The sequence below is a fragment of the Ooceraea biroi genome, chromosome 8 (assembly GCF_003672135.1).
Source record: "Ooceraea biroi isolate clonal line C1 chromosome 8, Obir_v5.4, whole genome shotgun sequence".
NCBI lineage: Eukaryota > Metazoa > Arthropoda > Insecta > Hymenoptera > Formicidae > Ooceraea > Ooceraea biroi.
This window is the reverse complement of record NC_039513.1, coordinates 5138450-6282306: the sequence shown is the minus strand read 5'-3', so window position 1 is coordinate 6282306 and position 1143857 is coordinate 5138450. Positions and strand designations below refer to the sequence as shown.

At 41.2% G+C, this 1143857-nt stretch overlaps 24 protein-coding genes, 4 long non-coding RNA genes and 1 other non-coding gene across 59 annotated transcripts; 16 read left to right on the top strand and 13 right to left on the bottom strand.

Annotated features, from left to right (window-relative positions):
• Positions 1–1386: 1386 nt before the first annotated feature.
• On the top strand, positions 1387–32431 carry LOC105287876 (scavenger receptor class B member 1). The gene is made up of 6 exons (XM_011353721.2): positions 1387–2438; positions 23497–23834; positions 24909–25406; positions 25701–25899; positions 27793–28001; positions 30081–32431. Exons 1-6 carry the CDS (start codon positions 2381–2383, stop codon positions 30321–30323), a joined length of 1545 nt encoding a protein of 514 aa, XP_011352023.1. The 5' UTR covers positions 1387–2380; the 3' UTR covers positions 30324–32431.
• A 1264-nt stretch (positions 32432–33695) lies between these two features.
• On the bottom strand, positions 33696–37936 carry LOC105287875 (scavenger receptor class B member 1). Its single transcript, XM_011353720.3, has 4 exons — positions 36342–37936; positions 35566–35837; positions 35098–35329; positions 33696–34963 (listed from the first exon to the last, which is right to left on the bottom strand). The coding sequence occupies exons 1-4, from the start codon at positions 37023–37025 to the stop codon at positions 34625–34627; spliced, it is 1527 nt and encodes a 508-aa protein (XP_011352022.1). The 5' UTR covers positions 37026–37936; the 3' UTR covers positions 33696–34624.
• Positions 37937–40519: 2583 nt separating this feature from the next.
• LOC105287877 (ATPase family AAA domain-containing protein 3A homolog) lies at positions 40520–43477 on the bottom strand. Its single transcript, XM_011353722.3, has 4 exons — positions 43126–43477; positions 42096–42570; positions 40995–42018; positions 40520–40908 (listed from the first exon to the last, which is right to left on the bottom strand). The coding sequence occupies exons 1-4, from the start codon at positions 43349–43351 to the stop codon at positions 40735–40737; spliced, it is 1899 nt and encodes a 632-aa protein (XP_011352024.1). The 5' UTR covers positions 43352–43477; the 3' UTR covers positions 40520–40734.
• A 326-nt stretch (positions 43478–43803) lies between these two features.
• Positions 43804–50726, top strand: LOC105287878 (mucin-5AC). Of its 2 annotated transcripts, none has more exons than XM_011353725.3 (5): positions 43804–44872; positions 44972–45552; positions 45628–46158; positions 46376–48715; positions 48852–50726. In XM_011353725.3, the coding sequence occupies exons 1-5, from the start codon at positions 43989–43991 to the stop codon at positions 49013–49015; spliced, it is 4500 nt and encodes a 1499-aa protein (XP_011352027.2). In that variant the 5' UTR covers positions 43804–43988; the 3' UTR covers positions 49016–50726. The 2 variants fall into 2 exon arrangements, with proteins under 2 accessions (XP_011352027.2, XP_011352026.2); XM_011353724.3 differs by having other exon boundaries at positions 43989–44872; positions 46373–48715.
• A 678-nt stretch (positions 50727–51404) lies between these two features.
• On the top strand, positions 51405–63650 carry LOC105287879 (nuclease-sensitive element-binding protein 1). 2 transcript variants are annotated; one of them, XM_011353726.3, is made up of 7 exons: positions 51406–51566; positions 53347–53410; positions 56518–56551; positions 56640–56898; positions 57087–57406; positions 59112–59174; positions 59316–63650. In XM_011353726.3, exons 1-7 carry the CDS (start codon positions 51506–51508, stop codon positions 59358–59360), a joined length of 846 nt encoding a protein of 281 aa, XP_011352028.1. In that variant the 5' UTR covers positions 51406–51505; the 3' UTR covers positions 59361–63650. The 2 variants fall into 2 exon arrangements, with proteins under 2 accessions (XP_011352029.1, XP_011352028.1); XM_011353727.3 differs by lacking the exon at positions 59112–59174 and having other exon boundaries at positions 51405–51566.
• Positions 63651–64812: 1162 nt separating this feature from the next.
• Positions 64813–166597, bottom strand: LOC105287882 (SET and MYND domain-containing protein 4). 2 transcript variants are annotated; one of them, XM_011353744.2, is made up of 10 exons: positions 166487–166597; positions 164366–164725; positions 96722–96866; positions 84409–84533; positions 73005–73212; positions 72197–72318; positions 71357–71806; positions 70822–71023; positions 69123–69338; positions 64813–67822 (listed from the first exon to the last, which is right to left on the bottom strand). In XM_011353744.2, the coding sequence occupies exons 3-10, from the start codon at positions 96856–96858 to the stop codon at positions 67501–67503; spliced, it is 1782 nt and encodes a 593-aa protein (XP_011352046.2). In that variant the 5' UTR covers positions 96859–96866; positions 164366–164725; positions 166487–166597; the 3' UTR covers positions 64813–67500. The 2 variants fall into 2 exon arrangements, with proteins under 2 accessions (XP_011352046.2, XP_011352044.2); XM_011353742.3 differs by lacking the exons at positions 164366–164725; positions 166487–166597 and adding an exon at positions 97674–100021.
• On the top strand, positions 107871–352414 carry LOC105287880 (growth factor receptor-bound protein 14). 11 transcript variants are annotated; one of them, XM_026971765.1, is made up of 14 exons: positions 107872–108279; positions 139571–139699; positions 151547–151833; positions 179790–179968; positions 180434–180590; positions 181782–181912; positions 183176–183256; positions 183346–183477; positions 239511–239540; positions 307075–307302; positions 313896–314006; positions 340849–341117; positions 344951–345044; positions 345513–352414. In XM_026971765.1, exons 1-14 carry the CDS (start codon positions 108200–108202, stop codon positions 345780–345782), a joined length of 2178 nt encoding a protein of 725 aa, XP_026827566.1. In that variant the 5' UTR covers positions 107872–108199; the 3' UTR covers positions 345783–352414. The 11 variants fall into 11 exon arrangements, with proteins under 11 accessions (XP_026827567.1, XP_026827566.1, XP_026827577.1 ...); XM_026971776.1 differs by lacking the exon at positions 107872–108279 and adding an exon at positions 130436–130581; XM_026971766.1 differs by lacking the exon at positions 239511–239540 and having other exon boundaries at positions 107871–108279.
• A 690-nt stretch (positions 352415–353104) lies between these two features.
• LOC105279843 (protein grindelwald) lies at positions 353105–362847 on the top strand. Of its 3 annotated transcripts, none has more exons than XM_020031800.2 (5): positions 353105–353358; positions 358126–358608; positions 361145–361207; positions 361943–362097; positions 362380–362847. In XM_020031800.2, the coding sequence occupies exons 2-5, from the start codon at positions 358371–358373 to the stop codon at positions 362653–362655; spliced, it is 732 nt and encodes a 243-aa protein (XP_019887359.1). In that variant the 5' UTR covers positions 353105–353358; positions 358126–358370; the 3' UTR covers positions 362656–362847. The 3 variants fall into 3 exon arrangements, with proteins under 3 accessions (XP_019887359.1, XP_019887362.1, XP_019887355.1); XM_020031803.2 differs by having other exon boundaries at positions 353107–353358; positions 361946–362097; positions 362377–362847; XM_020031796.2 differs by having other exon boundaries at positions 353111–353358; positions 362377–362847.
• A 6240-nt stretch (positions 362848–369087) lies between these two features.
• On the top strand, positions 369088–374350 carry LOC105279829. Its single transcript, XR_894020.2, has 2 exons — positions 369088–369172; positions 374189–374350. It is a non-coding gene; the product is annotated as an uncharacterized LOC105279829 (long non-coding RNA).
• On the top strand, positions 369157–373906 carry LOC105279822 (sodium-coupled monocarboxylate transporter 1). Its single transcript, XM_011339873.2, has 13 exons — positions 369157–369427; positions 370307–370466; positions 370529–370594; positions 370755–370874; positions 371198–371352; positions 371511–371651; positions 371721–371829; positions 372093–372202; positions 372487–372670; positions 372764–372850; positions 373171–373352; positions 373449–373635; positions 373754–373906. The coding sequence occupies exons 1-13, from the start codon at positions 369234–369236 to the stop codon at positions 373817–373819; spliced, it is 1761 nt and encodes a 586-aa protein (XP_011338175.1). The 5' UTR covers positions 369157–369233; the 3' UTR covers positions 373820–373906.
• Positions 374351–374385: 35 nt separating the features above from the next.
• Positions 374386–376036, bottom strand: LOC113562396 (CCR4-NOT transcription complex subunit 9-like). Its single transcript, XM_026971819.1, has 3 exons — positions 375710–376036; positions 375186–375580; positions 374386–375093 (listed from the first exon to the last, which is right to left on the bottom strand). Exons 1-3 carry the CDS (start codon positions 376034–376036, stop codon positions 374892–374894), a joined length of 924 nt encoding a protein of 307 aa, XP_026827620.1. The 3' UTR covers positions 374386–374891.
• Positions 376037–378477: 2441 nt separating this feature from the next.
• On the top strand, positions 378478–429317 carry LOC105279757. The gene is made up of 6 exons (XR_003406895.1): positions 378478–378781; positions 379176–380226; positions 391020–391218; positions 392255–392369; positions 414947–415120; positions 426834–429317. It is a non-coding gene; the product is annotated as an uncharacterized LOC105279757 (transcript).
• Positions 429318–432012: 2695 nt separating this feature from the next.
• LOC105279777 lies at positions 432013–437384 on the bottom strand. Its single transcript, XR_894004.2, has 2 exons — positions 437306–437384; positions 432013–433637 (listed from the first exon to the last, which is right to left on the bottom strand). It is a non-coding gene; the product is annotated as an uncharacterized LOC105279777 (long non-coding RNA).
• An 8976-nt stretch (positions 437385–446360) lies between these two features.
• Positions 446361–449011, top strand: LOC105279781. The gene is made up of 2 exons (XR_894005.2): positions 446361–446459; positions 446530–449011. It is a non-coding gene; the product is annotated as an uncharacterized LOC105279781 (long non-coding RNA).
• Positions 449012–449931: 920 nt separating this feature from the next.
• On the top strand, positions 449932–698704 carry LOC105279816 (cAMP-specific 3',5'-cyclic phosphodiesterase, isoforms N/G). 11 transcript variants are annotated; one of them, XM_011339861.3, is made up of 14 exons: positions 554692–558853; positions 582697–582924; positions 583025–584059; positions 632525–632713; positions 634859–634891; positions 636068–636088; positions 657186–657287; positions 657369–657433; positions 658475–658587; positions 687905–687998; positions 689282–689511; positions 693803–694066; positions 694303–694402; positions 694615–698704. In XM_011339861.3, the coding sequence occupies exons 2-14, from the start codon at positions 582809–582811 to the stop codon at positions 695430–695432; spliced, it is 3180 nt and encodes a 1059-aa protein (XP_011338163.1). In that variant the 5' UTR covers positions 554692–558853; positions 582697–582808; the 3' UTR covers positions 695433–698704. The 11 variants fall into 11 exon arrangements, with proteins under 11 accessions (XP_019887298.1, XP_019887297.1, XP_019887295.1 ...); XM_020031739.2 differs by lacking the exons at positions 554692–558853; positions 582697–582924; positions 583025–584059 and adding exons at positions 449932–450310; positions 458345–458569 and having other exon boundaries at positions 694615–695432; XM_020031738.2 differs by lacking the exons at positions 554692–558853; positions 582697–582924; positions 583025–584059 and adding exons at positions 512110–512715; positions 528494–528833 and having other exon boundaries at positions 694615–695432.
• On the bottom strand, positions 462844–468180 carry LOC113562395 (myosin-9-like). Its single transcript, XM_026971816.1, has one exon. It carries the CDS (start codon positions 465151–465153, stop codon positions 462862–462864), a length of 2292 nt encoding a protein of 763 aa, XP_026827617.1. The 5' UTR covers positions 465154–468180; the 3' UTR covers positions 462844–462861.
• On the bottom strand, positions 487709–492251 carry LOC105279794 (tetra-peptide repeat homeobox protein 1). The gene is made up of 2 exons (XM_011339819.3): positions 489495–492251; positions 487709–489233 (listed from the first exon to the last, which is right to left on the bottom strand). The coding sequence occupies exons 1-2, from the start codon at positions 489543–489545 to the stop codon at positions 488124–488126; spliced, it is 1161 nt and encodes a 386-aa protein (XP_011338121.1). The 5' UTR covers positions 489546–492251; the 3' UTR covers positions 487709–488123.
• Positions 633938–637270, bottom strand: LOC109610992. Its single transcript, XR_002193289.2, has 2 exons — positions 637182–637270; positions 633938–636378 (listed from the first exon to the last, which is right to left on the bottom strand). It is a non-coding gene; the product is annotated as an uncharacterized LOC109610992 (long non-coding RNA).
• LOC105279809 lies at positions 667250–668394 on the bottom strand. The gene is made up of 2 exons (XM_011339850.3): positions 668244–668394; positions 667250–667935 (listed from the first exon to the last, which is right to left on the bottom strand). Exons 1-2 carry the CDS (start codon positions 668320–668322, stop codon positions 667634–667636), a joined length of 381 nt encoding a protein of 126 aa, XP_011338152.1. The 5' UTR covers positions 668323–668394; the 3' UTR covers positions 667250–667633.
• Positions 698705–698945: 241 nt separating the features above from the next.
• On the bottom strand, positions 698946–941095 carry LOC105279739. Of its 3 annotated transcripts, none has more exons than XM_026971817.1 (15): positions 940973–941095; positions 940175–940304; positions 935557–935653; positions 926619–926679; positions 854138–854222; positions 811166–811243; positions 765819–765957; positions 736420–736487; positions 735732–735992; positions 733825–734046; positions 729791–730031; positions 711730–711875; positions 708273–708545; positions 704673–704876; positions 698946–704307 (listed from the first exon to the last, which is right to left on the bottom strand). In XM_026971817.1, exons 6-15 carry the CDS (start codon positions 811233–811235, stop codon positions 704198–704200), a joined length of 1734 nt encoding a protein of 577 aa, XP_026827618.1. In that variant the 5' UTR covers positions 811236–811243; positions 854138–854222; positions 926619–926679; positions 935557–935653; positions 940175–940304; positions 940973–941095; the 3' UTR covers positions 698946–704197. The 3 variants fall into 3 exon arrangements, with proteins under 3 accessions (XP_026827618.1, XP_026827619.1, XP_011338027.2); XM_026971818.1 differs by lacking the exon at positions 940973–941095 and adding an exon at positions 940802–940927; XM_011339725.3 differs by lacking the exons at positions 926619–926679; positions 935557–935653; positions 940175–940304; positions 940973–941095 and adding an exon at positions 913113–913546.
• LOC105279749 (probable rRNA-processing protein EBP2 homolog) lies at positions 938987–940158 on the bottom strand. The gene is made up of 3 exons (XM_026972060.1): positions 940108–940158; positions 939915–939998; positions 938987–939805 (listed from the first exon to the last, which is right to left on the bottom strand). The coding sequence occupies exons 1-3, from the start codon at positions 940156–940158 to the stop codon at positions 938987–938989; spliced, it is 954 nt and encodes a 317-aa protein (XP_026827861.1).
• Positions 941096–941192: 97 nt separating the features above from the next.
• LOC105279731 (uncharacterized protein YJR142W) lies at positions 941193–946906 on the top strand. 2 transcript variants are annotated; one of them, XM_011339701.3, is made up of 5 exons: positions 941193–941346; positions 942036–942133; positions 942242–942446; positions 942544–943023; positions 943179–946906. In XM_011339701.3, exons 1-5 carry the CDS (start codon positions 941271–941273, stop codon positions 943304–943306), a joined length of 987 nt encoding a protein of 328 aa, XP_011338003.1. In that variant the 5' UTR covers positions 941193–941270; the 3' UTR covers positions 943307–946906. The 2 variants fall into 2 exon arrangements, with proteins under 2 accessions (XP_011338003.1, XP_011338012.1); XM_011339710.3 differs by lacking the exon at positions 941193–941346 and adding an exon at positions 941429–941702.
• A 4390-nt stretch (positions 946907–951296) lies between these two features.
• Positions 951297–1103737, top strand: LOC105279727 (basement membrane-specific heparan sulfate proteoglycan core protein). Its single transcript, XM_026971812.1, has 56 exons — positions 951297–952092; positions 998355–998514; positions 998638–998801; positions 999035–999212; positions 1000081–1000249; positions 1000333–1000493; positions 1001124–1001279; positions 1002103–1002375; positions 1003032–1003148; positions 1047699–1047806; positions 1051801–1051917; positions 1053391–1053504; positions 1053860–1053973; positions 1072943–1073050; positions 1073330–1073476; positions 1074163–1074417; positions 1075678–1075788; positions 1075936–1076076; positions 1077257–1077319; positions 1077573–1077587; positions 1078530–1078757; positions 1078912–1079049; positions 1079123–1079371; positions 1079848–1080721; positions 1080801–1080925; positions 1081026–1081203; positions 1081314–1081524; positions 1081854–1081994; positions 1082238–1082531; positions 1082614–1082816; positions 1083993–1084218; positions 1084430–1084800; positions 1085014–1085296; positions 1085412–1085853; positions 1087063–1087202; positions 1087281–1087461; positions 1088618–1088647; positions 1088715–1088987; positions 1089155–1089709; positions 1089995–1090415; positions 1090571–1090808; positions 1090886–1091171; positions 1091382–1091642; positions 1091858–1092124; positions 1092849–1093007; positions 1093779–1094048; positions 1094285–1094436; positions 1094567–1094874; positions 1095223–1095689; positions 1095998–1096163; positions 1098104–1098497; positions 1098775–1099150; positions 1099396–1099597; positions 1099873–1100223; positions 1100451–1100925; positions 1101047–1103737. Exons 1-55 carry the CDS (start codon positions 952015–952017, stop codon positions 1100707–1100709), a joined length of 12468 nt encoding a protein of 4155 aa, XP_026827613.1. The 5' UTR covers positions 951297–952014; the 3' UTR covers positions 1100710–1100925; positions 1101047–1103737.
• On the top strand, positions 1055821–1061567 carry LOC109610993 (probable GPI-anchored adhesin-like protein PGA55). The gene has a single exon (XM_020031775.2). It carries the CDS (start codon positions 1056394–1056396, stop codon positions 1060057–1060059), a length of 3666 nt encoding a protein of 1221 aa, XP_019887334.2. The 5' UTR covers positions 1055821–1056393; the 3' UTR covers positions 1060060–1061567.
• Positions 1085926–1087095, top strand: LOC113562397. The gene has a single exon (XM_026971820.1). It carries the CDS (start codon positions 1086192–1086194, stop codon positions 1086495–1086497), a length of 306 nt encoding a protein of 101 aa, XP_026827621.1. The 5' UTR covers positions 1085926–1086191; the 3' UTR covers positions 1086498–1087095.
• A 470-nt stretch (positions 1103738–1104207) lies between the features above and the next one.
• On the bottom strand, positions 1104208–1105761 carry LOC105279718 (protein-S-isoprenylcysteine O-methyltransferase). The gene is made up of 3 exons (XM_011339673.3): positions 1105348–1105761; positions 1104789–1105268; positions 1104208–1104696 (listed from the first exon to the last, which is right to left on the bottom strand). The coding sequence occupies exons 1-3, from the start codon at positions 1105576–1105578 to the stop codon at positions 1104514–1104516; spliced, it is 894 nt and encodes a 297-aa protein (XP_011337975.1). The 5' UTR covers positions 1105579–1105761; the 3' UTR covers positions 1104208–1104513.
• Positions 1105762–1105866: 105 nt separating this feature from the next.
• On the top strand, positions 1105867–1109194 carry LOC105279707 (pelle-like serine/threonine-protein kinase pik-1). 2 transcript variants are annotated; one of them, XM_011339651.3, is made up of 4 exons: positions 1105867–1106096; positions 1106396–1106965; positions 1107203–1107642; positions 1107855–1109194. In XM_011339651.3, exons 1-4 carry the CDS (start codon positions 1105994–1105996, stop codon positions 1108194–1108196), a joined length of 1455 nt encoding a protein of 484 aa, XP_011337953.2. In that variant the 5' UTR covers positions 1105867–1105993; the 3' UTR covers positions 1108197–1109194. The 2 variants fall into 2 exon arrangements, with proteins under 2 accessions (XP_011337953.2, XP_011337962.1); XM_011339660.2 differs by having other exon boundaries at positions 1105959–1106096; positions 1106526–1106965.
• On the bottom strand, positions 1109083–1129054 carry LOC105279695 (scavenger receptor class B member 1). 2 transcript variants are annotated; one of them, XM_011339639.2, is made up of 11 exons: positions 1127737–1129054; positions 1123851–1123950; positions 1120832–1120923; positions 1120355–1120515; positions 1119892–1120036; positions 1117484–1117684; positions 1114347–1114507; positions 1113333–1113619; positions 1111720–1111838; positions 1110947–1111072; positions 1109083–1110661 (listed from the first exon to the last, which is right to left on the bottom strand). In XM_011339639.2, exons 2-11 carry the CDS (start codon positions 1123882–1123884, stop codon positions 1110365–1110367), a joined length of 1623 nt encoding a protein of 540 aa, XP_011337941.1. In that variant the 5' UTR covers positions 1123885–1123950; positions 1127737–1129054; the 3' UTR covers positions 1109083–1110364. The 2 variants fall into 2 exon arrangements, with proteins under 2 accessions (XP_011337941.1, XP_011337932.1); XM_011339630.3 differs by having other exon boundaries at positions 1128702–1129054.
• An 8511-nt stretch (positions 1129055–1137565) lies between these two features.
• LOC105279688 (fatty acyl-CoA reductase wat) lies at positions 1137566–1141388 on the top strand. Its single transcript, XM_011339616.3, has 8 exons — positions 1137566–1138150; positions 1138541–1138634; positions 1138732–1138977; positions 1139093–1139238; positions 1139739–1140041; positions 1140411–1140695; positions 1140786–1141043; positions 1141128–1141388. The coding sequence occupies exons 1-8, from the start codon at positions 1137978–1137980 to the stop codon at positions 1141228–1141230; spliced, it is 1608 nt and encodes a 535-aa protein (XP_011337918.1). The 5' UTR covers positions 1137566–1137977; the 3' UTR covers positions 1141231–1141388.
• Positions 1141389–1143857: the final 2469 nt, after the last annotated feature.

Sequence of the window (1143857 nt, the reverse complement as noted above, 5' to 3'; positions counted from 1 at the left end):
GCATTAGCTCATCTGCATCAGTTACAAAATTTTTTCACGTCGAATACGATATCTCGCATTAGATATTTAGAAATTGGTAACACAGATTTCATATCTTTTAGAGATTTTAATGTATGAATAACCAGTTAATTCCGAAGTAACTTGTATCGAGCGAAGTTCCATGAATCTTGTATATGAGCTCTGCGGAATTAAATTTTTACTGTTTCAAATTTTGTAATATTACTAATTTGATGTGAGAAATAATCGATTTTATTAATAAGACTTTATTAATTGCCATTCATCGTCAATTCTAATAATCGCCAAACGTTAGCAGTCCAAGGAAAATGCGTCAAATGTTTTGTTAGAGAGAGAATCAATACCAAATTAATGCGGGAACCTACAGGTGACAACTATTAAATATTATTAGTCACTACAAAGATAATGCTACAAAGATAATGATTGGAATGCCTTACAATTAGTAAGAAATGCCATGACGGTCATGCTTTAACTTTATTCGAAGTCCGTGGCTCATTTCAAAATAGTCACCGCGCTTCACTTATACAATCTCGAATTGTGTCATTATTATTATTTTCCGAAACTCTCTTGAGCTGAAAGAGGTTGCGAGATAACGGAGCAGTGCGCGAAAGAGAAAGATTTCAGTAGCGGAGTTCGTAATGTGAGACAAGGACAATTTTATTACAAGATAAAGTCGCAGGAGAAAGCAAGAGAAGTTTATAGAGGCGCAAGCGCAGACACCTACGTCACCTGGGTGAAAGAAGAAGCGAGAGAGGCCACCGCGTCATCAGGAGCGTTTCTAGATCTATGAGGCCGCAGTTTCAGATCTCAGAGTTCAAGAGGACAGAACTTCGAAAGATTTGACAATGTTGTCTATTGCAGTTGAAGAAATTGGGTTTCTAATTTATCTCTGAATTTTATAACTTGATAGTTACTTAATCTTAATTAATTTTACAAGTAAAAATAATTATAATCGCTTAAGCTTGATTATCATACAGGTCATCTGTGGCTGTTGCCCAAGTTTTCTATGTTTCTCCAATGTTTCTGTTGATTCTACTTAGCTTTAGTTTTTATGTAATCAGAATTCATGCTTCAACGAAGAAAGATAGATGAAAGAATTAAGAATGGAGTCTCATGGGAAACTCACGAATAAACCCAAACGCTCCTGTGTCGCGGAAGCAGGAGGAGTACCGTACGGGGGACGACGGAAGAATGAAGGAGCGGCAGCAGCAGCAGCAGCGGACTCAGAAGTAGTAGTAGTAGAAGTAGTAGGCTTTGAATAGGCTCAGCAAAGGGGGCAAAGTGGAGCGGCAAGTGGGGGCAGAAATAAATCGTTCACCTGAGCCTCGGCGCCGACGGGATCAGCGGTTTCGCAGTGTCCCGGCCGATCTCGCACTGTTCGCACCACGTTCGCCAGGTCGCCCGCTTACGCCTACGCACGCATACATACATACGCGCACATTCCGGTTCCGCTCGATTTCGTTTCGGTTCTCTCCTCTCTTTCTCTCCCTCCCCTTCTTCTTCTTCTTCTTTGACTGGTCTCTTCGCGATCTCTCTTATCCGGTCCTCCCCGTTGATCCTCCTTTCTCTGCCTCCTTCTCGTTTCTCTCTCTCTCCGTTTCTCCTTTTGCTTCTCCCTCTTCTTCTCATTCCTTCTGCTCGTATCTGCATCCTTACGCCGTTCCCTCCTCCTGCGTTGTATGCCTCTTCCTTGCCGAAGAGTATCATCACCGATCGTTCCCACGATCACTGTCGCGACCGCCAGCGGTCGAGGAGGCAGCAGTCGTTGCGCGTATCTGCGTGTAGTACTCGTCGCGTGCACCAACCGGACTCGAGGAGGATCAGCGAGGATCGCGCGATTGTAACTGGTATCGCTGTGAGCAGTCGATCGGTCTTGTACGTGGAAGATTCATCGTTGGGCAGGACATGTCCTGATCCGTGTAAGACGCCTGTCCGGAACGGTGCGACGACGAGAACAACGACGACGAGCAAAGAGAGACGACGAGCGAAAGAGAGGCTTGCCTTCTTCTTGTCTGGATCAGCATCTCTGGCACGCTCGACGACCCGACCGGCACACTTAGCGTGCACCGAAAGGAGGATTGACTTTCTCCGGTTGATAGGCAAGCTGTTTGCACCAGCAAGTTCTTCGGCTTCGCTGCGAGAGAACGCGACGAGAAGGAGGAACAATAACGCGCAGGCACGAGGATAAAAAATCACGTCGCTGAATGACGCTACACGAAAGTCCTCTTTGAGAAACTTTGGTGTGTCCTGTGTCTGGAATAATAACAGCGGAAACGCACGCTCGCACTTCCGATTTCGACGACGGTGATCTGATCTCGTGCTGTGATCTCGGCAAGTGAACACTTCGGTGAACGCTTCGATCAGAATGAGGGTGCATCGCGGGATCTGCGCCAAACTGCAGGGCGGCTTCCTCAGACGATGGTGTAAGTATCCGTCAAGGTCTGATCGTATTGTATCGTGATGTGAATGAATAGATTTAAAACGGATATTAGGATCATTGTACTCGTTCTCATAATTAAGAAGAAACATTCTTAAGGCATGAGCTATTCCATTCATTGTTATGTTACTCCTATACTAAAGACCGCAAAAGACACTTTTTCGCATCCAAATGAGAATTTATTTTCAACCGTTTTGCTATAAAATATTTTTTTTTAATATACTATTCAGTTATGTCTTTGATTACATGTTCACAAAAGTTCAGACAAATACTGTTTTGCCAAAATATGAGAACGTACTCATACACGAGTGGAAATTATTGATGCAACAATTGAAAGCAAAAATAAATTTCGATAAAAGATAAGATATTTTTCAATTAAATTCTATCTTTGAAATTAATTCAATTTTATTAAAACAAATTTTATTTAATTTTTAAACTATCAATGTTTTGGTATTCATTTTTTAAACAGTTCTGTACTTGCACATTTTTAAGCTGAATTTACCTGATTATTTTTAATAAACAAAACAGTAACAAAGACAGACGACACTCGTGCATGTGTTCAGTATGCACTTCGTACATTCATTCTCAGTGAGAATTTCTCACAGCTGTTTCAAAGACGGTTACGATATATTTTATTGTGCATGTGCCAAGTTTGCATATTTCGTGATTATATTGTAACATGCCTGATGATTGTCGACGCTGCAAATCGATCGATCAAACATCGTAACAGCACGCACTCCGACAACGATAACGGAATCAATGTGAAAAAATTTCTATGCAGACCCATAGGTAACCCTTAACGCCATTGATGGCCCAATTAAATCTCCCATTAACAGCTTTTATTACATTTTTCTGGACATATACAATAATTAATAGTATTAATAATTAAATAATAGTATTAATAATAATAATATTTAATAATTAGTGAGTAAAGAAATGTGGAATTGATTTGATAGAAAGTCGTAAATTTAGGAAATGTATTTATGTAATAAATGCAAGAAATTTCCTGTTTGCATAATATTAACACCTTTGCTAGCGTCACGTATGTGTGACGCACCGATTTCTTCAATTACTATCTGTAAACGTCACATATTTATGTGACTTTTTCCACTTCATTTTCATAAACACGAAGAAACAACTTATTGTTTTAATATAAAAAAATTACCAGGTGATCTGTGATGGTTTTTCAACTACATCGTGGTAGCAAACATGGTAATACATGTTTAATACATGTTACAATGTTTAACATTAAATCTTTAATCTATTGAATAATTTAATACAGGATTTAATATTGATTTGCTCATTCCAAGTTACTTTTATATCATCGATGTTAGGGAATTTATATGACTCACATTTCATCTGCAACGCGTAAACCGAGATTTCCATAAAATTACGCCTGATTCAACCGTCGTAACTAGCTAGCGCTGTGTGTCGAACGTGATATTAATCTTTCCCTTGACTACGTCTTCAAATTTCTATTTATTAAGTCTCCAGTTCCGCAAGTTGGCTCTTTTAAAACATCCTTATCGCTGATGTACTTCACGCGGTAATGCCCACGCGGTTCGCCTCGTTCGAAGACATGAATCGAGAGCTCTAGACCGACCAGGAGGCTGCGATTAACTTGATCATCGCAGCTAATATCACGGTTCTAGCCGCTGCTCTTAATTCGATTCAATGAATGTGTCATCACGCGCGCGCGCGCGCGTACGGACGACCACTACTGAATCATTGCGGTTTATTTAGCGCGGCATTGTACCGCCTCGCATGTTATCCGGTACAGCGGCAATAATATTGTCGTTGACACCTTAAGGACGTTATCACACATGCATAATATATACATGCTCGTGGATCGCATTTGTTACTTTCACCTCGATTTCGCGATATGGTCCGAAAGTTCTTTTCGCATCCGGCGTAGATCGGGTTCGTTGCACCAGCTGAGCGCGTGAAATGAAGCGTGCCCCGATAATTTCGGCGAGCTCTTAATAGTATATATAAAGTCGCAACGGGTCATTAATCCCCGCTGATTTCCGGAACATTATGAAATCTCTTATTAAAATTATTGAGGCACACGCACATCGCGCGTCAGCAAATGCTTCGTACGCTTGACGTTTTTATTATATTTCAATCTTGTTTCATTCGGAAATCAGGATCTACTCGTATCAAGATACTTAATTACTTAATTTGACGGAAAATATGGTCTTATGTAAATGGTGCAGGTATCTGCTGAAAGTTTAATTTTCTGTAATTTTCTTTTCTGTTCGCCGAATAATGGACAGGGAAGACTGCGCCTTACGTCATCCGTCAGGTTTCTATTGTCACTCAATAATATTTGTCATTTAACAAACGCGGAGATCATTCTCGTGTAGCAACAGTAAATACATTGAAGTTACGCGAATTTTATTCACATACTTGTGTCAGGAACGACATTACGATTCAAGATTAATTCCAAGGAAGAGTCACATTACGTTTGCTTTTATCATTCTTTCAACCACGCGGTGATGTAACGGACTATTTCCATAATATTCTTCCTGGATCTCGCCTATAACAGTACTTTACCGTAGAAGAACTTTAATCTCTCGTAGCTAATAATAGAAATTGTTATCAAAATTTTCCTAAATCAAGTTTGCAAACTTATTCGAAAATTTCTGAATAAAAAAATGGGCTGATAGAATAGTTATAACACTTTTTGTATGGATTTTTTAAAGAGACAAAAGTTCTTCAAATGCAGAGAGAGATCAAAATGATGAATATTATTATAATTAATTTCATTTCTACAAATTTACGAAGCTAATAAGATAAAATATAAAAAGTAATAAAAAATATTAAAATCCGTCTTCTTAAATAATCAAGACAGAAATTGTTCTAAGATTTTATTTTTTTTGTTTAATGCTTGCATCACTTTGATGGAATCTCATTTATGCATCAACGCATGTATTGACGCTAATCGTTCTAGTCGTTATGTACCAGCTATCCTTGTTAACAGGTTACAGTAATTTTAAAGGACGCTCCGTGATTAATATAACTAAACAGTTTACATGATTTTTTTTGTACATGTAAATCACAGTACAAAGCTCATTTCAAGACCTTATTCTTAAAAATGTTCCATTACAACGCATCCTGAAAAACCGATCAATTGATCAAAGTCCTTCGTGAATGGAAATGAAAGGAGCGCGTTATATATTCATAAGAATTAATAATTGTAGAATGGCATGAATAATGAACGTCATTCTTGAGAATTGTGTTTACTTGTTCATCAAAGGCTGAACTTTGCTACTGTTGAGGACCATTATACTTCGATCTACAAAGAAAATAAAACAGGGAAAGAAATGAGTTCCGCAATCATTAACGAGGTGCACATGGTATCATTGCCGTTTCTCTTTACAATTACTTGTTTGCATGTGCATGTAAGCCGTTCGATAGCATCCTCAACGTGAGAACGTCGATCGATATTTCCATGACGTAAAGCCGTATGCAAAACTCGCAGATAGGACTGTTTCATGAGAAAACAACAAACAGTTCGGTGCAATATCTAATTATGATTCACATTTTGCGAGATAGAAATATTTTAAAGTATAACTTGATATAAAGCAAACTTTGTAACCTTTAAATTAGAATTAATAAAGAGTTTAGTGTAGAAATAAAACAAGTTTTTGCAAACCTTTTATTTTATTTTATATGATTTATTCTAAATATATGTATATAGTTAATTAAATTCCAATTTATATATAATAAATCTTTTTATATCAATTGTTTTATTTCTTGTATTAAAATCTTTATTCTTTTTACTCTTATTAAGTTGCAAGAAATATTTTAGACATCTATTTATATCACATTATAGTCTAATAATCTTGCTAAAAATTAATAAAAAATTAAAAGTGATCAAAGATAACTAAAAATAATTCAAACTGGAGATAATATACATGAAAAAGTACTGCATTACGTTACTTAGCATTTTTCCTATCGAACGAGCGACACACTAAGAGCGAATGGTGTCTGAGACGGGCTCGCGGCGTGCTTTACATATTATGTAGTGATTGGCGTAAGAACAGGAAGCACTCTTATATAACAAGAAGCAATCATTGCACGCAGATACATACACACACGCACACTTTGCTATATACTATATATACTATCCGTTATGTTATATCTCCTGTTTGGACAAGGGTTTGTAATACCGATTCCTATTCTCGGCTCGCAGACAACGTTTGACGCTTGACGGCGAATGAAAATCGCCAACTTTGCATAAACTAGTTTCGTATTCTTAGAAAATTATTCCTTAGAAAAGACATACTAAAACCAATTGTGAAAAATTTACAAGAATATTGGTGAACTATAATGCGCGTGCCTTTTTCGATTTTCTCACAGACAACAGAAATATTATTTAGAAACGTGGTCTTTACGGAAATCTTAATCCTAATATTTATAATTTCTTATTTCCAAGATACTTCTATATTTTTTCTAGTGTTTTATAGCAGAAGCTCTCTTTTGTATGTTCTTCTTCAATTTTATAAAGATAGAATAATAATTTTCGTGTTATTTATGTGTTACTTTGGCTTTTTTAGCGCAATCCTTAAACAATAGTCTTAAAAGTTAGTAGGTGCCTTCCTCGTGCAGCATAAACAGCCATTTCTACGTAGATTTTCGATACGTGTTTGTTACTCATTCCCGATATTTTGTGGTGAACGGTTCTTCGATACAAGGGATATGTTTTTCGATATTTTACCGCTATTGATGCAAATTTCGACCCCATTATCGGTAATAAAGAAAACGTCTGTAATAAAATGTTCGCCGTTCCATCGTTGTATTTGATATTTTCTGGACTTAGCGAAACATCATTGCAAGACCCGAGTATCGATGATATGTATTATAAGACTATGAGTATGATCGATAAATGCTACCGTCTTCGTGTCGCACTTCTGACATGAGTAATCGTCGCCGATCAAAGTGTCAAGAGGCATGAATTAAAAAGCCCAAGTGAAGGTTTCGTCGAAGGTTGTGAGATTTTATACGCGCCGTATTGCATTGTGTATTGTGACCCACGGAAACTTTACGCTCGGTAATGTAATAGGAATGCGCTCTTGCAATATATCGCAATGAATATTGAAACTGGTTCGAAAAAGCGAATTAGGGATTGATATCAGATACGCTACTCGACGAATGTTTAATGATTGTAAAGTCCAGCTGCCTGCTTATACAGCCAATATTGTAGTAACTTTAAGTAAATTTTACCGTTGCTGTATAGGTATAACTATAACTTTACAAATCAAACTTTGTACAAAGAAAGTCGGTAATTATTAGGTCAGTGTATAAATTCTTGCCGACAGGTCAATGAATGAATCACCTCAAGATGATTCCTTCTTTTGACGTGGTATTCGTGTTGCCGGAAAGATGGGAAAAAGCTGTAGAAATCGACAAAAAATATGTTGATTGATTTATGCTGTATCGAATGTTTCATTTCAATAAAGAAAAATTGCAAGGATAAATTGATTCCTCCGAGTTCATAAAGATCACAGTTGAAGAAGTTTTAATGAGAGGCACAAGTAAGATTTTAATCTTTGAGACTGGAATTATGCAAGTGCACTCCTACTGGACAAAGAACATCCTCAGCATGTATGTCCACGTAATTAGCACTGACCATCATTTGTCACTATACTAATCGCAAAACCGGCAAGGACTTGCACCGACCTAATATAAAATCGATTCTTAAACAATGTTATTTCCAAAAGCCGTAACAAATATTATTCCATTCTTTTTGGTATTCTTCAGAATCTGAACAGGATCTACAAGCTAATACTTATTAACTAATACTTGATTTATAATATCTCAAAAGAGAGAAATGAATTACTATTGGGTTGGCCAAAAAGTAATTGCGTTTTTTTCCAATAGATGGACATACATGTTTTGCAATGTAACTAACTTCATTCTAAACCGCAAATTCATTATGTAGGTTAACAATTCACAGTTCAAGCTTGTTTTAAAAACAGAAAGTACACGATTTCGTTAACAATTGTTTGTTTGCCGTCGATTTCAAAATAGAAAATCAAAAAGAACATTTTCGTCATATTTTGTTTTATTACTTCCGAAAAGGGAAAAATGCTGTGCAAGCTCATAAAAAGTTATGTGATGTATATGGCGAAGATGCTTTAAAACTGCGGCAGTGTCAAAATTGGTTTACTAAATTTCGATCTGGAGATTTTAATGTGAAAGATGCATCACGCTCAGGAAGGCCAATCGAAATTGATGATGACAAAATAAAGGCACTGATCGATTCCAATCGGCGTTTAACGACACGAGAGATTGCTGAGAATCTTAACATATCGAAATCGAGTGTTGAAAACCATTTAAAACGACTTGGATACATTAGTAAGCTCGATATTTGGGTACCACATGAGCTCAAAGAAATTCATCTCACTAAGCGTATTGACATCTGCGATTCTCTTTTGAAACGTGAGGAAAATGATCGATTTTTGAAACGTATGATAACAGGCAACGAAAAATGGATCGTCTACAACAACGTCAAACGAAAAAGATCGTGGAGCAAGCGTGATGAACCTGCTCAAAGCACTTGAAAAGCAGATATTCACTAAAGAAAGATTATGCTGTCAGTCTGGTGGGACTTTAAAGGTATTGTGTATTTTGAGCTGCTTGCAAGGAATCAAACCATTAATTCAGACGTATACTGTCGTCAACTGGATAAATGAAATGATGCCATCAAACAGAAACGTCGAGAATTGGTGAATCGCAAAGGTGTTGTGTTTCACCATGATAACGCTAGACCACGTACAAGTTTGGTCACTCGTGAAAAATTGTTGCAGCTTGGATGGGATGTGTTACCATGATGTTACCACATCCACCATATTCGCCAGACCTGGCACCATCAGATTACCATTTGTTTCGTTCTTTGCAAAACGCCTTGAATGGTAAAACCTTTACTGCTGATGAGGATATCAAATCGTTGTTGGAATTGTTTTTTGCTGAAAAAGATAAGAACTTTTTTGAGCGCGGAATCATGAAGTTGCCTGAAAAATGGCAAAAGATAATCAAACAAAATGGACAATATATTGTTTAATAAAGTTTTTGTTTCCCATGAAAAATTCGCCTTTTATTTATATAAAAAAAAACGCAATTACTTTTTGGCCAACCCAATAGATATCAAAATATATTATTATTTTATAGTCTCCTTTTATAATCATTTTGAGAGTGGAAGTCTGTAGAATTTTATTTTTAATTTTAGTTAATCCTGTATAATTTCGTTTCAATTATATTAGCCTCAGGATAGTAAATGCTTCGCTGATTTTGAATTTCGAATACTAAAAACGATAATTTCACGCGATAAATTTCTCCGGATGCTTTTCGACGCGCTTATTTCTCACAAACGCGGCAATCGACAAAAGTCTGACTGGAGCCTTCGACGTGTTTTTGGGTTCAACGAACTTTGTTCATTCACATTCCCATCGAATCGTTGAAACGGGGAAACTCGTCGTTCTCATTACGGACCTTTATTTACGGTAGCAATCGGCTGCAGAGGATTCTATCTTTAAAAGAGATTACAAAACGTGTGAACGAGCAAAGCCAAAGGAAAGCCGAGGCAAAGCGGAGCACGAAGTTTGAATAAGATTTATCTACCTCTCTATTTACTTATTTGCATTCCTATGGATGCAATACGCGGTCCCGTGAGCACGTTTATCTTTCTTCGTCTATCTTTCCGTCGAAGCTTATCTGTCGGAGCATCGGTAGCGGAGTAACTTGCTTAAGTAATCTGTCAAATATTTGTGCAAGTTAATATCTTATAATTAAATTTAAATCTCAATTTTTGCATTTAATTGTCGCTACATTATTCCCTAGTTCGAGTACGATAATATGTTTCAAGTTATTCAGTTATAATTATCGTTACAAAAACTGTAACTACTTTCTCCTTCATTAAGGCATAATTGGACCACAATTTCTCATTCGTATAATATCAGGAGTTTTACTTTTGCATCCTCCATTTTTTGAAACTTAAACAATTTGTTTGTATGATCCAACTCAAGAACTTTCGATCCCTGAGTATTCTTATCGAGGAAAAGTCAATTCAATTTTTGTGACAAGGAACATCGCGAACGTGTGCATCAAATATGCTCGCGGTTGCAGAATAAAAGATGATATGTGTATGGAACACGCATATAGAAGCGTAATTGCTCGCTCGATCCTTTTACTCCTTAGACTAGTTTTCGGGGAAGTATTTTCATTTCGAGAAAGCTGTCGAGGTGGATTACTGGAGGTCGGCTATACTCCAACTTACTCCAGCGACTCGCCGGCCCGGAGACCAACGACTGGCTGCGTTATTGGCTCGGTAGGAATGCAGTATTTGATCGGCGAGGCGGTGCACGCGGAACGAGTCTCGATTGAACGAAAACCTGCCTTGCGTCTTTTAGCAGCTTGCCAAGGCGGCTCTCAGGTACGACGGATTCTCAGATTTCCGTCGGGCAAAATCGCATGGCAGTAATTAAGCAACCGCAGCTTGCTGCACGTACGAATTCACTCTTTATTCCCGTCGGCGGGATCTTGATTCATAGATTAAATATGAGGATGTCTAAAGTAGTTCTATTGTGTTAAAATAGTTAGAATTTCTTAAAATTTTTTAAAAAGAGAAATCGACTCCGTGGTTATCTGACTATGAAGATAAAGATCAGATATATGTATTTAGAAATTCGTTATAATGATCAGTTATCAAATAAAGGGAAAACTAAGCTTTTGTAATTTTTATCATTATTATTACATATAAGATGTGAAAAGTGTAAGGCAAGTGCAAAATATTTTTGCACCCTAAATGTTAAAAAAACGGCAGGAACAAGCGCCGCTGTCATTGGAGTCATCCTTTGGTTCAAAGTAATAAAAAGTAATAAAAGTTGTGTAACAGGTTATTGTTTAGCGGGCTGATATTTGACGTAAGCGAGATCTTTATTCCGCGTGAGCGAAGGCGATCCAGCGGAAGAGGCTCTCGGTTGAAAGGTTAATAAGAAGCAACGATGTAATAGTCACGCGAAGATTAGTATAGTGACAAATGATGGTCAGTGCTGATTACGTGGACATACATGCTGAAGATGTTCTTTGTCCAGTAGGAGTGCACTTGCATAATTCCAGTCTCAAAGATTAAAATCTTACTTGTGCCTCTCATTAAAACTTCTTCAACTGTGATCTTTGTGAACTCGGAGGAATCAATTTATCCTCAAAGTCGTTCTTACATATTGACAGAAAGAGAGAGACAGAGGAAAAGAAAAAAAGAGAGAGAGAGAAATAAGAAAGTTTTATCACGACTTGGAATTAAAGCAAAAAAATACGAACGCAAGACAATGCGGAAGGTACGGCGAAATAATGTACTCCGTAGTAATGATGTAGGTTTTTGAACAACGCAAGAAACATTGAGGAATGTTCACCGTAGCGTGCAATTTCAATTTCGTCGAAAGCATTTTCAATTTCATCGTTAGCAACAGAATAGAGAAAGAGGGGGGGAGGGGGAAGAAAAAGAGAGAGAGAGAGAGAGAACAAGAGAAAGAGTACTTTCGTGTGTTTTTCATACTTTCTCTCGGTGTCGCCGCTGTCTTACCATCAGTTTAATGATCGCCTCCGTAATCCGCATTAAACCTACCTACGATGAAATCGGGATCAGGCTCGGATGCGTGGCGTGGCATGGCGTGGTGTGGCGTGTGTCATAATCGCAGAACGTTAACGCAGTTTCGCCCCGGCGCGGGCCGCGCAAACTGTGTCGGTATAATTAATGACGTCCGACGTATGCAGGAGACGTGTATTCTTATCATGCGAGTTTCTGCGAAAGCGTGCCACTCACGGGAACGTGAGCGGCTAGAATTCACGGAGGTTGCGCGATCACAAGCGCGATCACCAGCCTCCGCGACACCGTAACATCCACGGGACGTGTACGGTCGATTGCGGCTTAACGTCGTCGCAAAGAAGAATTCATTCCACGTGTGCGTTGTTTTTAAATGACTGTCCAAGATTTTCGCAAGATTATATTGTGTAACGTATAAATTATAATACCAATCTTTTAAAGGAATCAACAAGGATATTTTCGAAATATTTCTGATTTAGAGTGATTGAGGTTGATTTGCTAGGAAATATTATATATATATATATATATATATATAAATAAATAACGCAGATAATAATAATATATATAATAACGACTGACACGCACGACAAATATCTGCATCACGAAAGTCATCGGAGAAAAAGGGAGATTGCAGAAATGTTTTTTATCAAAACACATTCGAATACGATTAACATACAAAGGGATACTGATAGCTTTCCTGTTGTCTACGAATCTGTTTTGAACAGAATCTAGACGTTTGTCGTGCGTGTCAGTCGTCCCGTGTTCCTCACGAGAGATGTATCTCTACGCGACTCGTCCATGTATTGAATTTAGTTATTTTTCAGCCAGTAAGTGTTATTTGATTCTAATTGTTTAATGTTTTTACAGAAAATTAACTATTGTTGCACTTGATAAGGACCCAAATTGGGGTCGAAACGTTGTGCGTTCTTTCCATCAATAAAGTTGCCAGTGTTGGTCGCTTATTTATCTACGTTATTTATTAATAATTTTCTGGCGTCACAAAGTGATTTTTCTATATTATATATGTGTGTATGCATATATTTATATATTCTAGAATTTATAAATTGTGTAAAATTCTATTCACGTGTTCCAAATTCTTAAAGCAATTATTTCTGATCAATTTTTAATATTTTAATAAATCCTAAATATTTTTTGTATGTAAAAGCCAAATGTCAATTATTACCTTTGACGCAATTAGCTCTTTGTATAGGACGATTATGATCATAATAATAATATACATAACAATCAAGTGATCGTTCATTAATCACGCGATGATTAAATGAAATAACAATTTTACTAGCGAGGACCGTGTGCGACAAGTAATGCATTACAAATATTAATGATTTGCATTATTTTCAAAGTGGAAAATTGCACTTACACTAATGTTCTTGTACGCATTCCTCAAGCCAATCGTTTTTCATCTTCTTAAAGTGAAAAAAAAAGAAAGAAAAGTGTTTGTCATCTCTCACGTGCGCTTCATAACTGCAATCATCTGAATGGCAATAAAAAAGAAATCGTCTTATTTCTTTAGATATATTGATGAACACGTGTGTGAAAAAAAAAGATTGGAAGAACAGGTTTCGCATGTTTGCCACTTGGAGATATGCGCGGCCGATACCTACCTCTCGCTTATTTGCAATTGCAATTTGCGGTGCAACAAATTTATCTAGCCGAGATAATCCATGCGCGCGGATCGATCTTGAATTGTCTTGAATCGCTCTGGAAACTAACTCTGGAGACTTTCACTCGCTTTTTCGCGACAAACCACTGCGAGGCGAGGCGAGCGCGCGCATGCACGCGCCGCTATTTTTTGCGCCACCGCACCGTTTGGACCACCGTCAACCCCGTGCGATGCACGGGAGGTGGAGAGCGAGCTGAAGTTTGCGCCCGAGTAAAAGTTAAGAACAGTCGTCACACACAATATGAGCGAGTCCCTCTCTCTCGCGGCAATCGCCGCAAGTTAGATGGAAAGATGAGAAACGTTCTTTCGTGCCCGCGAGAAATTACGAAAGTAGCGGCCGCATTGTCGCAACGCTTATCTTTACATACAATTCATCCAGTTTCGTAATGTACCGTGCGACGGGGAAAAGAGGAAGGCAAGGCAAAATGGCAAGGGAGCCGTTTCCAACGCCCTACGTGCCAATTACACGCTTATCTCGAGCACATCTCTTGCGGGACGGTAGCGGCGTCGGCTAGATTAGATCGTCCGATCGTTCGATCGTCATTTTCGACCTACTTAAATCAGGTTCTCGCGCAGGTCCACGCGGGTATACCGCTAGACGTCAACAATCGCCAGGCGCAAAATTATGAAAAACGATGGGAGGTATACATTAAGCTGATTTATCTTGCTTTACTGAATGTGCGCGCGATATTTGTTGACGCATGCGGATCGTCCGCACGATCCGCTCGTTTCAGGCAGCGATACTATAATAATCGTCCGGCGCAGATGCAGGTAGAAGTTAGAAAGTTTCTGCGTGCAATGGTGCTACGTAAATTATATGTGCGTAAATTACATGTACAGCGATATGCATACAGAGCGCGTTGAAGAAAAAGGAACATATTAAACAGATGTTTTTTTCGCCCTACTTCGACGTAGCGGGTATAACGGGAATCTTAAAACTATGATATCGCGCCGACCTAACGCACGCGTTCCCCCATTAGCACTTTTAAATCCATCTTAATTATTCAATCTTAAGCCCGTAACTATCAATATTTCGCCATTTTTTCCCTCAGTCCGTTATCCGGTAACTGTGATTGAGGGTACTTCCGGCGGAACCGAGACATCGGGCGGCTGCTAGAAAGAGATGGCGGCTCCCACGAAGGTTATTTTGCATTGTCGAAAGATTCACGATAATATCGGACACGCGTGAGAACGGATTATCTCAAAGTGGGAACTGGAGCGCCGAAAGTTTTGTTCTCTACAGTTCTACACTCTACACAAGCGCTCTACCGTTTCGCGCGCGCGCGCGCGCGCGTGCATCCGCTCATTTTCCAGGTGAGCGTAACATTTGTTTTCTTTTCTTAATCACGGAAAAATCAGAGAGAGAGAGAGACCTGTAAATCGCGTGGAGAACGGAGAACAGCTCTCCGTGAGTAACGCGCAAATTGCCAACACGTGGCAATCGTGATGCGCGATGCTGATAAGCGCACGAGAATCGAACAAGATTTAAAAAAAAAAAACCGTCCATCCTTCATCTCGTAACTCGTATTTCGAGACGTGCGCTGCTTTAAGGATATTAAAGCCAAAACAATGTGTTTTTATGTGAAAAAAAAGACAATAGATTTGCCCAAATTGTCTTCACGTAAATTGAATAATTTAGAAATACGCAGAGTAACGCACAATAATGCGCACGCAGTCACAGTATAATTCGTTCAAAATATTACTTTGAACGCCCGATCGAGGTAGCATTCGCTTCCGCATGGTCGTCACGGAATTTCTGGTGGAATTTTCGCGCGGTCAACCTTGGATGCATCGCATAGTGAAGTTTCGCGCGGTGAATAGGCATACGATTGCGCGGAAAAACAATAGGAGGAACTTCCGCGACGCTCATCGGAGCGCGCGTTGTGTAGCTCGTGCCGCAATTTTTCTTCGCGCCTATTCCTATACACATGTGCATGCACGTTATAGGAAATCCTTTCACCTTTTTCCTTCCGTTCTTTTTTTTTGCGCATTGTCCTGCCCGTCTTTCTTACTCGCGTATGAGTAATACGTGTGCGTCATAAGACTTTCTTTCCCGTCTTCTTCCTAAGAAGTGTTCGCTCGTGTTCGCCCCTTCTGTCTCGCCGTTGACGACGGCGCAATTATATATCGCGAAAACGCATCTGCATCGCGTGCGTGTGTCGCGCTTATTACAGGCTCGGTATATTTTGTCTCGCCAAGGATAGCATTACTTCCTCGCGATTGTCGCGCTGACCAGATAACGTGTGCTTCCGGTTTTCCTCTCTATTCCGCATCGCTTGATTACTGCACTTCGCCGTTGCCGTTCGCTGTTACATCGCACTTCGATGTAATTACACTGTTTATCCTTGCGCTTTTCTCCGGCGAACTCAGCTAATTGGACAATTACGCGGTAAATAAAGACATTCTGTCAATTTATTCTACACTTGTGTGGGGTGTAAGCGGAATGCAAAATATCAGTCAGTCTCGCACAAAAGAATTGTTGAAAAACTACTTGAATACAAATCGCGAAAGAAATTGAAAGAATTTAAAGACCGAGTCGAGATGATCCTGAAGTATCTATTAGAATCTTGGAATACTGCAAGCTTCAAAACGCTTAAGGCACATTGAAGTAACTTTGACGCATTTATCATTTACACGTGAGGCCGCTTAATGCTGTATGGAAAATTAAATTTACATTGCCAATGTAAATTACGTAATAGCATTATGTAAATTTACGCCTGTAATAGTCGATCTCAAAATTACCCATTATAATTAACAGCAGTATAATTTTACATGCAAATTTTTAGATTTTACAAACTCAATTCGCAGTAATAGTTGTTTGTCCGCGAAATTATCCCAGCGAAAATAGAACTTGCAAATATTTTTTTTACACTCTTAATTTATGTAAGAATCCTTATGCAAATAATTATATAAAAGCATCGATTCTTTTCCACCGCATTCCTGCAGCGCAAGCTTAAAGATTCTTTAGCCAAACTTATTTAACTGCGACTAATTTGACATCGTACATTTATCAGTAATCTAATTCATGGTATAATTCAATCATTGAACAGCGGTGCTTCGATCATGCGAGGATGCAATAAGGAAGACCAGTATTCCTGATCGATTTCCATGCGGAACCGTTGCTAGTGCTTCGCGATAATCACACGATGCAACCCGGTATATTAAGACATACATTAATCGATTACTGCGCCGCAGCAGTAGCGATCACCCGCGAGGAATGGTCGGACGAGGGGGAGAGAGTGTCGATTATGCTGTATCGGCTTTTTGCGGCTCGCGTAACTTTCCTTTCCTGACATCGTTACGTGTGCGATTCCGCGGGCACGAGAAAATAGAAAAATTCCGCACACGCAGCGGATCTCACACGAGCCGCTACGGCGGCGGCGCGCGTAAGGATTACGGCGATCGATAAGGCATAAGCTTTCTTCCCACGAGAGGCGCGAGCTGTGTCCCGATCGCGATTATGTGGCGGGTCGACGGGACGCGAAACTTTCTTCGCCCGAGCTGCCGGCACTCGCCGGGGTTCAGCGAGTTCTCGATGGCGGCCATTATTAGTCCCGCTTCATTAAGATTTCCCTATGGCTGACGCATCCTTTACACGCATACGCGTCCACACGGATGCGCGCGCGCGCGTGTGCGTACACGGTGGCTGCTGGAGTGCACGCGGGTGCAAGAGCGCTCGGACGTATTGCGCGTTAATGACGTTAATGCGAGCCAGGTGCGCGTGATTCGATGAGTTACGTCCTAAATTGCAGATCGATTTTGCCGCGTGAAAATTTAGAAAGTGGCCGGCACTCACTGCCAAAAGTGCATGCGTTGCAAGATCCTCTCGTGACGAAAAAATTCGCGCGGAATGCCGATCCCGTTTGAGATATACCCGGTCACTTCATATATGTTCAAAGATATATCCAGGGTAATGGAGACGAAGAGCCTGTGAATAATTGATGTTCGTTGTACTGTTACATCCGCATATTTATGACTTGATCTTGCTTAATACGTGTAAATAATGCTAATCATATAGATACCAGTATACAATTTTGTAATTGAAGTGAATAATTAACCCGTTCGCCTTATGAAATTGTATGTTGAGCAACGGATGTATTATTTGGACGATAGTTACAGATAAAAACAGCTTTATTATATTTTTTTCAAAGCCTTTTTCTGGCTTACATAAATCATATTGCAAAAAAGTAATGAGCACATGTAGTCATGATAATAATAGATATATTGAAGTAATTCATGGTGTGGGTTTACGTTCTCAGTATTCTTCTACATGATGATATAGAGCTACATCTCCTTAGCAATAAATGACATTTTCAATTATACAAATTTTGTAATCTTTCTGAAAGATCACTTCTTACGTAAGAGGGAGAATCTAACAGATGCAGAATAATTTTTTTTTAATTTTACAATGTTGTAATATAATGAAACAATTTTTTTTATCACCAGTATCTTGAATAAAATCGTTTAATTAATTGCTAGCTATAAAAAAACAGATCGGTCATGATGAGTGCTAAAAACAGCAACAAACTCGTGCTTGATATATCATCCATAATTGGTATTCGTAAGGCCAATCGCGTGATGTCAGCCAAGGTACATTGCTTGCTTCGCATAATTAATTCGTCATTATACCATGTGTAGATTCCTTAGCGAAGGAATAAAATGAGTTTTATGTTTCTAACACCGACACAATCCTCACCCCAATCGGACCGCTCGGTTGCTCGTCGTGATCTTTGCTCTACGAAGTTCGTCTCGTTCTCACGATTCGTCCGCTCACAAATGTTTTGCTAGGCTAGCGCACCTAAATGTGCATACACTCGGGCAATTTTACTGATTGCAATCAATATTGTAATGGATTCATCATTAAACTGACATGCGCGCGTGCATGTGAACAATCCTGTAAGAAAGTTCATGTTATTAGAAAATCTCAAATTGTATAGAACCGCAATTACATTCTTCAAATTATATCACAGTAATTTGAAGAACTCGTAACTTTGAAAATATTATTTGCTCGAATAACTTGGAAAAGATAAAGATTCGCTTTTAGCTATAAGAGAAAAAATACATCATCTATTCAATTATTCAAAAAAATTCCGTATTGTAAGATTAATTTGTCAATTACTTTTTTCATCAATTTTTTTGAAGTTGGAGTCTCATAAACGTAGTCGTGGTATTTGGTGATTAGTGTGCTAAAATATACGGAATGTCCTTAAAATTCTCGCGAATATATGTGAATGCACAATATTGCAACTCGACGTCGAGTGACGAGCGTGTGTTACGAGGCATTCGCCTGGTCTCGTGCGATTCGAATCTGTCATGCGAAGACATCCTTTCTCTTATAAGAACGAAGCTATTACATAGTGACGAGGTCGCTTATTGCGCATGCAGTATGTATGCGTGTACATTGTCGACCGCCGGCTTTGCGTTCTCCAGGGAATATTTCGGACATGTTACAAGATTTCGGGACTGTCGCAGTTTTCGATCGTTATCGCCTCTTTTACTGCAGGCTGGTTGCGAAAAATCGCACAAGGCCACTTTATTTTCTCTTTGAGAGTTCCTCGCGAAGAGAGATATCACTCGTCTGTACATCCTTATAATATACTTGTTCGCGGGAGATTAGAAGCAAAATGCGAGCAAAGTGAGACGGACTCGTCAATATTTCTCTCCGTTAGAAGGTAACGAAGTGAAAGACATCCGCCAATATTTTTTCAAGAAACAATGAAGAGGAATTGCATTTCCATTATAGTACATCCGTTGAGTTTCATTAGAAGATGATAAAACATCCGACCGCGATGTCACTATCGGGCGTGCTATCGCGAAGCCAACTCCGGCATTCTAAGATTGTCTATAATTGTCTACTTGCATTTGCCAGCGAGTCGATCGATAATTACGTGCGACGCAATATCCGATGTCTCGTGCAATTTGATGGGTTTAATGATACGTGTTCCTCTTCGTTTACCTGCGCTTCGCTTCGCGCAATTGCCGATGCGGTGCATCGGAGATGCGTTTTCGAAATTTCGAAACGCGCCTAAGAATTTTGCATCATGATCACGCATTCGCGAGGAAGTTTAACGATGACGGGGAACGTTAATAAAACGCAGTGTGAAATATTATTTATTGACTCTGCCATGTTGCGTATTGGAGCTCCTCGTGGACGATACCTGCCAAACCTCGTGAAGTAGGACCGTTCGCACCGAAGGCCGCAGTCTCCGGTCATTTTACGTGACTAAAAAACGCGATGGCCTTTTGCCGCATAATCGATCGCACATAGCACAATGTCGCAAGATTACTAACTAAGCGCCGAGAATCGATTTTCCTCCACCACCGGTTTTTGCGATCGTCCTGAAATGTTCCGAATTCAGCGTCATCTGCGTCATAAATTTACAATTTGATGATCTGTATAATTTGACTTTCCGAATATCAGACGGAATCGACTCGATTAATCGACTCGATATCATTGCAATGTCTTCGTAACATTGCATCTTTATTGTAGATAGATAAATAATAAGAATTTATTATATTGATTATTAATGAATATTGATCAAGCTCTTTTTTTCATGTGATTGTAGCAATGTCCAATCCGAGAAAATTTTGTATTAAATAAATACAAATAATTTTGTATAATTACATTATTAATTGCTTCGAACTAGCCAATTAGTCAGTCGTGCCTAACCATGTTTGCAGATATTGTTTGTATCTCTGTATGCCAAATCTGATTTCCGTCCACGTTTCAATGGTCACTCGTGGCTAACATACATTGTTCCATTGGCGCAATGTGCGCAGTCATAGCCTACTTGTACATTATACGCACCATTCACGAAGTTAGAGGGCACTCCATAAGAAATGGAGGTCAAGTATTCGAAAACGTGGTCGCGGTCGTAACGCTTCTAAATTAGAGAAATTTCTTCGCCCGAGTTTACGCGACGAGTGGTTGACTGTAGCGGCGTGAATCATGATATCAAAGAAAAAAATATAAGACACTATGCGAAATTTTAAGAAAAATTAAGAATCAATAGGCTATTTATTAACTTTTTATTAACCATGGAACGTAAGGAGAAGAATAAGAGTTTTTTAATTTAAAAATTATAATATAAAAATCTTTTATAATAAAATAAATTTAAAAATCCGAATATGTTCACACATGCTTGATTCTTGCAATTAAAATAAAATCCAGTGACTATATAGTCTGTATCTGATAAAGCAAATAACATAAATATGCAATAGCATCAAAACGTTGTTCCAAAGAGTGCGAACAAGACATTGAAAACAGTATTAGCATCGCGAACTAAATTCCGCAAATTAAATTCTGAATGTCGAGTAGTTGTTATGCGAATTTTATGTTTTCCCTCGAAGGCTGCGCAGTAATATTGTTAATGCGCATCCGGTTCCGTTGTTTTCTGATAAAAAAAGTACAACTGCGCGCGTAGATTGCTGTCCTACGGGAGCGTGAAATAAATACGCGCGCGTGCATACGCGCATGGAAAGCAGGAAAAGAAAAGTCGGAAGACACACGAAACCGGGAGTTCCTTCCGTGAGGCTTCCAACTTCGACTCGCAATTCTAGAAAGCAGCTCGATGTACGTGCGCACATCGATGCATCCGCGCACCCACTGTCGGTCAGTTTTCTTCCGCTTGCGTGCGGGAGTCGTAATTTCGAAGAATCGGACACTGCAGAAACGCGATCGATGAAACGTATCAATAAGGTACAGCTGACTGGCAAATTTACTCGCAAACCTTACATGATCGCGAAGAAAATAAACGACGCGATCGGCGAAAGAGAATTCACAACCATCGCGTGCATCATGGGATGCGCGATCTGATGAATGAGTGCAATCATGCATACGAGATTGTTGCAAACATGTACGTTTCACTTTTTAATTGTCGTTTTACTGCAAGTTATAGTCTCTAAGTTCTTTCACGACTGTTTGTTATCTGTGAATGTGACAAACTTAGAATAAGTTTTATTTTAAGGACGATTTTATTATTATGAGAAGTATCGCACAAAGAAGTTGTTTACTTTACAAAATATACCTTACAGATTTAAGAGAGTTATAGAGTGGAGAATTAATAAATTAAGAAAATTAGATTAATCAAAGTTATAAAATTGAAAAAATAAAAGAAATTAATTAATTAACATAAATTAAACATAAATTTGTATTTATTTTTGATAGTTAATCACATGGCATTTTTTAACACAATATCGCACGCAATGCAATTGCGTAACGACTGGCCTTGCCTTGGAAATTGTATTTGTATTAATGTGTGAACATTTATTGGAATAATTAAAAAGCAGTTGTTGACGATATGCGAACCAAACAAACGTTCGAGATTTCTAAACGAGGTGAAGGTTCTCATCAATTTCATGTCATGTTTTGTTTTGATGATGGACATTTACTAGTTCGAGTTCAAGGACACATATAAAATAACATACATACAATCTTATATTTGAGATAGAAGTATTCTATAAAATATATTAAAAGCATAGATATGTAAACTGAGAAAAATACAACTATAAGATAATAGTTAAGTAGAAATTAACAATAATGTTTTATCGATTTGGAGGAAGTACGCAGAGAGTATATTACCAACATTAATTTCAAGCCTCATAAATGTTGTAAATAGCCGCTATTGCCATTTACGGTGCTATCGTTCTACACGTAGACTTTTCCTCGATGCGAGATAATCATGGGAAATTATGGTGCTCTTACGGTCTCTTTTATTTTCGGGGACTTAATTTTTTGCTGGAGTTTGATTTTAGTGCTCTTTCCGATTAACCAGTCCAGATTCAATCACGGAGCTTATTTACTACGAGTGAGTGCAGCGTTAAAGCATAGCGCGTAAATGCACCGACATAAATAAGAACGCGCACATGTGCGCGCGCTCGCGCGCAATAATGAACTGCCGAAGGATAAATATTTACGAGAAAGGCGCAGAGTTTTGCGACCGGTTTGGACGCGGCAATTGTTTCGTTCTTAGGCAAGAGAGCTTATAATGACGACCATAAAATTTATGCAGGATATATCCTACAACGAGGGGCTAGAGGGAAGAAACCTGTGTTCAAGGAGAGGCTGCTAAAAAGTTACCAAAACCGGTCAGCCTTGTCTCTTCGATTGCTCCTACTAATCGAATCAACCATATAAATCAACCTTGGCCGAAAGTCGTGATGTGATCATTCCCAATTGCCGCTGAAAGATAATCGTGTTAGGCGCGCCATTGTTCATAACCAGCTTCGCAAAAACTCGACGAATAAAAATCGACCGGAGTCGGATAGAAGCTGGAAAAAAACTGTCTTCGTCTGATTTACCACGTTTAATCTCGCAAAGCTGTAAAGTTGCAAGAATTCATTTCTTTATCTTTTAATGACGCGTTGAATGATTTCTCGGTACTCATTTGTTTTATATTTTTCTTTAATCGTTGTAATTTCTCGACTGGAAATTCCAGTTAGTATTGAGAACTCGTGATCTTGCGTTAAGCTCGTGATAAGCAAAACACAAGCAATGAGACAGACTGTGTAGAGTAATAATAATATTATTAATAATAATAATAATATGATGATGATGATAAAATGACATAATATTTATGCAAAGCCGCTATTTGAACGGATGGACAATTATTATGTCTAGCGGCTGAAGCAATTGATTTTTAAGCAAATTTAATAGCCCGTGGTTCTTTTATATTATGTGCAAAAAGAAGGAAAAAAATATTTTTTAGATGTTTGAATTTTACCAGCAATAGTGTAATTCATTATTTTCACATTTAGGGGCGGCCGTCGCGGTAGGAGTGCTGATGATAATTCTAGCCGCCGTTTTGGCAGTTCTATTTCCAAATCTTATCGACCTGGTGCTGGATAAGGAGCTCGCGATACGAGACGGCGGTCGCACATACAAATGGTGGAAAGAGCCGCCGGTGGTGCCGATGATGAAGGTTTACATTTACAATGTGACGAATGCTGATGAATTTCTTAACAATGGCGAGAAACCGGCGCTGCAGGAGCTGGGTCCGTACGTTTACAAGCAGCATTGGCAGAAAGAGGACATCAAATTCAACGACAACGCAACCGTCACTTATAAAGTGAAGAAAACATTCGTTTTCATGCCGGTGAGACCCTTAAGAAAATAATTAATGCTAATGCTAATCGAAAAATATAAAGTTTTAACATATTCAACAAACATTGATATTTTGATATTAATCTTTACGCTTTATTTTAGCGTTCATTTCTTGATCAGTTAATGTTGTTTATATTGCCACAAAATGTATGAGTAGCACGTAATCTACTTTATGCAAATGTTATCGAGACACTTCAAGCTTAAAATAGCAAAAGCAGACATTTTTATATGGAAAATGTTCGATTAGTATTCAAAGCTATACACGTCTTTAACGTATAGGATGCAATACGCGTGATCGTTGATTGTTCTCTTATCGAGAAACATGAGCACTTGGAATATTGGCTGCTAGGAAAACGCCAACAAATTCGCGTCGTGCTGAATAACGATCGCAGGCGTCTCATCACCTCCGCGTCATTCGAATCAACCGTAGAGATGCGCTGCTCTTGTCATCGTCACTTCGATTGCACAGCTATTCTTGCTCGTGCATCGAAATCACCGCGACTTTCTACACGTGTGAGAGAAATCCACGGCGCATCCACGGCGGAACCGAATGTATTTACGTCACCCAGCGGCAAAAATAGAACCAAAAATATTTATTTCTTGAGAAATCAAAATTAAAATATCTTTAAATGGTCGGAAGTTTTTATTATTTACCCAGAATTTTAATTCGTCTTTTTAATCCGAGTTTCTCATGCATATTCTTCTTCAGATTATAACTAAGTTTTACTAGTTTTATTATCGTTACATATTTCTTGCTTTTGTTATCTTTTTCGCATTGTTTCAGTTTTTTTATTGTTATTTTTCTACATCTATTATTTCTTATATTTATGTTCTTTTAATATGCTATGTTTTATTTTATCTTCTTGCACGTTTTTATGTCTTAATTATTATCCTGTCTTATTTCTTAGAAAGTTTTTATTAAATTCATTCATATTTTTCCATAGTTTTTATGTACATAGTTTTTATTTAGCTTGACGATTCAAATTAATTAATGTTTCCTTTTCCGCTGACGTTTTGTAGACAAGTCAGATCTTTTATCTTCTTGCTTTTTTTATCAAAATTTTAGGACATGTCGGCCGGATCCGAAGAAGATCTGGTAGTCGTACCGAATGTTCCTATGCTGTCAGCTACCAGTCAATCTAAGCATGCTGCTCGATTCCTACGACTGGCAATGGCATCCATCATGGACATCCTGAAGATTAAACCATTTGTCGAGGTGTCGGTTGGTCAGCTGCTCTGGGGTTACGACGACCCTCTGTTGAAGCTAGCCAAGGATGTCGTACCAAAGGAGCACAAGTTACCGTACGACCAATTCGGTCTGTTCTACGGCAAAAACTCCACCTTTCCTGACGTGTACACGATATTCACGGGCTCAAGCGACATCACCAAGTTCGGCATGCTGGATAGGTGGAACGGCAAGGACGGCCTGGGTTTCTGGACCACGCCGGAGTGCGACTCCGTTATGGGCACCGATGGTAGCATCTTTCCACCACACATCACCAAGCAAACTGTACTCAAGGTCTTCGACAAGGATCTCTGTCGGACATTGCCTCTGGTTTACCAGGTTCGCATTTTTGCTGATTGTTTTTCATCCGGCTGGTATAGCAAAAAGACGATGTCCTTCTGAGGACTCGAGTTACCGACTTTTTGAAACAATACGATGTTCGATAGCAGCATAAACAAGAAAATATTAAGGAAATAAAAGAAAAGAATTATATTTTATTTCATTTATTTTATTATCTCAAGTGTTTGTATTTTAATATCGGAAAACTATCAATAATTTGTTGCTACCAGTGTTTATTGAGGCATACACTTGAAGGCTTTGAATTGTTTTTGAAAAATTTGAATTGTTTTTCAGCGTGATGTGATAGCGGCCGGTGGAGTTCCCGGCTACAGATTTTCTCCTCCAACGAACGTCTTCACCACCGTGGAAAATTTACCGTCGCAACAGTGTTATTGCCCAGCTGGACCACCCTGTGCACCAGAGGGCACGTTCAACGTCTCTCTATGCCAGTACGATTCCCCTGTTCTACTCACTTTCCCGCATTTCTACCTCGGTAAGTATCACATAATGGCCGTTGCTAGGTGCCACGGCAAACCATTGCTCGTAAATCTCAAAGTGACTCGAAGTTACCTGCAACTAGAGTTAATTATAATGTTTGTGTTAATTCTTTCGACATTACATACTTACGAGATACGATATACATATATGGGAGAACGTAAACTGATTGAGCGATGTTCCTGTATATGTATGCGTCGTAAATATTGTCTTTGCATCCATTAAAATCATTATTATTGTTAGGATTGTTTGCGAAACTTGCCTGATCATGACGCGATATATCATATCATCCGATATTTGACGTAATGCCGTGTCATGAATCATGACCAATGCACGAGGGAGGGAATCTGACGCGCGTCTTCTAACCGATCGTTACATCGTCATTTCCATCACTCCGCGATTGATCTCGCGGAAATCTAAAATCTTACGTAATCGTAACACATAATGCCTCCGCGAATTATTAATATTTATTGCGATGTCTATATACATGTCGACGCGTCACATTCCTCGCGGCATCGCGATTATACTTGTTGCTTCCTTGTTGCTGAGGAGCGAATCGAATCCTCACCTCATGGCTTTCTTTACGTGGAACAGGTAACCGACCGATCGGCCGGTTTACGAAGATCGTTTAAGTACGTGCCAGTTTCATAAGCGAGATCTTACGCCTGTCGCTTCCGGCTTCGCGCGAGACTCAGTCAGTACAAGTCGGTTGAGAGTAGTCGGTTACCACAAGACCTATTTTTTCCCTCTAGGAACAATATCTTTCTTTCACATGTCTGTCGCGGAATGCCACGCGAGAGATTCTCTCTCCCACGAAATATTATGTTCTCGCTTTCTCTCTCTTACGTTTATTGCGGGAACTGTTACTTTCAGCGTTCCAGATTTTAGGCAAAGCCTCGAGAGTTTGTTTCATCGTCGTGCGAAATCATCGTTCTTGCTGCAAGATGTACGCAACTCTAATATAAGATACCTGATTCCTGCAGAACTAAATAGGGCGTATATGTGGAACTTTTCAAATTTAATTTTAAAAGCAAATTTTTCTTTTCCTTCTTTTAGATTCAAGATACTTCTTAATTTTAATTAAAAACCTGTGAGGCAAAATATGTTCTGTCAATTTAAGATTCATACTTTAAATTGATGTGTTGAAACTGTTAATGACGCTTATAACGCTAGTTATAATCGTCATTAACAGTTTTATACCTGTTTTATATACAAGCTGCCTAATAAATACAAAAATCGATGTTTCGTAAGCTTACATGAGTAAGAAGTAAATTAAAAATTGATGAATTCTGATTTATGAATTAATGTCGTTTTACTTCTCGCATTTACGTGTTATCGTGGCACTATTTCATATTTCAAATGGCATGAAGAACCTTAAATACAGCTGCTAAGCCGCTCGACCGACGACTAAGCACCATTTAACTGCGGTGTATTGTATTACGAATAATCGCACGAAGTGACTTTTGACATTGTGAAGCAACGTTATTATGTAAAAAACAGACATAGCATTTAATTAAACTGGTTTTCTGCCGATTTGCGCCGATTGACGATCCACGATCAAAACACAAGTATATGTAGATGAAATTATATAATTTTATTTGTAATTAAAAACTATAATAACTATAAATGTTACAAATTAGAAAAGAAGAAAATAAGGAATCAGATAATATATACAAAATAAAAAACAATTCGCTCGCGCTTTAATAATTTACACATTTTAACGTTTTTTTAAGAATATAATTATTTTCTAATATCAGTAATAATTCATCCTTATAGCGTCTGAGTTTCTACAATTCATTATAATATTGTATAATGACTTGTATTGCGTAGTGATTTATCTCTGTTGCGCGATATTCCTTAGACATTCTTTATATCTGATTGTTTCTTTTAGCCGATCCAGCTTTACGAGAAGCCGTAACGGGCATATCACCGCCGGAAGCCGAAAAACATGAACTCTATATCGATGTGCAGCCGATAATGGGCACGGCCATGAAAGCGCGAGCGAGAGTACAGATAAATCTCGCGGTTAGCCAGGTGCGAGACATCAAACAGGTCGCCTCGTTCCCTGACATCGTTTTTCCCATTATGTGGTTCGAGGATGTAAGTATACGATTATGCTTATTACAGTAACTGCACGTAATTATTTTATCTAACGCGATTATCTCTGCTGCCGCGAAGAAACGTTTCATTGATGTCTTAATAATAATACGGCAATTATATAACAGCATAACGTAATCGCGTTATTATATTTTAATGTTATTAATAATCATTACGACTGTGATATGTTATGCACAATTGAACGATTTTCAGTAATTGGTTCTTAACAATGTTTTCACGATTATGATCGTTGATCTGTCGCATGATTCACGATCGTAATTCACGACAAGATAAAAACCTATATATTGTGTTATGTAATTTTCAAAGTTACATCAACTTTTTGCGATACTTTGATCCTGTCAGAATAATTATATAAATCACATCGTGTGTTTTGCCTAAAGTCTAACTCGTTATGCGATAACTCATGTTTAATATTAAACAAGTAGCTGCGCTTTAAGTGCACGCATGCGGTACAAATAAGACTGACTGTGGACTAACGCAAAAAGTAGGGACAACCACTTTTTTATACCTAAATGATACACATAGATTGAAAGGCCTTAGAAGATTGCTCATGGCAGATCGCACCATCTCATCAAGCTATCTGTGTACGTATGTGTGTGTATGACTAACGTTGCATAAATTTTGCTAATTGCTATTAATAAAAGCATCAACCTAAGCGAAAGACACGTGATTTCTACTTCCGACATGCGTGTGTAACGTTATTCTACCTTATTTGTTTCTTTTTTTGCGAATTGTTCTTTACACATGCGGAAATTGTTCGGTCGAGGTAAAGGTTTCATATTATGAAAAAGCATAAGCAAAGTTCCCAATGATTTAAGCGAAATGACTAAGCAAAAGAAAATATTGAAGCTTTTTTATAATAAAAATGGAACGATTTATTCTCGTTTTTATTTCAATAATAATGCATGAACACACACAGGGAATTGTGAAAAATATCAATTATAATTTATCAATAACTGCAGCACTAGATAATATATTACTATGCTAAATAATTTATAAATTATAGTATCTCAATATAAATAAACAAGTTTCTTTGAATCAGAAAGAATTGATTTACATGAACAGCATTAAATTTAATGTTCACGTGATCAGGGAATCTATTCTCTGATCCCAATCTATATCTCTTAACTTACGTTACTGGCGACACAATGGCACGTCGCTTACAAACCGCCATCATCATCTTCGTGCCGGTCACACAGGTAAAATTGTATTTTTACCTCCGTGCTCGATGACAATGGCGAAAACGTGCTTGTTGCGCGCCGTTTGCGTGGATGGGACTCGGCGACGTTGTGCGTTTGAATACCGTGCACGTAGAGAGTCGTATTGCTATGCGCATTTCAGCCCATGATTCACATTAATGGAACTCGTCCCAACGACGGTCGGCGCCGCTAATAAAGAGTTCGACGGCGTACTCACACGATGCAACGTTCTTTTGACAAAGAAGTTCTTGACTCCAGTATTTATTTTGCGCCTGAAATATTGCTATACGCGAGAGAACTGGTTTGGCAATCACGAGAAATATTCGCTGAGAGAATCATGGAAAAAAGCTCAACCTTTTTTTTATTTATAATTTCCACCTATAATTCACCGATTCTAAATTGAATGGCATTTTCTGTTTGACATCCTTTTCAAATTTTCATGTATTTATTAAGAATATATGCATTAATAGATATGTTCAACTTATTCGCAATCTAGAATATCTGCATAGTCTGGATGATGTTTCATTCAAAGAAGTATTAATAGATCATTAAATAGGAGCAATAATTCAGAGCAACGTCTATTCTAGGTGTCTTATTCTGGGTATATTAGGTGTACAAATACGTAATCTCCTACTAATTTTCGTTATATTTAATCTTTATCACCTAAATGTAATCATGTCTTTTACGATGTTTCTCAGAAATTTCTTTTTTATTTACTCGAGCTTGTTTCCACATTTAACTCTAATTTTTAAGCTAAGCGAGAATTTACTGAATTTTTGTAGCGTGAAGTTTTATATTTAATTGCCAATCATATTTGTGATTTAAAAAAATGCTAATAATGTGTTTCTTTTTTATTACGCAGTGCGTCGACGAGCTTCCTCCAGAAATGCGTACTCTATTAAAATTGGCAGTGGATCTACCACCGGTGGCCCGTGCTGCAGTTTCCGGCGTCCTCGCTGCGATCGGCGCCATCGTCTTGCTGGGTGCACTCATGTGTCTGGCACGCGCCGCCAAACGCCAAGAGAAGCTGCATCTCAGCAACCCATTGCCGGCAAACGCCACGAACACGAAGAATGGTCAGCTAAATCCAGCTTTCAGCAACTAAAGTGTGAACTTCCAGGTATACGGCGAAGATGATCGCGTTATACTCACGCGAATCCGCGCGAGTGTTTCGAGGACTTGTACGATAATTTTATATATAATATCTTATAGGCGACGGGCATGTGCTTTATTTTTATTAGGATCCATGGTGATTTATCGCGAATTTTGCGAGAGAAAAAGAGCGGGGAAGTCTGCTCCTCGCATTACGTGAATTTTATTGATTACACGAATGCCGATATACTTTAGATTATTTATGTTGTGTTACATGTGTTTTCCCATCTTATCGGTTGTCTGATGCTTATTGACAGATAGATAAATGGCGTAAGTGTAAATAAATCGCGAATAACGATTAGCAAGGAACTTCGTGAAATCGTATTCGAGATTTCTTCGGTATTCTTTTATCGCAATAAAAATTATCACATAAAATACATAATTTTATAGCGCGACAATACGTAATTGACATTAATTTATGCAGAAACGACTTCGAACATTCATTAATGAGGGTAACGTTTTAGGAAAATAAGGAATATAAATCAAGTAATGTTTGTAACATTTTTCTTAGAACTACAAAAACTGAAGTCAAATTATTCTTTCGCAATGGAAACTCCACGATTTTTTACGATGTATTATACTTTACGATATATGACATTTACGATGATGTTTATGATACACCGTTCCTTTATCAGGATTATTAATATTAACAAGCTATGCCTTGCTTCACGACCTAATCGTTCGCAGAATTTTACATCATTTACGTCATTTAATCGTGACAGACAACATAAACAATTATTGCTGCAAATAAGGATTGCTGACGTAAGGATCGAACATAAAATTAATATTCCGTCCATAATGTGTCTTAAGGTCGAGCTAAGATCGCGATTTTCATTCAGATTGCGCGAGTGTATTGCGATGGGGGAGTTTAGTAATCGGCACGCACATATCGCAGCAGTAGCATAGTGACAGAAGTTTTTTTTCTGTATATAGAACTTGGTCGTGTCGTTATCGTCTACCGATTGTAATTACCAAGAATATTTCTTGTTATCCGTTTGTACATGTATTACTATTATACGAAAATAGTTCACAAACATAAGCCGGAATTTATTTATAGTACATAATTATAGCTAAATTCCGGTTTGAATTTTTAAATTTGTCTTTGTGTATTATTATTATAAATAAGTATTATATATAAGTAATATTACTAATAGATTATAATTAGACATAATAAATAAATTACTTTTTTACAAGATCAAAAGATGCCAAATGGATTGCGTGCGCAAATCAGGTTATCGGTGTCAGTGTAATCTAATACACTTTATTAATATTTAATTGCGCATGCATAAGTAAATTCTACGAAAAAAGGATTATGAAAGAAAATCGATTTTTATTTGAATTCTGGATAAAGGAAGCTAAGGAGGAAAGAAACTTTTCTATTTTTACCTATCAATTTATTTTTATTTGTTGTTTTAATATATTCCTTTTCGTTCGATCTGAAAATTTAAATAAAAATCGAATTTTTCTTCGAGCACCCGTTCTTTCAACAAAGTACCGAACGGATTAAAAATCGAAAAACAAATACAAGTGGTGAGGAAAATATATAAGATTAAATGTTTGGTGAAATTGGTCAATTGGATGTTTATGATCATTCCACTTTCACATCACTCATGCGATATTGACGCAAGCATTGCGACACAGATATTATATGCAACATTACGCGTATCATTACACACATGCACACACAATCGATAGCTTGTGCGTGCGCGCGTGTAACTGTATATTATACGCAAGAAAGACTTTTGTACTGATATGAGAAAAAATGAGTTTTACTGGCGTTTGAGGAATTAAAGATTTACTTCCCTTCTTGGAATATCTCGTTAAATGGAGGTTATCAGTGCATCAATGTGTAAAATGGAAAAAATAAATACATCACATCTGATATCCGCATCCGCGGATGAAGTGGAACAAATCATGTATGACGGTGATTGAAGAGATCGTTAATATTCTTTTCTTGTGTTCTCTCTTAGGAAATTATCGTTCGACCGATTTATATCATCAATGATATCCGGAGAAAGATAACTTACAAATACTGCTGTTAATAAAAAATTAAATCATTCGCAAAAGTAAATTGGAGATTTATTGTCAAAATAGTAGTAAATAGTGCTGAAACTAAGAATTATATTTCTCATATGTTACATTAAAATAAAAAAAAAATAAAAAATCTTTGAACCTTTATATCCAATTGGCTCTTATCCGGAAAAAAAAAAAGAAATAAAATATAGTCGTAGTGATAGATCTGGTGAATATGTGATGACGGAGAGTTTCCAATTCCAACTCCTGTAGCTTTGCCACGGTCAGTCGTGCAGTGTGCGGTCGAGCATTATCATGCAACAGGATTGGCATTGACCGATTGACCAATTTCAGTTGTTTAATAGCAAGTTGTTGCATCATTTCGTCCAGTTGCTTGCAATATACTTCAGCCGTTATCGATGTACCAGGTTTCATAAAGTTGTAGTAGATAACACCTGACCTGGACCACCAAACAATCACCATAAGCTTCTTCTGTGTAATGTTGGGTTTCGCGTGATGTCTCGGTGGTTCATCAGCGTTCAACCACTGATGTGAGCGTTTACGATTGTCGTAGAGTATCCACTTTTCATCGCAGGTCACAATTCGATTAAAAAAAGATCCATTTTTGTGACGAGAAAGCAAAGAAAGGGAAGCCTCTAGACGTTGCGCCTGCTGCGCATCGGTCAATTCGTGCGGGACCCATTTGTCCAACTTCTTTATCTTACCAATTGCAGCTAAATGAACCAATATGGTGGGTATGGAAACATTGAATATCGATGCCAATTCACGTGTACTTTGAGATGGATCGGACTCTACTACGGCTCTCAAGTGATCATTATCCACCTTCGTCTTTGGTCTTCCACGTGGCTCATTAGCGAGGCTGAAATCTCCATCTCTGAAGTTTTTGAACCAATTGCCCACCGTTGCTTTAGTAGTTGAACCTTCACCAAATACAGCGTTGATATTACGAGCTGTCTCCGACACTGTGGTTCCACGGCGGAACTCATATTCATAAATCACACGAATTTTGAACTTTTCCATAGTTCTATAAAAAAGAATCCACCAATAAAACTAATGAAGATATTTGAACAAACAAATATGACATTTGAAGAGCGAACATACATCTATCACACTAACCTAACCTGATACTGACGTCTGGCGCCAAATTTGAGATAACAAATGTTAAAGATGGCGCTTTTACATTTGTAAAGTTTCATACTTAATGACCCAATATATATGATCCTCGCATACTTTCTTCTTCTATCAAATCTCCGCGATTGTGCCGAATGGGAAAGCAGATTAAACAAGGGTGTTTTGTTTCAAGATTTTTATTTAAAAAAAGGAACTGCAAACGATACAGATCGATTAGTGCAAAATCACGAGCGCAATCGTAAGTTTGGTAAGACCAACAATGAAACTTATAATAGACTTACTGTTTACTATAAGTTAACAATAAACTTAACTAACAATAAACTTAACGTCTATGTTACAATATCCCGTTATTGGGGTAATGTAATCGCTAATCAATGGTCGTATGTAATACGTACTATGATCTGTCACCACTTAATTAAGTACAATCGTCTATTACATTGGTAACATATATCTGCGCGCACCGTTGTGGTCGACGACTGTTTGACAAATGTAATAATAACATGACAAACGTAATGCCACAAACACTAACCACGAATTGTGGCCGTCGACGTAATTGCATCTCATTTGACGCACTAAAGTCTCAATCACAGCTTGGCCGCGTTGCGGGGCATGTTCCTCTCTTTCTGCCTCGATGCAACGCGGTACGTCAATGTATTGTAGGAACTACTGATCTATCGATTGACTCTTGGATTCATTCCATTATCCCAACTCGGTTCGATCCTTTATAATGTACTCTTAAATAATTCTATAATGAGTCGTACAAATAAGAAGAACTTTTCGCCATTATTCTTTTAGAATTCGTTATTTAATTATTTCATTGTAAAAAGAAAGTTTTCAATTTTTTAAGAGCAGATACTCTATGCATTTTCTTATGCATTCCTCAGAATTCTTCAAACACTTTGACGAAAAAGCATGAGCGTTGTTCCTCTTTATTCGTAAGACTCAACAGGTCACTTATCACTTTATCAAAAAAGATATGTTAACAAGGTATTTGACACGAGCGAATAATACTTTCGTATTTTCGTTGTCAAGATCTATTAATAATCACGTTGAAATTTGTAAATCATCTATCGCTTTGGTAACAGAATTTCAGGCCGATTGAAGAAGAATTTTTTGACCGGAGTTTTGGAAAGATTTGTGCTGTTGCTCGCGATATTTCCAGAAACATGTGATTAAAGCGCTCAGCGAGATTACCATACCAATCACAGTGATCCATTGTAAGGCCATTTCCACGGATCGCATTAAATAGTACATGTTTTTGAAAGTGTCCAACAGATCTTTCGGAATATCATCCACTCCGATGTCTATCCAGATGAGTGGAAGGATTGTGCGATCCTTCAGATTCCCGAGGAATGGTACGCCGACTGCCTTTCGCACCTCTATATTCAGCTGGAACTTTGACCAGGCGTTTATGGGCTTTCCGAAGGCCTAAAATCAGAAAACAATGAAATCAATTATTCTTTCTATTGTTTATGCAATAACAGAGATGATAAAAAGTAGAGTTAACTTACTTATAATATAAATGTACATTATAATTACTTTTAGAGTTAATGTAAACGTACCTCATGTACATCAATGAAACTCTCATGGTCCTCCTGCCGAGGATTCAAACCGTCTACTCCCTCCAGCAAGGATTTCTCACCACCATAAAAATGAGGAAATGACGATAGCAGGGGTGCATTATCATTACACGCAGACATATTGAAAAGACCTCTAGGTGGGCACACTTTTCTTGAGCCGTCTTTCGAGCAGAAACATTGGTCCTCGCTAAACATCTTAGGTGATAATTTATATCTAAAACAAATAAAAAATTATGATAAGTATGAAGAAATATAATCTTTAATGTGTACTATGTAGTTAGTAGGAATTATTACAGATTTATAATTTATTTGCAAATTTATTTCAGAAGTAATCATAAATGTTTTTAAACGTAAAATGAATTATCTCGTACATAAAATGTTTCAGAAATAATGTCGCGTCTTATGCTATTTGTAACATATAACGTCTATGCATGAAATAAAAATTATTACCTTAGAGACGGCATACCGTAGACAGTTACTGGTTCACTAAAGGAAAAAGGTAAGTTCCTGCAAAGTTCCTTAGAATACACGTCGAGAACGTAGCTTGAGTTTTTTATTAAACGAGTTGGAAAGGTGCTGCCATCGGTGCCTCCGATCTTGTCGCACTGCTCGTCATCCCAAATATTCCGTCTTTTCATTCCATTTACCCGTTCGATCCAGCCGAGTTTATCTATGTCTTCTCCCGTATGTATCGTGATACGATCATTCTCAGTACCATTTTTCTGCAATCAGAAAGATGCAGATATTTTAACTTAACGATTAAAGTTTAGCTATATTCTACCAATTCCAAAAAAGAGTAATTTCAATTTAGATGGTTTTTTTATGTACTTGCGCTTTTCTAATTCAATAAAATTGTTAAAAATTTTACAATAAAATTTCTCTGTTTATCCTTCATTTTCGTGAAAGATGTGCACACATAAACTTATATATCTCTTATCTTTTTATAGAGAAAGTTATATAAAAATATTACGAAAGCATGAGTACAAATACGAATATGCAATTATCTACAGTCATGAAATTCGCAGATATTTTAAATTAAATACATATTTCTTTATAAATCTTTCTTCTCTCCAAGCTTTGATATAATCGTACTATACGTCTCTATTTTTTATTTCTCCATTATATATTAAATATTTTAATATAAAAAAACGCCGAATTTCTATATTTTACTAGATTTAACTATATTTGCAAAATCTTTAACGTCAAGATTTTTAGTGATTACGTACCATAGCCAGAAGTCCGAATTTTTCGAATGGTATGTCACGTTGGAACATTATAAACGGTTTGGCCATTTCGAAAAGGGGGTTGTCATATCCCCATACGTAGCCGCCGGTCGTCACGTTGATGAATGGCTTTTCGTGAAGAGTCGACAACACCGTACTAAGACTGAACCGCATCGCGAAATTCAGGTCCCGGACCAGAGCGGTAGCGAACATCAATGGTATATTCGGTACTACGATGATATCATTCTCAGGTCTACCGCCTACCCAATGATAGATTTTCTTTGATTGATAGGTCATCGTGCCGTTCTGATGCATCACCACGTTTACGCGGCTTGCCTTCTCATTGTATATGTAGGGACCAAGCTCCTGGACGTGCAACTTGCTCGCCCGACCAGCCTCGAAGTCGTCCACATTCGTATAGTTGAACACATAAACCTTAAACGTAAACTCGAAGGGTGGTTGTTGCCACCAGTCGAAGGCTTGGGTGCCGTTACGCAACTCGAAATGTGTCAGCGTGTAGTCCTGATACATGTTCGTGCACCAGGTTACATAGAAGCCCGCGAAACTCGTCAGGAACACGCCGCAGGAGAGCCAGGCCAGCCAGTTGCAAAGAAGACTACGCCGAGCGCAACGCTTCATCGCCTTCTTCTCCATGTCCAACGCGGTGTCAGCCAGTGAGAGCGTCATGTGGATTCGTGGATTTGGTACGATCGCCGAGGTAGATACGCTGGCACACGATTTTCGCGATTTTGGTCCTCAAGGGTCGATCGAAAATCGAGGGAGATCCAGTCTCTCGCGACGAATCTCTCTGGAAGCCTTTGGAATTCTCTGGAATTCGAGAGGGACAGCGAAATACTGACTGGAAAGTATTTCCCTCGTGTCTCTTCACGGATAGAACTCAAGTCAGACGAGCGGAATCCCCGAAGCGTCACCCAGGGATCTCGAGGAATTACTCGTGGGACCGACTCTCGCGCGAGCAGATAAATGGGCATCGACGCAAGAGCGTTGCCAATGGCCAACAAGCGTTTTCGACGAGCTGACCTGTGAGCCACGCGTACAAAAATCTCTCCGTCTTTTTTAAAATCCAGCGATAGCCTTACCACAGCGATGACCTTTGATAGCTAACACCTCCCAGATTATATAGTTCGTCCGCGGGTTCAGAGGCAATCGCTTGCTCTTCTACAACTGCGCTTTTCTGATTTCTTTTCAGGTACTTAAAGTAGTGTCCTTTCTACCTGAACAGATTTTGTATGCGGACCGGTGCAAACACGGTTTTAGACGTGTGAAAGAAAAATCGTTTTCTCCATGGTCACTTTAAAACTGACCTTTTTTTAAAGAAGTAAATTTCCATAAATAATAACAAACGGTAATCCTCGCTTCCCTGCCGTATACAATGCACGAAATATCACAAAATTCCAGAGAATGTCGAAAAAACTTTCCAAAAAATTGACACATTTTTTTGTATATTTGTATTATATAAGTATCTAATTATATAAGTATTGTGCAGCCAATATCGTGTCACACAATTGAAACCTTTGACAATATTGTGCAATCTTTCAATTATAGAACGATGTTGAATCAATTGTCAGATAATAGAACATTCTGAAAAACGCTTGGGAAACGTCTAACGGGGGGGGGGGGGGGGAAGGAAAAGAACGAGATTATAGAAAGCATTAAAAAATACTACTGTCAAGGTCACCACTGACCCGGGTATCATGGGTTTTAACCCTACGCGGTGTATGCACAATTGCGCGAGCGATAACGAAAGGGAGGGGAATTATTTTCGCACCCGCGAGTGTGGACATAACGCGTGTCATCCGATTTATTATCGCCTGAGTAAAATTGGAGGCTGGGCCGACTGGAGGATCATACGACACGTTTTATCGCCGCCAGACGAGAAAAAACATGATTCCAGATATCTTCCCGCCCAGGGAAGTCAAGGGGACGCAAGGCGGTCTTATTACGATTCCTATATATGCGTGTACAAAGTGGTAAAATAGATTAAAAAATCATCAAGACATAATAACGAGCATCTGCATAACTTTTTATTTGATTAGGCGTTAGTTGATTAGTTATTTTAGTTATTTTAGTTCACCAAGATATTGTAGAAGAATGCCTTTGTTTCTATAACAATGATAATTGCAGGATAATTATAATTATGTACAAAAGATAAAAAGCAATCGTATGATTGTATTAATTGTAATAATTTAGGCAGTAATTAGTAATAATTAATAGTATAAAAATATTATGTCGTAGTGTTAACTGTGATTCAATTATACGTAATTCCTAATATATTTTGCATTAGAAAATCACGCATTAGACACGTGAATGAAAAAGATAATAATAAGGATAAGACTTCAATACGCGCACATGTCACCGAAATGACCGCGAGATTTTCCCCGATATGGACTATTATCAATAAAGAGATGAAGTTGTAATAATTTATGTTATCAATATTTTTATGAAACTTAATCGAATATGATAGAAAACTTTTGCAATTATGCAAATTCATGGTACAGACTTGATAACTTCGCATGACTTGTGTGAAAAGATATTTCTAAGAAACATATAATCTTTCACACGCTTACAACATCATTAATTATTTTTTTATGTAGCGGCGCCTCGATTAGCAAATTAAAAGTACCAAAAATGAAAGTATTAGAAGAAAATAAACAGTTAAGCGTTACATATGTTCCCAGCGATCAGATGACCAGATGTACTTGCTACTGAAATCTGCTCTTTTTTTTATTTCTTTAGCGCGGACAATCACGTGCAAAGCTACAAAATGTTTTCTCTTGTTTCTGCACATCTATGATAGATGGTTAAAAAATTAGGGAAAAGAACTTATCTCGAGTCATTTATTATAACAACTTGTTAAAATTTCAAAGTTTCAAATTATATAATAATTATATAATTATATAATCCTATTATATATAATGCTTTTACAGACAATTTTACTGCAAATTCACTTTAACTTATGTAACGATTTTTACAAAAAAGAAGTATACGCGAATATATATTTTTATTTATTTTTCCGGCCCTAACATTTTTCTACTATTCAAGACATACGTAAAAGAACACATCACTGTCCAAAATATCACATACACTCTCCCATAAAATCATCACTGTGCAGACTACTCGTCGGTGGATAGTAATATGATGCAATTTGTATTTTTCTCCGACGCGTGCTAATTGTCTGACGTGACATCAAACGCGTCTATCCGACATTCTATCATAAAGTATTGTTATGTTATGACTGGCAAATGACCTCTTCACCCGCTCATCCTTCTGCGCCTCTATACCCTCTTATACTATCCTTAACGGCGCGTCGCACATCGTACGATGATAAGCGGGAGCCGCTCTTATCCAGTCGCGCGGATAATTACGCAAGGGTGGCCGGCCTCGATTCGGCGAGCCCTAATAACGGCTTGTCCGGCGAAACGTGCAACTGATATCGCAACAAACACGTGCTACATTTAACGAACTTAAAAAGCAAAAAAAAACAAAACAAATCATTACAGTATTCGAGAACAACGATGGAGATGGCAGCGATTTGACAGTCTGCCGAATCAATCGAGTGTCGCAACGCGACACTTGGTGGTGATAACTTTCGAAGTTTCGAAGTATAATAAACTTGCCGCGAGAATTTATGCGCGGCCAGATAAACCCTCGATTTTTCACGATGCGATTCTTTCCGCAACTCTGCAATTCCTCCGATATCTCTGTATTTTCCCGAAACAGTAAAACGAAGAGAAAATCGGTATAAGATTTATCGGCGACATGGTTGCAAAATGAAATCTGCTCCCCTGAGATGTGCGAAAATAATCGCAGACAGTTACAACGGTCGCACTCTTACGACACTTCCTATATTTTGTCTCAGCGTATTTTTCTGGAAAAAGAGCATGCAGATAACCGAGAGTTGCAGAAAATACACCCGGATCGAGTGGCATATTCTTGAAATTTATCAAATTCTTTAATGTGCTCTTGAATTTTTTATCTGAATTATTGCAGGAATCATGATAGAAATTAATTAAGCGACATCTCGAATCACTGAGTGAACTCAAAGCTATATATCTGCCTGGATGTTAAGCGCATGATACATAATTCACTGTTATGGCGGCAAAAGTTTTGATATTTCACAGACACACATAAATTAACAGGATGAAGTAACGAAGCTTGAGAAGAGGTGAATGCAGAAGTATTTAATAATTCTATACAAATGTACATTAGTAACAAGCGACATTTGTAACGGTCGAACTCCAAGCAAACTTGCTGATGACGGAGGGCCTGCGTACCGTAATAAATACAAAGATCGCCGGAATAATCTCCTTTTTTTCGGCGGAATTTGTACTTTTCCATCTCCTTAAAATACTACCTTTGCTATTATCCCGATTTCTCAAACACCATCAACGGCTGCGTCCTTACAACCTAAACTAGTTTTATTGTGCTTGTCCTCAAGCGGAGCTTGCAAGAGTTTTCGGCGTCTCCGATTGGACCGAACAGCCATATTATTCTCTGCAGCTTGTATAGACTTCCAGTCTTGCTTTTCTTGTCTACTTCGCCAGTGTACCTGAAACGTAAAGGAGACATAGTAAACATAGTTACATGCTTCACCTTATCTTTCTTAAATTGGATCTTCATGGGAGTAACCGGCACCTTTTGTTTGTGTTCGTTTACAGTCTCGAGACAGCGATCCATCACCATTTTCTCCGTCAGCACGCCATCTTCCGAGGTATAGGCAGCCTTTTGCCAGATCACGCCAAGCTGCGACAATTCTCTACCGGACATCCCTTTAGTCAAGTCCGCCAGTTTGCTGCACAGCGAACTGTAGTCGAATTGCGCGACTTTTAGTCTACCTTTACCCTCGATCGCCGGTTGCAGGATGTACTTATCGAAGTAAAGGCGAACTAGACGCTCACGCTCTTCGCGATCCGGAAGACGAAACTCGACCATCTGATCCAGTCGGTCGTTCACCGCCCAGTCGAACTGCTCGGGCGTGTTCGACGCGAGTACCAGCATGAACTTGTCGCTCTGTTCGCCAGTACGGTACAAAAACGCGTTCAGCATCGCCCGCAGGTCCTCCGAGATACGCTCGCTCGAGCGTTTTCGCAGGAACGCCTCCGCCTCGTCGATGAACAGCAGCAGCCCCTTGCGCGACGTTAACGCCCAGTCGAACAGCTTGTGTATCTCCGTTACGCCGTCCCTGCCTAGCGGCGCGAGGTCGCCGCCCGTCATGATCGCGTAGTCCATGCCCGAGTACTTGGCCAACTTCTTCGCGAACATCGTCTTGCCGGTGCCCGGTGGCCCGTGCATCAGAATGTTCCCGTATATGCCGCTGTTACGCTTCGTGTTCTTCGTAGCTATCGCGATATCGCGTAGCCTCTCCTCAAGCTTCGGCGCCAGAACCATGTCGGACAGCGCGTCGGCCTGTTTGTTCCTCAGCCTCTTTACGGCTTCGACCGGGTGCCGGATAGAGTCGAGAAACGCGAATCTCGAGGTCTCGCGCACCAGCGACGGTTTGCCCAAGCGTGACTCGATGTAGCGGACCGTCATGCTGGTCGATCCCTTGGCAGTGTATATTCCGAGGGCTACGAGGGACAGGCCACCCGCCGCCGCGAGGATCTTGTCCCAATCGCTGAGCAGGGCTTTCGCCCCAGTGCCTAATACTGAGCCAGCTGTCCTGAGAAATTTTTAATAATTAGGATAATTAAATTTCTAGCTAAAAAGGAAAATGCAAGTGACAGGAAGTGAGCTTACTTTATAGACTCCAAAACGGTGATCCTGTTTTCGGACGCTTTCAATCGGATTTTTTCCAGGTTCAGATCCTGATTCTCCCTGTCGATCTTTGCTTTCGCCTTCATCTCCGCCTCCAACTTCCTCATCTCGTTCTTATACCTCAAATCCATCTCGTGTTCTATCGTAGCCTTCCTCATGGCCTCCTGCTTGGCTACTGACTCCTCCTGTCTTCTCAAGTTTTCATCGTTCATTTTTTGTTGCTGTATTAATTGATCGTCATAACGCTTTCTAGATAACTGGTCTTGGTACTGTGCCCTCATCTGATGCTGCTTCGTCTCCTCCTGTATAGTTTTCCTTCTTTCCTCACCCTCCACCCGTTTTTGCTCTGCTTTAAGCTGCTCGATGCTGGCTTCGTATTTTTTGAATTCTGTCTGCATCTCTACTTGCTTTGTGCTCTCTTGCATTTTAGACAGGTCCAGCGCTTCTTTGGCAAACTCTAGATCAAGGTGAAACACTCTTCAGTAATCTTATATTTAAAAAATCTTATTTACGTTCTAAATAAGAAATAAATTTATTCTGTAATATAATAAGCTCTGTTATAATGTCCGAAATTAATTATTATTATTTTCAATGATATTTTTAATAATAAAAAGAATTCTTTGATATATCGATAACTGCATTGATAACTGTAATACCTTCTAAAGATAGTTTTACCTAAATATGCTGTACAATTTAAAATCACGCAAATTTCAGTCATAGAAAAAATCTCAAGCAACGACGCTAGAAACAGGAATTTAACCAGCAGTAAATAGATAATACAACATTGTCATTAATTGTTTTATGCTGCTCGCGGAGACCCGTTTTCTCAGTATTTCGCAAAAATGTTTATTCATCGAATCAATCGATCAATTCCCTCCAAAAATTGCATCATCACGCGCGCAAGAGATATTCTCCTGCGCGCGTACGTCCTAAACCCGCGAACCGCTCGCTTAAATAATTATGCCGGTTGCCTCTTGCGAAAAAGTGCAACTGACAAAAAAAGGCATCGTACTGGATCGCTCGAGGTCCCTGGCGGCCGCGGCGGCTCGTTCCAGCGCGCTGGAGTCAAACCTGTACGCCTCCATTGGAAGACTCTTCGCCTGAGAGCCGCCGCTCTTCGGCGGGGAACCGCCGCCGCCGCCACCGCCGTCGCCACTGCCACCAGCCGCTGGTGGTTGCACGTATTGTGAGAAATCCTGCGGCGGTTGTTGGCTCCGGTATCCGAACAGCCACGACATTTTTCCTTCCGATTGCCCGGCGTGCTCCGAAAAAGGTTAGGCGTCGCGTGTCCGCTCTCGTGGGTTTCGCAGTTTGTCACGTGTGCCGCTTCGATCAAACCGCAGATCGACCAGAGGTCGCGTGTCGCGTTCATCGAATCAACCTATGCTCGTGTAAATGATAGAAATTGGCCGCATATGCTTGCCGTCGGAATCTAGTCACTTTTTGTAGCGCCAAGTAGACCGTATCCATAGTGACTTTAGTTATAATGTTAAGTGCAGAGAGTGTACATTATATAGTGCAAGAACAAATTTAACAGCGAGTATGTAACTATGTATTCAAAAGCAGTTAAACAATATTTAAAATTTTAGGAATTAATGTTTTAGAATGCGATATTGTACTTTCTAACGATATCTCTTTACATTTCCTATATTTCAAGTGAAAATTGTACCTAAAGAGAGAGAGAGAGAGAGAGAGAGCAATTCTCTGCACTTGGCATTTCCCGCGTTCGCTCGCTGGTCACGAATTTCCTATTTGTCTATCAACGATGGCTGACGCATCGATATATATCGATGACCTCATCGCCCGCGGCAACTTCCTACTGCTGCGGTGAATGTGCTCTTTTCAAACATGGGGAGGTTACTTTTTTGAAGTACTATGTGGGATCTTGGTAACCGGGGTGCCGTGTTGTTGATAAGTGTGACGTGTGGTTGCGTGCTGGTGTACAACGCGTGGGGCACGATACTGGCTCTGGCGTTTTCGTTGTTGCTCGTGGTGTACGTGTGCTACTCGCTGCTCGCAAACGACTGCTTGGTATCACCGCACGCGTATTACATACTTGGCTACCTGCGGCAAGCGGTTGTCGAGCTTGCCACCGCCTTGCGCACCACCGTCGACCACGGTACTCGGTATCTACGTAAGCTCTGGCACAGTGCGAAACGTTTTCGTGAGTATTTTCCGTTCGGGATGGATAGGCGACGCGCGAACAGTTACCAGCTCAGCAGTGATTCGTATGCTGCGACTACCCCCGCCGTCGATTCCATCGCGAAACGCAAGACTTTATCACCGTCAGCGTCACTGTCGACGTCCACGTTCAGCTTAATCAATCAGTTAAGCCCGATTCCACTTGCCCGTTATCCTCGTTCGTGCATCAATGAGACGCTCGTGGCAGATGACAGGTCCTGTCATGGTACGCCCTATCACGCTGGCGATCATTATTTGCAGCAGCAGCAGCAACTCCTTTACGGCAAGCATACTTCTACACCGATCTTCAAGAAAGATGTCAGGGAAAGGGATTCCAAAAATGGTAACATCGATATAGTCTCGCAGTCACGCGAGATATCCTCTAAGAAGAGCTCCCCTATGTATGCTCAGAACCATACGCTGAGCCGTGGTGAGAACGCCACGCAATTCAGTCCCGAGGGTTCGCCATGGGGCACGAGTATCAGTCCCAAGATGCGTCCTAGGCCGGCAGGCATGAAAACTGTCCAGACTACTGCGGGACCGTTGTTGGCATCGACGAGATACAACATTGATCCAAAGTATGTATAAGTCTCGATATTAAAAAATTGTTTTAATTTTTATATGTCATAAAGATGTAACTCACTATATAATTATACGTGTTTCATTGTTTTCTACAGGGTATACACAGACGTGACATCACCAGGTCTTACAACAAGACTGACCAAGTATGCTACAGAAGCAAAAAGTAAATTAAATCACCAGTCTCAGTATGGCATGGGACAATTTCCGAAAGTAAATCTCCACGCGAGTCCAGTTCCTATGCTAACCACAAAATTAACAAAATTGAGAATGCCAGTCACGGTTAGAGTGGCACCGCCAGATGCGGTCAAGTACTCGTCGCCGGAGAGACAAAAAATATTACATAATATTTGCCACATGGAAAACAAGTCGCCCACGAGCGTCGTTCAAGTTCTGAGAGAGATTTCGTTGAAACGACACGCATCGAGGGAAGACATCAGCTTCGACGTGGTTAAGAAACAAAAGACGGAGGGCTTCTTCAGCGAGGAAAGGGAAATGGCTCTGGAGGAGACTAAGCAGAAACGACCTAGGGATGATGTGTCTAAATCGGAAGAGGATCTTTCTCCTCAAAGTAAATCTAGTAGACCTGCAAAACGTACAAAAACGCGATCCTGTTACGATATCCTAAATTCGCTGAGTTCAAGCATCAATGTTGCTACCGGCGTTAAAAGGAAAGCAGGTAGGCATCGAGCTTTATCTCAATACAGTCGACGATATTTTTGACGCATATCTTTACCAGTAATTTTTTTTTCAGTGGATTTCTCGCGTAGTGGATCACCCGATTTCGAGAAGCACTTCAAATCCTTGGAAAGTGCACAACACAATCATTCTTCTGCTATGCCACGGTCTCAGAACTTGAACACCGAATGTAACAGACCGGAATTTAAAGAAATATATTCGAGAATTCCGGAAAAGCTCGGGTCTAATAAATCAGAAGAGTTCCCATTGATGAAGGGGATACTGAAGTCGTATAAAGAGTCGAGAGTCAACTTGAATAAACCAGCACCTGTAATCCACAAGACCATAAAAAGCACAAGGGATATAACTGATAGCAAGGGATCTAGTGTCTCGACGAAATCTGTCAAATTGACGGATAAGCTATTTATGAGAGCTGAACCCAAAAGGAACGAGCAATTAAAGATGCTCATGGAAGAACCGAGTAATGTGAAGGCCAAATTTACGTCAAATAATGTGGAAGAAATAAGGAGAGAAGACATTCGGAATATGAGACAAACCAGCATGAAGGCGAGGCTTCAAAGTATGTTCGATGCGATATCGGGAAAAGGTAAGTGTACTATATATGTATGTACAGTGCAGGAAAAAATTAATATTTAAATAAAAAATTAATAATTTATATATATATACATAGTGTATTTATATAACTAAATTTAAATTGGCTCTTTTATAAAAATTGAAAAAATGTTTTAAAAAATTGTGAAAAGAGTGTCTACACAATTGTTTAATCTAAATAATAAGAAAAATTTTATTTGCCTTTCCAGCAGAGAGCAGATTCAATCCAGACGTTGTGATCCAAGCGGAGGATGTTAACACAGATGCTGCACCAGCTGCAGTAGTCACGTGCTCGGCTGTTTGCGCGACTCTCAACTCGTCAACGACCACAACCAACGTTAACACCACGCCGCTCACGACCGCGGCTATCGTACCGAGTGGATTCTCCTCGTCGAAAATTGATACGAAGGCCGACACGAAAGCAGTTGCAGCTTTTAGCTTACCGAACGTCACGTTATCGACGAAATTGGACGTGCCAGCAACGAGTACACCCGAGATAAAAGAGACAAATTTGCCTACTAAGATAGCTGACGCGATTGATCAACCGAAAATCGTGTCGACGGCGTCTACGGTGGCGAGCACGGAATCCACCTCGCAACAAGTTACTTCCGCCCCATCTGCAACGCCAATGTTCGCTTTTGGCAAACCAATCTTGCAAGCACCAGCTGCAACATCGAGCAGATCATTGCCAAGCTTTGGTAGTGGTGCACTGGGTAAAACCAGCTTTCCATCGATTACTACGACAATAACACCGTCAACTTCGACTAACTTCCTCGCAGCCGCGTCAGGAAAAAGTCCGGGAAATAGTACGCCTATAAGTTTGGCGTTTGTACCTATAAGTTCTAGCACCAACTCTAGCACACCGGACGCGAAAATCGAGACGAGTAACGCGGTTGCGAACGCAAGCATCGGCTCGCCTACCACGGCAAGCAGCACCAAGACTAGCTCCATCTTTGCTTTTGCTAGCAACAAACCTCTTCCAATCTCCACGACGCCGGCTCAGACCTTACCGTCGAGTTTGCTGTCGCAAACCACCAGGACCTTACTGCCAGTTCAGGCGACTAGTGCGACTAGTATCGTCGGTTTTACTGCAAGTACACCCAACCCTTCCGCGACAGCGTCGAGCATCGCGACAACAACGGCCGCGTCCTTGTTCAGTTTCGGAAGCAATGCTACCGCTTTACAACCTCCCAAGTCGGATATCTTCTCGTTCGGCCAATCCAGTAATGGGAGCGTTCAAGCCGCGAGCGGCCAAGCGATACCACTGCCGCAGGCTGCCAGTAAATCTTTCAGTTTCACGTCCAGTGCCCCGACAGCGATCAACGCAAGCAGTTCGTTTAGTGCGAACGCAACGACTACGGCAACAACAATACCAGCCTTTGGATTGCCGACGACATCTACGTTCTCGTTAGGCACGTCCATCGTTTCTACAACTTCATCCAGCAGCAAACCCCTGTTTGTTTTCGGTGCTTCCAGTGCAGCTTCGAGTGCAGCTGCTGCTGCACCAGTTACCACCGCTGATAATACTGCTACTGGCTTAGGTACAATGGGCAATAAAGCGATTTCGGCGTTTGGGGCACCTACAACGACCGTTCCGCAATTCGGCGCAGCTACCACGTCCATCTTCGCCGCTACGTCGAACACCGCTACGTCGAATGCAAGCATCTTCAGTGCGACTCAGCCGGTCTTTAGAGCCGCATCAGGAACTGCGAGTATATTCAACACCTCCAAGACCACTGAGCCCTCGATCTTCGCTTCGACGACCACATCGTCCGCGCCGCTAGACACGGCTGGCACGGCTGGTTCCAACTTGTTTTCCAATGCCAGCGCCACTTCGACGACCTCGACGTCCTCGGTGTTTAGCAGCGGCGCGCCAATTTTCGGTCAAGTAAAGCCCTCAACGTCTTTCGGGGCGAGCACGGGCCGCATGTTCGGCAATGCGACGTCACTGTTCGGCTCGACCACGCAGACCACGAGCGCGCCCACGTTCGGCAACATCTCCACCAGCACGATCACCCCCTCGAATTTCGAGATCGCAAGTAATGCGGCGCCCGCGTTTGGGACGAATGTCGGAGCAGCGACGAGTACACAGGCGACTCCGGCTTTTGGCGGTGCAACTAGTATGTTCGGTTCCACTGATGGCGCATCGCCGGTCCCCATATTCGGAGCGAACGCTGCGTCTCCGGCTGCTGGAACTTTCGGCGCGTCGTCGGGAACGAGTGCCTTCGGCGCACAGAATTCAACGGGCCTCGCGTTCGGGACTGCGAGCGGCGGCGGCGCTACATTTGGCGACAGTAAATCTCCATTTGGTATAACACCCGCGACGACGACTGGTTTTGGCACGCCCAGTTCATCCATTACTGCCTTTGGCGGCAGTAATCCCAACAGCAATACTAACAACGCGAGCAACATGTTCGTTTTTGGAAACAACCAAAAGGAGGGGCAGCAGACCACCACATTTTCCTTTGGATCCAGCTTCAACGCTGCGAACAATAATTCGGCCACCGCACCGCCCACTCCTTTCCAGTTTGGATCCCCGTCTACCAAACCGAGTAATTATTTCGGTTAAATTATTTTAATTCTCTAGCTACGCTATGTTTTAGCTGAAAACTATGTATCTCTTTTTTTGTACATACTATTTCATTTTTATTAATCACAAATGCGATAAATCGTCGTTTCGTTTTCCAGCAGCGGCAGGGTTTAACTTTACCCCGCCGGCGGCCCCTACCATCAACTTTGGGGCGTCAGGCACCACGCCGGCTTTCAATCCTTCGACGCCCGGGATGTTCAACATCGGGAGCGGATCTACTGCGCCGCGATCTAGAACAATTCGCACGCGAAAACCAAGATGATGTCAGACCAGAATGTAAATGCTCTGCCTATTCGAGAACGCAGTCTTGTTGAGGCTCATCTGGTGTGTTTGCTTTTTTAATAATGTAATTTCTTGCCCATAAGAGATACAATCGACACGTGTGCCGCATATTTAATTGTTTGGTAAATAAATCACATTAACAGAGATTTTTTCCATATTGAAGATTGGTGAAGATAATAAGCAATGATCGGTAATGTTACTGCGTTTCAAAATCGTCTGATGATAACTAATAAGTGTATCTACTCTGTGTGTGTGTGTGTGTGTGTGTGTGTGTGTGTGTGTGTATATATATATATATATATATAGGTATTTATACGTATAATACATATACAGAATAGATACACTTATCAGTTATCATCAGACGATTTTAAAACGTAACATTACCGATTTTAAAACAGTAACATTACCGGTCATTATTACTGTGTATATATATATAGGTATATGTACGTATAATATTACATATATAACAGCATTTCGTTTATTAACATTTTAGTCCAATTAGTAGACCGAAATGACATAATTTTGCAAAAAAAAAGAAACAGCTGCTTCAACTCCACATACGCAACAGTCGCTTCACACAACTTCGATATTACACAGTACGATACGAGACGTGCTTTAGAGATCGAGCGTGCATAAAAATTCATTTACCTGTACATTTGTATCTATACTTATGAATTACGATAGCAAGCTCTTGTAGGCAATATTTTAAATCGCCCTTAGTGTTTTATTAAATAGTTCAATGAAATTGAAGGTATCCGTAGCATTTCTCCGTTTGTGTTTCGTTTCTTTCAAGTTTTCATTAGAATATTACAACCGAAATTATATTACATATATATTTCCCAGTACATATAACTAGTAACGTACAACTGACGCATTCTTATTATTTTCACTTCACAAATGTTCATCGTGTCGTTCTTATGAAGCGTATTTCTTATCCACTAGAAAATTTCGCATTATCGCAAATCTTTATAAAATACAAAATTGTGATACGATAACAGAAATGTATTATGTTATGACTCGTTGTAAGCAACATATCTCCTGCCTTCCCGATACCTTCCTCAGAAAAATTGACGAATGAAAATCGTATATAAGTAAACGTTCTTCCATTTATGCGACGAGATGATATAGTACGATGATGTTTGAGATTCATCGAGGTATATGCATAAATTGAGACATATATGTCCCGTGTGGTTGCCGAACTTTGTATAAAATTAGAACAAAATACATATTTTATTTATTTGTAATGTGTTATTTATGAAGAATTTACTATCGGCTCAATAGCAATGCGTTATTCAGGGCGCATTTCGTCGTGTTCGAGTGATGCGTTTTCTGCTTTCTCACGTAATGAGTAATATTGAAAATATTGTATCATTATTATGTTTATCTGTTACATACATATAGATATGCTGACTTCATGTATTTTTACATATTAATTAACATCAAGCGAACAAATATATTATCATGTAGCAATAACAGAATTATGGGGTTGAATATACTCTTCTATTAAATACTTTAACTATCCAAAACTGTTAAAATTATCACAAATTTTAAAAGACCTCGTGGTTAAAATATTCTTATGCGTGATAGGGAGAGAGATAAACAGAGAAAGAGAAAAAAACACAAAGAGAGACGTGCGCTAATATGTTTTATTTAATTAGGATACGATGCAACAATTATACAGATTATTGCTATCTAATCTGTCTTTATTAATACGTTAGAGTTAAATGTTCGAACGTGTGTACGCGATAATTGATTTTACTGATGGATACATAATGCGTAAAAAAAAGATTTTGTTTTCAAATGTAATATACATATAATAATGGATAAGCGCTATTAAAATCTTTTGTTTTTCATCTCTGCGATGTTAAGAAATATATGTAACTCTCTTATTTACTCGGAAATTTGAATTTCTTTGTGGAGTTCGTTGACATTCGAACGTTTTTATCACGTGTATCATATATGTACATACATTCTTAATTTAGATATTTTCGATACAGTTCTCGTGCTTTCTAGATTTTAAAAATAGATGAGGAATTTGGCTAGAATGTTCGATATTGTCTGAAGAGTCAGTCATGTGTGGAGGTCTTCAAAAATATATTTCTATTGTGCTTCATATATGTTGTGTGAGAACAAAAGGACCGTAAAATTGGAGCTCGGAGTTCAAAAATTCGTTAAAGTCGAAGCGAAAAGTACGGTGGTACGGCTATGCCCCTCCAGAAAAGCACAATCGGTCCTCGGTAATGCTCGGCGGCGTTCGCGAGTCTTCGTGAAGGCTTCGCGCATACGATTGGCCGTTGCGGCATCTAGCCGGCACGCGATGACGAATCAGCGCGGCCGTTATACCCAGTCATGCTGTTTGTCCGGTCGCCTAGAAGCGCGTCCATTACAATCAGACTGGAACCAACATCAGAACCAAGAAGAAGGTAACACCTAGGTTCAGCGGAGTGTCCGAACATCTTACACCACCATAATGGCTGACCCGGAGAAGCAGCCCGAACAACCCAAGGCTGTTCAACAAAAAATGGTCATCGGTAAGTTCGAGCATGTATCGCCGCTTTTAATTTGCATCGCGACGAAAAAATCCGCCGAACGCGAGGACCATCCGCGCCGCGTTCCTCTGCCCATAATGGCGTCCATGCTCGCGGCACAATGTTCAGCCATGTGGTCGGCGCGCAGAAATCGCACAAAGAGTCTTCCTCTCGTTATAATTTACGTATCACGCGAGCATCGCTTTGGCCATCAAAACGACACGCTCCATCGTTCGTCTTTCTCACATTGCCGATTTAGTCGCGGATTTTTTCTTCGCGTAGCACTCCGATCATCGATTTTCGCCGACGCCGCTGTTGTGTGTGCTTCCGCGATGCGATTATATACGTCGCATAACCTGAAAGTCTACGACGGCGTAGAAAGCGAGAATCGATGCCGAGCTTCTAGAGCATTCCGAGATCTATGATGATATCCATCGATTTCTTGGAATACCCACATCGATCCTTTATATCCTCGGCGCGCGCGCTCCACGTTTTCGTTATGTAAGCACGTCACCGCGTGCTTCTACGCGAAACGTGCTTTCGCGGCAAATCTTTCGCTCAGATGCAGATGCCTGCAGACTTGGTAAATCGATCAATTTTCCTTTTTCATCGTTGCGAAATATTTCATTCACGTTCCATGTACGAAAAATAGAATAACTTGAACAACATAAGTGTAGAAAAATCTTTTGCAGCACAAGAAAATTGTGAAATTATGAAAAATAAATAATTCCATTATTTCTTCTTATTTTAAAAATTGTTTAACATCAAAAACGTTCACTTAGAAATTAACTTCGATTTTGAAAGTTGCTCAAGTCGGATTAGTCATATGTATTAGTCATATGTTATTAGGCGCATTTCATGAAATTGCGTGATATATAGAAAGCTAATTTTTATCAGTCTTAATGGAGTTCATATATTTCAAAATCATTAATATAATACATTTGTCATTAAGTCTTGTGAAGAAAATTCAGCCACGAATATTACTTCAGGCTCTAAGGAATTTCTGGTATAATCGTGATCGATCTATCGTTGTGACACTAAATTCGACCTTTGTTTGGGTTATACTGTTCCAAGGTCGCATGTAACTGTTATTATGGAGATAGTCTTATCATATTTTCGCTGAGAAATGGGATGATGCGGTGTATACATAATAACATTATTCTTAAATAACATTTGTCCCAAATTCTCATACATATACACACACACGCGAACTTCAACTAAATATTTTTATGTTTCGAAAATTCAAAAATATATTTATTAAAATATTTTATTTCACAACTTTTATATACATAATTATAATTATAATTTTTGCCATGATTTTTACCATCATATTGCTATTTTTTTATCGGTCATGCTTCACGCTTTTAATTCTCGCTTCCTTTAAAATTATTCTTAGAAACGTTAGTCGTTACCGTACAGATTAGAATCGTTGTTATATTTTGATTTCAAGCGATCACCTGTTCGTATAAACACGAGGATTCTATCATCAAGTATCATGTTATTCCTTCCGTCAAGGTTGTTCTCACAATTGGTAATAATAAACAGAGGGAAAAATATTATACACACTTCTAATATATAATATTCTCTTACTCATGCTTCTCTCTCGAAATTTTATATATTACATATATGATTTAAACATTTATATAACTTATTAATGGTAATTATTGTAAAACACGTGTAACACATAAATTAGGCGCCACTGCATTCTCCCACAAAATTTATACAGTTTACGATTATGTAGAACATAAATCAGGTAAATCATGAATTTTTTCTTTATTTTCAGCAAACAAAGTGACTGGAACTGTGAAGTGGTTTAACGTGAAGAGCGGATATGGCTTTATCAACAGGTCAGTAATTTTTTTTAAATTATCTTATGACCAGTTTTTTTCTTTTACCTTTCCTTCTTCTTTTCTTCCCTTTTCTTTAATTCTTTTACTTTACGGAAAACTAGAGAAAAGAGGAGACTCGCATCTATTCGCTTGCATAGGCGCAAGGGTTAGTCATACACTATTAATTTAAACGCTTACTCTCGCTACAACTGCCTGAAGCGTTCGTGTACGTTAACCGTTGCATCTCCTATAAAAATTCTTTGCGCGAGTAGATCAGAAAAATTTAACTCTTCTTTAATTCTTTTATTCGTGAATTGATTGCAATGTCGCACATGATGATGTGAACGTATTTGCCAATTTTCAATTCATATCGCCGCGTTTGCTGAATAAATTTTGTGACTTCCATTGTTATTACATTATTCAAGATGTATATTAACTGGCTGATATTCGCGCGACTACTTCTGGAAAAATTCTGACCCACGTGTTAACTCTGTGGTAGTCGACGAATATACTCGCTAATCTGCAACGTAATAATGAGTCATCCTAGCTTAACTTTATGTGTATTTTTGTGAGACTTTGACTTAAGATGAACCTTAAGCATGTTGAGCTTTTCATCTATATATATTTTATTATTAATAAATTTTTATTATTTTGTGATACATTGTATAATTACTATTTTAATTTTTATATTTTATTTATGAAAGAAATCAACCTTGACGCATTTACCGACGTAGTAATATAGCGTTGCCGCTGCTCGAATTTACAGATTGATGTGCGATTATTATATCATATCTCCCATCTGAAAGAAAGATTTAGAGCACTGTTTCTGAGACTGATCGATAATGATTTTAAGTTATGGGGGAAATGATAGTCTCTAATATTAGGAAAATCGTCGCTACAGCTTCGACCTGCAACCTCGACCTGGCAGTCTGCCGCGCGGAAAATAGATGCTTCGTTTGCCACGTGCACGAGCCCGTGTAGGAGCTCGTTCTTCGTAGAGTCCGGTTCCTCGCTATTTCGAAGTTCCTTCATTCATCTGGCCGAATGCCAAAAAATCTTCGCGCCCATAATGGCGTTTTGCCGTCGTTTACATCCTGTACGGAACTTGCGTGCGGGAAAAATAAGTGTTTCTGTTTTTTACCTTTACGTTTTAAGGAAGATTCGAGATCAAGTTCACGTGTCCCTTTGTACTGGAGTCTTACCTGTATTTATGAGGGCACAAAATAGTTTCGCACAATCGTTCTATTCAAGTACGCTTAAACTTCTCGAGTGCACTTTCACCAAACACTAGCTTGACGCACACACGTGCAACAGAATACTAGAAACGACCGTTATGATGTAGTCGTTCATAAATACGGGCACGCTTTCGTTGGGCTGCTCCAGCAATGAACAGATCATAGCATGCTACATTAGAGTTATTCGAGTTTTCATGTATCCGAGTTTTAAGGAATATGAGGATGTAAATAATATTCTGTGTTTTAATATTATTTAGCACAATTAAAAGACGTAGTCCTTTTCACTTTAAGAATATTTGAGAAAAATATGATACTGGAATCTTTTTTAAATTAAAAATTTATATTTGTTTTAATTTTAATTTTGTGATATTTTATCTCTTTCTTTTTTTTCATTGGTTTAGTTAATAAATAAATTATTATGAATAAATTTGTGAAAGAAAAGGGAATTGTAAATTTGTTAAAACAGCGACATGGAAAACGCAGAAATGCCTTGTAACTGCTAAACTGCTTCACTGATGTAAACTACTTTGTAGTAATCGTCGGTAATACCGGAAACCTTACAGCAAAATCCTAAACGAGCGGAGAAGCCATTTTGCAATAAATAAAACCGAAAATGAAACCAAACAATAAAATATTCTAGAATAGTTGGAAATAAATATCATTAACTTGAAAATCAATACGTGAGCTAAATGCCGTAAATAGATTTATTTAGAAAACAATATATTTTACTAATCTATCTCGGGAATATGTATCCATTGATCATTCATCGTGTTCATCTTGAATAGGATGAAACTCGACTAACCAGCAATGGGAGAGCAATGTTCTGTCTCGATACCCATTGGATCATACCCTGCTAACTCGGTATCGATTCATGTTTCGAGACGACAATAAAATTCATTGAACAGAAAACGTTATTTATTCATATAAATGTTGCAGTGTTTAAAATTAAGGACATTAACTTTCTATTTTCATAAAAATAAATTTAATACAATAATTAATTATAATAAAAAAAAGAGTATAAAAAGTTATTTTAAGTTACGGTTATTGTTTGATTTTGTGATCTAAATATATCATGTGAAAAATTTAATCGTACATACAAGTTCTCGCAAATGATTAATTAAGCGATATTATGTAATATCGCAATTATAAAATTATTGTTTTTGGCCATTTGACGATTAAGCAAAGAGAGTTTGATTTAATCTTCGCATCTTCCGGTATCTGATACAACTTTTGTTAACTGAGAAGGGTTGGTGGTCTAGTTGGTGGCAGCTGGCATCTGTATAGCTGCCATCTCTCTCTTGACTACATCGCGGAGTTCATTGACCTCTCAACTCCGTGCTTTGCTTCGCAGCTTCATGGATTCCGATTACGTCCGCACGCTCGCGAACTCATGCGTAGGATAGACGTTACATATATTTGCGACGCGCGACTATTATATAGACATGTGGAATTTGAGTAGAGAATGCGGGCGTCACGATGACCTAATTAAATGAAATTTCTATCATAATTTCGATAACTAGATGAATTTAATAATTGTTTGAACAATTTAAAAACATTTCGATATATCAGTCACAGAAATAGAAATTACAACGGTTTAATATTTTATTATTATATTGAACTTGTTTAAGTAATTACAAGACATAAATAGTATAACATAGTACAAGAATAACAATTGTTTAACGTTCATGGTTGGTTATTATTATAAAATTAAAATAAAGCTTTTAAGAATACTAATAATTATTAATTCAATATTTATTTCAAATTTTATCAAAGAATCCATGATTTTTTTATTAATATTTTTCGTAAATCTGATGCATCAATATTATCTTATTGTATGTAAAAGAATTTATATAGATTATTTTTAATATAATTGTTCTGATTCTGTTTCAGAAATGACACCAAGGAAGATGTATTTGTGCATCAAGTGAGTTTGCTACATAATTAATACGTTAATCGTTAAATATTTTTATTTTTCAAATTTTACTATATTTCACTGTTACGTGCAATTACAGTCGGCCATTGTGAAGAACAATCCGAGAAAAGCAGTGCGCAGCGTCGGAGACGGTGAGGTCGTTGAATTTGATGTGGTTATTGGCGAAAAGGGCCATGAAGCCGCAAATGTCACCGGTCCAGCGGGAGAAGCTGTGAAGGGTTCACCCTATGCCGCGGACAAGCGTCGCGGTTACCGTGGAATTCATTGGGTCTACCCAAGACGTGGCAACGGACGACCTCAAACTCGTAGATCGCGCGAGGGTCAGGAAGGCTACGAAGGTATGCAATGTTGTTACTTGTGGCATTATTTGTTCAATCTTTTACTTAACCGGAGCATCGCTACGACTCAGTATCTAATATTAAAAAGAGAAAATATAAATTTAAACATAGTAGAATTGTTTAATTTGCGAGATAAGAGTAGCTTAATTTTTAATCATTAATTCGATTACTTATATGTTGTAAATCAGGCGAAGGAAAAGTCAGCGATGACGCAAACGCGACCGACGGCGGCGGCCAACCACAGCAACAGCAACGCCGCTACAGGCTGCGACGTCATTACGACGGTTACTATCGCGGAGGACGTCGTTCCGGGCCTGCTTCAGGCCAGCAGCAAGGAGAAAATGCTGGCGAAGGTGGTGAACCAGCGGAAGGAAACGGCGAGGGCGGCGCTCCGCCGCGTGGTGGTGGTCGCGGACGTGGTGGACCGTCACGGCGCTACTTCCGCCGTAATTTCCGTGGAGGAAGAGGCGGTGGCCCTCCACGACGCCCTCGCAGCCAGGATGGCCATGTAAGGGATAATAATATTTAACCGATCGCTTTGAATCCTTCCCAATTTCGACAGTTTGCTGGCGAACGAAGCTCCTCGGATTATAAACGCTTTGATCGCGAATCACAAACACGTTTACCGAATCTTGTACACTTGCTTTGCCTTGAATTCCCGAGATGGTACATCTCAAAACGTTCGAAAGAGTGAAGAAATGATGACGCAAAAGTACTTTGCTCCCACATACGTCATATTTTAATTAGATTTTTATTATTTCAACGACTCTCTCTCTCTCCCTCTCTCCCCAATATTCTTCTTCTAAGGCGTTTCGAGATACGCGATCTTGAGAATATTAGGTGGAAGTTTTTATACATTTTGCTCAATCGTTTTAGAATAGTTCTGTTTTAAGATATATATACCAAACACCTTTTGCAAGGCTCCATAAAATTCAATCTCGGTCGCTTTTGCATCTAGATGGTGAATTGTCCCTTTATTATTTCTTTCCTATAGCACTGCATTATCACATGCATCATCAAACGAACATTATAGATCTGTAAACGTACGTTTATCTTTACATTCTTGAATATATATATATATAACAAACACGTCTGAAATCTCTAATTGAAATCTCTGCACGGTAGTGTTTATTAACATGATGTGAGATTAATCTTAGTTGCATTATTTATAAGAACATCGTCTCTTAGATGCACCACTTAGAGAATTTAGTTTAATATTTTTAGCAAAAATATAAATTCCGTAATACATTTCTTATAGCGTACGGGGTGCATTATAATCTGTGCGTCTTCGTACGTATCATGAATCTTATTTTTCTTTCATATTTTACAAAATCGAACCTTTTAATAATTCCGGTACTAGCGAATATCCTGTGATTGGCAGAACAGTCCAGTAGTTGTTGCGAACACTAGCTAGTAATATGAAACTAGGTGACTGACGACGGCGAAGCCGCAGGCGAAAATGCACAGATCGGTAATTCGCGTAGAAATCCACGACCACGTTATAGACGACGATTAGTACGACGACCTCGTGCGACTTCAAGTCAGCAGACAAACACGGTAGAGAACCTGCCACCTTCGGGCGCACGCAAATCCTCCGATCCTGCTTCTTCCCCCGTCACCTCCCCTCAAGCACAAGTCACCGATATTCCTCTCGAGTCCTGCGATAAAACCAACAAGGTACTGTGGTATCCTTCCTCTCTCTCGATCGAATTAGGAGAGAAATTCACGTGATTCTGTATCCTTCAACGACGAGAAGCAGACGAACAATTTTATATGGTTTATACATTTCAATTTACAATAAATATCGTTTGCAATAATTTCGTTGCACGAAACGGTCATTTTGAATTTTCGAAATTTAATTATGACCTCGTCATAATGTAATCGAATCACTTTCGTCTGTATATTATCTATAAATATCCTTTTTCGTTGACGGATCGCACTCGTGAGAGTTTCCTCCTGTTTCTTCAACGTGCATTCGGACAGAGCACAAATCCAACACGAATCGTAATCAGAGGCTACTTGGTACGTGTGATTTCTCCGAAACCACGCGTCGTAAAGTGTCGAAACAATATTGCAGCAAGATTTTGCAGCTTGCGTAAGAAGCGAGAAGAAGCTCACTGATTACGAGACTTCGAATGCACTATCCAACAACAAAATACGGAACGGTAGCGCTTAGCACACTGTTTGCACGTGTCTTTTTGTACTCTTTTCAGTCGGAGCAGAAGTCGGATGCACCTAAAGATTCGGATGCACCTGCCGCTGCCCCTGCTCCACAGGTAAAATGTTGCTTTATTTCCTCCTTTTTTTTTCTCAGTCTCGCTCAAAAACTCAGTTCTCGCACTTTTTACACTTTCCGACATTCAGATACGCGATTAACGTGAAACAGATCTTGAGACCTCTTTTGTTCGACTTTACAGGAGAGCCAACCGGTGCAGAACACCACCACCGAGAGCACCGCCTAACCGAAAAAATAACGCGCTATCGCCGCAGGACACTCCTTTTAATATAACACCAAGATCCGTTATATACACAGAAGCATTGTCAATTGCGGAACAGCGGCAAAAACAGCAACAGCAACAATGAAGCAACAACAATAAATATATAACAAATCGAAAAATTAAAAAAAAAATGATATACTCTCCCACGAAAGCAGATTAACATGCGTACGCGTGGCAAACCTTGGGAAGAACGATTACAGCAGGAAAGGTAACCAATTACGTGCGACGAAATAAATCTCTCTCCGACCGAATTAAATATAAACTTTTGTTGTTTTGTACTTTCGAAATCTTCACGCAGATATCACGGATATTGTCAGCATCTTACGCACGAAGCTAAAACTCAAGATTTGAGAGCCAGCCAAGTCGTATTAGATGACATTCATTACTATTACAAAAAAAAATATTGTTAATTAATTTGTGGTGTTGAAAACGACAAACATCGATGGTGATTTCATTATTTCGAGACACGTGTGTTCGAGACTTGATGATATCGAAGGTACAATAGGCACGCGTGATTTTTCTTTGTGACCCGAACGGTCTCTCTTAGCGAGACTTTCTAAGAAAAAGTTAATCAGAACAGTAACCGAAACCAATCAAATCCGCGGTTATTCGAATGGAATGTAAGGATTGGTTAAAAATTTACTGAAATAAGAGATAAAGGAATAAACAAAAAAAAAACAATAGAAGAGTAAAGCATCGGAGTACGGGAGCGATGAATTCGAGCGCGACAAGAAAAAGAATATATATGTATATTTTTTGTTTGTTTTTTGTGTATTTCTTGTTTCGTACACTTCTAATTTTTCTGCGGTAAAGGCGCATTATAAACCGTTTAATATGCGATATGTATTTGAGTTTTATTGCCATTTCCACGAGCTTTCTTCACTCTCGGCGACTTCCCACCAAACGGACTAACGAAAAACCGATACGTGAATATTGCTGATGAACGAGTCCCGCTCGCACTTGTTGCCCGTCTCAAAATCATTTGTCTCTTTCGGCTTGTACCGCGAAATCGATGGGATTGCCGTATTGCTTTTACTCTTTTATGCGCAATTGCCTGGCGTTAATCAATAAGCGTGGCATAAGTAATCAATATAGTTAATGCGATCGTATCGAATCTAAATTTTCTTACCTTTTATAAGCGATTTGTATCACAAATAGAAACGATTATTGTAGTAGCATTTATCTGTATTTTTAATATTGATTGTAGTGAACACTATCGATATTGACCCCTGGCGGGTCAATATCCCGTCGGAGCGCGTACTATTAATTAGCGATTATTGTTGCTTTGACTTCACACGCTATTGATTAGGCGCCCAGAATAGAACGCGGAAGTTCGTGAGGTTTCTCGTGATGAGATGAAATATCCTACTCCCACTTGGTCCGAAGTTTCGCCAAGGTGGATGGGAAGATATTCGCGTTCGTTGCATTTCGTATAAAGTAAATAATTGATAGATCGCAGATGTGCCTCCCCGTCATATCTGCCGATTCGCTTTTGAAGAATCCTTACGAACTTCGGCGTCCTGTGATCGTGTAAATGATCGTCCGGTTGTTTCTGAAATTGATGTCGATCGACATCGACATCGACAATGCACCAGAGTTTTTTTTTTTTAAACTACTGACCGTATGCATGCAGTAGTCGATTCGATTTGACTTTTCAGAGCCCGGCGTATCACACTGCGATTCGATTGACAATATGCGATTATCGTAGACTGTCATGAGAGCTAGTGAGAGAGAAAATGGAATTTATATACTTTTGCTAACTAATTTTTAAAATTTTAGTTTGTAATATCGTCGACAAATAGTAAAACAATGTATATGTACTTTCTTCAAAGAAAATCTAAGTCTTTATATCTGGTTATATCAAAATTCTATCAATTCGTTTTTTTTTTCCATTTGAATCTACCAGACGATAAAAACGTTTCTGCAAAACTTTCCTAATATTTGAAGCATCTTTCGAATTTTCGTGTCGTTTGAACGTAGCTTACGGATGTTACATGTCATTTGTTTCCGTCGTCGTATAAATTCGGTGCCTATCAAAAGCCAGTGGAAATTAACCAGTGTTGGGCGAGATAAATTCACAAAAACCGTTACGAAAGTAACAAGTTTGTGAACGTGCTAGCGTATGTAAGGTACGCAGAAGTACATACATTCACAAAAAGTGTGCAGAGTACATGTCACCGATGCTGATACATGAACAACATACACTTTCAAGAATCATTGTTCATTATTCATAGATAGAGTTTGCCCAACGCTGACACTGACACGCGATCGTTCCCTGCTTGGGTGCCGGCAGAGAAATTCCGCCCAAGATATCGTGTATATCACATGATCGTTTTCAACTTTGTCTCACTGTCTCGTTTGTCACATCCCGTTTGTGAAGTAGCGTTTGTCAGGCCACAATCCAAATGTGTTGAGTCTTCGTAAAATTGCATAATACCTTTGTTGCATAATACAGAACTCGAAAAGCCCGAGTACTCGGTAACTCGAGATCCGGAATTATCAGATTGGCTAAGGTAGTAGAGCGGTGTAGGGAAGTAATAAATGAGAAAGAGATGGAGAGGAAGAGAGAGTGTGCGCGTGAGTGTGGTGCCAAGTGGAGAGAGATAAACGCGCGGTTACGTTACACGGACACGCGTTATTTTCACTTTTACAACCGTAGAAAGAAATAAATGAGACGATCGAATGCCGAATGGGCTCCCAAGTCGCGCCGGAAGTCGCCGAGATTCTTTTATTCGATCCAGCAGGAATAAAAACCCTTGCGGAGATCGCGAGATCGACATGTTGCGTCGCGCTTCGTTCGCTTTTCTATTTTCAACCGCGTTCCGCTGGGACGAGACGAGAATGACGACTTTACGAGTGACTTTCCGGGTCGCGTTGTTTAATGTAATCACTCTTCCGTTGTTTAACGTAACCGCGCGTTCTTGCGAAAAACACAGTAGAGAAAAAGAAATTAAAAAAAAAGAAAATCCAAGAGAAATCGGCTTCTCGAGACAGCGACAGAGAAGCGCGAAAACAAGCAAACGTTTCAAGCGGCGCGCCGGACGGGCGCGCGATTGTAACTGTCTGCAAAAAAAGAACAATGCATGTGTTACAGTGAATATCAGAAGTTAAAACAACAAAATGCCAAAAAGAGTGACGACGAATCCAGCAGTTAAACTTACACGCGGTAAAAATATCCAGCCAAGATAGTAATCGAGAAAATCAGTTTGCGCTTCGTCGTTCGGATTACATTGCCGTCGTCGAAATATTTTGGCACGATCACTAGACAATTGTGATCAATCATGGAGCGTACGTGTTCGTTACAAAAGTTGAAAGACGGCTTATGATCGGGCGACATGAAAAACTTTACAGGAAAAATTCGATCTGCGACAGGCGTCATATACACGGTCCATTCAATTTCCGGGCACTTGGAGGAAAACTCACTGAATTTTCGACGAAGGAGACAATCTCCACGAAGCCGGGGTTCTCTGCATGTCGAACGATTGTCGAAATTATTTAACATACGAAGCGTCCGATCGCGTGTAGATTCTTCTCGTTCAAAAATCTTAGTCCTCCGTGCACGTATTTGCTGACTTAATGGCCGTCAATATATTGCAAAATTTTGCGAGTGTTATCGGCGTGTTTCGGTTCTCCTCGTCGAGTATTAATCAGTGATCAGACTCGTCGGGAAGACGAAGACTCGAGTCACTGTCGGAGAAAAAGGAAACGAAAATCGTCCTTTCATCAGAAAGAATTTTCGGGAAAAGAAGGATAGCCATGACATACGCCACCCTTCTCGCCCGAAATTTCCGTCGTGCATTCGCGTCGTGTCCGTCGGGGAAAATAATCGCAATAAAAAAGGATATCACGTCGCGACGATCAATTAGCTCCGATTCGAGTTTCGCACGAGTAAAGGCGATACTCCTGCATATATATATATATGTATGCAGGAGAAAGACGACGACAGGGACGAAGAATAAAAAGGAAAAAGTAAAAACTGAAGAAAAAGAACCGAAATCCCGATCGAGGAGACGTTCAACTTTCGAGAGACAAAGAAAAAAAACGTAGAGAAAATCTATCAAAAGACCTCGACGGACGCCGGGCATGACGTTGTCGTCGTCGTCGTCCGAGCGTGTCCCGATAAAGTCGTCCGTCGACTGCCCCCTCAATGAATTTTGTACCGAAACGTGAAACTCTAAATGCTAATTTCATACACGAAATTTAATTTTTTCACGAGAAACATGTGCATTATAAAAAATAAATCTACCAAAAAAATCGCAAAAACCACAAACCGAACATGGTATTTTTTTCATTCAATTCCCTGTTTATCCTAGTTTCTGTTTTTTTTTATTTTTCAATATATATATATATATATATATTTATATTTATAGTATATTTGAAAAGTATGCAGTTGCAAACAGTTTGACGAAAAATATATCAATCCTATGTACTAAAGCATAAATGGATAATTACTAAGCGATTGATTGAAATAAAGGTAATAAAAGAAAAAACAAAACTGAACGAATTAATAACCATGATGTAAATATAATTCATTGAATAAATTTTATTCAATTGTTCGTAATAAATTTATGAAATTTTCCTAATCCTTTATGAAATCTCAAAATTTACAGTACATTAAATAAAGCATAGCATGACTTGAATGGAACATTGCAGGAGAGTTCAGTACTGAATATAAATTAAATATCTCATTTATGCTATTTACTTCCGTCAGGGAGGGAGGAAGAAAGAATTTCCAAGATAATGCAATTGCGCGAATCCTCGGCATGGAATTATATATATATATATATATGTATGTATATATATACATATATATATATATATAATATGTGTGTGTGTATGTATATATACACACACGCATTTCATGCGGCGGTGTTGATCGGAGTTCGAGAAGTTATAGATATAATGCATTCCCGTCATAGAGAATTTCCAATAATACCGGCATTACAGCGGCACTTAATCATCTTTCGCGCGATATATAAATTAATTTTCCATCCTGGCGTTAATCTCGCGCAGAGCAACGATCAGCAGTAACCGTACGTACCTGGTCCTCATAATTGACACAACGGATTCGATCTCGGCATTACAGATTCATCATTATGAATCATAAATTACACGGGCCGCGTATCAAGCAGCACTCCTACATAGTTTAATGACACGTTAAATTCTGAATTCATCGGCAGCGAGATGCATTTTACAACGCGGGATCCGCACAGGGGGCACGCGCCGCTTTTGATACCGAAATCTGCTTTTGAGCTTGCAGAATTTTCCTCTCGATTTTCTTCCCTTAAAAATCCTTGCGTGCTCATACGGAATGGATGCACCGAAGACGATCTTGTATTATTGAAATTCTGCGAGATAAAAGTACCACATCATATACTTTTCAGATGTCAGAGTTTTATGAGTGTCGTTATATTTACGCCAGAGATATCATTTATTAGAAACCACAAACACGAAGAATTGAGTTGATAAAGCCACCGAGACAAATAATCACAAACGATCGTTAATTCTTAAAAAATAAGTTACATTGTTATTGATTATTTTTATTGTTAAAGATAAGTTCTTAGTATGTGGAAACAGGTTGTATATTTTACATCATCGCAGAAATAATTTTATTCGAGATAACGACGTGAATTCGAGATTCACTGGTGCACTTACCATATTTCCATTTACAATCTAGTAATAGTTTGAGGTATTGAGAGATAAAGCAATCGTCACGCGCGTTTCTCGCTGCCAAACATTGGGCAGTTTACGTCGGTTTTGAATCCTGTAATAAAAGTCTGTCCAGGCTCTGATGCAATTGATACCACCAAAAACAAAACAAGACATCGACTATTTTTTGTTTTTATTTCTTTTTTTTAAATATACTTTGAGTCAATACAATGTTGGTAGTAATACCAACCAGTTGTTTTTGAAATGGTTATTATGTTCCGTTTTTGGAATCGTCTCCAAAACCGTGGTCGAACCTCGTTGAGTGTCCTGAATGGTGTCGTAACGCTTTTTTTTAATCGCCAACTTGAGTTTTGGGAATAGCCAAAAGTTACACGGAGTCAAATCAGGCAGGTGTGATGCCTTTTCTGTCCAAGAAATCGTGTACAATCGTGGATTTGTGTGCCAGTGCATTATCATGCAGGAGTGACCAGACCCTTGCTCTCGGTATTCAGATCAAACTTGAAGAATGCTGTTCTAGGAACGATTCAGAACATCCAAATAATAATCAACGTTCACCGTTTGACGTTCCCATATAAATTCCTTATGGACGATTCCTTTCGAATTGAAGAAAACGATGAAAGAAAGCAATGTCTTGATAATTGGCTTTTCTGTATGCGCATTTTCTTCGGTTTTGGCTCTTCTGGGCTCTGCCATTTCGCACTCTGCCGCTTTGTGAGTAGCTCATATTGAAAACACCATGTTTCGTCATCAGTTACAATATTTTTCATGAAATTCGGATCAATATTGCTCGCTCTTAGCAGTCTTTGCAGTGCTCCACTCTGGCGTCTTTTTGATCCTCCATCAGCGTGTGCGGTATGAAGTGTTTTTTCGACGAGTATTTTCGATAAAGTACTGCTACATTTAACGTCAAAACTGACGCAGAAATACTACCTTGAAATTTAGGGTAATCGAGCTTCATAACGCAATCATTCATTGAGAGAAATAACGCTGCAGAAAAAAGTTTTTAAAATTATTCGCATCAGAACCTGAACGGACTACATACGCATAATATACGCAATACGTGAGCATGCAACTATCACATAGATCCAGTAATTCATGTGCATTTTGTCGCATACGATGGTATGTACATAGTCTATGTATCGCACAAGAATGTTATCTCAAATATTTCTTAAGAAAAGAAAAACTTATTCTCTCTGAAAGGAGACTACAGACAGAACATACTTAAAACACGTACATCGAATATACAAGAAAAGAAAGATGATTCCTGAACCCAAACCGCAATAAGAATATCTCATTATGAATAATTTTTAATTTTATACATCTCGTAAAGATATTTCTGATTATTAAATCGCAGGGTGTTCTCTTAATGAGTATCGAGATTACCGATTGGCAAAATTCCCATGTTCTTGCTTCTCGCACGATCGATCGAACGAAGATGCGAGAGCGAGAGCGACTTATCAGGCACTCCCGATTGTATGTTCTCAGATAATGATACGATACACACCGCACACACACGCGTGGCAATCAGCAGAGATCTCGGTTGAACCAAACCGATCGCCTGTTTGCAGGCAAAATTTAAAAAGTTGGCTTCCAGATCAACGCCTCGGCAAACGCCTAGGTCGCTAATTCCGCGATACGCGGCTCATGCTCGCAATATCAATTATCGCTATTTGTTCTCTGTATGCGGTGATCACCGCGAATATAAGCGACCTAAGCGCGATGCGTATATGCGTATACGCGTACGTGCGCGCCGGGTGATACGCGTGCAAATTGCACGACATTATGCGCGCGACGTGACGTTCGCGCGCGGCGAACGGAGTTCTTTTATTCCATCCTTCCACGGTAGCTTTATCGCTTTACTTGGGTCCCGGCGATTTTATAAAGGCAATAAAGTTAATGTTCCTATTCGCGCAGAGTCTGATCCGAATTGTCGCAGTATGAGAGAGGGTCGCAGAAAAATCAGATTTGGAACGCGTACATGCCCAATGGTATTCACAAATCAAAAAAGGAGACGTATACTTTCAAGGGAATAAAAAGAGACTTTATTAAATAACATTTTCAACAGTAACGCCGCTATCTCTTTACGTTCTGTTAAACTGATCCAGCACTTTGTTAGATGAACAAAGCAATCAACAAGTCGTTAGATAAACAGATAATTAGATACAGATAATAAAAAACAGACACACAAAATAATTACGCTGTTAGGATGCTACAAATTCTTGTCCGAAACGTCCGATTTAGAACATTGACTCGACATATTATGCCTTAAAATATCACAGTGTGCGTCGAGGAATTGCCTGGACCAACGTCTACGCTACGATCAAACGGTTCGTCTTTTATTCGAAGGACATCCTTGGTCGGCCGCGGTCGACCACGCGGTTACAGGATCCGTTCCGGAGTTCAGCGGCAGCTTCCTGCTGCTTCTGTGTGCCGTTCAAAGCGCCGTCGGTCTCCAAGTATTCCCGCAGTCAGCCAGACAGGAGCTTAAAGCAATTTCGGCCAGGTGTGTGTCCCGGTGCGGTGGACAGGCGACTTGGTGAAATCTCTTCAGAGCGTCGCACAGCGTCTCGATCGCCTCGTCCACCCTCTCGTCTTCCATACTGGCCAATCCGCGGGCGTAGAGTGCCTCGCACTCCCGCAGGCACGCGAGCCGATCCTCCAAGCAGATTTTCTTCTGACAGCCCTGGCATTTTATCATCTTACTCGGCCTCTGCTGCGCTGGCAAATGCAGTCCGTCGCATCCCGGCGTAGGACACCTCGAGGAGAAAGACCAAAAGGATATTGCGCGATTCTCTTGCATTCAGGACTTTGTCTCTCTGTGACGGGATATCATTAAGAATTAAATCGCTAATGAGTTATGTATCGGCACCAGAATGCTTGATGCACCTTATTGGAAATGATCAAAAATAATTTTTTATTGATAAGAGTTTTAAACTGCAAGCACAAAAATTTCATAATTTTTATTATCATCTTTGACTTGTATAGATATAAAATTTCGAGGAGCCACTCAGATGTTACTAGTTACTTTCGCTCGTCTTTACGCTCTCATCTGATGTCTCTAATAATAATTAAATATTTCGTACAAACGTGATTAATAAGTTAATGAGATAATCGAAAATATAATATAAAAATGCGTTAATTTAAATTAAATCAGTATCTCCCTAAAAAATGGTTGAAACATAAAAATGTGCACTTAAGAAAATTACATTCGCATTAACGTGATGAATGAAATAATTACTCGTAATTGAACTTTTGTCCAACGTTGGTACCGACTTGCTTTTCAAAGACTGTCCCCGTAGTTTATTTCTCTGTGAGAGAAATACTGTCGGCTCACATACACACAGCCGCACTCATTACTGTTGTTATTACCGTTGACGCAAAAGACGCGTAACGAGTAGTGCTACTACCCAGAAAATTACCGCGAAACTGATAAAAGCACCTGGCCGTGTCGTTGGAGTTGGTATAAGTATCTCACGACAGTGAACAGAAGTACCTTTGACGACGGGAAAGCATCCTTACGGTGCAGGTGCTTCTTTCCTTTGATAAACTCGCTTCGTCAGGACTTGCGGTTTTTAACGATCTTGAAAAACGTTTGCCGACTTTCTCTCTTTTCCTCTCGACCGCTTGTTATTCTTCCGGCGTGACGTTTTTGCGCTTTTACTCATTACCCTGATTTCTTAACGTCTCCTGAGATTTTTACAAGTACTTAATGGTACGCGCGCACGAATTGACTTTCTCGGATTTGAATTTCTTAAAGATCTAATCTCTGCAGGTGCTGTTATTAAGCACGATTCTAGACAATAACATTAAAACATCTCATCTGTTTCAGCAGATATAAAGAAATTGAGATTAATGTTTCAGACGCCGTTGTCAAAGTATTATTTCGCTTTATTTCTGATCGATATTGCTTCGCTAATCTATTGGACAAGGAGATGTTCAATTAGAAGGGAACTCGAGAGAGGCGAAACGACTTGGTCGTGTACCTGATAAGATCGTTCATTCAATTAAATTTACTTCCTTAATGAGCTTGATGGCAGAGAATTTAAATGGACTTACCTCAATCTGACGGAGTCGTTCGTCAGATTCTCAAAGCGCGGCCAGTCTTCGTGGCAAGCTTTGCATGTGCACTGGAACCAGTATCTTCCCGCTAGTGTCCTTTGACGTTCAGCAAGAGTCTTCTTCGTGAATATCGGTCCATAGTTTTCGGCAACAACGTCGCCCGGCTGTAGACTGCGAACTGCTCTTATTACGATGCATCGACCGACAAAACATCTGTTTTAATTTGACAAAAAATTTTTTATAATCTTCCGCCAATTTATCGCATTATTAATCAAAAGAAAAATTAATGTTTGCTGCCGATTTTCTCATATCCAGTAATAATGTGAAGTAGCGAATATAAATAAATTATAAATTAATTCATTTCATATTGGTGATGCAAACAACATTATAGAAAAAACTATAGGTATACGAAAGCTATGGGTAGATACATATTTTACGTACATATATCCCAATATTGCATCGAAAATCATTAACTGGTTTCTAGCCGAAACCGAAGTTATTATCAAGTACAAGTTAATAAAAGGGGAAGGGCGAGGTGCAATTACTTCGCCATGAAATAATAATCGTAATCATCACAATAGCCCCGACGACGTTAATAACGTGAACAGTAACAATTTACGCTCGCGCCGAGCAATGCAGACGAGTTTGTGACATTACAGAATAATGAGCGCGCTAGTGTAATTTCGCGTATAATGGCCGCGACCCACGAAGTCATCACAGACGCGCTTTAGTGCTACTCGGAATATACGTAAATCCACGTACTTAATTAGCGTTAATAGATTCGCAGTATTCCTCGGTAGAAGCATCGCGGGGGTTCATCCGTAAAAGTGGAATTTCCCGAAAGGTGAACCTAACTCCGCCATTCCTATTTATTTCTTAATTATATCCTATGTTAAATAAGTAATTCCACTATTAATAAATAGCTATCTGTGAGATCGCAAAAATAATTTGTTAGGAACGATTTAAATATGGATTATTTTATTTCATCCCATCATGTTGCCAACCATCTATGAACGGTGAGCTCTGTAAATGAAGAGAACTCATTTTGACAAAGGATAAAGCTTTTTCGGTAACAAATAATGAAGGTAGTAGTTGAAACAGACCGGAAGAGAACTTTGCTTAACAGTCAGGCGGTCGTAGGCTGAGTAATAATTCGCACGATGACACAAGCGATTGTGTACTGTCTGGTTATACTATTATAATTAGCTCTCATCTGCCATGGTGGTCTTTACTCTTTTCCGCGACCACGTTATTAATATGCAAATCAAGGTATGCGAGTCACGCGCACTTTGTCGGAGCGCAAAGTTCGTCGAGACCGCGTGTGAAACGTGTACAAGTATACACCGAGTGAACACAGTGCAGACGAATTTGAACCAACGACGAATGCGAATTTTAATCCAATTAATCCTACTATCAATGCGACTGTCAACGGAACCAACGTCTCACATGTGGTATCACTAATTGCGAAACTTTAATTTAAAATGTAAAAATATTATACAAAGAGATATAATTTATATTTTATATGAAGAGAGTTCTTCTACATAGAAATATCCTTTTGCTCGTGGCGAATTTCATTAGATTTTGCCTCTCTCCATGCGTGTTTCTGCGGAAATTTATTTTTCCAAAAGACTCGGACGATACCCGCAAGGAGTATAAGCAAGCATGCTCCTTTCGGCTCGCGTTTCCCTTTACTTACCTCATCACAGCGGGATAGCAGTCGTGATTGAAACGGGCGACCGTTGGATAAATCGCCACACCGAGGTAGACCGGTCGGCTGCCGCGGAATCGATGCCGCTCGCTCAGTCGAGTCTCGAAGAACTCATGGGCGTTGAATTGGAGCAGTTGTAGGTTCCTCAGCAGCAGGGCGGCCACGGCGATCTCGTCGGCGCCTGGGACCTCTGCGAACTCGCCAAAGTTTCCGATATTAGTGCGAGCTCACCGCGCGTTCTGTGCATTCTTCCACTCGTCCATTTCTCTTTCTCTGTCTCTCACACACTCTCTCCGATTCTCAGCATCTTCGCAAAAAGTTTTCGCGACTCTATCCGCCAAACGTTGTTAAAATTACGATTGTACGGTTCGCTAAGTAACGCGCGCGCGTGCGGAGAACTTGCTGAATCAAAAGTTCGTCCTGCCCCGCGCGAGGTAAGCACATTTCTTTCCCTCGACAAATTAGCCCGAAGTTAAATACAGGCCGGCGAGGGCGATGGACTGAAGCAGCCGATGATAAGTACCATCGTCCGGTGTGGGGCACGCGAAGAAGCTGACTCTCTGCAGGCACTTGAGCAGGAAGGCCGCCATTAGCGATCTCTCCAGGAAGTCTTTGCTTGTCCGTCTGTCCTCGTGGGTCACCATCTCGTACGGTGTCACGTCGATCGTCTCGTCATCCCTCTCGTGGCACTCTTTTGTGCCCTGCTGCATCTTCGTTTCGGTACTCTCCTCGCCTCGCCTGGATTCCTTCAGTTTCCTCCGTCTGATTCTTCTCTTGGCCGACCTGCTACTTGCTGACTGCGGCTTTGCATCGTGCATTTCCGGCGTGGATGCTGCCGCAGGCGTCGAGATCATTTCGCTGGCGTTCTCGCCGTTCTTCTTCTTCAACTCCTCGTGGATCTTCAAACACTTCTCCAAGCCCTCCTGCGTCACCATCCGGAAGGCGACCATGCTGAGTACACTCATGCCGGAGCCTAAAGAGAGGAATGTAAGAGCGGCTCGTAATTAGCCCGTAAAGACCTCGGTTACGGCACTCGGGATAATGGATCGCGTGCGTAAAGCGGAGCTTTTATTTATGGAGAAAAATGGCTCTCGAGAAATATAATAAAATTTATGATAATTTTATTGATAATTACTCTATCACTATATCAAACACATAGTCATATTCTTTGTCGAATATTGAGATCAGACTTTTATTAATAAGATAATTTTAATTGCAACGCCATCAATAAAAATTTGTAAAAAAGAAGTCATTTGGATTTTTAACTAAACACATTTTCAATGTTTGCCAAAACTGCGTCCATTATCGAGCGCACTTTGTATATGTTACAACGATGTGATGAGGCGTTTATCTATAATCTTACCTATCAGTAGTGCCAGAATTTTGCACTCGTATTTGTGATACGTCCCCACTGCGATGTCTCTGCACTTTCTGCCGCAAAAGGCAACGCTGCTGCAGTTGGGGCAGCCGATCGGTGCTCTCAGTCTAAAAATTTCTTAGATATTCGTAGATCGATCGAAAGGAAAATGGGTTAGTCGAGAGAGTAAATTATGCAAATTGTCGAATAAAAGCCAAGCAAAAACTTCGTTGCACGAAGGCGACGAGATTCAATCTAGATAAGTTCGTATATACGAACTATCGATCAACAATTTCCGACAATACATTTTAAACGCGAATCTGACGAGCAAATCGCTTCGTGAAGCCACATGAATTTCAGAACTTTATGAAAACATCCAAATAATATGAACACATGAAGCAAACGTCAAATAACACGAGAAAGAGGTCTTTTTGAAAACTTTTAAATATTATCTTCGAGCTCTCGTGTGTATTCTGAAATACTTTGCGCTTTGATTAGCACGTGCGGCTTTCATCTCCGTGCAATAACGACCACTCGTTGTCGTCTGCATACGTCGTTCGTCACGCGCGTCGCTCGGGTTAATGAAATCTATTCTCCCTCGCTCTGACTCTCTCTCGCTCTCTCTCTTTCTCTCTTCTCCCGTCGCGAGTTTATTCGTAAAAAGCTGTGGATAACGTGACGGCGGAGCTTACCGCGCTCACGTAGACAAAGCAGAAGTTACACGCGCGGGGATTATGCGGCCGCCCAAGGATCGTGTCCATTAAATTCGGGAACCATGGTAGAGAGACAGAGCCGCCGGCAATTTTCTCCTCACCTCGCGTAACAGTGCTGACAATGGGTGCCGTAGAACTCGGGTAGGAGACAACCCGCCAGCGGCGGCTCGACCGCCAGGATATCGCCCGGATGTATTTCCACGGTTGCAACGGCGTGTTTACCCGCTGCCGCGGTCTCACGGATTTCCAGGGCACCGGACGACCAGCGAACCTCGGAATTAACAGCGCCATTTAACGACGTGCCGTCGCCTGCGAAGACACATACAGTGATTTCTTAGGATGAGCCTCGTCCCGCCTGGTCGATTTAATAGAATCGCCGGATATCCGGCGCGATCACAGCGCAGATTCGCCGACAGGGTTGTTTGAGTTCCATTAAGGGTGTACGAGCACATGGGACGTATAATACTTTGCGGGGGGATTCTTTAACAAGCATGGAGCGCGTTCGTGTGCGTGTGGTGAAAATGGAGGTCCGAAAGGCAATGAGCAGATGGGAGAAACGCCGAGGTCAGCATAATCATCGAGATTCCGTTCCTCGTAATGATATGTGATACATCCCGGCGTATCTAATTCCGTCGGACTTTTCGTGACGCTTCGCGAATTGAAAATCCAGAGCGGAAGAGGATTTTCTTCTATCTCTATCGATTATCGATGCGAAAACTAGAGAGGCAGGGAGAGATAGTTTTACCTGCATGAGCTGGGTCTCGAATATCGTTTAGCAATCTTGGTGCCATGCGACGTCACGTTATTTTCTTCTCACGAATGTGTTCCAAAGATCCTGCGGTAGGCGCAGATACACAGTGGCAGAAACTATTTTCTGTTTCGCGTTTCGATTTCTCGGCCTTGTAGCGACGTAAAAAGATCCGGTGTGCTCTGCCATTCATGAATAAACAGCGTGGCAGAGTAGGTCGCGTACTACTACACGTAGTACACTCGCTGTCTGACGTGGCAGTTCATCGTGGCGCGACACGTGTAAGGAAGGAAGGCGATAAAGAAAAGGGAAAGAGAGAAAGAGAAGAGGAACTGGAAGGAGAAAGGTCACGCGACTGCGCTGGCGACCTTGCCATGGCCTTAATCTCACGATCGAAATCGCCAGCCTCCGTCAAAACAGCCGATATTTTCGCGCGAGAAGCAGCAATTGATTCAAAGTTAATCGCGTTGGAAAGCTGAAATATCTACGTTCTGTCGTGCGTGAAATCGTTTTACTCGAAATTCATTCAGAGATTGCAAAATATCGTCATTTGAAAGAAGCTTAAAAAATGAAGAATGGACTGAAGCGTTATTTGTATTATTCGTTACGTTAGATACTGAAATTGTGTATTGCAATGTCCGTACATTTGTTTCCAAGTGATTTAAAAAAACTCTTGATATACAATGATTGGTTCACATTCAAATGGCTATTAAATTAAGAGAAGAAAAAGCGACAATAATTTAGTTAAACAATAATTGAGCCGCTCTTACGAGACTAGGATTGCGGAATCCAATTCAGTCGGAATAAATCGAAATTCCATTAGCGATCGGCATCTCGCTCCAACGTATCTTTGATCTTAATGAAGCGGCGGCGTTCTCATTTCATTGTTAATCCGATTTATACGCGGCACAGAGAGTTCCACTATGATTTAAGAATTCCGCACGGGATACCCGGGTTAACGAGAATGTGTAAACAAGCCGCAATTTCGCGTGAAACGCCATTTCCGGTTATCTTGGCTACTACGCTCGCATGTGGCATGTTGCCCACTGTGGTGCTCTAATGAATGGAAGAAATTGCTGTGGTCCGAAGGGGATGTGTACACTCGAACCGACTAATCACGGTCCGCTTGCAGCAGACGATATCCGTGATATCGTGCAAAGTTTCGGTTTCGCTTGCTAAATGTATTTTAACCTTCTATCCACTATCAACAATATGGATTAACTCGAAAAATAAATTCTAGTAAAAGCAAATGGAATCCACTCTTAAAAACAGACATGCTACTTTTATTTTTACCTCCTTTCTGCGAATATTGAAATTCACAATTTCAATAGTCGACATTTGAGCAATTATAATTACGTAGCAATATTCATTGAATTGATATATTCAATTAATTTCAATAAACTTCCACGCTCTCTTTATGAATATCTCCTTTAATTCACTTCTTAATCTAAAAGAGGAAACGAGAATCGATCAGAGAGCGATCATTCCAAGACCATCGCCAATGGTTTCCTTCGTTTTTGTCACATATATCCGCCGTATAAGTCCCGCAGTCGCAGGAAGATTTCTGGGATTTATATATATAACGGCTAAGTGTCGATCAGGTCGGATTAGTACATGATTTGTGCATCGAACGGGAGCCTGCGACTTATTCCCATTATATAGGTGTATTTAGGTATCGAGTGCCTACATACATTATGTACATAGGTGCTCGGATTGTATCAGAGCCGATGGTAATGAGTACCTTCAGCTGACCATGTCTACCATGAGTAGGATTCAGTCCCTCGGTGCCTCGTATATGAAACGTGACTAAAAAAGTCGAGTAGATATAAGACACCGTGTATACTCGAGAGGAAAGCTGGCGAATGGGGTTGAAAGTCAACCCTCAGTTGACCTCACGTTTTACTTTCTGCTTGTCCTGACTTTCTATATACTTCCGGAATAGCCAGGTTCTGGCAATATAAATACCATCTCCTGTTACATAAAATGCGTTGTTTTATTCCGAATATCGCGGAATATAATGAATTTAATTTTGTAACTATCATGGGAACTATCAAAGCAACATCTATTTATCTATCTTGCGATAATATTGCGATAATATTGCAAATACATGTATATACAAAAATCAATGGATACACAATTACACGAAGAAAGTGCGCGAATCAAAGCTGTTCGATATTTCTAATACAAAAAGTTTTGAGATAACTGTCTGCAAATGATTTATTTATTCTTGTTTTTTTATTTATTTTTGTTATTATTTATTATTTGTATTTTTCTCATTTAAGAATATTTTTCGTCGCAATATCATAGATGTTACGAAATAATTAGTGGGAAGCGCGCGAGTGATGTTCATTCGAATTTTATTTCTGCGATTTCGTATTTTCCGCGTTTGTACAGTTAACGAAATGTTACGTTCGTGTCGGGATCTGAAAAAAATGCCAAGGGAATAATACTGGACGGTAGGACGGGGTGCGCGTTAAAATTGCAGGATTCATTCACTGATTTACGATCCAGCGGACCGATTACCACGAAGTATGCACGACACATGATGAATGGAGGAAATATTCATTTGCATCCACATACGTGCTGAACTTCTACGTGACTAACATAAATTTACATTAATTTGTACTTTTAATTAGTCTGATTTGAAACATCAGAAATTGATGCGTTTAGGAGCCATCAATGTTAACTCCTATATTTTCGATTTTCTCTCTCATTATTATTACCTCTTGTATTATCAAACTTATTTAATTATTTATTTATCTAATACAATGTTCGCGTGAGCTTAACTGCAAACTGCAAGAAATCACTTTCAACGGACCAACGTTATTTCGGATGATGAAAAAATCATATTGCGGATTGAGGACTAAAATATGAATAGCAACGCTGAGATAGGAGAAGGATAAGCCATTAGATTGAATCGTAAATAACTTTCGGTATAAATAAGGAATGCTTATTTCTACTGAAATGTAATATTTGTTTATCGAGAAAAGAGAAAGAAATATTTATCTATTAATGAAAACAAAAATAATTAATGAAATCAAATTATTTCGAATTCAGAAAAATGTAAGAGTACATCTTTGTGAGTAATTATTTATAACTCGGCGTACATGTACAAGCTCCAATAATGCTGGACTTAAGAAGTTGGACCTATCTATTTGAGAAAGCGGCAACTGATACTTTGAACGCTCTTCTAATTTGATTGGGCCGCAGTCAGACTTGTGAGTGGTTAGAGACCGTGGGCGGGGGCTGAAGTAAATGAAGTTTAGCTACGAACGGCCGCACCTGCAGCGGCAACCCTCGAATCGCGGTTCCGGCTTAAGCCATGAGCGCTCGAGGGGCGCTTTGCGGTGCTAGAATTCCACGTCCGAAAACAAAGAAGCGCTTGTTTCTGTTTGAGCGCGCGAAACGGTCTGGGCCGGCTCAGCCGGGGGATACTCTTAACGATCAATTAGTCGGGCGTAGCCACGGCTCGCATTTAGACTCCAGGCAAGCACGAAATAACGCCTCCACATTATCGGAACAATTTACGCCGCGACGGCGTACTTTTTTTAAGATTATACAAAGCGCCAGTAATCGCTCCGGATTCTACTGAAACATTAAGAAGAGATTCACATAAAGCAGACACCTGAGAATCTTAACTCGAGATTCAATTACTAAGATATTTAATTTCGAGTATCGAAGAATTCCAACACGGAACGGGATATCGAATAATTCGAATCAGCCGTCTTGAAATTTTCTCTAAAGAGTTCATACTAAATTTGCCGAGAGAATATCCCGCTGTTAAAAGTAAGAACGCTGAAGGTATCTCTCTCCGGGGGGGGGGGGGAGATAGTATCGTATGCAGCAGCTACAAGAAATACGGTCGTAACTGCGAAAGAATTTATTAATCAATATAAAACTAATTACTGTGAAGTTAACGCGCGCAAAGTCGCTGGTCCGGAATCCGGGGCGAAACTTTTCCCCGGCCGAAAAGACCCCTAATTTATTCCCGTCGCTTAGCGTTAACGGCGAATCGAGAGGAGTTTCTAAAAAGCTTAGAGGGATAAAAATGCATTCAATCTAATGAACATTAAAAGAACGATATCAAAGTAATATATTGCCGCCACGCGACCAGATACACCGAGATGGAGCTGCATAATGACATGTCTTTTAATGTAATTTCTGGTCCACGGAACAAACAAAGTTTCGCCACCGTCAGAGAAATTCCAAGCATCTCGTCTCTACGAGTTTGCGAGTCAAACTGCTATTCGTTCACCTGAGGGAGGAACGGAGAGCATTGCCTGAAAATCGTAAGTGGAAGTGTCGTTTACTACTGTCAGCACATACACGCAGATAACCGTATACCCCTATACCCATATACCTGCACAAACACATTGTTGTAGAATAAAACTGGAAAAACACTTTTTTGTCCATCATCGCTTTCAAAATCCCTCAGTGACGGCATAAACGGCATTTATACGAATAAAATATGCAGCCGCGAGCACAGTCAATCTCGCTGCTAGCTCGGCGTTATCACCATTAATCACAGTTATCGACGAGATCAAAATTTCATATTTTTTAATTCCGTCCGATTGATCGCTCGTTAATTGCCAGCCCTGTGATATGGCCACTCGCAAATAAATCGGCCGTGCCGTTTTCCGATGCTAATGCACGTACCATCGCTAAATATCCGCGCAGTTATTTTATTATCATCGATAAAGCGCTCGAATAAAAATCTAATTAAACACTGCGCGCCTGGAGTGCTTTTATCCGGAGTTCGGTAATCGTATCTTTTACGTTGTGAAACGTTCGCGAAATAGCGGCGAATGTGTTTCGTGCCCTAGGATACGTTACACGGTGAAATCAGATCGAACGGTTCAGCTGCGAATCTAGATCAACGTTGTCAGACGATAGATATATCTCTCCCTAGAATAATTCGTTTAAAATTGGCTGCGAATAAAGATTTTCAATAATGTTAAAATGGTAAGACATGACAGAGGTAAGTGAACATAATTAATAGCATTAAAATATTAATTCTCTCCTTTTTTTCGCGTGTGTATATGTATGTATGTGTTTTTCTAATTCTAATTATATATTCATTATGTATAGTAATAGATATTTATTACAATCTCTCTCTGTCTACAGAATCAATTCGACGATTTAAGAATAATTTTATATAAAATTTATATTATATTTTTATTTTAAAAACCATGTGGGACAAAAACGGATACAGGGTCAAAAAACACTTTTTTAATTTTTAAAATATTTACGCGCTGAAGAAGTAGCTACGTATTATATCATAATTAACTATTTATGTTTTGCAGGCCACCAAGTGTACATAAAAATGGTATCCCTCGCACAACCAAAAGAAAAGAGACAGAAATAGAGAGGAAGAGAGAGAGAGAGAGGGAAAGAGAGACCGAGGCATATCCTTCGATCGACGGTGGTCGAATATGGTTTGGTCGCGTGCACGAAACATCGGTGAAATAATATCGTTTTCACGTATATCCGTCGCACGCTCCCGAATGCATGGAATTGTTCGATGGTCTGCATCGGGCCATCTCTCTCTTCCCTGGCTCTCCTTTCTCCCTTTCGACGGCACGCCTCGTTTGCGCGGGAAATCCGATATTTCCCGACATGGTATTTGGCGCTCAAATGATGCGCGCGCCAAGTTATCGACGTCGATTCGTCTCTTTGTACCTAACTGGCCGTCAGCTACACCGGCTCGGGGCCTCCTCCGTAATTGGAAAGTGTCTTTTTGTTCTTCTGCTCGATTTACCTCTCCACTTGCAAAGTTCGTAACCTACCCTCTCCTACTCTTTCTCCTCTTCCTGTCTCTCGTTGCGCCGATGCCGCGACTGATTTAAACACTATCGACGCATTCCTACGTAGAACGAGTCCGAGGAAAAACCGAAAAGAGCTCCGTTCCGATTTATCGCGCCCGCCTCCGTGATTGCATTTCGCGTTAAAAGCACCGTCCGAATCAGAGCCGGGGAGAACTATTCCGTCGGTATAGAATCGGGGTGCACTAACGTGAGGTAAACCTTCTCTCTCGGAGAAGACGGTCTCGGAAAATTTAGTTGAAATCGTTACGGTCGCCCATCGGCCACGTGCTTCTCCGTTCTGTCGATCGTGGTTGATCGAATTTGACGAACGTTCCTGTCGAACGTGTTCCTCTCAGGGGGCGCGGATTATTTATCACAATTCCGCGAGTTATCCCCATTTGATAAACGGAAGGGCGAAGAAACCCAATGGAATTATCCGCGTCTAGACTGATCTCGTTACGAGATGACGAATGAGGAGTGTCGAGAACGGTTGGCGATCGCGGTTAACGATCCTCGATACGTAACAAGGAGGCGTGCGTTATTTCGATCTACGGTGCTCGGAGTCACACGGCTGGAATACCGAGGCTTGCTGGCGTATTATGATACCGGCTGTCGAAATTTCTTTTGTCAGGGGATGCAGATTCGCGTGAAGACGCGGGTCCGGCCCGTCCGCCCGTTCGAGCGGCACGCATTATGTGTTTGCATATATTTGCGGTGGCATCTCTTCCAAAGGAATATCGAATTAAGCGTTTCCCGGGAAAATCGACTGTGCGGGTTACCATGGAAACCATAGTCGACCCCCGTGTTTCGCTCCTCAACCCGGCGCACGGCTGCATCCTCGCACAAACTCGACGACGCTCGGATCAGCACCGAATCGCGTCCGATCGACGTCTCGTCAAACTCTCCGATATACGGGTCCGCAGATTTTTAGGCCCCCACGACGCGTTTTAGGTCGCTCCATTTACCCCTGTCACGAGACAAGTTCGGACAAGACTGGACTCTAGTAGACTCGGACAAGCATGGACCAACCAGGAGCCAAGTTGGATCCAATTCGGAGTCAGTCTGGATCCTGACATAGAAAAACCTATTCACATAATTACTTTCTGTTTTATAAGCAGCGCGTATATTTTTCGAGAATAATCTAGAGAAACAAGAATCTCGGGCATTTCACTTGTAAATTTGATCACAACATTCCGCTACGTTCTTAGTCGAGTATTTTCCTTTTTGACGCGTCTAATGCACAGTGGATACTTCGAACAAGTCCACGAGATCGATAGCCACTGGAGTGACTTGCCAGATTAAGCTCGTTACTCTGTATCGCGAATTATTCTTGCCAGGCGTTCGCCAACTATCAAGGATCAATACCGCTCTCACGCGCATAGTTCAATCCTAATGCAACTTGCCAGAAGTTTCGGGATGGGAATCAAACGTAAAGCCCGTACACTGATACCCCAGAGGGAGAGAGTGAGCGCACAGCGTTAATCCGACCATAGAAACTCGAATCCGCCACTCGATATGGAATAAAGCGCGCGCTTTTGTCTCCCGCTTCTCGGCACCGCTCGTATAAACGTCGCGCCGTTTTGAGACTCCACGTCAACAATCGGTTACCCTTCTACCGTCCGTCATCTGGATGAGTGGCTGGATATTCGACTGTCAAAGTGAGTTACCAAACTACGGCCGACAGTTTTTAATCGGGAGCACAGGTCGGGTAAAAGAAAATCCACGGACAGTCGCAATTTTTCATCGATCTTTTACGTCCAACAGCGAACTCGCGTAGTTAATTGCTACGTGCTGCCTGCAGCATCGAAAACACTCAGTACCACCAAAAAAATCTTATAGATTTCCGATATCTTCAGGAGAAGTACGCAAGACTTGCTCTCATTCAACTCAAGCAAACTGACGGTACCGATAAAGTCACTTCATCATCAGTCACTGATCATGCACTTCATATTTATCTTATCGATGATGCTATTCCAGATACAATTTTTTGTACTATACAATTTAAAATAGTTTTCTTTAAGACTTGCAATTGTTATATAATTATATTTTTGCAGTTGCAATACTTTTAATGGAGCGGAGCACGAAAGGAGTATAGGAAAATCTCTTTTTCGAGATATTTGATAGCTCGATAACCAAGATATTTGAACCGTTCGAAGCGTTTCGACTTCGGCGCCCACCGCGATATCGGTTTTCAGGTACACTCGTGAATCGTCGTGGCCGGGAAAGCCGGCTAGATCACTTCCGCCGATCGTCTCTCGCACACCGGAAGCCGGCGGAGCGCGGTCGTGAAGCCGATAGGAGGAAGAAGGTCCTCACTCCGGGCGGAGAAGAAGGTTTGCTAAGCCCGAGGAGTACCTGGCCGAGAAATCGAGTAAGGGGAGGAAGAGGGAGAGAAGAGCGCGCGAAGGAGTCGATTTTCCAGAATTCGTGGCGATCGTGAGTCCGGGCACGCGTGGGTTCGCGCGATGCGGCGCATTGCCAATAAAGTTTCGCCGGTTAACGCCGCACAGGTACGCTCGATCTACTAAGGCCGATAACTCGATTCCGCATCGATCTCGGGGGAGGGAGAGCGGGAGAGTCGGATGGAGAGACACGGTGTCGTTTTCCGCAGGGAGAGAGAGAGAGAGAGAGCTGCGCCGGGACACGCTTCCGCGGGATTCAATTTGCTATTCTTCCCCGGTCTCCGGCAACGTTGCACACCTCCTTCCCGGTGCGGTTCTTCGGGAACGAGCGAACGAACGAACGAGACGAACACGCGGTTAAACGCATCGGTAAGCGCGGCGCGCGAGTGCCGATAAATAGCGCGGCGGTATTATCAAGAACAGGCCCCGGGCCGCAAACCTAGTCAAACCGGGTTTGCCCCGTCGGGGTTCCCGCGAATCGAATTACCGGATATCGCGCGCGATCCGCGTGCACGACGAGCATCCCGCGTTTGCATTCACGTGACAGCACGGCGCGAAAATAAAATGTTGCGGCAGTCATGTAATAAAGAATGCGGAGACGCTTTAAGTATAGAAACGAATCGATCGTGCATCGAGTCGTAGAATACCCGATAACCGATAACGAATCGCGTCGATTACGCGCGGGGGAAGATTGCGAGTTTTTACCGCGCGGATGAACTCATCCGAAAAGCACCACGTCTTATGACTCGAGTGAGTAATTACTCGCCCGATTGTTTCCGCATTCTGCAACCGTGCAATTATTCATCGCTTCCCTCAGGAAATGCGAAACCGATACAGTACTCACCCTCCAATAGACCATCACGCATTTTGTTGTAACGTACCTCCGAAACGCGACGCCCTCAGATTCCTCGCCCCTTAGACACGTTTGATTGCAGCGTTAATGCTCGCAGTTGGAATCGCAGGGACACAGAAAGGGCGGATAGCAGGCAGATGAGGGGAAATGGGGCTGTATAGTTGTAGCATTAAATTCATCGGGAGAGTGGGGCAGCCGGAGAAATGCGATGGATGGTGAGAATGCAAGTTTACGCGACACCACGGTGCCGACGTCACGGCGCGGGTCTTAAGCCGGGTTTCACGAATCACATATTTTGTGGGGCGACGACGGCGGGGCGGCTTTTGTGCGAGGCAGAATCGCGCTTGCCGCCACGCCGGTGAATAGGATTTTCGCCGACAATGCCTCGACGAGGAGGCGAAACTCGATATCGTTCGCGAAGTCACCGCGGCAGAATTTTCGCGAAGAATACGTGGCTGGCTCATCACGCTCGTTCTCTCGCTCTCGCTTCCTTCCTCTCCCCTTCTCACGCCCTTTTGCTCTTGCTCTTCCTCTTTCTTTCTTCCTGTCGATCTACCACGCGGCACGTGTGTTTATGACGCGCCGATTGAATGCCGAGCACAGCACGCGTGGTGTACATATATCGGCGGATGCATTCGACCAGCGAACACGGTAATTAACTCAGGGTGAAAGTGCCACGGATTAATGTGGAATATCGAGTATCCGATTGCACTTGCGCCTCCGTGTGCACATCCCTCTTTCTATGCATACGCGCAAGCTTTCGTCACTCTTGCGCGTACCTATGTACCCTCGGTACATCCATTCCGATTCAAAGTTCCGTTGATTACCCGCCCGCTCGATTTCGTTCATGTAGCGCATACGCCGCACGTATGCGGCTGAGCTACCAGCTCGCTATAATTCTTATTATGCGCAAGGGGTTGCGCGGGACGTGCTCTTTATTCCAGCCGGCGAACCCGAAAATGACGCATTCGCGAAGCCGGTTCTCCAGTGCAGTTCTGTGGCAGTCAATAGACGCGAGACAATACCGAGGAGCGCATAATCCGAGAATGGCTCCTGCATTTTGACGTCGGATACACGGAGAAGAGGACGCGATCGCGCGCGCGACGTTATTACTCCTGCCTTTATTGTGGACCTTCAGTCTCTCTCTCTCTCTCTCTCTCTCTCTCTCTCTCTCTCCCTCCCTCCCTCCCTCTCTCCCTCTCTCTCTCTCTCTCTCTCTCCCCCTCCCTCCCTCTCTCTCTCTCTCTCTTTCTCCTTTTCCCTCCGCACGCGCACCGGTAACAATATTGACGCCAATCTTGCTCCGCTAATCTACTTGTTATCCCCGCAGATTACACTTAGAACCGCCTCCGTGATAACGTTACGCATCCGCGTTAGTACATTCGGCGGGTGCGATACAACTCCCGTGCTGCCAGTAATGCGTCAGCGCATGGCATCATAATATCTTATCGTTCGCAGATAATCGGTATATTACTGCGTCAGGTGTTGTATTCGGACGATTCTCGGATCACTAAACGAATCAAGATCCACGGGTGTCTATGATCCTTCCCAGGGCGCAATAAATATCTATCTATCTATTCTTTAGGAATGCGAAGACGATTCGTACCAACGTTATCTTGAGCTTGAATCGCATTGGATAAAATAACAAGGTCATATTTGTTGGATTCATAGACGCATGTCGAGGATACAGTAACGTACCTTCTTGCTGGCTCGCGACTAATCGAATCAGCCTGCTAATGTCGGGATCAACGACGGGCACCAGCGAGTTCTCGTTGCTCTTCAGGAAACGCTCGCACTCTTCCGTCTTCTGGCGAAGCTCCTGCCTGCGGCAGTAATAAAAGTATTACGTAAATGAACGCGGGGAGGTGTATCCAATCGTAGACATCTACTTTGCATATCGTTTATTAATCAAAGCGAGATTCTCGCGTGGCTCTATTGTAATTAGCAGGACATTTGCAAGTCATTTACTATGATAAGGCAAGGCGTAAGAGCGTTATGAATATTCGACATATGTCCCGCCGCGTGTCGCAGACTTCCGGAGTAAACACTCGCGGAGCCGACGAGCTTGAAATTACTATCTTCTCGAGTTTCACAAGATAGACGCAAATACTGCAGAGTTCCGCGACTGTAAGATATACTCCTTCGGTATATACGCATGTTCGGTCTACAGTAACCTGTAGGATAGAATGTTTGACGTGACGTAGTACTATTGATACAAAGATCGCGCATATACATGTGTACATACATACAGATCGATGCAGAGAGGCAGAGAGGAAGAAAGAGAAGCAAACAGGGAAATAGAGAGAGAGAGAGAGATTCCGAATATGTATGTATGTAATATATTCATAATTGAAAAGCTTTGCGGAGAAGCGTTGCAAATTTATTGGACGCGAGATATTCCGTTGGAAAAATGCTGCCACGGCTTGAAATATAATTTAAAATACAATTGAATATAATAACGCCGAAAACATGAAAAAAAAGTAAAATGTAAATAATAAAACAGAAATATATGACGAGCGAATTTTTCATTCGGATTTATTAAATGTGAATTCTGATGGAAGAAAAAAATGGTTGTTATAAGCGGAAATCGCGTGCATCTGCTGTCGCTGTAGTTCGCGAAACTGCAACTTCCTGCTGCGTGTACGTAAATTTCTCGCAAGCCGAAGGGGAAGCAACGACATAAATCGTGGCAGGAACACGGTTTTGCAACGAAAACGAAAAAAGGAAGAACGAAAAAAAGAACTCTGTGTAGCAGAGAAAGTCAGTTGGAAATTACAATATTCATTCTGATAAAAGGAAGCAATGCGCGATCTCTCTCTTTCTCCCTCTCATGTTTGGAAGTAATTTATTATCTCGATGCCCGGCGAATTAACCCGCTTTTCCGCCGCGGACTCTTCCGCTGTGGACAGCACGAATACACGTCCAATTGCAATAAATATTCCTACAATTACAGCAGTGCAATGATTTGCTCAATTAAGGCCTGACATTACCAATAATTAGTGACGTTATTTTACGATGATTTGATTTAGAAAGTTCACGGAAATACTGATGATGATATAAAGTCGCGCGTATGTGGAATGATCGGAATCGTTAGGTAAATCAGACTAAGTAATAATCCTTACTAATGGAATTAATAACAGTTGTTATAACTAAAGCTATCAGTTGCAGTGAGTAATGCAGCTATTAATACTGGTTACTGGAAAGAATAGTGAATATTCAGATAACAGGTCCATTTATACGGATATTTTAACTGGTAACTGAGTTTTTTCGAATATCCATTGTATTTTACCCCCTTTAGAATCCCTCAATTTTCCCTTCGCGCTTTCCGCTCTAAAATACATTCTTTACATACTTGACGTTTTAAAAATGAAAAACATGGACGTAGACAAGATAATATATTAAAATAAATGTCAGTATGCATATGTACAAGTGCATGTAGTACATACGAATAGTACATGGACAAACGTGAAGTTTAACTTAAGGGGAATGCGGTTTAACTGGCTCTGAAAGGGTTAATCTATTATTTTGGATTTTTGTTATAAAACCATTCCATGGGACAGTTGATACGCGATCGTACTGACGAATGGATACCGAGGGTACCACCCTTGGGCAGATCGGGTATCAAATATTATCCATTATTAAACACTACAGAGCCCAGGCCCGTGCAGCAGCGTATGTCCGTCAATTTTTCAATATTTTTCTGGCTTCGAACGACAGAGCGCTTCGAACGGCATCACTCACCCCATCGTTGCACATTGATATATCGGGATAAATTCGCACGTTACCTTTGATACACAGCTCGATACGGCGCGATACGATATCATTCGTTTGCCCACGTGGATTCCGCGCCGTTACGACACATCGAATTCCGCAGGATATCGGAAGACACGCAACGTTTCTCAACGGATCCTGTACGGTCGCTAAGAGCATACCCATGTCACTTTCAGTTAATAATTATACAGAGTAACTCGCGCATCTCTCGTAATATGTAGAGATGGATCGGTTGATAAATATGAAACCTGAACCTTTTCTCTCAACATTGACAAAAAGTTTTTATCAAATGCGAGCAAGCTGAAAATTTTGCCAAAATCAAATTGATTCGCTTAATTGTATCAAAAGCGACATAAGCGATTTTCATCATTTGTTTGCATCTGCACTTGATTCCAGAAAATCCAATGGTTTGAGCTTTTCGCCCTGGGAAGCTTTTCTCCACACTTTGTATTTGGAGGTACAATTTTCTGCGACAGAAGGAAATCATGAAGAAGGAAGGAGAGAGGAAGAGTGTATTCCAATCTCTTCGCTCGTCTTAGCGCGCAGCGTAGCAATACGGCAGCGACGTGCGACGATAAGTAACGCCGATACGCCGATATATCGTTTCCCACTTCGTATTTTTACGAAACGCGGGGAAACCCGAAGGGATTTTTCTACATCACTCTTGCGAGGAGGAGGGAAGGACTGGAAGCGCGCACATTTTGCGATTTTTGCGGCTGTCGTGAAATCGTCGACATCGCCACGATGGAGGAGACACGGTACGGTTCTGTTTTTCCTACAAATTGAATTCGGCGAACGTTAAATTTTATCGGTTATTAAAAACGACATTGTATGCGCGCGCGCGTACATGTGCGCGTGATCTGTCGATATTTTTCTGCTCCATGAACATTCTCTTCGGGAATTTTTCTCTTTCTCTCTCTTTCACACACGCACACTCTTTTTGCTCTCTGTTTCTCTTTATCGTTTTCCACTTTTCTACCGTTCTGCTTTGCCTGGGTTAATTCTGGAGTTACTCGGTAGGGAAGGTCGGCGATGTAGGCTTCGGATCACAGCCGCGCAATATATAGATTCGAAGCGACATATCGATCGATGTGGACGGGAGTGGAATAATAATTTGCACTGTTATTGCGAATCCATCCGGGCCGCCGCGCGTTTGCTCTCTTGTTCCCTCTTTCTCTTCCTCTCTTTCCCGCCTCTGCGTTCTAATGCTCTGCCTCTCTCTCTCTCTCTCTCTTTATGTGTGTGTGTATATATATATATATTCAATTCTTGTTGTTCATTGTCTCCTCCCTTCGCTCTTTACCAGTTATCCTCACAATCTCTTTCTCTTCCTTCCATCCGTTCTTTTGTAGGTAGAGTAAATGCTCCTATTGATTTCCTTCTCCCTTTCTCCTTTTTCCTTCCTTTCTCTCTCGTTCCGCATCCGCTTCTACACGTACACACACGTTAGGCGCACGCTTTGTTCGGCGGATGAGTGCAGCAGCTACGAATATGCGAATGACAAGTGGCAATCGATTGGAACTCATCGTCTCCGCGGCGGTACCCGCCTCGTCGACGTTCCCGCGAAGACGCTTCGCGTCGATAGAAAAATACTCTCGACATGTATTTGCCTCGCCGTAATGGCTTTATCGTGGTATACGTAACAGCCGTCTCGAGAGAGACAGAGCCAAATGAGAGACAATCCCACATAATCTCGCGCGGCATATTCGATTTCGTTTAATATTCCGATGAAATTGTGAAATGCGTTTTCCTTGTTAAAGAATTTAAGTAATAAGCAACTTACTTCTGTTATATTATGTACTCCGTTGGTACATGTTTATCGTGCGCTGCGTCTCTCTCAGTAATATACATAATTTTGCATGTTTTTATGTTCTGCCATGTTTCTGTCATATTTGCGTAAAAATAATTTTCTCACGATATTTATCGAGATGAATCAATATTAATAAATATGAATAAATATTAATAAATATTAATAAATAATTAACGAGTATCGCAAATAACTTGGTACATAATTTTAATTCTACGGAAGTCTCGTCGGAAGGAGGACGGTTAGCAAAACCGTGGGCGAGGTGAGCAATCTTGATCGACGTGAAGGAAGCACGGCCGGGTATGGGTTTACTTCAAAAACTTTTTACCGATAGCGTAGCCAACGGGCACTTTAAATAATCCTTCTCTGGACGCGGATATTAAATTTCTTACCGTGCTTCGTGGTGAACGTGGTGGATTCGTGGTAGTCCGTTTAAACGGTACACTTTGTCCGCAAGACCGGATTGCTGTGGTATTATATATATATATGTATTCCGTGAGGGGGTCTCGTGGCCGTTTAAACTCTAATCGCGACTTCTGCAAGAAACCCTTAAGGCTAATTGAGGCGACTTCTTCACGAAGGCGCTATTTTACGCTTTAAAAGACGCCGCGCCAGACTCTCAATATCCAGCAAACCGATCGGGAGAATTAGTTTCGTCGTAGTTTTTTTTTCAGGGAAAAAAAGACAGCTTACAAACGTACACAGGAAAGCGGGAGAGAATTTTTTTTTACTGAGAGCCAGCACGAGAGAGTAGACGAATATTCACCTAATTAAAGCCGCGACAACCGCGCAGTCTGTCTGAATTTTCAATTGATCCTTCCCGTGCAAGTTTCATCATTAACGGATTTACGGTTCGCGTCGAGAAGCACACGAGACGTATTGAATATTAACGGACGCTTTCATAAAAATTCTCGAAGTTGGCAAAGTGGTTTGCACTGTCGGTCGTCGTAGACTTCGACCGGTACGTGCGGTACGGTGGAAACGCTCGCTGCTTGCAAATAACGGCAGAGCTTTGAATTTTAATGCGCCACGGCGACATGAGGCATCATTTCGAAGGGAAGAATATGCTCGCAAGATTAATCGGCGGCACTGATAGCTCCGCCGCCATTTACCTTTATCACCAAATTAAATGTCGCTGGAGAGAAGTGAATATATACATCGTCGGTTTTCTTTTCTTCGCTTATTTGTGTAACTCGTTACTTTGCATGCAATCAGTATTTAAATTTAAACTACTCCTTATCGATACCTTGAATTAAATTTATCTCTCAATGACGACATGTGTTTGTAAGAGTACTATATAAGTATCGATTAATCGGAATATTCATTAATTCATTGATCGAGTTAGAATAGTGTAAGTTTCGATTAAACGTTGAAAGGAAAACTTCCATCTCGCATTCACTAGAGAGCCGTATCCCTATTTCATACAAGATACGATGGAAATTGTAGCATAACCACGAAGAAAGTGATCCTTCATGAAAAAAATATGAGACGAAATTGCACGATATGATATTTTCATGGGAGCTTGCGTTTCCTAAGAGAAGAGCTTCAAGCTTTCACGTATACATTCATTTAGATAAATGAGATACGCCAGTTGCGTCTGAGGGAAGCTGGGAGGGAGAAATGAACCATCTTTTTGAAAATAACCGGGCAGCATGAGATAGTGCATGTGAGATCGGCATTGTAATTGCGGTAGGTTAGAGGAGACATTGCTCATCTCTACCACACGCATTCAGCGTTACGCACACGCACACACATGTGAGTGTCTCATCCTATTTATCTGATATGGAGAACATATTCATCTCTGGTGTACACGCAAGATGAGACGGGGATCAAGTGGAAACATCGGCCACGCGTATGGGAACACAAATCCAATTAACGCTCTTCAAGTACAAAGAGTCTTGCCCCGCCTGCTTACCTGAAAATATCAATTCCGCTGAAAGAGATTTGAAAATGAAAAGAGCACTCGAAAATACATCCTTGATATCTTTCATTATCCGAGCCAATTGTTATCGGGTAATTGGTAAAGAAATCAATAATAAATATATATATGTATATTCCTCATAACATTCTTTCCATGCAATGAAAGCCCGGATTTCCAGCTGCAGATTTCAAAACAATCTGAATCAATCTGTTTTCTCCAATTTCAAGTCCATCTGCCCATCGCAAAAGTTTGATTAGCTGACAAAATAGACTCCAATATTAAACAATATCGTTTGATCGTGCCGGTTTTCCGAAACACCCAGTACAGCCGCTCAATCGGCACAAACCGCTCTTCGGAGAACCCCCAGAGAAAATTATTTGCGCGAATCGTTCGACGTCGGTATCGATGTCGAAACGCAGCCCGCAAAAATAATCCAGCCCGGGGCAAGTAGCGTTTGTACGAGAGCGCGACGTCTCTCTTTCCAGCCCGGACAGAAATATGGTCGATCCGCCAGCTATTTTCTCTGCGGTCCGGCTAAACCGGCAGCGGCCCACAGCGGCCTCCTCTCCGGATTTCCTCCCGCTTTTGCGAGCGCAACGCGTCCCGCGGCACGAAGATCCCGGAAACGCGCGCAAGCGCGCGCTATTAATTACGGCGTATCCAATTATTCTTCGTTACGCGAACGACATATCGGCCACTGTGATACCCATTTTATTATATATATATCGTGTCGAAGCCCATTGCGCGCATTCACCGCGCGATGCACACCTCTTGTGTGTCGCGAGAGTGATTTCACCACCGTATAACAATTAAACAACAATACTAATGCCGCAACAATGGACGCGATAACGAGGGGCAGCGTGGAATAACGTGCGACGCGTTCTCGCATATATGTGCTGGTTGTCACACATGCTGCACGGGAAGACTTATGGAATAGACTCGAAACGCCGATGCAGTAGCCGGGATCCGAGTAAGCGCGTCCCCGAGATAAATCTTATACTTTACTTCCGCCGTACGGTGTGAGCATTTTTCAGAGTGTCCTTCCCGTTTCTCCTCTCGTTCGTACGTATCCCGTTTCGTTCTGTGCACGATCCTTACCGCGATCCCGTTGGCTTACCGTAGAGGGATGCTCTCTCTCTCTCCGTATTTACGTTATTACCCTGCACCCTTGTATGCGTGGCTCAAACCGAACTGTCGCCGCAAACTTGTTAATTGCGGACGTCTGTCTGATCAACGGACGGCATAATGTCGAGTCATTGAGATGCGCAACGGCGTTAGATGGTAATCCAGTCGCGTAGGCGACGTCGAAACAAGACCACTTCACAGTCGTGACTAAGCAGAGTCGAGGGTGAAGGCCGGGTACGTCGATTACTTCATTAATTAGCCTGGCCGAAGGTGCTCCGGTATTTCTCTATCTCTCTTTCTCTCTATCTCTCTCTCTCTCTCCCCTCTCTTTCCCTTTTCCTCTACACTCCCTTTCTGTACGCTCGGATTCGCATCGGCTAATCTACCCCCGTGGGATTGCGTCGACACCCGTGCGGCTTCCGGACGGATTTTTTGCCGGAAACGCCACGACGCGTCATCTTACTTGCCGCGCGCGGATCTTCTTGTCGGGTCCAGGCTTCGGGAAATGTTTTGCGACTCTCGGCGGATAATCGGTTTTCCGTGCTCGTCCACTGATGCGTTTCGTTCAATATGTGTGTGTGTGTGTGTGTGTGTGTGTGTGTGAGCGCGCGCGCGCAGCCCTTTTTCGCTATAAACGGCGCCTTTAGCTATATAGGTAGGTGTAAAATTATGTTTTTTGTCCCGTTCTTTCATGCGAAATTTTGCGATAGCAAACGAATCATTTAATTAAATCGTGACAAATGTATCCTAAACATCGGAAGTATCTAAATATCGTAAATATGTCTTTGTGCAATATGTGCTCTAACCTGTGACAACAGTTTTTAAATACAGAAATCTTTTAAACGTTTCTTAAGTTTCTTGGTTGAGAAATTCGTAATATTAGCATATAATGTCTCTCTCACATAATTAAAGCTTTAACGTTTAATAGAACATTAAGGAATAAAGGATAAATTAACACTTCGCCATCGATTGTGAAACTAATCCCCCAAATTAAAAAATCGCCTTTGTCGGTCGACCTCTCTGCGACACGATTCGCAAGCTCGAGACATCTAACGGATTTAAAGCTTTTGCGGCGGGATTAAAGGTTACCCGAGGGTTAAGGGTCGGGTCGAATAGTAGAGCCGAGTTCTACCCTCGTTGCATTAATTCAACACGACTGCCTTGGATACTACTGCGCCATACATGTATCCGTAAAATCCTGTACGTGTGTACACATATGTATGCGTGCACGTGTATATGTATTATTTTATTTTGTACAATTCTTAGATGATAAATCTAATGTGGTTTTAACGCTTCGCTTACCCGCCTTATAAATTGCATCCTCGTAATAGTGACGGGAATCTTTCCATCACTTTAAGCACGCGAAAAGATTCATCGTGTTTTCCATCATCCCTCTGTTCTTTATTTCGGTAATTAAATCTCTCTTCTGCATTGTGTGTGTCTACGATCAAAGCTCTAGCTGCCTACGGATATCCATTAAAGAAATAATGAAACACTTTTAATCTACTTAATTTACGGAAATTAAAACAAAGAGATGTTCTCTTCGTGAAACAGTGATATTTATTCGTCACTACAAATTCGAAAACATCACGACGTGCCGCATACATTGTACGCATTGTGCGTTTTTATGAAACCTTTCTTATCCTAGAAATATCTAAATATCTAAATATCTAAATGCAAGAAGAATTCTAATTTATTTTCCGTAATCTTTTCCTATGTTAAAATTCGTATTGCAGTTAAAATAATGTGATGTTACTTTTCGAGACTATTGCATTACCAAAATTTAAAATATCAGATAGAGAGATTTGCGATGATAAATTATGTCACTTTGACGTGGCGAATAAAAATTCTTGCTCCAGCAACATGCGAAACATTGCTTCAGCTTTTTCCGCGTGCATGTTTATCCCGATAATCGTGTCGCGTCGCGTTGCGTCGCGCCGTCCTCCGTCGTTTATCCTCGAAAGCTGCTGCAATCTGGATCGAAGTCCTCTTGCAGAAACGCGCGAGCTCGAGCAGCAATCCTTCTTGCCGAACTGACGGGTGGACGTACGAGAGAGAGAGAGAGAGAGAGAGAGATTTTCTCACCCCGGCTGTTTTCTTACCCCGATCATGTTCAACGTCTCTCCCTTTTTCCACGTGCAGAGACGGGAGTACGGTCCGGTCAGGATTCGGGAAAAAACCGGGTTCATTGCGACCAACGCTCGTACTCATGACTTATCCAGTCGCGAATTGCCTCCGCGAAGATGGGAGCCGATCTAATTTCATGCGCGACCCCGATGAAGAAACTCAGGGCTCTTCTATCTTCGAGTGATGGCTCGAGCTGACTGTATCTGACCGATCTCCGTTTCTATCGATCCCTCTTAACACCGACTGCCACTTTCCATATGGTGTTTTTTTTTTTCGACCGTCAAGGAGCAATTACAAAATTTACGAGATTCTTTCAAGTATTTTCGATAAAACGCTTTTCCAAAAATTCACAAATCGTATCTGATATGTTATTTAATCGTTTCATAATTACTTGCTTGATATTTTCATATTAATAATTACAAAAAGAAACGAACGTCTAAGTGCCGCGTTACAAAGATCGGATCTTTTCCGTCACATTTTAAAAAAGACTCTTGTTCGACGAAAAATATTCCACCGCGTACGTGCCTCTTCGGCGGGGAAAGACAAATTGTCTTATGCATCGCTCTGCTCGGTTTAAATTCACCACTATGCATCCCGTCCATGAAAAGTTTCCTTTTGTCGCTTAACTTTTACTCTCCTCGTAGTTCTTAACTATAATGTTCAGATAATAATGGGATAGTAATATGGCTATAAAACGAAAATTGATACGGGTTCGAGACACTCGTCTTTTCTCCGCTTTTATTCGCGGATTCTGCAATTGCACTCGCTATGACTGTTATTCCGTTATTGAGTTATAAAGTAAACGAATTTTTCCGAGTGTCATTCCGCGAACTGTATTTTGTAACACAACCAAGCGGTATCTTCCCCCCCCCCCACAGAATATTATTTGTTTCGTTTACGAAAGCATTCGTAAAAATTTGTAAATATCATATTTCGCGTGTGACAGAAAAAACGAAGGAAACAAAGAGAGAAAAAGTTTCGCAATCAGCACTGCAATTTCTCCGTAGAAATATTCCGATAATTTTTGTCGTTACACACCGCATGTGCGTTTCCGCACGTTTCCCTCGTATTGTGCAATTTTTAAAGTAATTGCGAAACGTGCATTTGGACGTAATGGTCGAAAATATTTCATGATAATATCAGTCGTACATTCGCATATCACGCTTTTCTAACGATTCGGCTGTGTTTGAAAATTTCAAGTGGCGCTTATCGATAATTGTACCAATTGTAATTAGAACGTGTGTTCTCTCTTCCTTTGCTCGCTTCGAATATAATGCTGTTTGTGCGGAAGGGTGGCGCGGATCGGTAAAATTTATTCCACGTAATCCGTCATGTCTGCATTTATCCGTCATTAATTCAGCTGCGATTTTAATCGACAAAATAGCCGCCCCCGCTCTCACGGCTTGCACGGTGTTTATATTATCGATTTGGCAAAACGCCCACGAACGCCACCAACCAGAGGATGAATGCGGTTCACTCATGTCTACGCGGATGATGCGATTGATAACTGTAGCCGTCTCATCTGTCTAAATCGATAAACTAAGGAACGTAGATCATTAAAGCGAGACTGTACAAAATTTCGGAAAATCCACAGGTAAATTATAATTATAATATTATATAATCATACATAAACATATGAAAGATTTAGATTTTTCTTTTAAGCTTCGGTTCCATTAAAAGCATCATCAATGTTTCTCGTAATAGATATATTTTTTATTGCCATTTCTAATCCTTTTAATAAAATTCTTTTTACATTACATTTTAATTTTTATAAAGGAAACAGTTTTCCTTTCTTGAACTATTTTTCGAAAATATTAAATTTTAATTTAGCAGAATTATTTTAATACTGCTAAAACTGTTGCAAATCTTCATTAACCTTTTTATACCTTTCCATGGATTACTAAAAAGAGATCTCGAAAATCTTATAAAAGCAGCTTTTCCCGAATGCACACATAAATAGGCTCTTTGAAGAGTCAAATAAATTTTTCATTTCCTTTTGTAGCTAAGCTGTTAGCAACTGCTGTTAATTCCGCTGATCGCCAACGAACACGAAACGAATTAACATCGCTATTATTTCGCCTTAGGGAATTTTATGATATTTTCCGCCATTGTGTAATGACGGTTTAATCCGCACAGGATCACGTGCGCGGTTGTCACATACAGGTTCAAACTTCATCCAAATAACTGCTTTGTATTTTTTTCGAAATTTCAAATCATCCATCGTCAAAGGAGCAATGCCGGAAGTGCAATGTCGGCGCCAGGGTTTTTCGTTATAATTATATCTTTACTCGCCAACTGAAAGAACATGTTTGCTGCATAAATTTAACAGCACTCAGAAATTCATATTCCATTTGCGCGCACGATGTTTAATCCGCTTCATTCTATCAAAAATGCGCTCTCAGAAGCACCGTATTAAATGTTTATTGTTCGACTACTCAAAGGTTACTCATGTAGTCGTATAGCTAGTTTCACGAGGTTATCCTAGCTGCAGCAGCAGCAACAGAAGCAGTAGTAAAGAGGGTAGGCTAAAACCGGAGTCTAGTTTCGTTCGGTAGCGGCCGCCGCCCCGTCCTGGTAGATGCCCATCCCTTGTGAATATTTTAGGAAGTACGCGCACGAATCCCTTCTTACCCCTCGCTATATTATATCGAGCTCGAAGTCTCCGACTAAGAGCCAGACGAGCGTGTAGACCCGGGCAGATACATCCGCGATTAAATACGCCGTGGTGTGTACGCGCGCTCCTGGGAGACCCGCTTTCGCGAGAGAACGCGAAAATTATAGAGAAGAACCGGAAGTGCCGTTCCGGCAAGAACGCACATCACGCGCCCACAAGCTCTCTGCCTTCCGGGCAAACTTGTGTGGTTTGCATCACGAGATTTTTGTTTGCGTCTGCGAGAGTTGCTAACGTGCAAATCTCAAAGTCGAGATTATTATCGATTAACGAAAACAAGCTGCGAGATCATTTATATGTATATCTCGATTAAATTCTTTTTCATGAGTTGCACTAAAACACAGAGAATTTAAGGTCAAGTCTGTCAATGAAATTTCAGGATTAACCCCGCAATTATAATTCTATTGAATTATATACTCTATAATTCGATTAAATTATATACTCTGTAATTACGATGCTCGTGCTTGCTTTTGTTAATTACGATAGTGATATATAGATCGGATGTGCGCTCTACAATGAAACAATGGTGGGTTGTCTTTCTGCACCTAAACTTGACGCGTTCCGCGGATTCGAAGTGTACGTAACTTACATAGTTTCATCCGGCACGTCATGTTCGGTGGCCAACCGCAAATCCTCCAGTGCGAACTGGTACTCTTTGAGCGCCATAAAGATCTCGGCTCTTCCTAGTAGCGCCAGAGGCAATGCCAGACTCTGATCAAGCGTCATGTTTTTACCTGAAACAGATATCTTTATATATATGTGTTATACGATTTAGAAAAATATCGTTATTCCGGCTCGAGCTCCGCTCGTGTGCATCGATTACCGACGAGCGAAAAATTTATCGATGCAGAATCAACATAAAAATGCGGAAATCTTTCGCCCGATTGATACATATTAGCAAGATGCGATAAGCGGCACAAGCGTGAATAAAGTATTTATTCCAGTTGGATCTGGAATGGAGTAATCCTATGGTCGGACTTGCCGATGTATATTATATTTTAAGATCAATAAAATATATAGAATATATTCCTATGATTAGTAAACACTAAAAGATGACGTACATAACGTAGGTGTGCCAAGGGAAAATTATTAATTACTTATCGTAAATCATCGTTTTAACATAACAGTTTAATTAATTAGTTACTGATAATCAAGTAACTAATTGCATCATATTATATAGTAATAATAATTATGTAGCGATTAAATATTTGCATAACACCAAATCCTACTTATTAAAACAATATAATTACATTATTTAGGGTTACAAAATTAAATATCTACTCATTCATACAGAGTGACTCGTTTGAATAATTACCAACGTATTTATTCCAAATTAAGATGCCGATTATTAAATAAGCTCCAGTATAAGTCTCAAAAGATAATACATTGATGTATCCATCATTATCAAGAAAAATCTGTGAGATTAAACAAGATAATGATAACACGTAGTTTCAACAAAAATGTGATAAACACCTTTACAGGTTCCAATATTGATCGGCAAAATCGACTGCTATTAACGTTCTACTATATTAGTTAGCGACCTGATTGAGGAGCACGCAGAACGGCCTGACTGAACAGCAAAAGAGCCTTTTCGTATTGGCCGATGGCGATGTGCTGGTATCCTTCGAGTCGCCTGCGCTTGGAGATCTCCGCATCCTTGTCCCTGTAAAGGGGCTTCACCTTTGCGAGCGTGCCGACCACGACGTCCCTTATTCTCGCGTCGGTGAAAACCGCCCTCACCCGCTCCTCGTCGTCATCGATCCGACTGAATGTCCTCGATGTCCAGGTATCGCCCGCGGTTTGAGTCACGAAGTCGCTGAAATCGTGGAAGAAGCCTTTCTTCCCGGAGCGCAGGGTCTCCGACGAGCAGAGAGTTCTGTAAAATTCATCGTGGTCTTGCATTCTTGCGCGCGGACGGATGCACGCGTGCTACCGTTCTGAAGAAACCCTTTGTGCCGCGTTCTTTCCCCTCGGCTTCGACTGCGCCTCCCTTAATGAGATTCCCGTGTACAAGCGAATTCACCTTTAGACGGCCGAATATACGCCCCGTCCGTTTTTATATCGCGAATCAGCCACTGTCGTGGTTCGCAGTTCGCGTGTATCGCTCCGTCAGCTCCGTCAGTTCGGTTATTACGATCGCGCCTCGCTTACTTGTTTTCTTCTTTTTATACTTTTCCTCTCTCAAAGGTACTAAAGCTATTTTCTGCTACTTATTATTAAAAACATTCTTTATTCCGTTCTTCTGCATCATACAGCCTGAGACAGCAGGGTCTTCTGAGATACGAGATGAATCGCTGTTCCGTTCTTTTTGTTTGAGTTTACTTCTGTTATTATGCTCTTGGCTCAATGTGCATGTCTCTCACACATACATATACAGTTCCTTTAACATTCTTAACTAATTATATTTTGATGAAATCTTGGGTATTTCTGCTCGTAAAAGGAGACTGCCTCCGGAATACAATCAATTTTCTTCTCTCCCTGTTTCCGTACACGCCACGTTTCTCGATGTACCAACTAGAAGTCTGCCTCGTTACCCCCGTTGCTGCATCGTCGCGTTTCTCCCGACCGATGCTTTTGAATATTACAGAAGTTGGGTGTTTCGGTATTTTGTATCCGCTGTTACCGTCAAACGCGCAACCTCGTTTCGCGAATGCGGAATTAAGAATAACCGGGCCGACGACGCAATTCAGTCAGGAGCACTGACCGGGATATTAAGGAGCTGCGTCAAAATATTTTGTACTGCAGGAATTTCGTTAAGTTCGTACGGTAATTTCATACAGCTCCGCAAACTTTCTTCCGGCTAGAAACGCACGAGTCCGAAAAAAGACGTCCCGCTGCACTGAATCATAAAAACCCGAGGTCCGACGCACAGGCGGATCCCTGTTCTCTCGTGTCGAGTCCACGGAATTAAACGACTCTATTCGCTCGTGAGAAATAGCCACTCGGGAATCCTCTATCAGGGGGCAGCGAGACCCGAATTTAAAAACTTTGTCCGCTGAGCGAGTCTTCCTTCGCAAATTGGACGCTACTGGAATCTCCGATGAACACTGTATCCGATTCAATCTACCCGTTATTTTTTATTATTCTCTATTACGTGTGCTTGCATTTGTACCTGCGTTCGTCTCGTCAAATGTGTAAAAGTACCAAACGGACATGTAATCCGAGATCTGAAATCGTCCACACGAAAATTGTAAAAATCGATGTTTATTTCAATAGAGGTACAGATATTCAGTTGCACTGTAAATTAACCATCAAAAACGCATTCACGGCAATTGATCCGGGGCACACTTTACATATTATTAACATGTATGTATAAATACAAAACATATTTATCGAGTCAATACTTTTATTCAGAATTGTGCCAGTTTTAAATCTCTGCTTTAAATAGTACCGTCCAACGCACTATATAAACGTTCAGGTAATGTTCACTTCTGTGGCTCGTTTACCTCCCTTTTATGCAAACTTTTCACTTCTCCTCTGCCGCGTTGCATCCCGATTTCCTCTCGATTCCTTCTCAGAATCGAACGGACGTAGATATCCGAGCGCATACGGAACGACTGAAACGGATTACCGCGGCGGCGTACCGTCCTCCCCTCGACGAGTAAAACTTTAAAGATCCTCAGCCACTCTCATTCACTGCGGAAACCGCAGTACCCAGGGATTCCTCACGCTTCTCGCGCCGGCTCGATGCTTTATAAGGGGTTTACTTTATAGACACGAACGAGGTATTAGGACGAAAGACCGGTATTAGACTGACGACGCCGGTAGAATGCGGACGGGAGGGAGGGACAAATATATATGGACAGAGGAACGAGGACAGAATGTGTTTTACGAACGTGGAAAAGACCTCCCTCTCTTCTTACTCCGTCTAGAATAGCTAGAGAAATAATTTTAGACACGATCTATTCCCGTCTGAACTGGACGCGCGAGGCATACTCTTCTCATTGGCAGAGTCCTCTGGCATCGTACATTCGCAAGCGACGGGCGATCGTGCAAACCCCACGAAAATTTCTCATCGATAACGATATCCCCGATATTACAGACTTTTCGACCGTCCTCCACCTTTCTATCTTTATTTCTCTTTTTTTCCACCGACCTTCTCCCCGATCTTACCGTCGCGCCTCTTGAGTCGACGCGCGGAAATCCTACCTCCCCCGATATCCACGCCCGTCACTGCCCATTCCACCACACAAAGCCCCATTATAGCCAAGAAAATTTATCGCCGAACGTCCTTGATCTTCCTTTTCCTTGCTCCTGCTGCTGCTCACGGCGGAAAATACCTGGATTCGAGTAACTCGTAAATCGAACTAGCCGAGTAATAAAGTCGTACCGTGACGTTGCTCGTACATGGCAGAGAGAGAGAGAGAGAGAGAGAGAGAGACTCCGCTCGAAGTTTCCACACCTTGCGACTTTTTGCTGTTGCGCACCAAGCAAAATCCTCGGGCTCTCATGTGCAAGGTGTTCTTGGGTGGCTCCACTTCGATCACTTACGATTAATAGAGAGGCAAATTCGACTTTGTCTTGCCAGAAAATCTTAATTGCGTGGATCACGTCAGTTACATAGTGTTGTAATTACGCAATTCGCTGGATATTCTGTTTCTCGATTTTTATACGAAATACAAATTCGCAAAGAATATATAAGAAACTAAGATTTGTTAAGGAAAAGTTCATGTTTTGGCGAAAAAAATTTGTAACTGACAAGATGGTTCCGTTAAGGTGATGTAGTCTGCAATATTCTTCAATTAATTCTTCATTACTTCCCTGTGACACATTACTTAATGTGGGCGGTATTTTGCGGGCACGTTTTAGAACGAAGTCTGCGATCGGGCCACCTGGCTCGAGAGAATACGTACACGACTCCGACGTTTCCCACCCTCGAAAACGTAAAGTATCGATGCCGCTTTTCTGATGAAATATCGACACTTGACTTCTTCGAGTAAATGGAACCTTTCGCGCAGTAACGTCATATGAAATTCCCGAGGGAGGAGGCCATCGCGCGCACGGTATCGCCGCAGTTGTATCGATTTAACGTCTGACCACGTATATCCTCCGTTAGTCGTCATATGCGTGTCAGGTGACCCCACGCCTTATCTATTCGTAATCCGGCTCATATTTTTCTCTAGACTCTTACAAAGTTTTTAGTATTGTTGTCACGAGATTCTTCCCTGTTACAAGAGTGCCGTGAAAATTTTGTAGGATACTCGCCAAACCCTGGCGTCCACACACACATTAAATTTATCAGATACAAGATTTTGCGCTCCTGCCGCATTACTTTATAGTGAAAACTTCTTGATCATCTAGTCCAATCAACTTCCTTCAAATATCATCGCATATAATACAAGTTTCATTAGATACTACATAAATGTTTGCAAACGTCGATCACGATATTTCCATGGACCATGTCGAATCCCTTTATTTTTCCCAGTTTGTAACGTAACGCAGACCCTTTTCACCGAGCGGTTCAACCAAACTCCGATAGGCGCATTAAATTCTGCGGGTAATCCCCCTTTTTTTTGAAACACTGGTTCTCGTGCACGGCAGCCGTTTGTCGTGCGTAATTTTCTCGGTGGGAACGTTCGCTGACAACGTATCTTACCGACGGTTCGCGATAATCGGGCCGATTTATGAGCTAAGATGGGAAGTTATCGCGGTACTAGCGAAGCAAAACGTTGGCAGCTTTATCGGTCTCGAATGCTCTCTCGTTACTGCGTGCAGCAGCAACCCTTCGGGTAGATTTACCCGCTCGCCCTATGCCACTAGTAATTAATAGATTTGTCAGAGCTCGTACCATATTTATTGCGAGGCACGGTAATATCGCTATCACGCGTTAAGCAGAACGTTCGCGTGCAATACGCGCACAATATGAAGCCCCGACGTAATCCGTAGTTAAGTTCCCGACGGCCATTTAATTCGTATAGACGCTAAATGCCATTCTTTTTTGTCGGCTACGGTAAGCCGTTTCGCGTGTTAGGGCAGAAAGACGCGGTTGATTCGCGTAATTCGAGCAAATTGCACAATAATGCCGGCGAAATATTCGCCGAGGGATCTTAATGGTATTTTTATCGACTTTTCTCCCAGCGCTGCAGCGACGGGCCTTCGTGCGGCTGTTTTAAAATGTCTGCTGCAACGAAGGAGAAGTTGTTCTACCTTTTCGTCTTTCTGACTGTAACGTGTACTGTAGCGATATATCTGTGCATTTCTTTCAATAAAACTTGCAAAAATGCTGGAATTAATTATTGAAGAATTTATTTTCCGTGCGTGCACCGCGTTTCTCTTGACCACAGCCGTATAAGGGCGCGAAATTACCATCGCACCTTGTTCGACGAAATATCTCACTTCGGCTCTGCGCATTCTGCGCCACCGGCCACGTGTCATTAAATGCAAATTTCACAGCAGGCCAACTGGAGACCAAAGTTTAAACCGCATTTAGTGAGGCGTTCTTGCCAATTACGAGGAAAATTGATATATTTCCGGAAGTAGTAACACATGATTTTCACACTGGATATTGGAATCCATCGCAAATCCCGCATTTACAACTGCAATCGTGCTTCGCGCTGTTCATGTATATTCGATGGATATTAAGCAAGATATAACAGAGAATATTTTACCGTGAAAAATGTTTTCGTTCAAGAAAATTATATCATCGACCGGTTAACGACGTTATCGGCTGTCTCGGTTCTCGTGAGCTCTAAGTCAATCTTTATTAGCCGATTTCCAATGTGATTGCGTCCAAGCGGAGAGTTATCGGATCAATTCCCGCTTATGTCAACGTATTAAATATTAGTCGTCTTCAGTGACGCGCAATCTGATCTCTAAACATGTGACATCGAATGGAACGTATCGAATAGTTCGTACACCAGACGTCATAAATTGTTTCGTATTAATAGAGGGAGATGAACACTTCAGCGAAAATGAAACGTTTCTAAGTAATATTATAGTTCTTCGTGATAAAGATGTGTCAACGCTGTCACAGAGTAATTTGAGGTGATAAATATTTTTTGATACAAATTTTTAATCTATTCCTTTAACAGGAATAAAAGCTTCCTGTACATTAGATGATCGTCCAATGAATTTGATCTCAACTCATTTTCAAAATTTCTGCACTTTTTTCACCTTTTTCTTCCTTAACATGATAGAGTTTTTATGACGCCTAGTGTACATCCGTCGGCGCGTTTTATCGCTTTCGTAGAGCACTCGCGTCTCTTTCGCAATTTCTTTTTATCAATTTACCGCCCGTCGTATACCCGGAGCGATCGACTGATATCGTATGCGCGGGTGTTACATTAGCTCACACGACCTTCTTGACTGAACGTGACCGGAGCGTGCGCGTAATGAAGCGTTCGCTTCTGTAAAATTCGTCGTGCGCAAGCGGATTTTTTACCATCGCGGCACTTGCGTGCAAGCGGATTTTTATTCTTTATGTCTTCCGATAAGTTGCAGATTCTTTTTCGACAATTTCTAATGCGTCAGCTAGCAGAGTCATCAATCTCGTCGCGAGCCAGCTGGAGAATCTGCTTCTTTCGAAACACTAGATAAGCCAACGAGCACGAAAAATGCGATAAAATGCTAAATCTACGCATAAAATTGCTAACGTACGTCAACTTTTTTTATTACTCTATATCCCGTCTATATCATACTCTATATCATAAGCTGTATATATCTAAGCAAGTTGTATTTTGTATTGAGCTTTTTTCGATTATAACAGTCTCCGGAAATCGTTTTATTTTAAATTTAATTTTTATTGCAGAAATTATATAAAGAATGACACGCGTTAACGATATCTTTCATATTTCAATCCGCTGAACCAGAAGCAATTTGTTCCAGTGATTCAATGAGCCTATTTATTTATGTTCTAAAATGTACACCTAATTAAAATTGTACTATTATGTTTTACATGCCCATTTCGCTGAGTAAAAATATCTCGAAGGAAAGCTGTTGATCCAACAAGGTAAAACATCATCTGCGTAATTATTTGAATGCATCTCGTTCAAATCGTACTCCGGTCTGCTGCACAGCGACGGTTTTCAAGCTTCAGACGGAGATCTCCCTGTGTAATCCGGACTAACCGTGGCCAGTTCCGGACCGAAACCGTCGCGTCTCCGTAAACTAGTTTATGCCGAGAACCGCGCAATAAATTATCGTGAACGGCCCCTCGGGGACCGTTTTTCGCGATGTATTATACGCTGGACACGCGCGCGGAAAGCACTTTACGCAAATGAGAAGAAAACGTACTTCTCTCTCTTTCTTTGCCGTGAAGACGGAAATCGATCTTCGAATCTCGGGCTCCATTTTCGTTCCGCTTTATAATAGATCGGTAGATCGAACGCGGCATGATGCATCGCGCAAATACAAAATGCTTCATTCCTATTTAAATGCAGCCTTCTCTAAGGAAGGAAAAGAAAAAGGGAGAGAGAGAAACGAAAGAGTTAGTCGAATTTTATTTATCTCTCACTACTCGATATAAAGGAATTTAATTCCCAGAGCGGAGTAAGTAGACCTCCATTAATCTATCGATTGTCTTCGAAGGTCTGGCCATCTTCCCGAGCAGTCGATGTATTTATTTACCGCCCCCGTTTAATGGAAATGCGGAACGCGTTACGCGAACAATCTTTCATCCCCTTCCGTATACGGACGAGAGTAAAATATAGCGGCGACCGCCGGAATGTAATCGTCCATGACACGATTACCCGCAGAAATCTTGCCGAATCATCAGGTGGTTCGCCGAACGACCGCGGCCAGGACTGCGCAGTTTGCGCGCGTGTTTGTCGCCGTAAGCCTAATTGTAACCCGGTTAATTACAGCGTTTATTTGCGCCCACCCGCCCGCCCGCTCGCCCTCCCGCTCAGCCACGCGAGTCACCCCGCTATCGCTCGCGTTTCGCCCAAAGATCGGTAATCGTTTATCACATTCCGCGCAGGGACTTGATTAAGCCAGGCCGACCGATAATGATATTGAATGTACGATGAACCGTCATCAATTGTCGGCGCGAGTTGCGAAATGCGTCGCTCTACGATCGGTAGCGTTAATGAAGTCAATTAAGCGGCAGAGACGGAGGGGGAGAGAGACGGCTGCGTTCCGCAACGGGAAAATCTTCGCCGAAGCGCCTGTCATGTGCATCGACTCTACCCGGTCACAGATTTAGCGAGATGATTCGATCGATCAAATCCCTTTCCGTTACTGCTACATGCGACCATCCCAACGACGTGTCCGCGCTGCATCTCTCTCTTCCGCTCGCCCACTCTCGCGTTCCCTTTGCGTCCCGCTCTGCCGCCCTTCCGCCCCCTTTTGCTTGCAAAGCGCACGCCGGGCAATCTCATAAAGATGAAAGCGATTTCTCGATGTTAGCGTTTTAATTTAATCCTCTTACGCGCGGAAAGCGGCGAGCAAAAATGTTTTGTGGAACGTCTTCCAACTTTCTCGTTTCGTTCTCTCTTTGTCGAGAGACTTCCAAGAGATACCGCTCGCTCGACGCGTCTCTCTGATTGCTGCTAGTCCGATCCTGTTTGATTGTTAATTGAAAATTTCACGATACATGACGTTCCGTAATTAATCGATAAGAGTTTCTTAGCCCCTCAGTTAATCCATTCGTTGTTAAAAATATATCTGTGTATATATTAACAATGTATATATACATGAAAACGTGAGGAAATAGGGAGAATGGAACGAAAGCTTAGTCACTAATCGAATTCGCGCGTAACTATTTAACGAGCGTTCGCTATCTCATCTCGGCAGTATTTCCTGGACCGCGAGGGTAGAAAAAAAGAAAACGTGCAATGGACGACGAGTCGCAGTCCAAATATTAGCCTTCTTATCGCGAGTCAATGACGTCGAGAATAATATCTCCGCTATGCGTTCCGCATCTGCCGTTCATCTCTCGTGCCGCCGGGAAACTCCATTCCGTTCGCTATCCCGTAACGGGGAACGAAGTTATGGAAGTTCGCGGACGCGCGCGGCTAAAGTAGCGGTTGTGCAGCTCGAGCTGTGTCGCGCGGCGCCGCGCTCAGAGAGATTGTCGCACCATCGTCGTCTCCGAACACCATAAGGCGGCGGCGAGTTGCTATTATCTTCGCGAGCGAGATCGATAATCCGCCCCGTGCTCGCAAAGACACACGGATCCGAGCTTCCGTGCAATCTAATTAGTCGGGCGACGACGCCGGTGTGGCGAATGTCGCTCAATACAATTGCGACCGACGATTGGAAATGATATTTGCTTATTACTCGCGCTCGTCTTAACCCTCGGAGAGTTAAGGCTGCCTGAATGCAACCATACTTCCTACGCCCCACAGCGAATTAAGGGAAATCATTTTCTCGTAATTCCGTTATTTTGTACGTGATTTTTCGTTGCACAAATATTTGATGTTCAATACGTGAAATTGGGACAAAGTAAAGCCCTCATCATGAATGCTCTTTGTTTCTCCATCAGGGTATCTTCTGCATTTTTATGTGGAGTTATTTTAATGAAATAATGGTACTAACGCGGAACTCTGATTTTTATAGAAATACGGATTCAAGTAATTTTGTACATTTCATGCTCCGTCGATTCATGTATTTTATTCACAGCAGACTCGGCTGTTTTTAATATTTTAAGCTCGTCTTCGCAATTGCCTTAACGACGTGTTACGTTTCCTTTCTCCGTTTCCTCTTTCCTCCTTTTTTTCAGAAAGTCTCCGCGTATCCCCGAGGTAATAGCGGCGATATAAATGTTTCACAGTGTCACCCGCGGATTCCCTGGTTGCCGCAAAATTTGATTAACGAATCTCCTGAATTTTCTCTCACAGGCACATCAGTGCACCTGAAGTTATGACGGCTCCCCGACGAATTATTAATGGCGCCGTAGGATTACCTCTGTTTCGTGATTCCGCGCTTTCCCGCTAGTTACCCGCATCGAGATTCACTCGGCGAATCGTGCGGCGCATGCAATTATTTCACGCGTTTCGCCGTATGGAGATCATTGAAGATGACAATGACCGCGATACGATGATGCTCCCACGAATCCGTATATCGCATGTCATTTTACCTAGATTATAATTCCGTCGACGTTCGTTCGAAATAAAATTATGAGCCGCGTGCATGCGATGGAGAATTCTGAGGTGCGCATTATCGATCGGATGCGTAGCAACTGTCGCTAATTGCGATTGACGATTAATAATTAACGCGTACATCCCTAATCCGCCGCGAAATAATGTATCGTCCCGTGTTGCGTCGTGCGTGCAACGTCCGGTATCAGGGAAGACTATTCGCGATAGCAGGATATCAAACAAGAAATATCGCGTTATTTCGTGCGTGAATCTTTCAGAAAAGCAGTACTCGACTTTCATAAACAGCTCTCTCGAGTTATCGATAAACGGTGATATAAATTTCAGTTATTTATACTTTACACGGTATTACTCAATTTTCAGATAACTTCGCGCTCCCACTGGTTTGTTTACCCACGAATTTGCGAGGATGGTTCGGTCAACGTTTCGATCATTGACGCGAAAATTCGCAAGGTTCTCTCCCACGAATCGCAATGATTGCCAATGTTGGCTCACTGGACTCGCCAGTGTTTCCAGTCAATAACGATCGAGCGCACGAAATCGCGACTAATCGCGGCGATGAGAGCGATCGCCGGCTCGTGCGCGCATCCCGCCTGATCTTGCGTGGGCGTCGCGGCATCACGCAGCACGCCGGCGTACACGGACGGCGGCGGACGGTTATGCGACGCCTCGCGCCGCCGTCTCGCAGTAGGCGACGCGACCTCGGCCCGTCAGGATCGTACGGGTGATTTATGCGAGGAGACGGGGGTCATGCCGGTCTCTTTACACGCTGCCAGCCGCGGCAGATCAGGAGACAAGAAAAAAGAGCGGCCGCGAATGCCACGTGTCTTGGCGGTAGTCTGGCATTAACCGGCGATTGTGTGTGGTCCTCGTGTGTGTATTTACGCGAGCGGGAGTGCACGCCGGCTGAGAAGAGAAGATGATACAGTTTCGAGGTGGGAAAAGACGCGCGTCGCACGACGATAACCGACCAGGCGGTCTCAGTGTGGATTGATACGAGGGAGAAAAGTGGTAAAGTGCAAGACCGGCCAATGCAGCGCGATATATACGAGCCGGATATCTGGCTGGCGAAGAGGAACGCTAGAAGAAAAGCCGAGGGAGAGAAACGATCGTGAGTGTCAAGACAGACGGACAGGAGAACGTATAATGTAAATTGGCTCGCGATCGTGCACTCGCACGGTGACGCAACCGCCGAGCGTCGAGTGCGGTTGGCCACGGTGATATGCATGCGTTATATCAGACGACATCGATGATTACGTTAGAGAAGAAAGAGCGAGAGAGAGAGAGAGAGAGGAAGAGACAAAGAGGAGAAAAGTGGAGACTATCGTGACGAGAGAGAAAGAGCGAAGGAATCCGCGATGCGATCATTTCCGATCCTGCGGGAGAGCCGCCGGTAGTCACGGTTTCCTCGCTAGGAAGCCACCGTACATTCTCCCCGCCGCGCGCGTCTGACTCCGCACGACCTTTTCCACTTTCGACTATCTTCCGGACTGGGGCGCGGGGGTATTCTTCCACGGTGATATGCGAGCCCGCCGTATATCTTGGCGGTTTTCAGGTCGTTAGCGATGCCGGGGGTGGAACGAAGGGAACGGGGGGCAGACAGAAGCGGGAAGCGCGCGCGAGATTCTCCCTGAAACTTCCCGGGGATACCGAACGTTTTAGCCGAGGACGATCGCGCTCGCCGGAGCCGCGACTTTCCGCTTCCTCTCGCCCGTACGCGGCCGTCGTGTCAACACGATGATCGGTTAAGTTTCCGGTAAATTTAAATTTCTTTCGCTCGCTTCGGTTCGGAATGTTTGTAAATCGACGCATGACCGATCTGTTTGAATCATAAGGACGGTTTTTGCTGGAGAGTGCTCGTCGACACGCGAGAGCTCTCGAACCCCATTTGCCCGTTTATATCTGCGAATATAGATTCGCGTTATTTTCGTACTCCGCAGATCTCTTTTGCAAAACGAGTTCGCGTTTATGCGCTCTCTCTCTCTCTCTTTCTCTCTTCTCTCTCGCTCGCTCGCGCGCACTTTTTGTCTTTCTTTCTCGATAGCACGCTCGCTCGATAACTTGCACAGCAGTGAAATCGCAAAGTCATAGTCGGCCTTTAAAACGTTCGTGATTTAGAAAAGATCGATCGGATGAGCTAGATTCGCGCGTCTCTCGATTTCCTCGAGAGCAGCTTCGAGCCACCACCGCCGTCACCTTCTCCTCCGCCACGTTGTTTGTAAACAGCATCGATCGACGGTTCCTCGGTTTAATCGGATCAGCGGCTAATCCGATCGTTGACGTTTGTTAAACGTTCCTTCAATTTTTTAACCCTCCGCTTAATGCTCTTCTCCGCGAATCGTCCATCAGTCGCGCGATTGCGTTTTGCAATCCTCCTCTCCCGTTTCCCCCGCCAATCGCAATTTATTTACCTACCTCGTTTATACGGGGGTTGTTTCGTGACCAGCGTGAGCCCTCTTATGCAAATTTCAGCGCAGCTTTTTTCAATGTTTAAGCGTTTCTTTTAACTACTCGAAGTCTATCAGATTCAGAACTGTCTAACTTGGGGTTACGAATGTATTACATGGTGATGACATGTGTCTTACGAAGTATCAATTTTGAAAAGGAAATGAGAAGTCTACCTGAAGAGTCTTTTTTAAATTGTATTAAAAAGTTTGATGCAAAATTTCTCAGACGTTCGAACGATTTCGCGTGTAATTGCATGTCGTCTTGCACTTCGCGCTAAGTAAGCCAAACTGCCGTGATCTTTCTACCGTCGCAAGCATCACGAGATCATGAGGTTAAGCTGTCCGACAGTTCGCTAAGAGTTCGTCCCATCAGTCGAAAGTTTTCCGCGAAATCGGCCGAAAATCAGGGAAGCTTTTAACCCTTTCGGTCTGGCGGAGCGGCAACTCGGTGAAGTGGTTTCTGCTGGCCAAAGCGCCAATCCACCAGCGTGCCAACAATAGTAATCGGAGCATTTAGCAGAGGCGACGTTTCATGATAACGTGTCATGAAGAGGGATTGTCTCGTGTAACGCCGCATCGTGACATTTACAACGTTTTGTAATGTTATTAGGGTGAAATGCCCTGAAGTGTTACGAAGTTTGAATATGCGATGACAAAAAAGGAACGTTGCAACGGATAATTCTGCCATAATGTATGTAACTTATTGCGGAAACACGTCGGCGGGAAAGTTGCCCCTAGTTCATCCAACCCACCCCGGACGTCGAAGGCGCTTATTCCGCGGAGAGCCACTTCCGGCTGGGCTATTATACGCGCGATCCTTTACGCTGTCTCACGGTGTGAATATCGTTCATCGATCCCTCGTCTCTAATTTGCCAAATTACTCTTCTCCATGAGAAAAGCACGCTCGTTAGCGACTCTGGGCGAACGGACGCGCTCGCGAAAGACGTACGCGTGTCACGGAAGACGACGCGGTTAAATTAGAGCCATAACTCGTCGAGATTAATTTTCGGCGGTGGCAAACACGCCGCGGACGGTTTTCCACGCCGAGAACCGAGCGCACCGAGCGTTAATTTTTCCATCCGTCCGGGATTTTACAAAGGAAGGCGAGCTAATTCTATCCTCGACGGCGTAAGAATGGTATTCTTTTCGTGATTACGTGCACAGTGCAGCATGGACTCGAGTTACTTCAGCCATCGTACGGATCATTTACATGAACCAACATTTACCATCTCGTTTTTTACTTCCTCTGTCTAGCATTTACTTTTCGCATGTATTTCGCTGATCGAGGTATACTTCGTTATTGTTTGTACATTCCAACGAGTTTGTCGTTTAAAAACTTACTCTCGCGTAAAAATGTTTAAAAAGTCCTTCGAATGTTTTACATGTATATTTGCCATCATATCGCTTTGTTATAGTTTGGAGATCTCAAGCACCATTATAAGTCGGAAGCATAAATACAGTGACAACTTGACTCTCTCCATGCTTAAAACGGCCTTTGGAATTATCTGCTAAAACGCCGATAAAACTCTGTGAATTACCCTGCGTATATTTATGTACCTCGTACGTTTCTCTGGTTGTTCAGGAAGAATTTGTCTCCTGGAATGTACGTATTGTAATATATATTGTAGTATCGATTCTCAATCTGATTCTAAATACATGAAAGAGCTACTGCACGCTCGAGGCAGATAAATCGGCGCGTAACAGACTGTGAATGCTGACGGAGAGAGATAGCGGTAATACAAGGATACAATGGATTGTTGGGAAGCGTACACCACTAATGCGTTTCCTGACGTTTCCGCCGCGGAAATTCGGGTGGGCTTTGCGTGAGCTCAAGTAACTTTGTGCTAATAATCCATCGGATTCGCAAGTGCGCCGTGATAATGGCCGTTCGTTTCTCGTTTACCCGTCATTGAAGCCTCACTCCTCGAGTTCTCACTCTCGCGAGTCTGCCAATCCGACAGATCTTCCTCGCAGCGGCCGACGAGGGGAGAAATCTCAGTCCTCCCAAGTTATATCACTGCGCGCCTCGTTTATCTCACACCTCGGGCGCTTCTTTCCGCTCGCAGGTTTAATTTTCTTAGCGCGAGGCGTGCGTACGATGAAAAATAAACCAAGGAACTTTCGAAGTTGTCGGGAAGATATATGAAGCGCGAAGTGTGATGCAATATCAGCTATTAATTAATCTCGGAGCATTTAGGAAACTTCGTCGAAATGGATATATTAATTTAATATTAAAAAAGTATGTATAAAAAGATGCACACAACGAGAGAAGAAATATTTTGCAATTATCCAGTTATGCGAGTCTCTGTTTTACAAGAGTTTCTCCGCCTTTTCCACATCTCAGTATTTCCGGAATTTAATTCGTGAATCTTGCGCCGTCTCTCCGGCATCGACTTCCTTCTTTGTCTACTTTAATCTGCCGTAATCGTCTTTATGCGCGCTGCGATTCGCGAAGAAGAAGCGGCATCAAGCGCGCAATCAAAGTGTCGCGGACAAACGCGCTGCGAGAAGAAGACGGAACAGCTACGAGGGTGACTGGAAGTGTCTGGCGAATTTGTATGACTTGTTGTCTACCTAGCCAGCAGTTTTGAGTAATCGCTCGCTCTTTCCCCTCGGTTCCTCTCCGCTGCTCCGAAACATCCCTAAGCTGGGCGTCAGTCGTCACCCTTGCGCGAGTTCCCTGGCGCGCACGACCTACCCTGAGGCATTCTTTACTCTCCCATCAACGCGGCGCCCGCCGCATCGTCGTCGCCACAGTCGTCGTCGTTGTCGTTGTCGTTGTCCCAGGGTCGTTTCTAGGATCCGAAGCGCACACGCAGGCACTCCCGGAATCTCGTTTGTACATTTATTTTACTCCCTTCAACGTTCCTCTCTCGTTCTTCCACTTTTCTTTCTTTTTTCCCGCGTCCCTGCCTCTTCCTCTCCTGCCGTCCTTCGATTCGCTGTCGCAGTCAGAGTGGCACGGAACGGTGGGAAATAAATGGCCCCTAATGGATTTCTTAGACGTGCGCGCGCGGGCGCGCGGCAGAACTCAGGTGCAGCAATGCAGGAGTACCCTGGCCCTCGAAAGTACGGCGGAACTCTAAATTACAGGAATCATTGCCTCTCATCTCATCTCTCTCTCTCTCTCTTGCTTCTTTCCGTTCCCTTTCAACGTTCGGCAGATCACCAGCTGCACGACCCTATCGGCGCCGATGAAAACTTTTCACCCCGTCGTTTCTTCCCGCGGCCGTGTGCGTTCGCGGCGAACTTTTCGTCTTCACCAATAATCTCAGCGACATCTCGGTGACCTCGACCGCACGCGCAGCTTACTCTCTCTCTCTTTCTTTCTGTCTTTCTCCTCTCTTGGCCCACGTTCTCGCATCTGTGGTGATTTTTCAAGCTGTCCCGCGTGCTCGGCGAATTGCCGACCGGCACAAAGCGTAATTTTATTTGCCAGATTTATCCCGGTTCTTTTTCGACGTTTTCCAGTCATCGTTCCAAGAGTGGAGAAGCAGGTGGGAATGAGAGGCATCCATTGTGTAGTTTTGGTCTATAAGGTTGGGCGTTTAATATTGCGTGCTTTGCATTACATCTGGATGTTTACATAAATTATGTCAACTATTTTATGTTTGGAATCTATATTTGAATATTTGGAAAAAAGAATCACATGTAGCGATCCTAAACTTTGACAAAGTCAAGTCACCATTACGTTACAACAATTTTTAAATATTATAATCAGCATCTTTCTTTCTAAAGTTTCCAAAAGCCCTCAAATCTGCTACAAAGCACTCTCTACGTAAAACTCTGTAAGAGCTGTACTGTAAGAGCTTTATTTTTATTAAAAATTTTATTAGAATTTGAAAGAAAGAATGATATATATTTAACGGAATATAGTTGTAATAGAAGAATATAATAGCGGAAATAAAGAATTTGTCTTGCGAGGAACGTGATGAAATAAAAAATCGTATTATCCTGGTGAATCACATGCCGAAGTTTGTTGTCTCTTTAATGAGCAGAAAAGTTTTCTTTCTTCGTCAATAATCTCGATGGATTTCGACGTTCGGAGATCTCTTATTTTCTTATCATTAAAGTTTTTCTCTCTGTTTGCAGCTTCCATTGGTAAAACATACGTTCATATTTGTATAGAAATTTGTTTGTAAATTTCACTTCTTTGCCTGCTCGCTCTGGCGTTATCTCACTCCACAACGGCCTTTCATTTACTCCATTTGAGCGGGGAAACGTCGGCGTCGGCGATGAATAATTCCCAACAAAAATCTTACCGATGCGCCGCGCAAATTCACAAGAGGCACATCACAAACGAAATCAAGTAATTTTTAAAAAGTGATTTAAAAAACAGTTTGTATTTAAACAACGTGACATGCATAGTAAACGTATCTCTATGTGACTGAAAGTCGCAAGTGTTTTCAACAAAGAAGATTTATAACCACGCTGATTCAAAGTAATGACAAATACTTTTTCCAATATAATCTAATCATTAAATTACATCCGAAATTATTAGTTATACATTGCATAAAAGATTAATAGATGTTGTGTAATGTTTTTCTGTCAAATGTCGGTTTTCCTCTTCCCGAGCTGACGCATTGTACTGTAACGATAATAGCTTGCATTAAGCGCACGTGGAGATTCCACAGAGGTTACGATAAGCTAAAATACTCCTGCGCTGGAGTATCGTCACGTCGCAATCTACTGCGATCCTAGCGCGGATCGTACATTTAACGACCGTTTTGCGGGTCCGTCCTGTTCGACACGAGCGTCTGGACGAGGCGCCAGAATTTCCGTTGCCGTTGCCGTTGCCGGGCTTTATAATTGAGAGAACGAGCGCTTTAGCGATGCTAATTCGGTGAGTTGCTCTAACAAAACAATTTAACACAGCTCATACATAAATCATCGGCGGCAGATAAAAGTTTTCTGGCCGGGTGTGCTATGGGCGGGCGGCAACAGACGGGCTTGAAAGGACCCGTCGCGTCCTTCGATGTACCTCGCCCGTCATTTTCGCCCTCCAGACCTCGAGGAGGAGCGGAAAGTTGAAGCTTTTCCAGACGCGCGGCCCGTTCCTTCGGCCCCTCGCTGACACTCTAAATCTCGTTTGGAAATCTCGCTTCTTCGATAATCCATTCCCGGGCGTTCGCCCCTTCTCGGCTCTTTGCCGGCAAATCGGCCTGAATCGCGCAGCGCGCGCCGCTTCTTCGGCTGCATAGGGAATAATAAATGCGTCTTAATGACGCGAAGCCGAGATCAATGAAACGCGTCGTATAAGTTATGAGGGTCGAAGTGAAGTCTTGATATAGTGAAAGTAATAAGTTAAACCAAAATAGCGCCAGAGATAGAACGTCGCACTTATTTTTATCTAAAAGCACCCCGATATCATCCCTAATGATTTATGAAGTCTTTTCTAGACACAATTAGAGAGAGAAGAAAGAGAGAGACTATAGAAACACTCTTGTTCTGTCGTGTTAAAGTGTTTAAAATTTGCTGTTTTATTGACGTTACACTTTGAAAACATTGGAATACAATTAATAAACTGCAAAAATATTCACTTGTGAGAACAAGCATGCATTTTTGCTCAATGCTTTTACCATTAAATAAACAGACATTTACAAGGGTGAAGCTTATATCTGTGCGTGGGAAGAAAAATAAATATCCAAAACCTATATCAATGAACGATCCGCGTTGATGTAACTTTCAACCACGTCCGTGTTTAAGAGTTAAAATTATCACTTCACTTAAATAGGTATTACGTTTTGTCCCTCCATGATGGAGAAAATAAAAAAAAGGAAATGATCTCAATGCACCTCGTAGCTTTTGCTCCGGAAAACATCCAACGTGCGCGTTTGAAGAGAGAAGCTCACCCTCCTGCACTCCGCGTTTCTCGCACTACGAAAACTCGACCTTCGTCGGCGCCGTCACGAATGACGAAAGTTTCCGCCACTACGTGACGAGCGCATCGCACCCTCGCCGCCCTTTCACCCGGCCCTTCCCGTTCGCCGTTGGAATAATGCGATCCTAGCGCAAAAAAGCGGGAAAAACTGTAAACTGAAGTAACTCGCTGGAAGTCGTCCGATCGATCGCATTGTGTCTCTCATCGCATGATCGCCTCCCCTTCCTCAGGGGTACACTCGAAAGTTTCTTCGTCGAGGTTTCGCGATGGGATAGTTTCTCTGATACCACCGCCGTCATTTCCTCTCTCTCGTTCTTTCTCGGTGCTCTTCTCGTCCGACCACCCCCAGTCGCGCTAATGTTATTCGAGCTGTGTTCTCGGCATAAAGTGTTACCCTTTCGGTTTTCTCGTTTCTCCCTCGTCCCGCCGGTGGTTTTATATAATTTTTTTATTGGCCGTATGCTCTCTTCGCCGAGCGAGAAGCGAGGAGCGCAAGCCGGAAAATTCATGTGAGAATATTCGACGAGGCCGCGCTTTAGTTCGCTACGCTTCCTGCAACGAGGTCTCTAGATAATATACGATACTCGTACGCGGAAATTTTTTCGAAATGACGGCATCGTGATGCCGGATCGTGACACAATCCTCACGCCACAGGCACAAAACGGTGATTAATTAAACGGAAGCTAAACCCGTGTCGCGGTGGATCGAACAACGCGTGTTCAATGTTGAATTCGCCCTTTTTCCTCAAAACTCGCAGCAATCGTCGTGGTGCGCGTCGTCCTCAATACCGCTATTATTCGCTTGTCCATTTCTCTTCCGTGACACGATGATTTCTCCTGGTTTTCCATATTGTACCCGTGTATACATTTTTTCGGTAGCGCGCGCAAAGTGGCCGTGAAATGTCATTTGCGAATTTTATTCTCCCACCACGACCTGACCATTCTGTACTTTCCGCCATTATTCCTTTGCTCTTTCCTTTGTTCGAGTGGTGGCGGTGAGGAACGGGTGGCGGGGATCGGTTTTCATCGCGACACGATGATGAATGCGGCAATGTCCGCCCCGAGGCGAGAAACACCATGGCTCGTAGTCGCGCGCGCGCTCGCGATTCGTATGTGGCGTATATACTATACTCGGGGATTGCCCGAAAGCTCGGGTTTACGAGATTTCGCGTCTACACCGCTCTCGGTGCTCTTTCACGCGCGCGCGAGCGCGGGAACGCTGGATTTATTCGCGCTCCATTTCGCGCGATTTTCTTCCCGTAAATCTGCGTCCGCTTGCCCGCGCCATACAACACGCTCCCGGTTTCCTCTCGGCGTGGCGGCGAAGATTTGCATGCGTTTCGTCCCGCGAAAGCGCAGCAGCGTCGGCAATTCAGGGAAAAATCCGTCGCTCGCTCTCGGAGCAATGGAGCGTTTCGTAACGGCATCAGTTAACCCTTGGTCCGTTTATTTCGCGACGGGCGTTATCCAGTTATCCCTCTCCCGTCTGTCGAGAGGCGGGACAACGTGAAATAATAGTAAAGAAACGATAATTCGTAAATTTTCGCGCTGATACCGGAGCTGCTTCTTTCTTCTCCGCACGTAGCTCGTAAATCTTTCCATTATTTGGTTGCATCGACGGCACGTTGAGGGATCCGTCGCATCGTTCAAGATTAAAATGAAAAATCGCGTGGCGTGTTCGCGCGCGGATAACAGCTAATGCGATATTTATACGAGCCGACGTTACGTATAATATTTTTCCGTCGTGTTGCCGGTCATTCCGGGGCTGATGTTTACCTGCGGATACCGGGGCGTCGCTCTCGGTGGAAGGACTTCGTATACCATCTCAGCCATCCTGGCCATCGTCGTCCGCCGTCGTGTCCACAGTACATCCCCGGCTTACGAAGTAACCGAGTCCGAGGCGAGAAAAGCCACGCAGAGCGCGACTAGTGAGCCAATATCGTTGTCGCCGCTACGTCGGGCTAGCAACTCTCGCCGGGCAATATAATGCTGCCTGTCTCACTTTTCGTATTACGTCCGAGGTCGCGCACAAGTACTGTCTCAATAAAACAGGCGGGGACACAAACGGCGCAACCCCGGGCGATCCTTTTCTCGAGACGATATCGCGGAAGTCGTTCGACGAGGGTTCGTGAATCTCGGCGCGGAGCGTCGAAATCCGCGACGAGGCGAACCTATTAATTTCACTTTCTACAGGTTCCACCGGCGGCTTCAATGAGACCGCTTCTCGCTCGTTTTGCACCGCCTTAGCGGGCTATAAATCCCACGCGGTGGCTGACAGAGAGGAATAGGAGGAGAGTCCCGGTCGTGTTCCAATTTTGGCAGAGTCCCGATGCCACGACGAATGTCGACGATTCTTTAAAGCGATGTGCTCCAGCGAGGCGCGGGATTTACGATAACGCGCGGAATCGGAGGATCTTAATGCTCGCGAGAGGGCAAGGCGGTGGAAACGCGGTCGTTCTTTATCGCAGTCGCGCGCGAGGGTAAGCGACGATAATTTTCCGCGACGTCTTAATCCTCTCTCTCGCCGCGATGCTCGAGTATGATGGAACTGTTCGTTGTCGCAAGTAGTGCGATTTTAATGTTCCCATAAATATCAAAGGCGCAATTTTCCTCGCCAACCGCAATGTGGACGGAAAATCGTCGTTCTTTCTTTCCCGCTTTCTTCAACGTGAGTGATGAGAATAACCAAGTAATTAATCTTTGTTCACACGTCTCCGCATACCCGCTGCACCAACTTCGCATGCAAATTACAGACCTGCTTTGCACGTGATTCGGCTATTAAGTTTATGGAAGAAACTCATACATTTTATTAGACAAGAAAGGAGTAGATTATCTGGCGCATTGTTTACGTGCTAAGCCGGAGCACATATGGGAAATAATGGATGTATGAAAGATCAACTGCATATATTTTCTCTCACCGCGCCAGCTTGGAAAGGGAGATACATCTGCAGATTTAATTGGTTACATTACGCGTGTCCATAGTCATTTTTCGCAGAGGGTCTTTTGATAAACAACAGCGTTAGTTCGACTTTATTCAGATGACCCGGTATATCCAATTCGCGTCCCAGAAAAACAAGCCGGCGCGTACGCTCGCTCGCTCGCTCGTGAGCGCTCACAATCCCTCGAAATGCGTTTCCTTTTATTCAATATCGAGGTGGGGTGTACATCGAACCGCGCCCGGCTCGCGTCGGAATTGACGCGCGCGGGATGGAACAACGATTTACAGTAAAGCAGCGGCACCGCATTTCAATAGTCTCCCGGTGAGAGCGAGCAACTTGCTGCGGAACAAGGTGTATAGCCTGAGCGAACGGTGAGGGGTGTAACGCTGCACCTCGGTACATCGGCTCGCCCGGCAGAAATATCCGAAATGGTAATGACATTTAAATGCCATTCATAAACGTCAGCGCGCTACCACCGCCGCGAGCACGCGCGCGCGCGAGCGAGCGAGCGAGCGACCGGCGGGAATTTTCATTTCGACCGGCAAAACGAGACGCAGCTGCGGCCGAGTGAATTTCGTTAGCATCGCTAAAATGGGAAAGCAGCTAGTGTCCGCGTGTCCGACCTCTTGCGAACGGTAAATCCGGATCCTCAAACGAGGCGAAAGAGCCTTCTTATAACGGCTGCGAGGATCCACCGCAGGACGCGTTGATTAAGAACGCCGTTGGCTATCGGCGCGATATCCTCGCGTTTCTCGGCGAGATTCGTGACCGTAGAACTGTAAATCGTAGATAAATTGTATCCACGTTAAAATTGTTAATTTGAATAATTTGTTGTTAAAATTCAATATTAAGATGTTCGACATGTTTTATTTTCACGAATAAAAAGAAGAATTGGTCCAATGTTTGTCTAATGCGGGGCACTTGCAAGGCTGCAGCAGTCATCTTCTGCAAGACTATTTGGTAAATTTTTGCGATATGCCCTGATGAATATATTAGTAATAGTATGACATCGCAACGAGCCATGCAACGAACCGTGCGTGGCCCGATATGTAATTATTATTACTAGCGGAACGAGAGAACGCGCGGCACTCGAGAGTACGACGAATGTATAATGTACTTGGCTGGGGATGCAACCGTCGCCCCGACCAGTGGGGAAGCTGAATGCTTAAACGGCACCGCGCATTTGAATGCTTAACTGACACGTTCGAGAGACGCGCGACGCGAAAAAGCGACCGGCGTCGTAAACGTCGCTCGGCGGGACGGACGGCACCGGGACGGATGCTCATTACGATTTTATCCCGACGAGTGCAGGCCACGATTTTCGGCTCTCCCTCGTTGATCCTTGGCGCAGCGTTAGACGTGCGGATGCACGATGTTCGAGTATGTTCCTCGCGCACGTCACCGTAGACGAATAATTCAGTCTTCACGCCTCGCTTCCATCTAGCTCTCTTTTCGTCCCTCTTTGTCATGCCTTATGTATCTGGATCGTAATTGCAAAAGACACGATATGCAGCAGCGAGTTAGGTTCATTTGCTTTTTCTCATTCGTATTCGTCGAATACCGTTTCACAGCAATCCAAGAAATTTCATTTCTTGCAATCTTGCAATTTGACTCAGCTAATGAAATTGTCGGTTTGCAGAAAGCGTATCTAAATAATGTCACTATCGCGAATTCTGCAATACGTACGGTTCTACTTCGCCAGCTGCATCCTAATCGCGCATTATTTTTGTAGAGACGTGGCTTTTCCCTCCGGCGCTAGTCGTTCCTTTCTTCGAAGGAGTTAGACACCGTCTGGATATTAAAGATTTTTCGCACAATACACTTTTTTAGCTATTTTGCGGCGCCGCTAGATCTCAGGACTGAGAGTTTTCTGTTTCTCTGGCTTGTGCGATCAATAAAATGTATGAAAAAAAACCAGATGCGACGCGAGTCGAGTGAAAATACCAACGTGTTATTTTGCTCGTCATTGCGCGAAACGGCATTACGAGATCGCTTGTTCTTCGTCGGATTCTGTTTGGTACACAGATATTTACTAATATAAATGTGAAATGTAAACATCAGAAGAAGGAAAATATGTAGAAAGTACGAAAAAGAGGAAAACTATACGCATAGCGAAATACTCAAATAATTTGTAAAGATAATATAATATGTTACGATACGTTAAAATAACAATATAAATAAATAAAAAGAAAACACGATACGCAAATGCACAAGAAGCAGTAAATACTCACATTACTCACTTGGCCTATTTTCAACGGCAAAGAAACGGGAAAAGGAGGAAGCAAAATCGGAAACTACGGAAGAATATTCGCACGCTTCAACGATAATAAGTGGCAATTTAATAGACGTAGCAACTAGTTACGATATATTGCACATATAATGATTGAAATTATAATTGTCTTACTTAGCCATTTTTTTCGATGACAATTTAGCAATGATGCTATTGAAATGCAGACGTTATGTGTGCCTAGAATGCTTCGCTTCAAAAGAATTAATACGTCGTTATATTCATTAATTTTACTACAATTATAGATATTCATCAAAACTCTTCTCCAAAGAATAATCGGCATCTCAATTACTTTTATTGGTGATACATTTTCGATATCTTGTCAATCTTTATAATCGTTTAGGAAATAGAATATTCATAGGATATTAGGACAGTGTCGAATGATGCATTATGTTCTCTAATGGAAACAGATTTTGACATTAAATGCCTTTGTTGGATTTCCATGGTCGGACATAATTAAAACTCACCGGAGGACGAATGTAAATCTGCAAATTTATAATATGTCCACGTGTGTGGATACGTATGTATAAACGTATCTTTCCGGATCCCTCATATTCTCGCGATTTTGCGCTTAATGACGTAATTCCGTGCTCACCGTTATGGAGGTGACATTAAAAAGTATCCTCGTAATCGTGGAAAAGCTAGAGCACGGCGTCGCCTGCATTATGCACATTATGAGGGTACTCGCGGCATTAATTTCGATCCGCTGGAGTGCGAATTTTAAGAGTTATGACAGCAGGCAAGCAAGTATTTTGAAAATTATGTCTACCACAGTATATTCATATTTTCAGGATTCGTATGAGAAACAGAGAAAACGAGACAGAGATGCATCTCGTCGCAAAAACATTTGCCGCTTTGTCTTGAATAGATCAAGATGTCGATGTTTCCGCGTTGACAATAAATAAAAATGAGAGATAATTTTGATTAAAATTACGAAAATGATTCTTTCATTAGATTTAAATAGTTTTTTCGTAAATAAATTCTTAATGTAAAGTTTGCTAAAACATATCAGGATATTTAATATCAAATATTGAGATATTAGAGATAACATTCGTGAATTCTTGCTGACTTCTCGACGACCGGGCTTCGGATTAACCAGAGGACCTCATTACGCGGGACACGAGCGGGAATTTCCGGGACACCGCGTATGCCGTGTAAACTTTTCAGTCGGAAAATCTCGCGCGACTTAATCCCCGGGCAGGAACAGTACGTACCGAGTGCACGAGCGATCGACTTAGGACGTTAAACCGGGCTTAATTCTTTCGCACGAACGTGACTGCAGGATACGCCCATCCGGAGGGCTGTATTTTTTCTTTTTTTCCGGTTTCTGGGTAGAGACCGATCCTCATTGCGTATGCCATTTTCCCTGTTCCCGGCGGCGAATCTCCCACGCACGCGATATTCCTCACCGCTTACGAAAACACTGTGCACCACTTACCGGAGCCGCTTCCTAACGATCTTTGAATACACCTTTCGCTCTTTCTGCCTTTTAGCATTTTCTTGCATCCCATCCTCCGCCCTCTTTTCATACCCACCCTCCGCAAGAAACTTTCGCTGATCTCGCCTCGCTTTGGCGTGTAAAAACCTTTGAGATGCAGATCGAAGTTTAACCCGCGCGAAATGCAAAGTACACTCTGTCGGCGGCGTAAACGTGATTTCGGCATTGAGAAACTGAAATTTCGCGCGGATTCGATATGGCGATATCATGATGGGATAGCGGGATCCAGTAAATTCAGAGTGGCCGGAGGTATTGTTTAATCTTAATTAAGAATAACTGATGCTGCCGCGATTGTGCTTGCGATGCCGCATCGCGATTACGGCGTCTAATCGGGGAACTTGCGAGTTCGCAGAGTAAGTATCTGGAAGAAAGTGGGCGTCGTATTCACCGAAATCGACTTAATTAGAACCTTATTCGATTGCCGTGCGCCAACGATTCCTTAATGCTTAACAATAATGCGAAATGGTAACAGAGTTTCTAGCGGGTCGTAAGCTCGTGAGGGAAATGCCCTCGCGCTTTCATAGAGATCATCACGAAGAACATGGTCGAAGCGCAGTTAATAATTAATCGAGAAATTTTGTGAAGCGGTGGGATGAAACCAAGCGCGAAATACGAAGAGGGTAAAAGCGCAGCCAGTACAGTGTCTCGATTAACTGGTTCGTCGCGACGAAATGGCAAGAGCCTTTTGTCAGTGCGATTCTCAATTTGCTGTGTTCGTCAGCGATCGCTTTTCGCCCGAGAATAGCTTCGAAAAGCAAGGAAGAGGATTGAAATAACGTGAAGCGAAATAGCTGAATCTTCAGGCATACATTCTATGATCGTCCAATGACGCAAATTTTATGTTTTGATGGTACATTGTTTATATTATATCATTAATGAAGCTTTGTTCAAATGCGAAACGTTAATATCGAGAAATTGGAGATATTTCTGAACTGATACTGAATCGCTATGTATTGGGCGGTAACATACATTCGTCTTGTTTTTTAAATGTTTTTAATAATATCGGTAACATGTGTACTGTACAACATATTCGTTATTAGAAACACTAAAATTACACTTACGGTTTATTTTTCAATTCGCGTGGACTGTGGAAGTAAAAAGATAAAGAAGAGAATATCCAAACAAGAGCGAGTACAGTAACAATACAGCAGAGTAATAGAACGAAGCATAATAGAACAGAGTAAATAGAGCATGAGGAAAATGAGTCGCATACAGCTTCTTTTGCGTGAAACATCCACTTTACGCGTTATTGCGAAAGAGCGGGCGAGCGGGCGCAGTGAAAAACGTTCGGTTGAAAAATGACGAAGGGGGATGCAATCGCGGTCTCCGCCGAGGAGAAATCTATCATTCTCCACCGAACACGCGGAACTTACTTTAGTTTTTAATGGAACACGTGCTACTATCTGGCCGCATGAATTATGCGATCTCCTTGAACGCGAGTAGAAGAAATAAAGCGCTCGATCACGCTTGCCCGTAAAAACGGCGAGGAAGAAGAGAAATAGCGAGAAAGAGGTACAAAAGAGATACAATATATTGAAGGATGTTGCGCTTCGAGATTTCGAAATCGGAACGATACAAACGGCAGAGCATCGAGGAACATCGGGGAGAGAGAGAAGATAACCGCGAGCTACGGGAGAATTAAGCGGACGTTGTTTCGCCGTTTAGGACTGTCGAGGGAATTTAATGGATCCCACCGGACGCAACATGTGCCTGAGAATCGTATGTATTATGCAGCCGTGCTCGAACTGATCGACGGCAACGGACAACATGCTGCATCCAGGGCCGCCGTACTCGTAGAGATTTGATTCGGCGTCTATCTCGCGAGGTGATACGACGTTTCGACGTTGTTTCTTCGTCCGATAGCGTCCAGTCATCGTAATGGACGTTATCGGCGCGTTTGCGGCAACCGTCAACCGTCACACCGGTATCTTGCGATATTTCGGCGCGCCGTCGAGCGATTAACGGAAATAAAGTATCTGCTCTCTCGACACCGCTCTTACACCACGATTAAGCGGACGACAAATATTTGAGGGTGACGGGCAATTATGTGAAAAGGTATTGTAGCGCGTTAACAAGCGTCGCGGAGCTCCAAAGATTTAAGGTATGTACCTTTCCTGGTACCTTCGTTTCCCAGCAGACGTTTCCCGCGAGTCGATGGAGCGAACGGGCGCTATGTACCCCTCTACGCCAGCGGTTCTCAAATTTTTTCGCAATTTCCGCTGGAATCTTTCTGTCGGGGAGTTTTGCGTGGGTTCTTTGCCAATTTCATTACTGCCAAATTACATGAACATGCGATCGATACTGTAACCTTATTGTTCTCCATTGAAACCCGAATCTTTATCGAGAAAGGGACTCCTATACATTCCTGTGTCGTTTCTACGTTGTAATGAACAACTCGCGAATTTTTCAGGGGTTTAAATAAACACAAGCCAAGTAAATTTCGATAAATGTGAGATTTGAAAGGGTAAATACAAGTATGCAAAGTGTCGACGCTTCGTCGGTCTCAGCACCGCTGCTCTGAATGCGCGTCGTTACCGTAATCCGCGAACATAAGTACATACGTGCATACGCGCGAGTGAAAGATAAGAAATTCAATGTAAATAACGCGCGCTACGGTGAAGATGACTCAAAAGGGATGCGCGACGTGACGTGAGCGAAAATTCTTCTCTCAAGTCGAGTTAACATAACACGCGCAGCTGCGTGGAAATAGCTTAGAAGTACGTAAAGAAAAGGGCAGAATGGCATGAGAGCAAGAAAGAGACGGTTAGCTTAGCACGATGCGATGGATAAACCCCTCGGAGCTGGCTTCTGCAGTTTTTCCCCTTGGCGCCCTATTTCACGCTAGTCAATATTAATTTGCAGATGCAGAACGCGGCGCGGATCTAACCGTCGTGCCGGTCGTCTATCGTTTGCTTAAATACCGTAAGGGAATCGGGACAATGTAATCGTCTTTTCGCATTACTTTCGCTGCAACTTTTATCGACTTTCCCCGATAAAAATCGAATTATCGCCGACGGGACGCGTGTGCTGTGTTTCACAGCACAGATTGAGAATCTTCGCGCGACTGCAAAGACTTCTAATTCTACAGTTTGAACCTAAACGTGCGTGATAAATCTGTCGATGCTCCCCTTGACAGATTTATCTACGCCGTTCTCGCGACCGCAACACGCAGCGTAAACAAGATCGATTGAGCGTGGTCTGTAAAGTTTTCCGGATGATTTAATATCCTGGTTAGTCTGTGCCGGGAAAGTAATTTCAGCGGGCAATGACATTAAACAAACGTAGAGAAGTAGGAAGTAGAGAAGCGCCGGAGTACGCGAGGCAGTAATTAACGCGAATTGCGGAATTTTTGGATTAAAGTCGAAACGCACGCTCGCGAACACGTCGTACGTTTGCCCGGGGGATCCACGCCTCGCGAATTAGCCCCCATTACGAAATTCAAGGGAACCGCGATGATTATTAGGCAGCCATTCCCGTGCGAATGTCTCGCGAGATCTCGTCGCAACGGTGGAGTTACGCACGCCGTTCGGGGAAGATGGAATTAACGAGGCTGATCGGCGATGCTTCCTCGAACGACTGATTTAATGCAGTTTCCAGTTTCCTTTGCTCCTCGCGTAACCATTTCGGAACTTTCACCGAGCATGCCGAATCTAATAGTACCTCCTCCTATACCCGCCGCCATTAAAACAATTACCATGGATTTCCGCGCTATTTGTTCGAGTCTTCTACCACGAGAATGACGTTCTCGCGACATTACACTTGTATTATCCTCCTAATTTTTAATATTCCAATTCGCGTTCGAAAAATGCGATAGTATCGCTGCAATCGACCACCAGAATGAGTTCAATCAATTATACGGATTACTCTCATGTAAAAGAAATAAGTATATGAACATTAATGCATTGAGCATTGTTTCTTGCTGAATTTATCGTGAGAATTTCCATTCCTTGATGATATCTACATGAAAGCTGGAAAAAGCATTATTTTATTTGTAACGAGTGAATAAATACTGTGTCTATAAACCGATATTATAAAAGAGCCGTTAATTCTATTGTCGAAACTATGTCATTACCTTTTTCTAGAAGACGAGAGAGAGCTAACCCGTTTGTTTCCGGTGTTGATGTCGTCAGAATTGGATCAACCGGGAAAGAGTGCAACAGAGAGAAAGAAAATAATATCATCGACGTGTTTACGCGTTGTCCGTTACGCTCGGCAATTTTTCAAAGAACCGAGAAACGTTTTTCAGACGAACGACCTGGTCTGATGCCAAGAGGAAGTCGAAACTCTGCGTTCTTTCTCCGCCGCCAACTGCGTTCCGGTTCACCTCGACTCCGTACTCGTGTCACGCGCCCGACGTCGCTTAACTCGCGCGGGTGTCGCATTGACGAGCTGAGAAATTAATTGATACTGGCAGCCACACCTCCGATTAAATACGCCGACGTTACGCTCGCGTTTCGGTCCGCGTAACGTCGTTTGCCCGAGAATCGCACACGTGTCGGAATGTCGCCGCTCGTACACCATATATACACGGGGATCCTCCACGGTATTACACGCAACGCGTGTATGACGTGTCGATAACCGGCAGAGATCATAGTCACACCAGGCTGTGTGTTAACCGGCCACCGATCTCGATGGAATGCCCGGTTCTATATCGGCGCGGATACCACTTTGCGAATTTTCGGATGGAGCGCGCGCGAGCATCGAACGCCAGAAGAATCGCCCTCCGGGGACGATTCGCCGTCGTAAAACGATTTAACGTTCGAATAAACGCGTTAATAATCGCGCGGCGGTTTTGCGGCTGGCCCTCCATTCTGTGTGCATACTCTCGATTATTGGCGTTCGAATTACACAAGGAACGAGCGATCTTCATTTAAATTTATAAAGCGATATTCATATAAATTTAATAAAGTCTCACGGAAAAGTTCTTCTCGTACAAGTTTCAAATCAAAATTGTTATCTCGTTTTTCGTGTGCTGTTTTTTGGTGCACTCGATTTGTACAATACGTCGTCGTTCATAAATTATCATTCGCGAATCAAACGATTCCCGTCATCCTGCAAGGAGTGCGCAGAGCACTGCGATGTCGGCGAGCATTCTGACGGATTAATCGACTGCGCTCTTTCATCCGCGTGAGAATTCTTTCGGCCATGATTGCACGGTGTCCTCGGCGCATTAATTGATCCCACCTTGCGTTCGCAATTAATTTGGTCTGTGTCAGGTGGGCGAGCGTCGATGTCCACGCGCGTGCGTCACAGCGCGGCGCAACGTTGTTGTCGGCGTTCTTGTTGATTGCAGGCTGTCGTCGACGATATCCGCCCCCGAGGTTTTGGTGCGGCCGCACGTCGAATGACGGTCGTTGACCGGATGGGAAAGAGAGCTTACGGTTTTCTATATATTTGAACAGCCACGAACGCGCGCGCGAATTCCGTCTGGGTGCTCGATTGGTCTGTCGTAGTCGTTAGGGATGGGATCAAGTTGATACATATATCCGCGGTTCTCTCGATTCAATCCCGCGTACTCGGTATCGTCTCATTTAACTCGAAGCAATTTCAAGAATTACTTTTCATGTTTCTTAAAAGCAAATCTAATTAAATGCGATAGAGTAAGATTAACGTGAGCTAGTTTAAACAAACAGAAGAGTCACGAAAATAAATTAATAAATCAAATAATAAACTTATTTTGCAATTTTGCTACTTTTCTTTTTCCGGAGGCGCTTATTCATCTGATTTAAGGCAATTGATCTAGATAAGGAATTGCATGGGCATAATTTGCTGAAATATTAGAATACGCTATGAAATTGGATATATACATCTTTCAGTGTGTGTATATATGTGTGTTTGATTTGCAATTTATAAAATGGCAGAGTAATCAAAGGATTTCGTTATCTGAAGTATATCGTGATCTGTGCACGCAAAGGGTTGGATCCCCATCCCTCGTCGTATACCGGCAATCACCGTTCCCGGGTATAATGGAGATTAAAGTCGCCGGCGAAGCACCTCTTTCACTTTCTGATCACGCACAAAGACCTGGCGAGACTTAACCTTTCGACAACAGGGATTGTTTCGCGCGGGATAACGGTCGGCGAAACTTTTCGCGCAATGTCGCGAAGAATCCTCGGTAAGCCCATTTCGCGATGAAACTGCATCGCGATATCGCGATGTTTCTTCCGCAGCATCTCGCGCGCATTTGAAACGGAGAGACATAACGTGCGGTGGTTCCCATCGCCTGATCGATCTAGTCGCCAAGCTTTGAAAAGCGATCGCGATGAAACGCGAGACGGGTCTCCACGGAGACGTGCCATTAGCGAGCACAAGAAACGAGCACAAATCCCTCTCCGAAAAAGCACAACATTAATACCGCAGTATATACGCGAGCGAGCGAGCAAGCAGACGAGAGGTTGAGCAGAGCGCCGAGAAATCGACGGAAAAGGATATTATTTAATATAACGTATGCGCGCGTAATGGAGGTCCACGCTTATCACGGGCTGAGAAGCTCTTTGAGGGCTTTTTGAAGCTCTCGTATGGCGCGTCGCGTACGTCTCCTCTTTCCTTCCACCGTCAACCACCGCTCACCGCTCTCGGTCTGTCCCTTCTCTCCCGTGTCGGTTTATAAAATGTGGGTAACATCGAGGGGCACGAAACGCGAGTCGCGGTCGACCGATATAAAGTCGGACAAACTCGACGCTCTTCCTTCTCTCCCGTCTCAGCACTCCCGTTGTCAGCACTGTCCATTTATACGACGCTCGTAAAGCACACAGTGAGAATTGAACGATAAGAAGGCAATTTTGGATCAAGTACCTTCTCAGGTTAATGCGCGCGCTGCAAAGGGTCCTAAAATTCCGGAAAGCGAACCGACAACGGAAGCCTCTCGCTCGTTCGGTGACGATTTCCGTGTCGAATCTTCGTGGTTCGATAAAACGATGGGCATCGACGACACTGCGTATATATCCACGGGATTGGACAGACGTAAATCCAAAGCCAGTTTTTCCCAGTTCGTCCTTCCTCCGGTTAAGCCCGCAATTTCCCGACCGCATATTCAGCGTTGTGATACTTTACCCGGCTGCGTCGACAGCTTCGCCTTCAACAACGATGAGGAACGGCAAGGACGAGGACGATGTCGACAGAATTAACGAAGAGACGTTTAATCGATTAATCGACGAACCTAATGGATTTATAACTCCACGCAGATACGGGATTCACAAATTACCTCGTATCAATTATCTCTCGTAACGTATCTCATTAATCAAATTAGACCTTTTATAATTTTCACGCGTAATTTTACGCGTTTCATTATGTTCGTGTCTTAAATTTGTACGCATGTTAATACACACATAAATAATGGTGTTATTATACGCGCTGAGGATTTTTAATATCGTTCTGAAAAATATGAAAATCGTGCTTTCCTGATATTGCGCTGAACAGCATTAACTAATTTGGCGAATAATAATTAACCATAAATATAAATTTAGCTGTAAAACAAGTTTCGCATTGGGCAATAGTTCCAACGCCGTTGGTGTGGTTTTACAATGCGCGTATTCGCCATAGATGTATTCACATTTATTTACTCGTTCATTTTCCAATTTTGCATGGTCCGGCGCATATTACTTTCGCACAGGAAAGGAGACGGTGGAGTTACGATGTGCAATTAAAATCGTCCCTTCCTCGCCGTTCTCCTTTCTTCCGTTGCCGTTCCGTTGTCGTTCTTGGGGCGCGGGCAAAGCAATTTACATGAGTAAACAGCTGGTCGCAATTATGCTTCCTTCCTGTTCACCACAAACGTCGTTATTTATCACAACCCAGTATTGATATCAGTACAATTTCGATGAAACAAAGTCATCGATGAATATCAAGAGAAATTAATTCATAATTTTTCTAATGACATCAGACAAAAGATAATTTTACATATAAAAATATTTACGTATTTAAAACTGCCTCAATAAATGATATATCATTCTGACATAAAGATAAGCAAAATTCAAGGAATTTGTCGTTATACAGATCTCAAGTTAAAAACTTAGAATTAGTTCCGAGAAATCAATGATTCCGAGACACTCCATGTGCTATTATCCGACAGACAGTGGCCATCAATCTTCGATTCCACTCATCGTTCTCGATGCATATTTTTCCACGAAACATTTCGTAGCACATTTCCGATCCGCGGAATCGCAGCAATGATAGACCGCGGCGATTAAAACTACAAGGCGTGCCGGCTTGTTGTGTATCGACCAGTTATTACGCGCTGGGGCTCGAAGAAAACATTTCTCATCGGCACGATAACGGAGGTTGGTGTTGCACAACGGAAGCGCACGGAATTCCACTCGACACGGCAACTTCCGCGGGCAGAGAGAGGCACTCGAATTCTATCGTGAGTAAATTAAATGGTCCCCTTATTGCGCCTATTTATCGCAGGTGCGCTACTATAAATATTTGACCTGCGCTCATTGACCGGAGGTGAATGCGTGATCATTTATTTATTGCTACGTCGACCGTTATTTCCTGCTTTCCCGTGGCTGTCCGGCGTCCGCGCTCGGAATTCTAAAACCGCGCGAATGGCGTAATATTTTACCATAGATTAATCCGCGTCCGGCGTGGCCGATATGCGACGAATAAAAATCTACTTTAATCTGTCCACGCTCCTCTCTTGCCCCGCAGTCTGCTCTTTCTCTATATCTGTCCTTGCCACGCCAGATTCCAGATAAGAACCGCGCAAATTCAGCGATCCTCTGGAAACAAGGCGAATGACCGTATCTGTATTCAAGGGACCACACCGCAAATCCAATACAACGTACGACGCGATTTAATTGATAGGGATTCCCGGAATACGCGACGCCGGAATTTTTTCAAGCTCGCCTCGGTATCGTATTAACGGCCTTATCAGCGTTTTTCGCGACGCCGGCCGTACAACTCCGAGTAATGAAATCGTATCGCGGATTTTTTCGCATTACGGATGCGGCACGAGTTCGGATTTATTTCTACGCGCGACGGAAGAGAGAGAGAGAGAGAGTGTATGTGTGTCTCAAAACACTTTCCTACTTCGGCTCCTTCTTCTGTTTCGTTCACGTTGCGCGCTACGCGACATTATTACGAAAATTTCAAACAAATCACGTAGTTCGCGTCCCCGCACCGATACAAATCCCTCTCTTTCGCCGACTTTATCGTCGCGAATCAGTTTTCGCCGTTGCACCCCCCGGCCACGAGCGCCGCGCGCACAAAATTTATTCCACGCCTGGGTAAAATCATATTGCCGCGACAACGAAATTAAAGTCTTCCGGATGAACGCCCTCGCTAGCGTGGACGCTGCCGATTGGCGAGTCATTTAAATTCTTCTCGAAGGAGAAAAATTGCGCGTGTTTCTGCATCGATGGAGCTGCTGCGTGGTAAATGCTTGTCGCGCGAAATTTACAGACACAAAAAGGTAAGCGTCCGAACTTCGCCCCTGTAGTTGTATCTTGACTTCTACAAGACCTAATACTTGAACTTGACTTGAAAAATAGATTCGATAAATATATCTTCACTTTGATACGATAGGCTGTCGTTTTGCAATGTAAAAAAGATCCTTTAACCGCGTGCCGTTCAGTTAGAAACATTACGTCAATTTTTAATCCGCCATACAATAAAAAGTCTATATCACTAAGCCGGGAGCTAAAAATAAAGTACTTGAGACGGAGTATATCACCCGAGAGATACACGGAATAGTTTAATTATCGCCGTTGAACTCGCGAGGGCCACAGGCCGACCAATGACCCGAACAAGATAACGGCTTTTAATTAATTCCATAATCTCTCTCGATTACTCTCGCGTCTTGCGCGATTCGATTATCGACGATTATCGACGATTGCGCTCAACGGCGAGGACCTCGGCCGTCCCGATCGCTTTGAAGGGAATTTTAGTAACGCCATCACGGTACGCGCGGTCGCGCCCTACCAGTCCCGCGTGGTGGTAGTTTCAGCGTACAAAGTACTTTCGACATTGAGCTCGTTTCAACGGTGGAGTCGCCGACGCGAGATGAATGGGGCTGCAATATCGAGAATGCGTTCGACAATCAAATTCGCATTACGCGAAGCGTGACAGGTAGAGTGGCGAAATGGGGGATGACGGGCGGGAGGGGTGCTTTTCAGGCGAGAGAGAGAAAGAGAAAGAGAGGTGGGACCGTACCGTTAATAAAGAACCTTTCACGGGGAGAGGGATCTCGCGTGAATTATAACCGGCCGTCACAGCTAACCGACGTGTAAGTGACACGAAACCACAATCAGGCATCTGTTGCGGCTTGCTGCTGCTATTGAATATACATATCGGAATGTGACGATTGATACATATCGGGATATCGCTGGCCGGTGAATTGATTTTGGTATTGTGCGCCTGTTACCGACATAGAGATATTTCCTGAGTACTCGCGAGTGATGCCACGCTTACGATCGATTCTCTTCCCTTCCACCTAATTTGGTAGCTCGGCATAATCTCATTGAAGACGAAACGAATTTCCGATTCTTAATGCTGACCCTTCCCTTAAAGTTCTTTCAAGTCTATCACATTCTAGTCTCTGTAGGTGTCGAAGACAAGATTTGAATTTTCCGATTCGTGAGAGAAAAGAAGATTCTCCGAGTAAAAAAGCGTTCCCTTGAAAGGAATGGTTCTAAACCGTATCATTGATTATTATCGAGCGGTTGACTATATTCCCTCGCAGCCTATTTTTCTGGTAAACCATTCAACGTATTGCCGTGATGTATATACGGCAATATTGCTGCTGTCGCGCAATGCGGTAAATTTTATAGGCCACGTTCGAGACGGCATGGTAGAAAAGCAAAGACACTTACGATGCTCGTTCGCTCATTTCTAATTCTTTTTTCCGACTATGCACAATGCTCGGGATCGCGATAAACGAGGGCAAGAATGTTTGCCGAGATACGTCGCCGCCGAATATGACGACCACACTCGTCCGTTGTATTTTTCTAGCGAAGACACGGAAAGGACCATTATGGACGGTAAGAACTTTTCGAAAAGAAGAGCACGAGGACGAAGGAGGGGTAGAGATATGGACGTAGAAACAGTTTCTCTCCCGAGTGTAGAAGGGACGGAATCGGAGTACAAAGTACCTCGAGCGATCTCTCCGACGGCGCGACGTTCGACGCGAAAATATGAGGATATCTCGAGAAAACTATTTATTATACGTATATCAAAATTTACGAGCCGCTAATGTACCGATTCGTGTGGGTGAGACGCCTCTCGTGTTTATTCGCGCGAGCCTCGAAGGGAGCGCCCGGAAAGTTTCGCGAAGCGAGGCAAAGAGATAGGGATGGCAAACTGTGGAAGATGAAACGGCAGGGAGGAAGGACAGAGGGAGAGAAGCTGTGCGCGAAACGCGAGTAAATGTAATGACGATGTTTAAGGAGAAGTTTCGACGTTTAGCTCGATACAACAATACGTCCCATTGTTGCTCTCGGCTACGTACAACAGACGAAACTCCAGCGTAGCCGGAGTCGAAAGGAACTTTCTGCGAGCACGAGCGCGATTCCAGAAGCGAATAGAATCCGAGCAATTTGTGCGCCCGTATACACATATGCGATATATACTGGTTTGATAGACGCCGCGGGTGCTCTTTAACTAAAACCGAAAGCACCAAAACAAATCCTCGCACGCGAAACCCTTGGCATTAATCCGGTAAAGTACGAGCCATTAGCTTCAAACGGGCTTTAGAATTTTTGCTGGCGGTATACAGTTCCGTTCTCGCCAGTATTTCACCGCATGGCCGACCATATATTTTTCTTGTTATTGCCTCCCTCGAATTCTCCTGTGCACGCGCGGTTCGCGTAAAAGCGACGTATCGCTCCTGAAGAGCGACGAGTTGATATCGATTCATGGGGGACCTCTGACATGATTCCAATTAAACTCTGAAAGATCAAATTATTCACGATAGTTCATTGACATCTACGCTCACTCAACCCTTTGAAGAGCGTGGTTTTCATTGAACGGACTTTTCACGAAAAGTTTCTTGTCGAGAATTCTTTGGATCGTTCATCCCAGATTGAAAGAGTTGAATCCAAAATTCAATCGGGACGATTTGCTGTGACGGATCAGCATTTAAAAACCAATTGGGATATAATTACAGAAATAGGAATTCTATGAAACATAATTTGCATGCCAGGCATCGAGTTTAAAGTTTGATGAAATCAATGAATTTCCATCTGAAAGTTGCATTTTAGTCACGTCGAAACTGCCGTGATCTTTCGCGCCATTTAAAAGCGATAGATCAAGCAGCTATCAGACAGCGCGAAACTTGCGAAGTTTCGTCCGAAAATCGATGTGTCGTGGTCAGGAGCGGCCAAACTTGAGTTTTGTCTTTTCGCTTTTTCGATCTTCCCTAATAGTGTGTCTTGATCAATGTTAACTCTAGGTGAAACGTCGCGATAAAAGATTTAGCGGATTCTCATTGAAACTGGCACCGTCACTGTCTCCTTACTTGCACCTTTTAACAACTTTTCCCATTCCACGAGAGAGAAAGAGAAAAAGAGTTCGCTTATTCTTTCGTTCTGAGACGAGCGGAAACATCGAGCTGCGCTGTCAAACCTCGCTCGCCGACGTCCTTCGGTGACTCACTGAGCCAGTAAAAATTTTATATTCGCACTTAAATAGCGCCTCAATCTTGGACATATATATATATATATATATATATATGTCCAAGATTGAGGCACAAAAGAGGTATAAATCCGACCGTGCAACCTCCATGCGGTACACCTTGAGTAATTCTAATGCCGGCGGTACTGTGTAACCTTCAAGCCTTATAAGTCAAAAAATACGTAAGAGAAAAAAATTTAGTACAGCCTTTCGAAAAGCTCTCGAGCTAAGCTACAAGAATATATAATAAAAAATAGGGGTTTCCATTTAAGATTTTTATGTTGACCATGACCGGGCTTTCCAAGGTCATACCAAGGTCAAATAGATATCATCATCTAATAGATTTTTTTAAGCCCTATGCTTTTTGTTTGAAACATTTTTCCACTAAATCATTATTTTCCAAGATTTTTAACCGTTCCGGAACTTTTTGCCAGCACTGTATGTATGTATATGTATATATTGTACATAGCGAGAGTGCGTTTATTTTGTTCGCTTCAGTTAAGTTCTTTTTACCCGGCGCCCCGCTCGCCGCCCGGTGAACTCGCGCAGACAAAAGTTATCTGACGTCGAGGCTTTTCCGGAGGTACATTGGATTCGCGTTCTACTAAGTAGAGGATCTTCGATGGTATGCACGGACAATGGTGCATATACGAACTGACTAGTAGTCGTTCCGTAGCGCGGCCGACATCTCGGAGATGAGCGCGGGAAATGGCATGGGAAATGGACGCACTACGTTGTTGTTATGAATAAATTTCATATCGGGGAAATAACCGACAGATGTGCAGATCGAGGATGGAAATTATCGAAACTAGTATAACTTTGAGCGTGGCACGTTTTAGTGTGACAATTTATTCAACCTGCAGTGATTTTGTGATTTAAACTTGAAATTAAATAATCACTAAAAAGTCCAAGTCCATTAAGGACTGAGAAGCAAAATGTTATTATTTAGAATTGTTGAAGCTTTATTTTTCAAAAGATCTTTTAATCCAATTTAGTTGTAGTGAAATTCGCTCTAATTGAGATATTAAATCATGGATGTTCTCATTAAACGCGGGGCTGCTAATCCGCTCTCGTTGTTTGGATTCCTCCGTATCGCCGCTGCTGGACGTCTTCGTTTATTAATTGTTTACCGGCGTTCCGTTTTGCGTGTCTGTCGCAAAATTCTCTCGCGGAAAGTTGCACAGCAGCGGAAGCGAATTCACCGGCATCGTTCCATTCGGGGAAATAACCAGAACGCGCGCGAACCGCGTAATGAATTTCAATTACGCTCTAGCGCAATAATTTGCTTACGCGGAGCACCGTAATTTCGTCTATGCCCGAATGCGAGTTCTCCAAAGTCGCGACATTTGTACGCCGTTGCGCGTCGCGGTTTGTTCTACGTGACTCTACGCGTAAATGCGCATTTGCGCATGGATGCGCTCGTGCGCGATATAAACCGTGCAAACCGTTGTGTAAACGGCGCAACGTCAATTGTCGGACCGAGTTAACCTCGATTAGCCCCCGCGCGAATCTTCTCGAGCCGGAACAATAAAACTCCTTGCTCGACAAATCGTTCGCCGAAATGCTTCGATTATGGCGAGAATGGCGCGCAGCGACCGGGGGCGCGACTCGCCGATCACGCGAAACAACTTTTTTCGCAGGGCGTCGAACCGTGATGTCAATAAAGTAGAATGGATGAATCATGCATGAGACGGGGAAATAGATTCCTGGATGTTCCTTTTCCGCTTCGCGCGCACGGTATCGCACGCGCGCATTAATATTCGTATTGCACGAATCCTCAGAAGACTCAAAGCTGTACAGGGCCGTAAAGTCGTAAAGGGATTGAAACCGGTATAATTCTCGGCACGTTCAATTTTCGATACTGCATAAACCGGCATAAAAATATACCCCATGGCGAATGGAGAGCAGTAAAGATGCATAAATCATTACTAATCTTAATTATCGTCTCATCGCGACTTCGAACATATACATTGCACACAACAGGCAAATGGTTACAAATTTATTAAAGCGATTCGTAGGTCGCTCGTTAGGCTCCTCCACCCTCGCTTCCTGATCCGTCGAGCTGCTTGATAAATTGGTTCTTGATCACTCTGCTACTTAATGCCTTCGTAGAAATCATCTCTCGCCTCTTTCACGGGGCGTCGTGAATTATCGACATGCCTAGACGAGTCCGGGGTAATACCCCGGCGCTGCAAAAAAGTCTGAAGCGTAGATTACCGCGTACGGAGATTAAGCTTACCGACCAACCGGCCGACCGACAAAAACGCGAGTTTTCCATCAAACTCGCGAGAAGTGTGAAATAAGTTGCGGGTGGAGCAGCGGCGGGGTGTAAGACGGCGCGGTGGAGGAGGAGATATCGAAAATACATTGCGAAGTATAAAGCCGCGACCCCCGAGCTCGGGGTCGGGGGCTTATGAATACTTTATAAGCATCGCTCTTATTCGCCATCGCGTAGTTCTCTGACGCCAGCCTTTTCTTGATCCCGGGCCTGCGGGGTCCGCGCGGGGCAATTTCAGCTGCGAAACTGCAGCGAACGGTTACATCATGCATAATACCGCGCGACCTTGCGTTTTCGCGCGACAAGTAGCGGCGGCGGCAATAGCGGCACATGCAAATCGCGCGAGTGGCGCGTGTCTTCGACGAGACATCGTTGACGCGACGCGACGCAACGTGACGCGACGAGGAGAGGAGAAATCGTTCGATCTCTCCTAAGGCGACGAACGACGACGGGCGGTAGGACGAGGTTATTGAGGCTTAAGCCGCCAGGTACTCCATTAGCGGCGACGTGCCAAGGAGCGGTTTGTCAAAGTGCGATGCATTTGCATAATTGCCGCGCGCGCCGAATAATTATGCGCGTATCCATTAGGTAATAAAGTCGAAGCTAAGCTTCGCGGCGACGCGACAATTTTCATCCACGCGACAGACGCGGACTGCCAAGTGCCGTTTTAATCTCTCGTCCCTTCCTTCTGCATTAGCGTGCGTTACCGAGTAATTTATAGTAGCGGCTCGCTCAAACGCAACGTGTCTGCATAATTATTCGCGTACGTGCGTATCGGCTAACGCAACTCGGACGAAGCAAACCAACAAATTTGTAATGCTATTCGCGCGCGCAGCCCTAAAATGCTCGCTCGCATATTTTCGCTCGATGCTGAATATCCGTGAACACGAGGTTTCGAATCAAAGCGAAAACCAAGCGATAACTTGCTGCTACGTACTCAGCGGCACTTTGTCAAAACGCGTCTCGTTTGCATACTAATCATTCTCGCAACGCCGGCGCACCGCGAGAGCATTAAGCGGGCAGAAGTCGGCAGTAAATCTCCGACGACTATCCTCCAATTCCAGAGTACAATCAGATTTGACATTTTCATGCCTATATCTACCTCTATTAACCTTTGCACGAGTCGCAATTTAGGTCCGTTGTGCATCTTCAGATATGTTATCGGCGTTGAGCACGGTGCGTTACGACTTCTCAGCGAGATAAACTCGTTTTATGCGAATTACCATATTCATCGCCTCGGTCATTTTTCTTTTTTATTTTATCTGTTTTTTCTAAACGAACGTCAATTGACGTTTGAGTGCGCGTTTGTTCTCTGGCTTACAACGTAACAGATGCAATGCGCCTGATTTCTCTGGGTATTTCCGTGCCGCGCGGAAGCGAGCCTGTGAGCGAGCCCGCTTCGTCAGCGCCGACGTGTCGAGATGCAGTTTGTCAAAGTCCGATGTATTTGCATAATTCAACGAGCTGCCGGCATACACTTACGAGAGTGCACGTCGGATAACGCGGAGCTCAATTTATGATCATTTTTGCCGCGTCGGGAACGTCGATATCGGAGGAGGAAGGTAACTTTGACCTGCACCTCGTCTTAGCGGGGAGTTTGTTATAAAGAGACTTGCCGCCGCGGTGGAAGTCGAAAATCGACCTCTTCCTCTCGCCCTTTCTCTTCCTCTTTCTCTTCCGAAAGGAGCCAAGAGGGATCGCGTGGCGCAGCATACGATGCGTTTGCATAATTTAGCAACTGATGGACGCAGCTGGGGCGTAAACTTCGCGCAACAATCTCGAAATTAAATTTGCAGCGTCTTTTAGCACATTGCGGAGGGCGGCACGCCAACGTCTAGGGAGATTCGTTACAACTTTAAACGATGTTTAAGAAATACGCAGAACGCGCGCTCCGATAATGCACACAGAGTGCTCGATGGTAGGACTAATTGGCGCGTAAACATTTGCTGCACAAGTGCAGCCTCCTGTAAGAAGGAACGTCGCGAATAATGTACACGAAAAAATACCTATTTATATTCGAGGCGAATTCTCATTTTTAGCGATATAGTTATCGAGACACAACCGCCTTCTGTAATCTCTCAGTCCAGGCACGAGCTCCGTGTCGGCGACAGTTTGCGGATAATTCTCAGTTGCAACATTTTACGGACCTACAATCGATTAAGAATTGTCGACATTAATCATGATTGGCGATTAAATTGCCGGTCGCTGTCATTTCGCCACCATTAATCGTCAATTCGATTGAGTCTCGCATGACTTGACGAGCAACTGCGCACAAGTGGATTAGTACCTTGAGGTACGCTTCATAAGGCACAAAAGGGTACAACGGGGGATAAGGCCGAAGAATTTGCATGCCGGCACTGGGGCGTTTAGCTTCTCGGCATCCCGCGTATTAGATAAACAGTAGCCTATCCGCAACGTGCTAGCCTTGCGGCGGTTCTGACACGTGGCTAATTGCATTTTCCAGGTACGGATCCCCGAAACTTCGGAAAACCGGGACTGTCTTCTCAACAACGGGCGAAATGCGGCGAGAGAATAACCGGACCATCTGCCAGAGGGGTGACTTCGCGTGCAACTCCAGGTCGTGTTGTCCGACGTGAGTATAACGCAAGTCACTCTCCACGTGTCTCCGATCTCGATCGTGTGGAAACGTGACGGAAAGCATGATCGATCGCACCATCGAGATCTCGCGGAGACATTCGCCGAGACCGCGATACACGCGGATATCACGAGATGTCGAAGGCGCGTTAACGGTCGGGCGCGTTGTTGGGGAATTTCATTTGCATTTCGTGGATTAATACCGGGCGCACCTGCCGGCGCGGCGCGGTGCAGCGCGCGGTGCGCGCGCGGAGCCGATCGATTATTTCGGGCTCGTAAATTCCCGGCCTTAAGCAGAACGCGCGAGGGGGCAACGCAGTTAATTTTACGAATAGATTGCGCCGCGGTACACTCCGTAAATCCCGCACTTACTTCGCCGGCATCTGCGTCAGATTACACGCCGGAATATTAAAGCGTCCCGGCTGCTCTTGCGGCTCGTTAAGTCGACTTGACCGGTAAGTCCTGACGCGGAAGTCAAGTCGTGACGGGCGGTGAGGAGAGGTCAGCGGGGGACGAGGAGGCAGTGTGCAGCGCGTTAACGGGGACGAGAAACGACGGCCCGAATCCACGGTGGAGTTGTACGGCGATGGCCCTTTCGCGTTTCGTAAACATCGTAAACTGAGAATCATTGGAAGTGACAGGCAGACGGCCTGACTGTTCACGAAGAACTCTGACGTCGCGACGTTGATAGTCCTTAACTTTGCGCATGCTAATGCGACATCCAGCGCGGGGTGGCAGGAAGGGTCGACCGCCTTAACAACGCTGCAGCTACTTCCATCGCTCTCGCGGATGGAACAATGAGTATCCAGGGAAACAATGGCACGGGGAAACTCGTACAACGGGCGAAATCGTACCTTGTTAGGGAAATTTTAAGCGGGCGATGATATCATATCGCTCTCCCCGGCACTGTTCCCCGATCAGATCGGGATCGTCGAAGCAGCAACTTCTAGCGCGGCGATTAAACGCCATTATCTATGAAACAGTATTATTATATTCTGCACGAGAGATCGAGTTTTTTTCTCCAAGAAATGTTTTGAATCGCGCATCACTATTGGAATTTGTGATGCTCAAACACGTACTCAAACCTTGCTATTTTATCTTTAAATATCCAAGTCTCAGATTTAAAGAATTTTATGATGGTACATAGCAATTTGTTCAGTGTATAAATAGAGTTAATCGGGGGTAATCATGAACTCATTTATCATCCCGCAAACATTTGAAAAGCTTGGATAAATAAAGAAATTCATTTATAATTGCATTCACGATCCATTACCTCACATCTATATAGATCATTTCTGAATCGGGACGAGCGGAACTCAACGAACGAAATTTCGCGCGGCACAGCGGAACTACGGAATCGCGAAGCCGCAGTCCGGACGTTCAAGACCGATAACGTTATGCATATATCGCGTATCAGTCGCGGTCTGCTTACCGTAGAATGGGACATTATGGATGTATGCAGCGCTGTTACCATCGTGGACGTACTCGTCTCTGTGCACGTATTGTTTACGGTTGGCGACGACGGGGGTGGAAGCGGGATGGCAGTCAGCTAGATGCGGTGCACGCGTATACGGAAAAATAATGTTGACCATTTCCATTTCCATAAAGTTCATCGCCGGGCCGTGCTCGTCCGGACGGAGAAGACGATACCGCCTGCCATCACGGGACGCTATCTGAGTACGAACTTAAACTCGGAGAAATCGTGGCGTGGCGAGGGGAGACGGGTGAAAGAAGGACGAGGTGGAACAGTGATGGTGGAGGAGGGAAAGAGGGGGATCTGAAATAACAGTCGAGTGTACTCGACGATGTAGCGTACAGAGCGCGGAGAAACGCGCGCCACCGTTTTTCCCACGTACCTGCCAAAAGTTTATCTGGAGTTACGTCGTACCCTCGACGTCGCGACGCCGTCGAAGAAAACTCATTGAGAAAGAGCGGAATCAAATGCCGCCTTTCGCGGGGGCCACCGTAACTTTTTTCCCACTTTAATCCCGTCCCTTCCCTTTATTCTCTCAATCGCTTTAATTTTTCTCATTACGGACGCGATATCATTCAAACGAATCGGCTCGGGATAATCGCTCGCTCGTCCGATAGTTTTCATTGCGCAGCGGAAACTTCAATCGGGGCCGCAGACAGATTCTTTTAACGGTGAGAAATGTTGGAGAAAGAAGTAAAGAACAGATAAGAGAATTTCAAAAAATAATACATGTAATGCGAATGTATTGCGATAAAATGTTACAAGAAGGAATTATTTATATATCGTGCGCGAATGAAGCATGTCAAATTTACTTTGGCAATTCAAGCTTTTACTTTCTCATTAAATTTCTTATATTTTCATTTGACTTAATTTATGTGATGTGTAATTTAGCACGTTCAGCTTATATGTCAGATATCTCATTGTATAAATGTCTGTGTTGAAGGATTGAAAGAAAACCATTGCGAAGCTGGTTTTAGCGCACTCGATGACAACGGGCGTATTGTTACCGTTCCTCTCGCGGAACTGAATTCGAATCGCGAACAGCGCTTGCCGGATGTTACGAGCTGAAGCATAATTGGCTAAATAAGCGCGTAAGCCCGCGGCTTAACTTGCACTCAAGAACTCGTTTCGCATTTACGCGCTTCGCTCGTTGAGTTTGCCTGGGATGGGGTTGGGAATTTCGGAATTGCGGTGTACGGCCGATGTACACGGTGTCCCCCTAATGCTTCCCTTTATCTACGAATCAATTGGGAATGAATCTCCTTAACGATAATTTGATGGGACGCTGCCTTTCCCAGCAGTCTCTTGTTAATTAAATTTCGAGATATCCTAAAGGTGTTAAAATTTTACTCAAGTAGAGCTCGCTGAAAAGTCGATAAAGAACAAAATCACTTTTACGGCTAATTTCGTGCAATTTTCTGAATATTTAATCGCTTATAATTTCGGAGTTCTAAGCGAGCTGCCTTATTTTGAAAGGGGAGTTATGTATCGGCTATATGTCGCTATATATAACTGTTATATATCGGCTCTGGGATTTGCGTGCGAAGGGCGGGACGGAAAGGCCGGGACACCCTATCGATACCGCGCAGCTCGAGACTGCAGCCGTGGTGAGCGTCTCGTGCATTCGCGTGCATATATCTGAAATTGGCGAAATTGACGCGCCTGGCACTTGGGGGCAGTGTAAATATTATGCATATCGCGGTGCAAGCGAGGAGGGTGGGTGGCCATCGCAAGGGCAAGGGGAATGTGCACCGGATGGGTATCGACCGTCCTCCCCAGTTTCTCGACGACACGAGGGACCGAAGTTCTCCGTCGGCACTTAAGTGCGCTAATAACCGGAGTGCTCTTGCGTTCCATTTGGGAATCCCGCTATTTCGCCCGACAAATAGTATCCATTCTTCCTTTCCTCTCCCTTTTTTTTCACGTTGCAGGTTTTTTTTCTCTCTAGGGCTGCGCGGGAACGCGCGACAATGTCGCTCCAGTGTGTGGAACTGGATCGCACACTGGAGCAGCGCTTTTCACGACCGTTGTTTCAACTTTCAACCCGATGATTCACTTCCGCGGAACGTTTCAAGGAACATTCTTTAGATGCTTCGCGACATTTTTGTCGAGAGAAAACCGGATCTATTATGTAATGTGTTACATTACGCTAAAGCTAATACGGAACTGGTTGACCCGCAGAATTTTCTCTTTTTAAGTGCACAACGTGTTAATGCAATGTAATTAATATTTTTTGGGAATTTGAAAATAATTGCTATAAGGATGACAGATATCTCTAAATGCAAGAAGTGCAAGAAAAGAAAACAAGAGGACATGAAACAATGAAATTATTCATCATGCCAGAAATTAGCTCTACTCAATTTAACATATACTTTTTAATTAGTTTATCATGTTACTATATTAACTCGTTTCTCGTAAAACATATAAATTTGATGATAGATCGGTGTTTCCGCGAAAAGTACCGTTCCGAACAACTTTATTCTTGCAGCGCATGTTCCGTGAGCGCGAAATACACGCGAGCGGAATTAGTTAGTGAGTTTCGTATACGGCGGGATACGACTATGATATTAGCTGACCCGAGAACCCACCTGATCTCTCGTAGAAAACCCGATCTCACCGGCTCCAAGAGAAGCACGTACTCGAAATGCACAGGTAATGACGCGATTTCTACTCGGAAATATCTGGTTGCGTCCTCCGTTCCTGCGAATCAACGACAGATATTGCCATAAACGCCTTTATCCTTAATTACCGCGCAACATAACAGTAAAGACACGGATATAACGCGATGAACACAAGTGGAGTAAATGGTTTCGCAACTGAAAATTGGATGCACCCAACAGAAACGGGACTGCGAAGAAGTGTCTAGCTGTGGTTTGCCTATGCGCTTGTTACAGTATTAACATTAGAAGTTCATGTTGTATCCTAATAAGAGTCCGTCCAATTAGTCGTTTTCACTGAACTCTAGTCAGTTTCTCATTGATATACAAAATCAATATAAAACTCCACTTTCTGAGTCCCAGAATACTATGCAAGATAAATTTATTGAAAAAATAACTGCGAGACGTGTATTATAAAGAGACTGTAAGTCAAAAACAAATTGTCGGAGCAAATTAGAAACAGAAAACGTCCATCAAATCAAGAACAATAGAGCGACAATTGATCGAATTACTCGCTCGCTTTTCGAATAGCTCTTGGTACTTCATTATCCATATTGAGCTTACAATTCGACGTGAGCAGGAACCGTAATGCGAATACAGGATTGTCTCCGGTAAATCGACTTGGTATTAACTATGAGCGTGTCATAGATAGTACGGCGAAATGAAATTCGCTCGTTAATAAGTGTCGTACGTGGTAATTAAAGTCACGCTGGTACAACGACGGCGACAGCGACGTGACGCGAATATATTATGAATACGCGAGTAGTCTAAAGTACTAAATGTAAAATTGAACGTAAGCTCGCTATATAAATTAATTAAACAGGCGTGACTGTTTTTCCTGCTTGACTGCTGCTGAAATTCATATTTCCCCGAAACTGTTCCGGTTCACTTCGTCCAAAAAGTCAAATATCTCCTTGAAAAGAAACTGAGAAACTGTCATCAGAATTATGAAATGTTGACACTTGATACTAGCTTCACACATCCTCGATTTTACTTTTGAGGTCATTTATTTTTTTCCGTTTCAATATCGAGTCAGGTCACGTTTATAATTTACAGACTACAGAAACGATATTGTCATGGAACGATCATTGGAGTCCTTCCATTTCCGTAGTAAACGTTGTTGCATTGAGAAAATCTTGGAGACGATGATTAAAATAAATCCATTACGAGTAGAAATAAGTCGCCGAGTTTTAAACGCGTTACGCGCGTGTATATATGCTCTGATTTGTCGTTGCTCAAAATATGGCTCGGTTGCGTGGTGTGCTATTTGGCCACGTTCCTAAACGGTACGCATATATACATACACACATGAGCGGATTCAAGAGTGCAACGTACATGTGATTACAGGATCGGCGCAACACGCTAAATGAAATAAACACAAATAAAAATGTTGAAATCCACAAAAGTAATGAAAAACGTGGAGAAAATATTGTACAAAAATTTACTTTGAGAATATAATAAATATTAATCAAACTAATAACTGCGATAAAAGATTAATAAATCGTCAAAGTGTTCATGCAATATGTAAACACTTTACCGTATAAATGTATCGATTTATCGAGACAAGTATGAATTTTGTAGAAAAACCAGGAAGGAAGCGATCACAAATCCTATAATCTTGTTTCTCCTTTCACATTGCGAGCGGGTGTCAGGGATCCCGGAAACGGCACTGTACGCGACGGCGGTCGCGGTGGGTAACGTTTTCAAGGGCTGGCACCAGTGTCAAGGTCGGGATTCCCGCGTTGATGCGATGATGGGCGTAATCGTTGGCCTAGGTTAGGTACAAGTCCCGGGACTTTTATTAGCCGGATGCCTTCCCGTGAAGCGCACACGCGGGAGATCTTCCACGTCAGACTTGCCGGCGCCGGTAAATCGCGCCGCAATCCTCCCTCTGTGCCGCCACCGTGTAACCCCGGTCCCGGGGTTAATATATGGGCCGCGCGAGGAAACGGGCTCGGGTGATTCACGACGCGATACGGCTGATGAAACGCACGATTATTTTAACTCTGAGAGAGAAGGGGGGAGAGAGGGGGAAAGAGAGACAGGCAGTAATTAATGTCTCGAAGAAGACGCGCAATATATCCGCGAAGAGCGCGAATCTCCCGGTATCTCCTCATACTATCGCACGTCGATAGAAAGAGGGGCGTATCTTGGGGGTAAGACGGCGGCGACCTTCACCGACGCGAAGAAAACGCGGCGGTTGTTATCGAGTGCGGCGGCGAGAACGGCAGCATGTGGGAGTCTCTTCGCGAGACATGCTATCCGATTTCCCGTTCGGATTGGCAGCTTCGGCGTCGATATTGTGTACTCGGGGAAATTGACTGCGGATCGCGCGACTTATGTGAGCTTTGCACCCCAACTTTAATATTTTTAAGTTTAGAATGTAAGAAGTGGTAGAGCATCTCTCGTTCGCAGTTTTTTGTAGTAAAAATAATTTCGTGTATTTAAAACTTAGAAATATTAAAAGATACCAAGTTCACATTGATGATCGCACGATATAAGAGGAGAGAGAGGGAATGAGACAGAGAGAGGAAATTTTTGCGACTCAGAAGACGCGATCGATCGCGTGACGTTGCAATTATTCGTGCGCACGTGTGGAGGCGTGATATCGTCGGAAACACTTGAGCAAGGTTCACCTGCTAATTAACTAAATAACACGGTTTCATTATGCAACGCGATTTACAGATTGCGATCGGCAATTACGAGCCACTTCCGAGCAGATCGCGCGTCACCATCGTCGTGGCTGTCAACGCGCAGGCGGAAGCGCGGGCGGAAACGGAAAGCAAGAAGGGCCTCGCAAGGAGAAACGTTGGGTATGTGCGAGAGTGAGTTAGGTGCGGCAAACATTTGATACGTTTCCCGCGCAATCTCGGGGATCCAATGTTTGCGCGTATGACCATTTGTCACCTTACCCCGAACAGGCTTTTTACGCGCGCGTTTCAGCGAGGGATTTCCGCAATAATACGGTAGAGAGGAGGTCCGACGCGTCGCACGAATAAAGGATTCGCGCTCTGGATAAGAGATGGCGATTTAAAAAAACGGAAGAGAAAGCGAGATGGAGAAGAAAAAATAAAAAAGGAAAGAGGAAAAAGCGAGAAAAAGGGCAGCGGGGTGAATTTCCCCGAGGCTACGACTGCTCGAGCGTTACCGGCAAAATTGGCTTCGTAAAGTCGATCGCCGCGGAATGTTCATACCGTTGTGCGTTCGTATTGCCGGTGAGTATCCACCGCCGAATTTATAATCCTACGTGCGAGAGCTTTCAAACGTGACGACGGACAGTAGCGGCGACGTGGGCGAAAATAAAAAAAAAGAAGTGCAGCGAGAGCCCTTGTGAAGAATATATCGGGCGTGATAAAGCCCCGTCAAATGTTCCTCTTATTGGCGCGATTTCTGTCATCATTACGTTAACATGAATAATTTCATCGTTGCCGAGTATGCAGCCAACTGGAAATCCAGGCATTGTATAATCGGTATAATCACGAGAAGTCCAGATTTCGATGTCGCGGGGAACGATCGCTCACCGATGAAGTCTACGTTTTACCGTGCAATGCAGTAGACTACTGTAATAATATAACTCAGTTTTTTTCTTCGGTAAATTAAGATTAGGGACGATCTCACCATTTTTAATTGTTCGTAACTAATAAACGAGCGAAGACTAAAACTGCAACAGAGTCACATCCTTGAAAATATATGTAAAGATTATTAAAATCGATGACGTCTCTTCTAAATTTTAACGTTTAGTCTTTTCTTTCTACTTAATATGTTATTGCGACTGTCAAACATTCTTTATATCACGTGAATTAAATATTCATGATTATCGGACGTCGGTTGTTCGCCAAGTTACATGACATTTGTAAATGAGGAAACTGCAAAACTGCATTCTTCAAATATTTGAACTATTCTTTAAATATTTTCTTTGAGACATCCGATAGCACAATGGTATTTTTGACGCGTACACATGTCGTGCGTCACATTAGTCACCTCGGGGACGTAACATTTTTAATCTTGAAGAAAAGATCCGCGGTGCGAAGGACGAGATCGATGATCGATGGATCGTGCGCGCATTTATCATCGCGTAGAAAAATAGACAGCGACAGGACGGGCCTATAAATGTGACATTTTGCATTAAGAATCACGAGGAATCGATCATGTGTCCGTAGCAACGGATAAAAATACCGGGTCGACAGAGCGAGATATTGCGCTTCTTTTTCACGTTTCTTATCGCTTTTTTTTACATGTCATCCAATTGAAAGTCTGACGCTACTTGTTGGCTCGCTACTCGCAATTAACACATCAGTGTCATATTAGATCTCGCCAGACTACACGTTATTTCAATTTCTTAGAAGTATTCCTGGCCTGCAGTTATTACCGAACGTTCGATATCTATAGATAATCGGGAACGAACTTGGAATCGAAAGCGGAATATGCGTCGTAATGTTTTACCGCGCGTAGCAGATGTAGCTCGTATAACGAACAAGAGATACGTCCGCGTAATTTACCTTCCCTTTCGCTGGTAAACGTCGGTAAACGACGCGAGGTATCTCGCTGGACCATCCGTTTCGCGTAACCCTTGGTTTCCGGACCGACATTACCGTAAAATTCAGAGTGTTACTGCACTCTCTCCAGTCTGCTCCTTGTCTCTCTACTCGGATCATCTTGAAGGAACTTACTTAAAGAGACACGTGTTCTCCGATTATATTTTATATCGCGATATTTCGGCTGATCGGCCATTAAGACACGATGCCATTTCGCAAAGATGGATCTATCGGATCTTGGTTTACGATTTACCGTAAACGCGAGGTATCGTGTGAAATTTTTGCACGAGAACCCCCGATATCGCGTCGACGCGCGCGGATAATGCCGTCGTGTTTTTGTCGTTGAAATAAAAGGCGGGAAAAGGCCGGAGCTGTATACGTCCCTCAATGTCGTCGGGCGTCAACCGAGCACGCGTCAACGTTCGTAAACGCTGCAGCATGGAAGGGACATTAGAAGCGAAAATGCAGAGACCGAGAAGAAATTTTTCGACGCTCTTACGGAAATTAAAGTTTTGCCAGGCGACGCGCGATAACGGCGGAACAAACTCACGTAGCTGATAATCAATAAACGTACCGCAAAAAATTCGCATAATATATAACTGAATATACAATTGAATACATTAGCACGATAAAAAATTGCAGTTGAAAGGAAAAGAGATGCAGAGTCAGCGCAAATTCACGCCAAGCACCAACGCATTGAGGAAGATACAAGCATGTGCAATATACGCGAATGCGTTCGTGTATGTGTGTTACACATGTAATCGATTTTATTCATCACGAAATACACGACACCTGTTCCGACGAAACAGCAATGACACCTATATCGATTTCGCAGCATCAAGTTTTTCCTTTGCGTTTCCTGCACACCAACTTATTCGAACTTTTGCTCCGGACGAGATATCGGTTTCCCTTTTGGAGGAGAGGGGTCGGGGCGCAAGGGATAAACCGGAGGTACTATTCTTGTAACTGGCAATCTCGGGGAAACTTCTGGCCAGTATGGAACTCGTTTCCCCGCTTGTATTACGACCACTTGTCCTTCCTAACATCTCGCCCCTGTTCCCGCGTTGATGATCCATGCGGCCGGTCGAGAGTTCGTTAGATACTATCGTAGGTAATATCATCCTTCCTTAACACATGACAAAGCGGTACCGTTTGCCTACGAAATATCGCGTACGTGCCAGTCATCGGCGATTTTCGAAATTCTCAACATGAAAGGTAAGTGGCCAAACCCATCGAATAAATGGGATCAGCCTCATTCTTATCTTTCAAAAAGAAATGTTCTCCTCTTGGAGTTTATCATCAAGGATTGTTCAATGACACGTAGAATTATGGCTTTTATCATACCGAAAAATTTCCCGAAGTTATTCGAGTCATTAGACATTAAACCGCCGATTAAAAAATTATGAAGTCACGCGTTTATTACACGTCGTTTTTGTGAGCGGCGAGTCGCGCAATCGTCTCATTATCAGCGCGATACCGGGTTCGATTAATCCGATTGCGAGCGGCACGGGTTTTCGCTTCGCTCTGTCGTTTGATCGACGTTACAACGGAGAAGAGCTTTTCACAAACTGCGCGACGATAATAACCGTAAGTCAGGTATGCGAGCGTCGACGAATATTTACGAGTTTTGGCACGGATGATCGCATACCGAGTTCGCAGATCACAAAATACTTCGCCGCGGTAAACAATTCTCTACATACTATAATTACTAGCCAGCAGTAAAAAAAAATAAAAAAAGAAAAATTGCATTTTTTCACATTTGACCTCGTTAAATAATTTTCTTGCACTCAAGTCGATATCCGTTCCACTTCTCCCCTTTCCGTGTAAACTTTTTTGTTTCAATATTTAATACATCCGCATATAAATTATCCAATCCATACTTAGCATCCACATGTTAATACTTGACGTTATGAATTATCAAATCTAGCCGACCTCTAAATTCGGAGTTTCGACAGCAGCAAAGATTGTTTCAATCTTCGCATTCATCTCCACAATTAATGACAAGATCGATGTTCCTGAGCCAAATGGAAGAAACGAAGAAATCATGGACCAAACCGCTGCGATCGTGCGTGAGCGACAGGTAAAGAGAAGAAGCGCGGGCGGGCAGTGCACATCGCGCGCAGGAGCTAACAAATTGCGTTCTCTCGCGTTAAAGGACCGAGAGAGGGACCCTTGTCGGAATTATTGAGCCCGGGTCGTCCGATCGATACCTCCTTTCCCCGACTCGTCGCCGTCGTACGGCGTGTGGATGACGAAGAGCGTGCTCTGTGCTGCCCTTTGTTAGGAGGTGCCCGCGGATCCTTCCCTTCAGGGTGCACCCGAGGGGGTGGCGTCTTCGGGCAGGCGTCCTTGTCCGCGGCGGCAAGTGCAGCTGCCGCCGGCGCGGTTCTCGCCACCTCTGATAAAACAGAGTTCACAGCCACGAGACGTCCGTACGGGCACCCGCTGCTGCCGGCCGGGAACCGATAACCGTACGTCGATTGATTACGCGCCGATAGTAAAACCTCGTGTCGTCGCAGGGGTCAGAGGGTATCAGTCAGGATGTCCATCCCCGGCGTAACGCTGTCGGCGACAGCGGTTTTTTTCACAGCGAGATTTTTCACGCGTCTCTCGATAACCCGTTTTGTCTCGTGTATGCCGCAATCAGGGTTATCACGAACCAAATGTGGGATATGATATGGCATATTTCGTAGCCGACGCTACGTCGTTAACTCGTACGAGAGCGACGGTTCGTACGTCGTCATCGCACTTTGCGTTAACTTGCGAGGCGCTTCGAGATATGCTCCAAGTTATCGCCGTATACTGCGAAATACCAGATAGTACCAAGTTTCTTTCTCAAGGTTTGGCACTTCGACGAATACGAGATGCATCTTTGACGAATAGTCGAGATCGGGAAGCGGTTAATGGAACAATTTCGCGATGATTCCCATTGATGATCTCTCGGGATTTTGCGATAAGCTCTATACGTCACTACTCGCGATTATATATATCGTTAATTATGCATTGTCTCGATATTTATAGCATTGTATCGATATCGTGAAACTTGATCTAAGTTTTCCAAACATTTTCAACCTATTACGCTTTTTGAATAAATTATTGTGTTGATTAATATTGCGATCGCCAAAGACACTTTCGCCGTGATTGATAGTCGTGATCATCGTGAACCCATCTCATTGCAGTGCCGTCGGTATGGCAGAGGACTTCGTTGATTCCTCTTTGCTAACAAGCGCCATCCGAGAAGACCTCACCAAGGATTACAGCCGGTTCTCGACGGAGGGTTCGAATTCGAATCATTCGAGACGATTCACGATTCCCGATCGCCGCATCGATGATGACTCCTTGAAGCAGGAAAGTCAAGACGAGGCGCTGTTGTTCGACTTCGACGTATTCGTCACTTCTATGGGTACTTATGATTTAATTCGGAGCTGGTTGTCGCAGATCTACCAACGAATCTCAAGAATCTGCAGTAAGTCTAAACACGCGCTCTTTGCCCTTTTATGCAGACTTTCATATCTGTACCCTTACTAACAATCGATCGATGTCGAGAATGATAACGGTAACGACGATAATAGTAATAACAAGAATGAAGCGAGACTCTAATTTCAGTGCGTTATCAAGCATTCGGCGATACATCCGGTCCTAAAACTTTGCCGTTTAAACGATTACAATTACGATAACTCGAATAAGAAACGAGGCTTACGTGATTCTCAACGCGAAATCGATTTCCATGCATTGGATTGCGTTAACTCGTATTTCGCGGCGATACTCGCTTATCGCGCCACGGAACAAGCGGCCGCGCTTGATCACGGAGATTATGCCGGAACAGTTTAAGAAATAATCGCTTCTCCGATAATTATTACGACGCAGCCGATGCTTATCGGGGTGCTATGCTTAATTATCGTCGATACTCGACACATTCGCGTAGTCGAAACACATCGAGGACTATCGCAGCTTTTAAAGAGCATATGTGATAAGTTCTTACTTCTGATTTTGTTACGACGATAAGCTCCCTGTCTTGAGTTTATCTCTGACTTCGTATAGATTTTGCTTATAACCAAGGAAAACCAAGGATTCAGCTAAATTCACGACGAATGTTCTCCCGAATGTATCTGTACTAATTAATGTTCACTAATTAATGTTTCTTACATGTCGAGCGTTGCTATGATCAAGGTTTGTTTCACTAATCTACATTTTCAGGGCTTGAATACTATGTTAATTATATGTTTGCAGTGTAGCTTTGGATTTATATGTATTGTCGATCTGAGGTAAGATGCACTCTTTATATAATACTCTATTTAGGCTGAAATTACATACATTAAATTTTCCTACAATTTTCGTACAATTTTAAAACGAATTCCTGTGATACATTGATACGAAAATATTAATGATATTATTGATATGAAAATATTAATGTTTTAATGCACAATGGTATTAGCAAACTATCGTATTTTTCCCGTTTTGACATTGTCTTACAACGGACTTTCTACGAGAGAGATATATATTAATTTTGCAGCCATTTATTGAAACGCGAAAGGATGAACGTACAGTTTCTAAATGGTGACATTTAATTCTTGCTTGTTCAGCAAAAAGCGGTAAGTCACGCTTACCGGCACGTATGCTTCAATTTGCAACAGCTGTTATTCGAGTTGTAAAATCTTGGTTACGTAGGTTCGACAAATAGCAATAAACGCGCATAAGCAACTAACTATTTCTACTTACACGACTGCGCGTGTGCATCTTGCATGATATCGCAACATTAAAAATGCCTTGTTTATTTCTTCATTTTTATCTAATATTATAATTTATTATAATGTAATATTAATAAATATGCATATCATTGAAAGTTTATTTGGAGAAAGACCGATTTTTAGTGCATTTATGAAATTTTCGAGATTTCGATATTCCATATTCTATATTCTATATTCGATTTTTATCTATGATACTTTTTTATAAATTCATATATCTCAAATAATGATTGTATATTTGAATAAAAAAATTAATTTTTTGAAGGAAGTTTCATAGCCGTTTAAATTATATATATCTTTATATATATTTTTCTTTTTTGTTAAAATAGTCTTAGACGCCAAACTTGGTACTGTCCATAAGCGTAAATTGGTCTACAATATATATATTGTACATTAGTACTTTTGCGTATCTCACAGGTATACGTAATTATATTGGGTTAACTGAAAAGTCCGTACGTATTTTTTAAGCAAAATGTAAACGCAAAAGTTTGTATTAATTTTTAAGGATTAATAATTAATACAAAATTTTGTATTCAAAGTTTGCTAAGAAGATCCGCACAAACTTTTGCACTTTGTATTTAATTCTTAATACAAAGTTTGGCGTTTGAATGTTGTTAAAAAAGTCCGCGTAGTCTTCTCCCACTGGTTAACCCAATATATCCATATGTATTTATATAACTATTGAATAGAGAGTCTTGTACGATATATTTAATATTTGATATTACAATTTCAATATTTTATATATATATGTACATGTATTGAGAAATATGAGCATGGCTTTCGCGCTCCGAAAATAGTCGTTGGTTTAGATACTGATATGCTGTAAATAAAAGTGCTCGTTAAATAGAACGATAAAGACAAAGATATAGTAGAGATAGTAGACATCACATTGATAAGGTAAGGTACTTGAAGTATCAATGAGCAGCAGGCGGATATAATGAATACGCTAGAAACGCGTTAGTATATCCATTACTTAAACAGGGTGCAAATGATCGCACATCATCGCTGTTTATATCAGACCATCAGAGAGCAAAGTCACAAACAGATTGGCGTTCTGCTCCCTGAGCGTACTTTTATCGTTACCCGACCTTACCTTCATTTTGGATAACGTTGCTACTGTCATCTTTTATCATTACGATTACGATGATCGCGTTACATGATTAAGTTATGCAGATAAAATTGAATTATCTGCAAAACGATCCGCATTTAAATCAATAATACCGAGTATTTACGTCCATTGCAGTTTGCACGTAGTTATAAAGCTGGTGCGGCTTTGAGAAATCGCATTTCAGTAACACATTATTTGTTTAATAATGTACATGTGTGTACGTGCGTGTGTTGTGTGTGTGTAAGTGTGATACCTCGCTCGCATTAAACGCCTTGAGCGATTTAGCGAGCGGGATGGAAGCCACGAAAGAATTGAGTGGAGTATCGCGATCGGTGCCGGTAGAGCGTGGTAAACGTACTCGCAGTTTGTTTACTGCGCAGTTTGAGCGTGGACGCGACACGAAAGACGAGGAAGTGGACGGGAGTGAATGACCGTGCCGAAAAACGGGCTTCCTGCTCGTACGAGGCGCGTTTCAAGAGTCACGCCAGTGAATTTTCCAATCGTCTAAACGTCCCACACCGCGTGCCACTTCACACAAATGATTTATTTTTGTACGATACGGAGGCAAACTCCAAGCGATGCGACGTGACGTAATCGCATTTTAATATTCCGTTGTGAATGGAGCATACACATCAATAAGTACTGTAATATTTCTTGTCGATATAAAAAACGTTATATAATCGCTTTTCTTTATACATACTTATACATATTTATAATGACGAATGTAAAATATACACTTTTCATCGTATACTTGAGATATTTTTTATTTATATAATAATAAAACGTAAGCATAGAGGAATCAAATTTGCCGATCATTCAGTTTGCTGATAAAATTTTATTGATGTGTGTTTGCTTTAAAGATAAGCATGCTTGAGTCGTTAAATTCAGAGCGTACGGCTTTATCACGAAGACGTGGCGCATGATTCACGTGCAAATTTCAACGTGTTGAGGCAATTGCTCTTCGTTGCGTATATTAACGCACCCGGTGACGTGTTAATCGATCACGCTACCACACGAATATATATATATATATATATACGAATATACTTACAAAGACTGTCCGAATCGACACAATGAAAAAGGTACGTGCCTTTATATTACAAAAATCCGAGGGCGAGCTCCCTCTCCTCCCCGCGCTTGTAATTCCTGCGACTATCTATCTCCAAATAGAGGAAGGCATCGAGTTGCATGAGAATGCGTGTGTTCTCGACGTGTGTGTCATCTCGCCGACAAATAAACCGAGCGATATGGAAGGCGAAGGAAAAGGAGCAGCCAGCGATCGGTCGTCGTTCGGCCACCCACATATAGTTGATCGAGACGTAAATCGCGAGTCAATTATGCAGCGACGCATCCGTAAAGACTCCTCGGGGCACGAGGACATCCAGTATACGTCCGTATCCAGCGTTTCTCAATCGTCTCCGAATCGTTCTCTGGAGAACGCTCTTCTAACGGGACACTCACAAATTGGATTTTTTTTTCTTTTTTTTTCTAAGTCGCATGAGCGGACACGTACGTTTCATCTTCTCATTGAAAACACGCTCTGCTTTAATATGATTGACGATTCGAATCTACGTTCGTGCGCTTCCGTTTATCATGCCTGATTGCTTCGTGTAATCACTCGTGAGTGAGGTAATCGCGAAAATATTTGTTTTCGACGAACACGTGAGACCAGACTCGCGACGTGCCATCGCCTTATTATCTTGGCAGACGCGGTTACGAACTTTCCACGTCCTCTTGTGTTACACATCAAGGTCGCGAATACCGTCGTACTGTCACGTAAGCGGTACGCGACAACAAAGGAACGGTGAACGAGAAATCGTGGCGGCACGTGAGACAACACTAAGTCGAGGAGGTACCGCCACGTCGTTTTGCGAAGGCAATTTCGTTCGGGCTAATCGGCTCCACACCAGCTACATCCGCACTCACTTTCGCCATTATACAAGGTGTCGAAAAATCATTAGCTCAAACATAGAAAATTGATAATGGATTGAAATAAATGGAGAAATCTTAACGCAACTGGTCGATGGGTTAAACTCATGTTTAACAGAAACGTTAATCTTCAAAGCTTATCTATTATTGCAACGTTTAATGTTGAGATTTCAGAAATTGTTGAAGAAAATAGCGTTTAACTCGAAGTAATATATTTACAAGTACGAGTACAAGATTGCAGATATAAGAAATGCGTATACATTAAACAAGAAGATATTTTGACAGAGATAAAAAAATTATTCCAGTTTCTGACGAAAATGTCATTCCGTTGAGATGCAAGTATTTTGAAGCACCCTATATAATATGGTCGTCCGACCGGCACGCAGCCAATATTGGTGCCGAGAGGGTTCCATACGCGCAGAAACCAGTCTCCCTTGGAGATCCCGATGGAACTCATCTCATTAGGTTTTACGGCCCTTTACTTTCGCGGCGGCCGAGCGCTTTTTACTACCCGGCCGTCTCGCGGCATTAATCATAAATCCATCTCCTGGGATCCTTCGTTTCGTTTCGCTGTCTCCTAGCTGTCTTTCCCTTTCACTTCGCCCTCCGACTTCGTACGTCGCATCCCTCTCTCGGCACGTCACTCGCGAAATGCAAAACTCACGAAACATGCGTCGCGAAAAGCAGAAGCGAAGGGAAAAGCACGGACACGATCGTTCGTAAATCATTTTTCGGGATTTCACATCTTTTTCTATCGTGCTTTCCACGTTAAAAATGCATTTATATTAAGTATGAACGAATAAACTCTCTATTATATACTCTATGATATACGCGAATAATATTTCTTGCTAATGCGAAAACAGATCATTAAGATGTTATATTGCGTCATGTATTAAAATAATATTTAATAGTAATCAACAATTATTTGCCACACACTTGGGAATTGTAGAATCAATCAATGCGATGACAAAATGTGCAGTATAAATCAATACGCTAGGGTTCAATTAACAGTCAATGGTATAGTGATACCTATGGTATCAGAGAGATGGGGAGCAAAACACATGGGAGAAGTGATATTATTAGAAATATCGATATCGAGATACTCCGAGAGAGGGATAGTGAACATGTTCTCGCAGCGACAAGCACTATACGATGTTTGCGGTTTATGGCTATCAAATGATATGGGAAGAGATCATCGCTCATTGTTGCTCCCGCGCAACAAGTGAAAGCACCTAGGATCATGGACTTGGCAAACTTTCTTATTGCGAAAGCTTACTTGACGGGCGTTTAGAAATCTGGAGTATCCAGCCTTTGGTTTCCAGCAGATGGTCGTGTTTTAAGATTGTCATCATCACAATTATTGTGAAATTGTGATATGATGAACTTAATAATGTTAAAAACGTTTGTTGCTTACTTCCTTGGAGAATCATTGTAAACATAAGATTTCATTTCATTTGTGCAAAACATAACGAAGATTGAGATTGATTATTCATCGAATGATGAATGAATTAAAATTACATGTGAGTGTGTTAGACTTCAAAATATATACGTTAGTCTGATTCATAATGTTTCGCGAATAGCAACAGCTTTTCTAATAATTTTCGGTATTATGTAATTCTCTTTCTGGTAAGCAGAGGCAATTATTGTACAAAAGTTACATCAGATATTTAAAAACTTTCTATAAAATGCAATATCAACTGGCTTATTTTTATGAGTAGTACATGTATGCAGTGTGTGGTGTAAAATTCAGAATCAACAGTCACATGCAGATTATTCGTCCGCGACTCTTTGCAGTCTCGTTTTAACATTCGTGCCGCTCTGACGTAATCGCAGATCTACAATGATTCTATAATAGGTGAGAGCGCGTGAAGTGTTTTTTTCAATCTCCTTATTTTTCATGGGTATCGCAATGAAATATGTAAAATATTTTAATTATCTCGATTTCTTGAGTTAATATTACATTCAATAAAAGTACAAAAAGGAATATTCTAGCATATATAGCACAAGTAAAAGTTACAATGTATAGCCAATTGAACTTCTCATTGTTTTAATTGCAAAGAATCTGAATATAGTTTCTCTAATTCTGCGAGATTTATTCTTGCAAGTTTCTAAAAACGCGAGTAAAATTTATGCATTTTTTTGATGCATAAGCATTAGACTCTGAAGAGTTTGCTCTTTAATCACTACTCTCTATCCACGCTTTGCATCGTCGCGTTGTATAACGAGAGAACTGTCAAACTAATAAATGTATATCTGTACGAGCGCGGTTGGGACAGAATTGTTGGCCGACGTAATCGCGAACGAAAATTACGAGCGGTTTGCCGGGTACGTGTCGTATCCCACGAGATCCCGATCGTCCGTTGCGTCAGTCGGCAGAGCTCGTTTGTCAGCATGTGTCGTAAATGGCCTTCAGCCCTGGCGTTGTTTCGTCGTTGCTTCCTTCAAGGAGCGTCGGTCGAGTGAACGGCCATGAGTTGCGTCGAAGCATCGCGCGGGTGCGAATTGTCGCCGTGCATTTTGACTGTCAGTTACAACTGTTAGTCATACCGGTAAACCCGACCGTCGCGCGTTCGCCATTCTCAGTGAAATTAGAACGGAATTGTTCGAGACGAGCTTAGTGAATTTGCACGGCTGAGAACGGTAAAGTGATTGAATTGACGCGATGCGAGTTTCGGCGTGATTCGCTGCGGATAGTTTGTGTATCTTTGTTTCCCTTTGAAATTGTGACACGTAATGATCCATGCACTTTCCTTTATCTGCAAAATTTCAGAACGATATGCAATCGGTTTTCTTTCCAACGAAAATCTAGTGTTATCGATTGTTCTTAAATACTAGAAGTGAAGAAACGTTCACAAAGTTAGTTTGAATTGGCTGCATGTCAATACAGATCCTATTTTTTGCTTAATTTCGTATAAGTTCAATTTGAAGAGAGTCGAGCTTGTGAATCAGTTATCAAATATTTGTAAATATGGAAAAGAACTGAATGGCAAAAAACGGTGAGATTAGATTAGATTGGATCAAAACATTAAATCAAAAGATCAGATCAAAATTGAATATTCTAAATTATTGAAATTGAATATTTTCTTTCTCAAATTGTAAATAATTTTTATTTCATCAACGGTAAAATTAGTGAAAAAGATACCAAGTTTTCATTAAGGAGAAATTGATTACAAACTTATCAGTGAAGTGAAGGATAAAGGAAGGTGTGGAATACTGCGTTCTCAAATAAGCGATGAGATAACGCGAAGAGAAGACAGAAAGCTTACTTGGTACAAATAATTTGGGCGTAACTTATTTGGACAACGTTCGGCTGGTAGAGATTAACACTAAGTACTGCAAATAAATTTCGGGCTTGTATTGTTACCAACGCCAACTTATCGCCGCGCTATTGACACAAGCGTGATGAAGCATACTGCGTTTCGTTGAGTTTTGCGACACGCCCATTGTATTTCGCAGAAACCGCAGATACGATGCGTTCGATATATTTCGTTGCGCGGACGGACGTGTCAGGGACACGATCGATCGTCGCGATAGATTCCGTTTTAACGGGATAAACTGAATGAAAAGTCCGCGTGCTATAAACTAGATAAGGCGCCTTATTACGAAACACGCACAGCCTCGCTTTCAGTGATAGACTCCTTCGTGTTTATTTTTCCAGCCAGAAAGTCAGGAAGTTCGACGAGCGCGTTGACACAAACGCTGACACGCGAGAGCACAATGTTATTCACAACTCAGTTTACGCACAGATTTAGTCGGCGAAAATCATTCAGCTTTTATCAGGGACGAGGCTTGCGCGATGATAACGCATTTATTTTTTCATAATAATCGTACGTCAACGTCGAGCAGAAAAACGTGTTCGTCGGCCTCGTTCATTATCGCCTAGGACGCTCGCACCGTCACTCAGGACCGTCAACGGCGACTAACTCGTGCAACAAATGACGTCGTTCTCCACGCATGGCATCGTGGAATCGATTAATTAATTTCCACCACGTGTTTACCTTAATTACGCGTAGCTGGGTATGATGCCGCGCACGCCTGCGGTTTCCGTTGATTAATGGCGCGCCGTTAACGCGACATTTTTGCATACTATTCTTCTGCATACGTCATACATTCTTTGCGGTACTGCATATTTCTCTTAACCCTCGGCCGGTGACGTTCCTTTACCAGACGCGAATGTTTCGCGTTCCACCCGTTAATTTACAGGGGAACAATTTCGAGAATAATCGATTTACTTTGACAAACAATAATTTACACGAATACAGACGTCGCGTCATACGAAATATAACGTTATTAATAATTTTTGTTATATATATATATATATTTAAAAAATTCAATGTAAACCTCATTTATTTTATTAATATTGAGAGGAATTCAAGAATCGTAAATAACGTCTCGCTAAATGTGTTAAAGAGCCTTTATAAACTAAGCACGCATAAATAAAATTTTTGTTAGCACTAGTTTTCCAATTTATTTACCGCGTGTGCACGCTTAAGTCTCGCGTAACCACGAATTATTTCATGATGCTGATAACCCTAAAATTCGATCGTAGGGGTGAACAACCCTCGTTCGGAAGTGACCGTCACGGCTTGGGAAGCATACCGGACCTTGCCCAACCGATCTCTTGTAGGGACGCCAGACAAGGGAGAATACGCGCGAAGAGGAGAACGACGAGTATAATTGTCGTTGCGTGCCATTTAAAACGAGTGAGGGTAGACTCCACATTTCGGTAACGTAGAGAACGCATCTCGCCGAAGCCCCATTGGCTGTTACGTGCACGTAACCACATTTTATTTAATTATGGAGGTTCATAAAAGCTCTTTAACACATCATTCATGAAAGGTGTTTCTCTCGCGATCATTTATCGCAATCGCGCGGCTAACCACATTCGTCCCTTTCTACTTTCTAATAGCTTCGTGTGATTGGATAACGATCCTTTTATATCTTTATGTACAAGCAGACTCGGTCGTTAAAAGTTTGAATAAGAAGAATATGTGATAATTATTTGGATCTAGAAATAAGTGATTACCAGTGATTACGTAATTGATATCTAAGATTACAGAACGTTAACAAATAAAATGTGCAGTTGGGAGGATTTGCCAGAGGCAAATGACAGATTTTCGTTTCAGAAATTCGAAATTGGCATTTACTCAGTTAGCAACTGAATCAGGGATTTCAATGGGATATCGTGCGATTTCATTTAAACGATTAGCTAGGCTTGTGGCATATTCGCGCAGCGCTAATTCCGGGATAAACCGATGTAACTCCCACCCAATACTGATAAACGATGCATTTCGTGTGAGCGCGGCTTAACAAATAATTCGGCTAAAGTCGACGTTCGTTCTGTTGTCCAGGCAACGTACCCGACCGGTCGATGCCTCTTCTGTTATCATCTCGTCTCTCTCCTTCTCTCCCGTTCCCTCCCTCTTCGTTTCTCATTCATCCCTTTCCATCGCCTTTCTCCCTACTGCCCAGCCCTTTCCCTCGTTCCTCATTGTCCCCCTTCACCTGGCCGACATCAGTAGGCGTGGCACTGTTAGTCAATTGAAAATCATGTTCCCTCGAGTCGATGATGTAAAAATAAGATTTATCAAATTTGTCATCTATCGCAATCTTTCGCCTTCTGTCTTTTTCTTATATTATAGAGAAATAATTATTATACTTTTATTTGTTGTACTACAAATTAAGATAAAAGTTGTAACTTAGTAACTGCACAAGTTATTCCCTGACAAATAAGAGATCGTGAGATTTCTTGCGCAATTTTTACGAATTATGATGAAGTGGCACGTGTTCTATCAAACATTGTAGTTGTCCACCGAACGTTTCCACGCTCGTAATAATTCACGATATGAATAACTAATAAGTCCAATTTATATGAGCACTTCTCGTCTTTCGCATTTATTAGCACAATTAACGTGAAAGTCATTCGACCAACACGCGCGTAACTAATTACCGTTATTAACCATCTTTTTCCGTCAAGGTTGCTTAGGCTCACGAGTATCAAGGTATACGCGCACGTTACAAAGCCGTAATACCTTCCGCGAATTTCTAGTGCAATGACGATTCGAAAATCGTCGTGCAAGAGATTGTAACAAATTAGCTATCGAACTATATAACTAATCCGCTGTTTAAAGACTATATCGCTAATAAATTGATGGTGACCTTGCCGCGTCAAGTGCAGGAGTGCGTGCCCGCGCAAATGGCGAAGATCGACCACAGACAGGACGCACTACTGTTAGTGGTAACGGCAACAACGCCGACAGACGGACAACGACTGCGCATTCACGTTCACGGAGAGCACGTTGCATTGTTATCACTCTGTCTCTCTCCGATCGATCCGGTTTCTTTCCCGCGCTCGATCCGGTGCTATCGATCGGCGAGAGTGACCGTTCCCTCCCCAACGCCCTTCCCGTCTGCGTAACTTTCGCGTCTCGCATCGTCAGGGCCAGCCGTGCGCCAAGGATGATGCAGGGTGCCGCGAACAAGAAGTCGTCGTTTTCTTTCGTCGAGGTTCCATCCATCCTTGGGGCATCCTTGATTTTCGATTCACGGATACTTTCCCGCGTATTCGGTATGATCGCCGACCGCGTCTATCCTTCGTCCTCGTTGCGCTCTCCTCCGTCTCGGACCACCATTGTTCTCACCGTGCGGCTGCTACTACGCACGCACCACGTGGCGCAGGCGTGGGTTTGTTGTCTCTCCGTCGCGCTCGCGCCGCGGCCATGCGCTCGCTTTCTCTCTCGCACTCCCTTGCGCGGGCGAGCGGACCTTCCCGCTCGGCTGCCTCGTTCTTCTCCGTCTCTCTCTCTTTCTCTCTTCCCGCGCACCGCGCGACGCCTCCATCGTCATCATCGGCGACCGAAGCGATGCCGACGGCCGCGCGCGCTGCATTTATTGAACCGATTTCGTTCTCCGTTCCCGCTCACCATTTGTCATCCCGCTCCCTCTGCCCACTTTCGTGTGCGTTGCCTCATCCCGGCCGATCTCATCCATCTAATCGTTTTCTCGCAAGAACTGTCTCTCTCTTCTTGCCCGTTCATTCTCGCGTCCTCCTGTTAGCGCACTCGTTCATTCCTGTATATCTAGAGCGTTTTGCAACGAGCTCATCGTCACCGCATCTGGCGTGGTCTCCATCCATACGTAAATATAGCCCGCTGTTTCTCGATACGGCGGCAGTTTGCGCACTGGTGCACGTGTAGACGTGCGAGGAGCGTGCTTTTACGCTCGGCTGACGTCACGTTACAATTCGCAGAGTGAATATCTTGCGGCTTACAAATCGGTCTTCCGTCCTTTCTTTCAGTATACGCGAAGATGAAGCCTCTTAAACGAGTCTATTTGCACGGATTGCGCATTAATCAAGAACCCTGCATCATGCATCCCAATGCTAGTGTTTCGTTAGCCCTGATGGCAACATGTGCACCAAACTGTTCTAATATAATCTAAACCTAGTGGTTTACCGTGAACCGATGAGTGTAATGTGTTCATTAACGTATTAATGCTATTCAGTGTGTTCACATTCACACAAGTTGCACCGATTTCTTCCTTGCGAGAATAAAGCGATTGAATCACGCAGTTATTAATCACGCGAACCGAGAGATAATACATATATCTCTCGAATATCTCAGGGGAGCGTATTGTGCGTGATCATACACGTGTGCAGACTCCGCGTGTCCGGAAACCGATTCGAGATTCTCTTTCATGCGACGCAATTGCACGGTCGCGTATATACCTTTCGGCGCGACGCGACGGCAGCGGCGATGATAGTAGTGGTGTCGTGCACGATGACCAGAATCGATCGCTCGTCCCGGGAACTGGCGTCTACCGTGACGTCACGCTACGTCACCGACCGACCCCGAGCGGAGCGTGGAGACGGCGGGAGCGTGTTGCCACTGCGCACCCCGACCCGACGTGCTCCGTCTTTTTCCCCGCGCGTTAAGCCAAAGCGCACCGCGCCGGTGTGCGGATTCAGCAGGAGCGGACTCAACTAGATAACTCGGGAACATGTACTTTTGAAGAAGCAGTCCTCTAGTTTTCGAGCATTGTACATGAGTTTAAAAGTATTCTGAATCGACATCATTAGTCGACGTGCGGATCTCTTTGGAGAGAACGAACAAACCACAGAATACCAGTCTTGGTGCCCCGATTCCCGTTTCGAGTCCGCTCCTGGTGCACTCCTGCGCACTGAAACGATATGTATAATACATGGACACACGACTCACCTGTGTAGCGAAGACCCTCGTGGTTGTCGTCGTATGGCGGGAAGGGCGACAGTGGACGAGATGGCTCTCCGCGCGTGCAAGACCTAGGACACGCTTTGTCGACGAAGCCGTTTACATTTCTCCTCCATTCTCTTCCGTGTCGTGTCGTGTCGTGGCGTACGAACTCGTGTCGGCGAACTCGTGAACATAATTACGAGCGTGTGCGTGCGGCGACGCGGCGTCACCCGTGCACCCTTCTTTCTTGAGGTCTCCCCTTTGTGTCGGCTCGTTCGTCGTCTTGCTTTCGGGCCGTACGCGTGCCCCTGGTTTCCAGCAGTCTTAAGCGTGTCCATGCAACGTTGAAAGTAGCCGAAACCGAATCTTGAAATAAAAATAATTCGTTTAGAATGCTGCGACAAAAAAATTAACGGAGAATTAGATGTTTAATGTCGTGGAATTAAATATTTCGTTTTGAGTTCGTTTTAATGTTCTTTTTATGACGGATTAAATCTTTTGCAACTACTTTTATGGTTTTATAACGTATTCGTTTCCATGTATGATCTCGCAGCTAATCCCGAAATTGCGTCATGTGGTCGTGACATTTTCAGATATACGGTCCGCTGTATGTTTCGCCGAAAATCGTACGAGACATTTGATTAATCCCACTTTCTACAGTTCCTTGAAATTACTAATACATGAAACGGTGTAGCCTAGAATGGAATTCCGCAAATCGCGCGCAACAGCCTTCGGAAATCGAAGAATCGCACACGAATCGTTGCCGTACCAGTTTCCTCGAGCTCGAGACAATCCAGGAATTAATTAGGACGCATGAATTATTGCTCTTTCATTGGAAATTTAATTTCATTAAAAGTTTCTCGTAATTATTCGCGCGGATTAATTATCTCATTAGTCCATCCCGAGATGATCGCGACGACGCCACAGCAGGATACACGGAAGAAACGCGAGCCAGTGGATGGACTGTCCATTATCAGAGCTATCAAATATTGTTCGGACAACATCGATAACTTGATACGCGTTGCGTTGCTTAGCCTCTACCAATTTCGTGTGCGACGCAATAGAGAGATTTTGCCGACGTTTAAGCGAGCCGAAGGACTCTGTTGGCGCAAGAATGTCGGCGAAGAAAGAGACTGATTGAGGAGGGTAGCAGCGGAATGAAGAACGGGGAAGGTGGCGGGCGAGGGGAAGGAAGTTGCGGATCGGAACGGAACGGAGGCGTAGGCGGTGCGGCTCCGAGAAAAAGCCTGCCTCGCGAGGGTTGGCGAGGAAACAAGACGGAGGCGGCCAGACACGAGGACGATAGACAAGGCCGGATTTAGAAACTTCGTTGCCCGGTCCCTCCCTCGAAGGAACCGGCCGACAAACGAAGACACGCGAGGCGAAGATAACGGCGGGCGCGCCGAAGTGCAACGCGATACTTCGCGATAATCATGATTTGAATCTACGCGATAAACTTCTTTGAAGTGTTTTGAAGTTTCTGCGCGAGAATGCGTGATTGCAAGTTTTCACGATAATTTCAGTTATAACTGTCGCAATTTAATTTCTCGAATCATTTATGATTCGAAAATGTCACGTTTAACTAATTTCCTCTTTTTAAGCAAAAGATCAATTGCAGATTAGTTACGAAATGATAACAATGTTGAATATACGTGGAAAATCTTATCTACTCTATGCGAATAAATACAAAATAAAATCGATTTTTTAATGATCACGGATAATTGCGTGAGGTATGATTAATTATGTATCATAACCTAGCATTCATGTGTCGGACATTTTGAATATTTGCCGAAACATATCTCGCTTACTTTGTGTGTATTGAATAACATATTTAGTCGACTGCAATAATGTCTACTTGAGAGGATTTCAATTATTACGAAACTTGAATAAAATAACTAAGTTTTCGCGTCGTACAGTAAACAAATTGTATCACAATACCAGTTTCCGAGCTCTTCAACGGCCTCAGATATCACGATCGCGAAATTGTGGACGCGTTGGTTATGTTCGCTAGATATATTCAAATCGTATGCAAATCGAATGAGAATCACGTGACGCAATTTCGGGGAACGCCTTGGGCCCGCGACCTGCACTTGGAAAGTTGTTAAAAGGAGCATTTGCCCTGCTCACCTGCGAAAATTCGTGTGTCGTCTCCACCCCTGAAATGAGGGACGAAAGGAAGGAGCCCGAAGGCGGGCTCCGTAAGTCGCGCGACGGATGCCAATGAGGTGATTCCGGAAAGGGGAGATGGGAGCGGGAGCCTCCGTCGAGAGTATACGAGCGCGTTTGTGTGTACAAGCGCGCGCTCGTGGCGCGCAGCGCGAGCGGAAGAAAGAGAGAGAGAAAGGACGGGAGAGAAAGAGACGGAGCGCGTCGGGTGTATCGGCGAGACGCGCCAGTTTCAGTGTAAGTGAGGGAGGCCGTACGCGGCGGGAATCGTCCCTCTCGGTAGTACTACGCGGGACGCCACGCGAGCGACACGTTACACTTTCTCGTCATTTCGCCTGGCACGATATCTCGTGTGCGACACGATCGAGTGGATTCGCGTGAGTGCGTGGCGTGGAGTAAGCGCGAGTGTGTAGCACGCGGAGAATCACGCGGAAGTGGTGTCGTACGTATATACGCGAGCACGTTATCGCGAATCGTCGTCGCACCGCGCGCGCGTTTCGTTCCACAGCCTCGTCTTCCTTGTTTATGTTTAACGGCAGGACGCGCCGCTTTACCGGGAACGCGCGCGAACGACGAATCGCTCGATATCGAAAACTTGGCGTCGCGATCGTGTTCGGCGGTTCCGCGTTTAGATACCTCGATTGATCCGCAGATTGTTCGCGAACAAAGACGAACGCCACAGACACGGAGGAGAGGCTGAAGTTGCCGCTTAATCGCGGCAGTGGTGGTAGTGGCGGTGGCAGGTTGGCCCGCCGCGGCGTTCCTCGGCAATTTTCGGCGACGGTCGCCGGCGCGTCGCGTCGCGCCGCGTTAATACCGCGAACACGAAAACCGCGAGGGTTAGTTGACCCGACGCACTGTCACGCAATGCCGGTTCTGCGAGCAGCGGCACGCGTGGGAATGTAAAGCGCGCTCGACTTGATCGATGCACGTGCGTCGTGCGAACGGCGCGAGTGAGTATATATTCCGCAGTCCTTTCCTCGCGTCCCTGCCTGCGGTCTGCGTCAGGATTATACGCGCGCGCGCTCGTTCACCCGCCGGCGGGTGTTTTCCGTGGTGAAAAGTACGCAGTGCGAGGACCCGTGTGAGAGTCCCCAGTGCGATCGAAGGTGCGCGACCACGCGGCGGAACCGCGTCGCGTTCCGCGTTCTAGGACGCCTCGGTGGCACGCGATATGGCACACGGCGGTGCCTGTCGAAACGCGTAGCATTTCTGAGCGAGGCTAGGAATTTGATCGTTCGATTCGATTCGATTCGATTGGGTTCGGAGTCGGTGGCGCATCACCGCCGCTCGCGATTCTGCGCGCGCGAGCGAGCGGAGGAACGTGAAGTTCGGCGCGTACGGGCGATTGCCATCTTGCGTCGCCGTTTGAATCGCCGAGGGAAGGAAGCGAGCGGACGTGGACGCCTTCGCGATCATTCTTACGCGATCGCACTTTCGCTCGTAATTGCGCCTCGTGATTCCTTGCTGGCGCGTCTCTGCGGCGAGTGTGCGGCGAGTCCCGATCGCGACGTAAACACGTCAGTGCAATGACACGGAGGCACGCGAGTCTAGTCGTCTCCCCTTTTGCCCACTGCTGCGCAGTAACGCCGGGCGGCAGTGTACACATCACGGACCGATATTTCGTCATGTATCCTATCCGCGTATCTCGAACGTAAGGATGTCAGAGTTGGATGTTCCGTTGGGACGATCACGTTTTACGACTTTTTGGCATTATATATTATGTATTACCGCCTCGTTCCGCCTCGTGTTTTGATTTTCTTGAGCGATGTCCCATCGGGTGTTATTGGCTATTGATTAGCTAGAAGCTAGATACATGGCACATCGAAATGGAAACGTAGTCGGTCGTCGCGTTGACATTAAACCAGTCTATCTTCACTATGTTAGCGCGACCTTTTCTCTCATCGTTCCCTCTGTTCGTTGCATGACAAAAACAAAAATGTAAAAATAACACGATTTTATTACGAGGATGTGAAAGTCCAAATCTTGAGAAGCGTCATATAAATTAGTAGAACGCGTGCTCTCCATTGTGGAAGTTTCACTTTTCGCGATTCGTTATGCGCGAGCGTGAACGACGGATTTGCGGTAAATGCATAAAGTTAGGCACACGTGTCGTCTACGTGGCGTTAGGACACGCGCGTACACGCGAAAGAATGCGCCCTGATTACTTCCTTTATGTGCGTGTCGCGCTCGTGGCGTGGGAGTCGATGACTTCGTGTCGGCTTTAATTCGCGCGTATACGTTTCTACCCGCATGCTAGTAGTCTACATGAATCATACGACGCAGCATTCTCTCTGACGACGTTCGACTTCGATTTCGAGATAGCAATTCAGTCGAAAGAAGAAACGCAACGTAAGCGTAAGCGCGCAGTACGAGCACGCGCTCGCGATTTGCAAAATTCCGTTTCGATACGATTCCACGTATGTACAGAGTACGTTTCGCGAATTGCGCAATTTTGCGAGTCTAAAGCCCGGCCGTGTAGTCTGAAGCGTGGCACGAATCGCTTAAATCGAGTCTCGGTGTCGCGCGGTTGACAAAAACTGCCTGCTATCGTGGCAATCCTCCGTTCTCGGAACCTGAAAATTTATGGGACATCTCGAAGACGGGATAAACAGTGTTACGGACGACCTATACTTAATTTCGATCGACGATTTATGTTCCGAGAGTTGAACGCACGTCCCATCGTGATAATAACGTGCTTTTATTACATTAGAAGATTGACTTTGCGGTTGCACAATGTTGTATATCAATTCGTTTAATCTTGAATACTCGCAGAATAGTATTTGACTTTCTTTATTTCCGTTCAACACATTAGCTGGCATTTTTAACGAATGTAGTCTCTCTCTCTCTCTCTCTCTCGTCAGTCTCGTTATTACTTTCTCTCGCTCGTGAGTTACACTGTGCGCGACGCGCGCGTGTTTTATCGGATCGTATTTTAATCGATAAAGCGTCACCTCATCTCTCTCTCTCTTTCTCTGTCTCGCACGTTATTTGCGTCGCAGTAGATATCGTCCGGGGTTAAGACTTCGCCTTCACCTTGTATGTTTTTTTTTTAACTCTGCGAGGAATCGACATGCGTTTATCGATAACATTAATTGCTCCGGCAATTACGCGGCTATCGATAGTATTATCTAATCTTAATCGCGTTTATTCCTGTCCCAGTGAATTAACCGGTGTTATCTCTGATTCCCTAGAATGTATCTTTTATTTTATTTTTGTCGTTTCTTCAACCTCACCGTACCGCCCGTAGAGATTCTAAGCCAATTTGGATCAGGATCGGACGTCCGTGCGATCGTTCGACGTGGCAGAATGCGCGGCAAGGGCAAGCTGGTGCCTTTCGAACGACGTGGATGACAAGGACTCGTATTATCGCGTCGCATTTGGTACGGCAATAACGTCCTCGTTCCGCGGATCGAACCCGCTCGTGGTGTGTACCGAACGCGGGGGTGGAATAGTGTGAGAACAGTGCGGAGTTGTAATTGTGTGTGTGTGCGCGCGCGGGCGGCGCGCGAAAATCGCAACGCAGTGACGATTTATCACCGAGTATCATCGACGTCCGGCGCAACATGGATTACCGGCTCCTGCCCAACAACAACAACAACAACAACAATAATTATCCCACGCACCATCGTGAGTATCCCTGATTATTTTCGTCGTTCCTATTGGTCACGTGGCGTGATATAATAATATCCGCGCTCCCGAGCACACATCCACTCAAGATACCGCGGTGTTATCGGAACGGTTTTCGGGAGGAAAAATGAACAAGACAAGCACGGTTTTGTCTGCGTTATCGCCGTTATCCGACACCGAATGACATTACTAATTGCGCCCGATCGTTCAACAATAACGCGTTTGTAACACGTTTCCCGCTCGGGGAACGCGCGGCTTATCGGCTCATCGGCTTATCCCCCAGCGCGATCAGTCCTATCGGCTACGCGTCGCCGCTGCGCGTTGCTTCCTGTTACTTGCCGCGTGTTCGTCAATGAAATGACAGGAAAGAGTCCTACGTGCAAACTGGAATGCGTAAATACGCGTATCCCGCTACGCATCGACGAGCGTCGTTGGTCCGTGGGTGTCGTCGGCTCGCGCGACGACGAAGTCGATCAACGACGCCATGCGACGCCTTACGTCGCTCTTCTCGCGGTGGCGTCGTGTTTTCCTCGACCGTCAATTTATTTTCTGCCGTGGAATGGTTGTAAGCGGAACACCCGGATTTTGATGGCATGCCTCTTTTTCTTTTGGAACATTGTGGAGGATGTTTATGTGTATATGATATGTATATGTGTATATATATATATATATATATATATATATATGTGTATACGTGATGCATTCTTCAGCTTCTCGATTGTAAATACGTGACTTCGGAGAAGCCTGAATCACACGTGTAAAAAGTTCTAGCTGAGCTGTTATTTTGAAGAAGTGAAGCAACTTTTCAGACAGAACAAGTAGACATTGCAATTTTAATTATTTATGAGAAACTTGATAAAAATTGAAATTAATGAAGATTAATAAGTGGAGTAAAGTATATACATACATTACACCTTACATCTACATTATATATTACAAAATTAATATTAATAAATAACATATACATAATTAATATACAATTTGACGATGTAATGTGATGTATATCGTACAGTACAGTAGTCTATATTTTAAACATTTTTTATTGTTTTGTTTAGATTTTTATCCTCACATATTGGATGATTACATTATTCTCCATTTTATTTTAAGATCATCGAAATCTGGGTGCTAGATAACCATACGCCACACGTTTTCCTTAGACTTTGCCAGAAATTTGCCTGAAAGATTATGGACATTCCAAGTATCGAGGTACCACCGTAAGAATTGCTGGCACAGGTGGACCGCGATGTTTCGAAACATGTTTTCTCGGAAAGATTTCTGTCAGTATTTTTAGACAAGGTCGATTCGATACGTTGATATCATTCGATACATTTGGTATCGATTTAACGTCTCGATTGATTTAGTGCTGAAGTGAAACAGATTCGTTTTTCGTACTGCAAGCCAAAATCATGTTGGCATCGAACCTGGAATCAATATGTTGTAGGTTCGAAGGTGCTTATAAGTGGTTATCGATTCAAGCTTTGCAAATAGTTTCGACTGTATTGACACGTTTAGTTCCACCGTCACGATCAAAGATGCACATATGTGTATATATCTTTTACGATCAAACATCGTCAATAAATTCGATACGATTGATTTTACAAGTTAATCTCTGATAGAATTTCACGCGCACTTTGTGACAGTTTGATATCGTAATATGCAGTAACGTAATCTATTATTATCTCATATTTTTCGAGACTATCTGCAAAGAGATCGATCCTTTATTTTTTAAACTCAATCTATCTGTGTTTATTATTCTTGTTCATATTATTAACTGTGTGACATGAATTGTAAATGAGAACAATGATATACCCGTGCATTATTAAACAGCCACTTTTTTCACACTACTAGTAAAGAGTCATGTATCGCGCGCGCGCATCTTACGCGTATCAACTTAGCATAGCGCGACAATAGCCACTTCGGGAATCGACGGGAGATTTGATTGCGACCCCGAGATTCCGTCGGCGTCACACGATCATGACTCGTTACGCTTTTTGCACATTTTGTACAATACTTTTCGCGCGCCGGCTTTTCGGGCGGCTCGCGTGTACTCTGGACACCAGTTTTCAGAATGAGAGGACAGATCGGTCGTTGCGCAAAGAGCTCCTTGTGATATACTCTATGGTGGTCCTTGAGCTTGCTTTCGCAACGATGGGATCTCCGATTGTCGTAGCTTTTAATGGTCCTTTAAGGGAGATCGGCGCGTCCTTGGTTAACGGCCGGTCCGTCGCATTCCTGTGCAGAGCGCGATCCGATTTTCTTGCGGAGAACGAGATCGCGTCTCCGATCTCGATCGCTGTTCATTTCGCGTGTTCATTCTTTCAGATTCGAGAACTCGTCGCGCGGAAATTTCGCGATTATTGAAATCTCCAGTCAAACTCGACCACGCAAATTCTCTCCGTAATTTCGAACTCATTCTTTGTACTATCTTTAATCTAAAAGAGTCTTATATTGTTATTTAAATCTCGTTTAAGTAATATTCACTAATTTATAAAGTATGATTTTTTAAACTTTGTGATACATTGTTAAATGTAATATTACTTAAATGCAACATTAGTTGAATCCATTGCGTACAAATATATTATGGAAATCAACTAAAAGCTGTGCGAGATTATTAATGATTAAATTAAATTAATTAATGAACCATTGTATGTACTGTTAGAGGAAATTAATATCTGATACTGACGCACTAGGAAATTATTACGCGTTTCATGCGTGTAATAATCTTGCTGAAAAATTTGTTGGATTTCCGAAATCAAGATTATCTTCGCTTTTAAACTCGCTTTTGAATAGAATGAATTTTATGATTTTTCGTCTATATCCTTAGACATTTGATCTCTTGCAATCATTTGTGGCGTTAATTCCACACAAGAGAAAACCATATTTACGATTGTGTTCGGCATGAATCTCGCTACGTAACAGACTGGCTTTCTAATTCGTTAATGCGACTAGGAGTAATGCGCGATCGAAGTTTTCACGTAATACGTCCTTGAGGAACGTGAAACTCGTTGTTGGTGTACAAAATCGAAGCTTGATGGGTTCATAGTGGTGGACATACAGTGATCGTTGCTCTGAGGAATTGTTATTATTTCATCAACCAAATTGCATCGCTAGGATAACAAGGTTTATTGCCGAATTGTAGAATGGGTTCTTCGGTTTTCAGTTTTACGATATTTGATACGCTCGGAAACGCAATTTGCGCAGAGCTCTCGAGTGTCTGTAGACCGAATTGTCTGCGGAAGTCGACAATACATGGCTCGTAAAGTGAAGACGATGAAGACCATCGCGACCTGAACGGATCACCTTTTTTTTCGGGACGGACAGTGGCTTGGAGCACAGCCAGTCGTCCTTGTTCGTTGCCAGAAGAGTATCGGTTGGCGGCTTTGTTTTTTGGATGCGATTGTAAAAGCCCGTCGCATCCCCGGGATTAAATTGACTCTGCCTCATAAATGCTTTACTCGATTATCGATTTACTATGTGATACTGATTTGATTTTCGATCGGCTGACGATCCTCCTCTCCTTAAATTTGCCGATTTTTTCAGAAGATTCATATTATTAACCGTTTGTTAACAAATTGATGTCAAATTAAATTAAAATAAAAATATCAAGAATTGAGCCACTGCTAGCTTCTTTTTTCCGCGAAGCGAAAGGAATCGCTCGAGATATTTAATGTCGGCTCTGTCTTTTTTCTTTGTCGGGTAGTATAGGTGAGATGACAGGCAGTTTAATGAGGAACGTCAGTGGGTCAAACGAGTGAGATAACGAGCGATGCGAGCCGACGTAGCATTTACGTGACACGATACAAGAGTGATCAGAAAGAATGAGAAAGAGATTGAAGCCCGCGATCGATTAGCAATGATATCGGGTTATGGCTCATGATTACACCTCTTGGACCGGTCATTGCCTTTTATTTATGCAAGTCTGCGAGATGTTTGATTAAGTTATATATAATATTGTCTACTTTTGTCCTGTCGCGAAAGATAATTATTCATTCTAGCGGAAATTAAATCCATGTCTTTTTTTTGATAGCTTCTTTTCTGAAAACTTGTAAATTCTCAAAAAGCTTTGTTTTTTATTGAAAGAATTAGAGGTTCTGTAATATATACGATTATTTCAATCATCCTTCTAAATTTTAAGTTAATGAATAATATTTTTTATTTCATTTCACATTAGAAAGTTGAAAAAGTTTTAAAAAATTTCTTTTCGTGGACTTCTTGCGCTGTGATCTCTTCAAAATCATTTCTTTAGCGTGGACTGCCAAAGTTACTATGCTACTCCCACAGGCATGAAAGTTTTCTTTTGTTATGAAAGAATAAACTAGAAACCTAAAAGATTTATTTTTAAGTTTTAAAAAAACTTCCTTTTTCTTAAAACAGAAATACTAAGAATTTGGAATCGCGTGTGTCTAATTAATTACTTAATGGATATCTGAAAGTTTAACTGCCGCCAAAAATAAATTCTAGTTAATGATATTCGATTATTACATAGTAATTCTAATTAATAATAACATGCAGTCATATAAGGTGTTATATTTCTTTCAACAAGTAATTAATTTTCATAATTGATTACAAAATACGCTATTTGCTGTGAATATTACCACAAATGTTTATTATTCGAGGTCGAACAGTTTTCCGTTATTGCACATTGAAGGTAGAGGAAACGCCGAAAATTTTACACAGCCCGTATGTGCAGAGAGCGCGAATCGGGGCAGCCGCCAAAACACGTTCGAGCTCGACCTAGTCAGCTCGGCCTGCCTTGGTTCTTATCGATCCACCTTGCATAGGCCGTCTCTTCTCTTCCGAAATATTTGCCTCGTTGCGATAACGGCGAGATGGACATTGCAGTTTCAATCGCAGAGTTCGCAGAGTTCTCTCTCTATGCAGCACTCTGGTTTCTGATTTCAACTTCACGTCAACGTTATCTTGATTATCGAAATATCAAGATCTCGAATTTCTGGATATATGAAACATGTTTCCATTTATCGTACAAGTGCTATTGTCATCCCAGTGTGATACATGGAATTATTCTGCGGAGCGTACGAAATACGAAAAGAAAAAAAGCATGTTCTGTACTGCAGATGTGCGGTATTATGATCATCGTTCTTTGTTGCAACGATGTTTTCAATATTCCCTCACGTTGAGAGAGATACGCCATATTATTTTCATCAATCTTTCCGAGGATGGGATTATTTGCATTCTTGTTTATCGTGATACGTCGCGATGATCAGTGTGATCATTGTCTTTTTAACGCTCGACTTGTCGATTCTCTTCTTCGAATGTTAAGATACGTTTGATCACAAGGCAGATAGAGAGAAAATTCCACGATAGATAGACGATAAATGAATGAGATAGATATGAGAGACAAGTTTCTTCCCATTATTACCTGTTATTTTTCTCGGTGCAACTGCGCACGTTCTGGCTTGTGTTTATGGAACGACCCGGTTTCATCATCGTGACAGGTAGATGCCCGCATACCACTCACAGCTTACGAACGATCGTAACTGAGTAAAACGTCATGAATAGATGTCGAAGTATTTAAAAGTGTTTTCACGACATACGCGGGATAACGTTATCGTGGTGACAGCATTAGTTGAAGGATCTTTGTTATCTTGGATGAATGTCTTAAATCACGGCAATAGTGACTTGGAAGTACGAAAAAAATGGGTGGTTCGGGTGCAATTTATAATATAATATTTGTCTACGAAATTCTTCCAGTTTGATCATAACGCAGCCAATTTGTAAACTCGGATTGTAAAGTGTGATAGAAGTTGTTGCTGTCAACTTGATAAAATCATCCGAATACTTATATGTCACTGTCATTATAGGTCCAATCTACAATGTCCAATCTAATGTCCAGGGTCCATTTCAAACTTTTGATAGGTGGCAGCTAACTAGGACACGTTCGTCGACTAAATTTTTTGCGCCATTAAAATATGTAAGAGGTGTCATAGTTTGCTAGTTATAAATTTATACATACCATTTACACATTTTATCTCTGTAAAATTATAATAATAGCAGAGAGATTCGTTTGAATAAAACAAGGAAGACTACGTAACGTTGCGCGACAATAGAACTCTTCGTGGTATTTCAGTTTTCTGAAATTAGGTACATCCGTGAAAGCCGAAGTCGCGGAATAAGAGATACGTGACGGTCGGCAGATTGTTACAAGGAACTAGTAGATGGTCGGAACGGGATGAAGTAGTATGTTAGTAGGTAAAAGTGCGAGTAGGCCAAGGCTGCGGTCGTGACTGCGAAACTGGCAAACTGCGTCACCACATAATACGAAAATTACGTACACACGTCTTACACGTTTTCGAATTGGAAAGAGAACATTCTGTTCTAATAGATATACCGTTCGAACATACCGTCAGAGACACTTTTCTAATCTCCGGTAGTCTAGTTGCTCGCATCAAACGTATCTAAGTCTTAGCAAAACTGTGGTTTTCACACAGATCGAAAAGCATTGCAAATAAAAGAAATATTTTGTCAATCAATACGTATGACAATGTTAAATATCGTAACTTGATATGAAAATTAGTGTGTACAAAGTATGAGTATGAGAGAGGAGATAAAATGAAATCTACTTATGCAGATTTTATTGACGTAAACCGGAATCGCGTCGCGCAAAGGCAGTCGCAGAGCGGCGGCGCTCAATATCATGCGCTTTGCGCATTTATGTACCGCGTACGGGCGATTGCGAGCTAATTAATTGCCACAATAAACAGTCAACGTGGTTTGCTAATTCGAGAGCCTGCCCTCGTGCTCGGTTCTGTTATCGTTCCACTGATCGGGCTTATTCTCCTCGTAATCTACGATAGGATGACGGGGATCCCTTTCGCGATTAGTTGCAAACTATGTAAACGTACAAATCTACAGCGTTATTGTTTCTTCGACAAATTTTTATTTATTTACAAGATGGAATATTAACAAAAATTAATTTCATAACATTACGTGTTAGTTTTAATAAGTTTAAATTTTATTTTAACAAAAGTTCTTGCACAAAATTAAAGAGCAAAAACATGCAGCAGTGAGAGAGTGTTTTATTTAGTGCTCGATTTTCCATGGTTTGTTATCAGCAATAATTCAAAAATCGCAAGATAGGAAGCAATTTACATTCCTTATCGTTTCGTGATAATGCAGTGGAACGTTAGTAGGATTTTGAGCAGTAGCGAAATTCATAACTCACGCGGGATTCTGCAATTGGTCTCATCTCCAACGAATAACAGCATTATTATGTAAAACAGCATAATTCGTGTAAAACATTATTATTATATAATATTTATGTGAAACAGATAAGATATAGCGATTTTTGTATAAAATTTATTAATATAAATCAATATAAAATTATTGCTTTTACTCGTTTATTTATTTTTCATGATATACTTGATAATTTTAGAACATTGAGTGCCATTACACGGCAACGTTAATCGGGTTTAATAACATCCGTAGTTATAAGGTTGGCCAATCACAGTCAGTCCATTCTTCAGGAGAATAGTTGTAATTGGACAGTTTTAGAACTACAGATGTTATTAAACCCGATTAACGTTGCCGTGTAAACTTGGTCATTGATACAAATACTGTTGAAGTTCAAATTTTCGAAAGTCAGGAAAAACTGAGTTAGGTATTTAAGCAAATAAAGAAATTTTTTAATTTTATTCGTGTAGTAAATATCGAAATTAGTTTAGATCTATATGAGATGCGGTTTTTCTTCTTTCTCTGTTCTTGTTTTCTCGTTCGGTTTGTGAAAACGATTGCGAATTCGGCGGACACGCGAGTGTCGGTGCTGCGGCTGCTGCTGCGTCGTTACGACCCCGGATACGGAACAGACGAACGGTTATTAAGGCGCTATTCACTGCTTCAAGGTATTTTCTGGTATGGCGGGAACTTTTGCGTGTCGAGTTAGCCGGACAGTCCTTGAATTAGTCACGAACGCATATTGTACGAGGGAAAATGCGAAATAAATTTGTAAAATCGAGATTCCACATAAACGCTATAGAAAAAATTCTGAGATAGTTTAATTGTTAATCGATGGACTATGTAGAATTATTTGACGAAATATTTGATTTAAATATTAATATTAATCGGAGTAATTGATCACGTAACATTATTGGAATAAAATTTATTCTTGTTGTAAGTATTGTTGTATTTTTTTTAAAAAAGATACTCTTATACTTCAATGTTAATTTTGGTCAATTATATTTTATATTGATATTAATTATTTAACTCTTTATATTTAGAACTCTATAAACTGTTTAAAATTTTATAAAGAATATCTTGGGAATTATAGAAATAAAAAATAACAATTGGCATTTTCAAGCTATTTATTTTTTATTCTCATTAAATAGATTAAATTTACATTCATAATTTCTGTTTATTATATTTCACAAGAAATATTCTATATTAATATTCTACATGAAATAAAATATTTACAATTTTTCATTTATTTTACCGCACAAAAGTAATTATAAAATGAATGCGATGAATTAAAAGATTTGTTTTTATTAAGATACTATTTGGTAAAAAGATATTTGCGCGCGCTAAATTATTTATTAAAATATATTTAAAATAAAATATTTACTGATTGTACCCAAAAGAGAAAGAAAAATATAAAATCTCGATAAGGGAGAACTTAATGGTGGTTATGTGGGATTTCTTTTTCACGTTTTGCGACTCAATCGACTTATTCAGGTTGCTACGACAATACGGACCACGGGTGGATGGAGTGAAAGGCGGGGGGTGGTTCTAGAATGGACCGTGATTCATCCACACACAACACGGATATCTGCTGCTTCGAGATATTCGATTGTTCCAATGGTTTATATTAGAAACATGACCTGCATGGCCTATAAGGACGCCTTCTAGACTCTCTGTGGCTGCTGCGTTCCTAGGCGATTTCTCGGATTAGCAATGTGTATTTTTGCTGGCTTCCTCGTCAAGCGCTCGCAAGACGACTCTCTTTCTCTCTCTCTCTCTCTCTCTCTCTCTCTCTTCCACAATTTCTGCGATTTCTTTATGTCGCGTTTGATATATCTTGTCGCCGGTTTAATGCAAAAGAAACGAGGAAAATCGTCGCGGCGCGACGACGAAATCTGGCAAAACTGCTCGCAAAGCTTCGCGAGGCATAAATATCCGCGATGTGCAATAGCGCTACATAAAACTATTCTCCCACGCGCGATGCACACATGATATACACTTTTATACACGTAGTTGCTTATCCACTTGTCCTTGCGCCTCGATAATCAGAATTAATGATACATAGAGTTACTGCATTCGACGAAAACGCGTCCAAAATCCATTGCAGCACGACATCACGTTTTATCCTTAATGTTTTGATACTTTTTTTACTCGTTTCTCGTTGTGTCTCGTGAAACGAGAAAGGATCACGTCTCACACTCAACGATAATGTAGTGGCTCTATCCCGATGTAGACCGCCGTGTGAAGCCCAAGTTGTAAAATAGATTCTAGTACAGCGGGCTCGCTCTTACGTCTCTTTGCAGTATATATAGTAGACTTAACGTTTCATCGAATTGACACTGTGCGACTTCTTTTTTCATCGTGTCGTCTTATTTCCCTCTTCTCTATTGGCCACGATGCAGCGTTACCGATTTCTCTCTATCTCCTCCTTGGGCCCTTACAGATTGGTTCCCGAAGATGTGCTCCTGTCTTGATGGCAACTCGACACTGCCAAGCAGTCGACCCTCCGGTCGAACTGGAAGCTACGAACGGTTCGGTTCCGCTCTCACAATCTTCGAATTAAGTAGCACGATGGAAAGGACACGAAGGAATAATGGTCAAGATTTGATGGACAGTGAAAGGGTATGTAAGCCTCATGTTTAAATTTTGCATTATTTATTACCTAATCGTGAGAAAATCAAGAAGAACTAGTTGAAATTAATTAAAATATTATTAAATAGTTAAGATTGTATTGCGATACAAAATAAAAACAAATCTGGTAAATGTTATAAAATCAAAATATAACTCGTAAATGTTGTAAAATGAAATAATTGAAATCTGTTATTTAACGTGATCTTTTACTCTGTTTATGAGACAGAGATTTAATAATTTGTCAATTTTCATGTATATTTACTGAATAGTGTACATAAATCACAAATACATATTTAAAATTCATAATGTGTAATATTTGTATAAATTATGAGAGAGATGTTACAGAATGTAATATTGTTATACATAAAAGAACATAAATTAATTCAATTCATTAATTTGATTTTAACCAATTGATTTGATCGTATTAATAGGGTTTAAATTTATTTATTTAATTAGGAAGAATTACGGTTCTACAACAACGATCACTCTTGGACTACCGTAGTTGTGGAGAAAAATCTGCGAACGATCGATCTGTGCGAGTTACTTAAAGTTAAGAGGAACACCGTTGGCGCCGCCTGGTCGATAATCGAGACATGGCCGAAATTAGGAATTGGTATGTGTACACAATAATAAAACTCATATTGTGACCACAGAACAGGATATTTATTTTTTTATACAACAAACGTATTTATACATTTTTCCGATGGATCGATGTTGATTGATATTGCTATTCTTTTCAAATGATCATCTCTTTTAAACAATGTAAAAATTTGTTATATCATTTAATAAAATATGCAATTTTATGTTTGTACTACTGCATGCTACTGAAATGCACGTATATTTCAATACATATAAACATAACAAATGGAATTTATGAGATTAAATATTTAATTCAATGTCCGGATTGTTATCAGATTTACGATTGGCTAGAGATAAATTAAATCCGCACAGAGAAATGCAGAGAACCGTGTATATTTTTCGAGTGTTTTACGATTATTCTTCGTGATACTGTTAAAAACTATTTCGAAACTCGGCGAATGGGATTTATGCGGATTTTCTACACAATAAACTATTTAGAAAAATAGCGGTGCAAGAGAGAAAGAGAGAGAAAATGGATGAAATGATGAAGATTTGAGATACGTACCACTGAAAAAATAATACAGTGAGAAGTCTTAAAGTCCGTGCCGGAAAATTTTTAGCTGTCTAAATTTTCTTACGATGGCATTGCCTCGGGACGAGATCGGAAATAACGTGCGATGAGGGGAGACAGGAGGGATCGTAAAGACGGTAAGGCTCTATAATGCAGCTGAGAATCAATAGCGAGCGAACCTCCAGGAGTTTGGTGCAGGTCAGAGACTCGAGACTCACGAGCATGTCTTCGAATATGGAATGTTTGTTTAGAGCTTCAGGCCAAATGTCGCGCTATTTTCATCTAATGCATTTTCCATGAAATCGGTCGCCAGACTCGATTACATGACGAGACGACCTATAGGATTTGCGGATTGAAAAATTGGTCTTATAAAAATTTCATGTAAAACGAATCGTGTTGCACTATTAAAATTAATTTTGCGATAGAGAAGGTTTTCTTTCTCGCATTTCTCGAAAACATTAAAAACGTGGATTTGTTATTTACCACATTATTTATCATTATCATTAGATACATTAGATATGACGAGCGTATACAAAGTACTACTTTTTGTATTGTTATAAGTTTAGGTGTTTTATTATATTAATTTTTTTATAGCTATAGACATTACTATATTGATAGTATTAATCGCAGTACAGTTAAATTGTTCTGTTTCAGAACGTACATTAGAAGATCATGAAGACATTCTAGCCGTTCATAGGGAATTAGAGATGTTCGCATCACGCTACGAAAGGAAGTTTTATTTTAGTGAAGATTTTTTGAAATACGAATTGTTTGTTAATCCCAAGGTAAGTGAAAAGATTAGATATGATTTTACTATTTTGCCAAAAAGAATTTAACTACTTTTATCATGAAAAAATTTAAAAATTTGTTCAAATTCTCGCTTTTCTCGATATTTTTTTATCGAAGATGTAAATAGTGGCATACTCAATCCGTATGCGGTAATTTACCGACTGACGTTTTACCGGCCAGGCTGCTATCCTGAACACTGACGAAGTACCATCAGCGACTATCAGTAAAATAATTATAAACTACAAAATTAATATTTCGCAATAATTAAACGTTCATAAATTCATGTTAAGCGATTGAGAACGATCGATGATGTCAATCTTTATTGATTATTTTTGAACTCACTTGATAGTCGCAACATTTATCCAAAGTCGGCTTTATTAAGCAAGTACTTCGTCGGTATCCACGTGAACGTAGTTGCCATGCGAATATTCGACCCGCGTTAGGTCTCTCATTTACCGGCGATTCGAGTAGCTTCTCTTGTGCTTCTATACGACGGAGAGCTCGGGCGGGCTTGAAGATGGTGCGAGAGATAGTCTTCGTGAAGTCAGGAGCGGTGATGAAGTCTCGAGGGTTCGGCAGTATTGATTGGACATCCGTGTCCTGGGATTTTGCAGGATCAGTCGTGTAGCTCCGTTTTCAATTCAATGCCTCGCGATACGCGGTTAATAATAAACGGAGATATGAATGTTGACAAACTAAAAGTTCTTGCAAATGTTGTAAATGTTGCAAGTTTCGTTAATCATTGTTAAAAACGCATTAGACAAAAATATTACACGATATTTGAAGATGCCACCTGCTTATCGGAGCTAGTTAGACTCCCTAATTAATATGGCGAAATTGATACTAATTAGCAATTTGAGAGCCAGTCAACTATCGGTTCATAAATCTTGTAACTTGGCCTCTCTTCTCGTCGATGATTGGCCAATTAAAGGATAACGAGCACAGAAACTTCGGAGATTCAACGCCGTAATCGACATTCAGCTCTTCAAGAAAAGGGGAAATCTTGAGACATTTCTATTTTCCTTTAAAAAGATTGAAGAAGTCCTATGTTTTAATAACTGAGATGTTTTGAAAGAGTTTTATAGATTTTTTTATTTCGCACTATTCTGTATCATAATTTTTGAATGTGAGATATTCTGTTTTTTGAAGATCTGGTTTACTAAGTTTTTCTTTGCGTAATTTTGAAAATATTTTTGAGAATTCGCGTTTTTTAGGATAAAGGTGACGGTATTATAAGCGATCATTCTAATCTTTTTCAGCAATTTTTCCCGAGCGAAATGGTCGCGTTTCCCAGCGGGGAGGACAGGGGCACATTCACCGAAGCTGAGAGCGCGCTAAGGGTGAGTGCATGCAATTTCCAGCCGATGTGATTGCTACGATCGAAGACGGCGTTGATTGAAACGGGAAATCCGTGTCGCTCGAATTACAGAATTATCTGTCACGGGAGGATGGCGAGTGCCCGCAAGTATTCAGCTCGGTGTGGATGCGACATACGACCTCGAATGGCTGGAGGAAGATGTATATGCTGCTTCAAGGACAGACTTTGTACACGACGAAAAAGGTAAGTGTGTTTTTTTCCCTTCGTGAAAATAATTTGCCTTGAAATATTCCAAAATTTTGACTCAATTTTTGCGTGCGACTTTAAATCAAGATGCTCAGTGTGTGCATGTATCGATAATTTGTATTTTTGCGTTTCTTTATGCGAAAATCACGAGTTTGAATAGAAATTAAAAATAGAAGTTTAAACGTTTCATCGTCGCAAAAGAGTTACTCGGCAGCCTATTACTGGCCTCTCAATTTAAACGTCTGCATTATCCGATATTTTGCGGCTACGAGCTATGGAACACAAGAAAACGTTATTACATAAGAAAGTACTGATTCTCGGTGTTGGTTAACGAACACACGCTCGACTCGCGATGATTAATACATTAAGATGAAGTGACGGCAAGTTTCTCTTCTTTTATACCCGACTATCTTTATACGATCGTGGTAGAAAATGCAAACTCGCAAAAGAGATCGAGTTCTTACTGACTCATCGTCAGTGAAACGTTCTTCAAAATCCGAGTAAGCGATTCCTAGACGATAAACGCGTTCGTCAAGCTCTACATGTACATCGGCGCGTGCGTTCCCGCAGGTGCTGACACTTTTCCCAAGGACTGCGCAGGTCATCCGTTATGGATGAGTCACGATACCGTCCGTAATTTATTAGTCAGTCATTAAACAGCATTAACATGTAGCAGCCGCGGACGCTTTCGCGGCAAGAACGCAACGCGAAAGAAAAAAAATGCGATATTTTTACGAGCATGGTAAAAGAAGACTTTATCGCTGAAAACTTTGCGTATAAACGCGGCACGAAAGTTGAGCAGTAAATTTCTGTGACAGTTTAACATCGACGTTTATTTGATTCGGTCCGTTTATTTTATTCGTGATGCGACGAGATAATAATCCGGAATGGAGGAAACTGGGTACAACTCGACTGCAAGGCTGCATCTTTCGTTTGATCGTCGCGTGTCGCAAAATTGTCCCATAATGTATTTCGATTTGAGGCAAGCTCATCTGGCCTAGTGATCGTCGATTCATTTGCATAATTACCATCGGGCGATGCGCCAGCAAACACCTTCGTGGCTCTTCTGATGTTCGATACGCGAGGTGTAATCATTTCCGAGATAACTGCCGGCTAATTAATGTACGGCGATAACGAATTTAGGCGTTTTACATCCATGAGCGCGGTATCGCTCATTGTAGAATTAATTGTATTCGATTATCGATTTTGCTCGTACAACCAGTGGCTATCGGTGTAGATCGTTAATAAAACTGACGCGCCGAACGACTGTTTCGCAAACGTGCTTCCGAGTCGCGCATCATTAATCGCCGTGCATTAAAGCTAGAATCGCATCGGCGAAGCGAACGATTATTTGAATATCGCAGCGCGATGCGCGTAATCTATAGGAAAAAAAAGATCCATTTGTCACGCGCGCATAAAATATCGACTAGTTTACGATCGCGGGATCGTTTTACGGCCGGTGATACATCTGGTTAAATAACGATAGCGCAGCGAATAATCGCGCGAACGCATGTATCGTCTGATTGCACTCGTGGAACGTTATCGCTGAATATTTTCCTATTATTTGCGTACATCAATGTTCGCTTTTCCATTTTTGCTAACATTTTTGTTTCACTGTAAAATTCACACTCATGACATGATCTAATACAGATCGGGATAAATCAAAATTTGCCTACTATTAAAGTATTGATACGTATCTGATTTATCATTCTTTTCTAAGAGCTCTTCTCCTATGTAGCGAGTTTCCTGTAGAAGTTACCAAATTAATCATCGGTATTGTAATTACTGGTAAAGAGCAGCCTTTCACGAAACACGCGAGAATGTGACGCTTTTGTCTCCCGTGCCGCGTCGAGAACCGGCTTTGAAACACACGCAAGTTGATTGGCTTCGCGCCCAGTGTTGGCGCGTAAGAACATGATTTAATTATTTCAAGCTCCACCGCTTTCAGTGATACCAGTATATCAGCATGTAATATCTCGTCGCACGAAAGTCATCGTCCCGTAAAAAGCCTCGGCGAGCCGACATTGTTACCGCTTCGCTCCGACACCTTGGGAAAGTATTTATTACGAGCACGTTATCATTATATTATATGATAGGTACGATTTGGAGAAAAAGCTGAAACTTACGCGACGTCGGAATTACAGGTAATCACGGTACGCTCCTTACACAACTATCCGCGTATCGTAATTTGTGCTTATCGATCATCGTGCATGACTCGGCAAGTTTCACAGTTTCTTGCAAATCGGATTTTCTTCATAGATATGGATTCTTATCGCGCTTCTTCCTCTCAGTATGACGTATTCCGATACTGTTTTACCCCTCTAGCGACGCAATTCCTTTCTCTCGCAAAGTTTAGAAGTTTATTTCCTGTAGTGAGATGAAATTTTACAGAAAGTTTGGCTACCTCGGCTTGTCCGAATAAGGATTAATTACGCTCGTTTGAAAAGTTTCTCGGCAATATCCCGTCTCTCGACCAAAACGCGAAGGCGAAATGCTTCGTGATACGCTCGCAATTACCGTCACTCATTTTTCCATCTCTGTTTATCCCGCGTATCGATTCGGTATGAGTTGTTCTTGCACTTTTGTGGAAAGAGTCTCTTCCGTCGATTTCTTCGCCAGGATATAAGCATCATTGTCATTGAAGAAATCGGCGGAAAAGACTCAAGGATACAAGCAATGATGCCTTTTCGGTCCGCGTACTTAACGTTAGCCACTCGCAGTCGGAGTATATCGGGTATTGTATGGATATTCCATGCGCGCGTTCTATTGTAATCGCAAATTGCACCACATCGCGCGGAATTCCATTGTTCCCGAAATAATTATCTCGTTCGTTACTTTTAACATTGTCGAGACGTAGAGCCGTCGACGATCGTACGGTACGCATTCGTTATTCGGTCGTTACGGTACTCGTTTATTCGTTCTTTACGTAGTCTTTCTTAAAAATCTAAATCGAAATGTAGAGAATAATTATGCGATCAGTGACTCTTAGATCACGACACAGCAGATGGATATTTCAAGCTGGATTATAAATCATACGTGTCTCGCGAGGGATACACGTTGCGAATTTTGTGTAATTTGCGCGAGCAAATGCGTCGGACGCGTGGCTCTTTTGCGTACGCGTGAAAGATGCAGACGAGGTAATGGAGAGAAACGCGCGACAATTGCGAGACGAATGCGAGCCGGAAGCCAGGGGTACCGATGCTAAATAATATGGATTTAGGAGCGCTGTGAATAATTCTCGCTAACCTTAGCGTTCGCACCGCTATTTCGGTCCTGCTGGCGAATAATTTATGAACTCTTACCGCAACGCCAGCCGGCGGTCTTATCCCGAGCCGGTTAGGATTTTCCCGGACACGATGTACATCCGTTTCCTCTTAATATCTAGCCTACACGCGTTCAGGATGCTTCTCAGGAGGATGCGTGTCATTAGAAAACATTACCGAAGCCTTAATGTTGGACTATCTTTTACGATGGTCGTTTGCTGTGGCGAATTTGCTTATCGTTTGCGAACAGAAATGCATCAACGGAACAGTGTTGCATATAATATGCACATTTAGTGCATAACGGTGTACTTGGATAAACTTGGTCTGACTGAACTTGTAGTCTTGTAACTTTGGAAACATTGATTTGGAGTTTGTGCTTTGTTCAATGCTTCAGTGCATTGCCCGTTACGCAAATACACTATGAGATATTATTTAGAATTGTATTACGTATGCCATGTAAGTAATGAGTTGCGTGTGTCTGAATGAGGAGTTAAAGCATTCTAGCTCGCATATGAGTATCAAATTCCTAAAAAAAATTGCTTTTGATACTATATGCTGTCACGCGTCGTATATGTAACGTGATTAAATGTGAATGACCATATTGCACATATGTGATAGCGATTTCTTTCTTGTTTCATTTCTATAAAGACAAGAAAAGTCTATTTTATCAATGTCAAAAATAAAAAAGTAATAGTAATTTATGAATGACGGTTTTCCAATCACACGGCGGTAGCCGAACATGTTAATATAGAATCTAAATGCATATTAAATGCATGGGATTAGCCACTGAATTGCTTTTTTTAAGAGGGAAATGTGGACATTTATGTTCGATTTATTGAAAGTCGCGACAGTGTCTAGCGCTTTTTACTGCCAAGCAACTTCCAGGATTCGCCAACCCGTTGCGTTCACACCCCCTGGCTTTATCCCCACGGACAGCCCCGCTACTCTTCTTGCCCGATCTCATCCCCGCTAGCCCCCTTTTTCATTTCCTCCCTCGCAGCAGCAGGCGTGGCCCCGTTATCGCGAAAACGTACCCGCGACGGCAGGATAATTCTCCGTCCGCTACGTACGATCAATTTTATTGGTAAAAAACTCGGCTCGAAGCGAGGACGATCCGGGAGGATAGTTGCATGCGCGTACCACTTCTCCCCGTAGAAATATAAATATTCTTTCGCGCTGGCTATCGGCGAACTAAACGAGTTTCGTTACTTAACATTATTGCCGCGCGACTGCCGTGAGAAGTGTCTCGCATGCGAATCGACAAACGGAAAAGTAAAATGCGAGGGGGTAGTGAGAGAGGAAAAAACGAGAGAGGAAACTTTACGATCACGATAGTCCACTCTTCCAATTTGTCCTTACTTCCCTCTGCGAATTTATCGTAATTACGGTAATTGCATTAACACGTGATTCATAGTGCGCCGTAAAGTTTCGAAAGAAACTGCAGGCCGCGGAAATCCCTTGAAATATATCGCAAACGCCATGCAATTTTTTCGATATTGCTGATGTTAACGGATGTTTGTTTGACGAAATATTAGATTAAAAAACAGACAGACAGACAGACAGACAGGGAGAACAGGAGAGTGATACAGAAATAATAATTTTTCTATGTATTTCACGTATTCAAACATTCTCACGCTCGTGAAAAATAGCGAAATTTCATTTATTTCTCAGTTGACTTGGCGCAGCAGTACGTGGTTGTTTCGTTATTCACTCTTTACAATCCTCTCTTTTTTCATCGGGCAATCGAGTCTCGTGCAATGACGTTCACAGTAGACAATGAGATTATGTAACGCGATAGCTAATCCTCGGGGCGTTCGCTCGCCGCCACCAGCTCGTTCGACGTTACGGAGCAAGCCTTGACGCTGTCAATCTCGATTTACACGTAATGTCATCCGCGCACGAACGCACGCTGGGAACGCGCCGATAGATAATCCCGATTAGCCGATAATGGCGCGAGGCGGATTGAATTCGAGGCAAACGCGGCACGCGTATCGATACGTATACGCACGCGTAATTAATTGCGTAATGGCCTATTGATTTTACGACGATATTCGTGCATTGCAAGGAAGGGTGCTGACTACCGAGTCGCCTTTTATCGGCGCAACGTTAACGATCGCGATTGTTCCTGCTCAGTATACTTACGCGTTAGCTACGTTTCGTGAAGAAAGCTGATCACCGCTTGAGTTACTGCTCTTACCGTATCCCCAGGTGGTCATAAAGAACCCGTTTCGCAAGAAATAAATTACAGTGCGTACATTGTAGCGTTACTGCTGCCCGTGTCCGTCGCTTGGTGCGAATTTTTGATGTCAGATGTACGGATGTCACGCGTTATTTTTATTACCGTTGATTTCCGTTTATCTTCACTCTTGCCATGCGTATTCCTTGCTTGCCCGGGTCTCGATTTTTATTTTCCAGTTTTACCTTTTTTCGTCGAACGTTATGTTATTAGGCGTTACATGCCTGTGCAGTTGGACGCGCCGTTATAGACGTACTCAAGTGTAATTCGCCATAACGGTATCGGGTAAATCATCTACGCTAGTCGGGGGGTACATTGTGCGGGCTGGGCGAGGCCGGGAGATACTTGGTGCACACTTTGTCTCCAGTTGCGCGCCGTGTAAGATCAGTGTCCTGTCAGGGAACCCGGAGACCTCCATTGTTCTGTTTATCGTCTCATCCGATTCCTGGGACCCTGGGCCGTAACTTCGGGCCACTCGGCCCATTCACGAAGTTTTCCGCAGCTTCCGTCGTAATCGAAGTTTCGAGTAAGCGAGCGCGGCGGTAGGTATCTTGTATCTCACGGGAACGTTAGCGGAATAGATACGGCGCCGTTACGAAAGATAACGACGGCTGATTTACATAGAAGGGCTGGAACTCCGGTCGTTAGCTGTTAGACGCGCTAGCGATCGCTCTGCATTTATTATCGACGACGACGACGCCGTCGCCGAGAACGAAGCGACGTCGCGATGTCGCAGTTGCCTCGCGCGAAAGGAGCTTTTTACCTAGAACCGCCCCCCGTTTGCGAGAGTTGAGAAAAGAGACGATTCTCCAAAGTGGAAAGCCGAGGGTGGAGAGACGTCTACGGCGGCGGCATGGGAAAAAAGGGGCTGACTGACGGTTTCCCGCAGCAAACAACCGTGACTGATGATCCGTGGGTGAAGCGCGATACGCGAGCTCGCGTTAGTCTCGTTCCCGCAAAAAGAACGATTCAATAATTAAACACAGGTTCCTACATCGAGAATCCTTTTCGCGAGAACCTGGGGCGTGGTGGTGCGAATACTCTTCACTCTATTTCCATTTTTGTTTCTGTAACTCGAGATAAGTGGATATTATTTTTCAGGATATACCTGTTGTATATGTCCATCAAAAAATTATCTGATATATGATTTCTTCCTGAGATAGAAAGGTATCAAAAATTCGATTTTGACAAATGCTCTAGTGGCAATTAAATATTACGCTAATCATATAATACTCAAATTCTTTAGCTATTTACTACTAATGTTTCGATCCTGCGCGCTACATTTGACAGTAATTGATTCTTCGGTCCTCTTTGTCAAAATTGCAAGCTGTACTCTTTTGGACCATTCCAATCATAGCAAAACAAAAAGTACACGATCGTTATGGAGTCGTTTATGCTCGTTGTTGTCGGGCGCCACGCGAGTGATTCTCGCTCCAGCTTCACCCTTCCTCGCAATTAACGATGGAACCATCCACTGACCGAAAAAGCTGGTGGAAAGCCGGCGAAAGAGCTCTCGTCGCTGAAGCGCAGAGAGAGGTCCATCCCGCCGGCGACCTGGCCGTGGCTCCTCTTCCGGAAGAGCGGGCCGCTTGATGGATTACGTCGACTAACGGCCATCGTCTGGACGCGTTAGATTAACCGCGGCAACGAGGGCGGACCTTCCGTTGCCCGTAACCAAGACCGATCATCTCTCTCTCTCTTGTTTTCTTTCCTTCTGGTCGATGAATGGAAATCGAGGTGGATAGCTCGTGTCAGTAAACTGGTTCTTCCTCGCCGCGCTCAATCATGGGCTCGCTTGTTCTCGCGCGGTGAAGTTATCGAGGCACTTAACGAGGCTCGACTCAAGAGAGAGAGAGAGAGAGAAAGAAAGCTCTCCGAAGCATCTCCACCAACGACATAAGGAAATGATACGCGAACGCGGGAATTATACTGTATCAACGCAATAACGTAACGTTACGTCACAACATAGAAATTGTGTAATGAACAAAATTTCTTATTCTGACGTTCATCAGTAGTAACGTAAAATAAAATATCACTTATATTTTGAATTATATTAACACTATCTCTTGATTCTTTTTTAGAAGATTGAAAGAGTAGATGATGTAAAATTAACAGAAAATATACGTACAAATATAGGATACTGAAAGAAGAGAATTTAGACAATTTAATAGCATATTTGATGATTAATTTAAAGTTGATGTTCTGTCTTGTAAGCGATTCAAGGGGGATAACAAAATTATGTTGTTAAGGTATCTACTAAGTTTTGTTTAGCAAGCAAGTCTTGTCAGTGCGATCCCATTCATCTTACGATACTCGGAGCAATAAAATATCTTCTGCTGGGTGGATCAGGTAAATCGTTATACGTGCTATACACTGGATCGAGTAACGACGATGGTTGCCTTTGAAAAATGAGTACCGTGCTCTGAGAGTTAGAGGAGCATCATTGTCGCCGATGTTTTATCGCATAGTTCGCCGTATTATAAAGAATAAATTCCATTGCAGTTCATACGCGCACGTGTCCATGCTAAGAATAAAAAAGCGGGTTAAATTCCTCGTGAAACACGATAAGCTTGTGCACAGGTATATTTTTTGAGTGGACGAAGTGAACTGGTGTGAACCTAGCGCCCAACTTTAAAAATGAGCAACTCGTCAAAAAAAATCGTTTACACTAGATTTATACCTTGTTTGTACCACATACACATCGAAAGAAATGAAATCGTGCTATAGATTGACGAAATTCAAGAAAGATCGGTAAGCATAAATCTCCTATTTTTTTCTTATATCTCGTTCATTATCATCATTATTATCGTTCTTTCTACCTTTTCACGCAGATGAAAAGGTTTAACCACTGACTTAACAACTGCCGCAGGTACGGTTAAGCGTGCACTTAAAGTCGTTTCGTTCCCCTAAACTTGCCTTTAATGGCGCTCTTTTTCTCGTAATGCTTTCCTGGACGACCCTTCGTGCACTATTAGTCCCTGAGAAGTCTACGGCTCTCTTCGCGACGGACGGGAGAAAAGCATGGGGAAGGAAAGACCGAGAACGCTAGGTTTTTCTTATCTACTCAATCTTCCTCTTATTTCTTTCTCCCTCCATTTTATGTAGTTCGACATACGCGGAACACAAATCGCGCATTCAAATTTGCTAGAATCAATAGAATCAAAGATGCCTCCCAAAAGCTTTCTTTGCGCACAAGTATGCGCGTGATCATAAACATGTAAAAGATCGATTATAAAGATTGTACAAATTATTATAATTTTGGACGCTCCAATATACAATGTATAAACAGAGCGCACGCCAAAAGCAATGGCACTTCAAATTTATAGATTGCAATGAAAAGACTCATTAAGAAGATGGAGCAAGTTTTTAATTTGTGAGAGCTCTTTTAAAAATTATTTCAAAGAAACATATCCAATAAATTATGGGTGCAGTTCTGCAGTTAAATCTGTCAAAACTTCTGTCACAATATTATACCAGTACTCCATTTAACCAAAAGGGAGTTTCTTTCACATCGTTACGTGGACTCGTTAGTCGCACATCGATAACGCTTTCTTGTATCGCGCGCGTGGGTAATAACGACAATGGCATAACACTCGGAGAAATACAGCTGCATTTATTGTCTGCAGCACGCGACGAGCACGCGTCAGCTGTCAGTACCGCTATTCGCAGCGCGAAGTCACTACTCGGTACAACGACCCTTTACGTGTCATCGCTGAAAGGATCCCAAGCCGCGCGCGCGGATGTTCGAGGTCCGTTTGTGTCGACGGATTCGACGCTGGACCGGTTTCTCTGAATGGCTGGCGGTAAAGAACATGTTGCGAGAACTAGTTGACAAATTCAGCTAACGTAATTGTCCCCTTCTTACTAGCGGTGAAGTTGCTGCAAACTATTGACAAGGACTATTACCAGATTCGCGGAGAGGTATCGATTTATGGCCGTGTGTCACACGGTTAAGGGATTGGTGTGAGTTCCTCGTAGCTTTAATCAATCCGTCGTAGTAATGATATATTATATAATCAAGCCGTTGAGATCTATAATTGTCAAAAGCTGAAAATAACTGAGAAATAGAAATTTATTATTGCTCATGTGAATATAATTATCATAATATTTTATTATAATTACAAAATTGTCCCTCGCCTCTTGTAATCACTGTGATTTTGTATACTATACATTTAGCGTTGAATGAATATGATATCAGACTTTGATGCTTAAATATGGTTCTCAATGTATGAACAAACCGAAAATCGATTATTTCAATCCTCAATTTTTTTCCCTCAAGTTTCGACGCGACATTTAACAGAGTAATCCGTTTATGGAAATTTCTAACGAAACTTTCGTAATCTCGTTATGCCACACAGACGAACTGGTTTCCATTTGTATGAAAGACACGGAATTCTCGCGGGTACCGTTCAGTCAGTGACGACGCTCATTCTCGTTGAGGGACTTGTGCGAGAAAAAAATCTCTCCACGTGGCAATTTGGTTCACCGTTGTAACGCGACTGCACGCGTACGGTGAAGGCATCGCTGATCCCTTTTTTACAACGAAAAACGCTTATTTATTTCCTCTCTTCCTCTTCCCTGTTTCTTCCTTTTTCAATTACTCCCGATAGCATGGCCGTCGACGCGAAAGTGCCTATTAGTCTGTCGCGCTCGTCTCTCATCCGGGAAAATATTAGCAATAAACCGTCGCGCTACCGTCATCGTCGAGAGGTAATTTACGGCGGCTTCGTTGATAATTATCGTTGGTTTCGCGGACACGCGGAATTACGATGAAATTTGTGGTCGATCGCGTGTGTGTTCAACTTGCGCACGCGAGTGCATGTCGGTCTGTTACACGCTCACATCGAATTTGACTCTCGAAAGGGTGCGGCAACGATTTTTTTCACGTTTCAATGCTCAGGCAACTCCCTTTTAACATGTTTTCTTTCCTGATACGCCAACGTTCGAAAAACGAAACCATCGATTATAGATACGTTCTACCGTACTAATAACACTTCGGGGTGAATTTACGTCATCGATGAAAATCCATCGACGAGTTTCTCGGTCAGTTTCTGCGCTTGGTAGCGTGTGGGCGGTTTGATTTGCGGCAACCGTAGCTACCGAAAATTTATTTTATCCATCGACAGTAGATTAATAGTCGCTGCTAACTTACGCGAGATCGATAGTCACTCTGCGCATATATTTTTATAACTCATTTTAGAGCTAGTGACGATTTAATAATTCGTGGTATCTATAAATAGCAGAAAAAATATGGTGTTCTGATTATTCTATTCTGATTATTTTGTTTTTTATTCCTGTTTTTTCTTTTTTTGGTCTGCATTTTTACTTGTTTATCTTACGTTATGAGGAGTGCGGCTCATCGAATTATTTTGCATTCTCGGAATTTTTAATTAATTTAAAAATTCCTTAATGGAAATATCGGGTTTAACTTTTTCTATTATTAAAAAATTGTTTCGCGTGCAGATAAAAGGATATTTGCGTGATATATACAGTAAAATACAAAGCATTTCTTTGTTAATGCATTTTTATTAACGATAAATCGATTTTATATCAATCAAGGTAATTTCATATCTCTCAATCATCATTCTATAGGTGAAATGTGACGCGGCAGTTCTGGAACATTCCGCATATTAGGCTAATTAGATTAATTAATCTGGTGACAGCGTTGTAATCTGATTGCTGTGTCACGTTTAATTTTCTCTATTATTGGCAGTGCGATTGATGAGTGGAATAGATAAATAAATAACTAAACGCGTAATGAACAGACATGAACGCGCTTATCGATTCAACGATCGATCGAGGGTAGAGCGAGGAAGGGTGGAACAGGAGGAAGACAGGGGAGGTGGAGGAGAAAGCCGGGTATTGTCGTGGATTGCGCTCGCCAATTAGAGGCCAACAATAGGTCTTCGTTTTTGGCGGAGCGTCTCTATTGTGAGCGGCAGCTGACAGCGGAGTACGCACACGCATTCGCGATGCCACGACGATCCGCCACGCTGCACGCACAATAAGCAATACGCCCGACGTGAGAATAATACCGACACGTTGCTACCTCACGTGTCGCTCGCGCGACTCGGTCCGCTCTCAGCAGCTGCCCACCGCTTTTCCCTCGAGGAAAGGTTAACAATCCGGCTTCTTTCGGTTATCTTGCTATTATCGCTCGCGAAATAACCGTGGTGAAAGTCGACTGGACGAACTGTCGAGAAATTCCCAAGCAGGACACGCGAGGACACGCGAGAGGCAGAGGAAGACTTTCAATGCGCTTGACACTTTTGACCTATGCCTTTCGCTACTAGTTACGAGATTATTTCACGACGTCTCTCTCGGGATAAGATGGTACCTTTCCAAACGATCGCAATTATAGTTCCGAGACTAGTCTGGCAGTCACCACTAGTATCTCTGCCGCGATTCTTGCAGCTTTAATCCTTGGTTTCTGGTTTCATGCTTCTGCTTTTGCGGTGACTCTATCGCGCCTATTCAGGATCGCTCTTGAAACGCGCTGGATCGTTGCTATTTGGAATATATATGTACGTGTGCGGTATCGATCGCTCCCCCGTATGCCAGGCGGCACCCGGGGGCGTACTCCGCGGAGGCACGGGAATGGCATTTGAAAATTGGTCCAAGTTAGAGATGGGTTATCCGGTTTCGTCGCTCATTTGCAAATTGCAAGAGATACGCGAAATCGGCTTAGCCCGGCAGCAGCATCCGCCGTTCTCTTCGTTAGTGGCGTGCGCTCGTATATATCTCCTCTCCTCTCCTCTACCTTTCGTCTACAGACTGCTTCTTCCGTTTTCTCCTCCAGCTCGGCATTCTCACTGTTATTCGTTCCACGCGCACAGTTTCTCTTTGAAAAGCCGAATAATCTATCTAGTAATGCACCCCGTGTAATCGGAGCTCTTTTTCCAATTTGCATATCCATTTATTACTTTTCCATTTTGCCCTCCCTCCTTTCCCTTTCTGTCTCTATTGCTTTTTCGATACCTCTCTCTCCCTTCGGAGCAATCCCTGATGCACTCGATACAGTCACACCAGCTGGAACTGGAGAGATTGATTTCTGAGCATCACTTGGAATTTATTTCTTTCAAATCTACGTAAAAGTGGAAAAAAATTCTTTCCTGTAGGATTAATTAAACAGACGCATTCATGCCATTATAAAATTAAGAATAATGTTTAGTTTACTAAAATCTCTAGATTTCTTATCATTCTATCATTTACAGTGTAGAATAACACTGTAGTGTTAAATAATTTAACAATATGTATGGTATTTCTGCTTTTTACTGACAAAGTTTCAAGATAGTAATGTAATAAACATAAACGTTGCGTTGAATTGTTACGCAACGCGACGAGAAAATACTCGAGGCCCCTGATTTGCGAGTCTACGCGATTGTTTCGAGAAGTTCTCGATTCATGAGATTCGCGGCAAAGGCTCAAAGCAAGGTGCGGCAGGATGAGGAAGCCGACAGGGAGACATCGGTCAGACGGCTCTTCTGCGTCTGACAGCCTAGAGCTACTTACGCCCGAGTGCTCGTTCGTTCGCTCGATTAATTATACAGTTAATTAGCCCCAGGCATTCTCCCCATTTCCGACTCGCTCTCGCGAGCTACGTGTTCTCCATACTCTCAACAAATTACGACGCATCTGCTCGGAATACAATCTCTCATATTCTCGCGCTCGGAAGTGCGTTGCGTGCTCCAGCGCAATAGTGATTTCGCTAATTTTGCAGGAATTTTAGGTCTAAGTTAACGGCACAAGCGAGAGACACGATGCGTGCCGCTTTAATCGTCTCTCATTAAATGTGCCAAAATTCCTTGAAACATCAAAGCTATATTAAAACCAGTACCTCGTGAGATACCGTTGTCTATTTTTCATGTTTTTAAATTACAGTTGAGTTATATCATAAACGCAAAAATGCACGTGATGAAGTAGTTTCGTGCTATATTGATTGAATTTATTTTCTGGTGGCAAGGTTTTTCGTATTAAATCACTCTCAGTGACAAACACATTCGACGACATTTCTACCAAGTTCCCTGTTTGCGCTAATCTTTTTCTATCTCGTACAATTTTTCACTGAAAATTACTGCACCAAAAGTAACGCGAAAGAAGCTTCGATCCAAGTCACGAAAAGTGGGTAAGATATGATATATGCGCTCGCGCTGAAAGTCGATGCTTCCTTGGAGGAAAAAAAACAGTCCCCCTTCTCTCTCTCTCTCCTCCTTTCCTTCCTCCCCCGAGGGTGACTTCGGTGACTGTGATGGAACGAAGCCTCGGTTTCGCCGAGTCACTTCTTAGCGACCGCCTCCAAGACACTCCGCCGATTTCTTGGTTGTTTTTTCGCGACACTCGGCGCCATTGATTTTCAAAGAGTATCTTCGCGTTTTACCCTGCGAGACCCGGCCGTCCAGCGGAGCCGTGCTGCCATCAATCTTAGAGTTTTCTACCTTTTCAAGCAGCGCGTGTCCCCCACCTTCCCGGCGAATACTTAAATTCTGGGTTTTCACCGCAAAATAATCTTCGGTAATATACTGCCCTGCGAAAATACGCGGTGTTTTTACACGCACCCAATCGATCGAGCGATGCGTTAGGTACCTGCCGATTTATGCGCGAGTTAATTAACCGTCCGGTTCTGTCGACTGATTACGGGGTGCGTTTACCTTGTTAACGTGCACACTCGGCGGTAACATTAATATTTATTTATTTTCCAACGTGGAACGAGGCCGTGCGACAACGCGCAAACATGTGCGCGTCGACGGCGCCGATCGATGTCTTCGTTGTACAATCGCCGGACACCGACGTATAGGACGACAGGCGGCCGAGACTAATCTCGTTATCGGCGTCGGCCAATTACGACGGTGATTTTCTCAAAAATGCGGAACTCGCGTCGTTCTCGACTAACGAGGTTACGTCGTCGGCCAGAGATAGAACGGCCGTCATCGCCGGTCGATCGGAAAGAGGATCGGTAACTTTTATAAAAGAATTTTTTTCTGTAATAAAAAGAGACACATGCAACGTGTAATAGATAAGCTTAATAATCAAAAATTTAGACGGAGCTTTTTATATAAAAAACGCAAGAGATAACGGCAAAATTTCAATTTGTTTTATAAGTGAACTCGAAAGATTATCATATATATGCTTCGTTTGCGTTCTCAAATGCTTCTGGTGTATTGTTACTTTCTATGCTCGAATGATAGATCAACATATCAGCTGTCGAAGATTCGCGCTCCTGGCCGATAAATTTCCCTCGCGATCGCTCGAAGGAGCGGATGCCTGGCACGCTCGCCGTGTAAACAGGAAAGTGACACTTCCCGACGGAGAAATGGTCGCGCTTCCGGTCTCTACGTTTCTGTCGCCGACGAAAAACGCGGAAGGCGCGAGGAGCGACTTAACGCCGCCCGATATCGTCGAGGGCAAAGTTTATTCTTCCGTCGCGATCTGGCCTCTCGGGGGTGGCGAATGAGTCCCCGGGAGATCCGCACGGCCCCGTATCGAAAATCCTCGACGTAGCGATACGCGGCCAAGTCCCAACTTCTTGACACCGTTCCAAGTAACTTCTTCTGCAGCCGCGCTTTCTCGTTTCGTGCGGTGTCGCGCTCGTTTTGCTCCTGTCGTTCGTGTATCGCGCTTTTCTATTCATTTATCCGCTCTTCGTTGCGAGCAAGAAGACGCGATGCGAAGGAAGGTCTCCATCACCTCCTCCTCCTCTTTCACCCCGCGCGTATTTCTAAGCCCGCGACGAAGAAAATCTGTTGAGCTGTGCGTCGCCTCGATTTGTCCGTGCCAAATGTTCTTGCCGATGTTCGTTCGTAAATAGCGACTGTACCATAAGCGTCGCGACAACTCTCGATGACACGTGAAAAAAGCTTGGTGCTGTTGCAAGGGAGCAAACGGCGAAGTCTCGGTGTTTTTTGTTCTCGCCGTTTCTCGTAGCAGCGTCGATAATGAATGGTACACCCGGTGTGCTGTCGCATGAGATTTGACGGAATCGTGGTAACGCGAAACGTGTGCCGAACTATATGAAGCGCACGTGGCTCTTATTTTCCGGAAACTTTTTCAGGAAACGATCGCGATATACGTCTTGCAAAAATTCCAGATGAGTCGCCGCAAACTTTGTCAAAAGAGAGTCCGGCTTTCGGGGACGTCGTAATATCTGATAGATCGAAAGGGACGTAACGCACGTTGCGTTTATCGCGGTAATCGCGTTTCACTTGGACGATTGATATATCGTAGACGTTCGGTAGATTTGCGATCGTCGTCGCGATGCTTCCTGTCTTCCCTCTCCGAAAGTCGTAATAACAGGGGAACCTGAGAAACGCAACGAGTTTTTATCGTCGACCCACCCACGAACAACGTTTCTGCGTTAGGGAAGCGTTTTCCCTGCTTACGATTTCCCGAATGTCCGACCCGGCGTTTAGTGGCCGGTCTGGAAAAACTGCGGAGGTCAGTGGAGCCGGCGCGGTCAAGCAGCAAGTTTTTATTACATGGCGGGATATATCCGCGGGAAACTTTTTACGACGGATAAAACGACCCTAAAAAGAACCGCCCGCGTGTCTCCGAAAAGGAGTTACTGCCTGTATCTTCGGAAATGGCTGCCGTCAGAGTCGCCGCGCTGTCACGTTTCCCCGATGTCGCGAAATTTTCATAGGTCATCGGAAAGTCGACGAACAGTTCAATAGGATTTCAATAATCGATTTACTAAGAAAGATCTATGATTCGTGAATAAGTACGTTACGAAAAAGGCGATTAGGTCAGCGGAACTCTTGCTTGAAATAACATTCTTTCAAGCAAATATTAAATCGATTGACTGTCCTATGCGACTAGTGTAAAATTATTAGTTGATTCAATGATTACGAATAGTCGACGACTGCATCGACTAACGTGCTTCAGTGGACACGATACTGGTTTGAAACTGCAAATGTGACTCGAAAGAAAGGAAAAATCTCAAACGTAGTTGGTCATTCATAGCTGTTTGCAATATATTTTGTTATATTTGTAGCCCGGTTCTGTTAGTTTAACCGTTTTTTCCTCGATGCAACTCTTTAATGAAGCTATTAATGAAACACTTTCCTTGCTAAACGCACATAGGTTGAGGTAGCTAAACATAGCGGAACACACGCGTTCCAAGTTTGAAACTTCGCTGCGGCTAGTGCTGGATCGTGCTCTCGTGCTTCACGTTTGCGTTACGTTTACGATAACGCTCGCGTAATATGTATGACCGCGTGCGCAAACGAGGGAGAGAGCGCGCGGGTACATAGAACGTGCGGCCGGCACACATAGCCATAATTGCGAGATTAGCATAAGAGCACATTAATTCATATAGCGTGGATCAAACGCAGAGAGAGAGAGAGAGAGAGAGAGAGAGAAAGAGAGAAAGAGCAAGAGAGACGGCACGGCACGACCGTTTATTATACCGTTCTCCGAGGTTGCTCGCACGCCTATGCGTAAAGGTACACGCTGGCGTGCTCGCGTGGATGATCGATCCTGTGTATTAGCATACATCGATGCTTGATTTGAAATTTTAATTGCCACGCTAAACCACGGGGTGAGAGTGGTGTCGGGGCCGAGCGATCAGCCTCCCCGTCAGAACGGAGATAGAAATTTTTCAACCGGCGATATGCTAAAACTCCGATATCCGTCCTCGGTCCCTTCGACATTTTCTACAAAATTTTTTATTAATATTTTTGTAACTACTAATAATAAAAACTTGAATCGCGGATTGGATTAAGTGAATCGAATTGAATTATGGTCTCTGTCTCTCGCGCAGTTGAATTTACTACATTATAAATGTTGTGCTGTTTAAATTTGTACAAAATTGCTTTATTATTTGAATTAAGATCGGGACTTTTGGGCCGCTTTGTACGCGCGTAATTTACTGCATGCTCGAAACTCATCACTCTGAAATTTAGCGCTCAAAGCGATCTATTCGCTGTTAAACGAAGCGGTTCGACAACGAGAGACGAGAGGACTGCTGTAAATCATTCTGCGTATCTCGAAAAAGATTTTCTTTCTTCACATGCATTCTCTCGCGTGGTACGTGAGAATACATAAATATATCTCTTGCGTAATCAGTTACAATAATGAAATGCAACTGACTTTCCGTTCATGCCAACTGAGTTATCAAGATTCATCGTAATATGATCATATATTATCATTTCCATAATTTCAATAAATAAATATATTATGTCGTTTAAAAATGCAGGTTTTATGTTTTTTTAAATTATTATAATAAAACAGTCATTTTTTTGTAAATATAAATAATTGCGTGTAATATTATCCACGAGTAACATTTATTACACCGTACACGTCCGTCATCAGAGATTGTCATTCATGGCAGTGAATGTGTTAACTAATGATGATATCGAGATGTTTCTCCATGCTTAAAATTTGAGAATGTAGGCGAAAATCGTAACTTTATTTTACGATCGATTTCAATGGCATTTACTTAAAAACGCACTTGATTTACAGCGTGAAACCTTCAAGATGTTTAATGGTAGTGATCAAAGAATTGCACGTAACGCATACACGTGTGCGATAATCCTTGTTTGTCATGGGAAATCGCGAAATTAAAATTTCGACGGTTACGATTCCCTAAAAAGGAGCTTTGTTCTGTGCAACTTGAAACTCGGGTAACCAACAAACATTTTCTCGGCACGTTGTTGCGTCACGCTGCTCTCGCTCGCTCTCCCTGCGCTCGTGACCTCCGACACGAGCGATTTTTTATTATTCTCTTACTTTTTGAGCGAGAGACCCGGGCGCAGCGCAGCGAGGAGGACGCGGCAATGGGTGTCTCCTTTGGAAAGACGCGCCTGCCTTTTCTGCGTCGTAAAAACGTCGAGATTATCTATGATCTCGCGGGTAGCGGCGTATACACGCGTGCATGTGCGTGGGAATGGACCGCGAGAGAGCACGGGATCTGGGTTAATGCCTGTTCGCTATCTGGGATAAGAGAGGTTCGACGGGTCATCGGGTACGTTTACGCGAACGGTTGTCATCGCGCGAGATAACGCGCGTATGAATTCCGGAATTAATCAACGGCGGGAATTAATGCGGGATTAGAATCGCCGCTCTCCGATTTGTCGATTAGCGACTGAGTAAAGTGGCGCGCGAAAAAGAGAGAGAGGCATTGGAGTGATAAGCGTTTGTGCTTATCTTCATGTTTCCATCGAACGAGATTCATTACGAGGGAATCGCGACACACGTGTAATTTCGTTACACCCTGTGCGGATCTGCGTTTCTACGAAAACCGTGAAAATTGTTCGCAACACACACTCGCACGCAGAGATAATAATTTATTTCCTCTTCACGGACGCGCGCACTCGTGGCTCTCTAGACCTGGCTTTCGGCGAGCGTAAATTTAACAACTCGACCTCACGGCATTTTTATTCGAGAGCACAATAAATTACCTTTACTTTTACGCCTCGTGCCCACTCTTTTTTTTTCTCCCCCTCGATACGTAGTCGCAACGGCTACACGTGAACACGCGCGGCCAAGTGTGCGTCGACTCACGTCGCTCTCTGTACCATCCGTTCTCGCTCTTTCTCTCTGCTTCTGTCTCGTCTCTCTTTCTCCATGGTCACAGGAGAGACCGTAAAGAGTTTTCCATCGACGGCAAGCCATAAAGTTATGCCGACGCCATCATTAAAGAGGAGCGCCGCGCGGAGGGAGATAAAAAGTATTTGATTACCCGCCGACCACTTTGACGAGAGACCTTTTCTCGACCACCATCACCACCCCCTGCATCTCCCCTGCCTTCCTTCTTGTCTCTTCTCTTTCTTCGTTCCTTCAGGATATCTTTCCTTCTCTCTTTTTTCCGCGTCGCTAGCCGCTCTCTAATTACACCATTAAATGCCGGCGACTACGATAAAGGCAAAAAAAGACTTAACGAGCAGCTCGTATTTTCTGCCATACTCCGCCAAAACGAAATATTGCCGAAATCTATGAAATCGCGAGATGGCACGACCTGAAAATTGTGTCCCAGGATATTTTACGAGAAGTGGCGAAAATACGGCGCACGCGATCGTTGAAAAGCTTTGTCGCTGATGTTGTTCAAAGCATAGGTGTGGTCTGAACACGTAAAGGCAGCATCCACTGCCGCGCCAAAGCGCGTTATCCTGGCACAATACATTACGCTTGAATTTGGATATAATGCATGCCTCAAGAATTCAGATATTGATTGTAACAACGCGGGCAAATCAGAATTCGATTTCGCTCGTACAAAAAATTCGCAGCGCATGCCACATTTTATCGAACGTGTTTATCTGATGCTATCCGACATTGTAAATTGCTAAATGCTTGCGAGTAATTGATTCTCGCATCAGAAGTTTTACATGCACACAATATTATCCGATGCAATCGTCCAAATTACGGTCGTGCGATCTTGAGATTCCCTCGATACTGTCGAACCGGAAACGTGATGCTGTTTATCTCTCCGCGTTCCCTTCCGTCCAACTGCATCCGTCTCGACGGACGTAGTCGTACCTGCGATACGTTGGGCTCGTGTTGCCAAGTGCACGCGAGTTTCGTGATCAGCGTGGCGAACAGGGCGTGCTCCGTGCAAAAGAGTGCAGCGAGACCGTACACCTGTCCGTCTGTCCATCAGTCATTTAGCGAGGTGCAGGAAGATTAATGGCTGACCCATGTAAATGACTAGCGGAGGTTCGTGTGCGCGGAGAACCGTACACACGAACCTCGCCCTCTACCTCCTCCTTTCTCATGCGTTCTGGTCGACGTGCGCGCTTTACCAGGTCGCCTACACCTCGTCTACGTCCTCGTCGACCGTGTCGACATGTTCTTTCCCTCTCGCCAATCATGCTCTTCGTCTCATCGAGACCTCGATCCATTCGCCGTCGTAGAAACGCTCGATGCTCCTGATGTCACTCCGAAAGGAGCACGCCGTGTATCCGTGATCGATCGAGCATTATTCTCACGACTGGGCGTCAGCTCAGGAGATTAAGATCCAGAGAGATCGATACATCGATATACCGTATATCGCGCGTTCGGTGGATGATTCTTTTCTCAAGGTGAAAAGAGCCGGACGGCGAAATAACGCGCTAATTGCTAAACGGATCACGGAACGTGACCCGTAAAATTAAGTTTCCACGAATGAAGGATCTTACACGCATCACCGGGATCTCTCACACATATGGGCAGAAATTATATTAATTAGTTCGTCGCGTGTAAAGTATTTTTAGATTTTCCCGTGAGGAAAGGTCAAAGGCACGTCTCGCTTCGAAGGTGTGCCGTATTTTACATTCCCACCGTCTCGATGTGGTATAATATAATATTTCATAGTTGCACGAAATCATCGATCGCCTGTCCGACCGCGGTTTTTTCGCGTTCCGTGCTCTATCGAGGCGCGTTACTTCACGAACCGCATGTATAGTTCGTATCTGTCTGCGCGGTATTGGTCGACCGAGTGACCGTTGGAAGGCGGTGGCACGGCGGTTCGTAAAAGTAAAGAACGAGGGCTCATTTAACGATGCTGTTCTGCAACGCTTCATTTTTCATCGAGCGTCACGCGAACCATGAAAACTGACAAATGCCATCGTTCGCTCGTTCACTCGATCGTTCGATATAACCGTTATTAATCCTGAGAGCATATCGTCGTTACACGATAGCTAATCATGAAGCTGACTAGAGCAATATTCTGTTTCTCAAAAAATTATTTTCGCCGTAGAAGCTATCACGCAACTCGCTTGACTTTAAAAATATAATTTTTTGTTATTAATATCGTCTATCTTCGTCAGTATGAAAATCAAAGCGGCTTTTAAGAATAATGATTTAATAATTAGCAACGGTCCTATTTGTGCGGTTAAAAATGTAGTCACATTCATTATGAACGCATCCTTAGTAAAAGCTCGTTACCAGGCCAACGACAACGACGACGATGACGCAAATATACGTTATCGATAATCCGAGTAAGCCAACGCAAATATTAGATCGCAACAGGATCAACACACGATGTGGTGGATCTCATCTTGATCTTTTTTCTTTTTTTCCTCCATCCGGATAGCAGCCAAACATTACTCTCGCGACTCGGCGATAATATCCGCTGCACCTTCGAGATATTTACGTCACGGTACACTCGGCCTTTGCTGCACACATCCTCCATTCCTTGTGAGATCTTGCACGGAATCTGTTTTCGCGCGCGCACACCACGACGATTGTTTTTCCAAGTCGCTCTCCGCGCAAAACACAAGCCGCGGGACCGATTTATCGTAACCCTACTGTCGCTAGCTGGCGATGTGTAACATATGCATGTATGTACATATGTTTTATTAACATTCGCATTCCGTCAGCGGGATCCGGATCCGCGGGATTTGGCCAACGGATTCCTTTGTGAGCGTCCTTCTCTCGTCGACATGGCGAAACGCGGGATTTCCGCTCGATGCCGGATTGAATCGGAGTTTCATGGAAATGAAAGCGTTCCCCATCTTTCCTTCGATCAAACGCCAGTCTTTTCGGTAGGAAAACAAATCTCTCTCGGGCACGTCCCCGCGCTCACGCTTCCTCCGCTTTCTCGATCTGTTGCGAATCGGGATTCTCGCGATCGATAGATCTTCACACGTTACATGGAGATATTTTTTTTTTATTTAAGACATTTCTTTCACAGATGTATGCAGTATTAAACAGCTTATGGAAATTCAATTTATGTATTTTTTTTATTCAGTTTGTTTTTTTTATTTGCTACTTACGTGATTTTCTGATGGGCCTCCAATCATATTTTATTTGATAAAGCTTTAAACAACAATATTGCGTCACAATTTTTCTTGGTAAAAAGTTAATTCAGTTTTTGATTAAAAAAGTTATTTGATAGATGAAGAATGGGCGCTTTCAGTTTCAAAAATTTTCTTCATTTTCCGCGAGCGTTTGCATATTAATCTTCTTTACCGCATAAATATCGGCCGGGCAATCGAAATTCCGTCTTCGCCGGCGAGAATCGGCAAGGCGAGTTTTCGCCGAGTGCGCTTTCGTGTGATCAATGAGACTTCCCTCTCTCTCTTTCTCTTTCTCTTCCTCCTCCCTCCTCTTTGTCCTCTCTCTGCGTCCGCGATAAAATCGATTTTATGGCGGTGGTTTTAGTGCTCGCTAATATTAGCGATGCGATTATGCAACGGCATCGAGCGCGCTCCAGCGCACCGCTGGTGCTTGCAGGCTGTTGCCAAGACGGCGCTTGCCGAACTTGCGTCACGATCGAGCCACGAACAAACTCCGATGTGCGAGGCTGGGGCGTAAATCTCTTCGTTACTTTCGGGGTATGGCAACAGCAACCGGATATAGATATCGCGAGCACGAAATAATTATACGCAACTGCTTGCCACTCGTGTTTTTCTCACGTTGCAGCGCGTGGTATGTACGCGCTGCATGTAACGCGAAGAGTATCGTTTTTAAGATCGTTTCGTGTACAAAGAGATTATGGTGTCTATGTGATTTTGCACAGTGTTACGTCTGTATCAAAAATCACGGATCCACAGTCTATAAATATTACATCGGAGCGCAGCGACCGTAAATAATGATTCGCATGGAATGCTTATCGTGGAACAGTATATTTTGTAGCGTAGACTGCGAAAACAAGTTCACATTAGTATCGTTACGATATCGTAAATGCTATAACTAAATCTGACGGCGATAACACCTGTTAACGCCGTTGCGTAGCGCAAATAGACTATTATCGCGATGTTATCTTATAGATAGTAACGAAGTGTTGAAAATTGAAAAGCATAGCTTTATTTCTCGCCGTTTTCATTCGTTTCTCTCTCTATGTATATAATAATGCACTCGATTCTATAGTAATACTAATAACGCATACGATATATTACACGATTATTATAAGATTTTGTCGGTCGACTCTGTCATTGAAAATTTTAGGTGAATTGAAGTTTTCGTTAATTCGTCTTTTTGCCTTACGTAAACCTTGTTGTTCTACTTCACCCTCGTGCTTTCCTTTACACGTCGCGTCTTGGGATAGGTCGTGTCTCACAAGCGGGAGCTTCTTCGGGCCTCGACGTCTCTCGCATTTACGGCGATGGACGTGCGGGAGATATATAATGGAACGGAAAGAGCGAGAGAAAGATGGAGGTAAGGAAAGAGATGAAACGCCAGGGAAGAAGGGAAAGCGGATCGTGCTGATGCATTTTAAAACGTTTATACTGCCGTCAAGCGGCGAGCGTCTGGACTGATGAACGAGCGGGCAGTATAACGCGCGCGTTTGCTCGCTCGCTCGCTCGCGCGCGAGCCCTAATGCGAATATAATTATCATTAGAAGGGGAGAGTGGGAGGTCACTGACCCCCCTGAATAACGCACGTTGCACGATGCAACGCGATGCAGCGCGATACACCGGCGGCGGTGGTGGTTATGCGCCAGTGCGGCCGTTTTACTTGCGATTTAGATCGCGCTAAACGCACTCGCGGAAACCGGCCCCTCGGATCCATTTTCAAACAATACGCCCGGGATCTCTCGGCCCGGCAATCCGGTCGTTACGAGGCCGGTAACGAGCGTCGATACCGAGCCCCGCTCGCGAGTCTTATTCCCGGCGAATGATGCATGATTCAAGTGCTCTCTGATGATTTGCCCCGTGAGTCAGGCGTTCGTGACTCACGGAAGCAACGAAGGCCAGTGCCGATCGTTAAGTCCGCGAAACCCGCGTCTCAAGGTTTCGCCATCGTGAAACTGCTGGACCGCTGCGGAAAATGGCACGGCACCGTTGCACTTTCCACTGTTCTTCCTCGTTTTCGCAAAATGGTAGTTGATCTCGTCTCGATGATGGCCCACGATGTTCCTGGGATGCGCGTTCTTATCTTAACTTAATCGGTTCATGAATCCGCGTCGAGCGATCCCGCGAGACGAAGAATCCGGCCGTGGGAAGAAGATATCGCAATCGTACAGGCATGAGGCAAAAAAAGAGTTTCCGCTTCGTTGAAACTATATCCCATGATGTAAGAATATAATAATAGGGAAGAAAAATGCGAGATTTATGCATATAGATACGCATGTGTGAAACAAGGTAGCAATTTCAGAGATAACAAGCTTCAATCTTGAATCCTTTTACCAACTCGCTATCCGTGTGCGTACGTTTCTGTCTCGAAACTCCCAGTTAGTTTCTTGTAAATCTTGGCGAATTAATGGTCAGAGTATTGCAATGAGAAAAACTTAAAGGTTGACAAATCCTTGCGTCAGGAGTCGAAAACAAAGATCGCGAGATTGCCCGGCGAGGTTGAACGTACACAAGTTTACGAGGCGCCGTGAAGGCGCGAGGACGCAAAACACAAGTGCTTTGTGCGAAAGGTAGCTAATAAATCGCTTAAACCTACCTGCCGACCGGCCGACCGGCCGCCCGGTACCGCTTCCTTACGGCACGGCAATATCGCGCTGGATATCGATCGCAGATTCGCGAACCACGGAAATAAAGTTTCTCGCTTGTGCACAAACAAATAGACGGATTTTATCGTCCGCGAGCGAGCGAGCATTTCCGGCCGGAAAAACTACAGAATCACCCGCAGCAGCGGCGGTAAAGCAAACCGGACTAACGACGTTGTGACGAGCAGAAAGAATTTACGACGCGCAATTTACCACCCGCGAGCGAGCGAGCGAATGTCGCGCGCTTTACTTTTATCCTCCCGTCGTTTCGCTGCGCTCTATCTCGAGAATAAAGCGGAGCGAGATAGCGCGACTGATGGATGGAAAAGCGAACAGAGGACGATAATAAAGAAGACGCCAGGCATCTCGCGTGCGTTAAGGAACCACTCTGGGGGAGAGTCTGAAGAGTTTATCCCCCGGGAGAAATATGATCCTTTAAGAACATGCACAGGAGTATAAAAAATGAAATTATTAATGCATTTGATAGGTCCCCGCGCTTCTTCCCACGCGTCCCTTGATTGTAACCGCATGGTGTTTAGGAAGTGCAGAGGCCACGGCCGCGTTGAATATATTTGAGACGTATGCACGGCGTATAAAAGATACACACGCTGTTACGCGTGATATTTACATTACCACGGTGAAGAAGAAACAGAATTAACATGATTAAAATCAACAGGAAACCTGGCTGCTCTCGCGATTTGGTACATTAATTTTCCCGCGGCGGCGAGCGGGTGTATAATGCCGTAATAATGCGACTGAAAATAGAATCGTCATTCGTGCGTACGTGACCTGTCGATTCGAGATAACCGCTCACCTCGTAAAATTGCTCGGCTCGGTTATTTACGCAGCAGCTCGTAACGTTTGATAGATATCGGATATAGACGCGGGAGAGCGTATACCACCGACCTTATTCGTAGTAAAATGCAAGAATTACGGCCTGCGAGTGCCGGGAGATGCCTCGAGCGAATTCGCGTCTGAAAAGTTGCCCGGCTGGAGATACTTGAATGTGTGAAATTAATTTGCGAATGTGATATGTACATCCTGTGCCTCGATCCTGAATGTACTCGAATATCCGAGAAAAGTAATTATCCACCGTAATGCACGTCGCGTTGGTTACGCAAATATCCGTCAACTGATCTTGATTAAATATTTCGTTAATGGATTTTAAAGCACGCTTTTAGGAATTACATCATTTGCTGAAAATTATTATCCGTCGTGCACGCAGCGAGCGCGGCACACCGGGCGTGTAGCAATTAGATGAGAAAACTCGTCGGTACCGGCGGGTAATGAAAAGTGGATTACAACGATTACAATCCCCGGCGAGGACTCGCGTTAAAAATGCAAAAACCGCGCGTCCGTCCGCTCGTTTTACCCGGCTTAATTTGAAGTTTTCACGTACTGTCTCGTAACTAAATTATTTTTCAACGGCGAATGCCGCCGTCGTCGCAGCCGCTTTTCGTCCTACATCCCTAGCTCGGCCGAGGGCTTTGTTCCCCGCGAGGGAATCCACTTTAATTACCAGTTTCATCTACGTACCTTTGCGTAAACTTGGAAAGTTCGCCTCCTCTCTCTCTCTCTCTCTCTCCAGTACCACCTCCTCCACCGCACCTACTTCCTATCCAGCCAACGACGCGGTACGTATCAAAGGATTAACAGGAATTAACCCCTTTATGGCGGAACTTTATCCCGTCCTCTGAGGTCCGTACTTTACGATCCCTCCCTATTACGGCGCCCCTGGCAAAAATATCCACCCTGGTGATAGAATCGCTGTAACGGAACAGTTTCTCTCACCTCTGTGTCTATTCCTGTGAACTGCATTTCGCGAACGAGTGACTTCTTGCGGACGTAAAAAAGGCGCGAGTGCCAAATTGCGAGCGATGGTGTGCTAGACCTACGTAACTGTAAAAATTAATTCTTTGTAATTTTGTTGATCTCGCGAGATCCCGTGTTCCCGTAATGTTAGCCGGATCGAGGCACTAATCGGGCTACGTGTTTTAAGAGCTGCGCGTATATCTGGCTGTTTAATGTGGACTTGGCGTGCAGCACGATTCCGCGACTTGGTACGCAAGAAAGCCACATCGCGAGAGAGTTAACAGCATCGAGAGAAAGTTGATTCGCTCGAACTGATTATCTTTTTCGCCGTACGTGATTATCGCTTCGATGGCCTAGCAAAGATCGCGATCCGCGCATTTAGACCGAAAACAAAAATGAAATTATTTATGGAAGCGGCTTTTCGACAGATCAGGGATTTCACGCACTATATGCTTTACGTGAAAAATCGCTGAGATTCAAATTTTTCAAATGTTAGCAATAAATCGCATTGACACAGATATTTTTATTCGCAAATATACGGATTATTTTTTATTTCAAGAGTTAAGTTCTCGAGAACGTTTCGCGACTCGCGAGTTATCTTTGTAACGTGATACTCTGATTCACGGAAATGCGAAACTTGCGCGAGCTGGAAATTTTCAAGGATCTATTTCTCTCTCTCTCTGCTTCTCTCTTTCTCGCGCTAGCGATGACGAGGCACGTCGCGAGACGATGGCACCTGACGTAACCGGTTCGCGAAACGAAGCGGAGACGAGGAAAGAGGACCGGTTGGAATAGGTCGCGGTAAATGTAGCGTGGCCAACTTTCTTCGATCTTCGTTAGGCAAGGCACCCGTACGGAAAAGTAAGAAATCGTTAGATTCGCTACACGCTCGGTAAATATAAGGCCGGGCGTCTCGTACGTACTGTGGCTACGCGATCTGTGTATTTCTGTACTTTTTTTCGTTTATGCAGTTTGATGCACGCGAAGACGTCGTCAATATCAATCTTTTGTCACGTCGTTATACATATAACGATCAATGTAAATTGATCATTATGCAATATGCATTTTATTAATGCAGAAGAAAGGATAACGATTATATTTCATTTTATAGTACAAAAAGAACGATAATTTTTAATGCACGCGTAGAAGTATCTCAGATTACCTACATTATGATTATGTAATTTTGTTCGGTCGTTGCATTTGCTGGTGTCACTATCTTGATGCAGTTCCTCCGCGGCATTTGTCGGAAGTCTTCTGGCTTGGTTCCAGTTTCTCTCGCGTTCCAATTGGTCAGCCGATTACATCTGGTGAACACGGTCGTCTCTGTGAAAGTTCGTTATTTTCTTAATCCTCTCTGAGGATCGTCTTCACATAGAACGATGTTTACAATGCGGCTATATGTACACTCAAACATGAATTTCGTACTGCGAGAAATTCAATTTCTCCGACACGTTTTCGCCGGAGGTGACATTATTATCTGGCAAAGATTTTTTCGCAAAGTAAGAAGCTTGTACTTGGAATGAATCATTTTCTTTGAATTCATGACGTAACGTGGTTAAAAGTATTAAAGTGAGCTTGTTGGACTGGATCATTTTATCGTAGGAATGTTCATTTACGATTTTACGAGCAGCGAAGTATAAAATTCTGCGTTACGCTAAAATAATTGCACAGATGACTGTCGTTTACAAGTTGTGCTTTTGCTCGTTACTCACGTGGCACTTATATTACACTAACTGTGTGTGTCCGATAACTTATATTTCTACTTGTTTCTGAAGAGAAGGGAAAAGTCGACTTAAGTTCTTTCAGTGCTGAGCCTTCGGAATGGGACTCCACCCCATTCCATGCAACTCTCCGCCCTCGTAGATTGTATATGTCGCTCTCGGAATTGGTTCTCCGGCATTCGACATCGGTGACCGCTCGCTCGTAAATTGGTACGCGCCGTGCAATAATTAAACGCGCGGTCACGGGGAACCGTAATCCTCGTGTGGGCTTTCTCGCTCTCTTTCTCCTTCTATCTCTCCCGTCCGCCTCCTAAATAAATTCGTCGTACGTCCACGAGGAGACGTCGAACGAGACCTCGCGACAGCTTCGTTAAAACGTTGCCTCGAAATCTAATATCCAACGGCGCGGCACGAGAACGGCGTCGATTACTTTTTGTTCGTTAATTTTCTCCTCGCCATCGAACGTGCTGTACACCTTCATTTCGCGCACGGCGCACAGCTGCAGCCTGCAGAAACGTTATTGTAATGCGCCGACAGCTCCATTAAGCGTTTCGGTGTGGATTTTTCACCTTACGGAGCGATAACGGGGCTGTTGCAGCTCGGACTGTCCTTATCAACGACCGTCCATTAACTCGCTCGTATCTGAATCTCTCTTTTCATGACAATATAAATTCTTTCCTACAAATTGTTTCAACAGTGATATAGCGTACAAACTTTTATGGAATTTTTAAGTTAGCTTCAATAGCATTTCATATGTCGTTAATTACAGACGGAATTAACGTCAGATTCTTATGCTTACATTGTCGTATGACATTTGCGATAATTATCTCTCTTGTATCACAATTGTGTAAATGCACATGTCATTCCAGTGCAAGGCATCCGATGGATGTAGCCTGACTTGCAATTAGCTCCTTTCTTTCAATTTCAATGGAGAAGCGACTTTGATTAAATCAGGCGTTCGACAGGTATTTCGCCTTGAAGCCGCCGCTGACGTTTCCTCTTTCCTCTTCTCTTTCTTGATTCGTGTTTCGACGTTTACGAGATTCCGATCGCGAGCTGGGAGACAAGCGTGAACAGAAGGATGCTCGAAGGGGCTCGTTCATGCTTCGTTTTCGAGTTGTCTGGAAATCGCGTTTAGCAACAGGTGCTTTTCATCTTCTTTCCGTCCGGTCCTTTCCGTTTGTTCGTTTCGCGGTTAAAACTGGAACAATCGCCTCGTACGTGTTACACGAACATTCCGAGCTGATGGAAACTGGTTCGGGATATCTCGTTCTGTATTGCACGTTAGTATTGCGATGTAACGCAACACGTTGTAACTGGACACTCCGCAGTTATTCAGTTGAATAGTAAAAAAGTTATCCATCATAATTACTTTACGCAAGAATGAACAGAGTATTGTATTTTAATGGAACGTGTGAGTCAACAAAAATGTGAAACAATAAAGTAATGATCAATAAAGTAAGTAATGAAACTCACATTACGAGTAGGTAAGAAAATTCAAATAAATCTCAACGTTTTTATTATTTTTAACTCAATATCTACAATATCGCAATAACGCAAAGCGTTTAGCTAATCGTGATTCTTAGTTCCTCATGCTTCCCTGCTGTGCGATTTATAGCAATCGGTAAGTTTAAATCAAGGAGTAAGATTACGTAACATTAGCCGTGGGTTGAGCAAAAGTACAGGTGCATTCGTAGCACAGTCTCGTGGCAAGTCGACTTACGCACAATACTATCGTATAAAATATTCTCTGCCCAAGACGTCAGTAATTGCAAAATACTGTCGTACTGTCGCGGCTGTGCACATTATTCGATCGTTGAGTAATAGCACGGATGCACACGATCGGACATGTTAAATAAACGCGTGGAGACGTTCTTGCATTTGCAGTACAAACATTCAAGTGTGCCTTCGTGTTCAGAAGAGATATGGAATCTGTAGACACGGAGCGATTTATGCGACTTTCTTAAACTTGTCAGCTTTAAACTTTATTTAAACTTTGTCAAAAAGTTATATCTTTTTGGATGAAAATTACGAAGACCTTCCGAAAAACAGTCCGTAAAAGCTCCGTTAATCATATTAATAAAAACATTGTTGCAAAAAAAGCAAATGAGGAAACTCGTAGTCTCAGATATGAGGTATCGATGAATACGCAAAGATATTCATAGATGCAAGGTCGTATATAAGGTGAATATTACAATTTATGGACTTGAGCCAACTGACTCTTGCTTGGATGTCATAAAGTCCATAGGTGGAAGAACAGGTAGTAATTTTAGACGTCCTAGGACACCAACTAGCCCTATTGTCCCAGGTCTCCAAGGCTGTAAAGACGAACCTGAGCGACGTGCTTGTGCACGCGTAGGTGCGCACGTGATTGCGTGTGACTTTGCAAGCATATGAGCATTATATATTGCACGGATCAGTCACACACCGTAGGGGAACGCAGCTCGGCGCTTTCACTGATTCACGATCAGCCTCGGTGATCCGCCTTTTCTTTCCTGTGCGATGCGATCGCGTCGTTCCCGTTTCTGTCGCGTCGCGTTTCCGTTACTCGCTTCGCTAACGAACTCGCCCCGGAAGAGAATCGACGTCGTTCAAGTTCACGTTTAATCCGCGCGATGATGAGCACAGCTGCCACTTCTCTGCTCGTATATGCGAAATGCGAGAAGTCTCGCGAGAGACACGTGTCTCTGACCGTCAACGACGAGCTGGACGTTTGATGGTTCATCGACCAGCTGTTTCGCTGTGTATAACGAAATGAGCCTCGGAATAGAATTGAGATATGTATATATAAGCTGTCCACTGTGCTGGCCATTTCGAGTCTGATTGCAAGCTGCAATCGCAAAATTCTCGATTGATCCCATATTTTATATAGATATTCCAGAGTATAATGGAATATCACTGGACCATATCACTCTGCACTTGCGCGAGTACCAAAGACCGGGTACAGCTGCGCGACTATCCTGCTGATCTCGTCTTTCGTCCGCATCTAAATCCGAAAGTCGAGAATCGCACGACGCGCGTTTCTCGCGCGCTAATGCGCCTCTCGACTCGCCATGGTGTAACGCGTGTCTGGAAACAATGGGATACATATACAATTCTCTCGTGTTGGTGGCAGGAGGGAGGAAAAGAAGAAGGAGGAAAGAAGAGGCCGGGCGCGTACAATGACGGCATTGTGCTCGAGGGCCGGCATCCTCTTAACGTCGTTACTTGCGCGGCTTGCTGGCGGCTTGGTCGCGTATGTACGCGCCTGACTTTTTGCCATGAGCAACGCGAATCTCGCGGCGAAGTCCGGTAAGGCACCGTCGTGCCTTCCTTGACCACGCGAAGTGCACGAAGGCGACTCCTCCCGGATCGGCATGCCGCGCGTGAAAGTCGACGATGACTCGCAACGAGAAACGCGCTTCTGTATTCGCTTCTGTACTGCAATGAACCCCGTTGATACCACACCTACTTTTCTATTGCGCACCGACCAATGTGGGGTCCTGTGAAACCTATCCGGTTTGCTCCCTTCTACTGCCGCAATAATTATTTAATGCAACGATCATTGCATTTATCGCTGTCATTGTGACAGGCAATATGATTTTCGGTAATTAAAAGATGTCAACGAGTATTGTTACCACGATATACCAATTGCCTCGAATTGACAATAAATTTGCGATTTCGGAGACAAGTAGGTAAATACACTAGTTTTGATCAAATCCTGGAAGCTGCATTAACTGGTTTTATCAGAAAACACATAAAATCGATTAAATGATAATTAGGTCTTAAAAGCAAAATTGTGTTTCGATGGTTTTGGTAATATTTAGTTCTGGATTGTGATTGAGTAATGTAAAAGGATATCTCTCTTTTTTTCTAGAGTATTCAAGTTTCTGATACTCATTTTTATCTACGAACTTTGAGATTCTTTTGTTAAGCATACTTCCGTGTAGAAACAAGTTTTATCGTGGAAAACGAGGTTTACGAGGACCTCGTGAAACAAACGAAGAGATTATTTTCGTATTTGCTTTTACGAGACACAGGACCTTAACGTGTTCAACGACCGCATTACGTTATCGATTTCCAAATCATACGGATTTTTGTTTGCCACCGTTTTTAATGATGCAGACTGTGATTGTCGAATATTGTCTTTCTCGATCTAGATTTTGTCTTTGCTTCTTTTTTCGGTATAATATAATTTTGCAATGTCAAGTTTAAGGACTTTTAAAAGTTTAGATCAAGTCATACTATTAACATATATAATAATTGTAATAAAATACATAAACGATTCTTTAAAAGTGTACATTTTAATTAAATAATTTGACAGACTGAAATTTAATTTTTTATAAGATCGAGAAACCGACGACAGTTTTCGATACAGAACATATGATGTATTTTTCTAGTAAACATGATATTTCTTGTCAAATAAATTCTGAAGGAGCTGTTTTGAAAAATAACGGGAGAGCACAATGTTGCCAATAAAAATCTCGAGCCATCTGGACAGGAGACGGATCGCTACGTGGCGTGTCGAAAAGGCAACGTCGGAGACGTTGAAGGTGTGCGTTCATTCGTTATAAATAGCCGACAGCGTGCTTTATTATGTGCAAAAGAGAAAAGAGCCATTTAAAGAGTTAGTCGCCGACTTACTGCGGAGCACCACCTCGTTCCGCTAAAACGTGGGCGGATGCTTTTACGTTCGTTTCGCAACGCAACCGGCGTATCCAAGCAAATGTCTCGGGAGTTCGCGTCGAGTAACGAGCACCGCGAGCTTCGAATCCAACGATCGTGGAAACGTGCTTCGCCTCGCCGTGCCGCGTGTGTCGCGTGCATCCTCGATTGGATTCTGGAGCTAATTCTGAACGGGGAACATTGTGTCTACGTGGTAGCTTGATTCCCGACGTTTATCGAGATAGCAGCGTCTCCGGATCTCGATAAGGGAATCCGCTATTAACGTTCCACATGCTGGCTGCACGAATTACTCTCCGCACGGAGCTGCGCACCGTTCGTCTTAACTCGACCGCGAATAAATCTCGATTCGCGAGCGTTCTCGCGAAAGAGCGACTATAAAGGAGCGACGAGCCTTTCTCAGAAGCAATTATACGCGGCGCGGCTCACTATCGCTAACTCTTAATCTACGAAACGCGTTATTTCTACATAGGGAAAAGTCGGCGGGCTGCCGCCGACTCGAGTTGGCAATAATTATTCGGTTCCGTCGAGTCCGGGGCAATTATTTCGCGCGGACCCGTGTCGCAATACTGTACCTCTTTCTCTCTCTCTCTCTGTCTTTCGATCTCCACGCTCTTTCTCTTTTTCTTCTCATCTCTCTCGTTCATCGCGTCAACTGTTCTTGCTGTCTCTTCTGCCCGTGGATCAATGCCAGAACGGTCTATATCTTTCCGCGATATTCTGACCGGTAGTTTTCCTCGCGGGACTGGAAAATCTCGAGTGGTACCTATCCGACTAGAAAGTTTTCGAATTACCCGAATTATTCCTCGGAGTTATGCTTCTTCTTCCTCGATTTTTTTCCACAATTCGGAGTCTATTTTTAGTAGTAATAGTAGTAGCAATAGTAGTAATAGTAGTAATCAATTGACGACAATCGTTTTCCATCGTCATCATTATTGATCAAACGAGAAACTTTCCTATTAAACAATTTTTTCACGAGTGCATTAAGCAACTCGTGGGATTCGTGTGCTTCTCGATCAACTGTACAGAGCGAACCAAAGAGGGAGAAAAATCTTGAGATACATTGCGTTTAATTTATACACAATTACAGCACTATATTATATTATATTAAGTAAATCGTATGTACATCATATTAATGGAACACATTTTATTAAGCAATATATTGTATTAAGTAGGAAAGTTTCAGTAAACGTTCACACGAACCAACTGTCTACCTACGACAATCTCTATTGCTATTATAATCCATTCAATTGTTTCGCACACACATATTTACTAATCCTCTATTAGCCAGGTGAGAGTGCTACACGCTCCTAAACATCTCGTTTTGTCTTCGCTTTAGATCAACATATGCGGCACTATGGAAATTTGAAATCACGATTGTTACTATTAACGTGTAGTACTTATCTTAGCGAAAGGACGTAGGTATGATAGTGTGTGGGAGTTTAAATAGAAACGACTAGCACGTTTATGTGCACGATGACGATCTTTAGACGACGATATACTAACAAAGTGGAATCGCGCACTTTTTTGCGATAGGGATCGCATATAGTCCCTTAATCGGGTTATACTTCGCGATAACATGCCGATGACGACACGAGGTAAGACTTCTGAATGAACGCGTGGGAAGCGTTCACGTCCTCCAGAGACTTGCAAAAGCATCATTTTATCTTTGTGCATTATAGAACAAACGATACAATGGAATGAAGTATGATTTTATTGAGTGGTGTATTACTATGCGGGAGATGAAATACTAACATCGTGGATGTGGCTATCAAAGAGGAAGATTATTAGTTGCAAAATAGCAAACTTGGAACATTTTCCTCTTTTGCTCCTTTGATTCTTAATATTTATTGCAAAAAAGAAACATTGTCTATATTGTCTGTATTATTACACGGATCAGCTTACAGATGGAACGCGATTTTCACAATAACGCTTTAAGAATAACGCTCATTACAGTGCCTCATAATATTCAAGTATCGTTTACTCTGTTCATCGAGCTTCGTCTTCGTGAAATATTAAATGCGTCGCTTCAAAGTTACAGCTTGGAACGTCTCAGAATCATAAGACGAATGCAACTGGAGGGATTTCTTGGCCGCTTTTGGTTTAAGAAAAACCGCCTCTTGACGATTTTTCACGCGCGTTCGCGAGTCACGACTCCGACTCCTCGTCGTCTTGGACGACGTACTCGAGTCGATATCGTACGTGCATTTGGTGCAGTAATGTGGTACGCAGTATGTGCTGTGCGTACTCGCCGCCACAGGAGACGCGTGCGTGCGTGCGTGCTTGCAACGCGGCGTATTGGCACAGGCGCACGTAATCGCGCACACGCACGCGTGTTCACGACCGCGGCGAGTGTGCCACACGTGACACACATTCGCTGGCAAAAGAGCTATTCTGCTAGAAACAGTGCTTGCCGGGTCGACGACCCGTTCGCCTCCCACCTCCCGCCTCCCTGTCTAGTGGTACACACATACACACGCAGTAACACGCAAGCACGCACGCATTCACTCGTTCGCTCACTCACTCGCTTGCTCGCTCACACGAATTTCAAGTTGGTTGCGTATGTGTGAAATCAAGAGCCGCGGCGAAGTCGACGTACTTGCATTTAAGCGACATTCACAGTAGTGAAAAACGCGCAATCGCCTTGATTCTCATCTGGCGTTCTTCATGTTAGATAAATGAAATCCAAAGGCATACCAGCGCTAAATATCGCACTAAATGGATGATATTGCTCTTTGTATTATGCTTCGTAAATGTCGGATGTGAGTAATTAGTTTGTGCTATCATTGTTCATGATTATTACTATTTGAGTTGTCGGAAATTTTAACAATAAACTGTGTAATCAACTCTGCTATAAAATTGATGCACAACCGACACGTTGATTCTTTAACCAGTTGAAGAGATGAATTATATTCTCTACAGAGAATATAAGTTGTTAACAATGATCTATTTTGCCTATTAAAAATTAGTCGGTTGAATTAAATCTTTCGGTTTACAGTAGCAACAAAAGAAGTTTGATGCAACGGTTGAGCGACGTGTGTCGATTTTGTGTTTTCGCGCGTGCAAGATTGTATGTGTGAACGAGAACGCATAACCAGGAAATACTGCGAGTTCCGCTCTAGAAATTATTGTCAATGTAATGTGTCACGGTTAGAGGACAGCTAATTAACTAATACGCAGCTGATTTGATTTAAAGCGAGACGCCGCGTCGATAGTTCTCGCTTCACTGCACGCCGTTACGACGATGCCGAATGGTTTACTGGCAAGGAAACATTGACTGATATTGGCTATTGGCTATATACACGAATATATATACGTATAATAAATTATTTCAAAACAGATCCGCAATAAAGCACGTACGGAAAAGCTGTATTTCTTTCATTTCCAAGTAGTTGTATTATACAATGGCAAAACTTGTCCAAGTCGAACGGTGGATCGCCGTGAATCTTTTCCTTTTTTTCTGTGAAATGTGATACACGATATTGCAACGTCGACAATTGTTAATACCGATGATTCGACATCACGCAACGCTTATCATTACCGTCTTCACCGCTTGCTTAAACGCTGTCGTCGCGTCTGCAAATTTCGCGTAAGAGATCCGCCGAACTCGGCCGCCCAAACGAGAACGAACAAGCAAATTCCACGGAAACTACCTCGAAACTCGCGAATCTCGGCCCCGCTTACAGCGAGACTTGCACTACCGGAAGTTGGAGATTCCGCATCCGGCAGAATCCCGCGTCAATAGTACGGGCCACTTTCCCGGAGCAGGCATTCGGTGCGTCTCGCCCGATTACACCCGTCGTCGCATAGTCGCTGCACGCGACTCGCAATCTAGATCGAGATGCTAATATGAGAAATTAGTTACGCATGGGTATATCTGACGCTAAGACGTAACGGTTCTCACGTGGAAATCTATGCGGTGCATGTAGGGTGTTGCCGATTTCGCAATCGATTTGAGGTTTAATACAAAAGTGTCGAGGGACTTTCCTGTTATAAGCGACCAAAAGTTTCAAAAGTGAGAATAGTTCTTCTCAAACTCTTTTGAAAACCACGATATCTTAAAAATGAATAATTATCTTATTGTAGTATTAAAAATGTGTGCTTTGCATTTTTCGAAATGTTTAAATAAATCTGTTATATGTAAACATATCTATGTACAGGGCGTTTTGCAGTATAAAGTTGTAAATCACGATATACTTTCTTCGCCGTAATTACAAGGAGAGAAAATTGATCTCAAGGTGCTCATAAACAGCATGAATTATGCAGTTAAAGACGACGAGTAAATGGAGTAAATGGACGGGTAAATGTAAAGAGAAAGAGAGACAGAGAGAAAGCGAGGGAAGGAGAGCGAGAAAGCGCTCGTCTCGTAATAATATTAATCGAACAGTGCGCGCACGCGTTCGATGCATCGACCGGCACGGCGTGCGAGTATCGACTATCGTGTAGGCACGCACGTTCATATACACGTGCAGCAATTAATTATTTGCTAATTGTCACACGCACGCAAACGGCCCGCTTGAGCGATCCGCGCGCGAGCGTCCGCCGTCATCGAGAGAGCGCGTAATTAGCTCCGGCTACGAAACGCCTCGCCGCGCCTGTAAAGAAGACTTACAACGATAATAGTATCGGCGGTAATAAGGTTAATCTCCGTTATTATGCCGACCGTCATTAATGCCGACGTTGTGTATCGGTAAATCGCGGCAAATAGGGATAACCCGTTTTCAAGACGACCGACAACCGTTACCGTTGCTCAAGTCGAACATCGTTAATGGCGTAGCAAATTCTCGTCGTACAGTTTGCCTCGGATCTAGGTGGAAAATAAAAATTTCGCGCCATCACACATAGGCGTGTCCAGTATCGTGTGTGACACATCGTGTAAGATAACGTTGTAGTGACATAGATCGTTTTATGTGCATCTCATACGTTTGCTATTAAAATATTGTTATTTGACACACTCACCCCGCCATGACAGCCACCGACATGCAACAGACATGCAACAGACGTGTAAAATACGCGAATAATATTATAACACGCAATTGCTTACATTTGCAAGATCATGACTGTTTTTAATAATAATAGAAAAGTGGGAAAAATGCATTTTTAAACGTGTTTAATATCTTTGATTATTAAAATTACCGAAATAATTATACAGATATATCATGGCGAATCCTCGGGTGAATCTTAATAATTCAGTTGGCGTGAACGGAAAGTTAGCTAAATTACGCTCAACATAATATTTAATGTTAAGAAAACTAGTTACAGACACTTTTCTTGTGTTTTATGATAAGTGACGACTTTTTGGAATATCTCTCTTCGCCAGACTACGCGATGCACGTGTTTAACGGTCATAAATAAATAATTATAATTAATTTCCGAGGCTCCGTACTACCTGTCAATGTCCTGGCACACGGGATAATCTCGCCTTAAGTGCGACGCGACGAACCGTGAAGCTCCTTCGCGTTCGCGTAACTGTTTCTCCCGCGGGAGATCGCGTAATCGCGTTACGTCGTTGTCGTACGAAACGTGAGCGTTTACGAGCTTGGGTCGCGTGGGAGTCGAAGTGTGCGAAACCGTGGTCAAAATTTACGAGCGATAGCTTACCCGGGGGTTTTTTTTATCGCGAATGAGGGAAAAACCGAGTGCGGGAGCGTGGAACGGGAGGAAAGCGAGCGAATACGGTAATGGATTCGCTTGGAGTAGTAGGCGATACTTGCATCGACGGATGGAATAACGAGTATGATAAATCGTTTCCGGTACAGATGCACAATATACGCACGCTCGTGCATCCGGTTGCGGAAATGCGTCTTTCGCTGAGACGATGAGAAGACGAGAACGGAAAACGAGGAGATATCCAAGGAGAAATGGGAGAGGTACATCGCGAGGAATTAAAGGACGAGTAAGAACGATCGGGCTGACCGATCGTGACAGCCGGAAATAATGGTCGGCAGGAAAGTGGCTCGTCGGCGAAGGCGGATGTTCTCGTCGTGCACACGTTCGAACGAATCCGCCTGGAATTACGGAGTGACGAATTTCTCCAATGTAACCACCAATGTAGTCCACGACCCGCACGAGCACCGACTCGAGTGCCGATTAGTTTCGATTCGTGAAGAAAATATCATTAACGCACGAAGAAGCTCGCGAGGCTTCGCGTGCCACATTCTACTCCGATCGGGCGTTCCGTTCGCCTCGGGGTGCGTCGCCTTTCTGACAGAATTTATCTAGAGTGAGATTTGAAACGCCGCACCGTGCGCGACATCGAAATATTACTGCGAGCAATTAAGGACGCTGGCATAACACTGATCGCCATTGCGATTAACGGAAGCGATCGAGGATAGCTGCCGGCGGGTGATGCGTCGCGCGATATTAATTTTGTCGTACGAGCGGTCGTATGTCAGGGGAGAATTAACGTGTCTATCTATGCGGCATAAATGGATCGACGCGATGCGATATTTCTCGTGGTCGCACCGCATGCCCGCGGCGGCGTCCTTGGAAGAAACGCAACCACCGGCGGACTCGAGGTCGCTGCACGTATCGATTACACACCGGTGCGTCGTATAATTACGGCGACATGGCATTACGCAATTTTCCAATTACGGCGAGCAGCTTTCCGGCCGTGGGCGATGCGATTGTCTCTTGCTCTCCCTGCCCATCATCATCGTTGTCGTTATCATCATCGTCGTTGTCGTTGTCGTTTCGCAGTCATCACCGTAGTTATCGTCGATACTTGAGGAAGAAGCGCGCAGCCGCTTCTCTTGCTTACCTTCGCCTTTGTCGTCTTTCGTTGGGACGAAGGCGGTGCGGCACGGGGAACGGTGGGCAGAAGCCAGGAAGCCGTGCGGCATGGTAACAGTGCATATACCCATCGGGTAAATTACACCTGCGCCGACAACGTGCGGCCTGGACGCCAACACGTACACGCAGACACACGGCCAGGCAGGCTTTGACCCCCGGGGGCATCGTAACAACCGCCGCCGCCGCCGCCGCCGCCACCGCGCTGCGCCGGCGGTTCCAGAACGGCGGTTTCGGACGACAGCCGGACGTACGAGCACCGGAGGTGCCCCCCCGAAAATGGCCAAAAGCGAGACACGGCGCGCCGGGCCCGGAGGGGAACGCGGGGACGTGGCCGGAGGTCTGCGGAGAGGCGGTCCACCTTCTCCTCCATTGTGTCCTGCGTGCTGTTCCCATTGCATTGCAATTACCGTACGCACGCATCTCTCCCTCTCTCTTCTCTTGTCTGTCCTTATTTTTCTCTCTTTCTCTTTCTCTGTCTCTCTCCTGTAGCGTACGTAATAAACATTTGTCGTTCCCTGTCCGCTCGTTGTTCCCTCCTCTCTTCCTCGTTCCTGGTCTCTCTTCCGTGCTCTCCCTTCGGGGTTTCTCTCCCTCGCTCCGGCGCGCCGGACGAGCACGATATATTTTCGCGATGCATAATATTACCGCGTCCGCCGCTGCATCCATGTCATTGTTCGCGGTCGCGATGCATGACGGTCGCCGTGCGTATGCGTGCGTGCGTGCGTGCGTGCCTGCGTGCACGGGTAGTCGCTGGGACCTCTATATCGTTACTCTCCGGGACCATGGCCAGTTGTCAACCGGCAGTCCGTTACCGTTTCGATCGATTCGACGAGAACGATTTGGACGCTCTCACGAGTCGATCGGGAAGAATGGAAACGCTAGCGTTATGATACTTTACATTGATGCAATCGATATGTCTCACGATTCAACGTGAATCCGTCCACATTCGAGGCCCTTCTCCGTCTTGGGAGAAGGGATCGTTCTATAATAAAATAGGACACGCTTTTTAGCTAGTTGCTTAATATACGACAGGATCAAAATTTCTTTTATCTCCATGTGCAAATCGTTCTATGACATTTTGTACATTAATTTCTGATATTGGATCTTAGCCACGTTGTTAAGTCTTTGGGAGACCATGGGGACTATGGAGACCACAAATCCGCTCGTACGCAGGATGGTAACGAGCTCGAGGCATTGACATTACAATTGTATTAATATTGCATCCCGAGAGATATATGTATATCGTGCAGCATTATCGAGTAAGCGCGTAGATCGTCTCGTGAGAGGTTCGCGGAGAAAATTCGCGTTGGCGGAGCGAATCAAATTCCGACGATGCGATCTACGAATATTCTTGGCTCCTTCGGAGTTACGTTCCTTTGGCGAATGTGCGACAGATATCGCGGCAACGGTGGCGGCTTGTGTGCGCCGTCGATCGATTTCCTTGCGATGCGATAGCTGGAAGAGCCGGCCCCGGTAACGGATACGTACCGGGCTCGCTCCCGGCATAACCGCGAAAGAGGAAGCACGAAGAAAATGGATAGAAGAGATTTTATTGCGTCGTATCATAGTAATACTGGCGGAAAGAGAGAAATGGCCGACCACACTGCGGAGAACGAGAGGAAGATCGCGGTAGTCTGTAAGGGTCAGAGCCGTAGTCACGCAGGTGCATTCTCATTCTTTTCGTGGCCTATAACACGTGCGTGATCGTTGATCGCGACGTCATTATAGAAATGAAACGTCGTGATTACATAAGTGCAGTTGTACCGACATTCGATTCAAAGTGTAATTTAATCGAAGTTTTTTTGTGAACGCGAGTATTGGAACACGATCAGTCAAACTTTAGTTAACTATCAGCAGCGCGACTCATAAGTTGGGGAATAGTAGCAAAAAGTATAGCGTGTCCAGGATTGATTTCTGGCTACGTTCCTGAATAACTATCCTTCCGCGAGTTGCAGCGAGCTTGCGCATCGTCGCGCTTGATGTTTTCGTGCGAACGACGCCGACGTCGCGGACTCCCCGGAGATATTTTTCGAAAACTTTATTCGTGCGTCCTCCACACTGCGAATTCAGTGGCCAATCAAGAATGATTCCGCAAATACTTCGTTTCCGAAGTTCGGCGAGGAAGTTCAACTTCGCCGAGCGGATCTCGTCGCCGCGCCTTCTCTCGATAGAATAGTCCTCGTGAATCCTTCTCAACATTGGATTACGTAAACGCGAATCCCACGCCAACGCGCTTCGATTTGCAACGGAAAATATGAACGGAGAATCTGGAGACGACCGAGTCTCGCGGGGTTTGCTGGACCGCAGTTTGCGGATTCGCACAGTTAAAGTTAACATCTAAAATTGCTTTCGCCGCGCACGTCGGTCGGTTAACCACTTTTCCTCTCGCCCGATATTTCTCGCTGCTTCTCGGCAACTATCGATAGGAATACCAGATAAAATCCCTTTTCTCTATTGCCAAGATCTTCTCGCTATCTCCTCTATTTTACGAAGATTTTACCTTGAACTGTGTATAGTTTTACGGAATGCAGTTGATCAGCTAGCCTCTCGAGTAAGAGGTAAATGGCGAGCGAATCAAACCGGACGCGGAATGAAAGAGAGGACGAAAGGTCAAAACGATGTGCGCCTTTTGGTTCCTGGTTCTTGGTTCGCCATCGATCCTCTTTGTGAAACTGGCGGCTGCTTCTTCGAAAGCAATGCGGGCTTCCTGTTTCTACACGCTTCTTAAATCTCTGTGATCCTCCACGGATCCATTGGGGTAAAAACGAGCACATAGAGAAGCGCCAACCGGATTGAATGTTGAAAAATGCAAACGCCGCCGAGTTATGACGCACGGGGCTACCGTGTGCGCATACGTACATACGCGCTGCACCAATATCGAATAACGAATGAATTTGATTTCGTTCCTCGTCCTGAACGAGGACGATGGCAAGGCAAACGGAGAGAGCAAAGCGGCTATCCCACTGAAAACGTACGGCAGTACGTTCGCGAACAGAAAGAGAATTCGAAAGGTAGGAACAAATTGAAGAAGAAAGTAGATTGATTCTCCAGAGAGAGAGAGAGAGAGAGAGAGAGTAAGTTATATTTATTGCATAAGAATGTGATGACATTGCTTTTAATATTGAATAATTATCATTTGACTTTTGCCAATTGCCACAATTCTTGAATGAATAGAATTCTCGCTTGGCTCGCTGAGAATTAATGAATTAATAGCAGCATGCCGCTATAACTTGGCTTGATTCACTAGTTTCGCCTTTAACCGGTCATCCTTCTATTTAGTCATATAAATAACTTCCAAGAATTGATGGTGGCGTGAAAGTAATGATCTGTCGGCTAGAAATAATCAAGTTGCATGTAAGATGCTTCTTTAGCATATAGATTTTACTCAACAAATTTGATATGATCGTTGTAGTAGTATTTTTTTTATAAAATTATCTTTTAAAGTTAAGTTTGACTTGAAGTTTAATTAAAATTACTTAAAAGGCAGAATTTCATTATCTATTTACACGTTTCTGAGACATTTTACTGAGATGCTTGAATGTTATCTTCACGATTATCGGAGTGATCATTTTCTTCGTTCATTCTTTGACGTTTCTGGTTGATAGAAGATTCAGTAGAATTCTAGGAATCCATACAACCAAACGTCGGAATCACGTTTGCGTGATTTAGTTCGCGTAATCCTATCGCTCACGAGCAATTGTGTACCTACAAGACGGAGAAAGAAGGAGGCGTAATTTCTCTCTTGCGAAGTGACGAAAACAGCACGATGCGGCGATATTGGGTATCTCGTTAAATCCGCCGGACCCCTTTATCGTCCGCTTTGTCACCGCGAGATTAAGCAGCTGTCTCGATTCGCCCCGGCGAAACTTTTTGACCGATCGCGCATCATTCTCTCCTCCGTCTCCGTTCCCCGTTGTCGTTAAATTTCCTTCGTCTCCGTCCCCGTTCTCGTCACTGTCGAGCAGGGTCAGGACGGATAGAAGTGGCGAGATAAGGACACGGAGCCGAGGCAGGGAAACGACGTCATTCCTTGCCGATGTCCAAAAGCTGGGTCGCGATTCGAGCGACGATCGTTAACCTTTTTTCGATCCCCGGGATTATAGTTGCCGCGCGACCTCGTTCCCTACGTTCCAAACGATCCCAAGGATCCTCCCTCATACCACTCCCTTCCCTCCTCCTCTGCCACCGCGGCTTTTTATCCTCGAATTGCTCACTGAGCAAGTGCGCGCAATGAACCGGACGCCGATGGTCTACGAGCGAACGGAGAGCTCGTTTCAGCTTCCAGTCGCGCCTCCGTATCGCGCTATAATAAGCTTCTCGCTAGCGTCGACGTTTCGTGTCGACCTGATTTCTGCGGACGCCATCACCATGTTTGTCTCGTCGTCACATTCCCGAGCAATCCTTGAGCTCAGGGATACAACGTGATAATCAACTGGCTATCGGTGAAAGTACATGAAACGATCAATTATCCTTTTTTTTCTTGCTGAAACTTTGCGTCGAATTTAAACGCGCGTAATGGCTAAGAGGAAGAGAGAGTATCTGTCTCGGACTTGGAATTTCCCTTTAATAGCCGATTCTGTTCGCGATAACCGATTCATTCTCCTCGGTATCACGATGCCGAACGATACCGGATTCCCTGTAACGCGGTAATTACTCGGACGAAAATTATCGCGCGCTCGCGCTCGCCTATCAGGGTATCATCGGTGACCTCGCCAACTATGCGAGCTTTAACGGACGGTTCTCATTAGTCGCAGCTGCATTTCGCGTGCAGCTGCGACGCGCCACGACGACGGTGGTTCGGGTGCATCGCCTAGTAGCGTGCATGGAAAAGCTTTCCCCTCTCTTTATCTCTCTTTCCCACTGTTTCTCTCTTTCCCTCGCGCGCGATTTATCGAGCGCGAACGCGCGAGGATAAATAAGCCATGGCACATAAATACACGGTCCAAGCCCAGGCCGCCGCGGCTCGCTCGTGGAAAAAGCGAGAATGGAGAAAGGCGAGTAGGAGAATAGCTCTGAGGTAACGGAGGCGAAGACGCAAGAGATTTATCGCGTTCGTGCGAAAGCACCGCCGTCTATTTCATATTAATACAGTGATACTTCTTTCGCCGTTGTGCAGGATAAAATAGAGAGAATTTCCCGTGGTGCAAAGGCAACCGAGTTATTTGTACCGAGTTTGTGCCAAGTTTTACCAATCTAAAAACCCTCGTGGAGATAATTACGCGATTTATTAGCAAGCGTTCTTGATCTCGTACGCTGTGGCGCTGTGGCGATTTCAGACTATCAATTTTGATTTTAATGATTTTTGCATAAATATGAAATAATCAATTGCAGGGGGAGGGGAAGCTTCTCTCTGATCAATAGATACAATAGAAACAAAATTCATTTCCGGACATCTTTTATATACGCGACGTCGCTTTCGCGTATCCCTGCTCTCACCATGAAAACGCGATTCGTGCAGCAAAATTGCCCCCGGCCGCGCCCGATCCCCCATACCACCCCTTCAAAAATTGAATCTACCATCAGACACGATCGAACATTCGGAACGCTCTAACTGCTGCGGTGCATCGGCGATGCATTCGCGTTCGATGCGAATCAGGTCTAGGTTGCACTCGTGATGGGGTTTATCTTTGTTCTCGCGCTTTTAAAGACGGCGGGCAGTTTGCGGGGCTAAGATCCCATACGTTTCACCGCGAAATCAGTGCACTTGGAAACCCGAGCCCGTGTCGTGCTCGGGGCGTAATTAAGATAACGTATCGGCCGGCCGTTTCGATCGGCGTCGCTCGGCGTCTCGTCGCCATCGGCATTGCCGTAATCTTAATTGTTGGTCATATTCGTTACGGCGGATACGAGTTTACGAACGTCGATCGCGATCGCGGATAACGAGATGGCGGCGCACGAGTTAGGCAGCGGGGAGAGCAGGAAAGCCCGCCTGTCGGAATCCTCGTCGTGTTCGTGAGTTATGATTTGCGTTCTTCTTTTGACCCGGCAGCCTTGGCACGAGTAGATGTTGTACCCCATTATTATTTTTGAGTATCGGTGATTTACGTGCGAATGGAATGCTCAGGCGTGCCTGGCTTAACAATCATCGTTGCAGGCGATACCCGATAACGTCCATAATATTAATACAAATTTCAATTTATGCCGACGTTTATCGACGAGAAGCATCTTTTACTCCATTCTGATTAAGGTATTTGAGGATACTTAAGAATCTAATGTAATTTTAAGTGATTATCTATGAGTATACAATTTTGCAGGTGAGTGAGTGTGCAGAGTATACAATTCGCATCATTAGGCGAATCTCTTGCATCGAATAGATACCTTCTCAGATATTGCATGGATTTGCAGGCCGCTTTCGAGATGCGATTCAGTCACGCGAATTCCAACTGCGTTTTTGTACGAGACTCACGTCTTAATATCAAACGCGATAGCTGCTGGATATTCTCGAGTTAACCAATACTTTATACGGCGTATAATGAAACACGGCATTTCCTCCGGGATGGAACAGACATGCCGAATGTTGCTTCGCCGCGTCGCGTCGTCTCGCTCAATGTCAATGTGTCAACCTGATAAGATTGATATCGAAACTCTATCTGCAACGAAGCCTGAGGAATTGTATGACCGATCGATCCACGTTATGTAATTTCCCCGTTCGTTTAATCAAACGTCACCCGATTCTTATGATATTCTAACAATCATCAGCGTGTGCCCGATCATACGTGTCATTCGTGGATAGCTCGCCTTTGAAATCTCCGCAGTCGCGGATCGATTACGTAGACGTGAGTTCCTGTGACAGGACATCACGTTCACTGTGTTTGTCACATTTGATCCCAACGTGAATCCAGCAAGAATCTAGCAAAGCATTGGCAACTCGTCTTGTCACTGCTCACATTACTCAAATAATAAATCACGGTTATCGCGTGTCCTGTATTCCTTATTTTCACGAATTTTACTTCTTCGTTGACTTTTTATCGTAATTTGAAACTTGCTTCCTCGTAGAACCTTGCCAAGTTTAGGTGAATCGGTCATTCACTGGGTGCATCTGTCCTATAAACGTTGATGCAGCCTTTGGCTGCCGTAAATCCTTCTTCTCTTTCTCTTTTTTCTTGTTATTTCGTCGATTGACGGTCGAGTGCTCTAAGAGCTGCCTCCGCGACGTTGGGCATGAACGAAATCAGGAGAAGTGCCACACAGTCGTGCGCGTACTCGCACGATCGTACCGTACCATCGAGTTTTGGAAACGAGCCAGCCAGCAGGTGCACTCGGCTTCAACGTAGAGAACAGACGTTAGGGTAGATCGTGCAGCGCGTCTTTATCCTCTCGCTCGAGGAAGAGGAAAAGCAGAAAGAAAAAAGACGGACCAGCGAGCAAAAGAGAGAGAGAAAGCAGATCTCGAGGAAACATCGACAAAGTAACGCCGTCAAACGGATCTCTCTGGTATCGTCGTCGGCGTCATCATCGTCGCCGCCGTCGCCAGTCACGCTGGCTTCCTTCGTTAATGAGAGGAGGAGCCGAGGCATTTTCGGCTGTTGGCTCTTTACGCATTCAGCCTTCGATGATGTGTATCTCTGGCTCGAGAAGCGGAGGGGAAACGACAACAAAGCCGCGATTTTCTGTTCCTTTCGTTAAATTCCGTGCGAGAACCGGAACGACGAGGAGAATGAATCGGGCATCCCTCCGTGGCAGGTGGACGAGGGGGGGAACGCTCCTTGGGAAATGTACGTGCGATTATTTGCCCGTGAAATAATCGCGTGCTGAGTGTGGTAGTGGTCGGTTATCTTGATAGCCCGTCACGGTGCGCAATTACGACTCGCGGAATGAATCCTAGAGAAGAAAGGGTTTTTCGCGGTGCATCGATCGCGTGCATGCATCCCTACCTCATTCGCCAAAGTGCGAGCCCTCCCATGTTTTCCCGTGGAATTTCTTCACGGTGTTTTATCGTATTTAATTAACAAGTCGGAGCATCTGTTCGCGGCAGGTGCATCCGAGTGAATTACGAGTGTGCTCGCTTCACGCGTACGCGTCTCTGCGAATGGAATTCATCGATATTGGTTAACTTTGATTCATTTATGACGATTTTATTTTGAAACCATGTATCTCTTATTACTTTTGAGAACGGAGACGCGAGAAAATTGACGTAACGAAGCTGAAATTTCAAGTAAATAGACACGATCGCGCGAGGATCCGTCACGTGGCTCGTATTTGTGAGAGTCCAGCTTTGATCTTTCCGAAGGCGATTCCGCGCGATATTACGAAACTCGATGCCTCCGAAATTGCCTGGAGCTGCTCGTACCGTGGCTAGACTTTAATGACGAACCCGTCGATATTGTCCGGCGAACGGGGTTGGCTCCTAGAATCGTATCGATCTGCGGCTTCGCTCATCGCGCAGCATGCACACGTACGACGAGTCACGTTTTTTTGGACACGACAAAAAGCGCTAAAGATAGATACATGCGTTGTACGTGCGAGAAAATGGGGTTCTTAGAAAAGCTCGCTTTCGTAGAAGCCGCCTGCTCTTTTAATTGGTTACAAGATGTTTCTCTCGGCGACATCCGGCTGCTCGCAGCATAACTCTTCTGCTCTCGCTCGACGGACTAACGTGCTCGTCTAACTCCAATTGTGTGTCCAATTCTTTTACGGAAAGAACGTGTAAGATGTATGTATAGATATATGTATGTGAAATAAAATGGCTTTAAGATAATTTAAATTTTGAAAATTCGATGGATGTGAAATTACCTGCAAATGAGCTAGAGCTTTATACAAAGTTTTATAATAAAAAGACGCCACGATATATGTATATATAAGTTTATACTGATATTTTAGTCTTTATTCGTTTAGTTGTTTCGTCTCGTGGTTTTTGTCGTCTTTTCTCGAGTTTGATTCATCAGCGATCGATGTTATCTTCTCTATTACCTCGTTGGCCGTAGGTCGATACGCGCCTCTGCTGAATTTAAAAAAGAAAGCGTGTTCTCCGGTAATGGAACACTTCCGACGTAGCGCACTTAATCGAATCGGTGCAAAGTGCTCGTACGGGTCTAATCCCGAGCTCCGGGCTCGTTAGAGCACGCGAGAGGATGGAGGATGGCTTGGCAGAGAGTGGCCCAACGCAACAACAATACGAAACCGGACAGGCGTGTTACCCCGGCGATCGCCGAGTTAAACTTCAAAGCTCGCAATTAATCACTGCCAGTGTAATATCTGGCCGAACTTTCGTGGCTCTACCTCCGGCGGCTTACGAGGGCCGGAAGTTTCGGGCTAAGCTTCGCGCGCCACGCTGCGTCCAGAAAGACGAAGAGCCTAAATGCCCGCGAACTCGTTTGACCGGCGGTAAATTCAAGGGGGATCGAAATTAAGTACCATCCGCTTGTTTACCCGATTGAAAGTCCAACCGTGTTTAAGCGAGACAAGCCGGCGCCATATTCCAGACGCAGTTTGGGCAAATCGTATCCCGGGGGATGCTTCTCCAGATGCCGCGTCGAGGGAGGGTTATTGTACATTATCCTTTTGCTGGATCTCCGAGATGGATTTAGGAATTTCCTTGTTCCGAGCAGGAAATGTTTCTACGTGCTACAGTTACATGTTAATCCCTCTAGATTTGTTTGCTATTAGAAGAGGCAACGTAAACGCAGGTCTCGTGATCGCATAGTTTTTATTTTGGTTGATACGCTATTGGGTAAAACTGGATAAAATGTTGTGCCTGTTTCTATATATACATTATATTGTCAATTTTGGTTTCTTTAATCGCTTTCGCCCGTGTATTTTGCCAATAATTAACAACGATTATTAATTTTATCGTGGGAAATTATATTACTTGCCGATTATATTCTGCTTAACGTTATATTCTATTTCTTTTGGCGTTGCGTACCATCAATTATCAGAGACAGATCAGAGGCAGGGCGATATCGATCCCCCAACGTAGTGACGATATAACTTGCGCTCCTAAATTATTCGACCGACGATGCACGAGGTGGAGGAAGGAGCGTGCACTCATTCATCGGCTTTGCTTCGGTGCACGGACTGAAACGCTCCGATCATTATCGGTGTTTACGTTACGGGCGATTGGCCCGAGTCAATAGGCGCTTTCTATTTCATGTCGAAGGGGTTGCGCGAAGATATTGAAAAACGAGGCCTCTGCGTCCGGGTAGCAAGCGCGCAGCTGCGCTCTCTCGACGGAGACACACCGTCGTCGGAGAAATAAAGAGCATCCGATTTCCACGAGTTTCCGGACTTTCATCTCGGCGCGGCCATAAAATTCGACACCGCTGGCTCGCCTTTTCACCCTGCGCGATTATACCGGCCCGCCGAACTTCTGGGACAAAATACAAAAGTGTACTGTGCACAAGCGTGCAATAGCGGGAAGCCATCACGATGAATGTTCGAAATGTTCCGAGATGTAAAATTTATCCGACGCCGTCTATTGTCCTCGCAAAAAATCGTGATATTTCTCTTGACCAAATATATTTGAAAGCTTGTTCTCGAGAGATAATCCTTATGTATTGAGCATATTAATAACAATAGAATTGTTGTCAATAACCTGACATAAAATAATGAATTATGCATCGAATGTTATGATACTTTATCTATCTGTTCGCCTCCGTGCAGCTATAGAAATGGTCGAAGCGTCGGTTAAGCTAGGGTCAAGATTTACGTCGGCGACGCCAGCCGTAAGACTTCCAGACAATAGCAGAAAAGACGGACATCCAGTGTCGTCGGTGTGTCCGGAATATGAATACGGCAAAGAATGAATATAGTGGAAGGGTGGAGAACGCGGCCGGTCGCAATCATCCGGGACTGTCGTCTGGCTTTCGGCGGACGACCGGGTGAAATCGCGACTACGGTCCACGAAGCCTGTCCGGCCAGCTTCGGGGTAGATTGATTGTTTTTCGAACGATATGCGGCAGGCTTCATGCACACGTGGGATGTATACAACGTGTCCCGGTGAAATTTATCACCTCGATTATCTGGCGGTGCGGCGCGTCCCCAAGGCGACAAAATGAATGGCGCGTCGGCTTTTCTAAACTGTTTTTCGATACCCCCGTAATGACACGTCCAGCGTCGGGCTGATGACAATTACCTCAATCGCGCAGCTTTTGCACCACGACGAGAGGCGTTGAGAGCAGTCGATGTGTGGAGCAATAAACTCGTAAACTTGAATTTCAATTTTGTTCGTGGAGGACACGTTGCCACGTTGATTGTTTGTTCAAGCGTTTATTTTGTGACGATCCTTCACACCGAGCCACATCTGCTAAGGGGGGATGATCTCAACTGCTGCACTGCTGTAACGCATGCACACAGGAAGGTGTTTTCTAGAAATTCGTTTTCTTTATTCGTGTCGTGCATCGATATTGGTTGTGTGTGTGTGTGTGTGCGCGCGCGCGCGCGCACACACACACACACACACACACACACACGGTATATATATATATATATATACCGAGGAAAACGGAGACAGTCGACGACGATTTAGGGCGGAAGCGGCGAAATAAGAGTTACGTCTGCGGTTTCGTCGCCTGGTCCTCGTCTTCGTTCGCATTTTGGACAAACAACAGTTTGCAAAAGAGTAGCCTTCTCTAGCTTCTACTATCGCGTTGAAAATTCTTTAGATTTTTCTCTCTACATGCGTTTCCATGCGATATTTTCCAGTGAGCTGTGCATGTGAAGCTTGATAACTGTGTTTACGAATTAATTAGTCAATGAATAGTAATTAGAAATTAGACAATCTAATCTTTTTTCTAACTAAAGATACATCAGGTTTACTCTCAACTATGTTTTTAATTTTTCAAGATATATAATTTCTAACTATTCTTTCTTTGTATAAGATAAGAGATAAATAAATGAGATAAATATATCGTCAATGTTTTTCTATGAGCGCTTCGTAAATAAAATTCGGGTTGATGCAAAGGAATAGCGGAAGTGCATAAATTCTGCCGTTCGTACTGCAATGTAACATTTCCGGTGGAGGGAATTCGCGCGTCGTTTGGAACTTTCTGTACAAATAAAGGTGCAACAGGAGTGCAGGCGCAATTAATTATCGCTGTAGGAAAAAGCGGCTGGAATCTTGGGCGGGAAGGCGCCTGTTTGCTCGGCACCGTCGGCAATAAATCAATCGAATTCGCGAGAAGATATCGACGGGCGTAGTGCCGGAGTGCATTTGGCGGTGCACTTATCGTCGAACGTGCGAGATCTCCGCGCGCTCGTTTCTCTCGTCGCGGGCGAACGATCGGGAGCGAAGGAAGGCAAAGAGGATTAGATAGAGGCGAAGCTAGCAAACAGCATCATCTTTTAAAGTAGGCCGTATTTGATGTCGTGAAATGTAGCACGAGTTGGCTGAAATAAATTAAATTTACATTATTAATTGAACTGGCCGTTTGTGGGAAGAAGAAAGCTCTTGCAACGATTACTATTAGATTCTGTTTTGCAAAAGATTACAAATCGATTACAATCCGAGTGTTGATAAGATAATCGTCCGAATGTTCGTTTTCGAATATGATGCAATACCTGCGCCATCGATTTCCTCTGGAGGAAAGAATAGCCGCGTTGCATGATATCTCGCATTGCCGGCGCATAGGCAGCTTTATCTCCATTTGATCTAATGGAGTGAACTAGGCTGGAAATCGAAATTGAGTCAACTTACGTACGACGAGAAAGGAAATTCGCGTCCGCGAAGCGCTATGGCTCTCTAAAGAATTAACACGCGTCCCCCTTATTTATAGTTATCGCCATTTAAAGCATATTTCCTGGCCGCGGGTACGACCGCGGTGAAAATTTAATGTCTTCCGCACCGTCCCTCCTGCGGGCTGTGGCAAGGATCCCGCGGCACCGAGGGCGACACAATGCACCAGAGAACCGTTAATCGTGTCCTTTCGTGCCGCGCCAAAAGCCAGCGCGTTCGCGCGGCAACGGTTCTTTTTTTTCCCCCGAAATTTCGTCGTCGTCGTCGTCATTGTCGTCGTTATATAATCGTCGACTGTTGAATTTGCCCGGCACGATGGAATAACGTGGCTCGGGTTCGCCAACGTAAAAGACGAGAGAATTCGATACAGTTGTGTCTCTTCCCCTTTTATTTCCGCGGGTTTCCCCGCTATGTCACAGGCGTGTCGCAGATGCGCCGTCGATGCGTCGCGCGTAATAATTCATCGCGCGTGCTGCAATCGGTGCGTACACCCACGCACCCGCGGACCTCGCTGAAATTGCGCGGTGTCGCATAAATTATAAGCGGCGAAATTACAGCGTCACACGGAACACCGGTGGATTCCGCGTGCGATTATTGCACCGAGTTTCGCGCGAAACGACAAAACGACCGACCGGCCGACCCGGACATCACGCTAGCTAGGAGACATCCAATGTCTGGTTGCGACGGCATTACCACTTGGAACCGAGTTGTATTAGCGGAATTGCCGTGTGCCTTCCCCGTATGCCCGTACATCCCGCGCCTTGTACATCGGTTTTTTCGACGTGTTTCGCCGTTTAAGAACGAAGACAAAATAGAGAGTGCATACACACGTCACGTTCGTGTCCGGGAGAACCTTGCGCCACGCGTAAAAGCACAGAGGCCGCTGGCCGGGCATCAGTGCCATAGTCACGCTCGCTCTTTGTTTCGAGTGAGCGCGAGGTCATTGTCCCAATTCTCGACTCGTATTGGTGTCGTCGCCGTCGTCGTCGTCGTCGTCGTCGTCGTCGTCGTCGTCGTCATCATCATCGTCGTCGTCAACATTCGTCGTCGATAAAGATAACAGCGCCGCGATAACTCACGATTTAGTGACGCGCCTCCGGCAAGCTAATAAATTTCGATGCAGCTAGGTCGAGAAGATCCACGGCTCTGATAAAAGATGGAAAAAGTTATTATCCTTTGACGTATCTCTCTCCCTTCATTCCCTATGTCGTGCAGACGCGAAATCATAAGCCGATATCATATTTTACGGAGAAGCATTTATTTATATTTTTTTTCTTTTCCTTTTTGCGAGTTTCGTCGTTTTTACTGCTTCGCCGATCTGTTTTTCATGGCTTCCGTATTTTACATTTTTATTACTCCGCACGATATACGTGTTATCAAAGTATGCATTTTTTCCCGTACAGTCCATAATAGAATCAGAGTCTGGTATCGATAAAATACGGGGCTGCAGCGACGCAATTTCTCCGAATTTCACATTTACAGCTTTCGGTAATTCGCATGTATCGGGTCCGAGTAATAGAATTTCGACGTATTTTCCGTTCGATCGAGCGCCGATGCCCGCGATTGGAAATGCGCGAGTTCAGATGTGCGCGCTCTCGTAAATAATCTTCCTGACTGTCTTAATAGATGCTCCGATTACCATCCCCCTCACCGATGAGGAGCGACCAAATATAGTAATATACTATGGAAGTATGTGTGTGTGTGCGTGTGCGCAGCTTGAATAAATAAACAATCCGGCACTCTGACAGCATTTAATATTCCGCGAGCAACGTGCATATGCGATGACCTCACGACCAAATGTCACGGTTTCGGACATACGTGTCACATGGAAAATGGGAAATCGCATAAATAAATATAAATGCATCATTGATTCGCGCCCGTGGTCGGTCCATGACGTTCCAATGTTCGAAATTTATACATCGCTGCTAACTTTTTCAGGGTAAAGTAGGCGTGTTCGTAAATGGAAAATGTAATATACAAATTGTGTAAAAATTACTACACATTGATCAGCATATACATGCATAATCAAGAATGGCGTATTTTTGTAATAAATCGCATCAAGAGTCAAACCAGTCAGCGCTCATACATATTAAAAGATACGTTTAAACTTTTTGATATTGCTGTTTTAATTTATTATAATTTACTGTACCGCTTTATCGAACTGTAATTGATTAATGACGACAAGTTTGATTTGATCCAGTTGCGTTTCGCTGTGGATCGAGATTCTAAATGAACAGGAGTTTAACACAAAGTGTCTACATAGTACAGACGATTCTCGTTGCTACTTCACGTTGGAAGTGGAAAGAGCCGCCGTTTAAAAGTTAGTCACGTCATCCGGCGGAAAAGCAAAGGAGGCGACGCTCCGCGAACACCGTATGAAATCCACCTTTGAGGGTGCATTGAAAGAGTTCTTTACCGTTTGCAAATTTTAAATGCCGGCTCCGGTTCTTTCACGCTTTTACGATTCGCGTAAGGGATCTTTCTCATTCCTTTTTAGCACTAGAGAACCAGCGTGAGCGAACGATCGTCTCTACGGGGCGGGCTCGCTTTTACAGCTTGTGACTCGTTCCATGCGAGAGATTACGAAACAATGGCGTTGCTCCACTTTGCTAATTCAAGCTGGCCGGCTTTCGGCTGATTCTTCACGATGGTGCTTTCCAAAATACAGAAAGACTCACGCTTACGCTAAGCATATATGCAGAATAGATAAACGAGCGTTGAAGCGCACTGTGTGGAGAATATTATTAAATTATCTGGAAGCGAAGAACGCTTGTAAATAGTAGATATTTGCAAATTAATGCTAGATTATTAATCTAATTAAGTATTATCAACAGCGAGCAAGTTTAGGCAACGTGATATCACCATATTTTATCACAAATCGAGAGAGACATAACAGAAGTGTTTATTATACATTTACCAATTAAAGCAACTGTTTATTCGACGTAAAATGTTGAACTATCTGGCGGATCGAAAATATCTGAATTTATTCGAATTAGCTGAAACAACACGACCGTTCGAATGCTTGCAACCATTGCGTGGTTCGGCGTGCATTACGAGCTAAGCGCATACCGTATGCGACGACTCTCGCGTGCGAGCCCCCAGAGAAAGTACGAAACGAAAGGAGCGAGAAAGACGGGGGCACGACGCTTTCCAATAATTTCTGCGCTTTGTTGTAAATTCCCCCCGCTAATTCGTGGCATTTTCTCGCTGTATTTTATGAGCGGCTACCGGCTTTGCCTCGGAAATTGTTTCCAGGAATTCACCGTACGCTGTTAAATTACAGTACTTTCACATAATATGTGTGGTGGATTTTAGTCCGGCGCGCCGCGCGTTCCGTCCGCAGCCGCCCAGTTTTCTCACTGGAATTTTACGTTGCGCCCCACACTGCCCCCCCCCCCCCCCGAGAGAATTTTATTTCCGAAACTAATTTCTTCCAATTACCCTGGACATTTTTAATTTTTCGCTACTGTCGCGGCCGTAAGTGACAAACGATTCTCACGTAGACGCGTTCTCTTTTTTGTTTCAGCCCATCGTGACGCCGCCAAAACGGCCTCTGGTGAGTATGCAAAATTTCTTCGCATTATGCTTTTGTCATACTTTTGGATAGTGTGACCGTGCTCGGTCGTCGTAAACACGGTGGACATCAGGAATTTGATCGCGTGTAATGCTGAATACATAAGCGTCTATAAGACGCCATTTAAAAATGCATCTTTCGTTGATGAGGACAAAACGAGTGCGTGGCTTAATGACCCAACAAATGATAAAAACGAAATTAACGTGTCGTGATACAGCGCGCGTTTTCTCCACTTCGAGATTAGGGAAATGTCGTGATAGAGACGTTTGTTTCCAAAACCGGTCGTCTTTAAAAACCTACGACATCGAGAGAGCTGATGTCGAAGCTCATTGAAGCGAAACAGCTTCGGGCGATACAGCACCGCAATGGATTGCCGGCAAATTTGCATATAGCGTTTTTAATTTCACATAAAAGTCGTCACCTCCGGAAAGCATAATATCATAAATAAAGTAAATCGCACGAGAGATCAACACGATTTATATTTCAATACGATTTGCGTGAATATTTGGACATTTTTGATAGAGTATTAACGAGTAAGCCGTGTCTGCGAGTTATTTATAGAGCACCCTGTTCGAATCGATCGTAAATCAAGTCGGTGATCGCGTCACTTTCTGGTAGCGTCAAGTCATTTGTGGCGACCGAGAGAAAGTATCTAACACCAGCATTATGAGTTATTGTCGACAAACGAGTGCTAAGAAAAAGTCATATTGCGGTTGCGGCCGGTTTGAACGGGGTTCTAACGAGCGGGTGTTAGCGTTTTACTATCTATGCGAAAACCGTGCCGAGACGAGAGAAGGGAGACGCGAGATATACGCGCGCGCTCGCGAGACAAGCTTTAACTACCCCGAGAAGAACGGGGAGAACCGCCATTAGTTGAAAAGTTTCGCTCCCCCAACAGCCTGTCAGTCTGTTTTCGTCGGTGCGCTTCGTCTTATCCCGGAAAGCGCGCACGACGATTGTCTTCCGCCGGATTTTCGTCGGCACGAAACTTTTAAAAGACTCGCTGAACCACCACCGCGCCGACGAAGATCGACGGCCCGATCGCACTTTTGATTCCCTCGATAAATAAGGAGAAATTGATTCCCCGGCGAGACGTGAATGCATTATCGACGGTATCACTCGTACGGTATCAGACGGGTTCACGTAATATTTAGCTTTCAAATGCGATTTTTCCGTAAAGCATTTAGCAGTCTAGAGCGGTCCTCTCAATAATTGAACAGATAATCCGTTAAATTTATTTATAGCTTCGCATTTTTACTGTTTTTCACTTCATCTTTAATATTATTCCATTTATGTGTCTCAATGTAGGAGATATCGTGACGAAAATTATTCACGATCGGAATGGAGCGAAAAAATTGCTCGGGGACAATTTGCACGATTCCTCCTCGATGTAACGCAGGGTTGCGGAATTATAAATGCTCCCGCGGCACATATGTTATTTTGAGGCGATGGAACGCACGTCGCACAGTTAATCCATCCCGCTGTGAAGCACGAACCGTGCCATCGGTTGACGGCATGTCGGTGGCAACGGCATAAAGCCGCGGTGTTAATATTTGATTTGCCGGTTGCTGGGCGGCGATGCGCATGCCCGGCGTATCTTCGACACCCTCTTCGCGTTTCACCCTCTTACATCTCGCCGTCCTTATCCGTCCGTCCTTCCCCGCACCCTTCCTCCCCCCACCCCGGTGAAAACGGTCCTCGTATTTACGTATCTGTCGCTGCTCTTAATGGACAGGATTTATGCCGGCATTGCCAGCAAACTCGCGTCTCGCGATATCTCGCGGATAAGAATTATCGCGCGTTTAAGCGATCTGGTCCGCGCGCGGTCTGGGCGGCGGGTTCAACGACTCGCACGCGGTAACAGCGCGCAGGATGCGATATTTTATTTCGGATAATTTTGGCCGTGTCGCCAACGTCTGGCGGTCGATAAAACGGCGGTAATCTCAATGCAGCTCTTCCTCCGCCACGAGAGAAGGGGGAAGTGGACGGGAGCTCACGGTGACGCGTTGAAAATTGTCGATCAGACTTGACGATGAACTTGCTATTCTTGCACGTTCTGCCTTCGGCGAACGTAGCGCAACGAAACGCTCGAGTCCCGAAGGGGGTTAAACATTGCCCCCGCGTCGAAACTTTCTCTTACATTTATAAAGCGCGAATATCGACCAGTCTTTGTGCAAGCGACGTGGAGAATCCACCTATCGCGCCTTTTTTTTTAAACAGAGATTTATTAATGCTCTGTGGCAGGAAAGAGTCTATAGACTGCAATCGTGCATAACTTTGTTTTTACCTACTTGCCGGTCACTTTTCCCATGCAAAATGCATCGTGGCGCATCTGTTGTACCACGTCGATGTATCATTGTACGCTTTCTCGCATGCAAATTAACATGCAACATTGCTACGAGAAGAAGTTTGATAGTTTGAATGCTAAAGTAAGCATTGCGAAGCGTATGCTTCAATCTTTGAAACTCTCTTTTTATTAACAGGAAGATATCTTTCACCAGCATTTAGTTTTCACATAATGCTACTGACGAAAACTGTTGAATAATTTACGTACAATAATTGGACATATCAATCTTCTCAGGATTTCTTCAATATTTCTTGCGTTTTAAAGACGCTGAATACTTTTTATCATACTCCACAAGTATTTAAATCCGAGTTAAATTCCCACCACAATGCTTGCGTGAATGAAGCATCTATGTTTACTAGAAAAATCGTCTCGGATGATTATTCGGCACGTTATCTCTTTCAGAAACGACATTCGAAAGCAGATGGTCGCGGAGCGATTTCGTAACGTAGAGAGAGGAACTACCGAATCCGAAAATAGACGACTTTGCGGGCGCGCGCGTCCTCGCTTTGTACGAGGAAACGAGAGGTTTGTCAGCTAATTGGAGAAGCGCCAATTTTTGGTGAATGAACCGACGGTCTCGTGCCTCGGATACACGCCCTCTTTGGTAGTTTGCCCTCGTCACGGCTCACGCCTGTCCGCAAAATATATGAGAGTATTTTTGATCGGCCGACCATCGCAAAAATACGATCAGCTTGAATACGTAAGTGGACATGGCATCTCATGGATTCGTAACAGAGCGAGAAACGCGGGCTGGGATACGTGTCACTCGCCCGCGTGAGTCCAATACCGAAATAGATACAGCATCGGCGTGTTTTTTTATAGCGTGAACACTCTCCCTCTCTTTTCTCTCTTCTCTGAATGATAATTATAAAAGAACATTAAGAGCGACAAAACTTTATATTATTCAGATAACTGTTAGTTAACGCGTACCACAAAATCATGAAATGATGCATTCCGTCGCAAATTTCGGTGGTTATCGGCTCAATTCATCTTTCATGATGCAGCGATGTCAGAATTATCTTGACCGATTTTACATCGAGTACTCTGACGGCGGGTTAACTGGGTAAAACGAGTTAAAGGGTTGACGTGTACGACTACCCCGAGAACCGTGCCAATTACTGCGAGAAGCGGCTTTGATATGCTAATAAAGAACGAGTAACGCGATCTCGATGCCGGGATATTGTTGTTCCGTAAAGACGTTAGAGACGCGCGAAGCGAAAAGAACAAACGCGCGTGCGACACGCGTGTAAAAGCCGACAGCAGGCTTAGGCTCCGGGTCCCCGATTCCCCCGGGAAGATAATGAAATTCCACGTGTGCGAGAATCGAAAATCACCTCCTTTGTACGTCGGGAGCCCCGAGGTCGTTTAACGGAACACCCGGGAGGATCGCTACCGATAGAATCTCACGGGTCAACTCGACACTGGATGCTGCGAGTCTTGCAGCGTATGCAGCTCTCGGGATCACAGATGGTCCGCACAATGAGGATGCACCTTTCGCATCTTATATCATATGCATGCTATGTGTCTTCGTGTGCAACGTAGTTTTTTATTTAAGTGCAATTACATTGCGTTGCGCTCGGAAAGCAAGCAAATCGACCGAACGTAAATTTTGTGCCGGGTGGAATTCCGCGCGGAAGTTTCCAGTACGGAAAATTGCACGTTGGTCGCTGAGAAACTGGCCGCGCGGGGAATTTCAGGACACCGTATAGACCGTGTCTCTGTTTTCTCGTGCCTCGTTGTTTTATTGGAGACGGGCGCTATCACGCTTGACCATATCTCAATTCGCTGAGCGAGGGGAATGCATCGACACGGTCTCCTCTGTTATCGCGCTTCCGGCACCGTATATTCTCTCGCGCTGCCTGTCGTTTATTTATTTGCGAACCCGTTAGACTTAGCTACCGAGAACTCTATTACGCGCACGAGCGTTTCTCCGCCGGACTGGCTGGCTGGCTGGCTGGCCGCAATGCTTCTTGGCACGTAGAGCGGGTCAGGGCTGGTGGTAGCGATACCACCGAGATAACCTTGCTCGATAAGCGTGCCGGCTTGCGTTTCCGTTAAGTCGTGCATCCTGCCGCGAATTGAGTTATCTGCAAGCCAGTATCAAACGCACGAAGCTGGGAATCACGATAGAAAAAAATAATAAAATCACTCGCGAGTACCGACAAAGCTGTCGTGAGATCTTTATTCGGTGAAGTCGCAAGACTTGATCTTTATTAAGTCTTGAACAGCCAATTACCACGGGGCATGTCAGAATTGATTTCTTAGGGGGCTGAAATTTTATAAAAAGTATCTTTTTTTCTTTTCATCATTTTACATGTATATTTCCACTTTTTAGTGTTAAAACTACTAATGAATGCTAACGTAAACGTCATTTAATGATATCTCAATATGGATTATAATACATTTTATATTCTGAAATTCGAGAGAAATTACGATTGTCATTTATTAATCATGGTAGGTAAGAATACTATTCACATGAAAGAACAGTCGTTTTAAATTCCTTATCGAGATTCTGAATTTCAATGGTTTTTGCTGATTCAACGAGTTTGAAAACACGAGCAGCTTCCGATTTTTGGGTCTCCCCTAAAATTCGATCGTCGAGGCCGCGCGCGCTTGTGAGAGGGATGGAGATTAGTCCGCATCAGGAGAGGTGATGCGAACGCGGAGGAGATGAAGCGAGGGAGAGCGGTTTCCGACGCCGGGGATAGCATCGGCGGGATCATTTCCTTGAATTTAGAAAACTGTGAAAATCCACTCTGGATTCAGCTGCGCTGACGGCAGCGCGCGCCTGTACAGGTCAGCTTACGATGGGCAAATTGGATTTCGCGGGCTAGTAGAAGGGCGAGGAAACAGAAATCGAATCGCGGCGGATAAAAGTGTCTGGGCCAGCGGAAACCGTTTCCGTTTCGGAGTGCTCCCGCAGGAACACCCACGGGAACAGCGTGTTTGTGAACTAGGAAACGGCGCGATCGCGAGGGTCGATTTATCGTGCTGCGCCGGCCCCTTCTCGGTTCGATCGACAGACTTGCAAATTGAAACGCCGACCAGCTGCGTCAGTAAACGAGTATTGAGTCCATCTTGCCTCTAATAATCATATAGAATAATTGAAAATTTGCATACAAGTTATTGACGACGGTGCAGTATTACAATATGCGATATTCATTTCTAAAAGTCAGTGCATTTAAATTCTCTTGTCCAACATTTTGTTCGTGCACTCGGAGGAATTCACGCTGCGGAGTATGAATAACCGGCACTTGGTTCTTTCTCTTGTTGCGTTCTATTCATATTTAACGAACGAAAACGTGAGAGGACGCGAAGTATCCCGAGGACTGGTGGTAATTAGCAAGAGAAGAGTTCTGAAAATTTTAATCAAGCCGAGTGGCCGGTCCCCCGCCACTCTTCACTCGAGTTTTCGTATTTGTCTCGTTCGCTTGTCGTCGCAGGACACATATCTCTGTTAATTTTCCAGAAGCCCGTTCTCCCCGGGACACGTTTTCTCTTCCCCTAAGGATGAAGGATAATATTTGCCCCGAAATTTCTCCGAGCGATGACTCGAGCAGGGTCGAAGGTAACGTCGGTTATGTATCACGTATCGTGACAAAGAACGTTTGCTCTTCCCGGAAGGCTAGGCCCGTTTCCCCCCGGTCTCCCGAGATCCTTTAAAGTTTAAAGGGCTAGCTGCAGGGCACTAGGGATGAACCACTGCGCTACACGACCCTTTAAATCTCGGTGAAATTCTTGTAGAATTCTACACTGAGAAAAATATCATGGCCTATCTAATCGGATAATCCAATTACATAGTAACAAACGGATATATCCGATTAAATTGTATATCAGACAAAGAAAATGATCGGACATATCCATCATTTAATCGGAAAACAGAAGTAACAATCGGAAACACTATTTAATCGATTTATCCGATGGAAATTTTTCCCAGTGTACCTGTCCGCTCGTTCGATCGATATGCGACTATTTAAACGATCCTCGAGAATGCCGAGCATTACTTATTAGGATGCATGGAGGTCTCTGGAACAGCAAGCTATATATACAATATACAATTTGCATATCATGAGACGTTTTAAATTAAATTTCAATTTGTTTTGATACGATCTTAAATTACCTTACAATTCTCTTATTGTATTTTCCAATTAACACCATTTCCCAAAATCTATTATAATAGCCAATGACGGTACTCTGGCACGGCAGTGCTAAAATAATCTTATTCTAATTAAAACTAATCTAGTTCAGCTTTCTACCACATACGTAATATACCAAAATTTACAAGCAATCTTCGCTTACTAAATCTCTCCAAACATCTATTACATAATAATAGTCGGTAGTCACCTACTTTGTAACAAACTTTATAACATCATGTATTTGGGAACGATGCGAAGTACCGATTGACCCAAAGTGAGAGTTAACCCACTTCGGCGAAACCGGCTTTAAATCTCAGCTCCCCGGTATTTCAGCGCGGGATATTTCTGTATTTGCATGGAGAGCACCCTACAGGGCTCGATTAAAGGGAAGGAAGCTTCCCATGGAATTCAACCGCATGGAATAACGAACCAGTGCAGTGCACGCGATACAAATCGACCGACCAACCGATCGATCGATCGATCGGCATGGCATCATGCACGTCCATCCGATCTCTCGCCATTGGCGTCCACGTTGCCTCCCGCGCGCGAGCAAGCGAGCAAGCGAACAAGCGAGCGGAGGAGCGAGCTAGTCGCGACGACAGGGTTCGCCCGGGGGCAACACACGGTACCAGGAATCGACGGATAATCGATATCGGCTCGATTCCCGACCGCCTCGCCGTACGGAATAACGACGTCTCGTTAATGCCACCGAACGAGCGTGAAAGAGGCCATTCGTGTCGGTTCACGAAGGTGGGTGCCTCGCAAGGAGGCACGCTCGTCGCCACCTTCGAGCCGAAGCTCTCCCTTTCGCCCCTTTCCTCACGCCTTCTCTTTCTCTTTGACATTTCCTCCCTCGCCAATGCGTTTTCGCGAACGGTGACGTTATGGCGTCCTCGATCCACGCGCCAATAATCGAGCGCGTGTCAAAGGAACACCTCTCGTTAGCTCGAGATTGCGCATCGACATTGCTTGATCCGCGTTTCACTGCGCGATCGTCGCGGCGGTAACGAGGATTTTCCAACTGCTCACTCGAGACTTGTCGCGTCTCTCTTCCTATCCCTTTCTTTCCCTCTCGACTCGTTTCTCTCGCACCCCGACTCGCTCGTCGGGGGCTGATACTCGAAAGCAACCATTTATCACTTATGCAGCACGGATGGTATCGTCGACGCAGCGATTCCTGGATAATTTATCGCGTGTTTTTGCAATGGCGCGGCGCCTCGCTGCTTTCGCGCGCACCAAATGAATTCCTCTCGCTCTCGCGAGCGAGCGAACGAGCTAGAGTCGCCGTCGCCGCCGTCTTCGGCGGCATCTTAAGTATCCGAATTCTCTGCCACGGCTGCCGTTCGTCTTATCCGTCCCGTCCGAACTTCCGTTCCACCCCCTCGCTACTTCTTCGCGCGAGACGCCGCCAGGGTGTTTGCTCGCAAGAACGCATCGCAACGTCCACGACAAAAATTTGAGGCATTATCCGGTACAAAGCGTCAGCTTCCGCGTCTTGTGCTTTCCGCGATCGAGAGTTGAGCGGTTGGTTGGCACGCGGGCTAGAATTCGGCTCGTCGCAATCTCGAGATTAGTGGCGCGAAAAACGTTGGTCTTTGTTTGCATCAGTCTACGTGAACACCGCCATCGTCATTTTCTTTTTCCCGCGCCCCCTATTATCACGGATACACTTTCACCCTCATTCTCTCGTATTCCCTAGGTAAACCCATTTACCCTAGGGATAAGGCTGGACTCCTCGGTGTACAATACACCTTCCCCTTTTGTATGAATAGTTCCGGCCGGTGAATCGCGCTTTCAGAAGAAGTAGCACGGTGGAGCGCGAGGTACTCGCGTCGGCTCGCTGGATTTCTGACAATGCACTTCGCCGATGCTTGACATTTTTCTCCTCCTCCTTCCTTTTCTTTTTCGCCAGTCGGCCCTTGGGCACGCGGGATTTTTTTCTCCCAACCAGACTCGAGAGAGCGACGAACCCCAACGTGTTGCGACAGGAGAGGCCAGATTCTCGTGAAATCGGAAGTATCCGAATTATTCTTCGCGGCGATTATTCTTTCTTCGCTATGCAAGTAGAAATGAAAATTCTTTCGTCAAAAGATTCCAAAGTTGCGTATACCTTTATTCATGCGTAGTTCATAATATAATTAATAATTAAATAATTATGAAAAAATGAATTAAAATAATTAAAACTTAATAATCGTTCTTTTATAGAGCTGAGTGTTAGGAGTAAAACGTGAAATATGCCCGCCGTATTGTTTTCCAAAGTTCCGCTATTGCACAGTACACGTTACTGAAATCTTTCTTATCTGAATGTGTCCATTGCACGCAAATAGTTTTAACGGTAAAATGTGCGTATATAATGAACGGACGAAGGTGCTTCCGCCGTTCTACATACCAAATCTCTCGTGATGGCCACGTTGTTTTACGTGAGTAACGACTTTTCGTCTATGGGAACAAGATAGCAGCCGCGCCGGAGGCGGGATGGAGACGGAGACGACGGCGACGGCGGCGACGTTGGCGACGTTGGCGCCGAGTAAGAAGATAACTTGGTTTTCTAGCCGGGAACCGAATCGACCGGAATAATTAATAATTAACGCCGGGGCGTGACCCACCGTCCCTGCCTCCCTTATTCTGGTTCGCGGCGGCGGATGTCGACCTCGTCGCCATCATCCACGGAACTCCCGAAGTATCGCTCGCATAATGTATAGAGGCGCCAGATTCCACCTCTCCAACTCGGAACTTTTCTCGGCAGCATTCTTATTTTTTTTCTTTTTTTTTCTGTTTTGAGCGCAAACGCTCGAGGTGTAACCGAGAACGAAAATACGCGGTGCTCGTTGGATTACGCTCCAAAGCGTTTCAACAAATAAGTGGATATATCGTATCAAATTTTCTGTTATGGATAATGTCAACTCGATTTTATTCACATCTACATTTCTATTACTAATTTAATTATTATTAACTTTGTTACTAACGGCAAAGCTTTTCATATATTTGTTTGTCCGCAACAACATCAGCGGAAAATCAACTGAAATTTGTCTAAAATTGTAATGGCAGATGCAGTTTTCCCGCAGCTGTACTCGTAATAATATTTCGGAACTCTTAATTAATTGTTAAACATTTTTGTTGAAAATATGACACTAATCGTGTGAAAATTGGTAGCCTCGGCTAGTATTCGATAGAATTTGAGGCAAACATGTTATTCGATATTTTCGAAGCATACTGTGGAACAAACTTTATTAAAAGCTGTAATGTCGAAAATTCACATAATTATTTGATTTTACCAATTCTCATATTTATTTATTATTAGCTTAATTACGCATAATGACGTCCTTAATCGCGGCGCGGTCGCGATTTATTCATCGCGCTTGTCTCTCCCAAAGGGCCTTTTAACGAATCGCGCTCGAATCGATACATTTCTGCGGAATTACGCGCGAGGTCGGAAAATTCATTTCAAATCGGCATCATCCCTTTCGTTACCTTTTTTACAGTCGGTTGTATCCGATAAAATTTGTCATTGTCATCAGTTACTGTCATCGTCGTACATTTCCTATTTTTCATTCAGTTTTCGAAAGACAGATGTCACGACTCATGCTAATTATAACATTGTATATAGAATGGATGGATAGTTATGTACTAATATTCTGAATATTCTGAATGATATTACACATGACGTGACTTCAACGCTTTCTTCAGGTCATTATTCCTGCTTTCGAGTTATTGCAAATGCCGTTCCGTTCTCATTTAAATGGAAACTAAGTTAACTTAGTTTATGAAACTCAATTCATTGGAAAGATATAAAGGTACATGTAAAAAATAGTTTGACGCAGTTATTGATTTGTTAAATAATGCAAATCTTTCCTTTAGTAAAATTTTTGTAAAATTTTATATAAAATTGATCGGGAATCGGGAATAACCAAGGCAAATTGAGCAAACATGAAAATTTAACTTCGATAAATCGTATTAAGTGTGTCTCTATGATTATTTCGCGATTTTAAATTAATTTATTAAAAGCGATATCAAAACTCTTCCAACTCTTATTTGACTTATAAATCCTTTTATCATGCTTTACTTTATCCTTGTTTTACTGAATTTACATTAATTTCTGAAAAAATTCGACAATGTAAGAAGATTAAATAAAACTCGAGAAAAATCAGGAGGATAAAAGCAGCGTCATGCGATAGATTTGAGCGATGAAGAACGAGAGATGAAGAGCTTTGTTAAGATCGCGAGTAAGCAGCGTACATATGTTACACGAAAAACGTCGAAGCGCGTTTTCGCGGGTTAGCAGGATTACGTTCGTAATACAGTGTGCGCTTGCGAGGTAGATTACATAACGCCGATCGTGGAAACTTTTCGACCGCCTCCACGCCTTTTTTCCCCAGCGCGCTCTTTTCTCCGCTAAAATTCCGCGAAGAACATCAAAGGGCAGCGAGTGAATGACGTCGGCCGGGGATATAATGGTCGTGAAAAGCGTGGCGTGCGTGATCGCCCTCAAAAGAATTCCGCAGCCGGCGAGGTGTGTCAGCCCGCCGATCGGATTTCGGTTACCGCCTCTCTCTCGTTGCCAGACACGAGTATGAAAAGCTTCATACTGCTACTGCCTCCGCTACCGTCACCACTCGTGAGATGACCGTCGCAGTCTTTGACATCTCACAGAAAGATAAGCTCTAAGGGAATGGCGGAGAAATCGGCGTGCGGATATTAAATCACTTCGTGAATGCCACGCGAGGATTGCCACATGATTGCGGATGAATGGCGACTTTCTGAGGACTTGAAGCTCCAATAATCTCTAGATGTGTCGAGTAGCAACGTAATCCAGCAAGCGGACATAAAAGGTCACTCGGTCTTCTCCTTTAATTATCCCAATAATTAAAATCAATTAAGATTTTAATTCAGACAATTCAATTCAGATTCTTTACAAACGTTTGCGAATTTATAGACCAAACTGTGTACACGCTGTAAGAAACATTAATGAATAAATTTCTTTGCGGAATACCATTCCGATAGTCTCGTGCTAATCCGCTCCTGCGTGTGATTTCTCAATACCGCGCGATCAGCATCAAAAGTCACTTGCGTAATACTAATTTTTCAACGGAAGGCTCGCAAGATCATTATGTCGGTAACCGCGGGATCTCGGCGGGCGCTACTATAATGCGCCGGTAATTTTCCACTCGACCTTCCTCGACGTGGCAGTCATCGTTTTGTCAGACAGACTGCATGGGCGTCGTTACAAAATGCCAATTTGCATGAGGACTGGCGTAAAGGAACATTTCGTTTGAGCGCTTTGCCAAATTTGCATCGAGCAAAATTTTCAAGTTGCAAAAACATTACACTCTTATATTTTAAAAGTTTCCTGTGTTGTTTCCTGGAAACAATTACGGAATTCGCGACAACAAATGCCAAATTATAGAAGTATTATTGTATATGTGTACATATGTGTGTATGCGTTATAATTAATGATTATTATTTAATTATGTGTTACAATTAAATTATACTTAACGAAATCATATACGAGTTTTTAATACTCAAAGTCAGAAAAAATAACATTGAGAACCGTATGTAAGAAGAGATTCCTTCTTTCTCTCTATTGGAAATATATTTTTCTAAATCATACATTTCTGTTTCGAGATGTCGCTCGCAGAAACGCATTTTCGGAGCAGCCATCCAATCGTTAATAGGACGAGTCCACATCGTTCTGCAGAGAGCGGATTCTCTCGAAAATGACGCTCGTGTCGTCCATGCGATTGCCGGGCCAGCAGAGGCCATCGGAGACCAATAAATCGCGCGCAGATATCGATCTTTATTACGACAGAAAATAGAACGGGGAAACGCGAACGGTGGCTATATGGTCCGTCGATGGTTTATTCCTCCTCGTTTATCGCGTTGGCCGTCGAATTTGCTCGCGCGTCACGGCCGCGAATGTCGATTCGCCCAGAGAACTCGGACGCATCGTGTTCGACGTGTGAACACGGCAAATGCGCGCCGCGCTTGTTCAGCTTCAACCGGAATATCTGTTGGATCCACTTGCTATCAAGTTGATTATCATCCGTACAAATCCATTTTGCAAAATTCGCAATTGCGCGCGAAAGAATTGGTATCCAGTGGATAACTAAACTGAATGAAAGCTGGCGCGCTGCAGCAAGTTTTCCGAGTGACGCAAGTCAGAAGTTTATTATTGCTTCGTTTCACTTGGACCGAGGTGGCTCGGCGAGCAACTGAGATAATGCAGCACAGCGAGCTCCGCGTTCGCGATCGGAGTAAATCGAAGGTTTATTATTGCACCGCCTTACTTTAACCAAAGTGATCCTGCGGGCGAGGTAATACGCGCTCGGATAATGCGGCGTAGCAAGTTTCCCGTTCAGGATCGAGGTAAATCGAGCCCCGGACTTTGAACTCGAAAGGCTGCACCGCTCCGATGCCACTCGTAAGTGTCAGTCGGCTCGAACGTTACCGGGTTCTAATTTATACGCCAATTAGATCACCCCGCCGAAGAACGTGTCGCTCGTAAAACCACGCGGGCTCGACGCGCAAAAAATCGCAGATGGATTCGTCGGAACGGGAAGGATGGGTATGCTAGGCGGCAGCCATCCCATTCCGACATTACATCGGGACCGATAATCGACCGTCTTTCATCCCGCGATCGTTTATCTCCGCTCGCACATACAGTGTATCGCATAATTTCGAATTCCGTACGGAAACTGATTGATTCGTAGAACGATTTTGACCCTCCTTGTCTAATCATTGACCCGTCGTATCTCTCTTTCCTTTCGATCTGTCCTGATTCCTTCATCAGTTTTTCCACTCTTGGGAGGCCAGGAAGAAGTCACTACGTCAATATCAACTTATTTATTCTAGTATTAATATTTCGCTACTCGTCGTTATTCTTTGTATATTCTGTATTCTCATATGTGATATGGCGGCTGCGCCAATGTGTGTCACATATCTGTGTGATACTTATTCGAGAAATACGTTTTAACATTTTTCTGTCGATTAGTTTTGAGCAGAGAAACAGCCTCTTTTATTTTTTTAGATAAGCACTTGCCTGTGCGTTAATTTGCAAAAGTGGAGTAAATCCTTTATGTGTTTCAGAAAGCGGAGCTTAGAGCTACGTGGCAATCGATTAGGGACCTGCAGGTACGCAGGTGGCAGCTTCGCGTCTTTATCGCTCCCTGTTGCCGGTTACAGCGGCTGATGCCAGTTACGGCGTCATCGTGTGCCGTATTGTTTTAGCGTTCACTCGAGTTTACTGGGTTAGGATATCTGGAGTGGAATGCTCGCCACGGGCTCCCTGGCCCGGGGCCAAAAAGTGCGGGTTTCCCGGGCGCGTAACCACTGCTTTTAGTGCCGTCGGCTGAAATACATGGGAGAGCTCGAGATTATTTTCCTCAACCGCCTTTTCCCTTTCTGCTTCACCCGATTTCCTACCTCCCTCTACCCCTGCTCTGTATAGTAAGGCTTTTCTCCCTAATAAAATAGTAAAGCTTGTTGGGGACCGCACGTGACGGACGACGAGAGGTCGTTCGTCATTCGGTTCCGGACCCGGGAACGATTCGTGAAAAGGTGCTCGAGCCCGAACCCGCCTCAAGTCCTCGTAAAATACGTGGTCCTTTCATTCCCTGACGCCGCCATGGCGATTAAAGGGTCAAAGGTGGACACCTTTTACTGGCATCGTTTTTGGGGAAACGCTCTCGTGGTCTTTAGATTCTTCCGAAATTAGTCCCCGCGATGATGTATTCTTGAAGCACCGGGGGTAGTTTCTGTCTTTCTTGCACATCTGCAAAAATTAATAATTTCTTTTTGTCATAAATCAATTACAGTTGGAAAACTTTATTGGCAATATGACGGACTTTTTGACGTTGTTCTTTTACGTTAATTTTATTAAAAAACTTTAAAACACTCTTTAAAGTTTATAAATTAATTATTGGCAAGCGCACCTTATGGGAGCGTATCGTGCGGCCAAGAGTTAAGCTTCGGCTTTCCCCAGCATTCGTTTCGTCAAGAGAGTACCTCTAATCGAGTCTCAGCGCGGGATGAAAGACACGGATACTTCTTTTGCTCGAACACACTCACGTAATGAAGCGCCCGTTGCACAATGACGGAGCGACGACTGCAGCCGCGAAAGAAGTTTCTTCCGCAAGCTTGCTCTTGGAGGTGCAGCTTTTGGCCTTTCTCCCGTGACAAAGGTATTTCCTGAAAATCGCCACGGCGCTTTTTTGCCACGCACAACGAGTGCTCGTCTCTTTTCATTGGATGTGAACCCCATAGTCCGTTCGTAGATCAAAGAGCTTTGGTAGAGCACAAAAAATCGTAGACGAGAAAAAGGTGGAAGGAAAAAAACCATTCGCGCGTTTATGTATGTTAGAGCAAGAAAGCCGCTGTTGCATTTTATTGACATTTACCGAGAAACATCGAAGTATCGTTAAACCATTAGAGTCATTGCGTCACAAAAGATCGTTTTTTGGATAATATAAAACGCAAAATCACAAGGCACTTTGGATTTTGTTCTTATTTAATTCTAATTAATTCTACGTTCGTTGAAATATGGAACTGTAATTATCAGAGACCGGATCACGGTGCCGTTTTCCCCACTCCAAGCGCGTGCTAGCGGCCGAGCGCCGCGAGAAGCAGTACCGTCACTGCACCAGTCTAAGGGGGCATCATCGCGTAGAATGCAAAAATATCTATGTACTAAAAATATCTATATAATAAATATATACATATACCTACATATATATAAACAATATATAAAAATTATTATATAAATATATATGTTTATATATTTAAAATATTATATATAGATTTAAATTATTATATTATTATTTAATTATTATTTAAAATTATTATTTAAAATATTATATATAGGTATCTAAAATAAATTATTAAAAATAAATTATTTTTCATATCTGAAACAATGAGTAACGAAGTAATGAGATAAATTGTTGAATTAAAAATTTTGGCGTCTATCTGTTAAAACAGCTTTATAGCGTGAAAAAGTACTTTCTACTTCGGATGAGACCGGATGGGTGCGTACTTAAGAAGAGCCAATTGTTCCAAATTTACTTGTACGTCTGACTCTCTACATTCGGAAATTGTGATTAACTTTTATAAGCCACTATTTTTGGTTAATATATTAACCAAATTTTAATAATTTATTTTAAATAATTTATTTATTTTAGATACCTATATATAATATTTTAAATATATAAACATATATATTTATATAATAATTTTTATATATTGTATATATTGTTTATATATATGTAGGTATATGTATATATTTATTATATAGATATTTTTAGTATATAGATATTTTTGCATTCTACGCGACGATGCCCCCTTAGACTGGTGCAGTGACGGTACTGCTTCTCGCGGCGCTCGGCCGCTAGCACGCGCTTGGAGTGGGAAAAACGGCACCGTGATCCGGTCTCTGGTAATTATAAATTGTATCATCAGAATTGCATGCATTTGCACGAGGATATGTACTATAAAGATGCCGATGCTTGTATAAAGGTGTCGTCTCGCCCTACATAGTCTATGTTTCCTGCGGAAGTACGCACTTCCGCGGACGTCGAATTGTTACGATTCAGCAAACTTGATGAATGATATTGAAATTGTCGAAGAAACAGGGAACCGATGACACGACAAACGGAAGGAAGACAATGGGGGGACCGACAAGCGTGACGTGCGACCAGTGAAAGAAATGAATGACAAAGAATAGGACAAGAGTCATAAGAAGAAATAATAAAGAATCTATAGAATTTCGGCAGAGAGAGAGAGAGGGGGGGGGGAGTTCGTGCGTTTGTCGTCAATGATTACGAATCGTCGCGATAATTCGCACCTTTCTTCGCCGAAACTTGCAAAGAGGCAGAAACTCGCCATTGAAACTAAAAGTAGAACTCCTAGAACGAGGCAGAAGAAGAACTAAACTGCAGATTATAGAATTCCATTTCTTCTTTAAATGTCCTTTCAATATGAATACCCATAATCCAAACCCGATTTTCCACTTTACTTTGTGCTTGCAACCGTGCGCCGGAAGTATTTCATCTGAAATTTTTCTCGTACAGCTAGGACGATATCTCAGTGGGGCGACGTAACAAGCACACCGTGAGTGACAACTCGCCATTCTCTGACCGTCAGCTCCGCGTTACATCGTGCATATTCACGGTAAGAAACGCACGTACTCAAGTCCATCGCTGATGGCGCGACAATGGACTGGGAAACGAATCGTAACTGTCAGGACAGTTGATTAGTGGCGGACGTGAACTTTGTGGAGCAGGCGATTATCGGCGATAGCGACGTCGAGATAATGGTGTACCAGTTTACGCGACGAGGCGAATATCTCTCGCACGACGTCGCGCACACGGCCGCCCATTCGTCCGCGTGGCAAATTTATTGCCGAAAATAAACTGCGCGTCGTCTACGGGTGCCAACTAGTGCCATATGGTACTAGTGGACTGGAAAGAGTTAATAACGGAACGCACGCGTGCTACGACGATGAGACGTGTCCGTGATACACGTCAAGCTAACGGCCATGGCGTGCTCTACAAAGTTAGCTCGTAAATTCCGGCACGCATGCGGGATATCGTACCGCGCGTTCATATTCCGAATGATAGCATACGCGCGGCTGCAAACCTCTCCGCTCGCGACGGCAATATCGAGGGAAACTTATCCGATGCTGTCCGAGGAGAACTTATAGGGTCCAGTTCGGAGTGAATTATCTTCGCTGCGCTTCGAAAATGCCGCATCAGTTCCCTTCACGTTGTTAGAGCGCGCCGAGTTTCCGATCGGCAATAAAATCATGCCGGGAACCTGTTTTCTCTCAGGAGGAGGTAAAAATGTTGCGATCTACGGTTCTCAAATGTGCAAGTAAGTGGTCTTTCCGTGTGTACACGCGACGCGGCAGATTCTGAAATTTTGCATCGCGCTATCCGAGTGCAGTAAGCTGCAGAAGAATGCGGATTTTTTTGCGAGAATTTCCCGTTGGTACGCGCAAAATTGCGCTCGCACCGTATCGCGTAACGCAGCATTGTCATCGGCCTTGCACGCCACACGTGCACGACAAGAGAATTTTCCTCGAGGCGTACTGTTAATCGGGGCAATGCGCGATCCCGGGAATTGATTGGAGTAAAACGCGCTCTATCGCGCTAATCGCGGCAATCGAAGACAGGACGAGGAGGGCACGAGCAGGAGGGAGGCACACCAGTAACCGCGAGGTGGTCGGCTGTCGGCGAAAAATGCATCGCGGAACACCGCGAACCAGCACCGCGACGCGTCACGACGCGATTAACGAGCGCGCGCTACACCGAAAACCCATTTCGACGATATTTTCGCAATTATATAACGGGTGGGCGCGCGGACGGCGCGTGTAACAGCCCGGCTGCGGTTGAAATTCAGCGCGTGGCGTGTTACAATTACAGTCGCGCGTAATCGCGCGTACTAGCACGTACCTCCGCGAAGATAAGCATCGCGCGTTGCATAACCGCAAGCTGATGCGCGCGCGTCTGCACGGTCGCTCGCTTAACAGCGTGACGTTAACGCGATTCACGATCGCGCGACGCTTCCTGGCCGTATGTCCAATCGATATATGACGGACGTTGCGATACAATATTGCGGTACCATATGGCAGAGTACCGTGAATGAAAATTGACAATCCATTAATTACTGTCATTTATCCGTATCCCCTTTATTCTTATCGATTTATTTCAGAGTATTACATAAATATGACGTATAGAGTGTGATTGATAATTGCGTGAACTTTAATTGATATGCAGGCCGACACGGTAAGCGTATAAAGTGAATCCTGGAAAATCGAAAGAGCAGATGGAAAAACAAAGAAAAAAAAGAGAGAGGAAACTGAGAAAAAGTGCAGCGCGAACGTGTGTGTCGTAACGTACTAATTCCGTGGCCGCGAGCCGCGTGACAAGTGCGTTTCGATCTATGTATAGCGATGATGCGGGATGTGCACGCCAAACCGCGACCTAATCGCCGTCTCGTCCGCCCTCCGCGCTCCTCTGCGTCATCCGCTCCGCGGGCTTTCCTGCTCGTCCCGCCTCGTCCACCGCATATATACACGCGACTCCGCTCTCTGATTTCGCGCTCTATCACGCTCTATCGCGCTCGTGTGCACGGACACGTGAGCCGAGACTCGTCGCGCCGTTTTATAGCCGTCTCGCGCGTAGATAGAGCGCTCGCGCACGCGCGTCGTCAACCTCGCCTGACAGACAGTTCGGCGGCACCGCCGATATCTCACGATGACGCACGCACGTGCACGAGCGGCGTTCTCTCGTTCGCCACCGCTCGCGCGAGCAGATAGCGGACGTCTCACTCGGCTAACGCGCGTCCTCCTTGCCGAGAGACGAGTATACGAGCGCAGTCACGCTATCGGGCAATATAATTAACCCACTGGCTGGCCCCCACCGAGAATGTATAATAATTCAATCGGCCAGCTTGGCGTCAGTTGGCCTCGACTACGCGACTTTCATCAGGTTTATTGGCAAGCGAGCCTCGGGTAAGGTTTCTGATCGAATAAAATAGACCGGAAATAGGGGAAGAGAGCGAGGGAAGGTCGCATCTTTTTATATTCTTGAAATATAAAATATGTTTATGCGATGATCATTGATATCATTATTTGATTTGCAGACGATCTCGCTATTTTCTGGATTTTTTGATCTTTTATTTTCAGTTATTGTCAAGTAATTTGAATGAAATTTTTATTTGAATTAATGTACAGATAAAAAAGATCGAATAAGTCGCTGAAATATCCAACTCGCAAACTGCAAGAGGTTTAGAATTAATCGATGCAAATTACAGGAAAGCGATTTAACCTAACGAACAAACGCACGAATGCTCTATGAAATTTCCGAGTCATCAGTTAAGGCCCATTTTCGCGTGACATCGTCTCGACATTTGCAGTTGCGACAATGCTGCTACTATTAGTCTTCATTATGTATCGCGACCTCGCGACGTACAGCGATCGCAGTGACGAATGTCGCGTTACAATACAGCGAAAATGAGTCAATGAATTTTAAACGGACTTTTATCTCCACACCGATATAAAAGATCAATGCTAAAATAGTGATGACTTGCAATATAATGGAGAAACAAAAAGGCAATTATATGCAGAAAAATAATTATCTGTCCATTAAATTATTCAAATTTTAGTATTGTTCTATCGTATTACTATTATTATTTATTATATATTATTACTCTTTATGTAAATCAAGATATATTTAATTTAATTTTCCATTTTTAATAACATTTATTTATTATATTTAATTATTATTATTATTTATTATTTCAATATTATTTATTATACACAATTTTACCGTAATGTTAATTACATTATTGATATATGCAGTTGATGGTTAAATTAAATGCGATGTCATTAAGTATCATTAAATGGAAAAAGCATGAGGTGTGGCTCGTAGATAGCGTGGCAGATACGTGAATACGTGCGCTGCGTGAATGCGACGAGTCTTCTTCGGGGGCATGAAATATCAAAATAGTAAAAATGTTATAATACATTAACGTTTACCCTCGTTTACGGGAAATTCGCTTAACGGGAGTATACGCGAATGGAGCTATTTCGCAGGTGACGAAAACGAAATCACGTACGAGACGACGACGAAGACGACGAACGCGTATCGAAACGACGAAAGTTCTTGCTCGAACTCGCCTGCTCGCAGTCGTCAGTGGCAGCCGCGTCGCTGGCAAGTCGGAAATTTCTTTGGCGGGCACGTAGGAAATATCGTTCAACTCTTAGGAAGAAGCTGGCGACGAAAACTTTCCGGCAATGTTTCCCGATTTGACGTATGTAGGTGCGATGCGCTGCCATGGTATATTAGCTGCAAATAAAATTGCCTTTCGTCTCGAAATGTTGTATCGGTTCCCGTGAAACTAATGTGATTTCATGAAATTAGTTTCCGGCTTTCTCAGTTTTTTTTTATCTTCACCATCATATCACGGCCCATCGATCATCATGAGTGGAGCGTAACTTCCAACTTTTTACCGAAAACTTTGCTTTTTATCGCGGAAGCTCGAGTTTCGAAAACGCTAACAGTGACGGATATGGAATGGTTGGGTCATTCGACTCGGAACGCGCGATGAAGAACGGCACGACAAGCGCGAACAAACCATCTACAATCTGTCGATAAATCGCGCTTAGGTGTTTCATTAACGCGCTGGCTGATCGGTACCGGCATTCAGCCAATATTTCGTCGTACGATATTTCGTGCTGGCCATCGGCCGGTCGCAATCGCGGTTACTACGGAGCGCTCATTATTCCCGACAATGAAATCCCATAGAATCAACTCGTCTCGTTACTCGTCCCGGTTAACTGACGCTAATTACGATTCCGGGAACCATTAGCCGCCATTGTTCTCTCTCGCGCGGTGGATGCGCGATACCGCCACCGCCGCCAGCCGTCCATGTGTTTATGGATAATCAATCCCACCGTCTTCCATTAGCGACTGCGACCGACCGATCGACCGACCGCTCTCTTCCGCCTCTCGCCATTTTCTCTGCGGCTCGCAAATCCGGGAACGGCGTGAGATTGGTACATGCTATTGCAATTTGCCGCATAAAAACATCATGCGACGAGACGCCAGACGTCCGTGGCTCCTCGCAATTAAATCCACGAATTCCCACTTCCAAATTCCAAAATTGCGTTGCGTCATCCACGAATCGCATCTACCGAGATCGATACCGGACGAATGCGCCTTACGTCACGCCGCGTGTTCCGAACAAGCGCCGGTACCTCCTCGAGATTCGATCGAGGACGAGTCGAGTATCGATTTTGCGAAAAGATGAGTATTTATGCGGCGCCGACATTCCCACGGAAATGCGGTCTATTTCGGGTGCGATTCGGGGCCGATGAAGATACAGAATCCGATCGAATGGAAAGTGCGGATCCGTTCGCCGTAGCTTGTTGCTAAGGCGAGCAGGAGGAAGCGGTGTCGCCGCCCGTTTGCTAGTGGAGGACACAACGTCTATGCAGCCCGGGGTGGCGCGAAAGGGGGTGGCTGACGCGTGTGCGGGGCAGGGGCAGGGGCAGGGGAAGCAGGGGTGGTGAACCGTCGATGTTCTCTGAGGCTCGCTCTCAGTTGGTTCAGTGGGACATATCGATCCAGCGTGCGAGGTGAACCCTGGGGTAGAAGGAGGAAGGATGGGTTGCAAGAGAGGGGAGGGAGGGCAGGGGAGAGAGAGAGGTTCTCGACTAACCCGACCATCCAAACCACCCAGCCGACGAGCCATCCAGAGCAAGCATGCTCGGTTTCGCTCTTCCCGCTGGTCCCCTTCCTCTCTCCCTCTCCCTCCACCCGCTGTCCCTTCACCGCCAACACGCTGTTCACCCCCCAGTGCTCTCCAGAGGGTGAGGAAGGGGAAGGGGAGAGCTGGTTGGGCCTCCCCTTTGTATCAGCGGCTATATCCTGGACAAAGAGCTATCGTGCTCTTCGGCGGGACGAAAACGGAGGATCGGCTCTCGCGAACAAAGGAACCGCACTTTTTTCGTCCGTTTCAATTAAATCCTCATCGATACACTCGGGGTATTTCCGCGATACGCCTCGTATCGCGTGGGAGGGTAGCCGTCGCGGCAGCAGAGGGATCTCTGGTTCCGGGCACGTCGAATGCGGCGATCGTCCGAAATTCTCGTTTCGCGTCAACGTCGAGCGCGAGTCGCATGCTAATCCGCCGCGAGCGCGTCGCGCTCACGTCGGCGAACAATGTCGCCGCGACGACAGCGTTTCCGGATTAACGACAGCGATGGCACGCGATCAAAGGTAATCGACTTGCCGTAAATCCAGTATCGATCAAGATGAACGATTCTGATCTCTTCAGCGTTTGTCGCTGAGTGTGGAACGCGATAACGGAATGACGAGTCTCGATTTCTTCTCTCGGCGCGAGAGCGCCCCGAGAGAACGCGAGAGGAAAAGAGCGAGCACGGAGGCAGGGTTGATATCGATTTTGCGAGTTGCTACGTAAGATATCAAGGTTTCGCGCACGCGGCTCGGCGTGGCGTGTATCTCAACGGGTTTCCCCTTTAGCGAGATCGGCGAAACCGCCACGATGTCTTGGCGCGCGACGGCTCTTCCTTGTCTCCGTGATTTATAGCAGCCTCCGTGATCACGATAGTTACGACGGCAATGGTAGAGTAGTAGTGGATGGTGGGCTGGCATGTACGTTCGCGTTTGTAACCGTTGCCGATGTGAGGTCCGATTTACTGTACGCATATAGGCCTTCGATCGCTGAATTCACGTAAGAGCTTTTACATCGGGATTTTTTGTGAAGGGAAAGGCCGATTTAAGATTAATCAAAGGCATCGTGTGTCGAAGTAAGTGTGGGGAACCAAGGACATCTCGTAGAAAGTGCGAATGAAAGTTGTACAACCACGCATGATGCAGTTCTGCCTTATGCACGCGTCTCTGCTAGCCGCGATTCGTCGTCGCCTCTCGCCGTAATTCTTAATGAAGCTTACGATCCCTGTAGAGATGTAAATTACCTGTCGCCGCGACTCGATTAATAATAGCGTAATGTTACCGCGCTACGATCGTAAAGGGCTTCAGAGCCTTATGCGTTTTGCCACGTGCATTCTCCGGGTGCGCATCATAGCTTGTCATAAGGCGACTGATTAAAAAATAAATAATCTGTGAGGTGGAAATAGGTATGTGATACAACGAAGATAGTCTTTATTACATGAATAATTTAAAAAGATACATGTAATTGAAGAAATGTGTGTGAAGTGTATAATAAATATAGAATACATATAAATGTATGTGTATATTTATATTTCCTAGAAACATATTTCTTAGAACTACGACAAGATTGTACAAGAAATATATTTGGTAATGTATTTAATAATAAGGTACTTAGAATGACACGTCTTTTTCGAACAATTCTTGCGCTATCAATTACATGCACGTTTATTTTTATCGCGCAGAAACGTTGACGTCAATACTGCTGCATTAGTCAGAAAATTTGCTGCTGTTGCTATAATCTGATATGGGACAAAACTGTGAGCACGCTCGTTGCTCTACAATGATAAATTAGCATGGCTTACGTACGATTGTAATTGCGAACGAGTGCGATTTATCGTTCCACAGAATACGATAACGTCATCGGAGAAAATAAAAAATCTATATTTATTTGTTTTCTGTCTACAAGTAATTTATTACGCGAACATTAACGTTTATAAGAGGTAAGAGGAGTCATGAAGAAAGTCGTGTTTCTTTCTCATTTTTCCAGTAAATTCAAAAGTGCATAATTATTAGCACAAAGTACAAATAACGAATTTAAATATTAATATCGAAAAATGTGTACAAATAAAATGTGTACATGAGGAAAATATCGGAGACTAAAAGGAAAGAGCTAATTTGATAATATTGACTGAATACTGAATGCATGCAGAAATGTATGCCTTAATACACTACGAGAAATATCTTATGAATTGGCAAAGAAACATAGACGTTCGTACGTGCACGAAATGGATCCTCGTATACATGCATGTATATGTGTGTGTATATATATATGTACAATCGGGATTTTCACCGGAAGTGAGAAATTTTACGAGTCCCGGCGTTGGAACGGTGGGTGTTTATAGCGGTGTGACGTAATCCCGTAGCAATAAGTACAAAAAGAATCGTACAGCATTATCACCGATGGGCAAAACTCGATCGGTCGAAACGATGTCTTTTTCTCCTTCTCTCTCCCATCCTGTTTTATTACAGAGAGTTGTCCGAAAGATATCGTGTCGCGTTTTTAGCTCGATAACATCGGACGCCTTTTACAATGGTTGCGGGATTATAGCGCGACTTAATAGAACGAGTTTTCTCGGTGTATCCAACTTTACTTGCCATACGGAGAATTCTCTTCTAAACGAACAGATAAATATACCGGTATCCACTTAAATTAATGATCGGCTGGAAAGCACTTCTAGGTATTCCATCAAAAACGCATCAATTATGTGATGTCATAGAATTATCATTTAACGATTCAGAAGAACAATGATGTAAGTCCGCAATTTGAGAAAATACAGGTTTTATTTGAAGAAATTACAAACTATAATTCTTAAAGACTTAAGAGTTAAATTACTTGAAGAATATACATGTATAATGCATATTAATTTTTTGTTCTTCAAAGAATCATTACGCTTTTTGACAGTTTACTCTGAAACTTTTAATTTAAACAGCGTTGCTTCTTTGAATAAAAACTTTACGAGAAACAGAATTATCTCTTGTAAAGTTGACAGAAAGTTGACGAGAACTCAGCGCTAGTTACATGCTCGATTTTCCGAATCTTGAAGGCGACGAAATCGCAGAAGGCTCAAAGGAGAATTACGCCACCGTAATTCGCGTGAACGCATCGCGTCCGCGTGCCAAGATCGCGCAAACGAACGAGAGGATTCCTTGGAAAGAGGCCGACAGAGTGAGAAAGAGAGAGAGCTTTGAAATATCCCGGGCCTCTTTAAATAACGCACTTCCTTTCTCGCGTGTCACTGGGTTACCGTGTTTTCCCCGCAAAACCCGCGGAAGAAAAAGTTTTCGTCATGAATCTCCGCCACCCTTCCTACCTCCTACCCCGATAGCCCGGCGTACATTCTCCGGCCTATAACGGGTTCGCTCTGGACGGCGATGCAGTGAAGGCGTATAGGAACGGCGAGAGGGTGAGACCAACGAACAGAGTAAGAAAAGCGGAGAAATCGGAGGAGAACGAAGTCGTCGAACCGAAAGTCGGAGGGAAGAATTATATCGCACCTAAATCATGCGTGATGCTGCTGCGAGGCCGTTCTATTTCACCGGTATGTTTTACGGGGTTGGAGGGCGTAAGCGCGGTGCAGTGAGGAGCGAGAGGCTTCCTCATCGCGGATACACCCTCTCTGTTCTTTTTCTCTTTCTTTTCCCTCTTCGAACCCTAGTGAGAGCGAGAGCGCTCTCCCCCGTGGCGAGTCGATACGGAAAATAAAAGGAAAATCCATACCCAGGCGACGTGTAAGTTTTTCCATTCGACGTCGTCGTCGTTGCCGTCGAAACGATCCTTTGATAAAGCAGCGATGCATGCAGATAGCCCGTACGAAAGAAACGTGCTCAATAAAACTGGTTACAATAGCTCGGGTGCGAAAAATACGAGGGTTGAAAGAAAGGGGTGAAGAGCTTAGAGCAAAGAATGGAGAGAAGAAAGGAGCTTATGAAAAGAAAGAAAGAAAGAAAAACACTGACGTCAACTTTGCTCCAACTTGATTTTTATTTTTTTACTATTTTTTTACTTTACGTATTTGCCACTTTTAATTGAGATTATTTTAGACGACCTGTATTTTATTACTTTTTCAGTTTTGTAAGTCATAATTACATAATTTATGTGTATCCTCATTCTTTAAATATTGCATAATGGATAAAATAAAAATAGTAAAATTTTGCCTCGAATTTCAGTGTGAATTATAGATGATCTTAGGTCGGTTGTCAAATATCTTTAAGAAGGAAGAAAATATTATTCCTCGTCTTATCAAGTTAGATGTGTAAATCTTTTGTAAAGTAAAGAACGGATGGAGATAATATCTCTCCTAATTTGAAATATATTATAAGAAATGTTGATATTGGTATTATAAGGCATGTTCGTCTCTGTATAATTTCTTCTTCATTATCATTTTTATATGTTATATACCTCTATGTTACTTTTTATTTCTAATCAAAGCTTGATTTGATTTTATGAGATTTAATTCAGTCAGCAAATGGCTAGATACTGATCCATTATTGATTGGTTCAATCCTCTTGCAGCTATTCCTAGACGCGCCGAACAGTTTTTACCTCAGCGTGTACGTCGCATTAGACAACCTTCCTTTAAATGCATCCTTTTAAACGAAGCCTCTTCCAAATTGCACGTTAGACTACGACGCGGCATCATTTAATTTTCTACTCTGCCGAGGGAGGACGAAAATGACTCCGTCGTCGTCGTCCGTCTGAAACCGCTCGTCATTCGTTTGGACATGGTACAATTTTCTCCATCTTCCTGCCCGTGGCAAAATAGCGTTTCTCCGTTGTTTCCAAGCAGGCCCAGAGATTTAACCGGGTTCTCTCTCTTTGCCCCCTTTCCATTCTCCTCGCGGGATTTCTCTCTTCTTCTTTTTTATTTCGGAGAGCACTGCTCGTAAAATTTTTAAAGCATCCTTCGGCCGGTTTGTCTCTCGTCTAATGGCTCCTTCCTTTTTCTTCCCCCTGTTCCTCATGTGCTCGTCCCCTTTTGGACTTCTTTTTCTGTCCCAGTCGCGGGACGACGCGATCATCGTCTGGCGACCAACGCCAGACGTCTGAGGAAAATCATGATAATCCCTCCAGTTGTTCGTAAAATTTGGCCCGCTCGTAAAACTGAGAGAGACGGCGATTACGAGTACGTTGCGATGTGGAAGAGAGGGAGAGGGGAAGTCATGGACGTCCGAAAGAGGGAGGATGATTCCTGAAGCGCTCCTGCGGTGCCCCTGCTCCGGTCGTAAAATCGTTCTAAACTGCGGAGACTTTACCTTTCCTAGAGACGTACTTTTCGAGTATCGATCATAGACTGTGAGATCGCGTTACGAGCCTCAAGCCCCGAACTGATTCAAAACTAAGTCGAGTTTATTTAACCTGATTCGCCAATGCAACCGGATCCTCAACGGATTACGTCGAGAATTAATAAAAATCCGTTTTTCAGAAAAGCGTCTATAAAAGCTGGAACGAGTTGGTCGTTTTATTGAGACTTTTATTGCGATTCATTTCTACCCGAAGTTGGTTCTAAGCATGACGGGGAGATACAGCCGATTCCGATCCCGCGAGATCGATCCTGAGAACGAAGTTAGTCCCGTGCAATCGCGAAGTGGATTTCGAAGATTTCCGTCAGTTCCAGTAGGACTTTTACATCCTCCCGTGCTATTGGTTCTCCGGCTCTCATGCTTTCGTCGACTATTCCTTTCTCTACTTTCTTGATCACATTTGCAAATTTTTGCCTTTACAAAATGCGCCATTTAAATCCTTGTCGTATAATTCAAGATACATCTGCGGATTACGAACTCGCGTAAAATCGAGATGCAGGAGTCACGGAATCGAAGCCGTAGAGACTGTTTCCCATCGCGTTATTCCTCGCGATTCGAGAAAATCAAGGATTTCTCTTATCCTTTGAACGGGACGTGATGACTATGTAGTAGAGGACCCGATACCCGTTTACAATGGTTTTGTGTCTCGATTTTTATGAGAGCAGGGAACGTCTCCATGGCCGCGAAAAGTTGTCTCGTAAACCCAGGAGCGCGGATCGAGTAGTAACTTGCATCTCGATCCTTATATCCGTTATTTCTCACGACAGAATGGTAGAACTTCGCCTACTCCCCGAATTTTCCTCCGCTGGTGCTTCCGAAGCTGGGCTCGCGCGTTGATACTCCAAACTTGCACATTCGAAGCTCGATTCGTGTTCTAAGTTACGCGAACGATGTTGAGATCGAACTTTGTAGGTGAACTTGCTCGCTGTAAGGGTATCTTTGAGCATGTAGAAGCAAATAATCATAACTGTTATTAGATGCCACAGACAATCTAGTTTGAAAAATAATTTTAGATATTCGAAATTGTCTGCTTTTGGTCTAGATAAACATTGAAAAGTAAACTTGCTACTTATCCTCGTGAAAAAGAGAGAGAGGTAGAAGGTAGTGGTATTGTCCATTTAGAAGAAAATGAAACGCCCATGCTGTTTTACGTGCATTGCGCTTCTTCGTCGTCCGAAAATAATTCGAGACTCGATTTAAAATGAGAAGAATGAAATGGCTCATTTTTATGCAAGCCGTCGCTTGCCTTGCAGGATTATTTAGATGCACATGAGTCAACTCGCGATGTATATCAACACCGAGTTTTACGCGCGTTCCGCGTATTTACATATTTCGGGTCCCACATAAAGAATCTTCATTACTAATTTCTAAAAACCAAGTCACTCTAAAATAATTGTGGCAATCTGTATCTACAGATGCAGACTGCACATTAGTATCACGTTACCTATATGAATCACGTTACTGTTAAGGTTGAAACTGTAGACCTGATTAAAGTAAAAGGGCAACTTAATTCAATTCTTTTTTTCTTAACAACCAACTCTCTCAGAGCGCAAAAATGTGCCGAGGTTCGTAACTCTCATTGCGAGTTCGACGGTCGACCCTGGTTGCGCGACGGAATCATAAAGCGAAAAAGACGAAGGTTACTCGCGAGAAAGATGAGGTATTTCGCGTTTTTATGCGCAGCATAAGAGATCGACGGCGCCTACGGATTCGCGACTATTTCGAGAAGGACGATCATTTCCTCTCCCGCATTCTCTCTTTCCTGAGCAACATCGATAAGACACTTTGTATCTCATTTGTCGTTTCTTCGGGGTTAAAAAGTCGGCAACATCGGCCAGATTGATTCTCGCACGTGAACTCTGGAATGTAGAACGCGTCGACTTTAATTCTTTCGCTCTTATTAACCACCGACTATATAGTCGTCATTCGTGAAATCACCTGTGCACTAAATGCACAACTTTAACTAAATATTGTTCTTACATCAATCACATTTCGCTTTCGTGTTTCGAAAATTATATCCTTAACACAATGAGTTAAAACAGTAGAGTAAGTAAAGAACCTGATTGTGCTGCTCAGATGCGTAACGCTAGGCGATCTACAATGCCGCGCTCCGTAATCACTGTTCGGTCTTAGTCCTACTATAACAAAAGCGTTAAGACGCTCTTATTTCCTCCGCATGTCTGACAACTCGCTGGAGCGCGCGCGATCGCAGGTCACAATACGTTCCGTCGAAATTACGTTGTAGCTTCGCGCTAATGGATTCAATCCATTTTAATTTCCGTTCCTACTATATATAATGATCAAGAACTGGCGCATCTGTTCTCACCCCTGGCGCCGTAAAATTGGAGCCACAGAATTACTTCACTTCGTACTGAAGCACCATGGAGTATGTGTGGCTCTCTGCAGCAGTCATTCACGTTACACTTATCTCACACAATACGTGTATATTATAATTCACCGAGAGAGAGCTGGCGAAGGCTTTATACGCGTGCGCGCGAGCGTGAGCGGATGTAACATAATGTGTGGTGCATGTGGTACGCCGCTCGCGCGATGATATCTGTTTTTGCGGCGCGCAAAGCGGCCGAGATTAATGAAAACGCGCGCGCGGTGGGATGAAACCCCGGGAGTGGGCGGTCCAATCGAGATACCTAATGAAATCCCGACGTTTCTCGTTAGAGAAACGAATAGTCTTTGAAGAACGTCGCCGGATCGACGACGACGTTATTCGTGCTGACCTCGTTTCGTAACGGCGAGGAGGACGCGCTCTCGCTCGCGCTCCCGCGCCATTTGTCCACCAGGCAGCAGCCGGTTATTTTCGGGGTTTTATTCGGGCACCCGGTTTCTATCTGCCCCTCGTAATCTCGCTCGGAGCAATGGAACACACGCGAGCATCGCCTCGACCACTTGAGAGAAATCAATTCCCGCTTCGTCCATTAAATATCGTCGCGCTCGCAAAAATCTCAGCGCGAAATCACGCTGAGAATGAATCCGCAGCAAGTGAGAGTACAATGGGAGGGAGGGCTATTTCTGTGTGTACTTTGCATTATTCGCCGAGTCGCTCGTTAAAATGGCGGCGTCGCCGCGGAAGAAAATTGACTCTAGGGAAGCAACCTCGCTCTCTTTTCCCGGATGGAGAAACGTCCTCGGGAATATTACCCCCCCGATTAAAGCAACGCCACGGGGCGTCTGCTCTTTCCCCGTACCCGAACTGAACTAATTTCACGTGCACCGTTCCGATTTCTTTCACAAGTTCGACCCCGAAAATCCGTGCACCGATAACTTTGATATCAACATGTCGACATGGATGATTAAACGGTCGCACTGCAGGGATTCACCTTATTTTCGCGGTTACCTGACAAAATCACAAAGCATGCGGCAATTTATTCGACGTGCTGCCGTGGATATAAATTTTTTCACGGGTCCCTCCTCTCTCTCCTCTCCGTCACATATCGATTATTCCTTGCGACTGCAGCGGCGTGGTCCTTTGTCCCGGACAAGGATCCCGTTCCTTCGGCTTTAAGAAGCACCGCTCTCAGAGGAACAAAGGATACTGTTTGCCGTACAAAATTCGACCACGTGCCGAGGCCTCTGGGAGCAGGGAAATACATCCACTCCAGGATAGTGTTGATGATGGTGATTGTGACAATGATGATGGTCGTGATGGCGATGGTGGTGGTAGTGGTAGCGGCGCGTGTGGTGGTGGGTTAAGCTCTCGCACGTTTTCCCTTTTCCTTTGTTCAGTAAGTTGTGCAATCGCTTCTCGCCGTTGTCGACCACGTCGGGATCGTTAATCGAGTGTGGATGACGTACTGATCGCATCCTCAAGTAAGACACGGCGTTCACCGTTTTTCTGACGTACAGTCGTATCTTTTTTCTCCTTCATCCCTCTCCCTTCTGGTTCCTCGATCAAGTCTTTCATGGAAGGAATGACGTGTTCCGCGCGAGCGTTCCTCGGGTGTTCCGACTCCAACTGAATTATGGAGCAGTGTCGGGATACCTTCACGGATTCGGGTCAGGCAACTGATAAGAAAGGATTAGACGTCGAGCAAGTGCGACTCGCAATGACTCATCGCTGACAGTGAGTCATTGCATATCGCGAAAAAGCTGCCTGCTGACTCAATCCAAATAATTGCGCGAACAGTCGCGATGAACTGCGGAAACGCGACACTTGATGTAACACGTATACGTCGATTTTCATATAACGATACATGTCTCCAAAAGCTCTTATGGACGTGAACGGATACGATACTTACATCCAGAAATAGAGGTAATAGTTATAATTGCGGAAGGACAATTTTCCTCAGCAGTGGTGTGCCCTTTGTTCCTTTGTCAGAATCTTAATTTGTAACGCTTCTGTCGCTTTCGCGCTGCATATTTCCGCAGTTACGTAAGTTGCTCTTTTTTTCGTCAAAGACATTGAAGAATTTTCATTAATCTCAGTCAGGCTGGTGAAAAATATTTCAAGTCGCGCGAAAGCCGAGGAATTTTCGCGGGAGTCGAAACTCGCGAGGAGGGTCTCGTTCGTCGTCTGCATGAGGATATCCTGTCGAAACGGTATGACTCGGGGAGAGAGCTCCTGGAAAAGAGGGATGAAAGGAATGGACGCGAAGACGGGGACGAAATATCGTGGCAGGATGCGAGTTCTTTGTGTGGCACTGTGGCGCACGCGGCCTTCCGTTCTCTTTGTCCTAGAGGCACGCTTCTCTCTGCCAATCGATAGAACGCCTTGTTTTAATGCGAATCCCCATCGCTGGCCTCCACCCTTCGACATATTCCCACCGCCGCACCGCAACCTTCCCTCTTCTCCCCCTTCCGCATACCATATTATTTCGCTCTTGTATAATGCCGAACAACACCGCGATGGAGATATTGGCTGCGCGGATATTTGGACGGCGGCTACCGCTGACGCCTTTTGAAAAATCGATGTTTCATCAATCAAACGATATTTCGCCCCGCGGCGGGCGATTTTTCCGACCTGGCGTGTCTCGCACGCTCGATCGATCCCCGGGCGACCGGAAACTGGCGACTCCCCGTGCTAACGACTTCGCCGATCGATAGCACAATGGCGAATAGATAAGTGCAGCGCGGGATTACCATATTTGACAGAAACGGAGAAAGGGGCGTACACGATTCGCCGAAATGTTCATGTTCGAAAATTTACTGATCCGATTAGGAAAACTTAATCTCTTTGATTCATGTGCCATCTATTTGCCAAAACGACGGAAATTGCGAAAAGTAGCGGATTTCTCGGCGAAAGGTTGGGAAATTTACGGGAAGGCGAAAACTCCATTAAAAAACTGAGGAGTACGAAGATCGGTGAAGCGAATTGGAAAGTTTTTCTTCAAATGTAGAGAGAATATTCGAACGTGACGAATTGACAGGACGTAACTCGGGAACGGTACGTACGTTCGCGCGCGCAATTTTCCGTTATACTTGTGTCGATTCCGGTTGGACCGCGCTCTCCGCTTTAAAGCTCGCGTTCGCATAAATCCTATCCGCTCCATCTCTCTCTCTTTAAAGCTCCCTTTGTTCCGCGTGTTTAGCATCGATCGCTCAGAACCATCTCCGCGCTCGTTCGCTCGTGTCCTGCCAAAATCCCGACAAACATTTTTGGCATTCGGCTGAATTTCCCCCGAGGACCCTAATGGACTCCCTCTCCCTTTCTTCCTTTGTCTCGGTCTCGTTTGCGCTCTCGCGGGCGATATAATTTTCGCGAGCTATCCGAATCCATAATCTCGATCCGCCAATCTCCCGCACTCGTGCGGACGCATATGCGAGCGGGCACAAGTGTCCCCTTCGAGAGGGTATTCGTGGCAACAAACCTCTCGCGTATACGCAATCGGGAACGAGAATGGTCCGGCTGTCTTCGTTCCCGGGCTTGCTTCTTTGTTCCCGGTTGTCCTGGACGATCGATACGTGAGCGTTCGCTGCTCACGCTCGCGCTCGCGCTAGGCGCCGTCTTCTTCCTCCTTTGTTCGCGAATGGAGAATTAACGGTGCTCCTTTCCCGTATAGCGTAGTCGCCGTCCCGACTCCTTCTCGACGCTATTGCGATGTACGCGATGTGTACGTGTCGACGACAGCGTGGATTTGCGCGACGGCAAAGTGCATTTGGAACGAGCGCCTCGTTCCTGTCTCTCTTTCTCCCTTTTTCTCTTCTCTTTTGGCCGTCGCAGCTTCGCGGCCGTGTGAAACTGTAACGATAATGGGATGTCATCGCGAATAACGGGATTCAAGAGTCCACTGAATAAGGGGATACGATGCGATATGATGTGCAAAATAGCGTAAGTGTATCACTTGTCGATGTTTGGCTAGTGTTATGCATCGCTTGACCCACGGCCAAAAGTAGACTCCGACTTCTCAGATATTCAGATGAACGAAAAGCGAAATATCTCACCAATCGATTGGAATACGTCCAAACAGATCCGTAGAAGGAGAAGAAACGCGCTGCAGTATAAAAATGATTTTTTATGAAAAGATATATGTAGCACTCCTAACGTTAACGTTAGAAAAATTGATGACTAAAAACAAATTTCTTATTTTATTTGGCTATATTGATTGTCACGGTATGTCTTGCATTTGTAAATTGTGCAATCGTGCCACGACGGAAACGATCAATGCTGCTCTGTGAAGCAGGCAGAAGGACGAATATCCTTTTGTCGCGTTCATTTCTTTCGTTACGTGTCTTAATCGTTATGCATTTATCGGCTATTCTGGTCCCAAGGTATCGAGATATTTGCTCCAGATCTCGATCTCACGTGATTGAGGCGCGATTGAAACTCGTCAATTCTCTGTTATGGAGAAAAAAAGGAGAAGGAAAATAGCGGATGCAGATCGCATTCGCGTGCGATGAGTCCGAAGCGCGTTACGTGCGAATTAGATCACCGGCCGCGAACAGGACTATCTGGGTCATCGCTTTCACCGCGGGGTCATTATTTTCCGGTAATGTCGCCTCGAATTCCAGATGAGTTTGGCCTTTTACCGAGGATCGCGCGCGCGGTAAAAGCGCCATTTAAGAGGCACGTAATAAAATGTGCATTAACGTTCCGTGGTTCTGGCACGTAGCCGCGGAGGTGAACGCGCAGTGTGCATCCTGTACGCCTCTTCCTTCTCCTCCTCTTCCTCCTCCCGCCTTATTTCGTCGCCACCTTCTGTCTGCCTACTCTTCTCACCTCTGCCGAGAGACAGTGGCAATTTAGAATTTCATAACGAGAGAAAAAGGATTTAAAAAGCGTTTAATGCCCGTCGCCTCGCGCGGCTGACTTGGCCGCAGAGAAAAAGAGAGAAGAGAGGAAAAAAGGCTGCGAAGCCCGAGACGAGGACAGGGAGAACGACTATTATCGCTTTCGGAGACAATGAGAGCGGGTAATGCAGGAAAAAAATGTGCTCGAGCGCCGCGTTCCTTGACATAATTCTACGATCAAGATATCGGTAACGATACGGTAATCGCCTGGCGCGGCGCTACCTTGCTCCGCTAATTTTGCGATTGCAGTCGGAAACTTTTAAATACCGCGTTGCGATTTCTTGTAACGCTCAACAAGCACACACCTACACATACATGTCAGTGATCGATCCTTGATTTCTGTACTTATGCCAATCACAGTCCGCGGGAAGGTATAATAATTGAATGCCAACTGACGTTTAGCTTATTCGATATGGCATGCTATAATAAGATTATCGTGGCATGACCACTGTAGCGTTCAACATCTAACGCGTGTACTATCGTAAAATCTTAAGCGTTGCAGATGCATTAACATTTTCAAAAACTATTCTCTCAGTTTTGGTCCTTGATACACTTGTGATCTTATTGATAGCGTGGAGATTAAACCTCCGCGGGGAGAGCAAAAATTCTCATCGTCGATAAGTGAATTGTCGATGAGATAACAGTGCGGAGTGCTCTTCGAGCACTTTCGATGAAATCTTATCGGAGTTGCTTAGCTTATGTTCTATCATGATGATATTTTATCGCTTTATCATGAAAAAGGCCTACATTCCGTGTGCAAGAACTTTGATTTTTTATCGTGACCTTTGTGAATGCATACGCAAGCAGTTTAATTAAATTATTCTTGGACACGAATATGATAATTACGCACGTCAGTGGCTATATAATCTAATTTGTTTGCAACTGCCGTTCTTATTGGACTTAGCAACTACGGGAAATTTCTTTAACTATATTCAAATATAATATTCAAATTAAAATATAAATACCGTTTACTTTGTAACATTTTATGTTACTATTTATATAATATTTATCATCTTACGAACGATATACATAAAGGTCATAAAAATTTCTATAAAGTCGGATTAAAATAAACTATAAAATATCTATGTGAATTATTTCTTCTCTGGTTTTCTGGTTAAATGATTTGAAGTTTAACTTTATAGTCCCGTCGAGTTCAGAGTTTAAAATGCTGCCATGCGGCGCGAATAGCGTGACGGCGAAGAGTTAAACGGTCGTGACGACCAAAGAAACTCTCTGGGCGCGGATCCACGAACATGCACTTCCGGCTGCCCCTTTCCGGTCTTTCCGGTAGTAACGTAGGAACGAATTTCCCTGCGCGCTGCGGCAGGATGCCTCGCCTTAACGCGATTAACGTCAATTTGCGCCGCGTTGGTCAGAGAAAAAGCAAGAGAGGGAGACAGCGCGACAGAAGGACAAGAAGAACAAGAAGAAGAAGACAACGACGAAAATAAGAAAAAAGAAAATTTGGCTCAAATGATTTCACGACTTTCTCCTTCATTCGTATTCTTCCTCCTTTTACCCTTCTCATCATCGTTATTCATTGTCCGTTTCTTCCGCTAAACGTGGGATATTCCTCGCATACTTCCGACCTGTCTCCAGTTTCGTTCAGCTCGGACGTTTCATTTGAATTATTCGTGGACAACACGATCGCGCGGATATTTCTAGCTCCAACTAGAAGACGGGGGTGAGCGAGGGAGAACGCGCAACGGCTGTTGCGTCTTGCGTTGAACGAACGGCCGGCCGTGGCGAAGAAACTGTGTTACAGCACCCTCTCTCAGCCCCTCGTCGATCCCCGGCCTCCACCGTTTCTCGTCGCTTTCCAAGGCACGTCGTGAATATTCATGAACCGCGCGCGCCTGTCGCCATAGTCATCCTGCCGGTCGTCGCGAGGCGTCCCGTCGTACGGAAATTCGTAAGGGAACTTCCGGGACGGCCGTGAGGGACGAGCACGAAATCTCTATCGAGTCCACGGAATGGTGGTTGGGGCTCGCGAGGGTGAAAAGTTTCCCGGAAAGATTGAAATCCGCGTAATTTCGGTGACAGATACGGGGTGAAAGTGCATCTCTCCAGTGCCGGTAGAGTCGCACAACGAATGTCGAGAATGATTTTCCCGTGCAGCCGTTACGTTTGGAATTGTTCGGTTTCGATTTTTGCTATTTAGACACGACACGACGACCAGTGCGGCTTTTGCCGCTGTCTGCCTTGCGAAACACGAGTTGTAGTGCCTTTTGCGTGGCGACACTCGTTATCCGCCACGGTACGAAGAAGGGTACCCAAAGGTGAGTCCAGTTGTTGTTTCGTCAGCGATTGCGTCAGCATGCTTGAGAGCGCAAGAGACTCTTGAAAAGTGCATTGAATTTCGACGCTCTGTGTGTCGAACTTCCTTCGTGGGTATCGGCGCGTAACAGCAACGGGATGTCTGTTCGAAATTACACGAACGCGCACACGAATGCAACTTTTTATCATTTGCACCAAGTATCGCAGAAATAAAATGTCCGCACCCTTGCTTTGTAATATTTACTTACATTACATTTCACGATCGTTCTGTCAAAGATGCCTGCATGTTGTTCATTACACGACATTTGAGGTGCTTGATGCGATCAAAATAGCGTAATATACGGTATTTTTCTGACGTGTACGTGTACAGTCGAAGCGTAATGTGCAATCTACTTGTAAATGGCATACTTCTGAAATCGTGAATTAAAATGTACATATGTGATTATTGTAACCCGACGTGGTCTGCGTTTATCGGTGAACGCGATATGCATACGCGTGCCACGTATTACACGAGGAGAAGCGTGTTCGTGCAAGATGGTGCTTCGCGTTAAACCGAAACATCTCGCCGTTGAATCGATCCTGACAACACCTGCACACAATGTCTCGTAGACACCGAGATTAGTCATCCCGCTTTTATAGGCCGAAAGCGTGTCGGGGTTTGAGAAAGCTCGTAATCCTTGCGTCACTCGTAGCGTATCCGATATCGAGCCACCTTGGAAAGCGAGATACCCGTAAATTTAACGTTAGAACGCTCTGACTAAGGTTTAACCGGTGCAATCTCGGTGCGCAACTGCGAATATTCGTCATTTTTTTCGCCTAAATCTGCCGTTGACTTTAAGAGAATCGATCTCTCTACAATGTACCATTGAAATCTGTTTAAAAGCTTTAGGACTCCTTTAAACTGGAGTCTAATCCACTTGTACTTACTCACGTTATTCACCAAGTTTCTTTTGTACTTTGATTTCAAATTTTTTTCGCACTTTTTAAGTTTTATTTTTTCGCATGTTAATTAATCTTGTAGGAAAATGAAAAATATTTTCCCTTTGTCAATCTATTTTAATTTCAGTACATTTTCGGTACTTTATGGACAATGTGAAGTTCTTGGGATTCCTCTGAGACTCTTTAGAAATTTCCCAGATGCAGACTCTTTGCGCATGACTCCGGTCCTCGCAGGAATTTCGTCAGAATCGTCGAGTCGGTCATTCGCTGCGGTCTAGAGGTGGCGGAGCCCTTCCGCATTTAAAGGGCTTCGCGAAACCCTGCCCGATTAAGTCTCATGAAAAGAGACGATTGCGTCGTCGTCGCCTTTTTGGGCGGATCGCGTGCTCGCGTTCCGTTTTCGAAGAGACACGACGCATCGTGTCGATGTAGTTCTTCCGTGCACGCCACTGCCGTTAAAACGATAAAACCCGCGGTTTCGCGAAAACGAGCTTCGTGGAAGCGCACTTCGTGGAAGTTTGTCTGCTTCTGGTGACGAGGCAATTGCAACGTGCCACGTTGCGTTGCGCAATCATTGCGACGTGCATGCCCCTATGATGCAGTGTTCGTTCTCGCGCAATTCGTGTAATGGACATTTAGAAAAAAAACCCGCGAACTGCTCTTAGCGTACGAAAACCATGTCGGAAACACGTTCATTTATGTCGCCGCTTTTGCAACGTACCGAAAAGTGCACGCCTGCTTTCTTCCTCGACGTTTTTCCTCCATCAGTTGAAAGTAGCTTGCATAGTAGAACGTGAAGTTACATGAAATTACGTGAAATAAAATATAAGGAAAATGCGACTTTATATGGACGAGAGGTGGAAAGAAAATCTGAGTAAATCTGTGTCATATGTCGTTGTACTATAAATATAAATCTGCAACCTACAGCTATGTAATGTCGTTACCGTCATCTTTTCCCTATAGAGAACTTGAAATGTCCTGTGAGCAAAAGACTGTAGCGCATGTACCATATACATATAGGCGTCAGAGAAATAAAAAGTTCTGATTCTGAACTCTCTTAAAAAGCCTCTCGCACCACGCACGTGTCCTCCTGCGCTTACAACCAGTCGGGGCGTCACTGGGTCGTTCTTTCGAAACTCGTTCTCGTTCGACCTTGGCGCGCTCAGCTGCCCTGCGGTGATCTCGTGATCTCGCGCGAGAACCAGGCCCGAGCATAATCGAGAGTAGGAAGAGAGAAGCGTTTGGCAACGCAGTAGGGGGGAGAGGGGGGAGCCGAAAAAATGTTGACCCGTTTTGGGTGGTGGTGCTGGTGATGGAGTTTTCAAGCCCGGGCACAATACGGGGCAACGATGCTCGACCTGTCCCCTTTAAGGGTCCGGACCGGTGGGACCGGCGATCCCTCTCTTCGTCGTAATATTACAATCCTTTCGCCTCCAGAGGGGCGTAGCTGACCGCTCTCTCGGCGAACAATGGAGGGATTTATAGAATGCACCCCGTGTTCGCGCGCTACAGACCTACATGCGCGCACCAGAGAGACGACTTACTGTATGTACCAGGCTCGGATTGGGTTCTCCGTATTTGCAATGATCACCCTAACCCTCGTCTCTCGGATTTGCGATCGTTTGCGCTACGAGGAGCTTACGTGCCGTTCCCATAAACAATCGTCAAAGTTAACCGAGATTCAACGTGTTTGGACTTACGTTTCATATGATCTTCCGGGGGATAATCTCGTGCCCGAGCAACGCGTACGGTTATCCCGATTGGAGAGAACCCGTATCGAGTACAACAATGCAGTTAAGAGCTGTTTGAAAGGAAAAATGTCACCTCGGAGAGATCCGAGGCCCTCTGCTCGACGCAATTCAGTTGCAGCAACGCGAGAGATAATGGCTCAACTGGGAACGCGCAAACCACTGAGCGACTCTAATTGACTCTGGATGATGTCATCGCATTAGTGCATTTCTTCCGCATTGTAGATAATGTAATGGAAAGAAGCGGGAAGTAATTTTTTGATATATTGCCGCAGCTATTATTGGAACGATACGAAATGCAAGTTACGTGGAATGATACGTAATACAAGCTATTCACGTAAAACTAGAATTTTTTCTAAAATTTTTTCCAAATTTATCGTCATGGCTTACGCCTGTGCCATTGTCGGCGGCTATTTGCGAAGCGATCCGTTGGGGATGCGTCTATATTTTCACGTGGCGATTAATTGAATCGGTATCCCTGCAATCCCGACTCGCAACTCGACTCGATATTAATTTCCAGTGCAGCCTCCGTTATACGCGTCGTGTTTGTTCGCGCAGTTTCAATTTACGCTAGACAGCGCCGCACGACACCGGAAGAACATTGTCGCCCCTCGATGCCGAAAGTTTGCCGGTTCGCAGACACGAGTCGCCGCGCGATCTTTATCGCAAAACTTTGTTCTCCTCTTTCAGCTTTGTCTTCTTTCCTCGCGGCGCAGCGGGAAGCCTTCTAATTCACGTAGAATCATCGTCTCCCGGCACGGTGGCGCATTTATGGCGAGCCCCGACTCTTTATTTACGAGTACTGCCTCTATTCATTAGCCACTGTTAATATCATGACATGTAATAGCGCGCCATTGTAACGGAGAGAATTGCAAGAGGGTGAGGTGAAATTTTTAAGTTTTTATTATTTTCCGGGTAATAAGCCCCGTGACTCTCCCGTCGTAAATGTCATCGTATCACGAACATGAGTGTGTCGTATAATGACTATGCAACTACTTTACATATTATTACATATACATTCTTAATTATCGTAGAATACATTAAGAAAATTGCACTATGCTAATTAATCCACTTTGAGATAAAAAAAACGTAAAGGCTGACGCAAACCGAACTCGAGATGCGTTCTCGTTTCGAGCCTCTGATAACGAAGAAATCCAGAGGTGCTCGTTCAAATCGTACGATATATCGCGATCGATCGATCAATCACTCATGCTTATCGGTCAGCGTGTATCACGCGATGTGCACCGAAACACGGATTGGATAGGAGAAGCTTCGCGGTTATCGTGATAACATCACCGTCTAAGATGAGCCCTCGCAATATCGACGACGAGGGAGATCGAGGCGAGGGTCTGGGCTCTGCAAGATTTTCCATTGGTCTAGAACCTTGGGCGACCCTTATCGATCTCTCGTTGTTCGCAATGCAGTAGGCAAATTGCAACTGGTCGCCTGGTACCATCCGACGAAATCTCATGCAGCTCACGCAGACGTGAACGATCAGGAGGAAATCGCGAGATTCCTCTCTGCGATGCAACCGGCGTCAGATGCGTCGAGGCTGATCGATTTAACAAAGAGAGGCAATCCTGCCATTGGATGAGTCTACGAGTAAACAAACTTGGGATCGTATTAGAAACACGAAGAGGATATGACGAGAATACAACAGGATCGATCGCGTGGAAAGTCTTTGTTTCGCTTGTTTGATACGCTATTAGCAAAATGGGCAGTAATGACAACATTACTTTGAACGCAACTTTCAAGAATTCCCACGCGCATTTTAAGACCCTCGATTTCTCGTTCTGTAATTCTTGGCAGTCGCAACGGCGAGCAATTACGAGTCGTTCTTTGTCTGTCAACGGCTGTCGTAGCTATCGCGTGAGTATTTTCCGTCGCTGCGGCAAAAATAAATTCTGACTAATAATCTGTCCTACGTGCCGCGCTGCACGCCGATAAATTCCGTCAATCAACGGTATGACGAAATCACAAAAGAGGAACGATAACGGTGGACGTGTTGCAACCGCATCGCGGACGGATGCGATGGGAAAAGTCGGTTTCCTGAGCCGCGTTTCCACCCGGAATGCACATGACCATTCGCATAATTTTCACGACGGCTCGCGCCTTTGTTCTTTCGTGGCACCGTGCCGAGCCGAGCAGAGCCGAGCTGACGCCGATATGCACGGTGCGATTAGAAAGACGCGTATCCGTGCCGCGGTCGGTGCAACGCGCGCACCGCTTGTACACACTCGTGCGGCAGGCCCCGTCCACGTCATCGAGCGATAGTAACCGCCGTCGCCGTCATCGTCCTCGTCCTCATCGGTCTAGAGACACTCGATGTTCTGATGCGGCTCGGCATGACTCCGCTTGCTCGTTCGCGAGGATATTGCATGCGCGAGAAAGCGGCCGCTACAGCAGAACGCGCGATGCTTCCGGTCGGACCCGGAGAGTAAGAGTATAGAGTCGCGAGTATAGAGAGGAGGACACACCGGGGTGCGGGTGCGGGTGCGGGTGCGCGCGCGCGCGCGCGCGGAGGGCGAGCGAGGAGAGAGCGCGTGGAGAGAGGGAGGAAACTATACGGATAGGACGACGGTGGAGGCAAGGGCGCCGGAGGGATGGCGGGTGGTAACGGGGGTGACGGGGGAGGACGCAGCGCGCAGCCAGCTGACTCGGGAAAGTTCGTGGACGACCGTCATCGAACCGAAGGAATGGAGGATAGCAGCACCGGCGCACAACCGATGCAGTCGGCTGCCACCGGGGAGCCAGCTGACTGGCCGGCTCTCGGGCGTTTCCGCCGTGTATCGGCCGCCATCGGATCTTTGTTCGCCGCTGTGCACGAGGGTACCGGCGAGCGACCAGCCGCTGTCAGTTGGCGCTGTGACACCGGAGGGAAGTAACGGTGCCGTTCCGAGGAACGATCCAGCACCGTCGAGAGAGAGAAAGAGCGAGAGGAACGGGAGGAAGGAAGCGCGAGGAGGAGGCGGAGAGACGGATAGGGAAAGAGAGACAGGGTGAGAGAAAGAGAAGACACAGACGAGAGAAAGCGGAAAGAGAGAAGAGAGAGAGGGAGGAAGAGAATCAAGGTGCACAACCGGGAAATTAACGATCGACGGCAAGAAACATCGCGGAGAGTGACATCCGGAGTTGCAAACGCAGACTCTCCTCTCGATCGTTGTATGACGTACCGATACTCTCGTACTCCGATCGCAACGAATAATCCTCCTTCGTCGCGGTACCGAGGAAACGCCGGTGCCGTCTGGATACACAAGGTTAGGTCGAGGAAGGCCGAGGGTATATCCATCGAGGTGGAGCTCGACGCCCATCGCGCTGCCGCCGATCCCGACGAACCGCATCGGGCGAAATCGCGGACTACACGGGAAGGACAGACGGGAAAGAGAACGAGAACGAGAACGAGAACCGCCGCGGGTAATGAAGACTGTGATATAACGCCGTTGTGAGGAGAAAGGGGCGCGTCTTGTTCGCGTGCGGGGTGCACTGCGACGTGTATGTGTGTCCGATACGTTCGCTCGTCCGGACCGACGCGACGTCCCGAGGGGCCGAGGAAGAGGAATCTACCAGCGAGGAGAACACGGCGCAAATTACGAGCGAGGAACCGGGAGACGGTCCACACGACACGTTCGCCGGTCGACGAAGAATCGGTGGAGCACGAAGACGCCCGCGGTTCCGTACGGTAAGTCGCCGGGAAAATATCGACCAAATGGCTCTCGCTTTCCTTAATTTTCGTGTTCATTCCCGCGATGCGTTGCACTCATGTATTTAATAGGTGAATTCGGCGAATATCGCCCGGTGCGGGCGTTCCGTCTCCCGTAGCTCGGCCCGATGCGAGGAGAGAGAGAGCGATCGATGGCCGGCGGGCGCACTTCGCGAAAACGATGTTGCACCTAACCGGCGGAGTGGCCTTTGCCATCGAGGCATTGGTTATCTATCGGTCGACCTTCCTTTTTCTCGTCGCGGTGACGAGCGTTATGCGAGATTGTGTAATAATAAAATCGTACATTAGCGACGGATGTACTTTGCGGAAATTAAATATACGTTTTACGTCGCACCAACGCGACGTGTGGCACCCCGGTCTCTCCATCGCCCGATTGCTTGTGACGAGTGAATGCCGCAAATACCGTTGAATTGATGTTTCCGATTTTAAGATGATTAAAAAACCTGAACGTTGCAAAAACTAACGAAATACATTCGCCGGGGTGGCATAGAACGAGTTCTGTACAGCACAGGGTGCGTTGTGATTATGTATTCAGAGTTGTGGGAGAATTTAGCGCGTTGCAGTATAAAGTTCGTGTACGAGAAAAAGCATGAAAAATTGGAAAGCGTGAAACTGCCTCGAGCACTTGCGCTCGGTGCCGTTTTGCATCTGTAGTCTATAATTTGCATCATTCGCAATCTGAATTGATTTGCCAAAGTTGACTTACGTTCGATCGACTCATTAAGCAATCACCCGAATCGATATCCGTTCCTTTCTGTTTTTACATGACGTACATCTTGTATGATCCGTTATTAATCACGTAGTCTCTCTTGTCCGTCTCTGTCACGATTACCGATTACCCATTCACTGAATTATCGCGGAATTGAAGGTCTCATTTTTTCACCTGTAACAACATACACTTTTAATATCATGTTCGATGCGGGATGTCACCGGGACGGATCCAAATCCGTTTTACGTTCGTGTGACGTTCACGTCCAAAACGTCGCCGTGAGACGAGAATCGGAGGGGCGCATTCAACATTAAACGAACGGCGAGACTTGTGTCTCCGAAGCCAGAGCTTCCTACGTGTCTAGTGAGAGAAAATCTAACGTGGCACATAAATTTCGTGCTGCGCAGCATCGCGTACGGATCATCGTGGCAACGTTCCTCATCCGAAATTTTAATAGTCTCAAACGTGATGCCTTATTTAACCCATTTAGAGAGTTAGTCGTCGTAGCCGGCTGCTCGACCCGGTCGTCAATCGACGACGCTAGTTGGACCATCGCGCTCTATCATAGAATTACGGATAATACTTACGATATGGGTCAGCAACACGGTATCGTCGTCTTCCTTCTCGTTTCTCCCCTCTTGCATCTTGAGTGTAACACTCGGATGCATCTCAGTGCGATTTGCGTAATTTCCTTATCGCGCACGCGGCTTTACGACTATCGACTTATCGCGAGTCTTATTTAACTCCGCATATACGTGGCGATACGAAGGCTCGCTTTAAATCGTATTACCCATGATTTCGAGGTAAGGTGAAAGCCGTATTGCACAAAGGAGAATTAACGCGACTGGGATCCGCCGTTCGCGTTCGGGCGCAAGTATCGTCTATCTAGCTGCCTAGCGGCAGTTCTGCTGGCAATTCTGCCTGCGCCCTCAGATTAAGGGATTTAAGGGACCGTTCTATTATACGCACGCGAGGAGGCGCGGTTGCGTAGCACACATTCGCCACGACCAGTTTCTCCGGGGTACCGCCTCGGAAGTCGAGAAAGGGCAGTCGATGAGAGACGTTCGATAGCGGCCGAGCGGACGTGTATAACGAGCTGGACGCACGTGCGTCTGCATCTTCCTCGTCACGTTTTGCGATCACGCGAACGTTCGCTCGACTCGCTGCGGGAGTATAATTTACAATATTGCACAATGTAGAACACGAGGCGACACGAGAATTCACGTTGCTCGGCGAACCTGGGCTCTATCTCTAACTGCCGTTCGGGTCTGTTGCACCCACACTTGTTTTCAAAAATCTTTTTATATAGTGTGATAGTAGAATGGACTGTTGTAATTTGTTTTATACTGCACTGTGTCATAAATACTTGATATATAAGTACAAGTAAAATGTCACGAAGTTGTAAGAATTGCAAGAGCGGATTATTAAGCGGATTATCGGTTATATAAACTCACTTTCAGATCTAAGAGTGTAGTGGACTCGTTTAATGAATATTGTATAATAAGCATTATTACCGGGAAAAACGGATGGAAACTGAGAATTTGATAGGAAAATGAATAAATTTTAAAAGAAAAGTAATAAAATAACTGATGCGAGAGCGATATTGCACTCGAGAATCAACGGGGGAACTCTTGAAAATGTGCTTTGGCTTATTACGCTTGAAAAAAGGATACGAGAGGAGAGGTCGACGATTCTTCGCGCGCGTGTTGTATGTATGTGTGAATGTAAAAAGAGAGAAATGAGGAACACTGCGATAATTCGACGCGAGCGAGCCGTTCGAACCGGCCCCGATGGAATTGAATTCAAATTAAATCGAATTTATTTGCGGATCACCGTGTCCCCGCCGCTATTCTCGCTGCAATGCGTACCTTTTCGCCGTTCTTGCTACCTTCGAAACATTTCAAATTTCCGGTATAGCTATGCATTTGGGCTTTGCCCACGCTCCAATACTTCACGCTGAAAGTTCTTCCGCTACGATTCGCAACAACTTGTGTTGTAAAAAAAAAACGCGTAAAATCGCAAGGGATATGTTTCGAAATTTTCACGGCTATCGCGTTTTCGCGTTATCGGGTTATACTTTTATCTCGACCGACGAAAAATTACACGGACCGATTTTCGAAAATTGCATCGCAGTAGGCTCGAATAACGTGTGATTTAATAATTAAAGATTAAAGGCTCGCAAATGTTTATCCGGGCGTTTTTTCACACTGACGGGAGGCCCGGTCAAATATTGCTGCGAAAGTCTGGCGTTCGCGTGTACGTGTATCGGGGCACCGGCGGGTTCGTGCAATTTTTTCACCGGACGCGTGTATTTTCACTCGCACGGGATAGAACGCACGGAAACCTGGGAATTGCGCGGTCGCCGCGGCGTTTGGACAGCAGGGAGACGTGCACCGTTGCACGGTGGCCTTTATTGGCACGTTGACCGCGGAGGTTAATTGATAGGCGTCCAGCCAACCGGATTTGAAGTTTGGTACGTCGGTTCGGCGCTTTTAATTGGAATGCGCGATATACCGGATAAATTTCAATGCTCGGCGGTGCCATCGCCGATATATCGTAAGTTCTCCTAATGAATTTTCTTCTCGATCAGTCGCGTTTCTATCGAGAAGCGCTTACGAAACTCGTCGCGCAGTTTGGCACTGTAAAAATCATACGTATAGAAGTATTTCTTTCGATCGCAAACTCTGTTTCTTAGACTTGATTTTGGATACAATACTTCATTGTGAGTGACCTTTGGTAGCGACGAATTGAGTTTTATATAGCGAACCGTTTATGATCACGGTTGAATTTGAAATAAAGTGTGAGATTTCTATTAACACATTCACTGCCGTGACGGCATCACCGGTGTGACCAATGTGCAATAAATGTGTTAAGGCGAGTGAATAATATTATAACGTCTCGGTTTTTTCAGTACAAGTGTACATAAAGCACCGACTCGAATTAACTGTTCAAACATTTTGCTTTTTCGCCGCGTAAAGTATCTTCTTGAATGAGAAATTAATAAATACATTTGACTCTGTGTAATGTGCATTCCTCGAGTTGCCGTGTCGCCACTCTTGGGATCGTCGTTCTCGTAACTTATTAGCAGTCATTGCTGGCCCGCTTCCACTTAATGCATCGTTTATTGCGTTAGCTCTTCGATGCGTCGTTGTCCTCGTCTCCGTCGTTCACTGGCGTGGGCGAAATTCCATTCGGCGCAGCACGGGTATCGTAAGTTTCTCTCGAAGCCATCGAGAGTTATCAGGGCGACCCTTTCTACCGGCTAATACCCGCGAGCTAAGGAGCTACCGTGTCTAACGATGCGTTACGACGATTGTCGAGAAACGAGCACGAACGCCCACGAAGTTAACACTTTTACAGACGATAAATGTCTACCAGTCAATCAGCTGTCGCAAAATTTCGTACATGTAGTTAGCAATTAATTATGCTGTTTTTCCGAAAATAATTATTTATCAATAATCCATATCCGCTGAGAATAGCTGGAATTTTAATGCTTTTATTTCTGCAAACAAGATAACAATTAATATGGAATATATTTATATATTTGCACTTAAGAGAGGCAGTGTGTGTATCGTGATTACATTATACATTTCAATCATAATAATAATTTTAATTTTTGTTTGTAATAACAGTTATTTAATAGCTCGCTTTTTATTTAAAAATTAAATGATTGAAAATAGTTACTGCAGAATATTGCTATTTTATATATTATAATATTTAAGCGTTCCATTGCGAGTTTTCGATCTTCACTTGCACGATCATGCGCGACGAACTGATGATTTATCGTACCGTGCTGTACAACAAGAAAGAAGCGGCACAGCATTATCAGGACGTTGCGCCCGCCTTTTTGTAACGCGTTATCGAGGGTTCGCTCTTATCGCGCGAAAGGTTTTTCAGATAACGGCCCGTCGAACGTGCGCGCAAGTTCCAACTCGGCGAAATTTTCGTTTCCCACAACCGTGTTCGCGACGTATTCTCGATAATTTTCAATCCTGCCTTCAACAATAAGCTTCCAGAAACGCGGATACTTTTGCGACCCGCAATTTCAGTGCCTTCTACTTCAAATGAAAACTTGGATTCGATCAATGTCGCAAAATCTCACTGCGCGAAGTTTCTTCTAATCAGTTGGCGTCGCTTAATTGATTTGTGAAGTAAAAATGCTCTTTTGAATGGATGAAAAATGGGATAGAAAATGGGGTATTAATTGAAGGTCTCATTCTTTAATCAAAATTATATAGGCAAGTAGAACTTAATTAATAGGATAATTAAACATTAAAGAATGATGGAATAGAAATATTATTACAATCTGTTAACAATTTTTGCTGGAATCAGAAAGTACAGGTATAATAACACTATGATGAAAATGGAAAAATAAGAAAAAATATGAAAAAATTGAAAGATGAGAACGGTTCTTTCGAAACTTCTCGCCTGTCTCGACTTGGCACGGAAGTACAGCCACGAACGGTCCAGTGCACTTCGCTAAATCCCGTTTAACAGCATCCCCTCACACATGCGATTGAGCGTCACACAACGAGTTTACGCGTACGTGCCATTCGCCTACGTTGACAAGAGGAACACGTAGCCGAAAGTCGGCCATGGACGTTCGCGTAAGGTCGTTACGTCACGTAATCACGATCCGACGAAAATTGCTGGCGATCGCTTAAAGACAGTAGCATACCAGAGACATTTTGCATTGTCTACTTGACCGAGCAAAGTCCACGAAGTATGCAAAGTTACTTTATCCTTGATACTTACAGTAAAACTACGAATACAAAAATACAAACGTATCGCTAAGCGAGAATGCAGAGGAATACGCGAAAACAGTTGTGACGACGGCAAGATTTTAATGACGCGCGTGGAACGATTCGATTTTGCGTCAGCAGCGCATTTTTCCACGATGCCTTGCAATATCGTAAATCAAGTTCATCGAAATGATCGCGCTCCCGATCGTCGCCAGAACCCGGCCGAGAAATAGGCCGAAAATCTGGAGCGAAGAGCATGGAATAACAATAAAAATTCCGTCGTGTCACTCTTTCCCCGGCCTCTATCTCTATTTCCCTGTCATCGTCGGGGAGCCTTTATCGTATCGGGTGCTCTATTCACGGCTCATAGATTCTTAAAGCTTTCTCGCGCGGCGTCGACTCCGGCATTTGCATCACAACACGAGAATCGTTCATAATATACGGCGGGCGATGCCATAAGCACGGAAGCATCGATTATTCTTTTGGCTGCTCCCGCCGTTATTCGCTATCGCGATTGCGACCTACCGCGTCTCCCCCGTTGTCCCGCCCGTGGTTTCTCTAAAAAGACATACACGGTGTTCGCATTGTGCACCGTGCATCCCCGCAGTGCCACCGAAAGTCGGCTGAATCGCGTGGTTTGTGTAAAATCGACAAGATAAATTCCAGTACCGCCTCCTCGAGACGCGCCGTCGCAATTTCAGGACCTCTCGGTGTCAGTTACGCATTCTGCATATTGTCACGCCGTCATTTTACTGGAAATTGCGTGTAACATTATGCGAGGGACGGGCCGCTCCCAGCGTATTAAACTTTAATGACGGATTCTCTCGGCAATTTCGGGTGGATTTTTCGTTAACAAAAAAATGTCAAGGCAGCGATGGCCTTTGAATTGCAGATAGTTGAAGCGGTTTCTCGGCAACCAAATTTGGTGATTAAATAGAGATAATTAAATGATCATGAAAAGATCATATTAAATGGCTAATTAAATGAACGATAAGAGATAATTAAATATTTGAATTCTCGTTTTTAATGAGCTTTGATTAAAAATTCGAAATAATTATTTAAACTAAATGAAATGTGGCTTGCCGGAGAATTTTAATACGTTCCGACCAGATGTGCCGTCTCTCTCAGTTATTGATACGGTTTATTGTCTCGTTTCGTAATTGAACGGTACACTGGAGAAACGGATATACGTCGCGCGCAAGCCACCGAATTTAATTGGCCGTATTGAAACCGCTTGCAAGTCAACTAGACAAAAGAAAATGTCAGGTAGGTCAAGAACCGGTTTATCGCCTTGGCAGTTTTATATGTACCCGCGTTGCACCCGAGCCTCCGCACTCCCTTCGATTCGATGCAGGTGATGCTCTCTTTCTCTCTTCTCTTTCACTCCTCGACAGTGTACTTTAATTACAAAACTTTTTCGTCGAATTTCTACAGTTTCTCGGAAGATTGGTAATCATGGAGGCCCTCTTTCTCTCTGCGTTTCTCTCTTTTTTTTCTTCCTTCTCCGTTCTCTCCCTTATCTTTTTTCTCGTCCTTCCTTCTTTTCCTCTCTCCCCTCGTTCTCTCCACTACTAGCCGCTTCTTGTTCCTTCTGTTTTACCGGGGGGCATTTTCTTAGCACGCGAGCAAGCATCGACGTGATTTGCGCTCGCGATCGTTATACGGTTTCGTTGCGGGGGAAAAAGGAAAAGGGAAAAAAGACACGAGGAGAAGAGAGAGGTAAAGGCCAGAGGCTGCTTATGGACGAACGCGCATCATCTCGGGACGAAAAGGACGAATTGAAATGCGAGAGAGCGCGGGCGCAGAGGCGAATGATGATCGATCGCCTCTCCCGAGGCCTTGAATTCGATTTTAGCTTCCGGCGACGGGAGGAATACATACCGCTTCGTTTCTTCGCGCTTCTTTTCATTTTATTTTTTTCCCCCCTCTCGACATTCCGTTTCTTCGTTTACTCGTGGAAAAGTTGACATCGGATTTCCCGATTGCGCGCGAGATCCGATATTTTTGCATCGGCTTCTGACCTCTGTGAAGTTAGCACCCCAATTGCAAAATTTTTATATAATTAATAGAGTTCTGGCTCTTCCCCAAAGAGTTCTAGAGTTCCTGATACGTTTTGAAAAGAGTTCCGGCGATTAAATATAAAAAATCAGGATTTGAAGATATGGGGTGCCAACTTCACGTTTTTGCGAAAGGAAAATTGGTCATAACTTTTTTATTTCAAACAGCAGCCAAAAAAGTTCTAATACTTTTCGATGGAACTCTTGTAGCGCTATTCAGAACCCTCAAGAAAATATTAAAAAGTTTTCTTCGTTTAGAAGAAATTAGAAAATTTCTCTTCTGGAAATGAAAAATCGCTAGAACTCTTTTAGTTTTGGTTCGTGCGCTTCGAGTCTTACTAATAATCGTTAGAACTCTTGAAGAGCTATCCAGAACTCTCATCAGAACTCCGAATTTGTTAACAAAATTTTTCAACCCGAAGGACTTAGAAATTTTCAGGTCGAGAAATTAAAATTGACGAGAACTCTTTCAGTTTTGGTTTTAGCGCTTCGACTCGGTAATACTTAAGGAGACGGGCCTCCTCACCGATTTCCTTCTAACTTTGCAATATCGTTTATTTTGATGAAAAAATACGATTGCGAGAAGGAAAATCGTCGCTTTCAACTAGAAAGAAAGTTATCACCTACTGAAAAATGACAGTTTCGGGGTTAGGATATATTGTAACTTCCACGCAGTACTTTTGGACATAGTTTGTTTGCGCGCACACACACACACACACACACACACCCAAGGGAGGGTGGAAGACGCTTTTTTTCATGTCTTTCCATGTCGAAATAAACGGTGTCCAACTGCACGGTGCGCAATTGAACAGTTTGGACACCGTTTATTTCGACACGGAAAGACATGAAAAAAAGCGTTTTCCACAAACCCACCCTGCGAGGGGGGTGCGGGGGGCCTTCGGCCCCCCATCCGCAACCCCCCTTCGGTGTGTGTGTGTGTGTGTGTGTGTGCGCGCAAACAAACTATGTCCAAAAGTACTGCGTGAAGTTACAATATAAAACCTTGCTTTGCGTGGAACCTCGCTTCACATGAATTGAAGACGTATTTGGAATCGTTTTTTTTTATTTTTTAATAGAACATAACTTAATACATAGTGATAGAGTTCTTAATAGAGCATAAGTTAATACATAAGGAAGTACAGTGTCCAAAGTGCAATAATAAATTAGAACTTAATACAAGTAATTTCTCATTTCGCTGCCGGAAAGTATTTTACGAGAAAAATAAGCACAAAAAGTACGTCAAGAGACAATGTTCCTTTAAAGCTTCTGCAAAAGTTGATACATGGTTCGACATAATTTTTTAGTTTTAATTTTTTGAGTTCTTCGGGTCGAAAAAGGTTTTTAACAAATTCGGAGTTCTGTTGATAGTTCTGGGTAGCTCTTCAAGAGTTCTAACGATTATTATTAAGACTCGAGGCGCTAAAACCAAAACTGAAAGAGTTCTCGTCAAGTTTAGTTTCTCGACCCGAACATTTCTAAGTCCTTCGAGTTGAAAAATTTTTTTAACAAATTCGGAGTTCTGATGAGAGTTCTGGATAGCTCTTCAAGAGTTCTAACGATTATTAGTAAGACTCGAAGCGCACGAACCAAAACTAAAAGAGTTCTAGCGATTTTTCATTTCCAGAAGAGAAATTTTCTAATTTCTTCTAAACGAAGAAAACTTTTTAATATTTTCTTGAGGGTTCTGAATAGCGCTACAAGAGTTCCATCGAAAAGTATTAGAACTTTTTTGGCTGCTGTTTGAAATAAAAAAGTTATGACCAATTTTCCTTTCGCAAAAACGTGAAGTTGGCACCCCATATCTTCAAATCCTGATTTTTTATATTTAATCGCCGGAACTCTTTTCAAAACGTATCAGGAACTCTAGAACTCTTTGGGGAAGAGCCAGAACTCTATTAATTATATAAAAATTTTGCAATTGGGGTGCTAACTTCACAGAGGTCGGCTTCTGGCGATTTTCCAGATGCGCGCGTTCGATCGCGGTTGAAGGGTGCCATCAGGGAAGGATGACACCCGACGCTAGGAGCCTCTTCTTCCGATCGAGCGAATTATCCCGGCGGATTTCTTGATGTTGCGTGCGACCGAAATGGCGCACCGGTTTCTCGATCAGACAATATACCTCGTCAGATTTTTTGGAGTTCCCTCAAGGTGCGCACCGAGTGCGCTTTGTTAGGCCATTGAGTCTTGACTCCACTCCGGTTCCGACCGGCACAAAGAAATTCGCAAGTGAACCGTATCGCGAATCTCGATCGTGTCGTTACCGCAAGCGGCCGTGTTAAGTAACGCTCCGGGCAACAATGTGCTCTCGCGAAACACCGACAATGCCGTGTCGAACGCTCGAAATTCCTCTCGCGAGCTCTCGTCCCGCAGTTTAGATATCGCGTTCGAGATATCATTAAATATATTCCACTCGAGGCCTGATTAAAACTCCCGGTCGTTAATCGGCAACGCGCTTATAACGGACCGCGAATGCGCGAACGCACACACGCACACACACACAACCTCCACACGCTATAATCCTATCAATATCCGCGGTATCGGTGCACGTTGGATTCGCGCGTTTGTAAATGCGCGAGCGAAGCGACTATAAATAGGACGGCACACGGTCGAGGCTTTTCGGAATGAATCGACTTGCCGCTTTGATTAAACTTTATTAAATGGAACTCCGCGCCATTAATCATCCCACGACGGAAGTGCGTCTGATCGGTAAATAAACGAAAGCTTCTTAATAAGTAAAAGATAGACCGAGCTGTCGAATCGCGGAGACGGCAGGCTAGCCGAGAAAGGCAGAGAGGTGGATAGACTTCCCTCTCCCGTTAAGTTTTATAAGCCTCGATCGAACGTTCTCCTTCCTCTCCCCGTCCGTCCCTCTCGGCTCCTCATCCTTTTTCAAAAAGAAGTCTTTTTGACGAAGTTTGCCCTGCGGTGAAAAGAGGAGAGTCTCGGTCGGGCCGACGAGATAAAGAAATCGATACGAGAGAGATCCGAGTGGTCCACTGTCGGCCGACCGATATCGTCGCTCTTCTCCCTCGCGATTTGGCATGGCCGGGGCACGGGGGGCCAAGGCTCTATTTCTAGCACGGTCAGCGTGCCAGCGACGGAGAAGCGCGCAATGGACTTGCTACAAACACTACTGCATTCTCGCGATGGCGACCGATAGTGATTCCTCTAATGTCCGTTTCGCGTACACGTTTACAGAAGAAGAAATTTTCTCGTGTAGCAAAGCATATATGAGAGCGGCTGATTTCCGCAAGCGTGTTGTCCGATATTTTGATGTCCCTGAGCCATACCGGCCAAATCTGCGTTTTCCTCGTTTCAGTTAAACATTCAAAGTTGTGAATTCAGGCAATCATATGGCACTTGGCCATTCATATGACAATTCACATTGCCACAGTCTTCCGAGAAGACAGGAAGACCATTGGACTCTGATGTTGGATTCCCGAAAACTGCAACTACATCCACTTGCCTAATCGTTTCCGATAGCCTCTTTTTTTCTATCGACATTATATTACAGTTACGTTTACGCTTTCCGCGATGAAAGGGAGACTGAACCAGTTTCCTTTATCTACAGCAAGCGGAATATTCTTTCGGAATATTCCGTCCCTCGGCGGAAATGGTCCCGATCGATTGTATTCTCGATTCACCTGCAACCCATGACCCGTGCGATTGACTGCGATCGTCATCGCAGCATTTCAGTAGCGAGTCTCGTGTCGCACATAAATTTTCTTATACACCCTTCTGCAAAGTTATCCTTCCCCTTTTTATTCCGTTTCACGTTCGTTGCTCGCTGAGCGAATTTTCATATTCCTCACGAACTGGTCGATTGCCTTACGCCGCCGTGATCCCTCCGGATCATATATCACGCGACTTCCCGTTAAACCTTTTTTACGTTCACTCGTATTCTCCCGGGCAGGCTTTCGAGGTTGCGCTTTTCTGGCCGGGCCGTTTCTTTTTTCGGTCGATCGTAAAATTCTCGTTGTGCGAGCCGGGCCAGACCAGTCGGTATGCTATCGCGGTTACAGACCGCTGCCGATTTAATTCGGCACGTGCACATACGTATGCACTTGAAGAACAACGTGCGCGGGCGAGGCAAAGACGCCGAGCGGATTTTTACGAACCAGTCGCGACGGGGATTTTTAAGAGCGCGGCCGAAATAGCGTTTTTAGAGGCAGCGGGGCGGCGGCTCGTTCTCGTCTCTCGTTTCTTTCTACGTTTAAACCTCTCTCAGCATTTTACCGAGTTGGAGCTATCGACAGAAAATGCACGATTCGTTCACCGGGTTTCTTCGCCACTTTCTCCTGAACGAGCGAGCGGCGATCGCCCATGATAAACGAACCGATTGTGTCGATCGCTTGAGGAGGCACGGGTGGAACGAATATCGAGTCAGAGACGGCTCTTTTCTTCTGAAGAAAGAAACGTGCAAACGTTTCATTTGTGTGGTAGGTGACACGTGAATGCGATATGACGAAATTTATCTGATTTATTTTTTGCAATTTCTATTTATAACTATATGTATAAGGAATTGTGTATCATGTTGCAAGTGAGAATTAGAAATTGATCTCATGTGTATCAAATGTATCTGTATGTTATTTATAATTTATTTCCAGTAGTACATATAGATTGCATGAGAATTCAGAGATGGACAAGAGTTTTGGTACCTAATTATATTATTTAACTATCTTGCTCAGTGACTCTTTAATCATGTAGTGGAATATTTGTGGGAAGGAAAAAAAAGAATCCAAATTTCTCCAAAGTTTCACTGTGTGAAACACGGACGTAAATTTCTATCCATTCTGTATCACGTTTCTGAAGTTAATATCGAGTACAATACGATATCGTTGTGCGTCAGGTGTTCTGCGATGTTGATAAATATTATCGCGAAGATACTCGCAACTCTGCGTCGAACACGCGGTAGCGTATCACGAGCATGGAACTTGCATCAGAAATCCGATGCGCAATCACGATCCCTGCGATCCTTGCCGAGGTCGCACTTGCAGCTTTAATCGCGGCTCTCAATGCATAAGCTTTCAGTTACGTTTGTCATCAAAACAAATGGAAAGTAATTCCGCGATCAACGATCAACTTTTCCTTATCCTCTTCGGCGATCGCCGTAAACTTGCTCCTCGGTAACGCACAATACGCACGTAACGGGAAATCCTCGCAAGTCCGGACGTGGATAAACGCTCGCTGCCACGTTCGATGCGGAACAACCGTGATTCGTTTCGCGGAGATCTCTCTTTCAGATGTGCGTTATCCGTTTACGGACATGCGACTTTACGCGGAGCGGCTAGCCTTTACCGTGTTCGTGGCACCACGTCGCAATATGGCGAGGAGTCTCCGTTATCACTGCGATGGTCGTTCGCGCTTCGCAGCGCGTCTCGCGAATACCGCGCAGAACGGCGCCGTGCGCGCTCGATGCGGGCTCCTGCGTGCTTCTGACGCTCTTCGGCTCGGCTCGAGTATCTCCGCGCCGTGACCGAGTGCATAGTGCTTTTGCGGGGGGTGCAGCGATGGAAAGTGCATGCGCGGTGCATCCAGTTTTCTCTCCTCTCCTCTCCTCTCCTCTCGTCTCGTGCGCTCTTCCTCTCGCGCTCGCGTGTGTTGTCTCTCTCGCCTCGAATCGACTTTGGTCCCGCGCGAGTAGAAGGACATCGAGCACGTCGACCGCAATTACCGTGGCAATTCGTCCCGTAGTGCGCGGGGGACGACTTTTTCCATCGAGAGGATACACCGTTGCATGGCCGCACCGTAGCGGATTTTCGCCAGGAAAGTAGCGCGAACGTAGATCGCGTTATTCGAGACATTGGCAGAATCAAACTAGGCTTCATCAGCGTAGGAGGTCTTGGTTCGCGATTGAATGTTACAAAAAAGAAAAGACTTTTTACATGGCTACGTTTAGATCCAAGAATACACGAGGATCACAGCAACTGCCGCTGAAGAAAAGGTCAAGGGTCGAGAAGGGGGTTGAGAGATCCAAAAGTAGAAGAGTCTTCTACCATTGAGTCGACTCGGCGAGTAAAGCGATCATCGAGTGACTCTGAGGAAGATCGCTCAATCGACTTTTGCAGTTATCAACGGTTCCGCATTTTACGTGGCGTCGCCTTTTCTAGCGCGATCCGCTATGCATGGCGCTTAATCGAGTCGTTTTCCGTTGATTCTTTGTCAACGAGCGCAATACGGCTCTGCTTACGCAGCGCGTTTCGTGTTGTACAAATAGCGTCTCGGGTCTCTGCGCGAGGGCACTTTATTACACCCACGTCACAAGTTTGTTATTGTCGATTATGCACCGCATATGCATATACGCGTTCTCGTTGCCAGGCACGAGATGCAGCGCGGGTCGCGACGAGAGCGAGAGGTATTCCACAGACTTCGCGAAGTCTTTCGGGAATTCTCGAGTTCTGTCCCGTGAATCTGGAATCGACTTTCCAGCGGCAATACGAGATTCTGAGAATGTTTGATTTCGTAGCAGTATCGTCGAAGCAAAGCTAATGTTTTACAGGGGAGATACGTGATGCGTATCGATACGCGGTGATACGTCTCTCTGATCGTTCAGTGATGCGTTCAGTCGATGTTACATTTTTCCATCTCGCGACAGCTCTATAAATTCCCGGCACGGATACGTCCCTCTGTCAGTTTACAGCGTGTACTGGTATAAAAGTATCGTCTTGCTCGTACGACGACTCGCGATAACGGTACCTCCTTGAGGTGCGCGCGGGCGAGAACGTCCACCGTCATCATCGTCATCGTCATCACAGCTAGTAACCACCGGTATCGTAGTACCGACCTATCCCGCGAGGATAGCCTCGAGACCATATATGATGATGACGAGGCTCTCGCGAATAACGTTGCGGATCGTCCACCTTTCTATTCTTTCTCTCTCTGTCTCTCTCTCTGTCTCCCTTTCTCTTTCGGTCGTATCAGCTGGCTGTCATAAACTTCTTTCATCTTGCTTCTCGTTCGGTCACTATCACCGAGCCTCTCGTATCTTATCCGCTGTCTCTTGCTCCTCCAAGCTCTGCTTTTCTCATTGCGCGCCTCTTCCTCCTTTTCCGCTAGCAGGCGTGAAATACGAAGTCGCGTGTGACAGAAACGAGGTCGTCACTCCTTAAGTTATGGCAGGAAGGCGGCTTTTCTTTTGCGTACATATGCCTCTACCTCTTCCGCAAAGGTAGACACACCCCCGGCCTTCCTGCATCGCACCACCACCGCCAGCATCATGTATACCTCCTACCCATCGCGGCCACTTGAAATCATTCGGCCGTTTTTCACGGCCGGCTGCTGGAACGCTCTCGCGAGGCTCGCTCGTGCTCGCGTCACGATAGTCGGCTGAATTATACCTGGTCGGACGATAAATTTTCCGGGAATTTACTGCCGCGTACACCCGGTATCCTCCCCGAGAAACGGCACTCCGGTTCTCCTCGTCGTGGCCGTGTGTACGCGAGCTCTCTCGCATTCTTCGGGTATATCTCCGCTTTCAACTCACATGGGTTCTTTTACCTCGTTTCAGAGTTTTCCAGCTGGGAGGGTCGATATCTCAGGAAAGGTCGTTTTCTTAAGGATCGTGCGAGATTTGTAGACCTCAGCGAAATGAGAAAAATATTAGTGTTTTGAAGCACATTTGCTCAAATTGCTGCTATATTTTACGATTAATTTGACATTTATTTAATATTACGTAAAAATATTTTCTTATCTGTTATAATGTCTCTGTATATAAATTGTTTCTTCCTTTTATACCCACTTATTGTATGTACACGTCTGGAAATTTTAAACATACTTAAATATTCTACATCGCTAAGATAACATAATATGCGATTTAATCTGTTTTTAATTCTGTGAAAATTTTAGAGCAATCGATGAGGACTAATTTTGTGATTGAATAAAACGGTACAGACGGTTGGTAATTCTTTTTACGGTCCTGATGGATGCAGCAACATAGCACTCAGGTTTTTTTCGTTCTTTTTCTCGTTTTCCAGTGATCATCGGACCTGTTTCGCCAGGTCTTTAGTCGGACACAGTACGTCGTTTCTTCGGGGTAGTTTATTACTCGCCCTTGTCTTTCCTTTTTATGTCTGCGTCTTCTCATGCCGCTTTCTCCGTCTCTCTCTTTCCCTTTTGCTTTTTTTCAAGCTTCGATTAATCACCGCAGCTTCCAGCATCGATTCTAGGGAGCGAATAATCACCAACGACTACCACTCTTCTTCGCACGACGTAACCCTCATCGTCGTTAATGGGGGACTGGACGTTATGGTCTCTCGGATTTGTTCAAATCAATAGCTACATTCGAAAAACAAATGCATTTCAAAGACAAGAAATATTTTAGTAATTTTCGAATCATACGAATATCTCAAATTATGGTTTTGTTTAACGTATTAAATCATATTCTTGGAATTATATATTATTTTATATTACTTTCTAATATTTAGAAAGTTTTAATATATTAAGTGTTGTACAAATTTTTGGTATTGTTTGCGCGACAATACCAATAGATATTAAATATTACCAATAAAATTACAACTACACTTAAATGGATCTAAAGTATTGGACGTATGCAAATTTCATAAAGAGCGATTACTTGTGAAATGACAGAATTCTGGAAGTTACACGTTGAAGTATCTGCGAGCGCGAGATAAATGCGAGTTAGAATGCGGCCTTCATTTGCTGATGTGATTAAGGACTAGGACGTTTATTAACGTACTTCGGGGAGCGCAGCGTGATTCACCCCGCCGTCGCTGGAAGTCGCTTGAAGCCGCGCCAAAGTGTATTAACTCGCATAAATCTAAACTTAACTCTCGGATGATCAATGCACTTCTCGTGGGACAAACAGCGATCCGTCGTCGTGCATTGTCGCTGCAGCTCGCGCAGTGCAGGATTTCCTGAGAAATTGCGCGATCCGACTCGATAAATTCATTTCGCGTGTTTGGTGCAATCCGATTTGGCGAATACATTTTCCAAGGTGTATTTTTCGGCATTGTCTCAGTCAGTTTCGTCCAACTCCGTTGAGAAAGACGTGACGAAACGTTCATAAACGTCTCTCCGTCTGCAGAGGCAAGGAGAAACCGGTTTTATTTGCGCAAACGCGGATGCCAACGGAAACGGCAATAAAGACGTTTAGCGTACGTTTCGTCCATGCATACGCTGTATCGACTTAAACGAAAGTCATATCGATTTTGAATAATAATCGAGAAATTGTCGGCGTTCATTTTTAAGCTCGCTTTGAGCGTCGCCGTCATCGCTGTCTAATCTGACCGACTTGCTCGCGAGCCGCATACACCGAGTTTCACTCCCATCGTTCGGAGATCTTCAAGCGCGCGCGGAGTTGTTCAGCTACCGGTTTTCACAATCGGGACTCGTGACTCGTGTCCGTCCCACTCGCCCCCTCGATCCGACCCTTCTCCTTCCTTCATCTTCATCCGATACACCGATCAACTCTCGAGCGCAACGCACGTTCTCAGATTTGGCCCCTTCTCTCTTTGTTTCGTTCTCTTTCTTGTTCTCTAACTTTCTTTTTCTCTCTTTCTCTCATCATTTTACTCCTGAAGACTCTTCGTGACGTTCCCATTATCGCTGGTAAGAACGAGATAAGAGATACCGAGCGCATTACGCGCGATGTTTGTTCTTTTTTCTTTCTCTTAAATTCTGCTTAACACCAATTTATAATCAGCGCGATAGACGGTGCGATAAGCGAATATAGCGTGAATAAAATTAATCGAGAAGATATTGCCCGGTGGCGCAACTCGTCTCGCGTTTAACGAACTCCGAAAACTCATTCGTCTCTTTGCTTTCTTTCCGTAACGTCTTTCCGTAAGAAGGAACCTTCGATTGCCCTGAAGGTAAACTTTTCAGAGTGCTTCGTGAAAGTTTTTCAATCCACTGATTCGAAAGACATCGAAAATTCGTCGGAACAAGATTATATATTATTAATAATTTGTATTAATCCTCTATCAATTTAACTTTACGATGAACAAAATTAATTGCTATAAATCTCCATGTTAATATTTTATTTTGTAACTTCGCGAAAGCGATGCCTCGCTGATGATCGACGGCGCTCTCGAAGAATATTAATAATTCAACAACATATCTCTGCGTTAGGTAGTATACTTCTTTACTTTTTTTTATGCTGCTCCTTAACTCGCTACGAAATTATAGACGTCGGCGCGGCCGATGGAGGCACGGCGAGATTTGTGAATTACATCACGTTTCGCCGTCTCTCGTGCATGTCTCGCGAGGCGCCCGAGACATAAAAAAAATGATTAGTCGGCAACGACCTCGATTTCGCGTACGTCGCCGTTTTTAATCGTCGTAACGCCCCTGGCCACCAATGTTGTCGGAGTTCCCGTATTCGATACAAAGTTTTAACATGTCTTTCTCGATCTCGAAATATATCGATAAATTAAATGTAATAGGAATCGAATTGTCACAGCAAGACAGCATTGTATCAGGTTAGAGAATGGATTTTGCCGAAAAACTTATGATGCAAAACAATATTTTTCGAAATCTATCACGCACTTTGGTAATATTAGAAATGTTGAAAGAAGTAAATTACGTTACAATCCAATAAATTTTAATATTGATAACTGCAACAAATTTTTAAGAAGTCTCATGTGTTAATAATGCTTTATTATATCTTATACATACATTATGATTTGAAAGATTAAATATTTTCTTCGTCAACCCAAATTGTTGACAGCATCCATTCGATTTTTTTGAACATGCAATAATGATTGCAACGATCCAGAGCGGTGCGAAATCTCATTATGCGTATACCGTACTGTGCGCGTGAACAACAAATATATAATTATTCGCTCTAGCGAAGCGGCATAGAATTTTAATTCATCAGAAAGGGTCATAAAAAAAGAGAGCGAGAGAGGAAGAGAAAAAGCCAAAAAAGAAGATTCCTTTTCTGCGTTCGTTTCGAACATTAAAATTCAAGAGCGGACATCGTTGTGGATGCGCGAACGCGCGCTCGCATGCGAGAGACATAAATTTTATTAGAACGAATCCAATAAAGAGGCGTTATTGCTTGCATCCGCGTGTACACGCGAGGTTTCCTTGGCTCGACGGATTATCAAGAGGTCGAAGAGGAGAAATCCGCCCGCGGGTTGTACTTTTTGGACAAACTCACCTCATCGTTGATTTTCCAAATGTTTTTATTACATCTTGTTACATCAATAAACGAGCCAACCATTGTAAAAATATTACGACGAATTTCAGCGATTTAATTCGTTTAAAAATTTTCGTTAAAATAGTGAATTGGAGAAAGAAGATTAATGTTGGTAAAGAGCTTGACACACAAACGGTTACATAAAATATATAGAAATGTTCTTTTATCTTATATATTAAATGTAAAACTGTTTTTATTCATTTAGAAAGAAATTTGTTCGTATCTATAAAGTTTCTCTGATCGATCCGACTAGCGATCTCTTCAGATATTAAGTTTCATTTTTATTAGATTTGGAATGTTAGATTTGAAAGTCGGTTTGGTTTTTTACTATCAATATTGGGAATGATATTACGGTATGTATTTGGCGATTCACATACGGCAGTCGTGTGTAACAATACATTGGGGTTTCAACGATCGTCAGAATAGTAGGAGGCAAGGTGGCAGCGCGAAGACAAGGACTTTACGAGGAAGTCATTTCATACGGGTCGAAGCCTGGTGTCTTCTCTTCTTCCCTTCTTTCATGGCTCATTCCCCCTTTTTCCTCTCGACGGTAGTAGTCGGCCGTCGTTGTCTCTCCGACTTGCCTTTCACGGATGCTTACCGTTATACGCTCTCGCATTATTACCGTAATCATAGTGCAGCCCGACGCCGGGAGCATGGCCTACATTTTCTCAATGTATAATCAATGATTCTTATTATTTCCTTCATACTGTTGCGGATGATATCTCTTTCTCTCTTTCTGCCTTCCATAATGTCGGCCACTTTCGCGTTTCGACAGTATCACTTAAGAGTCGAATGATTCATGATTTGCACATGTACCTTGTAATGAGCATGTAATATAAAATAGTAAAAGTTGTTCGATTAAGAGTTTGATTCCACAATTTTAGATTTGATCCTTAGTGGCGAACGCGCGTCTCAACGTTTACAGAACGCAAGCTCTTGAATTTGTACTTTTCCAAATTTGTTGCAAGCTTGTTAAATGTAGCACGATACGAATCCAAGAAGTAGGTAAGATAAACAGCAGGAACTATGGAGAAAGCCTTTCCATGGACTTTCAATGCGCTCGCTGCACGCAGATCCCTTCTTGTACTCCTACTTTGAGCGTTGCCTCGGTCTTTCCTCGCTTGTCTTTCCTCATTGGCTTGCAGCACGGCGAGTCTCTCCACCGCCTCCGGAGGAAGAAAAACCTGACCTATCGTACGTTGTCTTCCTTTCCTCTCTCCCCGGTTTCTCTAACGCCAGTCTAACGCCGCCCTGGAGTCAATCCTTTCACTGCCACGCAAGCGGTAACTTAACGATGTCATTTCGGGCCAACGACCGCCAATTCGACGGCGAGCTTCGGTCGAATCGTGACGTGTTCGAGTGCAGTTCATCTTCGCTGTGACATTCAATAACGAAAATCATGAAATTGTTTAAAAAATCTATTAAGTATAACATAATTATAAACACATTTCATTCTTCTGGGAAGATTAATGAATGAATCATTAATAAAGAGCAATTTGTGTGGTCGATAACCGATCGCCAAATATTGATATTGATATTGAAAATGAGAAGATTTGCGATAATGTTAATGACGAAAAAAGATCATGGTGAACGGAACGAAAACACGGGATCAAATTCATTGGCGATAATTGCGGAGACCATTTGGTGCTCCCGGGCGCTCTGCCTTCGTGTATCTTCCTTTTTTTTCTTTTTCTTTAATCACGCGCGAGAGCGTGCTTCTGGAATTATTTATTTAATGATATTAAACCGGTTTCGTTTCCGAAGCCGTGTGCCCGTAGACGGAAACGCCAATAATTCTTCTCGGCTCTCCTGACCCCCTTACTCCTTCACTGTCATCGCCGCGAGGAAATGAGAACTGGCTCCACGAGGTTATCGCAAATCTTTTACTTGTAATATATTTCTCCCCTACTTATCATTATTGCGACGTGTGTTGTTGGGATTTCTTCGAAGCGGCGAACCGTCGATCTCGCAAGATTTCGTCCCAAACGGAAGAAGAGTTTGGCGTAGGTCATCTCGTTTCAGAACTTTCTTTCCTTCCCACCCTCTTCTCGAGTCGATCCTTCGTTCTATTCTGTGCGTCTTTACCTTTTTTTCCAATTCTTGGCTCTCTTACCGCATCAGCAGTTTTCTGCAATCGTCGGCGAACTTTGAAAAATATTTTCACGGATTAGAAGAGTGAATCGTATTTTTCACATTTGACGATTCTTGAATGTAATTATGAAAAATGGATAGGAAGAAAGAGTGACAATAGAGAATAATGACAGGCGAGCATGAATTTGAAAAGATTGCAAAATTTATAATGACGCAGAATTATCGTAGGCCACGCCACCAGGCGTTAAAATAACACGATGAATGATAAAGTCTTTTCGATTATCCTACTTTCTTTTCACGGTTCGAGTGGAGCGGCTGGCCATTGGAGCGGATTTGACGGATCAATGCGTGCCACATACGCTCAGATTAATCCAAGACGTGTTATAACATACTTGCCAATTTCTTGAAACAATTTTGTGACAGTAGTCAGTACAATTTTTGTTGCAATAATTATTTTTATTATTCGTCAACGAACACGTGGAGAGCTATATTGCTGCATTCAAAATTATGATCTTGAAATGAGTTTGTCCGATCGAAAGAATACTTCACATATATAATCGCGTTTACATTGTCGGAGACAATCACGAGAAATTATCGATCGAATTAATTATGCAGGCGTAGATGTTTTTTAATCCCAATTACAATGTATTTTTCATGATCGATTTATATCGTAATAAGCTGATCAAAGCGGTATCTAAAATAGGCTCGTCAGCTCTCCTTCTTTTTTTCGTCTAGTCGCCAGTCCGTCTCTGCCTGACATTGTCATTAATTCGCCCGTGTTGTGACATGTACTTTTATCTTTAGCGCGTGTAGAGACACGGACCTCGAGAGATACTATTCGTGATCGATCAGACGGCGACGGGCGCGTCTAATATGCATATATGACAATGGCAGTTACATGTGTCAGAATTACGGGACGCGCACACCAAAAGGAGCGCAGCAAAGCTGTGCAGATGTGCGTGGGTATGAATCCCGCATGAGCGGTTTACTTGGAAGAATATAAAGCGACACTCTCGGGAGACATTGTCGGATTTACCGATGCGAACTTGGCATCCAACTTGAAACAAAGCGAAAATTTCGCGAACGTCGTTCGTTTATAGCCGAATTCTTCCTTTTTTTTCTTTTTTTCTTTTATTTCTATCCTCTGTACGCTCGTTATGTGTGTTGTACGTAACGTTATACATGTTTGCTTCTCATTAGTTATTGTACGTTACTCTTCAGGCGATTTCGTTGGTATCCAATTAATCCGTTTCGTTTCCTCTTTTTTTCTGCCGTTCGCTTTTGCCTGCAATTCTGTGGTTAACCGGGTAATAGTTACATAACCGTTAACACGGTCCCACTCCCCCGGCACAGAGTGCAACCGAGCTAAACGTCAAATATTTGCTGAGCCGTATTGCAACGGTCCCATTGCTATCTCGCTCTACGCCTCTTGTACACGCTCTTCCTCCCTCTTGTCTTATCCGGCTGTTTGTGCACGCGTGACGAATGCTTGCGCAGCAGCATCGTCGCACGAACAAGCACGACGGCGACCACGGTCAACGGGATTTTCTCTCGAGGAGGCTGCGAGGCGAGGTGTCCCTGACCAACCGCACCCTTCCTGCCGGCATTAAACTCGCGGCGCGAGTCCGATCGAGATGAACGATTTTACGAGAAGCGTGCTGGAGGCACTCTTCTTAAAGGGGTAAAATATAATTAAAACAATATAACTTTGTTAATAATTAACCGGTTGAAGGACAATAGTGCACGCATGTCATACAATGCGTCAAAATGATGCAATGATTAATTTTATTGGCTAAATTTAACAATTTTCAATGCAAGACAAGTTTTCGTGTATTATATGTTTAATACTATATTTCGTATAACGTACTGGATTTCTGTTAGCTACTCGTAACGACAGGCGATCAGATTATTTCTATTTTGTCACAGTTATATAAAGCGTCTTGTGCAGATAAAACACGTTGAAGGAATATTTGGTATTTTTTCATAAAACTCTATGTAATGCCCGTCATTAAAGAAATATCCACGACACGTGTGTGACAGAAGCGTAGTGAGATTACGCGGGGTGATTTTTGAAGACCGACAGGTCGGTGGTTCAACAATTTTGCCCGCTTGTCTGCCGTGCACACGCTATCGTATAAGCGGATAAAGGTTACAGAAAAGAACGAGTGGCGGATGGTACGAGTACACGCCGAGTTAAATATAAAAGCGCTGTGACACCGACTATGCGTGAAATTGTTAGACGTCAAGGCGTGTACGCATCTTGTTATCCAACGGCTGATCCGCTGTTTCCCTCTTGATAATTTTATTTAATGATAGTCGCGTGTTTGCAGTGCAGCTCGATGTAGCACATGCAACATCAGCGAAGCACATTGTTAATCAGTTATTTATGTTGAAAGAAAAATTGAGCGTTACGTAAGACATGTCTTGGACTTAGATCTCTTTATTCCTGTCCCCGACAATATATATTTTTCACGTTTCCGATTGTATCCCGGAGATTCAGAAACTTCGACGGATTAGCCATTTGGGACTTTCGAAGCGTCGCGTCGGTCGAAAGGCGCATTCCGGTCGAGCGACCGGAAGCGCGACCTCCGCGTCTTTCTCGTTTAGGAACATGAAACCAAGCGGTCGACGTCTATGAATATTTACTGCCGGAAATCACTCGACAAACGCGAGTTTCCCGGTCTCTCCTCCTCTGCAAGCAAATAATGGCGACTCTGCGATAAGAGCTGTCGTCGCCGGTCCTTTCTGCGACACGGTGTGCCACGCCGTAAAAATCGTCCCAGCGTATAATAAATTGCCTCCGCGATACTCGGCGACGTCGCGAAAGAAAGTTTCTTGCTGAATCCGACGATGGTTCCCAGAAAGAAGACTCGTGTCACGGTAAAACCTCATCCTTTACTCCTGCAGGTTTTCAAACTGATTTTAAACATAGATGCCGAAATATGTTGACAAAGAAATAGCAGGTAATAAACTAATCGTCGAACATAAATCCTGATTATCGCCAAATTTGTAAGGCTGATCCGCGACGCGTAGTCTATTGGTCCCTGGAATTGTTTGATTTAGATAGGGATGAAATAACCATCCCGGATTCATGTCCAATACTGCCGTCGAAAATTCATAGACCAAATTAAAGATCTTGCACACTCCATCCCAGGGTAAATTGTTTCAGTGCATTGATCCAAAAAAGAGAATCTTATAATAACGTAACTACGACGTAACATTCGACAGGAAGAGTTCACTGAAAGGGCTGTCTCGCGACGGTGTTTGCGTGCAGGCACGACTCGTACGTACGGTCGTACTACTTTCGCTCGTGATATTTCTGCGCGAATATCGCCATGATCGATTCATCTGTAACTGCGGACACGTACTCATCAGCCGTACGAACCAATTATCGCGCGAACGGCGCGACAATCATCCGGATTACGATCGCTGAGAACGTGACCAGCAATCGTCGATTGTCGTAAAATCGCCCCCATCACTCCGTTCATTGCATCAACAGTGACTGATGCGACAAATGATCATTACGTCATCTCTCCCTTCGGTAACCATGTGGAGCCCAAATGTACTTTCGGAGGAGATTAAACCAGCATTCAGCTCTGAAAAGCCTTACGCAACTCCACAGTTCAATGCGAAAGTGTCGTAATGCAAGAAAGGAAGATATTAACGATTCCAACTTTTCTGTTTCGAGCGTTTCGCGGCTAGTTGTAGAATCTGAGCTGGTAATAACGTTCATAATGCTCCGGATACGTCTTGGACGAGAATTTTCATGGAGACACATTATCATTTTTGTTGCAGGACGGCGAACAGCTAATCGCCTTTGCACATTTAAGGGACTACAACGTGTACAGGATTCCAAACGCCAAACGTTGTTTCGGCGCACCCTTCGAGTGGGGCGCCTGTCTGAGGCCGTACAGCAACGCTGAAGTCGAAGACACGGAGGCTGGGGTGCCCGGGATCAAGGTCATTGCTTTCGACAGCGAAAAATCACGCGCCTGCTGGCTCACAGCCATGAGACTCGCTAAGGTAAGCGACGCGATTCCTCTTCTCCGTCCGTAGCACGCGTAGTTCGAGCGCATCACAAGTTAAGGGTGGATGCACCCGGAAACACGTTGAATTGATATTCGTTTCTTCTCTTGCTTAATTTATCATCTATTTTAATTTATCATTTCCATACGTAACGCGTACTCTTTTCAACATCACTTAGAGTTAAACGATTGCTAGCGAATTCGCGTGAATACTTTGTCGTGCTATTAAAACTTGATGTCGAAGGAACCATTGGTGATTGATTATTAGCTTCGGCAAATAAACTTCAATTTGTAAACGGAAACCGGTTGGTATCAACCGGAGGAATGAGCACTCGAATCCGCGGCGAGGATAATAGCACCTACGAAATATCGTTACGAAGTTCATTTCTCAGCCGATTCCGCGTTGGGTCTTCTTATTCGAGTTCAATCTTCCATTACGACGTGATCATCCCTTTGCGGCCGTGCTGTGGGTATCATTAGCTGCGCGATGGAGCCGGATATAATGAGCCTTATTTTCTTTCTCTTCCTCCCCTTCCTCTCCCTTATCCCTCCTTGAAATTCAGGGAAGTTGCGTGACTCGCGCGCAATTTTGTTTAGCGGCCCGAAGAGAGATGAACACTTCGCTACGTCGACGTGCGTACATAGTATGCCGCTCAATCTCGTCACGTTCTCGTATGCCAAAATTTGTTCATTTTCTCTTTTAGAACAATTATCGTCCTGACATCATGCACTTTTCTTTCGTCCTTTTTCTTCTGACAAGAATGCCTCGTGAGACATCGAGGACCTCCTTTCCCATCGTCGTCGATAATATCGGTTTATTCTCGAGACGGCCTTTGTCCTTTCTCTCTTTCTCTCTCTCCTCCTAGAGCGAAGCGTTCGCCGATAGAAGAGAGTAGTACCTTGCGATTGGTAACGGTTTCCGTTAACGCACGATCGGCAGCTCCATCAGAAAGAGGGAAAGAGAGAGAGAAAGAGAAATTCTGGACTTATAGCCACCTACTCTCTATTACTACTCTTTAAAGATGTATTCTTCCTCAAGTTGAAGTGGTTGCTCAGACCGCTTCTCCATCTCGACTCCAAGAAGCAGAACCCGTTGCAGGTTCATCATCGCTCTGCCGTGTTCCCAGACTGGTAGTCATCTTCATAAAGCAAATTGAAAAATTACGAAAGTGACGTTTATTTATATACAGCAACGTATCTTCCGACAGCTGTATCCTCTGCAATTAAGTAAGATTGTTACAATCTCGAGATGTGATCAACTCTCGACAGTCTCGCTAATTCAACTGATTCAATCACCACTTCTCACGAAGATTTTATTTTATATTTTCGTTATCATCATCAAATCGTACCTCGATTCCGAGTAACAGCCGACGGGGCCAGGATAGCGACCTAATTTGCCGCGGGACGTAATTTGGGATCCCTTGCACCGGGGAATCGTAATCCACAGCCTCCCCCTCGGTGCATCCTCGGGGGTCCCTTGAGTCACACGTCTATACTACCGTAGCCGGCGGCGGACGGCTCTTGCCTAGTGTTTATCGGCCTCGTTCGCCGTCCATGCCTGTCTGCGTCTCTTGTCAGTTCTGTCTACCTCACCACTCTGAATCCACATTGTGTGTGCTCTTCTCCCGGGCTCTTAGCCCTCGTCGCCTCTTCCGTCCGTCGTCCGCCGCGTTACTCTCGACTCCGCCTTTTATCCGAAGGGAAAAAGGACGGGACGGCATCTTCTTGGTCGGTAACGGCGCTAGGTAGTACTTACGCGTGTCTCAGCGAGGTCTTTGTAACTCTCTCATCCGAGAAAAAGCTACGAGTCTGATGAGATGCGGCGAACGAGAAGAGTTGGAAAGGCGGAAGGGAGAAAGGGCGAAGAAAGGAGAGAGCAAATGAGTGGGTAGGCTCGCAGAAACCTGCAGGATCTACTTTGATCGAGAAGACATTGACACTTCTTTCCTTTGTCCTCCCTTTGTTTCTACACTTCCCTCTTTTCTCCCCATTTTCCCCGTCGTATCTCAATCTTTGATTCACTTCACTGGAAATGTAGAAAGACCAAGACAGTGCGCAAAGTCATCCCCGCTGACTCGTGAGGGATGGAATACTGAATGAAAGATGGCATGATGGTTTTCCTTCGACGTTTTTGCTCGTATAACAATTTTTGAAGGATATCTACAGAATTCGTCCGGTTTTAATTAAATTAATTGTACGAATGATTAACACACATAATAAAAATGGCAGCAGATGTGTGTGTGTGAAGCTGGCGTATCATTTCGCGGAAAATCATTAATTATTGAGAGTTCTGGCTCCCTTTTTAATAGTTCTAGAATTCCTGATAGGTTAAACACAGTTCTGGCCATTAAAGCGAAAAAATCGCATAGTGCAAAGCGAGACGCCAACTTCACGCAGCGTCTCACTTTGTCCTGCGACAGTTTCCGCCATAATTCCGGCTAGATTTTAAAAGATCTACAGTTCTACATGAGTTCTAGAAAGAGTTCTAGCGAAAAAAATTTTTTTTCATCTTTTTATAATTATTAAAGCTAAAAAATGTTTAAGGGAATGACGACTGGTTAATTGCAGAGAGTTCTGTGCTTTATGAAATATTTCTCGTGTAGTTCTGAACATATTTAACCATTTTCCAAAGAGAGTGCTATGTATGAGAGGTGCATAGAACTCTTTAGGAAAATCATAAGTACGTGCGGAACTATAAAAGTATTTTAGGAAAGCCAGAACTCCGACATTTCGGCCAGCGTCTCACTGGTAAAGTCGAAAACGTCGTCCACTCTTCGGGTGAAATAATTTTTTAAAAACTTTTCTAATCGTTGTTCCTGTCAGAACTCTTTGGAAAGGCATTGTACATGTCCCGAACTATACGAGAACTGTTTTAGAATAAGCAGAACTCTCGAAAATCAATCAGCGTCTCACTGGTAAAGTCGAAAACGTCCACTCTTTGGGCGAAATAATTTTTTCAAAAATTTTCTAATCGTTCCTATCAGAACTCTTTGGAAAGGCATTGTACATGTCCCGAACTATACGAGAACTGTTTTAGAATAAGCAGAATTCTCGAAAATCGACCAGCGTCTCACATATATCTCCGTAGATACGTCTTTCTCGGACGATAAAAATTTTTTATTAAATAATTGTTAATGTTTGCGGTCAGAACTCTTTGGAATACGCTTAATACGTTCAGAACTACACGAGAAATATTTTAGTCTTCACAGAACTCTCGAAAATCGACCAGCGTCTCATATATATCTCCGTAGATACGTCTTTCTCGAACGATAAAACTTTTTAATTAAATAATTGCTAATGTTTGCATTCAGAACTCTTTGGAAAATGGTTAAATATGTTCAGAACTACACGAGAAATATTTCATAAAGCACAGAACTCTCTGCAATTAACCAGTCGTCATTCCCTTAAACATTTTTTAGCTTTAATAATTATAAAAAGATGAAAAAAAATTTTTTTCGCTAGAACTCTTTCTAGAACTCATGTAGAACTGTAGATCTTTTAAAATCTAGCCGGAATTATGGCGGAAACTGTCGCAGGACAAAGTGAGACGCTGCGTGAAGTTGGCGTCTCGCTTTGCACTATGCGATTTTTTCGCTTTAATGGCCAGAACTGTGTTTAACCTATCAGGAATTCTAGAACTATTAAAAAGGGAGCCAGAACTCTCAATAATTAATGATTTTCCGCGAAATGATACGCCAGCTTCACACACACAGCAGATATTATAACAGGTCCGGTAATACATAAAAGTAATAAACTTCTCTCGTGCAGTCAATCGGATCACTTTAGGAGTTTTAGCTTTTCTGTGAGACGAGTCTCGCGATCGCGAAAATTATGCCGTTCGTTAATAAAGCCGGGCGTTAATAAAATATTGTCATTTGATATTAATTCCGGTTTGCCTGCCTCATAAAACGACAGTAATGAGAAACGGTAATGAGAAAGTGAATCGATCGTAAAACGATAAGAACCGCAAATACCGGGTTATACTTTCTATCGGATTATATGTATCGCACGAGAGCTATATATCTTAATGGAATTTCTTGCTGTAAAAAAAATAACTAAATCCAAGAGTCATAATAACCCGCAACAAGGAAGATTGTAAGAATGGGTTGCATTAACTCGCGCTGCCATTTAATTAAAACGAAAGTCATTGTGAGATTTCTCATGAAGGAACTTTTTAGCGATAATCGATGGACTTTTACGGATGCCGATGGAGGCAATTCTGTGTGCTATCGAAGGATTCGATGCAGTATTATCCTTCGTTTGCTTAGAGAGCCCGCGTGCTCCTCGTTATCGCTCTCTGTTACTCGTCGCTGATTAATGCTAGCATACATTCGTGCCTTGCCGCTTTCCTCGTTGGCGCATTTCCTGTCTGCGTTTGCGAATAATTGAATTACGTAATTATCTCTCCAAACGCGCCGGCAATACTCCAGAGTCGCTTTCAATTAGTCGCCGCCGCTCTTCATCTTCACATCCACCTCGATCACCACCGCCTCCGAAAACGCGAGAGCGACAAATCCGTAGGAGCCCGCTTAATTTCCTTCGTTTCTCGTGATAGTGTCAAGCAAAAGAAATCTCGTCGCGAGACAGCCGACAGTACGAACAAATATTGATTCTCCAACGCATTTTTGATTATTTGAATGTCTGCATCCGGTCGCACTTGATGATTTGTCTTCTTTTATTTTGCTTCAGCATCATGAAATAAGCACTGCCATTGTGAATTTTCCATTCTCTTATTCTTCTGAAATTAAATAAATAAATTTGACAAACTTTTTCTGCAACTATCTCGAATTTTTGTTATAGCCATTAAAAACGATATAATACATGGATGTCTGGACGTTCTGAACATTCAGAATCGTGGCCGAGTCCACTTTTGCTGTTGCCACGAGCTTCTGACGGTTGCAAAGCTCGGGATAATTTTCGCACCACGTTGCAAGTTGCAACCCGCATTGATATATTAGCACTTCCATGTGTGTGTATGTGTATATAGACACCGTGCACGTCACACTCAACTTACGTACACGTGTATGAGTAGATGTGTATGTACGAGCAATCAGTCGAGCATAGATGCGCCCAACTGTGTCTTCTGGTTCAATATGATGGCTTATACCGCTACTGAAGTCCTGCGCGGTTATGCACACGATATCATCTGTTCCTCTCATCTTGTGTCTCGTCTTACCGTGTTTCATCCTCCGCATCATCTCACGAATACTCGTCGGAGTAGTAGCTTTCAACTTTCTGATCTTCTTGCAACGTGGCGTGTGAAAATTTTGTATCTTTAATAAACTTCTTGGCCCGACTAAGTTTTTCATTTAGAAAGATGAGATTTGGTTACTCGCCACACTGAGAAAAATATCATGGCCTATCTAATCGGATAATCCAATTAAATAGTAACAAACGGATATATCCGATTAAATTGTATAAAAGACAAAGAAAATGATCGGACATATCTGATGAAGGTAATCGGACATATCCATCATTTAATCGGAAAACAAGAGTAACAATCGGATACACTATTTAATCGGTTTATCCGATGGAAATTTTTCTCAGTGCATTTTTTATATTAAGTTTCTTGACCTCATGTAACATCTGTCTTAAATTAATTTGGAAAAATTCTATTATTTTCTCGCATTTTCCAGGTTGAGATATAATTTCGACGGTTGCTTTTTGGTTCTGTCGAATTTTTAGTTAGTTGTAATTCTTTTGAATGGACGATTGTGATCAGAATTTTTTGTATTGAACAAAGAAATAAAAACAATTTAACTTCCTTTAAAATGATAATACATCGACGATATAAGAAGCTTAGAGAGCGGATTATAAATTATACCCAGTGACGAAATTATATTATTGTTCGACCATGCATAGATATTTTTGAGTGTAAAGGTTCAGTCATTCTGATGAAATATTATTCCTGCCTCGTAAGAAATAGGATTACAGATCAGTTGGAGAACTGAATATCATTAATTCCGTGAAAAGTATTCACAAAGTGTTGTGCATCAAATTGCCATGGTATCCATATTTTAATATTACGCTAAAATGTTATTTTCATAAGAAACACGAGAATGAGAGATAATTACGCAAAATAATTTTTAAAGAATTAAGCTTGCGATAAAGTTAATTTAAAATTTTTTAAGTTAATTTTCTTCCGCACACGTACACCGCTTTCTATCTTCTCTTTATCTGCTTGCTTTATTCTTCTGGAAATGTGGTAATTAGATTTAGCGATTTTTTTACATTTTAAAAAGCAAAGCCGGGGAAAAAGGAGTTTAATTGTCGGGAAAACCGGGAAAAGTCCGAGGTACTTTCGAATTCTGTCCGCGTAGCAACGTTGAATTTATCTAGGCGAGTGCGATATCGCGTCGGCCAAGGTATCGATCGGCGGTCTGCTCCGCACAACTGGACAACGCGCGCGAGCGCGACCGCTCCGCCCGGCGCTAAGCGACAAAGTAACGCGTATAAAATTATGCAAATTGCGGGTGCAGTTTTGCTGTCGGCTTTATCGGTCTCGAATGTTGCGATGCGCTCGAAGCGTGGAATCGGTTAGGCGCGCGCGCGCACAAGAGTTAACGGTGCCCGCTCCGCTTTGTGTTCTAGTACGGCAAACAGCTCCGAGAGAATTACCGAGCCTTCAAGAACAAGCAGTGCGAGCAGAACGGCAGCGGCAGCCCCGGCAAAGAACAATACAGCAGCTACAATGTGTCCAACGTAAGTGCTATATGTATGATTGCAAATGTTGATGAATGTGTAGACCTGAGCCACGACAAGTGAGAACAAAAATCGAAAAGAGAACTGACAGGGTTGCAAAGTGTAAATACAAAGTTTAATAGTGTTACCGATTAATTTGATTTTGTTAAAAGTACGGCTTGGGTCTCCGTAACATTCGTAATGTAATTTGTATAAATGTATCTCGTTTTCATTAGAAGTCTTTAATTGATCGTTCAGAGCAAAATCTGAAAAATTCGCCTTTTGTGCTTATGTAATTTTTATTTTAATGCCTGATTTTAGTTAAAATCAGACATTAAAATAGTAATTGTATTAGGATAATGATTATTAAATTGTTATTATATAGGTTCTATTGCTCATACAATTTTAATTATTTGAATTATACCAGGATAAATTTTACCTCGCTGATAATCGCTGTAATAATAAGTCTGTACGTTAATAACTCGGTAAGGTGCTTTAACTGCTTTTTCGTGATATATATCTCCATAGTAAGCCGAAATAAATTCCATGAAGTAGCAACTTGCAAAAACTGGTCGCGCACTTTTTGCGATACCCCTCGTAAAGCATCCGCAAATTCGAGCGTAGTAATAGCGGGCTAAATCTGCGAGGAGAAAGAGCAAGCGCATTGAAAAAGTGCGCATACAGGCCGTTACGACATAGGTAGGATCGCGTATAATGTCTCCTGGCGAATTATTTCGCCATCGCTCGTGCGCGTGGTATATTTTCGACGGCCGCTCTCTCGCCTCGGGTACGCTCGAAAGGTAAATTTCGCTTTAGACGCGGTAAATGGAATGGAAGAGGCGATTACGCTGAAATTACCCCGAGTGACAGTAATTTGCCGGGTCACGCCACGTTCGATCATTGCCTTCAGTCATCCCTTTCTCCGCGCGAGTCGTCGCCTCTCGTCCAACTCTTTTGTAGCATCCACGGAATTATTATTAATACACGCGATTTCGGGCTTTTCGACGTGTTCTTCTCTCGTGTAACATCTTTACAAAGATGTCTCATTCGGTTCTTATAGATTTGTTTTATCATTACTGATACATTATTATGTTGGAAAATATTAGTAATAGTTTTGTATCCACAATTTTCATTGCCGATGTATCGTTTATTCGTATAAATTCAATCGCTCGCGCTAAGCGGAAGAAAGAAATTTATATTTTATTAAAACCACTTCTTCACTGCCGAGGGAAAAGCATGTATTAATTAATACGTATTAATACTTCAATTATTAGCATCCGGTGGTGTGTGGTCTGTATTATTGCTCTTCGTTCTCGCGCGTGTTTATCGGTTCTTTAATTGATACACTGAAATATAAGGAAATTCATTGCGAATGAATGAACCAACAGGAAATACGAGAACACGCATCGGCTAGTGTAACGATGCGGCGCGCTGAGCCCCTTTTCCCCTCGTCTCTCTTCCCGATACGGCTACTGGCTGAATAATTATAGCAAATAGCTCATTAATTATTGATCTTTAATGCGAAATCCGCGCGGAAATTGCCGAGCCACTCCCGGTCGAGATTTTATTCGTTTGTGTGTTTGTGCGTACGTGAGCGGTCATTTCTCGGGTGCACAGGTATGGTACTTCTCTCTTGTCTCCCTCTCTCTTTCTCTCATTCCCTTTCTCGATGCACGCAATACATTCTGTTCATACAATGGTTAAGCTGCATGATAACGAATTGTTTCGCCGCGACTAACAGGTATCGTATATCGCCGGTTTTATCGCAGCTGTAATAATAAATTCGCCGATTCAGAATCGGTTCGTCTTTCGGACGCGGTTCGCTGTAATTACGCTTTGCTCGTGCTACAAAATCGTGAAAATGAATGTTGACAGTTGAGCAAGTTAATTTACCTAGCCGAGATATTTTTGGCTAGTTAACAAGTTAGTTATACCGTGTTTCTGTTTAGTTAACTATATATGGTAATTGGGTTAATATCTTCGCAGCCTCTATTGATTATCGTGTAAAATAATAATAGCATTTGCTCAAGGAACGCATTAATTAATGGAGCGATATAATAGGAATTAATAAATGAATGTGCATTTATCTTACATTTATGTGAGAAAGAATGATTTCAATAAAGAATTTTAAAGTATATTATTAGCAATAATATTATTATTATATAGACTTTACGGTCGAGAACATTTTGCACAACAGAATTTAAACAAATAAATAGAATATCGACAGCGTTTTATGCGTACATCAAAAATATCACATACAGATGTATCAACAATACATAATATGCCAGTGATGGTAAAGTAAATATGTGAAAATCGATTATATCAAAATGTAAAAAGCGAGGGAAATTTCATCAGCTTCTTTTCATGATTAATCGGATGTTCTTTATGAATAATTCTCGCGGCTCTCGTTTGGTGAAAATTAATAGCTTAACAGCGTACCTCGTAAAACATTATCATCAATTGTCAAACATAGGCCATTGTGTGACCCTAATTACATTATATTTTTACTAAATTAACAGATAAGAACGAAACGTGGTAGAAACATTTGTTGTGACGAAATTGTGATGAAAATTGGCTCGTTCGGCACGTTCAACTCGTGCGAAATTAGAGAGAGAGAGAGACGTGGGAGGTGTCAGGAACAATGACGTGCTCTTTTTACGAGATGCGATTCGGAAAGCAAATTTTCTTGGAAAAGTGCCGCGCTAACTTACGCAAGGAATCTCGGGGAGGATCCGTCCCTATTGGATCTTACTGACCTTATTGTCGTGCCATCCCCGACCTCGTCAACAACGAAGGGATACAGACTCTCTTTTCCTCATTTTCTCTGTCTCTTTCTCTCTCTCTCTCTCTCTCTCTCTCCCTCTTTTCGCGTTATTCTTTGCGTTCTCCTACGCGCTAAGCGTCTCGCTCGGTAAGAAATTTCATCCTCGTATCGCACAGCTGATTTCAAGGTCGCGTTCCACGTCAGTCAGCGAGAAGGCAAACCCCACATCGTCGGTGTGCTCTCAAAGCTAGACACGTACCGGTCCCCCGCTGTTCATCCTCCTCATCTCGTCTCGACTTGACTTATTTCTTTTTTTTCTTCCCTCTTCTTCTCGTTATCGCTGAGACAAGGATATGGCTTGCTCTCGGTATGACGTTTGCGTCTGTTTGGTTTGAGGAAAATTTTATAAAATTATAATCATGTTATCAATGAGACGTGAGAATCGCATTATGCTCGTCAGTTGCATCATTCGTTCGATGTCGCGCGAATAATAAAGAGATACGTTGTATTAATTATTAATACACACTTATGTGACACGTAGAGAGAAACATATAATCGCAAGTAAGATTTCCTGGACTTTTAAAGAAGAGAAGTTTAAAAAATGCGATACTGCAGCGTTTAATGTGTACGATCAGATACTTGTTTTTAACCTTCACAATATTGACAGTTCTAGCAACTACAGATTACGGTGCCTGGGTCAGCTCGAACTCGTAGTATCTTCACTTGCCAAGTATTGTAAACTAAGTTTCTCTCTCTTTCTCTTTCTATTATTGCAATGGCTATTTCTAGGATTCGCTCTGCCGGTAACATAATTGATCAATACATAAACTACAAAAAGAGTTGATTCTGCTTTATTGAACATTGTTAAAACGTACATTTTTTAAGACACATTCGCTTGATTATTGCTTTGATATGAACAAATCAAATGCCAAAAATTCAGATTTTTTACATCTGGATCCGCATGGACTCTCAGGCGAGGGTTAATATTTTCTCTATCTCGTGAATAAATGAATGTGCCGCGTTTTGAATATGTGTCACGCAGAAAATTTTACAGAAAATAGGTTGTCAATGCAATCAGTTTTTTTTGTCCTCACAATATTGGCGATTTATTGTGAAGAGCGCATTTTAATCTCATAATAATTGTGGAACGTCGCTCGCGATTTTTCGCAGAGCGCATAATTGTTACGATAATAAAGTATCCGTTCCGCGAGACCTCCGCGAGGAAGACGGTATCGATTAGGCGGAGCGGGCGTGAGATGCATTATCGAGCCGCTTTGAGAAACTGGTTTGGAGTAGTGATCTTAAAGAGAGAAAGAGAGAGAGAGAGTTTCCGGCAATAAATTACTGTTCGTGCTGGTTATGAATTATTCACCCGAGGGAGCATGAAGGATGACAATTAAAGCCCAGTATGGAAAATAACTGGTATTACGCGCTTAATGCGCAAAAGTGCGAGAGAAATGATAGTTAAATGATGTTTTACAAAACACCGTAATCAGTACAGTACAAGAGGAGAGAGGGGGAGAGAGTTGGTTCGTCATGGATCAATGGCAATCTTGAGTAATAACGGGAAATTATGTTGTTTAAAGATATATAGATTTAGATAACTATATTACTCATATAATTACATGAGTCGCGATGAATAACTTTGCTTGCCGAGAGACAGTTTGGAGTGGACATTTTGAAATATTGAATTTATTTAACATTCGTCCTTTCTTCTATAATTACCCGGCTCTCTCTAATATATTCTGGTAGACACTAAAAATAGAAAAAAGGAGTGGAAAAAGAGAGAGCATCTAAAAATAACTATTGGAAAGAACAGACACGAGAAGGATGGTCGAGGAGTGTGTGGAGAGCGGGGAAGATGGAACTTCAACGATCTCCTCCCGAAGTCTCGTGCATCGTACATCCCCGCGAGGCGGCCGGGGAGGAAGAAAGCGCGAACGTGTCCTGCACTTCGTTTCGGTTGAAAGCTTCGATCACGGATATCGTTCGTTCGTGTCGCGCTTTTATCTTTATTCGACGGGAAACAAAAGTGCGCTTCGCGTCGCGTCGATAAGCGAACGGGGCGAACTTCGCATTTTCCGTCCTCCTTCCGTGCTCTCTTCGTTCTTCCCGCGTTGCATGGTGGACGAAATGGCACATTTAGATGGATGGATTAAAGCTCAGAAGTAAAGTTTCACGCCAACTTAGGCGAATTTAATCTCCTGAATTTGGAGAGATCTGTGCTACTCGTGAAAGATAAAGTAGTTAAATTTCCATTTTAAAGGGGATGTAATTTACAAAAAACAGTTATGAGAATACGGATATGAATATGAATCCACAATGGAAATTTTTTACATTTAAATTTGTATTATTGCGTGTGTTAATTTATATTAGTATATGATATATTAATATATCAAATATCCATTTTTGTTATGCTAATAATACGAGAAGTGTATACTTTTAGATTTATATTTTAAAAGCTGCGAAAATAAATTAAAAAGTTGAATCAATGAAATTCAATTATATTGTTATTTTCTAAGATAATAAAGATCATTATCAATATTTTTGTATATACATTATTAAAATAATCAATTCACTTGTGCCTTGTAAAATTATTATCTTTTCAATGAATTTTTATTGTGGAAATATCGATCATAATATGATTATAATATTGATGATTTGATTAGTGCTTAATATCTTACTCGCCATTATTATGTCATTTTTGTTGGATAAACTATCTAACGGATATTCACCAAGACACCGATCGCGTTTAACGGGCAACTCCTGGCGTACGTGAAAGCGTAGCCGCTCTGCTTTTAGAGACACCTTATTTCCCGTAATGGTGCTGCGAGCAACTTGGAAACCGGAAATGTCGGAAGCAGCTAGCGACGACGTTCTTTCCGTTTTTCTGTCGCAGGAGGGCTCGTATTGTTACTCAGCCGAAGACTCGCCGTCGGTCCTCTCGTTCATTTAAATTCAAGTGGGCTTTACTCTCTCGGAATTTCAATGCGAGCTTTAATTACCAAGCTGTTTAATGCTGGAATTCAATAGTTGCAACAAATAATGGCCTCCCTCGAAGTTATCATCGATCGTCGAGGCTGTTGAAGAACGTGTCATTATAAAGAGAGCCTCCTGGAATTCTGCTGTGTTAATCATTAGTTGATGTTATGTGATGATGTATGCGCACAAAGGACCCCTCCAAAATGCCAGGATCTCGGTGTAGCCTCGTGATAGTGCAGAAAACGTCACAATTAATCCTAGCCAACCATAAACATTTTCAATCGACGTCTCTACTGAACTCGCTCGTCTTTCCCCGATCATCAGTCATGTGGTCGTATTCTTTTTCTCCTTTTTCTCCTCCATCATTTTCATCCACTCCCAGGTCGGGTATCAGGCTTGAATAGGGAGGACTATTCCGAGTCGACGAGGCTCGCTCGGAGCCGGGAAGGCCGGGGGAGGGTGTAGTGCCTCGGTTACAGTCGGGGGTTTAAAAGTCGGGCAAAAAGCCCCGGCCGGCTGTTGCTACGCGCGAACTATCGACCAACCCGGCTTCTACCTATATATCCGCGAGAGAGAGTCCTCTTGGGGTATGGAGGGAAGAGCTATAGATGGCACACGAGCGAGTGCGCGAGGGCGCGCGCGCACGACTCCCCTGTGCGCCGGGAGAACCCGGAGAATGACGATGTATGTGTGCCAAAGAGGGAACGAGAGGAATCCGGGGAAAGACGAATGGAGAAAGAGGAAAAAAGGCGTATCAGCCAAATGCGCGAGACTTGACGAAGCTCGACGTGATTTCGCGCGACACTACGTCTTCCCTGTGTGTGCACCCTCTCCCTATGTTCTCCCTCTTTCTCCCTTTTCCGGCGTTCTCATATTTTTTAGTCGCCGTCCCGAAACGCACGCGAGCGCCGTATCGTTTCGTAGCCTCGCCCGCGATTGCTTTATTTCGCGCTTTTATTCGTGTACTCTCATTGTTTTTTTATTTCGAGAACGTTTCCCGAAGAGCGTCTAGCGCGAAGCAGCATTCCGCCCACTGCACCCTTATCTTCGTCGCTCCCTATTTCGTCGCTTCTCTGCCGCCGACGCGGAACGGGGTTTCGAGTTTGCATATGGCGAATCGCGAAGCCGAGAAGGGACATCCGCGTGCTGCAAAATTGGATCGTAAAGGTAGACATAAACTCCTGGGTGTTCTCCGACGTCGTTTTCTCTTCCCTCCACCCACCGCGCCGCGCCGCACCGCACCGCTCCGAAATATGCCCCCGCCGAAAATAGTCACGACACACCGGTTATGAAACTTTCACGTACTCTCCGCCCCTTTCGCCTGTCGAGCGCTTTTATTATACGCGACTCTAACGTATGTGTAGCACCAGTGTCCCGTTAAAAATTTACCTCCAATCGCATACTGATTTTCCGAAGCGCATACCGGAGGGCTCCGGTTTTACGTGTCAACAAATCCGATATTAAAAGGGAAGCGAGCGAATTCGAAATCTTTCTTTTCCTGCGTACAAATAGAAAAAAATTGGATAGAAATTAAAATGAAATGGTACTATACATCGAAAAATAAAGTCACGTCTATTAATTTCTACGAATTTACAATTTACAAAAAAAATCGTAGCATAAAACTAACTAGTACAGACTTATTTAAAACGCACAAATTTGGATCGCCGAGAGTTGCGAGATCTATTTTGTACTGATTTCTTCAACGAAGGCTCAATCGATAATCCACAAATACATCGGGAGATGTATCTATAGCTCGAGATAGAAGGCTAAGACTAACGAACGACGCGACTGACCCATTTTCCCCAGACTCGTCAGGAAAATAAGACGACAGGATAAGAAGGTGGGGGAGGACAATAAGGAACGCGGGAGAATTTCCGGCGCGACGTTTTCTTTATCGGTCCTCTCCCGTCCTATCCGACTCCTTGCCAAGCCGTCGCATGGAAATTTTTAATTTAACTTTACGACACCGGCGGGGCGCTCTGTTCTTTTTGCCTTCTCGCGCGCCTCCGCCTCAGTCTTGCGCCATCGGATGCATCGTTGCAAGTGAGATGACTAGAAACATTTTGTGAATTTAAGAGGAGAGCAGAACGATTGCAGAATGTATACTGGATCTTATAGCATTTTTATTAAGTTTTATTAATATTGCCAAATAACGGTGCTAATTTGTATAATATAATAACTTAGAATAATTTTAAATTCTACATGTTAAAGAGACCAAAGATGATAGGAAAAACGGTTCTTCAAGAAGAAGATAGCATTCGTCGTCAAGTGCACTTGTTATGCGATGGTTCCTATAGAGTATAACTGCATCCCTAAAGAAAGATTTCCTCGCATGTAGAACTTTCCTCTTAGTTCATGGGAGAATGCACCGGTTAAATCGCAGGGCATAAAGCCGGACGTGCCCGCGTTGTTTCCGTCGCGCCATCTCCGTCGTCATTGTTATCATCGCCCGTCGTCGTCTGCGCTGATAATCGTCGTCCCCAGACGAGGTGGATACGTGGCGACTAGATTTACCCCATATAATCGAGTGCACTCCCGGTTAAACGATCCGCTCGCGACGACGATGATGAAACTGTTCGCTTCGTTCCGCTACGCCGCGATTGCGATTAAGCGCGGTCTTCGTCTTGGGAATAACTGCCATTAGTTGCCGTTTGTAGCTTTGCATCCCAGACCTTACGATTACATTGTTCCTCGAATCGTGCGAAACCGTTTGAGATTTAGATAAGTCTGAATAATGTGGCAGCAAGTTATAAAATCGTGTCCTACTGTTGACTCGTGTTATAGTCTCTAAAATGACGTCATTCATGAAGAACAGACGTCTCTGCCTCCTTGCACGTTTTATTTGAGCGCTCACGTAACTTGTAGTAACGGTTTCCTTCAATTGTATTGTCGCTATCAAATCAATGTTTCATTATATCAAGCCTGATTCTATTCGTTTCTGCTGCCACGATACCGTTATTATTTTGGCCTTACAGATCATTAATCATTTCAATCCGGAATCCAGTTAGGACATTTATGTGAAAATGTTTAAGTTTGCTGGTACCACTAGAAAATTTATATATGTATATTATGCAATTTCCATATTTATTTTTTTTCTGAGGGAGAATTTAGGGTGTGGAACATATATCTAAGTCCGATTAGGTATCTAGGGCTTCTTTCGGGTGTCACATGTGTGTCTCCAATAGGTCCGAAAGGATCAACGTTAAAAGTGGAATTCTTATAGCTATGTACAGATAACAATAAAAATTTATTAGCCTGAATTTTCAGCAAATACATCGAGCATATGAAGATCTCACATATTTCTTGTATAATTATGCACACTTCCGATAGTAACATTCTCTGATTTCGCCCGAAGAAAGATGATCGTATTCTCTATGTACGTCACGGAAACAAGCATAAATTCAGAAAAGGTTCGACAGTCACTTACCGTGAAGCTTTTGCGCTGCTTCACCCCCGGTATCTCCTCATCCTTGTCTGAGCATCGTCCAAAAACGACGCACATGCAAGTTTCTCTCTTTCTCTCTCTCTGCCTTTCCCCTGTCTCCTTCCTCAGTATATTCCGTCTCGTACCTAAGACGAGTTGCCTTGCCGTCTTTACGACCCTTCTTATCGATGGTAATATGTGGCCGTTTAAAGCTCGCGCAAGTGCTACGGTCGGTGCTTTTCGAAAAGTGCGCGACCTAGCACTAAAAACTTCGCCGGCAGCTTTATTCGCGGCTCGGCGAGAGACGATCCTCTCAGACAAGAAAGAGAGAGAAAGAGAAAGAAGGCCACTGGGTATAAATTAAAGCGCTGGTCGCTCGCGGCTGGTCGGTGGTAGCTTTGGGGGAGAGAGGGATACAACCGAAGGAAAAATATCCTTCTTCCGTTCGCTCGTCTGACATTTATGTCGCGACGAACTTCGAAACTACGCTGATCGAGCTGACCACCGTCGTTCTGTCCGTGCTAAAATTTCGAGAGAGAGAGAGAGAGAGAGAGAGAGAGAGAGAGAGAGAGAGAGAGAGAGACGGAAAGAAGCTATAATGCCTTGGAAACAGTACCTTGCTTTGAGACAAAACAACATTGAGCCAGCTAAGAACTTTAAAGGCTTTGGAAAAACACTCCCGTGGACGTCTGTGAGTTCACCAGCTATTTTTTCTTTGTTCTTCGAAAGTTAAGAATCACCTTCCAATTCTTTTGCTCTTTAAAAGTTGGACGTTACTCTCCTCAATCTCTTTCTTTCACAAGCGCCTCGAGCGTCCGCTACACAGGACACTTGACAGTAAATGTACAATGCTGGACGAATAACGCAACGCTTTTCGCGAATTGTCGATACCTCGGCGTTTTTCTACAGGAAGATTCGCATTTACTTTCGGGAGGAACGTCGCGCACACTGTGGAAACGCGACTATCACAGGATATCCGCCTGTATACTCGCGTGATTCTCTCAGCGATGCTTCGTTTCATCGTTTTTCGATACTTTGCGAGAGATTTCTCTTGCAGACGACTGCGGAGTTTACGCGGAAGTCGCCTATCAGCCACGCCGATCCCGCGCAGCTTCCGTTTCTCCCTTTTTCGGGAGAAGGATAGCGCTTGCCGACTAAATGGAACGTGCTTCGTCTTACCGCGGGACAATTCGCGAATACCCGACGACAGGGATCGCCGAAAATGGCGCTCGCATTGATGGAAATTGCGCCTGGTATCTCAATATTACCGTCAGGATAACTTTAATTGCACTCGAAACTCTTCTCTCTCTCTCTCATCGCATTCGCCGGAAATACATTAAAGTCCAAAAGTATCGAAACGCCCGAGGCAACCGTGCTGCGGAAGTTTGCGAATTTTAGACTTGTGCAATTCTATTAAATCATGTCGTAAATGGTACATGGCATTTATACTTACATGCCTATGTAATAACGAATAACTAGAATTAGAAAATTATACCGCATGGCCAAAAGCGGATTAAAGCTAAGCTTGCATTTAGCATCAAGTGCGGTCGTTTGATGTTAAACATCATCTTCGTCCATATAAAGTTTGCGTGCAACGTTATCTCAAGTTGAGAATATTTAATGTTTAATGAGGGATTATGTGCCGGCATCATTAACGGTACGCCGAATTGTCAAGAATTAATCCACTCTTCCTCAATTCTCTGACCTCATGCGAGTTGCCGTTCGCGCAGTCCCTCACAGTGCGGTTCGTTCTCGGATCTTCTCGTGACGTGAATCACGTAACAGCGTGTTCTCGATCTTGTGTATATCTCGCGAATGCAAACGGCGTTGCCGGTAATCTCGCGGCCACCCTCGTTCAAATAAATCCCGCGTGCTTGCTCAGTAAACCCGCGGCGGCGGCTGCTGCTGCTGCGGCGCGGGTCTTTGGTTGGCCCCGGCAGCACACGCAATTGGCATTATATTTTTGCCGACCAGATGCAGCCGGAGAGGATGCATCTTATCCCCACTGGAGAGCATCCTGCCAAGGCTAGCGGGTCCCTCTCCCCTTTGGTTTTCTCTCTCGCACCGCGCACCCCTTGCTTCTGCCTGCTTCCGCCCTGTCTCTCTTCTGCGCGTATGGTCGATTCTGTGCGCGTGCGCCCATGTAACCTTGACATTGAACGATTTCTCCCTGCTGCATCCCGCTTCGCCACCGGCCCTATCGGCCCTTCCTCTCTCTCTCTTTCTCTCCTCGCCGTTGCCGCCGTCGGCACTGCCGCCGCCTCTGTGGCAGACATCCGCGTCATCCGTCCGGCGAGTCTGAATAAAAAAAAAATGGGAAAAAGAGAAAGAGAGAAAGGGAAGAGGATAAAATGAAATAACAGTGAATCGCGCCTGTCGGCCTCGACGCCCGCTCCTGTCAGACTCCCTCGCTGATGCGCCACTGACGCATCTCTCCCGCACGCAACCGATATCCGCGTGCACGCGCCGCTCCTCCGTGCTCCTCAAGGTCGCCGCAAGAAAGGGGTACCACCGATTTTGCCGGTACGTCCGATCGACACGACTCCGGTATGACGGGTCAGGTAAGCTCTCTCTACTTTTTGTTCAACTCTCTGGTAGGCAGTTTCCGAGATCGCTCGATATCGTCTAATCGCGATATTTTCTAGTACCGTATGACACTTTTGAGTATTTCCCCGTACTTTTTTTCGCTTTTCCATCTCGAATTTTCCAACAGCAGCCAAGAAAGTTGCGCGTTGCACGCATTAGTCGCATGCAAGGCGCATACGAACGTATCATCGCGCGGCGGACCGAGCATGAGGGACGAGATGATACATCGCGTGCGGACGTATGTGCGTGTACGTGAGCATGCGCGCGAGTGGGTGGGTCTGATTATGGGCCTCGGGGACTCCGTTGCACTTCCTGCGCAACCTATAATTACGATTATCTAATCGCCGCGGCATTATGTAACGCGGTATAATGTCTGGCCCGACACACGCGACCAGTTTGTACGAGAGGCCGATTCTTCCTTCCTCCTTTTCTCTTTGCTGCCCTTTTTTTTCCTTTCCCTTCACGTCGAATACGATTTATGTGATCGCGGCATCGGTCGTTGGAATTACACGTTTGTAAGTATTTCGAGGTTCTCTTTCTCCTATTTTTTTAAACATTAATTGGTAGTTGTATACGATCTAATTTTGTACGACATGACAATCTGACGAAATGTGCTAATGCAAAATTTTCTCGTAAGACGAGATGAGACTACGCAATTGTGATTCAGAAGTGATTGATATTTCAAGATATTAGAATGTCGAAATTTTAGGGGAAAAATCCATTGCAAGGAAAGTTTGTGAAAGAATAAAATGGAGCGCAAGTTATTTTACCGTAAAATTTATGTTACTATCTGCAATTTATTTTACGTCAAATCAAAGACATAAACCACGGTATTAAAGATGCTTTTTTATCGATAAACGTTGAATTGCCAGATGCTTGCTGTAAAACGCTCCATCGTAGGGTTTTTTATATGTTTTATGACGTTCTGCTTGAATCCTGCTCGTTGCCTAAATGTCTAGATAAGTTGATTTGTGACCTCTCTGCTCGCAGTAAACCGGTTACGCGAGTATAGCTGGTCATTCACAAGAGCAAAAGGGATGTCTCGTAGTAACCTAGTGACACGCAGAAAACAAGATAGCCTAAAGTCCTTCCATTTTTTATCTTCCTCTTTTAAAGTTATAGCATAGAGAAAGTATTGGTGTCTATCATTCAAGTGCTTGTTGAGATTGTAACTTTTACAAGTTTGTCATGTCAATTAGTTTTTGATGAATCTAACAAATCGACTAATCAACTTTATCTTCGAAAACTATAATACGAACGTTAATACTCTTTCTTTTTTTTTGAAGTCGTTTCCGAGACAGCAAATTCTTCTAAAACGAATACCCCGAAATTGCGCCGTAAAAACCGAAAGGAAGAGAAACGGTGCGATGATGAGTATAACCACGAATCAGGGCGGAGTTATAACTCGTTCCTTCTCGTATCGCCCTTCTGTACTTTACGACGACGATGGCGGCGACGATTTCGAGTCTGCGTTCTCTCTATCTTTTACACACATACACACCCATACATCGGCAGACTAAGGAAGGAACTTCGCAAACCTTAATCATATAGATCGCCTAGCGCCAGTCATAAATATCGCCGATGCAAGCTCAGATTGGCGCGAGTCCAACTTCGTTTAACCCCCGCTTAGCCACCTTGGACGCGGTCCGCTGTTCCGTTCCGCATTTAGCAAATTCCATGTCTTTTTCTTGTTCCCCTTCGCCCGCGTTCCTCGTTCTCTTCCGCTTGCCGTAATTCCGCAGCTGCCGCGACTCTAGAGAATCGCGCAACTGTCAGTGGTTATTACATAATCTACGTGGTCGCCCGTCCGTATTTTCGCGGCATTCCTGATCCCGAAGTGTACCAGGAATATCATCGCGTCGTCCATGCCAAACGCAAATAGGATCAACGTTATTCACTTATGGATCACTTGTGATAACTTGCACGAAGCAATTTTCTCAAGAAGTCATCGGCCTCAATCTGACGCAGTTTTCAAATCCTACAAAGAATTTGCAAGTAACACGAAATCGGATAAACTGCGTGTAATAAATATACATAAATTTACATGGATATTTACATGGATACGTAAAAATTCAATTTTTTGTATATACATTCTTTCATTCTACAAAGACAATTTGCATGCATATAGTATTTTAATGTGATTGCTTTGTAGAAAAAAAAATATGTTCGTTCACGTTTGACGAATAGTTTAGCCAGATGATCACTGCACGCGAGAATGTCTATCAGAGTGAAGAGTAGAATTGGAGGAAGCTCGAGAAAAGAACCTGTTCTCCTAAGTTGGAAAATTGCGGTCGCCTCCTCTTTCCGGGAACTTCCCCTTTCTCGCGCGCAGGCTTCACCGCGAACGTTAATCCGACGTGTACCGCATTAGCAATGCTAAAATTGCGGAACGCGACTGGTTGAGAGACAGTTCCCGGGCGACGAAGAAAATTGTTGCATCCTGAAGATTCGTTACTGTGAAAAGCGTGCGGTGGTCGAGTTTAAGAGGCTCCTGTCGACGTTCTTTCTCAGTCAGGATTCAATTTAACTGCTGTGCCCTAAATGTGTATGTATGCTTTCGCACCGCATTATTCTTTGTATTTCTCTTTGCGCGTTTATATAATATATATTTCTTCATTTACTCTGCATACATTTCCATGCTGTATCATAAAAAAGAATCATTTTCCCTTAATTAATATCTATGTAATTAACGATGACTAGATCTTTAAATAAATTACTACTATTTATAAAGATTATAAACTAAAACAATTACGAGAAAAAATGACGACTGTTGCAGTAAAAGGTACCAATAACTGAACATTTTATGCCATGTTCTTGCCGGAGTTAACGGTTGCTGCAGTTCGCCATTACTCCATGACTTGAGGGTACCCCATAACTCTGTTAACAGATATTTCTATTTGCTGACGGTGCTCCTTCGGAGCTGACGTTAACAGTGCGCTGCCGGTTACACACGTATTTTACGGTCGCTAAGAGCAAAGGTGGGTCGTACGTTAGATTTCTTCGCTGCCGGCGTCGTCTCGCTGATTTTCTATTGTGGCCGCGGAGAACGATGATTACCGGCGTTACCTAACGTCGGCGAACGCCGGCATACGGGGGAGAGAGGATGGGAACAGAAGTTTAACCGAGCACGTCTCACGTCTTACGGTTACGACCATCGGTCGAAGCCACGAACGAACGAAAACACGGTTCGCTAGCCGAAAGGAAGGACGAAATAGTTGACCCGCATAATTTGCATGATTACACGGAATCGGCGATGTGGCACTTACGGGTTTATGCATTCGCGCGCTCTAGAACCAGTCAGACAATCACCGGTGATGGTGCAGTGGAGTGAGGTGAGGTGAGATGCTCTGCGCTGTACTGTGCTGTGCTGTGTATAGGGACCGGTCGTGTATTTACGAGGACGGCGGGGCCGCTCTTAGGCTTTACGATCGGCGTAAATGCTTAACAAGCGCGCGGCAGCTCGGTACCCGTAATCCAGCGCTAGACACCACTCTAGATGCGCCAATGTTTGGCCAGGTGCACGTCTAGTGACTTTATAGGTGACGGTAATAACTCCGGCGCGACGACGAGTCTTACCCCTGGAGGGCAAATCGTGTTTCTCCCTCCACCCCCGTCCATGAGTACCGGGTCCGAGTTTCGCTTCGCCCTGCCTGCGGCTTCTTTGGCTCTCTATTTCTCGCCTTCCTACACATGTTCTCGTCTCTTTCTACTCGGTAGGATAATCGCCTGAAACCTGAACGGCCAGAGAGAGAAAGAGAGAGAGAAGGAGAAAGATTGCGGCGCATTCTTCACTTCAAGTTATTTAAAAGTACAAAGGGTATGTATAGATTTTTCTGCCCTGTTAAGGACTGAGCGTTGTTGGTGCGGGTGGGAACGTAACTCACCTGGAAAAAAAAAATGAAACACGCACCTCGGAACAAGAACTTCCGAAGCACTTTATTATGTTGCGTGCCGGCTCGAGCCGAGCTGACGGCGTCGCGTTAATATTTCTCGCTGAGAACATTTTAACATGCAAAACTGCAGGATTTCTGTGCAAATCAAGATTCAATCGGGCCGACTTATGTAAATTCGTTTTCCCTGATGACCGGGAGCATGTTTCTTTAAAAGTTTGCGAACCGAGATTCAATTTGAACTACGGACTTTGTTTCATGCATCATAACGCATCGTCTGGAAAAACTTGCGATTGCGATCACTGCGAAGCAACCGAACAGCTGAAGGACGCATAGTTTAGCGACGTTTCATATGCACTGTGCCCACGGGCATCAAAACGAGTTGGATGACGTAAACTTTCGGGGACTCCTTGTTCAAGGTAATCACGTGCATGTGGAGGACGGTCCAGTCACGGCCAAGGACAATTGTCAAAAGGAATCCGTTTTTTAGTGCGTTCGCCGTGACCGGTCCACACGAGAAAGTTTGTTCGGAATTGTGGTGGACTTACGAGATCTCGATACATGCATTAAATATAATACGTGTGATCATTTTATTCTTCACAAATTCTTCAAAATCCTGAGAAAAAGAGAAGATCTAATTAGCTACGATTTCTTTTGTATAAGATCAGCCTTATTCTTAACAAATAAATACGGTTACAACTGAATAATTTTGCATTTAATACGGAAGAATATTTCTCTCTCCTTAGATAGCATCATAATTTTCTCGCGAGGGAAAGTCACCTATAATTACGTGAAGGAAGTTACTTTTATTTTTTCGTGCTTCCCTGCCGTTGGGTAACTTCGCCTAATGACGCCGAGCGAGGTTGTATCTCGGGACCGCTAATTCCGATCTTGATTAACTTACTGCCGAGCGAAGTCCGAGTTACTTTGAGTATGACTTTGCATAAATCGCGCGCGACCGGAGATTAATCTCGGTGCAAACGTCGTTAGGCCGGTGTTCCATCGGGATTTGGACTCGAGCTTTTTCAAAAAAAGAACCCATCCTTGAACGTAATCCCTCTCGTCATCAAGACTCACTTTATTTTCTCGTCGTACCAATCGCGGATCAGATTCGATATTTTTTTCGTGGAAAACAGCTAGAATTTTCTCCCTTTTCACCGGAAACAAAAAATACGTTTCATGCGTACTAGATATATGCGTTTATTGATTGCGGAAGTTTGTTTAGAAATTGTATGCTCTTTGAACCTCCACACAATCCAATTGAAAACTTTAAATTAATCTTATATTGCGAAATAACAGAGACGATTTCGTAAAATATAATTTAACTAATGCAGTAAGAGTCGTTTAATTCGTGGAAATAATTAATTATATAGAAGATAAAATTTTTCATGATTGACTATGTTATAAAAAGGGTTGATTGCTGTGGTTGAGAAATGACACAGTGAAAGGTGTCTCATTAAAATTTCGACTTTTATGATACATTGTAGAGGAGTGAGAGCTCGCGACATTTGGCCCCCGATAGTTAATTTAATGTAGAAGTAACGAAGACCGTTTGAGCAAGTTAAAAGGTGTATTGATGTCAATAATCGACCTACTGTCTCGCGATGCTCGTCTCTTGGCGTAATTCTCTCTCTTTCTCTCTCTAGCTCTTCCATCTTTCGCTCAGAATTATCGTGTCTATTTTTATTCACGCTGGAACGTGTCTCTGGCAAAATTGTTTAACACTTCTGTCGGGAACACTGCACACGTGATCGACTGACTAATTTTATCCTATGCACTCTGGCACTTTGCCGCTCTGCATTCTTTATATTACACTTAGTAACTATATCGAGAGCAAATGTTCACAGGATTCCAGTTGTATTATTATTTGTTAACATTTGAATTGAAAAGATTCGTAGATAAAAACATATAGAGGTTTGATGGCGTTTTTTTGAAGATTTTTCAAAATTTTATTGAATCACGTAACATAAAGAGAAAAGTATCTAAATATTCACTTTTAAACTATTAACACGTTTGCTTTAACGTCTTTGCAAAATGATATAGAAAGAAGTACAGCAAAAACTATGGCATTAAATTATTTTAATTTATGTGCATACAATTTTGAAATAAGCAGAGAAAATCCAGTTTTGCATCAAGCTTCACAGCGAAATGATCTAATAGCTTCACATCGCAATGTATTCCTCGCCGATTCACTGCGCAAAAGCTTCTTGGCTCCGCCGACGAAGCTTTCGCGTTCCTTCCCAAAGCTCATTCGAGCCACCCCCCAATCTTCTTAGCGCGTCATTTTCTGCAAGTAATCTGCGATCGATAGCTGCGAGTACTTCCGCTTTTCTGTCTACCGGCACGATTTTCGGATCTTTCAAGAGAGAGACAGCATCGCTACGCTCATCCGTCGACAAAACGAGTCATCTGGTGCGTCTAAAGTGGGCTCCAAGAGAAGGAAGCTAAGGAGAGCGAACACAAGAGAAGAGGGTCTACAGCACAAGCTGTTATGCTCGAGTCATTGTTATTGGCGATCTCGTTCCTCGAATTTTCGTAATCTATTCTACTTGTCATCCAAAGTGGCTTGTCGAAGAATGCGATAGTACATTCTGCAAGTGACCCCGCGACTGGTTTAAAAATCCTAAACAGATTGCATGGTATCACAGCACGAATCATCGTTTCAGATTCGTTTTATATTTTGCAAGAGCGTAACTTATCGATGATCGGAGATACTTTATCAGCATCACTGGGATACACGATCCTGTTAATTCGCGACGCGCGAAGATGTCGCGCAAATGTGGTGCGAACGCGAGAACGACGTCGCACAGGTGAGGAAAAAATGATGATTAACTGCGGACAGATGACTTGATACGTGAGGCAGCTAAATCGAGGCAAAACCTACGATTAATAAATGGCAAAAACCTACGATTTGTAATTCCGATGAGATATCGTACGTTCCTCTTATCCGTGCGGTGGAAATTCATCCGCGCGGAATGCGGATCGGTACAACACGCTCGCATCATCGACAGCGCTGATAAATGATCGAGAGCAGAGCGCGAGCGAGCGTTTCATCGGAGTGAAATAATTAAGCGACGTGGATTCCTGTTGGTCTTATTTGCTCGCTCTCGCTTCGCGCTGCGACTTCGTAAATCGACCGGAGAGGGTGGCGGGGGGAGGCAGTCCCGGAGAGCGAGCGGGTAAATTAGTCCGACACGATGGCTATGGCAGGGCGCGCGCGCGGTCGTGGCGCGTAATCGCGACGCGGATACGAGTCGCGGTTTTTCTCGGTTTCGAAAGCGCGCACCGTTTATTATTTAAATTGCACGGGCGCGACCGGCCGATTTATCACTCTTTATCCCTCACGTATGCGACACGACCAAGCATAATCGCCGTGCACGTAGTACACGTGGGGACGTGAGGGATCGAACGCCGCATCTGAATGCCGGTGCGAGCGCCCACGCGGCGCGCATTATACGCGCGCGGCGGAGTGCACGCGCGTAAGTTTATCAGTTGCAATGTTCCCGCGAGCGGAGACCGATGAACCCGCGCCTCGAGCGTAGTTTGCACGACACGTCTTTTCTTTTTCCTCGTTTCCTGACAACTGGCACGCTTGTTATGAAAGTTAGGAAACTTGTTGCCGGTGTAAAGCTGGAATATTTTAAGTTGACCGGGGTACCAGTTAGGCGACGGGAAAACGCGAGTCACCTCGTTAGCATTTTAAAATACACCTCGTCCTTTTTTTATTAGCCCCGTTAACGCACCGGCATGCTAATCGCTAGTGAAAAAGGCATCCTGCAAACTACGCCTCGCGGCAAAGGACCCGGCGAAGCGTAGGTTGATTGGCCCGACGTGTCGATACTTTATGGCGAAATTACGTTCATGAGTCGGTGGAAGTTCATAAATTGCGCGCCCCGCATTTACTCGCGCCTCGCGCCAAGCTCACGATCCACGGTAGTTTCGTAAAGTGCAAAGTTTCTCTAAACATGCTCCGTTTTTTCTCTCTCTTTTTTTCTCCTCGCCTCGATCTTCGTAACCGTACGATCATATCGAGATAACCGACTCGATTAGACTCGCGAGCGATATTTTCTTTTCTTCGGGGAATCACCGTCGTCATCGCCGTCATCGTGAGCTGTCAAGAGGATCGTTTTTATAAGCTCTTTTTCGAATACCGATCTCTAAAATGATGTCAGCCGCAGAACCATCTCTGCCTTAAGCTCTTTGTCCGCGTTCGCCACAGAGAGGAAACGTACCCCGCACGAAAGAAACGCGCGTGTTCCGCTCGCGGCCGACGAGCCCGCGGGATGACAGTTTTTGCATAATTTTACGTCAATCATCGGTCTGACTGTGGGGAACTCCGGGTGATTGCGCAACTCGACGACGATGGGGATCTTCTGAAAAGCCCGGCGAGGAGGCGGCAGATCGCAGCCCGACCAGCCGCTCGCATAATTTGTCTTTGTTCGACGATGTGACCGAGCTAATGTTGGCGAACGGACGCGGATCGTTCTTCCATTATTCCAGGGCGAACTTCGTCTTCGTCTCTTCTCTCTGTTTCCTTCTCTTTCTCTCTCTCTCTCTCCGTCTCTCTTCCACCCTGCGTCGGACGTGTTCCCGAGCGAATCGCTGGGCACAATTAACGTCTATCTAAACTACCGGTCGACTACTACCCGAGACCGAGCGTATCCGATGCAATTTAGGAGACGTCCTCTTCGCCTCCTATGTGTCTTCCGCAACGAGCAGTTCGCGAAAGCCGTACCGTGACGACGACGATGACGACGACGACGACGACGACGATTACGACTACGACCACGTCGCGCACCGACGACGGCTTTGTGACAGTAATTCGCCTTTGTCTGATAACCTCGGACAATTAATACCGAGCTGCTATACGTGCGTCATCATGCAGTCGCACGATAGTGGTGTTCGTTGCTGCCGGCGAGATCGTTGCGTAATACTGTGCATGCATGTCGTAACCCGACGATGGCGGAAGCGTCGTCTAGCATTGAGTTTGCCGTCTCTTCCGAGACCGGATAAGTTACTCGACGTGCAAATCTCGTGCTCGCGAAATCCTCACGCCCCGTCGCTTCGCTGTATCTTTTTCCTCTGCAGGAATGTGATCAAGCTCGAATTGTCCCTCTTCGACTTTCATGAAATCTGATGCCTCCTAGATAATAAAACGTCGTTGATATCTTTGGTCTGTGCTAATATCGAGATCCAAAGATAACAAATAAATTGGTGACAGATGTGTCCGTGGCAGACCAGAACTTTCTTGGTTTGCGGACGTCTTTTCCGAAAATCAATTTTCTCCATTTTTCAGGAGAAGTTTCTTCACAGAATTTTCTCTCGCTTTTTTCTTTGCCTTTGATGGTCCCCCTTATGGCATCAAGTTCGTTAGCAGCCAGCCCATCATTAAATCTGATGCCTAACCGTGTGCACGATCCATCAGTGGCAATGGAAAGACAGTAAGATTCTTCATCATCGTTGCAGGGATTCAACGAATTTGGTAAAAGTCACGGTGGGGGTGAGTGGACGGTTCGCGAGCATTACCGGTTGAAATCCATCGGATGTCGGCCGGGCCTTTTTTGCGACACGATTTCACGAGGGGGACGATTTCGAGCCACGGCAGCTCGTGTCGGGGGCACATAGGCAAGCTAGGGGTGCAAGCTAAAGAGAGATAGATAGAGAAAGAGAGAGGGAGAGGGCAGTGAGAGGAAAAGAAAGAGAAGATAGGAAGGGTAGGAAGGGGGTACTGCGTTGCGAGGAGGCAAGGGAAACAAAGAGCGGCATGCGCAGTAGCGTCGATCGGTGCGAAGCGAAGCAAACCCCACGTTCGTTCGCTCGCTTGCTCGCTCGTTTCTCTTCTACCCGAGCCTGCACAGAGACAGTTGATGGGCGCCTAGCAACAGGCTTGTCAGGGGTTGTCAACCCTGCACCACGGATCTTTACGCGATCGCCGCAAGGCTGATATGTAACCCCCATACCCGTTGGCTGCAAGCGGATTTCCTCGACGAACCAGTGGACCCGTAATATCGCGATTTTCCAGGGGAATTCTTTTCGCAGGGACCCGAATACACCCTCGCACACCCTGCGACAGATAGATAAGAAGCGCGCAATGATACGTAAGGGGAAGATGCACGTGATCTCGCGGTGGTTACGCTTTTATTATTTATTATTTTTATATTAATAAAAAAGAATGACCAGGAAGTCTTAGTATAACGTACCTTGTAATTTTCTGGAAACTGACCCTCGCGAAAATCGCGTTTGCTCCTCGGCTGACGGCAATTCCGAGCTGAGCTTGTTAGTAAAAGTTCAGGCTGAATGGTTGCTTTGTTAAGTACATTAAGCTTAATCATGTTTAAGTATTCTCGTGGCACCGTCCTACTATCTCCCGATTTCCAAGTCTTAACACGCGGAGACCTTGCTCGTAACGTATGCGAGATAAAAGGCGTTCAAAGGGACCATCGGCGGTATCGCGAATGGGAAATCTCCAACGTGTCAAGCTAAAAAAGATATATCGCCGTAACGCAAGCTTCAAGGAAAAAAAAGAAAATGCAGCCGGATTTAGCTCGTATAAATAAACGTGGAGACGCGTCGTGCGCTCGCGACGCGGCGTCGCTTTATTCCTGCAAAATATCAGTCCGACCGTCTCTCGCGCCGCTCGGCCCCCGGGGCGCGGGGGTAGGGGATGGTGTGGCGATAAACCCCCGCGGTGTACTACCGGAAATAACGTATCCAACCTCGATAAAAACCCCCTTGCCCCGGCTCGCACGGCGACGCCAGTCGGCCGGCGTTTCCACGAGCGTACACAGCGGATCCTAACGCAGAAGTTTTCCGCGTACGCTTCGAAGGAATCCCTTTATCTTCGTACGTGCAACCAATGTGCGCCCACGTGGCTGATAGCGATAGGGGGCCGGTCACCGGTGAGATCGATACCGGTGCGAGTCGAGCTGAGTCGATTCACGTGGAGTGAACGGCGGTTGCGGGTCGATTCCAGGTGCAATCTCTCTTACTCGTGCTCCTTCTTCTTGAGCGGTTTTATCTTCGACCGTGGTTGACCCCACGCGACACTCCTCAGGAGAGAGAGACACCCGCGAGATTACGCGCGCACTCGCGGAAACTCGATCGCGCTTTATCTGTCGGAAAATTTCTCGTCTTCCGTAAACGTTGTGTATACTTAGGTGAAATGCTATTTCATAAGAGGAAACGTGTGCTGGTCGCAGCAGTACTACAACTGGATGTGCAGAAATGTGATCCTAATTTAGATCCCTTGCGCATTGGCAGATGATCACGTCTCTACTCGATAATCCTCTTGAGCTGAAAAGAGTCTTAGATGCTTGTGTAATAAAGCTTTTACCTTGCCGTTTATTACCTAGAACCGTAAATAAAATAAGACGACGAGCTTTCCATGATCTATCTGGGGTAGAAACAACATGAAACTTTGAATAGCGCCTCGATAAAGTGTTTAATGGCTGCGTTTTAAATAACATTGGGTTTCCATCTATATTTGCGGATTCTCGCATTTCGCCGGCAGTTAAAGAACTCGTTAAAGACGCGGTCGTTTTTTTACGAGCGCCCCATCTTTCCTTCATTTGACGGAATCGCTCATTCTTCTCGCTTCGTGTATAGCGTTTATATGGCGTTTGTTAATCCTGCCTTCTCGCTTCTTCGTTTAATGTAACTGTTTGCGAGAATGATCTCTTGGCGCATTATGCTATCGCACGGTCACAGGGCGAGATAGTAACCTAGTGACACGGGCAGGAAGAACGACTATTGATCGGTCGATACGACTTTAACTTCTCGTTAACGCTTCCAGCGTGATTCCAATGTGATTTTCTTGCAGTATCTTTTCCATTGTCTTACAAATCTAAGATTTCGCTTTCTTTTTTTTATTACTAATGGTGTCGTTTGTCTTGCTGATTGAATCCAAGAGCCTTGTGCATTGTATGAAAATTATACGTTGTACGAAATGATTACAAGCAGTGGAGACACCGTCGACAATTTTGATTTTTATCGATTTATGTCATTGCATGTATCCAGCGCTATGCGAGTACATCCAAACGGCGGAATCGCGGGGATAATTAACTGACTAGAATTTATCTCGTTTGCGAAGACTAATTCCTCCTAGTAGACGGATGCAACCAGCAGCAGCAGCCAGTCAGGTTCGGGTAAAACAATACGTCCCCGGCAGACAAGGGAGGGACGCTTTTATCGGTCGTAAAACTACGTTAGGCATCCACGATAACGAGGGAGTCACGAGATGCGGCAGGAACGGCAACGAGGAGCGCAGGAGAGAGCGAAGAGAAATCCAATCGCTGGCGGATACGCACACGCGGATACTCGCGAGGACGCGTACACGCATCCGCGATCGTTGCTGCGCGACGCAATATCGTCTCGCAATTTCGTAATGTCGCCGTTATATCGACGACGATTTAAAATGTCGTAAAGCGAAATAATGCGGGAGGCGGCGCGGCGGTACGATGCGCGCGCGCGGATAAGAATGTTTACGCGCGGAACGTCGGCGATTCCGCAGGGTAATTTCGTTACGAGCGAAAAACGCCGCTCGCAAAGATGATTCCGACAGTAGTACATGGACGAATCGACAGGAAATTTCGAGGTACAAGTAGACAACGAATGTCGATCTTTTTCTTCATTTAATTTCCAGCTTCATCAACTTGAACGGAATCCACCCTCGAGTTTTTTAGCTGCCGAGACATTTAATATAGAAATTCAATGTCGCGTAAAAGAATTACAACGCACCTCGTTGATGCAACAATGACTTTTACGTGTCCCGGAGGCGACGTCCATTTTCCATAAACGACGTAACGAAACTCCATTACGAGGGGAAACGTGCCATGGGGCGGTTGGTTGGGCCGTACAACCTGGACGCGTCATTTCCGACGGCTAGTGCATCGCGCGAAGCGGGGGTGGAAGTTGATCGAACGGCGGGAGAGTTGATGAGAGAAAGAGGAAGGAAGGACGGAGAGCGTTATCCGCTGCACAGAGTCGTAAACCTCGAAGGAGCTTGTAATAACGATAAAACACGACGAGGAAACCTGGTCGAGCGGGAAAGCTCTCCGTCTCTCTCTCTCTCTCTCTCGCCTCTACGTGTTCAAGTCGAAGTTAGGCCGGAAGTAGTAAACTCGCTCGGAACCTGGGAAGCCCGCCGCGCATTAACTTCGCTCGCATCGGACATCCCTTAAAATATTATATACACGTGGCCGGACTTAGATTGGTTCGGGCTGCGCCGCTGGGCTTTACGCCGCTAAGCGCTCGCTCCTGACACCGCTCGGTGCACCGTTTAAAAATCAATTTGCGTGCGGAAGCTCTTCCCCGATAGGGGCAACAGCACTATCTATATTCCTCGATAGCATCGATGGCGCTGCTATTAATTTCCCGCAACGCTGCACCTACGACCCGTCCCGATACCTTCGATTTCTTCATTACTCTCTAATCTCTCAACAATGCGAGGGAAGTACGTGACGGTGCTTTATTGCAGTCCGTGTCTGAACAACTAGTACGAGCGCAGGGAATAAAATGCGGGAGAGGTACATTCAGCACACGAGGGTTTTTCGAAACGGACCGCCTTTCTCTCGTACTACAGAACGGCTTCTAAATCGCCGGGACGTCGGATCACCTCGATGTCAAGGCCAGTCCAGAACGAAAGCTTATCGCGAGAGCATACCTCTCTCTTTCTCTCGCGTTCGCGTTCACTTCTGGGAGCAAGAGAGGTCGAGTACAGGCTTAGAGAAAGAGCGGACCGAACCGAAGTGAGAGCCGGTTGAACATCGATCGCGGTCGGCCACGTTACGGGGCGTATGCGCGGGGGCCGCAGCACCGGCTTTCCCGGTTTCCGGGGGCTCCCGAAAGCACCCTCGAGTTCTACGGTCTACGGTAATTCTCCGGCTGATGAGGAACCCCAACCTGCTTCCCCTCCGCCTCTCATCCTCTCTCTGTCTTTCTCTCTGTCTCTATCTCCGTAATTCTCTCCCCCATGCGTACTCGCGCCGCGAGCGTCTATTTATTTTAACGACCGACTAATCCACTACGTGTGCTCCGGCTTTTTGCTCGTTATCGAGGACCTAAGAACGAGAAGGGGGTTGGAGTTACTCGGGCGATACGACTCCGAATTATTCCTCAGGATGCACCGAATTATCCCTCAATACTTTCGCGTACAAACGTCTGGATAGTCAGAACTTGTTCGAAATACAGATGCGTGTAAGAACTTATCGCTCTGCTTGGTAACGTGAGGCCAGGTGTCACCGCATGGACACCTGAGAGTCACAGTTTCGAACGTTTGAAATGTGAACGCGGTAAATATAGCTTCGGCGCGTACATTCGCGTATTAGAAATTGCCGGTTAGCCGCACACGATTATAAGCAATTATAAGCGAAGATGGCTCAATTATATGTACAGCTGTCTCGACCTATCTCGATATTACCGCGATCATCTCGCGCGATACCGCTTCGACGTTGAAGTTCTGCTATCATCGATTGCGAAATCGCGGTTTGCGGAAAGAAGAGCTCGCGGATAAAATTATTGCCTTAGACGGCGGCGATGAGTTATCATCGGCAATTGTTACCGGCTGTATTGCATCCGGATCATAACTTTGCGCGAGATTCACGTTTTATTCGCTGCGGACTTTACTGAAGAAAAAAAAAACAGAGAAATAAAAAAGAAGTAAAAAGTTCGCTGTCCTATCTTTTTTTCTTTCTTTCTTTCTTTCTCTCTTTCCCGTGGGACGAGTTATTTACCGGACTGGAAACCACCCGCGCTTCTAATCCCAAATAAAAGCGTTCGGCGGCAGCCCGGAACGGCTTTCCCTTCATCGTGCTCGCTCGTAAAGGACGAGCTTCCGCTTGCCAAGAGATAAACGCCGAACTCACGTTCATACTCGGGTTATGGACAGACGTATTTATTCCTAGGATCATTGAGCACGTCAAAATTTAGGTGCACCGTGAGCATCGCAAAGCATGTAAAAGCGTGGTAAACTTGTTTAAGCAAATTTTGCAAATTGTGTTTTATTTTCTTTAATAATATAATATTTCTTGAATATAAATATTAATAAAATATTTCTTATACTATGAATAATACTGTATAACATCCAAGACTGCTATGGGATAACAAAGCTCTATCTTGATTAATTTTAGGCAGACGCCGTGTAAGCGAAATCTTAATTCAAGCTCTAATTTTCAAGAATTTGAGTTCGAATGTTTTATGAGTAAATTCTTTTGTTTGCAGGAATCCGTACGATCACGCGTGGCAATGGACTTCACCGGTAGTGTGGGCAGAATTGTCGAAGATCCCAAGGAAGCCAAGGACATAGCCGAAAACGAGGGCATAATCTGGCGACGGAGATGGCGACCGTTCTCGCGAACACCACCGGGCTGTGCGATGGTGAGGTTGCATGGTCTCGATGGCGGCATACACGTTCTTCAACCATGGTTTCATGGCGGCCTCAAGAGAGAGGTTGCAGCAGCTATTATACGGGATCACGGCAGCGTCGACGGGTAAGTTTTGTCCAGAATCGATTAGTCGATTTTTGCTAGAAAAACAAACCAGATAAAATCTCAGAACCATAGACGGAGCTGTAAAGATGTACACTTGTTTCGACTTCACGCGATTTTTATTCCGCAGAATTCATGTGACCTGGTTTTTCTCTATCTTTATATCTATATCTATCTATAACAAGATATTTAAAATTATATTAAATGCAAGATTTAAAAAAGCTGTGCTATTTTTATTTTAATTATTGAAGCACCGATTTACGTAGGATCAAATATTTGAGGTTGAGGAATTAATAAATGAGGAAGAACGACGTTGAATCACAATTTTGCTACGGACCAATCTATTCTGTGAATTTAGTTCACAGATACAGCTGCGAATCCATTTCCCTGCCATGTGCTTGATGAAAAGTTAAATTTTACCGAAGTTTATCTAACTTGAACCATAATTTTATCAAAACTGCGCTTTCGGAATTACGTCATACCCCCTCCAAAAATCGTTCAATCACGCCCGCGGGTTGATCGATAGGACGAATTCGTCACGGGTTGCAACGTTAGTGTCGTAATGATGTCCCTCCAAAAACATCGGTCGATGCTAGCGATGATAACCGTCATCATCCGGGTCGGAAAGGGTCCACCACGAACCGGTTGAGAGTTACGACCTCGAAGCTGCTGGCTTGGGCGACACGCCTGGCTGGTGCTGTTGCGTAATTCTTCTCGCGATTATTATGAGCCATCGTAAATCACGATCGTGAATTCCTATCAAGCGTCTTCTGTTTCTTTCGCCCACCTTTACTCGTCGTCATTCTTTTTGTACTATCTTACTATCTTATTATTTGTTAATCCGCTCACGTCTGCGTGTTTGAATTTTAATGGCGGTACTCGGCTGTCGACCATTCGCTTCTGCGGAATGTTTTGCCATTACATTTTAGCGATACGTCTTCTTTTATGGCCGAGGAAATGTTTAACAATATTTTAAAGGTGCTCTTAATATTTTTTAGATCTATTGAATAGATGGAATTAATAATATATGATATAAAGATAGAGAAAGTACTGACAAATGCTAGAAAAATAGCAAACTTTTGATACAATTTTATTAATTATATTTCAAATAGATTTATTTTACGAATTAAGATCATTTTTCATTGCCTTTTATCTCCCCTCTCTTTTCTCTTTCTCTTTCTCTCTCACATTGTTTTTACCTACCGCCTTGTCCTGGGCTCTGAATCCGTCACTGCGACCATATTGACCCCCCGCATTTAACCCGTATTGACCTGGTAATCCCAGTGAGCGTCACACGTGTGGACATGGACACGCCCTTGAAACATCAAGAAATTATTAATATCCTAAATTAGATTTCATTATATTCGCACGAGCATCCTTGAGGCGGAACGTTACTCCCGCGAGAGTGTTATGTATTTAATCAAACAGAATCATGAATGTCAAACGCGCGTATCAGAAAGAATACAGTTCCCAGATTATAAGGGAAACAAAGGGATATTAGGGCGAGAAGAAAACCATGATTCACTTAGCGTAAGTTTCACGTCTCTCTCCCGTCTCCGAATTCTCTCTGAATTGTTCTCTAACGATTACATTCCGTTCAGCGATCAAGTCTATCGTTCGGATACGTCAGTCATCCACTGACGATCTGCCGAACCACGATCTGAGCGATTGATAACGTTTTGTCGGTATTCCAGCTTGTCTCCCTTGTCTCTCTACCTGTTCCTCGATCTCATCTTTTATTTGCCGTATCCATACCGGCGCCGGAAATCGCGGATAAATGGTTAATTAACGACTCTCTCCATCTATCTCGTCGCGTTTAGCCCCGGGTAATTGAGTGCTCGGGGATCACGTAGTTGTCTCCGGGTTTTACGTTCGTTCAGGGGGCTCTTGCATAAATTTACATAATCTCGATCGTACCCGCTTCGGCGCCTCCGCTAGCGTACTCTTCCTTCTCCTTCCTCCCTCCTATCCCTTGACATCGGCGAAAAAAGAGAAGAGACGGGTAGAGTTCCTCCGCGTCGTGTCTTTCTACGTGGTACTCGCGAGTTCCCTCGCTCTGCCCGAGAGCTCCCCTCATCTCTCGGCTGTCTTGTGTCACGGTCGTCGTCGTCGTCCTCGTCCTCGTCGTCGTCGGACGTGAAAAACTTTCTAATCGATTCCACCCAGGGCATTGTCTACTAATCGCCATTTGTCTCTCTCGACGTTGCGAGTTAGCTCGGATAACTCGAGAGATAGAGGAGACCTATATCCTGGCGGTGGACGGGGGCTCCTTTTGTACCATACGCGGGGGCCGTAATGTCGTTATCCTAACTCGGGATAGTCCTTGGGCATTACCGTTTCGTAGTCGGGCTACGAGTCACCGCTGTCGGTGTGTTATCTGCCTGTCTGGCGATACGCAGGACGCGGGATATTCACTCGCATGAATATTCCATTGGACGAGCACTGGAGTTGATAAGGGACGATACCGGACATTAGCAAACTGTCGCTATGTACAAATAATAATACAGACGCGATATTAACGTAGATCTTTTCTCGAGAATTCAAACCTTACGATACCATGGACATTAGTGTGACAGTAGTTGAAGGAAATGTCGGTCGCATTGAACCTGTTGGGTAGGATTTCCAGCTGTACCGAAATTATAGTGTTCCAGAAAAAAAATATACTTCTTACAATGAAATGGATAATTAAGTACTTTCGATCTTATCTGCGCGAAATTTACGATCGTTACGGATCATTAACCATCGAAATGGCTTATAAACGAGAGAAGAGATCCTTCCCCTCGATTTATGAAATGGACGAATCACTTTGTGCGAGACGGTACGCGTGACAATGAATTTTTTTATGAACACACTGCCGCCGTATCGTATAAAATAATTTTATATTGCTCATGTCATATAATATCAAATATTTATCTTGATCGGCGAACGACGAGTATCTTTTCGGGCGAAATTTTATTGAAAGGGATCACAATCTCTCTTCTCTCGGCGTCGTTGGCGACGGGATTTCTCGATGTAAGAGCACCAGGAAGGAAGAGAGGACCGCTTCTTCCACTCGTTAGAGTTTTACGATCGCGTGGCTGCGTTGCGATCGTTTTACGACGCGATTCTCTCTCTCGCTGCAGTTGTCCTGCCTCGCGGTCGACCGACCGACCGACCGGTCAGTCTTGTCGTTGTCGTCGTCGTCGTCGTTGCATCCCCTGACCTCCATCTTCTCTCCTGCTCGCCCTTGCCTGTCCCTGTCCGTTCCTTCAAGCCGCTGCCGCTCGTACCGCTGCCTTTTACGACCATACTAATTTATACCGCGATACGCTTGGACGAGCCGTTGTTCCGTCGTTCTTCCTGGTATCAAGCATCTAGCATCAGTTGCATCTGATGTGCATGCTGCAAAGAACAACCTATCTCTGCTGCATCTGCTGCATTCCTAGTCCTCTATTCAGATATCATTCGTTTCGGCAGATTTTGACTCTTCCACCCGCTGTGTTTAAACGATACACATATTTATTTAAATGTTTTCGGAAAACTAAAGTTTTCAAACATAGTTATACGTGCGTTAGACATGTGAGACAGTTTGCTTGCTCTAAGTATAAATTTATATTAAGTAATTTTTTTTTTATGTATTTGATATGTTACAAGATAATGTTAAAGATTTCGTATCTATCTGAGATTTAATTACGGCGAATTACCAATTCCAGTTTAGAGTCGATTGAGAAGTGGACTTTGTACGATATAACTTGTGTGCGATATAAATTGCAAATAGTTATAATGACTGTTCTGTTCTGTTGTAACAGCACAGTTCTGTTCAAAATTCTCACGAGACCTGTCCTGTATGCTTTCAGCGTATTCCTGGTCAGAGAGAGCAAGAGTAATCCGGGAGCCTACGTGCTGACCTACAAGTACAGCGACAAGATCTTTCACGCGCAAATCCAGCCCGTAAGTATCTCTCGCCTGATTGATAATTAACGACTAGTAAAGGATCTTTTTAGTGACGAGTTAATTTTCCGGTGATTAAAACTAGCAAAAAGATTTGTCCGGTCGTTTAGTTCAGACTGGAAGTTGCGATTATCGCGAGTAAATTGCCAGTAAAAGTAGAAAACATCCAGTTTTTGCCACCTGAATTTAAGTTTATTACAGCGAGTGAACATTAAACGACTCGGATTAACATCATCAACATCATTTTACGATACAACCAGTCACTCGTAACATCGATCGCAGTGTTCCGTGTAATGATTAGATAACATAACTTTCTAGTTACTTACTAATTATGTATTTTATCATATTTCGTATTTAAAGTGCAACGTGGAGAACTTTTTGGAGAACGATTTCGTGACGTCTTCCAAAAGTCTCGCGTTGCTCAGCAGTGCATCAGCATACTCACGTCGAGCGGTTTGTTCCTTTCAGGTCTTCGACGAGCGTCGCAACTGCTGGCTGTATACCCTCGACAAGGGGGCGACCAAGTTCTACGACTTGCTGCAGCTGATCGAGTTCTATCAGCTGAACGCGGGCTCATTGCCCACTCGACTGACGCACTATGTGCAGAACGGGGTGCAGCCGTCAGTTTCCCGACCGGAGGATGGCGGCGCATCACCGTCGCCGCCCGAGAGCGGCAGCCAACGAGTAAGCAGCAGCGACAAAGCCGCAGAACCGTGCGGCAAACCGACGAGCATTTGAGTATAGGACAGTCGGCGACCCGCTGGTGTTGTCGACGACGATCGCCTGCTCACCGCTTCCGCCATCGGCAACGAATCCGCCGCTCCCGTCACCATCGCCGAAAACATCGTAATGGTGCATCATAGCAGTAGCAACAACAAGAACAACAACAACAACAACAACAATCGTCTGGGGAACAATAATATCGGTGGCAGCGGTAACGGGAACAGTGGCGATGTCCGGGCGACACGATCGGGTTGCTGGAATCTGTGTCTATGCAGTTATAACAAGTGGGATTTGTAGCGCGATCGACGGCAGCCAGGGCAGTATCTAAGCACTCCTGTGAGAAGAAACAACTTCATCTCGCTGTGACGAGGAAGAGAGACGACGAGCAAGGGGAATCAAGAAGAGACGACAGAGGCGATACCGCCTTGAGCGTCGTCATTCATCGTCGGGACATCCTCTTCGGAGATCCCGAGGCATCTTACTACGATAACGAGGACTCAACGTACGCGTGAAATGTCACCGAGTCGTCTGACCCGTGCAACAGAACGACCAATTTCTGGGCTCGAGGCACGCAATACCAAGAGAACGCGATCGCTAGCAGGAGAACCAGAGGATCGTTGTCGATCACGAGGAATTCTTTTTCGTCTTGATTTTTCACCCTTGTTCTGTTATCTCCGCTCACACACGAGTCAGTCCTATAGTATCCTAGCGCAGCGTCGACAGCGATCCTCGCGCGAAGAAACGGAGACCTCTTCGATGTTTTTAATCGTGCATTCACTGTGTTAGTCGTCGTGTAAGGATCGGTCCAGGGGACGATCGTTGGTCCATTTTGTCGTCTAAACGTATCTTCCCAAATATCCCAAATTTCCCAAATTTCCCCCTTTTTCCCTCGCCTGAGATTTTCAACGATAAGTGCGTCTAGACGATCAAAGAGGCATCTGATTTGTTTATTTTAATTTTTTTTCGCCTTTTCCATTTTCTACATGTCCACGATATTTGGCGCGAACTCGATGCGCGCACTACACTTAGATTTACCAACCGTGACGCGGGCGACGTTAGGACGTCGTCCGCGTTTTTCCGCGAGGAGAAGAGAAATGCGCGATTGCGCGGCGCATGTATGCATATTGGAACATCGTATGCATGTGTGAGAGAGAGAGAGAAAGAGAAGAAACAGAAAGAACGATAGAAAGAGAGAATTATTGTCATGGAGTACGATGTTGTAGTTGCGCAACTATGCGCCAGCAATACAAGAGGAACACGAACAGTCTTTCTGCGTGCGTGCGTGCGTGCTTGTATGTATGTATGTATGTATGTATCAATGAGTGGATGGATGGATTGGATGCATACGTATACATACGTATACATACGTATGTACATGAGAAAGAGAACGAGAAAAGTGCGATTGAATTGGCGCGTGGTCTTCCCCTTTTCCCCTTTTTTTTCCTTTGTTATCTTTTATGGCGCCCGTAGCGCGTATCCAGCAACCCTTCCGTTTAGTTATTCCCCTGAAAAGAATGCGCGACAGAGAGTCAACCGCGCGACTAGCTACCACACACGACTTCGTCGTCAGCCGACGACGACGTGCTTAAACGACGAGGGAGAATCGACCAAGTCGAGGGAGAGAAGAGAATGTATGAAGCGTCCGCGTGTTCCGTTCATTAACCGTAAGGCTGTGTGCAGGCAAGATCACTTGAAGGGAACGATAACGTTGCTATTTCACGGTTATTCCCAAGGTTTCAGGGTGTTCAAAATTTAAGCGAGGCAACTTCGCCAACCTGACAGTACGAAAGAAGATGGAGCGTGGATTTCTCACATGCGCAGAGGTGTCGAGGGTGTCTCGCGTCTTGTTCACGAAAATTTTTATCGCGGCTCGCGATAAGGAGCCGATACGCGGCGCGGCGAATCAATGCCGCAAAAAAGCGAAGCGGGAAAGAGCACATACATTAATAAATCTAAGAGACACAATACGATTAGTGTAAGATTCCTCGACGCATCGAGGACCGGGGGACACGTTCGCGGATTCTCCTGATATTGTAGCGCGCGATGACAGATTCGGAAGCGTGTCCTTCGGCATGACATGATCTCATACGTTACAGACGTTTCAGTTGCGCGAGGCATTTGTTGGTTAATACGAAAATTCGGAAGACGAGGTTCAATTAATTATTATAAAATTGTGCTAAAAACACACGTAATAATGTGAAGTATGGAAACGAGAGAGAGTGAATGAGATAGAGTGAGAAAAAAATAAATGCGTATGTTACATGTGTGAGGAGGAGAATAAGGAAGAAGTTGACGACGTTGGTCATGCAGCGAAACAGAAAAATCTATTTAAATACATAAAAAAAAGTATATATGTATATGCATATTCTAAATTACACAATTACTTTTATATTCGAGAATATATTAGTAACGTGATTGGAGAGAAAAATCGATGGTATGAAGTTCGTGGGTGTAGCGTCACCGGGTGCGAACGTTGTCGTGCATTCAGATTTACAATACGGAAGTTTTTTCAAAGTAATGTTTTTCGGATAATAATAATGTGAAAGTCGTATAAGATAAAAGCGGTTCGACGGGAGCTGTGGAGAGTGCAGGGTATGGACGCGAGACAAATTATTTACACAACGTATTATTATTCATCGAAAGAAGAATCCTCCCGCCCCCCTATTCGTACCTATCTTTTTAATAATATATTTTTTCATTGATTATTTATTTACTTTAACGTCGAATGTAGCGCCTGCGCGTCATTGTCTATTTCAAGTGGTGACGTTTTGAATAATTCGAAGAAGTGCAGATCTTACGCAGATATGTAACACAGAACAAATAAAACACACACACATGTACACACGTACTCGCGTACACATACACGTACACTAAACACCCTCAACATGGACACAAATTGCATTAAATTTTAGAATAGTAGCGCTTTATAGAACTGACTATTAGGATAACAAATTCTTCGTGAATGGGTATGAAAAAAATAATCTTTTGTAGAACGGTGGTCTGCAAACGCGGCGTTTATCCTTGATCCGTTCGCGCGAAACCTTCAGCCCCCCAATAAAATTCAAACTAAAAGTCCATGTAACAAAATTACCTCGCGGAATTACGCTTATCGCGAAAAATTGTCCTTTCGGCCTTTCGTGTAAATATGTCTATTTAGGCCAAAACCACCCCCGTTCCCCGAACTCCCTGTCCGCACTGTCCCGTCTACCCGTGGCCCGTCGGCAATTTGAAAATCAACTTTGATAGCGGTTAATCAATCTTGATTTTTCAAGTCGGCACCGCGGAACTTCGAAATTCTCCCTCGGAATCTTTCTCCCGTTTCCTCACGACTTGAACCGAACGGAAAACGAGACGGACGCCGGGTTCCCTGTGACCACCAGCGTAAAAAAGCTATAAATATTATTATTACGATATTAATTAACGATATAAATTATAATAAAATATATTTTGTATTAACGTAGTCACGAATTAATACGGCAAACGCAGTGGTCTTGTGAGACTGAATCTAAGTAAAGAAAAAAAAAGAAAAACGCAAATTAGTCCTGTGCGAATTTCATCGACGTCTGTTAAGAACAATAATAAAATGACCAGGTAAAGGAACGTTAACAATTGTGTTTTCATTTCTATCCCCGTTTGTTTCGTTGCGTTCTATTATCTCTCTGTATTCGCTTCGTTTTATTTCTCGTTAAGTGTCATTGGCGTTGCCGTTGTCGTTTAACAGTTTATTTCATCCATCTATCTCCGTTCGAGAAATCATTTTGCCATTCTTCTTTGTGTAAGAGCTGTGGCCACAACTTTGAGTACGTTGTCACGTTGTCACGAGAGACCGATGTCCACACCCGTACTTGCTGCGCATACGATCGTAAACACCCGCAGACGTTGATGAAACTCACATTGTCACTCTGGCAAACGAATACTTCGACGCAGGGCTCGGCCTCGTCGGATGTCCCCCTCCCCCAACTCAATCAATCGCACGAGTTCGATTGTACAAGCGGCACGCAAACTAAATTCAAGTCCATCGAACGAAGTGAAGGTCCGAGCGAGTATATAGCGGCAGCCGCTGGTTCGGGCTCGCTAGTTGAAGAAGAAATAAAAAAAAGCGATAAGATAAACGTACAAGTTCCGGCCAGGCTTTTTGCTGTTGCACCCTCTCGTGCAATCTGCAACATGCAAAGGCAACTTAATCCGTAGAACATACATGTGTAATGCGATAATTATCAATCAATCGTTACGATCACCTCTGTCCACGGTAGATTCTGATTGACGAAGAAACGAGAGACGTCTTGTTTTTTTTCCAGTTTTGCTATTCGATATTCTCACGTTGATGTCATAATTTATCTATTCATTCGAGGAGGATAGCGAATGTATCGAAACTGTTGATACAAGTTCTAATGATCTTTTCGAATTAAGTTCAGAATCAACGTTTTAAAAAATTAAGATTTTAAGTTACGAGGAGTTCGAAAGGGAAGATTTCATATAAAAATTTATTTCTAACTTTAATCGATGTTCGCGACTTTAACCGAAATGATTAACTCGGTTCGCGGTTGACAATGCTGATAAAAGTCATCCTGCGACGAAAACAGATTCGAACTGGTAGTAATCGAAGACGAATATATCCTTTCCGCGATCACGTCCAGGATATATTGCATTTATCACCGTGTACGATCCTTGTTCGCTAATCACAGATTACAATCGTAGTAGTAATAATAATAATCAATCAATCGTGATCTCGCGCTCGCCCAATTAACGGCGAACGTGGATCGCGAACGAATACGCTTTAAAGAGAGAGGGAGAGAGAAAGAGAAAATGTACATGTATGCGAGATAAATGGTTTAAAAGTTGTCTAAAAGTATCCCCCTGCTGCTCATGATTATCAAGGGGATAACTCAATGGTCACGCACGATGTATGAGCCGTTGGACGTGATATCAATCACACATTTTCATTTAGCGAATTAAAAAGATTTGCAAAAATAGTTACGTAAACATATAGATATCGAGTGTTTCCGATGCTTTTAATCCATTTATTATTGTAAAATAATTAAACATTCAAATAATAGGTCAGAAATATTGAAGAAAAGTTTAAACAGTCAAGAATCAATTAGGTATTATTTTCTTTTCGAAAAAATATAATTTATTACTGACTTATAGTTACTATTCTATCCAACGGCTCGTGATAGATGACCAAGAGGCTAATGTTCTATCGATCGACAATCGCCAGGTGCATGCTCAATGATTGCAGGAGCCATTTGATAATTTCAACCACCTATGGTCAATGAGTATGCACTAATAGGCTGAATGTGGGCCAACCATGGCGGCGTGTATCCCCATGGGAACGTTTCAGCCAGGATAAACCTGCTCGAGGCGGAGAGGCGAATTGAACGAGAAAAAGGTGTGTCGTTGCGTGCGTGGTTGAGTGCGTGCGTAAGTACGGCGCGTTTACTCACTTTAACGAATAGAACGTGTCAGTATTAACGAGCATTAAACCGTTCGACCGTACTCCGAAATACGCGCGACGCGACGAGAGAATCTGAACGTCATCCGAGCGTGTGCCGTATCGTGCATACCGTTGTGCTGTTTCCAGCAGCAAACGTGACAAATAAGACGATAGGCACGGAATACATCATACAGGGTGTTCACACGATAATTGCCGTGTTAGAGACCACGAACGATCAAAAAAGCAAAACGCACAAATTACCGGACCCACCTACTTTGAGATCTCCAACTAGATTTTAAGTATCATCGAAACTTTCATTCTTATCAGAGGCGACTAGAGATTAGAGATATCCGAGGAAACAGATTCGCTCGCGCTGCTGATGCGCGAGAGCGGAAGATTGAATTCCGCTTCCGCTCATCTCATCAATCATCCTCCGATCGTTCGCCGACTCTGTGGACTGCCGTTGTCCATATCGCGGATACGTCCCTGGTTGAAAGTCCACGGAAGTGCCCGTTGTTTCACTAAGGGAAGAACAAGCCAACGTCTCGATTACATTTGCATTTGATTAACACACGACATACTGACGAGATTGGGTGAACCAGTCAGCAATGTCGCAACAACGGGGGCAGTCACTATATCTTCGATGATTATAGGGACCAACGTAGGGTGCGATGATCAGCAGGTACCTATGGCCAATGACTGTACTGCATTCAACCAGGGGTGTCGTGAAGTTTTAGACTTTCAGCGTTTTCTTTGATTTTTTTTCTTAATAGCGCTCTTACGCATATCTCGTCTCGTGCAACGTGCAACAAGTCTCGCGAACTCACGAAGCAACGCGAATACACCAAAGCTCTCTAACGGAGAAGAGGAGACAACGAACGAAGCCGCGGGATTCGTTCCGGTTTCCGAAACAGAGAACGAGTGCTAGTACTGTCGGAGCGTTTCTCGTTTTGAGAAACTCTCGACGACTCGCAGCGTCCACTAAGCAGAAGCGACAGCACTAAAATGGTTCGACATATCGACCTCTCACCCGACACAAATCGCCCCACAATCGACCTCCTTGTGCGCAATAATAATTCGTTTCCTCTGAAACAACAATATTAATCCGCAATAAATAATGTTAGCACCCGTAGCGCCGCGAATACGCGAGAGTTATTGTTATATCTTTGTATGAACATTTAATACGCAATAAATATGTATGTCGTCATCCCACTATGTCTCTGTGGTACGCTTTACTATCCCGGTTTATTATCCATCCGTTCGCCATTATTGTGTTTGTCACATTCGGTTACTACATTTTGCGTTGCAGATAAACTTTTTGCTGGTAATAAACGTTATACATGCACTGCTAGTTGAATATTTAAATTCCTTTGACAATGGGTACGTCATACGAGTCTGTCTCAGAATTCTCATTCAAAAATTACTACTATAAATAATTTAATTAATTTACTACGATTAAATTTATCAATCATTAAACAAAAATTCAACTTTTTTCTATTCAAGCAATATTTATCAAGTTAAAACAAATTTGTATGACTCGAGAAAGAAGGGAAGACGTAACAGGGATAGACAAAAAGCCACGCTCTTTTTGTATCAGTTCCTGATGGAGGATGCGTCTATCTTTCGGGTGGGTCACGTGCTCGCGCACTGACACGTCGACGCCTGCCATCGACATCACCTGCGAATTCAAACTCGCAGGGGAACGATGTGCTGCGCCGCAATGAGTGTGCGCGCAGGTCGGCAACAGGTAAATGGCAGATAAGAAAAAAAGCGAATGGTACTCAGAAGGAGGTGGTAGAATAGGTAAGCTCGAGCGCCCGGGCAGGGAGACAGGTGCGCCGATTGGAGGGGACGAAATGGCTCCCCGAAGAGGTGGGAGAGGTATTCGAGAACCTGAGGGAATCGCCGCCACCGTCACTGACTTGCCTTCGGTTACCGATCGACAGTCAAGCGGCAAAAGCCGTCGATGGTGCGCGTGTAGTAGTTGCTGTTGCGCGCAAGTTCGCATTGAGCGTGTGCGGGTGAGTGCAGGGGAGTGCGTGCGTGAATGCGTATCTGCATTTCCTGCGATGCGGGAATCCGAGGTCGGGGTGCACCGTGCGTGACCACGTGAGTGCGTGCGCGCGCCAAGCAGATTGCGCTGCACGGATGATATCGGTGAGTGATCCTGTTGCCTGGATCTTAATTGTAAAATCGTGTAAAGATGTTTAGATGTATGGTTTGCCTCGATTTGGATGTGTTGTGAAGGTGAGCGAGCAATGAGCACCTTTGAAGAGAAGATGATAGCATCGAGTTTATATAACTTCCTGTCTTTAAAACTGGATTAAAGAGTTTGAGTTACAAAGATGCGGTGTCTATTAAATCTCGTAAAGATATTTATTTAAGAGATCTAGAGATTGATTCTAGATTCTCCTTGTCTTTTAATATATGAGAAACTATTTTTGTACGATCGCGAATGACGTTACCAGCGGGGAACATCGCGGCCGTTAGCGGTGTGCCGCTGATGTGAGTTTATCATTGTCATTAGATGCGCAAGAATCCGGTTACCGAGCTACTCGAATCGAATTAGAGTCGATATTGACGTATATATCTATATATATGTATATATATATACATATATATAGATATAGATACAGTAGCAAGGTAAGCCAAAGAATGCGTAATAAATTTCTTGCGAGTAATTGGACGATGTTACATGGCAGACTCGCGGAGACTTTAACGATCACAGTTGCATAAGATAAGACATGTGAATTGACGTGCATCAAGATAATTTCGCGATTTATACGTATCACGGTATCGATCCATCGTTTCACTATATGTGATATTGATCCCTGTTGCTTAGAAACATTGGTATCATATGTTGGAACTTACAGGCCATTTTTAGAAAAAAATAAAAACAAATCTTCTCGAAAATATTTTCTTTGAAATTGATCTTTCCTTTGTGTAGAAAATATTATTCTATCAGCTATCAATTGCTACAAACAAGTCTCGATTGAAATAAATTAATTTTTAATAGCAAAAATATATAAAGTATAACAAAAATGTTAATATTCATTTTTCAAACTACAAGATTTTATTTTGATGGAATTAAAACATTTTAGTTTGATAGAATTTCGGAACTTAAATTTCGTATTTAATAGCTGAATAAAAAGTTACGAAAAAGTTAACGCAATGATGTTAATATTCGGACATTCGCTATGGTAATAATTGATACATTTTTTTTGGTAATAATCGATTAGAAGTGATCCGATTCCTCCTTTCTTTGTTTTTACCTTCGTTAGAAATAGAAACATAAATTCTTTCCTTTATCCATACCTCTTATCGATTCTATGACATTCTTAGTATGCCTCAATAATACACATATTTCTGGTACCAAGCGGTTCCGAAAACTCTTTAAAAATGCATTAGATTTATGGGAGCGACGGCAAATCGATACAGCGCAACGTTCTGCCGTTTCAATCGTAGTTCATGTAGAACATTGTAAAACTATCATTAAATCGGTCATTAGAAGACTTTGTAATTAGCACATAATTAGTGCTAATTATAGACGGCTAGTCGAGCAACGTACGTCCTGGTTCGCCGCGTGCTGCTTACACGACGATAGGAAACACAGAACCGTGACTGCGTGCTCGAACACAGTTTCTTTGAGACCGATCGCTATCGTAGCGTTCATGATCCTCGTCGTCACAAGGAAGATGATCGCGCGTGTGACGCGGCTCCACGTGACAATTCATTCTGACGTAAACTACGAGACTGCAAGGTTGCAAATTGTACGCGGTGTTATCAACGCGCGCGAAATGTTACAAGAAACAAGATACCGAGTACGTGTGGTGATATGAGTCAGTTTTTAATTAGAATAACCATATTGCGGCATTTCACTAGATGCAGTTTGCCATGAATTGTATAATCACGGGAAAAACGCTGTGATTGACATTTCGCGCCGTCAGACTTCAGAATTAATTATTTTGTTACGGTATTGTCCAGCAAATTACAGAGTACGGCGATGTAAACTGCTAGCGTTACGCATGTGAGCAATAGAATCACGTTCTTTGCTCACTTCACTATTTTAATTCATTATATTAAGGATACAATTTCCCAACTATTAAAATAAAATTAAATTAGCATGAAAAAATAATATTTACTTGAACTTATATTTAGTGTAGAGGCTATTTCATGGATGACGACTATAATCCGGCGTTAGTACCTATTAACCATATCACGAGTGACGATTATAGTTGGCGTGAAAGGGTTAAACCTGAGAAGACCGCGAAATTAATTCCGCAAATGGAAACCGATCGAACTCTGGCGTTGGTCCTGAGAGTTTGTTGAACTGAAATTGGAATCAGTTGGAACTTTTCTGCGTCAACCGATTGCGTCACGAGCAATTGCTTTCCGATTGCGCAAGTTAATTTTCGATAATATTGGGCGAATAATATTCAATTCGCGATTAATTCGTTTGATCCTGACTCGAGCTACAGTATCGAAGCGGTTGGCTTGTAACGCCATACACCAGACATAAAAGCCTTCTCCATGAACCAGTCGGACAACATTCCTGTGCCCCGACTGCGGCTGTCTACCGCCTACCTCTGACTTCTACTCAAACTTTCCTTGCTGAACATTGCGCGATACCGAGTGCGGCACAATTATCGAAGCTTTCCATTATTGCGAGATAAAAAACGGGGCCGGGAGATCCTAATGAAAAGCTGATCTGCAAGTTTACGTGTCGGAGTATGATGAATAGCAGCTCGGAAATAATAACATCCGTACTGTGAAACAAATAATAAGATTGTTCTCGAATATTTTGCACACATTGCTATTGAAATTTATTTCACATGCTAGAAATAGAGATATTAATAATTATTAATGCAGATGGAATAAACAATTTCTTTGAGAGTGGAAAGATTCATAAAAACATGAAGAGATATGAGAATATTTTTTGATAATATTGTAAATCATATTAAATTGTTTGCATGATGCAGGTTGTTCCTGCATTATATCGCATGATTATTTTTCTCTCTTTTAAAACAATGTGTAGTAAAATATAAGAACAAGTAATGGATGCGAGTTCCGATTTCTTTATTAATAGATATCTGACGATATCTATTCCTACTCTCTAAACTCTGACTGTGACTTTTGAACAATTTGCCCGAGGCCATCGCTTTATTTCATAGAATGGCTATTCGAACGGCTATTCGAGTAGGCTGTACCATGTGTTCGCATTCGATCTCCATTTGTTACAAAATCAAGCCTATATTCTAATGCATTGTGTGCCTGTGCGCATTGTGTTTGGTACCAGGTGTACCGTACGGTGTTCGGGTACCGCAAGTAGCAAATTGTAGCCAGTGTGCGTTATAATATGATTTTGTGTGATCGCAAGTGAGACTGCGCGTTTGTCAGAAAATACATAATATCTGGTAACCGGCCAGTGTGGATGTGCCTTAAAAGCACGCAACGTGCCGTAATAGCGTTGAAGTAATATAAGGAAAGGCACGTACAATCGACACATCCTCCAAGACGCTGGCCAAGAAACTCAAAATAAATTAACGCTCTATTCTATCGCAATTATTAAATATACATATAATGTTATTAATCACAATCACTAAGAGTAAAAATTAATTTCCGATTATAGTACAAACTAAATCGTCTACAAATAATTAAAAGTTAACTTTAAAGCTAGAAACTTCGGATAAATAATCAAGATTCAATAAAGATTTTATTTAATTAAGAATTAACTCTTGATTCGTTTCTCAAGTTTCTGTGAAAAGAAAGTAAGGAAATAGAGAAGCTCTCTAATAGTTCTGTCGAAAGAATACTGCCTGAAGGTGGAATAATATGGAGAGGTTTACGTTTCGGTTCGGTGGAATAATTCAACTTGCCTGACTCCGATCGAGAGCGCAAGTTGCTATTACGAATAATTTTCCTTCGCCTCGCGAAGGTATATAGGAAACGGCACGAAGTAAGCATTTACCTCGCCGGTTGATACGAGGAATGAGTCACAAATGCGATACCACGCGACCCTGAGAATATTAGTCTCTCATTACTCGCGTAATATTTTATTTTGATGATGCAGATGACGGTGCGTGCGCGCGTAGGCACACAGGTATGCATAATTTCTGCTCGTGTCTGCTTCGTCGTTTCTTCTAATTCGTTAGCCCTCTCGACCTCTCTAAATTCGTAAATTGTTATCGTGATTCATTACCATCATGCTTGGAGGTATGTACACATTGTCGCCAGCATTCGAGAAGGATTTGTCGTCACGCGAGCGTGATTGTCACGCAAAAAATTTGACGCTCTCTGCAGAATGTAACGCGTCAATTTATAAAACAAACTCTGCAACGTGAGAAATAACGAGGTCACTGGTAGGAATCGAGGCGAAAGTATCTCCGGTGTTGCGCGACACTGGTGGCCATTTCGACGCATCCAGCCACGCTCGTGTGTGCACGCAGCTAACACAGGTGTTTGGGAGTGCACAGGTGATGCGTGGCACTTGGCAGGCAGAACGTTTCCTCTAGCATCGCAATGGTAACCAGTGAACCGAAACGCACTTGATTATTCATGATTTTTCATGATCATTCATGATTTTTTGATCGGATCTCTGACTGGAATTTCTGACTAGAAATAGCAAATATATGATCTTATAAATAAAACATTCTTTTAAAGAAATCAATATAAACGTTATACTAAAATTCTCCTTTTTATGGAATATATCTACGCAATTAGAACATGTCAGAGAAAAATTTTAATTTTAATTAATAACATATTGTTTAAATATGCTTTATAATATGCTTTTATAATGGTACATTAAAATGTTAGTATTTTACAAATATTAATCATGTATAATCTAAACAAAAGATTTGCACAGCTCGGTAGATATCGGAGCAATATAATAAATGTAATACAGGTTCTCTTTTGTGTTATTTGCAGCGCCATAAGCATGAAGCCTCCTCGAGGCACACTTTTCGAGTGCCGTTAAAGATCGCCACGAGCATCGATCGTGGAGCGAGTCACGATCGTGCCCTAAATCCGTGATTCGAGATACAGGAAGAGAGAGGCAGCAGAGCAAAAAAAAGGAGGATTACGAAAGAGACGCGAAGGGAGAGCGCCGAACCGGTTGGCGAATTCGAAATAAGCCGGCCGCGCATCTAGCCGGCATTTGCCACGATTCCCGGATGCTCCCGGATGTAACCGCAAACAGCATGACGTTGCTGGTGATAACTGTCGTCATCTTGTCCATGCTCCATGCTTCGCTGGCCAGTCTCGATCTTCAGGGTGCCAAGTGCGGTGACAAGCGCTGCAACACCTCGGAGTACTGCAGCCCTTACGATACCCATTGCAGACCATGCACGGAAGCCTGCGACGTCAACAGCCGCAATTACCAGCCGAGCGAGTGCATAAGAGACTGTCAAGGTAAGTCGTCGATATAACTTTCATGTAGGAAGTAAAAGAAAGTAAAGAGACTTTCAGTAGTAACTGATCATTAAACCATTAAAAGATCGTGTTTAATTTCATCGCTTTCAATTCCGTGTGTTCAGTTGGTGTACGTTATCCAATATTTCGAGATAGAAATCCAATTTCTGAATTGTATGATGCACTTTTTAAATACGAGACCACATCTATGAGTGTCATTACAAATCTTGAATTTAAAAAATTTCAATTTTTAAATGTTGTAAAGTTTTTGATGAGAGTATGTCGACATTGACACCAGTTATATTATTATGACTCCGAATATACGAATATGTTGAAGATGAAAATATCCAAATATTAACATCTTAGATTTAACGCTCTTTGACGTCTCGATTTGTGTCTTCTCGCGAATTTTGATTTATAAACTGATCATTTTCCACCCGAAACCAGTCATACGCCGCAGTGCATCGCCCTGCCGTCCCGGTTTCTCGGTTTCACGCGAATTGACGCGTATATACAGGAAACCGGATAGTAGTACGATGCCATCATTCACTACTGCCGTGCGCAATGGCGACGGCAGTGAGCCAGCAAGCCAACCCGGGTTCTCGGGTCCGTTGACTTTGCACCTGACTGTCCCTACCGACTTCCCACACGCGAACGCGGTCGATGAGTCACCTAGCTTCTTTTCTTCCTTCTTCCCGTCCGCCCTTCCCCCGTCGTTCTTCTTCTCTTTCAGCCTCTTCGGCACCTCCTCTTCTTCCTCCACCGTAGACCCTTTTTTCCTTTCTGCTCCTGCTTGGGATTCAACACCGGTCCTGCGGTGAAGGGAAGATGTATTTCATGCTCCAACAGAGGTGGAAGAAACCACTACTCCACGCTCAGACGCACAAAGAATGAAATTCTCTATATTAAAGGTGACGAGGAGACTTTTGGATGTCATAGCTGATACGAAATTGTCCGTTCATGGGTTCATTTTTTATTGGGAGTCCTCGTTGTGATATCCGGTTACGTTTTGTCGGTAAACTTTACCCAAAATTATGTATAAGTTTTACGTTGAGAAAGGACTTGTTGATTCGACGTGCTGGTGAATGTATTGGTATCAAAGCGTCTCATAAGCCTTCAATATGTGAAATAGGAACTATTGAGGACAGATTGTTCTTTTCACATTTATGAACAGTAACCGAGGGGATTTTTGAAATGGGGAGGGAGATAGATAAAAAAGAGTGTTCTAATTATATTTTATATTGGAATATTCTAATTTGCCTAATTAATCTGAAGATTAACCCAATTAATAACTTGAATATTGCAGCGTGTTTTACTTTGTGTAATACTTTGGACATCTTCAATAAATAAATATTTTCTCTTTCGTTATTTAATACATTAATAATAAATTAGGATATTACGATTCAAAGCATTCTTCGCGAATTTTGTCCATCATTATCACCTTCGGCCAAGGGTTTGCGAATCGATCCGCATGAGCTCGTCGTCCCAAGAACGTAACATTTGCCTTTCTGTTTGCTTTGGAACGGGGTCATCTCGCGCTTACAGAGTCGCGATAAGGGCTCGCGATTACGTTCGCTCACGTGCCACGAGTAAGCAACCGTAGGTCGGAATTGTTTGCGCTGCAAGTTGCTATCGCGACCGACCTCTTCGGCCTGACGCAGGCGTGCGAGAACCTTCTGACAGGTACCTTCTGACAGGTAGATCATTGACGCGAATAAAAAGAAATGGAAAGCACTGTGAAAAGCACCGAAGAGAATTGTGCTGAGAGAGACGACAAATCAATTGTACGATTCAAGTCAAGTCAACTGTAATGGAATGAAATTCAGTTTTCTTCAAAATAGATCTAGAGAAAATAGACGTGAAAAAGATACATGTTTTAAAGGATAGATTATTGTTAAATACTTAATAAATTGTTATTAAATACTTGTAATTCTAATACACAATATTTGATGATCGTAAAATTAATCTGTAGAAATTTAAATACATATCTATTCGATGTGTAATTATATGTTTTTAATTTTAATTATAATTATACATTTTTTCTCACTAATATTCTGTTCTCGGCACCTTTATTTTAGAACAAACTTTATTTCTTCATAGTTAGATTAGAGAATATATTTATATTATTAATGATTTATATTATTACTAAATTATTATTAAAGAACATTGTTAATATTATCGAAAGGCGAAAATTAATTTTAATTAATTTGTTTGCAATTGACTCGACTTCCTGCAACTGTTAGTCTGACTTTCGTTATACGAACAATAGCGTTGAGTTTCTCTCTCACGCACCGACGCATAATACTGTAACATTCACGGTTGAAGTAATTTCCGAGTTAGCATTGCTAATGGATATTTCTCGTAACGCTTTCTGGTTAAAGTTTTCGATAAGCTCATATTACTAATGAAACATGCAGTTAATGTAAGCCTTGAACATCTTCGAGCACAAATGTGGGATATTTGTTCGAGAGGTGTTCGAAACCGTGTAAATGTGATAATTGATTGATTAATTATCGTTTTCTTTCTCTGATTTTAGTTTACCTTCAGGATCAGCGCTATGTTCTACGCATGGACCTAGGACAATACGATGATCTCAGAGGTGAGTGAACTCAGGTGCGAATAGAATATGTACATAATTTTACCGTGAAATTTCGTACGCTTCAGAGAAGTCAGACGCGAGAACCGGAGACTTCAACGACGCAAATCTCGCACAAGCGTCACCCGGTTCGTGATTCTTGCGCGATCGTCACTCAAAATCGCCGAAGAACCGGTATCGCCACTGTATCACTACTGATCTCATGGTTATTTTTATCCTGGAGATATAAATTGATCAACTATTTGCAGCGGAATATAAATAATTTTCTTCAAGAATATTCATAGAAAATTCTTATTAAAGAAATTTTGACGTCTTAATATCGCTATATATCTTTTCTCTCTCCATTGATTTGCGTAAATCGCGATTAGAGGACAGTAGATAGACATTTTGTAACATTCTGTTTGCTGTAGTGTGTAGAATCACTTTTGCTTTCTAATATGAGAAAGATAATTGAGTTTGGAATGCAACTCGTAATTTAAGTTACTTTCGCCTTCAGTGAAAACATATATTGTAAAACACTTGCGCATGTCTTCTAAAATCATGATATGTATATATACATGTATAGATATAAAATATTTTGCTAATATTTTCTATAATAATTTTAGTAACATTTATTTTTATAAAACCTATTGTTAATATTTTTATTTAATAATTGTAATTTAATAATCGTAATAATGTCATTATATTCTTATGTAATTGTCACACTACCAGCTTTTAAAATCTATTTTTCTATTATAGAAGAAGTGGAAAGGCTTAAGATTATGTTCACCGTTACAACGACGTTGACCTGTTTTTCATTATTGGGGATACTATACCTGTTAGGAAGGACCTTAATACGGTGGGAAAAAATCCAAAACACCTTGCGGGCTGTATTCTCAAAGAATTGGGCAAAAGTAAGGCCTGTGAGAACGGTCCCTTTACAAGAAACTCATCTTTCTTGTTGCGACAGATTCTTGATCGGGCGCATAGATTTTGTGTAAAGCTAAATGCTATTCCTTGTTAAAATTATTTAATCTAATATTTAATTATTAAATCTGTCGCATTTTTTTATTGCAATTCTCAAGAAACATTTTGTTTTTAATATTATTATTTTGACAAGTTTACAAGAATGCTTGCGTGTTGCTTGCGAAACAGTTTTAGATATTTTGACATTGATTTTATTGTTGCTTCAGCAGGCGACTGGTAAGAACAAAGTGCAAAACGATGTCGAGACGGCCGTGATTAAACAAAACGGTCTTAAATTAGCTATGCCTACGATAAGTGCCACAGTGGAACAAGAAGCCAAGAGTAACACGAACAGTAATGGCACCACGCCGGAGACTACGAGCACTTCTCTGTCACGACGCTATCCCAGCGAAGACACCACTCTCGATTTTGCTTACGATAATCCGGCGATGACACCGAGTCCGGAAGCCGCACAGCTTAGGACGAAACGCGAGAGCTCGTTTTAAGGCAACAAATTTTGATGAACATTGGTAAGAATACATGCACACATTGTTCTCGACTTTGGATTTGAGAAAACGTTGCAACAAAATATTTGTAAATATGCTTCTCTTCGTTTCGTGGAAGCAGTATGTGACTTAAAGTTCCACCGTCGAAGTTGGAATAATTTTGTGATGATAATCTATTTTGTAAAAAGAAAGGACATTTCAAAATGCCGAGGAAAAAATTGTTTTACTGGAATCTTGAATGATTCTGGCTCAAGTACATTCTCGGGCAGGAAAATGGGAAAAGGATGTGGCGAAGCGTGCATGCGTGCACATGTAACGTGACGTGGCCGCTCTTCTCTATGCCGCGAATGTGCATGGAAACTTTTCTTAAGATTTTTCAAGTTTTTGGAAGATGCTTTTACGCGAAGTATCTTGTTAATGCATGTTAGTAACGAGCGATTGAATGAGAGATCGCCGAACGTCACTTTGTCTTTTTGAAAAGCAATTCGCGCGGTTTTCACGTACGTTACACTTTCTAAGGACAGTATTCATAGCCGACGTAGTTTTCCTAAGAATGACCGCAATCTCATCGTAGATTAATTACTTATTCATAGTTATTTGGTTTCTCTATAATTACTGAATCATAGAGTACCGAGTCATACAGATGATTTATTGCAAATGACACATATTCAATCAAAATTTGATAATAATGCGCGATTATCACGAGTTGATTACGCTTCGAATGAAGATGCGCGAAACGTATAGATATGCAAAACTTAGTGCCTGCATTATTTCTACGACGAAACTGCGAACATCGCAGTTATAAATTACTTGTACAGTATAATGTAATAATATATTGTAAGCTTGGAGTGACTCGTGAACGCATATCACGTCTCCGCGAACCGTGCGGCTGTGTGACTTAATTAAATAATGATCATTAACGCGACATACGATCGTGCAATATAGACGCGTGCGATGCAGTTTCGTCGACCTTCCCGCGAACTTTTTCTTGAACTTGCAATCGTTTTCACGACAAAGTTTTTACTAGTGTTATCTATCGTTGAATAGTCTCATAGAAAGGCAATGTATTTTTCCATTTTCCCACAACTGCTGTTTTGTCATCACAAATAATATTATTAGGTCGAAGTATAAGTTGACGATCATTAGAGCGCAATTCTTGTCGCAAATCATGCACAGCGCGCGTCCATATATGTTTTTAATACTAAGTACTTAATAAATATCTTAAGAGAATTGCATCCTTATCAGCCATTCCGTCCATGAAAGGCCTTTCGAGCAAACGTACGCGTGCAAGGCAGCGCACTTTGCATAGGTCAGTGACGTTGCACGCGAGGACGAAGGGAAATCGATAATAATTTTATCGCGAGCCGACGAGCCAACGCTCAAGCTATATTATATTCTAACGTTGTTCAATCGTGGCAATGTATTTTAAATGTATTTTACAATTCTGATGGGTTTATTGTATCTATATCCGCAACAATAAATTTTATTTAACTATTATTGTACTGACAAAAACAAAAAATTGTTTATTAGACTGGTTTTTAGCTCAAAAAAATGTCTGTTGAAAATAATCTTCTGTAAAATACAATTTGCTCAAAACTGACGCGCTCAAGCATTGCTCCATGAGAAATGCTCTATTTTCATCGATTGGGAGGAAGTGCTCGATTCATGCTCAAATCAAATGGATGTGAACATACAGAGAAATTGCTCAAAATTATTATAATTGTTCTCGTACTTTTTTCAGGAAATTATAATTAAAAATTTGGATAAAAATAATTCTTCAATTGAAAGATTTGTGTTTATATCAATTACAAGAAATGTTTCGCCTTCGCGTTGCAGCAAATGCTGGCCTTAGATTTAATCATCTGCACACCACACTTCATACTTAGCGATTAGGGAATTAACAATAACACACTACGATGCACTTCTCACTTCACTTTTTGATCCTCTACGAAAGTGGATCAACGTCTTCCAGAAATGAAGATATTATGTTTGCCCAATGTGGTAGCTCCTAGCTTTAAGTTTGCGAGTCGAAATATAAATATAGAATTTAATCTATTTTTATCTAGATTTTTATTTTCTTCGTTGATGCGATTAAGTTATATGAAAAACATTGTTCGCTTCAGTGTTCGTTCATATAACAGTATTTGACAGAAAAATTTTAAATTATAGTAAATAGTGCTTTTATATTTGCAACTCTTAACTTAACGAAACTCTTAACTTTTCCTTAATTTTTTCTGTTATATTTAAGTAAGTTGTATATATCTAATTTTATATTAACTTAATTATTTTAAATAATAATTGTAGCGGCTTTATTGTATCTTATTTTAGTAATTTAAAGATATTGCGAGTAATATATTGACGGCATTATTTTATCGATAATGATCAACGTATGATACTTTAATACTCGATTTTTCAGTTTCAGAGAATATTGTAAAAATATAATTTTTGATTACCATAATTTTAATAATGTAAAAAGCGATTTTTGGCACATGATGGTATTTTAGAAAGTACTACTATATAAGAATGTATTAGGATATTTCTAAAAATAGAATAGAAATGGAATATGTACGCGGCTTTCCTTTAAACTGAATCTGATAATTCGCACTGATTATATTACTGTACTTATTGTTGTATATTATTCTATGAATATTCATGCGACTTGCATTGTGCCTTTTCTGATGATATCTAAGGCAATCGTAATTGCAATAAGAAATATTAGCACGGTGTGCCTTTTGGCGGATTTTTCCGATGTTAAAATATATCCATAATATAGAAATGTATTCGAGTAATATAATTGTAATGCAGAAATGACATCCCATATACACATACGCAAAACACACACACATTTTTTAATTACATTCGCTTATTTAAATAAATTGCAGAAATGAGAAAAGTGCAAATCTAATTTAAAACGTGCCAAACAAGATATTTCTCATTACGTAATAAATATATTTATAAAACATTCTATATATTATAATTATCTTTCTTTTAACATATTTTACGTGTTATCAACTTTTAGATATATAATATTTTACAAATTGCAAGCTAACATAATATTTAACTTTTAATTAAATTAAACAGAAGTTGACGGATCGTTTTATTAAATTGAAAATAAATTTGCACAATTTGTGTATGTATAATTATGGTGTCATTTTCTGCAAAAATGTTTTTATAAACGTCAAGATACAGTTTAGATATTGATTTAATTTATTACAATAGGTTTATCCACTACAATGATGTTGGTTTATCCACTACAATGCATCACATTGCATAAATAAAATACTTCCACGTGACTTGATTTTAGTTGCGAACATAAGGCGGTTGAGAGATTGTAAAAATTAGTTGATATGATAATTTCATAAAATTTGTAAACACTATGATATATTTGTAAAATATTTGTATGCTACCGTTAGATGCAGAATTTTACTTGTCATTACTATTATCAATTGTTAAGAAAAGTTGACGCGATATATGTATTCTACATTGTACATTTTTTCGTGATATATTCGTTACCGAGATATATTTCTATATTCTGAACATATGTCAAATATTTTATAATTGTCGTTATCATTATGTCACTCTAAAAAGATAGAGTAAACGTTGTATTTTATTATATTGTACTGATTTATGGATGCTACGACTTTTACATTAATTGGAGCGTTCAGCATTATTTGATTCGAAGAAGATCAAATAAATCTTTTGCCGAACAGCAGAGATTTTTTTGTAAATAAATATATTGATATATCAATGAAAGAGAAACTGTAAAATAAAATTTATTTCTTTGTCATATAGACTTTACCATTTGAATCCTTTTTGAATAGCTAAAATGATTTTCTGAAAATATACCGAATAAAAGCTGATCATACATCAAATGTTTTAATGGTAGATCAAGCGACGCGGTAGCGTCGCGACGCCAAGTACGTAAAAAAACAAGGTTCCGAGCAATAAGTATCACTGCATAGACGTCGAAAGTTGCTAACTTCATTGCATAAACGTCGAGCGCTACCGTATAGCTTATCCGGAATTTCATGCCAAATTCATGTCAAACAAGCTTTTGATTACAATATCTCAAGAACTAAAGCCTTATTTAAAAATTTAACGGCACTTTTATAATATAATATGGATGCAAGCTTTCGATTGCGACCAATTCGAATAAGATTAGTGCAGTCTATCCTGAGATATTGTAACTGAATGTTAGAATTGTGACGTTTCGTTTTCCTCCTTTTCCGAAATCGAGGTTCAGACTCACGTACGTATGCTCGCACATACACATGCAAAGCGATTTTGTCACTCAAGGTGCGTTCACAGATGCACGATTTAATTAAATATTAATTAAAACTGATTTTAATACATGGAAAATATTTTATTTTACGATTAAGATATAAATCGCAAAAACTATTATATAAAAAATTAAAAATTACTTGTTTCAAATGAAATCATCGTGATAGCGTCGCAATGATAAGGAAATAATTATTCTAATTTTGAAATATAAATTATGACAATTTAAGATAAAGTTGAAACATTTTATACTCATAGAATGAAACCGAGAAAGAAAGAGAGAGGGAGAGAGAGAAAATTTTAAATTGTCACAATTTATATTTGACAATTAGAAGTATTAAGAAGATTTGCACGATTAGATAAATCTTTAATATCCAACATTTTTATGTTTGATAAGATCTCACAGCAGAAATAAAATATGTTATTGTGGCAATACAAAACTACATAAAACCATTTAAAATTAATGAAATGTAAAAACTTTTTACAAAAAGTAATGAGATCCTTTTAAAAAACCTTACAAAGGTAAAAAAATATGCCAAGTACATAAAAAAGCAAAACTAAATATGATGAAATCCATAGTTAACTAGCCAAGTACCTAGAAGCAATTCAGTTTGAGGATTTGTAATTTGAAATAATACTTGGCGTGCCCGGGTCGCATTAAAACGTACGTCCTACCTATAATTTGTGTAAACTCTATGTGCAAATTATTTGTATTGAGTGAGTAATGAAAAGGAATATTTATAATCACTCCGCTAATGTGCAAAACTGTAAACGTATTTGTTTTAATATCACTAAATACAAAGATTTACGAGTCATTAGTGAAAATACTCAAGGCAGTACAAATTTAGAAGAATGCATGTCCAATGCGACCAGGGCACGCCAAGTATTATTTCAAATTACAAATCCTCAAACTGAATTACTTCTAGGTACTTGGCTAGTTAACTATGGACTTCATCATATTTAGTTTTGCTTGTTTATGTAATTGGCGTATTTGTTTACCTTAGTAAGGGTTTTTAGAGGGATTTTATCATCCTTCTAAAATTTCATTTTTTGAGAAGTATAAATTTTGAGAAAATGAATTCTTCAATGTACACATTGTCATTTGCTTATGCTCTGTCTACACTGGAAGATGATCCTATTTGTGGCTCATCCGAAGACAGTCGAAAATCATATATTGCAGTTGGTTGATCATCCTCCAGTATAGACAAGGCATCGGATGAGCTACAAATAGGATCATCCTCCAGTGTAGACAGAGCATAACGTTTGTAAAAATCGTTTATGAGAACTTGCTTTTGTCATCGTTACTTTATCATAATGCAGAAGAGTTTTAGTTAGAAAATTGAGAAACGAATAATTTAATACGGATTAAAATGCGGATAAGATGGAGACAAAAGCGATCTACGCAAAGTCCATTGGCCGTTTTACTGGCATAAAGTACCATCACGGAAGGCGGCGGCCGAGGGCGATGTGGAGCAGTGGCGGCGGAGAATCCGCAATTATTCAATCGTGACTCGTGTGGAGTCGCGTTTATAACGCATCGCTCTTTCACCGTCACAGACGTTTCGTAGAACGCACAGAAGTGGCACATCCATAATCTCGTTGCTTCATCAACGTGCAATCTCGAAATCTCAGTTCCGCGCGAGATCAGAAAGATCGGAGCGATTGATTAACGTGCGTTAATCTCATAGAAACAGATTCGACATCAATCAGCTATCGCCTGTCATACCTCTTCAGTCAATTTTTCGTGAATCTTTTAAAAAAAATTTGACAAGTCTGGAGTTTTTAGTGACACATGATTCTCTGACTTTACAAAGCATGAACAAATTTATATTAGTGCAACAGTGATCGCGATTTTTTGCGTATTTAATAAAATTGTAATAATTTAAAAAATTTCGACAAATTTAAAAAATAGTTTGTTGAATTTTTTGGTGTGCTGTTTACAGTTAAATATTTTATACGCTTCAGCGGTTTTGCACTTTTCTTTTTTTCTAAAAATCTTTAAAATAATAAATGCTAAATGTGAGTTTAACACTTGCCGAACTTCCGTAGGATGTGGAAGAATTCACACGCGACGAGAGATAATTGTGACCTTCTGTGTCAATTCGTGGATTTTTATAAATCTAGACTCAGTACATGTTAAAATTATAGAAAAATATTGAATATTAAATATTCCATATTTCTCTTGAACTGTGTTCTCTTCGATAATGTCTGCAGTGAAATCGAAATATAAAATTAACTAGTTGTGAAAATCAGATTGAAATTTTTGAGTGTTGTGTGTGATAAAACAAACTTAAGAAGCGATGGATACGACGGAAAATCGACGGTCGTTTGACTTGGTGGATTCGATCGTTTTTATTGGGTTGTTGGGCATCTCTGCTCTCGTAGGCGTCTATCAGTGTTATGCATCCAGAAAGAAGGTGGATGCGGTGGGAGAGTATCTCGTAGGCGGTCAAAAGATGTCTATATTCCCAATAAGCATGTCATTGATAGCAAGGTAAAAATTTAATTTTTTCAAAGTGTTCAGTTCAACCTTTGAACATTATAGTTTTGAATAAAATGCGTAATAAAAGATATTTGATTTATTTTCTGAGATATTAATATAATGTTTTCTTTCTATTATAAAATATAGGATATAAAAATAACTTTATTAATTGACCTAAAGCTTATAATTTAATAAAAACTTTATTAAAATTATATATATGCTTTAATAAAAAAATATAGATCAGTAGAAGAACTGTTCTATTGACCGGAAATGTATAGGGCATGTTAGGTGACGTTTGCTTCAATTGGCTGTCAAGGCTGTCAAGGCTCTCTTCTAGTTAAAGTTGTAATTATTAATAGCTACATGTCCACGTGTCAAGCTAACCCGGATAAGAAAATTCATTCTAAAAGCACCCCATCTTAGTCGCTGTTAATGTTTTATTGGCGGCTATTGCTATGCTGCTTAATTTTCTTTCGAATTCAGGCATACGTTGCTGTGTGCCGATTACATTTTCAATTAACAATTCCGAACATATAAAAGAATCTTTAATTATATATTTATAATACATCATATAAAAATCATAATTTTATTAGAAGCACAAGTTATTATATACAGGATTAATGTAACATACAGCCAAAATTTAATTTATATATATAAGAATAATATTACATTAATTGTTCCTGAATATTTATTTCGTATTTTTCTGAACTTTTATCTTGCAAATTAAACTTGTATATAATTATTCATTTGAATAATAGTATAAAAGTCGGTACCTGATAATGCATCAATTTGCTATCTAAAAATTAGTGAGGAATAGCGTCATTTAAATTTGCATTGTGCAAATGTCACACAATTACGAGCCACTTTAAGAGCAGCGTCTTAAAATTGCAGCTACGTGTCGGGCATAGCGATGCTGGGATTGCCGGCCGAAATGTACGTTTACGGCACGCAATTATGGAGCATCGTGATCGCAGATACTTGCGTGTCTATAACAATGGCGATCGTGTATCTGCCGGTTTTTTATGGACTTCAAATTACGTCTTCTTACGAGGTATACATGATTGAATTTTTTTACTGACAAATCATGACCATCAATAATTTTTGTTCTCATAGTACTTGGAGCTCAGATTCAATCGAGTAGTCAGGCTCATGGGATCCTTTATCTTCATCCTCAAGATGGTGAGCTTATGGATGCAATTATTCGCTTCTTTAGAATGTACCGGAAATTTTTTGTTAGATGATATTATTCCTATTACGATTGAAAATTCACGAATATGTTGAAGTTGGTAATTGTAGATTTCTCGAGCAATTTAACGCGTCTAATCATATGCATTTGCAGCTGCTTTATATACCGCTAGTGATATATGTGCCGGCGCTAGCCTTCAATCAAGCAACAGGAGTGGACCTTTACATGATCGCGCTAATAGTCTGTGCCGTGTGCATTTTCTACACAACATTGGTAAAAATATTAATTGTAAATCCGAATATAGATTTGATCTTCGATAGAAATCGATACATCTGAACTTTGATGAATGCAGCAATCGCATTTGACTCGGAGTTTGATATTAAACAATTCATGTGTACAATTGACAAAATATTACAGAAGAAAATAAAATTATATTTTTTATACTAAATAAACAAAATATTCTTAATCTACAGTAGAGATTAACGCTAGAATGTTTCGAAGGAAATAACATTTTGTTCTGCATTATAACAATTTAAAATTTAGCATAATTAGCATAACAACACAATAAAACACAATAAAATGATTTTTTATTTTAGGGAGGTTTGAAAGCCGTCGTCTGGACAGACACTATTCAGACGGCGATGATGTTTGGCGCCGTTATCACCGTTGCTGTACTCGGCACCGCCAGAGTCGGCGGCGTAGCGGAAGTCTGGAAAAGAAATCTCGATACTGGAAGAATTGAATTCTTCAAGTACGAAGAAATTTCTCTTGTAACTCTTTAAGAAGTCTTTTATTATATCAGTTTACTCTATTTACCAATTTTATTAATTTTTTATTTTGTAATATATTGTACAATATAATGTACAAGATACAGTACAATAAATGTTAATATACTTTTCTTTTAATCAGCATGGATCCGGATCCCACGATAAGGCACACTTTCTGGACCGTGGTGGTCGGCAATTATTTAAACTGGTTGGCCACGTGCTCGGTGAACCAAGCGATGGTGCAGAGATGCTTGGCAATGCCGAACTTGAAGAAGTCTAATGTGTGAGTCCAAGAAATACTTGAAGATGCACGACGGCGCGCCTCACTTATTTAATCCCGTTTTGCATCTAGGGCGATTATGATAATGGCCGTAGGCATAATCAGCATTGTCTCATTATGTTGCTACACGGGAATCGTTATCTTCGCGGCCTTCTACGATTGTGATCCGGTTACGACGAAGGTAAAATGATTTTGGCATAAAATTAGTTCGTGAAACAGAAATCTTGAAATCTTACTGTTGCTGATTAAAGGTTCTACATGTCCACATAATTTTTATTACTTGGAATCTTGTTTTAAAAAGTCTCTAATTGTAATTAATTAATTTCGAGTAAGACATCACAACAATAATACATGTTCAATTTTTTATTACTGTGGACTCATAATATGATTCTGTTACATTAAATATTCTGGCAAAAATATTAATACATATAGATTGCGTTTTAGCAAATACGAAAGCCCGATCAGCTGTTACCTTACTTCGTGATGGAATTGTCACATGCGATACCAGGCTTACCAGGATTATTCGTTTCTGGTGTATTCAGCGCAGCATTGAGGTATTTACGAAACAAATTTAGAAATTTACAAATAATAATTATATATAATAATTTTATAAATTATTCCAACTTGATCCCGCTTTATTTGTCGATTTTGCGAATTTTTTCGCTGATTTTATGCCGTTTATAGCACTCACTGATTCCAAAATAAAAGTAGTCAGACCAAGTATCAGCAAGAGTGATGATTGAGATAAAATTTAAAAAGGTCTCACTTTTGCTGATGCTTTGTACATCCTGTTATCTCATTTTGCGATTATGTAATACACTCGCTCGTTGACCCTTAGCACAATGTCAACTGGATTGAATTCTATGTCGGGTGTAATTTATGAAGACATGATTAAGCCGTGTCTCCGTAAACCGATATCCAACGTAGGCGCGAGTCGTATAATGAAAGCCACAGTCGTGATAATAGGAGCTATTTGCGTGGGTCTCGTCTTCATGGTGGAAAAACTGAGCGGTCTAATTCAGGTAAGACGTGTGCCAGCGCGTGATTTAGAAACGTTAGTTTTACAACTCCTGACTAAATTGCCATCATCAAGAACGCATTGATCCTCTTTTCAGGCTGGTAAGAGCCTATCAGGAATAACGGCCGGACCGTTACTTGGAATGTTTACGTTGGGCATGCTGTTCCCAATGGCCAATTCAACGGTAAGAATGTGATGATAGAAGAATCAATAGAAATATATATATTGTAAGTTTCCAACTTTATTCCGTCAAAAAAACGTAGTTCCACACTTTCTACCACTTACATCTAGACAATACCTAAATTATTAACAGTTTGTCTTTAAGATATGTTTATTTACACGGGATTTGGATTTTGAGTCTTAATGTAATATCAGTCAGGATGTTCCCTCAGAGCGACAGCAATTTCAACGAGAGACGAATAAAATCTGCCATTAAAATGAAATCGATCTTGAGAAACCCTGTCTACCAAGCGACTTATGTCTTTATCATCTCGCTCCGAACAGGGAGCGCTTATCGGTGCGCTGGTTAGTCTGAACTTGGTCGCTTGGATCTCGTTCGGCACCCAGGCGGCTATCTCCACAGGCTCGATCTACTTCCCAGTGAAACCGGTATCGGTGGAGGGCTGTTCCGAATCGCTGAAGAGCACCGCCGGGAACCTCACGACGATCGTCGAGACCGTTGTCAGGTACATTCGTCGATCACTTTCGCATATGCGTAAAACCGCGCAACGGTTCTCCCGGTATTCGGTTCGTAACTCTAAGTCAACTTTAATTTTTTTCAGAGAGCAACCCTTCTTTCTGTACAGAATGTCATATCTCTGGTATACGTGGGTAGGTTTCCTAACTACAATCTTGGTTGGCTTATTAGTATCGTGGTTCACGGGCCCGTCTAAGTACAATCGCACGGACAAAAGGCTATTCACACCGGTTATACATGGTTTCCTAAGCTCAAGTGATTCACAGAAATTGGTACATATATATATATATATATATATATATATATATATATATATATATATATATAGCTCTCGCAATTCTCCATCGAAACGTCACGCCAATGTGATCCTGACTTTTGTCTTTATTACAGAATGACGCTGAACTCGGGAGAATGGCGGGCATGAATGATACGACACAAACTTCCGCAAAATGTTAACGAACGTGTTTTTCTTTCCTTCAATGTTAACTTGAACTGGGCAAAATGTATGCATTCGTATTGCGTCACATACAAGTCAATTCCGCATTCGACTAGTCCTTATATATACCATAACATCGCGCAAACTGCAGTTCGCAATATCGCCAGACAAAGGAAACGATGTTGCTTTTACATTGTAAAACGGCTTAATCGTTTAATCGCCACAGTGCACAGTCATCGGTCAATCACAATGTAACCCCTGGTCCACAACCTTGCTTTAAGCTTGCTTTAAACTTTAAACCGTAAGAAAATGACCAAACACAGTCGATTATTCTCTACATATTCTTCTGTGATTGGTTAATTTTCTTACGGCTTAAAGCTTAAAGTAAGGTTGTGGACCAGGGATAAGGAGATAAGACTAAGACACACGCACTTACACATAAATTAATTAATCTTACGCGAACTATACAAACCTAGGCAGTGATACAGAGTTGCGGTTAATTGCACCTATTGCCTACTCAATGAAATAAAGTTTAGCCCGATGGTAACGTACAAATCGAATGAATGAATAGTACTGGTTCATACAATTCATATACAACAAGATTGATTTATCTTTCTCGACCGACAGTCACATTTATAAATCTTACATATAATTTTTATACATAACATATGCATATACGTCACAGTTTTACCACATTTATGTAACGTTTTAATCTCGTACAAAACACTTTTGATTTGTATAACCGTCCTTGTTGTCAACGCTGCTGTCACTATTACTAGCGCATAATCCTACAATTCAATGGGAATTCGTTGAAATCGTAATCAGTAAATTTCACTGCAGCCGTCTATACACTATTTACAATCTATCATGTACTATCGTTACGTACTTGAGTTTGCCAGTCCAGTAGCATACACTTATTACTAGTTCTCACAGCACAATTTTCAACCACAAACGGTGTGCACATGGACATGACCGTTAATTATCGCGCGCGCTCAAAGGGATTTAGCATGATTTATGTAGAGGCGCGTTCAGAATCTGTTGTGAGATTAAACCTAAGTTCACAAATTCCGGTGGTATCTTCAACTGACAAGTTCAGGAGGTGAGTGGAGACATCCCGATCGTTCGGGGATCCTGCTGGCCCGGTTGAGTCGGAGGACCTGGTTGCGGACCGTTCTCTAGATTCTTCAGAAGCTGATTCAACCAAAGTTTGGTCGAAGCATCGTCTTGCAGGCACGTTGCGAACGTGCTGTCCCTCAGTTGATCCGGTAAACACTGTCTTAGGGCAAGAAGTGCCCTGCAAGATCAATATCATCTGCTGAGTCCTCTCTGACATGACATGTAAGATGACATCAAGCACGTTTCATTTTATATTATCATTATACTTACCTAGGGTTATCAGAAAGTCTTAAATAGCACCTAATGACATGTTTAAGTAACCTCCCTGATGGATCCTTAGCAAGGGATAATACCATTTTTCCCAGAATCATAGCTACGTGGCTAAATCTATCGTATGTCTGACAGATGTAAGACAGTCCACTGTCATCTAACAGTATCTTCTGTAAGATAAATGTAGCCACTGTTTTGCTTAGTTCAGAACCGCTTTCCATGATCCTAAGACACAATGGAATAATCTCAGTAGTAAGCAGGAAAGTTATCACTTCCTGTTCATCCGTTTTTACTAAAGCACCAATTACTCCAAGACTTGTCAGTCTTAAATACTCGAACGGTCTTGTCTTGCTTACAGTGTGCAGAAACGGATACAAGAACAAGGGTACATGAGCCTGAAATCATGAGCAAATGCATATATGTAACATAAACCTGTATCAGGATACTCGCATGCGATCCATCCAGTGGATAGCTGCGTAGCTGTTCAGCGAGCCTAGAGCCTAGGTCGCAGCGCGAGGGTGTACCTGTAAAAATGCTGATCTCGTTTCTGGATGGCTGGCGACACACTGCAAGAGCGCCAGAGCATTGCACACCCGGTTACTCTGATAAGCTGTCAGAGTTGCTGGATTGATCGCCGGGTAGATGGTGATGATCTCCTGGAGTAGAGAAGCGGCCGTACCGAACGAATGCCACAGCAACGGCGCCAAGTCGGGTACCACTTCGCGCTTCTTACTCAGCTCGAGCAGAGCGTTCTCCCGCGTCTCCGGATTCGACAATTCGACTATCCACGCGTAGACCTTCTCGCGGTCCACGGTGGGCTGCAGAGCAGCGGGGCTTTGCTGTGAGCTCATCGCACTCGTCTCTTACTTTAATAACCGACACCAATAGGTGATAGCACTCGCAACGAGCAGGGAAGAGATATGTGCCTGGCCGTACACAACCTAACCTCTTATATACTTCTACGTACTCGACTCCGCCGGTATGCACCTCGCGTCCGCTACCGTATACCGTATTCGTGAACGTCTGCACCGTCTCACACGTTTTCACGCCAATTATTTATTCGTCGCACTTGATAAGTAACAATTAATTCACATCACGATGTCTGCGACACACAATATCTCGATAAAGCTAAGACTGGTCAAGATGAATAAGATCGAGTAACCGCAAGGGGTCAGACGGTCAGACCTGCGACGATTCGATAGTATCGATAGACTGCCCGCCTTCGAGAATCGTAGCGCTACTTGTCGATTCGAATTGCAGGCAGGTAGAGAACGTTCCGCGACGGTTTCGAATCGTTTCTGTGCTTCTCGCGCCAGTTAAATTCCGGCTGAAATTCGCGTTTCGCACGGCAAAGACCATTGTGAGAGTTTTCCGCATCCTGTCGGGCGTTGCTCACGCATTAAATATCGCGTGCAACCGTCGTCATGTCCCGATATTTACTCCTGCTACTTCTCGATCCCGGCGATCCGCCTCCGCACGTGCACTCTGAATCCTTTCACGCAATTCGCGCATATACGGCAAGTGCAGAAGTCAAAAACCATTGCCAGGTACGCTCTTTTTGTGTATCGTTGTCTTATAATTAGCTATCTCACGTGCAATTATACTTTTATAAAGTATCAGGCAAATTCAGTATCTGGTATGCGGTGTCATGAATTATATGCATCCACTTGTTGGACGCACGGCAGTTTATGCATTGCGACGGCCATTGCAACATTTCGATGTGATTTCGTTAATGGCCAAATTATTAACCTATTTACAGTACTGAATTACTCTCTTACTGCTATTAACGATGCTTGACACAAACGAATATACTCATGTATTAAACGTAAGCAAAATGATATAATCGATGTTTTATAATTTGAGATACGACTAATGTGTGTGTGCATATGCGTGAGCGCGTAGATGTATACATTTGTGTGGGAAAGTCGTTGTGTGCGCGCGCGCGTTTATACATACATACATACATGTGTGATTATAAAGAAAAAGAAGAGTTTAAAAGCTTAATTACTAAGCGTTAATAAATATGCATTCCTTTGTATGAAATAAACATATGTAAAAGGTTAAAACTTTTGCAAATAGCAGATATAGTAACGTTATCACTGTTTTTAATTATCGTAATTGCTTTTACTTTTTCGTTCGTTTAGTCTCGCTAAAAAGAGCATTTTAAAACGGAAAAGCAAATTGTATCATTGCATGAGATATATTCACTTTGTTACTAATTTAATTAACACTCTTGTTTATTGTTATATAACATTGATGCAAATAATATTCATTTACCTGTATTTTGTCAACAGAACAAGCTAATTATCGAAGTGTAAAATGATCCTTAGCTACATTAATTTAACCGATTTGTAAAACAGTTTTGTAATGTAAAACATTTTCGCTTTAATCAATAAAATGACAAGAAAATGAAAAGAACGATTTCAGATTAAAGACGAAATATCTTTCATGTAATAATTTGAAAATTTTATGTAAATGTAACAATTTTGCAGCTAACATTAGAGTATAACTTTTTCTTTGTATGAGAGGTAAAAGTTATATCTTTTATAAAATATTCAATTTTTTTGTGCATATTTACAGCAGAAAAATTATTTTTACAGCGGATCTCTTGCTGATTAAACCATCTGGTTATTTTAATCATGAGAAAAATTAGGCTCACACATAACGTAAATTTACAATGTAAGAAAAATATATAATTTACAATGTAAATTATAAAAGAATTTCATCTCGAAATTGCACTAACGATTTCTAAATGAAATCATCTCAGAATAGACTTCGATTATCTCTGCAATTTAAATTTTTGTAGATGTACATTAAGCAGATGAATAAAACCTTCCAAGAAATCGATTCCATTTATGTTTTACAGAGATAAAATAAAAGAATAAGTGATATGTATATACGTGCTGCAAGTTCCTTGTAAATTTAATCCTTTTATAAAAAGTTTAATCTTTTTATAAAGTGCAACCTTCCGGTAGAGAATGGCGTTCTATAAAAAGCTTAATTTTTATAAAGAGACTGGCTTTACAAGTATCCTACATACATACATACGCGCTCACACAATGAACTTTTACATGTTTTATAGAGCTCGATAATGCATAACAATTACATAATAATCTCAAAATCAAATGTTACGTCTATTTTTGGATCTTTGTATTAATTGAATAAGCAATGTACACGTTTGCTTTTCTCACTTTTCAAGTTTTATACTGCGTGCTGATACGTTGACACCATACGCAATGTTATCATGACATGCGTTCCGGTGCGTCTCCGCTACGTCTAGGTGGCACAAGCGCGATTCCTCACTTCAGTATCGCTCGGTCTCTCGTCGGAGCGTGTTGCAGTAATATTTGTATCCGTGCGGATCAACGTTGAACGCGGTGATTTCCGTATCAGATTGAAAATCACGTATTGCGAATTTTGTGTTGTGCTGATTGCGCCATCACTGAAAATCCTCCCGCATTAAAGTATTATCAATATTTCTCACGGATTCGCTCATTCGTATCAGTTATTGGCGAACAGCGCGCGTGAATCCTTCATTGGAAACGCAGGACATTCGATGCACATACGTGTCAACGTGTGATTCCTTTCTGCTGCCTGTAATTAAAGTTATATATTCGAAACAATCTATGTAAAACGTGTTTCACATTCATACGACTCTTTTAATATTTACAATTCTTTGTAACGCTCTTTAGCTTGCAATTCTTATTAATTGAATTTTCATTTTTTTCTAATTTTAAAATTCTGCTGAATTTTCCAAAACCGTTTATTATTGCGCTATTTTATTAATGCATGAAGATTAATGATGAAACCTTTTGTAATTTTGATGAATACAATCTTTTACGTTAATTTTCGTCGTTTTGTAATTTTGATGAATACAATCTTTTATGTTAATTTCCGTCGTATCACTTCTATCGTGCTCAGAAGTCATACGAACTACGCCCGATGTAAATTCATGTGAAAATCGTAACGATTCATTATTAATCGTTTCAGTGTGTCGGTGTATCGGAGTTGGCGCCAACTTTACAGTGAAGCGGATCGTGCACGGTAGTGGCTTTCAGGGGCGCCGATCAACAAGTAGTTCATACGTGTCGCGTTTGCGGACACAACGTCGTTCACACGATTCTCTCGCGTCAAAGTGCGTTTATGAATACGCGAGCTACTGAACGGCAACTACATTTCGCTACAATCAGCCTCCTCCTCATCTTGCCCTCGAACAATTCAGCGGAAACGACATTTTCCCATCGATTCGCAATAATTCGCCGCTGCTTATTGTGCAAATAAGTACCTTAGGTTAATTTAAACGTTTTTTTGGCGGAGAAGAGACACTTTCTACGTTTTGCAGTGAGCAAATGTGGTGCCACAAAAATTAATTGTGAAAATAGAGGGAATATCAAGGGGACACGGACGCATTTCACGCGTCATACTTTCCGCAGCGCTGGAAATTGGCTGTGAAGTGAACAATTATCACGGTGTGATAAGCAGCAATCTTTGCTTCATTTCGCAGTGGGCTATCGCGGAACATTCCGTTGTGCGCTGAACGATGCCGCATACAATCGAGCGACGACGTAACCGAATGGAAACGCTCGAAGAACCCTGAATCGCATTATCGGCGTGTCGGCGGTCATCATCGATCGTTCCATGCCCAGGGATCCATCGACCTCGAACGGAAACGCGTTCCGTGGTTACCGCGTCCGGTTGCCGTGATCGGTTCCCGATAGCGAGGCGATCGATTTCGCGCCGGCTGATTCGCGCGTATGTGAGAGTGAAATCGAGAGACCGAATGCAAACAGTTCGCGAAGATGTGACCCGTCGTTCCTCCTGCGGTGCGACGAACCGAATGACTCGTCGATGTGGCGAGGCGTCGGCGTGTCCACGAAATCGCCATAATCGCAGGGGTGGAGGTGGACAGAGGTGCGGCGGACGCCGCCTGTACCGGCAGCAGGCTCTATAAGGTGGCGGTGACGTCAATGCACATTTGCGCGCGAATCTTCGCGTGGGCATGGACCTTTTCCTCGGTAGCGCAGCGTACCCGATGCAGCAGGTAAGTTTGCCTCTAATCTTGACAATCTGTCTAGGTGACAGAAAAGGGGGAGAGGTGAGAAATAATGCCTGCGATTGCAAAGAAATTGAATACGATGTTAATACTGAGAAATCTTAATTTAATCTAGTTGAAACGTTGCTTTGAAGACATTATTTTCTTACTCTTTCTGTTTTTGCAGATAATAATGTGAAGTGTGTATGTATGATGGATGTTTGAATTATTTGATAACACCGTAGTTTCCTGTTTTATGTTCTGCCTGTCTGTCATTTATCCAAACTATTTATTATGAATACAAATACTAGTAGAAAATGATATGTTTTGTAGATGACAATGTTTTATATTTAAATGGAAAATCATATTTTATTATATTATATCTTATTAAAAAATTATTTTTACCATTTGTGTAAACTACTGTTATATGGTATTGAATTGTTATAACGCGCGCGAGTATCATTGTTTTAATCCTCTGCCCAGAAATAGATTACGTGATCGGATATTCAAATATCAATGTTACTTTTGTTTTATATTGTCGTACATAATCATGCTTCAGGCTACGTCAGGTACGCTCTTTTCTTCTTATTTTTATTGCTATTTTGAATAAATCGAGCTTATGGCTCCGAGGTGAAAAATTTGATGGGTCATGTTTATACGTATCGATAACTTTGTAGACGCGAAAGTGCCGGGAATAGAGCTGTGAACTGGGAGGACTGTCAATCAAACATTCAATTTCCACCGTTTGATTGTTTTTGGGATTGTTTTGTCGAGCGGATTGGCAATGCTCCAAAAGGCAAGCTACGCTAGGAGAAAAAGGAAAATCTTTGCCAGTTGTTCTTTTCTTTTCTTTTTTTATTGCAATTATGACTATTTCATATCTCTACATACGGCATATTAAAATTCATACTTCAGTAAAAATGTTACAAACATTAATTACCTCATTTTTTTAAAAGAAAGTAAGCGTTTTCCTTTTTATTCGTTTGCCAATGTCTGTTGATTTTATTTTGTAATTTTTATAAATGTACATCTCCTATTAATATTTTTAAGTATCATTTTCATTAAAAAGGTATAAAGAATATTTTGTTTAATTACAATAAAATTATTCTTCTTTATTTATATGGAAAGAATATTAAATTTGAGAGAAAATTGTCGAAAGATATTCATACTTTAATTATTATTAATTTTTATTATAACCATCCCTTTTAGCAATAATATTTTTGGAAGTTCATTTTATTTCTCATGTGAAATACGTAGGCGAAGGAGATACGTGAGCGTTGAGATACGTTTAGTGTAAGATAAATTGAAAATTATATACGGGTATACGTATATGCTTTGTATAACGAAGGGTCTTAATATATCCGGCAGAACTTGAGACTTTCACTTTGAGAGACGCTTTGTATCCTGAAAATCTGACAAAATTTATGATTAAAATTACTTTAAAATTCTTTTCATTCATCTCTATGCAATTATCAGTAGACTTTTAAATCACACTAGGGTTTTTTAATAAAGCAAATTTTTTAACTCCGTGCGTGAACATTTTTAAATAATACAAGTTAACCATCATGTGATGCAAATAATAACCAGAGAATTAACCAGACAAAAATTAATGAAATTTACTACATTATGTAATAATGCAAATTTTGCTTCATTAAAAATCAAGTAAAGTAAATTAAATTAAGTTCCACAATTTAAATAATATTACAAGTTCATTATATAAATGTATTAATATATCCGTGAAACTAAATCAATAAATATACCCAAACGTAATTCCCTTCAATTATAATATTTATTATTAGAAAATTAAATTTTTATTGATAAATTCCAAGTTATGAACAAATCTAGTTTTTTTTTCTAGACATTTTTATCCTATTGTTACAAAATATACTATCAATTATTTAAATTTTTTCTGATAATAACAAATTCTTTGTTGATGCGTTTTTTGGTCTACTTAATTCTGAAAAAATTTGATTTTACATTTGTTAGTCGCGATTTCAAGATAGTCGTTAGGGAATGTAACTCGATCTACATGTTTCCCTAAATTATTTTTACATCACACCTCTCACTCGCACACATGTATAATACAGCTTAAACAATGTTTCTTCTTCGAGAAAGCACATGAACCTTACGCTAGCTTGTGCGTAGTGTCGCGCGTACTTATTTGCATGTGGTGTTCCCCATTAGCTAACAATCTAATTACGAGCCTCCGTTCCACCCGCTCCGCCATCCGTTGCCTTTGTTTGCCCCTTCTCCGTAAAGTTACCAGAGTATGTATGTGTCCTCGAGGCTAACATGGCCGCAATTTTGGCCCCGTTACGTGTTATTAGCGAGGTGGTCGAAGCGAAAGAATATGGAACTTGAAAATAAATTATTCTTATTATTGTTCGTTGCATTAATACGCGATAATACCAATTAATGGAAAACAAAAGAAGGAAGAATATGTAATGTATTATTTCATTTAATATTTAATGAGTTATATAAATAGATTGACACAGTTTGCACGTAATTGTCTTGCATTATAATAGCAGCGCACAAATTATTATGGTTAAATGGACTTTTCCTCACACAAGTGGTTGTTAGTTGTTACATATTGTGCATTGAATGTAAATTGTTACTCGCTATAGAATCATTACTTGCTTGATATGAAAGGCACGCGCACAATTCAAACATAAAATTGATAATAAATGCAAATGCATAATTCTCTTTTTTTCTATAATTAATTAAATTTTCCTGGCTTTCTTTAAAACTTTAAGAAATTTTTTTAATTTATATACTTTATACTTTCTCCTCACATGATTATATATTGTATTTATTGTACTTTGTAAGTATAATACAATGCACGTTGCATCCTAATTTACAATCATTAATCATGGGGACATCTACGAAAGTGTAAAAAAATTTCCGATAAAACTTGACGATCTAATGTCCGGTTGAGATAAATATAGAAACGCAATTGACGATTATGCAACTTTTTCGAACATTCCGATCGATTAGATTATAATGCTTCCAGCGCGCGGACTTTGCGGTTGGAGTGGAATTTATTCGCAATTTAACATGCATGGTAATACCCATATTAATTCCTCGATTTAACCATTTATCATGTATGAGCATTATTAATTCATGCTGCTGCTTACGCAGAAGCAAACGAATCTGTTTACTTTCTGTTATATCAATGTACAAAATGTGAAAATATTTGAAGATGAATGCGATGAAACAATATTATTGTAACTGATGAAAAATATATTATAATATGCGATATTATTATTATTAATTAATTAAGCGACTAATTTCGACTTATTAATCTATTTTCTATTTGAAGTTAACAAGAGGTAATTGAGAAGCTGTATCGGTATAGAACACAATAATTAATAATAATATATAGTATGGAATAATATAAAAAAATAATAGACATTTATTTATCAGTGTGTTCAAGAAACTTAATTTCTTCATTTAGCTCTATTTCCAGTCCTTTGAATAACTTTGGATAACGAAGGCAGTTAAATTTTTTTCCAATTCTTTTCCATGGTTTCTCAAATTTATTTCTTAATTTTTTAAGAAGTTGTTGAACTCAATCACTAATGTACTTTCCTTAAATCTTCAATCATATTATCTTGAGAATATAAAAAAGTTAAGAAGAGAATAAAAAGTTTTGAAAAAGACGAAAACTGATGTTACATTTATAGCTTGCGCAATATGAGTACGTCATAAACTCGATCGCATTAGAATTTTTTATATAGCGGCAGAAATAAATTGTGATAATTATGAAATGAGGTTTCGTTGCATCAACAGAGACCTTTCTCGATTGCAATAAAGATTGTGGAATTATTCAGAGTTGTATAAATCAATTTTTTAGAGGTATTAAATAATAGTAAATTGCAGTACAGTCTGTTATTTTGATGGATTGTTCTTTCATTATTTATTCGCAATGTTATCACTTGTAACGTTACACTATGTATCGTGCATCTTGTATTTTCCTCTAGTCACATTGGAAGAGTTCGCTTGAAAATTTAATAAAGCTCTCTTTTTTCCATGCAACAAAATTACAAGTATTCACAATGTCGAGACACATTTGCCGTCGTTTGAACGTGACAGTAACTTTCTCAAAGCGTTATTTCATCGTGATCAACTAAACCGTGTCACTTTTCACGACAAGCAATGCGTATGCACTTTTGATCTCAACTCGAGTAATAAGGACTCACAATATTACCGAGTTTTCTCAGTAAACTGGCACGGAGCATGGATAAAGCCGCGTGTAACTTATCTGTATACGATAAGTTCCAAAACAAGTTGTTGCGGCGAAGTTATGGTTCAAAGAGCTTCCCGAACATCTTAGCAAAACCACCGTCATTATAGCCGTCACTTTCGCGTCTTTTTGCCGTTAATTTGTGCCGATCCGATTTATTGCATTGACACAAATTTACAGTGAAACAGTTATTAATGTTACTCTTTAATTAATTGCACTGAGGTTGAGCAGTTTTTTTTCTGTAAATCTGAATATGTCTTAAAGGAGAAAGATCATTCTCGTATCTTTATCGTTTCTCATTCTATCTAGCTTTTAATATTAAAAGCAATTTATCTTTGCCCATACACTAGTTATATATTATTCTAATATTTTTTACTGTAATATTACGCACGCGTACATGTCTATAAATACATAGTCAGTGCCTTTAATGAGTTATTACGTGACTTACCGTTCCACTTTGAAGAGTGGATTTACGTGATGAGAAAGAGAGAGAGAGAGAACGTCAGAGGAAGTTCGTCTCGATGGGTTCCGTCGAGTTCCGATGAATGTGAAAAGTTCGCCTAGAAAAGCACGTGGGAAAGCATGACACATCTTATTTTTCTTCGTATAAACCCTTACTCGAGCGTGCATTAAATATTAAACCATTAATGATAGCTATCAATGGTCATTATGGTCATTTCTATGACCGTTTATAGGTATTTTTAATCAATGTAATCTCGTATTATTAATCTAGCGAAGCGGATATAACACCGATAAATGCGTCAGCCTTTTTACGATTGCCACTTTTTATATCGTTACCGTTTCTCACGTCGCTTGAAGGGTCGCTTCTTTATGAGGTATCGGGTTTCCGAGCAGCGGAAGGCCAAAGGTCGTTCTCGGTTGCAGCGAGTTACAAGATTTTCCGCGCAATAATCATTCGCGTATATGAGCGACGCTGTATTTAATTAAAAAGTTGCGATAATGATGCTGTATACGCGATGTCAGAGGTCAAAGAGCGAGTATTTCCAGATCCGAGGAATTGAGGTCTTCCACTCTCCTGTGACAACCTACCAGACCACGTGTTTCTCTCCGTAGGAGACCTACTCCTGAGAGGAATGTTCCGTTTTCTTATCGTAACAGCTCTATTGACGAAATAAGGAAGGGCTGAAAGATCGAAGGGGAGCTTTTTCTTCAGAAGTCGATCCGTTCTCTCGGGGATACATCTGTGAGTCATATTAAATTGAGTTCTCGAAAGGAAGTAAATATCCTCGATTTTTGGAGGATCTAAGGAGGATGTAATTGGTGATTAATGGTAATTGGGGATCAACTACTTGATATTATACAATATGGTTTCGTTCCTATATCCTGACGGAAATTAGTGGCCTTAGGAAATAATTAAGTAACGGATAAATATTGACATATATATATATATATAATTTGAAAAAGAAAAGACATTATTCCTATAACATGATATCAGAAACATAACAAATCGTTAGATTGAATTACTTAACATTTGTATACTTCTTAAGTATTCGAATTCTAAAAAATACGATTACAAGATGGATAGCGTTGGATACAACACCATCTTATTTGAAGATCACATCGCTCTTGTTCGTCAATCGATGTTGTTTTAATACATCCACGCAATGTCCCATGTGCTGATATCGAATTCTGTCAGATGTAGCAGTTCAATTTATCTTTGCCGGCACGGAGAACGTATTTCGTTGAGATGTGTGCGTGCGTGCGAGAATATTAGGATCTTAGCTTATTCCCTTGAGACTTCGTGCCAACGGCTTTGGATACACCCGGTGACGACGTGTTAGCTGTTATTCTTGCTTGTAGGGAAGGGGGAAGTAAGATTGTTGATTCTTGAGAATTCTCGTTGAAATACGGTATTCGCATTCAACTTCGTCAGGTCAAATTTTAAAGGAACGGAATACCTTTCAAGTTCTTATATATATATATATGAATATAATTGAATATTTTAACTATGAAAATTATATTGTATATTTCGATAAGGGTCTTTGATAACAATGACAGTTACACATTCAACTCCTTGACGTGTAATTCAACTTTTGCGAAAAGGCATATGATCTAGATGAAAATTTGGATCTGTATTCATGTTCTCTATTTTGCATTAGATTTAGTTACATTTGATACTAAATATGAATATTGATCTAAAATTTTTTATCAATTTCTTATATTTCTTGATTTTAATCTGCATACGATCTTTCTGATAATGTACTTGTTTCAAGAATTGCATGCGTCAATTGCACATCGCAATAGTTTTTGAAAATCTACTGTGAAAAACGGTGCATATCTTTAGATAAAAGAGAAGGAGTGTATGCATCAATAGAGATACACCCGCGGAGGAAGAAGGGTATTTTATAACAAGAGGTCGACCTTTTATTGACCAGCCGGGAAATAACGGGTGATTACGTATGCATCATAGCTTATGTTACTAGTTTATCGATTTTTAGACAAGACTACGAGCACGTGTCCACTGAATACACCCGGTGAAATTTCGCTATATGCTTCACAAACACCTGTAGATCCTAGCGCGTTGCGAGCCACGTCGCCATGCGAACGGCATTTATGCAATCGCATTGTTTTTATTATAAAAACAATGCCGTGCCGGATAATCCCCTGTTTTTGTGTTTATGTAGCGATTTTTGTTTTTAAGCACACATAATCTCATATGCTATCATTTTATTCAACTTCTCTCCTTGGACCATTATGAGTATATGAAATTTATCTTTATGTTTATGTAAAATACATTTTCATCATTTCATTTTCACAGATATATTACACAATTCTCACAAATTGTGTATAATTTTAATTTACACAAATGTATGTAGGACAATGTATATGAACAAGTATAATATAATGATATATAACACATGTATTTTTTATTTTCCATTTTTCTGTCATATTTAGCAAGTAATGCATTTTGCTGCAATCATTATCTTGATGAAGCGTGTAGGTATCATCTGTTTCTTGAAAGTTTCGGTTGAAGGCAACATGTTCGAGATGTTAAATATCTATGATCCATTAATTGGCCACTGAGAACATTTTTAAGAAAGCGATTCTTTCAAGGAAAAATTTAATATTCTTTTTTTCACAAACGCGAATGCGCGAGTTGTATCTTTTACATGTACGACAAAGGTTCTGAGAAAGAAGTCGATTATGCACCGCTCTGTAGTTTCGTCCTGAAAGTTACGACCAACGTTTTCCTTCGTTAATTTCTTTCCATCGAGAGCTATTTCGCTGGAATCTTTTTAAGCGGCTGGCGGGGATATACGTTTCTTTATCAGATTAAGCACTCTATCTAATATCCGCGTAATAAGCGACAAATCTCATTCCTATCACAACGCAGTTGAAATAAGATTTTAATCAAATAAAATTCATGGATAGTTTTTCATTGCAACTCTGAAGCACCTCCATATCACAGATATTTTTGAGTGCCACTGCAATCCGATTTTGATCAATGGTTATTTATCAATGGTTGTTTCGAGTTTGAACGAGATTTGTGACAAAGTTTCAGATTGTATATTGTGTATCGTAATCATTTTGAGATTGACGCTGGATACATAATACAGATTATATAATTATAGTATCATTGTGATGTTCGGTATGTGCTTTAAAATTTCTTCTATCATTTACTCCCCTTCGAAATTTTATGCAGGATTGCGATATCAATCCATACCGTTTACGGGAAATGATGGTGATTAAAGATAATCGGTTCTGGGCTGGGACTGAATAAACGGTAAGAGTGGAAAAGCGAGCATTAAGATTTGCCTGAAAAGACGACCGTGGAGGCTATGGTGAAGAAAAAAACACGGTTGAGAAGGAAACCCTTCGATCGATATGCAATTACGTTCTGTGGTCCACGGGGCAATAGAGCAGCTTTAATGTCGGAAATAAATATTTGCTGCGGTAAATAAACGAGTAGTGTCTGCCCGGCGCGTTTATTTGATTCGAAGGGGGAAAAAATGCGAATTAAGTACTATGAGGGAAACGATGCTTTTCAGATGATGTATTACTAAAAGTCATCTCGTGATTGGACGTGATGTGATATATTGACCTTCTAAGTAGCATTGGCAACATCATTCTTCACTTTTAACGGATTGTTCCTATGTTTGCTTCTGAGAAGTCTTTCATTGAAATTAACGTTGCGAAAATTTTACGAGTAAATATATTTTATCAATCGCAACAATATATGAAGTTTTGCAGAAGCATCTAAGGATATTGTAGATCGCAATAAATTAATTTTACATTGAAACAAATTTTATTATTCAGTTATTAATTGCCGCAAACTCTCTTCGATATCAAACTAAATATTATTAACAACGAATATTAACTTACAATATCTTATAACAAAATCTTAAAGAATTATATCAACTTTTTATTAATTTTGCTTAATGTTTTAACGAGTGCAATCACAAAAAGTTAATGCTTCGCAAAAAGTTTGTTTTAACAATAAAATTTGCATGCAACGATAATTCGTGTTTAAAAGAATACCGTTTGTTGACAGAAATACCTGTGGAAGCGTTTTCTAGACATCAATGGAGTTACAGGTGTTCAATCAATATTCGTGTTTTTTACCTTATGAGATTTGTTTCCATTGAATAAAAAAACATGCAACACAGATTTACAGCCGCGATGGTAAGATTAATGCCAACTGACGTGAGAAATTGTAGTAGTACGAAAAATTGCATTGTTACACTAAATCCCAACGCAGCTAGAATTTTCTATAGAGTAGTATATGTTAACATTCATACACACACACATGTGCGCGCACACACACTTTCAGTACATGTAATCGTGAATGTACTTTTTATTTGTGATACGTGAACGCATAGTTTCAGCATCGTTCGATGATTCTACAATCCATGGTAATGCGTAAACTGTTGAAAAGGTCAAACAATTTCTGAGATAGAGTTATGTTTCGAGAAACAACTTAGGGAGAGTTTAACTGTTTTATTTAATAATTACAGAATCTCATTGCATGTTGGAAGGATTAATATAGTCATTGAGTAGATATTGAATGAAATTTCATTACAACAAAAACGCTGTGCTGGGGTATTCGTTACAATGGAATTTCATTGCATATTTAATAGGAGCTTTACAGATTTTAATACTTGTAAAACGCCGAGCAAATACTGGATTCGCGTTGAATTCTACTCCACATGAGAAAGAAACGGAGAGAAACATAAAAATATGATTAACAGAAAAATTTCATTCTTTATAATTTCATTTATTAGTTCTTTTTAACGAAAAATGCGGCGCTCTGTCATTGTACTGTTTGAAAGGCGCCTGCGATAACGAAGTCGTTTTTCCACTGCTACGCAGGTGTTCATTAATTAGATAATTTGCTCGGAATTTATTGGTTACTTCAACATGCAATAATTATCTTCCAATTATTCCTGTGCACAGTAATTTGTGTTATGTATGCATGTACATGGGATTATACCCCCATATAACGCCTATATAACATATGTGAAATTATCGATTAGCTGACGACGTCAAATGTCTCGCTGATATTTATGAGGATGCGACACAGAGACAGAGGAAAATAAGACACGATTTATGTTTCCGAGACTCGTTCGTGACTTGTCATGTGCAAGTGTAAAATATTATTTTGCACCGTGTCACTGCTACATACTTTGACTAATTTTTTATTTTAACAGCATGTGCGATTTTTTCTGGATCTTATTAAATTCATGCCCTTTCAAAATAAAGAGGAGCATCTGATTACCATATCAGAGTAACTGTAAAAATCCCGCAATATAATTGATTTTTACAGTTACTCTGATATGGAATCAGATGCTCCTCTTTATTTTGAAATGGCATAAATTTAATAAGACTATTTATTGATCTTCAAGTTATATAATGTTTCGAAAAATTTTCGAAAATCCTTCAAAGAAAGAATTTATATTATTAAACCACATGTAAATAATGTTACTAAATGTTTAATTTTCTGCTATACTTTTCTATTTCAAAATTTTACGTATCTCTATGCTGTTGAAGTTCACATCTGCCTCATATTTGGCATTTTATATAATTTGGCAAATACGCAGAATTCTAGAACGGTATGCCGTCTATCTAGTTGAGAATTTCGATGTGCAACCCCATCCAGAGGAAAATATATAGATCGCATTACAAAGCACAGTCAACAGGTACTATAAGATAGATATAGCTTTAACTTTATCTGACGTGGAGTAATATTTGTAATTCGATTAAACGTTTCGACATATTATAAACATTTGTCTTTGTGGGTAATTGAATTTTAGACATAGACGTATCCGGCATTAGTTGCGAGATGCTGCTTGTACGTAGTTGCTTTTTATTCCTTAATATTATTGAAAACACGGTCGATGTTTTCTTAATGTAATTCTGGAAATATTGATATCTCTTATACAATAACTATTATCTTACTATAATATTTGCTTTTAGTTTATTTTTGAGAAGCGTGTTATTACTGTCGCTTGCAGTATTATTCAGTTTTGAAAATATAGTAGAATAGTCTATGTAACATTATTTCCTCGCGTCTCAATAATTTTGTTATTTTTGTTGATAGTCTGTGGGAATAGAAGTGCGGGTGACGAATGAGATCCCCGTCCTCTCGACGGAAACAAACGTCGTCCGAGATGCAGCACAACCTTGGACTACTACATCGGCTCCAAGTCAAACCACCCCGCCAACCCCTACAAATCCACAGTTACACTACTTGTCGCCACACGTTCTTCATGGGCGGAACTCGCTTTGTTCCGCAAATGGTAAAACTCTATTACGTTGTATAACGGTCACACATAGATCGAAAAAACCAACGTTCTTTTTTATTACTTCTTTTTGTAATGATCGATATTAAGAACAAAAGTATGAAAATTAGTAACAAAATTAGTAAAATTGTAGGATCTTTTACATGCGCGAATTTAAATAAATTCTTATCGATGCGAACTAACTTGACTTCAAAGATAACAAAAATTTTATATATAAGTCGTTTGTAGTTTGTGCATATTTGTATTTATTTTTGCTTTATTTATTTCTCAAAGAATTCGGAACTTTAGCGCTAATATCACAGCAGTTTTCAAAATTCTATAATGAGCTTGTTAAGGATATATATATCCGTTCTTTATTTGCTGATTATTTTAAATAAATCGTCCGCGCCAAAAGTTTCGCGCCCATACGCGTTCGTTGCGATCTATCTACCGTTCGGCCGCTTCCGTCGTCGTTCGGCCATTCCCGTACCGTTTCGGCCGCGTTCTTTTGCTTCCGTCCTTCTCGCGCGAGGCTCGCGAGCCGTGTGCGGTGTGTGCAGATCTGCAGATCGTGTGATCAACGGTAACGTCCCGATTCTGGCAACGAGTTACGAGATGACGTTAAAGTCATTTTTGTAAGTGTGGATAAAGTTATTTTTGTCTGGTTTGTTCGCCAAAGTGTCGCGTGTGAATAACAAACAAGTTTTATAAGGAGCATTTTCCTTGCCCGCGCCGCTCCCGCAGCAGAGATAACTTAGCCAGTTTTAGAATTTTTAGCCGAATCTCGCCAGGCCTCACTGTTGATGCGATCACTGTTGAACAATATTGTTTTTCAAGTTAACTTTACACGAAAAAAGAAAACGAATTGGTGTGTATCGCATATGGGCGGCGAGATCGAAATTAATCGCGCGGGAGGAATAATAATTGATGTTTTCTCTAACAAACACACCTGCCACGGCTGGCGGCATGGTGTTGCCAGGCAGATTACGCGTGAAACATGAGAAGATACTCGACCTCGCTCCGGAGATTTTTCTGTAGCGTTTGATTATTTCAGATTACACACGGAGAAGGCGACCTATGACACTCCGCATTGGTCCTCGCCTGAGTCTTCCTAGCAGGAGCACATCCGCGCCAACCACAACCACAGACGGGGAATGGCGTGCACTTAGGTGAGTCTAATAGAATTTCCCGCTGTTTCCTGTAATTTCTGTTTTCGCACTGGCGTGTGTTTCGGAAGCACGATAAATCTCATCGCCGCTTCGTGTTGCGCTTGTGTACGATGAACAATAATAGGAACTAATTGGAAGAACGGAAAAGCTAAACGTTTGCGTTAAAAAAGGAGGAAATAAACGAGGAGACTGTATAATAAATTATAATTGTGACTACTCCAGACTCTTGCAGTAAATACGCGGAATTTTAATATTGATTGGATGCTGTAAGAAAAATTACCAATTTTCAAGGATGAGAACCATGCGCTATGATAACTCGTAGCTGTTTTGTATACACTATTTTAATATTTAACGTGTTGAAAGTTATCGTTGGAACTAACGGTGTTATTGGAGCGTGACAAGTTTGGATGGTTTCCCAGTTCTCTTCTATGCACCTTGTCGCGTGAATAATTAAATCTTCTTACCATCGTAGATTCACGCAGATCTAGTAGAAAACAGCACCATGTGTATGTTATTATCATGGTAATTTGATTCTGCATCACATGAACGTTAACATAAATCTCCATGCTCATGGAAACGATTATGCGTCGCGTAGTCTGCGTAAATGGGATAGTTGCAAACGGATAATGTAAATGGGACTGATCCATTAAAGAGAGCTGGCTTAATAATGATTAAATTATTCGTATAAATTAATGTCTCGACTATGCTCTATACAAAAATAACGGGAAAATGATATGTTTAAGTACATCGTGTATCAGCCGGGTAAAGTGTTACATATTTAGCGTTGTTTGCGATTATCCTTATCATATCTACCTTATCATTGCAATTGCGTGTTCCATTCGAGCGCGTTTAATTTGTGGCCGTGAAAAACTAAACGCTCGTGAGTTGAAACGTTTGTGTGAAGAAACATAATCTAAAAACAAAAACGAAGCGAAATGCAATCTAGGAAGATTTTCCAATCAACTTTAGTTGATCAATTTATCTCAATCTGCCGATCACGTTATTTTATCACCGGGTATTCCTGCGTTGCTTATCATTCGTGATTTCGTGCGCGCTGCGCTACGTTATTAGCTTTTGAATCCTTTCGCTTTATCGACGTCAAAAAGAGAGAATCTATCCGATTCGCTAATCTATCTACCGTGACATTTTCAGTTTTCATTTTGGCTGTCCTGTTTGTCGGTAATTCAGCATGTTTTTTCGCGAATAGTGCAAGGCTTTCTGATGTATTAACTATTTTGTAGGGTTAAATCGATAGTCTCGTCTCGTAAAGCAGGATAGTTACCGACTGCAAGGTCTACTACATAGCGTTTCATCGATCTGCACAAATTGATGTCCCTTGTACCAAAAGAGCTGCTCTTGTATCGGTTGTCCTTCATCGATATCTACAGATGCTCTCGTGTAGCTCTTACTCGAGCAGAAAATTACTCTTTACACGTTTGAATTTGGCACACCCACATATATACCTGTACTTTATTCTACGTATGAGTAAACTCAATTTATACTTATTGTATCTAATAGAGAGAGAAAGAGCTCTATACGCGAGGATGCGGAAACTATCGTTCTTTATTTTGTTGAATAATAAAGATAAAAGTGGTTGGTCGGTTATCTGGAGATATCAAATAAGTGATGATAAGAAAAATGGGAAACGTGGGGTGGCACGATGAGGTACAACGATAAACGTTCTGATTTTGATGATATTCTTGATCACCAGTGTCGTGTGTGACAGAAGATAACATAAAATCGTAATCGGAATCAGAAATCCTGTTATTAATGGTGATTTAGTTTCTCCTCGTCATGTATGGAACATATGATTTATGTTATTAGACTATTATTACGTAAATGAAGGGATATTTGATCGTGTCTTCCTATATCTGATGATGCTTTTTCTCTAATGTCATAGTTATTCGCAGATGAATCAGAGTAACTGCCACGAAGTGTCATAAACGTTTGAAAATATAAAATGTTACTAATGATGAATCTATGGTGATTGATAGTAGGTGGTGATAAAATCGGAAAATAATATGCATTTATTTAATCTTCAATGTATCGCATTGCGAAGATTTCTAAAATACTGGAACTTCAATATCTATATCATCTTCCCAGTAGATATGTTTGCTTTGCGCGTACTTATTTCTGCAACAAATGGTTTCTTAATTAACACATTTCCAATTTTTTCTTATCATTTCTGTCCACTAAAAATTGATTTTGATAAAATCAATTTGTTTTAAAGTGCAAAAGTTATCCATGCCCATAAGCACGAGTCAATAAATATCAGGAAGTCGGAAAAAATAATGACATATTCATTTTACCTGTGAAAAATAGTACGATATCATTATTTGAGGTGGTGGCTCCCGCTACCAGGTATATCAATGACCAGGTGACACTCTCCTAGTTCATGTTGAAATGCTCGCGAATGATACGATCGATCAAAATAACTGTCGCTCAAGAAGACGTAATATGCATGAAAAGAAAACACATTGAAAAAAATTAATTTTCTTAAAACCTTTGCTATATAATATCATAAAGCAACTCTGCTAGTCCCTAGCGGAACCGTAACTGTCTCCGAGTATTTTCGAGTAAAATCAAATAAAATATTTTTGCATGAAATTTTTCCATGAAATCGGAAACTATAAACATCCCTTTCTCAAATAATATCTTTATTTAGCCAGTTCTACGTCTTATCAGACGACAATTGCTCTCTATCAACCCTGTCGTTCGCGAAAACGTTCCAAGTCAGTCGCAAGACGCAGTCAGCGCCGAAAGATTACTTGATAAAACCTGGAGCACCTGACAATCCCCGAACACCTTCGCGGTAGATCTCCCGGCACCAAGATGTCGCTGTAATCGGGGGAGTCGATGACACGAAGCCGCCACTCCTCGTGGTGCTACCCCTGCGGGCAGCCTGGCGTCTTGTTGTGACTGCCACGGTCCTGCGGAACGGTCGCGCGCGCGTTTCGCTCCGCGGGTCCGCCGGTGGCTTCCTCGCGCTATCCGCGTCGGAAAAGCCGACGCACGCGCTCGTCGCGACGCACGCCCGCTGATGCGTGTGCGTCGCGTAGCGTCGCGCGTGTTTCCCTGTCGAAGAGCCGATAGTTGCGCGTAAACGCTGCCGCGGTACAGTTTTCGGAGCTTTATCACCGAAATCCACACGCGGACTTTCCCCAGGTTATCCTTCCTGCGGGAATCGCGCGGGATGTGATCGCGCCGGTGTGTTACACCTGTGAGCCACGCTTATACCCTGCTGATTGTCGGCGAGGCCGACCGGCAGGTCGCACTTTATTCGAGTGGTGTGACGTGAAACAGGCGAGACATGAGCGCAACTTGTCGCGTCAGTTTGTGCCCGCGGCCGAAAGAGTAGTAAACGTTGCGACATGCGTGACACGCATGAGCGTTTTGACATTTTGGATTCGATTTCTGTGTCGAACATTGATCCGTCAATATCGCGAAGTGATTGATATAATTTCAGTGGATCGGTTATTGTTCGCGAGAGATTGGTGCATTTATGGAGATTTGTGGTGCGCGTCTCCTGATTTTGGTCTCTCGGTACCGTTTTGTTAATTAAGATCCCTTCGTGTGTGGGAGCTAGATGGTACGCGAAATCACTGTGAATAGATCCCAAGTGCTCGACTAGTTAGTCAAGAAATCACGTGTAAACATTGTAGCGCCCTTGTCTATACATCGACAACTTTTTCCTGCATCGGAAACTTTTCCATTTTCCAACTTTCTTACTGTAGGGTTACGATATGCGCAACAAATATGGAAATCCATACTTTAGCTTCTAAAACCGTATCTGAGGCGAAAAATAGCTATTTGATCCGAAGATTTATTGCTATGACATGCAGATCCTATTTTACAGATCGGTCAATATTTTCATCTTTATTTAGTATCGTATTTGATATTAAATGTGCCTATCAAAACTCGGGAATTTGATTAATCTGATCTGTTTGACCTGATCCGAATATGAAAATCGCTCTTTTTTATTTTGATTTGATTTCAATATGAAAGCTTGGTTAAAAATCATTTTAAAATAAAATTGTTTTCAAAGTTTTGTTTACTAAATCGACATTGTTTGGAAAAGTTTCGAATGATTGTTACTGCTTTCATATTGCTGAAATTGAGAAGTTGTTATCCTTTTTCCGGAATGATGATATATTCTGCAAAAAAGTTCGGCGGGAAAAGCGCGTGGACACACTTCTTGGGGATGAGTCGTTGACTGGGACGATTGTGAAGATTAAAACGATCGCTTCGATCGAGAGTACTGAGCGAGGCTAATGCAATTTGCGCGCGAAATTGGTATAAATGCCGAAGATTCTCACACGAAGTGGTCTCCTAAAATTTATTAGATTGCGCTTCTCCGTGTTCAGCAATTGGAAATGATTTCGCCGATAAGTACGGGAATAAATACATTTATGCAATTTCGACGAATTACTTTTCTAGAGTAGTACGATATTGTTTTATTTGATATTCATAGTGATCTGCACGCGAAATACCAGCGACAGCGTGACGCCTAGTAGAAGCGGAAAAAGTCAGCGCGGTAGACAATCGGGCAAAATAAATCGAGGTGCGGCGTTAAAAAGGATATCGTTGCTCCATTTTTTTCGAAGATACCGAGAAGAGACTACGGACTTGCATTGTGCTGTAACTGTCAGTGCTCGTAGAATCAAGTATATTACGTTCGCCATAAACCGTACCGGTCGTAAGCGTATCACGATATGATCTTTTGATATGTGCAGTACTTGATTTCCGAACATTGAAGTGCAAGGCTTGATTGCTTCCTTTGCAGAAATACATAGTGTGGCAAGCAAATCAAACGTTTGGGATAAAAGAGATACAATTTGTGTAATTGCGCAGTCTCTAGAAATGGATTTGCGCGTAAGTGCGGGCCGGAAGAGCATTACGTACATTGTAAGTAGGAGGGACAAAGCGCTTAGTTAGATACTGATACGGTTTCCGGCTTGGTGATTAAATTTTTTGAATCTTTATGAAATCGTAATGGCGATTCGGTACTATTATTCTTGCTTTCGAAATTTAATGTTTTTTAGCAGATTTTTTTGTGTGCGTGATGTCGTTGTACGAAATCTAATCCCATTAAGTTTCTTTCTATTATATTCTTTTCATCTGAAATTTTGCACTTAGAACGGGACCTGTAATTGCATTTGCAGGGATAGACACAAAATTCGAGGTCTAACTGTCTCAAGGCACGAAAGCACATAAATGAACATGGTTTTGGAGGAAAATCTCTATCTCTATTATTTCTGACACTTTATTAATGGGGATCGTATCCCCGTCGACTGTCGTTATTGTTTTTTCCACGTTAGGAGCGAGTGACAAGATCGATCTTGACGCATTTCAAGAGCCCAACAATATCACAAATATAGTTTCTCAAATTTTCTGAAGCTGCGGTTGTTTGCGGTTTTACTACCTTTTTTTTAGATATACTATTTTAATATAAAAAATAGAATTTTATTTTTTATTTTTTATCCGTTATTTAACCCTCCTGTTGCTTTTACTTTCTACCTAAATTTCTTGAAGGAAAAGGTTAGCCTTTTAAGTGCAAAATAGTGTATATATATATATATATATATATAAGCAAATAAAAAGATTAAATAATTAAAAGATTAAATTTCGAGAGTTTGTCTCCTTTGCAAATTACATTGAATTGTAGAATTTGCGTTTATTGGATTACATTTATGTATTTTCTTTTCTGACAATTATATTTAGATTAATTAAATAGATAATTAAAAAATATAATTAAAAGATCATTTAAAAATTCTGGTTTTCTTAGTTTGTGTAAAATCTTTAAAAAGTTTACCACGGTGCTATCAGAATTAAGAAATTTAATACATCGTTACCAGTAGCCGAATAATATTGGAAAAAGTTTACTCTGTACAGCTTTTTGAAGTCAGATCGCTTCTCCCTTTGAACAGTCAAAGCGAAAAAATTGTTTCAGAATAAACGAAATTAGTCAGATGGCAATGTAGAAAAATGCAAAAAAAGTATTAGAAATCTTTTTCATATTCCCGATTTTATATGATGCAATTGAGAATCCGGCAATGTCTATTACGAGTTCATGAAATTTTATGTAGTCTTGTTAGTTGATGTAAATTCTGAAATTTATTTCTTTTGTGAGGAAACGTTTTTAAAAAATTTTCGTTTTGTTTTATTCATAATAGTGTGTCTAGAAATTTGCAGGTAATGTACATGATTACATTGTAGATGCATATCTGTGCTTGCCAGTGTTTAGCAGTAATAGCCTTTTTATCGTTTTATGATTTTTTTTATATATTACGGCAGCGATTGAGAATTTTTGCTTTTCTTGATTCAAGCACAGGACAAACTGGAAAAAGTTCTTGCGAGCAGTGGTCAAAGTTTCGCTCTTCTTTCTACTTTGCCTGCGTGGAAATGCGACTTCTTTTTCTCGTTTATTTTCTTCCTGCGCGGTAATGAAACAAGAACTCTATTTTATAATGGCGCGTAGCATCGCCGCGACTGCGACAACATGATAACTTGCAAGTTGAAATGCAATGAATTATGCTCGTTATAACGTTGGAGCGCTGTTATTCGAAAACGATTGCGTTTCGCACTTTTATTAGCAATTTTTTACATATATCGGTTGTATTTATGTAACATGAGAAATTGAAGTAATTATCGAACATATTGTTACGAAAAATTCGAGCGTTGAAATTTTGTTTCGCTGACGTTAAATTAAAATTTGATTCGGTTAGCTTTAAAGAATTCAATGAGATTTAATATGTATGTGAACAAATTTATATGATGAAAGTAATTTGGGTATTTTACGCTAAAAATCATACATTATACATAATATAAGACTGAGAGAGAGAGAGGGGGGCGAGAGAGGGGGAGAGAGAGAGAGAAAGTCAATATTCCCAAATTTTTATATAGAAAAAAATTCTTTTATCACTTTTCAAAGTTATATTTATTTATTTTGTAGGCTATCATACACGTATATCCTGGTCATCGACTCGATCTGTAAAATCGATTGTGATTCAAACGGCCATGTTTGTGTTTCATGTTCTCTTTCATCCGTCCATCCATCTTTCTGTTAGAAAATGATGTTCCCCCAAGCAGTCTCATTGTTGGCAGGTACACGATGGTCAGCAAAAACAGCTGACCATTTTCATCGAGAAATGGTCTGTAATTCACGTTTTCTGGTCGTTTCCCGAACCCGCGAAAGATTTATTTATAAGTTTCGAGCAGAATGCAATCGGCATTCGAAAGTGAGGAAGTGTCTTAATTCGTGTAACTTTTCTCGGGAAAGAGATTTACTCGTAACAAACAAACGGTCAAACAATTGTTTGAACTCGGGAAACCGTCGGTGTTGAAAAGTTTTCATTTGAACTTCAATTATTTATTCCGAGAAAATAGTGACACGAATATGTGTTGCAACATCATCTGCCAACGTGACGGCTCTATTCCGTATTTCGTAGCGAATAACTGCGAATTGTAATTTTGCACTATATACATATAGTCGCGTATCAAATTTGTAACAATGTCGCTGAATTTCGTGACAATGACGCCGCGAGAGATTTAATATGTCGAAATACAGAAAAATATAATTTTTGTAATAAATGCAACAGTTGATTTTATTCAAACCGTGTTTATTATATTGAAATTATATCGAGTTATTTATAAATCGATACGGATATCTAATAGAAATTCCAACAAATCTCGTTATGAGAGTTTTATTTTATAGACATCTGATATGACAGAATTTTATGTACAAAACGCATATTACAAAATCAAAAGAGATGATAGCTTTTTGCAGAGATATTTGTGATTCACGACACATTTTGTTAGCGGATGTTATTTGGTACCTCGAAAGCAGAATCTCTTTCATTGATAAATTCTGTATGAATACACATTTTCATTACGCAGCTTATAATTATTATACCTGTTTCCTTTAGGAACGTCTGTAAATTATACTTTGTTTTTAATCTTTCTCTGCTAATGCGCAAAGAAAGTATCAAGCATTGCTTTGAGCTTTAGTCACGATTCATTCGTTGCAAGGGAAACACACTTATTATATCGTCTTTAAAGATAGTTCGTCAGTTCTCTATCTTTTTTGCAAAGTGAATTATGTTTCGTCGTTTGCGGATTACCCATGAAAAATATCGTTAGCGATATATCACGTGATGGCGAACCGTTCGAGTTTTCATGGTACCGATTACGTCGTTATTGTGAAAAAGTATGGTATTCTCTTCTATTCTATAGAATTGGCGATATCTACTGTTTCGATGCGTCAATGCTCCATTACGCGTTGCGAATCTTCGAAACGAGCCACGATGGATGGATGGATGTCGAAAATCGATCCTTTTCATTGTACTTTCTCTTGGATAAATATGGAAACAAATATAAACGGAATGTTATTGACGCATGATTGTCTGAAAGCAAATCAACTTGTAGCTTTTTCTGGGAAATTATATAATATCTTTAATTTGACAGCTTCTGATAGTACGTTGAAATGCAATTTTACTCATTTTATTGCTCCCTTTACATTTTGGCACATTTCAATGAGTTTCTATAAATGATACAATAACATTTTGGTCATTTTAACGATTAATAACGGTTTCTTACATCTTAAATAACTTTTTTTAATTATATATATTTATTTTATGATTCTTATTGACTTTTATAAGTGCTTTATAATCCTATGGCTTCATAAAGGCATGATTACTTTCTTCAAAATTAAAATTAGATTAAGAAGCTAAGTATTGGTCATCTGCGCGAAATAATCTGATTGTCATTTTATTGGACGATTTTATTACACATTTATATTTCGTCCAATTTAATCGCGAGAGACAAGATCTTGAGGATCCATTATGCTGTAACGAGATTGCTCCGTTGTACAATATTGCTGTTAGCAGTTTGTTACTTAAGTATACGTCTTGGAAGTATTTCTCAAAGTATCCGAGAATGAAATAACGCAAACGAGTATGATAAGACGCAAATGCATTTAGAATCAGAATGGGACATAAAAAATTGCGCAATGAGTTAGGTTTCTAATAACGTAAAAGCGTCGCGTGACCGTTATTACATAGCAAGTCTGTGATTTAACAAGGCGTAGAAATATGTGTATGGTAATATGAAAATATGTGACACTATCCTAGGATTTGTGTAATGTTGATGTAGCCTATTGAAGCTTTGCAATAATATCTTTTTCTTCACTTTTATGATTTCATTGGCTATTAAATCGGACACGAATTATGGCATTATTTATTCTTATTTATTTATAACATATTGCGGACACGCATGAGCTTGGCTGTCAATCGTATGTCGTGTTTTAGAATAAACAAGCATATTCTTGTAAAAGTATTTCGCGTATAAAGCGTATAATACATAACGCAATTTATTTTCGGATAATACCTAAATAAATCGTGTAATTTAGTGGAAAAAGCTCTTACTTTAACGTGTGTTAAAGTAATTTCTGTGTAATTTATAAAAGTTACAGTACAGTGATAACTCTTAATAGTACTCAAATTCTTGAACGGTTTATGTTTTGTTTTCTGCACGAACGTTTTATGCGGTGTAGGAATGAAAGATTTACATCCACATATTGACATTTCGATACATTCTAGACATGAAGTAGTCATATTTTGTGTAAAACAAGAAACGTACGTATTCGCACGCCAACATTAATAAAAAGAAAGTAAAAAAATAACATGTTCATTTACAACACAAGTATATTTTGTAGCATCACTATTTAAATTTTGCATAGTTTTGTTTCTGCAGATTACAGTTTAAAGAACTATTATTTCAAGAAATTACGCATTAGCATTAATATTAAATAAGTCCAAGAAATTCTAACGTGAAGTTGGAGAGGAAGTTTTCCATTAATAAAGAGTTTTCATCATCGGGTAGTTGAATGAAACAATTTGATTTTTTTCTCCGGCAACGATTGTACGCGTTAATTGCTTTCTGCGTGAATCTGTACCGTTTTACTTTTTTAGATACGCTTCATGCACAATTGTTACGGGATCGAAGATGGTTTCGCGTGTCCCATTTAAATCTCTTTTCTTTTATGTAAAGCTCTACATGTTCCGCATTCTTTATTATGCGAACGGTCTTTTCTGTATTTTAAATTTCCAGTTATAGACCCTATGAATTTTGCAAACACCTCATCTCTCTTGTATGCGCTATAAAGATAAAAAATAGATTTGCAATTCTGTCACGTCAGATAAATCTTTTGTATTTATTATTTGTAATAAAACTGATTTTCTTTGTCTATAATTTGCTTTTTTGACTATTGATGTTTAATTTCATATCGTAAGTCATAACATCGAGTTTTCCCGTACAAAACTGAAAATAAAAGATCTGAAAAAAATTCGATTTTGAAGATATAAATTTTATTAATCATTTAAATGGTTATGAATATTGTAGATCATATTGGTTTAACGTAACTTTCTTTGCACTCGTGGCCATTATAACTAAGGCATAGAGAGATTGTAGGAGCTCTTTTCTGAAGTAATTTTCTATACCGTAATATGCATTTCTGTGCCTTCATTTGGCATAGCATCGCATTCGTTGGTTATTGCAGTTATAATTACGCCACATAATGCTTAATTCGCTTCAACTTCTATTCAAAACATCTCCACGTGCTATGCCAATCAGCTAATTTGTGCATACACGTTGGAATTGTTTGCGTTTACTCGATATATCTTTAGACCTTTCGTGAATCATGCGTCGCGTTTATTTTCAAATCTGGAAATAGACGTAACGTAATACGCGGTTGTAATAAAAAGTGCTTAGAATTCCGGCTTGCAGCGATGACGTAACCATTCGCAGTTTTATTTGGAACATGATTGCAAGTGCAATTATTACAATTGTTGTTCTAAGTAGCAGCAGCAGCAGCAGTGATGCAATTTATCCGATTCAGTCTGTCGTAAAACAGTGACACGGTACATTCGTCCGTCGATTTAATGTGAAATAATTTGCCACCATTTGGCGTGACGATCATCTGCGGCGTTCATTTTGTTTACAGGAAATCCGTACGAGCATATATTCCACTGATAATTAGCTTTGTACAGTAGTTAGTTTTATTTCACATTTGAGATTGCATGTCGCCGCATCTGAACGAAGTTCTCTAAATGCACCTCCAATCTAATGTATACGTGCATATTCTTCGCACGTTCGACAGTATACTAGCAGTATCTGCTTAAGGTACTATATTGGTCGAACCTTTTAAGCTCAGTACACGTACGTTGTTTGCTGAAGAGAGACAAAATCCAACTTGCGCGATTTGTTTACTAAGAATACATGCTACGAACAATGTTTCATAATATAAAGACTAGTAAGTAGATTATTGGGATATTCATCTCACAATCACTCGTAAACGTTTTTGATGGGTCACCATGATGGTAAATCAGAAATCAGAATGGTAGATCGAAATTATCGTTTTAACTTTTCCATTGCTATGATGCAAACTATTTATAACTTTGTGAACGATTGGTACACTCGAGCTATATATATTTGAGTTTTATAAAACTTAGAGAGCGATGTGTATATGTGCGTGTGTGAATTGTGTGTGTGCGATTATCTTGATTGAAAACTTGAAAATATTGAAAATTTAGATATTGATGCGCACACGCATGCACATTGTTTCGTTTATAAAATATTATTTTACATTTTACCAATCTGTTTGCAGCAACGTGTTTTTATGTTTCAGTTACATGCATTTTCGTATAATAAAAGTCACACATTTGCAAACTTTGATTGTTACTCTTTCATCGATATTTCATCGATATTGTATTGCCGCGATTTTTAATTCTCTGAATTCACGCATCAATAGGCGTCCTCCGTGTGTGGCAAGCGTCGTTGATATCTACACTGAATAATGACGGCTAGCAATACGGTTAATTGCTGAATGTCACGCCTCAACTACCGTACGCTGCACGATACGTCACGAAACACGCAATTGTCGGTTTTAGCGAAAGAACTGCAATAGACGATAACAATAAAATGTATTAATTTTATTATATATATTATACCGTACTCGATTAAATAATTGGCAACAACAAAATTAAATAAAATAACTTGCAGATTTATATCGGATACACACACATATATATATATAATACTGTAAACACTTCTATTTCAATAATTATTATTCGATCAATTTAATATCAAACGAAAGTATTTGTGTCACTTGTCAATGAAAATCATGATATTTTACAGATTATGCATGCTCAATAATATTACATTATAAATAATTAATTACAAATGTACTGTTAGGTTTAATATTTAATATCGGACTTTGTAGTAATCAAAGGCGAATGTATTTCCGCATTTATTTTTCATTATCGTTGCGCATCAATGTGTCTATCGTATACCTATATGTTATTATTCAGCTGTCCAGAACACATTTTCTCTTTGTGGCCTGTTATAATATCGCTCACGCATAAATAAATGGCAGGGCTACGAGTATTTCTTCTTTCTCTTCTTTGTTTTAGGGAATTGTAAATGACATCACTTTGATTCAGTTGTTTGATTTCCTGAGGGAATATCACTTTTTCATAAGCAAGTTTCGCGACAATGATAAAAAGGAGAATAATTGAAAATCAGCTTCTTTTTGTTTTAAAACATTAAAGCATTTTCTGAAAATAAGAAAGATTAATAAGTATAATGAAAGAGATTATTTTAACTATTGCATTCTCAACTTTTCGAAGACAGTTTTTAAAATAAGTATGATATTTTTCTGGATCAATGATGGAATCGAAAAGCCATTACTTTTATAAGTGTATGCAGTTGAATGCTATTCGAGCAATAAACAATGCATTCTTTTATTTAAGACAGTAGTATTAGCATACTTTCGCGCACTGTTACTCGTCTAAAATAAATACATTACCTGCGAACACAGTCGCGTAACTAACTAACGGTGTCGTATAATTGAATTACGACAGAAAAGCCAACCAACGTGTGGCGTTAACTGTTTTGCGACGTACAAACTCCAGGCATCAGTAGTCACCGACTTACATTAAAATGCAAATTCGATCAAACAAGATGGAAAATATTGCTAAAGTCGCGTATGACGAATACGTGAAACACAATGCGTCTTTTATCGATTTATTGAGTATGCTTTCTTCTTTCTTCTTTTTTCTTTTTGCCGAAGCGACGTGGCAGAAAACACGTCGAATGATAGTACGTTATTTTGTTCCAAGACTGATTCGGTTACGCGCTCCCAAAGGAAAAGTCGCATCATCAGCGATTCAGCATCTTTATTACGATTCAGCACGTATTCATATAATGTGTGAAAGGTTCAGCGATTTGTAACAAATAAAGTCTGACGGGCGATTAGATCTAGCTTACTTGATTAAATTTAATTATTGATTACGCTATGTTTTTTTCTAGAAAAATATTAAATTTTCATGTGTATAATAAAATCTGACAGCAGAAGAGAAATAATATATGATTAAAGAAACATTTGACAAACATATGATTAAATAAAAAAATATGTCTAGAGAGAATATATTATACATCATTTTTAAGATAACATTAAGATCCTGTGTACGATAGACAATATTAATATTAGATATAGCAATATTAATTAAAAATACGATTATCCAAATTATAGATATATATAATTATAGGTCGCGTAAATGTTAAAAGCTCATTTTAATGACAACAACTCTTATAGAAGAAGCTTCTCATAAGAAAGTTCATATATATAATAATCTTTGTCATTATATTTACGTCATATCAACGTCGTTTCAGGAACAGGCAACGATGCTGCCTCTGTACATAGTCAAAACATGTTTGCGCACAAATTGGTTTCTACCAAAGTAGTTTGTCATATCGTTGTTTGAATATTTAGGCCATTAATCACAGACGAGTTAGGAGTTACGTTTACGCATATATCTTTCTATTTTAAACAGTTCCAACTAATCGTGCGCAACTCACCATGTCTATCGGTTCTCATCTCGTAACTCGACATGTAAGGTTTCTGTACCTTCTATTATATATAATATCGTACAATTTTCTAGCAAAATATCGCAGTCACGAATAGCGATTGTCATTAACTGCCTCATTCACGCGTTCTATGTACGAACTTTATCGTAACTCTGCTGAATATACTCGACTTTAACGCGCGGGTCACAATTGCGTACTCAGTGTATGCAGGATAGTGTGGCACTAGCCTTTGTTGCAACTCATTGGCATGCACCTTGTCGAGGCTCGTAGAGAACGCGTAAAGAGTTCGTATCGCACTCGGTTGCGTTGTTTTAGGACGATAAGCAACTGTAGTTCGATCAGCCGTATAATTAACATTCTTCTTTATTTATCTTTTATTTCTCTTTATTTTTACGAAGCATAAAGTTCAATGTCGCTATTCATTCTTCGAATTCTTCATTCGGAATTCATCCTTTTTGAACATAAAGAAACAATGGAAATGTGTCATCAAAACTGTTGGAATAGCATGCAAGTGGCTTAAACTTAATCGTTTAATAGTGATGTTTGATAACTGATTCTCAATTACAATCTTGTTTTCCATCAATTTACTGCGATATTCGTGTATATGCATATATGTAAATCGTTGCAATTGCATCGCCGAGCATATCGTATTTGTAGACGAAACTTCGATGAACTCTTGCAATCTCTAGCGAGCACTTTTGCTGCACAGAAAGTTAGATCGAGATGAATTTCTATTTTGAAAACTGAAGTTCTCTGAAACTGCACTGATGAGTCTTCAAATAAATCGTTTACTGAAAACATACCTTTCCATTATTCGTTAAAAGTTTCGCATATCATATAATAGAATCCTAGAAATTCTTGATGCTAGGAATTCGTCACTTAAAATCACTTTGATTGATCAGTACTTATTTGACCGTGTGGATCATGTGTAATCAAGTAAGCTAGATTCAATTGCATCAAAGGGTTTGTAACACGTGCCAAACAATTCGAACCCTTACTTCTCGTATACGAGAGAAAACAAGGCAGGATTACAGGCTTTGTAATAATAGGCAATGAGTCCTTTCTACAAAATATCGAGATCTGCTGGCATTGTGTGACACTGCGTTTTCAATTTTAGGGTTGCAACAATTCTGATGTTTACATTTGTTGAAATATAATATTAGATTAAAACATGATGAACAATTGTGTTTTCAAAATGTTTAAATCAGAGGTAAATCAAGTTTTAACAACGTGAACAATATATATGTGAAATAAAGTATTTCTGAAATATGTTCTAGAACCCTATTTTGTGTTTTTGAGATCGTATTCTTTTATGGAAAGAGATATTTCTTCGATATTTACTACGAATCTTCGTACGTTTATATCATATTCCACATGTTAAATTTGCCATGAATTTTCTAAGTGATTTTGACCTGATTTTACTATTAATTGTTTTATAATGGCATCGCGTTGTGTTACATTCATACATTGATAGAACACTAGAACAATGCAACATTATCCTCCACTCGACTATTGCATTTACATTCTAACTATACTTTATTCAAGAGCATGTTCTCAATATGCGTCCGTTACAGACGAGGAATTCTTGACATTCGTGACATACTCGTATGAGATGTTCAAAAGAACATCCGATTGTTCCCGACAATCATATATCGCAACTATTGTTCGAGAAAAAGGAATAGTTTTGTTATTTCCTTGTGTAGACTTTAGCTATTGTATCCAAGTCTTATTTATAGATCATTCAAGCGATGTAACATAATGCTATAATAGATTTATGCATATATGGTAATTAACAACCTTGGTAATTAATAACAATGTGTTAATATTAATGAACTCTATTTTTTCTCTTCAAATGTTATCATGCTGAAGAATTTTATTAAAATTTGAGTCTATTCATGTCTATATACATACGTATATATAGACATGAATAAATAAAATAATATTTGAACAATTAAGTCCGCGATATGTGATGAGAAAGATGTTCTATGCATTTATATTGGCAGTCTACTTAATATTGACGGAATAGCCTGTATAGAAGCGAAATGGGGTCAATACTATCGAGTATGAATTACTCTAGCTCACTCAATTATAAGCTCAATCCAAGGGATATACGATCATATTCCAAAGCAGATGCTCTAAAGCAAATCACAAAACGTCATAGAATTAAACCACTTGTTCGATAAAAGAAATATCGAAAAAATAAAGATAAAGGAAGTAAAAATCAAGATATCACATAAAGATGTAAAAACGATTTTTTCTACAAAAAATTTATATATGAATAAAAAGAATATTCAACATATCGATCTGTTAAATGGATATTTTTGATCCAAAAGTTTGGCGAAGAAGGTGCAAATATATTTAAAGCTATTTTAGATGTTTAAAACTCTCAGATCAGAGTTTAAGTTAATAAAAAAGTATCCACCGTAAAAAAAAACATTAGACATTGATTGGGAATTGTAACGGTTGGCCTACTACGGTTGGACCTACTAGATTTTTATTTTGTTATCATTTGAACTTCTAATATTTTCATCGACTCGTTCACATTGGTGATTCCTTTTTTAAATAGCTAATAATTTTGAGCGATATGCCATCTCATCTTGATTTTTCAACGTCCGCTAGATATCCGTTATCTGGCCGTACCGCGGGACCTAACTATTGCCAGCTCTGAAATGAGCCGTCCGATTAGACGATGATTGAATCAGCTCGTTGCATCGAAGTGGAGGCTGTGCAGGTTATATTGGATCTGATCGAGAGGAGAATTGAATCGAAGATTGGTTGATGTTGGAAGTTCGCGTAGGCATAAGCGACAGCCTCTTCTGACCGTGAACACTTCAAAATCGATACATAGGCAAGCTTTTTTTCTTCTCGTTATCCGCGAATTTCCTCAACGTTAATAGCGACGAAATTCGATCACCTCTTCGCTTTCTTGTCCTTTTTTGTATTCTTGACAAGTGCACGAAGAAGAGAAAGCTACTTCCGTATAAACATTGTAAATTCACAACGCCGCATCTGCCATTGAGTTATCGACAGTCAGTTGCGAATCGGAGCAGGTCGAAGGGAGAACCCTTAGGAACGAATACGAAGCTCTTTCAGGGAACTTTGTAATTATCTTTGAATTGCACTCGACGTTTTCGCGAAAACAAACTCTTTTACGAATAGCTTTTTATATAAGCGTAGAAGTATTACTGATTTTTTTAGTGCGTATAATGTTGTTCGTACAAAAAGGAAGATTAAATATTAGGTTTTTGCGAAAAGTTTCTTGTAGTACAGTGCGAAAGTGCCTTTCGAAAAGTTTCCCTTGTCATCCGTTTCTTTCGGATATGATATTGAAGATCGTGTTTCCCAACAATTACCGAGAGAGCTCCGTTGGTCGAGCCTACGATACATGAAATGATGCTTATGTGTGAAGACTTGAGTTGTATCGATTTGAATTGGTTTGACATGACGCAATACTACGTGATAACACAGACAAAACGATCATTATCGTTGAAGATATTGCACTGTAACTGTTCCATGTATTGTTCTTTCCATCTTGTTTTTCTTCCATTTGTTTAAACGAAAGTTTATTGCAAGGAAATTAGGATTTTATTTAAATGAACAGACGTAATTACGATTCCCGTGCACGCGTTTAACACAACTACGCGACTCCTTATGATTCAAACATATTGTAAATGTAATCTGTTCTTTCGCATTCTGGGTATTTTAGTATCTTAGTATTCTTGGTCTCATATGTGCGCTTCCACTTCAATGGGAACGAAATTTTACATTTTGTACATCACACTTGGAAGACGTCACAACCGATAAAAAAATGCGAGAGGTTGAATAGAGCTTTCAAAGCGATGAGACTATAAGGCATATCGTCAATATAAATTTATATGGTAATCTCTGTCATATGGATTTCCTAATATTTCCTATTTCTTTTGATCGCATTCATGTACGTCTTATTTCGAAGGGGAGAGATTGGAGAAAGACCAACGTTGTCACTCCCCTAATAAACTCACGAGGGTCGTTGCTGTGATATCGATGGTAGCAATCCTTAAAGAAGGAATGGAAGGAAGCGAATCGATGAATGAGACAGCTGGGAATCTGTTAGCGCTTCCCGTATTACGATCAGTATAATTATATCCGCATAATCATTCGTATGATCGTATTCGTGTGACTTAGTTTCTACGGATCTAGATGGATTGGAGTTCGTAATTAATTCTTGCGCTTTCAGAGTTACGATTAAATAATATTGTTATATTAAATAATAATATTAAGTGAATAATTATAAAATGTATAAGGAAGACTAATTTTACAATATTATTAATATATAATACATTATAATATACAGTAATATAACGTAATAAAGTAACTACTTTGATTAATTTAATTGATACGAAAGAAACGTATTTTAAATTTTCGCTTACAATTAAGTATGTGAAACGATTTTGTATATAAAAATACATTCATATACAAATAGTTTTACATCAAATTTCTACCAGTTTGTATTTATCCTGTGAATGGAAAGACAATGGAATCGACTGTACTGAAAACAAAGTCTTGGATCGTATATTTTATTTCTTTATAAATAATAAGAACGGTCTGTACCGTAGGCGGTTTTAAAGAAGTTAAAGCGAAATCTTTAGCATTCTCTATTCCCTTTTCTTTTAAACATCTTTTTTTTAAGCTGACAACTCCACTCTCAGTTAAATAATGAAATATATTTATGTTTTAAGTTAAATAAAAATTACAATTTTTTTCGAACGAGTAACTCATTGAACTTAAAATTAGAATTCATCGGAGCGGCTTTTTCCTGTCACTGCGTGTGCGCGTGCTACTTGTTGCTATTCAGATGTTGTTGTAAGACTACTTTGCGAAAAATCTGCCGCGAGGAATCATAATTAATAAGGATTTCTTGAAGATATTATATTCGAGTGACAAGTTTTCGTTCAAATCTCTTGTGCAATCTTTACTCAATTCGTAATATCAAAGTATAAATTAAGTTCGACCATTAAAATGCTGTGACGCTCACTGTCGTTTCACCATCAACTTCCTCTTTCTCTCATAATAAATTATTACCTTAATTAAAGTCTAGGGAGCATTTCTGCGCGCGGATGTGTTTGAATGAATCTCATTGGTCGTGGGAAAGGGGGCGCAAGCCAGACGAGTACTAATGACCACCTCGGCGTGTATAATAACGCGAACAGGATTGCCCGGGAATGTCTAAGAATGTTTTCAATTGTTTTAAACAGAAAGAGCGAGTGCTATTGGTGACTGGAAATCATTTCAATGTGTTTTATTATGCTTTCATCATTTTGCGGTCTGTTAACAGCAATTTCCTTACAAGAAGTTTTCTTTTTCTTATGAAGTTGATACTCATATTATAATAACTAGAATTTGCGTTGCTCTTTACGGCGCTTTTATTCTTTTGGGATCTGTTGACATTAATTTTCTCGTAAGAGGTTTTCCCTTTGCGAGAAACCACTGCCCTATATCAGTTCAAATTCGTTTCTGAAGAAATTTTCGAACTAATTAACTTATATTTTTCCGACAGCATGTTTGTCGTGATGTATGTGTTAATTAGAAATAGGTTTCTTTTTATATTTTATCTTTATATGTAAGATTTTAAAAATATTATGTTAACACAGAAATTATGCGGTATTAAAAAGAGCATAAAATACATGCTGGTATATTTTATCTTCTCAATGTATGGTTTTTAATAAATATAAAATGTAGCTATGTTGTATAATACAACGTAATTTTAACTTGAGCGCATATGCGAAAAGATGATAATATTGCTTTGAAGTATGTACATGCACTTTCATATGTCGAACAAATTCACTATGTTAAAGAGTTAAATGGATTGAAAATGTAGAATTCCATGGAACATAATACGAATATCAAATGTAATGATGCCAAATTTGACATTGGATTCTGATTCAACTACAAACATCGTTTAGTGTATAACGAATGTACGGCAATGTTTCTATAGTAATGAGGATATTTACAAGAGCCGTTTGGCGCAGTTTCTCGCGCTGCTCTGCGATTATATTTGCCGTATCCGCTGCTTTGTCTATTTGACTTGGTCTCACTTGCTGATTATCAGACGGATAATTCTACTGTGTCGCGAACTACGTTTACGCCGAACTAATTAGCGATATCGTGACTCGCTTCGAATCAAAATTATGGCTTATTCCGAACGTATAACGAACCGTGAATATTTTGGAATAAAAATTGGTCGCGACATAATCTTCCATCTACTTGGTTTTTATAAAGGCAGGTTTATGAGCTGAAAGATATTTTTCTCCTGCCGTCTTACGACCGTCTCGAGATCTTTTTTGTAGAGTCCGTACGGTACAGTTTGCACAAGATCGCACGCAATCTTAAGAAAATTCACCGCGAAAATGTCTTGTAAGAAGAAACCGTTCCCCAGATTATCTTTACTTCGTCGTTATCACGTTTGTTTACCAGACCTTCCAAAATCGAAAAGATGATAGTATCTCTGGAAAAATTAATTAAATAAAGTAATCAGGTAGTCGCACGTGTTTCGTTGTTTAAATAATTTACACATTTCATTTTATTGTATATGAGAATTTTCACTCCCATTGGCGCTTTAATCACATGTAAAATGATACCTCGATATCGGAATGCAATTAATAAATTCCTTATTTTACTTTAAGCTTTTTGCGCAAACAAATGCAACGATATGCCACATGCGATTCATTTCACGTGCGAGAGGTATGAATTTCCGTATACAGATTTGCTGGAATTTCCGACTCGTGAAATACGTGAATGTATAACTTTCAATTCGTATTTCTTAATTATTGGTTGTGAATAAAACTGAAAGTTGTCACTCCGTGCTGAATGACGCACTGCTAAGTAGAAATGATAAATCAATACCGTGTGAATTGCGTATCCATAAAATTTACTATATAAACGTCAAAAAAGAAGTATCAGATCACACAATCTATGTTATCTATATCGACATCTTACTTTGCGGTATAATGGTGCTGAAACGAGGAGAAGCTTATGTCTCTGCCTTCCATATTGCTGCGTCTTGTCTTGTGCCATTACCGCTAGGCAAGTGTACTAAGCTTTTTTAGTCTCCGTCCGTACCACATACATAAAGCGAGAAATGCTCCTACAAAAAGCGATATTAGAAACTATATTAGTCTACGGTAGACTGTACGTTACCCCTTTTCGTGATAGCCTACTGTGTCGCATCATCATGTTAGCCCTCGCACGGAAATACATTTGAGATAAATTACATTTTCCCGAGGAAAAATATGTATGAATCTTTCTGAGCAAATATTTTATAAAACCAGATTTGAAGGAATATTTTGCAGTATAATTTGTGTAGAGAAATATATGTATAAGATTATTTAAAATTATTATATAATATATATATATATATATATATAAGATTATTATTATTGTCCTTTTATCTCTTTTAGTGCTATTCAATGTATTTATCTAAACCTTTTATTTTAACATCCTCAAGTACATATTAAATTGAATCACACACACACACACACACACACACACACACACATTTAAATTTGCCGAAAAGTTTTAAAGTTTAAAGGAAATTGCCGATTCTACAATGCAATTCGTCGTAATGTAACGAGTTTTACATATAGTATTACGTTTCGCTTCTGGTAGATACAATCGCGTGACATTCACGGGAAGTCCGATTCTTCCGATTCCAGATGGAAATTACGAGCATCCAGGACAAGAACATCGCTGCAGAACACACGATACCAATTATGCTAACTACATGCAAATATTGAGCGATGCTATCACTGACTCTTGCAAACGTCACGAAGGATAGAAAACAAACGTATGACATTTAAGTGACAAGAGTGCGATCTATTATTGTTATAATAATCGCGAGGTATTAGTTTCAAGTGCTGCCTACTTATGATCAATAATCAGTACTGACATTTATCATACTTTAAACTGTCTGCCAACGATTGAAAATGAATTCGAAATTAATACGCAAGTTGACAATTTTTTCCGACATCGATGCTTTCAAACTCGAATTTGGCCTTTGGATGACTAACTGACTGAGGATTTTCCGGAACAACCAGCGAATACCCTACGGATATTTGACATAGAACCTGCGTCGACGCACGCTTTGTCGCGCTGTAACCGTATCCAGATGTAGAACGAATCTATCATTGTCTCCGGAAACTTGTCGAGGGTTCTAAAAAAAATAGAGGAAACTAGATCGTGATGTGAGATTTTGAAACAACTGTTTCGCGAACGATATTTTGCAGAACGATAAATTAATCCTTTCGCATGACGGGCGAAAGATAATTCCTATGTCGTGTGGATATTGCTGTTGATCGATTTTGCGTGATGTGAATAATCATGATTTGTCAGAGCATGTCGGAGTGACGGGATCAATGACGTCAGGCGTGCGCGAAATTAGCTGCGAAGAAGGCGAGAAACTTTTGACGATTGGTGCGGCAAAAAGAGCTCGCTAAAGTTTGCGCATCCTCGTGTCGGAAAGAACCGTTTGAATATATTCAGACTCTCTCGTGCTGCGAGTTTCCGAAATAAGTTTCTCAATATAGAGCTCGATCGACTATCGAGCGGAACACGGTGATCGATGACATGATGAAGTGCGACGAAAAAAAGCGTGAAATGTTTTCGCGACGCGCTTGCAGCGAGAGCGGACCGCATCCTGGAATACCGGGATACGGTAATGTGCCCGGTGGTCATCTCTGGGGGAAAAGAAATCAGGGACGCACCTCGGCGCCGGTGGTCGGTCACGCGAGACCACCCGCTATAATTCTCAGGACGAGAAGGAGCTGGCCTGTCGCGCCTACACATTGCCGAAGGTAAGTGATCGATCTCCCACCATTTTGATCTTTGGTCTTCGTCACGTAACACGGTCTGTCCTCTTCATCTCTCCTTCCCGCATTCTCGAAATAATAGTCGAGTCTCGTTCGGGAATTTATAATTCGATAGCATCTTTTGTTTGCGGCTTCTTATCATTCAAATCTCGGTGAATCATTGAATCCAACTTCGCAATCCGCGTGGCATTACGAAAAGATTAAACTCTGCATGAGCGTTTGCAACCTTGAAAGCTGCAGATAAAATGCGTACTAAATTTATCATGAGCGGAATTGCTGGGTACGAACGGAAAGCTCCCGCTACTGAGAATCACTGGTCTTAAAGCTTACAGATCGAAGTAGCTTTATTTCCTTACTTCCACAATTCGCCGCTTGTCGGACAGTGACAAGAATATATTAGTTACATCTAGGTAATATTATTTGGACATTTCCAGGTACGATCCCACGGGAATTTTCGCTTTACATTTCTAATGATTTCGTGCGTTAGAGAATCCTATCAACTTTATGAATTTACGGTGCAAAACAGATTGTTCTATTAATGCATGACAGTTTATTGATTTCACGTGTAATGTGATTATATCTGGATACTATAATTTATCCTCGTATTACAATTATTATATACGATTATTCTGTACTATAAATCCAATATATTAAAACAAGTCTGATAAGTTTAAATTTCAAATTGAAATGGGATTTGAAATAGCTTCAATGCTACGACAGTGTACAAATTCTAGAATTTAGAAACTGTTTCTAGGAAACATGCAATAGTTAATTCTGCAAGAAATTGTAAAGAATTCACAATATATAAAATCAAACTTTTTTATATCCAATATCCACAACGTACTTGGTACGCGTACAAAAAAATCCGAAACTGATGTATGTAATATACTAGATATATGTAATATACTGTAGTACGTTTTATTGTTAAAAGAAATAATCTTGTAGCATTATAGCATTAAGTACAGAACAAATTGTGTTTATTTATCTTGCTACAATTGGCAATAAGAAGGTGAAGTTTATAGACTTGATATGATTTCCCTGCTCTTATTCCGATATCGATATGACGCTTTATTATGGACAGAAGCTCTTCTGTATTCGCGTACCATTCTTTTTCTTTTCTTCCATCCGATATTTGGTACTTCATTTGGACAGAGCAGCATATTTGAATTAATTATCTGCCGCTGAACCGATAAATCGTTAGATACATTTTATGAGCCAAGCAAAGACCATCGACCACACCCCTTTCCGCCATCTTCGGATTATGGAGATACACTCGTTTTGACGGGAGTGAATAAAATGTGCTTCTCTGGCCATGCCGGATCTTTTCAGCTCGTTGCACTACTTATTTCGTTTGCGCATCTTTATAATGCCATCCCATCATGCAACCTTGTTGTTATCGTCAGTCTGATTTGCCTTCGTTTGTCATTTCGATTCAGACGAGCGCGTGCAGAAAGGATCACTAAGCGACATTATCTTTATTTCAACGCGGAGTCGTTTCTTGGCCAAGATTCTTCTCCCCATTGTATTCGATCGACAGCGTACCGGAGAAAGCCGAGTCGATAATTGCCTTTATGGTGATTCCTTGCTGTCGAGCCGAATGAAAAAAAAAGATAACGTCGACGAACGATAAGAAAGAAAAAAAGGTCATTCTTCATATTTAACTTCAACCTCCATTGTTTGTTGGAGAGATAGCGCACAACGTTACCACGTCTGAAGCCTGGTCTGAAAGCCAGGCTAGATTTAACGCTAAACGCGATGCACCGGTAGGGACTGATACTGACCATAAGGCTGCTTGTTTGCATAAGCTTTTACCTATACTACTTACGTTACGTCACACCGCCGTGTACGCGTAGTTAAATTGTGAAACGTGACAGCGAAAGAGATAAATTATCATTTTCCGGAAATGAGAATTCGAATTTAAACGCATAGAAAATACAAAGTACCTACAAAGATCTTCCTTTTGTACATGTAGGTTTTTATATTTTATTATTTTACTAATCTGATGATTATGATTGCATCCTGGATCAAATCTTTATTCCAAAATATTATATATCTACTAGAAAGTTTTGCTTAGGTATAGAAAATGTTAACTTTGATGCCTTTTGCAGCTGCTCGTTTTGTGCTTCGTTGCGCTGACATCTTGTCGATACGCCTTGTATCCTCTTCTTTCGCAATTGCTAACTGTTTATGAATTATTAATGCATTCTGGTGCTTTTATAATGAATGAGGAACGTGGACTTCATCTTTCTAGAAAATAATGTGCTCGCAACGAGATGTGAACAATTATTTATTCGAAAAAAGGGGGAGAAAATTACATCGAGGTATATATAGCAGTAGTTAAGACATTAATGAAGCAGACATTTTCGCAGCAGGCGTTATGTATCTTTCTTTCCTTTCTCCCTTTTTGTTTCTAAATAGCACGAGATTGGTAATGTTGCGCGCACAAATGTAGTTACATAATGTAGAATGCTTTTTTTGAATAACTGCTAAAAAAATTACAGTCTGCGACATTGTACAAACAGTGCTACATAATTTCGATCGTTTTCTTTTAGGTCGGTGCATAAGTTTTTGCCAATGGATCGATGAATGGATCGCTTCAAAAGATGACTTCTTCTTTTGATGTGTATTCGCATGCTGCCAGAAAGATGGAAAAAAAAATCATAGAAAACAGTGGAAAATACTTTGATTGATTTATGCTGTATCGATTGTTTTATTTCAATAAAGAAAAATTGTAAAATCGGCAAAAACTTATGCATCGAGTTAATAATATACCAAAAAGTGAAAATTAATATAAGTAAGTAAGTAATGTATAAATTACATACACATACGCGCGCGCGCATTGTGTAACAAGGGTTATAACAAAAGTCCGTAGCGTTGTTTAATAAAAAAAAGATGACAAGGCCTGAAAAGATAGAATTACGAAATTACCACAAAGATGGTAAATGTAACAGTAGAACAAGACGGCGCATATGTAGTTGAGTAAATAAATATTTATTATAAATATGCATGTATATAACATAATATATATAATAATTTTGTCTTGAAATATCATTAAAATAACGCTACGAACTTTTGCTATAATCCAATACATATATAGTGTATTGTAATAGAAATAACTAATTAAACTAATTAAACATAATCTCTATAATATAATAATCTCTATAATATAATAATCTCTACCCTCTCTCCAAACAATCAGTAATGGAATTTTTAAAGACGGAAAATTATTTGCCCTCCCCCCCCCCACACACGCGCGTATTTTTCGTATAATTATTTTTTATTATATATAAAGATACGTTGTGTGCGAACTAATATAGCGAACCTGTTTACGTCATTAAGCGCAGCAATTATACTAAGAATTTTTCTTAGGAACTTTATTGAAGAGGATATAATTCACATGTAAGGTATTACTTTTTAAAGCAGAGCTATCGATATACACTATCGATATATGAGTATGAAACATGATAGAGATTAATAATATAATTCAGCAGTATTTCTTATAAATAGAATAATAAAAATATAATAAATACAGTATACTATAGTACAACATTAAATAGGGAAAAACATTACATTTATTCTCAAGAGTGTCAGTAGAATGTAAGTGGCAAGTACTTTACTTTAAATTCCGTTTTTTTAAAGATCTAAAATACGATATATATAATAGAGATTAACAATGTAGTTCAGTGGTATAATTCCATGTTATTATGAAGAGTAATTCTAACGAGTAATATTAACGATGACAATGTTTTTCTCAAAAATAATATTTTCAAAGTCTTAAAAGCTTTATAATTATATTATCTATTAGAATTATAATTTTAACGCAGATAAGTTTAAAAGTGAAAGAAAGTCCTTGCGTTGAGTTTTCATGCAGTAGTTTTTTTCGTTTTCTGGCGAAAAGAGATATAATCAAAGCAGAATTTTCATTCTTTGTTCGTTTTCTCCAGCTATCTTCATTATGACAAGAGAATTAGTTCGCGCGGAATAAATTCTTGTTAGTTATATTTGGGTGTGTATGACGCACTTGCCACGCTTTTATTGCGTGTGCAAAAGAAATACATAGAATCTCTTACAGAGTTTTACCTCATTGTTTGGTATTATAAATTATTTAAAACAATTTGTTCTTTTCCATTTTGATAAATAGCTTTATTACAACACATTTCATATGCTGATTTTGATGCTTAAATGTAACAAATAAACAGTTATGCTAAAATAAAATTTATCCAGAATTAAAGATGAAAAATAAAATTTTGTTATTTATTTATATAGTCTTGTAACTTAAAGATCTTTTAACTTAAAGATCTTTAACCTTTAAAGATCTTTGTTTTTTAAAGCTCAAAAAGATTGCTAGTTCATGGAAACAATCAATATTCTTTGAAATTGTAGTTCTTGTAGTCTGCAGAAAATGTTTTTCTCGATCTTATTCATCCAGATAATACGTTTTCTTTTTACTTTCTCGTTTTTCTAACGAAAGTATCAAAGCAAGAGTAAACATTTTTTCGAACTAGTAAAAATATCAATGAAGGAAAACACACACTTATTTTCAAGAATATCGATGCAGCAGAATGGCAAGTTGCGCGTATCTCACTTTGAATCTCACTGTAGTTTTATTTCCTTGAAAATTTCCTTGTAAAAAATAATTCTGTAAAACTTTTGTTACACAATTTTGAACTTGTCACATTTATATTATACCTCGCACGTATTTAAGAGTAGTTTTAATTATCGTAGTAATATCGTAGTAAGACTGCATTATTCCCTCGCTGCTGTCATGTTAATTATTTAAATAGGTACCTTAAAGTTGACAATCAGATGTATTTACTCAAATAAATCAAAATTTATCAGAAAATTTTCGAATGAGTAATAAAGAAGTATTATGAAGTAATAGAATAGAATGAGTAATAAAGAAGTATTTCCATTATTGTAATACACTTCTTTTTTTATAAATATTATAAGTTATGCATCAATTTTAGAACAATATATAATCACTGTTTTCTAAATAATTAATATTCTTGCGTGTCATGCATTTCCTCCGATTTATGTATATTTAATTCGAGCATCGACACATGTTAAAATACTATAAACTTTATATGTATTTTAACTTTCTCTTGCTTTTTCCTGTTTTTTCTTCTTTTAACCAAGAATGTAAAAAATTTGAAACGCTTAAAGGATATTTAACTTTTAAACTGGCGTTCTACCCGTGCATTTTAGATAGATAGAACATAAAATATGTTCTAGAAAAAAGTTTGACTATTGAATATTGCAATTTAAGAAATTTATGCAAGTTTGATGTTCGATTGGAGTTTTGTGTACTACAATACTTGAAAGGCGATATGAAAGATTTTCGGGCAAGAGTTCAAGATGATGTGTTTAGTTTCTCATATTTCTGCGTCGTGAACTACTTTCCGTGAATGTTGTCCATCGATCGGGCGTGTCCGCGCTCATCGTGAGCGTGTATGGAGAGAGTTAAGTGTATAGATTTATTAAATATTTAATAATCGTCGCAATTTCCACAATTTCACATTCTGAGATGTTACTGTACTGTATTTAACTGAAATGCTCAGATTTTCCGAATAAAAGAAAATATGTTTGTGTTTTTGTCGATTATTTATCAATGTTATATACATATTGTGATAAATGTATATTATATTCTAAGATAACAGCGATAATTTCAAACTTAACCAAGTTTTTCCAAAAATTTGTATTGATTATTTTATTAAAGAATTACTCTCTTATTACTTGACTCATTTTTGTAATTTGTTCGTTGAAATTGAATTGTTCTTCTCCATTTGGATGAAGGACAAGATTCTGTTACTGTAACATCGTGGGCTCTGAAAGTAAGAATTCTTAGGACAGTTTGAGAAGACTAATCGTAGATACAAGGGAAAGTCGGGGTGCAAAAGACATGAACCGAACGAAACTTGGGAAATACGTGGATTCCAGTTCTTTGTCTACTTGTCTGCATTTGACAGCGAGGAGGATAGCAGAGAACTTTGTCGGTTCTTCATTCGAAAGACATAATTTCTCTTTTGTATATTATAATAGATAATAATTATGAGAGAATTCAAATGGAATATAAATGTGCTACTGATGTTAATTGTATTGTTACTAAGTTTCCTATATAATTTACACAATTACGTGAAATTTTTCGTTTTATATTTTTTATCGTTGTTATATTTTAAATCCATTGCAAAATCTGCCGTAAAACCTCTTTGATTTTATTTTGTGTAGTTAGTTCCATTTTTTAAAAATTCTTAATATTAGATTGTAACATATATTTCTCCCGTTTTTTTAGTATTTTTAATAATTTGGGTTGTAACATGTATTCGTTATTAAAACATTAATCAAACGGAACGAATACATGTTACAACCCAATATTCTTTTTAATTTAATATTTTTACAAAAAGGTAATTTCTTAAATAATATGTTCAAAACACTATTATGCCTTCACACCACAAGTGAAAAAAATGAAAGGAAGAATAATTCTTTATCTTACAAGTTTATTCGCGTTATCTGCATCGACAAAAAATTCAAGGTAATTTTTCACAGAATAAGCTTCTGCTTGGTTGACTTGTAGAGCAAGAAGAATACGATTTGCATAAACTATTAAAAATATTACTGTTTACATTTAATTTTTATTTTAGTTATCATTTTACGTATCATATTCCATTTGTTCACGATGAGGAAAAATGTATATTGTGAATTATTTGTTTATAAAATCTAAAGTAGGTATACATTTAATATAGAATAGATGCGATAAATTCTTGAAAAAACCACGATCTTCTTTCTTATTGTTTTCTTATTCCATTCCTGTATTATGTTAGGTCAAGCGAACGGAAGTTCGGGTATTTTTGGCAGCTTGATAAACCGCCGGTTGATCCGGTTAGATGGATGAAAAATAAATGGTATTACACAGTGCCGGCGAAGCTATAGAGTGCCGATTTGATCAGATACGAATACCATTTCTGACGTTTTTATCCCGATGTCCATGTATTCGCTTATATGCTTGACGTTTCTCGCTCTTCTCTATCTATTATCGGGCAGAAATTCGGCAAAATGAGACAAGAAATAGCATAACGCATGAATAGGCGATTGTAGCCTTATTATATGCGCGATAGAGCAGAGCTTGAAAGGTCGCGATCTACGACGCCGTGCACGGCGGCCGTTTTTAATTCATATCTCGACGGTAGCACGAAACCACTTTAGCGTGTATTAACCCCTGCGTCTGCGCGGTGGTGGAGATTCTGTCCCACGTGTCACGTGTGATACGACTGGCACCCTCCACGATATTTTTACCGTCGCGTGAAGGTGTTCTTTTTCACGTGCGCATAAATCGAAAGTATGAGTAGCGGCCGAAGTCTACTTGGTTGGTTTCTTGATTCTACATTCTGCAGAACTTAAGGTTAAACGAGCTTTTCGTTCGCAAGAGTGAACCAGTCGGGTCTGCTGTCGGTTTTGCTGATACCGGATAACGAATATCGATTTATTTCCCGGTGGTCTTCCCGTTCGCGGGAACTCCGTATTTTCAAAAGTCGTACCCAATGTGATGATTAAGAGCTATCCGCACTTGGAAATTTGATTAAACAACGAAATATGAATAACGGTGTGATATTGCGGGCAGAAATCCATATACGCCTACGAGAGAATATCCCTTTCATAGCGGGACAAATGATGCAATTCTATACCACATAGCGCGAGATCCAAAATCATTGACTTTGGTACATTTATAATATTGCAATAAAAACACACCAAATCGCATAAGCTCTAATGAAGAGAACTCTGAATGATTCTCGAATGCTATTATTTGCAAGAAATATTTTCTATTCTTCCAGATTTCGTTCGTTAAATATTGCAAACGTTAAAAATCAAATTCTAATTTCTACTTTCATGAATAAATTTAGATTTTTTCGAAGTTTATCTGTGTTACACATTTAATTTATTCTTCAAGAGTACGTCATCGACTTTTGCTGAGTTTTTCTAAAAGAAGTAAGATTTACTTATATTTTTCTGCTTGTCCTATTTAATCTCCGGCAGAAAATTCAAATTAGGACATATCATATGGTGATCAGTACAAATCTGTATCGTCATGATGTTTGTAATTTCATAATTTACTTAAAACTAGCTAAAACCGTCAGATGGTGACTTACGTATGTAACGGCAGTAACCCGGAATTTCTATCTTCCCGAATCCGTCGAATTAAACTTGGACTTCCCATTTATCTGTTTAATTCCAACCCTTCGAACATAACGAAGATCTGTTTCTGAACTTCATTTATTCAGTATTGTTAAGCGTAAACGCAATTGCGTATCGCTCGGTGCGTGATTTCTTGTGCACGCACGACGTAAACAGGGAACCCTTATGGTTATGATGTAATTCCAATTATATATTTCTTCGTCAAACAACGTTGAATGCTGCTTGAAGCTCTTAGTTCGCAGTTAAGCATTCGTTGATAAAGCAATTACACGAATTGATTCGATTATCATCGTTAGAACTGAAATATCTACGCGCGAGCGATGACAAATAACGGATCTCTCGCGGAAGCCAGGGATTATTGTGTAAACCGTATCGGAGGAAAGCAATCGTACATTGTTTGCATAGATCTGACGTAATATGTCGCGAGCATAGGGTGGCTGTTGATTAAACTGTACAGAATGACCATCGATTATACATTCACATGGAAATGTTCATAACACGGGCGAAATCAGGTAAACCGGTCAAATTGAGGCATCTATCGTGCCGTCGAAGGTTGAACTCTGTTATAAAAATTTGATATCTCTGCATCAGCGATAAGCAAAGGAAGAAGGGTCCGTTCAGCTCATTTATTAAATTGATGCATTAAGCGCGACTTTTGCCACACAGAAAGCGCTTTATCGACGCAGGGAACCCAATTTCGTATGAATTTCGTTAATGAGAGCATATATTTTGGGACTTAGGTATTCGCTCTTGATTAAGTCACGCGACAGAACTTGGGAGATCTCGTTCATTACAATGTAGCAGGAATGCAACCTTGGCGGAAAAATGTAGAGCGCCCCTTTACTAGATTGCGTTAAACGAAGCTAATCGCGAACGATCTATAAATTCCGAGGCACGCTAAATTTTTATACTGGGTTATAATAATAACGAGTTGAAATAGCTTTTAACAAATTGTTTTAAAATAGTATGCCAGAATATTAATGGTGATGACCGAGTGCCGATCGATGCCGGTGTCTACACCGATAAAGTTAAATTTAATTTCATGAATAATATCTACGCATAACTATTATAAAGTCGCAAATTTCACATACGACTTACAAGTAGTTAATTAATATCTTACCACGTCGACGAATCGACAAATTTTATGACAGATTTACGACAGATGAGTTTATGTTCGCGAAGATTTGTATTAACGGAAAATTGTGAACATCGATTGCAACAGTAAGAGTCGTAACAAGTGTAAAGCTTTCGCGTAACTTATCGTGCCGAGTAGCTGGTGTGTCTGCAATGCAGTTACGGAGTTACGGGTTAGTATCGACCTGTTATATGGCAGTCATCAACCTGCCGGCAGGTAAGAGTGTATACATAGGTATGTCATGAACAGTGCAGGAAGAATTGATCGTGCCTCGTCGCCGCGGCCGCAACCGTCGGTATTTCCTTTGGAATTTATATCACGAAATTTTAAACGGCTTTAAAACGCATAACCGCTTCTTATTAATGCATATTCAATGTGAATTTGTAATTAGCGGTAATTAATCAGATTGCGCGGTTAACTTAAATCTTTTATAATTTCATCATATGCACATTTACATTTTAAATTGAGCTGATAGCCAAGAGTATTTGGTATAATATTTTAATTTTCATGTATTAATTCTAGGACGATAGCATGATCGCATATGTACGCATAACAAAAATTTGTATAATTTTGATGTGAATTTGTAATCAGTCGCAAATAGATTGTGTAGTAGATTTTAATATTTTGTCACATGTAGCGCATATTTACATTTCAAATTGAGTGATAACCAAAATTACAATTTCCACCTATATATTTAGTATAATTATAATAATATAATAATTATGATATAATAATATAACATAATAATTTATTATAATTATTATATTATTATAATATTAATGAAAAAAAGTATATTTACAGTATTATTCTTAGAAACTTATAATTTATTTAAATTATTTCGATAATCATACTCTATATTTCGAGACACATTTAGTTCACTTGGAAACCTCAAGTAAAAAAACTCACGAATAAATGATAACCGATTACCACGTGCTACTTTGATAACAAACGTGGTATTTTTATTGCTCGATAAATGTATGTTGACCAACGATTCTGAATAGTTTTCTGATGCTCTCATTTCCAAGTTATGTATACCGAACATGTACCAAATGTGTATATCAAATAAATATTTTCATTAATACTGAGGCAAAAAAGTGTTTGCACAATTCTCTACCCAATGTTTATTGATTTATTATTATTATCCCTTTATTCAGTGGCGCTGCAAAAAGAATGGTTAACACAACAAGTCTTTCGTACATACATTACACGAAAAATGTTCAGAATTTTACGTGTAGGCGATATTGAAGATTGCAATATAATTTATTATCGCCGACATGAAACGCTTGAGGAAGAAGAATAACGTGTCATTTTACGTTATGCCAGATGATTCATGTTTTGCATCTTTGATGTTCCGAGGCATATCTTTGTGTATAGGACAGTAACGTTTATAACCGTGGAGGTGCACAGAGAACGCCCGTGGAACGTTAGTGGAGCCTTAAGTGAAGCAGTAAAATTTCACTAATGTAAATGGCTAGTTGTGCCCTAGTCGACTGCATAAATTTCAAAAAATGGTAAAAAATGATGACGTTCATCGTGCGGAAATAAATGAAGGTAACGAGCGATAAGAAGATGCCCTTAGAGCAGCGTGATACAAATTTCGTACGCGCGATATTTATTTATACGTAATTAAAATTTAAAAGAGTTACTGCTGAGTCGGAAATGTCAAACGTAGAGAAAATTTATAGGCTTCATAATCCCGATGAAAATGTGCGTGTCGGCGCGACGTTATGCATTTCCGCAGAGACCACGACTGCGGTTGGACAATTTCGAGTCAGAATTATATATAACAAAGGGGTTTCAACAGAAGCTTTTGCCGTTATTAGATTGCGCAGGTAACTTAAACTGTTTGCGTTCCTTGATAAAGAGCACGCGATTCTTCGCGTTTCTGTGACAGAATCTCAGAAGTGAGAAATTAATATTAATCAGTTAGGATATTTTATGTTTTAAATATATACCTACGACTATAAAATCTTCTATTTAATCTTATTTATGTTAAACGTATTTGTGCTGCGCTCTGATTCCAGTTTCTATAAATGCACAGGGGTGGTTTCGTGCAAAGGGTTTCATGCATCCGTAGAATTCTTCCTTATCCCTGCGTCGGTACGAGAGCTTTTGCGCGAAGCTTCAACAAGCTTTCATATGACAATCGATAAGTGCCGTGGCGCTTGAAAAGCTTGTTTTATCCAATGTACGGCCGACTGTCGGAAAGCTCGATGACGACATAAATTTACTATGATAGAAAGCGATATTCCCTGAAAATATAATATCATTACAGTCTCTCTTATCTGTTAAGAGATTTATTTTAACTTACAATTAATAATGTAGAATGTAATATTATCATGTATATTTCTGACAGAAATTTTGTATCTGTTTCAGGTAAGTCTCAAATGTGTCATGTCATGATAGTCTGACGATGCGATTCAATGATTTCGACGATACGAGGTAAGATCATTAAATATTGAATATACTTGCGTTCAATATTTGATATCTGTACATGAAATAGTCCAACTGCATTTTTTCTATAATTATTTTATGAAATCAATATATCAGAATTATCGATTATTGTAATTTCCTGATGAAATTAACTTTTAATAGTTAATTAACTGAAAATTAATTAATGGTCTACGTCTGTGTCTTCTTATTCTTGACTAGAAAAAGACCGAAGAAAAAAGAAGGAATAAATGTTTCTCACGAATAATTCAGCAAAGCGGGATAAACCTACAGGCTTTACTTCGAAAAACTTTCTCAGAAAAACTTCACGTGGCGTTTTAGACGTTTTGATAGATATTCTCAATATCGAAGTAAGACAAGAAACCATGTTGTATCAGAAGCTTCTTTCGTCGATACTCTTCTTATTTCCGATATCGCAAAAGTTTCTTCCATCGGAAATTTTGTACGTGTCTCAAATGAAATTATATAGCACTTGCAACAGTATAGGGTCAGGATCAGTGTGCAATACAGGATTTACTTTGTATAAGTTACTGGTGCATTTAGATAATTTGTATCTTTCACTTGTTATACGTGAGGATCTTGATAACTTATGTGACAGAGATGCATTTGTCAATCTATCAATCATGTACCTTTAAACAAACGTTATTTCGTTTGTGAAATTTCTTGTACCTAATTTCACTAAAAGTTATAAGACGATTGTGCGAGTTTCTCTTCGTCTTCGGTTCGTTTAATGAACTTCGTTGATTGCTTCTCCGTTGTACTATCCTTGCACAAAAACATTGCGAGCGGGATAATCTCTTAAAATAAGTTCATTAGTGCTTAATGAATGAAGTAGATATGGTCACTTGAATAATATATAACGTTTTACGACGTCATACGACGTTTAAAATATTTCTTTGTTATATTGATAATCGCTAACCTGCGTTAGCTACGGAGGGTTAGAACGTTAGTGAGAAATCGTACTTTCCAGGCAAAAGGTTATTGATTGGCTGCCTGTTGCTTTTAGTCCTACCGCACAGCTGCGGTTATACACCCTTGTTCTTCTCTCCTCTGTCTTCTGTCTTTCGACCTTACTCCCCCTCGACCAGCTAATGGATATCCTGTCTCCGCGTTCGCATTTAGACGTCTTGTGTTCCTGACTTGTCCGCTATATATTTCTTTTCCGTTTTTCCCGGCTCCTTCTTTCTTTTTGTTTCTGTTGGTCTTTCTCTCGTTTTTCCTACTTTTACAAAATAAACATTTGCGAAAACAATATACTGTTATTGCATATTTCTCTAAAATAGCAATATTCAAAACTGTTTTACACTGTCTTTTATCATCTGTTGTTTTACTTTAATTTTTCATTTTATTAAAGTGGATTCATCTGAAGTTTCTTGAATGAAAAAATAGAGGTCTTCTCAAGAAATTATCATTATCATCTATTTATTCTCTCAATTTACTTTTGAATGGTCTAATTTATCTTGCGATCCAAATTTGTTTTATATAATAAGACAAGCTTTTATCTCCGTGAATATCACTTACGCGTACCGTGTTAGGCTCAAATGAGAATAAATCGTCAAGCAAAGTTAAATTTCTTTATCATTATTTAACTGTAATTTTCCACCTATCCATGCGAAACCTTCTCGATTATTTATGTGCTTCCATGGAAAGAGGCGAGATTTGAGGACGTAAGATCGATTCCTCGACCTAATGGATTACGGTATTTCTAGCTCATATATATATATATAGATGAAACGAAAGTTAAACGCAGTATCAAGAAAAAAACCTCTGAATTTTTATACGTGATAAAACATTCTGTCCCACTCGCTCGATCATCGCACTTGATATCTGATATCTGATATTTCGTAGATATCGATGGGCATGCTTTTTGAGAACGTTCTTCGATATCGTAGGAACCCTACTTTGATTACGCGTCAGCGTCGCATGGGATTCCTAAATGAACATCGGGGTAATTGACAGCGTAATAACAGCAATGGTACTCTCGGCAGTGGTTACGCGGTAAATCTCCGCGGTGAGTTTATCGACACTTTTATAATGGAGCAGCGGCCTGTTTGGCGCGAAATCAATTCCACGAGTACATACGCCGCCGCGTAGTTTCCCTTCGGGATAAGTGAATCGGAAGCACTATCCATCTAGATTGACAGACAGGTGCGATAGACGACGACAACAACACTCGCTCTATATACAGATTTAACTCACTGTGTAGTTTAGATTAGTCGTTTATTGTGCGTTCCTAGCGAATTTTTGGCCCGACCTCGTCCGGATTTTCGATCGCGTCGCTGCTTATTGACCAGTTGAATCTAGTAGTTGTCAAAGACTTGACAGAGCAAGTACTTCTTCAATAAGGTTCGGGCACTATTCACGCTATTCGCCGGAGCAGCTTGATGTACCGGATGTCTGCGAGATAAATGAAAAGCTTAAGGGAGAAAATTTCGGGAATGTAAAAGGGGAAGAAAAAGGGTCTTGTCGACATGGGGTGAATGTCTCGTCGTCATAAGTCGTTTATCATCCCGTTCTCTTAGCTTTCTCGTATTCACTCATTTTCTTTCTCCGCGGCTCTCCTGCATTTGATTTGAACATGTGCGATTTACGAGATTCGAATTACGCACACGACAGTCTATTAAAAATCTCATCGCGCGCTCCGGAATCTATTTTCGTTAAAATTGGATCGTGTCTATCGATAGCCTCGTGTTGGCCGCGAGTTCGCAGTTACAGCACTCGAAATGTAATTTCGGGATGCAATTGCCGGTCCTGTAGTGACGCGCGCGTGAATTCGCGCGGTGGGATAATAGCGCAGAGGAGGAAAGCGGAACGCGCAAGCGTTCCTTCCTATATCGACCCTTGACGTGTCTTTTTCGCATCAAGTCTGCCTTTTCACGAATGCAAATTCGTCACCTGCCTGTCGTAAAAAGACTTTTATGTACATATGCATTACACATATGTTTATAAACATTTCAGGTATCCATTGCATATATATATATATATATATATACAGGGTGTTTCCTAAGTAAGTAGACAAACTTAAGGAGGATATTCCTTGGTTTATTTTAAGAAGAAAAGGTCATATAAACATATGTCCTAAACTGCTTTGTTTTCCAAAAAAAAGTACATCACTGTTTTCGTTCACTTTTCGTTTATTATAGAACAGTTTGTGTTATTGCAAATGAAACAAATGAAAAACAATAGTAACCAAAAAGAAAAATTATAACGAAAAAGAAAATAGTAACTAAAAAGAAAAATAATAACATCACAGTAACTGCTGAAAATGTCCACCTGCAGCCATGATACGCCTCAACTCTCCTTTCCATTGATTGACGTACACGCTCAAAAATACCTGAAGTGTTACGTATTCTTTCACATCCATCTATTATGCGATTTCTGAGATCTTCATTTTGAATAGGTGTAGCGTAAACTAAAGATTTAAGCTGTCCCCATAGAAAAAAATCTACTGGATTTAAGTCTGGGGATCTTGCAGGCCGCGCGGCGCAGTCTGAAACGAGTGTTCACTTGCGGCGCCGCGAGACCATCCCCTCTCCATTCCCACCGCTGTTGACTCGTACTGCAAAAGCACGCTATCCGAAAAGTGAACGAAAACAGTGATGTACTTTTTTTGGAAAACAAAGCAGTTTAGGACATATGTTTATATGACCTTTTCTTCTTAAAATAAGCCAAGGAATATCCTCCTTAAATTTGTCTACTTACTTAGGAAACACCCTGTATATATATATATATATATATATATATATATATATATATATATAAACGTAATAGAATATGCCGTAAGACTGGTATAGCATCCCAGTAGTAACGGAGTAACTCACAATCAGTCAGACATAGGAATGTTCTTATAAATATTAAGGGTTCTTTAACCAAGGTACCTGTGTTTTTTGCTCTTAACTAATTCTGTCTATTTTTAGCATTGTCTAGAGAAAGTCTGGAGAGAATCAGCTAAGATTTTATTAGCTAATGTTTATGAGCTCTGTGTCTATGTCTGATTTGTATATTTTTACTAAAATGTTTATTTTATTACAGTTTTTACTGGAGTGTTATATTTTACGTATTTTGTCTATCTATATATATTTTGTTATAAAATATTTGATAATGTTACTGCAAATGTATGTCTTTTTTTGATAATCTAAAACACATTAGAAATGTATTTTAGTACGCCCGCAAGCGACGATTTGACGGTTGACATTTAGCAAGAGATACATGCGAATAGCACCGAGGAAAAAAGCTTTAAAAGGAATAATGAGAAATCTGTCCTTCGATCTTTGAAACGACTTCTCAATAATGCATCAAGCGAAAATTGGCGGATTTCATATCGGAATTCTTATTTTTTCACGTCATATTCCGAATCATTATTCGTTCATTGACAATGCCAATTCCGTTTTCTATCTCTTTTTCCTCCTGCCTTTCCTCTCATGAAAGAATGAGAGAATAAAATCACTTTTTACATTTGCCGATCATAAAAGCGTGATAATCGCTAAAACGGTCTTAATGCTTGGTGGCTTCAATGAATACGTCAGCAATTCTATGCAAAATATCCAGAGTGAATCAGAAATCGATGCAAATTCTGTAATGTCTTCGATTCGAGCCTAAAACGCGCTTCTTTATAAAGATTAATGTCTTATTAGTTTTTTTTATTTTAGTTTTATATTAGTTAATTTTATATTAGTTTTATATTAGTTAATTTTGCCAACCGCTTTTATTATTTTTATCAATTATTTTGCAAATATATTGTAGTAATGACAGTTCTACTAATATACAACTATGACTCTTCACTACATCTCTGTGTACGGTAATTATTTTATTTTATTAACTTGAAAATGTTTTATTCATGTACAAAGAAATATCAAATTATAGTTTGCTGCCAGTGCAACCTCAATTTGATTAAATGCAAATTCTAGCTTCTTCGTTAACATTTCCAAATTTCCTGCTGGGAAACAGTCAAGTTTATGCGTTCCTCTTCTGTCTGCATAGGTTTAGTCACTTTCACGTTGGCATATTAACTCAGTTAAGACAAAGTGACAGGCGTATTTAAGAGGTTGACATTATGAAGAACATAAATTGCTTTTCATGATTGACTTGAGTTATACATCTTGCGCGAATTTTCCATGCTTAGTATATTTATAGTTTGTTATACATTTTGAAGATATAAACATTCAGTTTAAAGTTATTTTTATTGATCTATATCATATAAAACGATGTAAGTAATTTACTAATATACAATTTAGCGCTTAGTTAGACAAGTATGATAAATTCTTAGAGACATATTTTTTACACATCTTGTTAAATAAGAACACTCAAAGAAATCTTTATAATCCGTTTGCACTAGCAGTCTGGATTAAGTAAGCTCAGCTTAATAAATCTGTCTGTTTGTGCACATGTCTATTATAAATTTTATTAAAATACAAAAGGAGAAGTATACATTTAACAAAAGTACATTAACGATAATCTTATAAACTCAGCAGTTGAAGTAGTTACTTTTGAAAAATATAATGTTAAATTTAAAAAGTGAACGATTTTTGTTGAAAATACAAGTCGATACATACTTGTAACTGGTAATGTAGGATGTAATATTCTGTTACACTTGAATGCTATAACAGAAAAGTCGTGCGGATGCGGAACGCGATATCGTCGAGCGAGTATCGATCTCTCTGTCATATTGCAAAGTAAATTCGGTAACAAGGGATGGCTTGATACTTTCGCGGGCGAAAAGGTGATATTGGCGCGTGGTGTTGTATGTACCGCGAGAATGGGAATATCTGGCGCATCGCGTTCCGGCAGAAAACGAATTTCCGCGGGAGAGAAAGAATTTCAGCCCGTAGGGGGTGAGAGAATGCTTTTGTGTGCGGGTGCGAGACATCTTGAATCACCTCGACGACTTGTCCACCGTATGCATTATGCATAAACATTCCCGGGTGCACGTGTACGCCAACTTGTTACGTTTCAACATAGGTTTATACCGCGTTGTACATTTTATCCGAATAGCTCTAATGGCCTGTGTTACATTTCGGCAATTACATACATCAGCTTGAATTACCAGAGATTCAACATTCGATGATATTTACACGCTGTATAGATCCGTCGTTGTGCCTGAATGGCTGCAATCAAGTTTCCGTTGTTAATGTGTGCAAATTATCAATTACATTTTGCGACTGTGCAATTTGCCGAATCCGCGAAACGAATATTGCGGTCTCGTTACTCAAGAAAAGACCGCGGCACAGTATTTCCATCAATATTAACCGATAACGATCAATAATCGCTTATTAAGCTATATCATTAGACAGAGGTTATTTTGTACGTTATTGCATCCTCGTTCGTTGTATTTGATCGGCCCTTCGCGCTCACCTCGTTTCCCTTACGAAGTCCTTCCTGCAATAGCGAGAGCATACACAGTCTATTTTAGTTCTTATTTACTCTTTATTATCGGCTAGCTTGCGTGCCAATATATCGATAAATCGCTGTCGGAAAAATCGCCATGTAATCTCTATTTCTGGACAGGTTACGAACACACACGGAATTATCGGCGGGGCTCGCCCTTTCAGGATACACGATACAAATAATACGAACCTCATCGAGTCAGGTGAAAACACGGATATTCGTAACAAAATTGTTTCATCAATATTACATTTCACTCTGATTTTCTCAACGAAATCCATATAGTGCTTTCGGCACTTTGTGATGACCAGAAATACATATGTTGGACTTCAACGAGGTCGATCTTCACTAAAGCATTAAAACATGTACCGTGTAATAAATTTATGTTATATCTGCGTCAAAATCGGAAGCAGACGCATAAGTGACAGATGTTATCTAGCCTTTTTATTTTGCAGATAAAAATCTGTAATTTAAGCCAGCGGGCTTGCAATTCTGTGCTTGACAAACGAACCCAAAAAACTGACATATGAGAGATTTATTTTGAAAGGTTTCATTGATATGATTTTTATGAAAATAATACGCAACCATTCAAGAATTGAACATGAATAATCGTGCTGAAGAATGTTGAAGTGCATTACTATCGATTGGCAGATTCTTATGCTAGTAATATAAATAAATAAATAAATAATGTGCTGCACACAAAGAGAAGCTTTATCCTCAGTCATAAAAAGGATGTGTCGTAAAAACGTGTAGTGCTTCTATTGGCCTTTGACGTCGTAAAACACGCGTCTGCAACTTAGTGCCGGTTTTTATCGACGGTGTTGTAACCGGCTATCCCCACAAGGGAAAAGAAGATGGCTAGAACACCACGCGAAATCGCGACTCTCTCGCTCTTTCGTCTTCCACATTTCTAGCATGAAGTCAATCTAACGGGACAGCTAAAGTGGATGAGAAATCGAGGGTGAAATATAGAAGAATGTGCCGGTTCGGCCGGTCCATAATCAGCCCGATTCAATTTCGAAACACGACGAACGGTGGCGAATTGATTGGTTTTTGCATACTATATTTATCCGTTATTATTTACTCAATAAAACTGCCTCTTGCGGCACTTACAGCCGCCCAATTACTCCGTTACGGTCGCCGGCGCAATTAAAATATGAACGAAGTTAGTACGTAGAGTTTCGTGACAGGAACGCGAATACAACAGCGAAGATTGTATCGATCGCTATTCTGCGGTCAAAGACAGGTGCGCATTATTCCTCCGTACACAGAGACTCGAATTATTCGATGATACTGGATAACTTAAATGTCTTATAATATTGGTTTTGTATGGCTAACTTGTTACGTATACATTATGGATATGTATCACAGATAGCTCATAATATTATACAATATGTATACATAATATCAAATAGTCGTACTGGATAATTAAATGATATTGGACACATTTAGAAACGTATATGCCTGATCGATTTATTTTACAATTAACGACGATAGTTTTATCGACCATCCGTACATTTATGAAGAAATTGCATAGCAAAAAGTTACCGCGGTATTTCACGCTTTGATGTTCAATGAATTACAATTATAATGATTGCTTGAATAAGACGTTCGTCTAAACGTTCATTTAACGGTCACCATTGACGTCGATGGCGGTTTGCGTGCGCGACATTGCATGTGCAGAGCTACGTTGTGCACGTAGTTACGTATGAAACGGTCATTTCTGTTCGAGTGATACTGACCAACAGCTAGGTCGACCGCGCACGCTAATTATCCACTTGTTCGATACTCGTCTGCATTCACTATGGGACAAGAGTGAAGGATTGAAGATGCGGTTCGAAGGATTGCGCGGCGCGCCGTATCGAAATGCTGATTCGTGATCAATAAATTACTGCACAGTTGCTTACAAGTTTCCAAAGCACTCCTCTCGCTTTCAAGTACTTTGATGCGCTGCACTGCTTTTGTTGCGGGCTGGTTCAATCCGCATATTGCGCTTTAGACTGCGAGATTTTGTTTGTTATTTAAAGTTATTTTTGTATTTATTTCGATATATAAATACCTTTACTATAGCGGTCGATCGGCAAATAGCGATAAGCGAAATGCGTTAAAGCAACATTACTCTAGCCTTTGTGTCTCCCATAATAAAGGATTTAATTATCAAACGATAACAAAAAGCAAAACACAATATCTAGGATCAATCGATGTTACAACAATGGGATAAAATAATGCTGGAATATGCTCAGTGATGAACTTTGTATTTCGACGTGAGAGATTCGAAATGTGAGATTTGATACGTTGGAGAGCATAGTAGCAAAGTTCATTGACGATAGTGGTAATTACGTAATTGACATTTAAATGTATTGGATATATTTTGAATGTATTGGATATATGTGATAACGCAGAAACACAAAAAGAAATAATTTAAACGCGAGAAAAGGTAACAGACACGTGACAATTTCGCGTATGCTCTTGTGTTGCAATTTTAATTCAACGCGTTTAATACTAGTTAGAATTTATTGAACATATTTGCGGGATATATCATGGTAACTAATTCTTGCCAGGCAATGTGTTCAAAGGCGAAAATTTAAGCGAAGTCGATAAAACCACGATGGCTGTTACGCTATTATTCTTTACGGGCAACGACATCGTGATTTATGGCGCGCGGTATTGCCTCGGGATCGATTCTGGATAAAGGGGAACGCTCTATGGAAAATATTTCAACGCGATATGCAGCAATCGATACGCGCGAGTCAATTCCTTGTCGCAGAAAGTTTTAGTGCTATAATCTAAAATCCTCTGCGCTATTTAATTGCCCGTGAACATGAGAAAAGGCTCAAAAGCAAACATCGCGTTCTGCGCAATATTGAAAAACGATTCCAATTAATTATTGCACGGATAACTCGATATTTTCGTATCAAAACATTCTAATTACGTTATCCTACGTTCAATATTAATTACGAATTCGTGCAAGGGTGAAACATCAAGTTCTGAAACATATTGTTTTAGAGTAACACTTAAGCACAATACACTTGAGCAGTCTTGTGGAATTTTTTGCCTTTTAAAAAAAACTCCGTGCATAAACAGCTAAGGTAAGCGCAACATTTTGTTTGAAACCGATTTGCGAGACGGCGGGTATTAGCCTATGGAGTAATTAAACTTCGCTGCTTTGTGCGCGACTTTTATTACGGATGAATGTAAGTAGTCCCTTAAAGGCTTGTCTTCTTAAAAGCAAAGAAATGAGCTCTGTCAGGATACGAATATGTATTTGCAGGAAGCAACATATTTCTTCATTGTTTAATTAGCGATGACAAATGGCGAAAGGCCGATATTTTATTTGCATAAATATGATTAAAAGCCCGAATTGCAACAGAACAAACAAGAAATCCATTGACTTCCAGATGAATTAAATGAAAACATGATAAAATTACATATTTTAGAGTTGATTGCCATATATGTTTTTTATGTTAATGTATAAAAGAGCACTTTTAATTATTTAATTATTCACGTGTAATTAATAATATTAACTCGCAATGAATGTGATACTGTAGTTCTACAGTTCAGATATAATTCCACTTGTTTGAAATACAAAAACTCATTGAACTCAAATTACGTTCACATTGAATTATGCAACTGACAAATAGGTACAATAAAAATTAGAGGTTTCATATAATTGTACTATGCTGATACTTTCCACGAAAATTCTTTTTACTCTTCACCCCGTCTTATCACGCAAAAGGGCAACCGTTATCGATCTATGGTGACATAAGGTATACCACGAGTAGAAATAGCAGTGGTAATGCAACACGGCAACCGTGACTTGGAGTATCGGGTAAGACCGGTGGAAAAAAGTGTCGCGTATGCAGGAGGTACACGCGACGTGAACCGGAAGTTGGATAGATGTACGTAAAGACAGATGGATGGACAGATAGGTGTAGATACGCGTGGACAGATAGATATATGGGGAGAAGGCACAGAGGGAGGCAGAAGAGGCGCGCATGCATCCGCGTGAACCATACCATACTGCCGGTGGTGGTGCGTGGAGGGGAGTGTTCGGGTGACCTAATTTTTGCAAAACAGCCAGGGCTGCGGACCCGCCGCCGCGCCGGTCCGCGGACTACTAGTAGCGGCGCTGCTGGTACTCGCAGTAATAGTCAGTAGCATAGATGCCCGTCACCCCTCGCGTCCGTTGCACGGACCGCACGGAAAATCCTCCGCTTTTCCGGATGCTACGTCACTGTGCCGCGCCGTCGCCACCGGAGAGAGAGAGAACCCTTTCGTCAGTTGGGTCTCGACCGCCGTCAACGTCAATACGACGACGGCGCACGAGAGCTCATTGCCTCGGCTCCGGTTAGCGCCGAGGCACACTTGGCGTTCATCGACGAGAGAAACGTGGACCTGGCCATTTGCATCTCTTGTTCTGCACCCTATCCCCATTGTCTCTTCCTGATCTCTGCGTTTTTCACCGTCTCTCAACGCGCGCTTCTATCTGCCCGTCTCTCTTGCCTCCGTCTTTTCTCCTCCTCTCATCGATCTCTCTCGTTTTCTCTCCCTTTCTCTCCCTCTCTCTCTCTCTCTCTCTCTTTCCCGCTCTTTCTCTCTTGTCCTTCTCTCCTTCTCTCTTTTTTCTCTTCTTTCTATCTTCCACTATGCACTCCGATACGCTGGAGTCTCGGTATCGGTCCACCGGTGCATCCGCGATGCTGCGTTCATGTGCGTCGCGTTCATATGTCCGATAGTGGATGACACGTAAGGGAGGACGCGTCTCTCTCTCGGGTGTGATCGGGAAGAGGCTAGGTTTCCGTGCTCGATACAGTGTGCGGCCGGCGAGGGTATGGCCGGTAGTTGTTCCGTTCCTTTCGGTGTGATCCACCGGAAGTGCCCGCGAGTGTCTCCGAGTATGGTGGCGGCGGCAGACACGCCGGGTGTGAATAATAGAAGGGAGAATGTTCGACGCTATTAAGTAGTATTGACGCTACTGACGTTCATGTTGAGAGAGGAAGAGACGAATGCTCGGCTATGTCGATGTTTGTTTATCCGCTGCCATTTGTGCAAATTTACGTGCCATTGTTGTAACAACAATGCATATGCGCGTGCTATTATAAATTTCTGATCAGCGTCAGTCAGGTAATCAGATTTTTCTGCTTTCGCGATCGAGAAGAGTGATCAAGAAGAGAGCCGCTTGTCTTTTTATTAAAAGAGCACGAAGAGGAATTTAATTGGCTGGATTTATTGGTCCTTTGTTTTTGAAGGGAGTACGGAAGAATGGGAACGTGCGCGATTCTCCTCTTTGTAGGATATATTGTGTGCGTTGCGTACGCTGCAGTTTCGTGAAACACTTTAAATGTTTTCGGATGAGAGAAATTCGATGATACATATTTTCCATTATGATTCGTACGTTACGTATCTTTTTGTTCGTTTATTTTAAATGTCCGTGAGTGCTAGTACAGAGTTTTGTTCAGAATTACTAAAACAATTAAAACCTTTTTGCGTATGTGCTAGTAGTGAGGAAACGTGCAACGACACTCGAACTTTCTGCTTAACAAGGGTGAACGAGTTAAATAAATTCATGTTTATTGCTTGCCTTTAAAGAGAATACAAAAGAATAAGACAATAGTTCTTTTTTTTATTTCTATGTAGATAGTACGATGATATAAATTGTGTTATAATCGAATATTTTAATAATTCGAAAAAGTTTTTATTTCTTTTTAATTAAGTTTTAAGTGTATTAGATATAATAAAAACGATTTAAACTATGACACCTTTTAAGTATGGCGTTATCTCTCTGTGAAAATATTGGAAAATAAAACCGAATAATTACGTTCTACACAAATTCTTAGGAATTTTATCTCCTAAATTTTGTAGTGTTGAAAAAGGGAATTCTGGTTGCTAGATGAAATCGTTCACTTTCGTTCTTTTCTTTACTTTGTACATAACATGAGATTTCGTTTAAGACGCCCTTGTGAAAGTATTGAAATATTTACCTTCAGGATCGATTGCTTTAATGGACGCTGGTAACCTTGTTAGCCAAACTGAGTTCCTCGGCGACGAACTTTTTAATTTAGTAAAGAAAACCGGTCGTAGCGGCAATTTCGCGACACGGCCAATGGAAAAAGTGCTGTATCAGCATCCGCCCCTGAAAAGTTAGATAAATAGATGGTCGTATTCTTTTCCGCAATAATTTTTTGTATGCGTCTCGGGTTTTTTTTATAGGTGAGCGAGTTTAATGAAACACACGCGACTGCACCGTACTGGCTTTGAAGCAATAAGCAAATTCATCTTGCAAACATCGTTGTATTTTCTCTTGTAACATAGCAGTTACGCGGGAATATTATTGCGTGCTTTTATCCCGCGTAATATATCTCGCACGAGTATTCTACTCTGTTGATGAATCTCTGAGCGTTGTGCATTTACTATTTCCTCGAAAAAAGCGCATTCAAATAATTAATACTTAGATGAACTAAAAGGAGGTCTCGAAATAATGCTGGAAACATTTTTAATTAAATGTCTGGTATAAGTTACTAAAATGTACGCGATATTATCTCAATGAAATTAAGCTGCGTTATGGCCGTAATCTCGGAAATGTCGGGAGACAGACTATTCCCAATAGACGTGCAATTAAAAGAATTGTAATATAAATTTAATTTTTTCTACTATATGTGTACCAATACTTTCGCCTCGGATAATTCGTTTCATCTCCGGCACACGTATGACATACGAGATTTCTCATATATTTCAAAGAACCTTTCACGAAAACACGGTTAAAGTTAGTCGTGAAATTATTTTTGCATCTAAAACATTCATAATATAATATGATAATGTCGAGAGTTTGTAAAACATTCTCAGCGATGGAACATATTTATTTAAGTATTATTTAAAGCTTTTAACTGACAGTGTAATAAAGAATTAAAAATATTGTTTATCCTATTTTAAGTGCTCATATGAATGTTTATCATATGAATATGTGTGTCAATTCTTTATTTTATTAAATATAAATTCGAATATTTTAATTCACATAGGAATTTTTCTTTAATTCATTTAATTTTTTGGCTATCTAGATGCATTTTTTCCTGCACGTTTTTTCTCCTTCTATCTCTCTTCTACTATTAAATTTCATCCATCTATCCTATTATCTCCAGTGTTCTTCGTCGGCTGTCTGCGAAACAAGAGTACCGCTTTCCCGCGCATCCGTGTGTGCATCATGTTCTGTTCTTCCGTGGTGAGATTTGCGACTCGATTGTGTGCGAAATTGAATATTCTTCTCGTTTCAATAGTATATGCATAATAGATATTTTGCAGAAGAATTCCCGTCCAAATACGAAAAGCGCGTATTAGTGTCTGCAATATCCGTTTTATGAATTTTGAATTGAATATTACTACACATACTATCTATCTGCAAAATGGATGCAGTTATTGATAATAATTTAATGATAATGACACATCAGTCTACCATCACTAACGAGAATTACCAATTAATATGTATAAATTAATATATGAGTGCACCGCATTATTGGCTTACTTCTCGCGTTTACTTTCAGTCTGTGACGAAACAGAGTTCTGTTAGTTGTAATTTTTGCGAGGGACTGCTATTGTTACTCATACTTTTATATTGCGGTATACAAAAGATATAAATATCGACAGCCTGCAAATGAAACAAACATACGTCCCATCACATCCGTTAGGTCCGTTCCGTGAATGTAGCGAGATGGCAGAGCTGGATCTCACGAGCACCTGTTGTAAAACTGCACAGTGTGCGTATGTCTTTGTTGCGCGGAAGTTTCATCGTTTCAAAATCCGGGGAGGTTATACATTCATATTCTATTTTTTCTTCTAAAAATCGAGCTTTGAAGGGAGCTTCGTATCAACCAGCGTGTGTGCTTTCAAGTGAGAAATAACTCTTGTATAATCTTGTTTTGTTATTTCGTGACCCGAAATTCGCTCAAGTTTTGAACACAAGAGGAAGAAAATGTATTCTCTCCATCGCGTGTTCGGTATAATAACGGTTGATCTATATATCCTAGTGATATAAATCGTGTGTATATCAAATCGCGCACATTATAGATTCTTCTTCCTGTTTCCGATTTCTGTGACTGATCAAAATTCTCATGACTTTAACAACGACATAAGAGTTGCATCATACTATCAAGCGTAGTTCTTACAGTTAAGTTAAATTGTGCCAGAATTATGTATCGTTATATGTATTCATATGCAAGCATTCAAGACAGCTTCTTCAAGATCCTTCATTAAAATTACAAAAGCACGTAATATAATAGCTTTAATAATAGGCTTGAAAGAATTAACAAGACAGACTAAATATTCGTCGTTTTTCATATATTTATAGTATACTATATTTCACGTGTACGAAAAGTATGTAGATTGCCACATGTTGGAATATTTATCGCTTGATATTAATCTTCTGACATGTGAATTTTTTTACCAGTACATATTTGGAACGATATTTATAATATGATGGTATCTTGAAGGAGAGTCCACTTATCGATAATCTGACATTGCTCGCATTTGAGTTGTAATAAAATTTTCAAGATTCGGTGTGGTCTACCGTTTTCTGTCCGACTTTCTTCGCCGACCGGAAATGTTATCGAAAACATATTCAATAACAGATATGAATAGCTACAAATAAATAAATAAATAAATATATATATATAAATAAATGTACGTACTATATGCAAGGAAATTGTTATTAACTGTCAAAATAAATATCAATTTAAAGCCTGGAAACGCAATTGGGAACGCGGAAGATAATCCTGTCTGCGAAAGCGATGCAACGCTATCTTTAATAGAAATAACCATCACGCAATGCTATATAGTTTTATCCGCGTGTTGTCGTCGCGATTATTCTTGGAAGACTAAACGTGAAGGTTAACCAGAAGTTAAATTCAATTTACGCTTTCGAGTGGTCGCGTGTAGTCCGTTTAACTAGTTTAACAGTTAATGTTAAGTTATCTTACAGTTAACGCGGCTACTCATATTGGCTCCTCGATTAATGTTTAATGAATGACATGAGTCCTATTTTCTAAATTCTATGGTTAATTAATATTTTCCAAATATATATTGATCTTTGCATTATATGTATTTTGTACATTAATTGATTGTACTGTATTGATTTTGAGAATGGTTGTGGATTATAATCCTTTGGGAATTGCACTTATATAAGTTGGACAATCTAATTTATATTATTGAGCAGCGAAATCATATTGAGTGAAAAAATATTCATTTGAAGATTTAACTCGAATAAGTCTAAAAGGTCGACTTCGAAAATATTCGCGATATCGGCATTTTTGTTACCGCACAAACCACGCGCCTACTATTAATAACTCACATATTGATTTACCTGAATCTATTCATAAGCGTTGATAACCTATTCTGTTATGTATATAATTCGCCGCAGCATTGTGTGTCACTCTCCGTGACCGTTTACTCATTATCCAAAAATTTCATTCCCTTGCTTCTCTAATTTGATGCACATAATCAATTTTAAACTCGGTATAGAACCTCATTTTGTACAAACTGTTTAATAAAATATTCTATTTTTTCTTTATTCTTTTTATAAAAATATTAAAATAATTTGTGTGTTTAAATTTCCACGTATTGGTTTTATGATTCTTGAAGACTATAGGAGAACAATATCGTTAATGATTGTTAGCGTATTTGTTAAAAATTGTTTTTACAAGTTTTAATGAATATTTTATATACCTATATAACGAATAACAAAATTGTGTGGGTATTTTTCTAGAATCTCAAAAACAATGGAATAGTTATACATGATAAATAAAAATCATAAAAACAATTTGTTTTAATGTTCTTCGAAAAATGATAAACTATCTGTTATGCAAAGTTTTATAAAAATATGTAACAAAACGGTAAAACAAAAATTAAAAAAAAATATAATTTACATTTAATTTAGTATAATTTTGTTCGTATAGTTCATGATTTAACATTGTGTGGAGTATTAATGAAATGATTACATATATTTGAAGTGCTAATACTAATGATGCATGATCTGTATTGACGAACATAATATCATTATTTTAATCTTTTAGTACATGTGCAGTAGCGTGTTTTTAATCGACAACAATATGGATTCTTAATATGTTGAAATTATTAAAAAGCAATATAAAAAAGTAATAAAAAAATAACATAAAGTAATAAAAAATATCATTTGCGTATCGTTTAATTTTTTGTCTTACAGATGTCATGAGCTATCATTTTTATTATTATTTCTTGATGAAACAGTGTATTTGGTTAAAATGTGTTTAGCGAACATGTTTATCGTATGCAAAAATCATTCTATGAAGATATTTTTATTTATGTATTTTATTTATGCAGAACAAATAGCATCTTTATTTATCATTTTACAATACTTTACTATATATCATATTTTTTCATATCACTGAAATAAATAGGTTATCAATATTTTATGTGAGAAATTGATTCTAGCGTAACTGGAAAAATGGAAACCAAATACAACATACGTAATCTAGTTTCGGTTGACTGCTATGCGTTTTGTAAGCTATGGCTTTTTGCCAAATAAACATTAATACATATATAAATATGTCATGATTTATTCGTGCTCCCCAAACTATTGTTATAGGATGCTGTTCTTGTACTACATCCTGTACCTGCATATGCTGCATTTTAATCCGTACGATATTTTGTCTAAATTTCATGTCAAAATGTTTCGTTGAATGTTTCATAGTTGCTGTTATATAGAATATTTTTCCACAAATTTGTACATGTAATATGATCAAACATATCTTTTACAAAATATCTGTTGCAACGAATATTTGTTTCAATCTACGAGAAATTAAACATGCAAACATATTTCATAAAACACAAACGAGTTAGTAACATTGCACTCCTGCAATTTCAATTTAAACAGGTTGGCTGTGAGTTTCAAGCCCGACAGTTTTCTAGGCAATTTTGTGATCTAATGGTTTGGCAAAAGCTCTGGTAGATTGCGGGAAAATTAAAATTCTCGACTTGGGAGCGATGATCCTACCGTACTTGATTACGTGTAAATTTACTCATTTCTTTTTTGCTCAGAAATACCAACAGAAAAATGCCCCAACATTTTGAGTCATAAAACTGTTTTAATAAACTGTGTTGGTACTAGAAGATAGAAGATAGTAATGTAAAAAACAGTAAAACAAAAAAGACAGCAACTACGAATCTCATTATTTTACATTTTACTATTATTTTTATTATAATTATGTTATAATAAAACTTAGTTTATTCATATTTTAATGGCGGAATTTATGTATGATGATATAATGATTGTGGAGCGCAGTTGAGTTAAGTAAGCTGAGATTTTTAATTTGCTTTAATTTCATAAAGTGCGAATAATGTTTCAGGCTTATATATTAGATTAAATTAATTTAATGAATTGCGAAATCGATTAACAATTCCAATTTCGGTTATTTGATAAAATCATGAATATTACACAAATGAATTTCGCTTACATTATAAATTATTTTGTAATTTAGACGAGAAGTTCACCGTTTAGTCGAGATTTCATTTATGTATTTCTATTACTCGATGCAGCTGTATGGTAGAAAATATATTCTCTGGAGAGAAATGTAATTTACAATCTTTGAAGACGCTTTTATCTCTGATATTTCGTGGTTAAATTTTCATTACTGTCGACTATCGACATTTCAGTCATTATCGGTTTTTCTCTTAATTTTCTCAATTTTCTTTCTCGTTTATTTTGTTAAATTATATTTACAAAGATTTATATAGTAAATACGTATGATGGAAGTTATAATTTAACTACTTGCAATGCTTAACGTCTAATACAAAATTTTTGTCAAATATCTGGGTGGTTTGCTCATTTTCTAATTTCATGAGATTTGCTAATGATTCATTTCTGTTATACATTAAAGATACAGAATGAAGTTGATTATTCGAACTAAAAAATAAATGCACACATATGCATCTCATAACGTAACAAAGTTAATGCGTGATTAAATTTGATTCGTTAGTTAAGCATCTCGAATTATGTTGCAGCAGATGACAATTACAATTTCTGGAATAGTTTGCACGATCGTAGTTACTGACCCTTAAATTATTAATGTTCTTTACTTGTTATATTCACAATATGTGCGTATTCCATTTCTACTGTTCGATAGTAATCCTTCCATTTAGTAGTCATTCCATTAATTCCATCACGTTAAACTACTTTGTGCATAGAATTTATAGCTGAGGGAAAATTTGCAAACGTATTGTCCGTGACGGTGAATATCGCTGATACGCGTGTGAGACAAACCGAGATAAAAAATCAGAATAAAATTGTGGAACAATGTCATTTTAATACTTTTTTAATGGTTTCTTTTTTTGCCAGAGCTGTCAGCATTTGATAATTTAATAATTATTAATTTAATAATTATTAATCAACGTTTAATACAACCTGTGTTTAATACAAAAACTTCTCTCTACTTTCGAAATGTGCCAAATTCCACGTAACAATAAAGCATTAAAAGAAATGTGCGAAATTCTGTTTTTAACGTTATGCCAAAATATTCTCGGGTATATCCTTGTTGTATCCATTACGTTATTATAGAACGTATAAATACTATGTGACCAACAACTAAAAATAACATCGTCATAAATATGCGTTCACCGCTCATCGATTTATCGGCGAGATCGAACGTTTCTCGCCAGTATGAGACCATAGATTCACTCTTATCCAAAGAACGCGATCGCGTTATGTGTTGCGTGCTCGTCTTTTCGTTTTGCATAACCTTCGGGAGTCGCAGCCTTAACCTTTGCATTTAATTTACGACCTAACGCTTCCTGGCCAAAGAAAACCCTTGATAAAGCTTTATTGAGATTAAATGCACGCGCGCGATACAGCCTCTTAATTATAATGATCTGCTTACCTGATTGTACGCAGAAGATTTAAGCAGCGGCATAAGTTAAAGTGAAAAAAATAAAGTAATAGTGTAATGAAAATGTTTTCTTTTGCATTAAAACCACATGAATATGTGTAACAGTGGATTTAAAATTAATGTTTAAACGTTTAGTGATAATTTTCCATATGTGGCATAATAATAATGTCAATTTTGTTACAATAACACACATATATGTACTTTTATGTTCCTTATTATTGTCCATATTTCTTGCGCATCTGTCTCTCTTCTCCATTATTTCGAGGTAACTATTATCATTGAATGAATTATTCTCAGCGCAATATACATTGTGCATCTTGCACAAAATTTTGCAGAGCATCGATATTCAATAATTCTACAAGACGTATATGAGTGCGTCCTTTTCAACAATCGACAATCAATTTTGTGTTCTGGACTGAATCCTGTACTGTCGTAAAACTCATTCTTTATCAGCAGAAAATACGTAATGTGTCAAACGAGTTTTAGATGAGCTCTACTTATGTGACAAACACAAGTACTTCCCAAGTATTGATATGAAGCGAAACGTAATGCAGTGTAAGTGTGATTCCAAAGGTGGATGCGTATAAAATACATTGAGTTGAGTAACATTAATTGGACGAGTGCATATCAGAAGTTCACAATCAATCATGTCAGTTGATCGTAACCGCGTGACTGAGCGAAAACCGACAATCGCTAAATCCGTTTGTATTCTTGTGTGAAGTTTTTTCGACTTTTTGCGCGTACATTGTGCCAAATGGAAAATCTGTGCGTGACAGATCGTTCGATTTCGCGAATGCGTACCATAAAAGATTAAACGCGATCTTTGGCTATGGGCTGAAGTTTCTAAAATCCTTCCCAATGCTGGTGTCGCGTATTTTCGACCGCCTTTTGTGAATAAGAATAATTTAACAAGCTCGAAATACACTGGCATACAGTTAATTGATAAAAACGCAATGTCGTAATGACGAAATTCAGATAAGTGTAACATATCTTAAATGGACTGCTCTAATTAATTTTATAATGTATCGTTCATTGCGCGCAAATAACAATTGATTAGAGGAGTTTCTTATAATTGGTTTCGAACAACCACCTCAGCAGCATTTTGCGCGGCATGATGACATCGGTTCGATATATACGAAAGCTACGACTGACCGAGAAATATAAAGAAATACAGTGTGAAATCGCTAGTAATATAATTTTCTACATCAGCACACGGAGATAAAAGAAATACAATCGATAATAGCAGAATAAGTACAATAATATTGTAGATTCTAAAAGCCATGAAAGAAGAAGAAAGCGACTTAACGATGAGAAAAGTCAAGCAAACGGTGAGCACCACTCACGGTAAATTGCACTACAAGCAGGAAAGCGCAAAAAGGTGCGTGAATATATCTAGTTTAGTTGCGGTTTCTCGTCTTAGAGCTTCCCGAGTGTGCGGCTAGCGCAAAACAAATTAAGAGCAACGAGCGGGCTTGTCCGACGATGACGGCGACGACGATGATGCTCCGCATGCTCAGTTTTCCTCGTTACACATGGTTACTGTGAACCGAGAATAGCCGAAAGTAGAAGCGCATGAATGTCGCAAAAACGGGAAAATAAGATGGACTCGTGAAAACTCGTGCGCGACTATGGAGTGTCAGCTTTGAGCTTCTCGTGCGACGAGAATAACGCACGGGTGGAATGCCGTGTGCATGAGCACCGTTTTACGATATTCCACGCAATTTAACGGAGATGTTGACAAGTATTGAAGCTCTCGTGGTTAATGCACTAATAAATGGAGCTGATCCCTATAAGATGCAATAATGCGGGATTTCACGGCGGATTGAACATCCCACGCAAGCATAAATCAAGAATATCGAGCGGGTACGACAGAGTTTTTGATACGCCAAGTAAACGCGAGCGTTCAAGAGCAAACATTTTCTATTAACCATTTCTCGGGACAAAGAGGGTTGACGGCAGTTGGCTCTTCGGGCGATGTTTTGCTATTTAAGGACAGCGGCGTAGACGGAAAGCTGCAGGTAGATTTAATTATGTGGCCAAGAGGACAGAGAGAAAGAGTAACACGGAAGATGATGCAGCATCAAAGGAAACGTTGGGACAAAGGGTAACGTGTTAATAATCGTTTTATTAGTCTACACGGCTAGTACGAGATGCTGTACAATAATGGAGTCTGCACAAGAATCGACGTCGAGAGTAAGAATTTAGGAGCTGGAGTGTTCGCCGAAAAGCGGGAGATTGTAAGAATATTTAAAAATATGATTCGCTAATAATCAATGCGCTAATAGTGCGCGTGAATTGTGTCGATATAATATAAAACAGATATACAGAAGCTAGATGCTTTTAGGGGAAGAAAAGATATAAGGACTCTTCTGAAGGCAATGATGGATGATTCTTGTGTGTGATTTCCATGCTCCTAATTTTTTCAGATAATAAAATGCGACAGGGAGTTTCATCATGGAATTATTATTATTATCGAAGAGACAAGTTTATATGTAAAGGCGACCTAAGAATGATGGTTATCGTGACTTGAATATGAATCGCCAATTTAACGTCGCACTGTGGTAGATACATCACGATGGAATTTTGATAGCTGCTTGTTATTCAGTTGATTTATTGCGTGATTTTCATCGTGCGAGTTTGCATCTTTAGATATGAGAGACAATTCCCCGATAATAAATGTTTCATTACACAAGATAGAAGAAATCGAAAAAGAGAGGAAAATAAACATTTTTAATGTTGCAGTTATGTATTAAAGAATCTTGGAATATTTAAGAGAGTAACAAAAAAAATGTACATGCTTTCTTATTTATATTATTTTTAATAAAAAAGATCAAAAGAAGAGGAAAGTATACACATGCGATACTTTGGAAATCACGTTGTAAACATTGTATATTAGAGACTTATGAAACATATCCCAACCATATAAGCGAAACGGGCAAGAGCAACTTTTACTCACCGAGGCGAAGTATATCTGTAATCCATTTGTAACGAGAAACGAAAGCCTTGCAAGGACAATCTTCTGAGTACCTAAATTTATACAGACGCAGGAGAGAGCTCACGCAACTCGCGAGGACGTGAATCGAAAGTCTGAGATTTGCGCACGATTAAAAAATCATGAGGGAAGAAATAACCGTACCCCTTGCCAAACGAGTTGATGGATCTAAGCACGAGGCAAACGACCGACTGAATATCGCGGGAATGAAATCAACAAACCGAGTTGCACGTAACGGTCGCTCATCGTACGCTTTCGCGTAAGTTTAGAACTTCCAGAGCACTTTAGGCGACAGAAGTGCACTAGAAGTCCGGGGGACGACGGCATCCGCAACCTTCTCCGGAGCGGAGGGCACTCACGTTCGCGTTCATGTTGAAACCGTATTTCGACGTTTCGAGCAGCGGCGGCGACTCGAAAAGTCAACAAAGGAAATAATATCGTGTCATCATATACCACGATACTCGATATACTCGATATACTCGAGTGACAGCTAGCTCGCTTGAGTTCTGGGAGCTGCTGACCATCGCGAGCGCGTCCATCAGCATCGCGGACGTTGCCTCTGTTAGGATTTGAAACGGAACAACCGGAACAAATATCTGGTGCAGCTGGCCCCCCTGGATGTTTTGACATTGAGTGCGTTAGGGTGCCGAGGTGGGGGGCGCGTGGTCTTGCTGCCTGCCGTGCGCCGGCGGCGGCGGGGGTGGGGGTGGTGTTGCTGTCTCGGGGGCCACCCCCGAGGCTAAGAAGGGTTCTGCCTTGCTGAAGCATCAACAGCAATATCAGCAGTCCCAAAAAGGACAGCAGAAAGGCCAGCAGCAACCGCAACAGCAATACGAGCGGCAGCAACAGCAGAAAAACCAGCGCCAGGAGCAGCACCAGCAGTCGCAGCAACGCCAGTATCAGCAACCGAAACGTGTCTGTGCAGCTCAGATTAAACAGCGGGCGCCTCTCAGCAATCTCGACGAGGATCTAGACGACGATCTCGACGACGAAGAGAAGGACGAGCTCAGGATAAGCGAGGAGGAAGATTACGCTAGGGAGGGCGGCACTCAGCACCGGTTGAGTCCGCGACTGCACGACATCGAGGAGGAGGACGATGAGGAGGGTCGTAACGTTCGAGAGAGGTCAGTTGTTATAACAGTTCCCTCCTTCGTGAGTTTCGATAGCGCTTTGCATTTCGTCACAGGTTAAACCGGCTCATTGAGTTCATTAGCGTTTCATTTCGATTCTCTTGGCGTCATCCAGACGCTAACGCTGACATTTACATGATATCCAGCTAGATCGACTCATTGATTATACCGTGTTCATGCTACATCTAGATTTAATTAAAACAGATTTATTGACATATTAAAATAAGTCTCTCGTTTAAATTTTTAAGTGCATTTAACAGAGCTTCTGATTGAGTAATAATCAAGTTGTATTCAAACGCGATTGGTTGATTTCTTCGATAAATACCGGTCGCATTATTATTCATTTGTCTTTTTCCGTTAAATACAAATGGTAATTAATGCACTGGCCTGCAAGCACTGATTTTTAACAATGTTCCACATTGCTGATATATTGTTGCATATTTCATTAATGTAAACATATCATGTTGTGCCGTGCAAACAAGGCTTTAAGTAACTAATTGTCGATTTAATTAAATATTCCCTTATGGTTATGCCGATAGAATGCATTAAATTTCGCGATTAATTAATGACGCTTTACCCTATGATCGCTATGCAATTAACCGTTGGTGGTATTTGCACATAATTCATGTATTATTAACATTACGTTAAGTATTTTATGAACTCAATATAGCATATCCATATAATATTCCGTGACTAATTTTATATGCGCATCTAGGCGTGAAAAATTCTTTTGCGATATTCATTTATATTAATGTTAAATTATACATCGCTTATGTGTTTAGTGCACATTGTTTAAATTATAATTTTTTTTATGATCGTGCGACCGTATGATCAGGCATTTCAAACGTATCTTTGTGAACTAAGACATCTGTTGCTGCGAAAATTTGCATCACTTGAAGAACAAACTTTCCCATCCTGCCCGTATGTGGTCGCTTTACTCATGTTGCAGTTTCAGTGTCTTAGGCTGGGACATTTCTCTATGTTATGTATATAGTATTACGTGCACACACAGGCAATCAAACTTACGATCGTTTCGCATATCGGCGTCGCAGCGAATCATGTTTACTCGCACGACTTTGTTGTTCATCCAATTTCACGGTACATTACAGTTGGCCAAAGTTGGGATTAGTTTCGGTCTCTAAGAATATTTGTTGAAGAAAGAGAAAAGTTATTAATACATTTTGGAAAGCAGTCATCCGTTAGTTGAATGCCAGTAAATAGATACAAGCGATGTGCATTCATATTACTAAAATAGTTTAAATATAATATTATGCAATATAATATGCTGATGCAATCAAAAGAAAAATATCTTTATATAATAAGTAACTTAGAACGCCAACACAACAATTTATTTCTTTATCAGTCCCTTCCATTTTTGGATGTTTTTTATCTTAAATATAATTTGAAGTTCCAGAAGTACCGAGTATGTTTGATTAACGATCTTCGATCATCTTTTCCGCACTAGGTGCGCGCGTTCGCTTACTGATTGATGCAGCTGGTTTAATAGATTTAACAATGTCACGTGTCCATTGTGCAACGTAGAGAATGACACAGAAGAATCTTCGGTACCTACCCATGCGTTGAAAGATAATCTCGAAGATGGGAAAATTTAATCTACCAGCTATTCATGTTCCATATCCGATTAAATGTTACAACTAGCTCGCATTGGATGCCTCGCGTTCCCGACGTAATTGCCCGAATCGAGAGTGGACAATGAGACGGATACATGCTCATCGGTTATCGGTATGCAACTTTTGGACTGTTTCCTTTTATTGCCTGTTCGAATCTTCTCTTTCAAGTTTTTCTTTCCGAGAGGTTAACAATACACTTATTTTTAGTCTTCCTGATCACGCGCGCGCGTACAGTTTTTGAATATAATAATTATAATATGAATAATTATAGTTTGAAAATGAAGGAATGGAGCGCATTGAGAATTAACAAAAGGACCAAATGAGGGTTGAAAGGATGACAGAAAAATTTTAAATTAGGTTACATTTCGTTTCAAAATATTTTACTAAAGCGGAAAAATTTACGGAAAGTATCGCGGGATGTATTATAATATTTCACACAGTTTTCGAATTTTATTAATATGTTTTACGAAAAAAGAACAGAAAGATAGATTACGTATAACGTATGTAAAAATAACTTATATTACAGAGAGAAAGGAGAGTTGAAGAGAGAACATAAAATGTAAGAGAAATAATCTCATTTGAATAGAGATGTAATTCACTGATCCGTCAAAACAGTCCACATTGAGGGTTAGCAATTGATAAACGTGGAAATTAATGTATCGCATTAATGTGGAATTCAATATGACGAGCATGAAGAGGAAAGTAGGTGGATAAGCGCGTTTGAGAGACCGGCTTTCATCATAGCGCGTCGATTTGCTCTTTGGATATTGTGAACTGTACCGCAGACCTTTGGACATTTGTATGAATGTGCAAGCTACAATGCACCACATAAGTATTATATGCGTACATGCATAGCCTGTTCTATCATCATATAATACTGAGCTAACAAGGTGGAAGGAATATCTGACATGGAAAAGAAAGCAAAACAGACATAACCGTTTCTTTCTGTTGCATTAAAGAAATACACAGTATTATGTGTTGTTACGCTGATTTCTACATGTTTTATTCAAAATCGTTCATACAACATCTCGGATCTTAGATTCCCTGTTAGTTCAGAGAGATTTATACGCAACATAATACTGTTCCGTTTTATCGTCGAGAAATACGAAAGGTCAGATATAAAAGTATTCGCTGTTTGAGTATCGCAAACACGTTAATTGCAATAACACGTAGAGGATTTTAACCCAGTTCAATAAAAGTAAATGAAATTTTTCTTGGCTGACTTTGTTGAAATACTAATGGTAAATGTATATTGTTTAAACAAGGACCATTTTTTCGAACGTTCGAAGATGAGAGAAAAATAGAGGAGAGATATTAGAAGAATATGTTTCTTTCACGAAAGGTGAGCAATAACTTCATATCGCCGAGGGATGACCGTCCAATCAGCCGCAGGAAACATCGAGAGCGTGTCCGAAATTTCCCCGAGTGGACGCTACCGACTAAATGGAATTACGGGGATGCAGGCGATGCGGGCTAACGGGAACACGAAGCGAACACGTATCGAGAGCACGAGCTTCAAAGCCTCCCGTTAGACGTAGCACTTGTCATTACAACGCGCGGATACTCACTTCAATAATCGCGTAAAATACGATTGCGTGAGAGAATCCGTCGCGTGTCGTTAATTAAATGACTCTTTGATAGTGCGAGATATCATATTTCGTATTAACAAAGTAAAAAGTCAATTGTAAAGGGGTCGCGTTAATCGTATTGATCTTGCATGATGTTCAGTTAATGCCGCAACTTCTTTAAGTGGAATTATTGATGCAAAGATTCGTCATATTGATTAGATTATAGAAAAGATAAAATACTTATTTTTATTTAGAAAAATAGCCGCCATTCACTTCAATACATTTTCTCCATCTGGAAAAAAGTTTTGTAGATTTAAAGACCTATGCAACTTTGAAATTAATCTCAAATATCCTTAAATTGTTCATAAAATTTTCAGATTTTGGCTTAAAATCTTTTCCATCGTATTATTTTCCATCATATTATCTTTACGCGTGAAAGATTTATTACTTTCTGAGTCTAAGTAAGGAATTTACGTCATAGATATCAATGATGTGTCATTATGCGAGTTTTCGTTTAAAAACTAAAATTGCGTCTCCAGAAGACAGAGACGCGGTGGACAAAAAAGAAGACTGAAGAGTCTTCGGGAAGGGCCTTCGCGAAGTCCTCGGTATGACAAGACATGTAATCTCTATTACTGAAATAAAGAGAGTTTGTTTGAAAGGTGACGAGTTATTCTTCGCGCGTGAGTGCTTGTAAGTGCCGTGAGCGTTCGCTCGGATGAAATATTTTGAGGGTACGGCAAGAAAGAGACACCGAGGACAACGTGAGGCCGAAGACTCGGAGGTCTCTGCTCGCTAACCTGAGGCAGCAGTTCAGGATGGGACAAGGAAGAGACCTCGCGGGCATTACCGCTAAGGGATTGTCGGGACGACAATCTCGTGAGGAGAAGAGTAATGTTGTGTCCGGGGGTGGCTTCGTGTGGAGAAGTCATCCGGTATATCGGATGGTCGATTGTCGTCGATGGCCCGTGAGAAGACAGGCGTCTCCTGGAGACGGAGACACGGCCGATGAAAAAGAAAACTGAAAAGTCTTCGCGGAGTCTTCGTGGAGTCTTCGGTGTGACGAGACGTGCAATCTCTGTTACTAGAATAAAGAGAGTTTTTGCTTTTTAAGTTAACGAGTTGTTCTTTGCGCGAATGTGTGCTTGTGAGTGCCGTGAGGCCGGACACAACAATATTATATAACAATCGTTAATCTAAAATACGGCCGATATTGCTTATTTACCATTGATTGCGGTTTTCCTCTTGTAGTTTGTAGCGGCTTAACGCTGATGATGAGTGTCCATCGGTTTTACGCTAATGACCGTTGCTATTAAGTGTCTAAGTACGTACGTGGATTATCAGCGATTAGGTGATTTAAACGTGAAATAACCAATATTGCACGCACGTATACGTGTATGATGGCACGTGAAGAGCATACGAGTGCGAGAAATATTGTAATTATGACTGCAATAGATGTATTAATTATTTGCAAGAGCACTCAGTATGCATTATCTGCGGAAATTTATCAGGCTAATTTGCATATAAAATCACTATGCACCACGTTACTGCGAAAATGAGAACGGTTGGGACGGAAATATAAATTAGAAGCACAGCTACACAGACAAGCTTCCTCAGGTTACTGAAGGGAACATGATCGAACCAATAATTAACTTGTCTCGAGGAATTAAAAAACGGCTAACGTAATTAATGTAGAGGGAATACTTATAAGACCTTCGTTGATAATGATGCACAAGAGGATGAAAAAGCGTGATGATTGCGAGCTTTTAATCAATTATTCTCTCCTTTCGCTACTCCGTATACATCGCGCCAGCGTTGAATTAAACAGAAGTCGTCTCAAATTTAATGGACAAGAAAGATTAGTTGCCTTTGAATGGTACAATTAATTTAATTATCTTTGAACGTGAGACGCAAGTATTCGAGGAACCTTTCCGATATCACATACATTTGATTGACCCAAATTTTAGCGAAAGTGCATAACCGAACGACCCAAGAATAATTTGTAAGCACACGTAATCGATTTGTGGACTCAAGTAACATGTAAACTATTCGAAGCGCAGATCTGCCAAGAGTCTAACGCTTCACAGACTTCATGTTTCTATCTTCGACTTGAGGATGTGGAACGTGAATCGTTGCCAGCGAGCGCGATTTGAATTATAACGCCATAATGGTCGTATCCTGTCCGCCGCGGAATAGACCGTCTGGTAAGCTAATTCCGAAGCGAATCTCGTATAATTAGAACGCGAGAGTAGGCCCTATAGAACTGGAGCATGCCGCGGGCGCGGTATGCATCTCCTGCGCTGCACCTACCGCACGTGTGCGGATCGAGGCCGAGTTGAGACCGAATTTTAGTTCGCTACGCGACTACATCGGGCGGATATGGTAGAGAAGGTGGGATTCAGACTATTTCCTTTGACGTTATTCCCGATTTCAGCCCCGCGTATTAGCCTATCTATGCGGATAGGCGCGCGCGTACGTGCGTGCACATTGCGCTGGTACATACACGTATTATGCAGGGATTTCCTATATAACAACGATATAGTCAATGATTAATTTCGACATATTACAGCGATCGGAGATTTTGAATATATATATATATATCACTTTGTCTATATCTATTTATTTTTCTCGCAAGATTGGTTCGCAGTACGTCACAGTCGATTCAATAAATCAGAGATTCGCGCTCATGATTCAGCATGCATCGTGCAGTTTGCAATATCGAACCGACTTATTCTGCGTCGCAAAGCAACCTGTTGATGTTCCGCGCACCATTAAAATTGTAGTCAGTAGCAACGGCCGATTGGCTATCAACTTGCAGAAATGTACAGCGTTTTGTAACGGCTATAGTGAGCCCGAGGGATTACGTTGTCGTATTTACAGACGCGTACGCTTGGTATTGTATTATGACAAACGTGCCGAACTCGCGTCTGAACAGAGCAGGGCTCATCGATGAAAAGCGAACCGTGCGCGGAATTCCGCCGGTACTGACGTAGCGGAGATACGTCAAAGAGCTGGCTCGACAGCGATAACTCAGGATTTGTCGACGCAGGATAAGCCTTTACGTGTCAACGCGCGCAAAAATGGCGGGAACAGAGCGCGCGAATGCCGATGCTCGGAGAGCTCTTTGCAACATGGCAGAGCTGGTTGAATTGAGTACACTCTATGCGGATTAATAAAGCTGACCTGTAATTACGTGTGATCCACAACTAATATGGCAGTAATAATTAATGATTTTCCCCGAAATGTTACTCGCGTTGACACGTTCATCGGCGACAAGCGTGATGCGGTTATTTCCACGACACGACGGTACAATGCATCGGCCGTATTGATTATTTGCGTGCAATGAAAGAGCTCGACACTAATGTACCAAATTTCCTCGTCTATTTACGTAAATTTCGTTTTAGTGTTATGCCGTAGTCAGCGCAGCGTATCAGAAATTCGCACGAAGTTATTTTGCTCATAAAATCTCAGGCAATTTTCATCGCGCTGTAAAATTATACGCTTCCAGGCTCTGCGCCAAATCTATTTTTTCACTACGTTCAATTTATGGTGAATCTTACGCACTGACAGATTATGCGACTTATAAGCGTTTCGCAATTATCCCGGGCGACACGCCAATATTTACATGCCACTCTTTGCGTCTCTCCAGTAACTCATGTGTTCCACTTTGTGCAGATAGGTGCTTCCGTGCCGCGGCATTCTTGTCGAGAATTACTTTCGTACGTTTCGGAGTGCACGTGGGTGGATCGCACATGCGACGTGCGATCTCACGGATCCATTATATTCGCGTTTCCTTGAGTATTCTTGGAAGCTCGCTGCTGTATTAGCGTTCATCTGATCTTCGTCCCCGCCGTTTCCCTGTCATATTACGCACAATGACAAGTGCAAATAAAACAATAAAAAGGAAAAAAAAAGATAAGCAAGGCATGATTTTCTGCGCAGGGCAATTCAACCTTGATCTCTCGGGAATCCTCGGGTCTAAGGGCACAGGCCACCTTCGTCGTGGCCCATTTCCTAAGCACATTCGGTCACCGGAGCTATACCGAGTTGGGAATCTTGTGACAGGCGCGGCATGCCATGTCACATTACATACTGTAACATGCTTGACACCCACGGTGAGAATACCTTGTCGGGATCAGATTAGGATTGTTGGCGTTCTAAGGAAACTACTTTGCATTCTATTGTTTTGCGGCAGATGGAATAGATAACGGTGATTACGCATTTATGCGGCAGTATTGATCCGGACAGCTTTTAGGTACACAACTTGATACGATGACCCAGGCGGGTTAATCGTTGTAATTAATTCAGATATCGTCTGGAGAGAACGTCGGATAGCTCGACCCTTACTAGCGCAGCATTAATTCTGTAATACGACGGGCGTAACGAATTTAAGTGTTAGAGCATGGTTCATATCTAATCCACGTATAAAATTGTTCGAGAAAATTTTGGAGAAAGGAATTACATCTAAAAAACAAATTACACATTTAATACAACGCTTTAGTACACGATATTGCACTTTTACCGCGTTATATTTCAGCCCATTATTTTTAATGAGAGGTTTCTCTACTCAGTTTCAAACTAAGTTCCTTAGTGATCGATTGTTCCTACTTAACGCCGAAGTTTTGATGGAATCAGCAAGAACAGCGAACAGAGATGAGGACAAGGATCGGAAAGAGGCGATTAGAGGGATGACGGGGTAGAAGGGAAAAGTGCAAGTGGGATTTTTTCGACGCAGCAACAGATGTTTTTTAAACGTTCGAGGTGCTTTCGCGAAAGAGCTACGGTATATCCCGTTGATATGCCATTGCCTTTTTGAATACCTTCTGCAGACCCTACAAGAAATCGCCTACCCCGAGCAGCGGCGGCAGCAGGACGGGTTGGCGTTCCCGCAGGAGCATCACGACGGCAGGCGCCCCAGGTGGGCACCAGCACCACGTGATTGCTAGTGCCGCCGCGACGGCACAGGCCAGGATGCAGGCCGAACAGGGCAGCATCGGCGAGCTACGTGGCTACCACAACCTGCGATCCCGCAGGCATACCTTGGCCAACGTACGGTGAGTGTTTCGATCTTACTCCCTGAGGCGCATCGAGAGATTCGTAGGCGGCAAAGATGAAACGCATTAACAATTAGACGTATGAACGGTTGAGAAGACTGAACTTCGAGATGTCTTTGGAACGTCCGTTTGGAGATATTCAAAAAGTTGCTTATGAAAAATTCTGCACGGTGAATTTTTATTTTGTACAAAAATGTTTATTTATAGGTTAAAAAAAGAGAGTTTGTGTGCTGTTGCATCTGTTGAATTTGTGTTGCAAAATTTTTTAGATTACATTTCACGTATATAGAAGGAAAAGATTCGATTTACAAATCGATAGCTTGGATTGATGTACGATTTTGATATATTGTATTTGATATATTGATACATATACAGACACATACACAGGCGCGTACATGTGCACGTACGCTTTCAAATAATTTGCAAATGTGATATCCGATTCTATTATTTACGTTACTTCGTTTTATTGTTACGATACAGTTTAACAGTGAATGGATTAAAAGCGTGGAATACATGCGCTCGTATAATGTAATTATTCGTATATGTAGCATTAGTGAATATCATATTATTGAAAATTGCAAATAATCTTTCCGTCATTTTCTTTATTCTCTCTTAATTCTTTATTAATTCACACACGGCAAAAATAAAACTACCGCGACATTCTATTCATAAATTCCAATTAAATTTTCCATAAAATATTTTTCATATTTTATTAATATTCTCACTGTTATTCATTCTTTTAATCTCTTAGCTCATTGTCATCAAAAAGTAATTTACCACTTTTTGCAATATATTTTTTCCGCATATAATTTATCATTATATTACATTTTTTTAAAATGAGAATTAGATAATTATATAATAACGTTTAAATATTATACAAAACTAAGATACCAACTCGAATTTTTTATTGTACGAATTACGTATTGTTATGTCATTAATTGAATAGAATGAAAAGAATCATGTGTGGGCTAAATCCGCGCAATAGCAATTTCCTTTTCTAATTGGCTCTACATCACTCTTCTCTAATTTGTAACAAATACAACTCGAAGAAAATAGCTTTACGGCCAAGGATTTTGTATCTTCTAAAGTCGGTAAATTATCTTTTATTTTTTGATCGATAGCGTTAGTTTTTTGCTTAGGTATCTTAGCCAAGCAACTCTGATCTCTTTTTTCGACAGTTTTTGTTCGGGAAACAGCTCGACATGGTTTATCGGTTAATGTCGCATAGCTGCAGCTTTCCTGATCGCGAGAAATCTTTTTAATGATCTTCTTGATGTGATACCTCTGGTGCGACATCTTGGCCTGGATTCTCACTTTGCAATCGGGACACAATCTATTATGCGGTATCGGCCGATCGATTTTGGGGGGAATAAATATACGCTTGAACGCAGCCGCCGCCGCAGGCGTTGCAGTTTTCGCATCAATTTGTGGTTGAATCTCCAATTTGGGTCTTATCGACAGCGGTGACGACGTTCTACCGCACAAGCAACAGTTGCAAACCGTCTTGCCCATTTCGTCGGACTTACCACTATAATTAATCGTCCTAATCTCGCGCTCTGTGTCCGGTCGCGTTAGTCCGGCAGCGATCTTTATGGATCGTAAAAGTTCATTCGTGGGCACTCTCACGCGTTCTCTTTCATCCCTTACAACTTGCTCGTGGCTAACGTGGCTCGTTTTATCCGTCTGTGATCCGATGCCGGAGGTTGTGACGGTCGATTGGTCCTTTAAGCGTTTGCGCCCGAGCATTTTTCGGCCGGTTATTTCAGGACGGTCACCAGCGGTTTCGGCGCTCGATGCTGTTAGCTTGGCTGGTTTAAAATATTCGCTAATAATTCGTACCAGCGGCGGTTCAGCGGCTGTAACCGTTTGCGTGGTTATTTGCACGAGTTCTGTTTGAACGACGTCAGTGCGCGTAATCTCGACCTGCTTCGTGGTCTCGGCTGGTGGTCGCTGCAAGTGAAGGAAACATATATTCGAGACGTCAGTTGCTCTCTGTCAACGTATAGGATGTCTCAGAATAATCTGGGACATCCTACGTTGATATCGCGCATATATTTCTCGGGAAGATATTGCAATCATATTTTTTCAGTAGTAGTTTATCGAGAAGCAATTAAGCATCGCGAACTGTTACTAACCGAACAACATTCTATGCAGGCGTGTCTCATTGCTGGTATAATGTGCAGCAATTCTTTTTCCTTGATCTTTGCTATGACGAAATACGGCTGTGCCATTAATCGAGGATCGATTGGTATAGCTAACATCTTTGGCTCAGATGGTTTTGTCTCAGCAACTGGAACTTTTTCTTCTACTCTGACTTCGTCTACGACGATTTCTGGTTTTTTCTCTATCGGTACTTTTTCCTTTTTGTCGTCCACTGCTGATACCGTGGGTAGCGCAATTTCCGCCACTTCCACAGTTTCCGGTATTCCCTCTTTCTTTAAGGGCAATATTTCTTCTTTTTCTCTTTCTTCGTATACTTGTTGTATTTCGATTAATTCTGTTTTGGGTAATTCTACTTCAACTAATTTTTCTACTATTGGTAATTCTACTTCTTTCTTTACTATTGTTGGAGGTTGTATTACTGGTTGAACCGTTTCAATTTCTTCTTTTACCGTATCCGGGATTAATGATGGTTCTTCTACTTTGATTAATTCTATTTCGACTAATTCTTCTGTTACAGGTAATTCTTCCTGTTTTACTAGTGGTGGTTGTATTACTAGCTGAACAGTTTCAAGTTCTTCTTTTATGACGTCAGCGATTGGTGATGGTTCTTCAACTTCAATCGCTTTCTCTTTTATTTCGTTCGTAATCACCGGTAATTCGGCAACTTCAATTTTTTCATGTATTATATCTGTTACTTGTATAGGTTCTTTCATCTTGACTTTGTCTACTGTTTCTATATCCTGAATCAATGGTTCTTCGACTTTAAGTTTTTCTTTTTCTGTATCTAAGATTAATGGGAGCTTTTCAACTTTAATTACATCTTCTACTGCATTTGCAATCGGTACTTCTTCAACGTCTGCAATTGGAAGTTCTAATTTTTCTTTTTCAGTTGAATCCACGAGTGGTGAGACTTCCTCCGGTTCCCTAAGTTCCTTTACTTTTTTCATCGCTATGGTTAGTATTGCTTCTTCTATGATATCTGGTTCCACTTCTTTTACTTCTGCAATAGGTGGAACTGCTGCAGCAGGCGCAGCTTCTGTAATTTCTTTCGTTTCTATGATTTCCACATGTGGTGCCGTTTCGTCTACGTCTACCATTTTAATTTTATTAAGTTGTGAAATTTCCTCTAATTTTTCTAATACGGGTATTTCAAGTTTATGATCATGTTCATTAATTTCCTTTGATACTGGTAACACTTCCTTTACTTCTATTTTTTCTATTAACACTTCTTTTTCTATTACTGCTCCTTTTGGGATGTCTTCTATTTTTTCATTATTTTTCACGTGGTTAGATATAACTTCTTTTTCTTCTTTATTTTCTACTTTTTGAGGAGCTAATCGCTTTTCTTTGTCTGTAGAATTCACAATTTTATTATTTTCTACTGTTTCCGCGACTAATTTTTTATCTGTCAAATCTTCGATTGTTGCGTCTTCTTTTACCTCATTAATTTGAGATATTTCAGCTTCTTTTGCATTCTGCATAGTTTCTTCGACTTGTATCGTTTCTTTGAGTTCTTTTCTTTCAATTTCTACTTTATTTGGCACAAGTTCATTCAGCTGTAGGACCGTGTTGCCTTTCAAATCTTCTTCGATGGGAGTTGTGGGAGGTTGAAAGGAATCTTCTATGGAAACCACTGTAGAGGGTTCCATGTCAGTGAATATTTCCTCTTTCGTAAGCTTAGGTAATAATTTTGATTCGGCAAATTCTACTGGGGAGTCCTCTTTCACCGATATTTCTTCTGCTGTGATTATTGTTACATCTTCCTCTTGTATCTTTTTAGGTTTTATCTAATAAAATATAATTGTAATAATACAATAACTTGTAATCTAAGACTTTTAATCAAATTAAGAGCATTTTCGAAATCTTACGCACATTTTTTAAATCATTAGTTAATAATAATTCAGAAACTGATGATAATGAATATGATGTTGATCTCTTACCCCGACATATGCACTGACTTCTTTAACTAGGATATCGGCATCTTTTTTCACTGCGTGACAATCAGGATGTTTCTAAAAATATAGAACAGATATTTTGTTAACATTAGTATTAGGAATAAGTATTTTCTTACTGAACGCTACATTTTTATATTAATATTAACATTAGTTAAAATATATATCAGGACAATTCTACATATATAATTGTAATATCTTGTAAATTCTAATTTGTATAGTGCAAATTGTGTGTACCGCTACTTTCTCGCGAATTATATCGATTGTATCGACCCACGATAGAATTGTATCTCGTTGTATTACGATGTCTTGATCGATTTCCTTCTTTTTTATTTCCGGCATTTTAACGTCATCTGGTATCGTTATTGGCCTATCAACCGTGATGTCTTCCTCAATCCCACGCGTTAGAGTTTCTCTAGCTGGCTTCACATCCATAACTTCAGCAACCAATGTTTCTGCCTTTTCCCTCTCGAGAACTTTAATACTAGGAGTTTCATCTACTTTTTTTTCTTTTTTTTCGATATCTTTGACGATGTCATCCGTTTTTTCTTTTAATTCTTTTTGAAATGGTTTCTCTCGTTCCTGTTCGCTTACGACCAACTTTCTATCAAGTTCCTTCGTTGGTGCAGGCGGTTCTATTCCCAACGAAGTTAATTCCTCATCCGTCATACCAGTAGGCGAAGATACTACGTCATTGCATACGAAATCAGGCGCGCACGGTTCACCGTCATCCTTATAGAGATCCTCTAACGAGTCTAACTCGGCCAAGTATTCCCGAACTTCTTTGAATCTCTGCTCCTCATAGGCAAAATCTTCCGGTTGAACTATGCCTTCTGCATCTTCGACTCGCACGAGATCCACCGGGCGATCGATACCGATATCAGTCACTTCAGGTATAGCCGAGACGTATTTATCATCCCCGATGACAGCCGCTTCGACATCGGCGTCGATCAAAGCGATTCTCGCTAACGCTTCTTCGTCTGCAACTTCGACCTTTGTCAACGTCTCCTCGTCCGCAACTTCGACTTTCACTTGAACTTCCATGTTTTCCACCGTAGCAACATCGTCCACTTTGCCTATCGGACGATGCACAACTTTAACCCTCGCGATAACTTCCTTATCTGTCACCTTCGCGACGTCGTCGTCACGGCCTATCATGGCCTCGACTTTCTCGATACTCAAGAACTTCTCCAACTCCGCCCGGCATGCGGCCATCCGAGTCCGACACTTCTCCAACGCGTCTTCCAACTCGCACACGCGTTCTGCCAATTGCTGATTCGCCGCAGTTTTCATTTCCAATTGCTCTTGCAGCGCCCTCGTCGCGTTCATCGTGTCGCTCTCCATCTTCGACCAGAGCTCGTCGGCCTGTTGAAGTGTTCTCATGTAAGCTTCCTCACGTCGTTCCAACTCGGCGATGTCCCTTTTCATTGTTATCTCCTCTTCCGCTAGTCGCTGCAGCTTTTCCAGGCACTGAATGTCTCCGGATTTGATGGACGTCACGCTGGGCACTTTGTCGAGCCATCTCTGTTTGCATTGCGTATCACCGCACTCGCCGTAACGGCACGATTCGTCCATCTCCGGTTTCTCAGTCGTTTCTCGTAGAATCCTGGTTTCCTCGTTCAAACGTTCCATCGCGCACTTTTGCTCCTCCTGAATCCTCCTGACTTCCTCGAGCTTTCTTTTTCGCTCCTCGAGCGTGGTGAGCTTCTCCGACCAGAGATTTCGCGCTTCCTCCACCTTCTTTAACGCCAGTTTCCTCTCGGCCTCGATCTCCCGCACCCTACAATCGTAATGGCGACTCGGCGTGCTGCGGCAGGAGAGCTCTCTCGTGTCTTCAAATTGCTTCTCCAGGATGTGTTTTATTCTACAGACGGGCGCACCTTGCGCCATCCGCCAGATATTCCACACCATCACCGCCGGCATCGAGCACTCAAGCATGTCCAGCCGTTGTCGCAGATTACCTTCTACCTTCTCCAATTCCTTTCTGCGCTGCTCCCGTTTGCCGATTATGTCGCGGAGAGGACGCCGTTGACGGCGTCCATCAGTCACCGTCACGTCACCGATTTTAGTCTTTTCCCGATCTTTAGCGTTACACTTCGATCCGCCGGACGGAAGTTCACCTCGAATCGAACGCGTCTTGTCAAGCTGATCGACAGAGTTTATTTTCGCGAACGTGCCTTCTTTACACTCTCGAACAGATTTATTTCCTTTCTTGCTGTCATTGATTTCCTTAGAATAAGATTTTGATTCAGTCGTCCTCTTTAATATTTCATTATTTTCTTTCCTTGAAATCTTGCGTTCTTCTCCAGAAGAATTTATTCCCTTCATCGTAAAGCTCTCTTCTTTTTCTGGTATGGACTTTATTGTAAAAATCTTTGTCTCGTCAGATTTACGTTTCGTTTCCATTGCATTGTTTTGGTCGATGTTAGTTTCTAACAGATTTTTAGTAGAGGCTTTGTCGGTTTTCATATTTCACTTTTGGAATGCCTTAAGGATTTAGCAGTATTTTTTCGAAGTTTGCGTACAGCGAATTTAATCTGTCTATCGAAATGTAGGTTAATTTATTTCATTATTAATTTTCTGAACATCGGCCTGTCAATATGATGGGGAATGTAACTGCACAATTGCTAGAATTTATGTACATCTTTACATTTTCCTGGATTGTTTTGGTTTTGGAAAATTTAATTTTGTGATTAACAGTTTTACACGAAGTGATTGCAGAATGCTCTTCCCATCTCCGTGGTTACTTCTTTTTGTTTGGAGATCAGGATATATTCATTAATCATGCTAAAGAATTTAGTGCAATTTCTAACGGACTTATCTGGCCAATTATCCACACTGGCGTCGTCGCGCGCGTACATTATCTTCGCGATCATTAAATCATGTCTCGCGGTCTGATGTATGAGATACGTCTAGCACTCATCGTTGGTTGCGCGAACGCACGAGTTACATTTTCATGGAAAACGCACCATCAATTTTGGACTGGTTCCAACGCGAAGCAGATTCTGTCGGCAGATTGCCGCAAATCATTCATGAGATTTGTCATAGTATGCGATTACAGCTTTCGATATCGTCCTGTCGTAAATCTCGGTCCTTGATATGAACGTATCTGCATATCTATTAGCTATCTCGAGCATTGAGTTACTAATTACGGTTGCTTAACTTGACTCGGCGTCTTCATTAATAAGATCCATGCTTTGCCACGCTTGACGGATATTGAAACATCAAAATTGCGAAACGGAAATTATTCATATGTAATAAAATATTTTCAGTGTTTCTCTCATGTATGGATTTTACAGTAGCTTGTTCCAATATAACGATACGAAATTTTCGATATCCGGTGAGGCATCAAGAGATCTGAAATATCGAACCAACGGCGACCTTTGCCCATTGCTAGAAACTACTTGTCTTTATTGAATCAAGCGAGCATCGTGTGATATATCAGCCTTTTCAGCCTAAAGTGCACGTCGATTTTTACCGTGGTTACGACAGTGCAGGGCAGCGTCCAAGGATAACTCTGAATAAATCTGCAAAAGGCCTCTATATATTCCAACCTTTATCCATCAGGCGAAAACCAACCTGAATAAGAAGTTACTTCACCTACCCTCGACTTTCTTTAACTCACATTTTCTCGTTTATACACATTCTCTATATTTTTCCTCTCTCTCACTCTTTTTCTCTCTATTTCTCGGTTTCTCTCTCTTCCTCCATGTGACCTCCCTCCGTGCCCCTCACAAAATCAATAGTACCAGTATGCCGAGTTTATCCTACTCCAGAGTCAGAGTGGAGATTCAAAATTTGACATTACGATCGAAACCGCAAGCAGAAGAGAACGGAGTTTACATTGACTTGTAGTAGAAGTTTCCGATGGAATCTTGGACTGGGTAAGACCTTCTCCAGGACCTATCTGCCACTGTAATTTCGTCCGATTAACAAAAAGTTTCAATTGATTTTGAAACTTTTTGGGGAATGCGCTTTTTCAATTTAAGAAAGATTTTCGCGATTAATCGTCACCCGAGAGCCGCTGAACGCCAGAGCAACTTTATAAACTGCGTTAAGCGCTCGCGGAAACTTCGCCGAACTGCGTGGAATATCTCGAGAATATACTTTCGAATTATGCTTGTCGGGACCTGCAGAGTACCGTTGACTCACAATAATACCGGACAAATTGAGTTTTAAATACGCAGATTTATCCATAAATTTTACTCGATTTTAATTGGACCATTCTGCAGTTGCATATATTTGCCATTAATAACAGGTATAAGATATATTTGCATAATTGTATATCTATCTGTGGTAGTATATGGTTATGCACAGACAATATTAGTAACTCAAATATTTGAGTTGCAATTTGCTCAAATCATTTAAATCTATTTATATAAGCAATGTGAAGAATGTTCATGACATTTGAGTATCTCTTCTATATATTATTTTTGTATTGCTATTTAGATGTACAATATCCTTTTTCTCTTTTTTCCGATAGAAATTTTATAACCGGATGTATCACCACCGCGCGGTCAACGTAAAATCTTAATCGATTTTAAATTCTTTAAAGTTTTATAAGTTTTTTGATTTCCCTGGAGAGACTACCGCATCAAAACCATATATCGACGTTCCGTAGAATTGAAGTATAGAGAGAATCTCTTGTGACGACTTAAAATGTACAAAACTGTCAGATGTATATAACTTCCTATTTTTACATGTATAAAATATAAAGGTATACATATGTAGATAGATAAATAGATAGATAAATTGTTTAATATAAAACTTACATTAAAAATCAGTAATAACATAGTTTATGTCTATGCGAGAGAAATAAACCGTGTTTATAATTATGAAGAACTTTCAAATCATTTGGGGAAAGATTTGAGAAAACGTTAAATTTGGCAAATTAAATTTTGAAAGCTTAAATATATTCACAATATGTGTGCTATTTTTTTGGATTAATTTTAAGTAAAATTTTAAGTAACATAATGGCTTTGAAGCAAATATACATAGATAAAATTAGCTTCAGATTCGTTTACGGAAGTCACAGCTCAGAGAAAACAGAGAAAAAAGAGAAATGATTCCTCATACGCTGCACATGTATGTATGTACATGTATGTATGTCGCCGTCTACAAGGGCGCGTGTAAAGAATATACATGGAGGTATTTCAGTTTGTGACAGTTGGAAATTCTTTTGGTCGTTTGAATGTGGTTAAATCTCCTGCGGAAGCACTAGACTCGCTCGTCTCGTTGCCGGCATCGGATGCGAAATACAAAGGCAGGATCCGATTATTCAAATAATTCTGTCTTAGAATACTGCCGACTGCGGCGAGACCTTCTTTTTCCCAACTTCTTAACGAGTTTCCCACTTCTCGCAGTCGGTGCACAGTTTTTTTAATGACGAAACTACTGTGACATTTTCGCAGACACTTTTCCATGTTTCCGTTCTTGCAAATCGGTCTTAGCTACTTAATTAAATCGACGTCAAATATTCTGTTATTCCTTAATATCTCCTTGTGTCTCATTACTCACAATTGAGAAGACTGTTGTAATATGATAATCTTTATTTGATCAACTATGGATTTTCTTTCAGCAAAAATTTGAATACCGCCTGTTGTTTGCTCCGTTATCTATATAACAATTTTTATTTTAATAAAAATTGTTTATTTATCTGAAACTTTAGCATTTAGTCAAACAAGAATTTGTTTATTAATTAAAAAGAATTAAGATATTACATACTCGCATTTTCTTTAGATTTTTTCAGAATGTCTCTCTTATTTGTCTCTTATCAGATAGCATATAATTATACTTATTTTTATCAACAACACAAATATTCCTTCTCAATAATTCGTTTCTATTGATTATCGATATGTGTAGTACGTACATTGCATATATATATATATATATATATATATATATATATATATATTAGTAGTAATAGAATGTATGTACTTTAGTTGTATGTAAAAATGCATGTAAAACTATGCGCAGAATTTCTGTGTAAGCATTTTTCAATATCGTATTTTGGATATCTTTGGAAAAATTCCTTAATGGAAGTGTAATATACCTCGCCAATCATTTATTTAAATAATCCTCACGTAACCACTGAAAAAACCCAATCATTGGTGAATCGGTAGGACAAAAATCATCTTCCTTCGTCTTCGTCTTCCGTCGTAACGGAAATAAGCCAGCATCATCGTTTGTAGATTCGACTTGCCGTTTCCATGTTGGCACCTGATTGGAAAGTTCTTCAGATTGCTTTTATGTGATCGACTAAATATAGGAAATGGTCGGATCAACCGTCCTTTAAGCGTCTATAATAAGGTTCCGATCAAATTTTTTCTTGATTCGAAAATTAGATAAAAGTTCTTTGCTGAAAACACTTAATACGCACGCGCTCGCGCGTGCACAGACACGTACATAAGACATGTGTAATTTAAGTACATTACATGGAATAATTTGAGCGCTCATTCGTTTTCTTATCTGCTATCTACAGTTCAAAGTTCCGCTTTTGTCAAGTTTCCATCTCGGCATCTATCTCTCGTATTCGCTTCACAGAGATGAAATCTTCCAAAATCCCAGATAGGAATAAGATGGAAAAATCAGATTTCTTCCACGAAAATTTAAAAAAAGAGTACGCGTGCTTTTTGGTGAATTAATGTGAAATGTGACGGACAATAGATTAAGCTAACGTAGATCGCATCAATTAATCTTGTATCAAATATAGCATTTTGATTTTCAATTTTAATTAAATTGTATATAATTTTATTGTTAAATATTATCAATACATCATGTTGAGTTGATTAAATAGCTAAATGTTAAGTATAAGCATAAGTCTATAAAATTACCGCCTAATCGTAATTCTTTACTATTTCACGATAAAATAGCATCAGAACTTTAACTGGATCTTTCATCTGATTTACACGACATCACCTGGTATCACACACTATAACTTGGATCTGGTTCCTTTTTGCTTATTCAGTCTCATATGCTAGAATAATATTGCTTTCATACTAGTACGTGTCATGTCACAGTGCCAACGTACACAGTATGTAATGTACTAGTACTGTCAGCGAACTTGTGCATTCACTGATTCTAGTGCATAGCGCACGACACGACGCAAGGTCGAGATTTCAGTATGAATTCCATTCGTTAGGCCGGCTGAATATCTCAATCTGTGGCGACTTGCAACGAAATGATGTTAAATATCAGAAATTGCAATATAAACAAATAGGCAGAAAATATTAAAAGTAATAAGAATATATTCAGTAAAATAACACAAGAACATTTGCTACTAAATTATTTCATTGCAGGGAAGAGACATTTTTTTTGGAAACGGATCGCGTTAGTTAATCTATTAATGCGAAATCTCGCACGAATGTATGTGAACATTTAGAATATGTTTTGCACGGAAATGAGTAGTAGCGAGCAGGTTTTCAATTTAATAATAAATAGCGGAATCCGCATGCAACACTCTAAAATATAACTTACAATATACAGTACAGACATAGTACAGTATAGACATAGTAGTATATATTATATAATATTTGATAGCATTTAATCGTCTCTAGCAGTGCAGACTAATAGTGCTTTACTACATAATTCATCAGATTCAGATCGTAAATTCAATATCGTACAAATCCGATATCGTCAGGAGACGAGTAATATTAGAAAACTGTAATGGACGTTCGCATTTCTCTCGAAATTTTCGAAAGGAACATCGGATTCAGGCAGTAGTCGTTAAAATTACAAGCCGAGGTTTCTAGAACGCGTTCTATAAAATGTAATTTATATTCCACATAAATTTCCCATTTCCATAAAGTAAGCGCATATGTCGTGGCGATACACGTCAGCTGATACGTGACGAGCGCGCGCGCGAGAATTAATTGCATATTACGGACAAATTTAATGATATCGGACTGGAATTTTCGTCAAGTCCCGACGAAAGTTCTTGTCGGTTCTGCCCGGGAAACTGCCTTTTCCTAACGGTCGACAAATTTCGTCGGAGAGATAAACGGAAAGGCGAGACTAGTGTCTTCGCTTGCAGAGTCGTATCTCGCATGTACAGCGGCAGGCTCGGCCGCGTATAACAATGCAGGGGTACCCCGACGTGATTCCACACCCTTAAAGTATGTAGGTTAGACATGACGTCATGACCCGCCTTGTGACGTGCACCCCCGAGTAAAATATGCAGTGATGCACTCGAGCATCCCTCTCGTACCTTAGCGGTCATTGGCACCCGCTACAATGAATCGCCGAGGCCAAAGCGGCGTCAGCGACGTTGCGGGCGGCGACTCTTTTAGAAAGTATTTGCCTCTCCCTCCTTCTCTTTTCCTGTCTCTCTCCTTCTGCCTGCATCGTACGTATCCTAAACACCTTACAGCGGGTAAAAAATTCATCCGACGTAAAGCTCGCCTCTCGCTCGCCACCGCTCGGCAAATTGTGTTTCAAACCACGGAGAAAAGGAAAACCGTTCTTTTTTTTATCACTCTATAACCCGTGTGTTATAACGTCGAACGCAATTTCTTACCGGGGCAATTTCTTCCCAGCGCGACGCCGCGACCATCCATCTCGACGGTAAGAGACACGGCAATAATCGTGATTAACATAGTGTTTTCCTTTTAACGGGAGAAAAGTTTTCTTGGATGCTTTGACATTTATTTTAAATTACGAAGTAACGTGCGTAATCTCGAATTTGCTGTGAAATAATTACATGCGAAGCGCTGTACGAGTTATTTATTGATGGCGATTTATTATTCTTGCTGACAATTTATTCTTATAACGTAATTGTTATCAGTTTCATATCAGATGATATATTGATGTGCATTGGTGTGTCAGCATTTCGCACACTTTCCGTTTACGTTATCGATTACTATACAGTCACGTAATAAAAACAGCGCGCGCCGAACAGACGATGCTCAATACTTTATGAAATTTCGCAGACGTGACGACCGCGCGCGGTATTGACGAGTGTTCTACTTCTATTCTCGCTTCGCTATTGAAATATTACGTGGAATGTTGAAATTGTTGTTCTGTCACGTGTATCGATGCAAATCAGTGTGTTTAGCGAAAACAGATTTCTTTCAGATTTTTTATGGCTTTAACGCATAAAGATTTCACGTTATTTTCGCAGTATCTCAGTCGGCAATTGATTACTTCGTTGCTTTTTTTATAAATCTTTTTCGCGGACGCTAGAATTATAGTTTAGAAATGGAATTGTGTTTGACCAATACCGATTACTCGGCTGCAATCTCCGTGATAACGCTCAGTCGATAGTCTACCCGGCCCTTGCGTTCGATCGCTTTTCGCTACTCGCTTGAGCGTAAAATACGCGATTGTGCGCCGTTCGTGCGAATGAACGCGTTAGAAGGCGCTCTCTTCCGCCTCCAGGCCTTTTTACTTTCGTATGAGTTTAGAATTTTCCGATGCTTTTTTTCCAAAGAATGTACCTTAACTCTGCTAGATTTTTTAAGTTGTACGTTTTACGTCTGCACCCCTATACGATCAATTAATGCATTACGCATTCATTAAACACACATCCATACGGAAATAAACTCGTACAAATTTTTATATTTCACATTTTACATGTTGTGTTATTTTTCTATCTGCAATTAAATTTAATTATTGTCTTGTAAAGTATGGGACGTAATGTTGATGACAATCAACTAATCAAGTAAGAAATGCACGCGCGTTATATTGATAAAACAATTTAGCTCTTTCATAATACATGTGTGTAGTCCAGCGAACTCTATATCGTCCAAAAGCGCAGATAAGCGCGTGATCCCAGGCGACGTGTTTGGAATGCCCGCGAGCTGAGATGAAGTTGTTAGGAAATTCCGGCGGGTATACTTCGTTTTATTACCGCGCGGCCATGCAATATTCAAAGTCTTGGTAACTATCACGCTCGTGTCGATCGATAATTTGATGCAATTATCGCAACATGCGTTGTTATGATCAAGCGACATTTATACACTTAGCTGCTTTCGATTGATACGGCGGCAATCACAAGAATTAAAAAATGAGTAGCTGCAATTGAAGAATTATCATTCCGTAACATTTTGCATTGCTTTCAATGTGAAGATGCAGTTACAAACCGCAGAACAAATGTTGCTTGACCGTTTTACGGATCCTTTCAATGTAACATCTAATTGAGTCTGTCTGTACGTTAATTTGAGCTAATTCGAGGATACGTCGAATAACGTGCTTCGTTGGTTCATGTTTAAACCCTAAATGATTTTCGGTTGCGTCTTTGTATGTGATGGAGGTCTGCGCGAACAATATCTGAACTAACGTCAACCGTTCAACTGATCCATTGTGCGCCAGCTCGAGCTGAGAATACGTAGGATAACGCTCTTGGTTGTTCGTGCTGGGAGGCTAAGTAATTTTCATTTGTGCTCTTGTGCAAGATAGAGATTTGCACGAACAATATCGGAACTTCGAAGCAAAGGCAGAATATTACAGAGAGACAGTGATGAGTTCAGAGAGCGAATAAAAATATCACGTGACTTATCAAATTCTATTCAGATTCAGGTTGAATTAAAATGGCGTCTATGTGTCTACTTCAATATACGTGCAAGTGTAAATGTGTGTGCTCTCGCTATTGTACTTTAATGCATTTAACGTTGATAAATTGATCGATGTGATATACTGCGGCTCGTGTAATTGGTGTGGATTGTAGTGAAGCATCGAGAATAATAATTTCATGCGAAACATATCACAGAACACATAAAAGTATTACGAGAAATAAGAGAGATTTTCTAGTGTATTTTTTTTATAAATGAAATATTTTGCATGTTGAAGAAAATAAAATTTGACAATGTACTTATTATGTTTGAAAAGAAAAAAGTATATCTATAAAAATATATAAAAATAAATATATGAATATATATAAAAAATATATCGAAAAAATTGTATGAAATTAAATATGTAAAAAGTGTACTAAATGTTAATAATACTGTGTTTTCTACATATGTGAACATGATATGATCGCGCAGAGTCATGCAAGATGCAACACCGTTGAATAAAGTTCGTGATGAGCGATAATAACGTTTTATTGGTGTTACCGCAGGGAAAGTCACTTTCCCACGGGACATTTAAAGTACCGACTTTTACTATTTTCGCGACCAGTGTTTCATTGCACATTGAATTCTGCAAAATTTAAAAAATCAAATTGAATTAACTCAGCAACTTCGTGTACATTTAAATAAAATGACATCGATGGAGCTTTTCAATCCGAGAAAAAAAAGAGCGAATTTTAACACAGGAAAAACGGAATTCGTTAAAAAATGGCTTCTTAATTGAATTACCGAGAGCATTTAAAAAGGAATAATTTTTATCCTCGTTAAAATGTACTTGCTGAAGATCTGTGTTTCCGAGACGACCCGTATATTTGAAGCGCGTTGCAGATGCAATCAGTGACGGAGAATGGACAATTTAATATCCTAGAAATTGAATCTAGCCGGTAATATGTGTTTACCTCAGGCAATCTAGCTGCACGGTGTGTAAAACCAGCGATAATGCACGCCAAGCAGTCATCGCCATGGTAAATATTTGCCTCTTCGTGTTAGTCGTGCAAATGATACCGTCTCATTTGTGCTTCGTATTTAGCACTAATCTACTGAAATTATCTATTTATGCAAGCCCTTCCATTGGCATTATCCTCGCTCTTTTAACGCTCAATACGACTACCCCGTCCTTTTATTGTATACTGCTGTTTTCACGCGCGTTACGAGTTAACCGACCAAGCAATGTTCTTGGAAAAAATATTTTATTTATGCATGTTTGAATACTACACGTGTTCTCTTGTACGGTGATTAATCACATATAATAAATGGATAATTAATTTACACGTACCACTGCAATCGTATCGGTGTTTTATAGGAGATAACGTATTTCTGATCGATCGTCGTGCAACTTCAAAAATTTTATCACGTTGTACAGAGCTTCTTTTAAAAGATAAGTTTGATTCGACCAAGAAATTGCATCGTGTGTGAAACCTCAGCAACATTGATCTCGCGCGTGAAAACGCCATCATAAAACAACGTTCGCGCGGAGAAATCGGCACCGTAGCTGATCCGCCAGCTACCACGACGGTTAAGCGAATCAGGGAAAATTGAATCAGCCGGCGCGAAATCACGCTGATCGAATGTAATGTTCGATGTGACCCGATATATCCTCGTAGAATGGTAACCTGCTCGAGAGGGTGCGCGCTTACGTCGCGGCTAATGTTTATCACCTGACGTCACCTGCCACCCTCCGGCAGGGGGTAGTAGAGCTCCTGCCAGTGGTAGGGGTAGGCAGGTCGGGTTCGCAGGTTCGTTCGTTCGTTCGTTCGAGACGACGGCGATAGGGGAAGTTGGTCGCCATGACTACCATGGAGGGGTTTCGACGAGGAGTTTGGGGGATCGATGCCGCCAGTAGCGTAGCATCAGGTGGCTTAGGGTCGCGCGGGGTTTCCAATCCCTTCCGGCGGAGGCGTCCAACAAGTGGGGCTCACCGGTAGGGTGATTGGCTCTGTTGGCGACCAGCTGGATACATCGTGCGACATGTATAGGTCGGGAATCCTTCCGAGTCTCTCTAGACCGGTTCGATCTCGGTTACGTGCAGTTGGCGCACTTTCGCAGATGACCGGGGATGCTCCGGTGACAATATTTGTCAAGGACCGCGAGGCTGTTGCGCGCGCGCGCACGTCTCTTTGTAGTTGAAATGGATGTCGTACTGTACTTTGATTCGATTACACTTTGGCATGTCAAAAATTGTAGCAACTTTAGCAATAATTTTGGACAGAAATTATTGAGATTAAAACTACGTGACATTGTCGTTTCGATAAGTTCGAATTTCAATGCTGAGGAAAAGTTACAAGGTGATTTTTGCTGAATTTTAAAGTAATAAAAGATTTATAGATTCCAACGCATAAGAAATCCTTGTACGTAACGTAGATTAGCGGCGGAACTCTATGATAATCATTGGGGAGGTTTAATTAAACCACGAGTCGTTCGTTGCCATTAATGTACGGAATTACGGACCGTGCTTTCGAATTTAATTTACCGCTTGACACCCTCTCGCGTTACTACGGGTAATTGTTTTTCCCCTGCGGGAAAAAAAGCACTCCGGCGGATTATAGCAATAAGCCAATAATCCCATATAATTACGTTGTTAAGAGAGTGTATTATATAGTATATAAATGTACCAGTACATAATACGTTGAGCTCATATTTCAGTGAGAATACAATAAAACACTTTATATAATATGTACGATATAACGTTATTATTATATACTTTTCTTTTGTTTTTCAATCTCTTCTGAGAAATTTTATATACTCTTTTATAATTCCATAGGACCGCTGACACAGTTTCCTTTTTCTTCAATCTGACAGATATATAACGTAGCATTACTTCTTCATATGTACGAAAGTTTCGGCGAGCAGCTACTACACCTGTCAATAATTTGATCAGGAACTTTTTCACGACGAATTCTTCTGGGAGATATATGCCTGAGAAATTTTGTAGGCCGGTTATCGGTATTCGAGAAACGCAATTCAGGTATCACGCATTCCATTATCGATATCTCTGTATACGTATTAAAACGGGGAAGCACATAATAGCCACACTAATTGGTGTTTACGGCAAAGCATTGCATTACATTGGTATCTTGAAATGAAAACCATTCTGTTTCGATATATAACAAGGAGAGATATGACTTTTTGTTTGTCTAATCTTCTAAAATATAGAAATTATAATATTAGTATATAATATATTTTTATAAGACATAATTACTTTTGACAAAACGATACACACACACAACTCGAAGAATTTCTATTTCCGATTTAGTTTAGGATAATTTATTTGTCATTACAAAAATGTTATCACGAAATTCGTTGTGAGATTAAATTATATAAGTAATAATCTAAGTTTAACCAAATTGCACTGGCCGCGAGAATCACAGTTAAATTCAACGAATAATCTTTTTGTCATCATGCGTTGATTAAAATTTATACTCCTCTCTCTCTGCTTTTTCCTCATTCTTCATTCTCCCATCTCCTGATGTACGAAATCCACAATCCTCATTTTGCATATTTGAAATGCTTCCGGTACAGTTTCCGTTACGATCTCCCTTGTTCGATGTGTTCCATCTCTCGTATTTCCATCCTCAGAATAGTCTTGTTTCCAACCGAGAAGAACATGGTTAAAAGGAAATAGGAAAGGTCTCATCCGCTTTCGAGAAAAGGCCGGATACTGAACACACTAGACTGCTCGGAAAGCGAGAAAAGCAGTTTCTACAAGGTAGAAAGCAGATAGCGAGGAGAACAAGAGTCGAGAAGTAGGAATGCGTGAAATAGAAATAAAGAAGTACGTAAGAATATAGTTTGCAGTGCGAGAACATTTCTGAGATTTTGAGTATACTTTACATTGCAGTCGTTTTATGTTTCTTATTAAACTTCTCATTTGTGTGATTTCCATAATCAAGATAATTACGAAATACTATTAAATAACAAAATATTTATTACTAGCTGCTGTATGATTTTTAGCCTTTTTCTTCAAAAAAAGTGTCACTTTATTTTCACAATATGTAAAGAACAATTGTTCTGTTATGTTACGTAATGTTTAGAAAACTTTAATGCTATTTTAGGATCGCAAAAGAACGGAACATATTACAATTTTATTATTAAAATTTTTCTTTTCTAAAGCAATTTAAGATATAATATTAACAGAACAGATCATGAGTTTCACGAGATTCGTGAATACGTGTATTTAAATGCTGCCATTTTTAGGAAACTATTAATTTGTAACGTTTAAATATCGTTCAATCAATCATGTAAAATAAGATTATTATAATCGCAGTATAAACAGTATTATATTTAGTTATTAAAATAACTAAATATAAGATTTTTCCAAAACGGTTAGCGACCGCTACCTGTTATATTCTGAACTTATCCTGGATTCTTCACGTGGAGTACACATGCGTAACAAAAGCGAGGATTCATATATTGCTAGTTACAGCGCACTTTTCCAGACGAAGGCAGGAAATATGAGGTTTCCTGTGAAACCTCGTGGCAGCGTTCACAGCGTTTTGGTAGATAAGAGAGGAGAGGTACGATGAAAGGGTCCCAGGAGCTTCCAGTATAGGGAAAAGAGAGGCGCGATGATGCCAAGCTTTGTGAAGCGGCTGTAGTATTCAATCTGGCTGAACGAAGCTCGGGGAAATTGAATAACAGCGCTGGCCGTTGTCCCGGTATTCTTACACGAGTAAGAGTTCGGAACTCTCGTAGTTAGAGACCCTGGGGGATTACTTGCTCGATAGTATCACTTAGCAGGCGATTTTATCATGATTAAATTACGCTACATACGCTACTTTGTGCTACAAGAATTAAATACAAAATGTCAAAATTAAAGTAAAAATGATAACGTTTTAGTTACGCTTTTTAGCATAACTATGACTGTAAAACTGTACAGTTGTACTTTTGAGTATTTATCGTAACTACGGATATTTCACAGAACTTGTAATTGCGGGTGCTAATTGAAAGTACAGTTAATTAAAATCAGTAAAGCTCCAAGCGCGCGCTATCATCAGCGTTTTTATTTCTGTTTGAGAAATTGTTTCATGACTGCATACATTAGACTAGATACATTATCTGCATTTGCGGGAATCTTTCATCGTCATACTTAGCAGTTGGCTCGAATGCATTCTCGTGTGGATGGAATTGCGGATTGTGCGAACGAGATTTCATTCGCCAATGGTAGCGCTGAATGCCGGATTATCGGCACTCTGCCGGCGTAATTATCAGCACGTACGCGTCTCTCTCATTGTCGTTAAGTATGAAGAATTAAGCGTAACCACGATAAAATGCCAATTTCGTCCGCATAAATTGCGAAATAATACGTTGGCTTTCCCAATCACAGATGAAAACGAACGTTTGCACGGTTAGCGCAATTAAAGCGCACAATTTCTCATTTGTACGTAGTCTTTAATATGCAATTAGCGTATAAGCAGAAGATAGATTAATGTTACCGCCATTTATAGACTTGCAATCGGAGGGAAATTATGTCCCACTCACTCAAAAAAGCGAAAAATATGCATGCTGCAGATGGAAAAAAAAATTGTCGGAAATTCCGTATTCCAAAGTTCCGCAATGCAGCGCGCGCAGTTTATGTGGAAAGTTGCTAACAACTTCTCACATTCACAAGGTGCATCCGTGAAACGTTTTTCACACGGTACACTCGAAAATGTGACTATAAATAAATCTTCCGTCGGAAGTAACGCAGTCGGTATGAAGTCACCTACTTCGAAAACACACCAAAAGCCTGTGATTTATTGATGCCAAGCAAGCGTGCCGGACAAACCACGTCACATACACTCTGTACACTCTGTAAATCTCTCTGCTATATTATTTAAAAAAGAGCTACCAAAGCGGGCAGTCTTGCCTGTGTTTTATCGCACGTGAAGTCTTGCTATTTTACAACAAATTTCGTTTTATTGCCGTATTATACCGGCGTGCTATTAAATCTTTCATATGTCGAAGGTATGCAATAGGAAAGTGAGGTCTTTAGTTCGCGCGCAAGTGATGCATAACGCCCGTTTAAATTCAAATCACTGTGAAACCATTCGGTGACACGTGGGATATGAAATTTTCCGTGAAATTTTATTACCGACTCACCGAGTACGCTATTTTCAGGGAACGGATTTTTTGCTTTTTCTGAATTCGTCAGAAAAGTTGTAAAAATTCATAGTTGATGCCACCGACAAAATGAGTTACACATCAAAAATTGATATACTACGAATATTTTTCATTTTCTAAAATATAATATGATTGCAAAAAGATAAACTTTATTATAACATATTTTCATTGTTTGCTCATAAGTGTGCTTTAAATTCCAGGTTTTTTCTAATTAAATTGCTGTTTTGTATGTTATTTCTTTAGATTGACGTGTACGTTACGATTGTGTGTATACGTTATTACTTTATGTTTATATGTACAAGGCGACGGCTTTAATGTTTTTTTTTTAATCACGTTTACGATTTTATTAAGCAGAATGACAAGATTTTTACATTGTAAATTTCACGTCAACAATACATGTGCATCCAAAGACTTTTCAGGGCTATTGACTCGATTGACGGCGCTGTGTAACTCGAATACGGAGCAATGTTAGAAGTTTTCAATACGTCGACGGTGAACTCGAATCGCAGATCGCGAACAATCGCCAACTTCTGCGTCTGCTTGTGCGTCTATATCCGCTGACGCATGTTATTGTTAAAGTCGTTTTAAGTGAACGTTGTATGTATTGTTTACTCTCATCGGATAGTACAGCACCGATATATGATGCATTCACGGCATGACAGTAACTTTAATTAAGTCACGTCATGTTATACGTTTACAACATAACTAGAGGGATTAATGTCAGCGTCGCGTTTATTTTCACACACGTACACACGTACAGAGATATCTGCATATCGAGAAAAATCGATATGTCCATTCTATTTTGACATTTATTCTCGCGTTTTAATGTCAGTTTTGAATTACGTTTCCGGAACATCGTAAGTTTCTTAATTAATCTCTTTAATGTCGAAATAATTAACTTCAATGTCTGAGCAGTTAACTTTCTTTGGCAAGGGAACATAAAGGAAGCTTCAGGTTATCGTCTTTCATGGTACTATCTTTAACGTATGTGAGGTATGCTTAATAAAAATTAATTTCCCAGAAAAATATGATAAATACACACGCATAATATACACACATATATATTCTTTTATCAAGTTCCAAATACAAATTCCAAAGGAAAAAAAAAAACATTCTGCGCTACAATGTCTCCAAAACGTTTGGCACTTTGTATGCCCCATTTGCGCGGCGATATCACGGCGCTGTGTTGGATGCCTTAATGGGTTCTTTATCTTCCCTGTGCGCGTTCGGTCGCGGCATATTACCCGCTTGCATCCACGGGCCTGTATTCACGAGGGCGGAAGCGTTTGTAGCAAGTGGCGCCGGTAAACTCGATCGCAGAAAATAATAATCTTGTCGACAACGTGCGTAACTGTGTGCGTTACGGGGCTACGCACATATACGGTGCCGCACACCTATGCAAGACACCGTCGCTGGTGGACTCATCGATATTGACGAAGTTACGTTCAGTCTCCCACGCGATAGTATGGCTGCCTGTCGCTCGAGGAAAATAGTCTTTCAGAGTTCATCACCCGTAGGTGATCGAAACCGGCCGCCGGATACACGGGGTGGTTAGCTCAAGTCCGTGAAAAAAAGCTGCAGCGTGTACGGTGCTTAACTCGCGGCGAGCATGGCAGCGATCAGGCACGGTGCTACGATGGTTTTATCTGAACGCGAGCACTTTATGAAATATAAGAGAAAATGGAAAAGTCGTTGCCTGCTTGTTGCTCCTTTACTGTTTCCACGATCTCGTGAACAGTAACTCTTCTCTATTTTCCATGAAAGCGCTCGTAGCGAGTTGTAGACTTCGCTCTTTCAACCGTTAACGTGAGCACGATGTAACAATTTTCAAGTTACATGCACGATCTCCTAACTCGCGCGCGAAACTTTCTTGATATTTTCAACGAAATGTCGAACTTTCCCTTTACAGTCTACTGTCTACACAGATACAGGAATAGTGTATGGTGCCTGTGACTGGCACCATAGCTTTATACCCATATATGCACGCTGTTATAAGCGAGGATGGAAGCATACTGCCTCCTTGTCTTGATAAACGCATATACTACATTAGCCGTCGTTGCTCCCTATGATACGTCATGCGATAAATTCATATCAGCCTGGCACGTTAGCTAGACATTTAGGTAATCTGTTGTATCGATGTAGCCTATGGTTATATTTGATCGTTGTTATCTGCCAGTCAATCGACACACTTCGCGTAAGACATTGGACTATTCACCATTCCACTATTCATGTTGTAATAGACACGAAGCGAGTCGAGCGGAGGCTTTAATTCGTGTAACGTAATCTGCAAAACGCGCTGCAGCTAATAGAGGGAAGCGCGCAAATAATCATGCGGGTAATCAGTTCATTATTTGTTAATGGATGTTGAAAAATTTATTTAGCGAGTTCTGACTTAATGACTTAATAGTTTAATGGACTGCTGAGAAATCTCATATTCCGGTTTCTGTAATTCACACAGAGTAATGCAGAGCAAAATATTATTTCGCGCGTACATAAAGAATATCAAGCAAAGAGAGAGAGAGAAGACATAATTTCGATGTTAATGTTTATGAAATAGTAATTTCACTTCGTCGTTTAATAAATTGCGCCTATACATATATAGACATTATATGTATATAGTATTTCGATCATCCATTGATTATTTGCAGTTAGAATTAAGTAGAAAAATCAATATCCATATTTCTTCGAGTATCTCAATTTATTCCTCGAGCAAATAAGAATGCTATTATTGGTGCACGAGTGCAAAGTGCTTTTCTCGCGTCTTGCTCAATTATTTTATCGGACGACATAATACCTTTTCTTCTCTCTTTTTCTCGCGAATTGCAAATTGTCCGTAAAGAATTCCGCGACTGGGATTTTTATTGGAAAGGAGAGATTTTTTCACGAAAAAATTATGAGAACCACTCGTTGTGACCGTTGGCCTTGTCGGATCACGGTGTTGGCAATTGTCACAGCTATCTCCAATAAGCAAAGTGTAAATTATTATGAGCCGTGCCGTGTCTGCGGTCGCTGCACCCGGCAACACCATTGCCCCGTGGATTCCCTGATAATGCTAGACACTGACACGGTTCCTCGATGACGCCTTTGTAGTCGCGAAAATCCGGTAATTTAAGTGGCGCTCGAAGAGTTGCTCTGTCGTCGGTTCGTTTGCAGTTTCCACGGCGGAACAAAGGAACGTAGGCTGCAATAAACTTGCTTGTAATTTCGCGGACATGTTCCGTGGCAAGTCGGAGTGTCGAGTTTCGCGTGTAGCGTGCATTGCGAGCGCAGAAGTGGATTTATGCGCGTTGAGAAGTGAAAAGAGTCTCAAGGTTGCGAACAACGAAGTAACGGCACCCAACGGATTCCCTGCGTGTATTAAAGCAAATACGCTTGTGCAAAATTAAAAATGAAACACGTAATCTCGCGTATTTTTTAAAAGCATACCATCAACAACGTGACTCTTCAAGAGCACGGCACGGCTTTCGCGCTTTCATCCCCGGCTCCTTACGCATTTCCTCTCCGTGAAGAAAATCGCGGATATTCAATTCAATCAATTCACTATCGATCCAACAGGTTGAAAGGTTTGTTATTGTCCGCAAAGACTCGGCTGATGGTTGTTTGTTCAAGGTGATAGGATGGTCGTGACAGATCAAGACTATCTAGGCTCCTGAATAAATTTACAATTAGATACGAGAGGGTGCGGCGCGAGTGACGGGATTACAATGATGAATAGATCGTGATAATGACTTGTACGATCTTAGAAAGTCTTGTAAATCTTTGCGAAATTATAACAAAACGAGTAAGTGCGACGTTTACTCACGCCATTTATGGATGATGAAGATTAATATGTGGTTTGCAGAACGATCGCCTAATTAAGACACCATTTACCCCTTGAAGAGGTAATTACGAGGCAATTTTCGTAGCCGGTTTGTAACGTCCGAACTTAGTTACTCGTTCTACCATGGAATCAGCTATGAATTATTGGCTTTTAATTTTCACATTATGTACGCAAATCAGGCATCTCCGACACCTTCGGAAAGCATGCTTTAATACGCGCGCATTTCTGCGCGCATAATAAATGTAATTACGTACATGTAATATAATTAACCACGCGAGAAACGTTAACGAAACTTGAAATAGTTATGGGATAACATTCGTGATAATTTTGATAAATTCTGGATATTGCTTACAACGAAATTTGTAATGCGAAAATTTTTAATAGAGATCTATCGCATTTGAATCCGTTTTTGAGGATATTATGTTTAAGTTCATCTTGATTTGTTATAAATGTAATGATCAATAAAAATTGATTCTTCCTTTATATTTTTATAGTTTTGTCTGGAATTATTACATATAAGTACTTTTTTCATTTCTTTATTTGAAAAAATTAATATTGTATCGTGATATTTTTTGCAAAATTGTTGATTCTCGAATTATGCAGTATATAGAAATACTGTATCGAGCTTCGAATATGTGTTACTTTCTGTTCGGAATCTCATTCGCCGCGAGCGAATTTCTCGTGAAATTGAAGAAATCTTTCTCGATACGACTCAAGACGACGAGTGGGTGATTTCGATGGCTGGCTAATTTGAAAGTTCTGTCAATAAGTGCATCGAGTCCACGTGGCAAGTTGAAAGTATTTTGCGAAGCTACGCGAAGCATTCTGGAATCCTTGGTAAGCACGAGGGGTCGGAAGGAATTTCGGGAATTCTTATTGCATCGGAGAGATACGCGCTGGTATTTGTACACCTGCTAAAGAGAGTGTAACAGAGAATGCGATTTGTGTGCTCCAATTTCAAGTAACCTACTGAAAGTTGATACGCACGCAACGCACTATGTTAATCGTACGCAGCTTCATGCTACTTTTGATACTTTCGTTCATACCTATTTCTGTAACGTTGATTTCTTGATACTTATTTACGTAGAGTAGCCAAGGGTAAACTTTAACAGCACTTACAGTGAGGAGGGCTATCCTAATAATCATTGAATTGTGTTTGCATGGCTATCGAGGACATATTAGATGTTCAAGATGGCTAATAGTAATAATGGACAGTTTCTGATCAATAGAGCCAACCGATATGTACCTATAATCGATGACTACGTCCATGAGCCATGAGTTTGCCATGGTTTCATTCCCATATCAACTATTTAACCGGGACGAGATCGCGAATCATTACGCAATTAATTATCTGCAATTAATTAATTATCTGAGGAAATACGTATGTTTTTAGTTGTCTAATTGATGTGACTGTAATGGAATATTCTGTAATATCTTGGAGAGTCGAAAGGAGCGTTATAAGATGCGAAATAATATCTTGGGTTTAGTCCTAAACAAATAGTATGAGAGATATAACATGATATATCCATTTTAGATCTATGCCAAAGTGCATCAGTAAATGTTCCACGGGGACATCTAAGATCTCAAGGTTATATTACGCTTTCACGATATTACATCGACTATTTTGTATATATGTATATTAACCTACTTTCCTCGTAGCTTTAAGTGTATTATAAGTGATCACGATATGATCGCACAGAAATACGAATAAAATAAGTGATGTTTGCACGAAGAAAGCGTATAATAGCGTAAGAACATATATATTTGTTTGAATATACGGCAAATGTAACAATATATGTAATTGAAAAAATATATTTTAACTTACGGTTTATAAACGGTTTACACAAGATAATTTTAATATATATTTTGTCCTATTTTGGAAAAAAAAAGTTTAATTCATTTTGAATGCAACGAAATGAATCAGAATAATCATGTGATAGAGTTTATATATAGTTTATGTGTACCAATTAATTATTTTGTCCCAGGTTATTAATATCATTTTATCCTGACTAGTATGCAGTATTATGTTTGAATAAATAAAGCTTAACTTCTATGTAAAGTCATTTCACGGGAGCTGGGCAAGCGTTGTTATACAGAAATCGAATGTGCATTAATGTCCGTGCAACCAAAATTATGCGGCTTTGATCCTTTAAACTAAATAGCACAGTTTACTATAGACTTTAAAGTGTATCACGAGGTAAATTTATTAATAAAATCTCGACAAAGTAATTCGCTTCTGGCACATATACTTCTCAAACGCAATCCGGAATACTAGTAAATCAAAAATATATGTTGCAAATAAAACATATTTACACTCCTTGAAAGATAATTTTTCTGCAAAAAGAAGAATATTTATTCAAAATGCTTTCTTGATACTAAAGCAAACAAAAACAACGGTGATAAAAACATGTTGTATGGGAATATTTTCTTTTATGTATAGAATTGCAACAAAAAAATTGAAATATGTAAATGTTTTTTTTATCCACTTCATGTGCGTCAATTCGGCGATTGTTGACAGGGGTTGAATATTTTCTTTTTCAACGACTCATTTCAATGGGAAAACCATGTTACGCTGTACGCAACTAGATATGAAAACCTACCATTTATCCGGTTCGAATTTTGCTAAATGGATCGCGCGAACTAACATGCACAAACAAGGTATAAATCATGCTGTAAAGCAATGAACATTTTTCGTTTATACTACGCCTCTAAACTCGCTTCTAAAAGCTTCTTCATATTTCTTCATTCTGTCCCAAGATTCGACCATTTCAATTTTATGAGTACAAACTGCAAAACTTTTATATTAAGTAAATTATCATACGACATTAGGCCATAAGCCGATAACAAAACTGTAATTTTCTTCGTTTTTAACATAAAGTCGAGTATATCTCGATTTACTTCTGTGTGCACTTTAATCATGGAAAAGGATTTCTTATTCTGTACAACCAATAAAAAGGAAGATAAATTAAAATTCATTAATTCCATCAATAAAAGATATGGCTCCAGGATCTCCGGTAACTGTCATCTTCGTAACAGTGTAATTTTTAACTCGACACAAATACTTTTATATAATGTAATGTCGTTTGGAGTAACGATTACTATTTATGAAATGCTATAAATAATAATATCGATTTCTTGTTGTTTCAGGTGAGTCTGGAATTATTCAACTACATGTCGATAAATGCTGATCATCGCATCGTAAGTCGATATTTATAGCATAAATTTTGCGTATGTGCAACATTTTGTCGCTGATAATAGCGGCTTCTGTTCTCCTTATCAACAATATTTAGCCGGTATAGTAGATATCTGACACGTAAATGTTACCAACAGTTACTTCCCTTATGAATGATACTGGCTGTGGTCGATACGTAAACGTTAGATGTTGAGTGAAATTTCTTCTACCGATAACAAGTCATAAAAAGGAAACTGGCGATGATAAGTTACTGTCTGAATAAAATTTCGTCTAAGACAAATTATATATTGATAAAACAATTATATTGATAACACTAACTTCATAAAATACGATACTATACTTACTAAGTAAGTATAGAGATTAAACATGAATTAAAAATTAGATACAGAGCTAAAGATTTTTGAGATTACCTTATTTTTTACGTACATTTTTTTTATTTAAGTATCGTGTTTTATGAAGTTAGTATTATCAATATAATTGTTTTATCAATATATAATTTGTAAGTTACTATATCCTGCGATATCAAAGATAAAGCAGGAATTATTGAAATATGATAATTTGTCCAATTTTATTGTTTATAATAAATGAATATCTCTATTTTATCAATAATACTTTCTAGTTTTCTGTTTTGCTATTTGCTATGCTTTTACATATGTAATGTCATATGTATTATTTTATTACTATTTTAACGATTTTATTGGTCCATTATTTTTATTAATTTTTATATGAATTTAGCTTTGTAAATTATATCAAAGTTGTGGATTTAATTTTCTGTTACTACTATTTCGTATTGCTTTTGATACATATCTTTGATAAATATCTTTTTGGACAAAGAATCAACTTCTTTATCATCTTGTTCCTAAATTGAGAAAAATCGATTCGAGCAAAGCTTTGCCTACAAAGCTGTGATTTGTGTCCCACTGTCCCGACATCATGACGCAAGACGCTTTGTGACGTCATTTCACTCACCTTGCAAGCTATACTGCAATAGCCATTTGTATCGATTTCATTGTACATGCCGTGTATTTGCAAAACACCTTCCATTTTAGTTAAGAACGAGCGTGTGGGAAGTATCATCACATATATCATCTAGATTTTTTATTTTATTTCATTTTGCCGACGAAAGTTTTTAATTTAAGTGTTGTCCAATAAATTAACGCAGTAATTTCATGTTTAAGAGACAAGGAGACTGATTTATAGAGGAAATTTATTTTGGAAAATTTAGTAAACATTATTTTGATAAATAGAAGATATCTGACTACATATTTTTACTGCTATTCTGAGATCATTTGACAGCGTATCCTTTTTTTTCTGTTCTTTTTTTACAAATAATTTTCAAAGTACTCTGTCTTTTTTTTTATTCTATTTTTATTCTTTGCGATAAAATATACATAAGGGACATGTCTAATTTATAAGACTAGAAAATATATATACCGATGAAATATTGTTAAGATTTAAAAGAAGGTATAATACACATTAGTGAAGGGATATTAAAAATAAATCTGTATCATTTTTAACATGGAGATCTAAAATACTAGAGAATATTTGAGATTTGCAAATTTCTCGAAAAATCGCCGCATACTCGCACAATCGCAATTATTAATATTACGTAAATATTAAATAACGACTCTGTCGAGATGTACGATAGAAAAATATAAATTTATTTGGCAACGTACATAAAACTGGCATTTTGTACGTTCAATCCGTAAACTACATTTCGGTAGCACGTAGAAAAACGGAAGTCCATTCAAACTGCTCGGTGCATTTACCACTTCTTCAACGGTGTTGAGTACGTGTATCCACCATTGAGAGTGCCCTGTGACGCCAGCACAGAAGATCCCAAAGTCGATCCAATACCGATGTGCTCCACGCCACCGTTGATGCCGATGTCGGAGATGCCACTGCTGATGATGCCGCTAGAAATAGCGCCACTGTCCAATCCAGTGTTAAATCCAGTGCTCAAAGGCGCTGCCGAGATTCCAGATGCCAGACTGCTGGATCCCAGATCGACGTATTCGTGTCCAGCAGAGATCCCAGACGTAATGCCGGACGAGATGCCGACAGATGGAGCGATGGCGACGGATGGCACGGAGATTGGCACGTGCCTGGTGACGGACACGGGGACGGCCACTGGTTGGGGTACCGGGACCGGGACGGGTTGTGGCACACGGACCTCAACGGGGTGCGGGACCGGGACCGGATAGGGGCGGTCGACTCTTACGGGCACGTGACGAGTGACCGGAACCGGGACCGGTTGTGGTACTGGGACTGGGTAGGGGCGGTCTACCTTGACGGGTACGGGATGCGGAACAGGTACGTGCTTGGTCACTTCGACAGGGACGGGTTGGGGCACTGGAACTGGCACTTGGACCTCGCGATGAACGGTGACACCGGTGATGCGTTCGATCTTGGCGTGCGACGACGGAATCGATGGAATTGATGGGATTGATGGAATTGACGGAATCGACGGGATTGATGGAATCGACGGGATTGATGGAACCGACGGAATCGATGGGATTGATGGAACCGGCAAACCGTAGCCGTGGGCTAGTTGGCCAGTGTTGCCACCAACTGCAAACGCTGCAGCCTTAGAGATCGTAGGAGCGGCGTATCCAACAGCGCCGGAGTCTACTAAGGCATTTCCAGAGTAACCACCGTATCCAAGTCCAGAAGAGTAGGCGGAGGACAGGCTGTTACCAAGCGCGATTCCCGATCCGTATACTTTCGTGCCAAGTGTGTTGGAGTATCCTAATCCGCCTGAAAGACCATAACCCGAAAGACCGCCATAATCCGAGATACCCGCCAAGCCTCGTTTGTCGTGTTTCTTCGGATTTTCTTTCGGGGCTGCCAATACGGCGGTCGCCAATAATATTATCTGCAATTTCAAAGAAAATCATTATTTAATACAATTTTGAAAATATCGTCAAAAATTACAGTAGAGTTGCGATCTTATCTATAGAAATAATCTTATAATGCAATTTTATTATTAAAAATATATCTCTTCAATAACTTAGGTATGTTTAGGCAATGTGACTGTATGAATGTAGTAAAAATATTTTGAAAGAAAAGATATGGAAATTATTAAGCTTCTTTACGCTTGTGTCTATATCTGCGTAAGAGACGTATCGACACTTACCGCGAAGCTCCTCATTGTGTCTCGTGGTAGTTTCGGATCGGAGTGTGCCATCAGCCTGGCCGATCGGGTGTTTTTATAGGGAATGTCCAGTTCGCAATGTGTGTGCGATACTTTCACTGAGACGATGAAGAACACGCCCCGCTTCGCGTTCCGCGCACCTCCCGATTATTTTTCTGCAGCCGGCCGGTTGGTCCATCTGAACCTCCGATCTCTGACGTAACAGCAAAAGTCATCGCAGACCTGATCCCGAAACGAGTCCGATTCCGCATTATTACAGCTGTTACGCGCGTAATTGTCTACACGAATGTGTCAGTGTAACGTTACCCGTTTTGTTTTCCTCGTTCTTTTTGCAAAGGGCCAACTTTTACCAGCTGGCGTGCAACATCACGGCCGGCAAATAGACAAGATCATCGATCGATGCGATAATGTAACCGATAAATCCACAGCGGAAGGAACTTTAATGAAATTTTTTGTGGATAGACATTATATAACTGTATACTCAATATCAAAGATTTTTCGTTTTTTTCTCTTTCGAGATATTTTATGTCATGAAGCAACGTTGCCCTAATTGCAAACTACTGAACATACTTCAATACTCGTCATTCCGGTTTTAAAAAGTTCAAGATATAACACAAGCTTTTCTTTATTAGCTATTTTTATTTTTTATTAACTTTTTCGATTTTTCTTGGCGCAACTGTTCTTAAAACTGTTCTAATAAAAAAAGTAATGTTTATTGAAAGTGCGATTAAACAGTATATTTCATACAATACTGAAATTTTTGATAAAATTGGAAACTTTAGAAGTCGACGTTGTTTTACATATATTTAGCAATTTGCTGCTCCGCGACGGTGTTTAATTTACATAACTTCGAGGTCCTACCCGCTTCTTTGGAAACGTGTATCTGTTGAAAACTACCTTTTATACTTTTCTGCATATTTTGCTGACTCGTGACAAATCCAGAATTTTATCCATTTTAATCATTCACGATTTGACGGAATATAAATTACTCAATTCTTGTGAACCGGAACTCAAAGGTAGTTAGTGCTATTTCTAAAATATTCATTACATTCTACAAGTATTAATTATCTTTTATTACCGACGATGAAAACATCATTAACAAAAATTGAATTATCTGACATTGAATTACATTTATAAAAAGTAACACAAGAAGTCTTTGCTAATATCATTTTTTATAATTTATAAAGCAAATTTGTTCTCTCTTTTCGTTTTGACAACTAAATATTTGCAATGTGTAATTATTTACTGACAGACAGAGATTGACACGATGTAATTAATATTTTAGAAATTAGTTACAAAGTAATTAATGTCTTTAAAAGTTCAGAACGTGATGTATTTCTCATCTTGCACAATCCGGTGTAAAATATTTTTGTTCCATAACGCGACATAAATCTCCGTAGCTTGGAATAACTCGCAGCGGAGTTTCGTAACGGTGGGTAGATTTTCATCTTCAGAATTGTCCTGACGAAGATGTACATTCTGAAGCGTTGTGCCAATTTTCGCAAAGTGCTTTGTATTCATAGTGCGCACTTTCGCGAAAAGTACGTTTCATTTAAATTGTACCACGGATATCGCATACATGCAAATTGCATCGTAACATGAATATTCTGCAGCTCGCCATATGGCACGAGACACAAAGCGAAAGATTTGACGTCGGCCAGGTTTTTCCTATTTGTTATTTGTGCAGAAATCCATAAGATATAAAACAATTAAGACGAGGTTCGAAGAGAACCGCCCAATGAAATTATGCCATTTTTTGCGCGGCGGCGCGCCGTCTACAGAAGATAAAACATAAATGCCAACTTAGGAATCGGTTACGGACGTCGTGGAAATAAAACATTAATATAGATTTATCCCAATTCGCCACGATAACGAGGTGTCAATTAACAGTCATTAATATACAAACAAGCTAATAGAGATGTTTGCAATATTAACGGATCAATTGCTGCTTTTCATTATTACTTTGTGCAGTAATGGATAGCGCGTTTATTAATCCTTTATCAAAGCGCATTACTACGTACAGATTCTGCAATTTTCAATAAAACATTGCGTACCGCGAGGAACTGCGATTTCTGCGGACTATGAAATATCATCCCACGATGTTAGTACTTTCGTATACTTCCCTCTTCTTCGCGCGACGATAAAGTTTCTACGTAGCCTACTTTGGATGCTGCAAACCGCAAGATGGGAGACGAACAGAGCAGGAACGTGTTACTGCCGGAAAAATACGAGAACGATAAAAGAGAGAAGGGTGGCCGATTCTCATGCTGTTTCTGCTCTCCAACCACCTATAGGAATTTCCCATGGGAATCCTGGCGAAGTTTATGATACCGACCGATCGCCGATGAATCGATTTTGCTACTAGCCCTTTAACGACGGCCATTGACCCCGATGTTACCTCGGCAACCCAATTTACGTTAAGCTTATTACTTAAAAGTTCAAACAATATATACCTATTTACTTTTAATTAAAAGGCTTGATTTATTCTGCAGAGTTTCTCCTTCTCATTAAATATATAATAATATATAATATATTACTTTGAGCAACATTTGTCTCGGTTCATTAACTGTACTTGCATTTTATTGGTTTCATTAACGAGATACGCTGAATTTAGATCAATTAAAAGCGACATCAGGTTATATAACTATAAGGAATAATAAGGAAGTTTTTAATCATTTTAATAATGAGAGGTATATAATTTCTAAGTCGAAAGAATAAATAGCTGATTAAATATTTATTTGCAAATCATTATTAATATTATAGAAGAGTTAAATATCAATATATGGGGGTATATAATAGCGTATTACGTAATAATATATTAATACATATCCTGAATCGTTAATTTAGAATACACATAGGAAACAATAACAATTATATATGTATAAAGAATCTTAATTTTTCTAAAAAAACCCTAATTGTTATTAACACTCATGATGATTGGTCTTATTTATTAAACTGATTTTATCTTGCGTCAATGATCAGTTTAATTGAATTCTGTTTTATTCGCATTTTTCATATTCGTAACTACGAATTGTGTAATTGAAACATTAATAATTTTACTGTGCATTTGTATGTGATTAATAATTTGAATGACGAACATATCATTATCCTTTTTAAAATAAGTGTTACTTATATCTAGTGAATAAAAATATATAATTTGTTGCGACGTTTTTGTCCGCCATATGTTAATGCGCTCAAACGTTGTGAACTGTCTCTCGTATATTTATAGCATATTCGACAAAAGAGTTGCAAGATATTTCGCTCTTCGCTGTAATTATGTAATTCAACGCTAATTAGTTTCCAATCGAATGAAAGCTGCATATGTTTGCTCATTTCTCGGATAAATGGATCAGTGAAATATAATAGACATAATGTCGATTGGCATTGTAAGACCGAAAGGGGTTAAATCATCCCTTTAGTTCGCGCCAGCCAAAATGGAATCGCGAGTCAACAATAGATGCACATAGTAGTTGGAATTCTCATGAATATGAAAATTTCTTGCCGTTGGCCATTTTGATTAATAATCGTGATAGGACAATTTCGGCATTAGGATTATGCGTAAGCTGCGAAATTCGGGCGGGAATAGCGATAGACAGTATTCGCTCCAACGCGACCTCATATCGGAAGTGTTCGACAAATAATCCGTTTACGATCGATCGCGGAAAAGGGAGGCTAAATATCACGGAAAACCCATAGTCGTAATTTTCTACAATGTTTTCGATCTCGCACATACGGATTCAAACGGCGTACAATTCGGTCAGGGTGTATTCTATAAATTCGCAAAGCACACGAACGTTGTGATAACACCAATAGCAATAGCGCATGTGTAATGGAATGGCACACAGAACGACTTGGAATTATGGTCCATTTCATTGAACTTTGTATACACTTGTATATATAATAATATACTTGTAAATAAGTAACTTTCCTTTTAGCCTCTGAGTGATCATCAGCGAGAAAGATATTATCATTATTTGTGTCTCACATTGTAGCGTCATCGAGATTGTTTACACGGCATAAATATTTATTTGGTAGTGCCAACTTTTCGCTCGAATTTATTTTTCATGTTGCGCATTTGTAACGAATTGCTCGCCGCGCTCGATTGTCATAAACTTTGTGGTTTACGATGAAGAGAAATTTTGTGAAGAAAAGGGAATCGGCAAATGCTTCCTCGGGGAAATGGAAACGAAGGAGTGCCGCCTCTCGCAGAAAAGATCGATGATTCCACAGTTTATCATTGCGTATAACTCCGCGCGTACCCAAAAGCAAGGTAGACGCGTTACCTAACGAGTGCAACGACTGAGCCGGTTTGTCTCTTGTACGTTCGCCTCTTTATTGCGTTTTTTTCAGAGAAGCGCAATGAGTCATTTGGAAATTGCGAGTACTGGCAATTCTTATCGCGCTTTTGATTGCACTCGGAGTTCATGATACAGGAAATTACAAAAAGAAATTGTTACGAAACCAGCAAGACTTTATTTATCTTTACTGTTCAGGCAGCGATTTTCAAAAAGATATTGCAGTTAAAAATAAAGCAGCAAAGTTTCATTCTTTACGACACTTTTAAACAAAAAAACATGAATAATATTGCATGAAAAATATTGTTTATTATATTATTTCATAATGAACGAGACGATGCAAGCTTTGCTTTATACATGTTACGAGCGGGAAAAAATATCTTATAATATATCATATTATATTTCTAGAAATGAAAAAACTCAAAGAAAAGACTTGTTCCTGCATTTTATTTGCAAATAAATTCTGAAACGGCCTGGCTTTTAGATCGGCACAAATATTCTGTACTTGGGACATGTATGGCAACGTACTATGTCATATGGAAAAACGGAATTGTACGATCAAATGCAGTGCAGAACGTCTTTTTGATATGACGAATATTTTCTGATTCATACGAATACTGACTGGAAATGCGACTGCGACGCAGTAAATACGCAACGTGGATACAGTCAGAATTTCAGAAGCCCGATATTGCGGATTCTCTTCATTAGTACTGAGAAGTAGGATATTCACAAATCTAGCAATGTTGTAACTTTTAGCAGGCCTGAATCCTCTGTAGTGCAAACATCGAAAGCTAGACGTAAAAAGTTATGAAACGAGAGAGTTGCAAGATTTATTTTGGCAAGAGAGAATCTCAAAATATTTTGAGCTATTGCAGCTGGGAGGAATCGCGACTGTAATTAATATCACGTGCCCTAAATATCCCGACTACATCATGAGGACAGGCTAACAGTTGGTACATTACGTAATAATGAAATAGTGTGCAGACATAATTTATTTATTAATTATTTGAACGCTCCAAGATCGAAAATGATTCTCATGTAAATGACAGTGGTCTGGTCCTGTTTCGCATTAACATACGTTGCGTAACGCGGCCGATTTCGCTATCTGCTACATAAGAATCGATTGAAGATGTGCGCCTTTCACGAAAATTCGGCAGTTTTATGCCGAGAAATGCTGCTTATGCGACGATCGAACACGTGTCGACACAGTGTGATCTTACACTTTCGCCGAACTCGACCGAACGCATGTACTCGACCCGTGGCCGGGCTATCGTCCAAAACTCGCTCGCCCATATTTCGTGGACGTAATCAGTAGAGTTACTTAACATATCCTCTCTCTCTCTCTCTCTCTTCCTTATCTCGCTATCGAGTCGAAAACGATTCCCATGGAACGTCACGGTGCTTCTTTCGCACGCGTTCTGGCTTTTTTTTTCTTTCCTTACGTCACATATAATTCATGTCGATGTTGGGTATTTATCGATTCCACAGCCAAATTTCTCTTATAATATATTTATTCAGCATGCTTTATATTAATTGCTTTTTCTCTTACTCAGTTTCCATTGCTCAAAATCTTTTTATCTATTTGGGGATTTATCCGATTTTAGCGATTTTAGGACTTCACCGTTGGGACGTCATCGTATTTCGTTACGGGTAACTGTCGGTGTATATCCAATGTAACATCGACTTTTTTTGCAGTATTGCAGTTTAATCTCGTTATTTCGGACAGAGATCATCGGTTATACCAGATGTGTCACAACGGAAAAAGATCCAAGCATTTAAAGTTTGCCATGGGCTCACGTTGTCGAAGATACGCGCGGAGATAGATGGAATCGGCATCCGTGATATTCGTGATAAAAAAACTGTTCACTGTACTAAAGGCGCGTCTCCAGTTTCCGTGCAAAAGCTACCTCCATATTCATGGTGTAAAAATAGTGAGAGATGTAGTGGTAACGAATAAAAAATACATTACGAATGCAGATGCGGGATTGGAGGTATGAATATTTATACAGAATGCAAATCACGAGATATATCAGGGATTAACGCGATATCGATGTTTCGCAAATGATTTGATAAAAGAATCATGTTGCAATGTAGGAATCAAGGGCACAGAAATAGAGTGCCTGAAATACGCGAGGCTGATACTAACTAAAGTTTAGTTACTAAACTATCGTTAATTTCACATCTCGTCGATTAGCGTTGCCATCTCGTTTGTCAAATTGTCACTGGCACATTGGGCTGACGTCTGCTCGTTCAGCTTCCTTCGACAACTTCGGTTGATACGTTTTCCGGTCTCGCGGAATTATGAGCCACGTGAACACCCAAGTGCTTCGTGTCGTATCTGTCAGTGACGATTACACGTTCGCGAGACGACAGGGTCCACCGATATGCGGAACAGCTTGTTGTAGCTAATCTTCTGGTGACGATGTCTCACGATACAAAGACCGGCCATGTGATTCGCCACGGACATACTGAAATCTCTGTTGTCCCGTCTGTATTGTTCTTCGACACAAGGCGGGACGAACTGATCGAACCGGATGACCGACGAGAATCGGTCCGACTGGTATCAAGTTCTACTGCAACCACTTGCGCATCCGAAACGGATGGTTAGTTTGGCAAAGTTCTAATCTTGAGCATTTACTGGTCTGCGTCTGTAAAAACCACGCGTTAACATTAGTTTTGTATTGATAGATGCAAGAATAGATCAATCTTATCATTTTTTAATACTTGAGCTGAATTTGGGAAAATTATATTTAGGTTAATTAGGTTAATTAGTTATGTGTTAAATTAGTTTATTTGAATATATAAATAAAAATGGATTAATCACTCTTAAATTAAACTCTGATTGAAACTAAGAGAAAGAAAAAAAAATTTTATATTATATGAATATTAGATATTATATCATAGATCTATAAAAATCTATGAGAGTTTTCAATAGAACATATATTATCTTTGCTTTAAATGTTTATTCATTTACTCATCGTTCCTTTTTTCTTAAAAATTTTACTCGTTTAACAATTATGCCTGCAACGATAAAAATTTTTTTTAATTCGCGTATCTTCGATAATAGTTTTAAATTATAAGTTTTTTTTGCTAAAATTCGCAATAATTTTTCGACATTTTTCTTCGTTTTATATAGAAGGAGATTACGAAACGTCAAGCGAAGGTATGATCGCTTCGAAACACAGTGGTACCGAAATTCGCGGAGTGCGACCGAAAGAATCGCTTTGCGGTTATTTCAGGGAGAAATGCACTTCCTTAAGCAAACTCGCCGTGCTCGATAAAAGCGAACCTTCGATAAAGGAAGAAGTTATTTTCGATACGCTGCGTGAACTCATGGAAAACAGGTTAACTCAGAAAACCACATACATTCGTGGTAGTCTTATTCTGGTGCCCGAAAGTTTGGCAAAGTCAAAATCCCTGCCGATTCTGAAGACGGAAGTCTCGAGCGTTTCCACAAACTTCGGAGCAACGAACACCGTGCTAATATCCAAGTCATCGTTTGCACGTAAGAAGAAAATGTCCATGATCTTCGAGAGGATGGCTCCGCTGATCTCGTCTTATCCTTTAGCTATCTCCGTAACGTCCGACTCAACGATCAATTTTTACGATCGACAATACGAAGCGAGAAGACTCGAGTCACGAACGATGCTGCCTGTGCTTTGCGTACGTCTCTGAGTGACTGTCAATAAATTACGCAGCGTGAATTCTCTTAGCAATCGAGATTTTCAGACAAACAAGTAGTCACATAAAAATCATATTCAACTGATTGCAAATTCTTTAATTTTTTTGTTGTCTAAATTTTGTGGTAAACATAACGTTGTCTTTCCATTAGAGTACTGAGTCTATTAGGATATGTAGATAAAGAGAGATTGAAGAGAAAAGGGAGACGAATCGATCGTCCTTCCCACGATCACAATAAGCTTCGTTCTCCGTAGGATACAACGCCCACGGCGGTGATTAATGGCGAGAGGTCAGAGGAACTCGTGGCGGAAGTGACACTTCGCGAAACGAGAAGTAACTATCATACGATGGATTGGGATTCTCGTCGAGGCGCAATTCCGACATTCGTCAATGACGAGGGTGCTGCCAATTTGACAAACGACGGCGACCTCGTTGACGTCGCTAGAAATCCATGCTCTTCCATCAAGTCTGCCTACTTCGCGCCGAATCCTTCCGATCCTTCCATTTTGCCGGACGATTCTACGACAACGACGAGTTCCTACAAATCGAAAAGACATCAACGCGTATCCTCCGGCATGGAAACGCTGCTGAAAATAGATTACGAGCTGAGCCCGCTTCAGTATCAGTACAGCCAGATCATCGGCAAGGCTCGAGCGTTGAGTCTGAGCAGCGCGGACTTCGACCTTGACGTCTGCTGTCATCTGGACCAGTCAGACGTGTTCGGTCAATCCGTTCTGTCGCCGAACCTGTCCAATTATTTTTTAGACCAGGCGTTCTCGCGAGAAGCCGCGTCGAGCATTTGCAACAAAGAAAATCGACCCGGTCTCGTCGATAAGGCCTCGCCGCTTGCATCTTTCTCCGTGGTCGGTAAACCCGCTCCAAGAGAAGGCTCTCGTACCAACTGTTTGTACGAGAATGACTCGAGCCGTCGGCAAGAGGCGTTGGATTTTGCGAGTCACGATCCCTCTCGTGCACTTGAGAACTTCAATGATCTCGGATCTCCCAGTCCAGTTGGACATAGCGCCTTTTACCTCCCGACAACCAATATCCATGCATCTCGGGGAGAGACTGTTCTACGTGAACGCTCCTGTAACGAATGCGTTTCCGATAACAGCTTTCGGCTCCACTGCAAATCTAACTCAGCGATAGAAAGGGATGCTTCTGCACGGCAGGGTTGGTCTGTTCACCGACGAACCAATGCGAGCCCTTCGAGAGTGCTTCGTAGAATGGAGTACGACTCGCATCATCGATATCTCGAGAAGACCGTGGAGTACCCGCGAGTATCCGGCAATAATTTCGAGATACGAAAACAGAGAGCCTCAATGTCTGAAAACGGGTTGGACCGTTCGCGTCAGTGGAATTCTTCTCACTTGACCTGTCGCTCCTCGAATTACACCTCGAAATCTACTATCGTGAAAGTGATTGATAACACCTGGCGCAACCACGACAATGAACAAGCAACGAATAAACGGTCGAACGAACGTTTCGGAATTCCCTCGAGCGATCAAAATTCGACGGCCATGCAAAAGATGTCTACCACGTGCGGTGGCAATCACAAAAGCGCTCCGAGTGAAGCCGAATGCGTCACCAAAGACGATCGAATCTCCTCTCCATTTAGATTGCAGCCGATCGAGCGTGGCGTAGGTCCCGATCGGCAAATATCGCACACAATTTCCGCTTCAGTCTGCGCGCCGCAGATCCGCGTCGTCAGCGTGAATACGGAATTTCGTGCCACCGTTGAGAAACGTTACACCAACAGAGCCGTCAGTCCTATTCAAAATTCTCACTCGAGGGACGAGGTGTCCACTTCGATGACCATGACGACGATGACGAGATCTCTGAGTAACGTGATACTAGCCGGCAGTATGTCCAACGTTTTTATTCAGGAAGTGCGCGCAAATTCGTCGACGGAGGTACTGCGAGCCGAGTCATCCCCCGAAATGTCTCTCATCGACGCCAATAAAAGGGACGACATTGTAACAAGCAAGCGCAGCTTTACCGTACAAAAGATCGATTCTCAGCTGGAAAGCTCATCTCCGAGATCCTCCGAGTCTGAGGAAGACGAGGCAGATTCCACGATGGCAGGATGCAGGCGGGTGCAACATCTTCGTCTACCGGAAGCGAAAGAAAGGATCACGATCGTTCCTATCGTTCTGACTGACGGTATACCGGATCCGCCAAAAACCGCGGACATAAATTTCGCAATTCCGAGATACGTTGACAAAGTGGCACCGAAACTGAGCTATCAGATCATACCGTTCAACATGAGAAAATCCCAAAAGATGCGATCGCCATCCGATAGTGACGATGAAACGCCTCAACATAGAATTGCGAGACCCGCATGTTTGTCCAGAGAGTTGACGAAAGAAAAATCTGCCAGCAGAACACCTGTTTGTAGCATCAATCACGACGATCTATATATGGGAAAGGATTATGCTCCTTCGACAAATAGCGTCATGAAAAATTCATGGCAATCAATCCGAGGAACGGCTTCGAACGCAAGGAAAGTGCAAGAACATCGCCAATTAATAGAACGACCTAAACAGAGAATCGTCAGAGCAATACCCGGTATGAGAAGTTCGCCGGAAGACTTCCTCTGTGACACGTGACTCAACGTGTGGCGCATGAGTGCGCTTAAACGTGCATTTCGAGAACGCGGCACTTTAGCGAAGAAGCGATAAAGCTCATCTTCAGAATTTCTCGAAGCCGTTCAAGCGAAGTAAGTTCTCGCAAGAGCCAACTCCTTTTGAGAGAAACGACGGAAAGTTTAAATTTGACTCGAGCAACGTACTGTTCACGAGGCGTGATTCGGTGTGAATGGCGTGTGTATGTGTGTGTGTGTGTGTGTGTGTGTGTGTGTGTGTGGCGCGCGCGCGCGCGCGCGCGTGCATATGGATATTAGTATTTTATGTGATCGCCGTGTGAGAATGTACGCGAATCGACATCGTAATATCGAAGAGGAAATGTGACATGGGAAATTCCGCAGCGGGTGCATTGTTTCTCTGGATTTTACACCGTTGCGTTGGCGAACGACGTTAGAGACTGAAATCTCTGTCACGAGGATCAGAAAACTAAAAAGACCACCGCGTGGTCGTACGGAGAAATGCGGACAGATTACGGAATTCCAGAATGCATCGTCGAAGAAAGGCTCATAAGGGCTTACTACAAATACAAGGGAGTCGCACAATTCCTTGTATTTCAAGAGTAGACGAGAGCTCGTCGAGGGCAGGATCGACGAAAGATGAGATAAAGTCCATTGGAGGATTTTCCGCTTGCAGCCTGAATGCATGCTTTTCGCATGCATATTGAGCGATCTACTTAGCCTTCGCGTGCATGCTTTAAAGTTTAGTGGCGTACTGTAAATACCGGCGTTACAAATTCGAGCAGCGAACGATTAGCACATACACACGTAGGAATAAATGTATACAGCCTTTTAACATTTACGACATATATATTTGATAAATTTATTACAAAATATAGAATTGTAAAAGAAAGCAATGATATAGTAGAATTTCCTTTGAAAAAGTTTCTTCGTTGCTCATGATTTAACGAATATTCTTCGATTACTTGCGCGCAACTTTGGTACAGTATTGCCGTACTAATCTTACATAAATACATACTTCATTCTCACGCCTTTATGCATGGTTTGGCGCTAAAATGAATCTGGTTATCTCCGCGGTGTCAGTGACGCGCGACTAAGTGTGTGATAAGTGATGACAGAACATCAAGAACGGAATCGCTGCGGTGTGCAATTTGTGCCTTGGAAACCGGTATTTTGCGTGCGTGATTCTCCTTAAGCATATTTCATAATGTCTCTCGTGCCATTATTGATCGTTTGCGTTGAAGATTACGACGAACAAGATCAACGAATGATCGAGTAATCGCCAATCAACGAACCATCTCTCTGCGGCCGTTATCACTGCATTGCGCAACGTACTTTTACCTTTTTACTTGGATTTCATAATTGATAGAAAGTTGCAAACTGATTAAGATCCATCTCGGCATATTTAAGGAGGAATGTTCTCAGGAAAAGCGACGACAGCCGCGAATAATTAATGAAAATACGATCTGTATAAAGTTGCTCTCGCAAATTGGCTTGCAAATACTTCTTTTACTTCTCCGCTTCCGTTCTCTTGCGTGTCCTTTTTTCTCCCGCGTTTCCGTGTTCGTTGCCGCCGTCTATTTGTCGCGCTCAACGTGAAGCCGCAATGGTTTCCCGTTTCATATTTTCTCTTCTCTGACACTGAAGGAGTCTCTTTTTGTATTACTCGTGCATTTCACCGACGAGCGATACGCGACTGCTGTTTACCTCACATTTCGTCACGATAAAAACTGCTCGTCCCAAGAGCTGCGACTTTTTATCAGGTTGCACAGCAGGGGTTATCAATAATTGTATATTTGATCCACTTTTGTGGCTACAGCTTTATCACGTATTTATGATTTTGTTATATGCGAAAGCATTTCCAAATGTTAGCCTGTCATTTTGTATAATTGTACGTCTCCATTTTCGTTATTGGAATACTATATTGGCAATGTCTTTTTTACTATACATTTTGCCAAATTGTCGATATCAAACTCGACCTGCCGATATTAACATCGTTACTCTCTTCGTCGTATTTTATTTCCTTTCAATCTTTACAGTCGCTTTCTCCACGACATACCGAATGACGACAAATATGATATAACGTTAGAGGAGAATAGTCTCTTGTCTCGGCGATGTAATTTATAGTATTCTACCGTTTGCACGTTGTCACTTAAAATCACAAAGCAAGTGTTATTTTGACAGATCACTGAATCTAGGCGTTGTGATATCTAGCTGGCACACTTGGTGCACGCACGTTTTTACGATAATTTACGACAATAACGTGCGGTTGGCAATTTTCCAAGCAACTTGCTCTGCGCGTGGTTACATGGGATGCTAAGAGGTCACTCTCTGCCAATGTCTTACCATCTGTTACCCCTTGCATTAACCCAACTGTGTGAATTCAACTTTTCCTGGTCGATCTTACGATAGCTGATTAAATTCAATTGCAGCTGAACTAATTTCGTCTTTTTTTAACAACTATAAGTAAAGAAATTTATAAAAGATAATTTATAAATTTTTTTAAAATTAATTTTTAAATGTGTCTGAAAGATTTCATACTTGTTTTATATTTAATATTTTATTTAATATTTAACGAGTTGGCCGTCATATTTCCGCTTCATATTTGTCATTTATGTTTTCTCTTCATGAACAGTAAAGACCGAGATCTAACTTTTCCTAGTTTGGTAAATTTACGATTATCAGATATCGTTGAATATTTGACACCGATATTCACGTCAAAAGATTCGTACGCTTTGCTAACTAAAACGTCGTCTTGTCAAAGTGGTATAAAATGTTCTTTAGAAACTCTCATTTTCGCATGGCTTGAAAGAAACTTAGACATGTTTTGATATCGTCGGACGCATTGATATGCACCGCGCTGAATAAACATGAAATTTTTATAAAATTCAAGTTTTACAATGATGTAACGATAAGTCAAACAGTTTTTTAAATGAACTTGTAATTTACGTATTTTATCCTTACAAATTTAAATGTTAAATCCTTAAATTATATTGTTATAAATGATTGAAGAAAAAAATTCTTGAAGTTGAAATATAAGTTATCGTCTTCTATAAGTTATAGTATTAACGAATAGTTAATCGAATAATTTTCATTTTTATATACATCTGACATATTTTATATATATCCGACTTTAGTGAGATTTTGCATTGAAAAAATTTCTACCGTCTGTTAAAATTGATGATTAAATTAAGAGAAAATGGTTAGTTATCGCTATATTAGTTTCTTTCAGACGAACCAATAATTTGTTCGTTACTACGACAAAGTTTGAAAGTTTCGGTAGGACCGAAGTGGTTGGAGATTATGTGAAAAGCGAGACCGATTGCTCACCATACGCAAACTGAAAAAGTTTTCTGCGAATCTGCCGGCAAAACTTTTCCATCGGCGCTATTCAATCATAAAGACTTTGCAATTGCCTATGCATTTTCTAGGTATTTACGAGACAAGTAACTTCAAATTTCTTCCTACGTAGTGCGCAAGATTTATAATTTATTCTTATTATTGTAATATTTTTTAAGGCTTAGTTATTAACAATATTAATTATCGAGCAAATATTATAATTACACAAAACTGTTAGAACAATTTTATATGTAACATAAATCTCTAATTTTTATCTGTTTAAAAATTTTATTTAATTTTTAGAAAGCTAATAGAGTAGTAATGTAATTAATACATGCGAAAGTGTTTTATTTATTTAAATGGGATGCACAGGTTTTGTTACAGTTCATCTCATGAAAAAAAGAATAGGATGAAATATCTCTCTTCACATTGCGCTCTCGAGTCTCGTTTCTGTCATTTTTCGCAATTTTGATGTGACTCGAATTATATACCAGAAATATACGAATGTCGTAGAAAGCAGGATTGTTTCGTTATGCTTTCTGATGTATTGTCATGAAAATAAATGTTACAACGCTGAAATCTTTTGACAGCCTTAGAACACGACATGTCGATATTGCAATATTCTCGAGGTTTTGAGCAAGGAGCTGGACATGTCGCTGACACAAATGGCGAAATACGAGACATTAGGATCAATAAGAACAACGCGATATCTTCTTGGCGTATTATCCAATGATATTCGATTACCGTCAAAGATTGTACTGCACACGTAGGGCATATTTTGGAAACGCGTGATGATGTATTGCTGCATCTGACAGTAACTGCGGAAAATTTGGCCGACGTCTATTCTCGTCCCTAATAATATTTCAGGGTTAAATATCTCCTCGAAATAGGCGCGTGTAATGCGAACATGTATGCGGACTTCGTCATTAGTTTATAACGCTTGTTTACTTCGGACGTTATATTTGCAGAATTCCAATATGGCAAGGCTAATGCGTCGCCAGGGACAGCTAGATTATTTCAAATCGGTCAAAGTGTTTTCGCCACGTGCGTCGTCGATTTTAGCTTCGAAATCTTCGTGCAACTCGTTCCCGAAGATCTTAGAATATTTCCCAGTTCGTGACCATAGTCAAAGTGACTCGAGCTTAGTTTCGCAAAGTGCTGTTCGTAATTCCGTTGACGGATGTCAGCCATTCCTCGTATTTTGAGCTTCTAAGTTTTCTCTTTAGCTTGCCATTGATCGAGTATGGAGGATAAAGTTCCATCCGCAACGCTACACTGGCTAATAGACGCAAGACGAAGCTTTCAAGTACGAAGAGGAACGTTTAATTACAGACAAATCCTCTCCATTCTATCGACCAGCTCGTTGAAATGAGCATATGGCTATAGTCTTCATTAACTGAAATCCTCGAGCCGATTATGTGGAATTTCTCATTTCCATCAAACGTACCAAAATCGGCAAATTAGTGGTTTTATTTTCGCGTCAGATATTTAGTTAATGCGAGAATATAGAATGGTTTGTATGGGAAGACTTTTTCAAAAAAGAAAGATCAGATTTTTGCTTGTTTACTTCATGTTAATAATAATTTTAGCATGTTTTGCTTTGTTTGAGAGAATATCGGTTTTCTTAATTATATAATACAACAGTGCTAGTGACGCATGCATAAGTGCAACGTCTGAACGTCGTGAACGATGTGCGCTCTAATGAAAGGTCGGAGCAATTAATCCTGCTTGACGCTATAACTTATGAAACTTGTAGAATAATTAAAGTCGTTACGTAATATTTGCGGACTCTCAATTTCGGCGGAACTTTATGGCACGAGATAGGGAATTTGAATTACGGTACCGTGAGTAAAGCTACAACGCATATTCCGGAAACGTTCGTTACAATGTAAACGTAGGCTTCTCGCTTTTCTCGCTCCCGTTTAATTATTAGGCGTGACGTCGGCGCTGGAAAGAATAATCCTCGGCAATTAACTCAATTAATGTTAGTTTGGGGTTTCAGTCAAGCGTCTCTATTTAAAAGTCCGATCGACCTTTCTCACAGCTTCTCTTTTTCACAAGGAATCGCCGACAAGGAGTCTTTGTTACGAATTCAAAGCTCTCGTCGATCTCGTTAAAATAACATCTCCCAAAGCGCCTTGCGCGAAAGAAGTTTAAGCAGTAGGGAAAATAAATCACTTAATTTCAAAGTCGTGCAATGAAAACAGAATTACCATCAAGATGTAAGATTAAGCGTTTATTTTCAATAAGCATTAAAATTGAAGTTTCCTTGGATCAAACCGGGACTCGTCAATCGCGATCAATACTTCAAGAAAATGATACGTGTAAGTGGTATCTTGGTGAAAAATTGCGTCACGAGATATTGCGAACCATCAGTAAAGTTGACGAAGAAAAAAGAAAAGAAACACATACGCGTCTTTTGTCAGTGTCGTGCGATTGATTAATTGCACCATGCAAATATTAGCTCGGCCGAATGATGTTTTATTCGATAACGCTGGATTCATCACGATAAATCATTATCGCGCTTTATTCGCTGCGAAGTAAGCGTTCGATTCGCATGTGCGATCATCATTACTAATCTATAGCGTAAACGTATTAATATGTCCGTGCGATATTTATTCCGATCCGTGCAACAAATCAGGAGTGTCGATTTTTCTGTATTATCGATGTACACCGAAAGTTTAAAGTGCGTAAATGTCGTAAAATCTAATGCACTGATGAACGATGATCGCGAATATAAGTTAACATTTTATTTGTCTCTTATACTGGAATGTCAGATTTTTAAACGTATAGTTTCTTAATGACTTTTTATTATGTATTATTAAATTTGATATCCCGAGTATTTTAGTTTCATTATTAGCATTATTAATCAGTAAATGACATTTTTATGGTTGTGATATTTTTTCTTTTGATGAAAAATTGCAAGTAACAGATATTTTTAAATTATTATATTTTAATACTGATTCTTAAACAGTTGATGTTGTAAGAATAACGCGCGTTTATGCGTAAATTAAAGAAGTAAGAAATATAATTTTACTACGCATGAGACTTTTTAGTATTTGACACAATGAGAGATTTTTAGGATTATGTTCTCAGTGATATAAATATAAGACTTTCAAGAGAAGAATTACTTTTTCAACTTAAAGGATTTATTCACGTAAAGCCAGACATAAATAAGAAAATCTGTTTAGAGAAGAAACAGACATATATGTATTGTTAAAATTTATAAAAATCATTGAGAAAATGTAACCTCGTAACGAAAACGTTCAAATCTGACAATAAGCAATTGAATTCGCGGATTTAGAAATTTCATAAATTGAAACCATTGATACACATTAAATTACGTTAGCGGATTCAATTTTGCCGAGGAATCCTTATCAAAAAGAGCTTCTGTGATATATTACTTTGATATGATTTTCAGAAGCTATATAACTGCTCGTTACAGAGCATCCACGTTTCCAAAATTTCTCAAACACATTGTGAATTATTCTATCCCTTTTAACGATGAGGAATAATATCAAATTTAAATTTTTTTAAATTACTTTTTTTCTCTTTTGCCTCGAAATATATCAGTCGAATATCTCAAAAAACGTGGAAAAGCAGAGAAAGTAATTTTCCCCGACATTTATAATAAATATAAATCGAAAAAGCGAGATAATAATTGTAAATTACTAGCGAGGAGCTTGCGTATAGATATTCCCTCTCGCATCTCCAACTAATTCGATATGACTATCGAACAAACATCTCGATTTGTAACATTATTGTAACATCTCAAATATATTATATCTTAATGGTGTACGAAATAAAAGTAATAACTAATGCAAAATTCGTAATTATTTCATGCTGGGTGAAGCATCTTGAGCATTGTGCGTTCATCGGTTCGTTCGCCGATCGCATAAGCGTAAACGCACCTTAACACTTGCCAGATGTTATAACCGTAACCGCGCTCGGTGCGTACGCGTGCACGCGTGACATCATATGACAAATTATTCCGTCTCCGCATCGGTGTCGTAACTCGGCTCCGGGATTATTACCGGACAGACACTATATGCGTTGTAACTGCGCGCGAGGTGAAGCCGCAGATAACAAAATATAATAGTATCGCTGCAGCGTGGACGTGCCGGATTGGAATGCATAAGTAATGGTTTATCGCGAATAACGAGAGGAGAATTAATCGCATTTCCATATCTGAACGACAGCAAATAGGAGTATCAAGTATATCGTAAGCGTCGTCTTGATTATACGTTTTCAATTACTCGATTCTGTTAACTTAACAGTGAAGAATAATGTGCATTATATCGGTAATTAGATGTCGCATGGAGAACAAACTTTCGTGTTTTTACTCGAAAAATAAAATCGTTGGCTAAAGCTGATTGTTGGCTAGCTGTTGGCTATCGATTCTGATCTCAATTATGTATGAAATTTGTCTGTGTTCATTATTTTGTAGAAACGTATACGTATGCGTCTATTTGCATAAAATCGCTTGATATATGCACAAAGAATCGAATCGATAAAATTCAAATGATGATGTGACGCATTCTAAAGACATATTGGGTTGAAAGTGCGCGATGAGAATACGAATGCATCGTTGCACACGCGTTTCTAGGCGTCAAGTGACACTTGGAAGTGCGTGAGGTCGAATTTCTTATTGTAGATAAAATTCTCCATTACCAATTTCTCAACGTATAAGATAGAATTTCCACTTTCAGTATAACGCAGAAATTTTACTGTAATGCTTCATTATTACGGTCTTCATTCTCAAGTAACGTTGAATTTGAAGTTTATTCGAAAATTTATCCGTACGTCTTGTCTGTTCGTTAGCGACATAAATATTTATAGTACGCGAAGTATTTACCCCAATTTGCATCTAGAATTTACTTTCGACATCCATCATATTATAGTTTAATATGTAAATTTATTCGGAACTTATTTTGTAACGTCACGCAAACGGAATAAGTAGTAAAGCACGTTTTTCTTGTATGGAAGAATGCAATATATATATATATAGTAAAATTAGTTAAGGCCACGTGAGACGTAATTTGTATTCTTACGCAATGCAACTCGTGGCGTTAATTAGCACGTCGTGTAACGTGCGCTTACTCGTTGTAACGAACAACGTTACGTGACACAAAAGTATTTCGTTGCATCAGAGTGCAATACCGCACAATTTGATAGGTCTCGCGACCGATGGCAGATTTAAATGTACCAAATTGAATTCCTGTGTATCCCGGGATCGATACCCCAAAGCTTCTATTATTTTAATAATAGAAAAACGAATGAGTTGGGCGCACTTCAAACCCTTCAAACGAATCCCTCGCGCGCCATTTTCCGCTGAATTAGGCAGAAAAAGAAACGTTTTCCATTTCTTTGAATCTTATGGAGCCTTCGCTCGCGAGGGCGATGTACCGCGCACTTGCAACAATTTTAGGCGACGAAAGGTAAATTCTCTTATTTCGGGAAAAAGAAAAAAATTTACAATTGAAATTTTGTCAACACCCACACTTATTTCATGCTATAACAAGTATCTTATAGCGCTTTTACGAGACAGCTGCTATTGTTTAGCGTACAGATGCAAATTAATAAAGGAGAATCTGATTTAGAATCACCTTTTCTCCATGCAATACTTTAAGCACGATTGTCAGTATACTTATATCATGACTCTACAAACACTTTGTACATTTTTTGACGAGCGCTCGGCATGATAATCCAAAAATATTCATCGATACAGGTGCTTGATACGTGTGGACTTAGCTTGAATATGTAAATATGAGAAATACCGATAAGTCACACTTGTGCCGTTCGATACGCGAAGCAGCGAATGTTTGTCAGCGAGTTCGCTCGAGGAAATGGATCGGGAAACATTTTTTCTGCTATGTTTTCGAAGCCGTACATTCGGCGTTCATATCTAAAAAAACAAAATCCGCGATCGTGCACTTTCGGAACTTGAGAATTCAGAGGACGTGAGGATGAAGCAATCTGATAAGCGACTAATGCAAGGCTCCTGGACTTGTTTCTATTAAATCAAGGTAGAGATACATACATGGAACAAAGATAATCTGCATATCGTAATAGAATCAACTCTCCCACGCTGCTGCTACTACTATCGGAGTGAATTCGAATCACTCTGATTGTCTAGGATTATCTCTGATTATCAAATGTTGTTCATTCAAAAGCAATACTTTGCGTGACTACAATCTTATAAAATACTGCGTTATATGCCTAATCAAAAAATTCCTTTTTCTTTATTTTAATAACTGAACTGAAGTTTCAGCTTAATAAGATGGTTTATTCGTAGAGTAAAGCAAGTTCTATGTGTACTGTTACACTTCCCTCGTATTTTCGGTTATTAATTGTTGCAATATTTAGACGCTCTGTTTCTTATTCATATCTTATTAATAATCTTCATTATATATTATATATATATTTTAATATATCTTTATTATATATGGTAAAGAGCCGCACATCTTGTAAATACGGTCGATATTTCTATTTCACACTGGCACATTCCCTTCGAGACTTTCCTTCGGCCTTCTGAAAAGATAAAATATTACGAGCCGCAATTTCCGCGGGGTAAATACGCCTCTCGTAACTTGTGGATTAAGGATCTATTTGTCCGACATGATTACGCAACACCGAAAGAGAGTTTCCCGCTTCCTAACATTTTCTGAAAATACCTAAGCCTTTCTGCGGTAGAAGTTCATGATTTACGTGATCATCTCAGGAAAGCAGCTTTCGAGTAGGCACGAAACGTGAAATTTTATTCGATGATAGATATCCCCACATATTTAGTGCACAATTCATAAGAGTACCTTAAGTCATCAAAATTATTACGTTTTGTTTGCTAAACCTCTACTTGTGATCGCAAATGTCATGATGGCAAAGTGATTATTACATGATATATTATTAAAGTGTCACGGTATCGTTACTATCAGCTTAAAACACAGCACGTGTCTTATCGCGCACGATGGATAGTAGTTGCAAAGTTTGTGTCATAAAGTGACATCGGTCTCCCGATTCGTACATGCCGTCGCTATCGTATTTTGCAATTCGACCGGCAGTGCCGTTCGAAACTCTAACGAACCGGCCGCGCGAGGATAATGAGCTGCATTATGTATTAGATCACCTGTGGGGGACTCTCGCGCTTTTTCCTTTCTTCACCTTTCTTGTTTCACGCGGAAGAGCGGGTTGCGTAATTATCGGAAAGTTAGCGGCCGCGCAGCTGACGAGGTGCTCGCGCCGCAAACTTCGTACGTGCATCCATTACATCGGAATTGAGTTTCAAAAATGCCTGACTCCGTCAAAACTCGTTCCGCCGTTCGACCGTGCAAGCATCGCGCGTCCAATAAGATGACTTTATCAGGACCACTGCAGGAGCGTCCGGAAAAAAGAGCTCCAAATTTATCGAAACGTTTCAGCGGGATATGCAGCCGCAATCTAAAAGCAGCTACTTTGTGTTTGTCAGCATATTTTTTGTATAAAGTATTGCTTCCAAAAAATGTTATAAAATAATATTCGAGCTGCAGTGGAATTGACATCAAAGAGAATAATTTTCGTTTAGGAATAAAAAATATGAACATTTGTGAAATTTGAAGTAGCGGAGTAACGGAGAGCGAGATGAGACAACTTTGTTTGCGTGAACGAGTGGTGAGATATATCAAATGTCACGTTGATCGACAGAAACGTCACGTACGGCGGAATATTTCGCGAAGACGTCCAGATACGATGGACGCATTTGTCCGTGTCAATGGACTAACGAGTCCGCCGAATGCGGAATTGCGTCACCGAGCTTAAACTCATCCCGACCGAAAGTTTCATCCCGAAACTCGCTGGGATCTCAGTTGTGCCAGAAGCAACTTTAGTATTCCGCGGACCTCCCTCGGTGAATTGCCGCGTCCGGGAAAATCCGAAGAAAATTCTACCGAACAATACCCCGGAATAGAACCATAATCCGTGATCATGGCGTTCTTTTGTATACGACGGTGCATTCTTTTTACGTTCTGCAAAAGAGGAACAACCCGTTGTCCCGCTTACGGCTTTGTCTCCTAACGTCCACCCGTATCCTAACATTCCTTTAAAGGGAAAAATCATTTCCCTTCTTTGAGAAGGAATATAGATCTGTTAACCATGTGTCTGTCAGCAGTATACCTGTCAAAACCATCTGAATGAGAATTTGAATGCGTACCGCATTGCCGTATCGTGAAATTTTACGGCGAAAACCCAAGAGAGGGTCGTTTAGTTCTGATTCGTCTGCCAACTCATCGAATATGAGATAAAGAAAGAGGGAGAAAGAGAAAGATAGAAAAAAGGAGGGTGGAAGGAAAGAGAGAAAGAGAAAAGGGTGATAAAGAAGAAGAAGGGAGAGCTTTTTACAGTAGTTCGCGGCACAGTGCTTCGTGCTTCGGCCTCCGGGTGGTGGCTCCCGGGTGTCATGATTGGTGGTACCCCTCGCACCCTCCGGGAGCAAATTTGAACCCAAACCCGAGCGAAAACGCGCTCTCCTCTTCGTCGACGTTCGTACGTTTCCGCCACCGGCGACGGCTTGGCCGGACGTCCCTCGTCGTCGCTCGTGCGCCGTAGCCCGGGTCGGCAACGCGGCAGCGCGCGAGGGTAGTTTCGCGCTCGTCCACCCCCGTCTGCACCTGCCACTACCGCCGGCACCACCTTGTACTCGGTCGTTGTCGATGTCCGTCGGCGGCAACACGCCGACGAAAGCGGCCGATGTCGCGAATAGCACGCGCTCCTCCACAAGTACGCGCTCCGGCTACGCTCGGGCTTCATTCATCGTCACACAGCGCGCACTGCCGCGTGCGTGCGAGCGTGCATGCGTGCGTGCATGCGTACGTATGTACGTACGTGCGTGCGTGCGTGCGTTTGTACGTGTGCAAATCGGCCGCGCGGTTCCCGCGACTCTCTCCCTGTCTGCCACCGTCCGTCTTTATCTACGTTCCCTCTGTCTGCCTCTCCACCTCCGCCTCTCTGTGCTCTCTCTCTCGCTCTCCTCGTACCTACGTCAGTCGGTACGCGAGGAGTCAGTCGCGTTTCGTGCCGGCTGGTGTGCGCGTCGTACCGCGCACTCGGCGCACCCGGGAAGCACCAGCCACCATACATACACGTACATACACAAAGTGAAGCGTTTTAGAGACCGCGCGACAACGGGCAGACATCCTCCCGGTCGGAGGACTCCGGACGTACCGCGCTTGTCGCGCGATGCGCGTCCTTGAGCGCGTCGCGACGCGTCGATATCTCGATCGGTGCGGCGAGGCGATCTTCGAGTGCGATCGCGGCCGTAAGTGCGTGCGGTGCGCCTTGCCGAAATTCCGGCTCGCCGACCTTCGCGTCTCCATCTCCTCCTTCGCTATTCTCCGGCACTCTCACGCTGTGGTGATAAGCGGACACGCGCGAGACTTGCGAAACGAGGATTCCTCGAGAGCCGTTATCGAAGACATCGTCTGTTCCCGCGGACTCGCGACTCGACTGGAGTCCTTCGGCTCCGACGAGGGACAGGCGCGTTACCCGCGAGTGCTATTTACGCGCGCGTGTTCTCGTCACGGCGAATCGCGCGCCTATAAATCCCGGAGAGTGAGAGCGCGCAGCAGAACGGCTCGGTAAATTCGCCGTTTTACAACCGGGGGTGAAGTCCCGGTGTATCGTCCAGTTTACGCCTTTTCGGTCGTCAAGTCGCGCCGGGTCGAGCGGTTCTCTTGCTCTGAAACGTTCTCCAGAAAAACGAACTCTCTGGTGGACGGGTAAGTGCCGGGAAAGAGTGCAATTGAGTCGCTCCGTGGATGTTCGCCAGAAATTATTTCTTTCCCCTCTCGAGAGGATAACGATTAGACAGCCAAGTGTCAGCAAGTGTCTCAAGTGGTGTTGTCGTCAAGCATATAGCTCGTCCGGAGTTTCAACCTTAGGCGCGATTAAGAAAGCGAGATAACAAAATGATTAATTAATTTGTACATAAGGATACATATAATCGACGTTTCTTGATGTGCTCGGTTGCTCTATCGAAACGAAGTTGTCTGATAATTATTAAAGTGTTTGGACATTATTGAAATAAACTCGTCAATTCTTTGATCAATTTTAACTGATGTGATTTGATCAGGCAAGATAATCTCTTCACCTATAAAATCGATAGTCTAAAATGAATTAAGATGTGCGAATTAAAATAGCTGTAAATTTTGAAGATGGGACGGGAAAATTGTTAAGTTTGTGCCACTTTAACAATGTTTAAACAATTTGTCTAAATCGCTACAGAGCGAAAAACATTGATTTCATGTTCCTTCATCGCGCAGATTGCATTTATCGGGGATATATTTCTTCTGGGAACCAAAATTGCTTAATCGATCAGCAGTCTATGCATTTCTTCTATCAGGAACACGATAAGACCGCATCCTTCTGGGAGTGCGATACACAAAATTCCACTATTTCACATTTACACCGTCGCCAGGTTCATCGATCAACGTCTTTCTTACGAAGCACGCTTTTCGGCTTGACTTAGGTGATCAAGTCCGTTACTTAAGCACGTTCGTGAGCAAAAAGCACAGGCACGCAGCAAAAAATCGAATGAGTTCCGCGCTTCTGAAATAAAATAAAGAGTAACATTTTATTACCACTTCGTGACTCTCTATTCGTACGTGACTTTCGCGGCAAATCTTTTCTGAACAGCGGAAAGCGAAAAGCACTCTACATTTTCAGTTGTTCACGACCGAGAGGCTGTAATATTTGACTTCAAAGTGGCCAAAAGTCCGAAATTCGACTCCACGCCAAAGATCAAAGATCCGTGGCTGAGTGCATGCACGCCGATGGATTTAGTGATTTACACACTCTATAGAGCCTGTCGGACATTGTTGTTCAAAGCAACAGAATCGCTACATTGTGCAGCGCATTGCTGTGCAACCAACGTGATTCATAACGTCAGGCGAACACGCTTCGCCTATAAATACATTCGATTGGTAATAGGATTGATCTCGTAATTACGATGTGTTCTATTCAGTGAGCTAATTGCTCGCTGAAGAGAGGCTTCTCTCTCGCTGCACAAAACGCATTCGGTTAACTGAGAAGGGGATTTGACGAGGAGCTGTCGAGTAACTTCTTGCGATGAGTATCGGCCGACGAACCTTAAAGGGAAAAGAATTTTTTTAAAGCCAAATCATCCGAAGATAAACACAATTTGACGCATAAACTGGTTCGTGACTCTTCGAACATGGCTATTTGTCTTTATTGCGAACAACATTTGTTCCTGCTTTTCGATCATATTTTCAAATTGTCGGAAGACAAGAGCAGGGATCATCTCGTGCTACAGTGTTTTGCGCGGAAACAGAAACAAATCTCGTCTTCTCGAGGCATCGAACAAAACTAGTGTTTATGTCGTCTCACATAAAGCCAGATTATTTTTTCTTTATGTGGATATTGTAAAAACCCGCGTGATGCAGCAGCGGAATATCGTGGCATTATCGTTGCAACTCGTTACGTGCAACGTTCACGTAATACCGCATTCTCGTTTTATAGATTTTGCGCAGAGAATAATGTATCTGATCACATACGGATGTCAGTTGCGGATGTTGAATTAAATTCACAACGTTTGATATGATTTCTGCTTTTGTCGAAGTTTGCCTCGTTTTCCTCATGGTTTCTTCTCCGATAACCAGATCGATCTTTACAAGAAAGGATTCAATGAACGGGAAAAATGTCGTTGGTTGACTTCTTCTTGCGGAGTGTGATTCAATCATCTCTGTCCACTTTCATAAATTATGTTTCAATATCTTCATTATTTCTTTTTTTAATTTTAGCCTTCCTCGTTATTAATTATTAGAATAGAATTTGGCTTTTGGATTGCAGCTGCGTTTTTGTCACTTTGGTTCTGACGTTTCGTGAACATTTGAGGTCACTGTATCAGCAAACAGAGCAATCTGGTAGATATTAATTTTCATTTTTGCATGTCACAAGATGTTTCTCACGTCTCGTGTCTGTCCTTTGTGTTTGAAACATTCCTTCTGCTGTATGTAGGCGTTAAATGCAATTTTAATGTTACCTATCTCAATGATGAGAATATTGGATAATTTTCTCTCTTACGAAATAGTAAAACATTTGCGTGCCAATGACAGCGGCGACAATTTAGTTTCCTTAGTTTAACAGAAGAAAAGACATGTTTCCAAAAGTTATAATTAGCGGTCGTGACGCGTGAGGCATATTTACCATTTGCCATTTAATCTTCTTACCACAATAGAACAAACGAGAAGGCAGATTAGCGAGATGGAAAAAAACTCTGTTGTAACCGATGTCGACTAATTCTGAAAAGTCCTTTTCTCATAGTGCCTCTTCTTGTAGTCGTATTCTATTGAGAAAAACTTCTTGGCTCTTCATTATAAATAGACTTTTGTAAACATTTAATCTTTATAGTAATCTAGTCGATGTTACAGCGTAGTTTCTTTGAATTTTCTCTCGTTCTTATTACCTTTCGCAAGATTTAAACCATCTGAGCAATTTATTTTGAACACAGCAGCCTGATTATTGTTTTAATTTTTAATCTGCAATCAACACTAATACATATAATACGAATATAAAATCGGTTTAATTACAAAAAAAAGTGGCTTGCAATGAGGAAATATAAACTCTACACTGCATATTCAACTAATTTGAATTAATACGTCTTTATTTACGAATTACATAGAACAACTGTTTCTTAAAATCTGTTTTTTACTATAGAAATGTGATGCTAATTTAAATTGTTATTGACTCATGTCTATTTAAAACAGAGGGAGACAAGATTTGGAAACAATTAAATATTCGTAATTGGTCCACTAATAAATAATCACAAAATTTCTTATAATTGAATTATTACTTAGTTTTTACGCAAACACACAACCTCATTTGAGGAAAAATTAATTTCTTTTCGCTTCTAGAAACCAATATTGAAATGAATTTCCAAAAATTACAAGTTTAGTAAATAAAAGAATAAAAATCCGAAATAAATGTTGAAAACAGAGATAATATTAATTCATACTAAAAAATACAATGAAATGTTTGTTGATTTATATCAATGTATTGTATTTATATAAAATTTTAATAGATTATAATTGTTTAATTATAAATAAAAGCATGTATATTGGTTAAATGTACCAAAAATGAGATTGTAATTTATTTGAAATTAATTTCGAATTTTATGTTTATAAAAATATAATTAAGTTAACGTATATATTAAAGCGGCATAGTTGCATAAATGCAAAATGTTCTTTTACTACAACTGAGAACACTGTTCTTGGCACTTGGTTGATGTTTGATTTCCACAATGCAATTATACGCATTATTGACAATTTGGAACAGTTACGTATACTGATAATAATTTCATAATGATTATGTGTGGTATCGGGCGTTTGTGGTCCAGATTCGAAACCCGATGATGAAATTATACTCTAATGCGAGTTTGGTGTAATTTGTTTTGTACAAGGTTGATACCACGTGCTTTTCGATAGAAATCGGATACTTCTAGCTTTGATGTACATATACTAGCTCAGATTTCCATGCCAAAGACTGTTGCAGATATCTTACATCAAATTGTCATGTACTCGCTTCTGATTATTTGTTAATAATTATACGTTAATTGAATGTCTTTATGTGGATAAAGTTTGTCAAGACCAAAAAGAAGTTTTGCGATTATCTTTAACGTCACTAATGGTATTTAAATCAGTTTAATGTGTTTTAAATTATTCGTTGCAAAGTTATTCATTTCCGGAAGTAACAAAAATTTCTTATCTTTTTTATTATTGGTCTCTCCCTTTTTGTTTCGGGAAAATTATACCAAGTAAAGTACAATGTCAGCCACACGGCATATCTTGAAAATTGGTATAATTCTTTTATATGTATAAGGATAATAATTCAATTTTCTCGGAAAAAATTTCTTTCCTGTGAAAAATTTTGCTTTTCGCGTCAACGCGAGAAACCATTATAATGTGAAAGGGTGACGAGGTTTTTTCTCATAAAGCACGATCGATAAATGTAGTACGTGATTTCAAATCGTTTCCAAATTGTTTGAAAGCTCGGCGAAAGGATGAAAGACGTTTTTATCTTGTCTCCAGATACGAATCTATCAATAAACGATTATTTAAAATTTTAAATCTTGACGGAAAAAAAATATTTATTCAATAATTACATTTTTGTTAAGAGAAAAAGTTTTCACAGTTGAAAGGAGATAAAAACTGTGAAATATCTTTTTCTTTACAGTGTGATATTTTTAATATAGTTACTTCTTCATGAGTTTTAATTTCAAGTACATTTCAACTACATATTATGGTTACTTTTGTGCGGGAAAAGCGCTCCGAATAAGAATCGGGAAAGTCTCAAAGTTTCAGGATATCATATAACCACTTGATCGACAGTTAAATGCTTGTAACGATATGCAGTTTGCCAATACGGGATTCATGCGGTATGATCCGTTGTAAATGTTACAATTTGCAAGTAGTCGACTACATCAATTTGCAACGTCATAGCGTAACATTAAGTTACGTAAATAATGCCTGGCGTAATTTGTGAGGAAGAAAGTAAGAGGGGGAGAGAAGGAGAGAGAAAAGGACATCGTTACGCGTTTCGATAATTCTCATCCTGACATTGCATCTCCATATTCTCGTTGATGAAATGTGCGAAGCGATCACTAATATATTTTCGACAAATTCCACGATATTTTAATGCGCAACGAGGAAATCGTGACAATTGTCTTTTCCATTGAAATGTGCTTTTTAATGCGGTCACTCTATAATGCATTTTTTATCTCGGATTCCACATGCATCGCGATTTCCATTTGAAATGTGGCTTTTGCCCCCGTAATCCCTCATCGCGTTTCACCATATCACTTCTCCGGTTTACTTCGAACGAACTTGCTAGAGACATGGACGTTTTATTAGCGATATTATTGCGGAACTTTATGCCTGTACTTATGTCACTGGTATCATCTGTCAGATTAGCAAACTCGGAAGATTTGACATATACTCAGCATTGTTAATCCGCAAGTAATCCGCACCGCAAATTTTATACAACTGACATTATCTCTGTGCAGTTGATTTTAATTTCTTTTGTAAAAAGAGAGCGAGAGAGAAAGAGAAAACCAGCGACTCTAATCGACATAACAACTTGCTTATGAACGAGCATTTATGCGTTAAAACATCGTGACGAGTCCTATATGCAAAAGCGTGAAGTGTTTATTATGAAATCAACAATGACTGTATATATCATCACTTGCAGTGCGTAATTGTTGTTTTTATGATTCTCCAGTTTACCTTGATAAATATTATTCTACGTTTAGACGTTTTGCGCGGTTAAGTTACTTCTTATGAATTTTCCTCGATCTTTTTTTAAAACGTTGCAAAACATCAAGAGAGTAAGAAAATAATATGCATGAAATTATACGTTTGCTAAGTATTGGCGTCTGTAAATATGTTCGCGGCTATTCACAAGCAATTTTATTTAATAACAATGAAGACGCAATCTTCGATAATGAGGTCGTAAGTGCTAGTTAAGGTTTGATTCTCATTATTTAGATCAGAAGAGAGTATATTAAGATAACTTTTTGCAACATAAAGATGTAGATTTGAAGATATTTATTTAGATTATAATATTTTATATACACACAAATATACATTATAACATTATAATATTCTATATTTTACATAATGCAATATTACATCTTTTTTACTGAACGAAATCATATATAACATTTAGTCGCAAAATTCCCACAACATTTTAAACGTTTTCTCACCGCTTTGCCGCTTTGATTAACTAATAGTCGATAAAAACTCAGATACGAAAAAACATACTTTTTTTAATGTAGCACGTCATTAGTTACAAGCAAATAGGCAACGCGTATATCTTCGGTCTAAATATTAGTCCCAGGCTGTCTGCAATCAATCATGATAATTTCCGCGAAAATGGACGACGACATTCGAACATGTTTGAGCTTCAAAACCATTCGTGCATCCAATTTTGGACGTGTACGACATTAAAATTCTAGATTGATACGCGGCGCAGTTATCGGTGATTCCTGGCAAACGAATCTCGCGACTCTCGATCAACTCTCTGTTTCGTTCAAACAAACGCTACTCATCCGAGTAACAAGTAAACGTAACGGATAAACAGTGCGCTAGATTTCGTATAAACTTTTCAATATACGAACGGCTTCCGGATTACTCTGTTTATCCAGGTTATCATTTCTATTACGAAACGGAATAATGCCGATCGAGTCGTAGTAGATGCATCCCGATGCACATTACATTCCGTATTTGTAATTTTATTTTTTGCTTCGTTTTTGTCTTGTTTCTGCCTCATACGAGCGATATTACCTTTTGCTCTCGAGATATATCGTCAGTGACTTACGCACCTATCCCACGTATGTATTTCGATCTTGAATCAGAGCAAAAAAAAAGAGGGGTATGATCGATAGCCTCGTGGGACGAGAATGTAAAGGCGCGGTTAGCACGTCGCTGGCGCGCGGCACAACACATAATCGCCTCGTCGTGCGGAAAAATTGGAACAGGGCGTCACGCGTGGCGGTAAATCCCTTTTTTTCTGCGAGCCACCCCTTTTTCGCGCGTAGTTTGCAGCGCGTTGCTTGGTCAGGAGAAAAGTTCAATATTGATAAGATGGATCATCCGTGTTACACTTGCACGATGCTCGGGCTTCTAACGTATTACTTGCCGCTTCACTGTTACAGGAAAATTGTTGTAATCTGCAAATCCATGTTGCAACAACGCGCGGTACAACTGAAAAGTTAATTTCTAGTTCTACTGGCAGTATATACGTGCATGCATGGAAATCTGTTTGCGAGGATTTATACGAGCATGCCGAAACATACGCGTGATAGTTTAGATTCTCCGACAAGAGTGGAAAGTCAGAGAATTTTATTCCAACTTACGAAAAAATAATTTACTGAAACTCGTGTCTCTCTCATTTCTCTTTAATTATCGTCTGAGAAACTGATCACCGGTTTTACCTTTTCGCGCTTTCGTAATGCTTCCTTTTTTGGCCTATTTCATAATTCGTTCGCGCGCGCGCTACAAGTCTGGCGTGCAGGTTGTCCTCCTTGTCTTCGGTCTGGCTTTGCGGTTTTACATTTCTCATTGTTGCTCGAGGAACGAGCTCACAGGCAGATTAAAGATACTCGTTACTCTCCCGAGTCCGTTCTCGGTATTTTTAAGCCCGCACCTGAGATAACCCGTTCAGAACTCGTTTTGTATTCGGCGCAATCCTTCGCGGCACATCGACTGAGTCCGTTGCATTATGCATTCTATGCCATATCGTTGATCGCACCGCGGTTGATGGCCCTTCACGAGGCTCACTGCTTCCTTGAAGCGATGAAGTATCTACGTCAGAATCAATCGGAGTCTCGAAATTTGAGAAATTCCCGAAGAGAGATCGCTTTAAGCGGCGACGATAAATCCATTAGATCCGCGATACGCGGAGTCCATTTGTTTCGTTGATCTTCACGAGATATTACGCGACCGAGATCGTATCATCTTCCGTTCCATACCGTGGAAGACGGCAGTATCGAAGTACGCGCGCGAGACGAGCTTGTTATAGAAGTACAACACAACTCAGTGATGGATGGGCGAATACAACCCGGCTTACAATAACAGCAATGGTCGTTACGGAAACGGATACATAACTCGTGCCAAATTGCTTCCAAGGGGTCAAATTATCCAGTGATTAGAAGCACAAGCTGCATGTAAAATATAAAAATCATCTCGTAAAATTTCACGTGTTGGACGCAAATGGATTCTTACCGCGACGCGGAATTGGCCCCCGCAGTAATTAAATAACTTCGTTCGAAGTTTACGCGAAAACTTTAAACACCCGAAGGCTCACGCTCTGTTGTTTCTTGATATGACGTTTGTGGCGGTCGTAATTGCGGCAGGAAAGTAAACGCAGGGGTCTGATATCACGTACATATGTATTATATATACATATCGCGCACGCATTTCCGGTACCGTATCTGTTCGCGCTGGCATTAAGTCAGCGATAGGATAATCGGAAATTGGATAGTTCGACCGGGTAATTAGAACATTCTCTGAGTTAGAGCTCTGTACGATCTCCGGGGGCTAATCGTAATGCGGCATTAATCTCCATCGCAATGGCTTAATTAGCAATACAACGTAATTGCTGATCGGCAGGAATACGATGACATGTAGAATAGGCGCGCCGAAATGACATAAATGGGAGAAGGAAAATGAAGGTATTGATTAGTCCCCGGTCTCGATATATATCAATAGTGTGCTGATTATGCACGCACAGGATTTTGTCGTGGGTAACTACGTGTCGTTCAATGCGTGTTCAATGTCGTTCTTATTATGTGCGGAAACCAAGATTCTGTATCGCTATTCTTCGACACTTCGATAGATTCGCGGATTGGCTCAAGTACTTTTGCGAGCATCACTTCGGTTTTGGGATACAATACCTGGATAGTCGATCTTATCTATTCCACAGAAGACGAATTCATTATTTCCTAGTCGGTTTTCTCTCTTTTTGTCTGTTTCTCTCTCTCTCTCTCTCCCCCCCTCGGTGTTACCTTTGAAGGGGTTTAGTACGACACTCTCAGTTGGAGACTCTCAAGTGCAGTAGAGGAAACTTGAGCAGTTCTGAAGACGGAGAAAGGCTTTTCCGGTCAGTCCAGCGGGTGTGAATCGGTCAACAAAAGATAAATAGATAGATACATGGTCGATTGAATACCGAGAAGGCGTTGATCGTATATCTCGTTTGCGCATAATCGATATTTATTTCTATACCAGAATATCGGCTTATCAGGATTCCGCAAATTCCTGTTACATAGATGGAATGCGAGTAATGCGTTTGCGGTGTGCCTTGCCTCGATCGCATATCGCTTAGATATGTGATCATGGTGCTGCATCCGGCTGTAACTTGCAATAGAGCCGTCATAATCACTGACGTAAATGGAATGTCGCATACGTACGCCGTGTCTTTTTATCCGGATCGACTCATGTTTCAACGTTAACGAGCTATTCGATGAACAAATGATGCAGCATGTAAAAGAATTTACGTCGCATAATAAATGCCGCTTTTTTATAAATGATAATTATCTCCTCTTATCTTCGCGATATAATCAATCATCGATTGATCCGTTCTTTTTCTTCACGATTAATTACAAGGCTTCGTGACGTGCGCGCGGCATTTTGAAAGAGTAAAGTGTACGCGGCTGTTATCGATCGTTTCCGCTGTCAGACGTTGTCAGACGTCGACACTTTCTTCCGCCTAAAGGCCGGCATTTCAAGGAAAAGGTGCCGAGGAATGAATAGATACACCTTTGCCTCGATCTCGGGGATATATAGCTTTTTTAAAGCAGCGAGTCCGCCTGATTAGAGAGCTGTTATTGACATAGACTTATATCAAAGAGATTGATCCCTCTGTCAAAGGGAAGTTTGCATTGTGTGTAACGGTCTGTATGACATTTCAGAAAGAATATACTTTTATGAAATGTCAGGTCACAGCCAAGCAAGAGGCTAATAAAGCATTATTTTCTCTAGGATTTATGCACTAATCAATTATCTGGAAGTAGATGTATTGATGCAGAGGACGTGCTGAGTAAAATAACAATTGACGTGATTTTTTAAAAGTTATTAAAGATAATTACTGAAGCGATATTTGTTACAAAAAATAAGTTCTGAAATAAATATGTTCTATAAGAAGGCATATAAATAGTTTTGTTAATTTTAATATTGTAAATGATGAACCTGACAATTTTAATATTTTATTTTAATATTTGACATACTAAAACGCGGAATATATGCTTATTGTAATGCAGATCGAAATGCTATGAGCCAGTGCGATTGCTTTTTGTAATCATTTTTAACTTTTCCGATATTTTGTTATAACAAATAAAGGTAGTTGCTAGAAATGATGGCGCGCTGAACTTTTACCATTTTTACAATGGCAAAGTACAAAATTCGTGCCAATTCCTCTTGTCGTGTTAAATTACTTTTTAGTCGTGCTATAGAAAGACAAATGACACTATGCTCTGCAGTTCCAATTCTTACTCATATTTTATTATTTGTAATACTATTTCTCCGTTTGAAGTTTTCGTGATGTAGTGATGTATATGCTCTAGATTACATTATTTCTGACCATATATTCAAGCTTGAAAGTGGTAACTATAAAAATGTTACATGACATAAATTTATACTTTAAATTACTTTTTTAATTAGAAGAGAATAATGATCGAACGTAATCCGTCGACGGATTTATTTAGGCAAAATTACGAAAGATACCAAACTAGTGTGCATTTGATCAATCTCCTTGTACTTGAAACGTCGTTATACCTGGAAACAGCGGAACTTTCTCATGTTTATTTGAAGTGAAATCCGCATGACGTACTCGACTCTATCAGATTGGATCGTAACGGTATACCGCTCGGGTTCTTATTCACCGTGGCGAATACTTTGCTGTTGAATGTGTGTATTTCGGTTTGGTGACCGTCGCGTGAAACTCAACTGCGAGTCGGAGTGCCCATGTGTGCCGTCTCGTCGAAAATGAGTCAAGACGTTTTGTGCCGTAAAACCGAAGGCCACACAGGCGATTCGTGTACGCGGGCCGATTCCGTAATTGCTATTTGATTCTACCGTCCCTCGTGAGTTACATCTTGATACCGTATCGCGTAACAACACATTATGGCGTGTGTAACATTTCGCACCCTCGGGATCAATATGATGGTCGATAATTGTCGTCGGCGAGGCCGGCAATCACGGCGCTGATGGTACACGATGTTTGCCGGGTGTCGGATGATCCGCAAAACGTCGAGCGATATTTCGGAGTGACCGGAGAACGAGAGACACGATCGTTGAAGTAGCTTTCAGCGCGATACGCGGAGTTCATTGCTCCATTTACATTGTCGTTCCCTCGCTCATAAAAGCAATCTCCGTCCTCCCGTCATCGTGCCGGTCATGTGTAAATGCACGCAGTTATTCCTATCCGCGACGACGCGGATCCGAATGCCGGATCGCTCGCGAACGTTCGTCACACGTCGTTCCTCGACGTGAGCGTGCATACTCTTCCTGCGCGAGTCAAGGACTCACCCATCCGCCGTTCTCGCGGCACGTGACCCACGATCGTGTGCCCGGAACTTTCGTTGCCATAAAACTCGTGCCAGAGTATACATTGAAGATTGAAGTTGCGATTTGGAGATTGGAATTTGATCAATCAAAAGACAACGTCTTGATTAGTCAAATCCCCAATCTTCAATTGGGGAACTTGCATTTTCAATCCCTGACGTGTAGTCTGATACAGGTTTAAAGCTCGCATCAGAGCATGCATTGAAGATCGAGATTTCGATTTGGAGATTGAGACGTGATCAATCGGAACGCTGTTTGCTACACTTTGATTGGTCAAATTCCAATCTGCAAATTGCAATCTCAATGTCCGATAGTCTGATATGCATAGCTTAACGAGAATGTGACAGGCGCAAATATGCGATAAATCGCGCGATCGAGAAACGATCCTCGGAATTAGGAGCACGACGAGCTTTCGTTGTGCTACGATTCATCGAAATTGATTGTTCGCTATGACGAATATATTCCGATCATTTCCTGTCGTGACAAGTCCACGTTTACAAACTGCGCACTTGGTCGAGCGCATGTGTGTAAGAGTGTTTTCTTTATATTTTACAATTCAAATTGCTGCATTATCGGCTTACTTTGTCTGCGCGCGAGAGAGAAAGAGAAGCGTTGCACGTATCGCTCTCTCCTCATGGTATCAATTAAACATTATCGTCTTACTATACATGTGTGCGTGGATGTATTATACGAAGAGTAGTGCAGATCTTCCAAGCTTAATCTCTGTTTTTAAAACTTCTTAAACAATTTCGATGAACCTTTCTGGTGAAACATCAAAATTTTAGATATTATTATTAATTCGAGATTATCTCGATGTAGGTCTCGCAATTAAGTGAGGCTAATTAAATTCTACGACAGTTTTGAGATTAAACTGCGCTAATTAGACTTTACATTAAAGCATATTAAATTTAATTTTATTATATTTAATTCCGATTATATCGAAGTCCATTGATTACAAATATTGCATACCTCGCGTCTCTGTTAAGTAATCGCTTTAATTAAGATGTCATTGCTATTGCCGTGCGCCTAGCCTTTGTGTGTACAGTATTTCTGATGACGGCGCCGCTGTTTAACTTAGGTTAGCGACACCGTGTTTCTCGTTCGCCTGTTTAATTAACGTTTGTTGGCCCGCACAAACGCAAAGGCGCGGTAAAGCAATCCCTGCAAGTCGAACCGACCGATGCGATGTCGCTCCGCATCGTATAGCGTCGCGACGCATCGCGTCGCGTCGCGGTTGCGCCGCGCAGTTAGATTCGCGCGTTTTAGTCCCTCATCCTCTTAACGTCCCCGTCGAGAGATCGCCATACGAATGCAACGCGTTGCAGTGCAATTAAAAAGGAACGCCGACGTAGCGAGGCCATTTAACGAAACATTAAACTCATTACATCTTAACTTTCAACCGAAGCAATCTTGCCTTAACGTCGTTATTGTGTCCGACTTATACGCCGATACTATTTCCGCCGAGTTACACATGGCTCCCACGTACGAGACCACGCAATAAACACTCGGAGCGGTTTTTCTTCGTTCGAGCTTTCATTACCTCCGACATTACAAAATCCCTCCCCGCGCGCTACTTCCCCTCTCATCACTCCAGCAATATCGCAGTTCACTCGTTGAACTGTGCGTTATTAAGAAGCTGTTACCTGAGATTAATGGATCGTCATTTCCTCAAAACCTTAGGATAGCAATTCGCTTGTTCAGGTCGAGATCTCCTGAAATTGCCAGGAGAGACTCTATGCTATTTTCGGAGCTCATCTTCTGTCAGCAGAAAAAGTTTAGCAAGTAATCAATGTCGATCGCAGAAGTTTGGAACCTTTTCTCTCGGATTACTTTTATTTAATTTTGAATCAAAATTCACAGCGAGATAGAGAGTTCTCTTTGAAATGGTGTGATTTTTCAGCGTGCAGAATATCACAATTGTGACGTGATTACATGACTGGTGGATAAAAATTCTGTTGAAATGGTTACGGTTGACCTCGAGCTTCTCTATTAAGCTCTCGCGATTCTCAATGTAACTCTGATGAATGTTAACGTCAACGCTGTTCCGCGATTGAACACACGAATTCTTTCTTTGTCTGCGATTGTTACCGCGAATCCTCCCTCTGGGCCTGCCAATAAATTTTCCTAGTTAACGTGCCATCAATTACGGATTGAACTCACTGTCAGACTCAACTAATGCGCCTTGGGATTTGCCTTTGCAGATCAATATCTGCTGATCATTTTCGCGTTGCTTTATTTAAACGAAAACGAGGTTACGATAAAATATCAATAGAAACATCCGATAACGGATAATGATTCAATCTTGAATTAAAATACAAGATGTATGGAAAATCATTTGTAATCTGAATTCATTTATTCTGGAATATCCTACATAGAAAAAAGAAGATGAAAAATTGCTAGCTGTTCAAGTCGTTCGGATCAAGATAAACTGTCGCTGTGATAAATCGTGGCCGCGGTGCGGCCACGGTGTTGTCCATACAAATGTGATAGAAATCTCGTTGCAACGTATCCCAGTATCGCACAAAGTGCAACGCGATTTCTGCGATTTTTTGCCGCAGAGAGGGACACAGAGTTTCGACATCGTACTCCCGTTTCGTCATTTGAATTTCAAATATTCTGGCGATTTCGAGATGTGGCTGAGGACGCTGCAACAACGACGTTTCTGGAAACTTCACAATGGAGTTTCTCCACGTCTCTCGCCTTTTCTTCCTTGATTACATTGACTTTTTCAAATTGAACGCCGAACTTAACGACATTTCCATACCGTGCATTGTATTTCCCTGGGAAAGCGGGGACGGTGCTGAGACCAATCATTTTCACATTACAGACTGAAGACTCGCTCAGTGTAATGTGAATATACAATTTTCATATATAAATAATAAATTAATGCCAGAACGACAGATGTAAATGTATTATGCAACGTGTTAACGTTGCGTTATGGAATACGTTAATAAATTCCTCTCTTCACGCGTCAAGTATTCGCACGGTAATCGTTACGTTGCGCAATTTGCAACGATCGAATCTGTCGGTGTACGCAAATTGCGTTCCGAAATTATTCTCTCTTTGAGAAAATAATGGACGAACCCGCGGACGCTCTGTTGAGTTGACGCGCGAGAGCGCGGTTCATCTGCATGGTGCATCGCTTATCGCAATGCGTTTCATCGTATTCAATAGGGGAGTGAATTTTCGAGGTTTCAAAAGCACCGTTCGTGACAATGTAACAAAAGGTACCTCGCGTTACAGATTGCGATCCTATTCAATGCCTCGCCATAATCGTTGGAAGTGCTCGATAAAAATCACACGAGATCGGCGTATTGATTTGATAAAAATACGCTCAAGTGCCCTGTGAAGCGCGAGAAGAATTTTTCATCGAAGCGCTTACCATTCTCATTCATCTGCAGCATTTCCGTCTGCGTCCGATATCCGACGTCAGTTTGCATGTCAATTATTAGCTCTAAATCATGTTATCACTATTAATAAAATGTGACACATTTACGAGCACTGTGTGCAAAGTTCATGCCTGCATTCCTGGCCAAACAAGTTCTCCAATTTGCACGTGTAATTGGGTTATATAAATGCATCAAGGTTGACTCTGACGTCTTATCAGTAACAAAAAGATCGTTTGCGAAGGAAAATCTGATCCCGCCTGATGAATGCCGATGAACGGTAAATTCTGCTTGTTAGGGGACACCTTTGACACCGCCTGACAGTTCATTAGATAATCGCTTCGCCGATCATTTAACCATTCACACTTGCTGTGATTATCGTCGGTCCCTCGCGAGAGTGCAACGCGCTACAACTTTGCGACGTGCTACTCGCGAGATTTCCTTCGATCGCACGTCGCACGCGTGCTCAGTCACCTCAATAATGCCGATAATCGGCTCAGCGTTTGCATTGTCGCGGGACGGAGGGGGAGATGTCGCGGTCGCACGTGCGAATTCTGAAAATGCGATTTTGACAAAGGCGACGGACACGTAAAATGCCCGAGCGTGCGTGAAATCGCGTGCATCCTCGGCAGTTTGTCCGGGCGGCTCGTCGAAGCGCAACAATCGACGGTGATGTCCGGTCGGCGAGTGATACGCGAAGACGTCCATCGCGACGACGGACTTGCGTTTTGGTGACGCGGTGCTCCGACACCGCGAGTGTCCGCGAGGATGAGCGGTCTCCAAGTGCCGGAGCTGCGGCTTCCGGCAGACGATGGCGATGGCGGCGGTGCCGTCGTCGGAGCGACGAGGGGCACGGCTCCCCTGTTGCTGGTGCCGCCGAGCAACGTACCCAGGAGACGACATTCTTGGATTTGCAGGTGAGTACATGAGGACACAGCGAGCTAGTCGAGAGAGAGAGGCACTTCGATAACGGAAAATCGTTAATTAACCACTCAATATGCGCCTCGCGCGGCCTTTAATTCCGGCTTTATTTGCGCACGATCGCATGTACATACGTGCGAATTTATCGTTTGTGTATCCTGAAATTTCCCGTGCTACAATATACTTTTGGCTTTTCCGACGCGCTGTATATCAGCCGCTCGTAACGGATTGTCATATGCGGCATCCGCAAACGTCAAATCCGTGCGATTCGAATGGAAATGCTCCCCCGCTTTTTGATTTAATTAGATTCAGTAAGGTATAATGTAGGCAACGCAATTATGCAAATACGATGGGTTCACGTATTGTAATGAAATGTGGACGCTTAAACAATGTACGTTACGATATGTGGTACCGAGAAATATAAGATAGCAGGTATCTTATTTTTTTTGCAATAATTCTCTGTGTTATAATCTGTGTTATACGTTTTAATAATTATATCTATTTATAACGTTTAGCTGCAACGAAGGAAGAGAATGCGTAGAAAAACTTGGCAGTTTTAATATGTTTTTATCGACAGTGTTAAGGATATATATCCGTTCTTTATTTTCTTATTATTTTAAATGCACCGTCCGCGCCAAAAGTTTCGCGCCCATTCGCGTTCGTTATAATGTATCCGTTACACATACTCGGTTCGGCCGCATCCGTCGTCGTTCGGCCATTCCCGTACTGCTTCGGCCGCATTCGTCCTCTTCTGTTCGTCTTCTCGCCCGCGAGAAACTCTCGCGAGCCATGCGTCGACGCGTGCGATCAACGTCTCGATTCTGGCAACGAGCAGATTCTTTTTGAACGTATTAAGTCACTTTTGTAATAAAGTTATTTATTGGCTGGTTCGTTTGCCGAAGTGTCGCGTGTGAATAAACAAGTTTTATAATTCGAAGGAGTATTTCCTTGCCCGCGCCGCTCTCGAAAGAAAAATACCGGAGAGTACCGCGCGGAGGGCACACGCCGGAGGGCCATTTTCACGTTTGGTGGACGCAACAGCAGCAGTAAAAAGTAAAAAAGAGAACAGTCTTCTTATAGGAAAAGCTCACCATATTCCCCCTTTTATTACATGAATAAATTTATTATGGCAAGTCTATAATCGTAATGTCCTGGAACATTTGTTGCTCTCGAAATATCCACGTGTAGAACATATTTCGCAAGCCACAAATTCTGACTTGGATATTTCGAGAGCAACAAATTCGGAAAATATTCCAGGATTTGCGAGAAACATTATTATTTTATCAGCTCCCGTAATTACTTTTCCAATAAAAAGAATTAATGAGCTAAGCTATGTGAAGTACGTATTCTAAAATATGTTCCACGCTGAATAATATTAGCACGACAGTGCTACCGCTGGCGTTAGTGTTCGCAAAGTGATCAAATTTTGGCTATCACGGTGTAACTAGTAGGCGCTCGTTCCCTCGGGTGATCTTTAATCTAGGATAATTGTACAGTACGATACCAGAGACTGGGGTGTCATTCTAACTTTCAGGAGTTCCTGTGAGAGCAGCAGTGTTGCTTTAGATAGAGACAAAATTGTACGATTCAAACCTGCGTGACTACTGCTCGCCTTTTAATTTTCGTTCGGTTTAATATTAATTTCTCCATTAAGCAATCCTTGTTCTTTATAACAAGAATAAGATAACAATTTGTTTCTGCATCTACTTCATTCATCTATCGCGTCAACACAATATAGCATGATCCAATTTGCAACTCGTTATCGTGTGAATATTCCATGTTGCTGTTGACGAAGACAGATTTGGGTAAAGCGTATTAAAAAGTGAAGGCCTGCATGTGTCATTATCTACTAATTTGTCTCATTGCTGTTGTGTATTCATCCAATTTTCTCTCGCACATTCTACAACGAGAATAATTACAGCAAGGTTTTTTGCTAATAAAACGTTGAAATCGTAACGAGGATGGTAGAAAATAAAACGTGTATGAAAATGCAGATCAGATTAACCTAATTAGCAAATTAGTTTATGCAAACTTTATTAGAACTTTAAATTGACATTTTAATTTAATGTTTTATTTAGACCCACGTATATATAAATTGGCGAATATTGTTTAATGTTCTGGTTTAATGTTCTTTATATTTATGAATCATTTAACATTTTAATCTCTCATAGCACTTTACATTAGATATAAAAGTAGAAAAATTTATGAAAAAATATATGTACTAATAACAATTTTTCAACATAAAATTATAAAAGGACAGCTTTTTTATATTTAATTCTGTTATGTTATATTTTAAGTTAAATTGTATGAGACTGAATACAAAAATACATTTCCATTAATTCAACAAAGTTTTCTTTTATAACTTACATTTGAAAAAATTTTCTCATATTTTAACTTTTAATGTTTTATTGTCATGAATGACAAATTGGACATTGTTATAAAACAGTTGAATATTACGCTATAAATGTAGGTATTAGTACCTGCTTGCTTGAGAATATTATTAAGAAAAAAAATGCGGTATAATCTTTCTTTCGAATAATTACCCGAGAGAAAATGAAAGAATCGTGTATCATGCTCTTGTTAAATCATTAATTCATTTTTCTCCACTACTGCCATTATTTTCTATTTATATGTTGTTAATTATGTTTGTTTTACTATTTTCAATTATGCTTAAGCACGGAACTCTGCTCTAGATTTTTGCGCGCATAAATTTTTTTATTCATTTTTGAAAGGTGTCATATGTTGTTTATAATCTTTATTATAATTTTTACTGCGGTCTTACCGTAAGAGCGTATATTTAATAGTAACTAAAAAAGATGTGAAAATAAAGTATGTGGAATCGTAAATACGCGACTAGCATGTGCAAATGGCCCCGCAAAAGGTGAGTCGCGTCATCATACATGTTTGTATAAGGTGTTCGTAGAATGATAACAATTGACTATTAATATCCGAGACGCATATTAAACTCCTGCGTGATTATTTTGTAACATTAAATTGCTTTCATAATTTGTAGACACCTTATTTAATAATTTGCAGCTTTTTTACATCATAAGCTAGGAAACACTAATATTCTATTTTTACATGTGCAGTTTGCGCGGATAAAAAGACCGGAAAAATGATAACATAATGCATACGAAATTATTTGCGATTAAACTTTAAAGCGTATGTACATGTATCTTTTCTAGTTTCCATAAAAAGTTTGCTGAAAACTTTAAAATTGATATCTGACATGATTCACTTGTAACAAATGTGCAATTAGTATTATGAAAACAGCAGCTGCGCGTGTGTCTCGCAGATAATCATGTCGTTTTCTTTTTTCATGCTAAGATCCATCCTCTCTCGTGAAGAAAGGAAAATATTCTTACCAAGGGTGAATGCCTCCAAATTGCATTTTCCGACAGCACCTGCGCGAGCCAGGGTATCCAACCAGGAAGAATCCAGTTATTGCCTATATCGCGATGCACCTTGTATCTTAGTTCTTTTTCGTCGATGCGTTTTTACGTCGGTTTTATTGTCTGTAGTGGAAGATAATAAATGACATATCACTCCATATATATTTTATAACCACGCTGCCCGCATCCGACGTTTAAAGTTTTCATCGAGAGAAGCTGGGAGAGAGATAAAGACAGAAAAATAGGTTCTTGAGGGAGAATTTTCTTCTTTGTACAATAAAAAGAACCTGGGAAGGCAGTATGTGCTTCGGGTTATTCCGTTCGACGATATTAATAAATTGCGCTTCCTTGACTTCTGTTCACGTCTCGTAGCTATTTGTCTTTCTTCTCTTGATTGATTCGAAGGTTGCCGGGTAGATAATTTTGATGAATGATACAATATACGGCTACCTACGAAAATATTTAAGATTACTCCCGCTATAAAAGTCAAAATTTTTATTATTTTCTATCTATTTATACATTTGTCGATTGTATTTCAAACTAGATCAGCAAGGATTTAGATTTAATTTAAGAGTTGTCATCTAACTTAATGAGCTATACGTATGTCTATTATCAATTAATCAAGAAATATCATTAAGTTAGATGACAACTCTTAAAATAAATCTAAATCCTTGCTGATCTAGTTTGAAATACAATCGATAAATGTATAAATAGATAGAAAATAATAAAAATTTTGACTTTTCAAAAATGCATTAGTTTTATCAACTTCTCTCCGCATATGAATATAATAATCTTTTATGGCAAATAAATTAATGAAATTTTGAATAATATGGAGAAAGAAAATACAATTTATCGAAAAATGTATTTAAAACTTTTGATCTTTAAGGTAAAACACTTGACGCACTCATATTTTCTTTGAAATCTAATAGTAATTGCTGAAGAAAATTTTGTTCGAAGGATAACATAAAATTTTTTGTCGTTCAAAGTCTCTGTTGACCTGAGTACAAGCGTCCATCATTCGTTATCAACTTGAGAAAATTGATAATATGTCATCTTATCCGCTTTGTCATTTTATCTTTCTTTCCCATACTTACGAAAAGTTTAGTGGCCCGAGGTACCTGATCCGTGGAATAAGAAATTTGTATGCGAAGAATACATTGAGTTTATTCTTTGATTTATTGTACAAATTTGAGCAGCACAAAGGATGTGCGCGCAATAGTACTGATGGCTTAAATTTCCCGAAGATGTATTCCGGAAGTATCGATTTCTTCAGTAGAAACACGATATTTCTCGTTTTATTTTTCTCTGTTATTTATCTTATGTACTCTCCTTGATCTCTTGAGACGAATGGATAGTACCTTAAAATATACGTTATTCCTTTATCCGCATTTCTGTGTAATGATGTAAAAACGAAGTGCAGAGATCTTCTGTATAAAATAATATTTTCGCTTCCACAAGGTGTAGCTTTATACACACACACAATAATTTATTTGTTTCTTCGGTTAAGAAATAAAAATTTATAGTTTAAAGAGAATTTGTTTTTATGTGACCTTTAACAATTTATTACTTTTTATTATGATTAAAGTATGTATTTTTGTTGAAAATTTCATATTACAATACAAGTTACATAATGTAACGTAATCTTTTATATTTTATGTTTCAGGTGAGTTCTGTACAACGCTCCGTGCATTAGCTTTTTCATTAAAATTATGTGAGTAACAATATATTATATATTCAAACCAGTATTCATATGTGCATCTGATAACATACATATTTTACATCTCTCAAGCCAAATACGTTGCGCTTTCAATACATTCGTTGCATATATGTATATAAAAAGCAATACTAGATGGCATCGATTAATTCGATAAATTAAATCACTTTTTTGGCAATGTTATTTTTAGTTTAAATTGAACGCCATTACATGATAATGAATATTAATATCTTTTTTGTATATCCTTCATCAGCCTCGATATTGTACATGCAATTTTACGGTATGAGTTTGGACAAAACACATAATTTTGTATAATAATACTCTACATTTCTTTCTCATGTGTATGTGTAAACATATATAGTTGTGTAAAGTTACAATTTCTCATTAATTATGCATATGTATTATACATTATATAAACATACTTTGTGCATAATCTCCTCATGTCATATGAAAAAGAAGCTAGAGATTATATATATATAGGAATGCTTCCATTTTCTCTCTAGCAAAAAATACGGAACTCTGCTGTTACGGAATATCTCATATTCTTAACTTGACACACATAAAAACTTGCGCTGCGTTGACGTTGGCATGCAAGATAAAATGGGTCAGATTTTTCAAGGAAATATTAGTTTTTACGTTAAATTGTATGTTACAATTATCTCTAACGTATAACGTATATATTCTACAGAGTATTACGTTTCTGATACCGTCCACAGAATATATGGCTCACAAGTACGACAGAAATAGCAATTTTATTCGCGCGATATAATAATTATATAATAAGATTTGAAAAACCGATATGATATTTCAGTGACAAACGGATGAAGGAATTTCACATAAAATTATCTTGACGATTGAATTTGCAGGAAATACTTTCAATATCTAAAGAAATATTCTTAAAGAATCTTTATCTTTAATAAAATAAGTTTTTGTTTGAAGTTTGAGATATACTCTATATCTCACTTGGAGTAATATTTAAATTAATCTGAGTTTTCATCTTTCTTAGCATATATTTACAAAATTCTCACGCAAATTTCTATTATCAATAGTAACATCGCGTGCGATACATCACGTTAAATACATCAGAAACACTACGACCGTATTGTGTGCATGTATGGTTTCAGCGTCGTGTTCTCGAATCGCCACATTCCGCAGGTCAAGTACACTGCGTGTTGTTTTATTAAGTTCTTATTTATAGTCCAACGTGACGGGTTTCCAACCTCTCCTGCTCCTCTCCCTGTTTCTTCGTTCCATTTGCTCTTTAAGCATTGAGATAAGTTTGCTTGGTGGAAGAATAAGAAGCGTTTTTTCCGGACGTATTATAAAACAATTATTAAAAATTTTTGGATGTCTTAACAATTTTCATACGAGCAAATTGAATCTCTTTCGTTCTGCAACAAAGCAGCACGATTCATTGAAATGTGTTTACAATATATCGAAATGTAATATCGAGATATAAAATTATGAGAGAGATCATCAGTACTTTAAAACTATTGTAATCTTATAGTAATTTTGGAATGGAAGATGTAAATAGATTTATATAATTATTTATTCAGCTTTTACATTTCAATATCTTTGATTTCCATTTTGTTTATTGTTGTTCGAGAATCTGAGAGTTAGCTTAAGGAGATGCAGCGAAAAAGTTAATCTTGTTATATCTCTTATTGTATCTCACGATGCATATCGTATTTGGATTCTCAAGCTGCTACGCCGCACCATCGATTTATTGTGGACATATTTCATTTATGTTCGTTTCCCCGACGCTACGCAGGGAGATGCAGCGGCGCGTTGCATGTATTTCACGGTTGAGAAGTTCGCGAGTTGCGCTATTCTTCGTTCTCGAAGGGAAATTAACGATGAACGCTAAGATTAACATTCGCCTGTTATCAGCCGCTAAAAGCGTAACTCATAAATATCTGACGTCAGTATAAAATAAAGCATAATGAACATAAGACTCAATACATGCACTAAAGAAAAAAAATAGGATAGGAAAGAGAAGAATGAAGAAGACAAACTTAATAAATTCTTATAAAGGGGAAATGGAACAAATTATTATGTTTTTGTAAATTCTACATCAACTTGTTTGTGCAGCAGCACGTTCTACGAGTAATTAATAATTGATTAGTCTATTTAACATAATATACAATATTAATGATAGTTGCGGCAAGCGCGTTACATGTTCTTTAATTTGTAAACAATATATATAACTTATACCGTGATATTATTCATCGAATTATTAGGCGAAAGCTATCAACAAAATTATCAAAAGAAGAGAGATTTTGGAGAGGATAAAAATCAATATATACCTACAGAGCAGTTGTCAGATAATGAAAATATTTTGTTAGTCCAAAACATTCTTGAGGGAACAGAAATCATTCATTTGGATACATCTTCATTATCTGGAGCAATATTTGGTCTGTCTGGTAAAAGTATTTTTCTTCTTTGGAATTATCAATTGTCTTCCAATCATAGCTGACGTAACGAAACGATAACTTCATCTGCGTTGTATTAACTTCGTAACGTAGTTTAAAGCTTACTTTAAACCGCTAAACTGTTGAGATTATTGTCTTATCGCGTTAACTTCTAATCTTAAATATTGGCTTACTCTCTATTTTATTTTATTTTTTTATCAAAAAAATGAAAAGAATTTGTTAATAATAAGAAATAAATAATTGTTAAATATATCTCTCGTACTGTATAAAAATTGATTTTGTGATCTTGGAAATTGGATGATTATCTTGTATCAGTAAAGGCGCAGAAATACGAGATCGTGGAAAAACTCAGAAAACATCACAAAGCCAATAATTTAACGAAATTGTTAATATAATTATGTTTTGAAGATGTCCCATCTTAAATAATAGCATAGATACACTATGTTTGTATTGAAAAATATTTTGCGCATAAAACCGAATTTTGACCACCTTGTACATGGGAAAGAGAATGCAAGGCTGCTAGGGTTGAGCTCTCTGGTCCTGAGGGATCGATACGAACCGTAGCCTCCTGCCGCTGCTGGTACTGCTACTGCATGGGTCTGCACGTTCACCAATAGGCGACAACCAGCTTCGAAATGCATACCCGCAAAAGTCCTGCGCAAGTTACACTGTCGTTTTAGCTAGAAATTAGGGTAATTCTACAGAGCTTACGGAAGCGCTCTTTATCTCGATTTAAAATGCTCGGTTTTGTTTTGCATATTAAATTGGCTTTTACGGTCCTCTTTGGTACGTGAGCGTGACATGACGCAACGTAAATTTAAATAAAGAGTAAATACAATTTATTCTGTATCAACAGTGGAGCAGGATTAATGGAGGCGGAAAATTGTAATAGACTGCACTAATGCAGTTTCATTGTAAAATTACTGTACAAAACGCCCTACTGTATATACATACATGTAAAATCATTTAGAGAGAGATATCTGAATTTTTCGATTGCATTCAAATGCATCTATTTCTTTCCAGAGAAAACAAAGCAAAAGCAAAGTAGGATAGCCTATTAGGATTATGCGGTTCAACGCGATTTTCATGAACATTAAACTTTATGTATTTTGGCACGGCGCGTCGTCCGACGTCTATTTATTTTCATGCATTTCAGACCGATCGTTGGTTCAGATTGTTAATGGCCACTTCACTGTCTTTATGCGGTTACAAATCGTTCTGATGCTCTGGCTATTAGCCAAGTTGAGTTTCTGGTTACTGCAATATGCACATTCAACCGTCGATACATTAAACTTTAATGTATCTTCCAGTCATTGACACCATCATCATAAAGCCCGTATCAAACTATGCATTGGAGATTGAGATTGCGAGTTGGAAATTGAGACAATCAAAATGTTACCTGCTACATTTTGATTGATTAAATCCCGATCTCCAAATTGCAATTTCAATCTCCAACGCATAGTCCGATACGGGCTTAATAGAGAGTCACTCATGCGACATTAATCTTCATAAATTTGTATCTATTATTTCAAATGAGAAATTAAAAGGGGAATTAAATAAATGATTAAAAGGATATACATTACTATCATATCATCGATACATTGTTTTGTCACGTCATATCTGTTATCATTTTTTTCGTCGAATTATACGGATCTAATTAATTACCATAATGCATTGTCGCTTGTAACAGTAGCGTTTAATAATTTTGTTCTCTGGTATCGTTTGCATATGTAGAAGTTAATGATGATTGCAGCTTGAACGAGGCTGCTGACTTAATAGACGTGTGTGTTATCGCTCACGGTGCTATCAAGAAATCACATAGTACGTCGTAAATGTCATCTGATGTCAATTATTCATGATTTGCATTTGTCACATTGCATTACCTATGATGGCTAATAATGTATTTTACCACATGAAAAATGGAAAATAATTTATACTATGTCAGAAAAATTTTCCTCACACGTGATAATAATTGCTGTTTGCGGTACACCCACAAATCGATATATGTTAAGTTAATCATGAATTAAACGAGCTAAGATTATAATTTTGTAGAAAAATACTGGTTGAACCGCGCCTCAAGTTACGATTTTATCAGTTTTCTAAGAAGCGAATCGCATTAAGTGTCACAAAACATTTAATGACGTGTGATTATCCATGATCTGTCGTACTTTGCACATACGCGATCAACGCACGTATTATTATCTAAGAACTATATGTTTTTATATGACAAAGCTACTTCAGAGACTAACTCGAAGGATCTCTTAGAGAAGAAGACAGAAGAGTTTCGTAAAAATTTTATTGCGGAAGCTGTCGTAGTGAATTTTCCTTGTTCGCAGAATATTTCAAAGTTTGTACGTACATACGCGCACACGTGTATTCTTTGAATTATACCGTAATATCGTATACATGATACGATAGCCACGCTGACGCTAGCAGGTGTAATGTTTGCGGAATTGAATTACCATTTGCCTACTCGTTGAGTCTAATTATACAGGATGGGAAAAATGTGCACAGAGTAAGCAGCGCTAGATTGACAGGGCCAGTTTTCTTGCCGTTTTTCGATTACGTTTGCGTTCTCAAATCGATTTTTTTTTCCGCTTTAATCAGCGCCGCATCTTGCGGGACGAATACGTCCTTCGCACTTTACTTCATTCAAACATTAAAAAAACCCGTTTCTCTATCCACTGGAAAGTTGGGAAGCTTGCAATTAAAGCTTTTTCAGAATACGCGAAATCACGATGAATTAGTGAATCCTGTAATGAACACATTATTACAGATTCATTACACTTTTTTAATTTTATAATTTCTATGCCAATTTTAAATGTGTGCATAATTTTACTTTTTTAAATTTTGACTCTTTAAATAAAACTCTTTAATAAAATTATACTTCTCAGTATAATTTTATCATTTTGAATACTTTGCAAAACGTGATATCTTCTCGACTATTTTAATTTCCTCAGAAAATTCTTTACACTTTTGCTTCATATGTTATTACGAGCGTTTGGAGAAAACGTTTCAACTTTAAATAGAATATATGCGGAAGTTGCGAACTTGAATACAACTTTGTCTTGTAATGTTAAAACTTGACGTCCGCGTTAGCATATTTCACAATGTACAGCATTTCCGAAAGAATATCATTTCATTAAGATCTCCAAACTTAGATACTCCAAACTTCAAATAATCCTGCATTATTCTCTCTGAGTTTGTACATGTTCATATATGTTTTTGCTTTAAGAATCTATCTTAATCAATATACAAGTCATCAAAATGTTGTGGTAGGAAGTATGACAGGATTTATAAACATGTATTTTGAGATCGTAAAACGTATCATCGCAGCAACGTCTTCTCGCAGCATATCGTTTACAAAATTCAATTTCCGTATCCATTTACATGTTGTAGAACTTTACTTGCATGTACAGAAGATACTGCGTGACATATTGTGCAATATAATAGGATAATGCGTAGCATTCGATTTACACACACACACGTGCGTACGAGCGACTACGGATGTCATGAAATGCATTTAAGTTGCGCGGTTTTTAACTTCATTTACTTTGCGGTATCCATCCTGATATATTAAAGGGACTCATAATGGTTTATATTGTTAGTCGAGCTACCCTCGAGTGGTTTTCCACAAGACTATAAATCTTTTTATACTATGCTGTATAAAATATCACCTTTTTTATCCTTTTTCATTAGAATGTATTTAGTAAGTACATTCGTCCTTCTACGATTTTTTCCATATCGTGGCACAGTTGGCTTAGACTTAAGACATCTGTTTCGTGGTCACCATGCTTTTTGTGTTCGCATTTTCCTCTCCCTTTGATAAAGTTACTCGTAAAATTATGTTAACGGAGAGAAGCCCGAGTAAGAGCTTCTTTCGTTTTCCGTTTATGCGGTCAATTAAATAGAATTGGGTTAAATTTTGTTGCAAAAAATACAAAAAATTACACATATTATTAATAGAATATTCGTATTCGCACCGAAATAGAAAATTAGTACAATGTTAGTAAGTAGTAAAATAATTTAAAATAATTAACAAATATGTAAAATAATTTAATATACTTTACATAGACATCTGAACGCATAAATTGAATTATTTAAACATAATTTATGTTTCGTTGTCGGAATACAATAGCGTACTGGACATTTTACATAAAAATGGTTATGTAGATTAAATTTTTTAAATATTTCCAATGCGGTTACTCTCAGATGTATAATAACGTTGACAATCTTTTTACGTTACGTTGTATACTGTACGGATAACTGGGTGATATTGAATTTGTGGTTTTTTACGTGCACGCGATCAGATTTTTTAACAAACTACTGCTCTCCAATTTAGTCGACGGTAATCGTATCTCGTATCTCGAACCGCTTTACGGTTTTATTGAACGAATTAATGGAAGTGAATTTGGCTCAGTAATTGAACTAATTAAATGGAATCCTTATTGTGCTATTAAATAAAAGTAATATTTTATCAGCAAAAGTCTTTTGACATATCTACATGATGTTTTCATCTTTTTTAAATTTTTTCTTTTCACAGAAAATTGAAAAAAAATGCTTGTATCTTCCTTTTCTGTTTTAATTTAAATTAATTTTACATCGCTGTAAAATAATTTTGTAATATATTTGCATGTAAATTATAGTTGCAGTGACGTAGTTGTAACGTTTTACAAAATTCTTCGAGAAATATTACAAAGAAGTGAAGATATTAAAAACCTTTAAATTCAATGGCATTTGCTAAGAAAATGTAAGAATGATGCACTTGGGATTCAATTTGGCGAAATAAGACCTGCCACATTGGTAGAAATCGCTTTTGCGATTTAGCACCGTCGGGTTGAATCGGTCCTGAGAGAATGCAAATTATTCCTTTTATCTTCTGCATTTTATTGTAAGACTCGATATCACGCTGAATGATCTTCATCGAGAATTTTACTCTGTTAAGAAAATTCAGTAAATTCCCTTCTCTATTTTGCAGCAGAAATTGCCGTTGTACGTAATTATATGTATTTCGTCCCTTAGCCCATAGTGAGTTATAATTAGTTATATTTTATTATACATGTAATATATAAAATAAAATACATGCTTTACATAATATGTACGTTATACCATCAAGGTAATAACACATACATTGATACACATAACGGTGCATACATTGAAATTTTAGCTGTCAACGCGGCCCTCGCATTCACGCAACACCGATTATCGTAAATTTTACGATCTCGTATTACCGCCGACGTACAATGATTTGCGGTAAAACGCGTGTTTGTACAACCCAATAATTAACGTCGTGCATAATTAACGCCGCCTATTATTATACAAAGCGTGATATATTTATGATTCTTTTTTCTTATTTTACTGACTGCGGTTTTTGGGCCATTATAAACTCGCGTATGAAGATGATACATTATAAACGTGTTCCAGGATTCTCAAGTTTTTAATTTGAACGAACTGGTGAAGAGCTTTCTCTTCATTTCGAAGGTAGACGTTACAGCATGCCCTGTATTCAAAGAGTTACGAGACAGATTGTTTCTTTCGACGATAACAGAGTTGCACGTGTCCAATTGCAACCCACGAGCGAGAAGACGGGGTGCATTTAAAGGAATTTGGCTGCAAGCCTTCATCCGTCCAGTTGGAGTGACGGATGCTCTGTACTAAAAACGACTTAGCTCTAGGGGTTTGTTTGCGTGTTCTGCAAACATACTGATATAAACCCACCCACCAAGGTAGCAATACATTCGAGTCCCCGCTTTAGTAGTTGCTTCTCCTAGATCTTTTTGCTACCTCCATACAGCACATTTCGCTGCATTTCAGTTTTGGAGATGGACTAGAATTTTATTTTCCATCAACTCCACCGGGAGGAAATTTCGCTGTTCTGTTATTTCGTTCGCGGATGCGGAGCATCCCGGAGCAGCGAGTTTCTAGATATCGCGAATATACAGCGAACTTGATTCCACGCTATCCGTCTACCTTTCCCGTGTACGTTGCCAGTTAATTCATCATACGTCATCACAATTAAGACATGACGATGAGGAACGATGCATTAGGGAAACGATGGATGGCAAGTGTTTCGCGAGATACATACCTGCGGAGGGTTGGTGCTGGGTCTAGGCCTAGGGCAGACGCATATACGCTCACGAATGCGCACGATTACGTGCACCGACATACACCATAGGCATACACCGTCGCACGAGACGAAACGAGAACTTGACCTATAAAAGCTCGTGGTTAAGCTTTCGCTATGGTAGTAATGTACTGGCCGCACGCGATCCGGCGCTTCGAAACGAGGCCGAATATGTCCGCAAGACTATCCGGCGCGTATCGCTCGGAAATTGCTCCCGTGTTATAAATACAAAGGATTTCACTGAGGGAGCGAATTAAATTAATCAAGGTTAATACCTCGACCATGCGGTCTCTTATCGATGACAGGTGACTTGCTTTATCTCTTAAAGGCTAGCTCCGCTGCGAGTCACGATATCAATCTCTTTAAAGGAAGATTCGTGTATCGAGAAACGTGCGAGCTCGCGCAATAAAGTTCGCGTGTGCGTGGCCGTACCTAAAATAAGATTTACAGTCACGCGTTATAGTTAGAAGTATTGCGTCTCCTCCGTCGACAGGATTTAATAATAATCTTGGCAAGTGTCGGCAATTTGAAAATTCATCCTGCCGTCAAATTCTGCGATCGAAATTGGTCTGTGTGACAGAGTGGCGTGAAAGATTACGTTTAGGCATTAATGTCTTGAATAATCATGAAAAAGTTATTTAATTTAACGAGATAAAAAAATGTTAAAACATTAAAGGAAAGATGTATCCATTGAAGTAGCAAACTGAAGCAATAATGGATTTACAGAAATAAAACTACTATGTATATCTGCGAAGTAATATTTTTTATTAGATTTATCAATTTCCTTTCTACACCTTTGTGTGTCTTTTTGAGCGTCAAGAATGTGTTTTATCCACATAAGAAGAATTTCGCAGTGTACGTGAGGGAATATAAGCATGCAACATTTAATGCGAAATTCGACGCACTTTCCTGCCTAGTCATCGTATTAAAGATCTCAAATGTCAAGGATCGCAAGGATATATGGCACGTCACACCCATATCCATCGATATCGCTTTCGCAATTGCCTTATCATTGTATTCCAAGGCAACAATCCGACAAACTTTCATTCTTCTTCAAGGGCGATCAATATTTTTTCCGTGCAGTTTTCTTGATTTCCCTTTAATCCTTTCGCATTGGTCAATTAGCGAATTGTAAGCTATAGCAATGCAGACCGCTAACGTTACGCATCTGAGCTATAGATTCATGTTATTTATTTATTCCATAATTGTAATTTAAACATGAACAGGATTAAATAATGAATTTTCGTGAGGTAAACTAAATAATAACAAGTTCACCGGTAATTGTTCTCCCGTATTTCTCCCTATCTCTGGTGTTACTTTATTTATCTTCAATACTTCTCCATAACTGCGTTAACAATACCGGGGAAACATGTTAACTTTATTTTTCAAACTCAATGAAATGATAATGCGCGCGGATCTGCGCGGAATTGCGGATCAAGTTACCTGTGTTAAACTGTTTTGAATACCACCGCGTCAACTGGGAAGCCGGAGGAAAGTTTAATTTTCAAGTCGGACGTGTTTCTGCAAGATCGATGGCAAAAATAGGGAGCGTGGTGCGAAGCACGTGGCAATGGCGCTTCGACGGACAGTGGTATCGACCGACCCCGAATTGTACTTTTGGCTCCACCCCCCGCGCGGTACCCCAACGCATAACCAACCCTACCACTCTATGCTGACTATGACACTGGCACCCTTGCTTGCATCCCTACCTGCTGCCTACCCTTTCGCCAAAATCCACGGTGTGTCCTTGGAAGTAAGCCACAGAATTGGCGGCGTGCCTAATGGTTCTTGATGCTGGACGTTGGTCGTGTCATTTTCTTGGCATTTTGAGGGAAGTAACAATAAATAAAGTAACGGTATTTGCGAAATCCTCTCGATTTACGTGTCACCTATTTTTCCTCATCCGCGGAAAATCGCTCGGCAGATATCAATACTCTTCGAAAGCCACAACCATTTTGGATCGAATGCGATATGGGTTCGCTGGTGTGAACGCGTCACATCACGTTATATTCCTTCCTTTGATGCCAGTCGACAACAGAAGCACTAAAAGGGTTAACGTCGTAATGTCTACATGTCGATACAAGCCTACCTTTGACGGTTGTGTGCAATTAACGCGTCTATTATGATATTAACGGTATTTGCGGAATAGATTGGCTCGCTGCTAATGGCGTAAAAGCTTCCGACGTTAGCAATGCGATATTACTTAACGTTAGATAAAGATTCTGATTTAATTATCCATTAGCAACAACGATTGTTTATTGGGTTCTATCTTGCTTATATAAATAAGTACCAAAGGCCAAAAATCTACATCTAATGACGACCCCAAAATTATGCACAATTTGGAAATTATAAAATATGAATAACGAATACCTAGTTTTCATGCAATGACTCTGTAATTATCCTATAATTACTTTACATCATTACTTTGCATACTTTTTGTCACGTTACGAGTTTAGAGCCATGAAAGGGAATTGTTAATCCAGTCTGCTTGAATGCTATCGGCTACCGTTTAATACTCGCGAAAAATAGTTGCCTTCCAGTGACAAACTTTTAGAAAAGACGGACATAACTTTGATCGTCATCGCGCGAAGTAAAGGGTGCAGCAAAGTGGATTACGTTAGGACCGTGCAGGCAAACTTGTGAAAACGCCTCGGTGGACCGTGCGCTCGGGGCATACGAGTATTTGATCAAGTTATCGCAAGGGAACTCGGTGCTCCGGATATTAAGCAATTATCTAGATTTCGATTGGCGATATCCTTTCTTTTTCGAGAGGAGTAATCAGTGGTACACTCGCGATCAAGGATTCATTATTCTAGATATTCCGGCGTTAACCGGCGTCTGTTTCGTTAAAGAAAGAGGCACTGCAAAGGATACGATGTACTATTAAATTTAGTGTTCATTCGCTTTATTATGTAAGGGTACATTATGTCATAAATTTTTCCCTTTCGCACGCCTCGTTAAAATGCACTTCTTATTCCTCGGTCTTGCTCCCATTTATTTCATGATATTCAAATGCGGCATTAAGCGCTAGTTAATCTTAACGGAGCTTACTACGTTCGGACGGAAGTCTACGTGAATTACTAATAGATACATATACGCGAACGGGATATCAACGCACTCAAGTATTTATAGAAGTTTTCTGCGAACTCGAGAGGATTTCGGAGCAGCCTTGCAATGTCCTGCGCAACCGTTCCGACTGCCGACGAACCGCACGTTACAGTATTCGCGCAATGTACAAATGGAGCCGCATTTATCTAGACTTAACGCTAGGTAAATTGTAATCCCCGGGATAGTTCTCGACGGCGCGTTTCGCGCGGTTGCGCCATACATTCTGCCGTTCTCCGCTCGCGCCGGGACGATGAACGCGCGGCGCCGATTAAGTCTCCTTCATTCACACGTACTTGCGATCGTGTAAGCAGCACTATGCCTTACTTATACGAGAGGAGATACGAGATATAGACGACGATAACTGCTGATTCGCGCAATTAAACGTCACTACGATCATTCCTCAGCGTTCATCATTCCGGGCTTCCCGTTATCGCGTTACTCGCGCGTTCCCGGGTGCAACGGCTGCGTCGCCTATTATATTTGCACAGCGTGCCACGCTATCTTGCTCACAGTTCCGGTATCGTCGCCGCGATGACCTCAACGCGCCTGCAAATGCACACGTTTCGTTTGCCGGTAGGCGTAATTTGCATAACGGGTCGCACAGCGGAGTGGCTTTTCGTGTAACACGTAGAGAACCGTAGACACCGGCGCGTGCGAGTACTCCGCTCCGCTCCGTGGAAATTCCGTTGCTCATTCACACCGTGTTGGAGCACACCGGGGACGGGGAGGACACGGCATTCCTCGGCATCATCACGTAAGAGGAGAGATCTCTAATGAGAAGCTGCCGTCTTAATACGGCCGCCGAAATGAAATGTATCTCGTCGCCTCCTTCAGGAGTAATCGACGACGATGACAGCCAGAGGAAAACTCCTCCCCTCCTCGGACGAGGTGGTAATATGTCTAATGAAATTAAACGCGAATTCCTTCGCGAGAAAATCTCGCGCGGGATATTATCGCCGTTCCTTTTGTCAATGGAAGTGTGCCTTGATTAATTCAGAATTGACAGATCTGGTAGCGCGAAGCAATCAGACTTTCTCACCGAAGCAAATCTGCGTGCGTTAGCCGGATGGAAAAATATTTACGATTCTTCTCCTCTCTGTATAGATTTCCTGCCAGCGGAAATAATGAGTACGCGGATTCTTGATGTAACATCCGGCAATCAAATAGACTGAATATTTGACAATCATGAAATTTATCTAGCATCGCGATTGCTGATAAAACATGACATCTGTTGGCTTATGCACGACACTGCGATTGGATTGCAAAATGCAAAATGATATTTGACTTTCTTTCCGGGTAAAATCGGAGCATCGTGTTTGCCGAAGTGCAGTTTGCTGTGGCTTCTGGAGAACGAAGTCGAGCGACTCGAGGCAGAATGTCTATTGTATTTATCTGTCCTATTAGCGACAACTCGGACGTTCCTAGAAGCGAAATGGCACAGTAAAATTGCGACAACTCTCTCGTCGCAAACAACGACCGGCCTATCCCCCTTTGCCCTCCGCGGGCATTTTCATTTGCATTTTAATGCTCGTGCGCTATCGCCGTTGCGACCAACGTCTTCTTTTTTTTCTTTGTCGTCATATCGCGCGGGCTGCTTACATCATCATTAACACCTAGCTAGTTCCGAATGTGAGACCGTGATAATGTTTATTTTCTTTCTCGCATTAATATGTATATCGCGCAAATGATATTTTATTTAAAATATAAACAGTTAATCAAATCACTTCTACTTAAGTGATTAAAACCGTCATTTATATATGAGAAATTCACGCGTCACTCATATATGGCAGTCTAAGTGTTAATTCGCACCTTAGCATCGCGCCATACGTCATCTACAAATTTGTAATGAAACGTGCAAAGAAATATTGTCCTGCAAAGATAACGTTTTGCACATATTTTGCAGGTGTCTCGGTTTAAAAAAAACGCAAGTTACGATAAAATTCGCCGCAATGTAAATGTTTAACTGCCTCGTAAGCTTCCTGTTAGAATTACAAATCATAGGGGAACACAATCTCAGCCCACGATAGCGTTGGAGGAATAGTTCCAGCATTACTGTAACTTAACATAAATATTTGATAAAACTTGTTACTGCGTGTGTGCAAAGTTTGCTGCAGACGATAATATTTGTTATTTGTGGATTCGCGTTCGCGCTGAGCGTTCACGGATGGCAGCATCGCGTAGCTGCACCTTTACCAGTTACCGATATAGCAGGACGACTGCGGTGAAGGTATAATTGTTGTTAATAATAATAATAATACATGGCTCTCTTTTTCTCTCTCTCTCACGTACTTACGCTTCATATCAAAGTTAAATATTTATTTAATTAAACATTTAATTAAAAATTAATATGTAATTTCAATCGCTTCGGGGTCGTTTTTAAAATTGTTCTCCTAAATAAATATCTGTTATTTTTTTATCATGCCAGTCAATTTAAAGAGCAGTAAATAATTTTCTCGGTTGATGTTTAATGAAGCTGGAAAAGATTGGCTCACCCTTTCACATCCACGTTATCCTTTTTACTCAGTTGCTTCCGCCGTGGTTGCTTCTCTTTGCGCGAGTATGTCGGAGCAAGATGTCGCGGTTAAAGGGTTAATGTATCGATTAATTATTTTTGCTTTTATTTTTATAAACTTCACCGCCTTTTACATCCGTGTATCGCATCTAGTCTCCGCATAACATGTTTTTGAGCAATTAATCGCAGATTTTGTAAATAATAATAGAAGACGTATTATGATTATTAAAAAATTCTGCAACACAGAATATTATCGTGAATTAAGAAGAATTAGTAATTTAAAAATACTCTTTGTGTTATCGAATAATTCTGTAGAATATCCATTTATAATTTCCTTGACGAAAAGCAACATTACTCTGTTATGTTTCGATATTATTATATTTGTAGATGCTAATATTTTGCGTACGTATCAGTTCGAAATGGAGCCATTATTTTACGCAAATATGCATTAATCGTATTATGATTTAAAATAACGTTACATACATATACACATACATATACGTAAAATAATAATGTTTAATATATGCAAGCTCGTTTGGAAATTTCGATCTTAAATATCAAAACTTTTAATTGTTGAGCTGATAATAAAATAATATGAAAAATAATATCGTTAATTCAGAATTAAGAATAAACTGATTATTTTTGAATAGAAAGCACATAATTACTAAGTGATTGCTAAAATTATATTTTATCCAACACCTTTTCGTGCTTTTTTTTTTAGCAGAATTTATATATGAAGGATGCGTTTGGCGTTAATAAACAATATTATTCTAATAAACTGTGCCAACATTTCTGCGATAAAATCGTAAATAAAATTCGCGGCAGTGATGGCAAACATTTTCGGCGTACGATTGCGACGCAAGAGATGCGACTGCGGTGTTGCAAAAATTGTCTTGCAAAAGCTTATACACAGATTTGCGACAAATCTGGATTTTTTATTTCATTGATCTGCATTCAAGCAAATACAATTTTAGAAAACTCCATTTTCTGTTTTTATTTATTTATTTCAACGATATATCGATATTGCTTAATAAAGCAATCTTTGTATTATGATTAAGTTCTTCTTAAGTGTTTTGCAAGCCGCGCCGAAATTAGCATCGCATTCTCGCGACTACCAAATTCGTGCACAAGTACGAGAAAAATGAAACGGCTGACAACACAGCGTCGCATCGCGACGCTATTCCACGTCAAAGTTGGCCACCGCGATATTTGGATTCCCAAAATACGAGCATTATAATTGGCCAGCCACGACACCCACGATTTATATCGAAGTAGCGTCGCGCACCGCTGAAAATTCTCGATTATAATAAATAACCGGCGACCTTGCGTCGCATTTGACTTACCCTCCTTCGGGCCGATCTAAAATAAGATGTAATTATCTGGTGTCCCTTGGACTCTCTCTTCGTACTTTGCTGCGGAATCTCTTAATTGGAGGATATCCTATTCACGCATAAAGCAGGAGTTCAGTATTAAGTCGTGACGATTCTCCGACTGCGCCACGACGTTTACTAATGTCCTCCTATTTAGTTGGCATTTGTCACAGCTTTGACACACAGATATTTGCACAACACGAGGAATGTCGTAACGCACGACGCGTGCCTTGTAGTGGACTGAAATTTTATCTCGCAGCGTGATTTAAAAAATATCTATAATTTGGCGACTCATGCGGTACACGGTGATTCAATATTTCTGGAAACTTGCCAGTTTATCCTCGAATATAAAATAGAGTATACGTATTTATACATTATTAATATATTTTTATCATATATGCGCGAACGCAAAAAGGATTGTCAAAGGTAGGAAATGAGTCGCTCTGCTGTGCGTGATTATAATTCGAGAATCAACCATTCTTGAAAACACGCGATATTTCCTACTGAAAACTTGCATGTATACTTCACTTGTAATTGATGTACGATCTTGCGTGCGTTTGATTATAAAGTACGTGATTAAAGCTACTGCGATTTAAATGATGTTTCTTGTAGTTTTGCCAGAAGAAGCCTGATGTCTTCATTAATCAGTCGGTATGGTCTGCAGTTAATATCACGGTAACAGATAAAACACGGTTACGAGATAACAGTACAAATATGAATCTTATGCAATATTCTTATATAAATTGTAAGAATGTAAATACATCTGTTAATATAATTAATTTTTAAATCCGTTGAAAAACTGTGTCAACAACGAAGGATTACTATTGCCAGTGGCAAAACGATGTGCAAGAAAAGAAGAGTGCGAAGGTAGTAAAACTGAATTACCGTGGAAAAACTACGCACATTTACAACGCGCTCATAATCGCAACTGTAAAAAAGATATTTGCGATTTATTTATGCGCGTGTCGTGTCTCGAAAATCGAACAAACTACATATACGTGAGAAAAGCGACGACGTTCAAAATAATCCGAGTCGCTCTATAAATACAATACGACATTCAGTCGTGTGCGGCGCGTCGCGATGTCCAGATGGTTACTTCGTCTATTCGTTCGGTATAATCGCCGATTTAATCGCCGGTTCTGTTAAATTAATTGGCGATTAGTGGGCTCGCGTTTAAGACTGCGTTAAGTTTGGTACGAACTTCATCTTCTTGCTGCGTAAAATTCGATCATTATGTAAGAATATTATTCGTGCGTGAGAGTATTTTATTACTCGAAAACAGAGTAATAAGTTGTGTGCAGCGTGCGTGCATTTCGAAAAAGTGCGTATTCGTGAATGTGCACGTATATTCCTGAGACGCTTCGCATATACATACACAACACACATACTCACCGCGTTTCATGACTGGCATGGTGCGAGTCGCGAGTAATGATCAACGACTGCGATTTATTCTTGCGCAAGGAAACATTTATTGGCGTCTTTGCCAATTAATAGTATTACGTTATGAAAATCGAGACTGTGCACGCGTGTAATTACATAACGCGTAAATAAATAAATCAGTCGTATTGCTTCGAAATACGCGTCTGATCGGCGGGAAATGTAAACGATTTCGATAAAAATCGTCTCTCTCTTTCTTTCTCTCATTGTCAAATATAATAATTTTCGAAATGTCAATCTCGCGCGCGTGCGGTACCATGTGATTACAAAGTGCGTATTACTCGAATTGCAGATTCGCGCAGACACGATGAGCATATTTCCAGATTTGCGTGTATTAGCGCCTCGAAAATTTTCTCGCTTGCGGAATCGGCAGTGAATCTGGAATTAATGGTGCTACGATTTTAGATGGGGCAAGGCGTGTCGCGTATCGTTTTAATATGACTCCGAGTGTCTTTACGTCGCGAAACGACGGTCACGCGGCCGTGGTGATCGTTCTCGGGGTGCGTGCGTTTTAAGGGTGGTCGTGAAAAATCCGCAAAATTACGCGACACATGATGGAGCGACTTAGCGTGGCGGAAACGTTGCGGCGCAAAGATAGGAGACGCCGCAGGGGATGGACGGTGGTCGGACACGAATTGCGGTGAGTATGATAAATCGCGCGAAAATTTGGCCATCTCTTGTCGCCAAGGAACATGATATTCCTCGGCGGATAAAATTAATGGCCAGATAAGATCGCAACGATGAGCTGCGCGCAGAAAGGAAGACAGAAAGGAAGTGTCTTTGGCCGAAGCCAAGACACGTTCTGGAGATCGATAAAAATAAAGTTGTATCGTGCGCTCACATGCCGAGGCGGTTTGACAAAGCGACTTGGAATTTTTCAACGTACCGACGATTCTTGCAAGCACGGAATAGATCACGAATTCGTGTTTGATAATCTAGATATATTGAACTGTCTTAATCAATCTGCAATTATTATTTCTTTTAATAAATGAAGACTGAATGTTAAAACATTACATTAAAACGCAATTAAATTTTCGTGGAACGAAACTTGGTTTCGAAATCAAGGAATCAAAGTTAAAGAACCATTACATATAGTTGTGATTCTTTAATTATTATAAATTCTAGAATTCTTTTTGTGAAGCTTGTGAATTGAAAGTTTTTTTATTTTTAGAGATTTGAGATTTTTATACTATTGATTATTGCAATTGGGAAGATTTGATTTCCGGGTGAAAGCCGTGGTTTTTGTCACTTTATCGCATTTTGGAGACCAATCAAATTCGAAAGCCCGAAAGCAAATAATTAAATTATTGTAGATTTTTTCTTGCATATTACAATTTGTGCATAATTGCGTACGTAATTGAGTTTCCGTTGTAATTGCAATCAGACAACTGTGAATTAGCTTATCAAATGATGAGATGATTTACCGGGAAAATGCGGGGTCTCTTTTTGGGAATGTCGGTAACCATACTCTAAGGGTATTCCGAACATCTGCTGGTAAAACGGCCATGGTCTCGCTGGCTTTTGCTATATTGCCTGGATTTCACGTAGCTGGCTCTTGCGTGCTATGTCGAGCGAGTGGATCGATGCTACGTGTTACCGTCTCATTTTCCAGTTTCGTTTGTGAAAGTCGATAAACTAGATTCCATTTTGTTGATATGCATATTATATTTGTAAGCAATATACATAGACATATATGTCTATGGCAATATACCAATATAATAATATGTATAACAATGTTAAGAAAATCAGTGTCATTTTAATTAAAAAATATTGGAATGTATTTTACCAAAACAATAGTTTTTCTATTGCTGGTTTGCTCAATGTAATATCTTCAGATTTTTAAATGCAATATATACATGTTGCTATATATATATATATATAATGTTTAAAATATAATATATATATTAAAAAATAATATTATTTATATAATATTATATATAGAGAGCAATTTTTAAATAAGTTATTGATCTGTTAAAAATGAAATTCTTTATAATATTGGTGTGTGTAAGTGTGTATATCTATATATATATATAAGCCAAATACCACTCACTCACTCACTGACTCATCAACGTGCAGCCCGAACCACTGCACTTATCGACTTGAAATTTTAAGGGTATATTCCTACTATCACGTAGGTGCTCACTAAGGGAGGGTTTTCCACCCCTAACGGGTGAGAAGGGATAAAATGTGTTTTTATTTAATTCTACACATAATATCGCGGGCGAAGCCCGCGGATGGGGGATGCTAGTGTGTATATATATATAATACGAAACATGAGATGAAGGCATTATCCTTTTGAGTACTGGAATGTGATCTCTATATTTGATCTATTCCGTTCGCACGGTTCTAAGCATCCGCAAACGTGCGTAAATCGAAGTTTATACTATGTCATGATGCGTGATCACGTAACAATTCCCTTTCGTGTACAAAGGATTTCAGAAATTCATAATTTTTTATTTGGTTTCGTAAATTCCCTGTGGTTTTCCGAGTGAAAACTCCGTAATTGCGATCAGCACATATAATCCAAACCAAATATAGGATGATTCGTGGGGGAATAGCTCGAAATAACCGTTACCAGGGTAGCTCGTGAGATTTCATGGCGAGCCACCCTAACGGCATAATTGAAATGCAAATTCTATCATTATTAAACAGTCATTATCTTGCATATGTAAATAATAGTTATGTTATTATTCATATGTCTTAACACATTTATTGCAAGTCGATCACCGGTGACTATCAAGACGATGAATGTGTTAATGAAATTATATGGGCAAATAAAACTTAATAGACGCGGCTGCTGGTGTATGTATCAGGTCAACTTTGACAATTCGCTGAGGAGCGTCCAAGATTAAAACATGCAAACGTTACAATATTAGAATAAATAATAAAAATTATACGCATTGACAGACATTTGTAATTTAATTATTAAAATGAAAGGAATTGACGTTTCTGCAACGTTCGTTCAACGATGATTCACAGAGGTTTATATTCGATGAAAGACGATAAATATCGTTATTTGCATTTGTCAAAGGTTTTTGTAAATAATGTGTTTAAATATTCAAAATGGAGGAATAAACTTTATCGCCTAATGATTATACATTGCATAGATTCCGCCATGTAACGCATGTGAATTTTATAGGTCCCAACGCGGGGAATTTAGATTTTGCAGCACGGTACTTCGTTTCGAGAGTTTATCGTTCGCAACGCACACATAAATTTCACACACGGAAACGACGCACCGTAAAATATGAATGTCACGTTCGATGTCATAGTAAGTGAACGATACGTGTGTATGTGCATGTGTGTTAAAGTTTTCTGACGCGAATGAAAAATCGCAAATATTTGCTATTTTTAATTCTTTTATTGCGTTATCCGTTGTACTTCTAAGGGTCAATATCCATATCGGATTTATCTCGATACGAAGCGGAGGTAGTACTCTATTTCCCATTCCATTCCTGTTCCATGTCTGATCGAATCATTATTTATAAATGACGTAATGGCAGACATTGTTGTGGTTTCTAATTGATGCTTCAACCCACATCCATGATACAGAATACAAGAATTTTAGTATTTAATATATGTAGTATTTAGTATTAAATATATATATAGTGGCTCTCATGAAAATAACAGCTCACTTATTCATTACTATTTTAATATTTGCATAAGTCACTGCGTATATGTACATGTATTTATCAGAGACAATACATTGATTAAAAAATATTACAGCGTTAAATATTACATAATTATATAATAATTTACTAATTTTCACTTTATAAAAACAATACATATATTAAACACTCATATTAAGATATGTATTAAAATATCTTCCATATCAAGCAACATTCTTATAAGTCTGAAGAAAAAAAACGCGTATTATTACATGACCGTTATCTTTTTTTTACTATCAAGCTGATGATATCAATTGTTTCATTTTCGAGATATTATTAGGCTTCGATCATTTTTATGCATCTCTGTTATAGTCGCTAATACGCGCAGTACTTCGTACAATATTATGTAGTGTATAGATATGTAGAGCTACATTTGTAAACCTGCGAAACTCGCATAAAGTTTCAAAATTATCCCATCTCGATCATTAACGATCGACGTCATCGCGAAATCTCGCGCCAATGCTGACGTACGTCAATGGCGTTACTCGAATAGTCCTGTTTTGTCTCAGAAAGAGAGAGAGAGAGTTGAGTTGCCAAAACTTTATGACCAATTGCTAAGCTGAGTAACTTTCGGCGTTTGCCAATCTACGTTTTCTACGGATTAATACCAATTCAAAAGATCATGCCATTTAGCTTCATTCAAGTATTTCGTGCTAAGTGTAAAAGTATAGAAAAAAATTTCGTTTCTTGAAAAGTGCTGTGAAAGAATTGGCTGCAGAAAATGTAACTTCACGCTCGACAAATAAATATGTAGACAAACATTTGAAAAATCTATTCAACAGAATTTCAACTGAAAAGTATAATAATGTCTATGAAATCGTACTCTTAGCAGAAAAAGGCATGACTGTTTGAGACTCAAGAAATGCAGAAATTCCTTTTCTTCGAAATGATATCAATGTATAAAATAATCAAAATGTTATTGACTCGTTCTCGATTACCGATTGCAATTAATAAATACACAAGGCTGCCGTTGCAACCGAGATAGAAACTGCACCTCTTTGCGATTTAGTAAAGATGTAGTTTAATATTATTACAGATATTAAAGAAATATTGGGAAATGTGCTCTTTTCCAATAATACTTATCTCATTCTTGAAATAATCTGATCGCAGCTTTATGTAAGTCGATGCATACTATGAAAGAGAGTTTCTTGTTCAATATATACCGTATCTTCTACATCGCTCTACAGCACGTTCTGCTTACATTCAAAGCCAACTTTGCACTTGCTAACCACAATCGAGATCGTTAAATAGACAATGATTCATCGTCGCTTGTGCTTAAGTTTCCTCAATCTCATAAAAGCGATTCCTTTCAGATTACGATCATTCACCTCAAGGAAAATATACAAACGCGATTATCGTCGAATGAGACATTCGATTTTCGAATGTATCAGCTATACTTTACAATTATTGCTTCTCAATTTTCTTGACGAATGAATTATCTCATCACGCGTAATCTCAATTAAACATAGCTCGAATTTCTCTCAGTGCGAATATTTTTTCGACAATAGTTCGGATTGAGTTTCCCATTTATCAACGCGAATGGATTTTATTTCGTAAAGCCAATTCGCGCAAATGGGGCGGACGAAATTGATACGTGCAGCAGTTCATATTTGGGAAATTCCGTGTGTGTCCTCTATAGAATTCTTGGCGAATTATTAATCATTCGTTACAGTGCTGTTAATAATTTCTAATCGGCAATAGTACCTCCATTCTCGAAATTGGACCGTCTAAATTGGTTCATTTATTAGTCTTGTATCTCAAGCTGGTAGATGTTAAAGCTCTTAACGAAATGATAAACTGTCGACGTTTCGTGTTTGGCGTCAACAATGGCGCCGCAAATTATGCACTTAAGCGCACAACGCACGTTCAGGCGGGAATTGTTTCATTTAGAGATAAACATTCTTGACAAGTTTTGTCGAGCACTACTGAGAGACACGGAGAATAAATAAATTAAGGAACGCACGCGTTGTAAATCATTTCGCAGTAGTTTTGCACGTCGTGCTTTAATATGGACAGCTATTGCAATCCATTGCGTTCACGGGTTAAGCCTGTTTAATTCACGTGGTCAACACAGTAAACCAGACGTTCTTGCTGTCCTCCTTATCCTGACTTTATCGCACGATGATGAACTCTGTTCACGAGATTCATTTTTGGCCTGAAGTCCGGTAGATTAGAGTGTACTCGACGAGATACGACTTTACGTTCGCGCCAGAGTACGTCAGATAAACGAACTCGTCCCATCTCGATGAAGAAGCCTTAAAGCGCCTCAGTGTTGTAAGAGGGAAGTCTCCCTCGAGAACTACATCTTCTGCTCTAACTCGTTTCTGCGCTCGACGAAGAGCTTCTCTTCCCATATCTCAGCGAGTAATGCACCGCGTTGAGTCCTGCTCCGAGATCCATCTGCCACCCATCTGAATAAATCAGTTTAACTCAGCATTCTCAATTTCAGCTTACCGAGACTTACAACACAGACTATGATCCATCCAGCAACGCGCTTCCCGAGTTTCTCTATCGAGTAACGTCATATTACGTTTTGATATACAGCCAAATCGCTTAATGTTCAGCCAGGCTATTATATAACCAAGCAACCTTCTCCCTCATTTTAGTGACGCTAATCGTGGTGCTTGACCGAGGAGATATATCTATCTTTAATATTATCTCAGTTTTATTGTAATAAATTTTGCTATTTATTAATCCAAGAATAAGCAGAAGAATAATCATGGGAGGAAAGCAAAAACCTTTATCGTAGATCAAGCAAGAATGCTTTCAAAGAAATTTCTCAGTGTGCATTTCATTATCTTTCAAAGCATGCTATAAAAGTCAAGCTTAATTAACTTGCAATGTGCGTATGTAGAAAAAAACTGCACTTATCTATAATGTTTATAATTTAACGTTGGCGTACCGAGATAGTCACAATTTATAACATTACATAAAAATACAAAGCTAACGAAGGAACAAAAGAAACTCTGATCGCTACTTTGAGCAGCATATCCCCTAAGTTTTTCTCCAATACCATTTACGTTTTTATCTGATATCACGACAACCTAATGTTCGTTAGTGCCCCCATTAGCTTCTCTCCCTCTTTCTCTTTCTCTATTACGCATGATCGACGACGGGGTATCCCCGGTGCCTCGGTGGGCAGGCGAAAGCGCAGAGAGCAAGGCACCCGGGAGTATCGAAACGCGATACTGGACGGCTGAAACTGCCGCAGGAAGTGACAGCCGGAGGAGAACGACGATACGACGAGACGGTGATCGTTCGCAGCTTGCACACGCTCGCAGCGAGCATGCCCGCGGCAGCGGGTGAGCACGATGACGCTCCTCGCTCGTTCCTCGCCGGCTGGGTTCGCAAGAGGGCGGCCCGCCGATGCTCTCTCAGTCCGACAGCACACGCGACCTCGGGCGGTTCATGCGACTCCTCGTGGCCCGTGCTTGTCGTCTCCGCGCCTTGAACCACCCTCGCGTCTTACTCGCGTCCACCCGCGCTCGCGTTCCTCTTGCTCCCGGTCGTCCAAAGTCGTAGGACGAGCAAACCGCATCCGTGACCAGTGCAACTGACGGCGTCGCCGGCGAAAACCCCGTCGGGACCAGTCGCGACCGACCGACAAGTCGTTAACTCGTTCCTGGATTAGTAATTCCGTCTGCGGCTCTCTCCCCCCAGTGACACGAGGAGGAGGAAGAAAGATCCAGTTATCTAGGTTCGAATTAGCCCCGGTCGGAGTTACCTAGCTGGGGTTCGCTGCAACCGGTTTCCGGCAGTGTGCTCAGTGTTTCCAGTGAGTTTCCGCCGCGTGCATGGAGTGTTAGTGCAAAGGGCCTCGTGGGAAGAGAGAACATCCACGGTGAGAGTTCACTTCGGTGACAGAGGACTCTTGATTCGGATCATGATTACTCGTGTCGTTCGCGCGGATCCGCTTGAAGCCGCGCTGCGTGATTTCCGGTTACGGTACGGGTAATTGCGAAGTTCGCGCGCGAAATTTCTCGGTCCTTTTATCCCACGGTGAGACAATTCCCGCGATTCTGTGGGCTTTTGTAATTAGCGGTGCATGTGCGAACGTGTGCGGGGGCGAGATTTCATTAGGTATAATGGCACCTAATGAAGTTCCTCTTTTTTACTCCGAAGTTCCGGAGGTCGACGTTTCGGTCATTATCAAAGCCAGTTCCGTGTAGAAATTTCTGAAATGGGATCAGGATATAACGCTGCTCGCCCACGAAAGAGAAGATTGTGGAAACGATCCTCGAGATCGCTCATCGAACGACGTAATGCTACAAAATACGTATACTACAAAATATAATTTAGCTATTTTTAAAGCAGTGACATTGATTTGTTACGAAACGTATCCAATCGCAGCAACTCAACTACAGTGTAACCGTGCGAACGATGCGAGTAAGCTCGTGCGAGAGGACGTATTATAAAAATATTTATTTTCTATAATATAATCTGAGTCTTTTTTTCGAGTCGCTGTCTCATGCTTACATTAACCTTTAGCGGTCCACGGATGCCTCTAAGGCAGCGTTCAGTGTCACAGCCAGTTATGCCAAAGATTAAAATAACATTTTAAACTAAATTCCAAACTTCTTGAGACTTTAGATCACTTTATATGAAGTAAAAACATCTATGTATTTTGTTAAAAAAAAAACAAGTAAGAGATAACACAGGATAAGAAACAAGATTGATTTAATAAACATTATTATACAATTTCTTCTCCACTTTGGAGTACTTGGAGCCACCGAAAACAATTCCTTATTTCAAATCTCAAGATCCACTAAAGTACAATCATGAAATAATCCTCTAGTTCTCTTTTTCTCGTTTATTTTAAAATTCTTTACCAGATGTCGAATTTATATTTTTAAATTCTATCACGAACAGAAGATAGAGGGGGAGAGGCTTACACAGTAGTTATTGTACGAGTTTCGAAGCAATAAAGTTTCTTTAACGAGTAAAGTGTTCTCGAGGCGGAGAGTTTAAGAGTTTCGGTTTATCTTGGTACGACGCCGTAAGTTGACGACGCGACGTGCGATTTCGCCGGCGACGTAAAGCCTAAAATCTATTGTTTCTGAGGAAATCTCGGTGTTACGCAACAGCGCAAACTACTTGGCTCATTTAGACGAATTAAATTTGCACAGATGCGAATTCGTGTTCGCAACAACGTGTAAATCATCAGGAAACTCGCGGTGCGATAATGTTCCTCCCGGTGCTCTGCGAGTTCCTGAAATACAAATGCGTCTCGGTGCATCTCGGGACAAACGACGTCTTGTTTCCTCTCCGATGTCACTTTCCCGAGGGAGAGACCACTGGAGATCGTAAACGTGAATCGTAAATGCAATGAAAAAGCGCGACAAAACTGACGTCATTGTGCGCGCGGACGTGATAATCCTTTCAGGCGCAACGCTATAATAGCGCGACGGGACAAAAGACGGTAATTGCGGAACTGGATTTCTACTGCCCTTGCTAGGCGAAGTTCCGCATGAATTGATTTAGCTTCGATACATCGGTGTCATCGTGACACAGCACCCTACGCGAGTCCGTCGATCCTTCGCGTGCAGAGTCTAAAAAAAGGACGTAGCTCGCTGTAGTCGCGTGACATTTGCACGCGATACGCGATCTGTAATTATTCAGAGAGGATCGTTTATCTAACAGATAAATCGTCGCGTTACAGCCCCGCGACGTATTGCGTTCGATCCTTCTCCGGGGCTGTTTGCCGTTCACCTACGTCAGAAACGTGGATAACGTTGGCAGCAGGCGACATAGTCGAGCTTTTTGTTTGCCTTTATCTCGTTACGGAGTTGACACCAAGTGGGGGTCCCGTGAAAAGAATAAAGAGAACGTAATACAGCCCGTAGCAGTAAAGCGCACGGTAATGAGAGTACGACTTGTTTTCGAAAGATCTTTTATTCCAGAGGCGAGCGAAACGAAGGGGAAGACACTACCATATGTACCAACTGTGTAAATAAAACGTTGACAGACCGTTGTAAGAAAATTGACTTTTTTTATACTGGCGTTCATTACGCGAGCCTCATACAATCCGACATTCTAGATTTCATCGTAAAAGAAATTCTTTGTGTTAAGAAAGTGTCGGAAAGAACCTTGAACTCGACGAGGAAGAGCTTGACATTCTGTGGAGAAAGTGAAAGACGGAGTTGCATGAATTTAGATCAATAAATTGCGCCGAGTACAATAGTGACTTGCCGCGGGGATATCATTTTAACGCAAATAAATCCAATTTTCGAGCGTGAATCGGTGATAATAATGAATATTTCGCAACTTTGTTTCTGTCATGACGAGAAACAATGTTGTTCCTTTGCCCCAGTGAATTATTCCCTTTGGTACAGTTTCGACACATTTCCAAACACATTTGCACTCGATTTTGCAATCGAAATTTGATGAAACGAAAATAACGCTGCGAAATATTCCCAGCGTGGCCTACACACGTACGGGAATGAAAATATCAATCTTTCTTTGTCATTTATAAACGCTTCAACTTTAATTAGCTAGCTTGAGCAATCTAAACCTTGCGTTCAAAGGAGAAATTTATATAATTATTTTAAATACCGGGAAAAAATGTGGTACAACAGGAAATTATTAAATAAAGTAATATTTTTTAAAAATCAATATTACATGAGATAAATTAATATTATAATACATAAAGTGAACTCGCAAAGGTATTCGAACAATTGGTGAATCTCTAAATTCAGCGAAAAATTGTTAAAATGTTTCCGCGAGAAGAGGAGGAAGGTGTGAATTATTTCTACCTTTTATTACGCGTTTACGCACAGGTGATTACAGATCACACTTTATTCTCGTATCATTTCCGTCATGGTGGGCGATCTATTCAAGACTTTTTACCAATATGACAGACATGACCTGGATTATTTGAAACACGCAACGCGATATTCCAATAGGTCAGTCATTAATCTAGAGTGGTTTGAACGCGCTCGTCGCCAAATCCTGCCATCGGCTTCGTTAATCGTTCTATTTCTGCCGCTCTATTTTGCTCACCCTCATGCCGCCCTATGTCACGCGTGTCACGCGAGAGTCGTCGGACGACCGTGTGGCGAGCGAGATTTTCTGCTCCCGCGTCTCGCGGTGAATTTAATTTTACCTGAAAAACGTGGCGCGACCCTGTCCGAACGTGTGCCAGAACTAACTTTGTTTTTCGCCAGGCCGTCGCCAACATTGACATTCCCGATGCAGCCGGTGAACACTGCCACGTGACAGACCGCGACGATGCATAGCATGCATCACGACGCGGATGCGCCTGATTCGACGATGCCGACGGCGTCGACGACGCCGGAGCGGAAAGTAGGCCGGCGCGACGCTGAGAAAACGCACCTGCGAGTGTGAAGAGATATATCGCACATTTCCACGTCTACTCTTGCGATGAGTTTTGCGCGGGTTCAGGCTCGAGCATTTACTTTGAAATATATTTCGACGTGCGTAACGAGACGGGTCCATTTCTTTTTTCTTTTTACATTTCCCGTTTGAGAGAGTTTAACGGTCGATTCGCTGCGTTTTGTCGTGGCGTTGAGTGATGACCGGACGTGAACACCAGACGTGCGAAGTCCTTTTTAGGAGAGTATTTCGTTTGATCGCATTTTCCAAGACTCGTTTAAAGGGAACAATTTTTGACGCAATACGAGCGTAACGTCATAGTCGCCGTCACGTTTTTTCATGGATATTAATTAAGTTGATTATTGGTAGGAAAGAATATTCTTCAAAAATCCTTGTTTATCGTGACATAGAAAAATATGAGCGTGGAGTAAAATTTAAAAACGTACTGTATAATGAAAATTCATTTTTATCATTTTTAATCAAGCTGACCCACCAAAAGGAGTAATTTGATTAATGTACATCAGTAATTTGTCCAACAGAGGTAGTAGGTTCTGGATTCTATTTCGAAATATTTGCTGAGTTGTCAGAGGAAAATGTTTTATGCGATGTAATATTTTTGGGAGAATATTTCTTTATATATGTGAGGTAAATGAAAAGGCATTAGTCGTTTGACGATGTTCACCTGTGCAACCCGGGGCGATCTGGCGTTATAGAGTATAGTGCGGATTGTATGAGGACAAGCTTTGCAAAGCAAAAAAGAATGTGAGTCGATAGGGAACAAAGGAATAAAGAATTTTTTCATGTTACTAACGATCTACACAGTTATTCGTTAATTTTAACAATTTATCATAGTGATTATCTTTTCCTAGTGATAAATGGAAAATACAATAAAAAATGATACAATAAAAAATATTTGAATGTATTGAGTATTATCTTATGATAAACAAATCGAATAGATAAAATGTAATAGTATTAAAACTTATGGATTTTATTTTAACAAGCCAACAATTTTATATTTTCCCACATAATTGCCGTAATAATATGATATTAACGTTCCAATGATATACGTGCAGTTTCTTTCATTTTATCCTTGTGAAATAAAAGCAGCAAGTATTATATAGTCTCCTTCTTCGTATTATTTAAAATCATATTTTCTTAGAGGTAAACATAGTTAATGGAACCGTGTTTTGTCAGAGGTACTTTAATTTTTCTTTAATCTCTGAAAGCGTTGATAATGATATTACAACATTTCTTTCGTCTTAGGAAGATCAATTTTAATCTACTCAAGGACGATGTGCTTTAGCATATTCCACGACCATCATCCAAGCCCAGGGTTCGACCATTCCCGCAAGAATATTCGTAGACTGATTAAAACGGGAGTCTTTAAACTTTTCTAACACTTTAAATATACGATGTCAGTAGGAAAGACGAACAGATAAAAACTAAAATTGCTTAACTTTTATATTAGCTTTTAGTGAAAATGATGATTGAATGACTTGCTATTTAATATGAATCTATATTACTTTCACTGAAACTGAAACATATTATCATGTAAAATCTATCTTGTCTATTAAAATATATTGTAAATGAAATTTGATTACAAATTATTGATTAGAAATAAACTACATGCGGAATACTTGGCAAAGTACAATTTATCTAGATCTTAGCACTTTAACGCAATTTCTTCAGACGATCACTTAGTTAATGTTCTGTAGGTGGTCTCAATTTTTCAAATATAGCTTAAATATATGTTATTATAAAAATCGTAGTAACACTGTTTAAATAAATATACCATTGTGACTTATCACGCTTTCAGTAACAGCAGCCAACGTAAATCTAAACAGACCACGGATACGTAGTAGATGTTGAATCAGTACGTTTGCCTCATAGTGTTTGGGAAATTGCCTGTTAATACCTTAACTCACAGTGTCTCTCCAATTCACACAGATAGACCGAAACATGGAGCACCAGAATATTCATGACCAATGTCGATACTCTATCTTGATCTCTCATGCATGTTGAAGTTCTCATCACACATAATCCATTTTCTCTTTAATCAAGATCTGTTTTTTATCATTACATATGATAACTTTGTATCTTTCTCTTACGTTCCTCTTATTGCTGATAAGTCCCTCTATAAGATCCTTTTAAAATTATAATAAGTATTTGTTTTTAAATGCCAGAATGAATCTAATCAAAACTGATGCAAATCCATTTTTCCCTTTTTCTCATTTGCTTTACGTTATTAGAAAATTTTCTTTCCGACGATGCTCATCCCACCGGTGTATTCGATCCGACAGCTAATTATACGTACCACAATATAGATGCATGGTTCTATTAGAAAACTTGCCGAACCGTGCTCGGGAAATTGCATTTCTATAAATAAGTTGTTAATGACGCGTTCTCCCTTTAGGTTTTGATCATGATAACAGTATTGTATTAATTAGCAAGGAAAATGCTCATAAACACTTTATTAGAAACAGCACAGTTTCGTGTTGATTAATTGCAAAAGATATTCTGTACTTCACACTCTGGTTTATATTTAGTTTTGACTTTACAATCTTTGATAAATACAAAAGGTGCGAGAAGTTTTGCTTGGCAGGATTTTTATCATAAAAGAGTTTCCCACGGATGCAGGACGGATACATTGCGGCAATTTAAGGAAAGTTGAACTGTCTATTATCAACATCTCACTCGTCTCACTTGACATTTAGTAACTTGCTTCGTCAATCCATCTCTTGGCAAATCTGCATAGCACGACGTGTTGCATACTATATTTCCAGCTTGCTGTCAAATCGAGTTGGACGTGTTGAAGACATGCTTCGTATCACGAAACAAGATCAAAATTCGTGTAACATTGTATTAAACTTATAAAATACAATCTTTGGACATAAAGTTTTACAATTTATACGTAGGACGTACATATGAACAAAACAGTGCGACTACAAATATATCGAAAATCGGTAGTAAATGTTAATTTATTGAAAACTGAGGTATTTTATCAAAAAATATTTTGTTCTTGGAAACGGAATGAAATTCTATTTACACAAATTTTAAATGAATGCAAAGTGCTTTATTGTTTTAACGTTTCATTCCTATATACATGAGTAATTTAGTTTTGTATGAGAAAACTGGAAAAAAATATCTTTATGCATTAGCGTTAAAAGGTAAATTGATAATAGTCATTCTTAGTTCTTAAAGATTTATATTTTAGATGTTAAACATTGATATGCGAATAATTCTTATTTGATACAATTTGATACGACTAATTATCCTTAATTACAATTAGTTACATTTAAAATACAGCTTTCGGCTTTTCCGAAATACATTTATCATTCCGATGTTTCTCTCAACTGATTCAATAATTGCATACATCATCAATTACTGTTAACTGAGTATATTACGAGCATGTGAAAAACATGCTTAACAGTCAATCATCGATAATTAATTTCATAAAATATATTTGTTTATTATGAGATATTATTTATATTATTTGCATTTAAATAATTTGTAAAATTTATTAAAAGTGACAGAAGACATATTTTGAAATGCAAGATATAAAATACTAGTTTACTCAATATAGTTTATATTTTGCCGTTTCTTTTTAATATAGACATTGATATGATGTATGTATTTTTGAAAATAATTATTAATAATTAATAACAATGTGCATAAAGAATACTCTCTTCCAATTGATATTAAAGAATGTAGGTAATAGATGTTATGTCAGAGCGCGAACTTTTAATTAACATATTCAGTGATGCGAGTTTGGCTTTAAGACGTTCATTTCATATAGATAGAATTTTTTTACGCATGAAAACATCTGATTCTCGATATTGTATTAGGATGGACTTCATGCAATGCCAAGCAGGATGCCATCACTTGGTCTCTTTCAATAGATTGCATTTTGCAGTCCTTCACGTTCCAATGACTTTCAAAAAACTTTTGCAGATGGTATTGTTAATCAGTGTTGTGAAAATAATCCGCCAACTTATGACAAACGATTTTCCATTTAATATGAGCTTTTATATGAGCTTGTATAATTAGTATTATTAATTTATATTTAATAATACTAACTATAAAATTAATACTAATTTTATTCTGCTGAATATATTTATTTGGTTAGCTGATTTAGTCGTAAATGAAAGCAGATTTCATTATTATGACAGTATCAATAATATAGAATTTAACGTTTATTATTCAGAAATTCAGTTGTATAAAATTTTTCATTTAATTTGAATTATTCGCTCGTGACTCGCAATACAAGATTGAGATTTCGCGTTTGCTAATGAACGGATTACGCGTAATGACGAGTTGCAAGCTTACGACATTTATTCAACCCAAGAGGAGCGGAACGTGATAAAATTTTTATTTTGTCGATAACATGTTGAAATTCACACATAAATATTATCCAGAGCATCTTGTAATTTCAACTCAATTGTTTGTTGCGATCATATATAAATATTTTACTTTAATGTTTCAGTGATCAATATTTTTGTGTTCATATAAGTCAAGTTTTGAATCCAAACTTCGTAAATTCAAAATAAAATTGTTTTGGATTTACCTCTCTGTATCTTTTTTACTTAAAAATATATTTTAAAAACACGTCCAATATAAACACGTGCATTTGTAAAAATACAGTACGTATAGAAGTTCCTAATACCTGCCTGTTTTTTTACCACTTACTATCTTATCTAGTGTCAACTGATGTTCTTATCATACATCGCTCTGTCTTCTCGTTAATATACATTTATTATGCGTGCGAATAGTATGCCAGACAATAAAAGTGCCACGTGTGGTTTTTGTATCTTTAATCGTATCGAGCATCTAACAGCATTCGTATAATTGTGCGATGTGCGAATGGACACGAAACGATTTTCAATTTGTTCGCGTCACTTGGTGTCCTTTCGCTGTTAGCAACTCGCGCTGTCTCACGTTCGCGTGAGATTATATCATAATTTATTCTATTATATCTGCTTTTGTCGAGAAGGGAGAAAGGACACTTGGTGTCCTTTCGCTGCTTGAGAAGAAATCATTTTGAACCTGATCGTATAGTGCGATTGTTTGCGATCCCCTTTCGACGCTTTCGTCGCTCGACTCCCTGCCAGATTAAAGTGTATTATGCTAATAAGATTGGTCGCCGGCAAATACTGTCGTGATCAACGGTAGGAAAGGGCTTCGGTTAGGTAAACTCGTTATATTGTCTGCCTAACTGATATATTCTTCGCTTCCTCCGGGCTCGCGTGTGGCTTTTCGTCAATGCGACGTGTCGTGGGCGAGATATCTCCGGAAAATTTATGCTAATAAAAGGGGACGAAAACGGCATACAAATTTTCTTAGCGAGCGAAATATATAAAGTTCTTACGTGGCCGTCAGGTACATCAAGGAATGATACCGATATGAAATCCTTCAATGGTTGCAGGACACGTTATTTCCATTCACGCTGACTCAATCTCATAATTCTCTCTATCGATTGATTCTCTCTAGTGATAGCGTAGCTTAGGTGTTTGTATGCAAAATGAAACTTTAGTATTAACGAGGAATTTCTTGACAAACTTCTCAATTTGTGAACACTATCTGCCTATCAAGTTTCATGCTTGAATATAATCTGTGAAAATTATATCATTTCGTACATCGTACTTTTTCGTATTTTTTATTACGAAATTATGTAACATTTCTTTTAAGAAGATTACGTAAAGTATAGGTATTCTCTTATACATTATGAGATAATAAAAAGTAGACGTGAGAGTTGGCTCATAAGACGCGACAAGTGGTTCAATTATTAATTATTTGTCATCATAACGCTCGATAGATTTTCCACGAAAGACACGAGAGATTGCGCTATAATTAATTACAATTATAATTAAATAACACAATGTGATTAGCTACATTTCTACATCGAATTGTTTACACAAACAATTTCGACTGAACCAAAGCATTTGTGCAAAACGCTTTTACCGATTGACAATCACAATTCGTATTTATATCGATTCATTGTCATCGGCAGTTATCCGATCTGATGAGTTACACGTGATGCTTGTAATTGAATATCGTGTAAGTGCAATAGTGTTGGTAGCCAAGTATGCTTTCTCTGTACTCCGAAAGCTCCAATTTCAAACATGTAAATTACGGCTAAGCTTAATTATCCCGAGGACAATGTGTAACACAAAACGATTTGAACTTTTTTAAGAATTAGCAAGAACAAGTTAGGCGATGAGTTATTACAAATTTCATCTAAAGACTTAAAATTCCTCTCCGTTGAGACATCCGATCATTTGTAACCATCGCAGAATCGAAACTCGTGTCGAAGATATATCGAAGTCAATCTATACGTATATTTGCACCTGCGTTATATTGTTTATTGCATCTACTTTATTGTGGCTGTCTATTATTAGACATATCGAGCACTTTTATTAAATTTCAATATTCACAATGTTTCTTACCCGTTCAAGCATGGTATACGGGACATGGCCTTGGTTTTCCGCTATGAAGCTGCAACCATATAATTCGATTCGCGTTTATATGCACTCGAAGCTAAGTATATCGACCAACTTGATATTTTTCTTTTTCACTCTCGCTGCTCGAAGAGACTTTTCTTGATTGCCGCAAATGAAATAACGATCAACGGTAATTCAGTGTGATCACAATAAAAACGGAAAGAGATACGAAGGCAGGGAAGGGCAGGATAGAGTAGGAAATATCAATGGGAAATGAAGCGCGAAGCTCGTGCGGATCGTTCTGTAAATTAACTCAGGTTTTACAGGTAAAGTTGTCACATTGTCCATATCCAGATAATCCGTGCCACAATATGAGTTTGATGAAACATTCGGTCCATTTGGAGATTAAATCATGTGAAAATGTGTTGAGAGTACATTCAATTTGAAAATATGAAAGTTGCGATATGAGAACTTGAAACGCGAAGAGAATATGCGATGGAGTGGAGAGGGGGAAGAACGAAACATGTTTTTTTGAAGCTTTCGCGGATATTAAAGTGTGTTTGAGTTATATAATATACATCGTAAATCCACACATGAAAATGTAAATTGCTATTAACTTGCCACTAACGTGACTTATGCAGAATGCACATTATGCGTTTCGCGGTGTAATCAATACGGACTTTGTGCGTGTATGTATCTGTGTGGGTATGTTCTGCAGTATAATGGGGGATTAATTAACGAACTGACTAGAGACACAATGTTTTGTTAACGGCGTTGAATATTGCGCGATACATACGTGTGTTCGTGTGATTCGCACGGGATATAATCCCGCTATCCTTTTGGCATTTTCGTGAAGAATAATTGTGGTTCAGGCAAATGTGCGCGCGTGCAATACATTGCACGTATTGCTTAGTTAAACACCGCAATTATATAAATTATTTTGCCTAATGAGACAATCAGTAGGATTATACGAAATTACCTGAGCTAAGCGTTTATTGCGTTCTGTCACTGAATAATGTAATTTAAATGTCATATGTAATTTGTGTAATTACAACGAAACTGAAATACTTTCTGTACTCTCACTACTAGAATTTAATATAATACAGGCATACAGAAAAGAATTTTTGAAAAAACATAATTATTTATTTTGCTGCAACGATGAGATCAAAATGGCTGAGCTGTCATGAAATGAGATGCTCATGCCGTGAAATACCGTCTAGCGGATGCGTTTTACGGCGTTTTCATTACAGATGTGCCTGTTCCTAATTAGCGCGGAGCTCGAGAGCTGTTTTAGTATTAATATACCTCGCTGATGCCGGTAATAAATTTATTTTTATTTTATTCAGCTTAAAAATATTATCGTATTCGTTAATGCAGCTTATTGCGATACGAAACGTTCATTAATCATTTAAAGTTTGTTTAAATAATAAATTTGTCATTAATTAATTGTCACTAAATAATTTGATTAAAAGTTCGCGTTAATTAACTGTTATAAAATCAAATTTAAATTGAGATTGTGTTATAATTATATTATAATAGTATTATAAAATTTAATTTTAGCTTCATATTTGGCAGGAATACAGGTACAGAAACTGTATTAAAAACGCAAATTATTCATGTAATGAATATATTACTCTCAACGATTGATTTTTATAATACTATTTTATTTGCACTACTATTCTACATGGTATATTATTGATTCAGATAGACAGAAAATGGTACTCATTTATTTGAGTTTTGAAAAATTCGAAAGTTTGTGCTTTTGCGTAGCAGTAGTATGCAAAGATTTACTCGGTGATTAGCGATGATCGATGACTATCGTCTGCACCGTGTGATTTATTCTGCGTCAGAAGCCCACAGTGGCCATCATCCGCTCGGTTGTCCGAGGTAAATGGATGGTTTATACAAGGATGACAGCGCCGTCGGATTTTCTATTAGATGTGCCAACGAGATCAACGATACTCACGTTTCAACGTAAAATACGAGCCGCTCCAATTACCTGGGTCTCACCTGCTTTTATTTTGTGTCTAACGCGACAGATAGATATTAGGCGAGATTTACACAACATCGTTGGCGATTATCGTTGGTCTCCATCGCGTCACGAGAAAATCGTGTTTATTCTGTCGTTGCTGTTGTTTCATGATACTTAGGGGAAGATTTCAGTATTTATCCGGGCGTTTGCGATGTGCTTACCTTCTTGTAAACTCGCGTTTTCGTCAAATGAAAAATTCTTCTTTACGAAAGAATATGCGCTTCTCTCTAAAGCGAGCCTGGCACCTGTGCAGTAATTTATGCTCTTACTCGACCTCTTCTGCGTTGCATGCGTTTCTCGCAACAGTGAATAATTCTGGGACAAACATCGACGCTGCAGCATATTTTCTGTACGCGGCTCGGGCGGCCTAGTGGTATGAATTTCAAATTCTAACCCAGAAATAGCACCATTCGGAAGCTTTTACCTGAGTTTTCCCCCTCTTTTTCTTCTCCCTTTTAGTCTCTCACTCTCTTTCTCTCTTTCTTTTTTTTCTTCTTTCTTTAGCTCGCATTTTCATATTGTGTTGTTTGGCTTCGCTTGATATACAATATTGGCTGCGCGCCAAAGTTCACGATATCATCATCGAAAACGGTGCAGTTTTTCTGGAGAACTTGCAGCCGTACTATGCGTCACTCTCTTGAGTCGTAAGAGACGATTGATTTACTTTAAGAATACCTATTTATTATTGAAAAGATCGGAACATTAAAACGACTCTCTTTCTCCCTCTTTCTTTCTTTTCGAATAATCTTTTCTGATAATGTGACGTTTTTCGAGATGCTGACAAATGAGAAGATCTTCGTGTGTGACATCGGGCGACGATTACGGATGTCCGTTTCTCATTCGAGGCTTATTCATCATTTGACTTGAGTGGCTGCAAAGTTTACTGGGCATACGCATACATCTTCCGAGATAGCATTATGTGCAGAACCACGATCTTTCGTCGTTAACGAGAATCATAACAATCGTTTTTATGATTCATTCTGGTACTCGGGCGTGTGATTTAAGATAAACGCAGGTTTCGCCCTACTTTCTTAAGAAATTTAAGGCACGTTTAATATTCCTTCGAGGAGTCAGCGATTAATCATCGTTGAGAATATACGCTTCGCTGAAAGTATGAGTGCTCCGTAAATTAGATAAAATATTACTATGGTAAATAAGAAGGATGCGTTCGACGTGTACAAAAGTAGTGTATCTTGCATCAAGCTCAAGAAGCTTTCGATCTCTAAATTTATCTTCACTAACATTCTCAATACTAGATTGTACATATAGATTGTTAATACTTCACAGGTGCAGCTGTAACTAGATCGCGCTTTGCAAAATAGATTAAAAAACCCACTCTTCTGGTCTTCTCATTATAAATGTAAATTATCTAGTGATGCTGAAAATTTAAGTTATTAATAATTCGAGTATACGCTGGCGGCATAGTAAATCGATACGTTAAAAATTGTGAGTAGCTATCAGCTATTATCTCATCTTCGGTTTTAATTAACGTGGCTAAAGTATGGTAATTAACGTGAATAGAGATGATGGTCATTTATAATATCTCGGAAATCCGTTACGTTCATAGAATCAATAAATAAAAGCACTTATTGGAAGCAACTGGATGCGGATATAAAGTTGGGCAAAATGTTATCGTGGCTTATTTATTTATCTCAGTAATGAGACCAAAAGAGTTATCTCATCGGAAAATCTACTACGTACTAGGTCCGAAATCTCTTCTTTTTATACGATGGCTATACCCGAGATAAAGTTATCCTCAGGGGTGAGCCTACACATAGATGGGTGGAACTGCCCTCAGGAGATCTCTGCTCGATTTTTTGCTTCCTGGTAACCAATCGCTATTGTGACCACGAATAAACCGATTCCACGTATTTCTGCAGTTGGAGTTGAATTCGCGTCCGCAAATTTTACTTCCACCGTTTGAATGGCTATTCGTAATCAAAAAATTTGTACCTTATGCATACAGGGTGAGTCACCTAACTTGACGACCTTAAATAAATCGTAACATACGTGCTATATGAAAAAATTGTTCTAACAAAAGTTGCATAGTATGAAGGGGGACACATAGTGCAATGATCATTTGTTTGCTACCTTTCTTTTTTATCGAAATATGAAGGTCACCTTCAGTGTTTTAAATGGGATGCTCAACATTTTTTCCCGGATTTCGATAGAATGTCCAACGCTGAGTAAAAAAGTATTATACTGGTTAGGGTGTAAAGTTAATAGTTACTGAGATAATTGTAAACGACTTATCCTAATTTGCGATCACGTTCAATCAACGGAACTGTTAGATGGCGAGGAGACAACTATGTAATCGCAAATCGTGTTTATAAACACAGTTCTTCTTAGATAGTAGATCTAGATTAGACATCTGATTGACGCGTTAAACGTAGTACAGTCAGAATTGTACATGAGAACGGTGCTATTGGAGCAATATGAAATTCAGTAATAAAGAAAAGTACGATATGATAACTGTTTATGGTATGTGCGAAGAAAATGCTGTGAGGGCTAAACATTTGTACGCAGAGAAACATCCTGATCGAAATCAACCGTCGCATTCTACCTTTCTAAGACTCAGTCAAATGCTGAGAGACACTGGCAGCTTTAATGTACAGAAACGCAAACGCAATAAACATGCAACAAACGAAGAATATACTACTTGTGTTTTAGCAGCTGTTACCCGCAATCCACACATCAGTACACGGCAAATATCACAAGGCCTTCCAATTAGTCAGACAAGTATTGTGCGGATCTTTCATTCTCAGAAATTTCATCCATATCACTTATCAATGCATCAGGAGCTGCATGGAAGAGACTTTGAAAATCGTGTACAGTTTTGTCAATGGTTTCTGCACGAGATAGAAGCGAATAATGCATTTTTACAGAACGTGTTATTTACTGATGAAGCTACCTTCACAAACAGTGGACAAGTGAATTTAAGGAACATGCATTATTGGTCAGTAGAAAACCCCTATTGGCTTCGTGAAATTGATCATCAACGACGGTGGAGTTTGAACGTCTGGTGCGGTATACTCGGCAATCATATTATTGGACCGTATTTTATTGATGGATCATTAACAGGTCAGAAGTATTCGATGCTTTTGTCTGAAATACTGCCAAATTTATTAGAAAATGTGCCGTATTAAATTCGTTTAACAATGTGGTACCAACATGACGGTTGTCCCGCACATTACGTACAGCAGGCACGGCGAGTATTACAAAGACAGTTTCCTAATCGGTGGATTGGACGGGGCGGTGATGTTGTATAGCCAGCTCGTTCACTGGACTTAACACCGTTTGATTACTTTCTATGGGGGACAGTAAAAAACGACGTATATCGCGAGCCACCAACAACAGTAGAGGATATGCGAGAACACATTATTAATGCATGTGCTGCTATAACTCCGGACATGCTTCAGAATGCTAATCGTTCGTTCATTAAGAGGTTACGCAGTTGCATTGAGAATGACGGACGTCAGTTCGAACAATATTTGAAATAATAAAAGGTATTTTACAATTATCTCAGTAACTATTAACTTTACACCCTAACCAGTATAATACTTTTTTACTCAGTGTTGAACATTCTATCGAAATCCGGGAAAAAATGTTGAGCATCCCATTTAAAACACTGAAGGTGACCTTCATATTTCGATAAAAAAGAAAGGTAGCAAACAAATGATCATTGCACTATGTGTCCCCCTTCATACTATGCAACTTTTGTTAGAACAATTTTTTCATATAGCACGTATGTTACAATTAATGTAAGGTCGTCAAGTTAAGTGACTCACCCTGTATATTATATATTATATATATAGCAAAATATACAGCAAAAATATAAGAAATTTATCTACAGTTAATTTCTACAAAGTTAAAATATAGTTCCGCGTACAGTAAGCTTGCGTTTCTTCATATTATGATTTTGTTGCAACAAATTCAATTAGTAATTATGATATTTATCTGTTGTAGCTTGTGTTCTTTCATTCTTCCATTTCAGTTATATTGTTACTTAAATCTCGAGACTTCATAGAGAATCTCGAGATTTCATAGAGTGTGCTTCACCGCTACAATTTTCTCCATGGTTAATGATACGCGCGTGATTCCTCTTGCGTTTGAACGTGTGAGTACCTGGCGCAACTTGCTACGTTCTCATCTCCTGAGGAAATTTCCTCGAAAGAACTTGCTGTAACGATGCAAGTTGGGATATATTAATTAAACTCGTTATATTAGGAAAGTACAAGACATAATTGGATACAGGATTGCAAAGGAAACTTAGTGATTGTCTCACTTTATCTTTGACCTACAAATTAAATGTGATCAGGCTGAGTAGACGTTGATTCAATTTCGAGTATCCTAAAATCAACTCCATGTTTTCATCGCTTCGAAGTGACTTGAACGTTGCAGAATTTATGTAGAGTTGCTCATTGCGGGAGTTCATTGAATTATATCCTACCAGCTTCCTATTGCGCTTGTATTTTACGACCTCCCAGTTCGTTATTTCGCGACAGGTACTGCGTAAAGTCCCTGAACTACTTCATTACCACTGTAACTGAGTTAAGTGATACTTTACGTTCGGCAAAAAGTACTTCAGCTAAGGTAGCGAGGGAACGTAGAACGCAATTTTTCGTACCATTGGCTCCGTTCCGAGTTGAAATGCTTCACTAGCAGCAACTTTGCGTTCACAGTTGAAGAGGAGCCAAGATAATTCCGCGGATCGGAATTTCGATCTCGTGCTATCCATAGTAATGCTATCGTTGACCTTAACGTGAGATTCCTTTCGAAAAGCCTCCAAGAATCGCGGTCCACACAATGCGTTGGCTGCTGATGTTGCTTTTCTAAGGATAAAGCTTTCTACACTGCAAAACGTGTCCACTTTAACTATAACGGAAAAAAAGTCATTTTTTTCCGCTTTAACTTGTAAGTGTGAAATTAAAGCGGAATCATATATGTATACTGCTGCCATACTGCGAGTTGCCATAGTTACGTTATTTTCGTCCGCTTTAAATATGTATGACCGAAATCGTAACCGATGATCACATCCTTTATAATATTTAATCCTTTTTAATCCTTTAATCCTTTTATTTAATCCTTTTTAATATAAAATCCTTTATATAAATAGGACTGGTAATAATTTAGCATTATAACGGATATTATAAAGGATGTGATCATCGGTTACGATTTCAGTCATACATATTTAAAGCGGACGAAAATAACGTAACTATGACAACTCGCAGTATGGCAGCAGTATACATATATGATTCCGCTTTAATTTCACACTTACAAGTTAAAGCGGAAAAAAATGACTTTTTTTCCGTTATAGTTTCGCGGAATTTAAAGTGGATATGTTTTGCAGTGTAATATCGAGAAAATCGTAAGGAATCGATTTTTCCAAGAAAATTTTCCGCAGATCTTTTCTGTCGATGTATTGTACGCAAATTGTGCAATGTAATTGTAGAATGCGGAACTACTTGAAATCGTTTTGTACATAACAATTTCTCTGTAGGATTTTTATACGTATTTTAATGATAGCGCTATGGAATAAAATGTTTTATGATGCATCTTTCTCGACGCAAGACACGAGACGGGCTTATAAAAAGAAAAGAAATATACGAAAGCGTATATAATTTGCTTTGAGAGCGAAATATGATATCTGGTAAGATCACTTGTATCAGTAGAATAGAACAACTGCTCGTTGCAAGAGATTGCAGTTAAGACTGTCAAGAACTGTAGATAGCTCTCTCGATAGTTCAAATTAGAGGATATCCGTCAGAAGCTCGTACTTTCAGCCACCATTTATTTCCGAGTACAATACAAAACCCACTTGTTTGAAACTGTTTGAAAAGTTTCGAACAAAACTGCAACTTTAAGTGCGTTCTATCTCTGTAATGTGAAAATAACACGTTCATTTGCGTTACTTTAAATCCATATAAATCGATTATTAATGCAAAAGCACGCTTTAAATGTGCAGAAATAATACTTCTAAAGTTGCAGTAAAGACGATCGCATATTCATCGCACACGAAACATTTTTCATTATCGTGGTATGATGCATGAAACGTTTGATTGGCAGAAAGCTTCGCACGTCACTTGCACGCCATACACGCGACAAACAAGTTCATTCCGGTTTTCTCCAGTTTTATATAGATCGTATCAATACGCTTCTCTCTCACTTTCCTTCTCTGTCAATATCAAAAATCGATGTTCGCGATATATGAAACGAGTAATTAATACTTACGCGTGGTCCCGTTGAAAAGTCCGAAAATTGTTTACAGCTCGTAAGCTCATGATACGGAAGAAGAGAGAGACTCGTAATTGCTATTTGCAGCAATAACTGAAATTGAGAGATCAGTTGATTTTCCTGTCATTGCGCGAATTACTCTCGGGACAATGTTAAAGCTGAATAATAAGCATACTTAATTCTAGAACAATAATGGAGCGCTCTGTCACTTTGTCAGTTACGGAAAAATTACGCGATAATTGCTCTTGTGATTAAAATTCTGCGTCACAGAAAGTGACATCGTACCGGCATAATATTACTAATGCGGGCCATTAGAGAAGACCGATAAAGACATTACTAAGCGCTTGCAGCTGTGACGAAGCTGTATTGGCGTACGTGCAAACAGACCGGAGAACACTTGTACATACAAGGATAAACGCTTGATAGAACGTGCACTACGTGCACCGTACATACATGGCCACGCATCGTTACTACTGGTGCTGATTTTCCTGGTATCGGATCGCTTTTGATTACACGCGGCCCGCTAACGATACCGTGATTTGGCATGTAATTTTAGATTGAAACTACGAGACCGACGCGCGCGGTTTGTAAGCTTATTGCGTAACGCAAGCGCGACGCATCACGTTTAATTAATGATGCTAACGTTGCGGGCGTACGCGTGATGCGAGAACAGCCCCGTGTAAGCTTTTGTGCAATAGTTTTCAATTTTCGCTACGCGTATTACATAACACTTCCGAGCGTTTTTGCCCCTCTCTTCCGCCCTTCAAAGAGCTTTAAGCACACGGAAATACGAGACACAAACGGTTGCACACACGTGCGCGCGATATTCGCGATTTTATCCATTTGTCGTGTCTTTCGCATCTTTATCTAATATCATGTGTTTCAGAGTGGATTGACGTCGCGCGGGAGATTTTATGGAAAATCGGAATTACATGTAAATACATGCGATACAGGAATTGTATAGTTGGTACGCGTTGTTGACTTCGTCGGGATATTATAAACAGACGTAAATATAACATATCCTCCTCTCGACGACATATGCGCCAGTATAATCAGAATTATTTAAATTGTGTAACAGTTTGGACAATGCGCTCGGACGGACGAAAAATTATTTGATTTTATTGGAAATGCAATTTTTATTGATTCCAATGTGTGTGATTTTGATATTTGCTCGTTCTTTCGTATGTAAACTTTACGTGTTTATTGGATGAGAGTAATATAATACACAAACGGGATTTAATGCAATCGTTAACGATTGATTTAGGTCGGTCATTTTTATTCCTGTAAATGGATTATTCATTTATTGTTGGTTTATGCGCATATCCGTTCCAAATATCCGCAATAAATCGTACAAGTGTTGACTGAAACTTTATGAGACACTTGAATTTCATCTCGTGAATTTTCAATGTTATGAATATAGAGCGACAAGTGGTCCGTGGACAGATAGATATTCTATATTGTATCCCCGCAAAACTTTCCGTTTGAATTCATGTCAATGCAAATAACTGCGAAAGTTTTCAATCGTCCAGATTTCGTTATTATTTTTATTTCGTTATATTCGTTATTAGACTGTTATCGTGCACAAGTTGCTCTCCAGAATTCTTTCTAGGATTTTGTTTTAACGAATATTACAAGAATATATAGAATATTCGTACTCAATCAAACTCGCTTTTAGAAAGATGTTCGACTGTTTTTTATTGCAAATTATTTTCACCGATAGAAGATATTTGTATAAAATGAGAGACGCAGAAGAGATATTTTTTTACGCGAGAAAGAGAGAGAAACATGTTAAATATGTTAATTATATTTTAGGATACGCGCTCTCTACTGTACCTAAATAAACAGAATTGTTTATTCACGCCAGACCTGATGCAACCTGATTTGTCGTTGCCACCGGAAACCGACATTTGCAAGCCGACCCGGACTCGTCGTCGTTCCCATTTAAATGCATACGTTCGAGATGAAGTGCCCTTGCTCGTTCCGCTGCTCGACTGAAATGGCGAGATCGCGTGGTTCGACGATAAATCCAAGTAAAAGGACGGATTCAGTCAGTCTGACCTAGAACCGAGCATTCCCCTAATATCTGGGTGAATCAGCTGGTGCATTGCCGAAATCGATGAGGCCGTTATATCGTCCGCACGATTTCAACCGGAAGTGGCGTAGTTTTCCTGGATTTCGCATCGATAAGGCACAACCTTGCGATGTGTCTCGGTGAAGCGTTGCAAGCGATTCCACACCGGCAGTATCAGCTATGCGTGATTGCCCCTCGAGGACTTGCTGGGTCGGCAATTCATTAAAGTCGCGAACAAGGTTACCACGTCTGTAGATAATCGTACGAACTGCTGGCTCTCTGAAATCGATATGATCCACTTTCAACGCTTGGGACAATTGCAGCTGATTGTGGCACGTGCCTCGATTGCAGAGAGAGAGAGAGAGAGAGAGAAGCTCGGCTTAGGCTCGTTAGTTCCGTACCCTGAGATCCCGGTATTTCTAGTCGACATTTTATTTTACGCGTCCGAGGTGCATCCTTCGCAGCAATGAATTCCTTTGGAAATGTTTCCGATTATGAAATAAACGTATTTATCACATGTCATTCATGTTGTTTAAAATCTGCCCATTCCGAAGATATTAACGTATTACGCGCGTGCGATTATTAATATACTTGACAATATTATTTGTGATATTTTGATCTCCAATCTTGATGCTTTTATTCCTACCGATTAGCATGTAGCGCCTTTGGACATGGCCGGTTAGAAGTTTTGCTGAGTTACGTATTTAATTAACAATCGAGAATACAATTAATCTTCACATGTAATGCTTGTAATATTGAACACAATCGCATCGATAAGGAACACGAATTGCAGTATATCGCAGTAATAGATGACCGCGTTTTCCTCATCAATTTCTCGATTTTATCGCTTCAATAATAAGCGCATATTTCCGAGCGCAAATTGCATTGTCAGATTTTCAGTGCTGATGATTTCGCGAAAGCTCGCTACGTAAAGAGAGAACGCGATCGATAAGTAAAATGCAGGCAAAGCCTCGCGTGCAATCGGCCACGTAATCTGCAGCGTAGATATGCTTGAATGGCTTCAACGTAGGCGTCCTTGATAGTTTAGAATAAAGGATCAGTCCGGAAAAATAACGCTTTAACGATACGGAGTCTGATTACAACTATTTTTCCATTAAAGCTGTGACTGTGACGTCACGTTACTATTGTTTGAAAGAAACACTTGATTCACGTATCAAGATGCGAAGAGTATCATTAAAATTTCTCTCTCTTTCGCATCCAAAATTCGAAAAGGATTGAGATACCAAAACTTTGATATCAAAGCGAGAATGCATTATAAAAGATTTAACGTATTTTCAAATTTCAAACATTTAGTAAATGAGAGATGAGCGCACCAATCAAACTAACTAAAACAAATATTGCTAGAACAAGTAAATTAATGAGTTATTTGAAAGTAAAACAATCAGAAAATGAGAGAGAAAGGGAGAGAGAGAGAGAAGGAATTAGACATCGAGTTTCTATCTTGAGGATCCAATAAATTATCAAATATTGAATGTTGAGTTTAGTTAGGTTTAGCGAGCTTTTAAACGTTAAATTAATGAAGGTCGTGTTTGCGAGCCGTGCTTTGATATAGACGACTAGGAGTTTCGCAAATATTTGGCAGAATTTCTTGGCAGTTATTTACGAACCGACTGATCTGCTAAAACCGACAGCCTATCAGTGTCTTTTTGGTATAGCTGAAGATACGTCGGTAAACAATTTTCAACGTTGCAGCACACTTGATGTCTGCAAGAGACTTAACTATGGCAATAAAAATCAAATATTGCTGTGTAATTCAATTGCAATTCTACATCTAAATCTAGATATTCAAATTTATAAGAACAACAACGACATATGAAAATGCGTGCGTTTGTTATTATGATTCCTGTGAATTTTGTGCTTGCAAATTCAAGATTTTATTCTCGACTGGTATTGTGTTTAGTCTCCAATTGGAAGTTTCCTCGTTCAAACAGCTATTGGATCGACTTCCGCCTGTATCACGGTCTAATCACGAAGTCGACAAAACGTTCGAAGATTCGAAATTGCTTGCCGTAGTGCTGCAATACCATTACTGCTACGGCGCTGTAACGTACCCAGATTGATTGAAATTGCACGCGATCGCGGCAAACATCTTCACTCGTCGATGTAATGTGATTTTAATTTGCTCAATATCGCTCATTAGCAACGCAAATTGCACAATTAGCCTATTAGGCATGTCGATTAAATTCATTCGCGTTAAGCTACGGTATATCAGTGTGTACAACATATAGCGTTACATCCGCTATTGGTACTACATATAATTTACGCGCACATTCGCATTAATCAATGTGGTTTATGAACTGCGCCACCACGTGGCCTTTAATAATTAATCGCGGATTATTTTGTTTGTATAAATACGCGATTAATGTTCCGGATTAAACTCGTGCTCATTGTTTTCTGTACGATCACGAAAATCGTAAGAACCGTCTTGCGCCCGAAATATCGAGGCGAATAATTTTGCATCCGGTGATAACAACGGAAACGGCATAAAACGCGTTTGCGACACCCTGTTTATGTTCATTCGCCGTCCGGGAGATCATTCCCCGCTGTGATTGCTGCAAGTTCTAAGCATACAATACAGCCACCACTTAAAGCGTTCGACCGTTTCCTCATTTATGCGGCACGACTGCTGTAAAGCCAGGTTTTCCATGTTCAGCTTACAGGGGGATGCAGTCGGGCGATTCCACCGCAGTGCATCCATTGTCCTCATTGTCTCCGGCGGTGGCTATTGTTACGTGCTTCCATCGAATTCTTGTTTGCGCGGTTGTGCAGCACGCCAATTGCACCCTGCCTCAAAGCAAAGCTCCGAAGCTCCTAACTACGCCTTCGAATGCAAGGATGCTTTAATCCATGAACTTTGCGATTGGCGCATAACGATCGCGGAAACTATAAATATATCGTTTAACGTGGCGGGAAAGACATTCGGTTTCAGTATATGGGCGACATGCGATTTCATTATGACGTGCACCGAACGGGTTACAATTGTTCCGCTAATCGAATTGATCTAAAAATCGATACTCGCCCGGATACGAGTCGCTCCACGGAAAAATGGAATCTGCGCGGGAATAAAAATACTCCGCCGTCGTATTGAAACTCGCTTCAGATTTTCCTGACGGTTCTTCCCGTTTCTTATTTGCTCGGTTTTTGCGCACGACTATTTTCTGCAAATATTTGTCGTCGGGAGGGTCGAGTTTAAATTACGAATTTACCTCGTTATTCATTGTGCAAATGCCAGAAACATGTGTAATCAGAATCGTCTATTTATTCGCTAAATAATTGATTTGATTTTTTTATGGGTCGTAGGAAGAGAAGTTACCATTGTTGGCACAGTGGTCTTTTGTTATGCAAACGAATACTTATTGTTTCCTTCACTCGTGAAGGTATTCAATGCAATATGCAGATCATTAAAATTATCAGCATTTCAATACAGTATGAAATTTCCAACTTCCGCAGACATGTCGTGATTTTACATAATTTTCGTGCAGTTTGTTAGATGAAAAATAACCGGTTTTGACACAGTTCCAATTCAATTATTTGTTCCTGGTGGAAAAAATCGCACACTTGCCACGAGGCATCAGCAACGAATTTACATCCGATAATAACTTTTTCAAATAACTTTTAAATAAAGTTATTAAACGCAGCTACCGATCAAATTGTTCCTTGCATATTCTAATCTTAAATTTTTTCTTTATTCGACATATGTATTTTGTTTTATTCAGTGATGAAAAAAAGAATTCATTATGTAAAATATCGTTATTGTTAATAGAAGCAGATCAAATATTCCAATGTAAATAAAACAGATAAAATATTCCAACGTAAATAAAAATGAAATGGAAATGAATATAATTGTTTATGGGTCTTGTTACAATATGAGATTAATAAAAACAGAGAATGTAAAAGGTAATATCGAGTGGCTCCAAGCGCTTCAAGTGGAGCAAAGTTGCTCCGAAAATGTTGAAAGATGTCATTCATTTTCAGCTTGTCGGTTCTTGAGCGACAAACTCGCGTAGATGGAACACGTGACACAGTTGAGAAAAAAGAAGTACCGAGAACGCTGCGTTTTGATCTGACAACGAAGAGACTCCTGTGGATGGTCCGCGAGCACGATCCGCTTGAAAATTTGACGATTCGGACGCTTCGTCTTACGGAACTTTACACGGACGAGTTTAATCCTGCTGACTTAACATTTCCGCAACTAATATTCCGGTAACGTCAAGTTCTCCCGACGTCACGTCCTCACAGCGGAAGCTGCCTTACTCTTCTCATAATTCGCCGCAACAACTCACGTCAGCTATTTTTCTCGAAGCAACGAATCTCCGAAGATGGACGAGGATGACAGCGAGGACGTGCGCGAGACGATCACGCTGATGAATCGGCTCACCACGAAGGTCACCACGTCTACCTCGAAATTCACCTCCAAGACCAGCCAGCAGATCCTGCGGACGCAGGACTCGGCGGAGGATTCCGACACGATGGAATGCGCGTCCGAGAATGAAGTGGAAAATCTGCCGAGGGACGAAGACGCGTCGCAGGCGCGTAAGACGCGCGACCGGATATACGAGAGGAGTCATTACTCTCTGGACGTTCCCGAAGAGGTCGAGGCTGCAATGACGCGCAGGAAAACGACGATATCGTCGCTCCGCGTCTCAAGCGACGATACAAAGTACTCCAGCCCGCGACTCGGCCTCTTCATGGTAGCTAATCGCAGTCCGCAGTCCAGCTCCAGCCAGGAGGAGTACGAGCCCGAGGTGAAGAGCATTTCGAGGCTGCAGATGCAGCAACACCAGCAACAGCAGCACCTGTTGACGGCTGGCGGCGTCGGCCAGGTGTCCGCCCGATCGATGGAGAGCTTGCGATTGTCGAGGAACTTCCTGAGTGCGGATGACCGCTACAGCGAAGACTCCAAGTCGATGGAGTCACTGTCCTCGTCCTCGGAGACGCATGTCGGCTCCACTAAGAGTCACTACAGGAGTTTCCTGACCACGTCCACGCATGACGTACGCAGGATCGTGATGAAGAGCAGCGAGAACCTCCATCGGGAGGAGAGCCTGAATGCCGAGGTCCGACGCGGTCTGTTCGCCAACACCGGCCTAGAAAGAAAGACACCGCAGCACTTGAGCCTACCGCCGCCGTCCAACGTGTTTTCACTGACCAGTCCTGGGGGCAGCGATCGCAAGATCATGATCCTGAGCCCGCACTCGCCTGTGCAGGCTTCGGAGTTCCCATTCCCCGCGTCCATCTCGTGCAAGAGCGTCGAACAGACGCTCAAGAGCAGACGCAAGAAGGCCATCGTATTGCCGAGGTTGGTGTTGCCCCGAAGCGAATCCGAGGTCTTTCTAGAGTGAGTAGTTGAATGATCGAATTTCCTGCTCTGCCATTGTGTTGGTGTTTTCGTGGTCGCTCGTAGTAACACCGCTCGAGGCGACCGTCCTTGTTTCGGCGTTCACCATGTTTAATCTGGTTGGTATGTCGAGTTTCAAAGAACAATTGGATTAGAAATAATTGATGGTAACTTTATTCTGCGAAATTGTGGGCGTTTAAAGTGCGTATAAATGAACCGGTATGTATACGCGATGTGTCATCAAAGCTGGAATGGTGTACGTTAATTACGGCCTCGCGATTGTATGAAGGGGAAATGTCTAATATTTATCATACATCGTGCTAATCCATCTGCGCTCTGATTATCGCGACGGATAATGATTATTCCATTATGATTATGAATCGAATTTGCTAATCCGTGTCGTGTAGGATTATACACAAAATGTTAGCGTTGTAACTGCACCCGCTATTGCAACCCGCTATTGCAACCCGCTATTGTTATTACTATAATTCCTCCCATTAATTGTGTATGGATTGAACAAGAACCTTTAATTATTTATGCAGGTATCGATTAGAAGCTGTTTGTTTCAGTAAAAGCTATTGTGACTGTTAGAGAAATTATTATTATAAAACGACCGAAAATATTTTATTATAGATTTCTTTCCTCGAGAATTCATTCAAGGTTTCTATATTTCTCTTAGCAGGCTATGTAAATTTTATTTTTATTTACTTTATATTTTTCTTATTTTTATTTCATTTATATTTCTCTTAGCAGGCTATATAAATTTCATTTTTATTTAATTTTCTTTTTCGTGATTAAGAATAACGATGCAGATTATGAAAACCCATTATTATAATCTTGAGAAGAAAAATGATCACATAGTTAACTTGTGGAGGAAGGCTATGATCTTGTTAAAGACATGATATACCTATGAAACATTTTGACAAAGCATTATGCATTATTATGAGTCAGATATATAATTATCCCTGTTGTTTGTAAGTACAGAGAAGCGTTATTACAGCGAAACGCTCATTTACAGTATGAACCATGAGCATCTCTGATTAGAATTAATTTGATGCTGTTTCATCAACTTGCGAGAAATATAGTTAAACTTGTTTTTTTCACGGTATGTAAAATAAGTATGCTAACGTATTTAAACGATAAATATTCTTATATATTTATATCATTGCTGCATAAAATCCACGTTCAATATTGCATAGCACATTTTAAGAACGGAACAAATAATCATATGTTTAAGCGAGCAGTTGTATATGCGCGTATTGTATTTTTTTATGCATTTTTTATGCATGTCTAATTATTTAAAAATTAAATTATCTAAATACAATCATGCCTTTCGATAAGAGAATATTTTGTTTAGTAGCTCGAAAGTGCAAAGTTCGTAAAGCACGCACTCTTGCGAAGCACATATTATCAGTTCTAGCAATTTTCTGGATGTATGCTTAGAAGCTGATTTTCCTAGAAATGCGGAACGTTCTACGAGCGCTTTACCTTTTTTAGTTGCTCCGTGTAAGGACGGTCGCCTCTCATTTTCTTCACAGTGTTGTTAATAACCTTACGTCTAGTTTTGTTTGACGCACATATAGCTTGATGCACGTTTATCTAATTTCTGCACAGTTCATCAAATATGTTACGTAATTTTGCATCCCTCGCAGCGATCTTCTGCTACCATCGGAAACGTTAATGGGAAGCAAGCAATGCACGATGTAGGAACGAACAGTGCGAAAGATACACAGTCTCGTTTATTTTATCATGGCAATCAAATTGAACGAGAAAACAATCTTCTCCGTGATTGTGCTCTCTCTCTCTCTCTCTCTCTCTCTCTCTCTCTCTCTCTTCTCTGATCACACCCTGGCAATCCGGCAAACCACAGTAATTATGTCGCGTCACATTTTAAGCACGAACACATGTTTGTCGACCGCACGCGAGCGTTTACCGAGCGTTGTTCACGAGGATGTACGTTCGAAAATAGATTGCACGTCTACGATGGTTTCAGCTGGAAACTGCCGACCGATGAGACCATGAGAGAAATGCGGAAACCTCCTTCGCTGTTTCTCCTAAAAACACGTTGCGTGAACGGATTTAAAATCATTTAGACGTATTACGAACGGAGGATAAAACTATGTTCGACCAACGCAAACAACGCGCTTTTCTCTTATCCTTTTTTATATGTTTTGCAGAATGTTTATAGATATAAACTTTTATATTGATATAAAATTGATTCTTTAAATTAATGAGATATATTGACGTAGAATTCGTTTTAAAAATTAAATTTTAATAAATTGAACGACGTGTTTGTGGTTTAACAGACTTAGCAGCCCGACTTTTCCAAATCTGAACTGAAAAGGAATTTTCTATCACACATAAACAGACTTCAATCAGAATTAATGTACGTGCAAAAAGTATCTGCATACGAATTATTCATAAGCAAAAATATGATTTGAAAAATATATAGCTTCTTGCATCTGTTGCATATTTTCATGATAAAATTAAATTTGCCTCAGTGCTCTGCACGAGATTGCATTAGACCGTCTGGAAAATTCTTAAGAAACATTTTCATGAACTTTCCGCACTTCAGCATCACTTAACGTGCTTCTTGTACTGAAAAAATTACTGCTTACTTTTCTCGGCCTGTTGTGACGAAAAAACGGTGAACTTTCGTAATTAACTTGTGGATTCCCTAATGGAACCTCTCTCGTTGAGGGAAATTTGGTACTTCATTAAAGTTTTTCTACAGTTTCATGGAATGATCTTTCATTAGGGTTTATTTCATAAGCCTTGATGAAGATTTTCGTCATTTACAAAACGTTTTAAATCAGTCTGCAAAAATATATAATTGCGGATATATTATATTAATTATATATGTACATCATTTCTCAATCTAGTTTATTTTTAATATTTAATACATAATATCATTTTTACACTAATATGTATATAATATAATATATTTGAGAGATATGTTTCATAAAATTCCTAGTTGTCAGTTTAATTTATTTTAGCATGCCACTAAATTGCTTGTCTGTGAAATAATATTATGTGAATAAGATATTATAAGTTTTTTAACTATTTTTTTACGCTTAATATTTTTGATACCGGAACATTGATCCACCAATCCTTGTCCAAAAAAGAAAATACATAATTATGTTAACTATGAAATTCTGTACTTTGTGTGTAAAGTTATTAGCGCGAGATAATGTGATTTTAATATAAAAGTATAACACAATAAAGCAATAACGCAAAAAATCTTACATTATGCTCTGATAGTATGAACAATGTGTCGCGGTTAAAAATGCCAAAGGATACAAGGTCGAAAGGTGCTTGAGCATCACGGGTTAAAGCTCGATCGCTCATACATCCGCTGTACAGCACAAAAGCCTTTCATTTTGCATATCGTAGCTATAGGTATAGCAACAAGGACGCTGTTTTCTCTCCTCTTACGTGCATTTAAAATCTTCTGACGCTGTTCGTAAAGTGCACCGTCGACTCTTAGCTCGTTAAACAAAGCCCTTTCGACGTATCGTTTGCTGCGCTCGAGAAACATAGAATATAAAACCGCGTAAATCGAATCACGGCCTGTTTACGAGAGAATTATGGTGACCGTGTACCATATTTGCTCGGTACCGGCTCAAAGAGCTGAAGTATGCTTTGAATGTGATAGCTGCTATTTACACCTATAGAGACAATGATTTTTTAATATCAATCATTGTTTGTAGAATTCTCATTCTGAAACTGATCATGAAGTCTATATCTTTCAGCATAAATTTTAAGCGTGCATTATTAAGTTTAGAAATTATCATTCATTCAATTATTGTAGTTGTTTATTTAGAAACAGTAAGATTCAATCAATAATAGGGAAATATCATTCTCTAATAAATAACAGTGGAAAGTGGCGAATGTATAATGCTCTGTCTACACTGGAGGATGATCCTATTTGTGGCTCATCCAATGCCTTGTCTATACTGGAGGATGATCAACCAACTTCAATATATGATTTTCGACTGTCTTCGGATGAGCCACAAATAGGATCATCCTCCAGTGTAGACAGAGCATAAGCGATAATTCGTCTAACCATGAAACGGTATTGATTCGTATATGTATGTTTTTTTTTTCAAAGAAAAAATTTACAATTTAAAACAGAAGAAAAGCTACAATGTGATTTATACCAAGCAGCACGGTTGTTGGTTATCGATGGTGTTGTTTTATCGTTTCGGACAGTTTTGTTGCCTCGCTCGTACCGTTCTGTCTCGGTTACTGCGGTTATTTTTCGCTAGCACGAAAAGCTCGTTGACCACGACATTGACACATACGCGGTATTGTCGCGATATATTGCTAGTAGGTAGTAGACGTCGCTTTCTTGTAGAAGGATTATTAATCCTCGCTGAGTTAAGTCTCTTTGTAATAGTTTCGACGTACAGAGATACTGATATCTATCAGTAGAAATAGTTTTGCAATACGGGAAACAAAAATTGAACCAAGTCAACTCTCAAAAATTATCTGCTTCAATTTATTTTAAATAAATCAAGAAAATCTACATGTCTCTCTCGTATACAGGGTGTCCCAGACTTACCGTATCACCAGTTCAGGGTAGACTCCTGATGTCATTCCAAGACGAAAGTTCCTCTGGTAAAATGTCGAGGGTGGTGTAGTTTTGGCGCTATAAGGAGTTGAAGATATCCTATCCATGTACAGAATTTTCCCGCGTTCAGGGACGGCTGGTTTTCTGTCGCGGGAACGCGCCGCACTTCACATATGTTTTGACAGTTCCGCGTGTATCGCGATTTCGTGCAATATAGTAAGCGATCGATCCGTCTTTTCTTGTCGGTCATACTGCCGATGTCGCAGAAAGTCGGACGGTAATGCGCGAAAAATTAAGATCGAATTAATCGGTGCGCGATGCGTGGGGTACCTTCGACCCGTCGTCACTGAACGCGCGAAAAATCTGTACATGGATAGGATATCTTCAACCCATTATAGCGCTGAAACTACGCCACCCTCGACATTTTGCAAGAGGAACTTTCGTCTCAGAATGACCTCAGGAGTCTACCCTGAAGCGGTGATACAGTAAGTCTGGGACACCCTGTATACACAAATATATAACTTGCTCTGAAAATTATCGAGATGTTTTGTCGAGATCTCAATAATGTCAGCGTATCGCTAATTAAAGAAGGTGCTCCGATATTCCAATCAATTCACTTGTTCAATCGCTAGTTAGTTACTTGTCGGCTACTACAAGTGATGTCCGAGAGAGCAATAATTTCCCATCAATTACATGCCCTTTGACGCGCATCGTGCCGCATTACAACGTAGCTCTGCAGGAATTAGCAAATTGCATCTAAATGAATGGATATGGAAGCAGCAACGCGCTAAGGGGCGTCCAAATATGATGCCACATTTTCATGCAATTTCATAGCTGAGTTTTGACATTTTCCTACTCGGATTGCAGTAAATCAACAGCTGTACTTACGAAGACGATAAACTCACAAACATGACATCAACAAATTATTCATTTACCTTATTTTGTGCATTGGCATCGGATTTACTCTCCCTTCCCCTCGCCTCCCTCTCTCTCTTTCTCTCCTGTGTAATATTACACGTTGATTAATCGATCAATATTGCAACACGTTGTCCGTTGAGTACTTGACTCCAGAGTGAACTTTGCGTAGCCCGGCACGTTACGCTTGTTAATTCATTTCACGCGGACTTTACTTTGTAATATTCGATGTTTATAAATCGTTTTCCGTAATTGACATATAGTAAATACAGTTTTTTACAACCTGCGACGGTATCCGAACGATGAATTATCAGTGGCATTATTTAGCTAGTATAGTAACTTGCTGTAATTTGCAACTCGTCAGTCTTAAGCGGATGGAAATGTTAGTGTTATAGTTTTAAGCTAATTTACGTTTCGACTTCAGCCACAGTGTACTCAGTTTGTATAATCCACAACGCAGCGCATGGAACTATTGGATAATTAATAGTATTATTTCTCGGCGAAATAACGTTCACCGTTTCGACAGCACGGGTTGACATTTCCATTCCATCACATCGAAATTCGTTTCTCATCCGACACGTCTCTTAACGAACCGTTCATTTCAATCAGAAGATTTTTCATTTATCACGGGGAAAAAGAACAGAGAGTAAAATGTCACCGGAAAAACTCATCGTAATTTAATTCTTATTTTATAATATTTTCAATGTGTTTGATTTTAATGAAATCTAAAACTCGATACTTTTCAATATCGCAGATTTATACGCGATGTTAATGTGTCGAAATCATTGTACCATCGCTAAAATTAATTTAACAGGAACAACGATGACGCGACAGCGTCTCACTCCTGCTGCAGACAGGCAATTTCAAGGCTTTATTTTGAGCTCCTTTGAGATCCTAGTACGTGATGGGAATATACGTACATCGTAGATACGCATCTTTCAGTTTCTATCTTGACGTAACACCAGTTATCTCGAATTTCGAATTTTTTGTTTTATCCATCTGCTCTGCCATGTCGAGCAATACAGTAACGTGACAATTTAGACAACGTAAAGATTCGGTAACAAGTTTCTACATGCAGGTAGTGTGTGTATGTGTGTAGTATGAATAATGGAACTACTGACAAGAACGGTACTAACATCGTAGGCGCAAGTGCCTAAATGATTATTTCGCATGCGGTTTACAAGCCACCCTATCGTGCGGCTCACGCTGATGGAAGCGCTGATGAAGCTTAGACTCATTTTGCTCCTATAAAATTTAATATTCCACGCGCGATCGATCATTTCGATATGTAACCCTCGTGCCCACCTGGCCTCCTCGTCCTGCGGTGTTTACCCAATGATTCCTCGGCAAGGTCGATAGTAACACGTCACCGAGGAAATCGTACGACGACCTTGATTCCAAACCTAGTCCTACTCACCGAGTTCTGCATATTGACCGAAACTACCCGCCGACTGCTCTAAAGTCAGCAGGTAAACTGACAATCGACAGAACTTCGTGCGCACGATAAGTTCTGTTCGTAATCACTTTCTCGTAGCGGGAAATCAAGTTTCAAGGTTGCAAACTTCTATTCTTTGCCCGCGGAGGTTTATCAAGAAGCACACATTAGTCTGTGCAATAAATTATACTCAAATAGAATCAGTTATTCCTTTCACGTTTCACAGTAAATTTAACTGTGAAATTTTATTTTCCTGCGAAAGTGCTAAATGATGAATCAGAGTGAATGAGAGAGATTTCACGTGGACGTGTGTACGATCATCTAACGCGCGCGCGCGCGCGCGTGTGTCTGTGTGTCTGTGTCTGTGTCTGTGTGTAAATTTAATTCATTTCGAACAACGAATATCTTCTCTTTTTAAAGCTTTGTATTGTATTTTTTCAGTGTTCTCTGCTTCTGTAAACTCGTAAATTACGTTTCTCATACAATATCACGAATGTATGCGATTGAAATGTACTTGCTTACAGAAACGGAACATAACACTCGCGATTAAAAGACGGAGACTGTCTTGGATCGATGTAAACCGGGGTTATAGTACTGACACTAGCTGATGTGCCAGTTTTCCAAGGTGAAATTACACATTCCGTCGCGTGTACAATGAAACATTATTACGCGTGTGTTGCTCTCGAAATCGCGCGGCATCAGTATATTGTTTCATCTGATTCGCGGTCTTTTGCGCCCATAACGCGCATGTTTGCTCGCGACATGAACTTTGGCAAATACAGAGAGCTCGACCGGCATAAATGTTGAATTATTATGTATGTACAAACGGTATTGATATATTGAAAAAAATACTTTTGATAAAATTTACATAAAAAAGATAACAGAGTATCACAGTCGAAACTCTGGAAATGAAGCTCCCGTTTGCTAAACAAAGGTGGATTTTCCTGGCGTTTTTACCTTTATACAGTAATGTGCATACTCGAAACGTCGCATACAGCACATTAGCGTATAGCGGCGGGTATGTTAATTAACGGAGATTGCGTAATATCGTAATAGGTCCGAATTGCGTAATGCTAATGTCCGAATTGTTAATGCAAACATCATGGGATGTTTGATTACTCTACTTTCGTCTGCAGGATACTCGACTTTAACTAAGCAAAACTTTACTTTAGACTTTATTAACTAAGCAAAATGTAATTATTTATCTCGACCCTTTTTCGTTCAGGACAAAGTCGACGCAGCAGCATGATGCTCTTACAATTAGACTAAACAATCTCTCATTTGCAGACAATGTGGGCTAATAATACCGACAAAAACACGATCATAATTTCCAGCTGTGATGCATTAAATTACCCTAACCAGGCTCACTGCGCTGTTCTATAGCAGCCTCATAATTTAATTATGGCGAACTCTATCCGTCAAACTAGCCATCCTCTCACATGGTTTCACCCCCTTCCTCTCACCCTTCCACCGTTCGTTTCGCGTAACTTTGGTCGTTCAAATTCAGCAAAACAAGTCGTACTTTACACTGAAAGAAAAATGTCAACCAGAACTAAAAGCAGTACAGTCGTCGTCGAGATTAATCGTTCTTTTCAAGATAGTTTGGTCCTGATGGAATTCCGGCTTGAGCAAGATGTTACCATCGCCGCATCAGGTGTCCTGAAGTTTCCGAGCAAAGTTCAAGCCTCTCAGGGACGCTCGTGCAAAATTAACTCTCTAATCTCGTCTACACACGCAGTTAGGCACTACCTAAGTATCGCAATCGCGATTATTGCCAGTCCGTACAAATGAGGCGTGCGAAAACAGCGTTCCTCGACGTTTTACGCGCGATTGTTAGGCGGCATCAGTCACGCGGATTTGTCGTCCGAAGCTAGGCGAGATTGCGACACTCCGCTGCCAAATTGCCACGTTTATATAAGCGGATTTCTACCAGGGCGTTTGTTTAAAATACGCAACGTTGTTTACGTAACTTTTCGCTGCGAGGAACGCGAGGTCTTACTTCAGATCTTTTCCCAACGAGATATTTTTGTAACTATTTCTGGCCGAGCGCATAGTCGAAGAAATCGGGATAACGCTCGATTTTTGCAACAAGTTGCGGAGCGATATGGATTGCATCGTTCAATCTTTCATCGTATTCATCAATTTCAGATTTCGTGCATACGTTTGATATCTAATCGATAAAAGCCAACGTACTTGGCGTGTACGTGTAGGATACTCCAAGTTTTCCGCAATGCGGAAAAACTGGGGTACTTTCTGCCTTCTTGGATCATAGTTTTCCTAGTGGCGCCGTGATGGAAAATCTTGGAAACGGATCAGCTTTCCACGAACATTTCATCATGAGCGCTTCGCTACTGAAGATAAGCGGATGGAGGATACTGTCGAACCGCCCGTCCTCTGCCTTACCGACTATAAAATCGATCCATAGGGTGTGCATAAAGTTCCTCAGGCAAATAGTTGTGGCAGCACGGTGCGCTCCTCGTTGAAATCAATATTGAGGCGGGTCAAACTTTCTTTTCATCCGCAAAGTTATCTCATGTAGCGAATTATGATTGCTCTCTTCTGTCTTCCAAAGAGAGCGCGGCTGAATATTTTAAAACTCTTATTTCTAATCTTCCGCATTGCATTAGATGAATATGTCATATGTCAATTTTCAAAAGTGTTAATTTTGTGGTGACACAAATTTTTAGGCACTCTAAAACCAGCGATATTAGACTTGAATCAATTCTGAATTGAATCTTTTTGAGACGAAAAATTTATTTCGTTATTCAAAATTATACATATAGTGTCCTACCTTATTTCTGATCGTATACACACAGATGTAGCATTTCTCGTCATTTATATATAATAAATTATCAAAACATTTTATCACAATTATTCAACGCAAATTATCAAATTTCCTCGCACGTAATTTTTATTGAGCGCGCTTGCACATCAACGTTGCAATAATCGCACACTGCAAATTAAAGCGGTGAATCGAACGGGGATGTCCCTTATTAGACCGCATCAGGGACATCACGAGAGGTGGACGAGACGATAAAAGCTCTCGAGGATTAAAAAAGCTCCTATTGGAATATCTGCGTTCTCAGAACATCGAGAGAATGAATCGAAACATAGTCCGAGAATGCAGAATTCAGCCAGGCACAGATGAAAAATCACAGAATGAACTCGACTGTACTAAAGATAATACGAAGTGCGATGTATTCTCTATGTTCTGAGTTATTGATGCACCACGAATAAGATTTATGCTAGCATAGTTTAAGTCTTTCTCTCAAGTCAAAAAATTGTATTTACTGAATCGTTACTTAGAGCGTCACAACATGTCAGTAATAATTTTTTTCATTATGACACATTTAATTACAATCATTATTCATTATTATACATTTAATTACCATTATTTTCATCGATCTATTAATATGTATTACTTAGTATATGTTTGATTTCGCAATGTTAAATGATATTGCTTTTATTAGCGTCAACGTATGAACATTAATCTATGCTAGCATGAATATATGAAACTTGAATTGCGACATCAATTATAATCAAATATTCGTGATACACGCATTATGAAGTAGCATTATGAAGATAAATGGAATTTCGCCTTAATAATAATGCGAAATTCGGTACGTTTGCATTAATAACACAATAATATCACTGTACTATTATCTAAGTTTTATTCTATTCCATCTGAAAAGTCTACTATTGAAAATATTCATCAATATCTGTTGGAATGCTCGTCGAATACATTTATTGATTTCCCATTGCAAGCGTCACTTCAATCGATTGATCACCGGTATCAGATTGCAAGCCCTCCTGTCTTCGGAATTAGTTTTCTATCGATTTTGTATTCGAGATATGCCCTCCCGCCTTTCTCCCATCCTCAGCTCAACTCTCTCCAGTCCGTTCTCTTCAATAATTTTGCAATCAGAAATCTGCATGTTAAAACATGACTCAGCCATGTACATGTATCTATACAAAATAAAATTCTTGGCGATTCGTAAAATATCTTTTCCTCATCTATCAATAAAATGTACAGTATTTATCTCTCAAATTTCTAAATTACATAATCTGATTATTTTATCGTATTTATCTTTTTATAAATAAACCAATACAAAATACTCATGTGTAGCATACAATATAACGAATGTTAATTATTCATGTTTACGGCTACTTTATCCTCATGCTGTCATTATAGTTTTGACAAGTACACGATGAAGTATTCGATGTATAATCTTTCCCTCATTTCTCCTTGGCATTCTCGAGGGAAATGCGTCCTCTTAAATTTTCTGCTACTCTGGATACACAGCTCCCGGCATGACATAGTCGACGCCATTGATTTTGTGTCGTGGGTGTGTCGCGGAAGCACGTGTATCGTATTCTGCGTTAAGGGAAAAGCTAAATTTGCAATGTTGTAATTGATCGTACGACTGTGCGATCGATTAAGTTTGTCGAAATCACGTTATCTGTAATTTCAGTGTTCGCGTTTCCTTCCACTCCTTGTTTGCCTTCAGCTCGAACGTTTTGCGAATAAATACTGACTCCATTTACTCCAGAGAAATTTGGAAGGGAAAAGAGGACGCACACAGTGAGGTGCTGATATTGTTAGCAGGCAGTCCCTGTTTGCATTTTCATAGAGTGCATTACAAGGAAAGAAATAATCGCGATATGTATATTTATCTTCCGACACGGTATTATGCTATTTGCAGCAAACTAAAGTCGCGTGCGTGTGTCCAATATAGTGAGACGCTGTTGACGTAGGTCGTGGGTGAACAGTTTGCTGCTTTCGTGGCATTTGTGACCATGCTCCTGCATGTTACTGTGTAGGTCACGAATCCATGTTTCCATACAAATGAATTCACCTTCGTCTCTCTTTCCCTCCGCTGCGCCGCGTGTTCTATTAAATTTTCTGGTCCTCCTACTACGTCTTTGTTAGCCGCTGGTTCGTTCCCTTCTCGTAATGAGATCAGCACTCCGTGACCCGATCGGACAATTCCGAACTATCTTTCTTGCAGTCTTCCTTATTACAGACTTCCTTCCCTCTTACTTATTGAATCTCCTTCCGACATTTTGTCGGTTGTCAGTTGTGAGCTGATGAGTTCCGTGTGTAAGGTGTTACATCTTCTTCAAATTGGAGAAGAGTAATCTGAGAAATATGTCAGGTATCTTTTTTTATTGACGCCCCTAGGCGGTCCTAGATGGTCTTTTTTATTGTAGCCCCTCTGGAAAATGACATTACGGAATACTTGGTACTACGCAGAACTTTCATACGGAGGTAATCATTCAACGCGGTAGCGGCACAAAGTTCATGAGGGTGTTCACGGCTGTTAAGCACAGCAAACTGCGTCTTCTCCAACGTAAATACCGCGATACGCTTGTACTTCGGGGTGCCTCCATTTGCATGGTTATCGTTGGTTGGTTGGTCGTGCGTCTCCGACAGGTGGATGGACCCTGTTGCAGCGTTTACTCAGACGCACGCTCGCTCAGACGATGCTGCACACTTCCCGCCACTCCACTGATTTCGAAACGTAGGTGTGTTGTGGCACGTGGTTCCTCTTTCGCCTCTGTGCGTTTCGGCGATCATGGTTCGCCTGTCAATTTAGGGACGGCGACACTCGCGTGTTTAGTGCGGCACGACGTTTGATGATCGATCTGCTCGGTGACAGCTTTACCAGCGATTAGTTGTGTAATCGTTTAGATAATCGCTTAAACGAGTTGGTCTATCGGTAGTTTGCTGCTTTAAGGCTTTAAATCGTGCTGGCCCTTTCTCAGCCGGGGCCAATGTTAAAGAAGCATCACCGATCAACGTCTGCCGGTGAAACCAACTAACATTCTTATACATCAACTTAATTATTAAAATGAAATTTTTTTATTGCGTATTCTCTTAGACCTCTTAGAAATAAGTGATTGTTGTAATGTTATTATACATTCGAAAATCCAGGAGGATCCCAAAGAAACTCATCCCAATAAACGTTTAGAATTAAATCGTTATAATGGACTGCTATTATTTCACTGTTATTTATTTGTGCGCTCTTTTGCTGTATTTATTGTCGGTTGCAACGAAAGAAGAATAAAGAACGTAGTCTGAGCAGGATATCCCATAATAATGATAATGGAATAAAAAGTAGGCCGTCAGAGAGGAAATTATGCAGAAAGAAGGTAAGTCCGTTGAATGTTCCTGCGTCGCATCTTGGATTTCCTTTTTTTATTTCGCTGCCGACAGTTCATCGCCGTAATCGAAAATTTGCGTTTGTATTCCGCGCGCGTACGCACCAGTTCCCTTCATCCCTCTGTTTCTAAATCGATCGCATTTATTCGCTCGTCGTCGTGCTTCACGTAGTTCGACTCACAGTTTCCCCCGTGTCTCGATTATTATATCATCATTCTTTCCAGATTATTATTTCATCGCTTGCCGTGGTTTAACTGCTCGCAATGGCATTTGCCTCCCCGTTCATCTTTTCAGCACCCGCTTCGTGCTGCACGCGCGCTCATGTCACCAGCCTGCTAATTAATTCCCTAATCAGTTACCACTTGCACAGAGAGAGCGTATTCTCTCTTTTTAATTACCGTCTTTACTACCCTTACGTTTACTACCCTCGCGTACATCATTGGCCCGGGGCGGCGGCGGGGGCGCACGGGCACGAGCACGAGCGTCGACGTTTTCGGCGCGGAAGTCGACGAAGGAGGCGCTCGCGTCGATGCAGCCACGAGAGAACGGTGCCGCTTCTCTCCGTCGCTCTTTCGCCTGCCGTCTCTCTCCGTAGTACTCTCAGCCATCTCTCGCCCTGCCACCCTCCTGCTCGTTCCTCTCGCTCGCGCTCCCCTTGTCCGTCTCTCTCCACCCCCTTTTTCGCTCATTTCATTCCACCCGATCGTGGGTTTACGTTCGCAGTGCTGCAGCCACGTTGGCTCGCTCGAATTCCTCGTCGTGTACTGTCGCGTCCCTTCCTAACCTTCATCGTCGCCGTTGATCCCACCGGTGCATTCGGAGGATCTTCCCTTTGTGCGCGCGCCCTCCGGCATTCCGCGCGCGGATCCGTCCGCCATACAAAGGGCCAGAAGGGTGTCGTGGTCGCCCCGGGTGAGAACGTCGAGCGTGCGTCGCCCGTTCGCCCTCGTCCCGCGATCGATCATCGATGGATCGTCCCATGCGCGACGCGGAACGGACCAGCGAGTGCGTCGTGCGTATGCGAGCGGCCATGTGCACCCGATTGATCCGCGTGCCGTGAGCGGGAGCGACCCGACGACAACGTCAGGGATCCCTCGCGTCACGCTCCTCGCCGTGTGCCCGAAACGCGTTCGGGACGATCGCGATGAGGTCGCGTAATGACGTCGCGTGGCCAGGTTCAACTCGCGTGATGATGACCGTCGTCGAGTGCCTGATCTTCGAAGGTGACCATCGGCGATCTTAGTGGCTGCTCTTAGTGGATGAGAGATTGTTTTGGAGTTGAAGTGTCTTCCAACTGTGAACGTCAGATACGTTATCGGTCCAGCCGTGTGCTTGATTCTCCCGATGACGTTGCGTTGTGCCTGAATAATATGTCGTGGAGAATCGAATATTGATTCTTGCGGCTTTGAGTAATCTCAGGATGTGTGCGCGACTGTTAAAGAAGGAACTCGATGAGAAGGAACGTTAAAATTCATGATGAAGAATACGCTGGTGAGATGTTGCATGCATCGTGAGCAGAGAACATGTGATTTTTCGGATACTTGGAGATTGCAATCATTCACAAGGAGACAGTGAATGGAAGATTAATTACAATTCTTGATGAACAACGTAACAAGAAACTACGCAGTTATGAAATAACATACATATTTTCTGGGGAAATTATTCAGTGATATAAATCACGAATGAACGCGCTTATTTGAGTGCCAAATAGTAAACCCAAAGCTACGTTGCATAGCTTCAGGGATTGGTGTTGATTTAAACGACAAAATATTATACACGCGTGCGCGCACATTGCAAAATTGTTCAACTTTTTTTAAAAGAGAAACAAGTACATGAATGCCATTAATAAGTTAGTTGACCGGCATTCATCAAAGGATGTCAGAAAAATGTGAATTTTGAATTGCTGTGAAAATTGATACGATCGAGTTCGTCTACTTTAATATTTATGGCAGATAAAGCAAAAAGGGGGAAAGGTAATGAATAGTTGCCAGTTTAAATTGCACCTCGTTTACCCCACTCGGTGCGATAAAATCTTTAAAGCAAGGAAAAATAGCTATAACTTACCCCGCAATATTCATATACAAATCTTGCCATTTTTAACTTCTTCCAAGGGCCGCGCAGGGTAAAATGCGAAGAAATATTCCACGAATATTTTTTCTTCTTACATCTATACATTCCGGAAATTCTATGAAGCTGTCGCTTCGACAGGCAGCTTGATCGTTTCGATGTGTTTCGAGATAAGGAAAAATAATATTTCGCTTTACCTCCACGCGCAAGAGGTAAGACCTTTATGGCGCATTTACAGTCCAGCGAGGGATACACAATAAAATTGTCTGGGCAGACACAATGCCGAGTGTCCGAGATTCCTCCGCGGGGAAAATTTTAATACCGCCGAGTTTAATAAAAAGCGGAAGAACCGTGCAAATTCTTTTTCCGCTTAATCCTACCTGGATTGCAACTCTTTACCTACCACGCAATTTCGAAGTTCACATAGAACAGCTTTACATCTAACAGGCATAATGGTTACATAATGGACGATGTAATCCTCGCTCGTCAAGAAACGATAACCAGGTCCTTGAGCATTTCATCATTCATCGACGTTCGTCAAGAAATAATCAATACGATTACGAGCGAGCGAGCCTTTGTACCATGGGAGGATTTCAAAGAATGAAGAAAAAATCCGCGAAATGGAAAGCTATTGTAACATTACATTATCATTGAAGAGCTTCGCCGGATATTCAAAGGATATTAATGTTGTTACCATGCTGGATTCCGAGGATCTCACCATACATGTCCTTTGAAAGGGGATCAATGCGCATTTCTCGGCTACTCCTGGAAATGCGACCCGAGATGGAGACTCACGTGCGGAAATTTCTCGGTTTGCAGATTAGTCTGTGCAAGCAGATCGAGGATGTTTACCATCGACTAGACACATGATGCGAACAAGGACTTTCGCCGTTTTCAGTATGACAAGAATACGCGGTGATTCGCGATTTTCTTCTAGCGTAAAACATTGCGGGTCGTGTGCTCCACACGAGTTATTAATACGGAACGAAATAAATAGACACACGTGGGATCAATAAATAGAGTCACGTTTTAAGCTGTAATATGTGACGACGTTCTCCGTCGTGTGTAGAGGCGACACGGACCGTTTTTCATGGGTTGAAACGGGACGGAGCTCGATGTGACTCGCAGGGAAATGCAAAGCCGCAAACGAAAGTGACGACAATGGGCCAGGATTGGTGCGCGCGTAGACGTAAGCGCTCGAGCAGTGGTTGCTGCCCATGCGGACCACGTGTTCATCCCTCAAATAGGTCAGTGAGCTAGCAGACGTCAGATATTAATGTAGCGAAGCGTGCTTCGCGGGTATGCGTGATTACGGTAGTTTGCGGGTATTTTTACCGCTGAACGCGAACTTTGATGTACTTCAAATGAGCCATTCGACGGGCCGATGATACAAAGGTAACACTTTTCTCACTTTGAGATGTGAAGGGGAGTCGACACGACACTTGCACACAATTTAACTATAAAAACGTACAAATCGTATGGATTGCGTGATGCCAGCGTTGGATTTCTGTCGCGCTAACGAAGCTATAACTTCACCGCACGATACGATCAGCAAGACGAGATGCACGAAGGTGATAATTTCGGAAAGCTTTACCCAAGAAACGCGATTGTAGTCATTTTTCTAGGAAACATTTCAGTGTTAAGCTCTATCGAAGCGTTGGCCGATCAGCAATATGTTGTTTCACGAGTATCCCGTCAAAAACGTGACGCAATTGTATTTATTACACTTTTGCATCATTTGTTTAGAGGATGAAGATTTCTCATAGAAATATCGTCGCTCGAATCTGCGGTGAAATAAATCGTCATTAGAAAGCGATGAAAATGAGAGTTGGTTTGCGACAGGAAAGGGGGGAAGAGCATTTTAAAATACCGAGGTTGTCCCGATAAATCGAATGACGTAAGTGCTCGGTTGCTGAGCGACGAAAATTCATAAATATCTGAGGCGATGGCGGACTAAGTGGCGGAGAATATATCTCGCGCAAATTTTCGAAAATATTATTTATTCAGTTGTACAAATGTATATTCGTCATAACGCGAACATGAATATGCGATGATATGAATACGCGGAACGACATATTCATATCAAATTGCAATTTCTCCTTAAAATAAGATGATTGTAAATCCTGTCTGTGTCGGAATTCTCGCGTTGCTTCAGCAAGCAAAGTAAAAGAGATTTTAACGTGTAACCCGCTTGTCTCATTTCATTGATGACTCGCTGACAGCGTTACGTACACGTTGCAGCGGAAAAAGCGTGTCAAAGGTCAGTACCATCTACCAGCACCTAGGAAGCGTAATGTATCGACAACGGAATGTGCCAACAACGGTTCCGATGCTCCCTCGCGTAATGTTTTACTCGCGCGAGCTGCGAAATGCATTACGACGGTTTCCACTTTTATTCCACGAGGGAAAGCAATTAAGGATTAATTTAATCACAACGAACTGCCAGTTCGTTGCATATATACGTATCCGTAGCATGCAAATATGCTCGCGCGCGAGACGCGAAAAATTTGCGAGCGTGATTTTAATCGAGAGTTATTCCATTAACGTTAATTGCGTTCTCATAGATGACGGAAACTATTTGCTCAGCCGTTCTACATTTTCCTCTCTCTCTCTCTCTCTTTCTATTTCTCGATCTTCCGTGAAAGTTCTTGCGCAGCTTTTACAGCGAGCATTCTTTGGCCGCTATTTTAAAGCTCTGAAGGACTGTGTAACGCGCAAAAAAAGTCTTAATTGATTCTGACAAAGTGTTTATCTTCGAGGCAGTGTCGGATATCGAGGGAGCCGGGACAGAGTGTGTGTTTATAATCACGTGCTGTGTACATCACTGTGTGTATATTCACCGTTTATTCGCTAAAATTGCGCGATACTACTAGGAGATGCGTGAGACACGAGAAAGTTCGTGTAGAAAAATTGCCTTAGGTCGATATATCGCCTTATCGGCTGTCGTTCGCTCGCTGCCGGTTCCCGGTGCATAGCAATGCAGCGTATGCAATTTCCATTTCCACGTCACTGGCGCCGTAGGAACTGCGGATGGCATTGAAAGAAAGTCAGTTCGGCTCTTAAAGGTCTCGGTGGCGCGACCCGATCCGCTACGAAATGTTAACGCCAACATTAAACGCTGTTGCACGTAACGCCGTGACGAGCGCGGCGAGGGTGCCCGCGCGCGCACGTACGGGGGGGGGGGGTGAATTTCGCAAACACGCGAAGAACCGTGTTGGCGCACGTCAGACCCGAGCACGTTACATTTTGTCCTCCATCCGGCGTTTCGCTCGGGCACGAGAGAGCAAACGAGAAATTAGGTCGACTTGATTGCGCGATAATTGAGAGTCCGATTAAGTGGCGAGGTAAACGAACAATCGGCCGGGTAGACGATGCACGGCTGAGCTTCCCGTGGTCGCGAAAGGAAGGTTAATTTAATGCCCGTACAATGGTAGCAGCGAGCACAATCGCGTTTCAGCATAAATAGCATACGGCGAGAATAATGTCGGGGAGAGTGCGCTGTGGCTTTCTCATCGAAAGCTTCTTGCAGGGGGGATTTTCAGCTCTGACAGTCTTCGACGTCGCACTAGTCAATTTTAGTCCATTATTCCCAACTTGTAATATATCGCATGGGTTTAAGAGAATTGAGAAATAGCAAGAGTATTATGAAATGTACGTGTTTTCTATCTCGAAAAGTTTCATAAAGATAAGATTACCTTTTGAGCTAGAAAGCGCGTTATACGTCTCCGTACTTTTTTTCAGACAAAAAGAATTCAGATGTCGTCGTAAAGAACGCTGCAATAAAGTCAGTGACGCTTTCAGCTTGAAAGTTGAATTGAAAGAAGACGGAATTGAATTCAATCGTGCGCATGACGCATAGGTGTGAAATACTTTGGCTGTAATTCGTAAGTGATATCGCTCGAACACGATTATTGTGCATGACGCACCTGTGCGTTTCCGCGGTTGAAAATTTCGCATTTCGCCGACAAACGATACATCATTACGGATGCAATTTAATGCAATGACGACTACGTCATGCGGAACTGCGCGAAAGTTGGGGAGAAATCGGTCCTAACACAGAGTTCTCATTAAGGGATCGGCCGGGCGAATAACCAATTACAACTGTTCTACATTGTTTGTCTAGAGACGTGCTAGATACTCTCGCGCACATCGATTCGGCGAAAACGGAAAGGGGAATCGTCCTGATTCTGCAGTATAATTGAAAGTCAGATTACGCAGACGAGCGTATGTACAATTGCATGGTTTAAACGTCGTTTCCGAAGTTACTGCGTCCTCGTGCGCGCTCACGCGCGCCTTAAGTGCAATTTAATTATTATGCTACGCGATAGCATAAACGTGTTATGCCAAGTTACAGTTTGCAATGCAACGTTAACGCGGAAGCTAAGGCGAGAGTCCCGATAATTAGAAAATTAATTATAATTGACTGAATACGTGTCGGTAAGGCATGTTAACACGTAAATCTTTCGTAAGAATGCGGATATAAATTATGTTCAATTAAAATTATTATTATTCTTTATAATGGTCGGTCAAATCTGTGTTAATATATTGTCAAGGAAAAAGAAACAGTGCAAAATCTCGCCAATAATATGCTGCCTGTATCTATTATTCGAAAAGTAATGCTCAGTAATGCCTAGTAATCTGGCAATGTCCATTAGTACAGAAGTCATGTTTAATGTCTGGAGTCTATACATCACAGTACTCCCAACGGATTATTCCTCAGAGCAAAATTCAGCATACTGAGATTGAAGATATCCATTATCTGACATGTTCCACTTATCTCGTCATTTCGCATTTCGTTATTCCAATTTTTCGCTCGTATCAACCATTGTTGACTACGTAACCAGAAAGATTGATTTTTTTTTCTTATCAAAATGCATTTCATTAAAATCATATAATGAATTTTAAATATTATTTTAAATTCACATCTCTTAGGAATTTGTGATAATTTTTTATAATTAAAAATTCAAAAGAACGATTTTTCCAAAATGTATTCCAAAACTTTTAATGAATTAGCAGAGACTGTTAAGAGAGTTTAATTCTAAAGAAATTGTAACCAGAAATATCAAAAACTCAAAGTAGTCAATCTTTATGATTTCCATAACTGTAATGATTGATGAAATTTTACGTGGCGAGAGAAAGAGAACTGTTATCCATGGAATAAGTCACGAAGACCACAAGATACTGTTCCCATCCTGTCGATAACGGTTCGAATTGAATTTCTTGATCGCCCATCGGAGCTTCCGCAATACTGCGGACCGCTAAAATTATCGGACGAAATATCGGCGGGTAATCAGGAATTTAATTAATAGACCGCGATGGTACAGTGGCTATTAGTGATATTTCCTTCTTTGGAGGGTGGCCTGTCCTTCGGTTCTTTCTCTCTTTCTTTCTCTCTCTCTCTCTCTCTCTCTCTCTCTCTCTCTCTCTCTCTGTCGCCGTTCTATCCATCCTTTCCCACGAGTGCCGCTGATCGATGTCGTGGCGGTGGAAGCTGGCTGGCTAGGCCGGTGACGTAATCGGCAACCTCCGCCCCCAAGCTTGACGTCACTGATGCCCTCAAATGCGCGTGGTCAGGTGCGTATCAGCGAGAATCTCCGTCTCCCTTCGTCTCCCGCGCCCTCCCTTACCGTCGCCCTCTTCATACTTTAGGATTACTTCAGTCGACGGCCCCGCCGCAACGTCGACATCAACATGCATCCGTTTAGAAAAATGGAACGGCGCTAGGTAAATCCTTACCGAGGGCGGATTAAATTTCAGCCTTAAGAAAAAGTAGTTTGCAGGCTTGGGATGGGTAGGAAAGGAAGCTTGGGAATGAATACTTAAAGTTGCGCTTTCTCGCTTCTAACTGATTAGTTTGCGGTCCAAGTTTGCGGAATGTATTTTAGATCATTTCTCATCATTTTTATATAGGATTAAAAACTGTAAAAAAAGAACTGTATATAAAACTTATAAAAAAAGGTGGAAAATGTTGGATTAAGTTCTCGCTGAAAGGAGGTCGATTTCGAAATTGATAAAGAAGAATCCGTAAGGCAAAATTAATTTTTCAGCGTGAAGCGATTACCGGAGATGAGAGAGCAACATTTACATTTACAACTTACATTACTCTCGTTTATTTACAGCGAGATGCGCAGTCAGTATGTTTCACTTTGCAGTTTACTATATTGATTAGGTGCGCTCGCAATTTTCCTAACGAGTTGCATTAATTATGCAAAATCAGCCATTTTCGTGCATGTTATTTGCAAATTTTAATTTGCGTTTAGAATCAAAGCGAACATCAATTTCATTGCACCTTTGGTTGTTAACGCAGAAACCTACGAGGTATATTTAAACGCATCTCGATGATTAAAATAAGTTTTCTCGGAAATGAGACATTACACTTTACAGAAGAAAATTCTGTTCTGTAATCCTGACTTTTTTTTCCATCGTCACGTATATTCAATAAACATAGCGATTCCCGCAGTGTGGTGTACAAAAAGCTCGTCCAATTACTGGACGCTCATGTTCGTTCATCGAATTCGAGGAAGCAATTTGCAGGAAACGCGGTTACGGTCGCCGCAGTCGATGATTCGGCAATTGGTGATTAAATACAGAACTGTCGCTTTACCTCGCGAACTAGTTTTCTGGCTCCCCCGGCTACACCCCCGGAGTATTCTCAAGACAACCTCATCCCAGACTATTCTATCTGGTCGAAGTTAGCGTTGGTCCATTGTTTAGTTGAAGGGCGGTTTCTCCGTACGAGGACTTTCATTGATTTCCTTTTTCTTCTTCGTTCCTCTGTGCTGTTCGCCGAGATTAAGAATTTCCTTTCTGCAACCGCCTCGTAAGCATCACAACAGAACATTTTCGGTATAATTATAATCATAACATAATTAGCCTGCAATTCATGATGAAACTTTGGATTTCGAAAATCATTATATTAGTTGCGTTTGTGCGTTTCTGCATTTAGAGAAAATTCGCCCAACATCTTATCTGGTAGACTACTTTTATTCAATTATCTAATCATGATCATGATCATGATCATGAACACGCAAAATGCATATTAGTTATGTAGAATAATAAGGTTTGTAAAATAGAGTGTATGGTAAGATTATAAAACAGCGGACGTGGATTGAATCAAATCGTTATCGTATCGGAAAATGAGATTTTCCAAATGATGCAAACTAAAGATCATTCAGTCGCCGCCAAACGGGCACTGATGGAACAGGCGAGCTGATGGAGAGGCAAGGGAAACTGATCGATGATGGCCTGTAGCGCTCTTCTTTATCGGTGGTCTCTGTTCTGTTGGAAAGTCTGAACGCTACTCACGTATCCGAAGAGTACGATATTGGCGTTTTCAGTTCTGCAATCAAATTACCCGCGATTATATAGCAATGTCTCGTATTTTCTCGGCAATTGGAATGATTCGAACTTCGAGCTCAAACTTCAAATTGATCGTATTCTTCGAATCGTTCGAGCCTGGCAAGCAACTCGAACAACTTCGATCTTGAATTGAAGAGTATACTTACGAACTGTCTCTTCAAAATAATCGAGATTGCATGAAAAAGATCTGATAAATTTTTTTTAACTGATAAGTTTTCGTTTGGTACAATCCATTTTCAAGGAATGAATATAAAACTGCGGATTTCTCGGAGAGTTTTCTTTTTTCTCTTCGTTGCTTTCTTTTCTTCTCTTTTACCTGTGAAACGCATAGCATATTTACACGCACATGTCATGTGATGTAAAGAGGCCATCGACCTACTCTGAATGATTTTAGATACTCCACCCTAAGTAACGTTGACCTATCTACGTTGAAATGATAATCCGATAATAATCCATGACATAAAGCTTATCTAACGAGCGTAACGTTCATAGCTTCGATATTTGATCTACGCGATCTGATAAATAGCATGACGCGTATCTTGCGTACCTGTGACGAAGGGAAGATTAATAACTAGAAAATTCTTGTATATGATATTCTTGTATATAACGTAGCCATTTTCTAGGAAGTAATGTCCTAAAATCCATATTTCTAAGATGAAAAATATTCTTTAATTTCTCTTACACTATTTTAGAACACGTTAAATATCCCTGAAATTACAAGCACAAATAGTTATATACTTTGTTAAAACATTATTAGCTAAATATTATCAGTAAGATATTATTAAATCATATTATCATATATTATCATATGTCAAAGTATTATATAAACAATATTTTTTTAATAAAAATCTTAACTCTTTCTGTTACAGGTAAGTTCCAGAGGTGGCATTACTAGTCTGATCAGTCACGTTGCGCAAGGTTTACGTAAGTTACGCGTATTATATGCGAGAAGAAATATTCAACTGCGTTATCCGTGCAATGGTTATTTCCATCTTATGGAATATAAGATATAAACGCTGCATCTCTGCATACAGGTTATCAGCACTTAAGTCTGTACCAATAGTAACAGCTGCTACACGAAGTTAGGAGGGGGATTGCAGTTTCACTACTCTGGATTCATTCCAATTCCGTCTGCTTTTACAACTTTTCAAATAAATGTAACACATGTGTATATATCTAATATATGCTGCTTATACGGATTTCTCTGGCGAATTGTACAAAACCCGAGGTCTTTACATTTTTGAAGTTTTAGATTTGAATACCATATAAATCGCTATCGTTGATTTCCAGCGTGGTTGTTTAGGAACAACGAACATTTCACATTTGGAAATAATTGCAAAAAAGTATAAATCAGTTCTATCTCGATGTAATCAAGATTATATCGAAGAAAAGAACTTGAACAACGTAACTTGTATTAAAAAAGGCCATAGTTTTATTTCACATTTATATTGTAAAATAATTATACATATTATTATACATATTATTCTACAACATTGTTGAATGTAGTGTTGATGGGAAGTTCACAGTGGAAATACGGCGTTGCATGGGGATTATCGCAAAATTCGGTCGTTCCAATATCGTGCAGGCGTTCTCGCTCCGCTTCCACTTCGTGGGCAATAAAAGTCCGCACTGTGAGTGCGCGAGTGTTTGCCTACCTATCGTCGAGCACGATCAAATCTGATTTGATACGTACACACGCGCATATACATATATGCGTGTACGCACACGTACACGCGTCGTTCAACAATCGCGTTCGTACGCACGCGCGCATTTGCACGCGCTAGTATGTAATACGCAGCAACGTGAGATATGGTACGCTAAAAAGGGGGTGAACGGGGAATCGACTCACTATAGGAGCGAACGAGTGATATGAAACGTGTGTTTGCATGCCGAGGCGCGAAGATCCCTCGCTGTTTGCTCTGTCACCCTCGGGGATATCCTAATCGAATTAGACTTCTACGCGGCTATCTTTATTCTGTGGACACCGCCGAGGAATTTAGCGGGTCCCTCCAAGTAGAGTGGCAGATCGTTACGTAAGACCGAACGTCCGTTCGATTTGGCCGCTCGCTAATACGAACGTTTATTTGCACGGTGTACGGTCGATTTGTTCAACAAGCAAAACACAGGCGGTCGCACGGTTGTGGTTACACGCTCCTGTGCGAGCGACGTGCTTCAAATATTGCAAAGCGCGTTACTCCAGATGAGATTTCTGGAAGGAAGCTTTGTTTCCTGCGCGCATCTCCTTTATGTATTTTCCACCATGCTTGTCGCATTTTCTTGTCTCGGAAAACGAAGACGAGAATGCAAGAATTGCCGCGAGATTGATGCCGAATCAACATGAGCTCGTAAACCACGTGTGCGACTGATATTTCATATCGAAATAGCCCACGTGCGAGAGATAATCCTAAAGCGTCACCCAGATACATTTACTTGTACGATATATTTGGCGTGTAACTACAAATGTCCAGAACGTTATAAATCTTATGGGCATTGCATTTTACGGGACGTCATTAATCTTGCTGCGGCGCTATTTCGAAGTTCTTCTTTAATGGCTCAAACGTGTGTTTAATACACCGCGCGATCTGCATACGTAATGTGCCTGTAATTACCACACGTTATGCAGGATGCAATGTGCGAGATTATTTTTGCATACAATACACACACACACAAAATGCCTATATCTATGTGTACAATTTGAACATAATTGCAAAATTTCAGTTATTTACAACGAAACAGACATTTTACAATAAACAATATGTTTCGAAAAGTCGGAAATTTAATCGACTTTCACAGAAATTTAACTTAAAGCTTCGTTACAGAAATATATTTAACGTTAAAAGTTAAAAAAACCTGAAAAAAGAATAATGAAAAATTATAAATGAAACGTCACATTCAAAAGCCGAGTTAAGTTATTTCTGAAAAGAGTATTCGGATTATCCAAGACACGATGTCGGTATTTCTCAGGATCACGACTGGCATGCATCGCTCTCGTATCTTATCAGCAAATTGCGACGAGAATGAAGCCGCAAGGGTACAGGAATCCCTGATATACAGATCGTCTATACTTGACGCTGTTTCGCTTATCGCGACAACTGATGATCCCGTCTTCCTTCGTGGCGGAGGCTCCAAGTGAAAGCGGACGGTCACGAGTCAGCCGCAGTAGTTGGAGTCACCATCAAGCTGATAGGATAATCCGTGCCTTGAGTGACGCAGGCACCGCACGTTAACGCTACGTTCTTGGATAACTCCGGCGTTTGCGACACGCTTGGAAGAGCTACCACAAGACAATCGATCCTCGTCCCTCTTGTGTTGTTCCCGCCGATAACAACCTGTCGTTCGACAGTTCCGCTCGAGCAGGCCGGCTCTCTGCTTCGCCTGCCTCAACGTACGCCGATCGTACGCGCCCCAAACGAGCGTATTCAAACCGAAGGTTGCTCGTCCTTTTAAAGCCATGAAAAAGTGATTTCGCGGAGGACCGGCAAGTTTTAGTGCAGTTTTCGTGATTCCGGCGAATTATGCGGGGCGCCAGGTTGGCGTAATAGACTCCGTGGTGGATTCGTCGCGAGGGACTAATTTATGCTCCTCGGATGATCTGATCTGGGAATGATGAAGGTTCCGTGATAATGCTCTGCCGCCTCGTGCGAAACTCGCCGCCATTCAGGGTGAACGATGATATAGAGTTGTTTACTTTTGTGCAAGATAGTTTTGAATCAGTTAGCGAAGGGCATCGCGCATTTCTGTACCGTCTGACCTGTCCAGATAAGAGAACTACCAGCCGACACGGTGAAATTATGTATTTGTGTTACACCGGTCACCTCGGACCGCCACAATGGCAACTTCGCCGTCATCTAGCGAGATCGCGGTTTCCGAAGGTGCTTTGACAGCGAAGACTGTAATCACAACCGAGAAACGACGGGCGTGGTAGGAAGTAAATATTGAAGTCAACACCGCATCACAATTAATCAATTACCTAACGTCAATTAGTCCAACGACGTCACGAACCTCTTCTCAATTGTTCCAGAATTACCTTCCAATTAATCAATCGAAAATTAAACATCCGCGGAATCCGCGAATTGTTTGCATGTCGCTGTGCCGGAGCAATCAGAACCAGCCATTATCGCCATATTCGGAGTCATTTGACCTAGCCGTTCAACCTTGTCGCTGTTGACCCGTCTATGAGAGCTCGATACGTTAGCGAAACTGTAGCTGTGTCATTACACGATCAAGCTAGTAAACTGATCGATAAACCGAGTCGGGAGGAACTGTCACTGGCACGAGCGCGCCTTCGTGGTGTCGCCGTCACGTTCCCACGACGTCGCGTGACACGTGGTCGCGTCGTGGCAACCAAGACGACGACGACGACGATGATGACTACAGCAACCGCAATAATGACGACGATGACGACGACGACGAGCGAAGTAGGGATAAACGCTCCAAGCGGAGCGTTAATTTTCCCCTCAGTTTTTCCTCGCGCGCCAAGTACATACGCCGACACTCGATGACGCGTCGCGGGAATGCGCGTGCGGCGCGGCGTCGCGACGCGATCAGCCGCGCGCCGGTGCAGGCGTCGCGTGACCGCGCGAAGCGCGCCCGCCAACTTTAGTTGGCGGCTCACGTGGACGCGCGGCGGTGCGAACGGCGATTCTTTCGCCGTTTTTTCCGCGCGAACCGTCGTCGCGCGGCGCGACGATCGTGCGTTTAATTAGACACGCGTGCGCGCGGTTAATTGCGTCCGCTGTGCTTCCGCCAATCGACCACGCATCAGCTCGTTGGGATCCGGACATCTCCGTCAAGGACGGAAATCAATTCTCACCGCACGCTGAAATCCTCGTCGTTCTCCGTTCCGCCGTGATCGCACGCAACGACACGCGATTACCTCCTTCAGTGCTACGTACGAGCTGTCGCGAAATAATGGCTTTACGCGTCTCTGAGATTGGGTTATTATTCGAATTTCTGGTGCGCGTATCGTGATACGTTTAACGTGAGTTAATTTTCCGGAACGTTCGTGAGAACGGTAAATACGATTTATTTCTGCAAAAACGCGTGAGGCAGTTCTAACAGACTGTATAATGAAAATATTGTAATAAAAACGCGCGCGCGCGGAGTTACATTCGCCAAACACAAGTCGTGATGAAATAGTGACTCTGTTCGAAGAAAAGTACGAAAGTAAGACGCTAAGAATTCAAGAAACATCTGCACCGAATAAATAAATTATTACTTCGCCGGAAAGTTCTCTCTACACTTTACGCGCGGCTGCGAGACGCGAGGAGAACTCCTCAGATATATTCAAATAAGTAATTATACGACACGCGATACATAGTCCCTTTAGAATTACAAAGCGGCAAAGCGAGTATGCTCCGTCCCCATCTGGATATAACTTTCCTGTATTCGAGACCGACTTCGTTTCCCGTGGCACATTGTCCACGTGCATGCAACCGCGTAAATAATTTAGGCAGCTATAGCATCGATAACGAGGTTTCCAGTTTCGCCGTCTACATTTTCTCGGGGCTATATTTTCTGCGCGACACTTTTCTCCTCGCGGTTGCAAGTCATTCGCATAGCACTATGTCTTGCCTTATTAACTCACGTCGACCTTCTGCGATATTCAAATACCATTTAAATGATAAGACAGACTTATAATATTTCGTTTCGACTACATTATAACGATTATTATCGATACTAATTATTTCAATTCTATAGAACTTATCAAGTTTCGACTAGCCACAAAAAGCGTATATCAGTCCGGTTAAAATTTATATAAATAATAATTTATATAAATAATTATAATTCTAAACTGAATAGTTTCTAAACGGAATATTCTAAATATCTTCTCTTGCTTTGATACGCATACATATGACACATACGTATCATACGCATGTAATCACGTGAATAATCATCACAATGGTCACAAGCTCTTTCGCTGCATTATATGTACTCACATTATTAACAATTTGCGTTACTCCCGTCGTGGTTCATAACAATTGCGTGATTTCGTTGGCATAGTCGGAGCGCGCGCCAGGAAATCCGGCGTGCACACTCTCGGATGTGTACACGTCGTTTCATCAACGAGTCGTCAGGCTCATTGGAGATTCAGTATTGTTATCGGGGTGCTTATTCCATTGACCGAATGAATCAGCGCGAGATACGGTGCGCGCTCTGCCGCATACGGCATCAGACGAACATGCGATCTTGTGACGCAACGTGTGCTTCGCCTCTCGCAAACCGTTCCTTTGCCTAGCTCGTCTCCCGTCTGCCCGAACCGCGAAGGTAATCCTCACCCTCGCGCTGCGTATTGATCGCTCTCAAATCAGCTGCGGAAATCGACGAGCGTGTTTCCGAGCTCTTTTCCTCTCACGGCGAGAATCGCGCTAAATACTTGTCGTTTTTTTTTAATTTTTTTTTTAATACTTGATGCGCTTGACACGTGCGTGTCATGCAGCGGGAGATTATTTATGCCGCACGTGGAAAATCCCACCAACGCGATCTTTTTACAGCGCAACAGCGTGTTCCCGACTCGAGCGCGATCGTTTCGCGATCGGAATACTTGTTGAATCGCGGTGGTATTGAGGGATGCAATTTTCCTAATGGTACTTCTATCGACTCCTGACGGCACGGTACTTCCTAGGCCAGCCATTCGCTTTCGATCGCCTCCATTGTGCGCATTTTGGTATCGACTTGTGAATGCTCTTGCGCCGGGATACTCAGAAACAAAAAGAAATTGCGGTTCCATCGCAATTTCTTGTTCGCAACGAGGCGTGCAACTTTCACGTAAAAGTGTGCTCCAATCTGCTGAATTCAGATCTGTCGAATCTTTCCCTTCGACGAGAAATATCTATATTATTTAACTCACCGTGCTCTTAATGTTCAATAAATTTAATATAATAGTATTAATCGGTTTGGGTGGACATAATATAAATGTCGATTGTGATATTAAAAATTTTTTCTGCTGGGGACGCAGCAGTTCCCTCTTGAGCAGAATTTAATAAAACATGTCCTCGGATATTGTGATATTAATTTGATTACAGGAACAATCACGGCTTTTAGAATACGCTTAGCTCTGCTTGAACGCTATGTACTTGAGCGCAATGACGTCATTGGTCTACAGCACGAGTCACGGTCGGTCGCAGTTAAACAAAGAATCGCTACTAGCCGAGGTTAATTACATCGCTTCAACCGACTTTCTGTTAAACATTAAAGCCGCCATGATTAAAAAAGCATCAAGTTATATTTAACTTTTCTTACTTGTAACTTCGTCACGTATTTTCGTAATTGACGTCAGGAAAAACGTTTCCTCCGTGGATTCGCAGATAGATGGTGGCACGTTTACGTGTGCTGATGATATTTTAAGTAGGCAAAGCTGTCGTGATGAATAACGATTAAAATCACGCGGCGGATATATCGATAGGTCTATTGTGAGTTTAAATAAAGGAGAAAAAAATTGCGCGATAAAATTGTCAGATTACATTCCCACATGTTTCAGCATTCGTGTTTACAATGAAGAGACATTTCACATGCCATGAAAAAGTGGACATTACGATTTAAAAAATGGAGCGTACGTCGTCCCGTACCTCACGGGCGATAAAACAATCTATTAACGAACCATTAAACTCGAGCACGTCGGGAATTATAAATTTAAATGCTAAGAATCGAGGACGGAACGAGATGAGAGATTCGTTTACGTTATGGCGTGGGAGAAATATGCGTCGCTCGTGTAGTAAATTCACGCCGGTTGTACCGCTCCCGGGCATTTAATTGGTAATTTATGATGGAAATTATTTAATACCTACAGACAAGTTTTGTGTTACGTATTATATAATAATACGTAGCACGCACATGGCAAAGTAGTTTTGAACAATGTCATATCAAACAGCGCGTTTGCAACTCGTGCCGTAACATGCTTCAAAGCGATTCAATAAAATTAAAATATTAATCGTATTAAGAAACCGTCGCGAATAGATTTGAATAAACGGTAGAAACGGTATGTTCGTGTACACATCAGTATCATTTACATTTGCACATGATAATTTACTTGATGCCAGAGTACATGAAAAATAAATATACTTTGAAGGCCGGAGATTTAATTTTATTCTCTTTCTCTCTTCGTCCGCGAATATCATCTCGGCAACAACCGTGCTTTTTTTCTAGGTGTTCTGTTAGCACAACAATATAGAGCACAAAAGAAATGTTATGGGCGGCGACATTTCCATTGTGTTCGCCGATCCAGCAGAGTACGGATTATATGTACAGGCAGTTCCGTATATTTCTCGTTTGAAGGAACATTTCGTATCAAAAGAGGATCGGTTATTTTTAATCGCGAGGCTTCCCTTCTTCAGTAGGTCCTTATTTGCATAATAAGTACTTGCTCCGGCGGACGCCTTACATATAAACGATCAGTTTAATCGTTCAAGTACGGAGCGTCGGCGATTATCCGCGTAACATTTACGCCTTTGTGAGCTTTCAAAGACGGACGCTTCCCGCATTTTATCCTTTTATGCGCGCAGGATATGCATTTCCGCCTAGCTCGTGACGTAGCTGCCAGCAACTTTCGAACAATAAATATTGTTCTAGGACGATATTGGCTGGCTCTCATAACAAGTAGCACGCGGATCAATTTAAATGATGTTGGATTATTATGCTGTCAAGTTTGTTCAGCACCCATGTGACAGTTTCTCGCGGAATGTAAAGCTTGTCACGCAATATGACCTATTTCTTGTTTCGTTATATGTGCACGATTGTCATCTTTATCGAACACCAACTCATTGCAAAGAATCATCGCACTCATCGTTTATAATGATGAGAAAAATGTAACCTTAATGGAATTCTACATTGTTATTTTACACACATGAGAGTTTTTAATCATTTCCAAACACGTCAAAACTTTTCATAAATTATTTAAATATTATAATTTGCAATAAAGAGGTCTCGATACTCTACAATTTCGTATACATATGTAATTTACTAAAAATTATTACTTTCTTAAGAATATTTCTATATTTGTATATGAGCGATATCTATTTTTTAGTTTTTCTACTTTATTGACTACGCTCATAAATTGCGTTTATTTTATTGCAAATGCTAAAAATTAACATATATACATATATATACATATATATATATATATATATACTGCTTGAGGAAAATTTACTTGTATAACTAAAAGGACATAAATATTAATAAATTAATAAATTTCCAATGCTAAGGAAATATTGCAAAATATGGAATGAGTTAGGTTTTTTGTTCTTATCTCGTTATTGTTTATGTACATACATTAAGTAGCTTGTGGTTCGAGCGGTTTCACGTGTAATTTGCGATTTAGCTATCGAAACTGCGTATAATAAATAACAACGGTAAATAAAATAGGGCTCGAGTAAAAGAGAGAGTGCAAATGTTTGCAGTTGCTGACGCTGTTAAGGGAAATTCAATTATTATATTTCGTTTCAAAGCACTAAAAAACTTCTCTTGGTAAAGGAAAATTCGAACTTGGAAGCAAACCTCCAAGTTCATCCAAGATGCACTCACTGAACATACCTGAGCTGTTTGGAGAACTGTACGAGTTTGATACATTTTGTAGCGGAAGAGTTTGAGTAAAACACAGATCGCAGAAAAAGACTTGATTCTATCCATCCATCGCAATAAACTCGTCATCATGACCACGTGGCATACGATGAAATTTACGCACAACAGAACGTACAAGTGGAACGAGCTTTTGTCGAACACGACGGAAAGTGCACGACTGCTCCGAGTTATCGATGTCGCGACAAGTGAACCGGTGACAATAATTTCAAGGAATGGTCGAATCATGATTACCGCGTCTCTATGAGAGACTCGTCGACATACAAAAGTGACGGGAACGCACGTGAAGATGATCGCACTGTCGCTCTTCATTTGGACGATAGTCAGATCGCGGGATCGATCGGGAATCGAACGCGGGAGCAGGAGGCGGGATTCCCGAAGAGACTCCTTGTACAGTCGGGACGATCGGGACCGCGCGGATTCCAGGCGGAATTCCAGGGAAACGGCGACGATCGGGTTAACCATCGTCGACCGAAGACGACATCGTCCTCGACGGCACTCGCGCCGTTATTATGTCGATCGCAATAAGAGGTGAGTGGCACGCGATTTCGCGAATCGACTGGATTTGGAGAAAACACTAATAACAACGGATGTAATAACCATCGAGTCAGTAACAACCGAGCCAATCGTCGTGCAACTATAATTAGAAGAAGCTTGAAACGCGAGAGGCATTTAATAGCATCGCGTGATTTAACAATCTTCTGAGATACCTCATGCAAGATATTAAACTTATTAAGGAGACGTGCGATGGCAATTTGTATATATTTCTTTTTTACCATTGTTCTTCGTCAAGCGTTATACAACAATCTTACTGAGATAAGCCATGGATGCCATTAATGCTATCGCTTTAAACATTGCATTCACTGAGGTTTATTAAATGCGACCCCTTTTTACTCTAATACTAATGTAATCGATGTACTCTCGTGGTCGCGCAGGAGTTTACCGTCTACCGGCTGTAATCGATTATCATCTGCTGTCCAATAAAGCAAGGGATAGGGTTGCGAAATAATGTATCAGTATTAGCGCTCGTTACGATTAACCGTGGTGTCACACGTTATCACATGTGAACTCCTTATCGTCATAATACAATCGCATCAGCCGATTTATACATAGTTATTGACCAACTCCGATTCTATCTCGACAAATGTTTCATACGTGCCATACAATTTATATTCACTACGGGATCAGGAGTAACTTCATGAGAATGCAAATGATTCAGCGATGTAATAAAGGCTTGAGAATAACTTTACATATCGAGACAACGTTGCGGACGTTTTTACATGTTGTGAGAAACGGGGAATCGGCGTATTTGCATAGCTTCGCTCGCAGTCGCAGTATTTTCTGGATTATCGTCCCGATGCAAAAACCAGATTTTGATGCGCGAACCTCCATATCCACGTGATCGTTTGCATAATATTGTATTTGTGCCTTCACAAACGACGCGTCCTGAGTACATCGATTGTCTTCTTTATGACACCTTCGTACTTGGATATCATATCTGCGAGCGCACCAGGAGAAGGTCTTGACACCAATCTGACGACCCTGAAGGGTACGTAGGTGATAAACACACCCTTAACAACCTTGCAGCACGCTAACTCTCTCGATCGATACTGCGCTTTTAAACGGGGTCCAGACTGTCGAATTGCGAACCTCGCAGTCCGTTGCGGGCTGATAATGCTATCAGGCTCGGTCATGATTCGACACGAAATCCACTTCGTTGGATTCGATTTTGATCTCTCTCTCTCTCTCTCTCTCTCGCGCGCGCGCGCGCAAAAGTCTGACGAATGATACGAGTATTCGAATAATCTGGACATTCAATCTGGACATTCCGGATTCCGCAGAGCTCTCTCTCTCTCTCTTTCATCGAAAAGCATAGCTTCTCTTTCTCTCATGATGGTCCGAGCGGTGCGTAAGCCGATTCCACTCTCGCGTTTGGTTTCATCGCTTAAATCGGACGCGATGCGCTTCGCGTACACACGATACGTGCGAAAACGCGGTATCCGGAAAACGGCAAATGTACAGCTTAATACGGGTTGATGTTCGTTCGCGAACGCCTACATACGATTTCGTGACGATGGCAAATGACGTTTAACTTGGGCCACGTCTATAGCGGAAAACTTCGCGTACGTGCGCGTAGACGAAAGCGAATCGAGCTTCGCGTGTCGGATAGGGATACGGCGGGCCATTTTTTACGAGTTTATTACTTACTCTTCGGGAAAATCGATACAGGTGCCCTCGGCAAATCGACTCCGCTCCCTCGACTTTTCTTTCTTACAGCTTCTCGACGTTTTATCAGCGCTCCCGCTAAATCCTGATTGCTCCTCAAATTGATAAAATGCCCGCTATTTGCCCCTCTAACAGCTGCGAATTCTTGATGGGGGAGATGAAGCTTGTTCTTCGTCGAATTATCGAAACGCTCCATTGGCGGAAGCATTATGCGTCGTCGTCTATAAGCTTTTATTTTATCTTTCTTTCTTTATTTATTTTTAGTTTTACTGAGAAACGTAAGAAGTTTTGTAAAGCTGCGATCTTTAAATTGCATAGAGGCTGACGCAATTGTGCGAACAAAAGCATTCATAACCGAATGAAAAGACACATCTACATAAAAATACGGTACTTTTGAATTTCTTTAAAACCGTAGCACCATTTTTTCTGAGCGACCCAATATTATCTTGGAAAGTCCACATTAAAATGGACGCCACGACGTGGACTTAGGATAAAACTCCTTTCCATTTCCTCGTGTTTTGATTTCATATGGCAAAGACGGTCCCCGGATCTTAACGCGGAACTCGGAAAGCGGATTTCTTCAAGTCTCTTCTTTCTCAGGATGCACATCCACAAGTAATTCATCTCTACTTGAATTATTCTATAAAAGTTGATTTCATGTTAAGATTTACATTGACATAACTATAGAGATAAAAACAAATTTCAATTTATGTTATTTAATTTATAAGAAAACATACACTCATATAAATATATATAAAAAAAATGTAATAAAAGTTTAAAAAATGCTAAAATATTAAAATTTTTTTGTTTTCTCAACATAATATCTTTAAAACATATTCTTTGTAAAGAGAGTATTACAATTGTAAATGATTACAATTATAAATTAAAATTAAATACTGAAATAGCGAAGAGATATTTAATTATTCATAGAAAACTCAATAATTAAAAAAATTACTTTAAATATTAATTATAAAAATATAAATATTCAAATCGTTTTTATTTAAAAAAACTCCAAACTAATAATTTAATAATTATTAGCGTTGTGTTCATTATGAATATTTCGGTTTATTGTGGCTTAAATAAACACATTGTATATTTTTGTGGATAAACGAGAATTGCGAATGTAATATATTTATTTTACGTTAATACCAGCAGAATTCCTCGTTATTCCTTGTTTGTGCTAAAACATGATTTTCAATGTATGCGATATATATACAATTTAGTGACACGTGAGATACATTTCACTCTTTCGCTAAAGTAAAACAATGAAAAATGCGTGGACATCGGAATACAACATCGGTTTATTTTTTACAATTGTGTGTGTGTGTGTGCGTGTGTGTGTGCGTGTGCGTGTGCGTGTACGTGTACGTGTACGCGTTACAAATAAAGCTGAGCGAGACATTGAATTCAGTTTAAATCCAGTTTCATCGATTTTTCGAGTGAATTCTCCTATCATCATCCTTCTCAAAGACTCCGTCATGGGAAATTGAGATAAGGTTGCACTTTTGTTCGCTCGTGCGCTCGTTCTTTGCAATCCATCACTCAGCGATACGTCTCCCTGAAAAGGTTTTTTCCCTAACCGTATCGTATATCACCTCGAGACCGGCGCATGCCAATTCGAGATTTCCATGTAAACGAGATGACCGTCGTCGTCGGTGCTCGCATTCGCACGTAAACAGAATCCGACGATCAATAGTGCACTCGCTCGTGAATCAATGTGCAATCGTGATTGCGTCTTGTTTCCACGTTACGCATAATAATGACTTTAATTAATGTGATGCCATTGGGTGATGAATTGGTCAAAGTGGGAAAAGTATTTACGGTGCGTCGTACATGAATATTTAAACAGCCGTGTAATAAGAATAACTCGTGCATTTCGCTTCACCGAAGAAAAACAAAGGGAAAAGAACGAAACATTTCAGAGAATATTCGAAAGAGTCGATTACATTAAAAAGAATTTACCGCACGTCTGCGTCTACGGTAGAAATTTGGAATATTTGTGCACACGCGTATATCTCCCTGTGTGCGCATCGCATAACAAACAGCTACGTGAGATTTGAAAACCCAAAAGCAAATAAAAAACAAATGTAGTTTGCGTAGCAGCAATTAAGTTTTAAATAATTCTGCGCGCATGCACAATAAACAAATTGGCAAATTTAGCGAGAACGTTCACGCTTGTTGAACGATTCTTCGCGATTCTTTTGCACGCGTGGAGGGAACGAACTGCAACGTCTGTGCAAAGTACATAAAAATTTGCAACGAAATCGCGCGATTATAGGTGCGCTATTAAATTTGCCTTCACAGACGATAGCAGCTGTTTTTGCTGCATCTCTCCCGTTCTCCTTTATCGCCGCAATATTTCGTTACGGCCGATAAAAGTCGCATGCGCCTCCATAAATACCTGGTAAACTCGGACTATAAAAGTTCATATTAAATTAAACAGCGCAGCGTTAATAAAACTGCAAAGTCGTACTTGCGGTGGGTTCCGCGCGCACTGCGAGACGTACATGCCGAGTTTATAAGATAAGTGTAAAAATTACAGCGGCGAAGTTGTAATTTATAGGTCGTAACGTTCCACTTGCGTGCGCACCGATCGTTACTTCGGCGCGTTAGGCGCTTCTGTTAAAAATTTCGCGTTGATTTTTACATTTTTTTGTAACGACCGCCGAAAATATCCGTTCGTACCAGACGGCCGGAGGATATTAGGCACATCCGATGTAATTACCATGTGACATAAGCGAGACCTCGAAACTAATGGCTTCCCTTATTGACATGTTCGACACATTCCGTGCAATTACCGTGATACAAGCGAGACCTAATGGCTTTCTTATTGACGCGTTTGGCGAAGCTTACAGCTTTGCGCATCTGAAAATATCTTGAGATCATAACTGCTTCTCTCTCTCTCTCTCTCTCTCTCTCTTTGTCGATCGCCAAGGATACATGATCCGTTTATTTCTGGAGTATCCGAAATTTGACTTGATAATTACATTGTGCGAAGTATCAATTTGTATCAATTTGCATCTGATAAACAATTGCAAAGTGCGATAAAAGCGACGAGCGAAACGATTCGAGCATGGAAAACAGTTTATCTTGTATTCTCTATGTAGCTGGGAGACTTTAGCATTTGTTAAATTACTGCAAATCACTGCCATTTCTTTTTTACGAATTGTGCAATTACGCATCTTTATATCAGTTCAATGAATCCGCCAGCTCCTCTTGTTCCGTTCAAGCATATAAACTTACCATTTTCCGGATAATGAGATCGTTATCGGCTCGTTACGATCTTGTGCCTTACTTCTTGTCACTACGTTGTGCAATACGTTTTACGGCTAATTAGAGACAATCCTATTTCACCAAGTGCAATTAGATGACGCGTCGACTTTTCCTCGCAACGAGTGCCGGTCAGCTTCCTATTCTCCGTTCTTCCAATCAAGTTGATTCTTCAATTTGCGCCAATAAAATACAAATCGACGTTATGAGTTTCGATTTATTAAATTTTTACGGCATCATTTCTCACGAGCTGTTTTATAAAATGTATCTTATAAAATGCTATTCGATTATGTAGCGTAACTGTTACAAAATGAAGATTTTGATGATTTGTTGATGAGATTACGATATTATCAATATTTTTCTAACATATAGTGTACATAGCGTCTTTTTACGTGATTGTTCTCTGACGTCACGTTCGATGCAACTCAATCTCAAGCGTGCTGGATAATCGAAAATTTATTATATTATTCTTCCATCTACCTAATAATCCCTTTATTCTTGTGACAATGGTCGGCATCAACTCTTTATTCATTCTATATAATGCGGTTATAAATGAAATTGTATATTGTCCTGCGTGTCATATCCATTCTCTTTATTGTTCACTGTCGCGAAGCATCGGGATGAAGGATCTGTCATTGTCCTCGCGCGTACGAATTAAAGCTCGATCTCTTACGAATTATTTCACGATGTACTTATCGTGCTTATGTCATGCATGAAAAAGTTTGTCGACTATGTCACATCGATAGGAAAGAGTTAATCAAATAAGCATGAAGCCTGTGACGTGCGACTAATCTGTAATATTTTATGGAAACATTTATACAATTTGTAGTTTATATAACATTACATAATCTTTATTATTTCTCGTGGAATATATCTCTGTAAAAGAATCTATTTAAAAAGAAACTTTTATCTTTGCAAAAAGTATCTTTGTGCTATTATATAGAACAGCTCATTTAGTCTCATCATCTACGTTGGAATGAAATATTTATTTACATAGTGTATAATGATAAAATATTATATAATACAACTTAGTATTGAGTTGTACTATCGCACACAGCAGTAGTTATTTATCTCACTGGGGGTCATCGGTCACTTCTGCAGCATTCAGCATGTTGCATTTGTGACGAAGTATGAGATAGCATAATGCATATATTACATTACTATGACCGAGTTTTCTTAATTATCTAATCATTTAATCAAGTTTTAAATTATATAAGATCTTACTTGAAGGCTTATTCCCCATATTAATCAAACTCAGCTTTTATATCCTACCTAGGAGTTTAATTGGCGGATTAGCTGTGAAAATACTGAAAGTCAAATGACACGAAGTTGCGAAAAATCACTCGTGTACGCTCAATCACGTTTTCGCTGAGGAAATATTTGCTCCGACTTGATTGAACAATCTGAGGAGTAGTATACACATACATGCACGACGACAACTGATTTTGCCGTCGAAAATGATCGCAGACTTTGAGGCATGATGCGCAGCTATACCGGGTATAAGCAACAGACGCCGGCATGGCAAGAGTCAGTTCGCGTCCGGCACGCGACCGACGAGGTCGGCCGCTCTTCGCAAAGTAAGATTGACCCGAGGTGTATCGACGTTTCCTCGCAGCCTTGAGATAAAGGTAGCCATTAGGTGGACGCGAACGCTTTCGTGCAAAGGGCGTTTAATTTGGACTCGGATTTGATTCGCGCGTGCAAACGTTCAATGTTCGTCCGCACGTGCTGTGCTCCGATATCAGAGTTCGAAAGCCAGGTAATTTTATAACAGATCGTTGTGCCGAGTGCGTGAAGAGACTCGCTCGCGAGATCACAAGCTGTATCGTAGGTGCAGAGTAACAAATCCAGTTATTCATAATCGCGCCGCGATTTATCATAAGCCTTCCGAAAAGGATTTGGAGATAATCGCGTCGCTGTGAGTGCGTGCTCGTCGAAGTTGCGTTATGCAAAAGAAGAAAAGAGAATTGTAAAATAGCATTAAACGCATTTGATAGAAATCCCTGTATTAACAATAAGAGTATATTCGCTTTTCTGCGGAAGGCGTAACCGCGGGAATGTAGTTAATATTGCGATATTAAACGAAAGCAACGGGGTGGAACTTGAAAAAATTTTAATCCTTGAACATCAAAAGCAGTGCTGGAAAACACTGGAATACCGTATCGGGAAAATGATGGAAAATGTTTGTTGGCGGGTTTGAGCGTTGATAGCTTGTGCGGTAGGAAAGGGATTGTTTTTGTTACTGAAAATAATCCGCGCGATTTCTCCCATCCCTTTTATCGACTTCGTTAGTTTTCTGTATCTTGTTCAACATTCGTCATAACTGTTTTAACTATATCTGCATTATAGACAGATGTCAGCTGTCGGATTACCGACTGCATACAACTGTGTAGTTTCCAGTTGCAAAACATTTGGAATGACTCCTAACAACGAACGTTTTGTTTTACGACTATTGCATCCTAACACATAAACAGTCTGAAACGCGGCTAAAAATAAGAGAATTTTCGGCGTCATATGCACCGGCGGCGCAAGGAGGATCGCTGTAAGAGAAGCTAGATTAACGTTATGAAAAATGGATTTACAAAAAATGGAGGATACTGAACGAGTTAGTGTAACGTTGAATGTGATAATTGGACTTCATCGTAGTCATTGATTGGTATCCGTGTTAGACGTGGCTGTCATTGAGTTTGAAGCTTTATTGAATTTGATGTCGCCGCGTAGAACACGAAATCTGTAATGAACTTATCCACAGGATACGTGTAATTGAGCTTGATAAATAGGTTATAGAGAACATGTGCTTCGCTGCAAAATTATTAGGAGATTTCACTCGTGATCGAAAAGAATGCTGACTTTGCGCACCAATATTCCAGTTACAGAGAAATTTTTTAATCTTATCACTTCCTATTTAAAAGGCCATATCACATCTTTTTTCACGATTATGATATCTTAAAAGATAAAAAGATTGTGATAGTTTTTATCCAATCTTCTGATAAGTAATATAAAATAAATGCACTAAAATATGTGTCGACTGCTACGTCAAGGTGCATCGTAAGTTGTGACGAAAACAAGTTATAGAGATTTGACTTTATATGCCTGCGTGAATTATATAAAGCCGAAATACCAATGACTCATTGGAGTGCACTCTTTTAAGCGCTTCTAATTTTAATGCACCGTATTTCATATTCCGTCCGCACCATTTATCCGTCAAAAGTGCAAGCGATTAATTTCCCGCGGCCTTCGTAATGCCACTCCAAATTTACTCCGGGCAGAGCGTGTCTTCTTATTCTTGCACAATGCACCGGGAATTTCCGTGGTGAGCTATTTGCGTATCCTTTCTTTTTGTCTTCTCCAAACTTTGCTCACATCGTATTTTGTCGAAAGTACGCTGATTTATAGTTGCGCTAAGCGCGGACATTTGTGTTACGCTAATTAACGTGCCATGTCATAATGGTGGAGATCGTCGTTTATAGATAACGATACTCAATAGCTCTGTTTTCGTAAGGTAACTTTAGGTGTGGCTGTGAAAAAAGATTATACATTACCTTAATCACAGTTTTTACTACGACAATATATCATAGTATTGTTACCAGGATAGATTTATCAAAGTTCGGTTTGCTTCAAGAACAGTTTAAACTTTCTAATTTACTAAATGTTCTCGTTCTCTACATTTTAGTTAATTAAAAAATGTAACAAATGAAAAATAAGAAGAATAAGAACGAATACGAAATATGATCAACATTCGTTGGAACAAGAATTGTATTACTGTATTAAATGTGGACATTATCTTTTCTTCATCTTAATTTCAAGTAGATTATTAATTTATCCTATTTTCTTCTCTAATATTACAAAATATTTAAAGTAATTTAAGAGAAAATTTGGATCCTTTCCCACTTTGAAAAATTATTTGCCACTATCTGATTCAAATTTTTCTCAGTTATTTGCACCAAAAATATTAATGAAAAATACGATATTTTCAAGATATGATAATTATATAAAATCTTGTTCTCAACTTTCAAGAGAACATAATAACATTAAAAGCGATAATAGATCCATTACTGAGAATTAGAAAAGTGCTCGCTATCATTCGCATCTTAAGTTAAATCATTTCTCCAATCCCCCTCTTTTCCTCTCTGCTCTTTCAAGCAAGCTACCTTTCGAGAGGCAATTGAAGCAAATCAGAATATCTAATTAATGCTCTCTCGTTAGTCACGTCAAAGATAGAAATCAACATAAAATATCATGAGGAGATGACTGGAGATATAATTAGATTGCCTTTTGTTATCCGATTATGAGAAACATGAAACGACATTTCATTCAGTATTACGGTATTAAACGCGCGAAAGAAGTTATATTACGCGATATAAATTGGTAAATTTCTCTACCGAGAGGCACGATAATATTGTTTCCTCGGACGCAGATCCACTTATAATTTTGTATCTCAAGTATAGCTTTTGCTGGACTATTGAGAGAAATCGACCTCATGACGACTTAGTTATAAGTTGTTCTAGAGAAGTAATCACTTGATGAGACGCGAACCCAGGCCGTAACAAACTGTCGCCTGCTTCGAAGATAATGTCGTTGGTCCGCGCGTTCTCGTTACGGGAACTTTACAGATTCCATTAAGACTTGGACGCGTCTTGCCCGATGTTCTTGCGCCGCTTCATGAATGATGCATTCCCATTTTGACATCGCGTCCGTTTCCCGCTCTGTTTATCCGACGCGAGACGCCAGAGCGGAATATCACGGCAATATTCGGTGACCGTTTGCTTTCGACTTCTCGGCGTTCTCTCGGCCGGGATGGGAATCAGTTTTTCGAATGACCGGTGACTCGCTCCCGTCTGAGAGACCGCTGTAGACATTTCAAATTGGCTAGAAAATGAAACGCGTCCGAAAGCGCCGAAAGCGACGAGCGTAGACGACGTGCGCGACGGTCGAATGTCAATATCTCGGCTAACCCAGGGATTAAAAAAATATTAGCTTCCCCGTGGAACAAGCCGATCCTGTCAAATAAAAGTTGCAACGCTCGTCACGTTGCACGTATACACGTACGTACGTCAGTTTTTTAATTTTCTCCTTTTGGTGTTTCACACCTGTCTGCAAAATTTCACTCGCTCGACTGACGGATCGTAGATGCGATCCAGGTGAAAATAATGAAAGACCGTGCTCTCCGAGCACGGTGAATGATGGCTCTTTCGCGGTATTCGAATTGCGATTGTGCCAGTAAATCGTCCAGCTGTATGAAATACCGCAATCTTTCGGTACGTTATCTCACGGCGCAGATAATACGATCTGTTCATAAAGCTGCGACGTGTATTACATTGTGGTCCTCCACGCTGTATGTGGGCCGTAATGTGCAAACTATTATTCTCTTATCCGATGTAATGGTCTCCTGCAAACAACGTCGTAAAGACTGACCATATCCGACGAAAAACGCGTTTCGCGCGGTTCTGCTCGCATGCCGCAAACTCATCTTCCATTTCACGATGATACTCCGGTATACAAACCATCAGATTCAGTTTCGTAAAGGTAAAGTTTCGTTCCTGGAAGAGGCTATTAACAATATAAATCCATAGAGTAGAACCGGGCTGTAACGGCGGCAATCTGCGGAAGTTTTAATGGTGGGCGCAATTATTTTCCACGCACAATCGCGATCGTAAATATTGTATTAAGCAAGTCGACTCATCGGCCGATCAATAATATCGTTTGCTCATCCGACTCGTCGCTGTCCAAGTGCCACGACAGTCAGTTGGAAATGATAAACAGTCAATTCGCGTAGGGCTCGGAAAAGTTGGGTCGCTCGTTACGCAATTTCGACGTAAACGCACTCACAGCGGAAATCGTCGAAGATAAATAACCGTCGGAGGTGGTCTCCTCCCGAGCTCGGATGTTACCAAGCAAACGGAAACTTATAAATACCAGCAGGAACACGGAGGCCGGACGGGAAGCCGCGCCGTCGGACATTTCTCAAGATGAACGAGTACGCCCTCGTTTTACCCCAAGAAGTTGCCAACCCCAGGTTGGCGCGAAGAGACTCGGGCACCATGAGAGTGACTTTTCCGTTGACCTCTTTCAGGAGGCACAGCGGATGCGTCTCCACACTTTCGCGGGCGAAACCGCATTCGAGAGTGGTGTACGTCACAGTTCCGTAAGTTTCCTCAGTGATCCATTCACAATAATTATTTATGAAAAAAACCGGCAAAGAAAGAATATTGATTTCCAGCTTACTTCCCGAGAAGTTGCACGCATCTGAGCGCTCTGAAGTCATTACTCGCGCACTTTCATTAAATTTGCGCGAGCGAAGTTCTAAAGTGCCCTTGATACCCCTTTGAGTGCAACTGAATCTTTCATGATTTGAATCAGGTTTCACTCTTGTGTATTATTTTCATATCATGTTTTACGTCGCGATATTGATTGATAAGCTGTATTTTGCATCATGGAGACGTCACGTCTCGAAACCTTGTGCTAGGCACGATAAAAAAGATGCATTAGGGAATGAGCGCGAAATAATTGACGGCGACTGATAATCCGGCAATCACGGTCATATACAGATGCTATAGAGCAAGCATTACCTTAATGCAATTACTCTAATGCATGCACGCGATAACGCCAACACCGCCAATATTTATCCGATGTTGTAAAACGAATTTTCATCGTGTACACGTATATTTATTATCAAGGATCACCTACACGCAAGCCGCACGTGGGGCTAAACGACTCACAAGCGTTTCTTCGCTTCGGGAACACAAAGTTAATTTTCTCGGTGTAATTTCAGCTCATTTCGCCGTTTCGTTCTTTATGAGAAACACTTTGCGGAACGTCTCTTTTATGGGGAGCACGCAATTAATTTGGTTTCCGATGTCGTTTAGCGACCGGTCAAATGCTCGGCGACGGATTAATTGTTTATCGCAACTTTCCGTACATGCGCCCGGAAATGAACTCGCACCGCGGAATCGATAACCGAACCGTCGGCAATCATGGGGAACATGGATGATTCGAAGACGAAGTGTGTGACATGTCACGACATGTGTATGCGCGTGCGTGTACCATCACCGGGATGCGCGTGCGATGCACTCGCGCATGTAACATGCACTTCCGGCGCAATTCGCGCGGATGAAGTAGCATGAATTAATCGGCGCGCAGCACCAATTAGGAGTTTCAGTAAACAATCGATGGCTCTTTTGTGGCCATTAAATTGCACGCTGGGACGTGCGATTAATCATTGGGAGGAACGCGTGATCGATTAACGTGCGCGCGCGTGTCCGCGTGTGCGGCGTTCGTCGAGCTGTAACGAGATGTGATCGATACGACCGGTAAACGATGGCCATAACGATGTCAGCTGTCCTAATCACTTGATTTAATTTCTTTTTTATAAAATTTTGCACATATTTAATTTCCGCATATTTCGAGATTAATTAAATCGCAGATGATTGTGTCAGGCCTAATTATATTATCAGTCGAAGCTATCACATTTCCGCCAAGCTGTGTCGCTCCGCGAGTTTGTGTCACTCCATCTGGATGAAAATTTAATTATCTAATATGTATAAATGTATGTGTTTAATGGAGAACGACTATAATTAAGATAATTAAGTTAAATGTTTGTTTGGATGAAATTTCTAAATTTTTATTATATAATACATCGTTTTATATATAATATAATATAATAGCAACATCTGTCGGGTTTCAGGTGTATGTATTATCTACATACAACATTTTTTCATGATTATACTTCGTTTAGACAATCGCTGATTGACAGTTATGTTTTTATTACGAGAAATTAAAAACATCTCGTTCATCGAAATAATCGATATATACGGAGATTAATGATAGCTCGCTGAACCGACGGATTGGTTCATGTATGTGTATGACATTATAATCGCGTGTGAATTCGCTAAATCGATGGATGCGGGCGTACACAATGGTCGCTTATAACCACGGATTCTCGCGTCACGTGTCGGCAATAGACGAGTTTCGCATAAAATAAATATCCAGCAGCAGACTTTTTACGGGTTAACACATTCAACGTCATGACTATCACCGATGACCGGCACTGAGCTTTTTGCATTATGACGCTCACCAGTAACATACAATAAACATACAATAAACATGTCAAAACGCGTGAATAATATTAGAATATGGAATTACTTACATTTGCAAGATAATGGCTGTTTAATAATAATGGAAAAACATACTGGGCAAAGTGCATTTCTAAACAACTTGATATTTTTATTTATTAAAATTATGCATTATTCTGCATGGACAATTATCATATGCACATAGTACGATGAATTTTAATAATTTCGTTAGCATGAAGGAAAAGTTTGCTGAATTACGTGGCGGTGCATGTGTTAACTGACAAAGATCAATTGTACAATAACGCACGATACATGACTGTTATTAATGTTAATAATTTTTGCGACGTAAGCTAATAAATCGGCCAGATTAACGGCCCTTATCTCGCGTCGCATTGCGCTAAATGTTTACGTACGATCGTCGATATTGACAGTTTAACGCTACGTATTCCTTGCTCGTGGTAATGCATGAATGCATAATAGCAAGGCGTCACGTGTCAGTGATTTCTTTCTCGAGCGAATAGGAGCGGCCGGGAAGAAATCGGAAGTGATTATTAATGACATTTATATTTCAGCTGCAACAAATATTAGCTCTGCCTAGGCTTGGCCCTATCATGTACAAACAAACGCGCCTTGCCGCGTGTATCACGCTCGCAAAATACCTTCGTGCACTCTCCGCAAATTGCGAGCAGTTGTTTTCACATGATACGTTCCTTTATCAATCGCATTCATGATCGGATTGTGTGCGAGGCGCAACCACTATCATTGACAACGTCGGGCTATTAGTCACACTGAATGGCAAGGCTACGAGATTAATCATGGTTTACATAATGCGACATGATGATTGCTATCGCGGACGGGAAAACTAACCGCGGATAAATCCACCAACGTGCACATTATTCCGTCGACGTAAACAAAGAAAATTTAATTAAGTAGCGAACGCATTATTGCAGGCGCACCACCGTGACCACGGTAACTGCTCGCTTCCGACTTTGTAGATTCTTTGAAAACACGCAATCCCGTTGCTACAGTGCATCAACTGGAACACAGAACGTTACACAAAGCTATTGTATTTCCACCGAGAGCTGTGTTCGTTCCGCGGATTTGTACGATCCCATTTGTACGAAAATTTCACTATTTAATGCGTATGAATATCTAATGGAGAGGCAACTTGAGATTGAAAAATAACTTTTTATATTTTTATTATACTGTATATAAGATAATAACGTCGTAACATATTGGCTCGTGTAGTTCTTAGAAAAGCCTTGACGTATGAATTAAAGATTATTGCTGTACAATCGATCGCATCATCGAGTATTAAATTTTCTCGCGACTGATAGTAAGAGCCGTGCACGTGCGCGTGAAATAAATAAAATGTTTGTTATAATGAATGCCCGAGTGATGAAATTTCCGCGTCAGTTAGCCGCTAGGATTCCCTCGAGTCTTAATTAGCCATATTTATGACGCAACGTGAGCCAAAAAGGATGCAACGCGACGTCTCTTGGCATCGTAAGGAGATGCTCGTGCGTCGTTAGTGTAATGAGGAAGATTCTGCTATGCATTTTACGCTTCATTTAATCATGATCGCCCATGCCGACAACTTTTCCGCTCGCATGCAACGTGTTGATCGTGTACAGTGATAAATCGCGGCTATGTTTCACATGAACTCCTTAATCAACTTAAGAAAAATTTAATTTTACGTACAAATCCTATTAAATATCTATTTTTGCAAAATCAGTCTGCTCTCAAGTTGGTTTTTGTGAAATACCCGATAAATGTTTAAGAAATACCGCGGATGCAAGTGCGATCCTCAGAATAATAACCTAATGTTTAACATGCGTAGAAACGTTTCCAGGACGCCGAAAAATAGGACATGCGTTTTGCGTTGTTTTATTGTGGAATGGACCGTGTGTGTATTTAAGATATTTATTTTCGTAAAAGCGTCATTCCACTTATGTTTCCCAACTTCCAGCGTGTCTATTTCGGTCCGTCCGATTGGTGTCCGCATGGTCGAAGACCTCGAACAGTTGTTTCCACTGAGTCGAGTCCCGACGAAAGTTAGACGTCATTAAACGGGTCGTAATTTTCACTTTTGTCGTAAAAAAAAATGTATTGTGTATAATGCAATACTTGCGAAATAACAACGAGTACAGCTAAAGTCGTACGCGATATCCGAGATGAAATTCAGAAACTCGAGAGGCAGGATGACTCTTGAATAACACTGTTGTTCGATCAACACACTTGGCAAATACACTTCTCGCCGACATAGAAAAAGGTGACCCAGAAAAAAGCTAATCACTCTTTCATTATCTTATATGCAACTATAATACGCTTATAGACTACGGAGATTTTCCACAAAGTGATGATTCATATGTTTCAATGCTCATTCGTTCCATTTATCACGCTCGAAACATCGAGGCGATATCCTGTTGTGGCCATAATCCACCTTACACGATTGCGAAGCACAGATCGCAGTTTGTATTTCTACGTAGAATCGTGACGCAGTTATCGAGCTAAAAAGCAACTTCGAAGACTTATATCAGGTTCACGTGGATCCCTGCAAATCGCGGGAATCGCGTTCACGCAGGGAGGTTTTTCTCTTTCGCGTTTACGTCATAATCCAAGATTATTGACACAAAGAACCTCGGAAGTCGTGCATCCCTCGCGTAGCAGAAAGAGATAATTTCTATTGCGCGCGACGACTGAAATAAAGGAGACACCTTTCTCTCTCTCTCTCTCTCTCGCTCTCTTTCTTTCTCTAGCGGTAAGAAATTCGTAACATGGTTCTAATGAGAATTTGCGTTTCTCATTACAGTTTCGACGTGGAGAATGGCGCCTCGACGTTGGACGGCGGCGCCGGCGGTGGGGGCGGCGCCTCGCCGAGCGCGGGGCTCGTTCTCCAAACGCTGCCCCAGAGGAGGGAGAGCTTCCTGTACCGGAGTGACAGCGACTTCGAAATGTCGCCGAAGTCGATGTCTCGAAATAGCTCCATCGCCAGCGAAAGGTGAGCAGCCCCATTTTTTAAGAGATCCATCTCTCCCCCGCGACCATGTAACGGCGTTATAAATCGATTATCCGTAAATCGGGCTTCACGTGAGTAACGCAGAGAGCGCGTATCGACGACGGTTGCCTCGACGTTGCCTTCCACCCCTTACGAGAAATCCGTAATACTCCTTTCTATCCGTGCGCGAGCGCGCGAAGGAGGATTTATCAAGCTTGCGGTGGGCATTTGAGGGTGAGATTCGAAAGTCACGCGATTTATGATACGGCGCGATCTTTTAATAACGTTCGTCATGCCACATTTCAGTACGTGCTTATGGACGGACGCATTAATCAAACAGCCGCGCGATTTATTTTCTTTCAATTCCCTTCGGCAGTTTCGATCTTTCCCAGCGGAAAGTTTTATTCATGAGACGTTCGGTGCACGTAGTATAATATCTCGCTCCGAGTCTTAGCGGGTCGATACTTGCAAGAGGAAAATTTTTATTATCGAGTTTCCTAGTAGAGCTCTCAGTCATTACCTGAGTAACGACAGAGAATCTATAAGTACCTTTTTAGTTTTTTTGTTTTTTTTTTTTCACATAAATTATTAATGATGAGCGAAGTTTTTTATTTTTCTTTTTTTTTATTATCGATGTAAGAAGCGAGGGTGATGAGCGTCGAAGCAACCTTCGTACAACTGAGAATACATGGCAACATCATTTTGTACAAATCATCATTCCACTCCGTTAATTTAAATCGTAGGGCGTATTGTTAATTGACAACAATGGCTAATGGTTTCTTCAAATTTTTGAACGAGTTTTTGTAATATACACGCATTTTACAAAATTTTCATGCATGTATACACACACATATATATACAGCACTTTTTTGGCAATTTTACAATTGCGCTGGAAATTTTATCATGCATTATGTCCACTGTTCCGACACTTATCATGTCTGAACTCGTGACAAGAAGACACGACGCTGGTACAATATTGTAACATTCGTCTGCAATATCCGTGGTGAAGGCACTTTTGCAGCAACGAAGAGAGCGCATATCGGTAATACAGCTGCCTCTCGTCGGCCTCGCTATGGTAACTCCGCAGGAAGTTCGTTGAAGTCGGTAAAACGGATAACGGAAGCGACCCTGTTGGTGGCGCCGACAGTGCTTATCGCGCCAAGATACCACGTTATCTTTCCGGGTAGTTTGAGCGTGAGACTCGGATGGTTATTAAAAAAGTTCATATGATAAAAGCTATTTTTTTTATTAATAACAATAAGATAACATATAATATTTTAATCAAAGTATTGGCTATTACTATCAATAACCTTTTGCCATTATTTTTGCCATATTCGCGCAAATTTAATCCCGCGCCGATAAAATGACTCATCTTTTGATTTTGTTTGAGCTTACGAACGTTATTAAGCACAACGTTATATTATGCATTATGCATGATTATAAAGTAATTATAAAATATATAATTCTTTCGTATTTCGAATTTGGATTTGTTTTTGTGATTAGAGGAGCAAACAGAGCATTAAATTAGAACATTAAAAAGCTGAAGCGATCTCTTCGTTGCCTGCGATAACGATCGATGTAATTACTCTGTGCGCAGAAGAATAATTATTAAAATATCTTGAAATATCCATTCCGACTGCTGTCGTGTCTTCGTATTGGATTCGACAACTTGATAGAACAGCCCATGATTCGTTCTCATGGTTTTGTGTAGCTTGAAGAATATCATCGTAGTCTCTTGGTGGCGGTGGTGCTTATCATTGATTTTTCTCATCTCACGAGTATTATTGATTCACTTGCATACACATTCGATTGCTTACGGCGAGGTGACGTTTCTACATTACAGGTTTAACATTGCGTAACTACAGTAAAACTACAATCCTATTTTATTCATTAATAAAATGTAATCTGAGAAGGTATATCCATGTTCTTTCAATTCTACAGATTTAACATATTTGTCAACTTGTTTACCAAAGTTTTATTTATTGTATATAAATTTCTACCACTCGGTGTTGTATCGACGTTACCGCACATTAACACCAACTGTAGTTTGGAAGCATCACCTGCCCGTTATTATCTACTTAAGTGTTTTATCGTCGCTAGTGGGTGTTGGGGTGTGACGATATGATGTATGTGATCCTTGGGTTGCAGGTTCAAAGAGACAGAGCTTCCTGTCGAGCGAGCGTATGTACTCGATCCTATTATCTAACTCGTTTCGTTTTGTTTTACACTTAGACTCTAGACTAACAAGTTCAACACCCTCGGACATAGTAATCATAGTAGTCAATCGCTGTAAAACGACGTTCTAATACTTCGCTAGTAGCCATATGGGCGATCAGTCTATTTCGTAAATAATTTCTACGTGCATGTTACGTTTCACTTGTTGGGATCCTTATCACTATTGTGAATATGCTGTATCACATTTTCACAGATGTCGTTTAGCCGCCGCTAAACTTAATTAATGTCAATCTCTCGTGTGGTTGGAAGCGTGATTACTACCACTAAACTCACATTATATTATTTATTATATTGTACGATTATTATTTATATGGTGGTCAATTGTGAAAATAAAATGATTAAAAATACATATGTTTTCATAGAATTGGCTTTAAATATTGGCATTTAATATACAGAAAAAAACATTATATTAAATTTCTTTTCTAATTGAAGACATCAAGGAGTTCTTGATCAATTAAACAAGCAATAGAAACGAAATAATTGAAACTCGTAATCAACGCTTGTAAGCACTATGACTATTCATCGTGACTCAAACTTTTCATTTCTGCTTTTATAAATTCGATTATATTCTTTATTATATTTTCATCTGATCAGCTATGAGACCGAGCAAACTCTATCAGAGAGTTGCGTCGAGCTCACACACACGCAGCGAACACAGCTTTAACATAAGATCACGCAAATCTCGCGCTTACGCAACAACGACAATATTGCTTATAATATACTTTGCAACATACCCATATTTGCTGATTAGAGCGTAGATTTAGATAACTAAAGTGAGCATAATCCGTGTTGAATCTTGCGTGTTATTTTTAAACCGCAGAAACGTTAATTGAACCAGATTATTTGTCACGCAATGATATTCTTTTACTGCTTGTACCGCCGGTCTTTCTGTTCAGAATTTTTGCACTTAAAATCAAATATCACATTTAGTCAATCCGATTGCGTATTGTTACATGTTGGCGAATATTTCGTTCCACACGTCATGTCATGTGTAACGATGCGGTAACATTTGCGAGAGCCTGATTACAATACCTTCCGTGTTTTGCTAGTTTAGTAAATATTACTAACCGCATGCCGAACATAGTTGATCGTTGTCGAATAAATACGAATTCTTATTTTCAGGATATTTACCGATCAGTACAGGTAAGTTGCATCATCACGTAATTTAAGTATGCTCGCTCGCGACACCGTTACAAATTGCGTGAATTGTGTGGATGAATGTGTCCCGTGATATGATAAATATATTGACAATAAATTTATCGTACGGTGTTTTGTGTACGTAGAAATTCAATTTATGAGGGAAGATTTCCAACAAATTATTTCCACGTGAATCGTTATCCGGAAATGTACGATTTGAGGCAGTGATTGCGGATGAGCTTCTCGCACGATGTTGCAGTAATAATAAATCACAGGTGAATCGCGAGAACGTCAATCTAAAACGGAAAAACATTACTTCCAGTTACTCGATACTGGGGAATTATCTTTCGGCGTACCAAGATACAGCTACGAACCGGTTGTTTAATACATTATGTCTTCTCGCGATTATGCTATACGTATGTGGCGCCTATTATTCCGCTGTCGCGTGTTATGACGACAGATTTTCGCGCGCAGGTTTTATTTTACGATAGAACGAGTACGACGTGAGTGCACACGAGTGGAACTGCAGGCTATGCAAATGTTTTTATCTAAAGTGGCATTAACGCACAGATTGATAGTGTAGGATGCTTTTCACTCGCATCTGCTGACGCATAAACGCGTATCGTCTTCCAGAAACTTGCAATATACATCGTATAATAAAGCGTGCGTGTTTTAGATTGTATATGATAATGCGAAATTTCCATGTAATTAAATTTTATTCGCAATATACCGAATCATCTCTTAATTATTAAATGTCAAGTACCATTGGTATTTTTTAATAATTTATATATATTTTTTGTTCTCCGGAGGTCCTCTGAATTTATTATTATTAAACGACATTAATAATTCATTATCGCAAATTCAATGTGATTGAAAACTCATATTACCAGCAAGCGACATTAACATTCAATCAATTGTTTAATTATTTAAGCTCTTCGATTGTTACGCGTGGAATCTCGATTGGTGCTAAACTTGGCTCGCGGATATTGTGTCTGACAGGCTTGAAATTAGATTGTCCGACTAGCGATCATTTCCGGCGTCACAACTTGAATACACCTTCGCGAACATACGTGCTTATATATACATGTCATGTACGTACCAACTTCGATTACGCCTGTGCAAGGACATTGCACCGGCAAGGATTGTTCGTCCCACGATCGTGTAAACTTCACCACGTCGCGACGTAACAATGTCGTTCGGAAATTTCGTCATTCATGCCGCACAACCGGGTGGTCCGGTAGACCGTAGCACCATTTTAATTATAAGACGTAAATCGTTCGGCAGATTGCCAGCAAGACGAGAGCGATCCATCAAAGTTACGTGTTTCAACTCTGCATATCTGGAGGACGTCCAACTGAAGCTTCTCAAATTGAATGAAAATAGCTGAATGGCTCATCGGAACGATGGTATCGATTCTTCGACTACGTGAGCAATGATTTTCGTCCCGGTGATCTCGTGCGCCGCGAAATTCGTTACAGTGTTGTTCCCAGCAAAGTTTGCTTGTACTTCATCAAGACGATACGAACCGCACGCAACAAAATTCCTACATTCGCGGAAAAATCGTACAATTGGTTTACATTGTGTCGTGCGTGTGCGACCCTTGATCTAGCCGATGTAAGCTAGGCGGCCTGAATGCGCTTAATTATTGCCTTCGTCTATCTGCTACGTTGCTTCACGTGATAAATTCAACGGAATTGCTTGCTTGCGCCACGAGCAATTACAAACTACGCGCGTAGCTTTGCACTTCGCCGTTACTGCTCTGATTCCTCGATATATTTTCCTCGAGATTGTACTCGTAATATAGGGCATCTTTGAGTAAAGCTTCACGACAATCTTACCGGAGAATATTGCTTACCTCATTTGATAACGGTACTGTTTGCATGGATCCATGCAGTTACAAAAGTGATCGCCTTAACAGCAGACAGCAGCTTTTTAAGATTTTCTAGTTGCATAATCCAAATGTCTGGCAATCTCGTGTGAAAAAAAACATGTCTGCGCATAAAAGGAAGCGCGATATCCGCAATTTTTGTCCAGAAAGTCAACATTGATCGACGCGCAATACCAAAAAGCTGGACAGTGTAACCATATCTTTTCACCTATGTATAGGCGGATCACCGTCTATTTTCGCCAGTGCTTATGTAAGCGAGAAACGCAGCCAAGAAAAGAGAGAAAGAGGGAATACGTAACTTGACAAAAAAACAGGCGAATATTTTAGCATATGTAAATTATTGACATATTTGGTCAGACACCACACACACATACGTGCGCGTGCGCGCTTTACAACATATTCACCATATACGGAATAGCTAGATTCGATTTCAATATACTCTGCAATATTTTATTTGAGCATGCAAAATATATTATTTACTTCTTATTACTAAAGCATTTTTATAGTAATTAGGTTTTGTAAAAATATCGTTCAGAAAAACTCATTTTGACTACAGAAACATATATACAATAGTCCTAGTGGAAAGCGATTAAAATTTACTAATGATAGAGCTGAAATTTTGCACGTTCAGATATGTTGAAATGTACCATTTAAATAATTGCTCTGCATTCAAAAACTTATAATCTTGATATTTTTATCTTAAAATGTTCAAAATATCTAAAAATAGAATCTGCTCTTAGAATTATTATCAATGATTTTGGGGTATCCTATACATATACATGGTTCTAGACATTATGATAATGATGATTCTTTAATAATAGTTTATAAAATTATCGATAACTTTTCACGTGTATTTGAACAAGTCTGCCATGCTATGTGTCCGTCTTTTCCGTGCTACAATGAAACACATTTGTTATTAAAGTACAAACAATGAAGTACATTTTAAAAAATCTCGATAAGTTCGAGATTATTAATAACATATTTCTCAACGTCGCAGAAGCTTGAGTAATACATCCGTAAAACTTTTTGCAGCCGAGAAAAACGCACTTTGCGGTGACTTGCTTGATGTTTGACACGCAGTTTACATGTTACTGTTTTACGATGCTTCGCGAGCAGCGCGTTGCGTAAAATAACAAAAACGTTATTTTTCTTTTAATGAAAAATAACGCGTTCTCTTATGCAAAATTTTACCATCGAGTTTTGAAACTTTGAGCGTAACAAACAATGACATAATATCACAAATCAAAAAGAGACACAACCCTCAAGAACTAAAAACGTCAAATATTCTAAAACGTTCTAAATTTCTTGTTACACATATGCAACGGTATATTAATCTTATCGGTATATTAGTCTAATAATTAATATTAATTAAGATTAAAAAGTCACATGTTAATACATACACCAATTTTAATCTTACTCCTAAATCATTTATAGCTTCGTAACACCTTGAAATTCATGCACGTAGAAAAAGTGAAATTTCGGGGGGCATTTCACCTTGCGGCTAAAATGCCTGCTATGTTTCGCATAATAGTCTCTAATACAATTCACGCGTGCTGTGTTACAATTCATGGAACATCCGGCGAATGTTTCGCTCTGTATGTAGATTGAGCCATAGCCACAGCTAAAATGGCCTCTTGACTACGCATTGCGGTATGCTTGTGATAATTACGTTGCGCACTGAAAAATCAGCCGCGCCACGTGTGGGAGGACCAAAGCAACTCATATGCCCAGAGATTGCTGGCAAAAAACTTCTAGCCGTCTCTCATGTCACTTTGAGATATCCTATATCGTAACTATCAAATTTCGTCAATTTTGGATTAATGACCGCACGATTTTCGTTGCAAATAATATCCGTTTGACATTTAACATGGCAGACTTCCAAGCCCGCGTAAATGCGGGGACCGTATCCCGCATTCCGGGGCGCTTCTATTATATTAAGGGAAGATCAATTCTCGGTTGATCCAGGAATTCGCAGCTGCGTTCCGGCACGAATCCCGCGGAACGTCCGCTCGCGCTTTCTCAGGAGTATCCCGTCTTCTTTTTACCCGACGCGCTCTCAATGTAATCGCACTCGCTGTAACTCTGTAACTCTGTAACAGTAGCCGCGTACGTCGGCGCCGTCGTGGCGCGTAAGCACGTAGCAGTTCTATCTATTCATTCGTCGTCCTATCACCTGAGAGAGCACGACGGCTCCATTCTCGCAGCGTACAGTCACGAAGCGGAAGCGGCGAGCGGAGCAACGGGGGTGCCCCGGATTGCGTAGCGTCGGCGCGCGCACGCTTCCCGCGCAAATCGTCGCCGCCGGGAAACCCCCTCTCTGCCTCGCCACCCCCTGGCCCGCGAGGGAAATCTCTGCGAAACCAGAACACCCCGGCCAGTTCGACATCGCGGCAAACACGAGGTGTTCGACGAGAACACATAGAGAGAAAAAGAGAGGGACAGAGAGAGAGAGAGAGTGAGATCCGCTTCTCGTCGTGTAACGCAGCTGTAATCGCGCGCGCGTGTTACTCGCGCGCTGAGTGACCTGTGAGACGCGCGTGACTCGCGCGCGTTTTTCCACCCTCGTCGTGAAATTTGTCGAGAGCGCCCCGCGCACGTCGGACCTCCGCGAAAAAAAACGCCGAACTTCGATCGCGTGCGAGAAGGTAAAAGATAGAGAAAGGGAGAGAGCAAAATCAAATTTTTCGTGTTGTGTGCGAGACTCGAGCGGCTGCTGGTGAACATGCTTTTCCATGCTTGCGCGGCAAGAGATTCAGATAATTTTAGAATTCTGGATTATTTTTCCGCGGCGGGGAGTTTAGAAACGTCAGCGGTCCGTCGAAATTCCTGTGCTCTTAAGGAAACGAAGGACGCGCGATAGTGCTCGACACCGAATCTGATTAAAACTAAAGTGAATTGAAAACGGTTACGACAAAATGTGAAAAAGATTTCAGTTTTCAAAACTATCATCGATCACGGAGCTTTAAATCTATTTTTCTTAGTGTAATTAGTAATCCTAGTGTAATTTAAATAAGTTTTAGAAAAAATTTAAGAAAACAAGCTACGACAATATTGCAACAAGTAGATATGATTTACGTGAATCTTGAAACTTCGGGTCTCACGAGTTCAGGCATCGACGTAATAAATTTAGCCAGTGAAAAAGGAGATGTGCGGAACATGACGCCGGGTTATAGGATTGTGTCGATGCGACAGGAGATTCTCATTTTTTAACCCACTGTTGCACGACGTAACCGCGTGCGCGATATCGGTTTTTCATTATACGAGCAGTTGAGCGCACGGTCAGTGAAAAACGCGTTGCAGACTTCCCCGGACCGGGAGAAAACGACTGGCGCGTACGAGCGGCTCGTCGCGATATCGAAAGTTTCAAATTACCCTTTGAAGTTGAACAGTCCGCTTAACGAGACAGTCAGCTGCACGCGCGAGCTGTACGGTAACTTGGAATTGCCGGGTCAATCGAAAGTTTCGACTGGAAACGGCAATGCTGTTTGTACGCACGACACGAAGAGAAATTCTGATCGACGGCGACGGTTTTCACTGACGGTTTTCACCGATCGTGCATCTCAAAATACGCCGAAATTGCTCCTTTCCACGTATTCCATGGTGTTCATCTGACATTTTATTTCATCCCACTGATTCGACATTTTAGATTCGCTTGTTTTGTTGATTACCACGACGAGCTGTCGCGATACTGTCAATTCCGATTATTGCTCTAACAGCGCGAGCGATAGCTACAGCTGACGAGCTGCCTCGTCTGTTCATACGTGACGTGTACGACATGCATTATTGATAATAGGCTTTGATCGTAAAAAATGAATCTGCTGTTCCCTAGAAATTTCGATTAATTTCGGTCGAATGTCCGTGACGTAAGTTATTAAGAATTCACGCCGCTTCGATCGAACTGAGACACGCGAGATTCCCTTAAAACCAGAAGGGTCGAGCACCACGACGAGGTGTATCTTGAGATCAGGTCGTAATTTTCTCATGATATTCGTCACTACGTAGGTGGGGCAAGTAATGCACGAATAATCCGATAAGCGAGGATAGGAACTAATTGCATTTAAACAGGTACCGTTAACGTGACACGGTGATAACTTCGTCGAGATCGGCTCGGTGTCCTGCACGCTTCTGTCCAGAAAAAAAGAACAACTCCCAGCTTCGCTTGCGCGAAGGCTGCGGAACGTTATTACGTAACGGTGACGTTTATCGCGAAATATTTCGCTGGAATCTCGATGGTTCGTAATAAAGCTCCTCATTGTGTTAATCCGATACGACGCGATCTCGTATGGCTTTGCGTTACATCATCGCTGATGTTATGCGCGGCTTTTGCGATACCTACAAATGAAGTGGTCGCGAAATTATTGCGTTTCAGCGAGACCGCGATTGTATGCGATGTAACATGAACCAATCGCGGAAAAATCACTTGTGCATTATCGGCACCAGGTCGGTAACGATTGCGTCCGTTCTGAGTGTTTTCCACTCGGCGCTCAACCTTAACGAGCCTGTTATTAAACTTGAAGTTCAAGAGTCCCGGGCACATCGTTACATCATAATCCGCGCGGTGCGTTTACGAGCTCCGTAAATATTGCGGGAGATGATATATCGTGTTCCCGGCGACTCATCGTTCTTTCCGAACGCGTATCTGTCTTTTATCGCGCTGCAGATAAGGTGCATTGAGTGTTTATTGCTTCTTGATCGACAGGCTCGCTGGAAAAAATTCTTTCACTGGCAACGTGTAGCCGTTCGATCGAAAAAAATGTAAATGCCCGCTCTAAGATTTCCCCGCATTTCACCTGCCGTTACGATATTGGAGATGCAGTCGCCGGCGTTTCGGAGCATGTCAAGTACCTTTCGACCTCGGTGCAAGAAGCTGTTTGTATTTATAGATCCGACTGACACCGTCACGCACTCGAAAGGTCTATACCGAGAGAAATTCTTTGAACCTAGTTTGATCCACACGTAGAGAGAGAGAGAGAGAGAAAGGAAAAGAGAAAGACTTATAGAAATTTTATCAATCTCTTGAAGCAAGTCTTTAACTCATTAGAGAGAACGCAGGTCCGCCGTAAAGTCATTTTGTGCAATTACCAGTAGGTATAGCAAGTAGTATTGCAGAATACATCCGTAAACAACCTGCGATGTGAATCATCATTGGTCATAGAAGGCGTGAAAGAATAACTTGATATCTTTACGTATTTATATCTTATCAGATTATTTCAATTTTACTCGATTACTCAATACATTATCGATAACTTTTATTTACAAGCTATCTGTGGCTATTTAAATCAAGTATTTCAGACGTTGACCTCGCGTATAACGCGAACCAATCATTAAGCGCTGCGAATTCGTAATAACGCATATAAAAACGTTCGTTCCGTTAATTCCGCTTTCTTGAATCGTTGCTTTTGTGATTATTTCTAGCTTCCATCGTTAATAATGTAATGCCAGGTGAAATGTGCGAAACTGCATTCTCTCTTTCCCTCTCGCGCGCATATTTGACATTTTTCTGCTAGCTCCGTTTCCGCATTATGTTCATCCGATCGAATCGCTATGCGAACAGCAGATGAATAGCACTATCGTCTCAAATAGAACACGGCATAGCTCGTAACGGAAGTGTGTTTACGGTCGTTAGCGGCATACTCGACGACGCGTGAAGCAACATTCTCGAGTGCCAGTTTTCCTTGGATAAAACCTCCATCCGAGGCTGGTATGCTAATTAATCAGCAAAAAGCTGTCGTCAGTATCACCACGTAGCGTTCAGCATCACCATTCCAAGTGCCAATTTTCGCGTCTCATTCCTGCTTGATCGACATCACGACCACCTACGAAAAAACCCGCAAAAAAACCGAGACGTGCGATCAACATGATCGAATCTCTCAAATTTCTCAGCTCACGGTGATAAACACGGTGAATACGCGTCACGGAATGGTCTAGCATCGGATATGAAGGATATTCGGAGTTTTATTCTCGTTAACAGCTGCGTGAACGGCGACGCTTTGTTCGGTACGTGTTTCATCTTCATTTACGAGGGTTCCTACTGGACTCCCTCTTCTCTTTTTCCCAATCGTCCTAGTCTTGATTGAACGGTTCCGTCATACGATTTGTAGCTCGGACAAGACGCGCTCCAATTTATCGCCGCGGGCACGCTTGATTTTCGTGGCAAAGAGACTGTTGAGCTGCCCGGCGAGTAGTACACTAATCTTGCAGCGGCGACCGAGCCCAGACTAATTGGTTTCATTTGGATAAGTTGGCACTCGGTCCGGTTTATCATCACGAGCGCAGGGTACAATAAAACTCGTCTATTGTTCCCGGACGCGATACCGTTCAGCAATACTGAGCAGCAGGAATACCTCTTAATGCGGTACTTTATTGCTTATCGCGAGATGTAATCGAAAAAGGGAATCTGTACTCGTTCCCGATACTTATCGGCGTTCTCGTATTTCAAGTCGTCGCGAAAGTTCTTTGAAGATATCCGCGATTATCTACTGCCGCGCAATTAGTGATATTCAGATGAGAGACGACGATAATTTCTCGATGCTTTCCAGTAGTCGCGTCATCGTGTCGTACGCTCGCGCCCACGCGTAATCAACGGCGCATCGTCGATTACTATCGCTATTACGAAATCAACGCTACGGTATTACTTAATACTGCGACCTTGACTGTAATCTCGGCTCTAATCAGGAACCTGCGTCGTATCGCGATTTATCTGTGTGACGGGGAGTAATAAAATAATGCGTACATCAATCACGTGCGGCCCGGTTTTGTCCGATCTCCCAAATATAACGATCGGTTGCGTGAAATAAAATTCGGTTCGCTACAGTGGTGAATGAGCAGCGGCAGCAGCAATGATGATGATAATGATTTAATCGCAATGAGTATCATTATCTCATACGTACTGTATAACGGATCGTGTGTTACAAAGATACATATTTCCGCATCGCTGCTCCGCATCGCGGAAATGTCACGTTAAATTTAATCATTACGAGTAGCATGACTCTTGTTCCGTCCTTTGTTGCGTCACGGACAGGTCGATTTTAATCAGGTTTAACATTCAATTAGCAAACGAACTTGCGTTCGTTCGAGTCTCGCATTCCAACTGTCGACCAGAAAGACCGCAGCGTATCTCTGATAACACAGATACCAGGAGTCAACTCGCGATCCCCGACACAGTGCATCCCTGTGAACCCAATTGGCGTGTACCCCTCCGTGACCTTCCGACCACGTCGTAGTGCAACGCCTCCGCCTCGACGAAGCGTCTTCCTCCGATCGAGTGGAACGGCCCGAGGGTATCGAGCAAAGAAGACCCTACGCGGCCTTGCCCTTTCGACAGCAACCCCTGTCGATCGATCGACGACGTCTGTCCGTCCGTCCGTGTGCATATGCGTCCGCTCTTTGGCCGATCACGTGACGCGACCGGAACATGATTCGGCGGCGTCCGCGCGTCGTCTGCATGTCGCCGGAACGTCGCGATGAGGAGACGCAGATCGCGCACGGATCGCAGTGCGACGCGGAATAACTGAAGCGGAGTCGCGATTGCGCGCGGTCGCCGCGCGAGTGTCCGTTTCTTCCGTCGAGTGGCCGTTTCCGTCGTGGCGATATGTGGTGCCCGACGAAGGTTTAAAACGCGATGTCTGATTCGAGCGACGGCCTGATAGATTTTGCCGGATCGACCGGTGGCCTGAAGAGGTGCGGGGGCGGTATGAGCTCGCCCGCGTTGAGCGCCGGCGGCATCGGCTCAGCCGGCGGACTGCCCAGGACCATGTCGACCTCCGCGCTGCGGGTTCGACCGGCCAGAAGGGCGCTCTTCTGGGAGCAATGCTTCGAGACTGGATCCAAGAGGGACTTGTAAGTTCTCCTTACGTACGGTGGTTTCAACTTTGACGGCGGTGTTTGGTAATGAAGGGAGGATAGTAACTCTTCTCTCGGCCCAAACGACGAGAGACTCCAATTTCCAGAGATATTTGGAATAGTTTGACGATTAAATTTGTCTCGTGCTGGAATTGAGATGTTCGAGATATGCAGTATCAGAGAGCGACTTCTTTTTAATCTTGTTTGGATTACGTGTTATCTTTTTATGTGGATTTTTGTGTGATCTGAAATAAAATCGTTCTTTGTGTTGTAGTAAATTAAATCCTTTTAGTAATCCACAAGATGACTGAGAGGAGATATTTTATATCTATCATTTATTTTTATGTCAGTACAGATACTAATAAATTGGCTACGAGAACTGACAGTCTCGGCAATAATAGATGACATATAAAAATAATTGTTTTGATAATTCTCTTTGTGAAGGATAAAACGTTCTCGTAAAGATATCAAACGAGCTTAGTATAAAACATAATCTCGAGGTGCAGTTGCGAACATTCGATAAATGGCATCCAAAGCGAGATGACGTAAAGCTAGAACATGCGAGGCAGGTCCATTGCGTTCCTTGTCGTAGACTGTGCATCAGTCAGAGTTTGATAAACTTGAAATCCTATCCGATAGTGCGAAATGGCACGTTTTATTAAAATGATTCGACGAATCGTGTAAATCCGTTGAATCTCGCCGGTCGATAAATTCGATTAAACTGAATAATGGCAATCGGGGGAATTAATATACATATAGTCGACCACTCGAAGATTAATTAGATGTCACGCAAATAGTTATCGTCATAGAATGTCATTTTTACGGGAAGCAGTCTGTTCCGAAATTTTTATTTTTTTGTCACGTCAAGTTTTTGATTGTTGCGCAACACGGCACGTAAGAGCGCTGGCAGATGTTCAAGGAAATGGCTAACCGAGTAAAACTCGCTCGGTTTTATTAGTCCGCAGTGTATCAATTTAGCATACCTGTGCGCCGTGCTATTCGACAAGTAGGGGCTAAATCTGATTAACGGGCATGAGAGTAGAACGCGCGTTTTGGAGTACAGCCAGTGGCTGTGTCGTCCGGAATTTCGCGACCATACGTGACGCTTGATCCGCATAGACATGTGAGACACGAAGCTCTTGCTGGCCAGCGTCCCAACCACGAGCTACGGATAATGACGCGTGGGTTGTTATTCTTGTACAAGTTGATTATCGGATGTTGTTCAAGGAGCGTGCGCGATTCGGATTCTATTTCGGAGGTACGTGTGATACTCTTAGCGGGATCCTTAAGTACGTACTACGCAGGACACGATGATTATGTGAACGGCAATTATACTGAATCAATGCGTGGAGTAACGAGAGCATGCATCGGAAGGAGGTCAAGGAAAAAGTTTACGTCATTGTGAGAAAACGTATATGATACCGGTACACTACGGTCGCGGCGTGATACACAAATTAACTTTTGAAAATTACTTTTCTGGAAACGCGATGTTGTGACGGGAATCGCGATAGGATGTCGTCAGCTATCACTGTTCGCCATTATCTTTATGCGTAAAGTTAATTAATGATCTCCATGTAGATTAAACGTCTATAGTTTATAGATTTTATTTGCATCAGTCATAAGCACACATGAAATGTTCCAGTTTTGAAATGAGATTAATTAACGAATTCCATAGAACTTATATTTGATAGAGAATCTTTCGAGCTCATATGCAGTGACATACAAACTGATGTAAATCAGAGACTGTCCATGAAAATCGAAATTCGGACATTTATTGACACACAGATGAAACAAAAATGAAATTCCGACTAATATTTAGACCGGAAGAGCGCGCGAAATACGGATGGTTCATTAACCGTGCGTTCGTCAAATATTAGTTAGCGAAAATGATATTTTATGTATCGATTTATCTTCTCAGGATTTGAGCGCATTGTTTGACCTACTGACCTGTGTTAAATCATCACATCTGAAATGGACAGTTCGGCATTATTCAGTTATAAGAAGAAATTGTGCAATTCGGAAAGTTTCTTCGGAATTTTAAGAATTTCCGATAGCTTTGACTAGTTACAAATGGACGTTAAAATTGTTTACATACGTAAATTAACGCGCAATTCAATCGAGAGAGATGTAACATTCGCAATTGCTCGCAAAGTGAAATATGAGTGTACACATAATCATGTGCCAGAACGAGTTCGCAAGTTATGTATCTAAAAGTTATATACACAACGCATTGTGGTTGTTATATATTGTTATTTAAAATTGGAAACGATGAAAGTTCCGTGAACTCTGCTAACAACGTATTCATTAAGTAATTTTCGACAAAAATTGTACACATTTCACGTAACCTACGCGGTATTATTCATGCTTTTGGAACTTCACGAAATTTTCATCAATATATTTTACCGAAAAATCCAATCAAAAATACGAATAGCTCGCTCCGATAAGCTGATATTTTTACGAGCAATCCACTGTTTAGCCGTTTGATAGGAATTATTTTCCTATTGTCGATATTCACGCAGGTAATAATGAATCCAAATTTCTGCGGTTTGGAAACAGCGCATTCGTCGCTAATCAAATGTTATTCAGCGAATATCGCGTTTCATATTCCGCTTGCTTGTCAGTTTGTCAAGGTAACATAACGTTATTCGACCTGAAATCGACGCATCTCTATGCTCGAATCCAGTTCACATTTCAAAATCCACTTTGTACCAGCTTACGTAAGTAAAATATTTGCGTATCTCTCCTGTCATATTATCTGCCAGTTATCGATTCATTAGCAATTACATCCATATAAATGGGTCCTCAGATCGACAGCTATGTTCAAAACAATTTAATTGTTATGTTATATTATCGCCGTTTTGTGCAACCGGCTATTCACGACACAATTAATTTGTTAATTGGCATTATTGGATCACCGCAGAACACGTATCTACATTGCGCGTCAAATTGAATATTCTGTAAAATAGGAAGGACACGCTTTGTACGACACTATTACACATATCAACAGTTCTTAATCATTTCGCTCTTAAGGACTATATTCGTTTATCCGTGAGAAAAAGACTGTGGACTTAATATAAGTTTAAATAAATATTTTGTCTATGTAACTTTCACTCTACCTTTATACTTGGTTAATTACATCTTTAATACAATGAATTAAAACAGTGCAGCAGGTACAGAATGTGATTCCATTGCTCAAGATGTGTAACGCTAGCGACCTACATTGTCGTACTGTAATCGCTCGTCGCCCCACGCTGCCGTAGGGCATAATTGTCCTTTCTTATAATTAAATATAATCGCTTTTTTGCAAATACTTTGCGCAAAACGTTGCCGCAGTCGAGGCTCGGTGGCCGCTACGTAATATTCTGCACGGATGCACTGAATGCGCATCCTTTTCTTGTATCTTATAGCAGTCGGATCACGGTTGTATCGATCGCGGAAAATAACCATCACAGTAACCGTTTGCTGCTCTGACGCATATAAAAGAAACTATTGAATGGTCCGGTGCGGACGCATAAGAGAAATGCGGTTTCCACAGTGAAAGGGAAATGCTTTTCGCTGTACGCGCTAATGTTAATCGACCGTTCCTGCAATTTCGACTGTACACAGGAAGTCGCCATCGAATTAGAACATCAAGACAGACGACTGAAAGAAGTGTTTTTTCGTAAATGATTGCCGCGGTAATTAGAAAGCGATAGTTAATTAACATTTCACTTTGTTAATTACAAACTTGAGCAATCGATAATATGGCTACTGAGTAACCAATTAGTGATACTGTTAGATAATAGTAATGCTGTAAAGATGTTATATATATATATAACATCTTATATATGCAAAACTTTTGTACAATTAACAAAGCAAGAGCAATATAAGAATGTAATAAGAATATTGAAATATATAACGAAATCTTTTTAAAATGTAAAGACATTTGATTAATTATCGTAATAAAACATCTCAACCCGACATGGAATTAATTAAACTAATTATGGACAAAGGTATAAGCTATTCAATAAACGATATAAAATGTATAAAAATAGGCTAAACTAAATTATCATTAATTATTATATTCTAATTTTGTTCGAATAATCTACATTATTTTATATCAGAGAAATGGATAGTAATTATATTGAATATATGATTATTATCCATTTCTCAATTATTATATTCATGAATATAAAATTAAACTTTCGGAAAAAGATTTATCCGAGAACGTTCGAAGGAAATATGAGATTATATAGAAATATCATAGTCATGTGTCGTCCGTTTTTCTTTTTCCCAGTAAATTATAGAAATTCAAGCATGTTTCATTTTGGTGACAAGCTCAATAAAACAGAAAATATTCTACGAAAAATGTGAATACAAAAAATTCCTGCTGAATAAAATCCGTACATCTTTCTTCCGAGAAAGAAGAGCAACGTCGCCGTCAGCAATCGTATCGGACGTATTGCACTTTACGTTTTACTACCCACCGTGCGGATTTATTGAGCAGAGAAAGATCGGGACAAGAATGGAGAGAAGTAGATCGTATTGAGAGAAGTATCACCGTCCGTATCTTGCCTTGTATCGATGTTACTAGTCGTTGTTACATGGTATTACGTTACTTTCGTGGATGCGCTTTCGAATTTAGCTGCTTCGCGTTCCGCGCACGCGTGTGGAAAGTAAATTCCGAGTATCAGAGTATCATCCGCCGCAATTTATCGTACTCGTATTTGACTCGTGACAGAATGAAAAATTACGTTTCCCCCGAGAATGCGAGGAACGTTCTTATGTATGCAATATTTTTGCATTCGCTCAATGACTCCATTCGTGGTACTCGTGTCGGTCACTGGAGCAGCTTCCGTTTATCTGGACGGAGAATTACGACGTGCCCGCTTTTGAGGTGCATCAGGACAACTTCCCTCAGGCGACATTGCTAAAAGTTTACTCGAGCGAGTCACTCAAGAATGACCAAGCTTATTTATTTCCGGCTCATAATGTCGGGCGCGTTCTCGTGATGAGTATTAAGGTCGAACAGGATGGCAGACTACGAAATTTAATTTTCTTCATAAATCATACTCCGTGAATTATTACACGAATATACGGCGCGAGACTATACGTTTCTCATGCGACCAACGATGGCGGCGGATCATAAAGGAGACACGCGTTGGTACAAAATATATTTTGGAAAGCCCATTTCATCTCTCCTGCTCTGCTCCTCTATATCGAGAAAAATGAGCTTGTTACAGTGATGCTGGCGTGTTTACACCAAACACAACAACGTAATTCTTTCTTTTCCTAATTCACGATACTCGGCCGCAGAGTGCGGATATTACGGCAAAGGTAAAATGGATTTCCAGAAAGTAGAGTGTCGTGTTTCTACTACTCTCGTTGTCCGGGAACCGGCATAAGACTCATTTCACATCGCAATATCCTGTCATTACGCAGGAGGGGATGAAGAGTGCTCCTCGCCTCTCCTTCTTGTACTTCCTAATATTTCCTTATTGTCGATCAAACAAGAGCACGAGCTACAATTAAATCACCACGACGGGAACTTATTTCCCGCTTATTTCTGCAGAACAAAGATTTATATCACTGCGTTAAGGAATATTCCTGGAAAGCGCGTCGAGAAAATAATAAAAATCTCATTGAAAGGAAAATGGCTTTCAAGGATTTTTTATATTTGCCTACGCTCATTGATTCCTCATGAGACGACGATGATTAAAACAACATGAAAAATCGTTGAGCTTAGTGATGATATTACTTGATCCGTTTGTACTGCGAGTCCGGGCAATTTACCGTGTAAAAGTATATTTTTAGCTAATTAATGACGGGACTTTCGATTCAATAGAAAAGACAGCTTCAGTCGGTATTTCCTGTGACCTGTGACCTTCCAATAATATTTATAGGAGAGATTACAGTCTATATATACGTATATATTTTATATCGATATGTATATAGTATCTCCGTTGCGTAGCTCAATGCGCACGTGTGAATTGTCTAATTAAAATTTATTATTATATCTCCTACACGCACGCAGCACACGATTAATGTATAGTATTGCCAGGGGGTCTACCACACTTCAAAAAAGTGTACACCTATTGCCAAAAACGGTAATAAGTTTCGCATTTCTGCAGTTATTACCTTTGTTTCCTATATTGCCCAAATATTGCTTTTATTACCATTATTAATTAAGTATTACCGTTATATTGCCGTTATTGCCAAATATTGTGCATATATTTCCTTATTTCTGAAGCTATTGCTTTCTATTTTCAAGAAAAAGAGAGTTAGAAAAGTATGAAAATTTGCATTTTAAATATGAAAGAATCAAAATTTAAAAATTTATTAGTCCTTAGAATGGAGCAAACACAAAATAACATAAAATAAAATATTATAATAACATGTATAATAACATAACATATTTTATGTTATTATAATATTTTATTTTATGTTATGTGTTTTACATTAAATATTAATATTTCCGAATATTAATATTTAATGTAAAAAATTTTGGTTTCTTATTAGAAAAGAAATATTATTTCTTTAACATAAAATATGTTATGTTATTATATATGTTATTATAATATTTTATTTTATGTTATTTTGTATTTGCTCCATTCTAAGGACTAAAAAATTTTTAAATTTTGATTCTTTCATATTTAAAATGCAAATTTTTATACTCTTCTAACTCCTTTTTCTTGAAAATAGAAAGCAATAGCTTCAGAAATAATGAAATATATGCACAATATTTGGCAATAACGGCAATGTAATGGTAATACTTAATTAATAATGGTAATAAAAGCAATATTTGGGCAATATAGGAAACAAAGGTAATAACTGCAGAAATGTGCCAGTCGCGACAGAATGTGTCGTAGAATCCTGAATCTTTTGTAGGAATCAAGTTTTATGTATACATTCATGGAGATCACCTTTTTTACTGTGACAGTTATACTATACAGAGTGTCCCGGGTTTTAACCGACAAACTGCGGGAGCATATTCTACTAGTGGAAATAAGAAAAAATTCTTATATCGAGTTTGCTTAGAAATGCTTTATTACAAAGTTATAAACCAATATTGAAAAGAAATATGAGATAAGTAACAACGGAACATAGTGTAGAATTTGGAAGGTCGAAGATGTTTATGTTATGTGTATTCACATGTATTCATGTTCACTATGTTGAAACGATTCAGTATGATTGTTACTTTCACAACAGTAGCTGTTAGATTTCAATCGTCGTGTCAACTAGCAATTACTATCAGAATGCCAAAAGTGTTTTCAAATGAGGAATACACTGATATTCATTTCGTGTACGGATTCTGTGACGGAAATGCACGAGCTGCCGTACGAGAGTATCAACGTAGATTTCCTAACAGGAGAGTACCAGATAGATTTAAAGCAACGAATTACTAATTCAGTTACTGAGATGCAACAAAATTTTCAGGAATGTCGTACTGTAACAAATTCTGTACTACGTCGATGTCTAGCTTGTATCGATGTCCAAGGACAACATTTTGAAATGCGTCACTAAATCATTGCGTAGATAATTTTTCTTTTTGTGAAAAAATCCGTTGTTACTTATCTCATATTTCTTTTCAATATTGGTTTATAACTTTATAATAAAGCATTTCTAAGCAAACTCGATATAAGAATTTTTTCTTATTTCCACTAGTAGAATATGCTCCCGCAGTTTGTCGGTTAAAACCCGGGACACCCTGTATATACTATATAAGTAAAATATAGTTAAATATTAAATATTAAAATAATATCTGATTATTTACCCATTTTGACAAGAGAGAACACCAAACTCTTACTAGAACTGAACTCAACTCACTTATTTGAACTCAATTTATCAAGAAATTATTAAGCACAGTTGCGAACTATAGCAAGCACAGAAATGATAGTGAGGATATTTGCGCGCCGGCTCGTGCTTGTTTAGCTATTTCTGTTGTATTGCTTATTTATTTCCTGTTTATTTCCTCTATTGCTGCTTTATTATACACTATTATTTTTTATTTCCGTCTATTGCCTACTATTGCTTTTTTGCCCAATATTGCCGCTTATTTCCCAATATTGTGTAGTTATTTCCTTGTTATTGTTACGTATTGCTCAAAATTTGTACACCTATTGCCGAGTGCAGTAGACCCCTTGAGTATTGCAATAAAATATTAGAAGGATTTCTTGCAAAAAATGTCACAACAAATCATGAGAGATGTTCTTCAAAAGAATCTTTAATGACTTAATAAAATAAATTGCTCTTCAAATCTCTTTCTCTCTTGCGTTACGTAAATGCAATATGTACGTAATAATGTAATAAATTATAATGTAATTAATTCTCGTAAATTGCACATCTTAAATTAATTAAAATTAATTCTACACGAATCTGTTAGCGCACTTCTTTTGACAGAACCCACTCTTATTTCCTTTGTTATTGCATACCTCTCTTATGATGGCTCTCTCTCATATGTACACAATTAATTAGGATTACTTACTCGTAGAACCCTTTGCAATCCGTTCCGGAATTGTGCATATCTTAATTAGCGTATTAATGTTACTATTGTTATTAGAATAATGAAAGAATATTATCTACCTGCGTCACTGTTTTCATTGTTTATAATAATGAGTCCTCCTATCGTATGATTCTCTTGACGTTAATTTCATTTAATGTTCAATTTTAAAGTGTCAGCTTTATTTGTACGCGCATTATAATTGACGTGACATTTAGAAGCAGAATACACTTTTTGAAATATTATATCTACAAGTACCTCAGGACAAATTTGCGTTGTAATTATACAATAATTCTGTGTTATACTTTCGATACGCCTGTGCATGCGTGCCGAATCTCTTGACAAACTGCAAAAGCGCGATATTAATAGAGTACAGAAGAATGTCACAATATCAATTTTATTATATAATCATCTAATTGCAAGATATATCAATTGTAAGGTAAATACATTAAAACGTGCTCTTCGTATTATAGTGTAGCATTAAGCTGCTTGCGTTACTCATGTTTCTTCCTTAGTTCAGCGATGAAGTTTATTTATTGCTTCCGATATTGTTGGACAAGCGCAGTTGATTAGTAATTGTTTAATGACAGTGTTTACGCCATTCTCAAGGATCCTTACCGCGGCAAGCGTCATTCGTGCTACGTAACGAAATGGAACGGATAAGTGCCAAAATTATTCCACACCCTCGACGTTTGCCTCGACCGGAGAAAACGTAATTTTCTTTTGCGAAATAGAGAAGAACGAGGGATGAATAATGATCGCATATAGATTACATCGTGCGCGAATTTCCCTTCTTGGCGTATACACAATTTCGTGGGTAATATATTTCCTTTATTAACGGAGAATATATACGGCTGCAAGCTACAGAGACGACGAGGAAATAAAACGAGAACTGTATTCTATCTGGAGCGATGTTACTTCTGACTTTTTCTTCGGGTAACGATCGATCATGACACATTGTTGCAGCCTTTCTAAACGGTACTTTTTAACAAGCAGTAAAGTGGATTGTAACGGATGAAGCAGTAACTTAGATACTTCGAAGTGCCAGATTGCGTCGTTCTTATCGATCAAAGATTATAAGTAGGTATAATCTGTCGCGTTTATGCGCGCGCCTTACTCTGTGCACACACATAACGGATGCAATACCTCACGCTAGATATTGGGAATTTTCTTCTTTATTTAATACATATAATTTTGGGCGTTGTCAAGTCTAATATAATATAATAAAAGATCGATTCGTCATCTTCAGAAAATTTTCTCTTTGCGTGTCAGGCATACATAAGAGTCTCTTCTTTTTTCTATCTTATATACGATAATTACTGGACGTCCTTAAACAACTTGTATATACAGGTCAATGTTGTGTTATATGCATCCGTTATACATGTAACATTTAAAATGTTATGTATATTCTAGCTATCTAGTACACACTGTCTCATATTTAACTATCGTGACCGAGAAATAGAGGCTGAAAGAATTATGAAGTATCCGTCTATAAGAACCTCTTGCATTTTTGCCGTGGAAGATTTATCTGATGTGAAATTCTCTGTAATCTTCCCTCTTAAGCTGAGTTAGTAAAAATTCTATTGATTGTCTGCATTGGACGTAACATGTATGTAGTTATTGAAATCTTTAATAATTCTCACTGAATTATTGACAATCAGTGAGGACTTTACTGGAGACACAGTTGGTTTATTTGTTTCGCTTTTTGTCTATAGCAATCTTTCTTAGTTCCACTGCTTTTAGCACTCAAATATGACTGACATCGTTCAATTGAATTTCATTGATTGCAGTGGTATATTTATAATTGAGTGATACCTGTAATTGTATTTCAGTGAAAATATATTGATTCTATTTCGGGAGAGTTATTTCCAATTAACCCACGCGTTTGCAAAATATAACTGTTAATAACGTAAAGGGAGTAACAAATGCAAACGCGAACTGCCCTTTAAATATCACGAGTACGCTTAATTGTAGAAGAAAGTTCATGCGCTCCATCAATCGTCACGGTGACGCAGAAAAATAGAACACATAAAGTAAGAACGGTAATCATTAGTTATGCGGGAGACTCGAAAACACATTACTTAACTTCGAGATAAATAACAAGAACGACTTGAGGGAAGCGGTCCGGATATTGGTACAATGTCTGAAAAAAAATAAAAGTTGTTAAGATCTGCACGGTAGACTTTATCTTCTTCGATGTATAATCGCGATCAATAACAAGAGAGGCGTATGAAATAATAAAACGTTGCAGAGAGAGAGAGAGAGCGAGAGAGCATTTTCAAAGAAACGCTGGTGTCAATATAATCTTTTGTCAGCTACTGATCAGACATCTGTTTCGCATACCGCAGAAATGACACAGAATTCGCTTGCGACGTTCATTTGAAACTGTAAAGCTGCCAATAGCTGCCGCCTCTTGACAAATAAAGAGATATTTCTACGTATCTACACATGCAACTCGCTCTTTTATCTAGAAACCCGAAAGGTATAGTTTATTTGAATGTCATAAGTCACGCGAAACAGCGTATCACTTTGAATCGCGAAAAGAATAAAGGTTTATTGAATTAAAGCGGTAGGCGCGAAATCACGCACACTTGGTAGCGTGCACTTTGATCTTACTTCGATCTTTCTTTCACCGGACGATTTTAGTATCCGTGACGAAACGAATCGAGAGCACGTGCGTCTGTATATATTTTACACGTACGAATGAGGACACACAACGAGAATTTGTAACGATATCAAGCCATCACGCCTGCATGCTATTTACACGAAGCGAATAAGACATGATTTCTTTGCAAAAAGAATATATAACAGCAAAGCCGCCAATCCTTGTCCTTTCGACTCGCACGGATCGATGCGACATCGGAGACTAATTATGTCTTCTCTTTCAATTGCAGCCATGGCGAAGACCTCATCGTTACACCCTTCGCACAGATTCTTGCTTCTCTGCGCTCGGTCAGGAATAATTTCTTGTCGCTCACGAACGTACCGACGAACAAGTAAGTAGATTAATGCCGATCATTGATTGTAACGAATGGTTGGGTTGGGTTTTTATTAATTTTTGCCTCCGCTTCTTGCAGATCGCGAAGGAGTAGTGGCCAACAGGGCAGTAGTACGCCGCAGCCACGGATTTTGGCGCCAGGAGGTAAAAATAGCATAATATTGCATAACTCATTACGTTATAAAAACTTAACTGTTGCGTTTATTATTGTTCCGCTGGTCGTTATAGATTCTTTCAATTTGCATGTTGCGTCAAACGTCATTTCCAATCATTTCAGTTTAATTTTAATCTTCATTTATAATGAACCAGCAACAGTTAATTACTTTCTCTCGGTTTATCAATGACCACGGAAAATTTCACTCGCTCTCTTTCCAATGGGATTTAATGACCGTTAACTCAACCACATGGCCACCATTACTCGACCATGTAATTGCCCCGGAAAGTCTGTAATTTTTGTTAATTTCTATTTTTATTACTTTCGAGCGGTACCACGTGTATTCTCGGACGTGTTTAATAAATATCGATTATCAGTACCTGTCTGAATAACTGTCGTTATCCTGCTCAGGAACGTGCGTCATGTATATTTGAAATTTTTGGACCCTTCAATCTCCCTTGGAAAAGTTCATTTCCGTCCCTTCATCAATATTATATCAACTCGCAACTTCATTTTATCCTTACTTCTTGAAATTTTCATCACGACTTTCTTCTTGGCAGGAATTTTACATGCCATATTTCTGAGCCATATCAGCTATCATACGTATATCGTACATGATTTTTTCATGGAAATCCTAGAACTCTTGATTAATCTTGCCAATCCACTTTCTTTGAAAAGAGCATTTGCCATTCATTATTACGATTGCTAAATGTACGCTGTCAGCTATTTCTTTTGTGAACTCCATACCTTACGCTCTTAAAATATCGTGGATTTTTAGGAGTAAAGCTCATCTTTTTTAAAGTTTGTAAAATGATTCAAGTGTCTTCATAAATCTATTTTTATCTTTAAAAAATTGTATTAAGTTTCGTAGAAACAAAGATTTTTAATAATTCCGAATTTTAGAGCGCTCGTGCAATTCCGATTAAATTTGAAATAAAACTATCTCGGCGGATGAATCTTTTAACGTTAGCTTATTGCTCATCCGTACGCGTGCTTTTATAACATTAAATTTGCTTTTCTTCATTTTTCAGAGGAACCCTTTATGAAACTAGCTGTGGAAACGATAGAGGAACTAGACTGGTGCTTAGACCAGTTGGAGACCATTCAGACGCATCGATCCGTGTCCGACATGGCATCCCTGAAGGTACGACCTTATCCGTTTATATTTCTCCTCTCCCTCTATCTCTCAATACCCTTTCGTGGCATGTTCTCTCGACGCTCGATCTTTCGTACATCTTGCAAGTCTCAAAGAGATTCTGTCGCGCATTATACCTGCGCATACACAAGATATCTCAAGAGGAATCCGTCAGGTTCTTTAAGAATGTGTTTACACAAATGATTCTAAACAGAAGAAGTCATGTGAATTCGATTGGAAAAGGTCGCAAAGTTCCTGAAATAAATTCTTTGTATTCTTAAATAAATTTCCTCGGGAACGGCCAATACAGTAACATAGCTGCGAAAGAAAAATCGTATTTAGTAGAAAACTAAAGATTAAAGAGATTAAAAGAACTTTGTTTCTTTTTTCTTTCGAAAGAATTTAAGAAATATAACATTCTTTGTATGTAACAATAAGGATAACGCATGAAAAGTCGTGTCTAATAACATAGATTATAAATAAATTCCTCATTGTAAATTTCTCAAGTCTGACCGACTTGATTTCCAATCTTTGTCTCACGAGAGATAGATGGAAATTCTCTTTGCTCGCGCAAAATTGACCACACAGAATCATTCGATTATATGATCGGTCGTAGACGCGGAAATTGCACAATCGCTAAGACCGAAGCCAAACCGCGACTGCCTAAAAGGATTATTCGTTCCCTCGGGAACTCTCGAGGATCCAAATATTAATCAGAGTTCAATTAGCGGTTCAATTATACGACGTCAAAAAATTTCAATACATTTTCACGTGTAGATGTAGTCGTACTTGTTCATCAGCAACTAATAGAGACACTTATCATACACAGGCAGAAACAATCGTTTCTTGATAATGTGCTCGACATCGCAATTTCCGCGCGGGTCGTTAATCGTTTGCGTTCCGGTCGCGAGGATTTCCAATTTCCACGACCAAGTCGACAAAACGTCGGCGTGAAAACAAAATCGTTTGAGCGACCGATTTGCTCTTTCTCGTTCTTTGTATCGTAATGACAGCGAAGAAAATTGGAATTTTATATATGCCCAGTATACTAATCAGTACACTAAACTAGCTAAGCCGATACACGTAACGGAACACAAGAAAAATGAAAAGCCTCTTTCAGAATATTCAAAAATGATTGAAAAAGAGATGTTTCATTCACTTCCTTCATAAAGTACGCGCTTTATTGCAAAATCTTGTAGAGCTACGAAAACTTCTCTCAATGAAAGAAAATTTCACGAGAAATTGGCGCGAAACTTTTCTCATTTATCTCACGTAAATTGGAAATTGCTCTAGCGGGAATATGAATATGCTTTCCAATCGCTTGGAATATTTATTCACAAGATGCGGCGTGCTTCATTTCTTTCGTGTCGTGTACTATTCGCTCCTGAGAATTTAGTTTGTGAACGTCGCGTAAGTTGTTCAATTGTTCGTACCTATTTCCGGCGGGCATTTCCTCTGCTTCATGAAGCTCCCTGAAACAATTCCTTTCGACGTTGGAAGAGCAGGCGCCAAGACGTAACGCGTGTACACGATAATTAAAGCTCTTTGAACATAGCAAAAATGAAAATTTATTAAAATTTCAAAGAAGCATGACCTCGCTATTTTCCAGAAAATAAGTTTATTCAAGGCGATCTACGCAGAAACGCACGCGTTGTTTGTCTTTTGCACTTTCCAGTCGCACAGTTTTACCTTCCTTCACCAGCATTAAATTGATATTTTTCTTTCACTTGCTTTTTGATTGGGCTGGAAGTGCCACGTGTAGTCTGATGTACATATAATTCCCAATTAATCCGGATTCTTTCCGGAAGAGGTTTGTTAGAAAATTGAAACAAACGCGCGGGAGATTCCCAAGCTTCATCGCAGAGAAGAGCTATGCAAACAATTCCACCTGCAATGTAATGTTACTACTGTCGATCTCCGAGACGATCTTTTTCGTTAAAAAGCTTTGTTTTCCTGTACTTTTGCGAAACCAAATATTGATTTAGCACAAGAGATGTAATTAAAAAGGCTAACATAAGCGAAAATCTCATTTCTCCGTGGAATTGCTATCATTCTCAGCAACGGGAAGATTATTGAAGACTTTCAACCTTTAAGTCTTTCTCGCGGCTCTTTAATTGCTGTCGTGAGATTAAGTGAATTTTCCGCTCTTTGTAATTCCTCCTATTTACAAAGCAGAATGTTAATAATACAGCGAATTTCATAAGCCCATTATAAATTACTTACTTTGTTCACAAGCGTCAGCAACAAGATGGAAAGCATTAACAGTAAATGAATATTTCACCGTATTAAAAGGAATGAATATTTAAAGTGGAAGATAATACTCGCGATTATTTAACGAAGTAAGCAAAATAACAATGCAAGAAATGGTAATTTTTCTGAACGAGAACTGCGTGAAATGATTGAGGTTCGTTTTCGTTTTACGATTTCTGTCATTCGTCTTCCGTTAGCGAGCTTCTAGCTGTTTTACTCCCTCGGATAGTTCATTAAAATCATTCGAGGATACACGTCACAGACTCGCATTCTAGGCATTTTTAGTATTTTTTTTTTTTGAAGATATAAAATGCAAAAGAATGCACACATCCATTCGTTTTCTCTTTTTGTACCACGGGCAAAATGTCTCATGCTTATTCTCGCCTTATGAATTATTCATTTGCACAAACGCAAGCCATACACCGAACGAGAGTAATGCATATCATTTTCAGCTGTTACATGATCTCGTGTCCGTAATTTGAAGTGACATCGATCGTGTGACGTTGTGTCAACTCCGCACTTTCTTTTCGCTGACAAAAGGAACGTCACCCGTTTGTTCTCAGCACAAGTGACGCATGTAAAAACGTTGATCCTCCTTGTTTGTCAAAGTGACGTCTACGCGAATGTGCGCTGAAAGCGAAATGACACGTACCGCCGATTTAGCGAAAAGGAAAGTTTAGACATTGATAAATTAAGGTCCTTATTGGTAAAGAGAGTCGAAAGAACGTCGTACTTCTTTGTCAGTAATCTTACTTAATTAGAATGGAACTTAATTATTTCATAAGTAAATAATTAAAAGCTATCGCATTTTATTAAAAAAAATCATTCGAATCAGATATCAGTTTTGAGAGTTTTTATAATTTATCTTAGCGAGTATAAATATTTTTTTGTGTTATGTTAAAGCTAAAATAAAAAAATCTGGAAAAGGCATTATCGACGTATTATCGATAAATAACAACGTAAATTGTGAGTTTTTAAAAGTTGTTTTGATCAAGCAAAAGTTCTTTTGCCCTGATATACGATGCTGAATTGTTTTCATGCTTGCAAATTGTGTCAATTCATCATGTGGCTGCTTTCATTTTTTGCCTAAAGAATTAAATTACAGTGTTGTTTTGCTTATTGAACCAGACGAAATAGGTCCATAACTTTGTTTTCCACGTATACTACGGGAAATTTACAATTTGCGTTGCGTTTGTTTATTGAAAGAGCGATTTCAGTAAGAACGGCTGTCGAATGCAATCGCGGGGTTATTTTCAACGAGAATGATTAAGAGACGAGAACTTCGATACCACGAAACGACAGAGTCATTAGCATGCGTAACTTATCTGCTGCGACATTTTCATTAAAACCTTGTCAATTCTAATTTAAGATGTTTCAAAGGCGCTCCAACGATAACGGAGTGTGTTACGCATTCACGCGTGACTCATTTTGATTACGTAGCAACTGACAGTTTTCAGACAAAAGTAATAAAGTGAGCATAAATCTTCATCATTTACTGTAATCAACATGCCTTCGTTTTCATTTAGTTAGTTCAGAAAACTAACAAAATTTATATGCAACTCACTTTCACAAAGAGTGTCTTCTATTATTATAATATTTTTTCCCGTCACGTACAAGATTCGCCACCGGTTTAAAATGTCGGAGTTCCCGATAGAAGGGCCGCTCAGTCGAAGCAAAGCAAGCCTCGAAGTTTAATTGTTGCATAACTTTGTTGCATGAGTCGAATTACTGTTGTGCAGAAGAGCTCAAGTTCCGTAGAAAACTGTTTAATGTATTATCATAAAGAAATATCTAACCTTTTATATAGTTTCTTATCCTACAAAATTAATATAAAACTATGTAAAAGATATACACATATTTGTACCAGTTTTACGAAATGAGAACCCACGTAAAAGATTACTCCAAAATGATTATTCTTATGGAATTTTATACAATCTTACCTGCATTTATCTCAACATTCTTAATTTAAATATTAATTTTGGTTTCCCTTGTTATTTATAAACTTTTATGCTTTTATTGTTATTAATCGTGCTATTAATTCCTTGTTTGCAATCTCAATATACATTTTTCTTCGAGAATCCTCGAGTATTCTATTAAATTAATCAAAGCCAAATGTGAATGTAGAGTGTTGCAGTCCACTCATTAATCTCAAGAAGCGTATTTGTTTTTTAGTTATTTTTGTTGCCTCTTACACTCATTTTACTAATGGTAAATCTGCTGGGTCACGTATTTCGTCTCGCAAACGCACTACCTTGACCCGTCTACGTGACGTAGGATAATCAGTGTTGACACTGTTTTTCCCGATTTAAGCAAGTACCTGCGAATTGCTAATTGTTTCAACGGGGGTCTCTGTCCCCTATAGTGAGTGTACGAGGTTACCAATCTCGCGAAAATTTCTCGTTTAAAGAGAAAAACTCATCCGACCGTCTGCGTTCCGTCTTGCAAAGTGGACGCGACGAATCAAGAGATTTCGCCTGTCTGGATCTATTAGGTTGTTGCATAATTTCTGTCGCACTTCCTGCACTTATTTTTTCGAGGTAGTATGTAACCAACCCAGCAGTTCAAAAGCAAATCTAATAATAATTTATTGAGCGGCGAAGATAAGTGCACGAAATGCGACAAAAATTATGCAACAACCTAATATATCCGGATCTATGTGGAAAGCATATAACTGAATTATCGAGGCTATACGCCGATTATGCGCGAGGCCGATTTCTCTTCGAAATCGACGGGGGTGTGCCACACGAAGCGCTCATGTGTAAATCTATCGATTCCGTGAGGCTGCTGCTGACAGGATCACTTCAGCCGGAATATATTTCATTGTGCGTGAACAGCGAATGCCATATCGCGAGCGTTGTAACCAGCGTTTCAAAACTCATTCGACATTATCTTTTATGTTGCTACAACACAGTAACGTAACGGCAACGTGTGTAAGGTACATGTAGTTGTAATCGATATGGTGCTTAAATATCGATATTGTGCTTAATAACTCCATTACGATGCGAAGATAAAAGAAAAGAAATCTCACCCACGCATTCCTTTTTTATTGGAATTGTACGTCGAACAATGATTGTATGTAAAATGAGTCTCCGAAATACGACGGGTTTCGCTATCGGCAAGCGCTTTTAATTGGTACCGTATGCGCACTCGTCGGGTTTCGTCGCAAGCAAAACTGAAGCGCGATCGATTTACTTATCGACTTCGAAATTTCATCCGTGCTCCACATCGAAATAAATATTCTCTCCGGCAGGTTTATTCCTGACTTATTTATATGCGTCTGGAGCGAAGTGTGTTTACAGTTTGTTTTTATACTTGGCACGCAAGTGCAGTTTCAGTCCATCTGTAAGAGCGCACCCGCCAACCAGAAAATAGCGATCTCGCGGATTTTGCGATCCGGATTTTCCTGATATACTATCCCCGTGCTGGGTTCAGCAACTCCTTGTTGAAGTTTCGCGATTTGCATTTATTGCAGCGTACGTGCGTTACGTGCGCGGTCGTGTTCATAATGACGTGTCCTCTTCGCGAATGACGCTCGTAAAGTCCACTTTGATGGAAATTATTTTGGAAGGTCGACACACACATGCATTTTGCACATCAACATACATTTGATGACATACATTTAGGTATTTGTATGAAGATAAGCGTTTGTGCCATTGTGGACACTTTCCGATCGAATTTGCCGAGAATACAAGCTCTCGATTTCCCACTCTTTTCAATGAGAAAAGGACAATTCGCGTATCGGGCGCTGATTCGAAGGATGCCCTTGTGAGCGTCGGTTGCTCCTCAAAGAAAATCGATACTTTGAATTAATTGACCTACATCAACGACAAGGACTTGTGACCTCATCATTAGGTTCGGCGCGAATAAGCCGATCATTATGTATACGTGGTTACGCTAGTATTCCACGTAATACAGCAATTAGGTATTTAGTAGCTAATGATATCGACTATTTATATATGTATGATTACACAAATGCTCCAATTGTAAAATATATATCTTTGCAAAATAGACGTCGTGCGTAACTTTATAAAAATTATAAATATGCGAAATTTTTCTTTCTCTGTCTCTTAATCTTAATATAATGTCATGATGACAATTTCCTGATAAATATACTTGATATTATCTTTCGTTATTTTGTGTTCTATTTTTTTCGAATTCACTTTTTATTTAATATAATTTATGTAATGTGCTGATGAGAAAATAACTCTTTCATTTCTAAGGTATTCATTTTACCTCACGCGAAACTTATTTTTAGTATCTATTTTATAATTTTGTCACGATTTTATATTACGAAAGAATTTTTAATATATTACCACGAACCGTTATTAAAATATTGCTATGCCACGATCGCCGTGAATTTCTTCTTATATTCACGGCATGGTAAACTGAGAAATTTTCCATCGCAAGCATTAATTCATCTTTTTTTCATTTTTTTTAAATGCTCACGGCAAACATTTACTTGCGTTTTCGCACTCAATCTCGCTCCTGTGAGACTTTTCACAAAGGTACTTCTGCAGTTCGAACCAATTAGCGTTGTCCACGGTCCGTTGCGTTAAAAAGTCCGTCTTGCTCGTTTTGTTTATCATTTAACACTTGAACGCATCGTGCAAGAAGATCCGTCTTTCGCTGAAAAGGATTAGGACTGCGAACAGATCTAAGAAATAGACGACGAGCAGCAGAGCGTTGTATTAGCACAGCTCCTTTTATTCGCTAAGTTTGCGGAAACGTTTGCCCAAGACTTGACTTCGCGAAATCGTTTAATTACAACAAAAGTCTTCAGTGTAAAATGAAAGTAATTTAAAATTTATTTAAAATGAGAGTCGATAACTCGACAACAATTAGATGTTTCGACTTATAATCAATCTTATCGTTCAGGATAACGATTTCGCGAAAAATCCAGAATAGAGAACACGATAGTAGATGCAGGTCCAAAGAAATCGCAACAACGTCGTTCGCGAGAAGAGAATCTAATAAACGAGGCGCTATCACGCCCGGTCGTTTAACCCCTTCCTCGCAGGTTCAAGGGTTCGCGTGCTCTTCATATCGCCGAGCATCCCGTATCACGCGTGCCATGCGTGATCGTCTGTCTATTTCTCTCGGGTGCGTAAATAAACCGCCAATCCCACCGAAATACTTTTGCGAGACGATGTTGCACAAATCAGGATCTGAATGATCTCCGCCAATGTTGCTTGCGTCACAATATCCCCAAGCCTTATCAGAAAGTGTTCTAATCGAGCCTATCGATCTTTCGTCTTGTCGATCTTTGGCCTTGCTTTATTCCTGATATTCTTAGAAAAGATATCGCCGTTTGTATATTGCAATCCATAATGTTTTTATAATGTTTCATTTCGCCGTCACGGCTTGAGCATTTAAACCTGAACTCAAGGAACTTAAAGAATTTAAAGACACTTGAAGAGACTTCACGATGTTATATCTGTGATTTAGACGCAAATGCCTAACGAACGTAAGACAAATGGCAGTAAACAAATGTTCGGAGTTCATTCGAACATTTCTAAGTAATAAGGAATTGAAAGATCATTGATATGACGTATTGCGACTGTTGCTCCTGCACATGGTCGATATGACGCCAGAAAACGTAGCTCTCATTTTCATGTATGTATTCTCGTACTATCGCTTTTATGCGAATTGCATTTATTTTTATCTAGGAAACTGTAGCGTATGGTATGTATGGTATGTTTGTGCATGCATTTTCCTTGTCGGCTTACTTTACCATTTTGTGGTAGATCATGGAAATGGTCGCGAACTATGTGCTGATGTATAAATTACAGATAATATTGAGTTACGATTCTTCCTTTGTTATTTTGTTGCAATTCAATGTTTCATTTATTCACGCGCAAATACGTAAGACTAACAAATAAGATCATTACGCATTTCCCGATATTTGCATTAATTATTAATTGATAAATAATAGATAATAAAGCAACATGCGGAATAATTGATAGAAAATATATAGCTATTTATGTTTATCCAACTCATCTTTTAAATAGTTTGATTGTGATCTATAATAATGTATAAATATTAAAGAAAAGCACACAAGTGACTAGTAGCGAAACACTTGTCTCTTTGCATTTTATTTTAATTTTAAATAATGATAAACAGCACCTATTCATTTGCCTACAGTATTATGCTAAATTTGATTATTGAATGAAACAATGATTTTTTGAATAATACATAACGTAATTACATTTACATGACATAGTTACATAACTCGATTTTGTACCAAATTCTAAAATTCCGACGAGGGTGGCAGACCACCTTCTGTTTGACTGCAGAGATTTTCTTACTGAAAACGCAAAGACTTATATGCCGTCTGACCAAGAAATTCTGTTACTACTGCGAGCTCCCATACATTGTTATGGTGATCTTTGTACAATCGGTTATAAATAATTTATTGATAATCTTTGTTATCGATAATCTGACATTTATTTAGACGACTTGATTACATTCATAATTATCTTTAAATTATACATTTAATATACTTTACACGTTTGATATACATAAATTTTGAAAGTTATAATATTCTAGAAACTGCTTTGTTGTATTTTGATAGTTGATATTATCTGTATTCTTCATTTTATCATTACAGATATAATCATATTATCTTTAAATAAATAATTAACGAGATGCGCGCGCGAACAAAAGTAGATGTGTATTCATTGATATGATTTTGCGTCTGTTGCATTGTACAATACATACGCGTCGCATTTAAATAATAATAATAAGGTTAATATTATTTAAATCATTATTGCTGTTCTGTTAAATAATTTGTTAGTTCTGAATAATTTTAGTGAGTTAACGAATGTATTTCCAAAAGTGGTATTATCAGATTTGAAAATATATCTGACATTTGAGAAAATGGCATTATAGCATTTACTATATATGCAATAAAATTTAAGATATTTCTGATAAATCGTTGTTGTTGTAGTCGAATAGGTATGGGCAAGACAATAACAGCGTTCTTATAAAGTAGTCCAGCCTGTGATACGAGAATTCCTAGACTTTTCGTATTGTTTGCACATGTTATCACTTGCTCAATATCGTGTTGCACATCTTCACTAGTAACTTGGCCAGTACTATCACTATTCGCTGAAAAATTATTGAAATCATCATTACTCACGTATGAATTGAATCCTTAGGCGTCAATGAACTTATTGTATATTGTATGTTATATATTCTGTTATGTATTATTCCTTAGTATTTTTCATAAGAACTTTTGATAGAAAATTGTACAAACACTGCGCGTATCAACGACTGATACAATTAATACTATATAGTTTATGTAATGTACGTGCAAATAGTTTTGTATATTAAATAAGAAATTGTAGAAGACAATTTACTAAAAAAAAATTTTGATTAGTGTTAAACAATGTGGCCTTTAGTTTTGTGAAACTTACCTCCCTGGACACAAGTCATGGCAAATATACACAGCAGGAACATCAGTAAATATGTATTTGAATATCCTTGCAACCTCATGGTGCTCCTGGGTTGTTACGGATATGAGCAGAAATGTAACAAAGGTATTCCACTAGTGGGCTTCGGAACTCGTACTCGGCGCATTTATAACAAACACCGATAATTATAATGCAAAACATTACTTACCTCTATCGCTCGTGTGCATGTATGCGTGACATGCAACACTTATATTTGTGCAATTTCATGCAAAAACATTTAGTTTTTAAAACATGGCACAACCGTTTTCGCTAAAACAAATTTCGTTTAGTGCAGAGGAATTTCGAGAATTGACGCACGGTGAAATTTTGCAAATCGGTGACGGTAATTGTTTAAATTACGATGCTGAAAGTTTTACAGCAATTTTTTAAGTAGAATGTTTTTCTATTTTACGATGTTCTTCGTGAAGTGACGAATGTTTTTTCAATTACGTATCATTTTTGTCAAACGTAAATCTTTTTATCATTTTCTCGTTATTTTCATTTAGAGTGCGAAATATAAGGGATACTGCGTTACCAAATAAACGATTGGTTTTCTTATATGCAATGCTAAATATTATCTGTCACTGACTCATTCTTATCGTTCGCCTTGTCGTGTTTATTACGTTGCTTTGTGTAATTTTTCATTCTAACCTGCTAATAGTAGATAAAAGGAATACGAAGGACACTGCGCGTTATTGTTTTACAGAAACATTTACTCACGCAAGTAATTTTACGACTTTTTGATAAAATTTTCAATATGATATGTGCAGATACGAAAAATATTTATTTACACATGGATATATAATAAATAAGAAAAATCCGTTTGTTTTGTGCTTGTTTTAGAGAGCATGTCCACATATTATTTAAGTAGAAATTGGAAGATCTCAAAAATTACATGTAAAACTTCTCAAGAATCACAATACATTTACATATAAAAAGTTTTATAAATTTCTTACACTTACACTTAAAAACTTTCACTTCTCAGACTTAGCACAGCATAATCTTGATTGGAAATTCTAGTTCAGTAGTTGTTCCTTAAGCTAACTTTTTGAGAACCTTCTTGGAGAACTACGTACGGCAAGGGTCATAAATCTAATTTCTAGTAACTTTTCCACGTTTGCCACTTTAAACTCGAAAGTTGAGGTCGATCGAGTCAATTCGAATTTTTTACCGATGTTATCATGTTTCAGTCCAATAAGGTAATCATTGAAATAGAAACGAGCAGATTCGCTTCTCCTAAACATATTTTTATGAAATGTGTTTAAATAACGTCAATATACATTTGCAGAAAAATTACGTTAAAGTTACGTTACAAATTGCAATATATATATGATTACATTTCTGTGTTAATCTTTCGCTTATACGTTCATCTCGCTTTCAGGATGTTTTCGCAAATTTTTTCTTTACCGAAAGACGTGCGTAAACACGTCACATCCGTTTATTCGCAGAAAGTTTCTCTGATAATCCGAGAAAACAGGCCGAACAATGGTGAATACAAGGTCAATCTCTTCGTTGACCACGCAGAAAGAAGGGAAGATTGATAAACATCTCTTGGATATATCCCGAAATCCATAATGTTGGCGTCTCGCCAGAGGTGGGTGGCGCCTGGCGTCGCGTCGTGCCGCTCCATATATGAATCTATTTCCTTAGTGGAACTTATTTATTTTTAGCATCAGATATCCTTGATAACTGCGTCTGAAATTGAAACTTCGTTAGAGCGCAGTTTATCTTCAAAAATTTAATTCAAATTCAGACTCAAATAAATGAAACATTAATTCGCGAAAAGAATTCGTTAACCGTCTGGCACTTTGCAAATTAACAATATTTCCCGATAACCGCTTCTTTATTAGAAAAAAATTTAGTTAAATTCGTGTGAGTGGAAAAGAGGGATCTATAATTGAAAACTTCGTGCGACGATTTTACAACGCTCCGCGTATTTGCGTAGCAGATGGGCGAACATATTTGTGAGAATCGCCGCCAGCGTTGGGGATTCGATTGGCTCCGATTACATTTGATTATGTGCAACACGAAGAACGTCTGAGAAGAGCACAAGCCGCACGTACGTGCACGTTGCTCCTGTGCAAATGTCGGATCAGCGGTTTTTATTATCATTACGTGTGTATGTACGACTATCGTTGCATTAGCTTGTCGTCACTTGTCGCCAGTGCACTCCGCTCCGTGTACATACCGAGTTTATTACGCCTTAGTCAAGCCGCGTGCGCGGTTTAGCCACGTCGATAAACCGTCCCCATGAATATATCGGCATTAGAAAAAAGAATGCGTCGCCTGCGTTTCCCTGACATCATCGTATGCAAAGCCAAGTGTGTTCGGCACAGTCAGTAGACTCTGGTAATAATACCTTGTGATAACGTATCGTAAGAGGCTTCGTCGCAAATGTCAGCGTTCACCAAGCTTCTCGTTTTCCGATTATAGAACGGATTAGTTATGTAAATTGGAGCTGCAGTGCTTTGCGTCGCATAGACTGGCATCCTTGCACATTCTCTCATGAATAAGAATTATTCTTGTTTATAGTATTATCTTGTTTATTGACGTACTTTTTTACATACATGTTTCTATGCATTTACACGTTTCGGGCATAAATATGAAAAAGGAAAATATGGTTAGCATTATTGTATCGAAGATTACATTCAGTCATATTTCGAAAACGAATCGAAAAAAAGAAGTGAACAAAAAGTGAACTTCTGTTTATGAGAATTGTGCTGCGCAGTTTGTGTGATATCATCGTTCAAATAAGTGGTATAAATTTTGGTAGTATGCATTCGAATGTCAGTGCATTTTTAATCCCTCCCTTCATCCGAGGTAATTGTTAATACATTGTTAATATATATAAACTGCCAAAAATGTTAAACAGAATCATTTTGAAGGTATGAAACCCATATAATAATATTATAAATATCTTTTTTATTATGAGCTCGCAGATTCCGCCAGATATTTCCACGTTGTGAATTCAATATAGTTTCTCGGTTTATTATTGGTTTCCGGCATATGCTGCGCAGCTGGCATTCATACAACGACGAAATACGATCCATCCCATTTTTCCATAGTTCATCTATGCTCAATATTTTTTTTATCAAAAAACGCATCTCGTTACGCGTCGTTATGCTTCCCCGCGAACGTTTCCGTTTGTTAATAGAATAGGATAGGACGGAGTAAATGGCGCATCGTCAAAAGAGTATCGTATTCATTAATTATCGTGAATAACCGACCGTGAATATTGTTGTCGGTTGGTAATCACTATCATCACGGACGATCGTAAATCAAAGCAGCAAGAACTGGCGCACAATTTCTATGTGCGAAAAGGAACCACGAGAATTCACTAGTAAGTCGAATGCAACTTGCGGATCGAATAAGAGTATGGTGTAATTTGTTTAAACCTCGATGCAGACGTTTACGTTAGCGTGTGTACATCTAGATTTCGTCTTTCTTGTTTGACGACGATATTTTGGCACGGAAACGAGGGTTGCCTCGTATTGCGTCTCGTTTTGACGAGCTGTTAACCAGACAAGTGGTATCCGTTTTCGATCGAAGAAGAATGTCTGACAAGTGCGCGCAGAGAAAAGTTCGTGGAAAGGCTCGATAAATCGTGCTAGCTTCCTCGAAGCGAGAAATTATTTGTACTGTCGTGTGAAAGGCCGGATGTTACCACTCGTTCATTGATGATTCGGAATTGATGCTGACCATTCGCTAAGCGACTGCGAGGTAATCCGCATGATCGTAAAAAAGAACATTTAAATGCGTCTGAGAGTGATAAATTCGGTCAAACTCAAGGCTGATCCTTCTGAAAGAAAAAGAATTACTTTCTATTCGTATTTTTTGTCACTGATTTCTTGCAAATATGAAATACATTACGTGTATCTGAAGAGAGCTATTCTGCGTACGCGAATCTTAAAAGCATCAATATATCGGTCATCTGTATTTCTACATTCAAGAGTGCATTGAAATTCTTTCGTATATTATCATTAGCTTTCCTAGACATCATTATCATAGATATAGGCGACTTTTTCAGAGATAACGGGACCGGTAAATACGCGATAAATGACGTAAATGTTACTTGACGTAGTCGGGAGGAAGCTTTTATTCGTAGATATGAACGTGGCACGCTGAACCCGGAGACAAATCATCGTGATTATATCTTTATGGTATTACCGATTTATTGCTGTTCGCGTTTTCCGTACAAACATGCGGATCAAATGTACACTTAGACCAGTTAGTGAAGATGTATGCAGCTCGATGCCTGTAAGACGACAGTCGTGGCACATTCTCTGTAGCGCGACTCTTATAAATCTTGTCGAATATTATGCTTCTCACATCGACCGGTACATCGCCGATGCGGTGACCGAATAGAGATTATTAAATAATACGAGACTGATCAATACTTTGTAATTATTTATGCAAAGGCAGTCATTTGCCGTTTAGCTGTATTTTTTATGCGAAGCGCATGCATCATGACATGAAACTTGGATGACACATAGCGTGTTTACGTCATTCAATAAATAATTATACTTTTGGAAAAATTCCTTTCGCATTTTAATCTCTCAGTTGTTTATATCTTTTCTTATCTTTTATTTATTACGCTAGTCAATGTAAGATAATGCATTATAATTATGTTCAATATGATCCCCTTCAAAAATTGCACTCCGAGACTGTTTGTCTCCGTAAGATTCATTTGTCTTTGTCGCAATGCGGGTGAATTCATTATCATCTGCAAATTAAGCACTGTTAAACGATATCAAGTGCATACAGTACACGCAGGCATACAATGCAACATAAGATGGAGAAAAAAACATGTTCCTTTTCAGATTATAAAATCAAAGCCTTTCAAGAAGCCGATTTTGTCTTTAAGCACAAGACTGCATTTTATTTTTTTTCGTTTTATATATTCTTGTTTTTCTTTATTTAAACATTTAACAAAATAAAATCTTTTAACTTTAGCAATTACACGTCGCGATCGATGATAACTCATAACGTATTTCAAATTTCCTTCCGAGGCAAATTAGATATACCAACTTTAATTTTTACATCTGCTTGCTTCCTCTTCTGTCTTGTTTTATTTTTTTCCTCTTTTTCTATCCTATTTTTCCTCATTCAATCTAAACTCCAATATTTTCCTTAATGGTACGTGATAATATGCATGCATAAGAAACATGACGGATGATATATAAATAGGAAAAGTGATTGAGTTATTTTTCTCTAGAATCACTGGAATCACTGCTAAAATAAACAGTAAAGTTTTGCGTTACTTTTTATTAATTACTGAAATATCGTATACTTTAATTAAAATGGATAATATTTTCTTGTATGAGCTTTTCTTTTTTTATCATCACGTATGTACACGTGTCGCTGTTAAAAATCGACGAGATTACATAAAGCCACTCGCGCTATTTTATTACACACTTGTTATCGAATTTCAAAGATTGATTTGTTGAGTATCGAGTTTGTCGTCGCGTTCAGCGTATATATTTAGAGCGCATTCATGTATCCAACAAATGGAGTTTATTGTAACAGGATTGCATGATGATGCATAAATGCACTGTGAATATAACTAAAAATCACTGAATTGTTTTTAATGAAACGTCTTTCGTATATTCATGTAAAATATAAAAATTTGTTTTGTGCAGTCAATGTTAATCAATTTTCAAAGTTTGTTAATAACTCATGGGCGCGCGATATTTCTTAAAATATTATAAATTTTACAAACGCCATGACAATATTTTATGAAAATGTTTTATAAGCATCGTGACGATGTTATTTATTTGTTGTTTTTAATATGGCTCGTTTACGTTTTGGCAAACAGAAGAAATATTGAAAAACAGAAAAATATATTTTTCGCACATGTTAATAACTTTTTGTGAATATATCCATATTCTATACAAAACCTAGAAATTCCGATTTCGTATAACTCTTTTGCTTTAATTATCTAGGTAATATATTTATTTTTGTATGTAATTTGTTATCTACTTAAATATCTGCACAAAGTGCTATGTATTCAGGCTTAGTAAATTATAGGACGAATTATAAGAAACAATGAAATAAACGATTAATCGCTAGCAACATCTTGCTATTATTTTGATGACGACAATTGGTTATTTTCGCCCATACAGTCGCTCTTTATTCACATTATACGCACATTAATACGCTCTGCCATTTAATGGAAATTACGCTCCAATTCGCAATATAACGGCACGTGAAAGATACACGTGGAATGTATATAGTTAGTGCAGATGTAACCATTGTTCGTGTATTGTGCAAGCATGTTTCGATGTCGTCGAATATTTCATAAAAGCAGTCTGATTCTTTTCAAGCCTCGCTCAAATGAATAATACGCATTCAATACTATGATCATTCACGTTTGTAAATAACTGGCTTGTAAATAGCTGATAATTGACTTTTGATCAGAGAAAGTCTACAGCATACAATTTAATTTTCCAACAATACACCAAGCAAACGATAAGGAGAAACAATCAATAAGCAATCAATGAGATAATAAATAAAAAAGTGAAAGCGGGTAAAGAGAACACCTACTTCTATTAATCTATTAATCAAGATGCAATGATGTATTTGTTTTATGTTTAGCAAGTATTCGATGACTAATAGATTGATTTGTCGTGCGATATAAACTCGTGTAATATAAAAAATATGATTGGTAGAAGTCAGAATGATCTTCGCTTATCTCGTTCGCGCGTTTCTCGTGAAACGAAACGTTTTGCCGAACCATCCATTATCTTCCGGCTGCTTCCGTCTCAAGGACCAGCGTCATCATTGTCATTCACACTATTGTGTACGCGCCATAATTTCTGGATGTACCGGCATGCACGTGATAGCCCTTATCTCCCGACGTGGTTGTTGCACCGAGACGCGTCAGTTTCGCGATGGATCGCGATTAATTTATGGTGATGTTGTTACTCTGAATCCGTTGCGAGAAGAAGAACCCGTCTACTCAAGCCAACAAAGATCACGCAGTTATGCACCACGTTATGTTCCCGAAATAGTCAGATCTGTTTTGATTGCGAATTCTCGTCGGGGCGTGTAACATTTCCTTGCTAGCAAACCGTTTCCGCTCGAAGAGCCAATCTCATTACGACCAAGTGTAGATATTGTTACACTTGCGTCTTTAATTATTCAGCGTCCTTATCTGACGTTTGAGTGTGCCAATCTTGGTTCCCATCAATTTTTCTACTGTACTTAGGATGAGATTAGGGTGGGAATATTACTGATATTACAGCCTCACGTACAATCATCACTGTCGAGCGCGCAAACACGGACAGGATGATTTTTTAAATATAGTTTATATTTCAATTACAGAACTCGTTTGTGGACAATTTTATCACGATGGACTTAGATTATTGACGAGTGTTTACCGAGCTCGCACCAATTAGCTGCCACGCGTTTTTACATTTTTTCTTTTCAATCAATACGATATAACTGCAATTATTGTGATCTTCGAATGAAGTGTGTTTTGCAAGCATTTTTTCTCCGCGCGGAAAACTTGACTAAGACCGGTATAAAGTAGACTTGGTTCGAGAAGAGTGGTGAACTCATCCGGCCGAAGATATGTAGATTCCCACGTATTAAATATGTAATAAAAAGCACTTACGATAATTGTCGGTAATTTTCTACGACGGCAGCTAATTATGAATGGCAAATGGGACATTTAGATGCAAGCACGATATTTTTGCTCCTACGACGCTGGTGATAATCTGAAATTAACATGGGAAAACGTGATATGAAGGATTTATCCCGATAAACAAACATATTCTGCAATTAATTTAAATGAGTTAATCAACTATTTTTATTTACGGACAAGGAAAAGGCGACAGATGAAAAATTATTCAAAATCAACAGAATTAATTACGCATAAAATCTGCTGTTAGGAAAAATAGGTACGGACGAGGATACATATAAACTTGTGAGTTCTCATCGAGCAGTGTTCCGCAACAGCTCGACGTGACTTTTCGCTACGACGTCGCTGATTGAAATCGCTGGGGAACGAAAGATTGCGTGATCGGATATATCAGATACATCGCGCGATCCGATCATATTTATGAACCTCGTGATGCTTGTTCGGTGATTGTACATAATAAGTAGCATCGCCGATATCCGCGGCACGTGTCTGCCTCGTGAGCAGCTGCTGTAGCAGAACAATAATAGAGACGTATAGACTCGCTATTGCTTCTCAGCGCTTTATATCAGCTTCCTCCGTTATGTCAGATTTACACGTCGCAGTCGGAGAGCCGACCAGCCTTTCTCAACAAAAACTCATTTTCCATGTAATAAAATATATATGTAGAAATAAACAGCTAGTTGAACAAATAATCTCATCATTCGTAATGTTGCGCTAGCCAAAACCACTGTAAATTCCACGTTCGAGTATATCTCGTTGCATACGGAGGAATAAAATAGTCACGTCCGATTATGCAGGCGCGCAATCTGGAATTTCCCGGTGTGCTCGTAAAAAAAAGTGATAGTCTGTAACTCGGCAGAAAAAGTACCGAACGAGAGGAATTACCAGCGGGAATGTCGCAACAATTGCGCTCGCAACAATGAAGAGACAATCGGCGCCCTGCTGATTGTTCTTGTAAACCGCGACCAGTAGCAGTAGAGTATTCTCTACGTTCGTGCCATGTTTATCAGTCTCCGTCAGTCTGAGGGGCTCTTAACGCCGGCGACTTGAGACAAGGCGCCAGAGGACGAGATGATTCCTGTCAACAGTTACGTAACGTTCGCGAAAAAAGACCTCCTTGAGAGACGCCACGGTCATAATCATCGCATCCTCGGGCTTTTCGTGCACGTCGATGTGTCCACGTGGAGGAACACGAGGGTAAGCATCGATAATACTAGCAGATACAGGTCTAAAAATAAGCTGTAAATTATCCTCGCGTAAGTACTACTTAGCTGACCGTGCAATTGTCGGCGTTTGTCCAACGATTATCGATGTAACTCGCAATTGTGCGCTCATAAGAGGCAATTAGGAGCTAAAGGATTATGTATATGATGTCGGAGCAAAAGTATATGTTAATGGGATGTATTTCGGGAAATAAATGAAGACGTAGCTTCCGTGGATCGGCAATCTTGCTTTATCACAGGTATCTCTCGTGTCGTTAAAATTCGTTGTGCAATTTTGCATGCATGTCAGCAGGAATCAGATATTAAGAAAGATACGCTCTACGTACTTGGATATCTAGGATATAGACTGTCTGCATTAATATAGGTTGAACCAACCCTCTTAGCACAATCCTTAGCGACGAGTTTGTTGTGCTCGTTGAAATGCTATCGATCGATGAACACGCGCGTACGTTTCAAGGAAAAATCAGGAAAAGGAGTCTCATTTTACGACAGCGAAGATTGGTTGGCGACAAATCCTTCTTATAATTCTCGTTTGACAGAGACTGATACTTTTAAGAAAGTTGAATGTTGGCGGAGAGTGCATCCTGCAGACTGCCAATGGTAGAAAAATATCTTATCCGGTCGAGGACGCTGGAGATAAATTGCTCGCATATTCCTGAACTTTCTCTCTCTTTCTTCCTGAATTTCTTTCAGATTTATGTTATGCCCGAAGCTATTTCTACATAAGGTTACTACATACCGAGAATAGCGTATTTTACGGTAATTATATCAAATTTGTATACATGCGTCAGTACTTGACTCGCTCGAGTCGCAATTCTGCTTCTACTTTCGATTTCAACATACCAATTTCAACCTTAGCATTTACTCTTTAAATTTGCTTTCACGCTTTAGCTAAAACGAACATTTATCGGTAATGTTTGGTTTAGAGATCTTATTTGGAATTAACAAATTCTATTTAAATTTTGTCAAAAATTTTCAAAAAGGTTCTTTTGAAATTCTAAAAGAAAGATTGCTCGTTTTTTTGTCCATTTGTGAGGTACAAGATAAAATATAACCCGAAAAGGATTTCTCGTACGTCATGCTGAGAATGAATGACTAACTAGGAAACGTGAAATATGTGCATTTTACTGACAATATAATGGGATATCGAAAACGAGACGCTTTGCTGAAGCCAAAGGATTCACTTTAAAGCAAACGGGACGAGTCTCATCGGATTTCCCGGTTTAAGACGCAATGTATCGCGCGTTTCAAGAGAATACTGTTATCAATAATGTACGTCGAATTCCATGAATATTCAACGATTGTTTAATCAACTGTTTCCAAATTGCAATAACAAATAAATTTAATCCAGGTTTACGTAAGTCATAATCTGTTACAGCTTATTAGAACGAGCTATCACGTATACATTCATATTACAAGTACGTGTATATTATAAGCGGTGAATAAGGGTCAAGATATTGTTAGGTGCTCTATAACCGTCTTTATCCGTATCTAATTTTCGCGTCCGTCATCCGAGTCCTCGCGGAATACTCGAATAAATAAGTCTACTACTGGAAATGAAACATGAAATTGGCACTGCGCTAACGAATCCCCAGGTCGCATTTCAACCGCGAATGGTTTTCGCGCTAAGGCGAAAGAGAAAGAGAAAAATAGGAAAAACCCGAGAAAAATGCTACCGATAACGATTAGCCGATAACCGATTGGGACAGCAAGAGGATAGCGAGGGGGTAGCGTAAAAATAAGTGCAGCAGTTCACGTTATCGTGACCTTCTGTTATACATTAGAAGGAGGAACCGAGCTATTTCTGACTGCGGCGGCCCACATGCATCGACTGCAACGGATCGATAAACCGTCGTTTCTCGTAGGACATTCATGTTTTTCGTCACTGAGGCGTTAGGTGCATCGATCGTGTCTCCCTCGGCTAGGACACGTTGTTTGCCTGCGCGTTAAACCGTGAATACGTGCTGTACATCGCGCGGTGTCTTCAGACGGGGGCGGACGAGCAAACGAGCGCATAATGCAGAATGCATTATTGCCGCTTGCAAAACTGTCACTTTCGCGTGGTCACTTCTCGTCAGACGAGAGAGAACGTGCCTCTATTTTTAATACCTGGGAGTTCGTTGTAACGTTGTAACGTGAAGAGGGACGGCTACCACATCTCCGAGACGGACGACAATGATAACCCGCGCTTTCGTGAAAGCGGATTAGTCAGTCTTTTCTAAGATCCTCGCAAAGTTTAGTTTTTTTTTATAAGATAAGACGGATGACCGTGTTTCCGAAAAGTCACGCGTAAGCACTATTACAACTTCGTACGTTTTCCCTTCTGTTTTTTTTTTAAATCTGCGCTTCTGCTGTGCGAGAAAATATGTACAAACAACTTTTATGCATGTTTTCCTGTTGTGCACACGATATGACGAAGTCGAGGTGGACGCTTCTGTGAAATGAAAATCGCAAAATTAGTTTAAGGGCGCTTTGACGTAAACGTCGATATTACTAAATAGGCAGCTTGATTGCTTTTCCGAAGATCAAGTTCTTTTTCTTTGAAGTCTTCGATATTGCATGATTCGGCTAAAATGATCCAGCGGAAAAACTTTTTCCCCTATATACGTAAATTAAATTTCTTGCAATTTACCGCAGGAAGTCACTCGTATTTCGCACTTTATCGCTTAAAATAAGAGCACTGAGTACCGATACATAAATTGTTGTAAACTATCTATAACAAACTTCGAGGTTCTTGATTCTCAGTCAGTAATCGGTAAAAGACGTAAGCGCCTTACTGTATCCACGCCCACGCGATCCTCTGGACAAACTGTGACGTCCACTTCCGATCTTTCTCAAACTCTTTTACGAATACTTCAAACAAACTTTGTCTACGCCGTATCTACGCGGAACGAGCGTGTCTGGTAAAAGCGTAAGCATAATATAGGTATTCTTAATACGTTACGTATCACTGCCCCATGAGAATCGCTTTTTATAGTACCGCTCCTTCATTTCCCTCCATAATATAATACATCGTATAATTAAAATAATAATATATAAAATAATAATGCATACTTCACATTATCGTCAAGAAAAATATTGTATCACGGTTGTGCTGGAAGATGCAAGGTACGCGCAAAGTTACACGTGTTCTTCCTTTTAGAATAAGCTGTAGTAAATACTCGTCATCGAGTGATTTATGATTTCCAATCCCAGAACAAAGAATGGCATGATGACACGTTTTACATCGTTCAACATTAATCATACCATGTGTAACGCCTGCTTAATCATGCACAATAATGAACGTGACAACAGTGTATGGTTATCGTCTCTAATCACTTAAATTAATATACGTATATATAGTCGATCCGATGGATTAAGATTTAATCAAGATTCTGTCGTTACGATGGAACGAACACGCAGTAAAGTTTGACAGAGTAACACCAGCAATCCTAGAGAATTAACGATGCATGCGTGCGTCGTGTCACGTATTTCTGCACAGTTCCGACATTAATTAGCAATTATCAGTGCAACACATGCGCAGCGAAATTTCATATTTTTCAACGAGTTGCGCGAATGTCATCGGAATCCTGCAACGCTCGTTATCAATATTTGTTTTATTTTATTAATTCATATTTATTAAACAAACGTATTGATCGTCACGGAACAAAAATAAGTAGCGTTCAACGATATACATCGGTTGCGGAGTAGAGTTTGGAGTAGAAGCAATAAAAGTTGTCTGCTGTGAAGAGGTCTATTATCTTTTTTCCGAGGAAATAACAGGTTTTGGGTCACGATCCTAGAATTCAGTGTTAAATAGAAGAGTTCCAATACGTAATTCTCTTGGAAGTAAAACTTTTCGTTTTGAAATACGGATGGTTGATATAAGCAGCTGGTTGCCTTCTCATACAGTTCGCGTTAAGTCCAAATTTATCTGCGGACTCATTGTTGGCGATCTTCAAGAAGTAGAACGAATCTCCAAAATAGAACGAATCTCCACACAGCGCTAAGCGCAATATACCATACGTTTAAGAGGACGCAGAGAAAATCGAGAAAATATCACTGCAACGACGACGGTCTTTGTGCTTCTATCGTTTTCATCGTTCGTTTCATCGAAATAATCGATAGACACGTGCCACTGTTTCTATTGTGACGACTGTGCGAACTGGGCACGTGTCAACTGGCACGTGTCAGCTATCTAATGATAGCCCTTTTGCAAGTCGATTCTCATGCGAAACTGTCTCGCGTCTTGAGCGTTTTCTCTCGTGATTATTGCAACAGGATATGACTTTAGGTAAATCAGATACCGTTGCCGCGAGATTAGCTTCTCTCCGCAAATTGCGCAGCACTGAGAAATTTCCCGTTAATGAGACGATCTTTAAGAGCCCACGCATGGATATATAACACAATATATGCGTGAAGCTTTCTACATTATCTCCGCTCCACGTAACACATGAAGGCGTAGGTGAACAATGCTTCATTTCCAGTTCCAGCGAAGCTATATTTATCCGAGGTCCAAGACATCTCTTAGAGACAACGGCGCTGACCTCTCAAGCGAAACATCATCCGTGATAAATTAAACTTTGAAACATTAGCAAATAAGTGACAAATGTATTTCGCCTGTCTAAAGTTTACGCAATATGAAATCTATTAGCTTAATTGCAGCCAACAGAGACCTTCATTATCGGGATTTTAGGGATATCAGGGGCTCCGCTGTTGGACCAATGTTAGCTTAGCTTGAGACTTGAGACAATTTTAGTTAAGTAAATTTTCTTGTAACTCGTCACAGATAAGAGCCCAATCTGCAAGCGAACAGCAAACTGAGCTAAACTCGATCAACTAAAGCAAGCTGAAGCTTAAGCTATCGGTACGATGATGCGATCTGAAATTGCTTTTTCGAGGTTTTACAACCGCTTTCAACGTTGACGACTTCAAGAGGACTGATGACAATCGCGTCATTTGGTACTGCACTCGTGTGCATATGCTTCCCTACTGGCTGGCGCTCTCTTGTGCAGCAACGCCGACGAAGTGGAGCAAAGAGAACCGCATCGACACGCGTGAAGTGTGAGTGGAAGGGGCAAAGAAGCCAAAACGAGTGACGGGGACCGAGATATAGCGGGACCGATATGCGGAGCGGTGCCGCCAACGAGATAAAAAGCCTTCGTCTCGACTCAGGCACGTAGACCACGCTTAGCAGTCGGGCGGCACGGCAAGCCACTGCCGCTCGCAGGCATCCACGAGACCACGAGTGAGTGGCGAACGTGACGGTGAATCAGAAAGTGCTCGTCCGTGACTCCGCAGCGTTACGCTCCGCCGCGAACTCGAGAGATCGCACTCGGTGAACTCACGATCCGGGATCATCCGGAACTGGAGCAGCTCGTTATCCCACGTCGACGTTCCAGAACCGCGATTCGCAGCGTGTACGATCGACACAACGCTGAGAACTTGAAAAGACAATTTCCATCGACGAGTCTGAGACCGGAGCAGTTTTATCGGACAATTGAAATTCCCTTGACTTTTGAGGGAAACTCCTCGTGAAAGTTAGTGCGGTAGCCGCGTTCTTGTGCGGTCGTCGCGGAGACGCACGCCGGCCAGTGACCCCTTGCTGCGGGGTCGCTTCCGCTCGGACTTCTTTTCGTGAGAGAGTTCTCGAGTGTGAGCTGCGCCGAGAAGGCAGCTGAAAGGCCACACGATGGTGCGACAGACGACGAACGGCGAGGTGGAGACCGGCAACGTGGACGAATCCGCTAGGTACTTCAATTACCTAAGGACCCTGGCGGACCTCACGGCCATAGCCAGCATTATGACAGTGCAGGTAATTTCGGGATTATCTTCGGATTATACTTGGCCTATGGTCGCGATTACGTACTGACGTATCCGACGTGGATGTTGAGTCCTCCCACCGTGAGATTACGTCCGGCGCATGTTACTATTAATTCTGGAAACGTGGACGGACGTATATGTTGCGTTTCTGCTCGTGGTATACAAATGATACCGTGAATGCAAGTGGACGTACGCTCACACAAGATAATATTACAGTTGAAAATAGTGGAAAGCATAAATGAGAAAGATCGCCAAATACAGAAAAAGCTTGAAATCTGCTGCATAAATGAGAAAAAGGGATTTGTTTTCCAATAACATATTTGTTCTTCGAAATCGAGAGATTAAATTAATTAAAAATTTAATAATTTTACATTAAGCTACAAATTAATAACCGCATTGTAATCTGATACAAGTTCGTCCATCTCGCTCTGGTAGCGCTTAGAAGTTGATTTAAGCAGGAATTGATTAATCAAAATTAGGCACATTGAGGAAGTAATTATAGGAGGAGACAATATGTCAATGTGTATCTATGATATCCCATTTTATCAGGCGATCCTCGATAGATCCTCATCGTTGCGGCCATCTGCCGCGATAATTCGGGCAAATAAATGCGCTACGACAGCTTTCCGAAAGACGATCGATCGCACGAGGGACGTTTGTTACATTTGCTACCGTTGTTGTCGCAACCGATGAATGTCACGACGGAGGTTAATGAGGTGCCTGGCTGAAACCGTTCACTACACGCTCCCACGATGACCTGAATTGAAAAATTATCAAACAATCGAGTGCGAAGAATCGCGGACATGTTATGCGATAGCAGGTACGCTCATTGCCCAATTACAAATCGCGTTATCGGTCGCACGATCGTATCTCACGCATCTTCTATCTGGTAGCTGTCAAATCCGACATCTGTCAAGCAATTCTGTCGAGAAAGTTGGCTTTTTATGAGAGAGAACCTTTCGTAAACTCGCTCAGTTTTGATATCATCTCGGATAATAGCGTCGTCGAATCCCGATTAGGAAATCGATCAATTAACAGTGCTTCAGCAGGGATCTTCGATCGCGTAGAAAAGCGCAGAAGTCGCTTTATCTCGCGATCTGAATAGAGATATCGAACGAGAACATGATTGATGATCGTGTCTTTTTTAAGTTCACATTCACGGCTTAATATAGAAATACGCAGCATACAAATAAATCATTGGGACTGCGTTTCATTTTTGTGGATGTGAAGTGTTCTCCATTCTCTTCGCGACACATTATGACTGTTCAGCTCGAAAAGAGTGATGATAGAGACCGAACGCGATGCGCATATCTGTGGATTATTCGCAACGCAGACGCTACATTATCGAGACCAAACTCGAGACCTAGGATACGGCAGACAAAGGTGTATCGCAAGGGTCAAGCAATCGCTGGGTTTAATTAACATCGACTCACGCGCGCATGCTATCAGTAATGAAGCTGCGCAGACGGCTTCGATCTTTGTCGACCGCATAAACGTGTGAATAAACCTGCCGGTGCATCGAAACATGTTTCCGCGATTTGATATTCCACGTACGTTAGCATTTCGTACAGGATGGAGAACGTGTTGAAAGTAAATTATTACTTTGCAACAAGTGAGCCAAACAAAATTAGTGAAGTGTCATTTTGTAGAGGAGATTGTTAATTTTATTATCGCCAGTATGAAAAAATATACATTGATTTAATAATTTCAGTATAGGTACATCGTGAAAAAAGTATTTAAAATTTGTTTGCGCTCATGCCGATTATTCAATCGCTCAATCGTTCAATCGTGTAATGTGTTCGGATGTAGGTAATGCGGCTAAAAAGCCATTAATTTTCGAATTTTAATTATTGCTGCTTTCTGCACTCCACACTCAAACATTTCATCATTGATGACGAAACGAAACGATAACGATATAGGTTCTGCTCGATTTCTAGTAATTAAATTCTTAGTCTAATTTAGTTCATTATCTAAAAATTAGTCATCCAGATTAGTCATCCACAAGATTAACGAAAAACAAGTAAATGTTTGATATAATTACGAAGGAAATGAATCATGCAAAACAACGGTTCGATTACCGAGAACGGTGATCGCGGAAAGCGATATATATATACACACACACACATACTTGATGTACATCAGATGTTAAGTAACGATGGTCGTGGCCTTTTGCGACATTTCAATGAAAGTTCATTGATAATTACGGCAAAAAGATGAATCGAGAATAGATACAGTGACGTCATTAATCTACCTTGGTTGTACGTGATGAACATCGTGCATCGCAGCGCCTTGTCTTTGAATTACGGATACTTTCACGTGCTTTCGACAACACAGTTCTGATCTCAATCATAATATTGTCAAACAATCCTATCTCGCCTGCAGACAGATCGAATGTAATTATCAATCTTATCGCGCTGTTCGTGCACTTATCTGATTACACCAGGGAGAGAGTGCAATTTAATTATGTTGTGATTGTGTCAGCACGATTTTCTTTACGAGAAATTCATTTTCGATAACATCCAGAGCGTTTCGTTAATCTCATTCCATCGCGCGCGATAAGTAGATTTTATTGCAAATCTTCCAAGTTATGTAGGACAGTTTGGAAATAGAATTTTGATACTTATCTCCGCGTGCGCAGCTGTCGTTCGCGTCCTCGCTAATGCTCAGACAAATCGTGAGATAACTGGCGTCTCGTACGTTCCTTTTAAGACGGAGAATCGTTGCAGAAACATCTCATCGCCATCGTATACTACAAATTATCGCAGGGGGATACATTCGGCAAATAGTGCTGAATTTATGGCGGCTCTGCACGTCCGCGAAATCTTGACGTGACTACCTGAAACGAGATTGTGCGAGGCGTTAGTTTCGCGATATAACGCGCGGCGACGGCGACCGTTTCGTCGTTAAACTAGACCCCCCGATTTTCGCCGGATTTGTTGTATCCCAAAAATCGCATTGCGCATGTGAATGAAGTGCATTAATGGCGCGTGTGTTGCGCCTGCTGAACGGAACGTAAGTGCGCCAATTTATTATTTGCCTGCGTCATCCGAGTGCGCGTTTTACTTAGTTTTCACCGACGACCTACTTGAGCCTTTCGAAATCCTCTTTATCTTTATGGTGCCACACTGGCGCGGGGGAAGCGGGTCACGTGTGTTGAATAAAATGAGCCGCGTTGCAGTTAAATGTCGCACCGGGATTTCGCGAGGGGGCGAGCGGAATTTTTATTCCCAGTAAATTGTTGCGGCAGATCAGATGCTCCGTTCTTGCATTATCGTTTAAATCGCGCATACGGTGGGGAGCGACAGAACATTGTATCGATTTGCGAGAAATCGCGGACTTGGCAAAAGCTATGATTTTAAAGGCGCTATCAGCGATGCGTATCCGATTGGAAGAGACTGGATAAAGACTTTTGAGTCAACTTGACACGCCTCTTTTATGTTCCTGTCTCTCACAGGGATGTCGCAATTCCCGTTTTTCCCTTCGTTCCTCCGTTATTTGAGAATTTTTCTCAAGATCCAATTATGAAGATTACCATACGTACAACAACTGTAAATGTTAAACAGGAACAACAATCGCCGTAAAAGTACCTTTTTTTGCATATAAAAGGCACGGTGGTGCAAATGCTATCAAAACGGTGCAAACTGCACCGTTATTGCTCGTCATACTTTTCACCTGGTTGATATGTAAGTAACAAGCACGCTATGAGAACGCGCGATAATTGCTGAACTAATTATACCTGTAAACGCGACGCGCCGATAGTTTCATCGTGAGATGGTTCAACAGGCAGAAGCAGGATATAGAAAATCGAACAGGTCACCGTTCAGGATCAGCCGGGAAATTGGTCGGCAGGAACGGCGCGAAAACGTTTAATCTCGCAATATCAACAGTTGCCCGTTTTCCCGTTTTCAAACGCGAGCGGATGATTAATGAAATCCGGACGGAATGACGCGCAAACCAAAGTACATCGAATCACGAGGGATTAATGAGCGCTACTCGTGTGGCCGTGTGAAGTTACTCAATAATTCGCTGCACAGGTCGTTACTCCGATTCACGCGGCGCAAGTATATATTTGTGCAAACACACGCATATATATTTGCATTTATCTACCCACACACATACTCCCAGATGCACACACACATACATATGCACGTACACGCACCCGGTGAGTGCGGCATGCCTGTGCAAAGATGATGTACGCGATGATAGTAGCTCCGATAAGGGCAAAGTGCGTAGACAACCAGGACCGACATTGTTTACCACTCGGTGGGTGTTTCGCGTTCGTGTATGCCTCCCTTGCACGTGCGACCCACAACCGTGTGCGTGTGGGCGCACGGTACGCGCAAATATCGTAAATTTGTGACGAGATAAAGATCGAATATGCGAGAGCGAGAGGAGAGGAGATTTCCGAGAGGTGTGCCGGTTGCTCCGGAAGATATTTGAAACTCAGACTGCTATCAACACTTCTCTCTCTCTCTCTCTCTCTCTCTGTCTTTTTTCCTGTCTCACTTTTTCTTTTCTTTCTCAATGGGTTCTTCATTTCTAACTTTTCTTTTAAGAGTTTTGGCACCTTCCATTAGCTTGAAAGTTGAATCTGACTTTTCAAGATGATTATCTCCAAAACGATTGTCTCGGTAAATATCTATAATAGATTTTAATTAGTAAAAGAGACACACATTGATAGAAAAGTATTGAAGATTCTCGATATTGTTATTATATCGATAATTTAACTTAATGACTCTTGCTTCACTTTTAAAGTTCTATGTACATATCTTTTAGGTGATGTAAGATATCTTAGGTCAGCGACGTAATCTAATTTTACCACTTATAAATATTGTTATCAGTCACTATAACACGGGGAGATTATTTTTCTATTCATGGCATAAAAGTGGGATGTTACATCCCTTGATTGCAGACAATAACTCTATTAATGAGCTGTTTTTGCTTCTTTTTGATTACAGTTCAAGAGAATGCTGAACAAGGAGTTGTCGCATTTCTCGGAGTCGTCCAAGTCCGGGAATCAGATTTCGGAGTACATCTGCAGCACCTTTCTTGGTAAGTCCACGTGCGATGAATATTCTATTTTTCCTTTTTTTTTTACCATCATTTCCGAGATTATTGTGGCAAATATAAAGCAGTGTAAATTGATACATTTCCGCATTTGTGCAATAGAAATTGATGTTCTCCATAAAAAAAAGAGAGAAAAAAATCTCAATTCCATGCGAGCGTCAGAGAAAACGAACGAGAAGATATGATCTGTTCAAGAAGGTCATCGCAGGAAGCAAGTTTACGCTTTACGGATGCAATAAAATAAGTACTCTTACGCAGTAAAAGCCCTTGAGAGACCCATAACCGGTACTACTATGACCATTCATTCTGGTCAGCTGCTTTGTCCGACGATCGGTCGAGCGCGCAAACTTTGACCATTGTCAGAAGAATTGTCGTCAGTCCTTTTGTATCTGCGCAAAATTCGCACAAATCACAGTATGAAAGATATGACTTGATGAAATATCGTTCAGGTGATATTAAACGTCCTTTTTTCATTCACATAGTCATTCAATTGCCGGAATATATATTATAATGATTTCTTTCGGCGGTTTTCAGCAGCATTCATTATACGGCGTGATCGCGTTATATGGATTTCGTTACGTAGCTTCCTAACAACTTTCGCTCGGTTGTCGGCCGCGGGCGAAAGTTTCTTGAAAATTGTACTAAAGTAGCGGGAGAGAAGAAATCGGAAGAACGTGCCTTTACGACGACTAATGCGGTGGTTCAACCGCATGATCTTGCCCGCTCGTATCGTGTGATAATTCCGTTAATGAGACGGGTTATCAGACATCGACACGAGTCGGTCTATCGGTCGATCCCGTTACAAACTCTGCGTGATAAACAAACCCCCAATAATCTACAATCAGAGACACAATGCAGCCGCATTAAGCCGCGTTTTGATCGTGCATTCACATGCAACGAATACAGATCAGATTTTAACTTCTCAGTGAATGATATTCATTTATTTATTCATTCGTCATCAAGCATTCGTGTATTGGGTTTTATGTAATCACTTTCGCGAGAATGTATATTTTAATAATTTCTTACTAAAAACTTTTTATTAAACTATAAAATGTGTTTATAAAGTACATTTTGGAATCTTGTTACTTATGCTTTATTATCGACTATAAGATTAGATTAGACAATTATGTATTGATTACTTATATCGTTTTGAAATCTCTAAAAATGAAAAGTTTATATCGTTTTTCTGTCAATTGTTTCGAGTTAACGTCGATCAATTGCCAATTACGTTTGTCCATCCGCTCAATTGAAGTGTTTTTTATCCACAGATAAGCAACAAGAATTGGATTTACCATCTCTGCGAATCGAAGATGCAGTCGCCGCTGCGGGTAGCGCGGATGCACGGGCGGCGAAGAAGAAGGACCGTGCACAAAGGGGTCCCGCCGCAATGTCACACATCAGCGGCGTAAAACGGCCGTTGACACACACCAACAGCTTCACCGGGGAGCGCGTGCCGCTTCACGGGGTGGAAACGCCACACGAAGAGGAACTCGGCAAGGTGAGCCTTTGACCTTTAATGTGTCGCTATCATGACATTCGCCGGCGGCGTTTATCTCTTACGTACCACGCAATATCGCAGCTGGATTCTCGGATCGATCGCGACTCGCGGATTCGAAAACGTAAACGGGGCATAATTCCAAGGAATAAAGAAAACGGATTTAATGTCTGCAAAAACATCGCATGAGGAAAAGAGATATTGTAAAATTATTGTTGTGTGTGCGCGATACTGCACTCGTCCCCATTTCGAATTCTCAATTGGAATGCTAAAAAAAGAGTGGAAGCTCTGCCAAGGAATGAAAGTATTTATTCCTCGATGTACAAATTATTCGAGCGATGTACAAAATTTATTTATTGTCACTTGAAGAAACGAGCACAATATCGCAATCTCAAGAATAGAGATAGAGGCGCAAACATCTTTATTTAAATAATTTTTTAATTTTATTTAGATTTATTTAAATGATTATTGTCACTTTCGACTTATGTCTATTTTAAACCTAAAATTTATAATCGCGATTTCGGATTGTTTTATAATTGATTCGATACGGTTGACATTAGGATAGATACGGGATGGTTCGCCCACTACTATGCAAATTTATGTTAAATAAGCAAAATCTACACCGTTTTAGAGCCTCAAAAGGGAAATCTTTTATCCAATTTGAATTCTGTGAGTTGTTTGTCGTGCAACGATTATCTCGCGCCTACGCGCTGTTCTTGACGAGAGTATCTAATTATCATCAAACAGTATCATGGCTTTTGATAGAGAATTTGTATGATATCTACCCACGCTTCTCGATACTAAACTGATTACAGGCGCCTCTGTGGAATCGAGATTTATTTCACTGCACAGTTAGTTGTTAATCGCGTCTTAATGAGAGAATGGCACGTGTAATCTGTTATATATCGATTGTGGCAGCGAAGCTGTACGAAAAACGAGATGGCCGCGTCATCAATAGAAAATTAGTCATTAAAATATTGCCTATGTAATTTTAATATGATTATTGCGATAATTAGTGCGTTTTGATATGTTTCAATTAACGCAATAATTGAAAAAGCTGCGTGTATCATGCCAGGAATTTAACAGATCATCGCGTGTAATAACTACGTTGTAGTTGGATTGCAATAATTATCGCAACAATTGTAGTAAAATAATATAATATAGAATTATTAACTTTTCATTAATACATAGTCTTAAGATTATTACCTAAAAGTATTATTTAAGAAATAGAAAGTCACGCTTAATGAGTTATACGTATGCTAACCTGTTGTATTAAAACTAAAGTTATAAATATCGTGTTATAACATGGAAACTTACGAAACTCATAATTTAGTCATCTGCTAACTTCCGATTCAGAGATGATTACAGATGTGATAGTGATTCAACCGCTCACACGCATTGCTACGCGTTAATGTTTTTTCTCGTATGAATTATATAAACGAGATTGCTAATTCTTTCCAAAACCGGAAAGACAACTTTATAATCTTTAGCCAATAGATTAGGCATCCAAGAAAACAAATGGAGTGTTAGAAATTTGAATGCCTTGAAACGTGTTTGTTTCTCATGTTTCTAAAGATATATTTTACATACCTAAATTTTACATCAACATTTTCTACATTTACATAAGAATAAAAAAGAAAATCGATTGGGTTATATAATTTAGATACTCTTAATAAATGTATTGTACTAAACATAGAGGATAATGTAAATTTTAATTGTTATTGTGTTTTAATTTTAGTTGTTAGGAATGAAATTATTACTTTCATAATCACAATTTGAACGAAAACTAATATGATTTCTGAAGTATATCATATCAATCTTCCAAGTTAATAGAAACTTAGTCCTCTGAATTAAAGAGATTCTTATTTCTAGTTTTCCACATATACGTTTCGTTTTGGTAAATTTATTGCGGCGAAGATTCCGTTCTCTATTTTTTCTTATAAGTGATTCCGTTTATTGTTTCTTTCCATTCTTTGGTTCACGAGCGATGTTAACGCAAATTCTATCGCGTCCAAGAATTCCGCAGCGTTTCTGGCTTTTATCTGGCGTCGCCCGTAGACCAATATCTTAGATACTGTATTACGGCATCAATCGATCGTATGATAACTTTGCTCGCGGAACATTTCCATTGGCCCCTTTTCTTCGATATAGGACGTATTATAATTCGTCGCGTCAAATATTTGCAGCATCCCCTGATTATGGGGAACGTGCACGGCATAAATAAGGGGATAGAAACAAGGAACGAAAAGAGAAAGAGAAAAGCGGATAGAGAAATTATCTGGTATTATGGTAGAGTAGATTCAAAGCGACAAGATCTTCCAGTTTACAGAGATAATGGTACCGCGAACTTTTGCGAGCTGCAATTAGGGCGTTTCGCGTACACTTGCTGCATCCTCACGTCGCCGAGTCCCGTATTGAACGTGCAATACACGAAATACGAACTTTCGCACGTCGTATCCGGATATCTGCATGCATGCATGCGATGTTACGAGTCGCATTTTATCCGCTGCGTATTCAACGATCGTCACGCTCTTTCAATTTCACGATACTGTGTGGACATGACGAGATTAAAGTGCTGAGTATATCCGAGTATATCCGAGTTTGTTCATTGCGGGAAGTCTCAGCAGTGTCGCGTTTTCTAAACCATTACGATCACCAGGGACCAAACCGTAGAAGAATGACGATCGTTTCTTAATACAGAGGTATCGTCGCGGTCGCGGAATTGCTTAGCCGGCAAAGTTTTAATTGATTTCGACGAGTTTCGGGCTGAAACGCGTAAACAAACAACGACAGCATGGGCTTATTCTTTGTTTTGTTGTAAACGGGTTCTAAAAACTGTTTGATAAATATTTCATTAAAACTTTTCTCGCTTTTATTGTGATTCGCAGGGCGCGCTGAATATTTTGCTAAAATATGCTCGTTTTAAGCATATGATTCTTCGATGCGCATTGCACACATCGCGTATTGATTTCCTTTTTTTATTTCACCCCGGCACGCGGACTTTATCTCGCTCTTGGCGGCAAGTACGTGCTGATCGGTGCACAAGCAATGATAGAATTTTTAGAAAGCGGAACGTTTACTTTGTAGCGTACGATTACGCTAATTGCAAGGCCGGTTGTATTTTAACCGGGCGGAAACATTTGGGTCGAGGTCGCTCGACTACGATAACCCGAATAACACGACTGATTAGGGGCGCATCCTTTGCGACGAGACGATGGAGCGAGAAGAACTGAATTTCGGTGCTTCAACAAACAAGCAAGAATGCGATATCGCGATCGCGACGGCACTCTTGGTAACCCTCTTGTGGTTGATTGTGAGATTCGAGAAGCGTCGTCTCAACACGTATCGCAATATCACGTGTATCGAGAAATTTATCTGTCACTCCCGCATGGAGAATACGAATTGTAGATTAAGATTGCAAAGCGGTGCTTTAGAAAGATTTACTTTAACATTCTGCGCGCGTTCTTAGAGACCTCACGTCTGGAAAAGAGGCGAAAGACTATTTTCCCACTATGCAAATCGCGAGACAAATTTTCTTAATGAAAAAAGAGAAAGAGCACGAACTAGACGTACTAAAGCGCTGCTGTTTTGCATATTAATCGGAATTTTCCTGGAGAAAGAGAAAGAGCGAGAGATCGTTGATGATACACGCTTGCCAGACAGGCAAACGAGACAACCGTGTCCTTAGATGGCTACGTGATCCTGCAGGCTTTCCGAGAGATTCGAGACCCATTTTTCTGCCTACGCAATTGTGATTCAATCGTCTCAGAATGCCACTTTAATGCGCCACGTATGCTGTATTTGGTGTTCGAATTGAGACCCACGTGTTTGTTCGAGACCATCGAAGAATTGAGACGATTGAAGCCAATCGCGATGCCGTCATCCAATTAAAATCGCATTTTAATGATGTTTATAAACAGCGCGTATCTCGAGTCGCAGGCCTTTTCTCAAGTCAATCATTTAATGGTTTTGTTTCGTCTTTACCGAGGTAGTTGTCGCGCAAATAATCTGGGACCATGACGAACAATCTGCTCTACGTGTCAACTCTCTCGGCGATAAGGACCTCCACATCTACACAAAGCGCTCGCTTGCGTTTAACAAGTCGTACGCGAGTCGCATTTGCGCTGATAATCAACATTTACGCCGTGATATAATAAATAATAATAGTAACCCCTCGGTATCTCGCTCCGCGAGAAACGAAACATTTAATTAGCGTATCTCGCAGAACAACTCGCCGTTATCATCACGTTGACTTTGAAATATTGTTTTTGACGTTTTACGTAATTATTTGCAGCTGCTGTCGGACATCGACAAGTGGGGCATCGACATCTTCAGGATAGGTGAGCTCAGTAGCAATCGACCCCTCACTTGCGTGGCGTATACGGCCTTTCAGAGTCGGGATCTGCTCAAATCGTTGGCGATACCGCCCAAGACCTTTGTTACCTTCATGATGACCCTAGAGGATCATTACGTGAAGGATAATCCGTTCCATAACAGCCTCCACGCAGCTGATGTGACCCAATCCACCCACACTCTACTCAACACGCCCGCCCTTGAGGTTTGTTTAAGCAGTACATTTTTCTCTCCTCACGTAGTATTATATAACATATATATATGCAAGTATGACATCGAATCTCAGCTGGATAATATAAATCTCGTCTCTAAATATTTCCGCGGTTAAAGATAAAGCATTGAGATACCCGTTCGTTGCAAGAAAGAAAAACCGAAAAAACTTGTAACATTTTCATAATGAAATGCATGTATAAATAATGTATACTTTCTGTTATATTACAGTCCGTGTTCACACCGTTGGAGATCACTGCCGCGTTGTTTGCGGCCACTATCCATGATGTTGATCATCCGGGTCTTACGAATCAGTTCCTTATTAATTCAAGTGAGTATTGAGCATCCGTGAAACTTCCTGTTTCGAATAATTGCACTTTTACTTGCTTTCGTGCATCGTGCTAAAGTAATTCATAGTTTAAATAAGCATATCCTATTAAAGCAAAATTGCATTCTTTGTGCTTTCTCTTTATACTTCATAATCTTTATTCTTACTTTATTTATAATGAAGGATAGAAAGTAAACGATTGCATTCTTGTTCAGGCTCTGAGCTCGCGTTGATGTACAATGACGAGTCGGTGCTGGAGAACCATCACTTGGCGGTCGCGTTTAAGCTCCTGCAGAACGAGGGCTGCGACATATTTGTAAACATGACGAAGAAGCAGCGGCAGACGTTGCGAAAGATGGTCATCGACATGGTCCTCTCAACGGACATGTCGAAGCACATGTCGCTGTTGGCCGACCTGAAGACTATGGTGGAGACGAAAAAGGTCGCCGGTTCCGGGGTGTTGTTGCTCGACAATTACACCGATCGCATCCAGGTGCTGGAGAACTTAGTGCACTGTGCCGATCTGTCGAATCCGACGAAACCGTTGCCTCTTTACCGACGATGGGTTGGCCTGCTGATGGAAGAGTTCTTCCTGCAGGGCGATCGCGAGCGGGAGCAAAACATGGACATCAGTCCGATGTGCGATCGGCACAGCGCCACCATCGAGAAATCGCAGGTTGGTTTCATCGATTACATCGTGCATCCGCTTTGGGAAACCTGGGCGGACCTGGTGCACCCGGACGCGCAGGAGATCCTGGACACCCTCGAGGAGAACCGCGACTGGTACCAGTCGATGATACCACCCTCGCCGCCGTCGGACGATCAGCAACAGTCGACGAACGAGAATCAGCAGCAACAACAATCGGACAGCAGGATACACTTCGAGGTGACGCTAGAAGAAGGCGACGAGTCCGGCGAGGCAGTAGAGGGTGGTGACAGTGGCGGCGGCGGCGGCGGTGGCGAGTCGACAACGTTCTCGAGTGAGGACGCGGGCGGTGAGACAGAGGAAAACGCCACGGAGGCTGGGATGTGACGGAGGCTCGCCGGTATTTGCAGGAAGCTACACGAGAAGGTTCAGCAGACATGGTGGCGCGTGCGTCAGTGACATTCGCGCCCAGCCGCGCCCAGTCGCTGGTCTCTTTGTATCGACCTACGTCGCGCCGGCCATCCAGACCACGAGACGAGACAGTGGGTATGATGGAAGAGCTGTCTCGATCAGATGACATGAGATAAGCGTCCCGATGACGTCGGAAGCCGTTGTCGTCGTTGTCGTCGGTGTGACATGTGAAGAGGACAACGGAGAGAGAGGGAGGGAAGCAGTCGTACACCCGCTTTTTGCTGGACTTCGGCTGGACCGAAACGAGCGGCGCGAAAGGGCGAGGTAGCTCGATTTGCCGTTGTCGTCGTTATCGTCATCGTCGTCGTCTTCATCGTCATCGTCGTTGTCATCTCAATTTCATCCCGGCATCTCACTGACTTTTATCAATCGGGAGGGGCGAATCTCTTCACAAAGTACCTGCGCAAAGGAAAGCGGCAGCTATCCATGATATATCGAGTGGCAAGACGTTTTCTTTTTCTCGTACAACAAACAGTTACAATTACACGTACACATGCACACGTACACGTACACGCGCGCACACGCAATTTGAAGAGAACGGTGATGTCGCCGCCGAAAATTCGGAGGGATCCCTTTTCCAGAACGTGCGCAATCCTCAACAACATATCAACAGTGTACACAACGCAATGGATTCTAGCCGAAGCATCATATTGGACACTTTATTTGTATCGAAGAGGGTGAGAAGTAGAGGAAAACTCGAAGGGAATACTCGGTCACTTAGGCATTCATCCTTTTGGTTTTCCGGCAACTTACTCGCGATAGACATCTATTTACCATTAGCGAAAAGGATACCCGTCTCTTTAATCGTAAGACTTTGTCATGCCCGCTTCGCGCGCGTGCGACGTAGCGACGTAGAGGAGTAATTTCCGTAATTTTGAGGACGAAGACCCAGAAGCAGCCGCGTGTCTATAAAGGAGCCGCTAGAGTACGCCGGGTGTAGAATATTTGCCTATCATCTGTGTGATTTAGGAGGAACGAGCAACCGCGAGAGAGGTTCGCTCTCTTCTAAATTATATAATCGGTGGGGGAGAACGGGGGAGGAGAATAGGGGGCAAAACGAGCTAAGAGGACAATTAATTTTAATACTCAACTGCGTCAAGAGAGCTGGTCTTTTAAGTTCGTATTAAAATTAATTATCAGAGCCGGGAGGTACTTTCTTTTTACGGTATATGCAGACACATACACACACGCACACACACACACACACATACACGACACACAAAACACACAGATGCAATACGTACAACCACAACGCGAGCGAGGATTATATATCGATAGATGTTTTTAACCAAAGAATAATATAAGTGACTGTGTCGTTAAGTCGATTGCCGAGCGTGCCGTTCACCAATACGTCTTCTGGCGACGAGTATTCCGGCGAGCCTTGACGCAGATAGACAAGGAATCGTCCCGGAATCTCGCGCGGGTCGGGAGGGAGGCGTCCTCGCCGCCAGATGCCCGTGAATCGCTCAAATTTGCAAATCCGTTCGGCGTTCGAAGCGCGATCGCTCCTACAAGCGGGATCTGGAATCCGCGCTAATTACCGTTCGCACGCCGAACGCCCCACCGTCTCAGCACCCTCCTGAGGGGTGCCCCTTAACGTACAAATCGCCGACAAGCCGCGAGGATCCATTCTCTTCCTCGTTCTGCGACCGAGCCGCACAAGGGTGGATTTAATCTCGCGCGAGGTCGTCGTATTGGTGGAGTGGCTGCGACGATATATCAGGGAGAACGCGAAATCGCGCGTCCTCAGTGATACACGGGCGTGTACATTAGGAGAGAAAGAGCAGCCTAAAGAAAAACGAGAGAGAGAGAGAGAGAGAGAAAGCAAACTAACGCTACACTTACCTAAGTCGGAGCTTGCCGTCGAGCGAGGGTAAGGCGCGAAGAATTGGCGCGCGAGCTTGGATCGGACGGTGCGTAGCAGCGGCGGGTAGCTCGAGCTCACGTAATCGTAATCGCGATTTCTTAACTGCGTTGAAGGTAATCAACACCTAAGCGCATAAGAAAAAAGAAACAGCTAAGAGGGCGGAGAAAGCAAAATCTCTATGTGTGTCGTAGGCAGTGATCTAGTGAGTGTTTTGGTGCTGGCCACCAAGCTTAGTGTATAAGAGAAATCCAAGGTTTACGGAGAGTAATGCGCGCGACTATATACATTGTTAAGTCGAGGAGGAGAATTAACTTAACGAAGTTTTTAGGGCGTAAGCAACGAGGTTATAATAAATAACGATAAGCGTAAGGATAATATTAATAATTAATTAATTAATAATAATCATAATATTAACAGTAATAATAATGATAAGCGCGACATGAGAGGAATACTGATTTACTAATTATTGTTAACGATAACACGCTCGCCGCGCAAACGGGCGTTAAGATCCGAACGTTCGTTTCAGTCGTCGGTGCCGGACGCCGTTTGCACGGGGTTTGCAGGGTGATAGGAGAACGGGGTGTGTTATCGGTCATGTACCTCAGCAGTGACACCGAGATGGAAGCTCGGCGAAAGTATTCGATTAGATCGCGGCGGTCTTTTAATTATTTAACGCGAGTGCGTCGACTGTATCGGCGCGAACGAGCGGTGCTCGTCAACGGAAACGCACTCGTACCGTAATGTTTTTTTCTTGTCGCTCGTCTCGATGGATCTCGCGAGTACGCGCAGGTACAAAAACAAAAAAAAGAGCAAACGGAAGAGGAACAACACGCGCCACACAAGATGCATACGTTTCGTCATACACGCGTCGTTGAATCGCCGCGAATTGTCATCCCTGTGGAACATCGTTGTCACGAAAACGTAACTTCACGTACAATCCTTTGTGTTCAGCGAAATTCTGTAAAAATGACGAGCGAAAGGGAAATAATTACCCGACGTGCGAGAAAATTGCTAATTTTAGAATCTCTTAATTCGCTGGAGTGAAATTGAGAAAGACCGTGAATGACGATGTTCTCCAAGTATGACAAATTGCGGTAATCTAATGAGGAGTACGATAATATTTAGTAAAAATAGAATAATGATGATGATAATGATGATAAGACGATGATGATGATGAGACGATGATAATGATGATGAGCAAGAGGAGGAGGAGAGAAAAATAAAAATACCTGTTTGATTGCTGGACAGTTAAATGAATGTATTAATATCGTGTAATCGTCGTACGAAATATATGTGTAATAAAACATATTTATTGTCGGAATTCTTGTCTCTTGTTTTCTTTGAACCATTTCACTAATTAGTAACGCCCGAAAATATGTATTTAGACAATTATAAAAAAATATATATGATAAATGTGATAATAATTCGTAGATTCAAGTAATACAGTCATTTTTCGAATGAGAATTAAACAATTATCCAGATATTGAATTAAATTGCAAGATAGAAATAATAGATACGGGGGAAGGATGGCAGGCGACGGAGTAGAATAAAACGACAAAGAATCGTCTTAATTATTTGTAAATATATTATTAAGTATAACATCTATAATATAATAATATAATAATGAAAAACCATTTACATTAATAGGTATCATTGTAATAATTTTTAATCCAATAGTAAAACACTCAGTTATGTATAGATTTTCGATAGCTTTCAAGCGTGGATTCTTTTTAGAGTAGTAGTACCTTCAGATCGCGCGTGTCACGATACAGAACATTTCGTTCGGCTGTACCTACGTGTCTCCGCCGTAGTTTCCTCCCCTATCATAGTACAATAATAGTTTTATTAAGGTCGATGCAGCGTATCTTTCTCTTTCTTCCTCTTACACACACGCATGTACACACACACACACACACTCTCTTCCTTTCTCCCTTAACTTCTTTTTTATTTTACAATCCGCTCTGCGCCCGCACGTATGTACATATACATACGCGGGATTCATCTTGCAATAAAAAAATGTACCAGGCGTCCTTTAGGCGCCGTGAGATTATTTCTTAGTCTATCGTCGTTTATTGCGGGTATATTGAAGATGCCTTAAGAGTTGTGCAGTAACGCTGCCTCCGATTGAAATTCGAACGATGCTGAATCACACACCGAGCCGTACGCTCCTCGATAAGGACAACGTGTCGTGAATCGCAACGGAAATAGGAAGTCTTCGGCACGAAGGAAGTCCGAATTCACTCATTCGCGCGGACCAGAGTGCTCCGAATCGGCCGAGCTCCTCCTGAGAGATGCAAATACAGTATATACAGTATATATATATTATATATATATATATATATATATATATATATATATATAATCGTACACTCTTCTCGAGAATGAAAGGAGAGAAAATTGTCACCCCCCCGGCTCGCGGGGCAATTGACTGTCATGGTGCGCGTTTCGGTATCAATCAATGACGCTCCATCCGATTTCTCATACTGTCGCGTTTAAATTCGATTGAAATTTATTTAAATGGCTGACTAAGACTAGAGACGGTAATGCTCGTTGTGTCGTGTACTACGGATAAGTGACGTGCGCGCGTTTTCGATTACATCGTGCACAGAAGGGCGAGAACGCGAGTCTTCCCACGTTGCGAACAACCGGATTATTTAATATCCGTCACTTAGTTATTCTCCCTCATGCGCCGGCAGACACAAATCATATCGAGATTCTCTCGTGACAGTTTCCTTAACTGAATACATTTACATATGCGTGTGTTTGCGCTCTTCGCTACCCGTCACCGTTTCACCATTAAGAGTTCCACCATCTCATACAATTTTCATTGGTTGTAAGTTCGAGAAATAACGAAAGTAAGCTCGAGAATAGAAAAAAAGTGCACAACTTCTATGATATTTCCTCCTCGTACGTTCGAAAATGGCGGTGACAGAGGCAACTTAACAACAAATACGAATGCAATCGCGTGGACCACGCGATCGCAAGAGAACAGAGTCCTCGTACGAATCCTCGTTCCTGTCGACTGCATCGGTCATAACTTTACAACAATAAAAACGTAGTATATATATATATATACTTCTTTTCACAATATAATTTATCTTTAACTATTTCTGTATATTTGTATAACTATGCAACCTTCGACATTAATACCCTGAAATCTACACTCTCGCGACTGATCATGCGATCGGATTTATCGCTGGCCTCTTTTCCTCCCCTGCTTCCCCTCCCTCTTCTTTTTACAGCGAGTATCTCTTCGTGTCGACGTGCACGAGATACGGCATACCCGAGATTATTAAACTCGATCGTATCTCCGTGTCGCAATTCGAATCCTTTAAGCCTACTATGTGCAGGTGTCGTAATTTCCTGCAGCCGTTGATCCCGGAATGCAACCTGAATGATGGCCCGTGAAATACGTATGTATTTCGCGTTTGTTAATACTGTACATTACCAGCTACGGGGCTGGAGCTCGTAGGGCAGTATAGTGTGTACTAGCTTGCTACTACCATTAACCGACGGTGCGCGGAACGTAAATACACGTATTGCGGATCATAGCTGCATCCGGGGATGACAGCTGTATCTTTATACGGCAGTTAGAGCAGCCGGCGCTCTGAACTCTTCGACAACGTCTCGACGAAACCTGGCATGCGGTACAGACTGGAGAAATCGGTAGCTGCAAGTGACTGCCGAGACAAACGGATACAATTGCAAAGCATTAATTCTTTATTGTAAAAAGAAAAGATTTAGAAGAATTTCCTTCAGTCAGATACGGCGTATCGTTGGTAAAGGATCAAGTGCGATGAAAACGAATGCTGATCAAGTTTTGATCGTCGACTGTATCATCGTCGCATTCTTTGTATCCCTTTTCTGTTCGTTTTAATCTAATAGTGTACAGTTTTATAGCCAACATCGAATTGTCTCGCGTGGTATATGTATATATTTATATTTATATATATTTATATATCGCGTATATATCTAATATGTGTATAATCGATTAAACGCGGTGGGACGTTCCTCTTCTTCTGCAATAAGAATCTTTAAGTAAAATAGTTCGAATAAAAAATATCTAAACTTCGTCGTCATGTTAGTTCCAATGTCAAAGAATTGTAGTAAACGATTGCACTATCGTAATCATCTTGTAATTTTCTTGCTTTTTTATACAAGAACCTTCACAGTATCTAAAACTATATTTAATACAATTCGATACGTAGACAACTAAATTAATTCAATTGAAAAAAATTATCTACTAGAATTTTTCTTAACGGGCATTTTTGAAAAATCTCAGGCAGGTCAAAGTCTATTTTATTAATTCCTTGTGTTTTCTCTTTTAGGATATATCAAACTTCTTAAAAATTCTTAAAAAATGTTTATATGTCTCAGCTTGAATGTTGTCTATCGTTACGTTGTAGGAAGTCTAATTTTTTTCTATTGCAACTTTCTTCTTCCAATAGCGATATGTTATATTGCAAAATCATCTTTGCATCGATCATTTGGTAACGAAAGCGAATAATATTCATTTCAAATCGCACTCTTTTCTTAACGTTATGCAATATTTCCAACATTCGGTATTACTAGAAATCACATTATTAAAAACTCCTAATTGTTGATTATTAATTAAATTAAATCAATCAAATGAACGAAAACATTAATCGAACATTTTTCGAACTTGAGAATTTTTAAGAAAATTTTTTTAACGATTAAAAAACAGCGTGTTTTAATCGTTAATATTCTTGATCAGTAATCAAAATCATCGTGTAGAAACTTCGCATGTTCTACACTAAAGGAAAGTGTGATCGATAGCAATGATATTTTATTCACCTCGTATTGTTACCATCTCAAGCCTCACTGGTACATTTTCGTTTCATGTTACGACTACGGGACATTCGCAATAAGATTCTTCGCAGAAACTTTCGATGGCAGTTGGTATCGACCTCACGTTCATCGCACGAGGATCAAAGTTCAATGGTGGATCAGGGTATAACATTTTTACAGAAAGAGAGCTTACAAGCTACTCCTTCGATCCCTATCCCTCTCGCGAGATATACAAAAGAAAAGAGAGATACTCGGGGAGCGAGAAGTCCATTTCTCCGTCTTATTCTGCCTTACGACACTAACAGCGATATAATAGCAATAATTACAATATGTTAATCGTTCGTTCCTGATACTTCTCCCTCTATCCTTTTTACAGTGCCTCCTCCTCTTCACGGCGAAGAGCGGCTCGTGCCACGAAGCTTTTAACGAAAATGCGTATAATTACAAGTTGGACGTGGCAGTTTCTCTTATTCTTTTCTAAGTAAATACATGTTTCGTTCGTCGCATTTAGAAGCGTCGAACGATATCCAGCGAATGTGGCAGAGGCTGCGGAGCTATTTCTAAGTAAATAGCTATAGGTCTATCACTTCCTCTCTCTCGCGCTCTCTCTCTCTCTTTCTCTCTCTCACTATCTTTCACTTTTACTCCCTTTCAATCAAATGAGCAACACTCATTTCATATAATATTGGCCCCAGCACCCTTATTATTTTCTTTTATTATTACATCATCACACACGCAACGACTAGTACAAGCGCAGGGAAGTTGCATCACGTCATGCAAAACTAGTAGCAATTAATTTTTAAAAAGATATTCTCTTTAAAAAAATCGTGAAAAAATATACACGAAACTGATGAGTTTTGTAATATATGATCATTGTAATATGAGATTAATGCAAGATAAGAATGTAAAAAACCAAACTCAAACTTTGAATTATGATTTTAATGTCATATAAATGAATATATATTTTGTATACTTGATATAACAGATACATACGTCGCTCAAAACTAGCGTCGTTTTTTAATGATAAGTCGTTGGGCTCCTCACAATCTTAAAGGCAAACGTACTCCATTATGTATATAATAACAACGTAAATCCACGCCGACTCTACCTAAGAAGACAATCTACCACGCAACACGTCCTCGGTTCGCGCTCTTGCCGAGATACACGTAACGAGATGCTCTGAACGCAATAATGAACGAAATTCATTTGACAAGAATTCAGATTCGGCACAGTTTCCTGTGTTCGCATTTGAGCATGTTAATGACAGGTAATTTCCGTAATTGCAATTATTAGCCGGGAACGGTACGACAGAGAAGGATGCTTCGCAGTGTAAAATCACATTTCCTGCCATATTAAATTGTCTTTTAATCAATGAATTGGAATCAGGAAGCTATTGGGAGGGGGTATACATGGGATACCGTCATATTATGTTTTTGCTGGATGATTGCATCAGCTTCGTATATCTTTATTTTCGTTTTAATTAAGCTAATGAAGTTTTAACGTGTGGGCACAAGGCATCTTCGCCTTCTCGATTAATATCGTCACCTCGATCGATTTCTCGTAGCCGGACGAGGGACGCAGGAAGATCGTGTCTCGTGGTCGCATTGATTTTTTTATGTACATTCGTAAAGCCCCGCTCCCACTCGGCTCTACCACATTCGCCTGGGCTGGCACATGCGTCTATAATATATAATTACCTTACCCGTTTCCGACTTGTCTCTTTTTTTTGTTTCTCTCAATCGCAATTCACATCCGCAATGTATCACCACACATGCACTCGCGCTCACGCACTTATGTTCTAAGATTGATTATTAGTTTCAGCTCGTCTTCCTTTCACTCCTCTTCCTCTTATATCTCGCCCGCTCGTACTACCCTCATATCATTATTATTATTATTATTATTAATATATATATATAATCATCGCAAGAACGCAATATCGCAATAAGAGAGTCTGTTCTTTCAACTATACAGCCACCGGTGCGTGGCGCGTCTCGGTTCAGTGGCATCACCTCGCGATGTACCTGGCGAAGAGCGCGCCGAAGAAGACGATATTGAGGAGAGACGCCGGCACTCGAAGCGCCCACGTGGCTGCCGACGAGATGTCGCCGCATTGAGCTGAAATCAATAATCGCGATATTTCCCTTTATGAGATGTAACAATAAAAAACATACGCGGAAACAAGAATACAGAAAGTGGAACTCGAGATTCTTCGTTGGATCAATAATGGAATAATATTGTGACTGAAGGGATTTGAGGAGAGACTCAACGCGAGACTTAACGACGAATGTTTCTTTGAAACGGCTGTATTAAAGTAAGAGAACTTTTCTTACCAACAGACGTGTACTAAATTGGTAAATTGTAGTGCTATTGAATAATTAAAAAGGTGAATGAACGCAGAGAAATTACGGTAAGGAATCGCGCGAACAGCGGAACTCCCGCAGGTGGAGTTGCGCGCTGCGCCCGAAATTAACAACGCTTACCGTACGACGTGAGGTTGACCTGCCACGAGACTGGATGGCGATGAGAAGCCCTCGGACAGGAAGCGAGATGGCCCGTCACCGAGAGTTCACGGCTTCCTGTCGTCGCGGCGGACGCGCTATAAACGAGGCAGTAACGTCCGACGTCGGTGCTGGCAACCAAGTAGGCAGTGTCGTTCTCGATCCAAGTTCCATGACACAAGTACTCTGAAAACGAAGGCAACGATCGGATGCTGTGAGCTGTGCACAGGAATCGATGAAGGAGTGACAGACGTCGGGGTCTACAGCAAAGTCGCATTAAACTTGCCGATTTTTTGAAGTGTCGCGAGACAGAATGAGATTATCGGCGTCGCGCAGTAACTTTGCGTTATAGCGCGGGCGAACTTTTTAAGACCGTTTGAAGAGAGCTAGCGACAATAACACGCTAAATCCACACGGAGCAAATTTGACGGAGCAGCTGGAAAAAGGCCATAACTCGCTTAATGAGATTTAGTATCGCTTCTCACGGTCCTGTGTCGTGCTAAGTTCGTTTCTCGACGAATGTAAAATATCGAGGAGAATATTTTTGCCGCATGAATGTTATAAAAAGGAAATAACTGACTGAATGGAATACGTTTCCATCTTATTCTGATATTGCACCGCCAGCTGTAGTTGTACGTGAGAAATCAGGTTGTTAGATCAGATGTTAAGGTCTTTTATCTGACTCGATATTCTTGACATCGATACGCTTTGAATTAACGGCAAACATCTTGTGAGTTTCATGAAACCGTGTATACACGCTGCTGAATTTACTGCACATAGCTATTGTACTATAAGGCTTTTTGTTTCCTGGTAAATGAGACAACCATAATTCCCGGGGCCATTCAATTAACGTGTCCGTTATAAAAAAAATAGCGGAAGAAGAACGTGATTCGATCGCTTGAGAAACTACTTTTATGTCATCATTTCTACGGCACTTGCCCACCGCCTTCCGGCCGTAACAATGCGCGCGAACGGAAGAGGAAATAAACGAGGGCCGTAAATCCCCCCGACACATCGATATCAGGCGTGACGTTTCGAGCGAGGATACCCGATCGTACTTGCAAGATAGTAAGATGAGAATTTACTGCGGTCGCCAGACAGCCCGTGACTTCGCGTAAAGAGGAAACGCGAGACCACGCATCGTGTTCAATGATGGCCGATGGCACCCATCAGCGACAAAAACTAAACGCGGCAAGCGACGTTGATGTATCGGAATAAATGTAGAATTTTCTACCTGTTGTTCTAGACGCGGGACAACGTCGCGGAAAATATTCGATTGCGCCCATCGATTGATCATCGTGCATCTACCTAATGAAACGACGTCCGACGAGAACATAAATTTCTTTCTTCAAGGTACCAGAATTATTTTGCATTGGCTTGTTAACTAACGATTAAAAGGATCAATTTTTAACTTTATGATTCGCAAGGACACGCGTGTGGATTCCAAGGAGGGATCGTCCTCGGCGAGAATGCCTGCAAGCCTCAAACAGCGGCTCCGGATTCATCGAGGCTTCCTCAAGATTAGCGCGCATAATTAGTCAGGAAAATCCAACGAATTAGAACACGTGTTGCCACCGTCCCTTCGCCGCTTGCAGACAGTCCGGGCCCTAATGCGGACGAATAAGACTCGGTAGTACCAGGGCGATTAACAATCGTGCTGGAGGAGTCGCAATGCCCGAGGTCGTTGTGAGCTGCGAGGCGGGCGACATTATCGGTTTACATGAAGTCTTAATGGCCGTTTGCCTTCTCATCATTGTTGTCGTTATCCTTCTCGTTGCTGGTATCTGTGTCTCGGAATACAAATCCGTGCCACTGCAGTCGCGAGGCACCATGCCCGCCACAAAGTGTCTAAATCCTCGGTTGTATCAATATGTCCCTAGGTCGTCGTCTCTAAAATAATTCCCGGTTACGAAATGCTCTTCTCCACGCGGATTCTATCAGCGTATCAACGTTCTCTCGCGGATTACACAGAGATGCCGTCGTGATGCGCGTTTGTATCACGGGGAATATAAACCGAATATAATTCAGTCTTAGCAGAAATGCAGTTAATCCGGAACATCATACGTCATTCCGTTATTATTATTATAATTTTTGTCAAATATTATCATCCTCGTTACGCACTCAGATTGTAGCGATATTGAAATGCAGCAATAAAGCTAAAAAAATAAAGAACAATCCATGTTAATAGTATAGATAAGTCAATGTATGAATTATTCAAAATTAATGTATGATTCATCATTTGGAATCATAATTTATCGTTCGAAATTAATTTGTCGAGTACAATCTGTCATTAATTAAACTTTTTAATATCGGGAGTGGGTACACTATCAGAGGCGAAAGTATAACTCTCGGTTGCGGAAGTTGCGGATCAGAATGACCGTGCGAATCAGGCGACCGCATTCAGCGGCGACGCCACGAAAGAACACGGGGACGACGTGTCAATTTTTATGTATGGAGTCAAACGAAGTGCACGGGGAAGTTGGCGCAGGCGTAAGCAAGCGCTATACTCCAGCAACCGTGACGCCCGCTGCCTTTCCGCAAACTAACTATCACCACTTGTGATAACTTTGCGCGAACTGGGCTGAGACGGGTCCGGGAGGTGGTGCGAGTAATCCGATAAGATGTTCCTGGCGAACGTGCTCCAACCCGTGTCGAGTCTCCTCCCTCGGTCCCTCTTTCTCGAACATCTCTTGCACGAACATTCTACCGAACCACAAAGCTTCTCTGAATACGTCGCCGAAGACAACGGACGGCGATGACTGCGTCCGTCAAGTTCTCTAAGTTCACGTTATCGAGATGGTGACCTCATTTGTCGAAAATCCTGATAAAAGTCCATGTGATTCTTGCAACGGAATAAAGGGAGTTAACGTGAAAGCTATGTACAAAAATGACAACGACCACGTCTGTTTAATCATCCCGACCCACATCACACGTCGAGAATCCGTCAAAGTTACCTGAGTGCCTTTGAAACTCACCGTTTGTCGCGGACATCGCTTATCAAACATCTCTCTACTCAACTTGTCTCGATTATAAGTAAAATCGAAAATAGATAATAGAAAATAGATTGTCGTTATTCTGCATGTACATAAAGCGTAACAGAAATAGAAGATTCCATGAATAGGAACATTAGAAAAAATATCTATACACATGAAGAAAATTTATCGTTAAAAGAGATTGACATATTTATTTATACCGTATATTTATAAACGTAAAGTTCATATATGCGAGAAGATTGTAATAGTACTCTAATTTTAAGATAGAATATACGTAATGCATTTTCCAATTCTCCTTTAGCTGCTTTTCATGCAGCAGGAGTTGCGTCTAAAAATTTCCGATTAAAAATAGTTGAAAACAAAAGTGCTTTTTATTCTCTTCGTATAACTCTTCGAAACTGGTCTAAATAATGAGGCATAAAAACGTTAAACGAATTAAATCTTATTTTTCGTTCAATCTCAAATGTAATCGCGTAATCAATGAATATTTCAGAAATATTCTACAATAATGCACTTTCAGGAAAAATTCTGAGACAATATACCTAGTCTGCAGCAGTAACTCTAAAACGGCAGATGGAATAATCCTTACCGGATAACGCTTCGTCGCTGCAAGACGTGGCGAACTCCATGCGATCGGGTGTCCTGCAACCGATGTCCAGTCGCCGTACGCTGCCGTGATGGCACTGTCTTGGCAATGGGGTGGAAGGCACTCTCACGTCGTGCACTTCCGCTGCGTTAGCGACGTTCTGCTCACCGTCAGCGGCCAGTATGTCCTCGATGTTGTCGGCATTCGGCGAGCGAAACAACGACACGATCTCGTAGCGGCCGAGATTCGGACATTGCCGGGTCATCGGGTCGGATGCTGGATGTGAAACACGTAAAGATCATTTGTTCGCTCGCCAGTTACACTTTGCCACGATCGTGCGACCGAATCGCGAACGAATCGTAATTCCGTTCCGTCCGGTTGAAGCAACGTCACGTCCATTTCAGAAATTTCATCAAGCAAATTGTGATCGAGACGCGAATAAACTGCCCGCAGGTTTTCTTACGTGCTAGGGAACAGGCCATTAACTTCCACGTGATCTCCCGGCGACAGGCGATGGAAGATCGTGCTTACATTGCGTTGTAACTTTTAGCCGAGCAATTTGATACGCGATCGACACGCAGCCAACATGTTCCACACGCTAAGGTAAACGTCGCCTTCCACTTGGCTCCTATAGGAAATTAACGCAACCCGATCCGCGTCGAGGTGAGAGAGCACGTTGATCATTGTGTTGAATGTCGGAGTCCGCCAGGGTGATCCATTTAAGAAATTCGACGTGCGAAAGAATCCTGCTTTTATATTCGCCTCTTTATCGCGGTTTTATATTTGCTACTTTAACCGCTCGCGACTGGGACTAAAAGCATCGAGGACGAAGCAGCAGCTTATTTTACACCAGGGTTTCCCAACTGGCAACTCCCAGATTGAATACACGAAACAGATGCAATTCGCAAGTGAGATTATTTGTTTAAGGAATTAATCGGCTAATTAATAAAATACATTATCTCTCATGTAATATTAAAACTAAAAATTCACTTGAATTTAGATGAAATATTTAAATCACTTTAAATCGACGGAAACATCTACCTTGAAAATTAAGCAGACGAGTTGAATTATTGATTACGACCTGAGACACCTTGTAATAAAGAAAATGTCTCATTTAGAGCAAAATTAAATCAATCTTGAGATTCAAGTAAAAAGAAGAGAAATACGTCAAAATATGACAAGTATGAGATTAGTATTTATCAGTAGACAACGCTGGTATTAACTTCTTCAAGAATTCTTTCTCTCGCCGCATCTTTTGTCACGTTACTTCGAGCATACGAAAAGACTGCAAGGACTAATATCGCGTTCCTGTTACATGCCGGGAAAGATTGGGAAACGCTGCTCTGCGGTATAATCTTCAGCGATCTTCCCGGTGGTAACGGGGTGGTAACGCGGTAGTATGTGCGTGTATCCACATCGAGAGAGTGCTGCGACACACAAAAGAGCAGACGAGCGCGAATGGGGGTGCGATAAATTCCACACCGGCGGCGCGAACGGCGAAACGACTTCGCTCTTCGTCAACGTTACCGGAATCGGCTAAGGAGAAACTGAAAGGCGGGAGACTGATGTGCGAGAGACTTTACGACGGATCCGGCATATGATCCTTTATATGCTCGTAAAGCCGCGCCTCACGAATTGATTGTTAAACTCTGCCATTTGCAAACTTCTCGCCGCGACTGTGTGCGCGCTCGCGCGCCTTCTGCGTACACACAGGCACTTCCGTCATCGGGTATGTACATGGTTCCCTGTGGTAGCACGTATCACGAATTCTTGAATCAATTTTTAACCTTGGTATTATCTTTGACAATCATCAAGGCACGAATAAAGTTTTTACTAAAAGTAGCAAATATAAAATCGCGATAACAAGCATTATGGAAGAAAAGGAATAAAAATAGGAGTAAAAATGGCTAACGGAATCTTATTTTTCACTTAAAGCGGATACCGTGAAAAGAATTTTAATCTAATTGAAATATTCTTCTTTTAACTAATTTAAGGATTAGATAGAAGATATACAAAATTGGACGTTAAACATCACTAGAATTTTCATGAAACTTTCGCGAACGAAAAATTGACTCTAAGTTCATTAAGGAACAAAGGATCTGAGATCCTTTGTACATGTCTACGCGGAAATATGTGTGGATAACTTGCGCCAGAGCTTGGGAAGAGCTCGTGGAGTAGAATAGAGAGAAATCGCGAGCTCGAGTGTGAGCATCTGACTCGACCCAGAGAGCATCGCTCATCCCGACATCGCCGGACTCGCGATCGATTTTTCTCGAATCGGTTTTAGAAGCTAAACAAGGCGCACTTTCGTTAGACCGCGAATCACGTTTTATTCGGAACTCCGAGAGTTTAGCGAGCCAGGTAGAGTTCGCGGGAATCGCGATATACGTATTACAGTGTAATATGTTTTAATCAACGGCAAAATTTGAGGAATGTCGGGGAACTCGACGCAAATAAATATGTCAATCTAAAACTGACACTTTGCACGCAACGATTTGAATTGACGACGAGAAGTTCGCGTGAACGCTTCGCCGTGACGGTATATCGAATTCCCGTTCCGATTTTACGTGCGGATCTCTCTCTCTCTCGACTCGCTTATCTCCCGTCAGAGTAACTCGATAAGATCGAGACAAACCAGGGGACGCGGGCAATGAATCGGAAGAAAAACGGAGGGCTTCATCGGGGTCGAATTGGCACCAAAGCGGCGAGGCCCGGAAATCACCTTCGAGCCAACCGTTCGCTTCTGATTCCGGTTTCCGGCCACAACCGGTGCGGCCGAATTTCCAGCGTCCAATCTGCTTAATCTTGGTTCGCGATAGAAAAGAAAAAAACGAAATGGGCTATTTCAATCTTTAATACACCATTTCACAATCTCGTTGCGATAATAAATCTCGCGTAAATCGTAAAAAACTTTTACACCATTGGAATATTTCAAGCACGTATTGTTATTATTTTGCACTTTATCGCAAACAATATAAAAGTATAAATCATAGCATGAATGGCGAATTAAGAAGCTGCGTATATTAACTGAATAATGATGAAGCTAACTCGAATGTAAACAGGGGAATCGCTCTTTGAAAACTTCCCTTCCAACGGAGATTGCAAGTTAACCCGCGGCTTCGTCGGGGTATTGGCAAATTAATTCACCCGATTAATTACGGTTGAAATACCGACAAAGCAAAAATGCCGAATGCGTCAGCGGGTGGAACGTTCGCGTTTAACTGCGTTAATTGAAACTGCAGTAGCAATAACACACAACATGATCTGTCAATCGAGCATCCGTTAAAGCGTGATCAGATTTGCGTGTGTGCGTGTTGCATATGTCCGCCCGGACTCGGAAAGTTGACGTCCCACATTAAAGTCCAATCAAGTTACTTTAGTAGCGCGACGTTACTCTAAACGTTGGTAATACCGTCGCGTTACAATGCGTAATTTCATTAGGAGATCAGAATTTACTTACTGATGAACGTCGTGTACGGCATCGTGTGCGAGTTGAACGTGCTCGAGTTGCATATATCGTCGGGCTGCTGGCCCCATTCCGACAGTTGCATCTCTATTACGTGTTCGTCCCTCCTGTGGAACATGATGCACACGTATCCGTTCTTGCTGAAAAGGAACGTACAAAGATGTCAAGTATCAAGTGAATCGAGACATCGACATCGCCAGAATTCAATACTCAAAGAGCTGTTTAAACTTGAATCTATTGTGATGGCAGAAGTAAATCTCCTAATATCAGAATCATTCGAAGTGGGCTCGCTGGGGTCATAAGGAAGACATAGTTCAGACGGAAAGATATTTTATTGTGAATAAGGGCATTTAAGGCTGCCATCTTAAGCTGCAGAAAAGAGGTCTTCCGCGGACAAATAAAAATTTGGGTCTGAAAGGATTAAGCCCGCGAGATACGGTTAATAGTCGGTCCACTGGACCGTTAAGGGTGATCTCAAGAAGATGGGAGGGCGACGAGCCCTTTCTCCAGCCAGGGTGACGGCAGGGAGAGGGTGGGGCTAGGGAGAGGACCCTAAATCTCGTCCGTGGATGGCGCGGGATTAAGATTTTATTTTATCAGAACGTTTTCTTAACGGTCGAGCGTTAAATTTAACGCAATTCTTTTACGACGATTGCCCACCTCTACGGTAAAATCTGAAAACTCAGCGATTCTACGCGCCTATGCATAATAGTTATTTTTATCTATGTACGATACACACGTACGCATGTGCATTTGCAAGTGCACACATCCACGTGTATAAATATATTTACATATACACACATGTGCGTGTGTCATATATATTATACATGTAGACATGTTACGTATATAAATTCATATCTATATACGCTTCGGTGATATATGTTTACATTGTAGCCCTGGAGAGCACCGTCGTAAGCCGTTGCGCGAACCGGAAACGACGATCTCGACATATATTTGTCTTACGAGTTCTCCGCTCGTGAAGAGGGATATAAAGTTTATATTACTTCTCGATAGCTCGCCTCTCGCGAAACTAGTTTCCGCGATCGCGGCCGGGGATTTCGCGAGCGGCGTTACGGGCAAATTTTTTGCTGGATTCAATTTAATTGCGCTTGTCCTGGCACAGGACAGTATCGCGAAATAATGCAAGAAGATATGTCCGTTTGCGGTAGACGGTATAATATTGTGCGAAAGTTATCTCTTAATTATATTAAAAGAAAATATGGTAATTCCAATGGAACATCGTGTCAGTTCAAATTCAAATTACATTTAGCGAGCTGAGTCCAAAAGGAAAATGAATTTGTTCCATGTTAAGGAAACTTGACATTATCGATTACATTCCTTAAGCTTATAAAGTGCAGCATTATATATTTTATGAACTAGGTCTCTTGGTTAACGTGTCTAGAATATACTATAACTGTGAAATTGACTATATTACAACTGTGAAAAGAATCGAGAGATATATTATATTTTTTTTATATTGTCTCATTTTTCGCGGTAACGATCTCTTTTAAGCTTGTTAAAATCGTTCCAAATACGACTGTGCAAATATGCACAGATACATAAATCTATTCACATATTTTTCGATGTGGAACAATAGATAAATGGAGAAGCCGGTGTAAGATTTATGGTTTCCTTCAAATATTAAGCCGAGCTTTTAGAACGTCGCGCGTTACATTATTTTTTTCAGTAGAAAGTATGATGTTGCGGCGTTAAAATTTCATTATTCGCCGCAGATCGTGATTTGCAGACGCGGACGAGTCCTCTTTTTTCCGGGAAATATCCCGTAGCCGAGCTGCACATTCGGCCGTATAAAAGCATTGTAATAAAACGTGACGAACGTCAGGGGAGGTTTCGTGGAAACCGACACTCGTCTGCGATATGATTGATCGATGTCAGTTTTCCGGGCGGATCACGATACGTTGTGATCCGCCAACTGCGGGCTACCCTCGCCGAGAGTATCTCGCGTGTGCGTAAAAACGCATATACCGGAAGACGGGGCGTTAAAAAGCCCGTGGACGACGTGACTTGGAATGCGAAGCATCGGTGGTACAGAGAATTACGAATTCTTAATTAATTAGAACGGATTAAATCGGAGAAGACAGAGCACGGTCTTTATTATTATTATTATCTCTCTATGTAACAAACGCCGCTTTGAAGTATCGAGACACGGCAAAGGAAAATCATGCAGTTATAACATTACGAGAGTGAAAGAGAGTGTAGTTGTAATACTTTGAAACACGAAAGAAGAAAATCGTGTAGCAATAATCTGAATCTGCAGAAAATATCCGCGTCTTAAATTCATCTCGTTGAAAAATGATGAAATACACTATCGAATATACATACCATATACAATGTATGTTGTTGCAAAAATTTATGATACATATATCGCGCAAGTCAGAGTGAATGGAAATACTACAATATCTTGAATATCGACAGTTAACGATACTCCATCACCATGTATTCGCTCGAATAAACGAAAAAATGTTTCCGGCCCGACTGATGATGATCGATATCGGTGTATTCGAGGGTACATGGGCGTCACCGGATATCCGAAAATGTTTGTCGTAGGATGTAGAAGTAATAGGAGTCACGAAAATATCGTATCCGAGGTATCCGAGACTGAGCTGCAGCTGCTGCTCCCTGTTACTCGAGGTAAAACGAAATGTAAAACAGTAACTGATCAATTGTATCGCATGACTGAAAGCAATTTCGCGATTATTTGGTGAACGTGAACTAAACGTGGTCGCCATGACAAATATCATCTTCGAAGAGCGATGGGGTAATATTTACGGGGCGCGTCGCGCCGGTTATGAATAAAAAGCGCATAATAGCAAAAGTTTCGAAATTGTCTACCGTGCCCTCGGGGGATTCCCCTAGGAAGCCCTCACGCATACAATAGCGTGTGATGCTGTGTGCATCGCGCCTTTGTCCTTTACTATAGATTCAAGTCCTGGCGACTGAAGGATTTCCGCGTTCATCACGTCACCTTCAGCGCAGGAACACCAAAAACTTGTACTCTGTAGGCTCTATCGAAATTTTCCGTCGGAAAGTAAGGCATAAATGTCTCGATTCGAACATATCGATTGCGCTAATTCTTCTTTATAGGTATGTCTTAATCCCAGCGAACCGAATACCAATCAAAATACTTGTATTAATATTTTTGAGTCTGCTCCAATAAGTACTGATACAATAAATACTGATATTATATATGTACAAAATATTAATTTTTGTATTTATCTTGTTTTAGGAAGGGTTGAGGTATCCCGAGTCGAAATTTTGCGCCTACTTTAATGCTTTTAGCAGTCGTACGAACCTACTTTTAGGAAAATAGAACCTAGAACTCTTACATTGAAACTCAAACTCCTACAAACAGATGTTAAGATGCTATTTTGACCCTGCAACATTCGGCTATAATCTTGATCGTAACCTGCTTTGACGCTCTAGCGGCAAAAAAGGAAATTTCGGACATATTTTAGCGTTAAAGTAGTAGCTAAATAGACGCTGAATAACGCCTCAAATGAAGAATTCGAGGTTCAATGTAGAACTAAAATTTCAACTCGGGATAAGACATACTCATATAAGTTTCATGAGGTATTCAAGAAAGAAAGAATTTTTTCGGGAAATATGTCCCAATAGGTCCGAGTGAGTCAATTATAGAATTGATCTCAATATTAGAAAGATACGTTCGCGATGAAAATCGATAACTACAGTGTTCTTCTTAAATGAGTTTGGTTTCTCAAGGTCTCTCTTCAGCAAAAATCTTAAGACACGCAAATACGCAAGACGCTACTTGAAATTCTCGAGAGATCTCAAGGAGCATACTTAAACCGATACGATAATACATCGGCGGCAATGGCGGTGGTGGCGGCGGCGCGATAACGTAAAGAGCGGCAACTTAATTAATTAAGTTGTGCAGCAGCCGTTTACATTTGGTTTCTGGCATGGATCCGGGAACGCCCGACCGCCGTTATCGTTCCCCAGCGTGCCCTAGTGTCTTCTTACAAGATCGTGTACGTCTTCCATCTCTCTTTCGCTCAGCTTGGCCTGCACTCTCTCTCTCTTTCTTGATGCACGACTGTATTTCCTCTTTTCCTTCCCGAAGTTTCTTCAGCAGTTCGATAATCACCGTAACATTTAAATTAAAATTGTCACTGGTTTAGTGAAACGCTGATAATCTGAGAAGATCTGCAATTGTAATGTAACTATTTACAATGATAACATATACAAAATGCATGTAGATCACGACGATTGAATATGGATTCAGCTCTGAGAGAGAAATGTTAATTTCTTTATGTCCGTCATTATATCACATATAGAATATTAAATTATTAATTATCATTATTAACTGCATAATTGAATGCGCATACGTTCCCTTCGAACATCTAATGTGCATTATCATACATCTGCATTCGTAATAGCGTTTATTTCGCCGTTGTTGATTAAAAATACGTCGCGGCGACATCGATAATGCGCTTATCCAAAATATTCCCTTGACGTACGATTTATTGCAGCATCGACGACGATGTATAGCGGCCAGGTGACGTTGATTTAAACCTTTTCCGTGTCCGACGTGTCAATGGCCGTATGCGCGCAACCATTATCGTCGCCGTCTCTTACTACAGTGTCCCAAATCGAGTAGGACATTTTTCATAGTCGACTTTTTAATCTAATTTATATTTGCTCGTTAGACCATTCACTCGCGGATGGCGCGCTCACCCGTCCAATTTCATGCTCACCTTTCCTGGCGGGAAAGGGAGGTTTTCTTTCTGCCCGAGATGATTCCGTGGATTCGGGATGTAGGTCGTGCTCGTCAGCGGCGTTTCAAAGATCGAGCGGTCGGGAGCTTGATTCCGCGATGGAGGTGCACCCTCGACCGCTCGTACGAATCATTCGTGAACAGCAGCAAGAAAAGGAAAGAGAGAAAGAGAGAGAGAGGCAGAATATACGGCTGTTACATTCCTCCATGTGTCTCCTTTTTTCTTGTTCTTCCTCGTTTTTTCCCTTTCTGTTTCTATCTCTTCTTTTTCGATTTCATTCCCTTTGCAGAGTATCGCTGTGATGGAAGCGCATCAGGATCGCGGCATTCTTCCATCTTCTCGAGCGTGTCGAGAGTAAGATCGCGTGTTTGCCATGGAAGCTCGCAATGCCACGGTGTCGAAAATTCAAGGGGATGCAGTTGCTCCATCCTCGCGGATGCGATGTTGTTCTTTTACAAGACTAATCGCCCTCGTGTTAAGGAGGGACGTGTAAAAAAGTCCTCGAGTTTGTCGAAATTAAACTAGCAGTAAGTACCGTAGAATTTATCTCGTGCCCTGTTTCTCTGTAGATTTTAGCATGATTCCACGTGTGTGTACGGAAACGAGTTATAAATAGCTCACTTAACGAAAATACGACGTCGACCAAATACGCGAATAAGGAGACGACTATTTCCGACAGTTTCAACAGTGGCGTAGCACTGTTTCAACAGACGGCCACTTGAATAATACAGTTTCACCGCGTCGAGAACAGTAAAATGCGAGTGGGATATCGCAGCACTATATTCCGACGAAGGAGTATCTGCTTGATGTCATTTTCAGATGAAAATGTTGCGTGTACACGTAACGCGAATATTGACGAAGCTTCATCCGTGACAGAACAGTCATATATGTATTTATTGGAAAATATCCGAGAGCCGATAAAAGCTGAACGAGAGCGTTATATTTATCCGCGCAAAATATTCTGCAATTCCGCGACCTTTGATTTAAGATCCCAGCAGTACAGTAGCTCGTTCACGTATATTGCCGACAAAATTTCTTTTTTTTCACGTCAATTAGGTGAAAAATGAAAGGATAATCTGATGAAAAACCTGTTCTATCATTTTGCAATATATTAACTGCAACACATACATATACGTCAGAGAGGAATGAATTTTGAAACATCCTGCTTACTTATTGAAACGCACGAGCTTTAAAGCTATTTTGCCATAAAGCGAGTTACACGAAGAGGATATTGCAGATTTATTTCTCGCAAACTCAGGTGTTTGAGACAGACGATCTATTTTGCGGTGGATTAAGATTGACGTTTGTGTCAGATTTGGCTATTTGCAGATAGATGTGGCCTACTTACTAACGCCAGATACAAATTAACTTATGAAATAATTTCTGATACATATATAGAGACGTTTCTAAAGTACATCTGAAGTCGAGAAAAAGAAAGAGAGAGAGAAAGATAGAGATTTCGCTTTTGGTGAATCTCTAATGATTTATCCAAGCAGTATCGTGTTGGTTGTTATTGCATGATACGCTCTCTAATTTTCGACGATGTAATGTTCGCGTGATTTGTAACAAAATAATTCCTGTAGAAACACGTTACCGACTCATGTATGCTTCTGCAACTTGTTTGTGGCCGCTATTCCTTTGAATGTCCTCGTTTGCTATCCAACCCGTTCCTCCCACGCCGACGGAGATTTATTTTACTACTTACAATTAGTTTCAGCCGCTGCTTCGTACACTCGGAGATGCAGTGCGACGTGTACGCGGGTCAGCGCGAAGAATACCGTGCAGCATGCCGTGATTTAACTACTCGACCGTATTTTAGACTCGCCACCGTCGCGACGCGTCGTGTAGGAACAATTGTCTTAAAAACATGTAACTGCACACTTCCAACCGTTTCTGCCTTCCAATGCATAGTTTCATATCAGAAACAAATAGAAAGATTCATAAAGATTAAATATTCGCAAAAAGTATTAGAGACGCGTCTGGGTATGTGGGAATAAAATTTATTATAAATTTGTTTTATAGAAATTTGTGGAAATACATTATTATAATGCCTATTTGATACACTAAGCTAGTAAGAAAAAACTTAAAATCTCCTTGGATCGATTAGGAAAGAATTAATAATTACCGATGTGTCAGTGTGTGCGTGAGTAGAAAATACCTAAGAACCATCGTACTTTTCCTCGATCATGGACTTTGAAATGCGAGAAGAAAAATAGTGCTTTTAAAGTCGTGAGGTCGATAGTTTTTAAATTAGAGGCGATTGAAAATTAGAGACGAGGTGAACTTCGTAAGTGTAATTAGAGAAGAAAACCTAGTGTTCAGCAAATTTCAAGAGAACTTTATTTTAATGGCAGCTCAATTTGAGACTTGATTACTAAACTATACGAGGTTTCCAAAATCATTTCGACACCTTTTGATTACGAACTCTTTGATTAACTTAGAGTTGATATTTCCTTAATAAAGATATCGACGAATCGATAATTATATATAAGTAAAAGAAGTTAAAGGAGATGAATCAATTCTCCGAGCAATTAATAAATAACGAAATCATATCCCTCAGTTAATGACAAGTGCACTTCAATTTAATGCGCTTTATATTTAATGTTATTTACAAAGACATAAAAAATTTGATAGTTTAAAAAGAGATGCAACAGAGAAAATATATCGGTTCCTACAATGACTATTGACACTCGGTTGAATATGTTATAAAACTCGATTTTTTCAACAAATTTTTAATCTCTGTTATCATAAACGTTTTCACGATCAAATCAAGATCGATCCCAGAGAGTGGCCAAACGAATTCACGGATAAGTATGTCTTTCAGCGTAGTGTATAGATGTGCTATCGGGTGCAGTTCGATCGTCGATTTGGCAGCACGTATACACGATAATTTTCCACCGTCTTGTGCGCCGATTCGAGCGCGAAGGCTCTGCACTTCCGGTTGGTAGGACCCCGGTCAACGAGCAATTTTCCGGCCGATTGGTCGGCGAAACGTCGAACTTGCTCCAAGTCGATCTCCACCGACAGCAAGAGACACGCTTGTTTACTTCATGTCGGGGATGGAAACCCTTCACGCGCGCATCTTCTTCCCCCTAACCTCGTATCGAAGCAAATCCTATTGTACGAATTATTATCAATTAACATGGATGCTATCAATAATCGCCCACATTCATGCATATGAAAAAATAACGACTTAAATTTTTATTTTATCTACACCTCCTTACACCATGTTTCGTTGTTTTCATTATCATTTATTTTTTTTATTTCGGAATTTTATATTTTCCTGTGCAAATATATTTAAATAATAGTAAAACTTGACAAATCGTTATAATTGTATGAAGATAGAAATAAACGTATGTACATTATATATACGAAGGGATCCGTCACTGAGAACACACCCTTCCAGCGATCGATTTTGTTGTTTACTTCAGATCAGAGGTAGTTCCCGTTTCTTGTGTGATATAGGTAGCATCTCTACAGTTACAGGATAGACATCGTTTACCAATTAGTACGTCTGGTAAATTTCCGATCGCAGTATTGATAGCGCGTCTTGCGTTACATGCGTTTAATTAGACGCAATTATAAACGCAGGATACTAGGCGAATGTCTGCGCGCTCGGTGATGTGTACGAGTATGATGAAGTTTAATTATTATTTGTCCGCATGATGAAGTTTAATTATTATTTGTCCGCGCTCGTATAAATTCTAATCAACGTATATCATAGTTATATCAGTGAGAATGTGTCGGGTAACTCGCAGCGGCCGCACCGCATAACTCCGAGTTCAGATACGGAAGTTAAAACCGCATTCGACCATGCGTAGTATTCTAATAAATGCTTAACATCCCCCATACTCTTGCCTTTTCCTCGGGAAATGATCGGAATGATTTTCATGGTCTACCGAAACATTTCAAATACGCATACGCATTCGTAGAATAGTAATTAAATATTCTATAATGGAGAGGTACTTTATATAACTGATCGAGCATTTTAATCATAACTTATGTGTTTCGCATATACAAGAACATAATAAGTATGTGTAATATAATCGTTATATACAGCAATTAAATAAGCGAAATATTCCAAATCTAGGCAGATAACATAGGCATTATTAATGTCCAAACTGTTTCACTCTATGTACATACGCAGAATAATTAACCAATAAATTGTTGAATATTACAGAGCTTATTTCGAAGATACGATAGACCAAATATGAAATCGAGAAGAAATCGAATGAAAATTGGTGAAAGGCGATCCGCACGCGGAGTTCAAAGGGAAAATACAATAATTCCGAAATACCTGGTTCACGTGCGCACTATCAAATACACAACGTGATCAATGGAGCGACCCGCTGGAAATGAACGAGGCGGCGGCTCTCCGCCGCTGTATCGGACATAGGAATAAAAAAATGACACAGAGAAAGAAAGGAAAAAGAAAAAAAGAAAGGGAGTGAAGGCAGAGAGATAGACAAAGCGAAACTGGGATGAGACCGCGGCGAGTGGCGTACGGTGCGGTGCGGCGAGTTATGTATGCGCCTGTTTATGTGCGGATCATGTTTATCCGGGCTCATATGCACTTGCATAAGCACGATACCGGGCGGTCGTGCATTCGCCCTGCGACTCCGTCCACTATTTACGGGGACGCGAGTAATTCATAACTAGTTTTTTCGTTAAGCCTGTCCTGCTCCCGACCGCTCTGCCCGTCACTCTTCTCTCTTTCTTTCTACCATTTTTTTCCTATTTTAATCGGGGAACGGGTTGCGGTCCTCATAAAAACGTACTTTGATCGGGTGCACCGAGCTGGACCGATCGTCAACCAGCGCGGCGGCGAAGTGTCGAACCGAACTGCACCGGTACTGCACTGGACACATACACATGCATACACATATATGCATGTCGGATCGTGCGTGTGTATCTGTTCTCTAAAAGCTCGTTATTAGATCGCGCGCACGTAATCTTTTCTTTTCTCGCGGAATGAGCTTGATAAGCGAAGTGCCCTTAACGTTGCCTTTAGCAGCAAACGTAGCCCTTCGTACGCGCGTAAAAGAAAGAGAGAGAACCTTTTATGTCGGACCATAATGTAATGGTTGGCTGTGCCGCGAAAATCGTGAAACGAGGAACTTCAGCTGTTCACGTAAGCTGCCGCTCTTTTGTGCGAATGAATTTGAGATAAGTATTAATAGTAAGTACCAAATTAAACGATTCTCTAGAAGGACAAAAACAAACATTGAACAATATTTAGATTAATTTTAATTGGCCGAAGTAAGCAAACTATCAACGACACAATCTCATATCAAAGATACAATATGACGTTATCTTTAATTTGACAGAATTTTAATTTAAGATATAAAGATTTCATGCGCCACTGAGAGATCTCGAGATATCACATCATCGGTTGGTCCTTCCCAAGAAAAGCGGATCTCGACGTTGTTAAAGAATACTTCTTTTCAGTCACTGACTCCCATATTTTCTGAGATACCAGCTGTATCTTGCGTCCAATATTATACAGTTCGCACGGTAGAATCTTCCTGCTGCTTTTGACGTCTAATCGACTCACATCTCTTGCAAGATACTTCTCACCGGAATGACCGCTTCCGCGCCAAAATTTCCACGATCCGGTCTCTCAGCGAAAAGCACGCCAATCACATTCCTAGTTATTAAATTGAGTCGATCTCGGCATAACGCATAACATCTCCTCGAAATAAAACGAATGAATGTGGCGTAAAAACTACGAAATAAAAAATGATCCTGCCGCGTCGCTCCTCTTTCATTTGGATATTTTCGCGATCGAATTCTCGTCCATCAGAAATATTTTACACCGCAGTCGTTGGGTTATGAGCTGTAAATTCGCGAATGTCGCGGACGATTCGTCGTCTGTCGGTCAACGTTCAAGTCTCGCATGACGAATGGCCCGGTCTACGATCGCCGGCAAAATGACGGATTCACGATTCACGGGCGAATGTGTGATGAGAATAAAGATTGAGAGACGTACGCCCTGCCCGTGGACCAATTCCAAAGAAGCTGCATAACCGTAAAAACGAACAAGAACGCAGCAATCGGGTGGCAAAGGAAAGAGCAGCGAGTGAGAACGGATTCGTAACGTAAAACGTGTCGTTTACGTGCTAAAGTGTCGGCGAACGGTGTTCGCGTTGGATTGCAGAAGATCTGCAGTGGATCGTGTTTACGGCGCGACTATGTAGTCTGGTCGTGTCGATCGAAGCCATTAATTCGAGAGTCGCCGACGCCAGGATGTAGCACTCGTTTGACCAAAATTTGGTTTATTCATCATACTGGAATAATCGATCGCGCCGGAGGTCGGATTCGCGCACATTTCGAAATGATTAATAGGTATTTTACTCCGCGAGTTGAGTTCAAATGGTGATACTCTCATTAAATTCTCACGAATGCAGAACAGTCGCAATCGTAATTGAGAAGAAAAAAATCTACTATTTAAGAAATCTACCGCCGGATATTAGAATTTCCGCCGATTAGTAAAAGCAAGTTACGTGTTAATTGAAATGGATATCGCACCGGTTACTCTCTAATATAAAGCTATGATGAATCAAAATTAAATATCAAGAAATAAAAACGGTAAACTGTATTTTATGAATAATACCGAGCTTAGTAAACCGAAATAAATAATTCGTCCGCAGATAAAGGTCCTCCAAGTCGACGCGGGGTCAATGCGGCGCGACGGGGGCGTACTACTTGCGCGGAATGCATTCGAGGAATATATCGATACAGAATTGAGTTATACGCTGAGAAGCCCGGTATATAAAAGGGACGCGCGCGTCTCTCTTCACACGACGACGTATCGCTAGAAATAAGGCGGTAAATTTGACGTAGCCGGCGTCTCGGGCGTGCTTTATGGATGTCGACGTGCCAACGGACGGGACCGCGAGAGGGAAGTCGCGATAATGTACGTAACAATGTCGAAAGTCGAAGGGAACCGGGGGATGGAGGAAACGGCAGGAAAAAGAGGAGGACGAAGGGGAGGGTATCGTAGAAATAGAATCCCCGGGTCGTTCCGCGCCGTGAAATCCCGCCGTCTCCGCCGTCTCGGGCGCGGCCGGGCGGGTCGAGCGAAACGCGAAAGTTTTATGCAGTACACGAAGGTATCCGACTCGCGATATACAACCACGATAAGCACGTTTTTCCGATAAGAACGAGAGCCGCTCTCCTGTTGCACCGACGCGAAAGCAACGATCGGGACCGTTTTCCCTGGAATGGCTGCCAGCGAAGTTCAGCGCGTAACCGGATATTGAAGTGGTCAACGCGCGCTCCTCGAGACGCGACGAGCACGCGACGATTAGGAGATTCGAGTCGCTCACCTGTATCGTTATCGCGATCCCGATTCCGGGATCGTATCAAGCGTACAGCACATTTGGGACGAACGGACGACGATACCGAAAGTGGAGCGAGGCGGCGAGATTATACGTGAGCGGAGAGACTGTATGTGTGATCTTTCGCTTTTCATCTTTATATCTCGTCGAATGCGTCGGCGAGTACATTGTTCGGCTAGCTATAGGCATACCTTCGGAAATTAGTCGCATTTTCGCCACGAGTTAATAACAACGAGCATAAATATGATACCGGTGCGACGACCCGTTTGAATATCGATCGCGAACGACACAATGGCGCCTCGAATATTTATCAATGTATGTTCGCTGTATATTATAGCGTGGCGTTAGTATATGGGCATCGTACACAATATCACGACGATTTTTGTAGATTGTTCCGATAATAATGTTACATTCATTACCGCACGGTGATCGATATTTAAGCCTCGCTTCGCGATCGATAATAATGATAATAGTTGTAATAGATAGAAGATAAAGTCAGCCCATTGTGCCTTTTTGCAACAGCTGCGAAAATGAGTAAAAGATCATTTTATATAGATTACGATAAAATGGAACTTTCTCTCTATCTCCCTCTTTTCTCTATACATAGAGTTTCGATTGCCTAACGGCGTGCGACTTGATTGGGCTATAAATTTCACGAGCTCTATTCGAGACAGGTCGAAACAGGGCGGCAGACGAGCCTCCATAAGACGCAGCTTTAGTAGAACGGAGGGTGGAATAACGGAGAGAAAAAAAATATGAATTTACAATGATTTATCAGAGTTGGTATCGTCCCTTGTCGTTATTATATACACGAGACTTTCGTGACAGGAAGCCATTTTTCACGACGTTCACGAAGAATACTTGTGCCCGGCTGACACTTTAATCGATCTGTAAATACTTAGCCGTAATGGCGGATGAGGCCTAGTTAAATCGATAAACGCGAATATAATTACGAATATCGGCAAAAAGAAGAAAAGGTTCAAATAAAAAAACAATCTCCAATTTCACAATTACGTGATCTGTGCACGAGATTTGTCGGTAATTAATTTATAAAGCCGCGTATCGCGGACATGTCATTAACCTCTCCGCCAATTAAATATTTTTAAATATCACTAACGGCGCGCGTATTCGTATACACGAAAAACAAAATTATTATCGGAATGCGCGTCGCGTATTAATTGCCAAATTCGTGATTTCCCAACAAAAAAAAAACGGAAAATATGTGGACGCAATAACAGAGTACCGATAATTCGAAGCTTCTTTCGCAATTTCAACTGCCGCGGCCCGTGCTATTTCCCGTAATTTCGACGTGTGTATTCAAAATATTTTTTTTCAACTACACTCCCGTACTCTTTTATGGAATCGAGGCTCGTTGCAGAAACGACTCGTTATTACGCGTGTCCCGGGTGCATCGTTGCGATCAATGCGAACGCTCCGCTCGAGATGCACATAAATCGTTACCGGTGCATGTAAACACACAGACAGACGGAACTTGCTCTCGTGTACATACGGAGGTATATTTGCGCATACGGTACGTCTTTCGCTGTAGTAAACTGGAACTACTTGAAATCGTCCGAGCAGGTGCTTCGTAAAGACACATTGGCGTTTTGGCACGATTTCATTCTGCCAAAAGGATAGGCAAAGGTAAAAAAACGGAAATAGGTCGCTCTAACTACCGCCGGTCGTTAAATGGCTGATGCATCGTCGATTTCGTGAGATTTAGAGCGAGAATCTTGTTTTTGGCATCCAATCTATTCGTGTGTCATTTTAGATATAATCATTTTATTTTTGCAAGTTTTGCAACATAAAGATTTGTTTCATTTTGCAATTGATAAATAGTTTAACAGGTGTCGGCTTCGGTTCATCATGTTTTATTAAACGCGTCCCATAATTTTACTGGGGACTACCGTAAAAGACACTTCGATTTCGTAACGTCCGCAATCTGGGAATTTACGGTTTTCGCGATTCTCTTTCGCTTTCGCCGCGATTTCGTTCGCCCGAGCCGGTTCTCCGTGGAAAGATTTGTGCCCGGCCTCGATTATCTATGCAATTCCAGCGTGGTCGCGATAAGTGCTCTCAGATTTACAGTTTAATGCACGATCGTCTTGCCCCGCACTCGCGTTTGCACCACCACTCGCCTCTAATTACTTCGGGCCGAGGCTTCGGCCTTAATTGAAATACCGAGTCCTTGCTTAACGTTCGCCGCTCGGCCGAGAGGAGTGTCGTGGTGCCAGGCGTCGTGTCGGTGTGAAGTATCGGTGCAAAATATTCAATCTTGTAACAGTCAGTGCGATTACCGTCCTTGAGAGGTTCGTTCTTCAACTTGGCGTCCTTGCAAATCGCGATCACGTCAAAATCAGGAAAGCAAGTTCCGCAAGAACGGTTTTGGTAAATCCTCTTTCATTGCTCCCGCCGACCGAAAGTCTTGACGTCCGATTAAGTTGCAGATTTCGTATTTATGTAGAGATAATAAAACAGGCAAAATAATATTATTATAAGACTGACGTTAAAATGTACTGAAACAGTGTTATTGGTATATTGATTATATTAGTAGACATTTTTCAGATGGAAGCAAGAAAAAAACGTCCCAAGAAACGGGCGAAAATAAAAAATAAAAAAAGACTTTTCTAACAAATATTGTGGACTTATGTGAAAAGGAGGAATCTTCAATAACATTGTCCCATCACAGATGCCAATCTTAAGAGAATATAAAGACTTGTGCTGTATCCGCGGTATTCATCGATCGCATAATTTTCCGCAGACGAGCCCGCTCACGCCCCTCTTTCTCCGCATCCGTCACGAAAATATGAATTCGCGAAATCTGCTCCTTGGTATAAAAGAATATCCCCGCCTTCCACCGTCTTCCTGCTACCTATCAGCCGTCTTCGCGACCACCACCCTCTTCTCCTCGTCCGCGTAGCAGAGAAACGCGAATCCCGGACGGCGTTTCTCATAAAGTCGCGAGCTGGCGCGTAATCGCGGGTATATTAAAGTGCGAGGAGATCAGCACGGGAAAGATTCCACGAAATAAGGAGAATTCCACCAGTGAACACTTCTAGGCGCACACGCGCGCGCGCTCGTCATCTGAAGCACGGCACGTCAAACGAGAATTCGTGCGTGTATTCGCAAGTGACGTCTTGAAAAATGATAGATGCTCTCTTGCACGACTGCCATCGCAAGATTTTTCAGCGGCGTCAAGAGCAGATCATCCGAAAATTGCATGAGCAATTTGCCGCGAAGCGAAAAAGTAGTCAGCTGATCTCATCGTGCGTGATAATTCAAAATTCCATTTTATTTATCCATATGTTACAGATGAAAAATCTATATCTTTATTAGTTTTACCAATCGGTTAGGATTCATGTCTATCAATATCTATGTTTATTTGTAGTACATATACCTTAGAAGGATAATGTCTACGAGACTTTAGTCTGCACTCACGTGAATCCGTGCGCAATGTACGCTCGGCTGATCGTTTCGTGCAAGGCACAGAACGAATAGCGGTCGATGAATGGGAAGATTGTGGGTTATTTCCTTGGCACAATGTCAGCGGTCGTGTCATGCGCTTATTTCTTTGCCCGACAGCATTTAACATTCAAATAACGAGACAGACAGTCGTGTATGTGTATGCGCGCGTGACATTCACAGAGACAATTAACTGCAATTTTTATCATTCAGCATTGATCTCGGGAATTCAGACAAGCCGGCAAAAAGGAACTTTGACGATCGATGTCAACGATTGATTATCTCGTCGCCTTCGCCGAGGCAAACCGGATCGAATTTACTTGGATAGGAAAAATGTATGAAAAGAGCGTAACGTTGATTTCTTCGCGCGGACCTGTCGAGAATACGGAATCGACGTTTGTCTTCCTCAATGTTTTCGCGAGCAACCGGAAGCCCGGGTAGCCGGTGAAAGATGACAATGAAACTGTGCAAGTCTACGACTCTTGCGGAACTTCCTGACGGGGCAAAACCCGGGTGCGAACCGTTCGTTCGCCGGAAGAAACGTAAATCGAAGAACGATGAAAACAACGTTCAGACGAACGGCGAACACGACGAACGCGGCTCGAAACGCGGGAATTACATTTTTTTTATGTCTCTCCCGTGTCGTGCACTTATTGTTAGTACGGCTTGCGAGAGCAGTAAACGCTTAACGTCGATGCCCTTCGTCCTCCGCAGTAATTATTCGCCGCGCATCAGGCTGAAAGAATTGTAAAGAGGATAATAAAACCTCATGGAATGAAGAACGTCGGTCTGCTTTCTCTGCCCATCCCGCACCCTCTTGAAGAATAAGATGTAAGTCGGACGGGAGAAATGGCACATCGCTTTTTATTGTTAGCATTTGTCGGTACGGGAGTAAAAAATCCTCTCAAAGCGGGGAACGGTAAGAGAAATACGCGGTTTTTTAAAAAACGCTCGCGTTACGTAAAGGACCATGACGCATGATGAATCTCTTATTGAATTTCGCTTGACAAGATATATATTTATGAAGCACGATCATTCCTCGTGATATTTGTAATGTCATTCGCAATTTCGAAATGTTCTCAACTATTCTTCCTTTGATCTTCAACTGCGCGAGATGTAGATGTAGTATGATGCTTCGATTATCGTTTAAGTTGCTACGCAATTATTTAAACACGACGAGCATTACAGGATATTAAAATGTGAATTGAAACGGCCGTATTTACGAGCCATCCAAGTAGTAAGACCTTACGCCTGATCAGACGTCGTTTAATGTAAAAAAAAGTAATTCTTTCTCTTCTCCTTCCGCTTGCCTTCCGCTCCGCGTCATCTTAATATCGTGATATCTAAGTAAAGGAATTCTTCGAGCAGCTGTCACGTCGGTACCGCGACATTATTCTCGGAACCTTTCTAAGTGAGGATATTAATCGCTGAGGAGTTACACTCGACCGAATTTCTTCAGGATGAATGAATCAAGAACATCCGTTGAATCTAATCATATTTTATCGAATGCGTCGCCAATTTGCACTAATTATACTATTTAGACGCTTATTATTCAAGTGAATGAATGTAATAAACATTCGAGTAAGCACAGGAACCCGCAACCATTGAAAAACTTGCGCGAATCTGCAACCGCTTTCAGGAAATGATCTTCACTGTAATCAAAAGAGTCTTTTCTCGAGCTCGTAGTCAGCCTTGTAGCCCTCGCGATGGAAACGAGGTAAGAAATCTATCTGCGCTCGGCAAACAACGAATGTTTGGACACGCTTCGGCTTCGCAAGGGAAAAGAGACAAACCGGATCGGCCTTCGTGTTTTCTGGGCCGATTCTTCCGCGCGTCCCGGCGAGTAGTAAAACACTTTCCGGGGATACGTTCGGCGAACACGTTCCAATAAACACTTTTATCCCAGTATCGAACGGTGAATCGTATTCTCGGCGGCAGTGGGGTGCGAATAACCGAACCGGGCCTCCCGTACACGAGCGATTAAAAGCGATACGTTACGTCGCGCGAACTCGCCCGCACGAATGCTTTAATGAGAGTACCTGTGGGTGCATCTATATTGACATTCCAGTGCATATCCTGTGTATACCCAGGGAAGGTGGTGCCACGCAGACCAAAGTGGTGGTTCTCCATGTTCATGCCGTTTATTTACATGCACGCGGCTGTGCACGGAACTCTGCGATTATCGCATTACATGCCGCTCTGATAATTACACCCGTTTTTGCGAAATACAGATACCCAATATCGCCCTTTTCTGGTAATAAATAACCCTTTTCCTCGCGTCATGTAAAGGTTTTAATAATATTTCTTAAAGCTCACGGAATAGGAAGAAAAGAAAAAGAAAATGAAGCCTACTTAAGAGACTCGTGCTATTTTTGTCAGTTTTCACCCGACAATTATTTTGAATTATCTTATGTCCTCTTATTTCAATACCTTCAACCTTATATTCATACGCTTCAATACCTGACGATGTAAATGAAACTGTACAAACAAACTTACCAATCTCGCGTCGCTTTTGCGACGAACTGCTTCTGGTTCTCCCTATCGATCGACGTGGAGTGGTGATGACGATGATCCTCGATGGGAACAATTGAGTGGCAAACGAGACGGGTCTCGTTTCGATCGAGGATCGTGAGGTTGTAAGGCGACGCCAAGAGCCGCGAAGCCATTCGATCCAAAGCCACCCACGATTTACCAGCCACCAGCCAGGACGGATATGTACAACGCTGCGACGGCTTTTCTGTAACACGAAAAAATGGTCGTGCCGAGAGGATTTCTTCACGTTCCTGCGTGACATAAATTCCGCGCGCATTCCTGACAGCTCGTCCAATGTAAAAAAACAATTCGGGAACTTCCTTCATTGAAACATTTTTCTGGATCTATTAGATTAAAATTAAAGAGTGCAAAAGAAATAATTGCGTATCGGTGATTGTTATACGAAAGTGTTTTGCTAGTTTTGAGTCTGAAACAACGCACGGCATAGTAGAATCACAAAGTTGATTATTGCTGCGACGCCAACAATATAATTCCTCCAATTCTTCGCGCTGTAAATTCGGACGACTGTTAAATTCAAATGTAATTACGTGTCAAGAAATAACTGCGGCTTTACTCTTAGAGCGTTGCAACTCCGCGCCTAACGCAGTTATTTCAAACTCGAAATGCATAATATAACTGTAAACTCGTTTTCCCGACTCTTTAAGTTCACGGGGGTCCTCGAGCAGATAATCCAGCATAAGTAAACTTTGACCTCTCTTCTCTTCCTATGTTGTAAACTTCGTTTCCCGGCGTGCCGGCTATTTTCCGCGCATTATCAGGTTCTCGCATACTTCGTCAAAGGAAGGAATTAAAATCGAATGCCGTTCGTTGATCTCCATTCAGAATTCTGCACTAATTACAGCACGCCTTTAACAGCATTATATTTGCAACTGGCATAATTATACCGGCCACGAGCAACATACGTCATACGAGTACGTGATGTATATTAACCAACTCATTAGCTTCATTAACACACACGCCGCTATGTATTACAATGCGCAATTCACATATGCATTGCATTGCATTGTCGTTGTTGCGAGAATGATCCGAAATTATTCCATTATTATTAATAAAATATTAATCGTTCTCGGAAAAGGGTTGAAACGTGAAAATTATATTGTTGAAAGATGTACACGTATTACGGAGGTGGCTATTAAACAAATGTTTATCAAACTAGATATAACATAATAAACGCGCACAAGAAAGTAATTAAGAAATTTCAGATGTTACCACGTGTCAGCTGCTGTGAGTTACGTCGATGCGAATAATTTACTGTAAATGCGCGACACTGCTCTGTCGCCGTCGAACGACAGTTATCCTGTCAATGGTCGACCGCTCACGGCTATCAATCACCCTGCACCGTGAATTAATGGACCGTTAAAAATGCACGAGCGACAAAGTATGCTGCGTGCATACTGCATACGCGAGCGACCTGCGTGCGACTAAAAGCTAATCGATAATTCAATCGGGTGTGTGCGTGCGTTGTAACAGTATGGCTCGCCAAAATTGCGCTGCTTATTGTGTACGTCGCCATCGATGATAAGGGAGAGAGAGGCTAAACGATGGCGACGGCGATAAAGAAACAGCGGGATTCGCGTAATTGTCTCATTATGCGACGTGCGATATAATATTTCCCCTATGATTATTATACCTTTCCGCGATAAAGTTCGCGGTAAAGTTGAGCTAGTTTGTATCCGACTTTTGCCAGAGGAAATTTCACGTTTACGATAATTTGCACGTACACGGTGAGTACAGTATTGATAGCGAAATAGCTTTAGGTCGATCGATAAAGAGAACTTGTGGAACTTTCAGCTTTCGCAAATTTACCACCTTCACACAAAACAATCGCGTGCAAGACCACTTCGATACCGCTCGATTTTGCGCCACGAGCACATTCTGTTCGGCAAAGTATCTGATAGACGTCGCATCACGTTGCAGAATTATGCGCCAATCTTTTCAATTGTCAAGTAATTGCGAGAGAAATGCGAATCTTTAATGCTTTGTTGAAGTTTTGTTACGTGGGAGCACACGGCGTATAACAAAATGCATATTAAAATGAGTCACGCCTGCGGCGAAATGGAAGAAGAAATGTATGCTTTGTACAAAGTAAATTACAGCCGTCCTCTTATCTTTCTTTGCAGTCAGACCGCATGTAATGCCGTTGCGTTACCTCGAAAAGATTGTAATTCCGCAGCGCGTCAGCCGCGGTTATTTGAAGACTGCAAGTTCTAAAGCATACATTTGAAGAATACAACCTCTAAAGTGGAAATAGTGCGGTGGTCTCCTCATACACGTCAATATTTAACACGATTGTTTTACATAAAATATAACTAACATTTCTAATTTACGAATGTATGAAATTAGCTTACTATAACAAATAAAATTGTAAAAAAATGATTAAATATTTTAATAATAAAATAATACCTCCCCGTCGAAAAGGAGTATGTTTTGCCGCATCATTGGATGATACCTCGTCCAAAATTACCATCGACCAAAATCATCGCATTTCGACATGCGTCTCTCGAACAACTGATTGCAAGTGTACGAAAGCAATAAAAGAAAGAATGAAAAGGAGAAAGGAATTTACATATCGACCAGATAAAATTTATTGCGCGCGCTGGCCTTAGCGCGAATAACGCGCTCTTCGTCCACGGGCGGGCACTTCGAGGCGGGAAGCCCGGCGTAGCTCGAGATCCCGGGGCTAATCTGCCTCCTGGAAAGTTTAAATGGAAACGCGGAACCGGGGTAGGGGGTTAACGAAACATCCACGATGCCGTGGCAAGGGCGCCGCTAAAAAATTTTTAAGCTGCTTAACGCTCGAGTTGAATTTGCTCGAGTAGCGTGGCCGCGATTTCGAAATATTAAGCGATAACTTTGGCATTTCCCGATAATGCGGCATGTCGATCTGCGCCGGAGCCCGGATCAATAAATCAATATTCACGATATTAATATCGCGAGATAATAACAATGGTAACACAAGCATCTGAAATTCTTCGTATGGGAATCTATGCGCCGGACGAAAAGCGAACGCGAGTAAATTAGAGGCTCGCTCGACGGTCATTCGATTAATCGGTTCGCGTTTTTTCGTAAGAAGATACTCAGTCATATTGATCCTGTCGACTCGTATACTATATCGCGTCGTTTGAGCGATCAAACTAGAGCCGGTACGTCGCCCTCAATTTGGTTAACCGTGAATCCTGTGACAAGATCGTCTCGATCCGGCAAGACTACGTGTAGCTATGCGATACCGTGGAATACCCGAAGTACCTGACGTTGACCACCGGCCGGGGCCACGATAGTATGCCGGACAAGAATCCGATCTGGTGTCCGCAGGCACTCTCATAGTTTACGTGCTCTCGTTCTTCGATGCTGATCTCCGCCGAGCCAGGAGACGTACGCGCCTACCCGCCACCGTTTGCCTCGTCGTCATCGATTAATAGCCTTCGCAGAATTTTCATCGTGAATCCGATCCTCCGTGTCGCGATGGCGGCGTCGAAGCGCAGCGCCGGACTTTGCGCGACGTACCAAACGATCGGCGATGTTTCAATATTGTTTTTTAGTGAGAATAAATTGAAAGAATTTTTCAGTTTGAGGTATTAAGTTAATATTTATACATATAAACCAATATCTCTTAATATTTATTATTAAACTGACCAGCTAATTTCGAGCGTATATCTGTGATAATGTTTTAATTGTTGTTTTTCTTACATTATACGTATGGTATATCCTTAAACTATTGCAATCATCACTCATGTATTGTTAATTTTTATTATTCGTTATTATTCGAGTTATTATTCGATTAAACTGAGTTTTTACGAATTACATTAATATATCCGAGCAGCATCAAAGTAGTAAATTCTTCTGCATGGAGCGCGCGAAATTTATAGAAGATTCCAACCTGTCGTATTATACGCTTTCTTGAAAGAGATTTTATTATCTGGATTTTTCGCGCTGTTCTCGAAGAGATCGAGAGTAAGAGACGAAGTAAAGGGACTCACTTAGCGTCATCTTGAACGTCCTGGCGGCTTCGGTGACGCTGATCAATCCGTTGCAGGCGGCATCCGAGCTCTGCGCGAGGTTCCACGTGTTGTTCGACGGATTTGTGTAAATAAAGCATCTGTAGCTCTCCTCGTCGTTTGTTTTACGATCGCTGTGCAAACGCGCGACCATGTAATTTGTGCTGCCCTCCCTCCAATGAGCCAGACACTCCAATTCTACGTCTAGAAAAACAAACCGTTACAACTGCAAATTGGCGTGTATCCAATAATAACCGTTATTTTTTGTTTTTATTTTATCAAGATACACCGGCTCTCGCGACCCGACGAAGTTGATAGCGGATATATTTGTTGGACGGAGAACGCAAACTGTAATACGTTAAAGTACCAGTTGACGGGACGTACACATACGTACACGCACATGCATCCGCCGTGATGTATCAAAGCGAATGAAAATTTGGTCGTGATTTTGCCTATATGAGCCTATTAGTAACAGAGCCGTAAATAGAAGTTTATTACTATTGTGCCCGGACAAAGCTATCTGCAGAAGTTATAAACGACAGTAAACGATATATATGAATGTTCATGAAAACACATTATACCATCACATGCGGCCGAAACGCATGTGTGCAATATGCGGTATCTATTTATTCGCGCGCGTGCGCGCGCGGGGGAGATACAGGCGATCGGCCACGGGCCGATGATAATTGCACAAAATCGTTTGGACAAGCCCGGCAACAAATGATAATTGACAAGGCCATTAATCATTCATTCCGCAGCCGCGAGCTTTATTGACCGTTACAGGCCTTGCGCGTCGTGTTAATTAATGTCAAACCGGATGTTAACGTCACCGCGGGAGAGCCCGTTATATAATTCCTTTTTACGCTCGGTGCGCTTATCGGCGCGACGACAGGACGACGGAACACTTATTATCTCGCGCGTAATTTGATCGATCTCGACCGTGATAATTGAAGCCGCTATAGTATTATATTTACCGCCCGCGACAGTTGAGACTGCCTCCCGGAAGTTTTACTGTGTAATTTCCTTGACAAACATGTTAAAAAATCGTGAGAAATTTCAAACGATCTAGGTAATCGCAAAATTCGTAAAAATGGAAATGAAAGGAAGCTCGATGATAGTAAGACTACGAATTGAAATTTTGATACGACACTCACACGACGCACTACGCAATCGATATATGAATATATGTATATCAGACACTCCGCTTTATAATTATAGACTCCAGCGATACGAATTAATTATGGCCCAATAACAAAATGTCACTAGGTGGTGATTGAACTGGCATGTTGCATAATTCATAATTGTTCAGGTATTCATTCGACAAATTGTGAGCGTATGCAAACAGGTGTAATACAATTGCCGCGTAAATGGATATTACACAATGTAGCCTGGTGCAACAATATCATTTTACTCGTATGTATTGCACAGCATCTGACTATCGCGTAATGTATTGTGACACAGTCAAAAAATGTAGTAGGAGAGAAATGTCACAAAACGATTAATCTGTACAATCGTTCATTTATTTACGTAATGTTAGCACAAGAATATAAAACAGAATACTTGATTCCCTCAACCATGAATAACTATAGGTTCTTGATTCCGCCTGTTTATAATTCCTTTTTATTTCTACCGTTCAAAACGAATGATCATTTGCATAACAATCATATTTTTTCCAGAATACTCAACTGTATTTACGCAAAATGTGAATTTGAGTATTCTCACTAAAAAGTAAACCTCCTTTTCAGAAACAGATTTTCGAAACTTGAATAATCCGAGCAAGCAACTGATGTTGATATTTGTTCCATTAATGCAAGGTATGAGTTTGTTAGTGGTGTATAATGCGATAAGTAGTATAATCGTAAAGAGAGACAGAGAGAGTAGGTACCGACCGACGCTTTCAGACGAATGAACGTTGGCGCACGCTTGATAGCGCAGAAGCAGACGCGATTCCTGCGTGCACGCTTCCGCCCGTGACCGCGGCGAATTGCACTCGCCCTCGCCCTGGCTGTACGTGAACTCCAACGGACCCTTAATGGGACAGGGCAGCGGCGCAGCACCGGTGCGAAACAGAGAGACCAGAGTGGCGTCGCTGGTCAACAGGCTGCATTTGGACGGCAGACTCGGTGCCGGTGACTCGTTCGTGCAATAAGCTGGTAACAATAGCGAGACGTAATGTTGCAACGCTTTTTGATCAACATAAAGATGAGAATAATGATACTTTAATTATTTGAGCACGTGCCAAGTCTGAAAAAAGAATTACGAAGCAGGACAGCAATCACGAGACGAGACAAAGAGAGACACGTGGATGAAAATAGATAGGGATTTCTGTTCCATTCTAGAAATTTTTACTTACGGAATAATGCGGAATGCAATTAAATAAGAAAATGCAAAAGGAGAAACAGTGAAATAATGTAAGATGATATTTTACAGGAACAAAGAGGACGCAAAGATTATAATGAGATTAAGCGAATCGTAAGTTTTTATGACGCTCCAGATTAAGAAGCTGCGCTAATCATCTTCTTGAAGGTATGAACAGATTTTCGTTTCGAAAGCTGATTAATGATTTTCATATCTTACTTTCTTTGTATTGCAGCACATTGGCATGTTGCGCGTGCATCACGATGCACCGGTAGCATTTATCCTTCCTGAAACGCAAACGGAAAAAAACGATTTATAATGTTTCGTGTTACTCGATAAAACACATAGATTTCGTATACAGAGTTTCGTATATACATGTATTTTTGTGTATAGCGTTCATATAGTTTTTGTTTAAAGGATTACAGATTACTACATATACAATTTTTCGGTTTTATATTTTCGCGCGAGACATCGTTCGTCCAAAATGTTTTATTCCCGATGCATCGTATAAACATCATCCATTCACGCCATTTACGAATTAAAATCAGCAATAATGAAATCTGGCGTATGTATATCGCAGCAGCGTATTTGATCCACAAGCCGTTCTTTTATTAAATAAATCCATCTATTGAAAACGCGTTCTGGAAGAAACCTCGCTGTTCATCGAATAACAACATTCAAATATTTGAAAAAATTACAAGGAGATTTCTTTACGCTGTTTCAATGATTTTCACGAAAATGAATGATTTATTATACATTACAGTTATAAAATTACCACTGTGGATGCGCGGCAAATCTCGTCGGACAGGTATTGGATGAGATTTATATAATACGACTGTCTACACGAGAAAAGAGAACTCATTTCGAAAATTAAATTAAAATTACAAAAAAACGGGGAAGCAGAAAAGAATTTATTCAACGTGATAACTTCGATCGACTTGCGTTTCAAATACAAATTGTGCGAGGTCGCGCTCACGCCCGCCGCCGTTCCTCATCGTTGACTATATTTACGTTGATTTCCACTCTGGAAAAAGGTATGAACCATCGCGGGTCCGCCTATTTGAATATCGCGTAAATTTACAAACCAAATATCGAAGTAATTTCTGTCGCGCAGCGGCGCCATGGCGGCCGCGCTCGCGAATTTCGCCATCGCATCTGCACGGCACCGAATCCGACGATTTCGCCGATTATCAGTCCTTTTCAGAATGCGCCGTTAAAGCGGATTAATATCGTTACAACCCGACGCTCCCCCGACGGTGTGCATAGTAGCAGATGCACCGGCAGCGATAGTAGCCGGAAACTATATCGGACTGACAGCCGGGAACAAAGGTAAACTTCGACTTAAGCCACCGAGAGGGAGGTAAAAGGGCGGGCCGAGAACGCGAGGAAAGCGGGAAGCAGCGGAGAAGCTGCGGGAGATGGTAAGTTGCAGACCCGAGCTGAGTAAGCAAGGTGCCAACTAGTAAGGACACAAGACAAGCTCCGAAAGTTTTAAGTAGTTACGCGATACTATTCGTTGGACTTCCCTACACCCTCCTTTCTCTCTCGCTCTTTCTCTTTCTCTTTCTGCTGTCTCTCCTTATCTTTCACTATTATCTACATTTGTCTCTTGGCTCATAGCACAAATGTCCGTTGCACGCGTGCCTCGACGTCGCGTTCGCTCCATTAACGTTCGATGAACCCGATCCGTTTTGCGATAAAAGAGTGGCGATTTCAGTTAAAGTTGCTAGTTCGCGAGTTTTAAATAGTTTCGAGTGAACGAAGCAATCTCCGTACTGGTGGCGAGCACGCGCAAACGTTTCGCGCGAACTCGCGCTTGCCGTGATCCGCAAAGTTGAGAGAGAGAGTTTGCGCGCCATCGAAAGCTTCGCGCGTCTCCGAAAATGGTTCTGGCCGGACGTTGCCCCGCGTTGATCGCATTCGACTATCCACGATGCGGGACGGACCACAATGGGTACTGGCGACCTGGAAACGCGGCCGGGTCACGGCTGAACGCGGACGTTGGATGTCCCTTTGTCTGAGAAGCGGGACGCTTTTGCGTCGATGGGACTCGTCCCGGCGGAGAATCGTTTCGCTCGCTCTTCACTTCAGGTTCTTGGCCGTTTTAACAACTTTTGCTCTGTTCCTCCCTTTTAACAACTTTTGCGGCCTCTTCTCGCGCGCGAAGTGATCGACCGCGTCGCGTTTCCGCGTAATTATAAATTTCGTCCTCTGCTACGGTGCCGCGACTCTCAAAGACGCGTATAATACATCGTCTTTCTGCTTTCTTTCCAAATACTCAAACGTGCTTAACCGCGCTGTTCCACCTGCGCCACGAGTTTCTCTTTCTTTGATGAGCTGTTTTTACAGCAGCGATCTTATACCGTCACTGCTCACGTAGCGATGAGAATTTTCTTTGGCCTGAGATGTCCGCACTTCTTGCTACTCGTTGAGAATTATTCGACTTCTTCTCTCTCAGAATTTTAATCCACATTTAATTATCAACGCATTCCACGTTAAATATGCAAACGGTAATCATTAATGTAACAAATATACATACTTTCCCGAACAAGTCGCGTACAAGTCAAGTTAACGTGTGTGTTAATGAGCACACACATATATCGTACGTACGTATCGCTCACCGTAAACCGTCTTGATTCCTCCGCTTGATCGGTCACGCCGCTCGTTTCCTGCCGGACGTATTTACTTAAGCCGAATCGGTTTACGTTAAGTCGAGTATTCGCATTTTAACGAGAGAGCCGCCGTTAAAGTCACCCTTCACCGACCCTCGACAATTCTGATGCTTCATCGCTCGATGAACTTCGCACTAATAACGCGAAACGAGACAAGACCACGAGGGCCCAGACGAGACGAGGGATCATGGGGGTGATTGTTCTCGTTCTTCCTGTCATTTCGCTGAATATATAATACCTACGTTTGTATATCCAATCCATCGTGATTCTTTCATCACGTGTGAGTTATTAATAAATTATTAGCGCGGGAAGTATTGGGGAATTAAACGACGATTTCAAATTCGAAATTGATCTTGTGCGCGTATTACGCGATTCGCGAATAGGAAAATTTCGACTGGCGCCCAATAATCTATTGGATTTTATCGTTACCTTGCATCACGCATTATGAATGTATCTCGATTATATTAATTTACACGTAGACTTTTTGTTTGCGTGCACGCGAATTGTTTTGTGTAACGTTCCCGCATAATCCGCTCGTCGAATCACGCTTCGCTCGTGTCCTCCTAATCCGATCGCTAGCTTGCATCCGCTGACGAATATTTCAGAATACAAATTCGACGGATATTTCGCTGTAATATTCCATTTTTGATATCTTGCATAATCGTCTGTGAAGCGTAATCCACGTGCTATTCGGTTTCGTTCACATCGGATTACATCGCGAGCCGTGAACATTGCAGCACGATAACGGCAAGTAATTTTTTATCTCATTATTCTGTAGAGACGAAAACGCGCGGGAACCGTGCTCCAGCTCAAACTTGCACGTAAATTTCTTTCTGGTAAAAGCAAAGAGAGAATACTCGGGGAAGATGCGCGGGACAATTCGAGAACGACTTGAAGAAAACGGTTCACAGAAACGAAATATCTTGATGCATCGTTACACAAAAGACAATGACGATAAAAATGCAGCGAAGACGTTTTTGCGGCCGCAAATACACGGTACCGAGATCCAGATTGCCGATCGCACGGCAACGATACTGTTTGCATTGTCTAATAGCGGGATAGCGTGCGAAGGGTGCGCGCTACCCTCAGTTTTACCCTTCCGTTCTCTCTCTCTCTCTCTCTCTCTCTCTCTCTTTCTCTCTCTCTGTCTGTCTGTCTCGAATGGCGTCTGACACCGTCTCGCTCACCTAAACCCGTTTCCCGTTTCCCGGGACATGGTTTATTGATTTCTCTAGTGCGTAAATACGTGGCATGGTCCTCCGTGGTCTGCGCTAACGATGCCCATGAGAGAGAAAGAGAGAGAGAGAGAGAGAGAGAGAGGAGGTGAAGAGAGCGTCGCGACGCGTACGTGAGTGGACCGAGGTCGAAAGTGACGCTTTCATAAATTATCGTTCGGCCGCGGTGTCCCGGTCGAGTGTGGCGAACTTTTTAACCGTGCTGTTACGACCATTATCCACAAATTGTCCGCAGAAGTGGAAAACCAAACCAACCCTGGAAACGAGTCCCTCGACCATGCGAGTCTGCTTGCAACAACGATTTAAAATGAACGTTCGATTTCCCGAAAATCACTTGTTCCATGCTGCAAACCTGCAGTCTTCAAATTTATTTTAATTCGCGTCTGTTTAGTTCAATTAATATATATAAATAAATGTGAATCGATAAAATTAAGTATAAATTATATGAATGTACTATATCAACATATATTCGATAATTATAAGTTAAGTACTCTTCTTAATTAATATAATTAATATCTTATTAATTATCATTATATACTCTGATTAATTCGACAGATTCGACGCGTTATTCTATTTCTTTCACGTATATCTTTAATTTTATGATAATTATACACCACAATATTTCTATAGTTGCAGTTTGCACAAATGTATGCTCCGAGATTCCTAAAGTTCATGACTTTAGGTACTTTCCCGTATCTTGCATGCGTATTCGATACACAGCGCTACAAAACGGAGGTAAAGTTAGTAACACAATAGAAGACAATAGAAATACGAAGCGGAATGGATGTACCAGCAGTGCATAAACACCGCGAAGTGATTCTTCGCGGTAAGACGAAAGCGCAATAGCGAAAATGAACCGCGCGCAAAACAAAAGCAATCTGTTCATACATTATCACCCCGCGGTATCTGCAATGAGATCTTTTAAATGGGTTACGCCGGCGTTAACCGGATACCACGTAATTTTCACGCAGTACATTATCTAGCGGTCGTATTATCTCTCGTCCTTGCGCCGGTAATTCCCATCGCCGCATACGATATACCTCCGCGATAGTTGCGGTTCGATGGCCGTCATCAAATCTGCTATTGCAAACATAATTTAATCACATGTGTTGTTACATCAGCATGTAATTTAACTCTTTTGCTCCAAACGCCGACTATAGTCGTTATTTTTACGCTGGGAAAATTACATATATTTTTAATATGAGCTAAATCGGTGAAATAAGTAAAGAACGTGATTCTATTGCTTCCCTATGCGTAACACGAGCGGCCTACATTGCTACACCCTGTAATCGCTCGTTGGCTGATGCTATGAAAGGGTGAAAATTTCGAGTATTCCTATCACCTGAATTTAATCTTCGAATTGGGGGCGATTCGTCAATTTACGACTGTCGATGCTTATCCCGTGAAGTGCCGAGTTTGTTGGACCGACATATTTAGCGCGCAAATACAATGCGCAAACTGGCGCATCGCGATTCAACATTGCCTAGTATTATTATCGCAACCAAACGTAACGCGACGCTGTGCTTTAACAAATCTTATACGAGCGAACGCTCGTATTCCTGTCGGATTCGAACGACACGCTCGTGCACGCGAAAACAACATTATTTTGAACAATCATGTGAGTGTACGTAAATTTATAGTGTGAGGCAGATTACGAGCATCGACGGGATGACCCGGTTTACTGTACGCGCGACGCGCAGCCCGCTTTAAATGCCCGCGTATAAGGGCGCGCGCGCACCTACATACACCCCTTGCTGTTCGGGATGAAACTAAAGCCGTGAGCTTAAACTTAGGTGCCAACCAATCACGGCCGCCGAACTGACATAAAGCCAAGGCTTTGAGCTCGAATTAAATTTTAAGCGAGCTGGTAGCGTCACGCATCGGGCGTACTGCGGTGGGTTTATCAGCGCTGATAACACGAGACGGCGCGATGCTGCGAGAATAAATGCACGTGCTATCGAAGAAAATTTCTGAGGAGGTATCTCCGCGCGCGCGGAAATCTGCCGCTGAAACAACCGTAATGTAATAACAAGGAAATTGTTCTTAAAAATCAAAGTGTGAGATGAATGTCCGTTTCATTAATCGCGTAATAAAATGTATAATCTCTGGTGTAACGTAAATGTCAAAAAAATACTTGTGTGTAACGTAATTTGTTCTCGTGCAGATGATATATTTATATATCTTATATCTTATATCTTATTATAATAATCCTATTCTAAAAAAGGCGTGTTAACTTCGTGAAGTTCTTTTTTATCGAATATTGAGGCCTCTTTTCCGCGACGCTGATTGGTTCTCTCGCTTGGCTCGAACTTCGTGTGACTTGAACTTCGTGTTGCGAATGTCAGAATGTCATAGTGGCTGTCAGTGCGGTTATATTAATTTATTATTTCTTAGGAACATGAAAACGGCAGCTGCCAATTCTGTAAAATTTGTATTGATGAAACATGATGAAATAAATAACACCTTTAACGCCTTTTTTAGAATAGGATTTGTGTTATTTATTATATAATAAATAATAGATGAATATTATTATTCGAAAACATTAGTAATATTGAAAAATAACATAGCGCGCGCCTGCGGTGCTAGTAGAATAAAAAATAACGATATCAACAGCTCAAAACTAACCGGATAAAGAAAATATTTCTACGGGCTAGAACTTTTTCATTTCCGAGCTTACGGTATTTTCAATAGCAGAGAACTCTAAGCAATATAAAAAATAATGATTTGAACAACTCAGAACTGCTCGGAAAAAGAAAAAATTTCTAAGGGTAGAACTTTTTCATTTCTGAGTTTACGGTATTTTCAATAGCAGAGAACTCTAGGCAATATAAAAAATAATGATATCATCAACTCAGAACTCCTCTGAGAAGAAAAAATTTTAAACTCGAGAACTTTTTCATTTCTGAATTTACGGTATTTTCAATAGCAGAGAACTCTAGGCAATATAATAAATAATGATATCATCAACTCAGAACTTCTCGGAAAAAAAAATTTCTACGGGCTATAACTTTTTCATTTCCGAGTTTACGGTATTTTCAATAGCAGAGAACTCTAGGCAATATGCCAATTAATAATATAAACATCTCAGAACTCCTCGGAAAAAGAAAAAACTTTTTTTAAAAATAATAGATGAATATTATTATTCGAAAACATTATTAACATTGAAAAATAAAATAGCGCGCGCCTGTGTTGTACTAGTATTATATAAACGTCGATAATGATAAAATCGCTAGTGTTTGTCATAAATTCGTCGCAGCCGAGGAGATTCTACGGAGCACCGTAGTAATGAGCTTGACTATCCTCGTTGGAGCGTGAACTTGCGCGAAGAAATAATCAAGTAACAAAATCGCGAATCTACGACTTTGCACGGTGACTTTACCAGGCCGTTCCTCGTCGTGGAAAGCGGAAACTTTTTCACGGAGCTCAAGACGTTACGAAAAAGTTCTGGCATTTACGAGGAGTTCTGAGACAGAATGTGAGTCATGTCGATCAAAGGCGCACAATTGAGGATACCCCCGACGCCGGCACATGGCTGGAGAACGCTTTCGAAAATTGATGCGCTCGTTCGTCGAAAAAAGAAAATTTATTCCAGTACTTCTCCCCGTAACGTCTCTCGATCATCCCGAAAGTTCATGCAACGTGCACAAACACGGAGGCACACGTACGTGAAATTCAGAACTCTAGCGCTGTTTAAACACTGTGACCCAGCTGATAAAATTCTACATTTTCGTAATACTGATTCAACAGAGTAATACAACTGGCAAAACATTATTGCGTGCCCCACGGAATTAGAGGAATGTTTAAATATGCACGCCAGAAACTCAATTAAAATTAAATGCTTTACGAATTTGCAGCGAGAATCGCAAGTCACCGGTATCTCACGCCACAGAATTCGTGTAGATCTCTTCGCGGAATTCCCAAAACTGAAATCTCACGAAAAGAGAAAACGCAGCTCAGTGATCCGGCGTAATGTAATATTTTAATCATAATGACGTGGCGGATTTGTTTAGAAAAGAATTGTAAGAGACGTATGCGGCTGTTGTAAACGCATCTGAATTTGTAACCACGTACACGTTAAGCCCGCGGGAGCTCAGCGGCAAAACAAATTCGCGCTTTCAGCCCTGTATATTATCTGACGCGTTCGCTAAAACGTGAATTTATTCCCGGCCGGACGAGATGAAAAAAGAAGTTACTCGCTTCCTTGTTTCCGCCGTAAATAATGCAATTGTGTATCTGATGTTTCCGTGTCTGTGAATTACAATTTTTCTTTTCTTCTTTTGTTCTCTCCTTTTTTTGAGACGCAGGAAGGAACTATAACTTTTTGAAGCAGGTAAAAACGATTACGTGAGCAATACATTTCTGCGCGAGCACGACCGCCATTTATTAAATGCGGCCGGACAAGCCCGCGTTCATATAATGCTCTTTCGCATTTTTTTCTGCTAAAACAAATTTCGCACGTAGGCTCGCTCGTTCAAATAAAAGCCAGCCGAACATAAAGGACCACTAGTTTTGGCTGGTTCTACTGGCCGACATTCTCATCCACTTGTATTATAAAATTTAGGAACGATTTTAGAAGAATTGAAAGAGCGTTAACAGGTACATGCGCTCCCACTCGTGTACACGTCGGATCGATGTAAATTTATCGCGATTTTTCTAAAACAACAGAATTTCAGTTTGTATTAAATCGAGGATAAAAGAATTTCAGTTCTACTGTATCTTTTCGTTTTTATTACATATACAATCAATTACAGAAAACAGAATATGGAGAGAGTTATAATATTTATCAAACAATTAGATTTTGATATTGATTGACAACAATTAGAGATTGACGTTGACTAATCACGGACGGTTTAATCGAATCTCCTTTACTGTCCGGATCGAAGTATTGTGTATCACACATACAATTTAGGTAACTACGACTATAAATGACAGTCCACGTGGCCGGGACCAAAAGCCATTTCGAGTCGCGCAGCTTCTCTCGCAGTTTCTCTTGCAATACGAGATCAATGGAAAAGTAAATACGGCAAATGCCGAACGCGTGGCATTCGAAAATACCGGGGACATGTAGTCTGGGTTGGTCATCGTTGATCAAACGTCCGGCGACCTCGTTCGTCAAGATCTCACTAAATCATGAGTACCGGAACTCGAATCGAATGTCGGCGCACTCCGTGTTTCCGGTGCGCGTGTACGCGCGACTCCGCGTCGCAATTCGGGTAAAATAGAACCAGGAAAAAATACAGAAAGAGAGGGAAAACGTGAAGAAGAGAAAGAGGAAGAGAGACAGAGAGGGAGAGGAAGAGAGACAGAGAGGGAGAGGAAGAGGGAGAAAGAGAGAGAGAGAGAGAAAGAGAGAGAGGTAGGTTTAGTATCACGGTTGCCGCGTGCACAATTTGGAAACCCGATATCTCAGCCGCGGACGTGGTTGTAACGCCGAAAACCTATTACGTTACAAAGCCGCGTCGTATGCGAAACTGAAATAATTCACGCGCGAGTCGACGCGACAGCCCGCCGAATGCGCAGCCCGCTCGACTGCATGTATTTTCGCGTACCGCTGTCTCTCCCCATCTCTTTCTCCCTCTTCCTCTCGTTGGCTGCGATTTCGAGTATCATTGACTGATCGATGAAATTCCTTTCAATACTCTGCACGCCAATACTTGCAATAGATGCGTAACGGCGTGGCGTGAGAAATCTCATGGTTACTGCGGCAGTTGTGATTCGCTCCAATCGGTTCCAATCCTACAACTGCGTTTATTCCAAGTTACCCCGTCTCGAGCGTTAGTCTAGATTCTCCAAAAATACGAATCAAGATTTTATTAAAGGTCGAAAGAGATCAAAATGTCGGCGAACGTCATCAATTATCGTATCAAGAAATAGCAGTCATTGCAAGTGTATAATTTTCTATTTCTGTGCTATTATTTAATCATTGAATAATTTCTACATGAACATTAAATTAGCTTTACTTACAGCTGCTATTATTTTGAGAACTTCATAATACATAAGAAGAACTGAGTGTCATTTGCAGTTCCTTACAATCTGAAGGATAAAGATACAGCATTCATTCAAAAATCAAGTTTGATGTATTATAATTAATTTATTTAATTTTCTCAGAATTATTTATTTCCGTTTTATTTTAATTACAAAATAATGAATTGAAATTGAAATTCAGCAAAAGCAAATGATGTAACATAATCTATTTCTTTAACGAGAGGTTGAATTTTGAAATTTTTATTGTTAAGTTTTTAATTTTAATTTTTCTTCTTTATAGAAACAAATTGTAAAAAAAATATTATATATAATTTCAAAATTATATACCAATTGTTCTCTTATTATATCATTAATTAAAGCCGCTTTTACAATTAATACTTATCCCTCTAAAAAACCTTACAAAGGTAAAAGAATACGCCAAGTACATAAAAAAGCAAAACCAAATATGATGAAATCTATAGTTAACTAGCCAAGTACCTAGAAGCAATTCAGTTTGAGGATTTGTAATTTGAAATAATACTTGGTGTGCCCGGATCGCATTGGACATGCATTCTTCTAAATTTGTACTGCCTTGAGTATTTTCACTAATGACTCGTAAATCTTTGTATTTGGTAATATTAAAATAAATACGTTTACAGTTTTGCACATTAGCGGAGTGATTATAAATATCCCTTTTCATTACTCACTCAATACAAATAATTTACACATACAGTTTACACAAAGTATAGGTAGGACGTACGTTTTAATGCAACCCGGGCACGCCAAGTATTATTTCAAATTACAAATCCTCAAACTGAATTGCTTCTAGGTACTTGGCTAGTTAACTATGAATTTCATCATATTTGGTTTTGCTTTTTTATGTACTTGGCGTATTCTTTTACCTTTGTAAGGTTTTTTAGAGAGATCTCATTACTTTTTGTAAAAAATTTTTTATATTTCATTAATTTTTAATGTTTTTATAGAAAAGTACATAAAAATAAACAATAAGGTACCGAACAATGAGAGTCACTGCATAAACATCGAGCGTTACCAAGTTCAGTGCATAGACGTCAAGCGCTAACGTATAGCTTATCTGGAATTCATATCATTTGACATGTCACATAAACTTATGATTAAACTATTTCAGGAACTAAAGCCGTAATCAAAAATCTAATGGCACTTGTATAAGATAATAGGGGTGCAAGCTTTCGGTTGCGACCACTCCAAATAAAAATGGTTCAGTCAATCCTGAAATATTGTAATTGAATGTTAGAATTGTGACGTTTCGTTCTCTTTTTCCGAAATCAGGTTCAGACTCACGTACATATGTTCGCACATACACATTCAAAGCGGTTTTGTACTTTTTTTTTCGTTGCACCACATCGACGACGACGACGACGTTGCACCACGTCAACGACGACAACGACGACGTTGCACCACGTCGATGACGATGACCACGACGACGTTGCCGTATGACGTTGCAGCACGTCGATGTGGTGCAACGTCGTCGTCGTCGTCGTCGTGCAACGGCGTCGTCGTCGTCGTGCAACGGCGTCGTCATCGTCGTTGTGCAACGTCGTCGTCGAATAAATTAAATCGTGCATGTATGAACGTATGTGTGAACGCAAGCTTGAGGGACAAAATCGCTTTGCATGTGTTTGTGCGAACATGCATACATACGTGAGTGGTCTGAATTCTATGAAAACCGAAACGTTACAGTTTTAACATAACGATTGCAATATCTCAGGATTGCCTGCACCAATTTAATTCTAATTGATCGCGTTCGAAAGCGTGCACCCATATTATATTATAAAAGTGCCGTTAGATTTTTTATTACGGCTTTAGTTCCTGAGATATTTTAATCACAAGTTTATGTGACCTGTCAAATGATGTAAATTCCGGATAAGCTACTTGGTAGCGCCTCGACGATGTCACGCCAGTGCTGTATCAAGCGGCTATTTCTCATGCGGCTATTTATTTTTTTATGTACTTGGCGTCGCGACGCTACCGCGTCGCTTGATAATTCGATACAATGGTATTTCACTATGCGACTTCCTCAAGATACTCAAAAAATTAAAACTAGAATGAGCATGTAGTATGTACATACACGAGGGGGAATTGGACCACGAGGATGAGAGAGGAAAGCTGGGAGGAAATCCGAGGATGTACACCGGCCGCAGGTATCGATGTAACGTCGAAAACCTATCATGTTACAAAGGCATGGCGTACATGGAATTGAAATAATTCACATAGTTTTGTTTTTGCGAGCACGCAAATACGCGATACACCCGATCCCTGATGTTTCTATATAATTGCGTAAAAGTATCGAAAGCGATGGGAAATGGGGGCAACAGAAATTTGGTTATGGTAAAGCTAGTTTTACAAAAACCAAAAGTAAAAATAAAAAGTAAATCGGTTTCGAAATTCAATTGAAATGCGGTTACGAACTATTGTACACTGTAGTTTGTCATTTAGCACAAAAAAATAACTTAGATACGAACAAACGAACGTAACGTTATGTAACGTAAGTGCGGAAGTCACGAGAATAATATCTTATCACAGAAATGGTCATGGAATAATGAGCGATCGCATTTTCGCGCGTTTTCGCATTAGCAGGATCGCTCACTCGCGGTGCGAACACATCATACGAATAATCCCGCGTATCGCATTTACGCACTCCGGTCTCTATGCAAAAACGCGGAAACGCGGATTCTCCTTCGGCAAGTTGTTACCGGGCGTTATGAAGTTCGCGGGTACAAAAAAAGAATCTATTAACGAGGTCGAGCCGCGCTCCCGATGGGATCATAATTAAAAAGCTTCCGCTTCCCGACTGGCTCGCTGCCGCGTTCGAGGACTAATTTCGCCGCGAGTTTTATTATATCTTCTCTCGCTCTCTTCCACCCCCATCACTGGTTTTCTCTTCTCTTGCGCGGTGCAACTCATTACGGACCTTATGCCTACACGCGCACAAATTGCTGAAAAGTTCCGCTTGGAAGAAGCGCGCGATGGAGTAACGATGTCGGGCATTAGCGAATGGAAACGCTTTTTTTGTGCAAAGAATCGATTCGCCAATTCGTCGTCCCTGTGTTTTTTTCCTGTACTGGTAGGTATTTAACTACCGTATCAAATTTTCCACCGTACCTCAAACATCGACGTTTAATATGGACGTCATATCGTCGTGATGTGCAAATAGCTGGGGAAAATATTCCGGTATTAATCGAGGCACGTATTTTAGAAATGGTCTAAACGCGATTCCACAGATCGCGCGTATTGTCATTTGATTATTTCTAAGGACATCCTATTGTTCTCTAGTTATCCTTATTACCCGTACATTTGAAATGCGGCCAGTAATATCTCGAATTTCCTGTCTGATATTATTTATTACTAATCTTCTCTTGTATAATTAGAATCACGTGGAGTGATTCCTCTCTACCGGCAGTATAACAGACAATGATGATTTAAAAAAATATATATATTAGATTGTAACATATATTCGTCCCATTTTTAAACTGTTTGTATAAATATATTTAAAAACACTAAAAAAAAACGAAACAAATATATGTTACAACCCAATACATGGAAAGAAAGACTCTGGAGACTGGCGCGAGCGGTTACAGCATACGTCCATTGATGTATTATTTACTTGAATTTGGCCGGCAGAGAGGATGCACATGCAATAGCGAACGCAAGTGCCTCATGGCATCTTGAGAGACATCCCTAAGGAGCTTTACTCCCGTACTACCGCAAGATTCAAGATGCGTTCTATGAACCAGGCCGATGTAAACGTCGTGAGAGACGGTTAGCCTACGAGAGGGATAGAATACCGCTTCCTCCGGGAATGATGTCCTCAAGATGCGGAGATACGAGCGGAAATTCAAGATTATCATCGCACGAGTCGCAATGCGACCTCTTATGGGAGGAGGGCTCCTCGAGGAAATATTCTGCGAATAGTGGTTGTCGGATCTCTTTAAGAGTTATTTTCCCTCGAATGTGTAACACAATTTTAATCGATCAACAGTGAATACACGCTAATTCATCGGACATCCACGTTCTTTTTCTAACTGCGAGACACGTCGCTCGCATCCCATCAAAGCGTCTCGTGGAAGCTGAAATCGCGCCGTGAAAATGAAACGCTCGTACTAGCTGCCAGCGACGGCAATCCAGGATGTCTCGCAGTATATTTTCCGTAAGAGGCTTTGCCGGTGTTGTTCAAGATGTTGTCGAATCGACATCGACGTAAACACCACGGCAGAGATAAAGATGTATGAAAAAGGCTCGCCTATAAAGGAGTCAGCATCTCTGGATATAAATCCTGATCGTCCGAGCGATTTTTACGACTCTACGACTTTGCCACCTTCGTTGCGAGCGTCTCGCCGCGCTTCGCGTACTTTAAAAGTGCAATTCAGACAGTAAATGATTTAAAGAAACAGGAATCGGATTAATTCCAACACGTTATAGAACAAGACGTTATAGAACGCAAACGGAAAATGATGGAAAACTACCGTGGTCATTCGATTATTGACTTTCTGCATTGCTGGACTCTTGTCGTAATTCGCTTACCGTGTGCAACAAGTAAACGAAAACATCAAACCGGAAGTTCCCGGAAGATCTATACAAGGAAGAACGTAAGGTTCCACGCTTTTCTCCGGTGCGGCTCGTTGGTTGATTGCCACGATGGAAGGAGAGAGCGAGACGGAGCGAGACGAGCGGGAAAACGTTCGAGACTAATGGAGAAGGTTCGAAAGCAGCAGGAAAATAAGCAGTCGAGATGTTCGCGGCGAGATGCTTTTGCATCGAAATGTCCGAAGCTCGGCGCTCACGTTTTCCTTCTATTTCTGCCTTTTCTTGCGAGAAACTCGGCAAAATGGACATCGAGAGATACGAGAGAAACGGCGTTCGCAAAACGCCTTTCAACGGCGAAATGTTTCTTGTGCAGACGCTACCGATTCGTTGGCGTCGCCGATAATTATGATCGTGAAACGTGATCACGCGCTCATCATCGATCGCGACGATTAGCATCGCGATGAATCATCGATGATAGATCGTGGAATGAATGCCTCCTGTCACCGGTATCGGATTTGGCGCGACGCATAAACTCCACGTGCCAAGTGTTGCATTATGCACGAAAAAGATTAAGAAACAAAAAGGAAACGCTCGTACTCCGTGGGATAAATCGCGGCGGGAGAATCGGATATTCCCTTTCCTGTCTCGTTTGCCCGGTTGCGAGACGTCGCGGGATTGACGTTGAGGGATGCGGAGGCTTTGATAAAGGCTGCGGGATATCTCCCGACGCTAAATATTCAAGACGCGTGAACGCCGCGCAATCGCTCGGCACGGAATTAATTTCGAAGCTTTTGAATTTACGCTTGACGTTTCCGCCAGCTGAAGAATTCCGCCGGCAGTCGAAAAGGGAAACCTTGTAACGTCTGATAAGCCGTAGATGGAAAATCGGATGGTTCCCCGCGCGTCGTTCTCCACTTTCCGGCTGTTTTCCCGCGAAAAATTACCGGCGTGCTAACGTAACAGCTCCGATAGACGTTAACTGTGAAATTATTGATCGTTTTGTAGAATTAGCTCCACGGCTTTACTTCCGATCAGAATATATCTCGTCGTTTTCCTTTTGTTTTGCGCGACGTTGCTTGATTGTGGAATCGAATCGTGCATCAGGAACTTACGGTTATAAAATTCCTGAAATTATGGACGATAAGTGATACGTTTTACAACTGAGTACTAATAATGGCTAACTCTCATAAACTCGAAATTACTTTTCATCACTTTGAGTCCCAAGATTCACCTACGATTTTATCAAGAATGTGTCTGAGAATAAGAGAAATAAAGATGAATTGTATCGATCATTGAAATATCGCTCTTCGGAACGAGCTCGAAAGGAAAGGTCCCGCCCTTTCCCGACGTGGTTATCACGCGCTGGTCAATATCGGACCCGCGTTACGTACTTTTTATGCCAATACGAGCACGCGCCGAAAAAAAGAGAGAAAGAAGAGAGAGGAAAAAAACCAGGCGCAAATGACAGCGCGAGGAGTGCGAGCGAACCAGCAGACATTTCCCCGCACTTGCCGCGGGCTGTTGATTTAGCCAGTCTGTTTTCTCTCCTCTCGGTCGTGCACCGATTCCGTCCTCTCCCTGGGTTCTTTCCCTGTCCTTTTCCTTTTTGTAACCCGATTTCGCTGCGGGCGATCTGTTTCAGGTAATACACACGCGTTTCCCTCTCGCCACCGCCGCCCGGGGCGTCGCCACGTGCAAGCGCGTGCAAGGGGGAATTTGTTATGCATTTCGTTGCATCGAACAGTTGGCCGGTCCGCAGCTCGCGGCGGATACCCTTTTCCACCCAATTATTTCATTAATGGTGTCTTCGCCTCAAAGCGATAGCTCGCCAGTGCTCTCTTTCCTGCGCGCAACAGCTCCCTCGCGACGCGGGGTCATTATTGTCGACGGCGAGCAGGCGAATTTTCACTTGCACGTTTAATCGACGATGAATTCGACGATAAATTTCAAAGGTAGATCGTTCTTTGAGCGACCGGTGCGATTAGGCTTGCTTTGTCAATGCGCGAGGCGAATTTGTCGGAATTCTATCCGTTATAAAATTGAAAGGAACGAAGAGCGTATTCTCTTCGTAGTTTTACGCGAGTTTTACGCGTGCAGGAAATTTGAGAAGAAACGTTTTTAATGGACTACGAATTTTATATTTCACGAAAGAACGGAAATATCATGGGAATACAACGGAAATGCGATACGATATATTTTTTAGCTTTTCCAGCGAGATTTTTGGCGTCATTTTCTGCAGAAATAAAACGGCTCTTCCTGCCATGTGCAGGAAGAACGTACGACATGTGTAACTTGCTATCTACATGCTGTATTCGCGTGGGAACTTGGGTTTTGTTGATTTTAGAATATGCGAAGCCGAATGTGCGATCGCACAGTGTAAAGTAAGATTCTCCCCTGTCACCCCTGATATGAGCCGCGCAATGCGGGCGCGCGCACCTCGTTCATTTTCTCAGGAGACAATATTTATTCGCGCTAATTGAATGCGTCATCGATATTTACCACTTTGCGCATGCATATATATATATATATATATATATATATGTATGTATATACACATATATACAAAGGATACACATACACGTACAAATTAACGATCCCACTGGCACGCCAAAAGTATATTAAGCGGCGGCTCACGCGCTTATATCGATAGTGCGTCGTCGCTTATAATTGCCGCATTATTTAACGCTTTCGTTTGTCCGTTTAATGCAATTTCAGGAGCGTATGCGCGGTCACGATCAGTCCGTCCGCCCGTCTGCCTGCCCGAGCCCGATCAACGCACATGCACGTGCACATGCAGCGCGTATGAGAGGACACAGATCGAGTTGCTGCAGCAGCAGCAGCAGCAGCAGCAACGCTGGCCTCCGGGTTCGGGTGCATTGTTGGTTTTCCCCGCTGGTGTTTGCACTGTCCTGTAGTATTGTTGCGCGGTGCACACTCTCGTTCCCGTGGGAGCAACGCACAAGGCGAGGGCATCTCATATTAGCCGCTTAATTGTCTCTATTTGTCGAAGCTTGCCGCCCGACGATTCATATCATTGGGGAGAGAAAGGGAGAGGGATGCTACTGTGCTGCCGTTTTCCGACGAGATCACCGGACGTATTGGAACCGCGGAAAGGCGATGTAACTACCACGATTTTCGAAGGCTTGCCCATCTATCACAATCCGTCTCACACATCAGATAAATTTCATTTTCAAAACTTTTCAAAGAGGATCTCAAAATTAATTCAGAACCGTTATTTTTGGGCGAGCGCGGGATACGTATTTGATAGTATAACTGCAGTGGAGCGTTCTGTTACCATTATATGCACGATGAGGGAAAATAGCAATGGCTGACGTAGAATTTTTTCTCCATACGTGTCAACGTAAAAAGACATAATGTACGGCGAAAACCCACTTTCGATGAATTTGAAATGAAGTTTCTCTTGAAACATATGATTCGAACGCGAATAAAAAACCATCAGCGGATAGAAAAGTTGAAATGGAATAATCGCTAACTGTATGTACGTGATCGTACGTGTGAGTGAGAATACGTAGTCGGTTTTTAACAACGTTGTATTTTTAAACTGAGTCAGGGAAAATTTTTTCCGGCTTTAAACTAACTAACAGTTAAATGATGAACAGATTACGAGACGTATCACCTCAGTTAGGAGCGACATATATAATTATTCTATGGAATAATTACATTATGTCATGAGTGTGGAACGAGATATCAAAGTACATTGAAAAATATGTCGACGAGTTGCGAGCACGATTCCGTGTTCCGCAACGAAGGTATTATCACGAGCGAGGAAGAGGATTCCGAACAAACGTTCTTTTCATGTCGCAGCATTGTCTTTGTCGCATTGTGCGAGTTAGTTATTTTTTCAGCAGTCGAATTGCACTCTGTAAATATTTCAGTCTCTGCTCATCCACCGTAGCGTTTATTTTACATTCGGTGTGACAATATAGCCGTTTATTTTTGAAAAAAGGTACACTATCGCTGCTTCATGTAGCACGTGAACAAAAACAGAAATTAAATAGAGACTTAGTAATTAAAGCTAAATAGAGAAAGGGCACGCTGCGTTTGAAAAGAAGACAACGTGAATAATTTAGGACATTAGTTTTTATTTGGAGGATAAACATAATACTGTTTTTATATCTTTGTACACTGTTAATATAATAGACATTTTACTGTAATTCTATTTAGTGTGTCAAAGTTTCGTGACTTTACGTACCCTAATTAACTGCGCAGAGTAATGTAACGAATAATGTAAAATCAACTCCTCTCGACTTCTCAGAATTACAACGTAACACTCATCGATAAATGGATAAAAAAAGTTCATACATCCCATCTGGATGAGATATAATTTCGTTATATATGGCATTTCTAGTTCCTACTTTATAAATGCGGGCCAATGGCGGCGCGCCACGGCGAAATCTTTAATCTCGGAGCGAATGGAGCTATTTGCAGCGTCGGAAACTGAGAATAATACGATTAATTCTTACCGTCGGCAATAGATCTGATTAAAATGCAACTTCGCGGTCGCGCGACGACAGGATCGTACACTCGACGTGACCTTAATATTCAATCGAGCCGAAGTGGCTTAGGCATTAATAAATCCTTGGCGGACGCCAATCTACGTTTTAATCGCCTCGTTTACCTCGGTGACACAAAGGGACAGATAGAACGGCGAATGTCGGGCGTCGGGACGCCAAGTCAAACAGCTGAACACTACGCATATTGCCTTATAAGAGTACTTTCTTCAAGAATCCCTTTAGTCTCACGAACGGTGTCGAGACGCCGCGACGCCGTCGAGTTTGCGAAACATGCCTCTACCCGGGGTAAATTAAATGCAGTTAAGGACTTGGGCTTTGAAGTCGCGTGATTTCTTCGAGAGGCTGCATTATGCAACAGAATAATCTCAACACTCGATTCATGTACAGTGATATGATTGTTAGCACATGTTTCCTTAGAGGCAAACTCAACGGTTAAATACCGGACTATGATAATGTAATCATCTCTCACGAGTTTATTTAGGTTTATTTGATATGATTATCCCTCTGCAATTCGTTTAATTCTGGTTAATACTGTTATTCGATTGAGTTTAGTAAGTCATGACATCGGATCTTCCATTTGCAGCAATTTCACATGTGTATTTTTGTGTGTTGCCCTACTTTCAACGTACAGACAAACCTTTCGACTGAAAGTGACAGAAAGAAAAAACTAGAAAGGAAAAAAGACAGATTTAATCATAAAGATTCCTTTGTTCTTTATGCATGAGACATAATCCAATATTGGGCCAGAACACTTTATAGTGCAAATTTACCTAAAACTGGAAACGTCCAACAAAGAGTTCGCTATGTGCTTGAAATTTTAATTGCACTGATCTAAATTGCGACAGATTCAAATAGCGATACATATGAAATCCGTCGGTCTATATATATATAAATTAATGTTTGAATAATTAAAATAAAACAAAAAGTGTTTCCAAAATAAAAAATAAATTTGATCTTCATTTAATTGAAAAATGTATTACCAGGATTAAAATCGACAGTAACTTCTTACCATTCAATTTTTCGAACTATTACTGTTTTGCTTTATTATTGAATTATTAGACACACTACCGCACACAAGTAGCACAATAATATCAGTAGTACGCTATGTTACGGAAACATTATGGTGCTACCACGTTATTTGAAATATCTTAATGACTTTAAATCAGCACGTTAATTTCCAGATGGAAGCGGACATGTACAATTGCATGACATTTTTTCGTCCGGAGTCGCAAAAAATTCCATATGTAAGTTAACAATGTCCTTGCTTACACCATTCGGCAAAGAAGAGGACAGGAGACCTAATTAGCGATAATTCGCTCACGTCTACACTTACCAAGAGAGAGAGAGAGAGAGAGAGAGAGAGAGAGAGAGAGAGAGAGAGAAAGAGAGAGAGAGAAAGAGAGAGAGAGAGGGCGGCCGAAATTAGGTCCTAATTATGTAGAGTACCGCGACGCATACCTGACGAAAGTTTCATCAAAGAAACAGCGAACGGCATTCCTGCAATAAACCCTGATTAGATTCCAAACTGCTTTGCGTGCATTACGCAGACTACGCAAGTACGTGCACCTCCGTAATGCATACATATACCGGTGCTTGAATATCAAATCAGGTGCGGTCTATGGTCGTTCGGCTCTCCTTCATTCATTAATTTGCATCTTGCGTTACACCGCTACACAGCGACGATCTATTAATGATTACCAGCTCATGAAAATGCAGTCCTCGGAGGAATACGTGAGGGGGTAGCGAGGAAAGAGAACAGGGGTAGAGGAGGAGGAGGAGGAGGAGGAGGAGGAAACCGTACAACGGAAAGTTATGGCAGAGCGCGAGTCGCGTTCATTATTAACGCACTTATTACTCTTATTAATTCGATAGCGAGCGGTAGACTCCCCCGCGCTAATATCATAATTGCAATCAGAGATTTATGCAAGTCCCGCATACGTGGAGAACTCCGTTGGAAATTTTATATGGCGCCGCCGCAGAATACGAGACCCTCCTAGGCGCGCTGCAGTGTACCGTCCGCCCGTTGGTTAAAACTTTTAATGATTTCTCGAAGATTTGTCAGCGTATCGCGACCTGAGGAACCGGCGGAGATGGATCGTTCGGGCGAAAAATAATTAGCGTTATAACTCAGAGAGAAAATCGAGAGAGCGAGAGTTGGCGGCCGGGCGAGAGAGAGGGCGAGCGGGCAGACGGGCGGAGAGAGAGAGCGCGCCCGGTTTGTATCGACGCTACATGTGATGGATTACAGCGATCAATGAAAGGTTGATCAGTCGGCTGATTGATTAGATAAGTTTCGGTGGTGTAACCGTACGAACGGCCGCACGAGTTCCCGGTCTGCCTCCCATCTCTTTTTCGTCAAAAGTTTCCTCTCTTTCCTTTTGCCCTCCCCCTCTCCCCATTCTTTCTCTCTCTTTGCCTCGGCAGCGCGGCTCCTTTATTTATTCATGTCGCCCATACCCGCCCACGACACGCGCTACCAGGTGGCGGCCATATTCGCAGGTCAAAAACGAGCAGCGGAAAGCACGAGCCACGAGAGACGAGAAATTAAGGTCGCGACCAGAAGTTGAAATTTTCAGCAACGTCCCGTCAATTCTTCCCTACCGTCTCTTTTTCGCTCGCCCAAATGGAATTTGAAAATTGCGTGGGACTTCGTCGTGACATTTGGGAGAGAAAAATAGGGTGGGATCATCAACGCTCGGTTCACGATTCTGTGTAATGAGAGTCCTCCTAAATATCCAGCGGCTATGCCGCTACACGAATCGAGAAAATCCCGTCGTATTACCTCGTTAAATTTCAAATCGTTGTTTTTCGCGACAGCCGTTTCGGTGGCACAAAGGCGAGCCAGGAAGGAGCAACCCGAGGGAAGAAATTAAGGTCACTGTACACCGGAGATCCTCCAACGGAACGTTGAATGTGCCTGTTTAAGGAGGTATAAGAATGCATTTGCAGTCTCCGAGCGCACCTAATTTTACACTTTATTGTTGATATGTAAATAAGAAATGAAATATATCTATTCATTCCCGCTAATAAATAGAGTAATACGATTTCATGCGAAATCACGAGTACGTCGTTATCGGTTCGCTGAAAATCGTTGAACTCTGTATTTTTGATTGTTGCGTCGAAAGCTCGCCCGCTGCAACGTGTTCGGCAACGACAGCGATTTACAGATCGTTGCTCTCAAATGGTACTCGCTATCGGAGCATTTCTGGAATTTCGCAAAATATCCCGTACGTTAGTTCGAGTCGAGTATCAGTAGCACGTAGATATTGCGCGAAATTCGATGTTGTCAGGCGCCGGTCGAGCCTGAGAAAATCCGCCACGTCGTCCCCCTCGAGTTTGAGGTCATTGATTCTGAACAATTTTCACCTCGCCACGGTCTCTCAAGTCGGGCGAAAATTTACGGGGAGGTTCTCAGCGAGACCGACGACCAACGTCGCGTTGGAATGTTTCTCCTCTCGCATTCGTGTTCTCTGCAGCCGGCGTTTCCATGGGTCGAAAATGAAGGAAAAAAGAAGGCCACCGGCGAGCGGGCAAGAAATTAAGATCGCAAACCGTGACTGAAACTTTCAGCGCCAGCCGTCCGTGATTCTCCTCTTCGTGTTCTGCTCGCCAAAAGCGCGGCGTCCGGAAACTCCGGGACGCGGCAGTGAACAATGACTTCCGTCTTTCATTCATATGAAATGGCCTATGGCGTGCATCGCGATGTATGCCTAAATTACAAAACTCGATCTATGATACGCGCGACGCGAATGCTAGGTATAGCCTGAAAGCTTTATCGCGTTCACATCGAACATAGAGGAAAATAGAGGGACGAATCCAGGATGAATGCGATTTAATCCGCAGAGCACGATGTTAAAATTCGAGACGCTTCTCTGGAAAATGTAGCACTCTTGGCAACAATGCAACTCCGCATTCTGCACGGCGTTACGATCGCAACGGTTGCACTTACATATTAAACATTCTAATCTTGTTGCAGCGCGGGAGAAAGAAACAATAGGAAGACAGAAAAGAGTGTGATAATGTATCGGTGCGACACCGCAGCGAGGTCCTTTCACGCGCGCCCCCGGGGTCCCGTAATCCTGGACGCAATTAGTAAAGTGACGCGTCATCCGAGTAAACTGGAAACTTCGCCCGTTTACCTGCATCCGTCTTGAAAGTTTCAAAATGCACAGCTAAACACACCGAATGGCTGGTGGTTTCGAGGACGACGAACCTTGCACTTCCGTCGCGAGCGAGCCACAAAGGAGGATACGGAATGACGGGGACGAGACGGTGAGGGAGCTATTTATTGCGGGCGTCGCGGCGCAAGAAACCATCGGGTTATAGACAATCGCGGGTAAGACGGGATAAGAACCACCTCGCCTCATAGAAACGGAGAGCGAGTAGTCAGACTGAGAAGATGGAGAGCTACAATGCAGGAGAGGAAGACTCCATTCGACGTCTCTATCCACGCGTTTCCTGCTTCTCATCGTGTTTTCTCCATCTCTTTCCCGCTATCCGTCTCGCTTCCCATCGCCGTCTTATGCAGCGCGACCTGAGAGATAATTCTTTCTCGCCCCGCGTTCGTAAATGGAATGTTGGACGCTCGTTCGTCCTTTCGCTTCATTCTCTCGACTTTCGGTTCGACAATGAGTACGCCGCCGACCGGATTTTCAAACGTTCTAATCGGCTTTCGACGACGGCTGAGATCTGCGCGCGCCTTTCCCGAGATGTGAGATCCATGAGCGACCATTTGATTTTCGCTCTCTGACGATATCGACGCGCGATTTTATTGCATTCGCGCGCTGCGTCGCCCGTGAAAATGTAATTTTTGTAGATTATGCATAACGACGGACGTATAAACTACCCTTTCCAATTCGGATCTAATCAGCGGATACTCCGTCGAGACGGAATTGCAGAGAAGGGCACAGCATAGGAAACGCGCGCTCTATATGTATAATACGTATTACGAGGTGCGATATTATTCATATACCGGCGACGCATTTGGCTCGTCACTCCGGACGCAGAGGCAACATAACTTTTTTCCCAACCCCCTCGCTGAAGTGAGGTGCGCGCGTTCATCTGTCCCTCTATTCCACCGCCGTCCACCACGTGCGACAGGAAATGACGCCGATCGGCACGCGAAATCCCAGCGGATACCTTCTCTTCCGCGTGCTCACGTCGTGATATCTGACCGCGACTTCCGGTATACGATCACGATCGCGTAACACGCGTTAATCCATTCGAACTGGTTTTTTTCGGAAATAGAAGAATTTTTATTCTGCCTGATATTCGACACTTTACGCTCGTGGGGAGATTTTTTCCGAGCTTGTGCTTGATGCGATTCAATAACGGCTGAGCGTAATCATTATAGTGCGTTTGCCGTAAGCTTAATTAGCTGTCACCAATTAGAGGGAATCATGCGATCGTGTACAGTACGCCTGGTCTAATCATTGCGAGATTGTTACATCGATGCGATTGCACCCTCCGTAACAAGACAAGATGATCCGTTTTACCTATTCTGGCAGACGGCAACGCAGAATCACTGTAAGCGTTATCTAATATCACTACCGCGCCGTCACATCGTCTCGTTAACAACTCCACGTGATAATCGATACAACGTTGCGCTGCGAGGGAAGATCAAACTCTCCAGGGAAGTCCGATCGCGATGATTTTAATGGATGATAATTAGCTTTGAAAATTAATTCTGATTACGATTCGGATTATCGTCATTAATGTAACGTTGAGTAATACTTCGTATAATTTATTGACGGGTTAGTCACCGTCTCGTGTAGTTTTCCTTTGTATTTGCGCGAGTAATAATTAGCTCAGGCGTATCCCTGATTGCAGCTGGTATTGAGCAGCGTACGATGATAAATTAATAAACTTTCGTTAACACGAGCTTCGTGGGACGCAGTGGCAATGTAATTACCTTGTACTCACCCACGTCGATTATATGTAATCTACGTAGCCTACATCTTTCGCGCGCGCCATTCCACCATTTTCCAATTATCCCACAATAATGAGACCACCTAATACCCCATTATTACAACGTGCCGGTTACTTTATTGCTTAAGAAGGATTAATGATGACGTCGGACTACTAATTTTATTATCAGGACTAACGGGTATACCCATTTCGCATCCAGCCGTACGGGAGAGTGAATTACCTAATCGGGTTCCCTCGAGCGCACTTGTGGCAATATCGTAATTATTTCGCACAAAGCGTATCTTTGAAAAGAAAATCGATTCCTGGGATTATACAAATCTGTACGATATTTTCGTAATAGAACCAAGAGCTCGTAAAGGTAGCAATAGTATTCCTGTAAATTGCTTTCCAGACATTTTCATGGTCTATATTCCTGGTTTGCCTGGTTTTGTCTTATATCGCATATTTGTAGACAAATGTTAGCGCAACGATGCACCGCTCTCGCGAAAAATAAGCTTAATTGCACGCAATATAAATTGTAGATCCACGCTTTTGAAATCAACGAACAGTTATCGCAGGGCGTAAACTGCAATCGCGCGTCATTATTTTGGATTATCGGTTACCGTTAATTGACGGTCGAGCACAACGTATCGTACGTTCTGTTCGCGATCGAAACTATTATCGGGTCGACGAATATCAGGACGATACCTGTCACGATGAGAAATAACACGAATCGGTCGAATCGAACAAAAGAATTAACGGAAAAACCGTAGGATAGTATCACGCTTCATAAATATTGTTCTCTCTCCCGTAAATCAATTAATTGACATGCCTTATATGCATGTATGCATCTACATACTGAACCAATACTGGATGTTATAAAATGTTTATTGATTTAATGATTGTTCCATAAAACACGATATAACGACGGTTCAATGAATACAGACAATAATTGTATCATTACATTTCAATAAATAAAAAAATTAGTTTTTTTACAAGCGTCTGTTTTTTCGAGCAAAAACTTTCTCGTAATTAAATAATTCTAATTATTTTCGATCAGGCTTCGAGAGGCTTGAATTGTGTTTGGAACACCAGATTGGTTATCTTAAGATAAGCAAGTTACCACCAGTTTGATAACATTCACGTCACTAACACTAACAACAAACAAACTATAATGCCTACACCTATGTGATCCATTAATACAGAACAGCATAATTAGATACACATTAAGCAAACAATTTAGCCGTTGTGTTCGCGCACACCAACGTATCATATGATCTGCAGGGAAGAAATAATCTTGCTATTATAGTCAGATTTGCTATTATGCCCTGCATAGTGCAGAATTTGCACTTTCTTCTCACTTTTTTGCCTTCTATTCAATATTAAATTTAACAAATAGATCTAGTTATTGGCAATTAAAGCAATTCATCAGTAAATCTTTAAGAGATATTTATCTCCCACAAAATTTTGGTAACAACTTATTAAATACAATTAAACTGATTAATTAAATTGAATTTTTTGCATTGGTTTTATTCAACTTTCTTCGACATTTTCTTATCACATATTTCATTCTTATATTTTTTTCATTATTCGGCATAATTTATTCTCTAATCGAAGCTATGATGATAGCGACAGAAGTGTGCTGATTGGGGGGCTAATCACGCGCTACACTCCATTACATTAATTAAAACTTGTTTCTCAACTCTACTCAGTTTCCATGTCACTCGTCGCGCCATCCGCGTTGCCTTTTTCTTGCTCTTATCTTGCGTCTCTCAGTATTCTTCCGATTACTCTGTCACCGTTTGTTCCTCTAGCTATCCACGTGTGTAATTGCTTGTAGGTATATAACCATGCGTCTCTTAAGAAAATCATAGCTGCCTCCAACAACATGGATCTGAATAAACGATAGGGCTGTTCTGTCGCTGGCATTATTTAGTTGATAGCGAGCTGCTTGTAAGATTGATTCGGTCGTTGGAAGTGCTTGCCTTCTACGGCCATTGTTGTCTAAACGGAGTTCCTAGCGTGTCTCGATAAACTTTGTTTTCAAAAGTCGATAATTAATTCTAAGGAGAACTTGTCCACCGAGAATTATTTTTAGTTATGAAAGAAAAACATTTCAATTAGTGAAATTACGCAATTAAAGAAATATTCCACAATCCTTAATTTTTTGAGGAAGAGAAGGAAAAAGAAGAAAACAATTTACATTTAACGAAGAAATATATTTAATGCTAAAATACTGTGTGTGTGTGCATAAGTTAAAAGAGTCTAGCATATAAATATAAATGCTGCAATAAGAATACCACAAAGTACGACAGGAACAATTGTTTCGAGTAATTTTTTTAGACCGATTGACTTGTATTTAGTTTGCCTGTTCTATTCACTGCTCGAGAGTTTCGCTTTCAGGAGTGGCTCCCAAGAGATGGCACGCTTAAATGGTTACCTTTTGAGAATTACTCTCAATTCAACGTCCACCTTAGATCCTCATGTCCCATGGAGTTTTAGTCAGGAGTTTTACTTGTTCTCAAAGTTGCAAGACTTTAAAAGTTTTCAAGTATACATTGAATTTCTAGGTAGATATTTACCCAAGAATTTAAATATTAAGTTCCTAAATAAAGAGCATATATCGCATTACGTATCGTAGTACTGTCTACCTACAATCGCTGATGTATCCGTAATCGAGATATTCAATAATAAAGATCGCGAATTTCCGGGATTATTCTGCGAATTAGAACGTTTCGCTGCGCAAAAAAAATTTGCATGCTGTTGGTAAAACGCTTCGTCTATCCAGGAAAATCCCTGCTCGACCCAATTCGAGCATCGTATCGCCGAGTTTTGTAGAAGTAAAAAGGTAGAACGAAATGGCGAATAAATAACGTAGCACTGTTGATAACGGTATTTATTGAATGTTCAATTATGCACGCGATATCAACCACGAAAGGAATGGTTTGTTCTCGCGATTCTATCGCCGCCGCGCCATCGATTTTTCTTCGCTCGTACATTCATCTTAGCGAGAGGGCCAATAACGACCGCGAAAAACAGCTTCTGCGCACGCTAATGTTACGATTATGGCCGTACGTTAATCAAGTCCTACGAGCGACACACAAGCATGTAAGATATACGGTGTTCGTTGTGCAGGATGGCCCGCAGATCGTCCATAGATCGAGAGTAGCTTCTGGATTAGCTGGGATACCGTCGCAGCTTAACTCAACTGCAAGTTTAACTGTGAGCTACGAGTATATCGTGGAACAGTCCATATATATCGTGCATATTATCCGGGAGAAGTGGGCCACAGTTTAAGTTTATCTTCGGCGAGGAGATACGCGGCGCGGGGATGGTAGACCGCCACGCCGGCAAAATTGGAAAAAGTGCCGATCAAACAAAATTAATTGGGTTCCCCGCGCCGGGCTGCAACAAAGCAACTCTCGCTTCGAGCGCGAGAGAACGAGCCGATTTGCGTTTCCGAGTGCTTCTCAATCGCGAATAATTACGGGCGGGAACTTCTACTCCATTCGGCGGGCCGCGATATCGTTTTTGTAATTCGGATCGCACGATAAAAGATTGTGTTTGACCAGAAACTATGGCACGAAGATACACAGACAGTCGATGTGATCCATCCTATCGAAATATAACACATGGACCGACGTACGACGTGCAGAATTCGCGAGAACCGAGCAAATGGAAATGTAGGGAAAATTCTGGTTACGGGAAAATGTTTTCCTTTCTATAACGTGACTGGACCTCGGGAACCGTTTCGATTATTTTCCCACGATTTGCGGGAGAAATAGCGCGATATACGATAATCTTGTTACATACAATTTTCTTACTTAAGCTTTCTTCGATAACGTTAAATGATTCTCTTTTTATTAATTTTAAAGAACGTCTAACAAAAAATTAAAATTATATAATCGTGTTTAGTCAAACGCAAAATTAAATTTTTTCTATATTCCATATATATGTACAAATACGAATGTCTAACGTAGTACACGATATAAAATATCATTTCACTTACAGTCCACTTTTCATAAAATGAGCTGTTCCAAGTTTCAAGGAGGAACTTGAGAAGTAATTGCCGCGATAGCTGGAGTAGCGCTGCAGCGATCGTAATTATAACTTACACATGGCTTTTATAACTAACTGAAGAGTGGTGCTTTTTCGCGCGGTGATCCATGGGATGGGAGCCCTCCAGCTCCCTCGCTTGCTCGCTCGCGCGTTCGCCCCGGGGCAAACTCGCAAGGGCAATTTCTATTTAACATTATTTAGTCGTACGTAGCTTGCCGCGAGTACGCACTCGTTGTAAATCCGACCGACTACGCGCGCAAACACGGCGGCGAACGATAAAAGTATATCGATATACGAGCGCGTGCGCCGCGACGGATCACCCGTTCTCTTCGATCTCAAAGCTACCCCTGCTCCGGTTTCACGGATGGAATTTCAGGAGAAACGTTTTATACGGCGGGTGCTCTCTCGGCTGGCACGTCGCCTCGAGCGCTTTGTCGGAGGGCAGTTAATTAATAAAAGCTGGAAAGAAGGGAGTAGCGAGAGAGCGGGGGGCGCGTACGGGAGCGACGGGAGCACCGGGCGTTGGTTCGGGAGACGATAGGGTGGTGTGATGGGAACAGTGAGCCGGGATTGGAGGGGTATAAAGGGACGGAATACTATACTATCGTTTCATATCGGCCGAACTCTACTTGCAATTCAAACGAGAGGGAGAGAGAGAGAGAAAGGGAAGGAAAAAGACTCACGTATCATGAACGAGGAACTTGTCGCCGTTTTTCTCGATGCAGAGGCCCTTGCTGGTGATGAGAGAGCCATTGACGGTCACCAGATCCTGATTCCCCGATTGGAACCACCGGCCATACCATTCCTCCGGAAACGTGCAACCTGAAACAGAAAACAAGGTAGAGAAAGGGGACGATTTCAGCCGCCCAAGGCGATGGACGATATGCCCGGCGGGAAGCTTTTAGATTTTAATCTGAGACGTCCGCGATCCGCGCCAGAAATGCAAAACAATCCATATGGATCGCGGCTATGATATTTTTCAGCGATTTGCCGGCGGGCTTGTCAGGGTTACCGTTCTCCAGCAAGTTCTCCTGGCCAAGAGGAACGTAATGAAACAATTGTAACTGGTGTTTCTTTCTCCCTCTGTCTCCTTTTTTTCTCTCTCTTTCTCTCTTGATCCTTTTCCTCTCTCCTACGCGGAAACGGGTCGCGGAAAATGTCGAGCCCCGCAGGATTATTTTCTCGTTACCCGGCGATTGCGCGAGCTGAAAAGCCCGCGTTCCCCTTCGAGTCGGGAAAAGAAAATACGTACAACGTAATATAATATCAGCGGAGAGGTAGTCCTCTCCATCCTGTTGTCAATTACGCGGAAATCCGCGTCCCAAATTGATTGCAGCGGTCCGCATCTGTCTATGGATTACGTACTGTTGCACGGTCCGTTTACATCCGGCATGATACGGGAGAGATACGCGATGTTTGATTCTAGATTCCGCGGTCTAACATGGAAGCTGAAAAGTCTCGACAACAGAACGGAGAATATGATTCTCGTCATATCATGTAACGTTCCTCAAATCAAAATACTTTTCCCCGTATCCAACGTTGTTTCCCTGCTTCGTCTTCGTACGGTTGGATTGGAAATTAAAACCATGAAAAGCAGTCCCGCCGTTTTTTATACTTTTAAATAATCAGTGCAGGTTCGCTGCTAATGTGATCGCTGGCGATCGTGTCGCTGCTGTTTTATGCCCAAGAGTCTCTTGCCTCTCCCTCATCCTCCTCCTTCTCCTCTTACTCCTCACCTTGCGGCGAGCGTCTTTTCCATTCGGTTTTCTGTCGGCCGCGAGTGTAAATCCGAGATTCCACGAATATTTCGAATGCCCGTCGGCAAGAGAGTCCGCCGCGAGCTCAAACGAAGTTGTAAAAATGGAGAATCTCCTTAGAGAGATCGGATTATCGTGAAAGCGCGAGCGGGCGGGGGAGTCGCTGATTCTCTCCTCGTCGCGCGATCGTTCATCCTCCATTTCTCTTTCTCCCTCGCCCTCGTGCTCTCTGTCTCTTTTTCACTTTCTCGTACTGCCTCCGCATCTGTAGCAACGAGGATTACAACGAGGAGCGACGTCGCGATTAAGCATTGTTTGCCGGGAGCATTTTGCATTTAATAAGTCCAAGTGTTTCGGAATCCTGGATGAGCGGGGAATCGGCAGAGAGTAGGCGAAGACCGAAAGGGGGTGGCAGGGAAAAGGGGGAAGGAAGGGGACGGGAAGAGAAAGACGACGAGGAATCTCGCGAATTCGCTATAAGAAGATACAGACTTGCTCTCGCGACTGCGTTTCGAAGTTGCGAAAGCAGAGTTGATAGAAATGATGACGGATGGGATTTATTACTCGAGACAGGCCGATGTGCGCCTTTTGTGCGAAAGCATCGATGTGAAAGAGAGCATCTTTTTCTCTACTTCTCTCTTTCCCTCTTTCTCTCTCTTTCTGTCATATTCTTTGTATTGTTGCTCTCTCACCATTGAAAAGCGGATCGGTTCTGGACACGTCCGGCCATTATCACGCTCTTAATTTCCAGCGGGCTTACTGCTCGCGTGGATTACTGCTCACAGAACTGCAACGTGTATCGAGTATCGCCGTAGTCGTCAGTGTCTAATAGCAGGTGTATCACATGACTGCGCATTGCTTCTAATCGCAATTGCCTCTTCAGTTACATTGAGATATCCATAGCGTATCTCCAGCAGCCTGTGAAAGTTCGTTCTTAAAGGATTTTGATATTGGTTTTACGTTAGGGGTAATTAAATCTGTGAGACCGTAATATCATTTGCAGTTCATTAATTTATGATGTTAAAAAATAATTTAATTCACAATTTAATCTAGTGGAGAAGTAAAGTATTATTTAACAGATAATTTTAACGAATGAGGAATAACGCAGCCTATGAAATAATATCTTACAATTTGAAATATTCGTCACAATCTTGTATATGAATGTATATTCATTCTTTCTGTAATATGAAATAAACTACTCCTTTTTACCCCTCTTATCATCAAACTTCTATCTATGAGTCAATTTAAGAACATGATGCACAATTACTGTTACCGACATTATAACGATACGTGCGAATTGTATCGTAGAGCCTCCACCCTGCCGATTTTTACAAGCAGTACGAGACGAGAGAAAGAATTAAGGAAAATGCAGGAGAGAAAAGCCATAGAAAGGAGAACAGAGGAGAGGACGGGGCAGAGGGAGACGGAGGAAGTAGGTAGCCACGGTATAATTAACGGAAATTGGAGTTAGGTCAGAAAGCAAAGTTATCGGGGAGAGTTTCGTCGGCAGGGCACGGCAACCAACCATTCCGCTTGCGCGCGCGCGGCCGCGCGCAGGCGGACTGGCTTTTTCCGGGGCAGCCGCTGATATAATTACTAATTAATTACCGTTCCTGCCGCGTCGCCACGCCGTTTCGGTGAGCTCGCTTAAAAGGACACCGTACGAACGGGGAAAACGCAAGTAACTATAATCCCCAGGGGGTAGTAGGTGCGAGGGTGCTGTTCCCGAGCGAAGCGAGATTATACGCCATGGTGAGGATGAGACGAGCTCGTCCATTATAACGGCATGTCGATGCGTCCTCGTTCATGACTGCGAGCATTTTAATAGCCGACGTCACGCGCTCGGTCTTATTGGATACTTCATAACGCGACAAGGTTCGCGCAGGCAGGCCGTGCGACTATTTTCAATTTCAAGGATGACAAGCTTTTTTGTTTCCTCGCGAGTCGAACCGGTGAGTTCTCGCAACGTGACGTATTGGCATGCTGGTGGAAAGCGGTCCCTCGGAAAAATCCATCCGAGATTATTGGACGAATTTGGAATTTCGATGTCCTGCCCTCCGCGTTCGCTCGGTTTCGCCGATAAAGTGCCTCCGCGCGCGAATTTTCGCCCCTTCGCAATTCGTTCAAGTCGCCATACAGCGTATACAACTTGTGTATCTTGGAATCTTACGAGTCCACGGGGGAATATCGTGCTGTGCGCGGCTCGTGGGACATTCTTTATGTCGATTCTCCTTTTTTTTCTCGAACACTCGTAACGGCAACGCATTTAATGTCCTTACATATGGTACGAGCCTGTCATAAAAATCGCACCGCGGGGGAACGATTCCGGGAAATAGAAACGGATTAAAGCTCGACCCACTGTCGGCCGAGCACTCGTATTTCCTGTAAACTGCACAGACTTCTCCAACAAAGAAGGGCCACGACTTGCCCCAAAAGAAGAAACTTGCACACTTGCGGAGAGAAATAGGAGAGACGCGAGCATTTAGCCGCGAGAACGACCCATCGGCGAATCTGAGATCCATCCCTGGCAGAATTAAATTATTGCTCTTGATATCTCGGCCGTCGCGATAAAATCTAAATGAGACCGAAATATTCCGTCGGATCTGTTTTATTGTCACACAATTCACGACGTTAAAAATTGAAGGGTATTGTACACGAAAAAGTCGCTTTCCCTCGGGTAAAAAGAGTGATTAATGATTCTCACGATTAAACAGCGTTGGAAAAGCATAACGAGGAATATTGCGTTAACGGGGGAGTAATGCTTTAAGCAAAGAAAGCGAAGAAAGCGATTTGTACGCGAATAAACTTTGAGATATCGAAAATCCCTAGAAACTCGATAAGAACTTGGAACTCACGTAGTCGGCCGTCGATCAATTCGTCATCAGAAGAGTTAAAAAATAAATTATCGATGAAGCGAGAAGAAAGAAGAAAAGCACATAGAGATTAGCGATTTACGCTTGGCTGATGCTCGCGAATTATTGAAAAAACTACTCGGGCGAAGAGTAGTTTGAGATAAACTTTCCACGCGAGAGCGTGGCGCGAGATCTCCTAGCAATAATTCAGTATTTCGCATTGTGCTCTTATGCACACATACATCCTCTTCACAGACACACACATTCTCCCAAGATAAACGTGAATAAATAAAAACTTAGGGACTTAAATAAAACATTACTGTTTCTTTAAATAATTAGCCAAAAAATTAGAAATACGTAAAGTTCAAACATAGAAATTGATACGTGAAGCGAATTTCTAAGATAGGTAATCCAGAATCAATAATTTATTATTTAATCGATTTGATATACTATCACGTCACCGGGAAAGCACAGACGTGCCTATCGATCGTTTGCGAGTTAGAGCGTCATGAGGTAATGGCAACTTCCTCTCTCCGAACTGTTAATCTGATTTTTATGTATACGTCCGCGCGTACCTATAACGTCCTGGAGCATCTATCGCATCGCCGAGAATGCGATCGGGTTTCGGGTGAAATAACTTGATTAAAATAATCTATCACCCGCTAGTGACAGGGATGATTGGTTATCGCAGTTAAATATGATGGAGGGGCCATCTCTATACTCTGGCACATAAGTGTTCTATATACCACCGCGTTCTCTCTCTCTCTCTCTCTTTTACTCCGTCGTATTCGCTCGCTCGTATAGTTAGCCTGATATTTTCTCCTGGCTAGCTCTCGACCTCTGTATCGACAGAGGCAAATTGATTGGTAATATGTGGGCACTACCCATCTACCAACCTCCGTGACATTTACCAACGGAAATGCCCCGTTTTTTCCGATATCCGAGCCTGAAAGAGTCGCTGAGAGGGCTTTTACCGTGGGAAATGAATATTACAGGAGTGGATATCGTGCATCGGCACCTGGCCGACGATATTACAACGTCCATGTTCACGTACAGTTACGGCAGTTGAAAACAAAAAAGAACGCGCGATCGGAACAGAGGTAGCAACGCGGGGGAAAAAATCAGTTTGCAATTATGCCATATACCCTGCGCTCATTCTGAGATATCAATCTCGAGGTAGCCGTTGACGGCAGCATGGAGAACGCATATAAAAGAACAATTTTCTCAATCTACTCGGATATTGCAATCTCGCGAATACGGTGCATGTGCACGCACCAATCGCGATTATATAATATTATACATATTATGCATGCTTACGTGGAGATCGACGGTCGATTACGCGTGCATCGTGCGTGCGAGAATACCGCAGGATACATTCTGAGAAACATGTCAAATATGAGTGACAACGTCCGGCACAGATATATAGGAATTAGAGAACATATTGGAAACCGATCGAGACACGGCCAACGAGACAGACCGAAGACGAACGTGCCAATCATCTCGCGGCGGATTGTATGTGACAGTGACTCGAACTTTGGTTCACTCCAAGACACATCTGATGATTAGTCTCATCGTGTCTCTGTCACTCCACTTTATCTCTCTTTCTCTTTTTCGCATCATGTTTCCAATTGAGTAGACAGCGTTTGCTTCTATCGATAATGTACCTTCAGTGTTAGTTTATGATGTTGCGATCTGACAAGTAAAATATCTTGGCAAGCATTTCAAAGTTCGTAGAAGAGAAATGATGATGCCTTCTTGACGTGTAACGTTGTTGGATTATTTTATGCTGAAGATTTGTGCTGAAGAGAGCCGACAAATATTTTTTACGGACTTCATCTTTTACTTCATCTCCCGCTGATTTTTTCAGTGTCCATGAACCAGTATGTATATACGTGTCAACGGAATATCCTTTTTCAGTGCAGGATAAAGCAGAAAAGGGACGAGAAATGTTTCAGCCCCGTTGAAAACCTCCTCTACCAAGCTACAAAGTGGGTATTTAATTAAATGTAAGAAACGTTAAATCTCTCTCCCTGCGCTCGCGGGCACGTTTACATGGTTGCGTGCGGGTGTGTGAGTAGGAGTGCTCGGAGGAGGCGCGCGTACATGTGATCAATATATATTCGGGTCAGTGATTATTCCGAGCCTTTGTTGCCCGTTTTCTATTGTTATTACACGTTTAAAGTTTCTGGAACAAAAAATATTTGCCCGCCGACGAGACATGAAATGGGAACGCCTAACGTTATTAACGGCGCGGATAAAAGAGAGGAATATCCAGGATTTTAATATAAAAGCGGACGAGTCCTGCCGTAAAGATGTTTTTATAACGCGTGTTTACGTAATGCGCCTCCGACGAGCCTCCGACGGAACGGCGAGTGAAATTGCATTTATTTCCTTCTTAAGTTTGGTTGCCAAGCATCTGGTGCACGTAATCGCCATCATCGATTTAGAAACGTACATGTAGAACAACGCGCTTTTGAAAGCCTGGATATCACAGGGAATTTTATTCGCTCCATTGTCTTGCAAATTATTTCCCAACTGCGAGACTGTGCGTAGAACGTTAGAGAATGGTCGTATTTTGCAAATTCGCATTAATTAAATTTCGCGTCTGTTGCTCCGTAACAAAGCTTTCAGGGAAACTTCCGTACATTTTACGACGTACGGAATAAAATCTCATATTCATCTGTCACGTTTCTGATAAATATAAATTTTAGTATTCGATCCGCTTGCAGCGCCCGCTCGATTTTACCGGTGCAACATATTTAATTAACGTATTTAGATAACAATTTATGATAAAGATTTAATTGTCCAAACTCATCTTTAACCGTTTGCGTTTTAAAGTGTAACAAGAGATTATCTACAAATGCATAACAAATTGTATCTATACTTTGTGTCAAAAGATAAAACAATAGCAATATTACTGCTGCGTTGGTTAATTTCGGAGAAAGTCTTAAACGTATTACACATAAAAATTTTAATATACATATATATAAAAGTTTGTATGTATATTAACATTTTTGTTATATATTATTTTTATTATATTATAATAGTTATATATACATATATATACGGGAACGCACGCAAACACGAACCTGGACTAACGATAATTTTCTTTGTCACGCATTTAGTCGATTCTACTCAACCACTTAATACCGAGCGTTTCAATTTCGCGATATCATTGGATCGCGGATGGGTACTATTGCGCGCGTAACAGACACGCCACATTTCCCAGGAAAAACCATTTTCCGCTCGGTGAGACTTTCGTCCTGCCGTCGTCGTCGCCGCCACCGCCGCCAACAACGACGATGCCGCATGCGGACTCGGCGTATTATAAATTGAGATAGAGAATCCTATATACACGAATAACCAATGCTCGGGAACTGTTGCGGGGGCGGATTCGCCGCGCCTGAAAGCGATTGTGCGAGTTTCCCCGCTTTCTTACTACTCCTTTCTTTCCTTTCTTTTCTTTTTTCTTCTTTCATTCAGCTCCTCGATCTCGCACTACGGCACAGCCACCGATTCCATTCGTTTCGTCGGAAATTAAATACACAAGCACCCCCGCGTGCAACATCAGTCGCTCGCGTATATATCGTCGGTTAACCACACCCACCTACTTGTTGAGGGAAAGTTAAGGTGGAAACAATTCCATGCCAGTTTCTTCGGGCTTACTCCAGCCTGAGATACGACGCTGCCACGAGAAAGCGATATACGTACGTGCCGGTGATCATGCAAGATTTAAGGAACAACTATCTACTTTGCCAAAGTCGAATTAATTATGTGCTACGTGTCGCAACGTTGAACACAGAATAGCAAATTGTATCGTTACAGAAAAGATTAATGTGACGAAGCCAAATGTGTTAAACGTTGGAACTTTGCTGCTCTCATCATTGCAAGGACTTTTTTCTCTCACGAATGCGCGGAAATTTTAGTAAGATTAAATCTTATTTTTTTTTTTTAATGAAAAGAACGAAGATCCGGAAGATACAAGACAACGGAGAACAGACATATCGTATGCAGCATCAACGTAATTCGTTGCTCGTTGACGTTCTGTGACGAGTCGTGTCTCCCGTAATCGCCTGCACTTTTAATATCGGTCCCGGGAATTTATTATGGCCAGAACCAAATATCACGGCCATAACGAGTATTCCGTCGTTGAAAAATGAGAATGGCTAATTATTTTCACCCTCGGCGTGCGACGCACGCACACGCGTGCTACTACCCTCACGCAGGTGCGCGTGCACGCGCGTGCACGGGGTCGTGCACCATTAATGGGGTGTGCCAGACGATTTTCCTGGCTGTCACGGTGCGATATCTACCGCCATTGCGCGCAGTCGAGTATCCTTCCTTTTTCCTATCTGATTCCGGTGGGTTTAGGCATTCCCGATGCCTAAACTCACCTCTCTGCCGCTGCCACCGCCGAAAAAGATACCGGGAATTGCGAAGGCGAGGGGTGAGGCATTTTCAATATCTGCTGTATTTCCGCCAGCGCCGTTTTCCACCCTCTGGATATCTACCAAGGGGTAACGTTGTACCCGTCACTACATTTTAATATTTCAGGATTCAATGATACCGTCTAACTCGGCCAGCTGTGCTCAACTTAACCGATAAAACATCCCGTTGACGCCATTTTATTGCTCATAAACATCCCACGAACAGGTCCCGAGGGTGATTACAAAGCGTTTCTGCAACGAGTTGCAGCGTCAATAATTGTAACATTAATTTATGGTGCTTTTGAGAATACGATACTGTTGATTGCATGCCGTGCTGTGATCGATTTTCTCTGATAATAATTATAAAGTTACACAGGAAGGGTGATTCGTTTCCTTTTATTTATACCTATCGCGCCCTGAAACGTTTTTCGACGGTCATTACCGACAATGCACGCTTGAAATCAATTACCGTAACTAGAACATTTCCACGCGATGTAACGAGATGACAGCCGTGTTAAATTATCCGCGTCAATTTGGAAAATTCTATGCAACCTGCATATACGCGATATGATTCCCGATGGAAGTATCAAAAGGGGTGTAAAAGGGGTATCGTCGCGCACAATGGGGCCGATGAGGCGTGAGGTCCGTGCTGTAAAATCAGTTTAATGATTTCTCTTTGTTTACAGCTGTCGTACTTTACATGTGGACACCAACGAGCCGTGTATTCAATTGGTTTCGATATGCCACTTGATACAATACGATAACAAAACGGGGAATGTCAAAACATCCAAAAGAGAGAGAGAGAGAGAGAGAGGGTGCGATAGTGAAACGTACTCTGAAAAACGTAAAAATACATAGCCATTATCGACATGCACAATAAAACAGCCGGGACGATAACGCTTTGGGCGCAAAACCAAACAATTTATTGTTTTTTTTTGTTATATTCGATATATTCGTAATTCGCCGTTAATAGCCTCTGATTATTAAAAATGTCGAAGGCCATTGTTATATTTATTCATATATTATCGTTGCATCTAACGAGTTCCATGCACTCGCCGTAGTATATTCTATTTTGATATTGTGTCGCATCTCGGTACTTACAGGGTAACAAATCGTACTGTCCGTAATCGATACCGCGATAGTAATCCTATCGCTTCTCTGAGTATAGTTGGGAGTACGATTTATCGTTCCAACCGGTTCCCCGCGATTCCTCATATCGTTCACAGAGCTTATCGATTCGCGTAGTCTCTCTGTCCCCCTTCTCTGGCTGTCCCTTTCTCACGAAGCGTCAAGTTTGAGTTTCACTGACGGTATTCGTTATGAAGTTCGAGTAGCGTGCTGCAGTCAGACTCCAAGGGAGGCAAGGAATGGAAGAGGTCCGCCCATCCTCTCGATCCAGCATCCACCCTTGAGTTTATAATACGCCCCCATAACTGTATATTTCATGGAATCGCCGACTAACGCGGGAAGAGAGTCTTCCGGCACGGATTCCAAATACCTCCTTGAATTGTGCGACGAGACGCGAATTATCCACGCATCCACGAGGAAGAGAAAGAGAAAGCGAGAGGCAGATGCTTGGTCGAGATTTTGCAGACGTTGCCGCGAGGGTTTGAATTTACGGCCGCGAAAGGGCGAAAGCGTTTATTACCGTTTTGCACTACGTAATATTATCCAAAATGATCACGCGACATTATAAATCCTACGGCGGCGCGGCACACACCAATTAAGTTGATTAAGCACTGATAATCCGGGTTAACTGATCACGAATTAGCGATTTCCTCTTCCTTTCTAGCAACGAGATTCCTGACATAGTTGGACAGCGAAAATCGAATTAGTCTGGATTACCGCTAATCGATGTTGCTGCAATCAATTCCACGGTGCTGGGAACTCCCCTCGCCCACCTCGCCTTCTCCGCCACCTTCCTTTCTCCGCTCGTTTCTCTTCGTCGGCCTCGGGCGCGACGAAAGCTCCCGCGCGAAATTCATCCGCGAGTTTCATTAAGCCGGGCGTGTTAGCGTCGCGGGGATACGGCTGCGGTTATAAATAACAATAAGGGTCCGCGCGAACGGCAAACATCGTAAAACCTTCCGCAAACATGGATGAAGAGAAAGAGAGAAAGAGAGCGGGAAGGGAGGAAGGCAAGAGACGACGGATCGGGTGCTGCCTACGCGACGACGAGAGAGCTGCTTCCTCTCCTCGTTCCACAAAACGGAAACGGGAGAGAGCACTTGATAGAGAAACGGTGTGACCGGATAGAATATCGCTTCGTGGATGGAATATGGCGTAGGGCGAACGGTGAGAGAAAAGCCGCGCGTCCGACCCGTCGTGAAATACGAATTGGGAAGCGTGCCTGGCCGCGCCTCGTCGGGATATTCCGATTTAGGAGATCCCTCCGGTGCGCGTCGAGAGGGTGGCTCCCGTCAAATAGGCCGAGAGAGAGCGAGCGCCGGGGAAGGCGAGGCGACGCGGGCGTATCCCGAAAATATGTTGCAGCTGCACAGCACGTAGCCCGTAATCTTGGGCGAGTCGCCGCGGGAGGCGTTTGACCCTTTGGCCGGCGAGTTATCGCGGCGGGATTACGGCGGGATTTCTGATTCGAGGAACGGAATGACGGGCTCTCCCGTCGAATACGATTACCGGCGAGAATCCGCGGCAGCGAGTGACGCGATTGCGGAATAAAGATTTATTTGTACGGTGCGACGCCGCTTTATGGGGACGGCGCGTGCACGGCGCGCCACGACGCGATTACACGGCTTGATAGCGTACGGTTGTGCGCGCAATCGCTCGTAGCGAATTTAATCTTTCGACGGTGGACGAGCAAATACGTCTCGCCTCTCGCAGGACGTGTCATAAATTATTAATGCAATCGTAACTCATCGCCCGGCGCGTTAACACGCGCGAAACACGAGAAAAAAAGGGAATTCGCGATCGTCGTTCCGGCGGCTAATAAATCGCCGTTAGCGCCGGAAGCGCGTTATAATTCTCGCGTAATTGAAATATGTTCCTCCGGGCGTTCCCGCAATTCGTACTCATTGCGCGGCGTTGAAGGAACGAAAAGAAAAAAGAAATAAGTGCACCCGACGATGCATCTTAGTGGAACGCTCCCCCCGCGATGAATATCATTATCCAGTAGCAGCCGGCAAATTTTTAAGGATAACAAGAATGAATTTTCGGAGTTTTCCGTTTCTTCGCAGATCTTTTCCTTCCGAGAGTGAAACGTGCTTAGTGGCGAGTACCGGAACTCGTCCTCGAGATCGTTCATATTCCTCTTATCGCTCACGAAATCCTCGCTACCAACCGATGATGCCTCCTTCCTCGCGACGTACGGGGGTCCGAGTTCGTGCGCGTTCGATAATTTCGCGAGCACCTCCACTTATCGTTCCCGGCCGCACGAATCACCGTGAACAGTCGAGGTGGCTGCTCCACCCTCTCGGTATCGCGGCGCTATGCGCGCGCGAACGAGGAATCCGCCTGTGTGTGCCTGGCGCTGTGTACATAAATTACGGACGGGATCGATATCCTTTACGATCCAGACGCAATAGCGCATACACGATAAAGAGGCTTTAGGCGGCGGTGCGGCTAAATTCACGTAAGTATGTTCACTAGCTCGATGAAACCTGTAAATCGTAAAAGATACGGCCGGACCGGCGCCTGGCCCCGCGGTTTCAAGGGCTCGGCAGCTAATACCGCGAGCTGATCTCCGCGAACGCGATTTATTGCATTTACCCTTCATGGTACCCTCTCGGTGTTCAGGTTTATGGTCGTGGCGAGTCGATGGGAGTGCAATTTCCGCTTTACACAAAGTCGCGAGGTGGACGCACGCAGTCGCACGATGTCTCCTTGCGTAAACGTTAAGTCGTTCGGCCACGACAGTTGGACAGTTTTCAGGGTACCAATTCGTCTTGCACGCGTATAACGCTTCATTTATCACGGCTACGCGGTGATACGAATGGCCGCGGGAAATGTACGGATCAGGCAGAAAGTTGGAAGGTGCAAACTTTCTCCGAGAGAGCGGCGCGCTTATTATATCGCGCTTGTTTCATCCCACCGCGAATATACGCGCGCGTGAAATTTCACCCGCAACCGTCTTGCCGCGACTCACTCCACATGATAATATTTCGCGAGCTGCGGCGTGCGCTCGCGCGCCTGTGCAATTCCGCCATTGGTTACCGTAACTGAACGAGCCGACGACCGCAGAGGGTTAAAAAACGCGTTCGCAACTTGCCCAAGGCGGTTCGTTTGATCTCCCGCTAAATTTGCCGAGAAATTAATTGTGTGCCGCGGAGGGCGAATTGGCGGTAGGACGGGGAATGAGAGGGCGCACACACACGTATGCGTGTCCTCCTCCTGTTGTTTCGCGCGAAGCCGCGTACTCGCATGCCGTTGTCGCACAGAATTACACGGGGCATACGGTAATACCGTGCTTTCTCTCCAGGCGCAGGAGGGAGGGAGGCGTGGGGGTTAAACAGCGTTTTCCATGGTTTTCCCTTCTTACAGGGTACACCTCGCGCGCTCTATTGTTAGAGTTAAAGCTTGAGTGACAATATCTGGATGGTAGCATCGGATGGCCCGGGTAACTGGAGCATCCGCTTTGTGCGTCCAAGATCGTAAATTCAATTCTCGTTCTCATTGTCCCGCCGGCGTAAAACCACCCCCGTTACTCCTCTCTGTGTTGCCCCGCTCCGCTACGCGACGACTTGCGCGTGGCGATACTTCCTGCCACAACTTCCGGGAGACGCTTGTACGCAGCCGCCTCCAGTAGACACAAAGTGAATATTATAAATGTCGCTCGCGTGCCATAACGCGCCTACAAGTCGGCAGTGAACTTGGCTTAACTGAGTTAACGCGCGAAGGAGGTCCTGGAACGAGAAAGAGACACACACACAGAGGGGGAGAGAGAGAGAGAGGGGAATACAGAAGACGTAGAGCTGATAGAGGCAGACATGGAAGGCAAACGTCGTGGAAACGCGCGACGTTTTCGGTCTTCCAAGAAAATTGAGGGAGAAGCGAGACATCCCAAGCTATTTACGAGCGAATACTGTGAAGCTCACGTCGATGCGCGGAAATGTATTACCCTTGTGAAAATCAGGCCAGTCCATAAATTCATACGCGTGTGCTACGAAGGTTTGTTTGCATTACATTTATTAGGTAGAATAAACAAACTCGCATTAAAGCAATGAATAATATATATATCATCATATAAAAAAATTAATTATACTTTATATAAGTTTTTTTCAGAATTTTGTTTAAAAAATCATAATATGTATCATAAATTAATAATAATCATATTACGTGTACATATAGTGTACATACTGTCTCCTAGGCTCTCTCTCTCTCTCTCTCTCTTTCACTTGTATTAAGATGTACGTTAATATAAATGCTACAACACATTCGAGATGCGCCAATGGCTTTTGATAATTTTAACAAACGCAGTGGAATCGATTAATGCGCGTTTGCTGCTTTTTAAATTCGCGAATGTTCGAAAGTTCAAGCGGAAAAATAAAAACGGTATTCCGCGAACGTGTGTCGATGGAATAATTTGACGCTCCGTTTCATCCAATTTGCCCAGCAAAAGAAGCAATTGTTTTATGTAAAACGTTATTTTCATCTTTTTTTGCACTGGCAACTGTAATTAGCCGTGACATTTTTCTTTGTAGATATTTCAAAGCGGACGCGTAATGACTGTCCTGCTCTCCCCCATCCCCGTATTATTTTAAAATTATTCAAAATCAACGTGCGAGTTTGGTTATTACACAAAAGAGTTTTGTAATTCGCAGCGCGCTCTCGCTCGTATTTGCGAATATAGCTTTGATTGCATCGCGCCGGGATCTAATCATATCGAGAGATTCGCCTCCGCGATACCGCGCTGGACGACAAAATTGTAAAATACACAGCGACTGAGCAATATTAAAACGTAAAACTACTAATAGATTAATAGGGTCGTTAAACCACTTTAATCTCGCGAATTTGGCGACCATATAGACCACGGCATTTACGTTGAGATGGTGACAGTTATGTCAAGAAACCCGCAACTAATTGGTAATCGCGCTTCAAGTTACGTTTATGGTGACCATAAAACCTCTCATCAAGAAGAGCGAATTAAGTTGAAATCCAACGGGACCGGCGTGGGTGTGGTATTACCCATAGGACCGTCTTCATTTGGTACGAGTATACGTCTCCTGGGAGGCCTATGAAAATTCGATGGGTCTCGCACTTTGACGTACCACAGTCTAATACGCGGATTCCGTATTAAGCGTAACGTGAAATAACGTTCGCATACATTGAGGCGAAATTGCCATTATATCGTGTTATGCACTTTGTGCATGCATTACTTTTTTGATACTTCAACCTCTTTACATTATCGTGCTTTAGTTCACGACAAATGAGCATGTAAATGGACAACGGCCTGATACCAGCGAAATAAACAGTACAGTGAGAAATTCCAACGACTCCTCGTAAAAGATATTCACTCGCGTGAGTTGTTAAAGTATCGTTGCGCACGAAGTACCGTGTCACATGCGAGATAATTTCAAGTGCGACGTACATACGTTAAAATGCAGCACCGCGCCGTTCCAGGTCGTGCGATCGTGTATGTGCACGTATCGGAGGTCATCACCAGAAATAATTATCTCCCGACATAATCCGCGCTTAGCCACGTCGCGCAAAGGCTTTTACAAGCAACTACCATAAAACTGATATATGATTCATACGCGCGATACAGGCGTGCTAATGTCCTTCCATCTTGCATTATCACGTCTGCATCGTACGGCTTATCAATCCTTTTTCATCGTATTAGACGCCTGATCGCACCGCAAGCATAAGCACCGCGGATTCGTGCATTTCCAGCCGCGCATGTGTGCGTAACTTGCGTGTGTGTACATGCGTATCCGTACACACGCGGATTTTATAGAGGTAACCAGGGATTAAACGTGCGTTTACCCGTTATTCCGTAAACTCGATTAAGGCGATTGCGAGGCAAGTTCGTTACGGGGATCGAACGATTCGCGTGACTCCAAATTCGGTGCGGCTCGCGTGTTGACCGTTATTGCCGCGACCGATCGATCGCCGATCGATCTCCGAACCGATGATGGCCAACATCCGAGTCAGGCGGCCCTCTGCAAGAAAGGACTCGGTAATCCGTCGCCGTCGTGAACTAATCGCGTTCTATTACGTGACTAATAGACCGCGCTGCTAGCAATTCGCCTCGCAAGGAGAGTATTTCCCCGCGGAAGCGGAAGGGGATAAACGGGCCTGCGTTTTCGTCGGATCGGCTCGATATCGACGTCGCGGGTGAAGCGTGCACCGCAGATTTATTTCGGATCCGAATTCAGCTCGCATGATTAATAGCGAGAGAAGAGTATCGGATTGTATTTTTCACTGTCCGATCGCGGGCACGCGGAGAACGCTTCGATTCGCAGCGCGAGGAATAAAAAGGATTGCCTGATGGGCCCCGTGTGTATTTTCATCGGCGTGGAAACTTGACGGTAAGATGCGATTTCTCTCGCGCCCGCTCGATTGTGGATCCGATGGATTCGATGCATCCGAGCGATACTTTACGAGCGCGTTCCTCGATGGACGCGGAGCCGAGCGTAGCTTCATGCGTAGATGTTGCAGTGCGTAGCGATCACTCTAATTACCCCTAACGTGATTACCTCGCTCTCGTCGAATAAACGAGAGTTGCTGCCACCACCTGCTATCGACTATGATAATCGCGTAGACAGACGTGGCAATAAACGAAGGAATAAAACGGCCGCTTTATTGGATGGATACCGACCGCCTACGGTGGTTTCCCCCAAGGCACTCTCGTGAACGTCGAAACACAGCCTCATTCCGCTCAATTCCGTAGAACGGCCGCATCTATATATATATATCTATATATATATATATATCTGTATATATATACAGGGTGGCGTGTGACAAACGATCCTCCACGTCCAGCAATATATCCCCGTCTGACTTAAGCGTGGCGGTCGCGTTCACGTGGCCGAAAAGGGCAGAGGTGGTTGCGCCGTGGCGGTCATTAAATTTTTATTCCGGTTTTATGCGATTTGCGTGCCAGCGCGGCGGGGAAGTGGGGAGAGAAGGGCAAGGGGTGCGGCGGGGAGGGAGGAGGGGAGGACTTAATGATGATGTATAGGGGTCGAGCGACGGAGCGACGTGAAAACGGTCGCGGGAGGGTGCCGCTCACTGTATGTTCTCTCGGCAACGAAAGAAGAGTTTAAATACAAGGAGAGAGAAAAACGGGAGGTAGCGTAGCCATAGGAATACCCGGTACCTATGGCTCTCCAGGTGGAGATGCAATATTTTAACTCGCTGTTCGCGCGGTATCTGATTGTGCAGGGGAAACGCACGCTTCCACTGGGCTTTTCCCGAAGTGTTTTAAGTTAAATGTTACTCGGATCTGACAATTCGCGCGATAAGATTGTTGGATAAATGTACCCGCGTGCATCAGCTACGACTAAGATCCATCGTAAAATTCTCTCCACCTCGTTCGTTCTCCAGCCCGCCCTTCTCACGTTGACTTGACGTACATTATGCAGAAACGCTTCACCGAAAATAGTAAGTGTAACCGCGTACTTCAACGAATGCAAATAATAATTACAGTCAGCAGTCGTCGACGTTCCTCTTAAAGGTTTGCCGATGTTAAAATTCAGCGGGTAATTTCGCGCGATGATGATTTCAGGTCGTTTGACGAATCCGGGCCGCTATTTCGCGAAAGACAAGCAGCGGGAAAATCCGATTTCCTTGGGAGCGCTCCGTCGCGAGTAACCGCATTATACTGGCGGAACTCACGGTGAATATATCCTATCCGGGTCAGATGTAAATGCAGCTATTTATGAAACCTGACATCTCCATTCCGCGAGCGCTTCCGCGTGCACACGTTAGGATTTCCAGATGCCCAGCCGTTGACATTTCAGAAGGACACCGGGCCTCCCCCGTAATATTTCTCCTACGCGGTCGCGAACAAATGCAATATCTGCATTTGATATTGCCGACCGTCCCGCGCGTTCGTAAAACACACTTTATGAAGTGATTGTTCACAGGAAGCATCGGTGAACCCCACTGTCGCGAGAATATCCCGCAAGAAGTCCTTTTCTTCAGATGTAAGCGTGGAGGAAAGCCGAGCGGTGCATAATATCCAATTAAATTAATATCCAATTAAAATTTTTATGTGAATAAATATAATCCGTATTACACCATATTACAAAACCAATTTTACGCCACAAAAATCGAGACAGGAGAGACAAAGAGAGAGAGAGAAACATTATTTATTGACCGGAAAGCAATTCTCTCGAGCGTGAAAATAATGCATATGCAGAAATGAGAAAATAGATATTCACGTGATAAATAAAATTATATTTAGGTAGAATTTATAGATAAAACGCAAGAAAAACTAGATTTAATAAGTACATGAAAATGCATTTATATATAAATAGAATATCGAGCAAAGCTTTTCAGAAATGTTGAAAAATGGCGTAAGATTATAGTTAACACAAAGTGAATTGCATTTGCAACGGTTCGAAGCCATTAAAACGATTATTAGCGAAAATTAATATATCCGATCAATTCTGGATTGTAGAGAGTGATGGATCTATATTACGCGCGCGCGTGTTCGTAATTACTGAATTACGAAGATAAAATGATGTCCGGACGATCAAGCTCTTCCTCTCTCTCTTTCTTTTCCTCTTTTTCTACCTCGTCCGACGATAAAATAAAATATTCAATAATCACCGAAACACGTGCGAATTTCACTTTTCGGATCTACACATCATCCACCCCTTTGCGAAACTATACATTGTTCCGAGCCATCCCGCGAGCGTACTTATGATTAATGTTGCATGAGGGAGAACTCCTAATGATTATTTGGCAGCGTAGAGTTATCAAAAGGGAATGACATTCATGACCGACGATAAATCACTATCATCTTGAAACGAAACGAGGCACCTTATCCTTTCGCGTCGTGCAGGATTTACCGCGACAGAAAGTGTGGAATAATTCAATTTGGCATTGCTGCAAGTTGCATGCGTTAATTAGTACAAATTACAGGATCTTTCGATAAATAAGTTAGGGGGTAGCGGCGCCGCGCGCGCGCGGCCACCTTCTAATCAAGAGCAGAAATAGCTCTATTTGCTGTTATCGAACAAAAAATAATAGCCTTCGAAAGGGAAGACGGCAGAGACTCACGCGATCGCGGGCGCAGCTCGCTCGCACACTAGACTGCATCGACATGATACATGCGCTTTTAATTTTAATAATGGCCGCAAATTAATTGGATATCGTCGGCACAATAGCGTGTCGATGACAGGTCGAACGTTAGCGCCGAAAGCTCGTACGCAATTTCTACGCATGCACGGTGAGCGCGTATACGCAATACTCTCTGTACCTATTCTCTCTCTCTTTATCTCTTTCTCTCCACTCCGTGTCCGTTTCCGCTCTATTTCTCGAAATGTAACCGTTGTCATAGACACTGCTTGTTATCCGAAATTCGTTATAATTACTCCAATAATAGAAGTCGTGTTTACATTATCGATCCGTAGTCGTAAGTGTTAAAAGACAGCAAATTATTGTCGGATTCAGTTTTAAAATGTTACTAATTTAGGTGTGCTTGTTTCCAACGAGCGTCCCCATAGATCAATTGCATTGCATTGCATATCTTGTTTGTGCAACTTTCTCTAAACATGGCCTCGGGCATATTGCATTCGCCAATAGTAATTTTCCGTGACACCGCGCATGATTTAGTACATTAAACATTATCAATTTGCCTATATTATTTAGTTGAATTTGATACATACCAATACATAGTGCGAGCTATGCGAAACTGAGATCAAAATATGTCAGCTCGTGCAGTTATAATTATAATGTGAAATCATTTTACGCGTAGTTATCATCGATATAATATTAATGCGCCTAATGATCCTAGAAATTGATACCGCTGGTGTGAAGCTTCAATTTGACAATAACAATTACAGTAATCCTTATCAAGCTTTCTTCTGTGACGAAAGGATGTATTCTTGACAGAGGAATGATTACCATCGCACGATTTGCCGTATAACATCATAAAATATTATAAGAAATTCTTGTACCTCCGCGCGCCTTATACATGCGCTATCAATACATACGCTATATATCAATGCTCCCTATACATATAAATGGAAGGACGGAAAAGAGACTTCCGCTCATATCTTGCCGTGCACCTCAGGAAATTACGCTCCTTTCTACCAATTCCACTTGGTATCCATTGGATTCAAATGACGCTGCCAGAGAAAATAACCCTGTCGCTGTGACCGTCCTAAGTCGAAAGAGGAAATCCATAAATCACATGAGTAATCCAATCGACCTATTTTAGATACCATAAATAATATCGACCACCACACCGACGTTACAAGTGCAAGACTCACACCACCGAACACGTCTGTGCAGTTAACAATTGAACGGCTCCTCGCTTCAGCGTATTAATAGACACACAACCAACCCGCGTATTTTTAGGTATTCTAGATATTGCTCGCATAAGATATTAATTTGTGCAACGGCTGTGCACGGAGAAAACAATTTTTTATCCGAGCACGTACGTTTCTCGCGTGTGTAGCCACTCATGGGTTATAACCGGGGCAGCTTGATAACTGGGCCTCTCGTAAACAAGTAACGCAAGAAACGCACGGTAAATCACGACACCGCTCGAAGCTCGTCGTGCGCACAAATGGCGCACGGTTTGCGTCGTAATATGATGCACCGCCGTAAAAGACCGTTTCCCCATCCCTCTCCCTTTCCCGTTCCCGTCTCTTTTCCGTCCGGAACTTGCGAACAATAGACAGCGGAGCGGCATCGCCGCCGGGATGGAAAATAGTCGACTGCGCCGGCCGTTTTCGGATGCCACCCACGAAGAGGCGAAACAATACATCAAAAGTTCCGCATTAATTGTCCTTAAGTTGCCAGCGATAAATTCATTATGCTCCGCGTAATGGTGTTATCGTGTTTTCGCCCCGTGGCTTCGGTAATACCGGCTCTTTCGGCCGTTTTGTCCTGCCGCGTGAGTCGATCCTCCCCCGCGGTCGCCGCCTTTTACCCCATCGTCCCTTCGCTTTCTCGTCTCTCGTTCCGCTTTCTTCCTTCCTTCCTTCCTTCCCTCCGTCCTCCACGTTCACAATTTTTCTTCCTCGTCCCGCGCCAGCACGTATTTGCTATTGACGTCGTTGCAACCAGCACCCGCCGAGTATCTCCGGACTCTTTGAATGCACGTTTCAAGAGGGAAATTAAATTCATTCTATTTATTCATTCGCGCAGTCGTCGGTTCAGCTTCTCTCTTGTCCTCCCCCGACTCTTCCCTTCCCCGCTCGCTCTCACTTTTCGCCCTTATCGCCTTTTCTCTTTCTATTCCCGTCTCTCTGCCCTCACTCGCTCCCTCGCTGTTCGGGGATGAAAATTCGCAGAGGAAGATGTTGTTGGGACAAGGAGCGCCGAACGCAAAAGAGCAGAAGTCGAGAAAATCGTAGGCGTGGCGATTCTATTCCAACTCTATTCTTTGGAAAGTTCTGTACCCCAAGCCCCGCAGTCGATCCACTCAACAGAGACCTTTTAAACAATTAGCGAGAACGACGCCCGAAATAGACCCTCGCAGCTGCGAACGTTGCTCGGGGCGTCGATCGCGAGCAGTCCCTTCGATCAATCTCTCAATGTTAGTTTCTTGAATCTTGTTTCGAAGTACGCTCTTCATACGCTCGACCGCTCATCAACTGCTTATCGGCTCGAAAACTTGCGTACATAACTTCTCGTTTAACATTACCGTGTTACCCACGCGTGCAGCGAGGGGTAGAAAGCAGATCGAGTACGCGTGTCCACACGTGTTCGCCACACGAGCCGCACGACGGCCGATACTTGACGACAAAGTGCACACGGATCACGGATCAGAGAAGCAGGAGGGTTGATCGACGAACACGGCGGAGAAGAGATATGGAGCTTGCACATGGAGCGCACAGGGTGTAAGGCGTGAAACGATATCATCGAGCGGGGTGAGGTCGAAAGTGATCGGACACAGAGCTGGGGTGGACCCTGGTTCCTCGTCGTCGTCGCGCCGCGACGCCGCCGGAAATAAAACGCACTGTGTACACGCGCGACGTCGGCGGATCGCCCGCTAGACGAGTCGACACGTTTAAATATTGAATAGACAAGATCTCTTCGCACACTCGAGAACTCGGCCGCGCCTTCGGATAACGCCCGTCCTCGGAACTTCTCGTTTTTCCGGCACGTGAATTGAATTTTGCGAACGCGACCGCGATACAGAAGAGAGGCAGGAAGAGTCGACTCTTCTTTCGCGGACGGTATAAAGAAATAACGTAACTTACGACATTGGTTAACGAGACGAGGAGCAGGGAGGGAATACAAAGAGGAAGCACGGGGATACGGAGGCAAACTAACGGGCGCAGTCAAGATTTCTGCCAGGATCGAGATGGCCCATGAATAATTTTCGCCCGGGGGAAAATAATTTAGGAGCCTGAAACTCGAGGCTTCGTGACTCCTCCTCGGGCATATCCGGTTTTGTCCTCGCGATTTCGAGGATAACAGCGTTCCAAGGCCAGCGGGGAGCAGCGGGGAAAAAGAAGAGAACAGTGGACAGCTCCAATTACGAAGCAAAAGACGGGCTTGATGCACGTTATTCCGGAGAGGTCCCATCAAGAATAGAATATCAAAGTGCTGACGTTTAATTACCTTTCCCTCGTAAAAATTGGGCTATAGACTGGATAGTTAATCTGTTTGGTAAAAAACGGAACTGACTTTCTGAAGAAACGCGGAATTGAATATGCAATATTTTCCGATAAAATAATTATTAATGGATAGGATTTTATTTTAATTATTAACGGTAGATTTTACATTAAGAGGTAACCTTATTATTTAATTACCTCATAATTAAGATAATTTTGATTATCGTAATAAATTAAGCGTACAAATTGTAAGATTAATTAACAATTATTATAAAATGGTAAAAGTGATACCTTATTTAAATCTATATTTTTATTCTTTTCAAGAATTATCAAAGAACAGTCTTTAAAGTTTCGATATTAAATATTATATTAAATTAAAAATCAAAATTTTTGTTAATTTCCACTTTGAATTTAATTCACGAAAAGATAACAATTTCAATTATTAACATCAAAATAATTTATACATAGCATTTATCTGTAAGACACCTTGTTTTTTTAACTTACATTGAAGCTCTATTTTTAAATCTGTATGCATCTGTTGGCAACCTATTTTTCAAAACATATTTTTCTGGAGATCCAACTATTGACTCAACCGATGACCGTTATTTTTCTCGTCTTTTTACCTTGTGTCAAGCGAATACACTTATGTGTAACATGCCGTGCCTGCCTCGATGTCCGCTTGAACGTTTACATGACACGAAACGTAGGATTACAAATGGAACCGGCAGCTATTTCCCTCGAGCACGAATACTCGAACTCTTTAGCCCTCGCGAATACAACAGAGGCATGCTATTAATTGAATCGGCCAGCTGGCAAACCTTATGGGCGCAGAAATTGGATTGTCGAGTGAGAAAAAGCGAGAAAAATACTGGTACCTTGATATCTTTATAAGTTTGCAAACAGTTTTAAAATATAAATGCTAGCTTTACAAACGTTTCCGACTTCGATTCTTTCTATCATGAACTTGCATTATGAAAGAATATGTTCTATCATTAATTACTTAAGGAATGGAAATTTATGAGCTTTTGCATTATTTTCAAAGCAATCAATTCCGTTGAACGCTCACTTTGTTTTATGCATCGAATATTGCTCACGGGTCCAACTATTTATACATGAACGGCAAGTTTAGTTAAATTGTATTAAACTGTTTAGTTAAATTCTATTACGCGCTGTCGCGGGACCAAATTTCCATTATCAACGACGCATATCGTTGTAACGTACCGCAAACTGTTAATCAATAATATTGCACGCGGACTCGCTAAAACAGCGTGGAACAACGAACGCTGTAATCCATAGGTGTTACGGAAAAATGGGAACAATCCCGTAGCTAATGTTCTATCCGGGATGCGTCCATTATCGCGCGCGCGACGTCTCTCCCCCCAACCCTTCATTCATAAAAGAATCAATTTTTCCCAGCGAAAACTCCGTTTTTTTTTCAGTTACAGCCCGTTTTGCAAAGGATGAAAAAAAAGCGTGGGACACGCTCATGCGATTTAACAATTTTAGCGCAGTTGTCGTCTCGCTTCGGTTTTTCGCAAAATGCAAATTGCGAGAGCGCCCGGGAGAATTTTACAAGCGGATAAAAGCGGAGACTGTATTTTGCAAACGCGCGTATGGGAATATGAAATTTCAGGGGGTGCACGGTAAACGCGGGGCAATACAACACACACACGCACACAACACTCCGTAATTCATGCATTAAAGATACAAAGAATTTACCGTTTGCCTGCGTTAAAAAAAGGAGAGAGAGACAGAGAGGAAGAGAGTAAGCGAAATAAAACGAGAAAAGGGGCAAAGGGGGCGCGAAGAGCGGGGAAAACTCGCTCAAACGTGCGCATACGCAACTCTCCTCGCAATATGTACGTGATTTTAAAAAGTTTCCGGATTGAAGCGCCGCGTCGTACTGATACCTTCGAGGATGCAAATCGTGCTCGAAAGCCCTCGTGATTTTTACGAGCGGATAAAAAGAAAAAAGCCGACAGGGATAGGTAAACCGGGACTGTGCCGGGTGGATGGGGGAGACGATGGCGCGGCCGCCAACCCCCAACGCGGCATGGTATCACGGAACAAAGAGCGCGCACGTTGCGCCCGCCTCGTTATTGTTTCATGCTGCAAAATATCGCATTCTATTTACGTGCGCCTGACGGGTACATCCAAAATTCACGAGGCTTCGGATTATATGCGTGCAGCAATGCGCCGCGTCACGTCATCCATCTTACGTCGCGCCGCTGTACGTAGCGCGTGCACGCCGACACAAAAGAATTACGCGCCGCGACGATACAGGTCGGGGGTGAAATTATGTCGCGCGGCGCAGTTGCGGCGTGCATGTTAATGTGAGTGTTACGGTAAACTTAAAGCCGCGACGGAACATCCTCTTATCTTTCGATGCTAAATCGTGACGCTAGAACCCCCGCGCTTTCTTTCCGAGTTCTTTCTCTTTCCTGATGCATTTGGAGAAAGCAAAAATTTGCAGCAAGTTTCGCGAGGGAAGCTAGAAACTGTCGACGGAAAATTTCCCTTGTCGGATGGCACTTTTATGCATTACTGAACTCAAACGTTAAGTTTGTCTCTGTTCTCTCTGTCGAGCAGGTCGCCGATGGGACGAGGGCACGGGTTAAACGAAGTAAGAACAAAGAAAATACAACGTCGATTCGGCAAATCGCGAAAATAGCATTGAAGCACGCTCCATGCGAATACAAAAGTTCCCGAAGGAAACCGGCTATTTATCAAGAGGAAGTGGTGCGGCCAATTTGAAAACGGCAGGAAAGTGTGTCGCGAAGAACTTGGAAGAAGTTCGCGGTAACGGCCGGATTCACCCCATAATTCACGTAGCGCCTTTCAATTTTTGCAGTAACCAGCTTACATTTTTCGAAGCTATCACACACATATAAAAATGCATTCCAACGTCCAAGTCTCGCCGCGAATGGCCGCATTTATCCGAAAACTCTCTCAATCCTGACCAGGATAAGAACACCGCTTCAATGATTCAGCTGTTAAAAATCTATCACGGGGGGAGCAAAAACAGGAAGCTCTTCGGAAAGCGATCGCGTCGTGCATTAATTAACGAAGATTCGATACCGTTTACAAAAGATGTCTGGAAACAGCTGGTATCTCAGCAAGTCGCATATTAGATGGGGAACAGAAATGAAATATGAATAAACCAAAGGGCATTAATGTAGACCCCAGATAAGCAGAGCGCGGCGTCTGACGACGGACTGGTTTTTACTACTCGCGGTCTCCTGGCAACGACGCGACGACGTTCCATGTCTCTCCCCGAGAAATATGAGAAGTTGAAATCTGCTCTATCGTTTGCTCATGTTAACGAGACCCTTAATTATGTTTACAATGTACCGAGTATAAACTGCTCCTTAATTTAGAAGGTCAGACGCGAACAGAGCGATGAGATGGGGCCCCCATCACGCATAATGAAATTTATCTACTGCTGTTCTAATATGATGGACAGCTCTTTTCACGCATAATGGAAGCGCTCGATGTTCCGATATCAATCCGATATCAATAATTGTCCGAGATATCGCGATATGCAATGCTGGACACAAAGTGCGTTATTCCGCATTCATGTTACGGAGATAAATGTTTGCAAGGGCAACAGCCTCGAGGAATGCCCGCATTAAATTTTCAGACACTTTGGTCCGTGAGATATTGCACGCACGCAACGTAAACTGTGCATCCAATTTTGCGAAATTAACGATTAACTTTTATTTACTGCGTGGCAGAAGAAATTCTCGTTGACCACAAACAAACTGTGTTTCTTCATGTCTAATTTGCAACGGCGCTGAAACGGATTTTTGCCCGGAGAGCTCAAGTCTTGGCGTAAGGAAAAGATTCGTTCCGAGATGCTAATTACAGTTGTAAAGCACTCAAATCCGGTGCAAAGTCATTCTGCCCGATAGGGAGGAGATCGTTCACTGTCTATTAAGTACTTTTCATGTGTCGTAATTCGATTAAGCACACTTAACAAACTTGTCTTCGCCCTAGCATCGCTGCTAGATTAGAGTTTAACTCGAGCGAATTAAGCTTTAAAAGAAAAGAGGAGACTAATCTCTTTTTGCTCTAGGATTGGCGAAGACGCATCTGTGTCGCGAAAGAAATCACTATGACGTCTGGATCATAATGAACTAGGGTGACTTCGATGAACCGGCAAAATTTAGATCGCTCAAGGCTACTAATTATTATACGCACAGTGAGGCGTTCTAAGTATTTATGTTTCGATTGAATGTAAAATAGATCGCCCAAGGCTACTGATTATTACAGAAAGTAAAGCGTTTTAAGTATTTATGCTCTGTAAGCGTTATAAAGAAGCGATCAAGCAGCGAGCAATTTTATCCGCCAGGGCAAAAGCCTCGGATCGCCTTTTAAAGCATCGAGTTTAAACGAACAAGCGCGATATTTTAACGACGCAAAAAGCTCCGTAGGTGGTGGAGGTGGTGGTGGTGTAGTGGTTGGTTGGTTATTAATTATTCATAAAGTTATCATCCGCGACCGGTTAAACGCCATGCCAAAAAGGCCAAAGGTGAAAAGTTCTTCGTTAAGGGGTAAGAAAATGCGCACGAGAATGCGCAAGAAAAACCACTCCGCAAGAGTAACGAGAAATATTCCATCTCCGCAAGAAATGTCATATTTACAAAACGAATACCTCCGAGCAATCCGCAAGAGTAACACTATTCTTCTGCAGAGGAAGAAAGAAGAGAGAAAGTGTACTGCTGTTTTGCAATTGCAGGATATCTAACAATAAGAATACTTATAAAAACCAATACATATAATGATATAAAACGATATAAAATAAAATAACGAGGCACAAGAGATACTCTTTTTTAAAATTTTTATATTTTTTGTTGAAGAATGAAGATTGAATCTGTTGCCGTTTCCCTTACCGGAATTCTCGAATATTTAATGTTAAATATTTTGATAACTAAATCTCTCAAAGAACTCTTCAAAACGCTCTATCAACATGTAAAGTTTACTTACAATTAATTTTTAGCTGCTTGCTTCTACCTCTGTGAAATTTGATTCGCTGAGATTCCGCACGTACATACACACATACACAGCACACACATATCTTTTGAAGCTTAGTAATTCTCTGTAATTAAATCTCGATCTCAATGTTGACAAAGGAAAAATCATCTCAGAGTTCTGAGAATACTATCATGTCATTATTACACAGATTTCCTATAGAACACCCCGTATTCCATGTATCATTTAAAAGCTGTGAGCATCGCGTGTGCGGCATCTGGTCTTTTCCTCCGGCTTTTCCGCTTTGTCAACGAACTCTTTGCAAGTCAAAACCACGTCTAATTATTCAGGTGGTCAGTGCCTCGGCTACTTCGCGTCACGTTTGATGTAAAATAATCTGTGCGCGCGCTGTAACCGAGATGCGCGAATTGAACCTGACGAGAAAGAATCGCCGTTGTTTTTTCTAAAATCACAGTTGATAATTCCAGACACAAGACTGATAGAAACGCAACTCGATGTAGCACAAGAAATTTATATAATTATGTAGGCCACTTACCAAGTCGTTTCATATGAAATTTAAATGAGACCCTTATGAAAAAAGATTGCCGTTTCTATCAAAAACCAGCAAATATTTGATTTACGATCTAAGGAACACATTTTCGAAGGATATGATCACTATTTTATGGAACAACGTAATGCTTCGGTATAAATAACCCGCGATAAAACATATTGTCACGTTATTACGCGATGAAGCAAACGATGAGGGACTGCATCAACGATCTTTGTGGCGTGTGTAGAGAGAAAGACGGAGAAACGGGAAGAGAGAGAGGAGGCGCGGAGCAAGCGAGCCGAGGATCTGCCCTGCACGAAATCCGGCGGTTTGCGCGCAAATTGGATGTTATCTCTCGGCAGCTGGGGACAGAGCACACTCAGTCCGCGCGGGAGCACGCTACGCCCACGTACATATACTCACACAACCGCACATGTATCTGCACACGTACGTCCCACCACTTATAAACGTGAGATGAGAACTTTACCGATCCTGGCATCGAAGCGAAGTCCAGGGGCGAGCTTTAAGCTTCCGACCGCCACCCTCCCTCTGTGTGTGTGTCTCTCTCTTTCTCGCATCTGTCTGCCTCTTCCCTATAGTTATCCCGCCTACCTCTCCTCTGGCGTATCCTCCGACCATCCTGCCGTTGTAGTAGGACGGCTGTTGAATCCTAGCCGCGAGAAAGCTCGATTTGCCGCAGCTGCTCCAGCGGATCGTTAAAATCGACCGTAAGCTGCAGTCCGGATCGGCGAGCCGCGAATTCGAGCGGCCGGCAGTAAAACGCCGATAATTTTGCCAATTCGGATCATTTCGCGGAGACGCATTGTTCCGCGGACGAGCGGACGGCTCGGTTTTTCGTCCACGTACACATCTACCTATCTACCTAGCTACCTACTGGCGCGTGGTCAATATCACGGGATCTCTCTTTCTCCTCGGCTCCTCGCTGTTCCGTCCGCGCGTTGCCTCACATCCGGCGAATCAAAGCGGATACGCGGCGGGATTGGGGGATTTTCACGAGCGAACGAGAAGAATTGCAGCGCGCAGCGGCGATTTTCCGCAGTGCGCCTGCATTTCTTTTAATAAATTACGCGCGGAAATTTATCGGGAGTGCGAAGCGCGACTGATTGATGGGCGCAACAATGCACATACTTCGATGAACGGCGCGCTGAAAAGGGATGGAGAGCTCCCGCCCGCCGCGTATCGTATGTTGCGAGCGGATATCGTTGATACAGTGCCTGCCGTAGTAGTTGGCGAGACTAAATGAAATAATATCTCAGAAACACTGCTCTCGCGCGAAAGATGAATAGCGCGCGCGGCTGATGGAGATGAAGGAAAAGCTTCGGGCCGACTGACGTCGAGGTGCAGTCCGATGAATGGGACGCCGTGGAGTGACGTCCATCGAGATCAAAAGACGAGTGGATGATCCTGGACGCGGACTTGTTGAGCGGAGACAGAGAAGTCGTGGAGATTATCGGGACGACGGCGCTGACAACAAAGAGCATTCCGCGTTCCATTGTGTTGACGTCTGCGCCGTGCATTTGCGTCAATATAAAATGCTGATTATGACATCCCTCCTTGCGATGGGCAGAACCGTGCCCCCCCCCCGCCGCCCCCGTAAAAATAATCGATAAAATCACGATTTAATATCGTGATAACAAAAAAATGAGTAAAAGTTGCGTTTAAATAAAACGGAAATAAAGTTCTCATTTCTCGCAAATGATATTTTTCAAGAAATAAAGATCTATGATATAAAGAAAGGCGCTTTCAATATCTTTTTTTTGTATTTAATGAAAGTGTATTTTATTGCTTTCACGCAGCGTATATGCACTGCGCAAAATTTAATTCCATTCACGGAGTTGTAAACGGAGTTGTGCCAGAGCTTTGAGCGCGTGACCGGATTTTTCCAGCATTTCGCAACTGCGATTAAGCCAAAAATGATTCATTCGTGTGAAAAACGAGTGTTTAACTTCGAACGTCAATCTCATAGTCGAGTTTTCCAAGGAATTGTAAACGACATGAGAGGATACAAGAGAATTGTCGAAGGCAGTTAAAGAGGATTTCTTCTTGTGTTGTATTGAAAGTAGCGCATCGTCCTCGCCTCGGCTCGTACATTCTCGAGGAGAATTATTGAGATGTTTATCCGCTTATAAAGGCCGCTATCCGAATATTTATTAGTTCAGAAGAGAAGCAACACTCTTTTCTGCTCAGTTTGTTCAGGCAAGAGAGAATCATAGGCATAGAATACATAGATACGACAAACGCGCGATGGCGCTACAAGCAAGGAAGCGTGGCGCTAGCGCCCGTGTACCACGGGAGCCCCCGCCGGCGCGTCCTTCTCATAGCGATCTACGATCGAACGGTACGGCGCCACCACGGTGGTACGTATATTCGTGTGAGATTTCTTTGTGTGAGGACGTGGCAGGTTTATCTAAAAGGACATCGCAGTTTTCTTCGATGGGTGACCGAACCCATGAGACATCCCAAGACGAATATTCAACCCATACGAGCTGTACGCGATCTTCGAAGACGTCAGAAGGAGAGCCTCGCGACGACAAAAGGAGAATTGAGATACTTCGTCGATCGATCCTACGGATCGATGCCACCATTGTAGCGGACCGCTACAACAGATAAGTGAAGCGCTTCTGACTGAGCTTTATTTCGTCTCACGATCGTAGTTTCCATTCCTCTCGTCGGCTTTGGTATTAATTCTAGCCGAGAGATCGATCTACAGACACGTCAGAAAGCACTATCTCTGGCTTCTCCGTATACTACGGGGAAGCGGCCATCTTAGTCCTTCGGCCATCTTAGTCCTTTGTTCATCCGGATATAACGTAAAAACGTTTCCGAAACACGTTGCGATTTATATACGCGTTACGATTCAGATACACAGAACGATTTCGAGCAGCTTTTGCAAAGCTAATTACTTCACTATTTGAATACCCGATCGTGATATCATTTATTTGGATTATTCATCAATTATGCATTGTTGTTCAGTTTATTAACTTGTTTTGATCATTGTCTCTCTTGTTGTTATTATACTAAAGTACGACCCGATTCTTGCGTTGCGTGTTGCGTTCAGACAACTTCATTATATAACGTACAAGTATTCTTTTCTCTCTTTCCGTCTACAACGGAAAAGATTCACGATTCATATTTTCAGTTCTTTCTCAATCTGCCTCTACGACGCAGACTCGTGACATTTTCTATACGCAGGACTTTCAAGTCACCGTTACAACGTGAACCTTTTCGTTCTTTCATTACCCTTTCGGTAAATGATTCAATATATGATTTATGTGACATATATATAACCGATTCGATATATGATATGTGTGATTTATATGGTTTCTATGATTTATGTGATTCATATTCTAGTGTGACTTTATTATATCTCTCTCTTTGTTTATTGTATTCGAGCTGCTAACCGCTTCTGCGAAACCGTTTATTACCTTGTGTTTGTATCTAGATAAAGTTACTATTACTTTTGGTTAACTGTTAATATTTCTTAGCGAACGATTATCTATTCTTTAGTTTTTTACGATGACAATTGGCTTACGCATTATTAAAATATACGATTAATTGATTCTTTTATTATTTGCGATTCTGTCTCAAATTACCTCTCCTACATTCTCTGAGATCAGGTTCCCGCGGGAGCTTGTACACAGTTCCAACCGGCAAAAATGTTGTGTCACCATCCTATATTTATTGTTCCAACAAGAATCATGTTTGATGTATTCATGTAATATCTATCATACTTTCTCTTCAAAACGTGTGCAATATATTTGACGTAGATATTTGAGTGTGAAATAAAGGGGAGATAATTAGTGGTTAGATAATTAGCATTTCACGTAACCACCGATTAATTATTATCCACATCAATTATTACAATGACACCAGATTTGGCCACAGCGCATATGGCTTAAAATATTAATTAATGTAATTTAAAAAGCTAACGTAAAATAATTAAGGAATTAAATTTTATTACATTACATAGTTAGGAGGCGATAAACCATCCTTTTTCTTGTATGTACGTTTACATCATTTCATTATATAAATAATAAAAAAAATACGATACAATTCTTTTCATTTTTCCGACATCTCCAATTCGAATATTTTTCTCCGGACTTCGAACATTAATTCGACGATGAGTGCATAAACGACAATTATCTCCGTATTTTGTACAAAGCGCAAAAAGAATTCACTGAAGCACACGTGTGCACGAGCGCATTTACAACTACGATAGTAGAATAGTGCGAGATTTGACATCGTGGGAGATCGAGGAACGGTCATTCGCCGTTTTCATGTAGAAGCTCGTTCACCTGGAAGATGTTTCCGTACAAGGAATATTACGTACCTGGAACGAAAGAACACTAAAATAAAAAAAACAGAACAGATAGATAGGAACTGACTGACGCAGCGTGCGAGCATGCAGAATTCTATTTTCACCGTGGGTACCATCGAGCGCTTGCAGGAGCTTATGCGATCTCGTTTACCGTACACGTACGGCATTGTTGCGAGCAAATCGTTTGTATTTTCTACCGGTGATGCAAACGAGTTCGCGGAAACCGATACTAAACTGGTACCCGTTTGCCGGAGCGTTTGCGAGAGCCAACGCGGGCCGTCATCATCGTCGTTGTCTATCGACCTATCGATGTCTTCCACCACGCAACCCTTGCGGCGTCTTCGTCGAACAAGAGCGACGAGACGAGACCTCGCAATCTGTTTTCTCTGTGCCGACAACACAGGAAGACTCACGGTTCGCCTGCGTGAAAGCAATTCCGCGACGAGGGGCCCTTACGGCCAGGAAAGAGAGAAAGAGAGAGAGACAGACAGAGAGGAGAGAGAACGCCCTTTGCATACCGCGATTTTTCTCATTAACCTAGCTGGTTTCTGAAACGCGAAGCTAAAACAAAATCCCGTAATTTAATTGGGTCGCAGACGGATGTTAAGATTTCAGATCCAACGAACGAACGTTTTACGAAGCTGCGAGGAATAGGTTATTCGCTTGCGCGGCACGTAAAATAACGTCTAATTAAAGCGTTCCTGCATAGATTACGCGCCATCGGGGGAGGCTGTGTGTTGCACCTCGTGCGTCAAACACAAAGGGCCGTCACGGATGCGACACGATTAAAATTCACTGGACGGCGCGCGGTATAAACGAGATCGGAATGAACAATGTGCGGCGGAATTAACACATCGCCGCGACGCGTAATTACCCGTCCCGTAAGGCACTGCCACGTTTCCTCCATCCGCGCTCGATTATCCGTGAAGGAATCAACGGACCTCGAGGCACCCATCGGTACTTTGATTTTATTACCACCCCCGCCCTACTGTGCATCCCTCTCGAGGTAGCGCGGCCACCTCTTCATTCTGTCCTCCTCGCGCGCTTGCGACCTCTCGTTTCTCGAGTTTCTCAGTCGTCGACTGACTCACCGGGGCCGTAAAACAATAATGAGCAATCACATAATAGATCGCCCGTGGGGTCTCCTTAGTCTCGTTGCCCCTATTCAACCCTCGCGTCAGCCGAATGGCGCCCGATTCTCCGGCCGGCGATTTTCTCAGTTAGCCTCGGCTGGCGCGATCTTGGCGCCGGCATTCCCGTTAAAGCTTATCGGCTACGAGGCGTGGGCGGGCATTCGCCGATTAAATTGTTACGCAAGTAAGTCGACACTTTGGTGACTTCGTACTTATCGATCGACGGCCGATGGGTATCGTGCGTAACTAAGGGCAACGAAGGTGCCGATTCGTTCGCGCGACAGAAAGAGAGAGTGACGAGTTTACTTGAAACACACTTTCTTTCACCCCTTGCGAATCAATACCTGACGAGATTCAGCGGATCACGCTTTAAATGTTTTATCCCGTCCATGTTTGTGCAGTCTGTGTCCATGTTTATATTATATTTGTATTTATTATTACGTATATCTATATATACGCTTTTTATTCATATCCATATTCATGTTTGCATTTCCATTAATATTTATATTTGTTTTACATCTGTACCTCGGAATAATTAAAAAAAACATAGTAAAAAATAATAAAGATAACGATTCTTTTAACGTTCCGGTGTCCCGCTTTTTCGAAATACCAGATACACGAGTCGCGTCCGCGTTTTTCTTTTTGCTATTAGACTGGTCGCACACGGGGGGAAAAAGATATGTTCGTACCGTTCTCCATTTGTGACAGATGGTGTGCTTTGTGACATCGGCAGACGGTTCCAGTCGGCTGATATCCCGCATTGTGAAACTTCGCTAGCGCGCATCCCGTGCCGCCGACTTTACGTTTATGCCCGGTATGCGCGTGCATGCACAATGCATGCACACGCATACACATCACAATGTATATTTATATGTTTACGTCGCGGACAGAAGTGTGCGGAGGGTGGCTTGACCCACTCTCGGGGAACGCGCGCGCTCGATACGTATGCGATGCGACTACCGCGCGCGGATGCGATTAAAACTCTTACAGCGTTACAGCACCGTATGGAAATCAGCATGTGCGGAATATTATAGTCGGTAACGAAAGTTCCTGCTCCGTATCTGCGCGGAATTTAACGGGGATGTTTACGAGGATGCGGGACGCAGGCGTACGTACGTGTTTATGCAGCCGCGCGCTTCGGTGTATTTTAAAGGGAATAAGTATGGACTTAATAATGTTTTGCTAAATGCAACTACCATCCTAGCACCATCACACATCGCCGCTGCCGCCACCTCCGCGTATGGGGTAGTGGAGATAATACAGCGCGGCAAAAGTTCATAGTTCATGTCTGGAACACGGTAGAGATGCTGCGACTGTGTGCTCGACGAACGCGTTTCGTTCGTGTTTGCAATATTCAGGTGCAATATGGAATATAGGATTGATGATGCGAATCTCTTGTAAATATTAAAAGCGTGTGCAAAAGGCGGAGATAACGCGCCTTGGTAGTATAGTAATAGGATAATAGTATAACGAGCGAAAGTTTTAAATAACGTATAAAAAAATGTACGTCAGATTAATAATGTATAAACAAAGTGTGTTTTATATATGATAGTACGGTTAGAAATGTTTGAAGGTAATTGTACCCTGCCATCAGGGAATATTATTTCACTAGAGCGAAACTACTCTGATTAGACGTGAATTCATTTTTTAGTGCACCGTACATCATTCCTTTTAGAGCTGGATCCGATCCTGCAGAGTTACGTACAGTAGATTTAGCAAGACAAATCTCCAACTATGTACACTTGCAAACCTCAGTCTCTCTCTCTGTGACCCCGTCCCGTGCTAAACTCGCTTCTACCATCGCACTCTACATTTTATGAAAAAGAAAAAGGAGGAACAATGCCAGCAAATGTGGATTGTTAGGACAAGAGAAAAAGGAAAATTTCGCTCCGAGTTCTTGCAGGAACTCGGATAAATCACAGAAGAATGGTTTTGTAAAGATTTTATTCGTGCGTTAATATCGCAAACAGCTGAAGTGACAAAGAAAGAGAGAGAAAGAGAGAGCAATTAAAACAACACAAAAAAAATAGACAAGGTTTCTCGAAATATCGCAGAAATTTTCGTAATGTCCCATCAGGGTGTCACCGAGGAAATCCTCCTGGTGCAACTTGCCCGGTGATTCCGCTGAAATTGATACAGGCGTTGGAACGACGCCGTGAGAGTCCATCAAACTCCGCTGGGACGTAAACTCGCGATAAAACATCAAATAAAACTCGACGATAAAAAAAATTGGGACAATCTCTGTGCAGATACCTGCGCGCTAGCAACGTTTATATGCGCGCAGGAAAAGTGCCCCAGACAGAGAAAGAGAAAGAGAGAGAGAGAGAGAGATCGCATCAGCTGATAGAGGCGAGTTTCGATCGCATCTGAAAGATCACCGGATTTCTATCGCAACCGATACGAGGGACGTATCGCCGACGGTATTCGGTGATCGGTCACCTCGTTTCCGCAAGAACGATCTCGCAACACGACGAGGCCACGACGAGAGAATCATCTCGACGCGCTGATTCACGCGCGGCACACGTGGCGAGGGAGATAAATTTATTGCAGCGAAGCAACTCTTGAGGAAGGTGGCTCGCCTTGCTCCCTTGTCTCCACCCTCTCGGCTGTCCCACGGCAACAGCTGACAGCGCATCGGATTGAAAAGTGAAGGGGTGAAGGAACGACAGGACGCATTAGCATTGTGTCACGATGTTTGAAGAGGTAAGCCATCGGAGGGAGACTTGTCCTGCGCACGTAATGTATGATAAAGTTCCGCCGTTCGCTCCTTCGTTCGTCGTCGCGACGCGATGCAAATGTCACGACATGAATCGTCCTGAGAATGTCTCAACTTACTGAGATCGCCACCATCGAGGTATTGCCGTGACATTGAGAAGCGGTTCCCTCGTACCGTACCGCATCATATCGTATTTTCAAGGTGTTTTCGTTGGCACGTTTTCCGATGCAGCGTGCGTGATTTCGCATTTGCGAGGACGCGATTAAATTCGCGCAAGGCACGGAGCGGGCGTGCAGAGCGGGCAGGATCATGCGAAATGACAGAGATCGTCACCCCTTCGTCGATACAGGGAGGATAGTAATGGTATCGAAGGGCTTAGGGGTGTTGCAGACGCGCTTACTATGATGTACCGGTGAAACTAGCTCACGACAGGCTCGAAAGCGCTTTATACGTCTCGTGTATACATCCGGCGTAATACATCCGGCCGAGCAGACTGACTCTGCACTTTGGCACCACGTTGTGCCACTGCAAATTGCGAGCGCGCCATTCCCGCTCGAACGATTTAGAATCACTTTAAGTGACGAGTTCGCCAAACCGCTGGTGCTGTTGCGCATTTCGAAAATGATGCAGGACCAAGGTGCATTAATTCTTATGCGCGAGATCATTCCGTCGAAACAGTTCAGTGCCGCAGGCATCCATCCGCGCGATTCCGCTCGTCGATCATCGTAACGCTCCAAGACGTGCGGCCTCGCGCGCACGTCTCTCCGCTCGCTGGCACGGCCGCAAGCTCCGTAAACTCGGAAATAATGTAGACGTGCCGGGTTTTCAATCTCACAAAGATTAATTCGCGCAAATATCATTTCGTTTCCGCTCGTTGGCTTGCGCGCTGCATTGTTTACATACGTTCTCACGAGCGGAGGCTAACTTCCAGCAAACTCGTTTCCGTAGGAACGATCTCGCGCGCCGCCGGCGAATTCTCTCGGTACCGCCGTTATAGCCAGCTCTCCCTTATAAGATACGCTTTCAACCCCGTATAACCCGGCACTGCTCGCTGCGATCACCTCAAGCGGTCGGCGTGATATTACGTTTTTTTCGCGCGCGCGGCGCGGAGTATCTCGTCGGAATTCAACGGAACGAATAAATCAGACCCGTCCATTGGAATCGTCGCTCGGCATTAGTTAGATCATGTCTTCCGGAATATAACCGACCATCTCCAGCGCAGCGCGGTTTCGCGTTCGGAACCGCGCGTTATGCAAAGAGACGCCTCCAACTTGACGTCGTGCATATAGACTCGCGACGAGAGGAGAAACGAATCCCCTGGAACCGAGATACCTTCTCTAGTACGGAGGAGGCAGCAGAAGAACGGCAACGTTCAAGATAATTAAGACGAAAAAGATCGTTCGATAGGCGACCGTGCGCTAAAGCACGCGCGGAAAGTACGAGAGATCAAGTGCACCTGCATCTTTCCCCGGGGTATGGGTGGTCGGGGGTTAGTCGGACGGGGATCTTCGCTTCGAATTGCCAAGTGCACACATCGCTAACTAGGTTACGTAACACAATTAGCGCCTCCGCTAATTTCTCAGCGCCGGCTAGGCAGCCGGCTAGGATGGTAGTTCGCTATTAATGGGCAAATACAAAGCGCCGACTATCCGGAACGCGTTGCCACCGACCCTCCCTTTTGCCTCCCCCTACCGCTCTTCTGCTTCTCTCCTCCTCGCCGCGGCGGTCTACCTCGTTCTCTCCTCGTCTTCCCACGGCAAGAGAAGCAGCTCTCGGAGAACCCTCGGCCGTGTTACGGTCCAGACGAACAAAAACAGGTTTGATCGCGTACACAAACACGGAGCCGCGGCCGGTCGGTGCGCATTTAATCGCGAGAGCGATTCCATGAGTTCCTACACGGAGCGTGTACACGGACGTGTGTATTCGGAGCATACCGCAGGAAACGCGTGTTGAATATTCAATTCGCAATATTAATAGCCGAGTATCAGTCGCACGATATTTGTCATTCCCGCTATTTTAATCATTGCAGAAACGGTAAGGGCGGTAAGAAAGCAAGAAACGGTCGAGAAGGAGAGTATACAATATTCGATTGATATTCCTCTTTCTTACGTATTTAACTTGAGAAGAATGAACGTTACACGGGAGAAAAGCCGTGTAACGCAAATTGCGTCTCAACATTCTCGTTAAGAATAAATTAACTTTAAATTGGTCAAAGAATTTGTACATATAAAAGGACGCGCGAGCGACACGAGACGTCTCGCGCACACACGCGAAACGAAATTAAGCAAAGTAGAAGTGACGTGGACGTGCACTCATTAATCCGTTGTAGGAAGCTGGCGCGAAGTCGCGGTGCAACCAGTAGCGTCGCGTATAAGGGCGTACGAAAACGAAATTAACGCTCGCCAGAGGCGAGTCAAGTGGGCGGCGTTGCCCGGGAAAATGAATAGTGCGAGAAGTACAAAGAAAGGGATTTTAAAGGATCACGAAGAGCGAGCAAGAGAGAAAAGGAGAAAGCCCGTGGAAAAGACACGGAAATGTTAGAGGCACGCGAGGCGAGCGAGAGAGGGATAGCAAAGAGTGATAGCGAGAGGAGAAAAAAAGACGCGGAACGGGAGAAAGAGACAATGAGAGGAAAGCGGATAAAAGATCGCGGATTTGTGCAGAAATGAGAGGAAGGATGGGAGAACGGGGGAGGACGACGGGAAAACCAGAGGGGTAGATGGGAGGAAGATAGCTATTCGTGCTCCGTTGAATGTTCGGCGAGCGAGATGCATCGGTGCATCGGTGTCTGTACGCGCGTGAACACGGTGTGCATCCAGGATATTAAAAACATACACATCCGAGGGTAAATCCGGCGTAAAATATAAATCGGTAATGTTGCCGAAAAACTCGGTCGGTGCCGAGCCTCCGGTTTTCCGCCCCTCTCACTCCCCTGCCTTTCCCCCATCCCTCTTCCGTTCTTCTCCGCATGTTATTCCACTCCGGCGGAAGCGCATAGCTTTTTTTATCCTCCGATAACGGGGTGAGTGCAGCTTGAATGCAACGCGCCGTTCTCCAGTGCGCCGCATCCGCCTCCGCCTCGCGGTGCAGGTGAGATTTCGCAGGATGCTCGGATGGCGCGAGCGAGATAGTGCGCTGCCTCGAGTGTTTTACGCTGTAACGGAGGAGGGAGGCTAATGAGAATTGCGAGGGTGCGCGAATTAACGAGCGATCGCCGAGCGAGAGACGCATCGGGCGTCGAAACGGATAATAAATTGCATTGGTGTCGTAAACGCGATTCAATTTATCAATCGGCTAAATCGACGAGCAAATTATAACGCTGCGGGACGTAACGCGTTATTAATGTTATAATATCATTACCGTTGCAGACAACAATTTGTTGCGCCCGCGCCAATTTCTCGTTAACGCGGTGCTGCTTGCACGCTAATCACGAGGAACCGACGTATCGCTACCGCGGCTCGATGCGAACCAACGAACGGAAAGAAATCGCACCAATATCCGGTATTCTCCGCGATGCCAATTACGGCCGTTCAATTTTCCTGGGAAACAATCCCGCCGCTTTAATCACCAATCCGCCGTCTTAAACGTATTTTCCTCCGACGCACGTTCAAGTTTAATGCCCGACAAAACGTTTTCGGCTTTATTAGAGACAGAGAGCGCGAAACGCGAAAAAGGAGGACGCGTCGTCGAGCCGGCTTTTAATCGACGTCGCAACGCTCCTTTTTTGCGTCCCCCCGCGCGCCCCGCCGGGCGTAGGCAAGCGCGTGTGCACCAGTGTTGGAATCCACTTTAACGGACCTCGCTAATTACCGAGCGGGTAGCTCCGCTTATTTGCCTTGACTCTGATTAACCTTCCGCGTGGTGTTCCTTTCTGCGCTACGGAAACGAGAGAGGGATCAAGGGCGACCGTGTATAATCGCTTTATGCACATTCCCGCGTGATATCGCGAGTATGAAAATTTAACGCTCCAGCCCGCCATAGTTTCATCCGATCGAATTCTCGGTGAAGCGGTATATTCGCGCGTTACCACGTTATTTCTTAACGTCACCGGATCGACAAAAAATCGATAGTACCCATTACAATTTTCCGTGCCCTTTTTCATTATGTACGCGATCGTCCCAAGTGGAATGCTCATCGGGATTAATATTTTATATCGCTACGTATTTACATTCCAGTACAACCGTAATTTTTTCGTAGCAGTTCCAAAGTTGGGAAAAATGCATGATTATCCTTCGAAATGCCAATTCCGAACCGTTGTACATATATCGCGATGTGATGCGAGGAAATATCGATGCGAGACTTTGGCCAGAACCACGAGTCAATACCGGCACGTACGATCAGGGCGCATTAACGTGCCCTTAAATGATACCTACGACACAGGCTTATCCGTTTGGCGCGTTACACGCAAGGCAAATATCCGCGGGCGATTGTGGCATTAAATCAGGCGTCTCGCGGAGAGGGAACACAGAGTCTGGAACGATCCGTAGCGCACGATCGCGAAAATTCACCGCGTCGGATGCGCCTTATCTCGGCCGAAGAACGTGCATATCTGCCAGGCAGTCAGATAAGGATGATCCACCGAACCCACCACCTACAGAGTGCGAGCAGTCGACGCAGAAAATTATGTGTGCCTTCGTAAAAGCGCCGTGACCTCGTCCACAAACATCGTCGAGTTCTCTCAGCGGCGGGAAAACTCGTGAGGTTGGCAAGGGTGAGAGAGAGAGAGAGAGAGAGAGACTGGAATAGAGTGAATGGGGAGGAAAGGAACAAAACGAGAGAGAGAAAGAGAAACAGGAAAGGGAGCAGAGAACACTGGATTCACGCTGTTTTCTCGTCGTGATTTTCGGCTTTGCACGTATCGAGAGAATAACTATTTCCTTCTTTTACAATTTTATCTTGCCATCAGATTTTTGGGTGGTCCTCCCATCGAACACGCGCAACAGCATAAAATGCAAAGTATATGTGCCGGCCGATCCGTCAGCGTCAATGTCTGGGTAATGCGCGTTTATCGCGTCGCCGATAAATTACCAAGGGCAGCCAGATATAAACGTTACGGTCCATTAACCGGAAACTCCATGTAATGCTCGTCTCCGCGTAACGTTAATTTCAACGCGCGCGCGCGCGCGTGCTGCACACGGCAATGGAAATGCAGTTTTATTACAAAGGTACAAAACCGCTCGCCAGGGACAAGAAACGAATTCAGCGCTTCGCTTCGGGCACTCGCCCCGTCCCTTCCTCATGACCGACCGGTAAACGCGCATTTTTCTCGTTGTAAAATTAACTCCCTTTTCCTCTCTGCCTCCTCCTCTCTCCCACGTCTCCTTCTATTTCGATGAAAAAAGTTATTCATATCAGAGAATGCGTATCCTTTTCCACTGTTACTTCAAAGCAAATATTCTACGTTCAAAGGAATTACAAGGGTATAACTAAATCCGTCGAATTTTTCCGCCGTGGTTTCAAACAAGAGTACCATGATACGAGCGAGGGATGACGAATATGCGTAATACTGAAACCGGAAAAACAGGACTTAATACGTTATTGTATTGAATGCGCGCGTCCGCGTGCGCGAATCTCTCCCGCAATCTGCGTAGTAATCAAAATTTATAGTATTGGTTCCCCCGTGCGCGTGAAGATTGAAAATTCCATCCCGTGCCACTGAAAAATATATCTGAAAAAATTGCCAATTATCTCAAAATGATTTTTTTTACTGTACAGTGGTTGCACGCTTTTGTATGTAGCTTTTTCCATTTTGTTTTATTTGAATCAATTTTTATTAGATACTTTTTTCCTCCCTGCCCTCTCTGGTAACAATACTTTGACACATTTATTTAGAGTATATTATATGGAGCCCTTCTGCTCGAAACCACAATCTCCCCCCAAAGTGACGATAAAATTTAACGCAAATCAAAATAACAGCGACCAAATTGTCGGAAATGACACCTGTGGCCGAATGATTTTATTCACTAACTGTGGAGGGTGCGGATCGTATTTACCTCCGGTTTACATCGGCTTAATGCGGGACTGATATTCGAAATAATAGCGATTCGCTGGCATAAACGGGAGTTTCGTACACGTAACATGGTATCCATGTAAGCGTTTAGATTTACTGTTTCCACTAGCCAGCCTAGCAACCAGCGAACATGGCTTTGCCAACGTTGAAACATTACATCTCTACTGAGCAATCTGCCATATTGCATTTCACTGTCATTTGCTAAATATATGCGAAGTCTAATAATTATTGAGTAACGTAGTCATCAATTCGCACTTTCGAAATTTGATATACGAAAGTGCACTTTGAAAGCTGTTGATATCGATATAGTTAAGAAAGAATCAACTTTAACTTTACTGCAGGAATCCGCAAATTGGTTTTGATATTAATTAAAATACATTTAGTGTTTGATTCAAGAGAAAAACGTATCCCTTTAACGACTTAATTGGTCGCGTTTGCATCAAACGCAAAGTCTTGTAGTCCCCTTGCAATCTCAACGGTCTTTATGCCATTGTCCCATAACACCCATGCCATTAACAAGTTTCGAGCTTCTTAGTTGTCGTCCACGAGCCTCTGAAGCGTCGTGGTCCCGCCACTTCAATCCACAAAGACGGTCCACGACCGTCTCCAAAGCCGCCAATTAAGTTAGTTACCAAATTCAAGAACTCAAAAGAAGTGATTTACCGTGACTGAGAACAAATTACGCTTTTATTGGCGTTTTATGTCTATATGTGAATTTCCACTAATATCTCTAATAAAATAACCAATATCTCTAATAACTGGAAAATCGATAGTTTATCCGCAAAAATATACGACTAAATGAAATCAATCAATGGAATTGAGCGTAATTTCTATTTAATTAACAATTGAAATGCATGAATGAACTCAAATGATATACATTGTTTTTCCATATCATTATATTTCGATGTCATCGAAATGACAGTTCGCTGGTATGGCTCGTACAGAACACTATTACAACTCATTACTTCGCAAGTCTTTACGACATTGTCTCGCACCGCTGACCATCGGCGAGTTTCGGACTTCTCGGTCATTGAAAGGAGAGTCAAAGACGGTTCCCCGTGCGAGAAAGCCGCCAATTAAGTCAAAAGGGGGGGGGGGGGGAGTTCGCCTCGGCAAATTCCGACGATTGCGTATACCGCTGCGGTTCGTTCGCTACAGTCACAGCGCGACCGAGAAAATGCACTTTGACCTGGATCGGCGTTCAGCAGACGTACTCGGTGTCTCTTGTGTACTTGAAACCGAAGTTCGTGTCCGCGGTCGTCGGTCGTCTGGCGTATTCGAGAGATTGTGTCCGTTCCTTCGTACGTGAAGACGGAGGAAGATTTGCCTCGATAGGGCCAAACAAGTTGAACACTGCTAGACAACTTTCAAATAGGGTAGCGAGCTCACCGCAGTATGGATGCGGCCGCACGCGCCATTTCAAAGAGACCGGTTCGCGACGCGGGAGTAAATCTAATCGCATTATGCACACACTGATCTGCAATCGGAGAGATGAGGAAAATTTTACAGATTTCATTATTCGTCAGGCCAGGAACGATTGTCGACAAAAGGTGACGCGGTCTTGAATCGATCGCACTTTGAGAGCTGACGAGCGTGTATTTTAACGTGTAACCGAGAAAGTCCTCATCGTCATCATAAGACGATCTGTTACCGAATCGCAAGAGCTTAGTGGAGAAATAAGCTCCAGTGGTACAAACGCTGAGCCTCTTGGTCCCGGTCCGAGTGAGGGTGAAAGAGGACTAATTTGTCTATCCGCGCACAGTTGGGGGAGAATTGCGAGAAAAGAGCCGCGCTTTTGGGTCACGCTTGGGTGTGCAATACATCCGGAAACCGCCCGGCCGTTCCGGGGAATACGGACGGCCCCGCGCGTTGTTTCCACGATCATCATAATCCACCCCTCGGCGTTGTTTTCGCACGGGTTCACGCCAGATTCTAAGCGACCGAGGTGGATTAAGGATTTCCCGTCTGCCTCTCGTGACCCAACTACTGCTCGTCGTCGGTGACAGAAAAAAACGGGACGACCCAATTCGAGGGTTTTTCTGGTTTTAGAGACCGGCTTTCGCAGCTCGTTGCACAACAGTGAGAACAGTAACGCAGTCGTGCATCGAATGGCCGTAATAGTATTGTTCGCCGTGCTTGTGTAAAATGACTCACATACAATCTTAGCAAAGTGTGTTCTCTCCCTTTTCGAGTGTGTAGCTCGAATGTAAGCATGTTTCTTACATTCCGTTAATTAGCATATTATTTCTTTTTGGTTGCGAAAATGTTACTATAATGCGTGAGAGAGAAAGAATGTACGGTGAGCGTTCAAATGTAAGCGAAATTTTACTCATATATTAAAAGTTTATTTAAAGTTTTTTTTATTATTTAAATAAGCATATATGCATAAGCTTATTATATATATATATACATATATATACTTGTATATACATATACAATATATCTTTAACATTATATTATCTACTTTTTAAAACATTCCCTATGTACATTCATGTACACTTGCTGCTGTGTACATTTATGCTACTCTCGCGAGTAGCAGTTGGAAATTTCTTGTTATCGTTTTCATAGAAATTTCATGAATGAGTCAATATAACCAGCTGCACAAATTGCTTTCATAGATGTATTCTGAAAATTCAATCGCCACTCTATGTTGAATCGTTTTAATTCCGATACAATAATATGCTCAATATTTATTGTATGTTAGAATAGGATTCAAAAAATAAAACAAAAGTCTTTCACCTCACAATCAGACATGATGCTCATGTTTTAATTTCCTAAATTTCAATTTTTCAAAAGCGTGAATGGATATTATAATTATATTATACCTAAATATATATTATAAATAATGATTTTGAATGAGACATGTATCTTTACTTCTTTGTTTACGATTAACATTTTCGGTTTGTTCTCATAAAAGAATTTGCATATTTGCATATTTAAATCTTCAATAACATTTCATCTCTGAGATTATATATTTTCGAGATTAAATACGTCAATCTTTCTCCTGTTCCAAAGCACAGATAAATAGATTCATTCAGCATTGCTATAAATATGTGCTTTATTTTATAATATATGTAATTTATCTTCATGCAAGAAACTAAATGTCGTTTAAATTTAAATGTCTTTTGTGGTTATATTTTGAGATCTTTAATTTTAAATTACTTTTTTTTTAATTCTTAAATATAAATAATGTATGAATGTCCCAAATCTACTACGTTTTCTAATATTAAAGAGTGTCTGCCTTTAATAGCAAACTATCTTCTCTTACGTGTATATATATATCTCTAATTCCAGATATTTTTATCTCATGCCATTTTTATCTCATTTTTATATTATGAATATCAACATTTAAGCATTATCTGATATGATCTTTACATTTAAAATAATATTTTAAATATCCATTTCATATGAAATATTAAATAATTAATACAATATTTAGAAGTTCGTTAAATTAAAAGACATGTTTAAATTTATAGTTATTAAAACATCCTGATATTACTTTTATCGCACAATAGGCATATTTAATCTGTAATACTCGGTTTAGTCATCGGCCGAGAGATTTTGATAAAACGACTTACCTACACGCGATGCACCGAGAATGCACGACTGCGGCAGTAAAAAGCAAGTCAGCACCAGTGGCCAATTCATCTTCGAATCTACAACAAAAAAAGAAAAATACCAAAGTCATTAAACAATACAGTACCATTCAAGCATTATTTATAGCGGACCTTCGAAAAACATTAAAAGATAACAGTTCAAAAATATCAATCGTCAGTATATACACATCAGAAATTTTATCCACACGAGAAAATCGCTCTACTCCGTCCTAATAAAGCACGAAGATCATCTCCGAATCTGCCAAAATGGCCTATAGAAACAAAACCGCCACAGCAATATCGGTTTCCGTCTTCTTCAGCCACTACGGCTTGTCCCGCCTCATCCGTCATGGAAGCCTGAGAAACAACACACTTAGCGCAAATTAATGCGTGCTACACTCATTTCCAAACAACGACTCGGCACAATTAGGGGAATAGCCCCTACGGGTGTAATACCAGAGACAGGGCGAGTGTTTCGCTAATCCTTCTTTCGGTCAGTTATAACCCAATACTGATGGATGTGCCCGCGGCTACGTCACGAGGGGAGATGGATCGCTCTTGGCACGATAGAAATTCAGGGATCGATACACCGGTAATTCTTGTATCGGCCCCGAGAATAAGTAGCCCATTGACCTCTCGGGCACGTTCGGGAAATTAGACCCGACCGTGACGATAAAACGTATGGGGACGTTCTCGCGTTAAAGCGTCCGATGTCCCGTGCGGCTCCAACGTGCTACGGGTTCAATTTCGCCGTGGATCTCTCGCGAAATTGTCCCGACGATACAATATGTATAATTCTGTCGAAATAATATTTTGAGCACGCCCCGACACGCTCGCGATCCAACGTGTCTGTAAAGCGGAATCACGCTAATATTTGTAGATTCAGGATCCCTCGCTCGCCTGATAAAAAAACATCATCGAGTGGCTTAGAGTATATTCACCCTTTATTCGCGAGGTACGTATATTCGGTGCGCACACGCGCGAGCATTGGCATTCTCCCCGGTGGACAGGGAAAAATCTAGCGCAAAATGCGATGGAGCTCGCATAACGCAAAATTTCGAAGGAGCCACGTACTGCGCGGGGGAGAACGTCTGCGGTCGTCGCGTTTCAGGCGTGAGCGAGTTTCCCTCTAATTTCCTCGGTTATCTTGTTTTCGATTATTTCGAAGCGGCGAGCTAATATCGTCTTGGCTTTTTTTTCTCTATCAGTATCTGACGGAGCAATATTAGCGCTTCCGCTAGGATCTAGCTTCTGGCGCGAATCCGCGGAGCAACCGACCATTCGCGGATTTTCCGAGCATTCCGCCGCTGTCTATGTGAATTAAGCGAGAAGAGGGAAGCGGAAACGGAAAGGAATAACAATGGGAAGTAAGATAAAGGGCGCGCGAGGGAACAAGTTGCGTTCCCTGCGTTGGCGCGCGTTCGCGATAAGACGTATAGATATATAATGCAACCTAAAAGGATAGGGAATGCCCGATGCGCGTGGAAGGTATGAAGTATGCATGTGAACATGCGAAAACGCACGTACGTCTTGCCTGTGATAAAAGCGCGATGTGGCCGTGCGAGCGGGTCTGTAAATTACAGTATCGCGTAAGTGGATTCCCATTTGTTCGGAGTATTTTTCTCTCTTGGCTTGGATACGCTTCCCTCGTGTAATTCTTTCGTAATCGACGATGCAAACACACTCGCTCGCTCCTTACAATAACCGTCAATTGATACAGGTGTGGCGCGATAGTTTTCAATGTCGCCCTATATGAATATCGCAGCCAATGGGCGCATTCAGTCGGGGACGACAATCGAGCAGCACTTGAGTAGCAATGGTACTCGATTCGCTGAATATCTCAGGGTATATACCAGTCGCATTCAATTGCTACTCAACTGTTGTCTCCGTTGAATGCGGTCAGGGTAAACATGAAATGAGGCTTGGCCCCAGCCACATTTAGGCCTGAATGTACATTGCAGGTCAATGACTGAAGCATCATTGAGCGTAGTAAATTATACATTTTCTAAATGACGCTTTAATTGATGTATTTAAACGCGGGAAATATTAGAAGCGGAAAAATATGGGAGGCGTGTATTGGATTCTTGAAGAACGCTTGATGCTGGATTATTCTTCGCTCAACGGAAAATACGGCAATAAGCTTACGTGAAACGAACGAAAGCAGCTACACGAGCTCCGTGAGAATCTTGAGAATTCGCGAAGTGAATAAAAGAGCTCGTCACAGCGTCGCTTCTTATTATCCTCTTTATCTTCTTCACCTTTTACATCGATGGCTAACATCCTGCACGTCGTTATTGTATTTCTTCAGTTTCAGATCTCTCATTACAGGAAGTATTCATTTTGCAAATAATTACTGTCGATTCAATATCCGTTCGCGTTAATTTGCATCGATCCCTTTCTCTTTTTCCTTCTCCTGTATTTTATTTGACTCGAACTCTCGCGATTAGCTGAATTTTGCGTCACAGCGACTGCCGGATAATCGACTATTTGCTGTAACATGCAGGTTCATTAATTAAACGATGACATTTCATACATCAAGCGATTAAAGCGCTATACTCTCGTTTTGAACTGCAAACGAGTGCGCGTTTTCATCCGTATCGATAACGGTCAAATAAAATCGCTCTTCATCGCGACGTAGGATCTTCAAATAAAATCCTGGCGATCCTGATCAGTAGTATCAACGATCAGAAAATGCAGCTTGAATAAAAGGAAGGAAAAAAAGCGGAAATGATGTAAATAAAAAAATCCCTCCACGGAGTGTAGTCTCTCTCTCTCTCTCTTCTTTCCACCGCCGTCGAATCGACAATTCATCCCTTTCTCGCGCGCTCGGTCCGGTTTCCCGCGTACACAGAGAGCAACTAATATCCGTGCAGCAGCCTCTATTTTTCTTTATTAGCCGGTCGCTGCGCAACAATGCCGTGCCGCGCGTACCGCGCAGCAGTGTCAATGGTCTGGCTTTTCGCAAACTCGCCTGCCGTGCCTGCGGAACCGAGGAGCGTCCCGACCGAGCCACATCTGCGGATTCCCGCAGAATATCACTGTCGCCCATGCGAACAAAGGGAAGCGGGAGATAGCGGCGGTGGGCTGGTGCGCGAGGGATGGCTCGTACGGGGTGGACGCCGAGAGTCGGGGTTGGTGCAGGGCGAAGGCCGGGCAAAAAGGGGGAAAGAGAGGAGCACGGAAGAGACCACGAGGAGAGATGAGCGCGAGAGCAGCGAGGAGACCCCGCGCGCGTCGCCTCGAGCGTCTCTTCGTGCCGGTCTCTTACCTCCTCCAAGCGCGCCGTTGCACCCCCGCTCTCGGCGATCCACCCTCTCGACTCTCGCCTCTCTCAGCTACCACGGAACTTCTCTAAATAGCCATGTGATGCTACCAGCTACCGTATTACATTCCATATATACACCGATACCGAACGACAGTGCATGTCGGTGTGCTGTTACGGTGACGCACACGTGTCTCATCGTGCGATGACACATGTGTGCGCGCGCGCGCTCAGGGATCCTGAAGAACACTTAGAAACCAGAGGTCCAGAGTTCCTGACCCTGATGGCGTACGCGAGGAAACGACCGTATCGCTGTGGATCATTTCACGCGTTCGTGTGTGCGTTTTCCTGTACGATCGTCCGTGTGTATGCGTAGTTACATTTTCTCGCTGCTTTTCCCACCGCTTTCCTTCCTTCGCCAACCTAACTTGCGATCTTTTTCCCGCCGTTGCTTCGGATGAACACGTAGTTGTCGAGTTTTATGGTCACGACGAATGGCATACCGTATGCGATCATGATCGCCAATGATCATCAGTTGCCCGATATTCTCGCGATCGTACACGAAGTATACGCGTGCGCGCAAGAAAACTCGGACTTTTTCGAAATATCATCTGCAACATACAGCCGATACAAAGCTCTGAAGAAAAAAATCGAAAACTGGCGAGAGAAACGCGAGAGACGCTTATGGAGTTGCTCTTTGTCTTTTGTAGTCAATCATTCTTTCGCGTCAATAATGTTAACGATTATTATTCCTCTTCATAATAATAACGGAATTGTGTATAATAACGTTAAAGAGTATACACACACGGGGAGAGGCATCTGGAAATTCAAGGGACGTTCGATTTATTGACGCGCCACATTCAATTTATTCGAGACTATTATACAAACCGCTATTTACTCAGAGTGAAATATTAACTTACTTGCTCTGCGAGGTTACTAATTGCATTAATAATATATTCTTCAATCATGTTGAAACAACAATCACGTGCGTAATATTTGCATATGTTAATTGATTTCGCTTCTATTAATAATCTAATATTTGATCGCGATATATACAGATTCACCTTTTGAAATACGGAAGAAATGTTTACGTTTAGAAATAGCGTTATACTAAATAATAGCACTTAAAAATAATTTATAAACATGTACTACATAAATTATTCAACTGTTGAGCAACTGTTTTCAACGGAGAGAAGGATTTTTAAAATCTGATCCGAATTTGGTCACCCTACCCTATTTATTTTATATAAAATATTATCACGCAAATAAAAATATCGAACGGTCACCCTCGAAATCTCTTAAATCTGACGTAACGGTACTGCAAAACAATAACACGGAATCCTTCCTCCATTCTAATATATACATATTTCACGATCTTATTAACTAAATGTGAATAATTAATTGCTTCCGTTTTTAAATTAATTTTTCATTTGAAGGAAACGTGGGATGGTCATTTGAAATTACTGCAATTAAACGTATTCATTTTCCAGAAATAATCTGAAATTGTTTAATGTAAAGCCAACATTTCATATGAAATGACATAATGTATAATTTTATATTAAAGCCTCTATTTAGATGGAACAATTGTTAATACGATATTGTGTAACGATATCCGATATCGCTTCGAGGTATCATCTTTCACACGGACATTGCTGTCACTTACAACATGATATCGTAAAAGCAAATTAATACAGCCAATCACGATTGTGGCTGCGTATTTTAATTTCTGAAATAATTATAAAAACATTCTAGAAATGTCAAAGTTTGTTATCATACCGTATGTACGTGCAAAAGGAGAGTTCCAGTATAACGACTACGCGATTTAGTACGTATCATTTATTTAAATTGCAGAATAAATCTGAATTTTAAAAATTTTTGTCGTTTCCCATAAAATAAGCTCTTTGCGGCTTCCACCACATCGTACGGCGCGCAACATTTTGTTAATTTAAAACAGAAATGTATAAAAATATGTTTGACTCCATACGTATGTTCTGCGTATAACGGATGCACGCAACATCACGGACGAGTTGCATCCCACTTAAACTTACAGATGCGGACAAATTAATTTCGAAGGTCCACTCTCTTTTTCCCCGGTCCCTTTCCTTACTTTCACGTCCCGGGTCGCTCATTAATGCTTATTCTGCCCGCGTTTAATCTACACTGTTAAGATGAGTCGGTTAATATCCGATGCATTATCTGGAGGTTCCACAATCCGCCGGACGATATTAAGCGTTCGATTACGTCGTTACATCTACCGCCCCCGCAATTGCAAACAAATAATTCGATCATGTTGATATGTACATGCACGACCACTTGTGCTCCGGGCCCTCCGAAACGTGCCCACCATGTCCATCGCGACTCGTAATCGAATAAAGTGCAACTGTTTACGGGCAATTCTCGTACAACGTTTAACCGGTAATTCGAGCTAATACCACATTAACAAATAACACGATGATGGCGAGCACGGAAGCGAGCGAGACGGCAGGGGGATGAGACAGAGAAGCGGGGAATAGAAGTGGGAACGGATGAGGGAGCGGGTTTAATTTGCAGATAATTACCTTGCTAGCTACTGAGTACCATCCGGAGCAGATTGCACCGAGTCCTTGCCGCATACCGACATCAACGAAAAATTTTAATCGGAATATCGCCAAGCATACGCGTGCCCGCGTGGCTATACTTCTGAACGAGAGAATCCGTACCTCCGTCGTGCTGTCTTACTGAGCAAAATTGTATCTAATGCGAAACTTTGTACGCGAGATCTCAGATTCGTTTACTTTCGCGGATTTTTCGCGAAATCCTCGTCATTTTGCATGCGAAATTACGTGTATATCGAAATTACATGCCCGTGTCGGAATTAATAACTTTCTGCTTGGCGTTTATATGATTGGCGATTCGACGCCGCGGCCGGATTTCATTAACGATCGAAAAACAACGCGATATACGGCCCGTTTCGAGCGTGCATTAATTTTAATGGCACCGTGCAGTAATGATCTGACGTCACGATTTCGATGGTATCGTCGCATCGTACTGCATCGGGAATTTACATTGCGTGGCAAGCGGCGTGAGATTTTCGCGATACAATACGTCGTAAAAAGTGAATTATGGTTTGCGGCCAATGTAATCGTAAAAATGCCACGTGTGTTCGTTTGATTGGAGAGCTTCGTTATTTCGCCCGCACGTAATTTCGCAATAACAGTATTCCGCTTTACGTGAACGCTTAATCGCTTAATGATTAAACATTTATTTATTTTAAAGATGTAGTTAATTCACACATGCACTCTTAAATTGATCTCTTACATTACCCCATTATTATTGCACAGAGACACGGAGACATGTACGCACGTGCCATATTTTTCTACTTTTTCCCTCTCCCTTTCCCTGTATGTGTTTTTTGTCGTACGTTGTGTTAACTTGGATTTCCATTCGGAAATATTACGAACAACACAGGCATGTAGCACGTCATCACTCTCGTCCTCCACTTCGTCCGACGAATACACAGGCGGAAACGGCTCGGAAACGAGTGCGCACCCCCGCTACCATACCGATATCATACTTCGACGTACATACAGAATGTACAGATTGAAATCCGCCCATCGATCGAGACGGCGAATTCCACGATACGGGTCCGGTGGCACGTACGAAAAGACAGGAACGGCGCCGCGAGCAGAAATACCGGAGTGCCATGGGAATCCTGCATTTTTTCTCGTCCGATATAGAACATAGCGGGAGAGCGAGGGAACAGGAGAAAGAGAAGAGAGCGACACGATCGGATATTCAATTAATCTTCACCGGAAATCGATTTAAGCGACACGCGGTGTGTGTGCGCGCGTGCTCGCTCGCGCTTATATTCCTCTTCGGAGTATATTTTTCTCCCGTATAATACCGGGGGAGAGGAGGAGAGGAGGAAGTGAGGCTTCGACTCTTCGAAGCTGTAACGTCCAATTAATTCCGCGGACATCCGCGGAGATAAAATGCCGCGGGAATCGAGAACGTGTCTTCGTGTTCGATGTTACGCTGTCTGTCTGTACATACATACCCGTCACCGAATGCTGACGGCGGGAAAAACATACATCGCGTATGAGAGGACGTAAAATATTGTGTACCGTAATACCGGCTACCCGTCCCCTGTAAACTTTTATCGGGGTACCACGGAAGAGTAGAATAAAGAATACACGGAATACTTTATGAAAAAAGTTTGCGAAAGGTCGGGGCTATATACGACTACCGGGGCCGCAACTTCAAATTTGCGGCGAGATTCGGCGTCATAAGCCACCGGCGACGTCACGATGACGATATTAAACGAGCGAGGAACACGGTGATGCAATAAAACGGCACGAGAGATGATGTCGAAGGAGAATGTTATTGCTAATGCTTCGAGGAGGAAGTATTTTTCATTATCGATCCTCGCGATATCGCGACATTTTTCTGTTCCGCGGTCCGATCTCTTCGCGCTCGTGGAAATACTGGCGCTTATTACATTTTCCGTGATGTTCCTCTACGTTCGTTCGTACGCATGTACACATTTATGTAGACGCGCGTACAAGCATTACGGCGTAAAAATAACCACGATGGTGGATCAGCGTAATTTCAGCTGATCGTCGAGTGGCAGCGGGATGTAAAAGAGGGTGCATGCAAACGAGCGTGTTAACTGATAATCTGAAAGCCTTATATTTCCCATACAATATCAAATATCGACTTTATAAAGCGTGAATCGAACGAACAAACTAACTTGCTAGCTTTAATGAGATAACTTTGAAAAATAAAAATGCACGATTTAATTCCGCGGCTATCGAAAATTGATTATGAAGCGGATAACGATCGCGCGCCACGCTATAAGCTTTCCTGCTTTTATTAAAGTCGAAAAAATTGCACTTTTAATCCCTAATTATACTAAACTATTGATTATCGTGTTATTAACAATTGCCTTAATGGATGTATAATTATTTGTAAATTTAAGACTAAACTTCTAGCGGACGAAAATGCTCGCACATATAGATTAACAAATGCCTGTGTTAAAAAAATTATGCAAAAGTTTGCCGATGAGCAAGAGACAAGCTGAAGTTACTACTGGTAACTCGTAATAATTAAGTTTTTGCTGATATAAATAATTGCGGTCGTAATTTAATGTCTCTTATGGTGCATAATACTACGAACATGTAATAAAGTCCATCCGTTCTGTTCTCGGCATTTTCTACCGGCATCTCTCGTCGTCCTGGAGAGCGACTGAAGAGATTAAGATAATATCTGAATCTTACGTCTCATTCTTCCAGCTTGCTTTAATCTCGGTTTAAACTCCCACGGCTTTCTGTTAAAACACTCGATTTCAGAACCTTAAGCCCGTTTAATCCATAAGAGAACATTACTCGTCGATTAATTGCATTAAATGCTTAATATTTCTCTCTCTAAAGTTCGTTAAATACTTTGCTACTTAGACGGAGATTCGATCTGATGGAGCTTTAGAAAGCATATGTGGCATATTCGTGATGCGAATGCACTTATATCGCCATTGAGTTCCTATTCTCGATTAATTAATATATCATTACTTAACGAATAACGAATGATCAACTCTTTTAAATATACATTACGTATTTAAAAGCATAAAGTGGTAAAAAAATTTACATATGTATAGACTAAATAAAAGAATATATACACTTGAATGACTAATGAGAGATAATTGGAACAAAATTGCAGAATAATATAACGCAATGTAAATTTATAGACGTGAAAGTTTACAATTAATATCGTGGTATCTATTAATGATAAGAGAAAATCAGTTTCACGGATTAATAGAGATTCTATGTAACGCAATGTAGCGAAAATGGTCGGAAATGGAATTAACGCATTGTTTTAGTCATATCATTGAATTTAATCATTAAAACACTGAATGCCCCTGGCCGTTATTATATATATATGTCGCACATATTATAACAAAAATTATTGCCTATACAATTTATTTAATAATCGATAAACCTGTAACATAATAGATAATTGTCCTTTGCTTAGCTGGCATAAATGGTTGAAATATTGTAATTTGTTGAACGCTGTTAAAAGAAAAAACATAAAAATAAAATATATATTTTCCACAAATGCAATAACACGAAACAAACTGTTATAAATTGCATAAAATTGCGATAAAGCTATTATAATCAACGAATAAAAACGAAGGAAAAAACAATAATCGAGATGCATATATAAATTGCATAGATTATAAAATAGTTTTTGTTAGTACAATATACGTAATATATTGTTGCGTCCGGGCGGACTCCGCTCGTCACGCGCTAACGCCACGCGATCACCGGCACTCGCGCACTCGTGGAAATGAGACTCGCGCGTACGAAACAACAGGAGCTTTATTGCTATGCACTTAATACAGCACAACGGATTGATAAGATAATTCGAAACAGTTCGCGACGCGTCCAGCTATCACTACAGCTCGGCTTCAACTCGCTCTTTCCTCTTGTTTATTTATTCCCCCCAGCAACGCGCGTTTTCTCTCCAGGCCGACGGTCCTCTCGCTGACCCACGACGATCGGCCGTCCGGTACACCGGGTGACTCATCCACTCGAGCCACCCCCCCCCCCCGGACACAACATCATATATATGATTAAAGTTACACATTTTTTACTGAATGATTCTAGTTTTACAAACTTTCAACTATTGATTAGGCGTAAAGAAGCGTAAAAACTCGCGCTAATCTACAAGACTGATCCGACTTTTGAACGATTAATTTAGCTACCATTATCGGAGATCGATTTTAATTTGAATAATCTTGATCTGCATATTCCCCATTTAATTACCTGTGAACGCGCGAGCCACGAGTTTTTCACGGACTACCGCGCTTAGTCGCTCGCGCGCGAGCGTGTATTTTTACGTGCCTAAAGTTTCCTACGTGGCTCGATTTGTCAACCCCGGAACTTTCGCGCGTCCTTTTGTGCCTTTATTCGCCATTGTGCTCGTTTTGCCGGCGCGCGACACTTTGTATTCGCGTAGCGTGCTATGCACACGAAACAAATCAGAACGGCGTTAATGCGCGCCGAAGACTCACGAATATTTTCTGTCGCGTGAACGGCATTCTCTCCTTTCGCGCGGATAAAAATCGGCATAGCCAGAAAGATCGCCACAGGCAGATGTATGTATGTGTATTGTATTGTATTATATAATACGCAAACTGAGAATGCTACGGCCGCCAACAGTACTCGCGTATGTAGCTCCAGATAATGGCCACGGCAATGATTTATTACTAACGTGGCCATTGTAATGCACCGAATTATCGTTAACTCGTCCAACCATCTGCCCACGCGCAAACACACTTTCATGTAACTCTTATTATATGGCGGGCGGATTTTATTGTATAAAACTAAATCACGGGTCGTCGAGCTAACTAATTTGTGATAACTCGATCTTTGTGTCGAGAATCAACGTAATGGCGTTGCGCTATCATCGAGATATGTAAAACAACGTTAACACAATCTACGAGATGAATTAAATGTTTAAACCGTCCACGTTGAAATACGTGGAATGTTGATGAAGTTTCTCTCTCTTTCTCTTTTTCTCTGTAATTCCTGTATATATATTTTTTTCTTCTCTCTCTCTTTCTCTCTCTTGCATCCAGCTCCCACACACGATTTCATCGTGTGCACATATGTAACTATGTACATTATAGATTCTGCAGTCAACGGGTTAACAATACCGCGCTCTGACAAGCGCGACACATCGTTGCAAAGATAAGGTTGACCGGCGGAGTGATTTATTATCGCCGTCGCGCGCACGTGCTCTATAATCGCAATAAATCGATTCACTATTGACGAATAATCGTAAACGTTTCAACGAGGGTGGTGCAGACAAAAGATAAAAGGTGCCACACCGTTGGAAGATCGTAATTGACTGCCAGGACTTTATCGTGCGATCCCTATTGGTATCAGTATTATCGCGCGATGTGTTCGTGCAATGAAATTATCGCGCGACGGATAACAATTAATCGCTGAGAGTGCGTATCGATCCACACATTCGCGATTACAAGCGCAATGAAGTAACGGATTGGAGAAACTTCCTTTATGTCTCGTGCAGCAATACGCCAACGCGAACGCGAAATTGGAGTATTATGGAGCCCAACCTAGTGCATAATTATTCCTGTGCGGTACGTCATGATGCAGCAATTGAATATCAATCGAATTGCAGAGGATTACATGATCCGTGTATTAAACGTGTCGGCAAAATGGAGTGCCGACGAAAGTTCCCTGGCGCGACATTTATTCGATTAAAATACGACTATGCAAATAGAGCCATTGTGCAGCTGCGTTTAATGCGGCTGTGTGCTAGTTTAACAAAGCGCCAATAAATATATGTGTCACTGATAATTCTTATCCTCTTATCAAGGATCACGTATAACGTTTATTCAACGCTCGCGATGTAAAATTGATGTAAAATTACGAGAAAACTTTCGCAAGCGATAGCGAGAGAGAGAGAGCGCTTTAAATGACGATGGTCTACAGGTAAAGCCCGACTTCAGAACACGGTCAGCAACGCGTTCGTCCGTAGATACGCAAGTATAATGCGAGCGTGCAGGGAGCAGTTAATCAAAGAATTAATCAATCGCGTCACGAATTGATCAATGTCGGACGCGGTATATCCTCGTTGCAGACAGAAGGGCTCCTCTGATCGATGCGAACTAATTTGCCGTGTCTCCCGACGTGACAGACCCGAGAGTCTATCTCCAGTCTATCTCCAAGTAATACCGGGATTAAGGATGAGCAACTTCGGAACGGAGTGTAACCCGGAAACTCGTTTTCCTCTTGCCTTTACGTTTGTCACGTCGCGCGAATTCAAGAAAGTGTATATGCTTGACGTAAGAAATGAGAAAATTGGCGATTGCCACGCGTATCCCGGCCTTTATATTTCAGCGCCGCAATATATAATAATGGTAATAGAAGTACGATGACGAAAATAAACGGCGCCGCGGGACTCATCATCGCATCGGTCATAAAAATTGAATAAAATTATGCACCGCGTCGCACCACGTATTAGCGTCAAATATTTGATCGACGCCGTACTAGCTAACGATACATCTCGCGCTATAAACGGTTCTTCTTCATGCTAACGAGATAAAGAAGAAGGCACGAAGATGGAATACGAATCGTGCGGCAAAACGTGCCGCGAAAAGATCTCTCGAAAGGGTCTCTCCCGACCGGAACAACAGATCAATAGCGCTTCTTGCCAATAGTAGATACAGTCTGCATGCGAAAGGCAGTGTCGATTGTCTGCGCGTAAACAGCGAGAGCATGTGCGAGAACGAGGGATGCACCTGCACAGAATCATCCTGGTAACTGAGCACATCTGTCAAATTACCGGTCTTCCGCGTCGTAGCTGGGTATCATTCGTTATCGTCGTGCGTTACCGCGCGTACGTACGTATTATACGCGATATCCCCCGGAGTGCGAGGATAATTGATCAAGGTATTTATTGGCAGCCGGCGCGCGACGCCAGTGCGAGAGGGTAATTCGGCTGTGCCGGTGCGCGCGTGATGTCGAAAGGGCATCTCTCTATTCACGCATGCATTCGTGCGTACACGCACGCAGACACGACGTACTTGAGGGAGAATGCCGCCGGAGAGCGAAGGGAGAGTGAAAGTGGCGTGTTGCGATGCTGTGCATGCTGCACGGATCTTCGGACAGTTCGCTCGCGTGTGCTTCTCTCTCTGTCTGCGTGCATGTCGTGTGCACGGCATCGTCGGACGCGTCTGCTCATTCGCAAATGCATTCGCGCCCTGCATTGTGCCGATGTAGTCACGTGTTCGTTCATGGAGACGAGCTTGTCTGTCCGAGCGAGCGGCCGATGAGCGTCACGCGCGCGAGGGTGGCGAGACGGCGAGGCCAGCACGAGAGGAGACAAACGGAGAATCGCGCGCGGAGGAGACACAAAGCGCGCGTTCTCACGCACACAAAGCGAGAGGAGAAGCAGTCCAGGACAGGAGCAGCTGTAGGACAACTCATGTTCATAACGCGCGCGATCCCGTATCGGTTGATCCAATTTGACTCCCTCTGACACGCTGTACACCGTAGGCACCTATCCGCGATAACGCTCAGCTCCCAATACCCGACCCACCCCTTCGGATGAGCGATTCAACCCGGTTCTCTCCGTGATTACCGTGCGGAAACTTCTGCTGATGTATGTAGGTCGATCTTACCTGCGATACGTTAATCGGATCATACAGTTTGAAATTTTAATTCGTTGCAATGAGTCACATGTGATTCATGCAGCATGTTTACAGACTATCGATCGAATTAGCCTCTTTCTCTTCCATTAAGGATTAAGTCCATTAAGCTCATACATTGAAAAATCATGACTTTTAGTTAAAAAGTTAAAATTTTAGTTCAAAAGTCGTATGATATGAAATAATTAATAACGACAAATGTTTCGTGGGTATTAAAATGAAGATTCAAGGATTACATTTTAGAGATGAGTTGGTTCGGAAAATTTCTTTTGACCCCATGCACGTTCCGCACATCACAGTTGCGGCGTGAAATAACAGAATGCCTCGTGCTCAAACCGCGGTGCCCGAAACGGATGCGGGAAGACGTATACGCGCGGGTGGCTTTTGCGGCACAGCGAGGGAGACACTGATTTGTGGCACACGTGTTCGCGTTCCTCGGCGAATTAACGCCCAGGGATTCGGCACGAAAGTATTTGCAAACGCTCGCGTGCGGCGTAGGGCCGCCTTCTTTGCCGGAATGATATCGCCAGCCCGAGAAAAACCCGCGCGAGCAATGAAGCAGCACAGAGGGAAGCTTTTGAGGGTGTACAAATGATATCAATATGTATCCATTAAGCTCTCTCTCTCCCTCTGCCTACACCACCCTCTTCCCCTCTCGTCGCCGCTGACGCTCGACTATCTCCCGTCGAAGTAATGTTTTGGGGTTGCGGTTGCCAAGCGACCAGGTTACGCCTCGCCGGAAGGACGGGACGGAAGTGATCGCGATCGACCAGACAACACTTATGGCGTCCTTGTATCCATTGCCCCCGTTCCTGCGGCCCTTCTTCGTCCCCCGCCCAAACGATATCCTCTCCCGTCCGTGACTTCGAACAGTACGTTTGCTACTACTCCTTCCCCATCCGCTCATCCCCTTCGGCCAGGGATCATCCCCGATGAGAGATACTTTGTTCCTGACCTTGCTCGTAATCCCTACTTCTTTTTTTTTCCCGCGGAGGTCTGACCATCGATCTTCATCCGCGAAATCCGTCGACGGTTCTGCGACCGTCGATTTGTCTCGACTTAATTTTGTCACACGCGCGTGGCACATCAGATCGACGATGTCGCTTCACCGGCCGTCGCCGATAAGGTCTCATTCGCCGGAAGATTGATCGTACCACGACGCGTTACGCTTGCGATTCCCACACTCTCTCTCTCTCTATCTCTATCTCGTCTCTTTCGCAGAGCTTCCCATTTCTGGTAAATTGCGATGGTAAAAAATAAAAATGAATTTTTTTATATGTTACATTTTTTCCTTTTCTTTTAAATCGAGAAAGGTGATATTGTTTGTGCAAAAAGCGACACCATTGTTCACATGTCGAATTTTTGAGGTTTTCGTAGTTTTGTTTCTTTTAGCAACAACCCGCGTGCAGCAGTAGTACATATAATAGCTGCTTTGCACGTCCTTGGCATTTGCCGAACCATTTTGTCATCTCTTTGTTTGAAAATTTCCGTTCTGGATGCATTTAGCTCCAAAAACAAAATAAATGCGCGGCGAGTTTAAACATTTGTTTCGTACAGCCTGTCAGTAGTGTATTTCGGATATTTCCATTTTATTTTCTTCCAAACGAGGCACTGTTATTTCCGTTGTGTATCGCGTAGTGTTTTTTAACATTTATAGCCTCAAGGCATTATAGGCAGTCGCAGTGTTCGCGGTTATGAATTGATAAAATGTCATTTTCACCGGCGTTGTTTGCCACCGTTATCGTATCGAAGGAACTTGAAACGGTTTTGTGCATGTATCAAAATATACGACCTGCTATTTATTTGAGCCATCAGTATCAAGTCCACACTCTCCCACAGAGTTATAAAGCTTAATTAAGCAGAAGTATTCCAAAACGAAAAAAAACGCGCGGCGTTAACGTAAAAGTTAGATTTCGTAGTAGAAAATTTCGCGTTTGCAGATTAATGGCCGTAACTGATGGCCGTAAACAGCTGACGTTTAATGAAGACGCACGCGGATGGGGAGCAGCTTTGTTCGTACATAAATTCGCTAATGCAAACGCAATTATCTCGGAGTCGATCGCACGGTCTATGCTTCAATTACGCTAATTCGAAACGCATTCGCGTGCTAGCGCAAAAAAGATGGAGGGATGGCCGCAAGCGGGAGAGCGCGTAGATTTCGAATTTGCAATCAGCAGCGGCGCGTTCCCTGGCAGGAAGATTAAGTGCTTTCTTCGCTCGTAACACTTATCATTTTGAGCACAAGATCCCGAAAAACGGGTAGACGATAATTGCTGCCAAACTAAGAGGGTGGGAGAAAGGGAGAAAGGAGGAACTGGAGGGAGCACCGCGGTTATGCAAAAGCAGGCCGCGGGAGTTCACGAGCGCGGGACCGCGCTCCTCTCCTCCCTTTCCCCCTCGCCCCTCGCCTGCCCTCTCCCAGGCTTTTAGCGAAATTGCTTTTACTAACTGATTACATAACGTAATAAAGGTTATTTTTACGTCGACCCGTTCCACGATCTGGAAAGCTCGCCCGGCGGCGACGTGTCATTGGCAAAGCGCGCGGGAGTTCCATATTTCGATAAGAAGCGCGGTAAATCCCGACGCGGGCGCTTTTTCACTCCTTCCTCGCCGTAGAGGAGATCCTTCCTACATCGAGATCTTCCTTTGTGTGTCTATCTCTCTCTGTTTCTCTCGAGATGATACTGGGACTCAGTCGAAAATTCTAGGAATTTAATTCGCACAGCAAAATATGAAAAAGACACAGAAATTGACTGGAAATTGAATGAAGGAGAAATTCTACACGTGTCCCTTTGGATGTTCGCTTTCCGATTAGTCGTGTTCTCTTGCACGCATTCCTGCCGAGACGTTTTTCGCGAGATCGATAGGGACGGCGAAAAATGTAGCATAGGTACGAGAGACCTCGTGCGTGACGATATTATTTAATTTAACCAGGGGGCCACAGTAATCCAAGCCGCGAGCGTATGACAGAGTCGCACCGTTTGCGTGGTCATTAGGCACACAACGAATGCGGATCGATCGTGCCGCATGTCGGCGTGTACACCGACCGCAATTACTCGACCGTTATATTAGGTAGACTGTCCTGATAGATTACTCGACAAACCGCGTAGCCGTGCCTTTCAAGATTTAATAGTGATTTATGAGCCGGCGCGCGGAGCGCCGTTCCGAGCTCTTTGCCTTTCTCGCATTCGCGCGTTCGCTTCACGTCGTATCCTCATTATGCCCGCCTCTGACGAGTGCGAGCGAAATTATTAACGCGCGAGCTATTAACGCGACCTAATTCGCCGACTAATTTCAACCAAGAAACTCCAATGCGCCACGCGTCCGCGCAAAGAAGAACAAGTAATGATCGCGTGATTGCGATCGATCCCTTTTGAGAATGAAACATTAATCAAGTCGGCGGTGGTTCGATGCTGTTCGGGATCGGTTCATGCGTCGTTTAATCGCGCAGTCTGTCGAAGTCACCTATCGATGCATAAATCTTCGCTTATATTAGATGTAAAAACTCGCGGCGAACTATAAAGACGTGGGAAAGTTATCCCCGTGATGATGTGGCGCTCTCGTAAGAACTAACGACGTAATGGTATTCCAAAGTTTACCGTGCCGGCAATCATGTTAGGAACCTAATCCAATAATAGTCGGGCTGCGAGACAAGAAATTACAAGGCCGCCATGTCAGGAAGATTTGTGTCTAAATCTCGGCGAACGTTGGTAAAACAACGCGCGCGATGGCGTAATTCCGTCTACCCTTTAGATGACGACGCCGCTGGCATCTTCACGGTAAGTGTAGGGAGATGTGAGTCACTATGACGCAGGGAGAATGCCGCCGTAGAATAAGAGTATACGAAGTGACGCGAGTGAATCACGACGTCGCATTACGTCGCATCGCAAAAATCCATTCGTTCGTCTCGGAAAAATTGTCACGTGCAATTCACCGGAAGTGCATAGCAAAGTGCTGAATCGCGCTAAAGCAACCTCAGCTCGTTCGGCTGTGCTCGGCTCATTGTCAGTGACGCTCGTTGCACCTGTGCATTTACAGTAATTATTTGCCCTCGACTGTTCGTTGTTTCACGCGAGCATCGTTTTCCGGAAAAATCGAGTTAATATTTAATGTGTACGTGTCAGTCTATCGGAAAAGATGGCAGATCGCGTGCGGCGAGGTTTAGCACTTCAGCCGAAAGCGAGGCGGCATAATATTCGCGTGTGATAAAGGAACGTGGCGGTCCTCACCTTACCCCGTGTACTCGAAAAGCTGACTTTCCACTGGCGGCAAATGAAGAGCGACCGAGCGACGCTTTGACCGAGGGATTCACGCATCGGTGTGCGTCATGTCGAGACATACGCTCGTCCCTCGGCATTACGTTCGGCATACCTTAACGGGAAGCGGAACATCGCGCGTGGAGTACCACCCCCATGGTCGACGATGGTGCTCTCCGGCGAGCTACAGTACCTGGGGCTAAAGCACGTCGGGTCGAGATCCTCTGTGTGCATCGGGTGCGGCGCACCGCCTGCCTCGCGCTCCTCGTCCGCGCCTCATGAATATTTAAACTGGATATTAAAGGCGCAAAATCACCGCACGAACGAGCCCTCACCACGGTGCCAGGATTTCGACGAGCGTGTCGGGGACGCCACGAATTTCGAGGGGCCTCGGTGAAGTGATCGATCCGCCGTGTTCTCCGATCATAACGGGAGATCTGACGGGGGTGTCGACGGCGACGCTGTGAAAAAGTGGGAAGCTTCTCGCGAGTTTCAGAGAAAGAAAGAGAAAGAGAGACCTCAGAGGAACTAGTTCCGGAGTTATTAGTTCGAGAGGAATGAGTAATTCGGCGGAAGACCTCGAATATTATCATTACCTCGTAAGCGTTCGGTCGCGTTAACTTCGTTACGAACTTCGATCGCCGATAATCATTGCATCGAAAATTTCAGGTGACCCACATCCGCAGTTAACTGACGTTACCTTCATAAATACTAAAGCGTTCTGAAAGCTCGTGTTTTTCCTCGGGGCTATTTTATATCGGACCTAGCTTCGCTATTAAATCGTGAACAAGCGGCTTACATTACGCGCGAGGGGAACAGATGGCGACGTGGCAGTGGTGCGGTCGATGGACAATCGTGATGGACGTAAGTGAATTTCCCGTTGGAAAATCAATAATGAAAGCATATTCTCTAATTTCACGGGGTCTCGACTTGCGAACCGAGCACACGAGCCCTACATCTATCCGCCACATTGGAGCGAGACGGATTTCAACGTCGCACGACTCCGCGAAGACCAACGTCGCGTAACGTCGGTCACGGTCGCCCGATCCTATGGCAAAATATCTGACAGCAACGGGATATCCTTTGTAAATCGACGAGCCGTGCGGCGACAACACGAGGAAACGCTGTTAATCGAACGTCGCTGACGCTGTCCGAATGAATAATGCAGCAGCAGCGTCTCGCGCAGTTCGAGCCTGACGGAAGCGGGATATGTCCGCCTCTATATTGCGTCCATCCCTACTTCGGTCGGGCTTTCAGATTGACCGTTTGCCCGCAACAGTCTGGAATCCCTAATTGTCGCAACAATCGCCGAAATGCGCCCGGTCGAATGCCAAATGCGCGAGCGACTTTTCATCCCGTTCTTCGTTTGCGGCTCGCGTTTTCGGCTCATGAAAATCATACGCTCGTGGATTCCACACGGTAGATCGCGTGTGAAAATACATAGTTGGACGATAAAATTCGGATCGTGTACGGTCTCGTGTTTCACTTCCTAGACATGCTTGTTTGCCATAATTGTGGCCAGCGCGAGCGACACCGGCCTGAAATTACGTATGGATCGCGGTCATCCTTTATTTCATCGTTGATACTCCAATCTCGTCCTCAATTTCCTGACCGCGATTCTCGCCTGAACACCGTGGGTACCCGTTTTTCATCTAAATGCAAACGGAACATGTCGACCGAGAGGAACAGAGGAAAAGAGAGAGAGAAAGAAGGAAAAGAGAAGACACATGTCTGTGAGAAAAATAACTTACTAACCAAGCTACGCGGAATTAATTGCATCACCGGCGTCTCGGTGTTTCTTTCAACGGCTTACTTTACATAATTGGTCTTTTCCATACAATTGGATTCCTTCGGGGGCGATTGTCTGAAACTCGACGAACGCGCTCCATCGTATCGGCGAGGTGTCACCAGCCATTGCGAATTCCGAAATCTAATTCCGGAACATGGATCGTACGTTATAGCCCGGCTTAACCCAGCCCAGCCGTCGTCGTCGTTGTGCTCGCTGTCAACGGCGAACAAACAAGTTTGCATGAACGCCTAATGTCTAATACGCGCCCGGAACTTCTACGACGGACTTGAACGGAAATCTTCGTTCCACGCATTTCCGCCGCCTTTGTTGGGAACTTGCGGAACTGCGCGATACCGTCACCGGCAGCCATCGCCTGAGACGCGTGGAAATGTAATTGCCTCGCGCGTGACCGAAATATTTAACAACTCCGGCGCGCCGGGTGACGTGCGAAAATATCGATTTTCCGACTTTCTTGCTCGCGACGGTTTTGTGCGCGCGCGACTCCGTTACCTGTTTAGTGATGAAAATATATGTGGAAATTATGTAGCATTGTAATGATAAATGCTTAATACATTACAGATTACGTTCACCGATTTACAATTACATTTGTAACAGTACACAAAGTGGTAAAAGGCTTCCGTACGTCGCTCGCCGTGTTTGAGCGTCCGCAAAACCACTCCGTAATTATACGGTAGATGAGGAGTCTCTCCGTCTCTTCAAAATTCGCCGCGCACTTAATAGCCGACAGAAACACTGGATTCATCCATCATACTTAATCTGCTGCCGAAGAAAAGATGCGACCCCGTAAAAACGCCACGGCGTTCCAGGATCTGTCGCGTCTAACGTTAACGACGCGTGCAGATCGCGTAAGTGAAAAAGGACGATCACTAGCCAGCCGTGGAAGAAACAAGACGTGTTCGCGGAAACTGCGAAGTGGAGCCCCGGAAAGAAAGCCCGTAAAAAAAGAACTTCCCTGAATCATCGCGGCCGCAGTTTCGCAACAACTCTCGTTACGACGTCACCCTTGCGCTAAAGTGGAAGCCGTCTGCGCAGAGTAGCAGACGTCGCTGTTGTTATTACAGTGCGAAAGTAAAAATAATGCCGGTTGTTTGCGGCGCTGCTCACTTCCGCGCGGGCGTACGTTTCAAAATTTCTTGCAAGCCATGCGCAAAAATACATATGTATGTCCGAGATATCTTGCAAAGCGCTTCGATCCGAGAGATTGTGCACTTCCGCGATCTTGGATCCTTTAAGCTGTTACACAAATAGAGACGTTGGTGCCCTGAAAAAATATTTGAAATATTTTTGCTTACGTACATGTTTAAAATCTTGATACAATCTTGATGAAATCTTGCAAATTAGGTTTTTATATTAATATTTGCAACTTTTCATTATCATGACTCGATTCACACATTTTGGTCTTGCAATATGTATTTGTTTCCAAAGATATTACACTTTATAAAAATATAACAAGCGTCGTTAATAACTTCGCTAATTTATTGATCCGTAAAATACCGAATCGAGAACGAATGTAACAAGGCGAAAGTACCGCAAGATATCGATGCAATGCGGCACGACACAGTTCAGGTTGGTTGCAAATTAAAGAAAGCAATATCAGGGCAACGCGGCGCCCGCCTTTAATACCCCTCAGTCAGCTATCCCCAGGAACCCTCGCGGGCCGGTTAATCCGGAGTCAGCTGCCGGAAAGGAATGGAACCCATTTCAGTAGGCCGAGGCTGATACCCACCACCTGGCAATATTTCAACGATCCACTCGTTCGAGAGAACGGATCCGCTCTTTATCGACAACGATGGCGTCGACATTCCGTCACCCAGCAATTAAAACGGTGGTATAAAATCGACGAGGCATTCGCTTAACGATCTTTCAAAGTTTCATTCATAACAAAAGTGATAAATCAACTGAAAATTTCTCGCCTTGTGAAACAAAAAGTATATTAGAGAATTTATGCATAAAAATAATTTAAAAAGTAACAAAGCTTCATTAAAAGCTTATTTAAAAGCTCAATTAAAAGAGACTCTATTTCCGCACGGCTCGATATGGAGAGGGAGAAAACGTTCCGAAATTCAGAAATATCGTGAATGATCATACAGAGAGAATGGAATATTCGACATACGACGAATTCCGTGCGGGTTAAACGAGCGCGATCAAAATTCCCCGATGATTTCGGGACCGTTCGCGCTCCTCGCGGGTAAATCGACCGCGCCCACGTCGCCGCTAACGTTCGAAGATTTTGCCAAACCACTTGAAAGTCTGAGGGGGCGGTGAGTCGAGGCGGGGCGAGATCTTCATTAAGGATTTCGTACTTCGGCAGCGCGCATTTCCGGTGCCGGTGCCGGAGAAATGCAGATTAACAAGGAGGAAAACAAGAGAAAGATATTAAGCCGGGTACTTTTCGTTGTTTCCCGGCGCGCTGCCATGTCTTATTTTCCCGAGTCGTGTCTATCCCGACAAAAGGTCGCCCGGATAATTACGTAGCGGTAGCTACGGTAGTAACGGCTCTCCCGCTGTCTCTCCTACCGCGGCGTCAGGAAGTCAACGGGTATTCATTAGCAAGAAGAACAACAAGTCGCGACGAAGTCGCGTCTTCCGCGACGGGTGCAGGCGTGTACGTATGTATATGTGTATCGCGTTTCCTGGATTATACGTCTCCATCGCTCGCATAACTTTGCTGCTGCTCGGGCACTAACGCGACAAAACATCTCCTGACGGGAAAAGAGAGGGAACAGTTTATCCGTGCCTTAAGATGGAGATTGTAGGAGACAGACGAGAAAAGAAGAGGAGACAGAGAGAATGAGGAAGAGGAAAGAGAGGAGAGGTCAGAGAGTAAAGAAGAAGAAGAAGAACGAAAAAGGGTTGAAGCTAAGGAGAAAACTTTTAATTGTGGACTCCTTTTGAGATTACGGGAGTTCGGAGTATTAATCCAGCACGATACTCGATACAACGTCCTTCTCGAGAAGGACGCTGTACGTAGGTGTATTTAGTTTAGAATCTTTTACGATCCCTTATAGTGTTGCCGGAATGACTAGGGGATTGTTCGGGCACTTAATAAATCAATTTTATATAAGGGGAGCTCGGATAAACTGGCCTCCGGTTATTATTCTGCACGATCCTGATGCTTTAATAAAGACTTATAACTTTGTCGGGCGTTACTTAGGATAGGGAATTCAGGATATGGAAAGTATTTCCTATTTAGGATACCAACTTAATAGACGTTTTAACGCGAATATACACACGTATACTCTTAATCTGACTTTCCGAGGATTTAATTAGAAACTTCCGCTTTCTGTCGTTATCGCGTCACGCGCCGTAACGAACGAACGGCCGTTATATTAATTAGCAAATAGGACAACAAGATCTCGCGGAGTCCGGCCATCTCGTAAGATTATGTTTCTTGAATTATACATCTTTATCGCTCGCGGGACTTTGCGTCTCGTCTCTCTCGCCGGTATATACTCTGTGACAAGCATCTCTCGCGAAAACGGGAAAGACGAGGAGCGAGAGCCGGAGATAACTGGAACAGGTACAAGGGAAAAACTTTTAATTGGTTTTTAAAAACGAGCCAGGAGTTGACATTTAAAACAATCTATGAGCTCGAGTTAGCGTTGTTATGTCCATTTCGCGAAAATAAAATGATAATTTTATTTCGAATTTACCCCCAACTCGCAACGTGCGTGGATCTCTTCTTCGTTCAAGATTTTTTAATACATCGATATCGAGTTATTGCACAACAATTATTTTTAACATCGTTAAAATGTGTCAATTAATTTATTTCTCAATACTACCATTTAAAAATAAAACCGTAAGAACAATTGCGCCAATAAGTTTTTATTTCCTTATTACGCTAACTAAGCAATCAAAAGAGGAAACGTTAGACGTTAATTTAGATCCAGCCGGCTTTAACGGCTTTATATGAAACGCGGCACAATCCAAACGATTTACAAAAGAAACTTGCGCGTCGCGGGGAGGCTCTCGCTTGGCTGCATCGGCGCATCCAGCGGAGCGAATAAAAAGCATTTCGCGTCTTAAGTTCAGTAAGAAGAATATTCAGAATTCCGGAAGTTCAGGATGGCTAAAGGAAAGCGGCACTGCACCGTTTTTGCTTCTTATTGTTCAGGACGTGCTTCAATCTTTTGTCGCTTTTACAAGAAAATTTGCCACGTGCCTGATCGCGGCCCATACAATCTCGTGTTTCCTCTCGCGATTCTTTCCTTACGGATATATATTTAAGTTTCTCAAAGGCCATAAAAAAGAGAAAAACACAGAGAGACATATGTATATATCTTCAGATCTGTATAATGCAAGATCAAATACCATATTTCTCTATTCTTTGCCAAGTCCAAGAAAAGAACGGATACAGTAAAAAAACACTTGTTTATTTTACGAAACATAATGTCACGAGACATAACAAAATCATTACCGATCTAAAAATAATCTTTTCTTTGAGAAGAAGGAAATGCAGCAGAAGAAATCTGAATCTATATAAATTGCATATTTCCGTTCGTCGCTTTAGACATATAAACTAGATATTTTCTATAAATATGTACGTATTTTCAGTAACGAAGTACGTACGTATTTTCAGTAACGACATGCATAAGTATATTTAAGACAGTCTAACGGTGGCGCATGTTTTAATAAAGACATCCGGTCGACGGTCAACCGAGAAAATAGTCTGATTGTGAGAATTAGACTTCTGCTAGCAACGGCCGGATATTATTCATCATTAGTTGTGTCACGTAATTCCTTAAGATTTAGCTTCGCGCCACTCATCCTCTTCCTGCCTTTTCCGCAACGGAATCTCCGTTATGCCTGGTCACGTCCGTAAAATGCGGTATCCTGATTCCGTCGCCTCTCCGTCTCCATCGCTTTTTCCACTTCTACGCTCGTTCTCTCGCGAAGCTCGACTCTCTTGCTCTTCCTTTCTCTGTACGTTTTTCGTTCTGTCTTTCTCTCTTTCTCTTGTTTTACATCTTCCTCTTTCTCGCATACGAGAGTCACTCTCATCCACCGCGAACCCTCGATTCGAGATGCGCCTCGACAGCTACGCAGAGCGGTGTTTCATACCCTTCGCCACTCTCCCCTTCGTCGCGCAGCCCCATTCGGCGAGTACATTATGCAATGAGGGTACTCGAGGAGCGAAGGGTACTTTCTGTAAGACGCGCTGGGGTGTCTGAGGTCGCCCGGACTCGGAAACAGTTCTTGCTCGCCGAGTAATGGTCTGTTAAAAATTAGATTACCGTAAGTGCCGCGTAATCCTTGATGACTGACTAAATACGCGCCGGAAGAGGACCTCGCGACGGGCGAGAATCGGAAGACGTCGCATTATAGTAAGTGCGGGAGATATCCGTCTGTGAAATCAATGTCGGCAACACGATCCTCGTTTTCGGAATATCAATGAAGATTCATGCGCGTTACTGGATCAATAGGATCCTCTTTCTCTCTCTTCTTCCTTCTCCAAAAGTCCTCCTCAAGTTTCTTCCTTGCGCACTTATGCCAGATCGTAACCGTAATACGATCTGGCGACTGATAGAAGACGCTCGGAAGAAGGGACAAGTGCGCATAATACGCGCAATAAAACGGATTATATCATGGCTGATAACAACGGAGTAGCGTCGGGAATACCGTAATGTCTATCATTATCAGCTGGTATTGAATTTCGCTATAGATTTCTCACAGTTATACATCGTTATATACAATCGCAGACTTAACTCGGTGGGAGGTCTATCCCGACGATCGTTGAGAATATATAGAATATATATACCTATTCGACGCTATCAGGCAATGAGAAACTCATCTAAGCCCCGGCTAAGCGCGGCAGAACGTCTATATCTCGCAGAACTCGTCCGTCTCGAATTAACCTCTCTCAATTAAGACAATGGTCCCCGGTTCCACGGACATCCTCTCCTCATCGAAGCGAGAATGGAGGATCTACAGGCTGAAGATTTCAGTGGTTCTCACAGATAGGTCGCAGTCCGAACGATACTGCATCATGCAAAAATAACGATCGGACGAACGCTAAACAAAATTTTCAAATATATCCATTAAATATAAGCGAATATTTTTCACACATAATATTTCGCCCGAAAGAGATATTATGTTCTCGTTTTAACAGTTAGAAAGTATTGAAGTTAGTTATTTAATCGGCATTGAAACTAAATATGTCTAAAAGACTCATCTCTGAAAAAAAGTTGGACACGAGGTTGGACAATTTACTAACATTGACAAATATGCAGAATACGTCGTAAAAATTTAATGATAAAGTCGCATTAACTAGACAATAAAGACAACTTTATATTATATTATAAGAACCCATAAGTAGCAGCAAGAAAAGTAAAAGAGAAATTAATTATCTCGTCATCGTAAGGCATCGTCGGTTACCCTTAAATGACGCTGTACAATGGAACATGATACATCCACGAACGGAGCAACGTGTCACGGACGTAGGTACTCGGAAGATGCGATGTGGGAGTACTCTCTCTCTCTGTTGAAGAGAAAGGAGAGAAAGAGGGAGGGGAGAGAGAGAGCCGGAAGACAAGCGTTGGCTCTCTTGCTTTTCAACGATCGCGTCTCGAAGAAGCACTCTCGCTTTCAGCCACTAGATAAGGACTTATCGATTAATCGGCTGGTAGCTTCCATTGTACTTAGACTCGAACTACCGGCATTGACTTCGAACTCGACGGGAACTCCAACTAATATTTTTATTTTCGTTTTATGGGTCAGCCACTTGGCTCGCGTAAATTATGCGCTTTCTCTTAGACGCTTATTACGATACTTGGATTTATTTGACAACGCGAGCTCGCAATATCGTCGTTCTGCCGCGCCGTTATTGTGCTATGCCTCGTTGCAATGGAATAATAAAAACTTGTCACGCGGCATCGATCGCAGAATCGTTCGGAAACATGACAAAGTACGTATCTCGCACGAGAATTCGATTAGCTGTACGTACCAGCCAGCCAACTTGATTGACAATGTAGTCAATGTGCGCCTCATCGAGAATTGATATTTCCTTCCCACGGACACAAGTTAACAGTGCACGACAGTCCTAGGAGCGTGCGTTGTCAAGAAATACGTTCCTGATGTTGATGCACGAGCAATGCACAAATATCCGCAAGTTTGCATAGAAATGCCGTGCGGTAACAATGCAGAATATTTGCAACTTTGCATAGTAACGGGCGATGGTTTGCAGCGTCGAAATATTTGCAAGTTTGCACAGCAACGTCGTACGCCGCAGCGCGTTGCCTCGTGTTGCGGGGGCTGTACGTATAAGTGCGGTTTCCGTTGTAGAATGAGAACGGGTCCACGGACACACAGTCCCATTGTATCAAATGTCGTGCATGCGTGCGTGTGCGTAATTTCCACAGTACTGGATGTCTCTTTAATTCGCGCGAGTCAAATCGACGCGCGATGCAAACCTTGGTGCTTGCAAAATTGCCTTCACATTTTTAATGGATTGTCGCCGCGTTATTTCGACGTTTCCTTCAAATCTCCGAAAGGGAGGAGGTTTAGTACGCGCGTACGAAGGTAACAAACAACGTTCATACAAAACTAATTATGAGCTCCGCCATAATCGATCATTTTTAACTTTTAGCAGCATGAAAGAGAGATTAAACTCGCCGTTTTCTCAGGACAATCTCACTTAATCTACTAATCAGGTTATAATGTTCGATAAATTAATAATGTTTCATCAGGACGATGTACAGTATTTGCACAGCCTTTGTGTATAGTGAATTCTGATTGATCGAACGTTGTTAGTTGAACTTTTCCGATCCTTACGTATAACTGCTATTTGCAACTACTGCGAAATTTCCATTAATCCGCGACCTGAACTCTGTTGGGTCATGTTACAACCTTTGTACGACTTGGAAAAGCCACCGTGGTATTTCATCGGCCGTGTTTTAACTCTCGTTCCGTTCGGGAACGGATCTCTCGAGGACATCTCTCGCGTTGTTTAAATTCGCGGCAATTTCCGACGGAACATCGACGAGCGGCAGGAGCGATTTTAAGTAAGAACAGAATTATTTCGAGCGCTCTCGATACGAGCGGTTCGAATTGCTTTGCAAATTGGAATTTCGATTATGCGGTGCACTAACACGTTCCGTGCGGGCTTTCGTCGTTCATCAAGCATGAGAAAAACTCACTCGGACATTTATTTTTCGAATAAAGATCAAATTGTTCGAGCGATTTACGGTGGAGGAGCGAATCATGGCGGTACATTATGTTCCGTAATGAACGTAGCTTTGACTTTATCATTATCGTATTTTAATACGTTCGTTTCTCTTATTTCTTGTGATTATACAGACGCGGAAAAAAATTCCGTGTCGTTGTTAAGGATAAAATGTTGATTAAATTCATTTGCGCGAACGAAACCGCAATGAAAAATTAACGTAACAAGAGCGAAAAACGGGCAGCATTAATTTTTGAAAATCGCGCACTGCAATCGCATAAATAAATTACCGGTTTTTAGTCGCGAAAGTAACAAATCGGATTGACAACCCGCTCGCTAGATAAGCCAGATAAACTTTACACGTTAGTTACTACCCTTATACGCGGATAATTCCTTACAAATCACTACATAGTGGATTTGCGAGTCATGCCGCGCATACAGCGAGAATTTTCAATTTCGACTTTCTGTAATCCATTGTTCTACGCGGCGGCGAATTTGATTTCGTCTATTGTTTCCACCGTGTACGGGATAAAATCTCGTTCCAATTCGCGGTCGCGGCGTGGAACAAATATGAAAATAATCGGCACACTACAATATTTCAGTGGCGTAAGCGCGGGAATCGCTATCGGACAAGATCACTCTTTGTTTTACACGCAAGTCTAGTGTGTGAGCTTGTAAAAAGAGAATGGAATAAAACGACACATAGTTATAACTGATACATACCAATAAGCGCTTCTGTAGACAGTAACAATGCCATTGTTAGAGTTATATAAATTTTTATTCAAAGTGTAACAATAAGACGCTTTAATTCAGCTTCTAACGCCTTACGCTGTTTTATAATTAATAAATAATGATATTCACTAAAATAATGAGATTTTATTCAATTTTACTCAAACATTTTTTTTTAACATTTTCAACACATTGAAACGCTTCAAGAACGAACGATTTAACACGTTATCGAAAAAGTGCATTAAATATCTGTGAAAGATTAGAGTCGGTTTTTAGCGCAACGTCAGAGCTTACGTTTCTCTACAGAGTTTACCTTTAAACTCTCGTTACGCCAGTGCAACGGGATGGGCGTTGAAACCAACCACGCAGAGCTTGAAATTTTGCAACGTTGGGAAATAATCCGGTCGGTAAGCGAAAATCGAACGGACGGCCAGCACGTCGAGCGCGTATTTCACATGTTACGGCACTATAAGTAGCTTCGACATCAAGTTTGCACGTTCGATGCATACTGCCAAGTGCCAGATACCTATCCACCTTTAAACACTTTCAATTTTCGACGCAGAGATATATGTACATGTACATGTGTGAATAAAATCAATTTGATCAATCTTTTTTATGTGCCATATTCGGTCTCCCGGATCGGATCTCTCACATATACATGTGTTGCGCACTTAGATTGTTCATATATATACGGGACCTACGGTTTAACGCCGGTTCCGAACGGCTGTATTCGATCAATCGACTGTGTAAAATGTAAAAAAAGAAAATAAGTGGCAAGTAGATTTTTATATTCTTAATTACAATGTCCTCAATATTTAATATCCTTTTTTATATTGGGCGTTTTAATTATTGGAAATAAAAGAACAAATGCATGAATTTTTAATTCTTCAACGCTGTAGATCGAGATCCAGTAATAGCACATTTCAACACTGATATGTTTTATTTTTGCAATTTGATGAATTGTAATAAGTTTATTTTTTTTACTTTATTGGCATCAAAGTGCGGTGCTTGGTTTATTTTTTCAATTGCATCCAATAAAGTTTTCGTCGAAAGAGGGAGAGAGAAAGTCGTGATATTTACCGACCTAGGACAATGAAAACATTTTACGATGGGATCGCGTGGCTCAGATTGTTTATATCCGAACGTGGACGCAACGGATAATCCGGCGTTATCGTATATGTTTCAAAGAGTCATAGAAACGTAGGATCGCTCCCCAGAAAGCAGTTGCTGTTAAAGGATGACCCTCGTAGGAGGCGATTCTTTAAACGCGAACGACGGCTGCGGGAGATTGCATGAGATATAACGACAAGATAATCAGATAACCGTCGCTGTAAAATTATTTACAGCTCGGAAGAGAATCGCGACGAAAGTACAAAGCTACAGTTTTCCAATTTATAGACACAATATCTAAATCGCGCGTGCCTGGCTTATTCAAGCGTGGCGCCTTCTCTTTGCGTGGGATTTATGCCGATATATCAAATTTGATTTTTTCTTCTTCTGATTAATCTTCTATCAATCATTTCCACTGGAATTACAGAATTAGAAGCCTATTTTAGACATGATATGAATATAATATTAATATAATTTATTAGAGTTATTAGAATTAAATGGCCAATTGATCAAATAAGATCGATCCTTAATTAAAGGTGAATTTAGCCGTGCACGTTCTTACTCTGTTTCTCATTACAGCACATACGTTACAAGAAGCAACGCTACCGAGCTCGTTCATCGATATGGACTATCGGTCCCCAGGAACCGGCAACGGCTGAAAGATGACCCTCGCAGGAGACGATCCTTTAAACGCGAAAGATGGCGAGAGAGAAAGAAAGAGCAAGACGAGAGAAGAGACGCCGACAAAAAGATCAGGCCTGAAGGCGTTTGGCAAACGAGGGCGGCGGAATCGTGCCTGGTTCCGCGATTCTTAGACGGCAAAATTGATGGGAAGGACAGAAGTTTAGTGGGTACCTATATATCTTACGAAGGAGGATATGGCGGCTGGCGAGAGGGAGAAATGGAACGATAGAGAGAGAGAGAGAGAGAGAGAGAGAATGTGTGTGTGTGTAAGAAGAGGAAGAATAGGAAGAAGGCGCAGCGAAGGGAGAAAGAAGGGAGACAGCACCCGGAGTCTCGAGGCTTGTAACTTTGGTAACCGTGCACCGGCTTGCGGAAAAAAAGAGGAGAATCGCGGTCCGATGCTCGGTCATCGAGAAAATCTCTCTGTCTCTCCACCTTCCCGCTTGTAGTAATCGCGAGCCGGTCTACGTGCTCGCGTGCGGACGTGTGTGTACAAAAAGAGCATCCCTCCGTAAGCGTTCGGCTACGTTGTTCTACAAACGGGAGAAAAAAAAAAAATCGCCGAGGGAGCGCTAGCGCGATCGGCCAGCGTGCGCGTTCACTGAAGATCCGTCCCTGAAAGCATCGGCTTCTTGATGAAACGATCTGAACGAGAGGAACCAACCGAACCGTGACCGATGCATTCAATCCAAAGAAGTTTGAAGGAATTTAATAACAACCACGACACATTCGCGGTAATTACATATAATGGAAGGAAAGTGAACGAAAAGTACGTCAATTAACATATTTGTCGCGTTGATGTCAACTTCTTTTATCAGCATTAGAATTAAACTCATGACAATTTTTAACAGCACGCAAACATAACGATAATTTGTGAATGATGAAACGTACGTATGTACGATACGTATCAATGAACCGTGCAAAGGATGTAGGATTTTCCTGTTTCGTGTTTCGGTAACGTGCTGTTACGGTAACGGTTCAACATTGACGTTACCCACTTGCAGAGCGAATTAATTGTTAATTTGCGCGAACACTCATGGAATGAAAAGCCTTCACTTCACGAGGCTCTTACTCGATGTGGAGCACATCTCCTGCCGAGAGAGGCTTTTATCTCCTTCGAAATAACGTAACATTTACGTCCTTTCATGGCGCCTCTTCTCTTTTCTGGTCCACGAATGTCGTCAAGATAAACCGGACGCTGGAGACCTTCGACGAGCGTTTCTCCACTTCGAAGACTACGTGTCGAGATATACACTGACTTTGGTCAGCCGGTAGTATGGTCACCGAGTACATGGATGAGCCGCACGAACGACGGATTTACGAGCGCGGAGAGCAAGAAAAGTGCGCGATGCACCCTGAGCGTACATTTATGCAGTGCGCATGCAGGTGTTCGTACGCTACGACCCATTCACGTAATGCGCGGAAAGAGAAAGCCGCTTGCATTTCCGGAAGATAAGAGGATATTAAATTGAAACGTACATCCATCGGGGAACTGTTACTAGGAAACTTTGATGCCCGATTCTTATTTACTGAAAGAAATCAAAGCTTTTCATTCAAAGATTTTCATTCGGGCGACGAATATACGTCCCACATATTTTTGAGAGCTTACAGACGGATCAATCGTGTAAACTGGCCTGTCATCGATCGGAATGGATGAAAGGATTAGAGTTGTGCCGGCTCCGTTTACCGTTTTGGCGAGTTCGCGCCATCCGCCAACTATCTGTCCGTCTGTTTTTTGCAATCGAGTGCGAGAGCGGGCTCGCGGGTGCAATTCCCCATAGACCGACCGACGAATTACAGCCGACGTGCATTATCTCCCGGCGACGCGTCTCGCGCGATGACGGCGCGATACCGACGACAAGTCCTAATGTCGCTCGTGCATCAATTAAGTTATCGCCCTCTCGGGGAGGTAAGTAATATTGGCGTGACCGAGGCAGGCAGGCTGGCTGCCTGACTGGCTGGCTGGCTGGTGGAGGTTCAGCGACGACGCCAGCAACCCCGCACCAACCCCAGTTCCCTCCACACATCGACGCCACTATCGCTATTAAGACGCGGTACTCCGGCACCTCAACATCCACCACCATACCCGGTCGTCGTCGCTATCGTCGTCCTCGACGTTGCCGCCACCTTGCCACCGTCAGGCATCCAGCAGTCCTCCCTCTGCCTTCCTTCCGCTCTCGCACTCGAGAACGAGGAAGGCCCCCGCTCTCTCGATCGATCTTTATCCTCCACCGTTCCATAAGTCGACACCAACGCGCGACGCGTCAACACCGCTCGTACACTTCGACATTTCTCCCGTTGCGAGTCGCAGGCGAGTCGCCCGCGCTCAAACAGTTCGTACTATCGAATTTTTTACCCGATGCTTTTAGCATATTTCACGCGGCTTGTCGAATATCCGCGAGTCGAGCGAGCTTCCCGAGACGAACGGAACATTGAAGTGGTTCCGGCGTATACACACGTGGAAGTTGTAATTTTTTAAAACACGCGCGACACACGCGTGGCGCTTGAAGTATACGCGCGCGGCGAGGCATGATACATTGTGAAATTCCCGATGGATTTACAGTAACCAAATATAAATGCATAATACCTTTCACGAGCGAGTTAACAGTGTTTTATCGCGCAGCACGATATTTTAAAACTAAAATTAAACGATTTAACGTATACCGGCGATATATCACGGTAATGTTCGAAATGCCGATAAATGAATCGATATTAACGGCCATTAAATGAAGACACGTCCTACGCAAAGTGGAAATTTCACAGTCACGTTATGAATGCAACCAACCGTGGCGCCGCGTTTTATCCAACAATGCTAATCTTGCACCCTCTCGCCAATCCCCCTTTCCGCCGGTGCAGACACGAAAATCCTTTAAAATTACGCCGAATGCTATGTACATCGATAATGCTCGCAAATGGGCGCGCAGCTGAGTGAAACATTAGCGTTGCAATTAATATTTCGCTACGTGCAAGCGTGACGGCCGCAAATGCCATTGATTCGTGCAGAGGCTTAGTGAGCCGCAAATTTCGCAGTACGGATATATAATCAAATGAACCAGCTCGTGAAAGCACGGACAGATTGAGATTCTTTATATGCGGCAGAGTTTGAAAAATAAAAGTTCCCTCTCCGGATTTGATCGTGAAAGCAAATGGTAAAACGGTAAATAGGCGACAGTGCGCTCGATACATAAGGCGCAGACTCTTTCCTCAAGTTCATTTCCTTGAATATGTAACCAAGATAAAACCCCCACGGAATCATCCACTCGGATTCCGCCGATTAACTCTTCTTCTGCATTGACGAGGAGGTCGGCTCCGCGGGGATTTAATTTTCATCGCTCCGGAAGCAATAATGCGAGAGCGCCGACGTGGCGGAGCGGAACGGGGTGGTTCGGTAAATTCGCTGCTTCACTGTGCAATAATTTCGTCACCATTTGTGACGCGCAGTCCGCTCACGGCTCACGGATGCTGATGGTATTTTCGTCTCGTACAGGCTGGACACGCTGCATTATGCGGGCGTCAACGTGTACTCGTTACGCCTCGTCGCGACGGGCAGGCGTCTCTGACGCCGCGCGTCGCGACGCGGCACCCGCACTAGGCCGTGATAAGTGCCGGTTTTCACTCTATTTCTCCCTCACGAGTCAGGTTCCACGCGTTCGTTTCGGTATTCCCGCGAATTACACCCTTGTAAGGAAAGCTCACTGGCATTACATCGTTTTTTCAAGAAGAAATTTATTTGTAATAATAATAGTTTTTACTTCGCAAAAGATATTTGTAGTAGTACAATAGGCGACCCGAATTAATTACTAACAGCTGTAGCGTGTGCATTATATGTACGATTATAGTCAGTTCAGAGTGAGAATAGGGACGTTTCGCTATATAGATCACTCGCGACGCGTCCGGCATGATAATTGAATGGCATAACTGGACGCCGTGGCACGTTAATTAATTCTACAGTACTCGTATGAAAAATAAGTGACGGCTCGTGTTAAGGCACATCGCCATGAAAATCGTGGCCCACATTGCAGATCGTATTGCTAAATTGCAGAAAAATTTCTTTCGAAATATACTATTAAAAATGCCGCACGCGAGCCAAACCTTGCAGTTTCATCTCTCGCAAGAGTCCTGAATGTGTAAAGAAAAATTCTGAGATTTATTCACCTTTATTCTAGTGCCATTGATCTCGATAATTTTTAAGAGCTCTTCACCCAAATTACAATGAAAATCCTGTCACGTCTCGTATCGTTGCACCCTACGTAATCCGCGCATACCCATAGTTTCCGGTAACGAAAGAACGAAGCGTTAACCATGATCCAACCTGGGCTTTAAACCGAATGCGAGAGGGTAGAGAAAGTTGCATGTAGTTGCACCGAGAGTGTTTCGTGAGTTCGCAGCGTGAAGTTAACGCGAGTCTGCTAGTTGGGTGGTCCAGAGAAAGAGAGAGAGAGAGAGAGAGAGAGAAAAAGAAAGAGAGACTGAGAGAGTATGGGTGAAAGGGGTCAAGGGTTGAGCCGGGGGTTGAATGAACACAGTTTGTTCAGCGACGCACGTTGCGGCTGTCGCCTGTCGCAGCCATACTACCCTCGTGCACGAGCCAGAAGAGAAAGGCTCGGGAACAGTGGGATAGGGTGGCGGGGGGCTGACTATACCGGCGCCGGAACAATGTTTAATTGGCAATCGTGCCACAAATAATTATCCGTACGCGCGGATACGCATGGCACACGCTCGTTGTGTCATTGGCTTAAGTTGGTAGGGGGTGGATTGCTAGTCCGGATACACCGCCGGCGATAAAAATCGGTGTGCCGCGGCAAATGACGATTGACGCTGCGGATGCAATCAAGCGTTTTTTGATAGAGATAGATAGAGGGAGGAAGGGAGAAAAAAAGTAGAATGGCATACGCGAAACATTTCGTGTTACGAGAGCGATCTGTGAGATGCATAGATGCTCGATATCGCGCTATTGCGTTTATCACGTTCGTTGGATTAATTTTATATCTCTATGAATTAGACTACGGGCAACTCGTCGACATGAGAAAATGTGATCCACTGCAGATCTCGCCCTACCGCCATCCAAATTCCTTTGGAACGAGATAAGGGATAAATATTATCCCTTCAGCGAGCCGAAGTTCGGCCGCTAGAAAAATGGCTGCTGTGAATTATTTGGTGGTAAAAATAGCGGGGATTCTCCTGCGATGAAAGAGCGCTGCCGAGTAAATAAGACGGACGGCAAGATAAACGGCGGTACAATGATCCCACGATTTTTATTCCGGACGGAGGTGAAGTTATGTATACTTTTTCCCATCTCTTTGTACTATTTGCCCAGCTGTACTGCGTTATCGATATTAGAGAGCGATCGAGAGCTGAACGAAGAACGAAAACAAGGATTTCCGAAATTGACGCGAGCGGTAATTGGTGGCGAATAATCCTTTCCATTATGCAAAACGATCATCCACGCGTAATCGCGAAGGTGACGTATAATTTATCGCTTTGAAATGCGGACGCTACTCGCCGCACGAATAGCGCATGGGGTGACTGCCATAAATTTATCCGACTGCGGTGGTGCCGTTGCGCATCGCTCCGCTCCCGCGAACGGCTTCCCGACCTCGGGAATAAAAATTGTCCGATCTTTCTTACGTTATTACTCGAATTGTCCCGTCAGCTTTAACGACCAAGGAGCGACGCGGTTGCGCCGCGGGGAGAGATTTAAAAAAATCCCCGCGAGAAAAGAGCGGAATTACGGGCGGTGGCACGAAGGTACCGGAAGTGGGAAACCGGAGCCGCGCACGGTGCGATAGATTATCGTTAAGACAATTTCGCCGTAACGAATATCGGGACCCATTTACATCAACGCCGAGCGACGTAGACGACGCTTAGCGAGGGGAAGAAGTCCGCTCGTTTCGCCCGTGACGAAGGCGACGAAGAGGATCGTCGAAGAGGATGTTAAGGGCGGAGATTGGTGCTAGTGGAGCTAGCTGGTCGTGCTTGGCACGAAAACGAAGCAAAGAAACGAAGCAGAGAACGCGGGAAGAGCGATGAGGGCAAAGAAGAGAGAAAGAGAGACAAAGAGAGGAAAGTCGAACACGGGATCGTACAAAAGCTGGATGAGAACGAAAGGAAAAGGGTAGAACTCGACGGTATGGTGCTCGTGAAAGGAGATAATCTCCGTTCGTCTTGTAATTCTCCGGTAATGCCATTATACCGTCAAGCTGCGGCCAGTATTCGCCACATTACTGGCTTACATCTTTGTTTTCGTCCGTGTGGTCACCGGCGACTGGACGAAAGGAACGAGAAACGTATTGGCAACTGTACCGGATGCTGTACGGGAGATGCTAGTCGACGTAATTGAATCGATCGTTCTTAAAAGGCGATAAATCTACTGAACAAACTGCATCGTTCGCGCGGTGTGTCCCGCATCGCTATCCATCGACTCCAGCCGTTTTTCGTAGTCTGTTTCCGTCGTCTCGCCTCGTGAAAACGTGACGGTCGATATACGGACCCTCGATTGCGCCTCGCGGGATTTGCCGGTACGGAAAAAGACGCGAACGAAACACGTCGACCGATCGTAGTACCACAGTCATGCATTCGTGATACGTGATACCGCCGAACGTGTTTCGTCATTGTGATAAAACACAACGTATCGTAAAATAGATTTTCCGGAAGTGCGTGATGCGATAATTACAATCGCATTAATTGCTTTTTTTATTGTACTTGCTCAAATTTTCAAACAGTGAAATTGCCGTCGTCATCATCTCAATCTCGTAAGCAAACTCATCGTCAAACACAGTCAATATATTATTATGTGTGATTGAATGCGAAGCTCTCGCTGCAAGCAACGCCTCCTCGAATCAACCGGCGACATAATTAGAGCGAGTGTAGGTTTACGGTTTGTTTTCGCATGCACGCACCGGCTGCCAAATACGATGCATACGCATCGGTACCGCGCGGCGAAACTCAAGCGGATGATAGCGGCGTTAATTTTACGCGATCAGAGAGGCATCTCCATCCGGACGAGACGATAATTGGTGCTACGGTGGGATTACGATCGGCTGAACAGTAAACATGTCGCGCACCGTTATACCTATGCGCACTGTATTACGTCGTAATATTATCAAAGGGTGATATAATTTAACAGTGATCAGTTAATAATTCGGAGACTTCAATTATTCTGATACATGCGACACACACAACGCTCGCGCAGCTGGAGAACCGAGATTACGGTTGGTGTCGGTGAAAGCGTATCATCGTAATCGAATCATTACGGTCGATTCCGTACGATCGCACGAAAAAGACGGGATTTGCGGCTTTCACGGAAAACCATTCATCCCGCGAAAATGGCCTTCCGAATTTGAATGCGAATCCGATGCTCGGTCACGAGGATCGCCGGCATTATTCTCCGATAATGGGGAATAGCTGTCGTCGTTCGGGAAAGTTTGCACGCGCGGACAAGCTTTTCTTAGGATATATTTAATAGCCGCTAAAATCGGATTATCGTGTTCTTGAATAAATTCTGTGTAACACCATGATCACTTGATTAAGGCAGCTGGAAGTCCGAAAACAGTCATTGATAAGCCAAATACGAATTTAACTTATTTTGCATGACTATAACCCTTTATTTGTAGACGTAATGTCGAATGCATTTCTCATTAAGCGTTATTAAATAATAATTCAAGCATTTATTTAGATGAATTTTTGTTCTCGATACACGATATTACGAATGCATATCGCATATGCGTGCACTTGGGAAACGTAAAATAATTATATCTTCAGAATCACGTATAATTATAACACGCAATAACTACCGAAACAAAAATGCGTTTCAACCGCGAAATGGAGCACCAATCAGTTGCGCAATAAATAAATATATTTTGATGAAAATATTTTACTAAAATATGTAATAAAATTTTTACATGTAACTTATACAAATTACGATTTCACACACCAACAAAGAAGAATTGTGCTGCAAGAACTTCAACATTTCAATGTTTCTTTTCTGCGTAAATATTCATTATATTCATTATAGGGGAGTTAACACAACTGGTATAATTTCTTCCGAATCGAAATGTGTCACATTTGACAAATAATGGTTGTAACCATTAGATACTAGACAGGTTGCAACGCAACGGCCGATGTGGCTTATGACGCTGATGGGAACTACAACCGTACGGCTAAATTTAGCGCACTCAGGTTCACCGTGCGGTTCGAAACTACCCACTCTCATTACATCTCGCCACAGAATGGGCTAATCTACAGTGTTGCACAGGGAATTGTCAAATCTGCCGCCTAGTACGTTGCGCGGGATGACCAGAAGCCACAGTGTCACTCAAATCCATAACGAGGAGATGGCCGTAAGAAGGCCATCTTCCCTTTTATCCCCCGTAGAATTTCCACGATCGTAGAAAGTTTAAAAATGGAACGGAATTGCCGAAAAAGAATGGAACATCTACGGATAAACGGAGCACGAGAGAGAAAGAGGAAGAAAGGAAGAGGTGCAAAGAGAAGAAGACCGAAGGTGCTCTCGACGAAGCTTTCCCTGATTTTGGAAAGTTGGGTAACGGCAAACCGAGCGTAATGGCGCCGATAAAGGTGCCATCGACGACAACGGCGACTACGACGACGACGACGGTGGCAACGAAGACGACGACGACGACGACAACGACGCAGAGCGCGCGAAGATTCGATTCTATCAGAGCCGTTATTTACTCTTCAGAAGCTTTGCCCGTATCTAGCGCCTACACGCCCTTTTCGCGCCATCCCCTGCCTCCTGCGAGCTTTATCGGATCTACCGGCGGTACCAATGGTAATTGTTCATTCTAACAAAAAGGCGCGCCGAGTTTTCAGGGTAACGAAGAAGTGATGAATCCGTGCCATTCCGCATCTTTCTCGGCTTATTTCGACCGCGCGCTTGTCGTATATCCTCGTTCTGTTTCCACTAGCTGTCGACTGCCAGTGCGGGGAACAATGGACAGGTACCAGCACGCGCGCGCGAGTGCGCGAGTACGCGAGAGAGTGCGCGGACAAGTGTCCTGGGAATTACCTATTGTTTTTCCCTGCTCCCGGAACACACGGGGGCCATCGGGAGCATTAATGCCTCTCGTAATAGAGGAAGGCACGTAATGCAAGCCGGGAACGCGGCAGCAGATGCTCGCGCGTAATCCTCCTATGTAGCCAGGCGCACGTTTCGAGAGCATACCGTCTACACCGAAGGTGGTGAGCTAAATTCGACACTACCATAATCAGAGCGCGCAGATGCAAAGTATAGACGTACGATACATTTCTGTGCTTGAGGACAAGAGTTCAAGAGTTCCAACAATTTGATCCTTCAAGCTTGTAAGCCTATCAAGAAAAGAAAATATGCACCTTTAGAATAAATTAAATATACAAGTGTGCATAGATATTTATATTTAAAATAGTACGAATCTTTTGTCCATTTATACTCTTTCTTTTTTCTTTTTTTCAAAAGCTCGTAATTTGTATTTATAATTTGTATCTGTAAAATTAGTGCCCCTTGGTGTAATATGAACTTGCTTGGTTATTCTTGTATTATCATCTAGAGATAAATAATTATGGAAACATTCCTCATTGTTAATACACGTCTGAGGATAAAACGGCAATAATTATCGTCTCCCCTAGATTCCCGTCCATTGCGGGATATGCGTCGTTAGACGCCAGTGCTCCCATTGCTTCTTTAAAATGCAAACCGAGTGACATAACTAACTACTCTTGGGCCCTCGGAGATCCGCAGCCGCACAAGGCGAGATCGGGATACAGGAGGGACGAAGAGAGGAGGCAAAAACAAGATACAACGTAAGAATAAAAAATAGAAGAATAAAGAGGAAAGAAAAAGAAAAATGTTTGACCTATTGGACCAGTGTTTATGCATCTCATCTAAAACAATATACAATATGATCTATTATAATAAGATATACGAATACTTCATATCAAAGTTCTTATCGCGACATAATAATATAAAATAACAGGTACAATATTTTAGAAATTATGCAACGTACCATCGCGTCTAGAAATTTAATTATTGGACTCGGCGTTTATCCTGGGAAAACACAATCAATAAGCAGCGCAACATCGAAACAGTAATCTTTTCTCTCTCCCTCCGGCAAATTCCAATCTGTCAATAGATACTATTCCCGTAAGGGAGCTGGCGAAGAAGTCACGTTCGCTGATCATTTTATGTGGTATACCCAGTATGTTTTTATTTGAACTGGGTCACTGCAAGACTGCTGCTCTCCAGGAAGCACTCGTAGAACTCCGGAGGCACTTAAACATCTCTACGATGCCGGGGAGTTTATTGCGTCTTTGACACCGAAGTGCAGTCGAAACCCATCGTCGTCGTCGTCGCCGTCGTCGTTGTCGTCGTCCTAGAACGACGATACGCGGCAGCTGCTACCGTAATGTTGCTTTCGCGCACCTTTCTACGCCACGACGATGGAGAATTCGACGGCCAAACTTGTCGTTAGCTCTTCGCCCAAGTTTTCGTGACCCGATAATTCGAAAAACGCGAGGCTACGTCGCGCTCGTGCAGCCGCTCGTTCCGTCTCGTTCCGTATTATCTGTAATATCGCTTGTTCCCTTGCTCGTTTCCTCGCAAAGAACCGAGTTATTGATCCGGAGAATTACGGCATCCCCGGAGAGAGATCCGAAGTAAATAATAATTACGTAGTAAAAATAGTGATAATCCGTTTTCGAAATTGCGATCCATTTATTTTTGCGAAATCCAATAATCGAATTAATCTCGTCCAGACTGCGAATGTAAGTGGCCCGATTTCGCTTTTCCTGTCGTTAGCCGTCGTATTCGTGTCAGGTACTCGCGCGTACGGAGCATTACGTTTCGATTTTCGTTCCACAGGATTTCGCGTTATTATGCCTGGATTAAGTAAAAGAACTTCCGCTGCGGAATTTCAAGCAAAACGCTTGAAAGTTAGAGTACTGCGCCGGAGTGGCTATCAAGACTGCTTTCAAAAGCACAAACGCCTTACGCTCAAGTTGCAAGCACGTGTGCACCACTTCATACATACACACGCACATACATTTCTCCCTCTCTCTCTCTCTCTCTTTCTCGTTCTCACTCTCCCTCTCTTGTGATGCGGATACATTGTAAACTGGGTCGCCAAGACGATTATCTCTTGGATGTAACTACTGGTAAGAGATAGGTACGAGCATTATTATTACGCTCGAGAGATTCTCCGCGGAGTCGTAGCCAAAGCGACTGAGATACTTTCGATTGCTCACGGCCGTCCATTCTCCGGAGTTATTTCTACGAGACTTCCTACACTGTCGACTCGCGCTACCCGCGGCGTACACGCGCGCGATAAATCTGCACCGGCAAGTTCCCGCATCGCGAGTACTATGCCGTACAATTTCCATGGCGTGCTCCTACGTATCTCGTACATCCCTGCGTACTTCGGACATCCCGCGGAACAAAGTTACGAAACAAGAACACGAGAACGATACAACGAGACGAAAGAGGGGAGGGAACACTGGCTGAGTATTCGTGATATATCGATATATCTATATGCTCTGCGTTTCTAGTTTTCATTTCGATTATATGGTCTCTTCGTATTCCTCCATGTAGGTCAACATATTGCCGAGTATTTCACGAAAATCCATTTCGTGACGAGCTATTGTATCAATTGCGAAGGACCGAAAATTCGCGAGGAATTTTCGGAGGACAATACGTTATACCGAAAAGGTTCCGACTCGCCCCATATATTTTCCGGCAAAAAACTTTCCAGAGTGGCAGCCGCGCCGGTGCTTAGAGAAAGTTGAACCGGGCGAAAGAGTTTATAGCTGATCGCCGCGAAATTTATAGTGAGGAGAACGAGGACGTTCCGGAGAAATCCCTCGGAAACATTACCAAATCGGCACACGTGACCGCGAATGAGCCGTGCCAGCAAAGAAGGCGTGGATAAAGGGAGAGGCGTTGTATAAGGGAGGAAAGAAAACAGAGAGAACGCGTGACGTGAGGAATCGAGCGAGAGGGAAAAAATATCCTATGAATTCGTGAGTGACTTCGAATATCACGTTCGGTCCCGCCTGGCGGAGATTTTCTACGACTTTGTAGTCCACGATATATCCGGAGTCCGCTTGCAAGTTTAAACCGCGCCTTGCGTCGTACGTGTCGCAAACGTATTCCACGCGTAGCGTGCAAGAATTTCTCGTGCGCGCCGCCTTCACGATCGTTGTTACGATTTTTTTATAGTAGCTCCGCAAAATCTTAACTGCTTAACTTGTACGATGATTCATCAAATGTAAGATTGCTATCGATAATATATGCGCAGATTAAATAAAAAATCTTATTAATTATGGTTTGAAAATAATTAATTTTTATCCCTAATAACACCAATATGGTGTGTCTGAAAGTTTCCTAAATTTTATTACATAGAGATCGGCGTGATAATTTATATATTTTATTAAGTTTTCATCCCTATAAATATTACATTTGTAACCGATTCTAAATCGGAAATTTGACGGGACGGTGGGATTGGTACCATTAAACATCCGCTGTAAATGTAATTCAAAATGCGCCAGTGTAATTAGTGGGTTGCGATGAAAACGCGTAGATCGTACCGATTAAATATCTACGCTTGAATTTATGTTCGATTTTCACGCATAGCTATCGGAAAACGTAATTACGCTTATGACATTTAATGCGGAGTTATGTAATTACACGTCGAGCTTTATACGCCATGTATCATGCAACAATTCAGCGAAATATATACTTACATCTTTATCCAACGGTTATTCGGTCATCCAGAAGAACATATTTATCTCGATTTGGTATTCCAGCGACGAGGTTTCTCATTGATTCCTGAAAAGTAGAAAAATAAAACTTTATCAGAAAGCATTAATAATGTTGCGTATTAAATTTCATACAGGCAAAGTTAGCGCAAGCATATATTGTCCTCTAAAAGGATTAAATATTCACGCATCAAAATGATACCGAATACATGTATACATGTGCACGGCAAAACCACAAATTGGATGTATAACCGCGAACGAGTAATCATTATACCTTCATCGTTTCAAAGTACAAACATCCAATGATCATTATTCAGTTAATATTCCAGAGAAATTTGAATCGTGTTCGCTATCCCGTTATCCCGATAATTTCACGTACGTGTAGAGAACAGTGGCAAAATAAAACTCGATCTTCGATTTTAGACCCTGGCAAATTGAAGCAGAACGCATTCGAGAAAAGAACGCGAGCGGTGCGTTATTCACGAGTCCGTCGAATATCGACAATCTCGTTCTCGCAAACTTTGCAGGAATACTCGCAGGATTCTTGCGCGGCGTCGCGACGGCGTGTACTCTACTGAAATTAAAATCGATACTTGCAGAAGGTGGAGGAGAGCGAGAGAGTGAGAGAGAAAAATAGAGATAACGTCTGGATTTTGCTTCTCTCGCTCGCGTTTATAAAGCCGTGTAAAATTGTCGAAGAAGGGAGCGTTTGGACAAATAATCATTCTGCAGAGTGCGAATCTCCTGCGCGGGAGCGAGGAGCCGCCCGATAAAGGTGGGCGAATAACGAAGTGGAAGAAGCGAGTCTCGTAAAGCAGCGGGAATAAATAGTCGGGCGTCAAGTCGGCGACCGAAGTTTGCGAACGCGCAAATCCTGAGGGAAGTCTTAAACGAGAATTCCGCGTGATCGTCCTCTTCCTCCTCCTCCTCCTCCACCTCCAATTCCACGCATTCTTCGCGTAATTATTTTATCGTTACAAAACAGCATCGCTATCCCCGGAAGTTTTGCAGCTCCGTCAGTATACCGTTGCTTGCATCTATTCAGTATGGACTAAACTAAATAAATATGTAAAGAGATGCTCTCTATGTTCCACAGTTAATACGAGAGTCAAGAAAAAATTATGTAAAATCAAAAAAGCGTTAATGATTTAATGTAATTAATATCTAGTTGGAAAGTAGAAAAAACAACAATTTCAAAAGTGCACAAAACATGCACATTGCGCTATGTGACAATTCCAAGCTATTATTCTCGAAAGAAAATAGCAGTATTCCGCGTTCAGCAAAGTTCATTCATTGATATCCCCTTACTTGAGCGCCCTGAAACGAAGAAAGTTGTGTGAAATTCTGAATGGAGAAAGGGAAGTGCGAAGCCGCAGCGAGAATAAGTGGTGGAATGCCTGGCCGGAATTTACGAGCAATACTTTCTCACCGGAAACTCCCAGGATATTCGTGAATACCACCGCATCCCCACGAAATCGCAGACCACCGTTTGGTATACTTAATACTGTTCTTTTGACTGCGTGGCTGCATTCGTATTTCAAAACCGTTGAAAATGGAAACGTTAAGAAAACTACAATAAATCAAATTAACGGAAAACTGTCACTTAACGTGGTGGTAAAAATTTTATGAGAATGAAACGAACAATAAGAGAAATTCGGATTTCTTGGACGAATAAAATGAAACGGTAAAATCGAACGTGAAATCCACGAATAGCGGTGTACGAGATTCCTGATTTGACACATGATGTCTTTTCTCGAGGAAGACATTCCGTTGTACAACCTGACCAATTTTTATGAGATTGTCTTCCATTGGCTCCGTAATTTTTATGTTTACACAGCTATGGGAAGCGTTTTCCTGCGAAGCAAACTACTTCGTTCTGGTGGCGACGTATTCCTTTTATGGGGGAATCTCTTCCGCAGAGTCCTCCGCAAACGCGATATTCATACGAATAACATTCAGTTTCCCAGCCGTCATAGAATTTACGAGGAAGATGAACCGCAGATCGGCAAAAGGGAATTGAGAGACCAGCGATAGGAATAAATAGCGGAATATATCTGACGCGACAATTCCAGTTTACGACTAATACGTCGTGAAGGAAAATCTTGAATGTCGATATCCGCGCACGTTCGTTTCTGTTCGTTTCTTGCATTCTCGAAAATGACTTCTTACGTTTATCCTTTCACGGATAATTCTGAAGACGCCGTCTCAATTTGCGCACATAAACAAGATTTCGATTGATAGAATCACACAGTGAATTTATGCCAATAGAGTTTGCTACTCAATGCGATTAAAAAGAAATAACACGTCCTCCATAAAACGTACATACTCGTTTCACCATAAAATACTCTCGATTTAGAGTACTGCAGCTGAATTCAAAGTCGATGATCCGAGCTCAAGATACATGACGCCCTTAAAAGACCCACCTTGCGTTTGAAGAATGCTTTACCGAGATGAATCAATTACAACGCGCTGCGCACCGTTAACTGTGTTACTGAACCATATTACGTTGCTTCTTTTAGTCAAAAGCTGCGCTCTTAATTAACAAGCATCCACATTCGTTGAACGCGGAAAGACTTCGTTAACGAAACGCTAACGGCAACGTCAAACACGAAGACGCTGAAAGCGAGCGGAAGAGTTACCCGATACGCAACTGAGTATCCACGGAGCTTAACGGTCTGAACAAAATGGATGGCATATTGAATTCGTCACACACACGAGAGTGTATGTTTCACACGCGCAAAAAACAGCAGACTCCCGTCAAGAGCACTATGGTAAAACGATCGCGTAGCACAAAAAACAAGTACCCCGAGAGAGCGAGAGATCAAACATTTCGATTAACGAAGTGCTTGAAACAGCAGATGCACAAGCAGCTATCCGCGTTTGATGGATTTAGTTAGAAATTCGACCAGCACTCGGGACGATTCGCGCGTCGAAATAAAAATGTATCGCGTCGATTTTAATTGTAAGCTCTCCCCTTTATCTTCCGCGCTCGAGCGAACTTAAATGACACGCGAGAACGCGTAATATTTAATTACAAAGGCACAGATATATAAATGTAGATGAGAATATAACTATACTTTAATGACACTAGATGCTGAATTTTATGGAGCGTTGCTCAACTTTTCTTCGTGTAACGTATGTATAGATAATGGATGAGAAAAATATTACGTCGTGTCTGGATTCGCTTTGTTGAAACGTCCAAACAAAGAAACATGATGAAGCAGCTCTTACCAGGTTGAAATTATATCATTTACGTTATGATTTCCGTTGTATAATTTTTTTCTGTTAAGTAATTTCTACAACAAACGTACGTACAAACGCGGCAAGCAGTCACGGGAGTAATTAATTTTTCCGTTTTGAGGGACACGTTCGCGCAGAGAAACGTTTCTCCACACTCGCAGCGAAATTTTATTTTTCTTCTCGTATCTTCTCGACTCGTACGCGTCGTTTTCTATATTACGCGGAAGTGACAGCGGAAAAAGAAATAAAATACTGAATGTAACCTAAGTATAATATACCGAGGAAGCACAGGAGAGAAATTCGCTGGATGACGGTAACGCGAGAGCTTCGTCTAGAAAATAGAGACTTAAGACGGAGTCCGGGAGTTATAATTGCCAACGAGACACTTTCTGCCAGGCAAAAAACAGGACAAGGAAAAACGAGATGGGCGAGATGTTTCGTCTGGGCGTAAAGATCGTATCGACACTCGTCGTGCGTGTCGATGGCGGATGACGGGAACGATGACGGTTATACAACGGATAATAAAAACCGCGATGGAGCCGAAACGGAGAACCTCGGTTTATTCAATACAGCGAGGACGAGCCAATCGCCCTTTCCAACCCCGACCGGCTTTCCTCCTCGTCCTCCGCCGAATGCGCACGCGCGCGCGCGCAGGACAAGGGATGAAAATAGGGACTGTACACCCTTCGCGCCACCACCCTCGGGGGCCGCCGTCGTCGCCGCCTCTTCGTTCTCGTTTGCGCGACCGGCGGCAACTGTAATTGCCCTCTTCCGGATACGGGCTCGACGTTCGACCGTGGCTTTTACGACGGCCGATATGACCGGTTTTACGATTTTCCGTTCGTACTGCCGCCAAGAGGGTGAAATCAGTCGCGGAAGCCGTTAAGCCGCGAACGAGCTAAACGTCGGGTTAAACGCGTTGGCTGCATGCTGGTGTCACGAAGAACCGCGATAATTGATACCTGCCGCAGATAAAATTTTCTATACATCGCATTTACGATGTGCCCGCGCGCGTCTTTTACGTGCCCGCCGCGTATCTGACGGTACGTCGACTGCGGGAACTTTGCGGATCGAATAAATAAAGGATCGTGTCGCGTCGCGAAACGCACTATGCATTTAAACTGACAGAATGCATTCTGATCTTCGTCCTCGGATTATTAAGGACTTCGATCCTGCGAATCAAGAACTAAATATTTCGCTTGGACGTAATTTTGTTTCCCTTCTCGTAACTTTCTGTTTCCCGAGAATATTAATTTTTAGCGTAATTGCATACTTATATCCAATTTCTACTTGTTTCGTAAAATATCGCTAATTTTTTACGACATTCTTCCGTTATATCTCAAAATTTGGTACGTGGAATAACGGCCGGCATCGCCCATCTCTGCAGACGCATTCGGTTCTCGATCTGCCATGTTACATACCGTGTCCGTTCAATTGCCTGCTCTCGTAGCAAGCGATATTAAAAAACAAAAAAAAAACTAAAAACGAGGATGAAACAAAACGCGATCGACATTTTACCGACACCTGTCAGACAGAAAATAACTCTTGTCATTGTTTTGGTAGTCAGCAATAGTGCCGATTCTAAAATTGTTATGTCATAGATACGGGTATCGACTGTGTAACTCGGCCGTCGTGCAGTCACGTGATGACCAATTTGCACGTCATACGTATATCTCGTCGTACGTGAAACCATTGTCGAAGATTTAATCGAGCAGATGGTACGCAAGCGGATCACCGAATCACCGATGTCCTGAATCCAGTGTGCGCTTTTACTTCGTACATGGTAAACGAAACAGAGACTGCGGACCGCGAACACTTTTATCTCTTCTAATCTTATAATATATTTAATTGGCATTTTTAAGACATTGCATTTGCTTGAGACATCGCGAAACATCGTTCTTGGCCTGGGTATACCTCGTTTGATTAAATCCTCATGATTTTAAATACATGCAAATTATAGAGAATTTTTGTAATTCTGTTAACAATCAAAAGGCAGATATCTCCGGATGAATACCGGCACAATCGCGGAAACTGTCGCGAGAAATACATTGCACCATGGAGATTGCACCGTATTACTGATAGCGTATCTCGAATAAGTGCATATGCACCGGCATAGCGCACCTGGGGCACATTTTGCACACACCTTAGATTACATTCAAAAAGTAAGTGTGAGCTCTACATATAGAACTATATTTCACGAAACACGTATGAGAAAATAGGTCGCGGCTCTTATCTGGAAACACATTATAGGTGTAACCTTTACAGACGTGACAAACGACAGTTTTGTAACGGATGGTTCGCAGCAGCCAGTCGGGTAAGTGAGAGGAAACTTACGCGAAATGACGACGTGTCGGATTTTTCACGTGGAGATACGAGGAGCCAGTCCTCTCCGACTGGCGTCTTTCCCGCGGAAATGTTCATCGAGCGGTCGATCTAATTAACCGGAATTAATTAATTGGAACGGCAAATCCCGAGATCTGGCGAGGAATCGACGAGCCGGCGCCGCGCCGTCCGACTGGTGTTTACAAGCGTAAACGGTTACGTCTAGCGGCAGAACCTCGAGAACCAATTAAGGTGTTAATTAAGACGACACGAAGCACTTAACGATATTGCACTTAGACGACGGCGTCGGCGGCGGCCAATTGTGGTGTCATGCAGTCTTCAACGCGACGAGCACGCAGCTCTCGCGCGGTTTTAGGTCGTTAATTGACGGCTGCTATGTATCGCGCTTTACGATTACGCGCGGCTGTCCGCCAAGCCGTCGCGCTGCTGTATCAAATTACGATAGCCGCATCGGGTGAGGATGACGCTGTGCGAGGGAAGTATTCACTTCGAAAGCACTCGGCCGACCAGGCTGGATTTATGACCGCTGAAAGGGAACCATCGTGCCGATCCGCGCGCTCGCTCTTTATACGGGTATTATATTTCACGGTCAAACGTCATTACTGCGCGCTCGTCCGTAGCAGTGGCTCGCGGATGTATTGGAAATGTCAGAGTCATAACATTTCCCGCGATGAAAAGCCACGAGGACCCTCTTTCAGTCCCGTCGATCCCGTGTCTCGAAAAAAGTCCTTGTTATGAGCCCGGGGCGGTGTCACGTTGTTATATTCTCCGGAATATTCTTTCACGTTGAATTACTTTTAATCTCAAAGCCATCATGCATGCCGTCTTGACGGCGCCAGACAAAAATTCACGTTCTGATAGCGAAGCTCGTCGGATTTCAAATTATCGGATACGCTCCGAAATTTCAAAGGGACGACGAGGAAATTTTCATAAATAAATTAACTGTTAAAAATTAGAATGGTTCTGTGTGTTACGACCATGCGCAAGAGTTACTGTTCACTTATGCAAGATTCAACTCCAGAATCCATCTGCAGGAAAGAAAAGCTTTCGGTATAATTTGTAGTATATCACAGCAATATTGCGCGCAGGGGAGAAATGCTTGGAAAATGCTTCCGCTATTCCTAGGATAGCTATGGGGCAGTCACCCCCATTTCCGACAGCGAGGTCGCGTACGTACAGCGATGCACTCGGAACGTAATGATGATTGTTTATGCCGGCGATTTAATTAAGCTCAGTGTTAATTCAATGTACGTGTTCGGAACAACTAACGAATCACGGTCGCATCTGCGTGCCGGATTAGTAGGCACCTCGTGCAGCCTACCCTCGCGACTAAGAAACGTGTATCGTGTGCATGAATATGGTGGTAATTAACCGCGATTGTAGTAACAGCGCTCGGAAAACACGCAGCGCATGCGAGCCACTACGCTTTATCGACGTGAATACTTATGCGCGCCGCGTTTAGTCCGCCGCGCATGAACGCATCCCTCTCGCACAGAATTATTCAAACAAACGAGATGTTTATTCGTCGAACGAATAGGGAGAGAGTTAAACACGCGAACACGAGAAACACGAGTAATACACCGACAACAAGTCTAAAAAGATTGATGTTACGCTAATTATTTTCTGCTTTGCTAATAGCGATCGGAAAAGAAAAGCTACCAGCAAATTGCATTTGAAGGGTGCAAGTGCACCACAAAAAACTTACTTTCTTTATTAATTTCACGTAAATGTTGTTTCACCGAAGTCGTAGTTTCAAGCTTACTCGTCAAAATATTGAATAATGAACTTTCAAAGTTTGTCAAGAGGATAATATCGACCAAATCCGAATGAAGCAATGTTATTGCAGTTCTTCGCAAGGATTATCATTCTCCGAATATTCCGGCCTCGCTCTAGGAGCACAATCGTCCCGTCATAACTCGAATGCAGCGTGGTTCACGCGAGAATCCATTGCGAAACGGCCGGGTGGATTTTGAATTTACGTTATTCGTATTCGAGCCCGGCGCGACGAGGTGCTACCGTTAACGCGACAGGCAGACAGAGTAACTACATCTAATAACAGTTATCCCTCGTTATTCCTCGCTTATGCAGTCCAAGAGTACACTGACAAAGTAAACTACTGTCAGGTGTCGAAGTACGTACTCGTTAGCGGGTTTACAGTTAGGTCACCATTGTGTAACAACGTAGAGCGTTGCATGCACAGGCTTACTTGCTGAATGTCGCGGGCGGTGTCGCGCACCACCATCGTTCTACCAACGATATTATCTTGATAACAACCCCGCGATAACGAGAGAGGTAACCCCCCCCCCCGCCTCCCTCTAACTTTTCTGTCCGGTCCGCCATGTCTGCGTACAGCTAATTCATACTCGGACGTTCCGTGACGACCGCTGCGGTTCTTTCAAACTGTCGATATTGTCTCCGCGCTTTAACAGCGCTGCGAGTCCGGCGCTCAAATGATTTCACTCAGGAATCATTTCACGATAACACCTTAATTAAGTTTCTGTAAGGTGGTTAATACAGATTCATCGGCTTTTCTTATAAATCACTCAGCTCTCGGGTTCTATAGCCTTTCTCAAAGCCTATAGCTCTTTTAATGATGGATAAGGACGAGACAGCTTCGAGGCTTTTAGCTGCAATAGACGCAATCGACACGAGATATCCCACGCGGTTGTTCGCGAGGGAGGATGATGTCGATATCCTCCCACGGCCATTGGAACGGCTCAAGCCGTCAGGTGTCAGAAATCCGAACGTTTCCTTGAGCCCGTGCCGCGCCACCTTTGTGCCAGCACCATGCGCGGGAGACGTCCACCATCGAGCGGCGACTAGCTCGCAGCGACGCAAATTCCGTGCGTCGAAGTTCCGGGTGAATAGCGCAGAGGGAAAGTGGTAAGACGGAAAGCGGGTGAGGAAACGATGTCGCGCGACGAGAGCGAGACAAATGGCAAATCGATGCCTCCATTTGCTTCTTCCACCCTCGTCCGCGCGCAGAGTCCGCCGTTGTCGCAGCCGAGCAAGGGGTGACGGTTATTGTTAGTGAAAATCTGCCGCAAGCTCCCGACACGATCGGTGGAACGCGCGCGCTACATCACTACCCCGCGAGCCACCACCACCAAAGTAGACGAGGACCGTCTGAGGCAGCCTCGAGGAAAATTCCGCAACGATATCGGAGGCAGCCGCCGTCGTCGTCGTCGGCGTCGCCGTCGCCGCTGCGACGTCGGCCCCATTGTGGCAACTTGATTGGTTTGCTGCTTGATACGATACACCGTGGAAGAGCTTCGTGTCATAAGCGGCGAGACGGTTGCCGGAGCTGCGCACAGCCGCAACGCCGCGTCGCGTTCTACCCCCACGTTGCATCCCTCTCGGCGGCGGGCGTCGGAAAACGGTGTCTTGTCAATCGTGTCGACGCGATCCGATTATGAAATTCGGCCCCGTCTTCCGGCGGCGTCGTTTCGCGACGCTGTTGGGTATTACCGCGTACACCGTGCGCCCGATTTAGCGCGAACGTGTTTCAGACAAGCGCGCGCGTTCGCCGGCGATGAGAGATACGTGTCTATCTGGGTCGTGTGTAAATGTGGATGCGCGCGAGGTGCTTAATCGCATCTGTAACCAGTGCGCTCAACGTGTCTGTACTTTAAAAGAAAACAATGTTCATTAGTCTGTTGAATCGTTTTAATCACAAGAAATCTTTTAGAAACTCTTAGAAACTCTTAGAAGATTATGTCATCTTGAGAAATATTCATAAACCGTTATATTAGTGGAAGAACTTTTCAACTGACATTTTCGATAGATAATTAAAGTACTCATCACACTATAAATGTCTCTTCTTTTTCTTCCAAGATACCTGAGATATTTTCTGGAAATTCGGTTTTTCTTTCGCGATTTTCCTAACATGGTCGCTCGTCGATTAGTCTGAAATCCGGGATGCGCTCGTGATTTATATGTAATGCGGCCCACGAGAAGCTTCCAAATCCGCTTTCTGGAGTCTGGATTCGTTAGTCAGTGATATCACGTCGCCGCGCTCGATCGAACAGTCGTATCATAATCGACGGGGCGGCGCACCGTGACTACGAACATGGGGGTTGTTGGGGTGGCGTGGCGTGCTGCGGGCGGCGGGAAAACGAGTTTTCCCGGAAATCTCGCGAATTCGATCCATAAATAAGCCCGCGGAGGCCTATCTCCGCAATCTACGGCGGAACTTGTAACCCTAAAATACTCCAGGAATAGCTCCTCGTCACGAAGTCTCCCGTGCGGCACTGCCACAGTCAAAGCCCGCGAGTACCACCAGCTCCTCTCCCGTGTAGCTGCGGTTTTCTATACATACGACATAATGCGCGTGATATAATCGATAGTGCGGGCGTTTCGCCTGAGATGAGATGCCCGTCGGGCGTTGTCACTATCTCGCGCGGGATCTCGATAAGGTAAATTCGAGATGAGCGCCGACGAGGAGATAGCGGGAATCGCCGATCGTATGCGAAACGGAAAATCGATATTCTTCCCCTGCCTCGGCTCTCTAGAAAATACACACTATTCTAGATTATGAAAGGGGAATTCTCATAACGAGTGTATCACAGGTATTATATTATTTGAGACAAAGAAAAAAATTGTAATTTTACAAACGCGAGAAATTTTAAGCGAGAAGTTTCAATAAATTATTGGACAATGATTGTTATTCTTGCACGATGAAAATTGATTTCCATTGTTTTCATAACGATTCATTAATTTTTCAGCTAATCGATTTATTATCGTGGGGTTCGTTAGCAAAACAATCAAGCTAGCAATTGTGATTACAATGATTAAAATTATTTCTGTCTACAGAAACCACTTCTCCTTCCTTTTCATCGTTGTTCTTTTTCTTTTGTATTGTCCAGCAGATTGATACGGAATCACGAGATTGAAAAGAGAATTCAAGTTTCACGGCGACTAAAAGATGCGGCGAGATATTCGTATAATACCAGGGAGAAGGAAAGGCACAGCATACATCAAATTTTGACAGGCAAACAAAATGCAAAGTGCGGCTGCACTCCAGACAAATAATATGCATAAATTTGCATTCTGTGCGAAAGTGTGCAAATCTTGAATGTAATCCTCGCGAAAAATAAAATCACCGAAATACGACTTCGCGGAGTGCACGCGCAAGATAGCACGTCAATCTGCATTAAAGCTCGGCATATCGTCTAATCTGAGGAGAAGCGCCTCCGCCCTTAGATACAGTGTGGATGAAAAATCTCCATCGACAAGTTTAAAAAACGGAAATTAACATTATCACGTTCTCTCAAATAATTCATGCATTTTCATGGATCAGATTTCTCACAATGCAATTAATTTTTTCAGTCTTAACCGACTATACACGTCACTATCGTGAAAGAGAAATGGCTTGTAGATTAAACATAAATGTAAATAAATATTATTTTTATGTAAATTATATTTCGTGTTTAGAAAACTTATATCTTTAATACAATATAAAGAATTTAATACAATATTAAGAATGTGATTCTATCGCTAGCATTGTACCGCCAGCGATCTACATTATCGTTTTCCATAATCGCTTTTCGGCTGACACTGCTGTAGCGAAAGATTTAAGCAGCGACTTCAACGCTATTAAAGTCTGCATCTATATTGAAGTATATACCGTTCCGCGTAGTATCTTCGCGCGGGCCGAGAACTGTATGTACAGTTCTCTCTGTAAGTCGTATCTCGTCGCGAAATATCGTTATGCATTTGTCACCATAAACACATTTCTGAAGTGCTTTGCTCGTCGTCGTGAGGAAAGCCGCGTGACACCAGCGACTGTGCATCTTCGCAAGCAAAGGTGTGCTCGGTTTACCTGCGTTTTCCCGACACTGTGTATGCATCCGCGCACACAATGCCTTGTGCGGTACGCGGGCATTAGACTTTCACGTATTCACGCGGGATGCCAGGTACCGCAGGAAGCACACGAGCCCATAATACCTGCTTGCAGTACATGCAATATGTACCGTCATGATGTATCCGCACGCGAATAAGTGTGCACACGCGCCGACACACCTGCGCATGCACTGTACATGGAGAAAGAGAGAGAGAGGCACATCTTCACGGCATTACTTCCACTTAATAATACCCGTATACAGGACCGATTTGTAAGATGTGATTTACGCGTTACTTCTCGCACCTTCCGGCAACCGCAATACATTCTCGAGATAAGGGACAGCTCAGCAGTTGGCGACGAGATTTAATAGCGTTGGGGTCTTGTAACACGGAGAAGCCGTATTACGGAAATGTCAGCTAATTAATTAAAACGCGCAATGTAAATAGTGTTAATATGAAAATTGCACGAGCAAAAATGTCATCACAATTCTCATTCACCTGACAATCGCATCGGGCGTCACGAAAGTTACGGAAGATTCACGTTCATGCTTTCTTTTACATATTGCCGGATAATAATGATTTGGTTTTGATAATAGTTTATAATCTTCGTAGATATCCGAATGAAAGAGCTGGGGGACGACGCTGGCGTCGACGTTAGATTGATCAGTCAAACGTTGACACAAAGGCATTCATGTCACGATGGTGGCCGAAAAAAGGACACGTGTATCGCCTAAGAGCGTGAAGGGAAAACTTAGTCGACAAGTAACAATAGCTGTTTGTGCCTACCGCGAGCTTCGTCGCGCTACGGTGATACAGAAACACGAGAACCCTAGATTCCCCGCTGCCTCTTCACTCCTCTCGAAAAGCCGGGTGCGAGAGCCGATATATCGACGTAACTTGTCCTCTCTCGCTATTATACATTTAGGTCAACCCTTTTGATAAGACCGGCATAATCATACGGTCCCTCCGTTATTCTACCCCTTTTCTGTCCGCAATTCGGCCTCCTTTTCCCTCGAATTTCCGTCCGCTACAAGCACGAGTATCTCACGAGTACATCTGCGATACTGGCAAACTGATAATGTCATCAATATTCTTGCGGTATTCCAACAATACCGAATGTTCCGTCCATGTGATACAACATGCGATAAAAGACTAAATCAAAGAGCAACTGTGCATAAACTCATATTATATGCACATTATAAAAATACATGATTATAAAATATAAAACTATATAAAAATTTAAAACAAAAAACAGTAACATAACAAATTATTTAAATCCAAAATGTATATATTTCACTTATTCTAATACTTCCCTTCTTAAAAAGACAAACTATAAATTCTATAAATTTAAAGCAGAAATAATCGATAACACTTTAGAGACTTAAGACTTGACCCATTTCGGAGTTGCGAGCGGCTATTTGTCGAGAAGCCGTCACGACGTGTACGAGCTCAAGCGACGTTTCCTTGTCACGTGAAGGAGTTTCCCCGTGACGGATAGCGGCGGCTTCTTTGTCATTCCGAACGGTGAAAGGGCTGCTCTACCTCCCACCAGCAGTCATTTCTTTTCAGGCGAGATTTCGGCGGGCGATAAGAGTGAAACTCGCGACTGGGCTTTTTAGGAAGAGAGCCATCCGCGCGCACGTTCAATATCGTCGGGTGTAATATAAAAGGCGACGAGGACGTCGCAGCTACTTTACGTATCCGGGTCATTCTACTTTTCCGGCGGGCAGTCCACCGTAATATCAGATGTTAATAATGTCAAACTTCTTCGCGTTCTCCAACGGCAACGCCGAAACGTTTTATCGAGTGTAACGTCGATGCTGCTTCGACCATTCGCGCCGATAAATAAAGCACAGTTACGCGCCACTAAATAAAATATGGGCACGTTCGAGAAACTATTTCCGCGGTAGTTATTGCGCTGCCTGCTATAGTAAAAGCGAGCTTTTACGTTTTCTGTAACTACCAGTCGTGTCGTAATTTCATTAAACGACGTACTTGCGATCACGTGAATTTTACTTTCAAGTTTTTCACGCAAATGTTCATGTCGAAGTGATTCACAAATTATAGTCGTATTATTCTGTAATATTATAATTTAAATAAAAGCTTTTCGCAATTGTCATATAAATACGAGAGAGGTAAAGTATTTAATGTCAACCTAATATTTTGTAAATCGAGATTGAAAATAAACGTAACAAGATAATCTACCAGAGAACTTTTCATAAAAGCTTCAAAGTATGGATCCTATGGGAAGCAATTTAATTCCAGCGACAGTGACACAAGCAAATTCTGTGTGTTGCAACTTTCGGCGGTCCGCGAGGAAAACCCGAATAAATCCCAGCAAAGAGACGAACGGCGCTTCTCCGCGTGGTCGATTGCCCGCATGGAAATCGATTATTATAGCTACTCGCTAGTTCCGGCAACGGTCGGCAATTTTATTCTGGCGGTTACTACTCCATCGATGCTCTCTCGCGTCTCTTCCCGCTTCATCCGCCCGTTTCTCTCGATTACCGCGTTTCCGCATCTGGAATTTGCACACGGACCATCTGGACTGCATCGCGCGCCTAAAGCTCGATTTAACCGGAGCGGTGTTTCCGACGTACTCACCGACGCGGCGTGAAATTTTACCCCGCGCGCGGATTACGGCCGCGCTCGTTCACGAGCATTCATCATCTCGATACGTTACTCTCCAGAAATCGGATCGCGAGCTCGGATACTAACGCGTGCAGCCGCGTCCGGGGCGTAATGAAGCTGCGCTCCCGATTTACGCGTATACGCGTGCGTTCGACAAACGCGTGCTTGCACCGGTAGTCGTGAAGACGTGCGAGAACGTGCACCCCCGCACACATGTCGCCAGATTTACAACGAGTGTGCATATATATCGCGCGACATAGCCGCGTGTATACACTATCGTACGTTCCTGTTACACGACGCATCCGGATTACGTCGCACGCATGCACATGTATGGATCGCGAAGTGCAGCATGATGTGCGCGGCCGGAGTACGTATAAGTATGTATGGCAAACGTTCACACGTAGCGGGATTTATTTCACGACGGACAATTAGCGAGATATTTATGTGACTCGCGCGACACGCCATCGTCCATGGCGATACCTAATGCAATGGAGCGCACGCGTGCACCGTGTGGGACGCGTAACGTGTCGACAGTGAGTCATGGTCGTTGCATTGTCGACGATGAATATGGCAACATTACCATCGTGCACACAGTGGCCTGGCGCAATTAAGACTCCACTGGCGGCAGTTTATCAACGGCACGCGCGGATTAATAAATTGGCGAACGTTTAGGCGTACTAATTCCTCGCGAATTCCATGTCATAAGCCCCGTAGCGTGTATATTTGCCTTGCGTCTCGTGATCTTACCCCGATGAATGTCGCAATTAATCGTGAAACTTACTCTCGTGATTAAGCAAGTCCAATGTGGTCCGAAGAAGGACGGTTCCGGGAGGGAACGGTTCTTTTCGGCTACTTAAACAACGGAGATGCCGTCACAGCGGCTGGAATGAGGCGGATGAACACGACTTTGCCTTGTTCTCATTCAGACCAGACACACCGACTATCCGTCCTCTCGCCGTTCGTCAACAACGTCGCAGCAATTTGTCAGCACCTTGGAAGCAACCCCTTCCAACGGTGCTTTCCCTTCATTCAACGGCATCTCCCTTGCGGCGGTCTTCTCACCCCATGGGGATGTAATGAACCGCATTTTCACAGTGGCGGTGACACGTCGTTGTTCCGAAGACGAGAAGCTACGAAGAAATGGTCAGGGCTTTGTCAACCTCGGCGGCCGTACACCGCCAGACAAGTAGAATTTCCCTCCTCGAGTCAGCCAGATATTCACGAGCGTCTTATGAGAGACGACGTCTCGGTATGTTGATGAGAGTTCGTTTAATTGCCAGCGAGGATGCTTGCTGCATAGATTCGTTAAGTAACGTAGATTACAAAGGAAATCTTTCATGTGACACATTATAAATAAAAAAAATGTTACGTAATGATAAAGCAATATTTATTTCTTCCACTGTCCTGCAAGTTTAACTCCCGCAAATCCCGATGATTCGTCTAAATCGAACGGCTTCCATATCGGACGATCCGATCAGAGATTTCTCGATAAAGGATAGCCACTGACTGGCTCTACCGCCAGCATAGCCAGTCTGAGGAAGCTGCCCATCTACCATCGTTCGTCTGGGCATTGTTTTCAGAAGTTACACTCGTTAGACCGTACAATGAAGATTTGTTCGCGGGCAGACGTAGCGTGCGAGCGGCGGCGCGTCTCGTCATGCGAGCATTTCTGAAACGTTGGAGATCCATTGTGCTCGCCGGTTGGGATTCAAGGGGTTAAACCATCAGCCCCCGACGGTATCGCGTTATACGCGCGCCCGTGTACGGGAATTATAAAGAAAAATTCCGCTCTTTCGTGTACATGCATGTGCATGTGTTTATGTACGAATGATTATGATGGTTATGCTTTTGTGGCAGATATAAAGCGGATTTAAATAATATATATAAAGAAGCGGAAAAGGCATTAAGAGAATTAATTTCAGGCAGCATTGCCCGAATATTGTCGCGGTTGACAGCGTGTGTTGCATGATATCTGGTACACACGGCTAACATTCGTACCGCACGTATTGCATGGTCGCAAAAACACGCGCTACCCCGACTGACTGCTAATCGCAAAGTGCTAAAATATATTTCAACGAGCGAGAGTCATTGCCGTGTATTATTTCGCGCGAGCAGGGGCAAACAGACGCGCGAAACAGCAAGGGTAATATTTGTATATGACACAGGTGCAGCTAGCCACATTGTGTAACGAACGATTTCAGCGTAGACCTCACCAGTGTCATTTGACTTATTGAACTTATTCATTAGGCGGATTTATCGGAATCCAATCGACGTCCTGTTTACGATGCTCCTGCGGCGTGCGGAATCGATTTGTTTAGTTAAATTAGCCATTGGCGATAACGTCGTTGATGACGGAGTGCCGCGTGTAAGATAAATGAGCATCGCGATCGTGAAACCTGATAAGATAAATGCAACAATCCTCTTCCACATTCTCTCGAAAACATCGGTTATGGTGTACCGATCTCATTTTCTCTCTCTCTCTCTCTCTCTCTCTCTTTCTCTCCACTTCTTCCTGTCGTCAAATTTTTAAAAATATCGTGCCACAAACAGAGAGGCGGATGCTGCGACAGCGACTCCGTGATTGATTTAGCGTGCGTTCTCGGGCAGAGGATCTCGCGTGATTTAATTAGCTCTGTGTTCCGCGAGCTACGTCCATTAAACGCATTTTAGCGATTAATAGGTAATTATACGCGTCACGAAATATATTGATGGAGGTAGCACGGGCGTAGTGAACCGAGCAACGTAAATTAGAGCGCGCACGCTGACGTTCATCTGCTTTTTGCAGTTTGTCTCATTAGAGATATGCTGGTTAGAAATTACGTACAAAATTGAAGACAGCGCGGCGTTTCTTCCAATAAATAAATAAACTAAATAATTTATTAAATTATATCTACGATGTAATTATTGTTTTTTGATCTGTCTGCAGATTATCACATTTCTTCAGAGACAATAGTGCTATAATGAAAGTTGTCTACGAGATACAAGATTTGATTTGAGAGAGATAAAGAAAAAGAGAGAAAAGAAGAAATCTTACTACGATATTAATTAATTCTAATGAAATTAATATTCTGTAATATTCTACAATTGCGAATCGTCAAAGAGAGTTAGCTTTGCAAGCTGCGTCTATTATGCATTGTATCTTAGGAATTAATAGATTATTACACGCGTCACAAAATACATAGGATATCCTGACAAGACATTCACGCAGTGGTCCATGTTCTGAATCGAGTCCAGAGTTACCCAAACCTTCGGGTAGGAGAACGACGACGGCAACGACAGGATCCACTGTACTCGAGATTGAATCTGCACGGACCGGTTAAGAGAGAAGCAACCTCGGGGTAGACCGCCCGACGTTAGAAAATGGGAGGACCAGGGATGGAGAGAAAGAGAGAGAGAGAGAGAGAGAGAGAGAGAGAGAGAGAGAGAAGGCGTAGCCTGTGAGAAAACGTGGAAGCTGCAGAACGGTCGAGGAAAGGAGGTCAACGACATCCTTAAGGATTTCGACGAACTCGAACGAACGGGTCTTGGACTCGGGAATGCCATCGTCGCCCGACGTTATCCTGTGAAGTATGAAGGTAGAAGAGGAGGAGGAGGAAAAGGAGGAGGAACAAGAGGGCGAAAGACAGAGGAGACATTGAGATGGAAGGCAACGATGGCTGTCGGGGGAGGGAATCAGGGGTGGCGGGAAGTGAGAAGCATCCTCCGACGGACCACGAGTACCTGGGCTCCCGCGGGATCTGACGCTGACCGAAAGCCAGAAATAGAAGAGAAAAGGCGAAGCGAGACTAAAGCGATACGACGAGAGTAGCCGAGCGTGGACGAGGGAACGCCGGAGCGGGAATCGGAACGAGAGAGAGCAGACGTTGCACGGAGAAATGCAAAATTCCACCTCCTTCTGTCGACGATTCTTACGATCGACAGTTCTTCTTTCCCTCGCGGCGATCGTCGCAGCACTTGTTGCGAAAAATGACATTGGAGGATCATTCTCAGTTCCGCGCTGGATTCCCGATCGAACAATTTCCCGAGTGCTGACTTTGATTATTAGAGAAACACGAGACTGATTATATTCATACGATTCCTAATGAGCGATCAGATGATGAAGGCGAGTAATGTTGCGGCAATCGATAATGGCTGGGTATATCCTCAATAATTACAGAGACTATTGGTGTGATAATTGGCAGGTACCTATGGTCAATAAACACATACGCTTATAATAGAAAATGGATCAAATAGAATAGATATATTGGCGATAATGATGTGCAATGGTACTTTGAAAGAGCAATTGTATTAAGACACTGTACGCGCGTAAAAAAGGAACACAGAATTGAAAGCACACGAGAACACCAAACGGATCCAGAAGTGCAGATTAAAAGAAGTGGAGGGAGTAAAGCACGGATATCCTTCAACGCATCACGAGTGCTTGAATTCCCGCGGGATCTGCCGCTGACCGAAAGCAAGAAACAAGAGAAAAGAAGATACGGGACTAAGCGATACGACTCGGGAGTAGCTGAGCATAGGAGGGAATAGAGAATAGGAATCGAGACGAGAACAGCAGTTTTCTACAAAAAACACGAAATTCTCCTCATTTCCTCAGGTCGCCGTCGACAATTCCGATCGACGTTTCCTCTCTTTTTGCGTCTATCGCCGCGGCGCTCGCAGTGAAAAATTACGTTAGAGGATCGTTTCTCACGGCGAATGGCTGTAAGGACATCGTTTGGGTACCAGGAGGCAAAAGAGGGGTCAGAAAAGTGCACGAAACAAAAATAGTAACACACTAAAGGTGATGTTTAAAATTGGAAAAACTAAAACAGGAGTATTCTTGAATACACTAGCGAAGGAACAAAATGAGAAATAAAGTGGAGAAATATTGTAATATATCGTAAAGAAAAAAGATCTTTAACAAGATTTTTAAATTATGTGATTACATTATGCATGTGTGCATCTTTATATTTATGCTGTTAGTTTCAAGTGAGGGTAGAAATCACAGGAGACATGTGAAGCGACAAGAGTAGAGGGCTAAGAATAAGGGTTAAAAGGTGAAGAGGGTAAAACGAGAATGTCCCTCAACACGACACGGGTACTTGGATTCCCGCGGGATCTGGGGCTGACCGGAAACGAAAAATAGAGAAGGAAAAGAGAATCGTAGCTAAAGCGATATACCCGAGTGGCGAAGAAGAAGAATGAAGTAGCGATCAATATGAAGATCGTCGTTTCCGCGGACAAACAAACGTGGCCTATCTCTTTGCATCGTGCAATTTCTATGCAGAATTTCCATTCCATTCGCTCTACCAAACTTTATGACAAAGAGTAAATATTTAAATTTCCTCGCATACGCGCACGAAACATATTGAATGCATTGGGAGAGAGCGCGAGAGAAGAAGGAAATTCGATGAACACTGTCGCAGGTAACGGCAAGAAAGAGGAAAAGGCCAAGAATATTTTCGATGGGCAACGAGGCGGGATTTTACACTGAACGAACCAGGAAAAAGGAGAACCGAACGAGTAGCGTAGAATGGAGTCGTAATAAGTACAGAGGACTGAAATCAGAACGATGACAGCTCTCTCTCTCTCTCTCTCTCTCCCTCTTTCTCTCTTGCTTTTGTGATTCTTCTATTCTTTTCCAAGACAATTCATGTCATCTTTGAATCGACACAGTTTATGTAACAGCAAAATCTTGCCTTCAAACGAATAAACGTACAGTTGTGTCGAACGTGTTAACGTAAGAAAAGGCGAAAGCAGATGAAGACGTAGTAGACGTCGGAGGGAAGATAAAAGAGAGTAAAAGAGAACGGAACGGAACATTCTACGGCGGACCACGAGTATCCGTAGTCCCGCGGGATCTCGGTGCTGACCAAGAGCCAGAAATAGAGAATGGAGAGAGAGCGCCGTGGCTAAGACGACATGACCAAGAGTAGTAGAGCGTGTAAGGGAATAGAAAACGAGACGACGATGAAAACCGGTAATTCCGACGGCCAATTCCGCGGAAACTCGTCCCAATTTCTCTCAGCGCGCTTCTTAATCTCTCTCGAAGCAACGCGAAAATACAAAATGCTTCCTCTCCGGTAAGCAAAAAGTGGTGAAATTTTACGAAATGCATTACACCACTCGAGTACGCGAGCGTTACTTATACTACCTTATAAAGTAAAATTCATAAAAAATGGGGGAAGTACGAAAAGATCCAAGTACAGTGCAGCGAGATGCGCGCAGCGACGGAGCCGGCGTAATTATAAATCCTCCCTGAGAACAAGTCGCGGTTTACGTACTATTTTACATGTATAAAATCGTACGCATAACAGGGAACACGGCGGGATGGAGAGGAGAAGGGTGGTGAGACGAGCGGGCCGGGTGGTTGCAGCACCGCTGGTACAATGCGCGCAAGTTCGCGAAAGGAGAGGAAGTCTAGTGAAAAGGCGGAATAATTTACCGGTATGAACTGAATTCCGTCGTACAAGTTGGCAACTCCGCCCCGACATTTACGAAGGCTGCCTGCGTTAAAAGCGATATTCCGTAAGTATAGCCCAACTTTCGCCTTTGATACTCTTGGACCATGCCCTGCCCGCTTTGCGCGCGCGGACGACGAACGCGAGTGCACGCCCGCGCCACGCCGGGGCTACTAACAGCTCCAACTTTTCCGGAGAAACGAAGTTCAAGATGAAACCACTCGAACACGCCCGAGTAATCCAAATAATCGACGTCCCGACGTGCATGCACTTCACTCATTCCTCCCCCGGAATATCGATTAGTCTCGGTGCCCTGATAACTCGATTCGACTCGCCGTATAACTTCTTTAAGCATGACCAACACCCCGTACACACGAAGCCGGTCGTCCACTTCGCGATCCTCGCAAATGTGGGATTTGCCGACGGATACTACTAAAATTCAGGATTGGAACAGTATTACAGAAACGAGCCGAGACCTATCCATATATTGAATGCACGTTATCCCAATGTTATCCACTAATGCGACATAAGAGAGAAATTATCTTCTCACACATACAGATATTATTCAAGCAATCATTGAAATATTTAATCCTTTATGTTCAATCATGCAGAGCATTTATATTTATTTAACATGATAATGATACAGACCAACTCGCTTCTTCCAGATATTTAAAAATGTATTTATTTAATATCTATATATAGAGATCTATTTCTTTATTTCAAGATATTACTGCGAAGTAAATTTCAATAATTGTGGGAAACCATTTTGGTGTATGTATATCGACGCATTCTCTCATTGCCTAAAATACCTACAGCTTTAAATTGAATATCTAGCAGGTTGTTCTGACTTCAGTACAAACAGTCGTGTATTTGACGGCTTTCCATTAATAGAACTGCATGTCGCATGCATCATGCATGTTGCCGAGTAAATCAGCAGCATATATGCTAGAGTGGAGCAGAGCACAAACTTCTGCTCGCTAATCGGAAGAACAGGTTGCGTCCGAAATCGACCTTGACTAGGAACCGGCGAAGCCCGAGGTGCCCCCGAGAGTCACATTAACACTCTTAACACGGGCTCTCTATCGCGGCTAATGGAGGTTCTCGGTTTCAAGCGCGGCGGGCCACGGGTGGGTACGGTGCTTAACTCGTGCGCGTATCTACGATTACCATGAGAGAAGATCGTGCATGCACGTGACTACCGGCGCTTGCCAAAAGCGCGATCAGCTTCCGATTCGGTTCCGTCTGGCCGTTAAGTGTACGATTAGCCCTGGTCCAATTAGTGCACCTTGACGAAGTGCTCGAAGGATAAGCATTCGGTCGCAAGAGCAGAATGTCGAACCTGCCCCTTTAGTAGACAGCTCGGGCGAATTTTCGTCAGAAGTTACCGTTGTTTATTCAAATACTGCCGAGACTCGAATCCTCAATTCGCCATCTCGGAATCGGTTGAAAATGTTATGAGCAATTAAGTTGACGCTCGTAGGCGGCATGGATAAGAAGTCCTCGCGAAAGCCTCGCGTCAAAGCGCGGATAATCCGGCGAGTAAAATTTTAGCGAAATCTCAGCGAGTTTATCTGCATTTCCTACGGCGACGACTACGTCCGTGACGTAATTAAATATTACATGCGTTCCTGTTAGTACGCCTTCCGCCGGTCCTCAGCGCGAAGATTAATATTTCACGGCGACGGAGCGCGCACACGTCGGACGACATCCTGAGAAAAACATTTCGTGAGAGAAGAGACTCGGTCTAGACAGTCCTCCAACTGACACAGTCGGGTTAAATATCCACCAGGGACAATGAAAGAGATCTCGTATGTACTATTTAGACACACTTTTCCTGTGCAATGGAAAATGTAATGTGCAATTTGTTAAATGTAAAATTTAATGGTGTTAGTTTTATCGTCATAAGAGATCTAACACTTAACGGCAAATTGTAGCGACACGGATGATAAAAGAACAAGTCCTTATATCATCATTCAATCATCCGTAAAACGTAGAGGGAACATATTTCTCTTTTCTTCAGCACTGTAACGTTGATAACGGCAATCAATGTTTGCGACTCCGCGATGTCATATTTCCACGAGGCACACGGACGTCCTGAGTTGTCACGGCCGATGTGGTCGTAGAAAAATCGTCTGCAGTGTTTGTACGTACGAGCGTGCTCGATTTCCTAGGATTTCTTCTCGCGCGAGTAGGTGATCCCATAGGGAACTAGCGGGTGTCCCATTGTCCGCGTCCACGGGAGCATAGTGTGGCGTTTATATCCGTTGCACTGTACGTTGCGGGACAAAGTGCGAAAACCGGCAGGAGGTCATAGATCTCCCGATCCTCCCGTTGTTCGAGATTCGCTCTCTTACGTGGCCTTTTCTTAGCCATAAATCTCTTACTTTCGGATTGCTTCCACGAGTATCGTCACACTGTGCGGCTGTTCGCGAATCTGTGATATCGTATCTGGAACACGGTGACGTCTAACTCGATTTCCATCCAATCGTGAGAGGACCGCTGCAGCACAAACTGACGTTGACGTTAGCTTGGCAGAAAAAATAACAAAACTATAGCTTTAATGGACGAGATGCGCAACGAGAGAGTAGATTGTAAATTGATGTTATAAAGTCTGTTATGTCGAATCTTTGATGACAAAATAATAATGATATTTAAAAACCATAATAGCCAAAAAGCCATTTAACTATGCTTCCATTAAAAAAAAGGAACATTTGATTTCTGTTTCCGATTCTGTCTCTAACTGAATGTGATGTGAATCGAATGTGATGATAGAGAAGTATTTCATTAAAAATAATATAAATTTGTATATAACATGATAAATTATAACACGCTCGTAGAAAAATGTTCAGTTAAGATTTATCGCCGTTCTAAAACGACGACAAATTTGATTTCGTATTACGATCTGACGTGACGCGCGCAGAGATGATTTATCTCTGTTTCAAAAAAACTGCAGAGCCAGATCTCGAAGAATATGGGTCACATAAAATTGTAGTTAAAATCCCCGTCCATTATCTAGTCTGCAATAATAATTTCGAATTTGGTAAAAGGTACGGAATATATGCGAGTTTAAACCTGAATTCATTCTGATAATGATTAACGTCATTCATTTCATAATGCCGACTGATGGCTTGTGACCTCTCTCATTATGCGACATCGATCGAATCAACCGCTTTAACCACCGCAAGTAAAGCGCAGAATTATTCACGACGTGTGACATTCCGAAATGTCCGATGCAAATTTTATTCAACGATCGTGAATTCAAAGTATATCATTAATCTTTTCATATACTATCTTAGAAAAAAGTGGCCGCACTCTGTGTAAAATATTACATCATCTAATAACGCAGTATATAAAATGGTATTAGAGATCTTTCTTCTTTCTTGTAAAAGAATAATTCTCTAGAAGTTCATGCAAAGAGAGGCGAGAAACAATAACAATTGAGCATACCTGACTTGTAACAATACACTTCACTCACAATGTAATATGTACGAGTGCACGATACGCATAGAAATGAATAAAAAATTCAGATGTGATGATACAACGCTGCAGACTACTTTGCTTGCATTATCCATACGAAATTCGTTTTCTTCGACCTCGTTTTCTTCGGTGGTCGATCCGTCATTCGCAAAATTGAGGTAGTCAAACGTGACGGCGCGTTTGCCGGAAGCCGGAAACGCCGTCTGTTTATCGTCGTGCACGCGTATCACTAGTATCGATCACGCGCGTTGTATTAAATCGGTCGGACAGCAGACTTACATCGGTGTCTACAGGAATTTTTGAAGAGCCGCTCCCCGCAACGACCGAATGTGTTGAATTCCTGTCGGCGGCTCCCACAGGAACGATAACGGAAGCGGATAGTTGGCGCCGCGCCAGACGACACTCCGGGTTCTTTCTCGCTAACTTACGAGCGCACACCGACACGCCGCACGCCACCAACACGCGGGCGCGCCTACGCATATACGGGAATACGTGTACCTCTGGTTTTCCTCTCTCTGTATCTACCGAGGGCGAGTAATAATCCTAACTCGCAGGTTAGCTGGGCTTAATTAGAACAGGGGTTAGTGGCTTGGTGGATATAGCCACGTCTCTATTATCGGATATCGTTGGATATCTTGCTTCACTTTTCGCTCTTCCAATCTCATGCTTACCAAGAATACGCCGAACCGAAAAGGAACGAAGTCGCGTCGGTGAGTAAGCGTTCCATCTCTTGAGAGACTCGGAGATCTTAATTTCTCCGAGAACAATTTCGTGTGACGTTTGCGTGCGGATTACGCGTGGCCAATCATTATTGCGTCAGGCAGCCGACGGTATTATCACGTTAGTGATAACGTCACGTCATGTGATAATATATCAGGCAGCCAATGTATCCTAGCATTGACTTAGCGACGTATTCCCTTCAGCACATCTTCTCAGGATCGACTGGAAGCCCTTGGGAATCGCGCGAGCATAGACATCTAATTCGATAAAATAGCTTTTCCGGATTTTGTCAAGGCATTTCGAGTTATCAAACGTCGATCACCGTGACACCACGCCGCGCCTGGATGGCAGCCGATCTGTCAGTTTGAAGAGATGACCGCGACGAGGCCAGAGAAAGGAAAAAAAAACGAGAAACCTTTTATATGTAACACGCGACACAGAGGGGTCGGAGCCTCGGCGAGGGGAGACAGACAATGCAAAGCGCGTCCCTTCTCGAAAGGGGGTTAAACGAGCCACAATGCGACCGTGGTCGGCGTGACTTAACTCTCGAATTTCACTGCTTTTTTTCCCTTCCACTCAATTTACCCCCATTGATATGCCCGAATCGCGCAACAGACGCCGGCTCTCCCTGACGTTTTATTAACAAAACAATAAACGTCTTCGTCCACCTACAGGATATTGAATCACTTGGCGGTATTCAGTTTTCGTGGGCCTAACATCATCAGATGCTACATTGAATTGCGTATCAAGTGTAATGAATGGACAGGGACACGTCATTGTAGCGAGCTAACCCCCCCTGGCAGTTTCAAGCGAATCTGTTCAATTTCGACTGAGACGCGGTCCGTATCTATTTTTACCTAGTTAGCAAGAAGATTATTGATATAAAAGTGATAAAAAATATGCATATCGAAAAAACATATCGATTGATTTTCTCCGGGTCCTATTTGTCGTCATTGCAGAGTTCGCTATTCGCGATCCGGATGAGTATAGATGCGTCTGCTGTCCACTACGGGAACAACGATGATTCATTTTATGGCATTTTATGACTTCCTCGGTCGTAACATTCTGTCGCCAAACTGTCGGTTTGTCATTCGGAAACATCGGAACGATAAAATCTGTTCTGCAGAGAACATATATGCGCCAAGATGTCCTTGTCTCTCGGTTGTTAACCGGGTGTTACCCGATTCGTAATATAATCCTGTATAATTACATTCCGCATAGTTCGTATCTCGACACATTCGGTCACATAAATTTAAATTCGCTCCGACACGCCGCACGTTTGCGGCGAAATAATACGTCCGCCATATGCGGGCTTATTGATAATATATTAATAATATGCTGGAGATAAATGTGCACCGTAATAATTAAACAAAATGATCGTTTCCACTGCGAAAACAAACGCGCATTATGTCTTTATTGCGTCATTACTGTCGCGCTGCATGTTGTTAAAAGCTTGCAAAATTGTGTCGGCAATTACCGCGCCAGCGGAGCTGGATATTTTAATTAATTGGGTCACTAACAAAAAGCGTTTGGGCGAATATTGCTCCCGCGCCAACTCGGTCGTGCCACGTAACTCGGTCGAAATACGCATTATCTCAAAGCGCAGAAGCGAGAATAATCCGCGCTGAAACGCCAACAATAAGCTACAATGATCTAAAATATTGCAAGAGTCAATATCACAAACACTGTCAGTTTTAATAAGAGACTCAAGGCATATCAAGAGATCACAAAATATCACGAATTATAATATACAAATATAATTCACGTATCTTTTGTCGATCACGTGTCGTGCACAAAGAATAATTCATACGCTAACTGTATGAACGTATCGGTGGTACTTGGCCATTTCGCGAGTAGTTATGGTCCGCGACCGGCGAGACGCATATCCGCAAGCCCAGGGTGCGGAAGCACAACGTGAAAACCGGACGAAATGAAAGCGGAAACAGCTAAAAGCGTAGTATGAGCCGGGCTACTGCGTCAAGCACAGATACTAAATACTTTAATGAGCAATGGCCACCGTCTATAAAATCTCTCTGTGATGGTCATCCTAACAGAGAAGGAAATAGAACGATAGAAAAAGAGGAGAAAAAGAGAGAGAAAGAAAGAACGCGGATAAGAGAGGGATGGAGATCGCACACACGAAAGAAGACACACACGAGAGAGGAGGAAGAGGAAGAAAGAGTCGACACATTCGCGCGCCCACGTATAAAAGGGGGAGAGGGTGGCTCGACTGAAAGAGAAGGCGGGACGGCACGGAAAAAAGAGCACGCGGGAAAGGAAGAGACGACAAGAGGTGAAGCTGTGATGCAGCCGGGCTTCGCTCGTGCACGCGTGTGTCTGACAAAGATGCAACCGAGAAGCACCACCGAGTACACCCATTACGACGCACTCCCTCCGCTCCGGCGTTGATAATAATGCACTCCATGCATCCGAGCGCTGACGGCGACGCCGTCGGGGTTAGACCGGCTGATTTGCGCCACTGTGTTGCCGGTGTGCGTTCCGTCGTCGCGTGCATCGATTCTGGGTACATGCCGGCGTTGTATACGGTAACGAGCACGGCGCTCCCCATAATGAGCGGCACGATCGAGCGCTCGCGTCTGATACGACTCGCCTAATGAAGTAAGATCGCGAGCGCGTATTAGGAATTATCGGGAAAACTGCAAGAGAAAGGCACGCGCGCGCGTGCAACTCGCAGTTAATTAAAGGATAAACATTAACGAACGAAGAGAGAAAAGCAGGGAGGATGCGATCCTAGAGAAATACGACCTTAGATGAGACTGATTAATCCGCGCCTGGATTCTTGTCAAAATTTATTTGCGAGTGCATGATCTTTTTCGGGATATGACATTTCGAAGGAGAGAGGAAGAGAGAGAGAAATATATAATCTCCCTTTATACGACTGTATTTGCCACATAATATTGCTTGTTCATTCATGCTTCTGTGCTGGATATGAGCTTCCTCTTTCTCCGAATCACTCCGACCGCGCTATACAAAGGAACAATCGTGAAGTGCGGATTATCCAGCCTGCTATCGAGAATAATGCATCCTTGCGTCACCACCGGCAGCTTTCAATCGGCTGATTTGCGCTGCTGCTGCCGTGGCCATTGCACAGCATCGCATTGAATCCGATACAAACACCGTATGTATGCGTATGCCGTTATACTGACGGACAGGCCGGACGGCATTTTGTCCGTCATATATTACCATGAGAAACCGAAGCGTAATGAGCCGATTAGCGACCTTTCCCATTAGTGAGGTTGAGATCTACTGAGCGGTAAATCGATACGTTACGACTGAATCTGCAAACTACCCCGAATTCACCGTGACTGATACGTGTTCTGGCTGGACCGCGACATCAATTTTATGTCAGTTTATGCCGATAAAATTTGGATGTTTAAAGTTAATTGGAGGCATATTACGCGTGTATATACATCTGTCTAATTACCTCATTATCTCAAAATACTATTTAAAGAAGGATAGCAGAAAACAGAGGTAGGTACCCATATATAATGGTCAATCTAACTTTTTTAATTTTAATGAAATTTCGTGCTTGTCTAAAAAGTTTCTGATAGATTGCTGTGCTACCGTTTTTAGCGAAGGAAAATTTATGGCGCTGGCAAAGTTGCGGGGTATATTTTTTTAAAGACGATAGGCCACGAGCCGCGGGAGATCATAAGGTACATGCGATCTTTCGCTCCGAAGAATATTTTATGGAGGCACATATACACACACGTACAATATATATTATCCCGCACGTTTGTATTGAGGTTTGTTACCCGTGATAACGCAGTGAACTCCAAACTCGTTGCGACCACTCAACGTGATCGTCGTCGTTCGTCGGGATTACCGGATTATCCCGCGATTGTAGTTTCCGCCGCGTAATTCGCATTAATCAATTATACTTATCATTCGCTCGGCAGGATATCTAATCTAGCGTGCACAAAGAGGGCCGAGTGCTTCCGGCAAAATTGTTTTAAGATGTTCCGAAGAGGCGGTCGAGCTCCGTAACGGCTGCTTCGGAAGCTGCGGACATTTCGAGAACGGCGCTCCCGAACCAATCGCGAAATTTCCACGCGAAGAAAGAGTACGATTCTCGAGAACGAAGGGTAGACGAGGAGATGGGAAGTGGAAGGTGGGTCGCACGGCGAGAGAGTGGCTATCTACGCCATTAAGGCCGCACCGCAAAACTCCGGGCGGCGCCGGTGAACGGAACTCCACTGCCATCGGGGTCTCTTTGTGTTATTCAGGGTATAGACCCACGTTCGTTCTTAAATGCTCTCTTCCGCCCTTTTTTTCCCGCCCCCCCCCCCCGCGGCCGGCGGTCTTTTAAAAGCCACGGGGGCGAAGAAAACGCAACGACTCGCTCGCTGCGTGACGATGTCACGCGCTTTTCTTCTGGCGCGCGTACGCGTGACGCGCTCACCCTGCGTACGTGCGTGCGTGCGTGTGAGAGCGCAAGAGATGTAGATCCTCTATCGATAAAAAGCACGGTATAATCGCGATAACGACCCCGCCGTGGCGATACGTTATAATGGAGCCCCGGAAGTTTCTCCTCGCGCGTGCGAAAAGTTTCCATTTGCGGTTACTCGAAAAACTCTGCCGGCTTCCCGGTTACACGGGGAATATGTACATCGCGCAAGAGAGGAACCACTTTTTAATTTTGAGTTTTACTTCGTCTTTCGATGAAAAACGCGACGAAATTCTGCTTGGTCGCCTCTCGCGCGTCCGACAAACATTCCGCATACCCCAGGTGTAATTCGCGACGGAACACCGGCGAACGAAAAAAGAGAGGAGAAATAACTGGCATTGCCGCGGCGCACTGTCAGTAAAGCGTCGCCACGTGAAACACGGCTGACCTGTACTTTCGGAATCTCGTGCGTGGCATGCGACGACGGAAGCCGTTGAACGCGCGGACATGAAACCACACCACTTTCGACCCTCGGTGGCTTGGTCCTGCCGCGCCACTCCGCGCCGCGTCGCTCGACCAGCCACCACTCGGTTTTATGCACGGTACGTGTGCGTGCTTCCGGTACAAGCCGAGGAATGCAAGCCTCCCCTGCGCGCGCGCGACGGGGGAGGACCAGTCCCCAGGGCTAGTGCTCTACGCGGAGGGTTGATGAATTTCGTCCGGACAGCGTTGGATTTGCGCGGCCGGAGGAAAAAGAGACGAAAAGGGGAAGGTAGGTAGGTAATTGGAGCACGGTGCAGGAGGAGAAAGTCGAGTCACTACCCACGGAACGATACCCGTAATATTCTGCGGAGGGACGAGATAACAGTTCCGCTACGTGAGCTTGGAAGAAATATTTTCCCTTCTTGCACGTTGCTGAGAGTAAAGCTTCGTATCTCGCGGCGCAATACGCTGGCTGTGCTTCGCTACGCAGGCATTGTTCTCCATCTCTGTGGCTGCCTCCTTTCGGATGTTCGATTCTCTCGCGCGTTGTAGAATTATTTTCGCCGTATATATATATATGTATACATATATATATTGAAATTAGTTACCGCGCATCTACTCATTTATAATATACAATATATATAATATATAATATATAATAATGAAATCTGACGCATTAGCTTTGTTTGTACCACATTTATGATTGCGATTAATCGTTTGCAGACTCAAAGCGTAACGCATTTGTATTTCAAGAAAAAAACAAATGTCTAATGTTCATTAGTGAGAAATGTTCAGAGAGAGTCGCTTTCAAGAGACGCATTTACCAATAAAGAGAGTACGGTGGAGGATATTACTCTCCGCTGTTTACTTTTATTTCCTTATTTACTATCTTTACTTCCGAGAGTTCTAGACTAAGTTACACTAAACTTAAAGAGGGAATAAATAATGCGAAATCCATAAAGTTCGATTTTTCTTCCTCGGACGTGCTCCGCCCCGTACTGACGTTTATCAAATAATGCATTGATCTCACCGACCACACCGGTCGCGACAGTTCAGTCAAGTCAGTCCTCGGAGAGTTACCTGGTCACACCTGAGGAGCCCCGCCGTCAACCCTTGGCAACGTTTCACAATGATGGGAGCGTTTCAGGGTAGTCGTCGAAGCGAAGTTGGACGGACACGAAGCACCGAAAGTGTGAAACTTCCACAGAACTTTGACGTAGACTCGACATCAAATAAAACCCATATACATACTACATGCAGCGCTTATCGACACGTCCGTTACACCGGCACGATCTGACAGAAATCCGACATGATTGAACGCAAATCGAAGAAACTTCTGCGCGATACATCTCCGCGCGCATATCTAATTACGGGACTTGCAACGGATAGTGTGCAAACAGATCCTGTTCTACCTCGACGCAAACTTTATCTTGCATCAATTTATAATTTCGAAGTTCTTTTTCCATAATCTTCTCGTGAAATCTTATGACTTATCTTTTTTGTGCGCGTTTATGGATTGTATATTTCTACGTTTTCAGCAAATATAAATATGATATATTAGAGGTAGTAGCAGAGTGATAATAATATCCGACGTGGTCAGACAGGCGCGATTTTCCGCGGATACGAAACGAACGCAACGCGACGCGACGGAAAGTTGGGGACACCCCAAGAATTTAAACAAACATATTACGGCACTAAATCTCCCTCGAATCACTGGTTCTTCGATCGGCAAACGGTCCGCTTCCCCGATCCCTTTGTCCCCGCGATAAATTACACTTCTCGTCTTACGGCCAGCAGGGCTGGACAATTGTCCGGCGCAACACGCGCCATCATCATAAATCAAACTCACCACTACCACAAAGCAGAGTTACGCGGATTTTTGCACCCTCTCCACTGCGCGTCGCGCGGCGAAGGTGGCCGGCGAGTGTCGGTTATGTAACCTTTCCCGAACAACTTTTTCATCCGCAAACGCGTACCGCGTCGTCGACTCAATTTCCCAGGGAAATCGTTTCTCGCGACAGGCTGCCCCTCTTCCACTTTTCCCTCGATCCGAGATCCCTTCTATTCCGCTCGCGCGTGAATATTAGTGTACTCCTCTTACCCGTGCACCGTGATGTTTCGCAACTTTCAACCGGCGAAACAGACGGTACTATTGTACCGACAAAATAATTTCGTTTCGGGATATCCGATAAACAAGCGCGGTAATATCACTGTACGGAAAGCAGCTTATTAATTTTGCGGAATGTTTCACGGATTGAATCGTTCGTCGCGCGGAAACGCGTTGGTGAACGTTGACGCATGACGCGTTTATGTAATTCCGTAATTTCCTGTGAATTGTAATACACAGACTTTAGAGAAATGTTAATATTAATATTAACATTTAAAATAAATGTTAGTACTAAATCTTCGGACACCCCGCGCAACCGAAGCACGCTGCTAAAACTAACGAGTAAAACAGACCGAAAGACCGACAACGTTGTTCTCTCGGTAAAACCTCCGACGGAGATTAAACGCGCGTTTACGTATGAACAAAGATCGCGCGTATAAAATGCTCCCGCGGTTGAAAGGATTAATTACCAGCTGAATTTGCAGCGGCGTTGCATGCCCGGAGTATTACAACAAACTTAATGAAGCCTCTCGCGTGCGAATCGCTTTGCATCAACCCCCGTTCTTAATAAAGCGCAACAACTCGCCCGTTACTATCGCCGAGAATCTTGGGGGTACTTTGTAGCGACGTTATTCAACTTTTTTCACTCGCTACCCCGCGGCGAGATCGTGGCCACCGGCTCTGCTTCTGCTGCAAACGTTTTACGTCCTCGCGTAAATCGCATGATGTATGTAAATTCCATCTGCCGATTTCCACGGACTTTTCCCTCCAACTTCTCTCTTCTTCCTTTCCTTCTCTCTCTGTGTGCGTTCCCTCCTCCTCCTCCTTCTCTCGTTTTTATGCGCGCAACATGTATCCGCCCGTGCGCACGAATTCCCTACACTCTCCTCCACCCCCGTCACCCTTGTGTTTCGTTGGTTTCCCTCTTCCTTCCACCCGACCTCGCTGAATGGCCGACAGCAACAGAAATGAAATTGTTTGCAAACTAATCTGTCCTCGTGCCAGCTGAGAACGAAGTGCACGTACATATACATATGTATATGTGGGGGTGTGGGTGTACTTACGCGTGTTGCGCGCGTGCATGTGCATATATACGTGTGTGCATGTGCAAGTGTGTTCTGCGGGCTTGCGTGTGTACACGGGCATGGCAGCAATATGCGGCCTGGTGGGACTGCCAACGGCAGAATCAGGATACCGAGATCATAGCCACCGCTGCGGCAGCAGCGAGCCGACTACCATGGTGGATGGACGCTCACAATTAAAATTTACTGTCCTATAACCGCGTCTATCCGTTTTATTCGCCGGCGAGCCGCACGAGCCCGGCCACGGAATCTCGGAGCTCGGCAGGCCGAAACCGAAACCGTATTTTCCGCGCAGTCGATTCCGCATATCGATCAGAAGCGAACGAAATATAAGGAGGTCGATGTGGTCAGTCGTTTACTGCGCATCGGAATAAAACGCGGAATGGACGCGCGCCGAGGGAAAAAATGCTTTTAACTCCGCGTAATAAAATAAGCTCGGTAAGTTTACGTGCGTATCGATGCGCGCGTTCATAAACGGCCGCGGGCCTCCAATTTAGCGCGCTTCGAACCACACGAATCACGGAAAGCGATCGGATACTTTGGCGTTCGGGTATTCCGCGTAACGCGCCCGTAATTAGAATACTTTGCAGAATTTCAATTAAGTTCTTTACAGGTCGTAAAAGCGTGTTACGTCGCTCCTGATCCATCGTCGCCCTCCGCGAGTGTACGTTCTATGCATGGGATGAATTACAAACACCGTGGCGACAATGCTGCCCGTCAACAATAAATAACGATCAATAGTTCGCGCACCGCGTCGCGCAAAGTACGGAAATAGTCGAATACTTGTCGCTGACAGGGGCGGTTTCATTAAAGTCCGTGACGCGTTTCAGCATAATTGCGCGCCACAAAGCGAAACGGCGAGCCCTTTGTGGCGGCCGTCGCAATGATACATTCTGCAATGATATCTATCAACCGATTTCCACTTGCCGGAACGAATCTTTGCCCGCTTTAATTAAGCAAACTGTTTGCTGGAAATGGCAAATGTGCGCATTCCTGTCTAATGTCGCGTGCACAATCGCCGTATCCATCCGCTTGCTGCAGCTCCGGTGACCCGGGCCCTGAGTTTATGTCGCCCGCGCGTAATCCACCGGCTTTAAGCTCGGTGGATCTCTTTGCATTATGGAAATTGCTAAATCTTCCTGCATAATGTATAAACCGTTCATATCTCTTGCAACTGTCTATACATTACGTACTTACGTAATTATCTGTATCGCTCCTAAATTGCTTACGTTACATCACGTGCATGTTACATCTCCTGTGCTCCATAACGAGATACGAAAACGTCGTTTGAAACCCGGCGGCCCGCAGTGCACGGAAACCGTGCCGCGTACACGGGCCTTAAAACGTTATCGATCGCACGATAATAACCGGCGATTATTTAGTATTCGTCGCGTGCGGCCGATGCAGCTCCGCTGATTAACTCCGGCCAGAGTGGTTCCGTCCGCGTCGTCGCATTTTATTTCGATTGCTGTTGTTGCTGCACACCGCACACGCGTCCGATGTGTCGACGGCGCCGTCGGCGCCGTCGATGCATGCGGTGCACAGCATCGGCGAGCGATCTCACACGTAGCCCGTTGCACAATGCATTATTCAGACGATGGATCCGTCGCGCTCGCGGCGTCGTTGAATTACCGTTTACAGACGCGATTTGTTCCCCGACGAGACTTCCACGCGACCGGTTTAACTGCGGGTTAAACGAACTCTCCGACCGGAGAATCCGAGAGGATGCCGAACCATTTTGCCCGATACCACCCGCTTTGCTCGCGATAGCGTCGACAAAGTTCGCAGAGTTTTAGGCTCGAGCAAGAACCGGATTTATCATGTGAAACGCGCGCTCGAAACGAATGAACTAACCATCCTCCCCGCGGCCATCGGTGATTTAGCGGCGCGAGCTTTACGCGCGCGTGCATCTGCGAGCTTTAACAGCGTATGTCCAGGACTCGTGAGTGACGATCTGACAGTTTAATGGAGCATCAATGCTTTTATTAATCCACTTGGATATGACGAAGTACTGGTATCGCGGCGATCGATTCTGTCCCAACAGAAATTCGATCGGATCGTTTATCTTCTCTTGTAACCTTTTAATATTCATGCCTAAATCTCGTGTAACATCTTGAAACTTTTATACTTCATCCACATGTCATGAATTATCATAACGCGGTACCGTAACCTGGATTCGATGGCTGGAAATAACGATTTTGGTTTCGTTTGCCGCGAACGTGAGATTCCGAGAGCGTGAGCTTCGATTCCGCCGAGACAAGGCTAATGCGGGACGTGGCGTGCAGCCAAAACGGTGGGAAACGAAAATTTCTTTCGCGGATTTAAAAGGCAGACTGACGAGTCGAGACTCTTGAGAAATCCTCCTACTTCGTTCTCAGACGACGCGCTAAAAATATTCGCGCCGGGAATTACACTTGCGGCTTGCGGTTAACTGCCGAGGGCGTTAATTGCTGTCGGTCTTAAAATAACGCCCGATTACCCGAGGGTCCTCTATGGCAATTTCCTAAATGTGAGCTACCAAACGAAACGGCGAGAACGAGAAATGATACGGGGAAATGCAGGAGAAAGTGGATAATGTGACATTAATCGCCAAGCGTTTATCCTCTTTTTAATTCTTTTTATTATTTTTTATCATCTCGACAATATTTCTTCCAACGAGTAATAATGAGAAGATCATTTTATTTCTCGATCCTTGCTAAAATATTGAATGTTACTTTCTTGGGAAAATATCTATTTTCCACAATTATCCGAGAACGATGCCTTTAAACAATTTTCTGTCTGACGAAATCGTGAGATAATACTTTCATCAATTTGATGCAATTTACAATTTGAACTTTACCATACTTTGCAATCTCTACGTTGTTGGCATGCGTGAATTTCTGCTGAGAGCAGTTGATGTGTACGAGCTTCCTACGACCCCGAGCAACGCTAATATGGTGCTTTCAATTTTCTCCATTTAGGTTCTAATGAAGTGCAGCCCTACTGACTATGGCAAAAGCGTGGCAAGGAGGAAACCCTTGGCGCGGGCAAACGATTCCTCGCGCGTTCCCGCTCTTTTGCTAATATTTCAGTAGAAAAGGCAATTTTCAACGGTCTTCTCGGTGCGGTACGTAAATACGGATTTATCGACTTGCTTAACGAATCATTAACCAAGCTCTTAATTGCACGTAGCTCAGAGCTGAGCTATGAGTAAAACGATAAAGTATTTATAAATAATACAATACCCGTTCAAATTCGAAAGCGAATTTTATAATAAGACCTTATACTTAAAAAAAATTGTTACTGTAGAAAATTGAGATAACAAAAATCTTGTTCACATACATACATGTTACAGCAGAGGCTAACATTTCTTGAGATTGCATAAAATGCAATGTAGAGTTCAAGAGGAAAAGGGAAACCGATAAGGTGAAGTTGCGGCAGTAATTAATTAAGAATGATTTTAAAAATCACTCGATAACGGAGGTCATTGAGAATGTCATATCGAGTGCTTGATACGCGCTTTCAATTTTCTCCATTTGGCTCATAATGAAGAACCGCCCTGCGAACTACGGGGGGGAAGGGTGACACCAAGAAAACCCTTGACACGGGTAACCAGTTTCTCTACCCCTTGTCCTAAGATTGTCGTCGTCCCTCAACGAGAGAGAACGCAGTTTCCACCGCACTACTTCACGCGACAGAACTTATCTAATATACCTGGTGCTCCCCCGCGCGTCACCAACAAACCCTTGCCAACCCTCCACCCTCCTCAGGCAGACACGACTCGGGCACCCTTTACACCACGTACTCGAACCCTCGGGAAGTTCGTTCTTCCGGGAGAGAGAGACGGAGACGCAGATAGAGACGCTGCAGCGAATATAAAGTAACGCAGCTCCTAGTGAATATTATATGCGAGCCGAAGGCAAAGACAAAGTCGTCGCACGGAACTCTTTTTCCCTGGTATTGAAGGAATTCATTCAAAGTCAAACGAAACAGGAAAACAGATGAGTCAGACAAATGTCGCTATTCATGTGAACAATGCAATGAGTGAGTTTTCCATAGCAAAAGTTAAAATACATTTGAAATGTCTTCAACGATATCTGTTAAAAGTATAGTCTCGTGATATTTGAAATCAATATTGCCCTTGATCGGAATTGAACAACTATAGAATACTAATATTGCGATAATTAATATTGCGATTTAACTTTAAATTGAATGTCTAATCTAAATGCAATAAGTTTTTATTTGTTAATCGTAATCAGAAAGTTTGTCTTCAAACAGAATTTTGATGTGTAGCTTACCAAGATATTTTATTTCAAACTTTCAAGAGTTGCGAGACAAGTGACTTCAAACTGGAATATTCGCTAAGATGAAACCAATCGATTCCACACTTGTCAAAGAATAAAATCAACTTTCACGTTTTATTAATAAACTATTTTTCTTTCAGCTATTTTAAGGTACCTTATATATTACATACATTTATTATATATATTTACATTTGCATTTGCTTCTTCCTGTGCGATTACGAAATTGCATAAAACAAAATTGCATACGGAATATAATCCCAGCATTCCCTTTAAAATCCCATTGCTTTTACTATCAGCATCCGCTCGAAATGCAGCCATTATCGGTCAGAGCGACTTGGCGGAAGAAATCCTCGCGTGTGCGCGCCCGCGCGCACTTCATCGAAGCGTAGGCCGTGGCCGGAAGTTGCTCGTTGCGGCAGGAAGTCAGGGAGTGTGGAGATAAAAGAGATTTTCTACTGTGGAAGAGAAGATGCCTTGAGAATCTGTCGGACGTGACAGTAAGTTTATTGGGGCGGATACAGATTGAAGAGATCCGACGTCCCGATGCGACGCGGTAGAAAATTATCTACTTCGTCTCTGCGAGCCGAGAGTATCGCCCGAACGAGCTAAACTATCCCACACCGGACCAGAACCACTTCCCAAGATTTTCTTTCAGACATGTCCCGAATTATTCGGCGCACCTGTTTCCTCCGAGCCATCCTTTGCCCTGCTGGACCGTTTTTCTCCTAAACACTCTTCGAATGGGATAGCATACTCGAGCGATTTATGAATAAACGTTCGGGAAGGGTCCCTCCTTTCGATTCATCCGCGCGTATCTTACATGCGAAATCTCGATGAAATCCCATATAACGAAATGCAAATTAAGCGATCTGACTTAGATGGATCTTAGGCACATTACATGCATCGTCTCTTTGATAAGAATTTTAAAATGTTTAAGCTTCGTAGCATTATCATTTTCTCCGCGGAGTGATACGAAAACAACTTAATTCCCTATCCGCGCGCTGCTTGGTGAACTCGACATATCCGCGTGGTTTAAGTATATTAAATACGAGCTTGTCGCGAGTGGAGGACGGATGAAGATTGCGGAGGAAAATTTCTCAGGAGATCGTTTACAGGCAGGCCGTGGCTCAAATTACAACACGTATCGCCGCTCGAATTTGCCGGATCATCAAACAACTTGTCTAATACGCCTTCTCTTTTCCTCACCTGGCCGTACTCGCGCGCGCGCGCGCACACAAAAGAGAATCTCTTCTCGTGTGTACGCGAGATTGGACTTCCACAACAATCTAAATCTCATCCCTTCGTAGTCCCCGAGAGAGTTCGGATTTCCTTTTGAGAACGTCGAAACTGAACACGCTGGATACCGGAACCAAAGGCTTAACGACAACGTCCCGACAGCGACTCGGTTCGTTTGGCCTCGAGGTATCACTCCGCCGGAGTTCTATTAACGTTGCTCGAGCTGTCACTTCTTCAATGTCTATCGGCGAATCATACTTCCGAATATTCGCAGGAAACAATCGGCATTCTCGTGTGCACTCGCGGGATAGCAGTTTGCGCTCCGTTTGCCACTAATTAGAAGTAACGGCGACGACTAATAGTTTGCGCCACTAATAACTCGCACCAATTAATCATAACTTTATCCGATAATTCATGATATTCTGATAACGTATCGTAATTTAGTTTGAATAACAATGTAACTAAACGGACCCATGGCTTAAAATCCAATTAAATTCGATGTGCCGATGCAACGCCGATCCACGCGACCCGCAATTGATTCAGCATATCGATGGCATAGCTAAACGTTAAACGGAAATAATTAGCTCTGTGAGTCTCCTTGTTGCCGTGAGTAGCACTATCTTGCGGTAAATGATAACCCTAGCACGATGTTGAGTTTAATTAGCCATATAACGATTAAGCACATAGTATGAAACTAGATATTATCGAAACTGCATCGCGTAAATGTCATCATTATCGGAATAGTCGTCTCGTCAAGTCTTACGCCTCAGTAGACGAGGGTGAACGCAAACGTACGGAAATCAGGCAGACGTTTGTCATTAGCCTCGCGGAAACCAGGTTTAAAGTAGTCGGAACTCGGTCTGATGACTTAAAAGAAGGCAGCGAGCCGCTGGAGAGAAGAAGCAGAAGAGAGAGTAAAGAGGATTGGGGCCAAGCAAGTTTCCGGCAAAGGATAGCGCGGGCGAAGGTTGAGATTTAATAAAAGATTACTACGTATCCGCGCGCTGTACCCGATGTTCGACTTTGTAGAATTTAGATCAAGAAGCAGGTCGCGCGATCATCTGCTTGTGTTCCACTTTTGGATCCCAGGATCATCCAGCTAATTGGTTCAAAGTTCGTCCCAGACGTATCGTACGTAATATTTGATGACAGCTTCGATTGATTATAACGGCCCCTCGAACAGGGCACGTGGCAACTGAATGTGAAATTTCGGCTATCCTCGCGCGCTGGCGCCCGGTGTTGTAAATTATATCTTACAGTCTTCCCTGCGGTTTATTAAAGAGCCTGACTCCCTTCGCGGATGTAATCTGAACTTCATTATTTAAAATTCAGCCGGTGCAGCGATTGCATTCTCGCGCGGGACGACCGCATGAAAGATTCAGACCAGGGTCGTGCCGAGAGAAATTGACCGACATAAATTATTTCAGTATTCTCTTGGCGCGGCGAGCGCGGAAACTCGGTCGAATGATGCTTACAATTTTAAACGCGCAGCACGCGCGATCTCTGCATAATATAAGTAATTCCTGCGGTGAAGAGCATCATCCGTCGTAACGAAGGAGCCGCTTAATGCACTTGAATAAAACCGGTTTGATTCTCATGAGAGATTGTTATATTTTCCGCGAATATAATGAATGCACCAATAAATGATCAATTAAGGAATATTCTCAGATAATTGTCCCGCAAAGCAGATACATTAATAATTCCATAGATATCGATTAACACATATTTTCATCTAGTCTCATGAATGAATGATCTTTCGCGGTATAACGTTACAGTTTTGTTTAATATTCAGACACACTTTTTATCCCGTTCCGTTTATCGTGGAACCTTGGAAATTATCGATCAGAGGTATCGTTTATAATATATGCACACAAAGTTAAGGGATGGTGAGAATCTAGCGTAGAAGAATCGTAAGCATCCTCTCTTCGTCCAACTTCTCTTTGCCAATCTTTCAGAATTCTCTTTCTCTCTCGCGCCCCTATTCGGCTTCACGAAACTTTCCTCGTAAAATCACTACGAAGATTTCATTAAGCGAACGCTTATTCGTCATCTGTTCCGAGATAATGGACCTTCCTGGCCGGGTGAAAGAAAAAGAAGGAGAAAGAGATGTAAGAATAGAGAACGCTTTATAGAAATAGAGCGAGCGTTTTTGCTAGGAAGGACAAAGACGCATAAAGAGGGTAATAAGAATCCCGAAAGCTGTCGACACAATCAGTTTATCTCAATGTTAGGAAGGTGACAAAGATCATAGAAGGCCATAAGAAGAATCGAGATTTTATCGACACTGGTAATCTTCACTTTTTCTCTTTTCATGGAAAATAACAAAATCTTATTGACCATAGATAACAGTGCAGCTTGTCAGAATCAATGACATCAATTCAGTGCCTAACGGAGCAGTTAATATTATTTTGTGACGTCCGTCGAAATTTGTCTCAATACAGTACAATACGAGTGACATGAAATATTACGGAGGATAGGGGAGAAAACGGCTTATTACATTTTTGACAAACAAGTTTTTGGTTTATAGATACTTTTATACTTTACTTTTTATACTTTTACAAATATACAAAAGGATGAGATTATCGATATTCGATATTCGAACATTGTCGGATAATGTGCACATTCTTCAAACCAGCGATCCATCATTCGTATTCATTTCAGTTATCTTAATATAGCACGAATATACCTATTCAAATATTTACAATTCCAGTTGCAAAGCACACTTTTTCCGCGTCATGCTTAAGTGTCAGGAAAGTTTGCGCGTTCACCACCTGTTCGATTGAATCTCACGTTACGCTTGGAGTGGTTTTTCGCATCCTGGAGAACGAAGTCAATTCGAAACACCCCCGACACGCTAGGTAATGACTGCTTCCACTTGCGCGAGCGTTCTGTAAAGATTTGACCAGGCATCGCGGTGACTTGCCGACACGTTAGAAATGAGTCCACCGGCAAGATTAATCACGTCGGGTCGCCAAGTTTGCCGTAAGACGAGCGCAATGCTAGTTAAATGAGTCCGGCCGAAGTTTATTCCGGGTACGATCCCGGCGTTTGACTTTGTTACTTCCGCATTGGCGTACGCCGCCAGCGGCATTCTCTTTTTATCAAATATTTATGTCGGGCTCGATTGCAGTCGTGAATTTCACTGCCACGACGTTAATTTATCACCGTTAAAAGAGCAACGAATCACTCGAGCAATAATTCATGCGCACGGCGTCGCTCTTATCAATATTCTACATGTAACCGTCGCGATTCTCAAGTAGGCTGTCCATTAATTAATATGAGATTGCTTTACAAATCGTTACACTCAATTTGCTTAATTATTATAATAATTTGATGATTGCCGATCCGTATAATAAAATATAAACTTATTGCTTATTCAAATCATCAAAATTGTAGCATGTTGAATCGGTTACTACTGGATACATTCATCGTTTATTCTGTTTGTACTGTTACGTCGAGTAAATCTTCACGTTTCTATCGTTTCTTCCTTTCAACTGCTTTGATCCGAATCTTAAGATTAACTCGGGCTTCGTGCAGATGATCGACAGGTTTGCATACATAGCATGAACTGATTAAAGTGTCATTTCCGTATGCCAGTGACATTAAAAGTCGGAGATCCAGAGACTTTCTTCGGTCTTCGTGCGACACGCGAGCCTTGCCACGTGGTGCATTTTAACAAGCCCGTGCGCCCGGATCGTGTGATTTCAGCACAATATGTACAAGTACTCCTATTGTTCGTATCTGCATGCCAAATATTCACTAAACAGACGCACAAACGTCGTACAGCGACAATACAGCCGTCGTGACAATACAGCGACCGCGTGTGTCAAGCTAGCGGAACTTGTCGCTTAAAGATAACATGCTTCGAATATTTCGCTGTCAGACTTAACGCAGCCGGGAATCAACGATTTCGAAGAAATCTCCATCGGCGACTCCGATCTGTCGCATGGAGAATTAACAAGAATAAGATTCTCGCGTGATATCCGTGGGATCGCCTAATTCCGATTATTCATCCCTTATGTGCGCCCCAAGGACAGATCTCATGAATGCACGCGCATGCACGCATCCATGACAATTCGCCGCATTCACGTGTATGTACACACACTTGGCAGCGCATACTTGGCTGGGTAACGCACGTGAATACATACATTGAGATACATACCGGCGTGTTGCCTGAATTCTAATGGTGACATCGAGTTTGTGCGGACGGCACGCCGGTGTGTACACGCCCCGCACGCTACGTATACGCGCACGATCGCGTGTGCGTGATAGAACATCAAGCCAGCGTGTCTGCTCGCAGACTAATCGGGTCTAATGAGGCCGCACCCCGCGAGCAGAGATTAACCCCACCGGTTACGCAGCGGTTAAACGACAGTGTAGAGTAAATCGCGCGGTAACTTGCGAAAGAAAAACCATTAAATGCATACGAGAGAGAGAGAAAGATAGAGAACGAGAAAGACAGAGAGAGAGAGAGAGAGAGAGCGAGGAAAAAAATGCAGTGTACCGCATGTCATCTGATAATCTCGCGAACAACATGGTATCGGAGTGTATTTGACGGTGCTAGCGCCCGCGGCGCGCTTGTCGATCGTTCATTAGATCGCGATTTGTACACCCGAGTTAATAGTCGCAAAAATCCGCGCTGAAAAATCTGATGCGCCCGCGGATCGGGATTCAATTAACCCAATTTGCATGGGCCGACATTCATTATCGGTCGCCGCCGCGCGGAACGCGAAGCAACGCAATGCGTTCGCACGACGGGTCGCGGCCAGATTTTGCGGCAAAAACGCGGGTGGGTCGCGCGATTAGCTTCCGGCATTAAAAACGCACGAACAACAGAGACGAAATCTGATTAATCGCCAGATGGAATATCCGGTGCGCATTACCGCGAACGCGGAATGGCCGCGGCGGAGCGTCACCCGCTTACACGAGCGGCTATATTTTGCTAAATTGCGGATTGACCAGCCGCCTATCGATTCCACACGATGAGAATTAAATCGATGCACGTTATAAATAAATCTAGATCAACATACGCACGCGATAACGCTTAGCGGATTGCAACGGTGGCGAGGGAAGGATTGCTTTAGAGAGAGCGTTACGCTACCGCGAACGCGAGGGTTAAATACAACGGTCGTACTTAAATAATGCATAGCAACGTTTTACAACAAGCATCCGTCATCAGATATGCAAATCGGCTCGCGCAACAAGCGATAAATTTGCATCCTTTTTGCATACATTACCCGCGCAATTACTGGCACGGTGGTATCTTTCTAGCGGATCCAGCTGCCTAGTATCTGTGCATAATCCTAATAACTCGTGAAACGCTTCGGAACGAGATACCGGAGGAAGTGTTTAAAGTGGACCGTCGCGCGTATAGGCGAATTCGCGTAACACGAGGAAAACGTATTTCACCTTGCACGTCGCCAACTATAATATAATAGTAAGTGCTCCTCGTTGCGAGCACGCTCTTGTCGAAAGCCGGATGAAGCACACGTGCGCTCTTTTCATAGGTTGCGCTTTTATGCAACCCGATGGCACGGTCTTGGCTCCAGGCGGCACCACGGCACAAGATTGAAAATATAGAATCTAGACCGTCGCGGGCTTAACCCAGTTCGTGTCTGGCAGTTTTTCACTACTTAGGGCGCAGATATATTGTGCTACCGAGCTTGCTTCTCGAATCTACATTTTTCAGCATTGTTAATGTCGCGAGAACACAAGAGCGCGGTACGGCTACATTTAGGCGAGTTCGCGTAACGCGAGGGAAACGTATTTCATTTTACTTTGCCAACTAAGTGCTCCTCGTTGCGAGCACGCTCTTGTCGAAAGCTGGATGAAGCACATATCGTGCATATCCGCTTCATACTCTGACATACAGAGAAATAGGCCACACGTATTTAACGAAATATCGCGACAACTGTTGAGCAGAATGATTTGCAGTTCGCAAGCTTGATGCGCTCGCGACAATGAGGACGCACTAATAAAATAAGCAATCGAAATTAATGGGTTGACCAGGACAGTAACGTCGAAACTCCGCACGTAATTCGATGTGGAAAACGCAGGGATTCATAGGGCAATAAAACACAATTACCCGAATCGTTGTGTCGGCCATGCAAATTGCGGAGATCCGCGAGGGTCTTTTCCGGCACGGAAACACGCAGAGGAAAGGATTAGCTCAGTTCATAATATCGTTAGAAAGTTCTCGCCATTGAGATATGAATATAAAGCAGCAAAATGTATAAGCCTTACCTTCACGCATACATATACATATAATATACGCACGTACGTACATATGTATCGATACCGCCACATTTGCGGGGTGCAGTGGGTCAGTACAGTGGGCGCGCACGGGGGATCGGGAACGACGGGAACATATAGAACCATTCTCGTCGCAAAGTGGATTACGCCGATTACACGACGAACTTAATTAAGGACTGCCACATAAATAACCTTCACCTTCCGCATTGTCAAGTGTGCGAGTTACGCGAGTAATCCCGCGCTCCAGCTCGAACTCTTCGTGTCCGTCTTTAATCCCCGCGACGGCGCGACGTGCCCCGCAAAGGGGGCACTAACGAACGGGCGAAAAAGCACACAAAGATTACTTCTAATTATGATTTACCGCCCCGCGTATGCGCGCGCATTGGCATACGTGCGCCCAGATTTTGCGCGGGTGGGTAATACATACTGGAAAAGCATGGAGATAAAGAAAATAAAGAAAGATAGATAATAACGTAAATTACGAATGCAGTAATTAAGCATATCCGGATTATAGAGAATAAGTTACCTTTTTAAATGAAACATGTCATGTGTGTATATATAAGTGTAAAATAAATAAATAAGAATCAAAGATACGCATTTTTATAGAATTTAATAATGAATGAACTTCCAGTCTCGCGCCTGACCCAAATAAAGAAGAATCGTTGAAGCTGTCGGTGATCAATTATTCGCGCGATATGGATATGCACCAAAATATTCTCAGAAACATCGACGTCCTTCTCACACAGAGAGAAAAATTCCATGCATCTCTGAGCGAGCGTGTTATAAACGTTGCAGCGATCCAAAAAGCGCCTGTAAAAACCAATTCAAAGCCATTTCTACTTTTTGTCCTTTCGTTTGTCCTTTTTCAATCGCGCGTCGCGTGGCATTATTTAACGCATCCAAGTTCCCGAAGAGGATCGATGCGAAGGCCACGCTAATTTCCGATACTAATTCTTAAAGAGATTACGCCTCTAAAATGCACCATTGAGCCCTCCGGCCGAGTTCAATCTCCGGGATATCGCGATGCGCGGCATTGTTAAGCGATAATGGGCCGACTATCGCTCTCACAAGGTCGGTTACGTTAGTGGTATCAAAAGGGAGGAGAAAAAAAGGCGCTCAGGAGGATCGCTACACGCGTGTGCACGCCATTTTGATTGAAATTTTTTTTTCGATGTATGTACGGCGAAATTCATTCGCCCCGGCCAGCGAGCGGCGAACCGGTGCTCGCAACACGCGCTTGCTCGCTCACTCGCTCGCGCTTTGTGTGCTCGTCGACTTTTTTAAGCCCGCTCTGCACCGCCACTATTGCGGCAGTGCGTGAATCGCATAACAGTCTCGATACAACGAACGATAGCTCGTGGCAGAGGCGGCGACAGCCCGGCGGCAGGGCGACGCGGCAGTATCTACGGAATGCAATTCGCCGAAGACAATGCACCGCGTTAAAATGGCTCGTATAGATAACCCGATGCCCTCGCGGAGCATACCGTACACGCATAATGCACACATGCACACACGTGCCGGGAATCGATATCCGCGCTAGGCTAGCACTCTTCTTTGCGGGTGGAAAGGAGGGCGGAGATAGGCGAGGACCCCGGGGGAGGAAGCGAGGACTGGCAATAAGGGCGGCGGAGACAGAACCCACCGGGGAGGGTAAGTCAGAAGGTAGACGCAAGACGTCAAGATCCTTTCGCCTTTTGCGACCCTATATTAGCCCGATACTGGCGCGCCCTTCTTTTCCCCCGCGTATATATAACGTATTTCGTCCTTTGAGTCCAGCGAGAGCACGGAAGCGGAGTGCTCCGAGGGTTGTAAATGGAAAGAATACGTCATGCTCTCCTCGGGAGCCGCGCAGTTTGCACCTCTCTCTTCTTCTTTCTTTTCTGATCTGGTCACCTTATAAATATCGTGATCCTTAGATTGCGATGGAAAAGTTCGCGTCAATTCAATTGGAAATCTCTTGCGCCCCGACTAGTGGAACATTCATTACTCTCTTAATTAGCGATAGAATAACGGAGAAAAACTGAGAACATCTACAATTATGTGCAATTATGTGACACTGTCTTATCCTTTTCTAAAATTTCGTATGTGTGGTAATATTATTATTATTATTATTTATATATTATTTATTTTATTAACATACATTAAATTTATATATATTGAATATTTATTTAATTCGGAATGCCTTTTCCTTATTCCTCATTCGTTATCCAAATCGTTGTATCTTCCTTGAAGACATCGCGCATTCATGATACAGACGAAAAATGTTACGTAAGATAAGACCGAGAGCGCTTCGCGAAAAAAGAAGAGAGAATTTAAATGCGCGAGTATACGCGTGTACTCCTCAAGAACGTCACCATCTACCTCTCTCTCTCTCTCTCTCTCTCTTTCCTTCTGTCCATCTCTCTATCTTTCCGTCGGGCATCGTATGCATATATGTGACAATATACATTCCCGCGGAAGCGTCGTCGAGAGAAACATCGAGCACTCGCGCGCAGATACTTTGTACATGGACGCGGGTTGAAAGCGGTGCGGGATAAGTGACGACGGTGTCGCGGTGGAGGAAAAGGAGAAAGAGCTTAAATGCTCGAGCGCGCGCGTTCTCACGGAACACGGAGGCGCACGCGTACGTGTATATGTACGCGTTTACGACGCATACGTGTGTCGAGATTATGCGGGCGACATATGCATACGGTTACGCGATACGTATTCCGGTGGTACTAAGTACACGCAACACCCCTCTGCATCGTGTGCGAGCGAGCGAGTGTGTATACGCGTCCGTGCACACGTGCTTGCGCGCGGTTGTGGGCCGCGTGGCCTGGCGTGATCGTGCTCGCGCGCGTGCATGGACGCTTTACATAATATCTTTGCCATTGTAAAATGCAAAGTACCGAGACGCGCGAGGTAGTCCCGCTGAGCCAGCTTTTCCGTGCACCACGTTCGCTCGCTGCACCGCGCGGGTCCTATACGAACCCTGGTGCGACCAGGGATGGAAAACGACGAGGGGTGGAAGACGGCGTGGAGAAGAGCTCCGGCTGCGGGACGAGAAAACTCGCGGGGATCGGGAGACGCTTCGAAAGCAAGTTTTTGTCTTCTCATGTAAATCGCGACGTAGCCAGGGCGATTGAGAGGAGGAGCGCATATCTTTATACATTCCCTGTCTGAAACGGTATTCTCTCATTTTCTTTTTTTCTGAGCAGTTGGTCTTTGAAGAAAATCGTGATGCAATCGCACGACACCGCTCAACGACTAAATACGCGGTACACTCGTTAGCTGCGAGATGATTATCAAAATAAAGCTCGCGGGAGAGCGTGATAAAGTCGAGTAAAGCCAAAACTGCAAACTGGCTTCTGCTAGAGCCGCGTATCGCATTATTGCTGCATGGCGTTGAAGTGGCAAACTGTACTCTCAGAGTTCTCAGAGTGTTCGGTTAATTCGAGATACACAAATGCGACACCAAATTTTCATTTTTAGAATAATTCGCGACTTCGTCTCTTGAATCCGTGACGCTCTTTGTATCGGGACGAACACAGTTGTTTGCGAATTTATTCGTTATTCCGCGGGACATATCGCGCGATCAGAGTACCTACTTGAAACGTTCGTTGAATTGCGAAGAATGCTCTCGTGGTATCTGTGCTCGTCGGAGATTCTCGACGAGTAACTTGCAATCTTCTCGATCATCAGACACCTCCGATCGGCAGCGCTTGATCGCGCTGAAAAGAATTTACCCTCAGACGAACATGATGACGATTTCATTAAGAAACACGTTATCGGCAAACGAATGAACTTGTATTCCGCCATACGGGATATAACAGTTCGCGGTTTATTATCGCTCGTGCGAAAACAAAGGAATGGACGAGGTAACTATTCCATGCCGCGCCGAAACGTGAAATAAAAGCATCGATATCGGCGCTGTAAAAAAAAAGTATCCCGACAGCCTCTAACTAAAGTGCTCGATTTTTCCAGCATCCCCGCGATGCAACGCCAGGTATGCATTTCGATATAGAGATATGATCTTCGTGCGCGACGGACGCGTAAAAGATTAATGGCAGGGCGGCGTATGCAGTTTTCGGTTGAACCGGTCTCTCGTTGATGGGATTAAAAAATTCAACAAACCCGCGCGCAACGGCGAGTGCGAGGCGTCGTCTGTAGGATAATGCACGGTGCACCCTTTCAACGGTGGCGCAGAGCGAGCACACGTCCTTCTACGTCCGAATAATAATTTAACCGATGACGTTGTTTAGCCAGGACTTCCGGTGCAGTTGCATAAACGTGCGTCGCGTCTGACATGCCACAATTTCACGTATTTTCGCGATTCCACCATGATTACGGAGACGGTTGCTCGCAAAAAGAGAGCCCGCGTTTTCGTTCATGTGCAATTAACCGGCGTGTGTCCGCGCGCGGAAAAATGGCCGGCAGCAGTCGAGACGCAAAACTGCACATCCGCTCGTGAATATTCCAGATGATCCGGTCCGGATAAAAAATCATAACGGTTACTTTTCTTCCTCTTTCCTCTCTGTTTTTTTCTTTCCTCGGATAAAATGTGTGAAACTATATTGCGTTACTCGTCGCTTAAGGGGGGAGCCTGCTTTAGAACGTTGAAAATAAGGTATAATTTTACGAATTGTTTTGGAGAAACTATACAGCGGATCATTATAAAACTTTGATGCATTTATTAGTACATGTTTAAAGATAAAAAAAATTATTTTTTTATTTGAATATATCGCCTGTAGAGGTCGTCCTGGAGGCATCTTAGTGCAGCCGGCATTGTAAATTGGTGAGCATTCTCCTGCCTCCAAATTTCATCCAAACTGAAAAATTGAAATATTTTCTTGTTATTTATGAATTCCCATCGTCGATGAACCTTTAATATTCATAAAAACATTAAATTAAACAATTATTTTTGCATGAAAAAGTTCAAAACCTTTGCCTAAAAATCGTACTTTTGTGTTCTAAGCTCCACCATTTTGGCACTTTTCAACTTTTTTCTTCTCTCTTTGGTTCATCGACGATGGGAATTCATAAATAACGAGAACATATTTCAATTTTTCAGTTTAGACGAAATTTGGAGGCAGGAGAATGCTCACCAATTTGCAATGCCGGCGACGCGGCTGCACTAAGATTTCTCCAGGACGACCTCTACAAGCGATGTATTCAAATAAAAAAATAATTTTTTTTATCTTTAAACATGTACTAATAAATGCATAAAAGTTTTATAATGATCCGCTGTATAGTTTCTCCAAAAACAATTCGTAAAATATACCTTATTTTCAGCGTTCTAAAGCAGGCTCCCCCCTTAACAGAGTGTTGAAAGAAGGGAGAACTTATGCGAGATGTACCAGCGTAAATTTTCTACCCCTATAGTATCCCGTAAGTAATTCTCCCGCGGGTTCTCGATACGGGTCTGCATGCGAAACGCGCATACTGGAGATAACTCTGCGGCGGCGTAACTTCCAGAATCTTGCGTTTTAACATCGTCTCGCGGGCGTCTCGTAGGCGTCTCGCGGCGGAAACGAGATTTCACCGAGAATCCCCTCGAACAATACATCAGCGGACGTACAACGGGAAGAAGTGCCGGTGACATCGCGACTACTCCGGAGCAACTCGAACTACCACCTCGTAACCGCATTCCGACACCACCGTTGCTATTGCCACGCAATTACGGTAAGCGTTACATCGGAGAGAGAGAAAGGAAAGGGGAGAAAGAGCGAGATGCCACTTTGCGTATCGATGCGCGTTTCCGCTCCTCTTGCAGCTCTCCGTGGCTTTCCCACGCGTGGAAGAAATATTAAAAGCGAAGCGAGCACGTATCCGTCTACGCGTGCACGTCACGTGTGCCCTTTTACAAGCAGATTGTGTATTATTACAGATACGCGGGACGATGTATTTACCGGAGGGAGAATGAAATTGTCGCCGCGGATGTGTAATTTATTTACGGCGAATTTGTATACCCTCCGCACGCGCGCGCGGACTAAATTCTATTTCTCCGTACATGGATCCGTGACACTCGAGGACGCGTCGGATTTCCGTTCTCGTTTGTGCAGGTTCGGCGAATTTATCAATACCGTGGATTTAATCAAACGTGAATAACCGACTGTTCACGAAAATCTTGTCTAAATTTCGTTTCTTTGAACGTCATTAGTATTTTATATCATAATTAGAGAAGAAATCGGCTATGTGAGATGAGCCTATTTAAGATACTCCCATTTTCATCAAATCTAAAAATAAACACGCGAGAAAGACAGAGAACGAGAGAGACAGAATCAATAAAATTCAACGTTTATATACAGGAAATTTTATGTGCGCTACAGCAACATAAACGCTGTTCATACAGAAACTATCACATTTTCAATATTTTTGTATTCTTTAGAGGGAAAATCAGATTCTATTGGGAAATCCGCCATTGAATTTCTGCGAGGATATTCCACCGAGTCGCCCGTATTTCACATTTTGGCCAACGAGTGCGAGGCCACGTTTTCGGTTAGCAATATTCCGTGGGTCCGTGTATCCATGCCGGTCTAAGTAAGCCTTCCGGGTCCCGAAGGAAACGTTTACGACCAAGTTAGCTGCTAATCCGGGCCATAGTTACAGTCATTAAGCTACGCTTAAACCGACGTTATTGCTTGCATTAGTTTCCGACCGGGCTTTCGCGTAACGCTCGATTCCGGCATGGCGATACCGTACCTTATTTCACGACCTGTCGCGGAAAACTCGGAAAAGTGACACAACCGGCTTTATACTCGTAGTCAAAAGAGCAGAGCTCCGACCGTTCGATAGCACACCGAAACGATTAGTTCGCACACGTGTATGCACGAGAACATCGCGCTAATGCGTGAGCTACAATTTTCCGAGTTTCGCTGCCTCGCGCTTCGCTTGCCTCGGACACTACCGGCGGAGTGAGCATCGTGGGGCGAGATCTACCAAAGGCAACGGCTGCAATCCTTCCGTGCAATAATCAAAGGAAGACACATCCTGCAAGCAGCACGTTCGTCGATACAAAGGCAATCAATAATCACGAGCTAAATTGAATTTTGCGTCTCTCCGCCGCGATGCGGTATTACTCTCGTGGCGCTTCGTTTACTAACGTCGACTGATCAGTTTGACGTTTCAACAATTGCCGATCGAAAGCGAGGGGTTAAAGAGTCAAGCCGCCGGCGACTAACGTCCAACTTGGAGCACGAAGAGCGTATAATACACCGCCGCGATCCCTCTTCGCGCTCTCGCACCTCGTTTCCCCGCTTCCTCACGCGCGAGAGAGCGTAATTCATTTTGAATTTACAGATTACGAGGTTGGATGGATGGCGAGGATTTATGGCATTTGATGAATGCCTACCTGCGCGCGCAGGAAGCGGGTAATCAGTTCGGCTTCGACGATGCACTCGGCGCATCACATGAAACATGCACAGAAAATCGGTCCGATTATCCGGCGCATGCGGCGCGCATGGGGGTGCGAGATTTTCGATCCTCGCTCCCGCTATCTCCTTGCAGCGACGGCGGTGATCGAGGGATCGATATTGCGGGGATGCATTTAGGAAACGCACCGCGCAGCATCCCTTATTCCCCAATCGTGTATCCGCATCCGCGCGAGCTGATACATAATCTACTGCTCGTCGGCAGCGGCGGCTGGCCACGGACAGAGAAAAATCCACTTATAGCCGGCCATCGGCCTGCCGTTTCAAAATTAATTCTAATCTAGGATCAGACCGCTTATAAAGTGCGACGGAGATTTATGAAAAAAAAGAAGGAACAAAATGGAATCGACTGATGGTGGCGGGCGGATGTGCTCTAATTGCGCCCGACGACGGACAGGCTTTCTCGCCGGATAATTGTACATTATTCCACGTCGCGGATTTCGCCCGGCGCGGCTGGAATTTGTTATACCGGCGAGATAGGCTAAGAGCGCAGCGTGCGGCAGCGGCGACGAGGTAACTTCGTGTTGAAAAAAGTTTTAAGACCGGCTAATGCTTAAGAAAGTAAAGCTGTGGACTTTGGTCGCGACCTCTGCTGCTTGTTGATTATTTCCGTAGGTATTATATCTTGAGATTCTTTTTTTTTCATTTTTGTGCAAAGTCTTTACCAGAGTATTTGAAATTTATTCATCCTCAAAGCAGACCTTATCATCTTTTCTCATAAACATTCACACACGTGGATATATTCATATCGGTAATTAAAACGTTAAAAATTCATTCGGTTTTTCCATTAACAAAGTTATCAAATAAAGCTGTCGTGCAATCGCAGCGAGCGAAGGAATATCCTTTGTTCAACAATCTTCAGAGAGAGGGAGAGAGAGAATGCTCGTTTCGCTGTATATAAAATTCGTTGGATGATATTGTCACTGAAATAATACGCACAAACGCATAGCGCAGAGACTGGCAGTTTTCGTTCCACCGTTTGCGGCTTTGTTACTTTGTTACCAGCAGCGGTTCATATTTTCACCGATACATTCGCCATTTATCTGATACGCGCGTGCAGGTAAATCGAATTTTACGTACGCGCTTTTGAGGTCAGAAATAACGGATATAAAAGCAAGAAACCGTAGGGTAAGCACGGTATTATCCGCAAACGTAATGCCGATCGGGTGATATAAATCTCGATTACGCGTCACAGAATATCGAATCGGAACACGGAAAGAGGAAGAGAGAGAATGCATACGCGAAGCCGTGTATCTGACAAAATAGCGCAGGAGCGATGTAGCGCGCATAAATTATGACGTAAACTACGAATATCTAATATCACTCGCGTTTTACCCGAGCCCGCCGAGTGTAGCATTATCGTAATCGAGACGGCGCGATAAAGTGCAAATTGGCCCCGATCATAATCTCTTCGCCATATAGATTGATCGGCACTATCGCATGATATCGTGCGCAACACACGTACAATATTCATCGCATCGTCACGATTTAGATCCTCCGAAATAGTTTAGATCAAATCCACTACTATTTCCATCTCTTTCTGCTGCATATTGCGCCACTCTCGCAGTCGCTACACTCGAAGTCCACGATCACACACGGCACACCACACTTTTGATTGTTGTCGAGAGTTGGTCGAACAATGTTGAAGCAATGTTTCGAAACGGAAGGAACAAAAGCTCGTCCATTCGGGGCAGTCTCGTAATATCAAACTATCGTTAGCCGTTATCCGGCCAAGTGCCATCAATTCCTCGTGTGTAGCTATCGCGGCGCCGCTCTTCATAACGTTCGTGAGTCCGGATGAGTTGACAGCAAAAACGCTAACTCGGTGAACCTTTAGCATTAAATTCGAGATAGTAGAAAATTCGCGAAGTTACCGAAGGGCGTCGTATTCGTCACAGACCGTGATTTCATTATGCGAGAAGGGAAAAGGTATCCTTAGAACGTTCCGACTACCTACCTAGACCGACACGGTAAACGAATAGCGTCTGCCTCATTATATCCATTATTTCTTGCCGGTGCCTCCTCTTTGAAGAAAACCCTACGTTTCATATATCCTTTCCCCCTTTTTTTATGACGGCGGTAGCATTATGCGACAGTGTAATACGAAACTGGCTATCGCGTACATACGTCTCCCCATCCGTGTACATGCGTCGTGTGTAGCTGTCTATGTTCTATATTACTAAAAGCGCTACTAAATCAGAAAAGCCTGGGGTACCTCCATGCAAAGTATAGAATAAATGCCTATTTAACGACAAAGGTATATATTAACAAAAATATGAAATATAATAAATGTATCAAAAATAAATGAAGTTATTTTGCGGTAGCTTGTTTTCCATAATCACGTACATCCATAAAATCACGTTCGAATAACAACATCGTGCTCAGCATGATAACCACACAAATGCGGAAAATCAGCTACGCTAATCTGAATGATGTACCAATGTAATATATAATGTACTGCAACTTTACAGATATAATATAGATAATAATTAAAATAAGCAATCAGGAATACAACATCGAAGTGCTAAATTATTCGTTGTTACGACGTGTACCTCGCGCCACACGTGATACGCAATTTTGCATCACGATCGTGCACGATGTAGATTCATCGCGGCGAACAATCGCAGAACGAAAGTGCAAATAAAACGATACGGGACTCGCTGCGCGAATGCACGAACAGCACCGCACATGTCGCGAATCTCGTGCGCGGTTTCCGCTCTCTGGTGCGCCACCGTGAAGAAACCAGGCAAGCTTAGTACAGTAGCAGACATTCAACCGCCTCCTGCTTCTCCCCGTTGAGGACCGGCGGGCAGGCGGGGGTGTTCCGCAAAAGGATACCATGGAGGAAAGGCGAGTGAGCTAACGGAGATGAAGGGGTCGAAAGAAGAGAGCAGAGGGAGAAAGAGAAAGGGAGGAGAAGAGAATGAGAGAGGACGAAGGAAGGAAGGAGTGAAAGGAGCGCGGAAAGTGGAAGAACCAGAGGCATCATTCGACCCTCAGTTCCCCAGGCGCACCCCTTGCTACCCCTTTTCTCTTACCCCCTTGCACACTCTTCCTAGCACTACTCCACTAGACCACTCAAGGTACTCTTCCGCCCCCTCGCCTTTCTCCTTTCTCTGTCTCGTTCTCTCTTTCTTTCTTTCTTTATCCTTCCTGTTTCCTCGATCTTGTTTCTCGCACCGTCGCTCTCTGTTTCGCGCCGTGCCTCGACTTCACGATCGTCAAATGGGGTTACTTTTGCCCGCGTAGTGGTGAATGCGCGCGCTGTGACAAAACTATTATTAACCTTTTGTCCAGCGACCGATTTCGTCGTTTGGAGTATCCAACAGAGACTCGGGAAATGTAGTTTATTAGTCGTAATTATGTGGAGAAAACAAAAGAAATACATGGAGAGATCTATAAACATTTGTAGAGGGTGACGCAGGGTCGTTCCCGCAGGTAAACCCATCCGATAGTACGCGTGCTCAGCAATTCCAGCCCCTTTCATTAAGAACGTTAATGACGGTTACCGTCGTCGTTACGGCCGGCCAACGACCACAGTTGCGAGATCTCGCAGAGGGGCCAGGTTAAATTTAGGCGTAATTAAATACGCGCGTCGCCCTTGATATTATTAAAGTTACAATGCAGAAGTGTATTTAATTAACTTCCGATATTGGCATCGATGCGATCGCATACGCGCCTACAGGACGGACGGACGGATCAATTTACGTCGAATTTATTGTGCGCCGTTGTTGCCCACTGTATTTATAATTCAACGGTACATCGAGTTAATATTAAATATCGAATTAGTGCGTTCAATCAACCGCGAGCGCTGCGCGCTTTGTCGGAAATTTATAGAAATTACCACTATTTTTGCGTTTTAATACAGGTCGCCGCGACGAACGGAATTTTATTCGCTCGGCATTCGCCAGCACACAGCCAATTTATTTGAAATTTATTTACGTATCATCGCACACGGTGACTAAATATCGAACGTAAGTGCAGTCTATTATCGAATATCGCGCAACGAACTGATTAAACAGTGATGCACTGTGCTAAAAATTTTACGTATCCTCGCACGCGGACTATATGGAATTGGTGTAATCAGAAATTCTTAACATAACGAAATAATAATGATTCAACCGAAATGAAGCTAATTTTGCATGCAGTCCGACTTTAATTGCGCCAACCATTATTACTGTTCTACGTTCCAAGTAATTTTGGACTTGACATGTAGTTACATTATAATTAACATTACGTTCTACGTATTTTAGTTTAAAAATGAATATAGTAATTACTGAATATAACTATAGCTACACATAAATTTTATATTTTATTAAAAACGTGCATAATACGTATGCGTAAAAGCTAAGAGAGAAGTACCTAATATCCACAGCTTTGAAAGAAGAATAATTTTACAGTGCAACTTTTTCATGCTACTTATATTAAAAATTAAAAATTATTATAAAACCTGCTGCAAACGTTGTGCTCACGATAGTATTTTAGATGTATCTTTGTGTCTCGGGGCACAAATAAAACGCGCGAAAGTAGAACAATATGCGCGTGTTCAGTACTGAAGCCTTTTACGCACGATATCGAGAACAAAATTGCGCCCATTTGTCGCGCCCTTTTACTACGGAATCACGTGCCACAAGACCATAACGCGTGCAACTATAGCTATTGCTTCCACGAATTTGTAAACACGTCCGATTTTAGTCGATGTCTGGCCAATAAAGATACTAAAGAAAGATAATAAAGAAAGAGAATGAATAAAAGAGCCCTCCATTCGCACTGCTCACGCATACTCTGCCTTTGTAGAGCCAGAACGACCGCGAGATTGCTAACAACGTTCACTGCACTCGAAAATTATTACATCCCTAAACTCACGCAACAATTATTTCCTTATCTATTACTTGTACTTCTACTTTTGCCGCGATTAGGAAAGGAATAGTAATAAAAACGAAGTAGTTTTTTGCATCTACCAATGCCTCATTAACACAAAATTATGAATTTGTAAATATGGATATAGTAAATAAATATTTATAAATATTTGTTCCGAGATTATAATACACTTCCCTAAAAATGTGTTATATTCAGAATAAAAATTTGGTTTAAAACACGAGAGTAAATTAAATGAAATTTGGACGGGTTTGTTTCGTGTAATATTAAAACTGTTTTTTAACGATGTTGAGGCAAAGCCAATGTTTCACATTTCGGAAATTCGGTTAATTCGATGCGCGAACTCACACTGCGGAATCGGATGTACCGCGCGGAATAGTAATATCAGGACGGTCTTAACCTCCGTACAAGTAAGATCTAATGAAGCAATTCAACTGCAACCGCAGCCCACTTCAAAGTTTTGAGAAACACCGTATTGTACTGCCAGTATATTACAAACTGCAACGGGGCGGCCATACCGATGCCGCAGCCCGATTATATTTCGTGAACTATTAGACTTCGAGCGATTGAACATGCGGTGGAGTGCCGACATCGCTGAACCTAACAGATTCGAATATGCTAGTCCTGATGGTATAATGTAATTGCTAGGTTTCAGAAAAGACTTCTCAATTTTCATATAAATATCAACAATATTAATATCCATTACCATCTCCTGTTGGAAAATTTTAAAACAACTTCCTTCTATTAAATATCGTTTTAATGGGTAAGATTTTAAAATAAAAAGATATTGTTTCAGAGAAAAATGTATCTGTATGTATGGAATAAAAACTCTAATTTATAAACCATTCCTCGTAAAAACGCAATTTATTTGTATTGTATTGTGTGTCATAACATATTGCAAAACATACCGCAGATATTGGAAATATTTTTCTATATTTGTATTCATGTACGAAATACCAGTACTAATAACGCATAATATTTTTTTGAAAGAATTTAACGTTTTCCTATCTTTAATGAATTAGATTAAATCGATAAAACTTTAATTTAGAAAAAATTTATCTACAAAATAAAAGTTTAATTTACAAACTATTGTTGGAAATACGAAATCCCCTTATTGCATTCGAACATAGCATCCATTTGATACATCAAATAGTTATAACTACGCGCGCCAAATTTTTACGAAAAATTTCTTTAATATTTTTCTATTTATATTGAAAATACCTTAACAATATTTTATAATATTTTGTCAAGTTTTTATTAAAATACTTCAAAACGTTCCATGTATGTGTTTTTCTGAATGAGATAATAACAAAAAATTGTTTTAGAAAAATTCATTTAAAGAACACGAATTCAATTTAAATTGCTGAAAACACGAATCCTTTATATTCGAACGTGACAATTTACGTGATAATATTATACAATTGTTACCAGAAAAGTTTTCGACACTATCCATATATGAGATACTATGATTTAGTAAAAGTTATTCTACGTGTTATTCATCCGGAAACAACTAAATTATTTGAGCATTTGATTTTTTTATTTTAAATAGTATTTTTATCAATCGATATACAAGCTTCTAAAATTTACTTGGATGTGTAACATCGAAATGAAATTTGTTTTGTAGACTTTTTAAGTTTAGTATTGAACTCATTTTATTGCAAATGTATTTATTTAACTGACGGACATGAGCATCCGTCTCTACGCAAGAGACCAAAGATCAATAAAAACTTCGTTAAAACTTCATATTCTCGCCGCATGTTTCTCAATCTGATTACCGAATTACGATTCTTATTTGCCTAACATTAAAGATAAAATTGATTCTTAATTCGATCATTAAATTTATCTTTAATTTAGTTATTAAGATAAAACTGAAATTCTGATGTAATCGAAATGAATATTTATTTCTCGAGGAAACATTCACGCATTTCATAACCGGGACGATCATGTTCCGCGCTGGATTGTATGGTTGCCAATTGGAAACCATCATCGCTGACAGCGGTCAGTCGTGTCCCAAAATTTATCAGTGACAATGCTCTTTACGCGCCGCAACCACAGCGTATTGAGTAACAATTACCGGCCGCAAAAGCGACAGCGACGTGGCCCTTTCCGCGTATCGTGATCGCTACTCACCCCGTCCGCTTCGTTACATGCCGGCGACTCTGCTCGTCACCCCGAGCGATCAGTACCCGAGTCCTCCACAGGGTACGCGGGACCGCGGTGCAGATCCGGTATGGGGTTGGTTCGCGTGCGTGTCCGTCGTAGGGGTGGTCGCGCCACAAGAATCCGGCTCTCACTCACCACACCTGCAACGCGCGACCGGCCAGTTGACGATCCCTCGCACAGACAAGTTCCAGTTCGAGCGGCGCGCGACACCCTCGCCTGCGCTCGCGCGTGCCGACTCGCGCGCGCGGCCTTTTCGCGCTTGAATCTTTTCCTTTCTTACTTGATCACGTAATTTGCTCGCCGGCGACGCCGGGGTACCGCGCGAGAGCTGTAAAGCGACGACGACGTTTTAAACCGCGGCTCGCCGATGACTGGCGACGTCCCTCGGCAGCGCCGCCGGCCGCGGCCGCCGGCGCGACCAACCCCTTGGCGCGCGCGTGCGCGCCACCCCCGGACGTGCAAAACCTCTTCCCCGCCGTTCGCCGTCCCTCGCGTCCTCGCCCCCTCACCCGCCAATCACGGCTGCTTTTACAATGCCTCGAAAAAAGGTAGTGTCCGCAACAAAGGGCAGAGTGCCTTTTCCGGCGGTGTTTTTTCCCCGGAGAAGGATGCGCTCTTGCCGGTGCGTGTCAAAGGCGGGGAATTTAGATGATAATGAAAGAGCGACGCGACGACGCGCGCGTCCACGTCGCATGCGAATCGTCGCTACCCCGCGTTCGTCTGGCGGATCGCGCGTTCGCTTTTTCTCGCGGCGAAAGAGCGGGAAGTTCTTCTGTTTCGGGTCTCCTGCTAACGAGTATTAGCGTAACTGCGTTATTGACACGCACATCGGAACGAGATACCGTCACCGTCCAATCCATGGTCGAATTCATGGCGCAACAAATCTTCGCGGAAACGGCGAACGTGCAGTCGAATACAGATATGGAGGATAAGTCGAACGAGCAAGGCGGATCCTGAAGGTTCACTCCCCGTCGAGGACATTTTTAAGAGAAACAATATACCTCACCTCGATAAGCGCGCGTTCTCACGTTCCGCACGTACACCCCATATCGGCAATGACATACATCATTGACACATGTCACTTCGACACATGACGCGCCTTAAGCGGTTTCCAAAAGTCTCCAAAAGTCGGTGAAATGTATTTCAAATTTCATAGCGAGTCTAACAATCGCTACGATTCCCGAAGGCATGCTACAATTGTTGATAGTTGCGGCGTTCGAGTTATACTTTTGCGAAACACCGTATTATATTGTGCGGAAGAAAACTTTAATAGTAAATCGAATTTGCGATGCGACTCATTAATTATGTAGACGCGATAGGTTTACACTCGCATCGGCACTATCGACAATTCTCTTGGTTGACAATTGTAGTAGCGAAGCTATAGATAATTAATGACATAGCTGGTATTAATCAATCATGTAAATGCTATTAATGCGCAACAGTCGTCGATTCTGTAATGCAACTCCATAAAAATTAAATATTCCGTTAATTCAGCATCAACATATTCGGACGCGTTAATTCGCGACTATATGTTAGGTAGTAAAGTCCTCTCATTGGCTCCTCCCCGCGAGATATCCAGCACGCACGTCTCTTTGCGCTCGTTAAACGTCATCGGTCTCATCATACTTTTTAATGAAACGATCGTATCGCCTGGCGCAGCGGGACACATACCGGGACCGACCGCACGTCGGCGCGCGCCGTTGACCCAAATCAGAATTTATTAGAATACGAGGTATAAAGGTTACCGTGCACGCCGCAAGAAAAATGGGGGTGCGCCGGAGGATCGTGTCTGGCCATAAGCAGCGATCTGAGATAGTGGGCGGACCACGGCGTGTGAGATATATTCACCCCGTATGCGGCCAGCGTGTATCCGGGTCGTCCTCCGAGTCTTCGACGCGCGGACCAAAGTGCACGGCCACGCGTGTTAGTACGTATTATATGTGGCTTGACGGGAGATAGCAAAATGTAGTGCGCTGTGAGTTTGCGGGGCGCGCGTTTCGTCGAAATTATTCCCGTACAGATAACTCGACTTAACGACGTCCACGGGCGATACTTCAACGCGCGAAACACGGAAAATTGTGCCGATAATGTCTGCACGCGCGAGCGTTATTTCCGCGCACGTCGGAACGAACTTTATCGTGAGCAATTGACCCCGGCCGACGAAAACTCTCGACCATGAATCAGCGCGGAGTAATGTTTTAATAAAGCTTTAAGTAGGAAAATTCTCGGCGATAGCGGAAGGCCACGAGTCTCTACCGGAAGCGACGACGTCGTTGACATAGAGATGGTCATCCAATTAAAACGTATCCTTTGTCAATTGTTTTTTTCGAGACCTCAGGCTCTCATTAATCCGATTACTTATCCGATCAATTGATTGTTTGATTAGAGCACAGCCTGCTTCCTCGGAAGGGATGCAAGCTGAGCAGCAAATATCGGTGGGATTGTATCACGTGATAACAGAAAGAGGTATACCAGCGACACTCGATATTAGTTATGCTAATTGAACCTACGTGCCAGGGAAGTGCAAGCGACTCGATCGCGTACATGCATTTGTAAGCCGGCGTTTAATTCCCCGTGTACAGATCTCACCATTGCGATACGATGTCGCATCCCACACCCGCCCGGTATAAATTCAAACGCGTGCGACGAAATGAGCTTTTTGTTATTTCCTTTCCCTTTCCTGCCTCTTTGTCTCTTTCCCTTTCCTTCCGCTCTTCTCTTCTCTTTTTTATTTCATCTTTCATTTTTACGGGATGGTAACGGCGCGGATCAATACCGCGATGACGGGCTGTTTCAGCCTAAGCGGATTTTCACGGCGTTATTTTCGTACTCGCGAGGCTGGTTAACTCGTTCGCCAGCCGGTTCGTCCACGCGGTTTGCGGGGAGAGCAGAATGCACGCGTTCAAAGCGCGCAGAAACAAGCCTGCAGACAGGCAGTCTCGTCTCCGCCACCTCCATCCTCCCTCTAAATCCACCCCCTCCCCACAGCTTGCTCTTTTTCTCTTCCTGCTTGCTCCTTTGTCCCTCTTTGGTACGCGAACTGACGGTGATGGCTAGATCGGTGCACATCGCACACCCCCGTGATATGTACATATGCGCACGTACACGCGTACACGTCACATAGGAAATGGGAGAACGAAATGAACCGTGAATAATTATGTATTACTTTTAATGCCTCACGGTTTACAGGAACGTGCCCGCCGATGCCGGGGAAATATTAACGTCAAAGGTACTTCCTTCATTTTCTCCGGACGTATACCGCCGCTATACGTATCGTCCTGCATCGCCGTCTCGGAGCTTGGGATCAAACGATGCACGAGAGATTCGACGTATAACGACTTCTTTTTTCTCCCTCCGTGAAGCGCTTCCTGCGCTTCCGCGCACGTCCGCCGCGATATAACGTGGAATATCGAGATAAGAATTCATCCGATCATTATAATTTAGCATAAATTTATGTGCCGAAGGGAGCGCACGCTCGTCTCTCGATCGCCCGGCGTATATAAACGCGAGAGAATCTATCTCGTAGAGTAATTTAAGCTGCGCCAAGCCGTCTTCCAATTAACAATCCGATCGACAGAGCAATCTGTCACTCTAGATCACTCACACGATTATTACGTTAAGTTATAATTTCAACATTTGTCTGTATCGACTGAAAAAGATTCGGCGCGTGGTAAAAATGCCTTGTGAAAAGTGTCTCACGATTACGCTTGAAACTTGACCGCTCGTAAAATCGTGTGCCGCGTTTCTCGCTCCCTGGGCACGTGTAATTCTATTAACCGTGCTCGAGACAACCCGCGCTAAAGCCTTTTGAAACAATACGGATCTGAGGAACGTTAAGGGCTTCCGAGTACGAGAACGTATGTAAATAGCGCTGTAAAAGATATGAAAGATCAGAACTTGCGGTACCGCCTGCAGGCGGGTTTTATAATCATTCGCCCTGGTGGATCGGGGCAAGTTTCCGCTGCCCTTCGTCGCCCTTTCACACCGTTGAATCTAATTACGGGAACGTCAGTTTCGTGAACTTTCCTAGGTTTTACATCTTTATACATCGTGCCACGATATTACGGTAGTTCTACGTCAGCGTCGAAAAGTAGGTATATTCCGCGCGATATTAACTGCAAATTTGTTCGCTCGGACAACGGGTGTCTTCAGCAACAAACATCAGATTAATCCAATGATAAAGATTTAAACTGTCATCAGAATCTTCATATAATGAAGTGCGAGAGACTCCTGCCGGATAATGATGTAAAAAGTAAACGGAAGATAAAAGTTACATTGTGGTGAGTCTGGATAGTTCAAAACTCGATAGTTCGAGGCTCCGCACTCAGTTCGACCTAGCTTTAAGAAGGCTATCGACAGTTTTTCTCAAACCAAAGTAACTTCTTCGCTTGTTCTAAAGAAGTCGTACTTGAATACTTCAAGCACAATCATCGATGTGAACGCTTGATCGAAATTAAGGAAAGAGAGAGAGAGAGAATTAAAATTCTGCAATTTGCGCATAACACTACGCTCTTTTTTTTTACTCTCTCAAGTTAATTGAAGCTAATCCTCATCCTATTCAATTCGAACTATCAAACCTTTGTTAGCGATTACATTGTAACTGGTATACTGACTTTGTATAAGCTTTGTCTAATCCTTTGGTTTGGTTTAACAGGATAAATGTAAACTTCACGCATTGCTATTAAATACAATACAAATAAATCATTATTTGGAAGATCTGAATCAATCATCCGGAGTTCGCACCTCGCGCTAAAGAAATGTGCTAAACTGAAGCGCTCGTATTCAAGCCGCGCGGAAAGCAATTGATTTATCTGCTTTTCTGTCGGCGCTTTCCGAGTCGAAGTTGGCACGGGGGAACCTTGAGCATCCCTCGCTTGTTCGCCCCGCTGTTCGACAAACTATCACCAAAGAAGTTTTAAAGCTGACCGAAAGCACCGCCATTGGCAGACAGATGACTCCCGACTTTTCTCCGCTCAAAGCACATAATGTTTTGCATGAAAGTCAACGCATTTACCAAGGTAAGAAGATCCCGCGGCTGTTTGATACAGCGATCAGTTATTTCTTCAATCTGCAAAATAACGAGCATGGAAAAAGAGGATCCGTATCGAATGACAAGCACAAACAAGTAGATAAAAGGCATATGAACGTTTCGTGTAGTACATTCGTTTCGGAATAGAGCATTGATTTTTTGAAAGAAAAAGACTTGCAGAAGATACGTAATTTACTGTAAAACTGAACAAAAAGTAGCGTCATTTTCCCTGATGACTAATAGCGAAATTGCATCGACGGGATTACCATTATTCATTCTTCGCGGAGACTCAATAATGATCTTAGCAAGACCGCTCTTACGGAGATAGAGCGCGAGCTTCCTCAGCCAGAAAAATCCAATGCCAACGAGTGGTTTCACGAGTAAAAGACTTAACGACGAGCTATTTACGATGTTGCGGATCAATTCGCGGAGTCAAATCGGCGGACGAGAAGACGAGGAGCGAGCGAGCGAGCGGAGGAGGTCGATTTCATTTCGTGTGCTCTACCGTATAGTGACCCGCGCGCGACAAAGCCCACTTCCGTCGTGGACAAATCGTCCGTGAAATAGAGAAATTCGCGAGGATCTCGCGGAAAATCCGCATCCGTTTCCGGAATATCTTATGACTGGAGCCCGTTGGCATTCAGACGCGGTCAGGCTGCGTAGGTAAGTGGCTAGGTAAGTACGTTCGAACGAAATGTACATATGTATGTACGAGATACATCGTCAGAGACAAACTAGAACTCGCGCGATTCATCGTGTCGGGGACACACCCGAAAGTTTCGTCATTCGTCGGATTTTGCCGAGGTCGAGCCATGTCTTGATCCTCTCAGATTCTGTGAAAAGCGCATAGGGTTAAGTGAGCTAATTTATATTCACTGATTAAACCTCGAATGCTACCCGTTAAAGTTTAAAAAGATCAAATTAATTAATAGCCATTTTCAATATTTTAATGTATGTAAGTAGGATAAGTGTATCAGTATAATAAATAAAATCGAGTGGAATGTTTCATTATATAAAGTAAAAGGTACAGAAATGGATTTTAAAATCGAAGACGTTTTCGCAAGAACAATCCAACATTCCAATATTTTGAAAAAAATTATTGGTGCTTGATAATCGAATAAAGTAATTTGTCAAGAGGATAAGTAAGTTAGGCGAGGTAACTGAAATTTTTGGGTAAATAGTACAACACAGTAATATCTGTTTTCAATCGTAGAATTAATAACTGTTATTAATTGGCAGTTCAACAAATTGCCTGTCGCTCGCGATGCACACGCAGACGTGCATGCTCATAAAACATGCAAAATAAACACGGCGACAGTGTCGCTGCGCTTGCGTATGTTCAAGGGTGGTGGGGACCTTTTGGATCGATCCTTCAGCTTTATCTGTAAGTGGTGGTCCATGTGCGGAAGGACCTTTACACTTACAAAAGCTGTCAACGACTGTCAATGAATGCAATTCCATTTAGTTCTGCATTAATGGTAGAATGCTCTTTCTTCGTAAGTTTCAAGTTTCGCAGAGGAAACGAGCGCGACAACATCTTACAGATGTGCCTTTCGACATCCTTGGCCGACGAACATAATTAAGTACGGATACGAAACTGAATGTAACAAGTAATACATTGATATTTTCGTGTAACGACAGATGGAAATGTTCAAAGCGACTGGTTGATGTTATTGCGCTTTTTACCAGTCACGTTTCGAAGCGTAGTTAATTCGCAGACGTTGAACGCGAACTTCACGGCAACTTTTCTTAACAAGCTCTGCCTTGTGCTCCGTGATTCTTTGTTTCGGAGCACGTTTCCAAAGCTACGTTCCAGCCAAGAATTATACTGACGATAATAACATCTCGCGCAGGTTTCTTGCGCGAACTATTATTAATAACATTTATGAGTGAAACATTAGATTAACGCTACGACGATAAAATGTTATATTAATATGGAATGTTATATTTCATGAGTTTTAATTAGTTCGCGTAAGGGATACAGAGGATGTGACGGCCGATTTGTTGGTGCAAGCCCCTCGCTTTGGTATAACGTACGTAGACTCCATTAGATCTCAAGTTGATCCTACAATCTCCTAAGGCGATACTAGACTATGAGTGCGGCGTCTGTAATAGCCGCTCATGTAAAAGACGGCTCCATATTCTCGACTTTGCGTAAAGTCGGTGTCACGTATACTCACACGGGAAATTGTAGGAGCCCTTTTAGCAAAGTGCTTTTGTTGCTAATATCTTCAATTAACCGCGTGCATAACGGGATACAAAGAGCGATCGGATAATTCAGAAGGATATACGTAATCGTGTACGCGAATGCCATCATCATCATCAAGCGAGCCAGATGACGTAACTGATCTACAGCGATCGTTTATGAACGATCATGAAATTAGTGGTCATCTCCTGCATATTTCATAATACAATTCGAAACGCGTTACGGGATTAAACATAAAAGTTGAAATTTGTGATTTCGTATATAATATTTCTCAAACTGTGCTGCTTAATTATGAAACTGATATAATATTCTCTGAAATATCGCGGTAGTGATAGCACAGTGTTTGCAAAGGTACAGCAGAACCTGAATTCCAAGCGCATCTCGAAACTGGCATCATTGAGGTCGAGCACCAAGCAAAGTATTTCACGCAACAGACGCCGAGAATAGTGATTCTCTCGTATTGCAAAGTGTATGCAACGACCACGTATGTATGTGGGCATGCTATTATATCCGAAATAATTTCCCCATTTATCTCCGCGCGGAGCACTGCCTGCGTATTATATCCGATTCTCCCGTTTCAGATCCGGCTTGTTTAAAGTTCGTTTTTCTTGGTTCAGCCGGCTGTGCCATTGTGACCGCCGCGAACGACAGTAACAAGAAAGTAATAACCGCATGGCGAAATGACAAATTCGCCGCAAATATTGCGGGGGTACACGTCATAAATCCGCGTTATGGCTATAATGCAGCGCGCGTAATGGTTTTCAGCGCACGCTCTGTTTTACATTATAGTAGAAAGTAATCCGTTATGGTTAATACAACGCGCTAATGTTTGTGTAAACGTGGAACGGCGAGAGAAATTACTCCGGAAGGTTTAACTGCCCGCCAGAGAAAGATCGGTCGAGTAAGACCATCTAATAGTTAAGAAAGTAATCAACCAACTTTAATTTCAATGTCCGCAGAAACGTTCTCGTTGCTTGTTACAGGACTTTCTTGGCAGGAAGGTCCTGAAACCTTCGTGCTATGATGTAAAAATTAATCCTGCCAGGATAATCTCATTTCCATGCGTCTGATATCACCACATGGCCCATGTTCGGCGAACAAAAGAGGGATGCATATTTGAAAGTAAATCTTTTGGCGTATTTTTGGATTTATTTTTGGCTGCTGTTATTTATTGTTAATGCTGACAAAATTGTTTTGTTGAACAAAAACAGAATGAATACTGCATGTATTGATAATAATAACCGAACACATTCTTACACAAATGACCGAATCGAGGCCGGCGATTGATTAACGGGTGGAAAACGTTTGCGGATGATCTTTTAAGCGCGTACACGCTTGCTATATCTCTGCCAAAGTTGTTGGGAGCGTATTGGAAGTGTGCAACGGCGAAGCGCAGATTGTAGATCGGATTTCGCGCAATGGCAGTATTCCATCGCGCGCGCGTCGCATGGCCGCATCGATATCCTTGTGTAATGGAACCATTCTGAACCAATCGCAAGGAAATTGCCTCTCGAAAATATACCGGGCAACTACAAAAGTCTAGTCCTACGTAGCCGCGTTGGTTGAACGTTAACGAACTTAGAGGTGCACGTACCTGGCACACCGAAAATCGACCTCACGTTTTATCACGCGCTATAGGTACGGCGAAGTCAAAAGTGCGAGTCGATATCCGACAGGATATATCCCAGTTTTTCTTTTTATCCCCTCGGTGTAAAATGTACAGAAAACGTGCGTAGAAGAGAGTATACTACAAGAGAAAGAGAGAGAAGAGAGAGAGCGCTTCAAACATATATTCATAACTATTATGTATATATGCGTGTGCGTTTGTCTGTTGAATGATGTTAAGTAAATTCCAGATTGTGTTCCAAATATAGGCATAAATATCCTCGCGCATGATTTTTAGTGCATTTTAGTGCTCCTCGGAAAGTAGTGCGTTATTTCATCCATTGAAAACATCGTGACGGGCATTTTTGTTAGTTCGATGGCATATTTACACGCCGCCATTGGTACACTATTTGCAACTACCAAAGTGGTATTCATCCTCGAGAACACAACGGACAGAAGCCAAACATATTCAGAGACACACTCGCAACGTTCTACGGCCACGGACTCAAACTTACATTATCATGTTCAGACGCGGAACGTTTCGCAGCAGTTCCAGGGCTCCAAGAGAGCGGCGGAGATATGCGCGAGATAGAGGAGAGACGCACACAGATGTAAAACGTACGCACATGAATTAGGCAAACGCGTACGCGTATCACGCTGCGAGACCGTCATGAGCACATGATAATAAACGCAGCGAGATAATGTGCGCCGCTGACAGGGGCGGGAAAGGGCGCCGGAAATTCTCCCCCGGCCGCAACACGCTGGTGGAGCTTTGCGTCAACCCCGAACGATTCGTCGTATTCCGGAACGCCGTTACGAAAGTTTCGCCAAATCGCGGGTATCACGATAAAGCAGACGAGAACTCTGAATAACTAGCGATTTCGCTTATCTTCCTTTTTATCGGCAAGTTCTTCCCCTTGTGAATTTCTCGATACAGTGTTGACATATGTGATACGGTCCCCGTAAGTGTCTTTTAAAGTACTCTTCCTGGGCCGTGGTGTGTCACAGCTGTCTGAATATCTTGAATACCGAGTTGGATTCTCCTCTCTTTTGGAATCTGTTTCAATTTTAATGCATACGCAGCCGACAGGCACAACTCTGTTGAACATACATCCTACATCAGATGTATCGAAAACATTTTTTGATTTCAGTATGTAACGGATTTTAAGTCCTCGATGCTGCTACCTCGATAATCGAGATTTCTATTCAGATTATATTTTCCGAAAAATATCGCGTGTAGTGTATATTGCTATACATACAATAGCTTTTCTATTATACGAAAGTATACGCGCGCATACACAGATTTCAGTATAAATAATATAAAACAAACGCATTTTGTATAAATGTTCTGTATCTGCAAAAGCTTCTTTATACATTGACGCAAACGCACACTTGCTACCTCGTACAAGGTTTAAACTTACGACAAGATTGTGACGCTTCGTTAAATTCTATAGCTACCCTAATTCCACGGTGTGGGCAATGTGGTTGTTACCGAGCCTTTAATGATGTCAGACGACACGTCCTCCCACTGTCGCCATTAATGCAAGATGACAATATCGTAGGAAATTGTGTCGTCGCAGATGAACGTTTTGTCAAATTCACATTTAATCGACGTGTTATAAAGAATTGAACCGACTTAATACAAAGATCCTTCATTTTCATAATTGATGCTTATAAATCAAAATTTCTTGCTTATTTATTGGTTTTGATACGATACGTATGTAAAATTAATTAAAAATTAATTCACCAGAAAGGCCTCAAAATTTTCCAATTTTGCCTTCTAGATTTGTCTATAATAAGTGAATTACTTTGGTCGATTTAAAAGAAAATTCGATTAACATAAGTATTAAATAATCATGATCCAAACCAGACGTGTGCATAAAACAAAACGCGACTGATATAGTGACCTTTTGTTATTAGGAATCAAGTAAACCTGCTGAATATTTTAAGAAAGTCTATACAAGAAACTATATATACAAGAGACTATAAAAGATCAACGATAACTGTCAAATGCTACGTTTACTTTTATATCAAACGTTATGCATCTTTCAGAATAATTCAACGACGATAACTATGCGCAGTTTATTACGAGCCACTTAGTCAAAATTAGAAAAAAATTACAGAAAGAATGCAATGTTGGAGATTGTCTCCTTTAGCCTCATCGATCCCAATTCTACATACATGGAAACATTTAATACACGTGCACATCGATGCTCAACTATAGACTTCGGAATGATAACGCAACTCAGCGCTCATTAGACAGACGTCATTAGTGACGCTGTAAACGCCGGACGATAGACGGCTGATCAATTAGCCAAGCAAGTAATTTGCGGCTCGTGAGACGACTGTCAGGAACAGGCGATCTATCCGATACGGCGAACGCGTTGCGGAATGCCGCTTTCAGGCGCATTCATATAAAGCGCGAGGACATAAGCGCATCCGTTTTCCTCCGCGCGGAAACGGATGGCCGGTATTGACTCTCGTTTCAATATTCAGCTTCTTGAATAAAACAACAGCGACTGACCGGCCGACCGCGATCCCCGACATCAAGCTGGCCGTGTATATCCCGAGGATCCTGCATCAGCATTCGTCCACGTCCGCGAAAAAGATGGCCCACTTGCATCCCATACCTTGATAAACTCTGAATGCAACACCACACCACAGGTTCGCTTTATCGTAATGGCATGCGCGATTATCGCTGCAATCCCCGAATGCGCTCGGCATGCCAATCTTAATTCCGTACTTGCTCGACATCTGTCATATTTGCTGCAATCTCGTTTTAATCGACTCAATATACTTTTAACGACAATTACTAGACAAATCTCGACCGTCAGAAAAAATTACATGAAGAATAATATCCTACTTTACAGAATGAATAAAATTCGCTTTGATAGAAAGAAGTAAAAATTTGGGAAACGAACGTTCAGATCCAAAATTTGGATTGAGCCAAACTGAAATAGAATACAAAACACTAAAGAAAGAAGAGAGAGAAGGAGAGAAGGAGCAATCAGGCTTGCGGAATCGCAATAATTCGATAGTTTGTCTCCTGGAAGTGACTGAAGCCGTTTGTGGAAACGCATATATGCGCTATATATGTATATGCCGCGTATATCGATGCATTATATGCATCTCAGCTCCCTTTCCCTCAGTCTCTGTGACTATGCATACGTGTTGGGTGGCCACGTGTGCACGATAGTGCGGCCGACCAAAGCCCCGACTCATATAGGAGTGTTTAGACTTTAGGATGCACATGGGAACGTGCGAATCCGGGTGGCGCGGTAACCCGTATTAGGGTCACGTGCAGATTTGCCGAGGTGAGACCCTATCTTATGCGCCCCACGTACACTCATCTCCGAATCAGAAACCCGTCATAAACGATGCAAGGGATATATCCTCCTCGAGACCGACCGAACCGCGCTGCGCCGAAATTTCAGCCCCGTGAAACCTCGCGCGATATACGCGGCGCGGGAAATCAGGCCGCGGCCGCTTCGGGCTGCGTTTCCGGCTGACTAGCAGAAGGCAGTTCAGTAATAATTGAAACGACGACCGACGCCGCTCGTTTATGTATACTTTAATGGTACCAAGATTAATCGGATGCGTAGGGAATCCACGGGAGGACTGGGTGCGGTTGGCTTGAAACTGGGCTACTAAATCTGCGAACTCTTGGGAGAGACCCCCAAGTGATCATACTCGTCGACTTGACTGTTTCTCCTGTCGATAATCCCCTTTAAGAATCAAGGACTACAGACAGATTATTTCTTATCCGATCTGAATGATCCATTCGTCGAAAATAGATGATATTTCGCGTGGGCGCTTGACGTCAACGTATTATTAAGGATTCAGCGCAATCGCACGTTAGGAACCAATGTCGAAGGGTCTCTAGATTAAACGAGCGGCCGCAAATCTCGACGGTGGCCCTCCGACGGGAACCCGCACACTGTCATGAGGTACGTCGTGTGTTTCATTCGCGTTTGTGAATTCGAGGCGAGTAGAGCAGGGTGCGTGATCGATCGGCATAGACAGTATATCAAACGTGCATCCATCCAGCCCAAGCCTGACTACTATAACACAGGGTCTCGAAGGGGGACAAGAATATCCTATTTCCGGGTATTTTATCGACGACTGTTCTCTATGCTTTGCGAATCACTACAGATCGTGTTTTGAACCATATCATTCGTTTGTCGAATATATCTCTGGCAAGCACATGTGCGTCCGTGCATGCACATACATGCACGCACATGTACGTTTTCCCCGAATTTGCATTTTTACCGCGCATACGCATATATACACGTATACAACATTTGGCAAAGGGACGGGCCCCGTTGTTTTTCTCCCGCGAGAATATCGTTTGTGGACTTAGCGATATTTCTAGTTGAATTTACCGTACACCGAAATTCGCGATACACGCTCTCCACATCGAGGTATATATTGTGTAAGAATAATACGCGATCAAACACACACGAATATGCGAAAACTGTTCGTTGTGTACATCATTTGCAAAACATTAATATTTTCCGGATATTACTCATTGTTTTTAAAACGTATAGATTTGCATACGGACGTGTAGACTATATTAATTTTGAACATTGCATTCTATCAAATATTCTTCACAAAACTAACTTGTACTACTTACCAAACGAATGGTTGACATAGACTACTTCAGAACTGTCACAGTTTCTCTCCATCAATCCACTCTGAAAAAAACGATTTATTTCAAGTTGGAGTCTTACTAAATTCTGTCAGATATCAGTTATACTGATTGAACGAGTATATTCATATAAAGAGACGAAAGAGTTAACTCGGGGGCTTGATTATGAAGCCACTTAAGAAGAAAAATTAAAGTTTTAATGTAGGTGACGTGGTCTCCCATCAAATTCTCGCCATGGAAAAGTTAGCTTGGAAGTTTTCAGCGAATCTGTACACGAGGAAAGTTTCTTCGTCGGAGCTTCTTGAATTTTCATAGAAATTCTGGTAAAAAATTAGTAGAACAGCTGGCCGAGGTGGTCGAAAAAGCATGCGAAAAACGCGCGCGCGCGCGTCGGGGTGACGAATCGCATTAATACGCGGTGGTCTGCCATATGCAGAAAGGGATAATCCACAAGTCGTCGATCGGTGCTCGCAGCGAAAGCCGGTATTATCCGCGGTGGGGATGGAAATGCGTGCATTACCAGTCGCAAACGTGCCACAATTTTGCGGGAATGCAACACCCACTCCGGCCAATAGTTTTAACTCGCGAAAAACGCTAGGCCGCTTAAAATCGTCGCGTATACGCGTGCACGCACGCCGTCACGGCTCATCCACGGCAATAATCCTCGCCTGCGTGCATACGCATGCACACGCATGCATCTCGGCCATGAATATTTACGTCGAATCGAGGGTAGGTGCGTGCGCGCACAAACGCGATGTATACGCGCGCGAACACACACACCATGCAGCCTTAGCTATATATTTAATATCTGCTAAAATTATAACGTTCAACATCATCGACGCGGAGCCGAGTGCCCGTGTAATCGAATCCCTCGTGTATATAAATATATAATCGCACGCGTGCACGTGTACGCGTGCGCGCGCGCGCGTTCGCAATTCATGCGTCCGCCCGATATTTCCGTATCGGCGGCAATTTACTGACGTACACGTGTCTGAAATTCGGTGATTGCACGTCGAACTGAATTTTCATCCCCCCAAGCCCAAGGTTTAACCGCCAGCCATCCGCTCGTCCGACCCGGTCTGGATCGGAGTCCGGTCCGGCTCGCTCTCCCACGATACGCAATAATGAAGTGGGTATGTAATTATGCAATGTAATACCCCGGGTTTGTGCCTAATTCGCGCTCGCGGCACCACGGCCCGGATTATTCATCGACGACGAAATAATTTCAACAAATCCGGACACGGTCCAGCGATTCACGAATTTCCGCCTGGCAAAAGGAAGGGTCGCTCAAAGGGTGAGGACGAGAATGCAAATTGTTCTCGATCCTGCGTACGCGTGTGAGGTTGTGGCATCCGCGATTTTCCGGTCGTAGATGGCTCGATGGCCGATCGAAGCAGAACAGAGATCTATACTTATGTTCCTTAACGAGCGCGGAAGCTGTACAAGAGGATGAGACCGCGGCGAGGAAAGCGGATGGTAACTTTACATCTGACGGCGGCTTTAAAGTTGCCAGGTATGAAACCACTTCGATAGGCGAAACGCTCATGGGATCACCATGTCCGCCAGACATCGTCGACCCGAGGCCATCCCAGGCGACTTCACTTTCCATCCGGATATGGGAAACTATGTACGTTGGAAATACCGAACAGCGACGGACATTCTTCATCGTGTGGAAAATCAAGCTTCTCCTCCTCCTCTTCTTCTTCCTCTTTCTCCTTTCCCTTCTACTCCTCTGAATCCGGCGCTTTCGAGCATTTCAATGAGATCATACTGGAGTTTTAGACACGCCGTTCGTGTTCTGCGTCATCGCTTAAATGGCGAAATGTAATCTCGCAACAACGATGCTTAATGTGAAAAGTAATTAACAAAAGCAATTAAGCTAATGCGACAATTTGATTTTAATCGAAAGATCAAGCACCTACGTGTACGTTTTATGCACTTATCTCATTTGTGTCGAATGCGAAACTAATCTCGGTGTCCATGTCTTTTGGGTCTTTGCGAAGTTCTCATGCAAATCCGAACAATTACAGTTTTCTGCTTTACAGCTGCAGACACAGTGTTAAGCGTTGATTCGGGGGACCCGTACTAACCGCAAGGCTGCAAGGCCGCCATCGATCGATACAATTCGCGCTCGGCAGGCGTGCAAGCGACGCGCTACGAGGCTTTGGGGGCGAGGATAATGACACTGCAACGAAGGCGTGCAAGGAAATCCAGAGAGTTAATTAGGAAGTACCGCCGTATCAGTCGGCGCGGTCGACCCGCGATCCTCAGAGGAAGAGGAAGAGGTACTCCGGTGAGGTAGGTAGTGGTGATGCCTTCTCTTTAGAAGGAGGGGATCTGATGCAAGATGTACGAGGCGAGACCAGGTCGGGAAGATATGGTCGAGGTGTATCTTATGTACGAGGATCTTAATGTACACATTCGCGCGTCTTAAAGGCGAAAGTTAGTTATCCGGAGGTGGCCTAACTTTCGGCATGGGGAGTGTCTGCAAACGCGCTCGTACTCGTCGCCGTGTGATCCGTGAAGTTTGCGCTTACGTCGAGATAATTCACAGGGTGTCTTTTTCCGCAGTAAGACGAGACAGAGAGGCGGCGAAGATAACACGAATTATTTACGCGCACACGATTATGAATTTAACTTTGGACGAATATATATTTCTTTTGCGTGTTCGTCGTGACTGCTCAAGAGCTCCGTACGACCAACTACTACGGACTGCCGCTAAGGACGACTGCATTGTGAGAACTTGCTCAAAGACACAGTTCAGCTTTATGCTAAATAAACGTGAAATATTCTGCAGCATGAAGCATTTATTGCTGCTTTTTCGCTTTTAGCTTGTCGTTACATGGAGGTGCACGGTCTTCTAGACACAAATTTTCCGCTGAATGCAAGCAACACCTAACAAGTAAAGTGTGCCGTATTTTTATTTCCACGTTGCCAAGCTACGTCGTATATCAATTTCGAGCAAGAGCACTCGAAACAGATTTTCACTTAATGGCACGCGCCGGTATACTCGCAGCAGTAAAGAGTTCAACGGTACGCAACCTCGCGACTATTATGCCAAAGTGCGCGCAGTTACAAAACTCCCTTTTAACTGTCGTCTCGCGAAGTGTCGTAACGCGCACCGAAGCATCATATTTACGTTTTCTAAACGAGAAAAGATATACGATTCGACGTTGCAGAAGCCGGAGGATCAAAAATATCTCGACACCTTTGAATCATTTCGTTTATCAACTTAATATTTGATTCTCGCTGCGAACTTACAAATTGCATCGCGACACTACTGCATGCTTCTTGTATATTTATAAACTTGCAAATAGAAAAAAAACAGGAGAAGTTTTAAATTTTCAAACGAATCCTTGTTTCAGAAGTATGTAACAATTGATACACGTGTCTTTTATATAATTTTTTAAAATATTTATATGAAACTTATACTTATGGTCAGTAGAACAGACTATTCTTTCTTTATCTAAAAAAAATGAAATAGTACTCTGACACTTTTTGACACGCCGCTACCTTCACAACATGCGACTCATTTAGCAATGTTCTGAAATTCATTCGAGCTAAACGTTTGACAAATCGCATACGGAATTCAATATTATAGTTTGACGAGAAGGAATGTTGGCGGCAATCGAGCGTACCTTTGGCAAAAATTGCGTCGCTGCGCACCCAGCGAACTCCGCAGTTTTAATTTCACTTTGCTGGAATAGAGGCGGATAGTATCGGCGAAAAAAGAAATGAGCAGTCGCCCGTTTACCAACCCGCATATATAGGCACCACCGACGCGATGGGTATACACGGATCTATTATTCATGCATGAATTTGAAACGCACGTTACGCCAAATTGGTACCCTAAAGGGCTAACGTGGCGTACTGAATATTACAAGCCGTTTTTAACATGAAAACCCGTTTTTAACATGAAATTCAGCGTATCAGATTCATACATGATAGATGTAAAGGAGTTTCACGGAAAAAAAACCTATTTCGCCAGGAAGTTTATGTAGAAAAGCTGTTCGGTAGCGCGGTATGACGAAAACAAATCAACGGAACCGATCGAGCTATATATCAAACGGTTAGCATATCATTATATTATGCATAAAGACGCAGAACAAACATGGCTATATACCTGTACTGCTCTAGTAATATCGTTTCGTGTTACATAACGTAGTGGATATTCTGAAATTCTGTAATTCCGTATTCTTCAGTTAAACGGCAGAATAGAAACATCTCTGTATCGCACGATCTTAACAAAATGGAATCTCTTGCACGTAAAAGCTGGTATTTGGATGTTTTCTCCTAACACTCGGTGCTACCAAGGCGAAGGACTCGCGGCCGTAATGGCAGAAAATTTCACTGCGCACGGAATTACCCGGCAAGCAACAGTGGCAATTGTCGCAAAACGCGCAAGTATTTCCGTGCCATTTTGTAGTGAACTACGATGGAAAATCGAAATTTATCGCCACAACGAAAGATCACATAGTACTGCTGAATAAAAACCGCAGACATAATTATGTGATTTTCTCTCATTTCTTATTTTTTTTCCCACACGTAAGCGAATAAAATGCGTAGACATGTTAAACAGAACGGGCAAACTGACTAGCTTTTTCTGAGAAACTCGTCTGTAGATATCATTATTTAAATATAATCCATTTTTCTAAGTCTCTCTTGCATGCGAAAAACGCGTACCTGCAGTAAATCCAGCATTCACAACTTTACAGAAGGTACAAAAGTTCATAAAAAAGGAGATGAAAACATAAAGCAAAAGTTTTCGTGCTACGTTTGCACAATAATCAGATTTCGAGGATTTAAACGATTTTGACACGGGTGGTACGGGAAAAAGTTTCAATCCGCCGCTCTCCGCAATTAAGCGTAGACGTACGCTGTCAGATACACTCACGTCGCTCGCGGTACTCTAAAACTCCGAATTCGTAAATCAACATGCACGATATTCGCGAGGAGCCATCTCATCGAGCGAACGAGGACTCGAGATTCCATTCTGGAGAGATATCGATCGCGCTGGCGAAAGAAATGATGTAATCAAATGACGAATCTAATAGGGACGAGATATTCTTGCCAGTCAGTCGCACAACCGTATTGATGGCATAGTAGCAGACTGAGAACTCATTACCGTTCGCGGTTAACGATTATCGAATATCGGAAGTCCCATATTTATATCTACATATAAGCCCAGACATGTGCACGCATGCGCGGGCGAGAACGGGAAAGAGAGAAAGCGAGCGAAATAGTTAGCCATACATGACAGCCGCACCAAAAGGAAATAGCTAGAAGCACTGACAAGGTATTTACAACCGAACTCGACTACGGTGTAATTGAAACGTCAATTTCGTGACTGTGCACTTTCGCAACCGTGGTAGCGACAGCGACTACTAGGGTAATGCAGATTAGATGAGCAAGAATAATAAATACACGCCGTGTATATTCTCGTATCTTATTTTCCTTTAATAATAATGAAATTAAATGTGATTCATGTTTAATTATCATATTTGCATATATTAAAAATCTGTTTTTAAAATATCGGAATATTATATGAGGGAGAGGAAAGGATTGTCAGATAATACTGTTAATAGATAACGGAAATTTGATCAACTACTAAAACCTAAAAAAGACTCATCCTTCATAAAATGTAATAAAATGAAATCTTGGCTATGTGCTGCAATTATTTTATCTTTCCAACGTGTTCTTCGTGTACATGATGAGTTTGGAAACGGAACGTCGAAATTCGCGTGCTTGATAGCAACCCCCGTCCCCTTCGAACGACGAAGAAAATGAAGAAGAACAAGAGGAGAAAGAAGACGAACGGAAGCAGAGCGATCTATTGTTGGTTGCCGCCGGCGAAACGAGGCGGATCATCTTTCGGGGCAGTTAAAGTTTTTATCGTGGCCAAGAAAGAAAGAAAGAGAGAGAGAGAGAGAAACACGCCGACCATACGTCACAGCCCGGCGAGTTTCCCTCAGCGGGTCCCCGAACTCGCGCGGCGGCTATTTATAAAGAAAAATTACGCCCTCGAGATCGCGTAATGAGCTCTCGCAGCAAATACTACGTGCGCAACTGTCTGTCGGCGGTGCTCCGCGCGGTTAATAATAACGGAATCCTTTTCCCGCCCCCTTTGCCTTTTAACGGATTCCGTTTCACGTATTTACCCGCCCCACGGTAACGAACGAGCGGGTCCTGCCGCTTTTCCGGAGAAGAGCGCAAACGATTAATATCGACTTCATTATTAGCAGGATCGTCCTAACAAAGAGTTATTTTCCCGCCGCTGCGATGCGAGGGGTGGGAGGGGGCAGGAAGGGGGCGAAAGAGCGACACCCTTCTCCATGGACCCGCACCGTCACCCCCGTCAGTCGCTCTCTCCTCCTCACCGTTCATTTCCTTCACGGATATATCTTGTATTGATATTTGCCTTCTTTTATTGCACATCTCTTTGATGACGTTACGCGACGTGATTACTCCCGTGAAAATAAAGCGCCGGTACTAAGCTCGTTAGTTCTATATGAGAGTTATGAGTCTCGATGAGATTTATATATATATATACTGTCTAGACGTTGCATAATCCTACCGCGAGAACACGGACTGTGTAAATCGCGTTGAAGAAATAACTGTCTCGCTATTGATGCGATTAGGTTAATTAGCTTGTTCACTTGTTATTGTGTGTATGTGCATCTGTGTTTCTGTCACAATCGATAAGAAGCGTGAGAATGATAAATAAGTTAGCGTGAGCTCTTGATGCTCAACATAGATATTTTATATGAAACAAATTCGTGAGATTTGCTAATTGAGTCTTTCATTGAGCCTAGATTATAATTTGAATGACAACATAATTCCGCAAGGGATGATCAAGCATGACGAAAGAATAGAACTTCGTTTGCATTTGGCTGCAATGAGCGGTAATACTATTATCCAGCACGGCCATTGATCGGTAATAATATTTTCCAGCATGACCATTAATTAAAAATGCAAATAATTGCATCTTAATTTTATTACGCATGTAAACGGGCATGGATTCAAATTACGGTTCCGAGCGAGCTGATTGAAATTTTTTACGTAAAGCATACAAATATTTTGTGCGAAATTACGGCTCGTTTACTTTAGAAAACGAAAACATATAGAAATTCATTGTATGATATTTCGCAGCATTCAACAATAATAACGCAGGTCACGATCCAATTAAAAGCTCATATAGAAGCAGATCGATAAGTTATATTTTTTAACATGAATAAGCAGTGAAAATATGCACGAGAAAAATCACGTTCCATGATGCTCGCAAATCGAATAAATTATTGAATGCTCGCGAATGAATCATCATAGTACCCGCAGAAAATAAAGCCAAGTATTCGGTGTATCGCTTATTGGTATGCCGGTGACACGCGAGTCCAATTTGGTTACCGGCGTCTGCGAATCGCCGAATATCATCTACTCCATTGAAATTCCGGTATAGGTATGAGACGCGATATCGCATTTGTCTCCCTGACTGTGTTACCTAACGCTCGCATTTTGGCGCCTGTTGTTCTCCCACGAGAACGTGACTACATACCAATAAAGCGCGATCCTTTTACGTAGCGCTTAAAAAAATATCATTAATTGCTGCATTTTACGTATTCGTAAAAACAGTAAATATATTAATTAAAAGTTATAATAAGTTAGAAAAATGATGAAAGCTGGTTTGTCACAAAGAAACAAATTGGCTTCAGAAAATTGCAATAACACACATAAAAAGTATTTTGACAGTTTTTAACAGTTACGATATTTTTATAAGGCCATAAAATTCTTAAGTACTTGGAGTATTGCTCAAGCACCGGTTAACAACACCAACGCGCGCGTTGCGATTTCAGCGTACATGTAACCCGAAAAGTTCCGTGCACCTGGCGTGCAGTATCGACTCTCGCGGAATGGATTCTGCAAAACAGCACGGGATAGATTTAGAGTTGACCTTTGTCAGATGACATTTTCGTCGGATGCTGCTTCTCCGGATATACAAAGACACGAGAGTATGTCTAGGGATGAATGTCAACGCGATTTATACTTCTGAGGAAAAGCTGTGCTCTCTTTGTGGCGCGGCTACACAATGGCTATTCTTAGATGGACATTCCCGCGCGTATTACCTAGAGCATATACCGCGGATATACGTTGAGGTTTTAAGCGAAATTGTCCTGAAAATAGGCACTTCGGCGGATAATTGTTTCAGCTTCGCGGTAGCAAGCTGTTCGCACCGATCATCGCCTTGGCGGCTACCAGTCGATACAGTCCCGTGTGTTTTCGCGTGCCGACAAGGGCGAATCACGAGCGAATGCTCGTAATTCTCTCTCATCCGCGGCGGAACGAGTCAGACGGGTACAGGGTGCGCTAAGGGGGTGGTGGGCAGAAAGGGAGGGCGCGCCTTTCCCTTACCCTGTTCGCCCCCGGCACCCCTTTCTACCCTTCCGCCTGCTCTTTCGTAGGGCACAGTGGAAGCACCCAGGGGCAATTGAAACTCACGGCCATTTACTGCATTTCAATAATGGTTTCCCATCTCCCTTCTCCGTAGGCCCTCCCCGCGTATCCCTTCCCGGTTCTCGCTGCACCACCGCGTATCTCTCTCCTCCTCTCCCGTGGTCCTATCCCCTCGACCCTTTCTCGCCCTCGCCACCACTTTCCACGTACGTGCAACACGAGAACACGAGCTGCACAGTCGATTTACTACGAGCTTTATGGTACACACCGTGCGAGAGCACGCAGAAGTACCCTACGGCTAACTATCCCGCGCGCATCTAACACGGGCGACTGTATTATTCCCTATAAGCTATCTCGGACCACGCGCGCGCGCGCGCGTGTGTGTATGTACGTGCATGCGAAAGCACGCGTAATAGAGCAATTTTTGTTTCTCCCGGAAAGCTCGTTTACGCATCAGAAGAAAGAACATGAAACATACCTTTGCCGACGAAAGTGGAATCCTTGAGTCCGCTCCTCCAATCCTTTCCTCATGGTGAGTCGTGCAGCGTTCTCGCGCATCCGTGAAACAGATGAGCCTGTAACGAGATGAAACGAAACGTGAGATTTAATTAGCAATCGTTCATTTAATGAGACGTCGTTCAACGTAATCCTCGCTGAGGAAAAATTAATCAGAATTGATCGTTGGTTTTCGCCATCAGTTGTCCGCCGACGGGCGGGCCCTTACGAGCACATGTTATAAGGGGACCGGTCAATTATGACGGCGGTGAACGTAAACCACGGGGGTGAATATCGATTAAGCGATCGGGAGAGCGCCGCGTCCTATAATACGCGGGATCATTTCAGAAGCGCCATCGGAGGCGGATAATTGAGATGGATATTGAATCGTCGGCGTGCGACACATTTCCGTGGGCTCATTGCCGTCCGGTACCCAGATACATTCGTAGTATCGGCCGGTACGATACGTACGGTTTCGGTAAATTTGAAATCGGCCAAATCGCCCGCAGACAATGGATGAAACAAATTTTGCCCATTAGCAGCTGGCGGAAGGTACGTGTCACACGCTGTAGTTGCCGTCAATACAAATATCTGCTCGCGAGATGTGATGATATCCGTATGCGGTTCCCGCATATGTGTGTCCACGCATCCCTTCATACACATGAGAATACGCGGAAAAGCGTGAATTTATTTCGCGAAATCGCGACAAATCCGGGATATACGGCTATGAAAATATGACGATTCGCAAATTATACTGCGATCGGCCGAGCTGAAGCTGTTCGGGATTTATTCGTGTCTTGGACAGAGGAAGGGAATTCAACGATTCCGGAGCCCATTTCACGATTCCGGAGGAAGACTGGAGAATTCATTGCCCGACCGAATGAATTCCCGTCGATTCCCTTTAATTCATCTATTTTCCGCGCGGTGAGTCTTCGAGTGCTGTCCGCGTCGCATTTTTACGGGTGGTTTGGTCTGTGCTAGACGGACAGGACGCGCGTCAAACGGAGCATATGTTGCACACCGAGCGCAGACAGGAAGGCAGACAGAATAAGAAAGCGAGCGCCAGCATGGACCCGATGCTCTCTCACGCACACGTCACCCCTGACACGTACGTAATTGCCTAGATTCGGACATCGCGCAAAAAAAGGTGAAAACGCATCGAGAGCGGTACGAAAACAGCTGTTACGTGGATAGCGGATTCCCATGGTGAGCTCTCTCGTGAGCGCTCGCATCAACCCGAACGCGGTGGACAATGTAGCTGGGATTTAAATATAATAACCCGCGGCGATCGCGCAATAAAAAATGGTTTCAAAAAACGATTTTACATATCTGCAGTCTTGTGCTTTGAGGGCCATCGAATCTAACAAATTCAATGGTTTGCGAGTCCAATAAATACAGATTTAATTAATATTGTTCTCCAGACCACTCAATGTTAATAAATTCAATTAATTACGGAAAAGTATTTTTTAAATAAATTGATCATGATTGCACCAAGTGTTCTACTCGAAATAGATCATTTTGATTACTTTTATATTTCGTTATTTATAATTTGTATGCTAGCTAGATATTATTTGATAAAGTATGTAAGTCATAAAAGAGAAAATTAGATATTTGTATCTATGATCTCTGTTTTTAAAAAATGAAATGTTTAATTTACAGAAAACAATTTAGTCAGAATAACGTCAAATAATGAAATGTTTGTGAATTTACAAAAAAATACAATTTATGAAAGAATAATTAATAACAATTCAGAAAAGAATAATTATTGATATTCGATAATATGCATTGCCTATAATAGTTCATATTTTTACGTATATGACATCTAAACGTTTCCGTCCCTTTTGATATGTGCACAGTCATATAATGCAATATACATTTATATATATTATATATATATATAGACTCTTGTACACATATAAAGCTATGGACGAAGGGTCCAAACCTTATGTACGCAACTCGCAACGGCGGTATTTCCGCTCGCCAAATAACAAGTTGTATACATTCGGTGCCCAATCACGCGTATTATCCAGTATTCTGTGGATCGCCTAATACTTCGACAATCCGAAACATCGACGAACACGTGTTTATACCGGGTGAGCCACACAAGATGCATTTGACTATAATAGAAAGTTTTGTTATTATTTAAGGTAGTTGTTGAAATCTTTTTCATAATTATTATTTATTATTTCAAAAGATTGTAAAAATAACGATAATTGACAGGTGATATAAAGTGTATATTAAAATTAATTAGAAAACAAGATTCTATTTAGAAATCCGAGGAAATTTAAAAGATCTCCCTTTTAATTGGATTTTGTGACGACTCGGTGCGTTTAAATATTAAGCGACTCCTTAATTAAACCGTTTCGTGACAGTGAACTCCTAATTGCTTGACATCTTCCATTTCTAAATCACCTTGTATGTACATTTACCGCAGGTACACGTACCACGCAACTCTCGAATTTTCAATCGACGCTCGCCAAAGCACGTCCGAATGATACACTCGGCCTACGAGAGGAACGACGACAGGTCCGGATCGTTATCGACGTCCGGATATATCCGTCGATGGATCAACCACCGATAGCTAGCGGAAAGGCGGATCGTTCGCACAGGGAATGAGGAACATCGCGAGAGCACATACAATCGCGTACGTGTGTATCGGTGCGCACGATTCGCAGGAGGGTGTAATAGACGATGTAATCGGCATCCTATGCGTGTAGCGTCGTGTGTACATACAAGGGATTGTCTAATGTGGAACATGTTGTCAGGTGATCGAATTCTGCAGCGCGAATTTCGCGTCAAGGCACGCTATTGTAATTTTTCCTGTTTTATTGTACATGGCGTCACGCGAAAGCTCAGCTGTAACAAGTCACACGATCATGAAACAAAGAAAAATATTAACTATATATTTCGGCAGGTCAATTAATAAATTGCATATTTAATGTAAATTACATACTTATTGTGAGGACTGTAATAAATTTTCAGCAGGCTGAAAATATTGAAGCTCGCAATTTCAGTTTTCTTTCTCACTCTGTCACAGTTATTAGAGCATATTTAATATTACACTTACTAATTATTGTACCGCGAAAATGAAACAAAACGTGATGCAAATTTACAAATATGAGACACACATTAATCTGAACATGGCTGCGTGTAGAATGAAATTTTCACACCAAAAAAGATGTCTAATTATTAAAAAACAAAACAATTGATACATGCCGTTACGATCATTCATGGTTTGGTTAAATTTTTGAGTAGCAGATAATGACTAAAACGAGGAAGTAAATCGTATCGTGTAAAGTTTCATATAAACATTTTATTGGTCAAGAATCGAACTATTCGATTATAGTGTTAACATCGATATATACAATCGCATGAAGAATCCAAGCTTGTCACACTCACTGAAAGTTCTTTCATCACTTCTTTCTCGCTTTCATTTTTACTCTACGATTTTTACCTAATCTTTGCTTTCCCTTTCCGCCCTTTCCAGGAACAGTTTTCATTCTCCGTTGTCCCGATTTCTGCGGTCGTCTATATTCCGAGACGTCGGCCGAACTGCTCTTCGTGTTCCATTTGCTATTGCGCTTTTTACCTCCGAAACCATACTTTTCAGCTTTCATTTTCGCTTTCAATTGCGCCTTCACAGCCATTTTACGATTTGGCTGTTTTCCACCCTTCTGCGGTTTCTTCTTGTCGTCCAAAAAGTCGAGATCTTGCCGTACACCCTTACGATACTTTTTAACCTCCTCCAGCATTTTCCTCTTTTCTGCGTGCCTCTTCAGGGTTGCCTCAACCTGCACCTGCTTGGCAACCTTCTTTTGCTGTCTCAACTGTCTTATCTTCTCCGATCTTTCCGCGATCGCCTGTTTCTTCATCAGGTTCTCTCTCACTTTTTGCATGTGCTCATCTGTTTTCGCCATTTCAGCAAAATAATCGTCTGGCCTGATTGTCGGTACACCAAGCTTCTTTAATCTAGCGATGCCATCCATGACTGCACCCTGAGCCTGACGGTGGAACATGGTCTCTCTACGAAATTCATTTAGAACAGGATCCTGGGACGGTTCATACTGAGGCAACTTTCTATTTCCCTGCAGCTGCTTAGCGCGCCTGACCTCTTGCTCCTGCAGTTGAAGCGCTAACTCTGGTGCCAGCGGTGCCAGTGCGTTTACCATATCGAGTCTCTCGATCCATGGTAAATTCAACTTTATTTCATCCACCTTCTCCTTCATGAGACTCTGCGATTTGTTTGCAAAACAATTTAACAGTTAGATTAGGGTTAGGTAAATTATTGTAAATACACTAAAAAATACCGTAACAATTGGTGACAGTGAATTATGCACTTACAACGCAATTTTTCGGCTGCTTCTTTGCCTCAATGACAGCATTGATACCCGGTTTCAGCAATCCTTTTGCGAACGCCTCTTGCAGCTGAACACGTGAAGGACAAAGAGGTTAGGATATTACTAACAGAAATCTTGAGCTAATAAGTTTCCCATTCGAGGAACGCGTGCTCGCTCGTCCTTCTGCTATTGCTTACCTCCTCATCAGATGAATTAGTCTCCGAATCTGATTCTGACATTTCTGACATCCTGCAATTAATTTACCTTTCTTACTCGAATTCACCGGCAGAATAAATCGAAGATCCGAACTACGATTTCAGCACTAGCGCCGCTGTACTGCACGCGATAAACACAGCTGGATGCGTCCTCTGGCTGTGCTCTCTGGTAAAACAATCTGAAAGTTTAATCATAAGGTAAATTATAAATCGAATGCAAACATTTTTATTTTGCCGTCTTTCTGTTTATTTCGAATAAAAGTTTTGTCTGCAAGTATATCGGTCATGGCACAGAAAAATAAGAATATAATAACAGGTTCGAAATAAAAAAATTATTTTCTAAAAATCTCTGTTCTCTATTAAAAATTAAAGAATGAGAATGTATTTTAGCTTCATTTTTTTTTGTATCCAGAATATGATCGAAAATATGTTAAAGTACATTATCACAACTCGGAGCGACAAGATGTTTCAAGGAAAATAATTTAAGATTTTACCTAAAAAGTGTCGATCATGAAGGAGCTAAAAACATGGCGCATTGAAATATTTTGATATTGAATGGTGCAATGGCGGTGGTTGTATTTTTGTAAAAACGTTCTTGTCGCTTCTAACAACGAACATAGCTTTCCAAATACATCTTTAGCAAAATCTTCGTTAAAAAGTGACACATCTCTCATACCTTGGATGAATCTTTTACGGAAAAAAATCGTACAAAATCGTTTCCGAGATGCATTTGCGCGTTATCAACAATGTTCTCGTAATATGTATCCAATTCGAGCTTCAAGGAGCGTACGCAGTTGTGTAGAAAACAAAGAAATTGAGAGTTAAGTGCAAGTAATGAAATAATTACAAGTTTTTGATTGCGTCCTTGGCGGAGAAGAATTCAAGGATCTGCGTCGCGAATCAAATTTCACTTTCCCTCGCGTATCGTTATCCTCCTCAGTCTCGCGGAAACTGACGACAGTGCGACTGTGCTGCTAGTAGTGCGAGCAGAGGCGTCTGATTGGTCGACGGTAAGCTCAGAGAGACGAGCGGGCGAATCGCGAGGCTCCGCTGTGCGCAGAAACATCATTTCATCGCTTGTCTAACTTCATGCTTTGCTCGATGCCAGGATTTTCGTCGCAGCTGGATGACAACGACGTAACATCATGGCGGATAACGATAAGAAGCCGATGTCACGTTTAATGAAACTCGCAAACAAGTTTAACTGCTTCTACCTGTCAGGTAAGCGAGATCGGCGAGTCGTGCTCGCATTGTTACGTATTATTTCAATCGGAGCGTCGCCCAGCTGCGTGATCGATAGGAATGCGCCGCTGCCGTTCGTACGGACCATCGAGAATATTGATTTCGTGTGTTGTGTGTATTTGTCATCCGCGTTTCGGGGCGAAGTGACGGAAAAATATCCGGAGAACGCGCGAATATCGTGCGATTGTCGGCGAGGTTCCGCGTGCTTCTTGCGTTCGAAGATAGAAGACTCTCCAGAGAAATAACAGCTCCAAAATAATCTTTGGCGTTTTTTTTGTGATGATGGATATGATATATATAAACAGCATTTGTTTTTTTGGTGCGGAAACATCGTTGTACGTGAAAAAATTTTGATGCACGATGTATTTCCAGGAAGAAGGCACAATCGTTTTGTTATATTTGCACTTAGAGTACTGTGAAATTGCATAAATTTATCATGTAACGTTAATAAAAAAAGTAATCCGTCAACAGAAAAAATTTCTTCATACGTAACTTACTTCTCTTTGAGTAATTTATGTGTAATTTATCTTTAATGTAATTCGTGTAACTTTATTTATTTTATTTGGAATAAACATTTTTTAACAAAGTGTGCTTGGCAATCATAATATGATTTATTGTGATTGGGAGTTACATTTATTGTAAATTGCAAAAATGCATTTATTCCTTAGGTTTGCATGCAGGAGAATGCAGAGCTTTTGTTGTCGATGGGCAACAAGTCGGTCTTGTACGTCCAGATGTTATGAAAGAGATATTAAATTATCCCCAAGTGAGTTGGCGTGTATGACGTGATTTATATGCATATTTGTTATTAATAATACATATCTATACTAACAGTTAATGTACATTTACATCCGATCTGTCATTAATTTTCAAGATATTTCAAGTACATCCCCAGTACGTGCAATTAAATCCAGCCTTTCGGGATTATGCCGAAAGGAGTGCACGTGTTGACGAAGTATTGAGAGAATGGAAGGCGGGTGGAAAATTTGTGACACTGCGAGGCTGGAGGGAGGAATGTTACGAAGTGCGCGCTCAGTTCAATACGCTACCATTGTTTAAGATGGATCGCTCGGCCACATGTACGTGTATGATAGAAAGATCAGCCTCTTATTCCGTTCATGTTCATTGCAGTCGCAATTTCATTTCAATCACAAGTTCCTTTTGAAATGATGACAGGTCTATTTGGAATTCGGAAGTATGGAGTGGACATAAACGGTTACGTAATGGATCCTGTCAAGGGCTTGTCAATATGGTTACAAAAGCGTAGTCCGAACAAGCAGACATGGCCAGCGTACTGGGACAGTATGGTGAGCGGCGGACTGAGCGTCGGTTACGGCATAAACGAGACCGCGATAAAGGAGGCCGGCGAGGAAGCCGGCATTCCGAATCATCTGATCGCCAAGCTCAAAAGCGCCGGCTGCGTGTCGTTCTTCTTCGAGAGCGAGAGGGGCCTCTTCCCGAACACGGAATTCGTCTACGATCTCGAACTGCCGCCCGACTTTGTACCGAACAACAGCGACGGGGAAGTGGAGACCTTCGAATTGCTTCCCGTCAGTGAGTGCTTAGAGAGGATACTTTCACCACACTTCAAGACCACATCCGTACCGGTCGCCCTTGACTTCCTAATTAGACACGGATACATCACAGCGGAGAACGGTATGGCACCTCTTAATCTTAATCGCGGTCGACGCTTCCGCTGCTCGGAGAGTTTTCGGGCAGTGCCGCCGCCGCGTTTACGCAGAGAACTAACTCTCTCTCTCTCTCTTGGAGAACGAGATTCACTGATTCTCTTTCTTATGTTTCTGTTGCAGAGCCTAACTTTATACAGATTGTGGAGTTGCTTCATGTACCTCTGCAAACTATGTACAATCATCGAGAAAAGAATAGTAATGGAATAGCAGCGAATGGCGAGGCGATCGAGGGTCTAGAAAAGATTTAACTTGTTTTCTAGGCTTCTAATTTATATCGCGACTAAGGCTATGAATCTAATGAAATGAGGAAGGTTGTCCTTTTTTTCTCTCTCTCTCTCTCTCTGGACTTTATTCTTTGGACTATAATTGATAAATTTTATGTTGAACGACGCAATAGTATTCACGCTGTTACGAGATTCGGGCGGGGATAGCCTTGTATAAATTATCGGATCAAGGATTGCAAACGTATATTTCTGTATTGATTTGGACGTTAATTTCAGTATTGTATTAGCATATCTTGTATCAACAACGGAAAAAAAGAGATGTAATATGTATTTCATTTCTTGCGTTGATTGTAACACGTCAATACATAGGCTCTTTGTAACATGGATCTTTCCTCTTTCGAAGGAAAAGGGGAAAGCTATGAATTTTTAAACACACTTTTTGTATGATGAACTACAATTCTATCTATGATAACGTGATGATTTGAAAGATAGAACGAAATTAGTAGATTTTCTGATATATTCTAGAGATAATTTCTTCCATCTGTATTTATTGTAATTGTTTTCCATTTTCCGTAAACAGATTGGATTATACGAACGTTATATTGCAGTATCTTTCACAGTGTAATCTGCCATTATTACGTTTAGCACAACAGGATATGCCAATTATATTAATATACTGCTTGTGAACTGTCGCATTGTAATAAAAGCAAGTAACATTCAACGAAATTGACTTGTGACGTACATTAAAGTCAAACCAAAAAAAGTATTACGAGTTCAGCATTCCAAGAGATTAAGTTTAACGATATAAGATTACGTTTACGAGACCCGAAAAGCAAAACGGTCTTTCGATCGCGATTATTATTATTATTATGTTCGTATTAAAACTTATGACGCGGTATTTGAAGTCACCAGCGCAAAGTTCTGATAATCTGCGTAAAAGCTAACAGTAATTCGTTATTCACAGTATTGTTAAAGCGAATACACAACGCACTTTCTTCATCAAAAGTTTGCAATCGAGTTTGGGATCACTTACTGAATATGTGTTCAATCGAGTTTTTATTCGTCGAAGATGTCGTTGAGCATTCAGCATTTCTACTTACTAAGCATTTTTTTACTTATCTTTTACTTATTAGCGTTAAAGATCGTGAAAGCATTTATATTATTTATTGTAAGCAACGTGCTGGCATTTTGCAAAATTAATTAAACATGTTAAGTACTTCCAACAATGAAAATTCAGAATATCATTTATGTTATTGGTACATTGATAATCGTACAAGTGGGAAGCACAAACTCAATAATTGATAAAATAGTATATATATTTCTTTTTTTTAATAATAAATATTAATTTTAATTCTAATATTAATTTCTAATGTACATATAAAGAATTGTGTTCTGACGATATTTGAGTATAGAAAATGTGTGTTTCGTCATTATTACATTTGGATAGATACATTATATTCTTAAGTGTATATACAGAGTATTTATTTATGATCCGCATTTCTTACTTTGACAACGGCAGTTTATCGAGTTGCATATTATTGGTATTATATATATATATATTATCGCTTTATATCGATGCGTTGGTCGATAGATGCATCGCTATTTGTTATTAACGCCACTCATGTGATATATTTTACATCGCATTTTTAAAAAATTGTTATATACCTCGTATAAAAAGCAAATACTTAACTAATATAAAATAATCTGTTAATATTCTTGTTAAATTCATTATTACAAACATCGCATTACAAGTATGAGTGTGAAATCTAATATCATGTATTTGTTATAGTATCAGTTACGGTAAAAAAATATATATATATATCAATCTCATAATAAATTATCGCATTTATATGCACAAAAGGATAAGCAAGCACTTATACATGGCGGAAACCGAAGGTTCACAAATGAGTTGCGGAAGTCTAAGTTTCGAGCGCAGTAAGACTTTGTACGATAGACTTTGAAGTATTCCGTAGAATAGCTGTATACTTGAATTTTTTTAAAGTATAATTTCGTACCACACATACATGCCGATGAGAATTGCGAATAATTGTAGAATCATTAATTTAACATATTTTACAGTCAAGTCCTAAGAACTAACCGAACTGCGTGTAGTAGATTTCATAAGTTTAATACTTTTGTAATGACGATAATGTAACAATATACTAGTCACGCTCATCTTTATCACTCGCCTCTCTCTTCTAACATTAATCTGGTCGTCAGACACAGTGTTTGTGATACATTTACCTTGAGTGAGATTCTGTTTCCTATTATGCTTCAGTTTTGTGATAGGGATGGATAGGACTGGTTATATGTTTATTGCATGAATTAAAATATATATATATCATTTAAAATTACATGGCCACACGTTCATGTTAATCTATGATTTAATTCTGATGCAATAATAAGAAATGCGCGTTTTTACGGTGCAAGTGTTTACGTGCCTGGAATTAATACCGAATCTAATTAAGTTAACTAATTTAATTGCAGTTGTTATGTGAAGTGTATTTGCATGATTTATTCATATGACGTTTCTCATATATGAAAGCTATTGTAACTTTGAGTGATGATTATTATATAATATGTGACTGTATATAATGCTAATTAAGTTTACTTGGTATATATCACTTGGCTTTTGTATTCCTTATTGCAGCACAAAGCATGTATCGATTGTAACAAGAAATGCCAGAGAAATCGCAAGCGGCCAGATCGAATTGACGTGAAATCAATTTTTCTAGAATTGCTATGTTTGCATCAATCATCGCATTACGCGGATCGCAATTTGAACGGACGGTTTCGTCTCTCAGAACATTCTACAGAAAAGTGAAGCTTCCTTGCAGTAAGCACGACCGATTGCTGATATTGAACAAAATCCAGAAAGTCGGAGAACATTTTTATATCTTTTATTTTCATTATAAATGTGCAGTACTGCTGGATGATATCGATTTGATATTTTCGGTTTCATATTTTGGCTCACTAATAAATATAACAAATTAAAATTTTGAAAAAAATAAATATTGAAATTTCTCCGATTATATATGTCTAATACATGTTTAATTTAAATAACTCGGTCGTGCTTGATAAATTAAAAAAATAAAAAACCATGATGAAAAAAATGTGAACGTTTATGTTCTCTCTGCAGTATTGATATTTTTAAAATATTTTAATATATTTATTACATATTGCACAAATTATAATGGTTTGGAAAGGTCATAGAACGATGTGGATATACTTATATAATAATTATTAAAATTAATGTTTTTGCGCAAAAAGATGATTTTTTCAGTACAGATAGTTCAATCTGAATAATTCTAATTCTAAAATAGTAATTTTTTAAAAAATATGTATGTATATTACGAGATGATTTATCTCCGAAACTGCACATTTCGGAGCAGTGACATTTAACCTACATATAAAGATCTGATAAATCTTTTATGTGCACTGCTTCACCCGTCTTTTTGCAGGCAAAACTTTTATAAAAATGTGAATTCTTATGTTCAATTCATTTAATATCGAATAGAAATTTCGATGATAGTATCGATTGCATCGATGTAACCAAAACTGTAAGAGGTGTGTGTAGTTATAGGATCAAATTATTGTACTTACATAAACAATGAGTAATATTTTGTGGCTGAGTTTTTATTACACATATAATTCTTATTGTTATACTTCGTGTGCGTATTAAATTTTATTACTTTGGCATCAAGACGCGAACGCATAAGCACCATACACTTGAGTTATGATCACTCTACTTAATTATTTTTAGTTACAAGTGAGGATGTATATATCGCATTACCTATATTTTGGCGTTTGTTCTGTTTAACTAACGGCGATATGACGTAACCACATGTATCGACAGACATGTGATAATAAAGTAAAATTTGTAATTCAGCATGTGATATAGATGATGTTCGGAATATTAAATACGTGCCATCTGTGCGTGTGTGTTATCGATTAAATATTATTGAATTTAAACGGCAGCCCATATATATTTCATTGTTCTGTAACAGAATTTGTAAATTTGATTCGACATAAGCATTGATTTCTTTAATTACTTGTTTTGTGTCATTAAGATTCTCGTTAAACACTAATACATGTTCTTTAATATACATAAATATTTAGAGAAGCATGATAAATCAATCGCTAGAGAATTACGCGAATGAATCACTTGCATAACTCTACGAGATTAAGTGATCTGCCGTATCAAGTGTTCCTATTACATATTTGCAAATCTTGATACGAGAAAATTTATGTCGGATATTTACTTGCTAACAAATTCGCGCGCAATAAAAATCAAAAAAGGCTCTGGAGATTCGGTCTTCAACGTTTCTGATTTTATAATCAATGAATAACTGAATTGACCTCCATATATATAGTTTCTCAGAGCCAATGATATAGTTCGAGCAGTTTGATGAGTTCAATTGATGCATTTAACTAAATCATTGTTCCAATAAATTCGAGTTGTAGATTTCTAAATTCTAAATTGTTCTCAATTTATAATTTCTTTCGTGTACCGTTTTGAGAATATTGTAATTTAATAATGATAAAAAAAAGCCACATTTATGTATCTAACAAAATAATATATGACACGTTTTCATCAAGTCCGCGGGATAACTTTAGCAATAACGTAAAGTAGCTTTATCTTCGACATTCGTATTTTTATCATTCCTAAATTAAAGTTTGTAAGTCAGCTGTCATGTTTACTAAACTTCTTTATAAGATAAATAATTGAATATTTATTTTATGTTTATTTTATTATATTTCTTTTGTCGTGTGGAAAACGTGATATTGCTAAAAGTATATTTGACGTGCATTAAGTGACATTTCAAGCTGATTGTTGCTACAAATGTTGATATGTGAATAATTCTCTTTGGCACATTATAAATTATTTTAAAGTGAAGCGTATTGAACAAAAATATTTATATAAATAGTAAACTCGATTTCCAGTTAATGTTAAATAATTCCGATGTAATCTTAATGTCAGAGCTCATAGAACATTTTAGACTGAGAAACATTTTGAAACTTGAGAAAATCAAGAAATATAGAGGATTTTTTAAATAAAAATGAATTAATTTTAATTTTCAATAAGAAATATTGCAGCTTATTAATATATTACACGTCAAATCTGTATATTATCAAGCGTAGATTTGCGAAAGATAACTCACAAAGATGATAAATTACACAATCCTAAATGATACACCATATGCCCGTTATCGCCTGTGTCGTTATTTTATTGTCGTGAAACAACTGTTTGATATCAATTTTTGCATTATGTGGCAAATAAGTGGAGAGCAAATCGCGAATGTGAAAGAAAGGGGAAATCATCTTTGATACTTTGAGAGGCATGCACGATTGTGGACCACACGGTTGCCGTGCCGTAAATCACCAGAGTGAGAACTTGGGGAGCAGTCAGGGTTTGTTACATTTCCACCTAAGATTTATTTTGGTATTACCGATAATCGTGTGAGGATAGTTCGCGTTCACGTCACATTCCTTCGCGAGTCTCCTACACATGATCTGTTTATACGATTCACGTGCCACCCGTGTATCTTAATCTTCCGATCATACGGATTAATCTTTGCCAGCGGGAGTTCGAAGATTTGTTGCTTGATCGCGCAATCGATGTTCTTTTAAGCTTTAATGTAACTAGGAGACATTTATTGTACATACTAAATATTATATTTAAAATACAAAAGTAATTGTTTGCGTTAATTTACATCTTATGGATTAATATGATATCATAATGCTATGATATCATAATGATTATGAAGAATAAAATTTTGATCAGCACGAACATTGTATCAGATGAGAGATAGTACTAAACAGGGAACAATATAATTACAAAAAATGCAATATTTTACAATATATTCCAGCAATCAGAAGTGAGCGCTTATCAAATTCAAAATATAAATCATTAAGAATTTCATTTTTATGTAAAAATAATATGTAATGTGTTTATAAAAGTGATAAATACATAAAACTTTTATATTGACATAATAAAAACTCTACAAAGGAGCGATTTTTAAGATAACTTCGATCTGCTACAATTATAAAAAAGATATTACTTGCCATCTTGTTATCTTTTGCAAGCAGTATTTTCTATGTTTGTGCCAAATGATGATTATCCTTCTTCGCCAAATGATGATTATCGAAATCGCTTCGTAGAATTTCGTAATGTCAGTACGTATGTAACTCGGCAATTTTTCAAGATAATCGTGTCGCAGTAATCGTCGCTCCTCCTCAATGTGCGGAGGCAACGCGCGTATCCGGCCTAAATTTATATCGAGAATGCCACGAGGTTTCGCGCACTGCCAAACGGACAGATGCATCTCGTTCGTCGAATAACGTAAAACGCAGGCGGAAAACGAGTGCGGAGAACGGAGAACGGGCACGCGAATAACGATGACAGAGCGGCGTAGTGACGCTCGACCTGTTTAAAAAAGACCGTCACCCTCGCGCCTGTTTCTGAATGTTCTACAGAGGATAAGTGAAAGAGAGAGAAAAGACTATCGTGAAGCTGTCTGCGAGAAAACGATATTTTTTACGTTCTTTTCATCAGAGTTCCCTCGAAGTAGCAAAGGATCGCGGATGGAACCGGCGATTAAAAGTACTGCGTCTACGGCTGGTTTCATTTTATGCAAAACGCAAATACTATATACAAATACTAATACACCGTGTTTTCTGCACTAGATTCAATCTAAAATCGTACATCAACATGATGATCTCCGTTATCGATAATTATTTTTAAACAATCTGTATGGGAATTTGGTCAGACCCAATTTAACGGTTAATTCTCGGATGCCTAACGCTTATTTCGGTGTCTAAGTATTTCTCAAGTTACAATGGTAAAATAAGATCACTTGGAAGTAATCGAAAGCTAAAGTGCTTTATTATATCTCTGCGTTCCAGAAAGCTTGTTCTATTCAAATGCTCCAATTTTCAATATCACGTAATTTCATGTTAATTGGTATTTTTGTCGTATGCATAATCAAATATATTGTTTAAAAAGAATGGAGATTACATTTTTTATTGTTAAAGACAAACTAAATACTCTTGGTATCAAAAAAGACTATCGACAGATTATCAATAGGTCATTGCAATGTCGGGGAACGGCAAGAATGCAACATTAAAATCCTTTATTTTTATTACACCGTAGAAATAACTGGTATTGAGCGACATGATTTGACTCGTACATGACGATTCACGTGTAAACTGTAATCAATTGCGTTTAAAGACGCTCGTTCATGGCTCGAAAAAACAGTTTATTATATATGCAATAATAAAATTACATATAATAATAAAAAAAATCAGTAAATTGACAAAGTAATGTACATTTAAATAAATAAAGTACATTTGCCGCAAATTGTACTTACCGCGTCGTCCTTAGTTAGGTTTTTGCAAATTTATTCGAAATCGCGTGTTTGATCAGAGTCTAATTTGACAGGTGCCACCTTCGCTCATAGTAGCTAGCTCGAGTACCCAACTAAGACCATACTACCCCCGTCACGTCTCTTAAATACTGGTTGTCAATAATAAATCATTACTCCGATATCAAAGTATCGCGAAGATCCTAGGTTGCGGAAAGTGCGAGCGTGAAAACGCACAACCATGATCTTCGTTCGCGGGCCGACCGCCTCCTAAACGGTCTCCCCGCCGCCCGTCGGCGGCTGCGGTGGCAGGGAGCAACTTTGACCACGAAGGGAATGAGGAGAGGATCCTGGGGGACGTTGGTCCAAGGGAGATGCGCGTCCACATTGCGTGCGGCGGTGGGGATCAAAAGGGTAAGAGAGAGAGAGAAAGAGAGGGGGAGTAAGGGTGATTGGCGGGAGGGAGAAAGCCGCGAGAGCGAGATGGTAGATGAAAGAAACGGCGGGGAGGACAGGAAAACGTGCCGATTCGGAGCGTGGTGGGAGAGACCGCGAGATCACGTCGGCGAAATACAAGGAGAGGGAGAGAGAGACAGCGAGAGAGAGGGAGGAGGTGAGAGAGCGATGGGAGGGGAGAAAGACGAACTCTCCTCGCGGTGAGAGAGAATCCAACGTGGAGAAAGAGGAAGTCGGGCCGCGAACGCGGGACGAGGAGAGCGAACGGCGAGAGAGAAAGAGCCGGACCCGGCGAGAGAGGAGAGGGAAAACCACGGGGGCTTTTGAAAAAGTTTTATCTTGTCGGCGCACTCGGCCTCTCAGACGCTACCGAACGCCGGTACGGTGTTGTTGGCCACAGCGTGGTCGCGCGGCCTCCTCGGCGACGAGTTGCGAGCAACGAGAGAGAAATAGAGAAAGAGACAGAGAGAAAGAGGAAGAGAGAGAGAGAGAGAAAGTCCCGGTCGTGTGCCGCGATTTCCGGCCCCGGTCGGTCCTCCCGTCGTCAACTTCCCCGTTCGTTTCATCCGCCCGCGTGCTTACGGACGTTCGCGCGAGAGGAGCGCCTGGAGAATCGCCGAGGAGGAGGCTGTCGAGGAACATCATCCACAGGACATCGGCTGTGCGTCCTTGGAGTAATCGGTCTAGCTTCGCACCGTCTCGCCATGCACCGTCGCTGAGGTGTCCTGCAGTGCCAATCGAGGGGACGAGCGAACAAGAGAGCGAAACAGAGAGGAAAGAAAGGGGGACGGACGGCGATAAGCAGGAAGAGAGAAGGAGAGGAAGAGAGGGAGACAGGGTCAGTTAGGAAGAGGGCGAAGAGGTCGTCGAGGAGTGACTCCTTGCCGGTCGCGACGGACGGCCAGCGGCAAGATGAAGAACCGTGTGTTGCTAAAGAGTGCGTTGCTTCTGCTGCTGATTGCGGCGGACAGCCTGGTGACAGCATCCGAGGTGAGTCCTTAGAGAATGCCTATCCTGGGATCGGATAGTCTGGTTCCCGAACTGTTGAAATTACCGGTGGTCTCACGTAATACCCCTTCGGGCCGGACGCTGCTCCGAAAACGCGTCTCGCAGGAAAACGTTGCTCCGAAACACGCTTGGCCGACGAGGTCGATTCCTCCCGATTCTGCAAGGTCTCCTTTTAGAAAAGGAGTGCACCTGTACTACTACTGTGAACAATGATATGAAAAAGACAAGAAACATAAAGTCACGTTTTATGTAATAATCTAATTAGCGAGAGTTTTCTTGACATCGTTAATTATCGATTGATCGATCGAATTTCTAAATGACATTGTTAAATATAGCACAATGTAATATTATTAAGGTGTTTTCTGCAGAAAAACGATCGCTTTGACGAAGTTCGCGAATTTATCAACTGGAAACTCGCAGAAAATTTCGGAAACCCCGCGCGCCGGCGATTAGATAGTCTGCGCAGTTCAATCACCGCGATTATATTATACCTGTTATGTGTCTCACTTACGTCTGATGATAAGAATCGCCGCGTATCTCGCGGTGAAGGTACGCTTATCGTCCTCGTAGATCATCGCGACAAATTCGTACGTTGACGTATATGGCGTCACAAATCTCTTACTTTTCTTTAGAGATGCCTAGGACATGCCTCCTTGAATTGTGTGTATCGTGATTTTGTCACATTCTTCCGTTCGCGAACATTTTATAATACAACGCTTGATCCCAGCAACGCAGCGTCTCTCTTCGTGCTTCAGCTGTGCTCCGATTCGCCCGCGCTCTTGAAAAGAGCTTGAGAGTTGAAATAAAAACCGGTTTAAATGAGAAAACCAAAAAAAAGATTAATTATTTAAATGTAACGTGAACACACACATGAGCCAACACTGTGGTGTCATCCATTCAATTACCAGCTGTGTTGATACAGCTATTACACATTTCGACGTTTAAAATATATCGTGTATCAAACTCCCGCTGCTGTTGATCTCCACGACGTGCTCTTATCTGAGCATTCTGATCTTTGAAGTAACGGTGCGCCGCACATGTGAAAATTTGACAGATTGGTTTGAGGTATGATGAATGAAATTATGTAATTGTGCCGTGAATTGCAGAAATAATTATAGCAATTTATCATACGATGATTACGAGTATCAATCAGCGATACAAAGTCCACTTCGCATAAATCGGCTGTAAAATATGCTCTTAAGTGTGCGTAAACTAGGAGTCTTCTTTTTTTTGCGATCAAAGTGCTTGTGATAAATCCGTTAACTTTCGACGGCTCATATTTTTGTCGCTCTTGTGAAATAAACAAAATGCATCATCGCGTCGCGCAAAGAAATCGCCGATTTAACGACAATCAACAGGTACGGGGAAAGAGGAGCAGTGTTGCGGAAGTATACCGATGTATCCGCGGGACTGCCAAAGGTGTGCCGCGAACTCGGAAAATACGGATCGGAATTGTTATGCGCAAAACACCGCCGAACTTGTTCGACATCCTGGCGGAAGACGCTCCGGGATAATTCGCGCGAATCGATTATATTCCGATCACATCTCGAACTCTGCAAAAGCGGATACGAGCACGAGCCAAACTCGTGCTGTGGCGAAGCCCGATCGTTTCAGGAACCCGCCAATCCAGCGAAATATCATTCCGCGGGGCACGGATTTCCGCCGAAGCGACATTTCGTCGTCGGTCTGACGTGACGATCCTCTGGGTCAGCTTCTTCATAACTTCCGTGGCGCGATTTTGTCATGCCTACAATGGTGCACGCATGATGACTCGAATCAGATTTCTGCTGAAAACAAATTAATTTACCATTTTACAGACATGTATAAGAAGAAACGTGTATAAAAAATATGTTTTGAGTCACTTCACATATTTTTAAAGCCAAGTCTCTTGACAATTTAACAGAGAATATAGTCGTACAATAAAAGAATTATATACGTTGCGTATGTGATCCGCAATATACCTAGATAGCTCACAGATTTTTATAATATGGTATTCTTTTTCCGTAAAAATACAAATAATAGCGATTTTCTCTCAATAACAATTTTATTCTGGGAAAGAAAGATGCTTCGTGAAACATTTGTAAATAATTTTATAGAATTAATTTTCTAAACAATTTAATATTTGATATTTGTAATCTCACATGTGTGCATAGTGTTATGCATGTTTTGCTTCTTCTTATCTTAAATTGTATTTATACAAAAATTTATCAGCTTTAAAAGGTGTAAATTAAAGATACCGATTTTTACAAAAGCATTTATTTGCTTGTACGCTATAGGAAATAAAATTTCAAAAAAAGAAACATAATATATCTCGTTAATACAGAGAGAATCATATTACATTAATAACTTCAATAAAAAATCGAAAATCCAGTTGAACATCGCTCAAGTACGTTATTATATAAAAAGATTTAAATTGAGCAGCCACATGGCTCTACAAAATACAATCAAAGCTGTATAAAACAATGCGCGATTGTATTATCGTGCTCCTAAAACGTATTGGAACGAAAGTAGAATTTTTCATGATCAAAAGATGATCAAATTATGACGAAACGGCAAATATTTCAATCGAATTCCGATGTCAGCAAGTGCATCGTTTGAGTTGAGACCTGCACCGTAGTACGCCTATTTGCCGCGATAGCTTGACAATGATTGCGTTATCTGTCGCTGCGAGGATCGAGTATCACGATACGGGCGATGCTGCGACCAGGGCGAATATGCAACGATGAAACGTGCAAAATCGCGACTGAATGCAAAAAGCCTTTTTTACACTTCCAAGGCTGTTTCGGACGAGCTACCCAAACGGGCGAGCGAATCCCAAAATGACAATCTCATTCGTGACACAGGCATGCAATATGCGCGTGTCTTCCGCGACGTGCGCTATTCAAGGCAGCGTGCTAAATGGCTCTATTTGAGGCACAACGCCGTGCTGCAACGGCACATGAGGCTGCATTCTCGTTGCATTTGCGAGTAACTAGTAGTGCTCGATGTCGCAAAGTAATCGCTTCTCGTGGAGATGGAGATGTTTCAATTTAATGGTGACCGTCTCGATATTTCTGCCAATTCGCTCATGAAATATTGCAAGCGTATCGATTTAAAAAAAAATAAATTTATGAATATATAAATTTTACATTGTTATTGCATAGATATAACACGGTGCAATTCGTGATAACCTCGGATGTCTGAGAGCTATCCATCACGCAATCAAAAATTTTCGAGATTTCAATTACAGCGAACAAATGTTTCATCGCGATTTAAAACGGCGATTTTATGTCAAATGGCTGCCACCGCACTTTACCCGGTCAGCGAATATTTTTGGCAGAAACATTAGCACAAGACACATTACTTCGTAAATAAAGGCAAATTCGCGAGGTGTAGCGAACTTGTTTAGTACAATTGTATTCAGCAAGTTGTACGCTTTTTAATAATGAGAACAAACCCGACGTGAGAATTTTAATTCGTGTGCTTTCGCGACGATGGAGAAATTTTTTAGGGACGATATATCGTCCCTATCTACGAGACGACACTGACTCGATGAATCGAGTGAGAGAGAGTCGGCGGATATTGAATTAAAATAGTTATTCTCGGAACGGCACGTTCGCCACGGTTCGTCGGTGGCTTGATTAATTTCGAATCGTTCCTCGATCTGGAGTCAAATTAGCATTTCACGGCGCTTGCTGGCATCTGCATGCATGGAGGACCGTTTTGCAAATCGGTGTCGAGCGTTATAAGTATTATAAATCTTTATCGGCGCGAGGGTGAACGCGACAATGGAACATGGATTGCACAAGCTTCCTTGGATCTTCAAACAAGCAGATAGATTTATAGGAAGATACCGTTATCTCAAGTACACGCAATAATTTTACCGTAAACATTGCATCTCTTAATTTTATAGCAAGTATATGTAGTCAAGTATGTACCATCGTATTGCATTAAGTCTTTCTTCCAATAATTGACTAAAAACTAAAATTTGATAACACCCCGGTTGTCTGAAGATATTTTTACGTACATGTTGATATTATTCACCGATAATCGTGCTCGATTTCTCAATATTACGCGTGGAACGACGCCCTTGGCATCGATTCACTTTATCATAAAATTGTCTATTTGATTCTGTAAAGTGACACACAACACAGATACTCGATAAAATTATTATATTATAATTTGTAAATAGCACTTAATTCTGATAAAATTGTAAATCTATGTAGTAACAAGAACAAATTTCCATATACATAAATTTGTTATTTCTTCCAAAATGATTAATACACTTGTAATATTTCATAAGCAATGAGTAAAGATGTCGAAATGATTATCGTTAAATTGCATTTGAAGTTTTCATCTTCATTAACAAATCAACTGTGCTGTATTATAAGGAGTATGAACTTAAATTTATACTATAAAAAGAAATTAAGTTATGAATTATACAAAAACTATTATTTTACTTAAATTTTTAATTTTTATTAACTTAATTTATACATCGTGTCATCGTTATTTTGTGAGAACTGTTTGAATGCTATAAAATTCTTATTATCGCTGAGTTACGACATACAATCCATACATACATAGAGAAAGACAAGTCCCTACGTTCGTCCGACGACTTCTGAATATTGTCAAAACGGAGGCCGTACTTGCAGTTTAATTTGTCACTTAAGTCTTACTTGGCCGTAACCTCGAACGCTCGCAGTCCGACATTCTTCATCGTCTTAGTAATTTGTATGCGTCGTGACAATGCATCTTAAAATACCATCAGGGACAGAATTGAGCGGGCATTAATTGGAATTTATTTAATTTTCTACTTTAAGCAGCACTTTTATTTTGCACAAATAAAAGACGTAAAATATACGAAATGTTGTTAGAAATCACAATAATTGTTAACCTTTGCTTTTATAATAATTATTAATTGTTACTAAAAATTGAATAAAAAAGGATTGAAAATCTATTTAATATTTTAAAATGAGATAATTTCAGAATTATAAATATTTTGTAAATTATAAGATACTTAGTTGTGACATCTCTATTATTTATATTTATATTTGTCAAAATCTTTTGTCGCGCGAGATTGGAAAAATTCGACTTGCGTTCAGGGGAAGAAATCGCGACGATTCCTCGAATACTATCGAATATTATCCTTCTGCAAAAATGACAATGTACGTACGAAAGAAAAAGTTGCGGTTCTTCTGTTATTGCACCTCTTTTTCTTGACCATAGCCCCGCCATACCTGACCATTCTGGCTTGAATTGCGAGGGATTCGCACGGGCAAAGGGTCTGAAAGATTTGTATCTTATGAAAAATATGGTAATACACGCGTGTAGCGTGGCAGCGCGTTCGATACGGTACTGTTGCTCTATACCAACGATGCCCGACCGAAGGCGATCCCAGAGGATTCACATTAAATATTATGTAATGGAGTCTGTTTAAATTTATATACGTTCTTTAGTGATGGAGCGTATTATATGTATATCTTTGTTCTTCTCCTTTAAGCGAAATCCCGTTTAAGGATCATCAAACGCTTCACGGAAAATAATCATTGTGTGACAGTATAAGTTTCGCTATCAATAATTTCAATTCACGCAACACGCCGTTTTTTAGAAGATAAAATATGTTTACAGAAGATCAGGCTACTCCGAGTTTCAATGCATATAATTTCGGGCGAGTAATTTGAAAAGTTCATCTTCCTGCGTAACCCATGATATCGTCATTTATCCTTGCAGGGCTTCATCGAGTGAGGGAGAACTTCAAACTTGCGATTACAGTGCTTCCGCGGGCACGATTTTCGCAGACAAAAAATATAGCAGCGATAAGATTTCTATTGACTGAAAACTGTAATTAGTACAGATGCTGTCATACAATAGCTTTGGTAAACGGGAATTGCTTAAGAAGCTTCTTCTACATTAAAGAAGATACCATCAATGAAAGAATGTACATTTTGTTCTTTAAAGCTCATACTTTTGTACATTACACTATTTTCCATTTTATTTATAAAGAATATCAAGAAAAAATATGTTATAGAAGAATAGTAACATTAGTTATTCTATTTAGCAGAAATCGTAAAGTGACGCTCGCAAGTTTTAAGTAATCGAAACTATACGCGAAAACGATATGATGCAAATAGTTGAAAAGGACTTAAATTGCTCAAAAAGTAAGTATTGGATGATGACTTTACGCCGTAAGTGCCACTTATTAAAGAGTCCCATAAATTTTATTCGTTGACCCTAATGAAGTCATACGGATATCAGACCATTCCCACAGGAGCGCGCATGCATTTCGACTTAATTGATTATCGCGTCAAATTAACCCAAATTTAAAAGAAATTTAAAGGACTCGTGAAATAACCTTGACATAATAATTTAACAGTCTTCATTCGTGTGTTCTTTTATACTCGCATCGCGTGTACGTACTTTTAAGCACATATTTCTGCAATAATTTAGTATAATTATCATGTAGTATCTTCTCTAAACGTAATGACAAATTTTTGCAATGTATAAAAACGAGAAATAATTGGAATAAAATAAAATTGAAATAACTGAACAGAATAAACGGCTTCTAAGTGTCACATAACATATAATAAAGTTAATTATATTAAATCGTCATTATTTTACATATTTTACATATTTTATATAATGACATGTAATTATCAATTTTTCAAATAATTATATTACAATTATCATGCTTCAACAGTGCTCTATACGTGCATCGTATAATAAGTTTAACTTCTATTGATGTAATGGGCGTGTCAATTAAATCGAGACCGATGCGCATTAATGTCAACTCGGCAACGCGTGACGCGATCCATCGGCAGATCTTTCGTCTCGATCACAGCTTCGCGGCGATTAAAAAAATCGAGCCGATATGACGTGTTACGTAAAAACTGTCAGGGTCGTCGAAAAGTCGGGATGCGCGTGAAGACGTGAGAAAAACAAGGATCGCAAGGAAGCTATAAATGCAAGCAGATGAGGGACCTTCATCCGAGAGGCATGTGCGATAAATCGCTTACCTAACCGTGCGAAGTCCGCTCGCAGTAATGCGGTGACTTTGGTCCTTTTTGCATCACGTCGTTATGTGCGTTCAAGAGCGAATTAATTATTTCGGGGCAAGCCACAATCGGCGTCTCACGATAAACCATATGAATTACGAAATCGTATCCCGTTATAACGCGACACGTTTGGCTGAAATTGTCATCGGGATTTATCCAATTAATATTCATTCTTCTTCTATCACGTTTTCGCATTTCATGTCAGTTTATCATAAAACTGTCAATTTATTATAAAGATATAATTCTTGTTTGGCATAACGCGGAAATTCCTTCCGACAGGAAATTCAAGTACTGCTTCTAGCTTCTAGATTGCCTTCCTATGAAATTAGGAAGGCTGCCCATGATCGAAAGCAGATTAAAAATATTAATACGCTTGTACAGAGCATTCCATGAAGCGACATGATTGTATTTAGCTTAAACGTATCTGCTTTATTTTTAGGCTTTATTCTGTTCCAGCGAAAGTTTCAAAGGTCTGTGGTATCAGTCTAATATCCATCTCAATTAAATAATCGATTCCTTTCCTGCGTAAAAAAATACACTGAATAAAATTTGTCTGACAGTTGGACATCTAACGCGCAGAAAATACGAAGTTTTTTATAAATACGACATTTCCTTGATTGCGTATTACACGCGTTCTAATTTCTTCATTAATACTGGCGCCGATACTGTCTCGGTGCAGACTTTCACGAATATACAGAGAGAGAGAGAAACGAAGAAAAAGAGGCGATTACTCGATGCAATATTCTCGCATCTATCACACGTCATACCAGTCGACGCCGTTTGGAATTCTCGAAAGACCGTCGAGAGAAGTCGTTTGCAAGTACTTCTAGTTCTCGAGCAGCGGGCACTCGAGGACCGACGACGAGTGAGGACTTAAGTGCCGTATTGCCAGGAGGGATCTACTTTTTGCCACGTCGAGACTCACCGGCGATTACTCGCCGGACACTTTTATAAGCTCGCGCATATTCGCGCGCTGAAAGGACATTTGCGTTACTTATGCAGTCCGCCACCGGCAATTATCGCCGGACATCGTTCTTCCGTCTCTGTCTTCCTCTCGTCAACAACAGAACGATATTGTTCCATATGTAACGGATGGAACAGCGACGCGATAAACGCGATGCAACATGGGATCATAGTAGGGCCGCTTAAAGAGACACTTTACCCGCGTTTTTTAGAGCAATCCCGCATTCGTGCCCCTTGCCGATGTATTAATAGCGACGACCGCTGAATCCAAGAGCACCGCGGAACACGTATACCTGATAAATATGGAGTTGATTGTTCCTTGGATTAAACTTGAGCGTGCTTTTAATTACAAACTTAGTTAATAATGGAAGTTAAAGTGCTATAATGAAATATCAGAATCTGCAGCATAATTAAGTAACAAGAACTTATTATTCCGTTCAGTAACGAATACGAAATGCATTTCTCGGATAAGAATAAGAATACATTCAATTAAGACTTTATATAATTCGCATGACGGAAGCATCATGGTGATGATACGATATGTGTGACACCGCATGACTATCGAACCTGTTCGGTTACGTGTATATGAGTTAATGGGTTAATCGCGATGACGGTTCCAAGCCCTTGATACTTATCATCGCGATTGTATCGCATGCGATAAACTCCGCTTCCTATATTCCACATTTATCTTCGCGCTGCGAGAAGAGAAGCGGGAGAAGTTTGTGCGCGCGTGGCGGCTTACTCATTGCGGACAATTAAGCGTCTGGACGGAATAACGAAGGCTCGCCGTCGCGTCTTTCTCGTGTCTACGGCGGGAGACTGTAAATAGATGTGGACCAAGAGGGATGTCCGATCGAGGAGGGAGCGCATAAACATCTAAATATTTAATTGCGCTAGGACGCGCGTAGTACATGCGCTTAATTACAGTCGGGCCGGGCAATTAAGCGACGTACTTTTATGAATCCGTCGCGAAATCAACGTAGCAGCCGAGTAGCACTCTAGACTGTCTCTACATTTTTTATTTTGACCTAGATTTCGATTTACAGTCATTTGCACCGCGCGTGAAATAACTAGATACTCGTTCGAAGCCTGTGTTTTTTAAAATCTCGAAACATGGATTTTCTTGTTTTGTGATTTTCACCTACCTTATTCCTTGTATCGATTTGATACTATATAAACGACGAATTAACGCTTATCGAGCAAGTATGATGTTTGAACAGTTTAAGTAAACGCATTTGCGTATTATATGTATTTAGACCTAATCGAATATTGAGTTAATCGATAAGCTGCGACTTATAATTTTAATTTGAGTCGGTTGATCACCGCGGCTTGATATTCCAAAGTTAACTGGAATTCGTTTAAGCCGCTCATATTAAATCGTAATAATCTAATTCTACGAAAGATGGAAGAATATTACTCTTATTAAGTCTATTAAAATTGACAGTTATCCTTGTTGATTCTTGTACAAATTGCTCCATTAATTATTATAATATCAAGTTTGGCGCAAAATTGCTGCAACTTTTATATTGACAAAATTAACTTCTCTTTACAAAAGCGTTATCCCAGTTTTTCGATATACCTAACTAATAATTTTCGATATTATTTAAGAAAATATTATCCTTGAAGATTTTTATCTTGTAATATCTAAATCTGCAAATGACTTGTTAATAATTGCTTGCTGCAAGTTCCGATTGAATGATAAAACCACTATTTCGATCGACAGCATGTTGTCAACTTCTTCGGATACGCTTCACGAGTTTATTGCTCGTGCGTTCGGTGAAATCAGCGACGTTTGTCCCTGGCGCATCTCGGATATGACGTAATCTCACGTCGTCGATGTACGGGCGTGGAGTTTTATGCAAACGATCTCGTAAATCATCTCATCCACGCTCCATCGGATCGCTCCCGAAAGTCGACCCCCTTTCCTGTCGCCGGACCGGCCTTTCGAAAAGAGGCCTATACCCGTGGCCAAAAGTTACGTACGTGAAATCGCGTCGCGGCATCACGAAAGTTGAGAATAAATCATCTTCGGATTCGAAGTGGCGGGAGACTGAAGATTCAAACCTGTCTCTACGCTACGTTTTTTTGTTGAATTAAGAATCTATAACAGTCACGTTTGATTGTATTACATTCATGTTGCCACGCCTATTTTTACATTGCTTTATATTTTCTTATGTTAGTATAGTGCATTTCGTGACAAGACATCAGGTATATATCGGTATTTTAATAATAGGTCGAAAAAGAACTGCAATTATTTGCGCACTTAATAGACCAGTGTGACGTACAACAGTAATCGTTAGGAAATCGTTTGTAGCTATGAAATTATCTCGAATAAACGGTGACTGGCCTAATTTGTTGTCGTAAGTAACTGTGTCGCAAGAAACGACTTTATAACTATCAATTTCTCGACATGATTTCTCGTCGATAACGTTCTGTGCGAACAGATCGATGGAATAGGTCACAGTACTCCTCACTTGCACGAGGTATATGTGTATGTAGTTTGTTAAGTCACCTAAAGATTTGTACAGCTTTGTCATGCATCTCGCTGCGATCTTTATTTCTTGTAATATTTCTTATCTTTACTCAATTTATATTATTTGAGACAAAATACGTTTAAATAAGTCTCAAAATTATGATCTCTATTATAACGTTATGAAAATAAAATTATTCTCTACAATAAAAGTACTATCATTATCTCTAGATGTGTGTCACACATTTTCTTAGCTGTGCTATTTTAAAAATTACAAAGTAAATAGTCTTTATCTTAATCATTTATTAAGTCAGTTATAGAGTTTATTCATTAAATTTCGTTTGTACGCTCATCAAATCTATTGAAAATATGAATTTAATATCTAATAAATGTGTCAGTTCTGATATAAATTCGTAGCTGAAAACAATGTATTTATTAAACAAGTCGAATGTAACTTCCTCTCCGTCGTAGAGAAATGTCATTTCTTTTTCTCCCCTTCACCGTTAGAAAACATAATTTAAAATATTCTCCTTGCGAATCTTGCTTGCAGCGATGCCATGTGTTTAAAGTCGCTATGCGTATGCATTAAGTGCGTGTCGTGTTACAGACATCACAATGGACTCTATATGCAACATACCCTGAAAACAAGTAATATAATTTGGCCGCGGGATAGCATAAATACTACCCGGCCGGTTGGCTCGACTAATCGATTTTTCATATAATCCTTATCGGAATATTAACGTCGCTGATCCATTCTCATGGCTCCGCTTACCATCTTCCGACAATGTGTGTACGTCCATGTACATATCTTCCCTCGAGCGCGGGCGGCGCGACTCCTACGATATTGGTCATTAAATTAATCGGATATATCCGGCCGACTTTCGCGGTCGGCCGTAAAATTAAGCGGCGATCGAGCCCACGAAACCGAAAATAATCTCCATTTTCGGCGCAATTTCAGTACGCGTGCGCCGTCATCTCCGCCGTTGGGAGCACTCAAAGATTCAGTCTGAATAATAGACCATTTTTAGTCGACCTAGGTCATTTTTATCCGGCTGGAATCAAACCAATGCACGCACGCATACTCTCTTTCTAAGCCACAAGAGATCTTCTGAAATAATGTAATATTAGAAATTAATTACTATGAATGACATGAGCACGTGAATATGTAATTTGCTCATTTTTACAATCATTAAATCGATTAAATCATAGAAATCAGAAATTAATGACAAAGAAGTGGTAATTTTCATTGTAATCGTCGTTAATCTAAATTTATGTACAGGTAAACTATTATAATCATGACAGTGGAAATGACTCTCACGCGTCGCGTTGGTCAGACTAGACCACCGACCATCTGGTCAAGTCGGCCGTTACTCCTGAATAAAGTAACTTCGACGCCCGGACAGGTAGGATCTCGGCTCGAGCTTTTGCCGCATCTCTACGCATGTACTGGTAAATAACGTGTTTGCGCGCGTTCACCGGCCCACCGCCCCCGACTGCTACCGCATTGGCTATTTTCCTAGCCGATCCCTGGCGCGACACTACGAGGGTATCGATCACCGCGAAACTTTCCCGAGGAGATCTCAATTCTTAGAACGAAACGTGGAAGACGTAAGTTAATACGACCTAATATGACTTTCCGTCTAGACACTGCATGTCGCGGATAGCTGAGATCATGTGTAGCACATAATGCACTGCACATTAATCAAATGATACTCATCACCGCGAGTAATGGATACTCGCTATTCTAAATGCGGCCCTTCGTCAGCCAACATGGAAAGGATGACTAACTCCGATGATCAATACTACTACGTAATACGCGAAATAAAGCATAGTACAATAATATAGAGATCGTTCGCTTCTTAATGCACAGTGTAATCAATTCAAGATCACGCACTACAGGGATAATAAATAAGAAGATAAGCCAGCCCTAAACGTATTCATTCGACTTAACCGCGAGGTACGAATTGATCAGGGGACAAAGAGGGGACTCGTGTCGGATTCTCTTCTCGGATTATTCCGCAAGGCCCGGGAAGACGAAGGAAGCAGAAAGGGACGGTTCCAGGACACTCTCGTCTGAAACTCGTGGGCGGGTAGAACTGGTTCTCGCGTGTCCACCTCGCGTAAGAGAGGAACGAGCGTTTCAGGTCCACCTGAAGGATGGGTCCCTTGTGATTCTCGGGGACTCAAGGCACTCGTCAAGCAGAAGAGTGTGCCCTGGTTTCCTCTTCTATCCACGTAAAGTCGTGAATCTCTAGTGGTCCGCTTGTTTGGTCGCGCTGCATACTCTGCATGTCAGGGCCTTAGTCCAGGGACTCCGATCCAGGGCCCATGGCAACACCGTCGTGTCGCCGCTTCGGTGCCGGTTCGGCATGAGTCAGACGTGCCCCGACATGCCGCATACATGGGTCCGCTCGTATGCATATGCGCTCGAGGCAGGCGACGAGGGGCCCCGATTCTTCTCTTTCTCTTTTCTCTCCCTTGCTTCTCCTGCCTGGTGTCCAGGGCCCGCGGCCACGTCTCTGCGGCTTCGCGCTTAGCACGCCGAGTGCTAATAAATTCTCCGCTCGCGGTTGACCGTACGGTAATTTTCCACTTTGGTCCAAAATTAATTATTACTTTGTAGAAAACGGGAAAACACCGCCGATACGTTAGAAAATCTCCGTCTCGAAAGAATCAAGAATATCCATGGTGGCGTCAGCTCTAGGTCTCGTGACCCTGTGAGACACTATCGTGATCTTGCCGATGCCACGATCATTGAGTTCTGTTCTCAGAGCGCCGTTGACGGCGTAGAAAGTCGAATTGCTATCACTTAAGTTACTTAATATCAATCGGGATATATGGGCCGCGAGAAAATTAAGTAAAGAAAGAGCCCGCAAACAGCGTTAAAGCGCGATGCGAGCAAAACGAGGGACGCCTCTCGGATATAATCGGCATTTTTGCGCCTTTTAACCCCTACGACATCGTGGACGTCTAAACTCGTAATTCGTATTGTTAGACGCACTTAAACTCGACTTCGCATCGCGCTACGTGGACATTGGTCATTGACCTCCGACTGGAAAGGAGGAGACAATTTATAATTGAAGGTTCCATAGAACAGATTCGCGTTACGACTTAAATGAACATTTTTATTTCAATGTTACTAAATATATTAGCGTCAAAATCTTTTATGAAAGAATAAGATTTTTGTAGGATCTTAGCTTTGTCTTACAAATTTTATGATAGAATGTGATTGTTACGATGTGTCATTGCATATAAACGTGTAGCAATTTTTATATCTCTTTATCTTTAAATAATTTTTAAAATTAATCGTGCCATACTTGTTTCAATTACATTATAAATGTTTTAGGTAATTTTTTCCCGCAGTATTGGAATCATTTTAATAAAAATTTTTAATTATTATACAGGGTGGCCCATTTTAATTTATACAGTCGATTTTTTAAAACACTAAAAGAGATACGAAAAAATGTTTCAGACAAACATGTCACGATTTCGAGGGGGACATAAGATGATACCATTGGTTTGACCTTGAATAGTCGTTTGAAGGTCACGCGAAGATCACCTTCAATTTCTTAAATTGAAACTCCAACTTTTTATTGCAGATTCTTATTCTCCATCGAAAAGTAAGTAACTTTTGTCTGAAACATTTTTTCGAAAAATGTCATCTTATGTCCTTAAAATGTCCTCAAAACTCATCTTGAAGATCATTTTAAGGACATAAGATGACATTTTTCGGAAAAATGTTTCAGACAAAAGTTGCATTTTTTCTCGCGTAGAATCCGAATCCGTAATAAAAAAATACCATGTCTCATTAAAAAAAAATTTCAGACCGGAAGTTAGAATTTCGATAAACAATGACCCGTCTAGTTGTATCCACATTCTCTATCGTGTATGGAGATCAACGTTCGAACAGTGTATTGTCGAATACCGATTTACGTAATCACATTTGACATTGTCGATATTCGACAATACACTGTTCGAACGTTGATCTCCATACACGACAGAGAATGTGGATACAACTAGACGGGTCATTGTTTATCGAAATTCTAACTTCCGGTCTGAAATATTTTTTTTAATGAGACATGGTATTTTTTATTACGGATTCGGATTCTACGCGAGAAAACATGCAACTTTTGTCTGAAACATTTTTCCGAAAAATGTCATCTTATGTCCTTAAAATGATCTTCAAGATGAGTTTTGAGGACATTTTAAGGACATAAGATGACATTTTTCGGAAAAATGTTTCAAACAAAAGTTACTTACTTTTCGATGGAGAATAAGAATCTGCAATAAAAAGTTGGGGTTACAATTTAAGAAATTGAAGGTGATCTTCGCGTGACCTTCAAACGACTATTCAAGGTTAAACCAATGGTATCATCTTATGTCCCCCTCGAAATCGTGACATGTCTGTCTGAAACATTTTTTCGTATCTCTTTTAGTTTTTTAAAAAATCGACTGTATAAATTAAAATGGGCCACTCTGTATATGAAATTGTAACGATTATTGCTAAATAACATAATGTATAAAAATTGTATTATGTTAATTTTACACGTCAAGTAGGAAACAATGTGTTACAAAATAGAGGCATATCGTATGATATTGCTTTGTATTGCATGATATAAAGGCATTGCTAGATGACTTCGTTTAGACACACATGGCATTCCATTACATATATGACCTTTCAACCAGTCAATTACTGTTTCATTGGCGCTCAAAACTTGCAAATTGATAACTAATGATACCATGATTTTGCAATGCTATCACTACTCATGACACCGTACATCATATGGCGCGTATTAATACATCGTCTAGCAGAGTTATTCTGAACGATGACATAAATCGAGTGAAACACTGAAACTCAATAAGTGATGAGAATCTCTCTCGAATAATAAAAGAAAGTACCTATAATGGTGCACATTATTCTAAATAGGCCAACGATTTCGTACAAAATTCTCGCCTTTAGATCCAAAAGGGCTCCTTAAAAGACACGAGCGCACTTACGCGATTGCACATAATGTAATTCCTGAGGAGTAAGCGAGTCCCTCCTGCTACCTTTCTCTCTACCATAATATCCACACGTAATATCCAGAAACCAAAAGTGCAAAGTTAACACACTTACGATCCGGCAAGATCGCCGGGATGAGCGTTTCTTCGGAGAATCGGAATTACATTCGAGATCGGAGATCAGGTGCAAGTATCTCGCCGGATTACTGCAACTGTCATCGGGCTTATTGTTGGAGGAGAAGTTTTCTTGCAGGCCGCGTACGTCGTCGTCGTTGCCGATGTAAAGTTCTGAAAAAGGGCTAGTTGCGCCACCGTGAACCTTCGCGAACCCTCGCGAACTCGGAGAATGTATCTCAAATTCATAGGACGTGAATAATGCAACGTACGAAATACGTACGAACGTAAAATTCGGTACACTCTTCGTTCTCGTTCATCCGTTGTCCGGGCTCGCGCATTTTGAGTACCTGCGTATACAGGCGCGTGTACGGTGTGAAAAGCAGGAGACACACATCGGGAGCGAGAAACGAGGAAACGCGTAAGAGATGTGAGCTATCTATCGAACAGATCGCCGAGAGCAACGGCCGAAATTAACCGGAAACCGGTTACTTTGGCTTCATGCGAAAATGTAAAGTTCCCTTTTATTTGACGACGCTTAAGATTCTTGGTCCTTTAAGCGTCAGCTTAGAAAGTACTTCGGACTTCATGAAAAACTCGTCTTGAATTTTATTTTCATGCTTTCTCTTTTTTATATCGAGTCAAATTAAAATAGCATTAGAATGTAAAAAAATTTTTCATTTATAACCGCCAGATGAATTGTCTTGATTCAAAAAAATTAGGACAATTTAACTTAATATAGTGGGATAACAGCCACGCACATGGAACTGTGTTATCGTATAATTAAAACTGAGCTATAACTAGAGGTAAATGCATCTTTTAAGAAAGCATGCACAGTTATATTTCCAACATGATCTGTTATTCTTAGCGATATCGGATTTATGAAACAAAATGTAGAGATAAAATTTCTCATGTTCAGTCCAATGATCTACAATTTTTCTCCATTCTTCTCCCGCCGAGAGTCGGATTACCGCGGCCAAAATTAGCGCGTCTCCTAATCGGGATTCCTAATCGTCGTCTGCGAAGTCTGCGCGCTGTGAAATTAAAATATCAAATAAAAGATTCATAAACGATTAGCCGTCACGACTCGTCATCTTTGACTATTCTTAGATGTCAGTCTCTTCATCTTGTGCGAACCTAAGGTACAGTCGTACCACGAATTCTATATAATGACAAAGTTAAATAAGTAGTGTGTACTTTTCAAATTCGATTCTACCTAAAACGTAAGCAGAAAAATTTATTAAATAAATTAGCACGCACTTTAATAAGTTAATGATTGTGTTTCTTGTCCAGTTGCAAAGGATCTTTATACGGTGTTTGACAGATATTTTATTTGGCAAAGTAATATATGAGTTTGTTGAATGAGACTTGCTTCCGTTTTTGCACACCAAAGTTTCAGCGCAATACTGTCCGTCCTCCAAAATGAACGTTTTGTCGTCTTCCAAAAATCTTGTTACTTTGTGGGACCAGAAAGTCACGTTTTACGATTAGGATCAAACGGAGTTCCTTCTCGCTCGTCTAAACAATCCCTGGCTAGACTGCAAACAAAATTCAGCAGGCAAGTACCGGCGTTCCGCTTCTCCGAACAGTCTGAGATTTATAGCTCGATTGAGTTTATGAGATGTGCGCGACTACCATCCCTCGAAACTGTCAGTCGACCGTTTCTTTTTCTGCTCGGTCAATAAATTGCATTTTTAGAAAATCTTACGTCATGCATCACAAGTTGTGATTCACAACTGGATTCGCAATTCGAGCATATTGATACAGGACAGACAGAAGTAAAGATTTAAAAAAACAGCGTATATTTTTAAATAAAATACACTAAAAAAAGAAAATTCTGATCATTATTGTCTAAGAATATTAATGTTTTTTGAAATTTTACATTTCTCTCATATTCTGACATGTATGTGCAGATCTCGAAAATTCATAACTCCGAAATTAGTACAATCAATATAATCCAGAAATGTGTTGCGTCGAAAATAAATGACAAATAAGTTTATTGTCACTTAGAGAAAAGATTGAATTACAGAGAGACATCGCTTAACCGATTATTCATTTCACTTTATTTGATCTGTGACAAACAAATAAAAAAAAACTTGCAATTGAATATTGAATGGATTATTCATGGAAAGATTTGTGAGAGCCTGCAAGTGATTTGAAGACGTGAGTGGAGCAAAACTTCACTCGTGCGACTGCAATAGCAGCAGCTCGTCAATCATTGGCTATCGGTTGAGTCAAGTTCGCTTATTATTATCTGGTGATGGAAGCAGGGCGCATTTTTATTGTCGCTGATATATGAATGAAGGCGTCTTGTCCAAAATCATTTTTCGCAGAAAAGAAGCTGCAACGTTTCTGGGAACGATGTTAACATTCACGATTACTGATGACCCACGCATCTCGCTCGCAAATCTCGGATGTGAGCTGAACGTGGATGAACTGACATAAATTTAAAATTTCACAACGTATAAGGCGATGTTCGTTGAACGAACAGGCGTTGTCGATCTAACTGCTTTTTATCTTGTTTAATTATTAGTAGTACTGTCCCATTTAATTATTGCCTCACTAGTCCTGCCGCTATTTGCGAGACGTCACGCTGCCATGTCGTTGAAAGCTATTGGTGTTACACAAATGAACGTCCAGGCTGTTGCGAGACGTAGAATTTCCAATTACTGGTAGAGTATTAATCTTCATTCTTGTCAAGTGTTGCGTTTACGCGTACCGTTTTGCATTATATCATTGGATGTCATAATTCGTAATGTCGCAATGCAGTCGCAATGATAAAAAAAGAAATGAGACTTTGCGTTCAATATTTACGTCAGTGCATTTGCGTGGGCAGTCGATCGTCAGATCTCAGCTCGTACACTGATTGCACTCTCCCCTCCGGTCTGTGAATGAGTCCTGTCTGATTCTAATCAGTAGCCATTCATACGCATCGCCTTTCGTAGGCCCAAGAGTTCGGTATTCATGACTCCCTTACGCGTTCCGAATGATTGTCAAACTGTTGGCAAATCCGTTCGTCTAGCTCTCAAGTCCGAATGAAAACTCCTTCTTTAATAATGCATGCGTTTCCGTTTCAACGTTTTACTTCCGGTACAATTTACATCTATTAGAGATCTATCCAATTTATCCAAATCTATTTGTGTCAAGTGATTTTAATTAGGAAATAATGAAAACTGAGTTATATCAGACTCAATAATATTCAATAAAACCATCTTTTTTTATGAGGAGCTATATGTGTTCCAACTGCATAAGCGAACATGTTTTATTCAAAGCAGATTCACGCTTGATATCCATTTCACGCGTCATAAAAACGGTTTTACAATCAATGGCGATCATTTGTATGGCTAGATATCGCTCTCACCTCTTATCAGCGCGGTATTACATCAAAGCGAGACGTTCTATTTCCACATATCACCGCGCATTTATAACGAACTCTATATCGTATAATGGATAAATAAAATTCGGATGTGAAATCTTTACAGTATTACCGTCCGCGAAGGAACATTGCGCGCACTCGCTTCGAGACAATCGGATGCAGAAACGAACGTTTGTCAGAATCGGGGCGCGTATGCGATTACGTGGATGCAGAATGGGTCGATTGAGAAAAACGTACGGTGTCAATAAATTCTGCCTTATCTGCCGCCATAAATCCGTGCGCCAACCTTTGAGGCTCGATGAAGCATACGAGCCGTGCTGTTGGGCTGCCTACACACGTGTATGCACGTGACTCGTGTACAGGCACGCATTTACACGGGTGCGCGTCTTCCTGCACTATTACTTACGAATTCTATCCGATCCGATCATGCGTTATTAAATTATCCACGCAGTATAATTCATCGTGAGATCAAGGTTGTCGATGGATTCCCGTCAATGCTGAATAAGCAGGCCGTAAGTCGCGATAAATTCGAGCGCGAGTCGAACGCACAAGCGCGCCGATTTCGTCATTATAATCTCTATTTTGGTCTTTAATCTTTAACTCCGCTGAATCCGCTGAAGAGGAGCTGAGAAAACAGAATTGAAACGTTCGATAAGTATTGTACTACTATGAGATGAGCGATTGAAATATACGCGCACTTACGATACCGCCTTTTAGATTCTATTTACCTATATTTGATTAAATTTTCAATCAGTAATATAATATTTGGACATTTTTTAAATTAATATCTTGGAAATCGAGATGATGACAAAGTATCGCGATTGCAATTTACAGTCTGTTTTCGTTCTTTTGAACAATAACGAAATCTACGTTCTCCTCAAGAACGGGGATTCTTTCACTCATTGATCGCTAATAAGGTGTCAGGACCGCCAAGTACCCTGTTACGCAGTATGGGCGATTACACATTATTGTATAATAACTGCGTGAGACATAATTGCAGTAATAAGTCTCTCACGGATTGTTAAATTATGATAGGCGCGGTACCGCGCGGCGAAGAGAAATATAATCGTGAGCGCGGCACCATCGTAGAAATTACCTGCCAAGTGCACCAAGCGCGCAAACATCAGCAAACTGACCAGCGGGCTGGAGCAAAAAGGCTACCTGTGTCACGGAACCCGCGTGTAGCTGGGTTCCGCGTCTCTGAAAACTAGTCTCCGAGAACGATCGGCTGCCGCAGGCGTCTTGTGCAAGGTGTAATTTACATATTTAGTGTTGGACGAACGCGGTGCTTACGCAATGACGACAATGCCGCGTCGATCATTTGCACAGTTATCTCGTAAAACCTTAACGGTTTGGTCGCTCCACACGCAGCGAATGAGACGTATGCAGTCATCGGGCAAAACTAAGACTCGCAATGATCGATTTGTAGTTTCATGGATGTTTAAATATTAATGAACCATGGTACACCATTCATACACTGACGCGTACAGAATTACTTTCTAAATTACTTTCTGATGTATTCGTATGACATTAATATCCTGTTTGAGCATAAGAAATTATTATCCTGAACAGATAAACAAATGTAAAACGCTGATAATAAGAAATTAATTTAATGCGACGCATAATAATTCGTTCAAACGCGTCGGTCATGAAAAAATTTTTGTCGATCGTTTCCCTTTGACGTAACTTGGAACGCCGTGGATATCGTCGACGCCGGGAAATTTGATGCGTGTGCGACGTGTGTGACAAGTGCCAGTTCTTTTGTCGATCGTGTTTGAGTCGACCGCTAACGAACGTGCTATTAGCGATACGAAGGTACACTGGAATGCCGGTACGGTGGATCGAATCGCGGATCGAAGTGAAGAAGCGTGTTAATTGCCGTTAATTTCGCCCGGCGAGACTTCAGGCGGCGATGAAAAGCGGATACATTCGCGGCAATTATCGTGGGGGGATCTTAACGAGAAACGTCAGACAGAGTTACGACCGTATAATCTCATCTTGCATATCCGCCCGCGCTTTTTTCAGATCAAGAGAATGAAGAACTTTTAAAATGACGAAGAAGATTTCAGAGACCACGTGCGTCTCTCGTCCACGTTCTAGCATTGCGTAGCCATTCAACCGTTTTTTTATTGTTTATTTTAATAAGATTTTAAATGCACGAGTCAAATTATTTGCTGTTCGATTAAAGATTAATTAATTCTCGTTTAACAATCTCGTTAATTTACGATTCAGTTTTAATCGTGAATGAGAAATTAATGGGCATGAGTGAGCTTAAATTCTATGAAGAGGGTTTCATTAGTCATCCCCGCTCATTAGATCATGCTGTATGCAGTTGTAATTGAATAATATCGTCGTTGAGATCGTGTCTTATGGATCACCCCTTGGAATAAGGAATGAGAGTTTCATTTGATCGAATCTTAAAGACGACAGCTTACCGATTATGCAGAATGATCGCGGGCACTCGCGATGAAATCGGAAGTGCATGCAGACGTGCGTCGAATATCGCTTGTCCCATTATACATTTGCGTATGATGTATCTCCGACGAAGTAGGCGGTGACATCATCGAACGCGTGCTCTCGTTGAACCGTCCCGCGACCGTTTATTTATGAAATTACTGTGATTTATCCGTGACGTTCGATCCGATTCTACAGTGGTGGATAAATTCACAAGTACGAGCCGATTTATTGTTCATCCATTTGCGACGCCAAGCTGTTTTTTGCCTCGGTTAATTTACAGTTACTTGCAACACGTGCAGCTGATTACATCACGTGATGTCACGCGAAAATGTTAAAAAATGTTAATTGACATTCAGATTTATTGTCTGATGATAGTGGCAATTACATACCGACAAATAATTAATAACGCACATTATTAGCACATTAATGGTCATTTGCAACTAAATACAACTTCTTATGCTCTTGGAATGGACAAATTTGAAAATTATTAGCACTATTGTTAGAATAAATTACTCATGAATTTATGTAATCGGATATTGGATATAATTAGATTAATAATTCTACATTATCTCGAGAATATACAATACATTGTGGGAATGAGGTTACGTAAGAGACCAGAGATAATCATATTCAATGCTGTTTGTCACATAGCTATCGATAAATCATCAGCTGATTTGATTGAGTACAAAAGATAATCGCTGCATAAAGGTCAATCTTATGTATTATTATTTGATATCGTAAATAGGATAACCATATTATATTTAAGATATTTGCGAGTTTTAATTTTAAATCTAAATAGGTGTATATAAAATATTTATTTATACATAATGTCTCTTTCTTCTTCTTATTTTAATATGTTACTGCTACAGAAGCAATAATTATTAACACACAGACCAATAATGAACAAATTATTTCTGTATTAATAAGAACATATTATATACATATTGACATATATCGTATTATATTATAAATTATATAGATGTCCACTCTTGATAGGCGTGATCTTAAGCTGGCATTTATAACTCAGAAAGCCGTTTAATTGTAATCCACGATCGTTTGGTATCTTTTTTATACTCCGGGACCTATTACTGTCAGATCTATGAATAGATACGTGGATTAACATAACTGACAGCGTGTAAATGGCGCTTCCCCTATTTGTAACTTCTTTATATTCTCTCTCCGATGTTGCGCGTGCTTCGATAAGGCTCGAGGCGCGACGTATCTAAATCGCGTGAATCACCGAACAGAATTTCAAATAATGTTGCACAATGCTTGACCACAGTGATCAAAACCAGATGGTCGTAACGATAATTAGTCACAATCCATTTATATGAATGCTCAACGTGTAAGCAAAATTTTATGTCAATGTTATTATGAAAAGATTTATTATGATACTGCATTTTTCTTGGTAACTGTAGTAATGCTATAATCAGCTTTATGATGAGTCTTTAATTATACGATGACATTGGTTTGTATAGTTTTCTTACCTAATAAGCAAAATAATTTTTCTCATAAAGATATGTATGAGAGAACTGTAAAAAAGCGATATTATTTCGTTTCGTGTTGTATTTCGTTTTATATTTCTGATGTCATTGCAGCGTAATTGAAATATCAGAATAATTTAAATAATTATTCATATTTAAATAAGATAGCTATATTTATTTGAACTTTTGATATTCTAAATATTAAATAAGCAGACTGCATTTTGATTTATTCTGCTTATATATAATCTATGTCATACAAATAGCATTTACAAGTATTTATATACAATTATTTGAACATCTATAGCTTTACTATCGATGCTTTTGAGTATTTATAGTTTTAGATGTAAGCTTTGATAATTTATTCTAATTTATTCTAATTTATCCTACTTATATATAATTTATGCCATCTTTTTTTTCAAGTAGGACAAGTATTTAAATATCTACTGCTTTACTTACTAAATATAACATAAGTTTTGAATTACTTTCTTTAATCTTTTCTCATACTTCTTCAGCAGAAAAATTTTATTGCAATCAAAGATAATCGAGATAAGATAATGACCTACTCGATCGTTGAATTATCATCGTAGCATTAAAAGAAATTATTTATTTTAGAATTATCGTTTTTTTGTCATATTGGTGCATTTTACGCAAGTATTCTGTATAGCGTATTTCCAAAACTCTCCAAGAAAAGCCAATTTAAATGGCCACATAATCCATGATGCGAACTAGCGATGCGGACACATGCACGATAATCCGACGAAATCGGACGCAACGTTGCCTCCTCGCTGAAGCGTTTAACGCGTCTCGCATATTCAAAGTATCTCGCACAAGTGACTGTTTGTAGGTAGGTATTTATGCACGCGCGTGCAAGTACGCGTGCGAGAGAGTGCCTTCCAGGCGGCCACGCGTGACTTAATGCAGCGGTCTCGCATAATTCGTTCCAAGTATAGAAGGGCGTCACGGACGCGCTCGTTTCCTACTTTCCGCATCTCGCGGTCGCCACATCGTGGTGTCTTGGGTCTCGTGCACGTACGTTAGGATACCACTGCTTGAAACTTTAGTCTAAAGTTACCCATTAGTCTCCCTTGCAGACGAAGCTGTCTCCGAAAAATAAATGATGCTTACGAAATCTGGGTGAAAAATTGAAGACTTCCGCGTTGTTATTTATTACAACAGGATTTGTCCAGATTGGTACCGTTTTTTTGGAACAAAATTGATACTAAATTCAATAGTAAAGAACCTTATTATTCACACCAAAGTCAATTTTTCATGGATACAAACGCTGCCTGTCTTGTTTATCATGACATTTATTCTATTAGGTGCTTGATTTAATTCTCGCTGGTTTTTACAAACTCATGTTTATTTCAAAAGAACGATACATTATATTTTATTCAAAATATTGTCCTTCGGAAGCTACAACCTTTTCCCACTTTTCGGGTAACACATGGATTCCACGGTAGAAAAATTCAGGTTTAAAGATATTAGGACAAATCTCTACATCATATCATTTCATGACACGGTATCGTCATTTCCAATCACATCGTATTATGGTCCATCGTATTATGTAATACAACATATCATGTTACGTCGACGTCATTCCAAATACGTGTGCTACAAATGTCATCCCAAAAAGTCCAGGGAAAGAAAAGAGATGTATTAAAATCCTTTTCCTTGTGACCTTCAATTAGATTACCGTGACTTTAATTCCCAGTTTGCGGCATCGCAATCCTGAGACTCGCCAGAATTGCAACAGCGGTTTCGGCCTGCGGTGCACTCGCGTGCACGCGAATGCACACGTTCTGTCGCCGCCGGGCGCAGATTCGTCTTGGCCGGCGCGTCGCGCTTTTTTTACTATTCAATCATGTTGCTGAGTGCGCTATTGAATTATTAGTGAGAATTACGGCAAATGGAGGGTTCCCGCCACGGCAATTATTTACAACGTGCCACGCTTTATCGCCGCGCTTAAAGAGGGACGAGGACGCCTTCTCCCTTTTTGCCGTTGAAGACAACGTAATACTTGACGCCCGACTTCTTTATCATGCAGCTTTGTCAGAAGCGTTTCCGACTTCGCGCCGCGTGTGGTACACGTCGGCCGCGTTTAGGTAACGTCGACGGTAAAGTCAACGTACTTTCGCTGCATAAACTACGTCGGTTTAACTCGTTCGCGCTTTCAGCAGTTTCCATAAACTGCTGAGAATCGTGTGCAAAGTCAAACGGATAATTATATTTCCTGCCCTGGTTATGATCGGGCCGGATGAAGTAACAATCGTAAGTGTAAGCTATTCATCGGAACTATAAAAGTTTAATGCAGAATGGGATATCGTTTTCAAATTATCTAGTTCTTTATATCGCGCCTCTTGTTATATTATAAAATGTAGATTTCTATTCAAAAGATATAATTTACCTTGAAACTCAGAACAAATTCATTTATAAATTAATGCAACCAAGCTGATTATAGAGTCTCAAAAAGTTGACTGTGTAAATATTTTCTAAGCCACTGTGTGTGTATGTGTATGCGCGCGCGCGTGCGAGAGTGGAAGGCCAGAAAAAGTTCGGTGGCATGTTTTTCCATCTTTATCAATGCGAAAAGCGAGAGATGCATGCTTCCACGTCTGAAAAGCTTTCTTCCCCGCGTGCGATATTTAGGTCACAGTACCCGCTTTCGTCAAAATTAATTGCAGGCGTTAATGTGCATTGCATGTGGCACTTGTACTGTCCTGTACATCCGCTCATATGCGCGCGTGCAGGTGCGTACGCGCTGCGAAAACTTGCGGATATGCGCATACCCTGTGTATCCAGCGCCGAAAATGATTTTTATCAGTTTCCCTTTTTCTCTTTGCTCTTTGTCTGATTATATTGCGTCTCACCGTTGCTCAATTCAGTTCTTCTCTATCGCCGAGGACGATAACTCGCGCGAAGACACAGAAGACGAAAGGAATGTAGATCACTGTGCGCGAGCAGCACATGAGTTATCGTCACACATTCAGCTTTACTTCCTTCGCATTTTTAATCAGAGAGCGTACCTAGAATCACGATTGTTACTTCCTTATCTTTTCTTTCTTATATAAGTTCTGCGCTAATATAACTAAAATATTTCATTTTTCTCATGTATCTTTATATTATGCATTTTTTAGGCATATAGATAATATGCCTAATAGATTATCTAAATGGGTAATAGTACTAGCGGTGAATTATGAATGTCTCCTTTTACTCGTTGCGTTACAAGATAATATCTTGATTTTTAAATGATACGCAAAAGAATTTGTATAGCGTGTCGCCAAGTATGTTTAAAGTGTTACTACTCTAAAAGTAGCGCCTTCTAATGCAGAAGGGCTGTATATTTCATTTACAGCTGTGTCAGCTTCTATAGCTTAGATAGCAGATGCAGATGTTGCTGCACGTCACTTGTAAAATAAGGAGTTGCATAGGCCGACGTAAATTTTATCATCAGCATGTTAAAACGGAAATTCTTTTCTCGTTTCCTTCATTTCATAATTGTATGAAAGTCGTCATCAATTTTTTTTTATTTCAGCGCAATATAAATTTCTTGCATCGGTATTGAGGAATTAAAATATCGTGATGAATTTTGTGTCTTAGATTTTCAATTCGGTCTCAAATAGACTCTAATTTCTAAGAAATGGTAGAAAAATTGTTACATCAAGAAAACCATCAAGCTGCACGGCGACACTCGTTTTTCTCTCTTAATTTCAATTTTAGCAACTGCAATGTGACCTACTTGAGGAGCATTGAGCGAATGTACTTGCCTTATCGCGCGCGCATTAAGAAGATTAAACTTCTTCTCACTTCTCTTCAAAGAGAAGCTATTTTCCAATCCCAATAAATCTATCTGTCTCACGACATCGCAAAATAAGTAGCAATTTTTTAATGTGGCGCCGCGGTTTCATTGAACAGAACAGTCAGCGAGCGTTTATCAGTCAGCGTGCGTAAGCGCGTTAGGCTTACGTTATCGCGCATCTTATCAGTGCCACTTCGTTGTGTGTGATCGCTGTAGCCACACTGTACACGCGCTCGCCGGAATCGCTCTCGTTTTCAAGATTGTCCGGCTGTGGGGATTGTACGGGGAACAAATCGGGGAGCAGGGAAAAGGGTGGTGCGTGGCCGGGGGATGGAATCGGGCGAGATGACTTAGCTCGCGCCCAGGGTAAGACCGGTCCGGCATCGTCATCTATTTCCAGCAATCCCGTCACACGCAATCGCCGAAAAAGTTCTCTCCTTCGGATTGTGGAGCGACGCTCTATAAATACGCGCTTACGAGAGAGAGTACGCGTGTATAGCGTAATGTATACAAGTGTGCTCTCACGCACATCCGACTCTGCGATCGCCTCTCCTCGCCCTCGTATGAACTCACTCCCAATTAGTCAGCGACCGCCGTTATCGCGCTGGCTGATTTCGATTTCTTTTCGCCCGTTCCCGAGAGAGGAGAGGTCAGATCGGGATCTCTTTTTTTTTATTCGCGCGTGTGACCGCGAATCGGCGCTCAACGCTTGGGTCACGTACTCGCGATAACGGCATTCGATTCGCCTCGTCGAACCTTCATTATCAGCGTCTCAACGGTGTTGTAATTAGTAGTTGCGGTTTTTCACGTGTGTTCCTTCTTTTTTTAAAGTTTCTTCTATGCTTCTTCTATAATCTCTGACTTTTCACGCTTGGAGTTCACCCTCTGCGGAAAGATGTAATAGATGATCTAGATATTCTAGATAAAAAGCACCACTACACGCGTTTCATTTGTGATACATAAACTGTTTGAAAATTAGCAATTGTTAATAGAAAAATAAAAAAAAATAATGATACGATAGTGCTACTTTGACAAATATGATATAGAACATATTTACAACGATAAAAGTACCTTTAAAAGTAGCTTAACAATTATCTGATTTACTGAGAAGCCATATTGAAAGTGCTTTTATCGTTGTAAGCGTGTTCTGAATATTTTCACGTCATAGATTACTTTAAAACTGTGCATAATAATATTAAGGATATGTAATGAAATATGTGATAAATATGGGAGATCATTAAATTTTAATAATTTGATATTGCTCTCATTTCTATTAATGACTACTTGTCTAGACTTGTTTTATTATATTATTGATACGGTAAAACATCTCCGAATTGCATCTTTATTATTATTCTATTATGGATATTATTGAAGATCATTTCAATTGCGACTTTTTCGAGATTTCGATATTTCAACAGTCTAAATCTACTCATTGAAGAATATAGTGTGAGCGAAATTGGATGACCGCAACATTATTAAACGGAATCCTTTAATTAATATTGACATAAACGCGAAAATTTGAAGTCGTTGATCGTTTCTGTTGAACTATATCTCATTGTTTAATTTCGAAGACCATGAGATTGTAGCAGTCGGAGAATATTATCCGTATAAAAATGCAATTTTTTTATCTGTTGTCTGGTGCCGATTTGTCATTAAAGAAAACATGTTTTGCCGAAGCATGACCTGTTTTTGTCTGACCGATGAATTAAACGCGATTACTTCGAAGTCCACTCATGGCGCGCATTTTATTCACCGAAATAATCAAAGATTATAAGAGAGAAACCAAAACTAAGCGTGCATAATTAACGTATTATGGCAGCGAGAAGCAGAACAATTCGTGAAAAAAAAACGGTAATCTAAAATTTTGTTAATAATTTTCAACATAGCAAAACAAGAACAGTATGCAATCTAATATGCTAATGCAACTTTCAATTGGGGGTAAAATAAAAATATATTCAGGATTTTTCTGTGAAATTCAAATTTAAGTGTTCAACGAAACGGGGTTTTAGGTTGAAGCGTAAAAACAGATGACAGTAAGTGATATAGATTTTGGCAGGTCAAATGATACTTCTAGAGAATCGTTACACAGGAACACAAATGCATTGCCATCAATGCATCTTTATGCCAGAATTCATCGAATCGACCTACTATTTTTATATTTAACTGGTTTATAGTTTCTCTTCAGTTCGTGTCGAATTACGAATATGAGTTATCTTGCACATCACGCGATATACGCCCGCATTTCGCATACGATTTCGCATTGGTTGACTTTTATTAGAGCAAACTCAAATCCATTATTGAAATTGAGTTATGACAGAAGTACATGCCGCTTTGCATTGTGTATATTAATTCATTACGGATAACTGAAATGTGTTATGATCTGCCGTTATCAATTTTTACATTTCTAGACATTTTATTTTACAATGAGAACTAAAACTCGCGTACTTTTAGATTAAGGAAGAGCATTCTCGAGAAAAGAAGCTTCTTCGCTCGATATTTATTTTAGACATTTGTTAACAATCTATGTAAAGATGAATATAAAGAGCAATAATTTAAAAACAAGGATTTTAATTTTTTAAATAAAATCTAATATCCCAATGCAAGATAAAAATGATATGAAAATATGAAGTTCTAAAAATAATCCTTACATGTATTAGGTTACAGTATTCAACAAAATCTCGCTTGAACATTTTTAATCTTTATGTGAATAACTCAATCAACACGCATGGGCCGCGCCTTTGTATGAATAATTGCGCCCGGCTTAGAGGAAGCGTTTTACTCGTATGGCAAGTTACAAAATGCTGATCTGATTTTTCTATCTCAAGAATATCTTGTCTAGCGCGGACGCTTGTCGTGAGATAAGTTCCCCACTCGCAGTGTAATTTATAGAAACTCGATGACACGTGGGATGTAGGTATCTAAACAAACTACAGAGATGTAGGTTGTTCCACTAAAACTTTATTGTGAAAAGAAGAACGGTTAACTTTGTCGCAGGAGGCTCCATCAATCCTGCGACTAACTACTTAATATGTAAATACAACCAGTTTTTAATTAAAGTATATAATCAAGTAATCACAGCGCGTGAAAAATACATATTAGACAAGAGAGGAATATAAATAGCTTACAGCTTGATATTTAAAAATTTTTGTAATCGATACGATCATATGATCATGTGTTGGCGAGTGAATAAGTTATTTGCACGACGTCTTGGCTCATACGTTGCAACATGCGATACATCGGATCTAATCTTCTCGCTTCTATAAATAAAAGCATTCAATAATGATAGCAAATAAAGACATTCCAATCGAAGAAGTGACGGTCACGCTTAAACAAGGCGCGTTGGAGAATCCAATTTTGTCGTGATTTTAACGTCATGCAGAACGGACGTATGCGATAGCAATGTGAGGAAACGACCACGCGCGACCCTGGCATTATGCGAATACTCGGCACTGTACTAATTTCGTCGATTCATCATTTCCTACACATGAAATACACATCGCATCCCGCATCTCGTTTGTCCGTCGGTCGGCGTAAACTTAACGTGTTCATTTGAATTATTGCCTATCGTATTCCCAAATACATTTTCGCTTTGGCTTGTTAGCTTCATAACATGACGTCTATATTTCGCGCGAATTATTGTACCATAAGAAACGAGTAAGACTGACGTATCCCATACAATTCAGGATCTTTTTTTCACTCGACAGGAACATCGCAATCACTGAAAAAAAGCTTCTTCTTTCTTGTATCTGCAAATACTTCGCATCTTGTCGAAAAAAATTCCGAAAGGAAATTCGGAAAGAAAAAATCAGGGAAAGTTTTGTCCTAATGCGTTAGTAAATATTTTACAAATCAGTGTAGAAATTACAATTGTAACTGCAAATGATGATTTAATTACATCACTTGAAGCAGATTAGCGGGTGACTACCAATCCCTTCTTTCCACGAAGTCCAGCGATCTCCCCTGTCGCGTTTGCGGTGGGCTCCCGTTTTTTTTCTCCGATCAGGGCTTCGCTGCACGCGTGCGAAACACGCTTCGCCAATAAGGTGTAACGAACCGTGGCCGCAGACGAGAGCGTGCCTCTCGTTCTTGACTTTGAGATTGGCCGGCCAGCCAGCCGTCCGTTTCTCTCCACCATAGTGTCGGCGCTCAGGAAATCGCTCGAAAGGAAAGTCGACCGGTTTAGACACGCGCCAGGGGACGACGCGCCACGGCGTCTTCTCGGACACGTTATGTCACGTAGCCTGTTTGCCTTTAGCCCGCGGCTTTTCTCAGCGTGGCCGTGAATCGCGCCGCTCCTCCCGAAAACATCGTTTTACTCTTAACCAGCGAGATTGTCGACGGACGGATCGTTTGCTCTTTTCCTACGACGGAGAAAGCGAAAGGGCTAAACCTGCCCTGCCCGACCCGAGAGAAGCCAGAGTTTTAACCGGCTGGATCTTCACAAACGGGATCTTTGACGAACGCAGGCGAATGAATTATTGGCTGAAGAAATTAACAGTGCCACGCTGACGATGCGCTGTTGTGACAAAGTGCAACGCGTGAAACGCGAGGATGGAACGTATGCAGACTGACTGCATTGCAGATATCCCAGTTTCGCTTACACTTTCTACTTCTTCAATCGCATTCTGCGATTCATCTTTGACAGCAGAAACATTTCGAAACAAGTTGCTTTTAATTGACTGTTCCAAATTAGCTGGTACTTGGTTTGATGGCTAGTTAATCCAAGCTAATTTAACATGAGAAGATTACTTCTTAATATTTGAATCGCGTATCTTTGTCGATCGCAGTTATCGTAACAGTTAGTTGGATATTCTATTATCGGAGCAATGCGGTGTCACTGGACCGATGATGTCATGCGACGGTGACGTAAGACGCAAACAATCACCCTCGTACATAAGCGCGACCATAAAGTGCGAAATATTAATGCAACAACTGAGTCAGTAAGCCTTCTCGTGGCCAGAGTGTCAGAGCTAGAATTTTCCGCAGGACAGATAAACGTAAGAATGATTCTTTTAAACGAGATCACCTATTTCTTTGTTTCTCTCGACTCGATATCACTTATTCGTGTTAAGCGACAAAATTGTCTAAATAAATGATAACATTCGTGGCACTAATGAGAAAAATGAAGAGATTCGTTTTTTAAAAATTAAGAGAGTAAGTTGCATGAAAAGAATAATTTTGATTGACTGCAATTTATAATATTAGTTACTTATACGAACCATTACAATGTCGGAGATAAAATCTGAGATAAAATTTGATTACATAGCGATGGCATGATTCTTATCATATTTCATATTAAAAATTTATATTGCTAAAACCCGCCACGATCGATCTCACCCTCCACTAATTATTGTGAGACTATCCTTGATACGAAGAACAGACTTGGAGCGCGCTCGTATCATCGTGTGCGTAATCCTCATAATCAATTCTCGATGAGGTCGGATAATGATCCTGCGGTCGAAGTGTTGCCCTGAAAATGTTAGAATAATTGGCGCTTAATTGGAAACGCGATACTCCTCGGTATATTAGCTTCGTCTGCACGGAGCGCGCGCTAAATTCAATGGAGTTGCTGCATTACGACGCTGTACGAAATGCTATTTGTCCCCGAAATTGATACTTTTATTATTCACAATACGAGGTGACTGTAACACCGTTATGTATCCTTTACATAACGAACTCCATAGATCTTTCGAATTCAGTCTAGCTAAGAATAATACCGCCGTAAAAGATATCGATAAGAGATAGTTGATACACATCCTGTCGCATACTCTCTTTCATATTTAAAGTCAATCGTCGGAATGGTGACCATTGGCCCCGCCGCGCGTCTGATCGTGCAGTCTTTTTCTCCTTTCTGCCGACCTTTTTAAACAATCGCTTTTTCTGCAGCGATGCTCGTCGTCGCATATTTTATACGAGATGCGGCCCTGAATGAAAAAAGATTATTTATATTGTGGTATCGACGTAAATAACCATCGAGCAAAACACTTCGTCGAAATGATTTTTTAATAATTTTGCTTCCGCTTTTGAAAGCATTTGCCGGATGCGAGTATTGAAAGTCGATTTCCATGGTTTGAGTTACTTTTCTTAATAACATCATATTTGAAATGAGTGACACAATCCGATACTATTTACACATACATATTCACATATTTCCAAATTCATTTGTCTGTTAGAAATTTTTCATTCTGCATTATCTCTTCAAATCCTCTCGAAGTTCTTCGAAAATCGTTTATACGTCCGTAGACGTAACCAGAAAATGAATCTAAAAAATGGCTGATTTAATTCTGGCATACTGAATCGTGCGAAATAAAGTAGAAAACGGGCACGAATTTATCCTTCCTCTCAGAGTGTGTATTTGTGGGTGGTGACTCACGTCACCGCATGCTTTCGCTGTCATTGAGACACACCGCTACGAGGCATGGGCGACGGGTTTGGGACGTCGTTGTATTTCAATTGTACGTAGACGCAAATAGACGCGGATGTAAATTTCATCGTTGGTTCCACAGAGCCAGTATAGAGTGTCCTAGATTTATCACATCCCACCGTTATCGCAGAAGATTTAAAAACTACAGCAGCAGTGTCGGATTTATGCACCTACACACACACATACACACGTACACGAACAGACTATTACGGTTGTACGATTCGAACAATGTATATATTTCTGTCTCGATAAATTTTGTGGACGATCGACTTGCTGTGTGGCTGAATTTTACGCAATGATCTAACATTAATCGCGTGCTTCATCGAACGGAACAATTTCCTTTTCGTCAACTCTGACCTCGACGCATCTCATGCAAAAGATTTCGTTCATGTTTGCTGCGAAATAAAGTTGCAACGACGAAAGATGAGAAAAGAGAGAGACGAAGGGTGAGAATTTGTCGCTCAGACGTTAGACAATGGACTATTAGGGCAGTTTCGATGTGAGCTGCGATTCTCTGTGCGAGGGGACGCGAAGTGGTGGTTAGGGTGGCGGTGAGGGTGGTCGAGAGAGCACTCGGCGTTGCACTCTCACCAGTCGACATTCAGCACCCTTTTTCTGCGGCTATTTACTTCATCAAGGAGGGTCGTCTTCGTCGCTTTGTCGCCGAGAAGGCCGACAAATTTCTTTGTACATCACCTGGCGGAAGTGTCTGCATATTGTTGCGAGATTTCCGGTTTAAGCTCGTCTCTTTAAAAGAAGAATTAAAGGCAGCGGCTCCGGTGACGATCATCAGACTTTCTCGACATTCTACGATATTTGCCATATCTATTTTAAAACAATGTTGGATATAATAAAATAGAGATAAAAATGTACTTACAATTGTATATAAATTATATGAATGGAATATAATGACTATATTAAGTGTATCTGGAATGAATTTAACTAACGGTTGAAAATAAAATACAGAAAGAAAAATATCATTCGCAAAATGAATTTATTTAAACGTTTCGTATTAACTGCTAAAGATTTCTAATTATTGTATAATAAAAATAAATATTTTAAATGCAGTCGAAATCATCTATTTTCGCTTACATTCTTGCTTCTTTCTTCGTCATAGTTGCAATTTTCTTAATAGCACTATATTATTTATTCTTCGTTCATCATATCTGATCATCACAGTTTTAAGATGATAATAAAGAACATATTTTGTTGATGATTACATTGTTGTTGACTTCATTGCAAGAACTCGCACAGTGTTCACTAAATGCCAGCAGCATAAATATAGCAGTGCTTATTATGCAAACTGCATATTTTGATGTCAGAATAAAATAACGACATTTTATTTGGAAAGCAAAACTTTATGACAGTAATCTTCGGTAAGAAATATGTAGTAACAATCCACCGAATGAGAGAATCGCCAATTGTATTAATGTCAGCTGTCATCATCAGTAATGTCGTGATTCCTATCACCCGCCACTGCACCTACGCGCGCTGTAAGATATACTCATGAATTGAAATGACATAATTGCCTAAATTCCGTTCTAATGACATAATATGCTACGCAAGGTGACGATAATTAATGCAAAGGTCAGTTCCATCAATGGCACATACATTCTTATTGTCGCAAAGTGGAAACGTCTTGTATGTCCATTCATCTTAATTACCATTATAAATGAACATCATGAGATGGCATCATCTCATGATGAGCTTGTTTGTAAGATTAAATGACAAATTAGCATATCCACATTAAGACATGTTTCTGTTCTCTATTGCTATTTTAGCTTAATCGCGTCTCATATCGATTGTAAAACTATTTTAGTCATCTTTAGTGAATGCTCTACTTTCCACTAGCACCATTACTAATACTGTAAATCTATTTTGCGATATTCGCTTATTATTTTTTATTATTCGGTAAGCTGTTCCGTTTATGTTGCACTTAACTTTATACCAAATGTTTCAAACATATATAAATATGATAGGACATCTGAAAAATGTAACGCTCACCTTTTAGAGAATTCCGTAAGAATTTAATCTCCCTCAATCAAAACTTGATAAATATCTGTTGTAAATGTTCTGTATTAATAAATGTGACGTTTTATTAATATTTTATGAGACATGAGCTTCTTATGTTATTACGATTATTGTTATAATTCTAGAATTCTGACAGAAATGGAGTTCTATCTATTTTGCATTTCTGAAAGAAGCTAATTTGATGAAAAGATAAATTTTTTTCGAGCTTTAATAGATTCAAATTAATTACTATTAGAATATTATTAATATTTTTAGATGGTTTGAGGATTTATATTTAAGATAGATCGAATCATTTTCTACACCATATCCAACGAGGAGAAGTTGCGTGGGCGATATCGAGTTTCGGCTCGACCGATTCTCGTGAACTGGCCACCGTGTACGCAGCGCGCGCGTCCTACTTGCATTGAGCTGATATTCACGCGAAACGATTGAATTACACATGGTAATTGCAGGGTGGCAATCCGAAACCGAACGCGCGCGCGAATGTGTAATTTTCCACGGCTTGAGGAAGCTCGAGCACGCTCAAAGACACGTACGAATCCCTCGTAATTGTTGTTCGAGAAACAGGAATTGTTTCCTCTGCGTTTCAACTCTTTGGATATATGAATATTGTTTTATTGTTTTACAGTATCGCTGTCATATCTTTTTCTACTCATGGATGTTGTTCGTCTATAATAATAGCATCAATTTTTCTTCGAGAACGCATCTTAAAATTGTTTACCTAGTTCTTCAGAAAAGTAACGTCGTTTACAAAACGTTAATCTGTTCAAGTTCCTTTCCGCAATTTTGTTCGCGTTAGAGCGTATCTGCGAGTGTCGTTTATTTTCCGTCGTACCGCAGGTTTATGGCAAGCGATACGCTTAACGCGAACTAAACGTTGTAATTGTGCGGTCGGTTATGCGGTAACGTAAAAAAAGCAAACGCTCGCAGAGCGGAAATTAAGCAGAGCCGTATCCGGGGTTCCCTCCGCGCGTAATATACGACTCCGCCAAAAATGTGGTCGATCGTCAAATGGCCGCGGTACTCCGCAACGTATCCGTTCCGAAAAATCGATGAGGTAACCAACAGACGAGATGATGGAGACGACGATTGCAATGTAGGCAAAATGTAGTTTAATCTGGATTTTTGCCATTCGCCCATGGCGCTTCGCCACGCATTTATTATTAGCGCGTTCTGCGGAAGACGAACGTCTTCACCTCTTCGTATTGCACCCCTTAATAACAAAGTATTGCTGCCACAGGGACATTTATCATAGCCCAGATACAAGTTCCTCGTAGGATAGAGTTACTTCGAAAGTTCCACGTATATTGGACACGATCGCATCCGATAATCGCTTCATATGTCGCGCGTAACATCCTCCCGGTGACTGCTGCCAAATCGATCGAAACCGGTCGGTCGACATCAGTTAGTTAGTCCATCTTGATGCGATCATCTCGAGTTATGTGGAAAAAGTGGACGACCTGCCAGCCGGCGGATCAAAGGCTGACCGACGAAGACTACTTCTGGATCTCTCGTCGACGCGTCGCTCCAGTTCCCCCGTTGATCTATTCTCGATGCGGGCACCTCGACGGGAAATGGGCTCCTTGGGGGATTGTTTGCTTTTGCCAAACAAAGCAACCGCGTGGCCTCTATCCATGGTGATACCAGGCTCCGAAGGGAAGGAACAGTGGCCTTCTTGTGAACGCGTCTGTGCATTCAACCCGAGAGTCTCGCGACTCATTCTTGCATCTGTTCCCAACAAATGCGATCTATCCCGAAATGCAGATCTATCGAGTATCAGTGGAAAATGATTTGATTGTTGTGATTATTTCTGCTGGCAATATGTAGTGCATTCAACCTGAAAGCTTGTCTTTGCTTCCATCGAAGCTATTAATGATGTTCAATACTTTTTAATAAATTTCATGTATCAGTTTTTTTTATTGTATTCTTTGGAAGAAGAAGGATGACGTCGTATAAAGAGGCTCTTCTTTAGAAACAGAATCGTAAATTTGAATTGTAAGGTAACGATACACAATTAAAATATTATTTTATAAGATCCCGGCCTAAGCTTAACTTTTTATAATAATATTACTAAAAATAAATGAAATTTTTTATAATGTATTACGTACATAGTAATCTGTAATGTTTTTAATTATTTTCTTTTTATAGGCCTTTCATTTCCCGGATATTTTTTCTTTTAATTTGAGATCTCTCAGTCGAGAACAGCTTATCGGCATTTAATAATTTTAATAATTCTCCGATATATCTAAGATACAGCTCTCTTTCCGAGAGACAAACATGTATTCGTGAAAGCGGAAGAATCGACAAAGGTGTGCAAAAATACAGCGGCGCGAAATATATTTTGAAACATTCGAGCTACATCGAAACCCTCTTGCGCTTTCGCGACCTCTCGATCGCCCAGTATTCATTTTCAAATGTTTGCGGAGGTTTAGCTCGCTTCTTTGCGCGCGCGAGACGGCCGCGAGATCGTGAAACGCTTCAGACATTATTTTCACTGAAAGCATATATGAACGCCCATCAAAACACACATCGCCGATACAATCGTCCATGTTGCCGGCGGCACCATCGATTAGGTCGATAAATTGCATGTCGACGTCGGGGTCCGCCGCGATCTCCCCCAAGTTGGAACATTATTTAATGAAATCCGTACGGTTACGGCAACGGAAAATCGTTAAATGGGCATTTTAATGGAACCGTTCGCGTGCGAGGTTCGAAAATATCAAGAATTTTACCAGTATTATTCAATTCCGAAAAAATGTCTCGATAATAACGTCTACGTTTCTCACTGTGCTGCGTCGTGATTAAATGTTTAAATTATCCGCTCGTTCGATGATTGGAGCTTTGCGGATTGTGAAACGCGTTCGTGCATCTTTCCCCCATGGGTCACACGATAGAACGCACACTTGATAATCGCGCGAATATGTGCGTATTATCAATACTGGAAATTTCGTGGAGTCAGAAGCATGGAGACGTTAGTAATTCAGTATTACAGATAGAGCTAATATTAGCAAGGGAACAACGCTACTGACCAGCTAATTAATTGATACGAATTGTCGGCTAGTTTGTGTAATAGTCGCGAAGCGCTCCTATCACCTTAACTCGAGAGCCAAACGTTGCGTTTGCTCGAAGCAAATATGTAGAATACTTACGAAACTTTTTGGCGGTTATCGCGTATCTTCAAGGTCCGCCAAGATAAATGTAAGTCGAGCGCAATTGCCGGCGGGAATCGGGAAGCGCGCGTGACTCCGATGAGAACACGTGCGATGACTATGCGCGCTCGGTGCATCGCGGTTTAACGACTTAATAGAGTTAATGACCGTCGGGGATCGAGCATCCTTAGAGGCTGGCCGAGGCAAACAAAAACGTGGAATGTGTTGCGTAAGCTAATTCGTGCGAGTAGCTCATTGATTGACGAGCGGCCGTTGCCGATTGATTCCTCACGAGATCCGAGCGGGCGCGTATTAAGAGCTTCTCCCACAGCTTTCTCTTCCTTTTGCTTTCATAATGATCTATACCATTAGTTACGGTAGAGTAAACATAGGCTTTCGTACTCACCAGCATATTACGTACGCAGGATGTGTGTCGAGATTAGCGGAAAGTGGATGTAGCATTCGTACGGATTCCACGAAAGTTTTAGATTTTAACATTGTTTTAATGATTTCAAATTAAATAAGTTCTGTTGAAGTCCATACCGAATTAAGCGAGAAATAATATTCCGTTATTAAATTTCGTTAATTTTTAAATTTTGCGAATGATCCTTCAGTTCGTTTTCATCTTGAGAACTATTATTGATCCATATTCGGTAACAGGAATATTATAAGCAATTAAGTATTCTCAAATATTGTACAATAATAGACTAAAATGTTATGAATAAAATATTCCTAGTTATTTAGTTATTTAAATTATACTTGAAGAATATCGAAAGTGCTAAAGTTATGGAATATTTGAATGTACTACGTGAAATTTCACCCTGAGAATATAGTCTTGGGACCCGGACCTACACCATGGCAGTTACATTACCCGAAGTTAACCGCAGCAGTCGAGGGTTAAATCTCGGGAAACAAATCTCTGTGCGAATACAGTCGGGGTAGTTGTCACGCAATTTACACCCCTCACGAACGGTCGAGGTGACACTTAACTAGCCCCTTTATAGGAGAACGGGTACGCGGCAGAGATCGTAACAGGCGACACGAGCGTCCTCGTTGGGGCGGTAAGTGGTAAGTGGAGTTTCGTAATTTGTTGAGTCCGCCACTCGTCGCTTCGAGTTTCATCGTTCGTGACGCCACAGGAAAAACAGAGGAAAATCGCTTAAAAGAGGAGAGAGATGAAGAATTACGATGAAACAAGCCGAAAATCTTCGATCTGTTCGTTACTACATACACATTTGAACGAATTTGCTTAATTTTATATAAATGAAGATAATGAGCAAAAAACTCTACTGGTACAAGGACTTATCGCAGGAAAACTGATTTAATTCGTTTTATAATAAAAAATATCAGTCTTAAAAAAGTATTTAATCATTTGCAAATATTTCTCGTCGCTCTGAGTACATAAGATGCTTAATGAAAATTCTTTATGTTCGATCGAGATGTTTTTCTTTCGATGAGTTCGTATTAACAGTTCAATGCATAACTATTTCTGTGATACGTGACATTACGTGTTTTCATTTATTATTAAAAGGAGTACAAATGATAAAATATTAATTAATCGATCGCGTGAACAGGGAAACAGCGACTTTTGTTTGCAACGTACAAATTATTTTTCCAGAACGATTCACACAACCACGTTGTATTAAAGTGCCCATCTTTATCAAACGTTGGAATCAATATGAAGAGACTACACTGCCGTTCGAATCATGAAGGAATTGATATCATCATCTGAAATCCCTATTTTGCACGAGGGCGATCAATGGACTGGTTCTCTCCGAAAACTGGTTAATGCGCTTTTTCCGGTGTCGGGGGTTGACGTGCAAGTGGCAGACCGCAGCCCGCGGGCCCGTCGGGCCGTTGCGAGAGAGCCGACGTCGCGCGTGTTCTCCTCGGGAAATCGGACCGAGATGATTTCCGCAATTTCGCGGCCGAGGCCAAGAGAGGATTGGGGTATTTGGTCGAGACGGAATTATTTGGCCGCCCCAAAACGCGGGGATATGAAAGTTCATATAAGATCATCCTGCTTCGGCGGCTACACACCCGCGCGGTTCCGCTCGTCGGTGTTGGGAATTAGACGCGTGTTACTTATTAACACATCTACACAGGTTTATCTACACACGCGTGTGCGATTTCTAGCTCGCTCCGCATGTCCGTGTGATACAGTGACAGAATGTCGGTCTGCGCCTTTAAACACCGTGCGCGAGACTAATGTATATTTTTATATTTTTTTTTATTCCCTAATTTCTTCATTCTCAATCTGAGCTACCGCATGACTGATCTGAATAAAATAGATTAAACATCGCGTTTGTTAACGCGGGGAAATCTCGCGATTTGTCGATCGGTCAATGGAAAATATAATTTCAGCTTTATTATTAATTTAATGAATCGAGAGTATAAGGTACCAAGATTTTTTGTTATTTCGTGATTAAGCGATATAATTGATGTATTATAATATTGTTGATATCTTGCTTTGTGCTATTTAGTCATTTGTACTCTTCTCTCTTTTCTTCTCTCTTCTTTCTTCTTCCTCCTTTCTTTTCCGGGTCGAAGGACTTGTTCTTGCGGTGAGATGCTGTTAAAATGCAAAGGCGCGGTTAAACGGGGGTCACCCTCTCCTGCCTTTCTACCGTGGACGCAGATTCGGCGGACGTGTGTGACCCTCCTTAGTATTCCGTGCGACGCCGCTCTTCTTTTTCGCGCCACGATGCCACCCCTTTTTCCTGGGTACTTTCCGCCTCTCCCTTCTGCCATCCACCTCTTTATTCCACTCCATGTAACATGTTCTTCGCATTAATATAGCACGAGGCTTAAGACAAAGGACGATCGGCCAACGTCTTGCCCTCCTCCTCTTCGCTTCTCTCTTCCGTTTTCCGTCATCTTTCCTCTATTTTTCCGTTCTTATCGACTCGCTCTTCCCGTGTCATATCGCCTTCCTCTTTCGCGCGTCCTCCAGGACGCGAAAAGCTGAACGTATATATTCGTTAAGTCGAAGCCCCGCAGAAGTCCCTCAAATTGGGGGGATTTCTTCGTTCCGACCTGCCTGCTTGCCTGCCTTACGCGCTGGCGACGTGCTGGATCTTGACCTTTGAGCACGTCTCTTCTTTTTCCTCGAGACACGGCCTTCGACGCTACTAAATCACGCGATGACGTTCTACATACGGGCGTCGCGATTTCTGCAGTCGATTCGGTGAAGCTGGATGATTAATGGACGCCTGGTATCAACCGCATTAATTATTATGGCGCTACGTTACGTCACACATTACGTTATTTATATATTAATAACTATTATTTAATAATATTACATTTTTATCTCTCGCGATAAAACGTTCTCGGAACCATTACTATTACTATTACCATTACTATTGAACTCATTTCTATACATACAACTTGAAAGGTCGTTGCTTCTAAAGAAGTTCATGTTTGCTCTTAAAAGAGTATAGATCATTACTTGTTAGAATTAGCATCGGATTGTGGCGCATGTTGCATCTTCGTATAAATAAAGGATTTGATATTATGTGCTTTATGAAAAATTAACACTAAATTATGTATTATACCTGATTTTTATATGTACAAAGAAGAGAAATTTGCGTTTGTAATTTTTAAGTTATTCACTCGTGGATCGTAGCAATCTTTAATTTTTCGTGCAAAGATTTTATGAACTCTCTTTGTAGGTCACTGATTATCTGCAGTACGCTTTGACCTATAGATTGCAAGCATTCTGATTACGAGGCATGTCAGTATGAAATATATGAGAAGAAAAGAGGTGCTCTCATATATATATTTGATTGTGTAATTGTAACAAATTGATATAATAATGCATAATTATGAAAAACCCACACACATTTTAAACTTTATCAATTCAATAATAAATTAATAATTCTAATTGTCTTTATTGGAAAACGAGAAGTAAAATTAAATCATTTCACTTTTAACATTCAGTCGCATGTTATATATGTAGGTCCATATTCAGAACGCACTTACAACGGTAAAAGCGCCTTCAATGTGGCTTCTCAGCCAATCAAGTGGTTTTTAAACCACTTTTAGAGGCGCTTTTATTGTTGTAAACGCATTCTAAATATGAGCCAAAATATCTATATTTATATGTAACAAGATTTTTTTATGAGTTTTCATATATTTAGCTCAAATTTCATGTCACCTCCATCCAGATTCTTTTAAAGAATTAATTTTCAATAATCAAAAACAGATATCAAAAACAGATATCAAAAACAGATAATAACAGATAGAATAAAAACAGATATTAAATATGACAAATTCATTTCCATTTATCATAAAACACTGATTTACTCTCAGAAACATTATTGGAATCGAGATCTGTTCGCTTTCAATTTTTCATTCGATTATTCGGAGAACCGTAATTACCTTTCTCTTTCTGGACGCTATTCCCCGTTGTCGGCACGATTATGTAAAAGAGGCTTTTGACTTAGACCAATCGAGAGGCGCCGTGTAAAAAGTAGATATGTACCTGTTATCTTGCGCATACGTCGAGCAAACGGAGATAGCCTACATACACGTGATTCAGTAACGCATGGGCAATTTAGAATTGCATCAATTGAGACGAGAAACTAACGGCGAATGTGTACGCTGTCGGCTTTCAGACTTGCCTTAAGCAGGCGCTTATCAAAGTACTGCGTGTGCAACAACGCGCGATATTTCGGTGATAAAAATTCCGAGTTTGACGAAGAGGACGTTATCGCGCGTGTGCCTCAAGACGTGTTATTTTATATGCAGAATTTAGTATTACGTAAGTGCGCGCGTATGTGGTGACCGAGTCATCTTCTCAAAAATTCAAGTGCGTTTAAGAGCTGATCTTTACGTTTCCTCTCTTACGTATTACCTTGTATAGCCATCAACGCGCGCGCTTATTCCGTATGCGGTTTCGTGCGACCGCATATGGCAATGAAAGTCGTTGCGCAATTACGAAATCATCTCGCCGAGCGATTCTGAACGGTGCATTGCTCGATTCGCGTCAAGGTGAGGTGCGGTCAAGCTCGTTAAGAGAGCGAAAAAGAGACAGAAGAGTGCAAAAAAGCTGAATATGGGAAGATTAAACCGAACACCTTGCATCGTCTCCGTCCGCGTCTCCGGCAAGTTCACCACCCTCCTAAACCTCCGGCGAAGTTCTCCGGTCCTGCTCGACGCAGGACGAATTTCCTACGGCCATTTAACGTGCGCCAACACGTATTTCCCATGCATTTTAAGGATTTCGGACTATAGGGGCGGTGTTTTGTCGAAGTATGAGCACGTAGTTGCCGTGAAAGGATCATAGAGTGGACTTAGCTGCGGAATCCCGTGTAAAACTCGCCCGGAATAACAAAGTTCCGCGTCTCCGGGCGCGCCGATGCTCCATGGCGTGGGCAGATTCTTTATTTTTGCGGGGGAGCTCTATTATATGACGCGCAACCTCGCCACCGGATTTATATTCTCGTTATCGATTCTCGTTAGTGCTTCGCGAGAGTAGTCCACCGTATGTTGCAATTTTCTGCGGAAGAATGAGGTAAAATACACAGGGAAATGCACAAACAAGAATTTAAACAATCGCAATATCGAATATATGGTGAATATAATGAGGCCATTTTAAAAGTTCGCCCCTTGATTACATGAGACAGCGACCACTGAATGATATTAAAGAGAGATTTCAGCAATCAACGGACGATGTCAATGAATATAATCTGATATTTCGTTGAATACTGCGTTCTTTGTCATCGCATCTTGAGACTCTCTCTGCTGCATCATATCTCATTGATTTTCATTGAATTCATAAAGCATATACGAGATGAGGACATCCGGACTTTTTCCGATAGTCTCATCGGTTAAATCTATATGCGATCTATCGCATCTATATGAGAGCCATTAGCCGATAATGATATGAAGCTCGCTACGCTGCAAGTCGTTTAAACTTTAAAGGATAATTTAAATGTGGACCGACTCGTTAAATTGTCTGTAATAAAACCGCGTGTGCGAACACAATGTACCGGCTGTTTTCTGGCAGGATGTGCCGCGCATCGCGGTCGTTATCGCGATCTAAAATGGTCTCTTGCAGCGCGTTTTATCTGCGAGCCGCTAAGTCCGGACTTCCGCAATTTCGAAACGGCAAGCGCGCCGGGTGTCGCCGTGGATGAGGGTTTCAACAATCGTTGCTTGTATAATTGTTGATGCTTGAGAACCACGTTCCCCAATATTTCCGAGTGTCCACCCGTACATTCGATAAAAAATTACGATTGGCACGCTCTGAATTGCAATAATACTAACATCGCATCTGTCTCTTATTTTAACGTTACTCTTTTCAACGTGATCTTAACGACATGATCTTTTGATCGAGGGAGAGACGCTCGATCGCTTTACACGTGCAGTCGCAGCACGTTCGGATTGTCTCGTACGCGAATTAATAAACGTACCGCCGTGTCGTTAGCCTCATTAAAAGTGAGCTCAAAATTACGTAACGCGCCGCCTCGCACTCGCACATTTCGTCGGCATTACGCATGCAAAGTGCGAGGGAGAGAGTGGCCGCGTGTAAATGCGTACGAGCATCGGATGATGTTGCACGCGAACCCTTAAATGATGCCCGCGCCGCGGCGTGTAAACGCGCCACCGTAATAATACGTCTCGTCTGGGCGCGATTTAAGCTTCATTACCGGTGAACGAGCTTCCACCTTTCGCGCCACCCTGCAAAAAGATGCGCCGACATTTCCGCTCACGTGTTGCCGTGCTATGCACTTTGCGCGCGCGTGCACAGTGGATGTGTCGTCTAAAACGAGATCTGCCTCATTTGCCGTGCGAGAATCGTTGCGTTGAGGGGAATCGATGGTGAAGCATCTCATTAGATCCAATTCCATCCTAGCGTCGTGAAATAAAAAGGATTTTACTTTCATATCTTGATTTCCATGAAGAAATTAATTTTTTCTCATGAAGTTCAACGAATTCTCTCCTGAAAGAAGAAATAAATATATGCAGAAAGAAATAGAGACGTCAAGAGCAATTTAACTCGGATTTTGGATAGTCGAGAATTCCATTTCGTAAAGTTCCATTTCGATTCACTTTGACTCGCCGTGGATTCTCCCTTGAGCTATTAAATCATCTTTCTCACGATGGGCGAACACGTTCGTGAAAGAATCCGCTCGCTCGTTAATCGGTTAATTGTCGGTTACATATCTTCATCCATTACATCCGCAAGAAGCGCGTGTAATATCTCATCAATCATGGAGTGTACGGTGTATTATTCATACTTATGGTGTAAGCGCGCTTGCATAACCGGGCGGACCCCATACGTAGTCCGGGGTCGTTTGGTATATGTATGTGTGCGTGTATATTCGTCCCATAACGATACATTATTCCGGTTGGCTCCTCTGGTTTATATCTGCCATACGGTACGTCGATTCTCCATTTTCATCCCGCACGAGCGACGTCATTGACCCGCGTACTCGAATCCTGGGCAGTTTGCCGGTCGCGCGGTTCTTACGGAATCACGACGCGCTGCTGCCGGCAGAATGGCCCGACGATCCTGAATTTATATCGTGTGTTTAGGTGAGAATTGGTTCTTTATGAGGAACACGTGAGAATACTTGCCGATACACATGCTCGATGATACTCCACACAAACGTGTTGCGCGCGAGCGCCCAGCCACATGTGCTTATCCGATGGCAGGTTCCCGGTATTCGATGACATAGAGACTTATGCATTTATCAACACGTAAAACATATTGGGAGAGATATCTTTGAGAGCGTTTGAAATACGAGCAAGTCTTATTTTGGCGTTTACGTGTCATAAAACCGTTTCGGAAGAAGCTACATATGTCATTCGTATTTACAGAACGGAATTATTAAATTGATTATTGTGCTGAGATTTATGTGTTATGATTGTTCTTGAGAGGAACAGTCAGTGGAATTTCTTTGAAACATCCAGAATTTACAATGTCGATTTTCTTTTTCAGGACGATGACTTGATTTTCGATTTGGAAGGCAAACAACCTACGCTACAAGTGCCATTAATCGAAACGCATCAGCAGGAATCTCTTTTCCATAGAATAAAGAGAGGAATCTGGGATTTCTTTGGTGCGCCATCATCCACAACTACGACTACACAAGCGCCAGGTACCGATCTTAATTAATTAATTAAGTGCAATTTGAAACTATTACATTAAATTGTTGCATAAGTTTTTTATCATTAGCGGAAGAATATATATTATTATTTTAATTCTTCAATTACCTCGACAGATCAAGAACAAGATCAGGATCAAGAAGACATTGATAACTCGGTATTCTTGAACGAAGAAAACCGCACCCTCGAGCACCCTAAAGTACCAAGTGCCGAACGAGATAATGGTGTCATCGAGAGATTCACTCTTGAAAAGAACGAGGACAATGAAGAGAATGATGAGGTATGAAAACACTTTGCCTCTTAACTTTTTATCCGTTTATTATATTTAATTATATCATTTTGTTTATATCTTTTTTATTTGAATAATCTTTATATGATGAATTGAGACAGTTTGGGAATATCTGCTTTTTCAGTTCTTCGAATAATTATGATTTTTGGTATATAAAAATAAAATAAATAAATAAATATATTTGTTATACAGAATATAATTATAATATTATTACATATTTACAGCATGCTAATGAGATCAGTCATGCTGCCGAAAGTCAAAGAATACCGGTAACATATGAAAATATCGACGATGAAGATTTAGCCGGATCAGGTGAAATTGAAGGTAGCGCGGGTGAAACAGATTTAGATCATCGTCCAGGAGATACAGGAACCCAATACCGCAACTCTGACGGCAAAGCGAGTATGTCTAATTTTTTGTAAATTTGTGATTTTATTAATTAGAATGAACTTAATTGATCCCTCCTTTCATTTCTTTTTGATTGTTTCTTTAAAAAAAGCTGATAAATCTATTAAAGTATAATTAACTATTGTGAGATTAGCAATGTACGATTAACAGTGTAATATTTTCTTAAACAATGACAATTGATATATAAAAGATGAAAAATGAGCAAAATTCGTTTAGAAAAACAGCTTGCATAGTATTTATAAATAGTATAAATTTTTATTCATACGAGATATTTTTGAAATTAATTCCATTTTTGTAACATTAAAGTTTTATTTTAAGGTAAATTATTAGCTCTAGCATAATGTAAAGAATATTCTAGTTTATTCAGCATTAAATATTTATATTAGCACATAAGTTATTAACTATGTCATTTAATATAAACTTTATTATTGCTTTAATACAATTTTCCGAGAAACTTTTCGATAAACTTATTTACTTTTTTTTTAATTTAAATATGTCTTTCTTAATGGGATGTGATTAGATCATATCACTTGTTGAATGTGCCTTTGTTCTTTGACAATAAGAGATCTCTCTTTTAAAAGGCGTTAAGCTTGCCAGCATCTGAGAAAGCAACAAGATACTTTGTTCTTTCTTTATCACAAAGTTCTTTATGCATGTACTATTATTGTAACTTTGCATAACATTAGTTCTAGAATATAAATAAACCGAAAATAAATCAAGAAACATACGCAAATAAAAATACATTAAATTTTAAATAAAGAACTTTTTGTATTAGAAGAGAAACATAGGATATAGTTTTAATATTTTTAATATCTTTAAAAACTTATTATAGCAATTACTCATTACGCATATCTTTTTACAGGATTCTATCGAATAACGTTGACAGTTGGTGAGCCTTACAGACGAGAATACTCTGACAGGAACAGTCCTGAGTATCGTGAATTAAGTGGCAATCTCACACAATCTATCGAGAACCTATTCAATCGCCACATACCGGGATACAATTATTTTGCCAACGTCGTCAAGATCTCGTGAGCACAGTTATCTATTTTCGCCTTGGTTGACATTTTTAATGTCATTGCTGTTTGAACTAAAAATTACATTTGGCTTGTAGGCCAACATCCGACGCCTTTACATCACAAGTTACCCTAGACATTGGTTCGACGTTCACGGACGAGCTCGAGGTGCGTGCCACCCTAGAGCAACAGCTGCAATATCATTCCTTGGGTAGCATCCAAGTAGGTCCAGAGGGATTCACGTTCAGGATATTCCAAGGTATATTTCCATCGGCCGGCTAACGACTGGAAATGATCGATTTCACGCTGGAGCTTTACTTTGAAACTAAACTTCGTAATTTGCTCGGCTCGCCGCGATGCCACGAGCCTGCCAGAGAAATCCGAATGCAAGAAATACGAAAACTCGGTAAACATCGGCTAGTCGATACTTTCAACTATCGGAATTGATTAATGACCACGTGCAAAAATAATTTGCATGTTCAATCGATAAGAAGCATCCAGCGCCAACAGCTAAAATCGATCATTCCATTGGGACATGTGTCTCGCGTACTTTGGTCGTTGAAACGTTGACGAGTAGATATGCACGTGGAGCGCAACTTTTGCCATACATTGCTTTTGATATTGTAAGATTGTACACAAGCTTTCCAATGTGCCCGATTTTATTGATCATTTTATTACGTTCGCGTTTTATTCGATTTCTATTGGTCCTAAGTTGATTATTGTAATTTCAATTTCCTGATTAAGTTTTTTAGGTTTTAATCATTAATCATTCCTTTTTTTAAAACTTCTTTTGAACGATCATCGATTGGCATCACAACCTGCTTATTCCATCCATCCTCGACACAATGAATGAACGCACACAAACACGACACGCGACATCCGTATGCAGCCGGGGAGAGAGATACACATCCGGAATGCGATCAGGCGACCGAGTTAAGGTGTAGAAGTGGTGCATGCGTGCCTCTGGAATCGCGCTGCGATGGTGTATTACAATGCAATGACGGTTCCGACGAGGACAATTGCCCGACGAGTAAGACTGACGATGGTAAGTACGCGAATACTCGTTTCCGTACCGCGCATAACCTCCTCGCGGAAAAAGAAAAAAGCTCATATAATACTAGCTAAGCTGGTCGCTTGTTTATAATTCTTAGTTCTGTATAACTTGCATTCCATCCTTCTCTCTGACTAACAAGGATCACATGATCTGTGTACAGGTATGATAATGTAATCGTAATTGGCCAAGAAGAGCCGCAGTGCTTCATTGTAGACTTACACTGTGCACGATTTCATTATTTCTGCAATTCTCTAACTATGCTAATTTACAATGTATTATCGCATCCATATGGGATATATGGGAGATATATAGGAGATCCACAGCAAGCGGCAAACTCTAATTCAAATTTCCTCTCTTCATCTTCTTCTCTACTTTATATTGCTGCAGCGTTTTTTCAACCTTATTTAAACAATGAAACGTACATACGATATTAATGCATTATTGGTTATCGATCACTATCTTCATTATTTATCCGTTTCATCCGAATATAGTACAATTCATTTAAGTAAAAAGCTTACGCTCGCGTGATTAATGCAAAATGTGATATTATTCAGATTTAGGTTGATTAGAATAATTTGATAAGTTTTATTCAAGAAGGTTTTACAATAGGATATTAGTTGCTGAAAATTTTATGAAAGGATATTTACGGAACACTTATAGAACAAGTTGTAAAATGCGTTGGAGAACCTGGGCTGAAAAATCTTTGTCATTTTGTCAAGTGACGTGTGTCTACCATTTGCTTAATTAACTTCTCGCTAACACGCGTGTAACATTCGCGCACCGACACTCAACACGCTGATACACAAAACGACAGATTCCGTGCACACCACTGTGGAACCGCATTCTCCAGGAACTACGAGAAATATTGTTCCTGTGACTGTGTCATCCGTCTCGAAGCTCCCAGAAGATGATGAGGACGAAGAGAGAGAGGATAAGGAGGGCATGCTGAGACCACCTGCGAATAAATGCCGCGCTGACGACAACGTACGTTGCTACGATGGTAGTCGTTACATCTGTTCGGTGCAGGAGTGCGACGGCGTTCCAGACTGTGATGACGGTGGTGATGAGATCGGCTGTCCGCATCCAGGTACAGGCTGAGCCGATGAATCCTCTTGCCGAGGATCTGTTTTGCGGTGTGTTAGGAAAGCTTGGAGTTCTAGAAGGACCGCGATTCGTTTATCAATCGTTATTCCGATTGTGTAGCAAAGGCGACGCGATTTAACACTTGAAAATAAAAATTTATATTGATATATTTCTTGATTTCTTAAAGAAAGAGGAGCACATGAGATAAGATAAAATGTTAAAATAACGGATGTGGTTCTTCTAAGTGTGAGTGTGTACCTAATTTTTCTTATTCGAGCATCCAAGTACACTGTACGTTTATTCGTGATATGATTATGTAAAATCCTTTTTACATAATGGAGCATTTTACATAATCAGTATTGCACGTGTATATTGTTATCAAGAGAGACGTTTAAAAGTATATATGTAATCCGCACGTCCTGTATAAATGTACATATGTTTTTAGAATTTGTGAACTTTTCGTTGCATCGATGCATGCAATATATGCTAACAAGAATGATATTGTACGTGTATTAACGCTTTTCATGTTAAGAGATCAATTTCTATATATCAATTTTGATAGTCTATTACAATAGTGATAAATAAGACAAGACAGTTTTAGGATCGCTGTTTACTGCATAAGTGTAATTTACATTTACATGTACAATTTATATTTTGCAGGCTGCAGTGCTGGAGAATTCGCGTGCGATGTAAACAGATGTATTCTGGAATCTCAACGATGCAATTTTGTGGAAGATTGTCAAGATGGTAGTGACGAACATGACTGCAATTATCCTGGTAAGTATTATAATTTTCATAACATATAAATATAATAATTCCTTAACAATTTATCGCAGTGAATTGAATCTGAATTGAACTGTGAATCAAACAGTATGTATCTTCTGTTTGCCTTATAATCTTATGTTTCTAGGAAACCCCAAATATATAGACATGAAAATTCAATTTAAACAATTCCATCACTTATTCTTCTTAATTTTATTTACAATATCTAGTAATTTTCATCTTGCCTATTATTTGCATTACCATGCAATGTATTACATTAAAAAATAATTATACATGATCGAAAAGAGAATGCAATAAGTTTAAATCTATTAATTAATTCGATTTTTTACGTCTTTACCGATTGCGTGTATGGTAACAGATATTGTTATCCGTTATCTTTGAACACTCAGTATTTTACCTACGACCGCTGGTTTATCAGTCAGACTGAAGACTTTGCGGGCGTAGATGGTACAGACCAGTTACCTGTTCTACCGACCCTTCAAGATCGATATGCGACCGTCATCCCTCGGTACATTTCCACCCCGTCGAAAGTTCGCGCTTATCAGGATCGACGGTTTATCAGCGACGCGTTTCGTCTCGGCAGTCAATGCTAATTCAACCCTGTCTGCTCCTCGTCCAAGCCACAAGGGTCGCCGCAAATTTCCGGCGACGTGTCCCTCCCGATGCGAACGACGAAGCGAATCCTTAAGTAGCGACGGAAGCTGCAGTTTTTTCCGCGGAAAAATAAGGTCAGACCCGAAGAAAGCAGCGCCGACCAGGACGTACTTACTGAATATTCAAACCCCGAGGGCTTTTTCTCTTGCCTCTCGTCGCCATTCCGCGCGTCCCGCGCGACCTTTTCTTCCGGAGTTTCCTCTGCCTCGAGTGGAGAATGATCGTGGTCAACAACGTGGAAGCGCCGGATGTCGACTGGTGTATAGAGCCCGCCCGATTGCGGGCACACGTACGCGCTTTGTTGTACGAAAGCCAGCTTAATTAGACAGTTCCGCGCGTTCGGCCGCGGTAAATTAGTTCAGTGATATTGACTCGTGAATTATAGTCGCTTTTGCGCCTTTCCTACTCGCAAAGAGCAGAAAGCGCGGGGTAATCGCGATTTACACTCCGCTGGACTCATGTCTATAGTGTTACTTAAAATGCGTTTTCCGTAAAGTTAATTACGAAACATCTTTTTCGAAGTATCCACAAACGAGAGCGGAATTTGTATAATAATCTCATGATATGATTTATTTGATGGCGCAGTATGCCAAAAACGATCCAATGCATGTCAATTAACGATTTTTTCTGTCGTAACAATACTTCGCGTAATAACGAAGAATTTGGGACATCGGGGGCTAATCATTTCCCAAATTTGTACAATGCGCATAACGAATTGGCGGAACACATTTTCGTGTGCGACAGAACACAACTTTCCATACCGAAACTTGTATTTTTCATCATTACCGCGATTTCGCAATTATCGTCCATTCAGACTGAACAATTCACAATCACAACTTGCGTGAAACGCCGTTCTCGAAGCTACTCAAAGCTCGACGAGTACTCTTGTTTCTGTGTGCGTCGAGGCCACTTGCCGATCGCGAGGAACTTGTTCTTTGCTAATTTATGCGAAAATGTATACATCGTTTTTTTCACTCAGCCGCGATTAATTTCCGCATCTCATCGTTCCGTAATAAAAATCGTAATGAAACACCGCAGGATCGTTAAAAGTCGATTCCACGCTGCCGCGTGTATTCGCGTTATTACACATTTCCTTAACTTCGCAACTTAGCACCAGGCGAGAAACAGGGAGCAAAAGGAAAAGGAAAACAGCAACACAAATTGAGAAATGGCTTCCCGCTATTCCGTTAATCGTTGACCGGCGGCGAACTAGGGCAACGCGCTCACGATCGAAGGATATAATCCTGCAAAGGCCGATCGTAAATCAAGCAACCGCGCCGCGCTCCGCACATCCGCGCTCTCTCATCGTTTAAACGTCTCATGGTTGGCGGATATCCCCGAGTCTTCCGGCAGGCCTTTTTTAACCCTCTGAGACGACGGGAGCTCGGGGTGGGTGCTGACGAGGGATCAGCGCTCTGGGGGGCAGGGGGTACCGCCGAAGCACCGCTCCACATAAATATCCGCAGACACGCAGACCGGGGGCCCGGCACAAGAAGAGCGCTTTTACCTGCTCCCGGTAATCGCGATGTGCATGCTTAATCAATATTCAAGTATTCAGCCGTGAGGCATAGTGAAACGATCCTCTCTCTCTGTATCTTTCTCTCTCTATCCCTCTCTCTCTCTCTCGTGCGCGCGCGCGCTCTTTCCTCGCTAACTCACCCTTTCGCGACTTCGCTTCCGATCGCTCTCTCGTCTCCTCTTTCTCTGTCTACCCTCTCGTGCCCTTTCGTGAGGCAGGAATGCGCATAACCACTTTCGTGTCTCCGATACTTCCCCTCGCGCCAGCGATACCCTCCCTCGAACAATTATGAGTCCCGTTGAATCGTAGATAGGGGGATGAGAGGCAACAGGAGGCAACGATAGGCATGGCAGGAGGAGAGCGAGCACCCCGTTATGGAGAATGGCAGAACCGGGCGGATAGGGGGATAACGCGCACGCTAGGCACCGCCACGACAAACGTCAACCCCCGTCGTCTTGGAACATTATTCAGGTGCGTCCTCGGCACGTGTATATAGGCCGGGCCGACTTAAACGTCCGCAACGGTACGTACTTAAGCGGCAACGAAGCGGCAAGACCGAGGTCGATTACGAAATTTCAACACGAGAGCCCCGCGTAAGTCTTCCGCTTTGGGATTGCCGTCCCGAGTGGGTCATCGTTTCCTCGTGGAGTCGAAAGGGTCGTGTATCAGCAACGTAGCGATTCGAGCGAGAATCGAGGCCTAACCACCGCGGCCGCGGTGCTGGCTACAGACTCGGTACCACCCGCGAGGGCAGTATTTCTTGGTCGCGAGACGTTCACGATTGCTTTTATGACGTAGCACGATGCATTCTTTATTGGAAATATAGCGATGGAAGTCGCTGTGTATATACTTTTAGGAGAGGTCTTCGTGGCTTGCGACGGAGGCGGCCTGTTCTTCTACTTAACCGCGTAACATCAAATACTGCTATTTGCAACTTAAATTTTATAGATGTTAACAATTGAACGGTACTCTTACCGAAATTGTTGCAAGAGATTTAAAAATAAATTCTGAAGCGAAATTAGGAGTATATCAACGCGCTCTCCTTTTAAAGTTAATTAGACTGAATATATCTTCTTTTTGTTCCCGGTATCATGGTTGAAATTATGATTCAAAGAAAGAATAGGAAATAATTAAGCTAGATTTACTTAAGTCAAAGATTGATGATGCGAACGCGGTTTAAATGCGAAGCAGAACGATGGCTGAATGAATGAAGAACATAAAGAAACGACTCGAAAAGCATAGTTGGCGCAGTGTAATAGACGATGGTAATAGTTCTGTAATAGTAGGCTGCACTCAGTGTTTGATGCTCGTCCGATTACAAGCCGACTGGTGTGTCGTACGACCATTAGGCTTTATGCGAGACTCTCTCTTTTGTATGTCATTATGTCTTAACGCCAGTACTGCCGCTAGTAAATACACACGAACGCATCCGCGAACGTCCGGTCTACGAAAATTTATCGTTCTCCACCGAGAACCCTTTGCAAAAAGAAAGTCCACCTGGCTAATGCGTGCCGGCCATGTCTGAAGATATCCCTCGCGATCGCTTCACTTCATCTTCGCGCGCGCGCTCCTGTGTTCCTGAGTTCCTTTTTCAACTAGCGTGGCATCGAGAATTTAGGACACTTGATGTTTTAATATTTCTCATATGTATCGCAAATTTTCTCTTATAATGCCACTTAAACTTTACATTTTTGTCTCTTTGTAACATGAGATATGTACATAGCCCGAATTGTTATCTCTCGTTTGCTTATGTAGCAATTAACTAACTAGATATACAATTCATTATATGCTATGAACTTTTCAATTCATTAAATGTTATGTACTTTTCTGATGTCACATAAAATATTTATAAGCTTTACGTAAATCGAAGAAAGACTCAAATTAATGTACATACCTTAAGCTGAAAAATTGAAGACTTCACATTAAGATTTCTTCACAGCTAGTTGAGCTAGTATATTATTTACGTTAAAATAGAATAAACGCGGTGTGTATATTGATAAATTATGTTGGCATAAGTCGGCGTTGATCGATCCAGCTGCTTAGAGCAAATAATGATAATATGTATTACAAGATCTCGTAATGTTATTACGGTATCCCATTTCGCGACGACGTTACCAAAATACGTAAGGAAATTTATGCTCATCATGTGAAATGATAGTTAATAACGCTACATGGCATAAAGCACGCAATTAACGACATTTGTACATGATGTTCCATTTAAAGTCAAATTGTTTTAACGTTTTTATCGGAGGACGCAATTACGTTTCATGTTGTGCAATAATTAACTATACACGACGTGTTTGCGGCCCTAACGCGCACCATACACAAATTGCTTTTTTACGGCGCGATAGTTCCGTTGTTCCGAGACACACAATAGATTTCTGCACCGCAAAAGCCCGTACACAGTCGGTCAGCATTTATATCGCTGTATTTTTCTCGAGCGAAGTGCAGTTGTGCGTTTCGCACCCCGGGCAAAACTCACACCTCACCGAAATTGTTTCGGTTTTCGCAAAACTGATGTATCAGAAATATATTTCCGGGCAAGTGCGAGAGCAGTTTCTCTGTTCGCCTTTAAATCTGCAACAGCGAGTCAAACAAATACCTTAAAAATCTCGTTCCGACACCTGCATCAAAGAGAAAAAGGAAGAAGTGGAAGTGCCGGCTTTGAAATATTTCAATTTTTAACTGACGCTCGAGCTTTTTTCGTTACCATAAATAAAAGGGGACATCAGTCATAGTGACGCGCGTCCAAACGACGGAGCTTAACGTCGCCCGTTATAAAAGCAGTCGGCGTAATATGCGCGCGTGAATACGTGTTTGATCCTATCAATATCGTATCAACATCGCGTTGGAGTTCCGTGCACGGTAGACACAGCCCACGCGTATGAAAGTCGTCCTTGTCGCATGCCGCCGCGTTGGCATGATCCGCGCGATCGCATCTCCACCCCTATGCGAAGATACATTATGCCGATCGGGGGTGGTTGTCCGTTCTGCGCTTTCGAAACAGGGCAGCCGGGACGGTTTTACGGCGAAAAGCGAGCTTGGTGTGCCCACAACATGCCACGGACGAGTTTCTAATTGACCACTCGCATGCATCGAGAAAAGCAGCCGTAAAGCTGCAAAATGTTATAATCTCATCGATTTGTTTCTTCTCTACTTCTCCCTTTAACATTATCGACGGTATCGTACTATAGCTTTTATTTGTGACACGTTTATAATAACACTGACATTTATAAGAAAGTGACGTTAACCGCTGTGCAAAGTTAAAGCTAATGCTACATAAAATCGTTACAATCTGCTGGTCATCTTACTGTCAATTTAACTGTGGAAAAATGAAGCTATTCCAAGTTCTTGATGATGCTTAAGTGATATTTGTTCCACTTTACTGTAAGAGAGTGTAGTTGTTTAGATTTGCATATAAAATATTTATAAGTCTCGTGATATCGGTGCATTTCGAAATGTCTATTGATGTAAATACGAGACGAAGGAAATGAGAGAGATAAACGTTTTCCGTGGATAATTTATAGGCGAGACATGATACTACGATATTCTCATCTTTGACCGAATAAGTCAATAGCTTTATTGCAACCGAAAAATTATGTTTATTATTATTGAAAAATTAATGCTTGATCTTCTCCACATACTTCCTAGATATATAAATCAATTAAGATACTCTTAGCACTAAAACTATTGAACATGAAAATAGATATATCATAAGAGATAAGTGTCGCGTGGCATGTTCTCGGTGTGTAACGGGTACCTCTTAATATTTCGATGCTGTTGTCTGCTTACTGTATCTATACGGAATTACGTAACATCGGCGTTGATACGGAATGCAGACAACGAATGAATTTAACGTGTCTACTTTGGATCGAACGGCGCCTACGCCCCAAGTACGCTCCATTTCTGAGGGATAAGTGACATAACATGTGCTGCGAGACTTGCCTGAATAGAAGATGAGCGATTGCACGGAATTGTCCTCGTTTCCAAGTTCAGTTATTTCCACGTGCATATCAATGACTCGAGGGGGTGGTGGCGAGACGCTTCGCGCGTTTGCAATAATACCTTCTCAATTTGCGTCGCGGCATTCGGGCGGTGAGTTAATTCGCCAGCTAGGCTGAGTTACATTGTAGTCTTAAGTAACTAACTCGGATGGCATGGTGTATCGTTAAAATTACCTCTTCCCGCATGATACAATGTGATACAAATAATTGACTGTACATTTGCTCAAATAACACGCCCGCCTCGCTATGTCAAAGTTACTGTCGCGATCGATGCACTTTTTGTCTTCGGTATTCCTTATCCGTGCCGGCTGGACACTTTAGCTGTACTTCATGGCACATAAGTGCACGATATCTTTCACGTACCGGGTGTAGCTAATCGTTTTCACAGCTTTGTCTTTGGTGTGGAATTGAATTACACCGCGCTGTACACAAGCTCTCTTGTTGAATAATTTCGTGTCGGGTGAGGATGCGTACGACGAGGGTTACGAAGTTTCGTTGAGACAATGGCTGCCAGCATAAGTTTTCGCTCGTAATATACCCCGGTCGTATTTGTTAAATAAATAATGGAGCCAGTAAGTCGTTCACACGATATGATGAAAAATATAGCTGGACGAACCATCCTATTGAAATTGGAAATCCAGAAAAATAGGTGGTGAGATTTAATATCAGAATCCAGTTCATGAATATTTAACGAATTTTGAAACAAGTCGGCTGAAGCACATTATTTTCCTTATTGATTATCTCATTTTCCGTTATTAATTATGATTTCCGTTATCTCCATCAGTTTATCATGATAATAATACTTTCAACATAAATAAATAAATAGCTATTGTAGTTTTTATTGCATTAAAAAAAATAGCTTCCAATATTGTAAAACTTTTGACATGTACATATTAAGAAAGAAGTGTATTCGCGCATTTGCCGTTTTGAAAATTTTTGAGTACGCGCAAAACTGACCTTCGTTTCATTTGCATCTACTGTAGGCTGAATATTCAGTAGCTGTGCAATTTTTCAAAGTTTTGGTCATTGTGCAAGAGACGGCTATCTGTGAGCCAGAATAGCTGATACCGTATATTAAGTGACACTAACTAAACGCGGTAACACTTATTGGAAGATATTTTCAATCGTCAAATATACAATAGGGAACTGAACATAAAGAATATCTCATATGTGTAAAAACGATCTCAGTTCAGTACATTTTAACAACAATATGTGTATGTAAGCGATTAATAAAAAATGCATATCATTATTATATTTTATTATCAGATATTATTTCTGTCACGTATTGAGAGAAGATCATACAAACGATGATATGCCTAACAGTTAGTTTTTCGTTCTCAAATCAGTTCGCGTGAGTGACGCATGAGTTTTCTGGTAAACATATCATTACGTCAACTCAAGCAATGCGTTCTTGGCTGAAATATTCGATAATCATATTGGAATCCTTAAGAATTTGGCAATAAAGACAAATACATCTTCCTCAACTTAACGATTTATATTATTATCATATGCTCTCGAGTCTCGATTATCACTCTCGATTCAGATACTTAGAGTCAATATACGTATGTAAAAGTAACTCGCATAATTTCATCTATTAACGAGCAAATATGGATATTAAATATACTTTACGCTAATAGAACATCCGCAGATGTTCGACCAAATATATATAACAATAGCTTTTGCCGCAAGAGTTTTCGCACTTATAAAAAATGTATGCCTAAATTCTAAATTCTAAAAAAAGAGATGTGTCCATAAGATATATATAATTATGATTCATAAAATATTATTTATATCCATAAAAAAAACATAGACGTTATTAAATTATACTTTGCACTTTATCACGGAAACGTAAATAAATTTCGTGTGAAACATTTATGCGACTAAAACTTTTTAACACAAGATAAATCTATCGTTTTCGAAGCTGACGATCCGTATCTTCCAGTTAAGTGGTATTTCCGTTGTCATTTCGTCCGTTAATTATGATCCGGATCTCTTCTCGCAGACGCGGGGTGAGCACGATTGTCGGTGCTGTCGCTCGAACATAAAAGCAGGTTTGCTTTTATCAGCGGTGCGGCGCTGAACGGCTCGGTTGGTTTTTAGAATTCATTTTCGGCTTTAAGCTTCATTTCGCGCGCGCGGGAATTAAGCGCGCTGAGGGGCGGCGGCGAGAGCAGCGGGTGGTTGGAGGACAAACAGCAGATTGGTAGGCGTTACCGTGGCACCTCGTACACTTAAGGTCCACTCGTAACAAACGAACAGCACCAACGACAAACAGTTGGTGTACATGTACGTGCAAAGTACAGTATGGTGCAACAATATTCGTCGAGAGTCGGTCCGCCAAACAGCCCCTCGTATCCGTCGAGTCGCCCCTCTTTCCGAATCTTCGCTATCTTCGTCGTAGCTAAATGCTTTCGGATGATAGAACAAATGAAGTGCACGTAGAAAGATTGTATTTCTTGAGACGGAACTCGTTCTGAGCAAATGTACTTTATGTTTCTTATCCAGGTCAAATTGTGATCAGAAAAATATCCAATTTAAAAAAAATTTGGTTTGCAATTTTTTAAAAGCCGAAAGAAAGCAGGATGCTGCTAGTATATTGATCTATTTTATATACAGTTATATCAAATATTTAAAATGTATTGTAGACTATTATAGTTTATTCGGACTGGTTTATTCTCCTCTGACCCGAGACCCAATTTTTAAACGGATATTACAGAGAGGGAGAGATTTACGTGTGTAACTGTTATTTTAAAAACTTACTCAGGGACGTAATAAAAGCGTTTGTTCATTTAGAAAAGTACTCCACGCAAAATGGATTACTCCCTTCGTATGGAAACATGAACCATTATACGAACGATGATAGTACGTTATATGCAATCTCGTTTGTTTCTATTTGTCTGTATTTTGATATCGATTTCCTTTAATCCGTTCGATGAATGAAAGATTCGCGACGCGTATGAGCCGCGTTAAATGTGGCACTGAGGTACGTTAAGGATTTAAATTCTCAGGGTACAGATCTCTCGCGTACGGCACGGGTTTGACTCTTGAACGGCATTATCCCGATGCACCATAGCCACGTGTACGGTCGCACACGGACGCGTAAACACAGGCACAGTTATTTCGCGGCGTTCGCGTGCACGCGCCGTTGCTCGTGCAATTCAGACCTCCTTTTTTGTAATTTACGACAATACGTACGCGGTCGGGAGAATTACGATGCGAGAGCGGGCGGCGTCGGCGCTCTGGATTTGTTTAATCGTCTCTGAGTAGAACGAAAATTCTGGCCGCTCGACCTGCATGAAGCCCGCGCCCCCGAACCTGAAAGTAATTTTCATCCGTTCACATGTATATGTGTAAGTATGTGTGTGTGCGTGTATGTGGTACGTGCGCGGGGGATGCAGAATGCACCCGATAGTGGTTAGAAGCGGCCGTCGCTGCCGAATGAGTCAAACTCCCGCAAATTATGGCGTAACGAGAGATTTATTTCGCCTTGAGAAGAATACGGGGGACCGAGGAGACACTCGGGGGTACGCTCGCGAAAAAATGATAGCGTGACAAATGGACGCCTTTTATGCAAAAACAGCCGAGCGCTTCTACGTCGACGCTGAGAAATAGGTTTCTGTTCTGTTCTCCTCAAAGAAGGAGAGGTACCGCAAGAATAATTTCTAACGTAGCGTATCGTAACAGCAAGCAACCACCAACTACGTAACGTAATATCAATGAAGCCGATGAAAAATGACCATGAGATGTTAATGAGATTTAAGAAATTTAGATTAAATGTGATTATTTAATGTTCTCCATAATATATAATGCGTTTATCCTGAAATTAATTTTAGAAACAACCGAATTGTTAATTCGGTCACTAATTAAATGATCAATCTTGAAGGGTCTGCAAAGGTCATATTAATTTTTATACCCGCGTCTCCTCGAACTTACATTTACATTCGAGGTGAATGTCTCGGTTTACCATTCCGATTATATATTGATAATTATATATGGAACTTTTCCGGTAATAGATGGATAAATCAGGAGGTCTCATCAAACGATCGTTTATCTCGCACAAAAAACAAAGAACTCGGCAACAAGTCGACGAGTCGAGAAATCGAGAGCACTTTTCGACTGCTCGTTTCGCCTAGCTCAGTCCATCCCTCGGAGTCAAGAGCCTAACTGTTATGCTAACGCGAGTATGATAATCCGGAGATCGTCATCCGAGCGTGGGGATCATGCCGCGGCCGCTGCGCGTTCTCCGGGCCAAAGCCAAAGAACGAAAACGTAGAGCACGCTCTCCCGGGCCCCGAGTTGAAAAAGTCCATTAGTATGAAAATGCGATATAAGATGGGTTTGAATAAACATGCGCCGTCCCTTTCTTCCGCGACGTGTCTACATCGTGTCGCGGGCATTTCACCCTCGCCCCCGTCTCGTCGTCTTCCTTTTCCTCTCGCGTTTCCTTCGTCGTCGTCGTCGTCGTCGTCGTCGCCCATCGCGACACGCCCGTCCGAGCGCACACAGAGAAAAAGAGATCGTGATTCTGAAGTTATTTTATTTAAAGTTTCATAATCCGCACACGAACCGAACGTGTCGGCCAACCTGCTATATATACCGCGCACCGCATTTCGCTGACGTTTGTGACGTTTCCGATTGCACTACTGTGCGCGCCTTCGAGGTGCACGGAAATTCGGCAGGGGTGTGTTAAACATTATACCGACAATGTGATACAGATATTTGACTAATTTGTCGAAAGATCGAACGATTAAGATACACGAAAATGATGGAATTTTGTTCTAACAATTCGATATTTAATTTTCCGCAGCCGTGACCGATTTATACCTGCGCTTTCAGTCTGATGAACGGAGCGGATTCCAGAATTTTCCGTGTAAAACGCAAATTGTTCGATATCCGTAAAACTCGTAACACGAGACATATTCCGACGAATCCCCCTAAATTGAACGAGAGAAATATTTCTCTAAATTGTGCATCGCTCGACTGTACAAAAATGTGTAATTTGGGGTAATCCTGATGCTACAAATAAACATATAATACATAATGTACAAGTAAGCATCATTTATTCGAGTTTTCGAAACTTGGGAATCATTTCCTAAGCAATGTCTGATGTTTGTCATTGCTTTGGAAGTTTGGCAAGTTCAGAAGTTCGTAATTATGAAGACGAGAAGGAGCTCGAGTGACAATGCTGAAATTCATCCACGAGCGTCCTCGCGGACGGCTCGGCGCCGACTCCCGGCGCGGAACGGACTCAATGGGCGATGTCGAGCGACACCGAGCGCGCGTCGGAAACTGCCGAGAGGTCGAAGCGCGCCAAAGGGTCGGCATGAGTCCGCGTCGGCCTCCCGCGTGATTGCCATTACGCCACGGAGCCGCGGTACCTGCAAGACCTCCCACGCTCCTCTCGGTCGACAGTTACTCGCTTGGAACACGACGGGTCGGTCGGTCCGCTCTTGGTCCGCGCTTACGTGCTCGGTACGCGCCGGCGAGAGTAACGCGGAGGACATCGTGATCCCGCAGCGATCGCGGCGCGGTTCACGAGGAGCCGCGAGAGATCAAGGAGGGTAGCCGCGTAAGGACACGAAAATTGAATCGAGGGTAGCCGGTAGTATATCCGAACATCAAAAAAACGAGCGCGATCGACTTGACATCTCGAGCAAAATCTTAAACTCGGTCGAACTTCTCTCGGCGGAAGTCCATTTTGCAATGTTCGGGAATAGTTCGGTCATGTGGTGTGGGTTCTGTTAATTAATTGTATCCTTGTATCGTCTTAAGTTAGATTAAACTGCGCTTCGCGTCCAGAGATGCTGGGTGGGTGGTTGAGGGAACTGTTGTTTTCCGGAGCAACACATGATCACGAGGGGTTGTAGAAGGCTCGAAGCTCGATCATTTCTCGCGCATCTGTCAATCATCTGGACATTAAAGAAACTTTGTTTCTAAACTTCAATTCTATTGTCTATTATATACGTCACGTTTAGAATTGGATTAAGCGTCTTTAAGAATGATCGGTCCACACGTTGCACTGTATACATCTTAAATCAAATCATCACGCGTTCTCTGAGCTAATGATATTTTCTCATATGGTTCACATCAGACCCTTTATTTTCCTTGGCAGATTATCGATATCTGATTTCTTATCGGTCTATTCATAAACGATGTTGCGTTACAATTCACTTGGTTTCATTTGCACATTGATATTTCTGTTTCCGTTCTTGGTACTGTCAACACCCCAAAAAAAATGTTCTAGTCTTAAACTGGGAATTCCTCTAAGGATTTCCTCTAAGCAAAACATCTTACATATTAATGGTATATTCTTTTAGATATACGTATTCATCTATAAAAGAGTGGATACGTGAACTATACTCAATAGTAAATTCCTCTATCAGAAATATCACTATGTAATTTGAATAGCCTCTTGAAATAAGAGGATATGCAAGATATTCGCGGCACGCGCGCTTGTTAGAAGAAGATTGTCATTTAAGTATTAGTTTTGTGACAATCGACTGCACGATGCGCAGAAGTGACTGTGAACCATCATTCCGAAGGGGACAGTCGTCAGGTGCACAGCGATTGTCCCGAGTTTTTTTTTCAATTTGTTATTTCGTATTTCACTCACTTTTGCAATTGGCCATATCGAACCTGAAAGGGATCGGGTGTCATTAAACACTAAGAAGAAGAAGACTGCGAACGGCGCGAAGCGCTGAGCGCACACATACGCAGTTCTTGCTTGGTGTCATGCTTCACTATCGTGAGTCGTGATCCGCGGTTGCCGTCTGGCACACAGTGTGCGTTATAGCGAGTGTAGCCTGTGCACTGAATTTCAGTTTGTGTTTGTTCTTTCGTGCAGTGATATTATGAACGAAGTTCAGAAATTTTTAAGGTTAAAAGTAGAAAATATTCGTTTAAGGCCCAACCGTAGTTTAACTCACTCTTTGTCTCTTTCTAAGGCAGGTAGTTAGAAAGAGACGAAGAGTGAGTTAAACTACGGTTAAAATTAAGCGACGTTGGTGGAATCGGGCATTAAGGTATCGTCATAAATGCTATAAATAAAAATATTATTAGATTTACTAGAAGAGGAGATTCCTCTATAGCATTAAGAGGATTGTAATCTTAATTTCAGGATCTCATAGTTATAGGATATTCCTCTAGATTTCAGGGTATCATCTTGTGACCATATAGCAGAGGAAAATCCTCTATAATCAAAATGGAACTATTAAAGAATAGAATATTTTTTTTGGGTGAAGTTTTACTAATGTATAGTTTACCAGCAATTTGGAGTTATAGAAATAAAGTTATACAATGATAACGAAACAAAAGCTGTAAATTTCGAGCAGGTTCTACAAGGTGGAACGTTAAACAGAAGCTTTAAGTAAATATATATAAAAAAGTGTCTTTTTAACTTATTTTATTTCTTCAGGCAAATATATAGTGCAGAAATAAATATAAAGTTAGAATTGCTAAAGTGTAACAAAGATTTAGAAAAGAAAATATTTTTATTTCTGGCAATGCTGGTTGCAATAGTTAATAAATATTATGATTTTCCTTATGATACTTTTTATTATATCTCTTATTGCATTTGTAACCCGGAGGAATTTTCTATGTCAACTATCATATATCTCTCGATGCGTAGACACGTTTCCAAATTTACGACATCTATTTCATCGCTCCGTATACATTTAAACATCCCTTCGATACTCGTGCTTTACGAGGGACGAAAAAATGCAGCCCGCATTCGTGAAGCGTATCTCGCGCCCGGAAAGCCGGCTAATCCTTCGTCCAAAATTATCCTCATCAAGAACAGCTGAAAAGAAACAAATATATTTAGCTTTCCTGTTTCTTCTTCGTACCGATCTTTCTCTCATTTGAGAAGAAAACCAGCCACCGGAAAATCGGACTATCACATGAGTTCTTCCAAGATGGGAATGAGGGTCGTTTCCCTAGATACGTGATTCTTATCGAATCGTTCGATTATATTCATTTAAAAGCTTCGAAAGTCGCAACATTCTTACGCCTTGTGAGGAGAACAACGAGAAAATCAACGAGAGCAGGGCTCATCGTCGATGACTCGGCGTTGTCGCGCGCACTGATGCACCGTGGTAGAGGGAGAGGATAAAATATCCAAAGTAGCTTAGTGCCTCCCACGCTTCCCCCGTTGACAGCGGCGGTGGGGTATCCTATACTCGGATGGTTCTTCCTTCGGTCTATGACGACTAACGGCATGCCAGTTCGTCAGGTTCGGTCATCGCGACGCCTTCCATTCTTCAGCGCGATCGAGGGAGAGACAGCTCGATCTCGGTTTCGGCAGCCTGCCGTCGTAGATTCGGGAAGTTCCTAGGTTCGTAGGTTTGTAACCTCGCCTTGCAACTGATCGCTGGAGAGTTACGTTGTTCATTTTGAACGAAGAGTTCGCGGTTAATGTACTAATTCCTTTAATCGACCGATTCGCCACCGCCGCCGCTATCGCGATCCCCACAAATTTCGAGCGTCGTGCCCGAACGACTCTCGTGATCACGTTTTACGTTTCCCGAGGTGGACGTAACTTGTTTTGCTCGAGATGTAACGCGCGACAGCCTCGGAAAGTACCTGCCCGAACGACCGAGATTCGTACATGATGCAGATTTTATGCTCGCTCGATCTGTGAGGTGAAGTCAAGTTGTCGTTAAACACGAAATTCGTTCTTTTTCCGCTCGAGTTACATAACTTCTAACGGCCTGTATAATTTTCTTCTGCAATTTCGGTGGACAGTTCTGATTCGCGAATTGACGCGTGTCATAAACGCACGATTACGAGCTCGCATTGTGTCGATCTAATAAGTCTCAAATCAACCGAGAGACTGCTTCACATTCGAAATTAAATCGTCGGATAACATAGTACACAAAGTTCTAAAAAAATCTCAGTTTGTGACTCAAGCAAGCACGAAACATGAGTTTTCCCTGAGTAAATCTTTCGCAATGTAGCAGTTTTATACGCGTTTTCTTGACTTACTCTTATGTACAGCATTCCGCTACCAATATGTAATGAAAGCGCGACTTTGAGACTCTGTTGAGTCATCTATAGTAAATATTTTTTCTTGTTATAATTAAAAGTGGATAATCGCGAAATATGAGAAGATAAAAGAATATTTAAAAAATAATTTTAAATGTTATACGCGATGGAAACAAAAAGCATAGAAGTATCTTCATCCTTGATGGCACAGCGTAATGGATAGTTAATTGCAATTGGGTTTGGATAAGAATCGATTAAATAACGCGCGAGATGTTAACGATACGTATTGGAAAATTGGAATACGGCAGAAGGAAAATGGGTGACACACAATAGAGAGACTACGGTGCAGCCAACAATGCAACGGCGAGCGAGATTGAAGACCGAGGCAGGCACGCGTCAAACTCGACGGTAGCGGACGTCGGCGTCATTCAGAAAATAATTAAAAATAATTAAAAAACGCAGCACGTCTCACAGCCATTGTGCGTTTACCAGGGCGCGCAATTTGCTTTGGCTTTTATGGCAACCGCGCGTCGCACCGCGCAATCCGGCTTAATCCGGCGTGAACAAATGCTGAATTGTGAACCGCATGTAAGGGTGAGAAAAGGGTGGGCGGAAGAGAAAACTCGGGCGAGAACTAACGTAAACCGCGATAGTCCGATCCGATTCTGCGATACGAATGAAACTAAAATCGAGAGAAAGAATACACGAAGAGCAATGTTCCTTTCGCTTTGCGATCTCCTCATGATGCTGTCCTTTGCGTAATAATAATTATTAACAATTCAAAACTGCTCAGAATTCAGTCGTTTTGAGATTTGCGCGTTGTAGGCACGCTTTGCCGTATCATCGAACAATAAATTAAGAACAAACGCAATGAATCGGAAGTTACTAAAATATAGCACTTTCGCGGAAGGCTCATGTCGCAAAAAATCGTGACGCGGGTATAAAAACTTTTCACAATTTTATACGATCCATCTTCGTCGCATGGCTCGACGTTTCGCCGCGCGAGACAATCTGCCGTTCCCGGTCGTCGTTTCCTCCGTGTCGGTAGTATTTTGCGACCCAAGTTCTCCACGAAAGCTTGGTCGGGCAGGTGCTTTTCGTCACGATCGGCACGCACGAGTCAATCAACCGTTGCGATCCTAGATCTCGTTCCTGAGAGTGAATCGTCCTGCTTCGGGGTGTGCCAGGACGCGCTTGGAGGAGACCGCGAGACGGCTTTCGAGTTTCTGTTTCTGCGCGGGGCGACAGCACGCGCGAAATCGTGTACACGGCAAATGAGACGCTCGACGACGAGCGACAAGTGAAATGGGACTACCAGCGACGAGGCTCCTGCCGATCCTCTTGCTCCTGCTGGCCCTGGCACGACCGAACCTCGCACAGAGGCACCGAACTCCGTATCGATCACGCAATCGAGGTAAACACGATCTTCAGTGACACGTACTCTTTAGCGCCTTGAGCTCGGCAGCGGAGTGATTCTGGACTCTCGCGAAATCTGTTAACAGAAATCTGTTAACGGCCGCGTATTACGTAAATTATAGGCTTGAACTTTTCTAATCACTTGACGATCCATTTTATGTGCTATTGCTGGTATGTGACGCGAATACCTCCCTGCTATGACGTAACGCGCTACCGTTGCCGAGCTCACCATGGTGAGCATTAACCCTGCGTGGCTCAAAGCGTCCGTACCTTAATCTCTTAAGCTCTATTTCATAAGTTTTCCCGTATGGTGGCAGATAGTTGAAGTTCGAGTGAAGAGTAACTCTTGCGAAAAAGTATGACTGGTCGATGCTGCTCTGTATGTAAGAGAATGGTAATTTGCATCGCGATAAAAGTTCTGATGGCATACAAATCGGCCATTCTGCTCACATGAGTGTGCTTTAGTGAGAACCAGTAATTCCTCAAGTTCACGACAAGTGAATAGCGCTGTTTTACCGGCGTTTGCGATAACAATTTTTCCGGCATTTCGATCCTTCTCTCTCTCTTTCCTTCTTTTCCCCCTACTCCTTCTTTCTGTTTGCCCTTATTTTCTCTACCTCTGTTCCACTTGGCTTGAGTCTCGTTTCCTTTCTTTATTCCCTGTCCCTTCCCTCTCGCTGCCGTAACGTCGACGTTTAATTGCATGATGTCGAGCACACGATGCATTTTCAGGATAAATCCCACGATGTTTCGTTCACGTTAGAAAATGCGGGACTACATCGTAGTAAACGAAGTGAAAAAGGGAAGGATATAATACAGAAGAGAAAAGATGTCTTTGTTAGCGTACAATACAGTGACGTTTAAATATCATTTTCGAAATGAAACAATCGAGATTTTGCTTCATGGAACTTGGCACCTTTCCTGCTTTTGTACTATACTTTCCTTCGTATATGTATCGCATTTTTACATGCAAAATGGTATACAGCTTTTTTGCAATGCGAGCTTTTATGCATCAACAGTAATTAATGTGCTAATTTAAAACATTTTAGAACATTTGGAGTTTCAGTTGACACGACAAAAAATAACTTATGAAGAAAATTATTCATGTGTTTTAAACAATGAAGCGGATGACGATAAACGCGGGCACGCGCGCACATGCATACGCATATTATACACGTATATGTATGCATGCGGCCGCTATAAAACGCACGCAATATAAAAGCTGCCGCTAGCTACCCCTTCCGTACAAGGGTGATGCGTTCTTTTTTCCTTCAATTTCCATCCTAGTTTCCCTCCGTGCTGCCCGCGCTGAAAGCTCGTAGTTGCACCGCATTACACCATAGCGGTTATGTCCTGCTATATAATATTCAGAGTTTAGAGATCCAGAGACATTAAATAAAAAAACTATTTAAAACACCACTGAAGTATTCACCTCCTTATTGAGCTCTCGCGCTTAGTTAGATGAGTTAATTTTTAAACAATGCAGCGAGAGAGATCTGTAATAGAGATAATGAAAAATATTTTAAAATAAGAAATCAATGAAAATTCTGTTAATTTAATCAGTATAATTATCAACTGAATAAAATAATAGGCTTTTCTTTAGTACATTTATACAGAGTGGTGTCGCGACCAGAATTTACCTGCAATGGATAAAACGTAAAATTGCAATTGCGACTCGATCAATTGCAATTTAAATTAAAAGCAGGCCGCTTCAATATCCGATTTATGCATTTTTTCGAAAATATATTCGAACAGAAGATACAGTAATTTCCTTATCCGTATGTGCGCATTTAGATGTCGGACTACGTGCAAGTGTATATATTTGCAATACTTAATTACTAATAAGAATTGCAACAATAATGCAATAATGCAACAATAGTGCGATACAAACGATGCCAAATTGGAATACAACGTGGTGCAAAGGTGCACAAAGTCGTGCACGATTATCGCAAAGAAAATGGCTCGAGAGAATGGTCGGTGGATCTAAGACTAAGACGGGAGGTAAAACGTTCAAGTCACTCAAGTCGTTGCGCGAGGACGAAGACGGGGCGGGTCCGGCAGGCGGTGGGTTGGCGAGCACATGGGCAAGTTCGTTATTATTTATTAATACATTTACGATTGTGCGGTAAAGCAGCGACCAGAAGTTCGCGAGGCGGCAACGACCGCCCGCCACGGGCCCAGGCTAATGGGCAAGAAACTCGGAAGTTCCATAACCGGCGTTAACGACGCGTTGCGTTTATGCGTCGACGATCCTGGCGACGTTGTTGCTCTCGTTAGTACATCTCCTAATCCCGTTCCCGACGCCGTGCTTCGAGGCGAAGGAAAGCGCCATTAAAAAAAGGCAGCGCGTTTAAACCGTTAATTTTCTACCGTGATTTTCTCACGACGCGTCATTTTCTGGAATAGCATCATGGTGTAGCATTGTCTTTAAATCTCTCGCACGCGGGCTTAACGGAGGTGGATTGCTGGTTTGGAGAATTTCATATTTAAATCGAAATAAATCCATCACTTTTCAGTTCGTGACTGACGTATCGCGGTTTGAGCATGAGAGTCACACAACTCAAGGAATGTACAATGTTTTTCGGAAATCTGTGATACTCTCCCTTAAAACTAATCTCTAAAGATTAGATTTATATGAATTTACATTTAATTTTCTCAATGCGCGAAATGTGTGACGTGCTCTATGTAACGTTGACTCATATATTTAATTAAATTGTACAATTTATTTAATATTACAAACGCTGTATTTATTTTTGAATATTTGTCTCCTCCGAAAAATGTGAGATCGATCGCTGCTCATGCATCGCCGAGGTTGCTTTGTACGGCTTGCGTGTCTTTTATTACATTTTTATATGTACAGTCTACATAGCTCATTTGTATACAAGTAGCTATAAACTGTATATCATATTGTCAAAAAGATTAATTCAAATACAAATTTTATTTCTTTCTTTGACCTCTTGCAAAAATAGAGCAAAATGCTTTTAATTAGTTATATTTTAGCTAGTTTTTGCATTGCCATCGATTGCCGAATATACACGAACGACTTTGCAAGAGAAAACATTTTCTCAGATTAACTATTCGTCGCAGTCACAAACAGCAGTTATGTGTATCGACCGAATTTAGAAGATACATTCGGGAGCACTACGAAAATTGAGGACATTCGCGCGAAGAAGCTTGCAACTTTAGTGTTAATAGATTTCCATCGCGAAGGCATAGAGCAAAGCACAAGAAGTCATTCTCAAAGTATTCACAGGATTTACGACGACATTAAACGCACGGTCACCGTCGCCAATTTCGATAGATTAAGCGCGGAAAGGGGCACATTCATTTATGAAAGGAGAAGAATAGAGATAGAGAAGTACGCAGCTCGCATATCGTGTCATCCTTGACACGAGCCAAGTAATCCTTGGAATTATCCTCGGAGGAAACTCTTTATCGTAGGCGAAAGCTGGTTTCTCAAATTTATGCATTCACCCGGGACGTAAGATCTCATAAAACTTCCCATTTTCTCGTCTTCTAATCGAAATACTTGCCGGCGAGCCCGGCAATTCCTAGGTAACATTTTTTAATCAAAACACGGGAGGAAAACTGCGAATCCGCATACTGCATTTTTTATGGGCACACACGTTTCGCTCACTGTGCACGCGAGTGCATTCGTGGATTCGCGTTAACATTCGGCCTCGCTACTGTACGTGGCCGGCCACGGTAAATTCTGTAAAGTCGCACTCGCCCTACGATGTAAGGTAGCGCTTTTTTCCATTCGCCGCTTTTCGTTGCGTTTCTCGTTCTTATTCCGACTGTTCTTGTTCCCTCATCTCAATCTGGCTATAAACCAGCTCACGCAACAAACGGCAATAACATCAAGATTATACAAGAATTGAAACTTGATCATTTTGATTGCGTTTTGTACTACTCAAAGCTGAGGAATTTAAATAAAAATTACATTTTAAAAAGTGGAGAATATTCTCGCGAGCCTTAATAATATAAGCGAATAATGAGAATTTTATTTTACGATCGCAAACGGTCCTGAAAAGTGATAGAAAATTGCAAATATCCCGATAAATAGCGAAATTGAAGAATAATGGATTAACATCCTTTAATTCAATGATTGAGAATTACTGGTGACGAGCAAATGCGAACATAAAAGGTGGAAAAAAAGCTGTCGTAAGAAATGAAAAAATTCGCATTCATTCCGTGACCATCCGGTTACGTCGGGGAATGTATTGAAATTCAATGAAATTCAAACAGTAAACGATTTAAAGGAAAAAGACGCCTTGAGTTTGCGAAAGGAATCAAAAGCATGCATAGGCAAAATCATCGCCGTTGAAGGATCCGATTTTCTCCCGATCGTGCAATTAAAATCGTAATATTCCATTTATCGCGAGATTTACTTTCTCATTCCTCCTGCGAAATGTTTCGTGCTTATTTCATTGTCGCGCTTAATTTCGCAAAACTGCGAGTCTAAGGAGCTTACAACTCAAGCTGATGTCAGAATTTACGAGAGCAAGAACTTTGCGCTCCTGATATATTGTATATAATTTAAGCAAGAATGACTGTATTTTCAGACTCGCCAGCAACAATGGAGAGCCAGCAATAATAAAAACGGATTTTAATTAGTTTCTTAAGTAAATTGGAAATTGTTGCTAAAAGGAACGACACGTTCTCTTTGCGCGCGTTTATTTCTTAATGTCCCGATTTATTTGCCATGTGCAAGAGTATTTCGTCTCTGAGGAGTGGATTTATAGCAAGCGTTGCCGCAGATATTGTCACAATGTGTCGGTGATCAGTTCACCAAGTATGCGTTACCGTAACTCTCAGGCCGATTCACTCCAATGATCTTCGACAGTTTCATGAAATCCAAAACAAATTTGTGCTTATCTAAATGAAAATACGGAGTCACCGAGCTTCAGCTCGAGTAAGCGCGAAGATGTATACGCGAACGCGGAAAGACGGCTGATCGGCCACGGTGCTCGCATTGAGACCAACTTAAATGGTTTTCAGACTCGTTAATGTGTCGGAGAAACAGCGGAAGAAGAGTCGAGAAGTTGTCGTAACTCTGTTCTCTCGCGTTTCGTTGCACGTTTTTGTTAAACAGGATCGAGGTCGAAACGCCGGCATAGGTTCGAGCAGTTTATTTCGCAAACAGCGTAAGTCGCGTAGTCTGAAATGCAATACGGATGTGAAACACGACACGGATACAAATTAATGCACTGTAACGATTTCAATGCAATCATTATAATGTTAATTGTGTTATTGAAATACACGCGGCTTGATTGATAAACTAGTAATATGTTACAGAAATGCTTGGCATATACTATTTTCGCTTACAATTATCACCGCATGTGCATGCTAGATTCGATTATATTATAATATCGAGGGCGATTATAGCTGCGCGTCATATCGGAGCATTGATCCTCCTAGTTCTAATTGTACCATATTTGTGTATCTCTGTGTGTAACGGTACGTGTGGGACAAATAGTTTATTATTCGATCAGTAACTTATCTTCTGAGCTTGATAATAATAACATCAATTACGATACTCCCGTTTTATCAAATGCATCATAACGTGCCCTTTTTCTCCAAAGTGAACTCGCCAGGACAAGAATAACTTACAATTAAATAGAATAATAAAAGTGAATCCCAGTGGTCATTCTATTCTTTTTTTGAACTGTACTCGATTTCTGACAAGCTATTGAGTGATAATCAGTTTCTGTTTTTAAACTTTTTTTAAATTAGGACACGAATGCTTTTTACGAAAGATGTGAAAGCTCGCGATGATCGTGATGATCACTCTTATTATAATTGTTCATAATACAGGAGTGATTCGGATCACCTTGATCGAAAACGCTAAACGCTTCTCGATTTACGAGTATACGACGTTCAGCTTCGCCTCTTAGCACCGAGGTAAGGCTCGGTGTAAAACGCTCCGATAATTAATGCCATAAATCTGTTGCCGTGGCCGCGCACGAGGATCCATCGATTTTGCGTGGGGTACCTTTGAACGAGAGGGTGCAGCACGGCTCGAGCATCGCCGGCCGGAAGTGGCTGCCGGCGATAACATAGCGCTTCCGGCCCGCGAAGATGCAACGGTGCGCGAGCTTAAGATCGCAAGATCGTTAGGGATCGAGCGGCCGAAACGATTCGACGGCCGCGCGAATCGCGCTATGGTGCTTATTCGTCCGAGCGCGTTTCTTCGCCTCAATATCGATGGCTTCCTGTCGCGGTGGTGGCGGCGACGGCGTTCGCCTCACCCCGTAACCATCAATTGCTCGAATAGAGACAACGCTGGCAAGCACGGCGGATATTTTCTCCGCAGCTGCGGGTCCGCCACTTTAACAGCGTTTTTGAAACTCCTTTTTGCACCATCATCGATGCTTCATGCAAGGATAATTTCTGCTTTACGCCGTGAGTGAAAAAAACGTACGGTTATCGAGTTCAGTGGATGCAAAGTTGAACGATCGGCTTTTTACATCTGATAGGTCTAGAAAGTGCACGGCAATTAATTTTACAACCGTGATGTGCTTGCTTAATATAATCCGCGTTATGCTAAAATTATGCTAAAATTAAATGCTACGGAAGTATCTTTTTTATTTATTCTACACGAGTATCATTATATTAACAACTAAACAACAAGAAATTGAAAATATCCCAAACAATGCAGGAATTAGAAAAATATTAAAATACATTGGATTTATAGAGCGCTTTGAATATTTTTATGATGTATTTTTGGCATCTCTATTGTCTGAAATCTCGTTATCATCATAATTGTAATTGAAGTGAGCGAAAATCGCGCGATAAATATTGAATACGGCCGTTAAAGAAAATCGCCAGACCTCCCGCGACGCACGAAGAGCCGCCGCGATCTACGAAAAAAAATGTTGGAAATATATCCACCATGGTAGAACGACGTTTTCCTCCGTGGAAATATTTGCTCGCGGGACTTATTAGATTTGAGGCAGCCTTTCGCGTCCCTCGAAGTAAACAGCTTTACCGGAGGCACACACGTAGCCGCAGCTTTCCACCGGCAGCACACTACCAATCCTCCCATAGTCTATCAAATTCTGCTCCTCTCATCCCATTCTTTTGCTTCTCTTTCTGTCTTGCTCGAAGGTCGACGAAAGCGAAATACGATTCTGAAAAAGCGTAATGAGCAAAAAATTTCGATCACAGATCATTTTCTTTTAATTTCACATGTTTTATGGTATTTTATTCCTGTTATTAATGAGAAAAGTCTGGTAAGATAAAAACTTCAAACAAAAATCAGAGAGATCTCAACGTGTCTCAAAATCTATAAAATATATATGAAAAATACTAATGATAGATCATATTGCGGAATATTAAGAACGTCTGGAAAACGAATTTCTGGTTATTATTTTTAATATCTGCAATGAAAATTCAAGGAAACGTCTTTCACAAGAAATTCAATGAGAAGGATTTCATTAGGACTTTTCAATCTTTAATGATATCATATATAATACTTGAAAAATTAAATTCCGTGAAAATGTCAATTTAGTTAGAAAATTAATTGATCAATAAACATGCCTAATTTATTTACATTTCCTGAAACTTTACGTCATCTTAATTAAAATTGCTTTAACTTTTAAAGATATATTTACTAACTAAACCTAGTTGATTCTTATTTAATTCTAATTTTATATTAGCGACGCGCGTAATGCTACACTCGTCTTCTAAGAACAGGTAAGAATACGTACAAGAGGAGAGAAACATAGATGGGCGCATCGCGCCACTCATCGGTCAATGCATCATCGATCTGCAGTGCGCACTGATTCATAATTTTCAAGGCGCGAATTCTCGGATGGTTCGACCCGAATGTTACCGGCGTGATGCTTGTTAAGCGATTTTTAATTGGCCCTACACGCCGTGTGGAAACTGCTTCTCATTGTCGCGTCATCGATTGCACGCCATTACGGTTCGCAAGCTCTCTTCGCGTTCGTCCGAACCTCGTATCATTTAGATTACGAGATTTTTACGAGTGACAGGGACAAGGAGCGGCCGCCGACCCAAGAATTTACATCCGCGTGCCCATTGTCAGACGAATAAACCCGTTATTGGGGGACTTCTTCGCATACAACGCGCCTCGATCATTTGTCTCGCTCGTCTGACTTGCTAGAACACGCGAGTACATAGTTCGATTAATGCGCCAATTAGGGTAGGGTAGAGTAGAATAGAGATCGTGCCACTTCCTAGAAGTTCCAGAGTTCTCTCAATATATGCGAGATACACCAGACGATGATAAAAATGATACTCTTTGGTTATTATGATCTAGTTTTGTTAAATATTCTTGTGCATTTATTGAGTTTCTATTTTTACTGGTTAGCTTTTTTTAAGTATCCTAATAATTGTACTTAATATTTAATACTGGATAGTGTCCGTATGCTATATTTATTCATGCTGTGTATACTTTACCGCAATTTACTGTACTATATTCTATACTTGGACCTTTAAATATACTTGAAACGCCTTTTGTCTCACAGAGAACACTACATAAATAATTATAAAATACAAGAAAAGTCTCGTTGACACACTAATATCCAGAAAAATAACAAATAAAAAAAATATAGAGACCGGTCTCGAAAAGAATAACAAGAGATCAGTACAGCATCTCATTCTTCAATCAGTATCCTCATTACGCTGCACATGTTACACCGTATCGCAGCAACAGTTTTTCGATGATGAAGAGACGAACTGCTGGCGCAACTCTTGAGCTTGACAGTTTGTTGCCACGAAGGCCGATTATACAAGTTTGTCGCCGTAAGTGAGAGACCACGATGTTGAACACAGACCCGATGGCGAGAGGCGTGTTTCGAAGGAGAAATGACGAAGACGACGACGATGAAACGGTAAATAGTGGTCGCCCGATATCACAAGTCGTGACGGTACAATAAATTATTCGTCCACGTTCACCTTGGCAGCGTTACGCTCGCGCTAATGCATATTGGAACAGTGCGCGTTGCTCGTAGGTGCGTGTACCAGCGCGTGAGTTACGGTTAAGATGTTTCTCCCCTGATGTAATCGATGATCCACCTTTAACCGACGTCATCCCCGCATTCTCCATTCACGCTGGACTCTTGTCTCTTGTCGTTGTCTACGACCTAAATCAATCCGTTCTGTGAATCTTGCTGAGCGTCGCTTGAAAAACATCCGGAATTATTACAGGATCGTCTCAATTATTCATGGTTTTTTCGATTCTTTTAGTTCGGGAAAGCACTTCACACTTGCTTCATTATTAACGCATGCATGACAGTTTCACTGTCATTTGTTGAGTGACTTTTCCGTTTATCGACAACTTTGATCTCTCAGTTTTCATGACACGTCCCACGTCCCGTTCCTGTCAAATTGATATCTGTAACGTTAAAAGTGCTAGAGCGTCGTGGTACACTTTTATTATGGATTAATACGCGTAAAAGGTTTTACAATTCCAGCGGAACCGAGACGGCTTTCAACCTTGCGAGCGACGGCTGACGGCGGGCAAGCTTCCTTTTTTGTCATGGATTCACTCGAGGCCTTGAGCATGAAACAATTCGCTCGTGTTCTCGCACGAGACATACAGTAGGTGTTACGTGCTTCCGCTCAGGAAAGATGAAGATAGATCTCGAGAAGCGCGACACGCGCGTAAGGATTGCATCTGACTTCCGCGTCACGTTACGCAGCCTATCAACCAAAATTCTTCATTCTAATGTGTTCGTCCTTCTCGCAATCCTACGTTTATCCTTAATTCGATAATGGCACTTTATCCGCGAGCTTGATAAATATTTAATTGATTTGTTGGAATTAAGAGGGCAATCTCTCTCATCCGCCATTAATAGAACGGAATATAATAGATCTCGCTTTTTCATCTCAATCCGACTGTTTTGCTCGATTTATTTAACTAGCAGAATTTATTATTACGTAATGAAATGATTATTTGTATCTTTCGCTATTTATTTTGGGTATTTAGGATAAGCTTATTGAGAAATTAATTGATGCGTTAATTATCCTATCTAATATCTCTTTGACAACTGCTCCTCTCCACAAACTCAAACTTTCATGAAAATTCAGGATTTATGAACTATTTTCTTCGACATTATTTTTTCTCAATTTGCATCGACTTGCTACACTAAAATCATCTAGTCTGCGGTCTACCTTTTGCTGTAATCAAATCGATTTCGTCTTTTACAGTGCGAAATCTCTGAATATATACTCGACGATTGTTTGAGTAGCTTGTTCAATATTACCAATATTGCCGATCTTCTCATCAATTAGAAATGATCAATGGTCACTCAAAACGTTCAGGGAGGATCGAGCTTGCGATGACATCACCGCCGCGCGGCAACAAGAGAGAAAATAGACCGACGAGCTGGACAGAGCGGAACGTAAGTGGATTGTAAGTGGAAACGGTGGACGCACCAGCCGCAAGACCGCCGTAAAAGACGGACGGGATAGATCTGCAGAAGACAGATCGGGGCACAAAGGTGGCGTCACTCACGCATATGCTAGCCGTTGCCGCGATGCTGAATGACCATAAGTTTCATGCGGTTGCATAAACGTCGCGAGTGCGCCAGAGATCACGAGCGTTTCCAGGAATCACGCAGAAGCATTTAAGCGTTAGATTTTGCGGCACCCGTCACATTCCCACGCTTCCACGGAGTCGATCTTGTCGGGTCACCCACGTCTGATCTCACCCGGTCGTCCCGGCGCGATTTATCGAGGTGGACACGTCACGGGCGACGGGACCGACGCCCGCAACCTGGAGGACCACTAATGCTGGTCCTAAATTTACCGAGGCTCTTGCTCTTCCAAGAGACGATAATACAATGTTGAGAAACGATCAAACGGGCCCGAGGTCCGGTTGCATCAACAGTTTACACTCCGCCGTAACCGGAGCTCGGCGATACAATGGATAAATGTGTCCATCCAGTACGGATGGTGAAACAAATTGAATCAGAGTTGCTTGGTCCGAGATGACGTGGGTGCGGCCAATCCGAAATATCACGCGTGCACTCGGACTCGAATAGGAAATTTGGCTACAGAGCGGCTTACTAATAGCCGTGGTCGATATGAACGTGGTTCCAGGCCATTCGAATGCCAAACAATGGACCCCAACAACGGGCTTATTTTACAGGCCTTATTTTATCGGTCTTATTCCTTTAACCCAAATTTTTCTTTTGTTTATTCTCTTAATCTTATTCTCTGAACGCTTTGACTGTTCAGGGGTGAGAAGTCTCAGAGCACCGCAAGTACGATTGCTAATAAAATCTTGTTCTTGATACGATGCTATGCTTAGGACATGCGAAAGACTGTATTTTCTTAGCCCACGATGTCGAAGCAGCGTGTCATTGATATGCGGAAAGTGGCAAAGGTGAGCAAGCTAAAAGTTTCATGACATAATGGATTATCGGCAGTACGGCGCGCGAAACCAAATATTTGTATGATCCTTATTTGCTTGACTGTCGATACGATCCGCCGTTCCGTCCGTAAATTTTTCAGCGCACGGTTGCTGTATTCGCTCGCTATTTAAGTATTTAACAGCGCGAATCGATGCGCGCGGAGTTACACAAATCGCATCTGAGTTGCCGAAGAGATGCCAATTTCTTCGTTCGGTTATCTCTTTCTCGGTATAATTTTTTCACGCGGTCTACGTTCTCTCTATTCCACAAGCGGATTCGGGTGACATTCGTGAGAAGTGTGAGGTGCATGCATTAATATAATATTCAAATCAGTCGTCGCAGTCATAATTCATTCCTGAGAGAGAAGATAGCTTTATTATCTTGCCCACATATTTGAAAGCTTGATCAGATTCCCGGCAAAGTAGCGAATCGAGGTCACCGAGGTCCTCGTTACAGCGATCTACTACGGCACATGCTCCTCAAAGCGCGCGCAAATGCCGCGAATTTCCGACATTGACACAGAATCCGCGCGTGCCGCCGTCTCGCTCCTTTTTTCCGTTTCCTTGGAGAGAAACGAGCGAGCCTCCCACGTATCCACCCGCGTCTCTTGGAAAAGCCGCCGCTGCGAATGCGATTGCCCGCGGCCGCGCGCCGTTTGACATTTCGCCAGACCGCTATGAAACTTAATCCCATCGAGAGGGGCCGGCGACAAATCGCTTTCAAGGAATAGCAACGGCTCGATTAGCTGTTGGCCTACAAATTGTTCGCACGCCGCGCTTTAATCACGCGCGAGCGCGCGTCACGCGTTCGCTCGCGTCGCTTAATTAAAATTGCGTCGCCTCGCCTGGCGGGCGCTCGCGAGATGACGAGCGGATTTCCAATTCATATGAATTCGCCGCATTTTAATCAAATAGAGAACTGGATCATAAATAGATTTAATTATGAATACTTGGTGCTCGACGTAATACGGTTTACGTATGCGTATGAATAATAGAAATGTGCGCGTTGCGCGCTTGCAGCCGCGAGGACGAGCAACGTGCCGGATCGCGTGTCTGGAATAGCCTGGCACTCTCTGCCGTTCTGAAATCCGGATCCTCGTTAGCGATGAGCGAACGAAAATGAGGGGGCGATTATTCGTTCCGGCGATCAGGCTCTAACGGACGTCGTGCGGAACATGATGTCACTGTTTTCCGTGATGCATCTCGATTTCCCGCGATGAACTCACCAAGCGCGCACGTCGGTGACACAACACTCAGACGCGTGTGTGCCAGCGCGTTGGAACACGGTCGTTTACACCCAGACACGACGGAAAAATGAAAATAGAACAAGAGACACGAAGCCGCAACGTCGCGCGACCGGTGGAGATGCACTTTACGCGGGGAGATGCATTTATCGACGCTGACGATGTGGGATCGCCACTTTTACGCGGCTCTCATTTTTCGTCTTTGACGCGTGAGTTAAGCGAGATTAATTACACCCGGTTGGATGGTCGAAGATCGAAAGCGTTTTGAAGTCGCTATGAGTAACACCGGGACGATTTATATCGGAGGTAGCGTAAAAGCCGTTGATGCTTCGACACATTTCCGTTGAGAGAAATTCGTTCAGGATTAATCAGAGAAAAAAAAGAAGGCAAAAATCATCGCATGGACGAAAATTTAGGAACACTGTGGAATTTTCGCGCTTAATAATGTAATGGTCGTGAAATGCATTTTTCTTAATTAACCGATACGCATCGAGAGGGAGAGAACAGTTAATATTTATTCCGCGACATGATGTGTGCACAAAAAAAATCATCAATACATCCGTTAATACTTCAACATACGATAGTCACCGTCGAATAATATTCTCCATTTGTGAGTAAAATATTTAAAAGCGTACAAGTTGCATAAGCAACTGTGCCGTATCGATAACGGTGCAACGCTTGACCGTGCCTCGCCGATAATGAGGAACAGTCGGTTTTAGCCTGGCGCCTTGCGAAAAAGCCACGTAAAATGTGTCAAGGATACTAGAAAACAGATAGCCATCGACACAAAGGATTAACGAACTGGAACATAAATTGGTTTAATTTCATTTAAAGAATACAGAGAAATACTTCAACAAAAAAGACTAAATAATTTAAAGTCGTCCTGCAAAATTATACCAAGTGTGCACAGCTTTACGTGCAGGGTAAATGAATCATCGTCAGAGAATCTCATTACGAGCTACTCCACATCATTAACAGACAGCAGTTTTGAATCATCCATTATTACTATCCTTATCTGATAAGAAGAAAAGGAGAAAGCGCCTGTAAGCTGTAATTCAGAGTTATCTAACAAGGTTGAATTTATCACGTGGATTCTGAATACCGTAAATTATTAAAGCTAAACCGTGGCAAAAGCGAAATCGAGGAACCACGGTATTGCACGGTGTGCACGCATCAAACGCTCGCTCGGACGTGTCGAATATTCGTGGTGCCGCCGCGATTTTTCCGTGCTGGACGGCCTAAATCTTCCGCTGTCGATTCACATACGCCCGGTAAATTCGATGCTCATGACGAAGGGCCACTACGGCCGACCGATAGAGTTTGACGTAACTACGATGTCCGGCGTTCGACCGTGTTTCGACGACGATATGATAACCGGCCTCCGACAGCCTCCCTGTCTCCCTTTCTCTTTCTCCTCTCGTTTCTCGCTCTCCCTCCCTGTTGCCCACTCTCCGCCCACGAGTGCCGTAAATAACGGACCAGGTAAAACGAATTGTCGATAAATAAATGTTCGGGTCGTGTATACGTGTCATGTTGTGGACCGACGAGCCCGGGCGATCGTTATTTCATAACTGTGCGCGCTATCGTTTCCCAACCTGGCCATTCGGCAGAGCCGCGACGTGCGCCTGGCCGCCTCCTCTTTGCCGCCATTTATTTGATAACTGACGGACGGCAGCGTGTTGTCTCAGAATCGTATTTAGAATTCGTCTGCCACGTTCCCCCGCACCATCGCCCTGGTCAGCCCTTGGCTGGCAAGTGGGATTGTCTACCTGGTCTCTCGCGTTTGTCCGTCCGACGATCGATCGACTTTTTAAACTGTCAATATAGTGGGGTCAATACACCGGGCGAGTCGCCGCGCGTCCTTCCGTTACACGTGCGGGTCTCGACAATTTGGGTCGCCCCATAGATTTGCTCGTGTAATCTCCCCCGGATTTCCTATAAATCTTTTGACAAAATGCTGTAAAACCGTTCCGCCGACGGAAGATCGTTATCTGAATTGTGTAGAAAATGCGTCGCGTGTTTCAAACTTTCAACCGTTAATACCGTTAGATACGGCGATACAATAAAAACCCGACATAATGGAGTCTTCTACGATCGGTTCTAATCAATTCTAATGCTCCAAGCGAGCATTCGTACAAAAGTCTCTCCCATTTCGCAGTCGTCTCCTCGACTTTTACATGCTTCTACGAAGATGATCAGGAATGATGATCAACATCCGTTGATATGAGGCTCAAGATAAGTGATTCGAATCACTCGTAAATCGCGAGAGGGCTTTTCGTGCCAAAGATTACCGAAGCGAGCGAACCGAACGCACATTTGCGCGAACTGTATTTCTATATCTCGTAGCCCATAATTTTCGGGCTATATTTCTCGTTAGTCATATCGTAAATATGGTGGACGTAATCGTAAAAATTCCCAGAGGTCGCGCTCGCGAGCTTTTTAGACCAGAAGCGGAATGCAGGGCTAATGGGGGGGCTTAAACGAATCGCCCGAAATTGAAAAGAGCTCTATCAGAAGGAAAAATCTCGCGCAAAGCAGACCGCTCGAATTTTTTGTCGGTATAACGGCTCGCGTATTGTATATCCTTCCTCTCCCCCTGTTATCCGCCCGCGCGCACGCGGATTTTCATTCTCTTTTACGAGGGGCGATGTAAAAAGTTCCGTTCTGGCTCCGTCCTGGCGGATATCTTGCTCGTCAGATACCGGAGTCACGTGATACCTCTTTATCTACATTCCAGGTATCCTTATTCGCATATTTCATACGACGCATCAGCTTTTACTGCACTCGTCGCACTCGTCGAGGCCTGCATCCGCCGGCGAGTCTGCGGCACACAAGGCGGCAAAAAATTAAATTATACTCTCTTTATTGCGGCGGGGTGCGCGGTCCCTCGCACGCCCTTCCGAGATAACGAGATATACCATGCCGAACCCTATGAAACCACGAAATATAGCGAATATAGCGTAGGGGACACATAATTCGTGCATCGTTACAAGATCCGTCGAGTACGCGATGGGTAATTTCCGTGATAATACATGGAGATCGCTCGCACTCATTGCGTCAGTGTGTGTTGCATGTGGAATAGAGAAAAAAAATCGATAGCGCCCGTGGAGACGAATATATCGGCGACGCCGAAATGATTTCGACGGTCACCGGAACCCCGGCGAGGAAATGCGGCCGGGGATCTCTGAATCTGGGGCGGGAAAACACAGCAGCTCGTCAGTGCGCGCATCTTAATCCCTGTCGATCATTCGGGATGAGTGGATGATGGCGCGTTTATTTATGGCTTCTAACGCTCGAGCGTGCCGCTACACCGGAGATCGAATGATGTAAACGAGCGGACGCGTTATCGCGAGCACCGCTTGTGTTAATGCTTATTTTTAGGTGCGACGTAACTTGCGCCTATTTGTTAAAACAACAGCCGCGAGAATTTTCATACTCCGCTGCCTGCCGCCAGACGTATCCCTGAGATAACACGATGCGGCGGTACGCACGTACGTACGGACGAATCGCAGCTCGTTCAGCAGCGGAAGGCCGCGGAAGACAAGAGACCGTATTCAGATTGCGAATTTAACGCTAAACCTGGCGTCCGTCTGACTCTGATTTATGTAACATGTAGCTCGCACCGCAGATTGTGCAGATTGAGAGCCATATGGTCGCATTTAGCGATAAACGTCTTACGATGACGGTTCGAACGATAAAAACTGTGAAAATGTTCCTCTGCGACCTAATAATAGTTTAGTTAAGCTACTGTTTGTCTGGCTTAAAGCTACAAATCGCGTATCTAGCAAAAAAGAGAGCTCGTCAGCATATCACTTTTATCTTACGTGACCGGCGTCGTCTCGCGTCTCATCTTGAGACGTTTATCCTCGTGTATCCATTTCTGCTCCGTCGTCGCGACGTGTTGCTAAGATTACTTGAATATTTTCTCCTTTAGTCATATTTTTCCTTTTCTCTTCTAAGTAGAAATTTCATTTAATTGCAAATTAATCAACACACGTTCTGACTTGAATGAAAATTGCATTAAGTTTTTTAGTTTTAATTAAGTGGGTAGAGACATAACAGATATTCACGTGTCGGAATAATATTTAAACCTGCCTGTTGCAATAATGAGTATAAAAGGTAAAATAGTAATTATAATTGAAAAGTTAATAAAAGCTTTGCAAAAAAGAGAATTAATATTAAGCTGTTAAATGTTAATATTAAGCGTTTTGTGGAAATGGTATTACAACATCGAAAATCGGAAAAGCTAGACATTTTCTGGTCGCCCTGTCCTGGTTTTAATTATCGAGGTAATTACATATAAATATTTGAATATTCAACCAACTAAACTTCTCTCCGGACTTGCTAATAATTCAAGCAATGCACTGACCTCGTAAGTTCACCAAATTCTATTTTTACATGTGCCCCGTCGATCGTACTAATTTAATATGTTCCTTAGGGCAATACACTCGTCTCGCGCGCGCGAGCGGGCCGCGCATCTTAATTGCGTCGTCGGCGATGCAAATTACACATGTTTACCACATGGGGCTACCACATCGAGGAAAAACGGCAACGAGAAACGCGCAATTTTAGCATCGAAGTCCTTTCCCTTTTCCTCGCGCATTCTTGCCTTGCCCGACCGTTCTCTTGTCCGCTCGCCGGTCGCCATTTATCGCATTGCGATCCGCATGCGACACGATCACGTCCTGACGACGACGACGATCGGGGAGCAACGGCAACAATGTTCCGTCGCTATATTCGCTAAACATCCGGATGTTGGTCGAGTAATGATCACCCTCGCATAACGCAGAGAGAGAGAGAGAGAGAGAGAGAATAAAAGCGTTATTTATTATTCGCTCTGGGACGGAATATACAGAGTATGCAAATTACAAAATTTTATTACAATTGCAAATTACAAATTATAAAATATACAAAAAGCACGAAGGGGAAGAGACCTCATGAGGGAGAGCGCAGCACGTTCGGTGCATCGATGCGACGAAGCGGTATCACGCAGCGAGGAACGACATCGAGGGTACAACTCAAGACACGTACCCCCGATTACGTTTCGATCGGAGGCGCGACTGCGGGATTGAATCAGCTCTCGCCGCGTCTCGTTCATTAATGCGCGCGGTTGCCGATCGCAGATCGAGTTACGTCGACCAAGTGCATGCCGTAAAATGCACTCCGGCGTCGCGTGTCTGCTTTTTTTCCCCGGACGGGCGCATCGCTAGACGACGCCGTCTCTCTCGCCGGTTTTTCCCGAGGAAAAAGACCGCACGGACGATAATAGAAATATTTTTATGCAACGGCGGGGCACGCGCGGGGGCACGAAGAACGCGCGCGTGCGGGGAATTATTAACGAGCGCTCCCGCTCGCGCGGCGCGTTTTATCTCGCTAATCGTGCGCGGAGGATCACGTTAACGTGTCGGTTTGACGCATCGCACGCGTTCACCTCTGTGCAGGTGCAAAATTAGCGTGTGGAAACGTTCTATGCGCACTTGCAATTCTCACGAGTGACCAAAGATTTTCTTTCTTAGCACGTGAGCTAGAAGCGTTTCACTTTAACGACTCTTACATAATTACGTACATCCCGTCGCGATGTCGCGGTCACCGCCGGCGATTGCACGTGATTTTGGCGAACCGCGCGACTTGAGAATCAACGGAACACATTGAATTATTCCCGGAATATTCATTCACGAGTGACACTGTCATTAGTCAGTCGCGACCTTTTCATGGGACTGCCAGGAGGAGAAAGATCGTCCCGTCATCGGGACGCGATAAATTACAATCGTCTTATCGATTGTGACACGCGGTGCTCGGCTCGATTGTAGACGCGGTCGCTGTATTCGTCGCTTACGCCAGCGGCAAGCAGGCAGGCAGGCAGGCAAGCAAGCAGCGACTCGATCAGGAGTCCATCACCGGCGGGAGTACAACGCGAAAAAATAGTATAACGGGAGGTCGACCGGGTTACTTTCTAGTTGCCTTGTACGCGCGTATACGCCCGCCGCCGTGCTGTCGATATTTCAACGCGCTTTGCATGCCGCGATTATAGCCGTCGCGCAAGCTGCAACGCCATGCATCTTGTTACGCGAAATTCGCGTGGGTAATAGGGCGCTTTGATTGCGTCGTCAAAGTTCTGCACGGGCTTATACGTATACAACTGAAAACTGAACGGGACGCACGAGCGAAGTAGCCCCCGCACTCTTCAACATTCAATTAGACTGATGAATAGTATTATCAGAGATCATTAATGCGCCACGACACGTCATATATACCCTCAGGTCGAGATGCTTATCTGCGAAGTTGTTCCTTAATGATCGATTAAGAGATCTTATCGCAGCTAATTTGCCGTTTACGAGGCCGACAGGATGTTTCTAGTTTCTACTAGTACTCTAGCGTTCTGCAGAATGAACCTTTCTTAATTAATCTTTAGACGAGAATGATCGGTTGTACATCAAGGTAAGAGACAGGAAGCTTCGAATAAATTGATTTTCACGGTCCGAATATGCTGGAAATGGATATCCTGGTTACAGGAGGCTTCAATTAGACCGTTTCGGATTCGCACATCATTAACGCTGACAGCACCCGGCCACCGTGTAAACATTTATAAACGCAGTAGAATTATTAAATAGATTAAATGAATCCGCGACAGGCGCGTTAATTATGCCGACTCGTCGCAGTTATACGACAGAGATTCGCGCGATTTCAAGTAACCGTGACGCGAAAGTAATAATGTTAACAACATTCGTGCGGATGCGATGTCCGCGCTTATGGATTTAAATGAAAATACATTACTAGGATGCATTTGCGCCGCCGGCGATCGGATTGCGAGCGCGTTCATAAGAGAGGATCGGGCCATTTTCGTATTTTAAGTCGGACATTCGATACGATTACGCATATTTTTTTCCCCGTCCTTTAACCACCGTCGTGCCGTTCTCCATTTCAAATCAGCATTTCGCGACTGCCTCACGCAATTTACCGGCACCACCAAATGTCCCGGGCAAATCTTCGATTTTGGCGAATTTCGCGCGCGCGCGGAATCCCGCGGATTTAATGACGCCGAGAGCTCTCTCTCTCATCGCACGGGGATTCAAGGAATAAAAGCCGCGCATTTCGCGGATGACCCCCGTGAGATTTCGTCGTCCGCGATTTTAATCGAATCGACTGATCCACCGCTGCATCGCCGCGTTTTTTCTCTACTGGTGTGCGCCCGCGCGCGCACAATTACTCTTTAACTCTGCGTTTTTTTACCACTTATCAGCGGCCGTTGCGGCCCGTTGCGCGTTGCGAGGGGACGTCATTAATTATGACATTTAAATTGCAAATCGCTCGCGCTAAAATATGTCGAATCCCCGGCGTACATGGTCGTCCACACTTTACGTCTCCCATTCGTACATACACGCATATACCCGCACGAGCGAGAGCGCTCGTGCTCGTGCGCGCAATCTATGATGCAGGCGTATTTTATATGCAGTGAGCATGTATCGTCCATACATGCGTCGCTGTGTGTGCAACAAGAATCGTGAGTGCGTATGAGTATCTTCTATGTGTATGCGCGCATTCTATGTGTATGTGTGCCCACGTGTACGTGAATAGATATATATATATATATATATGTTACTCATACACGCATCGTACGTGTCATACGCGAAGTCCCGGAGCGGCATGCCGAGAGGCGATTTTTCATGCAAATTCGCTTATAAAATCGATGTTAATTTTTATAAAACGATTACCGTGACCATCTATGTGACAATAATGTTAACTAAACTGCGCGGGGGTGTCGGAACACGGTGCAGAACTGCAGTTGACCGCTTTCGGGACGCATGGCCGAGGAGTCGAACGCGCTCCCTTTTCCTCCCCATGCACCCCTCTTGCGATCTATCAGCGAGAATTAATCGGCAAAGATTATCGATATTGAGAGAGAGAGAGAGAGAGAGAGAGAGAGAGAGAGAGAGAGAGACAGATCGTCGTATCGTACATCTGGCAAAAGGTACAACACGAACGCAGCACAAATGGTCCCGCGAGTCTACTATTCCCGCCATTTATCCAACCCATCGTGTTATCATTTACGTCAAATCAGGACGCCATATCAAAACTATGCATAACTATTAGGTTCACTCGACGTGCGTAATAGTTGCACACGCGCATGTGTAATGTCGTCGCGACATACCGAGATTTGCATTCGTGCATCGGCAGGACTTCAAAGTGCTTCGCGCACATAAATGCGCGCACATAAATGTAAACGCACGCACGTACACATGCAGAATATCCGTGCACCTTTTCATGCATTTCAAGTCGCACAAAGAGAGAGGAGGATAGGGAGGGTGCACTTTGCGGATGCATTAACGAAGTCGCGCGACGACCGCGTCGACGGGGGATGGACCGTCGCGAGACCGTCCCTTTTTCCCCTCGTGCGATTTACGCATCTTATGGGATCCATGAAAAATCGCGCGCTCTCCGGGACTGCTCGCCGGGCGGGCAGATAAAGTCGCGAGACACGTGCCCTGTCGGCGGTGCCATGGGGGACGAAACTTCCGCCGCCGGTGGTCCATTAGAAGCGCGCGGACGATTTAGCAGCCGCGGGGCGGCGGCTGCGCTCGCTTTTCCGGGACCCGGCTTTTAGGTCCGGCAATTTGATGCTCGTTGCTTGTCATGCTAATATCCTCAGCTTTATATCGCCGCCGAGTTTTTCCTGGCCGGCGTTGATACACGCTCTCGTGACACGGCCATCCCCACGGTACCTACGCGTCGTTGAGCACCGTGGAGGAGGGCACCATTGCGCTGTCACCGCTAAAATTACGTTGCTGTGACGGGATGAATTACTTAAGAGGAATCTTGAATGTGAGAGAGACATGGGAACCTGTCCTTTCTCGTCTCTCTATTTCTTTCTCTTTTTTATCTCTCTTTCTCCCCCCCTCCTCCTCTCTCTCTCTCTCTCTCTCTCTTTCTCTCTCTCTCTCTCTCTCTCTCTCTCTCTCTCTCTCTCTCTCTGTCTCTCTGCCGGCGTTGTTGCAGATACCACGGACGATACCGTGTACATAATTCTTTTATGGAAATTTCGCACGTGGCACGACACCCGGTGGTTCAGTTAACGTAGCGATTTCCTTCGATTTTCCATGCCGCTCACGGACATCTCGATGCATCGTGTGTGACTTTACGCGTTCCATTACTGCGAATTACTCGGTAATTCGAAAATGTGATTTGCATGACATTTGCATTAGAGAACCGGCGTGCCGGCTGTGTATCATCTTTGAGCCTGGTGGCTATTCGAGATGAGTAGACTATTATATAAGCGCGTGAACGATACTTAAATAAAGCAATGCTTGAACTGTGGTATTACGAGAGGAGGTCAATATAAACAACTTTTCTAAGCATATCCTGTTTTTCCGTCAACATATTCAGCTTCTGTGTGCCGCCTAATTAGAATTCCATTAAATTCCATAAATGCACCGCGTCAGGAGTAATACGCGAACGGCATTATAATAATGACACATAATAATAACAACAATTTTCATATCACGAAGCCGCGGCATCCGCAATCGCGAGAGAGTTGAGCGGTGCTAATTTAATGAAAACGCAGCCGCGGCGACCCGGCCGCCGGCTTTTTAATTGCGTTTTATACGTCGTAAAAAATTTACGCCTGCCCATACGAACATCATGGTCTTACGGGGCATACAATTTCCGAGATATAAATACGATTTCCGGATTCATCGCTCCGTCATGGTCGACGCCGCATGTAACGATTAATGAAAGTAGTCAGCACACTCACACACACAACGTTACCGACAAATCCTTCTTTACGATCGGTTAAACGTCCCGATACAATCTGCCGCGTGCAAAAGTGCGCAAACTTCTATGATTTGCTTAGAACCAGCACGAGCAATGTGATATACAATTTACATGCATTATCCAAATTAATCCTTGAGGATCTTTGAGCGTCGTACACTTTAATTTATTAAATACATTCCGTTTTCGCCATTTCTCTAAATTTTCCAATAAAATGCTCAGGAGATGATCAGATAGAGAAATCTTTTATGATTTTCTCTTGGTTTCCAGATGATCGTACGTGTTAATGTATTGATAAATTCTTTCCCACACGTGCTAAACAACTTACAACGTCCACGAAAATGGATTTTCGCGCGACATCCGCGCCGGAATACGAACAAGATGATAATCCGCGAGAGTGAAATATTAAGCGGCGAACGGAGCGTATGTAAAGTAGGCAAATGGGAAAGTTTGCGCGGCTTTTTCACGGCGGGATAGGCACAGACGGAGCCGCGCCGTAGTCACCCCCGAGTTAACGGGGCGTTCTAAAGATCCATGTTTACAATATACATTTTTATGGGCCGATTCTTTTATAGCTATTAATCTTAATGCGCTTAAATCGGAAAAGTTCGGAAATCGCGGTTTTCCTAGACTTTCAAGTGCGCGATATTTATTTGACATGAAAACCAGACAACTGACTGAGAAGACAGCATTTCGTATTTTTTTATGTTTTCGTGGATCCATGAAAGTGAATGCATTACCTCATGTATACATACATATAATAAATTATACGAATATATTATTTTATATAACAATTTTGGACGACAAATGTATGGTCTAAATCTCTTTTTCGTAGTAAGTCGCTTTATATAATACTACTTATGTTATGCAATTGGCGTTTATGAAAGTAGTTTTCATCATACATGTTTCTCAATTTCAATCTTGAAGCTGCTATTTGCCATGGCTTTTCTCTGCGGTTTCTTCCCGATTAACGCGCTCACACAAGGTGGACATCCACAAAGACCTTATATGCTAGGTAAGGTATACGACGTGCGGGGAAGTTATTCGTGTAATTTATGGCTAGAATGGCTCTCGACGATAACTGCAGCGAGGTCACAGACGCGCTAGCGTTCTTCTATTTCAAAGTGCACGCTCTGAAGTCGTTGTTATAAGAATACAAAAAGCGTCTAAGAGACGCCTGTGAAACGACATGCAGTGCAGGTTCATGGGAAGGCACGAAAATGCCTCAGTAAACTGGCGAATGCTGTGGTTAAATGTACACCAAACCTGTGCACCAAACATTAATTCGATATGCTGGTGATAGAAAATTGCAATGAGAAAACTTAACACTAATATTTAATATATTTGTCAAGTACGTTAAACTGATTTCTTTCTTCTTTCGCGCGACATTAACGAAATCATTGTACGACAGTCAATTAAAAGGAAAAAACAGTTATCTTGCACATTGTTATGCACAGCAAACATGTTTATATTTCTGTAATCAAACGTTGTAAACGTTTAACAAACGTGTCCGTCTCTTAGCATTAAGTCAGACATTTGATATTTGTGTAAGTTATATCACAAAAAAAGGTAAAAAGATAAGCGGAGAAATGAATTTTTAAACAAACACATGCATGAAACAATATTTTTATTAGAAATGACCCAGAATACCCAAAACATGAAAAATATAACTCTGGTATGCGATATATTAATATTTATTGATTCGCACCGCTCGCCCTCGCTATGGTTAATTTGCAAATTCCTTCAAAAGTGGAACACACTTCTTCCGGCGCATGCACGGATTACACGAAAACGTTGTGTAATCCGTGTAATCTCGTAAATGTGGTGAGAGCGCGTTCAATCGACTTAATTACTTTACTCTCCTTAAATTTACGGGACACAGGCGGCAGGAAGTTGGCTCGTCTGCTCTGCTTGTGTGTCGGACACTGCTTCTTCGTAATGCTAGCAGCATGGGGCGCACCGCAGATTGTCCGTTCTTCTTTTTGTCACGACCACCCGGTTTTTAGACGTATCGTAACGACGACATTAATATCGCGTGCAACAGCTCGTGCAGCTTTCAACGGAGCCGAACGCTCGTGAAAAGCAGACAAAGCTCGTGGAACTAACGAGATTGCGGACGCGTGTTTCGAGATATCAAGAAACGTAATTAATGCATTAGACACAACACACACGCACGTATACAGATTTTGTTGGTATTGTTAAAACAAGGTATGATTTTTCATATGTACAAAGAAACTAAAAAAATACTAAAAATATAGAATCTATCGGTAAATATCTTTTATGTAAATTCGTCAGTTATTAAATCAATTATAATCTCTATAAGTGATTTAATAACTGAAAAATTTATACAAAAGGTAAAGAAAAGAGCAATTTTATTTTTGCTATCTTGAAAATAACTAACCTTTTCTCGCTCCTTGTCACTACTCATATCTCGTGATGAATATTTCATATGAACAGAATATTGTGTTCTCGGAAAAGTCAAATGTCAGATTTTCTTAAAATAGTGTCACGAACTCGAAGATGACATTTAAAAAAGTCAGTTGTATAATAGTTATAAGAGTTCAATATTTTATCCACTCGACATTTTAAATTGGGAGACTTAAAATAAAAACAGAGCAGAGCTTCAATAAATAAATAAAATAGAGTTAACGATTAAAAAAAATATATTGGCGTTTTGAACAAAAATATGTAATTTATCTGAAAATCGTTGCAGCAATCAGGCTCGCTTTTATCACGAATTTTTATTTGCTTAGCAAATACATTCCTCGTAAAAAGCACAAGTTAACTCTATTTAACTAATTTACATTGTTTTCGGTCAGTTACGTAGTATCTTGTAATCGAAACGAATCCCCCCTTAAGGTATCCAAGAACTTTGGCGAGAACTCTTGGCGGTGAACATTCGTGCGCGAAAGTCCCTCGGTACGAGGCGCGGTTCAGGAAACGCGCCGCGGAGGGTGCACCGACTCTCCGAGTTCAGGATCCTGTTGACTTACGGCGCTTCCGGTCCGATGATCTGTCGGGAAAGGGGGTGTGCGGTGTGCAGTCTCGTTTAATAAACAAACCCGGGCGGTTTGATTTGCATTGCGCGCAGTCACGCTCTCGTTCCCGGTACGAATTTCAACACGCTGCCTCCGCTACTCGGTGGCCACCTGAGTAACGTGAGATACCTGCACGACGATGTAGCCCGCCCCAGGACGCGTAATGCGCCCGAGCTGAGAGGACTTCAAGAGACATTCCAGTCGCGCCTGCATCGCGCCGTAGCGTTGTTCGCACCCCGTGCGCGATTCATCGTCGAGCACTGCCATCGGATGACAGTCTCCGATGTCAAAGCATACCTGGGCCGTCAGTACACAGGCTGATCAACCCCGGGCAACCCGCCGTCGCCGCCCCGCGTTGCTGTCTTCTTCCATCGAGAGCCGCGCAATTCGAGCGGCAAATGCAATATTGTGGCCTCGCCGGCGAGATGCTCGAGATAAAATGGCACGGTTCCACGCGCGATTCGTCCCTCTTACCCCTTTTTCACCACCCCCCGACGATTTTCAAAGGCTGCCCTCCTAGAGGGCCCTTAGCTCCTTTTTTTCGCGCGTGTCGAGCGTCGGTTTACTGACACGTGCGTTTAATTATGCAGTTTCAGGGGATTCAACGGCACATACGGTTCTGTAGTTAGCGAGCATTTACGTATGGCGCTTTTTAATACACCTGCCCAGGTCTGTTCATTCCCGAGATGCACGTAGCGTTTGTGCATGGAAATTCTCGTACTTGATATGTGAATATTGTAATGTGAAAATGTGAATATTTGTTTTTTATAAGGATACAGTATGGACATCAGGCGATCCATTTTGATTTTCACAATATAACTTTAACAACCGTGCGCGCGCTGTACAGCTGCATATATTCGTCTCTGTACGCTTGCATGCTATATTTATTTTATTTCTCGCAATAATAGTTCCTATGATATTGCGTATCGTGCGAAATTGCACTTTATTCAACTCGTTGATGCATCGGTGTCGCTTGAATTTTATTATTCGGACACCACGGCATCGCGTCTCCCTTTTTATTCCTCATGTTCGACATTTATCCAGTCATTTTTGTATTCACGCGTTTGACACTCGCAAGTGGTGCTTCGTGTTAGTCGATGGGACAAGTGTGAATGTGAGATGCTATTTCGCGGCTCGAGCACCGGGAACGTGACTGTGCTACGTCGATCGGCGAGTGGAAACGAACGAACACGCGTCCGGCCTATGAAATCGGAGTCGGATTCGCGAGAGGCTGAATGTTTATTTGAAACGGGATAGTTGTGCGAGAGCGATTGCGTGTTCCTGATTTCGAAATCCGAACCCGGGTGCCCGATCATCGAACTCCGATCGCGCGAGCGACTAATGAAAAATTTGTGTTTGCGGTTTGACTATTTGACTGTATCACTCGACAATTAGTAATTGGCTTTGTGCGATGCGAGGGAAGTCAATAACCGCGCGGAGAAATCGAGAGGTGAAATCCAATAATGAAAATGATACCCATCAGCAAAAGCATGAAAAGCACGGAAACTCAGGCGATTGTATAAAATTTCTTATTTTTTTCCAATTGTTTTCCTCCCCATCGCGCACTCTTCTCGTGAAGAAAAAGATTTGAGCTTTTCATAAGCTGTTGTTTTATAATCTTCAGAAATCTTTCCAGGTTAATTGCATTATAATTTCAAGCTACAAATAAATTCATTTTCTTTACAGTTTTATAAAAATAATAAAGATCGTCTGTGATTCCTGGAATTAAAAGCGACGCAAGCTAGAGGAACAAAAGGAGGACTGCGATGTCTGTGCAGTAAAGCGCTATCCGACCTACAACCTCTTATCTTGCAACCCTAGCTGTGCCTCTTATTGCCAACTGCTGCACCTTTGAAATCTTATCCGCCGCTATGTGCGATCTTCTCTGAATTTATATTAAACAACCGACTCCCATTATTGGCTTATTCATGCGTTGTGAGACGAGATAGCACACTCTTCTATCCGAAGAATCTTGCGAGCACTCGAAAGGAGTGTGTCGCGCAGCGAATCTTTCTCCGAAATTCGTCACGAACTCAACGCGCTTGTACATTCAATATTTGAGACTAAACGATTTTTCATCCACTTTTTTCAACCACTTCTCGATTCTAAAGAAAAAGGGAATCTAACATTCTAGCAGTCGAGATAGCTGATCAATTATCGACAAATAACACTCGAGAATTTGAGAATAATGCGACACACATCAAGTGCGTTTACATAACTTTAATATATGTAACTTTTAATATTTTGTTAATAATACACCACACTGCTGTTGCATTTTGCACAAGTATTTATCTAGTACTTTCAGAGACCATCAGATTTTTGCATATTTACGATTTATTAATATGTATGATTTTTATATATCTCTAGAGGAACATGTTATATGAATGTGTTCAGGATTAATAAATATCCTAAATCGTTTTACCTTTAAAGAGAAACGTATTCAAATAAACATTGTCTAACGTATGTGAAATATATCTTTAAATGTTTTCTTCATAAAATTGTTTGCAATAAGAAGATGTCTCTTTTCTGTTTTCAGCTTGCGCTCCGAACGAATTTATATGTAGAAACGGCCAGTGCATCGATAGTAACAAATACTGCAATGGTGTGCAAGATTGTCACGATGGATCCGATGAACACAACTGCCGTAAGTATTGTTGCCATATCCGAAAGAAAGTACTGTCCACGCTTATTGTGGTTTACTTGCATGCGCATGTAAATTGTCACTTTGGACTTGTAATAGTGGTGTCGGGTATTAGGCGCCTACGGGTGCAGCTTTAGAATTCATGAGTTCTTTTATAACCCACTTAATGTGAAAGGTATTCGTTAGGTGAATTAATATAGGAGTTATATACTTTCGTGCGCCTTTACAGCATTCACAATTTTCATATCATTAACCCCCTTCGTACGAAACGCGAAACTTGCCGCGAGTAGAACACGACGATTTTTATATGCCTCCAGAGGCACATATTAATTGCATGCGTTTAAGATTGATAAATAATGATCATCAAACGCTTCTTTATCAAAAAGGAACAAATAATGAACGTGACAAACTTGCGATATCGAATTTGTCATATGAAAAGTCGCAAATCAGTCGCATAACTCTGATAATGAGATCATTCGGTCACGCATAAATCTACAAGATCCGCTTGCCGATTCGCAAGTATCTTCACGCGAAATCGTCACTAATACCGACGAATGCACGTACCAGAGTTACTTATCGTCGATTAACATTTGCACGTGAGCTCTGTATGCGACTGCGAAACGAATGGGCCTCGGCGGTATTACGATGAGCTCAATAATTATAATAGCTGTGACAATAACAATAGCGTGATCGCGGGGAAAAAAGAAGATAGGGGTAGCGGAAAGTTACGATGGTGGCAGTAATGGCGTTCTTCGGCCTCGCGTTTAAGGCCGTTGCACCCGTGACATCGACATCCGTTTTCCCTCTTTGTCCAACCCTGTCGACCAGCTACCCCACTCTAACCAACGTCAGCTTATTATTTCCGTCGTCTTTTGCGAAGGCACGCTTCATGACCGGCTCGCCGTGTACGATCGTGCGCATCGCTAACTACGCCTGGTCGTTACGCCCTAATTTCTTTTAAGAGTCGAATACGAGGAGAGCATTCTACGTCTACGGCATCGAAGATCGGTAAGTCGCGATACGCGGCTGAGAACGAGTCCGTTGGAATTTACGATCGTAATTCGAGCAGGAATGCTTTTTTCACTGTTCTTACTGAAAATTAAATCTGCACGGTTACCTTGCACGTTATTTTAATTTTAATAATATCGATCACGAGTTATTTGCCGGAAAAAAAGCATCACATCCGCTTTACGTTATAACGCAAAAGGATTTATTCAGTTTTGACTATTTTACAATCGTGCATCAGTATTCATCGATGCGACCGCAATTCCACGTGGCAATAATCTATTAACAGAAATAACCGCAATGAAGGACAACACGCTCGATGATTTACATGTGTGCGTCGTATTGACGTAATTATGTAACGCTTATACGCTTATTATACGGAAGCTGCGATTACAGGTATGACTTGTAGCGCACGAAAATCCGGATCGAGGTGGAAACAACCGCTGACAGAATTCTTATTCACGCTCCGGCGTAAACTATCAGGCAGCTCATTAGCGACGTTAATAACGCCGAGAACCGCGATTAAAAATAAAGGGAACAGAAGGGTGGATAGGAGGTACACCCCTCGTCCCCCCATCAAATCCGGGATGGCCCCTTGTCGAACGAGATTTACTCGCGTTTATTAATCCGCCCTAATAACCAGCCGCAATTTTAATCCGACGTTAATCTCGGCGGGCCGTTGCCCACGAACGTCGGGTACCGGCCCTTCCGTCATGCTCTGCCCCGGAATTTCGCATTTTCACCGCTTTAATCCAATTTTGATTCGTGACGGGAGCGTCGCGCCCGCCGAACTTCTCGTTCCACTCCGCGAGAATCGGCCCCGTCGCGAAATTGTGTCAGACCGCTCGCGAGAGTCGTCAAGCTAAATCCCCGCGTGAGATTATGTTTGTTTCTGTCCGCGTTGAAATTTTATGTGGCGTGTTATATGGCGCACGATGCGGACGGATAATATTTTAGGGGTAGCTGACTTGACACATCTCGAGTTCTGAACGATAAGTAATGTTGGAAGGCTTTTTTATTTCCTGTAATGGAGAAAAAGATTACACAATATTACGCATTTGTATCGTGGTATGGATCTCGATTAATTAGTACGCAATCAGTATGAAATTACGGTTGTATGGTTAACCCGCCAATTTCTCAAATACGTATATTCATATTCGGCGGGTCACTTTCAGATTGTTCAGATGCGTGAGCGAATCGCCGCGAGCGGCGAACTCGTGAGCGGATTGCTGAACTCGCGGTTCGTTTGCAATTCAATCGTCAAATAGGCGAGGCTTCGGGGCAGGCCTTGAACCTAAGATGATGTCACTGATGTCAGGGATCGCAGAATCTCCTGCTGTTATTTTGTTAAGCGGCTTGCTCTTTCTCATTCGTGCGTCATTGAAGCGCGCAATTCGAATAATCGTCGTTTAGGATGTCGTTTTAGGACAAATAAAAAAAGTCGCGAAAAAATTTTAAAACTTTTACAGTACGACAGCGCGATTCATCTCACTTGTATCGGTAACTCTCGTGCTGCGGAAAATCCGTAACAAATGAATCTTTTATGATGAATCGTTATCGTTGATTCGATTCGACGACAATTAAGCGGGCATGACCAAAAGTTCGTAATTTTACACCACCATTTTATGCGACGGGATGGGAATTATTTATTTTGGCGTCGCGGTTTGAACGCTGTTAAAGTGCCATTTTATTTTTCAGTAATTTTTCGATTCTGGCTTTCATCATTCTGTTGTACTAAATCCATTTTTTTCACGTGGTCGAAATGTTTTAGCGAGACCACGATATATATTTCAAGTAAGAACGACAAGAATGCGACAAAAGTGCAGCAAAATCGTGCAAAACGTTATAAAAACGTTACAAACTATATCAGACACGTGACTCATCGACCTATGACCTATATTATAACAGTCTAACTAAATTATTAACCAATTTTTCGTTTTCTTTTTTAAAGCTTTCTCGCGAATAACAATTTACTATTTTACAAGAAACTGCAGAAACTTTTATTTTTCTCGCTTTTATTCGTAAAGAACTTGACACTTTATTTCAATCACTGCTGCTAATGAGTTCGTGCTTGCGAAAGACTTATGTCTGTCTTATGCGAATCCTTTGCTTTGTGTATATTCGAGCAGTAACAGTCATTGACAGTGATTAGATATAAAAAAATTACTACTGGTCGTCACGCAATGTCTTTCCGTGGCGAACAGGTTTCTTCCAGGTTCTTTAGTCATTGACTAATCGTCGCCGTAAATTACAGTAGCGGCAGGTACGGTGATTGACCGTAACTCTTAATTCATTTATAATCTCTTCCATGAAATTTCATCAAAAGCGTGCTAATTAATGGCCTAGAACTCGGGTGCGCTCCCTCGCTTGACCACTAATTAATTCTTCAGGAACTTCTCTTATATTGTCTTACATCTCAAGGTTCCACGTTAGAATTTTCTCTGACGTATCCTAACAATCTCGGATGAAACACCAAATTACTCACAACTGTCTCGGGATTAGATTTCATTCAGGTCTGTTCTCCTTTAGCTGCATTTTCTGTATCTAATTTGAAACGAGCATACGAATGTTTCGATTTTGGAAGGAAAAGAAAGAAAAGAGAGACAGGAAGATTAATTGCAGCTGAGTAGAACAGACCTAAGATTGACTGGGCGTTACTTACATGCTTCCTGTTCGCTTACGGAGAAATCTAATTCAATGAGTCTGTTCTGTTCTCAAACACCATCCGTGAACATCAGTCAGGAATGCAGCTTGATTTACTCGTCGATGAAACGCTATTCATTGTTGACGATCGTTGTGCTTCCTCAGGCCATTTATGTCTCTGTGTTACGTCCATTCGGCAGTTTATGTCTAATCTTCGTCAGTGCAATAAACGTCATTCTTAGATGTGTTTGTACGTGTCATCTTTCGAATTGACCTGCATCAGCCGGGTCATCGTGCCATTCCCGGCGTCATAAATCTTCCCAGATTAGCCTAAGTGCAATTCTTACAGCCTGCAGGGAAGACCAGTTCGAATGCGTTCCTGGTTATTGCTTGTCCTTATCACGCCGCTGTGACGGAACCATGGACTGTGTCAATGGAATGGATGAACAAAATTGTCACAACATGAGTACGAATTGTCGTTATTTACTCCAACGAGCTGCGAGGCGCCACGCTCATGCAAACCATGTGAATCACCTACTCGCGTCGGAATGGCCGTGCTGCACGTGCATGACCTTTGCTCATTTAATAAGAACAAGAACAAGAACTCGTTTGACTTGTTAAACTGCTCGAGAAAAAAATATCGTGACAAATATGGGCGGCGTATGCAAACGCGGATATTATGGGTGAACATGATGGCCGACGTAATTGTTAACGCAGCATCACGGGCGAGCATGGTCACTATGAAACTCCGACGCCAGTGGTCACGGGGACACGAGACGAGGAGCTTAAACGACCGTTCAATTGGTTTTTTTCCCTTTTCCCTCCTCGTGAAACTTTACAAATCGAGAAAATTGAATTCGATTGCATTTCGTGGCCATCGTTCTCGTGTTCCCGCGTTTGCATGATTTCACAATGAACACGCATCACGCACACACGTACACGAGACACCGCAGCGTTTCGCAACACGCATACCGCGATGGTACGAGGTAGGTATGAATTCTGTTGCATCTTCGGGTGAGGGACCACGCGAATTTTTTCCCCTGCGTGAACGACGCCTGCACAGCATGCGGTTTGAGCATTCACACACATTTGTAACTCATTAGGAAGTAACGCATGATAATTTAACGCATCTCGGCGTCTCGGTTACGTCACAAGATTACGCAGGAAACTCGCATGAACAGGTGTTCGTGCTTGCAACAGCGTGACAGCGATTCTTATTCTTAATTATTCATGGATATGCGGTAGCGCGTGCGGCGCTCGCTAATTCTGCAAAATAATTAACGTTCGCAAATAACGAACAGTTTTATTATATTATGCGAAGCAACGGTACATCCAGATCACGAACATCACGAACAGATTCATTAATTGGAGCAGCGCAAATCATATAGTTTCTTACAGAACTGTTACATTCTGTAGAAATTTGTAAGAAGCTCGTAAGATTGAATTTTCTATTATTCCTAATGACAGGTTTTCAGATGTCACATTACTGCGATACGAGAAAAATCAGAATCACTATGATGCGAATATCATCAAACGAGTAACGTGATGCAACGTAACGCCTATATTTACTGTAGGTCAAGTGGACTTTTGCAAACGGCTGTCGTTTTTAATTAACTAAAGCGTGCCATCAAATATTTTTGGATGTGACATGTACTCAACTGATTATTGATATCACGAAATCGAATATACCACGGTAACCGATTCATATTGCGACAATAACCGAAAAAAATTTCTATCGATAGCTCTTCTGTTACCTTTTCGAATAGGGAATAAAAACTTTTAACTAAATCAAGGTATCGCTGTAAAAGTGCTGTCACCAATGAGGATATTTGTTTCATGTTTTTTTTCTCTTTTTTTATCGGTTTATCCACTTTTCGGCCTCTTTCTCTCTTGTATTTCATTTATGTATATTTTTATTTTTTATCTTTTTTTTAAATAGCACGATGTCGAGCGGACGAGTTCGAGTGCGCCAGTGGCTCGTGCGTCAGTAAAAATGCAAGATGCGATGGACGAAACGATTGTCCCGATCATTCTGACGAGTATAATTGCAACGGTATATTATTTTCTTTTCTTTTCCAACATGCGACACAACAAATTTAAGAATAAAATGAGCCTAATAATTATTTTCAATTATTCTAATTATTTAGATTGTATTTGAATTACGAATTATTATTTTCCAGAAATTATGCAATTAATTTCTTTGTCGTTATCATCATAGGTCAAATATAATGACTAGGAGAAGCTAAATCACTTTATAGTCCGCAGTATATTTGCTTACTGTTTACTAAAAATAAATAATAAAATAATGGTATATGTATATTATGGTAAAAGATGATTTCTATCACGTAGGCTGTGTCGCAAATTTTTATAACGATTTTATGTTTACGATTTTGTATTATTGTCTTCAGTGACCACCTGTAGCGGGGACCAGTTCCGTTGTCTGGACGGTATTTGCTTAAGCATTGACAAACGCTGCAACGGAGTCACCGACTGCCGCAACGGCGAAGACGAGAACCAATGCGGTAAGCTAGCTCACTTTTCCCTGCTTCTTGAAACGTGTACGCGATCGATTTTTATACTCCCCAGCACAATTCGCACAGAATGCACCAACGAGATTTTAATAATACGGATTTTTACAGAACTGAACTTATTTCAATTCGTTACCGCCTTTATAATCTTTGAACGTCATCATCGATGACGTTGAATCTTTCATTGCGGCACGTTCATGATTAATCTAGATGACATAAGATAATAATTACTTTTGCACATGCAATGATAATTTTACTGCAACGGTTTTAGCAATAAGCCGCGATGAGTCTACACCGATGCTTTTTGTCAAGTAGCGATTACTCACGAACGCTCAAGACAGGCGCTTGAGCTTAAATAAATCTGAAACGCGCCTACGAGACTTAGCAACAAGCACTTTAATAAATCTCGCGAGTAAACCTAATAGTGATCTCATTCGATCCTGGAACTTGTACTTGTAGAGAACTATCGCGGATAACATCGCAAGAATCGTGCGATCTTTTTCGAATTTTAGGAAAACGACACTTTTCCTTTTTGCTTGTCTCATCGCGAACGTTCTTTCACTGCATCGGAATAGGGAATTTGCGTAAACGAAAATTGCGCCACGTGCATTTGTGCCTCTACATAATTATGCGTTGACGGGCAATTTGAGAGGTCAGCGTTGAATACGCCATTGCGCTCTGTAATGCGAATGTGTAAACTTAATTTAGTCCGGCACGCTTCGCGTGACTTTCGATTTACGATTTTCCACGCTGACCGAACTTTACGCCTGGTGCACGCAATGCCGAAAATAACGTCTTTCCCCAAAATAGCTTAGCCAATGTCGTTGCACCATTTCACCTAATCCCGGTTCGGCAACCTAAATCAGGGTGCGCACGAGCGCACGATCGGAGCAACACGACAACTTTCAAGTATTATCCCGATAATGTATTTAAACTATTACGTAAATTATGACATTGCTATTTCCTAACGATGCCGGTCCCGTTTTGCTGCAGGAATTATTAATTCATAGCGAATCGTTTGAGCAAACTAGGTCCAACATCCTACGGCCAATACGTCAATGAAAATGCACCAAATGCATCAATCTTCGCCGCCGATCGGAGACAAATTAATCACATATCAACGACAGTAGGTTTACACTACTTTATCGTGGTTGACTTATCTTCAATTGAGAAAGTGGATTGTTGCCTTTGCTCATGAACTCTCCATTTTCTTCCCTTCATTTCGTACATGCACTAACAGCGCAGCAAACAGCACACCTTGAAACATCTCATCAGGTAAAGGTGCGAACATCCGTCTCTACCGTCCAGATGGTATATTTGAAAACCATACGTGGATCATAGTTTGACCGGCCTTACATATGCATCAGAAGTACGTAAGAGTTGTGTAACTAGTCTAGTCTAGTCCGTTTTCTGAACACGTATTTTGGACGGGAGATTCGGAATTTCAAAGGGCTTGCTTCGAAGCCCCGGCTTGTTGGAGGATCATGAGTGATCCTGAGGATGGGGGTGGGACATGGCTGACGCGCGTCAGCGGGCAAAATGCATCTTTAAATGCGCATGAGTGTGGTGTATGGAGCAGGTTGCGGAGAAGCTGAGTTCCGCTGCACGGACGGTCGCTGCATCGGCTACGAGTTGCAGTGCAACGGGGTGAACGAGTGCTCTGATGGCTCTGATGAGAGAGACTGCGGTAATTATACCATTCTACACGAGTCACATCACTTACTCTTATCCGTTATCTTTCTTCTATATACGATACAGACGTACATATACTACACACGATCATCTTGCATGATTAAACATTCAGTAAAGGTGTCACTTCTAATGTTAGCAATTAGCTAATTTTTAATATTTAATATTATACGATAGCGCTTATCAGACTTATAAAATAGTATCGCGCTGTCATATATATTGTATGAAATTTTAATAATCATTTTAGAATCACTGAAATTGGAACACGTTTAAAAAAAGAGAAATTAACGGTTCTTGGTTTGCGTACCAAATATACTACTTATATTTCGCAAAAAATCTACATATATTCCCGATTATTAACTATTTTTGGAAGATAGATATTTTTAGAAAAAAGGTAACTTCGGTTCTTGTAACCAGTGTTGTAGCCAGTGTTGTAACAAATTGAATTTTGCCAATACTTTTCTACTTTTGCAATTTAAAGCGCAGTAAATAATAAAACGTTTGACACTAAAATAACCAAGCGCAACCAACTTGTTCCTTATCGATCGTGCTGACTTTCAAATGTAGCTTCTGAGAATTCCGACAAACATTTTTGCCATTATATTCACCTTTCTTCTCACGAAGATTCCTTTTTAATCACGCTTATCGCAAAATCATGCATCACCGTAGAGAAGCACTCGTGGCGAAACTTTAACGCCAAAAAGTTCGACGCGATCGCACGGACGATGCCAGCCGCAATTTTCTATAGAAGAAATCCTACAGCACGTCGAGAGAATGTGAATACGCAACCCCAAACGACAGAAAGCGCCAATCGACTTACCATTAAGCCAGCAGTGACAATCGGTAATTCGATCATGGAAGCATTTCCGGAAGAAGCTCAAGTAGAACAATTCTCAAGTTCCATACCGCAGAATACTTTGGCATATTTGACAAGAATTACACCCAAATCGAAAAGTAACCAGCACAACTCGTCCCTGCAACAGGAGTGGGAGTACGTACAACTCGACAAATCTCTGAAAAGAAAATCTGGCATGAAGAATTATACGAACGATGCCACAATTTATTATTCGACGACCGATCGCACTTTGCGAAATTTAACTGACCAGTCTCAAATATTTAGTTCTTTTGATGACGTCGTAAGATCCTTGATATTGAAGCATAACACTTCATTGAAAGACAACCGAAATACAGTCGAAAGATTTTTACAACCTGCCAATGATCATGATAATGGCACGCGGAAAACGAATAGTAGCATAGCAAATACCAGCAAGTTTGATTATACGACGGAAACATTTAATGTATCCACTTCAAACATAACAAAAGTTAATTCTTTCTCTAATTCTAAAAAGAGAAAAAATAATACGAAAAGAAAAAATTCTAAAACGAAAAATCGAGATATTAAAACCAGAAATAATACTTCCTCGAATAAAGAAGCGAAAAAGAAGAGCAGTGACGCATATAACACTAATGCAACAAAATCGAAATCGAGGAAAAGGCACCAGAAAGTTGGTAGAAAAATAGTGACAAAAATTAACAACTCGAGCAAAAATAATACTGATCTTAATAATATAAAAAGGAAACATCGCTTCGAAAATGTCACAACAGAAGTTATGAAAAGTGCCTATGAGGAGATGCTTAGCACGGAAAGTAATTTTTTAACGACTCAACAAGAGCTAACCACTGTTACTCAACAGATCAATGATTCGATTTATGGATCCGATAGCGAAGTAGCACCTGCATTGCATCGAAATAATTTAACGACTAGTGAGGTTTTGAATGAGACAATTTACATGACAACTTCTGAAACAACGATAAATATGGTAAACGACACTAATGTTGCAAGGAATTCTAGCGTGAAAAATTCAAATCGCAGAAACAGAACAATTTCTAAAAAAAATCCGTCTAAAAGTCCACGCAGAAAGCATGGCTCCACTAATCAGAAACATTATGATGAATATTCTTCATCTACCACTACAATGAGAACGACAACAGAATTTGGAAATGATGTAATTGATAAAACTGACGCTGCTGTAAAAGATACCACTTCGAAAAATATTTATGCAGCACGCGGAACTTTAAATGTTGGAGAAAGAAATACACAAGAAAAATACATCAAAACGAAAAGTAGCGATTTGGCCACTAAGAAAGACTACTTTTTGCGCATGATAAAGAAACATCATAATTTTTTAAATTATTATAATAAATATAACTTTACAGTATCTAAAATACCAATCCCTGTAACTGAGAGCTCCAAAAAAATTAAAAAGGATGTTCTGGTGAACACAACATATGATCCAACGCAGGAACCCATTCTATTTGCTCCTGAAATATTTGTTACGGAACCTGAGACAGCAGAGATAAAAAAAATCAATTATTCCTTGATAAAAATAGAGAGCTTGCCGTATGAATCTCATTCTCCAAATGTAGAACTGACTCGGTATATCCCAACAAGTAACCAAGTCTTTGAGAGTATCGATAAAATATCAAAAAATCTTTCGAATTCGAGTTATACATCAATCCAGCGAAACCCCGATCGAAGCAAAGGAGATTGTAGTCCAAATAAGATGCATAAGCAATCAAAGCTCTCTAGAAAATTTCATGAAAATAACGAAAGCTTGACGACAATAAAGACCAACAACAGTATAGATTCTGGATTAATAAGTTCCGATGAAGAGTTCGATTCAACAACTGCAGATAATTGCACGTATTCTCTGTCAGAGGAAACGCGAGAATCCAGGGAGACTCTGGAAGAAGAATCAAAAAATGATTTCGACGTGTTCTTAAACTGGTCGAAACCATCGTCGACCACAACGAGCAACCCAGAAATCGTCACGCAGTTAAGCGAAAACGGAACCAAAAGGAACAACGGGCGCAGGCGCAATAGCCGTCGTCGTAATGATCATAAGAACAACAGATCCAAGAACCGGCAGAAAAATCACGATGCAGATCGTAAGAAGAAACACACCACCGTACGTTGGCAGACCGTCGAGACGACGAGTGTCGATTACGGCAACGATTATAGTCCAGAGTCAAGAGACTCTTCTCGTAATGATCCACGGTACGACAAAGCTGACGATGGTCAGAATAGAAGAACTGGTAGGAGCGACTGGTTTACCACTAATGAAACTACAACGGAATACTTTAAGATGAAATCCTCTGGCGTTGATGAATCCGTCACTGAACATCTTGCAAAAGACAGTACTCGAGAACTTCAATCTGAAGGAACAACGAATGTGAATCTCATCGCTGATAGTACTACGTCTCATTTATCAACGGCGTCCGATGGAAAAAGTCTCAGAAAATCTAAAGTGAGGATTACAACTACCACTGAAAGTAGCTGGTTTGACAGTTTCTGGTCAAGCAATAATGAAGAAACACCTGACGAAGAATCGATTGACAATAAAGATGTTACATCGTTTCCAGTTACTAGCAGTTCTACAGAAAAAGAGGAAACTAAAGAAACGAGATATTACAGTGTCTCTCCCAGCAATGATTTCACTTCCACGTATGACGAATCCAACAAAAAATTCCCGTTGGTCAGTACTACGTCATCTTGGAAAGTAGTCAGTAAAGAGGATGACGAGACGAATGACGAAGAAAGAAGCATAACGTACAGCACGATCAAGAGCCAAGAAAGTAACGAGAGAGGCACAACAGATAAATTAATCTCGAATGAGAGAAGCAACGAGAATAGCGAAGAAGCTCTTTGGGATTGGTTCGAGTCTTGGGATTGGGAGGCTGTTACGCATTCTGCAATAGAAGGTATTACGCACGATACAATCTCGGATCTCGATAGTGAAGAGGAAGAAAACGGAGACGAGAAGACGTCGTCTGAGGAGGACAACGAGATCGAAAACGGCGTCACATCGGCCACCGAGGATTACGAGACTGAACATTGCGATAAGAATCAGCACGCATGCGATAAGTACACGTGCATCGACGAGGACAAAGTCTGCGACGGCACGGCAGACTGTCCCAATTCGAGCGACGAGATCGACTGCCAGTACATAGACTTCAAAAGAAGGGAGCATATGAACGGAGAAATTGGAAAGCCTGACTACTCAAAGGATCTTGAAGTCACGTCGTCCGACGAATGCAGCCCTTACGAGCATCCTTGCGACGGCGGATGCATAAACGCCCTGAGCGTCTGCGACGGTGAGAAGGACTGCCTGGACGGTACTGACGAAGAGAATTGCACAAACTTGGAAGGTACACCCTGCACAGGAAGTAATATCTCCTGGGTGGTCGCGTCCTGTTCTTCGTTTCTGCTGTACAAAGTTTCTCGCCTGGGACAGATCAAGAGCGGATACATACGTCGCGAAACCTCAAGCGAACGCGACGTCGTTTCGGGCTCGATCTATCATCTTCTGCTGTACAGAAAATGGCTTTGAAGATTGAAATTCAGAATGGCTAATACGTGGACGTCTTTGGGAAACTGCTGAGATACTCTATCGCGGAAAACAGAATTAAGAGAAATTATACTTTCAGCTGATGGGTGCTTCATCCTTTATGTTTATGTCGATGTTACCATGAAGCTGCGGGAAATGCTCGCTTCCTCACTCTTGGAGTAACGATGCATCGCGACGAATATTGGGAGTCCGCGTCGCGTATTACGCGCAACGCAGCTTTGGGCGAACGTGTTAACAAAACGAACCCCTCGTGAAACGCGGGTAACAGTACTTTAAAGTAGAAATGCACGTTTACGTTGTGTCGTCCAACTTTGCTGTAAAAAGTATTGCCTCCTGTAGAAAGAGAGAGAAAGAGAGCGAAATGGCCAAAACTGAATTGGATAATTACGTATAAGATAATCCTTAAAGTGCACATTGTGAGGACTTCAAAGAAGATTATTTCATCTCTTATTAAATTATCTTGTGTCTTACTTTTATTAGATTACACTCATCTAAACTTCTCAATCTGAAAAAGGATTTGCAATTGACGATTGCAGGAACCAAATCAATGCGTGAATCACTGGCTGCGTTAGTCATCAAGCATGCTGCAGACAATCGGCCGCCAGTATCTTTATACGATCTTTATATGTTTAATGTTGAGTACAGTATCTTATATACATAGAACGATTTGATCGCTGATCAAACATCCGCAACATGGTAAAGCGCAAATCCTCTTCTCAGATATAGGAAGATCATTCCATTTTATCGATTTCATTCTTGACATCGTCATCGCGTTTTCTTGTTTTTTCTCAAGGAAACAGGATGCAAATCCACTTGTCTGCCATAAATCACAGAAAGAGGAATCTCAATAACATTATACGAAGTTACTTCCGGAAATAATGACAATACAGTACAACACTTATACTGAAATACTGTACGTTGTACACTGTACATTGTACACTATAGTCTACAAACATGTTGAGTTAACGATAAGAGAAAATAAAGGAATATGAGACTTCATAAAGAATCTTGAAACGCTAGTTAGAAAAGTTTTTTTTTAAACTTAAAAAGATGTAAGATTTATAATGCAAATGGATATGACTAACGTTAAATGTTTGCTCTTGTATAGCAAAAACACCGTAGTCGGATTGTCTCATATTTTTGTTTACTTTTATAATTAAAGTATTTCTAACCACTTTCGAAGGGCTTATTCACGATGCTTTAAGTGTTTAGACAAGCTTCAAGAATATCCTGTGTAAAAAGTCTCTTGGTCGCGCAAATACGCGTTTTACCAAAGACGCTTTTTATGTACAGATTTACGAGCCCTCTACTCATGCCTAAAACTGCTTTAAATGTCTCATCCTATGTTCATAGCTTGTACATAACTTCAACCTCGGAGACTCGCGTGTTCCAGTCGTCCATTAAACAATAATTATTTCTCATTATCATAAATTATTGCTTTAAGTAAAATTATTGTTTTAGCTAAAATAGTAGAGCACAATGTGTAATTTTAATATTAATATGACATATAATCATTCTATATTATTTCAATTTATATATATTCTTTTATACTTATTTAATTCGACATATTATCATACATCGAATTAAATAAGTGATAAATCAGTTATGATATATACATACGTGGATTAGACTATTTTCCACATTTGAATTCGAGAGTTTGTTGAAATTGCGACGGCTGAACGACGGAATGCGAGAAGCGAGCGTTGATTTGGAGGGTCTTTGTTTCTGCCGGTGATACCCTGTAGGTTTGGCCCCATGCCCTTCCATGGACTTCACCTGCGGAGATGGCTCTTGCATACCGAAGAGCTCGGTCTGTGATGGATTCGACGACTGCCCCAGGGCAGAAGACGAACTTTCTTGCGGTACATAATTACATGTATACCTTTCACACTATCTGGTTTTGAAGAAAGAGAAAGAAGGAGAGAGAGAGAGAGAGAGAGAGAGCAAAAGGGAGAGAGAATGAGAATGAGAAAAAGAAAGAGAAAAGAAGAGAGAAAGAAAAAACATGCATGCGTGTGGATGACTCGTTGATACAATATCACCCAATGTTATTTTAACGTTTTACGCGGCTCAGGTTTGAAAAAAGTTTTAGTAGAAACATAACAGTTTTGTTGTGTTTCATCAGTATTGTTACACGATTCGAACAATAACAAGTGACTGGTAGAATTTTACCTACAGAAGCGCAGCAATTGGCTTCGAATAATTGGTGTGCGAATTATTTATTCGCGCTGTTACAGTACTCAATTCGACAAACAATCCCATTAAAATAATTTGTAAAATGTTGCTAATGTATGCGCATTATTATGTAACAAGTGATCCATTTTATTATTGATTTTATAACTATTAATACAGTTTTTTAAATTACGGATACTTGATGACTTTGCGATAATAGTATCAGAAAGGTCAGTCTAGCAATGGTTTTTCCATACTTCATTTAATTCAGTCTTCATTTAATTTATCCACGACAGAAAAATATTTGATTTGAACGTGAGAGCATATAGAAGTTACGACTTACCTAACTCTCTCTCTTTCTTTATACCATTTTTTCGATTTGACCTGCTTTGCTTTTACTGATAACGCTTATCACTGAGGTAATCACATCATTATTACATTAAATAACGGATTTTTATTTTACATTGAAGACTCTAATGACAGAGTTTACATAAAACTTGGATCCTATACTAACACAATTAAAATAGACAAATTTAATTACAGATTTCAAGTTTAAATATTCAGAATAAAACTGTTCTAAAATAAATTAAGTTTAAAGTAATAAATTAAGTTTTATACGTATTATATATTCTAACCATGTTAATGTTACTAAGTTAGTTTTTATCTAAATGAAGTAATTATAAATGATAGATAAGAATAAATTATAGATGAAACATGAGAACAAAATCTCTATTTAAAAAGGTCTTCACATAAATATCCATTATATATACTTTGCAAACTTAGTAAATATATTTTGTAAGTAATATTATAATTTATACTGCATTCCCATATTCTGAACTTCTATACATTAAATATTGTAAAATGCAGTACAAAATATTTAGAGTACAAATTATCGTGTATATAAAATTGCAACTTTCCAACAAAATATCAATTAACTTAGAGCATTGTATAATTACCAATGCAAGATTCAATCACGCAATAGTTCAGTTATAACATTAAATACAATGTTAATAATATTTTAATGTATAACATATTCCGTTCTGATATATTCTTATTTATCAGATTTATTCTTTTTCTATCTATCGAATTTTATCGGTAAAAATCGGTCGAGGACATTATTTTTTATACGCATCGAGCCTGCATGGAAACCGTGCTTCCTTCCGCGAAGTTCGATAATAAATACCGGAATCGTCCGTTGGCTGACAAACGACGTTATAATAGCGGACCATTACACACATTTATAGGGAGCTAATAATCGTGTATCCTCCCGTAGAACCATAGTCCATCCCCGTGCGGAGGAAAGCTATACTTATCGTCACGACACATTTTTCGCGCAGCGCACGCGACATCGTAATCCGCATTAACTAATACAGTGAGTTATCCTTCACGAACATTTGATCCAATTGTGAACCTACAAAACGAGCTGTACAAACACGAGCCGAAATGACGTCCTTACGCTCCTCCTGTGTCCATTCCAATTGGCAATCGCCAGCTAATATATTCTCGTTGTCCCCGAAGCAGCTTTTCGCTTTCGTGATGTCATGATAATACCAGCAGAAGCTATCAATTGGCAAATTGGCCGGAAAAAAGAGAAGCGAAACCGACGATCATCGTATCGAAAGTGTTTCGCTCCGAGAAGTTTGAGGGTGTGTGTGCGTGGCTTTTCGCTTCGAGAGATATATATATACATATATATATGTACACGAGTCACTGTATGTGTAAAAATGTGTGTTCTCTGCGCATATGCCCTGCTGAACAAAACAAAATACAGAGCGGGAATGCACACCTAACCAGTTCAAATGCGCCACCGGGAACAAGTGCATCGAGGATGTCTACAGGTGTGACGGCCATCCGGATTGTCCAGATCGCAGCGACGAGGACTGCCCTCCGTCTGCTAACGACACTACACACACCACTTCGCCTACCACCAGTACGCTCCTTTTTCAGTGTGTCCATTGCTTCAATCATTTCACGATACATTCGTGCAACCTCGTCTAGTGCCCCGTTAAATAAACGGCTGGATTATTATTTCAATGTGTTCTCCACCTCGGTAGTTTAAAATATCGGCATAAAATGATCGCTTCGATCGGCTTGCATTATTAACTTCTTCCATTGACCGATTGTGTCAACGGATTTTATTAAAGAGAGGCAACTTTATTAATGATGCAATAAAGATAAATTAATAACGAAATAAAGATAAAAACAGTCGAGCGCATTTTATCTGCGTTTCTAAATTTATCATTTGCTAATTACATAATGATTTTTATTTTTAATAATATTGTGCAAGTATCTTTTTTTAAATACCACTTGCTTCAATTGCTTACATTCGTTATACGTTTATTGTGTACAACTTATTCACCGCGCTGTTGAAGTAAAAATTGGAAAATATCTTCGGAATGATGTCCCGCAAGTTACCTGTTTTCGTCCGCAATGTTCGGCTCAGGTGAAATCTTCTTAAGAAACTTTTATTTACGCGAGACAAGTGGATTCACCTGCTCGAACGGATGCACACTCGGCGATGGTTGCATTTCATTGTGCATTTCTCACGATCAGATCGTGACGACTGTAGTCGAGAAGGCGATTCTTCGTCGTCTTGTTGCTTTTCCAGCAAACCGATGAACATTGTAACATTTGTTACATTGTACCAAGCTGGGAGAATTTATATTATACTTGTGAGACGCGGGCACTAAACTTTTATCGAGGCAGCTTATCGTAGCTGGAGAAGCTACTACTTTTTTTTCGACGAGCAGTTTTCTCGACGACGGTCGACATTTTTATCGTATCACCCGAATGCGGAAGGGTCGGGACACACCGGAAACGCATTACCCCGCGAATCCTCCGTTACGGAAGATTCAAGGTGGTCGTCGACGGTATACCCGGCCAATCGCGCCACAACTCCACAATATAAGGCAACTTGCAAATTTTGCGCTATACCTACATGCATCGATATACATAAACAAGTAGCTGCATTGCGCACGAACTCGTACGCTTGGATGTAATAATGCTGCTTGTCGAGAATGCCCTTAATCGTGCCGCCGAATTACTTGCCCTCTACGAACCTTATTGTTCTTGCAGCGATTGCATTCTAGCCCTGTATGCTATGTCTGTCCACTAATTGCCAAAGATCCAACAAAAAAGAGTGGAAAATTCAGAGAACTTGACGAGAACGTGTGTTCACTGCATCGATTTGTCATATTTCTGCGATTTTATTTGCGGATTTACTATCCTCGTTTTACTCCTTGTTGCATTTTCGCTGCTACAGTCGCATTACGCATTTACGTAATGGAAAGTAAGTGCATCGTATGTAGCTGCAAGCGTATTCTTCAATTTCGTCTTTCGATGCTCCATGTCACCTTCTCTTTGCCACAAATTCCTTTGAATGTGCCTGTATGTGCGCTCAGACCTACCCGATCCACGCTGGACACCGAAACGCAAAAGGGAATGCGATCTGAGCAGGGAATTTCGTTGCAAGGACGGTGGTTGTATTCTGCTACGACGTAAATGTGACAATGTCTTCGACTGCCTCGATGGCAGCGACGAGGAGGACTGCGGTAAGGGTTTTACCCCGTTCACACGGTCTTCCTTCCTTTCCTCCCTTCGCATATTCATGTTAAAAACGACAAACATTTTCCTTTTTTTAAAAACATATAGAAGAACTGGCATATTATTATAAAATTTTGCATTGGATATGCAAAAGGTTTTCGTCGACACTTTTGACTTGCTAACATCCTTTTTTCGAGAATACATTCAACTTCTACCAATGACAGATAAGTCTGTAAATGTAAATTACTTTTGCGTATAATAAATTAAAGGATATTTAGCATTTTTCACATTAATCTATAATTAGTTTTTATATTACATTTACAAGTAACACTACCCAAGTGCCACTCGCCGATTTTCTTGAAACTTTGCACACATGTAGTACATCGAAAAACATTAGACACGTGTCTTTTTATTTGTGCTAACAACGCATTTTAAGGTTAGAAAACGCATTCGAAAAGGAAGATGTTAAAAAAGTGCCGATTTCTGCCCAAAAAGGTGTAAGTAAAAGGGATAGTGTTTTTTTTAATAGATTTTGACCTCTTGAATACTATAAAACAATTGAAAAGTGCGTGAGCGTTAGGGAACACCTTGAAAATTGAGTTTAAACATGGTATATTTAGAAATTCGGATAATATATGGAGCCACGACAAAATACGTCCGTGTGAGTTTTTTGGGAGGAAGGAGGCAGAGGGCAATAAAAATATATTTTGTGTGCATTTGTGAGAGAAAGCGTAAGTAACTGAGTACGGGGAAAGAAGGAATAATCTCATTCTCTGCCGAACCCGGAACCGCAAGGAGGATGCGACGAGATGTTGGGTCCATTTTTCTATTTTTTTTGTTTTGTTCTTTCACTGATCACTGATTACTGATTATTATAAACACATCTCCTTTTCCCCCGCCCCCTTTCCTCAAAAAACTCACACGGATGTATTTTGTTGTGACTCCATACATCATCCGAATTTCTGAATATATCATCTTCAAGTTCAATTTTCAAGGTGTTCCCTAACGCCCACACACTTTTCAATTGTTTTATCGTATTAAGGAGGTCAAAATCTATAAAAAATACTATCCCTTTTACTTACACCTTTTTGGGCAGAAATCGGCACTTTTTTAACATCCTCCTTTAACACTCTATAGCACAATGGTAACTAACGCTACTCCTGAGCGTTATTCTCTTACAGCTTTTACGACATTATTCTATTATGATTTCATTGTCTGAATGTTTGGCATTAATTTTACGAGATTCGGAATGGCAGATTCAAAATCGCGAACTGAAATCGCAGAATTTTCAAAACTTTTATTCAAAGTCAGTTTCGAAGAAGTGTTTTAGACCCGTGATTACGATTTTGGTAACAGTTATATCAATCTAGAGGTGGCGGATAAAAAATGGCAAATTCAATATGGTGCATCCAAAATGGCGGACCCAAATTCCAATTGTTTTAAATTAGTTTCAAAGACCATTTTTGTGGCGGTTTTCGAGGTCACTATTTACAATGTTAATAGTAGTTTGACAAAATTCCTCTAGATTGATATAACTGTTACCAAAATCGTAATCACGGGTCTAAAACACTTCTTCGAAACTGACTTTGAATAAAAGGTTTGAAAATTCTGCGATTTCGGTTTTTGAATCTGCCATTCCGAATCTCGTAAAATTAATGCCAAACATTCAGACAATGAAATCATAATAGAGTAATGTCGTAAAAGCTGTAAGAGAATAACGCTCAGGAGTAGCGTTAGTTACCATTGTGCTATAGTGTTAAATTTTCGAATGCGTTTTCTAACCTTAAAATGCGTTGTTAGCACAAATAAAAAGACGCGTGTCTAATGTTTTTCGATGTACTACGTGTGTGCAAAGTTTCAAGAAAATCGGCAAGTGGCACTTGGGTAGTGTTACTTGTTAGAAAGAACATTCAGATTCTGAAAGTTTTATCAAAAATTATTCGCATAGCGAGATATAAGTTTCCCTTCTCTATTTACGTAAATCTATATTTATTAATCGATTTAACGTTCGCTATCGACGATACAATTTGGAAAATTAATTCTCTATTAATTTTAGTAATTCAATATTTCCACAAACGTTTAGTGACATTATGTCAATATTTTGAATTGTACGAGATATATCGAAACGGCAAATGATGAATGACATTATTGATCCCAATTACGTCCTGATCCTTAATGCTTTCTTGCGGGAGCTTTTCACGTGTCTGTATCGTAAAGGACAGTGCACACTTGCCGAATGGAAATGCACCAGTGGCGAATGCTTGCCAGAAAGCCAAAGATGCGATGGGATAATGCAATGCAGCGATGGATCCGATGAGGATCGATGTGGTAATTATATAACAGCTTTCGTCCGTAATCATAAAAAATGGCCTTCTCACCGTCCTTGTTGGTTAACTAATTACATACTATAAAAATTTTACGCACAGAAATCTTTTACGCACGGGATATCTTGAGTATTTTATAATTATTATTTTATAACTTACAATCTAATAGAATTCTCATTTATACTCCGATTAGAAGCATTGTGTCATTAATCACGCGTAATATTGATCGTATCTCCATATTCACGCTTAAATTATCGGGCTGATTATCTATTAATATATAATTCTCTTCGGCTACTTTTGGTATGTGCATTTAATATACATGGACAATAATTTGAAATTTATAATAATTTTTTTGATCTCTATATACATGTTAATTAATTGTGTTTATGTGTAACATAATTGTTTTTCGTAATATAATATCACATATTGTAATATTATATCTTATCCTGATATCAATAATTTCCAATAAATCTTGCTGAACCCTTTATGTGAGTCGAAATTAAAATTATTTAATATTATTAATCATTTTGAATATTATTAACAAAATTCTAAATAAACCGAGACTATAAAAGGATTCATGTGTATAAACTAATTTTTCCCTTAATATCGCATTCTCCCTTGCGAAAAGGAACATTCTTGCATGTGCTATACGGTCAACGCGATGACGCATGCTGCATTTTGCCTGTATTGGTATAAACAATGCATGTTCTTCTGACAATAAAACTGATATGAGACTCAACTGTAAGTAGATTATGACAATGATGCAAGAAGAGCGAATATCACGATGGACTCGTAAGAATTGATTATCCTATAACATAATTTACCTTAGAAACTTATTAGAGCAAAGAGATGATTAGATATCTAGTAGCATACAATGTAATTTGTGATATTATACGTAACACGACTAACAAAGATGATAGATAGCACCTGTATAACAAAAACTTTGTAATGCAATTTGCACAAGTGCACACATATTTCGTTTGCTTGACGCTTAAATAATCAAACCTTAAAACTAAGAACGCGTTTTTATCTCACTACTATTATTATTTAAAGAATATCGTCGATAAAACTCCCCTTCAATAAAATTAACCCGACAGCAGAAGTATATTTTAATTTGCACGTAAAAGATAAAGATTACGTATATGAGCAGAAAAATACACAAGAAAAATCATGCATTATAAAACAAGATTTATGGAAATGCCTATAATTTTTGTTTGAGTTACTCTATGCAAACAGTAAGCAAAAAGATGAAACACTGGAATTTTATACACACGTCGACACGATTACTCAAGTGCTATCAGAAAAACATCGTGCGCGGCACGTTTTCTTAGTCTTAACAAGCTATGCGATTGAACGAATGCGATATTCTGGCGGTGGTAAGGCCATTTTTTTCTTCTCTCTCGCTTCCCCGTACCTCGGGTGGCATGCACGATAATACTCGACACAGAACTTGGTAATTATTATAGTCACCGAATGTCCGGCTGGCTGGTTCCGATGCAACGACGGATTGTGCCTCGACAATAAGAGACGTTGTGACGGCCGGCCGCATTGCTTGGACGGTTCCGACGAGATCAATTGCTCCCGTAACGTTTACAATTTCGCTTTATTTCACGTGTGCCGAGGATGATATAGACCTAAGCTGTACACTTGGAAGGGAATCGACTTGACGCAGTAGCTCCGATAAGGGTGCCGCTTTCTAGCTACTTCCATAGATGTCTGATAGCGTAGCATCTACTATAGTGTCGCATTGAGCAAGTTGGAGCAAATTGTTTGCTAGAATTATAGAGTAACTTTATCTTCTGTTTGGTCTCTTTGGAAACTTAAGACTTGGGTCTGTGTCCTTCTTAGCGGATTATTTATATCAACGGTAATTCGCACGAAGAAAGCTTGTCACGTTTTGGCGAGATGTTAATAAAAAATATTCAGCTCTGTGATTGTAACTGATTGTGAGACATTTCGATCTCGATGATCTTTCTCCGTGCGGCAGCCGTATACTATTTTTAATCTTCTTTAACACATTACTTTCGCCCCTTTCTTCACTCTCCTCGACTAATTAATTTCTATCAGCATCTTCGTCATGGTTGGTCATTACGATACCCGTTGCGTCGTATGGCATTATTGTTATGGGCATATGATCCTTAATGAATTTAACAACGAATGCAACCACTTGCTAAATCCATTTGCCAATCCATGCGTGAATCAAGTTTTGCGTTACTTCATCACACGTCACGGGCAAGCTCAACGATGTACGTTTGCAAGTTTATGTAAGAACAGGACCAAGTGCCACAACCATCAACCTTCCTATCTCTCTTTATTTCACGGCACTTAGTCTTATTTTTATTTCAAATCTTTATTTCATTTTTCTTATCCTCATGGATATATATGTATGTATACTTTCATCAACTTTCTCGAGATTGGCTTTTCTACTGCTGCGTGCACTGTCGCAAGACGAAGGCCACAAACTTCGTCTCTGTAGAAAGGAGGGAGGTTTCCACGCTCGACGTCTTTCGCGTCGTTTTGCTGGCGCGGAACGGGCTTGCACGGCCGGCAAGAGATGCTGCGAGAGATGCAAGCGTGTAAAACTTCCGCCTCCGAGATCTAATCGCGCAGAGTCGATCCTCGGAGTAAAACCAAGTCACGAGCGACTTCTCCGGATGATCTATACGAGATGTCGATCGTACTGGGCGTTTGTAAATGCTGGTTACGCAGGGGTCTTTGCAGCGACAACTGCAACTGGAACGGACGGCGACGACGGTGCAGCCGTTCGAGCGACTTCCCGCGCGCACGTTGGTGTTCCAAGTCGGCAATTAAGAGGATGTGTAACTAATACGGGTGCACGAACGCGTACACACGTACGCGGAAGCTGTTAATCTCATTTCGCCGCCCTGTATCGACCGTTCGGGCACGTTTTAGCCGGACGTTGACTGGCCATTAACCGGAATACCGACGTGTCGCGGCACCACTTGTCGTAGTCACCCCGGAACGACCCTGCGAAAGACGGATGAATTGAAATCAATCGGAGAGGGAATTCATTCCCGCAAAACGCCGACAGCCGATCGTCGAAGTCGGGGATTACTTTTGAAATATTTGGATTTCTTCGTGGTTCTTCCGATCGTCGACGTATCAGCTTCGGTGATCTAATTAAAAAAATTCACGGTTTAACGTTCCTTCATTCTGGATACAATTGTTTCATAGATAAAATATTTTATAGACTTTGATGATATTTTTCTTCGGTTAAAATAGCAATAATTTGGATGATTAAATAATAATTTGAAATATGAAAAGTGAGAAAAGAATAGAAATGAAATCAACAGTTATAATGATGCCTTCGATGATCGGATATTTGTGATTTCCTAGAATGAATTCCTATTTTCAGTTCGTCTTTCTTCGACGTGTTCAACAATTTCTCCTTCTATGTTTCAGTATCATATCTTGCTATACTTTAGCGTGATGGCACAATGAGATAAAAACAATAATATAAAGATATAATGATAGGTGCAATAAGCTGATAACTGTATCAATACTCAATTTTTAGTTTATTTTTGGATTGAATTGTGATTTCTTACATATCACTTCTATATATTTCATTGTGTCTTGATTCTTATAGCTGTTTATGCCTTGATCTGGATATATTCAATAACCATATTTGCGTATATGACATTGATTACGCGCTCGGACTTCTTGACATGCATTTTGCATCGATTATGGATGGGATCGAACTAACTCTACCTGTTCTTCACTTCTTTCTGTCTTTCTACTTGTCTGTACGCCTGTTTATTATCTACTATCCGTCTATTTTCAGCACAGGTTGCCTGATCTTTGAATTGTGCGCATCTACCTGTATATTATATACATATTTATATACCTGTATATACGATTATATACGTTTCTCTGATACCCTTTTACCTCCGGTTATTTACGTCTCCGCAATTTTCCACGCCGCGCGCTGACGCGTGCACAAAACCGCGCTCGGTTGTTGCGCACATCGCATAGCTCGCAACTGACGTAACGCGAACTTTTGTAAATGTCACGTTTTGCACGATGGCCCTCCGCACATTCCAGAAACCGAGTTAACTCGTTTAATAATAGAAAAAAAAGGAAAAAACACAATATCTCTCCGCATATGAAACGGTTCGGACGAAACTGGTTTTACGAAAGGAAGAAACGGCATTTGACACGAGAGCGTGCCTCGGCTTGTTTCCCGGATGAACGAAACGACTTCGTAATTAGAACACCTGGAAGTTACGACTTTAAGAGAAAAAATGAACATATTTTTGTCGACTGCCCGTTTAAATTGATTAAAGCGAGCGAGCGTGCACGCGGCATCGCGTTGCCGTCTCCGTTCGTGTTCCTCGAGTTCGTATACGACACGCGCGGCAACGTGCACGATACTTATTTGATATTAGCCGCTACGGCGCGTGCATTTATCGTCCCATCGCAAGAGAAAGCATCTCTCGCGGGACCTTTATCGATCGATAATTATCGAAGACACTTGGCCAGCCTCGCGCATCTAATTTCTTCGTGCGAGGGTGAGGACTGCGCTCATTGCACTCGAAGCCGTCCGCAATTTTTTCCAGCTGACTCATACACAGGGGAGGTTGAGGGGAGAGAAGGACGGAAAAGGAAGGGATATTCTTCGTGACCCCTTGATGACCCGGCAAGATGCAAGAATAATCGCTTGCGGACGATTCTTATCGGACAAACGTGCACATTGCCGCCGCGTTTACCGTTTACCGTTTTACAAAGGATCTCTCCTCTAACCACCCGTGCCAGTCTACCGTCTTCCGTCTTATTTGCAATTCAACGGAGTTGATTGGTTTTTGCAGAATGTCCCGACGGTCAACTGCCCTGCGACAACGGCGTCTGTATCAATAAGAGCTTCTTCTGCGACCACAATATCGACTGCCATGACGCTAGTGACGAACGAGATTGCCGTAAGGATATCCTTAGATAGACACGTTTTCCGCTACTTTATCGAGTTTTACGCGAAGTATCTCATATTCTATTCTGCAAAATATTTTCTGCTTGCCAAGATACATAGATAAAAAAAAACAGAACACTAACTGGAATAAGCAGAGTAATCTCCGTGTCTAGAAGCTAGACAAGAATTATATTAATATTTATAGAACTTGGTTCTTTCAGTTAAATTCATTCTTACTCGAGGAATTAACACGGTTTCGATAACTATGTACGTGTGTTTTTCCGTCTTGCAGCGGATACCGGAGAGACCGGAGGTTCGGGCCACGAGTGTGGCCACGATAGCTTCACCTGCAACGACGGCAGCTGCATACCTGCAGAGGCGGTCTGCGATGGCCGTGCAGACTGTCCGCACGACGAAGACGAGATCAACTGTCGTCCAAGTAAGTCGATCATTGCGATCAAGAGCTCCATGATTTACGCCTGCAATGCCTCGTTACAAAGAGCTGCGCTAATTTAGGCCGAAAATGTGATCTTTCATGATAAAATCTGGAGAATAATTCAGAAGATGAGGACGGGGATCCCTCGTTGGTTAATTCAGGCTGTCGGTATGACTCGGCCTTCAGAATGTATTCATAGCCACGACTTAAGACGACGTTATGCTCCGCGAAAGGCAACCTTACTTCTCAACTTGGCCTTACGTCACCGCCACGTGCACAGTGTCGAATGAATACTTCCTCGGATGAAGTTTGAAATTTAATCCCGTTCCGGTCGCAGCACTTGACGCGGCGGGCAAGTTATTCCGCTAAGCTCCATGAGACGCCGGTGATACCGCTTTTTCCAATCGTCAACGAAAATAGATCTTAATCCAGGACAGGTTTGTGGAGAGATGTTATCTCACGCGCGCGTGAAGACTACCGCGAGCCTGTCTTAAAATTATCTTGTCTACCACCAGGCTCGGTTTAAGTTCTGGTTATGCGTACGCTCTTCGAGGCGAGAAAGGCTTTTCTGTCTCTTCGACAGTTTCGAGCACGGCGTATTTGTCGTTGTCGTCAGGGCTGCGTTGTCCCTGACAATACACCGCGACACGTGCACGAGAGCACCGCAGCTCAGATTGAGTTACTTCTAGGTGTAGACGCCTCGGATAGAGCCTCCTCGAGGGGGCATCCAGAGACGGGGGTGATAGCCGGTGCGAATTCGGATAGCGAGGCTTACAGCCCAGACACAGATGCAAATGCTGATGTGCCGCCGACAAATCTGAGCACGCCGAGGAGTTGTGCTCCGGATGATTTTGTTTGCGCCGACGGCACTTGCATCCCCGAAACCCACCACTGCGACCATTTCTACGATTGCCGCGACTTTTCCGACGAACAGTACTGCTTCGGTTAGATTATTTGTAGACCTCGAAAATCTGGTGACCTCCCCACGCATTCAAACCTCGCGTGATCTCCGTTCTTCCCTTTGTATTTTGCCAGCAAATGCTTTGCCGCGATAGAGAAAAATATTAAAACGAAGAACAATGAGATAATTTGAAAAATTCGAGTAATAATTTGTAAAGTACATTAATATTTCACGTAAAAATCATTTTAGTCTAACCACTCATTCATTTTATTTTAATTTGAGTTATTTTATCTATTATTTCTTGTATTCTTTGGTTTTAATACTATTAATTGAATTAAGTTTTTTATTTCTAATAACTACAAATTTTATACATATTATTCAATCGTAGAATAAATTTCTATAATATTTCTCTTATTCTTTAGAATGCATTAAAGTTTACTTTTTTATCCGCAAAAGCACCAGATTTTCCTGGATCTATATTTTTTTCTGCCAATCTATGTTAGCAGCTGAATAGAAGATGTGTAGGTTGTTCGAGTAGAGACTTTATATCTATAAAATTTACAATCATCGCAGTCTTATATTATCCGGCGCATCCTTGTAAACAATAGTGCATCTTTGCCTGGCGTAAAATTTAGATTTTATTTCTTTTTCTCGTAGGTAGAACGTTTGGCATACATCCTATTATATGGCATGCATAGAATGAGGAAGTACACTTTTATATGTAGAAGTTGTGTGCGAATAAGTTTGCAATTTGGAAAGGAAAGATACTTAAAAAAAATATTATATCATATTTGTGAGAGTATTGTTTACTATAGCATATATATGAATGCAGTGGCTGATTGATCAGAATTGACAAAATCCGAGTAAAAAGGCATAAACGTCTTTCCTATTGAGTCTACGTTATATTGAATGACGAATTATATACATATTTTTAAGTGTTTGTAGATAAGGATCAGTGCACAGAGCAAGCATAGAAGAGCGCGTCACGTAAAACTAAGACGTGCGGAGACGCGTTGTATATTGATACATTGACCTGCTGTGTGAACTGATCTCTGATATACAAGTGTCTAGTTCCTAGACTCTACGTTTAACAGCTCTTTTTTAGGTAACGTCATGAAATGTTTATCTCTCCATCCGTATATTTCAACGTTAGATCATTGTTTAGATTGTGATGACGGACACATGATGGCTCTATTGATGATTATATTTTACATGTATCTGTGTCTCATTTATATATCGTTTCTTGACGGATCACTGACTTATTGCTGCCTCGTTTGACGTACAACGCGAGCTTTCGTTTTAGGATGCAAGTGGGACCAGTTCCAGTGCACCAACGGCGATTGCATCCACGCCTACCAGAAATGCAACGGATACATCGACTGTGCCGACGGTTCTGACGAACCAGAGGAATGCGGTGAGTGCGTGCTGTCGCGTAATCAATTAATATGGAAAAAGACCTCACGTATCCTGCAAGATAATGCAGATCTGTATAATATTGTTGAAGTTCGAGATGGAATTGCGATTGAGTGTACAATCTTTTAAGCTTGTTTTACACTTTTAGGGTCTGTCGCACCAGAACCATCACCGGATTACTGTGCAGCGGGTCAATTTATGTGCGTTTCGGACAGGAGATGCGTACCGGATTCCTCCGTCTGTAACGGAATTCCAGAGTGCAGAGACGGATCTGACGAGCACAATTGCGGTAAGTTAATGACGTTAACTAAATTCGCTTACAGCAGACGTGCAAATATCACATCACGATAATAGCACAGTGATGCGAGATCAATAGAATTCTATTTCAAGTTCCACCTCGAGCATGCTAATCGAAAGTTGATAATCGGTCCAAACCAGAACGACTTATCTGACTTGTCAGGGTGATCATCGAAATATTTCTAAGCGATTTTGCAAAGAGGCGCAGCATAATGATATGTATTTAACGATGGAACTAAAGATCAGCGGGCGCAGTGCTCGTTCGGCGAATGGAGATGCAAAAGCGGTGATTGCATACCTCAGCATCAACATTGCGATCGCCGAATCGATTGCCTGTACGACGATAGCGACGAGTTGGGCTGCGATTATATGGCGACACAAAGAAATCATAGTAGATGCCATTCGAACGAGTGGATGTGCAATGACGGCTATTGCATCCCGCTGCATCATCGGTGTGACAAAAGAATCAACTGTCCTCGAGACATGTCCGATGAAATGAATTGCAGTTACGATAATCGTGAGTATCTCCCGGTAGTTAGTTATCCGAGGACAGCCTTCGCAAAAGGGGATCGCATGGCCGACCAATAACAGCGCACCGATAACGCATCATGCGCTAATCAATAATACTTTATAGATATCTGTGACAGCGTAATGTAATATCGGTTGTAAGGTAATATTGTAATGTTTTACGTAACACTAAAAGGTGTATTATCCCCATTTACAGCGAACTGGATACGAGGGTATATAATAAGAGTTTATTGTATTTCCATCATTTAGATCGCAATTTTATCTTTTTCCAGATAACTATTAATCCGGGAATAACCAATATTTATTTCGTAATTAATAATCATGAATAATGAAAGGCATTATCTCCTGATAACTTTGTTTTATATTTAGTTTTACATTGTAGTATTACACAGCCCTTTGTATTGTAGCACACACTGTATTTTCTAAAAAGAAACTAATTATTAAACTAAAACATAGAATTGCATTTTATTGTAGACGAAAATGCAGAAAGGTGTGGGTAGAAGTATCGAATTAACAAAGTTGTAATAATAAAATTAGATAGATTAGATTTTGTATATAAACTTATTACTAATTAATTATGATTATTGTTTATTTTATGCGATTATATTACTGATTATAATTTGATTATTTTTGTTTATACGTAGATACCGATACGACATCTGAACTTAGATTGAAGACGTATCCCAGTGAACAAGTGATTAAAGAAAGTAAGTATAAAATATTTAATTAGATCTTTTTTGCATTTGTTGCAAACTCTTTCATATTTATCTCCGAAAAAATTTCGATAGTTGACATACTTTAATAAACAAAGATCGTAAGCATTTATAAGAATAAATTTATAAGAATAAATTTTCGCTGAATGATAATGAGCAACAAGTGCCGCGTTGTCGATAAATCGACGTGATTCGAATGGAAAATTAATTAATAAATGTGTTTGTTATTTTTTCTTGCCTTGGCTAGATCCGGCGAAGCAAGGTAAGAGATCTCAAAAGATATAAGCTGCAAATCATGCTGTGGGCTAAAGTAATTGACTTAAATTATTAAATATGCAAAATTTATGATATATAATGCATATAATGCATATTATGATTATTAAAATATCTACATACACATATGTGTATGTATTTTCGCTTATTGCAGTTATTCTGTTGTGCAAATGTCTTAAGCAAGATGCTAGCTTGATATAAATGAGGTGAACAAAGTGAAATAAAATATATCGCAGCTGGAATCAACTTTTAAAACCCCGCTTTGAATAAATTTGTGATAATATTAACATTATACTATGATATGGTACTACAATCCATTATCGTATATTTCACACATATTGCAATCACATACTGCAATCATAAAATTACAGAAAACACATCCATTTATAAAAAATATAATTTTGCATAATTAAATTAATAAGGGAGAAATTATTTTTCAATAATTCATTTTATATTCTTTGAAGTCACGCATGCAGAAACATAATCACACATGCATGATAACTGGTGTCATTCAAAATTTATAAATGCTAAATCTTTGGCTGGAATGTTATTCACGAACATTTCACCAATTATCGTATATCGCATACATGAAAAGAATTTTAACGTTCCGCGAAAGGTTTCGATTTTATCATGTCGGATGCTTCACATTTGTTTTTGTCATCTTTACGTTATAACATACTGAGTAATACGATTAAGAGCGACTAAAGTGTTGCATAGGTCAAACTAATAATATGACAATCAATTTCATTTTAAGAAACGACAGAAATCGCTTGCTTACATATCTACATATCGACAGACCCTTCGATAATTGGACATGATCAAGTAATAATAAAAAAACGCAAACTGCAAAAACCGGGAGCGCAACTTGTATCACGCAAAAAATATCTATATCGCTATCATATCCGTATCATTTACTTCACGTTCTTATCAGGTCGCGAGGTCGTGTTCCAATGCCGCGACGAGGGTCTCTTACGTGCCAGAGTACGTTGGATTCGCGGTAATGGCCTTCCTTTGCCACCCGGCAGCCGAGACATCAACGGCCGCCTGGAGATACCCAACATCCAACTCGAACACGCCGGCACTTACATCTGCGAAGCTGTGGGTTACCCGCCGTCCACCCCAGGCCGCCAAGTTAACGTTATCCTTACCGTCGAGAAGTGTACGTATCCCTTCATTCTTGCCTTTCTTTTTTCTCCTTTATTTGCCATCAGGGAATCTATTTGCGATGAAAGAAGCAATGAATCGTAGTGAAAATTTACGGGGCAATTACAATGACTTAAGATTTACCGCGTAATTAAATTGATGCGTCACAGTTGAGCAACCAGCCACCAGACCACCGCAAGTGTGTCAGTACGATCAAGCCACTTGCAGCAACGGCGACTGCATTCCCAAATCGTTCGTTTGCGACGACAAGTTCGATTGCACTGATGGATCCGACGAGATGCGGTGCAGTAAGTTTTCCAACAGATGCTGTTCTTGCTGTCCATACTTGATGACTTCAATTTCACGTGAGCGTCTTGACAGGTCCACACGGATGCGAGCCCAACGAGTTCCGCTGCAATAATAAGCAGTGCGTTAGCAAGTTGTGGCGTTGCGACGGCGACAAGGACTGCGCCGATGGCAGCGATGAAGAAAGCTGTGCGCCTTCTCCCCCGGGATCTCCGTGCCGTTACAACGAGTTCGCTTGCAGCAGCAACAAGCAGTGTATCCCGAAGAGTTACCACTGCGACATGGAGCGCGATTGCTTGGACGGCAGCGACGAACTTGGATGCTGTCAGTATCAATAAGAATTTTATTGCATCACTAGTTTATTATTTTATTAATTTATATCATTGATCATACGCGTTCTTTGTGTCAACCGATAGACAGCGGATAACTTAGATGAAACAATGAATCTTATAAAATCTCTAGTTCGTCCAAAAGAAGCCGATGAGCACAGTCAAAGATATCGCTTTGATACATGATTATGCTCTAACGCGTTTTTATTTCAAGCTTTTATAAGAATGTGCTTTATATAGTATATTTTGTAATAATATTTAAATCATCAGAGCATTATTGCTAATGTATTATTGTTAATTATAATTTACAAATATTATAATATAATAAACATAATATTATAATGTTTTGACGATTATATACAATAATATTAATGATTCTAATATCATTTAATAACTATATTTTGTCAGAGATACAATTACCGTTAACCACTGTAATATTATAACATGTGCGATTGATTTATTTTTATGCAGCACCCGTTTACATTGTGAAACCACCACCGCCGATGGTAGTCCTCGAACCGGGCGATATGTTAGTCCTTACCTGCACGGCAATCGGTGTTCCAATACCGGAGATCAACTGGCGTCTAAATTGGGGACATATCCCCGCGAAGTGTGCAATGACGTCCGCCAACGGGACGGGCACACTCACGTGCCCAGATATACAGTCCGAAGATCAGGGCGCGTATTCGTGCGAAGCTCTAAACGTCGGCGGCTTCGTCTTTGCTGTGCCAGACGCCATCGTCGTCGTGAAAGAACCCCGCAACGTTTGCCCGAAGGGCAAGTTTAATTCCGAGGCGAAGGTCGTCGAAGAGTGCATCTCGTGCTTCTGCTTCGGCGTCGCCACCGAGTGTCGCAGCGCCGATCTCTTCACTTATCAGATCCCGCCGCCGATTGATCGCTACAAGCTCGTGTCGGTCGAGATCTTGCCGACGCTCAGGATCCACAGCGACATCACTACTCAGCTATCCCAGGTCCGCCCGCTCGGCCGTGACGGTGTTCAGATCTACGAGTCTCTCAGCAACGATCTAAATGTCTACAATATTCCCTATTTCGCGCTGCCGGAGACTTACCATGGCAGTCAACTAAAGTCCTATGGTGGCTACCTGAAATACACGATCCGCCATAGCGATAATGGCACACCGAACAACGCTCCCACTGTCATCTTGAGCGGCAACAATTATATTCTGACACACAAGGGTAGAGAACCGACGCCAGATTACGAGACCGAGCAATCTGTCAGATTCTTCTACGGCGACTGGTACAAGCAACAGGGAAGAAGCGAGGTTCTGGCCTCCAGAGAGGATATTATGATGACGTTGGCGAACGTAGATAATATCCTTATAAAGTAGGTATCGTGGCCGAACCGAATCTTATCATGGATCATGAGATACTTTTATCTTTAATATGATATAATATGATTTCAGGGTGAAATACGATGACTCGCTACAGTTAGACGTTCGTCTCACCAACATCATCATGGATACCGCTGATGCACGAAATACCGGTCTGGGATCCGCGTCATTTGTCGAGGAATGTCAGTGTCCCACTGGTATGTACTGTTTCGATGGCTACTCGATCATATGTCATTTATTCACTTATTATCGAACAATGCAATTTTGAATATTTTGTTCACTACTTAAATTTTTAAGGATACACTGGTCTGTCCTGCGAGCATTGCGCACCTGGTTACCTGAGACGCGAAAGTGGACCGTGGCTTGGCCAGTGTTACATAGACGAACCACCGTGTCCCCCTGGATACTACGGCGATCCCTCGAGGAACATCCCTTGCCAGATTTGTCCTTGCCCGCTCACCAATCCGTCGAACCAGTAAGACGCGAATGTTGCATAATCGATGTTTTTAATTAAAGAAGACTTTGATTTATCAATTCAGTTAATTTAATTAATTTGATTAACACATATAAAATCATGAAAAATAGGTTTGCCCGCACGTGTCATCTTGGATCTGACGGGCAACCCACATGCGACTGCCCTCCTGGTTACGTTGGACGTAGGTGCGAGCAATGCGCCTCTGGTTATCAAGGAAATCCCCTTATTCCTGGAGATATGTGCGTCCCGCTTCAACAGTGCGATCCTAACGGTAGTCTCAGTCCTAACGTTGATCCACGTACAGGAAAATGTCATTGCAAGGTACTACGTCATGATAATTGTTCTTCCGTATACGTAATTTTGTACAGGATGCCTTGGAAATCGCGATATCAATAATTTCTGCTAAAAATTTTGTCTACACATGAATTTTATCAAGAAATTTAGACAAGCTAAATTGCGTGATTTCTTGGATACCTTATGTAACGTTTTTCCTATTGTTCTTGCATCCATCTTTCATGGATCTTTTTAACTCTGAAAATGTAAGTACACTACGCCATTCTTTGACATATAAACACACGAGAAATCGATATTCAGGATAAACGAGTACCATGAGCGTTGCGCCGTTTATTCTCCGATGTTCCCTTTTTCAGCAATATGCAACCGGTCTGACTTGCAACCAATGTAAGGCGAATACCTTCAATCTGGCATCGACAAATCAATTTGGATGTATATCCTGCTTCTGCATGGGCATTACTAACAGATGTGTCTCCTCGAATTGGTATAGAAACGAGGTATGATGGAGATGTCACGCATCATATTTACGACGGTTATTTCAATAAAGCCTTTCAATGTCCGAAATGACATAAAAACAATTTTTGCAGCTTACAATTAGATATTTCCTCATAAAATATAATAATAAAATACTGCGTTTTTCAATATTTAAAATTGATAGTAGTTGATAAAATGATTGAGATAGAAAATAATTGATTGATCATGAAAATGAGGACTTACGATCGATCACTCACACATTGCAGATTCGCGTATCCTTCACCAATTCGATTCGGGACTTCTCCTTGATCGAGTCCAAGAGCGTCGATGCGCCGGCCATTGTCGAAGGAATCCACTTGAATACTCTCAGCCGAGAAATAATTTACGACAGTTTCCCTAATCGTGGAAACAACGATGTCTATTATTGGCAGTTGCCCAGCATTTTCCTAGGAGATCAAGTAACATCTTATGGTGGCAATCTCAAGTATACTGTCAGATATGTTCCCTCGCCAGGCGGTCAAAGTTCAAGAAACAATGCAGCGGACGTTGAGCTTGTCAGCGTGAGTGCAATATTCAGTATATTAGCAGAATTAATAAGCTGTACTTGATGACAGAGATTTAATAATGACTTAATGCACTCAGGCTAACGATATCAACTTGCTATACTACTCCCGCGAATCACCCGAGCCGAACTCTCAGCAATCGTTCACCGTGCCATTGCTCGAGCAATATTGGCAGCGCAATGATGGAACGCAAGCGGATAGGGAGCACCTTCTGATGGCTCTGGCAGACGTACGAGCTATCAGAATCAAAGCTACTTACACGACGCACACAGACGAAGCTGCGTAAGTACTTTGCGCGTTTCTTAATTTACAATTACAAATATAGTACAATTATTTACGTATTCGTAAACTTTAATGTTTGAAAATTAAACAAATGAGTTTTCTGATACGTCAAAACAAAATTTACAATATTGATTAAATATATTATATAATCCTCCTATTCTAAAAAAGGCGTGTTACCTTCGTGAAGTTCTTTTTTATCGAATATTGAGGCCTCTGTTCCGTCACTCTGATTGGTTCTATCGCTTGGCTCGAACTAAATAGCGCTACGCGCGCTATTTTATTTTTCAATATTAATAATGTTTTCGAATAATAATATTAGTATAATAATAATAGCACAGAACTCCTTGGAAAAAGAAAAAAATTTCTAAGGGCTAGAACTTTTTCATTTCTGAATTTACATTATTTTCAATAGCAGAGAACTCTAGGCAATATAAAAAATAATGATATCATCAACTCAGAACTTCTCGGAAAAAGAAAAAATTTCTAATGGCTAGAATTTTTTCATTTCTGAATTTACGGTATTTTCAATAGCAGAGAACTCTAGACAATATAAAAACTAATGATATCATCAACTCAGAACTCCTCTGAGAAGAAAAAAATTTTAAACTAGAGAACTTTTTCATTTCTGAGTTTACGGTATTTTCAATAGCAGAGAACTCTAGGCAATATAAAAAATAATTATATCATCAACTCAGAACTTCTCGGAAAAAGAAAAAATTTCTAATGGCTAGAACTTTTTCATTTCTGAATTTACGGTATTTTCAATAGCAGAGAACTCTAGGCAATATAAAAAATAATGATATCATTAACTCAGAACTCCTCTGAGAAGAAAAAAATTTTAAACTCGAGAACTTTTTAATTTCTGAGTTTACGGTATTTTCAATAGCAGAGAACTCTAGGCAATATAAAAAATAATTATATCATCAACTCAGAACTTCTCGGAAAAAGAAAAAATTTCTAAGGGCTAGAACTTTTTCATTTATTAATTTAACGAATTTTAAATCATCGAAAACTCTAGGCATTATTAATATTGAAAAATAAAATAGTGCGCGCATAGCGCGCGCTCGTGTTGTACTAGTTACATTTAAAAAAGCACAAGTATTTTGTTAAGATATTTCGAAAAGTTTAAGAAATCTTTACACTATCATAATTTATCAAGCATTGTATATTCTTCAGACTCTCCTTCGTTTCTTTGGATACCGCTGAAAAATATAACACAGGCAAAGCTCGTGCAGTTGAAGTTGAAGAGTGTACTTGTCCAGTCGGCTACAGAGGACTTTCATGCGAAGATTGCGATGTTGGTTATACCCGAGCTATCGAAGGTCTCTATTTAGGTATCTGCGAGTCGTGCAATTGCAATGGTCATTCGAATCAGTGCGATCCCGAGACCGGCGTCTGTGAGGTAAATAATGAAAACACAAATTTGACCAAACGTTACATTTTAATCAACTTTTTAGTTTGACTTCTTGTTAATATTTTATATTACCTTTAATATTTTTTCTAATAACTGTACTGACAATTCTTTTAAACTTATGTCAAAATATAAAAGCAATCACAATGAAAGAATAAAATCAAAGATTGTATTTAAATATTGTCATTTTCTATTTTAATAGAATTGCGCTGATCACACAACTGGTGATAATTGTGATGTGTGTGAACCGGGGTACGAAGGAGACGCCACCCGAGGCACCCCGAACGATTGTACGTATAGAAGTCCAAGACCCGAACCATGCAGATGCAATGAAGCAGGTGCGCGCAGTACTTCATGCATTGATGGCCGATGCGAATGCAAAAGGAATGTCGAGGGCCCCGAATGTAATCGGTGCCGCCCGTCGACATACGGATTACGTGCCGAGAACATTGATGGATGCATCGAATGTTACTGCAGCGGGGTAACCGATCAATGTCACGAGAGCTCATTGTACATACAGCAAATACCAATGTGGGTGTACGACTCACATCACGGTTTCACTCTCACGGATTCGTAAGTATACGCGCTCGTGCGACACGATTTTATTCCGTCATTTCACCATTACTTTTCTGAATAACTTTTTAATTAATACAGATATGAAAATAATACGAATCTAATTAGCTCACATCTTCCGTTTTGTTATAATGAATAAAAGTAATGTGTTAGCAAATGACGCTAAAAACTCGTATCAATCAATTTAATCAATACTTGGATTTTTTTATGCAGCACTAGACGCGACGTGATCGATGATGGCTTTGAGTTGAATGTCGCGATGAACGAAATCGGCTATCGCTATCCGGACAGCAGAAGCCGCAGACTGTTCTGGTCGCTGCCGAGTGTCTTCACCGGCAACAAGGTGAAGAGTTACGGCGGAAGTCTGACTCTGACGCAGCACATCACCGCGCGTTCTGGTGCTCAGAGCTACAAGGATCAAGACATACTACTGATCGGCAACGGCATCACGTTGTTCTGGACGAATCCAACGGAATTACAACCAGATATTCCGATGGTACGTGCAACAATTCATCTGACGTTTTGTAGCTTTACTGAAGAAATGAAAGAGTTGATTAAGTATCAAATAGTTGAAAGTTCCACGTTTTTAAGGACATGTACATATTTTATAGACGTATTCCGTTCCACTGAAAGAGAATGAGTGGAAACGATTAACCAGCGAAGGACCACGCAGCGCTTCTAGAACGGATCTCATGATCGTGCTCTCCAATCTCGAAGCTATTTTGGTGCGCGCGTCCCACAGCGAGCATATGACCGCGACGTATATCAGTGACATCAGCATGGACACATCCGTTGAGAATCTCACTGGCAATCGACGAGCAACCCAAATCGAAGCCTGTCGATGCCCGACTGGTTACACAGGGACTTCCTGTGAAACATGTACGCGCGGTTATTACAGGGACACTAGTGATCGATCCATCAGTTACTTGGGCGCATGCAATCCCTGCCCATGCAACAACAACGACGAGAGCTGCGAAGTCAGCAGATCTGGTCATGTCAAATGTCACTGCTTACCGGGTTACACTGGACAATATTGCCAAGATAACATCGTTGGTAAGCGTACAAGAGCTTTTTACTATGTACCTGAAATAACATATAATATTGGTGTCTAAAATTAATTTTTTAATCACTTCTATTTGAAAAAGGAAATTGATTTTGAAAATTCTGAAAAGAAACTTAATGAAGATAATCATTTCTTTATCCTTTTTATAGTATAAAAATGGAAATAATTTTAAGAAAAATGATAAAATCGAGTTATACTTATCCTATGCTTAAATTAACTTTATACCTACGAGATTGGGATTCTTACATTAGGATTACCTCCGTATCATAGCAAAAGGAAGGATTTTAGGCTCGAAAATAATAATCAGTAACGTTGGTTAGGTGAACTCATGGTAAGCTTAATGCCCATGAAGGGTGAGGTTCAGCCGTACTCCACGATCCAATTTACGTGCAACTATGACTATCCAGACACGTTTTTCATCTATTTTAAATTGTCGGCGCTTAACGGGTTTCCCGTAACGGCGCGAACTGGCACACCCGGCCCGATAGTCAAGACGGAAAAGGGAGCTTTCCGCACTTGGTCCGTCCACGTGGGACATACCGCTTGCAACGTGGAGTGTCACATTGTAAACTACCGCGGCAAAGAACTGGTCAAGATTGTGACATCGATTACGCCAGGTTTGACGGACTACTAACGAGAGCTTTCGTGCCTTGTCCGTCCATCGGTGACTCATGGCAAGGGATCATCTCGCAATCGTGTCTTCGTTATCGCCAGGTCATCGTAAATCATCATTGCAAATCGTCACCGAGTCTGGTGAAGGAATTTCCATGGGTTATAGTCTACATTGTAGTTCAATAGTTTTTTTTTCACGATTAGTAGTTTTGTATGAAGATGCTTGGCACTCTTCGGTGCTCTGTATCACGGTATTTTGTATCACAAACGTCCCATCTGTGCCAATATATATTGAAACATATGTTCCGCAATGATTAATACAAATTATCACTTTCCTTGAAATAACCATCATTGTGCCATGATGTCTCGTCAAAATGTATGATGGTGATTGTATCTTTAGGTGGTTGTGTCCTATAGAGAAATATTGTTTCGATTCTGTGCAATGTGTACGTAAAATTGTAGGATGCGGTCTATGTAGTCTCTGTTACTGCTCTTCATCTTGTTTTAACGTATAAGTCTGCTGTCATTACGATTTTGCACGAAAATTTTGTTTATCTCACAATCAATCTTTGCTGTCTTTCTCGCAGTGGGAGAACCGGAACCAACTCCTACGCCAAGTCCGATACCACCAGTGAGAATTATAGTTCACATTCAAGAACCGGAATTCCAGATTGTAGAAACCGGAAAAACTGTTAGATATCACTGCTCGGGCAGATCTCAAGATAGAGTAAATATTTCGTTGATTTTTATCTTATAAAGCTCTTTTGGATGACATTACAATTCCTTTCTGTATTAATTGAAACAGGACTCGGTGAACATTAGATGGGAGAAAGAGGATGGTCAATTACCATCCGGTAGAAGCGTGGACGATGCAAATGGACTGTTGGTTATTAGGGATGTGAAGGTGTCTGACAGCGGCATATACGTCTGCCAAGTGAGCGATGGAATAAACATCGCAATCAAGAAAGTCACTCTAACTGTTGGAGGTATCGTACAAACATAATTTCATTTATGTCACATGTCGTTATATATATAGGGTGAGGCACCTAAAACAGCCCACCTGAATATCTCGACTGTTATTGGTGATAGAAAAAAATGTGTCGGACCAAACTTGCATGGTTTCGAGGGACACATAATTTGTTCTAAATAAATTTTTATTAGGTGGACGCGTAGAAGTCATATGAAGGTCAACTTCGTTTTTTTAAATGGTATGATATGTTTTTTTACGTACTAGCTAGTAGAGCGTTTGAAGATGCGCACATTGATCTACGGGTCAAAATCATTCAAGGTCACTGAAGGCTAAAATTTTTAAGTGCTAGAACTTTTTCATTTCTGAGTTTACGGTATTTTCAATAGCAGAGAACTCTAGACAATATAAAAAATATAGATATCAACAACTCAGAACTTCTCGGAAAAGAAAAAATTTCTAAGGGCTAGAACTTTTTCATTTCTGAATTTACAGTATTTTCAATAGCAGAGAACTCTAGGCAATATAAAAAATAATAATATCATCAACTCAGAACTTCTCGGAAAAGAAAAAATTTCTAACGGCTAGAACTTTTTCATTTCTGAATTTACGGTATTTTCAATAGCAGAGAACTCTAGACAATATAAAAACTAATGATATCATCAACTCAGAACTCCTCTGAGAAGAAAAAAATTTTAAACTCGAGAACTTTTTAATTTCTGAGTTTACGGTATTTTCAATAGCAGAGAACTCTAGGCAATATAAAGTAAATTATTTTCCCTTGCAGTTGGCCTTCAGTGACCTTAAATGATTTTGACCCGTAGATCAATATGCGCATCTTCAATCACTCTACTAGATGGTACGTAAAAAAACATATCATACCATTTAAAAAAACGAAGTTGACCTTCATATGACCTCTACGCATCCACCTAATAAAAAACTATTTAGAACAAATTATGTGTCCCTCGAAACCATGCAAGTTTGGTCTGACACATTGTTTTCTATCACCAATAACAGCCGAGATATTCAGGTGGCCTATTTTAGGTGCCTCACTCTGTATATTGGTTTGTATGTAACACCATTCTTTATAATGAATTTCAAAAAATGAGTTAACTAAGTAGATTGATAAATCGATATCGCATATAACTTTTACACGCGTGTATTATTGGATGCAGCATTCCCGAAATACTTATTGGAAATACCAGGTACAAATCATAACTGTCATCGAACTATTCGTGAAACAGATCATAACTTCATTATACATTATTTAAGGCGTCAATCCGGTCAAACCTAGAGTTGATATAACTCCGGCGTATCAGCAAGTAAGGGAAGGCGAACCAGTTGAATTCCGTTGCGAAGCCACCGGTAATCCGCAACCCCAATTGGACTGGATCCGAGTCTACGGAAGCATGAGTCCGGAAGCGACGTTCTACAATGGCATATGGAGCCTGCCAGCTGCATCAAAGAACGATGCGGCCGAGTACAAGTGCGTCGCTACAAATAACGCTGGCGTAGACGAAAGAACGACTATTCTATACGTCCAAGGTACAATCTACACACAAATCTTATATATCAAGTGATTTTCATGCATTTTAACATATCAAATCATAAGTAAATTGCTGTCGTAAATATCTAGTATCGATTAACATTAACTAATAGTCATTTTTTGTATTTAAATTATTATTATATTTTTGTTACATTTTGTCTTACAGATAATCCCGACAAGCCGCCACCTCAGGGCAGACCACCAACCGTAACTCCATCCGAGTGGTCAGGAACCAGCGGGGACGTTGTTAGGCTGATTTGCACACCGTCTCAGCACGCGAACATCACCTGGACGAGATCCGGCGGATTGCCGTTGCCCTATTCGGCCAGTCAACGTGATGGAATTTTGACCATCACCAATCCTAGCCCGAGCGATTCTGGCATATACGTGTGCACCGCTACAAGTACTCGCGGAACGGAAACAAGTACCTCCGCTAGAATTACGATAGTAACTCGCAAAGAACCATTTACCGTCAAGGTCAGGCCTGAACGGCAAGAAGTATCTCAAGGCACAGTAGCTGAGGTACGATGCATCACCAGCGGAGAGCCAGATTTGCAAGTGAAGTGGAGCAAGTACACGGAAGCGATGAGTTCGCGCGTACAACAGGTTGGAGATGTACTCAGAATCGTCAACGCCCAAGTTTCTGATCGAGGAGTATACATCTGTCGAGTTACTAGCCCTGCGGGAAGTTATGAAGCCAGTGCCATCATTGAAGTTGAACGTAAGTTTCTATAAAACTCTGATATTTTTTATTCTTAAAATAAACCAACAATTTATATCGGAATACTGACATATTTAATCCAGATGTCTTAAAAATATAAGTTCACGACAATCAAGACGAAACTAACTTTTATCATTAAATTTGTATGAAGTAGTCATAGCAAAGCAAAAAAGACAAACTTTGTGGATAACAGATTCAAGATTTCTCTTAACTAAATCTGGTAACACAAAATTATTCGATTCTATCTGATTAGATCTAATACTACAAATATTTCGTTTATTATAGCTCGCGAGGCTCCGATCTTGGAGTTGTACCCTCAAGACATCCAAACAGTGATTCTCGGCGGCTCTGCTGATCTTCAGTGCCGCGCGAAGGCTGGTTTCCCGGTGCCTGAATTGCACTGGTCTCGTCAAGACAGCCGACCATTCGCCTCCAACATTGAACAGCTTCCTGGTGGACTGCTCAGACTGTCGAACATCACGGCAAATGATGGTGGTGCTTACGTTTGCTCCGCATCGAATGAAGTCGGCTCGACGTCGGTCGTAGCGCACATTGAGGTGCAATCCATGCCCGTGATCACTATCACTCCGAGGCACGGTATTCTGCAAGTGAAACGCGGAAGTCGAGTTCGTTTGATGTGCAGCGCAAGTGGTTATCCACAACCCAACGTGGCTTGGAGCAAGCACGTGAACGGAATAACCATACAGTAAGTTAACTTCAATGTTAGTACGCAATATTCTGAGCTTGCCATAAACATTTATATCATTATATTTATTTCTAAACTCATGGCTTGCTTTGGCTAATACGATTATTGCTGAAGTATTAAATATTAGTTTAGTAACATAATCATATGATTTACAGCGATACGTACAGCCGAACAGCAGCTACTCCATTGAGCGCTGTTTACGAGATATTCTCTGTCTCGCCCGATGATGAAGGATCATACACTTGCCAAGCCACAAATACCGTAGGAATAGCCGAAGAACGCATACAGATCCGCATCGAGGACGATGATGGCGACTCTGCACCTTGCACTGGAGATAGAGGCGATATCCCATGCGCTCCCGACGACGATCAACATCCATTGCGACCTGATCATGTGTGTATCTTGATTTTCTAGCATATTTCAGCTGCAAATCTTGAGATGACACACATTTAACGAAATGTAATTTACAGAGAGACCCGAACCAACAAGGAGTGTTGATTCCCAAGGATTATTTGAGAATTCCGAATGGCGGCAAAGTTGAAATGCGGTGTCAAGTCTTCGGACCTGATGGAGACCACATCTATCTAGACTGGAAGAGAAGCGATCATCGTGCTTTACCGGAAGGTAGCACGGTTCGTAACGGGGTATTAAGCATTCCGACCGTTGACAGAGCTTCGGCTGGAGAGTACATCTGCTTGGGCTTAGATACTGCTGGCACTGTGCTCTTCAGAGCAAAGTCACATCTTGAAATTATAAGTGAGTGGGAATTAGATTAAATTAGTTCAAAGATTTTTATTTATAAACTATGTAAATTTATATGATATCAGTTCTTTCTTATAGAGACTACATTTCAGAAATAATTATAATAAACTTCTGATTTCTGCATCTTATAACGAAAAATATACTTGAAACGGACAGTCTATTAGCTCAAATGAGCTAATTATTTATTCTACTTGATTTTTTCAGCTCCACCAAGAATCGAATTAAATCCTACACGGCAAACGGTGGGACCAGGAGAAAATCCATCCATAGTTTGTACCGCCACCGGAGACGAACCCATGCACATCGAGTGGGAGGCCATAGGACGTCCGTTACCATATTCAGTATCTCACAGCGGCGGCACTCTACGATTCCACGGTATCACCTATTCTGACGCTGGCAAATACGTGTGCAAAGCAACGAATGGAGCGGGAACGGCGGAAGCAGTAGCAGAAGTTTTAGTTAACGGTTCGTTGATAATCAGTTAGATTATTTAAGTCTACAAATATTCTCTCTCCTTTCCATTTTCGTAATAATTTATTAATATTTATTAGTTACAATAGGAAATCGTACCGTTCCTACATATGAGGCATATCTTTAACAAATAATTAAAATAAACATATTTAAAGATTATTTGAGGATGCTCGGAGAAAAGCTCATAGCTTCGTGCTCAAATTTTACAGAACATTCTTATGACGACATAAAAGTTCGTGCCGAGCAAAGAGACGTGGTGACACATGCTGGTAATTCTGTACGCTTACGTTGCGAGGTACGTGAACATGCAAGGATCCATTGGAGCCGCGAGGGACAAGCATTGCCGCCTAATGCCCGAATCGAAGCCGATTACTTGGAGCTGACGCAAGTAAGACCGGAAGACAGCGGAAGATACATTTGCCAGGCACAAACCAGTCGTGGTGTATCCAGCGATTATATTAATTTCAACGTTTCTCGTAAGTAGGACTGTTTTTTTTATTTTGTCATTAGCATCATTTCATAGATTTTTGCTTTTACCAGAACTTATTGCAATTGATTGCAACATTCATGCTACATAATGTTTCGCCTATTACGAAGTCTTAATTTCGCTTTTAATACTTTTAGGATACAGTAATTCGCGATGAAAGATATCATATTATGTCATGACTGTAATCCTGAAAGGATTAAAACACGAATTGCTTTTTTATGAAATACTTTGTTTGCCATATCTGCGCAATTTCTACGATAGAACATATACTTTAGACAGGAATCATCTAAAGATCGCAATTCGGGACGCAATAAACTTAATATTTTAGAGTTAGCCATTGCTAGCTTCACGTTTGCCTTAAGAAGAATAAGAAAGGAACAGTCGACACTGATAATTTACCAAAAATAAATAATACGTACACCTGAATAATTGCAAATATATTAAATATTTTATTTTATTTATACTAATTTAACATACATCATTTTTGCATCACTAACAAACGCGTATCTCAGATTTTGCTCAGACAACGCAAGTAGCAAAAAACGTCATACAATTATTACAAAAGGCGCCTTCTGAACTCTTGCGTTGTTTGGGCTACTGATGATGAGATCGCATAGCAAACGTGGTTCCACGAACGACCTCACAAGTTTAGGTCTTTTTACAAAGCTCGCGTTATGATTTAGTAGTTAATTTGCTTGCGGATTGCATGCCAGTGTACCGATCGCAGTGCAGGCACTGGGAGTATGAATGCAGAAGTCTACAATGCATTCCGATGGAATACTTTTGCGACGGCTATGTTCAGTGCAACGACGGTACTGACGAACGCTTCTGCCGCAACGCGCGCTATCGCCAATATCTTCAGAGACGACGCGGTTTGTTTTGAGATATATGTGTGTCGTGTGACGTCCCGTAGTTTTTCTACTTGTAGTGAACTGTCCTTTCATATTTTTGCTTATTGTACAAATCTACCAAGGAAGGGATACGATTAAAGTAAGTTTGCAGCTAAAAGTCTGACATAGATAACAAAGCTAACAAGACTTTAAAATCTTACGAGTCTTCTATCAGCCTATTCTTTATTATAAGCAATGCAAATATCGTGCGTAAAATGCGTACCATCGTATCCGATCTTTGTTAGCATCAAATACTGATGTGTAAACGAACATTTATGTATATATATTATATATTACAAATTTTATGATAAACATTGTTATAATTTGTTTGGTATTATTTTCCGAGCTTCAATATTCTGAATATTTTTGATTATTGTAAAAATGTCATTTCGAGTAAAATTCTCTACATGGTATTTCTTGACTATTTCTAAAATTGCTGATAATATCTCAGAAAAGCTAATCTATTCTATATAAATTTTCTGCGTAGCTTCATTTTATTACTTTCGTAATATTTCTGTGCTTCTAAATTTTAGTTGTAATATAAAGAGTTTAGATTATTGAGATACAGAATAAAATGCGGCAGCAGAGCAACATCTTCAGAGTTCCTTATATACATGTTGCTAAAATTGTGATATCTTCTCTTTAATATACATGATTACGACATATTTCGTCTGAAACAGGATGTACATTTATCTCTGCTAATTTGACAAATAATCATAACGTGTGACTAATATATATATAATTCGATTTTAGCTATTACTGCGCCCTTAGTGAACATTGAAGCATCTCAAGATCCAATTAACATTGGCGACACCGTTTATATATATTGCACATACACCGGAATACAGACTCCGCATTATCGTTGGTCGAGGCCAAATCACGCGAGCTTGCCAATAAGTGCTCAAGACTTTGGCCATGTTCTGAGATTAAATAATGTAGCTCTCAGCGACAGTGGAGCTTACAGATGCACAGTAGGAACGTCCGAGGGTACATTTGAAAAGGACTACAATCTAATCATCCATGGTAATTATTGCAATAGATTTATACAACGTATAACGATGTATATTATCATTATATATCATCGTGTATCATGTTCATCATACATCTCTGTTAATGCATAAATCTCTATCTTTTTGCTAATGCTTGCTCATATATTGCGCGTATTTTGTGTAAGTATAGAATTGTACAGTAACGATATTTTCTTTTACATTGCGAAAATCATATGGTGAAAAGAGAGTCTTATCATTCTCATTTTTCAGGTGGATTCCGCGATGAACCAGTACCTGAGACCAAATTTGCACCGTACGGATCGAGTCTGGAAATGGATTGTCGTACTGAACTTGAGCCGCCTATACAATTCCACTGGAAGAAACTCAGTGGACTTCTGCCAAGTGACAGCCACATTTCTGAGGTATGTAAGATACATATTATCGAATAAGTATCTCTAAAATGTCAAAGAAACTCTGAAAGAAATTCTACATGATGGGTATAAATCTTGAAAGAATAAAAATATGAACTTACATATATTCTTGATTTTGCAGAGTAAACTGAAGTTGACTAACGTGAAGGCTGAGGATGCTGGAACATATATTTGCGTCGCGACTAATAAGAATTCCAATATCGATGTGCCTACAGTACTGGTTGTAACGGGAGTTGTGCCTAATTTTAGCCAAGCTCCTGAAAGTTACATCGCTTTCCCACCTTTGCCTGATTCTTACCTTAAGTTCAACATCGAGATCTCTTTCAAGCCAGAGAGTTACGACGGAATTCTCTTGTACAACGGCGAATCTAGTCACGGCGATGGCGATTTCATCGTTCTGTCTCTAGTTAATGGATATCCGCAATTCAAGTAAGTCGAGAATCATGTTGAATAAAATGCATCAGGTATTATATATGTATTGTATCTCATTTATCGTTTTCTATAAATCCTAAACAACTTTCTATAAATGCGAAGTTGACTTTGTTAGAAATTCTAGCTCAATTACAAAATTATTTAATTGAAAGACAATTTTAACAAATAGATTTACGGAACGGATAACAAGAATACAAGATAAAGATTTATAATCAGCATTGCTTTTCTTATAAATATTAAGTTAGAAGAAGAATTTCATAATAATCATAAAATCTTTGAATTTCATAGATAATGGAAACGTATTTTCTCTATTAGTGTGCATTTACACATCAAATATCTTAACAGATTCAATCTTGGTTCCGGACCGGCTGTTATTCGCGCGGACAGGCCCGTCACTCTGAGCGAGTGGCATACCATCAAAATTCAACGGAATCGTAAGGAGGGAACGATGTTGGTGGACGGCGAGGGTCCTTACAAGACGGTTGCAGTAGGCAGACGTCAAGGTCTGGACCTCAAAGAACCGCTTTATATCGGTGGAGTGCCTAGTTACAGCAAGATCAACGATCAGGCCGAGGCGACCACGGGCTTTGTCGGGTGTATCAGCCGACTAGTCATCGGGGAGAAGCAAGTTGATTTAACCGGCGATCAGACTGAAAGTGAAGGAATTACAAACTGCGAGACCTGCGCCGAGAATCCCTGTAACAACGGTGGTGTGTGCCAGGAAGCGGCCACGAAGAATGGTTACACATGCCTGTGTAGGGGTGGTTATAGCGGCAAACACTGCGACTACGTCGGGCAGTCCTGTTATCCAGGTAGGAAGACTAACGTGATTCATTAAAGTCTAATTTATTATGCCTTATTAAAATTTATTTTGTAAATACTACAACATTTATATTATATATATTTATTATAAATTATTCTCACATAATTATAATTTTTTATTTTAAACAGCTGCATACTGCTTCTTCATAATTTTTTAATTCACGATTTTATATTTTATACTTCCCTTTACTAAATACACATACATTTTAATATATATCTGTTAAGAATAACGAGATCTACTATTTTTGTAATTTACATTTTGGAAGCAATTGATTACAACAAACGGATTAAATGTCAGGTGCATGCGGAGAAGGCAAATGCGTCGACAAAGAAGCCGATTTCATTTGTTACTGTCCGATCGGGAAGACAGGATCACGATGCGAGCATTCGGTGAATGTTTCCGACCCAGCTTTCCATGACGAGAGGGCTTTCATCGCGCACGAAGCTCCGAAAGCTCTTAGACGGTGAGTACGCTCGCTCAATCGAACGCACGTGCACGCATTATTTCTTAATGAGTTGCTCTTAGTCTATGCCGCCAGTGCACAGGATCGAATACATTGTCACGGTAACTGCGTCCCACATATTTATTACATTTTGAGTTTCCCGGTATAATTATATTTGTACATAATTAGTATAAAGTCATATGGAATAAAACACACAAAAAAATATACAGATTATGTATAAAAACGTATCACTTGAGAGAAATATTTAGGATATATTCTGTAAAATTGTGAGATATTCAGATTATTCGAAGTGAATCATTAAACATTATTAATAATAATTACTTCAACAAGGAATTTTACGCGAATAGAATCTGTCACGCGTTCTTTGGAGATTATTGAGGTACCAAAAGCTTCCTTTGTACAGGAGATTGCAGTAAAGAAATTCCTTTCTGTAATTAGAAATTTTCACGAATTTTGACGAAGCCTTCGACAAATTAACAGATTCTTGCGATAATTGAAGCATAGGTACTAATTTCAGTTCATCTAAACATTCTCAAGCATCCTAATCACTAAAATTCTTTTCAGGGAAAGAAAGAGTTCAACCACTACACACAGACGATCACGATTACGCAACGCACAAGTTAGGCAACCACGATCAAGGCCACATCATCACAATAATTCGCACCACACAAAACATTAGCTAGACCTAGCACCAATTTTACGCACTTAGAGAATCATTACTTATCCTCTATCACAGTAATAATAAACTTTTCTCCGTAAATTTAATCAACTGCCATGTGTGTGTATGAGCTATTTAAATTTTTTAAGAGAGGATTACTTTGATTCAAACTTATTTTGTCTGCGACTTCTCACTGCCTTTTCTCTTATTGTTTGGTATGCGTAGTGGCGATGGTTATGTGAAAAAGAAGCAATGAATTCTTAACGGGTGTTTTGCAACGAGCCTGCGTAGTGCGTAGTTACTTCATAATGGACACCATGGTGCTGTAATGTTAGAACATCAGTCAATTTACGAATTAGTAATTAATGTTTTGTACAGCTTCTTAATTAATACACTTAACGCGTCACTTTAGTCATTATTAATCATTAAAAATACTACACGTGAAGTCACTGCCAAATCAGTTGCATTTAACAGTAGCCCCGCTTAAGCTTAGAAAAAACCGTCAAAGTCATAGTATCATATACGTGTATATGACAGTTATATAATGACAACATATGTGTAAAATGTTTGTACTTACGTCTAAGAATCTACATATATAAATATTAAAAAAAAGAGAGATGTTTTACGTACGAATAATCGTATATATATACTCGGCAGAATCATGCTATACGAATAAATATTTTTAAAGCAAATAAACGGAAGTTCATGTAATAAACCGCACGCTTTAATTTAATTTTACGTTTTATTTGATTTTGCTACATATTATAAATTCCAAAAAAGTAACGAAAAGGTAAGTTATTAGTTAAAACCACTTTCCATACATGTTATATATGTCTGATTTCATACTGAGTATTGCTTGTGTATAGGCTTTTGTATTTTTGCACTTTTATGTACATTATACATGTGTGTATTATATAACTCTACTTTTATTCATTTATTAGAACTAATTTTGTTAGAAGTAATTAAATATCCATATGTATATATTCTCTATACACAATTCCCGTGTGCAAATCGTAATGAAGTTAATCGTCGCTAAACTTATTTCGATTAACACACTTTTGCAAAAGACGTAAACCAAAAAATAATAAACTATTCACAAATACAAATATTTCACATAACATTTGAGGGAAACTAAAAAAGAATGTATGAATGTGCATTAAATTTCATAATAAATTGATTAAATAAATTACGAGAGGATAACAATTAAAGTAATTAACACATTGCTTAAAATTGTTTTGCGGATGTGCGTATATGTCTTTACCTTTTTTATACCTAATTTTAGGCTTAGGGTAGCCATGAGTTTTAACCCTGCGGACTCCGAGGACGGAATCCTGATGTATTGTTCTCAAAGTGATGAAGGCCTCGGAGATTTTGCAGCGCTGACAATAAAAGACAAGCATGTTGAATTTCGCTTCGACATTGGCTCGGGAATGGCAGTGATAAGATCATCCCATGTCATTCAACCCGGCATATGGACATATGTAACAGTTAATCGAGATTTCAAAGAAGCTCAATTATCTGTAAACGGCGAACCACTTGCGGAAACCAAAACGCCCGGAGCTTCGAGAACCATGGTCTTAAATACGCCACTTTATATCGGAGGAGTGGATCGCAGAAGAATCACGGTCAACAAGAAAGTTGATGTCGATCAAAGTTTCCGTGGATGTATAAGCGAGGTAAGCAAATTATTAATTATATAAAAAGATAACAATGTGTATCATGATTTTTACAAAACTTTCAAACATTTTTTGGCATAAAAAAATAATGATGCCCTATTTTAATAACCGCTGCATTAAAATAAGCGCTGCATTATTTTAGAATTATTATAGCGGGAGTAAGCAGAATTTTGTTACGATAGAGGAAAGAGAAAATTTATATTTATATAATTAAAGAGAAAATTGGTTAAGGTTTATTTATATATTACTTACATATTAATTTCTGTATTATTAATAGCTCGAAGTTTCGTCAGTCAATGTGGACTTGTTGAAATCATCGATTGATGCAGCCAATATTGAAGATTGTTCAATGCTTCATCCAAATCACACAATGACTCGTAACACGATCACTACTCCGGCATCAACGCAACCGCCAACAACAGCCTATAATCCCTGCGCATCGAATCCCTGTATCCATGGCCTGTGTCAAAGTTCAAATGCATACGATTACTCGTGTACATGCGAATACGGATACGTGGGCAGAAACTGCGAGAATGTGCTGAAACAGTGTGAGTTGCTGACTCCTTGTAGAAACGGCGGTTCTTGCACCGATCTTCATGGATCTTACAAATGCGACTGTCGCCTCGGTTATAACGGACAGGACTGCGAAAAATGTAAGTGCGAAGAGTGCAGATTATGTATTATATAATGTAAGCCGTAATTTCTTAATTGTATCTATTAAAAGATACAAAACATATAAATTTTTAATTTTTAATATATCTATAAAAAAAGTAGAAAAATTATACAATACACTGTAGTACCTGAATAAATGTTTAAACATTTTGAACAAAATATATTATAAATTAAAATAATTAAAATACAGCAATTGTAAATTATATATATAATTATGTGTTTACAGTGGCAGAGATTACATACGATGTCGCCTTCAAAGGAGATGGCTGGTTGGAATTAGACAGATCTGTCATGACACACGAAGAAGAACGTGAGGTTTTGGGCCTTGAAATCTCTACTAATAAGAGCAACGGATTGATTATGTGGCATGGTCAAACACCGAATGATTTAAGCCCCGATGATTATATCGCCGTCGCTATAGTAGATGGGTAAGTGATATTACGAGATGTAATTTCCAAACAAATTTGACGCTATTTCTATATCACATAAATATATAATTGAATGCATTTGAAATATTTTCTTTTTAATTTATTCTAATAAAATGTTATAATATTAGAAACAAACCTGAAAATACAAAACTTTAATTGTCGATTCAAGTATGATTTATTGATACATCACGAAATACAATTTGCTAATTTTAAAACAATTATATATTATAACAAAAGCTTAAAGTGCTAAACTGCTTTCGTACTTTGTTATCTAGATATGTGGAATACCAATATAATTTAGGTTCCGGTCCCGCTGTGATTCGCGTTACTGCTCAAAGAGTCGATGACGGTGAACGTCACAGGATAATCCTGAAACGTCAAGGAAGCGAGGGTAGTATCGAACTGAACGGCGAGCACACCGAAAACGGCTTGAGCGATGGGCTTCAGCAATTGCTCAACGCAAGAGGCAGCGTTTATTTAGGTGGCGTACCGGATTACGCAATGACTTATGGCAGATACCACGACGGATTCTCAGGTTGCATTTATACTCTGGAGGTGCAAGACTCAGGTGCTATCGATATTGGTGAGAAGGCTATCAGAGGAGTAAACGTTTCGCCGTGCACTAGGTGAGAAATAAATGCAACGAATTATTATACTAAACTCACAGTGTCTGATGATTTGAAATTGCAAGTGCATTTTAGAAAATTCGTATTGAAATATGCTGAATCAGGAATTTAATATTTGAATGATTGGAATTTTTTTAATAATACAACGAGTGGAAAATTTATAGATTCATAATAATGCAGCAATTTAATAACTAATCTTGTTGAATGTTGCTTTGCACGCTGCTCAGGGTAAGATGGATACCATCTTCACTGGTATTCACAGATCCAGACGCGGACATATTTGACGCGTTTGTGCCACCACCACCAGTGAACATTATTCATCCGAAACCCGCGTCCAATTTGGCCGCGTACGACATAACGAGTTATTCATTGTTAATTATACTTCAAAATCTGATCGCTTTGACTAGAGACATTAAGGAACAAAGTGTACTTTTCACACTGTTATGCGTAGAAGCAGTTAACGTTCTCAAAGGCTTATTCAGCTAAATAATAGAATATTATGTAGTACCGCTCTCTACTTGTCGAAAATACACATTCCCTTTTAGACCAAATCATTATTGTCTTAAAGCAAGCGTAAAAACGAATGTACAGTATTCTAAAGGATGTGTATTTCCGCGAGTACGCATAAAATATGTACAGCTAATGAATTTGTAAATTATTTAATGCTTAACTGGCATCGGAAAGTAACGCGGTAAAACTACGGTACGTCATTTTCCATCATTATAGACTTTTTACAAATGTTAACGTACCTACTTATCGTTAAATTATGATGTCAAACGAATCTATCGACTTACTATCAATTTTATATGCTTTTATTTTACAGTGATCGAACTGATAGGCTTCCAACACGTGGTGACCTCGATAAACATTAAAAAGAAGATCTGCAAGGTTGTACATGTGAGAAACATACTGCAAGTTCATACTGTTAATGGACAGTGATACTGTTGATATGAATGCTGAAAGCCAAACGTATCCGTTAAATTTTTCATACATATCCAATGTTTTCGAGGAAACATTACAAGTATAAAGGATCAAAAGCACATTTAATAGCTAATCAAACGTCATCACAACTTAAAGACACGACTTTTCAATTGCAATAGGAGGATAATTTAGTTAACGGGACATCCTGCATGTGCAAAAATCGAGAAGTAAAACATTTTCACTAAATATATTTCTCTCTAATTCTACGATATATTATGAATTGCTTTTGAGATGAGAAAGGAAAAGAGAGAAACAAGTATGAAAGATGTGAATGTGACCATTGTTAAAAAGGTGAACAACCTGTAAAAACAATTTTATATCCATAGATATGCAGAGTTTATCTGCACTATAATATATCGCTATTAATATTTTATAATTGAAGTAACTATAACATTTTATATCACTTTATTTGTAGAAGAAATTGGATATGTTTGATTTGTAAGTGACAAAGTGTTATGTTAAAAGTGTCAAAAATATACGCTTTTAAAGAATCATTCTTAAGCCATCATGTAATGTAAATATTAGTCAACAAACTTAACGTAACAAATTTAGTCCTTGGATTTTTCAGTTTTCACATTTTTCCTGTTTCTTTATATACTTTTGTAATTAAGTTTCGTGAGATTTTGCGAATCAGCTGAATATTTACGAACGGCTGATACGGTGACTGATGCGAAACGAAAACGTGTTAACGATGAAGTATATAGTCTATAATTTTTCACTGCCATGCTGATTTATTCGTAATACGACAAAGCAGATTTGCGTCGAATAGGAAATAGATATTATTCACTAGCGTATGAGTGTAATCAAAGAGTAATTAAATACGTAAGACTTTGATATATTTGCCGAAAAGGACAATAAATTCTCATCATAGCCAAAGGTATTTCGTTGGGGAAATAAGAAACAACTGTTTTTACGATATTAGGTATCAAATTTTTACACCTGAAGTTGGAAAAAGAATTTATATATCTATAATACGAAACGTATGTAACTTACTTAGTATTTCATTGATATTGAATATTATAGACTGTCACGAAGAAGACAACAACGTATGTCAAGAATCAAATAGAGAATCGATAAGCGTTGATCCTCTAAATCCAGATTGCACTCATACCTTGATGAATATTTATCGTATATCATACGTATGTAGGTGCTTACATGTGATTTTTGACGCAATAGACGGATAATCAAGAATCGATAAATAAGTAATAAAGGAGTAACTGATTATAACAATATCATCGAACATATGTACTTTTTTATCGAGAAATTTAAGTCGATTTATATAAGCGTGATATATAAACGGAGAAAGTTATATGCGAGAGAGAATCGCAATAAGTAAAAATTGCTATAGAAAAATGTGTATGTTGCTACTTATATAAAATTTATATCAAACACATTATGTGCGTATATATGCAAATAAGCGATGGTTAGCGTTCTCTGATATTCTTTACATTCAAGACTATGAAAGTAAAACTTACAATTTGAAAGTAATAAACAGCTATTGTTCGGTCATCAAAATTGCACGCATATCATTAGATTATTTGCCATTATTCAGAATAGCAGAATTTCGATATTTCAGAAGTGCAATATTTCACGCCATCAACTATTTTTTTATGTTTTTATGCATTAATTAATTCTAATCTCTAAATCAATAAATTATTCGAGATATACTTGTAGACGGAATAATTTCAAATAAATGGAATGTTTTTGTATCAGTATAGCTTGCTAAATATAGTACAGAGGAGGTTTGTCTCTAGTGCATACTAACATGAGTCTATATATTATTTTTAATATTTTTTTAACAATTATTTTAACAATTATTCTGTCAACCAGAATTGTCTAATTTATGCAGATAGACAAATTATTATATTTATATATTTTCCTACTCTTCGTATTTGTCATTATTAACTATTGACTTAGTTAAAATCGGATACAGTAAAACAAGAAGCATTATTGAATAAGACTCTACAGATGGTTTTTAGAATTACTTTAGAATGAGAGATCGCAGTGAAGTAATGTATCATAGCTTCCGCGGAATTGTCTATATCCGCTACAATTCTATTGTAACACGTTGTAAATGGATCATGTACAGAAAACCGATGCGTATATATTATATTGTATATTATTAAATCACAACATCTTAACCGCGTATTGCGACATCGAATGAACGCTTTTGGATGTTCATGCAAACATTAGTTATGTAATATTGCAATATGTATATATATATGTGTGTGTGTGTATACATATATATATTGCATTATATGTATACAGGGATGCAACAATAGGAATTTCCATCTGAAATCTTCTTTATGTAATTGTGGTGTTTCAATGTGAGTAATATTAGAAATATCTCAATTATAGAAGAAGAAGACATCAATATTATAAGTAATATTTCAGATGGTGTAACAAGCGCTATTGCTTCACTCTGTATATAAAATCACTGAAAGTATCTACCGTAATATATATATAAATGTAGTCTATTGTTACACAATAATTCTTCAAAGAAAATGAGACAATAAATATAATTTTGCTAACAGGTTGCGTATCATCACTGTTTCGTTGGAATTATATCTTTTATTGAAACCATATCTTCCCAATTTAAATTTATTTTCAACTCCATCACAAGAAGGAAATCAAAAGAAGATTCTGACAATAACAATGATTTTTCTTGCAGAAAAAGACAAAACAGCCTCAGACAACCGCAGTAACAAGTTCAGTTTTCAATCATCAAATTGTACTATCAATTTCTAATGTTATTGGGATTGTATATGTACATCAAATTGTAACTATTATTTCTTCTGCACTGCCAAAACTTTGTTGGAGATATAACAATACATAAAACATATATGTATATTACATACATAGATATATAACAAAAATATTAAAAAGATTTATATAACGTTTGTATATTTTAATCTTTATATCAGTCATACACATCATCGTTATTTATTATATATTATTATATATATATTATTAACAATAATTATATTAAACCTGAGTATGTACTTTGCATACATAAAAATTTCTGAAGACAAATCTTACGACTAAATCAGAAATGTAAATTGGCAAATAATCACATGTCACGAATTGTCAAAATTATTTCTCGTTTAAATAATAAAACAAGAATAATAATTACACAGTAATAGTTAAGAAGCATAATAAATTAAGAAGAAAAAACATGTATAGAAAAATTAAGTTTCTACACTTCTAAATAGTTACCATTAATGCCATTAGTATTTACACAAATTTGAATAGAATTTTTTGGCTCGTTAAATTAAACTTTACAAGATGGAATTACATCGGTATAGAATGCTACGAGCTAATTTTATATCCATAGATAAATGGAAGTCCAGTGCCCACCTTCTCCTGATATTTCATATAGTCCTCGCCGAAGAAGTTCAACAACGTTAATTCCTCAATCTGAACACGATCGTGGAAGAATCGCCATGACATTAATGCGTATGCAACGTAGCAGACTGGATTTTGAAGTATCATCTGTAACAAGAATTTTTTACACATTAATTAGCGATGCGAGACAAAGGTACAGGCAAGATGCCTATCTCCAAATATAATTTATGACATTCCACCTGTGTGCCTATGGACCAGTAGAACCATCCTACGTAGCTGGGGTGTCTGCACACACTGTATACACCGTGTGTAATAAGTTGGTGATCGTCGCTCTTCTCGCTTTGCACAATATGATTAAAATTGTGCTTTGCGGTGCACATCGCTGCCTTCCTCAGGATTTCGCCAGCGATGCACAGCACCAAGCCAGCGTAGGACACGACGGACGGCACTTTCATTTGATCGAAGTAATATCTCTCTATAAGGAATTCTATCCAACTGAGACACGCCGCGACGCCGTACGCCACACTGTGATTCAGTATAAAGCTGTCGATCGTCAGAGTTGCCGGATTTGTCCATGCTATAGCTAGAAATTCCGAGTAATGGAAAGTTGCTAATACCGCCGCATAAATGCCGAATATCTGCCATGACGGTGGTGCAGTGAACGATACTAGTATGCCAATTCCGAATACATATCCAAGAAACAATGCTCTGACCGCCACCTGCAAAAGGAGAGAATGTTTTCGCAATGCTTCCCATCGTGAAGTAATAAAGATACATAAGCAGATAAGTGGATTTTACCTGATAGGAAAAGCCATGGAATGCCAGGAATGCAAACACATTTATGACAACGTACTGTATCGCATGTAGAAAGCAGATATTTGAAAAGTATTCAACATAAATGCTAAATCCCACACTGAACAATAATTCGGGTAACAATGAGACCAAAGCAGCTGTGACGAAGCAGACGAGACTGAGAATTCCATCAGGGCACAGCATTTTCCTGGTTAAATCGGTTCCTTGAGATGCCATTTCAGCAATGATAAACAATGGCCAGAAATAGATTTTGTCATCTCTGATTAAGTCGACACGTTAGGTATTTAATTGTCATTCACGATAATTCGTCTCTCACGTGTCGCTTGTATCATTTTCTCCAGTTTTAAATCATCTCTATGATGTTAACCTCTTAAAACCACACGCGAGCAGCAAACCACTCTCACCGAGATATATAACAATACTGGAGTGGGCAGTTGAGCACTGGCTCGACTGGCGAGGTCATCCCCTCCACTAGACTCTGCTGCTAGCGCCCATTCCAGTATTAGAGTTCAGTGCATGATACACGCTTCATCTAAGTTGCGAGAGGATAAGGACTCTCACTAGAAATTTTTCGTGGCTTCTGTTTGCCAAAGATCGTTGACAATTAATCACGTAATTTTAAAGAAACAACATGGCAGCAACAAAAGATATTATTTATATTTACCATTTGCCATTCTTTGCACGATCGGAGTTCTGTAAAATCATGAACCAAAATGATAAGTGGGAAGAATTGGGTAAGTCCCGTTTTATAAGTTTATATACATTGGTTCATTTATTCCTGTCTCGTCCTATCCTTGTTCACGAACAACTATGTCATTTTGCATATTTACATGATTGTCCTTTTCGAATTACCGGAAAGGTAAAGATAAAAGTATAGGTTATGCAGAAAAAGATTATAGTTGTAAATCTCCAAGTAGAAATTTCAACAGACTTGAAAAAGATCACTTTGCTAAAACAATTAGAGGAAAAGCGGCAAAACCGATATATCTATTAAAAATTAAAGCATGTAGAAGAACTTGATATTTGTTTGTAGGTACCTGGATGAAGTTTGATATGTTAACAATATACAGTTTGAGGAAGGAGAAGAATCCTACCGATAAACTTTTGACGCTGTGGGGTCACTACAACCACACAATAACAGAATTATTCATTTTATTATCTAGAATGCAACATTATCAGTCAATGGTGCCCCTGCTACCTCATGTTGAGCAAAGGTATCACGTGCTCTTACATAAAGGAGAGGCAAATTTACAAAAACTGCAACACAAGCGACTGGACAAGAATACCAAGGATTTAAAGATTGGCACGCAGAATTTCAATCAGCACGCCCCACCAGAGCCAACTGTTGATAAAATATTGAATCAACAGGTAGCACAATTAGCCGTTAGTCCCAGCAATTCTAATAATTTGTTGGTAGTTTCACCGGGAGCTGCAGTTGTCTCCCCGCAAGATACTAGCAGCAATGTCAAGAAACTCAATGAATCGATATTGAAAACAGAAACTACTTTACCACATGCAACCTACAGTGAATTAGCGATTGCCACCAATGGATGGAATCAGCACAATATATTAGGGAAGGGCGGCTTTGGAACGGTGTACAGAGGTATGAACTCGTGGCTTCCTGATTAAAAGAGAAAATAAAAAATTTACATTTAATAAAGTCATAAATTATAAATAATTTTAATTACAAATAATTTTATCTAAATATTAATAGCATTTTTACATTTATCTTATAATGTTACATTTATTTTAATTGACTTCGTAAGTGAAAGTAAATTATCAAAAGTTTCAAGAAGAAGGCTGAGATTAATTGTTCATTTAAATTACCATGTTTACGCAGGAACGTGGAAAAACACGAATGTAGCTGTTAAGAAGATCCAACGGAAAGGGCCTGAGTCGGATGAGAGTTACATGCTTCAACTCCAACAGTCACTAAGGGAAATAAAAATTCTAAACTCGCGCGCCCATGAGAACATCTTGCCTTTGTACGCGTATAGCTTCGGTGGCGAGGCACCATGCCTGGTCTACCAACTGATGCAGAATGGGTCGTTAGAAGATAGGCTGTTAGTGAAACAGAGGAGTAGACCACTAACGTGGATACAGAGGCACGAAATCGGCAAGGGTATCGCATGTGGCTTGCAATATCTCCATACGATTGGTGAAAAACCGCTGATTCATGGAGATATAAAAAGTGCTAATATCTTGCTCGATAAGAACTTTCAACCGAGAATAGGCGACTTTGGTTTGGCGCGAGAAGGTCCTAAGAGAGACAGTATGAAGGCAAGTAATAGTACTAAGTTTAACTAATGTATGTAACTTAGCGTACACGGTCATGTGATTTGTTTGCTCCTTTATTTTAAAATAAAATTATTTGATTTCGAAAGATGAAGTACCAAATGTGGAAATGTAATCTTACATTGCATTATAAAAATATTTAATGTGCAATCTCTAATGAATAATTGATATTAATAATAATTTTCAATCATTTTTAGATCAGCAAGATTCACGGAACTAGACCGTATCTACCTGATGAATTTTTACTTGACAAAAAATTATCGACAAAAATAGATACATATAGCTATGGAATAGTTCTCTTTGAATTGGCAACTGGTCTTCGGGCGTATGACGACTCGCGACCGGAGAAGAAATACTTGCGGGACTTAATTGATGATTGGGAGGATAAAGATCTTCCTTTATTAATAGACAAAAAGGCAGGTGAAAAGGACAGTCAGGTTTTCGGAAATTTTATATCGCTGGGAAAATGGTGCGCAAACAAATTGGCACAAAATCGACCAGAAATGGAACTTGTGTTTCGAAAACTAAACGATTTATGACTCGTGATATGATACATGGTACGGGATCTATATGATGCCTTTTTGAAATTGACCAAGGTTTTTGTACATCGAATTACTTATATACCGAAACAAATATGAGTGCAATCATAACGAGCATATTGTGATACAGTAGTTTAGTTAAATATATTATAAATAATGTATATTATATAGCATATTTTGTCATTATAAAAATTACCAATATTTTTATATTATTTTTATATATACATATGTGTAAATTTTATATATAATGTGTAAATATATATGTAATGTTTATATATATGTGTAAATTTTATCTATACTGGATACAGGATAAAGGTTTAGTTAAAACACGTAGAGATAGAGTGGCTTGAGTTAAACTGAAAAGTCCCTACATCGTTTCGCGTTTTTCACATGGTAAAAGAGTTATTAACTGATTAAGATTAGCAATTTAGAACACATCTCGCGCAGATTTTTGTAGTCTATTTTGTAGCAACGAACGTAAACACGTGAGGAAGGAGATGATAATGTGTCGCTAGTATTCTACTATATCTATTTCTATTATCTATTATCTAATAGGTCAAGCCTAGAACACTCCGCGCGCGAAGTGCGCTCTACTTTGCTAATTCTAATGAATTAATATCTCTTTAATTATTTATGAATCTCGCAAAACGGTGTAGGACTTGTCAATTCAATTCAACCCACTTTGCCTTTGGCTAGTATTATTATATTTATTATATATAGGGACACCCTGTATATAATAAATCATTTGTTCAGTTGTTGAAATGTTTCACTAACAAGTTTTATATATGCAATTATAAAATATAAAATGCATTAATTATACAAATGTATTTTATTATATCTTTATCTGTTTGTAAGATCCAGATAAATGAATAACAACACTTCGTTTACAAACAGTTTTATCACATTCTATTTTTCGACGTATGTCGCAATACTTCATCACTTATTACAAAAGTTACAATTTTGTACATGCAAACTATAATATATGAATAAATAAACTAAGTATAAAAAGATAAAATCTTTTCGTAACTCAGATTAAGTAGAAACTAAGTAGAAACATGTAGGTATTCGAGTCTATTTCTCAGTTTTATTCCTAGCACATTTAATGTTGATTGTTTTTATTATAATATTAATTTTCTTTTTGGACAAATTACACATAATATTCTTATCTAAACGAGTAAGTATAAATTTTATATGAATTGTCTTATATTTTGTCTTGAATATAAAATTTAAAAACTTTTTAAACAATTTTCTACTTTAAAATCTTTTTAATCTATAACTATAATGAAATATGATCAAATCAGCAAAAAGGCACATTTGCCTGTCTGTTACAGTCAAATTTTCTGTGTCATGTATTTTCATTCGGCTATTTTAGTACTTTATCTGTTATTATTATATAAGTAACATCGCCTGTGCGATTTGTGATTAAATCAGACAAAGGGTTAAAGCAATTTTACTTATAATACTACCTTTACAAAACTATTTTTCTTATTGCGTTTGTGATTCATACAACATTGCGGGCCTTACTACTTATTGATGTAATAAAATGTAAATAAATTAAACAGCTAAGCTTTGTATCCCACAATAACTCATAAGTTGTATCAATAACTATTGATCCCATATTACACTATTTAGAATTTTATTAAAATACTATATCGAACATATCTGAGACACAATCTCAAATATTATCAGGGAATATGTAAAATAATATAAATATATGTATAAATCGCGTAAGGCTTATTTTGCATATGTTTATATAATCCCATTGTAATTAATCTGAATACATATGGCATAATGATATAAATGATATAAACGTTTCTTTCACAAATACGTTTTTCGTGGTCAAACTTAAAGCTCAAATATTTATTTTTATGTCTCTTTCTCGCGGCGCACTGAAGATACATAAAAAAAATATATCCATACATTTATTTATACATATATTCATGTCTAAATCTCTTCGCATTAATAATATTTTTCACGCAATCGTTCTCTGGTACTGTGATGTTATGAAAAATATTAATAGCTGCAAAGAGTTTTTAACAGTTTATTGTACAAATTAAATTGTCCCAGACTGTATGTCCACGTCAATAATATGCGGTATTTTACAATAGTATCCCATGTTACTTGATTCCGTGATTACGTGCACAGAACGACGTCGCCATGGCATTTAATTAAGTGAAGAACTCCGTTCTCGACGTCATCTTCTTGATCGTTGGTAAGATCTTGATCGCAGTGTATTGACCGTTGTATAATGGTATTCTCATGTCGGGATTGTCGACGGTTTTAATTGTTTCTTGGTCATGCTGCTCTTGTCGCTTAAGGGTCCATACAATCGAGATCAACGAGATTATTATCAGTGTTATGCTGATTATTCCAAGCAGGTACATGAATACTGTCTGCGCGACTGGTAGTATTTGCAGTGTTAACTTTAGTATGATGTATAGATTGGTGGGCAACGACGGAGTATTCTGAAAGGGGAAGATTTTATTATTGCATAATCTATTCTAATATTGCAGCGTCTGAGAGAGAGAGAGAGAGAGAGAGAGAGAGAGAGAGAGAGACATATATATCACATTGCATAACATCATGTAAATGACGATAGATCGATCTATCGATCTATCGATCACAAACCGCGACTGATAGGTGTAGTCAAAGAAGCGAATTAGAGAGAGCGGTGAAATGTTGCAATCGATGTTGCTTTCACAAATAAACAAGATTTTTATACATCAGTTGCGCAATTACGAATTACTCACCATATCGAACCAGAATAACGGTACTGTGATGCCACTAAAAGCTGCCATCTTAGGGCTGTAACGCAGATGTTGCACTATCAGATTCGTTTGCATCCTCGAGCGCACGTATATGGGCACACCGAATGTCTGAGAAAGAATAATATGTGTTAAAAATGTGTTTTATAAGATTTTTTTATAAAAAAAAGATACAGAGAAAACATGAGATATCCTTAAATATATAAAATTTCGCGATTATGCAATTAGCTTTCATTGTTATTTTATTCGTATAAAAAAATTTGTTTAGTTTTAGCCCGCAAATCGTCACGTAAAAGAAACAGTTTTTTAAATAGTGTCTGGAGTAATAATAATTTTAATATTTTTATTTGAATATTTTAATTGGCAGTAATAATTGGCCATAATGATCTCGTACAAAATCACTTGATTATATTAATTATGAAAACTATGTTAACGTACATTAATTTTTAAATCTGATTATTTTAGAGAGACTTTTTGGACTGACAATTATTAATTGTGATTATAATCTCTAATCTTATTTTATTATGAATTTTGATTCGGTAATATCTTTCTTAAAAAGAAGAATTTTTGCCATTTAAAAATATAACGTTTACCATTCCTTACGATATAGCATATTTACAAAAAATTCCGTTAAAATAATTTTAAAAAAGTAATAAATAATTTGACGATATTCATCACAGTTATACTCATATATTTATATGTATATGCTAAGATTTAATGAAGTTTTGTATCTATTTTGTACATTGTTTGAAATTTACTTGTTGCAATATTGCGTAAGATGCATGCTTCTCTGGATCTGGCTGAAGACCAACCACATCCTCTAGTAAACTCGGATCCGCATCAAGAAAATGTGGAAGTGATACTGCCACTGGAATATCTGAAACAAAAGCAGTGAAAAATAACAGATTCATTAAGTTTCGTGATATCATGGTTTCTCTTAAAGTAATTGCGCGTACGTTCACGGCTATCGACATTGAGGACAGGAATATTACAGTCGCGATAATTTATGCCGATCTCAAGGCAAATGACCTGCGGAAGTAAGACTGTCGCGCAAAGTGATGTTTTAATAACATAATGATTCAATGGAATGTATGAATGTACGTAATGCAACAATGACTGAAAAAAACTCTGTTAATAATATTGTAATGTAACGTGATTGTAACATATGCATATTATTCAGACATATATATACAGGGTGTCCCGGGTTTTAACCGACAAACTGCGGGAGTATATTCTACTAGTGAAAATAAGAAAAAATTCTTATATCGAGTTTGCTTAGAAATGCTTTATTACAAAGTTATAAACCAATATTGAAAAGAAATATGAGATAAGTAACAACGGATTTTTTCACAAAAATAAAAATTATCTACGCAATGATTTAGTGACGCATTTCAAAATGTTGTCCTTGCACATCGATACAAGCTAGATATCGACGTAGTACAGAATTTGTTACAGTACGACATTCCTGAAAATTTTGTTGCATCTCAGTAACTGAATTAGTAATTCGTTGCTTTAACTCTATCTGGTACTCTCCTGTTAGGAAATCTACGTTGATACTCTCGTACGGCAGCTCGTGCATTTCCGTCACAGAATCCGTACACGAAATGAATATCAGTGTATTCCTCATTTGAAAACACTTTTGGCATTCTGATAGTAATTGCTAGTTCACACGACGATTAAAATCTAACAGCTACTGTTGTGAAAGTAACAATCATACTGAATCGTTTCAACATAGTGAACATGAATACATGTGAATACACATAACATAAACATCTTCGACCTTCCAAATTCTACACTATGTTCCGTTGTTACTTATCTCATATTTCTTTTCAATATTGGTTTATAACTTTGTAATAAAGCATTTCTAAGCAAACTCGATATAAGAATTTTTTCTTATTTCCACTAGTAGAATATGCTCCCGCAGTTTGTCGGTTAAAACCGGGGACACCCTGTATATATTTAGACAACTTTTATTAAAATAATAAGTTAAAAAAAGAATATACGAAACAATAAATAAATGATAATAACAATGAGAGTAAAGAGATTACAGTAATTTTTAAAAGAGAGAACCTGTATTACTTTTTGAATAAAATCGATTGTAATAAAATAAGGGTAATAAAATAAGAGAATCATAAAGATAATAAAATATAACAACTGAAAAAAAATTAAAACGAAATCATGATTAAAGGAAAAGTTTCTTATCTTTTTCTTTAATATTTTCATTATGTATTATGTAGTATCTAAACTTGTATGCAATTTAATTATACTATGATTAGAAAGGCAAATATTAGTTTTTTAAGCATAACGTCTTACAAAGCTTGTAAGGTTTCAAGGATGTTTGAAAGGTTTATTAACTCGCCAGAATACATACTGTAGTAACACGGTGTTAGATTAGAAAGCCCTTTCTTTAGACAAGTTTTCATCTTACGACAATAGCATTCATTGTCTGGATTTTGATCAGGTGGATCGGCAAAATCATCTGCGAGTGTGTATAAATATCCTGGTAGGCCTTCTTGTGTTAAAACTTCTTTCTTGAATTTAATTGGTAGCGCTCGGCAAAATGCTTTTCTGAAAACTCTAAAAACCGCCTGCTTGTTTACGTGCGACGGAAAGATGATACCTTCCGTAGCACCCTGAATCTTGTTGCAAACCGAAGTTCTAAAATGCAAAAATAAAAGAAAAATGTTGAATTACTTCTTCAAATCATAACGAAACAAGATGCAGGAAGTTAAGTTAACTGTTTTATTTTATTATAAATTCTTAACTGAATAAATCAAATGTTGATCGATTAATATATAAATTTCAATGTTAAAATAATCAACATGATATAATAAGATATTTTAATCTTTTAAATAATATGAAATATTAAAAAGTTAAAATAAAGCGATTTTAAAGGAATGTAATACATAAAAATTTTAAACATGCATATTTTATATATAGACGCAGAGAGAGAGAGAGAGAGAGAGAGAGAATTACACATAATGCGTCACAAAACTATACAGTAGCTATCATATGTTGGCACTTCAATAGCATTTCCTGGTAGAATATTTGTCTTCGATATTATTTGCGTTTGCACTTATCATTTACACTTGCAATGTCGAAGATGTTTTAATTAAACATGTTGTGTGATTTTTTTTTAAATCTTCAAAGAATTTTCATGAGATGTTTTCAGAAATGTTATTTGGCGCTTGTTATATGTAAGAGAATAGAATAATATCCGCTTTTTGTTTTCCTATTTTCATGCAATAATTTGTGATGGATACAATACAAAAATCTTGTTTGAGTAAAATGTTCGGATAAAAACATACTTGTTCAAAAGAAAAAGATCTTTTTTGCAACATAATTATTAAGTCGGCATTATTATTGCATTCTTACTTGTATTTACCTTTCTTGCATTTCATTGCCTTCCTCTTCGCCATATCCCCATTGTGATAACCCAGGACTGCCATTGTACTTATCGATACTAAGATAACGTCCTTTCTCATCTGTCATATTAGCATTCTTTCGAAGAATTATTGTCACAATGTTCTCACCCTCATCGTACATCTGTAAATAATATGTTAAATCCACGTTTTAGAATATTAAGAAAATTGATGAAATTGACAAAAAGAGGCAAAGAAAAAAAGAAAAGAGAATTTAGCGTAAAAAATCTGATTGTAAAAAATAATTGATCTTTCATGCAACAAGTTTTCAATTATATTTATTATCAGAGTAATTTCTAAATATTTTCTTATTGTCAGTCGATATGTATATGTCTGTATCATATAAGTATACTGTACATTCTTGTAAAATGCTTTTAACATTATATTATCGAAATTCACAAATATGTAAATTTTTATTGAAATAATTTAATCGTGTGAAAAATTTCGTATTTATGCTATAATAAATATATAACAATGCTCCTACAGCACATTAAATGTGCTTACTTTAATAACTTGAATTATTAATATAGCGGTAAAAACTAATTCCGGAAATTGTGCATGTCTTTTGAGACCGCGCTGTACTAAAAAGTCGTTAACGCTAACCTCGTGAACCCTAAAATGAGCATGTGTGAATGGTGAAAGGATCAGCGACTTGCAATAATTGCGACAGCAATTCAGAACGCACGAGTTCGCGACACTATTTCAGTTGCTCTCGTTGTCGCGTAATCAGGGTTGTGCCATACAATATAAAAAATTATACCTATAAAATTCTTTCATGTAAAAAGATTATCGACATTTCTTATTATAAAACAATAAAAAATTCAAAATGTTTAAATAATTTATATAATTTTTATAAAATGCATTGTTTATATTTACACACATGTATACACATATATATAATTAAAAAAAACTAGAAAAATGATGTAGAAACCATCACGTATAAATTATTATATATATATATGTAATATTAAAAAAATACTTAAAAAGAATCTTTACATCTATTTAATATTAAAACTTGTAATATATGAATTTAACAATACATATGAATACACGTATAAAGATTCTTAATAAATTTTAGTATTTTCTTCAAAACATAATCACATTTCATTATATAACAAAACTATTATTGAGCACGCAACGAATTAGTATTTATTTCATAAATATTATTAAATATATAAATATTAATAGTTAATGATCAATCATGTGCAATTCATGTACATGCGCGTGAATTTTAAACAAAACACACATCATAAGTAACTTTTTCAGTTTTGAATTATCTATGTCATTTAATCAAACTGTCTGTTGATTCGGCATATCATTTTAGAGACAAATATAGCTACAGTATTTTACGATGACGTTACTACAAAGGCCAAGTCGCATTCCGCTGGAACTGGTTTTTTTGTGACAAAAGCCAGTTCTTTTTTTTAACTTTGACGATCATACACTGCAACACGACGTAAAACAGTTATCGATATAAATGGCAATTAAGAATGATTATAGCTTCTTTCTTTACAGTATGATTTAAAATAATATCATCAAAGAGATACATATATAAATATAAACGTATGATTTTATTTAGAATACGGTAAATGTGATAAATGCATAATATGATATGATGAACATGACAAGTCAAGTTTGGCATTGCACCGTTTGCAGAACCAGCGTTTTTATAATTATTATAATCCATGCGATTAATACAACTAACGTAATTATTATATCGCTAAACGTAATCCATTTCAAACGATTGATTTTCGTAAACATTCTAGTATTAACATTCTCCATTCGAACGTCCTGCATATAACTGCGAACGTTGGCACATTTTGCGCAAGACCATGTTTAAGTGCGTTCCGCGGAAATGCGTCTGACTGCGGCAACCAGTTTCCGCGCGATTTAGTAATCTCGAATCAGCGCCTACATTTACGATAGAATTAATAAAACGCACCCTTTCCCCTAGCTCTGGACTTCACCCTGACATACACGGGAGGGTCATCGCACTTTTCCAGCACCATTTAGACCATATGCGTTTGAGCACGAGTTCGATAAAAGTAAACGTCGGCGAAACTATAGAATCCGACCCTGTCAAGGAACGCTAAACATTTTTTATGCGCTTATTTGTTAAACTTGGTGTGCAAGAACTGCTGCATAAATTTATCGGTTAGCTAATATGCTCTGAACTGGTTAAATGCGCGTAAAACTATTTGTCGGTGCCGTGATTACGATCGAAGTGCACTATCTCTGTCTTCCTTTCTCTCTTTTTCTAAATAATTAGACTAATACTTGAAAGAAACGTCGATAATTGACGGACAAAATACTCGACAAAGTTAACAAAAATTAATTTTATGATACGCTGTTTGATAAATGCTAATATATTCAAATTTAATAAAGAGAAATAAAATAAATCTTTCTCGCTTTTCGATATCACAAAATTGAAATAATACATTTCTACAGGTTGCTTATATTTTACAAAATACGTCTATTCATATTAGGAATGATATGTGGATATCAGTAAGAAAATTAAGAATAGCGTTAGCGTTTATAAAGTTAATATCTCGACAAAACATTTTCAACAGATATCAGGTGAGTTACTAATTAGTCTGTTAGTGAGTTACTTATTAGAACTTATCAAAAACTTATTACAGACTTATCAAAATTTTTGACACGTTTCTAATAAAGATGACTGATACAATTTTATGGCAACACTAACAAATATGCTGAAGCTAATGCACATTTGTTAATGTTTTTAAACGGTATACAATTATATTGTTGAAAAAGTCACATTGTCAGCTGTATTACTTTAAATAGAAATAATATATGACTCAACAAACATTTCATATTCTAATTGCAATGCACTTTGTAATCAAAAGAACTGTGTTTCAAAGCAGAATGTATTTTGATAAATAATAATATTATAATATTATATAACACATTATAGTATTAAAAAGAGCAAACAATTGCTCTATCTATTTAAAATAAGAAATAATCTGCTTAAATATATTATTAATAATTATTTTATGATCTCTTATTATTAGTTAATATTTTGTATAATATTACACATGTCCATTGACTCCTTCGCTTAAAATATAAAAATCGATTTACTTACCCTGTCCAGTAAACCGAATTTTTGGAAATTGATAAAGTTCGGTACAAGTCCACCAGCCAGTTTTACTAATGAGTCCTCGTATCCCCATAGATAATCGTATACCGAGATATTAAGGATTGGCTTGGCATTCATCATATTCGCTAGCTGTATCAAGGGGTAGTTTACCAAAAATCCGGCGTCCTGTAAAGCTGATAAAACACCCTGCAACACAAGATTTTCATGCAATTTTCATTTGAAATTATGGGAAGTTATACGCTTAATAATGGCATTATGTAACAAAATCCAATGCTTAGCAAATATAAAATATTAAAAAATACATGACACTCCTATTTTTTATTGCATTTTTTCCTAATATTAATGCTTATAGTTTTTTTAATGTCATTTTTAATCCAATTTTATCATAATGATAAAGAGTAAATATATATCATTCTTCAGAAAAATATTTTTTAAAGTTAAACAACTTTTTATGATATCGTGAAGTTTTTTAGTACGTATCTGTTTGACTCATATGAGTTAGAATGGCCTCTTCCGTGGAAGTTTTTATTTAAAAAACAAGAAGAAACTATTACTGTAGAGAAAAACGGTATATCGGTATAATAGTTGTTTCTTTGATTAATTTAAATAATTCATGAATAATGAGTAGAAATATTTAATAGAGATACAAATTAATAATATAAGCCACGTGTATCGAACAAAATAAAACAGTAAGATGAGAAGAAGGTTTCAATCTATATCTATTCAATTCTATTTGCATAAATTCCGCATAAATTTCACGTGAATTTCGCATAAAAATCCATACAAAATGAACATATTTCACTTTTATCATCAATATGTAAGCATTTTACGTGAATGGTTTTAAAATAAAAACAAGCGTCAAAAATCATTATTCGAAACATTATATTTAATATCTCAAATGAATGTTAATATCCCCAAAAAGTTATTGATTAATCAAATACAAAAATTATTATTAAAAATATGAGTAAATAGTTATTTTAAATCATTCAATCTTATTCATCTCAAAAATTAAATAAAAAAATAAAATTTTTTTTAATGTTATTATTTCCTTCCTTTTTTTGCTGAAAACAAATATTTTACTCTGATTCATATAAAAGTAATATAAACGTGCATGTTAATGGAAACAAGTCGCATAAGAACAAGAATGTTTTTTAGTCTAAAAAAATGCATGCGCTATCGAAAAAAAGTGATTACTTATAAGCAAAACAGAATTATGTGACGACGTGAAAACATGTACAGTCATAATTAGATTTAAATTATGGTTTGCATTATCTCGAGGCGTGATAGGAGTCATACTAAAATAATATTCCACGAATGCCATTACCGTCTATTCTTATATGACTGTCGGCAAGATTTGTACATTATACAATACTGATCTAAGAACAGTAATGTTAAACAACACTTGGCTACATCATATTTCGCAGTATATAAATAAATTTTGTTTGAAGTAATACAATTACAAACACTATACAAAATATATTTTACATTAAATTCCAACAGTCAGAAACTATCAAATTAACGATATTATATAATATTATATAATAATATTACATCTTATATATACAATAGATATGGTTTCGTTAACGAAATGTCCTATAAAGTAAATCATATTCTATGCATTTAATTATGTATCGAAATGGTACATATTATTAAGTTATAAAATTTGAAAGATATGTACCGAAAGATATGCACAAATGTTTCCTTTAAAATAAGAAATTCTCTCATTATTAGATATAACACGAAGTAACTTGCTAACTCTTAACTGAATAATTGTTATAGTCCGTAAAGTGAAAACACAATGGTATATAAACATAAGACAGAACATTTAATATTGGCACAACGAGATTTATACGTGATAAATTTGATGTTATAATTATATTGTGTCACTTCATTACATTAATTGTGAACATATTCGTAATGAATGGAGCAGGTATAGCAATATCTGTAACTCAGGATCCAGCAAAAACTGTGAAGCCAAATATAGAAGAGAAATATAGAAGAGAAAAAAGCGTAAAAATTTACATAAATGTCCATACGCAGTGCTTAATGCTAAGCAAATTAGGTACTTTATAATAACGCATTACTTTTTCTCGCAAACATTTTTGTAATCATCACGTTACTATTATTATGTAAATACGTCAATAGTACGTCTTTTACAAGTAAACGAAATAAAAATTTTTATTTTCTATTCTTACTTTGTAAATAAAGTGCTAAGCGTGAATTTTATAACGGCTTAGAGATGATGATAAAATTGTTGATTTTCTAGAAATGATAAATTTGGCAATCGTTACCCTATCTCGTTAAAGAGTTTTATAATTGACTTTGGTGTGTGTGTGTGTGTGTGTGTGTGTGTGTGTGTCAATGTAATAAATTCAATAATTTATTCTGCTTACCAGTACAGGTACATTCGGGACTCTAACCATATCCTTCTTAGGATCACTTATTGACAGTTCAGGAAGAAAAATCACTGATCTTTTGGGAATGTAAGTTAAGGTGCCGTTGTCATTAAATGTTACATTATTGTTTTCGATGAATTCTCTAAAAATGAATCAAATATTTGCATCTTTCTCTCTCTCTCTCTCCTCTTTTATAGACAAAAGATTTATAAGATTATTAATATTTATTATAATATTATTATTATTATTCTATTTATATTATAGAACTTAAGATTTCAGTTTGCTTTCAAATCGCTCGACTTTTTTAAACGAATCGACAAATTGTTTAAAAGTTCCAAGCATTAATATATGCAATTCGCTTTTTTTATTTACTCAGCTTATTTAAAAAGAAAAATTATTTTACTTAATAAAAATATATCTTTACGATAATAAAAGTAAAACTTATATGTTATGTTCTTACTGATAGACATATGGCCCGATTTCTTCGACTTTAAGCTTCTCCTTACCGCTTAGAAATTCTACTGGATTGGTAATATTAAATATGTACACGTTTAAATAAATATCAAGAGGTGGTTTCTTCCACACCGAAAAGAGCATCGAGTGCGGCGTCATTTGTAGATTCTGTGAACATAATATGTTGTTTTATCCAATATGTGTATTTTGCCGTCTGGACATCACTTCACATTTGCAATTACTCAAAATTCGTGAAAGATATTTATGATCTAAAATTATTTTGCCAAAGAGTGTCCTGTGTCATTAAAAATATTATTACAATTAAATCTGTACATGGTATCTGTATATGGTATCGAAGACAACAGACTAATTCATATCTACAAATCGACAATTTTCATGCTTGGATCGTTGTTTTAAATAGTTGTTTCTGCTTTTATTCCAAATGACATTATCTAGAGATTTTCTGTTACTTATGAATACTTACGTATTCCACTATCATGTTTACGGGATCAACGACGTAAATCACATAGGTCAAGGAACTGCACACAACGCCCACCATAAACAAGATAATATATTCTAGAAAAAAAAAAGAAAGTTTCCTTAATGAAAGATCGTGGTTTTTATTGCGACTTGCACTGCTGCCGGTATTCTGCGTAAAATATGAAAATTTATCTATGTAAAGCCTAGAATATGTGTGTATCTTTTTTCATTGTATTAAAATCGACTTATACTGAATATGCAAAGAAATTTCTCATTCTAAACTTTTTTTATCAGATTCATCTTTTGAATATTTAACATATATACTAAATAAACCTGGCGTCGGTTATATCACATTGTCTGCCAAGCTGTTTTTAAGTAGTTATTTTTAGTCTATGTGTACTAAAATCGATTATAGAGTTTGAAATATATAAAAATTATCTATTTTTTTCGCTGTTTGTGAGCTGGAAATTTATTTTTTAGTAAAGTAAATAGTGGAACTTGATGCAACTTAACAAACATCATCATAGAGCATGTAATAGTGATACCAACAATTATTTTCTTGCACTTTATCTACCAATGACAAAAATTCACTTGGCCTGAAAATGAGTTACACTGTGTACTGAAAATGGTACACTCGGCAGGGAACATGTTTAAATAATCCGGAATGCACGGTAAACATTTTAGGCGCTTGCATCAAGATGCGCAACTGACTTTCGATAATCACGCACAGATGCCTGTGTTATATGAAATTTGCAAAAGTACTAAGAAAATATTTAACGTCTTTAACTTTGTTTACCAATTCGCACTTCTAGCACGTGTCAAAAAGAGACGTCTTTCGGCTCATATCTGTCTACCTTCAACTTTGCCTGCTCTCAGAATCACGTGCATTCGTTGAGTGAAATTTAACGCGGTACTATTTTATCATGCATAACTTAGTAATGACCTTTACGCGTCTAAATAATAAATAAGGTCGTCGGTTTGTCAAGGTTCCATTCAATGTTCTGGAGTGCTAAAAGAAATCCCACATTAAATGGATTCCTGGAACGTGAAGTGAACGAAAATAGCATATGTAAAAATATCGATTTACTCGTGAGACATTAAAGTAAATAGGCATCATCTCTTCGTATTACTCAGATACTTATTTTTAATAATTACAACGCTAAAGATTTAAAAAATTTTAAAAGTGTTAACATGTATCTATTATAATTCTTAAAACGTGACTATTAATTTCAGCGCCTTTTTAACTTCTGTTTTTATTTAGGTTAGTTGATTAAAAATATCAGATTCACCTTTATACTTATAGTGTAAAATCTATCTAGTGAGATGCATTCATTGATTAAATACTACCGGAAAAATCTCAGGAGGTTACATAGTATTTATGAAATAACGAATATCATTGACAATTCTCTGTTCGCAAGGTTATATGTACAAGTACAGTGCATTGCAAACATCTTCGTATTCTTATCTTTCTGAGAATCATATTTAAAAATATCTGTCTAATTTGCACTTCAAAAATCTACAGAATATGCTCCTTGAACCTTGGAACGCCATTAATATCAAATTGTTATTCCCCGCAACTTCCACATGTTTATCCTTCCCATTCCTAGTCATCGCTTCGACAAATAAAATAGAGAAATTGCGAAATTCCCTAACGTGTTAAATAAAAATTTAGAATTCCAAGAAAACGGAAACACTGTTTTGTTTTTTAAACAACATTTCAAACATAAATTAAATCCTTAAGTCAATCAACTGCAATAAGTAAAAACAGTCCATTCGCAACCGGCGAATAAATAATTGGGAGAGATGCAGAGGAATGTAACGAGGACAGCTGTCTTGAAGCAAACCTTGAAAGATACTTTTTCCTCTGGAGAAACTATCTTGTCGCTCTTATGATATATTGCACATACTCATGCCTCAGCACGCATAAAATTTATCATGTTCTTTAACTTAGTCCACTTGAAAGTTTGCGACCGGAATGAAATATATTAAAACACTAATGAAAAAGTACGTTTAATTCACATATAATCTGATAAACTTGTTTCTTCATAAAATTCTCACGCCTTTTAGACTGCCATTATATCTCTTAGGCTTCTCATCACTAGACTAAGAAACATCTAATTGACTGTCTAACGTATAATGCGAATAAAATGCAAAGTATGGGCCATCAAAGAACATAAAGATCACGCCCCGAGATATGGTAGAACTGTGGTAGCAGCTTACCTTGGCACGCATTCCATATTATCTGTAATAAGGTGTAATAAAGCAAGTCAATCAAGGTCATCATCTTCGAATCTTCAATTTGGACAGATGAATGACGCTGTTACGAACATTCGGACGGTATTGACCGCTACAGTCGATTTTATGATCATGGACTGATGCGATTGCATAAGTATTCTTATGCACACATAATTAATCAAACTCATTGCGGCTCTGTTATAACTATATTGCGAACATATTTTCTTTTCGGGTTTTAATAAATTTATCATCGAAATATATTATACCCGAATATTATACAATCAAATGAAATTATGATCTGCACCTACATACATACATATATAATCTGCAGTATAAATGTAATTATAATTACAGCAATTTGCGTAAATTTATATTTTGAACATTCAAACTATCGCGGCTTTTGCAATATTCAACTGCGGAGAAACATTCGGTTTCTCGGCTCTTTTTCCGTATTAGGATAAATTAATAAAAGAGTTAACAAAGATTTAGTTGTTTGATATTTCTGTAAACTAAATTGTTCTTCCAAAACATTTGTAGTAAAATACATAAGCAATATAACAAGTTTGATGATAGCCAAGTATAAGATAATCTAAATTCGTCTTTCAGATAGTGCAATATGTCAATGTACGTATTGGTAACAAGTTTTGCAAATTATAAAGTGATATAAAGTTCATATATCGCACATCACAAATAGTTCCACATGAATGACGTCTCGCAAATAATTATCAGTAAGCGATCGGACCCTTATATTATAAATCATAAAAAGAAATAAATCAGGGATTACTCACTCTTAAATTGCTGCAGCGCGATTGTGGACTTCATGGTTGTGACCCGATTCTTCCCGCTTTATCGTTTAAGTTTTTCTTTCCGTCGCCTTGACTAGAACCTCTGAAATGAATATAAAATCTTGTCATGACATAAATTGGGAGTACAAGTAATCAGCAAGTATTAGCAAGAATTAACAAGACAAGGTTAACGATACAACTCATGTATAGAAAGACTATGTCAAATTGAATATGTTCATTTAAATGTTCGTTACATCTTCAAGTATTTTTGTAGTACATTAAGAAAGAAACTATTACGACTGCATTACTAAAAATTAACAGAATTAACAAAGAGAAATTTAAATTAAAAATTTTCGGCTCCTTTTTCATCAAATTTATTTCGTGCGTTTTGCAACGAAAATGCGAACATAACATTCTACGTTAACTTCTTTAATAAAGCATATAAACAAAGAGTGAAAGAAAGAAAAAGAGAAAATTGAAATTATTAACTGCGCAAATTAATTCGGTGCTTTCTTTGAAGAAATTGAGCTTTTACTTATTTTCATTTTTTCATGAAGAGATTTGTCAATAGACAGCTCTTTGACAACTGTCTGCCCAATAGACACAGAAAAATGTTAGAGGCGACAAGATAAAGGCCAATATTTCAATATTGACATACATATTATTATTATTATTTAAATAAAGGCTCAATTTCTTCAAAAACCAAATTAATTTGTGCACTTAATATGAATAATCATATTTAACTTTTTTACTCAATTTATCGCGTCGTATCATTTTCTGTTGACGATTCATTGTCGTGATTTATTATAATTAAATGATGTTTCAAGTTAGCTTATCGCAATTATTTATTGTGAAAAATTTATCTAAATTGGCGTATTTGTTTAATTTTGAACAATCTAATTTATGTGTGTGTATGTGTATATGTGTGTACAATTTGTGTATACGATATCGCGCTCGCGCATATACGTGGACGTATGACCGCGCGACACCGTTTATTCGTGGTGCAAGCAAGCTTAAACGCCGTTCACCGCAAGTTTGCCGATGCTATTAGCACGTTGCTCGTGTTTGCATGACAGTCACAGTTGTTCCCTTCCAGGTGAACTTCACGGACATTTTTTCCTACCAGTCTGTCTCTCTGACTTGCGAGCTGACTCACGAGATGAAGATGTTAGAGCACATCAGTACAAATGAAGATGTTCATTGGGCAATTAATAAGCATAATCTCATTTCGTTTGCATGTACACTTTTTTGATGACATTAATGTCTTGAAAAACGTATTACGTTGCTCGTTTCAAAGCAATCTCTAATTTTGTCTCATTGTTAGTAACAAACATTTAATAAAAAAGATAATCATTGGTCGTAAGATAATTACAATACGATTTATTCTGATTGTTGTTGCTCGCGAAATGCGTATTGTTTTTTCTAATGTCGGAGATCATGCACGTAGCAAATTATGAAGATCATCTGCGTAGATAATAATTACCTCCCAGCAAGTTGCAGTATTAACAATCTATTGAGTAATGGCATCAATAACTGTCATTCATAACTTGTGTATCGCAAGGATAATAGCTCGATAACAAAGCACGTGTAAAAGATCATTAATTTATGTCATGCATTTCGCTTAAACTATTGATTAACAATGAGGCTTTATTCTTGCACGCTAGTTAAGAGCCGTCACTAATTATCAATCGGACAAATGATATTTGTCAATGAACTTTTTTCTCGTATCACGTCCGGAATCGTACTATGGAATATTCCGAATTTCTCGGTTTTGCTTTCCGATGAAATTTATTTTCTATAATTATATATAAACGACCTTAAATTATTACATTTCCTTGGCTCCTTACAATCAGTTACCTCTCTTTATCATTCTTAAACACTCGATTGTATTATGTAATGAGTCGATATTTTATTTTCTATCAGGAGCAGACTATTTGAACCATAAGTCAAATGATAACCCAAGCACTCACTCACGATTATACGTTCTGACATTTTTTGATAAATACATACAGTATAATCGTTGATCTTACATCACACCCATCGGAAGTCACTTCCGTTTTAGAAACATTCTAGATCATACTACGCTATTGATTGCGATAACGCTACACTAATCAGTTTTTATTATGCGTATTTGAGTACTATTTTTCGCTGATTTAATACTATATCTATCATTTACTTATGTATAACTGCGTATTTTAACGTGTAAATAACAACAAACACATGCAATACGATAATTACGAAATATAATAACGAGGCTACATTGATGATTCTGCGTAAAATATTTGTTTTTCATTCTCAAATTAGACTAAACAATATCTTATCGGAGTTCCAATATCGAAAGGTCTCTAACATTTACTTATGATATTTTATCTCTTTCGATATAACGTAAGTTTTGATAAATTCGAAGTTTACACGCGTATATTACACGTGTCGTTACGAAGGCATATATTAAGAAATGTTGCAATACATGAGACCAGCAAAAACGTTCAAATGCTGCGAGTGATTTTAACGCTTGTCAAGACAATATTCTCAACATGGTTGCAAAGGATCTTGCGTTGATATCTACATTATTTTATTTCTTAATACTACGTAGAAATGTGTATACTTTTTATAATTTTGTTACAAGGTGATCATTTCGTGCATTAACATATATAAAATTTAATCGCTTAAAAAATGTATTAAAGTGTTATTAATTAATTAAAGTGTTATTAATTAATAAAAGAAATTTAATAAGTGAAAAGTAAATAAATAAAATAAAAGCTATAATATATAATATAATATGATCACGTTAAATCATTTGTAATAATCATAATTCATTTGTATGTATAAATTTGTATTATATTAATTTGTATTAACATAATTCATGGATTAAATTATTAAATAATTTTTACGTTTATAGATTTTTCAACGATAATTTTTCAGCAAAAAAGGGATACATGACAAAAATAATTGTTTATCGTTACTTAAATTATGTTTGTACTTTATATCAAGATCAACTTTTATACAAAATGATTAACAAAATAATATATAACTTTTTTCTCTGTGCTTTATATTATATTTAATACAAAAGTAACTATACAAAACTACGTTCTTATCTCCACTTTGCCTATAAAAGTAGTACTTCAAATATAGACAGAATCATGTCAACATCATGACAAGATCTTGATATATGTACTACAGTCAAAGTCAAATGAAAAAGCTGTCCGACACCTTTCTAAATCATCAAATATTAAGTTGAGACGTAAATATATATATATGCAAATGTATCTCTGAAACCGAAGTAGCTATAATTAACAGTAATTAAGTGTGTTGTGAACACACACATATGCGCATATATGTACAATCTACGCTATTCATATCATGGCTACTGTAGGAATATTTGAGTAATATATAAATATAATTGCGAACTGCAAATTAGATGGGCACTTTGCATTAACTACATATGTACAGAGACGCGAAATGTAAAACATCCCTTTTTTTAGATCTTGTTAAAGAAAATATTTACAATTCCCTCCCCCCACAAGATTATATCTGTAAATTTACAAAAGACAAAACTTACATCAGGAATTATCTAAAATTTTGATTAATGATTGCGCGCAAGTTATTAATAATATAATATAAATATTAAAAATATTGAAGATGTAGTTACAAATTGGAATCTTAAATACGAAAGAGACTCAAATATTTATGATCAAGTATTCCAAGACATTTGCCCAATGAGTTTAAAAATAAAGAAATTTTGTTATGACGATGTCGTTACATTATTAAACGCATGATATTTCCTAATAGCTGCCACTGCGAAATTTATTCACGTAGCATCCAGTTTGACATTTTGTTTGCTAAGTTTTTGTGTTAGAGAGGAATTCATCTTCAACTCAACATCACTTACCCTCAACTAAATTGTTTATAATGTTAAGAGCATAGATTTTTCAATAATAAAACTTCATCTTTGAACAGGAATCTGAAATACAGAACTATTCGCTTTGCATGTGATTTACATCTGAAGTTATGCTATAAGATAAGACATAAATGTAATCATATTAAATGTTCAATTGACATAATTAGAAAACATTTTACATGTTTAAATTAACATGTAAGAAAGAGTTTTACAATGTACAAGTTACTATAATGTACAAAAAATTACGTATTTACGCACTGCGTGCAATTATAGATTAGATAACATATAGTATTTTACTTTTTTTTCTCTTTCTTTTTGCTCTTCCTCTATCATTTGTTTGTTTCATTTATGTAAACAAAAATAAGCATATAGAAAGTATGTTTTGTATCTTTATGCACAAGAAACGTATCTATATTGAATAAAAATCTAGCACGTAACAAATATATATATATGATAATATTCGAGATATAACAAACGCCCCTTTGCCCTTAAATTAAGTAATACTACTAGTCTGACGGATAATTATTTTTCAATTTAATAAAAAATAGATATAATTATATATGATATCATTTTTTATTTTTCTATCATAAAAATATCCTAAATTAAAGAGTTTTTATGACTTTTTTTCAAATTTGTCTAATTGAGGATGAATTAGAATCTTATTAAGATATATGTGAGAACAGAAATATAATAATTAAATAAAAAGTAATATTATAAATTATCCTTTCAACTATATGTATATATATATTTTTATAATTAATCAGTCTTAAAATTTCGAAATTTTGAGAGATATTCAATATTCGAAGATTTTGTTGGAATTTTTTTGGAATAACGATTTCAACTCATTTCGTCGATGATACATATATGAAAAATTTACTCTAAATTTATTGTCAATTCCTGTGTAGCAATTTTTTAGGAATGTTTACTGAATTTTATTAAATTTTTCTACAATGCACCTGTCGTTCGTTGCAAGGGATTCACCAGGTCGAAGGAAGTCCCAGTGGAAGTTTACACGGCGACGTCACCCTCGCGCGCGTCGGAGATGAGAACCACTTTTCACAATTATTTTTTCGTGTAACTGCGACAGGAAGACTTAGATACGATAAACAGATACGATACGATGATCAAAACCAACTGCTGAGACACCGTTCACTTTGAGACTCGAGTGGAGAATTTCGAAAAACGGTACGGAATTCTAAGGCTACTCGCCGGTTATACATTCAGCGAGTTCCCGCTGCCGTTGACATAGTCTCCCTCTTTCTCAATATATTAGTGCGTACGTGTTCTATGTGCGGTCCCCTTTATACTGTCGCGTTCGCTGAGAGCAATCCCCCAACTATAAGACCCTCCTCTTCAGTCCAGCACAGCCTCCGGCTCTGATCGCTATAATGACTGCTCGTCATGAATTGATAATATGAATCTCTAATCGTCGTCGTAATCGAACAAGATATATAACTAGATAGATAAACACTGCGAAAACATTCATTAATATCTATAAAATTAGATTACTCAAAATCTTCTTTCATTCTTTTTACTAAAACCACATTTTATTTAGAAACTCAACTGTGAAATTAAAATTCTTAAAAGTAAAGATCTCAGAAATGTATCGCGCGCGCGTGGAGTCACGACATTTGAAGTCTGTATCAGATTATGCATTGCAAATTAAAACTGAGATTTGGAAATTGGGATTTGATCAATTAATATGTAACGGGCAACGTTGTGATTGATCAAATTCCGATTCTAACTTACAATCTCAATCTTTAATGCGTAGTTTGATAATGCGGATTCAATACTTAACACATTGCCACCCGTAGTTTTACGTCGTTTTTAAGTCTTTTTAGCTGGTTGTCGTTGACATAGTTTTTTATATTCGCTCCCATTTTAATAGCAGAACTCTGCGGCGTTCAGCTACAGACTTTTGGAAATTGTAGGCGGTCGGCGTCCAACTAAGGCTCTCGTGTCAAAACCGCCGGATGCAAATGTGTTAAATTACGTAATTACTTAATCTTAAACACTTAAATTACTTAATGCATCGTTTATATATGAAATTGTAGCGCAAAAAGCGGAAAATAATGAGCAAATCCCATGCAAATGTCAATTGCTAAACAACTGTCCAATCTCAAGCGGAAACCTTTGCATTTCGATCATTGGACATGTGTCTTGTCTTCTTTTTCTTTCTTTTTACGTTTTTTTATTGTTGTTAAATATAGTATCAGATCATAGAGACCTCAGTGCAAATCACATTTCTTGATCATGTAAAATCAAGAGTCATGAAGAGTCCTAAGAAATGCAGTCCTCATAATATGAAAACAAGTATCTGTGTAATTACCATGTAATTTAATTATTGATATTATCGATTTAATCAAATCGATCAGGTTTAACAGAAACGACTTTGAACGTTTGACTTCATCGACTATTGTAGCAGTGGCAAATTAAAAATGATAGGATAACATTCATTATCTCACAGACGTCATGCAGACAGTCGTTGAGTAAGCGAAATTTACGCTATTTTACAGACGCAACGAGATAACAAATGAGTGTTGTTGCCAACAAAAAATAGATATAAAAATTCATATACATTAAAAATCAGTGTATATATATATATATATATATATATATATATATATGAATCTTTATAATATATTAGCAATAAAGCAATGTAAAATGTTAATTAATTAGTCAAATTTCTGATCTCGCTAAGAAATGAAATATCCTTCAGTGAGTTTAAGTTACTTAAGTTATATATACATTAACCTACTAAATTAAAAGTTTCTATAAAAGTTGCGCGTATAACTATGGAATGGTGATTAACGAGATACTTCTAAAGACCGACCCTGAAAAGTAGCTGAAAAATATTGTTTAGTTTTTTTGTGTGCATGAAAAAAAAATGGAAAAGTTTTTATGGGAAATCTGAAACTTTCAAAGACCAAATAATCTAACAATTTTTTATTAAAAATGATTCTGCCTTTCGTTTGCAGTGTCTTTTAAAGGGAACACATAAGCAATTTCATTGAGTTGGTTGACGTGGTTCCAGCCCCCATGGTGATAGTGACATACTAAGCACGAGGCTCTCAAAAAACTACTAATTGTGAAGGTAATGTTCGCCCAATCAAAGGGAATTCGAATGATATACTTGTTGACGAAAGAGAACACGAAAGACGAAAGAGAGTTTAAACCTGCGTTTTGACTTTTAAATTAAGATGTATTAGACTTGACGTCTTTTTCTTTTGACGGAACGCAAAAATTTACGCGAAATTACTTTGTATGGCCAAAGCATTTATCATCGGCGAAAAAGGGAATATCAGTTTGCATGGTAAGCACGAGTACTTGTCTACCTAAAAGACGTTTCTAAACATGTAAATTAAATATATTATATTATAATGCACATTTCTTGAATAATATTGAACAAATAAAACGCTTCAAGATTCTTATAAATAACTGCATACATTTAAATGAACAAATTATTTATTGTATTAAAATATGCAAATATGATTTTAATACACGCACACAAATGTTGATGTATACATTTAAATAAATATTTTTTAATCAATCTTTTTGACTATTTCTTTCTTGTTCATGAATTGTGTCAATTTACGTACTTTTATTACGATAATTGCACACACACTTAAATTCTCTATCTATTGCATTTAAAGTATGGAGTTTAATTATTTTCCAAGCATTTTAAGCATTAAGCAAGCATTTAAATGACATGAGGAATAATTCTACAAGTCATGTATAGCTGTTTTTGATATTAAAGATTAAAAGAAAGATGTCAACCGGCTATCTTGCAAGAGTCGCCACTCTATAATGCGGCTATTATGGTTGATTACGAATACATTATATGTAAATGGTAGCTAGTAATATCAGATTATTTCCTTTGGTCCACACTATAATATAATCATCCAATTTGATGCGTACCAAACGCGCCTACTAAAAAGAATTATTTTGCTTATGATTTTATCATATCATTGACGTTAATCTTTTAAAAAGGAAATTTTCATTTAAAAATCTTTGCCGGACTTTCTAAGTTGTTAATAAATTTTCATTTATAATAAGATCTGTTTAGATAACGAAATAAAAGCAACAGAAAAAAAGGACTTAAAAACGAAAATTTTCTTTTAGGATAATAACATCTATTTAATATTTAAATAATATTTGTTAATGTTCAAAAATAGTTCATAAAATTCATTTAAAAATCTGATTTTGCAATATGTTGCGACGCTTTTCGCAAAAATTGGTGGAAGTACCTGTCGGGAAAGCCTCATGTTAATGAATTCAGGACGTTCATTAAAATGTTAAAATAGCGAGACTAATATTTATCTCTATCTCATGTGCTATGTCACTTCCTTTCTTCACGATGAAGATCATACGAGCTCACATACATGCCACTATCTACTTTATATAATTTTTTGTTGTTAAGCCGTGACATATGACCAGAATGAACTTCCCGCTGTAGAAGGTCATGCAATTTTATTCTTTAGCTAACTCCCAAAACAATTATATCTCCGCTGTATCGCACATATTATACATATAGATAAACGTCTTTCTGTTTTGTTTTAATCGCTTTATATATGTACAGCATTTAATGGAACGTCAAAAATTATATTATTAAAATATGTGTTTAAAATTTTCTTAGACTTTTCCGATTTGCGAAGCTAACTCATATTTCTAAAAAACAACGCTGTAGCCTGTAGAATGTACACCAAAACAATAATTTAAAAAGTCATTTATGCAAAACATGATATAATAAGCACTATGTAAAACACATGTGAGTAACATGTTGAGCAATATGATGTATGAGCGCCACTAAACTTGCCTTTTCAACGACGAATGTGATTTTTTATGGATTCACACTCTAACGATATATAATTCAAGCAAATATCCATACAAACAAATATTGCTATGTTATATTATTAGTAGATTTACTTTTTTATATATTATATTTTTTAAAAATTAGCGTAGTAGCTGGAAACAGGTGTAGTAAGCAAACAATAATATGTATAATGCAGCAAATAGAGAAATCAATGAAACTATTATTAGTAACATATCGCGCAGATTATATTCTACATAGATAAATTTAATTTATGAAACAATTAACAGCAGTATCTGTATTAACAAGTTTCAATAATTATAAATGTGTAGCAGTATATGTGTTATGTAGCATATACATATTCAAATTCATTTAGCTTCCAGCTAATCGCGAACAAGGATCTCGAAATGATCTAAAACACAAAAACTTCTTGCTGTTGGGCGATGGGTTTTTTGCCTTTCGTTTTTTAACGTTGATAATAAGATAACAGAATAGTTTATGGCTTCTACGAAAAGCATTGCAATGTAAATTAATCTTTGAATGTAAGGCCAATACTAGACGACACGTGACGTGTTTACATGCTCTCTGAACTTTGAGAACATTAAATTCTAAGAACGTGAAAATGTTAGTTAAATAAATATTTTTTTATTCAATTTGCCAAAGATAAAGATTACAATGTAAAAAGAATGAAGAATCTTGTGTCCAAATGCACTCTCTCCAGCGCATTTCTACTAGCGCAATCGGTACACATTTTTTATCTTTTATGCATTTTTATTGTCCTTTACACTTTTTTATATCGATTTTTAATATCTATTTTAATACATATAATACATGTAATATATAAATAAATTATAAATATATAACCAAACATAAAGTATTGCCCAGAATGGCATAACAAACCAAAAATTTCAAGTAGAATTCATAACTTTAATTTTTTAATTATTATATATTACTATATGGAAAAATAAAAAATACATTTAATTATTAACAATCTCGTTAAATTTTTTATTATTTGACTTAATTAAAATGTAAATATTAGAAAGAATATATTTTATTTTATATAAATAAATAAATAAGTATATATATATATATATTAAAGTATACCGAGAACATCTAGAAAATTGCAATAAAGACTAAGTGGTTATGTGAACTTGACTCTTCAATCAAGTGCTCTTATTTGATATACGTATTTACTTCGTTCTTAATTGCACTCTATATATTTTTTCATATCAAGAAGAATAATGGACTCAAAGATAAGATAAATCTTGCATCGCACAATTTTCTTCACAGCTCAAATGTAGCTAAGTAGCAATAGATATAAAAAACCCTTTTATCTAGTTGTAAACAAAACTATTAAAAAAATGAATTTGCCAGACATATCTTGTAAAATTGAATGTCATTAATTGATTTTAAATTCATTTGTGAATTACTCGTTTTATCATGTCTTATAAAACATTATTTATAAAATAATTCGTAACTTGTAATAGAGTTGTACATAAATATTATTATATTTTCATTTGTATCTGTAAGGACTATTTCTGATTAAATATATTATCGTAAAATAAATATAATAGGTTCTCTTTTTCTATTTCTCTTTTACTCTCTTTCACAATTTTGAGATAATTTACAGCAGATAAAAAAATAAAATATATCAAAAAATATATTTAAACGTATTTCAATTATATAATTAATTCATTTGATGGAACCGACAGGAAATAAATAAATTACTTCAAACTTATTTATTGAAGAAATATATAATATTTATATAATAAAATCTATATTTTTCACACAGTTAAATTAAATTACTTTCTATTAAGATTTAATGAGATATGAAATATAATTAAATAATTATTCGACATTACCTAATGATTTATTTTACTCGGGTCTATGTGACCGAACGGATCGATCAGTTTTGACTCTGTCGATAATCGAAACAGATAATGTATTTAATATAAATCTTTCAATTGTGCTGCCATCTAAGAGAAGTCTAATAAAACCTGGACATCGAGAATTAGAAATATAAATCTTATTGTTAGCAAGAAGAAAAGTTTAAAATAAATTTCTTTTTTTTAAAAGCTTTTATTTTTCTTCTCAGAAACTTCTTAAAAGAATGTTACAACTGTTCGTAACGAAAAATCTAGTATTATGAGCAAGAGTTATTAAAATTATAATAATTTTTATATATGATAAATGATACATGTTTAAAAGAGTGCGAAATGTCGAAATAGCCAGTTAATAATTATATGCGTTAAAAAGCAACCAAAATAGAAATGTTTTATCTTTATGTTGAACCTTTACGGATTTTGAACACAATAAGTATAAATCTTTGAAGAGACAGTACATGTATCACAAGAGACAATACAGATAATATATCTATACACTTTACACTCATTTCATATTAAATAAACATAAATTTTGTGTTGTTTTACTGAATAATCTGATTTAATAACGACGGAAAGTAAAATTGACTAAACAGAAAGAAACAGTCATTTAATAAAAACAAAATGCGATGGTGTTTCAAGAGCGATGCAGCAAAATCGATTACTTTTTAAATTTTGTTTTACATTATTTATTAATATTCTTTTCCCAAAACATATCTATATAATCGATATATAAAAATATGTCACATTATTCAAATGTGATACATACTCACACATTCTATTGAGAAAGCAACTGCTTCAAAGATTTCTAATAACTGGTATTAAATCGTTACTCAATTTGACTGAGTACGTGCAAATAAATTTATCAGCATTTCTTAACTGGGCTTTTGCTTATAATTACAAACACACACACTTAACTCGAAGCTACGTACCGACTTGCAAATCGACTATCAACAGCCTGACCAACAACCTGGCCAACAGTTACACCCAGATTTCTGACAGTGCTGGATCTTCGTGCGTAATCATTTTGATCTTAATATAAATACTTATCCGCGCGTGACTGATTCTCATAAAAACTATCGCTGGATGCAAATGATTCCGTAACATTACCTAATACGAAATCGTCTTTAAAAGGTATTTCATTATCTGTAATATGATATCGATATTCAAGTAGCTACATTATCCCGTACAGTCGTTACTCTTTACTCGTTAGTAAAAAAATGTTAAAAGGATTTTTATACGTATCATTTCGCAATTAGATCATTATATAGGCCTGAATAAGGCCTTTAATCTTCGCCTCTCGTTAGCAACAAATTATATAGTAATGTATAGATAAAAGATTGTTCTGTTCTACTTAATACATTAAAAGTTAATATATTTATCGATTTGTAGCAAGATGGTGATTTATTATTTTTTTGAAAACTCTTATTCTATTCTAATAAATCCTTCGATATAAAACGCCAAAAAATATGTGAATTACTTCTTCATTATATTAACATGATATTTGTGCAATTTATTTTAGAAATATGTTATTAACGTTTTCATCATATCTTTTATTTCATATCTAATTATTATAATCATTATAAGAAAAAGTAATAAAATATATTAATCTTCACTAACAGATTGATTAATAGAATGAAAATTAAAAAGAAAGATTAACAAGATGCATATAAAATTTTATTTAGTTAATGTTAAATCATATATAAACTGTAAATACACATTCCACATTCTTTCCTATATTGTGAAATGTTAACGAAATCTAATAGAGAATTAAACATGATTCTGATATACGTAATAAGTTTATAAGGAAAAAGAGAAACATGGAGAAAGTAATAATTTAACCACATAATGTATACTTATAAACTACTTATACATAGTGAGTGTTTGATCTTTTTGTAATTGCTTACGCTTTTACTCTTTGCCGAAGCGAGAGTTGCATATAAAAACTAGACTAACCAGAATTTATCTATTAAAACTAGTATGTGATTGAGACATTCCCCACTTGTTTTACAAAAAACTTTCATTCGATAATGCTTGCATTAAAGAGCTATGGATGTGTGTATTTACGTGTGTATAATATATATATATATATATATATATATTTCGCACATATATATATATATGTGTGTGCAAACTTTTTGCGTGTGCGAAATTTGTTGATTAAAAAATAAGTTACATTCATAATGATTTTCGAGTCAAGAGTCAAGTTAATGAGTGAATTAACCAATTGGATTTTAAATACGCATGTAAACACATTTTTACATATTTGCAAACTATTTATTATATGTTAATATGTAAAAATTTACTCAAACTTTAGGATTACGTCTATTATAATTTTCGAGTCAAGTTGGGTTAATCAAATCAAATTAAGTCTGTGCTGTGAATACATTTTTACATAAGTATATGCAAACGTAACACTGAGAAAAATTTCCATCGGATAAATCGATTAAATAGTGTATCCGATTGTTACTCTTGTTTTCCGATTAAATGATGGATATGTCCGATTACTTTCATCGGATATGTCCGATCATTTTCTTTGTCTTTTATACAATTTAATCGGATATATCCGTTTGTTACTATTTAATTGGATTATCCGATTAGATAGGCCATGATATTTTTCTCAGTGTATATGCAAATGTTAAATGCTTTATTATTTCATCATCAACTATTATCCTTTATCAAACTTTATGATTTACTATAGCAAATAATTTACGACAGTAAATCATGGTATTTGATACATGACATTCGTGTATGCTATGTATCTGTAATTTAATATATTTTGTATTAAATTTAAGAAATTATTTGATAAAAAAATTGAATAATTTTATGTATTTTCAAAATATCAAGAGAAAGAGGACGAGAGAGAGAGAGGGAGAGAGAGAGACAGAGAGAGAATATGTGTGCCATTGCCGCTAGTAAAATAAAAATTTTATATAAAATGTAAAATAGTTTTTGAATATGGCAAAGTGAATAAGTTATCGATCTAAAAGCTCAATGCAAATAATACACGTATGTGTATGTGTATCATTTTCTTGTTTAGTCATTGTAGTCATTAAAATGTAGAAATTTATGGTAATTTCTTCAATAATATCCTGTGTATTTATCACAAAAGAACTGTAGAATTGTAGAACTTTGTTCTTTTCTTATATGTTTACAATGTCATATACAATATTAATAGAGCGTCCATGGCTTTGTCTTTTATTCACCTTCATGCACTTTCTTATCTTAGTAGAGGTGCAGTTGTCGTCGCGTTTACCACGGCTTGCCGCCTGCCGTGCCATATAAGTGGCCCGTTAACGCTCGCTGATTTCTTTACATGGTTGGCTCTTGACAAGGAGTAACACTTTGCGAGAGCATTCCTACGACGAAGAAAATCCGAGTTAACGGAGAACAGAAAATTTAACGTTTCGTTATCAACAGTTATATCAACTATTAGGACGTTATTCCAATTCAATTAAAGTATTTGCATTGTGACTTTTCTCAGGCAGTTTTGTACAAAAGTGGAATCGAGTAAGTGGAATTGGACGTAAACATCGTTTGCAATGCAGAAAGACAGTGCTGAGGCAATACTAGGAGGTGCAGCTTACAAGGACATGTCAGATTCTCCGGAAGCTAATTGCGAAGCAGAAATTCCTCAATTCTTTACGGGATGCAACGTCCTTATAACAGGTGGATCTGGGTTTTTGGGCATGCTTCTAATAGACAAATTATTGCGGTAAGTATTGTTTAGTGTGAACACTTTAACATGGCAATGCTTGATATAACATAAAATATTTTTAATAATAAGACATCCTAATTAATTTTATTTTATGATAAGTGAATAACTAGTGATATCGCAAACTCTATATTGCACTCTATCTTTTACAACATTATACTGCACTCTAATTTTCACAAATTTATTAAATCTACGACCAATTTTTTTATATGTAAATTTTTCCACGATAAAGTTGCAATAAATTAACATAATATAATAACAAAATTAATAATAAAGATAAGATGATTATGTAATTGTGCGTAAATCAAAACGTATTTGCGTGCAAACGAAGATATTTGTCGAAAACTAAAAATAGATTTAATTAAATTAAAAACAAATTATATCTTTTAGATGCTGCCCAGATATAGCAAAAATGTATGTATTGTTAAGAGCGAAGAAAAACAAATCGCCGGAGCAGCGGTTTACGGAGAATTTTGATAATGTCGTTAGTAATGTTAAAGAAAAGAAATATATTTATTATACATATGTAATTAAATAGGTAAGTTTCTGTTCCATTAATATTTCTATAATTTCATTTTTAGATTTTTGACAGAATGAAAAAAGAACAGCCCAATTTTCTGACCAAATTAATAATGATAGAGGCCGATTTAAGCAGATCGGATCTTGGATTATCACCAGAAAATCGAGAACGTCTCTTAGATACAAATGTAATTTTTCACGGAGCAGCAACTGTACGATTTAATGAATCAATTCGGGTCGCGGTGAATATAAATGTGAGGGGAACAAAGCAACTTCTTCTCTTTGCGAAAGAAATGCCAAATTTCAAGGTAGGCTACTTACAAGAATGGTCACTTTAGTTGAGGTTTCTCTCGTCTTCTCTATTGAGGTTTTTCTCGATTTATTACTCTTTTTATTGTTCTTCTTCTTATTATTATATTTTAGGCATTCGTACATATTTCAACCGCATTTGCTTACTGCGTACATAAATCTATTGATGAAAAGTATTATATTCCGCCTATGGAAACAGATAAAATCTTAACATTACTTGACATATTGGAGGACGAAAAATTGGAGAAAATCGTGCCAACGTAAGTAAATGAGAGAACTACTACATTAAAAAGACTGAATTATTTAATATGTTTAACATTTTATTACATTAATCCGTTTCTTTTTCGTATGACTGTGCAAGTTTTACCAATGATCGGTTTCATTTAGTTGCCGTTCTCACTGTCTCAATTTTTTTCTTGCTTTAAGCTATTTATCAACTAATAAATAAAGATTTCACTTAAAATTTTATAAAATTTTAAAGTTTTATCACGTTATAGAAAATTAAGTTAAGAGATAAAATTTTATGTTTTTCATATATTGAAACATGTTTAATATGGCTATGTGTAGATTATATCGACAATTTTTTTGGAGATATCTTTCAGTTTTATTTTACTTCCTTGATAATCAATGCAATCCAAAAAGAATGGAATTTATATCTCAGCATATTTTCCACTTTTATTATATTCGATATAAGCATATAAGCTCAGATAAATATTTCTGCTGAATTTTTATTTTCTGTATTACATTGAGATAAATACAGATTAATAGGTGAATGGCCCAATTCATATGCATTTACGAAAGCAATTGCCGAAGACACTGTGCGGCAATATAGCACTGGAATTCCGACTTGCATTGTACGTCCTGGGATTGTAACGTCAACATTAAAAGATCCAATACCTGGATGGATCAATAATTTATACGGAGCGGTAGGAATAGTTGCGGGCAGTGCGCTAGGTTTATTACGTACTCTGCATTGCGTGCCAGAAAATAATGCAGAGATAGTACCCGCCGATTATGTCATCTCTCAGATTGTCGCTGCGGCTTGGGACACTGCAAACAGAAAGTAAGTATATGACTTAAAAACAACATTATTAGCATTTTGGATATTCATTTTGTATTAACATATTATACATTGCATACATTAGTAAAGTAATGTGAAATATTACGCAATAGAATTCAAATAAAAATATCGTATTATTTTCGAATTAGTGAGATGTTTTAAAATAGGATTAACTTTATATAAAACAATTCATAGATAATTCTGATAATTTTTTTATTTTCGTTTTTTATCTCTATTTTTTTATTATATGACTTTTATTAAAATTTCTCTATATGTAACAAAATTAACTAATTAAAACGTAAGCTGTTGCAGCAATCTAATTTATTATATTAAAACATAATTTATTCATTACTCATATACCTTTTTCGTTAGGAATACTCTGTTGAGTATCGAGAATGCAAATCCGGATGTACCGGAAACTGAAAGAGCACCAATTTACAATTACGTGTCATCACAACGAAATTCTATCACCTGGAAAAAATTTATGAAATATAATGAAATATATGGCATGCAAGTGCCAAGCACTCACGTTTTCTGGTATTATATGTTATTTCTAAACAGATATCTGTTTTTACATAATGTATGCGTGATATTTTTGCACATATTACCTGGCGCCATAGTCGATGTCGTACTCTTCCTCAGGGGTCGCAAACCCATGTAAGAATATCAGCTTCGATCAAAAATCTAACAAAAAATCTTCGCAAAATGATTCTATACATGAACTAACAGAATCAATCATTTTTGCAGGCTATCAAAGGCTTACAGCAAGATAAACACATTTAGTTCTGTAATATCGTACTTCTCGTCGCAGCAGTGGCAATTCCGCGACGACGCTGTCGTGAAGTTGTGGAAGCGCGTAAATTCCGCTGACCGTCAAATCTTTAATTTTGATATAGGGAACTTGAATTGGGAAGATTATATCCAACATATGATACCTGGAATTCGCTTGTACATAGCTAAAGATCCGCTGGACACTCTAGAACAAGGACGAGCAAAATACAAGAAGTAAGTATCGCTTTTGCATGAATCGTCATTATCTTCAGGTTTACATACAATACATTTCGAATAACCTGTTTCTTTTTTTTCCAGGCTGAGGATCGCTCATTACACATTGCTAACGATTTTTGCGATATTATTTATATGGGGTTTCGTACGATTAGCTTCATCTGTCATGAATTTTGTTAGTTATTAAATTACAACTATACATATATAATGTGAGAGAGGTAGACGGAGAGTAGACAAACAAATACATGTATTTGTTAGTTGAGACAAATATTATAGTTGTAGCAGCAACTGGTTTATGTTTGCCTTTTGCTATGTTGTTTTGTTTTGATGACCTTAACTACCATTCATCGTAAAAGTAATTAACATGCGCATAAGAAATTAATGTTTTAGTCTTGCATAATGCATAATGCTTGATTATACATCCAAGAGGAAATATCATTTATCCTGTTTTGTTTTTATTATAATTAGAAACGGGTACTTGCGCTCGTTAAGTGGACTTGTTCGTTAAATGGTTGTTTAATGAAATGAGAAAACTTATATTTACAAAAATATATGTAATATATAAATACATAGGTTGCATAAAAAATAAAGCCATTATTCTATGAAACATTACATCATTAAGTATAATAATTTGTTGGTACAATATCATATGTATATAAGTATATATGTGTATATATGTATATACACATACATATACAAATATATGAAATATATAAAATGTATGTAATATATTATATTATATACTTACTTTATTATAACACATGAACACATATACACATACACACGCACACGCGCACGCGTACGTTAGGAATTAATTATTACTTCCGTTAATATAATTCATGCAGTTACTAATACTATTCTTATTTACCCATACAAAATGTGTACTTAATGTATTTATAATGGTATACAATATACTCTAGAATAAAATAACGCAGAAAAAGCAATAAATAACATTCTGTCTTTATTATTACTTATTTATTATTATTATTTATTTATATTCATTATATATTTATATTTTATATATATTTTATACATATTATATATATTTATTTTTGTTTATCTACTTATTGTGTTAATCACTAATTATTTTGAATATGCAGAAAACGTATGCTTCCAGAAAATGCATGCGGAAAACGTATCAGGAAAACACATGCAGAAAACGCACATGGGAAACGTTTGCAGAAAATGCAAGTATAGAACGCATGCGGAAAACATATGTGAAAAACGAGTGCTCTTACAATAGTAGCAGTAATAAATACTATCGTCTTCACTCTCGCTAATAAATTATATACTCTTTATCTTTATTATTTCATAATGTCTATTTTTAATATCTTACGCATATTTTATCTCTTTGTATATAAAATAACCTAATCCAACTACTTTTGCATATGGATTGGTACAAATAATTGTAATGTGTGTATGTATTATAGTTAGTATAATATGATTATCCGCATATTCACGCGCGCGCGGAAAATGTCTATCGTGCTGCGCTTATCATTTATAGCACAAGTGTGAGCATTATATGAATGTACTATCGTTACTTGACCTTACTTTCATTTCTTAAATTGCGATATTATGTAACGGATTGGTATATGAACCGGTTCAATTGGAATGCTCTATGAAAATAAGTAAAACACATTATATGTCAAAAACTCTAAGAAATATTAGATGATATTAAACAATTTATCATCAATAAATAATTCAGCATTTCATAATATATAGTATAGTACAGTCAAAGTTATTTCATCGTTTTATTTTATGATATTAATCTCAAAACAAAATTATGCAAATATTCGCTACATTCTGTATAATTTTTCATCATTTTCAACGAAGGATTAGAACACAATATCGTGTAATAATTTGCACCGCGATCATATTATTAAAATAGAAAACGGCGATAAATGGACGGCGTAGTTGGATCAGGAAATAAAATTTAAAAATACATCTCTGATTAGAAGGCGTAATTTCCATTTTATGCAATCGCACTTTATGGTAATAATTACAGTTGCATGAATAATCGCGAAGTAATGTACAATATGGCATTAAAAATAAATTATAAAAATTTAGGTTACATAAATTGTATATACAAATACAGTTTCTTCACAATTGTGTTTAGTTTTCGAGTTGAAGCTTTATTACTTTGTTTTCGACGTCTCGTGAACATTTCAGTTCACTTCATCAGAGGAGAGGAGCAACTTAATATTGATATATCTCTGATGAAATGGACTGAAATGTTCATGAAACGTCAAAACAAAAATGACAGCTTCGATTTGGAAGTTAAATCCAATAATCAACGGCGCAAAATCCGAAAATTTTTTAATTTCTTTATATTTTCAGGTATTCCACTTAATTTGAGATAATACACACACACACGCGCGCGCGCGCGCGCAGAGAGAGAGAAAGAGAGGGAGGTATACATATTATATATACATATACGTATGCACATTGTATAAATAAATTAAAAACCGTTATTTAAAATACTGTCTATACTATATTATTATAATTATACGCTATTATAATTATACATTAGAGGAATGCAATTATCTGTAAATAACTTCAATCGTCCAATGGAAAGTAAGCACACTTTTAGGTATTATATATTTTTATTAATGATATATATACCACATATTTTAATAAGCATTGTTCAATGTTATCCGCAATATACTTACCGTCGGTGATTTATCGGCCATCAATAAAATGTTAACGATCTCACTAAATAGAAAACTTCAGAATAGTGAACTATGTAAACTTGTAATATTGTTTGGTTTTACAAATAAAATTTGGTTTCGTATCAATATTAGTTTTTAATAAATA

Excerpts from the sequence above, each read along its gene's own strand:
- LOC105279727 (XM_026971812.1), top strand. The coding sequence starts at position 952,015 with ATGAAGAACCGTGTGTTGCTAAAGAGTGCGTTGCTTCTGCTGCTGATT. Across the intron at positions 1,051,918-1,053,390 it reads ACAAAATTGTCACAACATGA|CACGATGTCGAGCGGACGAG; the intron begins GTACGAATTGTC and ends TTTTTTAAATAG. Across the intron at positions 1,076,077-1,077,256 it reads ATCTGACGAGCACAATTGCG|ATACCGATACGACATCTGAA; the intron begins GTAAGTTAATGA and ends GTTTATACGTAG.
- LOC109610993 (XM_020031775.2), top strand. The coding sequence starts at position 1,056,394 with ATGCCAGCCGCAATTTTCTATAGAAGAAATCCTACAGCACGTCGAGAG.
- LOC105287877 (XM_011353722.3), bottom strand. The coding sequence starts at position 43,351 with ATGTCGTGGCTGTTCGGATACCGGAGCCAACAACCGCCGCAGGATTTC. Across the intron at positions 42,571-43,125 it reads CAGGGACCTCGAGCGATCCA|AGTTTGCCAAAGAAGCGCTG; the intron begins GTACGATGCCTT and ends ACCTTGATCTAG. Across the intron at positions 42,019-42,095 it reads ACCGTTTTGGAGTCTATAAA|GACAGCTGGCTCAGTATTAG; the intron begins GTAAGCTCACTT and ends AAAATTTCTCAG.
- LOC105279809 (XM_011339850.3), bottom strand. The coding sequence starts at position 668,322 with ATGAGGTTGCAAGGATATTCAAATACATATTTACTGATGTTCCTGCTG. Across the intron at positions 667,936-668,243 it reads CATGACTTGTGTCCAGGGAG|CGAATAGTGATAGTACTGGC; the intron begins GTAAGTTTCACA and ends ATAATTTTTCAG.
- LOC105279822 (XM_011339873.2), top strand. The coding sequence starts at position 369,234 with ATGGATACGACGGAAAATCGACGGTCGTTTGACTTGGTGGATTCGATC. Across the intron at positions 370,467-370,528 it reads AAATTACGTCTTCTTACGAG|TACTTGGAGCTCAGATTCAA; the intron begins GTATACATGATT and ends TTGTTCTCATAG. Across the intron at positions 370,875-371,197 it reads GCATTTTCTACACAACATTG|GGAGGTTTGAAAGCCGTCGT; the intron begins GTAAAAATATTA and ends TTTTTATTTTAG.
- LOC105279816 (XM_011339861.3), top strand. The coding sequence starts at position 582,809 with ATGGTCCGCGAGCACGATCCGCTTGAAAATTTGACGATTCGGACGCTT. Across the intron at positions 632,714-634,858 it reads AGCTCCATCGCCAGCGAAAG|GTTCAAAGAGACAGAGCTTC; the intron begins GTGAGCAGCCCC and ends CTTGGGTTGCAG. Across the intron at positions 636,089-657,185 it reads ATATTTACCGATCAGTACAG|CCATGGCGAAGACCTCATCG; the intron begins GTAAGTTGCATC and ends TTTCAATTGCAG.
- LOC105279688 (XM_011339616.3), top strand. The coding sequence starts at position 1,137,978 with ATGCAGAAAGACAGTGCTGAGGCAATACTAGGAGGTGCAGCTTACAAG. Across the intron at positions 1,138,151-1,138,540 it reads CTAATAGACAAATTATTGCG|ATGCTGCCCAGATATAGCAA; the intron begins GTAAGTATTGTT and ends TATATCTTTTAG. Across the intron at positions 1,141,044-1,141,127 it reads GGACGAGCAAAATACAAGAA|GCTGAGGATCGCTCATTACA; the intron begins GTAAGTATCGCT and ends TTTTTTTTCCAG.
- LOC105279739 (XM_026971817.1), bottom strand. The coding sequence starts at position 811,235 with ATGAATTGGCCACTGGTGCTGACTTGCTTTTTACTGCCGCAGTCGTGC. Across the intron at positions 736,488-765,818 it reads AAGTTCCTCGTTCATGATAC|GAAGGATAAATGCTACCGGT; the intron begins GTGAGTCTTTTT and ends TTTGCGTTTCAG. Across the intron at positions 708,546-711,729 it reads GCCGTACACGACGTTCATCA|CATCCGACCCGATGACCCGG; the intron begins GTAAGTAAATTC and ends TTTCACATCCAG.
- LOC105279731 (XM_011339701.3), top strand. The coding sequence starts at position 941,271 with ATGGCGGATAACGATAAGAAGCCGATGTCACGTTTAATGAAACTCGCA. Across the intron at positions 942,134-942,241 it reads AGATATTAAATTATCCCCAA|ATATTTCAAGTACATCCCCA; the intron begins GTGAGTTGGCGT and ends TTAATTTTCAAG. Across the intron at positions 942,447-942,543 it reads GATGGATCGCTCGGCCACAT|GTCTATTTGGAATTCGGAAG; the intron begins GTACGTGTATGA and ends AAATGATGACAG.
- LOC105279749 (XM_026972060.1), bottom strand. The coding sequence starts at position 940,158 with ATGTCAGAAATGTCAGAATCAGATTCGGAGACTAATTCATCTGATGAG. Across the intron at positions 939,999-940,107 it reads CTAATTCATCTGATGAGGAG|CTGCAAGAGGCGTTCGCAAA; the intron begins GTAAGCAATAGC and ends TCACGTGTTCAG. Across the intron at positions 939,806-939,914 it reads AGCAGCCGAAAAATTGCGTT|AGTCTCATGAAGGAGAAGGT; the intron begins GTAAGTGCATAA and ends AACAAATCGCAG.
- LOC105287876 (XM_011353721.2), top strand. The coding sequence starts at position 2,381 with ATGAGGGTGCATCGCGGGATCTGCGCCAAACTGCAGGGCGGCTTCCTC. Across the intron at positions 25,900-27,792 it reads TTTCCCGCATTTCTACCTCG|CCGATCCAGCTTTACGAGAA; the intron begins GTAAGTATCACA and ends TGTTTCTTTTAG. Across the intron at positions 28,002-30,080 it reads CCATTATGTGGTTCGAGGAT|TGCGTCGACGAGCTTCCTCC; the intron begins GTAAGTATACGA and ends TTTATTACGCAG.
- LOC105279707 (XM_011339651.3), top strand. The coding sequence starts at position 1,105,994 with ATGGCAGCAACAAAAGATATTATTTATATTTACCATTTGCCATTCTTT. Across the intron at positions 1,106,966-1,107,202 it reads CTTTGGAACGGTGTACAGAG|GAACGTGGAAAAACACGAAT; the intron begins GTATGAACTCGT and ends ATGTTTACGCAG. Across the intron at positions 1,107,643-1,107,854 it reads CTAAGAGAGACAGTATGAAG|ATCAGCAAGATTCACGGAAC; the intron begins GCAAGTAATAGT and ends AATCATTTTTAG.
- LOC105287880 (XM_026971765.1), top strand. The coding sequence starts at position 108,200 with ATGCAGCGCGATATATACGAGCCGGATATCTGGCTGGCGAAGAGGAAC. Across the intron at positions 139,700-151,546 it reads TCCAGGTCGTGTTGTCCGAC|TGCCGTCGGTATGGCAGAGG; the intron begins GTGAGTATAACG and ends ATCTCATTGCAG. Across the intron at positions 314,007-340,848 it reads GCAGCTACAATGTGTCCAAC|GAATCCGTACGATCACGCGT; the intron begins GTAAGTGCTATA and ends TTTTGTTTGCAG.
- LOC105287878 (XM_011353724.3), top strand. The coding sequence starts at position 43,989 with ATGTGGGATCTTGGTAACCGGGGTGCCGTGTTGTTGATAAGTGTGACG. Across the intron at positions 45,553-45,627 it reads CGGCGTTAAAAGGAAAGCAG|TGGATTTCTCGCGTAGTGGA; the intron begins GTAGGCATCGAG and ends TTTTTTTTTCAG. Across the intron at positions 48,716-48,851 it reads ATCCCCGTCTACCAAACCGA|CAGCGGCAGGGTTTAACTTT; the intron begins GTAATTATTTCG and ends TTCGTTTTCCAG.
- LOC113562397 (XM_026971820.1), top strand. The coding sequence starts at position 1,086,192 with ATGGTAAGCTTAATGCCCATGAAGGGTGAGGTTCAGCCGTACTCCACG.
- LOC105279843 (XM_020031796.2), top strand. The coding sequence starts at position 358,371 with ATGCTCCCGGATGTAACCGCAAACAGCATGACGTTGCTGGTGATAACT. Across the intron at positions 361,208-361,942 it reads ACAATACGATGATCTCAGAG|AAGAAGTGGAAAGGCTTAAG; the intron begins GTGAGTGAACTC and ends TTTCTATTATAG. Across the intron at positions 362,098-362,376 it reads TCTCAAAGAATTGGGCAAAA|CAGGCGACTGGTAAGAACAA; the intron begins GTAAGGCCTGTG and ends TTGTTGCTTCAG.
- LOC105287879 (XM_011353726.3), top strand. The coding sequence starts at position 51,506 with ATGGCTGACCCGGAGAAGCAGCCCGAACAACCCAAGGCTGTTCAACAA. Across the intron at positions 56,899-57,086 it reads GGGTCAGGAAGGCTACGAAG|GCGAAGGAAAAGTCAGCGAT; the intron begins GTATGCAATGTT and ends GTTGTAAATCAG. Across the intron at positions 57,407-59,111 it reads CTCGCAGCCAGGATGGCCAT|TCGGAGCAGAAGTCGGATGC; the intron begins GTAAGGGATAAT and ends TACTCTTTTCAG.
- LOC105279718 (XM_011339673.3), bottom strand. The coding sequence starts at position 1,105,578 with ATGGCATCTCAAGGAACCGATTTAACCAGGAAAATGCTGTGCCCTGAT. Across the intron at positions 1,105,269-1,105,347 it reads TCCATGGCTTTTCCTATCAG|GTGGCGGTCAGAGCATTGTT; the intron begins GTAAAATCCACT and ends CTCCTTTTGCAG. Across the intron at positions 1,104,697-1,104,788 it reads ACTGGTCCATAGGCACACAG|ATGATACTTCAAAATCCAGT; the intron begins GTGGAATGTCAT and ends TTCTTGTTACAG.
- LOC105287875 (XM_011353720.3), bottom strand. The coding sequence starts at position 37,025 with ATGACGCTCTCACTGGCTGACACCGCGTTGGACATGGAGAAGAAGGCG. Across the intron at positions 35,838-36,341 it reads AATTCGGACTTCTGGCTATG|AAAAATGGTACTGAGAATGA; the intron begins GTACGTAATCAC and ends TTCTGATTGCAG. Across the intron at positions 35,330-35,565 it reads TACGGTATGCCGTCTCTAAG|ATATAAATTATCACCTAAGA; the intron begins GTAATAATTTTT and ends TATTTGTTTTAG.
- LOC113562396 (XM_026971819.1), bottom strand. The coding sequence starts at position 376,036 with ATGAGCTCACAGCAAAGCCCCGCTGCTCTGCAGCCCACCGTGGACCGC. Across the intron at positions 375,581-375,709 it reads CGAGATCAGCATTTTTACAG|GCTCATGTACCCTTGTTCTT; the intron begins GTACACCCTCGC and ends TCATGATTTCAG. Across the intron at positions 375,094-375,185 it reads AGACTTTCTGATAACCCTAG|GGCACTTCTTGCCCTAAGAC; the intron begins GTAAGTATAATG and ends TTGATCTTGCAG.
- LOC105279794 (XM_011339819.3), bottom strand. The coding sequence starts at position 489,545 with ATGGCACACTCCGATCCGAAACTACCACGAGACACAATGAGGAGCTTC. Across the intron at positions 489,234-489,494 it reads ACACAATGAGGAGCTTCGCG|ATAATATTATTGGCGACCGC; the intron begins GTAAGTGTCGAT and ends TTGAAATTGCAG.
- LOC105279695 (XM_011339639.2), bottom strand. The coding sequence starts at position 1,123,884 with ATGAAGTCCACAATCGCGCTGCAGCAATTTAAGA. Across the intron at positions 1,120,924-1,123,850 it reads CGCGCTGCAGCAATTTAAGA|AATATATTATCTTGTTTATG; the intron begins GTGAGTAATCCC and ends TTTTTTTTCTAG. Across the intron at positions 1,120,516-1,120,831 it reads TAAACATGATAGTGGAATAC|AATCTACAAATGACGCCGCA; the intron begins GTAAGTATTCAT and ends TTATGTTCACAG.
- LOC113562395 (XM_026971816.1), bottom strand. The coding sequence starts at position 465,153 with ATGAAAACCGACAAAGCCTCTACTAAAAATCTGTTAGAAACTAACATC.
- LOC105287882 (XM_011353742.3), bottom strand. The coding sequence starts at position 98,034 with ATGCAAGACCACGATGAATTTTACAGAACTCTCTGCTCGTCGGAGACC. Across the intron at positions 96,867-97,673 it reads TCTGCGTGCTCCTCAATCAG|GTAAAAACATGACGCTTGAT; the intron begins GTCGCTAACTAA and ends TATCTGTTTCAG. Across the intron at positions 72,319-73,004 it reads TGTCAGCACTGTTACGCGAG|ACTGAGAGCACCGATCGGCT; the intron begins GTGAGGAGAAAA and ends AGAAATTTTTAG.